Raw genomic sequence first — 1,153,433 nt, 5'->3', positions numbered from 1 at the left:
CACTTGGACTAGAAGTGTGAGGTTTACACTGGGGCTGGAGGTTGAAGGGTTTACACTGGGACTAGAGGTTTGGGATTCACACTGGGACCAACTGTTTGAGGGTTTACACTTGGACTTGAGGTTTGGGGGTTCACATTGGGACTAGAAGTTCGGGGTTTACTCTGTGGCTAGAGTTTTGGGGTTCACACTGGGACCAAATGTTTGAGGGTTTACACTGGGGCTAGAGGTTTGGGGGTTCACACTGGGACTAGAATTTGGCGGATCACTCTGGGTCTAGAGGTTTGAGGGTTCACACTGAAACTAGAGGTTTGGGTTCACTCTGGGACTAGATGTTTGGGGGCTCACACTGGGACTAGAGGTTTGGGGTTCACTCTGGAACTAAAGGTTTGGGGTTCACACTGGGACTAGAGGTTTGGGGCTCACACTGGGACTAGAGGTTTGGGGTTCACACTGGGACTAGAGGTTTGTGGGTTCACACTAGGACTATAGATTTGGGGATCACCCTGGAAATAGTGGTTTGGGAGGTTCACATTGGGACTAGAGGTTTGAGGGTTCATACTGGGACTAGAGGTTTGAGGGTTCAGACTGGTACTAGAGGTTTGGTGTTTACATTGGGACTAGAAGTTTGGGGTTTACACTGGGAGTAGAAGTTTGGGATTCACACTGTGAATAGAGTTTTGGGGGTTCACATTGGGACTAGATGTTTGGAGTTCACACTGGGACTAGAGAGTGGGGGTTCAGACTGGGACTAGAGGTTTGGGGGTTCACGCTGGGGCTAGAGGTTTGTGGGTTCAAACTGGGACTAGAGGTGTGAGGTTTACACTGGGGCTGGAGGTTGAAGGGTTTACACTGGGACTAGAGGTTTGGGATTCACACTGGGACTAGAAGTTTGGGGTTCACTCTGGGGCTAGAGGTGTGTGGGTTCACACTGGGACCAAAAGTTTGAGGTTTCACACTGGGACTAGATGTTTGGGGTTCACGCTGGGACTAGAGGTTTGGGGTTTACACTGGAAATAGAGGTTTGGGGGTTCACATTGGGACTATAGGTTTGAGGGTTCACATTGGGACTAGAGGCTTTGGGGTTTACATTGGGACTAGAGGTTTGGGGTTTACACTGGGACTAGAGGTTTGCGGGTTCACACTGGGACTAGAGGTGTGGGGTTTACACTGGGACTAGAGGTTTGGGGTTTGCACTGTGACTGGAAGTATGAGGTTTACACTGGGACTAGAGGTTTGGGGTTTACATTGGTACTAGAGGTTTGGGGTTTACATTGGGACTAGAGATTTGGGGTTCACACTGGGACTAGAGGTTTGGGGTTTACATTGGAACTAGAGGTTTGGGGTTTACACTGGGACTAGAGGTTTGGGGTTTACATTGGGACTAGAGGTTTGGGGTTTACACTGGGACTAGAGGTTTGGGGTTTACTTTGGGACTCGAGGTTTGGGGTTTACACTGGGACTTTTGGTGTGGTGTTCACACTGGGACTAGAGGTTTGGGGTTTACACTTGGACTAGAGGTTTAGGGGTTCACACTGGAGCTACAGGTTTGCGGGTTCACACTCGAACTAGAGGTGTGGGGTTTACATTGGGACTAGCGATTTGGGGTTTACACTGGGACCAAATATTTGAGGGTTTGCACTGGGACTAGATGTTTGGGGGTATACACTGGGGCTAGATGTTTGGGGTTCACTCTTGGGCTAGAGGTTTGGGGGTTCACACTGGGGCCAAATGTTTGGGGTTTACACTGAAGCTAGAGGTTTTGGGGTTCACACTGGGACGATAAGTTTGGGGGTTCACTCAGGGGCTAGAGATTTGGATAGTACACTGTGACTAGAGGTTTGGGGATTCACACTGGCGCGAGAGGTTTGCGGGTTCACACTGGGAATAAAGGTTTGGGGTTCACACTGGGAATAGAAGTTTGGGGTTCACATTGGGACTGGAGGTTTGGGGTTCACATTGGGGCTCGAGGTTTGGGGTTCACACTGGGACTAGAGGTTTGGCGGTTTACACTGGGACTAGAGGTTTGGGGTTTACACTGGGACTAGAGCTTTGGGGTTTACACTGAGACTAGAGGTTTGGGGGTTCACGCTGGGGCTAGAGATTTGTGGGTTCACACTGGGACTAGAGGTGTGGGGTTTACACTGGGGCTAGAGGTTTGGGGTTTACACTGGGACTAGAGATTTGTGGGTTAACACTGGGACTAGAGGTTTGAGGGTTCACATTGGGACTAGAGGTTTTGGGGTTTACATTGGGACTAGAGATTTGGGGTTTACACTGGGACTAGAGATTTGCGGGTTCACACTGGGACTAGAGGTGTGGGGTTTACACTGGGACTAGATGTTTAGGGTTTGCACTGCGACTAGAGATGTGAGGTTTACACTGGGACTAGAGGTTTGGGGTTTACATTGGTAATAGAGGTTTGGGGTTTACATTGGGACTAGAGATTTGGGGTTCACACTGGGACTAGAGATTTGGGGTTGACACTGGAACTAGAGGTTTGGGGTTTACACTGGGACTAGAGGTTTGCGGGTTCACACTGGAACTAGAGATGTGGGGTTTACACTGGGACTAGAAGGTTGGGGTTCACTCTGGGGCTGGCGATTTGGGGTTCACACCGGGACCAAAGGTTTGAGGGTTTACACTGGGACTAGCGGTTTGGGTGTATACACTGGGGCTAGATGTTTGGGGCTCACTCTTGGGCTAGAGGTTTGGGGGTTCACACTGGGACCAAATGTTTGGGGGTTTACACTGGAACTAGAGGTTTGGGGGTTCCCACTGGAACTAGAAGTTTGGGGGTTCACTCTGGGGCTAGAGATTTGAGTGTTAAACTGGGACTAGAGGTTTGGGGGTTCACACTGGGGCTAGATGTTTGCGGGCTCACACTGGGAATATAGGTTTGGGGTTCACACTGGGAATAGAGGTTTGGGGTTCACTCTGGGGCTAGAGGTGTGGGGGTTCACACTGGGACCAAGAGTCTGAGGGTTTACACTGGGACTAGAGGTTTGGGGGTTCACATTGGGACTAGAAGTTCGGGGTTTACTCTGGGGCTAGAGTTTTGGGGTTCACACTGGGACCAAATGTTTGAGGGTTTACACTGCGACTAGAGGTTTGGGGTTCACGCTGGGACTAGAGGTTTGGGGTTTACACTGGAAATAGAAGTTTTGGGGTTCACATTGGGACTATAGGTTTCAGGTTTCACATTGGGACTCGGGGTTTTGGGGTTTACATTGGGACTAGAGGTTTGGGGTTTACACTGGGACTAGAGGTTTGCGGGTTCAAACTGGGACTAGAGGTGTGGGGTTTACACTAGGACTAAAGGTTTGGGGTTTGCACTGTGACTAGAGGTGTGAGGTTTACACTGGGACTAGAGGTTTGGGGTTTACATTGGTACTAGAGGTTTGGGGTTTACATTGGGACTATAGATTTGGGGTTCACACTGGGACTAGAGGTTTGGGGTTTACATTGGTACTAGAGGTTTGGGGTTTATAGTGGGACTAGAGGTTTGGGGTTTACATTGGGACTGGAGGTTTGGGGTTTACACTGGGACTAGAGGTTTGGGGTTTACTTTGGGACTCGAGGTTTGGGATTACACTGGGACTATATGTGTGGTGTTCACACTGGGACTAGAGGTTTGGGGTTTACACTTGGACTAGTGGTTTAGGGGTTCACACTAGGGCTAGAGGTTTGCGGGTTCACACTGGAACTAGAGGTGTGGGGTTTACACTGGGGCTAGAAGGTTGGGGTTCACTCTGGGGCAAGCGATTTGGGGTTCACACTGGGACCAAAGGTTTGTGGGTTTACATTGGGACTAGAGGTTTGGGGGTATACACTGGGGCTAGATGTTTGGGATTCATTCTTGGGCTAGAGGTTTGGTGGTTCACACTGGGGCTAGAGGTTTGGGGGTTCAAACTGAGAATAAAAGTTTGGGGGTTCTCACTGGGAATAGAAGTTTGGGGTTCACATTGGGACTGGAGGTTTGGGGTTCACATTGGGGCTCGAGGTTTGGGTTTCACACTGGGACTAGAGGTTTGGGGGTTTACACTAGGACTAGAGGTTTGGGGTTTACACTGGGACTAGAGCTTTGGGGTGTACACTGAGACTAGAGGTTTGGGGGTTCACGCTGGGGCTAGAGGTTTGTGGGTTCACACTTGGACTAGAAGTGTGAGGTTTACACTGGGGCTGGAGGTTGAAGGGTTTACACTGGGACTAGAGGTTTGGGATTCACACTGGGACCAACAGTTTGAGGGTTTACACTTGGACTTGAGGTTTGGGGGTTCACATTGGGACTAGAAGTTCGGGGTTTACTCTGTGGCTAGAGTTTTGGGGTTCACACTGGGACCAAATGTTTGAGGGTTTACACTGGGGCTAGAGGTTTGGGGGTTCACACTGGGACTAGAATTTGGCGGATCACTCTGGGTCTAGAGGTTTGAGGGTTCACACTGAAACTAGAGGTTTGGGTTCACTCTGGGACTAGATGTTTGGGGGCTCACACTAGGACTAGAGGTTTGGGGTTCACTCTGGAACTAAAGGTTTGGGGTTCACACTGGGACTAGAGGTTTGTGGCTCACACTGGGACTAGAGGTTTGGGGTTCACACTGGGACTAGAGGTTTGGGGTTCATGCTGGGACTACAGGTTTGCGGGTTCACACTGGGACTAGAGGTTTGTGGGTTCACACTAGGACTATAGATTTGGGGATCACCCTGGAAATAGTGGTTTGGGAGGTTCACATTGGGACTAGAGGTTTGAGGGTTCATACTGGGACTAGAGGTTTGAGGGTTCAGACTGGTACTAGAGGTTTGGTGTTTACATTGGGACTAGAAGTTTGGGGTTTACACTGGGAGTAGAAGTTTGGGATTCACACTGCGAATAGAGTTTTGGGGGTTCACATTGGGACTAGATGTTTGGAGTTCACACTGGGACTAGAGAGTGGGGGTTCAGACTGGGACTAGAGGTTTGGGGATTCACACTGGGGCTAGAGGTTTGCGGGTTCACACTGGGACCAAAGGTGTGGGGTTCACACTGGGAATAGAGGTTTGGGAGTTCACACTGGCACTAGAGGTTTGGAGTTTACACTGGAAATAGAGGGTTGGGGTTCACATTGGGACTAGAGGTGTGGGGTTCACACTAGGACTAGAGGTTTGTGGTTCACACTGGAAATAGAGGTTTGGGGCTTACACTGGAAATAGAGGTTTGGGGGTTCACACTGGAACCAAATGTTTGGGGGTTTACACTGGAACTAGAGGTTTGGGGGTTCCCACTGGAACTAGAAGTTTGGGGGTTCACTCTGGGGCTAGAGATTTGAGTGTTAAACTGGGACTAGAGGTTTGGGGGTTCACACTGGGGCTAGATGTTTGCGGGCTCACACTGGGAATATGGGTTTGGGGTTCACACTGGGAATAGAGGTTTGGGGTTCACTCTGGGGCTAGAGGTGTGGGGGTTCACACTGGGACCAAAAGTCTGAGGGTTTACACTGGGACTAGAGGTTTGGGGGTTCACATTGGGACTAGAAGTTCGGGGTTTACTCTGGGGCTAGAGTTTTGGGGTTCACACTGGGACCAAATGTTTGAGGGTTTACACTGCGACTAGAGGTTTGGGGTTCACGCTGGGACTAGAGGTTTGGGGTTTACACTGGAAATAGAAGTTTGGGGGTTCACATTGGGACTATAGGTTTCAGGTTTCACATTGGGACTCGGGGTTTTGGGGTTTACATTGGGACTAGAGGTTTGGGGTTTACACTGGGACTAGAGGTTTGCGGGTTCACACTGGGACTAGAGGTGTGGGGTTTACACTAGGACTAAAGGTTTGGGGTTTGCACTGTGACTAGAGGTGTGAGGTTTACACTGGGACTAGAGGTTTGGGGTTTACATTGGTACTAGAGGTTTGGGGTTTACATTGGGACTATAGATTTGGGGTTCACACTGGGACTAGAGGTTTGGGGTTTACATTGGTACTAGAGGTTTTGGGTTTATAGTGGGACTAGAGGTTTGGGGTTTACATTGGGACTGGAGGTTTGGGGTTTACACTGGGACTAGAGGTTTGGGGTTTACTTTGGGACTCGAGGTTTGGGATTACACTGGGACTATATGTGTGGTGTTCACACTGGGACTAGAGGTTTGGGGTTTACACTTGGACTAGTGGTTTAGGGGTTCACACTGGGGCTAGAGGTTTGCGGGTTCACACTGGAACTAGAGGTGTGGGGTTTACACTGGGGCTAGAAGGTTGGGGTTCACTCTGGGGCAAGCGATTTGGGGTTCACACTGGGACCAAAGGTTTGTGGGTTTACATTGGGACTAGAGGTTTGGGGGTATACACTGGGGCTAGATGTTTGGGATTCATTCTTGGGCTAGAGGTTTGGTGGTTCACACTGGGGCTAGAGGTTTGCGGGTTCACACTGAGAATAAAAGTTTGGGGGTTCTCACTGGGAATAGAAGTTTGGGGTTCACATTGGGACTGGAGGTTTGTGTTCGCATTGGGGCTCGAGGTTTGGGGTTCACACTGGGACTAGAGGTTTGGGGGTTTACACTAGGACTAGAGGTTTGGGGTTTACACTGGGACTAGAGCTTTGGGGTGTACACTGAGACGAGAGGTTTGGGGGTTCACGCTGGGGCTAGAGGTTTGTGGGTTCACACTTGGACTAGAAGTGTGAGGTTTACACTGGGGCTGGAGGTTGAAGGGTTTACACTGGGACTAGAGGTTTGGGATTCACACTGGGACCAACAGTTTGAGGGTTTACACTTGGACTTGAGGTTTGGGGGTTCACATTGGGACTAGAAGTTCGGGGTTTACTCTGTGGCTAGAGTTTTGGGGTTCACACTGGGACCAAATGTTTGAGGGTTTACACTGGGGCTAGAGGTTTGGGGGTTCACACTGGGACTAGAATTTGGCGGATCACTCTGGGTCTAGAGGTTTGAGGGTTCACACTGAAACTAGAGGTTTGGGTTCACTCTGGGACTAGATGTTTGGGGGCTCACACTGGGACTAGAGGTTTGGGGTTCACTCTGGAACTAAAGGTTTGGGGTTCACACTGGGACTAGAGGTTTGGGGTTCATGCTGGGACTACAGGTTTGCGGGTTCACACTGGGACTAGAGGTTTGTGGGTTCACACTAGGACTATAGATTTGGGGATCACCCTGGAAATAGTGGTTTGGGAGGTTCACATTGGGACTAGAGGTTTGAGGGTTCATACTGGGACTAGAGGTTTGAGGGTTCAGACTGGTACTAGAGGTTTGGTGTTTACATTGGGACTAGAAGTTTGGGGTTTACACTGGGAGTAGAAGTTTGGGATTCACACTGTGAATAGAGTTTTGGGGGTTCACATTGGGACTAGATGTTTGGAGTTCACACTGGGACTAGAGAGTGGGGGTTCAGACTGGGACTAGGGGTTTGGGGATTCACACTGGGGCTAGAGGTTTGCGGGTTCACACTGGGACCAAAGGTGTGGGGTTCACACTGGGAATACAGGTTTGGGAGTTCACACTGGCACTAGAGGTTTGGAGTTTACACTGGAAATAGAGGGTTGGGGTTCACATTGGGACTAGAGGTGTGGGGTTCACACTAGGACTAGAGGTTTGTGGTTCACACTGGAAATAGAGGTTTGGGGCTTACACTGGAAATAGAGGTTTGGGGGTTCACACTGGAACCAAATGTTTGGGGGTTTACACTGGAACTAGAGGTTTGGGGGTTCCCATTGGAACTAGAAGTTTGGGGGTTCACTCTGGGGCTAGAGATTTGAGTGTTAAACTGGGACTAGAGGTTTGGGGGTTCACACTGGGGCTAGATGTTTGCGGGCTCACACTGGGAATATGGGTTTGGGGTTCACACTGGGAATAGAGGTTTGGGGTTCACTCTGGGGCTAGAGGTGTGGGGGTTCACACTGGGACCAAAAGTCTGAGGGTTTACACTGGGACTAGAGGTTTGGGGGTTCACATTGGGACTAGAAGTTCGGGGTTTACTCTGGGGCTAGAGTTTTGGGGTTCACACTGGGACCAAATGTTTGAGGGTTTACACTGCGACTAGAGGTTTGGGGTTCACGCTGGGACTAGAGGTTTGGGGTTTACACTGGAAATAGAAGTTTGGGGGTTCACATTGGGACTATAGGTTTCAGGTTTCACATTGGGACTCGGGGTTTTGGGGTTTACATTGGGACTAGAGGTTTGGGGTTTACACTGGGACTAGAGGTTTGCGGGTTCACACTGGGACTAGAGGTGTGGGGTTTACACTAGGACTAAAGGTTTGGGGTTTGCACTGTGACTAGAGGTGTGAGGTTTACACTGGGACTAGAGGTTTGGGGTTTACATTGGTACTAGAGGTTTGGGGTTTACATTGGGACTATAGATTTGGGGTTCACACTGGGACTAGAGGTTTGGGGTTTACATTGGTACTAGAGGTTTGGGGTTTATAGTGGGACTAGAGGTTTGGGGTTTACATTGGGACTGGAGGTTTGGGGTTTACACTGGGACTAGAGGTTTGGGGTTTACTTTGGGACTCGAGGTTTGGGATTACACTGGGACTATATGTGTGGTGTTCACACTGGGACTAGAGGTTTGGGGTTTACACTTGGACTAGTGGTTTAGGGGTTCACACTGGGGCTAGAGGTTTGCGGGTTCACACTGGAACTAGAGGTGTGGGGTTTACACTGGGGCTAGAAGGTTGGGGTTCACTCTGGGGCAAGCGATTTGGGGTTCACACTGGGACCAAAGGTTTGTGGGTTTACATTGGGACTAGAGGTTTGGGGGTATACACTGGGGCTAGATGTTTGGGATTCATTCTTGGGCTAGAGGTTTGGTGGTTCACACTGGGGCTAGAGGTTTGCGGGTTCACACTGAGAATAAAAGTTTGGGGGTTCTCACTGGGAATAGAAGTTTGGGGTTCACATTGGGACTGGAGGTTTGGGGTTCACATTGGGGCTCGAGGTTTGGGGTTCACACTGGGACTAGAGGTTTGGGGGTTTACACTAGGACTAGAGGTTTGGGGTTTACACTGGGACTAGAGCTTTGGGGTGTACACTGAGACTAGAGGTTTGGGGGTTCACGCTGGGGCTAGAGGTTTGTGGGTTCACACTTGGACTAGAAGTGTGAGGTTTACACTGGGGCTGGAGGTTGAAGGGTTTACACTGGGACTAGAGGTTTGGGATTCACACTGGGACCAACAGTTTGAGGGTTTACACTTGGACTTGAGGTTTGGGGGTTCACATTGGGACTAGAAGTTCGGGGTTTACTCTGTGGCTAGAGTTTTGGGGTTCTCACTGGGACCAAATGTTTGAGGGTTTACACTGGGGCTAGAGGTTTGGGGGTTCACACTGGGACTAGAATTTGGCGGATCACTCTGGGTCTAGAGGTTTGAGGGTTCACACTGAAACTAGAGGTTTGGGTTCACTCTGGGACTAGATGTTTGGGGGCTCACACTGGGACTAGAGGTTTGGGGTTCACTCTGGAACTAAAGGTTTGGGGTTCACACTGGGACTAGAGGTTTGGGGCTCACACTGGGACTAGAGGTTTGGGGTTCACACTGGGACTAGAGGTTTGGGGTTCATGCTGGGACTACAGGTTTGCGGGTTCACACTGGGACTAGAGGTTTGTGGGTTCACACTAGGACTATAGATTTGGGGATCACCCTGGAAATAGTGGTTTGGGAGGTTCACATTGGGACTAGAGGTTTGAGGGTTCATACTGGGACTAGAGGTTTGAGGGTTCAGACTGGTACTAGAGGTTTGGTGTTTACATTGGGACTAGAAGTTTGGGGTTTACACTGGGAGTAGAAGTTTGGGATTCACACTGTGAATAGAGTTTTGGGGGTTCACATTGGGACTAGATGTTTGTAGTTCACACTGGGACTAGAGAGTGGGGGTTCAGACTGGGACTAGGGGTTTGGGGATTCACACTGGGGCTAGAGGTTTGCGGGTTCACACTGGGACCAAAGGTGTGGGGTTCACACTGGGAATAGAGGTTTGGGAGTTCACACTGGGACTAGAGGTGTGGGGTTCACACTAGGACTAGAGGTTTGGGGTTCACACTGGAAATAGAGGTTTGGGGCTTACACTGGAAATAGAGGTTTGGGGGTTCGCATTGGGACTAGAGTTTTGGGGTTCACATTGGGACTAGAGGTTTGGGGTTCACACTGGGAATAGAAGTTTGGGAGCTCACACTGGGACCAGAGGTGTGGGGTTCACACTGGGACTAGAGGTTTGGGGTTCACACTGGGGCTAGAGGTTTGGAGGTTCACACGGGGATTAGAAGTTTGGGGTTTACACTGGAAATATAGGTTTTGGGGTTCACACTGGGACTAGAGGGTTGGGGTTCACATTGGGACTAGAGAATTGGGGTTCACGCTGGGACTAGAGGTTTGGGGTTTACACTGGAAATAGAGGTTTGGGGGTTCACATTGGGACTATAGGTTTGAGGGTTCACATTGGGACTAGATGTTTTGGGGTTTACATTGGGACTAGAGGTTTGGGGTTTGCACTGGGACTAGAGGTTTGCGGGTTCACACTGGGACTAGAGGTGTGGGGTTTACACTGGGACTAGAGGTTTGGGGTTTACATTGGTACTAGAGGTTTGGTGTTTACATTGGGACTAGAGATTTGGGGTTCACACTGGGACTAGAGGTTTGGGGTTTACATTGGAACTAGAGATTTGGGGTTTACACTGGGACTAGAGGTTTGAGGTTTACATTGGGACTAGAGGTTTGGGGTTTACACTGGGACTAGAGGTTTGGGGTTTACTTTGGGACTAGAGGTTTGGGGTTTACACTGGGACTATAGGTATGATTTTCACACTGGGACTAGAGGTTTGTGGTTTACACTTGGACTAGAGGTTTGCGGGTTCACACTGGAACTAGAGATGTGGGGTTTACACTGGGACTAGAAGGTTGGGGTTCACTCTGGGGCTAGCGATTTGGGGTTCACACTGGGACCAAAGGTTTGATGGTTTACACTGGGACTAGCGGTTTGGGTGTATACACTGGGGCTAGATGTTTGGGGTTCACTCTTGGGCTAGAGGTTTGGGGGTTCACAATGGGACAAAATGTTTGGGGGTTTACACTGGAAATGGAGGTTTGGGGGTTCCGAATGAGATTGAAAATTTGGGGGTTCACTCTGGGGCTAGAGATTTGGGTGTTAAACTGGGACAAGAGTTTTGGGGGTTCACACTGGGAATATAGGTTTGGGGGGTCACACTGGGAATAGAGGTTTGGGGTTCACATTGGGACTGGATGTTTGTGGGTTCACGCTGGGACTAGAGGTTTGGGGGTTCACGCTTGGGCTAGAGGTTTGTGGGTTCACACTGGGACTAGAGGTGTGGGGTTTACACTGGGACTACAGGTTTAAGGGTTTACACTGGGACTAGAGGTTTGGGATTCACACTGGGACTAGAAGTTTGGGGTTCGCTCTGGGGCTAGAGGTTTGGGGGTTCACACTGAGACCAAAAGTTTGAGGGTTTACACTGGGACTAGAGATTTGGGGTTCACACTGGGACTAGAGGTTTGAGATTTACATTGGAACTAGAGGTTTTGGGTTTACACTGGGAGCAGAGGTTTGGGGTTTACATTGGTACTGGAGGTTTGGGGTTTACACTGGGACTAGAGGTTTGGGGTTTACTTTGGGACTCGAGGTTTGGGATTACACTGGGACTATAGGTGTGGTGTTCACACTGGGACTAGAGGTTTGGGGTTTACACTTGGACTAGAGGTTTAGGGTTTCACACTGGGGCTCGAGCTTTGCGGGTTCACAATGGAACTAGAGGTGTGGGGTTTACACAGGGACTAGAATGTTGGGGTTCACTCTGGGGCTAGCGATTTGGGGTTCACACTGGGACCAAAGGTTTGTGGGTTTACACTGGGACTAGAGGTTTGGGGGTATACACTGAGGCAAGATGTTTGGGGTTCATTCTTGGGCTCGAGGCTTGGGGGTTCACACTGAGAATAAATGTTTGGGGTTCACATTGGGAATATAAGTTTGGGGTTCACATTGGGGTTCACATTGGGGCTCGAGGTTTGGGGTTCACATTGGGACTAGAGGTGTGGGGTTTACACTGGGACTAGAGGTTTGGGGTTTACATTGGTACTAGAGGTTTGGGGTTTACATTGGGACTATAGATTTGGGGTTCACACTGGGACTAGAGGTTTGTGGGTTCACACTAGGACTATAGATTTGGGGATCACCCTGGAAATAGTGGTTTGGGAGGTTCACATTGGGACTAGAGGTTTGAGGGTTCATACTGGGACTAGAGGTTTGAGGGTTCAGACTGGTACTAGAGGTTTGGTGTTTACATTGGGACTAGAAGTTTGGGGTTTACACTGGGAGTAGAAGTTTGGGATTCACACTGTGAATAGAGTTTTGGGGGTTCACATTGGGACTAGATGTTTGTAGTTCACACTGGGACTAGAGAGTGGGGGTTCAGACTGGGACTAGGGGTTTGGGGATTCACACTGGGGCTAGAGGTTTGCGGGTTCACACTGGGACCAAAGGTGTGGGGTTCACACTGGGAATAGAGGTTTGGGAGTTCACACTGGGACTAGAGGTGTGGGGTTCACACTAGGACTAGAGGTTTGGGGTTCACACTGGAAATAGAGGTTTGGGGCTTACACTGGAAATAGAGGTTTGGGGGTTCGCATTGGGACTAGAGTTTTGGGGTTCACATTGGGACTAGAGGTTTGGGGTTCACACTGGGAATAGAAGTTTGGGAGCTCACACTGGGACCAGAGGTGTGGGGTTCACACTGGGACTAGAGGTTTGGGGTTCACACTGGGGCTAGAGGTTTGGAGGTTCACACGGGGATTAGAAGTTTGGGGTTTACACTGGAAATATAGGTTTTGGGGTTCACACTGGGACTAGAGGGTTGGGGTTCACATTGGGACTAGAGAATTGGGGTTCACGCTGGGACTAGAGGTTTGGGGTTTACACTGGAAATAGAGGTTTGGGGGTTCACATTGGGACTATAGGTTTGAGGGTTCACATTGGGACTAGATGTTTTGGGGTTTACATTGGGACTAGAGGTTTGGGGTTTGCACTGGGACTAGAGGTTTGCGGGTTCACACTGGGACTAGAGGTGTGGGGTTTACACTGGGACTAGAGGTTTGGGGTTTACATTGGTACTAGAGGTTTGGTGTTTACATTGGGACTAGAGATTTGGGGTTCACACTGGGACTAGAGGTTTGGGGTTTACATTGGAACTAGAGATTTGGGGTTTACACTGGGACTAGAGGTTTGAGGTTTACATTGGGACTAGAGGTTTGGGGTTTACACTGGGACTAGAGGTTTGGGGTTTACTTTGGGACTAGAGGTTTGGGGTTTACACTGGGACTATAGGTATGATTTTCACACTGGGACTAGAGGTTTGTGGTTTACACTTGGACTAGAGGTTTGCGGGTTCACACTGGAACTAGAGATGTGGGGTTTACACTGGGACTAGAAGGTTGGGGTTCACTCTGGGGCTAGCGATTTGGGGTTCACACTGGGACCAAAGGTTTGATGGTTTACACTGGGACTAGCGGTTTGGGTGTATACACTGGGGCTAGATGTTTGGGGTTCACTCTTGGGCTAGAGGTTTGGGGGTTCACAATGGGACAAAATGTTTGGGGGTTTACACTGGAAATGGAGGTTTGGGGGTTCCGAATGAGATTGAAAATTTGGGGGTTCACTCTGGGGCTAGAGATTTGGGTGTTAAACTGGGACAAGAGTTTTGGGGGTTCACACTGGGAATATAGGTTTGGGGGGTCACACTGGGAATAGAGGTTTGGGGTTCACATTGGGACTGGATGTTTGTGGGTTCACGCTGGGACTAGAGGTTTGGGGGTTCACGCTTGGGCTAGAGGTTTGTGGGTTCACACTGGGACTAGAGGTGTGGGGTTTACACTGGGACTACAGGTTTAAGGGTTTACACTGGGACTAGAGGTTTGGGATTCACACTGGGACTAGAAGTTTGGGGTTCGCTCTGGGGCTAGAGGTTTGGGGGTTCACACTGAGACCAAAAGTTTGAGGGTTTACACTGGGACTAGAGATTTGGGGTTCACACTGGGACTAGAGGTTTGAGATTTACATTGGAACTAGAGGTTTTGGGTTTACACTGGGAGCAGAGGTTTGGGGTTTACATTGGTACTGGAGGTTTGGGGTTTACACTGGGACTAGAGGTTTGGGGTTTACTTTGGGACTCGAGGTTTGGGATTACACTGGGACTATAGGTGTGGTGTTCACACTGGGACTAGAGGTTTGGGGTTTACACTTGGACTAGAGGTTTAGGGTTTCACACTGGGGCTCGAGCTTTGCGGGTTCACAATGGAACTAGAGGTGTGGGGTTTACACAGGGACTAGAATGTTGGGGTTCACTCTGGGGCTAGCGATTTGGGGTTCACACTGGGACCAAAGGTTTGTGGGTTTACACTGGGACTAGAGGTTTGGGGGTATACACTGAGGCAAGATGTTTGGGGTTCATTCTTGGGCTCGAGGCTTGGGGGTTCACACTGAGAATAAATGTTTGGGGTTCACATTGGGAATATAAGTTTGGGGTTCACATTGGGGTTCACATTGGGGCTCGAGGTTTGGGGTTCACATTGGGACTAGAGGTGTGGGGTTTACACTGGGACTAGAGGTTTGGGGTTTACATTGGTACTAGAGGTTTGGGGTTTACATTGGGACTATAGATTTGGGGTTCACACTGGGACTAGAGGTTTGGGGTTTACATTGGAACTGGAGGTTTGGGGTTTACACTGGGACTGGAGGTTTGGGGTTTACATTGGGACTGGAGGTTTGGGGTTTACACTGGGACTAGAGGTTTGGGGGTTACACTTGGACTAGAGGTTTAGGGGTTCACACTGGGGCTACAGGTTTGCGGGTTCACACTGGAACTAGAGGTGTGGGGTTTACACTGGGACTAGAAGGTTGGGGTTCACTCTGGCGCTAGCGATTTGGGGTTCACACTGGGACCAAAGGTTTGAGGGTTTACACTGGGACTAGAGGTTTGGTGGTATACACTGGGGCTAGATGTTTGGGGTTCACTCTTGGGCTAGAGGTTTGAGGGTTCACACTGGGACCAAATGTTTGGGATTTACACTGAAACTAGAGGTTTGGGGGATCACACTGGGACTATAAGTTTGGGGGTTCACTCAGGCGCAAGAGGTTTGGGTGTTACACTGGAACTAGAGGTTTTGGGGTTCACACTGGGGATAGAGGTTTGCGGGTTCACACTGGGAATAGAGGTTTGGGGTTCACACTGGGAATGGAAGTTTGGGGTTCACATCGGGACTGGAGGTTTGGGGTTCACGTTGGGGCTTGAGGTTTGGGGTTCACGCTGGAACTAGAGGTTTGGGGTTTACACTGGGACGAGAGCTTTAGGGTTTACACTGAGACTAGATGTTTGGGGGTTCACGCTGGGGCTAGAGGTTTGTGGGTTCAAACTGGGACTAGAGGTGTGAGGTTTACACTGGGGCTGGAGGTTGAAGGGTTTACACTGGGACTAGAGGTTTGGGATTCACACTGGGACTAGAAGTTTGGGGTTCACTCTGGGGCTAGAGGTGTGTGGGTTCACACTGGGACCAAAAGTTTGAGGGTTCACACTGGGACTAGATGTTTGGGGTTCACGCTGGGACTAGAGGTTTGTGGTTTACACTGGAAATAGAGGTTTGGGGGTTCACATTGGGACTGTAGGTTTGAGGGTTCACATTGGGACTAGAGGCTTTGGGGTTTACATTGGGACTAGAGGTTTGGGGTTTACACTGGGACTAGAGGTTTGCGGGTTCACACTGGGACTAGAGGTGTGGGGTTTACACTGGGACTAGAGGTTTGGGGTTTGCACTGTGACTGGAGGTATGAGGTTTACACTGGGACTAGAGGTTTGGGGTTTACATTGGTACTAGAGGTTCGGGGTTTACATTGGGACTAGAGATTTGGGGTTCACACTGGGACTAGAGGTTTGGGGTTTACATTGGAACTAGAGGTTTGGGGTTTACACTGGGACTAGAGGTTTGGGGTTTACATTGGGACTAGAGGTTTGGGGTTTGCACTGGGACTAGAGGTTTGGGATTTACTTTGGGACTCGAGGTTTGGGGTTTACATTGGGACTTTTGGTGTGGTGTTCACATTGGGACTAGAGGTTTGTGGTTTACACTTGGACTAGAGGTTTAGGGGTTCACACTGGGGCTACAGGTTTGCGGGTTCACACTGGAACTAGAGGTGTGGGGTTTACACTGGGACTATAAGGTTGGGGTTCACTCTGGGGCTAGCGATTTGGGGTTTACACTGGGACCAAATATTTGAGGGTTTGCACTGGGACCAAATGTTTGGGATTTACACTGAAACTAGAGGTTTGGGGGATCACACTGGGACTATAAGTTTGGGGGTTCACTCAGGCGCAAGAGGTTTGGGTGTTACACTGGAACTAGAGGTTTTGGGGTTCACACTGGGGATAGAGGTTTGCGGGTTCACACTGGGAATAGAGGTTTGGGGTTCACACTGGGAATGGAAGTTTGGGGTTCACATCGGGACTGGAGGTTTGGGGTTCACGTTGGGGCTTGAGGTTTGGGGTTCACGCTGGAACTAGAGGTTTGGGGTTTACACTGGGACGAGAGCTTTAGGGTTTACACTGAGACTAGATGTTTGGGGGTTCACGCTGGGGCTAGAGGTTTGTGGGTTCAAACTGGGACTAGAGGTGTGAGGTTTACACTGGGGCTGGAGGTTGAAGGGTTTACACTGGGACTAGAGGTTTGGGATTCACACTGGGACTAGAAGTTTGGGGTTCACTCTGGGGCTAGAGGTGTGTGGGTTCACACTGGGACCAAAAGTTTGAGGGTTCACACTGGGACTAGATGTTTGGGGTTCACGCTGGGACTAGAGGTTTGTGGTTTACACTGGAAATAGAGGTTTGGGGGTTCACATTGGGACTGTAGGTTTGAGGGTTCACATTGGGACTAGAGGCTTTGGGGTTTACATTGGGACTAGAGGTTTGGGGTTTACACTGGGACTAGAGGTTTGCGGGTTCACACTGGGACTAGAGGTGTGGGGTTTACACTGGGACTAGAGGTTTGGGGTTTGCACTGTGACTGGAGGTATGAGGTTTACACTGGGACTAGAGGTTTGGGGTTTACATTGGTACTAGAGGTTCGGGGTTTACATTGGGACTAGAGATTTGGGGTTCACACTGGGACTAGAGGTTTGGGGTTTACATTGGAACTAGAGGTTTGGGGTTTACACTGGGACTAGAGGTTTGGGGTTTACATTGGGACTAGAGGTTTGGGGTTTGCACTGGGACTAGAGGTTTGGGATTTACTTTGGGACTCGAGGTTTGGGGTTTACATTGGGACTTTTGGTGTGGTGTTCACATTGGGACTAGAGGTTTGTGGTTTACACTTGGACTAGAGGTTTAGGGGTTCACACTGGGGCTACAGGTTTGCGGGTTCACACTGGAACTAGAGGTGTGGGGTTTACACTGGGACTATAAGGTTGGGGTTCACTCTGGGGCTAGCGATTTGGGGTTTACACTGGGACCAAATATTTGAGGGTTTGCACTGGGACTAGATGTTTGGGGGTGTATACTGGGGCTAGATGTTCGGGGTTCACTCTTGGGCTAGAGGTTTGGGGGTTCACACTGGGGCCAAATGTTTGGGGTTTACACTGAAGCTAGAGGTTTTGGGGTTCACACTGGGACGATAAGTTTGGGGGTTCACTCAGGGGCTAGAGATTTGGATGGTACACTGTGACTAGAGGTTTGGGGATTCAAACTGGCGCGAGAGGTTTGCGGGTTCACTCTGGGAATAAAGGTTTGGGGTTCACACTGGGAATAGAAGTTTGGGGTTCACATTGGGACTGGAGGTTTGGGGTTCACATTGGGGCTCGAGGTTTGGGGTTCACACTGGGACTAGAGGTTTGGCGGTTTACACTGGGACTAGAGGTTTGGGCTTTACACTGGGACTAGAGCTTTGGGGTTTACATTGGTACTAGAGGTTTAGGGTTTACATTGGGACTAGAGATTTGGAGTTGACACTGGAACTAGAGGTTTGGGGTTTACACTGGGACTAGAGGTTTGCGGGTTCACACTGGAACTAGAGATGTGGGGTTTACACTGGGACTAGAAGGTTGGGGTTCCCACTGGGGCTGGCGATTTGGGGTTCACACTGGGACCAAAGGTTTGAGGGTTCACACTGGGACTAGCGGTTTGGGTGTATACACTGGGGCTAGATGTTTGGGGTTCACTCTTGGGCTAGAGGTTTGGGGGTTCACATTGGGACCAAATATTTGGGGGTTTACACTGGAACTAGAGGTTTGGGGGTTCCCACTGGAACTAGAAGTTTGGGGGTTCACTCTGGGGCTAGAGATTTGAGTGTTAAACTGGGACTAGAGGTTTGGGGGTTCACACTGGGGCTAGAGGTTTGCGGGCTCACACTGGGAATATAGGTTTGGGGTTCCCACTGGGAATAGAGGTTTGGGGTTCACTCTGGGGCTAGAGGTTTAGGGGTTCACACTGGGACCAAAAGTTTGAGGGTTTACACTGGGACTAGAGGTTTGGGGGTTCACATTGGGACTAGAAGTTCGGGGTTTACTCTGGGGCTAGAGCTTTGGGTGTTCACACTGGGACCAAATGTTTGAGGATTTACACTGCGACTAGAGGTTTGGGGGTTCACATTGGGACTAGAAGTTCGGGGTTTACTCTGGGGCTAGAGTTTTGGGGGTTCACACTGGGACCAAGTGTTTGAGGGTTTACACTGCGACTACAGGTTTGGGGTTCACGCTGGGACTAGAGGTTTGGGGTTTACACTGGAAATAGAAGTTTGGGGGTTCACATTGGGACTATAGGTTTCAGGTTTCACATTGGGACTCGGGGTTTTGGGGTTTACATTGGGACTAGAGGTTTGGGGTTTACACTGGGACTAGAGGTTTGCGGGTTCACACTGGGACTAGAGGTGTGGGGTTTACACTAGGACTAAAGGTTTGGGGTTTGCACTGTGACTAGAGGTGTGAGGTTTACACTGGGACTAGAGGTTTGGGGTTTACATTGGTACTAGAGGTTTGGGGTTTACATTGGGACTATAGATTTGGGGTTCACACTGGGACTAGAGGTTTGGGGTTTACATTGGTACTAGAGGTTTGGGGTTTACATTGGGACTATAGATTTGGGGTTCACACTGGGACTAGAGGTTTGGGGTTTACATTGGTACTAGAGGTTTGGGGTTTATAGTGGGACTAGAGGTTTGGGGTTTACATTGGGACTGGAGGTTTGGGGTTTACACTGGGACTAGAGGTTTGGGGTTTACTTTGGGACTCGAGGTTTGGGATTACACTGGGACTATATGTGTGGTGTTCACACTGGGACTAGAGGTTTGGGGTTTACACTTGGACTAGTGGTTTAGGGGTTCACACTGGGGCTAGAGGTTTGCGGGTTCACACTGGAACTAGAGGTGTGGGGTTTACACTGGGGCTAGAAGGTTGGGGTTCACTCTGGGGCAAGCGATTTGGGGTTGACACTGGGACCAAAGGTTTGTGGGTTTACATTGGGACTAGAGGTTTGGGGGTATACACTGGGGCTAGATGTTTGGGGTTCATTCTTGGGCTAGAGGTTTGGGGGTTCACACTGGGGCTAGAGGTTTGCGGGTTCACACTGGGAATAAAAGTGTGGGGGTTCTCGCTGGGAATAGAAGTTTGGGGTTCACATTGGGACTGGAGGTTTGGGGTTCACATTGGGGCTCGAGGTTTGGGGTTCACACTGGGACTAGAGGTTTGGGGGTTTACACTGGGACTAGAGCTTTGGGGTGTACACTGAGACTAGGGGTTTGGGGGTTCACGCTGGGGCTAGAGGATTGTGGGTTCACACTGGGCCTGGAAGTGTGAGGTTTACACTGGGGCTGGAGGTTGAAGGGTTTACACTGGGACTAGAGGTTTGGGATTCACACTGGGACCAAAAGTTTGAGGGTTTACACTTGGACTTGAGGTTTGGGGGTTCACATTGGGACTAGAAGTTCGGGGTTTACTCTGGGGCTAGAGTTTTGGGGTTCACACTGGGACCAAATGTTTGAGGGTTTACACTGGGACTAGAGGTTTGGGGGTTCACACTGGGACTAGAATTTGGCGGATCACTCTGGGTCTAGAGGTTTGAGGGTTCACACTGAAACTAGTGGTTTGGGTTCACTCTGGGACTAGATGTTTGGGGGCTCACACTGGGACTAGAGGTTTGGGGTTCACTCTGGAACTAGAGGTTTGGGGTTCACACTGGGACTAGAGGTTTGGGGCTCACACTGGGACTAGAGATGTGGGGTTTACACTGGGACTAGAAGGTTGGGGTTCCCTCTGGGGCTGGCGATTTGGGGTTCACACTGGGACCAAAGGTTTGAGGGTTTACACTGGGACTAGCGGTTTGGGTGTATACACTGGGGCTAGATGTTTGGGGTTCACTCTTGGGCTAGAGGCTTGGGGGTTCACACTGGGACCAAATGTTTTGGGGGTTTACACTGGAACTAGAGGTTTGGGGGTTCCCACTGGAACTAGAAGTTTGGGGGTTCACTCTGGGGCTAGAGATTTGAGTGTTAAACTGGGACTAGAGGTTTGGGGGTTCACACTGGGTCTAGAGGTTTGCGGGCTCACACTGGGAATATAGGTTTGGGGTTCACACTGGGAATAGAGGTTTGGGGTTCACTCTGGGGCTAGAGGTGTGGGGGTTCACACTGGGACCAAAGGTTTGAGGGTTTACACTGGGACTAGAGGTTTGGGGGTTCACATTGGGACTAGAAGTTCGGGGTTTACTCTGGGGCTAGAGCTTTGGGGGTTCACACTGGGACCAAATGTTTGAGGGTTTACACTGCGACTAGAGGTTTGGGGTTCACGCTGGGACTAGAGGTTTGGGGTTTACACTGGAAATAGAAGTTTGGGGGTTCACATTGGGACTATAGGTTTCAGGTTTCACATTGGGACTCGGGGTTTTGGGGTTTACATTGGGACTAGAGGTTTGGGGTTTACACTGGGACTAGAGGTTTGCGGGTTCACACTGGGACTAGAGGTGTGGGGTTTACACTAGGACTAAAGGTTTGGGGTTTGCACTGTGACTAGAGGTGTGAGGTTTACACTGGGACTAGAGGTTTGGGGTTTACATTGGTACTAGAGGTTTGGGGTTTACATTGGGACTATAGATTTGGGGTTCACACTGGGACTAGAGGTTTGGGGTTTACATTGGTACTAGAGGTTTGGGGTTTATAGTGGGACTAGAGGTTTGGGGTTTACATTGGGACTGGAGGTTTGGGGTTTACACTGGGACTAGAGGTTTGGGGTTTACTTTGGGACTCGAGGTTTGGGATTACACTGGGACTATAGGTGTGGTGTTCACACTGGGACTAGAGGTTTGGGGTTTACACTTGGACTAGTGGTTTAGGGGTTCACACTGGGGCTAGAGGTTTGCGGGTTAACACTGGAACTAGAGGTGTGGGGTTTACACTGGGACTAGAAGGTTGGGGTTCACTCTGGGGCAAGCGATTTGGGGTTCACACTGGGACCAAAGGTTTGTGGGTTTACATTGGGACTAGAGGTTTGGGGGTATACACTGGGGCTAGATGTTTGGGGTTCATTCTTGGGCTAGAGATTTGGGGGTTCACACTGGGGCTAGAGGTTTGCGGGTTCACACTGGGAATAAAAGTGTGGGGGTTCTCGCTGGGAATAGAAGTTTGGGGTTCACATTGGGACTGGAGGTTTGGGGTTCACATTGGGGCTCGAGGTTTGGGGTTCACACTGGGACTAGAGGTTTGGGGGTTTACACTAGGACTAGAGGTTTGGGGTTTACACTGGGACTAGAGCTTTGGGGTGTACACTGAGACTAGAGGTTTGGGGGTTCACGCTGGGGCTAGAGGTTTGTGGGTTCACACTTGGACTAGAAGTGTGAGGTTTACACTGGGGCTGGAGGTTGAAGGGTTTACACTGGGACTAGAGGTTTGGGATTCACACTGGGACCAAAGGTTTGAGGGTTTACACTTGGACTTGAGGTTTGGGGGTTCACATTGGGACTAGAAGTTCGGGGTTTACTCTGGGGCTAGAGTTTCGGGGTTCACACTGGGACCAAATGTTTGAGGGTTTACACTGGGACTAGAGGTTTGGGGGTTCACACTGGGACTAGAATTTGGCGGATCACTCTGGGTCTAGAGGTTTGAGGGTTCACACTGAAACTAGTGGTTTGGGTTCACTCTGGGACTAGATGTTTGGGGACTCACACTGGGACTAGAGGTTTGGGGTTCACTCTGGAACTAGAGGTTTGGGGTTCACACTGGGACTAGAGGTTTGGCGCTCACACTGTGACTAGAGGTTTGGGGTTCACACTGGAAATAGTGGTTTGGGGGGTTCACATTGGGACTAGAGGTTTGAGGGTTCATACTGGGACTAGAGGTTTGAGGGTTCAGACTGGGACTAGAGGTTTGGTGTTTACATTGCGACTAGAAGTTTGGGGTTTACACTGGGAGTAGAAGTTTGGGATTCACACTGTGAATAGAGTTTTGGGGGTTCACATTGGGACTAGAGGTTTGGAGTTCACACTGGGACTAGAGAGTGGGGGTTCAGACTGGGACTAGAGGTTTGGGGATTCACACTGGGGCTAGAGGTTTGCGGGTTCACACTGGGACCAAAGGTGTGGGGTTCACACTGGGAATAGAGGTTTGGGAGTTCACACTGGGACTAGAGGTTTGGAGTTTACACTGGAAATAGAGGGTTGGGGTTCACATTGGGACTAGAGGTATGGGGTTCACACTAGGACTAGAGGTTTGGGGTTCACACTGGAAATAGAGGTTTGGGGCTTACACCGGAAATAGAGGTTTGGGGGTTCGCATTGGGACTAGAGTTTTGGGGGTTCACATTGGGGCTAGAGGTTTGGGGTTCACACTGGGAATAGAAGTTTGGGAGCTCACACTGGGACCAGAGGTGTGGGGTTCATACTGGGACTAGAGGTTTGGGGTTCACACTGGGGCTAGAGGTTTGGAGGTTCACACGGGGATTAGAAGTTTGGGGTTTACACTGGAAATATACGTTTTGGGGTTCACACTGGGACTAGAGGGTTGGGGTTCACATTGGGACTAGAGGATTGGGGTTCACGCTGGGACTAGAGGTTTGGGGCTTACACTGGAAATAGAGGTTTGGGGGTTCACATTGGGACTATAGGTTTGAGGGTTCACATTGGGACTAGAGGTTTTGGGGTTTACATTGGGACTAGAGGTTTGCGGGTTCACACAGGGACTAGAGGTGTGGGGTTTACACTGGGACTAGAGGTTTGGGGTTTGCACTGTGACTAGAGGTGTGAGGTTTACACTGGGACTAGAGGTTTGGGGTTTACATTGGTATTAGAGGTTTGGGGTTTACATTGGGACTAGAGATTTGGGGTTCACACTGGGACTAGAGGTTTGGGGTTTACATTGGAACTAGAGGTTTGGGGTTTACACTGGGACTAGAGGTTTGAGGTTTAGATTGGGACTAGAGGTTTGGGGTTTACACTGGGACTAGAGGTTTGGGGTTTACTTTGGGACTAGAGATTTGGGGTTTACACTGGGACTATAGGTATGGTTTTCACACTGGGACTAGAGGTTTGTGGTTTACACTTGGACTAGAGGTTTGCGGGTTCACACTGGAACTACAGATGTGGGGTTTACACTGGGACTTGAAGGTTGGGGTTCACTCTGGGGCTAGCGATTTGGGGTTCACACTGGGACCAAAGGTTTGATGGTTTACACTGGGACTAGCGGTTTGGGTGTATACACTGGGGCTAGATGTTTGGGGTTCACTCTTGGGCTAGAGGTTTGGGGGTTCACACTGGGACAAAATGTTTGGGGGTTTACACTGGAACTAGAGGTTTGGGGGTTCCCAATGGGATTGAAAATTTGGGGGTTCACTCTGGGGCTAGAGATTTGGATGTTAAACTGGGACAAGAGTTTTGGGGGTTCACACTGGGAATATAGGTTTGGGGGGTCACACTGGGAATAGAGGTTTGGGGTTCACATTGGGACTGGAGGTTTGTGGGTTCACACTGGGACTAAAGTTTTGGGTGTTCACGCTGGGGCTAGAGGTTTGTGGGTTCACACTGGGACTAGAGGTGTGGGGTTTACACTGGAAATAGAGGTTTGGGGCTTACACTGAAAATAGAGGTTTGGGGGTTCGCATTGGGACTAGAGTTTTGGGGGTTCACATTGGGACTAGAGGTTTGGGGTTCACACTGGGAATAGAAGTTTGGGAGCTCGCACTGGGACCAGAGGTGTGGGGTTCACACTGGGACTAGAGGTTTGGGGTTCACACTGGGGCTAGAGGTTTGGATGTTCACACGGGGATTAGAAGTTTGGGGTTTACACTGGAAATATAGGTTTTGGGGTTCACACTGGGACTAGAGGGTTGGGGTTCACATTGGGACTAGAGGATTGGGGTTCACGCTGGGACTAGAGGTTTGGGGTTTACACTGGAAATAGAGGTTTGGGGGTTCACATTGGGACGATAGGTTTGAGGGTTCACATTGGGACTAGAGGTTTTGGGGTTTACATTGGGACTAGAGGTTTGCGGGTTCACACAGGGACTAGAGGTGTGGGGTTTACACTGGGACTAGAGGTTTGGGGTTTGCACTGTGACTAGAGGTGTGAGGTTTACACTGGGACTAGAGGTTTGGGGTTTACATTGGTACTAGAGGTTTGGGGTTTACATTGGGACTAGAGATTTGGGGTTCACACTGGGACTAGAGGTTTGGGGTTTACATTGGAACTAGAGGTGTGGGGTTTACACTGGGACTAGAGGTTTGAGGTTTAGATTGGGACTAGAGGTTTGGGGTTTACACTGGGACTAGAGGTTTGGGGTTTACTTTGGGACTAGAGGTTTGGGGTTTACACTGGGACTATAGGTATGGTTTTCACACTGGGACTAGAGGTTTGTGGTTTACACTTGGACTAGAGGTTTGCGGGTTCACACTCGAACTAGAGATGTGGGGTTTACACTGGGACTTGAAGGTTGGGGTTCACTCTGGGGCTAGCGATTTGGGGTTCACACTGGGACCAAAGGTTTGATGGTTTACACTGGGACTAGCGGTTTGGGTGTATACACTGGGGCTAGATGTTTGGGGTTCACTCTTGGGCTAGAGGTTTGGGGGTTCACACTGGGACAAAATGTTTGGGGGTTTACACTGGAACTAGAGGTTTGGGGGTTCCCAATGGGATTGAAAATTTGGGGGTTCACTCTGGGGCTAGAGATTTGGATGTTAAACTGGGACAATAGTTTTGGGGGTTCACACTGGGAATATAGGTTTGGGGGGTCACACTTGGAATAGAGGTTTGGGGTTCACATTGGGACTGGAGGTTTGTGGGTTCACACTGGGACTAGAGGTTTGGGGGTTCACGCTGGGGCTAGAGGTTTGTGGGTTCACACTGGGACTAGAGGTGTGGGGTTTACACTGGGACTACAGGTTTAAGGGTTTACACTGGGACTAGAGATTTGGGGTTCACACTGGAACTCGAGGTTTGAGGTTTACATTGGAACTAGAGGTTTTGGGTTTACACTGGGAGTAGAGGTTTGGGGTTTACATTGGTACTGGAGGTTTGGAGTTTACACTGGGACTAGAGGTTTGGGGTTTACTTTGGGACTCGAGGTTTGGGATTACACTGGGACTATAGGTGTGGTGTTCACACTGGGACTAGAGGTTTGGGGTTTACACTTGGACTAGAGGTTTAGGGGTTCACACTGGGGCTAGAGGTTTGCGGGTTCACAATGGAACTAGAGGTGTGGGGTTTACACAGGGACTAGAATGTTGGGGTTCACTCTGGGGCTAGCGATTTGGGGTTCACACTGGGACCAAAATTTTGTGGGTTTACACTAGGACTCGAGGTTTGGGGGTATACACTGGGGCAAGATGTTTGGGGTTCATTCTTGGGCTCGAGGTTTGGGGGTTCACACTGAGAATAGATGTTTGGGGTTCACACTGGGAATATAAGTTTGGGGTTCACATTGGGGCTCGAGGTTTGGGGTTCACACTGGGACTAGAGGTTTAGGGGTTTACACTGGGACTAGAGGTTTGGTATTTACACTGGGACTAGAGCTTTGGGGTGTACACTGAGACTAGAGGTTTGGGGGTTCACGCTGGGGCTAGAGGTTTGTGGGTTCACACTGGGACTAGAGGTGTGAGGTTTACACTGGGGCTGGAGGTTTAAGGTTTTACACTGGGACTAGAGGTTTGGGATTCCCACTGGGACTAGACGTTTGGGGTTCGCTCTGGGGCTAGAGGTGTGGGGGTTCACACTGGGACCAAAAGTTTGAGGGCTTACACTTGGACTTGAGGTTTGGGGGTTCACATTGGGACTAGAAGTTCGGGGTTTACTCTGGGGCTAGAGTTTTGGGGTTCACATGGGACCAAATGTTTGAGGGTTTACACTGGGACTATAGGTTTGGAGGTTCACACTGGGACTAGAAGTTTGGCGGATCACTCTGGGTCTAGAGCTTTGGGGGTTCACACTGAGACTAGAGGTTTGCGTTCACTCTGGGACTAGATGTTTGTGGGCTCACACTGGGGCTAGAGGTTTGGGGTTCACTCTGGAACTAGAGGTTTGGGGTTCACACTGGGACTAGAGGTTTGGGGATCACACTGGGACTAGAGGTTTGGGGTTCACACTGGGTCTAGAGGTTTGGGGCTCATGCTGGAACTACAGGTTTGCGGGTTCACACTGGGACAAGAGGTTTGTGGGTTCACACTAGGACTAGAGGTTTGGGGTTCACACTGGGACTAGAGATTTGGGGTTCACCCTGGAAATAGAGGTTTGGGGGTTCACATTGGGACTGGAGGTTTGAGGGTTCAGACTGGGACTAGAGGTTTGAGGGTTCAGACTGGGACTAGAGGTTTGGTGTTTACATTGGGACTAGAAGTTTGGGGTTTACACTGGGAGTAGAAGTTTGGGATTCACACTGTGAATAGAGGTTTGGGGGTTCACATTGGGACTAGAGGTTTGGAGTTCACACTGGGACTAGAGGGTGGGGGTTCAGACTGGGACTAGACGTTTGGGGATTCACACTGGTGCTAGAGGTTTGGGAGTTCACACTGGGACCAGAGGTTTGGAGTTTACACTGGAAATAGACGTTTGGGGTTCACATTGGGACTAGAGGTGTGGGTTTCACACTAGGACTAGAGGTTTGGGGTTCACACTGGAAATAGAGGTTTGGGGCTTACACTGGAAATAGAGGTTTGGGGTTTCACATTGGGACTAGAGTTTTGGGGGTTCACATTGGGACGATAGGTTTGAGGGTTCACATTGGGACTAGAGGTTTTGGGGTTTACATTGGGACTAGAGGTTTGCGGGTTCACACTGGGACTAGAGGTTTGGGGGTTCACGCTGGGGCTAGAGGTTTGTGGGTTCACACTGGGACTAGAGGTGTGGGGTTTACACTGGGACTACAGGTTTAAGGGTTTACACTGGGACTAGAGATTTGGGGTTCACACTGGAACTCGAGGTTTGAGGTTTACATTGGAACTAGAGGTTTTGGGTTTACACTGGGAGTAGAGGTTTGGGGTTTACATTGGTACTGGAGGTTTGGAGTTTACACTGGGACTAGAGGTTTGGGGTTTACTTTGGGACTCGAGGTTTGGGATTACACTGGGACTATAGGTGTGGTGTTCACACTGGGACTAGAGGTTTGGGGTTTACACTTGGACTAGAGGTTTAGGGGTTCACACTGGGGCTAGAGGTTTGCGGGTTCACAATGGAACTAGAGGTGTGGGGTTTACACAGGGACTAGAATGTTGGGGTTCACTCTGGGGCTAGCGATTTGGGGTTCACACTGGGACCAAAATTTTGTGGGTTTACACTAGGACTCGAGGTTTGGGGGTATACACTGGGGCAAGATGTTTGGGGTTCATTCTTGGGCTCGAGGTTTGGGGGTTCACACTGAGAATATATGTTTGGGGTTCACACTGGGAATATAAGTTTGGGGTTCACATTGGGGCTCGAGGTTTGGGGTTCACACTGGGACTAGAGGTTTAGGGGTTTACACTGGGACTAGAGGTTTGGTATTTACACTGGGACTAGAGCTTTGGGGTGTACACTGAGACTAGAGGTTTGGGGGTTCACGCTGGGGCTAGAGGTTTGTGGGTTCACACTGGGACTAGAGGTGTGAGGTTTACACTGGGGCTGGAGGTTTAAGGTTTTACACTGGGACTAGAGGTTTGGGATTCACACTGGGACTAGACGTTTGGGGTTCGCTCTGGGGCTAGAGGTGTGGGGGTTCACACTGGGACCAAAAGTTTGAGGGCTTACACTTGGACTTGAGGTTTGGGGGTTCACATTGGGACTAGAAGTTCGGGGTTTACTCTGGGGCTAGAGTTTTGGGGTTCACATGGGACCAAATGTTTGAGGGTTTACACTGGGACTATAGGTTTGGAGGTTCACACTGGGACTAGAAGTTTGGCGGATCACTCTGGGTCTAGAGCTTTGGGGGTTCACACTGAGACTAGAGGTTTGCGTTCACTCTGGGACTAGATGTTTGTGGGCTCACACTGGGGCTAGAGGTTTGGGGTTCACTCTGGAACTAGAGGTTTGGGGTTCACACTGGGACTAGAGGTTTGGGGATCACACTGGGACTAGAGGTTTGGGGTTCACACTGGGTCTAGAGGTTTGGGGCTCATGCTGGAACTACAGGTTTGCGGGTTCACACTGGGACAAGAGGTTTGTGGGTTCACACTAGGACTAGAGGTTTGGGGTTCACACTGGGACTAGAGATTTGGGGTTCACCCTGGAAATAGAGGTTTGGGGGTTCACATTGGGACTGGAGGTTTGAGGGTTCAGACTGGGACTAGAGGTTTGAGGGTTCAGACTGGGACTAGAGGTTTGGTGTTTACATTGGGACTAGAAGTTTGGGGTTTACACTGGGAGTAGAAGTTTGGGATTCACACTGTGAATAGAGGTTTGGGGGTTCACATTGGGACTAGAGGTTTGGAGTTCACACTGGGACTAGAGGGTGGGGGTTCAGACTGGGACTAGACGTTTGGGGATTCACACTGGTGCTAGAGGTTTGGGAGTTCACACTGGGACCAGAGGTTTGGAGTTTACACTGGAAATAGACGTTTGGGGTTCACATTGGGACTAGAGGTGTGGGTTTCACACTAGGACTAGAGGTTTGGGGTTCACACTGGAAATAGAGGTTTGGGGCTTACACTGGAAATAGAGGTTTGGGGTTTCACATTGGGACTAGAGTTTTGGGGGTTCACATTGGGACTAGAGGTTTGGGGTTCACACTGGGAATAGAGGTTTGGGAGCTCACACTGGGACTAGAGGTGTGGGGTTCACACTGGGACTAGAGGTTTGGGGTTCACACTGGGGCTAGAGGTTTGGAGGTTCACACGGGGATTAGAAGTTTGGGGTTTACACTGGGAATAGAGGTTTTGGGGTTCACACTGGGACTAGAGGTTTGGGGTTCACATTGGGACTAGAGGTTTGGGGTTCACGCTGGGACTAGAGGTTTGGGGTTTACACTGGAAATAGAGGTTTGGGGGTTCACATTGGGACTAGAGGTTTTGGGGTTTACATTGGGACTAGAGGTTTGGGGTTTACACTGGGACTAGAGGTTTGCGGGTTCACACTGGGAATAGAGGTTTGTGGGTTCACACTTGGAATAGAGGTTTGGGGTTCACATTGGGACTGGAGGTTTGGGGGTTTACACTGGGACTAGAGGTTTGGGGGTTCACGCTGGGGCTAGAGGTCTGTGGGTTCACACTGGGACTAGAGGTGTGAGGTTTACACTGGAGCTGGAGGTTTAAGGTTTTACACTGGGACTAGAGGTTTGGGATTCACACTGGGACTAGAAGTTTGGGGTTCACTCTGGGGCTAGCGATTTGGGGTTCACACTGGGACCAAAATTTTGTGGGTTTACACTGGGACTCGAGGTTTGGGGGTATACACTGGGGCAAGATGTTTGGGGTTCATTCTTGGGCTCGAGGTTTGGGGGTTCACACTGAGAATAAATGTTTGGGGTTCACACTGGGAATATAAGTTTGGGGTTCACATTGGGGTTCACATTGGGGCTCGAGGTTTGGGGTTCACTCTGGGGCTAGAGGTGTGGGGGTTCACACTGGGACCAAAAGTTTGAGGGCTTACACTTGGACTTGAGGTTTGGGGGTTCACATTGGGACTAGAAGTTCGGGGTTTACTCTGGGGCTAGAGTTTTGGGGTTCACATGGGACCAAATGTTTGAGGGTTTACACTGGGACAAGAGGTTTGGGGGTTCACACTGGGACTAGAAGTTTGGCGGATCACTCTGGGTCTAGAGGTTTGGGGGTTCACACTGAGACTAGAGGTTTGGGTTCACTCTGGGACTAGATGTTTGTGGGCTCACACTGGGACTAGATGTTTGGGGTTCACTCTGGAACTAGAGGTTTGGGGTTCACACTAGGACTAGAGGTTTGGGGATCACACTGGGACTAGAGGTTTGGGGTTCACACTGGGTCTAGAGGTTTGGGGCTCATGCTGGAACTACAGGTTTGCGGGTTCACACTGGGACTAGAGGTTTGTGGGTTCACACTAGGACTAGAGGTTTGGGGTTCACACTGGGACTAGAGATTTGGGGTTTGCACTGTGACTAGAGGTGTGAGGTTTACACTGGGACTAGAGGTTTGGGGTTTACATTGGTACTAGAGGTTTGGGGTTTACATTGGGACTAGAGATTTGGGGTTCACACTGGGACTAGAGGTTTGGGGTTTACATTGGAACTAGAGGTTTGGGGTTTACACTGGGACTAGAGGTTTGAGGTTTAGATTGGGACTAGAGGTTTGGTGTTTACACTGGGACTAGAGCTTTGGGGTGTGCACTGAGACTAGAGGTTTGGGGGTTCACGCTGGGGCTAGAGGTTTGTGGGTTCACACTGGGACTAGAGGTGTGAGGTTTACACTGGGGCTGGAGGTTTAAGGTTTTACACTGGGACTAGAGGTTTGGGATTCACACTGGGACTAGACGTTTGGGGTTCGCTCTGGGGCTAGAGTTGTGGGGGTTCACACTGGGACCAAAAGTTTGAGGGCTTACACTTGGACTTGAGGTTTGGGGGTTCACATTGGGACTAGAAGTTCGGGGTTTACTCTGGGGCTAGAGTTTTGGGGTTCACATGGGACCAAATGTTTGAGGGTTTACACTGGGACTATAGGTTTGGGGGTTCACACTGGGACTAGAAGTTTGGCGGATCACTCTGGGTCTAGAGGTTTGGGGGTTCACACTGAGACTAGAGGTTTGGGTTCACTCTGGGACTAGATGTTTGTGGGCTCACACTGGGACTAGAGGTTTGGGGTTCACTCTGGAACTAGAGGTTTGGGGTTCACACTGGAACTAGAGGTTTGGGGATCACACTGGGACTAGAGGTTTGGGGTTCACACTGGGTCTAGAGGTTTGGGGCTCATGCTGGAACTACAGGTTTGCGGGTTCACACTGGGACTAGAGGTTTGTGGGTTCACACTAGGACTAGAGGTTTGGGGTTCACACTGGGACTAGAGATTTGGGGTTCACCCTGGAAATAGAGGTTTGGGGGTTCACATTGGGACTGGAGGTTTGAGGGTTCAGACTGGGACTAGAGGTTTGAGGGTTCAGACTGGGACTAGAGGTTTGGTGTTTACATTGGGACTAGAAGTTTGGGGTTTACACTGGGAGTAGAAGTTTGGGATTCACACTGTGAATAGAGGTTTGGGGGTTCACATTGGGACTAGAGGTTTGGAGTTCACACTGGGACTAGAGGGTGGGGGTTCAGACTGGGACTAGACGTTTGGGGATTCACACTGGTTGTAGAGGTTTACGGGTTCACACTGGGACCAGAGGTGTGGGGTTCACACTGGGAATAGACGTTTGGGGTTCACATTGGGACTAGAGGTGTGGGTTTCACACTAGGACTAGAGGTTTGGGGTTCACACTGGAAATAGAGGTTTGGGGCTTACACTGGAAATAGAGGTTTGGGGTTTCACATTGGGACTAGAGTTTTGGGGGTTCACATTGGGACTAGAGGTTTGGGGTTCACACTGGGAATAGAGGTTTGGGAGCTCACACTGGGACTAGAGGTGTGGGGTTCACACTGGGACTAGAGGTTTGGGGTTCACACTGGGGCTAGAGGTTTGGAGGTTCACACGGGGATTAGAAGTTTGGGGTTTACACTGGGAATAGAGGTTTTGGGGTTCACACTGGGACTAGAGGTTTGGGGTTCACATTGGGACTAGAGGTTTGGGGTTCACGCTGGGACTAGAGGTTTGGGGTTTACACTGGAAATAGAGGTTTGGGGGTTCACATTGGGACTATAGGTTTGAGGGTTCACATTGGGACTAGAGGTTTTGGGGTTTACATTGGGACTAGAGGTTTGGGTTTTACACTGGGACTAGAGGTTTGCGGGTTCACACTGGGAATAGAGGTTTGTGGGTTCACACTTGGAATAGAGGTTTGGGGTTCACATTGGGACTGGAGGTTTGGGGGTTTACACTGGGACTAGAGGTTTGGGGGTTCACGCTGGGGCTATAGGTCTGTGGGTTCACACTGGGACTAGAGGTGTGAGGTTTACACTGGAGCTGGAGGTTTAAGGTTTTACACTGGGACTAGAGGTTTGGGATTCACACTGGGACTAGAAGTTTGGGGTTCACTCTGGGGCTAGCGATTTGGGGTTCACACTGGGACCAAAATTTTGTGGGTTTACACTGGGACTCGAGGTTTGGGGGTATACACTGGGGCAAGATGTTTGGGGTTCATTCTTGGGCTCGAGGTTTGGGGGTTCACACTGAGAATAAATGTTTGGGGTTCACACTGGGAATATAAGTTTGGGGTTCACATTGGGGTTCACATTGGGGCTCGAGGTTTGGGGTTCACACTGGGACTAGAGGTTTAGGGGTTTACACTGGGACTAGAGGTTTGGTGTTTACACTGAGACTAGAGGTTTGGGGGTTCACGCTGGGGCTAGAGGTTTGTGGGTTCACACTGGGACTAGAGGTGTGAGGTTTACACTGGGGCTGGAGGTTTAAGGTTTTACACTGGGACTAGAGGTTTGGGATTCACACTGGGACTAGATGTTTGGGGTTCACTCTGGGGCTAGAGGTGTGGGGGTTCACACTGGGACCAAAAGTTTGAGGGCTTACACTTGGACTTGAGGTTTGGGGGTTCACATTGGGACTAGAAGTTCGGGGTTTACTCTGGGGCTAGAGTTTTGGGGTTCACATGGGACCAAATGTTTGAGGGTTTACACTGGGACTATAGGTTTGGGGGTTCACACTGGGACTAGAAGTTTGGCGGATCACTCTGGGTCTAGAGGTTTGGGGGTTCACACTGAGACTAGAGGTTTGGGTTCACTCTGGGACTAGATGTTTGTGGGCTCACACTGGGACTAGAGGTTTGGGGTTCACTCTGGAACTAGAGGTTTGGGGTTCACACTGGGACTAGAGGTTTGGGGATCACACTGGGACTAGAGGTTTGGGGTTCACACTGGGTCTAGAGGTTTGGGGCTTATGCTGGAACTACAGGTTTGCGGGTTCACACTGGGACTAGAGGTTTGTGGGTTCACACTAGGACTAGAGGTTTGGGGTTCACCCTGGGACTAGAGATTTGGGGTTTGCACTGTGACTAGAGGTGTGAGGTTTACACTGGGACTAGAGGTTTGGGGTTTACATTGGTACTAGAGGTTTGGGGTTTACATTGGGACTAGAGATTTGGGGTTCACACTGGGACTAGAGGTTTGGGGTTTACATTGGAACTAGAGGTTTGGGGTTTACACTGGGACTAGAGGTTTGAGGTTTAGATTGGGACTAGAGGTTTGGTGTTTACACTGGGACTAGAGCTTTGGGGTGTACACTGAGACTAGAGGTTTGGGGGTTCACGCTGGGGCTAGAGGTTTGTGGGTTCACACTGGGACTAGAGGTGTGAGGTTTACACTGGCGCTGGAGGTTTAAGGTTTTACACTGGGACTAGAGGTTTGGGATTCACACTGGGACTAGACGTTTGGGGTTCGCTCTGGGGCTAGAGGTGTGGGGGTTCACACTGGGACCAAAAGTTTGAGGGCTTACACTTGGACTTGAGGTTTGGGGGTTCACATTGGGAATGGAAGTTCGGGGTTTACTCTGGGGCTAGAGTTTTGGGGTTCACATGGGACCAAATGTTTGAGGGTTTACACTGGGACTATAGGTTTGGGGGTTCACACTGGGACTAGAAGTTTGGCGGATCACTCTGGGTCTAGAGGTTTGGGGGTTCACACTGAGACTAGAGGTTTGGGTTCACTCTGGGACTAGATGTTTGTGGGCTCACACTGGGACTAGAGGTTTGGGGTTCACTCTGGAACTAGAGGTTTGGGGTTCACACTGGGACTAGAGGTTTGGGGATCACACTGGGACTAGAGGTTTGGGGTTCACACTGGGTCTAGAGGTTTGGGGCTTATGCTGGAACTACAGGTTTGCAGGTTCACACTGGGACTAGAGGTTTGTGGGTTCACACTAGGACTAGAGGTTTGGGGTTCACCCTGGGACTAGAGATTTGGGGTTTGCACTGTGACTAGAGGTGTGAGGTTTACACTGGGACTAGAGGTTTGGGGTTTACATTGGTACTAGAGGTTTGGGGTTTACATTGGGACTAGAGATTTGGGGTTCACACTGGGACTAGAGGTTTGGGGTTTACATTGGAACTAGAGGTTTGGGGTTTACACTGGGACTAGAGGTTTGAGGTTTAGATTGGGACTAGAGGTTTGGTGTTTACACTGGGACTAGAGCTTTGGGGTGTACACTGAGACTAGAGGTTTGGGGGTTCACGCTGGGGCTAGAGGTTTGTGGGTTCACACTGGGACTAGAGGTGTGAGGTTTACACTGGCGCTGGAGGTTTAAGGTTTTACACTGGGACTAGAGGTTTGGGATTCACACTGGGACTAGACGTTTGGGGTTCGCTCTGGGGCTAGAGGTGTGGGGGTTCACACTGGGACCAAAAGTTTGAGGGCTTACACTTGGACTTGAGGTTTGGGGGTTCACATTGGGACTAGAAGTTCGGGGTTTACTCTGGGGCTAGAGTTTTGGGGTTCACATGGGACCAAATGTTTGAGGGTTTACACTGGGACTATAGGTTTGGGGGTTCACACTGGGACTAGAAGTTTGGCGGATCACTCTGGGTCTAGAGGTTTGGGGGTTCACACTGAGACTAGAGGTTTGGGTTCACTCTGGGACTAGATGTTTGTGGGCTCACACTGGGACTAGAGGTTTGGGGTTCACTCTGGAACTAGAGGTTTGGGGTTCACACTGGGACTAGAGGTTTGGGGATCACACTGGGACTAGAGGTTTGGGGTTCACACTGGGTCTAGAGGTTTGGGGCTCATGCTGGAACTACAGGTTTGCGGGTTCACACTGGGACTAGAGGTTTGTGGGTTCACACTAGGACTAGAGGTTTGGGGTTCACACAGGAAATAGAGGTTTGGGGGTTCACATTGGGACTGGAGGTTTGAGGGTTCAGACTGGGACTAGAGGTTTGAGGGTTCAGACTGGGACTAGAGGTTTGGTGTTTACATTGGGACTAGAAGTTTGGGGTTTACACTGGGAGTAGAAGTTTGGGATTCACACTGTGAATAGAGGTTTGGGGGTTCACATTGGGACTAGAGGTTTGGAGTTCACACTGGGACTAGAGGGTGGGGGTTCAGACTGGGACTAGACGTTTGGGGATTCACACTGGTGCTAGAGGTTTACGGGTTCACACTGGGACCAGAGGTGTGGGGTTCACACTGGGAATAGAGGTTTGGGAGTTCACACTGGGACCAGAGGTTTGGAGTTTACACTGGAAATAGACGTTTGGGGTTCACATTGGGACTAGAGGTGTGGGTTTCACACTAGGACTAGAGGTTTGGGGTTCACACTGGAAATAGAGGTTTGGGGCTTACACTGGAAATAGAGGTTTGGGGTTTCACATTGGGACTAGAGTTTTGGGGGTTCACATTGGGACTAGAGGTTTGGGGTTCACACTGGGAATAGAGGTTTGGGAGCTCACACTGGGACTAGAGGTGTGGGGTTCACACTGGGACTAGAGGTTTGTGGTTCACACTGGGGCTAGAGGTTTGGAGGTTCACACGGGGATTAGAAGTTTGGGGTTTACACTGGGAATAGAGGTTTTGGGGTTCACACTGGGACTAGAGGTTTGGGGTTCACATTGGGACTAGAGGTTTGGGGTTCACGCTGGGACTAGAGGTTTGGTGTTTACACTGGAAATAGAGGTTTGGGGGTTCACATTGGGACTATAGGTTTGAGGGTTCACATTGGGACTAGAGGTTTTGGGGTTTACATTGGGACTAGAGGTTTGGGGTTTACACTGGGACTAGAGGTTTGCGGGTTCACACTGGGAATAGAGGTTTGTGGGTTCACACTTGGAATAGAGGTTTGGGGTTCACATTGGGACTGGAGGTTTGGGGGTTTACACTGGGACTAGAGGTTTGGGGGTTCACGCTGGGGCTAGAGGTCTGTGGGTTCACACTGGGACTAGAGGTGTGAGGTTTACACTGGAGCTGGAGGTTTAAGGTTTTACACTGGGACTAGAGGTTTGGGATTCACACTGGGACTAGAAGTTTGGGGTTCACTCTGGGGCTAGCGATTTGGGGTTCACACTGGGACCAAAATTTTGTGGGTTTACACTGGGACTCGAGGTTTGGGGGTATACACTGGGGCAAGATGTTTGGGGTTCATTCTTGGGCTCGAGGTTTGGGGGTTCACACTGAGAATAAATGTTTGGGGTTCACACTGGGAATATAAGTTTGGGGTTCACATTGGGGTTCACATTGGGGCTCGAGGTTTGGGGTTCACACTAGGACTAGAGGTTTGGGGTTCACCCTGGGACTAGAGATTTGGGGTTTGCACTGTGACTAGAGGTGTGAGGTTTACACTGGGACTAGAGGTTTGGGGTTTACATTGGTACTAGAGGTTTGGGGTTTACATTGGGACTAGAGATTTGGGGTTCACACTGGGACTAGAGGTTTGGGGTTTACATTGGAACTAGAGGTTTGGGGTTTACACTGGGACTAGAGGTTTGAGGTTTAGATTGGGACTAGAGGTTTGGTGTTTACACTGGGACTAGAGCTTTGGGGTGTACACTGAGACTAGAGGTTTGGGGGTTCACGCTGGGGCTAGAGGTTTGTGGGTTCACACTGGGACTAGAGGTGTGAGGTTTACACTGGCGCTGGAGGTTTAAGGTTTTACACTGGGACTAGAGGTTTGGGATTCACACTGGGACTAGACGTTTGGGGTTCGCTCTGGGGCTAGAGGTGTGGGGGTTCACACTGGGACCAAAAGTATGAGGGCTTACACTTGGACTTGAGGTTTGGGGGTTCACATTGGGACTAAAAGTTCGGGGTTTACTCTGGGGCTAGAGTTTTGGGGTTCACATGGGACCAAATGTTTGAGGGTTTACACTGGGACTATAGGTTTGGGGGTTCACACTGGGACTAGAAGTTTGGCGGATCACTCTGGGTCTAGAGGTTTGGGGGTTCACACTGAGACTAGAGGTTTGGGTTCACTCTGGGACTAGATGTTTGTGGGCTCACACTGGGACTAGAGGTTTGGGGTTCACTCTGGAACTAGAGGTTTGGGGTTCACACTGGGACTAGAGGTTTGGGGATCACACTGGGACTAGAGGTTTGGGGTTCACACTGGGTCTAGAGGTTTGGGGCTCATGCTGGAACTACAGGTTTGCGGGTTCACACTGGGACTAGAGGTTTGTGGGTTCACACTGGGACTAGAGGTTTGGGGTTCACACTGGGACTAGAGATTTGGGGTTCACCCTGGAAATAGAGGTTTGGGGGTTCACATTGGGACTGGAGGTTTGAGGGTTCAGACTGGGACTAGAGGTTTGAGGGTTCAGACTGGGACTAGAGGTTTGGTGTTTACATTGGGACTAGAAGTTTGGGGTTTACACTGGGAGTAGAAGTTTGGGATTCACACTGTGAATAGAGGTTTGGGGGTTCACATTGGGACTAGAGGTTTGGAGTTCACACTGGGACTAGAGGGTGGGGGTTCAGACTGGGACTAGACGTTTGGGGATTCACACTGGTGCTAGAGGTTTCCGGGTTCACACTGGGACCAGAGGTGTGGGGTTCACACTGGGAATAGAGGTTTGGGAGTTCACACTGGGACCAGAGGTTTGGAGTTTACACTGGAAATAGACGTTTGGGGTTCACATTGGGACTAGAGGTGTGGGTTTCACACTAGGACTAGAGGTTTGGGGTTCACACTGGAAATGGAGGTTTGAGGCTTACACTGGAAATAGAGGTTTGGGGTTTCACATTGGGACTAGAGTTTTGGGGGTTCACATTGGGACTAGAGGCTTGGGGTTCACACTGGGAATAGAGGTTTGGGAGCTCACACTGGGACTAGAGGTGTGGGGTTCACACTGCGACTAGAGGATTGGGGTTCACACTGGGGCTAGAGGTTTGGAGGTTCACACGGGGATTAGAAGTTTGGGGTTTACACTGGGAATAGAGGTTTTGGGGTTCACACTGGGACTAGAGGTTTGGGGTTCACATTGGGACTAGAGGTTTGGGGTTCACGCTGGGACTAGAGGTTTGGGGTTTACACTGGAAATAGATGTTTGGGGGTTCACATTGGGACTATAGGTTTGAGGGTTCACATTGGGACTAGAGGTTTTGGGGTTTACATTGGGACTAGAGGTTTGGGGTTTACACTGGGACTAGAGGTTTGCGGGTTCACACTGGGAATAGAGGTTTGTGGGTTCACACTTGGAATAGAGGTTTGGGGTTCACATTGGGACTGGAGGTTTGGGGGTTTACACTGGGACTAGAGGTTTGGGGGTTCACGCTGGGGCTAGAGGTCTGTGGGTTCACACTGGGACTAGAGGTGTGAGGTTTACACTGGGGCTGGAGGTTTAAGGTTTTACACTGGGACTAGAGGTTTGGGATTCACACTGGGACTAGACGTTTGGGGTTCGCTCTGGGGCTAGAGGTGTGGGGGTTCACACTGGGACCAAAAGTTTGAGGGCTTACACTTGGACTTGAGGTTTGGGGGTTCACATTGGGACTAGAAGTTCGGGGTTTACTCTGGGGCTAGAGTTTTGGGGTTCACATGGGACCAAATGTTTGAGGGTTTACACTGGGACTATAGGTTTGGGGGTTCACACTGGGACTAGAAGTTTGGCGGATCACTCTGGGTCTAGAGGTTTGGGGGTTCACACTGAGACTAGAGGTTTGGGTTCACTCTGGGACTAGATGTTTGTGGGCTCACACTGGGACTAGAGGTTTGGGGTTCACTCTGGAACTAGAGGTTTGGGGTTCACACTGGGACTAGAGGTTTGGGGATCACACTGGGACTAGAGGTTTGGGGTTCACACTGGGTCTAGAGGTTTGGGGCTCATGCTGGAACTACAGGTTTGCGGGTTCACACTGGGACTAGAGGTTTGTGGGTTCACACTAGGACTAGAGGTTTGGGGTTCACACTGGAAATAGAGGTTTGGGGGTTCACATTGGGACTGGAGGTTTGAGGGTTCAGACTGGGACTAGAGGTTTGAGGGTTCAGACTGGGACTAGAGGTTTGGTGTTTACATTGGGACTAGAAGTTTGGGGTTTACACTGGGAGTAGAAGTTTGGGATTCACACTGTGAATAGAGGTTTGGGGGTTCACATTGGGACTAGAGGTTTGGAGTTCACACTGGGACTAGAGGGTGGGGGTTCAGACTGGGACTAGACGTTTGGGGATTCACACTGGTGCTAGAGGTTTACGGGTTCACACTGGGACCAGAGGTGTGGGGTTCACACTGGGAATGGAGGTTTGGGAGTTCACACTAGGACCAGAGGTTTGGAGTTTACACTGGAAATAGACGTTTGGGGTTCACATTGGGACTAGAGGTGTGGGTTTCACACTAGGACTAGAGGTTTGGGGTTCACACTGGAAATAGAGGTTTGGGGCTTACACTGGAAATAGAGGTTTGGGGTTTCACATTGGGACTAGAGTTTTGGGGGTTCACATTGGGACTAGAGGTTTGGGGTTCACACTGGGAATAGAGGTTTGGGAGCTCACACTGGGACTAGAGGTGCGGGGTTCACACTGGGACTAGAGGTTTGGGGTTCACACTGGGGCTAGAGGTTTGGAGGTTCACACGGGGATTAGAAGTTTGGGGTTTACACTGGGAATAGAGGTTTTGGGGTTCACACTGGGACTAGAGGTTTGGGGTTCACATTGGGACTAGAGGTTTGGGGTTCACGCTGGGACTAGAGGTTTGGGGTTTACACTGGAAATAGAGGTTTGGGGGTTCACATTGGGACTATAGGTTTGAGGGTTCACATTGGGGCTAGAGGTTTTGGGGTTTACATTGGGACTAGAGGTTTGGGTTTTACACTGGGACTAGAGGTTTGCGGGTTCACACTGGGAATAGAGGTTTGTGGGTTCACACTTGGAATAGAGGTTTGGGGTTCACATTGGGACTGGAGGTTTGGGGGTTTACACTGGGACTAGAGGTTTGGGGGTTCACGCTGGGGCTATAGGTCTGTGGGTTCACACTGGGACTAGAGGTGTGAGGTTTACACTGGAGCTGGAGGTTTAAGGTTTTACACTGGGACTAGAGGTTTGGGATTCACACTGGGACTAGAAGTTTGGGGTTCACTCTGGGGCTAGCGATTTGGGGTTCACACTGGGACCAAAATTTTGTGGGTTTACACTGGGACTCGAGGTTTGGGGGTATACACTGGGGCAAGATGTTTGGGGTTCATTCTTGGGCTCGAGGTTTGGGGGTTCACACTGAGAATAAATGTTTGGGGTTCACACTGGGAATATAAGTTTGGGGTTCACATTGGGGTTCACATTGGGGCTCGAGGTTTGGGGTTCACACTGGGACTAGAGGTTTAGGGGTTTACACTGGGACTAGAGGTTTGGTGTTTACACTGAGACTAGAGGTTTGGGGGTTCACGCTGGGGCTAGAGGTTTGTGGGTTCACACTGGGACTAGAGGTGTGAGGTTTACACTGGGGCTGGAGGTTTAAGGTTTTACACTGGGACTAGAGGTTTGGGATTCACACTGGGACTAGATGTTTGGGGTTCACTCTGGGGCTAGAGGTGTGGGGGTTCACACTGGGACCAAAAGTTTGAGGGCTTACACTTGGACTTGAGGTTTGGGGGTTCACATTGGGACTAGAAGTTCGGGGTTTACTCTGGGGCTAGAGTTTTGGGGTTCACATGGGACCAAATGTTTGAGGGTTTACACTGGGACTATAGGTTTGGGGGTTCACACTGGGACTAGAAGTTTGGCGGATCACTCTGGGTCTAGAGGTTTGGGGGTTCACACTGAGACTAGAGGTTTGGGTTCACTCTGGGACTAGATGTTTGTGGGCTCACACTGGGACTAGAGGTTTGGGGTTCACTCTGGAACTAGAGGTTTGGGGTTCACACTGGGACTAGAGGTTTGGGGATCACACTGGGACTAGAGGTTTGGGGTTCACACTGGGTCTAGAGGTTTGGGGCTTATGCTGGAACTACAGGTTTGCGGGTTCACACTGGGACTAGAGGTTTGTGGGTTCACACTAGGACTAGAGGTTTGGGGTTCACCCTGGGACTAGAGATTTGGGGTTTGCACTGTGACTAGAGGTGTGAGGTTTACACTGGGACTAGAGGTTTGGGGTTTACATTGGTACTAGAGGTTTGGGGTTTACATTGGGACTAGAGATTTGGGGTTCACACTGGGACTAGAGGTTTGGGGTTTACATTGGAACTAGAGGTTTGGGGTTTACACTGGGACTAGAGGTTTGAGGTTTAGATTGGGACTAGAGGTTTGGTGTTTACACTGGGACTAGAGCTTTGGGGTGTACACTGAGACTAGAGGTTTGGGGGTTCACGCTGGGGCTAGAGGTTTGTGGGTTCACACTGGGACTAGAGGTGTGAGGTTTACACTGGCGCTGGAGGTTTAAGGTTTTACACTGGGACTAGAGGTTTGGGATTCACACTGGGACTAGACGTTTGGGGTTCGCTCTGGGGCTAGAGGTGTGGGGGTTCACACTGGGACCAAAAGTTTGAGGGCTTACACTTGGACTTGAGGTTTGGGGGTTCACATTGGGACTAGAAGTTCGGGGTTTACTCTGGGGCTAGAGTTTTGGGGTTCACATGGGACCAAATGTTTGAGGGTTTACACTGGGACTATAGGTTTGGGGGTTCACACTGGGACTAGAAGTTTGGCGGATCACTCTGGGTCTAGAGGTTTGGGGGTTCACACTGAGACTAGAGGTTTGGGTTCACTCTGGGACTAGATGTTTGTGGGCTCACACTGGGACTAGAGGTTTGGGGTTCACTCTGGAACTAGAGGTTTGGGGTTCACACTGGGACTAGAGGTTTGGGGATCACACTGGGACTAGAGGTTTGGGGTTCACACTGGGTCTAGAGGTTTGGGGCTTATGCTGGAACTACAGGTTTGCAGGTTCACACTGGGACTAGAGGTTTGTGGGTTCACACTAGGACTAGAGGTTTGGGGTTCACCCTGGGACTAGAGATTTGGGGTTTGCACTGTGACTAGAGGTGTGAGGTTTACACTGGGACTAGAGGTTTGGGGTTTACATTGGTACTAGAGGTTTGGGGTTTACATTGGGACTAGAGATTTGGGGTTCACACTGGGACTAGAGGTTTGGGGTTTACATTGGAACTAGAGGTTTGGGGTTTACACTGGGACTAGAGGTTTGAGGTTTAGATTGGGACTAGAGGTTTGGTGTTTACACTGGGACTAGAGCTTTGGGGTGTACACTGAGACTAGAGGTTTGGGGGTTCACGCTGGGGCTAGAGGTTTGTGGGTTCACACTGGGACTAGAGGTGTGAGGTTTACACTGGCGCTGGAGGTTTAAGGTTTTACACTGGGACTAGAGGTTTGGGATTCACACTGGGACTAGACGTTTGGGGTTCGCTCTGGGGCTAGAGGTGTGGGGGTTCACACTGGGACCAAAAGTTTGAGGGCTTACACTTGGACTTGAGGTTTGGGGGTTCACATTGGGACTAGAAGTTTGGCGGATCACTCTGGGTCTAGAGCTTTGGGGGTTCACACTGAGACTAGAGGTTTGGGTTCACTCTGGGACTAGATGTTTGTGGGCTCACACTGGGACTAGAGGTTTGGGGTTCACTCTGGAACTAGAGGTTTGGGGTTCACACTGGGACTAGAGGTTTGGGGATCACACTGGGACTAGAGGTTTGGGGTTCACACTGGGTCTAGAGGTTTGGGGCTCATGCTGGAACTACAGGTTTGCGGGTTCACACTGGGACTAGAGGTTTGTGGGTTCACACTAGGACTAGAGGTTTGGGGTTCACACTGGGACTAGAGATTTGGGGTTCACCCTGGAAATAGAGGTTTGGGGGTTCACATTGGGACTGGAGGTTTGAGGGTTCAGACTGGGACTAGAGGTTTGAGGGTTCAGACTGGGACTAGAGGTTTGGTGTTTACATTGCGACTAGAAGTTTGGGGTTTACACTGGGAGTAGAAGTTTGGGATTCACACTGTGAATAGAGGTTTGGGGGTTCACATTGGGACTAGAGGTTTGGAGTTCACACTGGGACTAGAGGGTGGGGGTTCAGACTGGGACTAGACGTTTGTGGATTCACACTGGTTGTAGAGGTTTACGGGTTCACACTGGGACCAGAGGTGTGGGGTTCACACTGGGAATAGACGTTTGGGGTTCACATTGGGACTAGAGGTGTGGGTTTCACACTAGGACTAGAGGTTTGGGGTTCACACTGGAAATAGAGGTTTGGGGCTTACACTGGAAATAGAGGTTTGGGGTTTCACATTGGGACTAGAGTTTTGGGGGTTCACATTGGGACTAGAGGTTTGGGGTTCACACTGGGAATAGAGGTTTGGGAGCTCACACTGGGACTAGAGGTGTGGGGTTCACACTGGGACTAGAGGTTTGGGGTTCACACTGGGGCTAGAGGTTTGGAGGTTCACACGGGGATTAGAAGTTTGGGGTTTACACTGGGAATAGAGGTTTTGGGGTTCACACTGGGACTAGAGGTTTGGGGTTCACATTGGGACTAGAGGTTTGGGGTTCACGCTGGGACTAGAGGTTTGGGGTTTACACTGGAAATAGAGGTTTGGGGGTTCACATTGGGACTATAGGTTTGAGGGTTCACATTGGGACTAGAGGTTTTGGGGTTTACATTGGGACTAGAGGTTTGGGTTTTACACTGGGACTAGAGGTTTGCGGGTTCACACTGGGAATAGAGGTTTGTGGGTTCACACTTGGAATAGAGGTTTGGGGTTCACATTGGGACTGGAGGTTTGGGGGTTTACACTGGGACTAGAGGTTTGGGGGTTCACGCTGGGGCTATAGGTCTGTGGGTTCACACTGGGACTAGAGGTGTGAGGTTTACACTGGAGCTGGAGGTTTAAGGTTTTACACTGGGACTAGAGGTTTGGGATTCACACTGGGACTAGAAGTTTGGGGTTCACTCTGGGGCTAGCGATTTGGGGTTCACACTGGGACCAAAATTTTGTGGGTTTACACTGGGACTCGAGGTTTGGGGGTATACACTGGGGCAAGATGTTTGGGGTTCATTCTTGGGCTCGAGGTTTGGGGGTTCACACTGAGAATAAATGTTTGGGGTTCACACTGGGAATATAAGTTTGGGGTTCACATTGGGGTTCACATTGGGGCTCGAGGTTTGGGGTTCACACTGGGACTAGAGGTTTAGGGGTTTACACTGGGACTAGAGGTTTGGTGTTTACACTGAGACTAGAGGTTTGGGGGTTCACGCTGGGGCTAGAGGTTTGTGGGTTCACACTGGGACTAGAGGTGTGAGGTTTACACTGGGGCTGGAGGTTTAAGGTTTTACACTGGGACTAGAGGTTTGGGATTCACACTGGGACTAGATGTTTGGGGTTCACTCTGGGGCTAGAGGTGTGGGGGTTCACACTGGGACCAAAAGTTTGAGGGCTTACACTTGGACTTGAGGTTTGGGGGTTCACATTGGGACTAGAAGTTCGGGGTTTACTCTGGGGCTAGAGTTTTGGGGTTCACATGGGACCAAATGTTTGAGGGTTTACACTGGGACTATAGGTTTGGGGGTTCACACTGGGACTAGAAGTTTGGCGGATCACTCTGGGTCTAGAGGTTTGGGGGTTCACACTGAGACTAGAGGTTTGGGTTCACTCTGGGACTAGATGTTTGTGGGCTCACACTGGGACTAGAGGTTTGGGGTTCACTCTGGAACTAGAGGTTTGGGGTTCACACTGGGACTAGAGGTTTGGGGATCACACTGGGACTAGAGGTTTGGGGTTCACACTGGGTCTAGAGGTTTGGGGCTTATGCTGGAACTACAGGTTTGCGGGTTCACACTGGGACTAGAGGTTTGTGGGTTCACACTAGGACTAGAGGTTTGGGGTTCACCCTGGGACTAGAGATTTGGGGTTTGCACTGTGACTAGAGGTGTGAGGTTTACACTGGGACTAGAGGTTTGGGGTTTACATTGGTACTAGAGGTTTGGGGTTTACATTGGGACTAGAGATTTGGGGTTCACACTGGGACTAGAGGTTTGGGGTTTACATTGGAACTAGAGGTTTGGGGTTTACACTGGGACTAGAGGTTTGAGGTTTAGATTGGGACTAGAGGTTTGGTGTTTACACTGGGACTAGAGCTTTGGGGTGTACACTGAGACTAGAGGTTTGGGGGTTCACGCTGGGGCTAGAGGTTTGTGGGTTCACACTGGGACTAGAGGTGTGAGGTTTACACTGGCGCTGGAGGTTTAAGGTTTTACACTGGGACTAGAGGTTTGGGATTCACACTGGGACTAGACGTTTGGGGTTCGCTCTGGGGCTAGAGGTGTGGGGGTTCACACTGGGACCAAAAGTTTGAGGGCTTACACTTGGACTTGAGGTTTGGGGGTTCACATTGGGACTAGAAGTTCGGGGTTTACTCTGGGGCTAGAGTTTTGGGGTTCACATGGGACCAAATGTTTGAGGGTTTACACTGGGACTATAGGTTTGGGGGTTCACACTGGGACTAGAAGTTTGGCGGATCACTCTGGGTCTAGAGGTTTGGGGGTTCACACTGAGACTAGAGGTTTGGGTTCACTCTGGGACTAGATGTTTGTGGGCTCACACTGGGACTAGAGGTTTGGGGTTCACTCTGGAACTAGAGGTTTGGGGTTCACACTGGGACTAGAGGTTTGGGGATCACACTGGGACTAGAGGTTTGGGGTTCACACTGGGTCTAGAGGTTTGGGGCTTATGCTGGAACTACAGGTTTGCAGGTTCACACTGGGACTAGAGGTTTGTGGGTTCACACTAGGACTAGAGGTTTGGGGTTCACCCTGGGACTAGAGATTTGGGGTTTGCACTGTGACTAGAGGTGTGAGGTTTACACTGGGACTAGAGGTTTGGGGTTTACATTGGTACTAGAGGTTTGGGGTTTACATTGGGACTAGAGATTTGGGGTTCACACTGGGACTAGAGGTTTGGGGTTTACATTGGAACTAGAGGTTTGGGGTTTACACTGGGACTAGAGGTTTGAGGTTTAGATTGGGACTAGAGGTTTGGTGTTTACACTGGGACTAGAGCTTTGGGGTGTACACTGAGACTAGAGGTTTGGGGGTTCACGCTGGGGCTAGAGGTTTGTGGGTTCACACTGGGACTAGAGGTGTGAGGTTTACACTGGCGCTGGAGGTTTAAGGTTTTACACTGGGACTAGAGGTTTGGGATTCACACTGGGACTAGACGTTTGGGGTTCGCTCTGGGGCTAGAGGTGTGGGGGTTCACACTGGGACCAAAAGTTTGAGGGCTTACACTTGGACTTGAGGTTTGGGGGTTCACATTGGGACTAGAAGTTCGGGGTTTACTCTGGGGCTAGAGTTTTGGGGTTCACATGGGACCAAATGTTTGAGGGTTTACACTGGGACTATAGGTTTGGGGGTTCACACTGGGACTAGAAGTTTGGCGGATCACTCTGGGTCTAGAGGTTTGGGGGTTCACACTGAGACTAGAGGTTTGGGTTCACTCTGGGACTAGATGTTTGTGGGCTCACACTGGGACTAGAGGTTTGGGGTTCACTCTGGAACTAGAGGTTTGGGGTTCACACTGGGACTAGAGGTTTGGGGATCACACTGGGACTAGAGGTTTGGGGTTCACACTGGGTCTAGAGGTTTGGGGCTCATGCTGGAACTACAGGTTTGCGGGTTCACACTGGGACTAGAGGTTTGTGGGTTCACACTAGGACTAGAGGTTTGGGGTTCACACAGGAAATAGAGGTTTGGGGGTTCACATTGGGACTGGAGGTTTGAGGGTTCAGACTGGGACTAGAGGTTTGAGGGTTCAGACTGGGACTAGAGGTTTGGTGTTTACATTGGGACTAGAAGTTTGGGGTTTACACTGGGAGTAGAAGTTTGGGATTCACACTGTGAATAGAGGTTTGGGGGTTCACATTGGGACTAGAGGTTTGGAGTTCACACTGGGACTAGAGGGTGGGGGTTCAGACTGGGACTAGACGTTTGGGGATTCACACTGGTGCTAGAGGTTTACGGGTTCACACTGGGACCAGAGGTGTGGGGTTCACACTGGGAATAGAGGTTTGGGAGTTCACACTGGGACCAGAGGTTTGGAGTTTACACTGGAAATAGACGTTTGGGGTTCACATTGGGACTAGAGGTGTGGGTTTCACACTAGGACTAGAGGTTTGGGGTTCACACTGGAAATAGAGGTTTGGGGCTTACACTGGAAATAGAGGTTTGGGGTTTCACATTGGGACTAGAGTTTTGGGGGTTCACATTGGGACTAGAGGTTTGGGGTTCACACTGGGAATAGAGGTTTGGGAGCTCACACTGGGACTAGAGGTGTGGGGTTCACACTGGGACTAGAGGTTTGTGGTTCACACTGGGGCTAGAGGTTTGGAGGTTCACACGGGGATTAGAAGTTTGGGGTTTACACTGGGAATAGAGGTTTTGGGGTTCACACTGGGACTAGAGGTTTGGGGTTCACATTGGGACTAGAGGTTTGGGGTTCACGCTGGGACTAGAGGTTTGGTGTTTACACTGGAAATAGAGGTTTGGGGGTTCACATTGGGACTATAGGTTTGAGGGTTCACATTGGGACTAGAGGTTTTGGGGTTTACATTGGGACTAGAGGTTTGGGGTTTACACTGGGACTAGAGGTTTGCGGGTTCACACTGGGAATAGAGGTTTGTGGGTTCACACTTGGAATAGAGGTTTGGGGTTCACATTGGGACTGGAGGTTTGGGGGTTTACACTGGGACTAGAGGTTTGGGGGTTCACGCTGGGGCTATAGGTCTGTGGGTTCACACTGGGACTAGAGGTGTGAGGTTTACACTGGAGCTGGAGGTTTAAGGTTTTACACTGGGACTAGAGGTTTGGGATTCACACTGGGACTAGAAGTTTGGGGTTCACTCTGGGGCTAGCGATTTGGGGTTCACACTGGGACCAAAATTTTGTGGGTTTACACTGGGACTCGAGGTTTGGGGGTATACACTGGGGCAAGATGTTTGGGGTTCATTCTTGGGCTCGAGGTTTGGGGGTTCACACTGAGAATAAATGTTTGGGGTTCACACTGGGAATATAAGTTTGGGGTTCACATTGGGGTTCACATTGGGGCTCGAGGTTTGGGGTTCACACTAGGACTAGAGGTTTGGGGTTCACCCTGGGACTAGAGATTTGGGGTTTGCACTGTGACTAGAGGTGTGAGGTTTACACTGGGACTAGAGGTTTGGGGTTTACATTGGTACTAGAGGTTTGGGGTTTACATTGGGACTAGAGATTTGGGGTTCACACTGGGACTAGAGGTTTGGGGTTTACATTGGAACTAGAGGTTTGGGGTTTACACTGGGACTAGAGGTTTGAGGTTTAGATTGGGACTAGAGGTTTGGTGTTTACACTGGGACTAGAGCTTTGGGGTGTACACTGAGACTAGAGGTTTGGGGGTTCACGCTGGGGCTAGAGGTTTGTGGGTTCACACTGGGACTAGAGGTGTGAGGTTTACACTGGCGCTGGAGGTTTAAGGTTTTACACTGGGACTAGAGGTTTGGGATTCACACTGGGACTAGACGTTTGGGGTTCGCTCTGGGGCTAGAGGTGTGGGGGTTCACACTGGGACCAAAAGTATGAGGGCTTACACTTGGACTTGAGGTTTGGGGGTTCACATTGGGACTAGAAGTTCGGGGTTTACTCTGGGGCTAGAGTTTTGGGGTTCACATGGGACCAAATGTTTGAGGGTTTACACTGGGACTATAGGTTTGGGGGTTCACACTGGGACTAGAAGTTTGGCGGATCACTCTGGGTCTAGAGGTTTGGGGGTTCACACTGAGACGAGAGGTTTGGGTTCACTCTGGGACTAGATGTTTGTGGGCTCACACTGGGACTAGAGGTTTGGGGTTCACTCTGGAACTAGAGGTTTGGGGTTCACACTGGGACTAGAGGTTTGGGGATCACACTGGGACTAGAGGTTTGGGGTTCACACTGGGTCTAGAGGTTTGGGGCTCATGCTGGAACTACAGGTTTGCGGGTTCACACTGGGACTAGAGGTTTGTGGGTTCACACTGGGACTAGAGGTTTGGGGTTCACACTGGGACTAGAGATTTGGGGTTCACCCTGGAAATAGAGGTTTGGGGGTTCACATTGGGACTGGAGGTTTGAGGGTTCAGACTGGGACTAGAGGTTTGAGGGTTCAGACTGGGACTAGAGGTTTGGTGTTTACATTGGGACTAGAAGTTTGGGGTTTACACTGGGAGTAGAAGTTTGGGATTCACACTGTGAATAGAGGTTTGGGGGTTCACATTGGGACTAGAGGTTTGGAGTTCACACTGGGACTAGAGGGTGGGGGTTCAGACTGGGACTAGACGTTTGGGGATTCACACTGGTGCTAGAGGTTTACGGGTTCACACTGGGACCAGAGGTGTGGGGTTCACACTGGGAATAGAGGTTTGGGAGTTCACACTGGGACCAGAGGTTTGGAGTTTACACTGGAAATAGACGTTTGGGGTTCACATTGGGACTAGAGGTGTGGGTTTCACACTAGGACTAGAGGTTTGGGGTTCACACTGGAAATGGAGGTTTGAGGCTTACACTGGAAATAGAGGTTTGGGGTTTCACATTGGGACTAGAGTTTTGGGGGTTCACATTGGGACTAGAGGTTTGGGGTTCACACTGGGAATAGAGGTTTGGGAGCTCACACTGGGACTAGAGGTGTGGGGTTCACACTGCGACTAGAGGATTGGGGTTCACACTGGGGCTAGAGGTTTGGAGGTTCACACGGGGATTAGAAGTTTGGGGTTTACACTGGGAATAGAGGTTTTGGGGTTCACACTGGAACTAGAGGTTTGGGGTTCACATTGGGACTAGAGGTTTGGGGTTCACGCTGGGACTAGAGGTTTGGGGTTTACACTGGAAATAGATGTTTGGGGGTTCACATTGGGACTATAGGTTTGAGGGTTCACATTGGGACTAGAGGTTTTGGGGTTTACATTGGGACTAGAGGTTTGGGGTTTACACTGGGACTAGAGGTTTGCGGGTTCACACTGGGAATAGAGGTTTGTGGGTTCACACTTGGAATAGAGGTTTGGGGTTCACATTGGGACTGGAGGTTTGGGGGTTTACACTGGGACTAGAGGTTTGGGGGTTCACGCTGGGGCTAGAGGTCTGTGGGTTCACACTGGGACTAGAGGTGTGAGGTTTACACTGGGGCTGGAGGTTTAAGGTTTTACACTGGGACTAGAGGTTTGGGATTCACACTGGGACTAGACGTTTGGGGTTCGCTCTGGGGCTAGAGGTGTGGGGGTTCACACTGGGACCAAAAGTTTGAGGGCTTACACTTGGACTTGAGGTTTGGGGGTTCACATTGGGACTAGAAGTTCGGGGTTTACTCTGGGGCTAGAGTTTTGGGGTTCACATGGGACCAAATGTTTGAGGGTTTACACTGGGACTATAGGTTTGGGGGTTCACACTGGGACTAGAAGTTTGGCGGATCACTCTGGGTCTAGAGGTTTGGGGGTTCACACTGAGACTAGAGGTTTGGGTTCACTCTGGGACTAGATGTTTGTGGGCTCACACTGGGACTAGAGGTTTGGGGTTCACTCTGGAACTAGAGGTTTGGGGTTCACACTGGGACTAGAGGTTTGGGGATCACACTGGGACTAGAGGTTTGGGGTTCACACTGGGTCTAGAGGTTTGGGGCTCATGCTGGAACTACAGGTTTGCGGGTTCACACTGGGACTAGAGGTTTGTGGGTTCACACTAGGACTAGAGGTTTGGGGTTCACACTGGAAATAGAGGTTTGGGGGTTCACATTGGGACTGGAGGTTTGAGGGTTCAGACTGGGACTAGAGGTTTGAGGGTTCAGACTGGGACTAGAGGTTTGGTGTTTACATTGGGACTAGAAGTTTGGGGTTTACACTGGGAGTAGAAGTTTGGGATTCACACTGTGAATAGAGGTTTGGGGGTTCACATTGGGACTAGAGGTTTGGAGTTCACACTGGGACTAGAGGGTGGGGGTTCAGACTGGGACTAGACGTTTGGGGATTCACACTGGTGCTAGAGGTTTACGGGTTCACACTGGGACCAGAGGTGTGGGGTTCACACTGGGAATGGAGGTTTGGGAGTTCACACTAGGACCAGAGGTTTGGAGTTTACACTGGAAATAGACGTTTGGGGTTCACATTGGGACTAGAGGTGTGGGTTTCACACTAGGACTAGAGGTTTGGGGTTCACACTGGAAATAGAGGTTTGGGGCTTACACTGGAAATAGAGGTTTGGGGTTTCACATTGGGACTAGAGTTTTGGGGGTTCACATTGGGACTAGAGGTTTGGGGTTCACACTGGGAATAGAGGTTTGGGAGCTCACACTGGGACTAGAGGTGCGGGGTTCACACTGGGACTAGAGGTTTGGGGTTCACACTGGGGCTAGAGGTTTGGAGGTTCACACGGGGATTAGAAGTTTGGGGTTTACACTGGGAATAGAGGTTTTGGGGTTCACACTGGGACTAGAGGTTTGGGGTTCACATTGGGACTAGAGGTTTGGGGTTCACGCTGGGACTAGAGGTCTGGGGTTTACACTGGAAATAGAGGTTTGGGGGTTCACATTGGGACTATAGGTTTGAGGGTTCACATTGGGGCTAGAGGTTTTGGGGTTTACATTGGGACTAGAGGTTTGGGGTTTACACTGGGACTAGAGGTTTGCGGGTTCACACTGGGAATAGAGGTTTGTGGGTTCACACTTTGAATAGAGGTTTGGGGTTCACATTGGGACTGGAAGTTTGGGGGTTTACACTGGGACTAGAGGTTTGGGGGTTCACGCTGGGGCTAGAGGTCTGTGGGTTCACACTGGGACTAGAGGTGTGAGGTTTACACTGGAGCTGGAGGTTTAAGGTTTTACACTGGGACTAGAGGTTTGGGATTCACACTGGGACTAGAAGTTTGGGGTTCACTCTGGGGCTAGCGATTTGGGGTTCACACTGGGACCAAAATTTTGTGGGTTTACACTGGGACTCGAGGTTTGGGGGTATACACTGGGGCAAGATGTTTGGGGTTCATTCCTGGGCTCGAGTTTTGGGGGTTCACACTGAGAATAAATGTTTGGGGTTCACACTGGGAATATAAGTTTGGGGTTCACATTGGGGTTCACATTGGGGCTCGAGGTTTGGGGTTCACACTGGGACTAGAGGTTTAGGGGTTTACACTGGGACTAGAGGTTTGGTGTTTACACTGGGACTAGAGCTTTGGGGTGTACACTGAGACTAGAGGTTTGGGGGTTCACGCTGGGGCTAGAGGTTTGTGGGTTCACACTGGGACTAGAGGTGTGAGGTTTACACTGGGGCTGGAGGTTTAAGGTTTTACACTGGGACTAGAGGTTTGGGATTCACACTGGGACTAGACGTTTGGGGTTCGCTCTGGGGCTAGAGGTGTGGGGGTTCACACTGGGACCAAAAGTTTGAGGGCTTACACTTGGACTTGAGGTTTGGGGGTTCACATTGGGACTAGAAGTTCGGGGTTTACTCTGGGGCTAGAGTTTTGGGGTTCACATGGGACCAAATGTTTGAGGGTTTACACTGGGACTATAGGTTTGGGGGTTCACACTGGGACTAGAAGTTTGGCGGATCACTCTGGGTCTAGAGGTTTGGGGGTTCACACTGAGACTAGAGGTTTGGGTTCACTCTGGGACTAGATGTTTGTGGGCTCACACTGGGACTAGAGGTTTGGGGTTCACTCTGGAACTAGAGGTTTGGGGTTCACACTGGGACTAGAGGTTTGGGGATCACACTGGGACTAGAGGTTTGGGGTTCACACTGGGTCTAGAGGTTTGGGGCTCATGCTGGAACTACAGGTTTGCGGGTTCACACTGGGACTAGAGGTTTGTGGGTTCACACTAGGACTAGAGGTTTGGGGTTCACACTGGGACTAGAGATTTGGGGTTTGCACTGTGACTAGAGGTGTGAGGTTTACACTGTGACTAGAGGTTTGGGGTTTACATTGGTACTAGAGGTTTGGGGTTTACATTGGGACTAGAGATTTGGGGTTCACACTGGGACTAGAGGTTTCGGGTTTACATTGGAACTAGAGGTTTGGGGTTTACACTGGGACTAGAGGTTTGAGGTTTAGATTGGGACTAGAGGTTTGGTGTTTACACTGGGACTGGAGGTTTGGTGTTTACACTGGGACTAGAGCTTTGGGGTGTACACTGAGACTAGAGGTTTGGGGGTTCACGCTGGGGCTAGAGGTTTGTGGGTTCACACTGGGACTAGAGGTGTGAGGTTTACACTGGGGCTGGAGGTTTAAGGTTTTACACTGGGACTAGAGGTTTGGGATTCACACTGGGACTAGACGTTTGGGGTTCGCTCTGGGGCTAGAGGTGTGGGGGTTCACACTGGGACCAAAAGTTTGAGGGCTTACACTTGGACTTGAGGTTTGGGGGTTCACATTGGGACTAGAAGTTCGGGGTTTACTCTGGGGCTAGAATTTTGGGGTTCACATGGGACCAAATGTTTGAGGGTTTACACTGGGACTATAGGTTTGGGGGTTCACACTGGGACTAGAAGTTTGGCGGATCACTCTGGGTCTAGAGGTTTGGGGGTTCACACTGAGACTAGAGGTTTGGGTTCACTCTGGGACTAGATGTTTGTGGGCTCACATTGGGACTAGAGGTTTGGGGTTCACTCTGGAACTAGAGGTTTGGGGTTCACACTGGGACTAGAGGTTTGGGGATCACACTGGGACTAGAGGTTTGGGGTTCACACTGGGTCTAGAGATTTGGGGCTCATGCTGGAACTACAGGTTTGCGGGTTCACACTGGGACTAGAGGTTTGTGGGTTCACACTAGGACTAGAGGTTTGGGGTTCACACTGGGACTAGAGATTTGGGGTTCACCCTGGAAATAGAGGTTTGGGGGTTCACATTGGGACTGGAGGTTTGAGGGTTCAGACTGGGACTAGAGGTTTGAGGGTTCAGACTGGGACTAGAGGTTTGGTGTTTACATTGGGACTAGAAGTTTGGGGTTTACACTGGGAGTAGAAGTTTGGGATTCACACTGTGAATAGAGGTTTGGGGGTTCACATTGGGACTAGAGGTTTGGAGTTCACACTGGGACTAGAGGGTGGGGGTTCAGACTGGGACTAGACGTTTGGGGATTCACACTGGTGCTAGAGGTTTACGGGTTCACACTGGGACCAGAGGTGTGGGGTTCACACTGGGAATAGAGGTTTGGGAGTTCACACTGGGACCAGAGGTTTGGAGTTTACACTGGAAATAGACGTTTGGGTTTCACATTGGGACTAGAGTTTTGGGGGTTCACATTGGCACTAGAGGTTTGGGGTTCACACTGGGAATAGAGGTTTGGAAGCTCACACTGGGACTAGAGGTGTGGGGTTCACACTGGGACTAGAGGTTTGGGGTTCACACTGGGGCTAGAGGTTTGGAGGTTCACACGGGGATTAGAAGTTTGGGGTTTACACTGGGAATAGAGTTTTTGGGGTTCACACTGGGACTAGAGGTTTGGGGTTCACATTGGGACTAGAGGTTTGGGATTCACGCTGGGACTAGAGGTTTGGGGTTTACACTGGAAATAGAGGTTTGGGGGTTCACATTGGGACTATAGGTTTGAGGGTTCACATTGGGACTAGAGGTTTTGGGGTTTACATTGGGACTAGAGGTTTGGGGTTTACACTGGGACTAGAGGTTTGCGGGTTCACACTAGGAATAGAGGTTTGTGGGTTCACACTTGGAATAGAGGTTTGGGGTTCACATTGGGACTGGAGGTTTGGGGGTTTACACTGGGACTAGAGGTTTGGGGGTTCACGCTGGGGCTAGAGGTCTGTGGGTTCACACTGGGACTAGAGGTGTGAGGTTTAAACTGGAGCTGGAGGTTTAAGGTTTTACACTGGGACTAGAGGTTTGGGATTCACACTGGGACTAGAAGTTTGGGGTTCACTCTGGGGCTAGCGATTTGGGGTTCACACTGGGACCAAAATTTTGTGGGTTTACACTGGGACTCGAGGTTTGGGGGTATACACTGGGGCAAGATGTTTGGGGTTCATTCTTGGGCTCGAGGTTTGGGGGTTCACACTGAGAATAAATGTTTGGGTTCACACTGGGAATATAAGTTTGGGGTTCACATTGGGGTTCACATTGGGGCTCGAGGTTTGGGGTTCACACTGGGACTAGAGGTTTAGGGGTTTACACTGGGACTAGAGGTTTGGTGTTTACACTGGGACTAGAGCTTTGGGGTGTACACTGAGACTAGAGGTTTGGGGGTTCACGCTGGGGCTAGAGGTTTGTGGGTTCACACTGGGACTAGAGGTGTGAGGTTTACACTGGGGCTGGAGGTTTAAGGTTTTACACTGGGACTAGAGGTTTGGGATTCACACTGGGACTAGACGTTTGGGGTTCGCTCTGGGGCTAGAGGTGTGGGGGTTCACACTGGGACCAAAAGTTTGAGGGCTTACACTTGGACTTGAGGTTTGGGGGTTCACATTGGGACTAGAAGTTCGGGGTTTACTCTGGGACTATAGGTTTGGTGGTTCACACTGGGACTAGAAGTTTGGCGGATCACTCTGGGTCTAGAGGTTTGGGGGTTCACACTGAGACTAGAGGTTTGGGTTCACTCTGGGACTAGATGTTTGTGGGCTCACACTGGGACTAGAGGTTTGGGGTTCACTCTGGAACTAGAGGTTTGGGGTTCACACTGGGACTAGAGGTTTGGGGATCACACTGGGACTAGAGGTTTGGGGTTCACACTGGGTCTAGAGGTTTGGGGCTCATGCTGGAACTACAGGTTTGCGGGTTCACACTGGGACTAGAGGTTTGTGGGTTCACACTAGGACTAGAGGTTTGGGGTTCACACTGGGACTAGAGATTTGGGGTTCACCCTGGAAATAGAGGTTTGGGGGTTCACATTGGGACTGGAGGTTTGAGGGTTCAGACTGGGACTAGAGGTTTGAGGGTTCAGACTGGGACTAGAGATTTGGTGTTTACATTGGGACTAGAAGTTTGGGGTTTACACTGGGAGTAGAAGTTTGGGATTCACACTGTGAATAGAGGTTTGGGGGTTCACATTGGGACTAGAGGTTTGGAGTTCACACTGGGACTAGAGGGTGGGGGTTCAGACTGGGACTAGACGTTTGGGGATTCACACTGGTGCTAGAGGTTTACGGGTTCACACTGGGACCAGAGGTGTGGGGTTCACACTGGGAATAGAGGTTTGGGAGTTCACACTGGGACCAGAGGTTTGGAGTTTACACTGGAAATAGAGGTTTGGGGCTTACACTGGAAATAGAGGTTTGGGGTTTCACATTGGGACTAGAGTTTTGGGGGTTCACATTGGGACTAGAGGTTTGCGGTTCACACTGGGAATAGAGGTTTGGGAGCTCACACTGGGACTAGAGGTGTGGGGTTCACACTGGGACTAGAGGTTTGGGGTTCACACTGGGGCTAGAGGTTTGGAGGTTCACACGGGGATTAGAAGTTTGGGGTTTACACTGGGAATAGAGGTTTTGGGGTTCACACTGGGACTAGAGGTTTGGGGTTCACATTGGGACTAGAGGGTTGGGGTTCACGCTGGGACTAGAGGTTTGGGGTTTACACTGGAAATAGAGGTTTGGGGGTTCACATTGGGACTATAGATTTGAGGGTTCACATTGGGACTAGAGGTTTTGGGGTTTACATTGGGACTAGAGGTTTGGGGTTTACACTGGGACTAGAGGTTTGCGGGTTCACACTGGGAATAGAGGTTTGTGGGTTCACACTTGGAATAGAGGTTTGGGGTTCACATTGGGACTGGAGGTTTGGGGTTCACCCTGGAAATAGAGGTTTGGGGGTTCACATTGGGACTGGAGGTTTGAGGGTTCAGACTGGGACTAGAGGTTTGAGGGTTCAGACTGGGACTAGAGGTTTGGTGTTTACATTGGGACTAGAAGTTTGGGGTTTACACTGGGAGTAGAAGTTTGGGATTCACACTGTGAATAGAGGTTTGGAGGTTCACATTGGGACTAGAGGTTTGGAGTTCACACTGGGACTAGAGGGTGGGGGTTCAGACTGGGACTAGACGTTTGGGGATTCACACTGGTGCTAGAGGTTTACGGGTTCACACTGGGACCAGAGGTGTGGGGTTCACACTGGGAATAGAGGTTTGGGAGTTCACACTGGGACCAGAGGTTTGGAGTTTACACTGGAAATAGACGTTTGGGGTTCACATTGGGACTAGAGGTTTGGGTTTCACATTGGGACTAGAGTTTTGGGGGTTCACATTGGGGCTCGAGGTTTGGGGTTCACACTGGGACTAGAGGTTTAGGGGTTTACACTGGGACTAGAGGTTTGGTGTTTACACTGGGACTAGAGCTTTGGGGTGTACACTGAGACTAGAGGTTTGGGGGTTCACGCTGGGGCTAGAGGTTTGTGGGTTCACACTGGGACTAGAGGTGTGAGGTTTAAACTGTGGCTGGAGGTTTAAGGTTTTACACTGGGACTAGAGGTTTGGGATTCACACTGGGACTAGACGTTTGGGGTTCACTCTGGGGCTAGAGGTGTGGGGGTTCACACTGGGACCAAAAGATTGAGGGCTTACACTTGGACTTGAGGTTTGGGGGTTCACATTGGGACTAGAAGTTCGGGGTTTACTCTGGGGCTAGAGTTTTGGGGTTCACATGGGACCAAATGTTTGAGGGTTTACACTGGGACTATAGGTTTGGGGGTTCACACTGGGACTAGAAGTTTGGCGGATCACTCTGGGTCTAGAGGTTTGGGGGTTCACACTGAGACTAGAGGTTTGGGATTCACACTGGGACTAGACGTTTGGGGTTCGCTCTGGGGCTAGAGGTGTGGGGGTTCACACTGGGACCAAAAGTTTGAGGGCTTACACTTGGACTTGAGGTTTGGGGGTTCACATTGGGACTAGAAGTTCGGGGTTTACTCTGGGGCTAGAGTTTTGGGGGTTCACATGGGACCAAATGTTTGAGGGTTTACACTGGGACTATAGGTTTGGGGGTTCACACTGGGACTAGAAGTTTGGCGGATCACTCTGTGTCTAGAGGTTTGGGGGTTCACACTGAGACTAGAGGTTTGGGTTCACTCTGGGACTAGATGTTTGTGGGCTCACACTGGGACTAGAGGTTTGGGGTTCACTCTGGAACTAGAGGTTTGGGGTTCACACTGGGACTAGAGGTTTGGGGATCACACTGGGACTAGAGGTTTGGGGTTCACACTGGGTCTAGAGGTTTGGGGCTCATGCTGGAACTACAGGTTTGCGGGTTCACACTGGGACTAGAGGTTTGTGGGTTCACACTAGGACTAGAGGTTTGGGGTTCACACTGGGACTAGAGATTTGGGGTTCACCCTGGAAATAGAGGTTTGGGGGTTCACATTGGGACTGGAGGTTTGAGGGTTCAGACTGGGACTAGAGGTTTGAGGGTTCAGACTGGGACTAGAGGTTTGGTGTTTACATTGGGACTAGAAGTTTGGGGTTTACACTGGGAGTAGAAGTTTGGGATTCACACTGTGAATAGAGGTTTGGGGGTTCACATTGGGACTAGAGGTTTGGAGTTCACACTGGGACTAGAGGGTGGGGGTTCAGACTGGGACTAGACGTTTGGGGATTCACACTGGTGCTAGACGTTTACGGGTTCACACTGGGACCAGAGGTGTGGGGTTCACACTGGGAATAGAGGTTTGGGAGTTCACACTGGGACCAGAGGTTTGGAGTTTACACTGGAAATAGACGTTTGGGGTTCACATTGGGACTAGAGGTTTGGGTTTCACATTGGGACTAGAGTTTTGGGGGTTCACATTGGGACTAGAGGTTTGGGGTTCACACTGGGAATAGAGGTTTGGGAGCTCACACTGGGACTAGAGGTGTGGGGTTCACACTGGGACTAGAGGTTTGGGGTTCACACTGGGGCTAGAGGTTTGGAGGTTCACACGGGGATTAGAAGTTTGGGGTTTACATTGGGAATAGAGGTTTTGGGGTTCACACTGGGACTAGAGGTTTGGGGTTCACATTGGGACTAGAGGTTTGGGGTTCACGCTGGGACTAGAGGTTTGGGGTTTACACTGGAAATAGAGGTTTGGGGGTTCACATTGGGACTATAGGTTTGAGGGTTCACATTGGGACTAGAGGTTTTGGGGTTTACATTGGGACTAGAGGTTTGGGGTTTACACTGGGACTAGAGGTTTGCGGGTTCACACTGGGAATAGAGGTTTGTGGGTTCACACTTGGAATAGAGGTTTGGGGTTCACATTGGGACTGGAGGTTTGGGGGTTTACACTGGGACTAGAGGTTTGGGGGTTCACGCTGGGGCTAGAGGTCTGTGGGTTCACACTGGGACTAGAGGTGTGAGGTTTAAACTGGAGCTGGAGGTTTAAGGTTTTACACTGGGACTAGAGGTTTGGGATTCACACTGGGACTAGAAGTTTGGGGTTCACTCTGGGGCTAGCGATTTGGGGTTCACACTGGGACCAAAATTTTGTGGGTTTACACTGGGACTCGAGGTTTGGGGGTATACACTGGGGCAAGATGTTTGGGGTTCATTCTTGGGCTCGAGGTTTGGGGGTTCACACTGAGAATAAATGTTTGGGGTTCACACTGGGAATATAAGTTTGGGGTTCACATTGGGGTTCACATTGGGGCTCGAGGTTTGGGGTTCACACTGGGACTAGAGGTTTAGGGGTTTACACTGGGACTAGAGGTTTGGTGTTTACACTGGGACTAGAGCTTTGGGGTGTACACTGAGACTAGAGGTTTGGGGGTTCACGCTGGGGCTAGAGGTTTGTGGGTTCACACTGGGACTAGAGGTGTGAGGTTTACACTGGGGCTGGAGGTTTAAGGTTTTACACTGGGACTAGAGGTTTGGGATTCACACTGGGACTAGACGTTTGGGGGTCGCTCTGGGGCTAGAGGTGTGGGGGTTCACACTGGGACCAAAAGTTTGAGGGCTTACACTTGGACTTGAGGTTTGGGGGTTCACATTGGGACTAGAAGTTCGGGGTTTACTCTGGGACTATAGGTTTGGGGGTTCACACTGGGACTAGAAGTTTGGCGGATCACTCTGGGTCTAGAGGTTTGGGGGTTCACACTGAGACTAGAGGTTTGGGTTCACTCTGGGACTAGATGTTTGTGGGCTCACACTGGGACTAGAGGTTTGGGGTTCACTCTGGAACTAGAGGTTTGGGGTTCACACTGGGACTAGAGGTTTGGGGATCACACTGGGACTAGAGGTTTGGGGTTCACACTGGGTCTAGAGGTTTGGGGCTCATGCTGGAACTACAGGTTTGCGGGTTCACACTGGGACTAGAGGTTTGTGGGTTCACACTAGGACTAGAGGTTTGGGGTTCACAATGGGACTAGAGATTTGGGGTTCACCCTGGAAATAGTGGTTTGGGGGTTCACATTGGGACTGGAGGTTTGAGGGTTCAGACTGGGACTAGAGGTTTGGGGGTTCACACTGAGACTAGAGGTTTGGGTTCACTCTGGGACTAGATGTTTGTGGGCTCACACTGGGACTAGAGGTTTGGGGTTCACTCTGGAACTAGAGGTTTGGGGTTCACACTGGGACTAGAGGTTTGGGGATCACACTGGGACTAGAGGTTTGGGGTTCACACTGGGTCTAGAGGTTTGGGGCTCATGCTGGAACTACAGGTTTGCGGGTTCACACTGGGACTAGAGGTTTGTGGGTTCACACTAGGACTAGAGGTTTGGGGTTCACACTGGGACTAGAGATTTGGGGTTCACCCCGGAAATAGAGGTTTGGGGGTTCACATTGGGACTGGAGGTTTGAGGGTTCAGACTGGGACTAGAGGTTTGAGGGTTCAGACTGGGACTAGAGGTTTGGTGTTTACATTGGGACTAGAAGTTTGGGGTTTACACTGGGAGTAGAAGTTTGGGATTCACACTGTGAATAGAGGTTTGGGGGTTCACATTGGGACTAGAGGTTTGGAGTTCACACTGGGACTAGAGGGTGGGGGTTCAGACTGGGACTAGACGTTTGGGGATTCACACTGGTGCTAGAGGTTTACGGGTTCACACTGGGACCAGAGGTGTGGGGTTCACACTGGGAATAGAGGTTTGGGAGTTCACACTGGGACCAGAGGTTTGGAGTTTACACTGGAAATAGAGGTTTGGGGCTTACACTGGAAATAGAGGTTTGTGGTTTCACATTGGGACTAGAGTTTTGGGGGTTCACATTGGGACTAGAGGTTTGGGGTTCACACTGGGAATAGAGGTTTGGGAGCTCACACTGGGACTAGAGGTGTGGGGTTCACACTGGGACTAGAGGTTTGGGGTTCACACTGGGGCTAGAGGTTTGGAGGTTCACACGGGGATTAGAAGTTTGGGGTTTACACTGGGAATAGAGGTTTTGGGGTTCACACTGGGACTAGAGGTTTGGGGTTCACATTGGGACTAGAGGTTTGGGGTTCACGCTGGGACTAGAGGTTTGGGGTTTACACTGGAAATAGAGGTTTGGGGGTTCACATTGGGACTATAGGTTTGAGGGTTCACATTGGGACTAGAGGTTTTGGGGTTTACATTGGGACTAGAGGTTTGGGGTTTACACTGGGACTAGAGGTTTGCGGGTTCACACTGGGAATAGAGGTTTGTGGGTTCACACTTTGAATAGAGGTTTGGGGTTCACATTGGGACTGGAGGTTTGGGTGTTTACACTGGGACTAGAGGTTTGGGGGTTCACGCTGGGGCTAGAGGTCTGTGGGTTCACACTGGGACTAGAGGTGTGAGGTTTACACTGGAGCTGGAGGTTTAAGGTTTTACACTGGGACTAGAGGTTTGGGATTCACACTGGGACTAGAAGTTTGGGGTTCACTCTGGGGCTAGCGATTTGGGGTTCACACTGGGACCAAAATTTTGTGGGTTTACACTGGGACTCGAGGTTTGGGGGTATACACTGGGGCAAGATGTTTGGGGTTCATTCTCGGGCTCGAGGTTTGGGGGTTCACACTGAGAATAAATGTTTGGGGTTCACACTGGGAATATAAGTTTGGGGTTCACATTGGGGTTCACATTGGGGCTCGAGGTTTGGGGTTCACACTGGGACTAGAGGTTTAGGGGTTTACACTGGGACTAGAGGTTTGGTGTTTACACTGGGACTAGAGCTTTGGGGTGTACACTGAGACTAGAGGTTTGGGGGTTCACGCTGGGGCTAGAGGTTTGTGGGTTCACACTGGGACTAGAGGTGTGAGGTTTACACTGGGGCTGGAGGTTTAAGGTTTTACACTGGGACTAGAGGTTTGGGATTCACACTGGGACTAGACGTTTGGGGTTCACTCTGGGGCTAGAGGTGTGGGGGTTCACACTGGGACCAAAAGATTGAGGGCTTACACTTGGACTTGAGGTTTGGGGGTTCACATTGGGACTAGAAGTTCGGGGTTTACTCTGGGGCTAGAGTTTTGGGGTTCACATGGGACCAAATGTTTGAGGGTTTACACTGGGACTATAGGTTTGGGGGTTCACACTGGGACTAGAAGTTTGGCGGATCACTCTGGGTCTAGAGGTTTGGGGGTTCACACTGAGTCTAGAGGTTTGGGATTCACACTGGGACTAGACGTTTGGGGTTCGCTCTGGGGCTAGAGGTGTGGGGGTTCACACTGGGACCAAAAGTTTGAGGGCTTACACTTGGACTTGAGGTTTGGGGGTTCACTTTGGGACTAGAAGTTCGGGGTTTACTCTGGGGTTAGAGTTTTGGGGTTCACATGGGACCAAATGTTTGAGGGTTTACACTGGGACTATAGGTTTGGGGGTTCACACTGGGACTAGAAGTTTGGCGGATCACTCTGGGTCTAGAGGTTTGGGGGTTCACACTGAGACTAGAGGTTTGGGTTCACTCTGGGACTAGATGTTTGTGGGCTCACACTGGGACTAGAGGTTTGGGGTTCACTCTGGAACTAGAGGTTTGGGGTTCACACTGGGACTAGAGGTTTGGGGTTCACACTGGGTCTAGAGGTTTGGGGCTCATGCTGGAACTACAGGTTTGCGGGTTCACACTGGGACTAGAGGTTTGTGGGTTCACACTAGGACTAGAGGTTTGGGGTTCACACTGGGACTAGAGATTCGGGGTTCATCCTGGAAATAGAGGTTTGGGGGTTCACATTTGGACTGGAGGTTTGAGGGTTCAGACTGGGACTAGAGGTTTGAGGGTTCAGACTGGGACTAGAGGTTTGGTGTTTACATTGGGACTAGAAGTTTGGGGTTTACACTGGGAGTAGAAGTTTGGGATTCACACTGTGAATAGAGGTTTGGGGGTTCACATTGGGACTAGAGGTTTGGAGTTCACACTGGGACTAGAGGGTGGGGGTTCAGACTGGGACTAGACGTTTGGGGATTCACACTGGTGCTAGAGGTCTACGGGTTCACACTGGGACCAGAGGTGTGGGGTTCACACTGGGAATAGAGGTTTGGGAGTTCACACTGGGACCAGAGGTTTGGAGTTTACACTGGAAATAGACGTTTGGGGTTCACATTGGGACTAGAGGTTTGGGTTTCACATTGGGACTAGAGTTTTGGGGGTTCACATTGGGGCTAGAGGTTTGGGGTTCACACTGGGAATAGAGGTTTGGAAGCTCACACTGGGACTAGAGGTGTGGGGTTCACACTGGGACTAGAGGTTTGGGGTTCACACTGGGGCTAGAGGTTTGGAGGTTCACACGGGGATTAGAAGTTTGGGGTTTACACTGGGAATAGAGGTTTTGGGGTTCTCACTGGGACTAGAGGTTTGGGGTTCACATTGGGACTAGAGGTTTGGGGTTCACGCTGGGACTAGAGGTTTGGGGTTTACACTGGAAATAGAGGTTTGGGGGTTCACATTGGGACTATAGGTTTGAGGGTTCACATTGGGACTAGAGGTTTTGGGGTTTACATTGGGACTAGAGGTTTGGGGTTTACACTGGGACTAGAGGTTTGCGGGTTCACACTGGGAATAGAGGTTTGTGGGTTCACACTTGGAATAGAGGTTTGGGGTTCACATTGGGACTGGAGGTTTGGGGTTCACCCTGGAAATAGAGGTTTGGGGGTTCACATTGGGACTGGAGGTTTGAGGGTTCAGACTGGGACTAGAGGTTTGAGGGTTCAGACTGGGACTAGAGGTTTGGTGTTTACATTGGGACTAGAAGTTTGGGGTTTACACTGGGAGTAGAAGTTTGGGATTCACACTGTGAATAGAGGTTTGGGGGTTCACATTGGGACTAGAGGTTTGGAGTTCACACTGGGACTAGAGGGTGGGGGTTCAGACTGGGACTAGACGTTTGGGGATTCACACTGGTGCTAGAGGTTTACGGGTTCACACTGGGACCAGAGGTGTGGGGTTCACACTGGGAATAGAGGTTTGGGAGTTCACACTGGGACCAGAGGTTTGGAGTTTACACTGGAAATAGACGTTTGGGGTTCACATTGGGACTAGAGGTTTGGGTTTCACATTGGGACTAGAGTTTTGGGGGTTCACATTGGGACTAGAGGTTTGGGGTTCACACTGGGAATAGAGGTTTGGAAGCTCACACTGGGACTAGAGGTGTGGGGTTCACACTGGGACTAGAGGTTTGGGGTTCACACTGGGGCTAGAGGTTTGGAGGTTCACACGGGGATTAGAAGTTTGGGGTTTACATTGGGAATAGAGGTTTTGGGGTTCACACTGGGACTAGAGGTTTGGGGTTCACATTGGGACTAGAGGTTTGGGGTTCACGCTGGGACTAGAGGTTTGGGGTTTACACTGGAAATAGAGGTTTGGGGGTTCACATTGGGACTATAGGTTTGAGGGTTCACATTGGGACTAGAGGTTTTGGGGTTTACATTGGGACTAGAGGTTTGGGGTTTACACTGGGACTAGAGGTTTGCGGGTTCACACTGGGAATAGAGGTTTGTGGGTTCACACTTGGAATAGAGGTTTGGGGTTCACATTGGGACTGGAGGTTTGGGGGTTTACACTGGGACTAGAGGTTTGGGGGTTCACGCTGGGGCTAGAGGTCTGTGGGTTCACACTGGGACTAGAGGTGTGAGGTTTAAACTGGAGCTGGAGGTTTAAGGTTTTACACTGGGACTAGAGGTTTGGGATTCACACTGGGACTAGAAGTTTGGGGTTCACTCTGGGGCTAGCGATTTGGGGTTCACACTGGGACCAAAATTTTGTGGGTTTACACTGGGACTCGAGGTTTGGGGGTATACACTGGGGCAAGATGTTTGGGGTTCATTCTTGGGCTCGAGGTTTGGGGGTTCACACTGAGAATAAATGTTTGGGGTTCACACTGGGAATATAAGTTTGGGGTTCACATTGGGGTTCACATTGGGGCTCGAGGTTTGGGGTTCACACTGGGACTAGAGGTTTAGGGGTTTACACTGGGACTAGAGGTTTGGTGTTTACACTGGGACTAGAGCTTTGGGGTGTACACTGAGACTAGAGGTTTGGGGGTTCACGCTGGGGCTAGAGGTTTGTGGGTTCACACTGGGACTAGAGGTGTGAGGTTTACACTGGGGCTGGAGGTTTAAGGTTTTACACTGGGACTAGAGGTTTGGGATTCACACTGGGACTAGACGTTTGGGGGTCGCTCTGGGGCTAGAGGTGTGGGGGTTCACACTGGGACCAAAAGTTTGAGGGCTTACACTTGGACTTGAGGTTTGGGGGTTCACATTGGGACTAGAAGTTCGGGGTTTACTCTGGGACTATAGGTTTGGGGGTTCACACTGGGACTAGAAGTTTGGCGGATCACTCTGGGTCTAGAGGTTTGGGGGTTCACACTGAGACTAGAGGTTTGGGTTCACTCTGGGACTAGATGTTTGTGGGCTCACACTGGGACTAGAGGTTTGGGGTTCACTCTGGAACTAGAGGTTTGGGGTTCACACTGGGACTAGAGGTTTGGGGATCACACTGGGACTAGAGGTATGGGGTTCACACTGGGTCTAGAGGTTTGGGGCTCATGCTGGAACTACAGGTTTGCGGGTTCACACTGGGACTAGAGGTTTGTGGGTTCACACTAGGACTAGAGGTTTGGGGTTCACAATGGGACTAGAGATTTGGGGTTCACCCTGGAAATAGAGGTTTGGGGGTTCACATTGGGACTGGAGGTTTGAGGGTTCAGACTGGGACTAGAGGTTTGGGGGTTCACACTGAGACTAGAGGTTTGGGTTCACTCTGGGACTAGATGTTTGTGGGCTCACACTGGGACTAGAGGTTTGGGGTTCACTCTGGAACTAGAGGTTTGGGGTTCACACTGGGACTAGAGGTTTGGGGATCACACTGGGACTAGAGGTTTGGGGTTCACACTGGGTCTAGAGGTTTGGGGCTCATGCTGGAACTACAGGTTTGCGGGTTCACACTGGGACTAGAGGTTTGTGGGTTCACACTAGGACTAGAGGTTTGGGGTTCACACTGGGACTAGAGATTTGGGGTTCACCCCGGAAATAGAGGTTTGGGGGTTCACATTGGGACTGGAGGTTTGAGGGTTCAGACTGGGACTAGAGGTTTGAGGGTTCAGACTGGGACTAGAGGTTTGGTGTTTACATTGGGACTAGAAGTTTGGGGTTTACACTGGGAGTAGAAGTTTGGGATTCACACTGTGAATAGAGGTTTGGGGGTTCACATTGGGACTAGAGGTTTGGAGTTCACACTGGGACTAGAGGGTGGGGGTTCAGACTGGGACTAGACGTTTGGGGATTCACACTGGTGCTAGAGGTTTACGGGTTCACACTGGGACCAGAGGTGTGGGGTTCACACTGGGAATAGAGGTTTGGGAGTTCACACTGGGACCAGAGGTTTGGAGTTTACACTGGAAATAGAGGTTTGGGGCTTACACTGGAAATAGAGGTTTGTGGTTTCACATTGGGACTAGAGTTTTGGGGGTTCACATTGGGACTAGAGGTTTGGGGTTCACACTGGGAATAGAGGTTTGGGAGCTCACACTGGGACTAGAGGTGTGGGGTTCACACTGGGACTAGAGGTTTGGGGTTCACACTGGGGCTAGAGGTTTGGAGGTTCACACGGGGATTAGAAGTTTGGGGTTTACACTGGGAATAGAGGTTTTGGGGTTCACACTGGGACTAGAGGTTTGGGGTTCACATTGGGACTAGAGGTTTGGGGTTCACGCTGGGACTAGAGGTTTGGGGTTTACACTGGAAATAGAGGTTTGGGGGTTCACATTGGGACTATAGGTTTGAGGGTTCACATTGGGACTAGAGGTTTTGGGGTTTACATTGGGACTAGAGGTTTGGGGTTTACACTGGGACTAGAGGTTTGCGGGTTCACACTGGGAATAGAGGTTTGTGGGTTCACACTTTGAATAGAGGTTTGGGGTTCACATTGGGACTGGAGGTTTGGGTGTTTACACTGGGACTAGAGGTTTGGGGGTTCACGCTGGGGCTAGAGGTCTGTGGGTTCACACTGGGACTAGAGGTGTGAGGTTTACACTGGAGCTGGAGGTTTAAGGTTTTACACTGGGACTAGAGGTTTGGGATTCACACTGGGACTAGAAGTTTGGGGTTCACTCTGGGGCTAGCGATTTGGGGTTCACACTGGGACCAAAATTTTGTGGGTTTACACTGGGACTCGAGGTTTGGGGGTATACACTGGGGCAAGATGTTTGGGGTTCATTCTCGGGCTCGAGGTTTGGGGGTTCACACTGAGAATAAATGTTTGGGGTTCACACTGGGAATATAAGTTTGGGGTTCACATTGGGGTTCACATTGGGGCTCGAGGTTTGGGGTTCACACTGGGACTAGAGGTTTAGGGGTTTACACTGGGACTAGAGGTTTGGTGTTTACACTGGGACTAGAGCTTTGGGGTGTACACTGAGACTAGAGGTTTGGGGGTTCACGCTGGGGCTAGAGGTTTGTGGGTTCACACTGGGACTAGAGGTGTGAGGTTTACACTGGGGCTGGAGGTTTAAGGTTTTACACTGGGACTAGAGGTTTGGGATTCACACTGGGACTAGACGTTTGGGGTTCACTCTGGGGCTAGAGGTGTGGGGGTTCACACTGGGACCAAAAGATTGAGGGCTTACACTTGGACTTGAGGTTTGGGGGTTCACATTGGGACTAGAAGTTCGGGGTTTACTCTGGGGCTAGAGCTTTGGGGTTCACATGGGACCAAATGTTTGAGGGTTTACACTGGGACTATAGGTTTGGGGGTTCACACTGGGACTAGAAGTTTGGCGGATCACTCTGGGTCTAGAGGTTTGGGGGTTCACACTGAGACTAGAGGTTTGGGATTCACACTGGGACTAGACGTTTGGGGTTCGCTCTGGGGCTAGAGGTGTGGGGGTTCACACTGGGACCAAAAGTTTGAGGGCTTACACTTGGACTTGAGGTTTGGGGGTTCACTTTGGGACTAGAAGTTCGGGGTTTACTCTGGGGCTAGAGTTTTGGGGTTCACATGGGACCAAATGTTTGAGGGTTTACACTGGGACTATAGGTTTGGGGGTTCACACTGGGACTAGAAGTTTGGCGGATCACTCTGGGTCTAGAGGTTTGGGGGTTCACACTGAGACTAGAGGTTTGGGTTCACTCTGGGACTAGATGTTTGTGGGCTCACACTGGGACTAGAGGTTTGGGGTTCACTCTGGAACTAGAGGTTTGGGGTTCACACTGGGACTAGAGGTTTGGGGTTCACACTGGGTCTAGAGGTTTGGGGCTCATGCTGGAACTACAGGTTTGCGGGTTCACACTGGGACTAGAGGTTTGTGGGTTCACACTAGGACTAGAGGTTTGGGGTTCACACTGGGACTAGATATTCGGGGTTCATCCTGGAAATAGAGGTTTGGGGGTTCACATTTGGACTGGAGGTTTGAGGGTTCAGACTGGGACTAGAGGTTTGAGGGTTCAGACTGGGACTAGAGGTTTGGTGTTTACATTGGGACTCGAAGTTTGGGGTTTACACTGGGAGTAGAAGTTTGGGATTCACACTGTGAATAGAGGTTTGGGGGTTCACATTGGGACTAGAGGTTTGGAGTTCACACTGGGACTAGAGGGTGGGGGTTCAGACTGGGACTAGACGTTTGGGGATTCACACTGGTGCTAGAGGTTTACGGGTTCACACTGGGACCAGAGGTGTGGGGTTCACACTGGGAATAGAGGTTTGGGAGTTCACACTGGGACCAGAGGTTTGGAGTTTACACTGGAAATAGACGTTTGGGGTTCACATTGGGACTAGAGGTTTGGGTTTCACATTGGGACTAGAGTTTTGGGGGTTCACATTGGGGCTAGAGGTTTGGGGTTCACACTGGGAATAGAGGTTTGGAAGCTCACACTGGGACTAGAGGTGTGGGGTTCACACTGGGACTAGAGGTTTGGGGTTCACACTGGGGCTAGAGGTTTGGAGGTTCACACGGGGATTAGAAGTTTGGGGTTTACACTGGGAATAGAGGTTTTGGGGTTCTCACTGGGACTTGAGGTTTGGGGTTCACATTGGGACTAGAGGTTTGGGGTTCACGCTGGGACTAGAGGTTTGGGGTTTACACTGGAAATAGAGGTTTGGGGGTTCACATTGGGACTATAGGTTTGAGGGTTCACATTGGGACTAGAGGTTTTGGGGTTTACATTGGGACTAGAGGTTTGGGGTTTACACTGGGACTAGAGGTTTGCGGGTTCACACTGGGAATAGAGGTTTGTGGGTTCACACTTGGAATAGAGGTTTGGGGTTCACATTGGGACTGGAGGTTTGGGGGTTTACACTGGGACTAGAGGTTTGGGGGTTCACGCTGGGGCTAGAGGTCTGTGGGTTCACACTGGGACTAGAGGTGTGAGGTTTACACTGGAGCTGGAGGTTTAAGGTTTTACACTGGGACTAGAGGTTTGGGATTCACACTGGGACTAGAGGTTTGGGGTTCACTCTGGGGCTAGCGATTTGGGGTTCACACTGGGACAAAAAATTTGTGGGTTTACACTGGGACTCGAGGTTTGGGGGTATACACTGGGGCAAGATGTTTGGGGTTCATTCTTGGGCTCGAGGTTTGGGGGTTCACACTGAGAATAAATGTTTGGGGTTCACACTGGGAATATAAGTTTGGGGTTCACATTGGGGTTCACATTGGGGCTCGAGGTTTGGGGTTCACACTGGGACTAGAGGTTTAGGGGTTTACACTGGGACTAGAGGTTTGGTGTTTACACTGGGACTAGAGCTTTGTGGTGTACACTGAGACTAGAGGTTTGGGGGTTCACGCTGGGGCTAGAGGTTTGGAGTTTACACTGGAAATAGACGTTTGGGGTTCACATCGGGACTAGAGGTTTGGGTTTCACATTGGGACTAGAGTTTTGGGGGTTCACATTGGGACTAGAGGTTTGGGGTTCACACTGGGAATAGAGGTTTGGAAGCTCACACTGGGACTGGAGGTGTGGGGTTCACACTGGGACTAGAGGTTTGGGGTTCACACTGGGGCTAGAGGTTTGGAGGTTCACACGGGGATTAGAAGTTTGGGGTTTACACTGGGAATAGAGGTTTTGGGGTTCACACTGGGACTAGAGGTTTGGGGTTCACATTGGGACTAGAGGTTTGGGGTTCACGCTGGGACTAGAGGTTTGGGGTTTACACTGGAAATGGAGGTTTGGGGGTTCACATTGGGACTATAGTTTTGAGGGTTCACATTGGGACTAGAGGTTTTGGGGTTTACGTTGGGACTAGAGGTTTGGGGTTTACACTGGGACTAGAGGTTTGCGGGTTCACACTGGGAATAGAGGTTTGTGGGTTCACACTTGGAATAGAGGTTTGGGGTTCACATTGGGACTGGAGGTTTGGGGGTTTACACTGGGACTAGAGGTTTGGGGGTTCATGCTGGGGCTAGAGGTCTGTTGTTTCACACTGGGGCTAGAGGTGTGAGGTTTACACTGGAGCTGGAGGTTTAAGGTTTTACACTGGGACTAGAGGTTTGGGATTCACACTGGGACTAGAAGTTTGGGGTTCACTCTGGGGCTAGCGATTTGGGGTTCACACTGGAACCAAAATTTTGTGGGTTTACACTGGGACTCGAGGTTTGGGGGTATACACTGGGGCAAGATGTTTGGGGTTCATTCTTGGGCTCGAGGTTTGGGGGTTCACACTGAGAATAAATGTTTGGGGTTCACACTGGGAATATAAGTTTGGGGTTCACATTGGGGTTCACATTGGGGCTCGAGGTTTGGGGTTCACACTGGGACTAGAGGTTTAGGGGTTTACACTGGGACTAGAGGTTTGGTGTTTACACTGGGACTAGAGCTTTGGGGTGTACACTGAGACTAGAGGTTTGGGGGTTCACGCTGGGGCTAGAGGTTTGTGGGTTCACACTGGGACTAGAGGTGTGAGGTTTACACTGGGGCTGGAGGTTTAAGGTTTTACACTGGGACTAGAGGTTTGGGATTCACACTGGGACTAGACGTTTGGGGTTCACTCTGGGGCTAGAGGTGTGGGGGTTCACACTGGGACCAAAAGTTTGAGGGCTTACACTTGGACTTGAGGTTTGGGGGTTCACATTGGGACTAGAAGTTCGGGGTTTACTCTGGGGCTAGAGTTTTGGGGTTCACATGGGACCAAATGTTTGAGGGTTTACACTGGGACTATAGGTTTGGGGGTTCACACTGGGACTAGAAGTTTGGCGGATCACTCTGGGTCTAGAGGTTTGGGGGTTCACACTGAGACTAGAGGTTTGGGTTCACTCTGGGACTAGATGTTTGTGGGCTCACACTGGGACTAGAGGTTTGGGGTTCACTCTGGAACTAGAGGTTTGGGGTTCACACTGGGACTAGAGGTTTGGGGATCACACTGGGACTAGAGGTTTGGGGTTCACACTGGGGCTAGAGGTTTGGAGGTTCACACGGGGATTAGAAGTTTGGGGTTTACACTGGGAATAGAGGTTTTGGGGTTCACACTGGGACTAGAGGTTTGGGGTTCACATTGGGACTAGAGGTTTGGGGTTCACGCTGGGACTAGAGGTTTGGGGTTTACACTGGAAATAGAGGTTTGGGGGTTCACATTGGGACTATAGGTTTGAGGGTTCACATTGGGACTAGAGGTTTTGGGGTTTACATTGGGACTAGAGGTTTGGGGTTTACACTGGGACTAGAGGTTTACGGGTTCACACTGGGAATAGAGGTTTGTGGGTTCACACTTGGAATAGAGGTTTGGGGTTCACATTGGGACTGGAGGTTTGGGGGTTTACACTGGGACTAGAGGTTTGGGGGTTCACGCTGGGGCTAGAGGTCTGTGGGTTCACACTGGGACTAGAGGTGTGAGGTTTACACTGGAGCTGGAGGTTTAAGGTTTTACACTGGGACTAGAGGTTTGGGATTCACACTGGGACTAGAAGTTTGGGGTTCACTCTGGGGCTGGCGATTTGGGGTTCACACTGGGACCAAAATTTTGTGGGTTTACACTGGGACTCGAGGTTTGGGGGTATACACTGGGACAAGATGTTTGGGGCTCATTCTTGGGCTCGAGGTTTGGGGGTTCACACTGAGAATAAATGTTTGGGGTTCACACTGGGAATATAAGTTTGGGGTTCACATTGGGGTTCACATTGGGGCTCGAGGTTTGGGGTTCACACTGGGACTAGAGGTTTAGGGGTTTACACTGGGACTAGAGGTTTGGTGTTTACACTGGGACTAGAGCTTTGGGGTGTACACTGAGACTAGAGGTTTGGGGGTTCACGCTGGGGCTAGAGGTTTGTGGGTTCACACTGGGACTAGAGGTGTGAGGTTTACACTGGGGCTGGAGGTTTAAGGTTTTACACTGGGACTAGAGGTTTGGGATTCACACTGGGACTAGACGTTTGGGGTTCACTCTGGGGCTAGAGGTGTGGGGGTTCACACTGGGACCAAAAGTTTGAGGGCTTACACTTGGACTTGAGGTTTGGGGGTTCACATTGGGACTAGAAGTTCGGGGTTTACTCTGGGGCTAGAGTTTTGGGGTTCACATGGGACCAAATGTTTGAGGGTTTACACTGGGACTATAGGTTTGGGGGTTCACACTGGGACTAGAAGTTTGGCGGATCACTCTGGGTCTAGAGGTTTGGGGGTTCACACTGAGACTAGAGGTTTGGGTTCACTCTGGGACTAGATGTTTGTGGGCTCACACTGGGACTAGAGGTTTGGGGTTCACTCTGGAACTAGAGGTTTGGGGTTCACACTGGGACTAGAGGTTTGGGGATCACACTGGGACTAGAGGTTTGGGGTTCACACTGGGTCTAGAGGTTTGGGGCTCATGCTGGAACTACAGGTTTGCGGGTTCACACTGGGACTAGAGGTTTGTGGGTTCACACTAGGACTAGAGGTTTGGGGTTCACACTGGGACTAGAGATTCGGGGTTCACCCTGGAAATAGAGGTTTGGGGGTTCACATTTGGACTGGAGGTTTGAGGGTTCAGACTGGGACTAGAGGTTTGAGGGTTCAGACTGGGACTAGAGGTTTGGTGTTTACATTGGGACTAGAAGTTTGGGGTTTACACTGGGAGTAGAAGTTTGGGATTCACACTGTGAATAGAGGTTTGGGGGTTCACATTGGGACTAGAGGTTTGGAGTTCACACTGGGACTAGAGGGTGGGGGTTCAGACTGGGACTAGACGTTTGGGGATTCACACTGGTGCTAGAGGTTTACGGGTTCACACTGGGACCAGAGGTGTGGGGTTCACACTGGGAATAGAGGTTTGGGAGTTCACACTGGGACCAGAGGTTTGGAGTTTACACTGGAAATAGACGTTTGGGGTTCACATTGGGACTAGAGGTTTGGGTTTCACATTGGGACTAGAGTTTTGGGGGTTCACATTGGGACTAGAGGTTTGGGGTTCACACTGGGAATAGAGGTTTGGAAGCTCACACTGGGACTAGAGGTGTGGGGTTCACACTGGGACTAGAGGTTTGGGGTTCACACTGGGGCTAGAGGTTTGGAGGTTCACACGGGGATTAGAAGTTTGGGGTTTACACTGGGAATAGAGGTTTTGGGGTTCACACTGGGACTAGAGGTTTGGGGTTCACATTGGGACTAGAGGTTTGGGGTTCACGCTGGGACTAGAGGTTTGGGGTTTACACTGGAAATAGAGGTTTGGGGGTTCACATTGGGACTATAGGTTTGAGGGTTCACATTGGGACTAGAGGTTTTGGGGTTTACATTGGGACTAGATGTTTGGGGTTTACACTGGGACTAGAGGTTTGCGGGTTCACACTGGGAATAGAGGTTTGTGGGTTCACACTTGGAATAGAGGTTTGGGGTTCACATTGGGACTGGAGGTTTGGGGGTTTACACTGGGACTAGAGGTCTGTGGGTTCACACTGGGACTAGAGTTGTGAGGTTTACACTGGAGCTGGAGGTTTAAGGTTTTACACTGGGACTAGAGGTTTGGGATTCACACTGGGACTAGAGGTTTGGGGTTCACTCTGGGGCTAGCGATTTGGGGTTCACACTGGGACCAAAATTTTGTGGGTTTACACTGGGACTCGAGGTTTGGGGGTATACACTGGGGCAAGATGTTTGGGGTTCATTCTTGGGCTCGAGGTTTGGGGGTTCGCACTGAGAATAAATGTTTGGGGTTCACACTGGGAATATAAGTTTGGGGTTCACATTGGGGTTCACATTGGGGCTCGAGGTTTGGGGTTCACACTGGGACTAGAGGTTTAGGGGTTTACACTGGGACTAGAGGTTTGGTGTTTACACTGGGACTAGAGCTTTGGGGTGTACACTGAGACTAGAGGTTTGGGGGTTCACGCTGGGGCTAGAGGTTTGTAGTTTACACTGGAAATAGACGTTTGGGGTTCACATTGGGACTAGAGGTTTGGGTTTCACATTGGGTCTAGAGTTTTGGGGGTTCACATTGGGACTAGAGGTTTGGGGTTCACACTGGGAATAGAGGTTTGGAAGCTCACACTGGGACTAGAGGTGTGGGGTTCACACTGGGACTAGAGGTTTGGGGTTCACACTGGGGCTAGAGGTTTGGAGGTTCACACGGGGATTAGAAGTTTGGGGTTTACACTGGGAATAGAGGTTTTGGGGTTCACACTGGGACTAGAGGTTTGGGGTTCACATTGGGACTAGAGGTTTGGGGTTCACGCTGGGACTAGAGGTTTGGGGTTTACACTGGAAATAGAGGTTTGGGGGTTCACATTGGGACTATAGGTTTGAGGGTTCACATTGGGACTAGAGGTTTTGGGGTTTACATTGGGACTAGAGGTTTGGGGTTTACACTGGGACTAGAGGTTTGCGGGTTTACACTGGGAATAGAGGTTTGTGGGTTCACACTTGGAATAGAGGTTTGGGGTTCACATTGGGACTGGAGGTTTGGGGGTTTACACTGGGACTAGAGGTTTGGGGGTTCACGCTGGGGCTAGAGGTCTGTGGGTTCACACTGGGACTAGAGGTGTGAGGTTTACACTGGAGCTGGAGGTTTAAGGTTTTACACTGGGACTAGAGGTTTGGGATTCACACTGGGACTAGAAGTTTGGGGTTCACTCTGGGGCTAGCGATTTGGGGTTCACACTGGAACCAAAATTTTGTGGGTTTACACTGGGACTCGAGGTTTGGGGGTATACACTGGGGCAAGATGTTTGGGGTTCATTCTTGGGCTCGAGGTTTGGGGGTTCACATTGAGAATAAATGTTTGGGGTTCACACTGGGAATATAAGTTTGGGGTTCACATTGGGGTTCACATTGGGGCTCGAGGTTTGGGGTTCACACTGGGACTAGATGTTTAGGGGTTTACACTGGGACTAGAGGTTTGGTGTTTACACTGGGACTAGAGCTTTGGGGTATACACTGAGACTAGAGGTTTGGGGGTTCACGCTGGGGCTAGAGGTTTGTGGGTTCACACTGGGACTAGAGGTGTGAGGTTTACACTGGGGCTGGAGGTGTGGGGGTTCACACTGGGACCAAAAGTTTGAGGGCTTACACTTGGACTTGCGGTTTGGGGGTTCACATTGGGACTAGAAGTTCGGGGTTTACTCTGGGGCTAGAGTTTTGGGGTTCACATGGGACCAAATGTTTGAGGGTTTACACTGGGACTATAGGTTTGGGGGTTCACACTGGGACTAGAAGTTTGGCGGATCACTCTGGGTCTAGAGGTTTGGGGGTTCACACTGAGACTAGAGGTTTGGGTTCACTCTGGGACTAGATGTTTGTGGGCTCACACTGGGACTAGAGGTTTGGGGTTCACTCTGGAACTAGAGGTTTGGGGTTCACACTGGGACTAGAGGTTTGGGGTTCACACTGGGTCTAGAGGTTTGGGGCTCATGCTGGAACTACAGGTTTGCAGGTTCACACTGGGACTAGAGGTTTGTGGGTTCACACTAGGACTAGAGGTTTGGGGTTCACACTGGGACTAGAGATTTGGGGTTTGCACTGTGACTAGAGGTGTGAGGTTTACACTGGGACTAGAGGTTTGGGGTTTACATTGGTACTAGCGGTTTGGGGTTTACATTGGGACTAGAGATTTGGGGTTCACGCTGGGACTAGAGGTTTGGGGTTTACATTGGAACTAGAGGTTTGGGGTTTACACTGGGACTAGAGGTTTGAGGTTTAGATTGGGACTAGAGGTTTGGTGTTTACACTGGGACTAGAGCTTTGGGGTGTACACTGAGACTAGAGGTTTGGGGGTTCACGCTGGGGCTAGAGGTTTGTGGGTTCACACTGGGACTAGAGGTGTGAGGTTTACACTGGGGCTGGAGGTTTAAGGTTTTACACTGGGACTAGAGGTTTGGGATTCACACTGGGACTAGACGTTTGGGGTTCGCTCTGGGGCTAGAGGTGTGGGGGTTCACACTGGGACCAAAAGTTTGAGGGCTTACACTTGGACTTGAGGTTTGGGGGTTCACATTGGGACTAGAAGTTCGGGGTTTACTCTGGGGCTAGAGTTTTGGGGTTCACATGGGACCAAATGTTTGAGGGTTTACACTGGGACTATAGGTTTGGGGGTTCACACTGGGACTAGAAGTTTGGTGGATCACTCTGGGTCTAGAGGTTTGGGGGTTCACGCTGAGACTAGAGGTTTGGGTTCACTCTGGGACTAGATGTTTGTGGGCTCACACTGGGACTAGAGGTTTGGGGTTCACTCTGGAACTAGAGGTTTGGGGTTCACACTGGGACTAGAGGTTTGGGGATCACACTGGGACTAGAGGTTTGGGGTTCACACTGGGTCTAGAGGTTTGGGGCTCATGCTGGAACTGCAGGTTTGCGGGTTCACACTGGGACTAGAGGTTTGTGGGTTCACACTAGGACTAGAGGTTTGGGGTTCACACTGGGACTAGAGATTTGGGGCTCACCCTGGAAATAGAGGTTTGGGGGTTCACATTGGGACTGGAGGTTTGAGGGTTCAGACTGGGACTAGAGGTTTGAGGGTTCAGACTGGGACTAGAGGTTTGGTGTTTACATTGGGACTAGAAGTTTGGGGTTTACACTGGGAGTAGAAGTTTGGGATTCACACTGTGAATAGAGGTTTGGGGGTTCACATTGGGACTAGAGGTTTGGAGTTCACACTGGGACTAGAGGGTGGGGGTTCAGACTGGGACTAGACGTTTGGGGATTCACACTGGTGCTAGAGGTTTACGGGTTCACACTGGGACCAGAGGTGTGGGGTTCACACTGGGAATAGAGGTTTGGGAGTTCACACTGGGACCAGAGGTTTGGAGTTTACACTGGAAATAGAGGTTTGGGGCTTACACTGGAAATAGAGGTTTGGGGTTTCACATTGGGACTAGAGTTTTGGGGGTTCACATTGGGACTAGAGGTTTGGGGTTCACACTGGGAATAGAGGTTTGGGAGCTCACACTGGGACTAGAGGTGTGGGGTTCACACTGGGACTAGAGGTTTGGGGTTCACACTGGGGCTAGAGGTTTGGAGGTTCACACGGGGATTAGAAGTTTGGGGTTTACACTGGGAATAGAGGTTTTGGGGTTCACACTGGGACTAGAGGTTTGGGGTTCACATTGGGACTAGAGGTTTGGGGTTCACGCTGGGACTAGAGGTTTGGGGTTTACACTGGAAATACAGGTTTGGGGGTTCACATTGGGACTATAGGTTTGAGGGTTCACATTGGGACTAGAGGTTTTGGGGTTTACATTGGGACTAGAGGTTTGGGGTTTACACTGGGACTAGAGGTTTGCGGGTTCACACTGGGAATAGAGGTTTGTGGGTTCACACTTGGAATAGAGGTTTGGGGTTCACATTGGGACTGGAGGTTTGGGGGTTTACACTGGGACTAGAGGTTTGGGGGTTCATGCTGGGGCTAGAGGTCTGTGGGTTCACACTGGGACTAGAGGTGTGAGGTTTACACTGGAGCTGGAGGTTTAAGGTTTTACACTGGGACTAGAGGTTTGGGATTCACACTGGGACTAGAAGTTTGGGGTTCACTCTGGGGCTAGCGATTTGGGGTTCACACTGGGACCAAAATTTTGTGGGTTTGCACTGGGACTCGAGGTTTGGGGGTATACACTGGGGCAAGATGTTTGGGGTTCATTCTTGGGCTCGAGGTTTGGGGGTTCACACTGAGAATAAATGTTTGGGGTTCACACTGGGAATATAAGTTTGGGGTTCACATTGGGGTTCACATTGGGGCTCGAGGTTTGGGGTTCACACTGGGACTAGAGGTTTAGGGGTTTACACTGGGACTAGAGGTTTGGTGTTTACACTGGGACTAGAGCTTTGGGGTGTACACTGAGACTAGAGGTTTGGGGGTTCACGCTGGGGCTAGAGGTTTGTGGGTTCACACTGGGACTAGAGGTGTGAGGTTTACACTGGGGCTGGAGGTTTAAGGTTTTACACTGGGACTAGAGGTTTGGGATTCACACTGGGACTAGACGTTTGGGGTTCACTCTGGGGCTAGAGGTGTGGGGGTTCACACTGGGACCAAAAGTTTGAGGGCTTACACTTGGACTTGAGGTTTGGGGGTTCACATTGGGACTAGAAGTTCGGGGTTTACTCTGGGGCTAGAGTTTTGGGGTTCACATGGGACCAAATGTTTGAGGGTTTACACTGGGACTATAGGTTTGGGGGTTCACACTGGGACTAGAAGTTTGGCGGATCACTCTGGGTCTAGAGGTTTGGGGGTTCACACTGAGACTAGAGGTTTGGGTTCACTCTGGGACTAGATGTTTGTGGGCTCACACTGGGACTAGAGGTTTGGGAGTTCACACTGGGACCAGAGGTTTGGAGTTTACACTGGAAATAGAGGTTTGGGGCTTGCACTGGAAATAGAGGTTTGGGGTTTCACATTGGGACTAGAGTTTTGGGGGTTCACATTGGCACTAGAGGTTTGGGGTTCACACTGGGAATGGAGGTTTGGGAGCTCAGACTGGGACTAGAGGTGTGGGGTTCACACTGGGACTAGAGGTTTGGGGTTCACACTGGGGCTAGAGGTTTGGAGGTTCACACGGGGATTAGATGTTTGGGGTTTACACTGGGAATAGAGGTTTTGGGGTTCACACTGGGACTAGAGGTTTGGGGTTCGCATTGGGACTAGAGGTTTGGGGTTCACGCTGGGACTAGAGGTTTGGGGTTTACACTGGAAATAGAGGTTTGGGGGTTCACATTGGGACTATAGGTTTGAGGGTTCACATTGGGACTAGAGGTTTTGGGGTTTACATTGGGACTAGAGGTTTGGGTTTTACACTGGGACTAGAGGTTTGCGGGTTCACACTGGGAATAGAGGTTTGTGGGTTCACACTTGGAATAGAGGTTTGGGGTTCACATTGGGACTGGAGGTTTGGGGGTTTACACTGGGACTAGAGGTTTGGGGGTTCACGCTGGGGCTAGAGGTCTGTGGGTTCACACTGGGACTAGAGGTGTGAGGTTTACACTGGAGCTGGAGGTTTAAGGTTTTACACTGGGACTAGAGGTTTGGGATTCACACTGGGACTAGAAGTTTGGGGTTCACTCTGGGGCTAGCGATTTGGGGTTCACACTGGGACCAAAATTTTGTGGGTTTACACTGGGACTCGAGGTTTGGGGGTATACACTGGGGCAAGATGTTTGGGGTTCATTCTCGGGCTCGAGGTTTGGGGGTTCACACTGAGAATAAATATCTGGGGTTCACACTGGGAATATAAGTTTGGGGTTCACATTGGGGTTCACATTGGGGCTCGAGGTTTGGGGTTCACACTGGGACTAGAGGTTTAGGGGTTTACACTGGGACTAGAGGTTTGGTGTTTACACTGGGACTAGAGCTTTGGGGTGTACACTGAGACTAGAGGTTTGGGGGTTCACGCTGGGGCTAGAGGTCTGTGGGTTCACACTGGGACTAGAGGTGTGAGGTTTACACTGGGGCTGGAGGTTTAAGGTTTTACACTGGGACTAGAGGTTTGGGATTCACACTGGGACTAGACGTTTGGGGTTCACTCTGGGGCTAGAGGTGTGGGGGTTCACACTGGGACCAAAAGTTTGAGGGCTTACACTTGGACTTGAGGTTTGGGGGTTCACATTGGGACTAGAAGTTCTGGGTTTACTCTGGGGCTAGAGTTTTGGGGTTCACATGGGACCAAATGTTTGAGGGTTTACACTGGGACTATAGGTTTGGGGGTTCACACTGGGACTAGAAGTTTGGCGGATCACTCTGGGTCTAGAGGTTTGGGGGTTCACACTGAGACTAGAGGTTTGGGTTCACTCTGGGACTAGATGTTTGTGGGCTCACACTGGGACTAGAGGTTTGGGGTTCACTCTGGAACTAGAGGTTTGGGGTTCACACTGGGACTAGAGGTTTGGGGATCACACTGGGACTAGAGGTTTGGGGTTCACACTGGGGCTAGAGGTTTGGGGCTCATGCTGGAACTGCAGGTTTGCGGGTTCACACTGGGACTAGAGGTTTGTGGGTTCACACTAGGACTAGAGGTTTGGGGTTCACACTGGGACTAGAGATTTGGGGTTCACCCTGGAAATAGAGGTTTGGGGGTTCACATTGGGACTGGAAGTTTGAGGGTTCAGACTGGGACTAGAGGTTTGAGGGTTCAGACTGGGACTAGAGGTTTGGTGTTTACATTGGGACTAGAAGTTTGGGGTTTACACTGGGAGTAGAAGTTTGGGATTCACACTGTGAATAGAGGTTTGGGGGTTCACATTGGGACTAGAGGTTTGGAGTTCACACTGGGACTAGAGGGTGGGGGTTCAGACTGGGACTAGACGTTTGGGGATTCACACTGGTGCTAGAGGTTTACGGGTTCACACTGGGACCAGAGGTGTGGGGTTCACACTGGGAATAGAGGTTTGGGAGTTCACACTGGGACCAGAGGTTTGGAGTTTACACTGGAAATAGAGGTTTGGGGTTCACATTGGGACTAGAGGTGTGGGGTTCACTCTGGGGCTAGAGGTGTGGGGGTTCACACTGGGACCAAAAGTTTGAGGACTTGCACTTGGACTTGAGGTTTGGGGGTTCACATTGGGACTAGAAGTTCGGGGTTTACTCTGGGGCTAGAGTTTTGGGGTTCACATGGGACCAAATGTTTGAGGGTTTACACTGGGACAAGAGGTTTGGGGGTTCACACTGGGACTAGAAGTTTGGCGGATCACTCTAGGTCTAGAGGTTTGGGGTTCACACTGAGACTAGAGGTTTGGGTTCACTCTGAGACTAGAGGTTTGGGTTCACTCTGGGACTAGATGTTTGGGGGCTCACACTGGGACTAGATGTTTGGGGTTCACTCTGGAACTAGAGGTTTGGGGTTCACACTGGGACTAGAGGTTTGGGGCTCACACTGGGACTAGAGGTTTGGGGTTCACACTGGGACTAGAGGTTTGGGGTTCATGCTGGGACTACAGGTTTGCGGGTTCACACTGGGACTAGAGGTTTGTGGGTTCACACTAGGACTAGAGGTTTGGGGTTCACACTGGGACTAGATATTTGGGGTTCGCCCTGGAAATATAGATTTGGGGGTTCACATTGGGACTGGAGGTTTGAGGGTTCAGACTGGGACTAGAGGTTTGAGGGTTCAGACTGGGACTAGAGGTTTGGTGTTTACATTGGGACTAGAAGTTTGGGGTTTACACTGGGAGTAGAAGTTTGGGATTCACACTGTGAATAGAGGTTTGGGGGTTCACATTGGGACTAGAGGTTTGGAGTTCACACTGGGACTAGAGGGTGGGGGTTCAGACTGGGACTAGAGGTGTGAGGTTTACACTGGGGCTGGAGGTTTAAGGTTTTACACTGGGACTAGAGGTTTGGGATTCACACTGGGACTAGACGTTTGGGGTTCACTCTGGGGCTAGAGGTGTGGGGGTTCACACTGGGACCAAAAGTTTGAGGGCTTACACTTGGACTTGAGGTTTGGGGGTTCACATTGGGACTAGAAGTTCGGGGTTTACTCTGGGGCTAGAGTTTTGGGGTTCACATGGGACCAAATGTTTGAGGGTTTACACTGGGACTATAGGTTTGGGGGTTCACACTGGGACTATAGGTTTGGGGGTTCACACTGGGACTAGAAGTTTGGCGGATCACTCTGGGTCTAGAGGTTTGGGTTCACTCTGGGACTAGATGTTTGTGGGCTCACACTGGGACTAGAAGTTTGGGGTTCACTCTGGAACTAGAGGTTTGGGGTTCACACTGGGACTAGAGGTTTGGGGATCACACTGGGACTAGAGGTTTGGGGTTCACACTGGGTCTAGAGGTTTGGGGCTCATGCTGGAACTGCAGGTTTGCGGGTTCACACTGGGACTAGAGGTTTGTGGGTTCACACTAGGACTAGAGGTTTGGGGTTCACACTGGGACTAGAGATTTGGGGTTCACCCTGGAAATAGAGGTTTGGGGGTTCACATTGGGACTGGAGGTTTGAGGGTTCAGACTGGGACTAGAGGTTTGAGGGTTCAGACTGGGACTAGAGGTTTGGTGTTTACATTGGGACTAGAAGTTTGGGGTTTACACTGGGAGTAGAAGTTTGGGATTCACACTGTGAATAGAGGTTTGGGGGTTCACATTGGGACTAGAGGTTTGGAGTTCACACTGGGACTAGAGGGTGGGGGTTCAGACTGGGACTAGACGTTTGGGGATTCACACTGGTGCTAGAGGTTTACGGGTTCACACTGGGACCAGAGGTGTGAGGTTCACACTGGAAATAGAGGTTTGGGGTTCACATTGGGACTAGAGGTGTGGGGTTCACTCTGGGGCTAGAGGTGTGGGGGTTCACACTGGGACCAAAAGTTTGAGGACTTGCACTTGGACTTGAGGTTTGGGGGTTCACATTGGGACTAGAAGTTCGGGGTTTACTCTGGGGCTAGAGTTTTGGGGTTCACATGGGACCAAATGTTTGAGGGTTTACACTGGGACAAGAGGTTTGGGGGTTCACACTGGGACTAGAAGTTTGGCGGATCACTCTGGGTCTAGAGGTTTGGGGTTCACACTGAGACTAGAGGTTTGGGTTCACTCTGAGACTAGAGGTTTGGGTTCACTCTGGGACTAGATGTTTGGGGGCTCACACTGGGACTAGATGTTTGGGGTTCACTCTGGAACTAGAGGTTTGGGGTTCACACTGGGACTAGAGGTTTGGGGCTCACACTGGGACTAGAGGTTTGGGGTTCACACTGGGACTAGAGGTTTGGGGTTCATGCTGGGACTACAGGTTTGCGGGTTCACACTGGGACTAGAGGTTTGTGGGTTCACACTAGGACTAGAGGTTTGGGGTTCACACTGGGACTAGATATTTGGGGTTCGCCCTGGAAATATAGATTTGGGGGTTCACATTGGGACTGGAGGTTTGAGGGTTCAGACTGGGACTAGAGGTTTGAGGGTTCAGACTGGGACTAGAGGTTTGGTGTTTACATTGGGACTAGAAGTTTGGGGTTTACACTGGGAGTAGAAGTTTGGGATTCACACTGTGAATAGAGGTTTGGGGGTTCACATTGGGACTAGAGGTTTGGAGTTCACACTGGGACTAGAGGGTGGGGGTTCAGACTGGGACTAGAGGTTTGGGGATTCACACTGGGGCTAGAGGTTTGCGGGTTCACACTGGGACCAGAGGTGTGGGGTTCATACTGGGAATAGAGGTTTGGGAGTTCACACTGGGACGAGAGGTTTGGAGTTTACACTGGAAATAGAGGTTTGGGGTTCACATTGGGACTAGAGGTGTGGGGTTCACACTGGAAATAGAGGTTTGGGGCTTACACTGGAAATAGAGGTTTGGGGTTTCACATTGTGACTCGACTTTTGGGGGTTCACATTGGGACTAGAGGTTTGGGGTTCACACTGGGAATAGAGGTTTGGGAGCTCACACTGGGACTAGAGGTGTGGGGTTCACACTGGGACTAGAGGTTTGGGGTTCACACTGGGGCTAGAGGTTTGGAGGTTCACACGGGGATTAGAAGTTTGGGGTTTACACTGGAAATAGAGGTTTTGGGGTTCACACTGGGACTAGAGGTTTGGGGTTCACATTGGGACTAGAGGTTTGGGGTTCACGCTGGGACTAGAGGTTTGGGGTTCACACTGGAAATACAGGTTTGGGGGTTCACATTGGGACTATAGGTTTGAGGGTTCACATTGGGACTAGAGGTTTTGGGGTTTACATTGGGACTAGAGGTTTGGGGTTTACACTGGGACTAGAGGTTTGAGGGTTCACACTGGAACTAGAGGTTTGGGGGTTCACACTGGGACTAGATGTTTGGTGGATCACTTTGGGTCTAGAGGTTTTGGGGTTCACATTGAGACTAGAGGTTTGGGATCCACTCTGGGACTAGATGTTTGGAGGTTCACACTTGGACTCGAGGTTTGGGGTTCACTCTGGGACTAGATGTTTGGAGGTTCACACTTGGACTAGAGGTTTGGGGTTCACACTGGGACTATAGGTTTGGGGTTCGCACTGGAACTAGAGGTTTGGGGTTTACGCTGGAAATAGAGGTTCGGGGGTGCATATTGGGACTAGAGTTTTTGGGGGTTCACACTGGGACTAGAGGTTTGGGGGTTCACACTGGGAATAGAGGTTTGGGAGTTCACACAGGGACTAGAAGTTCGGGGTTTACACTGGAAATATAGGTTTGGGGGTTCACATTGGGACTATAGGTTTGAGGGTTCACATTGGGACTAGAGGTTTTGCGGTTTACATTGGGACTAGGGGTTTGGGGTTTACACTGGGACTAGAGGTTTGCGGGTTCACACTGGGACTAGAGGTTTGGGGTTTACATTGGGACTAGAGGTTTGGAGTTTACACTGAGACTAGAGGTTTGGGGTTTACTTTGGGACTCGAGGTTTGGGGTTTACACTGGGACTATAGGTGTGGTGTTCACACTGGGACTAGAGGTTTGGGGTTTACACTTGGAATGGAGGTTTAGGGGTTAAACTGGGGCTAGAGGTTTGCGGGTTCACACTGGAACTAGATGTGTGGGGTTTACACTGGGACTAGAAGGTTGGGGTTCACTCTGGGGCTAGCGATTTGGGGTTCACACTGGGACCAAAGGTTTGAGGGTTTACACTGGGACTAGAGGTTTGGGGGTATACACTGGGGCTAGATGTTTGGGGTTCACTCTTGGGCTAGAGGTTTGGGGGTTCACACTGGGACCAAATGTTTGGGGTTTACACTGAAACTAAACGTTCGAGGGTTCACACTGGGGCTATAAGTTTGGGGGTTCACTCAGGGACTAGAGGTTTGGGTGTTACACTGGAACTAGAGGTTTTGGGGTTCACACTGGGGCTAGAGGTTTGCGGATTCACACTGGGAATATAGGTTTGGGGTTCACATTGGGAATGGAAGTTTGGGGTTCACATTGGGACTGGAGGTTTGGGGTTCACGTTGGGGCTTGAAGTGTGGGGTTCACGCTGGGACTAGAGGTTTGGGGGTTTACACTGGGACTAGAGGTTTGGGTTTACACTGGGACTAGAGCTTTAGGGTTTACACTGAGACTAGAGGTTTGGGGGTTCACGCTGGGGCTAGAGGTTTGTGGGTTCAAACTGGGACGAGAGGTGTGAGGTTTACACTGGGGCTGGAGGTTGAAGGGTTTACACTGGGACTAGAAGGTTGGGGTTCACTCTGGGGCTAGCGATTTGGGGTTCACACTGGGACCAAAGGTTTGAGGGTTTACACTGGGACTAGAGGTTTGGGGGTATACACTGGGGCTAGATGTTTGGGGTTCACTCTTGGGCTAGAGGTTTGGGGGTTCACACTGGGACCAAATGTTTGGGGTTTACACTGAAACTAAACGTTCGAGGGTTCACACTGGGGCTATAAGTTTGGGGGTTCACTCAGGGACTAGAGGTTTGGGTGTTACACTGGAACTAGAGGTTTTGGGGTTCACACTGGGGCTAGAGGTTTGCGGATTCACACTGGGAATATAGGTTTGGGGTTCACACTGGGAATGGAAGTTTGGGGTTCACATTGGGACTGGAGGTTTGGGGTTCACGTTGGGGCTTGAGGTGTGGGGTTCACGCTGGGACTAGAGGTTTGGGGGTTTACACTGGGACTAGAGGTTTGGGTTTACACTGGGACTAGAGCTTTAGGGTTTACACTGAGACTAGAGGTTTGGGGGTTCACGCTGGGGCTAGAGGTTTGTGGGTTCAAACTGGGACGAGAGGTGTGAGGTTTACACTGGGGCTGGAGGTTGAAGGGTTTACACTGGGACTAGAGGTTTGGGATTCACACTGGGACTAGAAGTTTGGGGTTCACTCTGGGGCTAGAGGTGTGGGGGTTCACACTGGGACCAAAAGTTTGAGGGTTCACACTGGGACTAGATGTTTGTTCACGCTGGGACTAGAGGTTTGGGGTTTACACTGGAAATAGAGGTTTGGGGGTTCATATTGGGACTATAGGTTTGGGGGTTCGCACTGGGACTAGAGGTTTGGGGTTCACACTGGGACTAGAGGTTTGGGGTTTACACTGGAAATAGAGGTTTTGGGGTTCACATTGGGACTATAGGTTTGAGGGTTCACATTGGGACTAGAGGTTTTGCGGTTTACATTGGGACTAGAGGTTTGGGGTTTACACTGGGACTAGAGGTTTGCGGGTTCACACTGGGACTAGAGGTGTGGGGTTTAAACTGGGACTAGATGTTTGGGGGTTCACACTGGGACTAGAGGTTTGGGGTTTACACTGGGACAAGAGGATTGTGGTTCACACTGGGACTAGAGGTTTGGGGTTTACACTGGGACAAGAGGATTGTGGTTCACACTGGGACTAGAGGTTTGGGGTTTACACTGGAACTAGAGGTTTGGGGTTTACACTGGGACTAGAGGTTTTGGGTTCGCACTGGGACTAGAGTTTTGCGGTTCACACTGGGACTAGAGGTTTTGGGACCACCCCACCCCCCCCCCCCCCCCCCCACCCCCCGACACCACCCAGCCGCCCTCATACCCGTTGTGGTGCTGCGACACAGACCAGGAAGGTTGCGGCTTGGATTGCTGGGCTGTTGTTGGATGGCTGAACTTAACTGCATCAGCATTAGGTGCACTACAATTGGCCTCAGAGCCTTCCTTGTGGAGCAGCTGTAGCTCCCAGGCCTGGTGAGGATCCAGGGAGTTGTGCTGGTGATTGTATCCCATGTGTGATGCCCTCCATAGGCTGCTGGCGATGGCTATCCAGGCTCACACATGAACAGCTCCACTGGAGTGAGTGTGGCTATTGAAGATAGCCCAGCACCCGTTGCTCTGTACCCCATTTCAAATCAGCGCCTCAGGAAAGGAAGGCCTACATTTAAAGGAGCAGGGGGACAAGACAATGAAAGGGAAAATAAAAGTAATCCTGAATGATAAACGCTGAGGCCTTTGTGGGTGGAAACAGGTTTGGGAGATCTATCATTTGTTAATAGTCATTACTTGCTTCAGTGAACATGCAGTGTTTGGGAACTAAACTGTATATGGAACTGCTTTAATGAGTTCTGTCAGAAATTTAAATGATAATCTGAGTACATACCACTAGATGGCAATCTTTGAATAGACATTGACTCACTGCATGGGCAACTTCCTGAATAACGTTAGTAACAGGATGGGGAGCGATACCCCACTCTTTAGTGTATAACTGGCATATGTGTATAAACAACAAAGCTAATGTCAGCTTTAATAAAACTGTTGAATAAGTTGCATTTATATAGCACCTTTCAAAACCTCAGGACATCCCAAAGCGCCTCACAGCCAATTAAGTACTTTCGAGGTGTAGTCACTGTTGTAATATAGGAAATGCAGCAGTCAATTCGTGCACAGCAAGCTCCCACAAACAATAATGAGATGTAAAGTGTAATGACCAGATAATCTGTTTTAGTGAAGTTGAGGAAAACTTCCCCTGCTCTTCTTTGAATAGTGCTGACATGGCAGACGTGACATCACATCCAAAGAGCAGCATCTACGACAGTGCAGCGCTCCCACAGTACTGCATTGGAGTGTCAGACATTCGTTTGCCCATGTTTCTGGTGAGGCTTGAACTCACACCCTTCTGACTGAGCGTGCTGGCACACAGCCCCAGCTGACAAATGATTTCAATGAGTTTGCTTCATTCAGGCAGGACTTCAGCTCAATATCATACAGGAAGGATTGTGGGGGTGATGGGAAAGAGAGTCAGGAGGATGTAAACCAAGTTGCCAATTGGCTATCGCACAAGACCAAATCTACCAATCGTCAGTCGAAGCTACAGCAAGAGATCAGGAGCGCTCCCCACGGAGATTCTAGCCCACCGTGAGCAAGCCAATGTGTACCCAGTTCCTACTCAACAGCAGTTAATATGCAAGAGTTAGACAGTCAGACTCTGGTGTCCTCTCTCCCTGACTGAATGAAGAGCCTCTTGCTGAGCTGCAAATCCACAGATTCTGATATAATGTGAGCTCGATCAGTGATTGGCAAGCGGCATCAACACCAACAATTTGCATTTATATAGCACCTGTTACAGGGTAAAACATCCCAAGGTATTTCACAGGAGCATTGCCGGACATATTTTCATATCAAGCCACATAAGGAGATATTGGGCAGATGACTAAAAGTTTGTTCAAAGAGGTAGGTTTTAAGGAGTGATTTAAAGGAGGAAGAAGAGGTAGAGAGGCGGAGAGGTTTAGGGAGGGAGTTCAAGAGCTTCATCATTATAGGCAGTCCCTCGGAATCGCGGAAAACTTGCTTCCACTCTAAAAATGAGTCCTTAGGTGGCTGAACAGTCCAATACGAGAACTGCAGTCCCTGTTGAGGGAAAGGGTGGGTGGGAATGGTTTGCCGCACACTCTTTCCGCTGCCTGCGCTTGATTTCTGCATGCTATAGGCAATGAGACTCGAGGTGCTCAGCGCCCTCCCGGATGCACTTCCTCCACTTAAGGTGGTCTTTGGCCAGGGACTCCCAGGTGTCAGTGGGGATGTTGCACTTTATCAGGGAGGCTTTGAGGGTGTCCTTGTAATGTTTCCTCTGCCCATCTTTGGCTTGTTTGCCGTGAAGGAGTTCCGAGTAGAGCACTTGCTTTGGGAGTCTCCTGTCGGGCATGCGAACAATGTGGCCTGCCCAACGGAGCTGATCAAGTGTGGTCAGTATTTTAATGCTGGGGATGTTGGTCTGTATTTAGGGATGGCCTGGTCGAGGACGCTAATGTTGATGCGTCTGTCCTCCCAGGGGATTTGCAGGATCTTGCGGAGACATCATTGGTGGTATTTCTCCAGCGACTTGAGGTGTCTACTGTACATGATCCATGTCTCTGAGCCATACAGGAGGGCGGGTCCTGTAGACCATGAGCTTGGTGGCAGATTTGAGGGCCTGGTCTTCACTCTTTTCCTCAGGCGGCCGATGGCTGCACTGGCGCACTGGAGGCGGTGTTGAATCTCGTCGTCAATGTCTGCTCTTGTTGATAAGAGGCTCCCGAGGTATGGTAAATGGTCCACGTTGTCCAGGGTCATGCCATGGATCTTGATGACTGGGTGGGGGGGGCAGTGCTGTGTGGCGGGGACAGGCTGGTGGAGGACCTTTGTCTTACGGATGTTTAGTGTAAGGCCCATGCTTTCATACTCCTTAGTGAATACATTGACTATGACTTGGAGTTCAGCCTCTGATGGAACTGATTGGCAGTGGTCCATCCAGCAGTCACCAGCTCCTGTCATGGCGCGGGTGATGCGCACATCCTTGTGACCCCTGGCTCGAATGATGACATAGTCGAGCAGGTGCCAGTGTTTGGAGCGAGGGTGTTGCCACGATGCCTTGTACTTGTCCCACTGGCGGAACAAGGTGCTGGTGATGACAAGGTCGTGTTGTAGATATTTTGTCAGGAGTAGGGTACCGCTGGAGTTGGTTTTCCCTACCCCCTCTCTGCCGATCACGCCTCCCCAGAGGGCTGTGTCCTTGCCGACCTGGCAACCAGAGCTTAGGGCCTCGGCAGCTAGAGGCATGGCCACAAATGGTGGAACAATTAAAATCGGGGAGGCACAACATGCCAGAATTGGAGGAATGCAGAGATCTTGGAGAGTTCTAGGGGTGGAGGAGGTTACAAAAATAGGGAGCTAGTAGTGCAGTAGAGCTAGGTGTCATCAGTGTATATGTGGAATCTGATGTGTTTTCAGATGATGCCGCCGAGGGGAAGCACCCGTGTGAGAAATAGGAGGGGGCCAAGGATAGATCCTTGGTGGACTCCAGAGGTAACAATGCGGGAGAGGGAAGAGAAGCTGTTGCAGGAGATTTTCTGGCTATGGCTGGATAGATAAGAATGGAATCGGCGAGGGTAGATCACCCAGCTGGACGATGGAGGAGAGTTGTTGGAAGAGGATGGAGTGGTCAACCATGTCAAAGGCTGCAGACAGGTCGAGAAAGATGAAGAGGAATAGCTTACCACGGTCACAGTCACATAAGTATTTTATAACTTTGATAAGGGCCGTTTCAGTGTTGTGGCAGGGTGGAAACCTGATTGGAGAGGTTCAAACATGGAGTTGCAGGAAAGTTGGGCTCAGATTTTGGAGGTGACAACACGTTCAAGGACTTTGGAAAGGGAAGGGGAGGTTGGAGATGGGGCGGTGGTTTGGGGTCAAATGTGTGTTTTTTTGAGGAGGGGGATGATGACGGCTGATTTGAAGGGGAGGGAGACATTATGAGGAAAAGAAATCAGCTAACATGGGAGCCAGGAAGGAAAGTTGGGTGATCAGCAGTTTGGTGGGAATAGGGTCAAGGGAGCAGGAGGTGGGTCTCACTGGCAAGATGAGCTCGGAGAGGCAATGGGAGATAGGAGAGAAAATAGAGAAAGGTGGGAGTTCAGGGCTAGGGCAGGGGGTCCTTAGGGGAAGTTTGGCCCGGTGGGCTAGGAGAAGGGAGGGAAGAGGCAGAGGCAGCTGAACAGATGGTCTCAATCTTCGTGACAAAGTCGTTCATGAGCTCCTTGCAATTGTTGTTGGAGGTGGGGATGGAGGAAGCAGGGGAAAGGGGTTTCAGAAGATGGTTGGCAGTGCATCCCCATTGTAAATATACCCCAATGCATCACCGAAAGGCCCAATCCAGGTCTCACCCAACTTTCAGTCAGCCTGGTGTACGATCAGGGGTCACTGCACCAAGATCAAGAGCTGAACCACTAGCCGATTATTTCCTCCTCCCTGGCCTGGATATCTCCCAATGGACCACAATGGGCTTTTCCAGTCCTGATCATTCCTAAGCTCCGATATCCAGTGAAGCTGAAGCTAATTATCATAGAACCATCGGCCGGAGTTTTCCCGCTGCCGGGAGTGTGGATTTGGAGGCGGGTCCGCGGTAAACGTTGCAGAAAACGCGAGCGTGTCGGGAACCTGCCGTCATCCCGCCTTCCCACGCCCTTAACTCGGGCATGTTTGCCGGCACACCAATCAGCAGAGGCGGGCGACCTAATTAAATCCTTAATCATTGGCGTGAGAGCTTTAACACGGTTTATAACCAGACCGTTTGATTTTCACTGGATGACCACAAGAAATCCCGCAGCTAAGGAACACATCGGTCAACCTGAGGCCAAAGCTCGGTGGCCCTTGAGCGAGGTTATTAATGGAGAGCGTGGAAATCCCAATACTCCCACATGACTCCTCATTACTTGCCTAAGGGAAAGGCTCTTGCTGATTCCATTTTAAGCACAGATTTAGGTGTCTGCCGTTTACAAGTCTTTTCTGCAAACTCGTAAACCACTCTCACCACATTGCCAGTAACTGTCACACATTGACAGCTTACTCCTCTGATCTCTACTTGACCTGCCATCTATGACATCAGCATGGGTGCTGCTTATACTGTCTCAGTCGGACCAAGATGAGTCCCAACACCAGCAGCACCAGGCACACCAGCAGCAGCAACACTACCAACCTTCTTCTCAACCGCCTGCTGCTGCACAGGACAGAGGGCATCAGCACAGGGCAGCATTGTGCCGGAGGCAATACCACAAAACATGGTATACAGGCAGCGGATGAGCTTCCTCAACATGACTGAGTAGCAGTGCCAAAGGAGGCTCAGGCTATCAGACCAGGTCATCGCAGACACTTGCAGATTGCTAGAGCAAGACCAGCAGCCCAGAGGAGCGGGTGGACACTCATTACCAGTGGCTATCAAAGTCACCAGCACCTTCAACCTCTTCGCCTCAGGCTCCTTCCAGGTATCTGCAGCAGATATTTGCGGCATCTCGCAGTCGGCCACCCACAGACGCATCACACAAGTCACCGATGCCATGTTTAACAAGTCAGACAATTATGTGAACTTTGCCACTGATGAAGTCAGTGAGCGGGCGCTTGGCTTTGTCACTCTGGCTGGCTTCCCACAGGGGCAGGGTGTCATCGACTGCTCACGTGGCTATCAGGGCACCCCATCATTACCCGGGGTCTTTCTCAACCACAAGCGCTTGCACTCAATGTGCAGCTGGTCTGCAACCATAAGAAGATCATCATGCACCTGTGTGTCAAATACACTGGCAGCTGCCATGACTCTTTCGTCCTTCGTCAGTCCACCCTCCCTCAGCACTTCATTCCTCCAAACAGACTTACCGGCTGGCTGCTTGGAGACAGGGGCCATGACACCCTTGAGAAGACCAAGTCCTGAGGCCCAGGAGAGATACAATGAAAGCCACATTTCCACCAGATGTGTCCTAGAGCAGACAATAGGCTCGCTGAAGATGTGCTTCAGATGCCTTGAGAGATCTGGAGGAGCCCTTCAGTACGCACTAGCCAGAGTCTCCAGAATCGTCGTGTGCTGCTGCGCCCTGCACAACATAGCGCAGCAGTGAGGATTAGCACTGCATGAGGAGCAAGGCACAGAGCCAACAGCCTCTTCAGAGGAGGAGGAGGAGCAGGCGGACGAGAAGGAGGAGGAGGAACATCAGCTGGAAGACGAGAAGGAGCAGGAGCTGGAGGAACCTGCAGTCCAGATGGCGGCAGCAGCAGAAAACGTTGCAGCCCAGGAGCCCAGGGTTGGCCTCATCCTGGCCAGATTTACTTAACTTTCTCCATTTGGCTGCCACATGATGTGCTGTGCCCCCACCCCTCCCCCGCCACAACAACACCATAAAGCATCCCTACAATGAACAAGCCATTCCTTTCACACTGACTGCCCTTGCTGGAGATAACGTTATGTTTCACCATCCAGTCCAGCAAACAAAGCCACTTCTAAAGTAGCAGACAAAAATGGGCATGTCGTGAAAATAAATGTGCGATAACAGTAACGGAACTTTAACACCCACATGCTTACCCTTGTGAATCTACTTGTGTGTCATTTTCCTTTTACACGCCTTCTACAAGGTGCTACCCCTGTGGCTTCAGCAGAGCTAGAGGCAGTCTGCTCACTTCCTACTGAGAGTTGCTCGACACTACTGGCAGACGTCCTCTGGGTTTTGGAGCCTGTGATGGCCCCACCAAAGTCTGCTCCTCCTGTGGCTGTGCAGGGGCAGGCTCAGCCATCGCTGTCTGAGGAGCCATCTGGGGCTCTGACTGAGGGGGAGGGGCAATGGGGGAGAACTGGAAGTGCTTTGAGAAGAGCCCAGACTTCCCTTTCCCCTCTCACCGTCATCCCCCTCATGGGCCACCCGCACTTCCCTGCGAGCAAGGAACTGGTGAGCACCTTGCTGCACATCAGTGAGGCCATGAGGATCCACATCTACGCTGACATCCCTCCTGGACAGGAGGTCTATGAGCCTCTGCTATCTATTCCCCATACAGTTTTGGTCTCCTAACTTGAGGAAGGACATTCTTGCTATTGAGGGTGTGCAGCGAAGGTTCACCAGACTGATTCCCAGGATGGCGGGACTGACATATCAAGAAAGATTGGATCAACTGGGCTTGTATTCACTGGCGTTCAGAAGAATGAGAGGGGATCTCATAGAAACGTTTAAAATTCTGATGGGTTTAGACAGGTTAGATGCAGGAAGAACGTTCCCAATGTTGGGGAAGTCCAGAACCAGGGGTCACAGTCTAACGATAAGGGGTAAGCCATTTAGGACCGAGATGAGGAGAAACTTCTTCACCCAGAGAGTGGTGAACTTGTGGAATTCTCTACCACAGAAAGTTGTTGAGGCCAATTCACTAAATATATTCAAAAAGGAGTAGTCCTTACTACTAGGGGGATCAAGGGGTATGGTGAGAAAGCAGGAATGGGGTACTGAAGTTGCATGTTCAGCCATGAACTCATTGAATGGCAGTGCAGGCTCGAAGGGCCGAATAGCCTACTCCTGCACCTATTTTCTATGTTTTCTATGTTTCTATCTATTCTCCATAGAGACCATGTGCTCCTGTGCGTGGCACATTAGCTGCTCCATCCAGGTGGCCATCCTTCCCATGGAACAGCACAATGTTGCAATTGCCTGCAACACTGTGGTTTAATTCTTTGCAAATTTGCAGACATCGCGATCGCAAAACCTGTCAGCCTCCTGCACATCTTGTTGTACCTCCAGGATCGCCCTCTTTCTGGCTGGCCCCCGAGGCTCAGCGTCTGCATGCAGCCGAGCAGAGCTGGGAGTGTCCTGCGCCCTCCGACACGAAGTCTCCACTGCTGTCCCCATCTCCACCATCTGCTCTTGCTCACCTGTGATTTGTGACCCACCAGGTGGCAACTCTACTCGACGTCGCGTGGGACCCCCCCCGAGGTGTGCGTCTCTGCGCTGGTGTTGGGTCCGCTCATGTCTGGTGTCGCTGCGATCTCAGAGGCTGGAGGCTCCCCTTGGAATTGTCTTCCTCTTCCTCCTGGACTGTGGGAGGGGGGAGGGGGGGGGGGCTTTTGATGGACCTGTGGAAGAGATCATTTGGAAATGTTATATTAAGAATGGGATACCATTATGCACATGATGAACGTTCACGGGCTACTGACATCGGTCACCATATGAGTAACTGCTGTGTGCCATGTGGCTGTATGAGATGTAATTCTGTCACCAGGTTGCTGAGAGGTCCCCCTCTCTCTGTCTCCCACCGCCAGACGCTCCACAACTGATACCTCCAGGGCCACCTCCTCCGCTGCAGTGAAGGACTGAAGGATGGAGGGCCACTTCCACCTCTCTCCCTCTCCCTGTTGTTATGTGCTCTCTTCTCCGTCCAAAGAGGGAAAGAAGGGAAGTTTGAGTGAGAGTGATGGAATGAATGTAAGGAATGTGTGGGTTACATCTGTAAAGGGTGACTGTGAGTGCGTGGGATGCAAATGCCAAATGGCCTCTTTCTGTGATGTTACTTGCTATGATTGCATTCGGATGAGGGTGAGAGTGAGGGGTGGTTAGTCAGATGGGGATGTGAGTTTGTACATAGAGAGAGAGGGATGGGTGGACGTGCGAGGTACGTTGGAATAGTAATGATGCACAGGAGCAGGCTTGGGAAGGCAGAGTGATGGTGACAGATACATCAGGATGAAGGTGAGTGTGGCTTTGCACTCACCTTTCCTGATCTCATCAGATCATTGAATCTCTTCCTATACTGCACCCAGGTCCCCCTGAAGCTATCCCTGCTGTTGACCTCTTCAGAAATTTGGAGCCCGGCTCTTTTGGTCTTTTGGGGAGGTGTCTTGCGCCCATCAGTAGGGAAGAGGACCTCCTTGCATGTTCTGATTCCCTCCATAAGAACATGCAGCGATTCGTCGGAAAAGCGGGGTGCAGCGCTCTGTCTTTGTGAAGTCATTTTCTACTTCTCCGCAACAACACTTTCCTCTCCAACCCTCCCTCCGCACTCCTACATGACTGCGATGTGGCCAAGCCTGCTTCAAATATCCCTGCTCGAAAAAGTCATCGATGACATCATCAGACCTGCACCATTTAATTGGGTGGGGAAATGTTCATGTCTGCCTTAATAAGGGCCATTACGCTCAAGTCGCTCTGAAGAGCGGGCTGATCAATACATCGCGATACCGACCCGCACGCACCCCACCCGACTAAACTCAGTATGGAAAATTCCAAGCCTAGAATAAGACAGCACAGACGGAGGTCATTCGGCCCATCTTTGGAAGAGCGATCCAATTAGTCACACTCCCCCATTCTTTCCCCATCACCCTGCAAATTTTCCCCCTTCAAGTATTTATCTAATTCTCTTTTGAAAGTTACTATTCGATCTGCTTCCACCAACCTTCCAGGCAATGCATTCCAGATCACAGCAACTTGCTGTGTACACATTTTTATTTTCATGTTCCCTCGGGTTCTTTTGCCAATCACCTTAAAATTGTGTCCTGTGGTTACCGACCCTTCTACCACTGGCTACAGCCATGGCCCTCCATCCTTCAGTTTCTCCCGATCTACTCCATCAAAACCTCACAGAATTTTAAACATCTCTATTAAATCTCCCCTTAACCTTCTCTGCTCTAAGGAGAACAATCCCAACATCTCCAGTCTCTCCACATAATTGAAGTTCCTCATCTCTGGCACCCTTCTAGTAAATCTCTTTTGCACCCTCTCCTTCACATCCTTACTAAAGTGCGGTGCCCAGAATTGGACACAATACTCCAGCTAAGGTTGAACTAGTGTTTTATACAGGTTCAGCATAACTTACTGCCTTTGTACTCCATTCCTCTATTTATAAAGCCCACAATCCCATATAATGCTTTGTAAAGCTTTATCAACTTGTCCAGCCACCTTCAACGATTCGTGTAAGTGAACCCCCAGGTCTCTCTGTTCCTGCACCCCTTTTAAAATTGTACCATTCAGTTTATATTGCCTCTCCTCATCCTTTCTTCCACATCTCAGTGAGAGGCAATGTATTCTGGAATGAGCTTGTTTGGCATTTCTCCCAATATTCCAATCTTATGCAACAGCTACCTCAGCATAGACTGAGAACTTTCCAGGTGTGTACAGCTCAGTACCTCTGCTGTGCATTTACCAAGTAAGTCATTAGGGTATCTGATAATCAGACAATTAATTGAGGTAGACTAGAGAATTAGCATTGAATCTGCATAAAACTGTGAAACAAGTAACTATTTCATTGTCTGGACTCACTCTGAAAGCCTCACACTGCGTTATTCACATAATTATTTCTTTCATAAGTAAAACACTAAAAATATTTCAAACATGTATTATGCAAATGAAGAATACTTTTAAAGACATTCATTTCCATGTAACTGAATAATTAATGGCTGAATTGAAGTTTCAAAATTCAACATAAATTCTTAATTTAAATTAGGGGAAATGCAAAACAAATTCATTCCAGATAAATCTCCGGGGGATTGCTCCCTGTGGGGCAGATATGACCCTGCCTTCAGTTTCCTGACATACTGCATTGCTGGGCTGGGATTTGAGGGCTGCCTTGTGGTAGTCTCTTAGATTGTATTACTTTAGAAATATAACTTCAGAAAATATTATTTGATTTTTATTGTTAATTTTTATTGTGATTTCGCACAACAAAAATGGCCCATTTTCCCCCGTCAACGTCCTCTCAGAATGCATTGCCTCTCACTAGAGCCCCCAGGCCTGGGAGCAAGTGGGATTCGCAGAGGCCTTCCTTTAAGAGCCAAAGCCTTGCAAACGTCCAGCAGCACTCCCTGCACTCCCTGCACACTTTAACAACGTGTCAAATATCTTACACCAGGCCAATACTCCAATAAACTGTAAAGAAACCAGTACAAAAGCAAAAATCTAAACTTACCTGAAAGTTGTGTGTGTCCTTTTAAGTAGCATTGGTAGGGGGTCCGTCATATTGCTGCACACACGTTCTGCGGTGCATGCTTTGGAGAGGGCATTAAAAGGAGTAGCAACAGCCAAAATACTATATCATGCATCAATGACCAAAACATTATGTACCAACCTGGGGAAGCTGCAACTCAGGACTACATGCCTGCTAGGCAGCAGAAGCAGCATGCTATTAACAGGGCTAAGCGATCCCACAATCAACGGATCAGATCAAAGCTCTGCAGACCTGCCACATCCAGTCGTGAATGGTAGTGGGCCATTAAACAACTAACGAGAGGAGGAAGCTCCATGAATATCCCCATCCTCAATAATGACAGAGCCCAGCTCGTGAGTATAAAAGACAAGGCTGAAGCATCTCCAAACATCTTCATGGATGATCCACCTCAGCCTCCTCCTGAGGTTCACACCATCTTCAATCTTCAGCCAATTCGATTCACTCCACATGATATCAAGAAACAGGTGTCGGGGTCGCTGTATGTTGTGTTGCAGGCAGCACGGTAAATTTGTGCTGCTTTACATGACGGCTGTGTGTAGCCAGCGCTACCCGTGCTGTTTATTGGCTGCACACGTCAGTTAGGGGCCCAATATCACAAGTGACTAGTGCTACTTAAAGGCAGTCTGCACCTCTTAAAGGGGAGGTGCATTGTGGGGGCAAGAAGTGGTGGGAGTCATTTGAAAACTGAATCTTTGTTCTGATACTTTGAGCAATGGCTGAACATGCGAGAGAGCGTCCATCAAGATTTTCAGACACTGCACTGGAGGCCTTGGTGAAAAGGAGGAAGACATCCTGCATCTGCAGAGCAGCAGGAGGCTCTCCAGACACGTGCTAAGGCAGTGGGAAGAAGTAGCAGCAGAGGGCAATACCAGGAGTGTTGCTCCAAGAACATGTATCTAGTGCAAGAAAAAGTTTAACAATCTCGTCTGACTTGTCGATCAATGAGATCGTCTTCAAATGGCATAACCTACCAACCACACCACCAGCCTCATCCACTGCTCGATTCACTACACCCTATCACTCACCTTCCAACAATTTCTGTCAATCAGGACTCAACCTTCATATGTTTTACCTCACCTTCACACACTTAGCACGGTTGCAAGACTCACACCCACATCTCTCAGCTCGCGCACACTGGCAGTTATTCAACCATGACAGCCACATCTCCCAAACATATTGCACAACATTAACTGACACACCTCCCTCTTTTTTACAGGAGAATATGGTGCATAACAGCAGGCGGCAGCAAAGAACTGGAGGAGGACATATCCCTCGATCTCTTCTGATTTAGAAGCTGCAGATGGTGTAAGCACGCACTTCATACTTTTACCTCTCCCCTCACCACAACCCAACCTTTGCCCCATTTATATTTCAGATGACCAAGAATTGCAACCTGCCCGGTTAGTGTAAAAAGAAGAAGACAGTGAAGTACAGAGGGAGTGCTGCACTGCCTTTCGGATCACACCCTAAACCTACCGGGTGTTCGTAAAAGATCCTTGTGAGTGGCCTCTGCAGAGGGCTCTTAAACGGCGTGCTTCTATGCGCAGTGTTAAAGTTGGGAATTTGGAGAGAGTGGAAGTCTCTGGTAAGTACTAGTAACTGCTAGCTGTAAAAAATGAAATTTAGTTTAACATTTTGAATTTAACTTAGAACTTTACAAACAGGAGTTAACACAAACTGCCCCCCCGTTCGGACTGAATTCCTCATCAGGCCAGGCCCTGAAACCTCCCTCAAGAGCCGGCGTCTCACAACTTGAGCCATCTCCGAGAAATTCATTCCGTGGCTTTCCACTCTGCACGGAGGGGATTCCTGTACAGGATACTCTTGCACATCCTCCACTTTGTCATCCTGTCTGCCGTCCGGACACGCCTTGGTGCACCATCTTGCCGTCCGGAGGAGTTGGGGGTCCACAATGGAGTGCCCCCTTTATGTATTGGGGACTTGGCCTGGAGGGTGTTGCACGGGCCAGATTTTAAGTCGGTTCACAGATTCCCAGGCTGCCTGAATTTTCTGTGCTCCTTGTTTACGCAGAGTGTGGGAGCGTGCAGCCCCTGTTCCTTTACTTGAAGGGGCTGCAGTCCTGTATTGCAGCTTCCCCAGGTTGGCACCTCATTTTTAGCTACGCCTGGCATGCTCTTCTGCACTCCTCATTGAACCAGGGTTGGTCCCCTGGCTTGATGGTAATGGTAGAGTGAGGGATATGCCGGGCCATGAGGTTACAGATTGTGGTGGAATACAATTCTGCTGCTGCTGATGGCCAACAGCGCCTCATGAGCTGCTAGATCTGTTCTGGATCTATCCCATTTAGCACAGTGGTAGTGCCACACAACATGATGGAGGGTGTCCTCAGTGTGAAGACAGGACTTTGTCTCCACAAGGTCTGCGCGGTGGTCACTGCCACCAATTTTGTCATGCGACAGGTAGATTGGTGAGGACGAGGTGAAGTAGGTTTTTCCCTCGTGTTGGTTCTCTCACCACCTGTCACAGGCCCAGTCTGGTAACTATGTCCTTCAGGACTCGGCCAGCTCAGTCAGTAGTAGTGCTACCGAGCCACTCTTGGCGATGGACATTGAAGTCCCCCACCCAGAGTACATTCTGTGCCCCTGCTACCCTCAGTGCTTCTTCCAAGTGGTGTTCAACATGGAGGAGTACTGATTCATCAGCTGAGGGATGGCGATAGGTGGTAATCAGCAGGAGGTTTCCTTGCCCATGCTGGACCTGAAGCCATGTGACGTCATGGGGTCCGGAGTCAATGTTGACAACTCCGAGGGCCACTCCCTCCTAACTGTAAACCGCTGTGCTGCCACCTCGGGTGGGTCTGTCCTGCCGATGGGACAGGACATACCCGGGGATGGTGATGGGCTGAAAGGTGTGTTTCTGTGAGTATGACTATGTTGCTTGACTAGTCTATGGGACAGCTCTCCCAATTGTGGCACAAGTCCCCAGATGTTGTTGAGGAGGACTTTGCCGGGTCGGCTGGGCTGGGTGTGTCGTTGTCGTGTCCGAAGCCGGTGCCGAGGTCGATGCCGGGTGGTCCGACCGGTTTTATTATTATTATTGTTTTTCGTAGCAGTTTGTTGAAACTGAGTGTCGCGCTGGGCCATTTCAGAGGGCATTTAAGATTCAACCACATTGTTGTGGGTCTGAGTCACATGTAGGCCAGACCGGGTAAGGACGGCAGATTTCCTTCCCTAAAGGACATTAGTGAACCAGATGGGTTTTTGTGATAATCCGGTAGTTTCACGGTCACCATTACTGATAATGATTTTTTATTCCAGATTTATTTAATTAACTGAATGAGACATGGTTGCAGGGCGACCAAGGTTGGGAACTATATGTTCCAGGGTACTTGATATTTCAAAAAGACAGGCAGAATGGAAAAGGGTAGGTAGTCCTGATAATAAAGAATGATATAAGGACAGTATCGAGAAAGGATGTCGGCTCGGGAGATCAGGAAGTCGAATCAGTTTGGGTGGAGATAAGAAATAACATGGGCAGAAAACATTGGTGGGAGCAGTATATTGGCCCCCTAACAGTAGCTATATCATTGGACAGAGTATTCATCAACAACTAATAGGAACATGTAATAAAGGTAATGGCAATAATTGTGGGGGCCTTTAACCTTCATATAGACTAGGCAAATCAAATCGGCAAAGGTAGTCTGGAGTACAAGTTCATGGAATCCACTTGAGACAGTTTCCTAGAACCATGCATCATGGAACCTACAGGCTATTTTAGATCTTGTATTGCTTAATGAGACAGGGTTAATTAGTAATCTCATAGTAAAGGATCCTCTCGGGAAGAATGATCATAATGTGATAGAATTACTTAAGTCCAAAACAAATTCTTAAACTTAAATAAAGCCAATTACATAGATATGAGGGATGAGTTGGCTAGGTTGTTTAGGAAATTAGATTACAAGGACGCTAATGTTGGTGCGTCTATCCTCCCAGGGGATTTGTAGGATCTTGCTGAGACATCGTTGGTGGTATTTCTCCAGCGACTTGAGGTGTCTACTGTATATGGTCCATGTCTCTGGGCCATACAGGAGGGCGGGTATTACTACAGCCCTGTAGACCATGAGCTTGGTGGCAGATTTGAGGGCCTAGTCTTCAAACACTCTTTTCCTCAGGCGGCCGAAGGCTGCACTGGCGCACTGGAGGCGGTGTTGAACCTCGTCGTCAATGTCTGCTCTCGTTGATCAGAAGCTCCCGAGGTATGAGAAATGGTCCACGCCATGGATCTTGATGACTGGGGACAGTGCTGTGCGGTGAGGACAGGCTGGTGGAGGACCTTTGTCTTATGGATGTTTAGCGTAAGGCCCATGCTTTCGTACACCTCAGTAAATACGTCGACTATGTCTTGGAGTTCAGTCTCTGTATGTGCACAGACGCAGGCATCGTCCGTGTACTGTAGCTTGACGACAGAGGTCGGGGTGGTCTTGGACCTGGCCTGGAGACAGCGAAGGTTGAACAGGTTCCCACTGGTTCTGCAGCAGACCACGACAATTATGGAGACCCGTTGAGGAGAGTACTGCAAGGTGCCACCAGAGCGGTCCAGGCACCGGAACTTCTGCTTAAGGATGTCTATGCACTGCTCGATGATACACCTGGTGGCACAATGAGCGTCATTGTATGCATTGTCTGGCACTGTCCTGGGTTTCCGCAGTGAAGTGAGCAGCCAAGTGGACAGAGGATATCCCTTGTCCCCAATCAGCCAACCGCAATCCTGATTTGGGTCAGTGAAGACGGTGGGCACACTAGTCTGGTGCAGAATGAACAAATCATGGCTGCTACATCCTTTGCCTGCTGCTTGTCTGCACGGTGCTGACGGCGATGCCTTCTGTGTGCCGTCCTGTGTCTGACCAGGTGTACCAGGTGTTGCCCTCCCAACACTCCTCCCATCCTCTGGGTGAACCCTGCCAAGCAGGTCTCTGCAGACCACAGAACTCCACTAAAGACTCAGACCTGAAAGTTGTACAAAAGTACAGGGGTATGTGCAAACCTCTGAGCAGCACTCAGCAGGTTTAATGGAGCCAAAACAATTAATAAAATTATATGAAAAGATAAATACAGTGGATGATGTAATCTGAAATAAAAACACTAAAATTAATAAAATGATTTCCCTACCAAAGGGCCCCGATCGCGGCAACACACCAGCGGTGTCCCATTCGAGCACCAACTCGAATACCTCGCGGGGGCATCGCTGGGAAAAGGCTTGCCTTCCCAGCGGCCCGCACACTGCAGAGCTCTCCGCTGGAATGTCTCCTTTACAGCGGCTTCACCGCGCCGTTTCCGGCGGAAGTGCACACCGCTCAAATCCTCCCCGAGCTGAATATGGCTCGGGGAGGGAAAACCATCTGACCGCGGCAGCTCATCGATTTTATCGGTTGCCCGCCCAAACTCTGCTTCGGGCCCCTGGTTACAGACAGGAAACAGAGAGTAGGAATAAACGGGTCATTTTCAGGTTGCGAGGTGCCGCAAGGATTATGCTTGGCTTGACTTAGATGAAGGGACCGAGTGCAATGTATCCAAGTTTGCTGATGATACAAAGCTAGGTGGGAAAGTAAGCTGTGAGGAGGACACACAGCCTGCAAAGGGAGATAGGCAGGTTCAGTGAGTGAGGAATAAGTTGGCGTATAATGTGGGGAAATGTGAGGTTATTCACTTTGGTAGGAAGAATAGAAAAATAGAATATTTTTAAAATGATGATAAACTATTAAATGTTGATGTTCAGAGAGACTTAGGTGTCCTCGTACAGGAAACACAGAAAGCGAGCATGCAGGTACAGCAGGCAATAAGGAAGGCACATGTTATGTTGGCCTTTATTGCAAGAGGGTTGGAGTACAAGAATAAGGAAGTCTTACTACAATTGTACAGGGCCTTGGTGAGACCACACCTGGAGTACTGTGCACAGTTTTGGTCTCCTTATCTAAGGAAGGCAGTGCAACGAAGGTTCGCCAGATTGATTCCTGGGATGAGAGGGTTGTCCTATGAGGAGAGATTGAGTAGGATGGGCCGATACTCTCTGGAGTTGAGAATAATGAGAGATGATCTCATTGAAACATACGAGATACTGAGGGGGATTGACACGGTAGATGCTGAGAGGATGTTTCCTTTGGCTCGAGAGTCTAAAACTAGGGGGCACAGTCTCAGAATAAGAGGTAGGTCATTTAGGACTGAGATGAGGAGAAATGTCTTCACTCAGAGGGTGGTGAATCTTTACCCCAAAGTGCGACAAATGTTGAATCGTTGAGTATATTAAAGGCTGATAGATAGATTTTTGGACTCTCGGGGAATCAAGGGCTAGAATCGTACAATCATAGAAATTTACAGCATGGGGGGAGGCCATTTCAGCCCAACGTGTCCGCGCCGGTCGACCAAGAGCTATCCAGCCTAATCCCACTTTCCAGCGCTCGGTCCGTAGCCCTGTAGGTTACGGCACTTCAGATGCACAATGAACACTTTTTTAAATGTGGTGAGTGTTTCTGCCTTTACCCCCTTTCAGGCACTGAGTTCCAGACCCCCACAACCCTCTGCATGAAGAAATTTCCCCTCAAATCCCCTCTAAACCTCCCCCCAATTACTTTAAATTTAGAGCCCCTGGTTGTTGAAATAGTTCTGTCCTTTCCGATCTATCCAGGCCCCTCATAATTTTATACACCTCAATCAGGTCTCCCCTCAGCCTCCTCTGTTCCGAAGAAAACAGACCCAGCATCTCCAATCTTTCCTCATAGCCAAAATTCTCCAGTCCAGGCAACATTCTTGTAAATCTCCTCTGTACCCTTTCCAGTGCAATCACATCCTTCCTGTAATGTGGTGACCAGAACTGCACACAGTACTCCAGCTGTGGGTAAGTCACGGATTGTTTCATGGTTAGATTCACCGGTTGAGTCATGCATTGCTTCCTGAATCGTAAATAGATTAATTGACAAATTCATGGATAAATTCATCAATAGATTCATAAATAATATTTTAGAGCCCTTTACAAGTTAGAAAGGTAGAAAAAGTAGAGAATGGGATTAGAGCAGGTGTCCGGGAATGGGAGTGGAGCAGGTGTCCGGGAATGGGATTACAGCAGGTGTCCAGGAATGGGATTAGAGCAGGTGTTCAGGAATGGGATTACAGCAGGTGTCCGGGAATGGGATTAGAGCAGGTGTCCGGGAATGGGATTACAACAGGTGTCTAGGAATGGGATTAGAGCAGGTGTCCAGGAATTGGATTGGAGCAGCTGTCCGGGAATGGGATTAGAGCAGGTGTCCGGGAATGGGATTAGAGCAGGTGTTCAGGAATGGGAGTGGAGCAGGTGTCCGGGAATGGGATTAGAGCAGGTGTCCGGGAATGGGAATAAACCAGGTGTCCGGGAATGGGATTAGAGCAGGTGTCCGGGAATAGGATTGGAGCAGGGGGACTAAATTCGATAAGGCCAGAAACCAAGCATGGGGATCACAATGCATGACCTGCCCGCGCCCAGTGAAAGCAATGCAGGCAACACATGAAATTCGGACTGCCTGCTAATGAACATGATGGCAGCGCTGAGCCCTGCTGGTTCAGGGGGCCCAATTTCATGGGAAGTGTGATCTCCAATTAAAGGTCAGCACTTATTAAAGGAGAGGTGCTTTCTGAAGAAGCACCTCATTGTTAATGTAGCTAAGGAAAGGGGAAGGTAGCTATGGCCAACAGGACAGAGAAAGGGCACCTTGATTCTACGACCCAGCTCTGGAGGCCGTAGTGCAGGGGGTCGGAAGGGGGAGTCAGATCCTCTACCCACAGGGGGTCAGGAGGCCCTCCAGACATACAGTGAGAAGGCAGTGGGAGAAGATAGCTGAAGCGGTCACTCCCACTAGTCTTTTCCTCAGGACCAGGATCCAGTGCTGAAAGAAGTTTAATGAGTGGTCAAGGTCAGTGAATGCTTCAAACGCCATCTCCTACCAACTGCACCACAAGCCTCACACACTGCTCAATGCCCCCATCACTCACCTACAACTATCTCTAGCAACCACTCATACCTTACAATCAAAGCTTCACCCCACCCTCACACACTTACCACTGTTGCAAGCCTCACACTCGCATCTCACACCTTGCACACTATTCAACTATGACAGGCACACCACCCAAACACACTGCCCCACACTCACTGACACACACCACCCAAACACACTGCCCCACACTCACTGACACACATCACCCACACACACTGCCCCACACTCACTGACACACATCACCCACACACACTGCCCCACACTCACTGACACACATCACCCAATCCAGCTCCCCAGATGGCGAGTTCACACATGGATTCTACTGCACAGGACTCAGATAAACACTTTGATGGGGCTACCTTTAGAAGAATGATGATGGGTATACACACAGAAACGCTTGGTACAATGGTCAGCCTGCCAGAGAACCAGTTGTCACTGTCAAGGAACATGGAGTCCAGAGTAAGATTGGAGCAGCTGTCCGGGAATGGGATTGGAGCAGGTATGACTAATAAAGGCAAATATTCCATATGCCTTCTTAACCACCTTATCTACCTGGCCTGCTACCTTCAGGGATCTGTGGACCTGCACTCCAAGGTCCCTTTGTTCCTCTACACTTTTCAGTGTCGTACCATTTAATGTGTATTCCCTTGCCTTGTTAGCCCTCCCCAAAAGCATTACCTCACACTTATCCAGATTGAATTCCAATTGCCACTGTTCTGCCCACCCTGACCAGTACATTGATATCGTCCTGCAGTCTGCAGCTTTCTTCTTCATTATCAACCACATAGTGTCTTCTGCAAACTTCTTAATCATACCCCACACATTTAAAAATAAGTCGAGCTATGGAATACAAGAGCAAGGAGATTATGCTTGAACAGTATAAAACACTGGTTAGACCGCAGCTGGAGTACTGTGTGCAGTTCTGCTCACCACATTACAGGAAAGATGTGATTGCACTGGAAAGGGTACAGAGGAGATTTACAAGAATGTTGCCTGGACTGGAGAATTTTGGCTATGAGGAAAGATTGGAGATGCTGGGTCTGTTTTCTTTGGAACAGAGGAGGCTGAAAGGAGACCCGATTGAGGTGTATAAAATTATGAGGGACCTGGATAGAGTGAATAGGAAGGACCTGTTTCCCTTGGCAGAGGGGTCAACAACCAGGGGGCATATATTTAAAGTAATTGGGGGGAGGTTTAGAGGAAATAGGAGGGGAAATTTCTTCATCCAGAGGGTGGTGGGGGTCAAAGGGTGGTAGAGGCATTTAAAAGACACTTGGATGTACACTTAAACCGTGACCTACAGGGCTACGGACCAATAGCTGGACAGTGGTTTTAGGCTGGATAGCTCTTGGTCGGCCGGCGCGGACACGATGGGCCGAAATGGCTCCTTCTGTGCTGTACATCTACATATCTGAGAATTGGATTGGAGCAGGTAACCAAAGCTGGGAATAATGCAGGTGTCCATGAATGATCAAAAAACTAACTACTTACCTGCAGGAATTGAACCATTCCAGCTATTTTAAATCAAGTCTTTCTTCAATAATTTCACCATTGTTTTCAGTCCAAATTAATAACCTTACATTTTACCCTCCTACATGTGCATTTCTGAATATTCCAGCAGTGTTGCAAGCCCTGGACTCTGTGGAATAGCAGCCAATCCTTTGGTTCCACAAATAAAGATGATTGAAAAGGTATGAAGGCAGAGTTTGCTGCAGTGGACAGCGAGAATAAATGAAAGTGTAAGACGGTTGATAAGCAGTGACAGGCATTTAAGGAGCTATTTCATAACTCTCAACAAAAATATATTCCAGTGAGAAGGAACGACTTTAAGAGAAGGGAGAACCATCCGTGGCTAATTAAGGAAGTAAAGGATGGTATCAAATTGAAAACAGTGGCATACAAAAGGCCAAGATTAGTGGGAGGCCAGAGGATTGCGAAACGTTTTAAAACCAGCAAAGGACAACTAAAAAAATAATAGAGAGAGAGAAGATGGATTATGAGAGAAAACTAGCAAGAGATATAAAAATGGATAATAAGAGCTTGTACAGGTATATAAAAAGGAAGAGAGTAGCTAAAGTAAATGTTGGTCCCTTAGAGGATGAGACAGAGGAATTAATAACGGGGAACTGGAAAATGGCAGAGACTTTGAACAAATACTTTGTATTGGTCTACATGGTAGAAGACACTAAAAACATCCCAATAATAGATAATCAAGGGGCTATAGGGAGGGGGAACTTAACATGATCACTGTCACTAAAGAAAATGTATTTGGTAAAATAAAGGTGGACAAGTCCCCTGGACCTGATGGCCTGCATCCTAGGGTCTTAAAAAAAGTGGCTAGAAAGATAGTGGATGCATTGGTTGTAATCTACCAAAATTCCCTGGATTCTGGAGAGGTCCCAGCAGATTGGATAACTATAAATGTAATGACCCTATTTAAAAAAGGAGGCAGACAGAAAGCAGGAAACCATAGATCAGTTAGCCTAACATCTGTGGTTAAGTAAATGCTGGAGTCCATTATTAAGGAAACAGTAGCAGGACATTTGGAAAATCATAATGCAGTCAAGTAGAGTTAGCATGGTTTTATGAAAGGGAAGTCATGTTTGACAAATTTGCTGGAGTTCTTTGAGGATGTAACAAGCAGGGTGGATAAGGGGGAACCAGTAGATGTGGTGTATTTGGATTTCCAGAAGGCATTCAATAAGGTGTCACGTAAACAGTTACTGCACAAGATAAAAGCTCACAGGGTTGGAAGTAATATATTAGCATGGATAGAGGATTGACTAACTAACAGAAAACAGAGATTCGGGATATATGGGTCATTTTCCGGTTGGCAAACTATAACTAGTGGGGTGCCGCAGGGATTGGTGCTGGGGCCTCAACTATTTACTGTTATATATGTAAACTTGTATTTACTCTGTACAGCCATCAGAGGGCTCAACCCCTGGAGTCCCAAGGGACCCCACAATCCCTTAGGAGCACAGGTATTTAAGGAGGCTTCACAGGTTGGAGAGGCACTCTGGAGACCTGCAATAAAAGACTAAGGTCACACTTTACTTTGAGCTCACAGTGTTCAGTCTGACTCTTTCTCCATACACTACAACTGGCGATGAGACACAGATAGCGAACCCAAAGATGCAGAAAACAGTGGGCATCCGGGAGAAATTCTCGGAAGGAGATGATTGGGAAACTTTTGTGGAGCGACTCGACCAATACTTCGTGGCCAACGAGCTAGATGGGGAAGAGAGCGCTGCCAAACAAAGGGCGATCCTCCTCACCATCTGTGGGGCAACAACGTATGGCCTCATGAAAAATCTGCTCACTCCAGCGAAATCCACTGAGAAATCATATGACGATTTGTGCACACTGGTCCAAGAGCATTTGAACCCGAAGGAAAGTGTTCTGATGGCGAGGTATCGGTTCTACACCTACAAAAGGTCTGAAGGCCAGGAAGTGGCAAGTTATGTCGCCGAGCTAAGACGCCTTGCAGGACATTGCAAATTTGAAGGACATTTGGAGCACATGCTCAGAAACTTTTTCGTACTTGACATTGGCCATGAAACCATAGTTCGCAAACTTTTGACTGTAAAGACCCCAACCTTGAGTAAGGCCATAGCGATAGCCCAGGCGTTCATTGCCACCACGAAGCAAATCTCTCAGCACACAAGTGCTACTACAAGTACTGTGAACAAAGTGATGTTGTTTTCAAATTGTAACGTACAGGGCAGGTCACACATACCTGCAGCTACACGTCCGCAGATGTCTCAGAGTCCACCATCAAAGGTGATGAATGCAAGGCCATTAACACCTTGTTGGCACTGCGGGGGTGATCATCGTTTCCATTCATACCGATTCAAAGAGTACATTTGCAAGGGCTGTGGAACAATGGGACACCTCCAACGAGTGTGCAGGCGAGCTGCAAAGCCTGTTAAACCTGAAAACCACCATGTTGCAGAGGAGGACAGATCCACGGAGGATTACGACGAACCAGACCCTCAGATCGAGGAGACAGAGGTACATGGGGTGCACACATTCACCACGAATTGGCCCCCGATAATGCTGAATGTTGAACTAAATGGACTCCCGGTGTCAATGGAGCTGGACATGGGCGTGAGCCAGTCCATCATGGGCAAAAAGATTTTCGAAAGGTTGTGGTGCAACAAGGCCTCAAGGCCAGTCTTAATTCCAGTTTGCACGAAACTAAGAACTTACACAAAAGAACTGATTCCTGTTATCTGCAGTGCTACCGTGGAGCGTCAAGCTACCACTCTGGTTGACTTATAAGAACATAAGAACATAAGAAATAGGAGCAGAAGTAGGCCATACGGCCCCTCGAGCCTGCTCCGCCATTCAATAAGATCATGGCTGATCTGATCATGGACTCAACTCCACTTCCCCGCCCGCTCCCCATAACCCCTTATTCCCTTATCATTTAAGAAACTGTCTATTTCTGTCTTAAATTTATTCAATATCCCAGCTTCCACAGTTCTCTGAGGCAGCGAATTCCACAGATTTACAACCCTCTGAGAGAAGAAATTTATGGACAGATTTTTGAACGAAAAGAGAATAAAGGGTTATGGGGAGTGGGCAGGGAAGTTGAGCTGAGTCCATGGTCAGATCAGCCATAATTTTATTGAATGGCGGAGCAGGCTCGAGGGGCCAAATGGCCTACTCCTGGTCCTATTTCTTATGTTTTGATGTTAGAACGGGATTTGCACCTTCAGTAAACTTCAACTCATCCAATACTCTGAAGCTTGTATCCTAACTTGCACCAATCCCGTTTACCCTTTCCCCCTGGGCTCGCTGACCTACTTTGGCTCACGGTTCGGCAACATCTTGATTTTTAAAATTCTCATCCTGGTTTTCAAATCCCTCCATGGCCTCACCTACTCCCTATCTCTGTAATCTCCTCCAGCCCTACAACACTCCAAGTTATCTGCGCTCCTTCAATTCTAGCCTCTTGCACATCTCTGATTATAATCGCTCCACCATTGGTGGCTGTGCCTTCAGCTGCCTGGGCCCCAAGCTCTGGAACTCCCTCCCTAAACCTCTCCGCCTCTCTCCCTGCCTTTCCTTCTTTAAGACGCACCTTAAAACCTACCTCTTTGATCAAGCTTTTGTCACTCCTTACATGGCCTGGTGTTTGGTACGCTTCTGTGAAGCATCTTGAGATGTTTTACTGTCGTAAAGGCGCTATATTAATGCACATTGTTGCTGTTTGGTCCCAATCCTTGAGTCAGCCCTCTACACTTTGACAGTAGATCTCAAAATCTGGACATCTCTAATTGTGCAGAGTAGCCACATTAATGAAGATCCATCTAGAATATTGGGACACGTAGACTCTTTAACAGTAAAATACTCATTGCCAAGTACTGCGAGTATATTGTAATTGAAAATATTGCACGTTGCTGTTGGTGCATTGACCGACAATCTGTTCAGATTGTTCCACTGCATTGACATTCAGTGTAGTCTATAAAAACATTTAGCAGAAGGCACATTAAGAAACATTTCCAAAACAAGGACGATTTAGGCAGACATAATTCTTCAATTATCTCTTCTTTTCCTCAATATCTCGAAGTTCAAAAACAGATGGTGTTTAACTTTTAAGTAATTCTCCAAAAATGAAGCATTTACCTGACGCGCCTGTAACTTGTGAATATTCAAAGCCTGTCTTAATTACAGCTTCCCTGGGATCTGGGGCTCAGTGAGCGGCTGCACCGTGTTGCAGCTTGAATATTGCTATTAACTCATTGGCTCCCCCTCACTGACAGCCCCTCTTTCCCCCTCACTGCCCGCTCCACCTCACTAACCCCCCTCTCCCCCTCACTAACCCCTCTCTCCCCCTCACAAACCCCCCTCTCCCCCTCGCTGCCCCTCTCTCCCCCTCACTGTCACTCATTCCCACACCCCGGAACGCTGTAGCAACTGACCCTACACCTCTTAGAATCCAAACATCTTCTTCAACCAGTAAAAGGCCAGTCAGTTTACAAACTCAATTTGCTAAAACACTGTGTCAGCGACCTCTGCTCTGAGCTGGCAATGTTCCGGGAAGCATTTACCTCGCTAACAGTTATTGGTTTCTCACCGATACAGCGGCAAATCATTTTTTTCATGTGGGGTCAGCTGTGAAGGAAACAGCTTACTCCCCATATTGAAAACAGCCGTTTGTTAGTCAGTGCATGAGTAACTTAATGTAGGTATACATTATTAATACAATATCAGGGAAATATTTCTGGGTGACGGAAAGCTGAGTACATGGCCTCCTTTTTAGTCTTTCCTTGTAGTGTTATTGATTTTCTGCCTCAGTAATGTACACATCTCAATCTGCTGCGTACGGGATACATAGAGGAGGCACCCCAAGAGACGGATCGTGAATCGCACTGTTGCAGACATCCAGAAGCCCACATTAACACTGAGAGTTGTTGTATCAGGGATTTTGAGGTTCACAGCACTTTCTAACGGGCTCCTTGCAATCATTAACCATTTGGAAACCGATTAAAGCTTTGTGTTCCTGGTCACCATCATCATCATAGGCAGTCGAAGCGAGGATGACTTGCTTCCACGCCAAAAAGGGATGAGTTCACAAGTGTTTCAATGAAGGACCTAATATTCCATGTCGCGAAGGGTGGAAGATGCCTGTGCGTGGATTTTTTTAATGTGTGGTGGCCGTTGCACACCAGTCACCACACGGGCTTGACAGAGCTCGGTCTTGGTCCAGTGACATTACCCAAGGTGACTGGAGACCAGCTCTGCTGCACGGACCTAGTGCGCACACATATCGCAGTGTGGGCTGGCCCGTGCTGCCCCAGGGCTCTCACCTCTCCTGGGCCCAAACACACGCCTCTCCTGGGCCCCGGTCACTTCCCTCTACAAACTCTTGCCGCTCCTTCGCCCCTCCTGCTGTGCCTGCCCGCACTGCAATCAGCGACCTGGCTTCGCAGCCGTCGCCCTCCTGCAGCAGCACGCGCTGCTCCCTGCAGTGGCCCCGACCTGCTGATGGTCTTGTTGGTGGTTCCTGGTCAATATTATGGCTGAGCACTGCGTTTGAGGCACTTCATTGCAGGCAGTCAAAGAACAACTTGAATTTATATAGCGCCTTTAACAAAGAAGAACGTCACAAGGTGCTTCACAGGAGCGTTATAAGATTGAATTGACAATGAGCCAAAGGAGGTATTAGGAGGGATTATCAAACGTTTGGTCGAAAAGGTAGCTGGGTTTTCAAGGAGGAGAGATAGGAGAAGATGTTTCGGGAGGCAATTGCAAAGCGTAGGGCCTAAACAGTTGAAGGCAAGGCCACCAATGGTGGTGCAAAGGGAATGAGGGAGGTGCAAGAAGTGAGAATTGGAAAAACACAGAGATGGCGGAGGGTTATAGCACTGATGAGTAGGGATGGCTGAGGCCATGGAGGGATTTGAACACAAGAATGAGAATTTTAAATTGGAGACAATGGCCCAGAAATCCCGGTTGGCTGCTTCCCTCCCCGCCCCTGCCCCCCAAACACACAAAACAATTAATAAAAAATAGGAAAAATACACTACATATTTACATTAATGAAATTAAAGTTATTTATGTATTATTAAAAATATATATTTTTCTGATTTTTTTTAACGTATTTTTAATTATGCTTTAAAATAAATTTAACATAGTAGGCAGGGTTTTTAAAAATTAAGTTTGTTTTTTTAATTTTATTTTTTATGTTTTAAGTGTGTTTTAAAACTCTTACGCCTGTATAAGTAGACTAAGCACCTGCTTTTATCAGGCGCAAGAGTTTTGAGGACATTTGCTGGGCAAGATAATATGGGTAAATACCACAATCTTGCCTCGTGCAAATATCCTCGCTCCCGAGATTCAGAGGATCCATCGAGCTCCAGCATGACAGATCGAAAAAGCCGGTCTTCAGCACATGCGCATTGTGCACTGAAAACCGGCTTTTGCGATGCCTTCCTGGGTCTGTACACACTCCATACGGACCCGGGAGGCTGGGATTTCTGCCCCAATGTAGGTCAGAGAGCACAGGATGAGCGTACAGACCTGTTCTGTCAACTGTGAGTGTGTAATCTCGCACTGTAAACCGTGAGTGATGGGAACCTGAGAATAGGTTCAGTAGGGAGAGAAGCAAAGCTGGAATTGGAAAACAGAAAAGTAGAAAGTTGGAAGACAGAGGAAACAGAGGCTAGGAAATATACAACAAGGGAGTTTGGCTAAATGTTATATACTTCAATGCAAGGAGTCTGGGGACTAAGACAGATGAGCTGAGAGCACAGATAGACACGTGGGAGTACGATATTATAGCCATTACTGAGACGGCTGAATGATGGGCAGGTATGGCAGCTCTGGTTACAGGGTTTTCAGACGGGATAGAGAGGGGGGGTAAAAAAGGAGGGGGAGGTCGCAGTATTGATTAAAGAAACAATTACAGCGGTGAGGAGGGATAATATATTAGAAGGATCATCGAATGAGGCCGTATGGGTTGAATTGAAAAACAAAAAAAGGCCGATCACACTGCTGGGCGTGTACTATAGACCCCTAAACAGTCAGAGGGAGATAGAAGAGCAAATATGTAGCTAAATTTCTGAGCAGTGCAAAAACTATGGGCAGTAGTAGTAGGGGATTTCAACTACCTTAATATTAGCTGAGATAAAATTAGTGTGAAGGGTATAGAGAGTGTGGAATTCCTAAAATTCATTTAGGACAACTTTTTTAGTCCAGAGAAGTGTGAGGTAATGCATTTGGGGAGGGCTAACAAGGCATAGGAATACACATTAAATGATAGGACACTGAGAAGTGTAGAGGAACAAAGGGACCTTGGAGTGCATGTCCACAGATCGCTGAAGGTGGCAGGCCAGGTAGGTAAGATGGTTAAGGCGGCATGCCTTTATTAGTTGAGGCATAGAATACAAGAGCAGGGACGTTATGCTTGAACTGGTTAGGCCAGAGCTGGAGTACGGCGTGCAGTTCTGGTCACTATAGTACAGGAAAGATGTGATTGCACTAGATGGGACAGAGAATACAGAGGAGATTTACATGGATGTTGCCTGGACTGGAGAATTTTAGCTATGAGGAAAGATTGGATTGACTGGGATTGTTTTCTTTGGAACAGAGGAGGCTGAGGGGAGACCTCATTAAGGTGTATAAAATTATGCGAGGCTAAGATAGAGTGGATAGGAAGGACCTGTTTCCCTTAGCAGAGGGGTCAACAACCAGAGGGCATAGATTTAAAGTAAGGTAGGAGATTTAGAGGGGATTTGAGGGGAAATTTATTTACCCAGAGGGTGGTGGGGGTCTGGAACTCACTGCCTGAAAGGGTGGTAGAGGCAGAAACTCGCATCACATTTAAACAGTACTTGGATGTACACTTAAAGTGCCATAACCTGCAGGGCTACGGACCAAGAGCTGGAAAGTGGGATTAGGCTGGATAGCTCTTGGTCGACCGGCGCGGACACGATGGGCCGAAATGGCCTCCTTCCATGCTGTAAATTTGTATGATTCTGTGAGTGTGTAATCTCGCTTTGTGAACAGCGTATTCACAGCTGCTTTCTTACTTGCTATTGGCAAAGGGTTTGTTCACAGAGGTTGCTTTACACATGTTGGGGTTTCATCTGCACCTTGGAGGTTTGTTCTACACTTTGGCGCTCTGATCTATCAGATCAGGATGGGCAGCAACAGAGAGGGGAGCAGAGGGAGCAGAGGCAGAGAGAGCAGAGGCAGAGCGGGCAGCTCACAGGAAGCCATACCCAGCACACAGGGTGTACAGGCAGAGGAAAAGCTTCCTCAACATGTCTAAACAGCAGTGTGTCAGGAGACTCAGGGTGTTGGGTCAGGCGTCACACATTTTCAGCCTGCTGGAACAAGAGTTGCTGCCAGCTGGACCTGGTGGTCAGGCTTCACCAATGGCTGTCAGTCACTACCACCCTCAACGTGTTAGCTTCCAGCTCCTTTCACGGGTCTGCCCGGGACATTTACTGGATCTCCCTTCATAAAACAGGGGACTGATGGCTCGTTAGCCAGGGCTGCCAACTTTGCCTGTGATGTTGCCAGGCAGAATGAGCGGGCGCTCGGGTTTACATTTCTCCGGCTGGCTTCCCACAGGTTCTGGGCATCAACGAATGCACGCACGTGGCAATCAGGGCACCCCCAGATCCCCAGGAGTATTCATCACTGTGCAGATGGTGTGCAACCACAAAAGAAAATGTATGCAGATGTGTGCATGATTCCCAGGCAGCTGCCATGATGCCTTTGTCCCAGAGCAGTCCAACCTCCCTAACATCTTTGCACCTGCAAGCAGAGTTGCTGGCTGGCTGCTCAGAGACAAGGGGTACCCACTTAAAACATGGCTGCTGACACCTCTCAGGTGCCTGAGGAATGAGGCTCTCAATCAATGATAGAATGAATGTCATAGCATGCTGAAGATGCGCTTCAGGTGCCTGGGCAGACCTGTGTCCTTCGGTACGCACCAACCAGGGAATCCAGAATGGCTGTGGTGTGCTGCACTCTGCCCAACATTGCCCAGCAATGAGGTCTGGACCTAAGGGAGGACCAAGGAACAGGGCACAAAGCATCTTCGGAGGAGTCCGAGGAGGAGGAGGAAAGAAATAGCAGGAGTCGGCTATTTGGCCCCTCGTGCCTGCTCCATCATTCAATAAGATCATGGCTGCTCTGATCATGGACTCAGCTCCACTTCCCCATGTCATGTATTCAACTTTCATTGAAACCCATGTATAAGCTGACCTAAGTTGTACACCTTGAGAACATTGAACACATGGGGGTAAACTTGTGGGAGATACTCCTAACCTGGAGTTTCAGGTATAAAAGGGGAAACTCCACCCACCTTCATCACTTGAGGTCTTGGTAATAAAGGTAACTGGTCACAGAGTGACCTTCTCTCAAGTATGGGCCTCGTGTGCATGTATACTGTATAGTAAGGACATATCATTGGCGACGAGAAACTGGGATTTAAACCACGCGAGCATGGCCACTAACAGCACAGAAGAGGAGAGGTACTGTGTTGGTGATGATTGGGACGACTTTATTGAGAGACTACAGCAAAGTTTTGTCACTAACAATGGTTGGGTCAGGATTCGGCCGACAAAGGCAGGGTTCATTTCCTGAAGGTTTGTGGATCCAGAACGTACTCCCCGATGAAGGACCTTCTAGCGCCAGAGAAGCCAGTGGACAAGACGTTCGAAGAGCTCAGTAAGTTGATCGGGGAACACCTTAAACCGGCGAGCAGCATGCACATGGCGAGACACCGGTTTTACATGCACCGGTGGCGAGAAGGGCAAAGCGTTCCAGACTTCGTGGCAGATCTCCGGCAACTGGCGACCTATGTAAGTTCCCAGATGCATGCCAGAGCGGAGATGCTGCAAGACTTTTTTTATTGAGGGCATCGGGCACGCTGGGGTTTTCAGGAAACTGATTGAGACCAAAGACTTGACCTTGGAAGCGGCGGCTCTGATAGCCAGACATTTATCTCAGGGAAGGAAGAGACCAGAATGATATATGACAAAAATCTTGGCTCAAATGTGGCAAACGACCAGGGAGTCAACACTGTTAACGCGGCACACAGTTCTCTAGGCTGATAAGAGCAATCGGACCTGCCCCAGCCTGTAGTCGAACCCAAAAGGGGGAATTCAACAGGGACAATGGCTAGGTGAATGGTGATTCATGCCATCGCAATGGACAATGCAGCCAGTAATGGGGCCATCAAGATCTGTTAATGGTGTGCTTAAGGACAGTTACACAGAAAGTCAGAGACGATCGACTGGTAATGGACCTTTTGTTTCCAACAACGGGGCCTCCAATTCATGCTGGAGGTGTGGAGGCAAACATCCAGCCAGAGCTTGCAGGTATCAGCAATATACCTGCAGAAACTGCAAATTCAGCGGTCACTTGGCGCGTATGTGCAGGAAGCCTGCAGCCAGGTTGATGTACGAGGAGGATGGGCCTGATGCAAGCCCTACGAGGCCAAATGAATGCTGGGGGAAATCGCTGGAAGCTGAAGTTCAGCGAATTCATGTGGAGCACATATACAGTTCATATACCAGGACGCCACCGATAATGATGAAAGTGCTCCTCAATGGAGCTAGACACAGGGGCCAGACAATCCCTGATGAGTATCAAACAGTTCGAAATGTTGTGGGTGTCCAAGGCCAGGAGGCCAAAATTATTGCCGATTGATGCACACCTACGGACATATACAAAGGAGATCATTCCGGTGCTAGGCTGTGCCACGGTAGTCATGACCCACAAAGATTCGGAGAACAGGTTGCCACTCTGGATTGTCCCGGGGGACGGTCCTACACTACTAGGGAGGAGTTGGTTTGCTGTCATGAACTGGAAATGGGACGATGTCAATGCAATTTCTTCTGTGGAGCGAGTATCATGCTCACAGGTCCTGGACAAATTTGGCTCATTATTTCAACCCGGCATCGGCACTTTCATGGGGGCCAAGGTAGTGATTCAAGTAAACCCGGATGCCAGGCCAGTACACCACAAGGCCAGAGCGGTGCCGTACGTGATGCAGGAAAAGATAGAGTGCGAATTGGCCCACCTGCTGAGGGAAGGCATCATCTTGCCAGTCAAATTCAGTGACTGGGCGAGCCCGATCATGCCGGTGCTCAAGGCGGATGGGTTGGTCAGGATATGTGGCAATCACTAGGCCACCATCAATCGGGTGTCACTCCAAGACCAGTACCCACTATCAAGAGTGGAGGACCTCTTTGCGATGCTATCCGGTGGGAAACGTTTTTCAAAATTGGACCTGACCTCAGCTTAGATGAGCCAGGAGCTGGCGAGTGAGTCGAAGAAGCTGACCACCATCACGACACACAAGGGGTTCTTTGAGTATAACAGATGTCCGTTCGGGATTCGTTCAGCCGCCACGATCTTTCAGCGAAATATGGAAAGCCTCCTCAAGTCGATTCCAAGGATGGTGGTTTTTCAAGACAACATCCTCATCACGGGTCGCGATACTGAAGAACACCTCCACAACCTGGAAGAGGTGCTACGGAGACTTGACCGGGTAGGGCTGCGACTGAAAAAGGCGAAGTGCGTCTTCTTAGCTCCAGAAGTTGAATTCCTGGGGAGGAGGGTAGCAGCAGATGGGATCAGACCTACTGAATCCAAACCGGAAGTGATCCAGAGAGCACCCAGACCCCGTAACACGATGGAGCTGCGTTCGTTCCTGGGGCTCCTGAACTATTTTGGTAACTTTCTTCCCAAATTGAGCACGCTGTTGGAGCCGCTACACGTGCTCCTAAGCAAAGGTCGCGATTGGGTCTGGGGGGACAGCCAGGAAAGGGCCTTTGATAGAGCACGCAATTTGTTATGCTCCAACAATGTTATATGACCCGTGTAAGAAACTTGTTTTAACATGCGATGTGTCGTCCTATGTGGGCGGGTGTGTGTTGCAGCATGTGAATGCCAATGGTCAGTTACAGCCGGTAGCTTATGCCTCCAGAAATCTGTCCCAGGCAGAAAGGGGCTACGGGATGGTAGAAAAGGAAGCACTAGCATGTGTATATGCAGTAAAAAAAAATGCACCAGTACCTGTTTGGCAGGAAATTTGAGCTGGAGACAGATCACAAACCCCTAACGTCCCTTTTGGCCGACAACAAGGCCATAAATGCGAATGCATCGGCCCGCATACAGAGGTGGGCACTCACGTTAGCCGCCTATGACTACACAATTCGGCACAGACCGGGCACTGAAAACTGCGCCGATGCACTCAGCAGGCTCCCACTAGCCACCACTGAGGGGACAACTGAGCATGATGCTGAGATGGTCATGGCTGTTGAAGCTTTCGAAAGCAAAGGCTCACCTGTGACAGCCCGTCAGATTAAAGTCTGGACAAATAAAGACCCGCTACTGTCTTTCGTTAAGAAATGTGTCCTGAATGGGGACTGGGCAGCCACATACGGGGCATGCCCTGAGGAATTTAAACCGTTTCATCGGCGCAAGGATGAACTCTCGATTCAGGCCGATTGCCTACTGTGGGGAAACCGAGTAGTCATGTCCCAGATGGGCAGAGAGATGTTTATCAGAGAACTTCAGAATGAACACCCGGGCATTGTCATGATGAAGGCAATTGCCAGGTCACACGTTTGGTGGCTAGCCAGGCGTAGATGTAGACTTGGAACTTTGTGTTCGCAGGTGCAACAAGTGTGCTCAGCTGGGCAACGCACCCAGGGAAGCCCCCCTTAGCCCCTGGTCCTGGCCCGCCAAGCCATGGTCATGCACCCATGTGGACTACACAGGTCCTTTCATGGGAAAAATGTTTTTGGTTGTAGTAGATGCCAACTCCAAATGGATTGAGTGTGCCATTTTAAATTCAAGCACATCCTCTGCCACGGTAGAAAGTCTACGGGCAATGTTCGCCGCCCATGGTCTACCGGATGTCTTGGTCAGCGACAATGGCTCGTGCTTCACAAGCACTGAATTCCAGGATTTCATGGCAGGCAATGGAATCAACCATGTCAGAACGGCACTGTTCAAGCCGGCCTCAAACGGCCAGGCGGAACGAGCAATGCAGATAATCAAACAGGGGATGCTCAGAATCCAAGAGGGTTCCCTACAAAGCCGCTTATCACGCCTCCTGTTGGCCAATAGATCCCGACCACACTCGCTCACAGGGGTTCCACCCGCAGAGCTGCTAATGAAAAGGACGCTCAAAACCAGGTTATCCCTTATGCAAGAAATTGTCGAGAGCAGGCGTCAGTCACAATGTGACTACCATGACAGGAATGCGAGGGCGCGATGTATTGATGTCAATGACCCTGTCTTTGTCCTTAATTATGCTGCAGGGCCCAAATGGCTTGCAGGCACTGTGATAGCCAAAGAGGGGAATAGGGATTTGGTAGTTAAACTTACCAATGGACAAATCTGCCACAAACACGTGGATCAAACTAAAAGGAGGTTCAGCAACCCCAAAGAAGCAGCAGAGGAAGAACACGACATAGAGTTAACTCCACCACAGGTGACCGAACACCGGAACCAAGTGGAGGAGAGCTCAGTCACTGTGGGCAGTCCGGACAGGCCTGAGGCACCGCAAACAGCAGACACTCAGGCCAACGCCCAACAACCGGAGCCCCAACTCAGGCGCTCTACAAGGGAGCGTAAACCACCAGAGAGACTTAACCTGTGATCCCAATAAGACTTTGAGGGGGAGGTGATGTCATGTATTCAACTATCATTGTAACCCATGTATAAGCTGACCTAAGTTGTACACCTTGAGAACATTGACCAAAAGGAGGTGAAATTGTGGGAGACACTCCTAACCTGGACTTTCATCACTTGAGGTCTTGGTAATAAAGGTAACTGGTCACAGAGTGACCTTCTCTCAAGTATGGGCCTCATGTGCATTTATACTATATAGCAAGGACATATCACCCCGCCCGCTCCCCATAATCCTTTATTCTCTTATCGCTTAAAAATCTGTCTATCTCCACCTTAAATATATTCAATGATCCAGCCTCCTCAGCTCTCTGGGGCAGAGAATTCCACAGATTTACAACCCTCTGAGAGAAGAAATTCCTCCTCATCAGTTTTAAGTGAGCGACCCGTTATTCTGAAACTATGCCCCCTAGTTCTAGATTCCCCCACGAGGGGAAACATCCTCTCTGCATCTACCTTGTCGAGCCCCCTCATTATCTTATATGTTTCAAGAAGATCATCTCTCATTCTTCTAAACTCCAATGAGTATAGGTCCAACCTACTCAACCTTTCTTCATAAGCCAAGCCCCTCATCTCCGGAATCAACCTCGTGAACCTTCTCTGAACAGCCTCCAATGCAAGTGTATCTTTCCTTAAATACGGAGACCAAAACTATACGCAGTACTCCAGGTTTGACCTCACCAATACCCTGTACAGTTGTAGCAGGACTTCTCTGTTTTTATACTCCATCCCCCTTGCAATAAAGGCCAACATTCCATTTGCCTTTCTGATTACTTGCTGTACCTGCATACTAACTTTTTGTGTTTCACTGCACCAGCAGTTGCTCACATTGCTGCCTGGGATGCCAGGGAAGTCCTGATTATTGTGCGTTTCACTTAGGTTCCACCAATGAACCCATCTCACAACCACATTAAACAGCCACTTTCCACCCTGCACCCCCCCCCTCACCCCACCCACCCAATGCCACTAACACAAAGCAGTCCGCCAAACCATTGGTTACCTTTAATTCACGACTTCCCATCCATCATCAAACAACTGAAAAGGCCAGCAGCCAAGAGTGGGCAGGAAGGGGAAGTGGTACAAAAAAATATTTCTGTACATCAAATAAAGAACAGAAACAATGCCTAATGCATGTACATACCCGTGTGCAAATATAAATCTTTAATCTTTTTCCAATTGCTTCTATGTGGCTTCAGCACAGGTAGAGGCAGGCTGCTCACACCCCTGCTCTGACAGCTGAGCTGCTCCTGGCTAATATCCTGAGTTCTGGAGCCCATGAGGGCCCCGCCAAAGACTGCTCCACCTACACCTGTGCAGGAACAGACTCGCGCACTGGGAGACAAGGCAGCGTGTGGGCTACAGACTGAGGGGGTGGGGGGCAACAGGTGAGAAGTGGAAGTGATTTGCGTGGAGTCCCCACTTCAATGTCCCTTTTCGCCATCACCCCTCTCATGGCCCAGCCACACTTCACTGCTACCACTGTGCTGGAGAGCACTTTGGTACAGATCAGAGCTATACTGTAAGGCCGCGACACTGTTAACTGTGAGGGACTATGGAGCGTCCTCCTTCGTTTCGGCTGCCCCCAAAAGTTTGTCACCATCCTCTGCCTGCTCCACAATGAAATGTAGGCCGTGATCCTGACCAACGGATCCACCACAGACCCAATCCACATCCGGACCGGGGTCAAGCAGGGCTGCATCATCATGCTAATCCTCTTCTCGATCTTCCTCGCTGCAATGCTCCACCTCACACTCAACAAGCTCCCCGCTGGAGTGAAACTAAACTACAGAACCAGTGGGAACCTGTTCAACCTTCGTTGCCTCAAGGCTAGATCCAAGACCGTCCCATCCTCTGTCGTCAAACTACAGTATATGGACAACGCTTGCATCTGCGCACAGAGGCTGAACTCCAAGCCATCTTCAACATCTTCACTGAGGCATACGAAAGCATGGTCCTTACACTAAACATCCGTAAGACAAAGGTCCTCCACCAACCTGACCCCACCACACAGTACTGCCCCTTAGTCATCAAAATCCACGGCGCGGCCCTGGACAATGTGCACCACTTTCCATACCTCAGGAGTCTATTATCAGCAAGAGCAGACATTGACGACGAGGTCCAACACCGCCTCCAGTGCTCCAGTGCAGCCTTTGGTCACCTGAGGAAGAGAGTGTTCGAAGATCAGGCCCTCAAATCTGGCACCAAGCTTATGGTCTACAGGTCTATAGCGATACCTGCCCTCCTGTATGGCTCAGAGGCATGGACCATGTATAATAGACACCTCAAATCACTGGAGAAATACCACCAACGATTCCTCCGCAAGATCCTGCAAATCCCCTGGGAGGATAGACTCACCAACATCAGTGTTCTTGATCACGCCAATATCCCCAGCATCGAAGCACTGACCACACTAGACCAGCTCCGTTGGGCAGGCCACATTCTTTGCATGCCTGACACAAGAAATGTTTCAAGAGCACCCTCAAAGCCTCCTTGATAAAATGCAACATCCCCACCGACACCTGGGAGTCCCTGGCCAAAGATCACCCTAAGTGGAGGAAGTGCATTCAGGAAGGCGCTGAGCACCTCGAGTCCCGTCGCCGAGAGTGTGCAGAAAGCAAGCGCAGGCAGCGGAAAGAGCGTGCGGCAAACCAGGCTCCCCACCAACCCCTTCCTTCAACCACTGTCTGTCCCACCTGTGACAGAGACTGTAATTCCCATATTACACTGTACAGTCACCTGAGAACTTATTTTTAGAGTGGAAGCAAGTCTTGCAAGATTTCGAGGGGCTGCCTATGATGACTAAGGCCAAGTATCTGTCATCCTATTTAAGGTGGCACCCGCAGTCTGCAAGCCCCTGCTGTTGTTCACTCATGTTTTTTCCGGGTTTGATGGTCCACTCTATCCATGGAAGAGGACATCATCGCACTGGCCAAGAAGGACCAAGGGTCACAGAACAGAGCCTTTTCGGAGAATTCTGAGGAGGAGGAAGAGGAAGAAGATGAGGACAGAAACCTACTGATGTTTGAGGCGGACCCCTCCAATCTCTCGGTACATCGCACAGTCTCCACCGCTGCTCAATGATTTGCCTCTTCATCAACAGCCCCCAGGGTTACAGCATCGGTGTCCAGCTGAGCAGAGCTTGCAGAGGGCTGAGTCCTCCGACACAGACTCTCCACTGTTGTCCCTGACTCCACCATCTGCTCTTGCTCACTTGTGAAGTGTGAGTCACCAGGTGAAAACCCAACTATCTGCCTTGCTGGTCTCACCGAAGTGCGAATATCTGAGCTGGTGCAAGATCCGCATGAGTCCTGTGATGGTGCTTCCTCAGAGTGAATCACTTCCTCTGAGCAATCAATGTCAGCGATCTCCACCGACTTCTGTTACATGTGTGTGGGCCATGGTGGAGCTAAAAGGCATGAATTAGTCCCAGCAAGGTAAGTATTCTGGAAGTTATCGTTCTGAACAGGATCATATTTCAATTGCTGTTGTTATCAAGTCAACACGACTGAGTGACGTATGACATGTGGCTATCTGAGATGTAATCATGTCCCCGGGTAGCTGGGAGGCCCCCATCTCCCCATCCCCGAGGGCCAGGCACGCTGAGACTCTGCTTCTCGCCAGCACCTTCTCCTCTGCATCTGTGAGTTGTGAGATCTGTGGAGGGCCACCTGCGGTTCTCTGCCTCTCCCTCGTAATCTGTGCTTTCTCCAGCAAGGGGGGAGAGAATAGACCTATGAGTGAGTGTAATGGCATGTGTTCAACCAATGGGTGGCGTGCATTTGGTGAGGGGGGTGCTGTCAGGGAGAGACATAAACTTGTATAAAGATGAGGGTGAATGTCAGGTGTCAGGTGGATGGGGATGTGAGGAAGTGCACAGACACAGAAGGATGGGTGCACTTGCAGGGTGTGTGGGTGTGAGGACTGATGTGATGGAGCAGCTCGAGAAGGCAGAGTGAGGGGGTGGGTTGATGTGCACAGCAGGATGTAGGTGAAAGTGCTGCTGTATTCACCTTTCCTGCTTAGGTCAGTAAGCTTCTTCCTGCACTGTATCCAGGAGTGTGGCATTACACTCCTGCTGCTCACCTCCTCTGCCACCTCCAACCACCTCTTCTTGGTCTCTGCCCAGGTTTCTGCCTCCCATTGCTGGGGAACAGTATCTCCCTGCGGCTCCTCATGGACCCCAGCAGCACATCCAGGGAGGCATCATTGAACCGGGTGCAGCCTTTGCACGCCTCGCTTCCAGTCCTCACCTTCCTCCATTCTGATCCGGAACTCCCAGCACCTCCAGGTTGCATCTCTGGATTGTCCCGTTAAATACTGGGGTTCAGATCGTGTTGTCCGGGTCCTCATCGCGCCCGCTGCCGCTGATTGGACGGGAAACCCGGAAGTAAAATGATAATGGAGTGGCTGCATTAAAAAGCCACTGACAGATACGCTTAACATACTTCCGGGTTTCCCGCGTGATATTGGACGCTCCGCTCCCAGCGCGTCTGCCAGATAGGATCGGAGCCACGGTCCTCCTGACTGCTGCCGACTGCCCAGAGTATGCACACCAACCACCAGACCCCAGATGCCCATACAATTAGAGCCCGCTTACTCAACCCATTTTGTAGTCATTCGCAGTGACAGAGGCAGGAATTCACACTTGCCAAACGGAGCACGTCTCTGGGCGCATATCAACTTCGCAAAGGTTCAGACCGGGTCATGTCTACAAAAGGAATCCGAATTGATGCAGTTCGCAGATTAGGCTGCACATTGATTTCGCCAATCAGCCAGGAGCTGTACGCTGGGTAATATTCCATTAGAAACAAGCTTTTGTTTCACACTGATTATTTATTTTGAGGGTAGGGATGTTTTCACTGTACCATTGTACTGTCTCTGAATACGTTGTCACAATAAGCAGACAGCACAGGCATTTGTAATTATAAGGAAGGTGAATGACATCAGAGGATGTAAATTACAGGTTTATTTAAATGCATGTTCTGATGTTAAACTGCAAAATCAATACACAGGAACATTGGAGTGTGATGTATTTATGACACCACAAACACACACATACAAGATGGCACTACAGGAACTTGTTATGTGACATAAAAGAGGATATATCAGAGGCCTTGACCATCATTTTCCAGTCCTCTTTGGATCTGGTCATGGTGCCGGAGGACTGGATGACTGCTAATCTAGTACTCTTGTTTAAAAAGAGAGAAAGGGATAGGCCAAGTAATTACAGGCCTGTCAGCCTAACCTCAGTGGTGGGAAAATTATTGGAAAAAATCCTGAAAGACAGGATAAATCTGCATTTGGAAAGGCAAGGATTAATTAGGGAAAGTCAGCACGGATTTGTTCAGGGAAGATCATATCTGACTAACCTGATTGAATTTTTTGAGGAGGTAACCAAGAGGGTCGATGAGGGCAGTGCATACGATGTAGTATATATGGACTTTAGCAAGGCTTTTAATAAGGTCCCACATGATAGACTGGTCATGAAGGTTAAAGCCCATGGGATCCAGGGCAAAGTGGCAAGTTGGATCCAAAATTTGCTTGGAGGTACGAAGCAAAGGGTAATGATTGCTGGATGTTTTTGTGACTGGAGGGATGTTTCCAGTGGGGTTCCACAGGGCTTGCTTTTTGTGGTATATATCAACGATTTAGATTTGAATATAGGGAGTATGATTAAGAAGTTTGCAGATGACATTAAAATAGGCTGTGTGGTTGATAATGAAGAGGAAAGTCAAGGGCTGCAGGAGGATATCAATCTACTGGTAAGATGGGTAGAGCAGTGACAAATGGAATTTAATTCAGAGAAGTGTGAGGTGGGAGGGCTATTAAAGAAAGGGTATACACATTAAATGGAAAGCCACTTAATAGTGTAGATGAACAAAGGGATCTTGGAGTGCTTGTCCACAGAACTCTTTTGGGGGAAACAAAAACATTAAATCGTGGTCCCCCAATCTGGGGGACGCACCAAACATTTACAAGGCCATTTTTTTTGTTTTTTTGTATTTTTTTTTGTTTGTTTGTTTTTTTTAAAGTTTTTTTTGGGGGCACTAAAATCATATCTATATTTTTTCTCCAAGTGCCCCCTACAAAAGGGGAGGGGGACACTAAAAACACCGGCAATTAAAACAAATTAAACTTTAAAACATAAAATCAAATTAAAATTTGGTTGCCGGGCGTGATGATGCACTCCAGTCCCTCCGGTGCCCACCTCTCGCGGAAGGCCGCGAGCGTACCATCTCCAAGGACACCCTGGCACAGATGTACGCGCAGAAGAGAGGCAGGCAGTCAGGTTGAACGACCGCCTGCTGCCTGGACCGGCTGATGGCACCCTTGGCCGTGCCCAGGAGCAGACCTACGAGGAGGCCCTCGGACCTACCCGCTCCCCTCCGCACAGGGTGCCCAAAGATCAGGAGTGTGGGACTGAAGTGCAGCCAGAATTTCAGGAGCAGCTCCTTTAAATAATAAAACAGGGGCTGCAACCTCGTGCATTCAATAAAAACATGGAACACGGACTCTTCCAGACCGCAGAAATTGCAGGCGGCCTGGGAGCCCGTGAACCGGCTTAAAAATTTATTGCACGGCACTGCTCCATGCACCACCCTCCAGGCCAAGTCCCCGATAAATAGTGGGAGGACTTCCGCGTAGAGTGCCCTCCATCGGGGACCCCCGCCTCCTCCGGACGGCAAGATGATACGCCATGGCGTGTCCGGACGGCAGGCGAGGATGGCAAAGTCGAGAGTGTGTAGGAGCAGCCCGTACAGGAAACCCCTCCGCGCGGAACTGAAAGGCACGGAGGGGATTTCCTCGAGGCAGCTCAAGTTGTGAGGCGCCGGTTACCGAGGGAGGTTCCGGGGTTTGGCGCCGATGAGGAATTCCGTCCGGACGGGGGTCAGTTCGGACGGGATTTCCCCACGTGCTTGAGCCTCCTCGATGCACCTAACGGAGTCGGGGCCCAGAGCTGTTTTTAGCAATTCGATGGCATCGGCCGCGCGGCGGACGTTGGCAGAATTTAGGCGCCGCGCCAGCGTGTCTGGCGCCATCCAGCCCGCTCCTCCGCCATCAAGCAGGTCCCTAACCCTAGTCACCTCACCAGCCACAGCCCTCTCGTCCGACTGCCACCTAAAACCTCGGTCGTGGAGGTACGGGTTCCCAAGCAGCGGCTCGTGCAGGACAGCCGCCACTCCAGCCGGTGGAGAGCTGCGCTTGATGGAGACTTTGTTCCAGACCCTGGTGAGTTCCTTGTAAAAGACAGGCATCTCCTGGAAGGCGGTCCTGACGCCCCCCATGCTCACAAACAGGAGCTGCGTGTCGTAGTTGAGGCCGTGCTGCTGGCGGAAGAAATACGTCGCCAGAGCACGCCACCTCGGAGGGGGCTCGACGTAAAGGTATCTCTGCAGGGTCTGAAGACGGAAAGTCGCGAGCTGGGTGCTGACGCACACCAACGACTGACCGCCCTCACCAAGCGGGAGCCTCAAGACCGCGGCAGAGACCCAGTGCTTCCTGTTGTTCCAGAAGAAGTCCACCAGCTTCTTCTGTATCTTGGTGACAAATGCAGGGGGAGGGGTCAAAGTGACCAGCCGGTACCACAGCATGGCGGCCACCAGCTGGTTTATGACTAGCGCTCGACCCCTGTAGGACAGCACTCGGAGCAATCCTGTCCAGCGCCCTAGGCGAGCGGCGACCTTGGCCTCCAGCTCTTGCCAGTTCGCCGGCCAGGCTTCCTCGTCGGGGCTAAGGTAGAGTCCCAGATAGAGGAGATGGGTCGTGCTCCAGGCAAAAGGCCTGAGCTCCTCCGGCAGGGAGTCCACCCGCCACTGACCCACCAGGAGTCCGGAACATTTCTCCCAGTTGATCCTGGCGGTGGATGCGGCCGAGTAAATCTCCTGGCACTCACGCATCCTCCGCAGGTCAGCGGGATCCTCTACCGCGAGGAGCACGTCATCGGCGTAAGCCGAGAGGACGACCTCCACGCCCGGCCCTTGCAGAGCCAGTCCCGTCAACCTCGTCCGCAGGAGGCGCAGGAAAGACTCCACGCAGATGGCATATAACTGGCCGGACATGGGGCATCCCTGGCGCACCCCTCTCCCAAAGTGAAGGGGCGCCGTCAAGGACCCGTTAACCTTAATCAGACACTCCGCCACGGCGTACAAAAGTCGGATCCGGGCGACGAAATGCATCCCAAACCCGAAAGCGCGCAGAGTCCCGAACAGGTAGTCGTGATCCACCCTGTCGAACGCCTTCTCTTGGTCGAGAGATAGGAAGGCGACCGACAGACCAGCCTCCTGGGAATGATGGATGAGGTCCCGGACCAGATGGATGTTATCGTGGATTGTCCGGCCCGGGACCGTGTAGGACTGGTCGGGGTGGATCATGTGGTCCAGCACGGCACCAAGGCGAGCAGACATCGCTCTGGCGAAGATTTTGTAGTCCGTGCTGAGGAGGGAGACCGGGCGCCAGTTTTTCAGGAGGCGGAGATCGCCCTTCTTCAGCAGCAGGACGATGACTGCCCTGCGCCAAGAGAGGGGCATCTCCCCGGTCGCCAGACTTTCCCCCAGGACCCGCGCATAGTCGCCCCCCAGGACGTCCCAGAACGCCCAGTGGAACTCCACGGTCAGCCCGTCCAGCCCTGGGGCTTTTCTCCTCGAGAGCCGGTTGAGGGCGCCGGTCAGCTCCGCCAGGCTTAGCGGAGCTTCCAGATTTTCGGCGCCCTCCGGGCTGACCTTCGGCAGGTCCCCCCACAAAACTCTACGCGCTTCCTCGCTGGACGGCTCCGGAGAGAAAATAGCCCCGTAATATTCACGGGCCCTGTTGTTGACGCCCTCTTGATCCGAGACTAGAGAGCCGTCGTCGGCCAGCAGCGTCAAGAGCTGCTTACGGACAATCTGTCTTTTTTTCCAGCGAGTAGAAGAAGGGGGAGCCGCGGTCCAGATCCCGCAGGAACCGGATCCGTGACCTCACGAACGCGCCTCAGGACCCGACGAGCTGCAGGTCCTTCAGCGCGGCCGCCTTCGCTTTATACACCATCCGCAGGGCCGGGTCCTCGACGACTTGACCGAGACGGGCTTCCAGGTCGAGCACCTCTTTTTCTAGGCGCCCGACCCTGGCCGCCCGCCTCTTGGTCGAGCCCCTCGCGTACTCTTGACAGAAGACGCGGACGTGAGCCTTGCCCACGTCCCACCATAGCCTCAAGGAGGGGAAGCCCCCCTGCTTCCTTCTCCAGTCGGCCCAGAAACGACGGAACGAATCCTGGAAACGCACGTCCTCCAGCAGCCGGTTGTTAAAATGCCAGTACGCGGACCCCGTCCTCGCGCGGAGCGAAGCGAGCTCCGCCCACACCAGGTGGTGGTCCGAACACGGCGCCGGTCGCATGGACGCTGCCGGGACGCAGGAAACGTACGCCCGAGACACGTAAAGGCGGTCGATTCTGGACCATCCAACTCCAGGCCTCACCCAAGTAAAGGCGCTGGAGTCGGGATGGAGATTTCGCCAGACGTCCACCAAGTCGAAGGACCCGACCAGGTCCCTCAACTTCTCCATCACCGTCATGCTCTGCGGGGCACCGGAGCGGTCCCTCGCCTCGAGGGTGCAGTTAAAATCCCCCCCGAGGACAATGCAGTCGCCGACGTCGACGGAGCCAAGAAGAGCGGACACTTCTTTGAAGAAGCGCGTCTGCTGTGGGCCAGGCTGAGGGGCATACACGCTCGCGAGATGGAGCGGCACGTCCCCCAGGTGAACTGTGACGTGCAGCAAGCGGCCTGGCACGGGCTCCTCGACCCACAAGATCTCCGGCTGAAAATGCGGGGCCAACAAGATAGCCACCCCACAAGAAGTGGTAGTGAGGTGGCTCATGCGGACCTCTCCTTGCCATTCCAGGAGCCACATGGCTTCGTCTCCCGGAACGGTGTGGGTTTCTTGCAGGAAGCACACCGCATATTTCCCCTCCCGCAGGAGCGAAAAATTGTTAAATCTACGGTGTGCCTCTCTGCCGCCGTTGATGTTGAGGCTGGCTATGGTTATCTTCATGACAAAAGCATAGTGCAACCTCTACCTTAACCTATTGTGGGGGGGGAGTGGAGTCGTTTGTTGACCTCCACTCCTTCAGCAGCCCAGCAAGGAACCTTTTGAGCCGGCGCAGCTCAAGGCCTTGCGCCTTTGATAAGGGCCCGCCCGCGGCCATGGTTTTAGCAGCGGCACGGACGGACGCGATGAGCAGCCCCGGCTCGGACCATTTTTCCAGGGCCAGATGGGCTTGGTTGTGGCGACCCTGGCTCTGGACCAAAAAGTCCCGGAGATCCTCTACGGGAATGAGGGGGGACTCAGCGGTGGGCACGAGGAGATCCACCGCCTCACTGGCGATGGACTCAAGATCTTCTCCCTCGCCCACCACCAAGTCCCTGTCCCCCTCCGGGAGGTCGCCGCCACCAGCCGGCCCGTCGACCGCACGAGGTACGGCAAACGGCCCGGCCGCTCCATCCGACCCTGGCTCTGCCCCGATCCCATCCCCAGGATCGTCGGCAGAGGAGTCCCCACTGGGCTCTTTTAAAAAAGGTGCTGGGTCAGGAAGCGACAGCGGAAGGGGTTCCTCCTCCACCCCAGGAGCCGGGGAACGCGGAGAGACCTGGTCAAAATAATGTTCCAGGTCTCCAAGTACCCCAGCTCCAAAGTAGGGGGCGAGGGTTGTTGTTCTTCCCCTTCCCCGCCGCCACCCCCCGGCCCAGCGTGTACAGAATTGTTAAAATTGTTCATATTTTCCGTTTCTTCCGGGCCGAGCGACTCCCGGGGGAAGTTGGTTAATAGCTGGGCGGGCTCAGGTTCGGCCTTTTCGGCCCCGCCCGCCTCAGTCCCAGGGACGCTCGACCCGGCGGCAACGCATTCCTCCGCTGGCCCCACGCCCCCCACGACAGGCAGATCTTCCACGCCATCCCCGGGAGGCAGAGGCTGGGCAGCCTCGACTGTCTCACCCTCCCCGGGGACAGATTCCTCCTGCCTACGGCGCAGTTTGGGGGCGCTGGTGGGTGATGCGGGACACGCGGCGGGCACCGACTCCTCCGCGGAGGGATGTTGTTCCCCCTCCGCCTCATTGGAGCGGCGCCTCCTTTTGTTCCTGGGGGGGCGCGGAGGCAGGGAGACCTCCATGTCTGCCGAGGCCTCCCGCTCCATTCCCCCCTTTTTCTTATCTTGCCCGCGCCCGAACCCCTCTGTGGTATTGGTCAAGGGCTCGGGCACGGGCTCAGGGCACCCCGCGCTCGCCGGTGACGGGGTTGGGTTGAGCGCGGTAAACAAATTGTCTGGCGCACTGAGGGGACCCGCCTCGAGATGTTTCGCCTTCTTCCGCGCCTTCCTTCTGATCTGACGCTCTCCCTCCCCCCGCCGGAGGCCGTGAAAACAAAGGCCTCCGACGATGCCCACGCACCTACGGCTCCCGGCACGCGGACGCTACTAGGGGGAGGGGTGGCGGCAGCGCCAGCCCTGGCCACCTTCGGTGGTTTGGCGGCCTTGGAGGCGGGGCAGTTCTTGCGAACGTGCCCCACCTCCCTACAGGCATGGCACCGCACGCCGTCCGATGTCCAGAAGACGCGGTAGGCAGTCCCCTCGTGCACCACATTAAAATTGCCCTCCGTCGTCTCCTCCCGCGCCAGCCGGACAAAAAGCTGGCGGCGGAAGGAGAACACATGGCGCAGGCTGTTCTCCCTGAGGCCGAGCGGTATGGGGTTGATCCCTGACCTTACCTCCCCCAGCTGGTGTAGGTGAGGGAGGAGGAGCTCAGCGGGAACAAAGTGCGGGACGTTTGAAAGAATGACCCTCTGCGCTGTGGCCTCGAGAGGGTCCACCGGCAGGAACGTCCCGCCCACCGTGAGCCCCTTTTCAAGGGCCAGGGACACCGCCCGCTCCAACCCCAGGAAGAATACAGCCTTCCCAGACATCTTGGAGGCTGCGACAATGGCCGAGTGGCCGACTACCCCAGCCATCGCCCGCACGCACTCCTCAATGCTCATTGTGGGGTGAGTGTAGCTCTTGACCCCGTGTTTCTTTGTTATTAGTCTGAACGGTGGCAGGGCAGCAGGAGGCGCAGGAGGCGCCGTGGATGTGGACGCCGCCTGCGCATATGTCTTTGCTGGCCCTGCCACCGGCGTGGATGGGGTCGCCATCACGGGGTCCCTTTAAGGGCCACACCCACCCCAAAGTCACAGGCCTTAATGGTCTTAAATGGCCTCGTTGGTGTTTGAATAGAGGGAGCTCTAAAAGAGGCACACCTCTCCCCTAGTTGACAATTGGGGAGGGGCCTTGCTCCCTCTGCTCAGTTGTCTTAATTGTTTTTTTCCAAATTAGGAGGAAAGAGCTCTCAGAGAGAGAGGGGAGAGACAGAGAGAGAGAGAAAGAGAGAGAGTGAGGGGTGGGAAAGAGGGAAGCTGCGAGGGCAGGTCTCCCCTCACAGCAATGGGTGGGTATTTCTTGGGGTGCACTCCCCAGATGGCAAAAAACACAGTCTTTGTAGATGGTCTTCGGGTGGGGGGAGAAGATGTCTTCACCTGGGGTAGCTGGAGCCACCCAGGCACACACTCCCAACGATGTAAAATAGGGTGATTAGTACTACTTCAGCCAGGTAGCTCCAGCTATCCCAGGCTAGGCAATGGGGGAGGGGTGCTTCAGTGGTGTGTGGGGCCTAGCTGTAAGCAAGACCCCCACACACACTTCCACACACACACACCCGCCGCGATGTTCCAGCCCTCGAAAGGTCTTCTTTCCTCCCCCCACCGATACAACAAAGTCTTTTGGGGAATGCACCAAAACACACCCACCTGTCGAAGATTGTAGAAATGACTCTCCCTCCTTCCACACTGGATGGTGTTTTCTCAGGATGTTCTTTTCCCCCTCTCTCCAACTCTCTGTAGTAGTAATAAAGTTGATAAATTTTTCTGCTCTCCTCCTCTCCCTCTGGATGAATTGGAACTGTAGTAAGCCCCCTCCTCCTCTTCCTGGGCTGGTCTCAGGGTTCACTCTCGGCCTTCCAGGCAGGAGCAAAAGCAGGGAGCTCCTTCTCTCACCACAGCACAGCTCCAACTGAATAGGCCACGCCTCCAAAGCTCCACCATTGGTCCACAGATCCCTGAAAGTAACAGGCCAGGTGGATGAGGTGGTTAAGAAGGAATGCTTGCCTTTATTGGCCGAGGCGAAGATTATAAGAGCAGCGAGGTTATACTTAAATTGTATAATACTTTGGTTAGGCCACAGCTGGAGTATTGCGTGCATTTCTGGTTGCTGTATTAGAGGAAGGATGTGATTGCACTAGAGAGGGTGCAGAGGAGATTTACTAAGATACTGCTTGGAATGGAGAATCTTAGGTATGAGGACAGATTGGATAGGCTGGGTTTGTTCTCATTGGAACAGAGGAGGTTGAGAGGAGACCTCATTGAGGTGTTCAAAATATTGAGGGGCCTAGACATAGTGGATAGTAATGGTCTATTTCCATTGGTGGAGGGGTCTATTACGAGTGGGCATAGTTTTAAGGTGGTTGGTGAAAGGTTTAGAGGGGATTTGAGGGGGGGGCTTCTTTACACAGAGGGTTGTGTGGATCTGGAACTCGCTGCTTGGAAGAGTGGTGGATGCAGAAATCCTCACCACTTTTAAGAGATGGTTGGATGAGCACTTTCAGTGCAATAACCTGCAGGATTACGGACCTAGAGCTGGTGATTGGGATTAGACTGGATGACCTTTTGTTGGACGGAGCAGGTATAATGGTGAGTACTGCAGGGAATAGAATACAGCCAGGGTGATCTTCTGGACTAGTTTCGATCGCCTGGAGAGGAATTTTCCCAGATTTTTTTCTCCCTAAATTGGCCTGGATTTTTATCTGGTTTTTGCCTCTCCCAGGAGATCACATGGCTCCGGTTGGGGTGGAGTGTACGATGTTTCAGTATAAGGGGTGTCGCAGTTGTGTGTAGAGGGCTGGTTGGGCTGGGTGCTCTTTGCCTTTCCGTCATTGTTCATAGGTTTATATGTAACCTTTAGGGCTGCTGACCAAGGGCCGTCTGGCTCTTTGTAGGACGGCGCGGACACGATGGGCCAGAATGGCCTCTTCTGCGCTGTAAATTTCTATGTTTCTATGTTTCTATGATCTTTTTATTGTATTTACAGCAGCAGTTGCATTACCACAGTACTAGGTGGAACAGTAGTCCACTAGGGCGAGCTCTCTATTACACTGCTCCCTCCTAAATGAAACAGTAATCATAACAAAATAATAATTATACATAACTTGCATGGTTATACACAACAAAAAATATGGACTTATTTTGCCATATTTATAAATCAAACTTAATTACTGATTTTCTGTTTCGAAGAAGATACCTTTGCTCCTGAACAGACTCATTCTAGGCTGAGCCTGAGGAGAGTTTTTCTCCAAGGGCAACCCTTGATCAACATTTGGACTCTCTACAACTTCAAACTGTTTGTCTGCCTAACTTGGACTCAAACTTAAATTCTGACTTTCTCTTGGACTTGTTTCTAGTACATCTGATGTAGGATTTGCTACTGGTACTCAACTTGTAACAAGACTATCTGACTCATCAGAAATAATCGAATCATTCCAACTTTCAACTCCTTCCACATCTATAGGTAAAATACAATCAATGTGAACACACCTAACCTGTCCATGATCAAACATCTTGACCAAATATGTGCGAGGACCACATATCTTCACTACTCTTCCTGGTAACCACTTTAACCATTTATGGTGATAGTTCTTCACTCTCAACTTCTGATTTAATTTCACACTTCTCTCTCTTACTCTATCTCTGTCATGATTCTCTTTCTGACTTAATTGTTTCTCTTCTACGGACTGTGCCAAGTTTGGCTTTAACAACGAGAACCTGGTTTGTGGCTGTCGTTTGAGAAACAACTCTGCTGGTGTTCTACCAGTAGTTGTATGAGGAGTATTACAATAAGTAATCAGAAAATTTTCTAATTTGTGGTCCAACAACAACTGCCATTTCCTTGGATTTGGAACCAACATTTGCTTGATGAGGGCACATTTTACAATTTGTACAGTGCGCTCTGCTGCACTATTTGAAGCAGGGTGGTATGGTGAAACTTTGGTATGTTTCACACCATTTCTGCTCATGAACTGGGCAAATTCTTCTGAACAAAATTGTGACCCATTATTGGACACAATTTCTTCTGGGAGGCCATATGAAGAAAACAATCTTTGCAAATTGTCAAGTGTTTTACTTGTTGTTATTTTCCGCATCAGAAACATCTCTACCTACGTCGAATGGCTATCAATCACAATAAACAATTGTTGTCCTTCTAGCTCAGCAAAATCTACATGTAACCTTTGCCACCCCCTGGGAGGCCATTTTCATGGCTGTAATGGTACTGATGGTGGTTTGTTGCTTATCGATTGACATATTGTACACTAACTAACGATGTACTCTATATCTTTATCTAAACCTGGCCACCATAAGTAACTGTGTACAAAACTCTTGCTCAAGCATATTCCCAGGTGCTGGTCATGAAGATCTCCTAATAATTTAGACCTGAATTTATTTGGTATAACCACTCTTGCACCCCACATGATACAATCTTTATCCACTGATAATTCATTCCTACGAATGAAGTACGGATGAATCTCTTCCTCTGATACCTGATTTGGCCAGCCATTTGTGTTGTAATCATACACCTTTGACATAACTGAGTCAGGTTTGGTTGCTCTACCAATCTCTTCAGCTGTGACTGGCAGCCGATCAATGTATGAAAAATAGAACACTTCTTCCCTATTGGGTGTAACTTGTGATGGGAATGTCATCAGCATTACCATCTGACTTAGGTACAACAACAATGGGTGTAGCCCAATTACTTAGATCTATGAGATAATGTTCTCAGTTACTAGTCTTTTGAGTTTTGCTCAACTTTTTCTTTGAGTGCGTATAGTACAGGACGTGGCTTGCAGTAAACTGGCCTTGCGTCCTTCTGCACTCTGACACTCACCTTAAAGTCTTGGATCGGACTGCCTGTTTCGCGGAACACCTTCGGATACGACTTGATTATGTCATCTTTCGATGTAAATTTCGATTCCACACGAAAAATCTCATTCCAATCCAGCTTCAGTGATCCCAACCAATTTCTACCTATCAATGATCCACCAACAAAAATTTCAGCTAGGGAATCCAAATCCTCATTCGCCAATGTGTTATATTCTTTATGACATCACAAACACACACATACACAAGGTGGCTCTACAGGAACATGTCATGTGACCTTGTTACATGATTCTTTTATTGTATTTACATCAGCAGTTGCATTACCACAGTAGTCCACTAGGGGGAGCTCTATATTGCAGGGGAGAATTTTAACCCCCAAGAAAGGGTGGGTTGGGCGATGGTGGGGTGAAATATGTGATTTTGAGACCGGGAACACAACCCAGCTCCAACACGCCCGGGTTTAACTGAGGTGCATTTCCATGCTGCTGAGAAATCTACACATCGATGATGGGGATTTGATCATTGGATGTGGGCGAGTACTTATTGGCACAACTAACGTCCTTAGGAGACGTTAATGAGGTATTTTTAAGTTGTTTTTTTAACTTGGCTCCAAATGTAACTTATGGCAGGAAACTGAGCGGGGAATGGCACGGGTTTGAGTGGGGAATGGGCGAGGGTTTGAGTGGGGAATGGGCGAGGGTTTGAGTGGGGAATGGCGCGGGTTTGAGTGGGGAATGGGCGAGGGGTTGAGCAGGGAATGGGCGATAGTTGAGCGGGGAATGGGCGAGAGTTTGAGCGGGGAATGGGTGAGATTTGAGTGGGGAACGGGAGGAGGGGCACAGGAGGAAGGGTCACGGGGGGCAGGGGGGAGGGGAACAGGGGGAGGGGCACGGGGGAGGGGCACAGAGGAGGAGCACGGGGGGAGAGGTACGGGGGCAGGGGGAGGGGCACGGGGGCAGGGGGGAGGGGCACAGGGGGAGCAGGGAGGGGCACGGGGGGCAGGGGGGAGTTGCACAGGGGGAGGGGCACGGGGGGGCACATGGGAGGGGCACTGCCGAGGATGCTGAGATTGCAGGAGGCACTACCCACATCACACGGGTTACAGGCGGAGGCTCAGCTTCCTTGACCTCTCAAAAGAGCAGTGTCTCCCTGGGCTGAGGGTGTCATATCAGGTGATGGCAGACGCCGGCAGCTCCTACATGAAGACCCTGAGGACTATGCATTTCCAATGGCTATGCAAGTGCCCACCACCCTCAACCTTCCTGTCTCCGGATCCAGTCTGGGTGCTATGGGATCCAGGATCTCCAGTCGGCTGCACATAAGGCAGGAGGCTTGTTTGCCAGGGCCGATAATCATGTAACCGTCCCCTGTGATGACAATAGCCCGAGTGAATGGGATTCGCCCCTCTGGCTGGTACAGGGTGCCACTGACTACACACACATGGCAATCCGAACTCCGCCACAGCAACCAGGGGGAAATTCTGCTGCGCCTCATTTGGAGGTGGTAACACTCACAAGGGGCGAATCTTTGTAGCACACGCGATAGTCTTGCCTCTCATGCAAGGAAGTGGCGCGCAAAATAACACTTTCCTTTGTTGGGCGGACGGGTCGGGAGCGGGGCACAGCATTGCGAACTGTGCTGCGTAGCGCTGCTGTGTGGGGAAGGGCCCAGCTGTAAACTCTGCAGTAATGAAAAGGGGCCTCTCTGGACCACCGGGAAGAGGGGTGCCGGGCTGATAGATTGTGGCACGGACCCCGCTTTCAAAGCACCAACGGCCGCTCGACAAAATCGGATGAATTTTCTGCAATGGCCCACACCTCCCCTTTAACTATCGCCCGGTATGTCGCTGTGATCGTCTGACGCAGCTTCGGCTGCCATACCCAATTTAGGGTCTGGGGCGCTAACGGTGATAATGTCATCATCGCCAGCGCAGCAGAACAGGTCGCTATGGGTTACCGCCACCACTAAACCCCCGCTAAATTTATTGGGAGTCGTTTGCGGCGCGGGTGAAAAGTAATTTGCACCCCGTTAGTGCCCACCAGGGGCGCTAACAGGAGGCACAAATGACCTGAATTTCAAGGCCTCAGAGTTTTTATAAACTACAAGGGATAGTCGCTCATCAGTGGCAGCTGGTGTGCAACCACAAGAAGAGGTTGATGCAGGTCTGCGCCAGGTGCCTGGGAGCTGTCATACTTTTTTTAAAAATTCGTAGCCAATCTTTCCAATTCTTTGTCAAATCACAAACGCCAGAGGTCACCCTGCACCAGTCAAGGATCACTCTGCGCCAATGCTCTTAGCCAAAAGGCCTAGAGCCACTGCACCGTTCCTGGAAGTACTGCAATACCAGGTTCATGCCATGGAGGTGGATGTCAGGCCCTCCCCACACACCTCCATGGAGGTGGATGGGTCAAGCCACCCCACCCACCTCCTATTTCCAAAAAGCTTAGGAGAACCACCTTCCTGATCCAGGGAGAACCACTTTGGGCTCATGGTTACTCCCCTGTCAGGTCAGTTACGCATGATCTTAGCCAAAAGGCCGAGAAGCTGGGAGCTGTCATACTGCCGAGGTCCAACGTGCCAGACATTTTAGTCCCAGGAAGCAGACCCACTTCAAACTTGGCTCATGACCCCTGTGAGGAACCCCACCAATCAGGCGCAGGAGCCCTACACTGAGAGTCACATGACGATCCGGAGTGTCATCAAGCAAATCATGGGAATGTTGAAGATGTGCTTCAGGTGCTGAGATAGGTGTGGAGGTGCCCTTCAGTACTCACCGCCAACGGTCCCTGCTGTGATATTGCACAACGTTGCCCAGCACAGAGGAGGACGAAGGGGCTCATGAGAATACAGAGGAGGAGGATGAAGATGGGGCACCCATCACCTGACCAGTCCCGTACATTGCTGCCCGGGATGCCGAGGATACCCGAATATCACGACGGTTCAGCTAGTGCGAAACATAAGAAATGAAATCATGCAGTTAGCTCCCACCCCCACGATCTCGCCCCCCCTCACCCCATCCCCCCCAGTACATCCCACTTTGCAGTAAACAGTCCTTCAACCCATGCACATCCATTGCACATCCGCCCAGTGGGTCCCGGCATGTAGTGGCATTCATCATTCAACAACTGAACGGATGAGTTAACCCTTGGGATGCAATAATGGACAAGACATGGAAGGGTGCAAACTAATAAATTTTACATTGTGTTATAAAAACGGGAAACTTAACCGCATAACAGTTTGTGACAGATACTGAGGGCTCAATCCTGCACAAACACTGGAGGAGTATGGGAAGTGCAGTATGGGAAGTGCAGAGGTACAGTTACAAAGGAAATTAGGAAAGCAAAGAGAGGGCATGAAAAAATACTGGCACGTAAAATTAAGGGAAACCCAAATGCCCGATGCACTGGGAAGCCCGACGGAGCTTGCAGACAATGTCAAGCAGCATGGAGGAGTCCATCTCCAACTTTGGTGCCCACTTTGGTAGGAAAAATAAAAAAGCAAATTATTATTTAAATGTGGACAGATTACAAAATGCTGCAGTACAGCGGGACCTGGGGGTCCTTGGTGCCGAGTGTACATGAAACTCAAAGAGTGAGTATGCAGGTACAGCAAGTCATCAGGAAGGCAAATGGAATGTTGGCCTTTATTGCAAGGGGGATAGAGTATAAAAGCAGAGAAGTTCTGCTACAACTGTACAGGGTATTGGTGAAGCCACACCTGGAGTACTGCGTACAGTTTTGGTCTCCGTATTTAAGGAAGGATATACTTGCATTGGAGGCTGTTCAGAGAAGGTTCACTCAGTTGATTCCGGAGATTAGGGGGTTGTCTTATGAAGATAGGCTGAGTAGGTTTGGCCTGTACTCAATGGAGTTCAGAAGAATAAGAGCTGATCTTATTGAAACGTTAAGATTATGAAGGGGCTTGACAAGGTCAGAGAGGATGTTTCTCCTCGTGGGGAGATCGAGAACGAGGGGACATCATTTCAGAATAAGGTATCGGCCATTTAAAACGGAGACGAGGAGGAATTTCTTCTCTCAGAGGGTTGTAAATCTGTGGAATTCTCTGCCCCGGAGAGCTGTGGAGGCTGGGTCATTGAATATATTTAAGGCAGAGATAGACTGATTTTTGAGCGATAGGGTTATGGGGATCGGGCAGGGAAGTGGAGCTGAGTCCATGATCAGATCAGCCATGACCTTATTGAAAGGTGGAGCAGGCTCGAGGGGCCAGGTGGCCTACTCCTGTTCCTATTTCTTATGTTCTTATGTAACTTGGCACAGGACTTTTCAATGTGGAATGGGTGGTCATTCTGATCGGTACAGCTGCGGAAACCCCTATGCTGGAGTGTCTGATGATCAATGATAGCTTCCATCACAGTATAGAGTGCTCCTCCTGCCTCTCCTCTACCTCTCCCTATTCATGCTCCTCTTCCTCACCTTGTCTACTGATGCTGACAATCCCTGTCCCTTCATTACGGGCAGGTTGTCCAGCATTCAGCATACCATCACAAGTCTGAATACCCGCTGTACTGCAGGGCTCCTCCTGAACATCCCAGTCAGCAGAGGCATTGTTTGAAGATGTCAATTGTCTGCCCAGTGATGTTCCTTATGGCAGCATGACTGTCATTGTACTCCTGCTGTGCACTGGTTCCTGCCCAGAGTCATGCACCATATCAGGAGGGGTTAACCCTTGTTGCCCAATAGCCAGCCTTTAACTTGGAGGCTGGTTGGAATATAGGAGGCACAGAGAACTAGCACAGAATGAAGAAATCATGAATACTCCCAAGATAGCGGGCACAAATCTGCCTGTGGTCGCCAGCCAGCTATGCATTGAGGGAGTGCAATCCTTTTTATTGATGAAGATTGCAGGGTTCTCCTGGGGAGAACGTAAGGCAATGTGCTTGCAGTCAATGGCATCTTGCTCCATGTGAACAAACCCCCGTGTTCTCTCCTCCTGCTTCTCTCTGACAATTGAGAAGGAGATGTACGAATTTCACTAGGTATAGAACGCTTCAGTGAGCTCTCTGATACAGCGGTACACTCCAAATTGGGAGATGCTGCTAGTATGTCCTGTTGTAGCTTGAAATGAGGGTATTGCATAGATTTTTAGAACAATGGTTATTTTGATAGTTATAGGTAGTGATGTTTTTGTTCTGTTTTGAGGCTTTAGTTGTGGCTGCAGCAGCTGACAGATCTCAGTGACTTGGTTAAGTGAAGACTCCTCATACATTGCTCTTCACTGAAGTTGAGGTGAAATTGTTCCCTGCAGCCCCTCTGTGGATTTGACCTGCTGCTGAGTGCCCTCTTTGTCCTCCTCCTCCTTTACCCTCTTCTAGCAGCTGGTCCTGCTCTGCTGTGTCATCCTTCATGTTTCCAGCCATGTTGTGTTCCGAGAGGCAGCTCGACTGGGCCACCCAGGTCTGGAGGCAAATAATTTGTACAGTAGATGACAGCCACAGCACTCAAGAGCAGCCAGACCTCTCTCTGTAAATTACTGAAACTTTCAATAGCCCTCGAACTGAGCAAAAAATGCCCCGAAGTCGGCAGCAGCCAGAAGTAATAATCCAGCAACGTGCCTGTGAGCCCTTTACACCCCGCTGAGGTGTCCTCGCCTCCAGTTACGGTCACGTTCTGCCGACCAAGGTCAAAACAAGGCAAAAGATTCACTTCCAAAATGGCACTGCGGCCTCAATTCGGTGTTGCACACTGACCCAGGACGTGCTCTTCCTGCGTCTGTCCAGTAGACACGCATGCTAAGCCCCGTACCAGATTGGTGTCCTGCCCACTTCCCAATGCCATTTTCTTGGACCTTAGGTGGCCTCATAGCATCTAAAAAACGGGCATTATGTGATTAAATTGAACCCCCATTGTTTCACAGAGCAGTACAGATGATACCTTTTTAGGGAATTAGGAAGTGGTCGGAATCGGGAACATAGGTGAATCTAAACCAGGAGCACTGTGTCCGAGGCTCCGCTTCACCAAGGAGAGGGTCACAGAACTGTGCCACCTCCTGGTCCCAGACCTGCCGCCTCAGAGCAGGGCGATGATGGCACTGCCAGCGGCCCTCAAGGTCACCATAGGCCTCAATTTTTTCGCCAGCAGATCCTTCCAGCCTGGTACAGGCGACATAGCAAACATCTCGCAGTTCGCCATCACAAAGGCTCTGTACTCCAGGAGAAGGGACTTTGTTGTCTTCTCCCTAAACAGAGAGAAGCAGGATCGTGCATGTGGCTTTGGCAGGATATCGGGCTTCCCCGTGGTGCAGAGCATCATCGACTGCACACACGTGGCTTTGCGGGCGCCGCATATCAATCTGAGATTACGTGACAGCAAACTGAGCCTGCAATCTGAGCTTCCACTGCAACATTCCAACATTGGGTGGTTTCCGCTTGTGCTGCAATGGAAGCTGTGACATCGGCCATCAGACCCTGCATCCTGGTTGGGTCTACAAGTGCACCATTGGAGATGCCCATCATTCCACCCTGAAAATTACCGGCTCTAAGCTCCGCGCAAAGCCCCGTGCAGCCATGCATTGTTGGAGCCGGACTCCTCCATGCTCCTTGACACTGACAATAGGCTCTCTGGCAGGCCTGCCGATGCACTGAGTGTTTCTGTGTGCATGGGCATCAGTAGGCCGCCCCATCAAAGTCATCCTCTGAGTCCTCTGCAGCAGAACTCAGGTGCGATCGCCCCGTCTGGGGAGCTGGCACCTGCGTTACCCTTTCCCTCTGCCCTGGCTGCAGCCCACTCGTGCCCACTCGTGCCCAGTGACTCACCATGTGCAGATCCCGCCTCTATACGACCCTCTAAAGTAGGCACCAACTCTTCTAAATGGCCTTTGACACCGTTAACCGCGAGGGACTATGGAGCGTCCTCCTCCGTTTCGGCTGCGCCAAAAGTTTGTCACCATCCTCCGCCTGCTCCACGATGACATGCAGGCCGTGATCCTGACCAACGGATCCATCACAGAACCAATCCACGTCCGGACTGGGGTCAAGCAGTGCTGCGTCATCTTGTCAACCCACTTCTCGATCTTCCTCACTGCAATGCTCCACCTCACACTCAACAAGCTCCTCACTGGAGTGGAACTAAACTACAGAACCAATGGGAACCTGTTCAACCTTCGTCGTCTCCAGGCCAGATCCAAGATCATCCCACCCTCTGTTGTCGAACTACAGGAAGCGGGCAATGCTTGTGTCTGTGCACATGCAGAGGCTGAACTCCAAGTCATCGTCAACATCTTCACCGAGGTGTACGAAAGCATGGTCCTTGCACTATATATCCGTTAGACAAAGGTCCTCCACCAACCTGGCCGACCCCGCCACACAGCACTGCCCCCCAGTCATCAAGATCCACGGCGCGGCCCTAGCCAACATGGACCACTTTCCATACCTCGGGAGCCTCTTATCAACAAGGGCAGACATCGATGACGAGGTTCAACACCGCCTCTAGTGCACCAGCGCAGCATTCGGTTGCCTGAGGAAGAGAGTGTTCGAAGATCAGGCCCTCAAATGGTCTACAGGACTGTAGTGATACCCGCCCTCCTGTATGGCTCAGAGACATGGACCATGTACAGTAGACATCTCAAATCACTGGAGAAATACCACCAAAGTTGTCTCCGCAAGATCCTGCAAATCCCCTGGGAGGACAGACGCACCAACATCAGAGTTCTTGATCAGGCCAACATCCCCAGCATCGAAGCACTGACCACACTCGACCAGCTCCGTTGGGCGGGCCACATTGTTCACATGCCCGACACGAGACTCCCAAAGCAAGCGCTCTACTCGGAACTCCTACACGGAAAGCAAGCCCCAAGTGGGCAGAGGAAACATTTCAAGGACACCCTCAAAGCCTCCTTGATAAAATGCAATATCCTCACCGACACCTGGGAGTCCCTGGCCAAAGACCGCCCTAAGTGGAGGAACAGCATCCGGGAGGACACTGAGCACCTCGAGTCTCGTCGGCAAGAGCATGCAGAAACCAAGCACAGGCAGCGGAAGGAGCGTGCGGCAAACCAGGCTCACCCACCCTTTCCTCCAACCACTGTCTGTCCCACCTGTGACAGAGACTGTAATTCCCATAGTGGACTGTTCAGTCACCTAGGAACTCACTTTTAGAGTGGAAGCAAGTCTTCCTCGATTTCGAGGGACTGCCTATGATGATGATGGTGCTTGGGAGTGTCAGATCGAGTGCCGGTGTGTCTTCATCACTCTCCTCTTCCTGCACTGGCTGACCAGGTTGGAGTTCCTGGGTATCTGAAAGGAGAAAGATCCAAGGGTCGGGTTAGAAACATAGAAACATAGAAACATAGAAAATAGGTGCAGGAATAGGCCATTCGGCCCTTTGAGCCTGCACCGCAATTCAATAAGATCATGGCTGATTATTCCCTCAGTGGTGAGGGAAGGGGGGAGGAGCAAGATATCCGTGCTTACACCATCAGCTGCTTGGAAATGAAGAGTGATTGTGGGATGAGGGGCTCGTGAGAAGGAGTAGGTATGAGAATACCATCATCATCAATGCCTTCAGCCTAGCCGCTTGACATGGCCTCACTGATGGCAGCTCCAATGACGTTGAGCAGTGATGTCTTCTTCAGCTGAGTGAGGATATGTAGGTGTGCCCGACCCCTGCCTGTTCGCTGCTGCTGCTTGTGGTTATGAGACACCTTGCACCGCAAGAGAAAGGGAAGTGTGTCAGTGAGTGTGGGGCAGTGTGTGTGGGTGATGTGTGTCAGTGAGTGTGGGGCAGTGTGTGTGGGTGATGTGTGTCAGTGAGTGTGGGGCAGTGTGTGTGGGTGATGTGTGTCAGTGAGTGTGGGGCAGTGTGTGTGGGTGATGTGTGTCAGTGAGTGTGGGGCAGTGTGTGTTGGTGATGTGTGTCAGTGAGTGTGGGGCAGTGTGTGTGGGTGATGTGTGTCAGTGAGTGTGGGGCAGTGTGTTTGGGTGATGTATGTCAGTGAGTGTGGGGCAGTGTGTTTGGGTGATGTGTGTCAGTGAGTGTGGGTGATGTGTGTCACTGAGTGTGGGGCAGTGTGTGTGGGTGATGTGTGTCAGTGAGTGTGGGGCAGTGTGTTTGGGTGGTGTGCCTGTCATAGTTAAATAGCGTGCAAGGTGTGAGATGTGAGTGCGAGGAGACGGCGTTTGAAGATGCATTCACTGACCTTGACCACTCATGTGAGGTCATTGAGCTTCTTTCAGCACTGGAACCTGGTACTGAGGGAAAGACTGGTGGCAGTGACCGCTTTCAGCTATCTGCTCACACTGCCTTCTCACTGTGTGTCTGGAGGGCCTCCTGACCCCCTGTGGGTAGAGGACCTGACTCCTCCTTTCTACCCCCTGCAGTAAAGCCTCTGCTGCTGTGTCCGAGAACCTTGATGCCCTTTCTCTACCCTGGTGACCCATTATTCACTCACAATTGTCTTCACAAGCTGCTGAATGCAGAATACACCTTCCCTTTAAGAAGTGCAGACTGCCTTTAAGAAGTGGAGGCTAGCTTTAGATAGAGCCAGCCCCGCATGAACATCAGCCCCCTGCTGAGCGCTCAGCCACTCAGCGGCGTGCTCAGTGCTGGACTGTCATGGTCATGAGCAGGCAGCAGGAAGATCGCGTGCAGCCTGCGTTACTTGGGATGGGTACGGGGTGATCACACATCATGATCACCGCGCCCCTTTCGTGCCTAATCGAATTTTCAGCCCCTGGTGTTTGTTAATTGGGTCAGTTGTACACTGGCTGTTACAGAAGCGCTAATAAATGAGAGCAGACCAAGCACTGTTGGAGATTTTAATTTCTCTAGTGTGGCAGGTACATTGGGTTGAATTTTCACCACCATTCTGCGCCGTTTTTTGGGCCTCTGCTGCTTTTTTTGAAGCAGACTAAAATCTGCAAGTTTCGCCAAAGTTTCTGCGCCGTTCCAAAATAGAGACATCCAATTTTTTTAGTTCCCAATTTTTGGACGTCACTGGGAGCGGAACCTGCCGGATACGCCATTTCTGGCCACTTAAATGAGTTTGGCCCAGTAGGATTTTTTCTAAAACAGCACATTGCACTGTTCTAAATAACATTCCTACACTGAAGAAAATCGGTGCAGAGAAGACGCCATTGTTCCAGCGGAGCTGAAGACATGGCACTGGGGGTGGGAGGGGGTGGCGGGGAGCCTTTCGGACTAGGATAGAGACAGCAGGTGCCGGGTGTGGGGGAGTGGGATGCATCACAGGTCATGGTTAAGTTAGTTTTAAATTAGGCTCTTGGAATACTTACACCCACTATCAAAATAGAAGTTGTTGGGGAGAGAAAAATCAGCAATGACATTACAGGATAAATTCAGCGTTCCTCGTTACCGTGGCAACCTCCGTTTTTCGGCCACAGAGCTTAAGGACAATCTGCGCCGCTCCAAAACGAAAGGTTATGCCGGCGAAACTTGGAACTTTTTTTTGGCGCAGTCAGGCCACTAAAAAAATCAGGCGTACCTCTACAACTGCGCCAAAAAAGTCCATGTGGAACTTTGGGCCCATACACCGCACTAACAGTGCATATCACTCACGGACATTAGAACCGGTTCTGGGAGAGGTGGGACCAGTACAAACCAGACGGTCTGCACCTGGGCAGGACCAGAACCGATGTCCTAGGGGAAGTGTTTGCTAGTGCTGTTGGGGAGGGTTTAAACTAATATGGTGGGGGGATGGGAATCTATGCAGGGAGACAGATGGAAGTAAAAAGGGGGCAGAGGCAAAAGGTAGAAAGGAGATAAGGAAAGGCGGAGGACAGAGAAATCAAAGGCAAAAATCAAAAAGGGCCACATTACAACATAATTCTAAAAGGAAAAAGAGTGATTCAAAAAAACAAGCCTGAAGGCTCTGAGTCTCAATGCGAGGAGCATTCGTAATAAGGTGGACAAATTAACTGCGCAGATAGCAGTTAACGGATATGATGTAATTGGGATTACGGAGACATGGCTCCAGGGTGACCAAGGCTGGGAACTCAATATCCAGGGATATTCAACATTCAGGAAGGATAGACAGAAAGGAAAAGGAGGTGGGGTAGCGTTGCTGTTTAAAGAGGAGATTAACGCAATAGTAAAGAAGGACATTAGCTTGGATGATGTGGAATCTGTATGGGTGGAGCTGCAGAACACCAAAGGGCAGAAAACGCGAGTGGGAGTTATGTACAGACCACCAAACAGTAGTAGTGAGGTTGGGGATGGCATCAAACAGTAAATTAGCGATGCGTGCAATAAAGGTACAGCAGTTATCATGGGTGACTTTAATCTACATAAAGATTGGGCGAACCAAACTGGTAGCAATACGGTGGAGGAGGATTTCCTGGAGTGTGTAAGGGATGGTTTTCTAGACCAATATGTCGAGGAACCAACTAGAGAGCAATAGTAAGGAAGGACATTAGTTTGGATGATGTGGAATCTGTATGGGTAGAGCTGTGGAATACCAAAGCGCAGAAAACGCTCGGCCATCCTAGACTGGGTCTGTTGTAATGAGAGAGGATTAATTAGCAATCTTGTTGTGGAAGGCCTCTTGGGGAAGAGTGACCATAATATGGTAGAATTCTTCATTAAGATGGAGAGTGACACAGTTAATTCAGAGACTAGGGTCCTGAACTTGAAGAAAGGTAACTTCGATGGTATGAGGCGTGAATTGGCTAGGATAGACTGGCGAATGATACTTAAAGGGTTGACGGCGGATAGGCAATGGAAGACATTTAAAGATCACATGCTTGAACTTCAACAATTGTACATCCCTGTCTGGCGTAAAAAAAACATGGGGAAGGTGGCTCAACTGTGGCTAACAAGGAAAATTAGGGATAGTGTTAAATCCAAGGAAGAGGCATACAAATTGGACAGAAAAAGCAGCAACCTGAGGACTGGGAAAAATTTAGAATTCAGCAGAGGAGGACTAAGGGTTTAATATGCACATAGATTGGGTTAACCAAACTGGAAGCAATACGGTAGAGGAGGATTTCCTGGAGTGCATAAGGGATGGTTTTTTTAGACCAATATGTCGAGGAACCAACTAGGGGGGAGGCCATCTTAGACTGGGTGTTGTGTAATGAGAGAGGATTAATTAGCAATCTCGTTGTGCGAGGCCCCTTGGGGAAGAGTGACCATAATATGGTGGAATTCTGCATTAGGATGGAGAATGAAACAGTTAATTCAGAGACCATGGTCCAGAACTTAAAGAAGGGTAACTTTGAAGGTATGAGGCGTGAATTGGCTAGGATAGATTGGCGAATGATACTGAAGGGGTTGACTGTGGATGGGCAATGGCAGACATTTAGAGACCGCATGGATGAACTACAACAATTGTACATTCCTGTCTGTCGTAAAAATAAAAAAGGGAAGGTGGCTCAACCGTGGCTATCAAGGGAAATCAGGGATAGCATTAAAGCCAAGGAAGTGGCATACAAATTGGCCAGAAATAGCAGAGAACCCGGGGACTGGGAGAAATTTAGAACTCAGCAGAGGAGGACAAAGGGTTTGATTAGGGCAGGGAAAATGGAGTACGAGAAGAAGCTTGCAGGGAACATTAAGACGGATTGCAAAAGTTTCTATAGATATGTAAAGAGAAAAAGGTTAGTAAAGACAAACGTAGGTCCCCTGCAGTCAGAATCAGGGGAAGTCATAACGGGGAACAAAGTAATGGCAGACCAATTGAACAAGTACTTTGGTTCAGTATTCACTAAGGAGGACACAAACAACCTTCCGGATATAAAAGGGGTCGGAGGGTCTAGTAAGAAGGAGGAACTGAGGGAAATCCTTATTAGTCGGGAAATTGTGTTGGGGAAATTGATGGGATTGAAGGCCGATAAATCCCCAGGGCCTGATGGACTGCATCCCAGAGTACTTAAGGAGGTGGCCTTGGAAATAGTGGATGCATTGACAGTCATTTTCCAACATTCCATTGACTCTGGATCAGTTCCTATGGAGTGGAGGGTAGCCAATGTAACCCCACTTTTTAAAAAAGGAGGGAGAGAGAAAACAGGGAATTATAGACCGGTCAGCCTGACATCGGCAGTGGGTAAAATGATGGAATCAATTATTAAGGATGTCATCGCAGTGCATTTGGAAAGAGGTAATATGATAGGTCCAAGTCAGCATGGATTTGTGAAAGGGAAATCATGCTTGACAAATCTTCTGGAATTTTTTGAGGATGTTTCCAGTAGAGTGGACAAGGGAGAACCAGTTGATGTGGTATATTTGGACTTTCAGAAGGCTTTCGACAAGGTCCCACACAAGAGATTAATGTGCAAAGTTAAAGCACATGGGATTGGGGGTAGTGTGCTGACATGGATTGAGAACTGGTTGTCAGACAGGAAGCAAAGAGTAGGAGTAAATGGGGACTTTTCAGAATGGCAGGCAGTGACTAGTGGGGTACCGCAAGGTTCTGTGCTGGGGCCCCAGCTGTTTACATTGTACATTAATGATTTAGATGAGGGGATTAAATGTAGTATCTCCAAATTTGCAGATGACACTAAGTTGGGTGGCAGTGTGAGCTGCAAGGAGGATTCTATGAGGCTGCAGAGCGACTTGGATAGGTTAGGTGAGTGGGCAAATGCATGGCAGATGAAGTATAATGTGGATAAATGTGAGGTTATCCACTTTGGTGGTAAAAACAGAGAGACAGACTATTATCTGAATGGTGACAGATTAGGAAAAGGGCAGGTGCAAAGAGACCTGGGTGTCATGGTACATCAGTCATTGAAGGTTGGCATGCAGGTACAGCAGGCGGTTAAGAAAGCAAATGGCATGTTGGCCTTCATAGCGAGGGGATTTGAGTACAAGGGCAGGGAGGTGTTGCTACAATTGTACAGGGCCTTGGTGAGGCCACACCTGGAGTATTGTGTACAGTTTTGGTCTCCTAACCTGAGGAAGGACATTCTTGCTATTGAGGGAGTGCAGCGAAGGTTCACCAGACTGATTCCCGGGATGGCGGGACTGACCTATCAAGAAAGACTGGATCAACTGGGCTTGTATTCACTGGAGTTCAGAAGAATGAGAGGGGACCTCATAGAAACGTTTAAAATTCTGACGGGGTTAGACAGGTTAGATGCAGGAAGAATGTTCCCAATGTTGGGGAAGTCCAGAACCAGGGGACACAGTCTAAGGATAAGGGGGAAGCCATTTAGGACCGAGATGAGGAGGAATTTCTTCACCCAGAGAGTGGTGAACCTGTGGAATTCTCTACCACAGAAAGTTGTTGAGGCCAATTCACTAAATATATTCAAAAAGGAGTTAGATGAAGTTCTTACTACTAGGGGAATCAAGGGGTATGGTGAGAAAGCAGGAATGGGGTACTGAAGTTGCATGTTCAGCCATGAACTCATTGAATGGCGGTGCAGGCTAGAAGGGCCGAATGGCCTACTCCTGCACCTATTTTCTATGTTTCTATGTTTCTAATTAGGAGGGGGAAAATAGATTATGAGAGTAAGCTTGCAGGGAACATAAAAACTGACTGCAAAAGCTTCTATAGATATGTGAAGAGAAAACGATTAAAGAAGAAAAATGTAGGTACCTTGCAGTCAGAATCAGGTGAATTTATAATGGGGAACAAAGAAATGGCAGACCAATTGAACAAATACTTTGGTTCTGTCTTCACTAAGGAAGACACAAATAACCTTCTGGAAATACTAGGGGACCGAGGGTCTAGCGAGAAGGAGGAACTGAATGAAATCCTTATTAGTCAGGAAATTGTGTTAGGGAAATTGATGGGATTGAAGGCCGATAAAATCCCAGGGCCTGATAGTCTGCATCCTAGAGTACTTAAGGAAGTGGCCCTGGAAATAGTGGACGCATTGGTGGTAATTTTCCAACATTCTATAGACTCTGGATCAGTTCCTATGGATTGGAGGGTAGCTAATGCAAACCCTCTTTTTAAACAGGGAATTATAGATCAGTTAGCCTGACATCTGTAGTGGAGAAAATGTTGGAATCAATTATTAAAGAGGTAATAGCAGCACATTTGGAAAGCAGTGACAGGATTGGTCCAAGTCAACATTAATTTATGAAAGGGAAATATTGCTTGATAAATCTTCTAGAATTTTTTGAGGATGTAACTAGTAGAGTGGACAAGGGAGAACCATGGATGTGATGTATTTTGACTTTCAAAAGGCTTTTGACAAGGTCCCACACAAGAGATTAGTGTGCAAAATTAAAGCACATTGTATGGGGGAAATGTATTGACGTGGGTAGAGAACTGGTTGGCAGACAGGAAGCAAAAAGTAGGAATAAACGGATCCTTTTCAGAGGACAAAAGAATTGAATGTAATATCTCCAAGTTTGCAGATGACACCAAGCTGGATGGCAGTGTGAGCTGTGAGGAGGATGCTAAGAGGCTGCAGGGTGATATGGACAAGTTAGGTGAGTGGGCAAATGCATGGCAGATGCAGTATAATGTAAATAAATGTGAGGTTATCCACTTTGGTGGCAAAAACAGGGAGGCAGAATATTATCTGAATGGTGACAGATGAGGAAAAGGGGAGGTGCAACGAGACCTGGGTGTCATGGTACATCAGTCATTGAAGGTTGGCATGCAGGTACAGCAGGCGGTGAAGAAGGCAAATGGTATGTTGGCCTTCATAGCGAGAGGATTTGAGTATAGGAGCAGGGAGGTCTTGCTGCAGTGGTGAGGCCACACCTTAAATATTGTGTACAGTTTTGGTCTCCTAATCTGAGGAAGGACATTCTTGCTATTGAGGGAGTGCAGCGAAGGTTCATCAGACTGATTCCCGGGATGACAGGATCGACTAGGCTTATATTCACTGGAGTTTAGAAGGATGAGAGGGGATCTCATAGAAACATATACAATTCTGACGGGACTGGACAGGTTAGATGCGGGAAGAATGTTCCCAATGCTGGGGAAGTCCAGAACCGGGGGTCACAATCTAAGGATAAGGTGTAAGCCATTAAGGACCGAGATGAGGAGAAACTTCTTCACTCAGAGAATTGTGAACCTGTGGAATTCTCTACCACAGAAAGTTGTTGAGGCCAGTTCGTTAGATATATTCAAAAGGGAGTTCGATGTGGCCCTTACGGCTAAAGGGATCAAAGGGTATGGAGAGAAAGCAGGAATGGGGTACTAAAGTTGCATGATCAGCCATGATAATATTGAATGGTGGTGCAGGCTCGAAGGGCCGAATGGCCTGCTCCTGCACCTATTATCTATGTTTCTATGTTTTGACATACAGTTCCCAAGTGACACACAGCAATAGCAGCATTTAGAAGGTTTGCACGGTTTGCTATATAATGTTGTAAAAGGATAGTTCACAATAATGGAAGTGTCTTCATATTCCTTCATTCCCACATTGATTCCTGGCTCATACTCTGCTGTCTAGTTAACACCTCATGTCTTGCTCATGTTCCACACTCCCGCTGACTAACTGCATTAACCCTCTCTTAAGCTTGGCAATCGATACATAAAACAACAACAATGATCAGTCACTCCTGCAGAGTAGCTGATGAGTTCTGACAATTTGCACAAACTAGGGAGCCCATATCCCGGTCAATATTTTGGCACTTTTTCCCTGAAATCTAATCTTCCTTCTCATGCACTGTGTAAAACAACAAATTGACAGTGTACGCTTTTCATTAAAGGATGGCTGGTCCCCAAATGGCTCAGCTGTTCGATGCCTGCTCTCGTGCTCTGAGCCTAAATTCAATCCTCAGTCAGCAATGGGTTTACTGATCACAGGCCCGGGGAAGGGCAATTCGCCTCCCAGGCTCTGGGCTAAGGAGAGAAAATGATCAACCAGGGTCCCCCTTCCGATTAACCGTCCAGCCACTCAATGCTGCACATTGGGAGAGATCAGGATGTGACTTGGCCCTCTGTGATTGAATAGCCTGCCAACGGGCACTGTCTACACTCAGACATGAAGAATGGCCATGTGGGTGCGTGATAGTGGAGGGGTGGCTGGAATCTGTAGAACTCTAATCCAGCCAGGAGTCAGCACCTTCAGGGGAGGAGAGGAAAAAAAACAGAAAAACAAAAATACACGTTTCTGCTGATCGAAAACAACTTGGTACAAAACCTACCGTGACCTCATTCTCTGGTCAGATATACCTGGAGAGCTGAGAATGACACGTAGACATTGTGGGACCAAGTCTGTAGTGCTGTGAACCATAGGCGTTGGGAGATTGTAGAATTGGGGAAACCAGATTATCCACCTCTTCCCTGCCGCACTACAATTCTGCGGCAATTGTTCCCATTTATACCTCATTAAATCCCCGGATTTCATGAAGAAATCTTTAAGTAAATATCTAGTACTGTTCTGTGCAGTTTACTGTTTTACAGCAGCAGCCAAGTCCAGGGCACCATAAGTGGCTGTTCTGCACAGGAGGGCAGGAAAAAGAGTGGGAGAGCTATAGTGATAGGGGATTCTATTGTAAGGGGGATAGATAGCCGTTTCAGTGGCCACAACCGAGACTCCGGGATGGTATGTTGCCTCCCTGGTGCAACGGTCAAGGATGTGTCGGAGTGGGTGCAGGACATTTTGAAAAGGGAGGGACAACAACCAGTTGTCGTGATGCATATAGCTACCAACGATATAGGTAAAAAATGGGATGAGGTCCTACAAGCTGAATTTAGGGAGCTAGGAGTTAATTTAAAAAGTAACACCTCAAAGGTAGTAATCTCAGGATTACTACCAGTGCCACGCGCTAGTCAGAGGAGGAATCGCAGGATAGCTCAGCTGAATAAGTGGCTTGAGGAGTGGTGCAGAAGGGAGGAATTCAAATTCCTGGGACATTGGAACCGGTTCTGGGGGAGGTGCGACCAGTACAAACTGGACGGTCTGTACCTGGGCAGGACCGGAACCAATTTCCTAGTGGGAGTGTTTGCTAGTGCTGTTGGGGAGGGGTTAAACTAATATAGCAGGGGGATGGGAACCTATGCAGGGAGACAGAGGGAAGTGAAATAGGGGCAGAAGCAAAAGATACAAATAACATAGAAACATAGAAAATAGGTGCAGGAGTAGGCCATCCGGCCCTTCTAGCCTGCACCGCCATTCAATGAGTTCATAGCTGAACATGCAACTTCGGTACCCCATTCCTGCTTTCTCGCCATACCCCTTGATCCCCCTAGTAGTAAGGACTACATCTAACTCCTTTTTGAATATATTTAGTGAATTGGTCTCAACAACTTTCTGTGGTAGATAATTCCACAGGTTCACCACTCTCTGGGTGAAGAAGTTTCTCCTCATCTCGGTCCTAAATGGCTTACCCCTTATCCTTAGACTATCACCCCTGGTTCTGGACTTCCCCAACATTGGGAACATTCTTCCTGCATCTAACCTGTCTATACCCGTCAGAATTTTAAACATTTCTATGAGATCCCCTCTCATTCTTCTGAACTCCAGTGAATACAAGCCCAGTTGATCCAGTCTTTCTTGATATGTCAGTCCCGCCATCCCAGGAATCAGTCTGGTGAACCTTCGCTGCACTCCTTCAATAGCAAGAATGTCCTTCCTCAAGTTAGGAGACCAAAACTGTACACAATACTCCAGGTGTGGCCTCACCAAGGCTCTGTACAACTGTAGTAACACCTCCCTGCCCCTGTACTCAAATCCCCTCGCTATGAAGGCCAACAAGCCATTTGCTTTCTTAACCGCCTGCTGTACCTGCATGCCAACCTTCAATGACTGATGTACCATGACATCCAGGTCTCGTTGCACCTCCCCTTTTCCGAATCTGTCAGCATTCAGATAATTGTCTGTCTCTCTGTTTTTACCACCAAAGTGGATAACCTCACATTTATCCACATTATACTTCATCTGCCATGCATTTTCCCACTCACCTAACCTATCCAAGTCACTCTGCAGCCTCATAGCATCCTCCTCGCAGCTCACACTGCCACCCAACTTAGTGTCATCCGCAAATTTGGAGATACTACATTTAATCCCCTCGTCTAAATCATTAATGTACAATGTAAACAGCTGGGGCCCCAGCACAGAACCTTGCGGTACCCCACTAGTCACTGCCTGCCATTCTGAAAAGTACCCATTTACTCCTACTCTTTGCTTCCTGTCTGCCAACCAGTTCTCAATCCATGTCAGCACACTACCCCCAATCCCATGTGCTTTAACTTTGCACATTAATCTCTTGTATGGGACCTTGTCGAAAGCCTTCTGAAAGTTTAAATACACCACATCAACTGGTTCTCCCTTGTCCACTCTACTGGAAACATCCTCAAAAAATTCCAGAAGATTTGTCAAGCATGACTTCCCTTTCACAAATCCATGCTGACTTGGACCTTTCATGTCACCTCTTTCCAAATGCACTGCTGTGACATCCTTAATAATTGATTCCATCATTTTACCCACTACCGATGTCAGGCTAACTGGTCTATAATTCCCTGTTTTCTCTCTCCCTCCTTTTTTAAAAAGTGGGGTTACATTGGCTACCCTCCACTCCATAGGAACTGATCCAGAGTCTATGGAATGTTGGAAAATGACTGTCAATGCATCCGCTATTTCCAAGGTCACCTCCTTAAGTACTCTGGGATGCAGACCATCAGGCCCTGGGGATTTATCGGCCTTCAATCCCATCAATTTCCCCAACACAATTTCCTGACTAATAAGGATTTCCCTCAGTTCCTCCTTCTTACTAGACCCTCGGACCCCTTTTATATCCGGAAGGTTGTTTGTGTTCTCCTTAATGAATACCGAACCAAAGTACTTGTTCAATTGGTCTGCCAAAGAAAAAAGTAAAAGTGGAGGGCAGAGAAACCCAAGGCAAAAATCAAAAAGGCCACAATGCAGCAAAATTCTAAAAGGGGAAAGTGTGTTAAAATGACAAGCCTGAAGGCTTTGTGCCTCAATGTGAGGAGTATTCATAATAAGGTGGACGAATTAACTGCACAGGCAGCAATTAATGAATATGATATCATTGGCATCACGGAGACATGGCTCCAGGGTGACCAAGGCTGGGAACTCAACATCCTGGGGTATTCAATATTCAGGAAGGATAGACAGAAAGGAAAAGGAGGTGGGGTAGCATTGCTGGATAAGAGGAAATTAACGCAATCGTAAGGAAGGACATTAGCTTGGATGATGTGGAATCTGTATGGGTGGAGCTACGGAATACCAAAGGAAAGAAAACATTAGTGCGAGTTGTGTACAGCCCACCAAACAGTAGTAGTGAGGTTGGGGACAGCATCAAACAAGAAATTAGGAATGCATGCAATAAAGGTACGGCAGTTATCATGGGCGACCTTAATCTACATAAAGATTGAGCTAACCAAACTGGTAGCAATAAGATGGAGGAGTATTTCCTTGAGTGTATTAGGGATGGTTTTCTGGACCAATATGTTGAAGAACCAACTTGAGGGCTGACCATCCTAGAGTGATGTGTAATGAGAAAGGACTAATTAGCAATCTTGTTGTGCGAGGCCCCTTGGGGAAGAGTGATCATAATATGGTAGAATTCCTTATTAAGATGGAGAATGACACAGTTAATTCAGAGACAAGGGTCCTGAACTTAAGGAAAGGTAACTTCGATGGTATGTGACGTGAATTGGCTAGAATAGACTGGCAAATGGTACTTAGACGGTTGACGGTGGAAAGGCAATGGCAAACATTTAAAGATCACATGGATGAACTTCAGCAATTGAACATCCCTGTCTGGAGTAAAAATAAAACGAGGAAGGTTGCTCAACTGTGGCTAACAAGGAAAATTAAGGATAGTGTTAAATCCAAGGAAGAGGCATATAAATTGGCCAGAAAAAGCAGCAAACCTGAGGACTGGGAGAAATTTAGAATTCAGCAGAGGAGGACAAAGGGTTTAATTAAGAGGGGGAAAATAGAGTATGAGAAGAAACTTGCCGGGAACATAAAAACTGAATGCAACAGCTTCTATAGATATGTGAAGAGAAAAAGATTAACGAAGACAAACGTAGGTCCCTCGCAGTCAGATTCAGATGAATTTATAATGGGGAACAAAGAAATGGCAGACCAATTGAACAAATACTTTGATTCTGTCTTCACGAAGGAAGACACAAATAACCTTCCGGAAGTACCAGGGGACCGAGGGTCTAGTGAGAAGGAGGAACTGAAGGATATCCTTATTAGGCAGGAAATTGTGTTAGGGAAATTGATGGGATTGAAGGCCGATAAATCCCCGGGGCCTGATAATCTGCATCCCAGAGTACTTAAGGAAGTGGCCCTAGAAATAGTGGATGCATTGGTGATCATTTTCCAACAGTCTATCGACTCTGGATCAGTTCCTATGGACTGGAGGGTAGCTAATGTAACACCACTTTTTTAAAAAAGGAGGGAGAGAGAAAACGGGTAATTTTGGACCGGTTAGCCTGACATCGGTAGTGGGGAAATTGTTGGAATCAATTATTAAAGATGAAATAACCGCATTTGGAAAGCAGTGACAGGATCAATCCAAGTCAACATGGATTTATGAAAGTGAAATCATGCTTGACAAATCTTCTGGAATTTTTTGAAGATGTAACTAGCAGAGTGGACAAGGGAGAGCCAGTGGATGTGGTGTATTTTGACTTTCAAAAGGCTTTTGACAAGGTCCCACAAAAGAAATTGGTGAGCAAAATTAAAGCACATGGTATTGGGGATAATGTACTGACGTGGAGAGAGAACTGGTTGGCAGACAGGAAGCAGAGAGTCGGGATAAATGGGTCCTTTTCAGAATGGCAGGCAGTGACTAGTGGGGTGCCACAGGGCTCAGTGCTGGGACCCCAGCTATTTACAATATACATTAATGATTTAGATGAAGGAATTGAGTGTACTATCTCCAAGTTTGCAGATGACACTAAAATGGGTGGTGGTGCGAACTGTGAGGAGGACGCAAAGAGGCTGCAGGGTGACTTGGACAGGTTAGGTGAGTGGGCAAATGCATGGCAAATGCAGTATAATGTGAATAAATGTAAGGTTATCCACTTTGGGGCAAAAACACGAAGGCAGAATATTATCTGAATGGTGACAGATTAAGAAAAGGGGAGGTGCAATGAGACCTGGGTATCATGGTACATCAGTCATTGAAAGTTAGCATGCAGGTACAGCAGGCGGTGTAGAAGGCAAATGGTATGTTGGCCTTCATAGCTAGGGGTTTTGAGTATAGGAGCAGGGAGGTCTTACTGCAGTTGTACAGGGCCTTGGTGGAATATCGTGTTCAGTTTTGGTCTCCTAATCTGAGGAAGGACGTTCTTGCTATTGAAGGCGTGCAGCGAAGGTTCACCAGACTGATTCCCGGGATGGCTGGTCTGACATATGAGGAGAGACTGGAGTTTAGAAGGATGAGAGGAGATCTCATAGAAACATATAAAATTCTGACGGGACTGGACAGGTTTAGATGCAGGAAGAATGTTCCCGATGTTGGGAAGTACAGAACCAGGGGATACAGTCTAAGGATAAGGGGTAAGCCATTTAGGACCGAGATGAGGAGAAACTTCTTCACTCAGAGAGTTGTTAACCTGTGGAATTCCCTGCCGCAGAGAGTTGTTGATGCCAGTTCATTGGATATATTCAAGAGGGAGTTAGATATGGTCCTTATGGCTAAAGGGATCAAGGGGTATGGAGAGAAAGCAGGAAAGCAGAAAACTGAGTTTAAAGATCAGCCATGATCTTATTGAATGGTGGTGCAGGCTCGAAGGGCCGAATGGCCTACTCCTGCACCTATTTTCTATGTTTCTATGTTTCCATGTGTCCCCATTCAGAATGGGAGCAAGATAAGCTCCCTGGCCCAGGGATGGTGACATGTTTATTGGGCATCTATAGGCTTTGCATTCCTTACTCGCTACATGTCTTTTAGGCCTTTTTGTTACCAAATTTCTGACATTTTTATTCATTTTTCTTAGAAGAGATTTTGGGCCCAATAATTCTTAGCACTTAAGATAAATTTGTTTTCAAAGAGCATCAAGTTACAGATTAAAGAAGGCATGCCAGGGTGATCAGTCGGCACCAGATCATATCTGAAGTCGCAGGGCAATCGGCAGGAAGTCAGTTGCAAAACTTCACAAACTCCAGCAAGTGCACCTGTAGCCAAGTTTTAACATAGGGATGGCATTGCTAGCAGTTGGCAAGGTCACCATTAGCCGCAGCTGTTATACCTCTAGGCTCATTCTAGGCTTACATTACACTATCAGCTAATGTGTTGCCCATACACATATCAAACGTGGTTGGTACATCGGTCAGCATAGCCCACACTTTCATCTCATTACCAACTCAGTAGTATTACCCGGCTGCCCGGCATCACCACACTGGTGCTTTTCCTCAATTACAGGGGGTCGCTGAACCAGAAGTCCACCCTGGGTGTCAGAAAGTGACCAAGTTTGTGATATAATGGTTTGAAGTGTGAAGCCCATGGAAGATGTGAATGGGACAAGACTTTCAATTGTAAGTTGCAGCTTGAATTTGAGGTAAAGATGCAGTGATAGAGTTGTCTGAGGGCTTGTCATGGGCAAATGCAAATCTGGATCAGTTTGAAAGGCAACATTTTCTGGCAGACAATTTTGGGCCATCTTCTTGGGTGGTATTACCTTGTTAGCTTCCTTAAAGTGTCTCATCTCCATTCACATCTGTTCCTGGGTCCTGAAGTTACTGATTAAGTGTTTCACCTGCTGCTATCTTGTGGGGAGGAGCATAGGAAAGTAAAAGGACCATAAAAGTTCCATTTCACCAACCCCAAAAACTAATACCTCTCAATTGCCCATACATATCTGAGGTTCAGATTAAGGCACATTGTTGCTCCAGTGAAGTAATTTCTTTGTCTACATCTAACAGAGGTCATTTTGACTTTGGGCAATATTGAATCAGGCGCCCATTATAAGTCACTCCTGGTTTTCATTCCCATTGACTTTAATGGAATTCCCTCAATGTGTGTTAAACCCAGGAATGCTTGATATGGACACTGGGTGCAAAATGTGGGAAACTCTTAGAACATAAGAGCATAAGAAATAGGAGCAGGAGTAGGCCATACGGCCCCTCGAGCCTGCTCCACCATTTATTATGATCATGACTGATCTGATCATGGACTCAGGTCCACTTCCCTGCCTGCTCCATAATCCCTTATTCCCTTATCGGTTAAGAAACTGTCTATCTCTGTCTTAAATTTATTCAATGACCCAGCCTCCACAGCTCTCTGAGGCAGCGAATTCCATAGATTTACAAGAAATTCCTTCTCATCTCAGTTTTAAATGGGCGGCCCCTTATTCTAAGATTATGCCCTCTAGTTCTAGTCTCCCCTATCAGTGGAAACATCCTCTCTGCATCCACCTTGTCAAGACCCCTCATAATCTTATACATTTCGATAAGATCACCTCTCATTCTTCTGAATTCCAATGAGTAGAGGCCCAACCTACTCAACCTTTCCTCATAAGTCAACCCCCTCATCCCCAGAATCAATCTAGAGAACCTTCTCTGAAATGCCTCCAAAGCCTCTTCTGCTTTCGAGTGCTGACAATGAGCAGAACAAAAATCTTCTCCAACATTTAATATATAAATGGAATCAACATCCATAATGTGTATAGAAAGTCTTTATTCCTCCCACCCTTTTAGAGAAAAGAGGGTAGCCGTCTGAAATATTTCATTCAAGTTTATGGAACTTTAAAGTGGAAACTATTTCCTAGTTTAGTACACGATTCCGTTTCATTATAACTGCAAGTTCCACATTGCTTTTCTCCACATTCATACAGTGGATCTTATTTACACAATACACTAAGGAATATAGGAACAGGAGTCGGCCATTCAGCTCCTCAAGCCTGTTCCATCATTCATGGTTGATCTGTACTTAACTCCATTTACCCACCGAGCTCCATATCACTTGATGCCCTTAATTAACAAAAAACCTGTTGATCTCAGTCTTGAAAATTGGCTCTAATATTTGCAAATCCACGCTGACTCTCTTTGATCAGCTGATACTTGTTCAAGTGCTCAGTCACTCTGTCTCTGATGATAGATTCCAGTAACCACTCCACAACTGATGTTAAACTGATTGGTCAGTAGATTTACATAACAACATAAGAAATAGGAGCAGGAGTCGGCCATTCGGCCCCTCGAGCCTGCTCCGCCATTCAATGAGATCATGGCTGATCGTCTACCTCAACTCCACTTTCCGGCACTATCCCCATATCACTTAATTCCCTTAGTTCGTAAATATTTATCGACCTCTGTCCTGAATATACTCAACGACTGAGCCTCCACAGCTCTCTGGCGTAGAGAATTCCAAAGATTCACCACCCTCTGAGTGAAGAAATTTCTCCTCATCTCAGTCCTAGATGGCCGATCCCTTATTCTGAGACTGTGACCCCTGGTTCTAGACTCCCCAGCCACGGGAAACATCCTCCCTAATCTGCCTTGTCAAACCCTGTAAGAATGTTATATGTTTCAATGAGATCACCTAAACTCTAGGGAATACAGGCCTAGTCTACTCAATCTCTCCTCATAGGGCAATCCCCTCATCCCAGGAATCAGCCTGATGAACCTTTGCTACAGTTATAATCACGGATGCTCAACAGGGCAGAATTAGAGGAGCACAGATATCTCGGGGGGTTGTGAGGCTGGAGGAGATTACAGAGATAGGGAGGGGCGAGGGCCATGGAGGGATTGGTAAACAAGGAGACAGAAACAAATTCAAGTGACAGGCAGCCCTGGGACCTGAACGCACAGTCATCCAACTCAATCTCAGTAAGTGTCAGAAATGAGGCTTGTGTTTTCCAGTTCTCCCCCTTTCGGAGCACCAGAAGTTCACTCTTTGGCCCCAATTTTAACTCTTGGCAGGTGGGTGACTAGTTGTAAACTCGCCCTCTGCTGCAGAAATCAAACTCAGACTATCGTCAATCCCCGGCCGTATTAACGGGCAGGAAGATGGTGGAACATCGCAGAGTCCAGAGACTCAGGCAGGAGGTGGGATCCGAATCCGGGGGCACTTCACGGGGATTTCGTATTCAGGAAGGGGAGCAGTCCGGGGCTGGGCACGCCTTAGCTTTTCTTGTGGGGCTTGAAGGAGAACTCTAGCTCCTTCTGGTCCAAAAAAGAAAGAAAAATAATTCCCTTTCTCGGCCACTTCTGCCATGCATTTGCCCACTCACCTAACCTATCCAAGTCACTCTGCAGCCTCATAGCATCCTCCTCACAGCTCACACTGCCACCCAACTTAGTGTCATCCGCACATTTGGAGATACTACATTTAATCCCCTCGTCTAAATCATTAATGTACAATTTAAACAGCTGGGGCCCCAGCACAGAACCTTGCAGTACCCCACTAGTCACTGCCTGCCATTCTGAAAAGTACCCATTTACTCCTACTCTTTGCTTCCTGTCTGCCAACCAGTTCTCAATCCACGTCAGCACACTACCCCCAATCTCGTGCTTTAACTTTGCACATTAATCTCTTGTATGGGACCTTGTCGAAAGCCTTCTGAAAGTCCAAATACACCACATCAGCTGGTTCTCCCTTGTCCACTCTACTGGAAACATCCTCAAAAAATTCCAGATTTGTCAAGCATGATTTCCCTTTCACAAATCCATGCTGACTTGGACCTATCATGTCACCTCTTTCCAAATGCACTGCTATGACATCCTTAATAATTGATTCCATCATTTTACCCACTACCGATGTCAGGCTGACCGGTCTATAATTCCCTGTTTTCTCTCTCCCTCCTTTTTTAAATATATATTAATAATTTAGACTTAAATGTAGGGGGCAGATAAAGAAATTTGCAGACGATACAAAAGTTGACAGTGAGGAGGAAAGCTCTAGACTGCAGGAAGATATCGATGAACATAAGAACATAAGAACATAAGAAATAGGAGCAGGAGTCGGCCAATTGACCCCTTGAACCTGCTCCGCCATTCAATAAGATCATGGCTGATCTGATCATGGGCTCAGCTCCACTTCCCTGCCCGCTCCCCATAACCCTTTATTCCCTTATCACTCGAAAATCTGTTTATCTCTGTCTTAAATATATTCAATGACCCAGCCTCCACAGCTCTCTGGGGCAGAGAATTCCACAGATTTGCAACCCTCTGAGAGAAGAAATTTCTCCTCATCTCAGTTTTAAATGGGCGGCCCCTTATTCTGAAACTATGCCCCCTAGATTTAGTTTATCCTCTGGCACCACTCCTGTAGCCAGGGAGCATTGAAAATGATGGTCAGAGCCTCCGCAATTTCCTCCCTTGCTTCTTTAAATAGCCCGGGATATATTTCATCCGGTCCTGATGATTTAAAGACACTAAACCTCTTAATACTTTCTCTTACTATGTTTATCCCATCCAACATTGTGTGTAGAATTTGTGGTGTTTGCAGGCACTTTAGTAATGACTCCACAAGGTAAGGTATTGCACTTGAACTTGTTGTGACCTCAGTCCATTTATTGCAGCTCCTGAATGAGGTTACAGTAAGGTGAGCTCCCGTTTATATTTGGTCACCTGCCGTGTACAGGTGACCTCTAGGTCTCCACCTATTGCACCCTCTGTCATTGGTCTTATGTAACTGTACATTGAGTGCACAGGGTATATAAATACACAACAGAAGTGTTTCCTAATTTAATTCCTGAAAGATCTGCCTCTAATTTTTAGACTATGCCCCCTAGTCCTCGACTCCCCAACCAGCGGGAATAGTTTCTCACTACCCACCCTATCTGTTCCCTTTAATATGTTGAAAACTGGATCAAATCACTCCTTAATCTTCTAAATTCCAGGGAATACAATCCTAGTTTATGTAATCTCTTCATAATTTAACCCTTGGAGTCCGGGTATCATTTTGGTAAATCTACGCTGTCCTCCCTCCAAGGCCAATATATCCTCCCTAAGGTATGATGCCCAGAACTGCTCACAGTGCTCCAGGTGTGGTCTAACCAGGGCTTTGTACAGCTGGGAGTGTTTGATGGGACAGTGTAGAGGGAGCTTTACTTTGTATCTAACCCCGTGCTGTACCTACCCTGGGAGTGTTAGATGGGACAGTGTAGAGGGAGCTTTACTCTGTATCTAACCCGTGCTGTACCTGCCCTGCGAGTGTTTGATGGGACAGTGTAGAGGGAGCTTAACTCTGTATCTAACCTCGTGCTGTACCGGTCCTGGGAGTGTTTGATGGGACAGTGTAGAGGGAGCTTTACTCTGTATCTAACCCCCTGTACCTGCCCTGGGAGGGTTTGAGACTGATTTTTGGTGCCTGAAATAGACACTGTTGCCTGTTTCAGCATTAACATCCGATAGACTGATAAAAACAAAAGTCACGGAAAAGTTAAGGCTAAAAACAAGTACCTTCCAGCTCCTTATGGGCGCGTGCAGTGGTCACGTGGGGTGAGAGGGCAAGGGGTGAGCGCAAGGCAGAAGGACGTGGGATAAGGGTGAGCGGTGGGCTCATGGGTTGAGGATGTGGGGTGTGTGTGGGGGTGGGTGGGGTGATGAATTGGGGTGAGGCCCTGGGTTGGGGCATGGGATGGGGGCATGGGGTTGGATCGGGGGGTGGGTCTGTGGGTGGTTTTGTGGGATGGATGCCGGGGGTGGAGGCATGGGGTGGGGGTTGGCTGTGTGGTGGGAGTTGGCAGTTTGGGGTAGGGTTTGGGGCGTGGGCTGGGAGTGAGGTGGGGTGGGGTTTGAGGGGTGGAGTGTGGGTCGGGGCGTGGAGTGGGTGCTGGGAGTGAGGTGGGGGTTGGGTTGGGCCCAGGACACAGCAGGTGGCTGGGTCACTGTTACAAATGACCCGTTGATCGTTATACCTCTTGCTTCCAGGATCGATCCATTTTTCCCTGTATCCCTCCTGCCGCTTTGACCAGGCCTGTTGTCACCATCCCCAGGGGTGCTCTGCTGCCGGGCACCACGTACCTGTTCACATTGACCCTCAGCAAGCCGGCTAAGGAGGCCGCCCACACCACTCAAACCGTAAGTCCCGTCTGTCCTCAGGGCCGTGGATGGACCAGGAGAGATTGCTCAGAGAGGTCTTGGAGATTCGGGGTGTGTGACAGACTTGCGCGGGGCCGATATACTGTCATGTGCCATGAGAATGAAGCTCAATACATTTCCACATTCATTTCATTCCCTGGATTCACTCACAACACATTCATTTCAACAGCATTGGGTCCCCAGGACAGCTTAGTGTGCAGACCAACCAGATATAGAATCAGTTTAGGTAGAGATAAGAAATAATAAGGGAAATAAGTCACTGGTGGGCATAGTTTATAGGCCCCTGAACAGTAGCTACGCTGTAGGACAGAGTATAAATCAAGAAATAATGGAGGCTTGTAAGAAAGGTACTGCGATAATCATGGGTGATTTTAATCTTCACATTGATTGGACAATTCAAATTGGCCAAGGTAGCCTTGAGAATGAGTTCATAGTGTGTATTCGGGATGGTTTCTTAGAACAATACCTTATGGAACAAACCAGGAAGCAGGCTATTTTAGATCTGGTAATGAGTAATGAGATAGGACTAATTAAATATATTAAATATATTTAAGATGGAGATAGACAAATTTTTGAACGATAAGGGAGTCAAGGGTTATGGGGAGTGGGCAGGGAAGTAGAGCTGAGCCCATGGTCAGATCAGCCATGATCTTACTGAATGGCGGAGCAGGCTCAAGGGACCAAATGGCCTATTCCTGCTCCTATTTCTTATGTTCTTATGTGGTCTAGGTTCAATTCTTGGTCTATACTGAGTCATCTGATGGACAGAATTGGAGGCACGGCACTCCACCGTAGCATCTGATTGCTGGAGAGGGGAAAATCAGCTCAGGGTCCTGCTCTGAGTGGCTGTCTAATGATTCCTGCCCCTGTGTTTGTCTCTGTGTCTGTGTGTGAGCATACGTGTGTGTGTCCCTGTGTGTGTGTATCTATGTGTGTGTGGGCCCAGAAGAGGTGAGGGCCCAGGGGCAGCACAGGCCAGCCCACATTGTGCTATGTGTGCGCACTAGGTCCGTGCAACAGAGCAGGTCTCCAGTCGTCCTGGTTAATCCTTGCCACTGGACCAAGACCTCGCTCTGTCAAGCCCGTGTGGTGGCTGATGTGCAACGGCCACCACACATTAAAAAAATTCACGCACAGACATCTTCCAACCCTGGAATTCAGGACTGGAATATTAGATCCTTCATTGAAACATATGTGAACTCATCCCCCCTTTTGGTGTGGAAGCAAGTCATCCTCGTTTGAGGGACCGCCTATGATGATGATGATGTTCAGCTGCAACATAACTTCTACCCCCTTGTATTCTAGTCCTCTAGATATAAAGGCCAGCATTCCATTAGCCTTTTGATTATTTCCTGTACCTGTCCATGACATTTTAATGATCTATGTACCTGGACCCCCAAGTCTATTTGGACCTCCACTGTTTCTCGCCTTTTACCATTTAGAAAGGACTCCGTTCTATCTTTTTTAGGTCCAAAGTGGATGACCTCACATTTGCCTACATTGAAATCTATTTTCCACAGTTTGCCCATTCACTTAATCTATTAATATCTCTCTGTAATTGTATGGTTTTATTTACACTGCTTACAGTGCCGCCTATCTTTGTGTCATCGGCAAGTTGGATATGTGGCTCTCTATCCCAACATCTGAGTCGTTAATAAATACAGTGAATAGTTGAGGCCCCAACACAGATTCCTGTGGACACCACTAGTCACATGCTAGAGAACCTGCCCATTATCCCTCCTCTCTGTCTCCTGCCACTCAGCCAATCTCCTAACCAGGTCAATAATTTCCCTTTTCTTATGAGGGATTTTATCAAATGACTTCTGGAAGTTCGTATAAGTAACATCCAAAGAAATTCCCCTGACCACAACTTCAGTCACCTCGTCAAAATTTCAATCAGGTTCATCAGGCATGCTTTTACAAATCCACGCTGGCTCTCTCTGATCAGCTGAAAATTTTCAAGCTGTTCGGTCACGCTATCCTTAATTATAGATTCTTTTCTATTTTATCCAGTGCTTGACAGAATTAGGCAGAATAAAGGTCCTAATAAGAGCTGTCCCATCGGGAAAAGCAAGGGGATAGGGAGAGGTTAGTCCAACTTCACTTCACCTGTCCCAACCAATCGGCTCACACTCATCAGCTAATCAACTTTATCTTGCAGGACAAACTGGCACATAATGCATGACCACGTCAGGCCACCAGAGGGGGCACTGTCACCTTTAAACGCCCCCCTCGAGGACAAGGCCATGGAGCTGGTGGGCACATATTGGGAAATGGTGAGATTGGCAGCATCAGGCCAGATTGGGACTGATCACCAGCACTGGCTCCCTGCTATTCCAGCAATGCACCACACAGACCCATCCTTCTACCCACTTGTCTGTCTCCTTAGTCCCGAGTGGCTGATGCTCACCCATTCTTAGCTTCTAACCTCCATTCCTGCACGTCGGCCATGGCAACAGAGCACAGGAGGAAGGTGAGAGGAGGAGCAGGGAGTTATTTTTCCCTCGTTGCCTATGCCGATGATGAGGAAGAGGAGTATCAGAACAAGGGACAGTTTCCCTGTGCGGCTGCGTGATCCTGGCCTGCCTTCCTGTGTCCCAACCCCCAACAGCTCAGCACCTGTGACACGTGTCAGTCACCCCCATCATCATCATCATCATCATCGGCAGTCCCTCGAAATCGAGGAAGACTTGCTTCCACTCTCAAAGTGAGTTCTCAGATGACTGAACAGACCAATAGGGGAATTACAGTCTCTGTCACAGGTGGGACAGATAGTGGTTGAAGGAAAGGGTGGGTGGGGAGTCTGGTTTGCTGCACACTCCTTTCGCTGCCTGCGCTTGGTTTCTGCACGTTCTCAGCGATGAGATTCAAGGAGCTCAGCGCCCTCCCGGATGCTCTTCCTCCACTTAGGGCCGTCTTTGGCCAGGGTCCCCCAGGTGTCGGTGGGGATGTTGCACTTTATCAAGGAGGCTTTGAGGGTGTCCTTGAAACGTTTCCTCTACCCATCTGGGGCTCGCCTGCCATGAAGGAGTTCAGAGTAGAGCGCTTGCTTTGGGAGTCTTGTGTCTGGCATGAGAACAATGTGGCCCACCCAACGGAGCCGGTCGAGGGAATCAGATCGTGAGGAATTGGGGCCGGGGAGCTCACGCAGCTCAACGGAGCCCGGGGGGAGGGGGGACGTGGCTGAGGATATGTCGCTGACATCGCAGGCCGAGGAGAACGCTGCCTGGATCTTTGACTAAACAGGAAGTTTGAGGAAGATCATACCTCTGAAGACAATCTTGTAGGATGTGCTGCAAATGAAAGATGTGACTCTCGAGTCTACAGCTTTCCTTTGCGACAACATCGTGGAAGCTTTCCCTTCCTTGCTGGCCCCTTCTATAGTATTCTATCTCGAAGAAGATCAGGTGGGGTATTAATATCCGGGCCAATATTTATCCCTCAACCAACATCACTAAAAAAAAACAGATTATCTGGTCATTTATCTCATTACTATTTATGGGAACCTTCTGTGCACAAATTGGCTGCTGTGTTTCTTACATTACAACAGTGACTGCACTTCAAAAATACAGTAAAACAAGTTGGGACGTCCTGAGATCTTTTCTTGCGCAGGTTGCTGGGTCGGCAAGAACCAGTCGGTGTCTCCTCCTCCGCACAGACACAGACTGGAGCCGGGGAGGCACGGGTCAGCACGGGTCAGCACGGGTCAGCACGAGTCAGCATGGGTCAGCACGGGTCAGCATGGGTCAGCACGGGTCAGCACGGGTCAGCATGGGTCAGCACGGGTCAGCACGGGTCAGCACGGAGCACAGCCAGAACCAAGAACCTCTGCCTGTAAAACTCAAACAGCTTCCAATACACTTCACAGCCTGCTGGCTCAACCGTGGCTAACAAGGGAAATTAAGGATAGTGTTAAATCCAAGGAAGAGGCATATAAATTGTCCAGAAAAAGCAGCAAACCTGAGGACTGGGAGAAATTTAGAATTCAGCAGAGGAGGACAAAGGGTTTAATTAGGAGGGGGAAATAGAGTACGAGAGGAAGCTTGCCGGGAACATAAAAACTGACTGCAAAAGCTTTTAGAGATATGTGAAGAGAAAAAAATTAGTAAAGACAAACGTAGGTCCCTTGCAGTCGGATTCAGGTGAATTTATAATGGGGAACAAAGAAATGGCAGACCAATTGAACAAATACTTTGGTTCTGTCTTCACGAAGGAAGACACAAATAATCTTCCGGAAGTACCAGGGGACCGAGGGTCTCGTGAGAAGGAGGAACTGAAGGATATCCTTATTAGGCAGGAAATTGTGTTAGGGAAATTGATGGGATTGAAGGCCGATAAATCCCCGAGGCCTGATAGTCTGCATCCCAGAGTACTTAAGGAAGTGTCCCTAGAAATAGTAGATGCATTGGTGATCATTTTCCAACAGTCTATCGACTCTGGATCAGTTCCTATGGACTGGAGGGTAGCGAATGTAACACCACTTTTTAAAAAGGGAGGGAGAGAGAAAACGGGTAATTATAGACCGGTTAGCCTGACATCAGTAGTGGGGAAATTGTTGGAATCAATTATTAAAGATGAAATAACCGCATTTGGAAAGCAGTGACAGGATCGGTCCAAGTCAACATGGATTTATGAAAGAGAAATCATGCTTGACAAATCTTCTGGAATTTTTTGAGGATGTAACTGGTAGAGTGGATAAGGGAGAGCCAGTGGATGTGGTGTATTTTGATTTTCAAAAGGCTTTTGATAAGGTCCCATACAAGAGATTGGTGTGCAAAATTAAAGCACATGGTATTGGGGGTAATGTACTGATGTGGCGAGAGAACTGGTTGGCAGACAGGAAGCAGAGAGTCGGGATAAATGGGTCCTTTTCAGAATGGCAGGCAGTGACTAGTGGGGTGCCGCAGGGCTCGATGCTGGGATCCCAGCTATTTACAATATACATTAATGATTTAGATGAAGGAATTGAGTGTAATATCTCCAAGTTTGCAGATGATACTAAAATGGGTGGCGGTGTGAGCTGTGAGGAGGACTCTAAGAGGCTGCAGGGTGACTTGGAGTGTTAGGTGAGTGGGCAAATGCATGGCAGATGCAGTATAATGTGGATAAATGTGAGGTTATCCACTTTGGGGGCAAAAGCACGAAGGCAGAATATTACCTGAATGGTGACAGATTAGGAAAAGGGGAGGTGCAATGAGACCTGGGTGTCATGGTACATCAGTCATTGAAAGTTGGCATGCAGGTACAGCAGGCGGTGTAGAATGCAAATGGTATGTTGGCCTTCATAGCTAGGGGTTTTGAGTATAGGAGCAGGGAGGTCTTACTGCAGTTGTACAGGGCCTTGGTGGAATATTGTGTTCAGTTTTGGTCTCCTAATCTGAGGAAGGACGTTCTTGCTATAGAAGGAGTGCAGCGAAGATTCACCAGACTGATTCCCGGGATGGCTGGTCTGACATATGAGGAGAGACTGGAGTTTAGAAGGATGATAGGAGATCTCATAGAAACATATAAAATTCTGACGGAACTGGACAGGTTAGATGCAGGAAGAATGTTCCCGATGTTGGGAAGTCCAGAACCAGGGGACACAATCTTAGGATAAGTGGTAGGCCATTTAGGACTGAGATGAGGAGAAACTTCTTCACTCAGAGAGTTGTTAACCTGTGGAATTCCCTGCTGCAGAGAGTTGTTGATGCCAGTTCATTGGATATATTCAAGAGGGAGTTAGATATGGCCCTTACGACTAAAAGGATCAAGGGGTATGAGAGAAAGCAGGAAAGGGATACTGAGGGAATGATCAGCCATGATCTTATTGAATGGCGGTGCAGGCTCGTAGGGCCAAATGGCCTACTCCTGCACCTATTTTCTATGTTTCTATGTTTCTATATTTCCAGCTGCATGAGTTCAGCAATTGCAGAGCATGGTCATGTTCCCACTGTTTCAGACAGCAGCTGTGGGGAGTGATTCTCTGTCCCCTCTGGAACCATCTTTTGTTTCTTTTCTTGTCCCATCACCACTCCCATTTGCCTTCCACCAACATCCGTTTTGTAATTTAATCTCTCCTGCCTGCCACCCTATCACAGACCGTCCCTTTTGTTCTTTCCTCCCCTCCCCTTTCCCGGCCCCTGCACTTACTGAAAACCTGTTACAACGCTAACATTTCCAGTTCTGACGAAAGGTCATTGGCCTGAAACATTAACTCTGTTTCTCTCTCCACAGATGTTGCCTGACCCACTGACTATTTCCAGCAGTTTTTGTTTTACTTCAGATTTCCAGCATCTGCAGTATTTTGCTTTTGTTCCGACGTTTATTGCAGGTTTGGGTTGGTCCGCTAACTGTGTGGGAGAGGGAGGAGATGCTATATATTTCCTCAGGCATTTTACTTCCTCCTTACTCAGTGTGTGGTTCGCGTCTCCAGATCGTCTCCTTCAAGTACCAACATGAGCTGTGATATTCTCCACAAATTCCGTAGAATAGAATGGAATAGCACAGCACAGAAGGAGGCCATTCGGCCCATCGAGTCTGTGCCGGCTCATTCCAGGAGCAATCCAGTTAGTCCCATTCCCCCTGCTCTTTCCCAAATCCCTACAATTTTATCCTCTTCAAGTAGTTATCCAATTCCCTTTTGAAGGCTACTATTGAATCTGTATCCGCCACCCTATCAGGCAGCGCATTCCAGATCCTAACCACTCGTTGCAGAAAAAGGGTTTTCGTTTCAGTTTAGAGGACGGGAAATCTGTCTTAATTGACTGCCACCAAATTCCTGCTCCATCCTCCGGCCAGGCCACCTGAGCCAGGTGGGACCCTCACACTGCACCGACCCTCCTGCCACTGGAAACAGTTGCTCCTTATTTACTCGATCAAAACCCTCCACGATTTTGAACATCTCTATTAAATTTCCTCTTAACCTTAGAAACAGAAATTTATAGCGCAGAAGGAGGCCATTTTGGCCCATCGTGTCCGCGCCGGCCAACCAAGAGCCGCACGGCCCTTGGTCAGCAGCCCTAAAGGTTACATATAAACAATGACGGAAAGGCAAAGAGCACCCAGCCCAACCAATCCACCTCACACAATTGCGAAACCCCTTATACTGAAACATTCTACATTCCTCCCCAACCAGAGCCATGTGATCTCCTGGGAGAGGCAATAACCCAGGCCAATTTCGGGAGAAAAAAAATCTGGGAAAATTCCTCTCCAACTCATCCAGGTGATCAAAACTAGTCCAGGAGATCACCCTGGCCGTATTCTATTCCTTGCAGTACTTACCATTATATCTGCGCTGACCAACAAAAGGTTATCCAGTCTAATCCCAATCACCAGCTCCAGGTCCGTAACCCTGCAGGTTGCTGCACTTTAAGTGTCCATCCAGCCATCTCTTAAAAGTGGTGAGGGTTTCTGCATCCACCACTCTTCCAGGCAGCGAGTTCCAGATCCCCACAACCCTCTGTGTAAAGAAGCCCCCCCTCCCTCAAATCCCCTCTAATCCTCCCACCAACCACCTTAAAACTATGCCCCCTCGTAATAGACCCCTCCACCAATGGAAATAGGCCCTTACTATCCACTATGTCCAGGCCCCTCAATATTTTGTACACCTCAATGAGGTCTCCTCTCAACCTCCTCTGTTCCAATGAGAACAAACCCAGCCTATCCAATCTGTTCTCATAACTAAAATTCTCCTTTCCAGGCAGCATCGTAGTAAATCTCCTCTGCACCCGCTCTAGTGCAATCACGTCCTTCCTATAATACGGCGACAAGAACTGCACACAGTACTCCAGCTGTGGCCTAACCAAAGTATTATACAATTTAAGCATAATCCCCCTGCTCTTGTATTCTATGCCTCGGCCAATAAAGGCAAGCATTCCGTATGCCTTCTTAACCACCTTATTCACCTTCTCTGCTCTAAGGAGAACAATCCCAACTTCTCCAGTCTTTCCACCTAACTGAAGTCCCTCACCCTCATACCGTTCGAGTAAATCTCTTCTGGACCCTCTGCAAGGCCTTGACATCCTTCCTAAAGTGTGGTGCCCACTTTATTTATTTATTTATTTTGCCCTGAGCTTCCTTTATTAGCGCTGGAGGGTTTGTATCCAGGAATTCTTTGAGACCAGAGGCCTCAATCCAGAGAATGCGGGCAGAATTTTCCAGGGGTCAGTGGGAGTGATCGGTGGTAGGTCGGGTGGAAAAATGTTTTTTTTTGACGGCGGGTCGGGACCCCACTGTCAACCCACCTCCACGCGCCTTTCCCAAACCTGACATGCAGCGGTGGGGGAGGGAAGAACTAGTTGCAGCTCGCCTTCAGAGTTTACCAGTTCGTCCATGGGGTCCACGCTGATTGGGGATCATGTCAGGTAAGCAGGGCGGGAATGAATGAAATGTGCTACAAAAGCTCCCATCTCACAGCTGTTCACTTTCCAGACTCAGAAGCTGCTGCTTGCTGCATTTGGAGACAGATTGATCTTTATGCAGGTTGCAAGTGTTTGGAGAAAACTCTCTCTCCAGTGTCACCTCATTGACAGATCGCTTCTGTCATCTCAACTTCAACTGCCGTCTATTACATCAGACTGTCTCACCTTGGTCCTCAGAAACCCATCACGATCAGCCCAACACCAGCAGCACCAACAACACCACCAACTTTCTCCGTAATCAACTGATGCTGCACAGGACAAAGAGCATCAGCACCCGCCCACATTGCTGCCTGGGTCGCCAGGGATGGCCTCACCATGGCCACATTTACGGCACTTGACGCTGTACACCCTGACTGTTCTTTCAGTTGTGAAACAATCAACTCGAGTTTAGATTTTTTTTTAAACTATTTTGACTGCAAAGGAATCGAGGGTCGATATGGGAATATCGTTATCCCCGGAAGTGAACAAATCCTGACCATTTGTGAGGTTGAGGTGTATGGGTCGAAGGTCAGCGGTCGGGCATTGTTAAAGTGAATGGTTTCCCGGACGTCGCCATTTTTACGGTTCATTATATTACAACTTTCCGTTGTCACAAAGTACAGGAAAGAAAAAGTGGCAGGTTCTGTGATGCTAGGCCTCAGTCCCCTTTACATTCCACAGGATTTCCTAAAGGGTTGAAGAGTGCCCAGAAGTAGACCTTGAACTTTGCACACGGGCGCTCTCCAACTGGAAGAATGGAAGGGCCCTGGTAACAAGTACCCAAGGTAAATCCTTTTCATTGTCCAGCATATCATTGGCATCTTAAAGCAGTACTGCACCTGCCTGGATAAGTTGGGTGGGGGGGGGACACATTCCTTCTCCAGTCATTCCCCTGTGTTGGCCATCCCTCTGCATGATTGCTGTGATTAGTATGTTATGTTGTTATGTAACGTTACATTACATTACATTACTATGCATTAGGTTACATTGCGTTACGTTGCATTTGTTCCTAGGACTAGAAAAGGTCTTCAGGCTCATACACACTCACCTTATTTTGGTCAGATCTCATCCTCCTGTATGAGGCCTCATCTCCTGGGAAAGGCAAAAACCACAGAGCTGTAACCAGTTCAGGAGTTCTGAGTTAAAAAATCTTCGCTGTCCCTACACAGAAGATCAGTCAATCCCCAGGGGCTTGCCCGTTTTTTAGCTGCTGTTTTTTAAACACTTTGAACTGCTGATATTTCTTTTTATTTTGTCACCACTTATCATTCACCCTATGAATAGAAACAATCTCTGTGGTGGAGGATCAACATTCCTCCCATGCCCTCAGGAAGATTGAGCATGGGGGTGACGAACAAGCAGAGAAACCTGCGTCCACAGACACCACCAGTCATATTCGGGCAAGTCTAAAGGGACGTACCTTCCCCACCTACACTTCACTGAGAAGTCTTTCTCCAGGGTGGCCATCCTGTACAAACAAGAAGGTGATTTTAAGATGCTGGAAGGTGAGGGAGCAAGGACAAGTGTACACTGGCCACAGATTAACTTGGGCGCAATACTGCGTGCAGTTTTGGCTTCCATATTTACGAAAGGATATACTTGCTTTGGAGGCAGTTCAGAGAAGGTTCACTCGGTTGATTCCAGGGATGATGCGGTTGACTTATGAGGAAAGGTTGAGTAGGTTGGGCCTCTACTCATTGGAATTCAGAAGAATGAGAGGGGATCTTATCGAAACGTATAAGATTATGAGGGGGCTTGACAAGGTGGATGCAGAGAGGATGATCCACTGATGGGGGAGTCCAGAACTAGGGGTCATGGTCTTAGAATAAGGGGCCGCCCATTTAAAACTGAGATGAGAAGGAATTTCTTCTCTCAGAGGATTGTAAATCTGTGGAATTCGCTGCCACAAAGAGCTGTAGAAGCTGGGTCATTAAATAAATTTAAGACAGAGATAGACAGTTTCTTAACCGATAAGGGAATAAGGGGTTATGGGGAGCGGGCAGGGAAGTGGACCTGAGTCCATGATCGGATCAGCCATGATCGTATTAAATAGCAGAGCAGCCTTGAGGGGCCATATGGTCTACTCCTGCTCCTATTTCTTATGTTCTTAGGTGCCAGTACGTCAACACACATCACATGGTCAGGCTATTTCGCAATCACTCCAGGTGTGATGCCCTCGGCAGCTGTGTGTGTGGCAAGGTTTCACTTGTAGTAAGTTGCATCTTGACTGTGTGCCCCTTACGGGGATGCATGAGATGCAACGACAGAACAGTAAGTTTCTGCGTGTGCATGGCAGGGTTCAGCAGTACATGTGGACCACGTTACTTGGCAACGTTCTATGGCATATGTTCTTGTGCCATCTACATAGGAATTAGGAGCAGGAGTAGGCCATTCGGCCCCTCGAGCCTGCTCTGCCATTCAATGAGATCATGGCTGATCTTCTACCTCAACACTTTCCTGCACTGTCCCCATATCCCTTGATTCCCTTAATATCCAAAAATCTAGTAATCTTAGTCCTGAATATACTCAACGATTGAGCCTCCACGGCCCTCTGGGGTAGAGAATTCAAAGATTCACAACTCAGAGTGAAGAAATGTCTCCTTATCTCAGTTCTAAATGGCCCCTTAGGACCCCTTATTCTGAGACTGTGACCCCCTGGTTCTAGACTCCCCAGCCAGAGGAAACATCCTCCCTGCATCTACCCTGTCAAGCCCTGTAAAGAATTTTGTATGTTTCAAATGAGATAACCCCTAATTTCTCTAAACTCTAGAGAATATAGGCCTCGTCTACTCAATCTCTCCTCACAGGACAATCCCCCCATCCCAAGAATCAGTCTGGTGAACCTTCGTTGCACTCTTTTAATGGCAAGTATATCCTTCCTCAGGTAAGGAGACCAAAACTGTACACAATACTCCAAGTGTGGTCTCACCAGGGCCTTATATAATTGCAGTAAGACATCTTTACTCTTATACTCACATCCTCTTGTAATAAAGGCCAACGTCCCATTTGCTTTCTTAACTGCTTGCTGTACCTGTATGTTAACTTTCAGTGATCCGTGTACAGGGACACCCAGGTCCCTCTGAATACCAACATTTCCCAATCTCTCACCATTTTAAAAATTCTCAGTTTTTTTATTGGATAGTGGATAGTGGATAGTGGATAAGGCAAAGAACAAAGAGGGCCACTGTACAGCAAAATTCTAAAAGGACAAAGGGTGTTAAAAAAACAAGCCTGAAGGCTTTGTGTCTTAATGCAAGGAGTATCCGCAATAAGGTGGATGAATTAACTGTGCAAATAGATGTTAACAAATATGATATGATTGGGATTACGGAGACGTGGCTCCAGGATGATCAGGGCTGGGAACTCAACATCCAGGGGTATTCAACATTCAGGAAGGATAGAATAAAAGGAAAAGGAGGTGGGGTAGCATTGCTGGTTAAAGAGGAGATTAATGCAATAGTTAGGAAAGACATTAGCTTGGATGATGTGGAATCTATATGGGTAGAGCTGCAGAACACCAAAGGGCAAGAAACGTTAGTGGGAGTTGTGTACAGACCTCCAAACAGTAGCAGTGATGTTGGGGAGGGCATCAAACAGGAAATTAGGGGTGCATGCAATAAAGGTGCAGCAGTTATAATGGGTGACTTTAATATGCACATAGATTGGGCTAGCCAAACTGGAAGCAATACGGTGGAGGAGGATTTCCTGGAGTGCATAAGGGATGGTTTTCTCGACCAATATGTCGAGGAACCAACGAGGGGGGAGGCCATCTTAGACTGGGTGTTGTGCAATGAGAGAGGACTAATGAGCAATCTCATTGTGCGAGGCCCCTTGGGGAAGAGTGACCATAACATGGTGGAATTCTGCATTAGGATGGAGAATGATACAGTTAATTAAGAGACCATGGTCCAGAACTTAAAGAAGGATAACTTTGAAGGTATGAGGCGTGAATTGGCTAGGATAGATTGGCGAATGATACTTAAGGGGTTGACTGTGGATGGGCAATGGCAGACATTTATAGACCGCATGGATGAATTACAACAATTGTACATTCCTGTCTGGCATAAAAATAAAAAAGGGAAGGTGGCTCAACTGTGGCTATCTAGGGAAATCAGGGATAGCATTAAAGCCAAGGAAGTGGCATACAAATTGGCCAGAAATAGCAGCGTACCTGGGGACTGGGAGAAATTTAGAACTCAGCAGAGGAGAACAAAGGGTTTGATTAGGTCAGGGAAAATGGAATACGAGAAGAAGCTTGTAGGGAACATTAAGGCGGATTGCAAAAGTTTCTATAGGTATGTAAAGAGAAAAAGGTTAGTAAAGACAAACGTAGGTCCCCTGCAGTCAGAATCAGGGGAAGTCATAACGGGGAACAAAGTAATGGCAGACCAATTGAACAAGTACTTTGGTTCAGTATTCACTAAGGAGGACACAAACAACCTTCCGGATATAAAAGGGGTCAGAGGGTCTAGTAAGGAGGAGGAACTGAGGGAAATCTTTATTAGTCGGGAAATTGTGTTGGGGAAATTGATGGGATTGAAGGCCGATAAATCCCCAGGGCCTGATGGACTGCATCCCAGAGTATTTAAGGAGGTGGCCTTGGAAATAGTGGATGCATTGACAGTCATTTTCCAACATTCCATTGACTCTGGATCAGTTCCTTTCGAGTGGAGGAATGTAACCCCACTTTTTAAAAAAGGAGGGAGAGAGAAAACAGGAAATTATAGACCGGTCAGCCTGACCTCAGTAGTGGGTAAAATGATGGAATCAATTATTAAGGATGTCATAGCAGCGCATTTGGAAAATGGTGACATGATAGGTCCAAATCAGCATGGATTTGTGAAGTGGAAATTATGCTTGACAAATCTTCTGGAATTTTTTGAGGATGTTTCCAGTAAAGTGGACAAAGGAGAACCAGTTGATGTGGTATATTTGGACTTTCAGAAGGCTTTCGACAAGGTCCCACACAAGAGATTAATGTGCAAAGTTAAAGCACATGGGATTGGGGGTAGTGTGCTGACGTGGATTGAGAACTGGTTGGCAGACAGGAAGCAAAGAGTAGGAGTAAATGGGGACTTTTCAGAATGGCAGGCAGTGACTAGTGGGGTACCGCAAGGTTCTGTGCTGGGGCCCCAGCTGTTTACATTGTACATTAATGATTTAGATGAGGGGATTAAATGTAGTATCTCCAAATTTGCGGATGACACTAAGTTGGGTGGCAGTGTGAGCTGCGAGGAGGATGCTATGAGGCTGCAGAGTGACTTGGATAGGTTAGGTGAGTGGGCAAATGCATGGCAGATGAAGTATAATGTGGATAAATGTGAGGTTATCCACTTTGGTGGTAAAAACAGAGAGACAGACTATTATCTGAATGGTGACAGATTAGGAAAAGGGAAGGTGCAACGAGACCTGGGTGTCATGGTACATCAGTCATTGAAGGTTGGCATGCAGGTACAGCAGGCGGTTAAGAAAGCAAATGGCATGTTGGCCTTCATAGCGAGGGGATTTGAGTACAGGGGCAGGGAGGTGTTGCTACAGTTGTACAGGGCCTTGGTGAGGCCACACCTGGAGTATTGTGTACAGTTTTGGTCTCCTAACTTGAGGAAGGACATTCTTGCTATTGAGGGAGTGCAGCGAAGATTCACCAGACTGATTCCCGGGATGGTGGGACTGACCTATCAAGAAAGACTGGATCAACTGGGCTTGTATTCACTGGAGTTCAGAAGAATGAGAGGGGACCTCATAGAAACGTTTAAAATTCTGACGGGTTTAGACAGGTTAGATGCAGGAAGAATGTTCCCAATGTTGGGGAAGTCCAGAACCAGGGGTCACAGTCTAAGGATAAGGGGTAAGCCATTTAGGACCGAGATGAGGAGAGACTTCTTCACCCAGAGAGTGGTGAACCTGTGGAATTCTCTGCCACAGAAAGTGGTTGGGGCCAATTCACTAAATATATTCAAAAGGGAGTTAGATGAAGTCCTTACTACTCGGGGGATCAAGGGGTATGGCAAGAAAGCAGGAAGGGGGTACTGAAGTTTCATGTTCAGCCATGAACTCATTGAATGGCGATGCAGGCTAGAAGGGCTGAATGGCCTGCTCCTGCACCTATTTTCTATGTTTCTATGTTTCACATTTCTCCACATTATATTCCATTTGCCATGTTCTTGCTCATTCACTTAATCTGTCTATATCCCTGTGAAGCCTCTTTGCATCCTCCTCACAACTTACATTCCCACCTAGCTTTGCATCATCAGCAAACTTGGATTTATTACATTTGGTCCCTTCATCCAAATCATTGATACAGATTGTGAATAGCTGGGGCCCAAGCACCGAGCCTTGCGGTACCCCACTGGTTACAGTCTGCCAACCCGAGAATGACCCGCTGATTCCGACTCTCTGTTTTCTGTCTGTTAACCAATCCTCAATCCATGCTAGAATATTACCCCCAATCCCATGAGCCCTCATTTTGTTTACAACAAAAACAACAACAACTTGTATTTATATAGCGCCTTTAATGTAGTGAACGTCCCAAGGTGCTTCACAGGAGTATTATGCAATAAAAATTTGACACCAAGCCACATAAGTAGAAATTAGGGCAGGTTGGTCAAAGAAGTATGTTTTAAGGAGCATCTTGAAGGAGGAAAGAGAGGTAGAGAGGCGGAGAGGTTTAGGGAGAGAGTTTCAGAGCTTGGGGCCCAGGCAACAGAAGGCACGGCCACCGATGGTTGAGCGATTATAATCAGGGATGCTCAAGAGGGTAGAATTAGAGGAGCACAGACATCTCGGGGCGTGGTTGCGGGGCTGGAGGAGATTACAGAGATAGGGAGTGGCGAGGCCATGAGGGATTTGAAAATAAGGATGAGAATTTTGAAATCGAGGCGTTGTTTAACCGGAAGCCAATGTAGGTCAGCGAGCACAAGGGGTGATGGGTGAGTGGGACTTGGTGCGAGTTAGGACATTTGCAGCCGAGTTTTGGATCACTTCTAGTTTATGTAGGGTAGAATGTGGGAGGCCAGCCAGGAGTGCATTGGAATAGTCAAGTTTAGAGGTAACAAAGGCATGGATGAGGGCTTCAGCAGCGGATGAGCTGAGACAAGGGCGGAGACGGGCGATGTTACGGAGGTGGAAATTAGTTATGCTACGTGCAGATATGTGGTTGAAAGCTCATTTCAGAGTCAAATATGACACCAAGGTTGTGAACAGTCTGGTTCAGCCTCAGACAGAAGTTGGGGAGAGGGATAGAGTCAGTGGTTAGGGAACGGAGTTTGTGGCGGGGACCGAAAACAATGGCTTCGGTCTTCCCAATATTCAATTGGAGAAAATTTCTGCTCATCCAGAACTGGATGTTGGACAAGCAATCTGACAATTTAGAGACCGTGGAGAGGTCAAGAGAAGTGATGATGAGGTAGAGCTGGGTGTCGCCAGCATACATGTGGAAATTGACGCTGTGTTTCCGGATGATGTCGCCAAGGGGCAACACGTAGATGAGAAATAGGAGGGGGCCAAAGATAGATCCTTGGGGGGCACCAGAGGTAATAATACGGGGGCGGGAGGAGAAGTCGTTGCAGGTGATTCTCTGGCTACGATTAGATAGATAAGAAGGGAACCAGGCGAATGCAGTCCCACCCAGCTGGACGATGGTGGAGAGGCGTTGGAGGAAGATGGAGTGGTCAACCGTGTCAAAGGCTGCAGACAAGTCAAGAAGGACGATGAGGGAGAGTTTGCCTTTGTCACAGTCACAAAGGATGTAATTTGAGACTTTGATGAGAGCCGCTTCGGTAATGAGGCAGGGGCAGAAACCCGATTGGAGGGATTCAAACATAGAATTGCGGGAAAGATGGGCACGAATTTAGGAGGCGACAACATGTTCAAGGACTTTGGAGAGGAAAGGGAGGTTGGAGATGGGGCGGTAGTTTGCAAGGACGGAGGGATCGTGGGTTGTTTTTTTGAGGAGAGGGGTGATGACGGCAGATTCGAAGGAGAGGGGGACAGTACCTGAGGACAGAGAACCATTAATAATGTCGGCTGACATGGGAGCCAGAAAATGAAGATGGGTGGTCAGCAGTTTGGTGGGAGGAGGGTCGAGGGAACAGGAAGTGGGTCTCATGGACAGGATGAGCTCGGAAAGGTCATGAGGGGAGATCGGAGAGAAATTGGAGAAAAATGTGAGGTCATGTCTAGGGCAGGGGGGCTTCCTTAAAGGACATTTGGCCCAGTGGGCTAGGGCAAGGAAGGGAAGAGGCAGAGGCCGCCGAACAGATGGTCTTAATCTTAGAGATCTTACCTGCTGCATGGTATGGCTGGGTCACCGTACCTTGCCAGGTTCCTTAAAGTGTGTCATCTCCTTCTGCGTCTGTTCCCAGGTGCTGCAGAACCACTGAGCCTGGGCACCAACTGGGGGGCAGGAGTGGCACCCTGCAGTGCTCAGGGCATGTTGCCCTGATGTACCAAACAGGAGAGCACAACTTGCAACCACCTCGTACATTTTGCCAGCCATCAATCAGGGCTGGGAACTCAACATCCAAGGGTATTCAACATTCAGGAAGGATAGAATAAAAGGAAAAGGAGGTGGGGTAGCATTGCTGGTTAAAGAGGAGATTAATGCAATAGTTAGGAAGGACATTAGCTTGGATGATGTGGAATCTATATGCTGCTGAACACCAAAGGGTAAAAAACATTAGTGGGAGTTGTGTACAGACCTCCAAACAGAAGTGGTGATGTTGGGGAGGGCATCAAACAGGAAATTAGGGGTGCATGCAATAAAGGTGCAGCAGTTATCATGGGTGACTTTAATATGCATATAGATTGGGCTAACCAAACTGGAAGCAATACGGTGGAGGAGGATTTCCTGGAGTGCATAAGGGATGGTTTTCTAGACCAATATGTCAAGGAACCAACTAGGGGGGAGGACATCTTAGACTGGGTGTTATGTAATGAGAGAGGATTAATTAGCAATCTCGTCGTGCGAGGCCCCTTGGGGAAGAGTGACCATAATGTGGTGGAATTCTACATTAAGATGGAGAATGAAACAATTAATTCAGAGACCATGGTCCAGAACTTAAAGAAGTTTAACTCTGAAGGTATGAGGCGTGAATTGGCTAGGATAGATTGGCGAATGATACTTAAGGGGTTGACAGTGGATGGGCAATGGCAGATATTTAGAGACGGCATGGATGAACTACAACAATTGTACATCCCTGTCTGGCGTAAAAATAAAAAAGGGAAGGTGGCTCAACCGTGACTATCAAGGGAAATCACGTATAGTATGAAAGCCAAGGAAGTAGCATACAAATTGGCCAGAAATAGCAGCGAACCCGGGGACTGGGAGAAATTTAGAACTCAGCAGAGGAGGACAAAGGGTTTGATTAGGGCAGGGAAAATAGAGTACGAGAGGAAGCTTGCAGGGAACATTAAGATGGACTGCAAAAGCTTCTATAGATATGTAAAGAGAAAAAGGTTAGTAAAGACAAATGTAGGTCCCTTGCAGTCAGAATCAGGGAAGTCATAAAAGGGAACAAAGAAATGGCAGACCAATTGAACAAGTATTTTGGTTCGGTATTCACTAAGGAGGATACAAACAACCTTCCGGATATAAAAGGGGTCAGAGGGTCAAATAAGAAGGAGGAACTGAGGGAAATCCTTATTAGTCGGGAAATTGTGTTGGGGAAATTGATGGGATTGAAGGCAGATAAATCCCCAGGGCCTGATGGACTGCATCCCAGAGTACTTAAGGAGGTGGCCTTGGAAATAGCGGATGCATTGACAGTCATTTTCCAACATTCCATAGACTCTGGATCAGTTCCTATGGAGTGGAGGGTAGCCAATGCAACCCCACTTTTTAAAAAAGGAGGGAGAGAGAAAACAGGGAATTATAGACCGGTCAGCCTGACATCGGTAGTGGGTAAAATGATGGAATCAATTATTAAGGATGTCATAGCAGCAAATTTGGAAAGAGGTGACATGATAGGTCCAAGTCAGCATGGATTTGTGAAAGGGAAATCATGCTTGACAAATCTTCTGGAATTTTTTGAGGATGTTTCCAGTAGAGTGGACAAGGGAGAACCAGTTGATGTGGAGTATTTGGACTTTCAGAAGGCTTTCGACAAGGTCCCACACAAGAGATTAATGTGCAAAGTTAAAGCACATGGGATTGGGGGTAGTGTGCTGACGTGGATTAAGAACTGGTTGGCAGACAGGAAGCAAAGAGTAGGAGTAAATGGGTACTTTTCAGAATGGCAGGCAGTGACTAGTGGGGCACCGCAAGGTTCTGTGCTGGGGCCCCAGCTGTTTACATTGTATATTAATGATTTAGAAGAGGGGATTAAATGTAATATCTCCAAATTTGCGGATGACACTAAGTTGGGTGGCAGTGTGAGCTGCGAGGAGGATGCTATGAGGCTGCAGAGTGACTTGGATAGGTTAGGTGAGTGGGCAAATGCATGGCAGATGAAATATAATGTGGATAAATGTGAGGTTATCCACTTTGGTGGTAAATACAGAGAGACAGACAATTATCTGAATGCTGACAGATTCGGAAAAGGAGAGGTGCAACGAGACCTGGGTGTCATGGTACATCAGTCATTGAAGGTTGGCATGCAGGTACAGCAGGCGGTTAAGAAAGCAAATGGCATGTTGGCCTTCATAGCGAGGGGATTTGAGTACAGGGGCAGGGAGATGTTACTACAGTTGTACAGGGCCTTGGTGAGGCCACACCTGGAGTATTGTGCACAGTTTTGGTCTCCTAACTTGAGGAAGGACATTCTTGCTATTGAGGGAGTGCAGCGAAGGTTCGCCAGACTGATTCCCGGGATGGCGGGACTGACATATCAAGAAAGATTGGATCAACTGGGCTTGTATTCACTGGAGTTCAGAAGAATGAGAGGGGATCTCATAGAAACTTTTAAAATTCTGATGGGTTTAGACAGGTTAGATGCAGGAAGAATGTTCCCAATGTTGGGGAAGTCCAGAACCAGGGGTCACAGTCTAAGGATAAGGGGTAAGCCATTTAGGACCGAGATGAGGAGAAACTTCTTCACCCAGAGAGTGATGAACCTGTGGAATTCTCTACCACAGAAAGTTGTTGAGGCCAATTCACTAAATATATTCAAAAAGGAGTTGGATGTAGTCCTTACTACCAGGGGGATCAAGGGGTATGGCGAGAAAGCAGGAATGGGGTACTGAAGTTGCATGTTCAGCCATGAACTCATGAACGCGAAGGGCCGAATGGCCTACTCCTGCACCTATTTCTTATGTTTTTATGTTTCCTATTTTCTAATCAACGGGTCAGCTCCTGGACAACTTCATCACTTACCCACAGAAGCCCATGTATGCCTTCCTTTCACCTGAATTTTGCTCAGCCTGTCTTCCTGGCCATGCTCCCCGCTCAGTCACCCAGTCACAAAGCTCTAGAAAGGCTATATAGCTAACTCGTGTGCAGTCAGCAAGATAGGGCCCAGGATGTTGGCTGCCCAGGTCCGGAGGTGTCCAGTCACGTGAGACCAGGTTTGGAGGATTTTTCTAAGGCATATGCATGTTGTTAAATAATGGGTGAATGTAGTAATCCAGAATGGAAAGGGTTAATTGGATCAGCAGCAGAGATCCCACTGCCTGTGATGCAATTTGTTAGTTAGTACGCTACACTGTGTTTAGTTAGTACGCTATACTTTGTTTAGTTAGTACGCTATGCTGTGTTTAGTTAGTACATTATGCTGTGTTTAATTAGTACACCATACGGTGTTTGGTTAGTATTCTATACTGTGTTTAGTTAGTACGCTATGCTGTGTTTAGTTAACACACTATACTGTGTTTAGTTAGTACGCTATGCTGTGTTTAGTTAGTATGCTCTGCTGTGTTTAGTTCGTACATTATGCTGTGTTTAATTAGTACACCATACTGTGTTTGGTTAGTATTCTATACTGTGTTTAGTTAGTACGCTATGCTGTGTTTGGTAAGTACACTTTACAGTGTTTAGTTAGTACGCTATGCTGTGTTTAGTTCGTATTCTATACTGTTTAGTTAGTACGCTATGCTGTGTTTAGTTAGTATTCTATACTGTGTTTAGTTAGTACGCTATGCTGTGTTTAGTTTGTATTCTATACTGTGTTTAGTTAGTACGATATGCTGTGTTTAGTTAGTATTCTATACTGTGTTTAGTTCGTACACTATACTGTTTAGTTAGTACGCTATGCTGTGTTTAGTTAGTATTCCTTACTGTGTTTAGTTAGTATTCTATACTGTGTTTAGTTAGTACACAATACTGTGTTTAGTTAGTATATTATGCTGTGTTTAGTTAGTACGCTATGCTGTGTTTAGTTCGTACATTATGCTGTGTTTGGTTAGTACACTATATTGTGTTTGGTTAGTGCGCTATGCTGTGTTTGGTTAGTAAGCTATACTGTGTTTAGTTAGTACATTATGCTGTGTTTGGTTAGTACGCTATATTGTGTTTTGTTAGCACGCTATGCTGTGTTTAGTACATAAGAACATAAGAAATAGGAACATGGTTAGGCCATACGGCCCCTCGAGCCTACTCCGCCATTCAATACGATCATGGCTGATCTGATCATGGACTCAGCTCCACTTCCCTGGCCGCTCCCCATAACCCCTTATCCCCTTAGCGTTTAAGAAATTGTCTATTTCTGTCTTAAATTTATTCAATGTCCCAGCTTCCACAGCTCTCTGAGGCAGCGAATTCCACAGATTTACAACCCTCTGAGAAAAGAAATATTCTAAGAACATGCCCTCTGGTTCTAGTCTCCCCCATCAGTGGAAACATCCTCTCTGCATCCACCTTGTCAAGCCCCCTCATAATCTTATATGTTTCGATAAGATCACCTCTCATTCTTTTGAATTCCAATGAGTAGAGGCCCAACCTACTCAACCTTTCCTCATAAGTCAACCCCCTCATCCCCGGAATCAACCTAGTGAACCTTCTCTGAACTGCCTCCAAAGCAAATATATCGTTTCGTAAATATGGAAACCAAAACTGCAAGCAGTATTCCAGGTGTGGCCTCACCAATACCCTGTATAGCTGTAGCAAGACTTCCCTGCTTTTATACTCCATCCCCTTTGCAATAAAGGCCAAGATTCCATTGGCCTTCCTGTTCACTTGCTGTACCTGCATACTAACCTTTTGTGTTTCATGCACAAGTACCCCTAGGTCCCGCTGTACTGCGGCACTTTGCAATCTTTCTCCATTTAAATAATAACTTGCTCTTTGATTTTTTTCTGCCAAAGTGCATGACCTCACACATTCCAACATTATACTCCATCTGCCAAATGTTTGCCCACTCACTTAGCCTGTCTATGTCCTTTTGCAGATTTTTTGTGTCCTCCTCACACATTGCTTTTCCTCCCATCTTTGTATCGTCAGCAAACTTGGCTACGTTACACTCAGTCCCATCTTCCAAGTTTTTAATATAGATTGTAAATAGTTGGGATCCCAGCACTGATCCCTGCAGCACCCCACTAGTTACTGGTTGCCAACCAGAGAATGAACCATTTATCCTGACTCTCTGTTCTCTGTTAGTTAGCCAATCCGCTATCCATGCTAATATATTACCCCCAACCCCGTGAACTTTTATCTTGTGCAGTAACCTTTTATGTGGTACCTGGTCCAATGCCTTCTGGAAATCCAAATACACCACATCCACTGGTTCCCCTTTATCCACCCTGTTTGTTACATCCTCAAAGAACTCCAGCAAATTTGTCAAACATGACTTCCCCTTCATAAATCCATGCTGACTCTGCCTGACCGAATTTTGCTTTTCCAAATGTCCTGCTACTGCTTCTTTAATAATGGACTCCACCATTTTCCCAACCACAGATGTTAGGCTAACTGGTCTATAGTTAACTGCTTTTTGTCTGCCTCCTTTTTTAAATAGGGGCGTTACATTTGCAGTTTTCCAATCTGCTGGGACCCCCCCCCCAGAATCAAGGGAATTTTGGTAAATTACAACCAATGCATCCACAATCCCTGCCACTACTTCTCTTAAGACTCTAGGATGCAAGCCATGAGGTCCAGGGGATTTATCTGCCTTTAGTCCCATTATCTTACTGAGTACCACTTCCTTAGTGATTGTGATTGTGTTAAGTTCCTTCCCCTCTATAGCCCCATGACTATCCACTGTTGGAATATTGTTAGTGTCCTCTACCGTAAAGACGGATACAAAATATTTCTCAGAGTTTCTGCCATCTCCATGTTCCCCATTACTAATTCCCCGGTCTTGTTCTCTAAGGGACCAACATTTACTTGAGCCACTCTTTTCCTTTTTATATACCTATAGAAACTCTTGCTATCTGTTTTTATATTTTGTGCTAGTTTATTTTCATAGTCTATCTTCCCTTTCTTAATCACGCTATGCTTTGTTTAATTAGTACTCTATATTGTGTTTAGTTAGTATGCTATACTTTTGTTATTTTTAGATAATAATGTTAGTGAGTGCGGGAAATGTCACCTTTCACCTGAGAAAGATAATAATATACTTCTAGGCCACAATATTTTGAAATAGCTAATCAATGTCTGAGCTATTCTGTATGATTTGATCACATGGTGCTGCATAGGAAGTGGATAAGGCAGTGCAATCTGTGGGATTAGACAGGAGACTGTACCAATGCCCTTATGCTGAAAGGTAAGATTAGAAGGGGCTGAAGACCTGGGAATTGACAGCACACTCCCAAGGCTGAATAGTTAGACACCAGAGAGTTAATTCAGCAAAAGGGCACCTCTGTTCAGACAAGTGTAATAAATGATGGAGGGTGTCCTCCCACTGATGACAAGACCTTGTCTTCACAACTTCTACCATTGCAGACCAACGGTAAGGGTACCAAGGGATATGGAGCAACGGCAGGGGGGAGATGGAAATGAGGTGCAGATCAGCCATGATCTAATTAAATGGCGGAACAGGCTTGATGGGCAAATGGCCTCCTCCTGATCCGAATGTTCATGTAAAGGTTGGAAAACAGAGGGAAACTGTGGCCAGCACTGTCACATAACAGTGATAAAAAAGGGTATAAAGGGAGACCGAAGCAGGGATCTATGGTGAAGGGGCCTTGGCTGACGGTGCTGTCATGTGCTGAAAGGGTTGCCCATAATGGTTGGCACTGCTATCATGTCTGGTTCAACAGGCCTACTTCCAAATGATGTTTCGAGGCACGATTGGCTAACAACAGTTGTCGACTGGATGTGGTAGAGTTAGGGAGCTTTGCCCTGATTCGTTGGCTGTGGGATGCTTCACTCGGTCTATCGCTTGCTGCTTTTAGTGTTTAGCATGCAGGTAACCCTGTGTAGTAGCTTCACTAGATTGGCACACCTTTCTATACTGCACATTGAACCAGGGCTAGTCACCTGGCTTGATGGGGATGGAGGAGTGCGGGTTATGGTGAGCCATGAGGTTACAGAATATGGAGGGTAAAGATTATGCTGTGATGATGATCTACATCACCACATGGATACCACGTTTTGAGTTGGGCCTTAATCTGCCAAGGTAGCATGGTGATGGTGCCACACTACATGATGGAGGGTGTCCTCCCACTGATGACAAGACCTTGTCTTCACAACTTCTACCATTGCAGACCAACGGTAAGGGTACCAAGGGATATGGAGCAACGGCAGGGGGGAGATGGAAATGAGGTGCAGATCAGCCATGATCTAATTAAATGGCGGAACAGGCTTGATGGGCAAATGGCCTCCTCCTGATCTGAATGTTCCTGTGACATGTTTGTGAGGATGAGATTAAACAGGTTACTTGTATTGGTTCCCTCAACATCTGATGCAAGCTAAGTCAGCCAGTTATGTCCTTCAGGACTCGACCAGCTCAGTTTGTGGTGGTTTTCATAGAATCATAGAAATTTACGGCACAGAAGGAGGCTATTTGCCCATCGTGTCTGTGCCGGCCGACAAAGCAATATCCAGCCTAATGAAATTTCCAGCTCTTAATCCGTAACCCTGTAGGTTATAGCTCTTCAAGTGCACATCCATGTACCTTTTAAATGTGGTGAAGGTTTCTGCCTTCAAGGATATTTTATTTTGCTGTGTTGCTGTCTAACATTACTCACTTAAGATTATTGCTTTCTGGAAGTGATTAGCAGTTAACAATGAAAATTAATTTTAATAAGTAACTGCTTTACACTTCAGAATTTAATTAGTTTGTTTTTTTAATTAAGTTATTTTTGTAAATTTTCCCACTTATCTTTTACTGCAGTGAGTTCCAGACCCCCACCACTCTCCTCAACTTCCCTCTTGTCCTTCTACCAATGACTTTAAATCTATGGCCCCTGGTTATTGACTAGAGCGGTTACAGGGATTAAACCTGGAAGTGTAGATGTTGGGGTGGAAATGACGCCCAGCGACACTGTTGTACAAATGCTAACACTTTCATCGTAAATTCCTCTGTTATTTTAATGGATGTGTTAATCCATTTAAAGTAAATGGTCTACTGCTGAAAGGAGAGGGGTGATTGGTGTGAGTGCGTTTAGTGTTTGTGCCATCAACATCACTCACAGTCACTTCTGCCACGTTAGCACATATGATGCAGCTTATTCTGTAACTCAGCATCATATTCAGTTGTGGCATTCTTGCCAGATCAGTACAGTCACTGCTTGTTTCATTACACCATATGATTACAGTCACTTATATAAAATATGCATGAGCAGGCTAATATCGTACTGGCAGCCAGCACTAGGAGTTGTTGTGTGGGCAAGACTCGCAGTTTTGTGATAGCAGATGGCAATTTATTTTGCTGTGTTGCTGTCTAACATTACTCACTTAAGATTATTGCTTTCTGGAAGTGATTAGCAGTTAACAATGAAAATTAATTTTAATAAGTAACTGCTTTACACTTCAGAATTTAATTAGTTTGTTTTTTTAATTAAGTTATTTTTGTAAATTTTCCCACTTATCTTTTACTGCTTTCTCCACAGCTCTCGACCTCACCTATCCTTCCACTCACAGGATAGCCGAGGGGCACTGGCGTGTTTACAGCAGGGAGCTAGTCCCAAAGGTTTCCTCTTCCCTCTGATGTAATGGCCCCAGCTGGGCGCTGAATTCACTCAACACACAATAGCTATTGCTCTTCACAATCCACCACCACACCAAACACTTTAACCATTCCCCAACTGGCCTGCCTTGCAATGTCAAACGCTTCCTTCACCTCTGTATTCCCGTGTCCTAACTCGCACAAAGTCCCGCTCATCCATCACTCCCTGTGCCCTGTGTCCTAACTCGCACCGAGTCCCACTCACCCATCACCCACTGTGCTCACTGCCCCGTGTCCTAACCCGCACCGACTCCCACTCACCCATCACCCCCTGTGCCCCGTGTCCTAACCCGTACTGCGTCCCGCTCACCCATCACCCCCTGTGCTCGCTGCCCCATGTCCTAACTCGCACCAAGTCCCACTTACTCATCACCCCCTGTGCCCCATCTCCTAACTCGCACAAAGTCCCGTTCACCCATCACCGCCTGTGCTCGCTGCCCCATGTCCTAACTCGCACCAAGTCCCATTCACCCATCACCCACTGTGCTCGCTGCCCTGTGTCCTAACTCGCACTGAGTCACACTCACCCATCACCCCCTGTGCCCCATGTCCTAACTCCCACCGAGTCCCACTCACCCATCACCCCCTGTGCTCGCTGCCCCATGTCCTAACTCGCACCAAGTCCCACTTACTCATCACCCCCTGTGCCCCATCTCTTAACTCGCACAAAGTCCCGTTCACCCATCACCCCCTGTGCTCGCTGCCCCATGTCCTAACTCGCACCAAGTCCCATTCACCCATCACCCACTGTGCTCGCTGCCCTGTGTCCTAACTCGCACTGAGTCACACTCACCCATCACCCCCTGTGCCCCATGTCCTAACTCCCACCGAGTCCCACTCACCCATCACCCCCTGTGCTCGCTGCCCCGTGTCCTAACTCGCACCGAGTCCCACTCACCCATCACCCACTGTGCTCACTGCCCCGTGTCCTAACCCGCACCGACTCCCACTCACCCATCACCCGCTGTGCCCCGTGTCCTAACTCACACCAAGTCCCACTCACCCATCACCCCCTGTGCCCCGTGTCCTAACCCGCACTGCGTCCCGCTCACCCATCACCCCCTGTGCTCGCTGCCCCATGTCCTAACTCGCACCAAGTCCCACTTACCCATCACCCGCTGTGCCCCATCTCCTAACTCACACCAAGTCCCACTCACCCATTACCCCCTGTTCCTAAGGCCGTAACTCGCACCAAGTCCCACTCACCCATCACCCCCTGTGCCCCGTGTCCTAACTCGCACCGACTCCCACTCACCCATCACCCCTTGTGCCCCGTGTCCTAACTCACACCAAGTCCCACTCACCCATCGCCCCCTGTGCCCCGTGTCCAAACCCGCACCGCGTCCCACTCACCCATCACCCCCTGTGCTCGCTGCCCCGTGTCCTAACTCACACCAAGTCCCACTCACCCATCACCCTCTGTGCCCCATGTCCTAACTCGCACCAAGTCCCACTCACCCATCACCCCCTGTGCCTCGTGTCCTAACCCGCACCGAGTCCCGCTCACCCATCAACCCCTGTGCTAGCTGCCCCGTGTCTTAACTCGCACCAAGTCCTGCTCACCCATCACCCCCTGTGCTCGCTGCCCCGTGTCCTAACTCACACCGAGTCCCAATCATCCATCACCCCCTGTGCCCCGTGGCCTAACTCGTACCAAGTCCCACTCACCCATCACCCCCTGTGCTCACTGCCGCGTGTCCTAACTCGCACCAAGTCCCACTCACCCATCACCCCCTATGCCCCATGTCCTAACTCGCACCGAGTCCCACTCACCGATCACCCCCTGTGCCCGTGTCCTAACTCACACCAAGTCCCACTCACCCATCACCCCCTGTGCCCCGTGTCCTAACCCGCACCGCGTCCCACTTACCCATCACCCCCTGTGCCCCATCTCCTAACTCGCACCAAGTCCCACTCACCCATCATCCCCTGTTCCTAAGGCCCTAACTCGCACCGAGTCCCACTCAGCCATCAGTTCCTGTGCCCCGTGTCTTAACTCACACCGTCCCGCTCACCCATCACCCCCTGTGCCCCGTGTCCTAACTCGCACCGAATCCCACTCACCCATCATCCCTTGTGCTCTGTGTCCTAACTCACACCAAGTCCCACTCACCCATCACCCCCTGTGCCCCGTGTCCTAACCCACACCGCGTCCGACTCACCCATCACCCCCTGTGCTCGCTGCCCCGTGTCCTAACTCGCACCAAGTCCCACTCACCCATCACCCCCTGTGCTCCGTGTCCTAACTCGCACCAAGTCCCACTCACCCATCACCCCCTGTGCCTCGTGTCCTAACTCGCACCGAGTCCCACCCACCCATTACCCCCTGTGGCCCGTATCCTAACTCGCACCAAGTCCCACTCACCCATCACCCCCTGTGCTCACTGCCGCGTGTCCTAACTCGCACCAAGTCCCACTCACCTATCACCCCCGTGCCCCGTGTCCTAACTCGTACCAAGTTCCACTCACCCATCACCCCCTGTGCTCACTGCCGTGTGTCCTAACTGGCACCAAGTCCCACTCATCCATCACCCCCTGTGCCCCGTGTCCTAACTCGTACCAAGTCCCATTCACCCATCACCCCCTGTGCTCACTGCCGCGTGTCCTAACTCGCACCGAGTCCCACTCACCCATCACCCCCTGTGCCCCGTGTCCTAACCCGCACCGCGTCCCACTTACCCATCACCCCCTGTGCCCCATCTCCTAACTCGCACCGAGTCCCGCTCACCCATCACCCCCTGTGCTAGCTGCCCCGTGTCTTAACTCGCACCAAGTCCTGCTCACCCATCACCCCCTGTGCTCGCTGCCCCGTGTCCTAACTCACACCGAGTCCCAATCATCCATCACCCCCTGTGCCCCGTGGCCTAACTCGTACCAAGTCCCACTCACCCATCACCCCCTGTGCTCACTGCCGCGTGTCCTAACTCGCACCAAGTCCCACTCACCCATTACCCCCTATGCCCCATGTCCTAACTCGCACCGAGTCCCACTCACCGATCACCCCCTGTGCCCGTGTCCTAACTCACACCAAGTCCCACTCACCCATCACCCCCTGTGCCCCGTGTCCTAACCCGCACCGCGTCCCACTTACCCATCACCCCCTGTGCCCCATCTCCTAACTCGCACCAAGTCCCACTCACCCATCATCCCCTGTTCCTAAGGCCCTAACTCGCACCGAGTCCCACTCAGCCATCAGTTCCTGTGCCCCGTGTCTTAACTCACACCGTCCCGCTCACCCATCACCCCCTGTGCCCCGTGTCCTAACTCGCACCGAATCCCACTCACCCATCATCCCTTGTGCTCTGTGTCCTAACTCACACCAAGTCCCACTCACCCATCACCCCCTGTGCCCCGTGTCCTAACCCACACCGCGTCCGACTCACCCATCACCCCCTGTGCTCGCTGCCCCGTGTCCTAACTCGCACCAAGTCCCACTCACCCATCACCCCCTGTGCTCCGTGTCCTAACTCGCACCAAGTCCCACTCACCCATCACCCCCTGTGCCTCGTGTCCTAACTCGCACCGAGTCCCACCCACCCATTACCCCCTGTGGCCCGTATCCTAACTCGCACCAAGTCCCACTCACCCATCACCCCCTGTGCTCACTGCCGCGTGTCCTAACTCGCACCAAGTCCCACTCACCTATCACCCCCGTGCCCCGTGTCCTAACTCGTACCAAGTTCCACTCACCCATCACCCCCTGTGCTCGCTGCCCCGTGTCCTAACTCACACCGAGTCCCAATCATCCATCACCCCCTGTGCCCCGTGGCCTAACTCGTACCAAGTCCCACTCACCCATCACCCCCTGTGCTCACTGCCGCGTGTCCTAACTCGCACCAAGTCCCACTCACCCATCACCCCCTATGCCCCATGTCCTAACTCGCACCGAGTCCCACTCACCGATCACCCCCTGTGCCCGTGTCCTAACTCACACCAAGTCCCACTCACCCATCACCCCCTGTGCCCCGTGTCCTAACCCGCACCGCGTCCCACTTACCCATCACCCCCTGTGCCCCATCTCCTAACTCGCACCAAGTCCCACTCACCCATCATCCCCTGTTCCTAAGGCCCTAACTCGCACCGAGTCCCACTCAGCCATCAGTTCCTGTGCCCCGTGTCTTAACTCACACCGTCCCGCTCACCCATCACCCCCTGTGCCCCGTGTCCTAACTCGCACCGAATCCCACTCACCCATCATCCCTTGTGCTCTGTGTCCTAACTCACACCAAGTCCCACTCACCCATCACCCCCTGTGCCCCGTGTCCTAACCCACACCGCGTCCGACTCACCCATCACCCCCTGTGCTCGCTGCCCCGTGTCCTAACTCGCACCAAGTCCCACTCACCCATCACCCCCTGTGCTCCGTGTCCTAACTCGCACCAAGTCCCACTCACCCATCACCCCCTGTGCCTCGTGTCCTAACTCGCACCGAGTCCCACCCACCCATTACCCCCTGTGGCCCGTATCCTAACTCGCACCAAGTCCCACTCACCCATCACCCCCTGTGCTCACTGCCGCGTGTCCTAACTCGCACCAAGTCCCACTCACCTATCACCCCCGTGCCCCGTGTCCTAACTCGTACCAAGTTCCACTCACCCATCACCCCCTGTGCTCACTGCCGTGTGTCCTAACTGGCACCAAGTCCCACTCATCCATCACCCCCTGTGCCCCGTGTCCTAACTCGTACCAAGTCCCATTCACCCATCACCCCCTGTGCTCACTGCCGCGTGTCCTAACTCGCACCGAGTCCCACTCACCCATCACCCCCTGTGCCCCGTGTCCTAACCCGCACCGCGTCCCACTTACCCATCACCCCCTGTGCCCCATCTCCTAACTCGCACCGAGTCCCGCTCACCCATCACCCCCTGTGCTAGCTGCCCCGTGTCTTAACTCGCACCAAGTCCTGCTCACCCATCACCCCCTGTGCTCGCTGCCCCGTGTCCTAACTCACACCGAGTCCCAATCATCCATCACCCCCTGTGCCCCGTGGCCTAACTCGTACCAAGTCCCACTCACCCATCACCCCCTGTGCTCACTGCCGCGTGTCCTAACTCGCACCAAGTCCCACTCACCCATTACCCCCTATGCCCCATGTCCTAACTCGCACCGAGTCCCACTCACCGATCACCCCCTGTGCCCGTGTCCTAACTCACACCAAGTCCCACTCACCCATCACCCCCTGTGCCCCGTGTCCTAACCCGCACCGCGTCCCACTTACCCATCACCCCCTGTGCCCCATCTCCTAACTCGCACCAAGTCCCACTCACCCATCATCCCCTGTTCCTAAGGCCCTAACTCGCACCGAGTCCCACTCAGCCATCAGTTCCTGTGCCCCGTGTCTTAACTCACACCGTCCCGCTCACCCATCACCCCCTGTGCCCCGTGTCCTAACTCGCACCGAATCCCACTCACCCATCATCCCTTGTGCTCTGTGTCCTAACTCACACCAAGTCCCACTCACCCATCACCCCCTGTGCCCCGTGTCCTAACCCACACCGCGTCCGACTCACCCATCACCCCCTGTGCTCGCTGCCCCGTGTCCTAACTCGCACCAAGTCCCACTCACCCATCACCCCCTGTGCTCCGTGTCCTAACTCGCACCAAGTCCCACTCACCCATCACCCCCTGTGCCTCGTGTCCTAACTCGCACCGAGTCCCACCCACCCATTACCCCCTGTGGCCCGTATCCTAACTCGCACCAAGTCCCACTCACCCATCACCCCCTGTGCTCACTGCCGCGTGTCCTAACTCGCACCAAGTCCCACTCACCTATCACCCCCGTGCCCCGTGTCCTAACTCGTACCAAGTTCCACTCACCCATCACCCCCTGTGCTCACTGCCGTGTGTCCTAACTGGCACCAAGTCCCACTCATCCATCACCCCCTGTGCCCCGTGTCCTAACTCGTACCAAGTCCCATTCACCCATCACCCCCTGTGCTCACTGCCGCGTGTCCTAACTCGCACCGAGTCCCACTCACCCATCACACCCTGTGCCCCGTGTCCTAACTCACACCAAGTCCCACTCACCCATCACCCCCTGTGCCCCATGTCCTAACCTGCACTGCGTCCCACTCACCCGTCACCCCCTGTGCTCGCTGCCCCGTGTCCTAACTCGCACCAAGTCCCACTCACCAATCACCCCCCTCTGCCCCGTGTCCTAACTCGCACCAAGTCCCATTCACCCATCACCCCCTGTGCCCCGTGCCCTAACACCAAGTCCTGCTCACCCATCACCCCTTATGCCCCGTGTCCTAACTCGCACCGAGTCCCACTCACCCATCACCCCCTGTGCCCTGTGTCCTAACTCGCACCGAGTCCTGCTCACCCTTCACTCCTACGCTCTCTGATTGGCTCAATTTTAAACTTCTCATCATTGTTTTCAAATCCCACATGGTCTCACCCCTCCCTACCTCAGTAATCTCCTCCAGACCCACAACCCCCCGAGATCTCTGCGCTCTTCGCATTCTGACTTCTTGCACACCCCCAATTTCAATCACTCCACCATTGGCGGCCGTGCCTTCAGCTGCCTTGGCCCCAAGCTCTGGAATTCCCTCCCTTAACCTCTCTACCTCTCTCTCCTCACTTAAGATGGTCCTTCAAACCTCTGCCCTAATATCTCTTTATGTGGCTCAGAGGCGAATTTTTGTCTGATAACACTGCTGTGAAGCACCTTGGGACGTTTTACTACGTTAAAGGCGCTATGTAAATGCAAGTTGTTGTTTCGCCATCGTGCACCAGTGGTGGTGGGAGTGGGTGTTTAAGGTGGGAGAGGGAGTGGGTGTGTAAGGTGGGAGAGGGAGTGGGTGTTTAAGGTGGGAAAGGGAGTGGGTGTTTAAGGTGGGAGAGGGAGTGGATGTTTAAGGTGGGAGAGGGAATGGATATTTAAGGTGGGAGAGGGAGTGGATGTTTAAGGTGGGAGAGGGATTGGATGTTTAAGGTGGGAGAGGGAGTGGATGTTTAAGGTGGGAGAGGGAGTGGATGTTTAAGGTGGGAGAGGGAGTGGATGTTTAAGGTGAGAGAGGGAGTGGATGTTTAAGGTGGGAGACGGAGTGGATGTGTAAGGTGGGAGAGGGAGTGGATGTTTAAGGTGGGAGAGGGAGTGGATGTTTAAGGTGGGAGAGGGAGTGGATGTTTAAGGTGGGAGAGGGAGTGGATGTTTAAGGTGGGAGAGGGAGTGGATGTGTAAGGTGGGAGAGGGAGTGGGTGTTTAAGGTGGGAGAGGGAGTGGATGTTTAAGGTGGGAGAGGAAGTGGATGTGTAAGATGGGAGAGGGAGTGGGTGTTTAAGGTGGGAGAGGGAATGGATGTTTAAGATGGGAGAGGGAGTGGATGTCCAGTCGGAACGGTAGCATAGTGGTTATGTTACCAGACTAATAACCCAGAGGCCCTGACTAATGATCCAGAGACATGAGTTCAAATCCCAATGGCAGTTGTAAAACTTAAATTCAGTTAAATAAATAAATCTGGAATAAAAAGCTGGTGACCATGAAACTACCAGATGGCTATAAAAACGCATCTGGTTCACTCACTTCCTTTCGGGAAGGAAATCTGCCTCCCTTACCCGGTCTGGCCTATATGTGACTCCAGACCCACAACAATGTGATTGACTCTTAACTGCCCTCTGAAATGGCCCAGCGAGACACTCCATTGTAACAAACTGGTTTGAAAAGCACTAAAAAGAAAACTGCACAGACCACCCGGCATCGACCTCGGCACTGGATTCAAACACAACAAAGGCACACCCAGCCCAGTTGGCCCGGCATAGTCCTCCTCACTAACATCAGGAGACTTGTGCCTAAAAGGCACACCCAGCCCAGCCGACCCGGCATAGTCCTCCTCACTAACATCAGGAGACTTGTGCTAAAAGGCACACCCAGCCCAGTCGACCCGGCATAGTCCTCCTCACTAACATCAGGAGACTTGTGCTAAAAGGCACACCCTGCATAGTCCTATTCACTAACATCAGGAGACTTGTGCTAAAATTGGGAGAGGCGTCCCACAGACTAGTCAAGCAACAGCCTGAAGTCTCATAACCACATGTCAAGCATGGGCAAGGAAAATTCTGTTGCTACTATTGTGTTCCTGACACAGATGAGGTTACACACATGGAGGTTAAAGTAACAGTGACCTCAGTCTTTAATAAGACACTCCAGGGTGAGGAACAGGCTTATATACAGTGCTCCCAAGGGATGCTGGGATCCCTTGGGACTTCAGGGGATGAGCTCCCTGGTGGTGGAACGTGGGAATGCATGCTTTATAGATACACAACATCACTACCCCCACAAAGTCAAAGTGAAAACTATTTACAAGGTGAGGCGGTCGGGAGCCTTTCTTTCCCTGGTAGATCGCCTCGATACAACTGTCTGTTCTGGTGTGTTGATTGTGCCCTCGCTGGGCTGGTGTGTTGTTGACCCTGCAGGGTTGCTGGGTGAGCCTGGCCTTGCTGGGCTGTTAGGTTCGATTTCCTGGTCCGGCGTGGTGTCGTTGATCCTTTGGGTGTGTGTTGTGGGCTCGAAAAAGATGGTGTCTGCTGTGGGTTGTTCAGGGCAGTCTGTGAACCGCAGCCTCGTTTGGTCCAGGTGCTTTCTGCACATTTGTCCATTGTCCAGTTTAACTACAAACACCCGATTCTCTTCTTTTGCTATCACCACTTGGGACCATGTCCATAGTTTAGCACATACACAGGGTCATTCAGATCAATTTCCCGTGACACAGTGGCGCGACCATCGTTTACATTTTGTTGCTGCCGCCTGCTCTCTACCTGATCATGCAGGTTGGGGTGAACCAGCGAGAGTCTGGTTTTTTAAGTGTCCTTTTCTTGAGTAGCTCAGCCGGAGGCAACCCTGTGAGCGAGTGGCATCTCGTGCAGTAGCTGAGCAGTACTCGGGACAGGCGGGTTTGGAGTGAGCCTTCTGTGACTCGTTTAAGGCTCTGTTTGATGGTTTGTACTGCCCGCTCTGCCTGCCCATTGGAGGCTGGTTTAAACGGGGCCGAAGTGACATGTTTGATCCCATTGCGGGTCATGAATTCTTTAAATTCGGCACTGGTGAAACATGGTCCGTTGTCACTGACCAGTATGTCAGGCAGGCCGTGGGTGGCAAACATGGCCCTCAGGCTTTCAATGGTGGTGGTGGCGGTGCTTCCCGACATTATTTCACATTCAATCCATTTTGAAAAAGCATCCACCACCACCAGGAACATTTTACCGAGAAATGGGCCCGCATAGTCGACATGGATACTCGACCATGGTCTGGAGGGCCAGGACCACAAACTTAGTGGTGCCTCTCTGGGCACGATGCTCAACTGAGCATCACACGCTGCATTGCCGTACACAGGACTCTAAGTCAGAGTCGATACCGGGCTACCACATGTGGGATCTGGCTATCGCTTTCATCATAACTATACCTGGGTGTGTGCTGTGGAGATCCGAGATGAACGTCTCCCTGCCCTTTTTTGGTAGCACTACGCGGTTACCCCACAACAGGCAGTCTGCCTGAATGGACAGCTCGTCCTTTCGCCGCTGGAATGGCTTGATTGGCTCTTGCATTTCAACGGGGATGCTGGCCCAGCTCCCATGCAGTACACAGTTTTTTTACTAGGGACAGCAGAGGATCTTGCCTGGTCCAAGTCCTAATCTGGCGGGCCATGACAGGTGATTTATCATTTTCAAATGCTTCCATGACCATCAACAAGTCTGCAGGCTGCGCCACCATCAACAAGTTTGCAGGCTGCGCCATTTCCACCCTCGTGGTGGGCAATGGTAGCCGACTGAGAGCATCCGCACAGTTCTCAGTACCTGGCCTGTGGCAAATGGTACAGTTATATGCTGATAGCGCGAGTGCCCACCTTTGTATGCGGGTTGAGGCATTAGTATTTATCCCCTTGTTTTCAGCGAACAGGGATGTGAGGGGCTTGTGATCAGTTTCCAGCTCAAATTTGAGGCCAAACAGGTACTGATGCATTTTCTTTACCCCGAACACACACGCTAATGCCTCTTTCTCAATCATGCTGTAGGCCCTCTTGGCCTTAGACAAGCTCCTGGAAGCATAGGCGACAGGTTGCAACTTCCCCGCAACGTTAGCTTGTTGTAATACACACCCGACTCCATACGACGATGGGTCACATGCTAGCACAAGTCTTTTACACGGGTTATACAATACAAGCAGCTTGTTGGAGCATAAAATGTTTCTGGCTTTCTCAAAAGCAATTACTTAGGTTTTTTTCCCCATATCCAGTTCTCACCTTTGCGCAATATCACATATAGGGGCTCTAAAAGGGTGCTTAACCCCGGTAGGAAATTACCAAAATAGTTGAGGAGTCCCAGGAACGACCGCAGCTCCGTGACGTTCTGTGGCCTGGGCGCGTTCCTAATAGCCTCTGTCTTGGCGTCTGTGGGCGCCGCGATCTTTCTCCCCAAAAACTCCACTTCTGTTGCCATGAAGACGTATTTCGACCTCTTCGCAGCCTTACGCGATCCAGTTGCTGGAGGACCTCCACCAGGTTTTGTAGGTGCTCAGCGGTGTCCCGACCCATGACCAATATGTCGTCCTGAAGACCACCATGTGTGGTGCCAACTTGAGTAGGCTCTCCATGTTTCTCTGGAAGATCGCTGCAGCCAATTCCAAACGGGCATCGGTTGTAAATGAACAGTCCCTTGTGCGTGTTGTTGCAAGTGAGGCCCTTCGGAGACTCCTCCAGCTCCTGCGTCATAATGGCCGAAGTCAGGTCGAGCTTGGTGAACGTCTTGCTTCCTGCCAGCGTCGCAAATAGGTCGTCTGCCTTAGGTAGCGGGTATTGGTCCTGTAGCGAGAAATGATTAACAGTTATTTTATAATCGCCGCAAATCCTGACCGTGCAATCACTTTTGAGTACTGGAACAATCGGGCTGGCCCACTCGCTGAATTCCACTGGGGAGATGATGCCCTCGCGTTGCAGCCTGTCCAGCTCGATTTTCACACTCTCCTTCATCATGTGAGGTACCGCTCGCGCCTTGTGGTGAATGGGTCGTGCCTCTGGGACCAAGTGGATTTGCAACTTCCCCCCGGAAAAGTTTCCAATGCCTGGCTCAAAAAGGGATGGAAATTTGTTAAGAACCTGGGTACATGAGGCCTCATCGACATGTGATAGCGCTCGGATGTCATCCAGTTCCAGCAGATTTTGCCCAGCCAGCTCCTTCCAAGCAGTGCGGGGCCATCACCCGGGACAATCCAGAATGGCAGTTCGTGTACCGTGCCCTCGTAGGTGGCCTTGACCATGGCGCTGGCCAGGACAGTGATGAGCTCTTTGGTGTACATTCTCAGTTTCGTGTGGATGGGGCTCAGGGCTGGTCTGAATGCTTTGTTGCACCACAGTCTCTCAAACATCTTTTTACTCATGATGGATTGGCTAGCACCAGTGTCCAGTTCCATGGTTACGGGTAAGCCATTCAATTTTACATTTAGCATTATAGGTGGACATTTCGTCGAATGTGTGCACTCCGTGTACTTCAGCATTTGCCTCCTCTCTCTGAGGCTCGAAATTGCGTTCATCCACCATCGACCGATCTTCCTCTGCCACGTGGTGGTTAGCAGGTTTTGCAGAGCTTGCAGCTCGTGTGCAAGCTCATTGGAGGTGCCCCATTGTTCCACAGCTCTTGCAAACATACCCTTTGAAGCGGCATGAATAGGCTGAATGGAAGCCTCCACAATGCCAACAAGGTGTGAATTGCCTTGCATTCATCCTTTGTTGGGGACTCTGAGTCATCTGGGTCACCTGAGGCCCGCTGGCAGTTGCAAACTCGTGGGTTCTGCCCTGTATATTTCTGCTCGCAAACACAGTTCCAGTTAATTTATGAACATTGCTAGCACTTGTGTGCTGAGAGATTTGTTTGGTGTTATCACTGGTGGACATAAACACCTGTGCTATCGCAATGGCCTTACTGAGGGTCGGTGTCTCTACAGTCAAAAGTTTTCGTAGGATGGTCTCGTGGCCAATGCCCAGTACAAAAAAATCTCTCAGCATTTGCTCCAGGTACCCATCAAACTCACATTGTCTTGCAAGTCGCCTTAGCTCGGCGACGTAGCTCGCCACTTCCTGAGCTTCAGATCGCTGGCACGTGTAGAACCACTACCTCGCCATCAGCACACTCTTCCTCGGGTTAAGATGCTCCCGAACCAGTGTACACAGCTCCTCATACGACTTATCTGTGAGTTTCACCGGAGCCAGAAGATTCTTCATGAGGCTGTAGGTCAGTGCCCCGCAGACCGTGAGGAGGACCGCTCTCCTTTTTGCAGCGCTTCCTTCTCCGTCCAGCTCGTTGGCTACAAAGTACTGGTCTAGCCGTTCGACATAGGCTTCCCAGTCCTCACCCTCCGAGAACTTCTCCAGGATGCCCACAGTTTGCTGCATCTTTGCGTTGGATTCGTATTCTCATCGCCAGTTATTGTGTTCCTAACACAGATGAGGCTGCACACAGGGAAGTTAAAGTAACAGTGACCTCAATCTTTAATAAGACACTCCAGAGTGAGGAACAGGCCTTAGGGGCCGGCTGATATACAGTGCTCCCAAGGGATGCTGGGATCCCTTGGGACTTCAGGGGATGAGCTCCCTGGTGCTGGAACATGGGAGTGCATGCTTTACAGATACACAACAGCTACAATACAGATTAGAGGCTAGGTATTCTGCAGTGAGTGACTCACCTCCTGACTCCCATCTACAAGGCACAAGGCAGGAGTGTGATGGAATACTCTCCACTTGCCTGGATGAGTGCAGCTCCAACAACACTCAAGAAGCTCAACACCATCCAGGACAAAGCAGCCCGCTTGATCGGCACCCCATCCACACCTTCAACATTCACTCCCTCCACCACCGGTGCACCGTGGCTGCAGTGTGTACCATCTACAAGATGCACTACAGCAACTCGCCAAGGCTTCTTCAGCATTACCTCCTAAACCCATGATCTCTACCACCTAGAAGGACAAGGGCAGCAGGCACATGGGAATACCACCTCCAAGATCCCTACCAAGTCACACACCGTTTTGACTTTGAAATATATCGCTGTTCCTTCATCATCACTGGGTCAAAATCCAGGAACTCCCTCCCTAACAGCACTGTGGGAGCACCTTCACCACACAGATTGCAGCGGTTCAAGAAGTGGCTCACCACCATCTTCTCAAGGACAATTAGGGAAGGACGATAAATGCCGGCCTTGCCAGCGATGCCCACATCCCATGAATGAATAATAAAAAGAAAAGAATGTCCTGTCCCACCGGCAGGGGTGGTGGCAAGTGATATACAGTCGGGAGGGAATGGCCCTGGGAGTCTTCAACATTGACTCCGGACCCCATGAAGTCTCATGGCTTCAGGTCCAGCATGGGCAAGGAAACCTCCTGCTGATTACCACCTACCGCCCTCCCTCAGCTGATGAATCAGTACTCCTCCATGTTGAACACCACTCGGAAGAAGCACTGAAGGTAGCAAGGGCACAGAATGTACTCTGGGTGGGGGACTTCAATGTCCATCACCAAGAGTGGCTCGGTAGCACCACTACTGACCGAGCTGGCCGAGTCCTGAAGGACATATCTGCCAGACTGGGCCTGTGGCAGGTGGTGAGAGAACCAACACGAGGGAAAAACCGACTAGACCTCGTCCTCACCAATCTACCTGTCGCAGAAGTATCTGCCCATGACAGCATTGGTAGCAGTGATCACTGCACAGTCCTTCTGGAGATGAAATCCTGTCTTCACATTGAGGACACCCTACATCGTGTTGTGTGGCACTACCACCGTGCTAAATGGGATAGATTCAGAACAGATCTAGCAGCTCAAAACTGGGCATCCATGAGGCACTGTAGGCCATCAGCAGCAGCAGAATTGTATTCCACCATAATCTGTAACCTCATGGCCCGGCATATCCCTCACTCTACCATTACCATTTGCTAGGGGACCAACCCTGATTCAATGAGTACAGAAGAGCATGCCAGGAGCAGCAGCAGGCGTATCTAAAAATGAGGTACCAACCTGGGGAAGATACAACACAGGAGTACATACATGCGATGGCAGCCTGCTATAGACAGGGCTAAGTGGTTACATAATCAACTGATCAGTTCAAAGCTTTGCAGCCCTGCCACATCCAGTTGTGAATGGTGGTGGATAATTAAATAAGGACACATTTATTTGTACTGCCAAAATGGCCGCATTGTCTCTGATTGGCTCTCCATTATCACATGGCCTTTTGCTGATTGGTCCCCTTGGAGGATAAGCCACACCCTGAAGTTTCTCTGGAATGTGTAACTGAAACCGCCCAGCCCAAGTTCCGACTGACTTTGCAAAGTGTAATTCGATCCATTTTGACTTCAGAAACCAGAGAGGATAGATCTCCACCAACCCAGCAAAAGCCTCCCAAGTTGCAGCCAAAGTCCCTTACCCCAGTGCGTGGTGCCTCCTCCAGCCAAAGTCCCTTACCATAGATGGGGTATTGTGTATGTGCCACGGATTGTTAACAGGTTTATTGTGTATGAAGTGAATCGTGACAATGTCATCACTTCTGGATTTCATCTACTCCAAGCTGTCCCTTGTTACACAAGCACGAGCTTTCAGAGAAATTAGATATGGGTGTAAAGGGGGCTGGAAGAAGATGATAGGTCTTCGCTGAGTTCCCTCTCTCCTGCTCCCCCTCTCTCTTGCTCTGCCCCTACCCCTGTATCTCTGTCTCTCCCCTCCCCCCATGTCTTTTCCCCCCTCCCCCGGGTCTCTCTCTCTCCCTTCCCCCATGTGCCTCACACCCCCGCGTGGCCCCTCCCCCCCCCCCGGCCACATCTCTCACTTCCCCACTGTGTGTTTCTCTTTCGCTGCCCATATATCTCTCCCCACTCCCGTGTTTTTCTCTCTCTCCCCCCGTAGTCTCTCTCTCTCTCTCTCCCCCTGCTCCCCGTGTCTCTCTCCCCCACCCCGTGGCTCTCTCTCCCTCCCCGTGTCTCTCTCTCACCCCCCCCTCCCATTTCTCTCTCTCCCCCTCCCCGTGTCTCTCTCACTCCCCCATGTCTCTCCCTCCCCGTGTGTCTCTCGCGCCCCCCCGTGTCTCTTTCTCTCTCTTTCCCCCCATATCTCTCTCTCTCTCCCCTCCTTCCCTTGTGCCTGTTTCCCCCCCCCGCCCCCGTGTCTCTCTCTCTCTCTCCCCCTCCCCCCGTGTCTCTCTCTCTCCCCCCACCGTGTCTCTCTCTCTCTCCCAGCCCCCATGTCTTTCTCTTTCCCTCCTGTGTTTCTCTCTCTCTCTCTCCTCCACGTGTCTCTCCCCGCCATGACTCTCTCTCTCCGCCCCCCCCCTGTGTCGCCCTCTCTCCCCGCCCCCCCGTGTCTCTCTCTCTCTCTCTCCGCCCTCGTGTCTCTCTCTCTCCCCCCACCGTGTCTCTCTCTCTCTCCCCCACCCCCCATGTCTCTCTCTCTCCCTCCCGTGTCTCTTTCTGTCCTCCACGTGTCTCTCCCCCCCCCCGTGTCTCTCTCTCTCCCCCCCGTGTCTCTCTCTCTCTCCACCCCCCGTGTCTCTCTCTCTCCGCCCTCCCCATGTCTCTCTCTCTCCCTCCTGTGTCTCTCTCTCCTCCTCCCGTATCTCTCTCTCGCCCTTCCATGTCTCTTTCTCTTCATCCATCCCCCCATGTCTCTCTCACTCTCTCCCACCCCCGTGTCTCTCTCTCTCCCCCCCCCCACCCCCGTGTCTGTCCCTTCCCTCCCCCCATGTCTCTCCGCCCCCCCCCGGAGGACCCCCTTCCAGTTTCAAGTCGGGGGCGGAGTTGAGAGAATGCAGGCACAGAAGGACAGACAGGGCAGTACAAATAGTCACCCTGATTAATAACTAACGGGAGGAGGAGGCTCCATGAATATCCCCATCCATAATGATAGTGAGTGAAAAAAAGGGCTGAAGCGTTTGCAACCATCTTCAGCCAGAAGTGCCAAGTGGATGACCCATATCGGCCTCCTCCTGTGGTCCCCACCATCACAGAAGCCAGTCTTCAGTCTATTATGTCTGTAATGTACTTATGAATGACTCCACAAGGCAATGTGTTGTACTCAAACTGTCGTGACCTTGGTCCTTTATTACAAACTCTAAAGTGAGGCACAAGCATGGTGTGCAGCCTGTTATATTGGGCCCTACCACTAGGACAGTATGCCCCGGACTCCACCAGTTGCACCCTCTAGTGGTGCCAGCATGTCTATACACAGTGTAAGCCTTATTGATAGTACATCAGGTAAACAAGTCTCGATCTTATGCAACCACACAGTGACTATACAGAGAGTACATCCATAGTCTGCATATACAGCACAGCCAATTCAATTCACCCCACAGGACATCAAGAACCGGTTGAGTGCACTGGATACAGCAAAGGCTACGGGCCCCGGCAACATCCCGGCTGTCGTGCTGAAGACTTGTGCTCCAAGACTAGCTGTGCCTCTAGCCAAGCTGTTCCTTTAGCCAGCTACAACATTGGCATCCACCCGACAATGTGGAAAACTGCCCAGGTATGTCCTGTCCATAAAATTCAGGACAAATCCAATCCAGCTAATTACCGCCCCATCAGTCTACTCTCAATCATCAGCAAAGTGATGGAAGGTGTCGTCGATGCAGGAATTGAAATGAAATCTGAAAATTCCTGGCAGCCATTTTGTTTGTGCTGTCACTTGCCTTTGAAGCTGCAGAATAGTAACATTTAATGCACAAATAAAATGTCTTCCTATAATGGGCCAGTTTGCAGTTTGACCAGAGTTTCTGTCAAATTTCTAAATCACTACTTCCAATGTCGCAGATTTAAGGTAACAACTAAGGCTGGTAGTTATCTTGTTTGAGGCAACAGCTGTCTGAAATTTTATTTCTGAATTTTTTGTCTCAATTTTGTGCACATTAAAGTGAGGGATGTTAACACTGACGATTAAAGACTTTCCACTTTGGGCACCTAGTGTTATCAAGCACTTCAGCTCCCCTTATTCACAGATAAAGGCCAGCACCTAACCCACTGCCTGACCTTTCATCATGGACCTGAAACATTAACTCTGCTTCTCTCTCCACAGATGCTGCCTGACCTGCTGAGTATTTCCAGCATTTTCTGTTTATATTTCAGATTTCCAGCATCCGCAATATTTTGCTTATGTATTTTATGCCAGTGGCCATTTTTGGACCTGTAGGATGACAACAATTTTAATTTAAAAAATTCAAACCATCAAAATGATGGTAGCACCTCCGACAATACAGTGCTGCCTCAGTCCTGCCTAGAGTGTCAGCCTAGATGGAGTGGGACTTGAACCCACAGTCCAGGGCGTTACCCATTGAGCCAAGACAAACCAACTGATAGAAATACATCAACAGATTATAAAACACTTTGGTTAGGCCACAGCTGGAGTACTGCTTGCAGTTCTGGTCACCGTATTATAGGAAGGATGTGATTGCACTAGAGAGGGTGCAGAGATTTACGAGGATGCTGCCTGGAATGGAGAATCTTAGCTATGAGGACAGATTGGATAGGCTGGGTCTGTTCTCATTGGATCAGAGGAGGTTGAGAGGAGACCTCATTGAGGTGTATACAATTTTGAGGGGCCTGGATATTGTGGATAGCAAGGGCCTATTTCCATTGGTAGAGGGGTCAATTACGAGGGGGCATAGTTTTAAGGTGGTTAGTGGAAGGTTCAGAGGGGATTTGAGGGGGAGGGGATTCTTTACGCAGAGGGTTGTGGGTGTCTGGAACTCGCTGCCTGGAAGGGTGGTGGATGCAGAAACCCTCACCATATTTAAAAGGTGCTTGGATGGTCACTTGAAATGCCGTAACCTGCAGAGTTACAGACCTAGAGCTGGTAAGTGGGATTAGACTGGATAACCTCTTGTTGGCTGGCGCAGATACGATGGTAAGTACTTCAGGGAATCAAAAACGGCCAGAGTGATCTCTTGGACTAGTTTTGATCGCCAGGATGGGTCGGAAAGGAATTTTCCCAGATTTTTTTCCCCAATTGGCCTGGGTTTTTGATCTGTTTTTTTTGCCTCTCCCAGGAGATCGCATGGCTCCGTTTGTGGTGGAGTGTAGAATGTTGCGCTATATGGGGTATAGCAGTTGTGTGGGGCAGACTGGTTGGGCTGGGTGCTCTTTACCTTTCTGCCATTGTTCATTGTTCATAGGTTTATATGTAACGTTCAGGGCTGTTGACCGAGGGCCGTGTGGCTCTTTGTCGGCCGGCACGGACACGATGGGCCGAAATGGCCTCTTTCTGCGCTATAAATTTCTATGTTTCTAGATGTGTTTTCCATCACTTGACCTATTACAACCTTGGAAGCTCACGTGACTTTTGGGGCGTGGCCTCCAGCGTTGCCATGCCAACTGAGGGCAAATTTAACTTTTAAAAGTCCCGGAATCCTGTGCAATAAGTTGCAGAGCGACGGATTGCACAGACTGTGGCACAGAAATTATTTTTTTATTTTTGTTATATTAAAGTTTGACAGGCAGTTCTGAAGCTGCTGACAATGCTGCTCCGAGTCGACAACAAACCTCTGCACCGACCCTGCAGACTCCCCCACGGATTCCCAGAGCACACTCACACAGTTACATGACCGCTGCTTTGTAAACACACCCAGTTAAATGAGGCCGCCAGTACTGCTTCCGTTGACTATGACGAATAGGCATTGGCTACAACTATTGTATTTACATGAAATAAATTAAAGTTAAAATTAAATATAAAGACTAAAACTAAGATTGGAATTACTCCTGGCATTTAAAAACACTGGTCAGAAGGCCAAAACTTTTTTTTAGCAAATGTTGTAAATTGAACCAGAGGAGTGAAGTTTTGGTTGTCTCTCAAACCCCAGTTTAATCTTTCATGTAACCTGGTGCGAGGTGGGAGAAATAAAGTAGCTTTTGTGACGAAGTTTCAAACAGAAATTTTGGAAAAGATTATTAAAAATCCTGGAAGAGAAATCTGGAGAGCAAAAAAACGAAATTCGTGGCTACATTTGTTTCCCCAAACTAAAATTAAAATATAATTAAAATTCTGGAACAAAAGAATTACATTTCTTATGACACTTGAAATAAAGCTAAAACTCAAGACTAAACATTAAATTACAATTCTTTCCCAGGCGAAAACAACACTGGATGAACTGTTCACAGAATCCTTTGTTGCTAAACAAAATATTGCTGAAAAATTCAACTCACAACAATGCATTTTTTCACCACGATTCTCCTTCATACAGTGCATTCCACGGTGACCTAATGCAGTCAGTTTGTATTCTGAGGCTGAGTCCAGAAAAATGCTTCCCGTGAACTCTTGTCATTAGAAAAACATATTTTGTGGGTCAACATTGTGTGCAGTGATCTCAGTTATAGAGTTTTATAGCAGTTACTGAGCAAAATCTGCTAGGATCTACAGTCCTTTTATTAAAAAAAGTATGTTAAAATAAACACAGGTTATGGTGTCCTACGAATGTGGAAGCAATAATAACAGATGGTGACTCATAACACTCCAAGACTTGGCGGAGGATTTTACTCTCGGGTGGTCATTTGCGAACCTTCTGATGGCTAGACCCAAAACGGCATTGGTGGAATATGCAAGGTGACCAGACCAGCCCTTTCAACTGAGCATGGTGAATGATTCAGGGTGAGTGAAGGTAAGAGGGAAAATAAATGTCTTCCAGAAAAGGGACTGTCACCATGAAAACAAAAGAGAAAGAACAAAGTTATATTATGTAGCACCATTCGTGTTCCCAGGACATCCCAAAGGCGTTGTACTCTTCAATACTTTTGAAGTGTGGTCACTGTCACTAGGCAACCGTGACAGGCACAGCAATGTCCCACAAAAGGTACAAGACCAGGTAATCTCTTTTTGGTGTGTTGGTTGAGAGATAAATGTTGGCCAGTATACTGGAAGAACCCCCGTCCTTCTTCAAAAAGTGCAATAGGATATTTTTTATTCATCTGCACTGGCATCATGTCAGTCAAAAGAAGGCACCTCCGACTGAAGCGTCAGCCGAGATCACATGCTCAAGTCCCTTGAGTGGGTCTTGAACCCACAACCTTCTGTATCAGAGGCGAGAGTGCTGCCCACTGAGCAACGGCTGACACTCTGAAGTAAATGATTTCTTCCCATTTATGTTTGTGTTAAGTGCAAAATATTTCATTAATGTCCCGTAGTCCATGACAGAAACTAGCATGAAATATGTGTTAATAGCCAATTCATAAAAGGTAACCAGCTGATGGCCTATCCTATTACAATTGCTTGGACTGTAATATTGAAGTTTTTCGCAATGAAATGTCAGCTATATCATAACATTTCATTTGGTGTTTAAATAGGACTGCACTCTGTTCCAGGCTGTTTAACTGGCGGCTTGATGCAGGGTGTCCCCATCGGCTAACCGGTCACATTATAAAGGCCACTTCTTTAAGATTTTTGTTAAACGAAACACCTTTTTTTCTCCTAAGCGACTTTTTGCTGTTGTTCCCTTCTCACTTAATTCCACTGCAGAAAATGCAGTCGGGGGTTTCGCCCTGTTCCCGTGCTGTAGTTAGGACACCCTGAACTGTGCAATTAAAGTGGCCGCAGTTCAGTGTCAGTAAAACCAAAGTATGTGGTGAGTGGACACTAGGGTGACCTGTGGGTCAGAGCGGTGGTGAGGTTGCAACCGCAGCTTTACTCCGCCGTGGCAGTATCGTCCTCTCGTCTGCACACCAGGACTGTGATCCAGTATTCGCATTCTGTAATGGAGTCAAGAGACTCGGAAAATAGAATGAAATATCTCAGATTACTACAGCATTGAAAAGTTATTGAACATCTTTTTAAAATGGAACTATAAGGGACCTTAATTTTATGCAGTGGCTTTAACAATGATGATGTTAAATTGAGAGTCTATCGTCCCTTGAAGTACTCACGTGTTTCCACAGATATACTCTGCACTCCGTGTCTAAACATTGCTCAACAATTGTCACCAAGTTGCAAGCAGAAGAGGCAGGTGATACTGAGTGATGGAGGTAGGGTGGGAGGTTTGGTGAAGTGCAGCTGTAAATGTCCTGGGTATATGCTGATCCTGTTATTTTCCCTGGGCTCCGCCTGTCCCTCACTGCTCGGGATGCAAATTCCAGGCGTGTTTAAAAGCACTTCTTATTGGATAAGAATGACACAAAGATGTGAAAGATGTAATATTGGGACCAATTCTTCTCCATGTAGGTGACAGCAACACAGCGGGTCAGCTAGAACACTATTTGCACGGTTCCAGCATGAATGCTAAAATAATAGTTCTTGTTCCAAAGCTAAAAAGATATATCATTGAAGAAATGATCGCGGGACGTTATACAGATGAATTAGATTATACCAAACAAATACGAACATTAAGAACTGCCTCTCCATTTGAGATCTGGCTCCAAATCCGTTGCCACCCATGGATCTGTGTACACAGTGCAGCGCAAGCCGAGTGAAAACGTGATAAAAATGTGTAGGAGAAAAGGCTTAACCCTTGAAAATGCCCAACTTCGAGAAAAGCATAAATATTTCCCCTGTACTTTTAGTTAATATTAGTATTTATTCCTAGAGGTTGAATAACATGTACACGAAAACTACAATTCCCACGGTGCTTGCTTGAAAAGTGTATTTATGTGGTGTATATGTGTGGAATTTTGCAGAAATCAGATGAACTCTGCAAGGGAGTTACAACAATTATTGTATCTGTTAATTGTATGTGCTGTTTCTGTTGGGCATTCCCCCTTGCTGTACAGCTGTACAAAATTATGTCGGTTGGTCACATAATTGGTATGAAACTGATGGATGTAACAACATTATTTACCATCTGAAAATACTGTCCGGAGCTTCTGGACCAGCACTCCGAGGAAGCTGAAGTTTTGCTTTCACAAAGTCAGTGCCAGTCCCAATGAGTTGGAATGAACAGACGGTTTATAATTGGAGGTGTGTTGGTGCAGTCGGAACGCTTTTTCTGCCATGAACGGGTTGCCACATATGGCACTGTAGGCTGTGCTTCGAACCCACAACCACATTGTATGGCAGCTGTAACACTGGATACTGTTACTATGCAGTCATTAAGGTTTTAACGTGAAGGTGAACCGCTTTATGTCAGCGAGCAATGCGGTACCATTTTGGAAACACTGTGAATGGGCAGTGTGCATTTATAGTGTCCTCTCACAGCATATGGGGAGGGGCAGCCAATCACAAGTCCAGAAAGAACCCAGGGTTGCAGTCCTGCACATATTGTCACCTTTATTGCATACTGCAGCAATATTGGTCTTAGACAACCTCGCGCTATTTCTGATGACAATTTCATATGAGCTGCTTTTGGTGTCGGTCGGTACCCAAAACACTACGGTATCGATGTCAGAAACAAGAACAGGAGGAGGCCATTCAGCCCCTCCGGCCTGCCCCCCATTCAATGAGACCATGGTTGACCTGTACTTCAGCTCCATTAACAATATTCCATATTCCTTGACACCCTTATCCAACAAAATCTATCAATCTCAGAGTAGAAGGTTACAATTGCCCCAACATCCACAGCCTTTTAGGGGAGGGAGTTTCATATATTCACTATCCTTCGTGTGAAAAAATTATTCCTGAATTTACTCTGAAATGGCCTAGCTGTGATTTTAAAATTGTGCTCTCTTGTTCTGGATTCCTCCACCAGGGGAAATAGTTTCTCTGTATCTACTACTTTCTATTACACTGTTAGTGTGAAGAAGTGTTTCCTGATGCACTCCTGAATGGCCTCGCTCTCATTTTAAAATGTTGTCTTTTATTCTTGATTTCCCCTACCAGAAGAAAAAGTTTCTCCATATCTAGCCTATCAAATCGTTTTCCCATTTAAACACCTCGATCATATCTTCTATACTCAAAGGAATAAAGCCAAGCTTATGCAACCTGTGCTGGGAATGTAACCCTGTAAGCTCCGACATGGAGTCGAATCAAGAATCTATACACTGAACTTTCTCCCCTTTCTCCAGCCCAAGTCTCTGGAGTGGGACTTGAACCCACACCCTTCTGATTCAGGGCCATGGTTGATGTTTAAATCACACAAAGCTCCTGATATCGATGAAATACCACCCGTTGGTAAAATGGAGGAGAAAATATAACGGTTCAGCCAAGAGTATAAAATCAGAGAGTGCCCGGGATGGAGATAGGCAATGTTTGTACTGATAACCAAGAAGAGAGATGGACAAGCATGGACAGACTGCAAAACCAGAACTCATCCGTACATGCCTGCACGCAGAGTCCTGAGCACATTTAGTAAAACACATTTCCAGCGACCAAGCGGCCTTTAGGGCAGGGTTAGGAACTTCCGGGCAGGCCAACAAGCCAAGACCCATCTTAGAGTAAAGATTGGAACCCCACGCGTTACAGCTCTGCCTCATCAAACACGCCATGATATCAGAGGCAATGGAAATGATGGAACTCTCCAAACACGCTGCATGATTCCTTGAGAGCAAATGGATTGCAATTCACCAGACTCTTGGAGAAATCGATATTGGAAAGCCTCCAACAAGGTTGCATTCATCCCGTTACCTGTTCAATGCTCGTGTTGCGATGATTGTGAAAATAACCCTTCAAGGCTTTCAATGAGACATACAAATTGGAAACAGAACATAGAATAACCCTAGGCGAGCAGTTGACATTGTAGTAATAGCGCAAACTAAAGAGAACCGCGATGTTCTTCACTCGTGGGCAGACTGGCCCCGTTAGCAGCTTTTATGGACTCCAAGAAAGTAAAAAACCATGGTACTTCTTAATTTATTTATTCATTCTCGGGATGTGGATGTGCAAGGCCGGCATTTATTGCCCATCCCTAATTACCCTTGAGAAGGTGGTGGTGAGCCGCCTTCTTGAACCGCTGCAGTCCGCCCGGTTCGGGAGGACGTTCCAGTATTTTGACTGACGATATATTTCCAAGTCAGGATGGTGTGGGATTTGGAGGGGAGCTTGTGAGTGGACATATACATAATTGGAAAGAAGATCAAAAGGGTCGGCACATCCTGATACTGAGTCAAAGAGCACAAGAGTGCAGTGTAGTGAACAGTGCGGAGAATATTGATAGATTTCACGAAGACATGGACAGGCTGGTGGAATGGGCGAACACGTGGCAGATGAAATTTAACACAGAAAAGTGCAAAGTGATACATTTTGACAGAAAGAATGAGAGAACATATAAACAAAAGGGTACAATCCTAAAGGGGGTGCACAAATCGTTGAAAGTGGCAGGGCAGGTTGACGAAGCAGTTAAATTGGCTTACGGGATCCTGGGCATCATAAATAGAGGTATAGAATACAAAAATGTGGAAATTATATGAACCTGTATAAAACAGTAGTTCAGCTCCAACTGGAATACCGTGTCCAATTCTGGGCACCGGACTTTAGGAAGGATGTGAAGGTGCAGAAAAGATTTACTAGAATGATTCCAGGGGTGAGGGACTTCAGTTACATTGATAGACTGGAGAAGCTGGGATTGTTCTCCTTGGAGCAGGGAAGGGATTTGATCGAGGCATTCAAAATCATGAGGGGTCTGGACAGAGTAGATAGAGAGAAACTGTTCCCATTGGCAGAAGGGTCGAGAGCCAGACAACACAGATTTAAGGTGATTGGCAAAAGGCGATGTAAGAAAAAACTTTTTTATGCAGTGAGTGGTTAGGATCTGGAATGTGCTGCCTGAAAGGATGCTGGAGGCAGACTCGATCTTATCTTTCAAAAGGGAGTTGGATAAGTATCTGAAGGAAAAACATTTGCAGGGCTACGGGGAAAGGGACTAGCTGAGTGTTGGCAAGCTGAAATGGGCCAATGGCCTTCTTCCATGCTATAACCATTCTATGATTCTAAGAGGTTTATAGAAGTGGTCTGAGTGAGAAAGGTAGCCAGAGATTGAAGATGACTTGGAAAGATAGAGGCATAGCTTGCAAATTGTTGGGTAATTATATGGTTAGCAGCTCTCCATGTGCGCAGCACGAACACTGAAAAAGAGAGACACAGAAACATTGCAAGCCTCCAGGAGAAACTAAAATATGCTGAGAGTCCCATGGACCACAACAAGCAGCGATGAGTGGGTGCTGGGAAGGCTAAGTATAATGAGGACAAGATGCCCCAAATCAAAGAAAGTGAAACTGCAACACTTTGGACATGTTGCGAGATGGGGAGCACACTACATAGACAAATGGTCATACTGGGGGAAATGAAAGGCCAAGAATGAAGAGAAAGGCCAAGGAAAAGTTGGGTAGATGATATAAGCAATTGGACAGGAATGCAACCGGACTGGCAATAGCAGCAACACCACAGGCAACAGAGGCACAGGGTCGTGCAGTTGATTGTCTATATGAGAACAATCCTTGAAGACTTTTTGTGGGCAGTTGGTTGATAGACAGACATATAAAATACAGAAGTCCAACATATTTCAGAATTTGGGGCTAAGATAAAGAAAGGGGAAATAGTATATAAGAGTAAACTAGCGAGATACATAAAAACAGACTGTAAAAGCTTCGATAGGTATGTAAAAAGGAAAAGATTAGCAAAAGTAAATGTGGGTCCCTTACAGGCTGAGACAGGAGACATTATAATGGGGAATAAGAAAATGGCAGAGAAATTAAACAAATACTTTGTGTCTGTCTTCATGGAAGAAGACGCAAAAGCCCTCCTCGGAAATAGTAGAGAACCAAGGGTCTAGTGAGAACGAGGAACTGAAAGAAATTACTATTAGTAAAAAAATAGTACTGGAGAAATGAATGGGACTGAAAGCGATAAATTCCCCGGACCTGATGGCTGACATCCTGGGGTTTTGAAAGAGGTGGCTATAGAGATATTGGTTGTCATCTTCCAAAATTTCATAGATTCTAGAATGGTTCCTGCAGATTGTAAGGTAGCAAATGTAACCCCCCCCTCCTATTTAAAAAAGGAGGGAGAGCGAAAATGGGGTACTACAGACCAGTTAGCCTGACATCAGTCATAGGGAAAATGCAAGAATCTATTATTAAGGATGTGGCAACAGGGCACTTAGAAAAGAATAATAGATTTGGGCAGAGTCAATACGGATTTATGAAAGGGAAATCATGTTTGACAAATGTTTTTTGAAGTTGTTTCCCCTTTGAAAACATATTTGGCAATTACCCCAATTAGTTGGTGGCAGTCGGAGAGATTCTGGGTTGTGAAGTTGAACTGCGATACGATGCGTTCAAAACAAGGAAAAGATCTCAAGCGGTTTGAGATCTATAATCCAGTCTCCCGTGAACATTACAAGGAGTATTTTTTTCGGATCGGCAATTATGTGCCTAATTTGAAAAATGACAAAAAATGTTGGTATGAAGTGCAAGGAAAGATTTATTTAGGGGTCTGGTTATTTGGGGGAGGGAGGGAGGGAGCCCCTCTCATGTTTTGCCCCTTTGCCCACTCCCCTTTTCGAGCTGATCCCTTAAATAAATCGCAGCTTTTGGGTGCAACATAAACACAGCACAGTGCAGATACTCTCCAAAATAAATAAAAAGCCAGAATATTTTATTTTGTATATTCAAGGGAAACTTTTTTTTGAAAAAAGCAGCAACGCTTGAAATAATTTTTTAAAAAGATGAAATTGCTGCGGGTTTAAGTGCGATCTTTAGCGCGCACGGTGCTGGCTGTGTGCATTTGCAATGTGTCGATTTGGCGCCGAGGCCGGGGCGGAGCGGAGCGGGGCTGGGGGGTCCGGATCCCGGATGAAAATCCAGGCCGGGTTTTGCGGCATGCCGCCTCCCCTCCCCCCGCGCTGAACTCCAATCCCGGCTCGCTCTCTATTGCCTCAATATGTCTCAAGATGGCCGCCAATGTGGGATCGATGTTTCAATATTGGAAGAAATTTGATTTACAGCTGCTTCAGGTCAGCGGCGCGCGGGGCGGGCCGGGTCGGGCGGTACGGTGCGGGGCCAGGCCGGGGGCAGGGGCCAGGCCGGGGAGTGGCGGGCCCAGGCCGCTCGGGGGGCCGGCGGACAGCGTTTTGTGATTGATCAGCAATTGATCCCTCGGCTGCTTTTGTGTTCAATCATCGATCAGCCGCCAGCAGCCAAGATGGCGCCCGCACTGTGAGGCGGGCCGGGCCGGGGCCTGGCGGGACAGGGACAAGTCGCGGCTCCCGCCACCCCTCACAACTTTTGCTCGGTCCCTCCCTCCCGAGGCCGCCGAGTCCGTGCCGCCGGCCCGAGCGATTAGGGAAAGTTTTGAGCGGCGCGCCCGGAGCGTGGCCTCTCCTCTCCCTTCATAAACTCATGGCGGAGCGGCTTCGATTTGGCGCCGCGCCTCCACCCAGCGCCTAGCGGCCGGCCGGCCGGCGCCGCTCGCAGCGTTAGGCCGCGCCGGGCCGAGGGGGTGAAGGGTGGGAGCGGAGGGCCGACCCCGGTAACCCAGGGTGCGGGCAAGAAAGTTGGCGGCGCCGAGTTGCCCCCGGGCCCGGCCCGGCCCGCGCTCTGAGTTGGGAACTTTGGCGTGTTGTTGGTGCCGGGACTGCGGTCGCTGGGCCCGCTCTCCGGCCCCCGGCCCGGGGCTCACTGACCCGCTCCCGCTCCGCCCGCACCTCCCTACTCGCGCTTTTGGGTTCATGGAAACTTTTTTTTAAACAGTACGTCAGAATAGTGAAGGAGTGTTAACATGGGAATGGGTGCGGTGATCGGGATCTGGTGGCGGTAATGGGGTAAAGCCATAGTAATCTACTGCGGTAATGGAGTACACTAATGGGGACCCAGTGTGGTAATGGGGTACAGTAATAGGAATCTTGTGCTGTAATGGGGTACAGTTGTGGGGATCTGGTGCAGTAATGGGGTACAGTAGCGGGGACCTGGTGCGGTAGTGGGGTACAGTAGTGAGGATCTGGTGCTGTAATGGGGTACAGTAGTGGGGATCTGGTGCGGTAATGGGGTACAGTAGTGGGGATCTGGTGCAGTGATGGGGTACAGTAGTGGGGATCTGGTGCAGTAATGGGGTACAGTAGCGGGAACCCGGTGCGGTAATGGGGTACGGTAGTGGGAATCTGGTGTGGTAATGGGGTACAGTGATAGGAATCTTGTGCAGTAATGGGGTACAGTAGTAGGGATCTGGTGTGGTAATGGGGTACACTAATGGGAATCTTGTGCAGTAATGGGGTACAGTAGTGGGGATCTGGTGTGGTAAAGGGGTACAGTAGTGGGTACCTGGTGTGATAATGGGGTACAATAGTGGGGTCCTGGTGCGATAATGGGGTACAATAGTGGGGATCTGGTGCGGTAGTGGGGTGCAGTATTGGGATCTGGTGCAGTAGTGGGGATCAGGTGCGGTAATGGGGTACAGTAGTGGGGATCTGGTGTGGTAATGGGGTACAGTAGTGGGGATCTGGTGTGGTAATGGGGTACAGTAGTGGAACCTGGTGCGGTAATGGGGTACAATAATGTGGATCTGGTGCGGTAATGGGGTACAGTCATAGGCGTCTAGTGAGGTGATGGGGTACACTAATGGGGTCCTAGTGTGTTAATGGGGTACACTAATGGGGACCTAATGCAGTAATGGGGTACAGAGATAGGAATTTAGTGTGGTAATGGGGTACAGCAATGTGGATCGAGTGCAGTTAAGGGGTACGAAATGGGGATCAAGTGCGGTTAAGGGGTACAGTAATGAGGATTGAGTGTGGTAATGGGGTACAGTAATAGGGATCTAGTACGGTAATGGGGCGCAGTAATGGGGATCTAGTACAATAATGGGGTATAGTAGCGGGGATCTAGTGCAGTAATTGGGTACGGTAAAGGGGATTGTGTGTGATAATGGGGTATAGTAATGGGGATGTAGTGCAGTAATGGGGTATGGTAAAGGGGATTGTGTGCGATAATGGGGTATAGTAATGGGGATATAGTGCAGTAATGGGGTACAGTAATGAGGACCTAGTACAATAATGGGATGCAGTAATGGGGATCTGGTGTATTAGTGTGGATCTGGTGTAATAGTGGGTGCATTAATGGGGATCTAGTGCAGTAATAGGATCCAGTAATAGGGATCTGGTGCAGTTGTGGGGTGCAGTTTTGGGGGTCTGGTGCAATAATTGGGATCTGTTACACTGGGGAGCAGTAGAGAGGATCGAGTGCAGTCATGAGGATCTGCCACACGAATGTGGAGCAGTATTGGGGATCTGGTGCAATAATGGGGATCTGGCATAGTAATGGGGTGCAATACTGGGGTACAGTATTCAGGTGCAGCAATGGCACAGTAATCAGGTGCAAATGGGGTGCGGCAATTGGGATCTGGTGCGGTAATGGGTATTGTAATGGATGTCTGACGTAATGGGGTGCACCAAATGTGATCTGGTGTGTTAGTGGGATGCAGTAATGGGATTTTGGGCTGTAATGGGGTGCAGTAATGCGAATCTGGTAATAGGACGCAGTAACAAGGCTGTGGCGTATAAATGAGGTGCAGTAACGGGGTTCTGGTGTGGCAATGGCATGCAGTAATATGGTGTAGTAAAAGAGCACTGGTAAATGGTTGCACCAGTGGGGATCTGGTGCACTCTTGTGCAATAACAGGGCTTCGGTAAATGGATACAGGTACACGGTTAAGAAATCGAGATCAACAATGGGGGTTGGATCAATTGGTATATTAGTGGGGCTCTGTCAAATGTGACTTTGATACAATAATGAGGTAAATGGGTACAATAATGGAGGTGGGATACAGTATGGGAACTTGGCTACAGCAATGGGGTTGGATCAATGGCTATAGTAATAGTGCTCTGATCAATAGATACAGTAACTGGGCTGTGGTATTGAGCGAGGAAAAAGCGCGTTTCAGAGTACGAGTGAAATTTGGAAGTGTTTCGGGTTGTTGATAATTCTGAGGTTTTGGTATTCTGGAGATAGGAAAGAACGGCTTGGGATATTTTCTTTTTAGTCTAGAAATATAGTTCACTTCTGCATGAATTATCTTTGAAAACACAGTTTGTTTGGTGTGCGGACAAACTTGAGCCACAGTGAGGCACTTTATAAAAAAAAAATTAATAAAGCAGCTCTAATTGTCCCCATCAGCATTATTTGGAATATTTAAGTGAACCAGACAAGTGAAATTGTGGAATATCTTAAATGTTACTGTGTATTTTTGAACTGTTGGTATTTGCAGTGTATATAATTATAAAATTTTTATAGTGCTTAGGCGGCAGGCTGAATCACTTCTTTTTCATTAATCCTCCTCTGTTTGTTTACTGAGGCATACTTTGAAGATGAATTCTGACTAAGCGTGTCTGGTATGATAATCATAGTGCGTGTCTATGTATTGTTCCATACATTTTTACAGCTTTAGTGGGGGTTGGGGGGACTCCCGTAACCCTTTCACCGTTCAGATTTGTTCACAGTTATGGAAGTACTGTACAAATACAGTTCAAGATATGTGAAAATATTTTGCTGGATACAGTTCTTTTGGGGTTTGAAGAAAAATCAGCAAAATAAAAGTGATCTGTGTATCTGGGATTGATGTTTGAAGATGTGCTTTTCAAAATATTAAATTGCATAAGCTAATTTAGTTTGGATTATGCCAACTGCATAGATTGAGTTTTAAAAAAAAATTCTTTAAAACCATGGGTATGTACACTATTTAAATACTGAATAATTACTAGATGCAGATAACTGGCAATACTGATTTAAAAAATATTATGATTTTATATTAGGTCGTTAAGGGGTAATTTCCTCCTAGCTACTCTAGAATAAAGCTATTGCTAGAGGGAACAGTGATTAGATTTGAGCTGTATTTGGTCAGTGTACATTTTATATATAAAATTACTGCAAGCTTATTAGAATAGATACTTGTACAGACTTGAAATTTCCAGGGTTGCTCTGGCTATTTGCCAAATGCTAATTCTGAGTTTGGGACATGGGAAGTGAAAGAGGTTTTTACGATAAAATGGTAAAAACATTGTTCGTTTGGGGGTTCCATTTTCTGAAAGGCTAATTTCATACGTATTACTGTAAAAAGAAATGTCCATTTATAGCCCTGATTCTCTAATGCAGTTCGTTTCATGCAAGCAAATTGTAGTCTTAACAGGGAGAGAGAAATGAACCTTTTAGTTATATTGAAAAGCATTGTGATGGTTCAAAGAGTGGTAAAACTCTAATTTCACACTGTAATTACAGAATTTTACATAATAAAAGCACATTACCACGTTAAAAGCTGAGAATATAATTGCCTGGTGATATAAATATGACCCAAACTATAACCTCTTACTTTATTATAAACCACCTATTGTATTAAACCTGTAAACATTTTAGCTATAGTACCAGTTTAAATATTGATTGGTGAACTGGTTAAGTATAGAATGGTCATGGGGACAATCCAGAATTTTTACACATTTTAGCGCTTGAATTTAAAGTAGGACAGTGCTTGCTCTATAAATACTATTGTTAATAAATAAAAATGTAATTTATACCACAAATACTTTTGACCTGAAATATATACAGTAAATAGATTTGAGTTGATTTTCTCGTTATTTTTCTGTGAGTTAAATTCTCTGCTGAAATAGCTTTTGATGCTCGATGTGTATAGACCCTTCCTAGACAAGGCAGAATAAGCTTCCTTTGTGTTTCAACATTCTTGAGATGGTGAGGCCCCCTGGGCTGTACTTGACACCTAGATGATTGTGAAGTGCTTGGCTGAGGATTGTGGCCATCTTTCTTTTCTCTTTGCTTAGCACAAAATGAATTCAGAATTTTCAGTGTTGAATCTGTATGTTGCTTGCAGGGTAGATTTTCTGTTAAGCTGTGGTTATTTTTAAAAAAGTAGTGAAAAATGGTTCACTAAACTTTCATGTTTTCACTCTGGAGGGCGAGAAATTTTCGGGTTGATTTAAAGCTGCATCAGACCTCAGAGCTTGGTACAGGGTGTTCATTTTAATGTCAGTGTTTAACTTAAGCTGCCAACTGGAAAGGTAACAATTTAAAATAAGAAAAATACCATTAGTAGGGAGCTGTCTCTTTATAGCTTTTCCTGATTCCCACCTTACAGTTTCAAGTCAAATTCAATTCCATCATCCCCATTCCAGATTAGAAGAGGGGCCTCCAGTAAATAGTTCAAATGATTAGGATAAAATAACCAGAAATTTAAATGAGATTTTATTTTTTCATTGATCTGTTAAGGTACTGTAGAATTTTTTTGAAGAGAAGAACTCGATGATGGTACGGGTACAAAAACAGAATGCAGTCATGCATTTTGTTTTCAGTGTTTTCTCCCAACCGCAATTTGAGTTTAAAAAATCTTCGTTCTGTGAGCCGGCAGCCAGTCTTCGAAATGGGTTCTCTGTGCTCTGCAGAAGAACTGTTCCAGCAGCTACTGAAATTGTTAACCCAGGAGAATTTCGTGTCGTATCAAACATGATTTTCTACGGTTCTAAATAGGTAATATATCTTTCCTTGCATTCTGTATATACGGTTGAAAGCTTTGACGGTCAAACTGATTAAAGGACTTCAGCTCCAGTGGCTTAGTGAGTAGCTAAAATTGGCCATTGGTGCTTGCATTTTCTTCCTATCTCCCCTCTTCATCTGAGTAATGACTAGCACCGGGGTTAAGTCAGGCAGCTCTCTGGTATCACACGTATATAGCTATAATTCATGCATGGACCTGAATGTTGTCAGTCTATTCAACAACAACTTGCACTTATGCCACACCTTTGAAACATCAAGGGATTTTTCAAGGGGGATGGGATTGGATTGGGGAGATTTGACTCCAAGCCGGACTTTGGGACAAGTGCTAGAGGATGTGATGACATCACAGAGGTAGGATTGAAGGAGGCCTCTGAAAGTGTAGAAAGGTAGCGGGGTTTAGTTAGGGAATTCTAGAGTGCAGGGGCATGATGACTGGAGGCTCTGCCATGGCCAATGGAGTAGATTTTTGGGGGGAGGGATTGAAGTGGCGATACCCAGTAGACCAGAGTCAGAAGAGCAGAGGGTGTGAGTTGCGATGTAATCCCGGGAGGTGCAGAAGTAGGGTGGCCAAAGAGAGAATTTATGAATGAGAATTTTCTCATCAATGCAGAAAGAGAATGAGGAGATGGTGGAGGTTAGAGAGAACTGGATGATGGGCAAATAGGGTTAACTCCATAGTAGGATTCATTTGGTGGAGTTTTGGATGATTTGGGGTGTGTATAGGGCTGAGTTTGGGTTGCTGGTGAGCAAGTGATGGAGAAATTGAACCTGACAGTATGGACAACAACAACAGCTTCCATTTTTATATAAAGTGCCTTTAATGTAATAAAATGTCCCAAGACGCTTCTCACGAGCATTATCAAACAATATTTGATACCGAGCCACATGAGATATATGGGGAGATGACCAAAAGCTTGATCAAAGAAGTAGTTTTTAAGGAGGAGAGAGAGGTAGAGAGGTAGAGAGGTAGAGAGGTAGAGAGGTAGAGAGGTAGAGAGGTAGAGAGGTAGAGAGGTAGAGAGGTAGAGAGGCGAAGAGGCATAGGGAAGGAAGTCTAGAGCTTGGGGCTTCGGCAGCTGAATGCCGAGGTGGAGCGATTTAAAATTGGGGATGTTCAAGAGGCCAGAACTGGCAGAGCACAGATCCTAGGGTGGGGTGGGAATGTAGGGCTGGAGGAGGTTACAGAGATAGGGAGTGGCAAGGCCATGGAGCGATTTGAAAAGAAGGATGAGAATTTTAAAATCGAGGCTTAACCGGGAGCCAATGTAGGTCACTGGCTGTGAGAGTGTCGAGGAGGCCATTTTGCAGAGGTGGAAATGAGAGGCTTTTGGTGGTGGTTTGGATGTGGAGTTTATAATCCTGTTCCGGATCAGATAGAATACTAAAGTTGCAATCACATGGAGTATCAAAATCTGATCCTGACACTTACTCACTTGCTTTTCCAATAGGGGTCATGGGATAAAACTGAGATCTTTAATGTTGGAACATTTTGACCCCCTCCCCCCCCGCCCCGAGGCCCAAATACTTTTCTGGTCCAGATGTGAAATTGAACCTGGGACCTTTTTGACCAGTATGCATGCCTTTACAAACCTACAAAGAAGACCAGCTGGCCCATTGAGCCTCACCTTTTCTGGCATTGGGTAACTTGTACACCATCTCCCTCATTCCTTCCCCTCGCAGTTACACAATCTGGGAGAGGCAAAAACAGAGAAAAAACTGTAGGGCAATTTAAGGAAAGTTTTGTTTCCCCCCTGACCCCTGAAAATGGTAAATGAAACAAACTCTGAGATCATGGTGACTAGCAGCGCTGTCCCAATGGCCCACCTACCTTCTATATGTAGATATGTTTGCCATGCGCAAGAACTCATCCAGCTCCCCTTTGAGTGTTTGTAGTGAATGCTGGCAACTTATTTCAGAGGTTGAAGATTCTGTGAAAGGAAGTAACTCCTGGCAACTTGTCCTACTGTTTTTGTAACTTCAGACTGATGATCCCTCCCTAACCTATCCAGCTCAAATAACCTATACATGCAGACAGAGGCTAATCCTTTGCACTGGAGGGGAGGAGAGGAGAGGAGAGGAGAGGAGAGGAGAGGAGAGGAGAGGAGAGGAGAGGAGAGGAGAGGAGAGGAGAGGAGCGTCTTGCATCTTACGACTGTAGTTAGAGCAAATAGTGCTTGTGACGTCACATTTTTGTTTCTGCTATCCAAACCACTCTAGCTGCAGAGGCTAGTTGGAAACGAGCTGCACAGGCTGCATGCTCTGGTGACGCAACTGTAAATGTTAGGTTAAGAGTTTTCCAGTTTTGCCAGATGTTAAGTCTTTATCTCTGACGGATCACCTGAAGATACTCCAGTTGCTCTTGTACACCTGATAGCTGGCTGAACAATGCTGTTAGGATAAGACCAACGAGGATGGGAGCAATCAGCTGGCCCTTTTTGTCAGGGAATGGTGTGTGACATGGGCAACCCAGAAAGTAGGAAGTAACTGGACAATTATTGTGTGTGCGCCTATGGTATCCCTTGGATGGGAGGACATAATCCTTACTGTAGGTCTCGGGGCTGCTGCTATTGGCACACCGTTCTGCACACTAGCAGCCATATGTAGGATGAGAGAGGTCATGTAACTCTTTACCTTTCCCTCCTTTGCTGTGTGTTTATTCGGTGAAGGATACGCATCCATAGTATTTTCTGCAGTATTTGTCTTTATGCTGCTCAGAGAACTGGCAGTCTGTTTCCAGATCTGTGTCCACTTTGGGGTGCATAATACAGACCTGGTGATCAGACCGGTGCTGACTTTTTAATTCTCTCCTGCCCCCAACCCCCACCCCACCCACCCCAAAAATCAGAGCAATGCTGTGCATTCCATTCAGTATCTACAGTGACTTCAGCACAAACAGTAAATGTTAGGGTTAAGAGTTTTCCAGTTTTACCAGATGTTAAGTCTTTATCTCTGATGGGCTTGACAAGGTGGATGCAGAGAAGATGTTTCCACTGATGGGGGAGACTGTTTTAAATGGGCGGCCCCTTATTCTAAGATTATGCCACTAGAGGGCATGATCTTAGACTAAGGGGCCACCCATTTAAAACAGAGATGAGAAGGAATTTCTTCTGAGGGTTGTAAATCTGTGGAATTTGCTGCCTTGGAGAGCTGTGGAAGCTGGGACATTGAATAAATTTGACAGAAATAGACAGTTTCTTGAGCGATAAGGGGTTATGGGGAGTGGCGGGGAAGTGGAGCTGAGACCATGATCAGATCAGCCATGATCTTATTGAATGGCGGAGTAGGCTCGAGGGGCCGTATGGCCTACTCTTACGTTCTTATGTAAAATCTAGGCTGTCACTCCAGTGCAGTACTGAGGGAGCGCTGCACTGTAGGAGGTGCTGTATTTCGGACACAGTGTTAAACTGAGGCTCTCGGGTGGACATGAACCACCTCTAAATTGATGACCAAACATTGTACAGAGATATTGTGCTAGCTCCTTCTCTACTGATAATTCAGATGTTTTATTGCACACAAAATTTCAAATTATCCACTGGTTCAGCAGAGAAACGGTGAAACATCCATCTATAGGTTGGCCAATTATAATAATTGTAGAGGCCGAGATTGGAATCTGTACCCTCTGGTTGTCTGGGGCTGTTTAGTATGACCATTTTTTTACATTTTAGAGCAGTTCTATACCACTCCCTATTAATACTATGATATATGCTTCTGATACCTTTTGGTAACATGATGATGGAGTGACGGAGTTGAAATCATTCTTTGTAACCCAACTTGGCTCGGTGGTAGCAGTAGGTCAAGGGTTCAAAATCTCCTTTGAGCCAGTAGGTCAAGGGTTCAAAATCCACTCCATGGACTGGAGCATGTGATCTAGGCTGACACTTCAGTGTAGTACTGGGGGAGTGCTGCACTGTCAGGTGACTTCTTGCAGATGTGACGTTAAACCCTGCCTATCTGTTCAGGTGGATGTAAAAGATCCTATGGCATTGGCCCTCAGCCAACATCAAATAACCTGATTAACTAGTCATTTAGCTCATTGCTGTTTTCAGGACCTTGCTCTGTGCAAATTGGCTTGCCGCATTTGCCTACACATCAGTTGGCTGTGATACACTTTGGGATGTTCTGAGGGTGTGAATGTGGTTAGAATAATGCAGCTTTATATTATTTTACCTCCTCCTTTGCTGAGACAGCTGTTTTTGGTCCACTCATGTTGCCTATTTTGCCAACTGCTAATTGCATTGTGTAGCATGGTTTCAAAATGCCCCAGCAGCTGCGTTCAATGGCATTGTAATGCGTCCATAACTAACAATGCTCATATGTTTGCTCCAGTGTGGTAGAATGCAGAGGTGGAGGTACAATGGCAAGAATAATGTAGAAGGTAATTGGCTTAATTGTGTGGTGATAATTGGGTTAGGTGGCACAATAAAGAACGTTAAAGGTGATTGTGAGATCAAGCAGTGACAAGAAGATCTAGAACTGTGTACCAAGGGTGAGAGCTTTTGTTCCGCAAATATCTCCAATACTAAGTTTAACGATTGGTTTGGAAGCACACCACTTGTACAATTTTAAACCTGGTCACAGCTGCTACAAGGAAACCTAGCAACAGGCCATAGCAACATTGTGTGTCAGACTGATAAATTGTCTGCCCCCATGTTAAAGTTTATAAAAATATATATGCATGTGTTGAGATTTTGTCACATCTTCATTGTATAAATAGTATCCCATTGGTACCATTGTGGTGTCCTGAAGCAACTCCTCCACTCTCTTAATGCTCTTGTGACTCATTACTGTCGGGCTTGAAGGTAACAGTGGCTCACTAGACTGAGGCCAGCCTTCCTCTAATAGACCACCCACATAGCAGACACTGGTTGAGTAAGTGCACGTGTACAGTGGTGCTTTGCTGCCAGTGCACACAACAGTTCTTCTTTTCAGGATAGATTTTTTGTGAAATGAAGGGCTTTAACTGAGAACCAGGAGGATGTATGTGCAGTTATTATTTATTTTTGAGTTAGCAAGAGATAGCAACGATGTTATTTTAAAGTATAAACTGTGTTGCTTCAGAGAAAGGTTGCTCTGTAGCTGGAGATCTGAGCCCGAGAGAGATGAACAAGTAATACGTTAAAATTTAAAAGGAAATAATTTAATAGTTTTGTTGCATGTGAATGTAAGTTTTAAAGAGCTGATGGGGTACTGTATACTGTAATGATTAAGCCCAACTATTCTGGAACAGTGCTACCAGGTTCAGAATGATTTTTATTTTTGCGCTTGCTAATTTTCTCCCCAACTTTCTGAGGGCATTGACTCCTTGCTGGGGAATTATTCCATGGGCATTGGTCACCTTGTCTAAGTCACTATTATTCATGTGTGAGCTTTGATGTTGAGTGTTGATAGCTTTTTGACTAGAGGGGAAATGACATTGAGCCCGATGCTATCTCATTCTTTAAGTCTACACGCATGCACTTCTAATGGATTATTGGATATCAGCTGGAATCCCAGCTGACTTTTAGTTTGCTCCTGCCCCAAGAGAGCTGAGGCCAGTTGTACCCCATGAATGCCTCAGCTGAGATAAGCTAACTGTGCATATTGCAGGGATTTCACCTGGGGTGATCTTGTTCAGCATCTGTCTTCTACTCACTGGATCAACTTATTGAACTGTTGGAAGACCACAGCAAGGTTTTTTAAATTGTAAATTGAGAGAAATATTCTCCCAATTAGAACAAGCAGTTTGCAAAGAAACTGCACTATTCTAATACAGAGGCGATATCTAAAAGGAGATTTTATCCATGCAGTAATTTGGCTGTACGATGCATTTGTTTTGGTTTTGGTCTGGTGGTTTTTTGCTGTAACTGGTGGATATTTGTCACTCAGTGTTCCAGCAGACTTAATTTCAAGCTCTCTCGCTCATGTGTTATGCAGTTAAGCCCAGTTGTTGCCAAAGTGGTCATATTAAAGCGTATTTTGTGTGTCCTGTGAATTATTGATCCAGTTAGCAGTGAAATTATCATTATCATAAATCTGTATCTGTAACATAGTATTGAGATGCCTTTCTTTATTGTAAAATATCATTCTTTACTTTCAAATTTGCAAGAAACTTGCAGTAAAAATAATTAGAAAATGACACGGATCCGTTTCAGAGTTTTATCTTGTGTACATTGACAGGGCAGAAGTGCCCTATGTCTGTTGGGGATGATGCATGATTAATTGCTCAAAATTCCCATTGACTAATCAGCCAGCCAACCCATCACAAGCCTCGATGGGTAGTGTAGTGTCAGCTGTGGCTCAGTGGATTCCACTCCAGGAACTTGAGCACATAAATCTAGGCTGACACTCCAGTGCAGTGCTGAGGGAGCGCTACACTGTTGGAGGTGCCGTCTTTCGGAGGAGACGTTAAACCGAGGCCCCATTGTGGGTGAACGTAAAAGATCCCATGGCACTATTTCGAAGAAGAATAGGGGAGTTATCCCCGTTGTCCTGGCCAATATTTATCCCTCAATCAATATAACAAAACAGATTATCTGGTCATTATCACTTTGTTGTTTGCTGTGCGCAAGTTGGCTCCGCGTTTACCACATTACAACAGTGACTCCACTCCAACAGTATCTTAATTGCCTGTAAAGCGCTTTGAGAAGTTCGGTGGATTTGAAAGGCGTTATATAATGCAAGTCTTCAGTGTTGGTGTTACTGGACGAGCCTTGGACTAACAATCCAGAGACCGTGAGTTCAAATCCCACCAAGACAGTTTAAGAAATTGAATTTAGTTTAAAAAAAAATCTAGAAATATAAAGTTGGAATTGGTAAAAGTGACCATAAAGCTGTTTGTTTGTTTTTAAAAACCTCAACTAATGTTCACTAATGTCCTGCTGTCCTTACCTGGTATGACCTATAAATGAATCCAGTCCCATGCCAATATGGTTGACTCTTAACTGCCCTCTGAAGTGGTTGAGCAAGCCACTTGACTGTATCAAACTGGCAACTATGGATGGGCAATAACCTTGCCAGCACCACCTACATTCCAAAAATGAATTACAAAAAAAATCGCATGCACTAAAAAACAAGCAATGTAAAACCAATCTTTCTCACAATTTTTTTCAGTCTCACTGTGTATTGTTCACTTAAAACAAAAACCCACAATGAACAACTAGCTAACACCACAAAGCAACAAAACTAATCCAGAAGTGTCTTCAGCAAAGTCCTTGGAGTGGCCATGTTGATACACCTCTATGCATCCCAGAACTCAACTTATTGTAACAACACAAATTTAACAAGACAGAAAAACATAAAATTATCCATCCACTTACTAGTTTCGTCTTCTAATAGCTCCCCCATAAATATCCTGACCTTGTGTCCTGCAGTGGCCTCAGACACATTCACCCTCACCATACATGTAGTAATAAGTATTCAGGAACTGTGCCATAAGCACTGTGGCAGGAGCTGCCTATCCTGTGCCACCTTGTAGGTTCAGGTCTCCAGCTTAATGCCCGTGTGCATTTCAAGAATAGGTCTCCTTGGCCTGAGTGCTTTGCTGTCGAGGCAATTGTTCAATGCTGGGCTCTACAGAAGCCTAGCACTGTGGGAAGGGCTGGAGAATTCAGTTTAAAAGAAGTAAATTGTCGGCATTGTGCATGTTGGAGATACGCTTATCAAAATGCTGCATGTTAGCAACCCTACAATTGGGCATTATGTCTTTCCTCTTCATAACCTGACTTATCTTTCTTCAACCCCATCAAAAAACCAGGAGTTCTCCCAGGCCCTAAACTGTGCTTCCTTGTGTAGTGCTACATCTCTAGCTCCCAAAATACTTCCATTTGAGCGCTGTCAAATCCAGTTCTCCTCGACCTTCCTACCTCAACAGGGTTACTCGCCAAGGCTCCCTTCCCACAAATTGTCCCAGCCCAGTACTCAAAGTGTGACTGTTTCTCTACCACCTGCAGTACTCCCAAGTTCAGGCACCTTCACCCCCCACCCTTCACCCTATCAAATCCCATACTCCACTTCCTTCCCTCGGGAACATCACACAAGTTGCCTATTCCTTCCCCAACCACAACCGTTACCTCCCAGTTACCAGTCCCTTTCACCAGCTCCCATCTTTGTTCCACCTAAGATGTTACATGCTGATGATGCCTGTAATATTGATTGGAGTGATCTCCTATAATTTCATTTAAATTTTTTCTGGTTAGGCATCTAAACTGTCAGCATCAGACAGGTAAGGCAGATGTCAGTTTGACAGTATACTCGGGTACACTACAGCTTCCAAGGGCTATTGTTTCACGAGAAAACCCAGGAGAATGTTTTTCAGCCCACACTACTAAAGCCATTACTTTTTATCTGGAAGATCAGCCAGTGCTTGAAAATAATCCTGGATAACCAGAAGATTATAGGTTTGAGCCCCATTACGGACTTGAGCACATAATCTAGGCTGCCATTGGTGCAGTACTGAGGGAGTGCTGCATATTCTTTTGGAAGACCCTGTCTGCTTGATCAGGTGGATATAAAGATTTCCATTGTACTATTGAAAGGAGGAGCATTGAGGTCTTCTGTTGACCCTGAACCAACAGCACCAAAACCAGATTACCTGGTCATTTATTTACTGTTTGTGGAACCTTACTGTGCACAAATTGGTAGCTGAGTTTGCCTATGTAACAGTGTCTGCACTTCAAGATGTAATTAATTCTAAAGTGCTTTGTGAGAGTGTTGTAAGATAGTATATAAACTTAAGTTCTTTTTTTATATAAAGTCTTCCTTTGAGGCATTATATAATGTGTTACATCTTAGTTGAGTTTCTGGGAACAATATTTTTTTTAATGATTCATTTTCGAGCAAATGTCAATTCAATGAAATCGCAAGGAGAATAATTACAGATATAATTGAAATTTTATGCAGTTAGGAAGGAAGCAGTTGCAGTGAAGTTTCAGGGTGACGTTGAGCCTTTGTTTGCAGGTTTTTAATTGTTTCCGGCCATGTGCAATTTCCAACAGATGTTAGTTAGTATAGCTGGTGTTTTGAAAGGTAGATATGATTTAAAAAAAATTGTGACCCAGCATAATTTTGGTATAACCTGCACTGTTTAAAAACAAATTGGGTTCCAGAGGTTGTCAAGGTCTCAGTTACAGTAAGATCAGATGGATGGAAATAGGGTTCCCCAGTGCATTATGTGGTGTGGTGCTGAATCGTACAGATCAGAAAGGTGCTAAGTTTGATTCACCGTCTCTGTGGTGTCGACTGATCTTAGCTCGGGCCGTGATGGGCAATTTGCTTAAGGCTGCTGCCCCCATGAATCATTAAAAAAAATATTGTTCCCAGAAACTCAACTAAGATGTAACACATTATATAATGCCTCAAAGGGAGGCTTTATATAAAAAAAGAACTTAAGTTTATATACTATCTTACAACACTCTCACAAAGCACTTTAGAATTAATTACATCTTGAAGTGCAGACACTGTTACATAGGCAAACTCAGCTACCAATTTGTGCACAGTAAGGTCCCACAAACAGTAAATGAATGACCAGGTAATCTGGTTTTGGTGCTGTTGGTTCAGGGTCAACAGAAGACCTCAATGCTCCTCCTTTCAATGCTGTCTCTCCCTGCTGGAAGCTGTGTATATGTGAATGGGATCTGGCTGTTGGGTCCATGGTACCGTATCATGGGATGAGGTCTACCTTCAGGAAAAGAAAGGGGGAAGCACAAGGTTTTACTGTGAACCAGTGATGGGTCTCTGTTGCCAGTGAAGGATAAGTAGGAAGCTGTGCCTTGTGTACCTAAAAGATAAGTACTGCAGATGCTGGCCATCTGAAATAAAAGCAGAAAATGCTGGAAACGCTCAGCAGGTCTGGCACTATCTATGGAGAAACAGAGTCGGAACTAATGAAAGGTCATTGATCTGAAATATGACCTTTATATTTCTCTCTCCACAGATGCTGAGTGTTTCCAACATTTAGTGGTGTTACCTCGTGTACCTAGTTCCTTTGGGAATGCAATTACCTTCTTTTCCCCCCCCCCCCCCCCCCCCAATCTCACCTCCTTTCTTTCTCTACCCTCAAGGCATTGCCACTTGCTAGGGTAGGGTATAACCTCATGAACACTGGCAGCCTTCAGGTACCTTTCCCAAATGGTCATTCTTGATATGAGAGTCTAGGCAGTCGATCTAGCTAGTTAGAGCATTACAGTCAAGTGGATCCTGTCCCTGTTGATGTATTACACTGCTCAGCAGGACTCGCTGTTTAGTGATATGCGTTCGGAACACTTAGCTGACTTTTTTTTTAACCCTCTGCGGCCCAGGGCACTGAGGCCAAAGGTAGTGCCACAATTGCTGGTGCGGCTAAGAGGAGCTGGTATGTTGGAAGTTGTTGGTCTGTGGCTTAATATCACATTATGTAGTGCATTTATCCAGTAAAATCAAGGCCTATCCTTGTAAAATGCTTAAAAATGCTGTTACTAGTTATGCCACATCTAAAGAAACTATTTGTAAAGGGAAGATAATCTCAACATTGGGTAATACAGCGCAAAAGAAAGCTGTCTTTTCTCTGCAAGCAGCTGCATTTGAGCATCTTTGTTGCACAGTTCTTTAATTTTCCCCATAGCTTTTCCACTGCATTTGCACAGATGTATAGGAGGTACTCAGCAGAAAGCGAGTGTCATTCAGATTGTCTTGGTTATAAAAGGCCGATTGGACTCCTTTACTTCAGGTGGTTTGTGGGGGGGTGGGACTTTTTAATATTGAAGAAACTTTGGCAGGACTAAAATAAACGCAGATCTGGTGGCGACTGAGAGAGGTAGCCAGTGCAGGTGAAAATGTCTGTTGACCCAGTGAACATGATTGGATGCGGAACTAAAGACTTAAAATGCAGAGGTTAGTCAACATTTGAAAGAAAAAAAGATTAATGTTTTGGGTATGACCATTCGTCGGGATAGTTGGGTGTCAGCTGTGAGCAAGAAAATCCAGCATTTGTTGCAGGCTGCCAATGGCAGAAATCTGTGTATGAAATGGAAATTCACATCTCGATTCTATAATGTTGGCTTAATAGTTTATATTGTGTTTGTGTGTGTATCACTGACATACATTGGAGAAAAGGTGCTGTAGTGACTTCAGTAGTTTGGCTACTGTTGATATCCTGCTGTATAGTGACATTAGCTTACTGGAGCAGCTAGGTTGACTGGCACCAGCCCAGCGTACTACTTCTGTAAAATTTCAAGTCCGGGAATATTATGCACAGCTTCCTGCCTCTGTTGAAAATCCACAGAGCGTAAATACTGCATGATACTTCTCACTTAACTGGCTGTATGAAGGACCCTTGGAAAAAGTTGTGCACATTTATTTTCTTGAGAAAAGTATCTGTTTAGTGTAGCATCCCCCTAATTCACAAATAATTAATGAACCAACTATTTTATGTGTCTTTCCTACCCTGGAGGGAAAGTGTAAGTGATGCAGCGACTGAAGTGCATGCCTCGGAGAATACAGTTACAGCAATGTGGCACACACTGACATCACGCGAGCTGCCATGCTGCTGTATTCAAAACTGGGAATCTTGTGGAATCAGGTTACAAATACAGTTGTTTGTGCAAAATGATGTTGCTGGATCTGAGTTGAAGTTTGCTTGTAACTTGCTGAAATGGAGGTATTATTTATAAAGAAGTTCAGAACTTCATTGAAGTTCAGTTGAAAAGATAAAATGAGAGTTCACATAGTTCCATTTTTTTTGTCACTTTGTGTTAAGTTGAGTGAAGAGCCGGGGCCACATCTATTTGTAGCAAACTGCAAGTGAATACTGTATCTGAATACTTTTGCATTTTGGTAAAGCTGACAACTGATGTAACAATAAATGGAGAGCCTAATCTGTAGAAATAGTAGTTTCACGAAAGGAAATTAAATGCCAGTCAGATTTAGATGTTGATGTAAATGCCGACGGAGAAAGCAAATCTGTCCTTTTGTTTTCTGCTCATTTACTGCATTCATATTTTTATCTTTGACAATTGGAAGTACGGTTGTTGCCTGTGTCATTGTACTTGACTATGGCTTATGTTGTGTGGTTTTGTAACCTACCGTGTTGGCAGTTCAAAAGGAAATCAGCCAGTACATAGGGGTTAGGATTAAGCGTCTAATTTCTTGAGTGGCTAATAAAAAAAAAAAAGTATCTATACATATATTGATTGAATTATCAGTTCAGAGCTGGCCTTAATATTGCGTCTGTCTCTTCAGTACAGTCCGGTCCAGCTTGGCTAGTACTTAAAGTTGCGATCAAGGTATCACACTTGGCTCAGATGGTTGTGTGTGTTCTTGCCCCACATAATCCAAGATGACATTTCAGTGCAGTACTAAGAGAGAGCTGCACTGTTGGAGATGCTGTCTTCTGCCCTATCAGGTGAACGTAAAAGATCCCATAGCACTGTTCAAAGAAGAGCAGGGGAGTTCTCCAGGTGCTAGAACCAATATGTCAACCAACACCAACAAAAACAGGTTCGCCGTGCTACATTCATCCATATGTAAACAGCATGGTGTATTTCATTATTGCTTATGGGAGCTTGCTGTGCACAAATTGGCTGCTGCGTTTCCTACATTACAGCAGTACTTCAAAAGTACTTCACTGGCTATGAATTGTTTTGGGACATCCGGAGGTTGTGAAAGGATACAAGTCCTTTATTACCTAAGAAAATGGAGCTGCACCTTATTGAAGAGTGCATGAAACTTGGTGGGTGGTCTCTATTTGGCACTTTGGTTGGTTGAAAGAAAGTTGAGCAAGTGTTAAGGTATTTAAAACCACTGACAGCTCTTATTTCAGAGTCGGTTAGTTACAGGAGCTGCTGCATTTTCTCCGTGCACTGTTGTTTGATGTCATAATAATTACACCTTTCCTGAAGCATGAATTATGTATGTATGCCAAAGTAGAATCTTTGCTTGGTGTCATGGTGGCACAGAACTATGGGCCCCAGTGCCCTGAGAAACAGTATGGTAGGATGTGGACATGTGTACATAGTCTTTCCACAGAGTTGCTGATCTCGGCCTATTCCACAGAGGTTGGAGGCTGGATTCCCTCACAACCCTAACCCCAAGAAAGGACAGTAGTTAGTAGCTGCACGTTCTAGCAGATGCCACATGTGGGGTTACAGATTAGGTCCCATATTCATTGAAAAGAAAGACTGACTTGCATTTACATAGCGCCTTTCATGATCACCGGATGCCCCAAGGTGCTTTACAGCTAATTAAGTACTTTGGAATGCAGTCACTGTTGTAATGCAGGAAACGTGGCAGCCAATTGTGTATAGCAAGCTACCACAAAAACAGCAATGTGATAATGACCAGATAATCTGTTTGTGATGTTGATTGCTGGATAAATATTGGCCAGATCACGTGGTTAACTCCCCTGCACGTCTTAGAAATAATGCCATAGGATCTTTTACATCTCATCCTAAAGACGGCACCTTCGATAGTGCAGCACCCCCTCAGTACTGCACTGGAGCGTCGGCCTAGATTTTTGTGCTCGAAATGTCTGGAGTGGGACTTGAACCCACAACCTTCTGACTTGGAGGGGAGAGTGCTACTCACTGAGCCACGGCTGACACTTCACCTGTGTCTAAGCATGTCTAGTGTTATTGCAACAGCTGTGATAAAGCAATGCTACATTCAGCCACATATAAATAGCAAGGTTTTATGAATTAAAGGGATTTGAATGGATTGAATTAGGGAGAAAAAATCATTTCATGTTGGTGTTGGCCTGTTGACAGGTGGGGTTAGTGTATCACAGTGCATGAAGTGGCAGGCTAGTGCCCATGATTTTCCATTGTCCTTTTTCTATATATTTATCCCATGTCTTTTTCTCCTGAGGGCATTAATTCCTTGCTGGGGTATTCTTAAAACGTATGCCAGTCTCTGGTATCTCACTGATGGTTAATATTCACGTATGTGCCTAGACTTGGATTATTCGCAGGCTGTTCAAGCATGGGGGAAACAACGGATCATTGTTCTCACCTGATCACAGACATACTAATAGGGACTATTGGATAGCACTGCAAACCGCAAGCTCGAGCTCTGTTTTTTTTTTAACCTTCTCCCTCCTTCCAACCTGGGGTCATGAGACAATTGGGGTCGCCCTACTGTCGCTCCAACTGGAATCAGCTAACTCCATAGATCAGGGATTGAGGCTAGGGTCCTAGTAAGTATGGATCAGTCACTCACTGCTTTAAGCAGCTGAGCCATCGGGAAAGCCTATGACGATTGTCTGTGTGCTGAGTTGCTGATCTTGGTGAGTCATTGGATATTGGTAACTCCTTCCTTCTCAGAGGGACCCCCATTCTGGTCTTGAACCCCAGCTAGCTGTGGTGAAGAGCAATATAGGCAAATTTTCTGAATAACATGCCAACATATGTTCTTGGACCCCTGAAGGATATGGGAGAGGAGAATCGAAATGGGTCAGAAATATTAGCTAGGTGCTTAATACATTGTTCATCCAAGATCTGTGTAGCTTGTATCGACACTATCCGATCCACTTAAATCTTCAGTGCATTTGACATGGGTGGTATTTTTAGTCTGTCTTTTTACGCTTGATTAGTGCCCGTTAATTTTCTATAAATCTATAGTGAATGCTGCAGTTTGAATTTTATTTGAATTGTGCTTTGCTGTGTTTGATATAAAAAGCTCTCTGTAGAATCACTACTAACTCAGATACAATGGCCCTGAAATCCTGGCCTCCCCGGTCCGTACGGAGTGTGCATGGACCCGGGAAGGCATTGCAAAAGCTGGCTTTTGTCGGGCAATGCGCATGCGCTGAAAACCGGTTTTCCCGATTTATCAAGTTTTAGCTTGACAGATTGCACGCATCTTGGCAGCCAGGACATTTGCATGGGCAAGATTGCGGTATTTGCCCATCTCTTGCCCTGCGAATGTCCTTAAAACTCTTGCGCCTGGTAAAAGCAGGCGCATTGCCTACTTTTACCAGTGTAAGAGTTTTAAATCATACTAATAAAATTAAAGAAAAACACATTTTAATGTTAAAAACCCTGCCCATTAAGGCAAGTTTATTTTCAACCATAATTAAAAAACTTATGAAAAAATCTGAGAAATATATATTTTTTCATAAGACATTTAATAACTTTAATTTAAATTAATGTTAAATATGTGATGTTTGTTTTCTATTTTTTATTGGTGTTGGGTGGGGGTTCTCGGTCATAATGAGAATTGCTACTTACGGCGTTCCCATTATTATGAATGAGGAAATACCTTACCTGGATTGGCTGCCATGTGACTCCAGCTCTATGTCTGTTCAATGTGCAGGGAGAGGAGGCCTCAGGACCGGGATCGCTGGTGAGTGCAGCAGCAAAAGGTAAATGCGCATCTTTTCTCTGGAATTGAGTTGAACGCCCACAAGAAGGAAGAACCGGGATTTCGGGGCCAATTACTTCGAAGGAGCAGACAGCATTGACCCTCGGTGCAGGAATGGAGTCATCGTGACAGTCTCTATACAGTTTGTTACGAGTGCATATTCTGAAACAATGAACTTTAACTCTGAAAGATTTTTGCCGAAATCCCGGTTCCTCCTCCTTGTGAGTGTTCAACTCAATTCCAGAGAAAAGATGCGCATTTACCGTATATACTCGCGTATCCTACGATCTCACGTATCATGCGACCCCTAAATTTTTGTCCCCAAAACATGATTTTATCATATATCTCATGTATCATGCGAGTCACTTTTTTTGAGATACCAGATGACACTAGGCTAGGCTTTCAAACAAGTTTAACAAGTACCCAACGCGTAACAAGTACCCTAACACATAACAACGATCGAATACAGACCTTAACAACCGAATCATGAAACGAAAAAGGATGGATGAACGATAATGGCTGCAAGATTTGGCTGAAGAGAGTTTGGGAATCAAGAGCAGGTGGTTTACGACGCCAAAAAAGTTTACTTGTGTGGGATATGTTTAGGTCACATCGAGTGGATTCTGTTGTGAAAGCTGTTCGCGAATCGAACACCGATATAGCAATCATTCCAGCTGGCTTGTCTAGCGTCATTCAGCCACTTGACGTATCCATTAATAAGCAATTTAAAGACAATATAAGAAAGAAATGGAATGACTGGATGATGGAAGGAGAGAAATCATTTACGAAGGGAGGGAATATGAAGGCTCCGGATTTGCCTCTACTGTGTTTGTGGGTAAAAGAAGCATGGGCTGAGATAGGTGGAGATTTGATTGTTAAAGCATTTTAAAAAAAAATATACCGGTAATAGTTTCATTAAGAATCGTTTCTGTTTTCCTTTGGTAGTTAGCCTCTCAGCTGATTTGGAAAGCGTAAACATTACGTGTGTATCAGCAAGTAAAACAGCAGTTTTATCAAAATCATCTTTATTTGATATACATATGTACTATTTGACTTACCGTAAATGGATACGGTCTGCTTAACAGCCTAACAGCCTAATCTTGGCCAGCACTTCACACCCGCGAATTTTGTATCTCGCGTATCATGCTACCCCCCAAATTTAGGTTACAATTTAGGTCTTCAAAAGTCGCATGATACGCGAATATATACGGTACCTTTTGCTGCTGCATCCACCAGCGACCCCGGTCCTGAGGCCTCCTCTCCCTGTGCATTGAACAGACATGGAGCTGGAGCTGGAGTCACATGGCAGCCAATCCAGGTAAAGTATTTCCTCATTCATAATAATGGGAACGCCGTAAGTAGCAGTTCATTATGATCGAGAACTCCCACCCAACACCAATAAAAAATAGAAAACAAACATCACATATTTAACATTAATTTAAATTAAAGTTATTAAATGTCTTTTGAAAAAATATATATTTTTCAGATTTTTTCATAAGTTTTTGAAATTTTTGGCGACTGGAAGTGGTTTCATTTTCAATAGTTAGGCTGAAAATAAGTAATTGTTTTTGCCAGTTAGTTGATTTGATCTACTAATAGATGCCAGCTAGTGTGTGTGAACATGAAGAACACAGATCAGATGCAGCATGCAAAAACACAACTGTTTTCAATGTGCTGTGAAGATCGAGTGTCTTAGCTTTTAAAGCTGTAGTATCTAATTGCATGTGAAGGTAACAGTGTGTCTTTCCCCCACTAACTCAAATGGTTAATGTAGCCACTGAATCATATCGACCAGGAAAGTCCAGGTTTAGTCCCTAGCCGGCGCTATATTTAGTGGATGTAAGCTGAAGCAAAGAAGTTGGTGCCAAAACCCTTGAACTAGGAAGGGGAAAAACTGAGCCAGGGCACCGGCAAGTGATTTCTCTTGGATTTTCTGACACTAACTGTAGTGAAGTGTGTAACCTCCACACCATATTCACTGCCGACAATGTAGCTGATCTTAGTACCTGAGGAAACGGGTTACAAACCCATATTCAGCCACACTGTTGGGCCAACATGTCTGCACCATTATCCTTATTAGACTTCCAGTGATTCTTGTACTGCATCCTGAGCAAAGTCTAAAACTCCAGCTGAAGTGATAAAGTCTCGGGGGTACATGGGACATTTCCCTGCTCTCTACTCCTTCAGTTTACTTCCCTCCCCTCCCTCTCGTTTCTTCCTTTTCTTAATATATTTCTTTTACTCTCTCTCTCTTCCTTTCCCCCAACCTCCCATGTCTCCCTATTTCCCCTCCTCTCAGTAACTGAATTTTTAAATTTCCGAAATAATGCTGTAAACAAAAGAGAAATCTTTCACTAGCTCTGCATTTATACAGAGTCCTTTAGATGGGAAATGTACAGGAATAGCTCCCCAAGTTTACGTTGATAAAATTGGCTCCCTTATCCTGACAGCAGCATGATGAATGACGTTATTGTAGGTCTCCAATGTTGTTGACTAGACTTGTATAATGTCGACGTGTTTGGCCATGCAGTTAGAACCTGAGCTAGAAAGTTGGCAAATGTATGTTCATTTTTACCTTGTTTGAGACGGGCAGTGAATTTTGACTGCAGCAAGCCACTCTCTCAAGTAGTGAAAATTGCGAGTCCACTTTCCCCCCTCTGTTATGCTGAGTGTGTGCAACTTTAAATAAAACTACAATATGCACTTGAGCGTGATGCTATATCACATACTTCCTTCAAATAGGAACAAATTGCGCTGTTTGATTATTTTGCTCAGGGATTTAGATGCCTGAAATCGCAAATGTTGCACTTGGTAAAACTCAGTTATCAGCAGGTCCATGGGACTTTAATCTTATTATTGATGTTAGGAAAGCATGATCTAATACTGCTGTGAAACAAAATTCTAGGGAAGGTGACTGCGTTTTCTGATTCTTTGTGGCAGCATAGTCAATCCTATTTCGGTCTAAAGTCACTGTTTATGGACTTTTATTTTGTTTCAATCCCCCTCCCTTGTGTTGAGTGGTCCCTGGTGTAGTTTTATTTAACGATGTGGCCATTATTTATGTGTGTGTAAGTGTAAAAGCCAGGGTTTTCACTCCTGCCCACTATCAAGCTGTGATTTCCCCTCCCCCCTTGGGAAGAGAGGAAATCACTTGTCAGACATGCTGGACAGTGCCCAGGATTGTTTTTACTCTTCTCCTCCCTTCCAGCCCAGAGGCACTGAGACCAGTTGTAGTACTTCACACTGAATTGGTTGATAACTAACTCGGCTTGTATGACTCTGGATAAACCCACTGAGCCAGAAGTGCTTTAGAATTACTCTGAATTCAACTGCAGAGCGCAGCAGCCCCAAGCCTGATCCTGCCCTTGCTCAGTATCCAAAGACGCACGTTTCTAGCAGTGGTTGCTGCATAGCACACTCCCTGTGGCTGAGGAGCTCCTCCCGGAGTCACAGTGCGGATTTCGCCCATTACAGGGTACAACGGACGTGATCTTTGTGACAACTGCAAGAAAAATGCAGGGAACAGCACCAACCCTTGTACATGGCCGCCTTTGACCATGCAAAGGCCTTTGACACTGTCAACCGCGAGGGATTATGGAGCGTCCTTCTCCATTTTGGCTGCCCCGAAAAGTTTGTCGCCATCCTCCGCCTGTTCCACGATGACATGCAAGCTGTGATCCTGACCAACGGATCCATCACAGACCCAATCCACGACCGGACCGGGGTCAAGCAAGGATGCATCATTGCGCCAACCCTCTTCTCGATCTTCCTCGCTGCAATGCTCCACCTCACACTCAACAAGCTGGAGTGGAACTAAACTACAGAACCAGTGGGAACCTGTTCAACCTTCTTCGTCTCCAGGCCAGATCCAAGACTGTCCCAACCTCTGTCGTCAAATTACAATATGCGGACTACGCTTGTGCACATTAAGAGACTGAACTCCAAGTCATAGTCAACATCTTCACTGAGGCATACGAAAACATGGGCCTTACACTAAACATCTGTATGGCAAAGGTCCTCCTCCAACTTGACCGACCCTGCCACACAGCACTGCCCCCCGTCATCAAGATCCACAGCCCTTGACAACGTGGACCACTCTCCATACCTCGGAAGCCTATTATCAGCAAGGGCAGACATCGGCGACGAGGTTCAACGCTGCCTCCAGTGTGCCAGCGCAGCCTTTGACCGCCTGAGGAAGAGAGTGTTCAAAGATCAGGCCATCAAATCTGGCACCAAGCTCTTGGTCTACAGGGCTGTAGTGATAGCCGCCCTCCTGTATGGCTCAGAGACGTGGACCATTTACAGTACACACCTCAAATTGCTGGAGAAATACCAACGAATTCTCCGCAAGATCCTGCAAATCCCATGAGAGGACAGACACATCAATGTTTGGCGTCCTCGATCAGGCCAACATCCCCAGCATCGAAGCACTGACCACACTCGACCAGCTCCGTTGGGTGGGCCGCCCTAAGTGGAGGAAGAGCATCCGGGAGGGCGTTAAGCACCTCGAGTCTCGTCGGCAAGAGCATGCAGAAACCAAGCGCAGGCAGCGGAAGGAACGTGCTGCAAACCAGACTCCCCACCCACCCTTTCCTCCAACCACTGTCTGTCCCACCTGTGACAGAGACTGTAATTCCCGTATTGGACTGTTCAGTCATCTGAGAACTCACTTTTAGAGTGGAAGCAAGTCTTCCTCGATTTCGAGGGACTGCCTATGATGATGATGATGATGATGATGCCATAGCACTCTGCAACAGGAACCCTGGGCGATCTGCTCCCGAACCCAGGGTGCTAAGGCTAATTGCTGTGTCGTTCTGCCTGATGTCAGCAGAGCCTGGGGACTGAACCTGAATGCTTCCTTGTCTGTATGGCTCAGATACTTCCTGAATAAACTCACTGACCCATGAGTGAAGCCACCACCATCAGTCTTATATCGTCCAAACTAAGCTGTAGGGACAGCCTGGTCATGGCTCGTCTTCTGTGGCATTGAGTGACTATAAAAGGGCATGAAACATTCCCTCCCCATTTTTTTTGAGGGGAAATAAATCTGGTTCCATATTAGGGGCAGGATAATTTCCCAGTATTCAGCAGATTAAGGTGTAGAAAGGCTGAATATATCTGTTCGAGTTCAGAAGGATGGCTGTTATATTGCTATTGTTCTGTTGAAAGACCTTTTCTGCTGCACAGGAATGTTGCTTGATAAAAGCAGAACAGACAAAAGCAATAGAAGAGCAGAATGTATGTGATATTGGCCAGTGCTGCATAGAAAAGCTCCTTACGTCCATGGAAATGGTTGACGTGCTTTAAGGCCTGGGTGCACATTAAATTGCAGTTCCTTTTGTAGTCTGCGATCCATGTCGAGTCTTGACATTTAAAGATTTTCAAGTTTGTGGAATAGAAATAGAAACCCCTATAATTTACATTAAAACTATTTACCCAGCATCTATTCAGTCTGAATGGATACTCACATGCTCGTGTGTGATGGTACATACGTGTTGGACAAGCTGGAGGATTGTGTTTAAGATAATTTTTGACTTCTGTTTCTTTCAGTGAAGAGACTAGAATGGGGCTTTTGAAAGATGTTACATTGCCATATCATGGTATTTACCTCCATGATAACAAATATGTGCAATATTAGTTAAATAAGAACTGTAGGCAGTTTGAATAGAGACTGTTCCTTGACACAAAATCTCGAACTGAATTCCAAGAATTTTTCTGAGATGAATTCAGAAATGATATTGATTTGGTGTGACTGTCTGTCTATACTGCTTTGGGACTGCAAATGGAAGGGTGGCTACCTTAATTACATTTATTTGATGTATAAATTGTATTTATTTGCTGCATAGTAAATGTTTTATCAAAGTGTGGGTAGGCTGTCCTGGAGTATGTGGTGGATAGGCTCTTTACATGATTTTTAAATAAGACATTTGGATTTGTTCTTTTAAATTGCTTTTGATATCTTTCATGCTGGTATATTATTACAGACTTATTTTGTTGGTACATATTGTGGTGGTGTTGAATTGCTCATAAAAGTTTGTCAGATATGTTGGGTGATTTTTGTTGAATGCAATGCCTGAACTGCAGACCATTCTGAAGCAATTCATACCGTGCAGCTTGGGAATAGTGTCGTAGATCAAGCCACCCAAAAAGGTTGCAGGCATTTCAATTGAAGTCATCCTGTAGTAAATTTGTAGTGAAGAGTTCAGATCATACTTCTGGATGATTCCAGAACTGGGTGATTTGCCCATGGGCAGACAGGAATTTGATAGGGCTATGAGATGTACTACCGAGGAAGCTCTATGGGGGAGGGGGCGGTGAGAGAAGAAAATGTAATTATTTCAGAAAGCATGTGTGATCTTCTGTTGTCCAAAATAGAATAGAGTCCACTTTTGAAGTGCACTCAGAACATAACATAAGAAATAGGAGCAAGAATAGGCCATACGGCCCCTCGAGCCTACTCCGCCATTTAATAATATCATGGCTGATCTGATCTTGGCCCCAACTCCACTTTCCTGCCTGTTCCCCAACATAACCCTTGACTCCCCTATAGTTCAAGAATCTGTCTCTCTCCACCTTGAATGACCCAGCCTCCACAGCTCTCTGGGGTAGAGAATTCCAAAGATTCACGACCCTCTGAGAGAAGAATCATAGAAATGTATAGTACGGAAGGAGGCCATTTCGGGCCATCGTGTTTGCGCCGGCCGATCAAGAGCTATCCAGCCTAATCCCACCTTCCAGCTCTTGGTCCGTTACCTTTTGAAGTGCACTTAGAACATAAGAAATAGGAGAAGGATTCCTCCTCATCCCCGTCTTAAATGGGTGACCCCTTATTCTGAAACTATGCCCCCTAGTTCTAGATGAAACATCCATGAGATGAAACATCCTCTCAACATCTACCCTGTTAAGCCCCCTCAGAATCTTATGTTTCAATAAGATCACCTCTCATTCTTCTAAACTCCAGTGGGTACAGGCTCAACCTTTCCTCATAAGAAAACCCTTTCATCCCAGGAATCAACCTAGTGAACCTCTCTGAACTGCCTCCAATGCAAGTATACCCCTCCTTAAATAAGGAGATCAAAACTGTACACAGTACTCCAGGTGTGAGCATAACTTTTGTAGTGTGGATTTGATGCAAAGCCAGGTGATATTGTGGATCGCTTGCAGGAGTTGCATGTTAAACCTGATCAGACTGATGTGCAATGGACTCTAGTGTAGATAGTTAGGCTGCAGCATGATGCTCCAGCCAGTGGGAATTTCATTAATTGATGCTGAATGTGATCTTTGCCACAGTCATGTAAACTCTGTTGTCAGAGGATGGTAATTTCCAATACAATTTGTTTAAATTGCTAAGACCTGATTTACCTTGTCAGCTGGGGATGCATTTACAATGCATCAGAGGAGAGGGTTTCACTCTGCTTTACTTCAGACAGAAGCAAGGTCTAACTCTAGATTTGCACTCCACCATATCCAGCGTCCTTGCAAAGTGGATTTGCTTTGCAGCAATGCTATGGTTGTGAGAAGTGTGCACTGCAGTATGAGAGGAAGTTTCCAAAGCCTCTGGACTGTCTGTTTGAATGATTGCATATTGCTCAAAGATTGGAGTCTTGCCATCAGAACCATTTTCAAATAGTTGTTACAGATAATTAACAGCAAAATCCTTTTTATTTTGTCTTTGTCGAGTTCCAGATATTTTTGTTGAACCAGCTGGTGAGCTCACGGAAGTACTAGTTTGGGCAATTTATTGAGGTCACCAGTGCTCGAGAAGTGTATTAGGTGGTTAATCTAATGCAATATTTATAGTAGAGAAAGTGGCTCTGCATATTGTCAGTTTGCCCTCCTGCTGGTAGTACAACCTCTAATAGTGGAGGGGAAAAGTGCTGGGCCAAACATCGCTGCTGTCGGCTTTCCTTCTGCCCGCCACACACCTTTCCCGGTTGAAGCGATTTTACACTTACTGGCACCGTGGCTTTTCACTGGTTAAATCTGGGAAATAAAAGCATTAATTTTTTTCATCAAATGTGCATGTAATTGCTGACCATGCAGTTATATGCACATCCACGGTACATGCTGGCATATGCACATTTCAAAACAAAAATGTGTTTTTAATTCCCCAGATTCTAATGGCTAGTAAAAGGAGTTGTAGCTACTTTTAAGTAGTCGTGCAATCATTTTATTTGCTACACTGAGGGGGGCTGGGGCAGTCAGGCCACTTTTCCTACTGCCCTGAACAACAATTTATATTGCTGAAAGTGTGAAAACAGAAATTATATTTGCCAATGATGTTTTGTTTGTTAGCTGTTTTAATATTTGTGCCTTTGTGGCAAATGGGAGTTGGATTCTGAGAACACAGTCTGGAGCAAGAAAAAGCCATTTGGCCTATCAAGCTCACTCCATCCAAAGTGCCTGCATGATTATTCTATCGTGGAACCCCCCCCCATCCCCACCCTCAGCCCCACCACTGGAACCACCACTTATTGATCCCTATTTTAAAGTGCACTCAGTTCCTTCCCCTAGCTCCCCCTCAAGAATCAAGTAAGTAGTGTTAATATTTGCCATAATTCTCAATCTTTATTTTCAACAGATATTAATTCCGGTTCTTTTAAATGTGTCAGTGACCATGCTTGAAATTTACGACTTTTAACTCGTGACCCAGTACTGTGCTTCATCCTGGTCACCATTCTCTCAATACTTTCTAACAGAGGCCGCTTGGCCTAATGGTTAAGGCGTCTGACTTCGATTTTTAACACAAAGTTATCAGAAGATTTCAGCTTCGAATCCTGCCTCGGTCAATTTGCTCGCTGCCAGAAACTTTGGCAAATGAAGTATAATGTGGATAAATGTGAGATCCACTTTGGTGGTAAAAACAGAGAGACAGACTATTATCTGAATGGTGACAGATTAGGAAAAGGGGAGGTGCAAAGAGACCTGGGTGTCATGGTACATCAGTCATTGAAGGTTGGCATGCAGGTGCAGCAGGCGGTTAAGAAAGCAAATGGCATGTTGGCCTTCATAGCAAGGGGATTTGAGTACAGGGGCAGGGAGGTGTTGCTACAGTTGTACAGGGCATTGGTGAGGCCACACCTGGAGTATTGTGTACAGTTTTGGTCTCCTAACCTGAGGAAGGACATTCTTGCTATTGAGGGAGTGCAGCGAAGGTTCACCAGACTGATTCCCGGGATGGCGGGACTGACCTATCAAGAAAGACTGGATCAACTGGGCTTGTATTCACTGGAGTTCAGAAGAATGAGAGGGGACCTCATAGAAACATTTAAAATTCTGACGGGGTTAGACAGGTTAGATGCAGGAAGAATGTTCCCAATGTTGGGGAAGTCTAGAACCAGAGGTCACAGTCTAAGGATAAGGGGTAAGCCATTTAGGACCGAGATGCGGAGGAACTTCTTCACCCAGAGAGTGGTGAACCTGTGGAATTCTCTACCACAGAAAGTAGTTGAGGCCAATTCACTAAATATATTCAAAAAGGAGTTAGATGAGGTCCTTACTACTAGGGGGATCAAGGGGTATGGCGAGAAAGCAGGAATGGGGTACTGAAGTTGAATGTTCAGCCATGAACTCATTGAATGGCGGTGCAGGCTAGAAGGGCCGAATGGCCTACTCCTGCACCTATTTTCTATGTTTCTATGTTTTCTATGTATCCTTTTTGACAACGGGTGGCCAAAACTGCAAAATTAGTTCAAAATTGATCTCACTATTCATCTATACAAAGTCAGCCGAACTGGTTCTGACTTCTCAAACAAAACTGCCCTGATGCTCCCCAGTATCCAATTTGCCTTATTGATAACTGTTTCACACTGCCCAGAAGATTTCAGTCTGTGATTATCATTCCCAAATCTTTTTCCTTTTTACTCTATCAGCCTGCATGATGTACGCCGTTACCTGTCTCTATAACCATTGCCATACACATATATACTCATTCAAATTAATCTGCTGTATCTCAGCACTTTTGCATATTGGTCCAGATCCCTCTGCAGATAATCAATCTTGTGTTAATTTGGCATGTTTGTCACTATAAATGGATGTAAAAGTGTGTTGGGATTAGTTGGGAGTGTTAATTGAGTTCTGTTTGTGTTTTTGATTGGCACTTATGGCAACATCAGATTAGATGGCAACAACCAGTACAGGTTGACCGTCTGAAATCCGGAGTTCCAAAATTTGGAATGTTCCGGAATCTGGACACGGCCAATCCGTGGCGGGGTAGTTCGGAAACCGGAAAATGTTCCGAAATCCGGACTCCCCCCGACCTTGCCGCGGCCCTCGACAGCCCGACTTCGTCCCAGCCCAACTTTGTTCTAGCTCAACCTCGGTGGCCCGACCTCTGGCCCGATTTCGCTGTAACTTCGCCTGCCCCGACCTCGCCCCGGCCCCCCTCTTCCCCTTACCTCGGCTGCCCGAACCCACCTATCTCGGCCCACGCAAAGACGTTCCAAAATCCAGAAATATCCGGAACGGCCTCGGTCCCGAGGTTTCCAGATTTCGGACGCTCAACCTATATTTCTGTCTGTTGGTAGGTGCAGTGATTGTTGGGTTGTGTAGATCTTCCCCAACCATTGGGAAAGGTTCTATTGCCAGTAAATTAATTGTGAACAATGACTTTTGTGTGCATGTGAGCTTTATAACAGGGAACTGATTGCAATAAAATATACTCGGTATAAGTGGGGCAGTTATTACATCACTGAGTGCATAGTTGATAATACAGTATAAATACCAAGCGAGTATCAGTCTGATACCAATCACTCCTCTGTGTTTAAACAAAAATATTTAACAAAGTAACAGAGCCGCACAAAAGAGTGTTGTTATCCATTCTAGTATTGGTTTGATTTTTAAAAGCAGTCCTGATTGCGAGACTTGCATTGTTTGTAAAGTTGTGTAATAGGATCGTGCTGTATTGCATATCTCTTGTTGCACAGTGAAGCATTGATTCTGAAGGGCTCCAAAAAGTCTAACTATGCTTGTTTTCCCCTTGTACCTGACTAGGAGCTAGTCTATTCCAGTGATGGATTTTTTTGTAGAATAGAAAGGAAACCATTGAGATTAATGGCTAACAGTGGAATGTAGACCGTTCGAACCAACAGTGAAATATTTTGGATTTTTAATATTTAACACTCCAACTTATAAATGGCAGAGACTTGCAGAAGCCGTTTTTTGTGAAAAGAAAATGAGGACACAGTTTGAGTAGGATGATGTCACCCTGTCAGGAGAGCAGGGGATTGATATTTTTTCGTCACCTGAATATGTGTAGCAGTTTGAACATAACTGTTGACCATATTCTTCCAGATTGTGAAAATAAGTTGTATTATTAATGGCGTAAACAAATCAGATGAATAATTTATGCCTTGATTGAGTAACAAAACACGATAAAACTTGCAGGAAAATGGAGGGGAACAAAATCAGAATTGAAAGTCACCTTGCTGAAAATGTTCAAAATCACTTACAATTATTATGGTCTGGAAGGGAAAGTTGATTGAATCTCTAAAATCTAACATTGCAGAAGTTGTACTAACCAGGAGTCTATTTATGCAAACTAACAGTGGGACCCACATCTAGCGCCATTACATAACCTACAGTACGCTATACTAATCTAGCAAAATGATAGAAAGAAATATGTACCAGAATGCTCTTGCAACCCTTGAAGCTATATTCCAATATAAATTGCTATCTTCCAGCCATAAATAATCTTATCATTTTTGTCATTTAGGAGGAATGGGGAAAACATGTACAAGGATGGAGCAAGTAGTGACTCAGTAGGTAAATGCACCATGTGATGTGGTGCTATACCATGCATAACAAGTTACCCAGGTCTGAATTATAAAAACATAGACATTTTAACACAAGAGGAGGCTATTTGGCTTTTCGTCTTTTAAAACTGACGTGTGTGTGTAACATAAGAAATAGGAGCAGGAGTCAGCCATTTGGCCCCTCAAGCCTGCTCTGCCTTTCAATAAGATCATGGCTGATCTATGACTTGCTATGTTTGAATTATAAACAGTCCCATTATTTATTTTTCCTAGTGGAATAGTATCTCTGCTCTCATTCTAATTTGAATTATTTTCTTTTTCAATGAGAAAATGTTTGAAGTTTAGAAACTTCACCAACAGATTCTTATTATTGTAACCTGCGTTTTGTTGTTAGTTTGAAAAGAGACAACTCCGAGAGACAAAGGTGCATGTCCAGGACCTAAGGATCGAAATGAAAGGCATGGGTGAAGGAATAGATAGAAAATAAAGGCCACTCATTCACAGAATAACGTTCAGCATTGTGGAATTCAATCCCCAAAACACTGGAAAAATCCCAGAATACCATGTAATAAAAATAGAACTTGATTTATTCAGTCACTGTGAACTAGTAGCTCTAATGTTATGTTCTGCATGGCATAACACTTTTATTGTTATAAAACCAGCATATCATCTGGAGCAAATTAAACACAGGATGAGAATTTTAAATGTGTGGCTCATATAGGTCAGCAACAATGTGGGGGGGGGGGGAAATTATAATATTGGCGAGTGGGACGAGGATATGAGCAGCAGAGTTTTGGACAAGCTGATGTTTATGGTGGGTGGAGTATGGGAGGGCAGCCAGAAGAGCATTGGATTAGTGGAGTTTGCAGGTGACATATGTATAGTTGAGGGTTGTATCAGAAAGTGGCTGAGGCAGGGTGGAGGTGGTTGATGTTATTGGAGATGGACATAAGTACAGAAGAATTCGGAGCAGGAGTAGGTCATTCAGCTCCTTGAGCCTGCTCCGTCTTTCAATAAAAGCATGGAAGATTCCACTGTAGAGCAGGGAGCATGCGCGAAGGCCATCTTACTGCAGGGAGGCCATCAGGTGCAGGATGGGGACCAGTGACATGAATACATAAGGTGCAGGTCGGTGATTGGAGCGTAGGCAGATACAGCAGGAACGGCGAGAGACTGTGGAGGGACGTGATCGGGGTCCAGGAGAGGCGTGAGTTCGGGGCCAGGGGCAGCATGGGCCAGCCCAAACTGTGATATGTGTGCGCACTGGGCCCGTGCAGCAGAGCAGGTCTCCAGTCGTCTTGGTTAATCGTTGCCACTGGACAAAGACCTAGCTCTGTCAAGCCCCTGTGGTGGCTGGTGTGCAACGGCCACCACACGTTAAAAAAATTTAATGCACAGGCATCTTCCACCCTTCAACGTCTAGTTCGGGATCTGGAATATTAGATCCTTCATTGAAACACCTGTGAACTGATCCTTTTTTGACGTCGAAACAAGTTATCCTCGTTTCGAGGGACTGCCTATGATGATGATGATGGGCTGATGATCTACCTCAACTCCACTTGCCTGCACTAGCCCCATATCTCTTGATTCCCTTAATATCCAAAAATCTACTGATTTCTGTCTTGAATATACTCAAAGACTGAACCTTCACAGCCCTGTGGTGCAGAGAATTCCAAAGATTCTGAGTGAAGAAGTTTCTCTTCTGGACACGTGATGAAGTGGATGTGTTGGAAGCTCAGAGTCAGGACACTGAGTTTGCAATATGTTTGGATCAGTTTGAGACCATGTTTGTGATGGCGAAGACATTGGGCTCGGAATTTGTGGTGGGTAATAACAGCGATCTAACAGCATTCGCTTTCATTATCCCGTTGAAATTGACTGCAACTTCAGGACGTAGCGCATGCGCATCTAAACACAGAGAATCTGAAGTTGCAGTCAGTCACTCACTGCTCCGACACAGACTGCACTGTGGCACCCCCCGTCCCCCCCCACATACAGCCGTCAGTCGGTGAAACTGACACAAACTTGGGCTTTTCCACGGTACTATCGCTGTTGAACATCCATTAAATGTTAGGCCTTGTTGGATTAGGTGTAACTGGGGTTTTAAAAGTGTATTGACTGCTAAATGCTATGGCCATGAAAAACTAATTTAATTTTAATATTGTGGAATGTCAAATTTCTCCATTACGATAATTACAATTTTTAAGAAACTAATATTTTTAAAAGTTTGTTCATGATATTTTAGGTTACCTGTGAGAGCCCCAATCTTTGTTTTCCTTTCTCACATTTTTAAAGAGTTGGGATAAAAGGAGGTTCTCATTTTTTGGTCCCCTGTTTGTGAGAATTCTGCAAGACAGCTTGTGATGTCACAATAGATCACACTAGGAAATCCCCGCTATACTGTGCTGAAATCACTTGCGCGTTGGAAAGGAAAGCTTCTCGTTCCAGAGATCGCAAGACCTCTGGGCAGCTTTCTTCGAGGCCAGTGGCAAATGCCTTTGCTTCGCTGCTGACCGCAAATTCCAGGCCAATGGATTTGGTCTTCCCAAAGTTTAGCTGAAGAAATGTGGTAAAAGCATGTCTCTGTTGTTAAAAAGAAACACCCAGATCTTTTAGTTGAATAAAGTTTTTGAAATTTGTTCTCTCTTCCTCAAATAATTTAAAAAACCTTTAGAACAGAATGTGGTCGAATATTCCATCAATACATGTGGCTGGTACTGATGCATCCTGGGAGGTTGGGTACACTGCACATGCTCAGACTGCTCAATCCAAATTCAGCAGTCACAGGTCTGGGCCAAAATACCCAGTTCAAGTCCAGGTTTCTTGGAGAGGCTGAGATCTTTAACTGGAAAAAAAAATAAAGGCATTAAAAGACGCAAGACAATTCAGTGGATAAATCTAATCATTTTATTGTGAAATATCACTTTTTTGAACTTTTAAAATGATACCCTTCCATATCATGTGTTTTATCACATGATTTCTTTAAGTTACATCCACCTTATCCCTCTTCTACATTGTCTTAAAACATTGTCAGGTTTGTCAATCCTGACCCTGCTGGAAACCTGGAATTACAACAGAAAATGCTGGGTAACATCTGATGAAGGGTCATATACCTGAAATGTTAACCCTACTTTCCTTTCCACAGATGCTATATGATCATAAATCAGTATTGGCTATCTGATCAATTCATGCCCTCTCAGCATTCTAGTTTACGATCTCTAGTAATTTGTCTACTAAGGTTAGCTGCTTGATCATTGCTTGGCTTATTGCCTTTCCCCTTTGTATGGGGTGCAACATTTGCCATACTCCAGTCCTTTTGCACAGCTCCTGCCTCGAATGAATTTTGAAAAGTCACCATTAGTCATTCTGTGTACCATCTGTTCCTGGGGACATGTATTTGAAGTGCTATCAGCATGTATGCTTTTTGCCTTTATTTTCAGTCGAATCTGATTGTTCCACAGAAATGGGGCCCTAGATGCAACCCCTTTTTTCTTCATTGCAATGTTGCTGGTATATTCTGAGTTAGCTGACCTCCGGCAGGGCAACAGTTGTAATACAGTTGGCCTCAACGCCATTGGACTAAGGGGGAGAGACATCAGCACAGTTGCTGCTGCTCATTTGCCATTCATTGACTCCTGTTGATATCCACATGTAGGTACATTCCAAGTGAGGATAGGAAAACACGCGACTGTGATGGCCTCCCATGTTAGAATTGCCTGATGCTAACTCTTGAAATTGGCCGAGGTGTTGGAGGCTACTGGCAGTCATGATCCATCCCTTGAATGAATTAGCACCTACGGGAAACGGGGATAAATTGGGAGAAAAGGCGAAATCAATGTCATGAAAAATCTTGCTGCATGTATGTGCTGAGTAGTGTTTGAATTCTGACATCAAAGGATGTTGGATCAAGTGGAGATGAGGTAGGTGCCTGCAGGAGGGAGATGAAATCAGCAGGGACATCATCTTTCACCACACTTTATCTCCTATCAATTAGGCATGGGATGCTATTGGCAGAGCTTTAGAGCTATCTGATAACCCATCACATGGCTTAGCTGCATGGCTGGGAGATAACAAAGGGAAGAAAGCAGTGAACAAAATGTTTTTTTAAAATAAATGGGCTATCAACCATTCGAGAACAAAAATAAGCTTAAATTGAATATCTAGCTCTCAAACCAGCATAACTTGGTATAAAGTATTTGCTTCTCGGGTGGAGGAGGAGTTAGGGAAAAAGAGGACAAAACCTACACAGCTACGTCACGAACTTTATATGCAGCATGATGTCATTAATCAGTGTTGGAGAAGCCAAAATTATTTTTCTCCTCCCTGAATGCATGTGCTTGTTTTGACAGAAGTGTGTTGCAAAACACTTTATACTACTGGGCGTTCACAAGTTTTAATCAAAAATTTACAGAAAGAAAATGAGTGTACTGTCTTCCTCCCTCGACCTCCACAGCTCTGGTACTTTGCACCAGAATACGGAAAGAAAATTGCAGTCGTCTCACCACCAGATGCTCTTTGTTGCTAGAGGACATGTTGAATTTAGTTGTATGGGCTAGACTTTTGGCACATAATCGCCCATTTAGCGCCCATATAAATGCCAAAATTCAGTTTTTCACCCATATTTGATGATAAATGGAAACTAGCGCCCATTTATTTCTGGCACAACTTTCGGCATACAGGAATGAGCTGAATTGCCCGGCCTATAAAAAAAATCTGACATCACTCGTGCAAGGCCCAGAATACTGTTTATAATGGAAACTAGCGCTCAAATATCAGCCAGATTATCGCCGAGCGCTACTTTCGGCATTTTGTCAAAATTGCGCCCAAATAATCGCTTGCCCAAAAAGATGCTCAAGAAAAGCACCACTCACCTGACCGTAACCCGGCAGTATGGAGGAAGTTTAATAAAAGGCTGCTTGAAGTGGATGGGAGCATTGAAGTAATTGAGAGTGATTATAAGGCCGTTTTAGAATCTTACCAATTATCTAATCACATTGTGGTTAATTTCGAGTTTATATTGTATTTGTTGAAGACAATATAAAGAATTTTGAAGACATATTAGGGCATTTATAGTGCTTTATAGTGATGGGGCCTGTAATTTCTCAACCAGTATTGATGACTACTCACATGCTGCAGAACAGAGATAGGAGAAGGTTTATTGAAGAGCATTCTGTGCCCAATCAAAGAGGTAGCAGACTGCTGAGGAGGAGGAGACGTTACACCCAACACATTTACAGGGATAAGCGATCATACCTGGACTTGTCCGATAACACGTGCGTTAGAAGGCTGCGCTTCTGAAAGGAGGTCATTAGTGGGCTATGTCAGCTAATTAAGGGAGATCTACAGCCTACCAGCACCATCAGGCCTGCACTGCCCGTTGAGGTTGTGGTTACTGTGGCACTTTCCTTCAATGCATCGGGCTCCTTTCAGGCCTCAGCTTGCGACATTTGCTGCATCTCTCAGCACGCCACGCATTGCTGCATTCGACAGGTGACTGAAGCCCTTTATGCACGCAGGATGAACTTTATAAACTTCCCTATGACCAGGCAGGCACAGAGTGAGAGGGCTTTGGGGTTCTCGAGAATAGCAAACTTCACCAAGGTGCACATCACCCTGCGAGCACCTTTACAGGATGCAGAGATGTTGCGGTACCGAAAGGCATTCTACTCCGAATGTGCAGCTCCTTGTTGACCACAAGCAAATAATCATGGCAGTAAATGCAAATTTTCCAGGGAGCATCCATGATGTGCACATCTTGCATGAGAGCACTGTCTCTGACCTGTTTAAGAGTTAGTCACAAGGTCACGGTTGGATGCTGGGGGGTTAAAGGAATATGGCCTTGCCTGCTGGCTCATGACCTCCCTGCGTAAGCCCCAGACCGAAGCTGAGAAGCGCTACACCGAAAGCCATATAGCCACACGTAATATCGTCGAAGACAATTGAAGTCCTGAAGTACCTGGACCACTCGGGAGGCGAATTACAATACCATCCTGAACAGATCGCTGAATTAATTGCGGTGTGCTGCATGATGCATACCCTAGCTATCGGGAGAGGACAAGAATTGTCAGATGGGAGTACCGGCTCACCTCAGGAGAGAGGGGAGGCAGAAGAGGAGGAAGAAGGACCTCTGGGAGGACAATCAGCCTGGCAATGAACCCATGCGCCCGCCCCGCCCCTCCCCCCCCCCATACCACTAGAAACGCCCCGTGGTAGTTACGCAGCTGCAAGATTGTTGCGTCAGCAGTTCATAAATGAACGCTTTGCGTGAAGTTACGTTGGTTACAGTTGCATTACATTTCATCCTTGCCTGGCTTGCCCATTGTTTGCAACCATTGTATTGATGTTTAACCGTATGTTATTAGAAGAAACTGCACAACAATTGTAAAGTTCAATAAAAAAAATTTAATAATGTAACAATTGATGTAAAAATTTTAATACAAACTATAACACCCACCTTCCCCCGCCCATCCCCAACAGTCAACAACATTTTTCACCCAACAATACATTATTTAAAATAACACTACAAAAACACCCTCTTACCACCCCCAGCATTCAACACATTCTTAATAACAATAACAGTCAACAATTTTAATGAAAATAGATTAGGCTCCCCCTCCTTTATATTAACCCACCTCATCATTACCCCCGCCCCCCCCCATTCCCACTTACACCCCTCGTAACAGGGCCAAGTTGTCTTGCAGTAGAACACCTCGAGGGCTGCTGCGGCTGGGAGGGGGGCAGATTGACTTCAGGAGGCTCAGAAGACATTTCCAAAGAAGCATCTTCCGAGTCTGAAGCAACTGTTTCCTCCTCCTCGGCTCTTTTGGGCTCCGTACCCTTATTTACCGTACCTCCACCATGATCTCTTGTTGCTCCTCTGCCACAAACATTTGCGGCAACCTCTGACACAATATGTACGAGGAGCAACACCACTGCAATAAATGTGAACGAGAGACGTTGCATATAATTAATGAGAGTACAGAAGCTGAATGCATAATATTACATCATTCATATATTATCAAATGGCATTAAATTACTTTAAATTACCACTGGTTTACACATTACTCACATGGCGCAACAACAGGATCTGCACCACCTTGGGTGGCAGAACGATTATGCGTGCCTACTAAGGCTGTGGCACGCTCCTCGATCGGTCAATGTATGAAGGTCAGCAGGCTCGCCTCTGCTTTGCCTGATTCTTGGATATCTTCCTCTGCAAACGTGACAAGAGCATTGCCTTGGTACTATTCCAGAAACACAACAGATACTGTAATCCACAGTTAGTCACCCCACATGCTATTCATCGTTAATGTTATATGCCAATACGGTTTGTATCCAATGGATGCATGCCTATAAACATCCACGTTCAGAGAGAATATTTAATAAGATCGTGTTTAGGAACTAATGCTTGACACCAACCAACTCTCTTGTGTACAATCCCCAGGAAAGGCCCCATCCACGGGCCGTGCCATTCGGCGTCTGCGGGGAGGGAGGTGGGTTATTGCAATTGATGAAGATCCCTTGGTGGGGGGGGGGGGGAGATCACGACTGCTAGTGAGCTCGGCAACGACAGGACCATGAGGGGAGGGGGCACAGTGTCCCTGGGCTGTGCTCTGAGACCTCCATGTGGCCGGAGCTAATGTCCCAAAGTGTCCCAGGGCAGACAGCGAGCGGCAGCTCTCCCCCAGTCCAGGCTGGGTCACTGTGTGACTGACAGCAGCCGGAGAGACTTGCACAGTCTGAGCACAGCAGTGCTCAGTCGTGCCCCCATCCACCAACCAAACCAAAAAGGAGACGGTGCCCAAATTAAAGAATTGCTCACAGCACACAAGCAGCAATATAATTTAATAATTCCCCTCTTAAACTAAAGTGGCAGAAATGCCGAGTGTTTGCGGTCTGTCTGTTTCCAGTCATTCCTTTGGCCCTAATTTTCGATCAAAGTGTTTAAATAATAATTAATACTGTCGATTAAGTTCAAGGCATCTCAGCAACATTAGAGTTAAAGGATGCAGGTTCCGACCCCAGTCCAAACTTTAATGGGGAAGCTACCCAAGATTACCCAGCTTTATTACAATCTGGCAGATTTACATTCCAATTAATGAGTCAGTACATCATTACAATTATAAATTTTAACAATTTAATACTTACCCTTGCGGATGAAACAAGACTTCCAGCGCTTGCGGCACTGGTCTGCCTCTCTCCTAACGTGGGCTACCGATGAGACTATCGTGGCGATATCTGCCCATATTCGCTCGTCGGGGTGGGTTTCCCAAGCCCGCGTTAAGTGGACCCACTGAGTCTCCACCTTGTGGACTAAGGTCTTGTTCGCCTCTTTGGAGAAGGCTTTCACTCTCCTCCCTGCAACCTCCCCAACACACTCTCCCGACTCTTGTGCTCCATGTTTTCTGATTATTCTTTGTATCAATTCCTTCAAATGCACAAGCCTCCACAAACCTTCCTTCAAAAATCCTTTCTCTCTCTCCCTCCCTTTGCCTTCTGAGCATGTGCAAATGACCCCTGACCTCCCGAATCGCGGGAAAAGTTATTTGCCTGGGGGGGGGGGTGGAAAAGCGCGCATGCTTAGAACAACCGTTACTATCGTTGCCAGCCTTGCACGACTGAATACATCGCTATCGCTAAGGCTATCGCCCACATTAAAAAGGCGAAACTAGCAGTTTTTAAAATGTCCGATATTCCAGCGATCCTGAAAAATAAAAAAAGCACTAACGCTGGAAATATCACCCATTTTTGGGCGATAGCTAGTGGAAAGTCTAGCCCTTAGTTTTAAAATTCCTCTTATTACCCCCACTCCACACTACCACCAATTTGCCTTTCCCCACACTAGTTTTCCATATATACTGCGATCCGAAGGCTATGCCGGGTGTTTTGTCCCAAAGATTTTTTCCATGTGCATTGCAGATGCTGGTCCTTGTTTGACCTACCGGAAGGACACCAGCTCGGCCTTGGAAAGATTATTTAGCTGTACTGCACCACTTACAGTGCTTATATGACTTTCAATGCTTTGGGCATGGTGGAAAATCTCCACCTCATGTTAAGTATTAAAGTACTTTGTCTTTGATTACAGTTTGCTCCCATGAACTGAAGGACCTCCGCTTTACAGTTCTTAAATATTGTGTTGGATTTTCATTTAGTAATGTGAATATTCTGATATACCTTATTGCAAGTATATTCCAGCCTTTCCAAAAGAGGTCAATTCTGCAAAAAAAAAGCAATTTGAATGTGCTTGCCCTATTTGTTAGGTGGTCTGATTTGTACAGTAATCCTGTCATTCTGCAGTTTGATTTGCAGAAATTTCTATGTCCTTTTTCCCTTGCTTTACTAAGACTAGCTTTAAACTGTCAAAATGTAAAGCCTCTGCATGTTCTTCACTCGTCACTACATTCTTCAGAGAGTTGAGCCCCATTTTGGGCTTCAATTGCACATTGGGATTTGTGAGAGGCTGTAGCCAAATGCTGAATTACAGTAAATGTAACAATAGAAACCGTACGCATTTATTTATAGTGATAGTAATCTCATTCCATTACTTGTCTCCCTTTCTTCCTTCTGCTTTCCTCCCTTCATTGCATACAGGATTGATTTTCCCCCAACTTGTCCGTTATTTCTTCCTGTCTTAAACATCGTTCTTGAGATCAAGAGGTTAGGCAAGCAGTCTATTTATGGACCTTTTGGCAATATCAGTTGCTGAAAGTGTACAAGAGAGATGCAGGTTAACTTGATTAAAACATATATATAATTTATTTATATGTAAATTATTTTTGGTAACCAATTACAAATTATTTTTTTGCAGTTGCTGACACTGAAGTGTGAACAGCCTGTGTCACTAGCTCCCTAGTGCACCAGTGGTTGCCATGTACACTGATCGATGTTGGCAGCACAAAAATAGACCCAGCACTGAATAAAATAATCCCATATAATTAATAAAGCACTTTACTAGCGGGTCTTCAGTGATGTTGCTCATAGTGAGTTTTGTGGTTCCACTGTTCTATATGTAGCGAGCTGGTCTCTAACAATATTTTTTCCCACCCTGCACGGTCACTACAGAGCTCCAAAATGTTATCCTTTTCCTTGCTTCTTATCGACATTATCTGTAGACAGGGGGTCAATTGCTATATCTGATATACTGATGCCACACCTCTTTCTATATCATCCTCAATTGCATGACTAGTTCTGCAACTGTAACCACCAACAAGGATAAGAGCGGCAGTGACGTACCAACGCAATTGCCCCCAACTTTCTGACTCGCACCATCCTGACTGGGACAAGTATTGCGAATTCTTTATTGCATGGTCAAAGTTAACCCACCCGACACCATTATGGGGCTACCAATACACACAGACTACAGCAGCTCAGGAAGGTGGCCCATCAATACCTTTTCAGCAATTAGTGATGGGCAATAAATGCTGGCCTTGTCAGCATCACCCACATCCCAAGAACCGATTTAAAAACAGTATTGCTCTTAGCCATTCTCATATTTTGTTTTTATCTCTCTCTACCTCAACTGACTTTGGGACCTTATTAAATGGGGAACTGTAGGAGTAAACAGCTGTGTCTGAAGGCATGTTCAATGGAAGCATAATACAGTACTCCCGATTCACTTGATGCCAAAATCTGGGTGCAGTACACAGACATGTTTGTGACCTTGCCATTTAATAGTTACTACAAAGTTGTGTTTATCACTTCATCAACTTTGCCCATGTTGGCCAGAAATATCAGATTGGCAGCAAGTGGCAGCCATTTATCTTTGCTGCTATAGTGCTTTGCCTCTGCAGGCTTGAAGTGAAAACCCACTGCCACTGTGTGCCTGTGGAGGTGTGTGGAGTGGTGTTATACTGCATACCTGCAGAGATATGTATGCCATGCCTATAGAATTGTCTCTGTCAGCACACTTGCTGTTGGAGGCAACCGTGTAAGGTAAATGGCGTTATTAATAATCAGGTCAGAATCAGCAACTTTACTGATTCCCTTTTGGAGTGTTAACCACAGTGCGACTGTTGTGACAGCTCATTCTTCAGAGGACCTTGATTGACCTTGGTGCAGTCCTGTACTGCAAACATAACTTCAATCCAAAAGTAAGGGTGACCTGATTTTCCTTTTTGCACATTGGCCACGAAAGTTGGTACTGTAACACTGTTGAGATGTTTGGGGGGGGGGGGCACAGGGGAAAAGGCAGTGCAATGTATGTGAATATTACCTTTTATTTCTTGTTTATCCTGGAGGCTTTCAGCACTTGGAAGCAGTACTTCTGTTGGTGAGGCATAGGGTTGTAGTGCAGGATGATTTCTTCAGCAATAGTGAACAAATGTTGAATAAACATCTGCTCTTCTCTATTGTTCCACTCTCCACTTCAGTCAGCGGGCTCCTCTGGGCGCTTCGGGGGTGGAGATTGGTTCATTTTATGTTTAAAACTATGCACAGTTTTATGATGCTTTCCCCACCAAATGTGTCTGATTTTCCCCCTTACCCTGAATGATAACTGCTGCTGGGGTAGTGTCCAATGCAGCTGTCTGGTACCATGCTCGTGTAGCCATGCTTCATAATGCATGTCACTGAGCTGTGCAGTTATACGTAGTGGTATTGGATTTGAGACTAATCCTCTCCTGATGATATTTATACTTGTGCATTTCCAGCAGGACTCGATAAATAGTGATCAGGAGTTAATTCTTTTCTCCCTTTTAATCTGGGATAATTGAGGCCAACCATCCGAGCTGAGATGAGCTAACTGCAAATTAGGAATTGGACTTGAAGGATTTTGCCAAACCAGTTTACTGAAGAGACCATCTGAGCTCATTTTCTTCTGGTGAAAAGAGCAGCCTCATTGAAGCTGGGTACCATTAAAACCAGGGAGAGTAAGAGATAGACAAGTTGGCAGTTGATGCTTGTTTGCTGCCATAAAGTCAGTGGTCGAACATTCCACTGTAGAGTGTCAGCCCTAACTCACTCTTGCTTCTGAGTCAGAAGTCATGGGTTCAAACCCCAATTGAGCAGATAATCTAAGCTGACACCTCTGTGCAGTACTGAGGGAGTGTAGTACTGAGAGAGTGTTGCACTGTTGGAGTTGCTGTATTTCAGATGATACACTAAACTACCACTACTATTTTAGTGTGATGCTAAACCAAGGCCCGTCTTCCCTCTCTGGTGAACATAAAAGATCCCGTGACACTACTCGAAGATGAGCAGGGGAGTTCCCCTCGTGTCTTGCCTGACTTCTATGCCTGAACCGATACCACTAAAACAGGTTATCCAGTAATTTATCTCATTGGTGTTTGTGGGACCTTGCGTGCAAATTGGCTGCCACATTTCCCTGCAACACTGACTACACTTCAGAAGTACTTCATTGGCTGAAACACTTGAGGTCATGAAAGGTGTTCAAAAAATGCAAGATCTTTCTTTCCAGCTTATTTGGTGGGAGCTTTGATTTCAAAGCTGAATAAAGGTTTTGTTCTGAATGCTGTTTAAAAAAAAAAAAATATTGATGCTGGCAAATAACAACTGAATTGGACTATTTTTCCTCTTTTTAATTTTGCTTCCATTTGCCGTTGTAACCAAAGTATTAATCTATGGCATTTGGGTTTGAATTGAATACTGACAGAATGAAGGAATGAACACAAACTGCTATCTGGCTTGGCACAGCTATGATCCATTATGGCTCACATAATTAACTTTAATGATCAGCTTGTCCCTCAGGCAATTAGTTTCCAAATTTGACTTGCCGAAGCCCAGAACTTTAAATGTATAAATTGTGGACCGTCAATTATGGGAATAGAAATCCTTCGTTCCACAGCTGCCACATCACCATTCAATGTAAAAACACTATTTTCCCCATAAGATTCCCAAATCTCCAGTAATGAATATACATTAGCCTAGTCCTTGGAAGTACTTGGAATAAAAATACTAGAGTCAAGGACAAGGAAAGGCCATTCAACCCATTGAAGCTCATCCATCGAGTACTGTAGCTCTCTTGATACAGTATCCAAGTACATTTTGCATGTCCCTATGTTTCTGTCTCTACTGCTCTACCTCGCAGACTATTCTGAACAGTTATCACAAAGATTTTTAATTACCTGTTTTAATTTACTTTTAACTTATATTTATGTTCTCAAGTGATACTTTGCTGGCTTACTTTGAAGTCATATTCTGAGTTTCCCATTTCTATGTCATTTAATATTTTAAATAAGTCAGTGAAGATTGCCCCTTTCCTTTAACTGCCTTTTTCTAGACTGTATATCATGGATCTCCCATGGCAAATCAGAGGTTACACTATTTTCCGCTGTGTGATGTATGATATATGATCAGGGCTCTGATTGAATAAATGGAATCATGTTCTGTCTGTCACACCTATACCTGAAGGCAGAATATTATCTGAATTGTGACAGATTAGGAAAAGGGGTGTCCTTTTATTAGGAAAACGAGACCTGGGTGTCAGTCATTGAAAGTTGGCATGCAGGTACAGCAGGTGGTGAAAAAGGCAAATGGCATGTTGGCCTTCATAGTGAGAGGATTTGAGTATAGGAGCAGGGCGGTCTTACTTCAGTTGTACAGGGCCTTGGTGAGGCCACACCTGGAATACTGTGTACAGTTTTGGTCTCCTAATCTGAGGAAGGACATTCTTGCTATTGAGGGAATGCAGCGAAGGTTCACCAGACTGATTCCCGGGATGGCGGGACTGACATGAAGAAAGACTGGATCGACTAGGCTTATAGTCACTGGAATTTAGAAGACTGAGAGGGGCTCTCATAGAAACATATAAAATTCTGATGGGATTGGACAGGTTAGATGCAGGAAGAATGTTCCCGACGTTGGGGAAGTCCAGAACCAGGGGTCACATTCTAAGGGTAAGGGGTAAGCCATTTAGGACCGAGATGAGGAGAAACTTCTTCACTCAGAGAATTGTGAACCTGTGGAATTCTCTACCACAGAAAGTTGTTTGAATATATCGTTATATTCAAAAGGGAGTTAGATGTGGCCCTTATGGCTAAAGGGATCAAGGGGTATGGAGAGAAAGCAGGAAAGGGGTACTAAAGTTGCATGATCAGCCATGATCCTATTGAATGATGGTGTAAGCTCGAAGGGCCGAATTGGTCTACTCCTGCACCTATTTTCTGTTTGTTTAAATCCCGTGTCCGCTACCTCACAGTGGCTCCAGAACATGGGATCTCCATCTAGTCCTGCCACAATACCAGTGCATCTCCAATTGCAGGCTTCCAGAACCTGGAATCCCATTTTCCAGATCCAGACCTTGACATCTCTCCTTCTACACCCCCAACTGCTGCAAGACCCCAAGATGCCCCATTGCAGCCAGCCCCTCTTCCTCCCACCAGTTACCACTTAGCAGATATCCTTTCCCAGATCCGTCATATTCAGGACCTCCACCCATAGTGCTCCAGATCATAGTGTTGTCCCCTCTCAGTACTGTCATATCATGGGACCTTTTATCCCACTGTTGACAATTCCCCACACCGTCTTTCTACTTCAAAGGTCCCAGACATCTGCAACCTCCTCCCCACAGTCCTGGCATATTCCCTGCCCCATTACTGCCAGACCCCAGCAATCCTCCAATGATGCAACCTCTCAGCCCCTGCACAATGCTCGTAAACCCCAGGCTATCACTTCTACTGTACTACCCCAGACCCATCCTCTGTGCCACTAATGCAGTTCAAAACTGCCTGTAACTGCTTTTAAATCTTACAGCCCCCATCTGCTGATAACTGCTGAATCTCACGTTTCTGTCTCTAGTCTGCTACATGCTGCCTACTAGCTTCCTGTGTATCCTGCGCTTTAAATATATTTAAAAATCAAATATATAAGTAAAGGAACACAACAAGAGTCAGGACCCCTCATTTAGTTTTCTTGGAAAAATGAATGGAATTGTGGAATTCAATGCAAAACAATCCCAGAATGCTCTTATAAAAATGGAACTTATTTAGTCAACATAAATCAGTGATTGTGCGTTTATTTCAGTGTCCTCTGCAAATTTGACATGGTTACCTTTGGTTTTGTTATTTAGTTCATTCACATAAATTAAAAAGAACAACTTGTATTTATATAGCACCTTTAACATTGTAAACATGCTAATACCGCATGCATTACATGGTGTAACACTTGATGAGCAATGTCATGGGAGTTTCACTCGTGTAAAGACTAGTGTGTGTCATACTTTGGTACAGATTCACAACAATTCTTTTTTAAAAGAAGAGGAAAGTAGCCGGTCACTGATGTGGAGCCGGAATTTTGCAACTACGCTATTGTTACATGTGATAAAGTCTAACATCCCCACCGGCACCTGGGAATCCCTGGCCCAAGACCACCCAAAGTGGAGGAAAAGCATCCTGGAGGGCGCTGAGCTCCTCGAGTCTCATCGCCGAGAGCATGCAGAAAGCAAGCGCAGGCAGCGGAAAGAGCGTGCAGCAACCAGACTTCTCACCCACCCCTTCCCTCAACCACTGTCTGTCCCACCTGTGACAGAGACTGTAATTCCCCTATTGGACCGTACAGTCATCTGAGAACTCACTTTTAGAGTGGAAGCAAGTCTTCCTCGATTTCAAGGAACTGCCTATGATGACATGTGTTTTGTTGTGTATGACAACCAGAATTGAACTCAATTGAATTGTACTTTATCTTTCTGGTTATGTATCCCAATATTGGATTTTGCAGCATTGCAAGCAAAGCAATGAGCTTACTGCTGCTTCCAGGCTCGTTTCTAAATCTCTGTGTGATACTTCAGTTACATTTTTGGTGTACTTGCAATTAATATTTTTTGATCAGTGTGCAATCTTTTACAGTTATCTGTCAAATTTCATTTTGACTGCCCAGTTGGATAAACAGTTCAGTTCTGTAAATATTTTGTTGCATCCTCTATCTCCACTGCTCTCCTTATTTCAGTGTCTTCTGCAAATTTGACATGGTTAAATTTGATTTTGATGTTTAGGTCATTCACGTAAATTAAAAAGAACAACTTGTATTTATATAGCACCTTAACATACTAAAAAGATTCAGTGTTTCACAGGAGACTCCGCAACCAAAATTTGATATTGAACCACATAAGGAGATCTTAGGACAGGCTTGGTCAAAGAGGTAGGTTTTAAGGAGCGCCTTAAAGGAGCAGCGAGGTAGAGAAGTTTAGGAGGGAATTCCAGAGCTTGAGCCCTTGACAGCTGAAAATTGAGGATGCACAAGAGGCCAGAATTGGAGGAGTGCAGAGATCTTGGAGGGTTGTAGCCAATGTTCCCGCTAATTATTTTTGGGTGCGTGGCCCATTCAAATTTCCGCGCACTGAGTTTTTTTCCATTGAAAAGCCGCTGCACGGGACTTCCAGAGCGCTGCGCAGATGTGCAGCGTAATGGGAATATTGGTTGTAGGACTAGAGGAGGTTACAGGGATGGGGAGGGGCGAGGCCATAGAGGGATTTGAAAACAAGGAAAAGAATTTTAAAATTGAGGTGTTGCCAGACCGTGAGCCAATATAGGTCAGCGAGCACAGGGATGATGGGTGAATGGGACTTTGTGTGAGTAAGGACATGGGCAACAGAGTTCAAACACTGACCCTTTAAGGTCACTTGACACCTTTCCCAATCTAACATTACATCTCTCATGAGAACTTGAATAAGGAGAGAGGGTTGGAGAAATGGAAAGGTTTACATCTCACACAAGTACTTGAATACAAAAGTGTTTGTTGCCGGGTTTAATTGAGAAAACAAAAAGCTGTTTTTTCTCGCAATGAGCTCAGCGCAACAGGTACAATAAAACAACCAGATTTTCAGCAATAACCGTGTTTGCTACGTTGTGTGGGCAATGCATGTACTGTCTGCTTATTCTCCTCACTGCTTGTCCCACAAAATTCAAAAGTTAAGGAAGCAGTTTAAACTGCAGCATTGCTTATCTTTCAGTGATTAAGGTAGCATTTGTCATTACTATTCATTGGATATTGAAAGCTCTGCTGCATCATACAGAATAGAAAGAAGTGTAATAAAAACTAGAATGTAGGGCACAGCAGATCAATCAGTATCTGAGAGAAAGATAGCTCAATCTTTGGGGCATAACCCTGCACCAGAAAGAAGTTCAACTGTAATGGGCCAGCTATATTGAAGTTACCTTTAATACCCTTAAAACTCTTTCAATAAAATATAACTTCCAATATTGTTAACATGCATGTTATAAATAGAGGGCATTCTAGAGTCAGTGAAATACAAGTTAATTTTTTAAAAACTCACTGGTTTCCATATTATCATCCTTCTTTTACAAAACACATCAACAGTTTGTAAAACTGCTGATGTTGCAAGCATCCATTCATGCGTTCTTGGTGAGGTATTTCAAACGGTGCTGACTGGACAGTGCAGAGAGAGTTATAGAGCTTCAGAGTGTTTTTCTTATCAAACAACAAGTGTGTTTTGAAAGTGTAGTCACTGTTGTAGGGAAACATGGCATCCAATTTTCGCACAGCAAGGTCTCACAAACCCAAATGAGACAATGATCAGATAATCTGTTGTTTGAGGGATAAATATTGGACAGGACACCAGGGAAAACTCTCCTGCTCTTCGAATAGTGCCATGAGATCTTGTACGTCCATCTGAGAGGGCAGACGGGACCTCAGTTTAACATTTCATCCAAAAAAGCACTGCCTCCAATAGTGTGCAATACTCCCTCGGTACTGCACTAAAGTGTCAGCCTGGATTATGTACTAAACTCCCCGAAGTGGGGCTTGAACCCTTGACCTTCTGACTCAGGCAACACAGTCACAGTGGACATTGAAGTGAGACCTTATGAGCTAGCATGTTCGGGGTAAGCAATGCACTTGCTTATCTCTGGATTTCCACTGCATGCTCATGTCACCTCAGCGGTGATTAAGATCAGTAACTTCAGAAACTTTGATCACAGACTAACAGATTTTTTTCACTGAACAGTCATTTCCAAAACTAACAGTAATGATCAGTTAGTTAGTTCCAATAACACATCAGCTTTGAACTAATTCAAGTGTTGAAACAGACAAGCCAGTCAATTGAGTTCCTTGGAATGTCTTTGCAGATCTTTCAAATAAGCCCATTCCTAAGGGTGGCACCTTGACGTGGTTAGAAGGCTTGTGTGCTCCACTGATCCCGAGAGCTATGTTGGCGGGTGTATAACTCCTGGGAGGGCCACCCAAGCCACAGGCTGAAAGGTAGGAGCCAGATTGAAGGCAGTGCACCACCCTCCTGGTAGGGGCTGTGAGTCAGGCTAATGATCTGTCCATGTAAAAATGGCTTTCATCACGGAAATAACCCTGAGATAATGTGTTACAGACTGGCAAATATAAACATCCACTATGGAGAATCACAATCTGCTGGATGTGAGTCAAGATCACACTATGATCGGAGCCAGATATCAGTGGAATAAATGGTCTACCTCGTGTCATTAGGTACAGGAGAAGTAACTAACTTAAAATAAGAAATAGTTGAACACTGTTCAGAAGGGTAATACCCATCCAATTTCAACTGAAATCGCATAGGTGTCTAACCCTGAGTCGCAAAAGTCATGGGGACAAGCCATGGCTAGCCAAAGTACAACAAAGCCAGAAACTGCTGGAAATGCACAGCACATCAATCAGCATTTTTACAGAGATCATAACTTTATGATTGGGTGTGGAGTTTTCTTCACTTGAAAGGTATGCTTACCAGTCCTCGCCACAAATGCAAACTGACCTGCAAAGTGTTTCTAGCGTTTATTGTTTTTGTTTCAAATTTCCAGCATCTGCAGTATCTTGCCTTTACTGTTATCCAAAGTCTGATTTATATTGAAAAACCCATTGAAATGCATTCTTGCCCGTAGAAGGCAAAGGCACTTCGTTCAGATAAAGACAGCTACACAAAGTCCCGCTGATGGTCACCTTTGATGTCGGGACAAATGCTGTCTTAACTATTGGTATCCTGATTTAATTATGTGATGCATGTTAATTGTTTCCAGCATTCGGGTGTGATTCGTGATTACTAACAGACTTATATATTTGGAAAAGCAAATTTGGAAAATCAGCTTGACTGCTTTCTTTGTGAGCTTTTGTTTTGGCCCTGTGAAGTATAAGCCAGTTTTCCAGCGAACATTTGTAGAAGCTATTTTGAGTGTCGTATTTTTTCCATTTTTAAGCTAAGAAATGCAGTGCAGAATGCAAACCCCATAAGCTATGGACTACAGTAATGTTAAAGATCATGAGCTTGCCAAAAGAGTTGCATCTAATTCTGAAAAGCAGAGAAGAATTTTGTAACCGATGATTCTCTTTAGGAAGGCTTGACTGCAGTGGTAGAAAGTTTGTGGTTCCAATAAACTACTGTTCAATTGTTCCTTTTTAAAATATGATATGCTAGGTTGTGTTTACATTTATTACTAAAGGTGGTTTGAATTGATTATTGATTGCCCTGTTCTTTTTATTTATGCATTTGTCTTTTGCAATATGGGAGTAAAGTTTAGAAATGATACAGGTGATTGGTTAATACAAGCAATAATTAGATCTCAAGGGGGTGCAGAAAAGATTTACGAGAATGATTCCAGGGATGAGGGACTTCAGTTACAGGGACAGACTGGAGCAGCTGGGATTATTCTCCTTGGAGCAGAGAATGTTGAGAGGAGATTTGATAGAGGTGTTCAAAATCATGAGAGGTCTGGACAAAGTAGAGAGAGAGAAACTGTTCCCATTGAAGGAAGGGTCGAGAACCAGAGGACACAGATTTAAGGTGATTGGCAAAAGAACCAGAGGCGACATAAAAAATTATTTACGTAGCGAGTGGTTAGGATCGGGAATGCACTGCCTGAGAGGGTGGTGGAGGCAGATTCAATCACGGCTTTCAAAAGTCCCTGAAGGAAAATAAATTGCAGGGCGACAGGGAAAGGGCAGGGGAGTGGGACTAGCTGAAGTGCTCCTGCAGAGAGCTGGCACGAGCTCGACGGGCCAAATGGCCGCTTTCAGTGCTGTAACCATTATTCTTCTTCAATGACCACAGGACTGGCACTGTAATAATACCAAGCTCTCCCTAACAGAATATAGGAAAATAGTGTGTGCATACAGTATATTACTTCACTTTCCCATCCAAAGAGGTTGGGCTTGTTAAGGTGAATTACTATTGATTTACCAGTTGTGTCAGCTGTGGCTCAGTTGATAGCATCCTCGCCTCTGAGTCAGACGGTTATGTCCCACTCCAGAGACTTGAGCACAACATCTAGGCTGACACGCCAGTGCAGCATTGAGGGAGTGCTGCACTGTCGGAGGTACCGTCTTTCGGATGAGACGTTAAACTGAGTGCCATGGGATCTTTTACGTTCACCTGAGAGAACTGACACTATCTCGAAGAACAGCAGGGGTATTATCCCCGGTGTCCTGGCCAATATTTATCCCTCATTAAAACAGATAATCTGGTCATTATCACATGCTGTGTGCAAATTGGCTGCAGCGTTTCCTACATTACAACAGTGGCTACACTTCAAAAAACAGTTAATTGGCTGTAAAGCGCTTTGAGACGTCCAGTGGCCGGGAAAGGTGCTATATAAATACAAGAATGTGGAACTCGCTACCACAGTGAGGGGTGGAGGCGAATAGCATCGATGCATTTAAGGGGAAGCTGGATAAACACACGAGGAAGAAAGGAATAGAAGGATATGGTGATAGGGTTAGAGGAAGTAGGGTGGAAGGAGGCTGGTGTGGAGTATAAATGCTGGCATGGACCTGTTGGGCTGAATGGCCTGTCTCTGTGTTGTAAATACTATGTGAAATTATTACATATATAAGTCTTTTGTTTTCTTTTAACATGATTACAATCTAATTGTAATGATTTTTAAAAAACAAGCAGGTGATATAATTTTGTGAATTTGACAGGTTGTTTTCTACTAGTACAGTTAAATCCTCTAAAGAGAAACACTGGTGATGAGAATCTTCCCTGGTTTACAGAATCAGGCTGTGAAACTCTTGAGAAGTTTCTGAATATTAATTATTGTAATTACTAACATTTTGGTTCGTTGTATCTATTGGAGCCGGTTTAATAATCCTCAAATCTCAGATCTACCGCTAAAAATTCCAAGATTTTAGTGTTGTGGAATTGATGTAATGGTAAGAATGAAGAATAATTGATCGCTAGTAACAGCACTGCCTGCACTGTTCTAGTGACTGACTCGACAAAGGGAGGCACAGTGCAGTAAGAAAAGGAAGCACAGTAGGAGTGTAGTAGGTAAGAGGAGCCAGAACTGGAGAGAGATTCCAGGGTAGCCAGCGTGGAGAGGCACTGGCAAAAAGCATGACTGAGATCAATATGACGGTATTTTTTAAAGTAGACTGGTGAATTATAGGATGAGGAGTCAGGAGGAGCTGGAATTTGAAAGGATGAGGTCTGCTGGGAAGTGTGATCCAGTGAAATACACTCTGCTTCTGAAGCAAAAATCACAAATTATTGGAGTAACTCGTTTAAGTTGTTGTCAGATTTTACTGACTCAGTTTTACATAGGGAGCTGTTGGGAATTAAACAAGAAGTTGTAATTATTAAAGGAGGCGGCAATGAGTGACGCAGGTTGTTGATGGCAGTGTGGAAGTGATAAAACATAGAAACATAGAAAATTGGTGCAGGAGTAGGCCATTAGGCCATTCGGCACTTTGAGCCTGCACCACCATTCAATAAGATCATGGCTGAACATTCCTTCAGTACCCCTTTCCTGCTTTCTCTCCATACCCCTTGACCCCTTAACCGTAAGGGCCATATCTAACTCCCTCTTGAATATATGCAATGAACTGGCATCAACAACTCTGTGCGGCAGGGAATTCCACAGGTTAACAACTCTCTGAGTGAAGAAGTTTCTCCTCATTTCAGTCCTAAATGGCTTGCCCCTTATCCTAAGACTGTGTCCCCTGGTTCTGGACTTCCCCAACATCAGGAACATTCTTCCCGCATCTATCCTGTCCAGTCCCGTCAGAATCTTATACGTTTCTATGAGATCCCCTCTCATCCTTCTAAACTCCAGTGAATAAAGGCCCAGTTGATCCAGTCTCTCCTCATATGTCAGTCCAACCATCCCTGGAATCAGTCTGGTGAACCTTCGCTGCACTCCCTCAATAGCAAGAACGTCCTTCCTCAGACTAGGAGACCAAAACTGAACACAATATTCCAGGTGAGGCCTCACTAAGCCACTGTACAGCTGCATTAAGACCTCCCTGCTTCTATATTCAAATCCCCTCGCTATGAAGGCCAACATACCATTTGCCTTCTTTACCGCCTGCTGTACCTGCGTGCCCACTTTCAGTGACTGATGAACCATGACACCCAGGTCTCATTGCACCTCCCCTTTTCCTAATCTGTCACCATTCAGATAATAGTCTGTCTCTCTGTTTTTACCACCAAAGTGGATAACCTCACATTTATCCACATTATACTGCATCTGCCATGTATTTGCCCACTCACCTAACCTGTCCAAGTCACCCTGCAGCCTCTTAGCGTCTTCCTCACAGCTCACACCGCCACCCAGTTTAGTGTCATCTGCAAACTTGAAGGTATTACACTCTATTCCTTCATCTAAATCGTTAATGTACATTGTAAAGAGCTGGGGTCCCAGCACTGAGCCCTATTGCACTCCACTAGTCACTGCCTGCCATTCTGAAAAGGACCGGTTTATCCCCACTCTCTGCTTCCTGTCTGCCAACCAGTTCCCTATCCACGTCCGTATATTACCACCAATACCATGTGCTTTGATTTTGCACACCAATCTCTTGTGCGGGACCTTGTCAAAAGCCTTTTGAAAGTCCAAATACACCACGTCCACTGGTTCTCCCTTGTCTACTCTGCTAGTTACATCCTCAAAAAATTCCAGAAGATTCGTCAAGCATGATTTCCCTTTCATAAATCCATACTGACTTGGTCCGATCCTGTCACTGCTTTCCGAATGCGCTGCTATTTCATCCTTAATGATTGATTCCAACATTTTCCCCACTACTGATGTCAGGCTAGCCGGTCTATAATTACCCGCTTTCTCTCTCCCTCCTTTTTTAAAAAGTGCCGTTACATTAGCTACCCTCCAGTCCATAGGAACTGACCCAGAGTCGATAGACTGTTGAAAAATGATCACCAAATGCATCCACTATTTCTCGGACCACTTCCTTGAGTACTCTGGGATGCAGACTATCAGGCCTCAGGGATTTATCGGACTTCAATCCCATCAATTTCCCTAACACAATTTCCCGTCTAATAAGGATATCCTTCAGTTCCTCCTTCTCACTCGACCCACTGTCCCCTAGTACCTTCGGAAGGTTATTTGTATCTTCCTTCGTGAAGACAGAACCGAAGTATTGGTTCAGTTGGTCTGCCATTTCTTTGTTCCCCACTATAAATTCACCTGAATCCGACTGCAAGGGACCTACGTTTGTCTTTACTAATCTTTTTCTCTTCACGTATATATAGAAGCTTTTGCAGTCAGTTTTTATATTCCCTGCAAGCTTCCTCTCATACTCTATTTTCCCCCTCCTAATTAAATCCTTCGTCCTCCTCTGTTGAATTCTAAATTTCTCCCAGTCCTCGGGTTTGTTGTTTTTTCTAGCCAATTTATATGCCTCTTCCTTGGCTTTAACATGGCTTAATTTCCTTTGTTAGCCATGGTTGAGCCACCTTCCCAGTTTTATTTTTACTCTAGACAGGGATGAACAATTGCTGAAGTTCATCCATGTGATCTTTAAATGTTTGCCACTGCTTATCCACCGTCAACCCTTTGAGTATCCTTTGCCAGTCTATTCTAGCCAATTCACACCTCATACCGTCGAAGTTACCTTTCCTTAAGTTCAGGACCCCAGTTTCCAAATTAACTTTGTCACTCTCCATCTTAATAAGGAATTCTATCATATTATGGTCACTTTTCCCCAAGGGGCCTTGCACAACAAGATTGCTAATTAGTCCCTTCTCATTACACATCACCCAGTCTCAGATGGCCAGCTCCCTGGTTGGTTCCTCGACATATTGGTCTAGAAAACCATCCCTAATACACTCCAAGAAATCCTCCTCCACCGCATTGCTACCAGTTAGGTTAGCCCAATCAATATGTAGATTAAAGTCGCCCATGATTACTGCTGTACCTTTATTGCACACATCCCTTATTCCTTGTTTGATGCTGTCCTCAACCTCACTACTGTTTGGTGGTCTGTACACAACTCCCACTAGCGTTTTCTGCCCTTTGGAATTCCGCAGCTCCACCCATACCGATTCCACATCATCCAGGTTAATGTCCTTCCTTACAATTGCATTGATTTCTTCTTTAACCAGCAACGCCACCCCGCCTCCTTTTCCTTTCTGTCTATCCTTCCTAAATGCTGAATACCCCTGGATGTTGAGTTCCCAGCCTTGGTCACCCTGGAGCCATGTCTCCGTGATGCAAATCACATCGTATCCATTAACTGCTATCTGCGCAGTTAATTCATCCACTTTATTCCGAATACTCCTCGCATTGAGGCACAGAGCCTTCAGGCTTGTTTTTTTAAAAATACTTTGCCCCTTTAGAATTTTGCTGCAATTTATCTCTTTTTGTTTATTGCCTTGGGTTTCTCTGCCCTCCACTTACACTATTCTCCTTTCTATATTTTGCTTCTGACTCCATTTTGTTTCCTTCTGTCTCCCTGCATAGGTTCCCATCCCCCTGAGAAATAGCAATGCTGATCCATATCTAGAACTTGCATGATTGAATTCCAAAATCCTGCGGCACAGTAGGCATCCAGGATTACAAACTCGAGTTGTGCAATTGTGCATTCTGCCAGGTGATTTCCACCTTCTGTACAGTACCAAGGCTCGATTTGGATTTCTGCTGATTTTACACCAAGCAGATCTGTGGTTGCAGAAATTCCTAGATCTTATTCCAGTTGCACCAGAGCCATTATTCTGTCAGCAATACATGGAGAATGAACATCATCCAAGGACACTTTAGCTGTTTGGATTTGGATTTGAAATTATTCCCATTGTGAGAAAGGATTATTTTTTTTTCCATTTTAAAAATTGCGTAAGAATAAACTCAATAGTCTTTGCTTGGATCCAAAACACATATTGCAGTTTAGTAAAATATAAATGTGATAAGTGTGGTTGGCCTGCAATCATAAATCTGCCCAGTTTAAGAACGTTTGTAGAAGTACTCCGTTAAAGGAATTATTCAGAATGCACAGAGGATAATTTGAGTGCATTATGTCATGGCATTTTATATGGGATCTGGGAGTATTTTGTGCTATCACCGGATAGATAATTTTTAGACCTCAGATTTAGCAGTTTACTAGAACAAGATGGGTGTGCTTTGTTATTGGACAGGAGACAAATGTATTGCAACACGCAGTATTTGACTGACACATATATATTATATGTGGTCTTTTACAACATGCTATTGAGCCCAGTCTCTCCACTGGACTATATAGAATCTGCACTGTCGTAGTCACTTTCCCAATTTGAAACTCTGGGAGAAATGACTGGTGTTCTGAAGTTTCTCTTGGACCTGCTTATCTAACTTTGCAGTCTACTTTAATTGTAATCTAAAAATGACACTCTTATAGTCCCAACTCCTGTTTTCCATAAGTTACTTGTTCATCTATATCGATACACATCCCAAGATTTATCAGTTATTTTCATAACCAGATACTCAACCGGCATCTGTTTGAGGAAATAAAAACAGTAAATGCTGAAGATACTCAGCGGGTCAGGCAGCATCTGTGGGACGAGAAACAGAGTTAACGTTTCAGGCTGATGACCTTTGGTCAGAACTGGAAAAAGTTAGAGATGTAACAGGTTTTTAAACAAGTGTAGGGGCAGGGAAAGGGGGGAGGGGAGGGGAGGAAAGAACAAAAGGGCAGGTCTATGGCGGTGAAGATCTGGTCGTGTTTTCCTGAATCTTCAACTTCTGTTCCTTTGGATCTTTAGGTTTTTGGATCAGCTCATTAATGCAACCAGTACCATGCCGCAGTTGTTAGTGTTTCCATCACTACGATTGTATAGAATTCAAAGTTGATTTTGTATTTTAACTGTTAGAATGGCTGAGTTGGCAAACTTGTCCAAGATAAGGTGCTTAATATACAAGTTATTTGAAACTGTTGCAGGAGTTGATAGAGAGGCTTAGCAGAGACTTATCAAAAAGCCAGAGCAAGAAATAAACCATTAAAATCAATATCAAACGAAATCTCATTTCCCGTGAGGAACTGTTGGCAATACAGTTTATATTTACTAAAGAGGGAATATCATTTATTGCAAAATCGTCTTAAGACCATGAACTACCTGGACCTCAGATAAAAGTTGTCACAATTATGATGATTTCGCCATTGATGGTCTTGCATGATGTACCAGTTAGTTCAGTAGCAGATAGAACTGACTTGGAATTCAGTTGGAAGTGGATTCAAAAAAATCTAGAGGATTGGAGAGCAAGTACATCTTAAATCTTTGAATACCTCAAAAGATGTTCAAACTAAGGAAGTTCTCATTGCTTCCAGGACAAACGAACTTCTGTAGATTTTGCCATTTATATGGTTGATACTTGTACAGGGCATCATTTTCTTTGTTTTTCACCAGAGTTGGTGAGGACTCCCTTCAGATCTTGCTTACCAATAATTCAGATTTGTAGCACAGAGTGACACCAACTAGAAAATTCCAGATCTGACCACCTTTTTAGCAGATTCAGTCCCACAGCAGGGTCAACAAATCACCAGCAACAAAGGAATGCTGACTTCAACAATTCCTGAGAAAGATCCAGGAACCTTGTTTGTTTTGGGAAGAAATTACTCTGTAGGGATACTGTTGAATTCATGCTAATCTCCTACCAGGTATAACATGTTAATTAAGCTTACCATTTGATGGTGATGTCTTATGCAATGTTTAGGAACTGAGAACCACAATCAGTGACACTATTCTCACTATATTTGAGAAATTCCAAGATGTAGCTGCATAATTCTTCTGATGGTCTTCCAAATGGGCAGTAGAATTGTCCCAGATCTCTGGGATGTCGAGAGTACAATCACAGGCATCACTTTTGATAAGAAACTGCTATTCAGGAAGAAAATGCAGAAAGCCTTGGTGCGGTACAGAGATTCAGGAAATCAGAAGAACATCACTGGGGCTTGTGTCGAAGGGATCCCAGTGGAGCAGTCGAGGTAGAACTTCTACAGTCTACACAAAGCTGTTTTGTACTTAGAAAGGCCACTGTTGTAAGCTTCACATGTCTTCATTTTATGTTCACATGGGAGGGTGCAAGAAACACAGCAATACCAGGTACGTAACTTTGAGAGACGGGGGAGGGGAGGGCTTCAGTAATAACTAGGATTGCAAGTGTTTTGCTTAGCAGCTTAGATTTCTCTACTGATATATTTATATTATCAGTTTTATTCTGTTGAAATTGTTTTTGTTCTCGTCTTCTTGATGTGCCACTGCTGCTGTTGAGCTAGCCACAGGGAGCTTTGCAAGAATGACATGATGTTACTTGCCCAATAATTATTTCCCTTCCTTGCTCTGTTTAGCCTCAGCTCCTTCCTAATAGTACAGTTGAGATTGGGACCTCACTCCAGGATCACAAGTGCAAAGTTTTGCCCTACAAATCTGGCCTACACACACATGCACCAGTACACTTTGCTGTCCAAGAATGAATAACTCTTTATATTATATAATAAAATGAAAGAACATATCTAACCACAAAAGCTTTCTTCGTCATGATAGTCTCCAAATAAAGTTAAATAAGTCTTTTTAAATTGGGATGCTGAAATCCTCCTGCAGTTCTCAGTGGGTAAATCTGTATTATTGTTGTAATGCAGTCTTTATGTCTGATGTTTAGAGTCTCTCTCTAATACTGACTAAACACAAAGCTGTACTGTACACAGCACTGCTCTTTAATCTCAGGATAGAACATTTAAACTATTAATAAAGAACAGACATTTTGGTTAGTTTTTAATTTATTTTTATTTTAGTGAACCCAGACTTGATTTTCAATTGCATATTTTTGTCCAGACTCTGTAATTTAGATCAATTAATGACCACAAAACTTGAAAAATATTTCAAGAATGCAAAAGTTGAGGACTTGATAATTATATACAGTACACAACAAACGACAGGCTCCGTGATTTTACTGCTTTTGCAAAAAATTGTCACTAGATTAAAGAAGAATAAATTATACTTGTTTTATGTTTTGTTGAATGAAGTAGAAGCTGAAGTATGTCTTTTTTGTATTGCAATGTTAATTTCTAAAAGATAAATTGTTTAAAAACATCTTCTAAGAGCTTCATAATAAGCAATTTTTGGCTCACTATTTGTTGGCCTCCTGTCTCCTTAATCTGGAATGGTGTGCATAGCTTCTTGCATAGCTGGCATATACTTTTAAAGTTACATAGAATTACATTGGATGACATAAAATTTACAGGACGGAAACAGGCCGCTCAGCCAACTGGCCTGTGCCGGTGTTTATGCTCCACACAGCCTCCTCCCACCCTGTCACCATATCATCTATTCCTTTATCTCTCGCGTACTCCATGCGTTTGACACATTCCCTGTAGGAATCCAGCTAAATGTAGCTGCCTGTGGTGCCAGCTTGACTTAGATGAGGAAAGACAGGAGGAGGCGCGAGTGGAGCATAAACTCCGGCATGGACTGGTTGGGCCGAATGGCCTGTTTCTGTGCCGTATATCCGATGTAATTGCTAGCACTCTCAACTCTACGTCAGAAGATCGTGGGTTCAAGCCTGGATCCAGGACTTGGGTCCAATAATCTATGCTGCCACTTCATTGTAGTACCTGTACTGAGGGAGTATTTTGGATTAAACTAGCTGTTCACTTGGAGAAAAGCAGGAGTTCTCCAGGTGACTCCCGTATCCTAGCTAGTAGTCTACCCAAAAACAGAATAGCTGCTCATTCATCTCATTTGCTGGTTGTCGGACCCTGCATTGCCCAAATGGTTTGCTATGTTTGCCTACATCATAATGACTATACTTAAAGTAATTTATTGTCTGTGGTACTTCCGGAGGATGTGACAAGACACTATATAAATGTAGGTACTTATCTTGAGGTCAACTGGGGGTTAGTGTAATTGTTGTAAATATCAGGCTGCAGATCAGAAGGACCCAAGATGAAATGCCTGGTTTTCTTTCTATGTTTACTTTAAAGATTATTTTGCATCTATAACACTCTACCCGACAAAGTGGAAAATTGCCCAGGTACGTCCTGTTCACAAAAAGCAGGACAAATCCAATCCAGTTACTTACCATCCCATCAGTCTACTCTCAATCATCAGTAAAGTGATGGCAGGTGTCGTGCAGTGCTATCAAACGCCACTTACTCACCAATAACCTGCTCACCAATGTTCAGTTTAGGTTCCACCAGCACCACTTGGCTCCAGACCTCATTACAGCTGTGGACAAAAGAGCTGATTTCCAGAGGTGAGATGAGAGTGACTGTCTGTGACATCAAGGGAGCATTTGACCGAGTAAGGCATCAACGAGCCCGAGTAAAATTAAAGTCAATGTGAATCAGGGGAAAACTGTCCACTGGTCGAGTCATTCTTAGCACAAAGGAAGATGGTTGTGGTGTTTGGAGGTCAATCCTCTCAACCCCAGGACATCGCTGCAGGAGTTCCTCAGGGCAGTGTCCTTGGTCCAACCATCTTCAGCTGCTTCATCAATGACCTTCCCTCCATCATAAGGTCAGAAGTGGGGATGTTCGCTGATGACTGCATAGTGTTTAGTGCCATTCGCAACTCCTCAGATAATGAAGCAGTCCATGCCAGTATGCAGCAAAATCTGGAAGTAACATTCGCACCTCACAAGTGCCTGGCAATGACTATCTCCAACAAGTGAGAGTCTAACCACTGCCCCATGACATTCAACAGCAGATTACCATCGCCAAATTACCATCGCCGAATCCCCTAGCATCAACATCCTAGGGCTTACCATTGACCAGAAACACAACTGGACCAGCTCATTAGTACTGTGGTTACAAGAGCAGGTCAGAGGCTGGGTACTCTGCGGCGAGTGTCTCACCTGACTCCCCAAAGCCTTTCCACCATCTACAAGGCACAAGTCAGGAGTGTGATGGAATACTCTCCACTTGCCTGGATGAGTGTAGTTCAAACAACGCCCAAGAAGCTCAACACCATCCAGGACAAAGCAGCCCGCTTGATTAGCACCCCATCTACCACCTTAAACATTCATTCCCTCCATCACCGATGCACCATGGCTGCAGTGTGTACCATTTACAAGATGCAAAATAGCAACTCGTCAAAGTTTCTTCAGCATCTCCCAAATCCGTGACCTCTACCACCTAGGAGGACAAGGGCAACAGGCGCATAGGAACACCATCATCTCCACGATCCCCTCTAATCACACACCATCCTGACTGAGAAATATAACGGCCGTTCCTTCATCGTCGTTGGGTCAGAATCCTGGAACTTCTCCCGAACAGCACTGTGGAAGCACCTTCACCGCATGGACTGCAGCGGTTCAAGAAGGTGGCTCACCACCACCTTCTCAAGAGCAATTAGGGATGGGCAATAAATGCTGGCCTTGTCAGTGATGCCCACATCCCATGAACGAATAAATGAGTGTGATGCCCTTTTGGTATTTAACACATCTCCATGGTGCTCTTTTTTTCTCGTGTAAAGTATAAGTGTGCCATTAAGGTTACAAACTCTAATTGCTGTTAAGTAAACATGGGTTTATATATAGGCCAAATAACAGGTTGCTGATGTTAAGTAAACACTTGGTGAGATGGCACACATGTCAATTAGGAGACTAGACATCCTGGCTCCAGTATTTTGTGTTCATGGAGGTTTGTTTTGTTACTTTGTTTTTGTTTGAAGTGTGAAACAGAAAGAATGACGAGACAGGAAATGTGAGCTGGCCTTACAGCAGATGTATATATTTATTTTAATAGCAGCACGTTTTGATTCAGATGTGATTTGATTTCTAGTTCTGATTCTTTTACTGCCACAAATTATTTTCTGATTTAAACAATTGCTTTCAGGATATGTTTTGTATAATTTTGCGTTGAAGATTGCAGTCCTTTCTGCTTTACAGGCATTGAATTGGCAGTGGAATAATATTTGCCATTTTTTAACAGCATTGCTGAACATTAGCAAAAATGAGTAATTTGGTGGTAGATGAGTTTGTGTTAAGTCAGATTGTGAAATTACTCATTGTTAACCAACTGCAAACTTAATGGTGAATGAAATGGTGTGTTTATTGTATATGGTTCTCTCAGGTAGACATTAGAAGAGCTTACATTTGTACAGAGCCAGAAATGTCACTACATACTTCACAGATGGTGAATATTTTTGAAGTGCAGTAGGTGTTGCGTGGACAAGTGCAAAGTAGGGTTCTTTACACTGTAACCAGTTAATTTGCCTTTGGTGGTGTTGAGGGAAAATGTTGGCCAGGGCACCAGAACACACTCAATATCACCAATGGGATCTTTAATGCCCCTTTCATTCACTGAAACTGTTGGGAGAGTCTAGAACCAGGGGTCACAGTCTCAGAATAAGGGGTCAGCCATTTAGAACTGAGATGAGGAGAATCTTTGGAATTCTCTACCCCAGAGGGCTGTGGATGCTCAGTCGTTGAGTATATTCAAGACTGAAGGGAATCAAGGGTGTTGATGTAGAAGTTCAGTCATGATCTTATTGAATGGCGGAGCAGGCTCAAGGGGCCGTATGGCCTGCTCCTATTTCATATATTCTTATGAGGCCTTGGTTAACTTTGTCTTTGAAAGACCGTGTTTCTGATGATGCAGTAGTCTCTTAATATTGAAATGTTTGTGTAAATTTTATGCTTAAGTCTAGGAATGGGGCTTGAACTCTCAACCTTCTGACTAAGGTGAATGTGCTATCATCCGAATCGGGCGTTAGCAACTGAACCACCAAATGTTAAATGGAAACTGTAGATCCAAGTGGTAGTCATTATTTCACCATAAAAGAAAATAATTTGTTTCTCCTTACTGATAGCCATTTATTACTTTTGAGAACTGAAACTTCTTTCACTATGAGGTCATATTTCTGTATTTTAGACAGGAGTTGAGATGCACATAAAGGTTGCACTCAAGCCCTGAATTCATGTCAGTAAGTAGAGGGTGGTATAATGTTCTTTATAGACCTCAATGTCCCCGGGCTAGGGAGGGTTAACATCAGCCAGATGCAGGTCCAGTGATCTCTCCTGCCTAGTGTGTGCATGCGTGTGCAGACATCTGAAGAGGACAGGATCAGATTGCAGCAGAATAGCTGCTGATGCTCACTGTCCAGGTTCCCACATGAAGACTATTCACAGTGGTACTCTTGGAACTGTGCTCTTTCATGAGTTTGTGTCTTTAGAAGAGGCATGGGAAAATTATTGTGCCATAAAGCATGAGAGATTTATGCTACAGTTGTACTGAGGACCGATACTACAAACTGTACTACAAACGGTAAAGAAGGCAAATGGTATGTTGGCCTTCATAGCGAGGGGATTTGAATATAGGGGCAGGGAGGTCTTACTGCAGCTGTACAGGGGCTTAGTGAGGCCTCACCTGGAATATTGTGTTCAGTTTTGGTCGCCTAGTCTGAGGAAGGACGTTCTTGCTATTGAGGGAGTGCAGCGAAGGTTCACCAGACTGATTCCAGGGATGGCTGGACTGACATATGAGGAGAGACTGGATCAACTGGGCCTTTATTCACTGGCTTTTAGAAGGATGAGAGGGGATCTCATAGAAACATACAAGATTCTGACGGGACTGGACAGGTTAGATGCGGGAAGAATGTTCTCGATGTTGGGCAAGTCCAGAACCAGGGGACATAGTCTTAGGATAAGGGGTAGGCCATTTAGGACTGAGATGAGGAGAAACCTCTTCACTCAGAGAGTTGTTGACCCGTGGAATTCCTTGCCGCAGAGAGTTGTTGATGCCAGTTCATTGGATATATTCAAGAGGGAATTAGATATGGCCCTTTACGGTTAAAGGGATCAAGGGGTATGGAGAGAAAGCAGGAAAGGGGTACTGAAGGAATGGTCAGCCATGACCTTATTGAATGGCGGTGCAGGCTCGAAGGGCTGAATAGCCTACTCCTGCACCTATTTTCTATGTTTCTAAATCGTAAATCTGAGTTTACACATTAATAGAGCTGCAATGGGACGGCTCCATGCTTAGTTTTTAAAAAATCCTTTGAGCAAACATGCATGAGGAAATTGTTATGTAACATGCTGCTACATTTTTGTCGTAATCCAAATATAAAAAATGCAGGATGCTTGGCAAGGTGCGTCAGTTGAGAGACGATGGAAATAGCAAAGAAAAGGGATTCAACGGGTGTGGGCGTTTGAGGTTGATCAGCATGGTTCCCTTTAACATGAGCACTGTTTTGGAGTCCAAATATTGTCCTGCATGTACTACTCCTTAGAGGTCGGATGTCACCTGAGTTTAGATCAGATTTGACCAGAGAAATGCAGCATAGCCTTGGCAACGAGATATTTGTACATTATTTTTAGACTTTCACATTGTGATTAATATTGGTTCTGACTGAGTTGCCGTGATAACTATTTCAAGTTTTACAACTTTGATTGAATTGGATGGATTGTTCGGATAGTTTTGGTGAGGAGACGAATGGTGACCAGGCTTTCAAAAATGATGGTTAATAAGATGTAATGAGTAATTTAAATCTAATTTCAGTGTGCCCTTTAAGATTCCCTAATAAAAATGATTGGGAAGGGGGAAAGAGATCTTTTGTACACTACAGTAATGAGATGGATCAGGCCTCTACTTTGCCAGTTTTGAAGTAGGATAACATTATCCACATTTCTGAATAAACATTCTGCACATAACCAATCGCTCTTTATAACAAAGTTTTTCTCCTTTCTCCCTCTTTTGAAGCTGTTGCCTTTTACTGCCTGTCTTCCAGCTTGCTGTTTTTTGTCTATGAATTTACGACACCGAGTGTCAACTTTCTCGGGAGACATCAGATGCGATCCTGTTCACACCCGACGCCCACATGCAAGCATTTCCAGTCGGGCAGAAACCCGGAGTGTGAGGTTAATTGTAGCTCCCTGACTGCCATTCCTGCTTGATTCAATAACTCAGTACAGACCAGGGATTAATTCAGGGACTGTCTAAATGACTATAGTTAAAGGAAATCCATAAATAGGTGATTGCAGTGAAGTGTAGACTATGTGCCCCCCCCCCTTCCGAACTTGTAGATAAGGAGGTAACCGTTCCATTATTATTGAGTGAATTATGGGCAACATTTGTTACTCTAACTTCAGGACTATTTTATGATCCATAACTAACATTCTTTGTATGCACTGTAATTACTTTTAATCTTCAAATGTTTTTGCAGCCAGGTGTAGTAGTGTTACCACTAATCTTCCTGGACGAAACTATCCCTGTTAGCTGCCACTCTGTTCCATTCCCAGTTGCAGTTCCCAGACTTTAGAAATCGCTGATGCAGTGAGTGCATCCAATTGTGTAAAAGTTAGTGCCGCACAAATGAGCTAATGAATGTGTTGTAACATCTGGCGTATAAGTTGGCTTGATGCAGAGATGTGCTGCTACTCCATGTATTCTGTGGAGATGTATCTGACACTAGTCGGCTGGCTGCAGGGCTGCCATGTTGTTCTGACTGTGCATGGGGGCAGAGATCTATTCCTGGCATACAGTGCTCTTCATATTGCTGATTTATACAGACATTATCCTCGTCTCTGGCCAGTAATGCAAAGTTGCAAACTATGTATGCAAGAGAATCATGTATGTTTAGCTGGCAGTTCACATGAATGGCTGCTTTAAGGTTGTAATTCCAACTGTTGAGAGTAGTACATGCTGTGGGCATGGTTCTTTTAGTGTTCTGACTTGCTTCACAATGTAAACAGGACAAGTTTAGAGCACCCTCTTGTCTCACCACATTGCGGAACCACTTCCAGAGGAAGCGGTTCTTTGGTACAAACGGGATATTCAACACCAATATCATTTACAGTGCTTTTAAACCTAAATGGGAATTGTAATATAGGAAAGTAGTTTAAGTCCTCATGTCATTGGATTGCACGGAACCTCTACTGTACACCACACTGCACAAGAAATTTAGCCAATAGATTAGTAGCTCTTTTGGTATTTTGGAGTGTAATGATAAGGTATTTAAAAGACAGATGAGCCTGTGTCTGAGTGTTTATGGAAATCAATATGTGCTGGATGAAGAGAAAACCCAGTGCAAACATTTAGTTATTGAACAAATTGAAATGAAATAAAACATGTTGAGAAATTTAACATGATAGCCGGACAAGTAGTACATCTGTTTCCAATGCTGAATATAACCAGAAATTCTAAACATTGATTCATTTTAAATGTAGAATTACTTGCCATTGTCATCTCATTTCAACTCCACAGTACTGAAGCAGTCCTGATCAAAGTCACAAATGAGATTTTCTCTGACTGTGACTTCGGTGCATTATTCCCCGCCTCTTCCTTCTTGACCTGTCTGCAACCGTTGGCACGGCTGACTGCCCCAATCCTCCTTGAACACCTCTCCTCCATTGTCCAGCTGGCTGGGACTGCCCACGCCTGGATCGAGAATCACCTACAATGGCTTCTCTACCTGCCCCCGCACCTTTACCTCTGGAGTCCCCCAAGGATCTATCCATGATCCCTTCCTATTTCTCATCTACATGCTGCTCCTCGATATCATTCGAAGACATGACATCAGGTTCCACATGTACACTGACCACCACCTCTTTCAACCCCTGCACTGCCTATGTGTTGTCAGACAGCCAGTCCTGCATGAGCTGCAATTTCCTCCAATTATACACTGGGAAGACCAAACTCATCATCTTTGCCCCCTGCTATAAATTCCATTTCCTCACCACCAATTGCATCTCCCTCCCTGTCCAATGACTTCGACTGAACCAGATTATTTGCAACCTTGGCACCCTGGGCGGTGCTTCTGACCCCATTTCCTTCCATCATTAAGACACCTACTTCCACCACCATAATATTGTCCGTCTCCGTCTCTACCTCAGCCCCCATCCACGCTTTTGTTACCTCCAGACAGTGCTCTCCTAGCTGGCCTCCCATCCTTCACCTACTGTAAACTTGAGATCATCCACAACTCTGCTGCCCATATCCTAATCTGCACCAGGTCCCACTCACCCAGCGCCCTGTGCTCGCTGACCTCCATTGGCTCCTGGTCCGGCATTGCCACAGTTTCAAAATTGTCATCCTTGTGTTCAAATCCCTCCGTGGTCTTGCCCCTCCCCATCTCTGTAACCTCCATGAAATTTGTGTTCTTGCAACTCTGGCCTTTTGTGTATCCCTCACTCCTTTTAGCCAGCATTGGCGATCAAGCCTTCAGCTATCTAGCCCTGAGCCTCTTTGCTTCTGCTCCTTTAAGACACTCCTTAAAACGTACCTCTTGATTAAGCTTTTAGTCACTCCTCCTAATATCTTCTTTGGCTTGGTGTCAATATTTATCTGATTGCACACCTGTGAAGTGCCTCACAACACACTCTGGTTTATCTTCAGATCGTATAAATCTTTCGCCTTGGGGTGGCTTGACCCATCCACCTCCACGGAGGTGTGTGGGGGGCCTGACCCATCCACCTCCATGGCACGAACCTGGTATTGCAGTACTTCCAGGAACGGTGCAGTGGCTCTAGGCCTTTTGGCTAAGAGCATTGGCGCAGAGTGATCCTTGATGTGTGCAAGGTGACCTCTGGCGTTTGTGATTTGACAAAGAATTGGAACGATTGACTACGAATTTCCAAAAAAATCTTACTATGTTAAAGGCACTATATAAATGCTGCTAATTGGACATGCTGTGTGTGAATTCACAAATGTTGCTGTAACATCACGAGGAAAAAGGTGGGGCTGGGTGGGTGAGTCAAATGCCAGTCCATAACAAAATGTTCTTATGTTCTTAAAATAAGATCAATAGCTGATCTGAATTTTTGGCCCAACTTCACAGTTGATTGGGACTAAGTGCCATGTGAGTGTTTGAATGCTGTGTATCCTGCCAGTGAAGGACGTACTGGTCATTTTGCAGGCAGTGCCATTTAGAAATTTAAGAAACCACTTTTTAAGCTGCTATTTAACCTTTCAAAGTAAATAGTGTCTGCATTCATAGATTTTGTTTCAGGTTGAATACTTGTGTTCAATTAAGAACTTACTTTTACGAGAATGAAAAGCCCTTGTTAGGTGAAGCAATTACTTTAATTGAGTGATGAAACCTCCAGATAACAAGCTCACTACTGATAACGTAGACACTCCAAACTACCCGAGGCTTGCCATTAATTCAGATGCATTCACACAACAGGTTTTGTTAAACTTGTGTAGTTTCATTGGGTGTCATCATCATAGGCGGTCCCTCGAATGAGGATGACTTGCTTCCACACCAAAAGGAATGAGTTTGCAGATGTTTCAATGAAGGACCCGATATTCCAGACTTGAACGCAGAAGGGTGGAAGATACCTGTGCGTGGATTTTTTTAACGTGTGGTGATCGTTGCACATCAACCACCACACGGGCTTGACCGAGCTCAGCCTTTATCCAGTGACAAGAGTTAACCAGGACGAGCGGAGACCTGCTTTGCTGCATGGACCTAGTGTGCACGCATATTGCAGTGTGGGCTGACCCGTGCTGCCCTTGGGCCCCGTACCCCATTTGCTGCACCTCCGCCACAATCTCTCGCCGCCCCGCCGCCACAAACATTCGCCGCGCCTCCGCTGCGATCACTCGCCGAATCTCAGCCACGATCCTCCACCCCGATCATCTGCCACATTTCTGCCTCGATCTCTTGCTGCTTCTCCGCCTCAGTCATTCGTCACGCCTCCGCCACGATCTCTTGTCACTCATCCGCCCCGATCTTCCCGCTCCGCTGCTGTACCTGGGCCCCACCGATGTTCCTGCCTTTATACCACTTCTGTAACTACCTGCACACAAGTGTTATTGCTCATTATGGCTCCAGAGAGAAAATAAATAAGAAAGGACTCCTTCCTCCAAGGAGTCTCACTACCATTTGCTTTTCCTGCAGGATTCAAGCCGCATTTGCACTACAACTGGTGTCTATGTGAAACCAGAATACTTGATATTGATGCCTCAATTGTAGGGTAACTGCATCCTTTGTATGCTGACTATTGCAATTCTATATTTGTTTGAGTCACTTCCTGTTCCTGTTTAGTCACTCAACTCTTAAATATCACTTCCTCATATTAATCTTCCACATTCCTGGCACATTCTGGAGGTGTGCTAGCTCAAAACTGTGGTGGACCTGACCATAGTTAAAAACACTGCAACATTTTGATTTGTTCTTTGCAAAAGAAGCTGAAAATAAATGCCAGGTGCATTTTATTTTATCAGAATGTGACCCCAGGGACGTGGTATCGATAACTACTTCGGACATAAGTTAAGAAAGCAGATTTACATTCTTGATTATTCACATTACCTTTGTAATCCATCTTTTACTGATTGTTTTGGCTTTCATTAAACACTTAAAATATGTTATAAATATTGTATTAAGGTAGAAAAACTGAGCAAAGCTTTTGACCATTTCAAAACCCTGGAGGGGAGTCAGTCCTCCACATGGCCATTTATCTGCTGCATATTGGCCATAATGTATTAGTAAAAAAAACTTGCATTTATATAGCATCTTACCACATTGAAACATCTCAAAAACACTTCACACAATGAATTACGTTTGAAATGTAATGACTGTTATGTAGTCAAAATAGTTTTAAACCTGTGTGTATCGATCAAACAGACATGGTTGGCACTTTCCAGCCTGGGTTATAAAGAACTACAGCTCATTCAGAGATTTTAAGGAAGCCTATACACATTTTCTTTCTTTCTCCAAGCAGTTAAATTTTCACCAGTGTGTCTAAAGCAGAACATTAAAATATTAGTTTGAGAACTGCAGAGGTAAGGGGCTCCCTGTCGTCATCATTTTTAGTGAAGTGCAAAGATCAATTAGGGTGGGTTCCAACCATACAATCCATTTTCCTTTCTTTAGCAATTTAGGGATAAGTTAAAAGTGGCTCCTGACTTTAAAAAAAAAGCCAATCAAGCTGTTTGTTTAAAATTGTGAGAAAGGAGTCTCACAACGTGATGCCTTTAGTTGTTAACATTTTTAGATGATATAAAATATTGAGTTCATGTTTGTTCCATTACTTTGCTGAAACATGTTATTCAGAAGAGCCTGAGCGATCAGTGCTGTTTGCATTGCAAAAACCATGCGTTAGTTTACATCTCGGGTAACGTTTTCACCCAGAGCTACCCAGTAAAGCAATTATTCAGTTGTTATTTTCAATGAAATAGAATCATCCCATACTACAAAATCAGAGTTTCAAAAACATTAAGGACTTCTCAGATGTGTGTAATATATGGCTATATCCCCCCTCCTCCCCCCACCAATAAAAAGAGCTTTCCAAGGTTGGCCCTCAACACGAAATTAATGTTGACGTTCTTGAACATTTATTATTTCTAGTTAGAGCACGGGATAACACTTTCCAAGAACGGTGCCTGTTATTTTAATTGGTGATCCATTGAATATGACAAGTCAGAGTTGAAAAGTTTTCCTGTGGTCAGTGACTTGAGCAACAGCCCATTTCCTGTGCTGTTGTGATAGTATCACATCTCTTTAGCAGTTTGGAAGTGAACTATTTATCACAATTTGTCAGTAAATTTGCTTAAGTCAAACTAAGTTAATGTGAGGATGCCTTGATTTTTGAGCTCATAGCATTGAGTTCTGATTAAAATGGATTATGTACACTGCCAAAAATTGTTGCATAGTATATGGATTTAATATAAATATCTGACATTGTCTTAATAGTACTGAGTGTTTTTATTTCAGGGTAACGTATACGGTATGTTGTTGAAAGTATCATGGGATTTGGCATTGAACCTCTGAAAATCACTGCCTGCAGTAGCTATGTAATATAATTGTTATAAAGTGTAGCCATTTCATGTATTGAAATAATCTTAAATACTTGGAACATAAACACAGGGAATAGACCTTGTTATCTTCCAATTGGTTTCATTAGATTAAAAATACCAGTGTCTCAGAATCATTCATGTAACACATCCACCTTCTGACTCCTGAATAAAACTGAAATGTAATTTGTTCTTGCAGTAGTGAATCTATAAGTCTCATTAAAGCTGTTTGTTTGTTCTGATTTTTAACATAAATTCTTGGATTCTTTTTAACGTTGGATCAGTTTTTTAAAAAAACCTCCTGATTTTAAGAAAACTGTGAATTTTCCCTGTTTGTATTCTGAAAATCAGGTCCTGGCACATCCAGCTTTGCCACAAATAAGAAACACAAGCAAAATGGCACCTGATTTTCAGAAATTTGAGACTTTGCACCTTGATGGTTTGGAATGAATAAGTGCGCTGAAGTCTCTAACACTTCTTCAGAGAAAAGTTTTGCTAATACCTCACGGCCTTACCCATCATCATTTAACCAAATTATCTGTATGCTCCCCAAACATAGCAATACTTCAGCCTCAACTACATCTGAAACTTGATCTTAATGCTCAGTCCAGAGGCATCGCCACCGTGAACAGCTAATTATAAAAAATGAAGGATGGTACTGAGCAGTAACCCTGTCCTTTCATCTCCAGGATAGAGAGGATAGAACATAGCTGCTTCACACAACGGGTCCAGAGACCCTAGATCATTGGGTTCACCTATAAAGCAATAGCTTTGGTTTCCGTTTTTGACATTCAAAATAGAACCTGGATAAACATGAAAACTTGGCAGTAAGAAATGTCCGACATATTTTGGGACCAAATTTAAATATTGGGTTTTTAAAGCAAAGTGGATTCAGAGAAGTTGGATGAAAGAAAAGCACGCAGTTAAAATTTGGCTAAAATCTTGATGAGCTAGGATATTGAAGTTAATTCTTCAAAATGTCTTCAACAATTCTTTAACCTGTTTGGGTTTGAGATATTCATCTATTACCAATTGTGCTGGGGAATCTTTAGTCGCAGTACGTGGCAGGCATTGGCCCTCCTCCCTGGCTGTGAACATGGAGGTTAAATAAGCACACGCTGACAGTCAGGCTTTTGCACAGACTCAGAAAGTTAGGATTCAGCAGGGTAGTTGGAAGTTTTTGTATATAAGTCATTCAAAAACAACTCACTGATGTGGGGAGCAGAGTATTCTTATATGAAGACAAGTTGTATATCTGATTGTAACTCTTTTTTTGTTCACCTGTCAGAGAAATCGAACAGCTTAATATTTTGTTCTGATCCTGTCACATTAAAATGTCAATAGTCCGCCTAGTGAAAGATTAAAGAAGCGTGTGAGGGCACATGCGAAAGAATGGATGTCTAGTTTACATGTTAAAGGGGACACATTATTACACCCCGTGTATAAATAGATATTGGATAGTGTGAGTCAGCGCCAGAACTTGAGGAATGTTGGATTCTCTTAAGGGAGTGACAGATGTCACTGAGCCCGAGAAAGTAAGTTGTAACGTTGAGTTAATAATCCTTATGTATATAGTATTACTCTCGCTGCCAGCATCTTATATTTTGGTCAAATTAAGGCTTATAGAAATAGTTATGCCAATCATCTTTCCCCTTGTTAAATTATTTTTTCCCTTCCACTAATTTATCATTCCCACAGAGCAGATACTTCTACGAGACGTTTGTCATTCTTGAGTTATCTACTATGAGAAGATGTGCAAAAGCAGCTTGGGTTGATGTTGTTTGATATATCTCCCTCTCCATCCCCCTATCTATTCCCTCGAACCCCCTCCCTTCCCCGCCCTTTGTGGAAGAATTCTTCTGCTACCTGATGGTCAGACTAAAATTATACATGTGCTAGTCTGAGCTGCAGATTGTCAATTTATGGTCAGCCAGGTTTCTACACCACTTCTTTCTGCTCCTACATCACTTTTGTGTCTCCTCCTCTGGTCAGTACCAACCTTTTCTTTGCCTTCATTAAAATTCCACACAATATTCACACCCTCTCCCTGATGCACTGTATCTGCAGTGTGCACGATCTTCGGGATACTCTGCAGCAACTCACCAACATTACCTTGATAGCACCTCTGGAGCCTGCAACATCGACAACCAAGAAGGAAAAGAGCAGCAATGAGGTACCAATACAATCATCTCCAAGTCATACACCATCCTGAAATTCATATATATTGCTGTTCCTTCATTGTGGTTGGCTCAAAATCTTGTAATTCTCTACCTAACATTGTGGTAGCATCATCACCACAAGGGCTGCAGTGGTTCAAGGGGGAGCTCCTCCACCATCTTCTCAGGGTTGTTGGGGATGGGCAGTAAATGCAGTTTTGCCAGCATCCTCCATATCCAATATATAAATAGAAAAAACTAAGATTTTGGTCACACTGACCCTTTATAATATTATAAATCTGGTTTATTTTGACAATCCATGCAGTGTGAAAGCCATCAGTTGATCTGAAAGGTTTAAAATGGAAATTAATTCCGTGAACAGTCATTTCATTCTAAATATTGGTCCTGGTATTACTAAGATCTCACTGATGGTAGGTGTATGACATTTTTGTGCTATCTCTACTTGAACTGTGAACAACAGTCATCAGTACAGTTACAGATTTTGTCCTTCCCAAATGTGTTGGGAGTTGGCTTTTTGAGCTGTGTAAGTATGGCTGTGGCTTTCACAGGGGCTCCCTCTCCTAATTCTGAAAGGTAGTGTCAGTTGCCCTAAAGGAAATCAGTGTTGTCCTCACTGTGTTTTAATTGGTATGCAGCAAAAAAATTGAATGTATAACAATACCAATTTACATTTATATCGTGCCTTTAATGTCCCACGGTGCGTCACAGCAGTGCAATCAAAATGAATGTGGAGCCAAAGAAAGAATGTGCTCAAAGCAGTTGGTTTTAAAGGGGATCTTAAAGAAACAGAGGGAAGGGGATGGAATTCCAGAGCATGGGGCTGAGGGCATGGAGTGAAGGGGAGGGGTAAATGCTGGTTGAGGAGTGGAGAGTTCAGGATTGGATTGTAGGGCTGGAGGGAGAGGTTGAAATCGCTGAAATTGCAGAGGCTGAGGGGAAAAAAGAAGAGAGGATATATCTGGAAGGAACTCTGTGGGGCTCGGTTTGGAATGATGGATGATAAAGATTTCAAAAGAGAGGCTCGTAAGTAAATCAATACAGACAAATTTAGAATACAAATTTCTTGAGACAGTGAGACGGGACAGAAAAGGGATGATCTCAAAAGCCGACTGAGGTCTGTGAATGTTAATTTGAAAGCCCATACACTCAGTGAAGCGCTGGAGTGGGAAGAGAAGCCATTGTTGGGAATGCTCTGGCAAGTCCCATGGAGTAAGACAGCAGAGGAAAGGTGTCAGAGGAGTTTGTGTCGTCGACTGCATTGAAGGCTTCGAAGAGATTGAGGAGGGCAAGGAGTAATAATGCCTCACAGTCACAGTTACAGAAGAAGGTTTTTGTGATGATGATTAGGGCTGTTTTTGTGCTGTGGGAGACTGCATTGAAGGGATTCAAACAGGCACTAGAGGGACAGATTGCTAGGGATCTGGGAGACTTTAGTATATTCACAGGAGAAAAATGAGCTGGAAAAGCGGTCTTGGTTAACAAGGACTGAGGGTTCGGCAATGTTTTTTTTTGAGGAGTGTGTGGGCTAAGGGGGACCAGGAAAGGAAGAGCTTTGTGGCAATGAGGTTGAGGGAGCAGCAGGTGCTCCCTTGAATGAGATGAACTTGCGAGGGTAGAGGAGTGGAGTAACTAGATAAAGAAGGGGGTTCAGGACTAAAGAAGGACGGGCCCAATGAGTGTTTTGGCCGAGTGGGCAAGGGAAAGAGGAAGCAGTGCAGGCAGCTGAATGGATAATCTCTTAGTGACCAAGAAATCTATGAGCTAACACTTCTTAGAGGTGAAGAGAGAGGAGGCAGTTAGTTGTAAACAAAAGGAGTCTTGGGTTACTTTTGTTCTCAAGAGAAGTGGGTAGTTTTGTCAGAGGAGAGTCAGGCTCGATAGCCCTTGATGTGGTTGAGCCAAATCGGGCAATGGATGATTCAACCAGTTGTGGACCATGTATGCTCTGGTTTGTGTCCATTGGATAAGACTCTGAAGATTTGGAATGTTCTGGGGTAATGATAGGGATGAGTGACATGAAGGTTTTGCTAGGACAAAGGCAACAATGTAAATGGCCTTGTTGGTGATAGCGATCACGGGAGTAGTGAGATCAAGAGGGGGCTGTGAATATGGGTAGGAGAATTTGTATGGATGGAGTAATTTTAGGGAGGACGGGTGGGCAATGAATTTGGAGGAGCTGAGGTAAAGATTGAAATTATGAAATGAATCAGAATTGGTCCTCAAAGTACCAAGAACATGTATGTTTCTTTCTACCTTCAGCTGTTAATATGGATTCTTTTCCCTCAATCTGGTTCAGTGAATTCACTGAGTCGAGCACCATAGCCGCTTATAACAAAGCAACTTTATTAAATGTTTCACTGGCCGGGACTTATCAGAGCGAAGGAACGCTCTCCTTTTAGAGTCACGTTACAATGTAGGGGCGCAACGGTTATACACTTTCAGTACATGATACAATTTGAGTGACATTCAGTTCACCCTATCCTCTTATGATCCCTCCTTCCCTTTGTCCACTCATGAGCCAACATCTGGCCTTCCTGGCCCAATCAGGTATGGGCAAGTAGTTATGTGTAGCAGCAATTGTTCAACTGTTTTTACACAAAGAGCCTTTCTCACCCTTGTTATTGTTTCAAGTTTACTGGTGTGAGTAGCAAGACCTTGACCCAGTCTGTTATTTGTGCCAATGTTGTAACATTTGCAGTCTGACATTCTTAATGCTATTCTTCCATGAATCCTTTGTTCAATTCACTGTCTCTATACATTTTCCCACATTCTCAACTTCACTGTCTCTATACATTTTCCCACATTCTCATTCCCCCCTTTTATCATTCCATGATAACCTTTAGGATTATTCCAGGAGTATTGCATTCAGCCGTTCGCACTCTCTTTCCTGATCCCCTTGTCGAGTAGATCTTTAGTTTGCTGGATCATAACCCGGAAGCCCATGGCCACAAGAGGGTTTGCTAACCTTGCCATCATGACTTTACAACAAAGGTTAAAGCAACCAACAATCAAGCAACAGGTAATTATTACTACGATGAGAATAATTGCCCCATGCATTAGATAGGATCCCCAGGATCCACCTAATAGCCAATCAAACTAGCTAGATTCTCCTGCTGGCGTGGATAACTTCTTTACCTCCCTTATTATGTGATCAGCGAGATTGGTTATGTTTTCTGAACTATCGGGGATGTAAGGATCTGAATGTTGCACTATCAGGGCACACGTTTCCCCTTTCTCAGCTAACAGATAATCGAGGGCCATTCGGTTTTGTAATGCTACGGTCTGCACTGCTACCATTTCGGCCGTGATGTCCTCCATAGCTTCAGCAGTATAGTTAGCTATCTGTTCCAACACCCTCTCTAGGTTCTGTACTTCATCCATGGTGCGTCCTATCCCAAATGGGAACATCATGACCTCAAAGAACCTTTCGGCGGGGGTGAGGGCTCACCTGTGTCGGCTGGAGGCATGTGCTTCCGCCAGGGTATGCGTTTGCCGCACAAATGGCACCACATATCCCAGATAGCAGGACCCCCCTGTCCATCGCCTAGGCAACCAGGGATATGCCCTATGCCCGCACACAAACTACGTGCCGTTATACGCTGCCGCCTTATATATTGTGTTGGGGTCCCAAGACTGGGCCCACAGACCTCCACCTGTTTTATTCGGAAGGTGAGAGAGAATAGTGACTCGTGCACCTGTTGTGATGTTGAGGTTGTGTGGGCAATCGCTGTACCCTATGATATGTCCCTTGCTACTGGTGTCATTTCGGGTTAAACATATGTTCCCGGTTGGCCTCCCGATCCTCGAGGTATTAGTCAGGACTAAGAATGTGGGTTCCTTTTTACGGTCGTAGGGTGGTTGGTACCATCCCTGGAACGTTTAACTAATTGGGTACCCAGCACTCTCCCACTTGGTGACGTCCCCGTGGTTGTCCACACGGTAACAGTATGATGCTCCTCGTGCCCTCCGTGATCCCTCTCTTGACCCGTCTTTCATCTTTCGTATTTGCATTGGCCCTCCTCCTCTCATGCTAGTCTGGCTCAGAAGCCACTTGACAGTCTCAGTTAGGGTCAGTGGAACGGGGCGCAAAGGAATTCCCCCTTTGGAATGTATAGGGATATGTGAGCACACCCAGCACCTAGAAAAGTTCCCATTTCGCGCATAAACATAAGACATGTACAAAAAGGTGTTTACATGGAGCTCTCGCTTCAGTCTCCCCTCCCATGCGCCGCACCTGACGTACACTAACGCTACTATACAGACTATGGCACACAGACACAGTTTCATCTTATCGCTCTAGGTTAACAATTACTCGGGAACAAAATGTTTCTTGTAGTGTCTCTATGGACAAGGATAAATAGTCCGAATATTTTGCTGATTCAAAGAGTTCGGTTTTCTCGCCTCTCTTCTCAGGTCACCGTCAGTGTAGCTGGTTGTCTATCACTACGGGCAGGGGTTCAAACTGTTGTCCTCGGGACCCACTCGGTTAGTCGGGACGCTCCTAGGAAGGACCTTATTCAGCTATGGAGAATAGGAAGTCTGGAACAGAAACAGGAGTTAGAATAACCAGTAAAATAGGTTCGTTAGAGGGTGGTGAGCTTGCAGTGGTGCAGGTGAACCCAGGCACTTTTCCCCTCAACCTTAGCTGCAGTGGGGGTAGTAAGTAACACCTGAAAAGGCCCCTCCCATCGTGGCTCTAATCCCTTCCGAATCCACTTCTTAATCAGGACATACTTCCCTGGTGCCACGAGGGACGATTCGGGTAAAACTGGGAGGTCGAGGTGAGCATCTCGAACCTGGTTGTGGCCTATTCGCAGAGCCTGAGTCAGAGAAAGAACATAGGTGGTCATTTCCTCAGTCATGTGGTGGAATTGGACAGTGGAGGGGACATTCTGATTCCATGGGGTGCTAAGGGGCCTACCATAAATAACCTCAGCGCGGGGGGGCCTTACTGGTGGGAGTAGTTCGGATCTGGAATAAGGCTATAGGATGGAGTTTGAGCCAATTTAGTCCGGTTGATGCTACCAGTTTTGCAAGCTTGGTTTTAAGAGTTTGATTAGCACGTTCAACTAGTCCCGCAGCTTGGGGTCGGTAGGCACAATGCAGCTGCTGGTTAATGCGCATCTGGGAACAGAATTCTTTGTTAACTTGGCCAATAAAGTGAGGGCCATTATCGGAACTCAGTCGAGCTGGGATACCATATCTAGGAACAATTTCCCTCATTAACACCTTAACAACAGTTTGAGCCTTATTGTCCAGGGTAGGGTAGGCTTTGATCCATTTGCTAAACACATCTACTATTACTAACACATATTTGTAACACTGAACTCTTTGCAACTCAATGTAGTCCAACTGCAAGGTCTCAAAGAGACCTCTGGTAGGGGCGTCTTACCCCAATCACAGGGGACTCCCCTGGATTATGCTGTTGGCAAACAAGGCAGCGACTACTGAGGTTCTGGGCCAGCGCCTGGAGTCTAGGGTGCCACCAAGTGGCCAAAAGCGTGTCACTTGTTGTCCTTGCTCCACAATGAGTAGCAAAGTACATACATTCAATAACCCATAGGGCCAACTCGTCAGACATACAAGTCTGTTCCGCGGGAGTGGTCCAGAGTTTAGAAACATTGTCATAAGTACATCCATAATCTTTCCACAACAATTTATCTTTTTCAGGAGCGTCCTCCTGTGCTTTAATGACATCTTGGATGGTTGGCATTGGTTTTTCCGAGGCTAACTTATCCTTTGTAGGATTTTTAGTCTGACTCATCTTTTATCCATGCATGTCGAGGTCACTCCGTGAAATCGGAGGTCAGGGTTAGGTTGGGTTTGTGGATTCCCCACTGTGGGGTACATTGGCTCTTTTGCCACAGGTGATGGTGCTATGGCTGTGCACTGTACTATCTGTATCTGTCTGGTCCCGTTTTTTAAATCTTTCAGCTTATTTATCTTAGCCTTTTAACTCTTCAATTTGTTTTGTTTGAGTATCTATTTCTTTATTGTATCAGGCAAGTATTATTACATAAGCTAGTTCTATTTTATTCTGACTATCGCACCATTTCCTTTGTTAGGTGAGTTTTATTTTCTATTAAGAAATCCAAATTAATAATGTTCAGTATAAAACGGCTGTCAATGGAAAGAGTTAACTCCTTTACAGGTTTGTAAGAAGACCTGATGTCATTACGTGACTTCACGTAATCATCTGAAAAAAAAAGTCTTTGTGCCTTCAAAACTTTCTTAGAAATTAGGAATCCATTAAACAGCAGAAATCATTAGTAAAGCCGTCATAATGAAAGTCTTCTCATCAGGAAAGGCAGCATTTAAATTAAACTCCAATTTTTTTAAACTTCTAATTCAAGTACTTGCCAAAGATTAAAAAAAAATTGATTTAAAACGAGACCACACATTTTTAAAAGCTATTTGTTTACTGAAATTCAATTTCGTCATCAGCCTTGGTCAATGCAAAGCCAACCATTTGACTACGTAGTCGGTCAATACCTTTCTCAGAGGTCCCAGTGGAACTCTTAGTACGTTTCTCGTGCGTGCACTCTTTCTTTACGACTTCTACGGTTTTAACATGTCCTCCTTCCATTAATGAGAGCCCTAATTTAGTGGCGTTCTCCTGCCAACTCGACAGAAGTGATGCATCTTTTCAAACTGCAGTGGAACTTTCTCATAATTTAAAATCTCAGAACTTTTTTTTTCCTTTCAGCACCTATTTAGTACATCACGTCTTTTTTTAAAGATCTCCTTTCTTCAAATTAGGTTTTGTATTTTACACCAAGGGCTCGGGTCTCGGTAAATTTGTTAATTTAAAATCTCAGACAATCGAAGACAATTTTTCTTTCAAATTCGTTCAATTTGTTTTCTTTCAAGGTTGCGTCTTTTTTTTCCCGTCTTTTCCATAACTAGAGGAATCTGGCACGTAGGCTGAGGGCTGCTTTTCGTTATCTCAATTGTTCCAGCCTCAAGGTCTCTTCTAAACTGCAGATTTAATATAATTTTTTTTTTGAATCCACCTCAGTATTTTGCTGTGCCTTCTCTGAATATTTCAAAATCCCAATTCAAACTTTGTAATTTCAATCTTTATTTAAAACTTTTTTTGAGCTTAGAAGCTTTTTTAAAAAAGGCATTCTTTATCTCATTCCGAGACTAAATTTATGTCTTTCAACCCAATGTAATCAATCATTGCATGTTTTCTTTCGACAAGTAAGTGAGCGTGTCAAATAAATTCTTCTTTTTTTCAACCACCGGGACCATGTATTTTTTATCTTTTACTCAACAAACCTATCCTTTGTGCATTTCCTAGCTCCGTAACTTATCATCCGAATATATCCACACCTGCGTTCCTAACTTAAAATGTAATTCAATAAGGTTTACACTCTTAAACTTCCCACATACAGGACAACACTACGAAGGGTTAAAAAAAACTTTCACTCTGTTTGAAAAAGTGGGTGGAGCTAAAACAAACCACAACTCCCCGGTTTCCCAAACAGGCTTTCATATCCACAGTCAAAATCACACAAGCACTTCTCATTTAAAACAGACGTTCACAAAAGTCTCTCTTCTTTCCTATTAATTGTTTTGGCCGGCTCTATTTTTTTGGATCCATGATCTTTCAGGGAATTCGTAGTTTTATCTAAATTACCCATCCTCGCGTCGCCCCGTGTAGGATCAGGGTCCTAATTAATCCCGATTTTCCCCGCGTCGCCCCGCGGTGGTTTTTACATAATTCCCTAACCTCCGCGTCGCCCCGTGGTTCGCGCGATTGTCTATCCCTCCGCGTCGCCCCGCGGTTTTCCTGTTCATGTCGCCGCGCGATAAGCCTTACTTAATTTGTTCTAGGTTCCAGATTTACCTATCCTTCTGCGTCGCCACGCGATTTCCCTATCCTTCCCTATTCTAAGTTTAGAAGGTATTCGTCAGATTGTCCTGGATCTCGTTCAGACGCTACCTGAGAACCAGCGAGTGGCCAAACTTTCCTCAGACTTTTGAAACCGAAGGAAACTGGAGTGGTATTTAAAGTATACTCACTCCAGTGGCCACTTTTCTCCCGTCTCGTCCAAGGCTAGTCTGGCTCTTAATTCGCAAGTTTTCAGCAGTCGTCTGTTGAGATCCCACTTCTGACACCAAATGTTAATACCGATTCTTTTCCCTCAATCTGGTTCAGCGAATTAACTGAGTCGAACACCGTAGCCGCTTATAACAAAGCAGACTTTATTAAATGTTTCATCGGCCGGGACTTATCAGAACGAAGGAACGCTCTCCTTTTAGAGTGCACTCACTTCCCACGGACAAGTCACGTTACAATGTAGGGGCGCAACGGTTATACACTTTCAGTACATGATACAACTTGAGTGACATTCAGTTCACCCTATCCTCTTATGATCCCTCCTTCCCTTTGTCCACTCATGAGCCGACATCTGGCCTTCCTGGCCCAATCAGGTATGGGCAAGTAGTTATGTGTAGCAGCAATTGTTCAACTGTTTTTACACAAAGAGCCTTTCTCACCCTTGTTATTGTTTCAAGTTTACTGATGTGAGTAGCAAGACCTTGACCCAGTCTGTTATTTGTGCCAATGTTGTAACATTTGCAGTCTGACATTCTTAATGCTATTCTTCCATGAATCCTTTGTTCAATTCACTGTCCCTATACATTTTCCCACATTCTCAACTTCACTGTCTCTATACATTTTCCCACATTCTCACAGCAGAAGAATAAATTCACATTTTAATCAAGAAGCCAATAGTGTAGGTTGTCACTGAGGATAAAAAGAGTAGGGAAGGGCAACATGAATCAAAAAGTTGTGATTTGATAATGCTAAGTTTAAATTTTGAAAACTTATGAATCATGGAGAAAAGGAAGACTGAGGGAGCTGTGGAACTATGGTTGCACAGTTTTGAGGTCATGGAAAAGAAGGAACTTTCAACGTTTATATAGAGCCTTTTATGCTCTGAGGACGTCTCAAAATGTTTCAGTCAATGAATTACTTTTGAAGTGCAGTCATTGTTGCTTTGTAGGCTGTGGAACCTTGTTATGTGCAACTGGACTGCTCTGTTTGTCTACAAAAACAGCGACTACATTTCAAAGTATTTCATTGGTTGTGAAGTGCTTTGAGATATTCTGAGGATGTGAAACGCACTATACAAATACAAGGTGTTTCTTCCAGGCAAAGTTGGCATTCAATTTTCACACCAAGGACCCACAAACGACAGCGATAAATGGCACGTATATGTTTTTTGGATGATGTTGGTTGAGAGAGCAATGTTGGCGAGGAGAACGCCCTGTTGCTCTTCAAATGTAGCTGTAGGATCTTCTGAAAAGCAGATGGGGCCTTGGTTTAATATCTCATCTAAAGGACGGCACCTCTGAAATTGAGCATTCATTCAGCACTGCACTGAACTGTCAGGCTAGTTTATGTGCTCCCAGTCCCAGACTGGAGCTTGAACCCACAAACCTTCCGAATGGAAAGTAGGATAGTTCTTGACTTTAGTAGAGTGGCTTCCAAGGGCTCGGTATTGAGAACAAACATAAAAGCGATAATGTTAGCAATATTGCATTTCTGCCAATAACTCTTTTGTCTTAAATTTCAATCCTCACCATTTTTGGAGCTAGGTGAGTGTCATCCGTGGTGTAATCTTTCCTGCCTACTTGCAGACTAATTTAAGTATTTTGTAGACAAAAAAAATAAAGTTAAAGGGCTACTCTGGAAATAAGAGATTTGTGGTCCTTGTGATTATGGTGGTAGTGTTTATAATATGTTTTGGATGGCATTTTTCAGCAGTTTTGGAGGTGTGTCGTGCTAGAATTAACTCTGACAAGAATTGTGACATTTTTAAATAATTAAGTGCTTTAGTATGTAAAGTACCGCTACTAGTGCCAAGCCTTGAATACGGGAAATGAATTCACGTTGTGCAAAATGCAAAGGAAATCTATGAAAGGGCCTTCCTGACAGCCTGCATTTATTGTCAGGATAAATCTGACTAGTTGTGGTTTAAGCTCTAGAAAATAGCATTGGCTAGTATCGAATCGGTTCGTTATTACGGACAAGTATAAAAATTTTGCTCAGAAGCTTTATATAAACTTAAAAGACAGTTCCTAAATGGAAAATAAGAGAATAGGGAAACCAAGTCTTGTGTCTCATTCCTCCCCTGTGGTGAGCTGCTGCATCACTGCATCGAGAGTTATGTACAGTTGTGTTCATGATGTTGCATACATTCTATTTAGTAATGAGAGATGTGATCTGGTCCATGTTGGATATTTTAGTTGTGTGTACTTTAACTAGGTTGGCAAGTTTATTCAATCGGGCTCTTTATGGAGCAATCCAGTTAGTCCCACTCCCCCGCTCTTTTCCACATATCCCTGCAATTTTTTCTGCTTCAAGTATTTATCCAACTCCCTTTTGAAGGCTAATATTGAATCTGCATCCATCACCCTATCGGTCAGTGTATTCCAAATCCTAACCACCCGTTGTGCAAAAAACTTTCCCCTCATGTCACCTCTAGTTCTTTTGCCAATCACTTTGAATCTGTGCCCTCTGGTTATCCACCCTTCAGCCACTGGAAACAGTTTCTCTTTATTTACTCGATTTAAACCTTTCATTATTTTTAAACAACTCTTATCAAATCTCCAGGGCATCTTGCACTATTTTCAGTCAGCATGTTAGCAGCATACCATGCTATCCTATCAGATTGTTTAAGTGTATGATCCATGTATTGATTTCTCGGCAATAACATAGTAACAAGCTAAAAACAGCGGAGGTACAAAGAGACTTGTGGGTCCAGGTACATAGGTCATAAAAATGTCATGAACAGATACAGAAAATAATCAAAAAGGCTAATGGAATGCTGGCTTTATATCTAGCGGACTAGAATACAAGGGGGTAGAAGTTATGCTGCAGCTGTACAAAGCCCTGGTTAGACCACACCTGGAGCACTGTGAGCAGTTCTGGGCACCACACCTTAGGGAGGATATATTGGTCTTGGAGGGAGTGCGTGGGTTTATCAGAATGATACCCGGACTTCAAGGATTAAGTTACGAGGAGAGATTATACAAATTAGGGTTGTATTTCCTCGAATTGAAAAGGTTAAAGAGTATTCTGATCGAAGTTTTCGAGACATTAAGAGGAACAGAGAGGGTAGATAGAGAGAAACTATTCCCGCTGGTTGGCGAGTCTGGGACTAGGGAGCATCGTCTAAAAATTAGAGCCAGACCTTTCAGGAGTGAGATTAGGAAACACTTCTACACACAAAGGGTGGTAAATCTTTGGAACTCTCTTCCGCAAACGGCGATCGATGCTAGATCAGTTCATTCTAAATCTGAGATTGATAGCTTTTTGTTAACCAAAGGTATTAAGGGATATGGGCCAAAGGCTATGGAGTTAGGTCGCAGAACAGCCATAATCTCATTGAATGGCGGAACAGGCTCGAGGGGCTCAATGACCTACTCCTGTTCCAAATTCCTATTATGGGTTGTGTATTGAAGCAGTCCTTTGCACTGAGAATGAGAAAATGTATCTGGTGAGAGCCTGAACCATAATAAGGACAAAGAAATATAAAACCTGGTACATTGACCAGTGGTACTCAAGTTTAAGTTAAAAAGGTTAAATTAAACCTGTTTAGTTCAGGACTTTATTGAGAACCTACCTCAAATTTTGAAGAATGGAATAAGTACAAAGTTTCTGGAAGCATGCTTTTATGCAGGAGAATGACTTTCATGCTGACTTTAATATGAGTTAATGCACTGTTGTGTATGGGATACACCTTTTGATTACTGGCTTGTTGCAAAGTACAGTTGGAAATTGTGTTCTCAGTATCTGATATGTGAATCACAGGCTGTTGGCATCAACACATAGGTGGAAGGATGCATTTTCAGAATGTTAACACCCTCTGATGTCCCAATAGGCAGAATCCTCTACAGTATTCCAGCGATAATATTTTTGTTTTGACTTTCCCAGATTGAAACATTTTAGAAATTATTTCAAATATATGAGGGTGAGATATTGCAACAGTTTAGTCTCTGGTTGTGCACAGACAGGGAATTGTTGGGGTACCAGTGAATATTTCAAAGAACCTAATTTAGTTTCAATTTATAAGAGGCTTCTTGCTTCTTCCTTTATTTTTAACTCGTATTATACTTGAAGGTTTTCATCATGAATTTAAAGATATGAAAAAAACTTTCTCTTTTCTAGCCTTCACCATCTTCTATATTCCTCCCCACCCAAAGTACTCTCATTTCATCCTTGCTCCCAATTTTAATGTATAAAAAACCTGCAAATTTTGTGTTCTTATTTTTTATGCTTCTTCAACCAGCTGCTTACACCATTTGAAAATCTAGCCTTTTAATTACTGCAATTAGCTGTAAATCCTGAGGCGTTACCTGCTGGGTGTATAAACCCATTACCGGAGATTGCAAGAAAAAAATGTCAAATTCATCAAGTGTACCAGCAGCGTGCACTTATCTACATGGATTATAGTCAGTGAGAAATGTGAAAATTGGCAGATTAGGGCTGTGGTAATGGTGAGAAAATGTCATTACAAGTTCTTCATACATTCTATTTCACTATATTCTTACATTTAATCAGTGCACCTCCTTCATCTCTAACAGTAGTTCTTGCAGAGTATGAAATGATTCTAATATATATGATACAGCGACATAAAAACTAGCCTAACTCATTACTTGCTGTGGCCACAGTAGAATTTGTTCCACTGATCACTCAAATAAATGCACCATTGGGGATTATCCATCTTCCTTCTCATCCAGCCTGTTTACTTTGTTCTTATTCCCTAAAGTTTCCCTGACTTCCTCCAATTATTCTTTTTGCAGTTGGGCTTTCTGGCTTGCTATCTCTGAGTTAATCTTACAAGATTCTCTTGCTCTTGTTTTTCAGTCTTTCTCTTTAAATTTCTTGGTTTTCCTTTCCATCACTGCATTATGTTCATACTTCCCTTCACTGGCCTTGATTTGGAACATGCTTTGAGGCTGTTATCTCACTGCTAACTCACTTTTTATATGCCCCAGCTTTCCCCTTGTACCAGATCGGGTTCCAGGATTATTAAGGGTCATCATCATCGGCAGTCCCTCGGACTGCTTGCTTCCACTCTTAGCATGAGTTCTTAGGTGACTGAACAGTCCAATACGAGAACCACAGTCCCTGTCACAGGTGGGACAGATAGTCGTTGAGGGAAAGGGAGCGTGGGACAGGTTTGCCGCACGCTCTTTCCGTTGCCTGCGCTTGGTTTCTGCAGGCTCTCGGCGATGAGACTCAAGGTGCTCAGCGCCCTCCCAGATGCACCTCCTCCACTTAGGGCGGTCTTTGACCAGGGACTCCCAGGTGTCAGTGGGGATGTTGCACTTTTCCAGGGAGGCTTTCAGGGTGTCCTCTGTCCAGCTTTGTCTCGTTTGCCGTGAAGGAGTTCCAATTAGAGCGCTTGCTTTGGGAGTCTCGTGTCTGGCATGCGAGCGATGTGGCCTGCCCAGCGGAGCTGATCAAGTGTGGTCAGTGCTTCAATGCTGGAGATGTTGACCTGGTCGACGATGCTAATGTTGGTGCGTCTGTCCTCACAGGGGATTTGTAGGATCTTGCGGAGGCATTGTTGGTGATATTTCTCCAGCGACTTGAGGTGTCTACTGTAATGGTCCATGTCTCTGAGTGTTAGATCTCTTAATTTCCAATGAAATACGAACTCCGATGGTAGTTTTAACTTTTTAATCTTGGCAGAGAGCAACAAACTGCTTGGCTTCAAGCCAGGTCTTTGTTCTACTGAGACACATGGTCAAAATGGCTGTATTTTATACCTGGATCAATTTACAGAAAAGAACTCGCCGCCTTTGACCTTATTGGCTCACTACCCAAGGTCCGAAAATGTCAAGTTGATTGATGAGTTAATGCAACATGCTGAACTGCATGTAGCAGCCTTGACTTGGGGGTCTGTGAATTTTCACAGTCTGTCTAAATGAGCCTGTTTGAATACTCTATCAATCCCCCCTTTGATTCTTTCACAAACTGAATCATAAAACTTCAGGTATCACTGGTTAAACATTCTACAAAATAATTTCATACATGTTAATAGAGTTTCCTTCTAAAATTTGTTGATGTGTTTCGCCACATGTCCGGACTAGTAGCTTCCACACAAATTTACACCAACCCGAGTTCCATCGTGGCCACAATGGAAGTCTGGTTTTAATAGGTTAATTAACCTTATTCCAATTTAATCCAAATCAATATCTTAATTCAACCAGTAAACAACCTTTCCTTAAGCATAACATACTCCTGTGCCACGTACAGACGGTCTGCTGGGACCTGCAAGGTGTCTCACCTGCGGGACAGCAGCTACATTTAATCAACATAAACAAACAACATAAAAGTAAAACAATTACAACAAATAGAATTAAACCTTCCACCAATGAAATTCCTATTGAACCCAGCCATTCAGTGGCTCCGCTCCACAAAGTGAATGATGGGGGTTGCTTAAGTTTTTCTACCTCCTTTTGGATATGCTCCGCTAAGTGGATAATTTCTTCGGAGCTATCTGGGATATATGTCCAACACAGTTCCGAGTAGGGCGCAAGTACCTCCCTTTTCAGCCATGATGTAATCAAGGGCCAGCCTATTCTGTAGGGCTACTGTGCGGATTGCTACCATTTCTGCATTGATTTTAACGAGGGCCTCTGAGGTATCATTGGCTACTCGTTCCACAATATGTTAATGGATTCCCTTGCCAGTTTAGCGGTCCCATACCCAGGGATCAGGATAGCAAAGAACCTCTCTGTTTCTGTGATAGCTCTCTTAGGACGGTGTAAATGTTCCGACAGTGACTTTATATGATACATATAAGGCACAATGTAGGCTAAATAGCAGGATCCCATCCAATTCTGGGGCAGCCAAGGCTAGGCCTTGTGGCCACACACCCAATAGGTGCCATGATATGCAATGAATGTTAGCTGTTACTTTGTCAGCAACACTCCGGGGCCTGTCCAGGCTTTTCCATCTGTTTTATTCAGAATCCCCGTTACGTTAAAAATTCCCACATCGGCCCAGTTTGGACGGTTCCGTGGCTTGATTATATTATAATTCCGGGAGCAGTTACTATAGAAACATAGAAAATAGGTGCAGGAGTAGGCCATTCAGCCCTTCTAGCCTGCACCGCCATTCAATGAGTTCATGGCTGAACATGCAACTTCAGTACCCCCTTCCTGCTTTCTCGCCATACCCCTTGATCACCCGAGTAGTAAGGACTTCATCTAACTCCCTTTTGAATATATTTAGTGAATTGGCCTCAACAACTTTCTGTGGTAGAGAATTCCACAGGTTCACCACTCTCTGGGTGAAGAAGTTTCTCCTCATCTCGGTCCTAAATGGCTTGCCCCTTATCCTTAGACTGTGACCCCTGGTTCTGGACTTCCCCAACATTGGGAACATTCTTCCTGCATCTAACCTGTCGAAACCCGTCAGAATTTTAAACGTTTCTATGAGGTCCCCTCTCATTCTTCTGAACTCCAGTGAATACAAGCCCAGTTGATCCAGTCTTTCTTGATAGATCAGTCCCACCATCCTGGGAATCAGTCTGGTGAATCTTTGCTGCACTCCCTCAATAGCAAGAATGTCCTTCCTCAAGTTAGGAGACCAAAACTGTATACAATACTCAAGGTGTGGCCTCACCAAGGCCCTGTACAACTGCAGCAACACCTCCCTGCCCCTGTACTCAAATCCCTTCGCTATGAAGGCCAACATGCCATTTGCTTTCTTAACCGCCTGCTGTACCTGCATGCCAACCTTCAATGACTGATGTACCATGACACCCAGGTCTCGTTGCACCTCCCCTTTTCCTAATCTGTCACCATTCAGATAATAGTCTGTCTCTCTGTTTTTACCACCAAAGTGGATAACCTCACATTTATCCACATTATACTTCATCTGCCATGCATTTGCCCACTCACCTAACCTATCCAAGTCACTCTGCAGCCTCATAGCATCCTCCTCGCAGCTCACACTGCACCCAACTTAGTGTCATCCGCAAATTTGGAGATACTTCATTTAATCCCCTCGTCTAAATCATTAATGTACAATGTAAACAGCTGGGGCCCCAGCACAGAACCTTGCGGTACCCCACTATTCACTGCCTGCCATTCTGAAAAGTACCCATTTACTCCTACTCTTTGCTTCCTGTCTGACAACCAGTTCTCAATCCACGTCAGCACACTACCCCCAATCCCATGTGCTTTAACTTTGCACATTAATCTCTTGTGTGGGACCTTGTCGAAAGCCTTCTAAAAGTCCAAATATACCACATCAACTGGTTCTCCTTTGTCCACTCTACTGGAAACATCCTCAAAAAATTCCAGAAGATTTGTCAAGCATGATTTCCCTTTCACAAATCCATGCTGACTTGGACCTATCATGTCACTATTTTCCAAATGCGCTGCTATGACATTCTTAATAATTGATTCCATCATTTTACCCACTACTGATGTCAGGCTGACCGGTCTATAATTCCCTGTTTTCTCTCTCCCTCCTTTTTTAAAAAGTGGGGTTACATTGGCTACCCTCCACTCGAAAGGAACTGATCCAGAGTCAATGGAATGTTGGAAAATGACTGTCAATGCATCCGCTATTTCCAAGGCCACCTCCTTAAGTACTCTGGGATGCAGTCCATCAGGCCCTGGGGATTTATCGGCCTTCAATCCCATCAATTTCCCCAACACAATTTCCCGACTAATAAGGATTTCCCTCAGTTCCTCCTCCTTACTAGACCCTCTGACCCCTTTTATATCTGGAAGGTTGTTGGTGTCCTCCTTAGTGAATACCGAACCAAAGTACTTGTTCAATTGGTCTGCCATTTCTTTGTTCCCCGTTATGACTTCCCCTGATTCTGACTGCAGGGGACCTACGTTTGTCTTTACTAACCGTTTTCTCTTTACATACCTATAGAAACTTTTGCAATCCGCCTTAATGTTCCCTGCAAGCTTCTTCTCGTACTCCATTTTCCCTGCCCTAATCAAACCCTTTGTCCTCCTCTGCTGAGTTCTAAATTTCTCCCAGTCCCCGGGTTTGCTGCTATTTCTGGCCAATTTGTATGCCACTTCCTTGGCTTTAATACTATCCCTGATTTCCCTTGATAGCCACGGTTGAGCCACCTTTCCTTTTTTATTTTTACGCCAGACAAGAATGTACAATTGTTGTAGTTCATCCATGCGGTCTCTAAATGTCTGCCATTGCCCATCCACAGTCAACCCCTTAAGTATCATTCGCCAATCTATCCTAGCCAATTCACGCCTCATACCTTCAAAGTTACCCTTCTTTAAGTTCTGGACCATGGTCTCTGTTTCATTCTCCATCCTAATGCAGAATTCCACCATATTATGGTCACTCTTCCCCAAGGGGCCTCGCACAATGAGATTGCTAATTAATCCTCTCTCATTACACAACACCCAGTCTAAGATGGCCCCTAGTTGGTTCCTCGACATATTGGTCTAGAAAACCATCCCTTATGCACTCCAGGAAATCCTCCTCCACCGTATTGCTTCCAGTTTGGCTCGCCCAATCTATGTGCATATTAAAGTCACCCATTATAACTGCTGCACCTTTATTGCATGCACCCCTAATTTCCTGTTTGATACCCTCCCCAACATCACTACTACTGTTTGGAGGTCTGTACACAACTCCCACTAACGTTTTTTGCCCTTTGGTGTTCTGCAGCTCTACCCATATAGATTCCACATCATCCAAGCTAATGTCCTTCCGAACTATTGCATTAATCTCCTCTTTAACCAGCAATGCTACCCCACCTCCTTTTCCTTTTATTCCATCCTTCCTGAATGTTGAATACCCCTGGATGTTGAGTTCCCAGCCCTGATCATCCTGGACCACGTCTCCGTAATCCCAATCACATCATATTTGTTAACATCTATTTGCACAGTTAATTCATCCACCTTATTGCGGATACTCCTTGCATTAAGACACAAAGCCTTCAAGGCTTGTTTTTTTTAACACCCTTTGCCCTTTTAGAATTTTGCTGTACAGTGGCCCTTTTTGTTCTTTGCCTTGGGTTTCTCTGCCCTCCACTTTTCCTCATCTCCTTTCTGTCTTTTGCTTTTGCCTCCTTTTTGTCTCACTCTGTCTCCTTGCATTGGTTCCCATCCCCCTGCCATTTTAGTTTAACTCCTCCCCAACAGCACTAGCAAACACTCCCCCTCGGACATTGGTTCCGGTCCTCCCCATTTTGGCCTCCTTTGATGTTTCTAATCAGACAGACCGATTTCACCGCTCTTCCTATTAATTATCCACTCAGCCATTTCCTAGATATTCAAGGGAACTGGCCTCAAGAGAATCCCTCCCTTTGAGTGAATAGGAATATGCGTACACACCCAACAACTAGAAATGTTACCTTGTTTGGCATAAATGTATGACATATATAAAAAGGTATTTACATGTAATTCCCTTGCTACCCTACTATTTCCCTTTGGTGCAGTAAGAAGTAGGCCAATGCCTATAATACCTACAATCAATAATACAGTAAATTTATACATTTTCGCAAAAAGTAATTGTCCTTATTAGATTTCAGCTTTAGTTACGGGTGCTCGTTTAACGTGTGAACCGTGGATTCAGGCTTTCTTTCCTTGGACTTTAACAGCTGTCTGGGTGGTCAATAACACTTGATAAGGTCCCTCCCACTTGGCACCCAAAGTTTTTTTTTATGCAACTTTTTCACATAGACCCAGACTCCCGGGATGATGTCGTGTCCTCCTTCGGGTGGATTACCCCAAGCTGCCGATACCTGTCGGGAAACAGAACTAATAGCATTGGTTAAGTTCTGACAGTATGATAACAAAGTGTGTCACTCATTAAGTGAACATCAGCTTTCTGTAAATCGATAGTTCCTGGCAGCGACATGGGTCTTCCTGTTATAATTTCAAATGGGCTTAGACCTGTAGTTCTGTTCGGGGTTGCCCTAATGCTACATAGCACTATTGGTAGTGCCTGGGGCCATGGTGTTCCTTCTTGGTGATATTTGGCAAGCCGTTGTTTCAGAGTTCGATTAATTCGCTCTACTTGTCCTGATGATTGTGGATGATAAGGACAGTGTAAATCCCATCTCCTCTCTGTTGTATTAGTGCGAGGAGGGTGGCCAGGATGGGCTCTAATCGTTTTTTGCTATCCCAAGTAACTCCTTCTGTTGTTGTATTGTCAGTCGCTTAAATGCTTCTATGAGGTCGTTATCTTGTGACAAACCTGGCTTGTTGGCTGAATTGTATCCCTGGCTGCGTCCTCTTCCCCAGCCACGACCTTTCTGTTTTGCCCTGCACGTCTTAGCCCAGTGACCTTCTTTCCCACAATAATGACATTTTCCGGGTAATGTTCCTAATGACTTTATCGGAATCCTGGGATTTCCATCCCATAGCCTGTACAGCTCGGACTTTAGCTCCCATATCCCGATCTAATTGGTTACATCGATCCACCAATGCTGCAAAGGTAGTTCCTCTACCTTCCCAGTCCGGTAACACTACCTTAAGCATTTTGGACAGTTCTGGCTTTAGACCTGCCACGAAAGCTGCTTTCAGGGGTCCAAACGCTTGTTCATCCATTTCCTCATCCGTATTATTCATACCCGAATGTTCTAGCCACGTACATCTAAACCGCTCGTCATACTCCAGGACCTCCTCTGTTCCTTTCTGTTGGCAGGCTGCAATTTTTCCCCAGTCTGTCTTAGCTGGACTGAAGGCTTGCAGCCAGTGTTTAATCGCCTCCCATCCTGTAATTCTTGCTCATTCTGCCCCAAAGCTTCATCTACCTTGTCGTGCAATTTTCTTCCCTGTGTTTTTGGCACCATTATGGTCAAAATTTGCACTCCGTCCCAGGGATGAAGTTGATATATATTTCTTAAGCGGTCCAATTGGTCCCACGTTTTTACTCCCCCTTTCTTTGGATTAGGCAATTCCTTGGACCATTCATCAATTTTCTCTGGGTCTGCCGGATCATGAAATAAGTATTCTTCGTACACCCTTCTCTTTGTTTTTTTGGTTCCGCCCTCATCCGCAGTCTCTTCTGATTTGACTACAACTCGTCTTTTTTTAAACGGGGCAAAGCGCACCCCTAATTCTTCATCATCCTCCGTCACTGTATTGTCGGGGGACTCAGAAACCGTATCAATTCCTCGGTCGTGTCTTCGAGTTTGCGCTTTTAATTTATCCAAACATGGGTACCCTGGGAATTGATCAATACATTTTCCTTTTCCTATTACTGTCTCTTGACCTAATGATTTTTTCCATTCTTTAATTTCACCTTTAAGATCTTTAACTTCCGCTTCCAGCTTTTCAAGTTCAAGCTTTTTCTGTCGCAGCTGTGCACAAACTGCTTGCAATTGATCCTTTGTACTGGTCAGTTCTCGATCATGTTGGGAACGCATTATAATTTCATTCCGGTTTCGAATCTGGCCCATAACCGCTAGGGACCATCTAATACGCTCTTTATTTTTCATACGGGTCGTTTTTCCCCAGACCCTTTTAATCTCGTCCAAGGACCATTGTCCTTTGGAGGTTCCGTACTTTTGTTTGATCTTAATACAGGTTTTAGATAAGTTGAATTGTTGCTCTATGTATTCTTTCAACTGTTCGAGAATTAAATCTAGCGAAACTTCAGGTGGTGCCTGCCCACCTTTAACAGTTGTCGGCAATTCTTTGTTCTTATCTCCTGCTGCCATAATACTGAGTTCTTTACTGGGGTCTCGAGTCGTAGGCTTTTAGCCGATCAATAGGTCGGTGATTAATTAACTAACACACCGCCGAAGTTTAGACGTCTATGGGACCTCGAGCCGACTACCAACCGGAGGGTTCGCAAACCGGAGGCTTTCGGAATTGCGTAGAAGGAGAGGCGAATTTAGACTTTTGACCGAGGACTATTTTAAAAAAGAGGAGTCCTTACCTCAATATGTAGGTCCGATGTCCAAAATTCAGTTTCTTTCCTCAGCGACCCTGCTCGCAGCGCCAAAATTGTTAGACCTCTTAATTTCCAATGAAATACGAACTCCGATGGTAGCTTTAACTTTTTAATCTTGGCAGAGAGCAACAAACTGCTGGCTTCAAGCCAGGTCTTTGTTCTACTGAGACACATGGTCAAAATGGCTGTATTTTATACCTGGATCAATTTACAGAAAAGAACTCGCCTTCTTTGACCTTATTGGCTCACTACCCAAGGTCCGAAAATGTCAAGTTGATTGATGAGTTAATGCAACATGCCGAACTGCATGTAGCAGCCTTGACTTGGGGGTCTCTGAATTTTCACAGTCTGTCTAAATGAGCTTGTTTGAATACTCTATCACTGAGCCATACAGGAGGGCGGGTATTACTGCAGCCCTGTAGACCATGAGCTTGGTGGCCACTAGGGGTAACCTCTGAAAGGCACCTATGATCCTTTGGAAACCAGACTCCCACAGTATCCGGGGTGCCCATTCCTTTCCGTGCCTCTGTGGCAGGCCCTTAAATTTAATGAGCTTTATTGCAAAGATTTTGTAGTTTCACTCTTGCAAAGATTAAGATCATGAATTGAAGAGGATATGGCGAAGTTTCAACTCATGACCTCATTAGTGTCAACAATCCAGTGAGAGCACAGGGAAACAGCACAGATTCACAGATTGAAGGTATGCACAGATCTTCAAACTGTGAATATATATTTAACAAGCAACCTGAAAGTTTACTTGGAGTTCATTTTGGAAATTTACTATGTTTTGCATTGATTTAAGAACAGGTTTCTCTGCAATAAATTTCCCATCTGTATCAATTTTTGGACATGGTTTAATCTTTCTTTCTGGTTTTGAAATCCAGTCAGTATTAACTGGTCATAAAGGTTTCACATACAGTTTCACATCCACGCTCGTTTCTCACCAGGATAATAAAATCTACAGAAGCAGACATTTCCTTTGTACTCTATCCTTGGGGTTGGCATTTTTAGATCAGTAGATTTCTTTTAGAGGGTGAGATCTGTTCCTTCAACCCTAACTACTGAGCAAATAATTGCTCGAACCAAACAAGATGACTCCTCTGCCCACAAAGCATTTTCATGAGGAAATAAACTAAAGGTATTGGCAGTGTAGATCGTACAGTTTTGCCTTCCTGCCTGCCCTCAGTATGACAGTCTTTGGATGGTGCTTTCAGTTCTGTGTTGGGAAAGACATTTGTAGCTATTGGCATGCATTATTCTTCAAATATTTTAAGCAAAATGCCGAGGGGTTACACTGGCTCCGTGTCATCGATGAAATAGAATAGTGATATGAAATGACATGGGTTGGCCTTTTTGATTCTGTCTTTCATTTTGAATTATCATCTCGTGGCACTTATGACTACACGTGCTACATGTGAATGTAAGGAAGGAAAATTTAGACTCATAGAAATTTACAGCACAGAAGGAGGCCATTCAGTGTGCCTTGTCCATGATAGCAGACACTGGGCTATCCCAGTTTCCAGCTTTTGGTCCATCGCCGTGCAGTTTACGGCACTTCAAGTGCATATCCAAGTACTTTTAAAATGCTGTGAGGGTTTTTGCCTCTACCACCCTTTTAGGCAGTGAGAGGACACAAAATATCCTCTGATGTTTCATATGTTTTGTGGGTTTGCTATATTTTGTGTGTGAGAGAAATCAAAAGATGATTTTTGAGATGTTATACATCTATTGCAGGTCTTAGATAAGGGGAGTACAAGAGTTGAAGGGAAGAAAAACCAGTCCGTTAGTGAGGAGATACATTATTCGAGGAGGCGTGTGCGATTATGGGGATTCAGTGTAGGATGACATAAGAAACAAGAATTGTTGAGATGGAGGGGAACATGATGGAAGTTGATCCAACTCGGATCAGCTATCCTTTAAAGTATGGTGTATCTGATAAAAGACAAACTTAAAAAGTTCTCCGCCACATGTTTCTTTCACTTTACACAGTTGGGTGTTTACATCGTTTTTTGTATCTGAACATGTAACAGGAGTCTGTATGAAAAACCCTCTCTTACCCAAAAATATCATCACAGCAAAATTAATTCCCCCTCCCCCATGCCACCAAAAAAGTATTTTAGTTTAAAGCTGAATCATTATTGCTTTAAACTTTCCCTTTCTTGGATTCTTACATACTGGATCCATGCTCATGGGGGAAGGTAGGTGGGAGAAAAGAAAGACATTTTTAAAATTTTGATATAGCGATGAGCAGTATAATGGACGAAGGGCTTTAACAAACACATGCTACCCAGCTTAGTACTGAGAAAGTGCTCACCTAAATTTCTGCAGAGGGGTGAGAATTCAAGAAAGCTGAAGCATTCCTATACATGTGTGTGGCCTCGACCTGTGTACTGTATTTCTGAAAGAGAACTCAAAAACATGAGTGCCAGTTTCCAGAAACTTTGTGCAATTTTTCAAGTTTGAAGGCAGATTCTAAATAAAGTCCTGAACTAAACATGTTTAATTTAACCTTTTTAACTTAAACTTTAGTACCACTGGTCAATGTGCCAGAGATATTTGGTAAAGAAATATGCCAATTTAATCGGTTCTTCAATTTTATATTTCTTTGTCCTTATTATGGTTTAGGCTCTCACCAGATACACCTCATTCTCAGAGCAAAGGACTGCTTCAATACACAACCCATTAATCGTAGGAATCAATACATGACCGTACACTTAAACAATCTGATAGTATAACATGGTACACTGTTAACATGCTGACTGAAAATAGTGCAAGGTGCCCTGTCATCTCCGACGGAGACAGATGACACTCTGATAGACTGTATATCTCGGGCTGTAAACTTCACATCTGGCTTGTTAATGAGTGAGATTAATCCAAATCAAGACAAAACAACTGATTTCAGTAAATAACAATAAGCGTGCTTGGTTTCTCACCAGTACTGTATATACTCGCGTATCATGCGACTTTTGAAGACCTAAATTGTAACCTAAATTTGGGGGGTAGCATGATACGCGAGATACAAAATTTGCGGGTGTGAAGTGCTGGCCAAGATTAGGCTGTTAGGCTGTTAAGCAGACCGTATCCATTTACGGTAAGTCAAATAGTACATATGTATATCAAATAAAGATGATTTTGATAAAACTGCTGTTTTACTTGCTGATACACACGTAATGTTTACGCTTTCCAAATCAGCTGAGAGGCTAACTACCAAAGGAAAACAGAAACGATTCTTAATGAAACTATTACCGGTATATTTTTTTTAAAAATGCTTTAACAATCAAATCTCCATCTATCTCAGCCCATGCTTCTTTTACCCACAAACACAGTAGAGGCAAATCCGGAGCCTTCATATTTCCTCCCTTCGTAAATGATTTCTCTCCTTCCATCATCCAGTCATTCCATTTCTTTCTTATATTGTCTTTAAATGGCTTATTAATGGATACGTCAAGTGGCTGAACGACGCTAGTCAAGCCAGCTGGAATGATTGCTATATCGGTGTTCGATTCGCGAACAGCTTTCACAACAGAATCCACTCGATGTGACCTAAACATATCCCACACAAGTAAACTTTTTTGGCGTCGTAAACCACCTGCTCTTGATTCCCAAACTCTCTTCAGCCAAATCTTGCAGCCATTATCATTCATCCATCCTTTTTCGTTTCATGATTCGGTTGTTAAGGTCTGTATTCGATCGTTGTTATGTGTTAGGGTACTTGTTACGCGTTGGGTACTTGTTAAACTTGTTTGAAAGCCTAGCCTAGTGTCATCTGGTATCTCAAAAAAGTGACTCGCATGATACATGAGATATATGATAAAATCATGTTTTGGGGACGAAAATTTAGGGGTCGCATGATACGTGAGATCGTAGGATACGCGAGTATATACGGTATATGCTAAACATTTATAAAACACTAGTTTGGCCCCAGCTGGAGTATTGTGTCCAATTGTGCACACCACAATTTAGGGAGGACGTGAACACTTTGCAGAGGATACAGAAGAGATTTACTAGAATGGGTCCAGGGATGAGGGATTACAGTTATGTGGATAGACTGGAGTAGCTGGGGTTGTTCTCCTTAGAGCAGAGAATGCTGAGAGGAGATTTGATTGAGGTGTTTATCGAGGGTTCAGATAGAGTAAATAAAGAGAAACTATTTCCAGTGGCTGAAGGGTCGATAACCAGAGGGCACAGTTTTAAGATGATTGGCAAAAGAACCAGAGGCAACATGAATACAAACTTTTTAATGCAACTAGTGGTTAGGATGTGGAATGTACTGCCTGATTGGGCGTTGGATACAGATTCAATAATAGCTTTCAAAAGGGAATTGGATAAATAGTTGAAAAAGAAAAAAATGCAGGGATATGGGGAAAGGGTGGTGGAGGGGCTAACTGGATTGCTCTGGGAAAGAGCCGTGTGGACTGATTCGCCGCCTCCTGTACTGTACTATTCTACCATTCTATAAGTCCATGCAACTGTGTAAATTTCAACTTGTGATGAGCAATGCTTGTGAAGATTAACTAGTATAGACTGTCTTCGTACAATGTGTTACGTTGGCTAAGTGGGGATCTCGTTACAATATGTTTGGTTCTGGTCTAAGTTTCTGCAGCATTCAGTCACAGCATTGGTCTGCACTATAATGTAAGACCTAAGAAGGTAGTGTATTCTTTACATCATCCCTAGTGTAATAATGAAAACACTTCAATTGTTAAGGGGTGAGACATTTCACTCCTCCACAGTTTGGCAATCTCCCTGTACTGTAGGATGGTTACTGAAATAGCTGAACACACTGGATAATATGGACAACCTGCTGGTAACCTGTCTATTGTGGAGCGGTTGCTGTAAGACTGGTTGGTTGTGCTAATGGTTAGCTATAAATAGTTATCGCTTTTGAAAATCATTTATCACTTAACTGGTAATAAATTCAGTAGATTCCCCCGAGAAGCTTGGGATGTTTTCTCTCATCAGTATTCATCAGTTGAAGGAATTTGATTTAAATGTAAGTTTATAATGCAGCAGTCAGAAAGCAAATCAAAATCTTGGTTAAATATCTGCGTTCCTAAGATGACAGTTTAAAAGTTTTGAGGGTAATGCAGAGTGGTTGTCGGTATGAATTTGAAGAAACCCATCGAGCAGGTATACTTCATCCCTCAGGTACTACCATTGCACACTATTAAAGTCGTGCATATGGATAACTGCTAGAGACACGGTGAGGATGAGCTCATGTGCATAGATGACGCGTTGTAAAATGATTGTCAGGTAAAGTAATTGTTAAATTGTGACATTCTAGTCACAAGTGCTTAATAAACTAGGAAGATGTTTAATAGAATATTTTCACCTACTAAAGCAGCAATGCAAAACAAACCAAAAATCTGTATTGCCATTAAGATTCCAGTAAACATTTCTTTAGGATAAACCAGAGTGACATTAATACTGTTTTCAAAGAAATTCTCTCTGTATTGATGTACTTATCATACATGGTGTTCGACGACTTTCTTGCAAAAGAGTCATTGTCCTTTGTTGGAAGAGCAATGATAATACTGCAGGAACCAATAAATCCTTTACTGGATACAACGAAGATTGGGACGACAGCACATAAGTACTAGAATATGGCAAGTAATACAAGTAGGATCAGTAATCCTTCCTAGATGATAGAATAAGATACTGGCTAAAGAGGGAATGACATGAAACGGAGGAGAGCAGGGAAAGCTAAAATAACCTAAACATGAGAGGATATATGTATCTGAAATTTCAGCACAAAACAGAACAGTGATTTGTGTAGATACAAGGTGCTTGTATCTTTTCATTGTGCCAATAGCACTATCAAAACAGCCAGTGGGAGCGGAGACTCGCTTTATCATTGGTCTCCTAATCTACTGTTGGAATGACTACTTCCTCATTAGCCTGCTAAACCTGCTGAGCCAGTCCAGTGAGTTGGTGTCCTGATGCAGAAGTGAACGCGCTGATTCACCCAAGCGATGTTGTGTCCAATTCCCTGGTCTGCATGCAAATACGGTCATGTTCCTCTGAATCAGCAACTGACGTCATGTTCCTCTCCAACAGTCCAGAATGGAGACTAGGATAAGGCAGTATAAATGTGGACTTGAGTCCAGAGTTGCAGGAGATTAGTGGGTTACGTTGCATTAATGCTGGAAAGAAAACAGATTTTGACAAAATTGGGGAGTCTCAGTGGTGCGATATCTTTTTAAAAGCAGAAGTTAAAAAGAATTATAAATTATATTTGTCCATTTTCGTTGAGTTTTCCATGATACAGGCAGCCATGATATAAAAACGGAATCTGCCGGAAACACACAGGTCAGTCAGTATCTGTGGAGCGACAAGTTAACATTTTGGGGACGAACTAGTCTTGTAAATCACAAGAGATGGACAGGCATATAAATACAATCAGTAAATGGGGGAGAGGTTAGATACATAGATATTAAAAAGCAGACCGGAATCATGTGTGGAATGATGCAGCAGATCGTCTGAGTCAAGTAAGGCAGAGAAGCATTTAGGCATTAAAGAGGCTAAAGAGTGTGTAAGTATAGAAATGCAAGTGGGAGGGCTGGGGGAAGCTGAGAAAGTGAGATGGAAATAGAAACACAAAATGTTGGAAATACTCAGCAGGTCTGTGGAGAGAGAAACAGCTAATGTTTCAGGTTGATGACCTTTCGCCAGACCTGAGGGGTTAACTCTTGTTTCTCTCTCCACAAATGCTGCCTGACCTGCTGAGTATTTCCAATATGTTCTGTTTTTAATTCAGATTTCCAACATCTGCAGTATCTTGCTTTTGAGAGAGATGGAAAACCTGGGAGTCAGATTAAAATTAAAAACAGAGCTGAAAATTAGAATATAGCTAAAGTCTGAAGTCCCTGAGGTCATTGTTCAGACCAGAGGTTTGCAGAGTGTTTAGGAGATAGATGAGATGGTGTTGCTGAAGCTCTCACGGAGCCAATGATGAGAGTTCAGAGCGGGAATGCGAGGGGAGTTTAACTGGAGAGCCACAAGTAGTTTGGGATCGCACTTGTGGTCAAAATGGAGTTGTTTGGCAAACTGATCACAGTATCTGTGTTTGGTTTCCCCAGTGTGGAGGAGAATGCTGTGTGCTGGAGGGGGAGTCACCTCATGGCAGGCATGTCCCTTTGCCAAAGCCTACTGTATGAGGACTTGGATTAAGCAGTTGGTGAAGAGTAAGCTTAGTAGATGTACAAAACCAAGGTGGCTGTATTATCACTAGCTCCCTCTATGTAGGACCTTAACTACAAGGGAGTCAGATGCCCGTTATATAAGCACTTGATAAATCTCTGAGATCTGGACAACAGCTACAAGAAGGTGTTACCTGGAGGCCAGATATGAAAACACATGCTGGTATGTCCAGGGTTCGGTGCTGACTATAATTATGCTGCGGAGAGGCGAGCAGATGCTTCTGACGCTGCACATCTGTCGGTGATCGTCCGTGTAGGGGTCGGGAGGATAGTGGCTATGCACTCAACACATTTTAAGTTGTGTTGCTCACCATACCACTCGAGGAGCTACTGATGCCTGCTCTCCAACTAGCCAGTTGTCTGACCAACTAGTGACTATCCTCCTTTCCACTCAGCTTCAGATAACTCTGCAAAACAGGATCCCAATAGGTAGGCTAATCCTGGTCAAGTAGTGAGAGTTTCGAGCTGATGAGATGTACAGTTTTAGCTGGTTAAAGTCCAGTAGCAATCCTGCTGCATGCTTGAAGGGGTCAACCTGTGTCTGAACTCTCTGGATCTGGGTAAATACGTGCATTCTGTACCTTGCACACAGAAATTCTACCCATGCGGATTTCTCAGTAGTTTGGTTTGATGAAAGGTTTCCACGCATGCCAGACATCCAGCTGAGCCAAAAACGTAAGTTTGGAAAGTGAGAATTCATCTCCTCTTCCAGTTCTTCCCTCAAGCTCCAATAATGTGCTGATCTCCAGGCTTCTGACAGTGTTTTAGTTCATCATGTGGAGGTACAGGAGTGCAGCCTGGGCCACATGCTGTCAAACGTCTTCCTCTGTATCTGTTGTGTGACTCTTTGGACAACAGTCTTTAGAATGTGAGCTCTATATGTGGGGAATGGTGTGCTGACCTGTGCCCTGCGTGTGATGTGTTGAACTGCTATCACTTTTTTTCGCTGAATAAAATGAGAGAACCACTGAAAATGCATAGACCCACAACTCATGCGTTTGAAATTCCCATTTTGGATGGTGGCCATCCTGTGATAATTCCTCATACAGTCTGAGACCAAGGGGCCCTGCACAAGTTGGAACATCAGTCATCTCAGTGATGATTTTTCAAAGCCTTTAATAACAAAAGGAAACCAGATTGTAACAAAGCCATTATCAAAGGCCTCCAATATTTTGTTTCAGTAAGTTTAAAATAACAGGGTTCGGTGGTGCAATTAACTGGTTCAGGAGATTGACTTTATTCCTTTGAAGCTACAAAGCCAAGGTGAAATTAGATGCGAGTGTGAAGCTGTGTTTACAGGAAAGTGTGTTTGTACAGTATTCCAAATGTGCCACAACACCACCCCTCCTGAAACAAATGCATCATTTCTTTGTAACAGACATTTTTATTCAAAAACATTGTTTTCAAGTCTGCATGACTGAAGCTGTTCTTTAAACATGATTTTCAGCTCTGTCTTTCAGGTTTAAACAAATGCAGCAGCTAACTATCTGAATATAAAATGCATGTGATGCTAACACAATGGCCTGATGACCTTGTTGTTATTGACCCAAAGATCTGGCACAAAATATGCCCCATGTGACTTTCCCGTGATTAAGATGTGACTTAAAGGGTTTTGTGTGATGATTGCCATCGTAACTTGATGCCTTGCCATTTTGACTCCGTGTTACAGAGCCTGGGAGGGCTCCTTGTGGGCTGATTATGTCACTGATGATGCTGGTTGTGGTTAGGATCGTGAAAAGTTCATCATAGGCAGTCCCTCGGAATCGAGGAAGACTTACTTCCGCGCCTGGTGAGTTCTTTTGGTGGCTGAACAGTCCAATACAAAAGCCACAGACTTTGTCACAGGTGGGACAAATAGTCGTTGAGGGAAGGGCTGGTGGGACAGGTTTGCCGCACGCTCCTTCCTCTGTCTGCGCTTGATTTCTGCATGCTGTCGGCGTTGAGACTTGAGGTGCTCAGCGCCCTCCCAGATGCACTTCCTCCACTGAGGGCGGTCTTTGGCCAGGGATCCCAGGTGTCGGTGGGGATGTCGCACTTTATCAGGGAGGCTTTGAGGGTGTTTTCCATTTCTTTATACTTTTACAAAAAAATATTTTTTAAATAGATTAATTAAATACAGTACCTGAATCATTAAATCTATGAAGATTCAGACCAGAAAGAGTTAACTTCAGTGTGTGTTATAGTGGCATTTTACTTGGGGATTTCTACAGGCATATTTCTAAAATAGTTCATTGCGGTTCGTTATGTAGAATGAGATGCTTACACCAAGTATCATCACTACTTGTGTTCTTACAGCCACTGCACTTCAACGTATTTCATTGTGCGAGGCACTTTAAGACATTTTGATGTGACAATATGCTGTATAAATGCAAGTATTATTATTGTAGTAGCAATATTGATGAATATGCTGTCCCAACAATATACCTCAGGATTTTCTGACTGGCTTAGTTTTGTCTGTTACTGTTAAGGGGCAAAATCAACATACCAAGGAAAGTAGTGCTGCACGTATACCTGTACTCGAATCTATATTAGTTTTCCTCACTCTAATAAAGTGACGAGCAGTTTCTAGAAATCAGTGTCAACAACTTCAGCTCCAAACCACAGCAGGTATCTCAGTGGCTTTGTGCACGTCAGCATTTATGGATAATGGCTTGTTAGCTAACCAAGGAACCAGCTACATTCTACTCTTCATTTAAGTCACTTAATTTTAATTATCTGATCATTTGAATTGTTCTTAAAAATGATAATCCCACTTTGCTATGTTTATTTGAATTATTAGTGGAAAAAAACAACTTTGGATTATCAGTAGACGACTCGTGTACTTGCCTCCTGAATGCTGCACACTGTTTGTTTAACGTGTTATCTGCATGTTTCACCCACAAAAGCAAAACCACACAATTTCAAACAACTGCCATGGGAGCTGCCTGCTGTCATTAATTTGGTGGCAGTGACGTCACCTTCTGTAGGTGGTCCCGTCAAGCTATATTTTTGCTACCAATGTGTAAATGCTGCCTTCAAAGTTATGGTGCCTGCACTTGTAGCAGTGTGTGTAATGAGTCTGAGTTTCTGAGAAGTTCAGAAGCAGGTAATTTTTCATTTTTGGGGACAGTAAGCGTCGGGATACATTACTCTGTATCTTGCTGAGCTGTACCTGACACTGGATGCCTGAAATGGAAAAACTTCTACTCGCCAGCACTAATGGTCCTCATCTTGATGCACACGTTAAAATGACCATGAGCCTTAGATTCTTGCTTTAATATAAGATGTACTGATTCAGAGAAATTGTGAAAAAATATTTACATTGTATAAGGCATTAGCTAGATGAAATTCTGACTTTTATCTTTTAAATGAGACTGACCCAGCAAATTGAGTAAATATTGAGTGAGTGAGATGGCCAAACAAGTGAGATATGATTATATCTTGCTGCCTTTGACTTGCACCGCACCCCACAACTGTGATGGTGCCTGCTGCAGCCCCACCTACTCTGCACACCTTTACATAACAACATAGAATGCCTTCGTGGTACTAGAGACTGCTGTGAAAACAACATCCAGTGGTGGTTTTAGCAGTGAATAATTTAACACATGAGCTACTTTATCTTCTTGTGGTTCCTAAGATGTTTTATACCATGGATTGTAATTTACAACCCACAAGTTGTGAACAGTTTTCACACAACTGTTTTCCACTCCTTAAAACATCCATAGCTATTTCTGTTTCACCTACATGTTGCAGAATATGTTGCACTAACACTGTTTTCTGAGCAATCACGGTGCTATCAATTGCTGCAGGCCTAAACTAAGTGCTTTAAACAGTCTCAGCAGTCACAGTGATAAAACTAGTGCTTGTATCATAGAAATTTACAGCACGGAAGGAGGCCATTTTTGCTCATCGTGTCCGTGTCAGAGCTATCCAGCCTAATCCCACTTTCCAGCTCTTGGTCCGTAGCCCTCTAGGTAACGGCACTTTAAGTTCACATCCAAGTACTTTTAATGGCCCCAAGTTTCCACACGATAAAAAACGGGCGCCCCTCCGAGCTGGGCGCCCGTTTTTCGCGCCGTAAACTGCGCCGGAAAAAAAATGCGCGATTCTGGAGCGCCCTGCAGCTCCATGTCTGCTTGGCGCGGCGCCCAGGGGGGCGGAGCCTACCACTCGCACCGATTTTGTAAGTGGGAGGGGGCGGGTACCATTTAAATTAGTTTTTTTCCTGCCGGCAACCGTGCGCGTTGGAGCGTTTGCGCACGCGCAGTGTGAAGGAAACATTGGCACTCAGCCATTTTTGTAGTTCTTTGTAGCTGTTTAATTTTTGAAAATTTTAAAATAAAAGCACATTGTCATCAGCACTGAGGCTTCTTGCAGCAGTGAGAAGGCTGCAGGAAGCCTCAGAAAGTTGAGGCAGTCGTTTCCCGACGGCCTCCCCCCCCCCACCCGCCGTCGGGAATGGCTGCTGAACTTGTGAGGCTTCCTGCAGCCTTCTCACTGTCTCCTCCCCCCCACCCGCCGTCTGGAATGGCTCTCCACACCCCCCCCCCCCCCCCCCCAGCCGTGGGAACGAACGGCTGCCTCCCCCCCCCCCGCAGGAACGGCTGTCTCAACTTGAGTCTTCCTGCAGCATTCTCCCTGGCTGAAGCACTTTCACACAGCTCGGAAGATGGTTTATTTAATCTTTTCTTTGCTTATAAATTTTTATTCAGGTTGGATTTATTTGTATAAATATAAATAAGGATTTATTATAGAATTTAATGACTTCCCTTCCCACCCCACCTCGTTCTGGACGTCTAATTTGTAACTTGCGCCTGATTTTTTAATGTGTAGACAAGGTTTTTTCAGTTCTACAAAAATCTTCACTTGCTCCAATCTAAGTTAGTTTGGAGTACGTTTTCACTGTGAAAACTTTGAAATCAGGCGTCAGTGGCCGGACACGCCCCCTTTTGAAGAAAAAATTCTGTTCAAAAGTGAAACTGTTCTAACTGACTAGAACTGCAGAAAAAAAAATGTAGAGAATTGCGATTTCTAAGATAGTCCGTTCTCCAACAGTTGCTCCTAAAAATCAGGCGCAAAAATCATGTGGAAACTTGGGCCCTAAATGTGGTGAGGGTTTCTACCTCTACCACCCTTTCAGGCAGTCTGTTCCAGACACCACCACCCTGTGGGTGGAAATTCTTTCCCCTCAAATCCCCATTAAACCTTCTACCAATTACTTTAAATCTATGCCCCCTGGTTGTTGACCCCTCTACTAAGGGAAATAGGTCCTTCCTAACCATTCTATCCAGACCCCTCATCATTTTATACAGCTCAATAAGGTCTCCCCTCAGCCTCCTCTGTTCCAAAGTAAACAAACCCAGCCGATCCAATCTTTCCTCATAACTAAAATTCTCCAGTCCAGGCAACATCCTCGTAAATCTCCTCTGCACCTTCCCCAGTGCAATCACATCTTTCCAGTAATGTGGTGACCAGAACTGCACACAATACTCCAGCTGTGCCCTAGCTAGTGTTTTGTACAGATCAAGCATAATCTCCCTGCTCTTGCCTCAGCTAATAAAGGCAAGTATTCCATATCCTTTCTTAATCACCTTCTCTACCTGGCCTGCTACCTTCAGGAATCTGTGGACATGCACTCCAAGGTCCCTTTGTTCCTCTACACTTCTCAGTGTCCTACCATTTAATGAGTATCCCTTGCCTTGTTCGCCCTCCCCAAAATCCAGATTGAATTCCATTTGCCACTGTTCTGCCCGCCTGACCAGTTGATTGATATCTTCCTGCAGTCTACAGCTTTCTTCTTCATTATCAACCACACAGCCTATTTTTGTATCATCTGCAAACTTCTGAATCATATCCCCAACATTCAAGTCTACACCGTTGATGTATACCACAAAAAGCAAGGGGGCCAATACTGAGCCCTGTGTTTGTTGGTTTGAGAAAATGTTAATACGGATTCTTTTTCCCTCAATCTGTTTCAGCGAATACAGTGACGCGAACACCTTGCCTTTTCTGTAAAGGACCTTTATTGAAGATTCTCCGGCCGGGACTTGTCAAGGCAAAGGGACACTCTCAATCAGAGCCTGTTTACCTTCCTCTGGACAAGCCCCTTTTCAGCGCGAAACAACAACAGTTATACATTTTCAAAACAGAACACATTTGATTAGCACTTGGTCTATCCAATCCCTTTCTGCCTCCCCCCCGAGTACGTCCAATGGCAGGCAAGAAAGTCTCCCAATTAGGGCTGGTGTCAGGGTCAGGTTAGTTATAGCTTTGCTACACTGTCTTCCCTTATCAGTAAAGAACCCAATTAGTTTCCCTTCCTCCTTATCAGTAAAAGCCATTACTTTTCTCCTCCTATCTAGGATTGCTTGCTATCTTTGTGCCGCCTTGCGTCTTTCTCATGACCCGTGTTTAACCTCAACCTCAACTCTTGGTAACCCCTTTTTTTTCTGTCGATTCTGCAGTTTTCTGCATCTTGACATTTCTTTAGCTATTTTCCCATGATTCCCTATTTCCATCCCTCTGCCACATTTTCTATCCATCTACCACATTCTCAAAAACATTCAGTCTTTTGCAACGTTAGTATGTGAACAGTTATCCAGACAGACCAGGAAGGTGCTGACTTTGATCGCGCAGTTAGTTGATGTGAGACAATATAATTGGTGTCCTTGTTGCTGGGTTACATAAGAACATAAGAAACAGGAGCAGGAGTCGGCCATTTGACCCCTTGAGCCTGCTCCGCCATTCAATAAGATCATGGCTGATCTAATCATGGACTCAGCTCCACTTCCATGCCCGCTCCCCATAACCCTAACATCATGTTAGTCTGTGATGGAGAGCACGTCACTTCTATTCCTATTTGCTTGTCTCTTAAACAACAATAAATATTTTTTCTCTTAATGGATAGACTCAACCATATAACACATGCATCATTTGTGAGTTCAAATGTCAGCTTCCGCCTCTGGATAACTATCATATTCAATAAGCCCATAACCTGTCCTCCGTTTCTCTCATGCTATGTCAATTTGTGCAAGTTATTTTCTATGAATCTGTAGCTCCAATGTTAGATATTGATTGTATGGCAGCCCTTGAGCATGCAGCAGTTCTTCATGGTGAACTCGTCCATACAGTTAACTTATCTCAGGGGAGACTGCATTTTGTAAGACTGCATGAAGGAAGGGAAGGGCCACATTCCAACATAATTCTAAAAGGACAAAGAGCGTTAAAAAAAACAAGCCTGAAGGCTCTGTGTCTCAATGCGAGGAGTATTCGCAATAAGGAGGATGAATTAACTGCGCAGATAGCTGTTAACGGATATGATGTAATTGGGATTACGGAGACATGGCTCCAGGGTGACCAAGGCTGGGAACTCAACATTCAGGGGTATTCAATATTCAGGAAGGATAGACAGAAAGGAAAAGGAGGTGTGGTAGGGTTGCTGATTAAAGAGGAGATTAACGCAATAGTAAGGAAGGACATTAGCTTGGATGATGTGGAATCTGTATGGCTTGAACTGCGAAACACCAAAGGGCAGAAAACGCTAGTGAGAGTTGTGTACAGACCACCAAACAGTTGTAGTGAGGTTGGGGATGGCATCAAACAGTAAATTAGGGATGTGTGCAATAAAGGTACAGCAGTTATCATGGGTGACTTTAATCTACATATAGATTGGGCTAACCAAACTGGTAGCAATACGGTGGAGGAGGATTTCCTGGAGTGTATAAGGGATGGCTTTCTAGACCAATATGTCGAGGAACCAACTAGAGAGCTGGCCATCCTAGACTGGGTGTTGTGTAATGAGAGAGGACTAATTAGCAATCTTGTTGTGCGAGGCCCCTTGGGGTAGAGTGACCATAATATGCTAGAATTCTTCATTAAGATGGAGAATGACACAGTTAATTCAGAGACAAGGGTCCTGAACTTAAAGAAAGGTAACTTTGATGGTATGAGACATGAATTGGCTAGGATAGAATAGCGAATGATACATAAAGGGTTGACGGTGGATAGGCAATGGCAGGCACTTGAAGTTCATCCATGTGATCTTTAACAATTGTACATCCCTGTCTGGCGTAAAAATAAAACGGGGAAGGTGGCTCAACCCGTGGCTAACGAGGGAAATTAGGGATAGTGTTAAATCCAAGGAAGAGGCATATAAATTGGCCAGAAAAAGCAGCAAATCTGAGGACTGGGAGAAATTTAGAATTCAGCAGAGGAGGATAAAGGGTTTAATTAGGAGGGGGAAAATAGAGTATGAGAGTAAGCTTGCAGGGAACATAAAAACTGACTGCAAAAGCTTTATAGATATGTGAAGAGAAAAAGATTAGTGAAGACAAATGTAAGTCCCTTGCAGTCAGAATCAGGTGAATTTATAATGGGGAACAAAGAAATGGCAGACCAATTGATGCAATACTTTGGTTCTGTCTTCACTAAGGAAGACACAAATAACCACCTGGAAATACTAGGGGACCTAGGGTCAAGCGAGAAGGAGGAACTGAAGGAAATCCTTATTAGTCAGGAAATTGTGTTAGGGAAATTGATGGAATTGAAGGTCGATAAATCCCCAGGGCATGATAATCTCAATCCCAGAGTACTTAAGGAAGTGGCCCTAGAAATAGTGGATGCATTGGTGGTCATTTTCCAACATTCTATAGACTCTGGATCAGTTCCTATGGATTGGAGGGTAGCTAATGTAACCCCACTTTTTAAAAGAGGGAGAGAGAAAACAGGGAATTATAGACCGGTTAGCCTGACATCAGTAGTGGGGAAAATGTTGGAATCAATTATTAAAGATGTAATAGCAGCGCATTTGGAAAGCAGTGACAGGATCGGTCCAAGTGAGCATGGATTTATGAAAGGGAAATCATGCTTGACAAATCTTATAGAATTTTTTGAGGATGTAACTAGCAGAGTGGACAAAGGAGAACCAGTGGATGTGGTGTATTTGGACTTTCGAAGGGCTTTTGAAAAGGTCCCACAAAAGAGATTAGTGTGCAAAATTAAACCACATGGTATTGGGGGTAATGTATTGATGTGGATAGAGAACTGGTTGGCAGACAGGAAGCAAAGAGTAGGAATAAACGGGTCCTTTTCAGAATGACAGGCAGTGACTAGGTTCAATGCTGGGACCCCAGCTCTTTACAATATACATTAATGATTTAGATGAAGGAATTGAATGTAATATCTCCCAAGTTTTCAGATGACACTAAGCTGGGTGACCGTGTGAGCTGTGAGGAAGTTGCTAAGAAGCAGGGCAGATGCAGTATAATGTAGATAAATGTGAGGTTATCCCCTTTGGTGGCAAAAACAGGAAGGCAGAATATTTCTGAATGGTGACCAACTGCCATGCCGGCTCATATTAGCTATTATAACATGGACCAATACAGACAGAGGCCTCTCAGGTGGATGTAAAAGATCCCATGACACAATTCGAAAAAGATCAGGGGAGTTCTCCCTGTGTCCTGGCCAATGTCAACTAACCCCTAAAACAGATTATCTGGTCATTTATATCATTGCTATTTATGTGATCTTGTGTACAAATTTGCTGCTACCTTTCTTTACATTACAGCAGTGACTGTACCTCAAAAGTAATCATCATCATATCGGCAGTCCCTGACTTGCTTCCACGCCAAAAAAGGACGAGTTCACAGCTGTTTCAATGAAGAACCCGAACTACATGCTGAAGGGTGGAAGATGCCTGTGCGTGGATTTTTTTAACGTGGGGTGGCCATTGCACAACAGCCACCACGCGGGCTTGACAGAGCTAGGTCTTGGTTCAGTGGGAAGGATTAACCAGGACTACGGGAGACCAGCTCTGCTGCGCGGACCTAACCCGCACACATATCGCAGTGTGAGCTGGCCCGTGCTGCCTCTGGGCCCCAGGCCCAGAACTCATGCCTCTCCTGGGCTCCGATCAGGTCCCTCTACTGTCTCTCGCTGCTCCTTCGCTTCGATCTCGCCGCTCCTGCTGTATCCGCCCACGCTCCAATCACCGACCTGGGCCTTGATGACGTTACTCTTCGCTGCCATCGCCCCCCTGCACCAGCTCGCATGCTCCCCGAAGCTATTCGCTGCTGCTTTTATGGCCCTGATCTGCCGCTGGTGTTCTCACACAGATCGGGGCCTCCACTCAAAAGTAATATATTAGCTGTAAAGCACTTTGGGACATCCTGAGGAAAGGAAATGCCCTATATAAATGCAAGTTCTTTTGCTCTTTGAAAGTAACAGTTAAAGCTGGTAAAAATTAAAACCAAAATACCACAGTCATTTAAAAAAATCGTATTGAGTTCAATTACCGGTAGTACTGAGCTTTCTGTATTTATATATACATAGAGTTTTTGATGCATCGGATCAGGATCACAGGGCTCTCCAGTAACAAGCAGCTTTCACATTTCACCTTAAGTGTGAATGCTAGAAGTCATGAACGTAGAGTTGGGCACATGGCTGGCTCCTTTATATGTTGCCCATGAGGCAACCGCTTGTGAAATTCAAAGACTTTCTTGGAATTAATTCAGAAGATGCTGACAATACACAACTCGTTCCTTGGCATTTGAAAAGAGCAGAGCCAGGTTAATGTTTGGTAGAGACCAGCCAAGAAACCTGCGCCTACCCAAAACATTAACCAAGCATCTTTTTTCAAAAAGCTAATAGATATGTTGTGTGTTTTCAGCCTTTTCTCTTTATCTTCCTGGAATGAGTGGCCGCCAGTTGGAGCATGTCATTTCAGCTCCATCGTTTCAGAATCAGGGCAAGCCAGGCTGTTGTCGTCAGTGAGGAAATGAACACACGATAAGCTATAGTTTCGTTCCGCCAGCAATTTGTTAACTGTTATCTGTAATCTGAATAAATTGAACTGCATACAGACCAATCTCTGATTAATGCTGTGGTCACATGTTGATATGGAGCTAAATAGTATAAGTGCCAGCTCTGAATATTTAATTGTTTCTATAATTAATAGAATACGAAATCACAGATATCATTTTGCCACAGCACTAATCCTAGACTGTTTGGGATCAAAGTCCTCCACTGAATTCTTTGTCGAAGGCCGGGGTGCGTGGTTTAGAGTGTGCGGTGTGCTGTGCTCCTCACGAGTTGGTTATTACCACAGCCATTTGCTGAAAGAGGCTATTGTGATTATAGTTTGAATTATAACCTTTGCGATCAACCTCCATTCCGTGTTCATCACTCCTTAAGGAAAGGAGGGAGTGCATCAACAGAAAACATTGTTTATTTTACATAAAGTAATCTTGCAAATTATCTACAATGAAATGTGTTCACTCAGACAATCTTTGCGACTGAAAGAGAAAACTGCAGATGCTGGAAATTTGAAACTAAAACTGAAAATGCTGGAAACACTCCGTATCTGCAACACCTGAAATGTTAGCTCCTCTGTTCTGTACACAGAGGCTGGTTGACCAACTGAGTGTTTCCAGCATTTTCTAGCGTTGCCACTGATTTCAGATTGTCAGGTGATCTCCTACAGTTTTAGAGCAGAAGCTTTGGAGGACTGAGGCACTTGTACATTATCAAGTGCCGTATAGCTAAGGATTGTGATTTTGATGGAAAAATGGATGGGATCACAGCGGGTGATCCCCAAAACACCAGTATAAACCACAGAATCCCATCGAATAAAAATTACATTTGACTTATTCATTTAACATGAACCACCAGCTCTGCCTATGGCTCAAAGGGAAAGAATCTGCTTCCGCATATTTAGTTATAAATCGAGACCCCAGACTAGCTTACAAGACCCACAAAATCTGGGTCTCCAGCTAGTAGGCCCTTAATATTAAGAGTTCTGGAACACAGCAGACGTTAAGAAAAATAATAGAAATTCAAAGAAGGACCTGGCAGAAAAAGACGAGAACTAACACTTGTCGTGTACAATAGAGAGAATACAGTCCACTCATCTCGGAGAAACAACACAACTGGAACCAAACAATCTCCGACAGTGGGGCTGACAGAGCGTGCCCACACAACAAATCCAGAAACGTAATGACTAGGGATCCTGCAGAGAGGGGCACTCACACTCCCTCCAGGGGCAGCCAAAGATATCCGCACCAACTTAGTGAAGGAAACAGTCCCATACCTGCAGGTATTTTGCTAAGTTGAGGTGGAAAGCTTACTTGATTCTCTCCATTTGGGCTATTTTCCATAATCGCTTTACTTGGTTGGAGTGTAGAGGCGTGCAGCAAAAAGAAATGGGCTGATCAACTATCCTACGTCGATTTCCATCAGTAGCCGCAGCACACAGTGACATGGACTCGCCCATGTTCCTATCCCATCCTATTATTCTGAAACCTGTGACATGACTATAAAATGGTATGTGAGGATACCTAACTCATCACATTCTTTCCACCACGTCAGGTGGCTGGAGAATTGCGATGAGATGGTGTAAGCGCGGTCCTGTGCACAATCTTTCACTGCTCTTCATGCAGGCAATTACAAATAGAAATTCTAGGAATTCCCTGGAATGTGTTCTCTGAACCCGAGTTTGAAATGTCTGTCAAAATCACCACCCCAAATCTCTTGAAAGCACAGTGAGCTCACTGAGTCACAAAAATGACACAGAATAGAGCTGTGAAATCAGCTTATCTTGGGAAACAGACCAGCTAGAAGTGTCTTATGGGATCTGCATTCACATAGTACCTTTCACATAGGACCTCTCACATAGGAACATACAGGAGGAGGCCGTTTAGCCCCATAAGCCTGTTCCGCCATTCAGTGAGATCACGGCTGACCTGTGACCTAACGCCCATATCCCCTAATACCTTCGGTTAACAAAAATCTATCAATCTCGGATTTAAAATTAACAATTGATCTAGCATCATTGCTGCTTGTGGAAGAGAATTCCAAACTTTTACCACCCTCTGTGTGTAGAAGTGTTTCCTAATCCCACTCCTCAAAGGTCTGGCTCTAATTTATAGACTATGCTTGCTAGTCCCAGACTCTCCAACCAGCGGGAATAGTTTCTCTCTATCTAGTCTTTCTGTTCCCTTCAATAACTCGAAAACTTCGATCAAATCATCCCTTAACCATCTAAATTAAATTATAGGTAATACAACCCTAGTTTGTGTAATCTCTCCTTGTAATTTAACCCTTGGAGTCCGAGTATCATTCTGGTAAACCTACACTGCACTCCCTCCAAGGCCAATATATCCTCCCTAAGGTGTGGTGCCCAGAACTGCTCACAGTGCTCCAGGTGTGGTCTAACCAGGATTTTGTACAGCTGCAGCATAACTTCTACCCCCTTCTATTCTAGTCCGCTAGATATAAAGGCCAGCATTCCATTAGCCTTTTTGATTATTTTCTGTATTTGTTTATGACATTTTAATGACCTATGTACCTGGACCCACACAACCTCAAGCTTTCCCAAAGCATTTTACAGCCAGTGAAGTAGGTTTTGAAGTGTAATCACTGTTGTAGGAAATGCCACAGCCAATTTGTACACAGCAATGTGATAATGAGAAAATAATCTGTTTTGATGAAGTTGGTTGAGAGGTAAATATTGGACAGGACACCAGGGATAACTCCCTCCAAAATAGTGCCGTGGGATCTTTTATGTCCACCTGAGAGGGCAGGCAGAGCCTCGGTTTAATGTCTCAACTGAAAGACGGCACCTCTGACACTGCGGCTCTTCCTCGATACAGCCCTGAAGTAACAGCCTAGATTTTGTGCTCAAGTTTCTCACAATCAACCACATCTTGTGCCTTGAGTAACTGATCCAGATCATTTACATCCTCCCTTTACCTATCTGGTGTTTTGCTTCAAATTATGACCGTTTGTTTTTGATTGACCTACCAATGGAAATAATCCATTTGTGTTTACCGTGTCTGTTTTTCTCACTTCAAAAACCTGTGTAATCCCTTCATGTTTTCCAATTTGAATGCTCCCCAGTTGCTCTCAGCCTTGCTCAGAATTCAGAACTCCTCATTCCTGGTATTATACTGCATTGGACTTTGTGCCGAGCTGTTCAGTCCCTTCCGTAGTGAGGAGCCCACAGACCAGATGTAGCTTACCATCCCATTCAATTTCAACCCCAAATCACATTTGTTGTCTTAAATGACTGTGTCCACTACTTTGTGATTTGAGTACCTGACATCTAGATCTCTTTGCTGCTGCACTGAATTGAAAAACTTACTTTTTATAGTATATTTTTATTCTTCACAAAATATTTGACTTCACATTTTCTGTTAAATTTCATTTGCTTTTTATCTTCTATGTCTGAAGAAAGAACTTGCATTTATATAGCACCATTCACAAAATCCCAAAATACTTTACAGCTAATGAAGTACTTTTGAAGTGTCGTCACTGTTGTAAAATAGGAAACGTGGCAGCCAACTTGCCCACAGCAAGCTCCCACAAACAGCAGTGTGATAATGGCCAGATAATCTGTTTTTTGAGTGATGTTGAAGGACTGGTTGGCCACCTTGTTCCTCTTTGAATAGTCCCTTAGGATCCTTTATGTCCACTAAGGGGCTTGGTTTCACGTCTCATCCAAAAGACGCCACCTCTGTCAGTACTGCACTGGAGTGTCAGCCTAGATTTTGTGCACAAGTGTCTGGAATGGGGCTTGAACCCACAACCTTCTGACTCAGAGGCGAGAGTGCTGCCCCCTGAGCCACGGCTGCACCCCAACTCTTTGTGCCCTCCTGCAGTCTCTGGCTTTCTTTCAGGCAATGCGTTACTGCTTTCAATTTGTTTTCATCAACAAAGTTTCTTAACCCCTCTATGTCTAAGTCCATATTGGTCTCAATAGTGTGGGCATCCCGCTAGCTGCTGCCTATCAGAAAAGATCCATATAATGCAGCCCTTTGTTGTCTGCCTTTCAGCCTTGTCTTTCTATACTACCTTTTCTCATCTATTTCTTGGACCATAATTCTCTCAACTAATTTATTTATGCAGTATTTTATCAAATGCTTTCTGAAGCTCCATGTAAACTACATCTGTGGCAATTGAGAATAGACTGATCAGGTGCTAATGTACTGGACTGGAAACCCAGAGGTTATGAGTTAAAATCCCAGCAAGGCAAGTTGTGAAAATGAACTCAGTAAATCTGAAATTGAATTACAAACTGCAAGAAGTAAGAGTTGGCCCGAAACCATAATCTCTGACTTGGTATATTTGATCTTCATCTTGACAGATGACCAAATTGCTGCATACGGTCCAGAACCCAGGGCTACAAAGAGTTGTAGGTGAACCTTTTCTCCACTCAGCATTTCCAGGTGACCTCCGGAGATATGGAGGGTGTTGGGAACTGTGCATGTAAGGAATACCAAACGCCTTATTCTCTTGGTGCTTGTTTTGATTTTTATCAGAGGCAGCACTCTGAAGAGGTTCTGGGTATAGGTCCCCATAAAAAGAGAGGCAGTGACCCTTCTGGTCAGACATGACAGAGAATTTCCTCTTCAGTTTGCTAAAATGAGAACCAGATCACCATAGCTTTCGGACGATCTATTGAATCAGATTTAGGTGATTAAGTACAAGGTGCTTAGTTGAGGGGCTGTCTCATGAAACAGTTTTGAAATGAGTACATCATGGAGCTATACCATGGGCTTGACAGGGTAGATGTTTCCTCTGGCTGGGGAGTCTAGAACCAGGGGGTCACAGTCTCAGGATAAGAGGTTGGCGATTTAGGACGGAGATGAGGAGAAACTTCTTCACTCAGAGGGTGGTGAATCTTTGGAATTCTCTACCCCAGAGGGCTTTGGAGGCTCAGCCTTTGAGTATATACAAGGCAGAGATCAATAGATTTTCGGATATTAAGGGAATCAAGGGATATGGGGATAGTGCAGCAAAATGGAGTTGAGGTAGAAGATCAGCCATGATCTTATTGAATGGCAGAGCAAGCTCGAGGGACCAAATGGCCGACTCCTGCTCCTATTTCTTATGTACTCTTTGCTCTCAAGGATCCTGAAAATTCAAATATTTCACCTAGACCTGTTCTTTAAATTATTAACATGTTTAGCATTTTTCCAATTGCTACAGAAGAGTGTTTTCTTCTGGAAGTAGGAACATTGTTCAGAGCCCTTCCCAAAGGTACTCTGGACCTCCCTTGTGGCAGAAATAAGATGCTCCATCCCAAAGTGCACCCATGTTTCAGAAGCTGAGTTTTGCCTGGCCTTCATTTCACTCGGTGTTACTCTAACAGCAGACTAGGAGGTGTGCCTCCCGACCAATGGGGGACCTTTTGTTAAGTATTTGAGCTTGCAACTCTCAAACAATCGTTGCACTAGATGTTAAAGCAGGTTGGCTAACTTGTTGTTGCCATGTACTTTAACCCAGAAAATCAAGTCAAATATTGTGATGCCAATAAACAAGTGTCAAATTGTGGAAATATAACTGTATAAATAATGTGCATGAATGGGCAGTAATGTCCTGGCTGGGCAGGAACACAGCTAGCAAGCAGCTACCTGAATCCCACCGTCACCAACAGCTCTTTTTATTTTCTTTCTTTGCCTTTGTACATGTGATCTGGTTTTTCCCTTCCTTCCTGTGTCCTTCCTTCCCTTTCTCATCAACCATTTTGTGTTCTCTTTCCTTTACTTTCTCGATCTACCGCCCTGATTTTTCTTTCCCGTACCCGATTTTGAATTGTATTTCCCCACTAGCTTTCTGTTCCTTACCTCCTCCCCTGTTATATTTCCTCTTGTTCAGTGATCTGCGCTGTGGGCAGGCGACTGGAGGCAAAGAATGATCAGCTCAGACGTTGTGGAATATCACAAGCTTCACTTCCGATTGTGGAAGACAGCAGACACTTTTTCACACACTGCCAGAGCCAGCAGAAAACGGTTTCTGCCAGAATACCTACACGACCCCAGCAAGCCAGACTTACAAAGTGCCAAACGTGTACACGAGGTCAGATGGTTGCTAATGGCTGCATTACTGTGTGACCAACAATGTTACCAGAAGTCCCTCCGATTTTGTATATTTATAACCAGCAACATTGGCAGGTAGTACTGACCTCAGAAAGCAGTGGAGGGAATATGGAACCATCTTTGGATGTGGGAGACTGTGTTGGAAGATGTGACTCGGGCTCTCTTTTTCCCCAATTTATTCTTTACCTATAAAACATGTTTCTGTGCATTACTTTCTCATGAAATGTATTGGTCCTTGTTGTGTTTGCTCAGTCTGCTGAGCTCCAAGCATACTGTGGCTGATGGACAGAAGACAGAGTGAGCGCAAAATGCAGTTCGAAGATTGGATAGAGTGAAAGGACTTCACTATTTCAGTACTTCGGGTTGTTTTTCTTGCCTTCTGTTAGAACAGCAGATCAGTTACAGAACTTCAAATATTTGTACTAAGGGAGTGATCTCCATTTATCATGCAGATTCCCTCAATGAAGATCCTGTTTAGTTGCATACACTGCCATCGATAGCAAGTAATTTAGTACAGGGGATCACCATACTGGTTTTCCAATGGTTTAAAATATTTTCTGATGCTTATTTGTGAAATGTTTTATGCATCGGGTTTAGGAAGAGACAAGCTGAGGGATGTGATATCTTTCCTTGTGCTTTAAACACATTTCTTAATTACTTTCCCACTTACCCCATCGTTCCTGAAGACGATCACTTGTGCTGGGCTACGATACCACAGGTATAGATAGCCCAAAGGTATCCTGTCCAGATGACCATTGCTGACGTCGGACCCGACTCCAAGCTGTGTGTGTGAGCTGATCCTGCCCTTATTGATCATACATGCAATCTTTCCGCAGTCGTCACGAGAACAGGAGTGGGAATGCTGTCTGACTTCCCCTTCCCAAGCCGAGGAAAACCGTTGCAAATTGCAATGCTTTTACTGCCACCCTGCTGAGATTAGATTCCTCTCTCTGAATCAGGAATCAGCCTTCTGGTCTGTGTAGCAGACTACTTACTTGCTTTTCTTACTTTTATAAGATATACTTAGTTGTTAGACCGACAAAGTCTCCGAAGCCAGTGCCAGTTTCTTTCCCTGCCTCATATTCTCTTTATTCTTCCCTTCTACAGAGAGAACTTGATGGCACTGCTACAATATTGGCCAATCGACAGGATGAGAGTGAACAGTCCCGAAAACGACTTATTGATGAAAGTCGAGAATTTAAGAAGAACACACCAGAGGTGGGTAAAGGAAAGCTGTGTGCTGTTTGGCCTATGAAACTGGGTGAATGAATGGATTGGTTACCAGATCGGGCTTAGAAAAGGCAGTGCTTTTTGACACATTGGTGATGCCATCAGGTTCTTGTTACCAGAAATGTAATACTTTATTAGTGCTTCTGCACATTTGCAGTCGCAAATCCCACGTGAAAATGTTCAGAGTACCAGCTCCTTTGAGGATAATCCCATGCCTACATTTCTGTGACTGCCCCGCTGTGCTTTGTATAGCTCCCCCTTCCATTCATCAGTTCCTTTTCTTCTGTCATCAGTTACATTAGTGAGAATGGAACATTCAGTTTTCTGCCTGTGGGCATGAGTGTCTGCAAGTTCTTTTGTTTAATATTACAACAAGCTGTAGGTGACTCTTTGTTTTCGGAAGAGGACTCCCCTTTTCTTCCCTCCTCTCCTGAAATCACTGGACCATGGTGAGGTGCAGTTCCATGGGCTGCTGGTACCTCGCTCAAGTATCTATTTGTAATGTGTGAACCCAGACAGAATGACGGGATGGGTGTTTGGGGAACGAGAAGGAACATTGCAGCTCAGTTCAGCTCATGTCGATAGTGTTCACACACAGCGCTTTCCATCAGCGGTCTCTGGATAGTCATAAAAACAGGAGCCCTGTTAATTTCCCCCACTCTTTCCCCAGAGGTGCTGATACTAATTGTAGCACAAACCAGGGATTGACCTTTGTGATTTGTATGGTTCAGTACTACACCATATTTACCAACTGAAATACCCTGGGCGATAGAGGGGAGAGCTGAGAAGAGCTCTTTTTAAGGTAGTTTCCCCTCCATATTGGAATCTCCTTTAGGGCATACACCATCCCTGACCAACAGGCAGGTGAATTAGAAAACTCTGCGTTCTTCCTCTTGCGTATCCCCAATTTCCATCTCTCCATCATCGGTGGCTGTGCCTTCAGCTGTCTAGGCCCTAAGCTCTGGAATTCCCCCCCTAAACCTCTCTGACTCTCCAACTCTCCCTCCTCCTTAAGACGCTCCTTAAACAACAACTTGTATTTATATAGCACCTTTAACGTAGTAAAACATCCCAAGACGCTTCACAGGAGTGTTATAAGACAAAAAAAATTGACACCGAGCCAGGTAAGAAGAAATTGCGGCAGATGGCCAAGCTTGGTCAAAGAGGTAGGTTTTAAGGAGGAAAGAGAGGCGGAGAGGTTTAGGGAGGGAGTTCCAGGGCTTAAGGCCTAGGCAGCTGAAGGCATGGCCACCGATGGTTGAGCAGTTATAATCAGGGATCTCAAGAGGCAGAATTTGAGGAGCACAGGGGGGTGGGGTGGGGTAGGGATTGTGAGACTGAAGGAAATTACAGAGATAGGGAGGGGCAAGGCCATGGAGGGATTTGTAAACAAGGATGAGAATTTTGAAATCGAGGTGTTGCTTAACTGGGAGTCAATGTAGCGAGCACAGGTGAACGGGACTTGGTGCGAGTTAGACCACAGGCTGCTGAGTTTTGCATGACCTCAAATTTACGTAGGGTAGAATGTTTACAAAGGACATTGGAGCAGTCAGGTCTAGAGGTAGCAAAGGCACGGATGAGAGTTTCAGCAGCAGATGAGCTGAAGCAGGGGCGGAGACGGGCAATGTTATGGAGGTGGAAATAGGTGGATATGTGCCTGGAAGCTCATTTCAGGGTCAAATATGACACCTAGGTTGCGAACAGTCTTGTTCACCCTCAGATTGATGCTAGGGAGAGGAATGGAGTCAGTGGTTAGGGAATGCAATTTGTGGCGGGGACCAAAGATAATAGCTTCGGTCTTCCCAATATTTAATTGGAGAAAATTTCTGTTCATCCAATACTAGATGTCGGACAAGCAATCTGACAATTTAGATACCATGGTGGGTGTCGTCAACGTACATGTGGAAACAAAAGCTGTGTTTTTCTGATGATGTCGCCAAGGGGCAGATGAGAAAAATAGGAGGGGACCAAGGATAGATCCTTGGGGGACACCAGAGGTAATGATGCAGAAGAGAAGCCATTGCAGGTGATTCTCTGGCTACAATTAGAGCGATAAGAATGGAACCAGGCGAGTGCAGTCCCACCCAGCTGGACGATGGTGGAGAGGCGTTGGGAGGAGGATGGAGTGGTCATCTGTGTCAAAGGCTGCAGAAAGGTCAAGAAAGACGAGGAGGGATAGTTTGCCTTTGTCACAGTCACAAAGGATGTCATTTGTGACTTTGATGAGAACCGTTTCGGTACAGTGGCAAGATCGGAAACCAGATTGAAGGGATTCAAACATGGCGTTCTGGGAAAGATGGGTACGGATTTGGGAGGCAACAGCACATTCACGTTTAAAACCTACCTTTGTGACCAAACTTTTGGTCACCACCCTAATATCTCCTCGTGATTTGGCATAAAATTTTGTCTGAACGTTCCTGTAATTCATCTTTGCGATGTTTTACTACATTATAGGTGCTATATAAATGCAAGGTGTTGTTGAATGACGTTTCCATGAAATTAGCCGCTGAGGAGAACTCAGCAGCCTCTATTTTCATGTTCCCCACGGTAGCACTGCTGAGATTGTGATCGTGGCTTTGCATCCTTCCAGCTGAGCCTCCAGGGCATATTGCCACTGTGCTAAGTAAATGTTACTGTATTTGTAAGCTGAAATAGAATCCTATGTGCCCAAATAGTGCTTCCTCACTGACTGCATCACAGCCAGAGATTCTGGGGCTGGTTCCAGGGAAGACTAGTGGGGAACGTTGGAGGAATAATGGGTAAACGTTAGGATGGCGGAAACAAAACTTCTATTGTGGTCAAGACTGTGAAATGCTGGTGTCTATTTGTTCAATTTGCATCCAGTGATGGGCAATAGCAATGGCTGATTTGGAGCAATCACATTGTATTAAATATGATCTGAAGTGAGTAAAACAAACCCCAAAAGAAGAAAGCTCGCTCCAGATTGAAGGCTTCTGAAGTGCCCAGCATTGGGAATGTGACTTTTGTAATGCAAGGGGAAGAAAGGGAGAACTGTAGCATCCATATATCTCAAAGATCTGTACGGACCATTCCACCAGCCCTTTGCATTGTGTGAACTTCTTTTTAAAATCACAAACTAAGCAAAATATAAGAATATGTTTTGGTTGTGGTTATGAGGAAAGAAAAAATAAAACAAAACATGGACTTAATAAATATACAGAACTCTGGTATATCAAACTACTCCCCATTTAATTCCATTATATAAAATTCCTGATCCTAGCACAAAATATTCCCCAGTTATCGAGATTTTAATGCTCAGCACACTAAATATAGTTAACTCACTGCCAGCTTGCACCTGGAGTCAGCAGGGTATTATAGAAATCTAATCATTTTCTTGTAAAATATGATTTTGTCAAGTTGCGTACTGTTTTACTTGGATTGAATTGCAGCCTGAATGCTTAACTAGGCTGCAGCATGAGGATCTGCAAATTCTCTGCAAACTGTTACAGAAGTCCTGATTCAGGCACAATATGTCTTAGTTTAGAAGATTATCAGCATCATCAGCATTTAACTGTACCAGCAGAAACAAAACTGAAAAATAAGAAAGTAACTGATTAAAGGTGGGATATTATATGGTATGGGGAAAGAGATTTTATATATGGATTGGGATGGCATGAAGGACAGTTAGAGGGTGAATGGGAAGGAGATGGTATTGATGGATGGGATGGATGAATGGGAAGAGGGAAAAAAAACTTGCATTTATATAGCACCTTTCTTGATCACCGGATGTCTCAAAACGCTTTGCAGCCAATGAAGTACTTTTGAAGTGTAGTCACTGTTGTAATGCAGGAAACGCAGCAGCTAATTTGCGCACAGCATCCTCCCAACGGTATGTGATAATGACCAGATAATTTGCTTTTGTGATGGTGATTGAGGGATAAATATTGGCAAGGACATCAGGAATAACTCCCCTGCTTCTTCGAAATAGTACCATGGGATCTTTTACGTCAACCTGTGGTTTAACGTCTCATCCGAAAGACGGCACCTCCGACAGTGCAGCGCTCCCTCAGCACTGCACTGGAGTGTCAGCCTAGCTTTTTGTGCTCCCACTGAGCCACAGCTAACTTTATTTTTTTTTAAAAACACTGTGTAACATTGCTTCTTATTGTAAGTGGAAGAGAATGCCACTGTGTGTCTTTTTAATTTATTTCAGTAAAAAGCCTTTGAAGATTTTGAATTGTTTTTGTAAGCTTTTAAATTGTGAAATGATTGGGTGCCCATGTAGCATACGGAGTCATAACATTTCCTGATTGGTAGTGGAAGAGCGGTTTTCATGATAAAAATAAGTTCAGTTTATGGCTTCATAAGGAATTTAGCTTTAGCTCTTAATATTAATTGAGTTGACAATATTGTTAGTCAACGACTCCCTTCTCACTTTGGTCAACTAAATAAGCATCAGTCAACATGTTGTTTTTCAATTTAAATCTTATTGCTATGATGACTGAATTCATCGTTGTTTGTTGAGATCATGGACGTGGAGAGTGGCAGCCGTTGTCATTCCCACTCGGCACCACTGCCTTCACACAAACAGGCAGTTAATGGAATAGAGCACTACCGAAAGCAGTAACCTTATATCATAAGCAATAAAGATCAGCAGTGTATGAGAAAGCAAGCAGTAATGTCAAGACCACTATAATCTAGGGGTTCACATCATTTTTAAAAAGATAGAACTTGTATTTATATACGTCTTGCAAGTCCTCAAAATGTCTGAAGCAGTTCACTGCCAATGAATTACTTTTGATTTGCAGTCACTATTATGTAAGCAAATGTAGCATTATACCTCCTCTTTTGGCTTGGCATCAATTTTGTTTTGTCTGATTTATACCTCGCGATGTTTATCTACATTAAAGGTGTTGTATAAATGCAAGTTGTTGATGGCACTTTACTTATTAAAATGAGAAGCGAGTGATGATGTATCATGTTCTGTTGAAAATAAAGTGCATGGCCTTGAGAGTGACGTAAATGTGCTGTGTGTGGGTTCCAGCAAGAACTAACTGCCTAGTGTTATCGCCTGATCGCTGGGGTGTGAGTTGTGCTGTTTATTTATCATTAATAGTTTAAATTCTCGTCTCGCACCAAAAGAAATGTTGTTGAGTTAGTTTTTATTTGTATCAATATATTGGAGAAGTTTTGAAAATTCCAGGGGCTCAGAAAGCTCTACTTTAAAAGGCTTGAGCTTTAAGAAATCTGTTTTCTGCCTGAGATGTAGCTGGAGTGATGATAGAAAACTGGAACAGTTGAAGTCTGCTTTTACTCAGCTTTGTCTGGCAAAACATAATAAATCTAATGATTTATATTTGTATTTTGTAATACATTGCCACATTAATATTAAAAGTGTTTAATTTGGGGAGGATGGTCTTGGAGGCCTTAGGAATCCAGCGGTTCCCAGAACATCCTTTTGATTATTAAAAAAATTGCACTTAAATCACCTGCTAAAGCTTACATCAGTTTATCAAACAATAATGAATAGCATGAATCACTAAGAAAAGACTAGAAGACTAATGCCCAGAGACTGAAAATTACCACGTTACAAATTGCATTAAATCCTCCGAGTTCTCCTGACAATAGTAATGTAAAATGCCTTAGCAGATTTCCATCTGAATAAAACCACTGTTCTTTGAACTGATGAATAGTATATTAATCTGTGATAATACAAAAGTGCCCTTTTACCCTGTATTTTAAACAAATGCCTTTGAAGTTACATCATAAGAACATAGGAACAAGCCATTCAGCCCCTGAAGCCTGTTCCCTCCATTCACATAGATTATGGCTTATCGGTGCCTCAGCTCTATTTACCTGCCTTTGTTCCATATCCCTTGATACCCTTACCTAACAAAAACCTGTCGATCCCGGTCTTGAAGATTTCAATTAACCTCCCAGCATCCACAGCCTTTTGGGGGAAGATAATTTTAATTAAAACCTATATTATGGCCACGATCTCACCCATCGTGGCGACCCCTCTCCTGGCTCCAGCCCTCACTGTGTGAAGAATCTTCCCTTGATGGCGATTGTTAAGCCCGCCCTGTGAGGTTCCCGGCCAATTGAAGGAAGTGGGTCAGATGATGTCATTTGATGACGTGTCATCAGCCGGTTTCCTTATAGGGACCATGTCCATATTCATTTTGACAGTTCTGTCAGTGTTCTGCAGCATTGAGGTGCTGCAAACACACGAGCACGGCACAAAGGTGCATGGCTGCACCCAAACTCCCAGATGCTTATGGAGGGAGTCACAGCACACAGGAAGGTTCTCTTCCCTTCCAATGGGCAGTAGAGACCTCACCAGGACACCAACGCAGCCTGGTTGCACATTTCACAGGAGGACACAAGGAAGGATGTTGTCAAAAGTGTCTTCCAAATCCTGAAGGCTTCAGCTTCTGAGATTGGAACGTGAACAGCTATGAAATGGTAGCTTTTATATCACTTCTGCAGCTGTCAATTAGTCAAAACAATGGAGAACCCGACATACTTACCTGACTGGAAGCTCCTGAAAAAGTTGGAAAAATGGTAAGTACCTCGTAAAATTCTTTTTAAATACCTTTAAAGTACCTCTTAATGATGTTAATTGGCTGGCCTGCCGCTTGGTGTCGGGTCACCCGGCACTTTGGAAACGGAGGAGGGTTCCAGCCCCGCTGTCAATCAGAGCGGAATCCCGCCCCGCTGTCAAATCGTGGCCATTTTGGGCCCGCCTCCAAACCCACGCTCGCAGGGCTGTTAAGATTCTGGCCTAGTGTTTCTTATCACCATGCTTCCCCTTGGTGCCAATGTGTGAAGTATGAAATATTAAGCTCAATCTTGTGTATGTATTTGGGTGCTACCTGAATGGTAGGAGTGAGAGAGGTGGTGGCCTGCTCCCTCTACTAGGGGATTCTTAGAACTGAGGTGGCCTTTGTCACACAGCAGCTGAGTCCTGTGAAGGACCTGTTGCAGATTGAATGGATGGTTAACCTGGGCATTGCCTCCATTCTGTCACATTTTAGGCATTTGGAAGGAGGTTCACGGACGGACCTGCATGAGATACAACATGTGTATCCAGTAAGAGCAAGAGGATAACTGAAGAAGGATTAGGGGCTATTAGGGACAAAGGTAACCTGAGTGTGGAGACCGAAGACGTGCGTATGGTTCTTAATGAATACTTTACGTCTGTTTTCACAAAAAAAAGGGACGATGCAGACATTGCAATCAAGGAGGAGGAGTGTGAAATATTAGTTGAAATAAACATAGTGAGAGAGGAAGTATTAAGGGGTTTAGCATCTTTAAAAGTGGATAAATTCCTAGGCCCAGAAGAAATGTATCCCAGGTATTAAGAGAAGCAAGAGAGGAAATAGCAGAGGCTCTGACCATCATTTTCCAATCCTCTCTGGCTACAGATGTGGTACTGGAGGACAGCTAACATTGCACTGTTGTTTAAAAATGGAGAAAGGGATAGACCGAGTAATTACAGGCCTGCCAGCCTAACTTCGGTGGTGGGAAAATTATTGGAAAAAATTCTGAGCGACAGGATAAATCTTCATTTAGAAAGACACCGATTTATTAAGGACAGTCAGCATGGATTTGTTAAGGGAAGATCGTGTCTGACTAACTTGATTGAATTTTTTGAGGAGGTAACAAGGAGGGTCGATGAGGGTAGTGCGTTTTATGTAGTGTAGACTGGTCACGAATGTAAAAGCCCATGGATCCAGGGCAAAGTGACAAGTTTGGTCCAAAATGGGCTCAGAGGCAGGAAGCAAAGGGTAATAGTCGATGGGTGTTTTTTTGACTGGCAGGCTGTTTCCAGTGGGGTTCCGCAGGGCTCAATGCTAGGTCCCTTGCTTTTTGTGCTATATATCAATGATTTGGACTTGAATGTAGGGGGTATGATTAAGAAGTTTGCAGATGATACAAAAATTGGCTGTGTCGTTGATAATGAAGAAGAAAGCTGTAGACTGCAGGAAGATATCAATGGACTGGTCAGGTGGGCAGAACAGTGATAAATGGAATTCAATCCAGAGAAGTGTGGGTAATTCATTTGGGGAAGGCTAACAAGGCAAGGGAATACACATTAAATGGTAGGACACTGAGAACTGTAGAGGAAAAGAGGGATCTTGGAGTGCAAGTCCACAGATCCCTGAAGGTAGCAGGACAGGTAGATAAGGTGGTTAAGAATGCAAACGGGATACTTTCCTGTATTAGCCAAGGCATAGAATATAAGAGCAGGAAGGTTATGCTTGAACTGTATAAACCATAAGCTAGAGCTAGGCCACAGCTAGAGTACTGCGTGCAGTTCTGGTTACCACATTACAGGACAGATGTGATTGCACTAGAGAGGAAATATAAGAGGATGTTGCCTGAACTGGAGAATTTGAGCTATGAGGAAAGATTAGATAGGCTGGGGTTGTTTTCTTTGGAACAGAAGAGGCTGAGGAGAGACTTAGTGAAAGTGTATAACATTATGAGGGGCCTAGATAGAGTGAATGGGAAGGACCTATTTCCCTTAGCAGAGGGGTCAATATCAGGGGATATAGATTTAAAGTCACTGGTAGAAAGATTAGAGAGCTGTTGAGGACAATCTTTTTCACCCAGAGGGCTGTGTGACTCTGGAACTCACTGCCTGAAAGGGTGGTAGAAGCAGAAACCCTCATCGCTTTAAAAAGTACTTGGCACTAGGGGGATCAAGGGGTATGGCGAGAAAGCAGGAATGGGGTTCTGAAGTTGCATGTTCAGCCATGAACTCATTGAATGGCGGTGCAGGCTAGAAGGGCCGAATGGCCTACTCCTGCACCTATTTTCTATGTTTCTATGAAGTGCCGTAACCTGCAAGGCTACGGACCAAGACTGGAAAGTGGAATTAGGCTGGATAGCTCTTTTTCAGCCGGCAAGGACATAGAATCATAGAAATTTACAGCGCAGAAGGAGGCCATTTCGGTCCATCGTGTCCGTGCCAGCCGACAAAGAGCCGCACGGCCCTTGGTCAGCAGCCCTGAAGGTTACATATAAACCGATGAACAATGGCGCCCAACCAGTCTGCCCCACACAACTGCAATACCCCCTGCACCGCAACATTCTACACTCCACCCCAACCGGAGCCATGCGATCTCCTGGGAAAGGCAAAAAAACAGATAAAAACCCAGGTCAATTGGGGAAAAAAAATCTGGGAAAATTCCCCTCTGACCCATCCAGGCGATCAAAACTAGTCCAGAAAATCACTCTGGCCATATTAAATTCCCTGCAGTAATTACCACCGGGTCGGCGCCAGCCAACAAGAGGTTATCCAGTCTAATCCCACTTACCAGCTCTAGATTCCCTGCAGGTTATGGCACTTCAAGCACCTTTTAAATGTGGTGAGGATTTCTGCCTCTACCACCCTTCCAGGCAGTGAATTCCAGACCTCCACAACCCTCTGCGTGAAGAAACCTCCCCTCAAATCCCCTCTGAACCTTCCACCTACCACTTTAAAATTATGCCCCCTCGTAATTGACCCCTCCACCAATGGAAATAGGCCCTTGCTATCCACTATATCCAGACCCCTCATAATTTTATACACCTCAATGAGGCCTTCTCTCAGTCTCCTCAGTTACAAGAACAACAAACTCAGCCTATCCAATCTGTCCTCATAGCTAAGACTCTCTATTCTAGGCAGCATCCTTGTAAATCTCCTCTGCACCCTCTCTGGTGCAATCACACCCTTCCTATAATATGGCGACCAGAACTGCACGCAGTATTCCAGCTGTGGCCTAACCAGTGTATACAATTTTAAGCATAACTTCCCTGCTCTTGTATTCTATGCCATGGCCAATAAAGGCAAGCTTTCCGTATGCCTTCTTAACCACCTTATCCACCTGGCCTCTACCTTCGGGGATCTGTGGACAAGCACTCCAAGGTCCCTTTGTTCATCTACACTTCTAAGTGGCTTACTGTTTAATGTGTATACCCTTTCCTTATTAGCCCTCCCTAAGTGCATTACCTCACACTTCTCCGAATTAAATACCACATCCTTCCAGTCACAAAAACACCCATCAATCATTACCCTTTGCTTCTTACCTCTAAGTTAATTTTGGATCCAACTTGCCACTTTACCCTGGATCCCATGGGCTTTTACCTTCGTGACCAGTCTGCCATGTGGGACCTTATGAAAAGCTTTGCTAGGAGTCCATATGGACTACATCATACGCACTACCCTCATCGACTCTCCTGGTTACCACCTCGAAAAATTAAATTCGGTTAGTCAAATACAATCTTCCCGTAACAAATCCGTGCTGACTGTCCCCTAATTAATCCTTGCCTTTCTAAATGTAGATTTATCCTGTCCCTCAGGATTTTTTCCAATAATTTTCCCACCACTGAGGCTAGGCTGACAGGACTGTAATTACTCGGCCTGTCCCTTCATTCTTATGCAAGGATACCACATTAGCAGTCCTCCAGTCCTCCAGCACCATGCCTGAATCCAAAGAAGACTGGAAAATGATGGTCAAGGTATTTCCTCTTTTGCTTCGCACAACCTGGGATGCATTTTACCCAGGCCTGGGGACTTATCCACTTTCAAAGCTGCTAAACCCCTTAATACCTCCTCTCTCACTATAGTTATTTCATCCAGAATATCATACTCCTCCTCTATAGCAGTATCTGCATTGCCCCTTTCCTTTGTGAAAACAGATGCAAAGTATCCATTAAGAACCATAACAACATCTTCTGCCTCCACACAAAGATTACCCTCTTGGTCTCTAATAGGCCCTACCCTTTCTTTAGTTATCCTCTTGCCAAGAATTTTTCATGCTCTCTCTTAGCATTCCTAATATCCTTTTGAATTTTACCTCTGAACTTTCTATATTTCTCCAGAGATTCTACAGTATTTAGCCCTCGGTATATGACATAAACTTCCCTTTTTTTCTTTATCTTCCCCTGTAAGTCCCTAGACATCCAGGGGGCTCTAGAATTATTTTTCTCAGCCGTTTTCTTTAAGGGCACATGTTTGGCCTGAGTCCTCCGGATCTCCTCCTTGAATGCCTCCCACTGTTCCGACACAGATTTACCCACAAGTAGCTGTTTTCAGTCCACTATGGCCAAATCACTTCTCAACTTAGCAAAGTTAGCTTTTCCCCAATTTGGGACTTTTATTCCGGATCTATACTTGACCTTATCCATAACTACCTTGAATCTGACTGAATTGTGGTCATTGGCACCCAAGTGCTCTCCCACCCTTTCCATCTGCCCAGCTTCATTCCCCAAAACTAAATCCAGAACCGCCCCCTCCCGTGTTGGGCTTGTTACATACTGACTAAAAAAGTTCTCTTGACATGATGGGCTGAATGGCCTCCTTATGCGCCATAAATTTCTCTGATTCTAAAATTATTTTATTTTTGTGCTTTTCTCAATACTAGTCGTAACTTGTAACCTATTATAAATATTTAATTATAAAGAAAGTCTGACTGAAAATATGGATGAATGGAAATCTTGTACTATTAGTTCAGCTTGCCTCTTGCATCATTATACCTATATATTTACTACTAAGGTTTTGTCATTGAAAATTCGAAGAACCCAAGACCTTTCCTCACAGTTTGAGATTTTGTATGTTGCCCATTCCATCCTGAATCTTGTACAGCAATGTTCAAGTCCGGAATAACTAATGTGGTGGGAGTCCATATACAGACTCTTCCTCTTGAGTTTGATAAACATATTTGTTTCTTTGATTAAAACTGAATATGAAATCATTCTTTTTTATAAATGGTTATGGTACATATCATGATGTTATCTTTGAAATATTGTTAGTATTGCATAGAGATATTTAATCTGAGAACAAATGGCACTGATATGGAAGTTCACAGTGATGTCACTGAAACTATTACATAATCCATCAATCTGTGTAATTTGCATTCAAGTTCTAACTTTTAAAATGTGAATTTTATTTCCTGTGTGCTTTGAACACGAGCTGTAACTCACTTAGGACTTGCAGTACTTCACATCCGCCAACTTGAGGTTACAAAATGAATCACAACGTCACATCGTGAATGCTGCACCTCCCATACATTTTTAAAAATTTGTTCCTGGGAAGGCCAGCATTTATTGACCGTCCCTAATTGCCCTCGAGCAGGTGAGCCTCCCTGAACCGCTGCAGTCCGTGTGGTGAAGATACTCCCAAAATGCTGTTAGGGCGGGAGTTCCAGGATTTTGACCTAGCGACGATGAGGGTCGAGCGATATATTTCCAGGTCAGGATGGTGTGTAACTTGGGAGATGCTGGTGTTCCCATGCGCCTGCTGCCCTTGTCCTTCTAGGTGGTAGAGGTCGCGAGTTTGGGAGGTGTTGTCAAAGAATTTACTTCTATTTATCAAACCGCATTTTTTCATTGGTTTTTGCAATACTAAATCGTACCAAAGGAACATGCATTTCAAACTGCAGTTACACTGTAAGGTTTGTGTCAGTCACAAGTTTGCACAATGATGGCTGCATAAGTCAGGAGAAAGGGCCCAGTCTAAAGCCAAGTGATGTGCAATCTACCAGACAGCCATCTCTCAGAACATGGGTGGAGTCTAAATGTAGTCTAAACATGTTTCATCAGCAAACGTCTGAAGACTGCATTTTAAAAATTGTTTACTGGAAATCTTTTAGAAATGTGAATGCTCAAAATAGGATGTGGATTTCCTCCTTCCCTGATGTCTGCTGCTGCTAGCCTCTCCATGGCCATAAGCAAAAAGTGAACCAGCAGTGGAGGGACCTGGTGGTGATATTAAATCAGATATTCATTGAGATTCCACACTTCTAATATCAGGCACGCACTGTTCTATGCAGTATGCCTATTGGAGATCTTGTCTATGTAATCAGCTCACCCTGGCATAATTTCTGATCAAAAATCAAAAGTTGGAACTCTTGTATATATTATGTAGATAATGAGTGGCAAGTGCCAGAATAGAGATGCTTTTGATTGTATGTGGAGACTGATCCCAAATTAACAGGGCTGCATGCACACTCCTGTACTGTATCCATGCCAACACACACACATTTATATAATAAAATATCAACTTAATGAAGAAAATTAAATCTGAAATATGCAGTTTGCTTCACATTGCCCCTCAAGTTTCTGGTCTGCCAAATTTAAAGCTTATATATATTCAAATGGACTTTCGGGTTTAAAAGTTGTGGATATGTTGCTACCATGCAGAAGAGTAGGTTGAGCAACTTGTACATGTATCAAAGCCAGATTCCAGCTGAGAGTTATTACAGTCTTCTGCTTCTCATTCTGACTAAATCATTCTTCCTTGCCTGAGTGAATACTGATGATGTACTTTTTTGAAGAGTCACTTGAAATAGGCAGTTCTGTTGTGAGAGAACCAAACAAAATATTGGCATTCAATTGGAAAGGTATGTGTAAAATCTGATCAATCAGAAATGGGTAGCCATTCGAACTTGGTTACTCACTCCCTTGCTTACTACAGGTCTGGCTGTGGGGTGAGATGGTTCGAAGTTCCATACGGCATTCTGTAAATATTGTTGGTGTGCGAGAGACTGTAACCATGGGCATCAAATAAAAGTACATTTCTGGACTTTGAAAAGCTCACTGGAGTGAAACAAACTTTATATAAGGGTACAAAAGCAAAATACTGCACATGCTGGAATCTGAAATAAAAACAGAGAATGCTGCAAATCTCAGCGGGTCAGGCAGCATCTGTGGAGAGAAACAGAGTTAACGTTTCGGGTCGATGACCCTTCGGGTAACTTAGGAGTAGGTGGAGAATGCCTATTCATAATCATGGTGAGAACTTCTATTTCAGCATTTCTCTGCCATCTGAATTCACTGATGCATATTCCATTCATTTGGCAAAACAACCTATGGAGGTTTTACATCTGCAGACAGCTTCCATATCTATGCTGACGACACCCAGGTTGACACCATCAGCTTTCTCGACTCCTCCACTGCCTCTGTGTTGTCAGACTACTTGTCCAATATCTCGTTGTGGATGAGCTGCAATTTCCTCCAAATAAACACGGGGAATATTGAAGACATTGTTTGTGCCCCCCGCCACAATCACCATACCCTCGGCACCACTCTCATTCCACTCCCATTGTTTCAGGCTAAACCGGATTGTTCGCGACCTCGGCATCCTTTCTGACCTCGAGCTGAGCCTCTGACCTCGTATGCTTCCCGTCACAGGAACTGCCAACTTCTACCTTAGTAACATGTGCCTCACCCCACTGAAACCCTTGGCCATGCTTTTGGTCCCTTTAGATTCGACTGTTCCAGTGCTGTTCTGGCCAGACTTCCTTCCTCTATAAACATCAGCTCATCTAAAACTCTGCTGCCAGTATCCTATTCGGCACCAGGTTTTGCTCACTCATCAACCTTATCCTTGCTGATCTACATTTGCTCCTAGCCCCCCAATGTTTCCAATTTAAAATTCTTATATTTTTGTTTAAATCCCTATCTCTGTAACCTCCTCCAGCCCTACAACGCCCTGAATTGTCTAAACCTTTGATTCTGGCATTGTAAGCGTCCTCCCTTCCCCTCCCTTTGCCGCACCATTGGCAACTGTGTCGTCACCACTTGGGGCCTCACTCTGTACTTCCCTACATTAACCTTTTCACCTCTCTGTTCTTGAAGACCTTCCTTAAAACCACCTCTTTGCCCAAACTTTGGTCACCTCTCCTAATATCTCCCTGTGAAACGCCGTGGGACGGTTTTCTACATAAGAGATTCCCAATCTCGAAAACTGCAAGGTCATTCAGTGCACCCCGATGAGCTCAGTGGGTTAAATGCATCACGTGGTTTGGGGTACTTGGCCATACAGACAAGTAAGGTCCTAGTTGCAGTATTTGGTCTGTGCTGTGTCAACTGATGTCAGTTCAGTGTACCTTGGAGCAAAACAGAAGCTTCTTGCTTCGGACTAGCTGACGATCAGTATCAAGGCTTCTAGTGTAAAGGACAGAAAGCTGGGGATATCCATGGGAGCATACCTCAATGAGTTACTGATATGAATTGTTCCCTTCAGTAGGATTATTTGGTTGTAGTGAATGAAGTGTTGTGCTATGGCACAATTCTCTTTACCTTGGGATAATTGATCAGAAAGTCTGCAGAAAAAAGCATACTGCGGCTATAAGGGGATCTTAATAGGAATTAGGGCACTCAATAAAGATGATACTAAGTAAGAAGTAAACTTACAATTGGTAAGTCCAATTAAGTCCCATTGTAATATTCTCTCAGTTTTTCTTGCGTAAACGTCCTAGTTAGGCTCCTCCAACTATAAATGGCTTGTTTATGTAATGCGACTTGACGCCAGTTAATGTACCAGTTATATAAGTGAACCCAGCCTCTTCAAATCCACATTTATATCAGACATATAACACTGCAGCTGGAAAAGTAAGTCAGCAAATGAGTGAAAGAGACATACCGGAGAGTACGAATATGACTGCTTTGAGGTGAGGAGGGAATCAGGGAATTGCCATTAGCATGAAGAACATGCTGCAAAATGAGTATAACTGACAGTGTGAATCTAGTAATTAGGGCTGATCTACTGGCACCATGCCTGAGCTGGCTGACTAGAATCTAACACAGTTAATTAGAACTGTGTTAACACACAGTGTGGACAGTTATCAGTGAGGCACTTATGTAGCCCAGCATGCAGACCTCACTAATGCATTTACCTACTGATATACGTGGAGTGCAAGTTGAAGGGAACCTTGTTACATGCCTATGGAAGCTTTTTTTGGTATTTATTTTCTGTGACTAAGGACTAATGGTGTGTGTATTTTTTTTTAGCCTTTGTGTAAGTCCATATTGCTTCTGTATAGGAAACACCATATGTGAAGAACATTAAAAACACAATTTTGGTTTTCAAGAGCAAAATTGTCCCCATCTGGTTACTCTTTAGGCCAGTGCAAGCAATCTTTATTATTGTACATGTAGTTTTGTGTCAGCAGCAAAAATATGTAGTAATGCTTATCTCACTGATGCAGTTGAGCAGTGAATGTAAGTAAGATTTGGGGCAGTATGAGACTCACATTCTGAAATTATTGCATGATTAGATGTGCACCTAATTCAGTCAAATGGCGGGGGCTCAACTGCGGTAACCATGGCTCGACAGCACAAAAGCCCACTATTTGTAAGATCAAACAAAATACTGAAGAAAAGGTTGTCTGAGGGACACCAATTCAACAATAAATCATTGTCAACAGAAAAACAAACAACTGTAGATGCTGGAAATCTGAAACAAAAACAGAACATGCCAGAAACACTCAGCAGGTCAGGCTGTGTTTGTGGAGAGAACAGACTGGTTAATGTTTCAGGTATATACTCTTCTTCAAAACTCGGGAAGGGTCCGCATTCCAAACATAACTGGTCTCTTCTCCACAGATATTTCCTGACCTGCTAAGGCTTTCCAGCATTTTCTTCTTTTGTTTCAATAAATCATTGTCTCTTGTTTGGCCCTGAATTATTCCCTTTCACATTATCACGTGTGGTGATCAGAAAGCAGCAGATGCCATGGTAGACTTCTCCAGAGTCATGTGCTTTCATTGCACATCCCGTCATGTGGCCCTCTTTCCCCATGTTCTATGCAGTACATCGGACTGTTTCCCTTCATTCTTTGCCCTGGCATTTTGCATCAAATAATAACCTAATGAATCTTCTCTGAACAACCTCCAATGCAAGTATATCCTTCCTTAAATACGGAGCCCAAAACTGTATGCAGTACTCCAGGTGTGGCCTCACCAATACCTTGTACAGTTGTAGAAGGACTAACTCTACTTTTATACTCTATCCCCCTTGCAATAAAGGCCAACATTCCATTTGCCTTCCTGATTACTTGCTGTACCTGCATAATAACTTTTTGTGTTTCATGCACAAGGACCCCCAGGGGTCTCTCTACTGCAGCACTGCAATTTTTCTCCATTTAAATTATAACATGTTTCTTTGCTTTTAGAGGATAGTTAATTATTTTATGCCATAACTTGTTTTGAAACCGAGCAAGCAACTGGGAGACTTTCCACTGTCAGGAATGGTTGTGATCAGTATGTCTGTTTTTTCCTACTGAATTTACATTGTGTTTGAGAAGAGATCCAAGAAATTCACAAGTTGGAGATGGTGATAAAGGCTGGGAATTTGTGATCATTGGTACACCAATGTTGTCTCAGTTATATCTTTCATCATCCCTGTTCTCAAAATGTGAAAAGAGAAAAGCACTGAAACCATCAGAGAGCTATTGGAACCAGGCCACTGGATCTGGAACTCCATGTTGAATTAGCCTAGAGATAGGGTGCAAGCATCAGATGAATAATGCATTTGATAAGAGACACATTAGGGATTTATCAACAAGTTGAGTGTACAAGTCATCATCATATCTCGGGTGTTACAGCATCAGGAAATGGTGCCCAATCGATCGCCTGGATGGGTTGGAGAGGAATTTTCCGAGATTTTTTCCCCTGAGTTTTTATCTCTTTTTGCCTCTCCCAGGAGATCGCATGGCTCCGGGAGTTGGGGTGGAGTGTAGAATTTTGCAGTGCAAGGGGTGTCGCAATTGTGTGAGGCGGACTGGTTAGGCTGAATGCATTTTACCTTTCCGCCATTGTTCATTGTTCATAGATTTATTTGTAACCTTCAGGGCTGCTGACCGAGGGCCATGCAGCGCTTTGTCAGCCGGCACGGACACGATGGGCCCAAATAGCCTCCTTCTGTGCTGTAGATTTCTATGTTGATCTCGGGGAATAATTGCATAATGTCGAAGTTTTCCTTCCAACCTCTGGAAACGTTGGTGCTAATTTTGGTGTTGACTGCAAGGCCTGTGCCAGTTAACTCCGAGCTCTTGTAGCTTCACTGGAGCCTCTAGGATCTCACTCAGCACGATGGCAAAATTCAAGATCATGTCACATGAAATATAACAAAGTCCTGCAGTATCACCTGAAACATGAGTAGATTTGTGGTCATTTAGGCTCATTTCAAACCACTCCTAAGACTCCGCTTCTCTGAACACGTGCCTGCTTGAAGATATGTATCATGTCTCAGGATTAAAGTTAAGATAAATTGACTGGTTTGTCTTTTGATGGGAAACTGTTCTTTGATAAGTAACTAGAAGGAACCTTTACCAGGTTTAGGAACCCCAACAGCGAATGGGGACTGTCCCAGAAATCACCCATGTCTATTCTTGCAAAAAGGACAATGCCACAGTTGCAAGAGTATAAATATTCACTTTTGTTGCCACAAAAGCACATTTTTGACATACTGCAAACACCCTAGTGCACAACAACTTTGGGCAGAATCTTCCAATCCAGGAAGCTGTTTGCCATACTGAACTTGACCATTCCATGGATCATAATGCCTAAAGTGAAGTATAAATACCAATGTACAAAGTGGTCTCTGCCACCTATATTCATAAGAATGTATACAACTTTACTCATTTTTTTGTTTCTCATTAGGATTTGGCAAGCAATCACAAAGGGAAGGAAGGGGAATTTGGAGGGAGAGGTGTCCCCAGTTCTCTCATGGATCTCCTAAAGATTTCCTCGAGTGGTATTGGGGCAGGCTGCTTGTGCACCATTTGGCTGCATGATCTGGAGGCAAAAACAGAATGATTTCATAACCGTACAAAAAAACAGAAATCGTCACATAAAATGTGTCTGACTGTCTCCTCCTCACGTGAGTGGAGCAGAGATGATCTAGCATTTCAAACAAAAGACTTGTTGGCTGATGGTGATTTTGTATATAGAGGTAGATTGTTTCAACTGTAAGGTTTATGTTATGAGCTTACACACATCACTATCACAAACAAACCAACAAGCACACTTTTCTTGGTCCTGGTAAAAAGTTTGTTTCCTGGAATTATTGCCAATCTTGCAAAACTACTCTCCAGAATGGAAATGAGAGAAAATGGCATGCTGCATTGGCCACTGAAATAGGATGGCACAGTGCACTCTAACTTCTGGAACCCACTCATCAGACCCCACGTCATCAGACATGGCACAAACTGGATAAAGAATACAATTTTTTACTCTTGTTACATTTTCCTTAACTGAAAGTGAAGAGGAGCTCTTTCTCTCTCTCTCCCCCTCTTGTACCGTTGTGGCCGTTATCTGCTATGAATTTCTTCACCCAGAGAGTGGTGAACCTGTGGAATTCTCTACCACAGAAAGTTGTTGAGGCCAATTCATTAAATATATTCAAAAAGGAGTTAGATGAAGTCCTTACTACTAGGGGAATCAAGGGGTATGGTGAGAAAGCAGGAATGGGGTACTGAAGTTGCATGTTCAGCCATGAACTCATTGAATGGCGGTGCAGGCTAGAAGGGCCGAATGGCCTACTCCTGCACCTATTTTCTATGTTTCTATGTTTCTATGATCTAAACCAGTTAAGAAGTGAGTGAGCCTTCCTGAACTTATCCACACGTGTGTGAGAGAAAAAAACACTCTGCTTTTGAACCAAGTGAAAAGGCATTGTGAATTGATACAATTGAAAGTGATTGGCTGAGCAAGTCTTTCTTAATGTAGAAATAGGAAAATCAGATTTAATACTGTTGATGAGTCCAGGGGTCCCTGCTTATAATGTCTTTTGGATGTGGGGAAAGCTCTGTATCTGATACAGTCCACTCATTAGATCCTGCACTTTGAATGTATTGTCACATGAACATAAACCCTATTTGCGGTAGTTTGAAAATAATAAAGTTCAAATGGGATGTGGATTTTCCCCCTTCTCTGCTGTTCGCTTTTGGTAGCCATCAGCAAAGCGTGCAAATGTCTGAACAGCAGTATATATCAGCAGTGGAGAGCATCGCGATTGACACTGAAATTAGAGAGCAGCTTGCATTCAAACTCGGGATTCTGCAACAAGATGCATTCTGACAATGGTTGAAATGGGAAGGTGAATAATGCACTGTCTCTAAATATAATTTTGGTTTGGGCCTGTTGAATCAGACATGACTATATATCAAAAAAAATCAATCTGTTCTTTATTTAAGACAGACTTCCAAGTATACCAGCATAGCAGCAGCATGACCCTATCAGTAGCCCATAACAATATGATTAGGCAGAGTCAACACGGTTTTATGAAAGGGAAACTGTGTTTGACAAATCTATTTTGAGGATGTAACTAGTAGGATAGATAAGGGGAACCAGTGCATGTAGTATATTTGGATTTTCAGAGACATTTGATAAGGTGCAACACAAGATTAGGGCTTATGGGATTGAGAGTAATATATTAGCATGGATTGAGGATTGGTTAATGGACAGAAAATAGAGAGTAGGAATAAACAGGTCATTTTCAGGCTGTCCTGGTGTAACTAGTGGGGTGCCGCAAGGATCAGTGCTGGGGCCATAGCTATTTACAATCTATATTAATGATATAGATGGAGGGACGGAGTGTACTGTATCCAAGTTTACTGACGATACAAAGCTAGGTGGGAAAGTAAGCTATGAGGAGGACACAAAAGTCTGCAAAGGAAGATAGATAGGTTAAGTGCTTGGGCAAGAATGGGGCAGATGGAGCAAATGTGGGCAATGTTCCCTGTAATTTTTTTTGGGTGCGTGGTCTCGTTAAAGGGCTGGACGCCCATTGAAAATTTCATCCAGGCACGAAACCTCCCATTTGAACAGCCAGTCCCAGGCTGTGCAGGACCTCCAGACAGCTAACTCAGTGGGAACGCTGAATGTGGGAAAGTGTGAAATTATCCACTTTGGCAGGAACAATGGAAAAGCAGAAGATGTTTTAAAAGATGAGACACGAGTAAATGGTGGTGTTCAGAGGGACCTGGATGTCCTTGTACACGAATCATTGAAAGTTAACATGCAGGTACAGCAAACAATTAGGAAAGCAAATGGTATGTTGGCCTTCATTGCACAGGGGTTGGAATGTAGCAGTAAAGAGGTCTCATTGCAATTATATGGGGCTTTGATGAGACCACACCCAGTGTTCTGAGTATAGTTTTGGTCTCCTTACCCAAGGAAGGATATACTTTCCTTGGAGGGGGTGCAATGAAGGTCCACTAGAATGATTTCTGGGATGAGAGGGTTGTCTTATGAGGAAGGATTGAGTAGATTGTGCCTATACTCTCTGATGCTTATACTCTTTAGAAGAATGAGAGGTGATCTCATTGAAACATATAAGATTCTGAAGGGGATTGACAGGGTAGATGCTGAGAGGTTGTTTCACCTAGCTGAAGAGTTTAGAACTAGGGGCACAGTCTCGAGATTAAGGGTCGGCCATTTAGGACTGAGATGAGGCGAAATTACTTCATTCAGAGGGTTGTGAATCTTTGGAATTTTCTGCCCCAGCGGGTTGTGGATGCTGAGTCTCTGAGTATATTCAGGACTAAGATTAGTAGATTTTTGGGCACTAAGGGAATCAAGGGATATAGAGAGAGGGCAGGAAAGTGGAGTTGATCGAGAAGTTGATGCATGATCCTACTGAATGGTGGGGCAGGCTCGAAGGGCCGATTGGCCTATCCCTGCTCCTATTTCTTACGTTCTTATGTAAGAGGATACTGCACTACATAGCTACTATTGGGCAACCTTCCCAACAGGGCACAGTGATTATCTGTGTCCTGGGAACTATGCCAAGGTTTTTTTCTGCTGTGGAAGATTCTCTGTTCCTTGCCTTGGTGTAGAATCTCTCCCTTTATACTCTTTCTTATCACTGCTATGTGACAGCTCCCCTTTGTTTCTCGACTTTCAGCAACTTTCTTACATGTGTCTGAGCAGATGACACCCCTTTGCTGCTGATGCCCATGCGATTAGCAATGGTAAACGTCAACTGCCCTTCACCCAGCATATTCTTTCCCATCCCGATGGCCATTCGACTTTAGGAGTCATTACTTGCCTGTTCACCGACCCTTTCACACATCCGAGCTCAGCATTTCTCACATGGGCATTTGCATCCGATTGTTAGCACACAGGCTTCATTCCAAACATCCTAGAAATTGATTAGCTACTTCAAAATATTATGGTTGAAAATTACATAAGCTACATAATTACGTTTCTGAAATAAAAAGTTAAACTTTCACACAGTTGCACAGTTACAATGATAAAAAACAAAGCCGAGCAGTACGATATAATAGGAATCTTAATCAAGCCTGCTGCATTAATCATTCCTGATTAACCCTTTCCATCCCGGTCTCTGACATTCATTCATTCATACACCAGAAGGTACCTGTTATCAATTCAATCCTTGATTAGATGTCTGTAAATCTGCTTTATGTCAATTATGGAAAAAAAAAATTTTTAAGTTGGAGGAAGGGTTTGGGTCAAAATTTGAGACTCGGGCGTATTAAGTGAGCAGTTTTCTCTGAAGGACTGTTGCATTTTGGAGACCTCTAGATATATTGTGCGTTCATGAGTCAGATTTTGTCTGCATACCGTTTGACGTTCATCTGAGAATTTCAATAATAGTTTTGCAGCAGGTGCAAAAACAAGATGCGATTAACATTTACTGTCATTCTTCAGTGCTGTACAATTAGAGATATGTTCCATGTCTTTTGTGCTTTGAGTTTATGTTCTCGTATGCATGTCTTCCAGAATGTAATTTTAACCCTTTGACAACTAACCACAGTAGGTTTACTACTTAAAAATAAAGTGTAACAAGGGAACCAATGCTGTAAGTTATTTGAAGAAAATTGTGAATTAAAAAAATATCTTGCTCCAATTCTGTGTTGTAGCATTTATTGCTCAAGTAAATCATTTTTGCAGAAGAGCACGTTTATCATTTAAAAACAAATCTAAAAAGCTGAACCCAACCCTCATGTAAAGTCAGTTTTAATATTGTTTGGTGATTTTGCTCAAATGCTGGCTTCCTCTCAGTCCAGAAACAAAGGTGGTTACAAATTGTGCAGGATCACAAACTGGTGTTCTTCATGGAATGTTTATCACTGTAATCTCAGATACTCACAGTAACTTTAATTAAAGTTTAAAACATTGGGAAGACCAGGAGAAAATGATTGTAATTTGAAATCAATTAACTGTAATACTCGGGTGCCCCTAGGTTTTGAGTAATGATCATCGGCAGCCCCGCGAACTCGAGGAAGACTTGCTTCTGCTCTAAAAGTCAGTTCTTAGGTAACTGAACAGTCCAATACGGGAATTACAGTCTCTGTCACAGGTGGGGCAGATAGTTATTGAGGGAAGGGGTGGGTGGGAAGACTGATTTGCTGCACTCTCCTTCCACTGCCTGCGCTTGGTTTCTGCATGCTCTCGACGACGAGACTCGAGGTGCTCAGCGCCCTCCCGGATGCTCTTCCTCCACTTAGGCCAGGGATTCCCAGGTGTCGGGGATGTTGCATTTTATCAAGGAGGCTTTGAAGGGTGTCCTTGAAACGTTTCCTCTGCCCACCTGGGTGGGGCTCGCTTGCTGTGTAGGAGTTCCGAGTAGAACGCTAGCTTTGGGAGTCTTGTGTCAGGCATGCGAACAATGTAGCCCGCCCAACCGATCTGGTCAAGTGTGGTCAGTGCTTCGATGCTGGGGATGTTGGCCTGATCGAGGACACTAACGTTGGTGCTTCTATCCTCTCGGGATTTGCAGGATCTTGCAGAGACATTGTTGGTATTTCTCCAGCGATTTGAGGTGTCTACTGTATATGGCCCACGTCTCTGAGCCATACAGGAGGGCGAGTATCACTACAACCCTGTAGACCATAAGCTTGGTGCCAAATTTGAGGGCCTGATTTTCGAACACTCTCTTCCTCAGGCGGCCGAAGGTTGTGCAGGCGCACTGGAGATGGTGTTGAACCTCATCGTCGATGTCTGCCCTAGCTGATAATAGGCTCCCGAGGTATGGAAAGTGGTCCACATTGTTCAGGGTCGCGCCGTGGATCTTGATGACTGGGTCACAGAGTAATGATGGGGTGCTGCTCTATATCCATTTGATTTTTGGACAGATGTTAAATTCCAACATGAAGAACTGTGTGAAGCACAGTGATTCTGGTATTTGCATGTCTGGAGTACACAGTTCGAATGGATAAGCTAGCTGTGTATCATTGTAGATCAGTATTCCATATTATCTGCCTGTCTGGGATGTGACCATATTGTGATATATCAATATATCATAACTAAACTCATCTGATTTCCTCTGCTCATCTTGATTGTTGTAAGTGAAAGAATTTGTACTGGATAACACAAAAAGGATTCCAAAGAAAATGTGTTTCACCAGGATAGTCACTGTCCTGTAAGTGTTGTGGTCTTTGACTTGGTCCTGTACGAGTACGTTCCTACCATTATTGAGAGTATTACAATACTGTAAAATGTATATCTTAGTACGTGAACTAGTTATCATCAGAAATAAAAAAAATATTGTGACATTCTTACTTTGAATGTGTATGTGCAGTTGTTAGGTTGGATGATCATAGTGATTAAGTTAATGACTTCCTTATTCACCGTATTCAACGTTCTATGTATGGAAAGTGAATATCTGTACAGTTATAAAGCTCTCTTCACAGTCACAGAACCTTCTTTTCCCAAATAAATTCTGGAAGTAAATGTAAAGTTTAAGCATCTGTATACCCTTCCTTCACTGATTTCAGAATAGATATGCTTTCTAACCAGACATCTCAAATAAAATCTTTCTGTGACTTAGTGTTGGATATGTGCAGAACCATACTTCAGTTTATAATTCCAAGGATTCTCTGAATAAGGTGTGTGTTAATAAATTAATTTGCCGTCATAATGTTGCTGTACTATATTTCTCCTTGAGTTAAGATGGTTTAATGACTGAAAAATCTCTCTGATGGTCGTGCCATCAGTGGAGTACAGAGTTATATTCAATACAAAGTAACCGTATACAACTAGGTAAGAAATACAGATGAGAAAAAAGAGAGATAAATATGGGCAACAAGGAAAGCAATTCAGGTGCGAAGGATAAGAACAAGAGCTTTCCTCCAGTATAAATGCACGTTTAGAATGGTCAATCCATAGCATTAAGGTTAGAGGGGAACAAAACTGGTTAGGAGAGCGAGATTAGAATTGCAGGGTATATAAAACAAAGTGGGATCCCTGAAGGATTCTGAAGAGGACACTATATCAAATGTTCAAGGAATGGAAAATATTCTAAATGTGTCTCTGTTCACATAGGAAACCTCAGACAGCCTTCATACCAGTGAGGGCAACCCTTAGAAAAATAGATGAAGCTGATAAAGAGGTGATGAGAATTGAAGGAAATCAAGTGCCTGAGTCCAGACAGATTGCACCCGAAGGTAGTTGAGGAAGGCGCTCATGAAATTGGATTTGTTCTAGTTGCCATTTTTAGGCAACCCATTAGAAACGGGGTTGGAGAAAATGGACACCAATCTATTAAAAGTCACAGAGAGATAACCCAGAGAGTGACAGGCCAGTCAATCTGACATTCACTACAGGGTAAGTACTGGAGGGTGTTGTGAAGGAACAATGATGAACTTGGAGAAATACAGAACTATAAGAGTGGCCAACATAGATTTAGAATCTATGGGCCCAAGTTTCCACATGATTTGCGCCTGATTTTTAGGAGCAACTGGTGGAGAACGGACTATCTTAGAAATTGCAATTCTCCACATTTTTTTTTCTGCAGTTCTAGTCAGGTAGAACAGTTCTACTTTGGAACAGAATTTTTTCTTCAGAAGGGGGCGTGTCCAGCCACTGACGCCTGATTTGAAAGTTTCCACAGTGAAAACGTACTCCAAACTAAAGTAGAATGGAGCAAGTGAAGATTTTTGTAGAACTGAAAAAACCTGTTCGACACATTAAAAGGTTACAAATTAGGCGTCCAGAACGAGGTGGGGGGGGAGGGAAGGGAAGTCATTAAATTCTATAATAAATCCTTATTTATACTTCTACAAATATTATACAAATAAATCCAACCTGAATAAACATTTATAAGCAAAGAAAAGATTAAATAAACCATCTTCCTACCTGTGTGAAAGTGCTTCAGGCAGGCCTTTCGGGACCGAAGGCTGAACGGGCTGGCCCGAGACTTTGGGCAGGGCCCGTCCCCAGCACCAGATTTACAGGTAGGTGGCATTGGGTCGGGTCTGGGGGAGAGAGGGGGGGGGGAGAGAGAGAGGCGGTGGGAGGGAGGGAGAGAGAGGGGGGAGGGAGGGAGGGAGAGAGAGAGAGTGAGGGGGGGGGGGAAAGGTCAGGTCGGATCCAGTCCGGGAGCGGGAGTCGGGTCGGGGTGGGAGCGCGGGTCAGGCCGGGTTGGGTCCAGGCGGGGAGCGGGAACAGGAGCGCGGGTCGGGTCCAGTCGGGAGGGGGGGGGAGCGTGAACAGGAGGTCGGGTCCAGGCGGGGAGCGGGAACAGGAGGTCGGGTCGGGCCCAGTCAGGGGGGTGGGGAGCGGGAACAGGAGTGCGGGTCGGGTCCAGTCGGGGGGGGGGGGCGGAGCGGGAACAGGAGCGCGGGTCGGCTCCAGTCGGGGGGGCGGGGAGCGGGAACAGGAGCGTGGGTCGGGTCCAGTCTGGGGGGGGGGAGAAGCGGGTGTCGGGTCTGGTCGGCGGGCGGGGGGGAGCAGGAGCTGGCCGTGGGAGGAGCCTTATTCACGCAGCCCCAGTGAGGCCATTCGGCCAGGGCTAGGGGCTGCGTGCTTCGGGCCCCTCCTACACAGTTCGGCGCCTGGAGCTACTGCACTTGCGTGCCCACTGTAGCGCGCATGTGCAGAGGTCCCGGCCCTGTTTTCAGCGCAGGGACCTGGCTCCGCCCCCCTACAGCTCGTGCTGCGCTGCGCCGAGGACCAGCAGCGAGGTGGAGAATACCGAGGATTTTTTTTAGGCGCACTTTGTGGCGCGAAAAACGGGTGTCCAGGTCGGGACTGCGCCGTTCTAGGCGCGTGTGGAAACTTGGGCCCATAGAATCATGGAAATTTACAGCATGGAAGGAGGCCATTTCGGCCCATCGTGTCCGCGCCGGCCGACCAAGAGCTATCCAGTCTAATCTCACTTTCCAGCTCTTGGTCCGTAGCCCTGTGCACATCCAAGTATTTTTTAAATGTGGTGAGGGTTTCTGCTTCTACCACCCTTTCAGGTAGAGAGTTCCAGACTTCCACCCTCTCTGGGTGAAGCAATTTCCCCTCATATCTCCTCTAAACTTCCCCCCCAATTACATAAAATCTATACCCCCTAGCTGTTGATCCCTCTGCCAAGGGAAACTGGTCCTTCCTATCCAATCTATCCAGGCCCCCTCATAATTTTATACACATCAATACGGTCTCCCCTCAGCCTCCTCTGTTCCAAAGAAAACAGACCCAGCATCTCCAATCTTTCCTCATAGCCAAAATTCTCCAGACCAGGCAACATTCTTGTAAATCACCTCTGCACCCTTTCCAGTGCAATCACATCTTTCCTTTAATGTGGTGACCAGAACTGCACACAGTACTCCAGCTGTGGCCTAACCAGTGTTTTATACAGTTCAAGCATAACTTCCTTGCTCTTGTATTCCATGCCTCAACTAATAAAGGCAAGTATTCCATATGCCTTCTTAACCACCTTATCTACCTGGCCTGCTACCTTCAGGGATCTGTGGATCTGCACTCCAAGGTCTCTTTGTTCCTCTACACTTTTCAGTGTTGTACCATTTAATGTGTATTCCCTTGCCTTGTTAGACCTCCCCAAATACATTACCTCACACTTCTCCGAATTGAATTCCATTTGCCACTGTTCTGACCAGTTGATTGATATCTTCCTGCAGTCTATAGCTTTCTTCTTCTTTATCAACCACACAGCCTATTTTAGTGTAATCTGCAAACTTTTTAATCATACCCCCAACATTCAATTCCAAGTCATTGATATATACCACAAAAAGCAAGGGACCTAGTACTGAGCCCTGCGGAACCCCATTGGATACAGCCTTCTAGTCACAAAAACATCCATCACCCATTACCCTTTGCTTCCTGCCTTGGAGCCAGTTTTGGCTCCAACTTGCCACTTTTCCCTGGATCACATGGGGGAGGTCAGTGGATGTTTTTTTCAGCTTTCAGCAAAGCTTTTGATCCAGTGCCACTCAGGAGGTTGATCCATAAGATTGGAAGGAACCACATAGTAGGTGGAGTTCTCCAAAAATAAATCTAAAGTTGGCTGAAGCAGAGGAAGCAAAGGGTGGTTGTCATGGAAGAGGCAACTAGTGGGGTGACCCGGGGATCAGTGCTGGGACAGGAGCTGGTTACTATTTATAGAAATGACTTGGGACAGAAACAAACTCTTCACATTTGCAGATGATACCAAATTGGGAAGGACTGCAAACAACAGGGAGGACCTGGATAAAGTGGGGAGTGGATTTAATGAGGGCCTTGTGATTCAGTGTGGTCAAATGCAAAGTCATGAGATTATATAAAGATATTGGGCCTGAAATCTTGATGCTGGGCTTCCCACAGGCGCTCGCCAGAAAATAGAAAAAAAGTTCGGCACCTACCTTTTTCTGCTGCGCCCTCTAGCGATCCTGGTCGGAGGCCTCCTCTCCCTGAGCATCGGAGCGCGTTCACATCGTGCAGATGCGTAGGGAGAGGCTGGAGTCACGTGGCTCTGGACAGCCAATCAAGGTACATTATTCTCATTCATAATAATGGGAACTCTAAGTAGGAGTTCTCATTATTATGAATGAGAAACAACCACCCAAACATCAAAACACAACTAAAAAATAGGAAAAGAGCATCACATAATTTAAATTAAAGTTAATAAATGTGTTCCAAAAAAAATATATTTCCAATTTAAAAAAAAAAGTTTTGTAATTAAGGTTTAAAATAAACTTGCCTTCGTGGGCAGGGTTTTTAACAGAAAAATGTGGTTTAAATTTTATTTTTGTATGTTTTAAAACTCTTATGCTGGTAAAAGTAGGCTCTTTGTTAGAGTACTTTTACAATTCTGATTTCTATATTATGGGAAAGACATTGAGGAATTGAAGAAGTTACAACAAGGGCAACTGAATTGATAGCGGGGATTAGATGCCTGAGTTATGGGGAGAGGCTGCAGAACAGAAGGCTCAGGTGATCTTATAGAGAATTCAAGATGCTAAAGGGATAAATTTCAATGGGCTAGGCTTTCCATTGGGTTTGCCCCGCTACCGCCCAGTTACAACCCATTTAACTGCTAAGATTTAGTCCAACGCCCATGTTTGATTAAAAATGGAAACTAACGTCCAATTATCGCCCATTTATCGGCGGTGTAAGTTTTGGCATATAGTTAACGCCAAGAATTAGCTAAACCGCCCGCCCATATTCTGAGTCATCACTCATTGCCCAGAAGACTATATTGGAAACTAATGCCTAAATACCGCCCAGAATATCACCGAGCATTACTTTTGACATCTCGCCCATATACCTCCCAAAGGATCGCTCCCCCAAAAAAACGCTCAAAAAAAAAAAGCTACACTCACCTGCCCATAACGCAGCGGTATGGACGCCATTTTGTAATTCAGAGGACTTTTCATAAAAGTCTGCTTCAAGTTCATGGGAGCTTTGAAATAATTCGTGAGTGCTTTTAAGGTGGTTTTAAAATCTCTTGAGAACCATGTAATCATATTGTGGTGAATTTGCATTTTTTATTGAGTTTTTAAGAGGACAATTCAATAATTCTGAATACATATAAATAGGGCATTATAATAGTAACGGGGCCTGTAATTTCTCAGCCAGTATTGATGACTACTCACATGCTGCAGACTAGAGATGGGAGAAGGTTTATTGAGGAGCATTATGTGCCCAATCAAAGAGGTAGCAGACTGCTGAGGAGGAGGAGACCTTACACCCGACGCACTTATAGAGATAAGCGGTCATACCTGGACTTGTCCGGTAACACATGCCTTAGGAGGCTGCGCTTCTGAAAGGTGGTCATCAGTGAGATATGCCAGCTCATTAAGGGAGATCTGCAGCCTAACAGCACCATAAGGACCGCACAGCCTGTTGAGGTCAAGGTTACTGTGGCACTTTCCTTCTATGCATCGGACTCCTTTCAGGCCTCAGCTGGCGACATTTGCGGTAACTCTCAACATGCCACACGTTGCTGCATTCGACAGGTGACTGAAGCCCTTTACGCCCGCAGGATGGACTTTATAAGTTTCCCTATGATCAGGGAGGCACAGACAGAGAGGGCTTTGGGTTTCTGTAGAATAGCAAACTTCCCCAAGGTGCAGGGAGCAATAGACTACGCACATCACCCTGCGAGCACCTTTACAGGATGCAGAGATGTTTCGGAACCGTAAGGGATTCCACTCCCCGAATGTGCAACTCGTTGTCGACCACAAGCAAATAATCATGGCAGTAAATGCACATTTTCAGGGGAGCATCCATGATGCACACGTCTTGCGTGAGAGCACTGTCTCTGACCTGTTTAAGAGTCAGCCACAAGGTCACGGTTGGATGCTGGGGGATAAAGCATATGGCCTTGCCTGCTGGCTGATGACCCTCTCTTCCCCCCCCCCCCCCCACCGGCGTAAGACCCAGACGGAAGCCGAGAAGTGCTACAATGAAAGCCACATCGCCACAAGCAATATGGTCGAAAAGACAATTGGAGTGCTTAAGCACTGCACTCAGGAGGCGAATTACAACTGAGCAGGCCACTCAGTTCATTGTGGTGTGCTGCATGTTGCATAACTGAGCTATCAGGAGGGGACAAGAATTGGCAGATGGGACTGCCGGTCCACATCAGGAGAGGGACGAGGAGGTGGGCGAGGACCTCGGGGAGGACAATCAGGCTGGCGTTGAAACTATGCCCCCACCCCACCCTAGACCACAGGAAAAGTCTTGTCATCGTTACTCAGCTGCAAGACTGTTGTGTCCGCAGCTCATAAATGAACGGTTTGTGTTACGTTGGTTACAATTACAGTTGTCTTACATTACGTTTCATCTTTGCCTTTCCTGGTCTGACCTCGCCAGTGTTTCTGCTATTTGAAAACACTGCACAACAATGTAAAGTTAAATAATTTTTTTTTACTGTTTATAAAAGTTTTCAACAATTTAAAAAAAAACACCATTATAACAGTTAACACCCATGTACCCCCTCACCCCCACCCCAACGGTGAAAATGTTATAAATAACAAATATTATTGACTGTTTACACCAATGTACTCCCCCACCCCAACAGTGAAAATGTTTTAAATGACAAATAAGATTTACAATAAAAACAACAACAGCATCATACTTTAAAAAACAATTATAAATATAACAACCACCCACCTAACAGTCAACAAATGTTTTAACAACAATAATCCACCCTCCCTACCTGTGGCTGCACTTCTCCTTTCCTTTACACCCCCTCCCCCGATCTGAACACCACCTCTTCCCCTTCCCCCTAACAACTCCAAGCCGCCTTGCAGCAGGACCCCTCGCGCGCTGCTGCTGTGTGGGGGCTGACGGCAGATTCATAGATGGGGCTGGAGGTGGAGAGGAAGTCAGAAGCAAGAGCTTCCTCCTGACCCACATGTGTCGGTGGCAATGGCGGAGGGCACCTTGGGGTACAGTGCCGTATTCCGGGACCACTGCCTGCCCTCTGGCATCCATGGACTCGGCAATCCTCTCTATCACCGCTACCATCTGCGACATCTCCTGCGAGACTATCGCGGTCAGAGTAGCAATGTGGCCAGTTAAACCAGCCCATTGCCTGGAGGAGCTCTCAACCAATGTCGACTCTCGTCCTGGACAGATTCACCATGTCCACACTTAAATCTGCTGGTCTTGGAGCCGTCCAACCTTGCCGAACCAACCTCCGCGGGGTCGGCGCAGGCATGGAACCACTCTGTGTGCCCTGCTGTAAGGAGCTTGGCCCCGCTCCTCCTCGGTGGAAGAGGACGTGGCCGGCCGCAGGAATGCATGATGAGACTGCTGCCGGCTCCTCCTCCACCTGCTCACTATCCTCGGTGGATAGGAGGACCTGCAGAAGAACAGGAGAGGCTCTTGCCTCCTCGCCTCCGGAGACAACAGATGGAACCGCCGGAACCTGGGGATGCTGCGAAGGCTGACGAGCATGGAGAACCTGGGGCGTCTTGGGAACCTGGAAAGCCTGTGAGGCTTGGTGACCTAGAAAACATAAATGAGGTTAGAAGAAGAGAAGGGGATGCCAGGATCACATGAGAATGGTTACGTTAAGCAGGCATATGTACGAGGAGCACCTAAGTGGAGGAAGTGCATCCGGGAGGGCGCTGAGCACCTCAAGTCTCATCGCCGAAAGCATGCAGAAATCAAGCGCAGGCAGTGGAAAGAGCGTGCGGCAAACCAGTCACCTTTTCCCTCAACGACTATCTGTCCCACCTGTGACAGGGACTGTGGTTCTCGTATTGGACTGTTCAGCCACCTAAGGACTCATTTTTAGAGCGGTAGCAAGTCTTCCTCGATTCCGAGGGACTGCCTATGTTGATGATGAGGAGCAACACTACTGCTATAAATATACTGAGACATCACATAATTAACATCATGATAGTACAGAATCTGCATTGCATTACAATTATATTTCATGATCCCATCATTAATTACATAACATTACATCAATAATATACTGAAATGGCATTAAATCACCAATAGTTTATACATTACTTACATGGTGCAAGAACAGGTTCAGCACCACCACAGGGGCCGACCGGTGGCGGACCATCACGGGCGGCCGACCGGTTGTGGACCCCCACTAAGACCAACGCCTGCTCCTCGAGGTCCGTCAGCGAGGTCACATCTGCTGGTCCTCCACCCGTACGTCGCTGCTCTGAACGATTTTTCCAAAGCTTCTTTTGCAAAGGTGACAAGAGCATGGCATAAGATCATTGCCTAGGTACTATTACAGATATGACAGATATCAGATTATTATTATTACTATTACACAACACACAGCAGAACACATAGATAATCCCCAATTAGTCATCCCATGCTATTCATCGTTAACGTTATATGCTAATGCGCTTCGAATGCATGGTTATATCTACCGTCTGAGAATAACTTTAATAAGATCGTAGTCAGGATTAAATGCATGACACCAAAATTACCAGCCTAACTGCAATCCAGCAGATCTATATTTAAATTAATCATTGCATCATTACAATTTATTAAATAAATGTAATACTCTGCCAGAACCAACGAGGTCATTCCAGCGCTTGCGGCATTGGTTAGACTCTCTGACTTCGTGGGTAGTTGAGGACACACTTCAGCGATCTTGCACCAGATCCTCAGGTACACCCTGGGGTTGGTTTCCCACAACCACCCCGGGTCAATTGGGCCCATCGATTCTCTACCTCGGAGACCAGGGCAGCATTGGCCTCCTCGGTGAAGCGCTTGGCACGCCTTCGTCTGCCCATCTCCTCTTCCACCTCACCCACTTCGGCCACCTCCTCCATAGAAACATAGAAAATAGGTGCAAGAGCAGCCCATTCGGCCCTTCGAGCCAGTACCACCATTCAATAAGATCATGGCTGATCATTCACCTCAGGACCCTTTTCTCTCCATATCCCTTGATCCCTTTAGCCGTAAGGGCCATATCTAACTCCCTCTTGAATATATCCAGTGAACTGGTATCAACAACTCTCTGTGGTAGAGAATACCACAGGTTAACAACTCTGAGTGAAGAAGTTTCTCTTCATCTCAGTCCTAAATGGCTTGCCCCATATCCTTAGACTGTGTCCCCTGGTTCTGGACTTCCCCAACATCGAATATTCTTCCTGCATCTAACCTGTCCAATCCCGTCAGAATTTTATATGTTTCTATGAGATCCCCTCTCATCCTTCTAAACTCCAGTGAATACAGGCCCAGTCGATCCAGTCTCTCCTCATATGTCAGTCCTGCCATCCCGGGAATCAGCCTGGTGAACCTTCGCTGCACTCCCTCAATAGCAAGAATGTCCTTCCTCAGATTAGGAGACCAAAACTGAACACAATATTCCAGATGAGGCCTCACCAAGGCCCTGTGCAAATGCAGTAAGACCTCCCTGCTCCTATACTCAAATTCCCTAGTTATGACAGCCAACATACAATTTGCCTTCTTCACCGCCTGCTGTACCTGTATGCCAACTTTCAATGACTGATGAACCATGACACCCAGGTCTCGTTGCACCTCCCCTTTTCCTAATCTGCCGCCATTCAGATAATATTCTGCCTTCGTGTTTTTGCCCCCAAAGTGGATAACCTCACATTTATCCACATTGTACTGCGCATCTGCCATGCATCACCTAACCTGTCCAAGTCACCCTGCAGCCTTTAGCGTCCTCCTCACAGCTCACACCGCCACCCAGTTTAGTGTCATCTGCAAACTTGGAGGTATTGCACTCAATTCCTTCATCTAAATCATTGATGTATATTGTAAATAGCTGGAGTCCCAGCACTGAGCCCTGCGGCACTCCACTAGTCACTGCCTGCCTTTCTGAAAAGGACCTGTTTCTCCTGACTCTGCTTCTTGCCTGCCAACCAGTTCTCTATCCACGTCAATATATTACCCCCAATACCATGTGCTTTGATTTTGCACACCAATCTTTTGTGTGGGACCTTGTCAAAAGCCTTTTGAAAGTCCAAATATACCACATCCACTGGTTCCCCCTTGTCCACTCTACTAGTCACATCCTCGACATCACTCATATTTACTTCTTCTACAATATCAATGCTCTCCATTATTTCAATACTTCAATAGTTCAATACTACTTGAACCCTACTCAACACCAGCTTCCACAATCACACTCTCTCTCGCTCTCTCTCTCTCTCTCACTTTCTTCTGCGCATGTGTAGATGACCCCTGACCTCCCAAATCACGGGAAAAGCCCGTTGCTATGGAAGCCGGCCTTGCATGATGGATTAAATCACGAACACCCATTTCACATCGCTATGACTAACGCCCAAATAAAAAAGTGGAAACTAGCGGGTTTTAAAATGGGCGATATTCTGCCGATTACAAAAAATGTGTTATCACTAACGCTGGAAATATCGCCCATTTTTGGGCAATCTGGACAGCAATGCAAAGTCTAGCCCAATATGTTTAACAGTCACAGAATTTCATAATAGGCCGCAGCCTCAAACTTAGATGAAGGGAGAGTGAAAAGACAGTTTAGACAGAGGGTGGGGAATGTAGGGCATGGGCTGCCCAATCAGGCAGTGGGGGCTAATTGTATCAACAAATTCTAGGGCAAGTTGTATCGGCACTAGGAAAATGAATTGATAGGATATTTGCACTTGCACTTGGGGGTATCCAAAACGAGGGGTCATAATAGTCACTATTAAAAACAGTAAAGAATTCAGGAGGAACTTCTTTACTCTGAGAGTGGTTAGAATGTGAAACTTGCTACCATAAGGAGTAGTTGAGACGAATAGCACAGATGCATTTAAATGGGTAGCTGGATCACAGAATTATAGGATCATAGAATAGTACAGCACAGAAGGAGGCCATTCGGCCCATCGATATTGCTCTTTCAAAGAGCAATCCAGTTAGTCCCACTCCCCCACTCTTTCCCGATAGCCCTGCAATTTTTCTTTTGTAGGCTATTATTGAATCTGTATCCACCATCCTATCAGGCAGTGCATTCCCAATCCTAACCACTCATTGCATAAAAAGGTTTTTCCTCGCGTCGCCTCTGGTTCTTTTGCCAATAAATCTGCGTCATCTCGTTATTGACCCTTCAGCCATTGGAAACAGTTTCTCTTTATTTACTCTATCTGAACCCTTCATGATTTTACAAACCTCTATCAAATTGAATGCTATCTTCCTCACTGTTTACTACACTGCCAGGTTTTGTGTCATCTGCAACTTTTGAAATTGTGCCCTGTACCCCCAATTCCAAGTCATTAGTGTATATCAAAAACAGCAGTGACCCCAGTACTGACCCTTGGGGTGCACCACTGTATACCTTCCTCCAGTCTGAAAAACAGCCATCCACCACAACTTTGTGATTTCTATCCCCTAGCCAATGCTGTGTCCATGCTGCTACTGCCACTTTTATCCATGGGCTTCAACTTTGCTAACACGCCGAGTATGTGGTACTTTACCAAACGCCTTTTGAAAGTCCATATACATAACATCAACTGTAACTGTACTGCCCTCATCCACCTCTCTGTTAGCTCATCAAAAATTTCAAATCAAGTTTGTCAAACACAATTTGGCCTTAACAAACCTGTGCTGGCTCTCCTTTATTAGTCCATGCTTGTCCAAGTGGATGTTAATTTTCTCCCGGATTATTGTTTCTAAAAGTTTCCCGACCACCGACGTTAAACTGACTGGCCTGTAATTGCCAGGTTTATCCTTCTCCCCTTTTTGAACAAGGGTATAACATTTGCAATCCTCCAATCCTTCGGCACAAACTCTGTATCTGAGGAGGATTGGAAGATTGTGGTCAGCACCTCTGCAATTTCGACCCTTACTTCCCTCAGCAACCTAGGACCGGGTGACTTATCCACTTTAATTACCACCAGCCTGTCTAGTACCACCTCTTTATCTATTTTTCTCTCATCCAGTATCCCAGCAACCTCCTCGTTCACCATAGCTTTGGCAAATTCCTCTTTCTTGGTAAACATTGATGCAAAGTACTCATTTAGTACCTCAGCCATGCCTTCTACTCCCAACAATAGTTCTCCATTTCGGTCCCTAATTGATCCCACCACTCCTGACAACTCTTTTACTGTTAATATGCTGATAGACCTTTGGATTCCCCATTATTTTTCTGCCAATCTATTCTTGTAGTGTCTCTTTCATAGAATCCTAGAAATTTATCCTAGAAGGCTATTTGGCCCATCGTGTCTGTGCTGGCTGAAAAAGAGCTGTCCAGTCCAATCCCACTTTCCAGCTCTCGGTCCGTAGCCCTGTAGGTTACGGCACGTCAGGTGCACATCCAAGTACTTTTTAAATGCAATGAGGCTTCTGCCTCGACCACCCTTTCAGTCAGTGAGTTCCAGACCCCCACCACCCTCTGGGTGAAAAAAGTTCTCCTGAACTCCCCTCAAATCCTCCAACCAATTACTTTAAATCTACATCCCCATGTTAAGGGAAATAGGTCCTTCCTATTCAATCGATCCAGGCCCCTCAATTTTATACACCTCAATTAAGTCTCCTCTCAGCCCCTCCTAGTCCAAAGAAAACAACCCCAGTCTATCCAATATTTCTTCATAGCTAAAATTCTCCAGTCCTGGCAACATCCTTGTAAATCTCCTCTGTTCCCTCTCTAGTGCAATCACATCTTTCCTGTCATGTGGTGACCAGAACTGTACTTAGTACTCTAGCTGTGGTCTATGTAGTTTATGTTGTGCTTTATGTAGTTCAAGCATAACCCCCTGCTCTTATATTCTATGCCTTGGCTAATAAAACAAAGTATCCCGCATGCTTTCTTAACCACCTTATCTACCTGTTCTGCTATCTTCAGGGATCTGTGGACCTGCACTCCAAGGTCCCTTTGTTCCTCTACACTTCAGTGTCCTACCATTTAATGTGTATTCCCTTGTCTTGTTAGCCCTCCCCAAATGCATTACCACACACTTCTCCGGATTGAATTTCATTTGCCACTTTTCTGCCCAACTGACCAGTCCATTGATATCTTCTTGCAGTCTACAGCTTTCTTCCTTACTATCTACCACACGGCCAATTTTTGTAACATCTGCAAACTTCATAATCATGTCCCCGGCATTGAAGTCTAAAGCATTGATATATACCACACAAAGCAAGGGACCTAGTACTGAGCCCTGAGCAAGGCTGCCCATTGCTCCATTTCATTTCTGCCAGACAGTCTTTTTCCTCTAAGTCCCTTTTTCACTTCTCTGTACTTTTTATATTTAGCCTGATTCTCCCTTGTATTATCAAGCTGACATCGATCATATGCTCCCTTTTTCTGCCTCACCCAACTCTTTAACTTCTTTTCATCCTAGGTGCTCTGGCTTTGGTTGCCCTATCTTTCCCTCTTGCAGGAATGTACCTAGTCGCCATATTATAAAAAGGTATTATATAGAGGTACTGGAGAGGGTGCAGAGGAGATTTACAAGGATGATATCAGAAATGCGAGGGTATACATATCAGAAAAGGATGAACAGGCTGGGTCTCTCGTTTGAAAAGAGGAGGCTGAAGGGTGACCTTTTAAAATTATGAAAAGTTTTGATAGAGTAGATATCTGCAGGGTTACGGACCCTGGTAATTGGGATTAGACTGGATGACCTTTTGTTGGTCGGCGCAGATATAATGGTAAGTACTGCAGGGAATAGAATACGGCCAGGGTGATCTGGACTAGTTTTGATCACCTGGATGGGTCGGAGAGGAATTTTCCCAGATTTTTTTCTCCCAAAATTGGCCTGGGTTTTTATCTGGTTTTTGCCTCTCCCAGGAGATCACATGGCTCCGGTTGGGGTGGAGTGTAGAATGTTTCAATATAAGGGGTTCCGCAGTTGTGTGAGGCGGACTGGTTGGGCTGGGTGCTCTTTGCCTTTCCGGACGGTCTGCACCGAGGCAGGACCGGAACCAATGTCTGAGGGGGAGTGTTTGCTAGTGCTGTTGGGGAGGAGTTAAACTAATATGGCAGGGGGATGGGAACCAATGCAGGGAGACAGAGGGAAACAAAAAGGAGACAAAAGCAAAAGACAGAAAGGAGATGAGTAAAAGTGGAGGGCAGAGAAACCCAAGGCAAAAAACAAAAAGGGCCACTGAATATAAAGGGGCTGCAGGAGGGGTCAAAACTAAAAATCATGGTTTAAAAACTCGTATTAAAACACTCTACCTAAACGCACGCAGCATTCGAAATAAAGTAAATGAGCTGACGGCACAAATCATTACAAATGGGTATGATTTGGTGGCCATTACAGAAACATGGTTGCAGGGTGGCCAAGACTGGGAATTAAACATACAGGGGTATCTTGACGATTCGGAAAGATAGACAAGAAGGGAAAGGAGGTGGGGTAATAAAGGATGATATCAGGGCAGTTGTGAGAGACGATATTGGCTCTAATGAACAAAATGTTGAATCATTGTGGGTGGAGATTAGAGATAGTAAGGGGAAAAAGTCACTAGTGGGTGTAGTTTATAGGCCCCCAAATAATAACTTCACGGTGGGGCGGGCAATAATCAAGGGAATAATGGAGGCATGTGAAAAAGGAACGGCAGTAATCATGGGGGATTTTAACCTACATATCGATTGGTCAAATCAAATCGCACGGGGTAGCCTGGAGGAGGAATTCATAGAATGCATACGGGATTGTTTCTTCGAACAGTATGTTACAGAACCTACAAGGGAGCAAGCTATCTTAGATCTGGTCCTGTGTAATGAGACAGGAAAAATAAACGATCTCCGAGTAAAAGATCCTCTCGGAATGAGTGATCACAGTATGGTTGAATTTGTAATATAGATTGAGGGTGAGGAAGTAGTGTCACAAATGAGCGTACTATGCTTAAACAAAGGGGACTACAGTGGGATGAGGGCAGAGTTGCCTAAAGTAGACGGGAAACACAGAATAAACGGTGGCACAATTGAGGAACAGTGGAGGACTTTTAAGGAGCTCTTTCATAGTGCTCAGCAAAAATATATTCCAGTGAAAGGGCGGTAAGAGAAGGGATAACCAGCCGTGGATAACCAAGGAAATAAAGGAGAGTATCAAATTAAAGACCAATGCGTATAAGGTGGCCAAGGTTAGTGGGAAACTAGAAGATTGGGAAAATTTTAAACAACAGCAAAGAATGACTAAGAAATCAATAAAGAAAGGAAAGATAGATTACGAAGGTAAACTTGCGCAAAACATAAAAACAGATAGTAAAAGCTTTTACCAATATATAAAACGGAAAAGAGTGACTAAAGTAAATGTTGGTCCCTTCGAAGATGAGAAGGGGGATTTAATAATGGGAAATGTGGAGATGGCTGAGACCTTAAACAATTATTTTGCTTTGGTCTTCACAGTGGAAGACAAAAAACCATGCCAAAAATTGCTGGTCACAGGAATGTGGGAAGGGAGGACCTTGAGATAATCACTATCACTAGCGGGGTAGTGCTGGACAGGCTAATGGGACTCAAGGTAGACAAGTCCCCTGGTCCTGATGAAATGCATCCTAGGGTATTAAATGGCGGAAGTTATAGCAGATGCATTTGTTATAATCTACCAAAATTCTCTGGACTCTGGGGAGGTACCAGCGGATTGGAAAGCAGCTAATGTTTAAAAAAGGGGGCAGACAAAAGGCAGGTAACTATAGGTCGGTTAGTTTAACATCTGTAGTGGGGAAAATGCTTGAAGCTATCATTAAGGAAGAAATAGCGGGACATCTAGATAGGAATAGTGCAATCAAGCAGACGCAGCATGGATTCATGAAGGGGAAATCATGTTTAATTAATTTACTGGAATTCTTTGAGGATATAACGAGCATGGTGGATAGAGGTGTACCGATGGATGTGGTGTATTTAGATTTCCAAAAGGCATTCGATAAGGTGCCACACAAAAGGTTACTGCAGAAGATAAAGGCACGCGGAGTCAGAGGAAATGTATTAGCATGGATAGAGAATTGGCTGGCGAACAGAAAGAAGAGAGTTGGGATAAATGGGTCCTTTTCGGGTTGGAAATCGGTGGTTAGTGGTGTGCCACAGGGATCGGTGCTGGGACCACAACTGTTTACAATATACATAGATGACCTAGAGGAGGGGACAGAGTGTAGTGTAACAAAATTTGCAGATGACACAAAGATTAGTGAGAAAGTGGGTTGTGTAGAGTACACAGGGAGGCTGCAAAGAGATTTGGATAGGTTAAGCGAATGGGCTAAGGTTTGGCAGATGGAATACAATGTCGGAACGTGTGAGGTCATCCACCTTGGGGAAAAAAAATCAGAAAAAGGGAATATTATTTGAATAGGAAGAAATTACAACATGCTGAGGTGCAGAGGGACCTGGGGGTCCTTGTGCATGAAACTCTTTTTGGATCCTTGTGCATGAATCCCAAAAGGTTAGTTTGCAGGTGCAGCAGGTAATCAGGAAGGCGAATGGAATGTTGGCCTTCATTGCGAGAGGGATGGAGTACAAAAGCAGGGAGGTCCTGCTGCAATTGTATAGGGTATTGGTGAGGCCGCACCTGGAGTACTGCGTGCAGTTTTGGTCACCTTACTTAAGGAAGGATATACTAGCTTTGGAGGGGGTACAGAGACGATTCACTTGGCTGATTCCGGAGATGATAGATTGAGTAGACTGGGTCTTTACTCGTTGGAGTTCAGAAGGATGAGGGGTGATCTTATAGAAACATTTAAAATAATGAAAGGGATAGACAAGATAGAGGCAGAGAGGTTGTTTCCACTGGTCGGGGAGACTAGAACTAGGGGGCATAGCCTCAAAATACGGGGGAGCCAATTTAAAACCGAGTTGAGAAGGAATTTCTTCTCCCAGAGGGTTGTGAATCTGTGGAATTCTCTTCCCAAGGAAGCAGTTGAGGCTAGCTCATTGGATGTATTCAAGTCACAGATAGATAGATTTTTAACCAATAAGGGAATTAAGGGTTATGAGGAGCGGACGGGTAAGTGGAGCTGAGTCCACGGCCAGATCAGCCATGATCTTGTTGAATGGCGGAGCAGGCTCGAGGGGCTAGATGGCCTACTCCTGTTCTAAATTCTTATGTTCTTATGTTCCTTCATTGTTCATAGGTTTATATGTAATCTTTAGGGCTGCTGACCAAGGGCCGTGCGGCTCTTTGTCTGCCGGCGCGGACATGATGGGCCAAAATGGCCTCCTTCTGCGCTATAAATTTCTATGTTTCTATACAGAGAGAGTGTTTCCACTTGTGGGGAAGAGCATAACTAGAGGCCATCAATGTAAGATAGTCACCAAGGAATCCAATAGGGAATTCAGAAAAAAATTCTTCACCCAAAGAGTGGTGAGAATGTGGAAGTCACTATCACAGGGAATAGTTGAGGCAAATAGCATAGATTTAGTTAAGGGGAGGCTCGATAAGCATATGAGGGAAAAGGGAATAGAAACAAAGAAAGTAGGTGCAGGAGCAGGCCATTCGGCCCTTCGAGCCCGCACCACCATTCAATATGATCATGGCTGATCATGCAACTTCAGTACCCCATTCCTGCCTTCTCTCCATACCCCTTGATCCCTTTAGCCATAAGGGCCACATCTAACTCCCTTTTGAATATATCTAACGAACTGGCCTCAACAACTTTCTGTCGTAGAGAATTCCACAGATTCACAATTCTCTGAGTGATGCAGTTTCTCCTCATCTCAATCCTAAATGGCTTGCTCCTTAGCCTTAGATTGCGACCCCTGGTTCTGGACCCCTGGTTCTGGAACATTCTTCCTGCATCTAACCTGTCCAATCCCGTCAGAATTTTATATGTTTCTATGAGATCCCCTCTCATTCTTCTAAATTCCAGTGAATATAAGCCTAGTCGATCCAGTCTTTCTTATATGTCAGTCCTGCCATCCTGGGAATCAATCTGGTGAACCTTCGCTGCACTCCCTCAATAGCAAGAATGTCCTTCCTCAGATTAGGAGACCAAAACTGTACACAATATTCAAGGTGTGGCCTCACCAAGGCCCTGTACTCTAGGACCTCTCTGCTCCTATACTCAAATCCTTTCGCTATGAAGGCCAACATACCATTTGCCTTCTTCACCGCCTGCTGTTCCTGCATGCCAACTTTCAATAACTGATGTACCATGACACCCAGGTCTCATTGCACCTCCCCTTTTCCTAATCTGTCACCATTCAGATAATATTCTGTCTTCCTGTTTTTGCCACCAGAGTGGATAACCTCACATTTATCTACATTATACTGCACCTGCTATGCTGATAGGCGGGAGGAGGCTCGAGTGGAGCATAAACTGGTTGGGCCGAATGGCCAGTTTCTGTACTGTATATCCGATGAAATCCTATGCAGTCTGTACCCGAACTATCTCCTCTTCAAAGGCCGCCCATTGCTCAATTACATTTCTGTCTGCCAGTCTTTGACTCCAATTTACCCGGGCCAGATCACTCCTCCATTCGCTGAAATTAGCCCTCCTCCAGTTAAGTATTTTTATTCCAGATTGTCCATCTCCATAACTAATCTAAACTATATGATACTATGATATTAGATAAGTTCTTGAAAGGAATAGAAGGATATGCTGGTTGGGTTAGATGAAGTAAGGTGGGAGGAGGCTCGTGGGAGGAGACCAGTCTGTGCTGTACATTCTATGTAATTCTATGATGTGAGATATGATATTTCCTAAACATTGGGTCTGGCCAGATGGATTGCAGTGATCTTTTTAAGTCCTGTGTGTTCATATGTGCCGCCTTGCTTCTTGGGATGAAGGAAGAGTTAAGCTGGCATGTTGTGTCCTGTCTCCCTTACCCTTCCATTCCTGTTCCCTTCCCTGTTATTTATGCCCATGGGTATCCTGAAATAGTATCTAGAACGATTGATGCACTGACATTTGCTATAGCAATAAGATTTCTCATGTCGCAGATTGTAAAGAGTTAATGAAGGACCAGAACTATTCTGGGTGCCTGAGCTGAAAAGCAATCTCTGTTTAAAATGGAGGCAGTGTCTAACTCCTGCACTCTGACAGTAGAACTCCTGCACTCTGACAGTAGACGGTTACAGCTAAGTGAGGCGGAGATTGGACACAAAGATGCGAAAGGGCAAATCTTCCTTTGATCTGAGAACTGAATGAATAAAGTTGAAAATTAAAAATGAGGGACAAAAAAGCAGCAAATTGTATGAACGTAGGAACCATGAACAAAATGTTGCTAAGAAATGGAGAAGGTAACAACCCCTCTCACCCACTGACTGATCTCTCAGCCATATCCCGCTTTCATATCATTTTCTTCATGTACCCCATTGTACCTCGTTGACATACCATCAGTTGGTTGTTCATCAAGTCAAGCTCAGTTCTTCAAGTCAAAGCTTTTCCTGTTCAGTGACTCGACTATTGTCTCGACCATTGTGTCTGTAGATTTCGAATCACATTAATTTTCAAGGATAGATAATTGAAATTCCTCCAAATAACTATTAGGAACCAGGAATATTACATCAATTGTGTTATTAGAGGATTTATTGAAGTTTTTGGATAGTTTCCAGGGTTTTACAGAAATAAAGTTGTTTAGCTCCTATAGTTAAAGGGGCTCATAAACACATCACATAACTATTATTTGGAGAAGTTTAATGGTAGGCACAGATTGCTCCACTTCAACTTTTTGGTAAGCTCTACTTTTAGTGCACACTGTTCACTTTGAATAAATTCTTGGAACAACCCGTTTCTATCTTCCAGTGCAATATTGTTGGTGCAAACATAAATGAATAAACTTAAAATTTATACAAGTTTATTCAATATAATGTTTGTATTTCATATATTCTCCTTACTCAGCACCGGTTGTTGAAGTGTTTCTGGAATCTTTGAGAATGTACTGTTAAATGTGGATGGCATTGTGTGACACTGTGGGCCAACCAGCATCAGCTATATTCTTCTTCTTGTTCTGTTCCATATGCCGAGCTCCCCAGACAGCTCAATGGGTGAATATACCATGTGATATACTGAGCCATGCACACCTTTAAACAACCTACCAGCACTTGCTGCTAGACTCACCATGAAGCATGGCCACTTGGGCGGGATTCAAGAGGGCTAGAAGTAGGCAGAGCTAGAGAGCTACAGTGGGACACACAAACAAAAGGGGGAGAGAAGGAATGAGAGGGAAACAAATCTTTGTATTTTTTTCTTTCCATGCCTGCTCAGGCTTGGCCATATGACATGCAGGCTTGGCATCTGCCTGACCCTGAGCAGAGCTTCACACCCCACACCCACATCAAGACTGCCTGCTTCGGCCTCCAGAACATCACTCGTCTGAACTCCCACCTCACATCCACTGTCACTGAAACCCAAAGCTGCATCTCTGTTACTTACAGACTTGACTTTCCAGTGCCTTCCTTGCTAGCCTCACATCCAGAACTCCACCTATCCTGCACAAAGTCCCACTCGCCTATTGATCCGATACATGCTAACCTCGATTCACTATCTGTCTCTCAGTGCATTGGGTTTAAAATCCCCTTGTTTATCCTTCCACAGCTTTGCCCTTTCCTACTTCTACAATCTTGTGCTGCCCTACCATTGGTGGCAGAGCTCTCCATCACTTTGTCCCCCGCTCTGGGGTTCCCTCCCTAAACCTACCTTTGTTTCACTACTTTTGAAAGCGTTCTTAAAACCTACCTGACAGTGCATTAGGTCACCTCTCACCTACTCCTGCTCCGCTCTCCCAACTTTCAGGGGCAATGGAATGTTTCATTTCATTCATTACATTCAAGATGCTATTTGTTGTAATCTGAACCCAACATCCACTCTTGCATTTTCAGCAACCAAGAAGGAGAATCCGAGTGCAATTTATTTTTGCTTGTCCCATTTTTACGTCATTTAAAGCATCCCTGCTATTGCCCTGGCTGAGGTCAGTCATCCAACACAGACACAGATCAAACTTGGGACCTTACTGCTTTGGTTGAACATACATAACGTTTTGTTTTTTTGGTGAGAGAGGACTGTATTCTCTTTCCACCCTCCCCCCCCCCCCCCCATCCCCCACTCCCCCAATCATAGTGTATGCTAAAAGTAAAGTTTTCTTTCTTTATTATGGCATTTCTACAGTTTCTGGCTATTTGTAAAAATGATCATTTACTTTAATTTATTTTAAACATTTCAATATATATATATATATATGTACTTAAATGTCCTAGGAACAATATCAAATGAAATGGCAATTGTTGGGTAGACGGATACACCATAAAGAACAGACACAGATGACAGAATAGTACCGTACAACAGAAAAATAAAACGGCTAAGTCTACCTTTAATCAGTAATGTACCCTAGAATTTTAACATAGCCATAAACTGATTTTTTTCCTTTTTGGTTCTGTTTTCACTTGAGAGTTTGGTATTTCTACATGCACACATACCGAATACATTTATTGTGTCTTAATTCAGTACTCCAGCTGAAATTTCTGTGTAGTGAATTAGATTGGGGGTTGAATGCTTTCCCTGTGGAATTCAATCATGTTGAGAGCGCTGAGTACAGGACATCAGTCATCAGTCACTGTCTAGCGTTGCTGTCTGCAGTCAATCAGTCATAGTGTCAGCTAGTCATGTCTGTGTTAATGTGTCTTTCGTAACATTCAATCAGTTGTGTGTTAACACTGTTATGTGGACGCTTGTGTTTTTTGGATGAAGAAAGAGCTGATGGTTTTAACAGGAAAGGGAAGTAGCCGTGTTTGCTTATCTGTGAAAAAAGTAATTTGTCAGAATCAGTAGAAACACATTCTATCAGCGGTGTGACGACTCTGTACTGCAATTGCAGTACAGTGAGTGATTTCATTCAGTACATTAGTGACCTACATTGAAAATCCTGCATGTTCAGGTTCCATGCAGACAAATAACAGGCACCGTTTCTTTTTCTTTTGTTTAATATGGCAAACCCTTTTCCAGACCTCGACTGCACTAGTTAGTTTCTTAATGCAGTTCCATCATTAATAAGACCAATTGCCCATTTAAAAAATATTTGGCTCCATTATATTTTTTAGATATGTAATTATATGAACACGTCAAAACAGTAATTGTAGTTTATAGTATTCAAGCATCCCGCAGCTCTCTGAATATCTGGTACAACATAGTAATTTATTCTCCAGAAGGGTTGTATTGCAGCGACATTTTAGGTTTGCTTCACTGATGTGCCTGCCTGAAAGTGGTTAGTAATAATCGTGGGAAATTGTTAATCAGAATCCAGCAGCTTTTAATCAGTTTTCAATTGTGTCCTGTTAATCAAATCCATCAAATTATTTTGAGACCCGTCAACTGCAGTGAAAATTGAAAAGGTACAGTTAAGTACTTTATGTTTGTAAGATTTATTTGCATTTCAGCACTTTGTGATTGTCCATTTCAAAAATGGCATTCCTCTGGAATGAGTAAATACCACGTTTCATGTAAACATACTGAGCTTTTCTATCCTATTGATGTTTGTGCTTACTTCTAGTTTCACCCATTTTGTTCTTACTGCAAATGTTGGCCAAAGGATCAAGGACAAATTGCAGCAGAAGCGCATTGCATTAGCTCTGTTTATCCTGGTCTATGATGCACCCCCAGGAGTTGCTGCAGGACTGACACGTTGAGGTGTGGATCTTGTGAACTCATGCTTTCTTATTTTGCTCGGTTGTGGTAATTACAGAATGATCATACCAGTCCACGAAGATCTAATAATGGTCCCCATATTGAATAGATTGAGGTTTGATAGTATCTATCCTATCAAGGTTTACACATAAACAGGGGAAGGCCATTCAGTCCCTCGAGCCTGTTCTATCATTCCATTAGATCATGGATGATCTGAACCTCAACTCCATATATCATTGATCTATATCCCTTGCAACCCTTATCTAACGGATATCTATCAGTCTTGAAAATTTCAATTGACCCAGCATTTACAGCCTTTGTGTGGAAAAAGTGCATGCTGATTTCACTCCTAACTGGCCACTTGGTTCTGGAATCCCCCACCAGAGAACAAAGTTTCTCTGTATGTATCCTATCAAACCTTTTATTATTTTAAACACCTCAATTAGATCATCCCTTAACCATCTAACCGCAAGGGATTAAAACACAAGTCTTTGCAACCTGTCCTTATAATTCAACCGTTTAAGCCCTGGTATGATTCTGGTGAATCAGCGCTGTACCCACTCCAAGGCCAATATATCCTTCCCGAGGTGTGGTGCCCAGAACTGAACGCAGTGCTCCAGGTGGGGTCTGACCGAGGCTTTATACAACTGAAGTGTCACTTCCTCACTGTTGTAGCAAGCCTCATTGAGATTAAGGTCAACATCCTATTAGCTTTTTTGATTACTTTTTGTACCTGTACAGCGGCTCTTAGTGATTTGTGTACCTGTACACCCAAATCCCTTTGTTCCTCCACATTAAAAAAATATTTTGATTTGTCTTTCTTGGATGGAAAGTGGATGACCTCCCTCAGTCTGTGTATGTTCCTTTGTAACTTCCTGCTTCCATCTACACAACTTACTTTGTTAACTTATTGTTATCTGCAAACTTGGATATGCAACCCAGTATTGCTTCGTCCAAGTCATTGATGTATATGGTGTAAAATTTCTGCTTTTCAGATGGGTGAATTTGACTTGGCCCATATCACCTGTGTATTTCCCCCTGCTCTCATTTTTGATCTCTGACTCCCGTTGGTGTATAATTTCACAGGAGCTGGCTGCCCTTCAATACTTCATTTCAAATGGTCATTCTTTGTATATGAGCTGAAGGGGCAGTCTGTTTGACTGTGCGGGCATCACAACTGTGCTAAATCCAATTCTCTTCTCAATGCTCATATTTCCACACTTCTGAGGAGCATGGCCGCCCCGCCTCCCCAGCATGGGGCGCTGAAGCTAATTGTGGTCGTCCTACTACCAGCAGTGTAACCCAGGGAGTGAATCTAGGGCCTACCTAGTCTATTCAATCAGTACCATGTTGGTTGGTGCATTTACCCATTGAACAATGGGAAGGTGAAGCTATGGTCATTATTTCCCAGTGCAGAATAAAAATCTTGAGCACCAATGTGTACAGTAAATGTAGGATCAGGTTTTCTGCAGCTAAGGCTGCATAAATTGACTTAGTTGATACCATCTTTAGACATCCAACAAATACACAAAATATTTACTGATGCAGCAAGTCAGGATTGCATGCCGACATAACCCTATGAATGCAAAATGGGCTTTTGATCCATAACAAAAATTCTCATGCTGCAGTGCCAGTTTTATTTGGAGCCGAGGTGCAGGGCAGTTGCACCAAGATAGTTTACACGGCTGATGTGAATCTCCTGTGGGTTTTAGCTTCGAATCAAAAGTCAACGCATGCACTGGATAGGTAATTTAATACCTTGTGGCGCATGAACCAACATTGGGTAGCTCTCTGTATTAGCCCCGGGGGAATTGCATTCAGTTCAGGTTATCCTGACCTGAGCTGAATGAGATCTCTGTGGGGCTAAAACCATAAACAGAATTTTAGAGAAAATGTTGATCTTGAGACTTTGAGTTAGAGGGCATCTCTCAGCATTCCATTCAATGGCTGGGGACTGGGGGCCCCTTTTTATTCTATCCCTGCCTGTCAGTGATTTAAGTATTTAGGTAGAAAATGGCTCAATCAGAAGGTGTTTTCTTTACCTCAAAGGGAAGGCCAGCCTGCTGCCAAGCGGAAATCTGAGTTGTTTGGGAATCGCGAATCACTTGTTTTAGGTACACTCTACCAACATGTGCAATTATTACCATTTGGATTGTCATCAATTCTGGATTGAAATGCTGCCTTGTCTTCTCTGACTGTGAGCATGTTCTCGTGCTAAAGTAAACCCAAATTCTCCATGTTCTCACTCATAACATTCAACATTTCCTTGTACTTTACAAGGCTCGCCCAATTTGTTGCAGTTTTGTAGCTGGGGGAATAACATTTTGATGTGAACCAGTCTTGCTCTCTCTTATTTAAAAGATCACAGTTCACTGAAAATCATTATGTTTCATGCTTTCACTACCGATGGCTTTTGCAGCTGTGCTCCATATTTCTTCTCGACCACAAGCAACAGCTCCTGATTTAGCACAATGACCGTATGTGTGCTGTTCTCTGCTCAGGCAGATTCCGTGCACACAACACGCTTTTATCTTGCTTGATCCTGCGGAGGTGGCAGGCTGCTGACAGTATAGTGCCTGGAATTGTCCTCAGCGTTTCTTGTAAAATCTTTCTCTAGTTTAGCAACTTTGAATTGGGCACACATTGGTCACTTTTTCAGAGATGAGATAATCAGGGTATATTGTTTTAAGAGGATTCCTTGGGACTCGAACCCTAATACTTCCAGTTTTTCTCTGTCTGAGTAGACACTAGTGTGCATGTATTTTATGTTCTTTGTAATCAATATATGAAAACCTAAATTTTGACATTAACAAAGTGCAAACTTTGAACTGCTATTTTAAAAAGAACCATGATGTTGGTTTTTAACAACTCTCACATCCTGCAAACTGGGAGAAAGAAAGGGGAAGATTTCAGTAACTTTACATCAATTTGTTTTCATCACAATAACTTGAATTCTTTCCATTGACTTGCAGGAAACTTGGTATGATTGTTTACCTTGTCATGACAATATACAGTAAATTCAAGTTGGCCGCCTCCATATTTGAAAATATGGTAATTATTACAGCTCTAGCACTAGGAAAATGTTTGAAGGTTATTGTGCAGTTCATAAAAACACCCATAGATTCGGAATGGCATAGGCTCATTCTGTGTCTCTGCTGTGTTAAGCAATAGAAACAGAAATTTACAGCGCAGAAGGAGGCCATTTTGGCCCATCGTGTCCGCGCCAGCCGACAAAGAGCCGCATAGCCCTTGGTCAGCAGCCCTAAAGATTACATATAAACCTATGAACACTGACGGAAAGGCAAGAGCACCCAGCCTAAACCAGTCCGCCTCACACAACTGCGACACCCCTTACACTGTCGAATGATGGTGAGAGCGTTACAATTGGCCGATGGAGGGAAAAATGGTCACAATTTATCTTTGTGATTCATGGCGAATGACTTATACTGGAAATATATTTGTCTGTTCGGTGAGAGTAATTCTTAATAGATCCTCAATTGAATACCCTGTCAACACATGGAAAATGACTACTTGAGCGTGGTATCTGAGACCTCTTGATGCCCATGAACCTAGACTTAAACTTGAGCCAGCACCACCAGATGAAGAGAGGCGATGCGGGGGAAAAGCTTGTCTAAATTAGTTATACACTTGTTCGAAAGTAATGTGAATTTAAGCAGAGAAATCTAATTCCAGAAAGAATGAAGTACATTTTTGGTTTTGATCAATGGGTTCGAAAAGTTGTAACGGGCCACATAAAAAAGGAAGAAAATAAAATCCGGAGGATCAATCCAGTATGATTTACTCTATGCTGTACTAAACCGGGGTACGGTACAATATTTGCCCCAGTCACCTGTTGATCCCCACCTAAAGCAAACAGTGCTGCTAATATCTCTATAACCCTCAAGCTTGCTTCTCAAACACATACAGGTTGAACCTCCCTTAGCCAGAACCCTCGGCACCTGGCCGTTCTGGATAAGGGATTTTTCCAGACAAGGAGTGGTCACGTTAAATTGGATGGTACGGATACTGAGCAAGAGGATATCGAGGCTGGCTGGCTTGGGGCTGGGAGTGCGGCAGAGAGATCATGGGGAGGCGGTGGATCGCGGGGTCAGGCCAGCGATTGCGGGAGTCGGCAGCGAGGAAGGACGTCAATTTGTTCATGTCTGAGTGCTGCGCATGCGCCACCTGGTGGCCGGGAATGGTTCTGGACGACGCATGGTTCCGGATAAGGGAGTTCTGGATAACGGAGGTTCAGCCTGTATTGATCCAGCTTCTGTTTAAAGGTGGCATTTCAGGCTGAATCACTACCTTTCCAGGGACCTGTTCTTCATATCCACTTTTCTTTTTTGGGGAGTGGGAGACTTTAATCTCTAAACTTGCTTAAGATGTGTGAGCTTTGTATTGTGTCCTCTTGTCCTATACATCTTGTCCAAGTTAAACAGCTTCTTACTCCAACTTGATTTGTAACTTTCATAATTTTAAAGACCGGGATTAAGGTTCCTCGCAGTCTACTTTTTCCACTCGAGTCTTTTCTTCCTTAATTTAGTCCTCTTATGACCTATAATCATCTTTCTTATGAACTCTTTAATGCATCTGTATTGTTTTTGAGGTAGGCTGACCAAAAGTGCACGCCATGATCCAGAATGGGTCTCTCGATTGATCTGTGCAATGTTATTGTGGCGAAAATGAAATATTTTGTAAGTTTTCTCTTATGTGGCTTAAAATGCCTCTTTTAAGAGGTATGCAAGCCTCAATGTGGCTGGAACACTTCATGCTTCTCAGGCCTTGCATGAAGCATATCAGAAAAAACAGTCAAGCTGTTTGTTACTAATAAACATAGCACCTGAGAAAATAATATACTCAGTACAAGGAACATGTAACATGATCACTGGGCAATTAATAAATGTCACATCTATTCAGGACAGCTGTCACGTTTCAGGGCTACAGAAAAAGAGTCACGTTTAATGTTAAAACAACATGTATTCCAACAAGCTTATAAATGATACCTAGATGAAAGGTGGTTAATATGCTAAATAGAAGTTGTTTTCCCCTAAACAATAACAATAGCTTGTCGAGGTAATTGAAGAACACCTATTGTTAGAAAGCTCTTTGATCCCTATCTATCTGTGAAGAAGGGGATAGAGAGACACTTTCAAACAGAAAGGTTGTGAAGGGAGTCAGCTTTTGTTAAAGGATAAGCTGTGGGGTGGCCTTTACTGACAGAGGTTGGAAATACTGGAAACACACCCTGTTTAAGCCAAGCAAGGTGACACACTGATGTGGGGAAGCATGGCAAATCCTTTATTTTGTGTTACTACGCAAAGATGAGTTGAATTGATTGAAATATGTGAATCTGATTACAACTGTTGCTCTGTTTATTTACTCACTGTGAAATGATGTAGCTCAACGATGCATATCAAGTCTTGCTACACCAACTGGTACAGTATTGGGCTGTACACTACAGGAAGGATAGGGAGGGTTTGCAGGGTGTATAACACTGATTCTTTAGCAAGCTGCCTGCTTTGAGGAAATACAAATTTGAGGAATTGGGTCTTTATTCGTTAGAACAATGCAGATTATGGATGTTCAAAATTGTAACTGGATAGATAGATAGAAATAGTTGAGGATGAAGAATGAGGGACCATAGATCCAAGATTAAAAACTTGCATACATTCCGAAAGGACAAGAGTGATTGATTAAACAACCTTGGTCGACAAGGGAAGTATAAAGCTAAAAGAAAGGGCAAAGAACAATAGGGCACCAGTGGATGGGAGAGAGATGAAGAACAGTAAAGGGTTACAAAAAAGTGGTGAGTGCGGCAAAAAGGTAATATGAGAAAAAGCTTGCGAGGAATATTAAGGACAGCATTCAAGGTTTTTACAAATATATTAAGAGAAAGAGGGTGGCTAACAGATACACTGCTTTGGGTACTATTGAGGGGGATGACTCACCAGGGGAGGGCAGCAGCAGCCAAGTTCATGGCACCGTGGCTGGCTCTGTTGCACAGGAGGGCAGGAAAAAGAGTGGGAGAGCGATAGTGATAGGGGATTCAATTGTAAGGGGAATAGATAGGCGTTTCTGCGGCCGCAACCGAGACTCCAGGATGGTATGTTGCCTCCCTGGTGCAAGGGTCAAGGATGTCTCGGAGCAGGTGCAGGACATTCTAAAAAGGGAGGGAGATCAGCCAGTTGTCGTGGTGCACATTGGTACCAACGACATAGGTAAAAAAAGGGATGAGGTCCTACAAAACGAATTTAAGGAGCTAGGAGCTAAATTAAAAAGTAGGACCTCAAAAGTAGTAATCTCAGGATTGCTACCAGTGCCACGTGATAGTCAGAGTAGGAATCGCAGGATAGCGCAGATGAATACGTGGCTTGAGCAGTGGTGCAGCAGGGAGGGATTCAAATTCCTGGGGCATTGGAACCGGTTCTGGGGGAGGTGGGACCAGTACAAACCGGACGGTCTGCACCTGGGCAGGACCGGAACCAATGTCCTAGGGGGAGTGTTTGCTAGTGCTGTTGGGGAGGAGTTAAACTAATATGGCAGGGGAATGGGAACCAATGCAGGGAGACAGAGGGAAACAAAAAGGAGGCAAAAGCAAAAGACAGAAAGGAGATGAGGAAAAGTGGAGTGCAGAGAAACCCAAGGCAAAGAACAAAAAGGGCCATTGTACAGCAAAATTCTAAAAGGACAAAGGGTGTTAAAAAAAACAAGCCTGAAGGCTTTGTGTCTTAATGCAAGGAGTATCCGCAATAAGGTGGATGAATTAACTGTGCAAATAGATGTTAACAAATATGATGTGATTGGGATTACGGAGACGTGGCTCCAGGATGATCAGGGCTGGGAACTCAACATCCAGGGGTATTCAACATTCAGGAAAGATAGAATAAAAGGAAAAGGAGGTGGGGTAGCATTGCTGGTTAAGGAGCAAATTAAGGCAATAGTTAGGAAGGACATTAGCTTGGATGATGTGGAATCTATATGGGTAGAGCTGCAGAACACCAAAGGGCAAAAAAAGTTAGTGGGAGTTGTGTACAGACCTCCAAACAGTAGTAGTGATGTTGGGGAGGGCATCAAACATGAAATTAGGGGTGCGTGCAATAAAGGTACAGCAGTTATAATGGGTGACTTTAATATGCACATAGATTGGGCTAACCAAACTGGAAGCAATACGGTGGAGGAGGATTTCCTCCTGGAGTGCATAAGGGATGGTTTTTTAGACCAATATGTCGAGGAACCAACGAGGGGGGAGGCCATCTTAGACTGGGTGTTGTGTAATGAGAGAGGATTAATTAGCAATCTCGTTGTGCAAGGCCCCTTGGGGAAGAGTGACCATAATATGGTGGAATTCTGCATTAGGATGGAGAATGAAACAGTTAATTCAGAGACCATGGTCCAGAACTTAAAGAAGGGTAACTTTGAAGGTATGAGGCGTGAATTGGCTAGGATAGATTGGCGAATGATACTGAAGGGGTTGACTGTGGATGGGCAATGGCAGACATTTAGAGACCGCATGGATGAACTACAACAATTGTACATTCCTGTCTGGCGTAAAAATAAAAAAGGGAAGGTGGCTCAACCATGGCTATCAAGGGAAATCAGGGATAGTATTAAAGCCAAGGAAGTGGCATACAAATTGGCCAGAAATAGCAGCGAACCCGGGGACTGGGAGAAATTTAGAACTCAGCAGAGGAGGACAAAGGGTTTGATTAGGGCAGGGAAAATGGAGTACGAGAAGAAGCTTGCAGGGAACATTAAGACGGATTGCAAAAGTTTCTGTAGATATGTAAAGAGAAAAAGGTTAGTAAAGACAAACGTAGGTCCCCTGCAGTCAGAATCAGGGGAAGTCATAACGGGGAACAAAGAAATGGCGGACCAATTGAACAAGTACTTTGGTTTGGTATTCACTAAGGAGGACACAAACAACCTTCCGGATATAAAAGGGGTCGGAGGGTCTAGTAAGGAGGAGGAACTGAGGGAAATCCTTATTAGTCGGGAAATTGTGTTGGGGAAATTGATGGGATTGAAGGCCGATAAATCCCCAGGGCCTGATGGACTGCATCCCAGAGTATTTAAGGAGGTGGCCTTGGAAATAGTGGATGCATTGACAGTCATTTTCCAACATTCCATTGACTCGGGATCAGTTCCTATGGAGTGGAGGGTAGCCAACTTTTTTAAAAAGGAAGGAGAGAGATAACAGGGAATTATAGACCGGTCAGTCTGACATTGGTAGTGGGTAAAATGATGGAATCAATTATTAAGGATGTCATAGCAGTGCATTTGGAAAGAGGTGATATGATAGGTCCAAGTCAGCATGGATTTGTGAAAGGGAAATCATGCTTGACAAATCTTCTGGAATTTTTTGAGGATGTTTCCAGTAGAGTGGACAAGGGAGAACCAGTTGATGTGGTATATTTGGACTTTCAGAAGAGATTAATGTGCAAAGTTAAAGCACATGGGATTGGGGGTAGTGTGCTGACATGGATTGAGAACTGGTTGTCAGACAGGAAGCAAAGAGTAGGAGTAAATGGGGACTTTTCAGAATGGCAGGCAGTGACTAGTGGGGTACCGCAAGGTTCTGTGATGGGGCCCCAGCTGTTTACACTGTACATTAATGATTTAGACGAGGGGATTAAATGTAGTATCTCCAAATTTGCGGATGACACTAAGTTGGGTGGCAGTGTGAGCTGCGAGGAGGATGCTATGAGGCTGCAGAGCGACTTGGATAGGTTAGGTGAGTGGGCAAATGCATGGCAGATGAAGTATAATGTGGATAAATGTGAGGTTATCCACTTTGGTGGTAAAAACAGAGAGACAGACTATTATCTGAATGGTGACAGATTAGGAAAAGGGGAGGTGCAAAGAGACCTGGGTGTCATGGTACATCAGTCATTGAAGGTTGGCATGCAGGTACAGCAAGTGGTTAAGAAAGCAAATGGCATGTTGGCCTTCATAGCGAAGGGATTTGAGTACAGGGGCAGGGAGGTGTTGCTACAGTTGTACAGGGCCTTGGTGAGGCCACACCTGGAGTATTGTGTACAGTTTTGGTCTCCTAACCTGAGGAAGGACATTCTTGCTATTGAGGGAGTGCAGCGAAGGTTCACCAGACTGATTCCCGGGATGGCGGGACTGACCTATCAAGAAAGACTGGATCAACTGGGCTTGTATTCACTGGAGTTCAGAAGAATGAGAGGGGACCTCATAGAAACGTTTAAAATTCTGACGGGGTTAGACAGGTTAGATGCAGGAAGAATGTTCCCAATGTTGGGGAAGTCCAGAACCAGGGGACACAGTCTAAGGATAAGGGGTAAGCCATTTAGGACCGAGATGAGGAGGAATTTCTTCACCGAGAGAGTGGTGAACCTGTGGAATTCTCTACCACAGAAAGTTGTTGAGGCCAATTCACTAAATATATTCAAAAAGGAGTTAGATGAAGTCCTTACTACTAGGGGGATCAAGGGGTATGGTGAGAAAGCAGGAATGCGGTACTGAAGTTGCATGTTCAGCCATGAACTCATTGAATGGTGGTGCAGGCTAGAAGGGCCGAATGGCCTACTCCTGCACCTATTTTCTATGTTTCTATGTACCCTTAATGACGGACACAAGTGAAAGAATTGGAAATCAGGAAATGGCAAACTTACTAAATAACTACTTTGTATTGGTCTTCACGGTAGAGGATGTGGATAAAGTACCAGAGGTACAAGGAAAACTAAAAATACTGACTAGATTCAATATAAGTAAAAATGCTGACTGAGAAACCAACGACCTGAAAGATAGACAAATTTCAAGACCCGAGCTTCTGGTTGCCTCTCACTTTAATTCCCCTCTCCACTCCCACTGTGACCTCTCCGTCCTCTGCCTCCTACACTGTTCTAATGAAACTCAACGCAAGCTCGAGGAACAGCACCTCATCTTTCGATTAGGCTTTTTGGACTCAACATCGAGTTCAACAATTTCAGACCATAACCTCTCGCCAGATTTTGTTCCCTTTCCTCCCTTTTTTTTATAACCGCCCCTCCCCCTTTTTATTTATTTAAAAAAAATCCCCTATTTCCCATGTCAGCTGGTAATTATTCCTCCATTCACACCCTGTCTAGACTCATCTTTTGTTTCCTAACTTGTGCCGTTACCATCTCAATTTGGCCCAACATCCGTTTTGTCTCTCAAATCTCTCCTGCCTTCCACCCTATCACAGACCTTTCCTTTTGTTCTTTCCTTCCCTCCCCCTCTCACTGCCCCTTGCACTTCCTTAAGAATCTGTTACATTTCAAACTTTTGCCAGTTCTGACGAAGGGTCACAGACCCGAAACGTTAACTCTGTTTCTCTCCTCAGATGCTGCCTGACCCGCTGAGATTTCCCGCATTTTCTGTTTAAATTTCAAGACCCGATGCTTTCCACCCCAGGGTATGAATAGAAGTAGCGAGGCAATTGTAGATGCATAAGTCATGATCTTCCAAAACACGCTGGATTCAGGATTTGACCCCTTGGATTGGAAAATGGGCGTGTCACTCTTATTTAAGAAGGATAGGAGAGATAAACTAGGAAATTATAGGGCTATTCATCCAGCGTCAATTGTGGGGAAGTTACTAGAATCTGATATTAGGGACAAAATGACTGTTCATTTGGATAAATATGAGCTGATCAGAAAGAGCCAGCATGGATTTGTAAAGGGCAAGTCATGTCTAACGAACCTAGTTGAAGTTTTTGAGGTGGTAACAAACGTAGCAGATAAGGGAGTGTCTCTGGATGTTATTTATATGGACTTCCAGAAGGCTTTCGATAAGGTTCCACATAAGAGACTGTTAACAAAACTGAGAGCACATGGAATTGGCAGCATCCTATTGATGTTGGTAGGGAATTGGTTAGAAGGTAGGAAACAGAGAGTAGGGATAATGGGAATGTGCTTCAATTGGCAGGATGTGACTAATGGTGTCCCTCAGGAATCTGTACTGATGCCTCAGCTTTTCACTACATATCCAAGTTTGCCGATGACACTAAGTTAGGTGGCCCAGTAAATAGTGTAGATGGGAGCAGAAAATTGCAAAGGGACATTGATTGATTAAATGAGTTGGCAAAACTGTGGCAAATGGAGTTCAGTGTGGAAAGTGTGCGGTTATCCACGTTGGACCCAAGAGAGATAGATCAGAGCATTTTCTAAATGGTGGAGAAGCGAGAAACTGGGTGAGCAGAGATTTAGGGGTCCAAGTTTTTCTTTTCTTCATTTGTGGGATGAGGGTGTCGCTGGCAAGGCCAGCATTTATTAGCCATCCCTAATTGCCCTTGAGAAGATGGTGGCGAGCCGCCGCCTTGAACCGCTGCAGTCTGTGTGATGAAGATACTGCACAGTGCTGTTAGGGAGACGTTCCAGGATTTTGACCCAGTGACTATGAAGGAACGGGTGATATATTTCCAAGTCAGGATGGTGTGTGACTTGGAGACAAACTTGCAGGTGGTGGTGGTCCCATGAGCCGGCTGCCCATGTCCTTCTGGGTGGTAACGGTTGCGGCTTTGGGAGTATAGGAATCATTAAAAGCTAGTGGGCAGGTACAAAAAATAGGCGAATGGGATGTTGCCCTTTATGTCCAGGGGGCTGGAATACAAAGGGCTGGAGGTTATGCCATAACTGTACAGAACTCTGGTTAGACCCCATCTGGAACACTGCGTTCCATTCCGGGCACCGCACCCCAGGTAGGATATATTGGCCTTGGAGAAGTTGAAGGGGGAATTAAGCAGAATGACACTGGCTGGGGCAGAAACTATGTTGACATTCGATATTGGATTGGATAGGTGGATGAAGCGGATAAATGTGATTAGGACTGTTTGCTGCTGAAGGCTGATAAAGACATTTACCATTAGGCTGAATGGTGTGTTTCCATATTGTAACTTCTATGTATAGTTATGCTCCAGCTTTGCTGAGATTTGAAGAAAACACGTGTGGAAGACATAAATATCTGGTCCAGCACACAAAGGTATAATTGTTACACTCCTGAGTTACACTATCGTATAGGTAAATATCGGGCAGTGTGAGTCAAGTCCCATAAAAAGTATAATGCTTAGGCTGCTTATGGGAGTGACTGACACCACTGAACCCAGAAAGGTATCAACGATCAACCCGATCAGCCCTGTTGACCCGTCAGGTGGTATATATGTTAATGTACTGTGCATCCAAGAGGCCGAGTGGTATAAGCTTTGGATATCTTATCCTAATTTATGATTTTGAATGATTCTTAATTGACAGAGGCAAGTGTGAACTCCATAGCTAGGAATGTCTACATAATCCCAAATATGACTACAACCAATAGGGATTAACATGCTATCAAGAATTCTATTAATTGAAAAGTCAGCAAAGAAAAAACAGTGAAAGGATTTCAACCAATTGGGATGTCTCTTTTAACTCTTTGATGAACTGGTTGAGAACAATTGTTATTTGAGCTGACTTTGAATACTGGCTCTATTTTACTGCAGTTGCAAAAGACTTGATCACTGAATAAATCTGATTTGGTAATGCTGTCTGGTATGACCGTTATTAATCATCTTCAGAAGTGATTGGGTCCTTGATGGAAATCCTGCACCTAAATCCAGAGACAACAAACGTTTACCCAGTGCAACTTTGTGCATTAAGTCTCGCTTTAGATGTGTGCTTGCCTACAGGAGTGGATGTTTGAGTAAGGAGTGAGAAAGGCATCTGGTAACAGCTTGAAACATAACTGTCAGCATACTTTACTCTGACTTGTAATCCAATGCTGTCCTAATGCATTTCAGATCCTCATTGCCTTATTTATGGCTAGTTTACACTAACCAGATGCAATCAGAGTCTGATCAATAATCACTCTCAAATCTTTTTTTTTCTTTTTAGCCTTTGCCAAAGGAAATCCTTCAATGTTATTCACAGGTTTAAAATCCATCTGCTATATATCAGCCTATCTACATCATTGATCCAAGTCTTTCTGAAAATAATCAATCTTCTTTGCTCTCATGGCCTGCCTACGTAGCTCTTGACAGTAAATTTCAGAATGTTATACTTCAGGCATCCTGTTGCATATCATTCACAAGTACTGTAAATAATAGGTACCCCAGAACATATCCCTGGCATGTTTTTGCCGAGCAGCACAATATCCCCAAGCGTTGTTGTTAATGAAGGATTGGGGGTGCAAGGATAGGTGCATTTATGTTACATGTAAGGTGGTGAATCGCTATGTTTTCACCTGAAAGTAACTTTCATCCTAACCAGTTGGGCAAGCGCACTTTTCTAGTCCTTCTCAAAATTGGGTCATTCCCATGAACCATAAGGTGGTTGTGTTCCATTTTGTTTTTGGTGTGCTCCATGAAATATTTGCAACTAATCCGCACATAGACTTGGCTAAACACTCTATACATTTTCTTCAAAAGAATATCAGTTGAAAATAATGCGATACTGGTTTTAGTAACCATTACTAGCACGAGAAATGATCATATTTGGATCATATTCAGTAAAGAAAAAGCTAGCTGTTGTTTCCTGACATCTAAGGTTATTGCTGTACCTTGGATATAAATTCCCTTTATAGAAACAAAAGGCAATCCCATTGTCTCCCTTCAACAGAACATAATGAAAAACATGTTTATGCAAAAAGTAGGTACCCACTAGATTTCTCCCCAAGAGCTCTGGGATTTGTTACACATTAACTGCTTTATATGTGCTCATATGTTCATATGGTAAGTCCTTTGACTTCCTTGGCAACGCTGACTTTATAATGTGTGCCTCATACTGTGCTGTTACAGAACAGTCTGCGTTTGGAGGCTGAAGTGGGAAAAATAAAGACAGGCTGTGAAAAATGAGGGCAGAAAATGAAAGCCCATCTGAAACAGGGCTTCACCTGGCTTTTAGATTAAATTTAGTGTTTTCTGGACGAGCTCTTAAATCATTTGTAAATTGAGAATGAACAGTAGGGAATTGGAATACTAAATTTATTTACAAGCAAAGACCTAATAATGTGTGAGTGATAACATTATATATTGCTGTTCCCTGTTGTTTTTTTTTATTAATACCAATTGTATCACGTAAAACTTAATTTTTTATACCTAAATTCTTTTTAAACATCTATTTTGAGGACTGTTGCAAACATTTATTTATTTTTTCTTTATGGGTGATTTGAGTGCTTCCCATTACAGCTGGATAGCTGCCACTTTGAAAATATTCCAAATGGGGATGAAGAATAAAGTTTACTGCTCTATCTAGATCCCAAGTACTGTGCCATTGAGACAGTCTAGGATGAGTTTTAACTTTGGCTCTATGTAAAGATGCTTTAAAAATAAAATATTTACAAAAAATGTGGTACTTTAACAAACATGTTGAGGGTTTCCTCGATGCTCAGTGAGTTTCTCCAGTGAGTAGCTCAGCTAGACAGATCAGATCCTTGACCTGAGCAGTTAGCGGATGTAACTGGAATATTGGTAGGGATACTATTATTGGCATATTATCCATACACTAGGAAGAGGCAAACTGAAAGGCTTCCTGATTGTCGTTCATTGACCTCTGCTGGAAATGCACATAGTTGGACATAGGTGAGGGCAGGATTGGACTTGGCTGCAATGTCTCCTGCTGTTGTGTTGAAATGCTTTTGCGGCCTTCTCTGACCCTGTCTCTCTAACCTCCTTCCCACATGCAGCTCTCCTTTTGTCTAGCTCTGGCTTCTTGCTGCAGCCCCGGTTTTTTGCCTCTCCCAGGAGATCACATGGTTCCAGGTAGAGTGGAGTGTATATGTTGTGATACACGGGGTATTGCAATTATGTGGGACAGGCTCGCTGGACCAGATGGTCTTTACCTGTCCGTCATTGTTCGTATCATTGGCGGCCATGCCTTTGGCTGCCTAGGCCCCATGTGCTGGAATTCTCTCCCAAAACCTTGCCAACTCTTTCTCCTCCTTTAATACTGTACTTAAAACCCACCTCTTTGGCTATGCATTTTCTCACCCATGCTAATATCTCCTCCTTTGATAATGTGATTATGCTTCTGAAGCAACTTGGAATATCTTTCTATGTTGAAGGCACTATATAAATGCAAGTTCTTGTTGAATACCTTGCCAGCACTCTGTCATGGCTTATAGTTGAATAATGTCCACTTGGGTGAGGTACAGGAGGGGCTACCTATACCTGTTGAACAGTGGCCAGCACTGAGTCAAGGCCTTAAGGAAAGGTATTGCGAAAATCTCAAACATTAGCATATGGAGCAGGTTGCAGAACCTTAAGGCATATTGGCTTAACTATGATTTTATATAGAAAAATCTAAATAACACTTGTGACCATTGACAAGCACAGTTGTCCATTATATGGCAACGTAAAGTGACATTATATTCAGTGATGTTTACCAGCTGTTAAGAATGAGGCAGAAAAAGGAGAAAATGTAGTTTTAAAGTGTACAAATGCATTATAAAACTGAGCAAACTAGGATCAGTGGGTAACCCTAGTTTGGAAGCTGAGTTTCTGTCGCTGAATGTGAATAGGTGCAAATTATTCATGTGTTCAGAAGGGCAAATGTCTGGATCGTACATTTTATAATTCTTAAAATAGGTATGCAAATGTATCAATGCTGTGAAGTGCCGTATTTTAATAGTTTTGCTACTTTAGCGGGATTTTTGAGAGACAAGCAAATATGGGGCTGTGTTTGACTATGCTGGTGGCAATAAATGTTGCTATAGGAGGTCCTCGTCCTAATTGGTATAGGCTATTAGCATAGTAACAGATTGCCCAGAGAGCCTGGCCTGCAGACCACTTGGTTGGGGAGCACAAAATACAGTGAAGCAACAGCATGCCATAAAAGGGGAGGTTGTGGCAGTGTCAGAAAAATAGACTAATTGATAAAAACAACACAGCAGAGAGGGCCCTCGCTTTTGATGCTGCAGAGCTGTAACAGATATAACAAAGGCAGGTAGTCTTGTTTGGGCATAAAGGCACTTTCCAGTCACAGCACAGAGCTCGCTGCATGGTTGGAGGTCGCTGACTGAGTCAATGCAGTCACTCAGGTTCCTTGTAATGAGCAAGAATTTTGCTGCTAGCTGAGTATGGCAAAGGTAAGTATGCTCCTCACTTTTGTACACAATTCTTGTGGGACACATCAAGCATGGCATGTGCCTATATTGGGCTGGTACCATTTTGAATATTGTACACCATCACGGGCCCTTTGCATGCACTCTTTCATTGAGCCAATGCTAGGTTGCACACACTTCTTGCTGGTGGAGGTGCCAGCTAAGGAATAACAAACAGAAGCTGAAGCATCCAGGTCACAGTGCTCCTCTGCTGTTGGGAATTTCTCAGTGTGTTCTACAGTCATGGATACAGAGATAGCCTCAGAGCCATCTTCATGAAATAATGTGGGCTCCTTGAAATGCCACAGAATAAAGGCATCATGGCTGGTACCTGGATTTGTATTATAATGTTTCTATGGTCAGGTACCACCTGAGTGTGCACCTTGAGTGCAGATCATTTCTGTTCATGAAGGCCAAGGGTTGAAAGAGCACTATTACCAAAATGGGCACAATTTACAACTCTTATGTACAGGCTTATAAATGGTGTGGCCAAAACACCTCCAGGATTGCCGCAGCTGCATTTGATGGCCCCTCGTGAATTTCTCTTCCTCATCTCAATTTTGCAGCATGTTGGGAACCCCGAAGGAATCCCGATCCTCCCCTGTTTGTATGGTGCGATACCAAAGACAGCAACAACCAAGATTAATAAAGAAAAGTATTTGGTGGTGGAACCCAAAAATATGAAACGGGAAGTGTACCTAGGATAACCAGATAACGCATGGAGCAAAATGCCAGGAGTACATAAAATCATTAGTAGAAATTCTCCCCAAAAACTCATTCTAGCTTCTCCTTTAAGAAGTCTGCTTCAGCACACCAGATCTGAGAGTCCTTTCTAATGTGTGAGGCTTGCACTATGGGTAGGTCCCTTGCCCAAAGACACACAATTCAAGGTAGGCCTTGTGATTTAAATGAAGCTTGCACTTTGTGCTAGCATGGCCTCCTTTATTGCCCTCTAGTGCTGTCATCAGACACTTCCGGGTCAGATGAAAGCTTACTTTGCCCTAATATTGTTTCTTACCCCAGCCTAAAATGTGCATCTTCTCTCACTGCATGGGTGTTATTGTCACTGCTTACTGTACTATCTATATTTGTGGACTTTGACTGAGGTTACTAATTTACTGCCAATTGGCACAAATGCATGATCAGTTTTGTGCAATGGACTTGCTTTTTCTAGGAACTGAATGGGACTTGCAAACTCACTGGAGCTGGCAGAGAGGAAGGGCTTTCATATCGTCAGTCTGGGTTCCATTCAAACCTATTCTGCACAGGGGATGGGATGGATGGAAATTTGAAAAAGGAGGACAGGCGAGTACTAGCTGATCAACTGAGTCTGTTGTGTCCTGGATTGGTGTAACTTATACACGCACTCATCCTGATCCCACCCCGCGTAGTCATGCAATCTCCTAGGGGAGGTAAAAAAAAACGTGGGCCAATTTAGAAAAAAAACTGAATTTTTTCTCTGGTCCCAGAAAGCAATAAACAAAATCTCCATGAGATCACGGTAACTGGTGACACTTGACCCCAGTGATGCACCTTCCTACCTTCTATCTGTAGAGATATTTGCCACTCACAGGAACTCGTCCAAATCCTTTTGAATGCGTGTTGCGAATCTGCACTCACTGGCGGTGCTGGCAACTTGGGTCGAGAACTCTGTGAAAAGAAGTAATTCCTGACATCTAACCAAGTTCTATGCTTCTGTAACTTATACTCGTGTCTCCTTAACCTATCTAGCTGAAATAGCTTCTCTATAAGGATGAAATCTAATCCTTTCATTATTTTAAAGATTTCAATCATATCTCCTCCAAGTCTATGCTTTTTCAAAGTAAAAAGACCTAGCTCTCATAGGTTCTCCTAATAACTGAGATCCTTCAACTTAATTGAGTGGCCCTCTTCTGAACCTTTCCATGGTTTCTCTATCTCACATCGTGTGAAGGGACCAAATGTTCCACCACATCCCTGGAAAATATGTACATCTCTTAGCAGCAAAGAGGAATATGAATTGGGAGGAGGAAATTTACAATCTTATTAACATTTCTAATAAGTTCTGTTTAAATGAATTGGAGAAATGAGCCTGAAGTGTTGCTTTCAGGGGGGAAATGAAGCATTACAAACGTATTTGAACAATCTCCACTGGAAAGTGCTTGACTCTTTAAGAACCAGATGATTTCAGTTTGAGAAATATTTCTCATCCCCTCAGATATTTTACTAAACTTAATGGGCAGCACTCTCGCCTCTGAGTCAGAAGGTTGTGAGTTCCAGCCCCATTCCAGACATTTGAACACAAAAATCTAGGCTGACACTCCTGTGCAGTGCTGAGGGACGTTATCTCGAGGCACTGTCTGCCCTCTGAGGTGGATGTAAAAAATCCCATGGCACTATTTTGAAGAAGAGCAGGGGAATTATCCCTGGTGTCCTGGCCAATATTTACCCCTCAATCAACATAACAGAAACAGATGATCTGATCATTATCACATTGCTGTATGCAGTGAGCAAATTGGCTGCCGTGTTTCCTGCATTAAAACAGTGGCTACACTTCAAAAGTACTTCATTGGCTGTAAAGCGCTTTGGGACGCCCAGTGGTCATGAAAGGCTCTATATGGATGCAAGTCTTTTTTTTTAGAATTAAAATGATTAAAGCTTCAGTTATTTGATACGAGGATTGTGTCTGAACAAGGTTGTGCTAAAACAGGGTTTCTCCTACTTCCAGCAGTTCTTTATTTAAAATGTTTTATTGATTTATTTTTCTAACATTGCAATTGTGCACTTAATGGAACATCTAAGTAACTTAGATATTATTTTTTTTTTAAATCGGGTCCTGCTGTTGTAAGATGCTAGTGGTATGATTTCAGCAATACCTTTAGCTTAAAGGCTTTTGTCCAACTTTAAAACAAATGCTTGCATTTAACAGTTATGAATCACAATGAGAATAGTAGGTGAAAACAGACCGTTGTTTTTGCAATGCTCGAATTAGGTGTTTATTTTTACTGGGCTGTATTAATGCATTTTTAATGCACTAGTTTTTTTTTAGTTGGTTATATTTTCTGCAGTATTCAGATGATCAATATTTTAGTCAAATTGCAAGGATTCTTATTCAGATGGGTAATAGCACTAGGATAGGCGGTCATTTATTTTTAATTCATTTCTAAGTAACTATTTTGTATAAATTTATGCCCCAGTAATGTGCCATTTTCAGAGCTCTACTCCAGGCAGAAACTACTTGTGCAATCTACACAAGAAAAACACTTGCATTTATAAAGTGCCCTATCCAGTCTCAGAAATTTTCCAAAATGCTTCACATGCAATGAATTAAGTTGTGCAGTTGCTGTTGTTATGTGGGTAAACAAGGCTCTAAAGAAAGTTTGGATGATGCAGGAAATTAGAAATCAGGAACCAGGCATTGAAGAGATTAGTCTCGTTCATTGGTGTCTCAATATGCACCCCCTCCACCACTATATATACATGATGCACTGCAGCAAAATCTCCCAACCCCACATCCACCGCCATCACACAGGACAACAGCAGTAACATCATTATAATGCCATTGCTTCCAAGTTGCACATCATTCTGATTTAGATGCATACTGATGTCCCTCCATCGTCGCTGGGTCAACATCCTGGAATTCCTTCCTTAACCCCATTGTGGGAGCACCATCACCTCAAGGACTGCAGTTGTTAAAGGCTACCACAGCCTTCTCAGGTCAACTAAGGATGGGCAATAATTGCAACCTGGTCAACATATACATCTCAAGGACAAATAAAAAAGGATTTTCAGACGGGATAGAGAGGGAGTGGGGGTTGCAATATTAATTAAAGAAACAATTACAGCTGTGAGAAGGGATGATATGTTAGAGGGGTCATCAAACGAGACCATATGGGTTGAATTGAAGATCAAAAACGGGCGATCACACTACTGGGAGTGTACTATAGACCCCCCAACAGTCAGAGGGAGATAGAAGAACAAATATGCGGCAAATTGCTGCGAAGTGCAAAAACTGTAATAGTGGGGGATTTCAATTACCCTAATATTAACTGGGAAAGAAGTAGTGTGAATGGTACAGAGGGTGCGGAATTACTAAAATGCATTCAGAAGAACTTCTTTAGCCAGTATGTAACAAGCCCGACAAGAGAAGGGGTGGCTCTGGACTTGATTTTAGGGAATGAAGAGGTGGAAGAGCATTTTGGTGCTAGTGATCATAATTTAGGGTAGTTATGGAAAAGGACAAAGGTGGACCAGAAAAAAATGTTCTCACTTGGGGTAAAGCCAATTTTGCTGAGCTGAGATGGGATTTGGCCAAAGTGGACTGGAAACGGAAACTTGATGATAAATAAATCAGTGTCGGAGGAGATCCTGAGAGGACAGAGCAAGTATGTTCACTTTAAAAAAGGGTGGGGCTAACAAATCTAGAGCCCTGGTACCACATTATGTCAAGGGACATACAGGATAAGATAAAGAAAAAAGGGAAGCTTATGACAGATACCGAGACTCAATACTGCAGAAACTCTAGAGGAGTATAAGAAGTGCAGGGGTACAATTTAAAAAAAGATATCAGGAAAGCAAAGAGAAAGCATGAAAGACAGGGATAGACTGAGTGATTACAGGCCATTCAGCCTAACCTCAGTGGTGGGAAAATTATTGGTAAAAATCCTGAGGAACAGGATAAATCTTAATTTGGAAAGACCTGTATTAATCAAGGACAGTCAGCATGGATTTGTTAAGAGAAGGTCGTGTCTGACTAACTTGATTGAATTTTTTGAGGAGGTAACCAGGAGGGTCGATGAGGGCAGTGCATATGATGCACTGGATATGGATTTTAGCAAAGCTTTTGATAAGGTCCCACATGGCAGACTGGTCACAAAGGTAAAAGCCCATGGGATCCAGGGCAAAGTGGTAAGTTGGATCCAAAATTGGCTCAGAGGCAGGAAGCAAAGGGTGATGGGTGTTTTTGTGACTGGAAGGCTTTGGAGTGTATGTCCGCAGGTCCCTGAAGGTAGTAGACCAGGTAGATAAGGTGGTTAAAGCGGCATATGGAATGTGCTGTATTCAGTGGGGTTCCGCAGGGCTCAGTGCTGGATCCCTTGCTTTTTGTGGTTTATATCAATGACTTGGACTTGAATGTTGAGGGTATGATTAAGAAGCTTGCAGATGACAATAAAATAGGCTGTGTGGTTGATAATGAAGAAGAAAGTTGCGGACTGCAGGAAGATATCAATGTACTGGTCAGGTGGGCAGAACAGCAGTAAATAGAATTCAATCCAGATAAGTGTGAGGTAGTGCATTTGGGGAAGGCCTTACAAGGCAAGGGAATACACATTAAATGTTATGACACTGAAAAGTGTAAAGGAACAAAGGGGCTTTGGAGTCTATGTCCGCAGGTCCCTGAAGGTAGTAGACCAGGTAGATAAGGTGGTTAAAGCGGCATATGGAATGTGCTTGCCTTTATTAGCCGAGGCATGGAATACAAGAGCAAGGAGATTATGCTTGAACTGTATAAAACACTGGTTAGGCCGCAGTTGGAGTACTGTGTACAGTTCTGGTCACCACATTACAGGAAGGATGTGATTGCACTGGAAAGGGTGCAGAGGAGATTGACAGGAATGTTGCCTGAATTGGAGAATTTTGGCTATGAGGAAAGATTGGAGATGCTGTGTCTGTTTTCTTTGGAACAGTGGAGGCTTAGGGGAGACCTGATTGAGGTGTATAAAATTATGAGGAGCCTTGATAGAGTGGATAGGAAGGACCTGTTTCCCTTGGCAGAGGGGCCTGTAACCAAGGGGCATAGATTTAAAGTAATTGCGGGGAGATATAGAGGAGATATGAAGGGACATTTCTTTACCCAGAGGGTGGTGGGGGTCTGGAACTCACTGTCTGAAAGGGTGGTACTGTCTGAAAGGGTGGTAGAGGCAAAAAGCCTCACCACATTTAAAAAAAATACTTGGATTGCACATCTCACTCGATTTTTAATTTAGTAAAAACAGTGACGGCTGATTACATTATTGGGGTGGAAGCCTGAAGGAGTTGCTGTGTGTGACAGTAATGGAGCTGAATCAACATGCTGAATCATCCCGTGAAAACTCAGCTCTCTTACACCGTCACACACACTGACTAATTCAGGCCTGTAGCCTGATTATGGCATCAGCAGCCACTGTTTAAACAACTGTCAGAAATGGATGGAACAAGCGAATGATAATCGTAATACCGTATAACCTTCTGATGTTGTAACGCCGCCTTTAAAGATGCTTTGCGCCATATAGCATTGTTCATCCGAGAGGCCAGCAGTAGCTGATCTCTCACATCCATTCTGAGCTGGTTGCTGCTCGATGTGTGACCAAATCCATCCCCCATTTCCCCTTTCCTTTCAGTTCATGATATTCTGTCAGCTTCTTTTAATATATATTTATATTGTGGACAAATTTAATAGCATCCTGAGTAGTAGTATTTCATCTTTCAGTTTTACTCCTCTGGTTCTCAGTGGCTAACAGTAATGAACGTAACAAAATACAGTGTTGGGGCATTTTGATAATTGCTAATTCATTTAATGTCCTCTTAATAAATTGTAAAAAGGGAATTGTCTCTACAGTCACCATTTTCCACTGAAGCTTGCTTCCCTTACCCTGCAATGCTAGCTTTGATTCACAACAGCTTTTTAAACGGGTTCATTTTCATTTGGTAGTGTAAATTTAAGCGCAATGTGGAAGTCAACCAATTTAAATGATTGCAAATTTATCCATTTGTGGAAGTCATAATCATTTGGAGTTGTGGGTGCTTTACTGCCAGATTCCCATTATGTTGAATTCTGCTTAAATATTACTAGTATGAAGAACAATTTTCCAGAGTTGTGTTTAACCCACTCGCAGTTACATTCTTTTTCTGTTGTATTGAGCACTGAATTTTTGGTCTAATTTTGTGAGATAAATTGGATATTTCATCAACAAACATGGGCAGTTTGTGATTTAGTTGAAATACTTCAGGCATCACCTGAATTTGGTCCAGCGTGTACAGTTTACACCTCAGGATTGTACTTTTGCAGTGTAGATAAAACACTTCTGTAAATTGATCTGCCAGTTCAATTTCACACAAGATAATAGTTAGACTGAACAAAGGAACACATCAGAACAAAGACAGGTAGTTTAAGTAACGGCGGCTCTTCTTCAATGATGGCGAGTGCCCTGTGATGCCAGAAGTTTCATAAACCAACTTTTATATCATATGCACAATTATCTAGAACTTTCAAAATGTGTGGACTTTATACCTGATTTGTTCCTTCAGGATATGCTAAGGGGTGCATTGTTTAACTTGTTTGGATGAATATCTTTCCGGGCAGCTTGATGTTCAGTTAAATTTCTCTTATGTTGGCTGTTGCACAATGCACCCAGGATTCCCTTGCCTGTTGATTGATAATTCTGACATGAAGCTGTTCCATATGGTTATGATAGGATCCATTCTGTTTTGGGGTTCCTTTACATTCAGAGAAAATGAGCAAAAACATACAAAAAGACTTTTGTGAAGTGATTAGATCTAGTTTTATGCTGCTGAATAGAAGAGTTATTTAACATGCAACCTGAACTTCACATTGATAGAAAGTTAGGAAATCAAAGAGTTATGGGCAATGGGTGTTGCTCAGATTGAAGAGTTGGAAATGGTGTATCCCATGGGTCAGTGCCAGATGCACTTTTATTCTCAGTACAGTATATAAGTGATTTAGACGGGTATAGTCAGCATATCAACAAAAAATGGGGAATTTGGCAAACATGAGGAAGACTTCAGGAGGACATAGGTTAGTGGAATGTTACTGGCAGAAAGATGGCAGATGGAATGTCATGTGGCGAAGTGTGAGGTAACACATTTTACAAGGGAAACAAGGAATGGGAGTGTACAATTAATGGAAATATGCTGAAGGACATGGATGCTTAGTGAGACCTAGGGTTTCAAATACATAATTCCCCAACAGTGTAAGTGAAGGTAGATAAAGCCAATATCTTTTGGGTTTTATAAAGAGTAAAGAGGTAATAAATTGGTATAAGGTTAAGTTTTTTGAGTACCGTGTGCAGTTTTGAGTAGCCCATTGTAGAAAAGATATTAAAGCCATAGAGAGCACACAGTGTACATTCACCAGGATGATGATACCAACAATGGCAACGATAGTTATGGAAGACTTTCACTGGAGCAATGGCTAAGAGCAAATTTAATGGAGGTTTTTAAAATTAGAAGGGTTTTGATAGGAAAGGTAGTAACATTATTTCCTCTGGCAGATGAGCCAGTGATGCGGGATCATTAACTTCTAAAAGTTACTCAGAGCAAGGAGAGATTAGGAGAAATGTCTTCATGTCAGCTTGTTGCAGCATGTAATGCTTTGATACAGGGAGTAATTGAAGTGGATATCTTTGCATATTTTAAGGGAAAAGCAGATAAATATTTGAAGCAGAGGAAGACAGTTATGAGGAGAGCACAGGGCAGTATGATTATAGAATCATAGAAATTTACAGAACAGAAGGAGTTTATTCGGCCCACCGTGCCTGTGCTGCTTCTTTCACCTGGAATATTGTGTTCAGTTTTGGTCTCCTAATCTGAGGAATTACATTCTTGCTATTGAGGGAGTGCAGCGAAGGTTCACCAGACTGATTCCCAGGATGGCAGGACTGACATATGAGGAGAGACTGGATCGATTGGGCCTGTATTCACTGGAGTTTAGAAGGATGAGAGGGAATCTCATAGAAACATATAAAATTCTGACGGGACTGGACAGGTTAGATGCAGGAAGAATGTTCCCGATGTTGGCGAAGTCCAGGACCAGGGGACATAATCTAAGGATAAGGGGTAACCCATATAAGACTGAGATGAGGAGAAACTTCTTCACTCAGAGAGTTGTTAACCTGTGGAATTCCCTACCGCAGAGAGTTGTTGATGCCAGTTCATTGGATATATTCAAGAGGGAGTTAGATATGGCTCTTATGGCTAAAGGGATCAAGGGGTATGGAGAGAAAACAGGAAAGGAGTACTGAGGGAATGATCAGCCATGATCTTATTGAATGGTGGTGCAGGCTCGAAGGGCCGAATGGCCTACTCCTGCACCTATTTTCTATGTTTCTATGAAAGAGCAGTGGTGTTTAGTCCCACATCCCCACTTTGTGTCCTGTAAGTTGCTCACCCTCAAGTACCTGTCCAGCTCCCTTTGAAAGTGATTTATGAAGTCTGCTTCCACCACCTTTTCAGGTACAGCATTCCAGATCCCGACAACTCTGAGTGAAAACATTCTCCTCACTGCCCCTCTGGACAAGGGGTCGGCCATTTAGGATTGAGATAGAAATTTCTTCCCTAAGAGGGTTGTGAATCGTTGGAATTTTCTACTGCAGAGGACTGTGGATGCTCAATCGTTTATATTCAAGTCTGAGACCGATAGATTTTTGGACTCAAAGGGAATCCAGGGATATGAGGATAGGGTGGAAAAGTGGAGTTGAGGTGGAAGATCATGATCTTATTGAATGGTGGAGCAGGCTCGAGGGGCCGTATGGCCGACTCCTGCTCCTATTTCTTATTCTTAGATCTTATGCTAATGATTTTAAATCAATAACCTCTGGTTATTGACCCACTTGACAAGGGGAATAGTTTTTCTCTCTCTACTTTATCAAAACCTCTCATCATCTTGAAAAATCTCTATTAGGTCACTCCTTAACCTCCTCTGTTCCTAGGAGAACAGTTCTAACTTTCCAGCCTCTCCACAACTGAAGTCCCTCATCCCTGGTAACATCCTGGTAAAACTCCTCTGTACCCTTTCTAAGGCTGTTACATCTTTTCTGAAATGTGGGGCCCAGAATTGTCCACAATACTCCAGCTGAGGGCCTAACCAGCGATTAATAAAGTTCTATTAGTTTAGATTAGTTTTGGTTTGGTCTTGCACAGGCCCAGACACAGTGGGTTGAATGACTTCTTCTTTGCTGTAAATTTCAATGGCTCTTAAAAATTCCGTTTACAATTTTATTTATAGTTTGTGGTGTATGGCTGGGTTTCTTCTGCTGCATACCACATGATGCATTTTAATTCCCGTGAAATGATGGGATTTATATACTGGTCAGTGAATTGTTACTGTACCATCTACATGTAAAACTGAAGACAGATATATTTTGGTGGAAGGTGAAGTTCAAGTATCCACGTTTTCCCCCTTTCCCCTTTCTTCCAACACTCCTCCCACCCACAAAACTAACGAGGCGATTTAGTGGTCCCACCAATGAATGAGGATTTGTTAAAAATAATTCATCGTCGTGTATCAGCTTGTCGGCACCTTCCAGAAGGACCTCCCCAGTTAGTTATTAAAGCTGTTATGCTCTCTTGAACCTGCAATGTCTTATAAATCAGAAACCTTTTGTATTGGATTTTGAGTTTTTCTGTTGTAGAAATTCTGATGATGGTTATAGGTGTGCCCAATTATATAAGCCCAAATGGATGCCTAGTTAATCTTATTTGAACAAATAAAAATAAAATTTCTAAAGGACCTTCAAATTTATGGAGCCACAGGATTTTGTTTTTATTGTAAATTGGATCCATTATTCGTTGACCTGTTGAAAGAGTGAGTGATTATACTTCAACAGCTAGTTTTGGATTAACTTTATATAGTGAGTGAAAGAAACAAATATTTTTGACACACTTTTAAGCCAGCCTAATGAAGAAAAACCACAAGACGATTCAGTGAATCTATAACCGAGTTGGTCAAGCAAAACTCCTTGTGCTGTCCCTGCAGAATATTCATGGTTCTGCCACATTTATAATGTTTGCACATGGATTGTTTTTTGTGAACTTTGATTGTCATTACCCAGGACCAACTAAACATGTTGTCTGGCTGCCATTTTAAGTACAGCAGTTGGCTTATTGTAGTTGGAGCATAGCAACTTTAAGTCTTAAGTTTAAATGTCCTTTTGTATCTGTTGTGAGCTTTTTGACAGTTACATTTTTTTTCTCCGCTGGGCCAATTATTTTCCTAGTTTTGAATTTTGACTAAATACCTTGTTGCTTTTGTACATAATTTAAGTATCTGAGCAAAGGATGGTTTACCCAAGCAAACTTTTTGAGACACGATGGCCACCTACTGAGTAACAAAATTCTACAGTTAACAAGAGTAGTGAGTTATTCTTAATTGAGTTTACGATTTTTCCTTTTCCTGGTGGTGATGAGGGGGGTTTGTGCGAAGAGTCTATTTCTGGGATAATTGCAAGGCTGGTTATGGGTAGAGGGCTTGCAGAGAACAGAGGAAGTACAGTTCTAAAATTTAAGACAATTGCAGATAAGGAAGTAGCTTCTTGAAGGACCTTGATCCTTCCAGCCTGCACCGAAGTTCTCTGGGATTGGGTATGCTGGAAGTGCACTTCATATCAGGCAAACAGAGAATGAGTACTCTTGTGAATTCTTCAGTAGTTTGGTTTGAAGTCTCTTAGGCATGGCGATGAGTTTCTACATACCGAACAATCGAAAAAAGCAATTTGATCGTAGCCATTAGACTGGGATGAAGATGTGAGAATGTGGATAATGGGTGAATGCTGCAGCTAGGCAGTCTGCAGTTTGTCTAAATAATTTATACCTTGATAGTATTGAAAACTTTTACACACACTGAGCTGATGCCATCACTCAGGTAAGGTTTCATGACTTGCAGTCTAACTACAGTCAAAATATTTTTACACTCTTAAAAGGAAGACCCCAAACACCTTATTGTTTAAAAACATCTTTCTTCTATTGTGTTAATTTCAATCCTGCATGGGAAAAGTGATGTGGTTACATTTTCAGCTAGATGCCCTTTTAATGCATTTGAAATTTAGATTGAGATTTAGTGCAGAGTGTGTACCCTGGGGCAGATTGATGGAAGAGGAGGTTAAGAACATAAGAAATAGGAGCAGGAGTAGGCCATATGGCCCCTCGAGCCTGCTCCGCCATTTAATACGATCATGACTGATCTGATCATGGACTCGGGTCCACTTCCCTGCCCGCTACCCATAACCTTTAATCTCTTATCATTAAGGTAATGGGTCAACCATATTGTGCCTTTGTGCAGTGACATGGAAGAGCAGAGGGATTTGGCGGTTCAGACTGTAAAAGCAGCAGTGGCTAAGGCTACAAAAAAATTAGAAGAATCTTGGGGTTTCTGGCAAGAGACATGGAATGTAAAAGTCGAGATGTAATGGTGAATCTATACAAAACATTAGTAAGATCACTGGGTTCCACAATATAGGAAGGATGTTGAAGCAATAAAGAGTGCAGATATACAAGGATGCTGCCTGGGATTCAAATTTAAAGACAAATGTAAAATTGTGGCTGTGAACAGAGGAGATTACAGGGCGATCAGAGGTGTTTAAAATGATGAAGGGATGTGACTGGATAGATAGAAAGAGATTGTTTCCAGTGGTCGACGGGTTAAGAACGGTAGGCAGAAACACCAGAGTCATCGCAAGAGACATCGGATGGAGAACAGGAGAAACATGTTTTTACACAGAGCGATGTGAGGTAGTGAGGAATTCACTACCAAAGTTAGAGATTGAAACAGAGACCAAGTCAAAATGTAAAAATAGGTTAGCCAGGTGGCTGAAGGAAAGGGGGAATAAAGGGATATGGGAAGAGAGTGGGCAGGTGGGATTAGGATCCTGCTCGAGTGGAGGATAAACACCAACATGGACTGGATGGGCTGTTTCCGTGTTGTCATTCTGTGTAATATGTAGCTGTACACGTTGAATCCTTCATATTATAAAATTGGGGCTGGTGTTTAATATAGTCGGGGATCATCCTGTTGGTTGAATCCCCATGCACATTCTCCTACTGCACTCACTGGAGCTCTGTTAGCAACTCTGATTAAATGGAAGAGATTTCTGATATTTGTTGCTAACACTACATCCTCCTGAAATGGGCAGCAGCTAAGCCTGTAAGGATGACAAATACTTGTTAACATTTTTACGTCTGGTTAAAAGTGAGGCTGGAGGAGGGAAATAAAGGGGATATACTGTAAATACAGAAGCTTGTCCCTCTATTTAGGAGAAGTTCTCTTTTTTGTCACTTAAGAAAAGCACTCATGGAGACCACCCTACATGAAGTGTTCGGGAGACCAGCCCTGCATGGATTCAGTGGGCTCATCCCTGCTGCCATTGGTTGAGCAGGAATGGGCCTCTCTCCTGGTGATGGATGCCAGTCTCAGTGTTCAAATGCTGCTGAAAAGTTCAGTGCTGACTCAGACATGCACAGCTGTGTGCTATACCCATGCTAGTTTGTTTTACAAGACTTCCAGTTCTGAAAAGTGAATATGTCTGCATGAGTTGTAGATGGTTGTCAAGGTAATGTTGCTGTATATTACTGGATTCTAGGCAAATAAAATGAATGTAATTGTAGAGGAAAAGCACCTATTTCTCATTCCACATTTACATAGTGTACTTGTTGTAGTACGAGCTTGAAATATGAATTGTCAGTTTAAATTGATAACCAACGTATTGAAAGTTGACTATAATTTGCCCTTTGAGAATAGTAATAGAGAGAGGCAGATGGGTTTTCAGAGTAACAAATTACAGTGTATATATAGTTGTGGCTTTTGAACACTTTCACCTTCACTGTAGAACAGTCACTGATATCTGTTATCCAGATTGTAACATCAACATTCATAACCACAGTAAGGAACATCCTCTCACAAACTGAAACAGCAGATGTATACGGATTCAGGATAGTGCCGATTGGATTGTTTGCATTTGGTCACATTGCAGTTTAAAGGTGGCATTTGAGAAATGCGTTGGCCTTTTGTGTAGGGTTCTATTCACTTACTGCCAAGCCAGCTTCTTTGAACTTTAAAGAGGTAACTAAAATTCAATTTTCTGTATTAAATTTATATTAAAATTGAAAAGAAAATAGTCTTTCCCCATGTTATTTAATTGCAAACCTACACATCCTATTACAGTTTAAAAATAGGACACCATAATTGGCTGCTGTAGGACCTAACTTCGTAGTCTTACACCCATTATAAAAGCAAATGCTTATACTGTGACAACAGCATCAGAGAGAGTGCATCTTCCAGGAGTAGGGCAGTGACATGGCTGTATGTTCTGCTTCTTCGGCAGTCCCTCAGAGTCGAGTCCTGCTTCTTGATTTTTGGCATGAGTGGGATTGGAGGTAAAGGTTCAATGTGAATCCAGAGATATAGGGCCCAAGTTGCCACACGATAAAAAATGGGCGCCCCTCCGAGCTGGGCGCCCGTTTTTCGCGCCGAAAACGGCGCCAGAAAAAAACGCGCGATTCTGGAGCGCCCTGCAGCTCCATGTCTGCTTGGCGCGGCGCCCAGGGGGGGGGCGGAGCCTACCACTCGCACCGATTTTGTAAGTGGGAGGGGGCGGGTACCATTTAAATTAGTTTTTTTTCCTGCCGGCAACCCTGCGTGTGCGCGTTGGAGAGTTCGCGCACGCGCAGTGTGAAGGAAACATTGGCACTCGGCCATTTTTGTAGTTCTTTGCAGCTGTTTAATTTTTGAACATTTTTTAATAAAAGCACATTGCCATCAGCACTGAGGCTTCCTGCAGCAGTGAGAAGGCTGCAGGAAGCCTCAAAAAGTTGAGGCAGTCGTTTCCCGACGCCCCCCCCCCCCCCCCTGCCGTCGGGGAATGGCTGCTGAACTTGTGAGGCTTCCTGTAGCCTTCTCACTGTCTCCTCCCCCCCACCCGCCGTCTGTAACGGCTCCCCCCCCCCCCGCTGCGTTCGGTCGGGCCCGCACTCTCGCCGTCGGGAACGAACGGCTTCCTCCTCTCCTCCCTCCCTCCCCCCCCCCCCCCCCCCCCCCCCCGCGGGAACGAACGGCTGCCTCCTCCACTCCCCGCGGGAACGAACGGCTGCCTCCTCTCTCTCTCTTCTTCCCCCCCCCCCCCCCCGGCGGGAACGAACGGCTGCCTCAACTTGTGAGGCTTCCTGCAGCATTCTCCCTGGCTGAAGCACTTTCACACAGGTAGGAAGATGGTTTATTTAATCTTTTCTTTGCTTATAAATTTTTATTCAGATTGAATTTATTTGTATTAGTATAAATAAGAATTTATTATAGAATTTAATGACTTCCCTCCCCCCCCACGCCCCACCTCGTTCTGGACGCCTAATTTGTAACCTGCGCCTGATTTTTTATTTTTTCAGTTCTGCAAAAATCTTCACTTGCTCCATTCTAAGTTAGTTTGGAGTACGTTTTCACTGTGGAAACTTTGAAATCAGGCGTCAGTGGCCGGACACGCCCCCTTTTGAAGAACAAATTCTGTTCTAACTGACTAGAACTGCAGAAAAAAAAATGTGGAGAATTGCGATTTCTAAGATAGTCCGTTCTCCACCAGTTGCTCCTAAAAAATCAGGCGCAAATCATGTGGAAACTTGGGCCCATAATCTCTACATTTTCTCATGTACATTGTTTTCATCTTGGCTATCTATCAGTCACGCATTGTGTCTTAATTCTGCGAGAGTAGCAGATCAGTTCATCCACAGTGTTAATGGGGATTGGATGCAAGAAGATTTAATTTACATTTTGATATACTACTTTATCATAAGCAACAACATGTGCTGGGCCATGTTCCTCATATTTTCCATCCTCACAGATGATGCACTGCCAGCTCAACACATTTCGTTTTGAAAAGGAAAAACAGATATACAGTAAACTAAAAGCTGAGGCAGCTTGTTGTTACCAGAAACTGGGCCATTATTTGTCACGGCCCAAGATGCCGCCCACAGCCAAACTGATGGGTGCAATGTTTTCATTCAGTTTGTTTCTCAGTTTCACATTTGGGCTGGAATTGTTTGCAACATCAGCAGTTATTATGATTTTAATTGATTTATTTTTGCAGAAATCATAGCCAACTTCTCAGTCTGTTAGCCCAGATTGGAACCTCCCAACAACTTGTTTTTTGCTATCTGTAAAATGCATCATACCAAAATAGTTTTGAATTTTCTAACACCCTTTTTAATTGTGTTAAAACAATGCCCCTGAAATAAAAAATCCATCTATTTAAAAAAAAAAGCTGATTTGTCAGTTTTTTTTTTAATCCATTAAAGGTGTAAATTAATGAAACTTTTTGCAATAATTAATGAGATGAATTATTACAGCAGTGTTTCAGAAGCACTGCTGCAATTATTTGTGTCTGTCATAGACCTCTCTTAACATTAGTACATGGGTTTTAAATTAAAGACACAAGCTTACTGCTTTGGCTTGAGCCATGTTCCCGACAATTGAATGAGACTTGCCAATATTTAAGGGTTTGTATTAAAGGAAGTATGGTATTTCCTTGACAGAAACCCTTTATTTGAAACATTGAGCAGCTGTACTTTATTAAGTGCCTAATCACTTCCTTCTAACAATGTCTGTAGCCGTCTGCAGGTTGTGCTTTTAACTGTTTCAGAACCAATGGCTTGTATATCATTTCATGTAAAGCTACAAATAATTTATACATTTAACTAACATTTTGATTACAGTAACATTAAAAGCTAATCTTAAAAAGTACAAAATTCGTGTCCTGTGAAATTGAAGAATTTTTTAATGTGATAGCTTCTGCATTCTTCAGTATAATAAGATCAATCTCTAAACGTTTATTGATAGTGTTATAAGAACTGGAATAAATTTGGGATTCACAACAATTCTTCAGTTCCCCATAAATCTCTAATCATCAAGGAATATTTATATATTTGCAGCCTTTCTGTTGGAAGTGCTCAATTTTCCACCTACCTCTTTGCTCCTATCTTGTCGCCTACCTGTTCACTTTCCCACTCCTTCTGCCTCAACTGAAGAATTGTTGTGAATCCCCAATTTGTGAAACTATCTGCTCAACCCCCAGCTCTTCTGTCATATCTCACTCTTAGCCTTCTATCCACCTCCTCCCCCAATTCCACTCACTCCATTAATAGCAGGTAGCGAGAAGCCTGAGGCTCCTCTTGCACAACCTTTTTCCATTCTCCCCTCCCCTCCAGGTTTTCTACCCTATCTGTTTCCCACACAGAGACTTCGTTGACTTTAAAATTCTAATTGTTTTTTTAAATAGAAATCAAATTAGAATGAGGACAGAAACTACAAGCCTCTCTCTCCACCACCCCCCCCCCCCCCCCCCCGTTTCATAGGTATTAGAAGTCTGTCCCACAGGTGTCATCGATTAGCTAGTTGTCAAACCACAGGTGAGACAATTAGTTGGCTTCAAAATTCAACTAGGGTGAAAATGGTTCTCTCTCTTCTCCCCTTTCCTCCTTTTCACTTTTCACTGTTTGTCTGTCTCTGTCAATGGAGGCGGGATCTGGCCCGGGTAAATTGGAGTCAAAGACTAACAGGCAAAAATGGGTGGCATTTGCACTAAGAACATTCCTACCGGGGGGAAAGGGAGGGTAACCGAAGCCAGGGCTCCCTGGATGATGAAAGAGTTAAAGAGTAGGCTGAAGCAGAAAACAGGAGCGTATGACAGATGTCAGCTTGATAATACAAGGAGATAAATAGTACATCTAAATATAAAAAGGAGGAGTGAAAATGAAATAAGAGGGACAAAGCGACAGCACTAGAATAGATTGGCAGCTAACATAAAGGAGAATCTAAAGGTCTATCGACATATTAACAGTAAAAGGGTTGTCACAGGAGCGGTGGCACCGATTAGGGACCAAAATGGAGAACTGTTGGTGCAGGCAGAAGGCATGGCTGAGGTACTAAATAAGTTCTTTGCATCGATGTTTACAAAGGAAGAGAAATTTGCCAAAGCTGTGGTAAACGAGGAGGTTGCTGGGATGCTGGCGGTAATTAAAGTGGATAAGTCACGCGGTCCGGATGGAATGCATCGTAGGTTGCTGAGGGAAGTAAGGGTAGAAATCGCAGAGGTGCTGACCAATGTCCTGTCTAATTATTTTGTTGTACTGGGTGGGCCACAAACTCCTTTGAGTTGCAACATTTTGTCCGTGGGCAAATTTTACAACTTTTACAACGAATTTTACGACAACAATGACAACAACAGCAACCACTTAAGCATATATACAGTAATGCCATATTGCCACTCCACTGGGTGATCCTTGCCACTCGGCCAAGACCTAGCTCTGTCAAGCTGGTGTGCAACGGCCACCACACGTTAAAAAAATTCACGCACAGGCATCTCCCACCCTTCAGGATGTAGTTCGGGATCTGGAATATTAGGTCCTTCATTGAAACACCTGTGAACTCCTTTTTTGGCGTGGAAGCAAGTTATCCTTGATACAAGGGCCTGCCTTTGATGATTGCCACCCCACCATCTCAAATCACGAGACAATCAGACAAACTCTTAAAATCATGAAATCAGTTGCTTTTTCTTGTTTCACAAACCTCATTTGGTGACTTTATTTAATCTCTTAACAGGTCATAGCTCTTACAGAAACTATATTACACTTGTCTCGTGTTAGAATTTGCTCTGTCAGGTGTCCCATCAAAGTTAATCATAACATCTGGGTGTCCTTGTCCCATTAAGAAGCTAATATTGGAGATTAGTCTGGACAGTGGTGGAGCATGAAACAGCAATGTCCCATGTGAGGTGTTAATAGCAGTTTGGCCAGAACAAATAGAGGCATCGAAGCTAGCATATTAGCAAGCTCACATTAACTATCTGAGATTGTCCAGTTCCTTTGTAAATTCAGGTAGGAAACATCAAGTTAAATTGATTAGCAATTAAACCGTCAAGATGCCCATTATGTCAAGGTCTAGAAGTTCGGAGAGGAGAAACGTCACTTCACTATACCTTTTGGGCAAAGTCTCACACATGCTACCTCAGACACGATTTTCCTTAGCAAATCTATGCGGGCTGCCCCTTGTTAATCCACCTGAACCACAGGAGCATATTTAACATCTCATCCCAAGAACAAATATACTGGTTATTGTTGGTGGAAGGAAAATATTTAATGAACCAAATGACTGGTTCTGTTTTCTTATTATTACACCAGACATTAGCAATAATTTTTGTTTGCAACATTTGTTGGGAGGCGGTGAGAAACTAAAGCTGGAGTTAACATGCACTCAGTCTGGTACGGGTTTATGTTTGCACTACCACCACAGCCTTTAGTACCCTCATTAATCTCCTGGGTTATACCAACACTTTTTCATTAAAAGTGCGTCCAAAACCACTTTCTATGGGAACAAATGTGCGTGTAGAACTACGACCTAATTGAAAATTAAAAACTGCTTCCCTCCCCCTCCCGCTTTGGTATTGTTCAGCTTTAATCAGACACTCATCAGTCACATCAACAGTTCCAGCTCAGGACCGCCTTCTTGGGTTACACACCTCTGTCTGAATTACACTGCATCAATTGAAACGTGAAACATTAAAAAAAAGTTTTGCCTGAAGAGGTTCACCAAGACATTCACTGTCTAGAAATCGGGATCATTTATTTAAAAAAAAGTTAACCTAAAAATAAATATATTCCAAATATAAGATAATCAAAATATAACTGTATTCACTTTCCTGCCTGCCGCGCACATTGAGGTCCTGAACCTTCTCCGATCGGCTCCCACAATGTAGTGTTCTGAAGTGCGGCTGGAGACAGCTTCCTGTGCGGAGCATGCACAGTGCAGTGCCAGGAACCTGTGGAGTGCAGGCCTCAGCAACGCTGTGTGGTCTCAGGCCCTGAATCAGAGCCACTGGGCGGATGTGCTTCGAGGGCCCCAGTACCATTAAATCACTGCTGCACCCCTCTAACCTACCTGCCGCTCACTGGTTTCTTCACCCGTTTCCACTGAGTCCAGCTCTGTTTCTCTCTTTCTTTTGAGAGTGCACGCGGCCCTGGGGAGCATGCACACACTCAGCAGGGAATCATCATCATAGGCAGTTCCTCGAAATCGAGGAAAACTTGCTTTCACTCTAAAAGTGAGTTCTCAGGTGACTGTACAGTCCAATATGGGAATTACAGTCTCTGTCACAGGTGGGACAGATAGTCGTTGAGGGAAGGGGTGGGCGGGACAAGTTTGCCGCACGCTCCTTCCGCTGTCTGTGCTTGATTTCCGCATGCTCTCGGCGATGAGACTTGAGGTGCTCAGCGCCCTCCTGGATGCACTCCCTCCACTTTGAGTGGTCTTGGGCCAGGGATTCCCAGGAACCCCAGGTGGGCAGAGGAAACGTTTCAGCAAGGAAATCAGTGGTTGCTGGGACGCAGAGAATTGTGGCTCCTGCGGCCGCCATTAGTCAACAGCTGACCGAGACAATGCTCACCGGGTTTCAGTCCTCCGTACCTTACCAAACCGTGACCTTGTGAGGTCCCAAACAACTTTCTCTGTGAGTATTCCCAGGCCATTGTGTCATCGCTGTGACTTTTTCCTGCTCGTTGGGTACTTAGGTGGATGAGGGCAGTGCAGTTGATATTGTGCATATGAACTTTTAAAAGCTGCTCGATAAACTGTCACATATTCAGCTTGTTAGCAAAATTGAAGTCCATGAGATAAAAGGGGCAATAGCAGCATGGATGCAAAATTGGCTATGAGATAGAAAATAAAAGTTGTGGTGAATGCCTGTTTTTCAAACTGGAGGAAGGTGGTGCACCTCAAGGGTCAGTACTGGGACCACTGCAGTTTTTGATGTACACTTGGGCATACAGGGCACAATTTCAAAATTTGCAGATGGCACGAAACTTGTAAATGTAAATGTGAGGAATAAAAACAGAGAATGCTGGAAATACTCAGCGAGTCAGGCAGCATTTGTGGAGGGAGAAACAGAGTTAACGTTTCAGGTCGATGGCCCTTCGTCAGAACTGGAAACAGTTCCAGATGTAACAGGTTTGAAGCAAGTGCAGGGGCAGAGTAAGAGGGGTGCAGAGAGCAGGAAAGAACAAAAAGGAAGGTCTATGATAGGGTGGAAGGCAGGAAAGATTAAAAGACAAAATGTATGATTGTACAAAGCAAAAGGAGATGGTAATGGGACCAGTAAAGAAACAAAAAATGGGTGAAGAGGTGTAAATGGGAACAGCTGAATCATCACCAGCTGCCATCTGAAAAAATAGGGGCAGAGGTTGTAGTCTGAAATTGTTGAACTCGAGTCCAGAAGGCTCAAAGGGGGAAGTTAGTAATAGACTTCAAGAAGACAGACTGACTGGTGGAATGGGCAGACACATGGCAGGTGAAATTTAACGCAGGGTAGTGTGAGATTGATGCATTTTGGTAAGAGGAATAAGGAGAGACCATTCACATTAAATGGTACAATTTTAAAGGGGGTGCAAGAACAGAGAGACCTGGGGGTGTTTGTACACAAATCTGTAATGGTGGCAGGACAGGTTATCAAAGCAGTTAGTAAAGCATTCGGGATCTTGGGCTTTATAAATAGGGGCAGAGAGTAAAAAAGCTAACAAGTTTGCTAAACCTATCTAAAGCACTAGTTCGGCTCCAGCCAGAGTGTTGCGTCCCATTCTGGGCCCCACACTTTAGGAAGGATGTGAAGTCTTTTTAGAGGGTACAGGAGAGACTTACTAGAATGGTTCCAGGGGTGAGGGAATACAGTGATGTAGATATTCTGGAGAAGCTGGGGTTGTTCTCCTTAGAGCAGAGAAGGCTAAGAGGAGATTTTATTGAGGTGTTTAAAATCATGGAGGGTTTAGATAGAGTAAATAAAGAGATACTATTTCCAATGACTGAAGGGTTGATAACCAGAGATTTAAGATGATTGGACGAACCAGAGGCGACAAGAGGATTCACTTTTTTACACAACGAGTGGTTAGGATTTAGAAGGCACTGCCTGATAGGGTGGTGGTTGCAAGTTTAATAGAAGCCTTCAAAAGGGAATTGGATAACTTGAAGGAGAAAAAGATTCAGGGATATGGGGAAAGAGCGGGGGAGCTGGGCTAACTGGGGTTGCTCTTCGAAAGAGCCGGCACAGACTTGATGGGCCTGAATGGCTTCCTCCTGTGCTGTACTATTCTATGATTCTATGATATCTGTATGAGTCTCCTGCTCCTGGGTACCTTATGTCATTGGTTGATGCTGGAGCAAGTTTTCTATCTGTTCTTTACAGGGATAGTTCAAGATTTAGGAAGACTAAATGGTGGGAAAATAACATAATTAACCTCGGGTTAGGGATCTGTAAAGGTGTTATCTTAGTGTTAATTTATATATCCTTTAAAATCATGTCCTAAGTGGTAAGTTGTGTGCTGTTTTTCAACAGGACTGCAACTGTCTGCACTGTGCTGTTTCCTGCATTTAGCAAGTGTCAATACAGGGCTGTTTTGAAAAATAGCATGCAGCTAAAGAAGAAAAGAAAGAATAATAATGAGCTATGCAATTGGATGGGGTCCAAATCCCGTGGGATCCTTATTGATTGCATGGTGGTCAATCTGGCCCTGATCTAAACATCTTTTTTTAATGAAATCTATCTTTAAGAAAGGTTTCCTTTTTGTCTTAGAAAACCATGCCAAGCAGTATAACATTAACTGGTAGCAATAGACTCAAACACCAAGTTCGTCAGTAAATGGAAATCTCTCACTTTGAAACTAACTTTCCCTGTGTAAAAGGAATGTTAAGAATGGGAATGGAGGAGAGAATTGTTGGCTGGTATTGGGGCAGAGCGAGGGGAAACATTTTGTGTTGAGTCTTTTGCTGATTCACAATGGCAGTTGCCTAAATTCTCCTTGTCCTAAGACCTAAACTGAGGTGCATCTGGTTGTCCTAGTGCTGATTTGAAGCTTTCTGCTTGTAATAGTAAACAGAGATTGAATATAAGGATGTGGCCACATGCGAGATATTAATGAACAATACATTTTCTTTTATAAGCACTCATATCACCAGTGTTACAACACCGTAAAAAGCTTTACTGGAAAATGAATTGCACGGTGCTGACTGCAGGAAAGCATATTTATGGTTGAGCTGAGCAAGAATGGTTTGGATAGTCCCTTTTGATATTTGCTTGTTTTCACTCATGACAGGTCTTGAAATAAGTCGTGTAACAGGCGAACTGTACATTCAGCAACGCCCGCTTACCACCCTGGAAGTTTCAGTTTTCACTGTGATTGTAAACTGTGGCACAGTTTTGAAATGAACCTCACGGGTACGCACGCTCCAAAACCTGCTACAAAGCAGTTTCACAATGTGTTGCCGTTTGTGCCTTGCATACTGGGAAATTAGGAAAAAAAATTAGATTTGATGCCTCACTTTTTTAGGTCTTTATTAGGATTAAATAATTTATAAAAAAGCTTTCCAGTCTTTCTTGATTTTCTTTTCATATCCACAGGTAAAAAAACAATTACAGATTGCTTTAATATATTGCAACTCACAATTTTGTAGTACACACTTGGCTCATTGCTATCAATAGATCATTTGAACTTTACATGACTGAGGTGTAGTCTTTCCAATCCCACGGAGCTTGGGGAGTGAAATGATAAACAACAATTTGTAGCGTCCCACAGTACCGGCTGAAAGCTGTTCGGCGTGCTCACATTTGTTCAGTTTGAGGCACTGCAATAGCTGGCTGAATGAATCCAGAGCGGCACCAGGTGTTGGTCTCTCATTATTCTGTTCAGAATAACAAGGAATGTGGGAATGCAAAAGGGTGAGATGGCAGTAGAGGCCTGTCATTGTGTGTGTGTGACAGACCACTTCATAAATAGAAAGTGACAGCTGGGCTAATGATGTCACCAAAGAAGGAACAACTGCACTGCATCTCATTATTGCCGCGGTATTGAATCTAGGAACACTTGCTAGCCAGAGTGCATCTGGATAATGAAAAGAACATATTGTTGGCAAAGTCGATCGGAAATGTAGTGGGTAGTTATGACTGATAAACATTTGCCCAATATTTTGGACTATGTACTGGGGAGAAAGCCATCTTGTAGGTCAAAGCCAATCAGATAAGAGACACAGATAGGTCAGCCTGTGAACCCTAGACAGTGCCGAGACTGAATGTTTTATAGACAGGGTGATTGAAGTATATTGGAAACACAGGCTGCGCCACACACACAAGTAGTCTGGGGCTGTGCTGACTTGGGAGATTATAGTTTGTTTCCTTGTAAGGCACACTGTGTAACATACCCATGTCACGTTTTCCATTTAAATTGAGAAGCACAAACCTTCAAATTGTGTGTCTCTTTCCCTGACTTGATGTTACGTGCTGTCAGCTGTCATTGGCAATCATTATACAGTTTTGTACAGTCTGTAAAAATAGAAAGAAGGCTTACAAAGGATTATTTTCATAGAAATGTAGGAACAGAGGTCGGCCATTCAACTGCTCGAGCCTGTTCCTTCTCTCGAGCCTGTTCCACCATTCAAATTAGATCATAGCTGATTGATCCATATCTCTTGATATCCTTACTTAATAAAAATCTGTCGATTTCAGTCTGAAAATTTCAGTTGATCCCCAGCATCCACAGCCTTTTGGGGGAGAGGTTCCCGATTTCCACTACCCTTTGTGTGGAAAAAGTCCATCGATTTCACTCCTGAATGGCCTAGCAATCTAATTAAGATTATGTCTCGGGTTGTGGATTCTGCCACCAGAGGAAATAGTTGCTCTGCATCTACCAGATTGAATCTCTTTATCATTTTAAACACCTTGATCAGCTAACTCCTCAATCCTCTAAACTCAAAGGAATGCACGGCAAGTTTATGAACCTGCTGTCATAATTTAACTCTCTAAGTCACCATATGATTCTGGTGAAGCAGCGCTGTACTCCCTCCAAGGGCAATATATCCTTCCTGGGGTTTGATGCCCAGAACTGGATGCAGTATTCTAGAGGGGGCATGATGAAGACTCTGTACAACTGAAGCATAACTTCCTCCCCTTTATATTCTAGACCCCTTGAGATAAAGGGGGAAAAAATTACAGGGCTATGGGGAAAGAGCAGGGGAGTGGGCTAATTGCATAGCTCTACAAAAGAGTCGGCACAGTCATGATGGACCAAATGGCGGCTTTCTGTGATGTATAATTCTATGATTCTATATTGTCCCGATTGAGTGTTACTGGTCAGCTCCCGCCAATCAAGTACATTTGCTTTGTCCTTACTCTCTGTCTTCTACCTCCAAACCAATTACTAACCCATGTCACATGTTTACTTACAATCTGTGTGCTCTTATTTTTATGAACAATCTCTTGTATGGAACCTTATCAAATGCCATATAGGCATTGCCCATCGACACTCCCCTATCCACCATGTTAATGATCCCCAAAAATTCAGTAAGTCCCATTATTTTTTCCATGTTTTTTTACTAATATTAAAACCAATAAGCTTGTCCCTTTTATGTTTAGGTTCCCGAGTACTGCTGATATTTTGAGTTCTACTACTGTCAATCCCAAATTGGATAATGACAGACAGTTTCTAAGGTTCAATTGCAGAAGAAGCAAGATAGCAACTGTCGAATAAGACCATTTATTCTGTGACATTAAGGACTCACAGAGCGGGATTAAACTGAGTGCACTTAAACTGAGTGATAATTTGGGAATTTGGAAAGAGTGGGAATTCGGAGAAGAGGGGGAAGGAGTTGCTGCTTTTTGCCTACACTACTTGCCGTGCTTTGTGTTACAGGTAAATATTTAATTTCATTGCACATAACTTAATCTAGATCAAGTAAGTAGTCAAGAAACTAAACTGTAAGCTATGTTACTTAAATACAAATTTAATTAAATAGAACAAAGTGATATAGGGCTGGCAGGGCAGGTGGTGTGCCGCAACTGCAGCATGTGGGAGTTTGTGGAGAGCATTGTGATCCCGGACAACCACGTTTGTAATAAGTGCCTACATCTTGAGGAACTTCAGCTCAGAGTTGTTGAGCTGGAATCTGAGGTGCAGGCATAGTGGGGCATCAGGAAGGGGGAGTGTTACCTGGACACTTTGATCCAGGAAGCAGTCACACTCCTTAGGTTAGGTAGTGGTACAGGTCTGGTTAGTGGCCAAGGACATGAGATTGCATGTGACTGCAACTCAGGCAGGTAAGGGGACCCCAAGTGCAATACTGGAGGAGCCTCGGCATTTGTCCTTATCCAACAGGCATGAGGTTCTTGCTGCTTGTGTGGTGAGGGAAAAGTCTGCAGGATGGATGAGCAGGCTGACCAGGGCACCATGGTGCAGGAGGCCATTCAAGTTGGAGGGGAGTGAAAGGGAATGTAGTTGTTGTAGGAGACAGTATAGTCAGAGGGATAGGTACTGTTCTCTGCAGCCTCCCCAACCGGAAGTTCCGAAGGTTGTGTTGCCTGCTCGGTGCCAGGATTAAAGACATCTCGTGGCTGGAGAGGAACTTGGAGTGGGAGGGGAGGATCCAATTGTGGTGGTCCATGTAGGAACCAATGACATAGGTGGAACTAGGAATGAGCGTCTGCTGAGAGAGTTTGAGAAGTTGGGATCCAAATTAAAAAGCAGAACCTCAAAGGTAATAATCTCTGGATTGTTACCTGAGCCATGCGCCAATTGGCACAGGAACAAGCAGATTAGCAGGTTAAATGTGTGGTTCAAAGAGTGGTGTGGGAGGCTGGGGTTTTGCTTCCTGGGGCACTGGCACCAGTACTGGAGAAAGAGGGAGCTGTTCTGTTTGGATGGGCTCCACTTGAACCGTTAAAACCAGTGTCCTGGCGAATCGAATAACTAGGGCATTAGACAGGGTTTAATGAAGGGGGGGTGGGAGGATTCAGGAAAGAGTAAATTTAAAAGCAGCAAGAGAAATGTCAAGGCTCTAGAGCAGAGCAGAGATTTGGGTAAAAATAAACAGTGTGGGTCAGGAAGGGACAGAGAGTAACAAAGGTCATAGGGCATCAGTGACTATGGTGACATCAGGGAAAAATAGAAAAAAGTCAAAGCTAAAGGCACGATGTCTGAATGCGCGAAGCATTCTCAACAAAATAGATGAATTAATAGCGCAAATAGGTTCGATCTAATAGCCATTACGGAGACGTGGTTGCAAAGTGACCAAGGTTGGGAACTAAATATTCCAGGGTACTTAACGTTTAGAAGTGATAGGCAAAATGGAAAAGGAGGAGGGCTAGCCCTGATAATAAAGGATGGGATAAAGACAGTCGAGAGAAAGGATCGTAGCTCGGAAAATCAAGAAGTAGAATCAGTTTGGGTGGAGCTAAGAAACAGCAAGGGGCAGAAAACATTGGTGGGAGTTGTTTATGTAGTGGTAATGTAGGGCACAGTATCAATCAGGACATTAGAGATGCATGTAACAAGAGTAATGCAGGTTGAGCGTCCTGAATCTGACAACCTCGAGACCGAGGCCGAGCCAGTTTACGTGTTTTTCCGGATTTTGGAACGTCTTTCTGACGTCACGAATCCGGAAACACCCGAACTCAGGTTTGGGTATTTCCGGATTTCGGAACGTCAGAAAGGAGGCGGGGGGGCGCGGGGTACCTGCCAAGGAGCTGTTCGGGTTGTCCAGGGCCCATCGAGGAGGTGTTTGCGTCAGGCGGGATCCCGCTGAGGAGGCTGTCGGGCAGGGCCCGAGCAGGCTGTTGGGTGGGCGGGGCCCCGCCGAGGAGGAGTTCATGCGGACAGGCCCCGCCGAGGAGGAGTTCATGCGGGCAGGCCTGCCAATGAGGTTGCCGGGCCAGTGGGCCCCCGCTGAGGTTGTTGTCATCGGGCGGGGCCCTGCCGAGGAGGAGTTCGCGCGGGCAGGCCACGCCGAGGAGGAGTTCCCGCGGGCAGGTCCCGCCGAGGAGGAGTTCGCGCCGGCAAGAAGGCCTCGAGGTAAGGGCGGTGAGGCCCCGAGGTCGGGCAGCGGCGAGGCCCCGAGGTCGGGTAGTTGTCGCCTGGTCCGGATTCCAGAACTCCCGATTTTGGACGCCGCACCTGTACAGTAATCATGGGGGACTTTAATCTACATATAGACTGGGCAAACCAAATATATAGTAATAGTGTGGAGGATGAATTCATGGAATGTATACAAGATGGTTTTCTAGATTAGTATGTTGAGGAACCAACTAGGGAACAGGCTATTTTAGATCTAGTATTGTGCAATGTGAAAGGGTTAATTAATAACCTTGTAATAAACGGGCCCTTCGGGATGAGTGACCATAATATGATCGAATATTCTAAAGTTTGAAAGTGATTTTGTTAAATCTGAAACTTGGGTCTCAAATGTAAACAAAGCAAACTAGGTAGGTATGAGGGGTGAGTTGGCTAAGGTAGATTGGGAAACTACATTAAAAGGTATGACGGTAGACAAGCAATGGCTAGCATTTAAAGAATTAATACATAATTTACAATAAACATATATTCCTTCAAGGCACAAAAAACCCCACAGGAAAAGTGGTCCAACTATGGCTAACAAGAGAAGTTAAAGACAGTATTAGATCAAAGGAAGAGGCTTATAATGTTGCCAAAAAGAGCAGTAAAGCCTGAGGATTGGGAGCATTTTAGATTCAGCAAAAGAGGACCAAAAATTGATGAAGAAAGGGAAAATAAAATGAGAGTAAACTAGCGAGAGACTTATAAACAGACTGCATAGGCTTTTATAAGAATGTAAAAAGGAAAAGATTAGTGAAAGCAAATGTGGGTCACTTATAGGCTGAGACCGGAGAAATTATAATGGGGAATAAGGAAATGGGTCTGTCTTCACAGAAAAAGATGCAGAAAACCTCCCGGAAATCATGGGAAATCAAGGGTCTAGCAAGAATGAGGAACTGAAAGAAAATTAGTATTAGTAAAAAAATAGTACTGGAGAAATTAATGGGACTGAAAGCGATAAATCCTTTGGATTCGATGGTTTACATTCTAGGGTTTTGAAAGAGGTTGTTATAGAGATAATGGATAAGCATTGGTTGTCATCTACCAAAATGCCATAGATTCTAGAAGGTAGCAAATGTTTCCCCACTATTTAAGAAAGGAGGGAGAGAGAAAACAGGGAACGACAGACAAGTTAGTCTGACATCAGTAGTAGGGAAAATCTATTATTAAGGACGTGGTAACAGGGTACTTGATTGGGCAGAGTCAATGTGGATCACACAGTGTCAGCTGTAGCTCAGAAGGTAGCACACTCGCCTCTGAGTCAGAAGGTTGTGGGTTCAATTCCCACTCCAGGGACTTGAGCACCTAAATCTCGGCTGACACTTCAGTGCAGTGCTGAGGGAGTGCTGCACGTCTTTCGGATGAGATGTTAAACCGAGACCCTGTCTGTTTCAGGTGGATGTATTTCAAAGAAAAGCAGGGGCGTTATCCCCAGTGTCCTGGGCCAATATTTATCCTTCAATCAACATAACAAAGACACATGATTTGGTCATTATTACATTGCTGTTTTTGAGAGCTTGCTGTGTGCAAATTGGTGCCACGTTTCCCACATTACAATAGTGACTGCACTCCAAAAGTACTTCAGTGGCTGTGAAGCGCCTTAAGACATCCAGTGGTCGTGAAAGGTGCTATATAAATGCAAGTCTTTATTTACAAAAGCGAAATCACGTTTGACGAATCTGTTAAGAGTTTTTGAGGTTGTAACAAGCAGAATGGATAAGGGGTAACCAATAGATGTAGAAGGCATTCGATAAGGTGCAAACAAGGTTATTAAACAAAATTAGGGCTCATGGGATTGGGGGTAATATACTAGCATGGATAGAGGATTGGTTAACAGACAGAAATCAGAGAGTAGGAATAAACGGGTCATTCTCGGGTTGGCAGGCTGTAACTAGTGGGGTACCACAAGGATCGGTGCTTGGGCCCCAGCTATTCACAATCTATATCAATGATTTTGATGAGGGGACCAAATGTAATATATCCAAGTTTGCTGATGATACAAGGCTAGGTGGGAATGTAAGTTGTGAGGAGGATGCAAAGAGGCTTCAAGGGGATATAGACAGGTTAAGTGAATGAGCAAGAACATGGCAAATGGAATATAATGTGGAGAAATGTGAAGTTAATAGAAAAGCAGAGTATTTTTTAAATGGTGAAAGATTGGGAAATGTTGGTGTTCAGAGGGACCTGGTACACCAATCACAGAAAGTTAACATGCAGGGACAGCAAATGGTATGTTGGCCTTTATTACAAGAGGATTTGAGTATGAGTAAAGATGTCTTACTGCAATTATATAGGGCCCTGGTGAGACCGCACCTGGAGTATTGTGCACAGTTTTGGTCTCTTTACCTAAGGAAGGATATACTTGCCATTGAGGGAACGCAACAAAGGTTCACCAGACTAATTCTTGGGATGGAGATTGTCCTATGAGGAGAGATTGAGTAGACTAGGCCTGGAGTTTCGAAGAATGATAGGTGATCTCATTGAAACATAGAAAATTCTTACAGTGCTAGACAGGGCAGATGCAGGGAGGATGTTTCCCTCTGGCTGGGGAGTCCAGAACCAGGGGTCACAGTCTCAGAATAAGGGGTCGGCCATTTAAGACTGAGATGAGGAGAAATGTATTTGCTCAGAAAGTGGTGAATCTTTGGAATTCTCTACCCCAGAGGACTGTGGAGGCTCAGACGTCGAGTATAGTCAAGACAGAGATCGATAGATTTTTGGATGTTAAGGGAATCAAGGGATATGGGGATAGTGCAGGAAAGTGGAGTTGAAGTCGAAGATCAGCCGCGACCTTATTGAATGGCGGAACAGGCTCGAAGGGCCGAATGGTCGACTCCTGTACCCATTTGTTATGTTGTTATGTAGCCCATACATTCATACTTTCCATTGGGGCAGAAGGCATATCTGACACACTCCCTCTATTTGAGTGTGAAATTCTTTGCATTACATGGTGTTAATCATAGAAATTTACAGCAGGGAAGGAGGCCATTTCGGCCCATCGTGTCCACACCGGCCGACCAAGAGCAACCAGCCTAATCCCACTTTCCAGCTTTTGGTCCGTAGCTCTGTAGGTTACAGCATTTTAAGTGCACATCCAAGTATTTTTTAAATGTGGTGAGGCTTTCTGCCTCTACCATCCTTTCAGGCAGTGAGTTCCAGACCCCCACCACCCTCTGGGTGAAGACATTTCCTCTCCTATCTCCTCTAAACCTCCCCCCAATTACTTACATCTATGTTGACCCCTCTGCCAAGTGAAACAGGCCCTTCCCATCCACTCTATCCAGGCCCCTCATAATTTTATGCATCTCAATCAGATCTCCCCTCCGCCTGCTCTGTTCCAAAGAAAACAGACCTAGCATCTCCAATCTTTCCTCATAGCCAAAATTCTCCAGACAAGGCAACATTCTTGTAAATCTCCTCTGCACCCTTTCCAGTGCAATCACATCCTTCCTGTAATGTGGTGACCAGAACTGCACACAGTACTCCAGCTGCAGCCTAACCAGGGTTTTATACAGTTCAAGCATAATCTCCTTGCTCTTGTATGCCATGCCTCGACTAATAAAGGCAAGTATTCCATATGCCTTCTCTAATCTACCTGGCCTGATTAATGTTTGGCCCTTGGGCACTAACCCCTATTAGCTCGACTCCGAGGGACTGCCTAAGAAGGAGATGGAAGGAGTTCATTGATATTTTCTTAATAAAACATTACTTTTGGCAAGCCCTGATTTTAAAATGTGGAATCTGCAAGAAAACATTTCCTTTAGCAGATGGTGAGGAATGAGAACTCCCCACAGATAGTGACTTTATTGTTGAATATGCAGCCGGATGAAGGCAAAGGTCAGTAAAGTTGAATGGCTTGCATTGACCTCTGGAGTGGATCGACTTGGAGCACATTCCATATCCCTGATTTATCCTCTACTCGCGTTCCCGTCCGCTTCCCACTAAATGTCCAATTGTATTCTCGTTTACTCCCATGCATTGCAGCGGACGGATGGATGCTGGTTTAAACCCACCAGTGACACAGAGGTGGACAACTTGCAAGTATAATGTGTGCAATATGAGTGGTTTATTTTGCATAAACTGCGAATCCTAAATTACTTGTTTATATGAACCATCTGTTTTTTTTTAATTCAAAAGTTTTTCAGGAGTTTAAATTGATTTCTATTTATTTTTTGCTAATTTCTGGCAGATTTACTAAAGTGAAATTAACAGAAACAGTGGAGTGAGACAACGGTTGACATTTTGTAGAACAGCCCATGGGTGGAACACAGCAAAAAAAAATACCAAGTGATCTCTTTTCAAAAAATATATGATAACAAGGCACGAATTAGGAATGAATTGGTTGCATTAAATTAATCTGCACCTAACTGATGGGATTGTACACTAAACTTCCTGCGATGCCTGCCTGGATTCATAAATGAAAATAAAATGTAAATACCCAGCATTGAAGTGAATAATTTACAGTTTGGAATGACAAATCGACACAAAAATGAGAGAAATGGGAAGTGTCAAAATGCTAAGTAACATTTTTAGACTCAACAGGTGGGGGTGTCCATCAGAGGACAAAGTGGGTATGTCTCCCCTTTCTGTTGTCTACCAAAGTAGCGTGTGTCCTGAGGTACAGTTAACATTCTATATAATGCTCTGTTACCAGGAAATGTCTGTTGGGAGAACTGTCGTAAAGCAACGTCACAGCTGGTTAATGCACCTTCTGTAAATTCCAGAAAGCGATGTTAGTTGCTAGCACATAGAGTGGCTCGGACCAGAAGAAAATTATTTTTCCAATCATGGGAAATGTTTTAATGTATTGATCTGAAGGTTCTATGCAAGATTTGCAATTATATGGCACCTTTAACATCCTATGGAACTGCAGAACGGGAGGGAGGAAAGTATACAATATTAAAATCTATTCTTTTCTGTGATTGTCTCCATTTGTGATTGTCTCCATTTTTAATCCAAACAGTGATTTTTTTTGTATCTCCTTCAATTTTCTCTTCTTGCAAAGGCACTAACTCAAGCTGGCATATGGCGCTAGACACACTCCAATACTTTGTGCAAGTGTCTATTCTTCAAGTATGAGTTCCAAGTGTGGACAGCTTGTTCCATCATGGAGGAGATCACAGTCAGGCCTGATCCTGCCCTGTAGAGACATGCTGACTTTCCAGCTGAGGCCACCAATCCCGAGCTGACTTAGCCACCGGTACGCCAGGGATACTGAGGCCCGTTGGAATTCACTCCTGTTACGATCGGCTAATTCAGCAGAATCAGACCTACAATCCCCTCTTTTTGCATGGCTGAGTCACACACTGCTTAAACTGGGGGAGCTCACTAACATGGTTTTAATTTAAAGTTTATGGGCTACAATACTGACAATGATCTTATTTCCCTCCAGAGTATGCACAGTAACATTATTTCAGACAGTAAATTGTTTTATAATTTGACAAGTGATGACGGAATACATGATGAGTAAGACCAATTATATAGTAGATTGGATCTTTTCATTAATGTTTTACTAATGAACTGTTTTTCTGTTATCTTTTCCCCCTCCTAACTAACTACAGGACCTGAGGAAAGTGGTGGCACCATTACTGAAGAGTTTCCAGGCAGAGGTGAGTCTCAGAGTTCATAAGGCCAAACAAGGTACAGCATTTTAGAGAGACAAAACTTTTTTGGGTGTTTGTAGGATATCATTTAAAAGTTATTTAAATGTTCTAAATATAACTATTAAATTGCACCATTTCTAACCCCAAAGGTTTTACCCAGAAGTTTGCCCAGAAATTGAGTTTGCAAGCTTTTATGTCTTGCTCTTTCATTTACTTTAAAACCTTGAACTCTCTGCAATATTGTTGTTATCGTCTGAAATGTGTTTAAAGGTGCGTATCCAAAAGCAATAATTATCTTTGAGGCTGCAAGGAAGATTCAAAACGTTTGCTCGTCTCCCAAGTTCACAACTTGCAATCAACATGATCGCACTGTTTAATTTGAGCTCCCCTTCCTCCAGTCATCAGTGAACAGAGTTTAGAATGAATAGTGATAATGGTGCGGTAATTGTAATCGTGGTGCGTGTGCCGAATTTTCATTTGTTTTTATTTTAATGTGGAGGTGAAGTCCCTCCAGGTAACATGGCAGAAGTGTCACAAAGCAGTGTTATAGCAAACACAGCACTATTTATGGGCTTTCCTACTGTTTTTGGTTTGCTTAGCCCAACTTTGTAAATTTCTTAACACCAGCATTCATTCTCTGTCAATTGTTTATATATAGAATTTATGTAAGTTAAAAGTACTATTATTAGCGTTTATTTCATCATTATTTCTGATGTTCAAACTTGTGTCACTGTTTATTAAAGACGTGCAGCTCAGTCATTGCTGCTGTGGTCATTCTTTGATAGAATATCACATTTTTTGTTTTTATTGCAACGAGCAGGATGTTCCAATTTTGTAAACACATGTTTAAGTTTCAAAAGGGCCAAGTTCTTTATGAAATATTTGCAAAGCCTTTTTTACATGTACTTTGTAATTCAGTGACGTAAATTGCATTGAATCATGACATTGTTCAGCGGACATCATGTGGGAGGCATCGTTGTGACAAAAATCATGCTTGGCTCTTCTCTATTCCCTGATGGTAACAATGGCTCTCTAATATTCTTTCAACAGTAGGATTTTCCTTCCTCCTTTCCAGTTTAAAAACATTAGTTCAATTAGTTTTATTGCTGGTTAGATTAGAGGGTTATTTTCTATGTTCAGGTTGCTTAAGGTATAAGATCATTGCAGAGGATAAATCCAAATGTGAAAACGCTGGATTTCTTTGCACTTGCATTTGTATTGAGTCAAATAAAAATATATCCACATGCTTAGACACTTGGTATGTCACATGTTTCTGAAATAAAATGCCTTTCTACAGAAGGGCCGGAGGAGGGGAATTCAGAGCATATGGTAGCTGTATGGACAAACTCTGTTAGGTTTAACCACCACAGTGTTTTACTGTCATTTCATCTCGTATATTTAAACCCCAGGGTGGTTCTTGCATACTTTAAATGTGAACATTCCCTTGAACTGCTTGAATATTTACATAAATCTCAGGTTTTTGAGGGACAGCTGGAATTTAAATGAAGCAGGTAATGATGCATTGTTTCTGTTAGCAGTCCATGCACTCAGCAGATCGAACTTTGTTTATTAATTAACTTTACTAATTACTAGGTTCAGATTTTCCTTTTTAACCAAAGCTCTTACATTTACTTCAGTTTGAAGCAACTATGTAAATACATTTTGAAAAATACCATATTTTAGTTGATGTTTCACTGATAGTATCGCATCTTGTTCTGGTTGAAAATACAACCAGGCTTTTTAATAAAGGAATTAATTGTTAATTAATATCCAGTTAACGTGGTGGGATATATTACATAGTAAGACATTAACTTCAAATTCTCTAAATTTATCTACAGCCAGTGAAGAATATGTGAGGTTTTCTATCTCTACTGGAAGTGGTTGCTAAATCGACCAAATGTGCAATTTTATTTGAAATATTTTTGCAATTACTGCTGCGTAAACAATTTGTCAGACTTGAACAACATCCTTCTGTCACTGATCGTGGGCCCGGTACCTGGAGCAGTTTAATATTCCATTTCCGTTTACAAACCCCCAGCTACAATGTGCTTTGATGGTTCTTGGTTGGGCCAGTAGTTGCGTGCCTCGCAGTGGTGGGATGTTTTATTTTGCAGGAGGGGATTGGCCAACTCTGTGGCAAATCATGGCTCTTATTAGCTGATTACAGAGCAGCATTTAATGGTCGCCATGGAGAAATCAATTTTGCAGACTGTTGATGCTGTAGTTAGACTGCAGGCAGCCAGTGGCTCCGTACTACCTGTTGTTTGGGCGCTACGGGTGCCGTTTTGCTTCTAAAATGGTGTCAGTGGAAGAGCGCACTTCTGGTGCAGAGGCCATGCCGCACACAATCTTAGTGCGGGTGCAGAGAGTGTGTGCCGGAAGTATGCAGAGCAGGCAGACCATGATGTCACACGCTGATTTGACGTCCACGCTGCCATTTTGGAGCTCCATGCTCCAGCTAACGCCCTCTCTCTAGCTCGCACAGCTGAACAGTGTTCAGCAGCTGGAAGAAACCCCCACCAGTACTATTTAAAGAGATCACCTACTTACACGTTAGTTGCTGGTTTGTCTCTACTGGCTGTTGCTGAGTTTGTAGGAATGTTTGGTGTTTGTACAGTTATTTAAAGTTGCTAAGGTTTACAGGGAGTGCTGAAGGACTTTGCTCTGAATTCAAGAACTCTGCACAACCACTTGCTCCCAGACATGGGTGCTCCAGTAGGCATTCCACTTGGCCGATAGCATGACCGGGAGACTGAGCAGAGGTGACACAGAGCAGGATAAGCTGCTGGAAGAGGGAGGAGGGGGAGAAGGGCTCTCAGCAAGAGACCATATCCACCCAGGACATTCAGGGAGCAACCTGAACCTCAGTGAGGAACAGTGTGTCAGATGTCTGGGCTTCACCAAGCACTTCCTCATTGCCACCTGCTGCAGCCACAACTGCAACCTTGGGGCAGGTCGAGGACCGCTTTGCCAGTGGCTGTGAAGGTCACGGTGGCCATGAACTGTGATGCATTGGGTTCATTCCAGGCTGGAGCAGGAGATATTTGCAGCATCTCCCAGTTTGCCGTGCCCTGTTGCATACAAGAAGTAACTGAGGCTCTGCATTTGAAGAGAGCTGACTACATTTCCTCTCTCCGGCCAGAGACCAGCAGGCAGAGTGAGCACGTGGCTTCGAAGGATAGCAGGTTTGTCCATGATGCAGGTGCCATTGACTGCACGCACACCGCTTTGCGGGCACTCTCATGTAAACTCTTGAGATGTACTGCAACCGAAAGATTCAACTCCCTCAATGTCCAGCTGATGTGCGGTCATACAACTCCATTTCCACGTTCACCAGCAGTCCAACACTTTCCCTTCACTCTGACCCTGACCATCACAGTGTACGCTTGGCTACAATGCAAAAACAAAAAACATTCTAAACCAAATAAATAAAATAAACATTCCAAACCAAATTTCTAAATTAAATCATTCATATTGCATATAAATGTCAACTAAGCACCCATGTGCATTCCCTCAGTGCCTGTTTTCCGTGAGCCTTTGCCGGTCCCAGTGCCCCTACGCAGTGCTACCCCAATGGCTGCAGCATGGCTGGTGGAAGGCTGCTGACTTTCATTGGGGGAGACTGCAGGTGGCCTTGGAGGGCGACCTCGAGCAGCTCTGGGCCTAGTAGGCCCGGCTTTGGACTGCACCATCTTGGCATGGGTGACAGCAGTCTGGGCCAGCTGGTTGATAAGCAACAGCAAGGGAACTGGCAATGTGGTAGAATGAATGCTGTCATCCTGAGAGAGGACAGCAGATTTGTAATCCACAGAGCCACTGCCACAGAGCGGCACCTCAGCAATCCTTGTAATCTGTTGGGAGGACCTATTGCTGGACTGCTGTGACACCCTGCAAGCTCCTTTGAACACTGCTAAGTGCAACCGCGGTGGCAGCAAGCTGAGCTTGTGTGACAGAAGTCTGAGCTTCCACTGCAGCACCCAGACATTGGGTGCCTTCTGCCTGTGCTGCAGTGGAAGCTCAGACATCGACTATCAGATGCTGCATCCTGGTTCGGTCTGCAAGTATGCCACTGGAGTTGCTGGAAAGGATGGGCTCCAAGTTCTGTTGAGAGAGGACAGCAAATTCGTGCTCCTTGGGGCCGCTGTCACTCCCCTCGGGCAGCACCTCAGCAATCCTTGTAATCTGTTGGAGGACAGATTGCTGGACTGCTGTGACACCCAGGTTGATGCCTCAGCCTCTCCACCTGGCTGGCTGTGGGTGGGAAATTCAGCAGGGTCTGTGGGAAACCCATTCTCCTGGGTTTTCCGACTGCTTCCAGTTTAACGTTTCTTCCAAAAGGCGGCACCTCCGACAGTGCAGAACTCCCTCAGTACTGCACTGAAGTGTCAGCCTAGATTATGTGCCGAAGTCTCTGGAGTGGGGCTTGAACCCACAACCTTCTGATTCAGAGGTGAGAGTGCTACCCACTCGCCGCGCTGACACATCTAGACTTGCACTTGAGCAATAGCCACGTGGGTGAGGTACAGGAGCACTATCGGCATTTGTGGGAACTGTGCTCTACCATAAGCCATTGCATTTAGAAATGGAGAAAAATGGGAGGTGAGGGGAACCAAGGGCGATGGCCCTTGATTTCCCCCCCGTTTGGGTGATAGTTTATTCCTTTCCATGTAGAAAGCGAACCACACTCGATGAAAACCATGCCAAAAGCAGATGATCTAATATGCAGTGTTCTTGCTTAAGTGTGTCTTTAGATTTCTGTTGGCTCAAGGGTTAACTCTTGCTTTGGGCTTTAAAATAGCATTTTTATAAATTTATAGAACTGTTGACTGCAGGCCCTCACCAGAAATGAAAATATTTTGTGCACTTCAACTTTTTATTTTATATTAAACGAAATGCTAGAGGTTCTAAACTATTTCTCAAGAAACTGATTTAAAAACTGATTATTACCAATGCATTAGCTGGATATAGTCAACAGAGTAATTCAAAGCATCCCCTTTCTCCTCTGTCCCACAGTTACAGATGGTTAGATTTTAATGCAGGACAGGATATCACCATGCTTACGATAGGAAATTAATGGTTGAAAAGGAAGCCAAATTCAATTTAAGCCAGATATCTTGGGGATAAAATCGTGAGCAGCATGGAAGCAGGGAGTTGACCAGTTTGCCCATGAGGAAGGAGGATGATTCAGTCTTGTATTATTCACTGCAAGTCTATCAATAGTTTCATTAATATAGCCACTCACAGCAAGATTAGGTAGCTGCTAAACAACCAGAATCTTTAACTCGGGGAAGGGTGTTTATAGTCCGTTCATCACTGATAAATGTTCTTTATTACTGAAACAATCACAACACGTTTAGAATTGGGACTTGGGGGCTGATGCTTGTGTGACATTTGAACACTTTAGAACCTTAATTGAAAATTTGACACTTTGCCAGTTTGTCTTTGTGAATATGGAAGCTTTTATCCCTTTTCATTTACAAAAAGAATATTGGATTTATTTGTAAATATGACCAATCTGACATTCATTTTGTAAACTGAAGTTAGTGAGTGCCTAGACCCAGAATTCACCCAAACAAGACCCGAGACATGGACGGATTCTGCAGAGAAGATGAATGTGTAATTCCAGTAATCAAATACTGCGTATCGACCCCTGTCCCTTCCAGCGTACTCTGCTTTGCCCCTCTGTGCACAGGCTCCCTGCTTCCATTAACTGTCAGTGTGTAGTATTCTCATTGCCCCACTCACTTGTTCTTTTCTAGATGGTCTTCCTGCTAGTTCTCACACAAGGCGGGGGAAACTGCTGATGGTGTCAGATAACACAGTGGTGGCGTTCCTCATTCCCCTCCCACTTCCTCAGACACCTTATGAGACTGGCACTCATGTTGGTTTAACAAGAGCTGGGATCATGGACATCAGTTTTAACTGCGTAAGAAAGTCCTGCTCCAACTACAGTCCATGTAGAGTCAAAGAGGCTGAGGGCATCCACAAATCTTTCAAGCTTACCTTTTTTTAATTGCAACATATTTCGTTCTTGCTTACTATCTTCCCTTCATGTCCATTCTTACCTGTTCAGCTCTTTCGCTCAACTGCTTTGATCTGTCCAATTCAAGTCTTTAGACCCTATCACATGCCACCACCAGGCATCGTCCATCTGCATTTAAATAAAGCACTATAGTTACTACTTGCATTAGAGTACATAGGATACATGGCACTGAAACAAGCCATTTGGCCCATCCAGACGATGTCGACATTTAGGGAGATGGAACAGCCAGTTGTCGTGGTGCACATTGGTACCAACGACATCGGTAAAAAAAGGGATGAGGTCCTACGAAACGAATTGAGTGAGCTAGGAGCTAAATTAAAAAGTAGGACCTCAAAAGTCGTAATCTCGGGATTGCTACCAGTGCCACGTGATAGTCAGAGTAGGAATCGCAGGATAGCGCAGATGAATACGTGGCTTGAGCAGTGGTGCAGCAGGGAGGGATTCAAATTCCTGGGGCATTGGAACCGGTTCTGGGGGAGATGGGACCAGTACAAACCGGACAGTCTGCACCTGGGCAGGACCGGAACCAATGTCCTAGGGGGAGTGTTTGCTAGTGCTGTTGGGGAGGATTTAAACTAATATGGCAGGGGGATGGGAACCAATGCAGGGAGACAGAGGGAAACAAAAAGGAGGCAAAAGCAAAAGACAGAAAGGAGATGAGGAAAAGTGGAGGGCAGAGAAACCCAAGGCAAAAAACAAAAAGAGCCACTGTACAGCAAAATTCTAAAAGGACAAAGGGTGTTAAAAAAACAAGCCTGAAGGCTTTGTGTCTTAATGCAAGGAGTATCCGCAATAAGGTGGATGAATTAACTGTGCAAATAGATGTTAACAAATATGATGTGATTGGGATTACGGAGACGTGGCTCCAGGATGATCAGGGCTGGGAACTCAACATCCAGGGGTATTCAACATTCAGGAAAGATAGAATAAAAGGAAAAGGAGGTGGGGTAGCATTGCTGGTTAAGGAGCAAATTAAGGCAATAGTTCGGAAGGACATTAGCTTGGATGATGTGGAATCTATATGGGTAGAGCTGCAGAATACCAAAGGGCAAAAAACGTTAGTGGGAGTTGTGTACAGACCTCCAAACAGTAGTAGTGATGTTGGGGAGGGCATCAAACATGAAATTAGGGGTGCGTGCAATAAAGGTGCAGCAGTTATAATGGGTGACTTTAATATGCACATAGATTGGGTTAACCAAACTGGAAGCAATACGGTGGAGGAGGATTTCCTGGAGTGCATAAGGGATGGTTTTTTAGACCAATATGTCGAGGAACCAACTAGGGGGGAAGCCATCTTAGACTGGGTGTTGTGTAATGAGAGAGGATTAATTAGCAATCTCATTGTGCGAGGCCCCTTGGGGAAGAGTGACCATAATATGGTGGAATTCTGCATTAGGATGGAGAATGAAACAGTTAATTCAGAGACCATGGTCCAGAACTTAAAGAAGGGTAACTTTGAAGGTATGAGGCGTGAATTGGCTAGGATAGATTGGCGAATGATACTGAAGGGGTTGACTGTGGGTGGGCAATGGCAGACATTTAGAGACCGCATGGATGAACTACAACAATTGTACATTCCTGTCTGGCGTAAAAATAAAAAAGAGAAGGTGGCTCAACCGTGGCTATCAAGGGAAATCAGGGATAGCATTAAAGCCAAGGAAGTGGCATACAAATTGGCCAGAAATAGCAGCAAACCTGGGGACTGGGAGAAATTTAGAACTCAGCAGAGGAGGACAAAGGGTTTGATTAGGGCAGGGAAAATGGAGTACGAGAAGAAGCTTGCAGGGAACATTAAGACGGGTTGCAAAAGTTTCTATAGATATGTAAAGAGAAAAAGGTTAGTAAAGACAAACGTAGGTCCCCTGCAGTCAGAATCAGGGGAAGTCATAACGGGGAACAAAGAAATAGTGGAACAATTGAACAAGTACTTTGGTTCGGTATTCACTGAGGAGGACACAAACAACCTTCCGGATATAAAAGGGTTCGGAGGGTCTAGTAAGGAGGAGGAACTGAGGGAAATCCTTATTAGTCGGGAAATTATGTTGGGGAAATTGATGGGATTGAAGGCCGATAAATCCCCAGGGCCTGATGGACTGCATCCCAGAGTACTTAAGGAGGTGGCCTTGGAAATAGTGGATGCATTGACAGTCATTTTCCAACATTCCATTGACTCTGGATCAGTTCCTATGGAGTGGAGGGTAGCCAATGTAACCCCACTTTTTAAAAAAGGAGGGAGAGAGAAAACAGGGAATTATAGACCGGTCAGCCTGACATCGGTAGTGGGTAAAATGATGGAATCACTTATTAAGGATGTCATAGCAGTGCATTTGGAAAGAGGTAATATGATAGGTCCAAGTCAGCATGGATTTGTGAAAGGGAAATTATGCTTGACAAATCTTCTGGAATTTTTTGAGGATGTTTCCAGTAGAGTGGACAAGGGAGAACCAGTTGATGTGGTATATTTGGACTTTCAGAAGACTTTCGACAAGGTCCCACACAAGAGATTAATGTGCAAAGTTAAAGCACATGGGATTGGGCTAGTGTGCTGACATGGATTGAGAACTGGTTGTCAGACAGGAAGCAAAGAGTAGGAGTAAATGGGGACTTTTCAGAATGGCAGGCAGTGACTAGTGGGGTACCGCAAGGTTCTGTGATGGGGCCCCAGCTGTTTACACTGTACATTAATGATTTAGACGAGGGGATTAAATGTAGTATCTCCAAATTTGCGGATGACACTAAGTTGGGTGGCAGTGTGAGCTGCGAGGAGGATGCTATGAGGCTGCAGAGCGACTTGGATAGGTTAGGTGAGTGGGCAAATGCATGGCAGATGAAGTATAATGTGGATAAATGTGAGGTTATCCACTTTGGTGGTAAAAACAGAGAGACAGACTATTATCTGAATGGTGACAGATTAGGAAAAGGGGAGGTGCAAAGAGACCTGGGTGTCATGGTACATCAGTCATTGAAGGTTGGCATGCAGGTACAGCAGGCGGTTAAGAAAGCAAATGGCATGTTGCGAGGGGATTTGAGTACAGGGGCAGGGAGGTGTTGCTACAATTGTACAGGGCCTTGGTGAGGCCACACCTGGAGTATTGTGTACAGTTTTGGTCTCCTAACCTGAGGAAGGACATTCTTGCTATTGAGGGAGTGCAGCGAAGGTTCACCAGACTGATTCCCGGGATGGCGGGACTGACCTATCAAAAAAGACTGGATCAACTGGGCTTGTATTCACTGGAGTTCAGAAGAATGAGAGGGGACCTCATAGAAACGTTTAAAATTCTGACGGGGTTAGACAGGTTAGATGCAGGAAGAATGTTCCCAATGTTGGGGAAGTCCAGAACCAGGGGACACAGTCTAAGGATAAGGGGGAAGCCATTTAGGACCGAGATGAGGAGGAATTTCTGTGGAACCTGTGGAATTCTCTACCACAGAAAGTTGTTGAGGCCAATTCACTAAATATATTCAAAAAGGAGTTAGATGAAGTCCTTACTACTAGGGGAATCAAGGGGTATGGTGAGAAAGCAGGAATGCGGTACTGAAGTTGCATGTTCAGCCATGAACTCATTGAATGGCGGTGCAGGCTAGAAGGGCCGAATGGCCTACTCCTGCACCTAGTTTCTATGTTTCTATGTTTATGCTCCACTCGCGCCTCTTCCTGTCTTTCCTTATCTAACTCTGTCAGCATAACCCTCTATTCCTTTCTCCCTCATATGCTTGTCTAGCCTCCCACCTTAAATGCATCGCTACTGTTCGCTTCAACCATTCCCTGTGGTAGTGAGTTCCACATTCTCACCACTCTTTGGGTAAAGAAGTTTCTGCTGAATTCCCTATTTGATTTCTTGGTGACTATCTTATATTGATGGCCTCTTGTTATGCTCTTCCTCACAAATAGAAACACTCTTTTTGTAGCTACTCTATCAAAACCTTTCAGAATTTTATAGACCTTAATTAGGTCAGCCTTTTTTTCAAGTGAAAAGGGACTCGGCCTGTTCATCCTTTCCTGTACCCTCGCATTTCTGGTATCATCCTTGTAAATCTTCTCTTCACCCTCTCCAGTGCCTCTTTATCCTTTTTATAATATGGCGTCCAAGTGTGGTCTAACCAAGGTTCAATACAAGTTCAGCATAACTTCTCTATTTTTCAATTCTATCCCTCTCGAAATAAACCTTAGTGCTTGGTTTGCTTTTTTATGACCTTGCTAACCTGTGTTGCTACTTTTAGTGATTTGTCTATTTGTACTCCGAGATCCCTTTGCTCCTCTACCCCACCCAGACTTGCACCCTCCCAGTAATAAGTGCCCTCCCTATTCTTCCTACCAAAATATAATGCCTCACATTTATCTGTGTTGAATTTCATTTGCCAATTATATGCCCATTTATAAGTTTATTAATGTCTTATAATTTGTTACAGTCATCCTCAGTATTAACTATACCCTCCCTCCCATAATCCCCCAGTAACATCGGTGAAATGTATAACCTACCCTGAAAGCCCGAATATTAATTATCCCTTCACCTGAAGATCTTTACGATGACACACATTTAGTCCATTTACAATATCCAGCTCCTGTTCTTGTGCAAAGCCTCCTCAAATCCTTGCTAACTGATGTGCAAAATTAAAGCACATGTTATTGGGGGTAATGTATTGACATGGATAGAGAACTGGTTGGCAGACAGGAAGCAAAGAGTAGGAATAAACGGGTCCTTTTCAGAATGGCAGGCAGTGACTCGAGGTTCAGTGCTGGGACCCCAGCTATTTACAATATACATTAATGATTTAGATGAAGGAATTGAGTGTAATATCTCCAAGTTTGCAGATGACACGAAGCTGGGTGGCTGTGTGAGCTGTGAGGAGGACGCTAAGAGGCTGCAGGGTGACTTGGACAGGTTAGAGGAGTGGGCAAATGCATGGCAGATGCAGTATAATGTGGATAAATGTGAGGTTATCCACTTTGGTGGCAAAAACACGAATTATCTGAATGGCGGCAGATTAGGAAAAGGGGAGGTGCAATGAGACCTGGGTGTCATGGTACATCAGTCATTGAAAGTTGGCATGCAACTATAGCAGGCGGTGAAGAAGGCAAATGGTATGTTGGTCTTCATAGCTAGGGGATTTGAGTATAGGAGCAGGGAGGGAGTGCTATTGAGGGAGTGCAGCGAAGGTTCACCAGACTGATTCCCGGGATGGCAGGACTGACATATGAGGAGAGATTGGATCGACTGGGCCTGTATTCACTGGCGTTTAGAAGGATGAGAGGGGATCTCATAGAATCATATAAAATTCTGACGAGACTGGACAGGTTAGATGCAGGAAGAATGTTCCCGATGTTGGGGAAGTCCAGAACCAGGGGACACAGTCTAAGGATAAGGGGTAAGCCATTTAGGACTGAGATGAGGAGAAACTTCTTTACTCAGAGAGTTGTTAACCTGTGGAATTCTCTACTGCAGAGAGTTGTTAATGCCAGTTCATTGGATATATTCAAGAGGGAGTTAGATATGGCCCTTACGGCTAAAGGGATCAAGGGGTATGGAGAGAAGGCAGGAAAGGGGTACTGAGGTGAATGATCAGCCATGATCTTATTGAATGGCGGTGCAGGCTCGAAGGGCTGAATGGCCTACTCCTGCACTTGTTTTCAATGTCTCTATGATGCTGTACGCCTTAATAACACTTGCTACAGAATTTGACCAAAGATGTTTCAGGCTCCATATTGGAATTGAAATGTGCCCAAGGTTCCACATTCATCTTTCCACGAATTCAATGTTTGAATCCCTTCAATCTGGTTTCCGTCCCTCCCACAGTACCGAAACTGCTCTCATCAAAGTCACAAATGACATCCTTTGTGACTGTGACAAAGGTAAACTATCCCTCCTTGTCCTCCTGGACCTGTCTGCAGGCTTTGACACAGTTGACCACTCCATCCTCCTCCAACGCCTCTCCACCATTGTCCAGCTGGGTGGGACTGCACTCGCCTGGTTTCATTCTTATCTATCTAATCGTAGCCAGAAAATCTCCAGCAATGGCTTCTCCTCCCGCCCCCACATCGTTACGTCTGGTGTCCCCCAAGGATCTGTCCGTGGTCCCCTCCTATTTCTCATCTTGGTGATATCATCCAAAAACACGGAGTCAGTTTCCACATGTACACAGACGACACCCAGCTTTACCTCTCCACCAATTCTGTCGACCCCTCCTCGGTCTCTAAATTGTCAGATTGCTTGTCCGACATCTCGTAGTGGAAGTGCAGAAATTTTCTCCAATTAAATATTGGGAAGACCGAAGCTATTATCTTTGGTCCCCGCCACAAACTGCGTTCCCTAACCACTGACTCCATCCCTCTCCCTAGCATCAATCTGAGGGTGAACAAGACTGTTCGCAACCTAGGTGTCATATTTGACCCTGAAATGAGTTTCCAGCCACATATCCACCTTTTTCCATCTCCGTAACATTGCCCGCCTCCGCCCCTGTCTCAGCTCTTCTGCTGCTGAAACCCTCATTCATGCCTTTGTTACCTCTAGACTTGCTCCTGGCTGGCCTTCCACATTCCACACTACGTAAACTTGAAGTCATCCAAAACTCAGCAGCCCGTGTACTAACCCGCACCAAGTCCCGATCATCCATCGCCCCTGTGCATTCTGACCTACATTGGCTCCCGGTTAAACAATGCCTCGATTTCAAAATTTCTCATCCTTGTTTACAAATCCCTCCATGGCCTCGCCCCTCCCTATTTCTAATCTTTTTCAGCCTCAAAATCCCAAATTCTGGGCTCTAGAACATCCCTCATTATAATTGCTCAACCATTGGTGGACATACCTTCAGCTGCCTGGGCCCTAAGCTCTGGAACTCGCTCCCTAAACCTCTCCGCCTCTCTACCTCTCTTTCCTCCTTTAAGACATGCATTAAAACCTACCTCTTTAAACAAGCTTTTAATCATTTGCCTTAATTTCTTCTGTGGCTTGGTGTCAAATTTATCTGTTTGTCTGTAACACGTTTTACTATGTTCAAGGCGCTATATAAATAAAAGTTATTATTAATTATTATTGTCAGATCTTTGAGTCAGGCACTCCATTTTAGGAAGGCTTTCAGTACGCAACAATGTCACTGACATTTTAATCTTTTCACAGAAAATGTCAGAAAAGTTCAACTTTAAAAAAAAATTGATCTTCGTAATACCATGAAGAAAGCTTTACAACAAAAAGCCTACTCGGTTACTGATCCTTTTTGGTTCTTACCATAGTAACCAAAATATTAATTTAGAATGGTGAAGCACAATAATCTAAAATGCAATAACAGCATAAATTTATATAGCGTATAATGTAGAAGAACGTTCCAAAGGCGTTTTCCAAGTAAGTAATCAGACATAAATGGATGCCGAGCCAACTCATGAGATATTAGGAGGGCTGACCAAACCTTGTTTAAAAAAGTTGGTTTTCAGGAGGGTCTTAAAGGAAGAGAGCGAGGTGAAGCAGATTAAGCAGGGAGTTCTGAAGTGTGGAGCCTAGGTGGCTGAAGGCATGAGGCATGGCCACTAATGGTGGGGTGAAAAGGATGGGGGAGATGCGCGAGTTGGAGAGTTTGGAGGGGTGGGGGGGTGGGGGCATTGTAGGACTGGAGGAGTTTACAGAAATAGTGAGGGGCGAGGGCATGAAGGGAATAAATTGGAGGCGATGGGGGACTGAGAGCCAATGTAGGTCAGCAAAGACAGGTGTGATGGATGGGGGCTTGGTTGGGGATACGTTATGGGCGAGTTTTGGATGAGCTGGAATTTATACTGCATGGGGAATGGGAAACTGGCTAGGAGAGCATCTGGAGGTGACAAAGGCATGGATGAGAATTTGAGCAGCAAATAGGCTGAAGCAGATGATGTGGTGGTGGAAATAGGTGTTTTTTATGATGGAGAGAGTATGGGGTTGGAAAGCTGAGCTCTGGTTCAAATAGAGAGTCGAGATTGTAAATATAACAACCTAAGAAACATAAGAATCAGGAGCAGGAGTCGACCATTCGGCCCCTCGAGCCTGCTCCACCATTCAGTAAGATCATGGCTGATCTTTGACCTCAACTCCACTTTCCTGCCTGATCCCCATATCCCTTGATTCCCCTAGAGTCTAAAAAATCTCTCAATCTCTGTCATCATAGGCCGTCTCTCAGAATCAAGGAAGATGTGCTTCCACTCCTGAATTGAGTTCTTTGGTGGCTGAACAGTCCAATGCGAGAGCCACAGACTCTGTCACAGGTGGGACAGATAGTCGTTGAGGGAAGGGGTGGGTGGGACTGGTTTGCCGCATGCTCTTTCCGCTGCCTGCGCTTGATTTCTGCATGCTATCGGCGATGAGACTCAAGGTGCTCAGCGCCCTCCCGGATGCACTTCCTCCACTTTGGCCGGTCTTGGGCCAGGTACTCCCAGGTGTCAGTGGGGATGTTGCATTTTATCAGGGAGGCTTTGAGGGTGTCCTTTTAGCATTTCCGCTGCCCACCTTTGGCTCGTTTGCCATGAAGGAGCTCCGCGTCGAGCACTTGCTTTGGGAGTCTCGTGTCTGGCATGCGGACAATGTGGTCTCCCCAGCAGAGCTGATCAAGCTGTCTTGAATATACTCAACTCTTGAGCATCCACAGCCTTCGTGGGTTGAGAATGCCAAAGATTCACCACCCTATAAGTGAAGAAATTTCTCTTCATCTTAGTCCTAAAAGGCCGACTCCTTATTCTCAGAGTGTAATCCCTAGTTCCAGACTCCCCAGCCAGACGAAAAATCCTCCCAGTATCTACCCTGTCAAGCCCTTTAAGAATTTGAAACAGTCTGGTTCAGTCGAAGACAGTGCCCAGGGAGGAGGATGGAATTGCAGGCAAGGGTCCAAAGATGATGGCTTGGGTTTTCCCAATGTTTAACCGGATGAAACTGTGACTCATCCAGGGCTTGATGTTAGAGAATAGGGTGATACAGATCAGAGCTATACGTTAATCAGCGTACATGTGGAAGCTAATCCTATGTCTGCGAATGATGTTGCCAAGGAGCAGCAAGTAGATGATGTCGAAATCTCGACCTCCGATAAATGACTCGGACACCTTCAGCTCCGGCAGAAGTTTCTTTAATTTACTTGCTAGCAAGGGAAAGGTCACACTCAGTCAATGGCTAAGTGACCACCTCCAAAAAGGTACAGTTTCACGAGATACTTATACAGTAAAACCCAAGTTATGGCCTCTCCCTGTGTATTGGCTCTGTCTCGCAGTTAGTGAATACAGATAAAGAGTTAATTACTACATCCTTGTCCTGACGTGGTTTCCAGATATTTCCTTTTGTCAGGGTTATTAGTTGGCCAGCCGGCCATTACTCGATGAGAGTGTGGTAATGAGCTATTACCTGCCTTGCATTGTGTCAGGATTGTCCAGTTTCCTGGTCAGTTATCTTTTTGCATCAAATGGATGAGGTCTCTACAAGAGATATTGGCTGGTGGTTTGAGTACTTCGAAAAGGGTGGGGTGGCGTGGAACTGGTGTTGTATAGACAATAGGAGAGCACCATGGGGGGTACTTGTCTCAGCAGGACTTGTCTCCTAGCTGTCTGGTGGCTATCAGCCATTTCAAGCCAGGTTTAGCTGTTTATGCAAGAGGACTGCTTTATGCAGAAATTTCTGGACGGACCAGGACTCCATTTTGTTATATATTAAAACGGGCACAAAAATACCGTGTGGTATCAGCTTGGATAAAAATACATTTCCACAATGAGGAAGAGGAGGGGGCCAAGGATAGAGTCTTGGAGGACTCCGGAGGTAATGGCGTGGGGGCAGAAAGACACAGAAAAATCTGCAAAAAGATATAGACAGGCTAAGTGAGTGGGAAACATTTGGCAGATGGAGTATAATGTTGGAAAGTGTGAGATCATGCACTTTGGCAGAAAAAAATCAAAGAGCAAGTTATTATTTAAATGGAGAAAGATTGCAAAGTGCAGCAGTACAGCAGGACCTGGGGGTACTTGTGCATGAAACACAAAAGGTTAGTGTAGGTGCAGTGTCCCGAATCCGGAACCCTCGGGACCGAAGCCGTTCCAGATTTTGCGTTTTGCCAGATTTTGGAACGCCTTTCTGATGTCACGAATCCGGAAACACCCCGGCCCAGATTCGGATATTTCCGGATTTCGGAACGTCAGAAAGGAGGGGAGCGGGTGCTCGTCGATGAGCTGTTCGGGTCGCCGGGTAGGGCCTTATTGCCGAGATTTTTGGGTAGGACCCCGTCGCGGAGGAGGTGTCGGGAGGCGACGAGATCTGAGGTCGGGCAGCGGCGAGGGGCGGTGTGGTGAGGTCCAAGGTCGGGCAGCGAGGTGAGGCCAGAGATCTGGCATCGGTGGCACCTTGAGGTCTGTAAGGTCCGGATTCTGGAACATTTTATGGATTCACGACGACCCTGCCACCAATCGGTCCGGATACCGGTACTCCGGATTTTGGACGCTGTACCTGTACAGCAAGTGATCAGGAAGGCCAATAGAATCTCGGCCTTTATTGCAAAGGGGATGGAGTATAAAAGCAGGGAAGTCTTGCTACAGTTATACAGGGTATTGGTGAGGTCACATCTGGACTACTTGCAGTTTTGGTTTCCATATTTACGAAAGGATATACTTGCTGTGGAGGCAGTTCAGAGAAGGTTCACTAGGTTGATTCTGGAGATGAGGGGGTTGACTTATGAGGAAAGGTTGAGTAGGTTGGGCCACTACTCATTGGAATTCAGAAGAATGAGAGGTGATCTTATCGAAACATATAAGATTATGAGGGGGCTTGACAGAGAGAACGTTTCACTGATGGGGGAGATTAGAACAAGGGGGCATAATCTTAGAATAAGGGGCCGCCCATTTAAAACTGAGATGAGGAGAAATTTCTTCTTTCAGAGGGTTATAAATCTGTGGACTTCGCTGCCTCACAGAGCTGTGGAAGCTGGGTCATTGAATAAATTTAAGACAGAGATAGATAGTTTCTTAACCAATAAGGGAATAAGGGGTTATGGGGAGCGGGCAGGGAAGTGGACCTGAGTCCATGATCAGATCAGCCATGATTGTATTAAATGGCTGAGCAGGCTTGAGGGGCCGCATGGCCTACTCCTGCTCCTATTTCTTATGCTCTTATGTTCTTATACTCTGCCTACGATCTAATAGTTAAGACTGGAACCAAGGGAGGGCAATTCCACTGAGCAGGACAGCAGAGGAGAGGCTTTGAAAGATGATACAATCAACCATGTCAAAGGCTGCAGAGAGGATCAGGTGGAAAAATGCACAATGGTCCAAGTCACAGACGATGTCATTTGTGGCTTTAGTTAAGGCTATTTCGGTGCTTGTGCGAGGGAGAAACTTGATTGGCAAGATTCAAACCTGAAGTTGTAGGAAAGTTGGGCACCAATGTTAGACCACAATATATTCCAGAACTCGGACACGGACATTAGCATACTTTGCAAGGGGAGAGGGGGCGAGGGTGTTTTTTTGAGAAGGGGGTGATGACGACAATTTTGAAAGGTAGGGGGACAGTAGAAGAGAAAATTACAAAGTCAGCTAGCATGGGGGCCAGGAAGGGCGGCTTGATGGCCAACAATTTAGTGGGAATGGGTCAAGGGAACCAAGGGGTCGGGGGGTCTAGTAAGGAGGAGGAACTGAGGGAAATCCTTATTAGCCGGGAAATTGTGTTGAGGAAATTGATGGGATTGAAGGCCGATAAATCCCCAGGGCCTGATGGACTGCATCCCAGAGTACTTAAGGAGGTGGCCTTGGAAATAGTGGATGCATTGACAGTCATTTTCCAACATTCCATTGACTCTGGATCAGTTCCTATGGAGTGGAGGGTAGCTAATGTAACCCCACTTTTTAAAAAAGGAGGGAGAGAGAAAACAGGGAATTATAGACCGGTCAGGCTGACATCGGTAGTGGGTAAAATGATGGAATCAATTATTAAGGATGTCATAGCAGTGCATTTGGAAAGAGGTGACATGATAGGTCCAAGTCAGCATGGATTTGTGAAAGGGAAATCATGCTTGACAAATCTTCTGGAATTTTTTGAGGATGTTTCCAGTAGAGTGGACAAGGGAGAACCAGTTGATGTGGTATATTTGGACTTTCAGAAGGCGTTCGACAAGGTCCCACACAAGAGATTGATGTACAAAGTTAGAGCACATGGGATTGGGGGTAGTGTGCTGACATGGATTGAGAACTGGTTGTCAGACAGGAAGCAAAGAGTAGGAGTAAATGGGTACTTTTCAGAATGGCAGGCAGTGACTAGTGGGGTACCGCAAGGTTCTGTGCTGGGGCTCCAGCTGTTTACACTGTACATTAATGATTTAGATGAGGGGATTAAATGTAGTATCTCCAAATTTGCGGATGACACTAAGTTTATTGGCAGTGTGAGCTGCGAGGAGGATGCTGTGAGGCTGCAGAGCGACTTGGATAGGTTAGGTGAGTGGGCAAATGCATGGCAGATGAAGTATAATGTGGATAAATGTGAGGTTATTTACTTTGGTGGTAAAAACAGAGAGACAGACTATTATCTGAATGGTGACAGATTAGGAAAAGGGGAGGTGCAAAGAGACCTGGGTGTCATGGTACATCAGTCATTGAAGGTTGGCATGCAGGTACAGCAGGTGGTTAAGAAAGCAAATGGCATGTTGGCCTTCATAGCAAGGGGATTTGAGTACAGGGGCAGGGAGGTGTTGCTACAGTTGTACAGGGCATTGGTGAGGCCACACCTGGAGTATTGTGTACAGTTTTGGTCTCCTAACCTGAGGAAGGACATTCTTGCTATTGAGGGAGTGCAGCGAAGGTTCACCAGACTGATTCCCGGGATGGCGGGACTGACCTATCAAGAAAGACTGGATCAACTGGGCTTGTATTCACTGGAGTTCAGATGAATGAGAGGGGACCTCATAGAAACATTTAAAATTCTGACGGGGTTAGACAGGTTAGATGCAGGAAGAATGTTCCCAATGTTGGGGAAGTCCAGAACCAGAGGTCACAGTCTAAGGATAAGGGGTAAGCCATTTAGGACCGAGATGCGGAGGAACTTCTTCACCCAGAGAGTGGTGAACCTGTGGAATTCTCTACCACAGAAAGTTGTTGAGGCCAATTCACTAAATATATTCAAAAAGGAGTTAGATGAGGTCCTTACTACTAGGGGGATCAAGGGGTATGGCGAGAAAGCAGGAATGGGGTACTGAAGTTGAATGTTCAGCCATGAACTCATTGAATGGCGGTGCAGGCTAGAAGGGCTGAATGGCCTACTCCTGCACCTATTTTCTATGTTTCTATGTTTCTAAGGGAGCAAAAGGTGTGTCTCATAGACAATATGAATGTGTGGAGGGCATATGGGGAGATCGGAGAGAAACGAGAGAAAGACATGGGTTCAGAACCAGGTCAGGAGAGAGGATGTTTGGTTTGATGGGCAATGGGGAGGGGTGGGTAAAGCTGTACAGGAAGCTGTATGGATTATCTCAATCTTAATGACCAAGAAATCCATTAGCTCCTCGAAGGTAAGGTTGAAAGGTAGAGGGGATAGTGGAGACAAGAAACCAGTGTTATCTTTGCTTTCCAGAATGATTCTGGAAGAGTGGGCGGTTTGGCAGAGGAGTGTAAGTAACGGATGTTTGCATTTGAAAGCTCGTGTTATTCTGTGCAGAGTTCCTATGACTCTTTCTGTCCAACAGATATAATCTTTCTGTACACTGCAATAGATGAACTCAGCAGATGCTATCTATGATATCTGTGCTGGTTATAACCCCTTGATTTTAAAGAATGTAGATACATTTCTTCGATAGCAAATGTAATCCAATTACTTTTATTTTAAAAAGAAATACAGATTTCGACCAGGCGTGCACTTTCAAGGTTCCAAAATGCAATGTGTGTAAAGACGTGTTCTTTCTGCAGGGAAACATGGGCTATAACCTTATAGTTCTCAGACACAGTCAATGATTTTGTTCTGTTTAACTGTTGCGCATAGTAGCAGTCTACAGTGAAACTCATTAAAGTGGCCTCTCTTGTAATATAGTCCTGGTGACTGCTGTGCAGTTCTCCAAATTAAATGCAGAGTTAGAACTGTTTTGTTTTATGGCTGGTGGTGGTGGAAGCCCTGTCATTTAATTAGGATAAGATCAGGTATATTTATTTAGTTGATAGTTTGATATTATTATCCTTGTCACATAAATGTTGCCCTCCAGTTATCTCCCCACTCCTCCTGAAGGTGTGACTCCCTTTTACACTGTTGGGGTTCAACAGGTGATAATTGTCCATGGAACCTTGCCCTTGACATCATTACTTTTTGCGTGCCAACAGCCAATTCCAATCCTTTACTTATCTGCTGCCCATCCAAATGGACTTCTATCATGGCTTACTGTGATAACGAGCTGTGAGCTGTAAACTTGGCTACTTTATTCATCCTCCAAACCAAGAGAACTCATAGAATCATACAAGTTTACAGCACGGAACGAGACCATTTCGGCCCATCGTGTCCACGCTGGCCAACAAGAGGCTATCCAGTCTAACCCATTTTCCAGCTCTAGGTCCGTAACCCTGCAGGTCACGGCACTCCCAAGTGCACATCCAAGTACTTTTTAAATGTGGTGAGGGTTTCTGCCTCTACCACCCTATCAGGCAGTGTGTTCCAGACCCCCACCACTCTCTGTGTGAAGAAATTTCCCCTCAAATCCCCTCTAAACCTTCTACCAATTACTTTAAATTTATGCCCCCTGGTCGTTGACCCCTCTGTTAAGGGAAATAGGCCCTTTCTATCCATTATATCCTAGACCCCTCATAATTTTATACACCTCAATGAGGTCTCCCCTCAGCCTCCTCTGTTCCAAAGAAAACAAACCCAGCCTATCCAATCTGTCCTCATAGCTAAGATTCTCCACTCCCGGCAACATCGTCGTAAATCTCCTCTGCACCCTCTCCAGTGCAATCACGTCCTTCCTGTAATGTGGTGACCAGAATTGTATGCACTGCTCCAACTGTGGCCTAACCAGTGTTTTATACAGTTCAAGCATAACCCTGCTGCTCTTATAATCTATGCCTCGGCTAATAAAGGCAAGCATTCCGTATGCCTTCTTAACCACCTTATCTACCTGGCCTGCTACCTTCAGGAATCTGTGGACATACACTCCAAGGTCCCTTTGTTCCTCACACTTCTCAATGTCCTACCATTTAATGTGTATTCCCTTTCCTTGTTAGCCCTCCCCAAATGCATTACCTCACACTTCTCTGGATTAAATTCCATTTTCCACTGTTCTGCGCACCTGACCAGTACATTGATATTTTCCTGCAGTCCACAGCTTTCTTTCTTCATTTTCAACTACACAGTCTATTTTTGTATCATCTGCAAACTTCTTAATCATATCCCCGATATTCAAGTCTAGATCATTGATGTATACCACAAAAAGTACTGAGCCCTGCGGAATCCCACTGGAAACATCCTTCCAGTTACGGAAACATCCTTCCAGTTACAAAAACATCCTTTGCTTCCTGCCTCTGAGCCAATTTTGGATCCAACTTGCCACTTTGCCATGGATCCTATGGGCTTTTACTTTCGTGACCAGTCTGCCATGTGGGACCTTATCGAAAGCTTTGCTAAAATCCATATAGACTACATCAAGTTAGTCAGATACCTTCCTTTAACAAATCCGTGCTGACTGTCCCTGATTCACCCGTGTCTTTCTAAATGTAGATTTATCCTGTCCTTCAGGATTTTTTCCAATTATTTTCCCACAACTGAGGTTAGGCTGATTGGCCTGTAATTACTCGGTCTGTCCCTTTCTCCTTTCTTAAACAAAGATACCACATTAGCAGTCCTCCAGTCCTCTGGCACCACACCTGAAGCCAGAGAGGATTGGAAAATGATGGTCAAAGCCTCTGCTATTTCCTCTTTTGCTTCGCTTAACAGCCTGGGATACATTTCATACGGGCCAGGGGTCACAGTCTAAGGATAAGGGGTAAGCCGTTTAGGAATGAGATGAGGAGAAACTTCTTCACCCAGAGAGTGGTGAACCTGTGGAATTCTCTACCACAGAAAGTTGTTGAGGCCAATTAACTAAATATATTCAAAAAGGAGTTAGATGTAGTCCTTGCTACTAGGGGGATCAAGAAGTATGGCAAGAAAACAGGAATGGGGTACTGAAGTTGCATGTTCAGCCATGAACTCATTGAATGGCGGTGCAGGCTCGAAGGGCCGAATGGCCTACTCCTGCATCTATTTTAAATGTTTCTATTACTCTCATGGACTCCAATAGGCCTACCCTTTCTTTAGTTATCCTCTTGCTCTTAATATATTTATAAAACATCTTTGTGTTTTCCTTGATTTTACTTGCCAAGAATGTTTCATGCTCCCTCTTTGCTTTCCTAATATCCACTTTCTATACTCTAGCGATTCTGCAGTAGTGAGCCCTCGGTATCTGTCATAAGCTTCCCTTTTTTTCTTTATCCTACCCTGTATATCCCTAGACATCCAGGGGGCTCTAGATGTATTAGTTCCACCGTTTTTCTTTAAGGGCACATATTTGGCCTGAACCCTCACTATCTCCTCCTTGAATACCTCCCACTGCTCTGACACTGATTTACCTTCAAGTAGCTGTTTCCAGTCCACTTTGGCTAAATCACATCTCAGCTTAGCAAAGTTGGCTTTTCTCCAATTTAGAACTTTTATTCCTGGTCGAACTGTGTCCTTTTCCATATTTACCTTAACTCTAACTGAATTATAGGGCCCTAGTTTCCCCAGGAGTTGCTCCTTTTTTTTTTGGAGCAACTTGATTTTTCTGGACTAATTGCAATTGCAATTCTGGCCATTTAATTTGCGCCAGTCTAAGTGAGTTAGTTAGGTTTTTTTTTAGTTCAGTTTTTTTTCCCAAAAGGGGGCGATCCCAGCCACTTACCCCTGTTTTAGGCATTTGGCCAGCAAATAGTTGCTCCAAACTAACTTAGGCCAGCGTATGATGCCACTTCTGTCCGCACAGAAAACCTTACCTAGAGTTAAGGAATCGGCGCAAGTAACTACATTTAAACCACAACCAAGCACCAAACAAAGCACAAAAAGTAATAAGCAATTAATTAACAAATAAAATAGAAGGATCCCTGCACCTAAAGCACCAAAATCAATCAGTAAATAACAAATAAAAAATAGAAGTCCTACCTTAGGGAACGCAGCGGGCCGCCGATGAGGGAGCCTATTCGGCCAGGGCTAGGGACGGCGTGCTTCGGCCCCTCCCACACAGCCTGCAACGCGTACTCTCAGATTCGGCCTGCCAGGAGCTACTGCACATGTGCGCAGACTCTAGCGCGCATGTGCAGAGAGAGGTCCCGGCATTGTTTTCAGTGCCAGGACCTGGCTCCGCCCCCAATCCATTGGGCCACGCTGCGCCACGGCCGAAGAGAGGCTGGGGAGCGGCCAGAATACCGACGTCTTTTTTCGGTGCGCTTGGAGGCGGACAAAAACGGCGCACCTCGGGTGAGGGCGCCAGAAAAACAGGTTAGGGAAACTCTAGCCCACGGTCACTCGCACCTAAATGCTCTCCTACTGATACCCCTTCCACCGACTGATACCCCTTCCACCTACCCAGCTTCATTCCCGAAAACAAAATCCAGAACCGCCCCCTCCCGTGTTGGGCTTGCTACATGTTGGCTAAAAATGTTCTCTTGAACTTTGGTTTCGAAATCTGCTGAGAATTAAATCTGGGACCTTCCTAGCTGATATGATTGAGACAGAGACTTTTGGGGAAAGATTATTTATCTATTATATGCAAGGTAATGGTATGCAAGGCACATGTTCCAACGAACACTCCTTTATTGCAGTTACCCGTGATGCCTTGAGGTAGCCCTGTGATAGGACTTCCAATGTTAAAAGTGTCACATAACATTCAGTATTTCAGTGAGTGCCACGCTCTGCAGTTCCTGTCAGCTGGCTCACCGGCTTTAAATAGGAAAACCCGTGTGTGTGTGGTATTTTGAATAGGCCGTGCAGTCTCTTAAAGGGGCCGCGCGCGGCAAAATAAAATTAGAGAACATTGCTTGTTTTCAGAAACAATTTTCATACGCCATTTTCTCTCAGCAGTTGAAATTTCTTTTGTTCAAGATGAGTTTAAATAACATCTAAAAAATATATATGTCACAATAACATCATTTAGTTTATCCACTGAATTGTCCTTTGAGTCTTTTGATACTTACATTAATTTTTTTTCTTGAAGTCTTCAACCTCTCCCAAAAGCCTGGGCTTGGATTGATGCTTTTGCCCAGATGGATGTTGTTAGCTGAATTCGAATTGCATTGTTTGCGCTTCCCCAGGAAGCAGTTTGAGTTTATCTGGTGGAATATTATTATTTACTTTCTAGCTTGCTCTGCAAATGAGGGAGAAAGGAGGAAAGAGAAAGAAAGAGAATGGCTTCTCTCGCTCACCTCCCTCACTCACTCTCTCTCTCTTTCTCTCATTAACTGCTGCAAGAAAACATTTGAGTTCCTATTAGCAAAACATAGGTGATAATTAGAGCTTTCAAAATTCAACACATTTCTTTTTTTTGTGAGAAAAGAACCCATGACAAAACACCAGATTCAATGTTTTTGGAGATCCTTTAGAAAATCACGAACGAGTGCTCCCAGCCATGTGAATCTCCCCACGCAGCACCGTCGGGTACATGCCCATCTCCTCTCCTCACTGCTGAGACACACCTGGTATCCACCAGTGAGCCAAACTTCACATTCCAACCCGAGTTCTGCCAAACTTCAGGGTCCCCCTCCAAGGTATTTGCCAAGTATTCAAACCCCAGGAAAATCCACCAGTGCTACCACACCACAGGACTACCCCAAAGTACAGCTAAACCCCATGCCCTCTCCCCAGTACTGCAACATACCAGATATCGACATCCAATTTGTGTACCTTTAAATACCATCAATGGTATGGGATAAAATTTAACTACATAGGTAATGGAATATATATTTAACAAAGGGCATTTATTTTCAATTTTCACTGAAAAATGGCCCAATCTACAAAGCACCCGTACAAATCCAAGAATACCATATAATAGGAATGAATTTGATTTATTCAGCCACTGTTCTATTATCCCCCGTGGGCTATAAACATTTGTATTGTTATAAAGTGCGAAATCTCTGATTCAGCATGAGCAATGCCATGGGGATCTACTAGTTATGAAGTACAACTGTTTTCTCTATGCTTTTCCTGGAGAAAATTCTTTTGAGTTTGAGACTAAACTATAAAAAGATTGTATTTGTATATTGTTGAAAATACTCTAATGAAATTGTTAAAGCTCAACATAAATCATTAATTAGAAAAAGGTCACTCTGTTGTCGCAAAACTTCTAAATTACAATTGTTGGCATTTAAACAGTTCATCGCTAGTAGATCACCTGGCATTGGCTCCAGCGCTGATCCCATCAGAGTTTGCAGGGTCAGTGGGAGAGCGCGCCATGTCATGGGGCATGTGGGCACAAGCACCACTATGAGTACATCCCTGGTGCCTACCTAACCATGCACGCTGTAAACACTGGTGCCCAGCTACCCATGGGGAAGGGTCTGGTCACCCAGGCCAGGCTATGGTTCTAGCAGCTCACCCTGTATAACGAAGCCACCACTATTTCAGGTCTCTTTCCAGGCTCAGGAGCAGAAATTCCAGGCTTAGGGAGACCCCTCCTTTGGCTCCGCTTCCTGGCTTTGCCTTGTAAGGGGCCTTGCACAATCTTTGTAAGGCAAAGAGGAAGCTCCCAGAAATTATGGAGACCCTGTGCAACCAGATATGCACTGTTTTCTGGGGAAGGGGTGTTCCGTTGGCAGGATCCTGGCATGACCCCTTTGGAATTTCGGCCCCAAAGTCTGCAGCAAAGACGCACCAAATCAAGCCAACTCTATCCAAACTAATGCAATAATTATTCTACCATGGACTCCCTTCCCATCCCATCCCTGGGCATCATCATCTGTTGATCTCTCTTTAAGGAACATTAAGTTCCTTTCCCTTCCTCCCTGAAAAAAATCAGCCAGTGCTGGTAATGAGCTCAAATTTCCCTTACCCGAGGTGCGCCGCTTTTGTCCGCCTCCAAGCGCGCCGAAAATCTTCCTCCCGATTCTGGCTGCTCCCCAGCCTCTCCTCGGTGATGGCTAGAGTCTGCGCACATATGCAATAACTCCTGGCAGACTGAATCTGTGAGTGCGTGCTGCAGGCTGTGTGGGAGGGGCCCGAAGCACGCCGTCCCTAGCCCTGGCCGAATGGGTTCCCTCATCGGCGGCCCGCTGTGTTCCCTAAGGTCGGACTTCCATTTTTTTATTTGTTATTTACTGATTGATTGCTTATTACTTTGGTCTTGGTTCTTTAGGTGTAGGGTTCCTTCTATTTTTTATTTGTTAATTAATTGCTTATTACTTTTAGTGCTTGGTGCAAATGTACTACTTTGTTTAGTGCTTGGTGCTTTAAATGTATTTATGCTGCTTTAATGTTGTTGTGAAGGTGATTAGTGCTTTGCAAGGTCCCCCCCCCCCCCCAATCTCTGGCTGCCTGCGCTTATTTCTTAATTCACCGCAAGGTTTTTCTGAACGTACAAGAGTGCCCACTTACGCTGGCCTAAGTTAGCTTGAAGTAACTTTTAGCTGGCTAAACTGGCTTAAATGGCCAAAACAGGTGTAAGTGGCTGGTAACGTCCCCTTTTGAAAAAAAAACTAAACTTTAAAAAAAAACTTAACTAACTCACTTAACTTGGTACAAATTAAATGGCCAGAATTGCAACTAAAAAGATACTCCAGAAAAATCAAGTTGCTCCCAAAAAAACATAGCAACTCCTGGGGAAATTTGGGCCCAATATCTCTAATCCACATTGTCCCTTCTAAACTGGTACTAATCTAACTTTCTATTTTACTATCAAATATTGCAAGGTTTCTGTCAGGAATATCTTGAAAATTCCCACCTCATTTTGCTCTGTTTAATTCTTAAAGCTAATATAAATATTGTAGTATTATGTGAAGCTAATTTTTGTGGATGCCTGAGATATTTTCTGTGCAATCTTGTGCGGGTTTGACAGATTCCTACTTCAGGGAAAATATCGAAGTGCATGTTGATTAATTTAGATGGTCGTCTATGACCAGCTCCACCTGGAAGACACATTTTACTGCATATCTCCGAGTACTGCACTGGCAGCTACTTGATTAGCAAGCAAAGCATCCCAATTAGTCAATCACCTGCAGTAAACAGAGCTCATTAATATTAATCTTGACATCTTAAGTACGCGTGCTAATAGTTAGGGAGGTTAGCTGCTAATGTCGTACCTGCAAGTAAACAAGACTGGATGATTTGCTTTTTTATGTATTGTGTATTATCTGGTCATTATCACATTGCTGTTAAGTGGGAGCTTGCGGTACGCAAATTGGCTGCCACGTTTCCCACATTACAACAGTGACTACATTTTAAAAAGTACTTCATTGGCTGTAAAGCGCTTTGAGAAGTCTGGTGGTCGTGAAAGGCGCTCTATAAATGCAAGTCTTTTATATCTATATCTTAATTTTCAATGATTATTAAAAGTCGTGCGCATAGTACACACTTTCTGTTGCTGTAACCCTCAACTTTGCCATCACACCTTTCTGACAGACTGTTCCTCCCCACATGTTAAACTTACCTGTTTGCTTTGCTCAACGCTGAACCTTCCAAGTTCTATTTCTATTGTGTACATACCTCTCAGACCTCCCAGCTCTGTCTGCAAGATAGGTAGTGCTAAATAGTCACAGTACATAAGCAGCTTAAAATCCAACTATCGTTCAGGTTCCTGCAACAAGTCTGTGTTGATACAACTTTTACCATTTACAGGCAGGAGTGAGGAATTGAAACTTGAACAGTGCTGTATGATTAGTTCAGTTTGTACATCATTCTCAGTCCCTTCTAAATATAACTGGTAGGATATTCAAAGTCCAGGAAATCCCAGTAAATCTTTTGTGGGATATAAAAGAAAACAGTATGGATTAATAAGGCTCCCACAATGGTAAGCATTTGAAGATGAAACACTATCATTTAAAAGTTACTTATCTGGGGCTAAATTTTCCCCAGTTATCTGCGCCTTTTTTTTGGCATCAATTAAAATATCCAAGTTTCCGCGCCAGCGTAACTCAGTTAGTCACGATTTTTTTAGGTTAGTATATTTTTGCGCCAAAGTGGGGTTCATAAGAAATAGGAGCAGGAGTAGGCCATTTGGCCCGGCGAGCCTGCTCTGCCATTTAATACGATCATGGCTGATCTGATCATGGACTCGGGTCCACTTCCCTGCCCGCTCTCCATAACCCCTTATCCCCTTAGCGTTTAAGAAACTGTCTATCTCTGTCTTAAATTTATTCAATGTCCCAGCTTCTACAGCTCTCTGAGGCAACGAATTCCACAGATCCACAACCCTCTGAGAGAAGAAATTTCTCCTCATCTCAGTTTTAAGTGGGTGGCCCCTTATTCTAAGATTATGCCCTTTAGTTCTAGTCTCCCCCATCAGTGGAAACATCCTCTCTGCATCCACCTTGTCAAGTCCCCTCATAATCTTATACGTTTCGATAAGATCACCTCTCATTCTTCTGAATTCTAATGAGTAGAGGCCCAGCCTACTCAACCTTTCCTCATAAGTCAACCCCCTCATCTCTGGAATCAACCTTGTGAACCTTCTCTGAACTACCTCCAAAGCAAGTATGTCCTTTCGTAAATATGGAAATGGAAACCAAAACTGCATGCAGTATTCCAGGTGTGGCCTCACCAATACCCTGTATAGCTGTAGCAAGACTCCCCTGCTTTTATACTCCATCCCCTTTGTAATAAAGGTCAAGATTCCATTGGCCTTCCGGATCACTTGCTGTACCTGCATACTATCCTTTTGTGTTTCATGCACAAGAGTCCCCAGGTCCCGCTATACTGCAGCACTTTGCAATCTTTCTCCAGTTAGATAATAACTTGCTCTTTGATTTTGCCTGCCAAAGTGCATGACCTCACACTTTCCAACATTATACTCCATCTGCCAAATTTTTGCCCACTCACTTAGCCTGTCTCTGTCCTTTTGCAGATTTTTTGTGTTCTCCTCACACATTGCTTTTCCTCCTGCTGTAACCTGATGTCTGTGCCAGTTTTTCACATTTAAGCAAGTTTGGCCAACTTACATTTTTCCTAGGACGGCATATGTGACCATTTCCAAAAAACCTTCAGCGCACATAAAAAAATCGGTGCAGAAAGACGCCATTGTTTTTATGCAAAGCTTTGGAGGGAGTCAAGAAGACAAAGAATATGCATCATGAAACTTAATTTTTTCAAAGTAAAAATGGAGAAAATGGAAGTCTAATGCAATTCTTTAATTTTTGATTTTTTTTCAAAGTACCATTCCACCATTGAATGTCTCCTCACCAGGCTCGAGGGTTGGAGCATTGGCCGGCAGAATTGCTCCCTCGCCTGGACACGGGCTCGGGGCTCGGCTTCAAAAGAAGTCTGGGGGGGGGGGCGGGTGGAATCCAAATTGAAGGGATAAGAACCTTACACATACAGCAGCTTCACAAGAAGCCCAGGGGTGGTGGGGGGTGGTACTTTGGAAAAAAATTAAAGAATTGCATTAGATTTGTTGCCCCAAATGTCTTCATTGAATGCTTCGCTTCCCGTTCTAAGCAAGCCTATTGCGCATGCGCAGACCAGAGTGTGGTCCATACTAGGGTGTCAATCTTCAGGAGGGAGAGAGAGGAAAGAAGGTTTAAATCTTTTGTCCTGCTGTTTTGAGCTTCTTGCAAAGCTACAATTTAATTATGGGGGCAGTATTGACAATGCCACACCTCGTGCAAGCCTTCTGCATGCTGCGGAGGAGACGATTGATTAGACATCATCGCATGAGGAACCTCAGAGTCCGTAGGCTGCTGGGCAGGAGTCCTTACCCACATCGAGACAGGGGTTTGTACCTGCACCTGAGTGATGCAGACTGTGTCAGAAGGCTGCGTTTCCACAAAGAAGTTGTAACTGAGATCTGTGAGTTAGTAAAAGCAGCGCTGCAACCTAGAAGCGTCAGGAGGGCTGCTTTGTCAGTTGAAGTGAAGGTTACACTTTCTTTCTATGTACCTGGATCGTTCCAGGTCACAACTGGGGATGTGTGCGCCATTTCTCAACATGCAACACATCTGCATTCGGCAGATGATTGTTGCACGATATGCTCGGAGGAATGACTACATAAAGTTCCCCATGACCGCCCAGGCAATGTGTGACAGGGCTGTGGGCTTCTCCAGGATTGCTGGCTTTCCCAAAGTTACAGGGCTGTATTGATTATACCCACATTGTCTTGCGAGCACCTTTGGAGGATTCCAAGATGTAGTGAAACGCAAAAGGCTTCCACTGCCTGAATGTGCAGCTCGTCTGTGACGACGTGCATCGCATCATGTCAGTTGATGCGAGATACCCTGGGAGCACCTATGATGCGTTCATCCGACGCAAAAACTGCCATGTTTCAGCAGCAGCTAGAAGGGCAGAGCTGGCTACTGGGAGACAAAGGGTACGGCCTCGCCACCTGGCTCATTACGCCCCTACGCGTAACATGGACGGAAGCTGACCGGAATACAACATGTCGCATATTGCGACACGCAGCATAATAGAGAGGACCATTGGCATCTTGAAACAGCGCTTCTGATACCTGGACCATTCCGGAGGCTACTTGCAATACTCCCCTGTGATTGTCGGTCAGTTCACTGTTGTGTGCTGCATGCTGCACAACTTAGCCATCATGAGGCAGCAGCAGCTGGTAGTAGAAGACCCACCTGAGGTGAGAGTGGCTGATGATGATGAAGATGCAGATGATGAGGAGGAGGAGGAAGCCATGCAAGTACCTGAACCCGGAGCATGATGCTGGAGGAGGGCAGGCCGTCATGCCCCTTTAACGATTGCTCGAGCCTTGCGCTAGCAGCTCATCCGTGAACGCTTTGCTGCCTGAAGGCTCAGCGGCAACTATTCCACATGGACCATGTTTACTGTTTGGACCTGTTCCGTAATGTTGTGTTGTGTTAATAATGGAACAAATAATGGAAATGATTCAGTTATAATTTAAAATATGTTTTATTCAAAAGTTTATACTTATTTGTACTTAACTTTAATAAAAATATTCTTGCATCAAACTTTAAAGTTTTTAGTTAAGATCACTTACAAACTTTTAAACTTGTAATTTTATATCGCTTACAAAAAACTTTAATGTGAGCACAGTTACAACAACAACAACATCAGCAGCTAAGAAAGGCTGCACCCATCTCTCCTCCACCTTATTTTAAGATCGTCCGCTGTGCTTGGTTTTGGTGACTCCACCCCTGCCCGCAGACGGTGGTGCGCCGTTTCTCGGGTTGGTATCAAGCTTTATTCTTTCGAGCATCTCGTGTAATGCACACGTCTTGATGGGGGGCGTGGGCAGGCGGTAATGTGGAAGGCCCGACTTGGGCCTCTTCAGAGGCTCGCATGGGGATTGGAGTGAGAGTGGCAGTTGATTCTGTCAATGGCCGTGGGGTCTGGGCGTGTTCCTTTTGCAGCAACTAACTCCAACATGCCCTCCCTCATGTTCACCGACAGTGTCTCAACTACCTGTGACATTCCCTCCCTCGTGTTCCCGGACAGCATTCCCATTTCTTGTGAGAGTGTTGTTACTTCTCCCGACAGTCCCAATACCTCATCACCCACCCCACTGATGGTGTCCAGGTGTGATCGCGTAAGGTCAATACTCTCTGCACTCATTGCCATCATCTGAACCACACCTGTTAGATCCTGCACCTCAACGCGCTATTGAGCTCTCCTTCCCCTCCACATCCCACTTGGACCCGCAGCCTGGGGCGGTAGGGCCCTGGGTGTGCCTCGCTGCATCCCATTGGGACCCGCAGCCTGGGACGGTAGGGCCCTGGGTGTGCCTCGCTGCATCCCATTGGGACCCGCAGCCTGGGACGGTAGGGCCCTGGGTGTGCCTCGCTACACCCCACTGGAACCCCCCAGCCTCGGACTGTGCGAAACCATGGAATGTCCCAACACTCGTACCACTCAGGAAAGGGGCTGGCACGTCAATGGGCGGCACCTGCACCTCCTCCAGAGTGAGTACAACATTGGGAGTTTCACCCTCCCCCTCACCCCCATGCTCTTGGTCTGGAAGGTGGGATTGGAAGATGTTCTCCTCTTCAGGCTCATCCGCATCTGAATCTTCTGCATCGGCTTCTGCCTCGTCAGGGTTGGCCTCAAGTTCTGCAAAATATAACAGACCAGACAAATGGTTAGCAGCAGAGGAGGGGGCAGGGTGGGTGGTATGAGTAGGCTCACACAGTGCAGGCAGCAGGCTCATTTGGAGGACCACGATGCATCAACCGAAGCGTAGCTGACGCAGGCATCCCCATGAACCGAAGCATGGCTAGCCCGCGCAGTACTTAACTTTTAGCAAAGCTAGAATGTGGAATTTTCAGGACTTATCCTCTCTCTCTCGAGTGTGGGCCCAGTTTATGCAGTGGTGGTTGTTTTTCTCCAGGCAGGACCCATCAAAGCAGCGACCCTCTCTTCCAAGGGTGTCAGTGGCTGCAGATTTGCCGGGTCTCCTCCTGTTCAAGTTCTTTCCCTTTTGTTGTGTGCCACCTTCCTCTGCAAAGATGAAAACATAATTTTTTAGAGAGGGTGTCTTCAGGGTGGGACATACAGACGGTCACATTTACAATTGCAATTCCATTGAATAAATGAAAATATTACTTACGCTAACTACTTGACCAATGTCCTGTGTAAGGGATATACAGTTGTAGCAGGCAAAGAGCAGACAGATCGGTGGTCAGAACACAACGCTGAAGGCAGTGAACTAATCAGTATTAGGAGGATCTGAGGAATCGGTGATGGTGGTATGGATTATAATTGCCTATTGTATGTAACACTTGCTTATGTAGGTATAGCATACTTATAATGAATTAAAACTGTATGGGTAATTGTTCTTAACCTTAGTAACAATAACAAAACAGCAGAAGTCAGCAGTTACAATTTTGATTAGAAGTCTCTGAGGAAGAGATAAGAAAGCCAGTATTTTGGAACAGTTACTTCAGGCATCATATAGACTGTGGCAAAGTGCAAATCACGGAACAACGTAATTAACATATGATGGGAGATGGACAATTGCATGTACCACTCAGAGCCAATCTGATAAGAGACGACAAATCAATGTAACTCTGCTGATAGCAATAGATGATTTTGTAGGAGGGCAGCTCCTCTCCAAAACCTATATAAATTATACTTGAAACCTCTTGTACTTCCACGATTGAACTTTCCCTTGCAATTGCTCGAAATAAAGCCGGTTGAACCTAAGGTTTTGTTTGTTTGATTCCGTGGTCGTTATACAGAGAGCGAAGGGCAAGGTGTTGATTACCTATATCAGGTAGTCCGCCCCGAGGGAGAGAAGTCTTTTACCCCAACCTAAAGGGCAGGTGTCGACTTCCTATATCAGATATTCCATCTCGAGGGAGAGAAGCCTTCCTTTTACCCCAATATCCTGCCGCCACTTTTTGCAGTGGCATCCAGACCGTGGGGGTGGTCACCATTGCACAGTAATCTTCTGCAAGTTGGTTCCAGCGTTTCTTCATTTCTTTTGGTGAAACTTTTATGTGACCTCTGCTGGTGTCCAGCTCGTGCCATCTGGCCTCAATTACAGTAACTAGTGCCCCCACTTCGTCCTGTGAGAAATTCTTGGTCCTTGAGCCGCGTTGCATATTGCAGCTCCGATTTTTCCACTGAGAATTAAAGTTCTCGCACACAACTGGCTCTTTTAAAATGGCCAAATGCAGACCGGGAGTTGTACTGGGCATGCGCGCTCATAGCGGTCACGTAAAAAAATAGTTTTTTTCCCGCGCATGCACGGGGAGGGGAGGGGGGGCGGTGGGCGGCATCGCTTTCTCGGCGCAGACATTACCTCCACCCCCCCGAAGCTGAAGGACTGGCGCCAATTAAAAAAATTAGAACAGGGAAACTTGCAAGTTATTTATTTTGAGTAGTTGCGGCCAAGAGAAATGGGCATAACTTTTGTATTATGCCAAAAAACAGCATTGGGGAAAATTGAGCCCAAAAAGTTGTCTTTTTCTTGAGGGTTGCAATCTTTTTATTAGTTTGTCTATTCAGGGAGTGAGGGGGAAGGATATTCACTGTAAATATGAAACTGTTATGTTTCTGTTATTTAGGAGCTTGTTCATCTTTTGAATAATAAAATTCCTGTACATTATTTTATTAAAAACGAGTTCTGATCCGATGCTCTGATGCTAGAGTGCTCAAGATAAGTCTGGTACATAACATCAGTTACTCAAACAGGATTTTCCCAGGAGAATTACCAAAAGCTTACTTCAATCTCAAGGCAAATGTATGCTTTTGAAGGTAAGGGGAGTTGTGATTCATCCATGAGAGTGATCTAAGAGACGACTGCACAAATAACCTAGTATAAGAAGGCTAGAAACAACTTAGAAAGAGACTAACAGCATTTTGTATAATTAATCTAACTGCTGTTTGACGGTCAACAACAGCACTGGGTACCCCTTGATTATTTCCAAGGGACCAAGAGGGGAACAGCACTGCCATTGGGGGAGGGGCCCATGCTGTCAGCAAAAGGTTTAGAGGCGAGCTGGACCACAGATTCCCTTGGTCCCCCTTCCCACCAGTTCACAGAAAGTCTTGCACCCTTCCCTCAACACCGACAGACCCCCAGCAGTCTTGATTCAGATTTAGTCTCTATGAGCTTCTTTTAACTCTGTCATGGTACATGAGGGATTAAAGCCAGCTCTACTCACAGAAAAGATTTTTAGTTCATTTGTTTTGTATTTTGTTGCAATAATTAGTCAATTGTCTGAAAGTGTGTGTCCAGGAAAGGTATCAAGACACTCACTTCAATTATGTGATTTAAGAAAGAAACACTATATCATAAAATGGCAGCTGAATTCTAAAACAAAGTCTAGTGTATTGTTACTCTGCTGTCTTCCAAAGGCAGGCACACTCTGATGAAGGATGGTACAGATCCAGCTGCTGGGATAATCGGAAAACTGGCTCTCTGTTTAAATCCCGGGAACAATACAAATTTTACCTCGATATCAGTGCAAGTAAAAACACTCAGACGTAGGGAGATGGTGATCTCACATATGTTACTAATCATTGTATCCTAGGTTTTAGATTAGTTATGAAGAAGGACAAGGAGACATCTGGAATAGAAATACTTAACTGGAGGAGGGCTAATTTCAGTGAATTGAGGAGGGATCTGGCCCGGGTAAATTGGAGTCAAAAACTGGCTGGCAGAAATATAATGGAGCAATGGACGGCCTTCAAAGAGGATATTGTTCAGGAACAATCCAGGTACATTCCTACAAGGGCGAAAGGGACCAAAATGGAGATCTATTAGTACAGGTAGAAGGCATGGCTGAGGTACTAAATGAGTACTTTGCATCAATGTTTACCAAGAAAGAGGAATTTGCCAAAGCTATGGTGAACGAGGAGGTTGCTGGGATACTGGATGAGACAAAAATAGATAAAGAGGTGGTACTAGACAGGCTGGTGGTAATTAAAGTGGATAAGTCACCCGGTCCGGATGGGATGCAGCCTAGGTTGCTGAGGGAAGTAAGAGTAGAAATCGCAGAGGTGCTGACCACAATCTTCCAATCCTCCTTAGATACAGAGTTTGTGCCGAAGGATTGGAGGATTGCAAATGTTACACCCTTGTTCAAAAAGAGGAGAAGGATAAACCTGGCAATTACAGGCCAGTCAGTTTAACGTCGGTGGTCGGGAAACTTTTAGAAACAATAATCCGGGAGAAAATTACCAGCAACTTGGGCAAGCATGGACTAAAACAGGAGAGCCAGCACAGGTTTGTTAAGGCCAAGTCGTGTTTGACGAACTTGATTTGAGTTTTTTGATGAGGTAACAGAGAGGGTGGATGAGGGCAGTACAGTTGATGTTATGTATATGGACTTTCAAAAGACGTACCACATACTCTGCTTGTTAGCAAAATTGAAGTCCATGGATAAAAGGGGCAGTAGCAGCATGGACACAGCATTGGCTAGGGGATAGAAATCAGAGAGTTGTGGTGAATGGTTGTTTTTCAGACTGGAGGAAGGTATCCAGTGACATTCCCTAAGGGTCAGTACTGGGACTACTGCTTTTTTTGATGTACACTAATGACTTGGACTTGGGCGTACAGGGCACAATTTCAAAATTTACAGATGGCACAAAACTTGGAAGTGTAGTAAACATGGAGGAAGATAATAATAGACTTCAAGAAGACATAGACAGGCTGATGGAATGGGCAGACACATGGCAGATTAAATTCAATGCAAAGAAGTTTGAGATGTTGTATTTCGGTAGGAAGAGACTATACACATTAAATGGTAGAATTTTAAAGGGGGTGCAAGAACAGAGAGACCTGGGGGTGTTTGTTCAAATTTTTTGAAGGTGGCAGGACAGGTTAATAAAGCATATGGGATTGTGGGCTTTATAAATAGAGGCAGAGAGTACAAAAGTCAGGAGGTTATACTAAACCTGTATAAAACACTAGTTTGGCCCCAGTTGGAGTATTGTGCCTAATTCTGGGCACCACACTTTAGGAAGGATGTGAAGGCTTTGGAGAGGGTGAAGAAGAGATTCACAAGAATGGTTTCAGGGATGAGGGATTACAATTATGTGGATAGACTAGAGAAGCTGGGGTGGTTATTCTTGGAGCAGAAAATTCATGAAGGATTTAGATAGAGTAAATAAAGAGAACCGGTTTCCAATGGCCGAAGGATTGAAAACAAGATGACGCAGATTTATTGGCAAAAGAACCAGAGGCGACACGAGGGAAAACCTTTTTACACAATGATTGGTTGGGATTTGGAATGCACTGCCTGAGGGTAATGGATGCAGATTCAATTGTAGCATTCAAAAGGGGAATTGAATAAATACTTGAAGGAGAAAAAATTGCCGGGATTTTGGAAATGAGTGGGGGAGTGGGACTGACTGGATTGTTCTTCAAAAGAGCCGGCGCAGAGTCAATGGGTCGAATGGCCTCCTTCTGTGCTGTACTAGTCTCTGATTCTCTGATTCTGTAATCTCAGAGCAATCTGAAACATGAAAGTCAAATGAGGAGAAGGTAGATTGCAGAGAAGAAAGGCAGAGGAATCGAAGAGACACCAACATGCTCTTGAACTGGCTGAGAAAGGTGTGCAGATAGTGAAGGTACAGTTCATTTAGCCCATTACTTGCTAGGGAATAATTTCATTAAATCCCGTTTCAAATTTTACGGATAATTTCACCAGAAGTTTGTTTTATTGCTACTTTTATTTCTGCTCATCAATTTGAGGGTAGTTTATGTTGGCAGATGGAACCCTTCCTGTTTCAAGCACCCGGTGTCGGCATCAAGCACTCCCAGGTTAGGTATAGCACAGTCAGATTCAGAGATACAGGCGGTGAAATTTGACTTGGGCAGGGTTGCAAATTGAGTGGTATTGCATCTGCTGTTTGTTGTACGTCCCGTCCGATATTCAGTTCCTTTCACTTCAGTAGAATTGAATATCGAGCAGGGCATGTAACAGGCGGCAGATGCGATTGGCTCGCTTTGGCCCAAGTTGAATTTCACTCCCACAGGCCGTACTGCACAACAAAGTGCCTGAAGCCCACCTCAGAAGACCATCCCCAGCCATGCCAGTGTGCCATGTTTTGCATTTCCCATCAGTGGCCTCACACTGAGGTTGCCAATTAATGCTGAAATAGGGACAGTTTGATATTGCAGAGTGATGCCAACCAGGAAGTGGATTGAAATGCACTAGGGTCATTTCATTTAGGACCCTTGCAGACAGAGGAGACCATCAGCCATTCAACCTGGGTTGCGTTTTGACCTAGTGGTTGAAAACCATCAACCATGAACGAATCAACATAAATGGAGCAAATAAGTTTGGGCAATACTGCCAGTACCAGCACTCACCGCATTTTCTAGCATTGATCAGATAGATAATAAGGAAATTGCATAATGTGCTAAACTTACTGCTTATGAAGCATTCTGGCCAGAATGTGAGAGGTTGTGGAAAACTCTGCAGGATACTTGCAGAGAATTAGTAATAGAGCTAGAAGATACTTGGAAATTGTGGTGGTAAGGGGAGAATTTAACTAATGCTAATAGTATGTGGGATCTAAAGGCAAGGGACCAATTTCCTGATGCTGTTCCACTTGATTTAAGGATATGATTGCTGAATCAGGAGTGTGTGACCCTGAGACAGTTAGGTGAACAAGGGACCACAGGTTCAAACTCGTAAAAGGTGCGTTTAGAACTGATATCAGGAAGCTATTTTTCATTCAAAGCGTGATAAACACAAGGATTGGATTCCCAGATAGAGCAGTCAAGGCAAAAACTACAATAATTCAATAAACAAATGAGATGCTGCAATGAAGGAAACATCAAGGTGAATGAACTAAAATGAGCCAAATGATCTTCCTCATCTATAGTTATCTTGTGATTTGGTTGATGTCCAACAAAAGTGAGCACAGTGCAAGCAAATAATGGCCCAGGACTTAACCAGGAAGACTGAACCCTGTACCATTGTCCAAGGCCTGACTAGAATATCACACATGGTTGGGGATGAAAGAATTCGAAGGAATTAAGCATTATACCATCTGAGATTCTACTGGCGAATGATGTGAATGAAGAGGACATTAGAGCTAATATGGTTAAGGAACAGAAAGCTTTGGGCGGAGTCGGGAGAACATTGTAGAGTTGAACCAGACCAAAACAAGAGGACTGGCTGCAGCGGTAAGCTCAGTCCAGACAGGACCTGAGGCAGTGGCCAGGTCTCTGGGTGAGGAACTGCTGTTGCCACATTGAGCATCCAAGGTCTCCCAGTACAAGATCTGACAAAGCACTCACTGAGGGAAACATGCCACGAATCAGTGGACTGTACCTACAGGTCCAAAGCAACGAGTCAAACAAGCTGAACCTGCTGGGATGATATGTTCATTTGAACTAACTTTTAGTCTGAAATTACAACTACAAAGCAGTGAGGGACAGGAAGTGTAATAAAAATGGTGGTACCATGGACACAACAAAAGATTTCCTCAAGGTATTCCATGATACCCCTCTTGTAGGATATCAGGGTAAAATGTAGAAAGGAAGTATTATTGCAAGACTTCCACTATCTGCTTTTCTCGCGACACAACTGCAGTCTGCAGGACATGTGACACACTCCAGATTTTCCATAACTTCTCCTTATGCCAGCCCCCACACAATGCTATTCTGCACCGACGCTCAACTGAGCAGCCAATGTGATAGTCACCTCCCCAGCCCCATATCACCACTTTTGAACTCTCTGCTTTGCCACTTATTTCACCTTTTCTGAAGTATTTCATCCACTCCTCTCCACTGCTTAGCTTCCTCCTCAATGCTCTTCTGAACTCCCATCCACTTCAAAACCTAGTTCTCTCCTCTTCCATTCCCAACCTCTTGTTCCGTTCTCCATTTCTCAGTTTCCCTGGTCACCCTGAAATGCACTCCTCTGCATTGTCGTCTTGACATTCGTCATAAAGCAGGGTGCCCAAAATTGGTCTCAATGGTTTACCTGTGGCTTAACCAAACCAGTGGCCTAACCAATGAGCTGTAGAGGTTTAGCAGTCCCTCAGTCACTTGTTTGTTTAGAAGTACATTTCAGCTGTGCAGCATGAGAAATGTTAATACCATTTTCATGAGGAAAGCATGAAATCTGAAGTAAGCTTTTAGCTGCATTATGGTGGAAAAACCATATAAAAAATGTTGATATGAACGTGTTGCAGATATTTTCGATTTCAGTGGCTCTTCCGAGCAGGGATGGAAGACAGTACAGGAGGAGGTGTCTATAGTCTTGTTGTTTGTCAGGGATGAGTGATTGGACTTTTATTCCAGAAGTTTTGTTTCATACAATATAGGAAGAGGACTTGGGCTTTCCTTCACATTGCATTTTGGAATTCTGAAATTAACATTCTATTTTTATGTGCTTAGATAGGTTCTGTCTTAAGTCAGAATTCTACAATTAATAATTGTCAAGTTAAATATTGTCTTTTATGACTTAATGATAACATTTTATTATTTGGAAAGAATATGCTTGGGATTACTCTCAGACCTTTACATTGTGTATGAGAGACGAGATATTTTCTTCTGAGAGCAGGGAGTTACTCAGTGCTGTGATTGCGTCAAACGGAGTCTTTTGTTCATTTATTCTGGCCCACGCAGAGCAGTTTAGAATATTTTGTTGACTCCATTAAAGGATTGAGTGGGCGCAATTTCAATTAGTGTCAGTTTTGCTGGCTGCTTTCAAACTTGCTCAGTGTAGGTTCTCAAAGTTTTCACGGTCTCAGGGCTGAAAGATTCTTGATGAAGCTTTTCCTATTAAGTTCTATAATTAAAATGTAAATCATCACTTTTTAGAGAAACTTCACAGATACTTGGGTTCTTTATGGAAAGTTATAAAGTTGATGAAACTTTTGTTACTGGGATTCACTGGCGCTGGAGGGCTTCTGTCATCCGCTTTTCTAATCAGTTTCAACATTTCGGATTACGTTGCTTCAGTTGCCAGTTGTGAAAAGGATTTCAACATTGCTGACTTCTTAATTGTGTCTAACCTGTGGCAATCTTTATGTCCCCATCGAAATGTTCACTTTCCTAAAGGTGGAGACTCCTATTGCGATATACTTTGATATGCACCAGTGACCCTCCAATCCCTTGCTGAATTAGTTGTTACTCGAGAGACTGGATAATGTGGGTGGGGTCGTCACAGCTGACCCCAATTTCCTGCTGACCTCCCACTATCGCGCAGACTCCTCCAACAGGGGCACTTGGATAGCAACCTGGACTGAAAACTCTGACTATATTTCTTTCTCCTGTCTATAGCCCTGTGATGCTGTTGCCATTTGTAACATCACCAATACACGTGATCGGCACAAAGCTTCCTGGTCTGTGTGGCTCAGTATGGCACCACATTTGCTCACAAAGAATGAAAGACTTGCATTTATATGGCGCCTTTCACGACCACCGGACGTCCCAAAGCGCTTTACAGCCAATGAAGTACTTTTTGAAGTGTAGTCACTGTTGTAATGTAGGAAGCCACCTGTGTGAGAACACCACCGCAGGTCGGGGCTATAAATAGAGCTGGAGCGCCTGCCCTGGAACATCATGGGCGAAGGTGCGACGAATGAGAGTACGGGGCCCAGAAGAGGCGAGGGCCCAGGGGCAGCACGGGCCAGCTCACACTGCGACATGTGTGCGCACAAGGTCCGTGCGGTAGAGCAGATCTCCAGTAGCCTTGGTTACCTCTTGCCACTGGACCAAGATCTAGCTCTGTCAAGCCCGTGTGGTAGCTGGTGTGCAACGGTCACCACAATGTTAAAAAAATCCACGCACAAGCATCTTCCACCCCCTCAATTGGAGTTCAGGCCTGGAACATCGGATCCATCATTGAAACATCTGTGAACTCTTGTGGAAGTAAGTCATCCTCCTAGGCAGGACCGGAACCAATGTCCTCGGGAGAGTGTTTGCTAGTGCTGTTGGGGAGGAGTTACACTAACATGGCAGGGGGATGAGAACCTATGCAGGGAGACAGAGGGAACTAAAATGGAGTCAGAAGCAAAAGATAGAAAGGAGAATAGTAAAAGTGGATTGCAGAGAAACCCAAGGCAAAAAACAAAATGGGCCACATTACAGCAAAATTCTAAAAGACAAGCCTGAAGGCTCTGTGTCTCAATGCGAGGAGTATTCTGAATAAGATGGACGAATTAACTGCGCAGACAGCAGTTAACGGGTATGATGTAATTGGCATCACGGAGACATGGTTCCAGGGTGACCAAGGCTGGGAACTCAACATCCAGGGGTATTCAACATTTAGGAAGGATAGGCAGAGAGGAAAAAGAGGCGGGCTGGCATTGCTGGTTAAAGAGGAAATTAATGCAATAGTAAGGAGGGACATTAGCCTGGACGATATGGAAATCGGTATGGGTGGAGCTGCGGAATACCAAAGGGCAGAAAATGCTAGTGGGAGTTGTGTACAGATCACCAAACAGCAGTAGTGAGGTTGGGGACAGCATCAAACAAGGAATAAGGGATGTGTGCAATAAAGGTACAGCAGTTATGGGCAACTTTAATCTACATATTGATTGGGCTAACCAAACTGGTAGCAAAGCGGTGGAGGAGGATTTCCTGGAGTGTATTAGGGATGGCTTTCTAGACCAATATGTCGAGGAACCAATTAGAGAGCTGGCCATCCTGGGTGATGTGTAATGAGAAGGGACTAATTAGCAATCTTGTTGTGCCAGGCCCCTTGGGGTAGAGTGACCATAATATGGTAGAATTCTTTATTAAGATGGAGCGTGACACAGTTAATTCGGAAACTAGGGTCCTGAACTTAAGGAAAGGTAACTTCGATGGTATGAGGCGTGAATTGGCTAGAATAGACTGGCAAAGGATACTTAAAGGGTTGATGGTGGATAAGCAATGGCAAACATTTAAAGATCACATGGATGAACTTCAGCAATTGTGCATCTCTGTCTGAAGTAAAAATAAAACGGGGAAGGTGGCTCAACCATGGCTAACAAGGGAAATTAAGGATAGTGTTAAAACCAAGGAAGAGGCATATAAATTGGCTCGAAAAAGCAACTGACCTGAGGACTGGGAGAAATTTAGAATTCAGCAGAGGAGGACAAAGGGTTTAATTAAGAGGGGGAAAATAGAGTAAGAGAGGAAGCTTGCAGGAAACATAAAAACTGACTGCAAAAGCTTCCATAAATACGTGAAGAGAAAAAGATTAGTGAAGACAAACGTAGGTCCCTTGCAGTCAGATTTAGGTGAATTTATAATGGGGAACAAAGAAATGGCAGACCAATTGAACAACTACTTCGGTTCTGTCTTCACAAAGGAAGACACAAATAACCTTCCGAATGTACTTGGAGACAGTGGGTCTAGTGAGAAGGAGGAACTGAAGGATATCCTTATTAGGCAGAAAATTGTGTCGGGAAAATTGATACGATTGAAGGCCGATAAATCCTGATAGTCTGCATCCCAGAGTACTTAAGGAAGTGGCCTAGAAATAGTGGATACATTGGTGATCATTTTCCAACAGTCTATCGCCTCTGGATCAGTTCCTATGGACTGGAGAGTAGCTATAATGTAACACCACTTTTTAAAAAGAGAGGGAGAGCGAAAACGGGTAATTATAGACCAGTTAGCCTGACATCAGTAGTGGGGAAAATGTTGGAATCAATCATTAAGGATAAAATAGCAGCGCATTTTGAAAGCAGTGACAGGATTGGTCCAAGTCAGGATGGATTTATGAAAGGGAAATCATGCTTGACGAATCTTCTGGAATTTTTTGAGGATGTAACTAGCAGAGTGGACAAGGGAGAACCAGTGGACGTGGTGTTTTTGGACTTTCAAAAGGCTTTTGACAAGGTCCCGCACAAGAGATCGGTGTGCAAAATCAAAGCGCATGGTATTGGGGGTAATGTACTGACGTGGATAGAGAACTGGTTGGCAGACAGGAAGCAGAGAGTCGGGATAAACGGGTCCTTTTCAGAATGGCAAGCAGTGACTAGTGGAGTGCCGCAGGGCTCAGTGCTGGGATCCCAACTCTTTACAATATACATTAACGATTTAGATGAAGGAATTGAGTGTAATATCTCCAAGTTTGCAGATGACATTAAACTGGGTGGCAGTGTGAGCTGTGAGGAGGATGCTAAGAGGCTGCAGGGTGACTTGGGCAGGTTAGGTGAGTGGGCAAATGCATGGCAGATGCAGTATAATGTGGATAAATGTGAGGTTATCCATTTTGGGGGCAAAAACACGAAGGCCGAATATTATCTGAATGGCGGCAGTTAGGAAAAGGGGAGGTGCAACGAGACCTGGGTGTCATGGTTCATCAGTCATTGAAAGTTGGCATGCAGATACAGCAGGCAGTGAAGAAGGCAAATGGTATGTTGGCCTTCATAGCTAGGGGATTTGAGTATAGGAGCAGGGAGATCTTACTGCAGTTGTACAGGGCCTTAGTGAGGCCTCACCTGGAATATTGTGTTCAGTTTTGGTCTCCTAATCTGAGGAAGGACGTTCTTGCTATTGAGGGAGTGCAGCAAAGGTTCACCAGACTGATTCCAGGGCTGGACTGTCATATGAGGAGAGACTGGATCAACTGGGCCTTTATTCACTGGAGTTTAGAAGAATGAGAGGGGATCTCATAGAAACGTATAAGATTCTGACGGGACTGGACAGGGTAGATGCGGGAAGAATGCTCCCGATGTTGGGGAAGTCCAGAACCGGGGGACATAGGATAAGAGGTAGGCCATTTAGGACTGAGATGAGGAGAAACTTCTTCACTCAGAGAGTTGTTAACCTGTGGAATTCCCTGCCGCAGAGAGTTGTTGATGCCAATTCATTGGATTTATTCAAGAGGGAGTTAGATATGGCCCTTACGGCTAAGGGGATCAAGGAGAGAAAGCAGGAAAGGGGTACTGAGGGAATGATCAGCCATGATCTTATTGAATGGCGGTGCAGGCTCGAGGAGCCGAATGGCCTACTCCTGCACCTATTTTCTATGTTTCTATCCTCATTCGAGGGACCACCTATGAAGATGATGATGATGCTGTAGGAAGCCATCAGGGAGATCCAGCCTGCAGTTTTAAAAACTATATTATCTCCATAGGCATTCATTTTCTTGCCACTAGACATACAGTTATATTTTTGTTACAGTCGTTGCTGATGTTGGGGTCAACAAACCACTGAAGTCAACTTTGTTAGAAAAAGGAGAACGGCAGTTAGATCGGATTAAAATGTAATTCCATAGTATGCTTGCTGCTGACTGTGAAGCTACCTGTGACCCATATTACAGGACAGGTATAATGAAAAATTCCTTAATCTCCGTACTGCTGAGCATATGGTAACACTGAATCATGGAAAAATGTGCAGCTAGCAATCTTAAGCGAAGCAGATTCTGAAGAAGTACCTTGAGAGGCAAAAAAGAGGGATCAATAAAAAAATAACTAAAAAGCTTTGGAGTGCTTGGTAAATTCTTTATGATTCCTGTTAGAAAGCAAGTAATGGGTGTCTGAGCTGTTGTGATATGAATATTGTAGAGTGGGAACTTCTCGGTGTTCCACTTACATCATGCTTCCTTTTGGTCAGGTTTGTGATGTAATCATTTCAAAACACCTGCATTTATAATTGGAAGAACAAATGAGCCAATAGTGAAAGGGCATTGATGGGCGAGGTGTTCGCTTTGGGGGGTGGGGGGGTGCTTTCGCTTTAACATAGAAACATAGAGCTAGATTTTTCACTTCACTTCGCCCATCTATCGCCCAAAATGGACCTCTATCGCCCATTTTGAGGAAAAAGTGGAAACTAGGCCAGAAAGATCGCCGGAAAAATAGGCCTCCAAGTTTCGACTCACTTCGCCGAGCTGATCACCTATACAAGGCCCATCCCAACTTTCGGCACATCGCCGGCACAAGGCCGGGCTGATGGAAGGCCGAAAACATCGCTGAGAAATAGTTGCTTTTCCCGGGCCTTACAGAAGGGAATGGTTACTATGGACGCCATTTTGAAGATCGGAGGAAGGGGGGGAGACAGCCCAAAAATCGTGCTTAGATGGTTGCGAGTGATTTATTGGTCCTGTATAGATAGCTCTACTCAGATTTTTAATTATATTTAATTTTACTAATAGTAGCCTCGTGGCTTCGGCATTTTCTCGTGAAAAGTTCATTTATACCTCGTGAAAATAATTATTTATATTGAAGGGGGCCTCGAGTTAAACTTGGTCTTGTATAGAGAGAGTAGTTTAATAGATTCACATTTTTTAGTGAAAAGTTCATTTTTAGCAATTGAAAATCATTATTGATCGTGCTTTTTGCGCCATTACTTGTAACTGCTCACAAGCTGGTTTCTGAAAGGATCAATCGAACAGGTGGCAGAGAAATGCGTAGACCGAGGCAGAGAAGGCAAGCGTACAGCCAACGAAGGTACAAAGAAACGCAATCTTACCTCAACTTGTCTGAAAATGCGTGTCTAAGGAAGCTGTGCTTCTGGAAGGAGGCCATCGATGAGATTTGCCAGCTCATCAAAGGGGATCTTCAGCCTTCCAGCACCATCAGGACCGCACTGCCCGTTGAGGTGAAGGTTACTGCAACCCTAGCCTTCTACACATTGGGATCTTGTCAGGCTTCTGCTGGCGACATCTGTGTCATATCTCAGCTCGCCACACACTGCTGCATTCGGTAGGTGATTGAAGCCCTTTACGCTCGCAGAATGGACTTTATAAGCTTCCCTATGACGAGGGAGGCACAGACCGGGAGGACTTTGGGTTTTTCGAGAATAGCAGATTTCCCCAAGGTGCAGGGAGCAATAGACTGCACGCACGTTGCCCTGAAAACCCTTAAAGAATGCGGAGGTGTTTCGTAACAAAAAGGGATTCCACTCCCTAAATATGCAGCTTGTTGTCGGCCACAAGCAAATAATCATGTCAGTAAAAGTTACATTTCCTGGCAGCATCCATGATGCGCACATCCTGCGTGAGAGCACTGTCTCTGACCTGTTTGTCAGTCAGCCGGAAGGTCACGGTTGGATGCTGGGGGATAAGGGATATGGCCTTACCAGTTGGCTGATCATCCCTCTGCGTAATCCCGTCACTGAAGCAGATTGCAATGAAAGCCACATAGCGACACGCAACATCGTCGAAAAGACAATTGGAGTCCTAAAGCAGCACTTCAGATGCCTGGACCATTCTGGTGGCAGCCTACAGTACTGTGACTACAGTGACCAGGTCGCTGAGTTTATTGTGGTGTTGCATGCTGCATAACCTGGCTATAAGGAGAGGACAAGTAATGTCAGATGGGGCTGCAGGTCCACCTCCAGAAGGAGGGGAGACGGAAGAGCCAGCCGGCAAGGATGAAGAGGCGGAAGAGGAGGCTGGTGAGGACCTAGGGCAGGCCAATCAGCCTGGCGATCTAGCCATGGTCGCACCCCCCCCACCCCTTCCCGACCCAGTGGCAGTTACGTGGCTGATAAGCTGTTCCGTCTGCAGCTCATTTCTGAACGCTTTTCCTGAACTTACATTGTGGATAGTCACATTTACATTTACAGTTAAGGTTCTCCAAAAGTTGCATTTGCGTTGAGTTACGTTTTTGTCTTGCCTGCACAGGCCTGGCATCTGCATTAATGCTTAACTTAATTAAACTTTTGTTATAATAATAGAATGCAAAACAAATGCCAAACAATTGTTAAATGTTGTGCTTGACGTAATTATAAGAGAATGCACAATAATTGTTAAACTCGATAAAAATGTTTATTTAACATAACAAATTTTTCTTTCAGCGCCCACCGCCCCCCCCCAAAACAGCAATGATCAATTGAACTTTAAAAAATTTAACATGGATGCAGAAAACAAGCCCCTCCCTACCAACGGTCACGTTTCTCTCCAAGTCCCCCTCCCTACCTGCGGTCACGTTTCTCTCCAAGCCCCCCTCCCTACCAGCGGCCACATTTCCCTCCAAGCCCCCCTCCATACCTGCGGCCACGTTTCCCTCCAAGCCCCCCTCCCTACCAGCGGTCACGTTTCTCTCCAAGCCCCCCTCCCTACCTGCGGTCACGTTTCCCTCCAAGCACCCCTCCCTACCAGCGGTCACGTTTCTCTCCAAGCCCCCCTCCCTACCTGCGGTCACGTTTCCCTCCAAGCCCCCCTCCCTACCAGCGGCCACGTTTCCCTCCAAGCCCCCCTCCATACCTGCGGCCACGTTTCCCTCCAAGCCCCCTTCCCTACCAGCGGCCACGTTTCCCTCCAAGCCCCCCTCCATACCTGCGGCCACGTTTCCCTCCAAGCCCCCCTCCCTACCAGCGGCCACGTTTCCCTCCAAGCCCCCCTCCATACCTGCGGCCACGTTTCCCTCCAAGCCCCCTTCCCTACCTGCGATCACGTTTCCCACCAGGTTCTTTCCCACCCCGTGTTTTAGCATCTCCCGCCCATTTTGGTCTCCGCAGACCGAGACGAAGCTGGCATGCAGCAGGCAACGACATGACTTCCTGCCATGGTGGAACTTGTCGGAGTGGAAGTCGAAGCATGATGATGTTCGTCTTCTGAATCAGGAGGAATTGTATCCTCCGTACTCGCTTGTGTGCTTGGAGGTTGCACTGGGACCCGACATGACACCTTGGGGTGCAGCACCGTGTCCAGCCAGCAACGCATGTCGAAGGGCATTGGTTGCAGCGGTCTGCTCTCTGATCCCCTCCAAGGTCTGTCATGCTAACTCAGTTTGCATGACAGAACAGTTGGAGAAGTTCGTGGAGAACTGGTGGAACTGCTGGATTAGCTCGCGACCTATCGTGACCGTCTCCCTGCACATGGAGATCAAGCACTCCGTCTGCCCTTCCGAGGTAGGCGATTGCTCACCTCGCTGACCCGGCCTCCGTGGGGTCGGCGTGTGCAATATATTGCGCCTTGGCGTCGCTAGCTGCATACCGCTTGGTCCCGGTGCCTCATCGCTCTCAATCGAGATGACCGCAGGTTCACCCCCCACCCACATCAACAAGCACCTCTTGCAGGAGCTCCAGCTCTTCCTCATCCTCCTGCTGTTTCTCCTCATCCTCTAGTTAATGAAATAGTTCCTCCAGTACCACAATTTCCTCAGGTTCCTCCTGCTCCACTGATGGAGTGTTGATGGTGCTGGTGCAGACTGTACCAGTGTATCAGGTTTACCTAAAAAACAGAAATGATGACATTTATTAGAATATAACGGTGTACATTACCAAGAGATGTTGCAAATCAATAGTTTTCACTACCCCAGAAAGTTGTAGCTACTGCAATTCCTGCTTCTTATGCCCTGCTTCTTATGCATGCATGAAATGACATTACATCATTAGTGCATCATAAGCATATTACAAGTATATTGCATTTTGCATTATAATTGCAGGACATTAGATCAGTTACATACTTAAGTTTTTAATACTGTTTTTAATATACAATTACAAATTACTCACGAGATGCATGGCTGGGTTCGGTAAGACCACAGGTGGTGGCTGAACGGCTGAACGGCCAACCAGTGCGGCAGCCCCCCCCCCCCCCGCCCGCTGTTGCTTGGCGTGATGGATTTAATTTAAGTTTGTCATTTGTAAATGTGTTATCAATTAAGTAGATTCATTGAAATATTAAGAATTTGCATGCATGAATCAGTAACATATATGTACAATTTGAAATAGAAAATGCAACTTACTATTAACATGGTTTAACTAATATATTCAAGAATTAGATTCAATGCAGGAGATTCATTGCACTAATAAAAATTTGCATGCATCAGTAAAATAGAATCAGTAAAATATAAAATGCAACTTACTCTTCCAGCATTTCCTGCACTGATCACCCCCCCTCGCCTCAAACGATGCAGAAGACACCACGGCTGCAATCTGCACCCAGATTTTACGGTAGACATGGGGTGGCGGTTTGCCATGAACACCCCATGTCAATTCGGCCCACTTTGCCTGCACCTCATTGACTAGTGCCTCGTTTGCCTCGTCACTAAAGGGTTTGCCCTTTTCCTCTCATTTTCAGTTTCCATACTCATTTTAAATTCGATTTAACTTTATGTTTTCACGAAGAATCACTCCAAATTATGTCCACTCAAACCTTCCAGCTTCTCTCCTCTCTTTTTCTGTCTCTCTCTCTCTCTCTCTCTCTCTCTCTCTCTCTAATCCCACCCTGTACCTTCTGAGCATGTGTGATGACCCCTGACTTCCCGAAATGCAGCCGGAAAAAAATCTCACACATGCGCACAAGGCCGTTGCTAGGGAAGCTTTTTAACTTCATCGCCGGCCTAAGGCCGAGTGGAAAATCGCAACCAAAAAATGGGCCTTGTACCAGCATCAGCAAGGCTGAGACGTCCCACATCGCTGGAACAAGGCCCATTTTTTGGGGCATTCGCCACCTAGTGGAAAGTCTAGCCCTTGCAATTTAGAGCGCAGAAGGAGGCCATTTCCGCCCATCGTGTCCACGCCGGCCGACAAAGAGCCGCACGGCCCTCGGTCAGCAGCCCTGAAGGTTACATATAAACCTATGAACAATGAACAATGGCGGAAAGGTAAAGAGCACCTGGCCCAACCAGTTCGCCTCACAGAATTGCGACACCCCATACACTGAAACATTCTACACTCCACCCCCAACCGGAGCCATGTGATCTCCTGGGAGAGACAAAATCCAGATAAAAACCCAAGCCAATTGGGGAGGAAAAAAAATCTGGGAAAATTCCTTTCTGACCCATCCAGGCGATCGAAACTAGTCCAGGAGATCACCCTAGCCGTATTTGATTCCCTGAAGTACTTACCATCGTATCTGCGCCAGCCAACAAGAGATTATCCAGTCTAATCCCACTTACCAGATCTAGGTCCATAACCCTGCAGGTTATGGCACTTTATGTGCCCATCCAAGCACCTTTTAAATGTGGTGAGGGTTTCTGCATCCATCCCCCTTCCAGGCAGCGAGTTCCAGATCCCCACAACCCTCTGCATGAAAAAGTCCCCTTCAAATCCTCTCTGAACCTTCCACCAACCACCTTAAAACTATGCCCCCTCGTAATTGACCCCTCCACCAATGGAAGTAGACCCTTACTATCCACTATATCCAGGCCCCTCAAAATTTTGTACACCTCGATGAGGTCTCCTCTCCGTCTCCTCTGTTCCAATGAGAACAAACCCAGCCTATCCAATCTGTCCTTATAGCTAAGATTCTCCATTCCAGGCAGCATACTAGTAAATCTCCTCTGCATCCTCTCTAGTGCAATCACTTCCTTCCTATAATACGGCGATCAGAACTGCACGCAGTACTCCAGCTGTGGCTTAACCAGAGTATTATACAATTTAAGCATAACTTCCCTGCTCTTGTATTCTATGCCTTGGCCAATAAAGGCAAGCATTCCGAATGCCTTCTTAATCATCTTATCCACCTGGCCTGCTACTTTCAGGGATCTGTGGACAAGCACTCTTTGTTCCTCTACATTATTAAGTGGCCTACCGCTTAATGTGTATACTCTTTCCTTATTAGCCCTCCCAAAGTGCATTACCTCACACTTCTCTGAATTAAATTCCATTTGCCACTGCTCTGCCCACCTGACCAGTAGATTGATATCCTCCTGCAGCCCATGACTTTCCTCTTCATTATCAACCACACAGCCAATTGTAGTGTTTGCCTTTCCAAATGTAGATTCATCCTGTCCTTCAGGATTTTTTCCAATAATTTTCCCACCACTGAGGTTAGGCTTCAGGGGGATGAGATGTTCTGAGAGGGTTCACTTTGGGGTGGGGAGGTGGGTGGGGGGGGCGGTGGGGATGAGGCATTCGCTTGGCTGGCGGGACGTTGACTTGACAGCCTGGGGTGGTGGTGTATTGTGCTAAAGTGAATCATATCAGTGTGTGGATTGAGGTCTATGAGCCTTAGATATTGTGGGTTAGATGATATTTGGTGAGGTTGGGAAGACAGTAAAGAATATATTTTAAAAGGCTAATGTCATTTTCTTAGGAAGTGATTATTGGAATGCGTGGTGGGCAGAGCTACAGCCCTGCGCCGAAAAGAGTGCCAGCAGCTGCGCGCGTGCGCAGTGGAGCCTGCGCGCATAAACGTGCAATAGCTCCTGGCCCTCCCAGCATGTCCTGGCATCGGGTGACCCTATCCCTGGCCGAAGGGACGACGCAATGTTCACTGCCCCTATCCTGGGCCGAGTGGCCTGCTGCACAGGCCAGCCACTGCCTTCCAGCGCTGAGGGCTACAAGAGACAGGTTGATGGGGGGGAAGAGTTTTGATCCGGGGGCGGGGGGGGGGGGAAAGGGCTAGAATTTAGATCCAGCGGGAGGGGAGAGGAGGAGTTTTGATCCGGCGGGGGAGTGGGGGACGAGTTTTGATCCAGTGGGAGGAGGGGTACTTTTGATCCGGGAGATTGGGGGGAGAAAAGAATCTTCAAAGATTTTCCAGTACTTTAATCTCTAGCTATCTTTAGTAAAAATATACTCAGTTTAATCAGGCTGATAGCACCTACGCCCTGCCCAGTCTCGCTGCTTGGGATTAAAAAAAAATTCGCATTCCTATCATAACACTCATTTTGGAGGCTACTTGCGCTGATTTCGTAACTCACCGCAGGGTTTTTCTGGCCTAACTTAGTTTGGAATAGGTTTTAGCTGGCTAAACTGGCTTAAATGGCCAAAACAGGCGTAAGTGGCTGGTAACACCCCCTTTTGAAAAACAAAGGAACTAAAAAAAAACCTAACTAACTCACTTACACTGGAGCAACTTAATGGGGAGAATTGCGATTTTTAAGTTACTCCAAAAAAATCTAGTTGCTCCAAAAAAAACCAGAGCAACTTGTGGGGAAATTTGGGCCCGATGTGATGAGTTGGGCACGGTTAATGATTGCAACTGTGTTTTGCTTTGCGACTGTGTAACTGTTTTTGGAAGATGACCAGATGATGGAAGCGCAAATGAGCGCCTATTGGTTGTTGTTGTTCCTTAATGTTACAGGAATTCACTTCTAGCCACTGTTATTTTCACGTATGCAACACAATTTTATTTTGTTTTTTCACCACGTGGTAATAAACTGGGGGAATTGTGAAAAGCTGCAGATGCTGGGGGCTAATTAAAGTTTTCCAGACTAAGTTCGATAGATTTTGTTGGGTAAGCGTATCGAGGGATATGGAGCAACAGCTGGTAAATGCAGTTGAGGTACAAAGTAGCCATGATCTAATTGAATGGTGGGACAGGCTTAATGAGCTGAATGGCCTCATCCTGTTCCTATCTTCCTATGGCAATAAACCTGTCCCAATCATAAATAAAACCAGAACATGCTGGAAACACTCAACAGCTCAGACAGCGTCTGTGGAGAGAGAAAAGAGTTAATGTTTCAGGTCGATGACCTTTCATCAGAATTTGGAGGATGCTGGTGATGAACAGCTTTTAAGCCAGTAAAGAGCGAGGGAAAAGTGGGGGAGGGAAAGGTATGTGACAGTGTAGAGGGCAAGAGTGATTCAATGACACACCATCTTATGGATCTGGAGAGCAGAATTCGGGTGCAAGTAGTTGTAAATGCTGAAAAGCAGCATTTGATTTGAATGCACACAGTTGGTATTTTGCTCTGAAGTTAAGTATAATAATTAATCTGTAAAAATTAGTCATTATCTATGGTTTTAAGGAAAGAAGTGATTTTTTTTTGTTTTAATGAAAATTTTTGTTGTTTATGTTTCAGATCGATGCCCTAAGTAAAAGAAGCAAAGAAGCAGAGGCAGCCTTTTTGAATGTTTACAAAAAATTAATTGATGTTCCAGGTATGTTTCCAGACGTAGTGGTTCGTGACCAGTGCATTTCTTGTCACCTCCCTAGTTTTAGAAATGGTTTGTTTATGTCCTCTTTTCTCCCTGGGATCTGATTACAAAATTAGCCCAGACATAATTTTTGGTAATCTGAAACCATATTCCAGTGGACACAATCAGTATAATAATAAATATGAATTCACTGTAAGTAACTCTGATGCAGTTTCAGAGAGGCCTTGGGATTGAAGATGTTGGGAATGTTAAAGTGACATTGTATGGGAAAAGGAAATGGGGCTTTCCATTGTATCCACTAAGTTCCACACTTGTACTGGAAGCCTTCACTGCTGCCATTGTGTACATAATGGAAGAGAGATTCTTCTTACCCTGATTTTAACTTTTAACAGGATTATAATTATTCTTAGAACACTTAAAAGATTTAGTGGTTCTGTAATTTGTTTTAAATTTAGAATAAAAACATAATTGTGTAAAATATATCTGGAAAAATATGTACTTGGAAATTATAAAAGGCATTCAGAGCTCCCAAGCGAACGTGTGTGGCATCTGTTAAAAACAAGTACGTCTCTTGATAGTTTCCTCACTTTTTTTCAAGAAGCAGCAGGTTTCTGTGTACATACATGTATATATTTTTCTTCAAGGTATCACGGGGTTATTAGTTACAACAGGGTCACTGCAATTTTCATTCCATCCAATTCTACATTATTTTACAAAGTTTGTGTGCTGTATAATCCTCACTGCCTTTCTTCCAAATCTAGGGTTTGATGTTCACCCGATATATTGTACACTGTGTTTGTATCCAGTCCGGATCCACCGAGACACATTTCTCTATTCCTTGTTTTCCTGAGTACCCTTTCCAGCCAGTCTCGTTGGGTCACCGGGGGAACCACTCAGTAAATCATCGCTGCTGTGGTTAGGGGTCCTCATCACGATAACTCACATTGCAAGCTTGTAACATGGCTTGAAATATGGGCAAAACTGTATTAGTGCCAAAGTGTATAATATAAAATATCGGATGCGTTGGGGGCAGCTCGTGTTGACTGTGATTGAACGTTATAGCTACAGCACAGCATTGTGACTCCCGAGAAACCCATTTCACACTTTCCTTTTAAATTTAACAGAAATGGCGAGTTATGGATGTATTTCTCTTGCTTCTGACCAAAATAACAATGTTGTGGTGGCCGTGGTAGTGGCCATCCCTTATCACAATGCTAATTGCTGTATGAAACTCTTTTGGAGTAATTGCTGTATGAATAACTGTGCTTAGAATTCCAGCTGATTCTCCTTAATGAGACAGCTGGGTTAATGATGTAATTGTTCAATTACATTAGCCCTGAAACCCCACCCCCAACAGACAGGGATGCATCTGAAAATCTGATGCCATCGGATGAGCTGCACACAGATATACACAACAAGCAGCTATTCATCTTCCTGATATGTACCTCTGACGCAGTTACCCACATTACAGTGTCTTCAAACAGCAGTAAAGATCTTCCAGATGTTTACATGTAGTCTGCAATTGTGATGGCTTTTGTGAAGAAGAGAATCTGCTGGCAGTTTCAACTTCTACAAAATATTCTTGGCAATTTGTTGAGCTTATTTTTTAGCTATATGAAAGTATAATTTACAAACATGCAACATAATGCATGTAAATATATGACCATATAAAATAAAATATTACCGTAACTCTGCATTCTGGTTAACTTGCTGTATATAGCAGACCTTTACTAGAACATGTTGTCTGGAAAGTAGCCAAATAGTGCATTATGCAAGGTAACAATTAAAAGTGTATTCTGTTCCACATGGCTAATGATCAAAAACTAACAGTACCCAGGAAACATTTAGGATGTCTGCCCCTTTAGGAGAACTTTGTGACTTCCCATGCCATATATAGTGTTGGATACCATTTCTCTTTATTTCCTTTTCTCTGTTCCCATTCTGATTCTCTTTCCCCCCTTTCTACGTTCTACTCTTCACCTTTTTTTGTTCCCCTCCCCTTTTCTCTGTTCCCCTCTTTCTCCTTTCCCCCTTCACTATTCCCCATTCCCCTTTTACACTGCTCCACCCTTGTCTCCTCTCTGTTTCTCTTTCCCTCTATTTTCTCTCTCTACCTCTATTTTCTTCTCTCTTCTCTTTACTCTGTTCCTCATTTCTTCTCTCCCTCTTCTCTCCTGCTTTCTCCCACTTTTTACTGTTTCCTCATTTCTCTCTCTCCCTCATTCTTTTACCACTTTCCCGCTGTTTCTTTGCTTATATTTCACACTGCTTGTTTATTGCTCTCTTCCATTTACACTGCCTCACCAGAGGTGCCAACATCTGTAAAGCAGTAAAATTGAGTCATTCCCATGCGTTCAGCTGTTACTGTTTAGATTTTGTTGGGCTAGAATTTGATCAAGATCTGCCATCGCAAGATTGCCACCCAAAAAACCACTAAGATTATTAAATTAACACCGGCGAAAAATTGATCCAAAAAATGGAAAAAATTCTGCCTGGCGGGAAAAATCGGTTTTCCACGCGGATTCTCGGCGGAAAACGTGATCCTGGTCAAATTGGGTGGTACGGACTTAAAATTTAGTCCGAGGCTGTGAGTTGGGCCTAGGGAGGGGGGAAAACACACAATATTTTTCCAAAAGTGGGAAAACGTTCACAGAACACTTCTGCACTGAATCACTGCAAAAGAATTAAAAAAAAACCCTTTCACTTCCATTTTTCGCAGGGTTTCTTACCTACCGTTGATCGAAGGGCAGCTCCGGCTGCTTTCTCATGGGCGGTATTTTTTCCCTCGGCTATGGAACACCGTTACCACCAAACTCGGGCGGGGCAGTTTTTTCAATCTTCCACGCCGGCGGTCTGCTCCCCAGCGGTATTTCGAAACCACCGGGGGAAGACTTTGACGAAACTTGCAATGGGAGGTTTTCAAAGAAAAACCAGGAATACCACCGAGAAACCAGGCGGAAATGGTGCCCAAATTCCAGCCCGTTGTAACTAGCATGTGTGATTTGACAGAGTTGCTTTGGTTCCTTCCCTTCAAGGTGTGCGTTACCATGTGATACTTACTCTCAGTTTGTGCTGGAGAGCAAATCGAGACTAGACCTGAAGTTATAGTCACACCATTCTTTAATTAAAATCTCTATTTTAATATTCCCACACTCCTGTGTTTCCTATTTATGCTGATTCTGTTTCAGGACTAGAACATTGAAATTAGACAACTTAAGTTAAAAAGAACAAATTAGAGGGAATTTTAACCTAAAAAAAAGGGTGGATTGTGGGCGTGGAGGTAGTTAAAGTGTTAAAAATCTGAATCCTGACCTGAAGTCATCTCCAACCCACCAACTTACGGTTTTAAAGGAGGTGGAATGGGGCCGGACAGCCAACCTGTTGCCTGGAGGTGGGACGTCTATTTAAATATTATAACGAGGCCGGAAGCATCCTCTTTAACCCCCATTTTGTGTTTAATTGTAGCTGGTTTGGTTTTGCACACCTTATTTATCCTGACAGTTACAACAAATCAACGACTGCTTCATCCAGGATCCAGGGTCCCAGCCTAACACACCCTCTGCGATCATAGACTCCCGGTCCCTGCATCTCTTCAGTGCCCTGCCCCCTCCCCCCCGATCTTCTCCCGACCCACACCCCCCCGATCTTCTCCGGGCCCCTGACCCCCCCACCCCCCCCCCCCCCCTCGATCTTCTCCCGACCCCTGACTCCCCGATCTCCTCCCGACCCCTGACTCCCCGATCTTCTCTCGGCCCCTGACTCCCCGATCTTCTCCCGACCCCTGACTCCCCGATCTTCTCTCGGCCCCTGACCCCTCCCCGATCTTCTCCCGACCCCTGACCACTCCCCGATCTTCTCCCGAACTCTGACTCCCTGATCTTCTCTCGGCCTCTGACCCCCCCGATCTTCTCCCGACTCTGACCCCACCCCCCCCCGATCTTCTCCCGACCCTGATCCCCTCAATCTTCTCCCGACCGTTGACGCCCTGATCTTCTCTCGGCCCCTGAAACCCCCCCCCCCCCCCCCCCCGCACCCCATCTTCTCCTGAACCCCCCCCCCCTCCGCGCTCTTCTCCCGACCCCTGACCCCCCCCGCCCGATCTTCTCCCGACCCCTGACTCCCCGATCTTCTCCCGGCCCCTGACCCCCCGATCTTCTCCCGACCCCTGACCCCTGACTCCCCCCCGATCTTCTCCCGACCCTGATCCCCTCGATCGTCTTTCGGCCCCTGACCCCCCTCCCCGATCTTCTCCCGGCCCCTGACTCCCCCGATCGTCTCTCGGCCCCTGACTCCTCGATCTTCTCCCGGCCCCTGACCCCCCCCCTCCCCGATCTTCTCCCGACCCCTGACCCCCCCGATCTTCTCCCGACCCCTGACCCCCCCCGATCTTCTTCCGACCCCTGACACCACCCCCCGATCTTCTCCTGGCCCCTGACCCCCTCGATCTTCTCCCGACCTTGCCCCCCCCCCGATCTTCTCCCAGGATGACCCCCATGCGATCCCTCCCTCCCTCTTCTCTGCGGCCTGGAACTGCAGGACTTAATGCCTGGAGCCAGCCAGCCTCTGAATTTGGCTGACTGTGGGTGGGAAACAGAGGCTTCCCATTCAAATCTGGCCCTGCCATTAAAGTTGGCAGAGCCTGCGGGAAAGCCGTCCTCCCATGTTTTCAGCCTGCCTTCTCCATTAAAATTCTGCTCATTTTATATATATATATATTTTTTTTTAAAGTTCTTGTATTTATTTTAGCAGATCTCTGATGTAATTGCTAAAAGTGATCAGAGGAGATGTCTTACAGGGGTATAATACTGTGTAGTGTAATATGTGTTATGCCACTGCAGCAATTCAATAAGTCAAACTGTATTTTTATGAAATGGTTTTCTGAGATTTTTACCAGTGTTATGGGCCAAATTCTGAATTCTGTCCATTATCCTTTAAAAGATGTCAATTATTAATTCATTATTACTATGTGTTGGGTTAGTTATCATCAGCATGGGCAGCCCCTCGGAATCGAGGAAGACTTGCTTCCACTCTAAAAATGAGTTCTCAGGTGACTGAACAGTCTAATACGAGAACCACAGACCCTCTCACAGGTGGGACAGACAGTGGTTGGAGGAAAGGGTGGGTGGGGAGTCTGGTTTGCCGCACGCTCCTTCCGCTGCCTGCGCTTGGTTTTCTGCATGCTCTCGGCGACGAGACTCGAGGTGCTCAGCGCCCTCCCGGATGCACTTCCTCCACTTAGGACGGTCTTTGGCCAGGGACTCCCAGGTGTCAGTGGGGATGTTGCACTTTATCAAGAAGGCTTTGAGGGTGGGTTAGTTATGTACTAACTATGTGTATCTCAAGCCAGAGATAAGGAGAAAAGTGGTTATAAAAGTTGTCCTGAGTTGGAGGCAATGTTCCCTGCAATATGTTTTCGGGCTGTGAAGCCCCTTCAGAATACCGCCATGTGCGTTTTTTTCTATTTAAAAGCAACAAGCCGGGACCCCATGGCACTGCACAGCTTGCAGGGAACATTGGTTGTAGGTACAAACCAGGCCGGTAGCAGCATTGGGGTGGGTGGAGATTGTGGGGAAGTTCTTTAAACAGTAAGTCAGGCTTGTTTCCTGTTCCTGGGTCATGGCCACTGTCCTCCCACTATTCCCACCTTGAAGTATCTCATTTCCACTTCTTCCATACTCCGCTCCTAAACTCCCAGCGCGCTACTCCCAGTACTCTAGGCCATTTCACAGGGGAGTCACAAAAAGGCTAGACTGGGTGAGGATGGCAGATTTCCTCTCCTAATGGACATTAGTGAACCAGATGAGTTCTTGTGACATTCCAATAGTTTATTACTATTACTGATACTAGCTTTTTTTAAATTCCAGACTAATTTAATTAACTGAATTTAAATTCCCCAGCTGCTGGTGGGATTTGAACTCGTGTCTCCAGATTATTAGTTTAGGCCGCGGATTACTAGTCTAGTAACATAATGGTGGCATAGTGGTTTGGTTACTGAACTAGCAAATAGACCTCTAGGTTAGCGATGGAAAATAGTTATACAGATGATCAAAAGAGCACAAATTAAATTATATTCCAAGAATGTCAGTCTCTATTTAAATTTCACCATTGATAAGTGCCATTGGTTGTTACCAGCCCACACCAGGTCCTGCCCAAAACATCAATCTCAGTGATGCTAAAGTAGCAGGTACAGTAACATCTCCTTATTTACAAACACCAAGACTGCCAGCGTGCATTGGTTGGCTCCCACAAACTCCATCCCAGTTTTCATACAGGTGATCATTAACGTTGGAACACAGTTCCAGGTCTCGGGACCCCTGCCAAGCTGGCCATTCTTCACGTGTGAGCCCAGTGTGAGTATTGATGAGCTATTTCATTAGAAAGGCATCACAGACAAACCCAATTTTGCGATCCCCCAAAGATCACGTGCGTACTTTCCTTCAGTTATCACTGATCACGAGTGCGGGACCCTAAGTGTTTTTCCACTCCACTTAACACATTGACGTCAAGGTCAGTTGTAGTACCCTTTTCATTGCCTGAGATCAGCATAGACTGTGGATTGAATTTGGGACCTAACTATTCTGTATAACTGTCTGTATGTGAGGAGCACTATTGTAATGTAAGTTGTTATAAAGAGAAGAATGCAAATCTTTATATTAAAAGCAATAATTGGCTGGGAAATACTGAAATTCTTTAATTGTGAAAGATATTCAGAATTCGCAGGGTTTTTAATGCTCATGAGAGAACTCACTTTTCATTCATTTTTCCATTGCTATATCCACTGTTTTTTCCATGACATTTCCCCCAGATCCTTAAACTTGAATAAAAGTTGAAATATGTAGCAGGGCACTTTAGTCAGATCCAGTTCCTGAAATTATAATGCAGGTGTCAAATACAGAGGAATAAATGTAAGAATGTATAATGCAGCTGACTTGGCATACAGCACTGTGATATGCAAATACCAGCTGTACTCGTGTTTCCCCAGGTCCTGCTTCCTTAATATTACCCACAATCGCACTTTGACAGTTTGTATACAACTCTGATGCATGCAAACCCAATTTGTATGCAAACAGTTTTCCTCATATTGAACACATTAGTGAGGCATATCTTCAGAGTTGCTTACACATTGTGGTTTTTAATATCCATCCATTTATCTTTATCAATGATCCACATCCCTTCGGGAATGTTGCACCTCTGATTACACACTCCTTTTATCAAGAATGCAGCTACGTGCAAACAGTAACTGCACAAACATCATTAAAAGTATCCATAAAAATGTGAAGAATAGAGGAAACATCCTTTTAATGTTGAGCTTCTTCAGGATGTGCTTCTGATCCTACAGAAACTAATCTTTTAATATTGCCATGGAGTTTCTGTAACTGCACCACACTTTTGAATGTTGAAAACAGTGAAGTTTTGCTATTTCCCCAAAGGTACGGAAAGGTCACAGGGAACAAAACTGATTTACTGGTCTGTATGGATTGGGTGGGGATTTTTGAACTGACCAGCCCACCACATCCAAATAACCTGACTGGGATGGCAAATGCTTATGTTATTATCCATCCCTTCTTTGGGTAATGTATACTCCTCCCACAACACCAGCAGCACCGCGTTATTTTAATCTTGGGCTGTGCTTGGCAAAGTAAATACAGATGAAGGAAGCCTTGAAGAATGAATTATTATTAATGCAGCGACTGATTATGCACAGCCATTGATCTAGAAATGTATCACCAGTGTGCACTGCCTTTTTCCCCAGCTATCTTCCAATTAGAATCTTAAAACAGAACATCCATCCTTGTCTGTTGCGTTTACAGATCATTATCAGGCCTCAGTTTTGCTCCTTACATAAAGTAGTGATCTGAAACTCTTACATGCAAGTCTTGTTAAAAGCAACTGTCTATCTGTCCTGTTATATATCAAAGTTATATTGTAATTCCTATCACTAAGAATTGCTTCAGGATCTTCACAAGTAATTTCTAATACACCTCGGCCTCCAGTTCCCACACAATCTCCCTCTCGGATTGGGCACAGCTCAATGTGGCTTTTAGGTTCAGTCACTGACCAGTGTGCAGATGATTTCCTCAGCCCTCCCTACTCCCCCACTGGAGCAGATGTTGGGAATGGCCAAAACAGTTGCCTTGATTGAGATCGAATTTGGATCCAAGTGAACTCCGTTCTGGGATTTAAAAAAAAATCATTTTTCCATAAAAAGAATTTGGAAGAAAAAAAAAAGGCCCTTTTCAGGGATGGAATGTCCCTTCCTGTCGAGCCTTCCCCCAGCAAGTGTTTGCTCAAGCCTCCTTCACAACAGTTGAAGAAGGTACACATGTGAACGATGTGAATATCTGGTTCCGTTTGCAATGGCATTAATACTACTATGCAAGTAGATCTAGGGCAGTTTGAGTCAACTCCATTAGAAATAAAGCACCCAGACCACTTACAGGTGTGCCTGGCTCGACAGAACCATAGCAGGTCTCAGTAGCAGACCTGAATTTGTAACAGGCACCAAGCCCCAACTTGAAGTGGCTCCATTGACCAATAAAGGTAAAGAAGAGGCATATGACAAATGTAGAGCTAATGGGCTCAAATTTGCCCAGGAGTTGCTCTGTTTTTTTTGGAGCAACTTGATTTTTCTGGAGTATCTTAAAAATCCCCATTCAACACATTCAATTTGCACCAGTGTAAGTGAGTTATTAGGATTTTTTTTTAGTTTAGTTTTTTTTTTCAAAAGGGGGTGTTACCGTTTTGGCAATTTTGGACAGCTAATAGTTGCTCCAAACTAACTTAGGCCAGTGTATGTGGCCACTTGTGGCTGCACAGAAAACCCTTGCGGAGAGTTAAGAAATCAGCGCAGGTAGGTACTTAATGACTTGGCTAAAGAATGTGAATAGGATCAAACAGCTATACAGGACATATGACAAATTGTACAACAGAAGCATTCATGGAAGCTTAAACTACAAAATAAAAGAAGTAAAGAGACAAAACATATTTACATAATTTTTTCAAAATATCCAAATAAAAACAGTTATCACCGCCCCCCCTCACCACCCCCCCCCCCCCCAAAATATCATCAAAACACTCCCACCCACCCCACTCCCCCTCCCAAACCCAGGATCAAAACTCTTTTCTCCCCACAATCAAAATTCTTTCCCCCCCCCACCCCAATCAAAACTCTCCTCACTAAACAAAGCACAACCATCAATAAATAAAAAATAAAACTGAAGTCCTCCCTCGGCCCAGGAAGTCAGTGGGCCGGCCGGCCGGTGCGGGAGGCCACTTGGCCTGGGATAGAGGCGGGACATTGGCTCCCACGCCTCAGAGGAGCTACTGCACATGCACGAAACCTCCAGTGCGCATGTGTTGAGCTGCCGGCACTCTTTTGAGCGCAGGGCCCTAGCTCTGCCCCCTAATTGAATTGCCACGCTGCGCCAAGCCATGGGAGAGGCCACAGAGCGGCCAGAAAGCAGGGACAACTTTTTGGCGCCGTTTTTATCCTAGGAAGTCGCCGCACCTCGGGTGAGTGCACCAAAAATCGTCGGGCCAAATTTGAGCCCAATAATACTAAAGAAAATAAAGCAGAATATATAAGGGAAACCAAAAAAAAAGGTTACAAGAGAGTGTGAAAAAGACTGGTACACAACCAAAACCTACAGTAAAGGTAAAAAACACAAAGAATAAAGAAACGGCAGGACCAATTAGAGATGAATAAATGTACCCAATGTGTACCTTGCCTCAATTTTCAAAGGAGAGTGTGACAGATAAAATTAAAGTGGACATTATTAAATTGTTGTTTAAAAGGAAGTTGGTTGACAAACAGAAACCCGAGTGTAGTGGTTAATGGATGTGTATTGGACTGGAGGGATGTTGAGTGAGGCCCCCTAGGTCTCAATATATGTAAACAATCCCCGCTTGATTATACGGGGTTCAATATCCAAATCTGCAGGGAACACATTAATAGACCGTGTGGCTAACTGAAGATAACTGTAAATCCCTCCTGGAGGACAGAGACAGGTTAGTAGATTAGGCAGATAGATGCCAGATAAAATTTAATGTAGAGAAATCTGATGTGATACATTTTGGGAGGATAATGAGAGGAAATATACAGCAAATGGTAGAACTTTAAAACCGAGGTGGGCAATTATTCAGGCTGGAGGGCCACTTAATAAGTTTTGTTGAGCTCTTAAGGTGTGCGATCTTGCACCAATCATGAGGTCCTATGCTGGCCACCAACCAGCTCCTGCCGCTGGAAGACATACCATGCATGTGTGGCCACGCAACAAATTTAGAGGGACTGTGCACAAAAAGATTAGAGGGAATATTGCTGCATGTAAAAAATGAATTGGTTAACAACAGCTACCATTAAAATTAAATATAGTGAATATACCCAGGTCCAGTTAGTTATGCCTCCACTATGCTAATTAAGTTGGATAATAAAACAAGTGAATAATTGTGCAACAATTAATAACTACATTAACAGTCGTTGGTGAGAGCAAAGTGTTAAATTGGTACATTTGAAACAGGCCAACTCAGTCTAGATCATCGCTCCCACTATTACCCTCCCAATAATTTATATACATAAATTTAGATACTATCTTAAGTACACAAAATGTTGTGTAAAATTGTAAAATCTTCCATTACGAAATGAATGAAATGATTGATTAGTCGATTATATGTTGTGCTGAAAGTCGACGTGGCTGTTTGGCAGAGCAGCTCGAGTCTGCAGGGCCTCCGACGTGAGCGATGTTCTTTGTTTAGTGTACTGAGTACGGGAGCACGAGGCTTCGCAGGGCCTGAACTACACTCGGGTGCCATTACCTGGAGTCCTTGTGCTCCGGGATCCACTCCCGTGTCTAAGACGGTGATGAGAACCCCCCTGCCTACCCCTGCTGTTGTGCACTGGGTACCGGGAGAGGAAAGACTTGGTAAAAAAGTGATTGAGCTCAGCAGCCTGACTCAACTTACACTAATGAGCAGCTCAAGCTCTGGCTCACGTTCTATTTCTGTCCCCTCCAGCTGTATTTTGCCCACCACTGCTGTAAAAGAAGTTGAGCAGAGAGACTTAGGGTGCAGATACACGTCTTCAAAAGTGGGAGGCAAGCTGTTTTTTAAAAAAAAACATATCATTTTCTAGCTTTAATAAATAAGGACATAGAGTACAAGAGCAAGAGGTAATGTTAAACCTGGACAAATCATTGGTCAAGCTGCAGTTAGAATATTGTCCAGTTTAGTGCTTTACTTTTGCAAGGATGTCACAATCATGGAGAGGGTGCAGAAGAGGTGATAAGAGTGATATCGAAATAATTGAAAAGGATCAATTTTTCATTTTGTTATCCTAATTTGAGGTAGGAAGTGTTTTGAAATTATATTGTTTAAATCTTGATTATGGAAGTCATCATAAAGATTCTGTAAAGATTCAGCAGACATATCATTCAACAGACACGGGGCAAAATTCATTCAGGGCGCTAAGTTTTATCTTTTTGAACAGTTAATGCCCGGCGAGATGGGCTGCAAAATTGGAAATTGGGCACTTTCGCCAAGGGAGCGCTTTCTGAGGCATTAATGGCCTCAGGGGGGCACTGCAGGGGGCGCTATTAGCAGACTGCACCCAGCTGACTTTCATTCAGCAATAATCAGCCTCCTGCTCATTCCAGTTCTTAAAGGGGATGTCGTTTCAGGCAGCACCTGGTGATTTTCATTGTTGCTGGAGTTGACCGAGAGCTGGAAGGAAGGTCTGTGATAGCTGCTCCAATACCTCTTAGAAGGGCCACTGGAGACATTGATGGGGGCAGTGGTGAGAAGGAGGGAGGTACTGTTCCCTCTATCTGGGAGAAGGCCAATGTCGCAGGTTTTTAGGGCCATGTGGGCAGAGGTGGCTGCGGAGGTGTCAACCAGCACCGTGATCGACAGAAGCCCAACACAGTGCCGGAAGAAATTCAGCGACATCAGTTGAGTGGTGAAGGTGAGTACGTGTTTGCACAACTCTTACACAGCAGCCTCTGAGCCTCTGTCTGTGCACACTCTGCAAACCAGCACTTAACCCAGCAGGCAGCCACCAACCATCTGTACCTACTCACAGTCACATCCTCATTTCACGCCTTGCCTACATTCACAGCTATTTAACCATGGCAGGCATATCTTCCACATACATAACAGGACCCTTATTCACACAAGTTCCTCCTTTTGCAGGCCAAGATGGCACACAACAGAAGGGAGGAGAAACAGGGTGGAGGGGGGAGCTGAACTGTGCCAATTGACTGACCTGGAGGAGCGAGTGCTGTGGCTCATTGGCCCGCAGGTGGTGGGCACGTGGCTGGTGGAGATGTCAAGCCCGCTGGGAGCACCGATGGCATGTTAATCCCCTCCTCTCATCCCACTTCCCCGTTAAACCAGAAGGCCATATCACTTTAATAGCTCCTCATACTGTCTGCCTTCCTTGCTCAATTTCTGCCCTCACTTTAACGTGACTCTTGTGCCATTTATGCTTTCAGATAACCATGCATCAGATGAGCAGCCTGTGCCTGAGACCCCCCCCCACCCCCGACTGAGACACAAAGGAAAAGAAGAGGGGGAGGAGGACGGGGACGAGCCAGCACTGCGTCACTGCTTCTCTCACCCACAGGCACCAGCTCAGAGACTGGCACTACGCGATCCTTAGAGGTTAAGCTAGTGGAGGGGTCTGCACTGGGTGATGTACTGGGGCCTAGTGGGCTGCAGCATGGTCAAGGGGCAGGGGAACCTTGGGAACCAGCTCCCCGGGCGAGTTCTGCTCCACAGGACTCAGATCAGGATCTCGACAGGGAGGCGTTCACACAAAGAGTGATGGCCATGCACTCCGACATGATAGGTGCAATAGCAAGGGTGCGGAGAGCCTGTCGGAAGTGGTAAGGAGTGTGGAGGAGTCCGCCTCCAGCATTGCACAGAGCTCCGTGCACACCCTGGAGCCTGTCATTGCCAGTGTGCAGGCGATGGTGGACTCCAAGAGAACCGTGCGGGCCCAGATCTCGTGACTCGTTTCATGGGCGATGTGGCAGCTTCCATTGCAGCATAGGTGGAAGCCACGCAACGTCTTGGTGCTGAAATGGAGTCAGTGGCTCACATGGATGCTCAGACTGCTCTCATGTCTTGGTGCTTGTCATACAGTCAGTGACTGCTGCCATCCAGTCTCCGACTGCTCTCACCCAGGCTCAGCATGATGCCACGCAACGTCTTGGTGCTGTCACACAGTCTCCGCTGGATGCCACGCAAGCTCTGACTGCTGCCGTCGCCGCTGGGTCCACCATAGTCGACCGGGGATCTCACGGTGTCGCAGCAGCCCAGCAATCTGTCCTGCAGCAGACTGGTGGAGATGCTGAGGTGCTGCCCCGGGGCAGTGGCAGTGGGTCAGTGCAGCAGGAACCTGCTGTCCTCTCTCAGGATAACAGCATTCCTGATCCCACCACTGCCACTCCAACATTGCCCTTGTTGCTGCCTGTCACCCAGCCAGCCCAGACTGCCGCCGCCCAGCCTGAGGTGGTGCAGCCTGCAGCCGGGCCTTCCAGGCCCAGAGCTGGTCGAGGGCATCCTGCAAGGTCATCTGTAGTCTCTGGCCCTGACACACTGCAGCCTTCCACCAGCCGTGCTGCAGCCACAGGGGACACGCTGCGGAGGAGTATTAGAATTGGGCAACGAAAGGGAGCAAATAAGGAAATGCACACGGGTGACGAATGAATACACATTTATACATTTTATTGTTTGATAAATGTTGATTGGAATGTTTAATATTTGCTGTTGACTCTCATTTCGATCTTGGGGCTTTGGTATGGAAGGGCATATTGATGTGGTGATGGGGGAACGTCCCAAAGAACCGGGAAATGGGATGGAAATCCGTGGGAACGAGCTCCGATGAGATGGTCGCAGACCTCCCTTGCAGGATCTCGATGGAGTCACTGCCTCCTCCGTCGTGGCTGTTGCTGCTCCTTCTCCTTCTCATCATCCTCCTCCTCCTGCTGATCCTGGTCCTCCTCCTGGTCCTGCTCCTCCTCCTGAGGTGGTGCGGCTATGCCTGGTGACAATGGCTGTGCCCTCATGCTGGTCAGGTTGTGCAGCATGCTCAGCCGAATACTGCAGGACTCCTCCCGAGTGGTCAAGGCAGCGGAACCATTGCTTCAGCACTCCGATGGTCTGCTCAATGATGTTCCTGGTGGTGACATGGCTCCCATTGTACGAGGCCTGGGCAGGAGTGGTGGGGTTGTGGAGGGGAGTCAGGAGCCAGGTGGAGAGTGGATAGCCCTTGTCTCCGAGCAGCCAGCCGCGAGCTTCATTTGGGGGCTGGCACACCGGTCTGGCACAGGATGAAGGCCATGTGGCTGCTGCCAGAATAGCGGGTATTGACGGTGATTATAGCGTGTGTGAAACATGGAAACTTAGAAAATAGGTGCAGGAGTAGCCCATTCAGCCCTTCGAGCCTGCACCACCATTCAATAAGATCATGGCTGATCATTCCCTCAATACCTCTTTCCTGCTTTCTCTCCATGCCCCTTGATCCCTTTAGCCGTAAGGGCCATATCTAACTCCCTGTTGAATATATCCAATGAATTGGCATCAACAACTCTCTGCGGTAGGGAATTCCACAGGTTAACAACTCTCTGAATGAAGAAGTTTCTCCTCATCTCAGTCCTAAATGGCCTACCGCTTATCCTAAGACTGTGTCCCCTTTTCTGGACTTCCCCATCATCGGGAACCTTCTTCCCGCATCTAACCTGTCCGGTCCCGTCAGAATCTAGTAAGTTTCTATGAGATCCCCTCTCATCCTTCTAAACTCCAGTGTATAACGGCCCAGCTGATCCAGTCTTTCCTCATATGTCAGTCCCGCCATCCCGTGAATCAGTCTGGTGAACCTTCGTTGCACTCCCTCAATAGCAAGAACATCCTTCCTCAGATTAGGAGACCAAAACTGAACACAATATTCCAGGTGAGGCCTCACCAAGGCCCTGTACAACTGCAGTAAGACCTCCCTGCTCCGATACTCAAATCCTCTCACTATGAAGGCTAACATATCATTTGTCTTCTTCACCGCCTGCTGTACCTGTATGCCAACTTTCAATCACTGATGAACCATGACACCCAGGTCTCGTTGCACCTCCCCCTTTCCTAATCTGTCGCCATTCAGATAATATTCTGCCTTCGTATTTTTGCCCCCAAAGTGGATAACCTCACATTTATTCACATTATACTGCATCTGCCATGCATTGGCCCACTGACCTAACCTGTCCAAGTCACCCTGCAGTCTCTTAGCGTCCTTCTCACAGCTCTCACCACCACCCAGTTTAGTGTCATCTGCATACTTGGAGATATTACACTCAATTGTTAATGCATATTGTAAAGAGCTGGGGTCCCAGCACTTAGCCCCATGGCACTCCACTAGTCACTGCCTGCCATTCTGAAAAAGACCCGTTTATCACGCCTCTCTGCTTCCAGTCTGCCAACTAGTTCTCTATCCACGTCAGTACATTACCCCCAATACCATGTGCTTTGATTTTGCACACCAATCTCTTGTGTGGGCCCTTGTCAAAAACCTTTTGAAAGTCCAAATACACCACATCCACTGGTTCTCCCTTGTCCACTCTGCTAGTTACATCCTCAAAAAATTCCAGAAGATTTGTAAAGCATTTTCCAAGTGCGCTGCTATTTCATCTTTAATAATTGATTCCAACATTTTCCCCACTATTGATGTCAGGCTAATCGGTCTATAATTACTCGTTTTCTCTCCCTCCTTTTTTAAACAGTGGTGTTACATTAGCTACCCTCCTTTTCTCCCTCCTTTTTTAAACAGTGGTGTTACATTAGCTACCCTCCAGTCCATGGGAACTGAAGCAGAGTCGATAGACTGTTGGAAAATGATCACCAATGCATCCACTATTTCTATGGCCACTTCCTTAAGTACCTTCGCGTGGTCGCACACCAACTGGACATTCAATGGGGTCACGTTTCGGCCTGAGTTGCTCCTATTTTTTTGGAGCAACTGGTTTAGAATGGAGTATCTTAGAAATTGCAATTCTCGCCGTTTAGTTTGCTCCAGTTCTAGTCAGTTAGAACGGTTTCATTTTGGAACAGATTTTTTTTCAAAAGGGGGCGTGTCCGGTCACTTTCACCTGTTTTGAAAGTTTAGGCAGTGAAAGCGTACTCCAAACTAACTTAAATGGAGTAAGTCTAGATTTTTGTACGCTCAGACAAACCTTGCCTGCACTTGACAAATCAGGCGTAGGGAACGAGGCGTGGGGGAAGTAATTACATTCTACAAGCATTCAACAGTCTTACTTATACAAATAAAGAGCCATCCTGAACAAAAAATTAGAAACAAAGCAAATACAAAATATTGAATATTCCTACCTGTGTGAAGCAGCAGCAGCCTTCGAGCTGCGGTGCTTCAGGCAGGCCTTCCTTCCCTGTAGGAAACAGGGGCGGCGGCAGTGGCTGATGGCAGCCGAAGACACAGCAAGCAGCCATCGAGCTGCGAGGAAGACTGAGGCCATTCGGCCACGGGATAAGGGCAGCGGCAGTGGCTGACAGTGGCCGAAGACACAGTAAGCAACCTTCGAACTGCGAGGGAGACTGAGGCCATTCGGCTAGGGACAGGGAGAGGCAGCCAGATAGCCAGTTTGAAACTTAAATTTGCAGAATGGGTGCTGCATTGTCAACATCAGGTGATTTATTCAAAAGTGCTGCTAAAAACACTCCTTCAGACACATCAAAAATCACCAAAAATTCAATCCCAAGCCTTTCCAGGGGTCCACGAGACAAATCAACACTTCTTTAAGTCCCTTTAAAAATGGCCGAGTGCCAATGTTTCTAGGCTACTGCGTGTGCGCGCTCCAACACGCCCGCGCAGGGCTGCCGGCACGACATTGCCTCATTTAACTTAGCCCCGCCCCCCATCCACTTGCAGAATCGGCGTGACTCTGTGGCTCCGCCCCCCACTGCTGTGTGCGCGCCGCGCCGAGCTCCCAGGGACCAGCAAGGAGCCGGATAATTAAGAGGTATTTTTCTGTCACACTTTTAGGCGCGAAAAACGGCGTCCAGGTCGGGGCTGCGCCGTTCTAGGCGTGGCCCGAAACTTGACCCCGATGAGTGGGAGTCTTTGCGGTTACGGAAGATCTCAGGATTGTGATGCACAGTGGGTGCAGTCAATGGCGCCCTGCACTGTGGGGAAGTCCGCTATCCTGGCAAAGCCACATGCTGCTCGTGCTGCTTCTCTCGCTCATGGGGAAGGAGATGTAGTCCCTCCTCCTTCTGTACAGAGAATCTGTGACCTCGGGGATAGAGCAATGCACGACAAACTGGGAGACGTTGGAGATGTCTCCTGTTGCTCCCTGGTAAGATCCATTGGTGTAGAAATTGAGCGTGATGGTGACCCTGACTGCCACTGAGAGAGCTGTCCTCGCCCTGGTCTGAGGCTCCAGGTCTGGGTGCAGCAGATGGCAGAGCTCTGTGACCACATCCTTGCTGAAATGCAGCCTTCACACACACTGCTCCTCAGTGACATTGATGGAGGAGAACTGCTGACGGAATGTTGAATCAGTTTGGGTGGAGATAAGGAATAATAAAGGGAAAAAGTCGCTGGTGGGCATAGTCTATAGGCCCCCTAACAGTAGCTACACTGTTGGACAGGGTATATAAATCAAGAAATAATGGAGGCTTGTAATAAAGGAACGGCAATAATCATGGGTGATTTTAACCTTCATATTGATTGGACCAGCAAATTGGCCAGTGCAGCCTTGATGAAGAGTTGATAGAGTGTACCTGGGATAGTTTCCTTGAACAGTACGTTGCGGAACCAACCGTGGAGCAGGCTATCTTAGATCTGGTACTGTGTAATGAGACAGGATTAATAAATGATCTCATAGTAAAAGATCCTCTAGGAATGAGTGACCATAATATGGTTGAATTTCAAATTTAGTTGGAGGGTGAGAAAGTTGGTTCTCAAACCAGGGCCCTAAGCTTAAATAAAGGAGACTACAAATGTATGAGGGCAGAGTTGGCTAAAATGGACTGGGAAAATATACTAAAGTATGGGATGGTTGATGAGCAGTGGCAGATATTTAAGGAGATATTTCATAATTCGCAACAAAAATATATTCTAGTGAGAAGGAAAGACTGTAAGAGAAGGGATAACCATCCGTGGCTAACTAAGGAAATAAGGGAGGGTATCAAATTGAAAACAAAGGCATACAATGTGGCCAAGACTAGTGGGAGGCCAGAGGATTGGGAAATTTTTAAAAGCCAGCAGAGAACAACTAAAAAAATGATTGAGAGGGAAGATAGATTATGAAAGTAAACTAGCATGAAATATAAAAACAGATAGTAAGAGTTTCTCCTTCTAAAAAGGAAAAGAGTGGCTAAAGTAAATGGTGGTCCCCTGGAGGATGAGACTGGGGAATTAATAATGGAGAACAGGGAAATGGCAGAGACGTTGAACAAATATTTTGTATCGGTCTTCACAGTAGAAGACACTAAGAACATCCCAATAGTGGATAATCAAGGGGCTGTAGGTAGGGAAGAACTTAATACAATCACTATCACTAATGAAGTAGTACTAGGTAAAATAATAGGAATAAAGGTGGACAAGTCCCCTGGACCTGATGGCCTGCATCCTAAGGTCGTAAAAGAAGTGGCTGCCAAAATAGTGGATGCATTGGTTGTAATCTACCAAAATTCCCTGGATTCTGGCGCAGTCCCAGCAGATTGGAAAACCGCAAATGAAATGCCCCTATTTAAAAAAGGAGGCAGACAAAAAGCAGGAAACTATAGACCAGTTAACCTAACGTCTGTCATTGGGAAAATGCTGGAGTCCATTATTAAGGAAGCAGTAGCAGGACATTTGGAAAAGCATGATTCAATCAAGCAGAGTCAGCATGGTTTTATGAAAGGGAAATCATGTTTGACAAATTTGCTAGAGATCTTTGAGGATGTAACAAGCAGGGTGCATAAGGGGGAACCAATGGATGTGGTGTATTTGGATTTCCAAAAGGCATTCGATAAGGTGCCACGTAAGAGGTTATTGCACAAGATAAAAGTTCACAGGGTTGGGGGTAATATATTAGCATGGATAGAGGATTGGTTAACTAACAGAAAACAGAGTCAGGATGAATGGGTCATTTTCAGGTTGACAAACAGTGACTAGTGGGGTGCCGCAGGGATTGGTGCTGGGGCCTCAACTATTTACAATCTATATTAATGACTGATGAAGGGACCGAGTGTAATGTAGCCAAGTTTGCTGATGATACAACGATGGGTGGGAAAGCAAATTGTGAGGAGGACACAAAAAATCTGCAAAGGGATATAGACAGGCTTAGTGAATGGGCAAAAATTTGGCAGATGGAGTATAATATGGGAAAATGTGAGGTTATCCACCTTGGCAGATAAAATAGAAAAGCAAATTATAATTTAAATGGAGAAAAATTGCAAAGTGCTGCAGTACAGAGGGACCTGGGGGTCCTTGTACATGAAACACAAAAAGTTAGTATGTAGGTATAGCAAGTAATCAGGAAGGCAAATGGAATGTTGGCCTTTATTGCAAAGGGGATAAGTATAAAAGCAGAGAACTCCTGCTACAACTGTACAGGGTATTGGTGAGGCCACACCTGGAGTATTGCGTACAGTTTTGGTCTCCATATTTAAGGAAGGATATACTTGCATTGGAGGCTGTTGAGAGAAGGTTCACTAGGTTGATTCCGGAGATGAGGGTGTTGACTTATGAGGATAGGTTGAGTAGGTTAGGCCTATACACATTGGAGTTCAGAAGAATGAGTGGTGATCTTATTGAAACTTATAAGATAATGAAGGGGCTCGACAAGGTGGATGCAGAGAGGATATTTCCACTCAAAGGGGAAACTAAAACTAGGGGACATAGTCTTAGAAGAAGGGGCCGCCCATTTAAAACTGAGATGAGGAGAAATTTCTTCTCTGAGGGTTGTAAATCTGTGGAATTCACTGCCCCAGAGAACTGTGGAGGCTGGGTCATTGAATTTATTTAAGGCGGAGATGGACAGATTTTTGAACGATAAGGGAGTAAAGGGTTATGGAGAGCGGGCAGGGAAGTGGAGCTGAGTCCGTGATCAGATCAGCCATGATCATATTGAATGATGGAGCAAGCTCGAGGGGCCAAATGGCCGACTCCTGCTCCTATTTCTTATGTTCTTTATACCTGGGGACAGTAAGGCCTCCTGTTGCTAGCCTTGTGATGCCTTTTTCCTGTGGTAACATGTTGCTGTGGTTCTCCATGTCCTGTTGCCTCTAGTTGTCCATGTTCTGCTGCCTATCTTTGTCTGTCCCTCTCCCTGTGCCCTGCTCCATGGGCCTCCCCCTGCCCCCTCTCCCCTGCGCCCTCTCCCCTGCGCCCTGCTCCCTGTCCCTCTCCCTGTGGTGCTCCCTCTCTTTGCCTTCCTCTCTCGATGCCTTTTTCTCTTAATTGGCGGTGCCTTTGTCTTTGTCTGAGCATCCTCCGTGGTGACCTGGAGCAGGAGGTCACGTGTCAGCACAGCCCCCATGAAGCGACAGAAATGTTTTAACTTCAAAACTGCCGTGAATTATACAGGGGGAAAGTTAAGATTCTTGAGGTAAAAATCACTGCTATCAGTCCGCCAACCACTCTGCCTATCTATTGGAAAGTAGAAAAATGTAATGGCCGACAGAAAATAGTTTTCAAGATGGTGCCCTTAAATAGCGCTGCTGCATCCAGTTCCTGACTGCAACTCGAGAGCTGAAGCTGTTGTCATCATCGGCAGGCGCTAAAGTCGGTTGCGCGGGGTAATTTAAAATCCGGGGAGGTAAGGGGGTGACGCGCATGGCAATGATGTCATCATTGCCACGCGCAGTCCAGCGGGGCGCTCCGGGCAGGAGTGAGATGTTACCTTGTAGTGCCCCCGCCCAATTCTGCAATGGGTGGGTGCCGGGAGGAGGGGAGGATCATTTTGCACTCCCGGAGGTGCTAACTGCCGTCGATTAAAAGGGGCAATTTCACCTCCACAACTTCTAATGGGGCTACTGATGGGATACAAGGATGGAGGACAGTGATTGGTTCTTCTAGGTTAATTGAACCACTGGACAGGGAATGAATCTTAATGGCAGCTAATAACTGATTTGATTTGCTTCAATTGCTGATTTTCTCATTTTAACTTAATTTATAATTATAGTATGTATTGTTTAATTATAATTAATCTTTATTATACTGATTTTACTGTTGTTTACTCCTTATTGTATTATTTACAATGTAATTTGAATTTTTAAAAACATTTTTCACCTGTGTCTAGCTGCGTGCGCATTTTGGCTGCCGCTTCGGACCCGAGCCTTTAACCTATTTTACACTTCCTGCTCACGCTTTTTCTCTCTTTCCCTCAATGGTCAATATCTAACGTGTTGTAAAATTGTTGTGAAGCGCCTTGGGACGTTTTACTATATTAAAGGCGCTATATAAATAAAAGTTATTTTTAAAAAGATATTCTAAAAAGTTTCGGATGTGCCTTTTAAAAGAAAGAAAACTGAGAGGTTAAGATAAAATTAGGTTTCTTCATCTTTTGCCTGTGAAAAATGTTGTAGATTGAAAATAGTGTAATTTGATTTTGTAAGAAAGTCTCAGTTTTTCTATAAACCTGTTATTGGTCAAAGTAAAGCCATGTTGAACTTTCGATAAGTTAATACACTAATTGTGATGTGGTCTGTATGGTTACTGACAGAATGTCACATTGCAAAAGGCCACTTCGTTGTACACTGAGGGCTCTCCATGAAGTATTCTTGGTTTTCTTACTGTTGAAGCTTGATTACTTCAGGATGTTTTGAAGTGAGAAATTTAAAAGTTGAGATTTTGATATTCTGATGTGCCAGGATTGGGTATGTCATGATGTCGTAACAGGAAGTGTATGATACAGTCTTCCAAGCTGCTTCTAACCAACAGTTCAGCAGGGTAGGGGTGACTGAAAGAATGCGGTAAATGCACAGATATTTATAATTTTGTGGTCCAGTTTCCCAGAGTAGGTATAACTGGCACTGTGTAGAACACAAAAGTAAAGTTGTCTTCATTGTAGTACTTTCTCACTGATAGCCAGAGCCAGCCCATCAGGGTTTCTTTTTCAAAAGATTGCAATTCAAACTCAAAGTAAACTCAGTGTTGTTGTTGTAATCCTTACAGGTTTGCCTGGTAAGGCATTACTAATCACAGTCTACTGTGTATGCTAGTCTTATAGTTGCAAAAACTAAGGTAACCAGGAAAACAATCCAACTGTCAACACTCCTTCAGCAACAATACAGCATTGCAAGGGGTCAGTTTTTATTTTCTTTCCGCCTCGGTAACTGTGATTTGAAAAATGTATCTATTGTATATTCTGATTACCTTTGTGCTTCTATTGAAGGGTTGATCCTACTTAAGTTATGAGCAAATGCTTCTTCTAGCACTGGGGAGAAGTTTACAGTGTTTAGGAATGTTGTGATGGTTAATGATGAAGTTCCACAAATTAATTAAAGTTGTGATAAGGCTATTTCGAATGAGATTCTACCACAGGAGGATTTGTTCTTGCCTAGAGGATTAACTGTACTAATTTACCTCTCCGTTAATGGTTTGCAGATCCTGTTCCAGCACTAGATCTGGGACAACAACTCCAGCTCAAAGTCCAACGTATGCATGATATTGAAACAGAGAATCAGAAACTGCGGGAAACTCTCGAGGAATACAATAAGGAGTTTGCAGAAGTCAAGAACCAGGGTAAGGATTTAAAAATTCCACTTGGTGTTAAATCTATAAATACTGACTGTTTCAAGGGTGTATGATGATATCATTGCTTCAATAATGTGATTTAAATTTGTGTTATAATGTGTAAAGCAGCAATATCTGTGGCTCCTAACCACACTTGGCTCTTCAGGATCTAGAATGTGTCTGTTCACACCACTGTTAATGGTCAGGCCCAGTTTATGCACTTACAGCTGCAGCATTTGTGCACTTCGCAGCAATGCTGTAGTGGTCCCTTGGTCTGTTCCTCTACTCCTCTGGCACTTTCTCCTCCTTTGAGCATCTCACCTTATTCCAGCCCTCTCATGTAAAATTCTCGTTCTCTGCCGCCCACCCAAGTACCATAAAAATGTAATCACCGATATATCCTCACTGCTATCCTCCCTCAGCCTCTGCACCGAGCGACTTCTCATCCTCGGTGATTTCAACCTCCATCTCATTTCATCATGCTCTCTCTCTCCTCTGAGTTCACTGCCCTTCTATCCTCCATTAATCTCTCCCTCCATATAAGCTCACCAACCCATATTCACGGACCCCTTGACTTTGCCATCTCACATAGCCTCGCTACTCACATTGTGCCAATCACAGATAAGGCCATCTCTAACCACTTCCTTGTATCGCTCCACCTACATCCCCCTTCCTCCTCCTAACCCTACTTCCTTCTGTATCCATCCCTGAAAAAAAACTCTCAATTCCCTTAAACCTACACTTTCAAAATCCTGACTGTCCAGCCTTTGGCCCCCACCACCCCCCCATTTACCCTGACATTTCTGCAGCTACCGATCTGCTCAATCACCCCCTCACCTTCACCGTTGTGCCCTCGTCCCCATTAGAACCATTACTCTCTCTCACCCTGGCCATTCCCCTGATACAGCCCTCATCTCCACTCCACTTCAAGGGATGCAGACTTCAGCAGATATGGCGGCCAACTGGTTTAGCCAATCACCGCCGGATCTGGCTGGACATCATAAAGCACTATTGGGTCCTGCTCTCATCTGCCAAAACTGTTCACTATTCCAGGATCATTCTGAAATGCAAAGGTAACCCTGGCTTCTTTTCTCTAACTTCCCTTTCCTCTTCAAAGAAAATTAATACCTGGCTCCATTTTTATCTATCTAATCATAGCAAGAGCTATGGCTGCAATGGCTTCTGTTCCCACTCTATTCTTGGCCCCCTCTTATTTTTCATCTACGTGTTGCTCCTCAGCGACAACATCCGGAAACACAGCGTCAGTTTCCACATGTACGCTGACGACACCCAGCCCTACCTTACTACCACCATTTCTCTCGACCCCTCCACTGCCTCTAAATTGTCAGACTGCTTTCAGTACTGGATGAACAGAAATTTCCTCCAACTAAATATTGGTAAGACCGAAGCCATTGTCTTCAGTACACGCCACAAACTCCGTTCCCTAGCCACCGACTCCATCGCTCTCCCTGGCATCTGTCTGAGGCTGAACTAGACTGTTCGCAATCTTGTTGTCCGATTTGGCCCCGAGATGAGCTTCCGACTACATATCCGTGCCATCACTAGGACCACACATTTTCACCTCCGGAACATCGCCGGATTTCACCCCTGCCTCAGCTCATCTGCTGCTGAAACCCTCATCCATGTCTTTAGACTAGACTATTCCAACACACTCCTGGCTAGCCTTCCACATTCTACCCTACGTAAACTTGAGGCCATCCCGTTTCCTAACTTGCACCAAGTCCCATTCATCCTGTGCTCGCTGACCTACATTGGATTCCGGTTAATTCTCATCCTTGTTTTCAGATCCTTTAATGGTCTTGCCTCTCCCTATCGCTGTAATCTCCTCCAGCTCCACAATCTTCCAATATCTCTGCGCTCCTCTAATTCTGGCATCCTGTGCATCCCTGTTTTTAATCGCTCCACCATTGGTGGCATGCCTTCATCTGCCTGGGCCCTAAGCTCTGGAATTCCCTCCCTAACCTCTCCACCTCTCCACCTCTCTTTTCTCCTTTAAGACGCTCATTAAAACCTACCTCTTTGACCAAGCCTTTGGTCATCTGCCCTACATTACAGCAGTGATTACACTACAAAAAGTACTTCATTGGCTGTAAAGTGCTTTGAGTGGTCGTGAAAGGCGCTATATAAATGCAAGTCTTTCTTTTGTGACTCGGTGTCAAATTTTGCTTTATAATGCTCCTGTGAAGCGCCTTGCGACGTTTTATTATGTTAAAGGTGCTATATAAATACAAGTTGTTGTTTTAGTAGTGTGAATGATCCTTCGCCAACAGAAGCTTTTCTATCTGAAAGTGAAACAAAAGGCTGAGCAGAGGTAAATATGGGGGAATGTTTCCCCTGGAAAGTAATTTGTGAGGAGGATGCAAAGGGTGTGCAAAATGATATGGACAGGTTAAGTGAGTGGGCAAAAAAGAAGCAGACTGAATATAATGTGGGGAAATATGAAATTATCCACTTTGGTAGGAAAAGTAGGAAAGCAGAAAGCGGTGAGACACTGGGACTTTGTATTCAGAGGAACCTGAGTGTCTTTGTGCATGAATCACAAAGTTAACATGCAGCTACAGCAAGCAATTAGGAAAGCAAATGGTCTGTTGGCCTTTATTACAAAGGGGTTGGAGTATAAGAGTAAAGAAGTCTTATTGTAATTAAAAGGGCCCTGGTGAGACCACACCTGGAGTACTATGTACAGTTTTGGTCTCCTTACCTAAGGAAGGATATACTTCCCATCATCATCATCATAGGCAGTCCCTCGAAATTGAGGAAGACTTGCTTCCACTCTAAAAGTGAGTTCTCAGGTGACTAAACAGTCCAATACGGGAATTACAGTCTCTCACAGACAGTGGTTGAGGGAAAGGTAGGTGGGGAACCTGGTTTGCCGCACGCTCCTTCCGCTGCCTGCGTTTGCTTTCTGCATGCTCTTGGCGACGAGACTCGAGGTGCTCAGCGCCCTCCCGGGATGCTCTTCCTCCACTTAGGATGGTCTTTGGCCAGGGACTCCCAGGTGTCGGAGGGAATGTTGCATTTTATCAAGGCTTTGAAGGTGTCCTTGAAACATTTCCTCTGCCCATCTTGGGCTCACTTGCCATGTAGGAGTTCTGAGTAGAGCACTTGCTTTGGGAGTTTTGTGTCAGGCATGCGAACACTGTGGCCTGTCCAACGGAGGTGGTCGAGTGTGGTCAATGCTGGGGGATGTTGGCCTGATTGAGGATGCTAATGTTGGTGCGTCCCATACAGTGCAATGAAGGTTCACCAGACTGATTCCTGGGATGAGGGGATTGTCTTATGAGAAGAGATTGAGCAGACAAAATCTATATGCCCTAGAATTTAGAAGGATGAGAGGCGATCTCATTGAAACACACAAAATTCTTAAGGGACTTGACCGGGTAGATGCTGGGAGAATGAGGAGTCTAGAACCAAGGGCCACCGTCTCAGGATAAGGGGTCAGCCATTTAGGACTGAGATGAGGAGAAATTCCTTCACTCAAAGGGTTGTGAATCTTTGGAATTCTCTACCCCAGAGGGCTGGGGAGGCTCAGTCGATGAGTTTATTTATGGTATGACCGAGATCGATAGATTTTTAGACTCAAAGGGAATCAAGTAATATGGGAATAGGGTGGGAAAGTGGAGTTGAGGTCGAAGTTCATCCATGATCTTATTGAATGGCCTACTCATGCTCCTGTTTTGTGTGTTGTGTAGGATTAAGTTCTTCTTCACATAAAGTATGGAATAGAGTCCAATGTGGGTTGGCTGGAATCATTTAGGAAACAAGCATATGCTGATGTGGGAGGTGGGGGGGAGGGAGAGAACTGTAGCCCCATTCCAGATTACTTAATTAAGATGGGCTGAATGTCTTTCTTCATCCGTAATTATCTGTTGAGCAAGATACTTTCTGACAAGTCTATGTTGGGTTTATTACACTTTGTAACAAAAGCCTAATTTTTTTCATGGCCCCGCTCAGTTTTCTAGCGACTCTTAACTGGATGAAGGTTGAGCATCAGTGACATCAAACATTACCTGGGGGAGAAGGAACTCCTTTAGTGCCAGATTAACAAAATTAGACAGCAGCAAGGAAATGAGCTGAGAAGTGTTCAGGCAGATTCTGTGAATGCAGCAGGAGATACGTGTGCATCACCAGTGTCTCTCGTCCAGTGGTCAGTAGCACAGCACAAGGTTGGGTGTCACTGCTTCATTAGATGCTCTACCTTACAAGGAAGTCAGAAAAACTTTTTGTATGTGTGAAATTAATTCCTACTTTAGACTTCTAAATAAAAACAATTATCAGTGGCAGTAAAATTAGGAGTAATTAATTCACACCAACTCAAATTAATTCAATCAATTTCACTCAGTAATAACTTTCCATGATTGATGTCTGAAAACAATAGTCTTACTTGAAAAAGAGTTTTGCCATTTGTTGTCGAGTTACAGAGCACAGTAATGCCAGTTCCACATGCACTGGTAACCTGTTGCACACTGGTATGTGCTTCAGAGCCCTGTGAGCTAGTCCAGACATTCCGTGCCAACATTCCGAAGATTGAAAAGTTTGCAGATGTTCCACTTCCTGCCTGGGAGCTTTTTCAACTACATGCTGCACCTCGGCAATATTGTCTGAAAACACAGAATCGGGTTCCACAGATACCTTGACAACACGCTGTTCTACCTCACCACCACCTCTCTCAACCCCTCCACTGTCTCTAAATTGTCAGACTGCTTGTCCGACATCCAGTACTGGATAAGCAGAAGTTTCCGCAAACTAAATATTGGGAAGTCCAAAGCCATTGTCTTAAGTCCCTGCCACAAAGTCACTGGGAATCAGGGGGAAAACTCTCCACTTGCCGGAGTCAAACCTAGCACAAAAGACGATATTTGTGGTTGTTGGAGGTCAATCAGCCCAGGACATCGCTGCATGAGTTCCTCAGGACAGAGTCCTAGACCCAACCATATTCGGCTGCTTCATCAATGACCGTCCCTCCATCATAAGGTCAGAAATGGGGATGTTCGCTGATGATTGCACAGTGTTCAGTTCCATTCATAACTCCTCAGAAACTGAAGCAGTCCATGCCCACATGCAGCTAGACCTGGGTGATATTCAGGCTTGGGCTGATAAATAGCAAGTAACATTCGCGTCACACAAGTGCCAGGCAATGACCATCTCCAACAACTGAGAGTCTAACCACATCCCCTTGACATTCAATGGCATTACCATCGCCGAATCCCCCGCCATCAACATCCTGGGGGGTCACCATTGACCAGAAACTTAACTGGACCAGCCACATAAATACTGTGGCAACAAGAGCAGGTCAGAGGCTGGGTATTCTGCAGCGAGTGTCTCACCTCATGACTCCCCAAAGCCTTTCCACCATCTACAAGTCACAAGTCAGAAGTGTGATGGAATAGTCAACAGTTGCCTGGATGAGTGCAGCTCCAACAACACTCAAGAAGCTCGACACCATCCAGGACAAAGCAACTCGCTTGACTGGCTCCCCATCCACCACCTTAAACATTCACTCCTGCCACCACTGCTGCACCATGGCTGCAGTGTACACCATCTACAAGGCTTCTTCGGCAGCACCTCCCGAACCCATGACTTCTACCATCTAGAAGGACAAGAGCAGCAGGCGCATGGGAACACCACCACCACCACCTCCACGTTCCCCTCCAAGTCACACACCATCCTGACTTGTAAATATATCGCCGTTCCTTCATCGTCGCTGGGTCAAAATCCTGGAACTCTTCCTAACAGCACTGTGGGAGCACCTTCACCACACGGACTGCAGCGGTTCAAGAAGGCGGCTCACCACCACCTTCTCGAGGGCAATTAGGGATGGGCAATAAATGCTGGCCTTTGGCCAAGCTTTTAATCATTTTCCCTCATATCTCCTTATGTATCAAATTTAGTGTGATAACACTCCTGTGAAGTGTTTTACTACGTGAATGGCGCTCTTTAAATGCAAGCTGTTAATTTTGTTGTTGCAGTGATGCTAATAGTAAGGCTGGAGTGAGCTATATTAATGAGACAGCCTACATCTGAACAGAGCTGGAACCAATATTCTGATCGGGGCGTGATCTAGAACTGTTCGGAGTGTTTAAACTAACGAGTGGGGCGGAGGAAAAGCCAGAGAGTAGTGTAATCAGTGTGGGAGGAATGTAATCGTTGTATATAGAGAATAAGGAGGTGGAACAGTTGAAAGAAATTGAACAGGCCAAGTTAGCAGAAGAAGAAGTTGGGATGGGAGAAGCAAAAACAAGGAGCAATTGCTTAACTAAAGCAATCCAAACCAATATGTCTATAGAATCAAACTTGGGGAACTCTAGTAATTGATGAAAATAGAAAATCAGGATATAATAGCAGTAATTGAACGATGGCTGCAGCTGGGTCAGGTTTGGAAATAAATATTCCTGGAAACTACCAGGAGGGATTGGGAAGAAAAAAGGGAGGAGGGGTTGCGATATTAAATCGAGGTGGTAGCATAGTGCTACAATGTAAGAACACAAGTGAGGATTTAAATTAAAGTGGTCTAAACAGAATCCCCTTTGGATTGTTCTGAGGAATAGCAAGGGCGTGGTCAGATTAGAGGGAATCTATTATAGACCACTGAACAGAAAAGAAAGAGAGGATAACATTTATAGACAAATTGTGGAGCCGTGCGTTAATATGAATTATAATTGCAGGATATTTTAATTTTCCAACAATAAGGTGGAGTTAAGGAAAATGAGAAAGGGGGAGGTTTTGCAGCGCATTCAAAACTATTTTCTTGCTAATCTTACAAGGAAGGAAGTGCCACTTGACCTGATTCTGGGTAATGAGGTAGAGCAAGTAAGTAGATAACCTAAGATGGAGGAACATTGGGAAACAGTGTAACAATAGAAAAGAAAAATAAATTTGACTGGAAAAGAGCAAATTACAGTAAGATGGTAGAAATGGCCCTGCCCAGATTAAATGTAGGGGAAAATGAGCAAATAGAACTCTAGGTTAGAGGTGGAAAATATTTATACAGGCTCAAAAGAGCACAAATCTGATATATTTCAGGAAAGGTAAAAAGGGACTGTATGAAGGCTGGGGTTTCATGGCTGGGAATGAATATGGAGATTAGATTAAATTCAACATTTAAAAAGAAGCATTTACTGCTAATGCTAACGAGGTAGATAATAAATGAAAACCAGGATAAATTATAAAAAAATATAAGAAAGCTACAAAAAAGGCTGAGGGAGTATGAGAGAAAATTAGCAAAAGAAAAACATAAAATACAAAAAAAGGCTATCTATAGGCACCTTAGTAGTGAGGGGACAGTCAGGATAGGGCCACGAAGAGAGGAAGGGGGCAAGTTTAATAGAGAATAAGGGAATGGCAGAGATAGCAGATGAATACTTTACCTCAGTTTCACAGAGAAGTGCCTATTGCGATTGTAGAACCACCAGAGAATGTACAGCGATTGGAGGAGGTTCAAAGAAAGCTGGAATGAAGGTTGCTCAAAGTTTTGGTAGACAAGATGTAGTGGTCGAAGATCGAGAGAGAAGCTATGGAAGCAATAGCAGAGGCTCTGAATGTAATTTCCCACAATTTGTGGACAAGAACATTGCCCCAGAGGATGGATTATCCCTGTCACGTGTAGGGCAAATCAGTTAGATGTGCCAGGTACCTTTCCCTGAAGAACATTAGTATATCAGTTGGGTTTTTAACGATAATACAGTACTACTTATGGTAATTTATTTTTCTGGTGCCAGTCAACAAATATCAGACTTGCTGAATTCAATTGCACAATTTCCTATGGTGAACCTGTGCCCTCTGGGTCGCAAGTCCAATACCATACCCATGAGCCTACCATACCCTCTGCTGGAGGATAGAAAGCAAAGAGTTGGGAGTGCAGGGAAATTTCTCCAATTGGAAAGACATGAGTGGTATTTCCCAGGTGCCTGTGTTGGTGCTGCTCTTATTTATATAAATGTACTGGACTTTGGCCCGAACTTGGTGGGCTTATTGTCCGTAGCCGCTGAGTTTTCTGGACGCTCTTCCCTCTGAGCGAGTTTGGTGGAAGCCTCCTGTCTTCGGGGTGGGAAGACCGCTGGGGACTGCCCGCGGGCGTTTGCTGGCGTGCAACGTGTATAAGTGTCCTCCCTCCCGCCTGCCGAGCTGCCAGTTTGGTCCGGCCGGTCCTCCGCTGCGGCAGGGGGAAGGACCGCCGCTTGGAGGCAGGTTTAACCTCAACGCTAAGTATGAAGACCTGCAAAAAAAGATTAGTAAACTTTTCTTTTATTTTTTTTCCCAGCGATTCACTGAAGGTTTTCCAGTGTTTTTTATTTTTTGGAAATTTTAAATTTTATCTGTTTCCCCCCTCCCTGGGCCCGACTCAATCCTCGGTACTTTACTGAGGATCGCATTTGCCGCCGAGATTGGGAGCTCCCACCCGCTGCCACCCAGATTCAGGGCGTATGTCGCTTTTTTGCCATTGGGTGGTCTTTCCAGGACTTTTTCACGAAACTTCCGCCCAAAGTGCCGTTAGGATCTCAGCAATCCTTTGGGCGGCACTTGGGCAGAACTTAGCTTCCACCAAGTTCAGGGCCTTTAGAATTAAGGGAACTATGTAAAAATTTGCCAATGGCACCAAATGTAGGAGTATGTTAAATTGTACTGAAGGTTGTGAAAGACTGAACAAAGTCATGGATGGGCAGATACAACTCGGTGCAGGGACACGTAAAGTCGGATATTTTGGAAGTAAGAATAGGGGATGGAGGTACTACTTAAAACCGTAGGATTATAAATGGAGTAGAGGAGCAGAGCGACCTTGATGTGCAGATACACAGATCACTAAAAGTGATAGTTCGAATAGCTAATGCAAATAGAATGATTGGTTTTATCTCCAGAGACTTGGAGTACAAAATCAAGGAGGCAATGATGAGTTTTTCAAGATCTTAATTCGGTATGTTTGATACCCCATTATGGGAAGGACATGAAAGCAATGGCAAAAGTGCAGTGTGGATTTAGTGAGATATTACCAAGGTGAGGGGTTATAGTTACAGAGGCAAGTGTGGGAAGTTGGGGCTTTTTTCATTGGAGCTGAGAACTACTTGATAGAGTTCTTCAAGGTTGTGCAGTGTTGTGATATGGTAATTGTTTCCACTAATGAGACAGTAACAAGATGGAAAAAATTTAAGATAATCACATTCAGTCAATTAAAGAGATTAGAAAATGTGGCTTTACACAGAGGGTGATTACAATGTAGAGTTCTCTGCCACAAACCATTGTTGAAGAAGAGTCATTAAGTACTTTTGAAAAAGAATTCGATAGTTGATTAACAAAGTGAACTATTCAGGAGAAGGGAGTGAGGATGAAAGTGGGATTAGTTTAAGTGGCTCTTGTGGAGAAAAACTGGCACAGATTTCATGTACCAAATGTTTACATAGAAACATAGAAAATAGGTGCAGGAGTTGGCCATTCAGCCCTTCAAGCCTGCACCACCATTCAATAAGATCATGGCTGATCATTCACCTCAGTACCCCTTTCCTGCCTTTTCCCCATACCCCTTGATCCCTTTAGCCGTAAGGGCCATATCTAACTCCCTCTTGAATATATCCAATGAACTGGCATCAACAACTCTCTGCGGAAGAGAATTCTACAGGTTAACAACTCTCTGATTGAAGAAGTTTCTCCTCATCTTGGTCCTAAATGGCTTACCCCTTATCCTTAGACTGTGACCCCTGGTTCTAGTCTCCCCCAACATCAGGAACATTCTTCCTGCATCTAACCTGTCCAGTCCCGTCCCGTCCCGTCAGAATTTTATATGTTTCTATGAGATCCCCTCTCATTCTTCTAAACTCCAGTGAATACAGGCCCAGTCTATCCAGTCTCTCCTCATATGTCAGTCCTGCCATCCCGGGCATCAGTCTGGTGACCCTTCGCTGCACTCCCTCAATAGCAAGAACGTCCTTCCTCAGATTAGGGGACCAAAACTGAACACAATATTCCAGGTGAGTCCTCACCAAGGCCCTGTACAGCTGCAACAAGACCTCCCTGCTCCTATACTCAAATCCCCTAGCTATGAAGGCCAACATGCCATTTGTCGTCTTCACCGCCTGCTGTACCTGCATGCCAACTTTCAATGACTGATGTACCATGACACCCAGGTCTCGTTGCACCTCCCCTTTTCCTAATCTGCCGCCATTCAGATAATATTCTGCCTTCATGTTTTTGCCACCAAAGTGGATAACCTCACATTTATCCATATTATACTGCATCTGCCATGCATTTGCCCACTCACCTAACCTGTCCAAGTCACCCTGCAGCCTCTTAGCATCCTCCTCACAGCTCACACCACCACCCAGTTTAGTGTCATCTGCAAACTTGGAGATATTACACTCAATTCCTTCATCTAAATCATTAATGTATATTGTAAAGAGATGGGGTCTCAGCACTGAGCCCTGCGGCACTTCACTAGTCACTGCCTGCCATTCTGAAAAGGACCCGTTTATCCTGACTCTCTGCTTCCTGTCTGCCAACCAGTTCTCTATCCACGTCAGTACATTACCCCCAATACCATGTGCTTTAATTTTGCACACCAATCTCTTGTGTGGGACCTTGTCAAAAGCCTTTTGAAAGTCCAAATACGCCACATCCACTGGTTCTCCCTTGTCTACTCTACTAGTTACATCCTCAAACAATTCCAGAAGATTTGTCAAGCATGATTTCCCTTTCATAAATCTATGCTGACTTAGAACGATCCTGTCACTGTTTTCCAAATGCGGTGCTATTTCATCTTTAATAATTGATTCCAACAGTTTTCCCACTACTGATGTCAGGCTAACCGGTCTATAATTTCCCATTTTCTCTCTCCCTCCTTTCTTAAAAAGTGGTGTTATATTAGCTACTCTCCAGTCCATAGGAACTGATCCAGAGTCGATAGACTGTTGGAAAATGATTACCAATGCATCCACTATTTCTAGGGCCACTTCTTTAAGTACTCTGCGATGCAGACTATCAGGCCCTCGGGATTTATCGGCCTTTAATCCCATCAATTTCCCTAACACAATTTCCTGTCTAATAAGGATTTCCTTCAGTTCCTCCTTCTTGCTAGACCCTCGGTCCCCTAGTATTTCCGGAACGTTATTTGTGTCTTCCTTAGTGAAGACAGAACCAAAGTATTTGTTCAATTGGTCTGCCATTTCTTTGTTCCCCATTCTAAATTCACCTGAATCTGACTGCAAGGGACCTACGTTTGTCTTCACTAATCTTTTCCTCTTCACATATCTGTAGAACTTTTGCAGTCAGTTTTTATGTTCCCAGCAAGCTTCCTTTCATACTCTATTTTCCCCCTCCTAATTAAACCTTTTTCCCTCCTCTGCTGAATTCTAAATTTCTCCCAGTCCTCAGGTTTGCTGCATTTTCTGGCCAATTTATATGCCTCTTCTTTGGATTTAACACTATCCCTAATTTCCCTTGTTAGCCACGGTTGAGCCACCTTCCCCGTTTTGTTTTTACGCCAGACAGGGATGTACACTTGTTGAAGTTCATCCACATGATCTTTAAATGTTTGCCATTGCCTATCCACTGTCAACACTTTAAGTATCTTTCGCCAGTCTATCCTAGCCAATTTACCTCTCATACCATCAAAGTTACCTTTATGTGCAGTAGCGTTCTAAGATTGTATTCTGCAAAAATAATTCACTCTCGTAAATACTAAAGATCATTGAGGGATATCTCTTCGTATAAAAAATATCTGCTGGTACAAACTTATCTTTCTGACTTTAATGTTTTTTAGATTGACTTGTCAATATCAGTTAGTTGGAGCTCATACATTGAGATAGCCCTGCGACAGTTACCTTATACAGCTAGTATGTGAAGTACCTGTGCAGAATTATAACGCTTTCAGTTAAGTGGGTGAATCGTGAAATCTTTACATATTGGTTCTTTGTAAAGGAAGATCTTCCTGGAACAAGAGACATGCAGAATTCTGCCACATTCTTGGAGTACCAGTCTTGATAATCGTCAATAACTGTATACTTGTAACTTGAACGTTTAATTGTGAAATGCCCTGTAATTCGCAATCCACAACTTCTCTTAAATATGTCTAATGAATCTGTACATTTTAATCCAAATCATTTTTCTTCCTGTTAATGTATTTCTCAATAATGAACTTCTCAAGAAACCTGCTGGGAGTATTTAGGTCAACTGTGCTTTAAATTTATTTGGTTTTCAGAAGTCTTCTGTAGCTCTTTACCAAACAAGAGCTGTTATTCTATAAAAGGCAAAAAACTGCAGATGTTGGAAATCTGAAATATAAGCGGAAAATACTGGAAATGATCAGCAGGCCAGGCAGCAACAGTGGAGCAGAAACAGAGTTAACATTTCGGGTCGATCACCTTTCGTCAAAGGAAAAAGTTAGAGATGTAACAGGTTTTAAGCAAACAAAGAGGCATGGGAGGGGGCAAGAATAAAAGGGAAGGTCTGTGATAGTGTGGAAGGTAGGCGCTATTAAATGAACAGAATCATCAGCATCATGCTGTCCAAAAAAATGGGAATGGTGGATATGATCTGAAATTGTTGAACTCGATGTTGAGTCCGGGAGGCTGTAAAATGCCTGATCGAAAGATGAGATGGTGTTCTTCGAACTTCCATTGACCTTTATTGGAACAATGTAGGGGGCCAAGGATAGAGCGGTCAGAGAGGAAATGAGGCTGAGAATTAAAAAGCAAGTGACCGGAAGCTAGGGGTCATGCTTGCAGACTGAACGGAGGAGTTCAAAATGATCATCCAATCTGCCTCTGGTCTCCCCAATGTAGAGGAGACCACATTGTGAGCGGCAAATACAGTATAATAAATTGAAAACCGTACAAGTAAATTGCTGTTTCACCCTAAGGAATGTTTGGGGCCCTGGACGGTGGGAAGGAAGGAGTTGAAGGAGCAGGTGTTGCATCTCCTGCATATGCATGGGAAGGTGCCTGGGAAATGGAGGGGGTGTTGTGGATAATGGAAGAGTGGGCCAGGATGTCACAGAGGGAACAGTCACTTGGGAATGCAGAAAGAAGTGTGGAGGGAAGGATGTGTTTGGTAGTGGTGGAGGATGATCCTTTCAATGTGGATGCTGGTGGCTTTAAAAGTGAGGACAAAGGGAGCCATATCGAGGTTCTGGTAGGGGGGGAAGGAGTGGGGGCAGAAGTGCGGGAAATGGGATGGACATGGTCGAGAGCCCCGTCAACCACGGCGGAGTGGCAACCTCGATTGAGGAAAAAGGAAAGGCATATCAGAAGCACTGGTATGGAAGGTGGCATCGTCAGAACAGATATGACAGAGACACTGGGAAAATGGAATGGAGTCCTTACAGGAAGCAGTCTGGGAGGAATCATAGAAATTTACAGCATGGAAGGAGGCCATTTCAGCCCATTGTGTCCGCTTCGGCTAACAAAGAGCTATCCAGCCTAATCCCACTTTCCAACTCTTGGTCCGTAGCCCTGTAGGTTACGGCACTTCGAGCGCACATCCAAGTACTTTTTAAGTGTGGTGAGGGTTTCTGCCTCTACCACCCCATAGGCAGTGAGTTCCAGACCCCCAAGACATTTCACCCTCAAATCCCCTCTAAACCTCATACCAATTACTTAAAATCTATGCCCCTGGTTGTTGACCCCTCTGCTAAGGGAAACAGGTCGTTCCTATCCAGTCTATCTAGACCCCTCATAATTTTATACACCTCAGTAAGGTCTCCCTCAGCTTCCTCTGTTCCAAAGAAAACAAACCCAGCCAATCCAATCTTTCCTCATAGCTAAACTTCTCCACTCCAGTGTAATCAAGGTAGCTGTCGGGTCAGTGAGCCTATAGTAGACATTGGTCGACAGCCTATTCTCTGAAATGGAGATAGAGAAGTCAAGTATGGGAAGGGAAGAGTTGGACATCGACCAAGTGAATTGGGAGGGTGGACTTTCGAAGCAAAGTTGATGAAATTTTCCAGTTCGGGGCGAGAGCAGGAAGCGGCACCGATACAGTCAGCAATGTACCGAAAGAAAAGGTTATTCTACCTTTATCAAATGAATTGAACCTGTCAGTGATAGTATTCTGATGGTTTGTCATTAGAAGGCTTTTACTAAAAATGGACTCCATAAGCCAGTGTTGCCTAAGTATTAATGTAGGATATCCTGTGATGCAGCAGGACATTATTTTATGATGCTAGAAAACTTTGATGCATTGAATGTTTTTTCATAGTTGCTGTTATTCAAAATACACATAGATTACATGTGCACAAATTTACATTCCTCTTTTATGCAACTTTCTTTCTTGGGAAAATTTGATGAAGGATGAAGGAAAGCTTACCTGATGGCTCAGTGAATGTATCCACAGTCAGTTATCCAGACAGACCAGGAAGGTGCTGACTTTGATCGCGCAGTTAGTTGATGTGAGACAATATAATTGGTGTCCTTGTTGCTGGGTTACATAAGAACATAAGAAACAGGAGCAGGAGTCGGCCATTTGGCCCCTCAGCCTGCTCCGCCATTCAGTAAGATCATGGCTGATCTGACTTGGCCTCAACTCCACTTTGCTGCCAGCTCCCTATAACTATTGACTGTCCGATCGTTCAAAAATCTGTCTATCTCCGCCTTAAATATATTCAATGACCCAGCCCCCACAGCTCTCTGGGGTAGAGAATTCCAAAGATTCACCACCCTCTGAGAAGAAATTCCTCCTCATCTCCTCATGCCCCCTAGTTCTAGATTCCCCCATAAGGGGATACATCCTCTCAGCATCTACCCTGTCAAGTTAGGGAGGGGGAAATACATCCAGATGCAGGTAATAAATGTGCATGGACATCGGGTGAAAGCATGATCAGGATGGGATGTGATGCCCCCTGATACCCTGCCAGCCCTCACAGGTGAATAAAAACTACTTGGACAAGGTAGCAATGTGCCTTGCATGTGAGCAAGTATCACAGCAGGGATTCAAGAGAAGAGATGGGGAGGTGAGAAAGTTTGTGTTTTGGAAAAAAGATGAATTGACCGTGTTAACTGGCTTCCTCAACCTAGAATTCCAAGTGACTTTTGTGGTCTTCGGTGAACAGAAGCTAATTTGAGTCTAGTCAATAAAGTGATATTATATTTTGACATTGATTTTTTGAGTCATTTCAGTGAGCCTAGAGTATCCTCTAAAGCAAAACCCATTGATCCTTCTCAACCTAAGCATTTGAAGTTCAATTTAACATTTAAGGAGTAATGGGTCTCCAAAGGGACTAGTATCAATTGATTATATGTCAGGATTGAGAAGTTACAGTTTAAATCACAGCTAGCGCTCAGAGTACAGGAAACCTCCTCGTGTAGAACTGCACAATAGCTATGTAAACACTTCTTCTTGTTCCTGCAGAGGTTACAATAAAGGCACTTAAAGAAAAAATCAAAGAGTATGAGCAGACCTTGAGCAACAGAGCAGAAATCCTCGCACTTGAGAAAGAACAGAAATTACAGAATGACTTCACAGAAAGAGAAAGGTGAGTTAATACATCTTTTCATGTTTCATTTTATGCTGTGTTTTTTTCTTCATTCTGTTGGAAGAAGCAAAATCCACAACAGCTTCCTGGTTGAAGGACTCATCAGATTACAAAGCTATTTCCTCCATTCTCGTATTGTTGCTACTGTTGACTAGCTGTAGGAGGGTCTGTTTCTACTCAGTGATGTGTACAGAACGTCCCTCTGCCACTGTAGTGTATCCCACTGAATGGTTTGGTTCAAAACCGATATCACACGGCAGCAGTGGATGCGACAGCTGCAACACGGTTCAGGGAAGTCTTTGCTGGGATTTAATTCTGGGGCTGCTCAGTTGTCAAATGAGCCCCTCAATCGAGAATGCTGTCCGACTACTACAGCTCTCACACTTCTAACACAACTTACTTCCAACATTCAACATTTTATATTCCTTTTTTGATGTCGTTTATCAAACAAGTTGTTGATTTTTTTGAAAGTGAAGAGAGAATGATTTATTTCCTGTAAAAGTACTGTATTAAAGCATGGTTCTGTGGCACTTTGTGAGAGTGTGAGGGCACCGGACTGGGAGGCCATGTTTCAATTCCTTGGTTGACTTTGGTGCCCGGGCACTTAACCATCACCAGTCTTGGTGAGAAGGTACAGCACTGAGAGCAGGTGAGATGCCCATCCAAACAGGGATTTCGGACTACTCCCCCAGAGCGACATTATTACACATTAATGAGATGTTCGTGGGTCCTTGCCGCTCCCACTCCCATCAGCTTGAATTCAGTCCATCTGGTTCTGGGCAGTTCACAATGCAACCTGTGGAGAATCGTAGATTTACTGAGAGCAGCTTCTGGATTTCTGTGTTTAACAGCATGCGTTGACTCCGGAAATTGCTGTCACTTTCCGAGGAGTAATGACGGTGAACGCTGACAGTTTCACCCTCATTACCACCGCAAGATCCGGGCCACTGTTGAATTTAATTTCTCCAGCAGTTTTTATCAATTGATTGTAAGCTATTTTGCTCACTGGCGTTGCAATTGGACAGTGCCATTAATTGTTCAGAGCGAGTCATGTTTAAGGCTGTTTGTGTGTCTAGTTCCCACAGTATTGAGGTTTACAGGGTTGATTTGCTTTAGAAACATAAACATAGAAAATAGGTGCAGGAGTAGGCCATTCGGCCCTTCTAGCCTGCACCGCCATTCAATGAGTTCATGGCTGAACATGCAACTTCACTACCCCATTCCTGCTTTCTCTCCATACCCCTTGATCCCCCTAGTAGTAAGGACTTCATCTAACTACCTGGCAAAAATGAATAAAATCAAGTCTATAGCTGCACAACAAGCCTCTACATTAAAAGTGGTACGTGTGTCGTGCCCTCCATTTTAGTAAACATCTCGTAGCGTTTTATTTCATGTCACCATCCCCTGTCACAACCATTCCCCAGTCACAACCATCCCCAGGCACAACCCATCATCATCATAGGCAGTCCCTCGGAATCGAGGAAGTAAGACTTGCTTCCACTCCTAAAGTGAGTCCTTTAGTTGTTGAACAATCCAATGCGAGAGCCACAGACCCTGTCACAGGTGGGACAGACATTCGTTGGGGGAAGGGGGGGGTGGGACTGGTTTGCTGCACGCTCCTTCCGCTGCCTGCGCCTGACCCCTTCACGCTCGCGGTGCTGAGATTCGAAGAGCTCAATGCCCTCCCGGATGCACTTTCTCCACCTAGGGCGGTCTTCGGCCAGGGACTCCCAGGTGTCAGTGGTGATGTCGCACTTTACCAGGGAGGCTTTGAGGGTGTCCTTGTAACGTTTCTGCTGCCCACCTTTGGCTCGTTTACCATGAAGGAGCTCCGCATAGAGCACTTGCTTAGGGAGCCTTGTGTCTGGCATGCGAACTATGTGGCCTGCCCAGCGAATCTAATCAAGTGTGGTCAGTGCTTCAATGCTGGAGATGTTGGCCTGGGCGAGGACACTGATGTTGGTGCGCCTATCCTCCCAGGGGATTTGCAGGATCTTGCGGAGACATCGTTGGTGATATATCTCCAGCGACTTGAGGTGTCTACTGTACATCGTCCATGCCTCTGATCCATACAGGAGGGCGGGTATTACTACAGCCCTGTAGACCAAGAGCTTGGTGGTAGATTTGAGGGCCTGGTCTTCGAACATCTTTTCCTCAGGCGGCCACTGGCGCACTGGGGGCAATGTTGAATCTCTGCATCAATGTCTGCTTTTGTTGACGAGGTATGGGAAGTGGTCCACGTTATCGAGGGCCGCGCCATGAATCTTGATGACTGGGGGGCAGTGCTGTGCGGCGAGGACAGACTGGTGGAGGACCTTTGTCTTACAGATGTTAAGCGTAAGGCCCATGCTTTCATATGCCTCAGTGAATACATCGACTCTTTCCTGGAGTTCAGCCTCAGAATGTGCGCAGACGCAGGCGTCGTCCGCGTATTGCAGCTCAACAGCTTGGACCTGGCCTGGAGGCGGCGAAGGTTGAACAGCTTCCCACTGATTCTGTAGTTTAGTTCCACTCCAGCGGGGAGCTTGTTGACTGAGGTGGAGCATGGCAGCGAGGAAGATTGAGAAGAGAGTTGGAGCAATGATGCAGCCCTGTTTGATCCTGGTCCGGACATTGATTGGGTCTGTAATGGAACTGTTGGTAGGGATCGCGACCCGCATGTCATCGTGGAGCATCTAAAATGGATGGAGGACGCTTCATAGACCCTCATGGTTGACCGTGTCAAAGGCCTTTGTAAGATCAAAAAAGGCCATGTATAAGGGCTGGTGCTGCTCCCTGCATTTTTCCTGCCGCTGTCGCGCTGCAAAGATCAATTCCAACAGCGGCAGGCTGAAACGCTGCACCGCCATAGTTGCCCGGGAACTTAAGACGTTTTGACATTGACATCGCCTCCCTAAGCAAGACCCGATGGGCAGGGGAAGGCCAGCTCAAGAAACACGGTGGAGGTTACACCTTCTTCTGGAAAGGAAAACCAGAGGAAGAACGCCGCCTTCATGGAGGCGGCTTTGCCGTCAAAAATGAACTGGTCGACCGCCACAAAAACTCCCCCTGCGGGATTAACGAACGCCTCATGACTCTTCGCCTTACCCTATCCCGGAACCAATGTGCCACAGCGTGCGCCCCAACACTCGATGCAACGGATGAGGCTAAAGAGGGTTTTTATTCCAACCTTGAGACATCCCTGTCCCGCGTCCCCACGAGCGACAAATTGATTCTCCTAGGTGACTTTAATGTCAGGGTCGGCAAAGACACAGCCCTCTGGGAAGGCGTGATTGGCAGAAAGGGGGTAGGGAAAGCCAACTCGAGTGGCACCCTACTCCTGACACAATGTCTAGAACATGAACTCCTCATCACCAACACCTTGTTCTGCCAGAGGGACAAATACAAGGCATCGTGGCAACACCCTCTAAACACTGGCACCTGCTCGTCTACGTCATCGTCCGATCCAGGGATCGCAAGGATGTGCGCATCACCCGTGTCATGACAGGAGCTGACGACTACTGGACGGACCATTGCCTAATCCGATCCATCATCAATATAAATATAGCCCCAAAGCAGAGGGGACAGCAGAAACAGTGCCGCAAAAAAGTTAATGCTGGGACACTTAAAGACCCAGCTAAGAGAGCCCTATACAGCCAGCGCCTCACAGCTAATCTGGCGTACCTTGCCACAACCATCCGCTGTCGACCCATTCCTCAGTCACAACTCTAGGTGTTATCTCAGTAGAAATTCCCATTAAGGGAGAAGCTATTGACAATCATGGCCCTGGTCAGACCAGTAGAACCAGCTCTACAGCTACATTTCAGAGCCTGCAGATTCCCACAGTGCAGTCAGCATTGCAGCTCCAGAGCGTCCATAGCCCAGATTAATAGGTTGTAGATTGAGTTGAGAATGAGTGGGTATGGTGCAGCCAGCACGCCATAAAAATTTTGAAAACACATTGCGGTACCTTGTTTTGGCCCTGCCTGCAATTGTATGTAGATGTCCTTGTTCAAATCTGCTGTAGTGTTTGATTTTTGCCTCTTTCATCTCTGCATTGCAGAAGAACACTTGCACTTCAGGTTCTTCAATCGAAAATACACAAGTTACACTGGCAGAAAACTGGAAGGATTTGCACGCACTGCAGTCTTCTACTGTAGCTTATGTATTTTGTTACAGCCAAAGTTTTATGCAGCAGGAATCACAGCTCACGACTCCTGTGAGCAGGAGGTAGTATTGCAGCACAGAACTTTGGCCTTTTGAGTGTTGACCATTGCTAGGCTTGGCAGAATACAAACGGATTTTTAACTTCAAAATAACTTAGCAAATATTGGAACACATAATGAATTAAAGCAGGGGAAGAATAATAATAATATCCTAAAAATAGTATCATTCTCTTTCTCTTTTCCAATAATAGTGAACCCGGTGTGTGTTCAGTATTTTCTGACCTGTGTAAGTTGTGTTCTTTGGCAGCTCTGTTGTGTTGGAGAGTCTTTTGCAAACCAGAAATAATTCCTTGTAAATGAATAAAATCAAAAATGGCAGTTAGGAGGTTACAAGATCCTTACAATATGGGAGTATTTTTTTTGAAGATTTTAAAGGGGCATTGTCTTCAGCAAGTTAGTAAAACTTTGACTGGGGAGAAACGAGAGTTGCAAGAGCAATGCTCGGGCCTGAATTTTGCGAGGCCGATGACGGCGTACACACAGCACAAGTCCTCAGAATGGAAATTCCGGGTTTCCATATGCACGAAAACCCAGAGCTTGCGATCTGTCACGTTTTGCATTGACAGATGCTTTGCATCCGCTGCAAAAACACTTTTCATAAGAACATAAGAAATAGGAACAGGAGTAGGCCATATGGCCCCTCGAGCCTGCTCCGCCATTCAATAAGATCATGGCTGATTTGATCATGGGCTCAGCTCCACTTCCCTGCCCGCTCCCCATAACCCCTTATCCCCTTATCATTTAAGAAACTGTCTATTTCTGTCTTAAATTTATTTAATGTCCCAGCTTCCACAGCTCTCTGAGGCAGCGAATTCCACAGATTCACAACCCCCAGAGAAGAAATTTCTCCTCATCTCAGTTTTAAATGGGCGGCCCCTTATTCTAAGATCATGCCCTCTAGTTCTAGTCTCCCCTATCAGTGGAAACATCCTCTCTGCATCCACCTTGTCAAGCCCCCTCATAATCTTACACGTTTCGATAAGATCACCTCTCATTCTTCTGAATTCCAATGAGTAGAGGCCCAACCTACTCAACCTTTCCTCATAAGTCAACCCCCTCATCTCTGGAATCAACCTAGTGAACCTTCTCTGAACTGCCTCCACAGCAAGTATATCCTTTTGTAAATATGGAAACCAAAACTTCACGCAGTATTCCAGGTGTGGCCTCACCAATACCCTGTACAGCTGTAACAAGACTTCCCTGCTTTTATACTCCATCCCCTTTGCAATAAAGGCCGAGATTCCATTGGCCTTCCTGATCACTTGCTGTACCTGCATACTATCCTTCTGTATTTCATGCACGTACCCCCAGGTCCCGCTGTACTGCAGCACTTTGCAATCTTTCTCCATTTAAATAATAACTTGCTCTTTGATTTTTTTCTGCCAAAGTGCATGACCTCACACTTTCCAACATTATACTCCACCTGCCAAATTTTTGCCCACTCACTTAGCCTGTCTATGTCCTTTTGCAGATATTTTTTATGTCTTCCTCACACATTGCTTTTCCTCCCATTTTGTATCATCAGTAAACTTGACTACGTTACACTCACTCCCTTTTCCAAGTCGTTAATATAGATTGTAAATAGTTGGGGGGTTCCAGCACTGATCCCTGCGGCACCCCACTCGTTACTGATTGCCAACCAGAGAATGAACCATGTATCCCGACTCTCTCTTTTCTGTTAGTTAGCCAATCCTCCATCCATGCTAATATATTACCCCCAACCCCGTGAACTTTTATCTTGCGCAATAGCCTTTTGTGTGGCACCTTGTCAAATGCCTTCTGGAAGTCCAAATGCACCACATCCACTGGTTCCCCTTTATCTACCCTGTTCGTTACATCCTCAAAGAAGTCCAGCAAATTTGTCAAACATGACTACACCTTCATAAATCCATGCTGACTCTGGCTACTGCCCAGCAAATGCCCACAAAACCCCCCCCCCTCTCTCTCTCTCTCTCTCTCTCTCTCTCTCTCTCTCTCTCTCTCTCTCTCTCTCTCTCTCTCTCTTTCTTTCTCTTGCGCGTTCTCGCTCCCTCCCTCGCTCTCGCTCCCTCTCCCTCACCCTCGCGCTCTCGCTCTCTCTCTCTATCTCTTCCCCCCCCTCTCTCTCTATCTCTCTTTCTCTATCTCTGTCTCTTCCCCCCCCCTCCTTCTCTCTCTCTCTCTCTCTCTCTCTCTCTCTCTCTCTCTCTCTCTCTCTCTCTCTCTGCAGTTGACACTAAAATTGGCTGTGTGGTTGATAATGAAGAGGAAAGTCATGGACTGCAGGAGGATATCAATCTACTGGTCATGTGGGCAGAACAGTGGCAAATGGAATTCCATTCAGAGAAGTGTGAGGTAATGCACTTGGGGAGGGCTAATAAGGAAATGGTATACACATTAAATGGTCACTTAGAAGTGTAGAAGAACAAAGGGACCTTGGAGTGCTTGTCCACAGATCTCTGAAGGTAGCAGGCCAGGTGGATAAGGTGGTTAAGAAGGCATACAGAATGCTTGCCTTTATTGGCCGAGGCATAGAATACAAGAGCAGGGCGGTTATGCTTAAAATTGTATAATACTTTGGTTAGGCCACAGCTGGAATACTGCATGCAGTTCTGGTCGCCGTATTATAGGAAGGACGTGATTGCACCAGAGAGGGTGCAGAGGAGATTTACGAGGATGCTGCCTGGAGTGGAGAATCTTCGCTATGAGGACAGATTGGATAGGCTGGGTTTGTTCTCATTGAAACAGAGGAGGCTGAGGGGAGACCTCATTGAGGTGTATAAAATTTTGAGGGGCCTGGACATAGTGGATAGTAAGGGTCTATTTCCCTTGGTGGAGGGGTCAATTACGAGGGGGCAGAATTTTAAAACATAGAAACAAGGTGCAGGAGCAGGCCATTCGGCTCTTCGAGCCTGCACCGCCATTCAATAAGATCATGGCTGATCATTCAATCTCAGTACCCCTTTCCTGCTTTCTCTCCATACCCCTTGATTCCTTTGGCCATAAGGGCCATATCTAACTCCCTTTTGAATATATCTAACAAACTGGCCTCAACAACTTTCTGTGGTAGAGAATTCCACAGGTTAACCACTCTCTGAGTGAAGAACTTTCTCCTCATCTCGGTCCTAAATGGCTTACTCCTTATTTTTAGACTATGACCCCTGGCTCTGGAACTCTCCAGCAACGGGAACATTCTTCCTGCATCTAACCCATCCAATCCCGTGGTTGGTGGAAGATTTAGAGGGGATTTGAGGGGAAGCTTCTTCACGCAGAGGGTTGTGGGGATCTGGAACTCACTGCCTGGAAGGCTGGTAGAGGCAGAAACCCTCACCACATTTAAAAGGTGCTTGGATGGGCACTTGAAGTACCGTAACCTGCAGGGTTACGGACCTAGAGCTGGTAAGTGGGATTAGACTAGATAACCTCTTGTTGGCTGGCGCAGATACGATGGTAAGTACTTCAGGGAATTGAATACGACCAGGGTGATGATCTGGACTAGTTTCGATCGCCTGGATGGGTGGGAGAACAATTTTCCCAGATTTTCTCCCCCAATTAGCCTGGGTTTTTATCTCTTTTTTTTTTGCCTCTCCCAGGAGATCACATGGCTCCGGGTGGGGTGGAGTGCAGAATGTTGCGATACATGGGGTATTGCAGTTGTGTGAGGCGGACTGGTTGGGCTGGATGCTCTTTACCTGTCCATCATTATTCATTGTTTATATGTAACCTTCAGGGCTGCTGACCGAGGGCCGTGTGGCTCTTTGTCGGCCGGCGTGGACACGATGGGCCGAAATGGCCTCTTTCTGCGCTACACATTTCTATGTTTCTATTCTTCTGGTATGCCTCCGACCGCAATTCAGGGCCATTATCTTTGTCATGGTGACCTGCTGGGGTGAAGTGCTGGCGTCTTTCACTGCTGGTTATGACTTTGTGTTGTGTGCTTGTAAACAAATGAAAATAAGTTTGTCCAACTATGTTTTTTGGAATTAAGTTATATAATAGCGAGATATGACAGGAACTTTAAAGAAACTGGTAATAATTCCATCTATAACAGATTTGAATTGCAGCCATTGTTAAAAGGGTTAAGAAGCAAAATGGCGCAATTGATCATATTGAAAAATCTGAGTATACGAAGCTATGAAGGACCAAAGGTAAAAAATCAAAGTAATGCAGGAAGGCCTGGATGAAGCCGTATTCTTCCTGGTGTAGAAGTTGGGTTTGCTGCTGAAATTGCATTGATTATGGACTCTGACATGACAGTTCTCTTAATATTTAATTTATCTTGCAGGAAGTTACAGGAGAGTCAAACATCTTTGGCCTCCAAATTTGAGGAGGCTGATCACAAGGTTCAGGTTTTACAGACAGGTAAGAGGATGACTATGAATCTGTGGCTTCAGGGCTAGTTATGGCTCTCAGAAATATGTACACTGATACCTCTCTCACTGAGTATATTAAAATGATTTCACATAAATACATCAAATATATGCAAAATGTGAAAGTTTAAGTGTAATAATTTAATTAAGTTTATTTTTCTAAAAATTCTAGTAGAAATGATTAATAATTGGCAAATGAAGGTAAATATAACTGGACAAGACAACCACTGTATCCCACTTGCCCCAAGCCATTTTGTTTTAAATCATTTCTGATACGACACCCCTTTGCTTGCACATTTTTCACTTGCTATGGATTAAGGATATTATTCTCCACCACGAAATATCTCCGAGAATGAGTGAGCACTGGTCTCTGGTGCTCCTGTTGCCACTGCGATACTCTGGGAAATTTTAACCCCCAAAAACGGGTGGATTGGGGTTGGATGGGAGGTTAACGTGTTTAAAAAACGGAATCCCGACCCCCAACCCACCTCCAACTGGGCCATTTCCGGCTCTATCAGTAGTAGGGCGGGGGATGGGGAGCAGTGAACCCGCTCTCGGGAGGCACCTCGCCCATTTATATATTATAATGAGGCTGGTATGCCCCATGGTGATCCACCATTTCAAATTTAACTCTGTGGTCTGTGGGCCTCAGGATCACAGCAGCCTAAAGTAAGGTGAGGACTTTAGTTCCTCATCATCATTATCATAGACAGTCCCTTGAAATCAAGGAATCCAAAAGTGAGTTCTCGGGTGACTGAGTTATCCATGAGGGTCCTGACGTTCAAGGTCCCGAATTTCATGTTAGAGGAGTGGAATATGCCTGTGTGTGAGTTCTTTTAATGTGAGGTGGCCACACCAGCTACCACATGGGCTTAGCTGAGCAAGGTCTTGGTCCAGTGGCAAGGGGGTCCAAGACAACTGGAGACCAGGCATTGCTGCGTGAGCCTAGTTGCCAACCGTGGGATGCGAGCCGTAAGCTCGGAAACAGTAACTTCAATATAACTCATCCCCAAGTCCTTTCCATTGTGGTCAAAAGTCCCAAAACAGAACAGTCCTTGTACCTAAAAACAGTGCACCCAACTTACTGTGGGCAGTGCCTCAATTTTGCCAAATACTATTTTGAAATCAAACGTGTGTCCATCACATTCCAGACATCACAATCCAGATATCAAATCGTCAGTTTGTTAGACTTGGCTCCTGAATGCAGCGAATCTGCCTCGATCCTGCCACGATCGGATAGCTCCCCTACCCCTCCACCCCCCTACGCTGTCCCCTTCCCCCAATGCTCCTATGGGATACAGAGCTTTGAAATGTTAATCAAGATGTTAAACATGTTCCCGGGTTTCCCGACCGCTTTCTAGCCCTGCTGCTCCCAACCTACCTCCAGATTAAAATTCCGGCCTTAGTTTCTGGATATTTAAACAGTTTAGGGTACACTTTTTATTTCCTGCTTTCATTTTGTTCCTCATAACATTGCAGGAAGATTAGAGTGAACAGCATTTTTCGATTTGAGAGTAAACCCCATGCACAAAACATTTTTAATCTGACATGGCTTTAATCCTGGTGCAGGTGTGTTATGGGGCAGTAATTTGTGGTATTATCAATTTTCCCTATTGGAAATGAGTCTGTACCAGGCTAGAATCTTTCGATACACAAATCTTTCGAGGAAGCAGGACATGTTGCTAAAGCTGTTTTGAAAAAAAACATTAGGGATCCTGAGATTTATTAATAGAGGCACAGAGTACAAAACCAAGGAAGTTCGGCTCAACCTTTTCTAAATCATTGCTTTAGCCTCAGCTGGAGTATTGTGTCCCATTCCGGGCACCACACTTTAGGAAGGATGTTACTGGCTGATCTTCAACCTCAACTCCACTTTCCTGCACTGTCCCCATATCCCGTGATTCCCTTAATATTCAAAAATTTATCAATCTCTGTCTTGAATATACTCAAAGACTGAGCCTCCACAGCCCTCTGGGGGAGAGAATTCCACAGATTCGCCACCCTTTGAGTGAAGAAATTTCTCCTCATCTCAGTCTTAAATGGCCGACCCCTTATTCTGAGACTGTAACCCCTGGTTCTAGATTCCCCAGCCAGAGGAAACATCCTCCCTGCATCTACCCCGTCAAGTACTGTAAGAATTGTATATGTTTCAATGAGATCACCCCTCATTCTTCTAAACTCTAGAGAATATAGGCCTAGTCTACTCAATCTCTCCTCATAGGACAATCCTCCCAGCCCAGGAATCAGTCTGGTGAACCTTCGTTGCACTCCCTCAATGGCAAGTATATCCTTCCTTAGGTAAGGAGACCAAAACAGTACACAATACTCCAGATGTGGTCTCACCAGGGCCCTATATAATTGCAGTAAGGCATCTTTACTCTTATACTCAAATCCTCTTGTAATAAAGGCCAACATACCATTTTCTTTCTTAATTGCTTGCTGTACCTGCATGCTAACTTTCAGTGATCCGTGTACAAGGACACCCAGGTCCCTCTGAACACCAACATTTCCCAATCTCTCACCATTTAAAAAATACTCTGCTTTTCTATTTTTCCCACCAAAGTGGATAACTTCACATTTCTCCACATTATATTCCATTTGCCATGTTCTTGCCCACTCACTCAGCCTGTCTATATCCCCTTGAAACCTCTTTGCATCCTCCTCACAACTTAAAATTCCCACCTAGCTTTGTACCATCAGCAAACTTGGATATATTACACTTGGTCTCTTCATCCAAATGATTGATACAGATTGTGAATAGCTGGGGCCCCAGCACTGATCCTTGTGGTACCCCACTGGTTACAGTCTGCCAACCCGAAAATGACCCGTTTATTCCTACCCTCTGTTTTCTGTCCGTTAACCAATCCTCAATCCATGCTGTAATATATTACCCACAATCCCATGAGCACTAATTTTGTTTAATAACCTCTTGTGTTCGTACCTTATCGAATGCGTTCTGAAAATCCAATTACACCACATCCACTGGTTCCTCCTTATCTATTCTGCTAGTTACAACCTCAAAAAACTAACAGATTTGCCAAACATGATTTCCCTTTCATAAATCCGTGTTGACTCTGCCCAATCCTATTATTATTTTCTAAGTGCCCTGTTACCGCATCCTTAATAATAGATTCTAGTATTTTCCCCACTACTGATGTCAGGCTAACTGGTCTGTAGTTCCCCATTTTCTCCCCCCCCCTCCTTTCTGAAATAGCGGGGTTATATTTGCTACCTTCCAATCTGCAGGAACCGTTCTCGAATCTATGGAATTTTGGAAGATGACAATCAATGCATCTCTATAGCCACCTCTTTCCAAACCTCAAGATGTCGGCCTTCAGGTCCGGGGGATTTATTAGCTTCCAGTCCCATTCATTTCTCCAGCACTATTTTTTTTTACTATTACAAATTTTTTTCAGTTCCTCATTCTCGCTAGACCCTTGGTTCTCCACTGTTTCCAGGAGATTTTCTGTGTCTTCCGTGAAGAGAGACACAAAGTATTTGTTTAATTTCTCTGCCATTTCCTTATTCCCCATTATAATTTCTCCTATCTCAGCCTCTACGGGACCACATTTACTTTTGCTAATCTTTTCCTTGTTACATACCTATAGAAGCTTTTACAGTATTCAGAATAATGAGGTGTTTCGATGCAGTAGATAGAGAGAAGTTGTTCCACTGGCAGGAGGTTCGGTCACCAGAGGACACAGATTTAAAATAATTGGCACAAAAGCCAGGGGGAAATGAGAATGTTATTGATGCAGCGAGTTGTAATGATCCCGAATGCACTGCCTAAATGGGCGCTGTAAGCAGATTCAGTAATAACTTTCAACGGGGAATTGAATATATACTTGAAACGGAGAAATTTGCAGGACTATGGGGAAAGAGCAGGAGAGTGGGACTAACTCTTTCCAAGAGCTGGCACAAGCATGATTCTCAAATAGCCGCCTATTGTGCTCAATGATTCCAAATACAAAGAAAGCAATGTAAATGCTGGAAATCTGAAATAAGCATGAGAAATGCTAGGGATTCAGAGCCAGTTAATGGTTCAGGCGAAAACTTTTTTGTCAGGGGACAGTGTTCAGACATTGACATTAAGTTATATTCCAGTTTAGAGGACCATATTAAAATACTGCTTCTTTGTGCTTTATATGGTAATGGGTCAATCACTAAGTGCAGATGACTGTTAGTTAATAGAATTTTCCTGTAAACTTGCATTGGAAAAATATGTTGATTTGATTTTAAAAGCTGTATCCATGTTCAAAAGGGTTCTAATTGTATTATGTTTGCTGTGATTTAATACTATGAATAGGGGTCTGGTTGATGCAGTTTACTTCTGGAACTGGATTCAGATCAAGCTCAGATGATGGTCTTCTCTGGGTACTGGCTATAAAGTTCCTACATTAAATGAGTTTGCTATTGGCAGTCAATTTCCTAGTAATTTTGGGCCTATGGTACAAAACTCAAACTGTGCATAGGATGACTGGTGCGGGAAATGAAACAAATATATCTTGGTGCAATAGGGGTATTGTCGACACAGATTGGAGGGAGCTTCGTTCTGTTTTTAACCATCTGGTACTTAACATCTGACGTTAACTTCCCAAAATAGAGAGTATTCTATTGTCCATCTCACATATCTCCCCACACCCCCCCAAACTTGTGAGAGAAAATCATTAGAATGGAAACTGCAGTCTAATGGAAAGATCTGTAAGACAGATTAATTGTTTAGCGAGCTAGTTATGAACCACAGAAAAGTCATTTGAAAATTGGGCCTGAAATGTTGTGAATAGTGCTGGTTTATTTTGCTGTTGGTTTGTTATCTTTCTTTTACGTTGGGCCCAAATGTTACTCTCTCAGCTTTCGGCTGCCTGCTCCCTAATTCCACTGGCTGCCTGTCCCTCGTAGCACCAGGAAAGGTGTAGATTTAATAAGGGTTTAACTGCAAGATCTGTTGGGAAATTTTCATGAAACTGTTGCATTCTTGGCTCTTCTTGAAAATATTTTTCTTTTGCAGCCCTGGAATCAACTCAGACAGAGCTATTCGATTTGAAAACAAAGTATGATGAAGAATCAACTGCCAAGTAAGTTTCCAAAATTATAATGAAAGGAATTGCCTGCTATTACTTTTAAAAATGGTTGACACCGTTGTTCCCCTCAATGTTTTTGGGTGCACGACCCATTCACATAGGAAAATGTAAGATTTGAAAAGCTGGTCCCAGGCTGCGGAAACCGGCACAGAGCTGCATGGTCGCAGAGCTTCGAGGGAACTTTGGTTCACACACACACACGGCACAAGCATTATGTAATGTCATGTATTATTCTGCCACTAAAATGAAGCTCTGTCCTTCTCGGGTTAATTGTTGTTCAGCAAACATTCGGTGAGTTTAGTCACAGTTTGATTGCTATGCCTTCTACAAATCAAAATCCTGGCTTTGTCTTTTATAACATTTGTTTGGAAAGGCCAATTAAGATAAGGTAGATATTTTGGCCCTGGTGTTTGTTGTTGCTGGAAAGTTTCTCTGTACATTCTGTGTTTTTGGACCTTTCTTTTCAATTGTGGCACACATTTTAGTGTGATGATGGGAAATGTGTGGTAAATGTATTTTATTGTGTTGTGTTATATCTGCACCAGCATTTCTGGCATGAGTTGGTGACTACACTGCTTTATAGTTACGCCAGGCTATGTATTATCAGGCCCACTGATTTGTAGTGATGAATTAAGCAAATTCTGCTTTAATTATATAGCATTATAGGATTTTTACCAGTGTTTTGGGCAAGAAATTCTAGGATTTGTTTTTCCGTGAAGACTACAAATAAATGGCATTGATTATTATTATATGTTCATTTAACTATATATTTAATTTTGTGTCTCATCTTTTATAAAGCTCTGCATGCATGTGGTAGATTGGAGGTAACTAAATGGGGCTTAGAAGATGGGCAGGAGATGTTTCTGGGCTGTGGCAGCAGCTGTGTGAGAAGGTACATTGCTTGCAGGTGATTGTGAGAGGAGGAGGCCGAGTGTGGGGAGGAGGCCGAGTGTGGGGAGGAGGCCTAGGGTCTAGGAAGTGGAAATTTTGAGTTGGTTTACTGGGTGGTTTTTGGCGTTTGGCAGTAGTGGAGGGGAGCAGTCGGGTTGGTGCTGAGGCCTGGAACATAGGGAGTGAGGTCTTGGGGTTTGCAAGTACCGATAAGGGATATTTGCGTCTGGGAGTGGTGATGCTTGGTGTGGAAAATTTCTAAAATTCATCTCCGAAGCCTTGTTTTATCTTATGTGCTTGATCCATTCGACTGATTCTTAACTACAATGAAATCAAAATGTAGAAGGGGAAACTTTTCACCGAGTAAAGTAAATCTTGTATTTGCCTTTTTAAGTACAAATAATGGAAAGGACTGCAGTTGTTTTCTACCCCTCTATCGTCTGACTTTCTCTGAAGTAAAACTTGTGCAGTTTAATCCAACAGTCACGGTAGTTAAAAAGTAAATATCACCTGATTGAAAGGTTGTCCTCCAGTGCATTTGGAATCAATTGCAAGTGGTAAAGTCAGCTATTATAATAAAAATAGAAAATTCTGGAAATCTCAGCGGGTCAGGCAGCATCTGTGGAGAGAAACAGAATTAATGTTTTGGATCTGAGACACTTCGTCAGAACTGGAAACGTTCAAAATAACAGATTCTTAAGGGGCACTGAAAGGGGGAGGGGAGGAAAGAGCAAAAGGGAGATCTGTGATAGGGTAGAATACAGGAGAGATTTGAGAGAGAAAAGGGATGATGGGCAACTTGAGATGATAATGACAGAAATTAGAAAAAGATAAATCTAGATAGGGTGTGAGTGGCAGAATAATTACCAGCTGCCATGACAAACGAGAGAGAGAAAAAATACATCAGATCGGGGGGGAGGTTAAAATAAAAAGGAGGAAAGGGAGCAAAATATGGGCAGAGGTTATGGTCTGATAGTGTCACAGGACAAACAGCAGTGAGACAATTCACTGACACGGTGCGAGATTGTGTGTACCATGCACACTTTCACTGACACGGTGCGAGATTGTGTGAATCGCGCACACTCAGGCTGCAGAATTCCCTGAAGCCAGCAGAGTGAGAGCTCGAGGTCAAAATATAAACTTCAATACCAGGCTTCTGAGAGAGGCCAAGGTCTTCAAGTAAAAACATTAAGGTTGCTCCTCAAGCACACAAAAGACAACTTTATAAGCAAGTCTGATCACGTTCTGAGAGTGATGTAACTTTTTTCATGCTCTTCTGAAGTTTAACATTTTATTTTGGACATTACAAATTTTAGTTACTAGGGAAGCGTGGCTTGTGAAAAGAATTGGATTTTTTTGAGTGAATTAATGGCCTTGCTTGGTTAGCCCTCTGTGCTCTTCTAATAAATTAATATATAAGTGAAACTCAGTGAATACATTTGCATGTGACAAAATCAGCCAAAGGAAATTTGCTTGAGGTGAAATAAATGTGTATATCGCTTGATCAACTACAAGACATTTGTAGCATAAATTTGTAAATTAATGGAGTTGATTAAGATTAAGTGTGACACAGCAGTGTGACAAGAAGTGTGATGGCACATGCTATTAATCTTTTCACTATGTTACTAATGGCTACCCCACGGCATTGCTCATGGAGAGTTAGGATGTACTGTATAGCATATCATGTATGATCTGATATATGAATAATACCAAATAGTTCATATTACATAATATTCTCGGAGTATTGGTATTTTAGGGTTCAGTTTCTGATCATGTCTACATGTTTGTGTAAATCAATGGCCATGATTATTATAATTGCTAACAGATTTGCTGTCGCCTTGCTCGCAGTGAATCGGTACTTACGCCGTTTAGGGGATAATACTAGGGCTGCCGATTTACAGTGACTAAGTGAATCAAATACCACTTTTATTGGACCCAAATTTAGCCCACCCGTTTTTTTGACGCACTCACGCGAGATGCGTCGACTTCCTAGGATCAAGCCAGCACCAAAATTTTGTTCCCAGATTCTGGTCCCTCTGTCGAGTCCATTGGGGGGTAGAGCTAGGGCCCTGTGCCTAAAAGAGTGCCGGCAGCTGTCCGCATGCGTGGTAGAGCGTTCGCGCATGCGCAGTAGCTCCCCCCCCCCCCCCCCCCCCCCCCCCCCCCCCCCCCCCGGATGATGATGCGTGCTGCAGCGTGGGATCTGATGCGTACCGCCCCTATCCCGGGCCGAGTGGCCTGCCGCCTTCCCGCGCTGAGGCTACAAGAAACAGATTGGTGCGGGGAGACTTTTGATTGTGTGGGGGTGGGGGGGAGAGTTTTGATTGGGGGGGAGGGGAGGAGAAGGAGGAGAGTTTTGATCCGGGGGGTGGGGGGAGGGGAGAGAGTTTTGATTGGGGAGGGGTTGGGGGGGGGGGCAGGGTGTATAGCCAGTAATTTTAATGAGCTTACTCGAGACTTTCCTTAACCCTGTTGATGAAAATACTTCCCTACGAGCAGGAGGTACTTCTATTTTTTATTTGGATATTTTGAAAAAATTATGTAAATATATTTTGACTCTTTACTTCCTTTATTTTTGTAGTTTAAGATTCCATGAATGCTTCTGTTTTATAGTAAATTAACTTTGCGAAGTTTGTCTGTCCTGTATAGCTGTTTGATCCTATTCAGGTTCTTTAGTCAAGTCATTAAGTACCTACCTGCGCTGATTTCTTAACTCTCCGCAAGGGTTTTTTATGCGGCCACATACGCTGGCCTAAGTCAGTTTGGAGCAACTATTAGCTATCCAAACTGGCTTAAATGGTCAAAACGGGCATAGGTAGCTGGTAACCCCCCCTTTTGAACAAAACAAAAGTATACTAAAAAAAATCCTAACTAACTCACTTACACTGCCGCAAATTGAATGTGCAGAATGGGGATTTTTAAGATACTCCAGAAAAATCAAGCTGTTCCAAAAAGAACGGAGCAACTCCTGGGCAATTTTGGGCCCATTGAGTGGTATTCTGCATTTTTCAGTGCTACTTTGGGATCACTTTCCATGACTAAATCCATTGTGTGAGTAGTCTTTACTTTCTTCATATTCTTTTACTATTTTTAATGCTGAGAATACACAGCAAGATGAATGCAAGATACATCAATTGAAGTTAGATATCTGATATTCAGCATTACTGGGGAGAGGGAGCAGGCTATAGCTGCACTGAGAGATAGACCTGGGCTTTGGTAGCCCTGGGGTATAGACCTGGGCTTCTGTAGCCCTGAGAGATAGACTTGGACTGTGGTAGCATTGGGAGTTAGTCCTGGACTATGGCAGCACTGGGAGATAAACCTGGACTGTGGTGGCATGGGGGAAAAGACCTGGCCTTTGGTAGCACTAGAGAGGGTACAGGGGAGATTTACGAGGATGTTGCCTGGACTGGAGAATATTAGCTATGAGGAACAATTGGATAGGCTGGGTTTGTTTTCTTTGGAACAGAGGAGGCTGAGGGGAGACCTTACTGAGGTGTATAAAATTATGAGGGGTCCAGATGGCGTGGATAGGAAGGACCTATTTCTCTTATTAGAGGGGTCAACAACCAGGGGGCATAGAGTTAAAGTAATTAGTAGGAGGTTTAGAGGGGATTTGAGAGGAAATGTTTTCACCCAGAGGGTGGTGAGGGTCTGGAACTCACTGCCTGAAAGGGTGGTAGAGGCAGGAACCCTCACTACATTTAAAAAATACTTGGATGTGTACTTGAAGTGCCGTAACCTACAGGGCTACAGACCGAGAGCTGGAAAGTGGGATTAGGCTGGATAGCTCTTTGTCGGCCGGCGCGGACACGATAGGCCGAAATGGCCTCCTTCCGTGCTGTAAATTTCTATGATTCTGTGAACTGCAGTCCTTTCCGTTATTTATATTTAAAAAGGCAAATAAGGGATTTACTTTTCTCGGTGGAAAGCCTTTCCCCTTCTTGTGTCCAGGAAACTGTATCACCATCTACAGACACAGCTCCTAGGGTAAGCAGAGGTCTGCTGAGCCCTCCACTGGTTTAAAAATTCCTCTTCATCTTCCATCTCTCTAAACAGGAATGGGGAATTTCCAGGCGCAGAGCGATGGTGTGACATGCCGAGATGTACGGAGCAAAGTAGACACATCCCCAAAATACATAAAATTACTGTCCCGATTGAGGCATGTGCCAAGTGAATTAATGGCCTTGTTTGGTGAGCCCTCTGCTCTTCTAATAAATGAATATATAAGTGAAACTCAATGAATACATTTGCCTGTGCAGTTACTCAAAAAACAATTTGCTTTAAATTTGCAAGCCACACCCAGTTTAAACATTCCGGCATTCGGTTCCCTAAGTACTGTAAGCCCAACCCTGTATAAGATCATGATTCCAGACTGCCTCACCCACTTGATATCCTCAAGCAGAAGAGTTTAACAACATGAGAACCCCAGTACCAAGATTCAAGTTTAACTGTGTGACATTTATTAACAATTACAGTGAAAGTGCTGTTTGTACTTCAAGCAAATCCTATTGGGAATTCCACCTACACATTCCCAGGTATGGCTAGGAATAGGTTTTTAGTTGTTTAAGTGCTTTCTGCACTTTTACTATCGGAACAAATAATTGTAAGCCTATGCACTGGCCAGCAGCTCGGCGTTACAGTCCGAGGAGCAGAGGCGAACGGCAATGTACAGCCCAGGAGGGGGAAGAGCAGGAGTATCATTGTGAAATATGCCTGATTGTATTAGGCCTGGATGGTTGGTGAGGGGAGAGCTGAGCCACATCCTTCAGAATAGGAGATACATACAAGATTGGAAAATAAGTTTAAGCATGGCAGGCAGAGATTACAAACATGCATGACAAAAATAAAAGTGTCATAGACAAGACTTTTAATGCATTGCTAGTAAATCTCCCATCATAGGTCTATAAGGACAGGAACATAATACTGTGTAAAACGCTGTAATTTTGCTAAAGTGTAGGTGTATTTTAAAGTAACACAGTAATATAAGGGTAACACTTTTGAAGTGTAATTGGCAGGAGATGCTCACCCGGTGTTCCAAAGCATTGAAGATTCATTGGTTAATTTGAACTCTCAATTCGAATGATTGGCTAATTAAAATTTGAAGTTCCACCCCACATTGACCAGTGAAATCTGCTACTTAATTTGAATTCACCCTGGTTCAAACAGGCCACAAGAACTAACTTTCTTGCGCTAACGGACTTTGCCTTGCTGGAAAAGGCGAATGAATTTGCTGAAGTATTTGGGGCTGACCCTTTTTCTGTATTGTGGATCAGCTGCATCAAAATCTGCCGTGCAATCAAGCCCAGGTCCACGTGAGGAGGCAAGTGACACTCCCACAGAAAGGATTGGCAACTGGACACGGAATAACATTCCTCAAGTTTTTCTTGCTTGAAGCTTGAAGACATCTTTCAGCTCAATGAAAGGCCTTTTTTTTTACACTTGCACACTAATGCTCATGAATGGAAAATACGTGGATGGGAAAAATGCTGAGCAGCAAATTGCCATCCTGGTTGGACTCGCATTACTGGGGGGGAAAAAAACTGCTGGTGATGGAGAATCCTGAGCCCCTGATGTTTTTGTGATGCTACTCTGACTGTAACCTACGGAGCAACCAGAAAAGATTTACTAGCTGGCCCTTTCTGAGGAGCACCCGCGTCACTTTGAGAAAGCAAGGCATCAAAAGATGGAAGTCTCCTTGATAGTTGGCAACAATGGGGCTCACGTAAAGTAGCAGTGTTGGAAGGCAGAATGCATTGCCAACTGTTCTTGCCACTGAATTCAACCCACCGCTAGCCCACAGTCGAGGATCCGACACAGACACCGATAGCCAGCTCTGAAGCTGTGAATCTCTGAGCCCCCGAGTTCAATGCTGTGACTGCCAGTCCACCATCAGTGTTGATGGGGAAGTCTGTATTGCTGATCATGGAAATCGTTGATATAAAAACAGAAAATGCTGGAAATACACAGCAGGTCACTTAGCATCTGTAAAGAGAAAAGACCGTTTCAATACGAAAGCAAAATACTCAATGGTTTGAGTGTAGTTTGTTCATCAGAAGTGAAGGCCGATAGATAAACAGGCACTTTTGCAAGGTGTTAAAAACTGACCAGAAAAGAAGGATTGGTGATCTGCTGATTCCCAATCACAGAGAGCACAAATGACCTGCTAACTGCTTACAAAAACTGTTAGATTGGAAAAGAGCGTCAGTGAGATGTTGCAGAGATAATAAAAAAAATGAGAGTGAAACGACACAGGAGAGGTCCATTGGAACAAAATGTGTGAAAATTAAAGTTCTAATGCTTTGTTTGTATGAACCTTTCCTGGATCATTTCACACCCCATTATTTGTATATTTTTCTATCTGCATCATCTCATTGATGATCCTGTACATTATCTAACAGTTTTCTGTTAAACACTTGCACAGGTTATTCAACTCAGAAAGCCAATCGCTGTGATTGGTGTATCTCTTGATTCCCTTCCCCCTCCTTTCCCACTGCCCCTTTAATCCACATTTTTCAGCCTCATCAAAATGTCTTTTTATCTTCAGTTCTGATGAAGGGTTGCACACCTGAAACACCATAGCATGTCTTTTCTTCTTACAGCTGCTGCCTTACCTGGGCATTTCCAGCATTTTCTGTTTTTATTTCAGATTTCCAACATTTGCAGTTTCCCCTTTTTATTTTGTGTAAATTCTTGGTGTTGTTCAGGGGGATCCTGTTGCGAGTGGGAGTGAGAGTGAGTACGATGCCCAGGTGGGTGGATGCAGCAAGCAGACAGAGCCTGTACCATGGTATCTACTTCCGTGTGATTGTTAAAGAAGGTGTGGCCATCAACTGGGCCAGATGTCCCGATAGAACATTTCTTTGCACAAAAATACTTTGTGAACGGATATGCTGTCGCAGGAATCGAACAATAATGAACGACTGAATATTTTTGATTTGATGTTTTATGGTTGATTTTAGTGTCCTATATCTTGCTACGCTGTTTGATTAAAATTTGTTTAATTTAAACCCCGTTGAATTATTTTTTTTTCAAGCAAATATGACATTACTTTACATAAAATGACATCGAACCTGCAGTACTGGAACAGGCCATTCAGTCAGTGGTCTGTGCCGGTGTTTATGCTCCAAATGGGCCTTTTGCCAGTCTAATTACCTCTTCCCACTCTGCCCCCATATCCCTCTACTCCCTTCTCCCTCATGTATGCATCAAACCTCCCCTTAAATGTGTCCGTGCTCTGTGTGACACCCACTCCCTGTGGCTGTGAGTCCCATATTCTCACCATTCTGTGTAAAAGAATTCCTCATAATTTTTTTAAATTTCAACTGTTAGTGGCTGTATTGATCTTTCCTTTAAATATTGCCCACTGTTCTACCTCTTCGTCAATATTTTTCTCAGGTTTATTCTCCTTAGCTGCATCCTAATAGACTCAGTTGGCTTTTCCCAATCTATTACTTTGGTCTTCGTGTGATCTATGTTTGCACAAGATGAGGACTCATGGGATTGGGGGTAATATATTAGCATGGATTGAGGATTGGTTAACGGACAGAATACAGAGAGTCGGAATAAACGGGTCATTTTTCAGTTGGCAGAATGCATTTAGTAGTGTGCTGCAAGGATCAGTGCTGGGGCCTCAGCTATTTACAATCCATATCAATGACTTCGATGAAGGAATCGAATGTAATATATCCAAATTTGCTGACGATACAAAGCTAGGTGGGAAAATAAGTTGTGAAGACACAAAGGGCTGGATTTTAATGGGGAAGTCGGGTTGGGGGCAGGCGGGAAACCTGAGAGAAGAGGTTTCACAAAGGCCCTGCAACAGTGGGGGCCGGAGTCGGCCTCCGGAGCATTGAGGGCGGGGGGAAGGAAGATCGGAGCCAGAGGATCGGGGGGCGGGGGAAGAGAAGATAGGGCCGGAGGATCAGGGGGCGGGGGAATGAAGATTGGGATCGGAGGATCGGGGGAGGGGGGGGGGCGGGGAAGGAAGATTGGGGCCGATGATCGGGGGGCGGGGGGAGAGAAGGTGGGGGGGGGGCACGGGGGAAGGAAGATTGGGATCGGAGGATCGGGGGGGGGGGCGGGGAAGGAAGATTGGGGCCGATGATCGGGGGGGGGCGGGGGAAGGAAGATCGGGGCCGATGATCGGGGGGCGGGGGGAGAGAAGATTGGGGCCGGTGGGGGGGGGGTGAATGAAGATTGGGGCCGGATGATCGGTGGGTGGGAGGAGGAAGATCGGGGGTGCGGGGGAAGGAAGATCGGGGTCAGCCTCAGGATCATTGGTTTGTTGGGGAGGGGGGGAAGGGGGAGATGGGTGGGATCCGGGAAAGGTGACGGGAGGCCTGATGTGGGGTCTCCGATCCAGGGGGTGGGCTCAGCTGGAACCCTGGTTCCAGGAGGTCGGTATAAAGACATTTTACCTTCTGGCTGCAATAGTACTCGCCTTGCTGTAACTGCTGGGTTTTACGAGGTGTGTAAAACCCAACCAGCTACAGTTAAACACACAATTGAGGTGAAAGGAAAGGCTTCCAGCCTTATTATAATATTTAAGTTGAGGTCCCGCCTCCTGGCAGTGAGTTTGCTGCCGGCCCTGTTCCGGCTCCTGTCCCACCTCCATTGAAACCAGATTCGGGTTGGGATTCCGATTTTTAACGATTGTACTACTTCTTAGGCGGTCCCTCGTATCGAGGATGACTTGCTTCCACGCCAAAAAGGGATGAGTTCATAGGTGTTTCAATGAAGGACCTAATATTCCAGGTCCCGAACTATAACGTGGGGTGGCCGTTGCACACCAGCCACCACACGGGCTTGACAGAGAACGGTCTTGGTCCAGTGGCAAGGATTAACCAGGACGACTGGAGACCAGCTTTGCTGCACGGGCCTAGTGCGCACATATCACAGTGTGGGCTGGCCCGTGCTGCCCCTGGGCCCCGAACTTTCACCTCTCCTGGGCCCCGATCACATCCCTCTATAATCTCTCGCCATTCACCCCAACCTTGCCGCTCCTGTTGTACCTACCCACGCTCCAATCACCAACCTGGGCTATGGTGATGTCCAAACCAGCCGCCTTCTTTACAGCCGTTGCCTTCCCAGACCGGCGTGCGCTGCACCTTGCAGTGGTATGCTCCTTTTATGGCCCCCGACCTGCCGCTGATGGTCTCTCGCTGGTCGGGGCCGCCTCATGCTGCTTCTGTTATGGCAAAGTACAATTGTACAGGGCTTTGGTGAAATCATACCTGGAGTATTGTGCACAGTTTTGGTCTCTGTACCTAAGGAAGGATATACTTGCCTTGACGGCGGTGCAACAAAAGTTCACTAGATTGATTCCTGGGATGAGAGGGCTGTCCCATGATGAGAGATTGAGTAGAATTGGCCAGGCTCGAAGGGCCGAATGGCCTATTCCTGCACTTATTTTCTATGTTTCTATAGCCTCAGAATAAGGGGTCAGCCATTTAGGATTGAGATGAGAAATTTCTTCACTCAGCGTGTTGTGAATCTTTGGAATTCTCTACTCCAAAAGGCCATGGAGTCGTTGAATATATTCAAGGCTGAGATCGATAGATTTTTGGTCTCTAAGGGAATCAAGGGATATGGGGATCGGGTGGGAAAGTGGAGTTGAGGTCGAAGATCTGCCATGATCTGAATGAATGGCGGAGCAGGCTCGAGGGGCCATATGGCCTACTCCTGCTCCTAATTCTTAGTTTCTTGTATATCTCTCAGTCATGACTTTAAACCTTATTATTTTGTGATCGGTGCTCCCTGGATGTTCTCCTACACTTTTTTTTACCTGCTCTGGGCAATTTCCCATTATCAAGGCTAGCAATACTTCCTCCCTTGTTGGAGTTCTTACAAATCGGGTCAGAAAGGCACCTTGTACACACTGTCAAACTGCACCCCTTCTCTCCTTTCACTCTCTCTCCCAGCCCTTTATTTGGGGGAGTTGTTGAAATCCCCCATGTTTATGATTCTGGTGTTTTTGCTCAGTTCGTATATCTCTCTACATATTTCTCCCTCCACTTCCTTGCCACTATTTGGTGGTCTGTAATATACCCCTAACATCTTCCATCTCAATCCATATGGATTCTGTTTCTATCGCTTTGTTAGTTATGTCCTTTCTTGTTACTGCCTTTGTGTTGTCTCTGATTAACATATCTACCCCTCCACTCTTCCTTTCCCATCTTTCTAAATACATTATAGTCTGCAGAATTTAACTGCCAATCCATCCGGTCTGCAGCCATATTTCATCTGTTTCCTCACTCCTAATTATTGCTTCCAATTCCCCATTATGTTATTGATGCTCTTGTACATTGCTATACCAACAATTTAATAGGCTCTTAGTTTTCATCATTCCTGCTTTATTTTTATCAGGTATTTCATTACTTCCTATAACCTTTTCTGTTCCTAGTATTTGTTGTTTTTATCTCTTTTTGTACTGTGACCTTTTTCTCATCCTTAATTTACCTCATCTTCAGGTTGATTTCATATCCATCCAACCCTCCCCACCATTAACTAGTTTAAAGTCCTTTCCATAGTCCTGTTTATCCTTGTATTAACCGGAGTCGATGATGTATTACATTGTGGGCCGCCCCAACCTGTGTGAGAACACCACCGCAGGTCGGGGCTATAAATAGAGCTGGAGCACCGGGCCTGGAACATCGTGGCGGAGGTGCGGCGAATGAGGGTACGGGGCCCAGGGGCAGCACGGGCCAGCCCACACTGCGATATGTGCGCGCACTAGGTCAGTGCAGCAGAGCTGGTCTCCAGTCGTCCTGGTTAACCCTTGCCACTGGATAAAGGTCTAGCTCTGTCAAGCCTGTGTGGTGGCTGGTGTGCAACGGTCACCACACGTTAAAAGAATCCACGCACAGGCATCTTCCACCCTCTCAACTGGAGTTCAGGACTGGAATATCGGGTCATTCATTGAAACATCTGTGAACTCTCGTGGAAGCAAGTCATCCTGGTTCGAGGGACTGCCTATGATGATGATGACATTAGAGGCAGGCCTCCACACCACCAATCTTAAGTCATTACAATTCAAATTGGCTTTATATTGTCAATACCAATAAATGATCATTTGAAAACATAATGCATTAATATTTTTTCCTACATTGTGCAGTACAATAGGTGCAATAGATACATTTTGCATTGCTTTATTTTAGTGCATTATTTAGAATGCACACTTTCTAAATGGATGCTAGAATGATGTTTATTTGGTCATTACATTTTTTGTTTTACGTTTATTTTACTCACTTTGTAAAGTCTGAGATACATTATATTTCTCTCTTTTTTTTTACCTTTGAGGTCCTTGTTCACATTTTCCTGGATATCTTTATTCCCATTTTCACTCATTTCTAGTTTTCAGTACCTTTCTTCGGCTTCTACGGACTTTTTTCCTGTTTTATTTGATCTGTCTCAGCGCCTTCATTAGTTACACGATACACAAATGCGCAATGAATGAAATGTCCTCAGGAAAAAAACGGCATCTCAAATGTTGGCTACCAGCCTGTTTCTTAAAATTAAATTATGATTACTTTTCAAATCAAATAAATGTTATAATCCCATAGGACGTTTTGCAAATTCTCATTCAGCCACTGGATGCAACGTAGTTTAAGGCAGGGTCTTTGAATTTGATAGTGTTGAGGCAGGCACAGCGGTAAACAATGAATTTGGTTGCACAGGGTGACACATAGACATACTGAACTTGGTCACGTTGGGGCTGTTACATCGGTAAACACTGAATTCATTTACTGTGAAGCAAAATTAGTCTAACTTTAGAGGTGGGAGATTTTATGCAATAAATGAAAGGTGTTTTTCTGTTTTCAGGCAGTTTTGCAATTCCTCGCTACATTCCCGGGTAGTAAAATGGCAACCTGTTGGTAGGGTTCAGCCAGTGCGACTCAGTGACTGGGCACTACATGTGTGAGACAGCAGTATGTGTTGACTTGCTATTTTTTTTCACTCCAATATATCCACAGCTGCTTTCAGTACTGAGATTAGGAATTCCCCAAGTGAGACAATGCTCACAATTAGTCCGAGGAGGTGTTAGGCCGAGTACTGTTACCAAGGACACTGACTCATCTGCATTGGGGGTACACCTGGAGAAACTAAGATGAAGGCCTAGAGTCTGGCAGTACTAGGATTGGGTCTGAGGATCTATCAGTACTTCGAGGTGAGAAGAAGAGGGGTATCTCAAAGGCCCAGGAACATAGGAACAGGAGTAGACCATTTAGCCCCTTGAGCGTGTTCCACCATTCAATGAGATTGTGGCTGATCTGTGACCTGACTCCATATACCTGCCATTGGCCCATATCCCTTAATACCTTTGGTTAACAAAAATCTATCAATCTCATTTAAAATGAACAATTGATCTAGCATCACTTGCCATTTGCAGAAGGCAGTTCAAAACTTCTACCACCCTCTGTTTCCTAACTTCATTTCTGAAAGGCCTGGCTCTCATTTTTAGACGATGCTCCCAGTCCTGGACTCCCCAACCAGCGGAAACAGTTTCCTCTCTATCCACCCTATGGGCCCAAGTTTCCACACGAAAAAAAACGGGCGCCTCTCCGAGCTGGGCGCCCGTTTTTCACGCCTAAAACGGCGCCTAAAAAAAACCTCGCGATTCTCGAGCGCTTTGCAGCTCCTTGTCTGCTTGGCGCGGCGCCCAGGGGGGGGCGGAGCCTACACTCGCGCCGATTTTGTAAGTGGGAGGGGGCGGGTACTATTTAAATTCGTTTTTTTCCTGCCGGCAACGCTGCGCATGCGCGTTGGAGCGTTCGCGCACGCGCAGTGTGAAAAAAACATTGGCACTCGCCCGTTTTTGTAGTTCTTTGTAGCTGTTTAGTTTTTGAACATTTTTTTATAAAAGTACATTGCCATCAGCACATCAGCACTGAGGCTTCTTGTAGCAGTGAGAAGGGTGCAGGAAGCCTCAGAAAGTTGAGCCAGCCGTTTCCCGACGACCTCCCCCTTTTGCCGTCGGGAAATGGCTCCTCATTTTTTGAGGCTTCCTGCAGCCTTCTCTCTTCTCCCCCCCCGCCCCCGTTTGGTCGGCTCCCTTCCCCCCACCCCCCGCGTTCGGTCGGCGCTCTCCCTCCCGCGTTCGGTCGGCTCTCTCCCCCCCCCCCCCCCTGCGTTCGGTCGGCTCCCTCCTCCTCTCCCTCCCGCCTGCATTCGGTAACGGCTGCCTCGTTTTGTGACACTTGCTGCAGCATTCTTCATGGCTGAAGCACTTTCACACAGGTAGGAAGATGGTTTATTTAATCTTTTCTTTGCTTATAAATGTTTATTCAGGTTGGATTTATTTGTATAATAATTGTATAAGTATAAATAAGGATTTATTGTAGAATTTAATGAGTTCCCCTCCCCCCCCACCTCGTTCTGGACGCCTGATTTGTAACCTGCGCCTGATTTTTTAATGTGTAGAACAGGTTTTTTCAGTTCTACAAAAATCTTCACTTGCTCCATTCTACTTTAGTTTGGAGTACATTTTCACTGTGGAAACCTTCAAATCAGGCGTCAGTGGCCGGACACGCCCCCTTTTGAAGAAAAAATTCTGTTCCAAACTAGAACTGTTCTACCTGACTAGAACTGCAGAAAAAAAAATGTGGAGAATTGCGATTTCTAAGATAGTCCCTTCTCCACCAGTTGCTCCTAAAAATCAGGCGCAAATCATGTGGAAACTTGGGCCCTATGTGTTTCCTTTAATACTGTGAAAGCTTTGATTAAATCACTCCTTAATCTTCTAAATTCCAGACAATACAACCAAGTTTGTGTAATCTCTCTTCGTAATTTAACCCTTGGACTCCGGGTATCATTCTGGTAAACTCACGCGGCACTCCCTCCAAGGCCAATATACCCTTCTTGAAATGTGGTGTCCAGAACTGCTCACTGCTCCAGGTGTGGTCTAACCAGGGCTTTGTACAGCTGCAGCACAACTTCTACCCCCTTGTGCTCTAGTCCTCTAGCGATAAAGGCCAGCATTCCATTAGCCTTTTTGATTTTTTCTGCACCTGCTCATGATATTTTAATGATGTATATACGTGGACCCCCAAGTCTTTTTGGGTCCACTGTTTCTAGCTTTTCACCATTTAGAAAGTACTATCCTGTTCAATCCATTTTAGAACCAAAGTGGATGATCTCACATTTGCCTACATTGAAATCGATTTGTCAGTTTTGTCCTTCACCTAATCTCTTTGTAATTTTATGGTTCCATCTACACTGCCTACAGTATCGCCTATCTTTGTGTCATCAGCAAACTCGAATAATTAGCTTTCTATCCCATCATCTTAAGTCGTTAATAAATCTGGTGAATAGCTGAGGCCCCAACTCAGATCCTTGTGGGACACCACTAGTCACATGCTGCCAATTAGAGAACCTGCCCATTATCCCCACTCTCTGTCTCCTGCCGCTCAGCCAATTCTCTACTGTAAATACTGATGCAAAATAATTAAAGAAAAAAAAGGAAGGCTTGAATTTATATAGCGCCTTTCACAACTTCAGGATGTCCCAAAGCGCATTACAACCAATGAAGCACTTTTGTTTTTGAAGTGCAGTCACTGTTAGACAATAAGAAAAGTGGCAGCCAATTTATGACAGCAAGCTCCCACAAATAGCAATGTGATAATGAGCAGACAATCTGTTTTAATGTTGTTGATTGAGGGATAAATATTGGCAAGGACACCAGGGATAACTCCCCTGCTCTTCTTCGAAGTAGTGCCATGGATTCTTTTATGTGTATCTGAGAGAGCAGATGGGGCCTCGGTTTAATGTCTCATCTGAAGAAATTATTCATCATGTCTGCCGTTTCCTTATTTTCATTTATAATATCACCGTCATCAGTTTTCAAGGGGCCCACATCGCTCCTGACCACCCTCGTCTTCCTAATATAATTTTAAAATGTTTTGTGTTGATTTTGATATCTCTTGCAAGTTTCTTTTCATGCTCCCATTTTGTTGCTCTTAATATCCATTTTGTCACCTTTTGTTCTTTGGAACGCTCCCAGTCGCCAAAATCTGTGCTAGTTCTTGCAGGAAGACGAGTAAGGGAGATCCCAGCAACACTGGGGTAGGTCTTGGTATCTGGGGTCACTAGAACAGGGGTCCTGGAATCTAGGAGCATTGGGAAGGGAGGTTTCCGGGTCTAGCTGCACTGGGAATAGTTCTAGGATCTGGGCGCTTTGGGCATGCAATCCAGGGGCTTGTGAGCACTGAGAGGATCAGCAATGTGGAGCAAGATCTTGGTATCCAGCAGGATTGGGAAGCATGTTGTGGAACATTGTGGGGCAAAATTCTGGCAGTATTCTGGTTGCTGGGATCCAGTAAAAAGTGGCCAGCAGAGCCTAGCGAGGAGGGGGCTCAGGAAAATAGCATCCATATACTGCCCTTTGTCCCGTTTAAACCATCAAGCCCTACTCCCCAGGATGTTCACACCCGTCAGCCTCCTACCCAATCCATCCTCAGCCCCTTTTCCATCCTCAACTACTCTGCTGATGTGCCCATTGCCAGCTGGTTGCTGTCTGCATGTTCCTGTTTTGAAGCGTTTAAGGTAAACTTTCTGCTTGAAGTTAATAGATGGAAAATCAGAACCTTGGGGTACACAACTTTCTCATTTGTACTCCTGGCCTGCATCAGGAACACATAAGAAGAAACTTTGCTCTTTGTGTAAATCACCAATTGTGCACACTTTTTAATGACTATAAATGTCTATCACCAATATGAATGGATGGGCCAGGGTAGATAGAAGCAGACTGTTTCTAATAGTTAATGAACTAGATCGAGCAGCCATATTTACAAGATTTAGACTAGAGAACAGGAGTAACTTCTTCACAGAGAGTTGTAAGGCTCTGAAATTCACTTCCGCAGTTGGTGGTTGAGGCAGAAACGATGTTGATGTTCAATATTAGATTGCATAGGTGGATGAAGGAGAAAGCGATGAATGGATGTGCAAGTATGGCGGGTAAATGTGATTAGGATGTTTGCTTAGGTGGTTGGACCAAATGGTTGTTTGCATATTGTATTTCTGTGTAATACAATACGAGTAGATGTCTTGAGGCATTGCTCATGGTGACGCAGAGCATTTGCTGTTTTATAACAATAGGGTTTTAATGCCAAGTCAGGGGCAACATCTGGACTAATGCTTTCTAGTAAATGAAAATCAAATTAATTTTTATTAAAATGTGTTGTGGCATTTTTGCTGGTGCTTGGGGATTGAGTTGCACAACTCTACTCTGTTCTATGAGAAACAAAAATTATATATTCCTTCATCTTGCTATTTAATATTTATCCCGTACTAACTTTAATCCTTACCAGAGCTACTAGACTGATAATCCAGAGAAAGTGAGTTCAAGAAAATTGGAAATAAAATTGGTCTCAGTAAAAGTGACCATGAAGCTTATCGGATTGTTGAAAAAACCCAACTGGTTCACTAATGTCCTTTAGGGAAGCAAACCTGCCACCTTTACTTTTATTTGTAACTTATATATGGCTTATATGTAGCTCCAGTACCACACCTACTCTTAACTGCACTCTGAAGTGGCCTAGGAAGCCACTCAGTTGTATCAAATTATTACAAAGAATAACAAACATTGCGGGAAGGCCCACCAACCTTTTAGTGCTGAGAATACAGAGTAAGATGGAATGCAAAATGCACCGATTGGCAGCAGTTATTTAGTATATAGCAGGACCGGGGACAAGAGGTGAAATTTAACTGTAACTGGGAGCAGTCCTACACTTTGGTACCAATTGCTGAAATCCTGCGGTTTGGTAGGTTTGGGCAGAACTGGGATATGGGAGTCATGCAATTTGATAGTATAGTAGGGCAGATGGAGTTTGGCAGCATGTACATACCTTTAGACGGCAAAGGGCTAGTTTTTCGAAGGGTTTGTGACTGGGTTTTCATCACGTTTTGACCCACCGTGGCGAAAACCCGGTTGAAAGCCCAGGCGGGATCCTCGGCTCCTTGTTTGTGGCGGTGATGGGAAGTACCGAAGGGAAGAGGTGCAGCGCAAATGACCCCAGACTAAAGTTGGCGAGGATCGCATTTTGTGCCATGTATGCTTGTGCAACGCCTCCCTTACCCCTGGTGCAGCCCCAAAGGCCAAAAGTTTGGCCTAAAATCAGCAATGCAGTGAAAACGTATGGTTACTGTTTTTGCACAAAATTTGCACCGAATATCCAGCCCAAGAGATCTATCTAATTGTGCAGTTGAGTTAGAGAGGCTCAACAAACAAGGTAAGTATCAAGCTAACAGGAAAATCTTATACAAATGCGAGGAAAAGCAGAAATCCTCCACTCTGGAAGAGCTATAAGTTTCCCCAGGAGTTGCTCCTTTTTTTCTGGACTATCTTTTTAGTTGCAATTTTGGCCATTTAATTTGCACCAGTGTAAGTGAGTTAGTTAGGTTTTTTTTTAGTTCCGTTTTTTTTTTCAAAAGGAGGCATTCCCAGCCATTTTACCCCTGTTTTAGGCATTTGGCCAGCAAATAGTTGCTCCAAACTAACTTAAGCCAGCGTATGTTGCCACTTCAGTCCGCACAGAAAAACCTTACCTAGAGTTAAGGAATCGGCGCAAGTAACTACATTTAAACCACAACCAAGCACAAAAAGTAATAAGCAATTAATTAACAAATAAAATACAAGGAACCCTGCACCTAAAGCACCAAAATCAATCAGTGAATAACAAATAAAAAATGAAAGTCCTACCTTAGGGAACGAAGCGGGCTAGGGACAGCGTGCTTCGGGCCCCTCCCACACAGCCTGCAATGCATACTCTCAGATTCAGCCTGCCAGGAGCTACTGCAATGCACGCAGACTCTAGCGCGCGTGTGCAGAGGTCCCGGCACTGTTTTCAGTGCCAGGACCTGGCTCCGCCCCCAATCTATTGGGCCACGCTGTGCCATCATCGAGGAGAGGCTGGGGAGCGGCCAGTATACCGACGTCTTTTTTCGGCGCGCTTGGAGGCGGACAAAAACGCTGCACCTCGGGTGTGGGCGCAAGAAAAACAGGTTAGGGAATCTCTAGCCCATTAAAAGTAACAAAGGTATACTAAAACAAGAAAGACTTGCATATATATAGCTCCTTTAAGGACCTCAGGACAGCCCAACGCACTTTACAGTCAACGAAGTACCTTTGCAGTGTAGTCACAGTTGACCTAAGAAAATAATGAAGTGCAAAAAGGAATACAAAAAAACTTGCAAGGGATTCCAAAGCGAACAGTAAAACTATAAATATATTAATAGAAAGAGAGTGGTAAGGAGGAACAGGGCCCATTAAAGTCCGATGCAGTTAAGACTATAATGAATAATAAAGAAATGGCAGACTTGTTAAATGAGTACTTTATATCTGTTTTCACAGCAGAGGAACAGCACAAAATACCACTGGTACAAGGGAACCTAAAAGTAAGTCAATGGGAGGAACTTAGTGGATTTAATAGAAGTTTTAAAATGTTCACAGAAAAATAATGGGACTTACCAACAGACAAATCTTCGGGACCTGATGATTTTCATCTCAGGGTAGTAAAAGAAACAGGTGGGGGAATTACAGATGCATTAGTCTTAATTTTCTATCGCTTCTAGATTCGGAAATTGTGCCTTTGGATTGGAAAATTGCAAATGTTACTCCATTATTTAAGAAGGCAGGGAGGGAGAAACCAGGAATCCTTTTTTTATTCATTCGGGCGATGTTTCTAGTCAATGGTGAACCCCATTGTTGATGGGGGCATCGGCCATGGGGTGGTGGTTAGACACTCTCTTGGTCACTGCCTGGCACTTCTGCAGCACGAATGTTACTTGCCACTTAACAGCCCAAGCCTGAATGTTGTCCAGGTCTTGCTGCATACGGGCATGGACTGCTTCATTATCTGAGGAGTTGTAAATGGAACTGAACACTGTGCAATCATCAGCGAACATCCCTACTTCTGACTTTATGATAAAGGGAAGGTCATTGATGAATCAGCTAAAGATGGTTGGGCCTAGGACATTGCCCTGAGGAACTCCTGCAGCGATGTCCTGGGGCTGAGGTGATTGACCTCCAATGACTACTACAATCTTCCTGTGTGCTAGGTATGACTCCAACTTGATTCCCATTGACTTCAATTTTAATGGGCTCCTTGATGTCAAGGACATTCACTCTCTCCTCACCTCACCTCACCTCTGGAATTCAGCTCTTTTGTCCATTTTGGACCAAGGCTGTAATAAAATCTGGAGCCATGTGGTCCTCACAGAATCCAAACTGAACTGCCAGATTAACATGATTGTGAGGAAGTTACTGGAATCTGTCATCAGGGACTAGGTGCCCGAGCACTTAAAGCTGATCAGAGAGAGTCAACATGGATTTATGAAGAGTAGGTCATGTCTGAATAATCTAGTTGAATATTTTGATGGGGTTACTAACTAAGGTGGTCAGGGGAGTGTCTATGGATGTTGTCTATATGGAATTCCAGAAGACATTTAATAAGATTCCTCACAAGAGATTATTAAGAAAATAAAAGTGCACAGAATTGGAGGTAACCTTGTGACATGGGTTTGTAATTGGCTGGGAGGTAGGAGCCAGAGAGTAAGGAGAAAGGGAACATTCTCTGATTGACAGCATGTGGCAAGTGGCGTACCCTGAGGATCTGTACTGGGGCCTCAGCTTTTCAGCATAGATATCAATGACTTGAGAGTAGAGAGTTGTGTATCTAAATTTTCAAATGACAGTAAGTTGTGTCGCTGAGAGCAGCAAGTGACAAAGGCACATACACAGCTAAAGTGAGTGGGAAAACTGTACCCGATGGAGTTCAATGTGGATAAGTGTGAGGGCATCCACTTTGGATCCTAGAAAGACAATCGGAATATTTTCTTAATGGGGTGAGACTAGGAGCTGTGGCGAAGCAACGGGATTTTATTGTCCATATACACAAATCACTAAAGGCTAGTAAGATAGAATGCAAAATGCACCAATTGGATGCAGTTAGCTAGTATTTAGCAATACTGGGTACAAAAAGTAATCCAAAAGACAATTGAAATGTTAGCCTTTATCTCCAGGAGACTGGAATACAAAGCGGAGGAAGTTACACTCCAGATGTACAGAGCATTGGTCACACCCTATATGGAATACTGCATTCAGTTTTAGGCACCTAACCTCAGGAAATATATATTTGCCTTGAAGGGGGTAGAGTACAATTCACCAAAATAATACCAGGCTTAACGGGTTAAATTATGAGGCAAGATTGCATAAGCTTGGATTGTATCGCCTTGAGTTTGGGAGGTTAAGGGTTGATCTTATTGAGGTGTTTAAATGATAAAGGATTCAGTAAGATAGATTGAGGAAAGCTATTTTCTCAGGTGGAGGAATCCAGAACAAGGGGCACAATTTAAAAATTGGCACTGAGCCATTTAGGAGTGAAATTAGAAAGTTTTTATTCATGCAAAGGGTAGTGGAAACTTGGAACTTCCTCCCCTAAAAGGCACTGAATTCTGGGGGTCAATTCCTTCTTTCAAGACTGAGGTAACAGTATCAAGAGATATGGATCAAAGGCGGTTAAATGGAGTTGAGGTGCAGGTCAGCCATGATCTAATTGAATGGCGGATCAGCTCGAGGGCTGAATGGCCTCCTTCTGTTCCTATATTTCAGTTGTAGATACGTAACTGAGATGATTCCATAAACTGTGGGAAACTAGATAATGTTAAATGAGGTTAAATTGAAATGAAAGCACTGGACTCGAGGACTGACATGAGTGCTTGTTTGAGTTTTCACCCTGTCTCCCACCTCTCCATAATGCAGCTACTGTTTCAGAATGTAGACTTTAGCAGCAGACTACAAAATCTGATGTCTTACATTGTGCTTGTTGCTTTCAGAACTGTGGTTGCAACATCTGTGATTTTTTTTATATGCCAGTGATTGCTGTTGCTTTATTGTTCCCAATGGGGGATGTGAATGGGCCTGTACTCAGTCACAGTGTTCAAAAATATCCCGCAGTGAAAGTGATGAAACCGTTTTGATCCCGTTGCATGGAGAAGCGTTTGTGTTTTGTGTGTGTGATTGGATTAGCACTTGACAAGGCTCCTATTACAACTGAATGACACTAATTAAAAACAAAGCTGTTTTCCCCATGCAGCACTAAATAACTCAGTTCTTGCCGTGCCATGCTCATAATACTATGTACTGTCAGCGTATGAACTCTGGATTCAAACCAGCATGAATACTGATCTCGCCAGCTGTGGGTCTCGTTCCAGTTCAGCTGCACAAACCACACAAGTTAGACAGCCAGCCCCGAATATCCTTCCTCACTGTGTTCTGTAGCTGTCTGGCAGTGCAGATGTTAACAAGGCAACATCAGCAGCAGTGCACATCAGCAATTTAATTACATTAACAATTTAGAGGAATGCACAGTAAGTATCATCTTGCATCCCATCCTACAGACTGTTCGGTAATTTCACAATAAGCATAAATAAAAGCAAAAACTCAGAATCGTAGACATGACTCAGAATTAACAATCGGTGGGTGGAATCTGGAAATCAATTAGAGCAATTTACTGTCCGTGTAGTGTCAGAAACAGAATGTCTTGGCAACGATAACCGGATGAGTAATCATGAACTTTTTAATGTCTTATTTAACATACTGGATTTAAAGTTACTTTTTTCAGTGTTAGGTGTCAGGTAGGGCTTTTGTTACCCCGAGTGCAACCGTAGACAAATAAACAGTATTGTGCTGTATTTTCGTTTAATGTGAGAAATTAGCCATTGACAACAGTGAGATATATTGACAACAATAAAAATAGAGCCAATTCAAAAATGTTTCACTTTATTTAGTGAACAAAATGCTTTCAGAAGCCTAGCTATTTTTAGGGGTGAGGGGGGAGAAGGAGTGCTGAATGGCAGGGGGCGAGTTATAATCCTACTCTCGATGAGTTCTCAGTCCCAACCGTGAGGTCATTTATTTAATTACCTTACTTATTATTCTTTTTCAATTGCCATGAATATTTCTTACCTGTTTGAACGTTCTTGAGTCAAAACACTGTCCTTGTGTCCCCTACAGTTCAGTATAGCGATCCACATTTAAATATCCATTTCCCAGTAACATTCTTGAATAATTTGCACATTGGCAAAGATTAGCAGGTATAGCAGCATGGTTCCACCTTCACCCCCACCCATGATTCTTAGCATAATCAGTCCCCACATGCTCCGATTACACTTCGAGTCTGACTTAAACATTGGGGTCCGCGTTGATAAAAATATCGCGTGATGTTACAGAGAGGCTGTACCGAATGCAATGTGTTGTATAAAGCCCAGGACCTGTGCCATTGAGCTAGTTTGTTTTTCTCACCTAAAAGGTTGCCTGCTTCTTGCATCCACCTGTCTCTGACTAATTGGCAAGAGCCTCCAGTTTCTCCTCAAGAGTAGGTTATGTTAACCAGTCCTTGTGCTGTTTTCCAAGCATTCCTTTTCTTAGGAATTGAGGTGTCAGCACTTAGCCACCAGCAGTTCTCCATAATATGCATCAACAAACAAGTATGTCTTTATTAGGAGAGGCACACAGATAAATCAAACAAAGCAGGATTGCTATTAGCCAGAGTACAGGCTCGGTGAAAAGCAATGCTCTGTTCAAGTTGTATGGCAACTTGACCATTCACCAGTTCTCTTGACCATTTGAAAGAGAGCCACAAATCGGGTAAAACAAACAGAGCACAAAGTAAAGGAACTAATGCAAATAGGAATTTGCACTGGGCGCAGAATATGCCACCACTGCGCTGTTACCACTCTGACACAGTCACTGACCCATTCAGTGCATTTAAATTGTTATCTGCTTAGTTGGGACAATGTGCTCGCAACAACCTGTGCCCCAGGCATTAATAACTGCAACCTGCAATAGCCCAGTCAAGATCACTGATGGGCGTGATTGAGTAGAAAGACGACCATGATGAAACTGATCAAGGCTACTAGACAAATGTTCCGGATTTAATTTCCAAAGGCAAAAATATCAGTACAACATACTGCTCATGGGCACCTAGGGATTTTACAAAGTGACTGTCCGTAATTATACAGACAAGGTATACAGTAGCAGGTCTCCAGTCATCCTGGTTAACCCTTGCCACTGGATAAAGGCCTAGCTCTGTCAAGCCCATGTGGTGGCTGATGTGCAATGGTCATCACACGTTAAAAAAATCCACGCAAGGCATCTTCCACCCCTTCATCTGGAGTTCAGGACTGGAACATCGGGTCCTTCATTGAAACATCTGTGAACTCTTGTGGAAGCAAGTCATCTTCGTTCGAGGGACCGCTTATGAATGAGTGACAGCATCTCAGCATAAGGCATTTTCATACTGTACCTGGACGACTTGCTCACCAGAACCAGGAGTTGGGTTTCAGAACCAAGTTTGAGAAGGCTCTGCTATGACCTACACCAAATCTAATGTTTTCAGGATATTATTCCAAGGTAACTTCTAGACTGATTCACAGTACTCAAGAATCACCAAGTGAGACGCTGCTCCATCATATAGCAGGGGTAGACATTGAAGTGGCAACTGCTCTCGCACCTCTTGACCTAAAGGTGGCTCATGAAATTTTCAGCATTTAGGTAATCCGTAGATGTACATATTTTTGACAAAATTAGGGTTCTATATATATAATATATATAATATAAATATATTTTAAAACTACAGGTAATTGTAATGAGATATCAGACAGGCTGTAAGAAAAGGCAGATATTATTTTGATCAAGAACTAATTAAGAAAATATCCTTTTTCTAGCTGTGAATGGAATTGTATATTAGAGAGATTATAGTGTTCACTAGCTGATCTTCTCTGGCATTGCTCATGGATACTTTTAGGCAAGTCCTTGGGAAGTTTACCTGCAACTTGGCCTATCCCTTTAAGGCCATTGCTCTAAGTAGACAAATGCAGCTTGTTGTTGGCTGCTGAGATAATTTACCGTGAAATTGATGTATATTTTAGGCACCAGGTCACTAACAGGTTTTCTCTTTTTGTAAAAGATGACCTTGTAACAAACAAAATGTAACCATTTAGGATTTTATAATTTATTATATATTAATATTGCCTGTATTAGTTTTGCTTCCGTAAATCCTACTAATTGTAAATAAATTTAGATGGTAGTTTAGCCTGTACAAAGTGCTTTAGTATTGTGAATATTTTCTGTCTTCTGCATTTTTGTGCACATCCTCTAGTAAGCAATTGCCTCTGATTATGGTTAATTGTTAATCCTGGCTTGTGTAATTCTGCGCAGGTTACGGGAATAAGGCCTAGCAGAAAATGACGTCTCATTCCACATCTCCGTCCTGAGCTTCGTTCAGTCAGCTTCTGATTTGTAGTGTCTGTAAAACTGTCACATAGTTTAATAGCCACTACTGTTTAGATTTGACAGCTGCTCATAATAGTGTCATTGGCCAGCTCTTTCTTCTTTCATCCTAAATCGTACTTCTTTGCTATGCTTTTCTGCTGTGCTCAGGATGGTTAATGAAATCCATACACTATGATCCCACCCATCGACTCTTTCAGGCCCAGCCCTGCAGGTGGTGTAGCCTCTTTGTCCTAAGGGGAAAATTGCTGATTTAATTTAGCTTCAGATCAAACAATCTGATGTGGTGGTACAGTCTGTGATTTGGCTATAGAAGACCATACGTAGCAACGTGAACACCATGTTGCCCATGGCAATGTTTTTTTATCAGTGATTTTGGGAAAATAACATGCCTGGCACACATGGTGTGTGGACGATGCAGATCAGCTAACTGGTAACACAGTGGCGAAACAGTCGGAAATATTTATGTGCGTGTTTGACACAGCACTGTCCAGTGAGCGGAAAAAGAGACTGCATGTAGGGTTATGGTTCTCTGGATGAATAGCTAGATTGGGCTCAAAATAAAGTCTATAAGGAAGCAAATATCGATGCCAGTGACACAGAGTCGTGAGAAATCTACAAATTGAAACAGAAAGGGGTCTGGAGAGGTAAGAGGGAGTATGAGAAAAAATGTGCAGCCAATATCAAAGGAAATGGCAACGGTTTTTATAGACACATTAGGAAAAAGAGAATCATTAAAAAGGAGTGGAGCCACTCAGAAATGAGCTTGGTGAGATTATTATGATGGCGAATGGAACGGCAGATTTGCTTAATGAATACTTTATTTCAGAATGAAGGATGCATTCAAAGGCTTGTGGGTGAGGACTTAGAAGGACATCCCATAAATACATTTATTAATAACGAGACAGTAATGAACAAAAATTGATGGTATGTAGGCCTGAATACTGGGAGAGGTTAGTGAGGACTAACCATGGCTATTTGAAAATTCATTGGCGAGGAGAGCAGTTCTGAAGGACTCGGGTGGAAAATGCTGTGGTTCAGAAAAGTATAAGTTAAACAGCTATTGACCAATTAGTCTTATATCAGTAGTTGGAAAATTACAAGCGGCCATAATTAGAGATAAAATAATTGATCAGGAATGGTCTACATGGATTTGTGAAGTGTAAGCCACATTTCACAAACTTGGTAGAATATTTAGGAGAATGATGTATAAGCTGGGGGATGTAGTAGATGTAGTTTATATGTACTTTCCGAAATTATTTGATAAAATATCTCGAAATTTGTTGCGAAAATTAGAGCTCATAACATAAACAGGAAGTTGGTGGTATCAATAGATGGTTGAATGGATAGACAGCAAAGGTTTAGATAAATAAATGTTGGTCTGATTGCCAGGCGGTGGCTAGTGCTTTGCCACAGGGATCGGTGTTGGGACCAGTTTTCTTCTCCATTTATAAACTGTAAATAAAGGCTGTGGGCGTACACATGAGGGAGTGCATATCAAAGTCTGTTGAAATGACCGGATTGTCGTAAAAACCCAACTGGTTCACGAATGTCCTTTAGGGAAGGAAATCTGCCGTCCTTACCCGGTCTGGCCGATATGTGACTCTATCACACAGCAATGTGGGTGACTCTTAACTGCCCTCTGAAATGGCCCAGCAAGCCACTCAGTTTTCGAAGGGCAATTAGGGATGGGCAATAAATGCTGGCCTTGCCAGCAATGCCCACATCCCAGGAACAAATGAAAGAACTGGAAAGAAAACTGCAGGAGAGAGTACAAGAGGATATAAGCAGGCTAGCCCAATGAGCAGAAAAGAGACAGGTGCAGTTTAATATAGAAAACTGTGAGCTGATACAAATTTGGAAACAGGAATAAAGAATGTATGCACATGGTATAATTCACAATGCACTGCAGGCCAAAGGGGTCGAAGTGTTTAGATATATAAATCTTTTAAAAGTGAGTGGACAGGTGAAAAAGAAAGCCGTTAAGAAATAAATGGGGTTTTGACTTTATAACCCAAGGGATTGAATAGAAAAGCAATATGATCATAATGATTTCAGGAAGATAGGGTACACCTGGAAAAGGAAGACCCTAATAACAGGGTGTACACCATTGTCAAAGTTAGCACCAGGCTTACAATACCTGTAACAGGAACGTGTGAATAAACTCCAGTCAAAGTAATCATTCTACACCAAGCAGGGAAAGTGCCCCAATCGGCACATCTGTATTACTAATCTAGTAGAAGGGCAGGTATGGAAATGCAGTCATGTTAGAGAGACGGGGGTCGAGCACCTCATTTTAGAATGAGCAATTCAAATGAATTGCCATTGACTTTCCTTCCCTCCCACAACCACCCTGCACAGTTTAGTCAGGTTGAAGTGGCATGGGGGTCTTTTTTAAAAAATTCATTCACAGGAGGCGGGTGTCACTGGCAAGGCCGGCATTTATTGCCCATTCCTAATTGCCCTTGAGAAGGTGGTGGTGAGCCTCCGCCTTGAACCGCTGTAGTCCGTGTGGTGAAGGTGCTCCCTCAGTGCTGTTAGGGAGGGAGTTCCAGGAAAATTCCTTAAGGAAAGTTTCCCACAATATCCTAATCGAGGGACCATTTGGTGGAAATATGTCCGGCTGGAGATAAAGTATCAATCAAAGAATTTCTTTGGAATGATTGTGGGAGGGAAGGCGTGTGGTCTGCCAACTATGTGTCCTTCTGTTGCATTAATCGATTAATGTTCACCATTTGGTGCTTTGTATATATGTACAATGATACTAGATGCTAAAGGCAAGCTTTAAAAGCACTATTTTGACATTTGGTTACCGTGAATTTACGTGAGGTGCAGTAACTAACTCTTAAGTCCATGGAACAGGAAGTAGTGATGCTGACGGTGTCAGTGAAAATATTGACCATTATTATTAAAACATGAGGTAGGACTGACAGAACTTTCCGGGATCGTTCTTGTATTCTTGCTATTTTGTGATAAGCCCAACCATTTCAATGAGGTTTTCATAGGTAATTGGTTTTCAGCTGGGCAGCAAAGAATCGTTTTACTTCTCATTTGCATTGCAAATAACACATTGAGTAACCTAGCTGTTGATAACTTCGCCTCTTACTTCTGTGTTCTTCAGTTTTATTCCCAACGCGGCCTGACACGTAGATCTGCTTATGATACTTGAAATGTGTTTCATCTGTATTTATTTGGGTTTTTCAGAAGTTGGTATTTACTGGCACAGTCTTAAAAATCCACAATAAAGAATGCAGTAGTACCTGTTCACTGAATCCTCCTTTTATATCGTGCTGCATGACCAGGTAGTACTTGTATAAGTTGTCAACACCATATTTTTATCTGGTGTATGGATAATTGAATTAACTTTTCTGTGCCAGAATAGAGAGTGTAACCCCGATTCTATGTTCCCAGTAAAATTTCTGAAAGAAATGCTGCCTGCTGTGACTCAGGCCTGTGCTTACCGTTTGCAAGGTGCTATATTGCCAGAAAACTTTAAGGAATTATGTCTATTGTGAATCTATTGTCGCAGTAACATCAACTTGTGTACTGATTGTCCAGCATTGAATGCATTATATTTAATGTTATGTATGCAATAAAAGTTCAAACTGAGTACTGTTTAACTAAGCAAGGTACAACCTTGCTTCTGCTTTATTTTAGCCCCAAGTGCCTGACACAAAATGGTTGGCCTTTTATACCAGAGCAGCGCCAGCCTTTATACATGGCCTTCTTCGACCTTACAAAGGCCTTTGATCTTACATAGGCCTTTGACACTGTCAACCACAAGGGTCTATGGAGCGTCCTCCTCCGTTTCGGATGCCCCCAAAAGTACGTCACCATCCTCCGCCTGCTCCATGACGACATGCAGGCCATGATCCTTACCAACGGATCCATCATAGACCCAATCCACGTCCGGACCGGGGTCAAATAGGGCTGCGTCATCGCTCCAACCCTCTTCTCAATCTTCTTCACTGCCATGCTCCACCTTACAGTTGACAAGCTCCCCGCTGGAGTGGAACTTTATTACAGAACCAGTGGGAAGCTCTTCAACCTTCGCCGTCTCCAGGCCCAGGTCTAAGACCACTCCAACCTCTGTTGTCGAACTACAATACGCGGATGACGCCTGTGTCTGGGCACACACACAGGTGGAACTCCAGGACACAGTCGATGTATTTACCGAGGCGTATAAAAGCATGGACCTTACTCTAAACATCAGTAAGACAAAGGTCCTCCACCAGCCTGTCTTCGCCACACAGTACTGCCCCCCCAGCCATCAAGATCCACGGCATGGCCCTGGACAACGTGGACCATTTCCCTTATCTCGGAAGCCTCCTATCAACAAGAGCGGGCCTTGACAACGAGATCCAACACCGCCTCCAGTGCAAGCCTTCGAAGACCAGGCCCTCAAAACTGTCACCAAGCTCATGGTCTACAGGGCCGTAGTAATACCCGTCCTCCTGTATGGCTCAGAGACGTGGACCATGTACAGTAGACAAGTCGCTGGAGAAATACGACCAACGATGTCTCCGCAAAATTCTACAAATTCCCTGGGAGGACAGATGCACCAACATTAGCGTCCTCGTCCAGGCCAACATCCCTAGCATTGAAGAACTGACCACACTTGATCAGCTCTGCTGGGCAGGCCATATAGTTCGCATGCCAGACACTAGACTCCCAAAGCAAGCGCTCTACTCGGAACTCGTCCACGGCAAACGAGCCAAAGGTGGGCAGCGGAAATGTTACAAGGACACCTTCAAAGCCTCCCTGATAAAGTGCGACATCCCCACCGACACCTGGGAGTCCCTGGCCAAAGACTAAGTGGAGGAAGTGCATCCAGGAGGGCGCTGAGCTCCTCGAGTATTGTTGCCGAGAGCATGCAGAAATCAAGCGCAGACAGCGGAAGGAGCGTGCGGCAAACCAGGCTCCCCACCCACCCTTCTCTTCAACCACTGTCTGTCCCACCTGTGACAGGGACTGTGGCTCTCGTATTGGACTGTTCAGCCACCCAAGCACTCATGCTAAGAGTGGAAGCAAGTCTTCCTCGATTCCGAGGGACTGCCTTTGATGATGATGATGAATAGCAAAAATCACAAATGGTTCCACCAAGTAGTTCAAATTAGATTCACTTGGGAGATTCAGCCAGATCAGCAGGTGAATGGTTAAAAATCTGACTCCCATGTTGTGCAAGATTGTTATTTGTGTTGCTGTCTTTTGGATTTGGATTCTCAGTAATTACAAGTCCTAAGTAAGGTATATAAAGAAGCTTTGAATATTTCTGCCAGATAGGTGATTTGTTCAATACAATTCCTTAGTTTTCTTCAAGTTTCAGATATTGCTTTGTGAAGGTGAAGGCGCAAAGCTGGCTTTCAAACAAAACTAGTGCAGCCCTAAGAGCTTACTGCATTTCATATATATTTATCATAAATATGTATCATTAGACGGAGCTGAAGCCTAATGTACGGGCTAGGCCAGACAGGCAGTAGACAGCGAGATTAGATCATGGGCTTGTCTTCAGAGCTGTGATACAATTTTGCCTATGAGTGCCTTGATCTGAGTGTCAGCATTGTAAGAAGTAGTGTGTACAACAAAGGTTGATTTAAACTAACTTTTTTAACTGATGAGAGAGCTTAACTTTCTAATTTTTCATCGCTTATTTGCCCTTTCATTCTCCGAGGTTGTATTTGTTTAGGAATGATTTCCAGAAAAGACTGTGGTTGTCTAATATTTTCCCAGTCGGTGCTGCAATCAGGCAGAGCAGAATACTGTGGAATGCCTGGGATATGAATTTTTAATGTACCGCTATATAACACAGTCCTTGCAGCACAGCTGCATTATTCTCCTGAGCTTACAGATTTTATGCTTTACTGAACAGAACATGTACTGGGGGCTTAGTACTTCAGTTTGTATTAACCCTTAGATTACTGACTGTGCAAAAGTTAATTTCCCTGTGGGCTCCAAGTATGTACTAGATGGAAGATCTTAAATAATGCAGTTCTGTTAAGGTTATCATTGGGGAATTACTAGAATAATATGTGACTACTTCTGTATTACTAGCTACTTTTCCCAGACTGTAATGTGAAAACCTTTATAAATCCTAGAGACCTTAAATAAAGAGTGCATTTATCATTTTTGACTTTTTAGATTTATTTTTGACAGCAAACTTACTTTTCTCTAAATCCTGCAGTTTAAATAATTAGATGTGTATGATGTATTTTCTGGTCAGATAATAAACTGATCCTTTGCCCCTTCTTAATAAGGCTTCCTTTGTTCTTAGAATATACTTAGTAAAAAATACTGTTTAGCATAACATCAGTATTATGTGGGAAAGAATATTTGAGTAGTTATATTTTGGCTGATGTGTATATATCTACTACTTTGCTTTAATTGGCATAATACATGAATTGACCCTAGAATTTCAGAGTGGACAGGCGGAATGGGCATTGTGACCTCTTTTAATATCACAACACAATGAATATTAATTATAATAAAAACATGCTATCTGCCTTATTAAAATTGGTTTAAAGTTGCAGTATTGAAGAAGCAGAAGAAAACACAAGGTCACATTGTGTAATATCGTCACATCTGACACAATGTCAGCAGCATTGCTTGTCTCCAATTGATGCCTAATTTTTCCAAGTACGTACGGATGTATTTTTAAATAGTTTTTAAGCTGGTGTGTTGGGATGGGTTTAAATGCACAGCTATTTGAGTGCAGAATGTATCCTGCTTCGGGCTAGCAGTTTGCAATGTTATTCACAAAATGGCAGAAAATAGATCTTTGAAGAAAGGTTGTGGTAAATAAACCAAACATAGGCTGGCATTATTGTAGCTTTTATTCATATCTGCTGATGGTAAGAGGCTGACCTACACATTGTAAACACTTCTATTAGTTTGAAAGCTGTAGTGCTTGAGGTTGGCTAATCTCTCATTCTGAAATTCCATTTATGCTTAATTTGCTTAAGTTTAATCAAAATAGGAACTAATTGGTTGGGGCAAGAAACCATGATATATATAAATAGTAAGACAGTTTAAAAGTACTGCTCATCGAGCTTAGCTCTATGGGGTGGCAGTGAAGGATTGTGAAACCATTGCTTATAATGGCAACATTTTATTGTACCAACTCTGCATTGATGAATATAAGTAACACTTTGTTTTAAAGTGGCAGAATCTTAAGAGATATTTATATATTTGCTATAAAATTAGACCATGAATAACAAGCTGTGTATAGAGATTTTAACCGTATCAGGAATTGGCTTGACTTCAGATGCAGTTGAGTGATTAAAACCCCAGTAGATTATCATTCATTAGATTATGTTCGATGTCTTGTTTTTATGTTAAAAAAAGGTACTACTGTATCTTTGTGATATCTGATAAATGGTGAAAAAAATGACAAGACAAAACAGCTGCAAAAAACATGCATGGTAAAACTAGAATTTGAATGGAGAATTCAAAATGAGGATTCTGAGTGAATGTACAACACATAGAAACACAGAAAATAGGTGCAGGAGTAGGCCATTCGGCCCTTCGAGCCTGCACCACCATTCAATAAGATCATGGCTGATCATTCCCTCAGTACCCTTTTCTTGCTTTCTCCCTATACCCCTTGATCCCCTTAGCTGTAAGGGCCATATCTAACTCCCTCTTGAATATATCCAATGAACAGGCATCAACAACTCTCTGCGGCAGGGAATTCCACAGGTTAACAACTCTGAGTGGAGAAATTTCTCCTCATCTCAGTCCTAAATGGCCTACCCCTTATCCTAAGACTATGTCCCCTGATTCTGGACTTCCCCCATCATCGGGAACATTCTTCCCGCATCTAACCTGTCCAGTCCCGTCAGAATCTTATACGTTTCTATGAGATCCCCTCTCATCCTTCTAAACTCCAGTGAATAAAGGCCCAGTTGATCCAGTCTCTCCTCATATGTCAGTCCAGCCATCCCTGGAATCAGTCTGGTGAACCTTCGCTGCACTCCCTCAATAGCAAGAACGTCCTTCCTCAGATTAGGAGACCAAAACTGAGCACAATATTCCAGATGAGGCCTCACTAAGGCCCTGTACAACTGCAATAAGACCTCCCTGCTCCTATACTCAAATCCACTAGCTATGAAGGCCAACATACCATTTGCTTTCTTCACCGCCTGCTGTGCCTGCATGCCAACTTTCAATGACTGATGAACCATGACACCCAGGTCTCGTTGCATCTCCCCTTTTCCTAATCTGCCACCATTCAGATAATATTCTGCCTTCGTGTTTTTGCCCCCAAAGTGGATAACCTCAATTTATCCACTGCAGTAAGCAGTCACCCTACTAGTGAACTGATCTGGTTTGTAAGAAACTCCCAACATTTTATAGCTGTAGATTTACTTTAACTATACAGTTGCATTGACAGGAGCTTCTACTTAAACCGAGGGGACTTCAAAAGCACATGGTCTTGAGCTTGTGCTCAACTATACCAACAGCCCCAATCCATCACTGCACACTCTAAATATCATTCGGCAACACTACTGTAACTTCACGAAATACATATATCATAGAATCAGAGACACTTACAGCACAGAAGGAGGCCATTCGGCCCATTGTGCCTGTGCTGACTCTGTGAAAGAGCAGTTGTATTTAGTCCCACATTCCCACTTTTTGTCCGTAACCCTGTAAGTGCCTCATCCTCAAGTCCCAGTCCCACTCCCTTTTACAATGATTCACGGTACCAGCTTCCACCACCTTTCAGGTAGAGCATTTCAGATCCCCACAACAATTCTCTTCTCCCCTCTAGATCTTTTCCCAATGAATTTTAAATCCATGACCTCTGATTATTTCTCTATCTACTCTATCAAAACCCCTCATCATCTTGAAACGTTCTATTAGCTCACCTCTTAACCTTCTCTGTTCCAAGGAGACAATCCTATCTTTTCCAAACTCTTCTCATAACTGATTCCCCTCATCCCTGGTAACATCCTGGTAAAGCTCCTCTGTACCCTTTCTAAGGCGGTTACATCTTTCCTGAAATGTGGGGCCCAGAATTGTCCACAAAACTCCAACTGAGGCCCAACCAGTGATTTATAAAGTTCCAACCGGATCTCTTTGCTTTATATTCTATTCCTCTATTTATAAACCCAAGTAACCCATATGCCATTTAACCAGCTTATCAATTTGCTCTGCTACCTCATCAAAGAATTCAATCAAGTTAGTCTGACATGATTTACCTTCAACAGATCAATGCTGGCTCTCCTTGATTAACCTATGCCTTTCCAAATGAAAGTTTATTTTATATATCTTTTCTTTGAATTAAAATAAAATATTCACAATGTTAAGGTATTGTGAGCTCTAAAAGACATGGGTATGAGCTCTTTTAACCCAGTTACCAGTGGAGATTAATTCACAGCACAGCCCTCATGAAGGGCTTGAATGAAGCAGTTTGCTCATGTATAGTGGCCGTAATATGAGTGTGTGTGAAATCGAGGTATCTAATGCAGTAATAGTAAGCTGATTTGATGGTTGGGAGTTAGGTCTGTTGTAAGGAACTTTGCCTTGTATTATTAGCCTCTGATAAGTCTAACCTCCTTGTCACTGGGCATGAAAATTGGGTTGAGTGGAGGGGACATGATCTACTTCCCCATCTCAGCTAACGAGTGAGTTGGTGTTAAATATCTTTGCCTTTTATTGTTCTTCCAACAGCAATATCTGAAATGGAACTTTAGCTTTTTGCAAAAAAAAGTCATTAAAATCAATTTACATTTTAATCCTGAGGTTGTTTGCACAAAACTGGCATTGGATGTAATAATGGTGAATTTATTTATCATCATTCTATTACATCAATTTATAACTATATCATAAGATCATAAGAAATAGGAGCAGGAGTCAGGCATACAGCACCTCGAGCCTGCTCCGCCATTCAATAAGATCATGGCTGATCTGATCCTGGACTCAGCTCCACTTCCCCGTCCACTCCTCATAACTCTCTATTCCCTTATCGTTCAAAAATCTGTCTATCTCCACCTTAAATATATTCAATGACCAGCCTCCACAGCTCCCTGAGGCAGAGAATTCCAAAGATTCACCACCCTCTGAGAGAAGAAATTCCTCCTCCTTTCTATTTTAAATGGGCGACCCCTTATTCTGAAACTATGGCCCCTAGTTCTAGATTCCCCCACGAGGGAAAACATCCTCTCTGCATCTATCCTGTCAAGCCACCTCAGAATCTTACATGTTTCAATAAAATCATCTCTCAGCCATCTAAACTCCAATGAGTATAGGCCCAACCTACTCAACCTTACTTTATATGACAACCCCTTCATTTCAGGAATCAACCTAGTGAACCTTCTCTGAACTGCCTCCAATACAAGTATATAAATGTATTTAGTATTTTTTTTCTTAACACAGAAGTAAGCATCTTTGTAAGCACAGAACCTGCCTAAGCCTAGAGTGATTTGCCGTCAGTCTTTGAAAGGTTAAATAACTGTGGAAACTGAAAGTGAAGTACATCAAATGTAATGTGAAAATAGAAATATAATAGGTTAAATCTGGAAAGTGACACATTAACCTGAGGAGACTCAGAAGGAGTAATGCAAGGTGTGAGTCTGCAGGATTATTCTAAATATATTCATGTGTACAGCAGTTATACAGCGCACAAATGACCTGCAGGTTAACCTCTAATTTCCGACAGCAATAAATGGAAAAGGTCAACCCTGCAATTCTGCTTGTACTGTCAACTCTCATATTGCTGGAGTATTATCAAACTGAGTCGGACAGGTAACTGAGGCAACATTTTAATGAAGCATAGCTTCATCTTTGTCAGTTGTTACTGCAGTCCCTTTTATTTCCATGTTGTAAAATACATTGTATTTTTTGAGCTTCGTTCAATGTATTTTTAAACATTTAGCCTGAGACAACTAGCAAAATAATTTTCAGCACATCAAATTTACAAAAAATTCTGCAGTACAGCATTGAATGTTGCAAAAGAAAGAATCAAAAATGGGCACTGTTCTTTAATTAAATGTAAATATTAGGGTTTTGTTCTGTTCATTATGGTGGAAAAAAATCGGCTGCAGCCCTGATTTGGACGGATTGTTGATAGTGGGCAATTTCTGCTAATCAACATCATCTACATTGACACACCTGCATGCTTGGGATGCATTACAAATGTGTGTGTACGATCACAAATGTGTGTGTACGATCACAAATGAGATTATGATTACATTGAGTTAGGGATCGATTAGTTTGTTACATGGATTAAATTCCTTCATCATATAACAAAATAACCCAATATTCTGTGAACTTCATGGAACTTTGCACCACAACCCATATTGTGTGAGGCTCCAGTTTTTTTATGTCATCACCATACAGTACAACCATTCCTGGTCTACCTGTCCTTGTTCTTTTCCTCCCCTAATTAATTTTCTTTCCTCTCCCTCTCCTTTCCTCTACTCTCCCCTCCTTCCTGACTTATCTCCTCTCCTCTTCCCTTCCTCTCCTCTCCCCCTTTACTCTCTCCTCCTCATCCTCATTCCTCCCATCTTCTCTTCTCTGCCACTCCCCAATTCCCCCAACATCTCATCCCTTCCTTTCATTTCCCTGCTTTTTCTCCTCTCCTCTGATCTTTCCCAATCAACCCATTCTAATATTCCCATTTTGATCTTGAATTCCTTCGACAGTTACAGTCTGCTGTCTCCAGGCCTGCATGAATAACTCAGAGGAGGAAGGAACATTGTTTCTATTTGAATGCTATTTTATTTGTTTATATTTAAATATGTTGTTTGTAAATGTGATACATTTTTGTGTGTCCAGGAGTTACATGAGAGTTCATTTCAAATCCCAGTCTCAGCTGCCCTTTGACATGGATTTTCCTTCTGCCAGGGTTCCATTAGGCTTGTGTTTTAGGGAAGAAAGGGAACCTTGATCGTGATGGTGGGGAGGGGTTTTGCTGCGTTATCAAGATTATCTCTTGGGCTGAATAAAGAGCTGTCAGTGGGACTTGGCTTTCCTCCTGAGCAAGAATATGAAGAGAGAGAAGAAAGAGAATTGCTTTGGAGTATAATATGGAGAACTATGCAAGTTTTTACAGATTGAAAATGCCTTTTTTTTAGCATCATTGACTGAGAATTCTTGGAAATTAATATTAATAACTAAATACACTGAACCCTTCAATTTTTTCCCTTCAAAACTTGCCTGTTGTATCCTGCTTTTGGTTTTTTGAAATCAGCATCAGGCAATCTTATTGCAGTGAACAGAAACATGAAATCGCCATGAAAAATAGCAACTTGGACTGCACTGTAATTAGTCTCTTTGTAATTGCAATACATCCACAAATAATGTTATAGGATGATATTGTCGATTGCATTCCTTGAAACCAGTTCCGGATATCATTTGATGTCAGTAATTTTTAGCCTTTTTAAAAAAAAAAGTGATTTTCCAGAAAATGTTTGGTTTTAAACTTTCTAAGCCTGACTCCACACCGTGTGTGGCATGCCACCTATCATTCTCAATAGCATTTTCATTTTCAGCTGTGTCTATATATTTGTGAATAAAAAAAAATGTAGAAATAAACCGTACTTTTTTGTGCAAACCTAAACAAACAAAAAATAAGTTGTTAGTGGATAGCCATTTATATTTACAGTCAGAGTATTTTGTGCTGTTTATAGGGCGTCGAACCCACAAAAATTTTTACCATGGGGTGGAGGTAGGGGGTGGCAGTGACTAGGGGAGGGGCAGCGTATTGCATGATTTAACATTTCCTAACAATATGACCACATCCAGCCCTTATCCACAAATATAAACAGTTCTATAGTATTTTTCCTTTGCATGTGCATTGAATGGCTGTAGAAGACATTGTGCAAGAATTGAATGAAATGTGTTACGGCTACAGTGATGAAAGCACTGCTAACATTGATACTAATGGTGACAGTAATCGTGATAAAATTCTACCTGGTACCCATTTTGTAGGGTTTTGCAATATATCAAGAGCAAGTGTTAGTTTATAAATCTACAGTGTTTTTTTGCAAACCACTTGATAACTTGTTATTTCAAAGCTCCTTGCAGCCAGTAATCTGCAATCTGCTGTTTGCCCTTTTGGCAACATGCCTGTACTTTCTCTCCATCTCTATGCTGTCATAGAAAGTTGTTGTCTCCTTTTGATGGAGCCGTGCCAGTGGTATTCTGACTTGTGTGCCTTTGACAGTTCTGTTTATGGCTTCCTGCAGTCACTTTATGAATAAATGCCTTTAACGTGATTAGCCGTCAAAAACTTTCCAGTATTTTAATGCAGTTGGTGGGTAAATGTCCTCTGGTACACAAAAAGCCACTATATTGGACAAAGCAAGAATTTTTTGCTCTGCATCTACTGAAAATTATGTAAATTTATTATCAGAAATTGAAATTGCTTCTCCTTGAAGAACTGATTATATTCTTCACCACAGGGCTCCTGACACTGCTGGTATCTTCTTAATAGATATTACTGGTAATTTTCTAAAGTAATAATGGGAAACGCTATATAGACACTTATAGCACCCATATTCATTGTGTAAAGATACTGACATACAGAATGTATATTCATGCTGCGAATTATCAAGTAAAAGTTCATCTTTTAAAAAAAAAAATCAGAGATAGTTATTCATAGCTAACCTTCTGCAGTATTCAGTTTGATAAATTAATTACTGCATTGTATCATTTGGCACTTAGATATTTTGGTTTATCACACACACAAGGGCCCAGTCTTCCATAAAGAACTCTCCTCTCTTCATTTCTCGGCATCCCCTGCCTCTCTGAGTCTATTCACATACCGACTGCTGTCCAGCTATTTCAAGCAAAGGTCTTCAGAAGTAAAAAGTCTCTTGCTTCTCAGAATTCTTCAATTGATGAACTAGTAACTAATTTTTAAATGTTTTGAACTGATGAAAAATTTTATATATATATATATATATATATTTTCATGTGTGTGAGAGTGATTGAATAGACCCTCCTCCCCCATGCATTGTTCTAATATGATTTTTATTTTCACTTATACTCATGATTAACCTGTCACTAATGAGTCGTCCCATTTATATGGAAAATCCTATGATGTACCCTTTCATGCATTAACATTGATAACAATCAGTTAGCAATCATACATTAACAGAATAAAGTTCTATCAATATCAGACCTCTAAACATAATGCTGCTGATATTTGTACAAGTGACAAGGCCTGTCGAGGGTAGGTGGCTCACCATCAAGCAGCGTTGATGTGGTATATTTTAAAATATATAATAAAAGATATTTGTGACTCGTGTCTATGCATTAATGTTTGTGAATCTATTTTTGCTCTCTCTAAATGAAGAGATTTAGTATCAAATAGCTGTAGGTTATTCCTTAGACATGTGGCTATATGCTGGAGCCCTTTCTCCAAATGCTCATACTCTTACAACCTGAAAGCATAACCTCCCTAAGACTAAACATGCAGCCACTTATCCTTGTGCTTTGCTTTGTCCCTGTGAGTGGGATTAAAGGAAGGCCTCTGTTTGTTCAGTGCACCATCTCAGAATCAACAATAAAACATTGAGAGAGACATCATTCCTTTTGTTGGTGTACAAGAGGGAAGACGCCTTTGCATATTACAGTATTGGTTTGGGATAAAGATAAAGGTATCTTTGTAAATTAAAGGCAATCAAACAAGATTATAACACAACTACTGGAATATGCCGTTTAAAGGTTCAGTTCCTATGCCCTTTTTGAATCAAAATTAACCTTAGCTCAGGAATTGGCTTTACTTTCATCCACTACAATGCTCTGGGTTAGTCTGTTTGAGATATTTGGATCATTTTGAATTGCCTTTATTTAGGTATATATTTTGTTCTTAATTGGCCTTACATGGGCCTAAAAGAATGATTGTGAACTGGTTTGATTTACATCTCTTGGTATTCAGACAACCTGCACATTACCGAGTAAGGAATTAAGGGCTGGATTCTCATCATTTTTTTCGATCATTTACCACCCATTTACCACCGAAAATACCACCGGTGGTAAATTCATTGCAGATTATCACTGAAATATCGTCATTTCACAGTTTAGCACCGAAATACCACCGGTGTTAAATTCATCAGTGATTTACCACCGGTGGTTAAAAAAAAAATACCAACGATCTTATTTTTTTGCCGTTTTTATGATGTAATTAAGTGTGCAACGCCAAAAATTACCACCAGAGGTAAATTAATCAATACCACCATTTTTATCACTGGCCTAAATTACCACCGAGAAAAGTGCAGTCTTATCTGATCTTATTTGATTGAATGCAGTGCTACAAACTGAGCTGCTGTCCATTTCACATGAGAGAAGGCTGAGTTTTACACAGACATCTTTATGTAAGTTCAGAGTTAGCTTTTAAGGTTATTTGAGGCTTTTAGTGGATTATTTGAGAAAATTGGAGGACATTTTAAGGATATTTAAGAAAATTGGAGGATATTTGAGGACACCAGCAGTTCATAAATCAATGCTTTGCTTGAACAGTGAGAGTTGGTGGTAAAGGTGAAATGTAACTCTATCGTTGAGTTTTACCCTTCATTTTCTAAAAGTTAGACACAGTACAATGGTTAGGTTTAACAAAATTTTATAAAATATTGTAAACTTTGAAAAATGTAAAAGTCAATAAATAAATAATTTTTTAACTTCAACGATTTAAAATTTTTTGCTATAACAACAATAACACAAGAACAGCTCCAAGAATTACAACATCAACAGCAAGGACAAACACAGCAATAAAACATCAGCCCCACCCAGCACTTCTTTCACCTGTGGCCGAGACTCCAACACCGAAATACCATCGAAAATTACCACCAGAGGTAAATTCATCAATACTACCATTTTTACCACCCACAAAAATACCACCCATTTTACTTTGAGTGTTGCACGATCAAAAATAAGAACGAAATACAGTTCGCCCTACCACCAGTCATATTTGATGAAAATAGCGGCCTTGAGTGAAAGTGGTATATCGGTGGTTAAAAAAATGGTGCGATTTTTAAATAGCACCGAAATACCACCGGAAAACCAGTGGTAGGGCTAAATGCTGAAAATCCAGCCCTTATAGGTGCAGCTTTAGTGCCTCGAATAGGCTTACGCTAATAATGTAGCAAGTTGGTGAACCAATCTTAATTTGGCTTTGTATTCACTTGACCTTGTTCATTGTAACTTCTTATCAATATCCCCTGCAGCTTCCGTTAGTCCTTAGGATAATTTACTGTGCCTTATATTTTAGTTTGGACACCATTCTCTCTAATTTTATATCTAAATCATTGATGTACACAGTGTGCTGAAGCAGTCCCAGAACCCTGTAGGACACTTCCTACTTTCCTCACCTTGAACCCGTTTTTAACCCAATTTTCTATTCTTCCCCTAATTCCATGCCCCTTAATCTTCTCCGATAGTCTCCTGTGTGATACCTTGTCAAAGGCTTTCTGAAAGCCCATGTACACCACATCCACTGCATTTCCCCTATCTGTCGCCGCCTCAAAGAACTCTTATCATCTTAACTTCCGGATGAAATATGTCAATTTCTTTCCTGAAGTTACAATGTTTCATTGGCTTTTTCTTGGGAGTAAGAAACAAGCTTTGAGTAAACCATCTGATGTGGTGATGACATAGTTCGGCCGATCAGAGATCTGTCTTGTTTTTAATCATAAAAGACTTAAAAAATATTGATTCATGTATGGAATTTTGGTAGGCAGACATCTGGTGATCCTCTTATTCTTTTAAATTGCTGTGCGGAGACAGACCAGCTTGGTGAATACATGGAACGTGCTTCTTCACATGTATTATTTTGCTTCACAGAGACGGGGTGAATCACTGGATAGGTGCCAATAGGTGTTAACGTTTACCTGTCCATGGAGTGAAAGGGAGCTAACCAATTGTGATTGTTTCCCCGAGTTTTGAAGATTGAAGGGGATCAAATTTAGACATTTAAAATGATGGGCCGAATGGCCTCCTTCTGTGTCATAATTTTCTATGATTCTATGAAACGGATTCTTGTGGTGAATGCAGAACAAGGGGGCACAATCTTAAAATTAAAGTGAAATCAGGGAACACTTTTCCACACAAAGGGCAGTGGAAATCTGAAATACACTCCCCTAAAGTCTGCGGATGCTAGGACAATTGAAAATTTCAAGACTGAAATTAATAGATTTTCTTTAGATAAGGATTATCGAGGAATATGGAGCAACGGTGTGTAAATGGAGTTGAGATACAGATTTCATTTAATGGCAGAACTGGCTCGAGGGGCTGAATGGACTACTCCTGTTCTTATGTACTCATGTTCCCATCCCGCCTCCGCCCCTGCCACAGCTCATCTGCTGAAACCTTCATCCATGCCTTTGTTACTTCTAGACTTGACTATTCTAGCGCACTCCTGGCTGGCCTCCCACATTCTACTCTACGTAAGCTAGAGGTCATCCAAAACTCATCAGTCCGTGTTCTAACTCGCACCAAACCCCGATCACCCATCACCCCTGTGCTCGCTAACCTACGTTGGCTCCCAGTTAAGCAACGCCTTGTTTACAAATCCCTCCATGGCCTTGCCCCTCCCTATCTCTGTAATCTCTTTCAGCATCACAACCCCACGAGATGTCTGTGCTCCTCAAATTCGGCCCTCTTGAGCATCCCTGATTATAATCGCTCAACCATCAGTGGCCGTGCCTTCAGCTGCCTTGACCCTAAGCTCTGGAACTCCCTCCCTAAACCTCTCCGCCTCTCTACCCTCTACCTCTCTTTCCTCCTTTAAGACGCTCCTTAAAACCTCCCTCTTTGACCAAGCTTTTGATCATCTGTAATTTCTTCTTATGTGGCTCGGTGTCAAATTTACCTGTTTTGTCTTATAACACTGCTGTGAAGCGCCTTGTTAAAGGTGCTATATGAATAAAAGTTGTTGCTGTTGAGATCCTGGAAGCAAGGCTCTTACAGCTTGGCCTTGTCCTGAATAAGAGTGGATGGCTGGAAGACAGTTCCAGGGAAACCAGCTTTGGAGCCCTACTGTGAGTGAGTGACAGCAGTATTCAAAGCTAAAGTCATTTTTTGATATTCCATTGTTTCAGTTCAGCTTCAAAGCAAAGGAAAATGGGTACAGTGGTTGTCCTCTGACCAGTCTGTCACTCAGTGAGCTTCTACTTGGATTGATGGAAATATTACACAAACCTTTGAGTTCACATATAAGCTTCATCTCATGATACTGTGTTCCATGTTATGCAATGTTAATTATGTTACAAATGGGTTAAAAGATTGATGAAAAGACAAGTTTTCATGACCTAGTGAAATTTGTTGTGTGGATGTATTCTTGCTTCAAATTACTTTTACTTGATCAAATTAATTTGTAATTATAGTAGGTGATGCACACATTGTCAGAGTTATTTGTGCGTCAAAGAGATTGGAGAGTATGAGATATCTTGTGCTGTCTTCAGTGAGCTTATCAGCAGAATAATGGGGTTTATTATTCCTCCCGGATGCCTTGCCCCTCAGACTGCTTCCACTATAAGGTCCAATATTAAATGTGGCATAGGGTGTGTAAGATTCCTGGGGAATGTAGAATTGTAACGGTCACTGTGCATCAATAGCCTATGTACTGCACATCAACACCTCTGGTCTGGCGCAGAGCATGATGTCAGAAAGGTATATCCCTATTCTACACTATCGTCTTCTGCCTCTGCCACAAACTTCGTATCCTTGGCACTGATTCCATCACCTTCCCCAACCACTGTCTCAGGCTGAACCACACCCGTTGCAATCTCAACATCCTACTCAACCTCGAGCTGTGCTACCGATCCCATATTGTCTCCACCTCCAGAACATGGCCTGTCGCCGCTCTGCATCAGCCCATTTCTCATCCACGCCTTTGTCAACCCCAGGCTCCCATTATTTCTTCTTGTTAGCCTCTCATCCCACTCCCTCCATAAACGTCAGCTCATCCTAAACTCTGCTGCCTGTATCCTGTCCATCACCAAGTCCCACTCGCTATCACCCCTGCCTTTGCTGACCTACATTGGCTTCCAGTCTTAAAACATCTTCAATTTAACATTTTTAGCTCAAATTTAAATTCTTTCATGGCATTACCCCATCCCATCTCTATAACCCCCTCCAGCTACAAGCATCCCTTGACTCTCTGTTCAACTGACTGTGGCTTTCAGCCCACCCTCCCTCCTCGCTCCTCCCTCCCCGCACATAGGCGACCATGTCTTCAGCTGCTAGGTCCCATGTTCTGGAATTCCCTCCCTTTCTGCCTCTCCATCTCTCCTCCTTTACCTTTGTTGGCTTGGCATCCAATTTTGCCTGCTTATGCTTTGTGAAATGCCTTGGGGTATTTTTGTTCATTAAAGGTGCTATAGAAATACAAGCTGTTGTTGTTGCAAACAAGTTATGGAATTCAAAAGGAACTTTGAAAAAGTGTGAACATGAGTTATCGACTAGTTTTTCTGTTAGGATTCATCTCTACCTTGCAAAATCAAACCTGATACAATGGCATCCTGTCCTTTACTGTCATTAGTCATTCGATAAAGATAACCAAATCTTGCCTCTCTTCCCTTTTCCCCTGGTTGGTACTTGTATTGGGTTATCATTTTAACACACTTGTTGCTCAACAGAAACTATATTTATTCACTGATTGACACAGGCTGTTGCTGAGCCCTTGTTCCAGCTCCCCTGCATTCTGACCTCTCACTAATGTTATGTTATCTCTACATCTGTCTGTATCGAGGGTGGTGGGATGCTTCAATACAGATACCAACTTTGACAACACATAATTTATAAATCGCGATGCTTTGCATGTTCTGTTTACTCTGCAAGACCTGTAATCATGTCTGTGATGTGTACAACAAACACATTTAGCATTGGGTGCGGTAGAGTCATGGTTATGTTACTGGACTAATAATCCAGAGAACCTGAGTTTCGAATTCACCATGACAGTTTGAGAATTTGAATTCAGCTTTTTAAAAAATGGAAATAAAAAAAGGGTATGTCAGATTGTCGCAAAAACCCAACTGGTTCACGAATGTCCCTTGGGGAAGGAAACCTGCTGTTTTTACCCAGTCTGGCCCACGTGACTTCAGTTTCACACCAAGGTGGTTGACTCTTAACTAACATCTGAAATTGCCTAGCAAGCCACTCAGTTGTATAAAACCACTGAAGAACTGCAGTGGTTTAATAAAAACCTGTTTCTACAATGCAGCTCACTGAGGTTCAGTGGTAGGTGATGGAGCATGGTCACCACCTATGTCAGGAAATTCAGTTGCTGATTTTTCTTGGCGTTCAGCCTCTGGCAAAGTGACTAAAAAGTCAAAATATTTGTAGGGACAGTAACACCCAGTGAAGATTTGAGCCTTTTGCACAAGTTTTTGACAGATTCATTTGAATTCCTGAATGTTATCAATTTAATATTTTCTATTTAACCTTGAAGAGTTGTGCTGTAGTTACGTTGTGCGCCAGTGTGCACGTTTTTCTTAAACACTTTCTCTGGGGTATCTACATGTACAATTTCCATAGTTATAAACCATTACTACTTGATTTGATATTTCAGGCTAACAAGTTCTTGGCAGAGTCTAGTTCCAAGTTGGCTGCAGTATTAACTCCTCAGAGTTTCCTCTTCATATTCTGTATTGCTTGGTATAATTCATTAATATGTGGAGGTTGAATGATTACCTGCCTTCGGTATTGTCTTCCATGTTCTTTGAATGTATTTTGCATGTCCTCCCCTTCACTTCTCTTCTCACATGGTGCATTCGAAGTTTCCAGTGTTGTGTATTGAATTTCCTGTTCTACCAATTTGGTTGCGTTGCTGCTCTCTTTTTAAAAAAATAATGAGGTGAACATTATGAATAAAGCTGTACCTGTACAATGCATAGTTCTGAATGTACAATAGATCATCATATCATCATAGGCAGTCCCTCGGAGTCGAGGAGGACTTGCTTTCACTTTTAAAATGGGTTCTTAGATGGCTGAACAGTCCAATACGAGAACCACAGACTCTGTCACAGGTTGGACAGATAGTTGTTGAGGGTAAGGGTGGGTGGGACAGGTTTGCCGTACGCTCTTTTCGCTGCCTGTACTTATTTTCTGCATGCTCTCGGCGACGAGACTCGAAGTGCTCAGCGTCCTCCCGGATGCACTTCCTCCACTTAGGGCGCTCTTTGGCCAAAGACTCCCAGATGTCAGTGGGGATGTTTCACTTTATCAGGGAGGCTTTGAGGGTGTCCTTGGAACGATTCCTCTGCCCACCTTTGGCTCATTTGGAATGAAGGAGTTCCGAGTAGAGCACTTGCTTTGGGAGTCTTGTGTCAGGCATGCGAACAATGTTGCCTGCCAGCGGAGCTGATCAAGTGTGGTCAGTGCGTCAATGCTGGGGCTATTGGCCTGGCCGAGGACGCTGATGTTGGTGCGTCTGTCCTCCCAGGGGATTTGTAGGATCTTGTGGAGACATCGTTGGTGGTATCTCTCCGACTTGAGGTGTCTGCTGTACATGGTCCATGTAATGTGGTAATGAAATGGAGTGATGACCACACAAATACTCAAGATTCACACACTTTCTGTCAATTGGTTGTGTTACGGGCGGAGAAACTCATCACCAACCTTAATCATCTCCAATCCAAAGTACTGGAAATCCATGTAAACAGACTTGGCAAGAATAAGGCTTGCAGACCCCCATAGGGTTGCCGTTAGAGTTTAATTGGCAAAAGTGATATGGTTTGCCATCATAGATTGTTACTTGTCCAGTTAGGGCCACCATACCCACTTGCAGGGTTTTCCTGAGCTTTTTTGATGGTGTTGGTTGTGGGACGAATGATCGAGAACTCCTTGCTCTTTGCATAGTTCCATGAAATCATTTGCATTCCTTGAAATGGCTGCTGGGGCCATTGTTTAATGTGTTATCTGAGGTGTTACCTCCGGCAATGCAGAGCTCTTTCAGCATTGCACTGAAGTAGCAGCCGAGACCATGTGCTCCAGCCTGCAGTGGATTTTGAACCTACAGTCTTCTGGCTCAGAGACGAGAGTTCTACCAATTGATCAATGTTGGCACCTGCACAAGTAAGTGAGGTTGGTTGGTGTTTTTTTCAGTGCATTGTAGGGTTTTACTTGGAGGTGGTCACAGCCTTTGTCCCTTCCAACATGGCGTGCTTTGCTAATTCCCCGGGAGCAGTAAGCAGAGACAGTGGTCTGGATCTCCCTGGAGCTGATGGTCGAATGTTTGTTGTAATGGGCCAAGCGGGAAGCTTCACCTGCGATGAGCTCAAATATTGTTCAGAAAGGAGTTCATGATGTTCATGGCCTTGGAAGAGATGATGTTGGTGTCGGGGTGAACCTGCTTCATCACTTTGTAGATGTAACTCTCCTTCCTCGACCTTCTCTGCTTCTTTGCCACCCTTTACCGTTACTTTACTCCTGGCTATCTCGAGCACCACTCGTCAGCGGTGGATGGCTCAGGTATCAGATCGACAGGTCTGCAGCAGAACATCAATTCTGTTTTAGGCTCAGTAAATTTCACCCCAAGCTACCCTCAAATGACCTCGCTTACCACCAATGTTCCCTCTAATTTTTTTTGGCACTGCGTGGCCCCTTTAAGGGCCATTCAAAATACCGTGCATGCACAGCTTTTTGCATTGACACGCTGGCTACATGCGATCCCTGGAGAACTATCCGGCCACGCCACTTAAAAGGACCGTCGCTTAACACATGCCCATGGGTTTTGCAGCAGACACTTAAAAGGACCGAGTCTGGTGTTATTTTCCCTGTTTGGCTAACAGTTTATTCATTTGTATCCAGAGGTTGTACTATATTTTAGGATTAAAGAAAGCTAATCTAAAATATATAATCAAACATTTTTCTCCTCCTCTCAGCCCTCCACAGCTTTTGGCTACAGGAGGCTTCCCAAGCTCAGCTGTTGTCGCTCTTTAAGCAGCCACTAGGACATGTCCAGCTATCAGAACATTAACTATGAAGTGAATCTTTGCTTTCTTTTAAATAAAACAGAATAAAGTCGTTTTTCAATTTTACTAAAAATAAATGTAATAGATTTAACTGTTGCAGGTTATAAAATGCTCATATGCCTTTAAATACTGAGATCTAATACCAAATTGCGAGCTTATAAAAAAGCTTAATCGTAGAATCATACAGCACAGAAGGAGGCCATTCAGCCATCATGCCTGTGCTGGCTCTCTGAAAGCTATCCAAATAGTCCCACTCTCTGATCTTTCCCATAGCCCTGCAAATTTTTCCTTTTTAGGTATGTATCCATTTATCCAATTCCCCATTGAAAGTTACTAATAAATCTGCTTCCTCCACCCTTTCAGGCAGTGCAATCCAGATCATAACAACTCGCTGAGTAAAAATATTTTTCATCATCTCCCCCTAGCTTTTTTGCCAAATATCCTTAATCTGTGTCCTCTGGTTACTCACCCTCCTGCCAGGGGAACAGTTTCTCCCGATCTGTTCCATCAAAACCTCTCATTATTTTCAACGCCTCTATCAAATCTACTCTTAACTTTCTCGACTCTAAAGGAGAACAATCCCACCTTCTCTCTTCACTCCATATAACTGAATTCCCTCATTCCCTGGTACCATTCTGATAAATCTCTTCTGCACCCTCTTCAAGGCCTTGACATCCTTCCTAGTGTGGTGCCTAGAACTGTACACAATATCTAGCTGAGGTCTAACCAGTGATTTAGAAAGGTTCACCATAATTTCCTCTATTTATAAAGCCAAGAATCCCTTATGCTTTTTTAACAGCTTCATCAGCTTGTTCAGCCACCTTCAAAGATCTGTGTATGTGTACCCCCAGGTCTCTGTTCCTGCGTTAAAATTTTTCCATTTAGTATTTTCACTGAACTTAGTTTATATGGATTTTTAAAGTAATTTGCATACTTTTTTTAAATTCGTTCCAGGATGTGGGAGTTGCTGGCAAGGCCAGCATATATTGTCCATCCCTAATTGCCCTTGAGAAGGTGGTGCTGAGCCGCCTCCTTGAACCGCTGCAGTCCGTGTGGTGAAGGTGCTCCCACAGTGCTGTTAGGGAGGGAGTTCCAGGATTGTGACCCAGCGACAATGAAGGAACGGCCGATATATTTCCAAGTCAGGGTGGTGTGTAACTTGGAGGGGAACGTGGAGGTGATGGTTTCCCATGTGCCTGCTGCCCTTGTCCTTCTAGGTGGTAGAGGTCGCGGGTTTGGGAGGTGCTGCTGAAGAAGCCTTGATGAGTTGCTGCAGTGCATCTTGTAGATGGTACACACTGCAGCCACGGTGCGCTGATGGTGGAGGGAGTGAATGTTGAAGGTGGTGGATGGGGTGCCAATCAAGCGGGCTGCTTTGTCCTGGATGGTGTCGAACTTCTTGAGTGTTGTTGGAGCTGCATTCATCCAGGCAAGTGGAAAATATTCCATTACACTTCTAACTTCTGCCTTGTAGATGGTGGAAAGGCTTTGGGGAGTCAGGAGGTAAGATACTCGCCACAGAATACCCAGCCTCTGACCCGCTCTTGTTGCCACAATGTTTATGTGGCTGGTCCAGTTGAGTTTCTGGTCCGTGGTGACCCCCAGGATGTTGATGGTGGGGGATTCGGTGACGGTAATGCCGTTGAATGTCAAGGGGCAGTGGTTAGACATTCTCTTGTTGGAGATGGTCATTGCCTGGCACTTGTGTGACGCGAATGTTATTTGGCACTTACCAGCCCAAGCCTGAATGTTGTCCAGGTCTTGCTGCAAGCGGGCATGGATTGTTTCATTATCTGAGGAGTTGCAAATGGAACTGGACACTGTGCAATCATCAGCGAACATCCCCACTTCTGACCTTATGATGGAGGGAAGGTCATTGATGAAGCAGCTGAAAATGGTTGGGCCTAGGACACTGCCCTGAGGAACTTCTGCAGCGATGTCCTGGGGCTGTGATGATTGACCTTCAACAACCATAACCATCTTCCTCTGTGCTAGACATAGCTCCAGCCAGTGTAGAGTTTTCTCCCTGATTCCCATTGACTTCAATTTTACTCAGTCAAATTCTGCCTTGATGTCAAGAGCAGTCACTCTCACCTGACCTTTGGAATTCAGCTCTTTTGTCCATGTTTGTGGTGGAATACAATTCTGCTGCTGCTGCTGGCCCACAGCGCCTCACTGGTGCCCAGTTTTGAGCTGCTAGATCTGTTGTGAATCTATCACATTTAGCATAGTGATAGTGCCACACAACACGATGGAGGGTGTCTTCAGTGTGAAGACAGGACTTCGTCTCCACAAGGACTGTGCGGTGGTCATGGACAGATACATCTGCGACAGGTAGATTGGTGAGGACGAGGTCAAGTAGGTTTTTCCCTCGTGTTGGTTCTCTCACCACCTACTGCAGGCCCAGTCTGCCAGCTATGTCCTTCAGGACTCGGCCAGCTCGGTCAGTAGTGGTGCTTCCTGTAATGTATGCACCTGTGAATATGCTGTGACAGGTTTGGGCACGGCCAAGGGGCCATCAGCCAGTCCAGGCAGCGGGCGGTCGAGGGGGTCGTTCAGCCCGACTGCCTGCCTCTTTTCCGCGGTTACATCCGAGCCAGGGTGTCCCTGGAGATGGAGTACGCTCGCGGCCTTCCATGAGAGGTGGGTACTGGAGGGACTGGAGTGCATCATCACCCCCGGCAACCAAATTTTAATTTGATTTTATATGTTTTAAGTTTAGTTGGTTTATTGTGCCGGGTTTTAGTGTCCCCCTCCCCTTTTAGTCAGAGGGCACTTGTATAATTTGTGTGCTTTTACTGCCCTAAAAAAAGGGGCATTTGAAATGTGTTTGGAGTGTCCTCCCCCTTTAATCAGGGGGCACTTGATTTAATTGTTTATTTTGTTTTGCAACGAAAAGAGTTGTAGAAACATTCTTTATTACAAAATAGTTGTAGAGCCTTAGCCAGTCATATGATGTGCACAAAACTCAATAAAACCCTGTCAAATGGGTCTAGGTCATCCACGATGAGGCATGCTGTTGCGAGCCCAGTGGATGAAATGGTAATGTGTAGTATGATTGCAAAATCTTTGTTACTAAGCCAACTCGTTCTTAATAGCAATATGTTGCTATGAGCTTAAGCAAGGAACCCATGAAGCAAATACATACACTTCCAAGGCACTCATGGTGATGGGCATTGAAATCTCGCAGAGTATATTCTGTGTCCTTGCTACCCTCAGTGTTCTTCCAAGTGGTGTTCAACGTGGCGGAGTACTGATTCATCAGCTGTGGTAGGTGGTAATCAGCAGGAGCTTTCCTTGCCCATGCTTGACCTGAAGCCATGAGACTTCATGGGATCCAAAGTCTGCCCGGTTTTAATTTGATTATTGTTTTCTGTAGCGGTTTGTTACAACAGAGTGTCTCGCTGGGCCATTTCCGAGGGTAGTTAAGAGTCAACCACATTGCTGTGGGTCTGGATTCGCATATAGGCCAGACCGGGTAAGGGCGGCAGATTTCCTTCCCTGAAGGACATTAATGAACCAGATGGGTTTTGCGACAATCCGGTAGTTTCATAGTCACCATTACTGACACGAGCTTTTTATTCCAGATTTTATTTTTTAAATTTAACTGAATTGAAATTGCACAGCTGCTGAGGTGGGGGTTGAACCCGTGTGCATATAGTACTCGAGTCAGCATGGGCTTAGTTAATAAATTCATTTGTTTAGTGAAGTGCAGCACCATTTGATCATTAGCCTCCAGCTTTTCCAAATATGATTAACGCACCCACAATGTGATCTCTGTTTAATATATTAAAAATCCTGTCTGCGGGTACTTTTTGTCAACTTTTCCATCATGAATTCCTTTGTACACCATTATAATGGAAACTGCACATGCTATAACTATGCCCTCTCGACAGTGGGGTCACTGCACTATCTCCACTGGTGAGAGTGTGTAACTGCACTGTGACTACACTTCAAAAGTACTTCATTGGCTGTGAAGCACTTTGTGTCGTTGTGAGGTTCTGAAAGGCGCTGTATAAGTTCTTTCTTTATAAATGTGGATTTAGAATTCATGATGGAATACAGAATGTAGAACTTTAAAGCGGGGACTGAGCTCCAGCTGCATGCCTGGTCCAATGATCCCATACCCTCTAACCCTGTTGTAGCCGAAGACTATACTTTGGGTTGGATTTTAACCCTACCCAACTGCGTAAATCAGGTGGGTGAGCAATTAAAAACAAATAGGGCTATGGAGAAAGAACAGGGGAGGATTAACTGGATTGCTCTACAAAAGAGCCGTTGAAGACTCAGTGGGCCGAATGGCCTCATCCTGTGCTGTACTATTCTATGATTCTATGATTTAAGTAGGTTACCTTACCTGCGGGGTTTTGCAGACAGCTGAGGCTGCTGAAAATTAGGCCAGCGAGTGCGTTACACACTAGCCCTCCCTCCCCCGCGCCCGCCTGAAACTTGCTCTGGGTTTCAATCAGACTCCTGTTCTTTACCCCCTATATGTAAGACAATTTGAACCTAAAACATTAATACAGCACCTCCATTAATGTAATTTATGGATTTAACAATGATGTATTCTTAAGCTAAAACCATCTGTTGTCACACAAATTATCAGCAACCAGGTCCCAATTGATGGAATTCCTTTCTGATACCAGAGTTTTCGATCTTAAACAATTCATGGACCATGTTTTGAACATTTAGCCGTTCCATGCTATCTGGTGCAGTTATTCATTGTCAGATTTATGACCTCTATTGTCAAGTTTCTCAAATTAACCTGGCAAAATTAACAGACTAATGGTCTCTGCATATATTTTGAAGATTCACATTCACATAGCAAGTCCAAAGCAGTTTCCGTGGAATGGAGGTAATACAGTCTGACTGTTCACCAGTGTATGGTGCTGGGGTGAGTGGGAAGAGACGCACTATGGTCCATGCAGGATCCCAAGCCCAGTGTCACTGGTGGTGTCTGAAAACAACCTCGCCATGAAGGATGCCACTCGTGTATGGTGAGCGTAGCTCATGCATTGGGTGTAAGTGCTTGTGCTTTACATGAACCAGTAGGTTCCTGACTTGAGTTAGTGATAGTTATCAAGTACAGGGGCAGAGCAGTGTCCAAGCATTCCCTATTGTTAATGAAGCCGAACAATAGATGTAAGCTTATCTTTTCCCAAACATGTTACACAGGGTGATCCGAAGATCAGCTGGGTTAACCTATATGCAGTACATTAGTTCATACAAATTTGGATATATTTTGAATTTGTATTGCATCTATAAGTCATTGCAACGTAATTTTTGAGCTTGAAAGTACCAGAGTACGCGCAGCACTCGGGCTGCTGCATGGATGCAGTCTGATTTGAGTGTGGTGGAGGGGGGGTATTTCACTCATGTATTGAATTTAAAGTTGATGTGAAGTCAGAGCACTGACAGCTGTCATGTGATTCCAGTAATGGTGCATGTTAAGGGATGTATCTGGTAGTGAAATGTAATATGATGTAAACACCAGCAAGGTGCAGCTCCCCCCCGCCCCCCCCCCCCCCCACCCCCCGGTCACTTGTGAGTGGATGGCTTTGCTTTGTTCTTGTGCAAACTTCTGGGAGTCTTCTGACTCAATATAATCTGCAGTAATTGCACCAGGCACATCCTGTGGAAATGTCTAAACTAGAGATGAGACTGAGTTGTCACATGGTACCAGGGTTCTGCTGGGGATAACATGCAGAAAGTGCTTCAACTGAAAGAGGTGCAGGTAACAGGTTTTTAATAAGCTTGTGTTTGTGAATTGTGAACCGTGACAGCAAGTCAAATGGTGCCAGACTTCATCAGAACGGGTTTAAAAATAAGGAATGAAGTCTGAATTTAACTCTTCTCAGCAGAGAAAATCAAACTAATGGAAGCCAGGTGTTCAATCACAATTAGCACATTTTCTCATTTCCAGTTTGTAAAAGAACAGATGAAACTGCCAGAAAAAGTAACTTATTAAAGAAAACTTCTGTACCATGATTCAGAGATTGTGTGAGCATTTGAAACTGAATAAAGATGAGAACGAGGGAGAGAAGGAGGGCAAGGCAACCAGAAGTAAAATCAAATGTAATTCTTTGATCCAAGTATAAAGAGGAATAAAAGAGGTCAAGTGTGAAAGACGTGTCAGTAATTAACACTCTCCACCAATTCGAATTTATATCCATAAATAAAGCCACTGCGAATCACCAGCTTCCAGTAGAAGCCTGCTCTGGGTTGCAATTAGCCCCTTGTTCTTTACTCCCTATATATAAAGCAATTTGAATCTAAAAAATGAATGCAGCAGATTCACACAAGGGTTAGGAGAGCTGAAATTTGTGTCACTGAGGATGCTAGATTTTTGTGGGCAGCTTTCTTCAAAGTCCCAGCAAGTGTCATCACTTCACCCACTGCTCTTGGTTTACCATTTCAGTTTTCAGACCTAACTGAAGAGATCCAACCCTGTGAAATAATTGGCATCTAATAATAAACGGACCACTCCAGTGCAGAATCAAAATACATTCCTAGCGTTTTCAGTGATTTGGTGCTGTATGTGAAGAATATGACCAAATGTAACACCAGTGTCCTAATCTACAGTGAGCCCAATGACCTATTTAATTTTCCTGCAATTACAAAACATTGGCAGTATGGGATTCATAGATAAAGAAAAGGTTATATTGTAATAGAATCACCTGGATTGGGTTCCTGCCTCAAGATCTTTTTCCCTACCTGAACCTGGCACACCTAAACCTGGCAAACCTGAACCTGGCACACCTAAACCTGGCACACCACCTCACACGCTGCTTTGAAAGTTTGTCTTTCCTCTGGCTCCCACTGTCTGAGTCCCACCTGCCTCTGGCCTTACTGCCTCACTTTTTCTTCTTCCTGTGCTCTTGCACAGTTCTGTTTCCCCCCCCCTGTGCTGCATTTCCCACATTGACCTTTCCCACTGGCTCCGCTCCCCCATCCAAAGCCCTACATTTTTCTGCTTTCGTATGGTCTTTGAAAGGGTAACAGCAGCTGCTCACACTGCCTCCTGAGTGTACGGCATGCAGCTCTGCATGCTGGGATCTGTTATTGGTGAGGAACGTGCAGATTGTACCATGCTGCCGGTGCCCAAGGGGAAAGCAATATCCAGTGTGTCTGTCAGCTGCCAATGCCTGCGAACCCACTCAAACTGTGTGCCCTTCATGTTTTGTCGCTGAGCACTTGAGCACCATCTCCCTTCCATTGCTATTATAAATAACAGCATTTTTGGAGGCACCTGCAGTAAAACCAACTGCACACAATTAACAGGGCCCTATCACTACTTTGATTTAGATTAGCTCCCATGGCGCTCGACCAGAGGACAAGAGCACAGCACATTGCTAAATTGTGTAGTCACATTCAGAAACGGCATTAAGACTATGCTGCCGATCACTCCCACATTTGTGGCTTTGCCTTACCACATGTGCTGTGGTTGATTGCTATTTAGGTCGTTCTTATAAAATTGATTTGACTTTCCTTTTGTAATATTACCCTTGTTACATGGTATCTGTTGCAAGTACTACTGACTTACTGATTTCTGATTGCTGTAAAAGCATAATAGAACTCAAAATATTAAATTGTTCCTAGGAAATAGCTTAATTGAACCCAGTGTGTTATCTCCTGATCGGATTTCAGAATGTACAACTACAGGGTTGGCAGATAGCAAAGTGATAACATCAGATACTAACGGGTTTTGGCTTGAGGTTATGTGTGAGCTAGATGCTTGAAACATCACAGTGATACAGTTTCAGTTTCCATATTTAACTGAAATGTAATTTAATTTGTTAGCTTGAAGAAATTCTTGCTTATTTTTAAGCATTTTGAGAAGGAACATCAAGTTTTATTGATGTGTTCTTGGGGTGTGGGTGTCAATGCCAAGGCTGCATTTATTGCCTATCCCTAGATGCCTTCTCCTTGAACCATTGCGATCTGTCAATGGTGCTTCCACATTATGGGCCCAAGTTTCGGCCTCAGTTGCTCCTGATTTTTTGGAGCAACTGGTGTAGAACGGAGTATCTTAGAAATTCAAATTCTAGGCATTTAGTTTGCTCCAGTTCTAGTCAGTTAGAACAGTTTCACTTTGGAACAGAATTTTTTTTTCAAAAGGGGGCGTGTCCGGCCACTTACGGCTGTTTTCAAAGTTTCGGTAGTGAAAACTTACTCCAAACTAACTTAGAATGGAGTAAGTGAAGATTTTTGTACGCTCGAAAAAACCTTATCTACTACTTAGAAAATCAGGCGTAGGTTACAAATCACGCGTAGGGAATGGGGAGTTTAAAGGAAGTTTACAAACATTAGACACTTCAGTTTTACGAATAAAGAGCCATCATCAATAATAAATGATAAAAACATCAATAAATCAACCAATAAATCAATCAAAAAAAATTAATAAGAACTAATTTTTTTTTAAAAATCAATAAATAAAACATTTTCTACTTACCGACTGCAGCACCGGGAGCCCTCCAACAGCGTGCTGGGATGCCCCCCCCCCCCAGTGTGTCTCTGTCTGTGTGTGTCTCTCACTCTGTCTGTCAGTGTCTGTGTTTCTGACAGCGAGGGGAGGGGGAGGGAAAGGGGGGGAGGAGAAGGGGGAGAGGAGGAGAAGGGGGGGAGGGGGAGGAGGAGGAGAAAGAGGGAGGGGGGGAGGGGGAGGAGGAGGAGAAGGGGGGAGGGGGAGGAGGAGGAGAAGGGGTGGAGGGGGAGGAGGAGGAGAAGGGGTGGAGGGGGAGGAGGAGGAGAAGGGGGGGAGGAGGAGGAGAAAGGGGGGAGGGGGGGAGGAGGAGGAGAAAGGGGGGAGAAGGAGAAGGGGAAAGGGGGGGAGAGGAGAAGGGGGGAAAGGAGAAGGGGGAGGGAGGCTGAACGGGCCGGGCCCGGCCGGGCCCTAGACGTCGGGCAAGGAACGTCCCCAGCACCAGATTTACAGGTAGGCGGCGTTGGGTCGGGTCCGGGGTTGGGAGTGCGGGTCGGGTCGGGGGAGCGTGGGTCGGGGGGTGGGGGGGGAGCGGAGAGGGAGGTCGGGTCGGTTCGTGTCGGTGGAGGGAGGTCAGGTTGGGTCCGGTCCGGTTGGGGGCGGGGGGGAGAGAGAGAGCGCGGGTCGGGTTGGGGGTGTGGTGGGAGGGAGTTCGGTTCGGTTCGGTTTGGGTCGAGGGGGAGAGAGGGAGGTCAGGTCGGGTGTTGGGGTGGGGGGGTGGGGCGCTGGTCCGGGGGGCGGGGCGGGGGGGGGGTGGGGAAGCGGGAGTCGGGTCGGGGGGGTGCGGGGTGGAAGTGGGAGTTGGGTCGGGAGGAAGCAGGAGCTGGGCTTGGGAGGCAGCCTTATGCACGCAGCCCCAGTGAGGCCATTCGGCCAGGGCTAGGGGCTGCGTGCTTCAGGCCCCTCCCACACAGTTTTGGGCGCCTAGAGCTACTGCACATGCGCGCCCACTGTAGCGTGCATGTGCAGAGGTCCCGGTACTGTTTTCAGCGCAGGGGCCTAGCTCCACCTCCCCCAGGACGTGCTGCGCCGCGCCCGGCTCCAGAGGACCAGCAGGGAGCCGGAGAATCTGGAAGTTTTTTTTAGGCACACTTTGTGGCGCGAAAAACGGGCGTCCAGGTCGCGGTTGCGCCGTTGTAGGCGCGGCCCGAACTTGGGCCCTATAAGTAGGGAGTTCCAGGATAGTAATGCAGTGATGATGAAGGACATCGATTTTTCTCCTCACAGTAAAGAGGATTTTTACTTAAATTGTTTGTTTTATTTTTTGATTTAAAAAAAAATGTATAAACTCCAAAATCAATGCTGCAATGTGTTTTTGATGTAACAATACTTACATGAGAATTGTTCCGTGTGTTTGCAGCACAGGAGGCGACACAGGCCAGCGTCTCTGGTTGATTTAGTATAGTACAAACACTTAAGATCAAGGGCTCCATTTTCCACATTGCAAAGTTTTGGCGTAGTTGAAGACTTACGGCCGATTTCTTTGCGCCCAACTAACCAAAAAAAAGTTGCAAGTTTCCCGGTTTGAACTTGTGAATGTGGCCCGGCACAGATTGTCCTAAAGCTCTGTGTGTGGAGCCTAAGATCTGCACCAAAAAGATGGGGTTGCCAGGGTAATGAGGGACACACTACGGGCTGAGGCTGGAAAGTGAAACATACAAGACATTCTGGCCGCTCGCAGCAACCTGCACAAGCACCTCGCACGTTGCAGCTATTTAAGGCAGCAGCTTACCAACATGAAAATATTAAAGAGTCTTTGTGCCAAAAGTCTACCCTGTAAACTGTAAGAATTGGAAAGCCCTCCCCCTGCCGTGCCCAGTGCCGCTCCTAGCCCAGGCCGAAAGGCCTCCCTCCCCCGGAGCCGCTGCCGCTCCTAGCCCAGGCCGAAAGGCCTCCCTCCCCCGGAGCCGCTGCCGCTCCTAGCCCAGGCCGAATGCCCCCCGCCCCCCCAATCCGGCCGCTGCTGTCCCGGCCGTGGAACTGGATCTTCTCCGCCGATTCGCTTACCTGCGCTGATTTTGTTAACTGCCCAGAAGGTTTTTCAGAGCGGTCACATACACAGTCTTTAAAAAAAAATCGGAGTTGGCCAACCTTGCTTAAATGGCCAGAATTGCCGCGGGTGGCATGTTACACCCCCACTGAGGTAAAAAAAATCATAGCCTAAATAAATCCTACTTAAGTGAATTACGCTGGCGCAGAAACTTTGTGGAAACTTGGAGATTTTAATTTACTCCCAAAAAAACGGTGCACGCCAAACAAGCGGCACAAATAATTGGGGAAAATTGAATCCCCAAGAATTTTTATTTTGTTGAATAGAAATTATTTAAAAAATAATTTTTATGTAGGGTCAGTGTTTTAGTTGCAAGATTATTTGTAATGCATTGATACAGCCATTATATTATTGGCCGTTAATAGAAAGGCTTAATTTTTTAAAATCAATTTAGGAGACGTGGTTTCCAGTTGATCAATTGTCTGCCAGATATGTGCGCGCTGGATGGTTCCGCTGGATGTGTTTCAATGCAGTTTGTGTGGTGAGGAGAGAGCAGTTCTTGGTGAGTTGAATGAAGTGAAAATGGAGAATGAGAATGGAATATGTTGCTGAATATCTTGTTTGTTAAAATAACATCATTGTAAATGAATATTGACTTATATTGTTGAAGATTACCTGCTATAGCTGTGACCGAGGGAGCTTCAGTCCTCCATTACAGCAAGTGTAACAGTCAACAACGGGAAAAGTTTGCTTTAACTCTAAAAGACGCTTCCAGGTCTAAAGGGATTATGTTTAGAAATGTGAAAGGTCAATATTAGCATGTTTCCTTTATAAAAAAACTCAAAAACCAGCCATACCTTTGGGGTTCCTTCATGTTGTGAGTTGGGATGATGGTGAAATATATTGGTGAATTTGAATGTCATTTGTAAAAGTATATAGAGGATAGCTGACATATTTCTTCTGTGTATTGCTTTAAAATAATCCTTGTACAGTGTATATACATTCCAGCAGTGCTGGTAGGAGAGATTACATTGGCAATTTTACACATAACTGTTATGTGGAGAATTACAGACTGGCTTGGTTGTCCAGTGCCAACTTATCCTTCCTGTTCCTCTTTGAGGTAACTGGGATGGTTATTTCCGTTCACCTCGCTGACCCATCTCGAATAAGGTAACATCGCTGAGAACTGTTGGGGGCATTTGTTACTAAAATCATACAACACCAACACATTTCAAGCTGCATGCTTCAGTTTTCATGCCGCAAAAACAATATTTTTATGTATTGAGTGATAATGCTTGGCGTCTCTGGAAATGTGGGCTATGAAAGGAGCAGTGGCTGTGGACTACAGCAGGAAAGCATGGTTGTCACCGTTACTAAATGAGAAAAACATCTGATTACAATGAGAGCCTTTGAAAAGAGAAGGCGGCAAGTGCAGGATACTGTAAGGTATATTTTGTTGTGTAGTGACAGCGGAAGAACACAACACAGCTGCCAACTACAAACAGATTTTAAGAGTTTTCAACTGCACCAAGTGCACAAGGATTTACTTTGCCAGTAAAGCCAGGGCAGTATAGAAACAAAAAACAGCCAATGCCTCATCGTGGCACTGACCAGATTTGGGATTATTCACAAAACTTTTAACAAAGATGCAATTTAACTTGGGGGGAATCTAATTACCGGTGTGAATGTAGGGTTGTATCATTTTGCGTTAACACTAATACTGCCTCATTATTTGTGATATTAGGGAAGGACTGGCCGATATGTTCTGTTGCTGGGCCATATGCATTGGGTGTGTCGAAATGTTGAATCAAAGGAATATGTGACGATGCCTTATCTGTCAAACTGGATGAAATGTGCACTTGTTTGACCTGTTCAGTTATGTCCGAAAGTTCAGAATTATGGTAGATAATAAACATCAATCTTAATCGAACACCTGATATTTACATTTTATGCCATCAAATATCTACATGAAGTATGATTTGACTAGTGCCATGGAAATGAGAAGTTATAATTTGAATTCTTGTGTCTGCTTTCTGCAAATAGCGACAGCGTGTATACCTTTTCATTGCCGTCTCAACTTGTCCCAACTGAAGTTATGTTTTTATGACTGCTTATCAAATGAACGTGGTAGTCTTGCATCTCAAAACTTGGGCATTTAGTTGTTAGAGCGCTGAGATTAATTGCCAACCTATTTGAATGGTAATCAGTCACATGATAACCCCATATGTAAATAGTCACCTGGCCCGTTAAAGCAGCTATTGGCTGATATTTTCAGTTTGACCAGGCTCAGGTTAAGGTGTGCAGAGCTAAGCCCGATTCTTGGTTTGACCATGCTTTCTGAACTAGCTACTACTGTTGGATTTGAAGAGTCAGAACCAGAAGAAGTTGTATATAAGCAGTGTTTTTCCGGCACTGATGTCTCCTGGGTGATGCACTTTTGTGTTAACCCCCTGGTGTAATGCTGTTTAGTTCCTGGTGCTCCCCTGTGTAATATACTTTACACTCTCTAAAGTTAACTTCGAGCTCGCAGTACACAATCCATATTGGCTGCTGCTGGAACTGCACTGTCGCTGACCTCAAAAGATTTTCTTTATCAATATAATGGAGAAGAGAACCTGTGAGAGAAACTGTCACGAATTGGAGATGGTCTGAAACCAACTCGGCAATTGCATCTGTAATTTGGGCATCTAAGTACAGCCGAATGAAAGGGAAAAAGATGTGAAAGCGTGTTTCTATCTGGTATATAACAACAAAACATCTGGATTAAATGTTTCCTCGAGCGAAATATATTGAGGACATTTCTTTATCAAAGAAACCTATTGGAGCGAGGATTTTATATTGCACGGACATATCAGAACTGAGTTTTGGATTTTAATTCCCATGCTTTCTTCTTGAATCTGTTACAGAGCAGATGAAATTGAAATGATCATGACAGATCTGGAACGAGCCAATCAGGTAACAGATTTTCTGAAGGTTATAATTCAGTGTTTTGGCTAATGATTTTGTTCTTGCACTCACCCGTCCCTCCCCACTCGCCCCTCTCCACTCGCCCGCTCACCCTAGATCCTGCCCGCTCCCCTCGATCCCGCCACCTCCCCTCGATCCCGCCCGCTCACCCTCGATCCCGTCCAATCCCGCCCGCTCACCCTCAATCCCACCCCATCCCCTCCCACCTGCTTCCATCCTGCCCCCTCCCCTCAAAGACGCTCCCCCCTCTCCTCGAGCCCCCTCCCCTCCCCCAGTCTCCCCGTCCCCTCCCCTTGAGCCCCCTCCCCTCCCCTCCCCTCTCCACCCCGCATCTCCCCTCCCCTCCCCGCATCTTCCCTCCCCTCTCCGCATCTCCCCTCCCCTCCCCGCGTCTCCCCTCCACACAACTCCCCTCCCCGAGTCTCCCCACCCCGCGTCTCCCCTCCAAATCCCCGTGTCTCCTCTTCCCTCCCCGAGTCTCCCCTCCCCTCCCCACATCTTCTTCCTTTCTCCCCCCCCCCCCCAATACCAAAAGAAAATCCCCTTTGGTCTCATCTGTGAAAAAGAAATTGAATAAAAGTATCTCGTTCCACTTGTTTTTGTTCTGTCTGAAAAACTCACTGAGCTGTAACATTAATATCAGCAGGGATTCCTTGCTCCTGGCGTTAAATTACTGTCATAATCACTCAATTATTTCCTCCTTGTACTGTTTAAAATGAATATCCATCACTTTCAGTATTTTCTTTTTACATTTATTAGGTTGACTGTTAAGGAAAATCTGTTATAGTCAGTGACGCAGAAATTGATTAATGGGCCTGTATAATTTGTCAGCTGTTGAATGAATACGTTTTGTTTTTCTTCCCGGGTCCTCAGAGGGCAGAGGTGGTTCAGAGAGAGGCAGAGGCCTTACGAGAGCAGCTTTCCTCGGCTAACAAATCCTTGCAGCTGGCCACTCAGATTCAGAAAGCTCCTGATGTGGTAAGGCATTAAAGACTGAATCACAGGAAGGGTTGACTGATGAACACATTTTTCACTTCAGAGCTGTCTTATCCACTTTCCAACTGTCTACCTATTAATTTCAGGTCAATTTGAAGCATACCTTGAAGATTAACCAACCAATGTTGGTTGTGTACTTGAACTGATTTTGAAAAGGTGGTAACTAGATTAAGATGTAACTTAAAACAGTGAGGCTGAAATAAGGACACAAACTTCCACATGGGATAATGTGCCTTTATGTTTCGTTAACATTGATCTGTTCAAGGCCCGTGTTAAAGGAAATGAATCGTGGAAGTAATTGCTGTGCCATTGCAATCCTTGATCCCGATGCCTGGTTTTCCAATTTTAGAATATATACTGACTGCACTCCCCATAGTTCTCAGGCACAGGCTGCTTAGTCTGAGTTCATTCACTGAAACCTTTTTTCTAAACCATATAGTATCCGTCCTGCAGCAAATGTAAAATTGTACATGCTCCTTCCAAACGCTCCATTGCCAAAAACATTTTTTTTACTTCAAAAATGACGGATATTTAGTCTAAAAAGAAAATGATCAGAAATGCAACATTTGAGCTGCTCCGTAATATGCAACTCAACCAAATACCATTGCCCCAATAACTACCTCCACAGAGACACCTCCCTTCGCTTACTACCTCCACAGAGACACTGCCCCTCGTATTCCCCCCCCCCAAGCTCACCAAGACACACTGCCACACCACCTCCCCCCCCCCCCCCCCAGCACCATGACACTCTGCCCCTCCCAGCTCACACAGACACTCTGCACCCTCCCAGCTCACACAGACACTTTGCCCCCTTCCAGCTCACACAGACACTCTGCACCCTCCCAGCTCACACAGACACTTTGCCCCCTTCCAGCTCACACAGACACTCTGCACCCTCCCAGCTCACACAGACACTCTGCGCCCCCCCCAGCTCACACAGACACTCTGCTCCCTCCCAGCTCACACAGACACTCTGCCCCCTCCCAGCTCACACAGACACTCTGCCCCCTCCCAGCTCACACAGACACTCTACCCTCTCCCAGCTCACACAGGCACTCTGCCCCCTCCCAGCTTACACAGACACTCTGCCCCCTCCCAGCTCACACAGACACTCTGCCCCCTCCCAGCTCACACAGACACTCTGCCCCCAACCCATCCCCCCCAAGCACCAAGATACTCTGCCCCCCACCCCCCCCCAGCATCGAGACACTCTGCACCCTCCCAGCTCACACATACACTCTGCCCCTCCCAACAGGTCATAGAGACATTCCCTCCCTCTGTTCTGGGGCAGGAGAGACCTGAACAAGATGGATGAGTTGCCCCTTAACAGGGCTGGCACCAATGTCCTCGCGGGCAGTTAACTAGAACTGTGGGGGATGGTTTAAACTAATTTGACAACGCGCGGGTTGCCAGGATGAAATATTAGAGAATAGATACAAGGTACTCAGAGGACTCGGAGAGGCAAATAGCATTAGAGTAAAGAATAGTTCAGATATAGGAGGGATCAGACAGCAGGACAATGCAAGGCAGTCTGAGGTGGGTTTCAAGCACATGTACACGTAAATGTACGGAGCGTGCTAAATTAGGTTAGTGAGCTACCGGTATAAGTCACCACATGAGACTATGATATTGTGGCAATAACAGAGACCTAGCTCAAGCAAGGGGAGGAATGGACACTTAATATTCCTGACTACAGTGTATTCAGGAAAGATAAGAACATAAGGGAAAAAAAGGAGATGGAGCGGCAGTATTGATCAAAGATTACAGCACTAGAAACAGGTGATATACTTGAGGGTTCCATGATGTATCTATTTGAATAGAATCAAGGAACAATAGAAGGTGGAGCTGTTGTACTGCTGGGTGTATACTATAGGCCAACAAATAGTGGGAGGGAGATAGAGCAGCAAATCTGCAGGCAAATTTCAGAAAGATGCAAGAACTGGAGTAGTGATAATGAGGGACTTGAATTATCCGAATATAGAAACATAGAAAATAGGTGCAGGAGTAGGCCATTTGGCCGTTCGAGCCTGCACCAACATTCAATAAGATCATGGCTGATCATTCACCTCAGTACCCCTTTCCTGCTTTCTCGCCATACCCCTTGATCCCTTTAGCCGTAAGGGCCATATCTAACTCCCTCTTGAATATATCCAATGAACTGGCATCAACAACTCTCTGCGGTAGAGAATTCCACAGGTTAACAACTCTCTGAGTGAAGAAGTTTCTCCTCATCTCAGTCCTAAATGGCTTACCCTTTATCCTTAGACTGTGTCCCCTGGTTCTGGACTTCCCCAACATCGGGAACATTCTTCCTGCATCTAACCTGTCCAGTCCCGTCAGAATCTTATATGTTTCTATGAGATCCCCTCTCATCCTTCTGAACTCCAGTGAATACAGGCCCAGTTGATCCACTCTCTCCTCATATGTCAGTCCTGCCATCCCAGGAATCAGTCTGGTGAACCTTCACCGCACTCCCTCAGTAGCAAGAACATCCTTCCTCAGATTAGGGGACCAAAACTGAACACAATATTCCAGATGAGGCCTCACCAAGGCCCTGTACAACTGCAGTAAGACCTCCCTGCTCCTATACTTAAAAACCCCTAGCTATGAAGGCCAACATACCATTTGCCTTCTTCACCGCCTGCTGTACCTGCATGCCAACTTTCAATGACTGATGTACCATGACACCCAGGTCTCGTTGCCGCCATTCAGATAATAATCTGCCTTCGTGTTTTTGCCACCAAAGTGGATAACCTCACATTTATCCACATTATACTGCATCTGTCATGCATTTGCCCACTCACCTAACCTGTCCAAGTCACCCTGCGGCCTCTTAGCCTCCTCCTCACAGCTCACACCGCCACCCAGCTTAGTGTCATCTGCAAACATGGAGATATTACACTCAATTCCTTCATCTAAATCATTAATGTATATTGTAAATAGTTGGGGTCCCAGCACTGAGCCCTGCGGCACCCCACTAGTCACTGCTCGCCATTCTGAAAAGGACCCGTTTATCCCGACTCTCTGCTTCCTGTTTGCCAACCAGTTCTCTATCCACGTCAGTACATTACCCTAATACCATGTGCTTTAATTTTGCACACCAATCTCTTGTGTGGGATCTTGTCAAAAGCCTTTTGAAAGTCCAAATACACCATATCCACTGGCTCTCCCTTGTCCACGCTACTAGTTATATCCTTAAAAAACTCCAAAAGATTTGTCAAGCACGATTTCCCTTTTATAAATCCATCCTGTCCGATTCTGTCACTGCTTTCCAAATGCGCTGCTATTTCATCTTTAATAATTGATTCCAACATTTTCCCCACTACTGATGTCAGGCTAACCAGTCTACAATTACCCGTTTTCTCTCTCCCTCCTTTTTTAAAAAGTGGTGTTACATTAGCTACAATCCAGTCCATAGGAACTGATACAAAGAGTCGATAGACTTTTGGAAAATGATCACCAATGCATCCACTACTTCTAGGGCCACTTCCTTAAGTACTCTGGGATGCAGACTATCTGGCCCCGGGAATTTATTGGCCTTCAATCTCATCAATTTCCCTAACACAATTTCCTGCCTAATAAGGATTTCCTTCAGTTCTTCCTTCTCACTGGACCCTCGGTCTCATAGTATTTCAGGAAGGTTATTTGTGTCTTCCCTCGTGAAGACAGAGCCAAAGTATTTGTTCAATTAGTCTGCCATTTCTTTATTCCCCATTATAAATTCACCTGATTCTGACTGCAAGGGACCTACATTTGTCTTCACTAACCTTTTTCTCTTCACATATCTATAGAAGCTTTTGCAGTCAGTTTTTATGTTCCATGCAAGCTTCCTCTCATACTCTATTTTCCCCCTCCTAATTAAACTCTTTGTCGTCTGCTGAATTCTAAAATTCTCCCAGTCCTCAGGTTTGCTGCTTTTTCTGGCCAATTTATATGCCTCTTCCTTGGATTTAACACTATCCTTGATTTCCCTTGTTAGCCACGGTTGAGCCACCTTCCCCATTTTATTTTTACTCCAGACAGGGATGTACAATTGTTGAAGTTCATCCATGTGATCTTTAAATGTTTGCCATAGACTGGGAGAGTAAAAGTGTTCAGGGCAAAGAGGGGCAAATTACTGAAATGTGTACAAGAGAACACTTGATCAGTGTGTCTGCAGCCCAACGAGGAAAGGAGCATTGCTGGATCTAGTTCTGGGGAATGAAGTGGGGCAAGAGAAGCATGTTTCAATGGGGGAGCATTTGGGGAACAACGATCATATCATCAGCTTTAGAATAGTTATGGAAAAGGACGAAGTGCAATCAAGCATGAAAATACTTAACTGGAGGAGGACAAACTTCAGTGAGTTGAAAAGGTAGCTGGTCCACGTGGATTGGAATCAAACATTGGGAGGCAAAACAGTAACTGAACAATGGGAGGCCTTCAAAGAGGAATACAGAATAGACATATTCCAAAAATGGGGAAAAAAAGGGCATCATCCAAAGCTAGAGCATCCTGGATAACTAAGGATAAAAGAGATTAAAATGAAACTGAAAAAGGAGACTTATGATAAATGTTAAGTTCATAATTCAGTAGACAACCAAGCTGAATACAAAAAGTACAGGAGAAAAATGTAAAAGGAAATAAGAGGGACAAAGAGAGTGTATGAGAATAGATGAGCAGTTAAGATACAGAAGAACCCAAAAGTCTTGTATAAATATTTAGTAGTAAAAGGTTGGGTCAAAGGAAAGGATAGGGCCGATTAGTGCCCAAAAAGCAGATCATCTTGTTGAGGCAGAGGGCATGGCTGAGGCACTACCTGAGCACCTTGCATCTGTATTCACTAGAGAAGCGGAGGTATTTAAAAGGTTGGCATCGCTCCTGGCACACAAGGTACCCGGTCCAGATGGGTAGCACCCTAGGTTGCTGAGGGAAGCAGGTGTGGAAATTGCAGAGGCTTTGGCCACAATCCTCCTTAGATATGGGAGTGTTGCAGATGACTCTGCACCTCCCCCATATCACAGACACTATGTCCCCTGTCCCGTTCACCCTGATCACAGATACTTTGTCGTCTCCTTTCTTCTCCTGCCCCCCCTCCCCCCCCCAATCACAGGCACTCTGTTCCCCCCCCACCCCCGATCACATACACTCTGTCTCCCACCCCCCCCCCCCCCGATCACACACACTCTGTCTCCTCCCTCCCGCGCCCCCCCCCCCCGATCACAGACATTCTGTCTCTCTTTCCTCCACCACCACCCCCCCCCCCCAATCACACACACTCTGTCCCCATCCCGTCCTGTCCCCAATCACAGACGCTCTGTCCTTCCCACATTGATGAAATTCTCTTGCCCAGATGACCGAAACACACTTTTTCCTACTCCCCAAATCACTGAAGTGCTCTTATTTCCTTTATGAACTTAGTGTTGGTTCTGGATGTAGCTCCAATCTGAAGTTGTTGCCTCGTTCCTTTGCTTTGCAGCAGAACTTGCTCATTTACGGTGAGGTCAGAAATACTTGCAGCAAGGAGGTCAGATCTGGAATAAAGCTGCAGTTATGATACAATACAGAAACACCTGCTGCATGGTGCTGATCCCATCCTCACATTCTACATTCTAAAAATAAACCCCAGGAAACCCATAGGACCACGATAGAAATACGTGTGAAACCCACAAGGTGTTGGAAACAATCCCCTCATCCCTGAAACCTGTCAGAGAACCTACAGTTCCCACTGGCATAATCAAAAGACTGGTTTATCACGTCTGATTGTGCTGAACCAGCAGCAGTAAAACAAATAATAAATTCAGATGGTTCTTGAATTATTTTCCTCATGAATTCACAGCCGAACTGCTACAGTGTCTCTGTCACAGTTTATGGGATTTTACACCAGATATTCTCTGTGGCTCAGCATCACTGACCACTCCTGTAAGCAGACCGCGTGTCCTCTACACTATGGAGCGCTGCAATCATGTTCATTAGCAGGCAGTATGAATTTCATGTGCTACCTGCATTGCTTTCAATGGGTGTGGGCAGATGCATTGCCATCTCCGCGCCTATTTTCGGGTCATATCGAATTTAGGCTCCTAAAAGTTTTTAGGCAAGTACCAAGCCATGGAAAAGATGGATGGGGGTGTGTTTGGGGAGGAAAGAACAAAAAAGGTGGTTTGCAATATGATAGAGGACAGATAATGTACAAATAGCTTTCGAGACTTAAACTGCAGAAACATTATCCTAAAGAGTAAATGTGTTATAAATTGCCACTCCTGAAGAATGAAGATATTTTTGCAAATTCATGGTCACTTCTATAAACTGAAGGGCTGTAGTAATGGATGAATTTGTTAATATTTCTTCTGTCTGAAGTGGTTCTGTTTAATATCGATGAATCAAGCATAAAGACTTGACCTCCTCCAAAGATGCAGCATTTAGTATGATTTAAAAGTCACTTTAGAAAAGGAACATACAAAATGTGAGTTCTGGATCCTGTTTATTAGGAACAAGCTATAGAAGTGCTAACACGATCAAGTCTGGAGGTGGAATTGGCAGCGAAAGACCGTGAGATCATGCAGTTAGTTGAGGACGTGCAGAGGTTGCAGGCAAATCTGACCAAACTCCGTGAGACCTCAGCAAGTCAGGTCTCACAGCTCGAGCAGCAGCTCACTGCAAAGAACAGCACACTCAAGGTAAGAGAACACTTCTCAATTTCCAGATTATAGGCATTATAAAATTTATGTACTCGTGGCAGATTTCAGACCATGCTGTTAACCTGTAATTTCTGATGCATGTATGATTTCTTGCCTTATTTGCAAATTCACAGATTCCTTTTGCATCTGTCTAGCTATGCCAGGGTTACATTTCTGGTTGAAATTAGACAGACACTTAAACATTAGAGGGATTGGGGTCAGCAACTACATAGCATTGTGGTGTGGAGTGTAGCTGATACAGAGGTTCATTGCTGGACAGGCCAAATAATTTACATGGATTAAAGAATTTGCAGCTCAGGTAGGGAGCTGTGTAAGCCAGAGTTCCCGACCTTGATTTATTGCGTGCCCTCTTCCAGATCTACCAGCTGCCTGTGTACCCCGACCAGGTTTCATATTTTAACCCCTTTTCCTGCCCAAGCATTGCACAAAATGTACTAATTATAATAGACATATAGGGCCCAAGTTTCCACACGATAAAAAACGGGCGCCCCTCCGAGCTGGGCACCCGTTTTTCGCTCCTAAAACGGCACCTAAAAAAAAATCGTGATTCTGGAGCGTTCTGCAGCTCCTTGTCTGCCTGGCGCGGCGCCCAGGGGGGCTACTAAGTGGGAGGGGGCGGGTACTATTTAAATTAGTTTTTTTCCTGCCGGCAACGCTGCGCGTTGGAGCGTTCGCGCATGCTCAGTGTGAAAAAAACATTGGCACTCGGCCATTTTTGTAGTTCTTTGTAGCTGTTTAATTTTTGAAATTTTTTTTTAATAAAAGCACATTGCCATCAGCACATCTCACTGCATCCTTCTCACTGTCTCCTCCCCCCCCGCGGGCAGAACGGGCGCCCCCCCCCCCCCCCCCCCCCAGCGGGAAGAACAGGCGCCTCAGACTGACTGTAGAATTCTCCGTGCCTGAAGCACTTTCACACAGGTAGGAAGATGGTTTATTTAATCTTTTCTTTGCTTATAAATGTTTATTCAGGTTGGATTTATTTGTATAATATTTGTAGAAGTATAAATAAGGATTTATTGTAGAATTTAATGAGTTCCCTTCCCCCTCCCCTCCCCCCCCACCTCGTTCTGGACGCCTAATTTGTAACCTGCGCTTGATTTTTTAATGTGTAGAACAGGTTTTTTTCAGTTCTACAAAAATCTTCACTTGCTCCATTCTACTTTAGTTTGGAGTACGTTTTCACTGTGGAAACTTTGAAATCAGGCGTCAGTGGCCGGACACGCCCCCTTTTGAAGAAAAAATTCTGTTCCAAAGTAGAACTGTTCTACCTGACTAGAACTGCAGAGAAAAAAAATGTGGAGAATTGCGATTTCTAAGATAGTCCATTCTCCACCAGTTGCTCCTAAAAATCAGGCGCAAATCATGTGGAAACTTGGGCGTGTACAGTGATTGGAGGTGAGGGCTGTGTACGTCATTGTCTGTGTATCTGGTCTCATTGGTACAGCTTGAATTAAATTAACTACTTTATATAACACACTCCCAGAGTTTTAAAGCTTCATCTGAATAGCCTATTATAAAAATGCAATAAATAAAATAATTAATAAATGAAATCCACCATTAGACAACCGCGTACCCGCCAGAGATGTCTCCCATACCCCGAGGGTTACTCGTATCACAGCTTGGGAACCCGTGCTCTAAGTTACGCATCATTTCAACTGCGCACATGAGAAATTATTCCTACCTCATTGAAAGGTAGGGTTTTTTTAGGAAATAGGGGATGATGACTGTATGATTGCAATAGGAATATTTTGCATAGCGTTTTTGAGGTTAATCAGGAAGTTATCTGATTGACCTGATGGTGAGTTTTGCAGGATGTTCCTTTTTGTGCTGTTGGGCTGAACACTAAATGATTGCACTGTTTTAGTGGACTGTGTTTTGTTTATTACATTTTATAAATCATTCTGTCTCTTTTGAAGCAAATAGAGGCAAAGCTAAAAGGACAGTCTGACTATGAAGAGGTTAAAAAAGAGCTGAGGTGAGTGTTGATTCAAGATGGAGTTTCTGTTTTTTGGTGCATGTTAAAAGCGATGTTCTTGGCATGAAACTTCAGTTGTCATTCACTTATATTTGTAGAAAACTACTTGGCTTATTTCCCTCTCCTAAGGTTATGGAATCAGACCTTCCTGGTGAGGAGAACTGTATAGTCCAAACCAATAGTTCTGTTCCTCAAAGATCTTCCAAGAGTGCACTTGAGAAGTGTGGGATGGAAGTCTACCTCCATAGATTCCCCTGGGACCTTCCACAGATGACTTGGCCAAGACTTGTCCTTCAGGGTAACCTTGAAGGTGAATGTCATTGGAGGGTGAGGTTAGATTTGGGATGTTGTCAGGAGGAGAGATCTGCACTTTTGTAGCTACCTCCTGAAAAATGTATTTCATAATTTTCATATCAATAGAACGTTGTTTCTGTGAGCCTTACTCATTCCTTTCTTTGATCGATAGTTCTGTTAAATGTGCACATTTTCCAGCGGCTCTGATGAGCCACAATTTGGATGAGGCAGTATCCAAAATGGTGGCAGTGTGGCTCTCATCAGCAAATCATACCTTAGTCTGTCCCCCGACTCCTCCGGCACTTTCTCCTCCTTTAAGCATCTCACCCTATCCCACTTCCCTCTCCTCGCATTTAAAATTCTCGCTCTCTATTGCCCACCCAAGTATCACAAAACTGTTATTACCGATATTTCCTCACTACTTTCCTCCCTCTGCCGCTGCACTGAATGACTTCTCATCCTCAGTAATTTCAACCTCCATCTCAATTCAACATGCTCTCACTCTCCTCTGAGTTCACTAACCTCCTGTCCTCCCTTAATCTCTCCTTTCATGCAAACTCCCCAACCCATATTCACGGCCAGCCCTCGATCTTGCCCATCTCTCGAGGCCTCACTACTTTTGATATGTCAATTGCAGATAAGGCTATCTCTGACCACTTCCTCGTATCACTCTCCACCCACATCCCCCTTCCCTCCCCTCCCCCCCCAACCCTGCCTCCTTCTGTGTCAGCCCTGGAAAAAGCTCTCTCCTGACTCTCTGACAACTGCACTTATCAACTCCCAACCATCCAGCCTTTAGCCCTCCATTCACTGTGACACCTCTGCAGCTACCGATCGGCTGAACCGCACCCTCACCTCCACCGTTGATGCCCTAGTCCCTGTTAAAACAATTACTCTCTCTCACCCTGGCCATTCCCCCCCAGTACAGCCCTCATCTTCGCTCCCTTAAGTCCAAAGAACACAAACTTGAACGGATGTGGCGGACAACTGGTTTAACCATTCATCGCCAGATCTGGCTGGGCCACATGAAGCATTATCGGGTCCTGCTCTCGGCTCCCAAAACTGCTCACTATTACACGATCATTCTAGAATGCAAAGATAAACCCCGGCTTCTATTCTCCATTGCTACCCGTCTTTTTGAACCCCTCTCCCCAACCTCCACCCTCACCTCTGACAATGTGTGATAAGCTCATGGACTTTTGTCTCTAAGATCGAGACCATCCATTCGGCCGCCTCTCCCCTTCCTTCTCCTAGTCCACCGGGCCAAACTTCCTCTGAGAAAGCCCCCTGCCCCAGCCCTGACCTCACATCTTTCTCCAGTTTCTCTCCGATTTTCCCTCATGACCTTTCCAAGCTCATCCTGTCCATGAGACCCACTTCCTGCTCCCTTGACCCTATTTCCCACCAAACTGCTGACCACCCAACATCTTTTTTCGGCCCCCATGTTAGCTGACATTGTTAACGGTTCTCTCTCCTCAGGTACTGTCGCCCTTTCCCTCAAATCTGCCGTCATCACCCCCTCCTCAAAAAAACCAACCCTCGACCGCCCCCCCCCCCCCCCCCCGTCCTTACAAACTACCGACCCATCTCCAAAATCCTTGAACGTGTTGTCGCCTCCTAAATCGGTGCCCGTCTTTCCCGCAATTCCATGTTTGAATCCCTCCAATCCGGTTTTCACCCCTGCCACAGTACCCCGAAACGGCTCTCATCAAAGTCTCAAATGACATCCTTTGTGACTGTGACAAAGGCAAACTATCCCTCCTCGTCCTTCTCGACCTGTCTGCAGCCTTTGACACAGTTGACCACTCCATCCTCCTCCAACGCCTCTCCACCATCGTCCAGCTGGGTGGGACTGCACTCGCCTGGTTCCATTCTTATCTATCTAATCGTAGCCCAAGAATCACCTGCAACAGCTTCTCCTCCCAACCCCGCATCATTACCTCTGATGCCCCCCCAAGGATCTATCCCTGGTCCCCTCCTATTTCTCATCTACATGTTGTCCCTTGGCGACATCATCCGGAAACATAGTGTCAGTTTCCACATGTACACTGACGACACCCAGCTCTACCTCACTACCACTTCTCTCGACCGCTCCTCGGTCTCTAAATTGTCAGACTGCTTGTCCCACATCCAGTTCTGGATGAGCAGAAATTTTCTCCAATTGACTGTTGGGAAGACTGAAGCCATAAACTCTCGTTCCCTAGAAACTGACTCAATTCCTCTCCCCAACTCCTGCCTGAGGCTGAACCAGACTGTTCGCAACCTTGGTGTCATATTTACATCATAGCAAATAGGAGCAGGAGTCGGCCGTTTGGCCCCTCGACATGCTCCACCATTCAATAAGATCATGGCTGATCTGATCTTGGCCTCAACTTCTCTTTCTTGCCCGCTCCCCATAACCCTTGACTCCCTTATCGTTCAAAAATCTGTTTATCTCCACCTTAAATGTATTCAATGACCCAGCCTCCACAGCTCTCTGGAGCAGAGAATTCCAAAGATTCACGACCCTCTGAGAGAAGATGTTCCTCCTTTCGACCACATATCCGCAGCATAACTAAGACCATCTATTTCCACCTCCGTAACATTGCCCGTCTCCGCCCTTGTCTCAGCTCATCCACTGCTGAAGCCCTCATCCATGCCTTTGTTACCTCTAGACTTGACTATTCCAATGCACTCCTGGCTAGCCTCCCACATTCTACCCTATGTAAACTAGATGTGATCCAAAACTCGGCTGCCTGTGTCCTAACTCGCACCAAGTCCCGCTCACCCGTCACTGCTGTGCTCACTGACCTACATTGGCTTACGGTTAAGCAACGCCTCGATTTCAAAATTCCCATCCATATTTTCAAACGCCACCATGGCCTCACCCCCCCCCCCCCCCATCTGACATATGAAGAAAGACTGGATCGACTAGGCTTATACTCACTGGAATTTAGAAGAATGAGAGGGGATCGCATAGAAACGTATAAAATTCTGACGGGACTGGACAGGTTAGATGCAGGAAGAATGTTCCCGATGTTGGGGAAGAACCAGGGGACACAGTCTAAGGATAAGGACTAAGCCATACAGGACAGAGATGAGGAGAAACTTTTTCACCCAGAGAGTTGTGAACCTGTGGAATTCTCTGCCACAGAATGTTGTTGAGTCCAGTTCATTGGACATATTCAAAAGGGAGTTGAGATGTGGCCCTTACGGCTAAAGGGATCAGGGGGTATGGAGAGAAGGCAGGAGTGGGGTACTGAGGTTGAATGATCAGCCATGATCTTATTGAATGGTGGTGCAGGCTCGAAGGGCCGAATGGCCTACTCCTGCACCTATTTTCTATGTTTCTATGTTTATGTTTATCTTTGTAATCTCCTTCAGCCCCACAATCCCCCGAGATGTCTGCATTCCTCTAATTCTGCTCTCCTGAGCATCCCTGATTATAATCGTTGAACCATTGGTGGCCTTGCCTTCTATTGCCTGGATCCTAAGCTCTGGAACAACCTGCTTAAATCTCTCCGCCTCTCTACCTCTCTTTCCTCCTTCAAGATACTCCTTAAAACATACCTCTTTGACCTTTTAGGAGCTTTTAGTCTCCTGCGCTAATTTCTACTTAATGTGGCTCGGTGTCAAATGTTTATCGCATAATACTCCTGTGAAGCGCCTTGGGACATTTCACTACATTAAAGGCTCTATATAAATACAGGTTATTGTTGTAAAGCTCTATTACCATATGATTATTTATACTGCAGTCACTGTAGAATTACAGAATCACAGAAGGAGGCCATTTGGGCCATCATGACTGTGCCAGCTCTTTACAGGAGCGATCAATTTAGTCCCACTCCCCTCTTCTTTACCCGTAGCCCTTAATTTTTATCCTTTTCACGTATATATCCGTTTCCCTTTTGAATTTGCTTTCACCAACCTTAAGGCAGTGTATTCTATCTAACAGAAAAAATATAACTGGCCCTTCCACCAGAATAGACCATACTTTTTCTTCTAAAGATTGTTTACAGTACTTATCATCTTCTTCAAAAAATGTTTTTCTACTCTGTAATTTACTTATGTTTCTCACTGAAATGTTCTAGAACATGAGAGAGTTCTATGTTTGTTTAAGAAAGTGAATCTAAACCTAAAAGGTCACTGTTACTTCTGATCCCCAGTGTACACTGTGACATTGTGATTGACAGACTGGTCAGTGCAGAAGTAAAATGTAATCACTTTAAATTCAGTATAATGAACTTTGCCTTTTAATTTATCACAAATGAAATGAATTGACATGTGACATTTCATGGATTATTTTGGTTAGTACTGAGGATTTCAACAAAACGTTGTATCCTGCAGCTTTGGAGCAGTGTTTTGACAAGCGCAGCAATTTACTTTAACTAACAGTGCTCAGCAGTTTACATTTTTCACGCACAAAAGTCTTGAGATGGAATATGGAAAATGTTCAGAGATTTCAGACTCAAGCCCACAGTAGCTCAAGGCTTGTTCTTCGGGGAGTTCAGTCTTTCTCCACCGTGTTACTTTTCATTTTGTACTTTAGTCTGGTTGCTGAAGTCACTGAGAAAGGTCTGCTCCCACTATAATTATACAGCTCCACCTGTCCTACAGCTCAACAAAGCTACTCTTTCTTCTTTTATTAACAGTTCACTTTCCAGAAGCAAGTTAAAATATTTTCAGATGTGCTGGCCTATGAAACTGTCATGGTGATACTACTAATTTAAACCAGTTAGGAGAAACTCTAAATGCTTCAGTGTTTTATCAGGTAAAAAGTAAGCCTCTTTTAAAAAACAAAAAGGCCCACTGTTCCTACATTGAAATCTACTTTCCCCCTTGACATTGTGGTGAAAGGTTTGGGCCGGTTCCTGGTGCCTTGGTAACAAAGCAGCTCCCTCTCTGTTGCAACTATCCAGAAATTGGTCCTTTCTCGTTGCTGGCCTAGTGCTCTGCACCAGGAACAGCATTTTACTTGCAAACAGGGTGCTGTTATAAAGTAGTGAGATAAGCTGTTATTAGTATCTGCTAATAGAGATAAATGTCTGTAATGATTCTTGCATTCATAAACATTAATTACTGTAAGACAATTTAAATTAAATTGGAGCAATTTAACTACTTAATGGGATCCATATTTTCTGCTTATTCGTATGGCTGAAATCACACAGCCCTGCTCATGTATAGTATTTCAGCGGAGTAGTAACTTCAGGTGAATCGTGTGGGTTATTGGTGGAGAATAATAACTCAAAAGTTTACTGGCAAATGAAAAAAACTTGAAAAAAGCAGCATATCCAAATTAGACCAGGTGATGGTTTGTTCCGACATGTATGTAGTGAGGTTTTTTTAATGTTCAGGTAACAATACTCTATTTATGATACTCGGTGATAAGTATAAATAATATACAGAAAATTAACTTCTATTTGTTCTAATTTTGTACGCAGTTCCAAAAAGAACTGAAATTCTCCACTTCTTATTGAAGGAGCTTGCATTTATTGTAATTTCTTTCTCAGTAGAAGGTGCAAATATATGAAGCTCTTCATTCTGAGATGGCACCCGTTCAGCTTGAGATGTAAAGCAGTGCCAGGAAATACTTCAGTTCATTTCATCATTTGCCTTTTGAGCAGTTGTGGAATGTTGTGCTTATGCAGATTTAATATTGAGTGAAGTATTTGTGTGGTGTAGTTGTAGTTTAACAAAGGTGTAATGGGCAGTGAGCCAGCCTATTGGAGGTATGTTTTGAATCTTGGAACCATATCTTTCAAGTATTTCCAGATTGTTACCTGCTTTGAAAATGTGTTATATCTATGTTCTTTGGATGGAGACATGGTTTTTGAGTTTTGGGAGAGAAAGAGTCCTCCTGCTATTTGGTTAGCCAGATGAGAAGGGGGTGGATGGACGTGTGTAAACATTATAAAATGCCTAACCCAAGATTTTTATACTTGCATGTGTTTAAACTGTTTCTGGGAACTAAAAATAAAACTAAACTTGGCTAAAATTAAGTTCTGAAGGTTGACTTTTGCATTGTTGCTATTGAAGCCAAGAAGTAGTACATGAGATGACGTTATTTTTAAGAATAAATTGGCATTAGCAACAACAACTTGCATTTATATAGCACCTTTAACGTAGTAAAATGTCACAAGGCGCTTCACAGGAGTGTTATCAAACAGAATTTGATACTAATCCATATAAGGAGGTATTAGAGCAGTGAGGCAGGTTTTAAGGAGCATCTTGAAGGAGAAGTTTAAAGAAGCTAAATTGTATGCACACTGTATTTCCTGCAAGGAAGGTGTGCCAACACAAGAAGTTAGTGAGTCTCGAACACACGTATTGAGAGCTGCAGTACAAGTCTGTTACATTGGGACACCTTTGTGTTAATCCAGTTATTTTTATTAACCGAACTGTGCAGGAGGTACGAGAATTGAATGGGTGACTGAGCAGATGTTCCCTTTAATGAATGTCCTCATTAATGGGATATCTGCCGTAATTGCAAGATGGTCAAAACTGTGTTTGTGGAAAAGCTGTCAAGGTGTCAGAGTAAACAGTTAAAAATGTGTACTTTTTCACTATCACAATCTTTCCCCTTTTTATTTTTACCCTGTATCTAAGACAGAGCAAACCTTCAGTTCATGCTGATTGTGCTATAAATTGTTATGGTTAGCAACAACATGCATTTATATAGCGCCTTTAACGTTGTAAAACATCCCAAGGTGCTTCACAGGAGCAAAGATAATGTTTTGCTTTTAAATGGAGACATTTCTAGAGACCAAAACATGCCAGGTTTGAAGCATTTACTCTGGTCCCAAGTTTGGCACATTAAGACATTTGTTTCAGATGTTCTGAAATTATGGCAGAGTGAAAATTGGCTCCTTCATTCTCTACTGAGACACGCAGTATTTTGTCATAGTAATGTTCTGATTAGAATACACGGTAATGGCACTTTTTTATTTTAACAAATAATTCATTGTAGATTGAGACAGTTCACAGTAGTAACTGATCTGACATGAATAACCCCTAAAGCGTTGCAAGCTTCACAATCAGCACGGGGGGTTTGAAAGCTTTTGACAGCTTAAAATGTTACATTCTTATTAACCTTTATATTTGCCCTCTAAAAACCCTTATGGAATTGCATATGCAGCAAACTGCTTGACTTTTTAACATTACTTTGCAGCTCTGCTAGTTATGTTGAAATATTTGTTGGTAAAATGAAAAGCTTTAGTTATAACATTGTACAGTGATGGCATTTTCAGCTTAAGTATTTCTTCTGTGTATTGACACCTGGAAGTACACTGTTATTGTGCTTGGTACCCTGGATAAGTTGGAATGTTTGGAGATGAATGGGGAATCTATCTTGATGTAATTGCTTGTGCCAATGCAAGGACATTATTAAACAATAAACCGCCCCTTCTTCCCCTATTTCCAGTATCTTGAAGTCCATGGAATTTGTACCATCGGAAGGATCCGGAACACAGGTACGTTCTGTTCAAATTTAATAATTTTCTGTACTTGATGTATAAATTCCAATTTATCATGAGGAATATTGTAAGTTACAAAGCAGATAGTATATAAGTGCTACCCATCAATATAATGAATTATGGTAGAGATTCAGAAATTCCTGGGAGAAGATTTGGGCTAGGGTGAGAAAATTTGCACATAGAAACCAACATTTGTTTTCAGTAGATTTAAAACTTTAAGGATCAGAGTTTTGGACAAGTATCACACTCTGCAGTTTTCATAGCACACTTGGATTTTTTTGTCTGCTTAACAATAGCTTTATGTCTACATCAGTGTTCCTTGGGTGTCTCAGTCGATCCTCCATTATTGTTAGACAGTCAATCAATGGCTCTGCAGAGACATACACCACTACATATAACCGATCACATTAAGGAGCACATGTGTACCATATCAAAAGTTGTTGAAATATTTTATTTAAGTAATCATTCATGTAACTTATAGCTGAATTCTAATTGTGCCTATAACTTTCTAATACTCTAGTAATGTGTTTGTAAAAAAAATTGCTTAAATATTACAGGAAGGGCTGCAGTTGGAATAATTTGCAATCATGTATAATGCTGTAATTCTGCTGTGATGGGAACGCTTGGGAAACTGGAGGCAAATGGTTTTTGCAAATAGTTGTGCATTTTGAAAGCTACACAGAAACCAAATCATTTTTACATTAAATGTAATGACTTGGCATAGGGTTGCAGAGCATGTGTGTGTGTGGTACATTGAAAAAGGGACTCATTCTCTTCCTGTTACAGTCATTTGAAAGCATAACCAAGTGGTGACTTTAGTGTTGCCTTCAGATATGTGGTGCCAGTGTATGCAGTACCTTTACCATTACTGATACATGCTTTGTACCTATTTATAGTAACTCATTGAAGTGTAATATGAAAATGCTCATCTTGTACTTTGCGTATTCTTTAACTTAAACAATAAATCAAAATGACAGGAGGGAATTATAAATCCCACACAAGTTGAATATTATCCTTTTAGATGTTAATAGTAATCTGTATTGAAAGTGTAACTATCTTTTCTTTACAAGTTATACTTTTTCGGATTGATCTCGTGCACCTGAGCAGATGAAAGTCTTTGTTTTACCTCTCACATGCCTAGAACTTAACATGTCATCAGCTGCAGCCTTAATCAGAGAACATAATGTGCCTTTACATCGCTTTGAACAGAATTTCAAGGAACTATAAAAGCTACGTTGGGGACAGGAGTCTATGGGAGGAGCTGGCATCTGAATAGGGGTTCAATGAGACAGGAGTGTCTTTGTTATTTTACAGTTCATGAGCTGCAAATTTTGAGTTAGGATAATGAAGGGTGTGGGTGAATAGAGAATTAGATCATTGGATTCTAGTTCTTATTTACTGTTCTTACTGGGACCATTGAAATTATCGCCACAGTTTTGTTTAAATTTCTTGGGGTTTTGTAGATTTTTTTTAGGAATTTATGTTGAGTAAGAAACTACTTTAGTTATTATGAATGAGGTGTGATAATCTACTCTCATTTACAGTAATTATCTAAAAAGTAGAAAGCACTGATAAACTTCTGCATTGATGCATAACTTATAGTGCAATAGAAATGGTTCATGGCATTTTGCCACTACACTAACATTGCATAGGGTAATCCATTTTGTAATGTAAAAGCCCACAATTTATGATCTTGTGCATAAGTTTCATCAAACTTAGTGTAAAATTGGTGTTAAATCTAAAAATAATATTAAGTCACAATTGAAATCTTTGATGCAAATAATAAAGTATTCGTTCTTTTCCAAATCTGAAATTGCCAATTTGTGACAGTGTTAAAGTTGACTGTAAACCTTCAGAGACTAGTAGTATTTCTGTATCAAGTCTATAAAAATAGGTTCATTCTTTGATGGCTGGATAAAATTACAAAGCCCCTTACCCACCCACACAAAAGCATCTAAACCCCCTCTTTCCTTGCTCGATCTGTCGGTAACAGCAGAAACAGCAAATCCCAGCTAGGAATAAGACAGGGTTGGATTTTGGGGATAGAGACCAAAATCAGTTTTTCTTGGGTGTGAGCGTAATCTATTATGGGACAATATAAGGCGTACTTGGGAAGTGGAGGAAAGGATTAAAGGCTTCTCCTCTTGGGCTGTAAGATAACACAGCACACCATGTTCTCACTGTGGTTTGTAACACTGAACATCATGCATATTTTTAGAATATCAATTTTTTTGTGGGAGTGGGGAAGAGAGCAGAAATCTTGTTTCTTTGCCAGAAAGCTTAAACAGGCATGTAAGATTGTTTTGTAAACTATTTTTATGTCTGCCAAAGGAGGAGAGTGTGCATACTTTCAGCATAATGAGAGAATGCACATTTAAACATGATTTACATCATTTCATCCTGTGTGCTTGTCAGTAAACAAAGAGGTTTGCCAGGCACTTTATAAAGATGATATGTCTTTAAAGGACTTCTGTGCTGAAAGAGGTTGCCTTGGGCTACATGTCTGCTGTTAATTTTGATTCTTAATGAATCCTTGATTAAGCAAGATGAGTACTGAAATATCACACGTTTAACATTAAGTAAATCTGACTACATTACTGTTGCTTTATCAGGACACATCCAAAACCCTAGAGGTACTTCTACTGGAGAAGAATCGCTCATTGCAATCTGAAAATGCAACTCTGCGTATCACCAACAGTGACCTTAGCGGTAGGTCTTTGCATTTGCAGCTTATATAGCTGTGCTTGGGGAATGTGAGAACCAGATCCTGAGAGCAAACCTGCACTAGTGCATGGCAGCAAGATTAATCTGTATTACACCATTCGAAAGCACTAAATTGTGCTTGTGTATTTGTACAGACTGGGTAATAGGAAGAAGCTTTCAGACCTTGAAGACAGTGGTTTAAAAAAAAGACCAGATTTTTGCCTGAATTTTATCTTGATGCATTTGGGTATATAAGCTGTGTTTTTTCTCATTGGTTTATGTCTTGAATATATATTCAATAGCGATTACAGTATTTAATTAAATGTAATTAATGTCATTTTGTATTTGCTGCAGTTATTTCTCTGGGTAGGGTTTTATATCTGTTAAGCTAACACATTGCCTGACTGTGGCACTTATACAAAGTAAATGTTTGGTATGGGCTGCTTAAATGCTCGTCAGGGATTCTCCAGGCTGCCACTTACAAGAAAGGTACAAACAACAAATGCATGACATCTGTCTTTGGGGGCTAGTCTGGCATATTCAAATTTGACCAGTCGCGTCAGCAGAAACGCCCTTTTGAAACCTGCAATTTTGGGCTAAAGTTTGCTAATTTTCATGGTTTTACTTTTCACTCCCCCATAATGCATTGTGTTTGACCTTTCTTGTAGGGTCAGCTGGGAGAAATGGGAAAGACCGACCTGAGAGTCTGCGCCCTTCGACCTCACCATCCTCCCCTCCCTCTAAGTTGCTGCGCAACGCGAATGAGCAGGCTTCCAGTGCTAACGGTACGCACCAATTCTCACCGACGGTTTTAGGTCAAGATTTTTTCAACTCATCATTGACAAGCTCCCCGTTCCCCCTGGCCTCTGCAGGGAAATTTGCACTAAACTCGCTTCTTCAGCGGCAGCTAATGCAGTCCTTCTACTCCAAGGCAATGCAGGATGCGGGAAGCACAACCATGCTTTTTCCAACAGGTCCCTACAGCACAAACTCCATATCGTCCCCAAGTCCCATCCAGCAGAGCTCTGACCTGAACGGAATGATCCCTTCACCCAGCCAGTCAGAGAGTGCTGGAAGCATATCTGAGGGTGAGGAGCTGGACACGGCGGAAATTGCACGGCAAGTTAAAGAGCAGCTGATCAAGCACAATATTGGCCAACGGATATTTGGACATTACGTACTGGGGTTGTCTCAAGGCTCTGTAAGTGAGATATTGGCCAGGCCCAAACCATGGAATAAGCTGACTGTTCGAGGGAAGGAGCCTTTTCACAAGATGAAGCAGTTCCTGTCCGATGAACAGAACATTCTGGCCCTGCGGAGCATCCAGGGCAGGCAAAGAGGTGGGTGATGGATTTTACTTCCTTCATTCTAAATATCTTAAAGAGACAGTATTCCTACAGATGTCCTATCTTGCCTAGACAAAATATGACTTAAAAATGATTTTGAATTGTCTGGAAGCCTGGCATTGGTTGTACCAAACAAGGGAGGTAGCAGGGATGTGGGGAGGGCAAAATGGAGGATGAAATTGCGTGGGAGGAAAATGGCAAACCTGAAGCAAGGAAACTATTTTTTTTAAACTTTATTTATTCTTAATTTCTTACAAATTTTGACACCAATTTCTCACTACAATCCAGCACGCCACGTCTTCATGTACTGTGTTGTTTATGGAACTATGGCTAAGAGAGAAATAATATTAAAGCCTCTTTATGGCTGCTCCCCTGATAGGTCAGTGAATAACTGCAGTGCCAAGTATGGTACTGAAGCATCTGCAGAAGGATGGCCCCTGGTCTGTCCGGAGTCAGCTGCTCTCAGTGTGAGTGGGCCAGTTAGCCTCACTGGCCCTTGGCTGGGAAGATGGAAGATAACAACCAGGATTGCTGCTTATGACTGCTGCCCAGCAATGTTGAGTGGGGACAGGATTGAGCCACCATTGTCTGGGCTCACACACGGGATCTGCTGGTGCTTGTGGAGCCATACCCAACCATGTGTCAGCACCCACTGTGGGTGAGGGAGGAGTACCATTGGAAAATACTCTTCACCACGTCGGATTGGTGCACTATATATAGGAAGGGACCACTGCACACTTACACATCAAAACTGGTTAGAATGGACAACATGGCTGCTTATTATTTCCACAAAGAATTGCCATCTGATACTGAAGTGGAATTTTTCTAAGGGCTCAGAATAGCTAATTGATACTGTGACAGTTACAGAAAGTAGATTTGACTTTGAACATGGCAACTCACAATGTTAATAGGCCTACTAAAAGGAATACTGTGTCTTTAAGCTAGCATACTGATACTGCAATGTGATTGTAGTTTGCAAAGTGTTGAGATGTAACACAGCTCTTATTTCCATCCCTCAGCACAGTCATTTTAATACATTTCCAGAATTGATGTATTTTGGGAGGGCAGGGTTGACTTTTGGCAATGGTATTTCTTTTCAATATTGGAAGCTTCTGAGAACCTGGCCATTTATATCACCTATAACTTCCTAGCACGATTAAATTAACTGTAATGCGGACTTTTCAAAGCCTTCACAGACACCCTGATATATTTTCTTGTGGTGACTGGTGCACCTTTACCTTGCAATAGATTTATAACATTAAATGAAAAACTCTTACTCTGGCACAATGCACAGTGATGACTTTACTGTAATAGACTGTGGCTGAAGCCTGAGGATGTGATGTTTATTTAGGGACTAACTAATACAGGATCTGCTGATCTCACGATCACTAACTCTACCCATATTCGCAGTATGTTCTGATGTAGTTTCAGATCTTGCAGTTTACCTGCAAATAAAATCATTGTTTCAACGTGTAGTAACAAGAATAAAATACTGCAGCACTACAGTGTAAACTTTTCATTTGAAAACAATTAAATTAAACAGGGCAAGTAGGCTTCCTATAGCTCAGCTTGCTTATGCAGTGAGTCGTTGAACCACAGAAGTCGCAGGTTCAATCCCTGATGTGCTGAATTAACTGGTTTCAGTAGGACAGCGATGAGTACTGCAGTTAGCCTCAGTATCCCTGGGTTAAGAACAGGAACTGGTCAGCTTCCTGCCCCTGACTGTTATCCAGCAAACCCCTGCTGGGATTGTGGATGTTGGTGGAAGCTCAGCGATCATTTCTCCCCCCTCACCACCCTCTGAAACACTTGCTGTCAAAGCTCGCACATGAGTATTGGTCAGTAAGTGAGGTACCGCAGGGCGACAGGTGCCAGCGAGGGATTAACGCCTTCAGGAGAAGGCTCGGGATGGGTGAGAGGAACCTGGAAAGGCAAACAGGACAAGGAAGGATCATTTGCTGAAAGTCTCCAGGAATAATGAGTGCTGAGCTAACGCTGAGATGTTACTTGTTCTCTGTCAGTGCTATATGCTATGCTTTTGCTGTGTTACATTAGGTAGGAGAGCTGAGGTACCATTCTGTTGACTACCTGCTACTGCTGAGCATCAGTCAGATTAGGTTGTAAACCAGCCATATACTTCAGTATATTAAATATATTGTTAGCAGTGGTGCGGTATAGGGATTAGTACAGATGATAAGGTAAGCTTCTCCATAACCGAGTGCTTATAAAGAATTCAGCAGAAGAACACAACTTGCTGACTCGTACACGATTCCAGCCATTCTGATACACCCACTGCCATTTTGGTTGTTGCCGATAGTCTGCTCCTCCTGCAGCATGCTTTGTTATCTCAGACTTTCTCATTCATACTTGGATTAAAGCGCCTGATAGGGAGGGAAAGATATGAAGGAAGCATTGACATCAGCCTCCAGTCAGTGAGGTGTGAATGCTGCTGCTGCTGCTTTTATAATAATATTCATCTGGAATTAAATTCTCATCTTGCATTGATTAGAATGAATTAGGAAATAGAGATCTGTCCAATCAACTCTCTGGAACCTGATCTCAGCACCAATCCTGGTTTAGCAATACATTTTCAATATGTCGAAAGCCTGCTCTGCCCCATGTCTTCTGTTTCACTCCCAAATTGCGCAGTACAATCCTGTACTTTGGGAAGGTGCCTTCATGATTCATTAGCTCATTCGGAAGATCCACCTTCTCTTGACATCACTGGCTCCACAACCCTACTTCCACAGCCCCATCGGGTGATTTCCTGCCTCTCTCCACTTGCTCTTCTCTTCATTATCAGTTACTTGGACTGCTAGAAACAGCTGTGTGACCTTTGGTGAAGTGAAATAATAAAACATAGACAGATAAAAAGAAAGACACCTCAAATTCTGAAAATATGGAATGGAAACAGTGCAATTCACAGGTCCGTGGGCGTGTGAAAAGCAGAGGCTGCAATGCTTCAGGTAGAAATGCTTCAGCAGATGAGGCAGCTGAAAATAAGATGAGATATCGTAAAACGTTCTTTTTAAAGGGAGGTAAACTCTAAAAAAAAATCTAAGAAAACACATAAGGAGCTGATAGCGAAAGAAATTAATTCTAAACAGCAGACAGGACAAGATGAGGTTTGACCAGGGTAGCTTGGTGCAGCGAGCCAGTGAGGGAAGCAGTCCCGATCCCAAGTATTCCACATTGTCACAACTAAATCATCTTCATCAATTGAGGGCACTACCTTTTCTATTTTCTCCTGACTGAAAGAGATAAATAATTGATTGAGTTTATAAATATGCGGCCTCTGGTATGTTTCTTCCTCATCTCATACACAAACACACAGCTGTGTGCACTTGACAGTCTGTAAGTTGGTGTGTAGAGAAGCATGATATTTAATTGTCAAAGACATCAGATGAGCATTGACTCACAGGAAGCTGCTGTGTGACTTCTGCTGGATGTACTTTTCTGAGTTTAACGTTAATTTTGTGGAAAGTCAGTACAAGTATTGATAGTGATTATAGCAACAGGAGGTTTGTGAATAGAACAAATGCAGAATTAAAAAAAACAGAGCTCCTCATTTAGCACAGACACAGTTAACTCTGAGTGTTCTGGCTATACTCGCTAATGATTTTCTGATCCAGTGTTGAAATGAGCTGTTTGATCTGAGAAAGCACTCTTTGGCTAAGAGAAAGTGAACATTGAGTCAGGAACATCTGTGAGAAACTCTACCGAGCCAATTTATCCGCACAACTGTGTTTGTTTCATCATCTGTGGCAATGCAGCTCAATTAAAATGTCATTTTTGTAACCAAGACTCTTAACACGTTTCTCCAGAAACGTTGCCTTCTGCTCCCTCCTTTTGCAGATACCATTTTTACCAGTTTACTCTTGGGTACATTTGTGCTTGTATTTTCTTATCAATTCCTATCAAACATTGAAGTCTTTTATTTTCCATAAATGAAGAACTTGTGCCGTGTGGAAGGTGAATGATGGAGGGAAACTGCCAGAGGTATATAATAACATAAAGCATTTTAGCAGAAAATTAAAGTGGATGCACTTGAATAGTTAACTAATACAGAAATGTTACTTTCAATTACAAACACTGGTTGTTGCAGAGTGAGGCAGTGTTGAGGAAGATGCTGCACAAGATACTTGATGAGAAACCTGCACTGGAGAGAGGACACAATATTATGGCTTGTACCAAGGCGTATCTCCGATTATCATCGCAATACTAGGCCATTGCAGTTGATCTAATTGATTGGAAAATTCATTTACAAAAATGTAACATGTTTTAAAAAATTGAACAACCTTTATACAGCTTGGGAAAAGTAATGAAAATGAAATAATTGTTTCGAGAATAAGGAGGCTACTGACATTCAACATTGTGAGTGCTGAAGTCACACAATTTTAAAATGATTTTTGTGCCACCAAAAATCATAGAACAACACCTGTGTCATGTAGTTCTTTCCCACTGCCCCACCCACCAAAACAACTCCATTAAAACAATCAGTGACAGTATATATTGCACGTGCTCCAGTATATAGCATGCTAGGTCACTGTAAAGAGACAAAAAACACTCCCCCTTGTTTTTTATTCTTATCGAAACTTGTTTTTTAACAGAGGTTCCAGGCCAGAACATACAAAGAATGTTGCAGGAAGTAAAGAAACGAAGATATGGTTCAGAAGGTAGGTCCTGGGATGTTCTGTTAATTACAGCCAATAGGAGTCATTTAAACATAGTAAATATACAAAGCACAAGTTATGTGGTCTGACACTGGCCTGGAATCTGCTGGAAAACAGATAATGTAAGTATAAAAATCAAGGCGTTAACATCTTAAAGCTGCAATGAGTGCCGATCTGAGTAATTTACATTTATTTTTGAGCACATTTATTCTCCCCAGACTGTATTTTAAGTAATTTCTCATTGCTAGTTCTTTATCGTAAACACTTTATCTGAACATCCTTTGCCACTAATTGTAAATTTAAAGAAAAGGGATGGGTTTGGTGCTGTGTCTGATGTAGCTGGTTAAGTGAGTCAGAGCGTATGGCTGCTGGAGGTTTGACTGATTGGGTGTCTGTGGCTGCAATTTTCTGGGGTCTGTGCAGACGTGATCGGAGGCGGGTCGGGTTGGAAATTTGAAATAAGTTGCAGTGGGTCTGGACGGTGTAGTTCCAGAGGAGTGGCGGATAGCTAACATAATACCTATATTTAAGAAGGGGATAGAACATGTTCAGGGAATTATAGACCAGTCAGCTTAACATCGGTGGTTGGAAAAATAATGAATCCCTGCTAAAGGAGAAAATAGTAGAACCAATAGTAGAAACCAAAAATATAATAATGAATAGTCAGCATATAGTCATCAAAAGGGAAAGTCTTGTTTGACCACCTTCGATGAATTTTTTGAAGAGGTAACAGAGAGAGTAGACAATGGTAATGCAGTACATGTAATTTATCTAGATTTTCAAAAGGCCTTCGTTACGGTACCACATAATAGACTAATGAATAAGGTCAGAGAATGCGGAGTCCGGAGACAAGTAGCAGAATGTAAAGCTAGCTGGCTTCAAGACAGAAAGCAGAGAGTAGGGGTAAAGGGCAGCTATTCACAGTGGCAGAAGGTGGGTAGTGGTGTTCCACAAGGATCAGTGCTGGGACCACTGTTGTTCACAATTTATATTAACGATTTGGACTTTGGAATCAAAAACACAATTTCTAAATTTGTGGATGACACCAAATTGGGAAGATAGCCAATACTGAGGACGACTGCAACGAATTACAGGAGGACATTAATAAACTTGCAGAATGGGCATATCATTGTTGAACTTCATTTGCCACAGATAAATGTGAGGTATTATATTTTGGTAGGAAGAATAGGGAGGTCACTTATTACTGGGAGGGTGTGAGTCTGGGTGGGGTATGGGAACAAAGGGATCTCGGATACAAATACACACATCACTAAAAGTAGCGACACGGGTTAGCAAGGCCATAAAAAGCAAACCAAGCACTGGGGTTTATTTCTAGAGGGATAGAATTGAAAAGTAGGGAAGTTATGCTAAACCTGTATTGAACCTTGGTTAGACCACACTTGGAGCACTGCGTGCAGTTCTGGTCACCATATTATAAAAAGGATATAGAGGCACTGGAGAGGGTGCAGAGAAGATTTACAAGGATGATAACAGAAATGTGAGGGTATACATATCAGGAAAGGATGAACAGGCTGGGTCTCTTGCTGCGTGAAAAAAGAAGGCAGAGGGGTGACCTAATACAGGTCTTTAAAATTATGAAAGGTTGTGAGAGTGGATACAGAGACAATGTTTCCACTTGTGGGGTTGAGCATAACTAGAGGCCATCAATATAAGATAGTCACCAAGAAATCCAATAGGGAATTCAGGAGAATCTTCTTTACCCAGAGAGTAAACTCGCTACCACGGAGTGGTTGAAGCGAATTTAAGGGGAGGCTAGATAGCATATGAGGGAGAAGGGAATAGAGGGTTATGCTGATAGATTTAGATTAGGAAAGACAGGAGGAGGCTTGAGTGGAGCATTAATGTCAGCATGGACTGGTTGGGCCGAATGGCCTGTTTCTCTGCCGTGTGTCTTATGTAATCCTATGTAAAACCACCTGCTGCTGCACAGGACAGAGGGCATCAGCACAGGGCAGCACCGTGCCGGAGGCGATATCCCAACACAGGGTCTACAGGCAGAGGATGAGCTTCCTGAACATGACTAAGCAGGTTCAGGCTATCACACCAGGGCGTTGCAGACATTTGCACATTACTCAAGCAACATCTGCAGCCCAGAGGAGCGGGTGGACACGCCTTGCCAGTGGCTTTCAAAGTCACCAGCACCTTCAACCTCTTCGCCTCAGGCTCCTTCCAGGTATCTGCAGCAGATATTTGCGGCATCTCGCAGTCGGCCATCCACAGACGCATCACACAAGTCACCGATGCCATGTTTAACAAGTCAGACAATTATGCGAACTTTGCCACTGATGAAGTCAGTGTTACTGAGCGGGCGCTTGGCTTTGTCGCTCTGGCTGGCTTCCCACGGGGGCAGGGTGTCATCGACTGCTCACGTGGCCATCAGGGAACCCCATCATCACCCGGGGTCTTTGTCAACCACAAGCGCTTGCACTCAATGTGCAGCTGGTCTGCAACCATAAGAAGATCATCATGCACCTGTGTGTCAAATACACTGGCAGCTGCCATGACTCTTTCGTCCTTCGTCAGTCCACCCTCCCTCAGCACTTCATTCCTCCAAACAGACTTACCGGCTGGCTGCTTGGAGACAGGGGCCATGACACCCTTGAGAAGACCAAGTCCTGAGGCCCAGGAGAAATACAATGAAAGCCACATTTCCACCAGATGTGTCCTAGAGCAGACAATAGGCTCGCTGAAGATGTGCTTCAGATGCCTTGAGAGATCTGGAGGAGCCCTTCAGTACGCACCAGCCAGAGTCTCCAGAATCGTCGTGTGCTGCTGTGCCCTGCACAACATAGCGCAGCAGTGAGGATTAGCACTGCATGAGGAGCAAGGCACAGAGCCAACAGCCTCTTCAGAGGAGGAGGAGGAGCAGGTGGACGAGGAGGAGGAGGAGGAACATCAGCTGGAAGACGAGGAGGAGCAGGAGCTGGAGGAAACTGTAGGCCAGATCCCACCAGCACCCGAGCACATTGCTGTCCGAGAGTCTAGGGATGGCCTCATCATGGACAGAATTGCTTAACTTTATGCAGTACACCCATATGGCTGCCACATGCTGCACCAGGTTGGCACCACCTCACAGCAACACCATAAAGGCTCCCTACTATGACCAAGCCATTCCTTTCACCATTGCTGGTGATACTGCTATCGCCATTCACTGCAACTCACTAAGCCACTTCCAAAGGTGCACACAAATGCGTCCAAGATGGGAAACTGGTGAAAATGAAAATTTTAATGGTTGACAATCCAATACCAAAAACTTGCCATTAACATTGACTAAAACACCCAACCTTGTGAATCTACTTGTGTGTCATCTTTCTCGTCCGCGTGCTTCTACGAGGTGCTACCCCTGTGGCTTCAGCAGAGCTAGAGGCAGCCTGCTCACTTCCCTACTGAGAGTTGCTCGACACTATTGGCGGACGTCCTCTGGGTTTTGGAGCCTGTGATGGCCCCACAAAAGTCTGCTCCTCCTGTGGCTGTGCAGGGGCAGGCTCAGCATCGCTGTCTGAGGAGCCATCTGGGGCTCTGACTGAGGGGGAGGGGCAATGGGGAGAAGTGGGAGCGTTTTGAGAGGAGCCCAGACTTCCCTTTCCCCTCTCACCGTCATCCCCCTCATGGGCCACCCGCACTTCCCTGCGAGCAAGGAACTGGTGAGCACCTTGCTGCACATCAGTGAGGCCATGAGGATCCACATCTACGCTGACATCCCTCCTGGACAGGAGGTCTATGAGCCTCTGCTATCTATTTCCTATAGATCGCCATCTGCTCCTGTGTGTGGCACATTAGCTAGTCCATCCAGGTGGCCATCCTTCCCATGGAACAGCACAATGTTGCAATTGCCTGCGACACAGTGGTTCAATTCTTTGCACATTTGCAGACATTGCGGTCACAAAACCTGTCAGCCTCCTGCACATCTTGTTGTACCTCCAGGATCGCCCTCTTTCTGGCTGGCCCCCGAGGCTCAGCGTCTGCATGCAGCCGAGCAGAGCTGGGAGTGTCCTGCGCCCTCCGACACAAAGTCTCTACTGCTGTCCCCATCTCCACCATCTGCTCTTGCTCACCTGTGATTTGTGACACACCAGGTGGCAACTCTACTCGACGTCGCATGGGAACCCCCCGAGGTGTGCGTCTCTGCGCTGGTGTTGGGTGCACTAATGTCTGGTGTTGCTGCGATCTCAGAGGCTGGAGGCTCCCCTTGGAATCGTCTTCCTCTTCCTCCTGGACTGGGGGGCGGGGGGGGGGGGCGCTCTTGATGGACCTGTGTGAAAGTAAAGAGATGAGTTCGATATACCATATGAAGAGTGGGTACATATACCATTATCCACATGATGAGCATTCAGTGGCTGAAGACATCAGTTCCCATACGAGTGCCTGCTGTATGCCATGTAGTTGCATGAAATGTAATTCTGCACCAGGTTGCTGAGATGTCCTCTTCTCTCCGTCCCCACCTCCAGCTGCTCAGCCACTCCCGATAGTTCCAGCGCAGCCTCCTCTGCTGTTGTGAGGGTGACAAATGATGGAGGCCCACCTCCAGTTCGTTCCCTCTCCCCTTTATTGTGCGCTTTCTTTTCCTGCAAGAAGAGAATCATAGAAATTTACAGCATGGAAGGAGGCCATTTCAGGCCATCGTGTCCGCGCCGGCCGACCAAGAGCTATCCAGCCTAATCCCACTTTCCAGCTTTTGGTCCGTAGCCCTGTAGGTTGCGGCACTTTAAGTATTTTTTTAAATGTGGTGAGGCTTTCTGCCTCTACCACCCTTTCAGGCAGTGAGTTCCAGACCCTCACTACCCTCTGGGTAAAGAAATTTCCCCTCAGCTTTCATCTTCATTATCAACCACACAGCCTATTTAGTGTCATCTACAAACTTCTTAATCATACCCCAAACATTCAGGTCCAAGTCATTGATATATCCCACAAAAAACAAGGGACCGATTACTGAGCCCTGCGGAACCCCATTGGGTACAGCCTTCCAGAAAGAAGAGAAGGTTGAGTGAGAGTAGTGGAAGGAGTATAATGAATAGATGGGTTACATCTTTCGAGGGGGACTATAATGGTTTGGGGTGGCAATGCCAAGTGGCCTTGTGTGTTGTTAGTTGGTCTGATTGCATTAGGGTGAGGGTGAGGGGTGCCTAGTAAGATGGAGATGTGATACTGTAGATGGAGTGAGTGAGAGGGAGGGGTAAGGTATGTTGTGAGTAAGGATGTACAGGAGTAGGGTTGGGAAGGCAAGAGCGATGGGGATGTGATGAGAGGCACAGCAGGTGAAGTTGAGCGTGGCTTTGCCCTCACTTTTCCTAATCTAATGAGATCATTGAAACGTTTCTGGCATTGCACCAGATCCTCCTGAACACATCCCTGCTGGTGACTCCTCTGCAATTTGGAACTAGGATCTTTTTGTCTGTTGGGGAGGTTTCTTCCGCCCATTGGAAGGGAAGAGGACCTCCCTACATGCTCTCACGCTCCACAAACATATGGGGGGAGACATTGGAAAACCTGGGTGCAGTCCTCTGCCTCTGTGCAGCCATCTCTGCATCTGATTGGAGCAATTGGAGCAATTTACAGTGTCAGCGTGGCTCAGTTGGCAGCACTCTCGCGTTTGAGTTAGAAGGTTGTGGGTCAAGTCCCACTTCAGGGACATGAGTACATAAATCTAGGCTGACACTCAGCAGTGCTGAGGGAGTGCTCACTGTCAGGGGTGCTGTCTTTCGGATGCGATGTAAAACCGAGGCCCCGTCTGCTGTCAGGTGGACAGAAAATATCCCATGGCACTATTCGAAAAAGAGCAGGGGAGTTATCCCCAGTGTCCTGGCCAATCCCTTATTTAAAGTAACAAAAACAGATTACCTGGTCATTATCACATTGCTGTTTATGGGAGCTTGCTGTGTGCAAATTGGTTGCCGCGTTTCCCACATTACAACAGTGACTACACTTCAAAAGATACTTCATTGTCTGTAAAGTGCTCCTAGATGAACCTTCAAATGCAATGCTTTAAATATCCCGGCTGAAAACGCGTCATTGATGTCATCAGACCTGTGGGTCAGCGAACAAAGATCACATGGATGAATTTCAACAATTGTACATCCCTGTCTGGCGTAAATATAAAACGGGGAAGGTGGCTCAACCGTGGCTAACAAGGGAAATTAGGTGTAGTGTTAAGTCCAAGGAAGAAGCATATAAATTGGCCAGAAAAAGCAGCAAACCTGAGGACTGGGAGAAATTTAGAATTCAGCAGAGGAGGACAAAGGGTTTAATTAGGAGAGGGAAAATATAGTATGAGAGGAACATAAAAACTGACTGCAAAAGCTTCTATAGATATGTGAAGAGAAAACGATTAGTGAAGACAAATGTAGGTCCCTTGCAGTCAGAATCAGGTGAATTTATAATGGGGAACAAAAAAATGGCAGACCAATTGAACAAATAGTTTGGTTCTGTCTTCACTAAGGAAGACACAAAAAACTGTCCGGAAATACAAGGGGACCGAGGGTCTAGCGAGAAGGAAGAACTGAAGGCAATCCTTATTAGTCAGGAAATGGTGTTTGGGAAATTGATGGGATTGAAGGCCGATAAATCCCCAGGGCCTGAAAGTCTGCATCCCAGAAAGTGGCCCTAGAAATAGTGGATGCATTGGTGGTCATTTTCCAACATTCTATAGACTCTGGGATCAGTTCCTATGGATTGGAGGGTAGCTAATGTAACCCCACTTTTTAAAAAAGGAGGGAGAGAGAAAACAGGGAATTATAGACCGGTTAGCCTGACATCGGTGGTGGGGAAAATGTTGGACTCATTTATTAAAGATGTAATAGCAGCGCATTTGGAAAGCAGTGACAGGATCGGTCCAAGTCAGCATGGATTTATGAAAAGGAAATCATGCTTGACAAATCTAGAATTTTTTGAGGATGTAACTAATAGAGTGGACAAGGGAGAACCAGTGGATGTGGTGTATGTGGAGTTTCAAAAGGCTTTTGACAAGATCCCACACAAGACATTAATGTGCAGAATGAAAGCACATGATATTGGGGGTAATGTATTGACGTGGATAGAGAACTGGTTGGCAGACAGGAAGCAAAGAGTAGGAATAAACGGGTCCTTTTCAGAATGGCAGGCAGTACTAGTGGGGTACTGCAAGGTTCAGTGCTGGGACCCCCAGCTATTTACAATACACATTAATGATTTAGACGAAGGAATTTAATGTAATATCTCCCAAGTTTGCAGATGACATTAAGCTGGGTGGCAGTGTGAGCTGTGAGGAGGATGCTAAGAGGCTGCAGGATGACTTGGACAGGTTAGGTGAGTGGGCAAATGCATGGCAAATGCAGTATGATGTAGATAAATCTGAGGTGGCAAAAACAGGAAGGCAGAATATTATCTGAATGGTGACAGATTAGGAAAAGGGGAGGTGCAATGAGACCTGGGTGTCATGTTACATCAGTCATTGAAAGTTGGCATGCAGGTACAGCAGGCGGTGAAGAAGGCAAATGGCATGTTGGCCTTCATAGCGAGAGGATTTGAGTATAGGAGCAGAGAAGTCTTACTGTAGTTGTACAGGGCCTTGGTGAGGCCACACCTTGAATATTATGTCCAGTTTTGGTCTCCTAATCTGAGGAAGGACATTCTTGCTATTGAGGAAGTGCAGCGAAGGTTCACCAGACTGATTCCCGGGATGGCAGGACTGACATATGAAGAAAGACTGGATCGACTAGGCTTATAATCACTGGAATTTAGAAGAATGAGAGGGGATCTCATAGAAACATATAAAATCCTGACGGGATTGGACAGGTTAGATGCAGGAAGAATGTTCCCAATGTTGGGGAAGTCCAGAACCAGGGGTCACAGTCTAAGGATAAGGGGTAAGCCATTAAGGACCGAGATGAGGAGAAACTTCTTCACTCAGAGAATTATGAACCTGTTGAATTCTCTACCACAGAAAGTTGTTGAGGCCAGTTCCTTAGATATATTCAAAAGGGAGTTCGATGTGACCTTTATAGCTAAAGGGATATGGAGAGTAAACAGGAATGGAGTACTAAAGTTGCATGATCAGCCATGATCATATTGAATGGCGATGCAGGCTCAAAGGGCCGAATGGCCTACTCCACCTATTTTCTACGTTTCTATGCACCATTCTATAGGGCCGGGTAAGGTGCAGGGCGGGATTAATAGGCCATATTGGGGTGGAAGCAACAACAGGCTCACGACCTGCCACGCGATCGCCCGCACCCGACCCACCCACATACAGACAATTCCAGCCTGTGTCTCTTTTGGCAAATAGTAAAACTGAGCACAGTGCAAACTACAGGTTTTACCTTTCAAAATCTCAAGTTGTTCAGGGAGACAGAGGAGTGTATTCAAATAAATTTGATTTAAAAGGCATTGCAGCTTTAAGTGATGGCTGACATACTTTAACAGTTGTGACTTAATGAAGCGCATGGTGTGAATTATTTCTGTTACCAGGAATATTCACAAGACTGCAATGTTCTTTGTTTGTTAACCCACGGGACAATGTTGACCAATTGAAGTGTTTACAAGTGTTGATCACCATGGAGGAAATGACTACGAAGTAGTCTATGAATACTTTCAGCAGCGTTTGGTCAGAGTGAAATATTGGTTGCACAGCTTGGGTAATTGAGACCATTTTGTCCGATCTGGTCAGCTCCCTGAGCACGGCATTCGAGTGAGGAGAGAGATTGAAATGGAGAATTCAATCCTCTGAAGGCCAAGTGATATCTTTGGAAAACTTAAACTCAAATATATTAGAATTGTTTTAAACCTCAGCAGTAGTTCTGACCATGTCACTGGACATGTTTTTATTTGCAGTAAAGTCCCTATATTTTGTTTTTTAAGTTAAGAAATTGTTATTAACCTTTACTAAAATATGAGCAGGATAGAACCAACTGTGTCGTTTGTCTAAGTCGCATTAGTTATGCATTTATATCAAATATTTGATAACACTGTTTTCCTAATGCAGAAGCAGGGAACTCCAGTGTTCTCCCACAAATCACTGGTTACCACATTTTCTGGTAAAATAACTGACTATCCCTCAACAGTATTTCATTGTCTGTGTAACGCTTTGCGATGTCCCTAGAAACATAGAAAATAGGTGCAGGAGTAGGCCATTTGGCCCTTCGAGCCTGCACCGCCATTCAATAAGATCATGGCTGATCATTCCCTCAGTACCCCTTTCCTGCTTTCTCTCCATACCCCTTGATCCCCTTAGCCGTAAGGGCCATACCTAACTCCCCCTTGAATATATCACAAGATTGCTAATTAGTACCTTCTCATTACACATCACCCAGTCTTGGATAGCCAGCTCTCTAGTTGGTTCCTCGACATATTGGTCTAGAAAACCATCCCTAATACACTCCAGGAAATCTTCCTCCACCGCATTGCTACCAGTTTGGTAGCCCAATCAATATGTGGATTAAAGTCACCCATGATAACTGCTGTACCTTTATTGCACACATCCCTTATTTCTTGTTTGATGCTGTCCCCAACCTCACTATCCTTCGAGGTCAAGGTCACCGCGGCACTGTCGTTCTACGCGTCCGGTTCCTTTCGGGCCAACACAGTCGACATTTCCTCTCTATCTCACCATGCCACACATCGCTGCATTAGACAAGTCACAGAGGCCGTGTACGTACATAGGATGGACTTTATCAGCTTCCCCATGACCACGGAGGTTCAGACTGACAGGACTGGAGCATTCTACCGCATTGCTAAGTTCCCCAAGGTGCAGGGAGCAATAGACTGTACTCAATTCGCCATGCGGGCAACTTCTCAGGACCCAGAACTTTTTCGCAACAGAAAAGGATTTCACTCCCTGAAGGTCCAACTAGTTGTCGACCACAACCAGATAATAATGGCAGTGAATGCCAAATGTTCAGGCAGCTTCGATGAGGCTCACATCCTGCGTGAGAACTGTCATGTTTGTATCTACAATGTAACACCACTGTGTTACTGTATACATTCAACTCGGATGCACACCTTGACCACAGGAGGTGAACTTGTGGGAGACACTCCTTACCTGACCACACAGGTATATAAAGGGAGGTCCCACGCAGGGTTATCATTTCTGGAGTCCTGTAATAAAGAGTTAAGGTCACAGAGTGGCCTTGTCCTTGGAATGTGCCTCATGTGGTTTCATGCTGTAGAGTAAGGGCTTTACATTGGCGAAGAGAAATGGAAATTCACGACCCACGAGAATGGCCACCGGCAACACAGAGGAATGGTACTATGTTGGGGAAGACTGGGACGATTTTGTCGAGAGGCTTGAGTAAAGCTTTGTTATGAAAGACTGGCTGGTGGATGCAGTGGCTGACAAGCGACGGGCTCATCTCCTGACCAGCTGCAGATCAAAGACTTATGCGCTCATGAAGGACTTACTGGCACCCGAAAAGCCGTCAGACAAAACCTTTGAAGAGCTTAGCAAATTAATCGGGGAGCACCTCAAACCGGCGAGCAGCATACACATGGCTCCACACAGATTCTACACCCACCGACATCGTGAAGGACAGAGCATACCGGACTTCGTAGCAGACCTCCGGCATTTGGCCAGTCTCTGTAAGTTCACAGACGCCTGCAGGGGGGAGATGCTAAGGGACTTCTTTATCGAGGGTATAGGTCATGCGGGAATTTTTCGCAAGTTAATTAAGACCAAGAACTTGACCTTGGAAGTGGCAGCGTTGTTACCTCAAACTTTCATGGCGGGGGAGGAAGGGACGAAAATTATTTACTCATGTGGACAGCCCTATATAAGCCCTATCTTTTTACTAGGTCTTTAATTTGACTGATGTTTAACTCTGATTTCAGGGAAGTGCACAGTTTGTGTACCTTCATTGTGGTTTTCCTGGTGGCTGTGCTGTTTTTTTTAATCAAATCTGCTGAGACCTCACAGTTCATGACAAACTGGAATGGGAATTGGAATGGATCACAGTGTGGACAGGGCAGTGTACTCAGGGTGGAGTAGATCTGTAAGCTGTCAGTGAGCTGGTAAAATTCACAAGTGACAAGAAAATCTAAATTGGCACAGTATAAATGTTTTAAATTTTCACTCGTATTTTATGCTGTTTTGGACTGTAGGGTAATAGGGTTATAAGGTTCCATGCATCTTGCAGCCATTACATGGTAGACATTTGCATACATCCTGTAAAATTGTACCGTTTGCTGGTTAAACCCATTATAATCATCATAAAGTTGTAATGAAAGCCCTGGATGCTTGCACCATGAGCAGCTCTAGCAGCAGAACAGAAAACTGCCAAACTGCTGACCTAGAATCTCCAGCTGCTTCTACTGGGTGAGCGTGAGTCACCTGTTGTTTGGAGCCTTAGATGGCAGGCTTGTAGGAGTTGTGGTGTCTGTTATTGAGCGGGGTGAGGCAGGAGAGAGGGTGAATGGAAAATTACCTTAAAAAGTACACCTCCTTCTAGATAATAAATGGCATGATTCATCGATCAGATGTCATGTGTTATGTACCCCAGGCTATCCTGTGCATTTCTACCTCTCATGAGGGCTCCAGGGAGGCTATCAGTGGTGATTCTTTTTTGGCAAAGCAGACTCTTATAGCTGAAAACATTCTTCCACATATATGAGATACATTTTAGATTTTTGTTTCTCTTTCAATAAAATAACCAAGTTTTAACAACAAGTGGAGGCAGAGAGTATGGCCGAGGCACTAAATGAGCACTTTGCATCTGTCTTTACCAAGGAAGAAGATGCTGCCAAAGTCGTAGTGGAGATACTGCATGAGATAAAAATTGATAGAGGAGGTGCTAGAAAGGCTGGCTGTACTTAATGTTGATAAATCACCAGGACCATATGGGACGCATCCTAGGATAGAGGGAAGTAAAGGTGGAAATTGCGCAGGTACTGGCCATAATCTTCCAATCCTCCTTCGATATGAGGGTGGTGCCAGAGTACTGGAGAATTGCAAATGTTACATCCTTGTTCAAAATGGGTGTAAGGATAAACCCAGCAACTACAGGCCGCTCAGTTTAACCTCGGTGGTGTGGAAGCTTTTAGAAATGATAATCCGGGACAAAATTAACAGTCAATTGGATAAGTGTGGATTAATTAAAGAAAGCCAGCACGGATTTGTTAAAGGCAAATCGTGTTTAACTAACTTGATTGGTTTTGATGAGGTAACAGAGAGGGTTGATGAGGGCAATGCGGTTGACACGATGTACATGAACTTCCAAAAGGTGTTTGATAAAGTGCTACATGATAGGCTTACAGCCCATGGAATAAAAGGGACAGTGGCAGCATGGCTACGCGATTGGCTCAGTGACAGGAAACGGAGAGCAGTGGGGAACGGTTGTATTTTGGATTGAAGGTGGTGTTCCCCAGGGGTCGGTACTAGGACCACTGCTTAGATTAATGACACATTAATGACTTGGATTTGGGTGTGCAGGACATAATTTCAAAATTTGAAGATGATACAAAACTTGGAGGTAAAGTGAACAGTGAGGGGTATAGTGTTAAAGTTCAAGAGGACAGACAGGCTGGTGGAATGGGCGGACACGGGGCAGATGCAATTTAACGCAGAAAAGTGCAAAGTGATACATTTTGGTAGGAAGGAGAGACAATATAAACTAACAGGGATGCATGAACAGAGAGATCTGGGTGTATGTGTGCAGAAATCGTTGAAGGTGGCAGGGGCAGATTGAGAAAGCGGTTAAAAATGCATAAGGGATCCTGGCTTTATAAATATAGGCATGGAGTACAAAAGCAAGGAAGTTATGATGAACCTTTATAAAACACTGGTTTGGTCTCAACTGGAGTATTGTGTCCAATTCTGGGCACTGCACCTTAGGAAGGATGTGAAGGCTGGTTGCAGGGATGATGGACTTCAGTTACGCAGAGAGACTGGAGAAGCTGGGGTTGTGAGGAGATTAAATGGAGGTGTTCAAAATTATGAGGAGTCTGGACAAAGTAGATAGAGAGAAACTGTTCCCATTGGTGGAAGGGTCGAGAACCAGAGGACACAGATTTAAGGCGATTGGCAAAAGAACCAAAGGCGACATGAGGGAAAACTTATTTTCGCAGTGAGTGGTTAGGATCTGGAATGCGCTGTCTGAGAGGGTGATGGAGGCAGACTCAATCATGGCTTTCAAAAAGGAGTTGGCTAAGTACCTGAAGTAAAAAAAAATGCAGGGCTGTGGTGAAAGAGTGGTGGGGTGAGACTAGCTGAAGTGCTCTTGTAGCGAGCCGGCACGGGCTCAACGGGCCGAATGGCCTCCTCCTGTGCTGTAACCGTTCTATGATTCTAAGTTAGCTAAAATCATTGGAAACCCTGTGAATGTGGCCATGTGTTGTGCTGGTGTATCCACATTGTGCAGTGTATGTAATATCATTGTTCACTTGACATGTACATTGCAGGCTCTATTTGAAGCAGGACCAGCAGCTCCTGATTATTATTAGTAATGTTCACATGTTTGTGAAGCTTCCCACATACAGAGAAACTCTAGAGGGCTTCATAGAATCTTTAGGAGGCTTTTGAAGGCCGGACAGGAGGTGACAATACAGAGATACTGAGTTCTATTAGGTGGGGGACATAGTGATAGATAGGTGGAGTGCAGGGAGCAGGGAAAGAGAACTAGGCCTATTTCAGAGGAACAGAGGGTACAAGCAGGGCCATATGACTGGAGGAGACCGGGTGTTGGAATGCATGAGGCCAGGACAGTGAGGGTAAAATATTTAGACACTTCTCTGGGCAACAGGGGACCCTGGGCTTGGCTTGGATGGGCTGCAGGTGAGAGCACCAACGAGTTGTGCTTTATGGAGAGTAAAAGTCGGAAGACTGTGTAAGGACTGTGAAGAAGTCCAGTCTTGAAGACAATTAAAGTTCAGTAAGCCTAGGAAAAATAGTCCCTCCCTTTAGAATTGCTAATGCTGCTGATAATTTTGATATTTCAAACAGTTTGGATTTGTTTTAGGAAACCTTTCTATCATCTGTCTGAACAACAACTATAATCTCATGCTATACACTCTTTAAAAACTGACAATGTTAAAAAACACCCTGTCACAGTGTAAAATGGCAATCCACAGTACTGAAAGCCAATAACACGGAGATGATGATAATGTGACATCTGAGATACACAACATTCTAACCCGCTCATCTCTCAAGTGACACCAGCCCGCTACGTTCATCTCATATTGATTTCCTGCTACTTCTTTTTTATTTGACATAATTTGATGTGACTCATTGCATTCAATTTTCATTTCTGACACGTTTAATTTAGATATACTGTTGTTAACAGCACTGTAATTCTGTTTAATGGGACGCAGTTATGATCCTTTCTCAATGTAAATCTGTCCTCCTACATATTTTTTGTTTTCTAACATCTGATGCTAAATCTCTTTGCTACCGAGGTCTATTAAATTAGCTCAGCTCGGTTTGCACCTTAAACACATCAGTACGTTCGACCAATACTCCTGTTTGGGTGATGATATGCACGTGATTGCATCTTTGGTACACGTGATTTTTTTTCACCATGTTATCAATATGCTTAAACTGATGTTCCCCCTTTTGTCTTTCATTTAACTCAGAGAGGCTCTTGGGGCTGATGTAATGCCTAAAAGTGCTCTGTAGGCTCCAGAAAATGTTGCAACCTGGTACAAACATCATTCTTTCGATGATCTGTAACCGCTTCATTAATGAGGAGAACAGTGGGTTCATCAGTGGCAAATTCCTGCGATACTCCCAGTGTGATTCCCCGATCTCCTGGTGCGATTCCTCGATCTCCTGGTGCGATTCCCCAATCTCCCAGTGTGATTCCCGGGCCTCCCAGTGCGATTCCCGGGCCTCCCAGTGCGATTCTTGGTCTCCCACTGCGATTCCACGATCTCCCGGTGTAATTCCCCGGTCTCCCAATGCGATTCCACGATCTCCCAGTGCGATTTCCGGGAATTCCCGGGCCTCCCAGTGCGATTCCTGGGCCTCCCAGTGCGATTCCGGGTCTTTCAGTGTGATTCCCCGGTCTCCTGGTGCGATTCCCGGACCTCCCGGTGCGATTCCCGGGCTTCCCGCTTTCTATTCCCCGGTCTCCCGGTGCGATTCCCCGATCTCCCGGTGCGATTCCTGGGTCTTCCGGTGCGATTCCACGGTCTCGCAGTGCGATTCCCAGGTCTCCCGGTGCGATTCCCCGATCTCCCAGTGCGATTCCCGGGCCTCCCAGTGCGATTCCCAGTGCGATTCCCCGATCTCCCATTGCGATTCCTGGGTCTCCCAGTGCGATTCCTGGGTCTCCCAGTGCGATTCTCCTGGTCTCCTAGTGCGATTCCTGGTCTCCTAGTACGATTCCCCGATCTCCCAGTGCGATTCCCCGATCTCCCCGTGCGATCCCCGGGTTTTCCAGTGCAATTCCCCGATCTCCCCGTGAGATTCCTGGATTTTGCAGTGTGGTCCCTGGTCTGTGCTGAGATAGCTTCTCTCAGATAGCTGAAACAGTTACTTGCAGTGTCTCTGAGTTAGGGAGGTGTTTCTGTACCCCATCACTATCGACTGACCTTTCTGGAGAATGCACTTGTGTGGACATTGCTAGAGGCAATATTGGGCTCTGTGTGAATGGCCTGTCAATGCTCAGTGTGTGACATATGGTTGAGGTATTGACAAAAGAAGGCAGCCTAATAATTCCTGGAGTGATCAACGTTGGATCTGGGCAACTAAAATTTTGAATGGCCAAATCTGATTAGCTTGATAGTGCAGCATGTCGTTGCATGCCGCAGTGAGACCCGTATTCACCTGCGTTTTCCCGCACTTTAAAAAAAGAGGGAGAGAGAAAGCGGGTAATTATAGACCGGTTAGTCTGACATCAGTAGTGGGGAAAATGTTGGAATCAATCATTAAGGATGAAATAGCAGCGTATTTGGAAAGCACTAACAGGATCAGACCAAGTCAGCATGGATTTATGAAAGAGAAATCATGCTTGACAAATCTTCTGAAATTTTTTGAGGATGTAACTAGTAGAGTGGACAAGGGAGAACCAGTGGATGTGGTGTATTTGGACTTTCAAAAGACTTTTGACAAGGTCCCGCACAAGAGATTGGTGTGCAAAATCAAAGCATATGGTATTGGGGGTAATGTACTGACGTGGATAGAGAACTGGTTGGCAGACAGGAAGTAGAGAGTCGGGATAAACGGGTCCTTTTCAGAATGGTAGGCAGTGACTAGTGGAGTGCCGCAGGGCTCAGTGCTGGGACCCCAGCTCTTTACAACATACACTCAATTCCTTCATCTAAATCGTTAATGTAATATCTCCAAGTTTGCAGATGACACTAAACTGGGTGGCGGTGTGAGCTGTGAGGAGGAAGCTAAGAGGCTGCAGGGTGACTTGGACAGGTTAGATGAGTGGGCAAATGCATGGCAGATGCAGTATAATGTGGATAAATGTGAGGTTACCAATTTTGGGGGCAAAAACACGAAGGCAGAATATTATCTGAATGGCGGCAAATTAGGAAAAGGGGAGGTGCAACGAGACCTGGGTGTCATGGTTCATCAGTCACTGAAAGTGGGCATGCAGGTACAGCAGGCAGTGAAGAAGGCAAATGGTATGTTGGCCTTCATAGCTAGGGATTTGAGTATAGGAGCAGGGAGATCTTACTGCAGTTGTGCAGGGCCTTAGTGAGGCCTCACCTGGAATATTGTGTTCAGTTTTGGTCTCCTAATCTGAGGAAGGACGTTCTTGCTATTGAGGGAATGCAGCGAAGGTTCACCAGACTGATTCCAGAGATGGCAGGACCGACATATGAGGAGAGACTGGATCAACTGGGCCTTTATTCACTGGAATTTAGAAGGATGAGAGGGGATCTCATAGAAACATATAAGATTCTGATGGGACTGGACAGGTTAGATGCCGGAAGAATGTTCCCGATGTTGGGGAAGTCCAGAACCAGGGGACATAGTCTTAGGATAAGGGGTAGGCCATTTAGGACTGAGTTGAGGAGAAACTTCTTCACTCAGAGTTGTTAACCTATGGAATTCCCTACCGCAGAGAGTTGTTGATGCCAGTTCATTGGATATATTCAAGAGGGAGTTAGATATGGCCTTATGGCTAAGGGGATCAAGGGGTATGGAGAGAAATCAGGAAAGGGGTACTGAGGGAATGATCAGCCATGATCTTATTGAATGGTGGTGCAGGCTTGAAGGGCTGAATGGCCTACTCCTGCACCTATTGTCTATGTTTCTATGTCAAGCACTCAATCTGAAGGAATTAGCTGCTTACCATGTACAGGAACAGAAAATCAGAGTACTCCCTTAATGTCATGTGTGGCACTCCAGGCGTGAGCACCTATCTTAGTGGTTGGCACACTACCATTGCACGGGTAAGCACTGACAGAGACCCAGCAATGTTGGATGGTACAGGGAGATTTGAAGGAAGGCAGCAAATATAGCAAACTGTAAGAGAAGGAAGTTTCATTCATAAATGAAAACTTCAGGTCCCGAGCACGACTATATTTAGTGGATTTGTTGGGATATATGGGGAGGTGCTGCTCCTGTGACCAGCAGCTGGCTCGGGGACTTATCGCCAGGATGGGAGCCATTGGAATTCAGGTCACTCATTGTTTGTGGGTTTGGATGGAGCTTATTACTGGTAGCTGTAGATCAGGCTTGCCAACCAGATGTTGGTAGATTTGAGTCCCAGGGCTGCCTGTCAGTATAAATCAGGCTGCCTCAGTTGCAATGGGTTTTGTCTGCTTTCAGTGGGTCTGCATGATGGAGCTCTTTGTGACAATAGAATGGTCCTCATCAGGAAAGGGGGGCTTTCTCGTGGGCTCACTGCAGAGCTGCCCTGGGGAGTTGGACGTAAAGAAATACATGGGTGCTTGTTCAAATGAATGGGAAACAAAGCCTTGAACATTACAAAGAACTGTTCATCTAATTCCCTGTCATTCCCAAGGCATATTTCAGAGGCATTTTCAGGCATGTGAAAATTGTCGCCTTTGTTAATATCAAAACCATGTTTGTGAAGTGTCCTGTTGATATTGTGTTTACTGAAGTACATCAGTGCTGTCGGATAGTAAATAGCTGCAGTGCAGTATCATCATTTTAGTTGTTTCAGTAAAGAATTATCTGCTACGTGCCCGATAAGTAACATGTATGTAAGATAAGAACATAAGAAATAGGAGCAGGAGTAGGCCATTTGGCCCCACCATCCAATAAGATCATGGCTGATCTGGTCATGGACTCAGCTCCACTTCCCTGCCCACTCCCCATAACCCTTTACTCCCTTATCGCTCAAAAATCTGTCTATCTCCACCTTAAATATATTCAGTGTCCCGGCTTCCACAGTTCTCTCAGGCAGAGAATTCCACAGATTTACAACCCTCAGAAGAAATTTCTCTTCATCTCAGTTTTAAATGGGCGGCCCTTATTCTAAGACTATGTCCCCTAGTTTTAGTTTCCCCTATGAGTAGAAATATCCTCTCTGCATCCACCTTGTCGAGCCCCCTCATTCTTCTGAACTCCAATGTGTATAGGCCCAACCTACTCAACCTATCTTCATAAGTCAACCTCCTCATCTCCGGAATGAACCTAGTGAACCTTCTCTGAACAGCCTCCAATACAAGTAACAAAATGAATACTGCATTGTTTATTAGAATCGCACTGAATTCTTTGAGGATATAACGAGCATGGTGGATAGAGGTGTACCGATGGATGTGGTGGGTTTAGATTTTCAAAAGGCATTCGATAAGGTGCCACACAAAAGGTTACTGCAGAAGATAAAGGTACGCGGAGTCAGTGGAAATGTATTAGCAGAGAATTGATTGGCTAACAGAAAGCAGAGAGTCGGGATAAATGGGTCCTTTTCGGGTTGGAAATCGGTGGTTAGTGGTGTGCCACAGGGATCGGTGCTGGGACCACAACTGTTTACAATATACATAGATGACCTGGAAGAGGGGACAGAGTGTAGTGTAACAAAATTTGCAGATGACACAAAGATTAGTGGGAAAGCGGGTTGTGTAAAGGACACAGAGAGGCTGCAAAGAGATTTAGATACGTTAAGCGAATGGGCTAAGGTTTGGCTGATGGAATACAATGTCGGAAAGTGTGAGGTCATCCACCTTGGGGGAAAAAAACAGTAAAAGGGAATATTATTTGAATGGGGAGAAATTACAACATGCTGCGGTGCAGAGGGACCTGGGGGTCCTTGTGCTCCCAAAAAGTTAGTTTGCAGGTGCAGCAGGTAATCAGGAAGGCGAATGGAATGTGGCCTTCATTGCAAGAGGGATGGAGTACAAAAGCAGGGAGGTCCTGCTGCAACTGTATAGGGTATTGGTGAGGTCGCACCTGGAGTACTGCGTGCAGTTTTGGTCACCTTACTTAAGGAAGGATATACTAGCTTTGGAGGGGGTATAGAGACGATTCACTAGGCTGATTCCGGAGATGAGGGGGTTACCTTATGATGATAGATTGAGTAGACTGGGTCTTTACTCGTTGGAGTTCAGAAGGATGAGGGGTGATCTTATAGAAACATTTAAAATAATGAAAGGGATAGACAAGGTAGAGGCAGAGAGGTTGTTTCCACTGGTCGGGGAGACTAGAACTAGGGGGCACAGCCTCAAAATACGGGGGAGCCAATTTAAAACCAAGTTGAGAAGGAATTTCTTCTCCCAGAGGGTTGTGAATCTGTGGAATTCTCTGCCAAGGAAGCAGTTGAGGCTAGCTCATTGAATGTATTCAAATCACAGATATATAGATTTTTAACCAATAAGGGAATTAAGGGTTATGGGGAGCGGGCGGGTAAGTGGAGCTGAGTCCACGGCCAGATCAGCCATGATCTTGTTGAATGGCGGAGCAGGCTCGAGGGGCTAGATGGCCTACTCCTGTTCCTAATTCTTATGTTCTTATGTTCTAGCTCGTATTGGTGTCTCAGCATTACAGCCTCGTCAGTTTTAGTTCATCCTTGTGCTGTTGTTCATAGACAGGAGTGGGGCGGGGGGAAAGTTTCTTCGGTCTCTCTTCCTGTAGGTCTCTCTTCTGCTCTCTGATTCTTTCTCCTTCTGCTTTGCCCTTCCTTTGATGAAATTAATGTAAAATCCAGCGAACAACCCTACATTCCAATGCTGAGACACACTGATGGGGAGACTGAAACAATCTCCGATCTGCAGCCTCTGATCTGCTTCCATTGTTTTTTTTCAAGATGTGATCTACAACAATTGTTTTGCCGTTTTGTTTCCCATTTACATGGTTTACTTGAGTCCTGTTAAACCCTTGGATCCATGGCGGTCTGGGGCAGCAGGTCTCTGTTTCTCGGAGTTGAGCTCAGGGTCTGGCCCAGGGAGTGGAGTGGAGTGGAGTGGAGTGGAGGTAGGCCCATGGTTGTGCCCGATTGGCCTCGGCTAGGAGTAAGCCCATGATACTGTGGAGAGCTGTGGGAGGGACGGAAGGAGCAGGAGAACACATCGCTTGTACATACCTTTGGTCTGCTGTACATGTATCTCTGGATGCTGGAGCCTAGAGTACAGGCAGGGCAGGGAACGGAGGGCTTATATAAGAAATAGGAGCAGGAGTAGGCTTGCTGCTGCCGTGGGAGTATCCATTCAGGATTGAGGTTATTGATTTTGTTGGGGAGGTGCATGATTGGGTGATTAGAAAGTGGAATTGGAAGATTTAAGCTAAGTTTGTGGTTTGTTTGTGAATGAATAATTGACGTTTTGTCTGTTAATTCTGTGATTAAATTAATTTTTAGGACTATATAGTGAGGTGGGACAGGATGGCTGTATGCCAGAGACATTTTTTTGAATAGTGCTTTTTGTGTCTATACCAATGAGATGATACCGCAGAGATGACCCTGGGGTCTGACTCGTTAACATTCTGAGAAGTGGTTGGTTGAAGAGGGAGCAGTAGTCTTTGGGATTTGATTGGTTGAAGTCGTTTGGTGTGTCAGATTGGCTCAGCTGATCACGTACTCACCTGTGGATCAGAAGATTATGGATTCAGGACTTCACCTAGCAACACAATGGTAAGCCAATTGTGCTGGAATTCTGCAAGGACGAGAGATTCTTCTGAACTGTCTTGTGAACTTCTGAGATGTGATCAGTTGCAGGGACAGTGTTTTTTTTCTTGCCTGATTAGTGGTAGGGAGGGGAATAACGACACAACCTTCACCCAGATACAAAAGGAAAATGACGTATAATGGAGAGCCACAAGTAACTGGCAGTGAGGTACATGCAGTAATTCCTGAGGAGTCCGAGGTTGACCTACAATTGTGTAACTCAGTGGTCGTTGTCTGTTACTCGGTATTTGCTTTAATTACTGTAAAATCCTGTTTAGTTTGCAGCTGTATATAAGTCACATGTGAAGTGTTGCACCTGTGTGTGGTAATTAGCCATTGAGTTGAACCAGTGCACAATTCAAACCCTTATGTAGGCAGCCATTAAATAACCTGCAATGAGCTGTGAGTTGCAAATCAGATTTATTGTGTGTGATTGTTTGGGGATGAGTATATAACACTGCAGTACTTTGCACAGTAAACAGGCCCACAGATGTTCAGGTATGTAGTGAAAGGTGTTTTAAACAAATATTAATGATATAAATAGTGCAGATATTAATCTGAAACAGGCTTTCAAGTCCTGGTTTGAATGCGGCAGCATTTGTTGCAGTCGGGCATAGGATTCAGAGAGTATTTTGGGTCTTGCATTATTCTGTTCTGTATAATCTCTTGCACAATTTCTGCTCAAAGTACTTCGTCAATTCCTGAATTTAAAATAGAAAGGAATACATAAAATATCCGATGGAAGATATTAAACCTGTTGCCTGCTGAAGAGCCATCACTTCATCTCTCCATTACCCCTCCGCCTGAAATATGGTTCAGGGTGGGTTGCAATACTTGCTTCACTTCAATGGCAGTCAATGCTTGAGGCTGGTCTGGAGCCACCTGACCCAGGAAAGCCTTGCAGCAGCTGAGTATGTGCTTTCCTGGAGTTGGAGAGCTCTGGATCAGCACCCAGACTGGGCTCAGTGACTTGTCCAGGAGAGAATGGAGATGCTGTGGGAGGAATGCAGCCTCTTCCTGTAATCACATCACAGAGAGGCAGAGGAAGGAAAGAGACCTGAAATGGAGACTCTCCATGAGGAACAAATTCAACAATATGTTCTATATATATTACTTAGTATGAGATGGGGAGCGGAAAGAGTGCGGTGAGTAGAAGATATGCAACTCCTTTCCCCGACACCAATGTTCATTTAATGGGAAAACTCGTTGACTTATGTTCACCCTTATGTTTGCAACATTAAGAAGAACATTCAAATATTTCACAATCAGATGATTAAACAGACTATAAAACTGCCTTTTGCTTCTTCGAGTACCTTCATTAATATTTTTACCTGAAGGTCTCCTGCTCTCTCAAAATCCTGAACTTGATGTTTTTGCACAGAGCTGTTGCCCTGTAAACTGAAAGCAGATCCCAGAGACTGGACATAATGCAGTGTGCACAGTTTCCCAGACTGCATTCGTGGAATTTTGTTAGTCCAACGGGAAACAGAAGCAGGCAGGGTCCCACTGATTACTGAATACTGATTACACAGAAGTGTAGTTTTTATTTGCCGTTCGATTACAAACAAGTAGAGGAAAAGAGAAATGGTGCTTTTGTTTGTGTGTTTTTGAAAATGAAATGAATGCAAATTGGACAATCAGTTTGAGTAGGTTTTTAACTAAACTTCTATATAAAAGTTATTATTGGCCTGGAATTTGCATTAATGATGAAGCGACAGCGACCGCAGCTGAACTCGAAGAAAGCTGCCAACAAAGATCTTGTGATCTTTCCGCTCTCCCGGCATTAGTTTGAATCTGGGGCCAAATCAAGCGAGTTATTAGTGTCCAACAACAGTGATATCATCAAGCTGGCTAAGCAGTCAATCACATTAAAGAATTCTTACAGACAGCAAACCAGGAAGTAAAAGGCACAGATTATAATTTACTTTTAATATATTTAACAGAGCGTGAAATAAAGATTGGGACATACACATAGGATAAAGGTAGAAGCTGAAATAGCAAGCAAACTTTAAACATTTTATAATTCTCAGTCATATTAATGAAAAAATTTGATATTCTACAAATATAAAATCAGTTATTCAGGACCAGAACGGTTCAGCAGTCAGTACATCATTAAAAACCCAGTTACACCTCTTGCAACAAAGCTTAACATTTATGGGGGATTTTGACAGCGATATTCCATCATAAGTAGGTGGCTACAGAGATAGTGAATGCATTGGTTTTGATCTTCCAGAATTCCCTAGATTCTAGAATGGTCCCAGTGGATTGGAAGGTAGAAAATGTAACCCAGCTATTCAAGAAAGGAGGGAGAGAGAAAACAGGAACTGCAGACCAGTTCGCCTGACATAATAGCAGAAATGCTAGAATCTGTTATTAGGGACTTGGCAACAGGGCACTTCGAAAATCATGATATGAATGGGCAGGGTCACCACAGGTTTATGAAAGGGAAATCGTGTTTGACAAATCTGTTAGTTTTGAGGTTGTAAAAGGGGTAGCCAGTGGATGTAGGGTATTTGGATTTTCAAAAAGCATTCGATAAAGTGCCACTCAAGAGGTTATTGTAGAAAATGAGGGCTCATGGGATTAGTGGTAATATATTAGCATGGATTGAGGATTAGTTAACGGACAGAAAACAGAGAGTAGGAATCAACGGGTCATTTTTGTGTTGGCAGGGTGTAACTAGTGGGGTACGGCAAGGATCAGTGCTGGGGCCTTAGCTATTTAAAATCTGTATTAATGTCTTAGATGAGGGAACCAAATGTAATTTATCCAAGTTTGTTAATGATAATTTATCCAAGTTTGTTGTGAGGGGGATACAAAGAGGCTTCAAGGGGATATAGACAGGCTAAATGAGTGGGCAAGAACATTGCAGATGGAATGTGAAGTTATCACGGTGGGAAAAACAGAAAAGCAGAGTACTTTTTAAATGGTGAGAGATTGGGAAACGTTGGTATTCAGCGGGACCTGGGTGTACTTGTACACGAATCACTGAAAGTACAGTAAGCAATTAGGAAAGCAAATGGTATGTTAACCTTAATTACAAAAGAGTTGGAGTATAAGAGTAATTTTATGGAGCCTTGGTGAGTGTACAGGTTTGCTATCCTTACCTAAGGAATTATATATTTGCCTTTGAAGGACTGAGATGAGAAATGTCTTCACTCAGAGGGTGGTGAATCTTTGGAATTCTCTACCCCAGAGGGCTCTGGAGGCTCAGTCTTTGAGTATATTCAAGGCAGAGATCGATAGATTTTTGGATGTTAAGGGAATCAAGGGACATGTTCCTGATGTTGGGGAAGTCCAGAACCAGGGGTCACAGTCTAAGGATAAGGGGTAAGCCATTTAGGACCAAGATGAGGAGAAATTTCTTCACTCAGAGAATTGTGAACCTGTGGAATTCTCTACCACAGAAAGTTGTTGAGTCCAATACGTTAAATATATTCAAAAGGGAGTTAGATGTGGCCCTTATGGCTAAAGGGATTGGGGGTATGGAGAGAAGGCAGGTGTGAGGTACTGAAGTTGAATTATCAGCCATGATCATATTGAATGGTGGTGCAGGCTCGAAGGGCCAAATGGCCTGCTCCTGCACCTATTTTCTATATTTCTATGTCTATGTTTCTATATGGGGATAGTGCAGGAAGGTTGAGTTGAGGTAGAATATCTTCCATGATCTTATTGAATGAAAGGGCCAGATGGCCTCTGCTTTGGTTTCTTATATATCTTGGATCCAAAATTGGCTCAGAGGCAACAAGCAAAGGGTAATGGTTGATGGGTGTTTTTGTGACTGAAAGGCTGTATCCAGTGGGGTTCCGCAGGGTTCAGTACTGGGCCCCTTGCTTTTTGACACCTCAGCTTTGCATCTCCTGTTCCTCGGCCTGTATTGCAGAGAAACCCCAATGCTCCAACTAACTCCACTCTTCTGCTTCTCAAATTGCTATTTGACTATAATATAAAATAATTTGTTTTAAATTAAATATTCGTCTGCTGCCTGTTCTAATAACTCTCTGCCCTCTAACCTGACGACTCACACAGGAGATCGACCAGTATTTTAGTAAAAATCTTATAGCTCATACCACTTGTACATATGAAACTTAGTTCCTCTGTCACAAATGCATAATGGAAAAACCTGTATGACAACACGCCACAATGGCAAAGCCCTCTATAAACATGCCAACATTTCACCATCACGGTTTGTTCTGAATCCGTTAAGTACTTTATGAAAACTATTTCGACTGTCATTTTTCTCCACAACTGAATATTGTGTACAAAATAACATTTTAAACCATTTTTTTTTAAATTGGAAAATTACTGAATGATTTGATGACAATTATCAATTGATATTTTGTTTTTACTACCTTAAATAAATGTACTTGGAAGCTGAGCCAAGGCATAGGCTTGCCCATTTTGTGTGACTGAGCCGGTCAGGTCCTTCTGTCTGAGCATGTGCAGTGGGCAATTTCCCAGGATGCACCAGCAGCAGTGACCCTAAATCATGATAACCTGTTTCCCTCTGTCTTTCAACAAAATCTATTTTTGTTCTTCAAAATGCTTTTAAAGCTGGAGGACAAATTTCAGAAGCTTTATTTATCTAACAGTTACATTGAATATTAAAAAAATACATTTATATGTATGAGGGAGAGAAACAGGAAAATATTAACTGAGTGTGCTCACTAAACAGCTATTGTAGCCTTTGTTGGTGTTCAAATTATTTACACAATAGAGTCACAGAAATGTACAGCATGAAAGGAAGCCATTTCAGCCTTCCTACCACTCTTATCTAGCCCCCTCATAATTTCATACACCTCAGTAAGGTCTCCCCTCCACCTCCTCTGTTCCAAAGAAAACCAACCCAGCCTATCCAATCTTTCCTCATAGCTAAAGTTCTCCAGTCCAGGCAACATGCTCATAAATCTCCTATGTACCCTCGCCAGTGCAATCACATCTTTCCTGTAATGTGGTGACCAGAACTGCACGCAATACTCCAGCTGTGGCCTAACCAGTGTTTTATGCAGTTCAAGCATAACCTCCTTGCTCTTGTATTCCATGCCTCAACTAATAAAGGCAAGTATTCCATATGCCTGAATAAATAAATAAACAATAAATGTCAGAAAACCTATTGGGCTGAGAGAGATACACATAGAGGAGGCGGAGGGGAGACCTTATTGAGGTGTATAAAATCTAACGATTGTCTTTCCTCACCCATATTAGTTTAAAACATTCAAATGAAAGCCTCTAATTATCACCAATTTATTGCCTGTGGGGTGTTGATAGATAGAAAATGGAAACTCTAATTACTGACATCTGTGATTCAGAGAGAAACAGGAGGGAATAGTGACAACACTACAGAAAGAAGGACACAGACAGAGTGGGACAGATGGACAGAGAGAACACTTCAAAAAGCCAATCACAAAACACCATATTGAATGTTTAGGGAGACCTATTAGATAGTTACAAACTTGTGCTGCCAGACCTGGGATACTCTTCCCTCTCCCCTCCCCTCTCCCGTCTCCCTCAGTGCTGCTAGACCCGGGAAACCTCTCCCCTCTCTTCCCCACCCCCACCCCCAACCCCCAGTGCTGCCAGACCTGGGACCCCCCCCCCCAGTGCTGCTTGAGCTGTGATGCCACCTGACCGTGTTCTCAGACTGCTGGCCCCCTGGTCATCATCCAAAATTCCCTAGATTCTAGAACAGTTCCTGCGGATTGGAAGGTAGCTAATGTAACCCTGCTATTTAAGAAAGGAGGAAGAGAGAAAACGGGGAACTACAGATAGCCTGACTTCAGTCATAGGGAAAATGCTAGAATCTTTTGTTAAAGACGTGGTAACAGAACACTTAGAAAATAATGAGAGGAATAGGCAGAGTCAACACGAATTTATGAAAGGGAAATCATGTTTGAGCAATCTATTAAGAGCTTTTTTTACATAGAAACATAGAAAATAGGTGCAGGAGTAGGCCATTCGGCCCTTCGAGCCTGCACCACCATTCAATAAGATCATGGCTGATCATTCACCTCCGTACCACTTTCCATACCCCTTGATCCTTTTAGCCGTAACTAGTACAATAGATAAGGGGGAACCAGTGGATGTGGTGTATTTGGATTTTCAGAAGGCATTCGATAAGCTGCCACACAAGAGGTTATTAAACAAAATTAGGGCTCATGGGATTGGGGGTAATATACTAGCATGGATTGAGGATTGGTTAACAGACAGAAATCAGAGAGTAGGAATAAAAGAGTCATTTTCGGGTTGGCAGGCTGTAACTAGTGGGGTTCCGCAAGGATCAGTGCTTGGGCCCCAGCTATTCACAATCTATATCAATGATTTGGATGAAGGGACTAAATGTAATATATCCAAGTTTGCTGATGATATAAAGCTAGGTGGGAATGTAAGTTGTGAGGAGGATGCAAAGAGGCTTCACAGGGATATAGACAGGCTAAGTGAATGAGCAAGAACATGGCAAATGGAATATAATGTGGAGAAATGTGAAATTATTCACTTTGGTGGGGAAAAAATAGAAAAGCAGAGTATTTTTTAAATGGTGAGAGATTGGGAAATGTTGGTGTTCAGAGTGACCTGGGTGTCCTTGTACACGGATCACTGAAAGTTAACATGCAGGTACAGCAAGCAGTTAAGAAAGCAAATGGTATGTTGGCCTTTTATCACAAGAGGATGTGAGTATAAGAGTAAAGATGTCTTACTGCAATTATATAAGGCCCTGGTGAGACCGTACCTGGAGTATTGTGCACAGTTTTGGTCTCCTTACCTAAGGAAGGATATACTTACCATTGAGAGAGTGCAATGAAGGTTCATCCCAGACTGATTCCTGGAATGGGATGTTTGTCCTATGAGGAGAGATTGAACAGACTAGGCCTATATTCTCTAGAGTTTAGAAGAATGATAGGTGATCTCATTGAACCATAGAACATTTTTACAGGGCTTGACAGGGTAGATGCAGGGAGGATGTTTCCCCCGGGCTGGAGAGTCTAGAACCAGGGGTCACAGTCTCAGAATAAGGGGTCGGCCATTTAGGACTGAGATGAGGAGAAACTTTTTCACTCAGAGGGTGGTGAATCTTTGGAATTCTCTGCCCCAGAGGGCTGTGGAGGCTCAGTCGTTGAGTATATTCAAAGCAGAGATCGGTAGATTTTTGACTATTAATGGAATATGGCGACAGTGCAGGAATGTGGAGTTGAGATAGATCAGCCATGAATGGTAGAGCATGCTCAAGTGGGCTGAATGGCCTCCTCCTGTTCCTAATTCCTACATTCACTTGCATGTAATGAGCTAAAATCCCACATTCCACCCCTAGTTCGCCCTCCACAGGATGTCCAACCACAGTAATGCCAGCCTGAGGACTTGCCCTCTCCCTGCCAGGCTGCCACACTTTTAACAGTCCCACTATAGTGCGGCAAACTCCAGGACTATTTCAAAGTGCTATTAAAATCTGGAACAGCCTCCAGTACAAACTCCACTCTCCCAACAAGGTACTGTTAAACTTGAGATATTTGCCTCCAACTGGAGCATGTTGCTGTGCATTCTCATCTTTAAAATTGGCAAGGGATTAAAAAAATGAAGAATGTAGGTAAAGGAGTATATATACAATATTAAATCTGCTTATTTACAGTTTCCAGAGAGTAATAATCATGGCACCAGTTCAATTACCAGAATATAATTTAATAAAAATGGAATTTGATATGTTTAGTTGATTAGAATCAGCAGCCCTGATGTTATCCTCTACAGGGCATAAACACCCCATTGTTATAAAGCAGTGAATCCTGTCTCACTGTGAGCAACGCCACAGGAGATCTGCCAGAAGATTTTCCTGTGTAGCTGCTGTGGGTGTCACTAATTGTTTCACATTGGGCAGGGAATCCCAGAAACTATCTGCTATTGTTATTTCATACATTATCCCAGGGAATGAGACTCTACGTGGCCCTCACTGCTGCATCTTCTCAAATGATGCTAGGGTTTACTGTCCCACTTCTCGATCTGGGAGTTCACTGCATTTTTTGATTGCTCTTTGTGTGAAGATGATCTTCCTGATTTTCCATTACAAATTTGAACCGATGTCCCCTGATCCTACTCTTAGTTCAAAATAATATTCCAAATGCACGTTTCCATTCCCCTCACTAACATAAATTCGATCACCGCCTCAGATGCTGCCATTCGAGGCTGAGTAGTCTAGATTTTTCCAGTCATTCCCCACTATTCTCCAATTCACACTCAGTTCTGCAGTTGTCCCCCTTGAATTTACAGTGATCTTGAGTGACCTTGGCCCCGTAACACCAACTGGAGGTCAGAGAGAAGTCTGATGTCTTGTGCCTTCTGTACAAGGCCAAGCGTGTGATCGAAGGGGACACAACATAGAGGAGTTCTACACACTGCATGTGGAGGCATAGTTAGCAACAGAATAACACTACAAGTGGGATCTACACACTGAGATATTTGAAGGATCATTGCACAATCGGGAATTTCTTTTGAAAATAACGGGCCCACTCCTGATCTAAAGTGCCTCAGAGAGATTGGGGGAGAAATTTGAGTGGTTTGCGCCACATGAGAGCTTTAACGCCACCTGATGCCGGTTCCAGCGCCACACACTATATCACTGTTGCCGGTAGTGCTGCCGCTGAATGCAATCGCTGGGGACCTCGCCATCACGGAGATCGTGATGCCAGTGAGTGTGCAGCGCTCATTTGACACCCGATTTGCCAACTTCGTTACAGCCATCGAACTTACCGGCTGGAGAAAGCAACGACAAGTTGTGGCGCGCAGCATCACGAAGCCAACTCCAGTGATGCTATTTAAAGGGACCTGACAGGTTTTTGAAGTTCGAGTGTCCATGTACTACTTCCTGCTACTGGAAGAGTTTTCTTTATTCATTTCAAGGTTCTTTGGTATTAGGGAGTGGTGTGGCATGTACAAAACGCCATACTTATTTCTGAAAAGCTCCAACCTACAGCACTTGCTTAAAGTCATGGGGGCTGTACTGGCACTGGACTTCGCTCTCCAGGATCTAAAGCGGAGGCAACGAGACAATCTGCCTTCTGGACGAGCTGTTCGTGACCAGATCATCAGACTCCGATTCGCATGAAACCCCAGGTGCCCATCATCCCCATCATCATCATCATCACAGGCAGTCCCTCGATATCGAGGAAGACTTGCTTCCACTCTTAACATGAGTTCTTAGGTGGCTGTACAGTCCAATATGAGAACCACAGTCTCTGTCACAGGTGGGACAGACAGTGATTGGAGGAAAGGGTGGGTGGGACTGGTTTGCCGCACACTCCTTCCGCTGCCTGCACTTGCTTTCTGCATGCTCTCGGCGATGAGACTCGAGGTGCTCAGCGCCCTCCCAGATGCTCTTCCTCCACTTAGGGCAGTTTTTTGCCAGGGTCACCCAGGTGTCAGTGAGGAAGTTGCACTTTATCAGGGAGGCTTTGAGAGTGTCCTTGACATCATACAATCCCTGTCTCATGCTATATCACAGTGTCCTCCTCGGCGCAACGATGAACATAAGAAATAGAACCAGAAACATATAGGATTGCGTAGGATATACGGCACAGAAACAGGCCATTCAGCCCAACCATTCCATGCCGCCGTTTATGCTCCACTCGAGCCTCCTCCCGTCTTTTCTCCTCTAAATCTATCAGCGTAACCCTCTATTCCCTTCTCCCTCATATGCTTGTCTAGCCTCCCCTTAAATGCATTGATACTATTCACTTCAAAACACTCGATCAAAACCTTTCAAAGACCTCTATTAGGTCACCCCTGAGCCTTTTTTCAAGAGAAAAGTGACACAACCTGTTCATCGTTTCCTGATATGTATACCCTCGCATTTCTGGTATCATTCTTGTAAATCTTCTCTGCACCCTCTCTAGTTCCTCTATATCCTTTTTATAATATGCCAGTCAAAACTGTCGCCAAGGTTCGATACAGGTTTAGCATAACTTCCCTACTTTTCAATTCTATACCTCTAGAAATAAACCCTAGTGTTTGGTTTGCTTTTTTTAAACAGCCTTGCTAACCTGTGTCGCGACTTTTAGTGTTTTTTTGTATTTGTCCTCCGAGATCTCTTTGTTCCTCTGTAGACTGCATCTGTTAGTGTGATTGATCCTTTATTATCTTTTATCTCTATCCATATGGATTCTATTTTTATCTTGCTGATAGCTGTGTCACTTTTTTCTATTGCCATTATGTTATCCCTAATAAGTACAGCTACTCCACCTCCCCTTTTTCCCCCTCTATATTTTCTAAATATGTTATACCCTGCAGTGTTTAATTCCCAGTCCTGATTTTTCTGTAGCCATGTACATAAGAACATACGAATTAGGAGCAGGACTAGGCCATTCGGCCCCTCGAGCCTGCTCCGCCATTCAGTAAGATCATGGCTGATCTTCGACCTCAACTCCACTTTCCTGCACTATCCCCATATCCCTTGACTCCTTAATATTCAAAAACCTATCGATCACTGTCTTGAATATACTCAAAGACTGAGCCTCCACAGCCCTCTGGGATAGAGAATTCCAAAGATTCACCACCCTTTGAGTAAAGAAATTTCTCCTCATCTCAGTCCTAAATGGCTGACCCCTTATTCTGAGACTGTGACCCCTGGTTCTAGACTCCCCAGCCATGGGAAACATCCTCCCTGCATCTACCCTGTCAAGCCCTGTAAGAATTTTCTATGTTTCAATGAGATCACCTATCATTCTTCTAAACTCAAGGGAATATCGGCCTAGTCTACTCAATCTCCTCTCCTAGGACAATCCCCCCATCCCTTCATTGCACTCCCTCAATGGCAAGTATGTCCTTCCTTAGGTTAGGAGACCAAAACTGTGCACAATACTCCAGGTGCAGTCTCACCAGGACCCTATATAATTGCAGTAAGACATCTTTACTCATACTCAAATCCTCTTGTAATAAAGGCTAACATACCATTTGCTTTCTTAATTGCTTGCTGTACCTGCATGTTAACTTTCAATGATCCGTGTACAAGGACACCCAGGTCCCTCTGAACACCAACATTTCCCAATCTCTCACCATTTAAAAAATACTCTGCTTTTCTATTTTTCCCACCAAAGTGGATAACGTCACATTTCTCCACATTATATTCCATTTGCCATGTTCTTGCCCACTCACTCAGCCTGTCTATATCCCCTTGAAGCCTCTTTGCATCCTCCTCACAACTTACATTCCCACCTAGCTTTGTATCATCAGCAAACTTGGATATATTACATTTGGTCCCCTCATCCAAATCATTGATATAGATTGTGAATAGCTGGGGCCCAAGCACCGATCCTTGCGGTACCCCACTAGTTACAGCCTGCCAACCCGAGAATGACCCGTTTATTCCTACTCTCTGTTTTCTGTCTGTTAACCAATCCTCAGTCCATGCTAGTATATTACCCCCAATCCCATTAGCTCTAATTTTGTTTAATAACTTTTTGAGTGGCACCTTATCGAATGCCTTTTGAAAATCCAAATACACCACATCCACTGGTTCCCTTTTTATCTATTCTGCTAGTTACAACCTCAAAAAAACTCCAATAGCTTCGTTAAACATGATTTTCCTTTCATAAATCTGTGTTGGCTCTGCCCAATCCTATTATTATTTTTTTAAGTGCCCTGTTATCACGTCCTTAATAATAGATTTGAGCATTTTCCCTACAACTGATGTCAGGCTAACTAATTCCAATCTGAAATGAGATAAATATTCCAAAAACAATTACTAAATGTATCTATAAACATATCACGCATATTACATGAATTCTAATAACTAATGACCCTTGTCCCTGCCATAGTTGAATAGCTGTCATTGTGTGCAAGGTGTGAGATGTGGGTGTGAGTGTTCCGAGGTAGAGATTGTTGGTGGGTGAGTGCTGGGGGTGTGGTACATTGAGCAGTGTGTGAAGCTTGTGATACAGATGGTGGTACGTCACATTTGTTGAAGCCTTCATTCACCCTGACCAACCGTGTGAGGTCGTTAAACGTCTTCCTGCACTGTGCATGGGTCCTGGGGACCACAATGCTGTCTGTGATGTGGTGTGCCACCTCCCTCGACATTGCGGGACACTTGCGGCGAGTGCCTTCTGCCATTGGTGGGTACAGGACCGCCCGCCTTCTCTCCATCGCTAAAACCAATGCCTCCAAAGCTTCATCGGGAAACGTCTGGGCTCTCTCCGTGGGGCGGCAATGTGCCATCAGGATTTGTAAATAAGTGCTCCTTCTCCTTGTCCTCCTCAGGGTTGTTGTGCTCACCCAACAATGCTGAGAATGAGTTGCTGCAGCATCAATGGATCTCCCCTTTAAGCAGTGAACAAAGCCGGTGGCAATCATTATTTGTGCTTCGAATGTCCCTGATATTGGTCAGTGTAACGCCAGTGAGCTTAGGTTTTTAGATGAGAATCATGACTGCAATCATTCTAATGAGGAGTGAGGATGAATTTTGCGTGCAGCCTCGACGATTTTCAACTGCTTGTACTGTACTATTTTTAGTCTAAACACTGCCCATTTTTGGTTAGAACGAATTTCTGGCCTGTAGAGTCCATAGGTTTAAAAGTATTATTCTGGTATTAAGAGGAACCTAGATAAGTAAATGAGGGAGAAAAGAATAAAAGGATATGTTAGTAGAGTGATGAAGTAAGGTGGGCGGAGACTCACGTGGAGCATAAACACAACCACAGACCAGTCAGGCCAAACGCACTGTTTCTGTGTGGTAAATTTTATGCAAGTCTCCCACTCTCTTAACTACTAGTCCCCCCCCCCCCCCACACACACACACACACACCCCTACCCTCTGCGGGGTATTAACTTTCCCCGCACTGTGTATTGTATTCATCATCATCCTCATAGGCGGTCCCTTGTATTGAGGATGACTTAGTTCCACACCAAAAAGAGATGAGCTCACAGGTGTTTCAATGAAGGACCTAATATTCCGGATCCCGAACTACATGTTGAAGGATGGAAGATGCCTGTGCTTGGATTTTTTTAACATGTGGTGGCCGTTGCACACCAGTCACCAAATGGGCTTGACAGAGCTAGGTCTTGGTCCAGTGGCAAGGATTACCCAAGATGACTAGAGACCAGCTCTGCTGCACGGACCTTATGTGCGCACAGTCGCAGTGTGGGCTGGCCTGTGCTTCCCCTGGACCCTTGCCTCTTCTGGGTCCCGAACTCTCACTTCTCCTGGGCCCCGATCATGTTTTTTTTTTATTTTTTTTATTTTTTTATTTATTCGTTGCCAATCTTTCCAATTCTTTGTCAGATCATCTTGTCAGATTACAAACGCCAGAGGTCACTTGCACACATCAAGGATCACTCTGCGCCAATGCTCTTAGCCAAAAGGCCAAGAGCCACTGCACCGTTCCTGGAAGTACTGCAATACCAGGTTCGTGCCATGGAGGTGGGTGTGTGCCCCCCACACACCTCCGTGGAGGTGGATGGGTCAAACCACCCCACCCACCTATTTCCAAAAAGCATAGGAGAACCACCTTCCTGATTCAGGGAGAACCACTTTCTGGTCATGGTTACTCCCCTGTCAGGTCAGTTACGCATGATCTTAGCCAAAAGGCCGAGCCCTGGGCCCCAATCATGTTTTTTTTTAATTCGTTGCCAATCTTTCCAATTCTTTGTCAAATCACAAATGCCAGAGGTCACCTTGCACACATCAAGGATCACTCTGCGCCTATGCTCTTAGCCAAAAGGCCTAGAGCCACTGCACCGTTCCTGGAAGTACTGCAATACCAGGTTCGTGCCATGGAGGTGGATGGGTCAGGCCCCCCACACACCTCCGTGGAGGTGGATGGGTCAAACCACCCCACTCACCTCCTATTTCCAAAAAGCATAGGAGAATCACCTTCCTGATCCAGGGAGAACCACGTTGGGGTCATGGTTACTCCCCTGTCAGGTCAGTTACGCATGATCTTAGCCAAAAGGCCGAGCCCCGATCATGTTGCTCCATGATCACTTGCCGCTCCTGCACTCTGACCTTGCCGCTTCTGCTGTACCTCCTGGAGCAGCATGGCGGTATACCACTGCAAGGTACAGCGTGAGCTGGTGCAGGAGGACAACGTCTTCAAGGTCCAGGTCGGTGATTGGAGCGTGAGCAGGTATTGTATTCACCTCATGTTTGACGCACTCCAGGTGCCAGACTGTCTCGTAAAAATTTTTGTCTTGAATTTTTTTTTTTAAAAGGCCATTAAAATGAGTTAGTCTAATCTCTAACTGAACTGAGTAGGGCACAGAAAACCTACTACTGACATCAGGGTAACATTTAGCAAAAGTGTTAACAAAAAATGATGTCTAATTGACCCAAGGTGTGTTAAGGAATCAACATTTCACTGACCATGACCATGGATGGTAGCAGTGACTGCATAACTGAAGAAAAAGTAGGTTAATACAAATTTTTAAAGTACTTTTTATATGGTTAGAAAGAATAATGTACTGGGTCAAAGTCTATTCTTAAAAACACGAGTTAGTTGCTCGTATATGAAAGCGCCGAAAGAGTATAAATACCTTTTTACCCCAGTGTATTGTAAATAAATTTCTGCTGACTATAAAGTTCTCCTCGGTCTTAATTTGCAATTTTTATGTCTCTAGGCAACATCACTACGCGGATCAGAACCCCTGAGACTGGCTCTGATGAAGCCATCAAATCCATTCTAGAACAGGCCAAGAGAGAACTGCAGGTGCAAAAAACCGGTGAGTGCCTGAAATCACCGGTACACAGATGGGACTGCATTGTTCCCCACCATATTGGGCACTGAGCGGTTTTGTACAAAGCATAGCATTCTACACACACAACCAAAACAGGATATAACATTCACTTCAACTTTCAACTTCCATAATTGTAACATCAACCAATGAACATCGGTGTGCCAGCCTCGTGCCTAACATAAACCTACACAGTTTTGTACCTTGAGCAGAAATTATATATTGGAAAGCACTTCTGTAACTGAGAGAATTTGTTTTTTTTTAGTATTATGAAATAGAAATGTATTATCTCCATTACAGAAGTGCTTTCCAATATATAAATTCTGCTCAAGGTACAAAACACTTAACACTGTTGTTGGTTTGTGTACATTAGAGGTCGACATACTGAGGTGCATTGGTTGATGTTAACAATATGGAAGATGCCTTTCTGAAACGTTGAAGCTAGTTGTCTTCATGCATGTTTAGGAATTGTGGTGATATTTGAAAGAAGATTTAGATGACCTAGATCTTGGGTGCAATTTCCAAATTCCTTTCCCCTGGCAGGTTTGCCGTATTAGTCTAATTTCTCTTAAGACTTCATGCCATGAACTCTGACATAGTGGCAATAATCTGAGTACGGATCCACTATAAACTTGTCAGTTTTTGATTGTCTATGTTGTATGTTACAGTTGATTCAACTCAGCCTCCCTGTACGTCTAGCAGTGGCGGTTCAGATGAAGCAATTTGGTCCATACTGGAACAGGCCCGGCGCGAGATGGAAGCTCAGAAGGCAGGCCTTGAGCCGACACCGAAGCCAACACCACTTGCTCAAGCTGACTTGGCCCTCCATTCGTCCAAAGTAGCATCATCTTCCTCATCATCATTCTCTTCCTCACTTATAGCCATGAAAAAGCCTTCCACAATGGATTCCAGTAACAGTATGACACAGACTTCTCATGGGTTTAAAAAAGAAGCGTTACATGACTCGTGCTCCTCAGAGCATCATGGGATAGCAGACACACCGCACAATATGCTTAAGCAAGTTAAAAATGAGCTGGGACGAGGTAGTATATGGAGGGACCAGTGGTGGAGCACAGTTTGCCCTGACAGAAGAAATTCAGTCTTTTCAGAAGATGGAAGAGCGGAGGAAGCTAACAGCGGGAGAGAAAGGTTTAGTAATCCAAGCAGACTACAAGGGCCTGTCTCCTCTGACCACTGGAAGGACTGGCAAAACGCAGAGTCGCCATACTCTCAAGCATCTGATTTAGGCACAGTGGTCGCGAGCAGCAGTGTGACCCCACAGAGCAGCCCCCTGCCTTCATCACCTCTTATCCCCATCTCAAAACCACATAAACCCTCTGTACCGCCACTAACACCAGAGCAGTACGAGATCTACATGTACCAGGAGGTGGACACAGCTGAGCTGACCCGACAGGTGAAGGAAAAGTTGGCCAAGAATGGGATCTGCCAGAGGATCTTCGGGGAAAAGGTAAATGATTCTAAAAAGCATCTTATTTTTAAAATAGTTTATTCAGGCAGCTTATTAAAATTTCATGTGTACTGTTAGGATTTGAGCTTCCTCCCGACATTTATACCTTGGATTCAGAGCACAAGTGGCGTTTCTATCAGCAGAAACGCTAGTACAAAATGAGATATAATGTGTATGTTCAGCATTAGGCAGGTTCACATTTACACCACAAATCCTATAATGAGTATGTTCAGCATTAGGCAGGTTCACATTTACACCACAAATCCTGAACCTAATTTTTTGACTTACTCCTTATTGATCTGTGTTCCTCCAACTCTGGCCTTGTGCACCCGTCGCTTCCTTGGGTCCACCAATGGTGGCCGTGCCTTCAGCTGTCTGGGCTCTAAGCTCTGGAATTTACTCGGTATCCCTCTTCAGCTCGCCATTTGTGTCTCCTCCTTTAACATGCCCCATAAAGCCTACATCTTTGACCAGGTGACGTGTCGTAATGTCATCGTCTTTGGCTCAGAGTCAATTTGTTGTCATACTGCACTTCTATGAAATGCCTTGGGACATTTTACTGCATTGAGGGCGCTCTATGAATGCTAATTATCTCAGACCTTTTTTTTTAACTTTAGATATTACTGAAGGATTGTTGAAGTTTGTTTCTAATGAGCATTTTAACCTGGTCCCCATTTCCCACTCTCTAAGATCTACATACCTTGGCCTCTCTGCGTATGTAATTCTGATGCAAAACTTTCTTTCAGTTCTTATCAGATAATCTACTTACTGAAAAATTAATCTTCGGATAGCTTGCAAAGAATGATGCTGTGAACAGTTTAGTTCCAGCAGCCTAAGTATTTGTTACGCCTCTCCATCATGACACTGTCCTACACTTGGTGAACGGCAGTCCCAGCCTTGCTTCACAATGTATACACTGCTGCCCAAACATGCCAATGTGAGAAGCACATCTAAACTTTGTACAAATGTAGCACAGTTTGCAGATTGCAGTCAAGATTGACTGTGTTGTGCACCCACATGCCCCACACTTGCTGTAATAATTCCTCAAAGGCAGTATAGCTAAAACATTGAGGACAAAAGATTTCTTTTTTGCAGCAACACAAATGCCCATTTAGCCAAGACACTGGCACTAGTTACAGTTTGAGTTGCCAATTAAACATTGGGAAACAGCAATATTATTGTCTCAGTTTAACTGAAATGTAATGGTGGTTTGCCATCTATATTCGTCTGACTTGTTTCTAAGATTTCTGCAGGTTAAATAGAGAATGGGTTATAGCCAGTGCCAATATTTAATATCTGTATCTGCAAATAAATTGTGCTCAGCATCAAAGTGGAAAGTGTTTTGGTATATTTCACTGCAGATTATAACTTAGAATTGAGTTTGTTTTTTATATGTCTACATAAGTGTGGAACTATGAAAAACAAGCTCCCACGTTCCCACATCAGAAGGTGTGCTTTCCATTATACAATGGTTCTGGCTTCTCAAACAATGTCATAGCACCAGTGTGATAACACTTAGAAGGGAACTATTTATCATTCTAATTGTCATCACTCAGGTGTTACGTCTGACTACACAACCATTCAGCTCCGCACCGGCCACATCACATGACTACAGTGGAGCATTCTGCACTGGAGCGACACCGGTAAGTCCCTCATTCATTCTTAACAAAGTCCATCTTCTTGTTAAAAGAAACGTTGCAGCCCAGAACCATTGTATAAACATTTTTATAATGGTGAAATCAGACCTGGATATCACACTCTTACCTGTTTTGCTTTATGTGGTCAGAGTCTGCCATTGTAAAGTGTTACGTCACACCAAGTTTGTACAGTAAATTGAGAGGCTGGGAAAAATTCAGGCTGAATGCAGTCCGGGATCTTCTGTTTTTAGAATCTAAATAAGTAGAACTGTTTTTTAGCGCATCAGCGAGCTAGTTTCTATTAAAAAATCATGGCATCATAGAAGGCCATTTGGCTCATGGTGCCAGTGCTGGCCCTTTGATAGAGCAGTCTTGCTGAGTCCCACATCCACACTTTTTTGTCCTGTAAGTTCTTCATCCTCAACTACCTGCCCAACTCCCTTATACAATAATTTATGGCATCAGCTTCCACCAACGTTCCAGATCCCGATAGCACTCTGATACTTTTTACATTATTATATAGAATGTTGTACAATAGAACTCATTTTCTGCCCAAAAGTAAAGCACTAGAGCATTATCTGGGTTTTGTTTTAGTGTGAATGAAACACAGTGTACACAAGAAAGGAAGGAAAGGGGAGTTTAAAAAAGACGAGGAAGAAGCACAAATGAGGCAGAACAAAATAAAATAATTGAAAGCTAGAAAACGGTGTGGAAAACAAGAGTGAAGGGAGTAGAAGATAAATAACACTAGTGGCCCAAATTACTGCTCGAAAACTGATGCTTTCATTACAGCTGTCTGCATCAGGAACTTGGAAATCTGGATCAGTAACCTATCGAAATAACTTGTGATCCCTGAAATGACTTTCAACACTTGAGTGCTTTTTGTATGTTTATAAATGTAAAGCTATGTAGCATTTATTTTCTATCAGCAAAGTCAAAAGAAAATTAAGAAAAAACACAATTACTTACAAAGTTCTTGTTTTTCTTTGCCATGCCCTGCTGTTTTTTTTTAGGTTTTGGGTCTGTCACAAGGGAGTGTTAGTGACATGCTGTCCAGGCCCAAGCCCTGGAGTAAACTGACTCAGAAAGGCCGAGAACCCTTCATTCGTATGCAGCTGTGGCTGAATGGAGAGCTGGGACAGAGCGTTCTTCCATCCCAGGTCCAGCAACCGGGGCAAGGTAGGTCAGAGAGATCGTGTGTATTACAATATTAAAACATAACGGGTTTCTATAACTGTGTGAACAGAATTATTGACCACCATCACCAGAGTGATGGGGAATATAATCACCCTTTAGTTTTTAAAAAAGGAGGGAGAGAGAAAACCGGGAATTATAGACCAGTCAGCCTGACATCAGTAGTGGGTAAAATGATGGAATCAATTATTAAGGATGTCATAGCAGCGAATTTGGAAAGAGGTGACATGATAGGTCCAAGACAGCATGGATTTGTGAAAGGGAAATCATGCTTGACAAATCTTCTGGAATTTTTTGAGGATGTTTCCAGTAGAGTGGACAAGGGAGAACCAGTTGATGTGGTATATTTGGACTTTCAGAAGGCTTTCGACAAGGTCCCACACCAGAGATTAATGTGCAAAGTTAAAGTACATGGGATTGGGGGTAGTGTGCTGACATGGATTGAGAACTGGTTGTCAGACAGGAAGCAAAGAGTAGGAGTAAATGGGTACTTTTCAGAATGGCAGGCGGTGACTAGTGGGGTACCACAAGGTTCTGTGCTGGGGCCCCAGCTGTTTACATTGTACATTAATGATTTGGACGAGGGGATCAAATGTAGTATCTCCAAATTTTGCGGATGACACAAAGTTGGGTGGCAGTGTGAGCTGTGAGGAGGATGCTATGAGGCTGCAGAGCGACTTGGTTAGGTTAGGTGAGTGGGCAAATGCATGGCAGATGAAGTATAATGTGGATAAATGTGAGGTTGTTCACTTTGGTGGTAAAAACAGAGAGACAGACTATTATCTGAATGGTGACAGATTAGGAAAAGGGGAGGTGCAACGAGACCTGGGTGTCATGGTACATCAGTCATTGAAGGTTGGCATGCAGGTACAGCAGGCAGTTAAGAAAGCAAATGGCATGTTGGCCTTCATAGCGAGGGGGTTTGAGTACAGGGGCAGGGAGGTGTTGCTACAGTTGTACAGGGCCTTGGTGAGGCCACACCTGGAGTATTGTGTACAGTTTTGGTCTCCTAACCTGAGGAAGGACATTCTTACTATTGAGGGAGTGCAGCAAAGGTTCACCAGACTGATTCCCGGGATGGCAGGCCTGACATATGAAGAAAGACTGGATCGGCTAGGCTTATACTCACTGGAATTTAGAGGAATGAGAGGGGATCTCATAGAAACATATAAAATTATGACGGGATTGGACAGGTTAGATGCAGGAAGACTGTTCCCGATGTTGAGGAAGTGCAGAACCAGGGGTCACAGTCTAAGGATAAGGGATGAGGAGAAACTTTTTCACCCAGAGAGTGGTGAACCTGTGGAATGCTCCATCACAGAAAGTTGTTGAGTCCAGTTCGTTGGATATATTCAAAAGGGAATTAGATGTGGCCCTTATGGCTAAGAATCAGGGGATATGGAGAGAAAGCAGGAGTGGGGTACTAAGTTGCATGATCAGCCATGATCATATTAAATGGTGATGCAGGTTCGAAGGGCCGAATAGCCAACTCCTGCACCTATTTTCTACGTTTCTACTGCATGCTGATTTTTCTGCCCCAATCTCTAGGCCAATATTTTGGCTACCCCAATGAGAAAAGTGGTGCATAGATTCACTATGATGTTACTGGGGATGAGGGGTTACAGTTAGGAAGAGAAACTTGATAAATTAGGGAATAAATCAAAACACCGCAGATGCTGGTAAACTGAGAAATGTTGGAAACACTCATCAGGTCATGCTGCATCTGTGAAATAAGGTCAAATGTTAACGTTTCAAGTTTATAATCCTCTGTCAGTACTGAGGAAGGGTTATATACCTGAAACAATGACCGTTTCCCTTTTCCCACAGATGCTGCCTGACCTGCTATGTGTTTCCAGCATCTTTTCTGTTCTTGTTTGCACAATTCGGCCTTTCTTCACTTGAGCTGAGGAGGTTAGCAGATGATCCTGATCGAGTTATATGATCAGTAGTGTAGATTGCTGCCACTGGTCAATGTCATGATAACAAAAGGGCACACATTTAACAAAATCACAACAAGAATTAAAGAGGAGGTTAGAAATAAATGCTTTACACAAAAGGTGTGTAGCATATGGAATGCTCTGTCACAACCATTGTGGTAGCAGAGTCCATACGTATTTTTAAAAGGGAGTGAGAGAGTTGTTTGAAAAAGAGGAATATTAAAGAGTATGAGAAGCAAGCAGGGGAAGCGACTTGGGTTCTTTTACTACACTGAAGGCGCTATATAAATACAAGTTGTTGTTGGGATTAGACCAAGTGATTTGTGCAGACTGGTGCATCCTGTTGGACCAAATGGTCTGTTTCTGTTCTGCAGCATTTTCTGTTTCTGTTGCAAATGGCTTCAGTGCTCTTGAGTTAAGGAGGGGAAAATTCTCAGTAAAACACTATGCCTCACCTGCTGAATGTTTGAGTTAGGAAGTTGACATAACAAGATGTGCAGGCATACAAAGCACTTGCCACTGGACCAAGACCTAGCTCTGTCAAGCCCGTGTGGTGGCTGGTGTGCAACGGCCACCACACGTTAAAGAAATTCACACACAGGCATCTTCCACCCTTCAACTGGAGTTCAGGACTGGAACATCGGGTCCTTTATTGAAACATCTGTGAACTCTTGTGGAAGCAAGTCATCCTCGTTCGAGGGACCGCCTAAGAGTGATGAGGTGATTGGTCCAAACAGACTCTATTACATCTTGTTAATCTAGCACCTTTAACACCTGCATTGAAGCCATTTTGGATATTTGGTCTAACCCTAAAAAGGTTACATACTATTTTTTTAAATGTATCCTGGTTTTAAGATGAGCATCTTGTCTCATACAGTAAGCATTACAATAATATTGGACTGGTTTCTGATGGTGTCAGTTCATTCTTTAAACACTGTCATGATCGGTTGAATAGTGGGTAGTTTTTCACTTGGCGAGAAGACTAAGATTGTAGAAGCTGACATATAATCAATAAAGAGGGTGTAGGTTATACACAATCGTGATGAACTGTTATAGTTTGCACTCTTTAAAACGTTGTTGCCAGAATGATTTGACTCCTTCAGATAGTTTATAGTAATGGCCAACATTTTCTGACCTGCCAAAGCAACAAGAGGTTGAGTAACATACTCATAAAGAAGCCCTGTCCCTCAAAACGTAATCGGCCATCACAAATTGCAACTTGTCCAAAATTCCACCTGCTGCATCCTTACCCACACTGCTGTTCACTAATATCTCTGCACTCACTGCCCTTCAATGGGTCTGTGTCCCCATTCATTTCATAATCTTTGTTGTCACCCACAGATTACTCCCTTGGCCTCAGCCCACCCTATGTTTCTCTTCACACCCTCCATTCTTCCAATTCTGGTTTCACTTGCACCCCCTCTTCCCTTAACTCCACTTTCAGTGTAGAACCTTCAACTGTTTCATCCCCGCACTCTGAAACACTCGACCTGAGCGCCCCACTGCATTGCTACCAAACAATAGTGGCTGCACTTCAAAAGCTCTTCATGGACTCTAAAGCAATTTGGGTCTTCCTGAGGTTGTGAAAGGCACTATATAAATAGCAAGTTCTTTCTTTTTTCCATTCCTTCAAAAGTCTCCTTAAAATCTAGCTCTTTGATCATACTTTCAGTCACCTAGCTTCCCTCTTCACGTCTTGGTATCGAAGATTATTGTTGCCTCTTGTAAAGCACTTTGGACTGTTCTTTAAACTCCTCCATAGCCTTGACCTGTCCTGTCTTTGTTAACATTTCCAACCTGACAACCCCTTTCTGAACTCTCTCTTCCCCTTACCTTGTGCAGTTCCTGCTCTTTGCCCCATTATTGGCAGCGTGCCTTCACCTGCATTAGCCCCATGGTGTGCAGTTCCCTCCTTAAAGCCCACCTCTTTAAACAAGCTTTTGTCCGCCCCACCTAATACCGCCTCCTTTAACCTGGTGTTCCGGTTTGGTTACACATCTGTAAACCCATATATGAGACATTGTTCTGTTAAAGATGCTATGTAAGTACAATGTTATTAAAGTGCAAGTTGTTGTTGAGTAACACAATGCCCATGAAGCAGCCCTGTTCCTCAATAGGTATTTATATTGTCTTTGCATTCAAATTGTTTTTCTGATTTATCTTTATATGTGGGAGAGGGGTCTGTCGTGACAAATGAACCTGTTCTACGTTTTATGTTACACATTTGTTCTAAGGAATCTTGCTGCAGGCCTTGTCATGCCCTTTTCAAAACCATTGTGAGAAAGTTGTTAAAAATAGAGGCCATTTTCAGGGAACGCTCCTGAAACTTTAATGGAAAACACTGAATATACTGTATGCGTCATTATGTTGGATTAGGGATAGTTGCTTTATGCTTCAATGAATTTAGCAATCCTCAAATGGAACATAGAACACGAACAGATTTGCATTCTTTTTATTTGTTCTTCCCAGAGTATCTCAGCAGTGGAAATTTAATTATTTCTCTATTTCCCCCCTCCCCTCACCAATTTTAATTTTGTTTAATAGGAAGTTGATTTAATTCCTCGATTTGGTCTCCAGGATGGCTGCTGTCCTCAGTCTCTCCCGGTGCTGCACTGTGGCCAGTGGCAGTGAGTGTACGAGAGTGTCTTGAAGTGCTTGGTCCATGTGGGGACGTTCCAGGATGCTGCCTGCCACGTTACCTTCGCCGCCTACACTGTGCCATCGAGCATGCTTTCAGAAACAGCATCTTTAACGTGGCAGGGCTACCTCCCCCGAGGGTTAGGTCGTCTTATTGGAAAGTGAAATAGCAACATTTGCCAAAAAAACTTGGAAATTTAAATATTTTGAAAAATGTTTTCCAAAATAATTACATTTTAATATTACCAGCAGACTGGAGTAGTAAGGCTATGGAATGAGAATTTGTTCTGCTAGTCTTGTGCAAAAGTGATTTTAAATGCTTATGCAGATCAGTCGCACAGATGACTGTTGTATAACATCTGTATTACATCTTTTCTTACATTTGTTTTAGTATACTTATTGTTGGAGATGATTTATGTGGAAATGTTTAATCTGTGATGAGATATAAAAACGTGACAATGGAAAAGGCTGCTATTAACAATATCTAGCACACAATAGCAAGAAGTATTTTCTCAGTCGCTAAGATGCAGCCGTGCGGGAAGGTATCTGTGTTATTTAGGCTGTTCACTGAACTAGATCCTGACCTGCTGAACTCAATTTTAAGATGCAGCTGCAGTGACCCACAGGGAGCCTGAATTTTATGTTTGTTTAGTTTGTCCCATGATATCATTCGTCATTCCTCCATGCGCTAGTACTGCATTGCCCGGTAATGGGAATACCCAGAGGAGCAGTATAAAGCATTAACGCAGCAGAAAGTGCCTAATTAGAATTGGTATTGTTAAAGGCATTGGTATTACTCTGAATAATGTGTCTTGCTTTAGGGATTCATAAAACTTAATCCCTTTTTAATAAAAGTATAAGAACCTCAAATTTTTGCTATTTCATATCAGGCAGGACAAAGTATGAGAGAAAATCCCTTTTTTTAAAAAAGCACTCCGGTACTAGTACGTAAATGCAAATTATATGAAGGCAATTAAAAAAAATCCCCATAAAACAATTGCTTTGTATTAATATTAATAGTGCCTGAAGAATGTGATAGTACTTTAAATAGTCTATGCATGGAACATAAACACTTATTGTAAAGGATTAATTGCATCACTGGCTGTCAAAAGCAAATTCTTTTCCACCTGGACATTTTAAAAACAAATCATAATAAAGTATATGGCATTGGGTTGATGAAAACAAGTTACATATTTATAAAAAAGAGAGTGAAAACTAAATATTTGCTTGCAGTGGCCATGGTTCAGTGAAGTATTTATGTTTGTGTTTTTCCTCCATTTGAACTCCCCCGGTGTCACATAACATTCCCAGTTGCGAAGGTGGGCACCTGCTCAGTAACCATCTGCTGTCTCGTGCACAGAACAGCTCTGTTTGACACGTGGTCCAATTCCCCCCTCCCCCTCCCCCCCAACCCCCGGATTTGTATTACCTTCCTCCGCTCCCCTAAGACCAGAAAGTCAGATTGTGGAGCACGTTGGGCACACATCCATGTTCTCGCAGTCCTTGGCTTCCACATTACGTTATGTTTGGCTGCCTTAACAAGTGTTGTTCTTTTTACTTTAAGACTGTAAACTGGTACAAAGTGATACCTCGCGCAGTTGAAATTATGCAAGTGCAACATTTTCCACTGGTAAATAATTGATGACTAATTTCTCATGTTGCTATTTATAGTGTTACAATTGCACTGTTGGAAAAAAAAGTACCAGCTTTCAATACACATAGTATATATATTCCTTAGTGTTGGCCCAGATATTTGTATCTTAGTTGTGTAGTGAGATTTTAAGTCTGCTGTGCAGTTACTAGCTCACTGTAAAGGTCGGCAATCCGGTTTTTTTTGTAACTCATCCTTGTTTGCGTGCTTGAATGAGGAATACAGACTTGCACTGCTCTGCCGAGAGGTGGGCGAGTTTGAGGACTCCCCAGGGGCAGAGAAAGATGTTGTAATCAATTACCACATCATAACACTGATGCATGATAATTACTGAATGTTCCTCCAGAGATAGCACAGCATTTGGCTGGCATGCAGTCCTTTATGGTCGAATGCCTGATTAATATGCAAATAATCGTCCGATTGTATGATGAATGCAGGAGAAGAGTGTACTGATAATGTGATCAGCAGAGCGAAGAGATGATAAATTGCTTTTACTCACTGCTGTTCTTGGTCTGCATAAAGTATCTTCATTTTATAAATGTTTTATCAAAATTAACTGCAGAAGTGTTTTATAATGGCCTATGAGGACAACATTGCCTTGAATTTTATGTAAATTATGTGTGTTCAGAAATGTAATATGTCGCGTAATAGATTTAAGAAGGCATCTGGTATTATACTTAATCGAGACAGGTTGCCTAATGATTTTTTAAATCCATTGTGCCCAGCACGTTTTTCCTGCAATTTTATAGCCTCCCTTCCTCTCTTGAAGGCAATAACTCCCTCACTGTGATACCATTTCGTTGATGCCAGATGCTCTATAGTATCTTGCCCGACAGCCTATCGTTCTTGTATGAATCTCAGCAGGCGATGACAGGAGAGGACATTGCAGCCAAATCCTGTCCTGTCCCCACACATGCGCTTCTGGCAGAGGTTCCTGTGTAGCTCTCTGGTGTGGGGGCCCTGACCAGTCCTTCCTTCCCTAACACAAAACCACTGCAGTTTTTCCGACTTTTCCGTCAGCCCTCGCCTCGACCGGGCTGCCATCATGCAGCCCCACACTTCTCTTTGCGTACCAGGCCGCTGGCCTGGTCGAGATTGTCCCTGGTGGCCCAGTGGTGGCCACCAAAGGACCATGCAGATTCCGCAGCAGCCCTCCCCTTTAAATGAAGAGGAGGGCTGTTGTGGCGGGTCAGCGCTATGCGGAGCAGCCGTGTAGCACTAACCTGTTCACTGCAGCGTTGACGTCCATCCTGGGCGTTAACTGACCTGGGCGCAGAAAGTTACCGCCCCCGGATGGGCTGTGGGGCAATTTTGGCCCCAATATGTTTCTCATTTCATGCTGTTCCAAGTAAAATTATACAAGAATATCGGAATACCAAAGTCAGTTCACCTCGTCTACACACCTTTGTGTTCACCTTTGTCAAATAAGATAGTCTATGCCTATTATGTGCTATTACAGTAGGAGCCATCATTTTATTCTAATTCGTTCCTGGGATGTGGGCGTCGCTGGCAAGGCCGGCATTTATTGCCCATCCCTATTTGGCTTGAGAAGGTGGTGGTGAGCCGCCGCTTTAAACCGCTGCAGTCCATGTGGTGAAGGAGCTCCCACAGTGCTGTTAGGGAGGGAGTTCCAGGATTTTGACCCAGTGACGATGAAAGAATGGCAATATATTACCAAGTGAGGATGATGTGTAAATTGGAAGGGAACTTGCAGGTGGTGGTGTTCCCATGCGCCTGCTGCCCTTGTCGTTCTATGTGGTAGAGGTCGCGGGTTTGGGAGGTGCTGCCGAAGAAGCCTTGGTGAGTTGCTGCAGTGCATCTTGTAGACGGTACACACTGCAGCCACGGTGCGCCGGTGGTGGAGGGAGTGAATGTTGTAGGTGGTGGATGGGGAGCCAATCAAGCGGGCTGCTTTGTCGTGGGTGGTGTCGAGCTTCTTTGAGCAGGACCTCAAAAGTAGTAATCTTGGGATTGCTACCAGTGCCACGTGCTAGTCAGAAAAGGAATAGCAGGATAGCTCAGATGAATACGTGGCTTGAGCAATGGTGCAGCAGGGAGGGATTCAAATTCCTGGGGCATTGGAACCGGTTCTGGGGGAGGTGGGACCAGTACAATCCGGACGGTCTGCACCTGGGCAGAATCGGAACCAATGTCCTCGGGGGAGTGTTTGCTAGTGCTGTTGGGGAGGAGTTAAACTAATATGGCAGGGGGATGGGAACCAATGCAGGGAGATAGAGGGAAACAAAAAGGAGGCAAAAGCAAAAGACAGATAGGAGATGAGGAAAAGTGGAGGGCAGAGAAACCCAAGGCAAAGAACAAAAAGGGCCATTGTACAGCAAAATTCTAAAAGGACAGAGGGTGTTAAAAAAACAAGCCTAAAGGCTTTGTGTCTTAATGCAAGGAGTATCCGTAATAAGGTGGATGAATTGACTGTGCAAATAGATGTTAACAAATATGATGTGATTGGGATTACGGAGACGTGGCTCCAGGATGATCAGGGCTGGGAACTCAACATCCAGGGGTATTCAACATTCAGGAAGGATAGAATAAAAGGAAAAGGAGATGGGGTAGCATTGCTGGTTAAGGAGGAAATTAAGGCAATAGTTAGGAAGGATATTAGCTTGGATGATGTGGAATCTATATGGGTAGAGCTGCAGAACACCAAAGGGCAAAGAACGTTAGTGGGAGTTGTGTACAGACCTCCAAACAGTAGTAGTGATGTTGGGGAGGGCATCAAACATGAAATTAGGGGTGCGTGCAATAAAGGTGCAGCAGTTATAATGGGTGACTTTAATATGCACATAGATTGGGCTAACCAAACTGGAAGTAATACGGTGGAGGAGGATTTCCTGGAGTGCATAAGGGATGGTTTTTTAGACCAATATGTCAAGGAACCAACTAGGGGGGAGGCCATCTTAGACTGGGTGTTACGTAATGAGAGAGGATTAATTAGCAATCTCGTTGTGCGAGGCCCCTTGGGGAAGAGTGACCATAATATGGTGGAATTCTGCATTGGGATGGAGAATGAAGCAGTTAATTCAGAGACCATGGTCCAGAACTTAAAGAAGGCTAACTTTGAAGGTATGAGGCGTGAATTGGCTGGGATGGATTGGCGAATGATACTGAAGGGGTTGACTGTGGATGGGCAATGGCAGACATTTAGAGACCGCATGGATGAACTACAACAATTGTACATTCCTGTCTGGCATAAAAATAAAAAAGGGAAGGTGGCTCAACCATGGCTATCAAGGGAAATCAGGGATAGTATTAAAGCCAAGGAAGTGCATACAAATTGGCCAGAAATAGCAGCGAACCTGGGGACTGGGAGAAATTTAGAACTCAGCAGAGGAGGACAAAGGGTTTGATTAGGGCAGGGAAAATGGAGTATGAGAAGAAGCTTGCAGGGAACATTAAGACGGATTGCAAAAGTTTCTATAGATATGTAAAGAGAAAAAGGTTAGTAAAGACAAACGTAGGTCCCCTGCAGTCAGAATCAGGGGAAGTCATAACGGGGAACAAAGAAATGGCGGACCAATTGAACAAGTACTTTGGTTCGGTATTCACGAAGGAGGACACGAACAACCTTCCGGTTATAAAAGGGGTCGGGGGGTCTAGTAAGGAGGAGGAACTGAGGGAAATCCTTATTAGTCGGGAAATTGTGTTGGGGAAATTGATGGGATTGAAGGCCGATAAATCCCCAGGGCCTGATGGACTGCATCCCAGAGTACTTAAGGAGGTGGCCTTGGAAATAGTGGATGCGTTGACAGTCATTTTCCAACATTCCATTGACTCTGGATCAGTTCCTATAGAGTGGAGGGTAGCCAATGTAACCCCACTTTTTAAAAAAGGAGGGAGAGAGAAAACAGGGAATTATAGACCGGTCAGCCTGACATCGGTAGTGGGTAAAATGATGGAATCAATTATTAAGGATGTCATAGCAGTGCATTTGGAAAGAGGTGACATGATAGGTCCAAGTCAGCATGGATTTGTGAAAGGGAAATCATGCTTGACAAATCTTCTGGAATTTTTTGAGGATGTTTCCAGTAGAGTGGACAAGGGAGAACCAGTTGATTTGGTATATTTGGACTTTCAGAAGGCGTTCGACAAGGTCCCACACAAGAGATTGATGTGCAAAGTTAGAGCATATGGGATTGGGGGTAGTGTACTGACATGGATTGAGAACTGGTTGTCAGACAGGAAGCAAAGAGTAGGAGTAAATGGGTACTTTTCAGAATGGCAGGCAGTGACTAGTGGGGTACCGCAAGGTTCTGTGCTGGGGCCCCAGCTGTTTACACTGTACATTAATGATTTAGATGAGGGGATTAAATGTAGTATCTCCAAATTTGCGGATGACACTAAGTTGGGTGGCAGTGTGAGCTGCGAGGAGGATGCTGTGAGGCTGCAGAGCAACTTGGATAGGTTAGGTGAGTGGGCAAATGCATGGCAGATGAAGTATAATGTGGATATATGTGAGGTTATCCACTTTGGTGGTAAAAACAGAGAGACAGACTATTATCTGAATGGTGACAGATTAGGAAAAGGGGAGGTGCAAAGAGACCTGGGTGTCATGGTACATTGAAGGTTGGCATGCAGGTGCAGCAGGCAGTTAAGAAAGCAAATGGCATGTTGGCCTTCATAGCAAGGGGATTTGAGTATAGGGGCAGGGAGGTGTTGCTACAGTTGTACAGGGCATTGGTGAGGCCACACCTGGAGTATTGTGTACAGTTTTGGTCTCCTAACCTGAGGAAGGACATTCTTGCTCTTGAGGGAGTGCAGCGAAGGTTCACCAGACTGATTCCCGGGATGGCGGGACTGACCTATCAAGAAAGACTGGATCAACTGGGCTTGTATTCACTGGAGTTCAGAAGAATGAGAGGGGATCTCATAGAAACATTTAAAATTCTGACGGGGTTAGACAGGTTAGATGCAGGAAGAATGTTCCCAATGTTGGGGAAGTCCAGAACCAGAGGTCACAGTCTAAGGATAAGGGGTAAGCCATTTAGGACCGAGATGCGGAGGAACTTCTTCACCCAGAGAGTGGTGAACCTGTGGAATTCTCTACCACAGAAAGTTGTTGAGGCCAATTCACTAAATATATTCAAAAAGGAGTTAGATGAGGTCCTTACTACTAGGGGGATAAAGGGGTATGGCGAGAAAGCAGGAATGGGGTACTGAAGTTGAATGTTCAGCCATGAACTCATTGAATGGCGGTGCAGGCTAGAAGGGCAGAATGGCCTACTCCTGCACCTATTTTATATGTTTCTATGTTGTTCGGCGATGGTAATGCCATTGAATGTCAAGGAGCAGTGGTTAAACTCTTGCTTGTTGGAGATGGTCATTGCTTGGCACTTGTGTGGCACGAATGTTACTTGCCACTTACCAGCCCAAGCCTGAATGTCTTCCAGGTCTTGCTGCATGTGGGCATAGACTGCTCCATTATCTGAGGAGTTGTGAATGGAACTGAACACTGCAATCATCAGCGAACATCCCCACTTCTAACCTTATGATGAAGGGAAGGTCATTTATGAAGCAGCTGAAGATGGTTGGGCCGAGGACACTGCCCTGATGACTTGGGGCTGAGATGATTGACCGCCAACAACCACAACCATCTTCCTTTGTGCTAGGTATGACTCCAGCCAGTGTAGAGTTTTCACCTGATTCCCATTGACTTCAGTTTTACTCGGGCTCCTTGATGCCACACTCAGTCAAATGCTGCCTTGATGTCGAGGGCAGTCACTCTCACCTCACCTCTGGAATTCAGCTTTTTTGTCCATGTTTGGACCAAGGCTGTAATGAGGTCTGGAGCCGAGTGGTCCTGGCGGAACCCAAACTGAGCATCAGTGAGCAGGTTATTGGTGAGTAAATGCACTGTCGATGACACCTTCCATCACTTTGCTGATGATTGAGAGTAGACTGATGGGACGGTAATTGGCCGGATTTGATTTGTCCTGCATTTTGTGGACAGGACAAACCTGGGCAGTTTTCCACATTGTCGGTTAATGCCAGTGTTGTAGCTGTATTGGAACAGCTTGGCTGGAGGCATGGCTAGTTCTGGAGCACAACAGCCGGGATGTTGTTGGGACCCATAGCCTTTGCTGTATCTACTGCGCTCAGCCGTTTCTTGATATCAAGCGGAGTGAATTGAATTGGCTGAAGACTGGCTTTATGATAGTGGGGACCTCGGGAGGAGGCCGATATGGATCATCCACTCGGCACTTCTGGCTGAAGATGGTTGCAAACACTTCAGCCTTGTCTTTTGCACTCACGTGCTGGGCTCCGCCATCATTGAGGATGGGGATATTCATGGAGCCTCCTCCTCCTGATAGTTGATTGTGGGATAGCTTAGCTCTGTCTATAGCATGCTGCCTCTGCTGCTTAGCATGCATATAGTCCTGTGTTGCAGCTTCCCCAGGTTAGTACTTCATTTTTAGGTACACCTGGTGCTGCTTCTAGTAGGCTCTCTGCACTCCTCGTTGAACAGGGTTGGTCCCCTGGCTTAATAGTAATGGTACTGAGGGATATGCCGGGCTATGAGGTTACAGATTGTGGTGGAATACAATTCTGCTGCTGCTGATGGCCCACAGCACCTCATGGATGCCCAGTTTTGAGCTGCTAGATCTGTTCTGAATCTATCCCATTTAGCACAGTGGTAGTGCTATATAACACGATGTAGGGTGTCCTCAATGTGAAGACAGGATTTCATCTCCAGAAGGACTGTGTGGTGGTCACTGCTACCAATGCTATCATGGACAGATGCATCTGCGACAGGTAGATTGGTGAGGACAAGGTCAAGTAGGTTTTTCCCTCGTGTTGGTTCTCTCACCATCTACCGCAGGCCCAGTCTGGCAGCTATGTCCTTCAGGACTCGGCCAGCTCGGTCAGTAGTGGTGCTACCGAGCCACTCTTGGTGATGGACGTTGAATTTCCCCACCCAGAGTACATTCTGTGCCCTTGCTACCCTCAGTGCTTCTTCCAAGTGGTGTTCAACATGGAGGAGTACTGATTCATCAGCTGAGAACATAAGAACATAAGAAATAGGAGCAGGAATAGGCCACCTGGCCTCTTGAGCCTGCTTCGCCATTTAATCAGATCATGGCTGATCTGATCATGGACTCAGCTCCACTTCCCTGCCCGCTCCCCATAACCCTTTATTCCCTTATCGCTCAAAAATCTGTCTATCTCCGTCTTAAATATATTCAATGACCCAGTCTCCACAGCTCTCTGGGGCAGAGAATTCCATAGATTTACAATCCTCAGAGAAGAAATTCCTCCTCATCCCAGTTTTAAATGGGCGGCCCCTTATTCTGAGACTATGGCCCCTAGTTTTAATTTCCCCTATGGGTATAAATATCCTCTCTGCATCCACCATGTTGAGCCCCTTCATTATCTTTTATGTTTCGATAAGATCACCTCTGATTCTTCCGAACTCCAATGTGTATAGGCCGAACCTACTCAACCTATCTTCATAAGTCAGCCCCCTTCTCCGGAATCAACCTAGTGAACCTTCTCTGAACAGCCTCCAATGCAAGTATATCCTTCCTTAAATATTGAGTGAAGGTGCTAGGTGGTGATCAGCAGGAGGTTTCCTTGCCCATGCTTGACCTGAAGCCATGAGGCTTCATGAGGGCTCAATGTTGAGGACTCCCAGGGCCACTCCCTCCTGACTGTATACCACTGTGCCACCACTCCTGGTGGGTCTGTCCAGCCAGTGGGATGGTGATGGGGGAGTCTGGGACATTGGCTGAAAGGCATGAGTCTGTGAGTATGACTATGTCAGGCTGTTGCTAGACTAGTCTGTGGGACAGCTCTCCCAATTTTGGCACAAGTCCCCAGATGTTGTTGAGGAGGACTTTGCCGGGTCGGCTGGGCTGGGTGTGCTGCTGTTGTGTCCGAAGCCGGTGCCGAGGTCGATGCCGGTTGGTCCGTCTAGTTTTATTATTATAGCTTTTCGTAGCAGTTTGTTGCAACTGAGTGTCTCGCTGGGCCATTTCAGAGGGCAGTTAAGAGTCAACCACATTGCTGTGGGTTTGAAGCCACATATCGGCCAGACCGGGTAAGGGCAGCAGATTTCTTTCCCTAAGGGACATTAGTGAATATGTTCATATTGTGATGATGGACCTGGACTGGCAACCCAGAGGTTGCGAGTTCAAATTCCACTCAGGCAGGTTGTGAAATTAAAGTCAAGAAACCTTTTAATTTTTGAGCTGACACCAGAAATAATAGCCACACAAGCTTCTGGATTGCTGTAAAAAGCCAACCAGCTTACTGTTATCCAAGCCGGCCTAACATACACACCAGCTCAATCCCACCTATGTGATCAGCTTTTATTGCTCTCAGAAGTGACCAAGCAGGCATGCAGTTGTAAATAATTACTGTCCCACTGACAAGACATAGCCGCCAGAAGAGGCATCACAGTGGTATACAGCTAGGTAGGAATAGCATTGGAAGTCCATATTGACTCCAAACCTCATTAAGTCACGAAGTCTCTCAGTTTTAGATCAAACAGAGTCAAAGAAAGCTCCTGCTGATCAGCCCGTGCTGCCCCCTCAACACGTGGAATAGTACTCCTCCTTGTTGAACATTATTTGGAGGAATTCCTAAGGGGAAGAGAATGTATTGTGGCCGAGGGCCTTCAGTATCTAGCATAAGAACATAAGAACATAAGAATTAGGAACAGGAGTAGGCCATCTAGCCCCTCGAGCCTGCTCCGCCATTCAACAAGATCATGGCTGATCTGGCCGTGGACTCCGCTCCACTTACCCGCCCGCTCCCCGTAACCCTTAATTCCCTTATTGGTTAAAAATCTATCTATCTGCGATTTGAATACATTCAATGAGCTAGCCTCAACTGCTTCCTTGGGCAGAGAATTCCACAGATTCACAACCCTCTGGGAGAAGAAATTCCTTCTCAACTCAGTTTTAAATTGGCTCCCCCGTATTTTGAGGCTGTGCCCCCTAGTTCTAGTCTCCCCGACCAGTGGAAACAACTTCTCTGCCTATATCTTGTCTATCCCTTTCATTATTTTAAATGTTTCTATAAGATCACCCCTCATCCTTCTGAACTCCCAACGAGTAAAGACCCAGTCTACTCAATCTATCATCATAAGGTAACCCCCTCATCTACGGAATCGGCCTAGTGAATTGTCTCTGGACCCCCTCCAAAGCTAGTATATCCTTCCTTAAGTAAGGTGACCAAAACTGCACGCAGTACTCCAGGTGCGGCCTCACCAATATCCTATACAGTCGCAGCAGGACCTCCCTGCTTTTGTACTCCATCCCTCTCGCAATGAAGGCCAACATTCCATTCGCCTTCCTGATTACCTGCTGCACTTGCAAACTAGCTTTTTGGGATTCATGCACAAGGACCCCCAGGTCCCTCTGCACCACCGTATGTTGTAATTTCTCCCCATTCAAATAATATTCCCTTTTACTGTTTTTTTTCCAAGGTGGATGACCTCACATTTTCCGACATTGTATTCCATCTGCCAAACCTTCGCCCATTCGCTTAACCTATCTAAATCTCTTTGCAGCCTCTCTGTGTCCTCTACACAACCCGCTTTCCCACCAATCTTTGTGTCATCTGCAAATTTTGTTACACTACACTCTGACCCCTCTTCCAGGTCATCTATGTATATTGTAAACAGTTGTGGTCCCAGCACCGATCCCTGTGGCACACCACTAACCACCGATTTCCAACCCGAAAAGGACCCGTTTATCCCGACTCTCTGCTTTCTGTTAGCTAGCCAATTCTCTATCCATGCTAATACATTTCCACTGACTCCACGTACTTTATCTTCTGCAGTAACCTTTTGTGTGGCACCTTATCGAATGCCTTTTGGAAATCTAAATACACCACATCCATCGATACACCTCTATCCACCATGCTCGTTATATCCTCAAAGAATTCCAGTAAATTAGTTAAACATGATTTCCCCTTCATGAATCCATGTTGCATCTGCTTGATTGCACTATTCCTATCTAGATGTCCCGCTATTTCTTCCTTAATGATAGCTTCAAGCATTTTCCCCACTACAGATGTTAAACTAACCGGCCTATAGTTACCTGCCTTTTGTCTGCCCCCTTTTTTAAACAGAGGCGTTACATTAGCTGCTTTCCAATCCGCTGGTACCTCCCCAGAGTCCAGAGAATTTTGGTAGATTATAACGAATGCGTCTGCTATAACTTCTGCCATCTCTTTTAATACCCTAGGATGCATTTCATCAGGACCAGGGGACTTGTCTACCTTGAGTCCCATTAGCCTGTCCAGCACTACCTCCCTAGTGATAGTGATTATCTCAAGGTCCTCCCTTCCCACATTCCTGTGACCAGCAATTTTTGGCATGGTTTTTGTGTCTTCCACTGTGAAGACCGAAGCAAAATAATTGTTTAAGGTCTCAGCCATTTCCACATTTCCCATTATTAAATCCCCCTTCTCATCTTTTAAGGGACCAACATTTACTTTAGTCACTCTTTTCCGTTTTATATATCGGTAAAAGCTTTTACTATCTGTTTTTATGTTTTGCGCAAGTTTACTTTCGTAATCTATCTTTCCTTTCTTTATTGCTTTCTTAGTCATTCTTTGCTGTCATTTAAAATTTTCCCAATCTTCTAGTTTCCCACTAACCTTGGCCACCTTATACGCATTGGTTTTTAATTTGATACTCTCCTTTATTTCCTTGGTTATCCACGGCTGGTTATCCCTTCTCTTATCGCCCTTCTTTTTCACTGGAATATATTTTTGTTGAGCACTATGAAAGAGCTCCTTAAAAGTCCTCCACTGTTCCTCAATTGTGCCACCGTTTAGTCTGTGTTTCCAGTCTATTTTAGCCAACTCTGCCCTCATCCCACTGCAGTCCCCTTTGTTTAAGCATAGTACGCTCGTTTGAGACACTACTTCCTCACCCTCAATCTGTATTACAAATTCAACCATACTGTGATCACTCATTCCGAGAGGATCTTTTACTCAGAGATCGTTTATTTTTCCTGTCTCATTACACAGGACCAGATCTAAGATAGCTTGTTCCCTTGTAGGTTCTGTAACATACTGGTCTAAGAAACAATCCCGTATGCATTCTATGAATTCCTCCGTGCGATTTGATTTGACCAATCGATATATAGGTTAAAATCCCCCATGATTACTGCCGTTCCTTTTTCACATGCCTCCATTATTCCCTTGATTATTGCCCAGCCCACCGTGAAGTTATTATTTGGGGGCCTATAAACTATGCCCACCAATGACTTTTTTACCCTTACTATCTCTAATCTCCACCCACAATGATTCAACATTTTGTTCATTAGAGCCAATATCGTCTCTCACAACTGCCCTGATATCATCCTTTATTAACAGAGCTACCCCACCTCCTTTCTCTTCTTGTCTATCTTTCCGAATTGTCAGACACCCCTGTATGTTTAATTCCAGACTTGGCCACCCTGCAACCACGTTTCTGTAATGGCCACCAAATCATACCTATTTGTAATGATTTGTGCCGTCAACTCATTTACTTTATTTCGAATGCTGCGTGCGTTTAGGTAGAGTGTTTTAATACTAGTTTTTAAACCATGATTTTTAGTTTTGACCCCTTGGTGACTGAGGTGGCTGCGTTCTCAAGGACACAGCTCGTACACCAGGCCTGGAGCAGGTGATGAGGGAACCAACACTGTTTGATCTCACCCTCAGCAACCTACGTTTCAGAGACCTTATAGTCTCCATATTGAGGACGCATTCCATTGTGTGGTGTGGCACTACTACTGTGCTAAGTGGGACAGAGAACGGAACGCTTGAGAGTCCAAAACTGGGCACGCATGAATCCCTGTGAGCCATTAACAAAAGCAGAATGGTACATTTATTACCATCAAGTGGCGAGACCCATCCTGGTTTAATGCTGAGTGTAACAGGGTGTAGCACTCGGCATACCTTAGAATGAGTTACCAGCCCAGTACTAGACAGGGTTAGCTACAAGCTAACTACCAAAAGCAGCAAGCTGTAGACACAGCTAAGCAGTCTCTCAGCCCCTGGTTCAGATCAAAGCTCTTTCATCCTCAACCAGCCAGTACAGTGCTGGGCAACCAGGCAACTAACATGGGGAAGAGGCTCCGTGGACATTCTCATCCTCAACCTAGGTGGAGCACAGCGCGTGAGTGCAAGGGGCAAGGCTGAAGTGTTTGCAAGGGTCTTCAGACAGAATTGCACTGCAGCAACTCACCAAGACTACGAGGACATCACTTCTCTACGATCTCTACCACTGATGAAAGCAAGTTCCTTTCCAAGTCACAGCCATCTTGACTTAGGAACATACATCAGGCAAGAAGCGCCCAGCCACACTTCCACTGGAATTTGCAGTTTTAAAAAAAAAAAAGGCGAAGACTCCATAGGATCTGGTCCCGTCCCTGTCCCGACTGCACTGCCACTCCGGCCCACCCCCCAGCCTGCCCGCCCCATCAGCACTGCCACTCCGGCCCCCCAGTCTCCCTGCCCCGACAGCACTGCCACTCCGGCCCACCCCCCTGTCTGCCCCGATAGCACTGCCACTCCACCCCACCCCCCCCCCCCCGCCACCCCCAGTCTCCCTGCCATTGCAGCCCACTCCCCATCCTGCCTGTCCGGATACCACTGCCACTCCACCCCACCCCACCCGTCACGGGAATATTGCTCCCCATATATTTTAATAGACTTCCTTTTTTTGTCCAAAACAAAAATATTATTGCACGGCATAGTCTCGTGAAGGTATGAAGCTTAAAAGAAAATTAACTGGGTATTATCACGTGAGAATTTTTTTCACATGTTGGTTTAGTGTTGGCCTTGGTGCAATGGTAGCAGTCTCACCTCTGTGTCAGAAGGCCATGGGTCTTCGCTCCACTCCAGGGACTTGAGCTTATAAACCAGACTGGCACTGAGGGAGTGCTGCACTGTCGGAGGTGCTGTCTTTTTTGGATGAGATATTAAGCCATGATGCTGTCCTCCTAACCGGCACCACTAAATAACTTGCTGTTTGTGGGACTTTGCTGTGTAAATTGGCTGCTGGAGTTTCCTGCATTATAAAAGTAACATCAAAATACTTCATTGGCATTGGGATGCTCTGAGAATGTGAAGGGCGCTATATAAACGCAAGTTCTTTCTTTACAGAGTAGTATAGACAATGAAGCTTTGTAGGAGAACAGAGCTTGCTTTAACTGAAGCATTAGCATCTAACTTACATGAAAGAAAACTAGAATTAAATGAAATTATTAACACATTTTACTATAATAACCTCTCCAGCTCGGTGCTAAATAAAACGACCTGTTAAAATTCTCTGACAGTTGCTCGACTGATTTCTTCCTGAAGACGGTCGTTCTGGCATGTACAGCCTCTGCACGTGTCTGATGACGTCTGCTGTGTGCCAAGAGTTCTGGCTCTGTGATTGGCAGGAACCTGGAGTGAAAGGTGACTAATGTGGCGACTGCACAAATCAGGCATTACAGGAAATAATGTGCTATAAATCTTAATTGCTTTCATAACTGGGAAGTGAACAAACAGCCTTAACTGTTAATAATGTTATTATTGAAAGGTTGTCAAAAACAGAATAATGTTCTATCTTTGAGCTTGATTGACATAGTCCATTTTGAGAATTTATCAGCAGATGAAAGCTGACTTTTGCAATTGAAATTCTCTGGTAAACTGGCAGAGCTGGTTTCCCACTAGTTCCCTTGCTAAAGGCACCGACTGTTTCAATGATTACTTACCTGGAGACCCCTGGCACAGGCAGTAATGATTTCTCTTGTCGATCCGCCAAGGATAATGCAGGCTCCATGCAGATTTACCCCAGTGCAAGGTACAGGTGGTTGCTTTGTTGGACGCAGTTTCTTAGCGAATCCCTTTGCCAGTGGCTGCGTCTCTGCATTCTCCCCTTGGTGTAGGAGCAGGAGTTGCCTGGTCTTGATACCTCTGTGGGTCCATTTACCTCTGCAAGTAAAGTACAAGTGGAACTTCCTCTATGTAAGTGTGCGATCAGCTCCCACTCAGTCTGTGCAGACAGTGGTGGGCTTGTTTCCCTGCAGACAGCACTAGCAACTATGGCTGTCTACAGAGAGCTTCTGCTCTTTACTAGCTGTGAAGTGAAGGAGGTTCATGGAGTTTATCCAGTTCACACTACATCATAGAAAATATCAGTGTTGTTCTGTCCCTTGCAGAAAACTTTTTTTAAGGAAAAAATTCAAAATTCTTTCCATAAATGTAAAAAAAAGTTATCGGCTTTTGTGATTAAAATCAAATGCTGGATTTGAATCTGTGTAATATGATCTTTATCACAAAAAAGGACCTTATTCACTCATGAAACAGTATGTCTTTAATGCCATTACTTCCCTATATCCTGAGGTTTTGATTTTGGTACAGAAATGCTACCAGAGGTGCCAAAGACTGGGAGATGCTCTGTAGCTTTGATTCCTAATAGTATTGACAAACAGACTAATACAAGACAAACAATTGGGCTAAGTTCGGCAACCATGATAGATGACAATGGAGTTCACAAAAAGCTCTGTGTTTGCACGTTTCTTCTCTGCCATTTTAGTAACCAGAACAGTGATTATGTCTGGCAGCATATTGCTGAATGCTCTTCTGTTTCCTTATAATAATTCCTTTTTTCCCCAAATGCACATTGTGCCTTGTGGCATGCCAGCAGTAAAAATGTCAGTTGCAATAATTATTTCTCGGTGAAAAATGCTTGCAGACATCATCTTCTAGCTGCCCGCACAGTCGTGTAATAATAAGAAATGGCTTTATCCTGACTGTTCAAATAGGCAGAAAATGAAGACAGTCAAGTTTATTATAACGCACTCGTCTGCTGGTTTTTGAGTTTTTTTTTAAAGCAGACAAAAGATTAAAACCAACTGCTTTAAAACAGTATCCTGTAAGGCCACTGGTGAGGCATCAGAATCTCTTGTTTATGTAACGGTTATAAATTCACTTCAGATGTGAATCTTTAGCCAAGTCCCTCGTGCAGATGCTGCGGTCGATGAGGAACAAAAACCTTTTGCTCCACGCCATGGATTTGTGGCAACGGGGCAGCAGTTTGATTCATTCTCTGCCTGGGTAGGCATTGCTACCACTCAGAGATTGAAACTGATGTTCCATTTTAATCATATTAGGGTTGAGTTGGCCAGTGATAACCTATTTGAAACTGCAGTCAAACGTCTGTGCAGCAACCACGTTCAGGTAACTGTTAGAGATGTGTAACCCAGCATGGCTATTTGAGTGATATAAAGAGGTATACTAGACAGTGCTGAGAGAAGACTGACTCCGGCTTACTGTGCAACCCCCTTCCTCCCTTCATGCCACCAACTATACCTTCATCCACCTAGGCCCCATGCTTTGGAAATTCCTCTCTCAATCCCAGTTCCTCCAACTTCCTCTCTAAGACTGTTCTTAAACACACCTCTTTGACCAACCCTTTTGTCACTTATCCCAATATCTCTTTAGCTCGGCGGCCATTTCTTCCTTACACGTCTGTGAACCACCATGAGACGATTTACTACGTTAAAGGTGCTATACAAATGTAAGTTGTTATGAAATAACTGGATAATTTACCCAAAATATATCCGACTGAAATCTTTACCTGGAGAGAAATGAGGAAAGATTAGCAGAGCTAGTCCCTAATAACATAAGAATTAGGAACAGGAGTAGGGCATCTAGCCCCTCGAGTCTGCTCCGCCATTCAATAAGATCATGGCTGATCTGAAAGTCAGTTATTTGAATCTTTTTTTCTTTTTGCCACTCCCCTCCCCTCTCCTTCCTTACTAGGTTAATAGAATGTTCCCCGCCCTATGTAACTTGGTTAGTATAGCTGTCAATGCAGCAGCATTGCACCCTGGTCTCTGATACCAGGCTTTAAAGCGGCGTGTCTCGGTACGCTCACACTCCACCTCTCCTGGAGCATGGATAAATCACCGAGCAGCAAGGGAGCCTTAAGCTTGTGTCCTGGCAGGACGTTGCTGGTATCCATGGCGATGTCTAGCCAAGGACGACAGCATAAATACAAGAAACGGACTTATAAAGAGGGGCAGAGAATAGATGGAAAGTTAGACTTCCCCAAAATAAAATAGAAGGAAGGAAGTATATCTGTATTTTGTTTGATAAATTCCATGAACATCCTGTTTCAGATTTGGCAGAAATCAGCACAGGAATATCTTATCCCGGAATTATTTTACCCCAGCTTTGTTTTGGAGCAAGTTACAAAAATCTATTTGTTTAAATGTGTCTAATAAAAATGAGAAGCTAATAAAAGGGATCTTAGAAAACAATATTAGTGAGCTGTATTAATAGTGTACATCAACAGAAGGAAAACAGGAACTAGACAAGTCAGAAATAAAGCCTCGCCAAATGTCATTAGCCTAGCAGTGGTATGTTTGACCTTGGTATAGGTTAAAGGACACGGACCTCAGTAGAAATATCTTTATCATGCAGGAGTTTCTGCCATCTTTGACACCATACAGTGAGGAAGATGGATGATCTGCCAAACTGCTCCCTCGCATGGGTGAATTAGGAGCAAATTTGGCACATAATTCTCTCGTTGCTATGATTAAAAAAAAAATAGTTTTGACCAGAATGGTGACTTGGATTTGCATTGGAACTTTTAAGGATAAAGGATATATGTCGAGAGTTTGTATTTGTTTTATTAAGTTGCAAAGCATTAGTTTTGTTATGACCAATTATATTCCAGTAAGAGGCACATCAGATTTATATTAAAAAATACACAGTTTCCCCATCCCCTCCAGTTCAAGTTGCTAATTCATTGTCTTCAGATTTGGAAACGGCAATATTTATTCAAACAGCTGTAGTCATTGTTATTGATTGTTTTCTGGTTTATCGATGTAATAAATGCTGTTTTGGCGGGGGTGGCCAGGCTGAGTCAGTCCTATGTCAGTCTGTATCTTCCACTGAAGCAGAGCTATTTGCTGCCCACCAAAAACTGCCCACCCCGGTTTCTATACATCAATTATTTCTTCTTGGTTCAGTCTGAATCCTCCATTATAACATTCTGCACCGCGTATTTATGAATGACGCAAAAAATGCATTTCTGTTCTATGGGACTCTGCGCAAATGTTCTATTTTATTGTCAACGCTAACAGAGTTTCAATTTGTGCAATTTAAAAAGTTGCATTTTACCACAGCATTCCTAACGGGTACTTTGAACAACCCCAGCTATAGCCCATATGCAACCGAAGAATGAGACCGTAAATACCCAAACTGCCTTAAGTACAAGTATCAGTTAATCAGAGTTATTCTGTTAAACATTTTGTTGTGCTCTTTGAAGGTCATGATTGTTTTAGATGGAATCCATTCATTTGGAATTTGTATACTGCAAGCTGTTAGAGTAGTAAAAGTTGAAAAGCTGTCTCCCTCAATCTTTTGGCTGTCACAAATGTTTTCAGAGATGTGATATTTCAGCTGCTCTCTTTGTCCCTATTAAAGCCTCATTCATTCTGTAACTCAATTCCCAATTTCCTGGGGTGATCCAGTCATAGATTGATCGAATGATACAGCATAGAAGGAGGCCAGCAAAGCCCATTGTGCTTATGCCGGAGCCATTTTGCTCCAGGACATCAATACATTTTTAAAGTTTCAATGTAAAAATAATTTGGAAGAGTGTGCAATAGCTGGAGTTTGAAAATTGCAATTAGGAAACCTAAGTTCTAATCCCTCCTCAACAAACATTTACTTACATTCCTTCTCCAGGGATGGGGCCTGTCTGAGCAGGCCGGGGAGAGGGAGAAATTGTATTTACAAAGTACACAGTATGAAATTGTAATTACAAAATACAGCTCAACACAAAAGCTTGCACTTATACAACAACAACTTGCATTTATATAGCGCCTTTAATGTCGTAAACACATCCCAAGGCGCTTCACAGGAGAGATATCAAATGTTGACACCGAGACATAAAGATAGGTGACCAAAAGCTTGGTCAAAGAGGTAGATTTTAAGGAGTGAGTTAAGAGAAGAGTGAGGTGGAGAGGTTTTAGGGAGGGAATTCCAGAGCATAGGCCTAAGTAACTGAAGGCACGGTCGCCAATGGTCGAGCGATGGAAATCGGGGATACCCAAGAGGCCAGATTTGGAGGAGCACAGAGAACTTTGAGGGTTGTAAGCAGTATTCCCTCTAAACTGCGGCAGCTGTCTGCCAGTCCTGCGAATATGTGAAACTTTGAATGGGTCGTGTAGCCTGTTAAAGGGACAAATTTAACATTAGGGGCAACATTGTTTGTAAGGCTAGAGGAGATCACGGAGATAGGGGAGGCGAAGCCATGGAGGATTTGAACACAAGGATGAGAATTTTAAATTTGAGATGTTGGTGGAACAGGAGCCAGTGTAGGTCAACGAGCACAGGGATGATGGGTGAACAGGACATAGTGCAAGTTAGGATACGCACAGCAGTTTTGGATGCAGTTACGCAACAAAAGTGTGGACGAGGATTTCAGCAGCAGATGAACTGAGGTAGGGTCAGAAACGGGTGATATTCCTGAGGTGGAAGTAAGCGGTCTTGGTGATGGAGAGGATATGGGATCGGCAGCTCAGCACACGGTCAAATAGGATGCTGAGATTGTGAACAGTCTGGTTCAGCCTCAGACAGTGGCCAATGGAATCGACGGCTAGAGAATGGAGTTTGTGGCAGGGACCGAAGACAAAGGCTTTGGCCTTTCCATTATTTAATTGGACAAAATTTCTGCTCATCAAAACTGGATGTCGGACAAACAGCGTGACAGTGGAGGGGTTGCGAGATAAGGGTGAGGTAGAACTGGGTGTCATCAGCGTACATGTGGATTGTAACATTGAGCTTTTGGATGATGTTGCCAAGAGCCACCATGTAGATGAGAAATGGGAGGGGCCAAGGACTGATCCTTGCGGGGGGCTCTGGCACCATTACTGTAATAAAGCATCTTGGTGTTTGGCAGAGGCAAACATAATGGAGCTAGTGGTGGGAGAAGTCTTGTGGCGGCGTCTGAAGGCAAGGCTAGGCTTGGGAGGAGCCCTTTGAAAGGGGGGAATTAGAGAACAATTACAGAGTGTGCCTGAAGGCAGAGCAGTGAGAAGGGCTGGATTGAGGGGATGCTCGAGCTGGAGGAGAGGAGCTCCTGTGCAGTAACATAGGGCACAAGGAAGGGGACAACATGTTTGAAATTGATCCATTGGGAGTGGGTGAAGGTCGGCAAGGGCAGGGCCACACACTGGCCGGGGTTTTGGATAGGTTGCAATTTGTGAAGTGTGGAACTGACATTGAGGAATTGAGTGTGACGGTGTCAGAGCCTTGGAGAAGGGTTTCAGCAGCAGTGGGGGTGGGCGGGGCCGAGATGGGTGAAGTTGCAGAAGTTAAACAAGGGATCTTAGTGGTAGCTATCAAACTGTGTTTAAACATCGAGATGGTAAAAGATCACTGCACAAGCCTCATCTCAGGTCCCTTCCACAATTGGGATTTCAATGGCTCTCTGAATCATGCTTGTATTGCTAATTCTTGAGTACCTCAGTGTGCAACAAGGTAAGTGTTAAATCAGTCACTTCAACTTTGGCAGCACAGTGGCCAATCTGTGCTGCTGCTGTACAGGTTGCGGCTCCCTTATCCGGAACCCGCGGGACCCGGCCTGTTCTGGATATGGGATTTTTCCGGACAAGGGGTGGTTAAATTGGATGGTACACATACTGAGCAAGGGGATATCAGGGCTGGCTGGCTTGGGGCTGGGAGTGCGGCAGAGATATCATGGGGGGTGCGTTGGATCGCGGGGTCAGTTCAGCGATTGCGGGAGTCGGCAGCGAGGAAGGACGTCAATTTGTTCATGTCGGAGTTCTGCGCATGCTCCACCTGGTGGCCGGGAATGGTTCTGGACGACGCATGGTTCCGGATAAGGAGGTTCTGGATAAGGGAGGTTCAACCTATACTACATTTTTAGATGAGTGGAACTATTGAAATTAGTCTCTGAGATGTAATGTGTGAATCCAGGTTGTAATTTTTTTTTAATGATTATTGCTTGTAACATGATTGAGTAACTTGATACAAAATTGGCAGTGTAAATCTGCAGAAATATGTGCTAATTTCAAGCAAGTCAGTCCTGCTTGGTAGTTTTATTTTAAAATATGACCATTTGAAGTAGGTTAATTAGAGTGCTATGCATTTTATGAAATGCTGTCTGTCTGCATCTAAAAGTGTGAGTTCAGGAGTTCCTCACCAGAACGAGTTTGATTGTAAGGGGTGAAATTCCAAAGCCAGCAGTAACCAGTACTAGTCACTGGCTGAAACAGCTACACACAGCCACTGGTTCTTGGAACTCGTGCCCAGATTTCCCTCTGCCTCTTCCTACTGCACTGTATCTTCAATGCACAAGACATCTTTACTTCCATTTGTATTATTTTTCCTACTTTTGTCTGCAGATTTCCTCCCTTTCACATCTCTGCTGATTTGTCAGCCTGCTGGGTTTCTTGGGCACTGACTGCACTCCACTGCTTTGGCTGTTCTTTATTTGTGAGCCTAGACAAAGTGTTGCAGACTATTCGGCTAGAGGGGGCATCGCCACCACCTCTGCTCCTGGACGCATGCAGTGTTCACACACAGGCGTCTCCAGTGTGGGTCGCTGGATAGCCAGCAGAGCAGGAACCCAGCCTTGCTTTCCTGCCTCTAACCCAGAGCTGCTGACCCCAATCACACAGCTTCTACCAGCATTCCGCATAGTTTTCCTTCCTGATCCATGTGTCTAATCTACTCACTGACTTAATAGTCCGAACTAACGGGGGGCTGTTTCCTAAACCCTTGATTACATCTCTGATTTTACAACTGTGATCGATCAAATGAAATCCGACATTGTTTGAGAGATTTAGTTTTGACTGAAAGCTGAGGACTTCCCACAGTAACATTTAGGTTAAAATGCTTTGTAGCAAAGAAGGACAGAACTTTCATAATGAACTTGTTTATTCACTTATTTTAGAGATTACCCCAAAGACCTCGGCTAGTTGTAGCCCAGCCCCTGAATCTCCGGTCAGCTCTGCTGAATCAGTGAAGAGTGTGGCTGAACTCTCGTCACAGCAATTGACAGCCACCGAGAGCAGTAAGGACGACAAGCCACCAGAACCATGTGAGCAGCCCTCCAACGATCCTCAGGTTCTATCATCACTGCCAATTTCTGGCCAGTCAGCGTTGAGCATACAGGAGTTGGTAGCCATGTCTCCTGAACTCGATACATACGCCATCACAAAGAAAGTCAAAGAGGTGCTGACAGACAACAACTTAGGTAGGTAACAGCACACCTTGCAATGGGCACAAGCCATTCCATTCTCATAACAGACAGCTTGTATAAAAAGAAAACAGGATTCTTTTCTCATTTATATTTCCCCCAAAATGTTATTGTATGTGAGGTTTAAATTGTTTACCAAACTATTTTTATTATCCCTATTTTTATATTAACAGTACAACTAATTTTAGAATATGCCCTCACTGCTGGAGTATGTTGTAAACAGACATTTCACTGTTTTCTTATACAAGATACTGACAAAATCATGAGATGATTGTACAGATTTTCAACAGTGAGTTGGATCTGGGTTGGGTTCCCCTTAGTTACCAGTACTTTGTTTATCCCCTCGCTATCGACCTATTGACTTCTGAAAATCAGACACTTCTATCCCACGCCTAGATTTATATTCATTTCTAAAATAGTTATGACACTATCGAGATTATGCGCGTCAGGTGACCCAAGAAGGATGGGGAGGAGAAGCCAGGTAGAGAGCTTATAGCAGCAACAGTAGCCTGCAGTGATCATTTGCACTTGGCTATTCCCCATGAATGGGTGAGTCAGATCCTGTTAGTGCGACATAGCCCTGGTGTGGGGAATGTTACCAGAATAGTGATCATGCTGTAATCGTTAGTATTTGCTATGTATTATTTAAAAATATTATTTTGATGCAACAAGTAACAGCGCAGGAATTTAAAAAATGATCCATTTCAGTAAGTATTTTTTGTTTGAAAGGGAGGGATAGTTTGGAACTGAGAATAGTGAAGGAAGAACTTGTATTTATGATGTGCTTTTTACAATGTCCGGACATGCCAAAGTGCCCACAGCCAATGAAGTCCTGTCACTGCAGAGAAACAGCAAGGTCCCACACACAGCAATGAGGTAAATCACCAGATAATCCGTTTTAGTCGTGATGTTGGTTGGGGATAAATCTTGGCTAGGAAACCAGGAGAACTCCCCTGTTCTTCTTCACAAAGTGCCATGGGATCATTTATGTCCACCTGAGAGAGTTTAACGTCTCATCTGAAAGACGGTACCTCTGACAGTGCAGCACTCCCTCAGTAATCTATTGAAGTGTCAGCCTGGATCATGGGCTGAGGTCCCAGAGTCGGGCTTGAACCCACAACCCCTTGACTTGGAGGCGAGAGTGAGATCAATGAGCTAGTAATATATCAAACCTGTAAAAGTATGGTTAGTGTTTTTGTGCTGTAAATGTTCCGATGTTTAATCAATGTGCTTGGAGATGATTATTACTGAAGGCTGTACTCAAAAAGAAATAACTGATGTGCTGAGACTCCCATTATAGGCATTCCTCGAGTGCTGTAGTGCCAGTGGGCCCTGTTTATTTAAGCTGGTATAACAATAATGAAGAGACAAATTGACCAATGTTACCCTCTCACTATATCCAAGTGATGCCCGTCAGTCTTACTGTGGCTTTTAATGTGACCTACTCTAGCTCTAGTACTTGTGATTATGTTGTTGTAAGGCTTGAGCTGATACTAAATTTAAACAGCCATTGGTGTTCCCATGATATCTGGAGCTCAGAGGATACAGTTTATACATTGTGATTGGGTGCAGTTTAATCTGCAGTGTTTTATCCAAGTATATCCCAGAATAACCCTGGAAACGCGAGCAAGATGTTTGTTGTGATTGGCCTGCGATTGCATCATGCAGCATAATAAGTGCTAACCTCCATTTATCAGTTTGTCAGGTGTCTGCAGGGCAACGATTGGCCTCTGTGCTGTTAAATGCTGAGGCTGCAGAATGAGCTCTTTCATCAAAGCACAGGAGCTCTTTGTTGCCAAGGACATTCCTGACAAATGGAGGTCATACAGAGTGTAATATATACTGTATGTGTTATTCCCAGTAATTTACTACAGGATCTGTCACGTGCTGCTGTCACTCCTCAGGTCAAACATCGTCAACAGCTCTTGTACCCCCACACTAACACTTTTTGATACTAATACTGAAATTATAACATCAAAAAGAGTCATTATAATTCTAGCGCAATGAAAATGCTGTTACAAATAAGCTTCTAAGAGTCATCAAGTGACTGCCATTGATGCTTATGGAGAAAAGTCTCCCTCAGCAGTCGAATGCAGCACTAATGTAGACCTCCAATATCATCAGCACTGTCTCCACTCCTGGGTGAGAGAGATTTCTTCAATGCCCGATTAACACGTAGTGTACAAGACTGACTAACACAGATAGGCTATATTGTAGCGAACAAATAATACCTGGAGCATCTTCAAAGAGGCTTTTTCTTGTAAGTTTCAGAAGATGTTGATTAAGCAATTGAGGTTTACGTTTGCTGTTAGTGGCTTTGTCTCAATGGAATTACTGCCTTGTAACTCACTCCCAGTTATCTATTATTCTGTATATTGTAATCATTGGTGTGAAGACCCATTGTGTTCTCAACGAGTACAAGATTAATTCAAATCACATGCTCAGTGGACAAGTAGACAACACAGTGATAGTTCCAGAGATCAGTTATAATCGTGTGTTGCTCTCAGCCTACTGGTGAGTTGAGAGAATGTTTAAAAAGGTCTACAAAAGATTATTCCATAAAATGAGACCAATATCTATAATGATTTAAAGCAGAGTTATTTTTCATTCAGTGGCTGTTTCGGCCAGCACTAGTTGGTTGTGTATGTGTGTGTGTGTGTGTGTGTGTGTGTGTGTGTGTGTGTGTGTGAGTGAGAGAGAGAGAGAGAGAGTGTGTGGGGCGATCTGATAATTACATGATGTAGACTGTGTTACTGTCGGGACCAGCAGCTTCAGCTCTTTCTAGCTAATAATGGACGTAGTGTCTTACTGTTGGGGGTTGTATTCAATACTGTGTTTTGGTAATTGTCTAGTGCTCAAACAGGATGGAGACACTTATTAGCAGAATTGTTTGTATTTTCTTTCATTTGCCTTAATTTCGTCCCTTACGGTTTTGTGTTTTGAGTGATTTTATGTTGATCCAGGTGAAAGATGTCACTGGAGGCAAATAGAGCAATTTCTCACTTTCTGCACCATGTCCAAATCAAGTGCTCCCACGTCCATTAGAGCATGAATTAGATGCAGCGTAAAATTCCCTCTGCATTGCCTCACCAGACATTCACAGGTCAGGCATAGCACGGGTACGTGCAGTATTGCTCCAACCCCAACACCAGACCAATGCCTTATAGTGCAGCACATATTTCCAATTGTATTATTTCTGCATTTATTTTATTTTTCCTTTATAGTATGAATAAAAAACACTTTTCGGGTCAACGTTTCTAATGCACATTAGGCAAACGTTAGTAATGGGAAAAGCTATGAAAGGTACGTTAACACTTTGCATAATAGGAAAAGCAAAGGGTGCCTGTCATGCTGCAGTTGCAGGTTACCATCAGTGGTGGTGATGTAGCGCGAGCCCTCCAGGTCTGTCTGCCATTTTGTTCCTTTAAAGAACAATGTCTCCATTTAGCTTTTTTAACTGTTTCCTGTGGGTGGAAAAAACACTTTAAAATGTTTATAGTTGCCTCGCTATCTTTTCCTTTTGGCTTCCTATCCTCTGGTGAGGGAATCCCGAACAAGAGGGAATAATCAGGAAGCACGTTTTCACTGGTAATTTGGAAAACTCTCCCCCAAAAGGCTGTACATGCGGGGGCAATTGAAAATTTCAAGACTCCTATCATTAGATTTTTGTTAGATATAGAGCAAAGGCAGGTAAATGGAGTTATGATACAGATCAGCCATGAACTTGACTGGCGGAACAGATTCGAGGGCCTGAATGGCCTCCTCCTGTCCCTATGTTACCATGTCTCCCCCACCCGCCCCCTCACATACCTGGCCACAGCCCCACTCACCTTATCCATTGTCGGGTCCACCCCAATCATCTCTAACTGTTATATTCATCAATTCCTTCTTCCAAAATACCTTTCTCAAAAGCAAAAAGGCATCGGGAGGGATTGGGCTGAGACATGAGGGGACACCAGAGATGTGCAGAAGTGAAATGCATACGCTGGAAGACCAACCAGCAGCACACAGGTCGGGAGAGAGAGTTGTGGCATTGCAGGAGGGCCGTCCGGCAGAGGGCACGGACAGTTGCAGCACAGCAGCTCTGCCAAAGATCACAGACAAAGCCTGAAAGCAGAATAATGAACAAGATATCTTCCTACGTCCCGTTAACAGCTCCAGGGGATAGACAAGTATATCCAAAATTCATCTCTCCCAGTCGATCGCATGTGACGCTGCACATGGGGAGTCGGGAACAAGTACAGTCTTCCAGTGAAGCAGGGTTAAGGGCGGAGGGTAATTAGACCAGGACATGCAGGTGTAAATTGCTCCCCATTTTAAAGTCAAACATTCGCTCCTTATTTTTATGTGGTACTTCAATTAGATATTATTTATAGTTGAATAGAAAAACTTAAGGCAGTTTGGAAAGCAGAGAAATACGAGTTGGTTGGAGCATAGGAGTTTCTCAGCAGTTCACTTTGAGGAGCTGAGACATGCAAAATTGAGGTGGCCCCACTGTCAGGAGGGTGTAATTATAGTGTGATGTGTTACATACACTCTTTCTATTAGAATTGTGGACATTAGAAAATGTTTTACCACATCTTTAAAGTAATTGGAACTCCCAAAGTGCTTTAAAAATGCAAAAAAAAAATTGGATATTGAGCAGTGATAGCAAAAGAGTTCATGTAATGATCAAAGGAAAGACGATAGAGGTAGCTTTTAAGCAAGCTTTTGAAGGAGGGCAGAGCGATAGCAAAGTGAAGGGATTTAGGGAGAGAATTGCAGAGTGTCTGCTGAGTTGCTCAAAGGTTCTGCTGCTAAACATGGAGCACAGGGAGGGACCAAAGTCAGAAGAATGAAGGTTGCGTGCTGGAATAGAAGGTTGAATGTTTAGCAGGCCCGTGGAGAGATTTGTAGAGGAGGGCAAGGATTTTGAAGTAATTGGATTGGAGGATATAGAGCCCATACAGCATCATCATAGGCAGTCCCTCGGAATCGAGGAAGACTTGCTTCCACTCTAAAAGTAAGTTCTCAGGTGGCTGTACAGTCCAATACGGGAATTACAGTCTCTGTCACAGGTGGGACAGATAGTCATTGGAGGAAAGGGTGGGTGGGGAGTCTGGTTTGCCGCACGTTCCTTCCGCTGCCTGCACTTGCTTTCTGTATGCTCTCGGCGATGAGACTTGAGGTGTTCAGCGCCCTTCCAGATGCTCTTCCTCCACTTAGGGCGGTCTTTGGCCAGGGACTCCCAGGTGTTGGTGGGGATGTTGCACTTTATCAAGGAGGCTTTGAGGGTGTCCTTGTAATGTTTCTTCTGCCAACCTGGGGATCGCTTGCCGTGTAGGAGTGCCGATTAGAGCGCTTGCTTTGAGAGTTTCGTGTCGGGCATGCGGATGTTTTGGAGAGCCCATGCAGGTTAGTGAGGACAGGTGATGGGGTGTGGGATAGGTTATGGATGCAAGTCTTTTGGATGAATTGCAATTTGTGCATGGAAGAAATCTGGAGGCCAGCAAGGACGTTGTTGGAGGAGTCAAGTCTGGACGTGGCAAAAGGACGAATAAGAATTTCAGCAGCAGTGGGATGAGATAGGACAGAGACCGGTAATGTTGCAGAGGTGGAACTAAGTATTCTTGGTGATGACTCGGATTTGGTGTTTGAATCAAGACTCAGAGTCATTAAGACAGGAGGTTAAGCACGGTTGGGGTGTTATGGAGAGAGATCGTTACTGGGCTGAGGTACAGAGTATTGGAGGGAGATAAACAAGATGGCTTTGGTCTCTCGATTGTCAGCTGAAGAAAGTTCTGGCTTATTCAGAGCTGGATGCCAGCTAAGCAGTTGGATTAAGAGAAGTGATTGAGGAATTGAGGGTGGTGATGGAGGAGTAGGTCTGGGTGTTGTCAACATAATATTCCTCCTAGGGGTGCGGCCAATCAGGAAATAGCCCACAGGCCGCTGGATAAGATGCCGCGCATACACAGCCTCGCAGCAAATTCAAGGGACCGCACACCAAAAACAAATTCAAGAGAACATTGCCTGTGACAGCAAATGATGCTATCAAGGGGTAACATGTGGACATGGAAAATAAGGGGGTATGGAGGGCGCTTTGAGGCACTGTGAAGGTGAACAGTGGGGGATATGAGACACAAAAGGGTTAGTATGCAGGTACAGCAAGTGATGAGGAAGGCCAATGGTATCTTGGCCTTTATTGCAACGAGGATGGAGTATAAAAGCAGGGAAGTCTTGCTACAGTTGTACAGGGTATTGGTGAGGCCACACCTGGAATACTGCGTGCAGTTTTGGTTTCCATATTTACAAAAGGATATACTTGCTTTGGAGACAGATCAGAGAAGGTTCACTAGGTTGTTTTTGGGGATGAGGGGGTTGACTTATGACGAAAGGTTGAGTAGGTTGGGCCTCTACTCATTGAAATTCAGAAGAATGAGAGGTGATCTTATCAAAACGTGTAAGATTATGAGGGGGCTTGACAAGGTGGTTGCAGAGAGGATGTTTCCACTGATAGGGGAGACTAGAACTAGAGGGCATGTTCTTAGAATAAGGGGTCACCCATTTAAAACAGAGATGAAGAGAAATTTCTTCTTTGAGGGTTGTAAATCTGTGGAATTCGCTGCCTCAGAGAGCTGTGGAAGCTGGGACATTGAATAAATTTAAGACAGAAATAGACAGTTTCTTGAACGATAAGGGGTTATGGGGAGCGGGCGGTGAAGTGGAGCTGAATCCATGATCAGATCAGCCATGATCTTATTAAATGGCGGAGCAGGCTCGAGGGGCCGTATGGCCTACTCCTGTTCCTATTTCTTATGTTATTATTACAATAAATGTTAGAGCAATGCCATAGAGGAGTGACGGTGGAAGAGGATGGAGTGGTCAGTTGTCATGTGTCTAATGTGCCTTTTGTCTGTCACACATCCACTGTCACATCTGCAAATTTCTGCGACATAGTTGCAACAAATTGGCTGAAATTTCATAGTCACATAATTGCAACAAATCACAATTGAACAGAGGGTCAGTAATTAATTTATCTATATATAGATCGGAGCCACTTGTGTATTTAAAATGTATCCAGCAATGTTTTCTGTTGGAGGCTTGTTAGAAACCGAGGGCTTGGGTTTGTGGGACTTCCTGAAGCTATCACTCAGCTTTCAACAAAGTAGCAGACTGCATGCCAAGAATGTATTTATGCCTAAAGCTCCCAAATGCATTTTGCTTGAGAGGAAGACTTGCCTCTCGAGTGCAGCAGTAGTTTGTAAGCCCGAACCCCCCTCTGTTGACAGAGTAGCAGTGATAGCTTTCTGAAAAACTTTTTAGAAGCAGTGAAAGTAACTGAAAACATTTTTTTCGTGTAAAATTCTCAAAACAAGGACAAGTATGAACTTAACAACTTTTTCGCGGGTAACTTTGCTTAAAAACAGTGCTATATTTAAAAGTTTCTTTATTTTCATTCATCATAGTACATGTGTGACAAGATTTTGCAGTTGTTTAATATTTTGATTTCACAATTAGAGGAGCTATTTTCCTTTTATTTATGGGAATCTGAGAGAGAACTTGGAAACAACCAGCAAATGGTTAACTGACAACAGAGGGACTGCACTGTTACATTTGAAGGGAGGTTCTGAATTTAAACAAGTTTAATTAAATAGAATGCTTTGCACCAGTATTTGTGTTACTCAACATTTTTAATAAAGATAGATACAACGTAGTCTAATATTTTATGAAGTTTTATGTTTTTCTACCAGCAGTGGGGAAGGAAACACCCATCATTTACCAGGAACTAATTATTTCACCGTGTCTTACTGTATCTTTCACAAACCTATTTCCAGATCCTTTCAGTGATGTAAAGTCACATGGAAAGGATTTGGAACTAAGTTTGTGAGAGATGTGCTGAGGTGATAGGCTGGATCCCACACACCAACAACCTCCCCCCCCCCCCCCCCCCCTCAACGGTGCAGAACCCTGACTCACCAGGAGCAACAACAGGGGGGATCTGCTAATGCTGTTGCTTTCCTTGTATCCTTTCCACACTTTTATTTCCCCAGTTTTCTCTTCTTTGTCTTGTTGTATTCTGCTTTTTCTGCATTCCTGTTTTTTCTTGTGACATTCACTTTAATTTTTCCCAATAAAAATTTTCACCAGCAAACCTGCCAGTATTAGCATTCTGAGAGTGCAGCCACAATAATGGCAGGACCTCCCGATAGTTTTTCGCCCTTTGTGCTGCAACCCATCCTGCTGCAGGATCCGTTTCCCCTGTTCGAGCATAGTTATGAGTACTAGATGGTCAATACCTTTCTCTCTCTTTTGATCATTTTCTAACTCTCCGGAAGCCGTTGGTGACTTTGTTAAGAATGGTATTTTGGGGGCTATGTGCTCCCAGCCGTTAATCGTGTGAAGATTGAAAATGAGCATGAGCAAGCTATCCAACTGTGGGACCAGCACAGCCAAGTTCGATCCTGCCTACAGCTTTGGAAGGTATCGTCAACAGTGCTATCAAGTGGCACATTGCAACAGTGACTATACTTCAAAAGTACTTCATTGGCTTTAAAGCGCTTTGGGCTGTCTGATGGTCGTGAAAGGCGCTATATAAATGCAAGTTTTTCTTTCTTTCTTGCTCACCAACAACCTGCTCACCGTTGCTCAGTTTGGGTTCTGCTCTCATTACATAGCCTTGGTCCAAACATGGACAAAAGAGCTGAATTCCAGAGGTGAGGTGAGAGTGACTGCTCTTGACATCAAGGCAGCATTTGACCAAGTGTGGCATCAAAGGGCCCTAGTAAAACAGAAATCAGGGGGAAAACTCTCACTCATATCAAGCACAAAGGAAGATGGTTGTGGTGGTTGGAGGTCACTCATCTCAGCCAGAGGACATTGCTGCCAAATTGACAAATTTGCTGGAGTTCTTTGAAGATGTAACGAGCAGGGTGGATAAGGGGGAACCAGTAGATGTGGTGTATTTGGATTGACAGAAGGCATTCGAAAAGGTGCCACATAAGAGGTTACTGCTCAAGATAAAAGCTCACGGGGCTGGGGGGTAATGTATTCGCATGGATAGAGGATTGGCTAACTAACAGAAAACAGAGAATCAGGATAAATGAGTCATTTTCCGGTTGGCAAACAGTGACTAGTAGGGTGCCGCAGGATCAGTGCTGGGTCCTCAACTATTTTACAATCTATATTAATGACTTGGAGTGTAATGTAGCCAAGTTTGCTGATGATACAAAGATGGGTGGGAAAGCAAATTGTGAGGAGGATACAAAAAATCTGCAAAGGGATATAAGCAGGCTAAGTGAGTGGGAAAACATTTGGCAGATGCAGTATAATGTGGGAAAATGTGAGGTTATCCACTTTGGCAGAAATAATAGAAAAGCAAATTATAATTTAAATGGAGAAAAATTGCAAAGTGCTGCATTACAGAGAGACCGTGGGTAATTAGTTTGCAGTTACAGCAAGTAATCAGCAAGGCAAATGGAATGTTGGCCTTTATTGCAAGGGGGATAGAGTATAAAAGCAGAGAAGTCCTGCTACAACTGTACAGGGTATTGGTGAGGCCACACCTGGAGTACTGCGTGCAGTTTTAGTCTCCGTATTTAAGGAAGGATATACTTGCCTTGGCGGCTGTTGAGAGAAGGTTCACTAGGTTTATTCCGGAGATGAGGGGGTTGACTTATGAGGATAGGTTGAGTAGGTTGGGCTTATACACATTGGAGTTCAGAAGAATGAGAGGTGATCTTATTGAAACTTATAAGATAATGAGGAGGTTCGACAAGGTGGATGCAGAGAGGATATTTCCACTCATAGGGGAAACTAAAACGAGGGGACGTAGTCGCAGAATAACTGAGATGAGGAGAAAGTTCTTCTCTGAGGGTTGTAAATCTGTGGAGGGCAGCAGGCCTGTGGGAACACCATCACCTGCAAGTTCCCCTCGCAAGTTACACACCATCTTGACTTGGAAATATATCGCTGTTCCTTCATTGTCGCTGGGTCAGAATCCTGGAACTCCCTCCCTAACAGCACTGTGGGAGCACCTTCACCACACGGACTGCAGCGGTTCAAGAAAGCGGCTCACCACCACCTTCTCAAGGACTATTAGGGATGGACAATAAATGCCAGCCTTGCCAGCGATGCCCACATCCTGGAACGAATAAAAAAAATTCTAGCGTGTGCATTCTTGCACTCCCAGTAGAGGTCGCTGGAAAGCAATCAAAGGTGGGAACCCTGGCCAATATTCCCCACCCTAAACCAGAGATGCTGAGGCCAATGATCACTCCGCTGCCACTGCTCCAGCAGGGACCAGCGAACACCAGTAATCCAGCCTGTGACTCCTCTGCTTTGAATATTTGGGGAGGTAATGTTGGTGGGGCAGTAAACTTAGCGCCTGGGAACAGTTTGCGCCTCAGTCAGTAACATTGGGCAGCTGGGCCCTGAGTCAGGGGGTGCAGCACTAAGGGAGGCGTTGTACACCTCTCTCGGGCGCAAAGATAGAAAGTTCCCGAGCTAAAGAGCCGGGCCGGGAGCACTCCGAGAGACGCCTGATGGGGGGGAAATCTTAAAAAGAAAATGCCATAAAAACATTCCCCAAACATTGCCCACGCCACCACACCATAAATCGCAAAAAAAGTTAAAAGAAAAAACAATCATGCTTACCTTAGGAGTCCATTACTCACCTCTCCGCTGTCGGGTTGGTTGGACCGCCTGATTTTCCAGGCGATCAATGTGGGGCGCACTGCCGGGCGGACGGGTCTGGCAAGAGTCAAAACTCGCGCCGGTGTCGCAACCTGGGGCATTGTACACCAGACGCAGCTCTTCCGAGCGGTGCTGCTCCGCACCGTCGCTAAACCGGACCCGAGGATCGCTGTGGGGCGCCGGAGGCTGACCGCCCGCCCAGAACACCTCACCCCCGCCATTGCCGCTGCTCCGGAGCGGAGAGGAGCCGAAAATCCGCCCCTCTGTATCCGTATAAGGCAGCTACTCACTGAATCAACTTGCTGAGCCGTAGAGCAGCACTCGTGTTTTATATTATATATTCATTTTGTATCTGTGAGGACAATTGAGGAGTAAACAATTGAAGTTACATTTTTTTTAAAGTGAGAATACTGACAGGATTAGGAAGAAACTTCTCAAATATTAATATTAATTTCTGAATTATCCCAAAGTACTTGTTACTTCCTAATTACCAGTGCTCTTTGAAACCAACATCTTCCAGATAGAGCCTATTAAAAGCAGTAATTGGGGCTGTTGTCCAAGAGAATTGACTCAGGCTGTATAACTAAACACTATCAGCCAAGGTGTTTGACCTGCCTTATTCAGGCACACCTCGATTTCAAGGGACTGTCTATGATGATCAGGCATACCAAATGTTCATAACATTTTACCTTTCAATTTGCTGGCAGGTAATTTAGATCTGATATATATACATATATATATATATGTGTGTGTACATTGCATAAGCAAAGCTATATGTTGCTTTCTGCAGTTGAGTTGGCATATTCAAAACCAAATTCCATGAAAATAATGAACATATAAAAGGAAGTGTGGGAAATGCTTGAAGTATAATAGTTTTGAAACTTGTTCCATGCAAATCAGGGTTCATTTGAAGACACAATGTGGGGCATTTTCTGAAAATAAACAAGGAATGCTGTATTTGAATTTTTTTTTTCATTCTGAATATATTTGCTGCCCTTGGAAATGGGGCCATACACAGCCTTAGGCTATGATTAGCAGCAGCTCAAACCACTGGCTTACTGAAATGTGCTTCTGAGAACAATGGGCCCAGGGATTCCACAGCATATGAATGAAAGATGTGGCGAAGACATGAGCGGCACAAGGGTTTATTCCCCAGGAAATTACAAAGAGAAGGTACTGTGTGGATTGTTCCAACACTTTTTATCTTTGGGAACTTAAAAACAGTTTCTCTGGGACCCATCAACATTCAGAACAGATAATATCTAAAACGCAAACTCGGCAATGATTGCCGGTCAAAAGAAGTTCACACAGTCATTAACCAGCAACTAAAAATAGTGCCTTAGTCGTCTGATCATTTTTCACTTCACAATAATACAAAGCAAAAAAACTCAAACAGATGACGATGATGAAATGTAGTCCAGCTTTGTATCTAGTTGTTTAAGAACAATGCAAGAATAACAATAAGCTTTCTGTAATGTAGTCAAATCTCATTCCAAAATAGCGAGGGACAGCAAAGAATTGGAGGTTTTGTCATGAGAGTTTGATCGTCCGGAGCGCTGGGTTTCTTCATTGGCTGTAATGTTGCTTCCGGTGAGACCAGCAAAGTGCTGTCTGTACTGCGAGGTTTGTAATAGCTTTGTGCTAAAGCGGCCTTAGAATACAGCATTGTCAATACCCTGAATCATTTTATATTCCCCTTAGTTTGGTTTCTTTACTGTTTTCCTTCTTCCTCATTTTTTTTTGTTCAAGAATTTTTGTTTTCGTCACTTGGCAGTGGCCATTGCTGAAAACAGTCAAATTTAAATACAGATTAAGATCAAAAATCCCAGTTCATGAAAAGTTCACAGCTTTCTGGCTTGCTTCAAGAAATATGATCTGGTAAACATTCATCCTTATTTGGAACATAAGAATTTTTAGGAATACCAAAAGGACATTAACCCAGCAAATACATTTATTTTTCCAAATAAACTCTGCTTCTCAGTTTGCCCCATGATTCCCTTTCAATCTCTAGAAGAATCTCTCATTGCTCCCTGATCCCACATAATGCTTGCTTGAATCGATTTCCTTGGTAACGTCCCCCATTTCTATAGCCCGATGTGTGAAGAAATCCTGGCCGACTGTCTTTACTCCTAATGCCCGAACTTTTACCCTTTGTTTTGAACCCTTCACCATAGTGATCAGTTTTCCTGAATCTTGAAAACAGTAACTTGGTCACCTCAAAGTCACTGTCAAAAAGAAAATACAGCCTCCCGAATCGTTCCACATAACTTGAGTGATCCTGACATGCACACCAGCAATGCTACAAAATCTATCCTCACGCTATCTGTTAATGATTGATATCTCTTATCGACAATTACTGAGCCCTGCATTTAGATTGGTCTCTTGTTACCTTAAGACCTGGCCTGTCCAATGGTTGAGTTGAGTTGAGTTATGTATTTGGGTTGGTAATGACCCATTGACTGGTGCTGGATTGGATTATTTATTTTCCTTAAAACAATTTAAAAATGGCTGTGGCAAAAATGAAGTTGCTTCTGTTGTGAGATAGATTCTCAACTTGCTGCCTGAGTGTGAAACCGCCCCATTCTCATTCCCATTGGTTTCAGTGAAATGAAAATCGGGCAGCCAATCCACAACGCTAGTTGAAAATTTACCTCTGTCTAGTTTTATTTCTGCTCGAATGTTTGAGTAATATTTAATTAAGATTAAGTTCAAATGGCCAGACTTGATATTAAGGAAGTTTAAAAAAGTATTATTAATGGGACCCTGATTACAAATGAAATGGCCACAAAAAGTAAAATTTACCTCCTTTTGTTAATTTCACTCATCGGTCATATTTTGTTTAGAAAGTGAGCACTAGTCATATCAGTGGGGATCGTTCCGTGGAAGGGTTACTGATCTCAGCACTGCGAGAGTGCTCCGTTCACAGGCAATCCTTGCATTTATGACACAATTCTTTATTGATAATTCCGCAGCCTATTAGTCAGTCATGGCAACTCCTTCAAGACAAGTAATAGCATACAAACTCACTTAAATGAAAACAAAGAATGAAAATGTTTAAATATTATTTATAACTCTTTATAACAGTTCCATTTTAAAACAAATTCTCTGGTGAGACTCATCATTTGGAAATGAACATTGACGAAGATTGTTGCTGTTGTAAATTTGCCCAAACACGGGCAGAATTCGGAATTTTAAAATAAAATTGCAGATTCAGTTGAGTTTAAAACTATGTAATTAAAAACATTGGCCCCAGTTTTAACCTAACCCACTAAGTGAGAACAGGGCAGATGCCCATTGAAATTGGGGCTAAGATTTCTGGTATAAATTCAGTCATTTGTCAAATGTGACGTATTCAGCCTGTGCCAATTTGCTCCAACCTGACAACTGTTCTTAGTTATAGAACTCAGTGTTGTAGAAACACTGTCAGCTCATCTTATAAATCATGTCCCTTATGACTTTAAAGCAACTTATTATATAAAATTGGTGCCAGTGGTTTTATTTGGGGCGCCCGCCCTAAGTTTGCGAGTTTACCACGCCGTAGAGCCCAGACCTTCACAGTCTCAGTGGTGGCGGGGATCTCCGATAATTGCATTGACATTACCTGCAGAAACTGACCCGCCTGTGCTTACAATGTTACTTTGCTGATATAGCATTCAAGGGAAACGTAGTGTAGGGAAGGCTTTCAAACCAGTTTTATTTTATTTGGGGAGAATTAACACTCCCACATTCACTTATTTGTCTATATTGACGGTGTAAATGGGATACAACTGACTTAAAAATTACAGTTCCTACAACCTCCATAGTCCCAATTCTGACAAAAATCCTAGTTTGATTTAAGAATTTTCGATATAAAATTGCTAAATGTTTTTTGTATAATTGGTAAAATGTAGCTTTGTGCCTGAGTAGGCTGATTGTTTTCTGTGTCCCACGAACAGGCCAACGTCTGTTTGGAGAGACCATCCTTGGCCTGACACAAGGTTCCGTGTCTGATCTGCTGGCACGGCCCAAACCCTGGCACAAGCTGAGCCTGAAGGGAAGGGAGCCTTTTGTCCGCATGCAGCTCTGGCTCAATGACCCAAGCAATGTTGAGAAGCTGATGGACATGAAACGAATGGAAAAGAAAGGTAAATGAATCGACATCTTAAAATAAGTCTGAAGTTTAGTGGACCAGTCCTTTGTTACAATATTAAGTTGCAGACTGTTTAATATGCTTTTTGCATTCTCCATTGTTTTTGTCCATGAACTGGTAACCTTTCATATTTTTGTGAAAATATCCGTTAAATTTCATCTGCTTCCTTGGGTTTTTAGTTTCGTAAATGCAACAAAAAAAAATGTGCTGATGATGCGCAAAGTCAGAATAGTCTGAGCCCAAATTGGAATCTACACTATTCAAGGAGAGGACACCCTTGGTCACTACAGTTATGTACTCCTGCCCCACTCCCAAGCCTGTCACCAGAGACCCTGAATGTCACAGAACACTTCAGCTTCCCCAGGTGTAAGGGTGGTAAGGAATTGTTGGATTAGGGAGTGAGTAGTTCCCTATTTAAATATGTATCTTAATCAGGACTAACTGACTTTATGCTCAAATTTACTTTTTAATTTGTCGAGGTTTTCAATCACAAACTTTAAACTCCTCAATTTCATTATAAGAAGAATTTTCTTGTCAGGAGTGTCTGCAGCAATAAATAATTTGAATTTTAAGGCTTGTGGTCTCTTCAGTTAATCGGCATAGCAGCTACTTGGTGCTTTCAGTACTCTGAACAAACAGGAGCGATCGTGCCATTGTCCGTGTGAGCATTAACGGTCCTTTTCAGTGTGGCTTTGACATTAAGCTCATGGTTTGGCTCCCCTGGCATTGCCAAAGTTTTTCAGGTTTGGAATGCTGAGTATTGAAATAAGAGCAGTAATGTTTCAGTCAGAAATTTCTTCCATTTTCATGGTTGCATAGGTCCTATTATATTCAGCAAGGGGCTAAGAATTCAAAACTACATTTTAGACAATAAAGCTTTTGGGAGTGGAAGGGGGATTAAAGATCAGTGTGTTTTTTTAAGTCAGTGGATGGCTATAATTCTTCTTCGAAAGGTTTGAAAAAGGCAGTCACCCATTGAGGATGTATATTTGTTTTCAGGTATTTAATATACATTTTTGTCTGACTCTTCACTGAATGGCAGCCTTATTTTGTAAAACTAGCTGTGTTCAGAAGTGATGGAGCGCCACCCACTGGACTGGTTGGGATGGACACTTGCTCCAAGTTGTTCAGTTTGTATGTATCCGAGAGCTGGGACTAAGTTCCCCGGCTACTCCTGCCGATTGGTGCATTAAGGCAAGGTCTAATGGGGAGAATTGCTTTTTTTTTAAATAGAAAGGAGCAAAACTTTACCATAAATGAATTTATGGGAATAAAATGATACCTTTGTTTTCAATGAAAGATACTCAAAATGTATATTATTTGCTGTTATTATTTAGTTCATGGTGTGATAGCCTAATGGTTTTAGTCCTGGACTTTCAACCTAGTGGCTGGAAGTTCAAATCCCACCAGTGCAATTTGTGAAATTGAATTCGATAAATCTGGTCATTTGTGGGCTGGCCCTAGGAAAATAATCAGAAAAACGGCCAACATCATTAAAAACCTGACTGGTTCATTACACATTGCAGATTTATGTGTTAGCTGTGGCTCAGTGGGAACACACTCGCCTCTGAGTCAGAAGGTTGTGGGTTCAAGTCCCGTTCCAGGGACTTAAGCACAAAAATCTAGACTGACACTCCAGTGTAGTGCTGAGGGAGCGCTGCATTGTCGGAAGTGGCGTCTTTCAGATAAGATGTTAAACCGGGGCTCCGTCAGTCCTCTTAGGTGGATTAAAAGATCCCACGGCACTAGTTCAACGCTGCAGGGGAATTATCTCCGGTGTTCTGGCCAATATTTATCCCTCAATCAACATAACAAAAACAGATTATCTGGCCATTATCATGTTGCTGTTTGTGGGAGCTTGCTGTGCTCGTTTCCTACATTACAACAGTGACTATACTTCAGAAGTACTTCATTGGCTGTAAAGCACTTTGGTCATGAAAGGCGCTATATAAATGCAGGTCTTTCTTTTTATAGCACGTGTATCCGTTTATTATAATACGCATCTATAGGTTTATTATAACATGTGATACAAGTGTATTATGATTAAGAATTACATATGTGTATATATATATATTTGTAAGTTGCAACGAATATATATTCCCTTGAGGAATAAAAACCCACAGGATTAGTTGTTCAACCATTGCTAACAAGAGAAGTTAAACTTAGTATTCAATTAATGGAAGAGACTTATAATGTTGCCAAGAAGAGCAGTAAGCCTGAAGATTGGGAGGATTTTAGAATTAAGCAAAGGAGAACCAAGAAATTGATAAAGAAAGAGGATACGAGAGTAATCTTGCAAGAGACATAAAAACAGATTGTAAAAGCCCCTGGACCTGATGGCCTACACCCTAGGGTTTTAAAAAGGGTAACTACAGAGATAGTGGATGCATTGGTTTTAATTTTCCAGAATTCCCTCGATTCTAGAATGGTCCCCGTGGATTGGAAGGTAGCAAATGTAACCCCGCTAGTCAAGAAAGGAGGGAGAGAGAAAACGGAACTATAGACCATTTAGCCACACATCAGTCGTAGGTTAGCCTGACATCAGTCGTAGGGAAAATGTTAGATTCTATTCATCATCATCATCATCATCATAGGCAGTTCCTCGAGCCGAGGATGACTTGCTTCCACGCCAAAAAGTTCACGGGTGTTTCAATGAATGACCGAATATTCCAGGTCCTGAACTAAATCTTGACGGGTGGAAGATGCCTGTGCATGGATTTTTTTAACGTGTGCTGGCCGTAGCACACCAGCCACCACATGGGGCTTGACAGAGCTAGGTCTTGGTCCAGTGGCATGATTGGCGACCAGCTCTGCTGCACGGACCTAGTGAGCACACATATCGCAATGTGGGTTGATCCGTGCTGCCCCTGGGCCTTCGCCTCTTCTGGGCCCCAAACTCACGCCTCTCCAGGGCCCCGATCACGTCCCTCTACAATCTCTCGCCGCTCCTTCGCCCCGACCTCACCACTCCTGCTGTACCTGCCCACGCTCCAATCAGCGACTTGGATCTTGGTGACGTCTAATCCAGTCTCCCTCTTCGCTGCCGTTGCTCTCTTGCTCCAGCACGTGCTGCTCCCTGGAGTAGTATGCCACCACCCTGCTCCTTCCGCTCCCCGGCTTGCCTCTATTATCAGGGCCATGGTAACAGGGCACTGAGAAAATCATAATATGATTGGGCAGAGTCAACACAGGCTAACATAAAAGGGAAATCATGTTTGACAAATCTGTTTGAGGTTGTAACTAGCAGGGTAGATAAGGGGGAACCAGTGGATCTAGTGTATTTGGATTTTCAAAAAGCATTCGATAAAGTGCCACACAGGAGGTTATTAAACAAAATGAGAGCTCCTGGGATTGGGGGTAATATACTAGCATGGATAGAGGATTGGTTAACGGACAGACAACAGAGAGTAGGAATAAACGGGTCAATTTGTGTTGGCACGCTGTAACTAGCGGGGTACTGCAAGGATTGGTGCTGGGGCCTCAGTTATTTACAATCTATATTAATGATTTAGATGAGATGATCGAGTGTAATTTATCCAAATTTGCTCACGTTCCAAAGCTAGGTGGGAAAATGAGCTGTGAGGATGATGCAAAGACACTGCAAAAGGATATAGACAAACCTTAACCAAGTGAGCGGGCAAGAAGGTGGCAGATGGAGTATAATGTGGAGAAATGTGGTTATCCACTTTGGTAGGAAAAGTAGGAAAGGCAGAATACTTTTTAAATGGTGAGAAACTGGGAAATGAGGGATCTGGGTGTCCTTGTACACGAATCACAGAGTACGGCAAGCAATTACGAAAGCAAATGTTATGTTAGCCTTTATTACAAAGGGATTGGAGTATAGAGTAACGAGGTCTTGCTACAATTACATAGGGCCTTGGTGAGACCACACCTGGAGTAATGTGTTCAGTTTTGGGTCCTTACCTAATGAATTCTCTACTTGCCTTAGAGGGAGTGCAACAAAGGTTTACAAGATTGATTCCTGAGATGAGGGGATTGCCTATAAGGAGAGATTAAGTAGATTAGGTCTGTATTTACTAGAGTTTAGAAGAATGAGAGGTGATTTCATTAAAATTGAGGTGATTTCATAAAATTCTTATTTAATCATGACAGGGTAGATGCTGAGAGGATGTTTCCCCTGGCTGGGGAGTCTAAAACTAAGGTTCACTGTCTCAAAATAAGGGGTCGGCCATTTAGGACTGAGATGAGAAATGTCTTCACTGAGAGTGTGAATCTTTGGAATTCTCCACCCCAGAGGGCTGTGGAGGCTCAGTCGTTGAATATATTCCAGACAGAAATCGATTTTTGGACACGAAGGGAATCGAGGGATATGGGGACAGTGCGGGAAAGTGGAGTTGAAGTCGAGGACCAGCCATGATCTTATTGAATGACGGAGCAGGCTCGAGGGGCTGAGTGGCCTACTCCTGCTCCTATTTCTTATGTTCTTATAGCACATGCGTTGCAAATTGATTATAGTACGTGTGTTACGAGTTGACTATAGCACACATGTATTATAGCACGCATGTTACGAGTTGTTTCTAACACGTGTACTTTTGTACATGAGTTAGTGTTGATTATAGTGAGCGTGCTGATGTCACCAGCAGGCAATATTTTTCCTCTTGCCACAGCTGGAAACAGATCTCATGGTGAGAAAAAATAAATCATAGTGATGCTGAAGCTTATTTGCAATCTGTATACATGTATAGTTTGTATTTAAGATCAACCTTCCTGCAACAATCTGATTCCTATAGTTTTAATTCATTAGTTTGTGTGAATATATAAGAATACTTTTTAAAGAGCTGTGGAACATGTTTTACAGTCATGTGATGCAGACTACACACTCACTGCAAACTTTGTTCCTTGTGAGTCATTGGGTAAGTCCAATAGTTGGATATGAATTGTATCCCGTGTATACTGTACTTACAACTCTTGTGTCTGGAAATACAGGTACCAGGAGAATTCAAACATGAGATTAGAATAGTACGCATATTATAAACAAGCACATTTCTTCCTTCCGTTGATCACTGGTAAGTTATGTAGCACTGTCAACAGAAAGAAAATACCACTGCACTGAGGCAATGATCGCTGTGAGTTGCACTTCTTTTAGTGCATGCTTCCTTTACATTTCCGCACATTACAATGGAGAAGCCGATGAGTGGGCTTTTTAAAATCTATATTCATTCTGGGATGTGGGGGTCGCTGACAAGTCCAGCATTTATTGCCCCTTGAGAAGGTGGTGGTGAGCCACCCTCTTGAACCGCTGCAGTCTGTGTGGTGAAGGTGCTCCCACAGTGCTGTCAGGGAGGGAGTTCCAGAGTTTTGACCCAGCGACGATGAAGGAATGGCGATATATTTCCAAGCCAGGATGGTGTGTAATCGTAGAGGGGATCGTAGAGGTGATGGTGTTCCCATTCGCCTGCTGCCCTTGTCTTTCTAGGTAATAGAGGTTGCGGGTTTGGGAGCAGCTGCCGAAGAAGCCTTGGCAAGTTGCTGCAGTGCATCTTGTAGATGGTAACACTGCAGCCACGGTGCACCGGTGGTGGAGGGAGTGAATGTTTAAGGTGGTGGATGGGGAGCCAATCAAGCGGGCTGCTTTGTCTTCGATGATGTCGAGCTTCTTGAGTGTTGTTGGAGCTGCACTCATCCAGGCTACTGGAGAGTATTCCATCACACTCCTGACTTGTGCCTTGTAGATGGTGGAAAGGCTTTGAAGACTCAGGAGGTGAGACACTCACCGCAGAATACCCAGCCTCTGACCCGCTCTTGTAGCCACAGTATTTATGTGGCTGGTCCAGTTACATTTCTGGTCAATGGTGACCCCCAGAATGATGGTGCGGGATTTGGCGATGGTAATGCCGTTGAATATCAAGGGGCGGTGGTTAGACTCTTGCTTGTTGGAGATGGTCATCGCCTGGCACTTGTGTGACGTGAATGTTACTTGCCACTTATCAGCTCAAGCTTGAATATCTTCTAGGTTGGGCCAAGGACAGTGTCCTGAGGAACTCCTGCAGCGATGTCCTGGGGCTGTGATGATTTACCTCCTATAACCACAACCATCTTCCTCTGTGCTAGGTATGACTCCAGCCAGTGGAGAGTTTCCCCCCTGATTCCCATTGACTTCAGTTTTACTCGGGCTCCTTGATGCCACACTCTGTCAGATGCTGCCTTGATGTCAAGGATAGTCACTCTCACCTGACCGTTGGAATTTAGCTCTTTTGTCCATGTTTGGACCAAGAGTGCAATGAGGTCTGGAACCGAGTGGTCCTGGCAGACCCCAAACTGAGCATTGGTGAGAAGGTTGTTGGTGAGTAAGTGCACTATCGACAACACCTTCCATCACTTTGCTGATGATTGAGAGTAGACTGATGGGTTGATAATTGGCCGGATTGGATTTGTCCTGCTTTTTGTGGACAGGACATTCCTGGGCAGTTTTTCACATTGTCGGGTAGATGCCAGTGTTGTAGCTGTACTGGAACAGCTTGGCTAGAAGCGCAGCTAGTTCTGGAGCATTAGCCTTCAGCACAACAGCCATAGCTTTTGTTGCATTCAGTATGCTCAGCCGCTTCTTGATATCACATGGAGTGAATCAAGTAGGTTTTTCCCTCGTGTTGGTTCTTTCACCATCTGCCGCAGGCCCAGTCTGGCAGCTATGTCCTTCAGGACTCGACCAGCTCGGTCAGTAGTGGTGCTACCGAGCCACTCTTGGTGATGGACGTTGAATTTCCCCACTCAGAGTACATTCTGTGCCCTTGCTACCTTCAGTGCTTCTTCCAAGTGGTATTCAACATGGAGGAGTACTGATTCATCAGCTGAGGGAGGGCAGGAGGTGGTAATCAGCAGGAGGTTTCCTTGCCCATGCTGGACCTGAAGCCATGAGACTTCATGGGGTCTGGAGTCAATGTTGAAGACTCCCAGGGCCATTCCCTCCCGACTGTATATCACTTGCCACCACCCCTGCCGGTGGGACAGAACATACCCAGGGATGGTGATGGAGGAGTTTGTGACATTGGCTAAAAGGAATGATTATGTGAGTATGACTATGGTTATTATCCAAACACATGAACGTTGCTTGACTAGTCTCTGGGACAGCTCTCCCAATTGTGGCACAAGTCTCCAGATGTTAGTGAGGAGGACTTTGCCGGGTCGGCTGGGCTGGGTGTGCCGTTGTCCTGTCTGGAGCCGGTGCTGATGTCGATACTGGGTGGTCCGACCGGTTTTATTAGTATTGTTTTTCATAGAGGATTGTTAAAACTGAGTGTCTCGCTGGGCCATTGCAGAGGGTGTTTCAGAGTCAACCACATTGCTGTGGATCTGGAGTCACATATCGGCCAGACCGGGTAAGGACATTAGTGAACCAGATGGGTTTTTACAACAATCCGGTAGTTTCATGGTCACCATTACTGAACACTAGATTTTTTTAAACTTCCGATCTATTTGCTGCTGTGGTGGGATTTGAACTCGCGTTCATGGATTACTAGCCCAGTAACTTAACCACTGTTCTACCGTTCCATGCGCGGGACCTTTCTCGTCCGCACAACGTAGAGGGAGCATTGACGTTCCCTCCATCCTATGGTTAAAAGTGGGGCTATTCTCTGATGATTGCAGAGTGTTCACTCACCAAGACTTCTCCGACAGTGCCTCCAAACTCACAACCTTCACCACCGAGAAGGACAGTAGGTGCATGGGTACACCATCCTTCCAAGTCACACACCATCCTGACTTGGACATGCATCTCTGGTCCTTCTTCATCGCTGGGTCAAAATTCTAGAACTGCCTACCTAACAGCACTGTGGTAGTACATTCAACACTTGCTCAGGGGCAACTGGGGATTGGCAATAAAAGTTGCCTTTGCTAGCGACGCCCTCATCCCCAGAATACATGTTTCTAAACGTTCATATGTTTGTATAATAATCATTGCCATGACTAGTTTGCTGCTCAACATTGATGCATGATCTCGACCTGCGAGGAACTTCTGCAGCAGGTCGGGGCCTGAAAAAGAGCATACCACTCCAGGGAGCAGCGCGAGCTGGTGCAGGAGGGCAACGGCTTGGAGGAGGGCGACTGGATTGGACGTCACCATAATCCAGGTCGCTGATTGGTGCGTGCGCAGGTACAGCAGGAACGGCGAGAGATTGCAGAGCGACATGATCGTGGCCCAGGGGAGGCGTGAGTTCAGGGCCAGCCCACACTGCGATATGTGCGTGCACTTGGTCCGTGCAGCAGAGCTGGTCTCCAGTCGTCTTGGTTAATCCTTGCTACTGGACCAAGTCCTAGCTCTGTCAAGCCCGTGTGGTGACTGGTGTGCAACGGTCACCCCACGTTAAAAAAATCCATGCACAGGCATCTTCCACCCTTCAATATGTAGTTCGGGATCTGGAATATTAGGTCCTTCATTGAAATACCTGTGAACTCGTCCCTTTTTGGCGTGGAAGCAAGTCATCCTCAATACGAGGGACCGCCTAAGATGATGATAATATTAGCATTAATATGGCATCTTATCATGCTGAAACATCTAATGAATTCCATTTGATATGTGTTGACTGATATGATGATGGCTTTACTTGAAGGTTAATGATCACTACAGATTTAGTGAGTGATAGTTTAGAGTTGATTACTGGTTTATAATGCGCAGATATCTCTCGTAACTGTCTGAACACCTTTACTATCAGAGATACATGTAGACTGTGTATTTAACACACCTAGGTAGTCATTCTGGAATTATTTGGGGGATTGTACTCAGTAGGCACCCAATATACAGAGATTTCTTCCATCTCAATGAGCCTCCATTTCTTCACAGTCTCTAGGTATAAGCCGTTTTTTTCCTGCAGGACATTTCTAATGAACATTAGCTGTTGAGTGAATATGTGGCATGCCAGACTCCCCTCTACTCCTGCAATCTTCTCCGGGCCCGTGTCTCAGCTCACACTGCACCATACACTCTTCCTGCTTTGGTCTGCTGCACAGTATCCCCCTACCTTGCTCTCTCCTACACAACCTTCAGCCATCATGTCCCCATACTCTGGAACTCTCTCTGTTTAAACCCTTCTCTCGCTACCGCTTTTAGAAACCTCCTCAACTGTTCCTGCTGTGACTAAACCCCCAATATCTATCTGCTCAGTATTCACCATTCCTCCAAAAAGCACCTTGAACTGTTTCAGCACATCAAAAGTGACAAGTGTGAACTGCTGTCTTGTTGCTAGTATCTGCCTTCTCTTGTGCAGGTCTCTGGTCACTGTGTGCTAGCTCACCATCATCACAGGCAATCCCTTGGAGTCATCATCATCTTAGGCAGTCCCTCGGCGTTGAGGATGACTTGCTTCCAATCTTAGTGAGTTCTCAGGTGACTGAGGAGTCCAATGCGGGATCTACAGTCTCTGTCACAGGTGGGGCAGACAATGGTTGAAGGAAAGAGTGGGTGGGGAGCCTGGTTTGACGCATGATCCTTCCGCTGCCTGTGCTTGGTTTCTGCTTATTCTCGGCGATGGGACTTGAGGTGCTCAGTGCCCTCCCGGATGCTCTTCTTCCTTTTTGGTTGGTCGTGGGCCAGGGACTCCCAGGTGTCAGTGGGGATGTTGCACTTTATCAAGGAGGCTTTAATGGTGTCTTTGAAGCATTTCCTCTGCCCACCTGGGGCTCGCTTGCCGTGTCGAAGCTCCTCGTAGAGCGCTTGCTTTGGGAGTCTCGTGTCGGACATGCAGAGCTGATCGAGCGTGGTCAATGCTTCGATGCTGGGGATGTTAGCCTGAGCGAGAGCACTGACGTTGGTGCGTATATCCTGCCAATGGATTTGCAGGATCTTGTGGAGGCAGCGGTGGTGGTACTTTTCCAGCGTTTTGAGGTGTCTGCTGTATATAGTTCATGTCTCTGAGCCATACAGGAGGACAGGTATCACTACTGCCCTGTAGACCATGAGTTTGGTGCCAGATTTGAGGTCCTGGTCTTCAAACACTCTCTTCCTCAGGCGACCGAAGGCTGCGCTGGCACACTGGTGGTTGTGTTGGACCGCGTCATCGATGTCTGCCCTTGCTGACAGTAGGCTCCCGAGGTATGGAAAATGGTCCACGTTGTCCAAGGTCTCGTCATGGATTTTGATAATTGGGGGGCAGTGCTGTGCGGTGGGGTCAGGTTGATGGAGGACGTTTGTCTTATGGATGTTTAGTGTAAGGTCCATGCTCTCGTACGCCTCGGTGAAGGTGTTGACGATGGCTTGGAGTTCGGCCTCCGAGTGTGCGCAGACGCAAGCGTCGTCTGCGTACTGTAGTTCAATGACAGAGGATGGGACGACCTTGGATGTGGCCTGGAGGTGGCGGAGGTTGAACAGATTCCCATTTGTTCTATAATTTAGCTCCGCTCCAGCGGGAAGCTTGCTGAGGGTGAGATGGAGCATTGCAGCGAAGAAGATCGAGAAGAGGGTTGGTGTGATGACACAGCCTTGCTTGACCCTGGTCCGGGCGTGGATTGGGTCTGTGGTGGATCCATTGGTCAGGATCACGGCCTGCATGTCATCATGGAGCAGACGGAGGATGGTGACAAATTTTTGAGGGCAGCCGAAACGGAGGAGGATGCTCCATAATCCCTCACAGTTTACAGTGTCAAAAGTCTTTGTGAGGTCAAAGAAGGCCATGGGAAGGGTTGGTGCTGTTCCCTGCATTTCTCTTGCAATTGTCGTGCGGTGAAGATTATGTCCCTTGTGCCCCTTAGTGAGACTCAGTTCTCGCTCAGGCCAACATCCCCAGCATCGAACCGTTGACCACACTTGATCAGCTCTGTTGGGCATGCCCCATCATCCACATGCCCGACACGAGACTCCCAAAGCAAGCGTTCTACTTAGAGCTTCGACACGACAAGCGAGCAGAGCAGAGCAAGGTGGGCAGAGGAAACGCTTCAAGGACACCATCAAAGCCTCCTTGATAAAGTGCGACATCTCCACCGACTCTTGGAAATCCCTGGCCCACGTCCACCCAAAATGGAGGAAGCGCATTCGGGAGGGCGCTGAGCACTTCAAGGCCCATCATCGAGAACAAGCAGAAACCAAGCGCAGACAGCGGAAGGAGCGTGCGGCAAACCAGACTCTCCACCCACCCTTTCCTTCAACAACTGTCTGCCCCACCTGTGGCAGAGACTGTAGGTCCCGCATTGGACTCCTCAGTCACCTGAGAACTCACTAAGAGTGGAAGCAAGTCATCCTCGACTCCGAGGGACTACCTATGATGATGATGCTAGCTCACATTGCCATGTTTCAGCATGGTGAAACAATGGAAATATCTCCAACCTATCCCAAACAAACCACAGTCAGGCTTTAACATAACTTGCATCCAGTGATCATGTGATAAAACAATCAGTAAGTTTTAGCACAGGTAATGGTTAGTTAGTATTCTCAAGTGGGAAGTCGTTACTGCGACCTGTACGTCGTGTTGGTCCGTTTTAAACAGTCTCTCTGCATGACCCAGATAGCTCAGCACACGCTGTAGTCACTGCAAATTAAGGAGTAAAGACAGAATAAGCATTATGTAGTGTACGTTTACACAGAACACACCAGAAGGTGAATCTGTTATCGTAGTTTATTGTTGTGAATGTACAAATAAACCTTTTCTGTTTCTGAAATATTTTGTTGGATGGTAAATATGATTGCCCACCTAATCATATTTACTTCCTAATCAAATATTTTTGAATAAATCCCAGCAATTGTTCTTTGTATGTTTTAATTATCAGCATAATGCCAACTTTAATATAAAATAAAAATCGTGTAATAATATTGAATTATTTATCCATCTATTCTCCGACTGTAAGGGCCCAATTCCTCAGGGTTAGGGGAACGGACTGGAATGATGGTGACGTTACAGAGAGGCCACTCATACAGCTGGTGTGGGAGTGGAAACGCTCCCCTGATGTACAGCAAGGGCTGCTCTTCAGAGATTGGAGAAAAGCACATGCATGGGGCAGAATAGAGGGAGCTCTATTCAAGACCATTGGAATCATTTTGAACTGCACAGCCTGGCTGAGCAGACTGGCCACAGTAGATCGATGAACAATGGATGGTGACAAGAACCAAGGGGGAGATGAGGAACATTTTTTTTACTCAGCGTGTTATGATCTGGAATGCCTTGCCTGATAGCAGATTCAATAGTAACTCTCAAAAGGGAATTGGATAAATACTTGAAAAGGAAACATTTGTAGGGCTACGGAGAAAGAGCAGGGAAGTGGGACTAATTGGATAGCTCTTTCAAAGAGTTAACATAGACATGGTAGGCCGAATGGCCGCCTTCTGTGCTGTGCGAATCTATGATTCTCCACCAGGTTGGGGCCTGGTGGTGGAATTGAAGAGGTCCCTCTTGTCTTGTATCTGATATTGACTGAATAGCTTCTGTGCCAATTTAAAGATGAGTCTCCAGGCCTCTGAATCCACTTAATGTTGGGGACATTTGACGAGTGCTTAAATTAGATAAGTGTTCCCTTCATGTGTACTGATACCAGCTTGATAAAATTAAATCATTTGGTTTCTTTAAGTGAAGAGGTAAATATGGCTTTTCTTCAACTTTAAGCTGAACTGGAAGTTTAACTTTTTTGTTTCAGCCTACATGAAGCGTCGGCACAGCTCAGTGAGTGACGGTCACGGCAGCGACTCTTCAGTAGCTGGGCTCGACTACAGTCAGAGCGCCAGTCCCCAGCCACAGGTTCATCTGAAGAAGCCCAGAGTGGTGTTGGCCCCCGAGGAGAAGGAGGCCCTGAAGCGAGCTTACCAGCTAAAGCCATATCCATCCCCCAAAACTATTGAGGAGCTTGCTGCTCAGTTGAATCTGAAAACCAGTACCGTCATCAACTGGTTTCACAACTACAGGTGAGTGCCTCTCGGTCCTTTCTATTTTAGTTACGGGCGGCCCTCGGCAATGGTCGCAGCAAGTCAGTGGCTATACGGCATTCAACCGCATGTACACTGTACCAACGGGAGGTATTTATCTCATCTCTGGAAAAGTTGTGTGAGAGAGAGAGGGCGTACACTAAGAGATTTGTCATGAGCATTGTCATTTCCATCCTGCTCCGGCTGAACTACTGTTCCCAGATGCACTGTTACAACCAGCAAGAAATTTATATAGAGCCAATGTGGGGCACGAGTGGAACAAGAATAATCCAGTACAGAAAGAACTTCCTGTTTTATACCACCTTTTACATCCTCAGGATGTCCTAATGCACTTCACGACAAGTGAGCGATATTGAAGTCTGTGCACACAGCAATCCAACTGCACGCAGTAACTTCTAACAAACAGCAATGAGATAAATGACCAGTTAGTAAAAACAGAAAGTGTCGGAAATACTCAGCAGGTTAAGCTGCACCTGTGGAGAGAGAAACAACAGTGACGGCTGTAATTTTCTGGGGTCTGTGTGGACGTGATTGGAGGCGGATCGAGTGGGAAATTTGAAATAAGTTGCAGCGGGTCGGGAACCTGCCGTCACCCGCCCACCACACACACCTTTCCCTTGGGCGTGTTAGCTGGTGCGGCAGAGGCCCGACCGGCAGTGACCTGACTGGTAGCGACCTGACCGGCAGAAGCGAGCGACCTCATTCAAATCATTATCAGCTTGTTGTCAGACCCTTAGGAGCCTTTATTCCCCCTATCTTCCAAATTTCCCTGAATACCCACGGGATTCACACAGCTTGGGAACCACGTCTGTCAGCCTGAGGTGGGCGTTGAGTGGCCATTGATCCAGATGATTACTTGACAGCATGAAATGTACTATAAAAGCTCCCACGTTACAGCTGCTCACTTCCCTCAGGCAGAAGCTGTTGTGGACTGCATTCCCGGCACAGATTTAACTTTCTACAGGCTACTCGTGTTTCCAACAAAGTCTCCATCCAGTCTCATCTCATTGGAATAAGCTCCCTCACCATTGACAGATTGTTTTTATCAACTACTTGACCTGCCATCTATTCCATCAGCATGGGTGTCATTTATACTGTCTCACCTTGATCTTCAGAATCTAACCACGATAAGCCCCAACGTCATCCTTGTCTGCAAGCACCTGATATTGCACAGGACAGAGGGCATCAGCACCCAAGCACATTGCTGTCCGAGAGTCTCGGGATGGCCCCATCATGGCCAGATTTGCTTAACTTTACACAGTACACCCATATGGCTGCCACATGCTGCACCAGGTTGGCACCACCCCACAGCAACACCATAAACGATCCCTACAATGACCAAGCCATTTCTTTCACACTGACCACCATTGCTAGAGGTTCCGTTATGCCTCACCATTCACTCCCACCCAATAAGCCACTTCCAAAGGTGCACACAAATGTGTCCAGGACAGGACAGGACAGTGGTGAAAATAAACATTTTAATGGTTGACAATCCATTAACAGAAACTTGCCATTAACATTGACTAAAACACCCAAGTGGCTACCCTTGTGAATCTACTTGTGTGTTATCTTTCGGGTCCGCGTGCTTCTAAGAGGTGCTACCCCTGTGGCTTAGCAGAGCTAGAGGCAGCCTGCTCACTTCCCTACTGAGAGTTGCTCGACACTATTGGCGGACGTCCTCTGGGTTTTGGAGCCTGTGATGGCCCCACCAAAGTTTGCTCCTCCTGTGGCTGTGCAGGGGCAGGCTCAGCCATCGCTGTCCGAGGAGCCATCTGGGGCTCTGACTGAGGGGGCGGGGCAATGGGGGAGAAGTGGGAGCATTTTGAGAGGAGCCCAGACTTCCCTTTCCCCTCTCACCGTCATCCCCCTCATGGGCCACCCCCGCACTTCCCTGCGAGCAAGGAACTGGTGAGCACCTTGCTGCACATCAGTGAGGCCATGAGGATCCACATCTACGCTGACATCCCTCCTGGACAGGGGGTCTATGAGCCTCTTCCATCTATGCTCCATAGATAGCCATCTGCTCCTGTGTGTGGCACATTAGTTACTCCATCCAGGTGACCATCCTACCCACGGAAGAGCCTACAGTCGCCATCACCTGGTGCTCATGTTGGTGTTGGATTCCTCCATTCTGCATACTGGTAGTCATCACGCTCGCAAAACCTGTCGGCCTCCTGCACATTTTGCTGCACCTCCAGGATCGCCCTCTTTCTGGCTGGCCCCCGAGGCTCAGCGTCTGCATGCAGCCGAGCAGAGCTGGGAGTGTCCTGCGCCCTCCGACACGAAGTCTCCACTGCTGTCCCCATCTCCACCATCAGCTCTTGCTCACCTGTGATTTGTGACCCACCAGGTGGCAACTCTACTCGACGTCGCGTGGGACCCCCCCCCCGAGGTGTGCGTCTCTGTGCTGGTGTTGGATGCACTAATGTCTGGTGTTGCTGCGATCTCAGAGGCTGGAGGCTCCTCTCAGGAATCGTCTTCCTCTTCCTCCTGGACTGTGGGCGGGGGGGGCTCTTAATGGACCTGTGTGAAAGTAAAGAGATGAGTTAGATATACCATATGAAGAATGGGTACATGATGAGCATTCAGTGGCTGAATACATCAGTCCCTTATGAGTGACTGCTGTGTGCCATGTAGCTGTATGAGATGTAATTCTGCACCAGGTTGCTCCCACCTCCAGCTGCTCAGCCACTCCCGATACTTCCAACGCAGCCTCCTCTGCTGTTGTGAGGATGGCAAATGATGTCCCTCTCCCTCTTATTGTGCGCTTTCCTTTCCTGCAAGGAAGAAAGTTGAGTGAGAGTGGTGGAATGAGTGTAAGGAATGGATGGGTTACATCTTTAGAGGGAGACTAGGGTGCAATGCCAATTGGGCTTCTTGCATGTTGTTAGTTGGTGTGGTTGCATTCGGATGAGGCTGAGTGTGAGGGGTGGCTGGTAAGATGGGGATGTGATAATGTAGAAAAAGAGGGAGGGGTGGGCGTGCAAGGTAAGTTGTGAGTAAGGATGTACAGGAGTAGGGTTGGGAAGGCAGAATGATGGGGATGTGATGAGAGGCACAGCAGGATGAAGTTGAGCGTGGCTTTGCACTTACTTTTCCTGATCTAATGAGATCATTGAAATTCTTCTGGCATTGCACCAGGTCCTCCTGAACACATCCCTGCTGGTGACCTCCTCTGCAATTTGGAGCCAGGCTCTCTTGTCTCCTGGGGCGGTTTCTTCCGCCCATTGGAAGGGAAGAGGACCTCCCTGCATGCTCTCACTCTCCACAAACATATGGGGGGAGACATCGGAGAACCTGGGTGCAGCACTCTGCACCTGTTTGGAGCAGTGAACACCTCCAGTGTGCTGCTTGCGCACTTCTGGATGAACCTTCAAATGCAATGTGGCCATGACTCCTTTAAATATACCGTCTGAAAATGCATTGTCGATGACGTTATCAGACTCGCACCATTTAATTGGGCCTGCTAACACGCAGGGCAGGCTTAATAGGCCCCAATAGCGCAAAGTCGATTTCTGCCGTGTATTGGAGGCAACATTGGGGTTGTGGCTGACCGGCCGCCTGCCCAGGTACAGCAAATTCCAGCCAACATTTCAGGTCTCTGACCTTGTGTCAGAACTGCAACAGGTTTTAATCAAGTACAGTGGATGGGAAAGGGGGTGGGGATGAAAGAACAAAAGGGAAGGTTTGTGATAGGGTGGAAGGCAGGAGAGATTAAATGACAAAATTGATGATGGTGCAAGGCAAAAGAGATGGTACTGGGACAAGAAAAGAAATAAGCTGGGGCCAGAGGAGGTATAAATGTTAATAGTACAATCATTAGCAGCAGCTGCAGTCCTAACAAAAGGGAACAGCGCTTATGGTCTGAAATTGTTGAACTCAATATTAAGTCTGGAAAGCTCTAGCGTGCCTAATATAGAAAGATGAGGTGCTGTTCCTCGAGCTTGGGTTGAGCTGTATGAGCAGTTAACCTGTTTTGGTGGTATGTGGTATTGGTTGAGGGATCAGTGTAGATCAGGGCACGTATGAACATACAAAATTAACAGGCAGGAAAAGGCCAGCTGGTCCATCAAACCTGCCCCACACCATGATGGTCAGAGCCCCACCCCCTCCTCCCACCGCAGCCATGTGATCTCCTGGGAAAGAGAGAAAATCCAGGACCAATAAGGGAAAAAATACTCTGGAAAATTCCTCTCCGGCCCCTCAGGCCGAGGAAACCAGACCAGGAGATCACCTGGACCCAGTGTTCTCTATAAAGATTTCTGTATGATGCTATCTCTGCCCCAATCAGGAACCGCTCCAGCTCCCTCTCGCAGGCAGAGTCAGCACCCACCACACCAGCCGGCAAAGCATTCCAGAGGCTCACCACTCTCTGGGAAATTAAGAACTGCCCAATGTCCAGTCTATCCCTACTCTTATATAGTTTAAATTCATGTTCCCTTGTCCTCACCAATCCTTCCGCTGTCGACGCTTGCTCTCGGCGACGAGATTTGAGGTGTTCAGCGCTTTCCCGGATGCACTTCCTCCACTTAGGGCAGTCTGTGGCCAAGGATTCCCAGGTGCCGGTGGGGATGTTGCACTTTATCAAGGAGGCTTTGAGGGTGTCCTTGAAACGTTTCCTCTGCCCATCTGAGGCTCGCTTGCCGTGTCGGAGCTCCGAGTAGAGCGCTTGCTTTGGGAGTCTCGGGTCGGGCATGCGGACGATGTTGCCCGTCCTGCGGAGCTGATCGAGCGTGGTCAATGCTTCGATGCTGGGAATGTTGGCCTGAGCGAGAACACTGACGTTGGTGCGCCTATCCTGTCAGTGGATTTGCAGGATCTTGCGGAGGCAGCGCTGGTGGTACTTCTCCGGTGTTTTGAGGTGCTGCTGTACATAGTCCATGTCTCAGCCATATAGTGTGGTTTAGTGGCCTAGATTGTTCTTGGCAGTCTTCTGATTCCTGGCATAGCTGAAAAAGCTGTTGCTATCACTGCCACAATTACGCACCATCTTCCTTTGCAGAGATCTCTTGGCTACCCTTGTGGCTGTTTTTGACTCTCTCAATTGCATGTGGTACTTTTCCCTATTCTCCGAGTTATATTTGTTAAATGTGTGCAATCCCTTCTGCTCTAATCTGATTTCTAGGAGAACTCCCTGCTCTTAAGCAAGTGCTGTAAAGTGGTTGGTAAATAATACAAATATTATGTGTGAAGCCAGTATCTTTCAGTATCAGTAAGATATGATTTGTGTCAGTCATGTGATGTATTGCTTTAGGATATTTGCTGGTTAGTCTGCAGCAAGACTGCGGTAAACATAAGACAATGTGCGTCAGGTCCCAGGCTGCCTGTGAGTATTACATGGGAGATTTACCAGAATTTAAATAGCTTTGTTGCAGTGAAGTAATGACCTAGTTTCCTGCTCTGAAGATCAGTCTTAAAAACACAGTCACATTTGAATTCAACAGTAACAATTTTTTGATCAGATTTTAACACAATCTGTGTGTAAATTGATGGAAGCAGTGAAAAAGCAATTTAATATTTTGCTTTTGTTTCTCTGGAGCTTAAGGAGATAAGCTTATCAGTGAAAATTAAATCATTCAATTTACCATTTCAGCAATGCAAACTTATTCTAATGACTATTTCTCTGGCCCAGTTTGTATTCTGCATATTTACAATCCTTCACTTAATCCCATGTCGAGCAGGGATCTTTAACATTGTGGTATGGCACGCCCATCAGAGACATAAGGCAATGCCAATTAAATCCGGCTGTGTTGCCTTTATTTGTAACTTATTGCTTCACCATTGGTGGCCATGCCTTCAGCTATCTAGCCCTAAGCTCTGGAATTCCTTCCCTAAATCTCGCTACCTCTCTCTCCTTCTTTAAGACGCTCTTCAAAATCTTTCATTTGCTAACATCTCCTTATGTGGCTCGGTGTCAATTTTGACTGATAACACTCCTGTGACGCACCTTGGGACATTTTACTATGTTAAAGGTGCTATATAAATGCAGGTTGTTGTTGTTTCTGTAGTGAGGATAGCATCCTTGAGATTTGCCATGGATTGAACTGCAGCCATCCAATTTAGAATCACTGATTTCAGAATGAGGGGTATTCCAGACCCGAGACTGCCCTGAACAGCAGTGTTGAACAGCTCGTGTCTATCACACATCCAACACGCTCTCGACATCGCACCACACTTTGTTGCAGATGTGAGGCAATCGTAAGATCATAGGGAAGCTACCAGGGAACAACTAACACTTTTTTTAATTTGAGAAAAGTAGCCGTCTGATTCCTTGTAACTGGGAGCCCAGGATTTACAAACAGCTACCTCCACCAACATCCGTAGCTCACTACTGCTAACCTCAGGATGTGCCTGTTACACCAATTACATCATATCCTAAAAGGAAGAGGTCAAGTTAAACAGAGCTCTGCCTCAACAGCAGAATGTTACACTGTGTTACACAGTGCAGCACCTCTGTCACTTTAAAACAGCAAATCCTTCTACTTGCAATGAGTAACACCATGAGAAATCCACGACATTTCAGTAACAATCACATTCCTTTTAGAACTCCCATTTAATGCTTTTTGTCATTATCTTAAATTTGAGCCCATGTTACTGTCTCACTAACTAGTGGAAATAATCTATCACTATTTACCCTATTATAACCCTTCATAATCTTAAATACCTCTATAGTGTCACACCTTAACCTTGATTAACCATGTATATGTTTATATGTTCCATCTAATATCCATTGAGGTGTAGTGAAAATGTGATAAAAGATGGAAGGAAAATCCCAGGAATAAGTAAGCATGGTTTAATGATTGGTTTCCATGTTATTATTTTGCAGGTCTCGCATTCGAAGGGAGCTGTTCATTGAGGAAGTGCAGGCAGGGATTCAGGGTCAGACAGGATCCAGCAGCTCTCCGTCTGTCAGAGGAAGTAGAACAGGTCACAGTTCGGAAGGGGAAAGCTGTGATGGGGGAGACTTGGAAGCGGTGGCTGAAGAAAAGGAAAATGTCATGGGAATGGAAAATTACAGCACTGGACGAGTAACCCCTCCGGGAGGGCAGGTAGAGTCAGTGTGTGATGAGGATACAGAGTCTGTTGTGCAGGGTGACATTAAAGATGCCACATTGGTTGACACAAAGGAGTCATCCCATTTAGGAGGAGATGCCATGGTCACTCCAAATGCTGAGAGTGAAGATGAGGGCATTCTGAAGCATCGGGGCTGGAACAAACGATCTCACCGGGAAGCACATGTGTCAGGAACATCCCTGGAGGAGTTCCAGAAAAGCCAGGCTTCGGCCCAGTCAGCTGGAGAAGAGGACACCTCTACCTCATCCGCATCCACGTCAGCAACTGGAGCAGAGACTGCCCGAGATTTGAAAGAAGATACCTCTTTGGTGCAGCAGGCAAGCAGTGGGCAGAGCACAGGCTGTGGGGGCACGGCGTCCTCTTCCACTACAGGCTTTCAGAAAGGCCTGTTCAGCTTTTCTGACACAGCCTCACCTGCCCAAAAAACAAGCCTGCGCGAGAACAGCTTAAGGCGTAAGAAAGCAGCAAATTTGAACAACATTATCCATCGTTTGGAGAAGGCTGCAAGTCGGGAAGAGCCCATTGAATGGGAATTTTGAGATTAAATTATTAATTATGCACAACTCCCGAGAGTTAGGTATTAAGAGACCTTGGACATTCTGTACTCATTTTATCCTGTCACGCACTTAATGCCCTGCAGGCCACAGGGCAAAAATGCCATCGGCCAAGGTGCATAGAGAAAAGGAGAGCATTAAGTTCCGTTTATCATTGCATTTTCAAAGCGAGAGTTGAAACATGCAGTTAAGCTTTTGTACCCTGAAGTGTTTTTGTGTCATGACTGATTTTCAAACTGTCTGGGATTAACTGTTACAGCTTTGCCTTCTCCCTCTGCCAAGTGGGCTTCAAGCAGCGACACCCATCGGCTAAAGAGGGGTCTCCTTTGCCATAAAATGGCAGCAGAGCGATATTACACTATTAACTTCTTAACCAGAAAAAAATTGGAGAGTTTTCAAATGACTAGAATTTTGTAGCTGTTCAGTTGCCACTGAGAGATTGCACAGTCATCTGACTCTAAACACACTAGTTTGGTTTCTTAGATATTTTGAGAATTCTTGCTGTTTTAAACTTTGAAAGAGAAAAAAAACACATTTAGTCCACTTATTTTTTAAAAAAAAGGTCACGTAAAAAAAAGATTTGTCAAAAAGATGTGGTAGGTGAGTTAGTGTTTTCTTGTATGTGAATTTAGAATAATGATATGTAGTGCACATTGTTTCATAGCTTTAACTGACTCTGGTTTCTCTGCAGGCCAGGGTTTGTTTAATACACTCCATTTTAGGCCAAATCAGGACAAGATCTGAACCTAGGTATTTTATAACCTGCTTTTTAACCTCTAAACCACAAAGCACGCTGATCAGACCTCATATTGTCTATGTGTGTGTGAGAGAGTGCGTGTGAGAGCAAGTTGTATGCATGTGAGTTCTTAGGTCTGGCTGATTTCATACGTACCAGTGCACACTTAGAGTGCATTACTGCCACCCTTTTCTCAATAAGCTGTGTCATCAGTAAGGCTTGTATGAGTTAGCTTGTCACAAGTTACATATTTTTTTCTTGCCATATCTTTAATTAAAACTAACAGTAGATGATTTCAGTATACAAGAATATTTTTTGTGCTTATTTATAGGTGCTGTATTTTTTTTCTATCCATTATTAGGAAGGGATGAAAGGGAGCAAGTCTTGTTCTAGAGGGTCAGACTGCCGGCAGTATTTGGGATATTTTACAAGTTTCACTGGATAAATATTGGCTCCTTGACATCTTTCAAGCTCCAGATTATTGATTAGAAGTTGTTTCACGGTGTAAATTGCATCATGATTTTTGTGTTGGTCTTTTAGGTCAGAATCCATTGAAGTAACTGTGTAGCACAATCATAATCTGTCATTTTAATTATAATATATGAATTCTGTTTTCTATAATAATTATGGTTGAGGAGTTATATACCTGATATTGCACCACAGTGTGTTGTGTGTAGTTTTTGTAGCTGATTATGACTGTTTATAGGGAAAACTACATTACCTGCATGATATGTTAAATAATCATATATTTCATACATAAAACGTGCATTACATGAAGATTGAGCACTTAGCAGTTAAGCGTACTGGCGGTGCCGATTCAACTGCAGCTAGTCATAGGGAAGGGCTCTAGGAGGCTGCAAGGCAGTGAGTTAGAATGAAATCCTCCAGCATAAATGTCCACAAGAGAGCATTCCTCAATATCAAGCTGCATATGCCGAATTTTGTACGTTGAAAATAATGAGGCGAAACTGCCTTTCCTCAAAATAAATACTATTAGCACTAGGCATGAGGGCAAAAAACAAATTGCACCAATACAATTTCCCTCCCCAGCGTAGGAATGCAAGGTGGCGTCGCTTGTAAATGTTTAATTATTGAGGGCAAGCTCCATTTCCTTTTCTCTCTCGGTGTCCCGGGCCCATTCACCAACTGCATCCAAAAGGGTAAGAGAGAGACAAGTCATCCCAAGGCTCTGCTGAGGAACAGTCCAGGAACAATACTGCTAGTTCCCTTCCTCCCGGTGGGGAACCATTTAAGATCCGCTCCGTAATACGATTGGCCCTAAGATCAGGATCTCAGTGACTCGAGAATTGAAGCTGTGATACTTCCCTGCTCTGGCCGCAGTACTGCCCCACAGCACCACACTGAACCAGGGAACAAGAAGTAATGCTCTTCAATGGTCACCTGTCCTAGTGGTACTTCTATCACTAAATCATTGGACTTGGAGGTGTAGGGAGTAAAATGGTAATCAAACAATATTTCACAAGGATTGACACTTACCGTATTCTGTTTTCTATCTCCTACCCTCTCAAACACAAGCATTAAAATGACTGCTGTGGCAGCACTACTGCTCCTTACCATTCTGCATCAACTTTTGCATATCATTGAAATATAGCTTTGCACAATATCGGAAAGTTGAAAGTTACCTCTCAGTTGCAGATGGGGCAGATTATTGCCAGATTCCATGCCTGAGTGTGCACCATTGCCAAGAAAGGGTTGCGGGGAGGAGGGTGAAGGACCAGGCCCATGGTCTTGACAATGTTCTCATTTTGCTAACTTTGGCAAAAAAAACATTTTATAAGGAAAATTTCGTAACTATTTTTGAGAAATGGTAGTATGTCCATCTGTTGTCCAATCCTCCCCTCAAGCACTCAAGCCCCTTCCCAAAATAGTCCACTTTGCAATGTGTGCTTAAGGCTGGACAACTCAGGAAATGAAAGTTCAATTGGAAGACGATTTAATCGATGTAAATGTAACTTGAAGCTTCAGATTTTGATACTGTTTCTTAGAATGTAATAACTTTATCCCAGGAACGTTTACAGCAGTACACATTTCTGCAGGGCCCACGCTCGGCTTTGGGAATAGCTGTACAATTGTCCCATAGTCATTGTAACACAGTTAGTGATTATTACAAATACTCGGAATTATCCTGGAAGCTGACATTGTGCTGAGATAAATGGGGCAATCTGTGCGCAAATTATTTTGACGATGTTTGCTGTACAGCCTACATAGAGCAGTGAAAGGAATAATGCTGTGTCGGCAACAGTATTTTTAGCAGGCAGAGATATATGGTTTTATTCATTTTAATCTTCCATTTTGTCCTTTATGTATCCCATTATTAGCTATAGCCTTCGTCCCTTTGATGTCACTGGTGTTTAACTTCAGTATCAGCTGGTAAATCATAATGACTTACAGTGTAGGACACAAAAGGAAAGTTCCTGAAAGTAATGCTCCATAATAAATTGTACATAAAGCTGTTTAAAAACTACAAAGTGCAGATCACTGCCTTAGGAAATGTGCAAATCCTAAAAGCAAATACTTGTTTTTGATAATAACTGAGTTGTGTTGAAATTCATTAATTCTGATGCTATTAGAATGAAGTAGAGTTTTATTTGTAAATAATTCTGGAAGCTGACAGCCTGAGAACAATATAAGCATTTACTTTAGTTTTGTGTTGGGAACACTGGTAATTTATTCATTTGAGGTTTAGGTCTGACTGGCAAATCTCGACTTTTTCTGTTGAGAACTATCAAAGTGTGATGATTGTCCATTCATTCTCCCTGTAATTGAAACCCTGTCTCCCATTCACAATCACTTGGACATAGACTGCTTTAACTGCACAAACTCACCATTGCATTTCAGGTGATGTGTTTAGTTTTATTAAGTGAATAAGTGAATATTAATCTCTCATACATGTTCAGATGCTGCATTTCAATTTACATTTTGGGCACAGTTTCCAGGCATTTTATATATATTATATATATAAAGTTTTACATTATTTTTATTTAGATAGTTTACAGGGAGTGGTAAACTGCATTTCATTTCTAGCCGTGCACCCTTTTACTCTCATCAGATAGGCTGGTCAGAGTAAAGAGATTTGTAACCTGTGATTTTATAGTGTGTATTTATGGATTCTGTGTTTCATGTAATTTTCCTCCTAAGGAAACTAATAATAACTGTGGGCCCCTCTAATTTTACAAACTTGAAAAATATTTAAAATTGTTGATTTTGCTTGCAAGCAATTTGGGCAACAAAGTCTTTCAGTTGTCCAGTGAAGTAATAATGTTGGAAAATGTCCAAATACATTGGCAACCAGTAAGAATAGAGAAACCACACACTGAGATACTGCCCCCTGATATAGAAAGGTGTCCACTCTTAAATCTGCACAATCATTTTGTGTGTGTCTTCTACACTCATCCTCCCCAGAAGGTTGGTTGGACCTGGTGACATTTTCCACCACCATTAATTGGTGCCTGTTATATTTGTGCTTCTGCAGTGTTGTAAAATATTTCTAGTTTGAGTAAGTTTTGATTCCACAAAAACGCTAGATTCTGTACTAAGTTTTAAATGCTATGCCAAGAGCACTTTGTATGCACCATTTCCATTTACTTCCTGAAAACTAGGCTTGTTACTCATGAAGGCTGTCATCAAATGAAGGAAGGCTTTGTGCTGTCGAGTCCTATCCACTAGATACCAGGCTGAGACTGCCAACACACATTCCATTATTGACCCACAGCAGCTATCAGGAAATACAATCTTTGCAACTCTCCCTTGTTCACTCTTCCCTGATCTTTCCCTTGGGTGGGATTGCACCCAAGTCTTCTGAGATTACTGTCTGCACTACCTAGCCACCTTAAAAGACAATGATTTAAACAAATATTCCTGTGAACCCCTGCTCAATTTGTGCATGCCGGCATTTGATGCTAAAATTTCGAGCTAGTGCAAGTAACAGGAAACAAAAGAGCATAACTCTTGTGTGCCTTGACTAGGATAGTACGCTAAGAATGAAAGAGTCAGACTCACCCATAAATACCTGTGATTGCTCTCACTCAATTGGCTGGCATAAAAATGTGCAACAGCCAAAAGAAAAACGTAGAATACATTCCCCAAAGCACTTATAGCATATTTTACTAAGAATATATTTTTTAAATCTGTTGTGATACAGTCACGTAAGCACAAAATTTGTAAAATCTGAAGTAGTGGAAGGAGAATAAATTTTGTTCAGAGCCTTAGAAGTATTTTTCTATAAAGCCCTTCTAAATGGTGGCTTCACCAACATATTTTGATGGTGAATATTTTCTCTCAAAAGCACTATTATAAAGAGCAATACTGACATTCCGTGGATTTTTAATTGTAATTTTTGTAAAAATTTCTACTTTAAACTCTTTAAAAGATGCTTTGGAATCATTTGCTGTCCAACAGCAAAAAAGCACTCAGTTTTCCATGACTTAATGCAGTTAACGAGCACAGCCGCCCAGTCTCTGATAAACCGATTGGCTGTGCAGAAACTCCATATGTAAATAAATCTTTGACCATAAATTCTGGGAATTGGATGCTTTATATTGCCAAAACTTTTCTATTGAAGTAACACATAGCGTACACTGCATCATCATCATAACGCATTTATATTTCAAGAAATCCACAACCACTCATTTTCTTTGGGAGGGGCTGCTTAGGAAAGATTACTAGTATCACTTTTGTTAAATCTCTACATTTCTAGCTTGCATTCAAAGTCTCTTTTCAATTACTCCTTGGAGCTCTTTCCTTAACCTTATAGGTGAGACTAATTGTTTCGTTAAGTTTATCCTCCAATCTGTGGGCATGTTCTTCAGCAATCTGATCTGGTTAGTAACCTTTAAAAAGATTGGTAGAATTCCTGAGAATAAATTTTTCAGTTATTGCTTCTAACACATTCATTGTGCGAACCCCATTGTTTGGAGCACTGCTGGAATGCATCATCAAGCAAGATGTTTTCTACTGTTTGTTATAAAGATGGCACAAGCTTAGTATTCTGTATAATGTATCCCAAGAGCAGCATGCGTGATGTCATTAACGTGCACCCATTACCCACTAGCATCGCGTAAGTCTCCCTTATATTTGATTCATAATTTAATGCATTAACACAGAGAAACAGGATTGACTCTCACTGGTTAAATCAGATGAAGTAGAATGCATTTTTTCTAATTTGCCCATTAAGTGGGATAGTGGGAAAAATGGATCCTTTAAGTAAGGAATGGGATGAGATGCTTTAGTATTTGGTTGCTGTTAAGCAATTATCGTACACCTTGTTTGGGGCATTTGTTCCTTTGTTTTAAGTCAACATTTGAGTTTTTAGCTGTTGAAGGATTGCTCTGAAGAATATTCTGTTAGGATAATCTTCACTGACAGTAGTTTTGGTGTTTGCTTGTCCTTTCATCTTCACTGTGACATTGTAGACCCCTAAGGTTTCAATGGTTAGTGTTGATTAGTTTATCCCACACAGCCAGGCAGGAATAGTCAGGGCTTTGGCCATATTCACTTCAAAGGCAAGTGGAGTTAGGTTGATTGAGATAACTACAAGATGGCCAAATCTCTGTGTTTCTTCATCTGCCTGGCATGGAATATGCTGCTCTTGCTAAGACTTTCACCTAGCAGCCTAATGAGAATAGATGCAACTCCTAATGGAGTGATGCAGGTTTCAAGGTAGACACATACCTGTAACCTCCCCTCTGAGATTGAAGTACTACTGTAAAATTATTTATTTAATTGTTGAGTTTTTTTCCCCCTCATCCCCCCCCCCCATTCTGCGATTTATTCCTTTATTGCCCATTCTATTCCATAAGAGCCTGACTCTAGAACCCTTACCTAATGCAGCAGAAAAGCTAAAATGTCAATTCATCCATATCCTCTCAGTACAGCTCTTAGTATTAGTAACATTTATTTCAAAAGCTACCTAAAAGTAAGCCTGGCTATCTTAGAAGAGAGTAAGCTCCTCATGTATAAGCAGCCATGTTGTAATATTAACCTTTCCCCATTTGAGGACCTGGAACTATTTTGGTTTCAGGCAAGTGAGACCCCAGTTGCTTCATCAATGGACAACGTCTTGGCTTTTTGAAGTGGCTAACAATAACCCAAATTATCTGAGCACTAATGTGTTTCACTTTGAGGTTTTATTTTAAGGAGCTGTTTAATTCCTCCCATTTCCTATGGTCTTAAATGTAATAATTTTCCTCTGCATGAATGTATCAATACAACTTAATGAACTGACAAATTTATCACTACAGGTATTACAATTGTGTGTCACAGGTACAGCTTTCCAGCACCTGTCCCCATCTATAAGTGTACCACATACAGATTCTAGGTTAGATCAGTGATCATTTTGTTAAAATTAATAAGAATAACTGACCTGAGAGAACTATAACAGAATCAAATATTTTAAAAACAGAAACTGCTGGAAATACAGAGGAAGTCGGTCAATATGTGAAAGAGGACGCCTTCCTGTTGCTTCGACCCCTTGTACACCCGCTCTTTCGCCCCAACGGCAGATTTCACAATCCTCATCCTGCCACAGCCTTGCCTACTTGCCTCCATGGCTTTCTCTATCCTCCTGTTGAGTTGCCAGTTCTCTGTTGCTCCAATTCTTCCTCCTTCCCCCAACAGTAGCAAAGCTTTTTCTCTCCCAACTGCACCTGGCTTTCCCCGAATTAGATGCTTTCTCAAAACTTGCATGTGTGCCCATGCCTTTGGTCATCACTCCAAACTTCTCCACCCAAATGCTGTGTCTTTCCTTTCTCTGTTATGTGCCGTGGGATGTTATAAAGCCACTGTATAAAAGCAAGGATTGTGTTGTTCTATATTACTTTAGAAAGGGTTGGCTTCTGATGTTTTGTCAACAAATGTCTGGATTATTTGTTGTGTTCCTAAAAATTCACTGAGCTGCCATTTATTGTCCATCCCTTGTTACCCTGAGAAGGTGGAAGTGGGCTGCCGCCTTGAACCACTGCAGTTCTTTGTAGTGGTTTGATACAACTGAGTGGCTTGCTAGGCCACTTCAGAGGGCAGTTAAGAGTGAAATCACGCTGGTGCTAGACTGGAGCCACGATTAGGCCAGACCGGGTAAGGACGGCACCTTTCCTGCCCTACATTAGTGAATCAGTTGGTTTTAACGACAATCTGATAGCAGATTTTATTATTTCTAGCTTTATTAAACTGAATTCAAATTCTCCAACACCAAGGTGGGGTTTGTACTCGCGTGCATCTGGATTATTTGTCCAGTAACAACCACTACACTATCATACCCAACAGATCCTGACATAAGTTTGTAATTCTCTTCCAGTTTGTTGTATTCATTTGGATATATCAGGTTTTCATATTCTGCTCCTTCTGACACTCATAGACCCCCGCACCACTCTGCCGCAGCCTAACCTGCTGAAACAAAGTATTTGTCATTTGTTGAAAAGCTGACAATAGTTAATTAAGTTAAAGTCTGCCCCTTATATTGTTTTGATCATGATGAAGACCAGATGTTAGTTGGTTATTAATACTTTTAAACAGCCAATAATAACACAGCTGCTTTAGAAATGGTTGATAAATAATGGGGAGGTCAGTAATCCCTGGAACATACAGCTCCCTGTTTGTGGAGCACTCCACTGTCGAGCCCTGTTCTGTTATTATCTGCTGTTTTGCATGTAAGCCTCGATCAAACCCAGACTGATTGGAAGAGAGGATCTACAATTTTTATACATACATATTTATTCTCCAATGTCTGTTCAGTGAGATTTATAACTACTGCATATAATGTCAGTAGCAAAGGTATTACAGTCCATGGCTAGCATCTAAAAGGTGTTAGGCAAAATTCAAAAGTAGGCCTCAGGCAAATCTTAGTGTTTTTAGTTTTAACCAACATTCACCTCATTTCCTTCGCACATAAAAAGCTATTTTATGGTCAGAAAGGTTATATTGATGCAATGGAGACAGTTACACTGAACTGACAGTTGCAGGAATAGCGGTAATAATGGCAGCGATGCGATGTGCTACATGTCCTAGTCGGGACTCTTGCTTTGCAGATGAGTTACTTTCTTATATAATCCCAAGTTTTCACTTTTTAGAAAAATATTGTTAAATGTATGTTCAATTTTCACCTAACATTTACTGGGTTATGTTTTTCTAAATATGAAGTAATGCAAAGAATCAAAAGCTAAAATGCAAATGCTACTAACTGTCACACATTACACACATCCACCATAGCCATCATTAACTTTCTGCACTGTCTGGTTTTATACCGTTTTTCACTGTTGTGAAGGTTTATATCCTGCTTTTATTGCAAGCCCTAGATAAACACGTAAGAAAAGTCTGGTTTATTTTTCCAGAATCCTTTTTCTTGTGTTTCCTAGTTGTCTTGCCATCACGCACATCCCTTTTCAACTGGTCAAGAGGAGGCAAATAAGATGACTAATCCACAATATTCATCTAAAAAAGGGCGGTATCACATAATTCAATCACTGAGGCACCAGAAAATGCAGAAATCCCACCTAATAAAGATGCTAGTCATGAATCTCTTCACATTGACCGCCTGGTGGCAGCTGTACTTCCTCCAGGACGGGATTAAGAAAGTAATGTTTCAGAAGATGGGCTAATTGGCCATGTTAGGTGGCACACCCTTAGCAACAATCCAGCTGAGAACCAGCAAGCATTCCTCATAGCTGAAGAAAATGGGTTTGATCAAGGAGAGCTTGAGTCTGCAGTTTCTGTAGTGGAAAGGCCAACACATTGAATTATTGGCCAAGCTCAGTGCACTTGAAATACAGCCCAAATATTGATTGATGAGCTACTCTTGCATTCGCTAAGTTGTGAGGAGCTTGGCTTAGTCGCAGGGCTTGGAGAAGAAATGAAAATTGATTTTAAATATTAATGTATTTCATGAGCTGCAGGATGACAGTGTCCCAGAAAAAGTGTGGGTACAGCCTGTGCTTATTTATTATTGTTAATAGAATGTACCTGCTCCCACTGCTTAAATGCTCTGAAAATGTCACCTGAATCCTGCATTCAGATATAGCAAGGTGCAGGTACTGCAGCGTCTCCTTTGGATAGATCTGGGCCAAATGTTCATCATTGTTCCCGTGAGAAGTGGAGATCACCATGAAAACAGACATCGCTGAAGGATGTTAAATTTAACACATCATTTTAGAAAGAAGGCTGTCATGAACAGGTCAAAGTCCCGAATACAGAATGTTGGTTTGTATAAGGAGAATGTAACGCTTTCTCAGGGCTCATTTGTCCATTCTTGCGCTGTGCCCAGAGATGACAACCCCTGTGTGACACCCTTGGTCCAGTCTCATTCTCAGCTGTAAACGACCCAGGCCTGTTTGCTGGCTGCTTGTATTCATACGGTGAACTGCAGTGCTCACTACCAACAGTTTACCTCAATTATTTTGGTTGGTTGCAACAGAATAAAATAACATCCATTGTTAACCTCTCGGTCGTGAATCGTAAGCCCACAATCCATGTATCTCGAGAGAAGAAACAAGTTAACATTTCAGGTGTCACCATTCATCTAGCTTTGAATGAAAGGTTACACCTGAAATCTTAACTTGTCTGCTCTCTCCTCAGACGCTGACTGACCTGCTGAGTGTCTCTCGCATTTTGTATCTGATTTCCAGCATTTGCAGTTTTTATCTTTTAAGTTGTGCACATCGTACGTTCAGGTTTGAGTATAGCAAATTAAATTAATTTCTGTCTGCTGAGCTTGGCAGGTTGACTGTACCCGTTACATTGCACGGTAGTAATTCCTATCATCTACATCAGAATCATGGTTTATAAGTTGAAGTGAGACAGTGGTCATACCTTTTGTTCCAGCCTCCTAGAGCCTCCTACGAGTGAAATTGTTGAATAATGAGTAGAAAGAAAAGAAGGTTTTATTTACAAAGCATTTTTCTTTTTGTCGGGAGGCGGTGGTAGGAATTCATGGAACTGTACATGAATCATCTGTGCAATAATGACTTACCATTGGTAGTGTCTGAGCTGCTCCATGTACTACTGCAGCACATGCGTGTGACATACTGACCTGGACAATTTTAATAAGCTTATCGTCTTCGCCCTCCCCTCTAGCGTGTTGTGGTGTCTAGCAGTATTTCACTTTTACTTTGCTATCACGCACTAAATGTCTTAGACGTTTTTTAGGATTTGCTACTCGCAGGTAGTCACAAAGAAACTTCACAAATAATAAACCCAGTTGACCAAAAAAAAGGTGTCATTTTTGTACACACGGCTTTATGCTACCCATTCTTTTCACTGTGATTCACGTTTCGTAACTGCTTTTTCTTGGTATTTGTTAGAAACTGGTTGAAACTTTTCTGTGTGGCTGGCAGTAGTGGAAGCTGCTCCTGCTGTTGGCAGAAGTAGGTTTCTTTCTGTCTCTGGTGATTAGCCATACAGCATACTCTGTTCTCAGCACTGTAAACAGTCCCTATATGATATGGAGAAGCAATATCACTGTATGAAACTCACATGATGTATTATTCACTAGCACCCTAGGTGTGATAATTGAAGTAAATATCTTTTATACAAACACAGCACTGGCCTGCATTGTCTTTATTTAAGCATAAGCCCTTGAAGCAAACATTTACTTTGTGATGTTACAAAGAGGCTAAATGGCCATGTGTTATTTCTGCTATATAAAGTAAAATGATTTTTTAATCCTTTATTTGCCTCAATGAATATTCTTTTTTTCCTTTTTCAGGTAATAGCAGCATTCAGTTTGAAAGCGTGAACCCAACCTGTAACGCTTTTAGCTTAGCCCTCACGGCACTGGTGCCTGGGTCCAAGCTGACAGGCTAGGAATCAATTTGTTTCACCTTACTGATAGTATTTGTAACCATGGGCTAACCATGGGCAGATGCTCGGTTGTTGTCTCCCACAGAAATAGCAGCAGATTCACATTGGTTGTTTCACACCAGCCCGATGGAGCCCGGGCCTTACTTCCAGTTACAATCCGGGTAAGCAACCTGCGTAGACCTTTAATGTGAATTCTCGGTAGCTGAAAATATCCAGCTTTAGTTAACTTGTGGTTGAATTGGAATCAATTTTCTTCTTCAGTCTTAATCAGCTGTGTTAGTCCTAATCTTTGGAAGTCTCTAAATCCACCACCTTGCTACCTCTCGCCCCACCTTCAAAAGCTTTCTCAAACCCGTGTTGGGTTAAATATCTCTGCCTTATTCCAGTTTGGGTATAAATAAGACTGAATCTAAACCATCATTCCTGTATCTGCCATCAAATCCAGTGTACTGTCCTTTATTTTTCATTTAAAAATGTGTAGGTCAAAGCAAAATCTACTGCAAAATGTGGCTTATACACTGGATTTTATGGTATACTGTGCACATTTTGAATCCTATTTTTAAACACTTTGTGTTTTAAACATCATTAGTACATTGACACCTCTAATCCACCCGTAGAACTTACTATTTGTAGATTTGTGATTGGTTTTGTGCTGTCTGAGTTACACATCCTCCTCCTGTACTTCACCTGTGTGCACTATGAATCGTGTGGTTATTACTGTTCCAAATCCAGGTCTACCCTGAACCTGCAGCACTTCAATAAAAATCCATCTCCCAGGAAACTCCTGTAAGATGATCAAACCACCAGCTTCAAGCATTGTCATACAAAGCAAAATAATTGCAGTCCATGGGCTCTCTTTTCCCCAGTGATTTGCGCCGTTTTTTGCAGCAGGCTGCTTTTTTTGGCCTAAGTTGAAAATCCACAGTTTCCCCAATCAATTTGGCCCAGCGTAACTCAGTTAGTTACCATTTTTTTTTCAGCCACCCGGGCCAATTCTGGCCATTTAGGTAACTTTGGCCAGCTGAGAGCTACTCCAGTTCTGCTTAGGTCAGCGTATGTGGCCTCTCCAGAAAACCCTTGCGGAGAGTTAAAGAAATTGTCGCAGGTAAGTACATCGGAGGAGGCCATTCAGCCTGGGCTAGGGGCAGGGAGCGGAGCGGGAGTGCACTCGGGGCCAGGGTCGGGCAGGGGAGCGGATCGGTAAGTGGACCTTCATTATCAAGAAAGAATCAGATCTAAACTCGTTTTCATGGGAGAAAAGAATGAGGCGAGATATAATCCATGTTCATAAAATGCAGAGAAGACAAATTACACGGATGGCAGTGGGCCGGTCAGGGGGCCTTTCGGCCCGGGACAGAAGCGGGCTGGTGGGGGGGAGCCTTTCAGGGGGCCTTTCAGCCCGGGATTGTGGGGTGGGGGGGGGCCTTTCGGCCTGCGATAGGAGTAAGGATGGGGTGGGGGGGGGGGGGGTTCGGCCAGCCCGTGGTTGCAGCGGGCTGGTGGTGATGGCGGGGGGCCTTTCGGCCTGGGATTGCACCGGCACTGCAGAGGTGAAAAAAGTCTCACTTAGTGATCTATTTAAAAGGGGAAATGCTGTACCTCAGCCCTTCAGAGCGTTCCTCGTTACCGTGGCAACCTCAGTTTTTCAGCACAGAGCTTAAGGACAATCTGCACTGCTCCAAAATGAAAGTGTTATGCCGGCAAAACGTGGAACAGTTTTTTTTGGGCCACTAAAAAAATCCGACATACCTCTTCAACTGCGCTAAAAAAATCCATGTGGAATTTTGGGCCCAATGACTGTCACCAAATGAGATTTCAGATTATACTTTGTCTCAGTTTCACTTCTAATGTTTGCATTTAATTATAAGTGTGGCACTCAATCATTTCTGAGCTCTGTCTGAATATGTTCTTGAATATTGTTGGACTGTTTGATTCCGAGTTTCAAAACTCTCCTTTCCACAATGCAGTCCCCAAAAATTGAGGTTACAGCACTCTGTAGCATACATCCTTTATACACGTTAGTTTGTCTCTCACAATGTTGTTACCCCATATCCCCAGAGACCAAGAATGAATGTTAATGCTAGTTAATGTGAGGTTCCATATTTCAGCATACAACCTATTGTGTAGCCACTAACGGTCGGAGAGTTTCAATATTTGTACTTAATGCAATGTGCAACATCAGATTCTAAGCTCAACACAGTGTGGCAACCACTTATGACCAACTTTGCTGACTCTAGGAATGCAACCTTTTGCTGTGGATGGAAAATAGTATTAAACCAGCAAATCATGCAGTAATGTATCCCTTCTCATAACTTCTCATGTAATGGTCTTCATGGGCGGGCGGGCGGGTGGGGGGGGGGGTCCTTGTGAGCTTTACTGACATTATGTTTTTTTATCTGTTCCGGGATGTGGGCATCACTGGCAAGGCCATCATTTATTGCCAATCCTTAATTGCCCTTGAGAAAATGGTGGTGAGCCGCCTTCTTGAGCTGCTGCAGTCCGTGTGGTGAAGGTGCTCCCACAGTGCTGTTAGGGAGGGAGTTCCAGGATTTTGACCCAGCGATGATGAAGGAACGGTGATATATTTCCAAGTCAGGGTGGTGTGTAACTTGGAGGGGAACTTTCAGATGGTAGTGTTCCCATGCACCTGCTGCCCTTGTCCTTCTAGGTGGCAGAGGTCGTGGGTTTGGGAGGTGCTGCTGAAGAAGCCTTGGCGAGTAGCTGCAGTGCATCTTGGAGATGGTACACACTGCAGCCACGGTGCTGGAGTGAGTAAATGTTGAAGGTTGTGGATGGGGAGCCAATCAAGCGGACTGCTTTGTCCTGGATGGTGTTGAGCTTCTTGAGCGTTGTTGGAACTACACTCATCCAGGCAAGTGGAGAGTATTCCATCACTCCTGACTTGTGCCTTGTAGATGGTGGAAAGGCTTTGGGTACTCACTGCAGAATACACAGCCTCTGACCTGCTCTTGTTGCCACAGTATTTATGTGGCTGATCCAGTTAAGTTTCTACTCAATGATGACCTCCAGGATGTTGTTGGTGCAGGATTTGGCAATGGTGGTGCGGGATTCGGCGATGGTAATGCCGTTGAATATCAAGGGATGGTGGTTAGACTTTCGCTTGTTGGAGATGGTCATTGCCTGGCACTTACGTGGCGCAAATGTTACTTGCCACTTATCAGCCCAAGCCTGAATGTTGTCCAGGTTTTGCTGCATGTGGACACTGACTGCTTCATTATCTGAGAAGTTGTGAATGGCACTGAACACTTTGCGAACATCCCCACTTCTGACCTTATGATGGAGGGGATGTCATTGGTGAAGATGGTTGGGCCTAGGACAGTGCCCTGAGGAACCCCTGCAGCACTATCCTGGGGCTGAGATGATTGACCTCGGCCTTTTGGCTAAGATCATGCGTAACTGACCTGACCATGACCCCAACGTGGTTCTCCCTGGATCAGGAAGGTGATTCTCCTATGCTTTTTGGAAATAGGAGGTGGGTGGGGTGGCTTGACCCATCCACCTCCACGGAGGTGTGTGGGGGGCCTGACCCATCCACCTCCATGGCACGAACCTGGTATTGCAGTACTTCCAGGAACGGTGCTTGGGCTCTAGGCCTTTTGGCTAAGAGCATTGGCGCAGGGTGATCCTTGATGTGTGCAAGGTGACCTCTGGCGTTTGTGATCTGACAAAGAATTGGAAAGATTGGCAACGAATAAAAAAAAAAGATTGACCTCCAACCACCACAAACATCTTCCTTTGTGCTAGGTATGACTCCAGCCATTGGAGAGTTTTCCCTCTGATTCCCATTGACTTCAGTTTTACTGGGGCTCCTTGATGCCACACTCAGTCAAATGCTGCCTTGATGTCAAGAACAATCACTCTCACCTCAACTCTAGAATTCAGCTCTTTTGGACCAAGGCTGTAATGAGGTCTGGAGCCCAGTGGTCCTGGCGGAACTCAAACTAGGCATCGGTGAGCAGGTTATTGGTGAGTAAGTGTCGCTTGATAGCACTGTCGACGACACCTTCCATCACTTTGCTGATGATTGAGAGTAGACTGATGGGGCGGTAATTGACCGGATTGGATTTGTCCTGCTTTTTTGTGGACAGGATATATCTGGGCAGTTTTTCACATTGTCGGGTAGACGCCAGTGTTGTAGCTGTACTGGAGCAGCTTGGCTAGAGGCGCGGCTAGTTCTGGAGCACAAGTCTTCAGCTGGGATGTTGTTGGGGCCCATTGCTTAGCTCTGTCTGTAGCATGCTGCTTCTACTGCTTAGCATGCAGGTAGTCCTGTGTTGCAGCTTCCCCAGGTTGGTGCCTCATTTTTAGGTATGCCTGCTGCAGCGCCTAGTATGCTCTTCTGCACTTCTCATTGAACCAGAGTTGTTCCCCTGGCTTGATGGCAATGGTAGTTTTAATTAGCAACAATATACAAGAAGTTCCAATGGAAGTTAAACAGCTGCCTTCCTACTGGAGGTAGATTAGTGATGCAGGAGTACTCAAAATCCATTTGCTCACGGAAAATAAGGAGAAGTAGAAAGAACTTGCATTCATGTAGCACCTTTCACAACACCAGGACGTCCCACAGCATCTCACAGCCAAGTAACTGGAAGTGTAGTAATGCAGGGAGAATAAATAGTTATTATGTAGATTTGCCCATTATCTAGTGTTCGGATGCTGGAACTAAGATATTATGTATGGATTATCAGTGCACATATTGTGCAGTATCAGTGTGCTACTGGAGGCCATACTATAGAGTTCCTTTTTGTTGTGAATTGTTTCTGTCCGTCAGACACGTTAGATGCCTTGATGCCAGATGCCTTGCTCATAGATACCCATTTTATTGCTCTTCAGGTGTCATTGTTGAGGCACAAGGTGTTTCGTTCTAACTTGTCTCCCCAGATGTCTTACCTGAATGTTAAGAACTTAACATGTTCCATCTCTCGCCGGTCCCCCTTCCCCCTCCCGCCGGCCCCCCCTCCCTCCGTTCCATCTCTCGGCACTCTGTAATGTGTTACTACATTAACATGCTTTATTGCTGCATGTGTGCTTGTCAGAGGAAGGGCAATACTAGAGAATAGAAAATTTTTCAATTGCACATGCGAGTCATCAAGTGGTTCAGATTCATGTATGACACCAATCTAGTGCTTAGCTCCTCCCTGTTGGATTATTCTCACAAGGAGCGCCGATCCCAATCTTACCAGTCTGAGATTGGTTTTCTCCACAAGGCAAGGTGGCATCATATAGTCTTTGCTTAAATAGTGCTAAATTATTAGCATTTGTGTGTACTCTCACCCCACACAATCGCATTGCATCCAGAGTCTAAATACATTTTTAAAATGAAGTACTGCAAAAAGGACACGACAGATCTTTATAGCAGGTTAGCTGTGATTCAGTGGATACCACTTTCGCCTCTGAGTCAGAAGGTTATGGGTTCAGTCGCACTCCAGAGATTTGAGCACAGAATCTAGGCTGACCATCCAGTGCTGAGGGAGTGCTGCACTGTCGGAGGTGCCATCTTTTGGATGAGATATTAAATCGAGGCCCCCTCTGCCCTCTCAGTTGGATGCAAAAGATTCCACGGCACTATTTTGAAGAAGAACAGGGCAGTTCACCCCGGAGTCCTGGGGCCACTATTTATCCCTCAAACAACATCATTAAAAGAAAGACTTGGATTTATATAGCGCCCTTCCAGACCACCGGACATCTCAAAGCGCTTTACAGCCAGTGAAGTACTTTTGGAGTATAGTCACTGTTGTAATGTGGGAAATGCAGCAGCCAATTTGCGCACAGCAAGCTCCCACAAACAACACTGTTTTTGTTATGTTGATTGATGGATAAATATTGGCCCAGGACACTGGGGATAACTCCCCTGCTCTTCTTGAAATAGTGCCATGGGATCTTTTACCTCTACTTGGGCCTTCGGTTTAACGTCTCATCTGAAAGATGGCATCTCCGACAGTGCAGCACTCCCTCAGTAGTGCCGCTGTGACAGTGCAGTGCTCCCTCAATATTGCCCCTCCGACAGTGCAGCACTCCCTCAGTACTGCCCCTCTGACAGTGTGGCACTCCCTCAGTACTGCACTGGGAGTGTCAGCCTAGATTTTTTTGTGCTCGAGTCCCTGGAGTGGGACTTCTGACTCAGAGGCGAGAGTGCTACTCACTGAGCCACGCCTGACACATTATCAGAAGCACATTATCTGGTCATTATCACATTGCAGCATGTAGGAGCTTGCTGAATGCAAATTGCTACTGTGTTTTCTACATTACAACACTACAAAAGTACTGCATTGGCTGTAAAGTGCTTTGGGACGTCCTGAGGTAGTGAAAGGTGCTATATAAATGCAAGTCTTTCTTTCTTTTATTAGGCAGCACATCCTAGGACTGTAATCACTGACAGTTTCCTCGTTAGTGGTATCTTAATTGTTCAAGAGAGTATTTCTTTGCTGATGAGATTAAGGCATGGATATTAACGGGCGGGTTACGTAGGCAGAAGGCGGCGTTTCAGACAGGAAATCCTGAAGTCTGGATTTCCCTGCACTCTATGGGGGCTCTGGTCCACAACCCCAAGGGGCGGCGGGGGAACCATCCCCAACTCTGTGGGTCCCTGATCCCCAATCCCTGGCCCCGGGTGTCTTTGTATGGGTGGGTCTGATGGTGGTGAGCTTGAGGGGGGAGGGGGGGGGGGGGTGGATATCCGATCCCGGGCAGAGGTCTGATCCCCGACCACGGGGAGTGTTGGTGGGGGGGGGGGGGGGGCGGTGCCTGATCCCAGGGAGAGGTCTGATCCCTGGGGAGGGGGTCCGATCCCAGGGAGAGGTCTGATCCACGACCCCGGGGGGGTCTGATCCCCGACCGCGGGGAGGTGGATCCAGGACTCCGGGGGCCTTTGTATGGAGTGGGTCTGATGGTGGTGAGCCTGAGGGGCCAGGGGTTGGGGGGGAAAGTACCCGGTCCCTCCTCGTCCACGTGCCGTGCTGTGGAAGCATTTCCCTTCTGTCCGAAGTTGTCCTCGCCTCCCTTCAGCTGCTGGGTTTCCCGAAGCCTGGAAAACATGGCCAGCTACCGTTAAACCTGTAAATCAGATCAAATCAGAGGCTTTAAATTGCCACCCGGCCTCCTGGGAGTGGCTTGGCATGCACACCACTTGTCCTGCCTCCGTTGTGGGCGGCTTGGTGTCGGGTTTCAGAATTAAAACATTTTTACATCTGACCCGGTCCCAACCAACCTGTTTTTGGGTGTTAAAATTCACCCCTAAATATTTGTTAATTGCAGGTTTTTATTTGGTGAAATTATATTGATTCGCTTTGGGCAACTTTGTTCCATTATTCAGTCACTGGGCCTTCTACCAACCTTCAGCAGCCCAGTTACTGGTGAGATATGTTTGTACCTCTATTGCTGGTGGTTCAGAGAACAGGGTTGTCAAGGCTCTGTAGATTATTTAACCCATTGTCCCTTTAGTGGCACCCACAGAAATCTGTCTGGTCACACAGCAGTAAAGCCAAAGAAATTAGGCCAGAATTCAAGCTCCACCTCCTTTCTGGGCAGCTAATGGTTGAGAGGTAACTCCTGACAGTTTAATGTCCAGATGACGGAGGGGTAATTTGTGTAGATGTCATTCCAAAGTTTCCAGTGTTGGTGTCAGGTCTAGGGGAAAGATCATTCGTTTTGCAGTGATGACTGTTAAGATTACACATGAATTCATTGTAAGCACACAGAAACTAAACCAGAGGAAAACCATGTAACATGTGCTCTCAGTTTGGTCCATTTTCTATGTGAGGTACTTCAAACATTTCCCTGGCGGGACATTGTCAGAACAAGATAGGGAAGCCCTGGTCATCTGTAACCAGTAACAAGCCCCAGAGCCCAGGACATTACTCACATCTCTCTCTACTTGTTTTTCTCTGTCTTTTGTATGTAGGCGGAGTGTCTGATAATGAGTGATATCAGTTTGACGTTGCGGATCTGTTTTGGTACTGAGAGTGCAAGGAAAGTGCAGCAGGGACAGAAAAAGCCAGTCACTGTCACAAAGTTACTAACCTAAAGCAAATAAAATAAATTCCCTTGTTTGCGAGTGAAGTTTGTTGAGATGAGTCTGAGGGACTGCCGATTACTCAATGATAAACCAAGTGGAAATATTACACGCCGCAGAATAGTTGTGCATTAAATCTAACAACACCGATCAATTATTGCCGGTCCTGCTGAACGCTATTCGTTTCTCTACATTCTGATTTTGCCTCTTTTTTATGACCGTGCAGTTAGAACCATAGAATCTTACAGCACAGAAGGAGACCATTCGGCCCATCGTGCCTGTGCCGGCTCTTTGAAGAGCAATCCAATTAGTCCCACTGCCCCGCTCTTTCTTCATAGCCCTGCAAGTTTCTCCTGTTCAATTATTTATCCAATGCCCTTTTAAAAGTTACTATTGAATCTGCTTCAACCACCTTTTCAGGCAGTGCGTTCCCGATCACAACAACTCTGGTTACTGACCCTCCTGGCACTGGAAACACTCCCCGTCTATTCTATCAAATCCCCATATAATTCTGAACACCTCTGTTAAATCTGCTTAGCATTGCTCCCCTGTCTGATCCCTCCTCTTTCTGGACTACTCATTATTCTAATACTGTTTGTCTTTCCCAATCCTCGATGCACCTTGTTACTCCTCTCTGATAGTTCATACTAGTCCCCTTCCCTCTGCCAAATTAGTTTAAACCCTCCCCCACAGTGCTAGTTAACCTCCCCACAAGAACATTGGTCCCAGCATTGCTCAGATACAGCCCATCCACCTCGTGCAGGTCCCCCCTGCCTTAGAACTGGTCCCAGTTATTTTTCCGAATGAAATAAAGTCCTACTCAGCAAGGGATGATAATATAGGAGGATGACTCATAGTGAGCTTCAGGGCAATATTTCCGTTAAAACGTTCTGATGGCGCAATACTCCACGAGCAGTTTATCAACGTCGCCCAAGGTAGGAAGTGATTTACTGCCCTGCATTTACCCGCAAACTTTGCTGTTCTTTATAAATAAATTGTCTGTTTTGGGGGGAATAAATAGACTTGGGGAAACCAACCATGCATCATATATTGAACATCCACAGAGGGATGGAGAAACTCGGCGTGTCCCCTAGTATAACCCCCTGGTAAATCTCAACTCTAAATAGAATTAGTGTATAATGCACTATATCATTTATCATATCATAACCTTTCATTGACAGTATATCCATAAACATATTGCAATGACATCAATAACAATAACTTTATGAAGTGTTAAGGGCAACTAATGGTCTAACAAGGGAGTAGTGATCTCATTCAGAGGAACGCAACTGTTGTTTTGTCTCAAATAAAAGCCTCACCTTATTGTATTTGCCATTTAGCCCCAACACTCAGCTGAAATCTCCATGTAGCAGGCAGAGGATTGCTGATGCAGGAGATTATTAGATTAGTGTGTCCCTCTGCTCTGCCCGTGTTCTCCTCCTCCAGCTGCTTGCCCTTGTATCGGTTAATATTTGAAAACAATTTTTTGTATCTTGACCTGCCCAATGCACAGCTAACTGGCAGCTAGAAATACAGCATTTTGTCCCATTATTGCAGTGATGCCGGAACCATCAATTCCCTGCATGTATCTAATAAGAGCTGAATGTGGAATTTAGGTATTACTGTGTTTACACTGAAACCTCATGGCACTTGACATCCATCCATATAGGAAATTGCAGCCCTGTGCTAATGACCAGAAGCTTTGTGATGTCGATGTTCTTCAGTAAAGAGAATCAGTGATTTGTGCTACAGTAATGTTCATTAAATCATGGCTATTTCTAAAAGACTGAGAAATAGCAATGGCCGTAATGAACCAGGAGAATGTTGGATACATGTGTTGATGTTAAAGCACATTAGTCATTCAGTAGAGAGAAGTAAAAGAGAACAGTGATAGATTGACTGATATTTGGGCCAGGAGCACTTTGACTTCAGAATCTTCGATCTGACACTGTGCTGGAACCCTGTCGAGGTCACACTGCACCACGGAGAGGCTAGAGAAGCCATGACATGCTGGGCTTTATGTTTTGTATCTACATTTATATAGAGAGAAGCTGTAGGATATAATTTATATCTCGCGTGTAGGCTGAGTGGTAACTGATTTGCAATGAATTACAGGCGTGTTCTGATTAGTGCCACGGGTGGTACACAGACCCTGTCCCATAGCTCCTTCTCTATTCTCTTTATACCACAGTTCAGGTAACTAATAACATCATAAAAGTTACATTTGAATTTTAATGGCACTAATTCTCTGTGTGGAATGGTTGCATTGGGGCCACAGTGAAACTAGTTTTTCTCGTGTTGCTGATTGTTCTCATTCTGATGGCATCACGTGGCATAAAGCACATCTAGGGTTAGATGTTGACTCCTGATTCTGCAGATTTAAATGGGTCCTGTCATGTTTTCCCTTAATTAATCATCATTGTCCCACTTTTTGAAACAAATTCAGAGCAGTTCTAATTGGTGCCTGTCACCATGTGATAAGGTCCATAGCATCAGTAAGTCATCTCAAACAATATGTATAACCCTCGTATTAGAAAGTGTTGAACTCATATCGGATGCATTTAACTTTCGGGGAAGCTTAACCTTTAACGTTATCTCATGTTTTGCTCTGTGACTGTTTTTATTCTAAGATGTGAGTGGTGTTTTGTGACATTGTGGGGAACTGTAACCTCTGTATTTGATGTCTTACTCGGATTGTTTTATTCTGCAGTGAAAGCAAGACATGGAGCACCTTCTGAAGGTGGTTGGCGCTTCCGACAGTGTACCTCCTGCAGCCCACCGACACCACCCTCCCTCTGCTTTACCTCCAATTTCCAGGCTGCATTTACACTTTCATAATTATTTTCTTTAGTTCAAGTGACGTATAAAGACCTCCGCCGTCATATATTTATATTGTTAAAAGTCATTGATAAAAAGGATTGTGCTGCCAATCATGAAGTCAAGCTTTTAGTTCTCAAAGTAGACCAAAGCTCCTTAACCCTATGTAGAAAATGTACAGGCTCACTTGTTCTTCAGGATTGTGGTTTGAGGTGGTCAACTGCAGAAACGGCAAGTGAAAATATTAACGATAAAATCTCTTCTCATTGTTAAAGGGATATATATATATACAGTTTGCCATGAGCAAAATATGCCATGGAAGGGGATGCCAGCCAGGTCTGCTGTGAGCGTTCCTTTACCCAGTCTGTACACCATGTTTAAGCAGTCTCTGAATTATTGAATTTTATAACATGCTTAAGTGTATCGAAACTTATTGTTGATTCAGACACAAAGGTAACTGTTATATTAATCATGGAAGTGACTGTATCCCTTTTTGTTGACTGAGGTTAGATTGATTTTTCTTTTCATAGCCCAATTTAATTTAATAATTCCCCTTCTCTAGTTTCTTGAGTGATTTCAGTTTTTGGCACATTTTAATATGTCACAGGCAGTAAGTTTGAGTAATCATTTCATAATATTTTCCGCATTGAATCCATGAAGAGGACTGAGATATGGAAATGATGTTTTTGATCTAGCTAGTGAAAGGAAGGGTTGAACAAGGTGACTAAATCACAGAGTTTTGTGTTACATACATAGGATTGCGTGGGATATACAGCACAGAAACAGGTCACTCGACTCAACCAGTCCATGCCGGCATTTATGCTCCACTCGAGCCTCCTCCTGTCTTTCCTCATCTAAATCTATCAGCATAACCCTCTATTACCTTCTCCCCCATATGCTTGTCTAGCCTCCCCTTAAATGCATCGATACTATTCGCTTCAACCACTCCCTGTAGCAGCGAGTTCCACATTCTCACCACTCTCTGAGTAAAGAAATTTCTCCTGAATTTCCTATTGGATTTCTTGGTGACTATCTTATATTGATGGCCCCTAGTTATGCTCTTCCCCACAAATGGAAACATTCTCTCTCTCTCCACTCTATCAAAACCTTTCATAATTTTGAAGACCTCTATTAGGTCACCCCTTAGTCTTTTTTTTAAAAAGAGAAAAGCGACCCAGCCAGTTCATCCTTTTCCGATATGTATACTCTTGCCTTTCTGGTATCATTCTTGTAAATCTTCTCTGCACCCTCTTCAGTGTCTCTATATCCTTTTTATAATATGGCGAGCAGAACTGCACGCAGTGCTCCAAGTGTGGTCTAACTAAGGTTCAATACAAGTTTAGCATAACTTCCCTACTTTTCAATTCTATCCCTCTAGAAATAAACCCCAGTGCTTGGTTTGCTTTTTATGGCCTTGCTAACCTGTGTCACTACTTTTAGTGATGTGTGTATTTGTATCCGAGATCCCTTTGTTCCCATACCCCACCCAGACTCACACCCTCCCAGTAATAAGTGACCTCCCTATTCTTCCTACCAAAATATAATACCTCACATTTATCAGTGTTGTACTTCACTTGGCAATTTATATGCCCATTGTGCAAGTTTATTAATATCCCCCTGTAATTTATTGCTGTCCTCCTCAGTATTGACTATCCCCCCAATTTGGTGTCATCCGCAAATTTAGAAATTATGTTTTTGATTCCAAAGTCTAAATCATTAATAGAAATTGTGAACAACAGTGGTCCCAGCACTGATCCTTGTGGAACACCATTACCCACCTTCTGCCACTGTGAATAGCTGCCCTTTACCCCCACTCTCTGCTTTCTGTCTTGAAGCCAGCTAGCTTTACATTCTGCTACTTGTCTCCTGACTCCGCATTCTCTGACCTTATTCATTAGTCTATTATGTGATACCCGATCGAAGCCTTTTGAAAATCTAGATAAATTACATCATCTACATTACCCTTGTCTACCATTGGAACAGAGGAGGCTGAGGAAAGACCTTATTGAGGTGTATGCAATTATGAGGGGCCTAGATAGAGTGGATAGGAAGGACCTATTTCCCTTAGCAGAGAGGTCAACAACCTGGGGGCATAGATTTAAAGTAATTGGTAGGAGATTTGGAGGGGATTTGAGGAGAAATGTCTTCACCCAGAGGGTGGTGGGGGTCTGGAACTCACTGCCTGAAAGGGTAGTAGAGGCAGAAACCATCACCATTTTTAAAGGGTACTTGGATGTGCACTTAAAGTGCTGTAACCTACGGACCAAGTGGGATTAGGCTGGATAGCTCTTTGTCGGCCGGCATGGACTCGATGGGCCGAAATGGCCTCCTTCCGTGCTATGAATATCTATGATTTTACTCTCTCTGTTACCTCTTCAAAAAATTCAATGAGGTTGGTCAAGCAAGACTTTCCCTTTTGAAATCCATGCTGACTATTCATTATTATATTAGAGATATATGGATGTAAAATCATATTATTTGAACTTTCAAATATTAGCATCAAGAAAAGCAAGCATCACATTGCAGCAAAGCAGATCTGGAAAATTCTGTTATGAATAATTCATTATCCACTAATAGAGAGAAGTGCCCCTTTCTGGTTGGTCTGCCCAGACTTTAATACATAATTAATAACTCCAGACAAAATTAAAGAACACAGCAATTACTGAACAGCACAACTGAAGACATAAACTCTAAAATTGACTCGGCCTTTTTTAACACTTTGAGTACTTAATGGCCTTTAAGAAACTTCAGGTAAGGAAGCTGAGTTGTGTTGGCGGTCACAGGGTAGAACGTGGACACTTGCTCTCACACTGTAACAGTTGATTGGTGTATAAATGGTGTTCGAGTTGGTCACTGTTTGCACCTTATTAACCAACAGAAATACAGCAGTGTTTTTAATCTTTTCATTGTTGCCTCCTTACTCAAATAAAAGGGATACCATTTCCAGTGCATTACTAATCTAACAGAAGAGATGACATATTCCGGTTATAAAGAAAATACTCAAAAGTGCAGCAGATCAGTCAGCATCTACAGGCAAAGGAAGGTCAGCATAGAAATCTCAAGGCTGGAAGAGACTCCAGTTTCCTGCTGTCCTGATGATGTGTTTCTCCTCAAGAAAGTTTTACCTGAAAATGATTTAAGCTACTTGCCACTACAATTTGTTCCAGTGGCCATCCAGCCTGTCAATAAAGTAATGTTTTGTTGATTCCTACCTGAGTCTCCATCTTCTCACCTTAAAGTCACACTCTCAATCTGCCATCTTTTGTCAATACAGACAGCCTTGACTGATCTACATCCCTGAGCCTCATTACCGCTCTTCTTTCTAATACATAGTCCCAAATCTTTGAGTCTGTCATCATCTGTTTTATTCTCCAGTCCTCTTACCATCTTAGTGGCTCTTCCGTGTCCTTTTTTCAGCTCCATTCCATCCTTTCTGCAGCGTGAGTTCCAAAGCTATGCATACTACCCCAGATGGGCCTGACCAACTGTATCACTATCACATCTGCTGTCCATTCCTCTTAAGTAACCCAACATCCCGTTAGTTTTGTTGACTGCCATCAGACTCGAGATCCGTTTTCTGATCTGTCTATTAGGAATTTTTCATTAATCATGTCATCTCTTTTCTTGACTGTACCTTGCATATTAAACTGCATTTGCCAATCGCCTGCCCACGTCACCAAACAGTCTCGATGCTCTTGTTGCTCTTCTCCATCCTTCACCAGATTAACCATTCCTGCTATCTGCAAAGTTGGAGATGATAGTGTTGATGAGTATCAGTGCCAACTCCATGCCTTGCGGGACGGCACTCATACCTCCCAGTCCAGAACACTTGCCATTGACACAGACCCTGGCTCCTATCCCACCATTTTCAGTCCACCTCAGTGCATTGCTGCTAATTTAATGCCTTCGATTTGAATATAGCTTTTGCTGAGGTACAAATCTAAGTACATTACATCATTTTCTTACCCTTATATGCATCTTGCGTCATTTTATCAAAACACTCTCTTCTCTGGCATGATCTCCCAGTTGTAATTCCATGCTTGCTCTTTGCAATTAGTTTAAATCTCCCTAAGTGCTCCAATTCCTCATCCTTGTTAATTGATTCTGAGCTTGTACCTGGTACTGAGTCAGACTAACTGGTCTGTAGTTATCTGGGCCCCCCGCCCACCGCATTTCCCTTTTTTAATTAGGGCACTGCATCCAATCCTCTGGTATTACCCCCTTTTCTATCTCTGCCATTGGTGCTCCGAGCACATCCACGAGTTCTTTATGAATCTCCTTTTACCCGGGTGCTTTATTTACTTGGCTCTTATTGAAGTATCCCAGTTGCTGGTTAAGTTATTCCATCCCTCAATCCACCTCTCTTGGATTATCCATTTTGCGTCTGCCCCATCCTGCCCTTTTCACTACACACATTGAACTAAAGAACTCCTTTAACTTTCCGGCTATGTCCTCTGTCCAATCTCGATCCCTGTTTCTGTAGCCAATGGCCCTTTACACTTGCATGATTTTATTTTTCTTCCTAATGTTTATTTCCTCATCAGTTGTAATTTTTCTGCTCTTTCAATGTTTTTTCCCCACTCTCGAGCCTTTCCTTGCACCAAGCATTGCATCGCATGCATCTTCCTTACTTTACCCGTTCAGACGCTGACTGACCTGCTGATCCAAAAGAGAATGTTTTAATTTTATTTTAGATTTGCAGTGGGATTTGTACTAATGATTTTTGTTGCTGGTGTGTTACTACAGCTCGCTGTGCTGAGCTGCAGATACAGTTCACCGAGGCTGTGAAAACCACAGCGGGGCAGAAGGAGCTGATCATTAAGCTGGAGCAGGACCTCAGCACCATCCAATCAATGTCCTCCCTGCAACGCCCTGACGCTGAGGTACAAACCCTTTTCCATTTGTGCAGACACTTCACACATGTCGGCATCCAGGTGTACTGATGACATCATGGCCCAGAATTTCCTCTATCCGAGTTACACCGATATTACACAAAACTTTGTCAAACTTCCGCTGAAATTTCCTGCATATCTCATGTGCATACGCCAGAATGTAAAACAGGCATAAAATGAGCTCAAATCCAGTGTTACGTTTAGGGGCCTGCAGATACACACGGAGCATACACCACCTTCAATCCTTACGCCTCTTTATCTTGATGTCATGAAAATTAGTTTAAAACCATCAAACCATCTTTTATGCATAGTAAACACAGCATAAAGGCGCTTGACAGAGTACCACATGATAGACTTTAGAACCCGTGGGATTAAAGAGACGGGGAGAATGGATACAAAATTGGCCACGGGACAGAAAGCAGAGAGTAGTGGTGAATAGTTGCTTGTTAAGACTAGAGGGAAGTGTACAATGGTGTTCCCCAGGGGCCACAGCTGTTTTTGATATAAATGAACTGGACTTGGGTGCACAGGGCATAATTTCAACGTTTGCAGATGACACAAAATTCAGAGATGTAGTAAACAATGAGGGGGATAGTGATAGACTTCAGGAGGACAGACAGGCTGGTGAAATGGGCAGGCACACGGCAAATGAAATTTAACACAGAAAAGTGCGAAATGATACATTTTGGTAGAAAGATTGAGGAGAGGTAATATAAACGAAAGGGTATAATTCTAAAGGGGGTCCAGGAAACATAGAAACATAGAAAATAGGTGCAGGAGTAGGCCATTCGGCCCTTCGAGCCTGCACCGCCATTCAATGAGTTCATGGCTGAACATGCAACCTCAGTACCCCATTCCTGCTTTCTCGCCATACCCCTTGATCCCCCTAGTAGTAAGGACTACATCTAACTCCTTTTTGAATATATTTAGTGAATTGGCCTCAACTACTTTCTGTGGTAGAGAATTCCACAGGTTCACTACTCTCTGGGTGAAGAAGTTTCTCCTCATCTCGGTCCTAAATGGCTTACCCCTTATCCTTAGACTGTGACCCCTGGTTCTGGACTTCCCCAACATTGGGAACATTCTTCCTGCATCTAACCTGTCTAAACCCGTCAGAATTTTAAACGTTTCTATGAGGTCCCCTCTCATTCTTCTGAACTCCAGTGAATACAAGCCCAGTTGATCCAGTCTTTCTTGATATGTCAGTCCCGCCATCCCGGGAATCAGTCTGGTGAACCTTTGCTGCACTCCCTCAATAGCAAGAATGTTCTTCCTCAAGTTAGGAGACCAAAACTGTACACAATACCCCAGGTGTGGCCTCACCAAGGCCCTGTACAACTGTAGCAACACCTCCCTGCCCCTGTACTCAAATCCCCTCGCTTTGAAGGCCAACATGCTATTTGCTTTCTTAACCGCCTGCTGTACCTGCATGCCAACCTTCAATGACTGATGTACCATCACACCCAGGTCTCATTGCACCTCCCCTTTTCCTAATCTGTCACTATTCAGATAATAGTCTGTCTCTCTGTTTTTACCACCAAAGTTGATAACCTCACATTTATCCACATTATACTTCATCTGCCATGCATTTGCCCACTCACCTAACCTATCCAAGTCACTCTGCAACCTCATAGTATCCTCCTCGAAGCTCACACTGCCACCCAACTTAGTGTCATCCGCAAATTTGGAGATATTACACAGAGAGACCTGGGGGTATATGTACACAAATCATTGAAGGTGGCAGGGCAGGTTGAGAAGGCCGTTAAAAAAAAACGCATGGGGTCCTTAACTTTATTAATAGAGGCATAGAGTACAAAAGCAAGGACGTTATGTAAACCTTTATAAAAATACTGGTTAGGCCTCAGCTGATGCAGTGTATTCAATTCTGGGCACCACACTTTAGGAAGGATGGCAAGGCCTGGGAGAGGGTGCAGAAGAGATTTATTCGAATGGTACCAGGGATGAGGGACTTCAGTTATGTGGATAGACTGGAGAAGCTGGGGTTGTTCTCCTTGGAGCAGAGAAGGTTAAGAGGAGATTTGATCGAGGTGCTCAAAATCCTGAAGAAGAAACACTTTCCAGTGGCAGAAGGGTCGGTAACCAGAGGGCACGGATTTAAGTTAATTGGCAAAAGAACCAGAGGGTACATGAGGAAATGTTTTTTTACACGGCGAGTTATCATGATGTGGGAATGCGCTGCCTGAAAGGGTGTTGGAAGCAGATTCAGTGGCAACTTTCAAAAGAAAATTGGATAATTACTTGAAGGGAAAAAAATTGCAGGGCTATGGGGAAAGAATGGGCAAGTGGGACTGATTGGATAGCTCTACCAAAGAGCCAGCACAGGCATGATGGGCCGAATGGCCTCCTACGCTGTATTTCGTTCTGTGATTCTTTGTTTAAGAAAATGTAATTGTGGAAGCCTTTATTCTGATGCATTCAAAGAAAAATAAAATACACTACGGTTCCAGCGTGAATCATTCCGCTCCAGAGGTGCTTTCCCAACTCCCGCCATTTTAGCTTGTCTGAATTCGGCCGTATAATCCTCGCACGAGTTTTCACTCTCGCCAGCCAGCAGTGAAGTCATTCCACTGACTTTAGATGGGAATCAATGTCAGAACATGTTAAAATCTCCTGGGCCTCACACAGCGGCAAATGGTTCAAGGTCCATTTCGGCCCCCAATTCCCGCCCCAAGGGCTGTTGTCTCTGCCTCGATAACCCCCTGGGGTAAAGTGTTCCCTGTGCTAATAACCAGTGCGTGAAAACGTTTCTTACTTCCCCCGTTCATTCTTCTAATGATAATCCTCAATCTGTGTCCCCTTGTTGCTGATTCACCAACCAGTGGAAACAATCTTCCACTAGTTACTCTTAAAAACAAAAATCATATTTGGAAATCCTCTATTCTCCCCCCGCCCTCTCCCTCCCAACCTGCTCTGTTCCAGTGGGAAAAACCCAGCATTTTAGCATGTTGTCACAACTAGGACCTCTCAGTCCTGGTACTTTTCGATTGAATCGTCCCATGCCCCCATACCCTTCCTATAATAGAGTGCCCAGGGGTATATAACTGTGACCTAACCAGTCTCTTACTCCTAAACTTACCATGAATTCCAATTTTTCATTGACATTAGGGAGCAGATCTGAGCAACATGGAGAAGATTCCAGAACCCATCAAAGAAGCTACAGCCCTCTTTGGTAAGAGCACAACCAATTCAATATTTGTGTCTGAAACCAGGGTTTACAGAAACCGATATATTTGTGCCAGGATCTGACTGTAAACCAAGATGCGTGCACGGTGAATGAAAAAGTTGTGATCCGGTAATGCAAAGATTGAGACTAATAAATTGTTGCTTGTTGTTAAAAAGCCTCAACTATTGTAATTTTTCAAATTGTATTAGTTATAGTACCAACACCAGTTTGTATTTATGTAGCATCTTTAATCCCTGGGTGCTTCACCGAGAACAAAACTGACAACAAGCATTAGTGCGAGAGAGTTTGGACAAAGTGATGTGAGTAGATAGGTTAATCAAAGTTCCAGAGAATAGGTCCAATATAGCTGAATTCTGTCAATAATGGGATGAGGGGGAGGAGGAGTTGTGTTGGGGGCCAGATACAGGATGAAGGAGAATGGCAAGGATCCAGGGCTGGGTGAGGTTGCAGAAGTGCGATGCGGCAAGCTCAGATGGAGATTTGTAGATGAGCACGAGGATTTGAACTTGATGAATTGTGGAGCAGGGAGCCAATGGGAGTTGCTGAGTAGGTCATGATGTGAGCAGTGGTGTTTTGGGCAAGTTAGAGTTTGTGGAGGCTGGTGAGAAAAGCATTGGGTAAATCTATCTAGAGGTAATAAAAATGTGGATAACAGTTTCAACAGCATTGAGAGTGAAGTATGGATGGGGACAGACAATCTACTGGAGGTGGAAGTAAGCAGTCTTGAGGGGCATGGGGCTTGAAGGTCAGTTCTCGGTCAGTCAAGGCCTCATGGTTATGTACAGCCTAATTCAACTTGACTGAGCAGCTGGGAGGCGGAGAAGGGGATGATGATGGAGGCAAAAGTAAATGGTTTTTAGCAGGAGCCAAGTAAGATGCCTTTAGTCGTCCCAATATTCAGCTGAGGAATTGTAGCTCATCCATGACAACACAAAGGTGGGTGTGGAGCCAAGGGAAGTGATGGCGGGGTAGAGGTGGATGTCGTCACACACATTGTGAAACGCCCCGTGCCTATGGATGATGTCACCAAGGGGCAGCATATAAATGAGAAACGCAGAAAGCCTCCTTGGGATAGACCAGAGATGACTGTACAGAGGTGGGAGGGGAAGCCATTGATGGAGGTACAACCTGAATACTGGTGATGTGCAAAGTCGCCTCTCTCCCCGCGACACCCCCCGTCCCCAGTTAACCAAGATATAGCCAGGATAGTCGCAGTAGTCTGAGCCACTTGGATTAGATTGTGTTTCTGTTCTCTGTACCTGTGGGAGGGTTGCCAACCCTCCAGGGCTTTCCTGGAGTCTCCAGGAGTAGCACGCAACCCAGGAGAAAACAATCATAAAGGGTATTAAAACAAAATATTGGTTGTACTTTTTCATTTTCTTTGAACAGTTTTGTTCTTTATAAAAATATTGGAGATGAGCAAAAGGCTGGTTGACCAACAGTGGATGGGATGGTTGGAGGCAGGGGGTCATGAAATGCAACCTGCCAGAATACACCCAAGTACCATTGGCAACTATATCCCATTGTGAAGGATTTGGTGTTGCAAGTATTTGATATATTTCAAGGCATTCCTTTTAGTGAGCATACAGATATGCTCACTGAATACATTTCTGTGTTGCAGCTCCCAGCTCTTCTCCAACCTCTGAACTTCCTCAGGGGCAGATGGACTCCCTGCTCTCCATCATTTCAAGTCAGAGAGAAAGATTTCGAGCCAGAAATCAGGAGCTGGAATCTGTACGTATACTAACTACAACACTGCATGCTCATAACTGTGTAGAACTTCTGAAAATCAATCCATGTTTTTGGATTAATAGGCTAAGCCTATGAAGAATATTTTATCACATGTATTAAAATCATAGAAGTATAGAGCATCAAAGGAGCCCATTTTGCCCATGTGTCTGTGACCGATAGAGCAAACCAAAACTAGTCCCACTGCTCCACGCCCTCCAATAGCAAATATTTATTGTAAAAGATACAAAGGTCTCTGTCCCCACTTCTCCCTGTGGCAAACATTCCCAACTGCAACAACCCTCCATAAAAAACATTTTTCTTAAACTCTGTCCTCACTCTTAGTGACAATCATAAATTGATGACCCCTCGATACTGACGCTCCAACCAGAGGAAATGTCATTCACTCTATCAAAAATCCTTCATAATTTTAAAAACCTTAAGTAAGTCTCTCCTTGGCCTTCTCTGCTCTGGTGGAAGTAGTCCCAGGGAGGTATTTTGGCCGAAGGGTGAGAACGGGCACTAACAGGGTGCAGAGTTAATACAACACGCCTGTTTGAAAGTCCTGATTGCTGATTAGCATCATTTGAACGTGCCTGGAGGTAAACCAGACACCGGCAGGTTTCGCCCTCGAGGGCTGATCAGACGGAGTTTCCGTGGAGCAGTCCATGTGGGCTCCTCGCACCCACCTGCACTGAAAGTGTGGAGTGCTCTGGTTGGCCCACAGCGGCACGTTGCAGGATGGTTCAGGGCCTGAGGGAGAGGGCACACTGGTTCTCTCACACGGCACTGGGGGTCCTGGTGGGGGAGGTCCCGAGGAGGAAGTCCTGGTGGAGGGGGGCCAGAGGGGGAGGTCCAGGTAGGGGAGGTCCTGGTGGAGGGGGGCCAGAGGAGGAGGTCCAGGTAGGGGAGGTCCAGAGGAGGAGGTCCAGGTGGAAGGGGGCCAGAGGAGGAGGTCCTGGTGGAGGGGGTCCAGGTAGGGGAGGTCCAGGTAGGGGAGGTCCAGAGGAGGAGGTCCTGGTGGAGGGGGGCCAGAGGAGGAGGTCCTGGTGGAGGGGGGCCAGAGGAGGAGGTCCTGGTGGAAGGGGGCCAGAGGAGGAGGTCCTGGAGGAGGGGGTCCAGAGGAGGAGGGATGTTCTGTACCCACGGGGGGGGGAAGGACACTACCCCACGCTCCTGTCTCTCTCTCCTGCAGCAGCTGGTGCTGCTCTGATTGGCCTCGTGTCCTCCTCCCATTCCTCGTCCACACACAAGATGCCCGTGACCAAGCACTCCCTCTCTCCTGGTGACTCCTATAGGGTGTCCAAAAGGTGGGGTAGAACAGCACTCACTCTCTCTAGGTGAATTCCTCAGGGAATTTCTGGAATAAACATTACGCGAGTATTAGTGACAAGTATCCCAGAAAGTCTCCCGATGTGTTTCCGAGGTCCTCTTCACAGCCCCAGTGAACATGAAATGGTGAGCATCCCTTTAAGAAGCGCTTGAAATCAACATCAACGCCGTGTTTACTCCCAGACAGCTGGTCGCTGTTAGGAGAGGGCGTGAGTTGAAGCACTCACCACCAAAATGCTGTACAGCCTTTTTAATGAGCGCAAGCAGGCATATTAAATGGCAATCAGGAGTTTAACGATCTTCCTGCCGGCCGTTCCTAGCGCTGGCTTCAACTCCTTTACCAAGATGGCGTCTTGCGCTAAATGCAGGCTAAACCAGCGTTTCAGCTTAAGACCCCATCTTGGCCAACTCGGAGGCTCTTTAGCGCCTAAAGTATTCCGTGGAATCGCCTCCCCCCACCCCCCCTTTGTCTTGTTGCCCCGATAACTCTAGTTTGCCATCCTGGTATAATGCTGGTGAATCTACACTGTGTGCTCTCTATAAAAACTGCACACACTACTCAAACTCAGACCCAACAATTACCGTGTATAAATTCATCATTACTTCTTTACCCTTTGCTAATTTAGACCCCTATTTATAAAACCCAAAATGTTATTAGCCTATTTTCTTGCTTTATCTTCCTGCACTTGCAGTTTTAGAGAATGATGTATTTGAACCCTAGGTTTCTCTGTTCATCCACACCCTTCAAACCTTCCCATTGATTGTGTACTTCCAGACCTTGTTTATTCTCCCAAATGTATTACCTCACATTTCTCCGCATTAAATTGCATCTTCAACCTGCCTTCCCATTCCGCTAACCTTTCTATCTTTTCCTGAAGTCTATAGTCTTTCTCATTGTTTGCCATGCCTGCTACTTTGTTTTCAGCCACAAATTTTGACATCTTGCTCCCTAACCTTAAAGTGAATCCAGACCTGACCCCTGGGTTACACCATTTCCAATCCTTCTCTAATCCGAGCTGCATCCATTTATGCTAACCCTTTATTTCCTGTCTGCAACCAACTATCCATCCACACTGCTACATTTCCTCCTATCATATGCCTGAATTTCTGTAACAAGCCTCCTGTGTGACACCTTCTCAAACACCTTGTTACTAATCATCAAGTATCTTAGCTTAACACGCAGTGTGAGTTATGAGTGTATCAGGATTCAGCTGTTGTGCAGTCACAGCAAACAGTGGTGGTTGGGTTAGTGTTCTAGCGACTAGAGGCTGCAACCCATCCAAAGAGATATTCAGAGAATAATAATAAGTATTCATCAGTGTTCCACTCAAGGGAGCAGTTTGTCTCTGTGTGCTGTAGCTAGCAGAGCTTAAGCCAGAAAATCCCACGGGGAAAGTCTGTAAGAATGTATTTTGTTACTCACCATTTGAGTCTTCCTCCATAAACCCATAAAGACATCACATGCCTTAAACTTGTTCTTCCATTCTTGTTCTCATGTACTGCTCCATGTGGAAAATGATCATTTAAACAAAAACTCTGTTAAAAATATTGGCCGCGATTTTGCTGACCTTGGCAGGTCCGTGGCGGGCGACGTCCAGCGCGTTTGCTGGCCAATTAAAGGAAGTGGGTCCAGTGACACCATTTGATGACGCATCATCAGCCAGCTTCTTTAAAGGGACTATAGCAACTTTATTTTGACGTTTATACTGTCAGTGTTCTACAGCCTTGAGCTGTTGCAAACACTGACAAGCACTGTATGACTCCTCTCTCATGACGCTCCCGTGACTCCCTCCATTTGCTTATCCCTTATTCTAAATCCCCCACTTAACCTTTAAGTTTCCTTCGTGGCTGATTTCATGGCACTCATTAACCAGCGGAGAGTGGGGCATGTAGCTCGCTCCCAGCTCTTTGTCTGATATACAATTGAACACTTGGATGTAACGAGCAGTCCGAGCAGGTTTTGCTCTCTCGATCCTTATCCTGCTTATGGAGGAAAATTCCTGATTAACTTCAGAGACCCAGCCCGTGTAAGAGACTTGAAACCAAGCTACTGAAAAATCCGTATAGGTAGAATTTCTGTTTACTCCATATAGAATGCATGTATTCCAACCATAGTTGGCCAATCCTGAGGCCAATATTTCTCCCTCAACCAACATCACTAAGACAGATTATCCGATTGTTATCACATTGCTGTTTGTGAGAGCTTGCTGTGCACAAATTGGCTGCCACGTTTCCTACATTACAAAAGTGCTTTGGGACGTCCTGAGGTTGTGAATGGCGCTATATAAATTCCAGCCTTTCTCTCATTGGGACACATCGCAGTTACCTAGATTTAGATTTGGCTTAGGAATCTCTAAAAGTGCACAGGGATATTGCTGGAGTCTTAAGTTCGTGGCCTACCAGCACAAAGCATTGCTAAGCTTCCTGCCACTTGGTCAGCCAGGACCACCTTACCATTAGGACATTGGCTTCCAGAGTTCTCTGGAACCAAGGGGAAAGAATCTCAAGCCTTCATTAAAGGTCTACCCTCCAGGTGCCTTTAGTGAGCCAAACTTGCTACGATCAGAGTGCCCTGCAGACCTGCTTCGCTCAGGTTTACCAAGTCTGCCACAGCGAGATGCATTGGTTCTGAAGCTTCATTGGCAGCCCCATCACCTTGGAGCCAGCTCAAACCCACAAAGACCTTGCTTATCTTGCTTACCGCTTTTTGCCCTTGCTTGGTGAACTGCAGGTACTATGAGCTTAACACGAGCGGCATGGCAAGAAGATAACTCACTAAACTGAGTGTCCCCATTCTCCTCGTCCAACCAAGCCCACAGCCTTGTCCCATCGAGCCTTGTCCCACCGAGCCCACAGCCACGTCCAGCTTCCCAGGCTTTTTGGTTCAGTCTTTCTTCATCTATTTGCTCCTGCATGACTTGGAATACACAGTGAATTCCAGATGGACAATAGTGCTTCAGGCTTGGTTACATTATAGTTCCTCTGGTAGTCCCACTTCAAGTTTAACTGATCCTCGGGAGGGGATCCCACACACAGTCTTCCTGGCGTCACACATTCATACCGTGTCGATGCCAAAGACTCAGGCCACCTTTTGGCTAACCTTTCATCTTCTAGAATCTTGAACAGTACAGCATAGAAGGAGGCCATTCAATCTGTCTGTACCGGCTCTTTCAAAGAGAAATCCTGTTATTCTCACTCCCCTCCTCTTACCCCATATCCCAGCAATTCTTTCTCTTTCAAGTATTTATCCAATTCCCTTCTGAAGTCTCCTATTGAATCTGTATCATGGCAAGAGTGTCTGTGATTCCGAATACTTATCTGGGTGCTTTCCTTCATTTTATGCACAATGCCTAACCGCGACCCTAACCGTAATCTAGCCACTTTTGGTACCTCAGGCAGATATTTACTGGGATGAAATCTCAGTCAAACCCTTCTTTAAAAATGATCCAACTCCTATAGGTAAGGAGTTCTTTGCATTGTCAGAACCAAGGTATTCACCATCCTATGTGACCCAAACAGCTTTACCAAGTTGACACCTCCATTCTGGAGATTCGATTAGGAAGTCTCTGTCTATGTGCATTCTACAGAGGAAAATTTATTGGGCTTAGTGCCATAATCTCAATGGGTTCAAGTGATACATGGGACCGGCAAGCTATAGGGCAAATCAGTATCAGATTGAGGCCCTTCATATCATTAGATTGTGCAGAATGTTAAGGAAAACCTTTTTTGAAGGAAGAAAGCCTCTTTGAGGGAAAGAGATAGGAAAGTCGGGTAGAAGGAGGAGGGTATGATGGGAAACTCGTTGAGGGTGAGGGGGCCTCTAGCTTTTCAACACGCACAAGAATAGAACGCCTTGATTTTTAAATTCTCATTCTTGTTTTCAAATCCGTGACCTCGCCCCTCCCTATCTCTGTAACCTCCCCATGCCCTACAACCCTCCGAGATCTCTGGCCTCTTGTGCATCCCTGATTTTCATCGCTCCACCATCGATGGCTGTGCCTTCAGCTGCCTGGGCCCCGAGCTCTGGAATTCCCTCCCTAAACCTCTCCGCCTCTCTACCTCCTTTAAGATGCTCCTTAAAACCTACCTCTTTGAACAATCTGCCCTAATATCTCCTTATGTAGCCCCGTGTCAAATGTTGTTTGATAACGCACCTGTGAAGCGTTTTCGGGCATTTTATTACGATAAAGACGCTATATAAATATAAGTTGTTGTTGTTATATGACTTCAAAATTAGGACAGAATAATGTCTGCGCCTGGTTAAATTACCTCTGCTTTTAAACCCTTCTCCACCTGAAGGTTACACTTGACCTTGGCTTCCTGTAGTATATTAAAAAATTGCACCCTTTAATTGCACCCTGTCAACTTTATCATTATAAATTCCTATCTGCTCACTTACAATGGGAATGGCCTCTGTAAAGTTGTCACACTGTGTTTACACCCTCCCACCATGTTACTGACACTGTAGTTCCTCAGCCTGTACTGCAGAGAACGTCCTCTGCTCCAACAAACTCGACTTCTTCTCACATTGCCATAAGTTTTCTTATTTAGCTATAAATAATATCAAATAAAATATATAAAAAATAAAGGGGGCGAAATTTCCCATTAGTGCCTCCTGTTTTCGCCCTGGGGAGAGAGCGCCACCGGCTCCTGCGAAATTCGGGAGTTAGCGGAGGCGCTCCGCCAGTAGCGCCCCAAGCCGGCGCACAACTGGCAATGGCGTCATCGCCGTGCGTGGTGACTCCTTACCGCCCCGTGACGGTAATTGGTCAGCACCCCGCGAACCAGGCCGACATCCGCTCACGGGGCAGAATTTAAAGGGGAGGGGGGCTGCGTCATGCCTTTTGGCTGACTAACCGGTCGGTCCGTCTTGCTGCGCCGTGGCGTGGCCCGGGCCGCCATCGTGCAGTCCGGCACGCCGTGTTGGTGGCAGGCTGCGGCCTCAGCACCACGCCGCCCTGGTGGCCCGGCAGAGGGAGGGCGTTAAACCATGTCAGCCTTACACGGAGAAGCTGCGTAGCGCTGCTGATCCCACCCGAGTAGCGCCCCGGATATCACCCCAACAAGAAGTGGAGCACGCGACATTACGCCCCACTTCCTGTGACAGGCACTAACCCCAATTTTGTGGCCAGGGCGGGATTTCCGTACCGGGCGCAAGACATCCTTCCCCGACTGGGTTACTGGGGACTTTCACCCCCCCAGGACTTTAAAAAGCCACTGAATTATATCTGCTCTCCTCCGTCTAATTATCCTTCTAACCCTGCTTCACCTGAAGACGAAACGAGTTCAGATTCCCTGGGCTATTCCTCTTTGAAAGTTGTTTAATTCATATTATTTAATCACACAAATGTTGTCAGCACTAACATTTCCACGTTGCAGTGTTATTTTTAATCAGATTCCTAACTATTAAGAAGTCTTAGTTGATTCTGTGCTGAAGCCTTTCCTCCTTAAATCCAACAAGATGAGTCCTTCACTTTACTATTAATCTGGCCAAATCTGTCTCTTTGCCCAGACACTTAATCCAGCTAGACCTACTAAAAAATACTGAGGACTAAAAGGGGATAGCCCATGTTGGGTGGTTAGGAATTCAAAGAGTGAATGGTAAAAGTAGCAGCTGCATTTAGCTTGGGAATCTCAGTATAAATTAACTCATTTATAGCCTGTTACTGGAGCTTATACAATGGAAGTAGTTCATATGTTTAAGATCATCAATAGGCAGCCATCTTGAGAATCCAAAAACATTTAACAGTGTTTCAGACCATATGTTTGGTTCAGAGAGTTCCTGCTTATCCACTTGCCAAAAGACTAATCCCACAGGAAACACTGTTACCCACAAAAGATTTGTTTTCAGTCAATGTTTTACTTCAATTACCAAGTGAGATGCACAGCTTTTGCATGTCTCATGCAGTCTGCAATCTCCTGAGTGGCTATCGTATTTCCCTATCTACCAGTGGTCTGATCCTTGAACAGGAGCATGGTCATTTCAGCCCAGGCGACCAGATGGCGCCTTCCCCCCCCAATGGTGGAATGGTTCGTCCAGGGGGTTGGGTAATGTTGCCTGCTCTGGTTGAAGGTATTCCTGGAGGTTTGACCATGTGACGCCTGATTATTTGACATCCGATCACGTGGCATCTGATCACATCTTCTACCATTGTTATTGCATTTACCATATAAAGGTTGAGTCTGCTGTAGTTGAGTATTTTTGGTCATGGTTTTGTGTCAGCAGCTGTTGTGTTACTAGTTACAAGAACCAGGAGGCCTCCTGTGAGCAGGGGAGAGAGGAGAGCAAGGGGGTGGGGAAGTCGTGGGGAAACCGAGGGATGGAAGAGGGCAAACTGAGGGTGGGGAATCCGAAGGTGGGGGAGCGATTCGCAGAGGGGAAGCCAGGGGCGGGGGAACTTTGATTCCGCCAGACTGGTAACTCAACTGAAATTGCATCGATAACTAGTAGTAGTAACACTCAGATTCCCTGCATAACAATAACTCACTGATCTGTAACTGGTAGTAATAGGTGTAACGCCCCGATATCCTACCTGTAACTAGTAGTAATCCTATAACCCACTGATACTCACCCTGTAACTGTAACCAGAATCCCCTGCACTGCACCAGGTGTACTCAGGCTCCAGTCAATGCCACTTGTAACCGGCCCAGTCTCTCCATCTCCTTGGGCTCTGGTTCCATGTGAAGGTGACGACTCTGAGCTGGGAGCCTCGGTCAGAGTACCTGGACTTCACATGTCAAAACCGGCCGGTACAGACTGAGCTGAACCAACCCCAGAGATCGCATAAAGGGCAGAGGGCACTTCTCACAGGGCACATTGTCCTAAACACAGCTCAGCACCAACATTTCTTAACCACTCCCTGGGCTCAACTCAATAAAGGAGTACTTTCATTGACCGATAGAAATGACAGCCCAGGAGGAGGGCATTCGGCTCCTGGACTGGTGTTGTCTCCTGTAATCCCATCCCCACCAATCTTTTTATATTCCTCGAATAAATATTTATCCCAATCCTTTTTAAATGAATAGCTGCATGTGGTGAAGGATCTCACAGTCCAGTAGCCTTCAGTTAATGAAGTAACGCTAGACCCTCATGATATTGGGCCCCCTGCTGCTGAGTGCAGTCAGTGGTCAACGCGGAGCGCGCTGGCTGCAAGAGCAGCCGTGTAAAAGGGCAGGCAGCACATCTTTCACATGCTGTCTGCAACACTATGAATCACACACGGCGATCCCTGCCACCCTTTTTAGGTCTTATCCAAGTTCTCCCTCTTAGTCTCTACCTCAATAGCCACATGTGGTGAAGGATCCCAGTCTGATGGCCCTCAGTTCCAGAACCTTCCTCCTCCCTTCCCCCTTGTTTCCTCCAATGAGAATCCTTGTTTTCCATCCACTAGTTCACCATTGATCTACCAGTGGAAATAATCATTCATTATTTGCCCACAGTAAGGCCTGTGGGATTCACTCGCCCCTTTACTGCCTGCTCCTCCCTCAGTCCCACTCCCACTCACTATCTTGCTGCTGCTGCCCTGTAGACGTTCTTTTTGAACACATGTAATTCTCTGCACTGGCCTTACTTGGTCACAAGTGGAGGAGCCGATCATTACAAATCCAGAGCTGTCCCTGGTTTAACCAGATAAAACTGTGCAGATAACCAGCACAGGGAACTTGTAAACCTCCAGCTGCTTGTCCAACCAGGTTTCTCGTTCGAACATGACCTTCCAGAGTTATCTACTTGGGACAAACTCACTTCGATTGGCCCACTGCAGGTTCCATTAGTGAACCAGGATGGTCGGTCCACCTCCTTCCAACCACTATTGGTTAGCGCGCTTTCAAATGTTTCGGTCCCACTCTGCAATTCCCGATTTAAACCATTTTGACTTACCTCCTTTAAGGACCGTTCGTGAAACACAGCTCTTTGACCAAGCCTTTTGTCATCCTTCTGATACCGCCTCCTTTGACTCGTTGTCTGATAGCGCCCCTGTGCACTGCCTAAGGAGGTTTTTCTCTGCTAAAGGTGCTATGTTAGCGCAAGTTGTTGCAAACCTACCTGCCTCAGATACTGAATTGCAAATCTATCACAGAGATGACTTGGGTCTTTTCTTCCATTGGAGCCCCCACAATCCCCGAGGGACCTTGCTCACTCCGCCCCTCCCCCCCCCCCCCCCCCCCCCCCCCCCCGAAGGACCTTGCTCACTCAACTACCCCCCAGGGAATAGTGACACGTTGGTATACAAAAGATGTGCTTGTTTAAACCTCTCTGGATTGACACCGGGTGTCAGGATCTCCCCACAAGTTGCTCCTGGTGCCTAGTGCGGGCCAGAAACCACACTTGTCAGTTGACCAACAGTGACTGTCTGCCTCGGGAGGGGATTAACGGAGTTAGAGTAGCTTCAGGGTGATGGATCTGGCAATGGAGGTTTGGAACCAAATCAACCCTCTGTGGTACACTAATCCGACTTGTGAATCTGGCAGTGGTGCAGCTACCACAAGCAATGCAGTTGAACAGCAAAGCATCATCATCATCATCATCATCATCATAGGCAGTCCCTCGAAATCGAGGAAGACTGGCTTCCACTCTAAAAGTGAGTTCTCAGGTGACTCCAATATGGGAATTACAGTCTCTGTCACAGGCAAACAAATTACAACTGCATCATGAATTGCTGTGCCACCCTGAACCCCCCCCCAATACCCTCTCAGAGAGGAAGCAGAGAGGACTCGCACTGCCAGAGTGATTTGCAGCACCCTTGAAACTCCAGGCCTGGCATATTCCAGTCACCCTTGAGGAACAATGGGCAGGCAGGAGACGGCTCTATAAGGCCATTCAGAGATGTATCTGCAGTCTTTGGAGATCAACACCATGTAGATTCTGAGCAATGTACTCAGATCTCGGAAGGCAAGACTTAGACCCCTTAAATAGTCCCTACAGATGATATTAGCTGAGCAAACATCAACAACTTGCTTTTATGTAACACCTTTAATGTCGTAAAATGTCCTCAGCTGTGGCTCAGTTGGTTGCACTCCAATCTCTGAGTCAGGGACTTGAGCACAAAAATCTGGACTGACCCTCCAGTGCAGTGCTGAGGGAGTGCTGCACTGTCGGAGGTGTGCCGTCTTTCAGATGAGATGTTAAACCGAGGTGGATGTAAAAGATATCTGCCAAGATATCTGCCCCCTCAGATGGACGTAAAAGATCCCATGGCACTATTTTGAAGAAGAGCAGGGGAGTTATCCCCGGTGTCCTGGCCAATATTTATCCTTCAGCCAATGTCATTAAAGCAGATTATCTGGTCATTATCACACTGCTGTTTGTGGGAGCTTGCTGTACACAAATGTGGCTGGTGGGTTTCCTACATTGCAACAGTGACTATACTTCAAAAGTACTTCATTAGCTGTATGATGCTTTGTGATGTCCTGAAGTCATGAAAGGCGCTATATAAATGCAAGTTTTTATTAATTTTCAAAGAACTCAAATCAAGTTAGTCAAACACGATTTGCCTTTAAGAAAGCCGTGCTGGCTTTCATTTATTAACCCATATTTTACCAAGTGCCAATTAATTTTGCCCCGGATTAATGTCTAAACTTTCCCCAGCACCGACATTAGACTGACTGGCCTGTAGTTGCCGGGTATATCCCGCTCCCCTTTTTAAACAGGATGTAACATTTACAACCCTCCAGTCCTCTGGCAACACTACGTGTTTAAGGAGGATTGGAAGATTGTGGCCAGAGCCTCCGCAATTTCCACCCTTGCTTCCCTCGGCAAGTCTTTTCTTTCTAGTAAGCATTGCATTTGTTTCAGTGCAAATGTTCCCTGAACCTCAGGAGACAACTGCAGAATGGAGTTTATAGAGCATGCAGTGGCTACCATGATGCAGGACCTGAGTCAGACTCAAACCTTTGTGGCCTCTTTGATGAGGAAATTGCACTCAAAGACTCGGAAAAGTATTTTTTCTCAGTGAATAATGGGAGAATGGCTGTTTTTCTCCGTAATGAAAAACCGGATAAGAAAATCACTTTCTCAGAAATCACGTTTGAAAGGCACAGGCTTGCGTGATGTGAATGAGTCACTCATCATGAAGATAAACAGGCATTTTCAAATTATTTTCTTTGTCAAGAGGTATTTCAGCTCCCTGGGTGTGCCATGAAATCTAGGTTTGAAAGGGTTACTGAAATCTGTCCTAAACCATTGTGAGTTTTGATTCGAGCTGTGAGTTGGCCGATTGTGTGGACAGCAATCCCACATAGTGGTGAATATTGAACTTGTAAGGTATTGCAGGCTCCTGTATATCTTTACCCTATGCGGCCTGTTTACTGGTGTGCAGCTGGGAGCGGAGCTTTAACCAGCTGGGGTATACTCACTGAGCCTGTCACTTTCTGTTGCAGGATAACCGTATGATGCAGCAAACATTGCACGCACTACAGAGTGAGCTGGACAATCTGCGTGCCGACAATATCAAACTTTACGAGAAAATCAAATTCCTGCAGAGCTACCCTGGCAGAGTGAGTGCAACCTTTGAACCGTGTGGCAGTGTGTAATAGGTTAACCTGTCAGTGCACCAACTAACACACTGACTGTAGGAGTAAGGCTCATCCAGATAGACATTATACTGTCACTGGGGGAATATCTTATTGCTCTGTTACCTGTCCCCAGAAACCACACCATTTAAATGTCAGTGCTAATTTAATTTATATACATGTTCACATTAAGTCAGGGTACCTGTTTTATAGCAGTATGGGTGTTTATGACACATAGGGGCCACTTAATTACAGTGACTGGAAAAAGTCTGATTCCTATTTTAATAAGTGGTGCTCTGGGATTTTTCTGATTTCCAGAACTCTATGTCCATTGAGCACCTTAGATCATTGACCTTTATTTCCTGAAGCCAGCCCAGAAATTACCAGATTTATTGAATTTAATTTCACACTTTACCAAGGTTAGATTATCATCGTGCCTATATTCATTTACCTACAATACATTACAACAGTGACTACATTTCTAAAGTACTTCATTGGCTGTAACACACTTTGGGACGCTCTGAGATCATGAAAGGTGCTGTATAAATGCAAGTCTTTCTCTTTCATTATGTATTTAATTTAATCTCCAACCAGTTTTAAAACAATTTCAATGTTAAATGTTGATATAAAGGCATTACCAAAAATAGTGACAACAGAGGTTCGTGGGCAGAAAGTGCATGCATGTGCAGGATTTTAAATAAACTAGTAAGTTCATAAATATAAGTTTTTATATACAAGGCGGTGGCAGCAGAGTTGGGAGAGAGACTTCAGAAACTCACTCAACAGTGTCACCTAGGAGCCATAGCCTGCAACTACATTGTGGCAGATGACAGAATTAAATGGAAGAAGTTTACATAGCAATTTACAATATTAAATGCTGCCCGAAAAGTGTGACCAAAAATCATGAAATGAAGGAAGGTGTTGGGATAGGAAATGTGTGTCCTGTGCAAGATCTTCAATAATCGGGGCGCAGTCTTGCATGATATTGCACTCAGTAAATCTGAGATTATGGTCTCTATCTTACCTTTCTCTGTTGTCTTCATGTTTGCTGTCTCTCTCTCTCTGTCTTTCCTCCATAGTTATGAGGAGAGACTTGAGACACTGGGACAATTTACACTAGACCAGCGCAGGTTGAGGAGATTTACTGGAGAATTTTAAAATGAAGAAGAGTTTCAGCAATTGAGCTGATTAACTGGTACTGACACAAAGCACTGGGATTCCTTTCCAGAAGAATAGAATTCAAAAGCAGAGAGGTTGGGTTAAACTCCTATGGAACTCAGTTAGACCACACATGGAGTATTGCGCTCAGTTCTGGTCTCCATATTACAGAAAGGATAATGAGACACTGGAGAAAGTGGGGAAACGATTTACAACTATCATAGGAAACAGTTTTTCCTGATAATTGTACCCTCTCAGTTCTGGATCTCTTTTCTCTGGACGTAGATAAGATGTTTCCACTTGTGGGGGTGTCCAAAACTAGAGACTGAATATAAAGTAGTAACTATTAAACCCAATGAGTAGTTCAGGGGAAATGTCTTTACTCGAGTGGTTATAATGTGGAACTCCCCACAAGGAGTGACTGAGGCAGATAGCATTTAAGGGGAAGGGCTAACAAGGCCAGGGAATACACATTAAATGGTAGGACACACAGAGGTGTAGAGGAACAAAGGGACCTTGGAGTGCATGTCCACAGATCCCTGAAGGTAGCAGGCCAGGTAGATAACGTGGTTAAGAAGGCATATGGAATGCTTGCCTTTATTAGCCGAGTCATAGAATACAAGAGCAGGGGGGGTTATGCTTGAACTGTATAAAACATTGGTTAGGCCACAGCTAGAGTACTGCGTGCAGTTCTGGTCACCGCTTTACAGGAAGAACATGATTGCACTGGAGAGGGTACAGAGGAGATTTACAAGGATGTTGCCGGGAGTGGAGAATCTTAGCTATGAGGACAGATTGGATAGGCTGGGTTTGTTTTCTTTGGAACACAGGAGGCTGAGGAGTGACCTCATTGAGGGGCCTAGATATAGTGGATAGAAAGGGACTATTTCCCTTGGCAGAGGGGTCAACAACTAGGGGGCATACATTTAAAGTAATTGGTATAAGGTTCAGAGGGGATTTGAGGGGAAATTTCTTTACCCAGAGGGCAGTGAGGGCCTGGAACTCACTGCCTGAAAGGGTGGTAGAGGCAGAAACCCTCACCACATTTAAAAAGTACTTGGATGTGCACTTGAAGTGTTGTAATCTGCAGGGCTACGGACCTAGAGCTGGAAATTGTTACTAAGCTGGATAGCCTCTTGTTGGCCGGCGCGGACATGACGGGCCGAAATGGCCTCCTTCCTTGCTGTAAATTTCTATGAAGCTAGATAAACACATGGGGAGAAAGGATTAGAGGGATATGTTAATAGGGTTAGCTGAAGTAAGGTGGGAGGAGCACGGAGCATAAACACCAGCACAGACCTGTGGTCGAGTGGCCTGTTTCTGTGCTGTAAATCCTATGTAATTCTACTTAATCTTGAGAGATTGGGTATACTGCACAATCTGCATTCAGGTAACAGTGACAGCTCTGAGAGATTGCAAAGAAAAGGGAAAATTGCTGATGTAAGAGTGAGCATGGTGTGGGTGGAAGTTGTGCCTGCCCCCAGATCCATCCACAGAATGCCTCCCTTGGAGTATCTGAGCAGAAAGGGTAGGAAATGGTTTCTGAGTTCTTGGGCATTCGCACCGTTGAGAGGCGCTAAGAACAGCCCGTTTCAAACCTCTCGGCTGATGAAAGTCACACAGGACGAACCAGCAAGTGCAAAATATAATCCGCGAGAGCATTGAGCGGCCTTGGGCATGTTGGGCCAGCATGTCCGGGATTGGAGGCCAGACCTGGTGCACAGACTGTGCTGTGGACACTCTGCCACGGAGGGAAGAACCTGCTTTTCAATCAAAGCAATTTTATCATGGAGTTTAGAAAGGTTTAATCTCATTAGCTCTATCATTAAGCTTCAGTTGTAGCTCCTGATAAATCATCAGCAAACTGAACTGAGTCGTTCAGTTCGATGGGAAATACTCGTCCCTCTGTGATGACCTCAATCAATGGTAGTTGCTGATTGGAGGGCGTAGTTTATTGACTGTTTCACTCAGTAACCCACCCTCCTGAGGTGAAATCCTCGCGTTCACTAACACTCTGCGATGCAGTGTTGTAGAAGACACAGGGGATTCTGCTACATGGAAAATCTGACCCACCAGACATGTTCAGGCATGCTCTGGAACATTCTGTCTGCCTCTCTGCCCCACATACATGAGGGAATGAAAGGTGTTTTACTTGGAGTGACCTGGTTCTTTTATTTTAACGTGTTTTGGGAGTTAGGGGAGAGGTTTTGCTCATCAAGGTGTCCGTGTTGAGTAATGGAACATTTTCACACTTTTGACGCAGTGTTGTCAGCTCTGACATGGTTTAGCTAGAGTAAAGCTCCCAATATTTTGCTCCAATTATGTCTTTTAGCCACCTATAGTCTAGCAAATATGTATTTTCCTATCAGTGGTCATTATGGCCTTTCAGAATGGCATTGACAATTCAGTGCCAATTTGCCGATAAGAACGAAGTTTAGACTGTCCAAATGAATTTCACTCAGGCTCCGCGGCACTGTCTGAAATCTTTTAGCCAAAGGGCAAAGGGCAGTAACCTAAGCCACCATGCCATTCTGTCCACCCACCTTGTTACTGGGCTATGTAAATGTGGGCTGCTGTTACTATATTCACTGATCAAGCTTTCTCTCTTCCTCCAAGGTCACAGTGATCCCTTGATTGGGATTTCTTTCCTCCTCTCTCCTTCCTCCTCCATTCCTTAGCCTTGCCCTGAGCAGCCTATCCTCAGTAGTTTCAGTCTTCATCTGAATTCCATTTGTCTCATTCCTCCAACTTCTTTGCCTGTCCTCACTCACTGTCCCCCTATATATCAACTCCCCACCCTCACCCATGGACAGCTCCTTGACCTTGCCATTATAAGTCCTCACCGCTTCAAAGGCTTTTGGTCATCAACAAAGCCATGCAATCACTTCCTCAACATCCACGCCTTCCTGCCCTCCGCCAGCCCCTTTGCCCCTGGAATAAACTTGCCTTTACTCTCTACCCCAAGTTTCTTTGCCAACTCGCTCTAATTCCCAACTCCCCTTTCCCTACCCTACACAGACTGCTTTATCTGCTGAACCGTTCCCTTAGCTCTACTTTTGTTGCCCTCATCCTCAACAAGTCCCTCGTGGTGTCTCGCCCACCATTCCCACGTTCGCGCTCTCACGCCTGTGGGTCTGGTGGAACATCGCCAGATCTGTCTTGATCACCTCGAGAAGCACCCTATCTCTCCTCTATGGCTAAGCACTCCTACTGCTTCAAGATTATTCTTGCAGGTATGGATATCCCCAGATTGTTCAACAACCAAAAACTGCTCCAAGCTCTGTCTCTTTCTCCCTCACTTTCATCCTCTACAATTGTGACTATTTAGCACAGCTGCCTCTAGTGTCGCTAACAGCTCCTCCCTTATCCCCAAACCCCCGCAGCCCCTCCCTCACTCATCACCCAGCCCCTTGTCAGTCTGTAGCCTATCCCCCTGCTCTCCCCAGGCTCATGCTATCTATGGGACCCATCTTTCTTCCCGCAATCGCCTTCCCATCCAACTTCTAATCACTCAACGGCCTTAACTATTCCACGTGCATCATTCTCCTCCCTTTCAAAACTGCTGTCATCACAACAACAACAACAACTTGTATTGATATACTTACTGCTCAAAGAGCCCACCCTTGACCCCGGCCTCCTCACAACTACTGCCTCATCTCTAACCTCCCCTTCCTTTCTAAGTTCCTTGAAAGTGCCATTGCCAAGCAGCTCCAAGCTAAATGTTGGTCAGGACACTGGGAGAACTTCCTGTAGTCCCATCTTTTGCATTCATCTGAGAGAGCAGATGGGGCCTTCGTTTAATGCGTCACCTGAAATGTCAGCCTAGATGTTAGGGTTAGGGTTAGGATTGTTTGTGGAGCGAGACGGTTTGTGGAGCGGGAGGGGGAGGGGTTTGTGGTGCAGGAGGATTTCCTACCCTAAAGGACATTTGTAGCTAATTGAGCATTTACGACAATCCGGCAGCTTCACTTTTACTGATAGCAACTTTTTATTTCCTGATTTTCAAATTCTCAAAATGTTGTGGTGGGATTTGAACTTACATTCTCTGGATTATCAGGCCAGGTCTCTGATTGCTAGTATTTGTGTTGATAAATAACAGTTTAACACAATTTCAGCAAGAGAAGCTCTGTGATTTTACACAAGTCCCACAGAGGGTGTCCACCAATATTGAATAAAACAGGGATCTGTTCACAATCTCCAGACATGTTTCCGGAGATTGATTGCACGTAATAGTGAAGAAGTGTTGGAGCCGGTACCTTGGGGGTTAAAGTGTTGGAGCGGGTACCTTGGGGGTTAAAGTATTGGAGCCGGTACCTTGGGGTTAAAGTGTTGGAGCCGGTACCTTGGGGGTTAAAGTGTTGGAGCGGGTACCTTGAGGTTAAAGTGTTGGAGCGGGTACCTTGAGGTTAAAGTGTTGGAGCGGGTACCTTGGGGTTAAAGTGTTGGAGCGGGTACCTTGGGGTTAAAGTGTTGGAGCCAGCAGGACGTGACATCATAGACTCTCCCTGAGATCCTCTCTGGCCCAATCTGCTCGCAGTGAAAGTTGCCAATCCCATTAACTGCTGTCTATAACAGTCCACGCTGACCAATCCTGCAATTGCGCCCCACTCAAAGCTCTCTGTCCATTAACCGGAGTATTGTGATTATGTGTACGGTGGCCTAGTGTTTACAGTCCTGGGACAGCAACCCAGAGCTCGTGAGTTCTTGTGGAATGGCATCAGAAATTGCCAGATTGTTGTTCAAAACCCATCTTTTTCACTAATATCCTTTCGGGACGGGAACCTACCACCCTTACCCAGTCTGGCTCCACTTGACTCCAGTCCCACATATTAATGGCCTCGAGGCAACTCGGAATGGGCAATAAATGCTGCCTTGTCCACATCCCAAGAACAAATTTAAAAACGTTTATTTACTAGTAATTTAGAGCTAAGCAGCCATTTGTAAAAGTATAAAGCCAGACATCTGCCTTCAAGTCCCATTGCCCATGTCGTGACACATCGATCACACTCATCACACCCACCATATAACCACACAGGAAATGAGAAGCATAATTATTCTTCACATCGTATATTTCAAGGAGTATTAAAGCACCGATGGAGAATTTCTGGCAGTCATTCAATCTAGACAACAGTCCAGCGCTTGGCTGCATTCCAGCTGTTGGCTCACGGCCAGCTCCCATCTCTCTGATGTCATTAATGAGGTATTTACCAGAGCTGCACTGAACCTTGACTCTGCTTTGTAAACTGATACTGAGTTCAGAAATCAAACCCATTGCTTTCCGTTCTCATCTTATTTTTCCTTGGTGCACATTACTGTCGGGTGACTCCATGTTGCTGGGTGTTGCCTGTCGACTGAGCGAGCTGGGTCACACAGCAGTTGTAGTCTTTGCCCCATCCGCCCTGAACACACGTCTTTCTGCATTTTCTCTCCTAGCTCCCTTCGTGGTCCATGGAAACTACTTCCTGCTCTTGTGGCCACCCAACTTCCCTTCCTGCCCCCCTTTCAAAACTAACATCACACCCCTCTCAAAAAACCCACCCTCGGCCCCTCTGTCTTTGCAAATTGCCGCCCCATCTCCTACCTCCCTTTTCTCTCAAGTTCTTGAACATGCTGTCCCCTCCCAAACCCATGCCCATCTTTCCTGCAACTCCATATTTGAACCTCTACAATCAGGTTTCCGTCCCTGCCACAGCACTGAACTGGCCCATATCAAAGTCACAAGTGATATCCTGTGTGACTGACCCATGGTAAACTATCCCTCCTTGTCCTTTTCCATCTGTCTGCAACCTTTGCCATGACTGACCTCCGTCACGCCTCTCCACCTCTCCTTGTTCTCCTCCTCATTTACATGCTGCCCCTTGGTGACATCATCTAAAGAAACCAGGTCAGATTGCACATGTACAGCTGGAACTCAATGCTACCTCAGTTGGTCCCTCCAGTCTCTGTGTTGTCACACTGCTTGTCCAGGACATCCAGTCCAGGATAAGTCACAATTTCCTCCCGTTAATCTTTGGGGAAAATAAAGACAATGAGTGTCGGCCCTCTGCACAAACTGCGTCCCTCTCCCTGTCTGAGGCCGAACCCGACCGTTTGCAATCTCAGCGTCCTATTGACCCTGAGCTGAGCTTCTGACCCCATGTCCTTCCATCACTAAGACAACTTCTTCCACCTCCACAACATCGCCCGACTCCTCCCCTGCCTCAGCCCATCTACTGCTGAAACCCTCATCCGTAGCTTTTATTACCTTTAGACTATTCCAATGCTCTCCTGGTCGGCCTCCGATCTTCCACCCTGCATAAACGTGAGCCCATCCAGAACCCTGTTACCCGTATCCTATCCTGCACTAAGTTCGAGCCACCCATCACTCCTGTGGCCACCTTTGGCTCGCTATCCATTTTTGTCAAATTCCGTCTCTGCGAAACAGCTTGGGATGTTTTTCTACACTAAAGGCACTATATAAATGCAAGTTATTGTTGAAATTCAGTGGCACGCATCTCATTGTGAATTTCAAGTGAACTGCTCAGTTATGGAAATTACTGTTTTTGTTCAATGAAAAGATTTAAATGCAAATTGTATGTCACAGAAATTGCTGGCTTGGCAGGAGTTGGATTACAGGAGGCTGAACTTTCTGACTGCAAGCCTGAATCCGGGCAGCAGAGGGCATCTTGCACAGTGTCTGCACAGACCATTGTGGGGCACACAGCATCAGGCCACTTAAAGCTGAGCTTCTGCATCAGAGTCTGAGAGTAGAGACTGCACTCATTGCAACCCTCCCCTCCATGGTAACTGGGCGAGTGGGTCTGGGAAATCGGGGGGTTCCCAGCACCCTGCAGTGTCACAGCGCACACTGCTCTCACACTGTTTCCTACTGCTGCTATTCGATACAAGAGCTTCATTCTCTACTGAGCAGGTATACAAGTGAAAAATGGTAATGAGGAAACTAACGAAGATAGACAAATCGCCAGGACCCGATGGTTTCCACCTCATTGTATCAAAAGAAGTAGGTGAGGACATTGTAGATGTTCTTGTTATGATCTTCCAAAACACTTGATTCAGAAATTGTCCCCTTGGAATGGAAAATTGCCAATACGTAGCTGATCAGAGAGAGCCAGCATGAGCAAGTCACGTCTAACGAACCTAGTTACATTTTTTGAGAAGGTAACAAACGTGGCAGATAAGGGAGTATCGATGGATGTTATTTTATATGGACTTCCAGAAGCCATTTTATAAGGTTCCACACAAAAGACTGTTAACAAAAATGAGAGTGCGTGGAATTGGCAGCAACCTATTGACATGGGTAGGGAATTGGTTCAGAGGTAGGACTCAGAGAGTAGGGATAATGGGCATGTACTGAAATGACCAGTGGTGTGCCCCAGGGATCTGTACTGGTGCCTCAGCTTTTCACTATATTTATAAATGACTTGCATGGAGGAATAGAGAGCCATATATCCAAGATTGCTGACTATACCAGGTTAGGTGGCACAGTAAATAGTGTAGATGGGAGCAGAAAATTGCAAAGGAACATTGATTGATTAAGTGAGTGGGCAAAACTGTGGCAGATGGAGTTCAGTGTGGGGAAGGTCATCCACTGTGGACCCAAGAGAGATAGATCAGAGTATTTTCTAAATGGTGAGAAGCTAGGAACTGTGGTGGAGTAGAGATTTAGGGGTCCACGTACAGAAATCACTGAAATCTAGTGGGCAGGTACAAAAAATAAAGGAATGTTGCCCTTTATGTCCAGGGGCCTGGAATACAAAGGGCTGGAAGTTATGTTCCAGCTGTACAGAGCTCTGGTTAGACCCCATCTGGAGCACTGTGTTCCGTTCTGGGCCCCGCACCCCAGGAAGGATATATCGGCCTTGGAGGGGAGCAGCGCAGATTCACCAGAATGGTACTGGGGCTAAAAGGGTTAACTTATGAGGACAGGTTGTGTAGGCTAGTCTTGTATTCCCTTAGAACATAAGGACATAAGAAATAGGAGCAGGAATAGGGTATTTGACTATCGAGCTTGCTCCACCATTCAATAAGATCATGGCTGATCTGCTACCTCAACTCCACTTTCCTGCACTATCCACATATCCGTTGATTCCCTTAGTATCCAAAAATCTATTGATCTCTATCTTGAATGTACTCAACGATTGAGCTTCCACAGCCCTCTGGGGTAGAGAATTCCAAAGAGAGTGAAGAAATTTCTCCTCATCTCAGTCCTAAATGGCTGACCCCTTATTCTGGAAGATCACAACCACTGTATCCACTATCTCTGTAGCCACCTCTTTTAAAACCTTCGAATGTAGGTCATCGGTTCCAGGGGATTGGTTACCTTTTAGTCCCTTGAGTATAGAAGATGAAGGGTTGGTATAATTGAGGTGTTTAAGATGATTAAAGGATTTGATAGGGTAGTTCAAGAAAAACTATTTCCTCTGGTGGAAAAGTCCAGAACAAGGGGGTAGAACTTTATATTAGAGCGAGGCTGTTCAGGGGTGATGTGGTGAAGCACTCGTTCACACAAAGGGGAGCGGGAATCTGGAACTCTTTTTCCCCCCCCCCCCCCCCCCCCCCAAAAAAAGCGGCTGGGGTTCAATTGAAAATTTCAAAGCTGTGATTGATGTATTTTTATTGGGTAGGTCAGGGTTACAGACCAAGGCGGTACGTGGAGTTAAGATACAGATCAGCCATGATCTAACTAAATGGTGGAACAGACTCTAGGGGCAGAATAGTCCACTCCTGTTCCTACGTTCCTTCCTGCTGGAGTGCAGCTTCCATTCATCACATTTCATGCAAAGTTCCTGCCCAGTGTTAAATCTTCCTAATTTCAGATTAGTCCATCCGTGGACAGTACACCAGGAGATGTCCATCCGTGGACAGTACACCAGGAGATGTCCATCCGTGGACAGTACACCAGGAGATGTCCATCCGTGGACAGTACACCAGGAGATGTCCATCCGTGGACAGTACACCAGGAGATGTCCATCCGTGGACAGTACACCAGGAGATGTCCATCCGTGGACAGTACACCAGGAGATGTCCATCCGTGGACAGTACACCAGGAGATGTCCATCCGTGGACAGTACACCAGGAGATGTCCATCCGTGGACAGTACACCAGGAGATGTCCATCCGTGGACAGTACACCAGGTGATGTCCATCCGTGGACAGTACACCAGGAGATGTCCATCCGTGGACAGTACACCAGGAGATGTCCATCCGTGGACAGTACACCAGGAGATGTCCATCCGTGGACAGTACACCAGGGGATGTCCATCCGTGGACAGTACACCAGGGGATGTCCATCCGTGGACAGTACACCAGGGGATGTCCATCCGTGGACAGTACACCAGGGGATGTCCATCCGTGGACAGTACACCAGGGGATGTCCATCCGTGGACAGTACACCAGGGGATGTCCATCCGTGGACAGTACACCAGGGGATGTCCATCCGTGGACAGTACACCAGGGGATGTCCATCCGTGGACAGGACACCAGGGGATGTCCATCCGTGGACAGGACACCTGGGGATGTCCAGATGTGCATAATACATCGGGACAGTTTGGGTGTATTGGCTTCTGCTGCTTTGAATCGTGAACACAGGTAGCAATGAGAAATGACTGCATATGTGCAACTGTTCCTGGGTCCTGATAGTTTCCAAGTTCCTGACTGTGCTCCTTTCTCCATATCAGAGGGTCTGGTCCATATTGGGCATCAGGCTATCAGAAATAAAACAAAATGACACTGATGTTTCTGTATCATGCGCTTAACCTGCTGGTTTTGATTGGATAGATTGATGCTAATTATACTGCCAAAGCTGGAAGTTTACATCTGGTGCAAGCAGTTTTACTCTTGATACAGGGAGCAAGACCGCCCTACATTGTCGTTAAAATCAGTGACAGAGTTAGAACAACTTAAAACACTTAACAACAGTCGAGTTTGTCCATTTTGATATCGCCAGGTTGTATTGGGCAGGAAGTGTCTTTATCTCAGTGGAGTCCAGTTATTGTCACGGACTCTGTAACTGCTCGATGGCAGTCAGCGAGGCCACGGTGATTGACCATCACAAAGGGGAAAATGATTGACAATCGATAGATGTAAGCAAGAAACAACTTGCATTTCTATAGCTCCTTTCATGACCTCGGGAGATTGCAAAGCTCCTTAACTCCTGTACATATCTGGATCATTCACAATACCACTGGTAAAATACCGATCGGAACAGGCCGTGTGTCAGCAGCTTTGCTGATGTTGATGTTTGAATCCGCAGGGCACGAGCAGTGATGACACTGAGCTGCGTTATTCCTCTCAGTATGAAGAGCGGCTGGATCCCTTTGCCTCTTTCAGCAGGAAGGTAGGTCTCTCTGTCGGCACAGCCGTACTCTGCTTCGCTTTTCATTTTTCAATGAGAAGGTACAAGAGCAAAGTTGTCAGTTCTATTAGTTTTTAAGATTATAGTGGAAAACAAATGTAGCAGTTTAACCAATTACTGCCAAAGACAAAAGTGATTCTCCAGTCAGCCCATTGCATCACTGAGGAACACACACCTTGGGCCCGATTTTAACTGTTCCCATGCTCGGCGAGAGCGAAGCGGTTGGGTTAAAATGGAGGCAGCCTGCTCAATATTTTGACTCCCAGGTTTCGGGAGGTATCCGGAGCGCTCACTCCAGGCAGGTGAGGGCCTCGAAGAAATGCACACTTCAGATTATGATGATATAATCCAGGCCCTCTCACCATTTTAACCCAGTCGTGCGTTTGCTGGCCTTGCCAGGAACACTGGGCCGAGGAGGAACAGGCCCTTGAGGGCCCAGAAGGTAAGTAATTTCAATTTTCTCAGAGTTTCCTGGTGGGTCAGGTGGTGCAGGAGTGCTCCTCCAGGCTCTACAAGGAAACTGTGGCCATCTTTTGCCCTCATGTTGCCTCTGGTTCTTTTGCCAATCCCCTTAAATCTGTGTTCTCTGATAACAGACCCTCTGCCACTTGAAACAGTTCCTTCTTATTTACTCTTATCAAAACTGTTCAAGATTTTGAATGCCTCTATGAAATCTCTTCTTAACCTTCTCGACTCTAATGAAAAGAACCCCAGCTTCTCCAGTCTCTCCCCATAACTGAAGTCCCACATCCCTGGTTCCATTCCAGTAAATCTCATCTGCACCTTCTCCAAGTCCTTGACATTCTTCCTAAAGGCTGGTGCCCAGAAATGGACCAATCCGGCTGATAAAGTGACTACTGTTCTGGTGGAGCAAGCAGTGACCCTGAACTGACCGAAAGCTGCTGGTGTCTGCACACGCTGTAGCACAGAGGGCTTGGATACCGTGTACATATATTCCCCAAACAATGCCACAGGTGCCAGTGCCGTTAATAAAATATTATCCTGTTGACTTTTTTAAAAAAAAACAGGAGCGTGTAACCCTTCAAAGTTCTCAGTATCCGTCGTCACCTCCCTTCCCCACAAATTAAATAAAAATTGCAAATTAGTCACATGTCACTTGTTTCCTGATGATGATTTAACCTTGACTGAAAATGGCTTCTTAATATAAAAGAAGACATAAAACATTTGGTGTCCAGTGTCTCAGTGTTTGTTGTGGTGTGTCTAGGAACGTCAGCGCAGATATCTGAGTCTCAGCCCCTGGGATAAAGCTACCCTGAGCATGGTGAGTACAACCCACTTTTGCTGCTAAAATGATTGGACCCGTTGATTTTGAACGATCTATCAGCCTCCTTTCTCTTTTTAAGGGCCGTGTCATCCTGTCAAGCAAATTGGCTCGGACCGTTGCCTTTTTCTACACGGTGCTGCTGCACTGCATGGTCTTTCTCGTAAGGCGTTTTTATCTTCACTGAATTCTGATACAATGAACATTTCAAATATAACAGCGTGGCGGAGCGGAGCACGGTGGGGCATGGGGGGTGGTGGGGGTGTGAGGGGCGAAGGGCGGGGGGGAGTGGGGCAGGGCGTGGTGGGGGGGGCGGCAGAGCGCAGTGGGGGGGGTGCGGAGCACAGTGGGGGGGGTGCGGAGCGCAGTGGGTGGGGCGGAGCGCGGTGGGGCAAGAGTGCAGGACAATAGAGAAGAATGTCCTGCTCCAATCTAACCATTTTTAGAAGTTTTTTCTCGGTTCCAATGATCTGCAACGTTTTCCTTTAACTAGCGATTGCACGTTCAGGTAGGGCCATAATGCACTGTCCCACTCTTTCTTTAAATCTCCCATCTTTCGCTGGATCACGCAGTGGTTATTCCCTCCAGTCCCACTGAATTCATGACTGAGACCAAATATCCGCATAAACCTAGTGTATTCTACATATCCCATTTAATGTTTGTTTCATATTTCACACACGTAACATCAATAACATAGTCATACTCACAGACTCATACCTTTCAGGCAGTGTCCCAGACTCCTCCATCACCATCCCTGGGTAAGTCCTGTCCCACCGGCACAGTGGTATACAGTCGGGCGGGAGTGGCCCTGGGAGTCTTCAACATTGACTCCGGATCCCATGAAGCCTCATGGCTTCAGATTAAGCATGGGTAAGGAAACCTCCTGCTGATTACCACCTCCCGCCCTCCCTCAGCTGATGAATCAATACTCCTCCATGTTGAACATCACTTGGAAGAAGCACTGAGGGTAGCAGGGGCACAGAATGTACTCTGGGTGGGGAACTTCAATGTCCATCACCAAGACTGGCTTGGTAGCACCACTACTGACTGAGCTGGCCGAGTCCTGAAGGACATAGCTGCCAGACTGGGCCTGCGGCAGGTGGTGAGAGAACCAACACGAGGGAAAAACCTACTTGCCTTCAGCCTCACCAACCTACCTGTCCATGACAGCATTGGTAGCAGTGACCACCGCGCAGACCTTGTGGAGACAAAGTCCCGTCTTCACACTGAGAACACCCTCCATCATGTTGTGTGGCACTACCACTGTGCTAAATGGGATAGATTCAGAACAGATCTAGCAGCTCAAAACTGGGCATCCATGAGGTGCTGTGGGCCATCAGCAGCAGCAGAATTGTATTCCACCACAATCTGTAACCTCATGGCTCGGCATATCCCTCACTGTACCATTACCATCAAGCCAGGGGACCAACCCTGGTTCATTGAGGAATGCAGAGAGCGTACTAGAAGCAGCACCAGGTGTACCTAAAAATGAGGTACCAACTTGGGGAAGCTACAACACAGGACTACCTGCATGCTGAGCAGTGGAAGCAGCATGTTATAGACAGGGCTAAGCGATCCCACAATTAACGGATCAGATCAAAGCTCGGCAGTTCTGAATGGTGGTGGACCATTAAACAACTAACGAGAGGAGGAGGCTCCATGAATATCCCCATCCTCAATGATGGTGGAGCCCGGCACATGAGTGCAAAAGACAAGGCTGAAGTGTTTGCAACCATCTTCAGCCAGAAGTGCCGAGTGGATAATCCATATCGGCCTCCTCCTGTGGTCCCCACTATCACAGAACCCGGTCTTCAGCCAATTCGATTCACTCAGTTTATTACTTGCCCTCCCTCTTTCCTTGATTAGATAAAGTAGCAAAAGCAGCTCTGAACCTCAGCCAGATCGATGCCCTGCAGCCAAGGCAGGCTGTTAGTGGAGAATCACAGACACATGTCGCAGTTAGTCAGCCAAAGGTCACAGGTAAAAGGTAAGGGTGGAGCAAATCTCTGCTGAGTTGTATTCCAACATTTAACACTCGCACTGCCCCAGTGGTCAGCTATGGTTTATACAGATGAGTTCCAGAATGTTCTGGACTCCGGACCGATTGGTGGAAGGGTCGTCCAGAATCCATAAAATGTTCTGGAATCCGGACCCTGCCGACCTCAAGGTGCCGCCGTTGCCCGACCACGGGGCCTCCTAGCAGGCCCGCCCGAACATCTCCTCCGCGACGGGGCCCCGCCCGAACACCACCTCCTCGACGGGGCCCCGCCCGAACACCACCTCTGCGACGAGGCCCCGCCCGAACACCACCTCCGCGACGGGGCCCCACCCGAACACCACCTCCGCGGCGGGGCCCCGCCCGAACACCACCTCCGCGACGGGGCCCCGCCCGAACACCTCCTCCACGACGAGGCCCCGTCCGACCAGCTCCACAGCGACGGGGCCCCGCCCGAACACCTCCTCCACGACGAGGCCCCGTCCGACCAGCTCCACAGCGACGGGGCCCCGCCCGACGAACTCATTGCTTGGTGAACACCCCCGCCCCCCTTCTGACATCCCGAAATCCGGAAATACCCAAACCTGGGCTTGGGTGTTTCCGGATTCGTCACATCAGAAAGACGTTCCAAAGTCTGGAAAAATGCAAAATCCAGAATGGCCTCGGTCCCGAGGGTTCCAGATTCGGGGCGCTGCACCTGTATCTTAAAGCAAAACCTCAACATTTGTGATTTAGTCAGAAACTCACTTGGATAAATCATATGCCACAGCTCCTCGCGTATCCTCTTGTGTACATAGAAACATAGAAAATAGGTGCAGGAGTAGGCCATTCGGCCCTTCGAGCCTGCACCACCATTCAATGAGTTCATGGCTGAACATGCAACTTCAGTACCCCATTCCTGCTTTCTCGCCATACCCCTTGATCCCCCGAGTAGTAAGGACTACATCTAACTCCTTTTTGAATATATTTAGTGAATTGGCCTCAACAACTTTCTGTGGTAGATAATTCCACAGATTCACCACTCTCTGGGTGAAGAAGTTTCTCCTCATCTCGGTCCTAAATGGCCTACCCCTTATCTTTAGACTGTGACCCCTGGTTCTGGACTTCCCCCTGATTGAATCCTGATTGAAGTTCGTGCTCATTAATCAGGCTTCAGAACCTATTAAAGACACCTAACCTCACCTCAAATGCAAAAGTAATTTGTTAACCTTTTATTGCGCTGTCCAGGGCCCAGCTGGTTGAGGAGGAGGAGTCACATTAGGTAACATTAAGTCCCTGGTGTAGCAATGGTAGTCTGGGCGGAAGTGTTCAGAGCAAATTTGCCGTCTCATTGGCCCAGAAATTGCTTCCGATCGCGAAAGTACCTGGTGGTCCCGGAGGTTCGACGGCCTGCGGTCCTGGGAGTCTACGCGAAGACCAGCGTAGGTGCCCATGTATCCCAGGATCGTACGGGTTTCATAGACATCTCTGGGATCACTTGGGCCGGCCCGACCTATCAGAGTAGGGGATCCCCATTCATACTTATAGTAATTCCGTATGTACGGAGCGGCCATAAATATGAATGGGAATACACCCAAAAACTGAAAATACATTTTAAAAACACATTATATATTTAAAATTAATTAAAAAGCAATTTAATATTTTATACAAAAAAGTATTTTTTTGGAAAAAAAATTGACATGTTTTAACAGGGCTAAAAATAAACTTACTTTAATGGACAGGATGTTTAATATATATAAGTGAGTGATAACATTTTTTTTAAACTCTTACACTGGTAAAAGCTGGTCATATGCCTGTTTTTACCAGTGTAAGAATTTGAAGGACATTTGCTGGGCAGGAGTTGGGGCAAATAGCCCAAATCTCCGTCCACAGCAGCCCTTTCTTGAGAGGTCGCAAGTGGCGGGTTTAGGCGCATGCACTTGGCATGCCTAAAGCCGGAAGTTGCGGGGACCCCACGGGAGCGAGCACACCTTGGACCCGCCCGTGGGGAGCGCGATTTCAGGCCCATTGTCCTGGGGATGGATCAAGTTCCTTGATTGTGAGTGTAATGGGGTGAAACGGTTGGGGTTTTGGCATTAAAGGACACATTTCACTGAATGCTTGTATTTCTCAGGTGCTGTACAAGGTGGCTTGGAGTGAGAGTGTGGGCAGAGACTGCGCTGCCTATTGTGCGAAGAAGTGAGTATGAAAATACTTTGTGCTGGAGATGGCTGGGTGATTCTTATCAATATGACACGCAGCGTTACACTCAGAACATTCACTGTATGAACTTACTTCATATTATTCCTCCATTCTTCATCGCTGGGTATTTCAGATCACCTTCAGACTTTTCCTAGAGATTGCATTTTTTCTTGAATTCCCCCTGCTCTGTTTTGTGCCCATAGGAGACTGTATGGAAATAGTTTTCATAAACAGCAATATTCATTTTAAAAATAAGTCACTTGGAGAAGCCGAAAGCTGAAAATTGAATGGAAGAACATAAACCACAGTGTCGATGTAATCTGGGTGCTAACAGTACACCCCAAGACATTATTGAGAGAACATAAGCCATTTGAAGAGCAGGAAATGTCACTGGGCTCAGAAACAGTCTGTCCCTTTATCAGAGATCAACACCGCTTACTCACCTCCTCACCCTATCCCCACCCTCAGGCCCACTCATATATCCCAAAGCTTTCCACCACTGGGGTTTGTAGACGGATTGATCGAGATTGTGTGCAATGATTAGTCAATAGCTTCAGTATCGTTGTAATGTGCACCTACCAAATGGACCTTGGTCTTTTTACCTCCAGCAGCACCGATGTTACTGTGCACTCTCAGCTCTGGACTTCCCTGCTGCCTCATGCCTCTCAACGGCCCAAATCCCCGCATGTCACCACATAGACCATTAAACCTTCTCCTATACCAGCACCTTTAGGGTCAGACTGAAGTTTTTTTTCTCAACTTCCTATTGCCAAACCCTGATTTGTTTTCCACCACAATCGCTCTTTGTTCCCACGTCTTTCCCTTCTGATACAGGCTGTCCCCGCAATCCCCCTCCCCCCCCCCCCCGCAATCCCCCTCCCAATTCCCCCCCCCCGCAATCCCCCCCCGCAATCCCCCTCCCCCCCGCAATCCCCCTCCCCCCCTGCAATCCCCCCTCTTCCCCCCCCCCGCAATCCCCCTCCTGCAATCCCCCCCCCCGCAATCCCCCTCCCCCCGCAATCCCCCTCCCCTCGCAATCCCCCTCCCCCCCGCAATCCCCTCTCCCCCCCCCCCGCAATCCCCCCTCTCCCCCCCCGCAATCCCCCTCTACCCCCCCCGCAATCCCCCTCTACCCCCCCCGCAATCCCCCTCTCCCCCCCCCGCAATCCCCCTCCCCCCCCCGCAATCCCCCTCTCCCCCCCCCGCAATCCCCCTCTCCCCCCCCCCCCCCCCCGCAATCCCCCTCTCCCCCCCCTGCAATCCCTCTCTCCCCCCCCGCAATCCCCCTCTACCCCCCCCCCCCCGCAATCCCCCCTCTCCCCCCCCCGCAATCCCCCTCTCCCCCCCCCCCCGCAATCCCCCCTCTCCCCCCCCCGCAATCCCCCCTCTCCCCTCCCCCCCCCCGCAATTCCCCTCCCCCCCGCAATACCTCTCCCCCCCCGCAATCTCCCTCCCTCCCTCCGAAAACCCCCTCCCCTCCCCCCGCAATACCCCTCCCCCCCCGCAATCCCCCCTCTCCGCAATCCCCCTTCTCCCCTCCCCCTCCAAATTCCCCTCCCCCACCGCAATCCCCCCTCTCCCCTCCCAATCCCCCTCCCCCCCCGCAATCACCCCCTTTCCCCTCCCCCCCCGCAATCCCCCTCCCCCCCCGCATTCCCCCTCCCCCCCCGCAATCCTCCCTCTCCCCTCAATCCCCCCTCTCCCCTCCCCCCCGCAACCCCCCTCCCCTCCCCCAACCAATTCCCCTCCCCCCCGCATTCCCCCTCCCCCCCCCGCAATCCCCCCTCTCCCCTCCCCCTCCCAATTCCCCCCCCCGCAATCCCCCCTCTCCCTCCCAATTCCCCCCCCCGCAATCCCCCCTCTCCCCTCCCCACCGCAATCCCCCTCCCCCCCCCGCAATCCCCCCTCTCCCCTCCCCCTCCCAATTCCCCCCCCCGCAATCCCCCCTCTCCCCTCAATCACCCCCTCTCCCCTCAATCACCCCCTCTCCCCTCAATCACCCCCTCTCCCCTCCCCCCCCGCAATCCCCCTCCCCCCCCGCAATCCCCCTCCCCCCCCGCAATCCCCCTCCCCCCCGCAATCCCCCTCCCCCCCCGCAATCCCCCTCCCCCCCCGCAATCCCCCTCCCCCCCGCAATCCCCCCTCTCCCCTCAATCCCCCCTCTCCCCCCCCCCGCAATCCCCCCTCTCCCCTCCCCCAACCAATTCCCCTCCCCCCCGCAATCCCCCTCCCCCCCGCAATCCCCCCTCTCCCCTCCCCCTCCCAATTCCCCCCCCCGCAATACCCCTCCCCCCCGCAATTCCCCCTCTCCCCTCCCCCCCCGCAATCCCCCTCCCCCCCCGCAATCTCCCTCCCCCGCTCCGAAAACTCCCTCCCCTCCCACAATCCCCCCCTCCCCTCCCACAATCCCCTCCTCCCCTCCCACAATCCCCCTCTCCCTCCCTCCTCCACAATCCACTCCCCCACAATCCCCCGCTGATTCGCCCCTTTCTCTGGCCTCATTGCTCTCTGACCCTGCACTTTGTCACACACACCATGAACATCCCTCGCACCTTCACATCTTTCCATTTTTTTAACTACAGTGGAAATATTGATTTAAAACAAAACTCAAAGAACAGGAACGAAAGTTTTTAGCTAAGGGGTGAGTGTATAATTTAAAAACCTGCGCACAGGCTGATAGATACACAGTAGAAGGACCCTGCCCTAGCACAGGCCTTTTTACACTTGTCTTTTTCAAATATTGATCCACTTCCCATTTAAGAGTGATTGTGTATTCTGCTTCCCCCGCTATTCCTGGCCGGGTAGTCCGGATCCTCACAGCCCTCTGCCTAAACAACATGCTCCTGTCCACTTCCTCATTCATTTGCTGATGTGAAGTGTATACCCTGTGGTTATCTCCTCACTGACCAGTGTTGGGGTCAGTGTCTGCGGGCGATGCTGGTGAGTTGCCCTGTTTGCACTTGCAACCTCAGTCAGTGTTGCACATTCTGCGTAGTGTTGTTAATAGTTCTGTGCCAGTGACCTGATCTGTTCCCTTTCTCTAGGTATTCTGACCATCTGCACAAGTTCCATGAGGATGGAGACGCAAGGGACATGTGGCAGTGACGCAGAGGATTGTGGGTCCCACTGTCCTAAGGCCACTGCTGATTGGCTGGAGCCCAGCAGTGCTTTCTGTCTCTCCCTGGGTGAAGTCTACAGCAGGTGCCTGACCTGGGGCAACGCTAGTGTAGCTCAGCTTTTTATTTCAGAAAGTGGGGGAAGCATTCCTTTCATGCATTTGCTCCATTAGTGGAGAAACTGCACGCCTACAAAACATAACTTGCTTTGCTCCATAGCCGCTTTATTGCAGATAGCCTATACTGATCGCTGATTGTTCAGACCGGTGTTGCTGAGTGCAAACACGTCAGAGTACTAGAGTTATCGAAGTACGTGGGAGATACTGAGCTTCTCAGACCTCTGCTACAATCCTGTCAAATTCCAATCTCCAGATTTTGAACATCTTGTTATTGAAAAAAAATTCTTGTTAGGTGCCCTGATCTTGGGGTTAGAACAATTATGATGTGGGTTAAAGTAAAGTTGTAAAACAATGAAAATTTTGATTTGATTATTAATAATTTTAGCATGTCAACTAAAGGATTGTGTGTGTAATAACCCACACTGGGAGTGAATTACTGGGCAATGGGGAAGGTGGCATCGAGCTTACAGACTTTGTTTCCATGACATCCGAACCTGAGACTGAACTTTAGCAGCTTTCTCATCGCCAGCATTTACCTCACATCATTTATGTTAACTCCTTCATTTATGATTATTTTCTTTATAGTTATACGTAGATATCGTTCTATTGCTGCTGACTGCACCAGGGCCTGAAGTTAAATACCCTCGTGCGATTGTGCAGTGCAGCATTGCTGGCTTCTCTACCGTCTGGTACAAGCTACATAGACTAGACACACTGTCAGCAGAGTGCGTGTAGCCAGCCGATTGTGTGTTTCCGTTAGGATCCACGTCCAGTGAGGAAACAGCAGCAGAATATTGTAAGATGTTGCGTTGTGTTTCTGTAACTCCAACCATTAACCTCTGTCGATATCTGCGTACGTGTGCTTATACTTTCTAATACCAAATATCTATGTTCTGGGTGATGGAGTGAACACTTTAGCTTGAATAAATCATTTGGCATCACTCATTAAATGTTGCTTGTTTATTTTCAGCTCTGGTTTGAGTCTGACTTCATGCTGATTTCTGAATTAACTTTTTAATGCTATGAGGCAGACGGAGCGTTCTCAATACTTTATTAATAGCACGATGGGATGCAATGCTCTCATCCATTCCTTCTCTTCTCCATCCCAAAACTTACATATCTTTGAAACATTACAATTACTGAGAATGAATGTACAGCGACAGTTCTTTGCTATAAATGGTGTCAGCGTGGCTCAGTGGGCAGCACTCTCGCATCTGAGTCAGCGGGTTGTGGGTTCAAGTCCCACTCTAGAGACTTGAGCACAAAAATCTAACCACTCCCAATGCAGTACCGAGGGAGTGCTGCACTGTCTGAAGGACAGTACTGAGGGAGTGCCGCATTGTCAGAGGGGCGCTCCTGAATGAGTGTGCACTGTCTGAGAGGCAGGACTGAAGGAGTGCCGCACTGTCGGAGGGACAGTACAGAGGGAGTACTGCACTGTCTCAGGGGCAGTACTGAGGGAGTGCTGCACTGTCCGAGGGGTGGTACTGAGGGAGTGCTGCACTGTCGGAGGGGCAGTACTGAGGGAGTGCCGCACTGTCGGAGGGGCAGTACTGAGGAAGTGCTGCACTGTCGAAGGGGCAGTACTGAAGGAGAGCTGCACTGTCGGAGGGGCAGTACTGAGGGAGTGCTGCACTGCTGGAGGGACAGTACTGAGGGAGTGCTGCACTATCGGAGGGGCAGTACTGAGGGAGGGCTGCACTGTCGAAGGGGCAGTACTGAAGGAGAACTGCACTGTCGGAAGGGTGGTACTGAGGGAGTGCCGCACTGTCGGAGGGGCAGTACTGAGGGAGCGCTGCATTGTCGGAGGGGCAGTACTGAAGGAGAGCTGCACTGTCGGAAGGGCGGTACTGAGGGAGCGCTGCACTGTCGGAGGGGCAGTACTGAGGGAGCGCTGCATTGTCGGAGGGGCTATTTGGATGAGATGTTAAACCCGCCTGCTCCCTCAGTTGGACGTAAACGATCCCAGGGCACTATTTTGAAGAAGAGCAGGGGAGTTCTTCCCGGTGTCCTGGGCCAATATTTATTCCTCAACCAACGTCACACAAATAGATTATCTGGTCACTATCACACTGCTGTTTGTGGGACCTTGCTGTGTGCAAATTGGTTGCTGCGTTTCCTACATTACAACAGTAACTACACTTCAAAAGTACTTCATTGGTTGCAAATCGCTTTGAAACGCGCTCTCTCCCCATAGCCCTGTATCAATCCCCAAACTAATCCCACTGCCCTGCTCTCTCCCCATGGCCCTGTATCAATCCCCAAACTAATCCCACTGCCCTGCTCTCTCCCCATGGCCCTGTATCAATCCCAAACTAATCCCACTGCCCTGTGCTCTGCTCGTAGTTCTGTTTCAATCCAATACTAACTGAATCCCAGTGCACTAAATCCCGCTTTACAGGATATACATGCTGGAGGATGAGGATGAGGAGGAGTAGGCGGCTGTAAAGGAAGCAAGATTAACCAGGCAGAACCAGCAGAACCCTTCTAGCTCTATCGACGTTGGGTCACTTTCCAAGTGCTTACCCAACCGCTCTGCCTCAGGGGCTCTGTCTCAGGGGCTCTGCCTCAGGGGCTCTGCCTCAGGGGCTCTGTCTCAGGGGCTCTGCCTCAGGGGCTCTGTCTCAGGCGGCTACACTTCAGTCCTGAAGGTTTGGAGGAGCTCTGCTCTTGCTGCAGTCAGATCGGTGACCAAGATCCACCGCACAGACCCCTCACACTGGGACACAGACCCCTCACACTGGGACACAGACCCCTCACACTGGGACACAGACCCCTCACACTGGGACACAGACCCCTCACACTGGGACACAGGCACCTCACACTGGGACACAGGCACCTCACACTGGGGCACAGACCCCTCACACTGGGGCACAGGCACCTCACACTGGGGCACAGGCACCTCACACTGGGGCACAGGCACCTCACACTGGGGCACAGGCACCTCACACTGGGACACAGGCACCTCACAGTGGGACACAGGCACCTCACACTGGGACACAGGCCCCTCACACTGGGACACAGGCCCCTCACACTGGGACACAGATCCCTCACACTGGGACACAGATCCCTCACACTGGGGCACAGGCACCTCACACTGGGACACAGGCACCTCACACTGGGGCACAGACCCCTCACACTGGGGCACAGACCCCTCACACTGGGGCACAGACCCCTCACACTGGGACACAGGCACCTCACAATGGGACACAGACCCTTTACACTGGGGCACAGACCCCTCACACTGGGGCACAGACCTCACACTGGGACACAGACCCCTCACACTGGGGCACAGACCCCTCACACTGGGACACAGGCACCTCACACTGGGACACAGACCCCTCACACTGGGGCACACACCTCACTGGGGTACAGAAAGTGACCATAGCTCTAACATTGTTATGCCACAGGCTCATTCCAGGGAATCATGGGACGCTTGCCAGGTCAGCCAAATCGCTGTTCATTCCTGTATCAGACAAGTCACCAATGTCCTCTTTGCCTCTGGCCTCAGTTTATACAACTTGGACACCGAGCAGATACTCTGCATTGCCCAGAGTTGTGGGCAGGCGGCAATTGATTGTGACCATGTGACATTGCAGGCCCAAAATTGTAACCCCATATTAATATGAATGGTAAAGACTTTCATTCCATAAATGTGTAGCTCATTTGTGATGTGAATTCGTGATATGCTGGGAGTTGCCACAATGCCTTTATACTTTGTCAGTCCAGTGTCTGATCTGTTTTAGTAGCAAGTGGGAGAATGGCCGCTGGGTGACGTGCGGTGCCTGCTACTCCCATTGCTCGCGATGCCTCCGTAAGACCACCAGTGCCGCAGAGGTGCTACAATGAAGCAGACTTCGAGATGAGGATAAGGATCGCGTAAACTGTTGGGGTGCTCAGTGGATGGTTCCAGTAGCTGGATATTTCCTCTGGTGGGGGGAGTCCAGAACACAATCTTAAAATTAGAGCTGGACCATTCCGGACTGAAATCAGGAAGCAGTTCTTCACGCACGGGTCAGTGGAAATCTGGAACTCGCTCCTAAAAGGCTGCAGATGCTGGGGGTCAATTAGTATTTCAAGTCTGGAATCAGTACATTTTTGTTGGGTAAGAGTATCAAGGGATTTGGGGCAATGGAGTTGAGGTACAGGTCAACCATGATCTAATTGAATTGAGGAACAGGCTCGAGGGCTGAATGGTCTCCTGTTCCAGGTTCCTACATCAGACAAATTGTGGAAACGTGTTGTGTACTTCATAACTTTGCCATGAGGAAAGGATCGATGGTCGGAGTCCCAGTGGATGCTGAAGCCCAGGCCGGTGAAGATCAGGCCGGTGAACTTGTGAAAATCAGATCTGTGAAGATCAGGCCAGTGAAGACTACTGCAAGATAGCTCAGAGACGGACTCATTCAGGATCCTTAACATGACCAGAGTTCGATTTGTTGTAACTTTCTGCCAATTAACCAGCAACTTCTCTCAACAACGCCCCCAAACCCAACTGCTCTTCCACAGCACCAAGTCTACAATCTTTCAGAGTGTAATTACTGCTGTTACTTTTTAACCAAAATATACTCTCTCACACTTGCGCTCCTCTGATTTTCAGATAGCTGCCCTGTTATTTGGTTAGAAGAATGGAATTGGATTTCTGTAACTCTTGTTACATCCCCAGGGTGTCCCACAGCACCTCACCGCCAATGAAGCATAGTCACTTGTAATGTTGGCACAGAGTAAAGTCCTGCAAACAGGAAGGAGATAACTAATCCAAGCATCTGTTTTTAGGGAGGATGATTGAGGGAAAATATTGACGAGGACAACTCCCTGCTCCTCTTCAAATAGTGCCATGGGATCTTTTACATCCACCTGGACAGGGCCTCGGTTTAATGTCTCATCTGAATTTGCACAACCAAGAGGATAAGCAGACCGGCGACCTTCGAGCCAGCTGTGAGGAATCCGACAAACTGATCTTTGCTCACCTTGGGTTGTGGTGCCCCAATTGTGGTCAGAGCCTCAGTGTGATGTCCAGGCTGAGATCAGCAGTGGGAGAGGGCAGTTGAGCTGACAACCCAATGCTCTGAGACATGATGAGTTGGTTGTCCATCATTTCTCAATTCGATTGTTCCAGTGGGGGAGCCACAGGTGTGATGGACTTAACTGTCCCCTCCAGGCCAGCATTGCTCTGGTTTTATGATAAATTGTTACAGCCCTTTCTAAATGTTTGATTAATATTTACTGAACATACCATAGCCCAAAGGGTCTTTCCAATATTGTAGCACACCAAGGAACTACCTAGAATTGTGTGCGTTCGGCATAAACTTATGTTCAGAGAAATCAGTCCCATTGTCCAAATTCACCAGTTACGGTTAACGCAGGTTCTCTCTCACCAGAATAAAGCCTTTTATTACATATCATCCACCTATTCCTCAGTGCAGTACTGTCAGGGGTGCCATCTATCGAATTAGCCGTTAATTAGATGTCTGCCCTCTCAGGTGGATGTAAAAGATTCCATGGCACTATTGGGGGAATAAGGGAACGGTAGTTCTCCCAGTATCCTGGACAATATTTACTCCTAAACCAGCATCACTAAAACAGATTATCTGGTTATTTATCTTATTGCTGTTTGTGTGATTTTGCTGTGAACAAATTGGTTGCCATGTTTCCCTACATTACAACACTGATTACACTTCAAAAAGACTTCATTGGCTGTGAAACACTTTGGGATGGCCTAAGTTGTGAAAGGCGCTATATAAATACATGATACTTTCCTCTCCAAAGTCCTTGAACGTGTTGTCACTTCCCAGATCCATGCTCATCTTTCCCACAACTCCATATTTGAACCTCTCCAATCAGGTTGCTTCCTCTCCCATAACACAAATAGCCCTTATCAGAAATGGCATCTTCTGTGGCCGTGATGGTGGTGCATATCCCTCCTCGTCCTTCCTGACCTGTCTGCAGCCTTTGATGTGGTTGACTGCACTATCTTCCCCCAACACCTCTCCAGTGTCCAGCTGGGTGTGACTACCCTTGCCTAGTTCCATTCGCAACTAACCAATCATTACCTCGAGAGTCACCCAACGATCTGTGACACCAGATTCCACATGTACCCAGCTCTATCTCACCATCAGCTCTCTCAACCCCTCCACTGTGTCTGATTTGTCAAACTGCTAGTCCGACATCCAATCCTGGATGAGTTGCCTTAAACATTATGAAAACCGAAAGCACTGTCTTCAATCCCCACCACAAACTCCGTACCCTAGCCACCAATTCCATTCCTCTCCCTTGCCACTGTCTTGGGCTGAACCAGACTATCCTGACCGATATCCTCTCCATCACAAAGACCAGCTACTTGCACCTCCGTAACATCACCCGTCCATCGCCCCCCCCCCCCCGCCTCAGCCCATCTGATGGTGAAACCCTCATCCATTCGTTACTCTGAAACTCGATTATTTCAATGCTCTGCTGGCCGGTCTCTCCTCTTCCACCCTGCATCAACATGAGAACCAAAACTCTGCTGCCAGTATTCAGACCTACACCAAATCTCATTCACCTACAACCCCAATGCTTGCTGACCCACACTGGCTCCTGGTCCACCAATGCCTCCATTTAAAAATGTCCTTCTTGTTTTGAAATCTCTCCATAGCCATGCTGTAATCTCCGCCAGTCACACAACCCTCCGAGAGCTCTGCATTCATCCAACTCTGGCCTCTGCTGTGTTACCTGCCTTAATATCTCCTCCTTTGGCTCAGTGTCGATATATGTCTGAATACGCTCCTGCGAAGCGCCTTGGGTTGTTTTACTATGTTAAAGGTGCTATATAAATGCAAGTTTTTTTTTTACAAGGAGCAGTGAAACATGTTTGAAGCAGGTTCATTACTGACAGTAGATAGCCAGTAGGGTTTTGCACAGTGGCAATGTAATGCCAAATGTAATTAAATTATCAGGCTATGCCTGAACAGGCCTATCACTGGACCCAGTGTGGTACATCACAGACACTCATATCTCCACCAAGAAATTAGGTCACACTTTCAACTAATTGGAAATGTGTTTTTAATTGTTGAGACAGAAGACCATTTTTATTCATTTGAATAGTTTTTTTGGCATTAAACTAATTTAATTTCTAAAATAACATTATTGAGCTGACTGCGGAGGTAACCTGCACAAACTAATTATCCAGCTCATTCACCAACCCATTTTATGCTTGGAAAGCTGAAGAAATCATTGCTGTAAAATTAATATAGTTTGCATTTTCATCTCATTAATTGTGAATCACATTTATTGAACACAGTTGAATGATTCACATTATTTTAAGTAGGCCAGCCTTAAACTGAAAAGTCTTGTCTTTTTATATATAAAAATCATTATTTGAGCACAACACTGAAAAAAAACTCGAGCAAAGTAAATTCAGTCGGGTGAATGGCAGGTACCATTGTTCAGACCACATTGTTGTGAGATTATCACATCACACTGACTTAAGTGTGTCCTTTAGTTTAGACTGTTACAGTATCCAATTAATGCTGTGTAGTTATGGTTATTTCTCTCGGTAAGTAATTTAAAAGCTGTAATACTTAATTTTAAAGAACACGATAAGAACAAAGACTAGATAAAACACAGATGATTTTATTTACTGTATGCTAGGACAGGTTGGGCATTTGAACTGGGCGATTTTAAGATGTGCTGCTTAGTTACTACAGTTCTCAATATATGGTTGTGTGGTGGTTATGTTACTGGACTAGTAATCCAGGGATTATTAACTCACCAATAACCTGCTCACTGATGCTCAGTTTGGGTTCTGCCAGGACCACTCGGCTCCAGACCTCATTACAGCCTTGGTCCAAACATGGACAAAAGAGCTGAATTCCAGAGGTGAGGTGAGAGTGACTGCCCTCGACATCAAGGCTACATTTGACTGAGTGTGGCATCAAGGAGCTCCAGTAAAACTGAAGTCAATGGGAATCGGGGGAAAATTCTCCACTGGCTGGAGTCATACCTAGCACAAAGGAAGATGATTGTGGTTGTTGAAAGTCAATCATCACAGTCCTAGGACATCGCTGCAGGAGTTCCTCAGGGCAGTGTCCTAGGCCCAACCATCTTCAGCTGCTTCATCAATGACCTTCCCTTCATCATAAGGTCAGAAGTGGGGATGTTCGCTGATGGCTGCACAGTGTTCAATTCCATTCGCAACAACTCAGATAATGAAGCAGTCCATGCCCGCATTCAGCAAGACCTGGATGACATTCAGGCTTGGGCTGATAAGTGGCAAGTAAAATTCATTAATCGCCTGACCCAATCAGTCGCCAATTGGAAAGCGAACAAATTCCTTGTTGCCCAAATGGATGATTCTTGACTGTCAGTCGACTACTGTTTGGTGGTCTGTACACAACTCCCACTAGCGTTTTCTGCCCTTTGGTATTCCGCAGCTCTACCCATACAGATTCCACATCATCCAAGCTAATGTCCTTCCTTACTATTGCGTTAATTTTGTCTTTAACCAGCAACGCTACCCCACCTCCTTTTCCTTTCTGTCTATCCTTCCTGAATGTTGAATACCCTGGATGTTGAGTTCCCAGCCTTGGTCACCCTGCAACCATGTCTCCGTGATGCTAATTACATCATATCCGTTAACAGCTATCTGCGCAATTAATTCGTCCACCTTATTATGAATACTCCTCGCATTGAGGCACAGAGCTTTCAGGCTTGTCTTTTTAACACACTTTGCCCCTTTTTGATTTTTGCCTTGGGTTTCCCTGCCCTCCACTTTTACTTTTCTTCTTTCTATCTTTTGCTTCTGCCCCCATTCTACTTCCCTCTGTCTCCCTGCCGAGGTTCCCATCCCCCTGCCATATTAGTTTAACCCCTCCCCAACAGCACTAGCAAACACTCCCCCTAGGACATTGGTTCCGGTTTATGATGTGCCTGTAGGGTGTTGCCAACCTGGCAAAGCTTGTGGCAGCCATATGGGTGTACAGCATAACATTAAGTAAATCTGGCCATGATGAAGCCATCACTGGCCTCCCAGGTAGTAATGTGCTCACATGCTGGTGGGATCTGGACCGCAGGTTCCTCCAACTCGTGCTCCTCCTCATTTACCAGCTGATGTTCCTCCTCCTCCTGCTCTGAAGAGACTCTGTGCTCAGTGCCTTGCACCTTATGTAGCGTTAATCCTCGCTGCAGTGCTATGAGTTTGGGGACAGCATCAAACAAGAAATTAGGGATGCGTGCAATAAAGGTACAGCAGTTATCCTGGGCGACTTTAATCTACCTATTGATTGGGCTAACCAAACTGGTAGCAATATGATGGAGGAGGATTTCCTGGAATGTATTAGGGATGGTTTTCTAGACCAATATGTCGAGGAGCCAACTAGAGAGCTGGCCATCCTAGACTGGGTGATGTGTAACGAGAAAGGTTAATTAGCAATCTAGTTGTGCGAGGCCCCTTGGGAAGAGTGACCATAATATGGTAGAATTCTTTATTAAGATGGAGAGTGACACAGTTAATTCAGAGACTAGGGTCCTGAGCTTAAAGAAAGGTAACTTCGATGGTATGATTCGTGAATTGGCTAGGATAGTCTGGCGAGTGATACTTAAAGGGTTGTTGGTGGATTGGCAATGGCAAACATTTAACGATCACATGGATGAACTTCAACAATTGTACCCTGTCTGGAGTAAAAATAAAATGGGGAAGGTGGCTCAACCGTGGCTAACAAGGAAAATTAAGGATAGTGTTAAATCCAAGGAAGAGGCGTATAAATTGGCCAGAAAAAGCAGCAAACCTGAGTATTGGGGGAACTTTATAATTCAGCAGAGGAGGTCAAAGGGTTTAATTAGGAGGGGAAAAATAGAGTATGAGAGGAACCTTGCTGGGAACATAAAAACTGACTGCAAAAGCTTCCAGAGATATGTGAAGAGAAAAAGATTAGTGAAGACAAACATAGGTCCCTTGCAGTCAGATTCAGGTGAATCTATAATGGGAAACAAAGAAATGGCAGACAAGTTAAACAAATACTTTGGTTTTGTCTTCACGAAGGAAGACACAAATAACCTTCCAGAAATACTAGGGGACCGAGGGTCTAGTGAGAAGGAGGAACTGAAGGAAATCCTTATTAGGCTGGAAATTGATGGGATTGAAGGCTGATAAATCCCTGGGGCCTGATAGTCTGCATCCCAGAGTACTTAAGGAAATGGTCCTAGAAATAGTGGATGCATTGGTGATCATTTTTCAACAGTCTATCGACTCTAGATCAGTTCCTATGGACTGAAGGGTAGCTAATGTAAAACCACTTTTTAAGAACGGAGGGCGAGAAAACGGGTAATTATAGACCGATTAGCCTGACATCAGTAGTGGGGAAAATGTTGGAATCAATTATTAAGGATGAAATAGCAGCGCATTTGGAAAGCAGTGACAGGATTGGTCTAAGTCAGCATGGAATTATGAAGGGGAAATCATGCTTGACAAATCTTTTAGAATTTTTTGAGGATGTAACTGGTAGAGTCGACAAGGGAGAACCAGTGGATGTGGTGTATTTGGACTTTCAAAAGGCTTTTGACAAGGTCCCACACAAGAGATTGGTGTGCAAAATTAAAGCACATGGTATTGGGGGTAATGTACTGACGTGGATAGAGAACTGGTTGGCAGACAGGAAGCAGAGAATCGGGATAAACGGGTCCTTTTCAGAATGGCAGGCAGTGACTAATGGGGTGCCGCAGGGCTCAGTGCTGGGACCCCAGCTATTTACAATATACATTAATGATTTAGATGAAGGAATTGAGTGTGCAGATCAAGTTTGCAGATGACACTAAGCTGGCTGGCGGTGTGAGCTGTGAGGAGAATGCTAAAAGGCTGCAGGGTGACTTGGACAGGTTAGGAGAGTGGGCAAATGCATGGCAGATGCAGTATAATGTGGATAAATGTGAAGTTATCCACTTTGGTGGCAAAAACACAAAGGCAGAATATTATCTGAATGGCGGCAGATTAGGAAATGGGGAGGTGCAACGAGACGTGGGTGTCATGGTTCACCAGTTATTGAAAGTTGGCATGCAGGTACGGCAGCGGTGAAGAAGGCATTCATAGCGAGAGGATTTGAGTATAGGAGCAGGGAGGGGGCTTACTGCAGTTGTACAGGGCCTTGGTGAGGCCTCAACTGGAATATTGTGTTCAGTTTTGGTCTCCTAATCTGAGGAAGGACGTCCTTGCTATTGAGGGAGTGCAGCGAAGGTTCACCAGACTAATTCCAGGGATGGGCTGGACTGACATATGAGGAGAGACTGGATCGACTGGGTCTTTATTCACGAGTTTAGAAGGATGAGAGGGGATCTCATGGAAACATAAAATTCTGACAGGATTGGACAGGTTAGATGCAGGAAGAATGTTCCCAATGTTGGGGAAGTCCAGAACCAGGGGACACAGTCTAAGGATAAGGGGTAAGGTATTTAGGACTGAGATGAGGAGAAACTTCTTCACAGTGTTGTTAACATCTGGAATTCCCTATCGCAGATAGTTGTTGATGCCAGTTCATTGGATATATTCAAGAAAGAGTTAGATGTGGCCCTTACGGCTAAAGGATCAAGGGGTATGAAGAGAAAGCAGGAAAGGGGTACTGAGGTGAATGATCAGCCATGATCTTATTGAATGGTGGTGCAGGTTCGAAGGGCTGAATGGCCTACTCCTGCACCTATTTTCTATGTCAGTCAAAAAACCTTTTTTCTCATCCCCAATATTTTTATAACTAAATAAACAAGGGGCCTGATGCTTATTTAAGGCGGCCACACTGGTTGCCTGAAAATTGTCCATGGCCAATATGGTGTCAGACATATTTCCAATGTCCTTGAGACGCAGGGGATAGCCCTGCAAAATTGGTCATTTTGGCCCCCGTTGTCTACCTGGAAAATGGGCATGAGGACCAGTTTCTTGCCGGGAATGTTTCACACGGTACCACCTGAGCGAAGGCGTGGCAAGGTGACCAGCAGCCAGCAAAGCCTGATTGGGCCACATCTGCCAAGATGCCACCAACCATATCTCTGGGGGTGATCTCACCCAGCTGGCAATGACTTGGGGAAGGAATGTCACAGGATCTGGGGCAGAAGAACAGCAGATACAGATCTGGGCTACTGATTGTAAGTGTATTGCTGCTGACATACACCATGGGGCGGGCACTGCCAAGGGCACTGAGACAGTACACCCAGCTGTGGCCTCAAGCCTGCACATCAGCTTCCTTACGTTACAATTAATGCTCGGCTCTCCCAGCCTTGGGAATGGTCAGAAATGACTCTGCAGCCTTTCTAAGTGCTTTCAGAGTTTTTGAATCCCCATTATGACTCCTTTAATTGTCCCATCAATTTACATTTCACTTACGCACTCATTTCGTCTCCCTCTGCTAGGGATAATTTTGACTTTGAGTGAGACAGGCTATATTGATTTACATCAATGGAAATCGGAGTTGTACAACAGGTGTCAGAATTGATATCGCCCATTCTACACTATCGCCCAAAGTCAAAATGAACCCCCTCGTGTACCCTGCACACTTGCCCCAGTCCGACCCGGATCTGTAAATCAAGATACAACTCAGCTGACCCAGGAAATTTGAGCAATATTCATATTTTTTTATTATTCATTCCTGGGATGTGGGCGTCACTGACAAGGCTGGCATTTATTGCCCATCCCTAATTGTCCCTTGAGAAGGTGGTGGTGAGCCGCCGCCTTGAACCGCTGCAGTCCGTGTGGTGAAGGTGCTCCCACAGTGCTGTTAGGGAGGGAGTTCCAGGATTCTGACCCAGCGACGATGAAGGAACGGTGATATATTTACAAGTCAGGATGGTGTGTGACTCGGAGGGGAATGTGGAGGTGATGGTGTTCCCATGCGCCTGCTGCCCTTGTCCTTCTAGGGGGTAGGGGTCGCGGGTTTGGGGGAGCTGTTGAAGAAGCCTTGGCGCGTTGCTGCAGTGCATCTTGTAGATGGTACACACTGCAGCCACGGTGCGCTGGTGGTGGAGGGAGTGAATGTTGAAGGTGGTGGATGGGGAGCCGATCAAGCGGGCTGCTTTGTTCTGGATGGTGTCGAGCTTCTCGAGTGTTAGCACTCAGGGCGGGATTAGCACCAGCTCTTAACTTGCATGTGAAAAGGAAAATTGGCTCAATGGTTTCTATCAGCTGCTGTACAACCTCCGAGAAGTTTCATTCTAGTTCTCCCTTGTGCTTATACAGTCCATTAACCTCACACAGCTGCAGGCCCAAAGAGAGGTCATGAATTGTTCAAATGCACATCTACCAGGGAACTGAACAATGTGTCCTGTTTAAAGACGGAAAAAGTCTGGGCGTCAGCATTTGCTGCAGTATTCCTTCATCCGAGTAACATTACTAACACGGTGCGTATTGACACCACTGTCAGCCAATGAGTGGAGACAGGGTGGGACTTACAGCAGTCTATTAAACAGCAGAGTCACTTAAACAGAGTCTTTATGAACTCATGAGCGAAACTGCAGCAGTGTGCTGATAAACGCTGGGTGATTTCTGGAGCAGGATAGCCACACACAAGTGGTGTGTGTAAAACCAGTCCATCTTCATTCTGGCCCGGAATAATGGTGTCATCTCTGCAGCTCATTAACAAATAAAGTACAAATCTCCCACTGCCTCATTCAGCCCCTGCACAGACTGAGGGTTTGGGGCCCACCCCTCCCCAGACTGGGGGTTTGGGGCCCACCCCTCCCCAGACTGGGGGTTTGGGGCCCACCCCTCCCCAGACTGGGGGTTTGTCCCACCTCTCCCCAGTCTGGGGGTTTGTCCCACCTCTCCCCAGACTGGGGGTTTGGGGCCCACCTCTCCCCAGACTGGGGGTTTGTCCCACCTCTCCCCAGTCTGGGGGTTTGTCCCACCTCTCCCCAGACTGGGGGTTTGGGGCCCACCTCTCCCCAGACTGGGGGTTTGTCCCACCTCTCCCCAGACTGGGGGTTTGGGGCCCACCTCTCCCCAGACTGAGGGTTTGGGGCCCACCTCTCCCTAGTCTGGGGGTTTGGGCCCACCTCTCCTCAGACTGGGGTTTGGGGCCCAACTCTCCCCACAGCCCTCTCCCATGACTGACTTTAATTGTGCGAGCGTCAGTGTCCAGCTCAGTGGGAGATTCCACGGGTCGGTTGCTCGCTGGCTCTCCACACCATTCAGCCACAGTCTGAGCAACAGACACTCAGTCACTTGGCCTGGCCTGCCGGCAGGTTAAAACAGTGAGCAGCTAAACCATTCAGATCAGAACATAATGCCCATGGCTTAGTCCACATGAAGAACCTTTTTATTCGAGTGTTTGTTTAAACTAATCTAGTTCAGTTAACCACGCAGAACCCTACACTTCATTCAATCTGTCTGATTTAGCGATTTTAGTGCTGAATGAGAAATCAGTCAGCAGATGAAAAGTGCCATCTAGGCTGTCCGTGCAAGATTCTGAACCCTAACCTTTGTGTTAACAGTTGGTCCAAGAAGACTGAGAGATTTTTTTTTTAAATAACTTTTTTCTTGAACTCTCTTCCCACTCTCCCAGCGGCACAGCTCTTTTGGGAGTTACAGATTCCACAGGAGAAGACTGCAGTCTATCTGCAGGTTCCCCAATCACCCCCTCCCTCGTACCTGTCTATCACCAGGGCTAAAAGGGTTAATTAGGACTGGTTGCATGGACTAGGATTGTATTCCCTTGAATATAGAAGGTTAAGAGGTGATCTAATTGAGGTGTTTAAGATGATCAATGCACCTATAGGGTAGATAGCGAGGAATGATTCCCTCTGGTGGGGGGAGTCCAGAACAAGGCCAGCCCGTTCAGGCATGATGTCACACAAAGCGCAGTAGGAATCTGGAACTCTTCTCATGAAGCTGGGGTTTGTTACAGAACCAAGGCAGGTGGATGGAGTTAAGGCACAGATCAGCCACGATCTAATTGAATGGCGGAACAAGCTCAAGGGGCTGAATGGCCTCCTCCTGTTCCTATGTACCTATCAAATTCTCCCGTAAATGTTTTCACATATCTCCCCCCACTGCATAGTCCATTCCAGTCCCCCTCTGTGTAAAGTACTTCAGTGCCAAGTTTTGTATCGTCTGCAAATTGTACTCCCTATACACAAGTCCAGGGCATTACGAAGAAAAGCAACCATCCTAATACTGACCACTGGAGGACCCCACTGCATACTTCCATCCAGTCAGGAAAACATCTATTCATCACTACACTCTGCCTCCGATCCCTTAGCCAATTACATACCATGTGCTTTTATTTTCTGAATAAGTCTCTTATGTGGTACTTTACCAAATGTCTTTTGAAAGTCCATAATACAACACCTATTACAGTACCTTCATCAACCCTCTGTTACTTCATCAAAGAACTTAATCTTAGTCTTAAACTTAAGTTAAACACGATTTGCCTTAAAGAAATCTGTCCCTTATTGTGGTCATTTTCCGACATTCCATGGACTCTGGATCAGTTTCTATGGATTGGAGGGTAGCTAATGGAACCCCACTTTTTTAAAAAAAGGAGGGAGAGAGAAAACACGGAATTATAGACTGGTTAGCTTGACATCGGTAATGGGGAAAATGCTGGAATCAATTATAAAAGATGTAATAGCAGCACATTTGGAAAGCAGTGACAGGATCGGTCCAAGTCAGCATGGATTTATGAAAGGGAAATCATGCTGGACAAATCTTCAAAAATTTTTTGAGGATGTAACTAGTAAAGTGGATAAGGGAGAACCAGTGGATGTGGTGTATTTGGACTTTCAAAAGGCTTTTGACAAGGTCCCACACAAGAGCTTAGTGTGCAAAATTAAGGCACATGGGATTGGGGGTAATGTATTGACGTGGATAGAGAACTGGTTGGCAGACAGGAAGCAAAGAGTGCGAATAAACGGGTCCTTTTCAGAATGGCAGGCAGAGACTTGTGGGGTAGGGCAAGGTTCAGTGCTGGGACACCAGCTCCTTATACTATATATTAATGATTTAGATGAAGGAATTGAATGTAATATCTCCAAGTTTGCAGATGACACTAAGCTGGGTGGCAGTGTGAGCTGTGAAGAGGATGCTAAGAGGCTGCAGGGTGACTTGGACAGGTTAGGTGAGTGGGCAAATGCATGTCAGATGCAGTATAATGTGGATAAATGTGAGGTTATCCAGTTTGGTGGCAAAAACACGAAGGCAGATTATTATCTGAATGGTGACAGATTAGGAAAAGGGGAGATGCAACGAGACCTGGGTGCCATGATACATCAGTCATTAAAAGTTGGCATGCAGGTACTGCAGGCAGTTAAGAAAGCAAATGGCATGTTGGCCTTCATAGCGAGAGGATTTGAGTATAGGAGCAGGGAGGTCTTGCTGCAGTTGTACAGACCTTGGTGAGACCACACCTTGAGTATTGTGTGCAGTTTTGGTCGTCTAACTTGAGGAAGGACATTCTTGCTATTGAGGGAGTGCAGCGAAGGTTCACCAGACTGATTCCCGGGATGGCAGGACTGACATATGAAGAAAGACTGGATCGACTAGGCTTATATTCACTGGAATTTAGACGAATGAGAGGGGATCTCATAGAAGCATTAAAAATTCTGACAGGATTGGACTGGTTTGATGCAGGAAGAATGTTCCCGATGTTGGGGAAGTCTAGAACCAGGGGTCACAGTCTATGGATAAGGTGTAAGCCATATAGGACTGAGATGAAGAGAAACCTTTTCACCCAGAGAATTTTTAACCTGTGGAATTCTCTACCACAGAAAGTTGTTGAATCCAGTTCGTAGGATATATTCCCTTATGGCTAAAGGGATCAAGAGTATGGAGAGAAAGCAGGAATTGGGTACTGAAATGCATGATCAGTCATGATCATATTGAATGGTGGTGCAGGCTCGAAGGGCCGAATGGCCTACTCCTGCACCTATTTTCTATTACCTCTATTCTATCTATAATCAATACTTCTCCAAGTGAGAATGAATGTTATCCTTGTTAATGGTCTCCAGTTTCCCCACCACTGATGTTGGACTGACTGTAGTTACCACCTTTATTCCTCTCCACCTTTTTGAACAGGAGTGAGGCATTTGCAATCCTCGAGTCCTCTGGCACCACTTCTATATCCAAAGAGATTTGAAAGATTATGGTCAGAGCTTCTGCTACCTCCACCCTAGCTTCCCGCAGCAATCTCGCATGCATCCCATCTGGACCGGGTGACTTGTGACCTTTGAGCGATGCTAACCTATTTAGCACCTCCTCTTTCCATATGTCGCAGTTCTTCCAAGCATTTCGCCGTCGGTCATGAAGGCTGAGGGGAGATCGCTGAAGGGCTTCAGCGGTGTTCTAAAATGGCCACCTAGATTTGAGACTGGTTGGTGGTAGGTTGTTCAAGTTGGCCTGGATCGGCATGTCTTTGCTGGTATAGTGGTTGTATTCTCTGGAGACCGTGGCGTAGGTGTGCTGATGCAATGTTTGCAAGCACGGGGAGTCAAGGTGTTTGTGTCAATAAAAGCGTACCGCTGATAATTCTCAGAGTAGAATTCAGCTGGAACATACGGAATGGATTCCTTACAGAGGACCCCACAGTGCAACCTGAAGTATCAAACCTTCCTTACAAAGAGTGGACAACCATCAACTGCCTCAGAACCGATCATGGTCAATGCTGCCACCTTCTTCATAGGTGGAAGACTAAAGCCTCCCCATCATGCGATTATGGAGCTCCTAATCCGGCTCATTGAACACTGTCCTCAGAGGAAATTCACAGGCAGCCTACAAGATATCCACGCTGTTACACCAGAAGCTTTGGCCTGGATATCTGACTTGGATATTGACGTTTGATTTACAAAAGAAGAAGAGCTCTTTATCTATTTTTATCCCATCCAATATCTCTACTCTCTCTTCCTCTACTGCAACATTAACTTCATCCTTGTCTTTTGTGAAGACAGATGCAATGTCCTCATTCGGTTCCTCAGTCATGAGATGAGGAAAACCCCCAGTGATGGAGAACTTTGGGAGCCACAGTCCCCTGTTCGTCCCGAGCTCACTACTCTCACCACACGTCATATCTCAAATTACTCATATACTGCATCCTAAAATATTTTCTGAAAGAAATATCTCTCATTTACATTTGAATAAATCAATAGTAACTGCTCCCACCATCTCCCTCGGGAGCCAGTTCCATCGATTAACAATCGATTAACCATCGATTAATCACTGAAACATTTCCGCAGATTACTTTTGAATTTACTTTCCTTCAAGCACAGGCCGTGTCCTCTGGTTCTATTGTTCTGGGCACGGTGTAATACCGTGTCAGGGTCGACATTATCCCGTCCCTTCAGAGTTCTACAAACAGCAATCTGAACCTTGTCCAATGAGAACATGCCCATAATCGCTCCTCAGAATCCAATCCAGCATATTATTGAATTCAACTTATTGACACCCTCCAGGATCCCAAAGCCTTGAATAATCTCTCCCCTGAGTCTTCCCATCCCTGCAATAAACGATCTCAGGCTCTACAGTAGCACTAGGCTTGTTGGTGTATGGAGGCCTAGACTGACACTTGTCTTCACTCAGTGTCCACAAACACAACGTTTTCCAGCAGGATTCCTGGATCGACAGTGGGAATGTTAGTCATTTTCTTTGCTCCAGTCCAGGAATGTTGTGGGATTTTGAGGCAGCACCCGTCCCATTCGCCCAGCTGGGATCTGCTAATGCAGCACAGACCAGGATTAACTTCACTCAGTCTGTGTCGCCAGGCTCAGCTGCATGCCAGTTGGAACATTTAAATGACAATGCTAGGATTTCTAAAAATGCTTAGCTAATTAGGTATTCAGAATGTTTTGCCATGGTGTTATAAGGTTTCCTTTATTTTAGTGGCCAACAGATCTGTGTGACCAGTGTTTCCAACTCACGTCTCCGCTCCCCCATTCCATCCTAGCTTTCATACTGCTACATTCAACTTTCCTTTCTCGTCAAGTATGTACTCTCCATTCTATCCTTTTCCTTCTATTTAAAAAAAAAGGATTGTCTGTAGAGTGCCTGCAGGGTGAGTTTGAAAACCTGAATCCTGTTTGTCTAATTAAAATGCTGTTGGTGTTGTGGTGACACGCCCCTCACCACTAGAACAAGTCAACAGGTAACAGGATCCGTGAAAACACCAAGAAACATACCTGCGATTGATGGCTGTGTTTCTAAATCACTCCTGGTAAAATGCCACTGCTGATCTGTTGTGGCAGAGCTGTGATAATGAGGCCCTTGTCTCAGCTAATGGTGCCTATACGTATGGAGTGTACGACAACCCAAGCACCCCGCCCACCGGTCCCTCCAACCACCAGCTGCCCTACCTGTGACAGAGACTGTAGATCCCGCATTGGTCTCATCAGTCACCTTAGAACTCATTTTAGCATGGAAGCAAGTTATCCTCGACTCCGGGGGGCTGCCTAAGAAGATATATGTATGTTGAGAATTCACCTTGCCCACATGCTAACACTGCACTTGTCCAAATTAAACATCATTTGCCAGGCTTGAGCCCAATATCCCAACACATTATGATCCACCTGAAGCAGTCGTGCATCGTCTACAGTCCAACACTCGCACAGATAGTCATATCATCTTCAAATTTACAGATTGTGCCCCCAACACCTACATTAATAAAAATAACAAATAACAACGGTCCCAACACTGATCCCTGAGGGACACACCACCGGTCTCCAAACAGATCCAAATCTATTTATAGCTACTTTTGCCTACGCCCTGCCATGCAGTTCCCAATCCAGCTCAATATATTACCACTAATGACAGGACTACCGCCCTCCTTTTCCGTTCAGCCTGTCTTTTCTAAAGTCAAGTATCTTGGAATATTTAGTTCCCAACTTTGGTCACCCTGGATCCATGTCTCAGTAGCGGCTAATGGATTAAACCTATTTCTCTCTATTTGTGCCATGAATTCCTCTACCTTTTACGAATGCTTTGCACATTCAGATACAGGACCTTTAATTTAAATTTTTTACTATTTTTCCCTGACATGGCCTTAGTCGCTAATGTCCTATTATCTTTATTAAACTCTTTAAAATTCGTCTCGGATGCTGGTGGTATGGGATCGGCTGCCCGTGATACCGCGGTGAGACTGAATATCCAACCCGATACCACCCGTTATACCGCAATGGGACAGAATATCTGACCCGATACCACCCGTTATACCGCAATGGGACAGAATATCTGACCCGATACCACCCGTTATACCGCAGTGGGACAGAATATCTGACCCGATATCGCCCGTTATACCGCAGTGGGACTGAATATCCGACCCGATACCACCCGTTATACTGCAGTGGGACAGAATATCTGACCCAATACCACCCGTTATACCGCAGTGGGATTGAATATCTGACCCGATACCGCCCGTTATACCGCAGTGGGACTGAATATCTGACCTGATACCGCCCGTTATACCGCAGTGGGACTGAATATCTGACCTGATACCGCCCGTTATACCGCAGTGGGACAGAATATCTGACCTGATACCGCCAGTTATACCGCAGTGGGATTGAATATCTGACCTGATACCGCCAGTTATACCGCAGTGGGATTGAATATCTGACCCGATACCGCCCGTTATACCGCAGTGGGACAGAATATCTGACCTGATACCGCCAGTTATACCGCAGTGGGATTGAATATCTGACCTGATACCGCCAGTTATACCGCAGTGGGATTGAATATCTGACCCGATACCGCCCGTTATACCGCAGTGGGACTGAATATCTGACCTGATACCGCCCGTTATACCGCAGTGGGACAGAATATCTGACCTGATACCGCCAGTTATACCGCAGTGGGATTGAATATCTGACCTGATACCGCCAGTTATACCGCAGTGGGACAGAATATCTGACCCGATACCGCCCGTTATACCGCAGTGGGACTGAATATCTGACCCGATACCGCCCGTTATACCGCAGTGGGACTGAATATCTGACCTGGTACCGCCCGTTATACCGCAGTGGGATTAAATATCCAACCCGATACCGCCCGTTATACCGCAGTGGGACCTAGCCGACCCGATACTGCCCGTTATACCGCAGTGGGACTGAATATCCAATCTGATACTGCCCGTTATACCGCAGTGGGACTGAATATCCAATCTGATACCGCCCGTTATACCGCAGTGGGACTGAATATCCGATCTGATACAGCCCGTTATACCGCAGTGGGACTGAATATCCGACCCGATACAGCCCGTTATACCGCAGTGGGACAGAATATCTGACCTGATACCGCCCGTTATACTGCAGTGGGACTGAATATCCGATCTGATACCGCCCGTTATACTGCAGTGGGACTGAATATCCGATCTGATACCGCCCGTTATACTGCAGTGGGACTGAATATCCGATCTGATACAGCCCGTTATACCGCAGTGGGACTGAATATCCGATCTGATACCGCCCGTTATACCGCAGTGGGACTGAATATCCAATCTGATACCACCCGTTATACCGCAGTGGGACTGAATATCCGATCTGATACCGCCCGTTATACCGCAGTGGGACAGAATATCCGATCTGATACAGCCCGTTCTACTGCAGTGGGACCTATCCGACCCGATACCGCCCGTTATACCGCAGTGGGACAGAATATCTGACCCGATACCTTCCGTTATACCGCAGTGGGACCTATCCGACCCGATACCTCCCGTTATACTGCAGTGGGACAGAATATCCGATCTGATACCGCCCGTTATACTGCAGTGGGACTGAATATCCGACCCGATACCGCCCGTTATACCGCAGTGAGACTGAATATCCGACCCGATACCACCCGTTATACCGCAGTGGGACTGAATATCCGATCTGATACCGCCCGTTTAGCAACATCGCCCAAGGTGAATTTCTAGTCCTCTGTCCCTTCCTGACACAGTCTGTGTGATTTTTCCCAAACTGCTACTCTGCTCTACAGTCTTGTCTTTTCTCTTGACTTAAAGATTTACTCTTACCTGCATCCAGTGTAGGGACTGTTGATTGTGAAAGGATGAATTTACATTACAAGTTCCAATTCACCTGCAGGAAAACAGTTCTCATGAATGGAATTGCAAAAGGTCAAATTTACTATAGAATCAGACAGCACACGATTCAGCCTAAACCGCTGAAAGAGCTTGTCATTGAGAAAATGGGCCCTGAAAGCAGCGAGTGGTGCTGGAAAATTCCCAGTGCACAAATGGAGTGGAGTAAGCAGTGAAAAGCGGACTTGATGATGAGGCCCTTGAGATTGGTGTCAAGGGATTGATGGAGCAAAAAGGCATCACTGGTCGCCTGCAAGGCACTCCCCCAGGAAGTCGGGCAAGCAGAGAAAGAACGTTCCAGGAGGGGCAATGTAATGTTGCACACACCAAACATAGGAGGAGATTGTAAAACATTTAAATGATGTAAGCATGCCATATATGGACACGGAAGCAAGTTGCAGCTAATGAAGGTCAACACTTAACTTTCTGGGAGCAAAATGAGAACTGAGAACACCATTTTAGTCTCAACACCTTAGAAGTTCGGTTAACAAAATAACGCAGATTATGATCAAAATATGATACTTACGTTGATAAACTCTGTGCTCTCGGTCAATGCATGCTATGGGTGTTGACCACAGGGGTGGTTGTGTTAACCACATTTCAAACATTATACCCCTCAAGGAGATGTCGGCAAGCAGCCTCCGTGACCACGGCTGAGTTTCATGGCTCAGATTTTCTGGGGCCTATGCCGCTTTACGCGGTGTGTACGCTGCCATAGGTGTCCTGCAAGATCCAGGTTTCCGCATGTGATCTGCCAAATTTCAGCTTAACAGATCCTCCGAATCCCCGGGAAATGAACATCACTGGCGGTGAATTGGCTATTTGTCCAACTACTTGTCTCCCCTTGTTCTACACCCACTGTTTAGTTTAATTTAGTTATTTTACGGATTTACCTTTTCCATTCCCGTAACTAATCCCCAGTCTCTCTAAGATTACTGCTCAGACGCCTCCTTTACAGGTTTCTCTGCTCTTTCCCCCCACCTCAGACCTCTGAACCTGGGGATCAATCTGGGGCTCTTCTCTGCATGGCCTCCAGCGCATGAATGTCTCCCTGGTGTCTCAGCAACCAGAACTGGGCACAGTGCTCAAGGTGGGTCTGACCAGAACTGGACACAGTGCTCAAGGTGGGTCTGACCAGAACTGGGCACAGTGCTCAAGGTGGGTCTGACCAGAACTGGACACAGTGCTCAAGGTGGGTCTGACCAGAACTGGGCAGAGTGCTCAAGGTGGGTCTGACCAGAACTGGGCACAGTGCTCAAGGTGGGTCTGACCAGAACTGGGCACAGTGCTCAAGGTGGGTCTGACCAGAACTGGGCACAGTGCTCAAGGTGGGTCTGACCAGAACTGGGCAGAGTGCTCAAGGTGGGTCTGACCAGAACTGGACACAGTGCTCAAGGTGGGTCTGACCAGAACTGGGCACAGTGCTCAAGGTGGGTCTGACCAGAACTGGGCAGAGTGCTCAAGGTGGGTCTGACCAGAACTGGACACAGTGCTCAAGGTGGGTCTGACCAGAACTGGGCACAGTGCTCAAGGTGGGTCTGACTAGAACTGGACAGTGTGCTCAAGGTGGGTCTGACCAGAACTGGACACAGTGCTCAAGGTGGGTCTGACTAGAACTGGACAGTGTGCTCAAGGTGGGTCTGACCAGAACTGGACACAGTGCTCAAGGTGGGTCTGACCAGAACTGGACACAGTGCTCAAGGTGGGTCTGACCAGAACTGGGCAGAGTGCTCAAGGTGGGTCTGACCAGAACTGGGCAGAGTGCTCAAGGTGGGTCTGACCAGAACTGGACACAGTGCTCAAGGTGGGTCTGACTAGAACTGGACTCAGAGCTCAAGGTGGGTCTGACCAGAACTGGACACAGTGCTCAAGATGGGTCTGACCAGAACTGGACACAGTGCTCAAGGTGGGTCTGACCAGAACTGGACACAGTGCTCAAGGTGGATCTGACCAGAACTGGACACAGTGCTCAAGGTGGGTCTGACCAGAACTGGACTCAGAGCTCAAGGTGGGTCTGACCAGAACTGGAAACAGTGCTCAAGATGGGTCTGACCAGAACTGGACACAGTGCTCAAGGTGGGAAAGGCTGAAGGAAAAACAATACGGGGAAAGGGCAATGCGTGGGACTAGCTGAGCCGCTCTTGCAGAGAGCTAGCATAGGCTCAACAGGCCAAATGGCCGCCTTCTGTGCTGTAGCCATTCTATGACACTATGAATACCAGCCCATATTACAACCCATAATACCAGCCCATAATACCGGATAAAGTAAATACTCACCTGGAGAGACTTGGGATGACTGATTTGTGAAAATAAGTCACGTTTGACAAATAGAATTTTGTGGGAAAGTGGATGTTGTGTATGTGGAATTTAAAAGGCTTTTGATAAGGGTTCTTATAGGAGACACATTGATAAAAATGAACGCACGCAGTATTAAAGAACATCTGGCATTATCCATAGGAAGTCAGCTAAAGAACAGGAAACAGAGAGTGGTTAATGGACGTGTTTTGGACTGAAGGAATGTAAATAGGGCGCTCTCCCAGGGCCAGTATCAGAACCACTGATCTCCATAGATATAACTGTCTGAATTTGGGCATGGGGACAAAACATTGCAGAGGACCGAAATAGGGAGTGTGATTAACTGCTCAAAGTACTAATCATGACTTCAGGAGGGCATGGACAGTTTAGTAAACTGGACAGAGAGATGACATTTAATGAAGAGAAATGTGAGGTGATTGGTAACTCAATCAGATCGCAACATGATTACAACTGTAAAATTGGGAGAGGTATAAGGAGAGGAAATGTACAGTAAATTGTAAAGCTTTCAAAGGAGCAGGGAGAGTTCGGCGATCAGATACACAAATTTGCCGAAGTAGGAGAAGAGCTTGATAAAGCTGTTGAATAACATATGGGATCCTAGGTTTTATAGATAGAGGCATAGAGAATAAGAGCAAAGAGTTAATGCTAAACCTGGACAAATCATTGGTCAGGCTGCAGTGAAGATATCCTGGCCAGTTGGAAAATAAAGACTTGCATTTGTGAAGCGCCTTGCATGACCCCAAGATGTTCAAAAGTGTTTTACAGCCAATGAAGCACCTTTTGAAGTGCAGTTGTTGTTCTAATGTAGGAAATGGGGCAGCCAATTGCCCCCAGCAACCTTTCTTTATGTTGGCCGAGGAGGCAAGACCCTGATGAAGAGGAAGGGTTAAAGGTGGTGAACCGGGATCCTCCTGGATCAGTCAGAGGGGGTTGGACATACCCTGGAGCTCAGGCTCACAATTCACCATCACTCTGCTTCACAACTGCAGCATCATTGGCTGAATGGAACCTCTGGTGATACTCTGCAGTTATTGAACCGCAGGCAGTTTGGGAACTCAATCAACTCTCAGCATTATTACAACTTTAAAATTGCAAAATCAAATGCATTGCCCAGAAACCGACTGCAGTAGTAATAACAGTGAGAAATATTGGAAAATAATGTATTATTAAAAAGTAAGATATAAATGAAAAGCAGTAACACGATTACATTTCAGGATCTCAGTGAGCAGCATCCTCATAGTTAAAGACATTGGTACTCTGAGATCCAGACTGCATCTCACCACGCCAGCTGTCTAATGAAAAACACAGCAGCCACCTAATATGTTTTGAGAGTTTAAGTTTCAGTATTCAGGCTGTTCCAAAGAATTATGATCAATATCCTTTTATCTGGATCGATTCTGCCAATAATTTGAAGTTATTTAATGAGTTATTGATTTGGTTTCAGTTCTAACTCGGTGACATTTTCGCACCGTGTTATTCCAGGGCTGTTTAGAGATTTATCAACACAATGCTGACACCATGCCCAGATAGACAGTCCCACTCAGCCAGCGGAAGCTTTGAGTCACCCGGTGAGATGTTACTAACTCGGTAAGGTATTGTAAAGGCAAAGTCTGCAATGAAATCCAGCCCAGCGACTCACAGTATGTATTTGTCACTTGACAAAAGTGGAATTTATATCATATACAAAGCTGTTATTCTCCTATTTTAGGAGACTGCAGCATCTTGTTATGTTCTTATTACTGAAACTGTTTAACACTTGTTTTAATTGAACAGAATATTGTAAGTGAGTGGAGGGAAGATTTGCATGTGCCAAGGGTGTCACCGGCAACTTGAGCTAACGGCCGTTGAAAAATTGTCCCTGGAGGTTAGCGAATGTGGAGCGCAGCGCGAACTTCCCATGCAACATAGAAACATAGAAAATAGGTGCAGGAGTAGGCCATTCGGCCCTTCAAGCCTGCACCACCATTCAATAAGATCATGGCTGATCATTCCCTCAATGCCTCTTTCCTGCTTTCTCTCCATACCCCTTGATCCCTTTAGCCGTAAGGGCCATATCTAACTCCCTCTTGAATATATCCAATGAACTGGCATCAACAACTCTCTGCGGCAGGGAATTCCACAGGTTAACAACTCTCTGACTGAAGAAGTTTCTCCTCATTTCAGTCCTAAATGGCCTACCCCTTATCCCAATACTGTGAACCCTGGTTCTGGACTTCCTCAACATCGGGAACATTCTTCCCGCATCTAACCTGTCCAGTCCTGTCAGAATCTTATACGTTTCTATGAGATCCCCTCTCACCCTTCTAAACTCCAGTGTATAAAGGCCCAGTTGATCCAGTCTCTCCTCATATGTCAGTCCAGCCATCCCTGGAATCAGTCTGGTGAACCTTCGCTGCACTCCCTCAATAGCAAGAACGTCCTTCCTCAGATTAGGAGACCAAAACTGAACACAATATTCCAGGTGAGGCCTCACCAAGGCTCTGTATAACTGCAGTAAGACTTCCCTGCTCCTATATTCAAATCCCCTAGCTATGAAGGCCAACATGCCATTTGCCTTCCTCACCGCCTGCTGTACCTGCATACCAACTTTCAATGACTGATGAACCATGACACCCAGGTCTCGTTGCATCTCCCCTTTTCCTAATCTGCCGCCATTCAGATAATAACCCTCTGGAAGCCTCTGACCCGAAGTTCCCATCCATAGTCGGTGTTGCTGCTTCTTACTGTCTGTGGGAGTGAGGCATTATGGGCAATTAAAGGGGCAATGAATTAAAGGGGCAATGCATTAAAAATTAATAAAATTTACAATACAGTGAAAAGGTGCATGTTCAGCCCTTGCTGCCTTTCAAAATAAAGATCAACATTAAAAATAATTCCAAAATGACAGTCTTCAGCTATTAAAGCGGAATTGTCTTCCACACCTAAAAAATGCTAAAAATGCCTCAGCACTAACACAAATGGCCCAGCGAGCCAGGGAAGGGGCACCCAGGGTCTCGCACACAGCACTCCAGCTTTGTGCAGGGGGCCAACACTGCGACACAGGGAAACTTCACCAACTCGGACCAGTGGTCAAGGTCAGTGAATGCATCTTCTAAAGCCATCTCCTCATCATCATAGGCAGTCCCTTAGAATCGAGGAAGACTTGCTTCCACTCTTAGAATGAGTTCTTAGGTGGCTGTACAGTCCAATACGAGAACCAAAGTCACAGGTGGGACAGACAGTGGTTGAGGGAAAGGGTGGGTGGGACTGATTTGCCGCATGCTCCTTCCGCTGCCTGCGGTTGATTTCTGCATGCTCTTGGCGATGAGACTCGAGATGCTCAGTGCCCTCCCGGATGCACTTCCTCCATTTAAGGCGGTATTTGGACAGGGACTCCCAGATGTCAGTGGGGATGTCGCACTTTATCAGGGAGGCTTTGAGGGTGTCCTTGTAACGTTTCCTCTGCCCACCTTTGGTTTGTTTGCCATGGACGAGTTCCGAGTAGAGCGCTTGCTTTGGGAGTCTCGTGTCTGGCATGTGAACTACGTGGCCTGCCCAGCAGAGCTGATCAAGTGTGGTCAGTGCTTCAATGTTGGCCTGGTCGAGGACGCTAATGTTGGTGTGTCTGTCCTCCCAGGGGATTTGGAGGATCTTACGGAGACATCGTTGGTGGTACTTCTCCAGCGACTTGAGGTGTCTACTGTACATGGTCCATGTCCCTGAGCCATACAGGAGGGCGGGTATTACTATGGCCCTGTAGACCATGAGGTTGGTGACAGTTTTGAGGGCCTGGTCTTCAAACACTCTTTTCCTCGGTGACTGAAGGCTGCGCTGGTGCACTGGAGGCGGTGTTGGATCTCGTCGTCAATGCCTGCTCTTGTTGATAGGAGGCTCCCGAGATATTACTGGAATTCTTTGAGGATATAACGAGCATGGTGGATAGAGGTGTACCGATGGATGTGGTGTATTTAGATTTCCAAAAGGCATTCGATAAGGTGCCACACAAAAGGTTACTGCAGAAGATAAAGGTACACGGAGTCAGAGGAAATGTATTAGCATGGATAGAGAATTGGCTGGCGAACAGAAAGCAGAGAGTCGGGATAAATGGGTCCTTTTCCGGTTGGAAATCAGTGGTTAGTGGTGTGCCACAGGGATCAGTGCTGGGACCACAACTGTTTACAATATACATAGATGACCTAGAGGAGGGGCAGAGTGTAGTGCAACAAAATTTGCAGATGATACTAAGATTAGTGGGAAAGCGGGTTGTATAGAGGCCTCAGAGAGGCTACAAGGAGATTTGGATAGGTTAAGCGAATGGGCTAAGGTTTGGCAGATGGAATACAATGTCGGAAAGTGTGAGGTCATCCACCTTGGGGAAAAAAACAATAAAAGGGAATATTATTTGAATGGGGAGAAATTACAACATGCTGTGGTGCAGAGGGACCTGGGGGTCCTTGTGCATGAAACTCTTTTAGGAGTAAACAAAAAACATTAAACCGTGCCCCCCGATCTGGGGGAAACACCAACATTTACAAGGCCCTTTTTTTATTTTTTGGGGTTTTATTTGGGCACAGAATCAAATTTTTTTCCAAGTGCCCCCTATAAAAGGGAAGGGGACACTAAACGCACCGGCAATTAAAACAAATTAACTTAAAAACATAAAATCAAATTAAAATTTGGTTGCCGGGCTTGATGATGCACTCCAGTCCCTCCAGTGCCCACCTCTCGTGGAAGGCCGCGAGCGTACCGGTGGACACCGCGTGCTCCATCTCCAAGGACACCCTGGACCGGATGTATGCGCGGAAGAGAGGCAGGCAGTCTGGCTGAACGACCCCCTCGACCGCCCGCTGCCTGGACCGGCTGATGGCCCCCTTGGCCGTGCCCAGGAGCAGTCCTACGAGGAGGCCCTCGGACCTACCCGCTCCCCTCCGCACAGGGTGCCCGAAGATCAGGAGTGTGGGACTGAAGTGCAGCCAGAATTTCAGGAGCAGCCCCTTTAAATAACAGAACAGGGGCAAATGAAGGAAACGCAAAATCACCAGATATTGCCGAAACCCGGGATTGAACCAAGGACCTTTAGATTTTCAGTCTAACGCTCTCCCAACTGAGCTATTTCGGCCCCAAAATAATGTTTCCGCCTGGGCTTGAACCAGGGACCTTTCACGTGTGAGGCGAATGTGATAACCGCTACACTACAGAAACGTTGTTCCTTGTGCATGAAACTCTTTTTGGAGTTCACCTGCAAAACATAAAACATTAAAATGATTCCCAAAAGGTTAGTTTGCAGGTGCAGCAGGTAATCAGGAAGGCAAATGGAATGTTGGCCTTCATTGCGAAAGGGATGGAGTACAAAAGCAGGGAGGTGTTGCTGCAACTGTATAAGGTATTGGTAAGGCCGCACCTGGAGTACTGCGTGCAGTTTTGGTCACCTTACTTAAGGAAGGATATACTAGCTTTGGAAGGGGTACAGAGACGATTCACTCGGCTGATTCGAGAAATGAGGGGTTTAACTTATGATGATAGATTGAGTAGACTGGGTCTTTACTCGTTGGAGTTCAAAAGGATGAGAGGTGATCTTATAGAAACATTTAAAATCATGAAAGGGATAGACAAGATAGAGGCAGAGAGGTTGTTTCCACTGGTCGGGGAGACTAGAACTAGGAGGCACAGCCTCAAAATACGGAGGAGCCAATTTAAAACCGAGTTGAGAAAGAATTTCTTCTCCCAGGGGGTTGTGAATCTGTGGAATTCTCTGCCCAAGGAAGCAGTTGAGGCTAGCTCATTGAATGTTTTCAAGTCAAAGATAGATAGATTTTTAAGCAATAAGGGAATTAAGGGTTACGGGGAGAGGGCGGGTAAGTGGAGCTGAGTCCACGACCAGATCAGCCATGATCTTATTGAATGGTGGAGCAGGCTCGAGGGGACTATCTTATATTGATGGTCTCTAGTTATGCTCTTCCCCACAAGTAGAAACATTCTCTGTATCCACTCGATCAAAACCTTTCATAATTTTAAAGACCTCTAATAGGTCACCGCTCAGCCTTCTCCTTTCAAGAGAAAAGAGATCCAGACTGTTCATCCTTTCCTGATAGATATACCCTCGCATTACTGGTATCATCCTTGTAAATCTTCTCTGCACCCTCTCCAGTGCCTCTATAGAAACATATAAAATTCTGATGGGACTGGACAGGTTAGATGCAGGAAGAATGTTCCCGATGTTGGGGAAGTCCAGAACCAGGGGTCACAATCTGAGGATAAGGGGTAAGCCATTTAAGATCAAGATGAGGAGAAACTTCTTCACTCAGAGAGTGGTGAATCTGTGGAATTCTCTACCACAGAAAGTTGTTGAGGCCAGTTCGTTAGATATATTCAAAAGGGAGTTAGATGTCGTCCTTACGGCTAAAGGGATCAAGGGGTATGGAGAGAAAGCAAGAATGGGGTACTGAGGTGAATGATCAGCCATGATCTTATTGAATAGCGGTGCAGGCTCGAAGGGCCAAATGGCCTGCTGCTGCACCTATTTTCTATTTTTCTATGTTTCAATGTTTCATACCCTTTTTATAATATGGTGACCAGAACTGCACGCAGTACTCCAAGTGTGGTCTAACCAAGGTTTGATACAGGTTTAGTATAACTTCACTACTGTTTAATTCTATCTCTCTAGAAATAAACCCCAGTGCTTGGTTTGCTTTTTATGGCCTTGCTAACCCGTGTCGCTACTTTTAGTGATGTGTGTATTTGTATCCGAGATCCCTTTGTTCCCATACCCCACCCAGACTCACACCCTCCCAGTAATAAGTGACCTCCCTATTCTTCCTACCAAAATATAATACCTCACATTTATCTGTGTTGAAATTCATTTGCCAATTATATTCCTATTCTGCAAGTTTATTAATGTCCTAGAAACATAGAAACATTAAAAAAAAGGTGCAGGAGTAGGCCATTCGGCCCTTCGAGCCTGCACAACCATTCAATAAGATCATGGTTGATCCTTCACCTCAGTACCCCTTTCCCGCTTTCTCTCCATACCCCTTGATCCCTTTAGCCGTAAGGGCCATATCTAACTCCCTCTTGAATATATCCAATGAACTGGCATCAACAACTCTCTGCGGTAGGGAATTCCACAGGTTAGCAACTCTCTGAGTGAAGAAGTTTCTCCTCATCTCGGTCCTAAATGGCTTACCCCTTATCCTTAGACTGTGTCCTCTGGTTCTGGACTTCCCCAACATCGGGAACATTCTTCCTGCATCTAACCTGTCCAGTCCCGTCAGAATTTTATATGTTTCTATGAGATCCCCTCTCATCCTTCTAAACTCCAGTGAATACAGGCCCGGTCGATCCAGTCTCTCCTCATATGTCAGTCCTGCCATCCCAGGAATCAGTCTGGTGAACCTTCGCTGCACTCCCTCAATAGCAAGAACGTCCTTCCTCAGATTAGGAGACCAAAACTGAACACAATATTCCAGGTGAGGCCTCACCAAGGCCCTGTACAACTGCAGTAAGACCTCCCTGCTTTTATACTCAAATCCCCTCGTTATGAAGGTCAACATACCATTTGCCTTCTTCACCGCTTGTTGTATCTGCATGCCAACTTTCAGTGACTGATGTACCATGACACCCAAATCTCGTTGCACCTCCTTTTCCTAATCTGCCGCCATTCAGATAATATTCTGCCTTCGTATTTTTGCCCCCAAAGTAGACAACCTCACATTTATCCACATTATACTGCATCTGCCATGCATTTGCCCACTCACCTAACCTGTCCAAGTCACCCTGCAGCCTCTTAGCGTCCTCCTCACAGCTCACACTGCCACCCAGCTTAGTGTCATCTGCAAACTTGGAGATATTACACTCAATTCCTTCATCTAAAATCATTAATGTATACAGTAAAGAGCTGGGGACCCAGCACTGAGCCCTGCGGCATCCCACTAGTCACTGCCTGCCATTCTGAAAAGGACCTGTTTATCCCGACTCTCTGCTTCCTGTCTGCCAACCAGTTCTCTATCCACATCAATACATTACCCCCCAATACCATGTGCTTTGATTTTGCACACCAATCTCTTGTGTGGGGACCTTGTCAAAAGCCTTTTGAAAGTCCAAATACACCACATCCACTGGTTCTCCCTTGTCCACTCTGCTAGTTACATCCTCAAAAAATTCCAGAAGATTTGTCCTCCTGTAATTTGTTGCAGTCCCCCTCAGTATTGACTATTCCCCCCAATTTAGTGTCATTTGCTAATTTAGAAATTGTGTTTCTGGTTCTAAAGTCTAAATCGTTAATAGAAATTGCAAACAACAGTGGTCCCAGCACTGATCCTTGTGGAACACCACTACCCACCTTCTGCCACTGTGAATAACTACACTTTACCCATACTCTCTACTTTCTGTCTTGAAGCCAGCTAGCGACCCATTCTGCTACTTGTCCCCTGACTCCATATGCACTGACCTTATTCCTTATGTTTTTGTTCATTAGTCTATTTCGAAGGCCTTTTGAAAATCTAGATAAATTACATCTACTACATTACTCTTGTCTACGGTCTGTTACATCTTCAAAAATTCCAATGAGGTTGGTCAAGCAAGACTTTCCCTTTTGAAATCCATGCTGACTTTTAAAAAATTAATTCCTGGGATGTGGGCGTCACTGGCAAGGCCGGCATTTATTGCCTTACCCTAATTGCCCTTGAGAAGGTGGTGGTGAGCTGCTTTCTTCAACCGCTGCAGTCCATGTGGTGAAGGAACTCCCACAGTGCTGTTAGAGACGGGGTTCCAGGATTTTGACCCAGAGACGATATATTTCCAAGTCAGGATGGTGTGTGACTTGGAGGGGAACGTGGAGATGGTGGTGTTCCCATGCGCCTGCTGCTCTTGTCCTTCTAGGTGGTAGAGGTCGTGGGTTTGGGAGGTGCTGCCGAAGAAGCCTTGGTGAGTTGCTGCAGTGCATCTTGTAGATGGTACACACTGCAGCCACGGTGCACCGGTGGTGGAGGGAGTGAATGTTGAAGGTGGTGGATGGGGAGCCAATCAAGCGGCTGCTTTGTCCTGAATTGTGTCAAACTTCTTGAGTGTGGTTGGAGCTGCACTCACCCAGGCAAGTGGAGAGTATTCCATCACACTCCTGACTTGTGCCTTGTAGATGGTGGAAAGGCTTTGGGGAGTCAGGAGGTGAGACACTCACTGCAGAATACCCAGACTCTGACCTGCTCTTGTTGCCACAGTATTTATGTGGCTGGTCCAGTTAAGTTTCTGGTCAATGGTGACCCCTAGGATGTTGATGTTGGGGGATTCGGCAATGGTAATGCCGTTAAATGTCAAGGTGCAGTGGTTAGATTCTCGCTTGTTGGAGATAGTCATTGTCTGGCACTTGTGTGGTGCAAATGTCACTTGCCACTTATCAGCCCAAGCCTAAATGTTGTCCAGGCCTTGCTGCATGCGGGCATGGACTGTTTCATTATCTGAGGAGTTGCGAATGGAACTGAACACTGTGCAATCATCAGCGAACATCCCCACTTCTGACCTTATGATGGAGGGAAGGTCATTGTTGAAGCAGCTGAAGATGGTTGGGCCTAGGACACTGCCCTGTGGAACTCCTACAGCTATGTCCTGGGCTGTGATGATTGACCTCCGACAACACAACCATCTTCCTCTGTGCTAGACATGACTCCAGCCAGTGTAGAGTTTTCCCCCTGATTCACGTTGACGTCAATTTTACTGGGGCTCCTTGATGCCACACTCAGTCAAATGCTGCCTTGATGTTAAGGGCAGTCACTCTCACCTCACCTCTGGAATTCAGCTCTTTTGTCCATGTTTGGACAAGGCTGTAATGAGGTCTGGAGCCAAGTGGTCCTGGCAGAACCCAAACTGAGCATCAGTGAGCAGGTTATTGGTGAGTAAATGCACTGTCGATGACACCTTCCATCACTTTGCTGATGATTGAGAGTAGACTGATGGGACGGTAATTGGCCGGATTGGATTTGTCCTGCATTTTGTGGGCAGGACATACCTGGGCAGTTTTCCACATTGTCCGGAGATGCCAGTGTTGTAGCTGTATTGGAACTAGGCGCGTAGTTCTGGAGCACAAGTCTTCAGCACAACAGCCGGGATGTTGTCGGGGCTTATTATATTTTTGGTTTCTGTTATGTAATGATGTGTGTATCGTCCCAGTACCTTAAATGTAATGTAAGTACTATGCCACACCACAGAGGGCGCTGCGGTGGGAAACCTGGTAGTACCTGTAACAACGGCTATATAAGGCTGACCACCACACCTGGGAGGCACTCTGGAGCTGAACAATAAAGGACGAAGGTCACAGCAGTTAGACTTACACCAGACCGTGCGGAGTCAGTGATTTGTGTGCTACATACACCACATTGGCAACGAGGAAGCGGACGAACTCCACGCAACCATGGCTACTCTGGGCTCGCTAAAGGATTTTACCGTGGGCAATGATTGGGAGGCCTTTACGGAAAGGCTCGCGTACTACTTCACAGCAAATGACCTGATGGAGGACACATACGCAATGAGAGAGAAGCGTAAGGTGATATTGCTCTCCAGTTGTGGAGATGAGGTTTACTGTCTCATCAGGGATTTGCTGGCACCTGGGAGCGCCAGGGACAAGTCATACGAGGAGCTGACTGAACTCATTCATGACCAGTTGAAACCGAAGGCGAGCATCCTCACGGCCAGATACAAATTTTACCATCACTGCAGATCTGAGGGCCAGGATGTCACCAAATATGCTGCAGACCTCAGGAGACTCGCGGCGCCGTGTGATTTTGAGGCACACCTTGACGAGGCTTTGCGGGACGTTTTCGTCATGGGGATTGGCCACGAGGGCCTCCTTCACAAGCTGCTGGCCACGGAACCCACAGTCACTCTGATAAAGGCCATCGCCATCAGCCGGGCATATATGACCTCGACTTGCAGCACCAAGCAAATGATCCACACAGTCTCGAACCCGGCAGGCACTGTCCACAGGATAGCGCCCACCACGGACAAAACTGCAGAACGTGGCTCTGCCTGGGGCAGAGAGCACGGACCTCGGGGTCCTGGAGCTCAGAGTCCGCCGAGGGGGGCCAATCAAGCAGCACCATGCTGGCTCTGTGGAGGAAGCCATGGAGCTCACCAGTGCTGGTTTGCGGAGTATACGTGCAATACCTGCCACGTTAAAGGCCACCTTCAGCGTATGTGTAAAAGAAATCGGACTCACCATGTGGCTGAGGAGATGGGGGATGATCCACTGTTCAGCGAGGAGCAGGTAGAAGAAGATGAGGTGCTTGGACTGTATACGTGCACCGACGATTCGCCCCCAGTGATAAGTGAAGTAAAAATCAACGGAGTCCCAGTGAGTATGGAAATGGACACGGGCTCGGGTCCGTCGTTGATGAGTCGGAGAACTTTTGATAAACTGTGGATTAACCCAGCTGCACGACCCAAGCTGGTCCCGGTCACGGCGAAGCTGCGTACCTACACCAGGGAACTAATACCTGTTCTCGGCAGAGCGATGGTGCAGGTATCCCACGCGGACGAGACGCACGCTTTACCTTTGTGGGTCATTGCAGGCCATGGGCAGACGCTCCTCGGCCGGAGGTGGATGGGGACGGTCCGTGGGAGCTGGGAAGACTTCATTCCTCCACAGGCTGCTGCTTCCCGGGGTGCTGCCATGCCCCGGGTCCCCAGAGAGCAGTGCCGACCGAGCTGGAGCTGCAGCCTTAATCCCCACAGGCAAGCCCCAGACCCGGATCTCACACAGAGACCCTGCAGCCTCAGCCCCCACAGGCAAGCAGCCCTGCACAGAGGGGCCTAGTGGGGTGGGGGAGTGAGCCGGCGGGGCATTGCGGGTGGGGTGCTGAGGGATCCAGGGGCCGGCGGTTCGGAAGAGCCCCACAGATGAAGAGGCCGTTGGGCGGGCGGCCATGGCAGCCGCGGGGGAGGCAGCAAGTGCGGCCGCTGGAGAGGCCACGACGGCCGCAGGAGAGGCGGCAAGTCAGGTGGCAGCGGAGGGGAGCGGAGGCTGTGACGGCGGAGGGCATCCGGAGCGGCGGAGAAGAAGATGGCGGCGGCCTCGTGTCGGAGCTGCAGAGCATCAAAGATGGCGGCGCCCAAGCAGAAGCCTTGTGGAATCCTCCTGCATCAAAGATGGCGCCTTAAAGAGGAAATGCACCTGGGAGTCTTAAAAGGGCCTTACAAAGAGGTGGTCCCCACAAAGGACTTCTGTTTGGCAGAGCGAGTCTAAAATGAGCTATGTTAATGTGAGATAGTGAATTTATAATAAGAATTACCTTTTTTATGCTGATTGGCCACTGTATTTGTGTAAAATAATGGATGAAGTACAATTAATGATAACGGCTAACAAGGAAATCAAGGTTCCGCGACCAGTCAATAACCAGTTAATGTACCAGATAATATGTACCATACTAACGCACTGTCTATGCCCACCTGCCTTCCGTTGGACAAGTGTGATGTTATGTAATAATGTGTGTATCGTTGTCCTGCGTCCAGGTGGGGGGGGGAAGGTGATGTTATGTAATGATGTGTGTATCGTCCCAGTACCGTAAATGCAATGTAAGTACTATGCCACACCACAGAGGGCGCTGCGGTGGGAAGCCCTGGTAGCACCTGTAACAAGGACTATATAAGGCTGACCACCACACCTGGGAGGCACTCTGGAGCTGAACAATAAAGGACGAGGGTCACAGCAGTTAGACTTACACCAGACCGTGTGGAGTCAGTGATTTGTGTGCTACATACACCACAGTTTCTATGTGTCCTTTGGTAGGGATTCCATTACTTTTCCTTTCACCAATGTTAAGCTGACTACACCCCGCAGGATGACTGGGGAGGAGACCTCGTGGACGTTATGCCATTGCAAGAGCCTTGCGTCAGCATGCTCTGGTTTGCATGGAAGGCTGAAGGGCCGTTTGATCGTTGTATCCCGCCATGCTCACTACTTCCCCCTGTTATTCTGCGAATGAGACTCTACATAAGTTTGGTTTAGTTGAAAAAATAATTTGCAGTTTATTAAACATTTGTACACGTAGTTCACTTTAATAAAACATTTTATATTAAACTTTAAACTTTTAAATTAACATCACTTCAATAAGAATAAAAGAACAAACGAACAACAAAACAACAACAGCAAACAAACTTTAGCTGCAGCCACCTCTTCCCCCCACCCCTTTATTTAAACACTGCTGCGCCGCCTGCCATTGCCCTTGCCCGCTGCCGCAAGCTTAGCCCTGCTCCCGGTGAGCCCAAGCTCCTTATTAGTGTCTCGGGTAGGGCGCTCTGCTTGTTGGGGGACAGTTCTGGAAGGCCCGGGTTTGGCCACTTCGGCCTGTGGATCAACCTGTGGGACTGGAGTGGGAGTGGCATGACTTGTTATCGTCAGTTACCGCTGGGCAATGACAGCCAGGGTGTGTTCCCGCACTACAGCGACTATCTCCGGCACATGAGCAGGTAGTGTTGCTAGTCCTCCCTCGATCCCACCCACGGCCTTCAGGAGCGATTCTGTAAACTGAATGCTCTCCCCACTCATTCCCATGAGCTCTACCACCTCCCGAGGATCCTGCATTTCAGGAGAGCGCTGTTCAGGTCTCCTCCTCCTCAGTATAGATGGGGCTGCTGCTGCCCTGGGTGTGCTTTCCTGCCACCCAATGGGACCCACCACCTCATCGGGTGGACAACCCAGAAATGTCCCCTCACGCGTAGAACTGTTGAAAACGCTTGGTACATCCGTAGCCTGCACCTCTTCCAATAGCAATATCACCATCTGATCATCCTTCCCCCTCCGCCCCCCGCCCTGAAAAATATTGTCGGTCTCCTGCTGCTCCTCATTCTCCTCCTCCTCCTGATTGCTCTGTGGAACTTGTTCAGTATGACCGAGGTCGTCGGGCTCATCCATTTCCACTTGTGGCAAGGTGGCGGGGTCTTCTTCATTATTGGATGTCTGTGCAACATCTGCAAAATATAACAGAACAGATGAATGGTTAGCAGCAGGGTAGGGGGCAGTGTGACATGAGTAGGCTCACATAGCGCATGCTCGTTTGAAGGACCATGACGAATGATTGTACATCACATAAACCGAAGCATAGTCGACGGAGAGTACATCGCATAAAACAAAGCGTAGCCCACTTGTGCCGACCCAGACTGGATTTTGCAGGACTTACCCTCTCTCTGCAACCTGGGCCCAGTATCTGCATGGGTGGTCGATCTTCAGGGCCCACCGATACCTGCGATTCTATTTTCCAAGGCTGTTAGTGGGCACAGCCTTGGTGGACCTCCATCAGTTTTCGTCCGCTCTCGATGGTTGTCAGACACCTCCGTCTGCAAAGATGGCAATAGAAATTTTTAAGCGAGGGGCCTTCTGCTGTCATGGCACATTTACAATTCAAGTGATTAGAATGCATTACTTTAACTGCTTGGCAAAGGTCCTGCCACTTCTTCCTGCACTGCTAGCCAGTCCTCCTGATGGACCTGACTGAGGACACCTGCTCTGCAACGCATTGCCAAGCTTGAGGTATTGCTGCTGGTTTAAGTTTACCAGGACCCTTGCCAATCTGGCACCATCCTCTCTCCACATTGCCTATCGGGGCCTCATTGGTGTCTTGGTTAAACTTCCTGGCCCTTTTCCTTTCCGAATCAGACTCCATTTTTTGTTTTGCAGCTCCTGTGTGGAAGTACTCAGAAACCTCCTGAAAGTTACAATGGTCTTTAAAAATGGCTGATCCAGACCAGGACATGTATTGTGTACGCGCGGGCACACCCATCACATGGAAAACGGGTGATTCTTTTTTCCCCACATGCGCAGAACAGGCGTTATTTTTAACGCAAAAAAATTTAGCTCCATCCTTAAAAACGGTGATATTTTAACACTATGCCAAAAATGAAAAAAATGTTGCCAAAAGTTAGGCCTTATTTTTTTTGCGCTATTTCAGCATTAAAAATCGACCGTTATTCGCAAACAGTGCCAAAAAAACGGTACTATTCTTAAATGTGAAATTTCTAGCAATGTTAGCTATCCGCTAGTCCTCTGACACTACACCTTGTTCCAGTGAATTATTAAATGTGTCATAAAGCCTCTGCTATCTCTGCCCTAGATGCTTTTAAAATGCACAGATGTAATCGATCTGGACCTTGGGGTTTTTATCCTCTTTGAGTTGATTTGTTTATTTAATATTTCTCGCTTTTTATTTTAAATGCAGTTGTCTCTTTTCTAATCGCATCATCTGATGGCATGTCTACCTGTTCTATCTCCATGGTAAATACTGAAGCAAAATAATGATTCTGCCATCTCTCTATCGTTATCTGTGGTATTATTCTGTCCATCCCTTAATGGCCCTATTCCCATCCCAACCTTACTATTTTTATTCATGTGCCTGTAAAATATTTTACTGTTTAGCTTCATGTTCATAGATTATTTAATTTCATAGTTCCTCTTTGTCTTCCTAATTGTCTTTTTTAAAAACTTTTCTCCTAATCTCTTTGTAATCTCTCTTGTCATGCACTCCCTTGCTGTCCATCTAATTAGTGGGCAAGGGTACGCTGCGATGGTCATTAACCGAGGGAAGGGAATGTGTGGGACGAACATTGAAAAGGGAACTGGGATTGTGGTCACTGGGACTGCAGGCGGATGATTCAATCTCACATATCATGGCCACAAAGCGGCTGTCTGTGATGCATTCTTCCGTCTGCTTCCTCCTCTTCAGTTTCCTCCTCTTCTATTTCTTCCTCTTTGTCTTCCTCTTCCATCTGCAGCGGATGCTGTAAATACGAAATGCCAGCTTAAAATGCTGGGAATACTCAACAGATCAGGCAGCATCTCGACCTGAGACGTGAACTCTGTTTCTCTCTGAACGGATGTTGTCTGACCTGCTGAGAATTTGCAGCACTTTCTGTCTTCTCAGAGGCCTTCCTTTGCTACCCGAGCCCTTGCAATTGTCCAGCAGCAATCCTTACACACTTAAAAAAACTTTTAACATCTGTTGCAGCTAGCCACTACTTCAAAAACATTTAAAAAACAGTCCAAAAGCTTAAATCCAAACTTACCTGAATAATGTGCGTGTTCCTTTACATCGCCACAGTCAGCCTGCTTGGATGCCAGGTTAACCTGGCATGGTTAGGAATCCAGCACTAGGGTCGAAGTTGGGATTGGTGATGTTATGTCAGTGTTGCAGGGCCTTTTCTCCAGGGTGCAGCGCAAAAGGAGGAGCGGAAATGGGCGCTGTTGTGGGAACCGCCACCAGCTGGCAAATGAGCAGCAGCCGATGTTTAGCGCCATCTCATGGTGGTAACATGCGGCGCTGTGGAGACGAATTTCTAGCCCTAAATATTTAAATCCACAAACACTGGTCTAATGTTATTTTACCTTACGACAGTGGTGCTGACAGCAGTGCTTATTTCTAATGCTATAGTGTAAGAACAAAAACTTACATTTATATAGTGTCTTTAATGTAGAAAAGCATCCCAAGGAACTTCACAGAGGCATAATCAGAAATCAAGCCCAAGATGTCCCCTACCTTGGTGGGTCTGGTGGGGTCGGTGCCAGGTCCTGACCTCACTGCTGGCTCCAGCCCGCTCTGTGGAATGTCTTTATGGTGATTGGGATTGTTAAGCCCCGCCCAGCGCATTTCCCGGTCAATTGAAGGAAGCGGGTCTGATGACGTCACCTGATGACGCGTCATTAACTGGTTTCCTTAAAGGGACCATGCGCAAATTAATTTTAACAGCTGTGCTGTCATTGTTGAGATGCTGCAAACACAGACAGCATAGAGGGGCATGACTGTACCCAGGCTCTCCCATGGGGATGTTCCCGATCCACTGTCAAAACATGTTTATCCCCACCTGACCCTCCACCAAACCCACCTGCTGAACCCCCGACAAACTCCCCCCCCCCCCCCCCCATGTCTCAGCATTGTCATGCAGCTTGTCCGACCAACATCCACTCCTGGGTGGGCTGCAATTTCTTCCAGTTAAACATTGGGAGTACAAAGCCATTGTCGTCAGTCCCCGCCACAAACTGTTGCCTTGCCACTGATTGCATTTCCCTCCTTGGCCACTGCCCGATGCTGAATCAGACAGTCCACAGCCTTGGCAACCTATGTGACCCTGAGCTGAGCTTCTGACCACATATCCTCTCCATCACACGGCCACCTCCGTAACATCACCTGACTCCACTCCTTCTCCAGCCCATCCACTGTTGAAACCCTCATCCATGCTTTTTTTAACCTCTAGACTCAAATAGTCAAGTCTGAAGTCAAAGTCAAAATGACCTCCATTGTGCCTTCAATTCACAGATTGTTTTCATTGGGCTGTAAATTGCGGCCTCTCCAGGTGCGTATGATGTGCGCAGGTATGCGTCAAAAACCCGGAACTTGCTATCTGTCAATTTTGACATGCGCGCATCCCTGGGAGAAGGGCTATTTGCCCAACTCTTGCCCTTCAAACTCACACGCCTGGTACAGACTGCTTTTACCAGCATAAGAGTTTTGAAAGATAGAAAAAATAAATGTTATTGCTTTTTTTATATTAAAAACCCTGCCCATGAAGTTTATGTTCAACATTATTAAAAAAAAATTTCTAAATTAAAAAAATATATATATTTTTGCAAAACATTGAATTTCTATTAATTTTTAAAAAGTAGAGTGCTCTTTTTATTTATGTGTGCGTTTTATTTTTTTCGGGGTTTTCTCAGGGATAGTAATTGGAGCTCGGAGCTCAGAGCGCCCATTACTATGAATGAGAATGCTACATTGTGATTGGTGGTCCAGGCCTACGTGATCCCAGGAAGCGTGTACACTCCCGGGATGTGGGGCCTCTGCACTGGGCTCCGTATCGCGGCCTGGGACCTGACGTTGGATTGGGACCAACAGCTACTTTGGGATTTTTTTTGTTGCTGGAGGCATCTGCCCGCAGGAAGCTTCCGACCGCAATTTTTGGTCCATTATTTGACGAGTGGCCAGAGTGTGTGAGGCTCGCTGTTTGTAAGCCCCACACTGTCCATGCCTGGAACTCCCTGCCCAAACCCCTCTGCCTCGCTCCCTCTCTTTCCTCCTTCAAGACGCTCCTTAAAACGTACTCTTTGACCAAGCTTTTAGTTACCTGCGCTAATTTCTACTTTTGTAGTTTGGTGTCAACATTTTTTTATCTCATAATGCTCCTGTGAAGCGCCTTGGAACGTTTCACTACGTTAAAGGCGCTATACAAACACAAGTTGTTGTTATTGTTGAGTGGGACTGTCAAGCTGAACCTCTATGGAACCTAGTATCAGAAGCCATTAAGATTATTGATTTTTTTATATAAAATCATCAGAACATTGTGAAACACTAGCTGTCTGAAATATCTTTCACCGGAACTCAACGTAAGTCAATTGTGTTATACACAAGCAGCACTTTACAGATACAAGACAAGATATATGACAAGTGAAACTTTGAAATGTTGTCACTGTCTATTTTTGATGTGTTATATCGTTTCCTCGGAGAATTTCATTGTATTTGTTTCTGAGAGGAAACACAAAAAGATAAAAAAAGAGACTGGCAACTTCTGGAAGGACCATTCCATTATTGAGGTTTGGAGGTAGGTTCTGAATAAAATCGCTGGGCTGCCCTTGATGAATCTACCGCCAAATAAAAGTTGTTTTTTAGCCACCGCTGTCTGATTCCTGTGTGTGAGGGAGATGCGCTTGCAACATTAGAACCTCCACACACCTTGAGCAATGCCACAGGATATCAGCTAACATATATATAAGGTCTTCTCATCTTCAAACTTCAAACGTTCTTGTTTTAACAAAGACAAAGCCAGTCATCGACCTGGAATCTGAGAGCTGCAACAGTTAACAATTGTCCTCTGACTGACCATAGCAGTTTACAACCAATCACCAATTTCGATCATTTCCCCACAGAGTGTAGTTAATCAGTGGAATTAATGGGAGTGGCCAGTTTCGCAATTTAACGTCACAGCCTGGAGTTCCCGCTCAATTGCGCTGGCTTTTCGCGTCGCAATTTGGCCAGAATTGGCGTAATCGGCGTCAATTAATCGCAAATTGTGTTGAGCGCAACTCAAGTTCCCGCGATCTCTCGTGTTAGTTTTAAAAGCATTGTGCTGGAATCCGACCCGCCCACAAATCAGGCCACGCCCCCAGATCGAATTATTCCCCGTTGGGAGTTTCCGCTAATTGTGCCCATTTGCATGCCTTCAGCATCTTCTAAGAACATAAAAATATAAGAAATAGGAACAGGAGTAGGCCATTTGGCCCCTCGAGCCTGCTCCGCCATTCAATAAGATCATGGCTGATCTGATCATGTACTCAGCTCCACTTCCCTGCCCGCTCCCCATAACCTTTATTCCTTTATCGCTCAAAAATCTGTCTATCTCCGCTTTAAATATATTCAATGACCCAGCCTCCACAGCTCTCTGGGGCAGAGAATTCCACAGATTTACAACCCTCTGAGAGAAGAAATTCCTCCTCATCTCAGTTTTAAATGGGCGGCCCCTTATTCTGAGACTATGTCCCCTAGTTTTAGTTTCCCCTATAAGTAGAAATATCCTCTCTGCATCCACCTTGTCGAGCCCCCTCATTATCTTTTATGTTTCGATAAGATCACCTTTCATTCTTCTGAACTCCAATGAGTATAGGACCAGCCTACTCAACCTACCTTCATATGTCAATCCTCTCTCTCTCTCTCATTCATTTTCTCTCTCTCTCTCTCTCTCTCTCTCCGGAATCAATTTAGTGAACCTTCTCTGAACAGCCTCCAATGCAAGTGTATCCTTCCTTAAATACGGAGACCAAAACTGTACACAGTACTATAGGTGTGGTCTCACCAATATTCTGTACAGTTGTAGCAGGACTTCTCTGTTTTTATACTCCATCCCCCTTGCAATAAAGGCCAACATTCCATTTGCCTTCCTGATTACTTGCTGTACCTGTATACTAACTTTTTGTGTTTCTATTTTTTCTGCCAAAGTGGATAACCTCACACTTTCCAACATTATACTCCATCTGCCAAATTTTTGCCCATTCACTGAGCCTGTCTATATCCCTTTGCAGATTTTTTGTGTCCTCCTCACAATTTGCTTTCCCACCCATCTTTGTATCATCAGCAAACTTGGCTACATTACACTCGGTCCCTTCATCCAAGTCATTAATTCAAATTATAAATAGTTGGGGTCCCAGCACCGATCCCTGCGGCACCCCACTAGTTATTGTTTGCCACCGGAAAATGACCCATTTGTCCCGGCTCTTTGTTTTCTGTTAGTTAGCCAATCCTCTATCCATGCTAATATATTATCCCCAACCCTGTGTACTTTTATCTTGTGCAGTAACCTTTTATGTGGCATCTTATCGAATGTATTTTGGAAATCCAAATACACGGTGTGGTGCCCAAAAGGTAAAATCGGCCCTTCTGGTGTGCTCCCCACACTTGCCCCAGTCTGTGCCAGGATCTCTGAATAAAGATGAGACTGAGCAGAGGCAGGAAATCGCAGTGATATTAATCCATCACCATTCGGGCAGGATTGACACCAGCTCTCGCCCTGTGAGACACAACCTGCACCAGATGGGAAAATCTGCCTCTCTCAGTCTCTGTGATTGTGGTTATTGAGAAGATCTGCTTGCACTGAGCTGATAGTCCTTCCACACCGCTCACTGTCACATAACACAATCCTCGCAATATCTTAACTTGTAAAACTTGCTGGCGACAGCATTAGCTGCTCTGTGTGCTGTTCCTGTTTAATCAGCAATCTCTTCATGCAAGTTTATTGGAAAAACATATTATGATTATAGAATTTTCCCCATTGGGAATTAGGTAATAGCATAAGAATATAGAGTTTCCTCGAAGCAAAAAAGGTTGTTACAGTTTAAAGTATGCTTTATTTTCATAAATTATATGGATTGCTCCATATTCAACTCGTGGGAGTCGGCAGTCTGTGTAAGAGCACGTGGATTGAATCAATGATTCAAAGAGAATTACAAGAACATAAGAAATAGGAGCAGGAGTAGGCCATTCGTCCCCTCGAGCCTGCTCCACCATCCAATCAGATCATGACTGATCATCTGCCTCAACTCCACTTTCTGACATTATCCCCATATATACTTCAATGCAAGGCCTTTATTGCGAGGGGGATGGAGTATAAAAGCAGGGAAGTCTTGCTACAGCTATATAAGGTATTGATGCGGCCACACCTGGAATACTGCATGCAGTTTTGGTTTCCATATTTACGAAAGGATATACTTGCTTTGGAGGCAGTTCAGAGAAGGTTCACTAGATTGATTCCAGGAATGAGGGGGTTGACTTATGAGGAAAGGTTGAGTAGGTTGGGCCTCTACTCATTGGAGTTCAGAAGAATGGGACCAAGTTTCAGCCTGAGTTGCTCCTGTTTTTTTGGAGCAACTGGTTTAGAATGGAGTATCTTAGAAATTTGAATTCTCGGCATTTAGTTTGCTCCAGTTCTAGTCAGTTAGAACAGTTTCACTTTGGAACAGAATTTTTTTTTCAAAAGGGGGCGTGTCCGGCCACTTACGCCTGTTTTCAAAGTTTAGGCAGTGAAAACTTACTCCAAACTAACTTAGAATGGAATAAGTGAAGATTTTTGTACGTTCAAAAAAACCTTGTCTACACTTTAGAAAATCAGGCATAGGTTACAAATCAGGCGTAGGAAATGGGGGGGGGGGGGGGGGGGTTAAAGGGAAGTTTACAAACATTAAACACTTCAGTTTTACAAATAAAGAGCCATCATCAATAATAAATGATAAATACATCAATAAAGCAACCAATAAATCAATCAAAAAAAATTAATAAAAAATAATTTAAAAAAAAATCAATAAATAAAACATTTTCTACTTACCGACTGCAGCACTGGGAGTCCTCCAACAGCGTGCTGGGAAGGGCCCCCCCCCCCAGTGTGTCTCTGTCAGTGTCTCTATCTTTCTGAAGGGGGGGGGAGGAGAGGGGGAGAAGGGTGGGGGTTGAGAGAGAAGGAGGGGAGAGGGGGAGAAGGAGAAGGGGGGGAGAGGGAGAGAAGGAGAAGGGGGGAGAGGGGGAGAAGGGGAAGGGGGGAGAGGTGGGGGAGAAAAGGGGGAAGGGGAGAGGTGGGGGAGAAGGGGGGAGAAGGAGAAGGGGGGAGAAGGAGAAGGGGGAGGGGGAGAGGGGGAGAAGGAGAAGGAGAAGGGGGGGAGGGGTGGGGGAGAAGGGGGGGAGGGGTGAAGGAGAAGGAGAAAGGGGGAGAAGGGGGGAGGGGTGAAGGAGAAGGGGGGAGGGGGTGAGGAGTAGGGGGGGAGAGGGGGAGAAGGAGGAGAGGGGGGGAGAGGGGGAGAAGGGGAGAAGGGAGAGAGGATGGATGGAGGGAGGGAGGGAGGGAGGGAAGGAGAGGGGGGAGGGAGGGAGGAGAGAGGAGGGAGGGAGGGAGGGAGGGAAGGAGAGGGGGGAGGGAGGGAGGAGAGAGGAGGGAGGGAGGGAAGGAGAGAGGAGGGAAGGAGAGAGGGAGGGGGGGCGAGAGAGGAAGGAGAGAGGGAGGGGGGGCGAGAGAGGGAGGAGTGGGGGAGAGAGAGAGGGAGGAGGGGGGGAGAGAGAGGGAGGAGGGGGGAGAGAGAGGAGGGGGGGAGAGAGAGAAGGAGGCTGAACGGCTGGGCCCAATTTACAGGTAGGTGGCGTCGGGTCTCGGGGGGGTGGGTGGGGAGCGGAGGTCGGGTCACCGGGGGGGGGCGCGGGGGGAAGCAGAGGTCGAGTCGCCGGGGGGGAGGGGCGGAGGTCGGGTCGGGGTCGCCGGGGCAGGGGGGTGGGGAGAGCGGGGATCGGGTCGGGTCCAGTCGAGTGGGAGGAGCCTTATCCATGCAGCCCCAGTGAGGCCATTCGGCCAGGGCTAGGGGCTGCGTGCTTCGGGCCCCTCCCACACTTTTGGGCACCTGGAGCTACTGCACATGCGCGCCCACTGTAGCGCGCATGTGCAGAGATCCCGGCACTGTTCAGCGCAGGGACCTGGCTCCACCCCCCACAGCTCATGCTGCACTGCGCCCAGCTCCAGAGGGCCTGCAGGGAGCCGGAGAATAGGTGAGTTTTTTTTAGGCGCACTTTGTGGCGCGATAAACGGGCGTCCAATGAGAGGTGATCTTATCGAAATGTATAAGATTATGAGGGGGCTTGACAAGGTGGATGCAGAGAGGATGTTTCCACTGATGGGGGAGACTAGAACTAGAGGGCATGATGTTAGAATAAGGAGCCACCCATTTAAAACTGAGATGTGGAGACATTTCTTCTCTCTGAGGGGTTTTAAATCTATGGAATTCGCTGCCTCATAGAGCTGTGGAAGCTGGGACATTGAATAAATTTAAGATAGAAATAGACAGTTTCTTAAATGATAAGGGGTTATGGGGAGCAGGCAGGGAAGTGGAGCTGAGTCCATGATCAGATCAGCCATGATCGTATTAAATGGCGGAGCAGGCTCGAGGGGCCGTATGGCCTCCTCCTGTTCCTATTTCTTATGTTCTTATGTCTATAGGGAATAAGGCAGATGAGCTGCGAGCACAGATAGACACTTGGGAGTATGATATTATAGCTATTACTGACACATGGCTGAAAGAAGGGCAGGTATAGCAGCTCAACATTCCTGGTTACAGGGTTTTCAGACGGGATAGAGAGGGGGGTAAAAAAAAGGAGGGGAGGTCACAGTATTAATTAAAGAAACATTTACAGCTGTGAGAAGGGATGATATGTTAGAGGGGTCATCAAACAAGACCATATGGGTTGAATTTAAGAACAAAAAAGGGACGATCACACTGCTGGGAGTGTACTATAGACCCCAACCAGTCAGAGGGAGATAGAAGAACAAATATGTGGGCAAATTGCCGTAAAGTGCAAAAGCTATAAAGCTGTAATAGTGGGGGATTTCAACTACCTTAATATTAACTGGGAAAAAGCAGTGTGAATGGTACAGAGGGTATGGACTTCCTAACATGCATTCAGGAGAACTTCTTTAGCCAGTATGTAACAAGCCCAACAAGGGAGAGGACGGTTCTGGGCTGGGTTTTGGGGAATGAAGAGGGGCAAGTGGAAGGGGTATCAGTGGGAGAGCATTTTGGTGCTAGTGATCATAATTCAGTAACATTTAGGGTTGTTATGGAAAAGGACAAAGGGGGACCAAGAATAAAAATTCTCAATTGGGGTAAAGCCAATTTTGCTAAACTGAGATGGGATTTGGCCAAAGTGGAAATGGCTACTTGATGGTAAATCAATGTCAGAACAGTGGAAGGCAATCAAGGAGGAGATCCTGCGGGTACAGAGCAAGTATGTTCCCTTAAAAAAAAGGGTGAGGCCAACAAACCTAGAGCCCCCTGGATGTCAAGGGACATACAGGGTAAGATAAAGAAAACAAGGGAAGCTTATGACAGATACCGAGACTCAATACTGCGGAAACTCGAGAGGAGTATAAGAAGTGCAGGGGTGCAATTAAAAAAGATATCAGGAAAGTAAAGAGAGAGCATGAAAGAATGTTGGCAAGTAAAATCAGGGAAAACCCAAAGATGTTTTATAAATACATTAAGAGCAAGAGTATAACTGGAGAAAGAGTGGGGCCTATAGAGACCATAAAGGAAATCTGTGTGTGGAGGCAGAAGACGTGGGTATGATTCTTAATGAATACTTTGCATCTGTTTTCACAAAAGAGAGGGCCAATGCAGACTTTGCAATGAGGGAAGCGGAATGTGAAATATTAAACGAGATAAACATAATGTGAGAGTAAGTATTAAGGGGCTGAGCAGTTTTGAAACTGGATAAATCCCTAGGCCCAGATGAAATGTAGCCCTGGCTGTTAAGAGAAGCAAAGAGGAAATAGCAGAGGCTCTGACCATCATTTTCCAGTCCTCTCTGGCTATAGGTGTGGTGCCAGAGGACTGGAGGACTGCTAATGTGGTACTTTGTTTAAAAAGGGGTAGATCGAGTAATTACAGGCTAGTCAGCCTAACCTTAGTGGTGGGAAAATTATTGGAAAAAATCCTGAGGGACAGGATAAATCTTCATTTGGAAAGAAATAGATTAATCAAGGACAGTCTGCATGGATTTGTTAAGGGAAGGGCGTGTCTGACTAACCTGATTGAATTTTTCGAGGAGGTAACCAGGAGGGTCGATGAGGGCAGTGCATATTATGTAGTGTATATGGATTTTAGCAAAGCTTTTGATAAGGTCCCACATGACAGACTAGTCTTGAAAGTGAAAGCCCATGGGATCCTGGGCAAAGTGGCAAGTTGGATCCAAAATTGGCTCGGAGGCAGGAAGCAAAGGGTAATGGGTGTTTTTGTGACTGGAAGGCTGTATCCAGTGGGGTTCCACAGGGCTCAGTGCTGGGTCCCTTACATTTTGTGGTATATATCAATGACTTGGACTGGAATGTTGGGGGTATGATTAAGAAGTTTGCAGATGACAATAAAATAGGCTGTGTGGTTGATAATGAAGAAGAAAGCTGCGGACTGCAGGAAGATATCAATGTACTGGTCAGGTGGGCAGAACAGTGACAAATGGAATTCAATCCGGAGATGTGTGAGATAATGCATTTAGGGAGGTCTAACAAGGCAAGCTGTCATGTATGTAACCTTCATGTAACAACACTGCAATACTGTATATACTTGAGAAATGCACACATTGACCACAGGGGGTGAACTTGTGGGAGACACTCCTCACCTGGTCATCCAGGTATATAAAGGGAGGTCCCACGCAGGGTCATCACTTCTTGGTCCTGTGAATAAAGGTTCAGGTCATGGAGTGATCTTGTCCATAGAATGTGCCTCGTGTGGATTTGTGGTATTGTGTAAGGACTTTACAGTGGCGACGAGAAACGGGAATCAATGACCCACGAGAATGGCCACCGGTAGCACAGAGGAATGGTACTGTGTTGGTGAGGACTGGGACGATTTCATTGAGAGGCTTCAGCAGAGCTTTGTCACGAAGGACTGGCTGGGAGATGCAGCAGCCGACAAGCGAAGGGCGCATCTACTGACCAGCTATGGATCTAAGACTTACGCGCTCATGAAAGACCTGCTAGCACCCGAGAAGCCGGCGAACAAAATCTTTAAAGAGCTCAGCAAACTAATCAGTGAGCACCTCAAACCGGTGAGCAGTATACACATGGTCCGACACAGATTTTATACCCACCGATGTCGGGAAGGACAGAGCATACCAGACCTTGTTGCGACCTCCGGCGCTTGGCCAGCCTCTGTAAGTTCACAGACGCCTGCAGGGGGGGCAGGTGCTAAGGGATTTCTTTATTGAGGGCATCGGTCATGCTGGGATTTTCAGAAAGTTAATCGAGACCAAGGACTTGACCTTGGAAGCGGCGGCGTTGCTGGCTCAGACTTTTATGGTGGGGGAGGAGGAAACCAAGATAATATACGCGCGCAACCCTGACTCCAACGTGGCGATGGATCAGAGGGTCAATATCATAAACGTGACTCAGAGCCCAGCAGGCAGGCAAGGGCAGTTCGACACACCCCAGGCAGCAATAGACCCCAGAACAGGTTTTCAACACAGACAGTGGCAGGCTGAGCAGACATTTACGCCAAGCCAGTGGACAATGCGTTCTGGGATGGGGCCATTGACACCCATTAACAGGGTGCTCAAGAGCAGCAAAAGGAACAATCAGTGAGGAATGCCTGGCAACAGCTCTTTTGTTCACAACAATGGGAATCTCAGTTCATGCTGGAGGTGTGGGGGTAGACATGCTGCCAGGACTTGCAGGTTTCAACAGTTCGCCTGCAGAAATTGTAACCTCACTGGCCATTTAGCCAGAATGTGCAGGAAGCCTGCGACCAGGCTAATTTATGAGGCGGATGGACCAGAAGAGGGATCTGCGAGGCAAGATGACGCGTGGGGCAAATCAATGGATGCTGAAGTTCAGCGGGTTCATGTGGCAAACATTCACAGCTCATATACCAAAACGGCACCTATGATGATGAAGGTCCTATTAAACAGCATCCCGGTACGCATGGAGCTGGACACGGGGGCCAGCCAGTCACTCATGAGCGTTCAACAATTCGAAAAGCTATGGCCACTCAAAGCCAGCAGACCCAAACTAGAACGCATTGAGACTCAATTACGAACATACACCAAATAAATCATTCCAGTGCTAGGCAGTGTAACGTTAGCTGTTACACACAATGGATCAGTGAACCGGCTGCCGCTCTGGATTGTCCTGGGCAATGGTCCCGCACTGTTGGGGAGGAGCTGGTTAGCTGAGATGAACTGGAAATGGGGGGATGTGCACGCAGTGTCATCTGTGGAGCGAAGTTCATGCTCACAGGTCCTACAGCAATTTGAGTCGCTATTCCAACCTGGCGTCGGGACATTCAAAGGTACCAAAGTAGTGATTCGCATCACCCCGGATGCCAGACCAGTGCACCACAAAGCCAGAGCTGTGCCGTATGTGATGCGGGAGAAAATTGAAAGCGAATTGGATCATTTGCTGAGAGAGTGCATCATCTTGCCCGTTGAATTCAGCGACTGGGCGAGCCCCATTGTTCCCGTCCTAAAAGCGGATGGCTCGGTCAGGATCTGTGGCGACTACAAGGCCACTATCAACCGGGTGTCCCTATAAGACCAATACTCGCTCCTGAGAGTGGAGGACCTTTTTGCCACACTGGCAGGCGGCAAACTGTTCAGCAAGTTGGACCTCACTTCAGCCTACATGACCCAAGAACTGGTCGACGAATCCAAACTACTGACCACAATCACCACGCACAAGGGACTGTTTGTTTACAACAGGTGCCCGTTTGGCATTCGATCAGCGGCCGCGATCTTTCGAAGAAACATGGAAAGCCTGCTCAAATCCATTCCTGGAATGATCATATTCCAGGACGATATCCTCATCACGGGTCGGGACACCGTGGAACACCTCCACAACCTGGAGGAGGTGCTACGCGGACTGGACCAGGTAGGCCTGTGACTCAAGAAACCTAAGTGTGTGTTTTTGGCTCCCGAAGTCGAGTTTCTGGACAGGAGGGTTGCTGCAGATGGGATTCGGCCGACCGAATCCAAAACGGAGGCGATTCGACGAGCACCCAGGTCCTGCAACACATTGGAGCTGCGTTAATTTCTGGGACTCTTGAACTATTTTGGGAACTTTCTGCCAAACTTAAGCACATTGTTGGAGCCGCTACACGTGCTCCTGCGTAAGGGTTGTGATTGGTTTTGGGGGGACTGTCAAGAACGGGCTTTCAATCGGGCGCAGAACCTACATTGTTCAAATAAGTTGTTGACCCTGTACAACCCCTGTAAGAAATTGGTTCTGACATGTGATGTATCGTCCTATGGGGTTGGGTGCGTGTTGCAGCAGTACAATGCTGAGGGGCAACTCCAACCTGTGGCTTATGCCTCCAGGTCGCGCTCTGAAGCAATGGGATGGTTGAGAAGGAAGCACTCGCATTTGTCTATGGGGTGAAAAAGATGCATCAGTACCTTTTTGGAAGGAGGTTCGAATTAGAAACGGATCACAAGCTGTTAACATCCCTGTTGTCAGACAGCAAGGCTGTCAATGCCAATGTGTCAGCTCGCATATAGCGATGGGCTGTCATGCTGGCTGCGTATGACTACACCATCCGGCACTGGCCCGGCACCGAAAACTGCGCTGACGTGCTCAGCAGGCTTCCACTGAGGGGGCAGCAGAGCAAAGCGCTGAGATGGTCATGGCCGTTGATGCCTTTGACAGCGCAGACTCCCCCATCACAGCCCGCCAGATCAAAATCTGGACCAACAGGGATCCCCTCCTATCTTTGATTAAGAAATGTGTCCTGACTGGGGATTGGGCGCCCGCACACGGAGCATGCCCTGAGGAGGTCAGACCATTTCACAGGTGGATGGATGAGCTCTCCATCCAAGCCGACTGCCTACTATGGGGCAGCCGGGTAGTCATGCCCCAGAGGGGCAGGGAAGCTTTCATCAGGGAACTCCACAGCGAGCACCCAGGCATCGTGCTGATGAAGGCCATTGCCCGGTCACATGTTTGGTGGCCGGGAATTGATTCAGACCTGGAACACTGTGTTTGCAGGTGCACGACGTGTGCTCAGCTGGGAAATGCCCCCAGGAAGGCCCTGCTCAGTCCGTGGCCCTGGCCCACCAGGCCATGGTCATGCACTCACGTAGACTATGCGGTCCATTCATGGGGAAAATGTTTCTCATTGTGGTTGATACGTACTCGAAATGGATCGAGTGCATCATTTTGAATTCGTGCATGACATCCACCACCGTGGAGAGTCCACGTGCGGTCTTTGCGTCCCACGGTTTGCGATAATGGCCCATATTTCACTAGCTACGAATTCCGGGAGTTCATGTCGGGTATTGGCATCAACCATATCAGGACAGCACCGTTCAAGCCGGCCTCCAATGGCCAGGCGGAACGTGCGGTCCAAATCATAAAACAGGGCATGCTCAGGATTCAAAGTCCCTCCCTTCAATGCTGTCTATCGCGCCTCCTGCTGGCCTATAGGTCCCGACCGCACTCGCTCACCGGGGTCCCGCCCGCGGAGCTATTCATGAAACGTACACTCAAAACTCGGCTGTCCCTCATTCATCCTGTCTTGTCCGACATCGTTGAAGGCAAGCGCCAGTCCTAAAATGAGTACCATGACTGTAATTCAAGGGGGAGATGTATAGAAATTGGTGACCCTGTATTTGTCCTCAATCACGCTTTGGGGCCCAAATGGCTTGAAGGTACTGTAACAGACAAAGAGGGGAATAGGGTCATCGTGGTTAAACTTAACAATGGGCAGATATGCCGCAAGCATCTGGACCAAGTAAAAAAAAGGTTCAGCATGGACACTGAGGAACCTGAGGAAGATCATGAGATGGTATTCACACCACCGCCAGTGAACGAGCAACAGGAACATTCAGCAGCATGCACAGTCCCTGCGGTCAGCCCGGACAGGCTGGAATCACCACAGGGGACAGACACGCAGGCCAAGGCTCAACAACCAGAGCTCCAACTGCGGCGCTCTACGAGGGAGCGCAGACCACCCGAGAGACTTAACCTATGATCCCAATAAGACGTTGGGGGGGAGGTGATGTCATGTATGTAACCTTCATGTAACAACACTGCACACATTGACCACAGGGGGTGAACTTGTGGGAGACACTCCTCACCTGGTCATCCAGGTATATAAAGGGAGGTCCCACGCAGGGTCATCACTTCTTGGTCCTGTGAATAAAGGTTCAGGTCATGGAGTGACCTTGTCCATAGAATGTGCCTCGTGTGGATTTGTGGTATTGTGTAAGGACTTTACACAAGTGAATATACATTAAATGGTATGACACTGAAAAGTGTAGAGGAACAAAGGGACCTTGGAGTGCAGGTCCGCAGATCCCTGAAGGTATTTTTCCGTAGGTTTCCCGCCTGACAGCCAGCCAGAATGATGGGCTGATTGACAGCTGATTGATGGATTGATTGACAACTGATTGATGGAGTGATTGAGGGATTGGTTGGGCTGATTGACGGGCTGATTAACAGATTGATTGAGGGATTGATTGATGAGCTGATTGATGGGTTGATTGACGGATTGATCAACGTGCTGATTGACCAGCTGATTGATGGGCTGATCAATGTTCTTATTGACTGGCTGATTGACGGATTGATTGACAGCTGATTGATGGAGTGATTGAGAGCTGATTGATGGGCTGATTGACGGGCTGATTGACAACTGATTGATGAGCTGATCGATGGGTTGATTGACGGATTGATCAACATGCTCATTGACCGGCTGATTGATGGGCTGATCAATGTTCTTATTGACTGGCTGATTGATGGATTGAGTGACAGCTGATTGATAACTGACAGACTGATTGATTGACGACTGATTGACGGGTTATAGAAACATAGAAAATAGATGCAGGAGTAGGCCATTCGGCCCTTCGAGCCTGCACCACCATTCAATAAGATCATGGCTGATCATTCACCTCAGTACCCCTTTCCTGCTTTCTCTCCATACCCCTTGATCCCTTTAGCCGTAAGGGCCATATCTAACTCCCTTCTGAATATATCTAACGAACAGGCATCAACAACTCTCTGCAGAAGAGAATTCCACAGGTTAACCACTCTCTGAGTGAAGAAGTTTCTTCTCATCTCAGTCCTAAATGGCTTACCCCTTATCCTTAGACTTTCCCCTGGTTCTGGACTTCCCCAACATCGGGAATATTCTTCCCGCATCTAACCTGTCCAATCCTGTCAGAATTTTATGTTTCTATGAGATCCTCTCTCATCCTTCTAAACTCCAGTGAATAAAGGCCCAGTCGATCCAGTCTCTCCTCATATGTCAGTCCTGCTATCCCGGGAATCAGTCTGGTGAACCTTCACTGCACTCCCTCAATAGCAAGGATGTCCTTCCTCAGCTCAGGAGACCAAAACTGAACACAATATTCCAGGTGAGGCCTCACCAAGGCCCTGTACAACTGCAGTAAGACCTCCCTGCTCCTATACTCAAATCCCCTAGCTATGGTTGATTCACAGCTGATTGACAACTGATTGATGGGCTAATTGACGGATTGATTGACGGGCTGATCGGTGGATTGATTGATGGGCTGATTGACACATTGTTTGACAGGTTGATTGACGACTGATTGACACATTGACAGGCTGATTGATGACTAATTGATGGGTTGATTGATGGGCTGATTGATTAACAACTGATTGATGACTGATTGATGGGATGATTGGCACATTGACAGGCTGATTGATGACCGATTGACAACTGATTGATGGGCTGATTGATGACTGATTGCTGGCTGATTAGCAGATTGATTGATGGGTTGATTGATGATTGATTGGTGGCAAATTGACGGCAAATTGATGGGCTGATATGGGATGATTGATGGGCTGATTCATAGTACCCCAATAATTGATAATCAAGGGGCTGTTCGGAGGGGGCACCTTAAAACAATCACTATCACTAGAGAAAAAGTACTCGGCAATCTATATAGAAACATAGAAACATAGAAATTTACAGCACAGAAGGAGGCCATTTTGGCCCATCGTGTCCGCGCCGGCCGACAAAGAACCACATGGCCCTCGGTCAGTAGCCCTGAAGGTTACATATAAACCGATGAGCAAGGAACAATGGCGGAAAGGTAAAGAGATTCCGGCCCAACCAGTCCACCCCACACAACTGTGACACCCCTTACACCGAAACATTCTACACTCCACCCCAATCAGAGCCATGCGATCTCCAGGGAGAGGCAAAAAAACAGATTAAAACTCAGGCCAATTGGGGGGAAAAATCTGATAAAATTCCTCTCCGTCCCATCCAGGCGATCGAAACTACTCCCTGCAGTACTTTATCATCATAGGCGGTCCCTCGAACGAGGATGACTTGCTTCCACAAGAATTCAAGGATGTTTCAATGAAGGACCCGATGTGTGTAGATTTTTTTAACGTGTGGTGACCGTTACACACCAGCCACCACACACACGGGCTTGACAGAGCAAGGCCTTGGTCCAGTGGCAAGGATTAACCAAGACTACTGGAGACCAGCTCTGCTGCACGGACCTAGTGTGCACACATATCGCAGTGTGGGCTGACCCATGCTGTCCCTGGGCCCTCGCCTCTTCTGGGCCCCGTACTCTCATTTGCCGCTCCTTCACCCACGATGTTCCAGGGCCCAGCGCTCCAGCTCTATTTATAGCCCCGACCTGCAGTGGTTTTCTCACTCAGGTCGGGGCGGCCCATGATGTACTGCAATACTTACCATCGTGTCTGCACCAGCCAGCAAGAGGTTATCCAGTCTAATCCCACTTACCAGCTCTAGGTCCGTAACCTTGCAGGTTATGGCACTTCAAGTGCCCATCCAAGCACCTTTTAAATGTGTTGAGGGTTTCTGCCTCTACCACCTTTCCAGGCAGTGAGTTCCAGACCCCCACAACCCTCTGTGTCAATGTGGAAGAACTTTAGTTCACGATATAGGAAGGGGTTAAATTTCTCTCTTCCTTTTAGTAAGTTTAATTCTGTGCTGAGACTGCAGAATCCTGCAAGGCCAGAAAATACTTGATGTCTCTTCTTTGTTAGAAAAGAACAGATAACATGAAAGCTGTACATCTGGTATTTGTATATGTTAAGATACCCCCATTGCCTGGACAAACTGATTTCTCTGATAAGAGGGGCTTTTAGTGATGATCTTGCTGACCCTCGAAAAGATTGAATAATGACGTGACAAGATACTGTTGGGCTGTGTAAACTGACCTTTGTGCCCTGTTTAGAATTGGTAATGTTCCTGAATAATGTAGGTGTCAATTGTAGAGATAAAATTCCTTTTTTTCTGTATAAAGATGGAACAAGTTTCTATAGAATTTCGGAGTATTGCCTTGGTAAGGACCAAGCAGCTCTCCGAGATATCTCGCCTGTACATATTAAAGAATCTCTTGAAGCAAGACTCTGAAATCTCCGCTTGAGTTACTTTAACTTAGAAATTTCCTCGACAGTTTCTGGCGTAGTCGGCAGGATCTCTGATAACGAGATCCCAAACGAACAAAATTAAAAGTAAAAAAAAGAAAAAGAGGAATTTTAAAAGGATTTTCCTAGCTTAAGGGGGAAAGTGCCTAGGCTGTCCTAGAAAAGGGGGCAAGCCGCCTAGATCCCGGAAGGGTGAGGCATAGGGTAGCTACCGTAAGAAGCTAAAATAACAAGAAAGCTAAAGGAGACCCGAGCCGAGCCGAAAAGAGACACCGGTGAGCGCTTTGTAAATACTGTGTGTGTATATATTTTTGTGGGCGTGTCTTAACCTCTCGTTTCAGGAAACACCGCGAGAAACTGCATCCGGAGAGAATGGGAAACAGCTCTAGTCGAGCAGGATGCTTGCGTCCAGTTCCTAGAAAAGGGAAGAAAACCGACCCTCCAACTAAAAGAATGAGTATGCAGCGTAAAACTGAAAAAAGGATTCGTAAGGTAGTAAAGCAACGAGAGAAGGTAGGAGATCCAATTGTGCCACCCGGCTCGCCGGCGGACACTGTAATTAAAGAAACAGGAGATGACCGATACGCGGTAACATTTAGTAGCGATTTATATGGTTGGTCTGATGGGGACTGGCCATATGGAGGAAGTTTTAAATTGTCTTTAATCGAAGAATGGAGGAAAATAACTAAGGAAGGGGGAGGAGACCCTACTTGGGACAAAGATTATATGGATAAATGTTTTATTAAATGGCTAGAGGTTGCAAAAAGACATCAGCCTCCGAAAGTAAAAATATCAGAGAATAAATCAGGAGAGAAAGAAAAGGGGGAGCCAATCTGAGAGCTGGTATGGTCCTAAGGTCACAAACAACCCCAGCTCAGGCAGAAGCCGACTCTACCCTCCTCCTCCAAAATCCCCGAGTAATGATAGGAACCACAGCGGTTTTAAAACCCTGGTCTCCGGGAGAGGCCAGAGATATGATCTCTGCAGCCCCAAACCCGGTAAAGAAACCTGTTGCATTTCATAACTGGCTTGAGCAGACCTGTACAATTTATAATCCGCTACCAGGGGATGTTAAACTATTATTACAAGCAGCGTACGGATCTTCCTGGCAGGGAGTAAAAGATATGTTCCATATCCCGCCCGGAGAAGAAGGGGATTGGAGAGCTAATAATGATTTGCTAAATGAAGGAAACGAATCTTTAACACACTGGCTACAGAATAGAGGACGGAATGCAATTCTACAAGGGGCTAGAAAACATGGGGATATAGGGGAGGTTACTCGCTGTTTGCAGAAAGCGGAAGAATCAATGATAGATTTCGCAGCCAGGTGGAAAAATAGCTGGGAGGAGTATGCAGGAATACCCTTAGATACGAATGAACCTTTAGCAGTACAAACACTGCTGAACTGCATGTTACCACAGCATGCAAAGACCTACAAAATTAAAGTTTTAGATTGGCAAGGAAAAACCTGGAAAGAGACAGTCACTGTCTTGGCAAACATGGACAGGGAGGGATTGTTCAATTACGTAAGTAAAACCAAAGCAACAGGTCAATATTACCAGCAGAGAGGCGGAGGGCAGGCGCAGAATCGAGGGGGATTTAGGGGTAGAGGAAGAGGAAGAGGACAGTGGTCACAGCGAGATCGCTCTCAAGATGAGTGTAGAAATTGTGGAAGAATAGGGCATTGGGCTCGCGACTGTAGATGCCCGCCCAAACAGAATAGAGGGTCGCAAGGGAACTTTTCCGAACCTCCACCTCCACCAGCCCCTCAATTTTCCTTTTCTAACCCCAATCCGTATCAATCAGCATAGGGATGCCCCAGAGGCATAACGGTACAGGCAGCGACTCTTCGCTTATCAACGGACATAGAAGAAAATCCCTTAGCAATACTAAAAGTAGGAAACACTTATGTAAAGTTCCTGGTGGATACCGGCGCCACTATGTCCTCTGTACCGCCCTCTGTGGGATTACCCGTAAGCAACACCACTGTTTTAAGCATGGGTGTGGCCGGCGTCCCCTTGAAAGATTTTTTATCCGAACCTACTAAATTGACAATTGAAGGACAACAAGTTAATGACGAAACCCTGATAGTCTCTAAGACAACGCCTCTCCCTCTATTAGGAAGACAGACTTTGTGCAAACTAGGAGCCACAATATATTGCACAAAGGAAGGGATGTTTATGGAGATCCCTCCAAATAACATTCATCAGTTCTTTAATGGGATAGAAAGAGAGAAAGAGGAAAAGAATGAAGAAAGTGCTGCCCTTTATAGTTGGCAACTGAGTGGCAACTTCTACTCCCCCCTGATAAAAGAGGCAGTGGAAAACTTAAAGATTAAAATTGACCCTAATATTAAAGTGTTATTGTATATCATCTTAACAAGCTTTGAGGCAGTTCAGCTTCACTGTACAGCCTGGTATACTCGACACAGGGCTGAAGACTATCAGCGCTTTGTGCAACCGTTCTTAAATAAAAACGAAGTAATAGAAGCTACTCCCCACATTTACTTCGGACCTGAAGGGTTGGGGGTGGCCGTGGAGCTAACACCGTTACAACAAAAACGATTTAAAGAAGAAAATACGACACCCCATCTGACATTGGCTGTAAAGCCCCCAGCAAAACCTAAAGACATGGGCGGGATGATCTTAGACATAGAAGAGAAAAGACAACGACCAGGTTATCAACCATGGGCGATGATAGAACTGCAGGATATACGGCTAGAATTTATCACCCGTGACAGAGGAATTCTCCACTGGGAGAGAAAAGGGCACGATGCTACGTTTGAAAAACAGCAACCCCCCGGACAAACTAGCCCTAACATACCAATGGCACTGAGTCAAGTGTCCCCCGAACTCTGGGCTAAACATAAAAACCATGTTGGACAAGTCTAATGTATGTGAATGAAAAAGAAGGATTCGCAACAGCAGTGTTAACCCAAGAACATGGTGGGGGGAAATAGACCAGTTGCTTATTATTCGGTAATGCTCCCCCCAGTAGTACGAGGAATGCCTGCTTGTCTGCGTGCTGTAGCCGCTACTGCGGTCATGGTGGAAAAATCAGTACCAATTGTATTGGACTATCCGTGCACTGTTATCACCGCGCATGCGGTGCTGTTATTGTTGAATTCCGCAGCAACTCAGCATTTCACAGCATCCCGAAGGACAGGCTACGAGGTGCTGCTGTTGTCACACCCTAACTACACTTTTCGCCGTGCGCCTGCAGTAAACCCTGCTGTTTTTGTTCCTACCAGCTCCACTAGAGAAATAGAGGACCCAGACCAGCACGACTGTCTGTCAACAGTGGAGATGGCTACCATGCCTAGACCAGATTTGCTTACGGAACCAATGGACAATCCCGATCTCATTCTTTATACAGATGGGTCGTCTCACAGACCATCAGACAATTTGCTCCTGGCAGGCTATGCTATTGCGAACCCATATGAAATTGTTGAGGCATTTGCCTTGCCCCCCGGAACCTCGGCACAGGCAGCTGAATTGTTCGCCCTAACTAGAGCATGTATATTAGCTAAAAATCAATCTGCTAATATATATACCGATTCAAGATATGCATTTGGTGTAGTCCATGATTTTGGACAACTATGGAAAAACAGAGGCTTCATCACCTCTGGCGGGAAGCATATTAAGCACTCACAATTAGTGCTTAACCTGATAGATGCCATTCAATTGCCAAAAAGGGTTGCTGTTATTAAATGCGCAGCCCACACAACTGGTGAAGATGAAGTATCAATAGGAAATAGGAGGGCCGACGAGGCGGCCCGACGAGCCGCTTTGGAACAGACGTGCTGCCTACAGGCAGCCTCAGTCTCCCCTCTGCCAACACTGAGCGCCCAACAACTTGAAATAGCACAGCAACAAGTTACAGTGCAGGAAAGAAAAACATGGGAGAAACAAGGATGTTTTTTTTAAAAAATAATATCTGGACCCATCCTGACGGACGAACTGTATGTCCCAGGTCTTTGTTTTTGCCCTTGTCTCGCCTAGCTCATGGTCAGGCTCACATGGGCAAAGGAGGGATGATACATGCTATCAATGCGCAATGGTATGCACCAGGAATAACAGTAATAATTGAGAAAATTGCTAAAACCTGCCAAATTTGCCAACAAAACAATAGAGGAAAGACGCCTGCAGAATATGACCATCTACCCCAACCAAGCATGCCCTTTGAAAATTTGCAAATTGATTTTGTCCACATGCCTCCAGTATTAGGCTTTAAGTATCTATTAGTAATAGTAGATATGTTTACAAGGTGGGTAGAGGCATATGCAACAAGGAAGGATGATGCCCGAACAGTAGTGAAGATCCTATTTAAAGAAATAGTGCCAAGATATGGGATACCTATGGGAATCAATAGTGACAGAGGAACACATTTTACAGGAAAAATAGTGCAGAATCTAGCCGAAGCGCTAGGTTTCCAGTGGAAATTGCACATACCGTATCAACCTCAGTCCTCAGGCATGGTGGAAAGAGTCAATGGAGTGATAAAGTCCACCCTTACTAAAGTATGTCAAGAAACAGGACTAAAATGGCCAGATGCCCTTCCATTGGTACTATATACCATAAGAAACCAAAAGAACCGAAATACTGGTTTGACACCCCATGAAGCCTTATTAGGAAGGCCAATGCCTACTGGTGTGAAACCGCCACTAGGAGCAGAAAAGGTAGCATTAATTTGGAATGACGAAAAGTCGCTAAAATATGCTCAGGCCATGTGTGAAATAGCGAGAAGCCTGCATGAGCGAATAAAACAGACCCAAGTACCTCCGTCAGAGGGAAACATGCACCCTTTCAGGCCGGGAGAGCAAGTATTAGTGAAAACTCTAAACAAGGAATCTTTTTCTCCTAGGTGGAAGGGACCATATCAGATAATCCTCACAACAAGAACCGCCCTGAAACTGGAAAAACATCCAAATTGGATACACGCCACCCGATGTAAATACTACCTTCCAGACGAAACACAGCAAGAAGAAGAAATACCGAGCTAGGGCGGACACACCCCGAAAAGAACTGTACTCATCCCCTTTTGTTTCTACCGAGCCAGGCTGGACTAAGAGCATAATACCCCGAAGTATCAAGCTAGATGTCAGAACTTGCCTGTATACCAATTTGGGTCTTTATCTTGTGGATCACTGTTACTATTGTACTAGTAAGCTATTATTTTAACGAATTGGTTCAGGAGCATTATAGAAGAAAACAAAGGGAGGAAGATGAGGAAGGACTCCTGGCAAAACTATCAGGGGACACTGGGTATGTTAATCCTTCTGGCAGTGGGAAGAGTTAAAACAGAAGAAAGGTTTATAAAAGAAGGTAAAATATGGAAAGGAGAAATGGCCTGGGGCACGATTGACAAAGCAGGACAGCAGGACACTTATGTATGTTCGGAAAAAGAGGATTGCAAAGTGGGGAACTTCACAGTAAGGTGTGAGGCCTGCGGAATAGGGGTGGACCCAAGATCAGGGGAAGTGAAAATAACCAGTGAGGAAGGATTTAACATAACCTTGAAATGGAAGGTACATATGACATGCCTGACCAGCAAGGAAATAGCTGAGAGCCAAGAAACTAATGGCACGTTTTGTGACCCCGAAGAAGATTGTCATTTTAAAATAGAAAACAGAGGATGGGTAAAGTGCATGAACCGTACAAAAATACTACATGGGGGAACCTATATTAAACAGTGGACACATAATAAAAATAGGCATTCCCCCAGAGATCCGGGCCATTTAAAACGGATATTGACCACCTGCATATCGGTAGTAAGATCCCCAGGTATAGTAAATTTAACCATACAAATCCAATATCCGCTAAGGGAGAGGGATGGTTGCAACACGACCAGTGTTGGAGTCACACTGGACCGATCCTTGAGAAAAAAGCGAGACGTGCTGGGAACTGTATTAGGTGGGGTAGGAGTAGGAATGGGAGCCTTGAACACAATAGATATAGAGACCCTGCAAAACAAAATCCAGGTTGTAGGAGGACTAATAGGAGAAAGTATAGAGTTGAGAAACGCGTGGGATGAAGGGCTACAGCAACTACAGGTATCTGGCTACATAACAGACAAAATGACAAAGAAATAGAAAAGGCATTGTCCAAGCGGGGCAGAGATATTCACCAATTTGAGATAGAAATGAGTTTTAAAAAGGGACAATTAGTACGAATAGCAAACACAGTTACCTCTATAACAGCGCATCACTGGTGGGATATATTCCTAGGCTGGTCCCCCAGGGCAACAGCGGTATTAAAACTGGCAATACACCCGATAGTAGTACTTGGTGTAATTTTGCTGATTCTGCTGCTAATTGTCTGTGGAATGGGGCTGAAAGTAAGATCCCTGTTAGGACAAGTAATGAACCTAGTAGAAAAAATAGAGCAGAAAAATGTGATCGTGAAAGGAAGGTTAAACAGAATAGAGGGACAGTTAGATGACTATAATGAAAAAGAATGTTTAGAGATGAGACCTTACCCCGAGGGGTATGAGCCTCCCTTTTCTTTCTAAGAAGGAAAGCATGTTGATCATTAAAGATAAAAGATCAACAAGGAGGGAGTTGTGGAAGAACTTTAGTTCACGATATAGGAAGGGGTTAAATTTCTCTATTCCTTTTAGTAAGTTTAATTCTGTGCTGAGACTGCAGAATCCTGCAAGGCCAGAAAATACTTGATGTCTCTTCTTTGTTAGAAAAGAACAGATAACATGAAAGCTGTACATCTGGTATTTGTATATGTTAAGATACCCCCATTGCCTGGACAAACTGATTTCTCTGATAAGAGGGGCTTTTAGTGATGATCTTGCTGACCCTCGAAAAGATTGAATAATGACGTGACAAGATACTGTTGGGCTGTGTAAACTGACCTTTGTGCCCTGTTTAGAATTGGTAATGTTCCTGAATAATGTAGGTGTCAATTGTAGAGATAAAATTCCTTTTTTTCTGTATAAAGATGGAACAAGTTTCTATAGAATTTCGGAGTATTGCCTTGGTAAGGACCAAGCAGCTCTCCGAGATATCTCGCCTGTACATATTAAAGAATCTCTTGAAGCAAGACTCTGAAATCTCCGCTTGAGTTACTTTAACTTAGAAATTTCCTCGACAGTCAAGAACCTTCCACCAACCACCTTAAAACTATGCCTCCTCATAATTGACCCCTCCACCAAGGGAAATAAGTCCTTGCTATCCACTATATCCAGGCCCCTCAAAATTTTATACAACTCAATGAGGTCTCCCCTCAGCCTCCTCTGTTCCAATATAAACAAACCCAGCCGATCCAATATGTCCTCATAGCTAAGATTCTCCAGCCAGGCAGCACCCTCATAAATCTCCTCTGCACCCTCTCCAGTGCAATCATATCCTTCCTATAATACGGCGACCAGACCTGCACGCAGTATTCCAGCTGTGGCCTAACCAATGTATTATACAATGTAAACATAACCTCCCTGCTCTTGTATTCTATGCCTTGGCCAATAAAGGCAAGCATTCCGTATGCCTTCTTAACCACCTTATCCACCTGGCCTGCTACTTTCAGGGATCTGTGGACACGCACTCCCTTTGTTCAACTACCGTTTAATGTGTATACTCTTTCCTTATTAGCCCTCCCCAAGTGCATCACCTCACACTTCTCTGGATTAAATTCCATTTGCCACTGCTCTGCCCACCTGACCAGTAGAGTGATATCCTCCTGCAGTCCATGACTTTCCTCTTCATTATCAACCACATAGCCAATTTTAGTGTCATCTGCAAACTTCTTAATCATACCCTCTATATTCAAAGCTAGATCGTTGATGGATATCACAAAAAACAAGGGACCCAGTACTGAGCCCTGTGGAACCCCACTGGGAACATCCTTCCAGTCACAAAAACACCCATCAACCATTACCCTTTGCTTCCTACCTCCAAGCCAATTTTGGATCCAACTTGCCACTTTGCCCTGGATCCCATGGGCTTTTACCTTTGTGACCAGTCTACCATGTGGGACCTTATCAAAAGCCTTGCTAAAGTCCATATACCCTAGTACACACTACCCTCATCGACCCTCTTGGTTACCTCCTCAAAAAATTCAATCAGGTTAGTCAAACACGATCTTCCCTTAACAAATCCATGCTGACTGTCCTTGATTAATCCTGTCTTTCAGGATTTTTTCCAATAATTTTTCCACCACTGAGTTTAGGCTGACAGGCCTGTAATTACTTGGTCTATCCCTTTCTCCCTTCTTAAACATTAGCAGCCTCCAGTCCTCCGGCACTATGTCTGAATCCAAAGAGGACTGGAAAATAATGGTCAAAACCTCTGTGATTTCCTCTCTTGCTTCGCACAACAGCCTGGGATCCATTTCATCCAGGCCTGGGGACTTATCCACTTTCAAAACTGCCAAACCCCCCCAATACTTCCTCTTTCACTATGTCTATTTTGTCCAGAATTTCACACTCTTCCTCGATAGCAGTATCTACATTGCCCTTTTATTTGTGAAAACAGACGCAAAGTATTCATTAAGAAGTATACCCACATCTTCCGCTTCCACATACTCATTACCCTCATGGTCTCTAATAGGCCCTACCCTTTCTTTAGTTATCCTCTTGCTCTTAATATATTTATAGAACATCTTTGGGTGTGCCTTGATGGGACTAAAGGTGGACAAGTTCCCTGGACCTGATGGTCTGCATCCTAGGGTCTTAAAAGAAGTGGCTGCAGAGATAATGGATGCATTGATTGTAATCTACCAAAATTCCCTGGATTCTGGAGAGATCCCAGCAGATTGGAAAACTGCAAATGTAACGCTTCTATTTAAGAAAGGAGGCAGATAGAAAGCAGGAAACTATAGACCAGTTAGCCTAACATCTGTCGTTGGGAAAATGCTGGATTCCATTATTAAGACAGGATAGGTATAATGTCCCAAAACCGGAAACCTCGGGACCGAGGCCATTCAGGTTTTTGGGTTTTTCCGGATTTCGGAACAATCTGATGGCCCGAATCCGGCAACCTCGAGGCCGGGCCATGCAGGGCCGCATATATTTTTTGATTCCTGCTTGGAAAAAGGTAGGTGGAGCTTAAAAGTCTGGTTTTCGGGAAATATTTCCGGATTCCGGACAACGACTTGCAATCTGCATAATGTCTGGTTTTCGGACAATTTCAGTTTTAGTACTCTGGATTTTGGACCTTCTACCTGTAGTAGCAGGACATTTAGAAAAGCATAATACAGTCAAGCAAAGTCAGCATGGTTTTATGAAAGGGGAATCATGTTTGACAAATTTGCTAGAGTTTTTTGAGGCTGTAACGAGCAGGGTGAGTAAAGGGGAACCAGTGAATGTGGTGTATTTGGATTTCCAGAAGGCATTCGATAAGGTACCACAAGATAAGAGCTCACAGAGTATGGGGTAATATATTAGCATGGATAGAGCATTGGATAAATAACAGAGAACAGAGAGTCGGGATAAATGGGTCATTTTCAGGTTGGCAAACTGTAACTAGCGAGGTGACACAAGGATCAGTGCTGGGGCCTCAACTATTTACAATCTATATTAAGGACTTGGATGAAGGGACCGGGTGTAATGTAGCCAAGTTTGCTGATGATACAAAGATGGGTGGGAAAGCAAATTGTGAGGAGGGTGCAAAGAATCTGCAAAGGGATATAGACAGACTCAGTGAGTGGGTAAACATTTGCAGATGGAGTATACAGTGGGAAAATGTGAGGTTATCCACTTTGGTAGAAAAAATAAAACTATTATTTAAATGGGGAGAGATTACAAAATGCTGAGGTACAGAGGGATCTAGGGGTCCTTGTACATGAAACACGCAAGTACAGCAAGTAATCAGGAAGGCAAATGGAATGTTGGCCTTTATTGCAAGGGGGATAGAGTATAAAAGTAAAGAAATCCTGCTACAAATGTTGGTGATACCACACCTGGAGTACTGTGTACAGTTTTGGTCTCCGCATTTAAGGAGGCAGTTCAGAGAAGGTTCATGAGGTTGATTCCTGAGATGAAGCGGTTGTCTTATGAAGAAAGGTTGAGCAGGTTGAACCTTTACTTATTGGAGTTTAGAAGAATGAAAAGTGATCTTATTGAAACATAAGAATCCATATCCCTTGATACCCTTCCCCAACACAATCTATATCACCCGATACCCTTCCCCAACACAATCCATATCCCCCAATACCCTTACCCAACACAAATCTAGCCATCTGTTTTGAAAGTTACAAGTGACCCCCAGCATCCACAGTTTTGGGGGGGGGGAGAGAGTTCCAGATTTCCACGACCCTTTATTTTTAGAATTGATTCCTGATTTCCCTCTGAAATGGCCTGGCTCTGATTTTAGGGTTGAGCCTGGTCTGCCTGGGCCCCACCAGCCCCGCCCACATTTTAGCATTTCAATTCCTTGATTAGATCACCTCTCAATCTGTGGTGCTCAAGAATACAAGCCAAGTTCATGCACCCTATCCACATAATTTAACCTTTCCTGGTCTCCTTGTGCTGCGATGGCTATGAATGAATGACGTGCCCCCTTCCTGCCTGTCCTGGAAAGGCAGGGTAAATGAAGTGTCAGCCGTGGCTCAGTGGGCAGCACTCTCTCACCTCTGAGTCAGAAGGTTGTGGGTTCAAGCCCCACTCCAGGAACTTGAGCACATAAATCTCGGTTGACACTCCAGTGTGGTGCTGAGGGAGTGCTGCACTGTCGGAGGGGCCGTCTTTTGGTTCAGATATTAAACCGAGGCCCCATCTGCTCTCTCAGATGGATGTAAAAGATCCCACGACACTATTTCGAAGAAGAGCAGGGGCGTTATCCCCGGTGTCCTGGCCAATATTTATCCCTCAAACAGATCACTGAAACAGATTATCTGGTCATTATCACATTGCTGTTTGTGGCAGCTTGCTGTGCGCAAATTGGCTGCCACGTTTCCTACATTACAACAGTGACTGCACTCCAAAAGTATTTAATTGGCTGTAAAGTGCTTTGAGCTGTCCAGTGGTTGTGAAAGGCGCTATATAAATGCAAGTCTTTCTTTCTTTATGTGAGGGTTTGGATTGCGAACAAAGTAACTTAAGGAGGGATCCTCCAATCTTCCCCAAATGTTACCCTGAGAGTTGGGGTTTAGACGGGGCTTTTGACAGCAAAGCACTGGTGGCTGTAAGACTGCAGATTTGTCTTTCCGACTGCTGATCTGAGCCATTCAATAAAGCCTTGCCTGAAGCATGACCTTACTAGAGCTTTGATGCCGATCGCAGCAGACATGCTGTTGCTTTATATAAATTTCATGTTGTGCACAGAAGTGAGCCAAGGCAGATCTTGCAGTGAGCACAAGACAGACCCACAGCTGCATTAGTACCGATAGTTCTCAAACACACATCGGTGCAAGCACACCAATTCAATGTTTCTTCAGGTAGCCCAAGTAATGCTTTACCCAGGGAACACTCATGGCCTCACTGTGTAACTACACTGCTTGGTCCTCAGAGCCCTCTTTATAATCAACTGCACCATTCATGGGAACACGTGTAATACACCCCTCCAATTACTGGGATCTCCCTGTGTAATACACCCTCCCATTACTGGGATCTCCCTGTGTAATACACCCCTCCCATTACTGGGATCTCCCTGTGTAATACACCCCTCCAGTTACTGGGATCCCCCTATGTAATACACCCCTCCATTGATTTTGATGGCACAGCCCATTAACCACGGAGGCCTGTGCATGAGCACCCACACTTCTCAGTCAGGGAGCAAGCTGACGGGGAAATTGATTACAAATGATGAAAGAGCAACTTGTAATGTGGTTTTTATTCCCCTGGTTAGCAGACCACAAGAGTGCTGTAAATGGAAGGTAGACATAAAGCAATCAGAAAGTAGAGTGGTGTTGGTCATGCCCTGAGTGAGTGACAGAGCAGCCCATGATGCGATTGAAGTAAGCAGCGGGCCATCAGAGAAACTAAACACCCACTGCTTCCTGCGTGGAATCAAAGACTGAGGTACAGGTGTTTTATAAACGTTGCCATCCATTGAGCTGCGATGTGGATGTGGCCACTGTTATATATGTAAACTTGTATATACTCTGTACAGCCAGCAGAGGGCTCATCCCCTGGAGTCCCAAGGGATCCCACAATCCCTTGGGAGCACAGGTATTTAAGGAGGCCTCACAGGTTGGAGAGGCACTCTGGAGACCTGCAATAAAAGACTAAGGTCACACTTTACTTTGAGCTCACAGTATTCAGTCTGACTCTTCATACATAACAACTGGTGACGAGATACAGATAGCGAACCCAACGATGCAGAGAACAGTGGGCATCCTGGAGAAATTCTCGGAGGGAGATGATTGGGAAATCTTTGTGGAGCGACTCGACCAATACTTCGTAGCCAATGAGCTGGAAGGAGAAGCGAACGCTGCCAAACGAAGGGCGATTCTCCTCATCGTTTGCGGGTCACCAACCTATGGCCTCATGAAAAATCTGTTTGCTCTAGCGAAACCCTCAGAGAAATTGTACGACGATTTGTGCACACTGGTCCGGGAGCATCTGAACCCGAAGGAAAGTGTTCTGATGGGGAAGTACCAGTTCTGCACCTACAAAAGGTCTGAAGGCCAGGAAGTGGCGAGTTATGTCCCTGAGCTAAGACGCCTTGCAGGATATTGCGAATTTGAAGGACGTTTGGAGCACATGCTCAGAGACTTTTTCGTACTTGGCATTGGCCACGAAAATACTTTGCAAACTTTTGACTGTAGAGACCCTGTTTTGGATTGATAATAATAGACTCAGGTTCGGGATCTGGATGAATGTTAAATAAGAGACAGGACAAATGAAGTAAAGATAAAACACCGTTCACTGAGAGAAAAGAAACATAATACAGTTTACGAAGAAAAGAGAAGTATGATAAGATGCAACAAGCTCACAGCCTTCGGCCCGTCGGGAACTCCACAACGACGGCTGGTCAGGAGCCTTGGGGGTCCCGGCACCGCTCGCGAATCACGGTCCAAGGTGAAGTGCGAAGAGCTACGGGACAGTTCCGTTCCTTTATACTATTGAACAAACATGGGTGCATGTGGCTTATGGCCAACTCCTAATCTGGAAGGCCCCAGCTGTTGTTCCACAAAGCATGAGACCTCGAGGCACCGACCGTCCCATAAACAAGATGGTGTGCGCATCAAGGTCTCTCTCTCTCTCTCTCTCTCTCTCTGCATCAACAACATTCCACGAGGCATGAAGCAGAAAACACATTGTAAATGTCGGAATAACCCTATGTGATTAACCCTATACAATACAGACCCCAACCTTGAGTAAGGCCATAGCGATAGTCACCAGTGACAATACTAAGCAAATCTCTCAGCACACAAGTGCTGCTACAAGTACTGTGAACAAAGTAATGTTGTTTTCAAATCGCAACATACAGGGCAGGCCCCACACGTCCACAGATGTCTCAGAGTCCACCATCAAGGGTGATGAATGCAAGGCCATTAAAACCTTGTTGGCACTGCGGGGGTGATCATCGTTTCCATTCATGCCGCTTCAAAGGGTATGTTTGCAAGCGCTGTGGAACAATGGGACACCTCCAACGTATGTGCAGGCGAGCTGCAAATCCTGTTAATCCTGCAAACCACCATGTTGCTGAGGAGGACAGATCCACAGCGGATCACGACGAACCAGAGTCTCAGACCGAGGAGGCAGAGGTATATGGGGTGCACACATTTACCACAAAGTTTCACCTGATAATGCTGAATGTTGAACTAAATGGACTCCCAGTATCAATGGAGCTGGACACGGGCGCAAGCCAGTCCATCATGAGCAAAAAAGACTTTCGAAAAATTGTAGTGCAGCAAGGCCTCAAGCACCTAACTCTAATTTGCATGAAACTAAGAACTTATACAAAGGAACTGATGCCTGAAATCGGCAGTGCTACTGTAAAGGTCTCCTACGAGGGAGTGGAGCACAAGCTACCACTCTAGGTGGTACCAGGCGATGGTCCCACGCTGCTCGGCAGGAGCTGGCTGGGACTGGGACGATGTCTGAGCGCTCTCGCCCGCTGACGACACTTCGTATGCCCAGGTCTTAAGCAAGTTCCCCTCGCTGGTCGAACCAGGCATCAGGAAATTCAAAGGAGCAAAAGTGCAGATCCACCTAATTCCGAGGGTGTGACCCATTCATCACAAGGCGAGAGCAGTACCATACATGATGAGAGAAAGGGTAGAGATCGAGCTAGACCGGCTGCAAACAGAGGGCATCATTTCACCGATCTAATTCAATGAGTGGGCCAGCCCTATCGTCCCAGTCCACAAGGGAGATGGCACCGTCAGAATCTGTGGCGATTACAAAGTAACTATCAATCATTTCTCCCTGCAGGACCAATACCCACTACCAAAGGCCTCTTTGCAACGCTGGCGGGAGGAAAGACGTTCACGAAGCTGGATCTGACGCAGGAGCTGGAGGAATCATCGAAGGGCCTCACCTGCATCAACACGCACAAAGGTCTTTTTGTTTATAACAGATGCCTGTTTGGAATTCGATCAGCCATGGTGATATTCCAGAGGAAAATGGAAAGCTTACTGAAGTCGGTCCTGCGCACAGCGGTCTTCCAGGATGACATCTTGGTTACAGGTCAGGACACTGTCGAGCATCTGCAGAACCTGGAGGAGGTTCTTAGTCGACTCAACCGCATGGGGCTCAGGTTAAAATGCTTGAAGTGCATTTCCTGGCGCCTGAAGTGGAGTTCTTGGGAAGGAGGATTGCGGCGGATGGCATCAGGCCCACCAACGCGAAGACGGAGGCAATGGAGAATGCACCGAGGCTACAGAATGTGACGGAGCTGCGGTTGTTTCTAGGACTCCTGAACTACTTTGGTAACTTCTTACCGGGTCTCAGCACTCTGTTAGAACCACTGCATGCCTTACTGCATAAAGGGGACGAATGGGTTTGTGTCAAAAGCCAGGAAAATGCCTTTGTAAAAGCTAGAAAATTGTTATGCTCAAACAAATTGCTTGTGTTGTATGATCCATGTAAGCGTTTGGTACTAGCATGTGATGTGTTGTCATATGGTGTCAGGTGTGTATTGCAACAAGCTAATGATTTTGGTAAAGTGCAACGGGTTGCTTATGCATCCAGGAGTTTGTCTAAGGCTGAGAAGGCCTACAGCATGATTGAAAAAGAAATGTTAGCGTGTGTCTATTGGGTAAAGAAAATGCATCAATATCTGTTTGGGCTTAAATTTGAAATGTAAACTGACCATAAGCCACTTATATCCCTTTTTTCCGAGAGTAAAGGGATAAATACAACGTATCGGCCCGCATCCATAGATGGGCGCTCATGTTGTCCGCATACAACTACGCCATCCGCCACAGACCAGGCACAGAAAACTGTGCCAATGCTCTCAGTAGGCTGCCATTGCCCACCACGGGGGTGGAAATGGCGCAGCCCACAGATTTAGTCATGGTTATGGAAGCATTTGAGAGTGAGCAATCACCTGTCACTGCCCGGCAGATCAAAACCTGGACAAGCCAGGACCCCTTATTGTCCTTAGTTAAAAACTGTGTGCTTCACAGGAGCTGGTCCAGTGTCCCAGTGGAAATGCAGGAAGAGATAAAGCCGTTCCAGCGGCACAAAGTTGAAATGTCTATACAGGCAGACTGCCTTCTGTGGGGCAATCGAGTAGTGGTTCCCAAGAAGGGCAGAGACACCTTCATCAGTGACCTCCACAGTACCCACCCAGGCATCGTAATGATGAAAGCGATAGCCAGATCCAATGTGTGGTGGCCCGGTATCGATGCGGACTTAGAGTCTTGCGTTCACAGATGTAATACATGCTTGCAGTTAAGCAATGTACCCAGGGAGGGGCCGCTAAGTTTATGGTCTTGGTCCTCCAAACCGTGGTCTAGGGTACACGTCGACTATGCAGGCCCGTTCTTGGGTAAAATGTTCCTTGTGGTTGTAGATGCGTACTGCAAGTGGATTGAATGTGAGATAATGTCGACTAGCACGTCCGCTACCATTACTGAAAGCCTGCGGGCCATGTTTGCCACACATGGCCTGCCTGATGTCCTTGTGAGTGACAACGGACCATGTTTTACCAGTGCTGACTTCAAAGAATTCATGACTCGTAACGGGATCAAACATGTTACATCTGCCCCATTTAAACCAGCGTCCAATGGTCAGGCAGAGAGAGCAGTGCAAATCATGAAGCAAGGCTTGAAGAGGGTAACTGAAGGCTCACTGCAGATTCGCCTGGCAAACATGGCCCGCCTGATGTCCTTGTGAGTGACAACGGACCATGTTTTACCAGTGCTGACTTCAAAGAATTCATGACTCGTAACGGGATCAAACATGTTACATCTGCCCCATTTAAACCAGCGTCCAATGGTCAGGCAGAGAGAGCAGTGCAAATCATGAAGCAAGGCTTGAAGAGGGTAACTGAAGGCTCACTGCAGATTCGCCTGTCCCGAGTCCTGCTTAGCTACCGCACGAGACCACACTCACTCACTGGGATCCCACCTGCTGAACTGCTCATGAAAAGAGCACTTAAGACAAGGCTCTCATTAGTTCACCCCGATCTACATGAACAGATAGAGAACAGGCAGTTTCAACAAAGTGCATACCATGATAGCGCAAATGTGTCACGCGAGATTGAAATCAATGATCCTGTATTTGTATTAAATTATGGACAAGGTCCCAAGTGGCTTCCCGGCACTGTCGTGGCCAGAAAGGGGAGCAGGGTGTTTCGGGTCAAACTTTCAAATGGACTCATTCACCGGAAACACTTGGACCAAATCAAACTCAGATTCATGGACTATCCTGAGCAATCCACCTTGGACCCTACCTTCTTTGACCCCCAATATACATACCAGTGGCAATCGACACCGCGATTGGCCACGAAGCAGAACTCATCACCCCCAGCAGTCCACCAGGACTCACCACACCAGGCAGCCCAGCGAGGGCCCAACAAACGATTCACCAATACCAGCATTCGCACCGAGACGATTAACCAGGGCAAGAAGAGCCCCAGATCGACTCACATTGTAAATAGTTGCACTATTGACTTGGGGGGCGGGGGCAGTGTTGCTGTATATGTATACTTGTATATACTCTGTACAGCCACCAGAGGGCTCATCCCCTGGAGTCCCAAGGGATCTCATAAACCCTTGGGAGCACAGGTATTTAAGGAGGCCTCACAGGTTGGCAAGGCACTCTGGAGACCTGCAATAAAAGACCAAGGTCACACTTTACTTTGAGCTCACAGTATTCAGTCTGACTCTTTCTTCATACATAACAGCCACGTCACAATAAGAAGCATCGTTCCTGTACACTCTCAATCCCCACACACCAGGGATATATGGATTTTCATTCAATTTCAAACCTATTGGGTGGAAAATTTGCTCGTGTTGCGCCTACTCTTGGGGCATAAAATGGGCGTGGCACTGACAGGTGGAGCAGTGGGCCGGCCTGTGCCCAATCTGTGGGGCATTTGTGCCGCTGCTAAATTAATTAGGCGTGCCGGGCGGCCACCTAAAACCGGGCATAGGCCCCTTGCATATGTTAATGAGAGGCCTTAGGCCTGTCTGTGGAGTCGGAGCATGTGGCAGGCAAACTGGCTCAGAACCAACAACAGCTAGCTCTTCTTAAAAAACACCTTCCAGTGACGCCAGGAGGGGCAGGACTCCTCTCCCCACTCCAGTTACTGGAAACCCTCCCCTTCCTATAGCCCGCTACTACTCTCTCATACTTTCGGAGCACTTGCCTCGTCATGTAACTTTGGCCCGAGGCCCAATATTGGGGCAGCCTTGTGCCGGCAGTTGGGACGCACATTTTGATCACAATGCTTGTGCGGGTGCCAAAACCAGAGCAGCATTGCATGTAACCCCATCAGTGTCACATTTCCATAGTTAGCAACATAGAAAATAGGAGCAGTAGTAGGCCATTCGGCCCTTTGAGTCTGCACCGCCATTCAATATGATCATGACTGATCCTCTATCTCAACACCATATTCCCGTTTTCTCCTCATACCCCTTGATGCCTTTTGTGTCTAGAAATTTATCTATCTCCTTCTTAAATATATTCAGTGACTTGGCCTCCACAGCCTTCTGTGGTAGAGAATTACACAGGTTCACCACCCTCTGAGTGAAGAAATTTCTCCTCATCTCAGTCCTAAATTTCCTACCCCGTATCCTGAGACTGTGACTCCTTGTTCTAGACTTCCCAGCCCAGGGAAACATCCTCCCTGCATCCAGTCTGTCCAACCCTGTCAGAATTTTATACGTTTCAATGAGATCCCCTCTCATTCTTCTAAACTCTGGTGAATACAGGCCTAGTCGACCCAATCTCTCCTCATACGACAGTCCTGCCATCCCAGGAATCAGTCTGGTGAACCTTCGCTGCACTCCCTCTGTGGCAAGTATATCCTTTCTTAGGTAAGGAGACCAAAACTGCATACAATACTCCAGGTGTGGTCTCACCAAGGCCTTGCATAACTGTAGTAAGACATCCTTGCTCCTGTACGCAAATCCTCTTGCAATGAAGGCCAAGATACCATTTGCCTTCCTAACTGCTTGCTGCACCTGCATGTTTGCTTTCAATAACTGGTGTACAAGGACACCCAGGTCCCTCTGTACATCGACACTTCCCAAGGCATCACCATTTAAATAATACTTTGTCCTTATGTTTTTCCTACCAAAGTGAGTAATTTCACATTTATCCACGTTATACTGCATCTGCCATGTGTTTGCTCACTCACTCAACCTATCTAAATCGCCTTGCAGCATCTTTGCATCCTCCTCACAACTCACAATCCCACCTAGTTTTGTGTTGTTAGCAAACTTGAAAATATTACATTTGGTTCCCTCATCCAAATCATTTATATATATATATATATATATATATATATTGAGACTAGCTGGGGCCCAAGCACTGATCCCTGTGGTACCCCACTAGTCACTGCCCGCCACCCCGAAAAGGACCTGTTTATTCCTACTCTCTGTTTCTTGTCAGTTAACCAATTTTTAATCCATGTCCCATTACTCCCAATTCTATGTGCTTTAATTTTGCATACTAATCTCTTTTGTGGAACTTTATTAAAGCCTTCTGAAAATTCAAATACATTACATCCATTGGTTCTCCCTTATCTATTCTATCAGTTACATCGTCAAAAAGCTCCAGTGGGTTTGTCAAACATGATTTTTCTTTCATAAATCCATGTTGACTTTGTCTAATCCCATTGATATTATCCAAGTGTCCCGTTATCACATCGTTTATAATCGACTCCAGCATTTTCCCTACAACTGATGTCAGGCTAACCGGTCTATAGTTCCCTGTTTTCTCTCTCCCTCCTTTTTAAAATTTATCACCCTCCAATCTGCAGGAACTGTTCCATAATCTATAGAATTTTGGAAGATGACAACCAACTATTTCCATGGCTACTTCTTTTAGTACTCTGGGATGCAGATCATCAGGCCCTGGGGATTTAGTCCCATTAGTTTCTCCAGCACTATTTTCTTGCTAATAATCATTTCATTTAATTCCTCCTGCTCACTAGACCCTTGGTTCCCTAGCATTTCTGGGACGTTATTTGTGTCCTCTTCCGTGATGACAGAACCAAAGTATTTATTTAATTGTTCTGCCATTTCCTTGTTCCCCATTTCAAATTCTCCAGTTTCTGACTGTAAAGAACCTACATTTGTCTTCACTTTTTTTTCACACTTCTTTTTACGTACTTGTAGAAACTTTTTGCAGTCGGTTTTTATGTTCCTTGCAAGTTTACTCTCATACTCTTTTTTTTTCCCTCTTCATCAATCTCTTGGTCCTTTTTTGTTAATTCGAAACTGCTCCCAATCCTAAGGCTTGCTACTTTTTCTGGCAACTTTGTATAACTCCTCTTTGGATCTAATACTATCCTTAATTTCTTTTGTTAGCCATGGTTGGGCCACTTTTCCTTTTGTGTTTTTGCACCAGAAAGGAATGTATAACTTTTGCAATTCATGCATTAGGCCATTGCCTAACCACCATCATGCCTTTTAATGAATCTTCCCAATCTATCATAGCCAATTCATTCCTCATACCTTTGTAGTTTCCTTTGTTTAGATTTAGGACCCTAGTTTCGGATTGGACTACTTCAATTTCCATCTTAATAAAGAATTTAATCATGTTATGGTCACTCTTCCCTAAAGGACCCTGCACAACAAGACTGTTAATTAACCCCTTTTCATTACACAATACCCAATCTAGGATAGCCTGTTCCCTAGTAGACTCCTCAACATACTGGTCTAAAAAAAACATCTTGTACACACTCCAGGAATTCATCCTCCACAGTATTATTACTAATTTAGTTTGGCCAGTCTATATGTACCTACGATGACCGACGTACCCTTGTTACATGCATCTCTAATTTCTTGTTTGATGCCGTCCCCTACTTTACCATTGCTGTTTGGAGGCCTGTAGACAACTCCCACCAATGTTTTCTGCCCTTTGGTGCTCCTTCAGCTCCACCACATCTTGATTTTCTGAGCCAATATCCTTTCTTACTATTGCTCTGATTTCATCCTTTACTAACAACGCCTCACCAGCCCCTCTTCCTTTTTCCCTGTCCTTCCTAAATATCGATTATTTGGCTGTGGTCGACAACAAGCTGCACATTCAGGGAGCGGAATCCCTTTCTGTTATGAAACACCTCCGGGTTCTGTAAAGGGGCTTTCAGGGCGATGTGCATGCAGGCTATTGCTCCCTGCACTTTGGGGAAGTTTGCTATTCTCGAGAAACCCAAAGCCCTCCTGGTCTGTGCCTCCCTGGTCATTGGGAAGCTTATAAAGGTCACCCTGCGAGCATAAAGGGCTTTAGTCACCTGTCGCATGCAGCAGTGTGTGGCGTGCTGAGAGATATGACAGATGTCGCCAGCTGAAGCCTGAAAGGATCCAGATGCATAAAGGATAGTGCCACGGTAACTTTTACCTCAATGGATTGTGTGGTTCTGATGGTGCTGGCAGGCTGCAGATCCCCCTTGATGAGCTGGCAAATCTCATCGATGACCTCCTTCTGGAAGCACAGCCTCCTAAGACACGCGTTTTCAGACAAGTTGAGGTAAGATTGCTTTTCGTTGTACCTTCGTTGGCTGTACGCTCGCCTCCTCTGTCTCTGTCTATGCATTACTCTGCCACCTCTTCAATTGATCCTTTCAGAGTAATGGTAAGAAGCCACAGGCCCCATCACTATCAATAATATTATTTTCACTTGCAATAAATGCACATTTTAGTAAAAAAAATGCCTAATCTACTAAGCTAATATTAATTAAATATAAGTATAAATGTGAGTGGATCTATCTGTAAAAGATCCTTAAATAACTCACAATTTATAAGCTCGAGTTTTTTAGCAGCCTCCTTCCTTCCTCTGAAATTCAAAATGGTGTCCGTAGTGCCCAGCTCTTTGAGGAAGGCACGGGAAAAGCAACTATTCTCCAGCGATGTTCTCGGCGAGCGATCAACCCGGCAATGTGCCGACAATGTGCCAGCAATCACCTCAGCGATCAGCTCGGTGATGTGATCCGAAAGTTGGGGGGATAATTTTCCGCCGATGTTCCAGCCTGATTTTCCACTTTTTGGTCAAAATGGGCAATAGCAGGCCGTTTTGGGCGATGTTCCAGCGATGTGAAGTGGAAAGTCTAGCCCTTGGATATTCAGTTTCCAACCCTGGTCACCCTGTAATTGCATCTATATCTACATCTATTTACATCTATTTGCACTGTTAATAAGTCAACCTTATTACAAATGCTTCGTGCATTCAGATACAGTGCTTTTAGATTTGTCTTTTTAACATTATTAGACATCTTAACATTATTTTGTACTGTAGCCCTATTTGTCTTACGCAATTTTTTGCTTACCTGGACCCTATTTGTTAGTGCACTCTTTTGTTTGTATGCTCTGTCCTTTCCTGATATAATCTGGTTATCCTTACCACAATCACTTTCCTGCATTGCTTCCTTTTCTTTTCTCTTTAGGATTCTAGATTGCTCTCTACTGCGACCATCCTTCCCTGCCACCACCTCCCCCCGACCCCCCAAACCCCCCTTATTTAGTTTCCTCCCTAGCTATTTGGTTCGCTAGAACTCTGGTCCCAGCACAATTCAGGTGTAGTCCATCCCCACGCAATAGCTCTCTCTTTCCCGAGTATTGGTGCCAGTGCCCATGGATTGAAACCCACTTCTCTCACACCAACCTCTGAGCCACGCATTCATCTCCCTGATTCTATTGACCCTATGCCAATTTGCTCGTGGCTCGGGTAATAATGCAGAGATTATTATCTCTGCCGTTCTGCTTTTCAATTTAGTCCCTAACTGCTCAGACTTTCTCAGCAGAACCTCTATCTTAGTCCTACCTATGTCATTGGTACCTACGTGTACCACAACAACTGCATCCTCCCCCTCCCACTCCAAGTTCTTCTCCAGCCTGGAGGAGATGCCTTTACCCTGGCACCGGGTAGGCAACACAGCCTTTGGAACGCATGCTTGCGGCTGCAGAGAACCCTATCTATCCCCCTAACTATACTGTCCACTATGCTGGGACCAGAGTTCTACAACCACCTGCCTCTTTACCGCCACCCCCCCCGCCCTCTGCCAAATGGCTTTCTGCACCACGGTGCCTTGCGCAGTCTGCACACTTGTCCACAAGGGTTGCAAGAACCTCAAATCTATTGGACAAGTGCAGGGACTGAGGCTCCTGCAATACTACCTCCTGGATCCTCTTACCTGCTTCACTCGCAGTCACACCCTCCCGTCCATGACCACGTGTCAATTCTAAAGTATTTAATCTAGAGGGTGTGGCTGCCTCCTGGAGCAAAAGGTCTAATGTAACTTTCTCCCTCCCTGATGTCTCACAATGTCTGTAGCTTGGACTCCAGCTCCTCAACTTGGAGCCACAGTTTGTCAAGCTGCAGACACTTACCGCAGATGTAGTCGCCCTGGACCAAAACGCCCAGAAGCTCCCACATATTGCAGCAGCAACACATCTCCTGTTTTCCCATTATTTTATTTAATTAATTAGTTTAGCATTAATCAAGTATTTACCCTATATAGTTTATTAAATTAGTTAAACAAATAAAGGTTAGTTTTTAGTATTTAGTTATATGCTATATGTTACTTTAAAAGAAAAACTTAGCCCACAATCACAACCAATCACATACCTGCCTTACCTGTGATGTCACACAGCAGAGTTCTCCTCACCCGGAACCGTGTGATCTCCTGGGAGAGGCAAAAAAACAGATAAAAACCCAGGCAATTGGGGAAAAAAATCTGGGAAAATTCCTCTCCGGCCCAACCAGGCAATCGAAATGAGTGAGGAGGGTGCTAAGAGGCTGCAGGGTGACTTGGACAGGTTAGGTGAGTGGGCAAATGCATGGCAGGTGCAGTATAATGTGGATAAGTGTGAGGTTATCCACTTTGGTGGCAAAAACAGGAAGGCAGATTATTATCTGAATGGTGACAGATTAATAAAAGGGGAGGTGCAACGAGACCTGGGTGTCATGGTACATCAATCATTGAAAGTAGGCATGCAGGTACAGCAGGCAGTTAAGAAAGCAAATGTCATGTTGGCCTTCATAGCTAGGGGTTTTGAGTATAGGAGCAGGGAGGTCTTACTGCAGTTGTACAGGGCCTTGGTGAGACCACACCTTGAGTATTGTGTGCAGTTTTGGTCTCCTAATCTTGCTATTGAGGGAGTGCAGTGAAGATTCACCAGACTGACTCCTGGGATGGCAGGACTGACATATGAAGAAAGATTGGATTGACTAGAAACATAGAAACATAAAAAATAGGTGCAGGAGTAGGCCATTTGGCCCTTCGAGCCTGCACCGCCATTCAACAAGATCATGGCTGATCATTCCTTCAGTACCCCTTTCCTGCTTTCTCTCCATACCCCTTGATCCCCTTAACCGTAAGAGCCATATCTAACTCCCTGTTGAATATATCCAGTGAACTGGCATCAACAACTCTCTGCGGCAGGGAATTCCACAGGTTAACAACTCTCTGAGTGAAGAAGTTTCTCCTCATCTCAATCCTAAATGGCCTACCGCTTATCCTAAGACTATGTCCCCTGGTTCTGGACTTCCCCAACATCGGGAACATTCTTCCCGCATCTAACCTGTCCAGTCCCATCAGAATCTTATATGTTTCTATGAGATCCCCTCTCATCCTTCTAAACTCCAGTGACTAAAGGCCCAGTTGATCCAGTCTCTCCTCATATGACAGCCCAGCCATCCCTGGAATCAGTATGGTGAACCTTCACTGCACTCCCTCACTGGCAAGAACATCCTTCCTCAGACTAGGAGACCAAAACTGAACACAATATTCCAGGTGAGGCCTCACTAAGGCCCTGTACAACTGCATTAAGACCTCCCTGCATCTATATTCAAATCCCCTAGCTATGAAGGCCAACATACCATTTGCCTTCTTTACCACCTGCTGTACCTGCGTGCCCACTTTCAGTGACTGATGAACCATGACACCCAGGTCTCGTTGAACCTCCTCTTTTCCTAGTCTGCCGCCATTCAGATAATATTCTGCCTTTGTGTTTTTGCCCTCAAGAGGGAGTTATGGTTAAGGGAATCAAGGGGTATAGAGAGAAAGCAGGAAAGGGGTAGTGAAGTAATAATCAGCCATGATCTTATTGAATGGCGGTACAGGCTCAAGGGGCCGAATGGCTTACTCCTGCACCTATTTTCTATGTTTCTAATATGTCCACATCCACAGTGTGGAGCTACAAACATTACAAGCTTACAGACATTATACTTTTCCCTCCTTAACGAAGAAGTTATTATAACAACATCATACATAACTTTCATGTTTATACATAACACAGGATATAAACTTATTTTTTTTCCATATTTACAAATTTAACTTTACCACTTGTTTTCTGTTTCAAAGAGGATACCTTCACCCTCGAACAGAACCTTCCAAAACATGGTGTCGAATCTAAACTATTCGAGGCTCATTCTGAGGAACGTTTTCCTCCACGGAATTTCCTTGATTTTCATTTGAACTCACTCTAACTTCAGGCTCTTTGTTTTCCTGACTCGGACTCAGACTTTCATTCTGATTCTCTCCTGGATTTGTTTCCAGTACATTGGATTTAGGATTTGCTACTGGTATATCAAAACTATCTGATGAGTCAGAAATAATGGTATCATTCCCACCTTCAACTCCTTCCATGTCTGTAGGTAAAATATGATCAATATGAACAAACCTAACCTCTCCATTATCAAACATCTTTACCAAATATGTGCGAGGACCACATATCTTCACCACTCTTCCTGGTAACCACTTTAACCATTTATGGTGATGGTTCTTCACTCTCACCTTCTGGTTTAATTTCACACTTCTCTCTTTTACTCTACCTCTATCATGATTCTCTTTCTGTCTTAATTATGTCTCTTCTACGGACTGTGCCAAATTTGGCTTTAAAAACGTGATTTTGGTTCGGTCTGTCATTTGAGAAACAACTCTGCTGGTGTTCTACCAGTAGTTGTATGAGGAGTATTTCGATATGTAATCAAAAAATTAGCCAATTTGTGATCCAATGACAACTGTAATTTCCTTGGATTTGGATCTAACATTTGTTTTATGAGGGCACGTTTTACAATTTGTACAGTGCGCTCTGCTGCACCATTCAAAGCAGGATGGTATGGTGGAACCTTGGTATGTTTCACACCATTTTTGCTCGTGAATTGTGCAAATTCTTCTGAATTAAATTGTGGTCCATTATCCAAAACAATTTCTTCAGGGAGGCCAAATGAAGAAAATAATTTTCGTAAAATGTCCAATGGTTTACTTGTTGTTATTTTCCACATTGGAAACACCTCAACCCACTTCGAATGGCTATCAATTACAATGAACAATTGTTGTCCTTCTAACTTAGCAAAATCAATATGTAGCCTTTGCCACACCCTGCGAGGCCATTTCCATGGCTGTAATGGTACTGGTGGTGGTTGCTTGCTTACTGATTCACATGTCGTACACTGACTCACAATGTCCTCTATATCTTTATCAAGACCTGGCCACCATAAATAACTGCGTGCAAAACTCTTGGTCAAGCACATTCCCAGGTGCTGGTCATGAAGGTCTCCTAATAATTTGGACCTGAATTTATTTGGTATAACTACTCTTGCACCCCACATGATACAATCTTTATTGACTGATAATTCATTCCTACGAATGAAAAATTGATGTGTATCTGTGTCTGTTACCTGGTTTGGCCATCCATTTGCAATATACTCCTACACCTTTGACATCACGGGGTCATGTTTGGTTGCTCTACCAATCTCTTCAGCTGTGACTGGCAGTTCATCAATGTATGAAAAATAAAACACTTCTTCCCTATCCGGTGTAACTTGTGATGGAGAAGGCAATCTAGACATTGCATTACTGTGATCAGCTGATCGTCTGTATTCAATATCATATGTATATGCTGACAAAATCAAAGCCCATCTCTGCATTCGGGCTGCAGCTAATGTTGGAACTGGGAACTTTGGATAGAGGATTGCTGTTCGGGGCTTATGGTCTGTAACGATGGTAAACTTACGACCATACAAGTATTTGTGAAACATCTTGACCCCAAAAATTAATGCCAAAGCTTCCCTTTCAATTTGCGCATAATTACTCTCACTGGCACTGAGAGTGCGTGAAGCAAAAGCAATTGGTCTCTCCTCCCCACTACTTAATATATGAGAGATTACTGCCCCAACTCCATACGGAGAGGCATCACATGCTAGCTTAATCTCCTTAGATATGTCATAGTGAACTAACATGGTGCTCTTTATCAATTTGCTTTTACACTCCGTGAATGCTGTATCACATTCTTTTGACCACTTCCAATGGACCTGTTTTTTCAAAAGTTCATTCAGTGGATGTAATACTGTAGCCAAATTTGGTAGGAACTTCCCATAATAGTTCAAAAGACCCAAGAATGAACGAAGTTCAGTGACATTCCTGGGAGTGGGTGCATTTCTAATTGCATCCAATTTTTCCATGGTTGGATGTAAACCATCTTTGTCTACTCTGTACCCTAAGTACTCCACTGAGTTTTTAAATAACTCACATTTATGAGCAGACACTCATACTGTGCGGGACTTCTTTGTTATCGGTATCAACCACGAGGTGATCCTGCACAAACTTCTGGCGGTGGAGGAGTTGGATTTAAAAAAGGGCCATCCAGATCGCTCAATCACGTATGACGACGGACAGGAGTCTAAAGCAAATAGCGGTGAAGAACCGAACCTCAGCAACTACTGTAAATGTGATTGATTCGGCGTTCGGCAGAGCGGCACACAGCAGGGCCTATCCGGCTGCATTCACGAAACCTATGGCTGCCCAAAGTCCGCCAGCGGGAATGTATCTGACTTCTCCGTGTTATATAGTTGCAAAGGCTGCCTGAGAGTGAGGTATCTCCAGCGCAAGTGTCCGCAGATGAGCAAGCGTGCTGCGACACACCACATGGAGGATGAGAGTCAGACTAGCGCGGATCTGGATACGCAATCCAAGATGCCAGAGGAGGAAGTGTATGGACTGTATGTTTCATAACCAAGAGTAAACCAATTTTGATTAATGTGAAGTTTAATGGGATACCGGTATCGATGGAACTGGACACGGGCGAGTCAATCGATCATGAACGAGAGGGCATTTAATAAGCTGTGGAATACTAAGACTGTGAGGCCCAGGCTGAGCCCTGTTAACACCAAGCTGCGCACATACACCGAAGAACTGATAAAGGTGATTGGCAGTGCACAAATTAACGTGTCGTATAACGGTGCGGTTCACGAGTTACTGCTGTGGATTGTTCCAGGCAATGGTCCAATGCTGCTCGGCAGGAGCTGGTTGGAGAAAATCAGATGCGACTGGAATGACATAAAGGCGTTGTCATCGGAGGAAGATACATGTGTCCAAGTATTGAGCAAGTTCCCCTCGCTGGTCGAACCGGGTATTGGCAAATTCACGGGAGCCAATGTGCAGATCCACGTGGACTCGGATACAAGACCCATCCATCACAAAGCCCGGGCAATGCCATATATGATGAGGGTGTAGGTTGAAATTGATCTGGACAGACTCCAGCATGAAGTGATCATATCACCGGTCGAATTTAATGAATGGACCAGTCCCATTGTTCCTGTGCTGAAAAGTGATGGCACAGTCAGAATCTGTGGAGACTACAAGGCTACGATCAGCAGGGTTTCGAAACAAGATCAGTACCCATTACCAAAGGCTGATGACTTGTTTGCGATGCTAGCCGGAGGGAAGTTGTTCACAAAACTGGACTTGACGTCGGCCTATATGACGCAGGCGTTGGTCGAGACGTCGAAGAGACTTACGTGCATTAACACGCACAAAGGACTGTTTATTTACCACAGGTGCCCGTTTGGAATTCGCTCGGCTGCAGCAATATTCCAGAGGAATATGGAAAGTCTATTGAACTCCGTTCCCAGAACCGTCGTGTTCCAAGATGACATCCTGATCACCGGTCATGACTCCAAGGAACATCTGAACAACCTGGAAGAGGTTCTACTACATTTGGATAGCGTGGGACTCAGACTTTAATGCTCGACGTGCGTCTTCGTAGCACCGGAGGTCGAATTCCTCGGGCGGAAAGTCGACGCTAATGGCATCAGACCTACTGACATGAAAACCAAGGCCATCAAGAATGCACCCAAGCCGCAGAACATGACAGAGCTGCATTCGTTCCTGGGTCTACTCAACTACTTTGGTAACTTCCTACCTAAATTGAGCACCTTATTTGAATCACTGCACATGCTATTGAGGAAAGGCAACAACTGGGTATGGGGCGCATTGCAAGACAGAGCCTTCGAGAAAGCCACCAATCTGCTTTGCTCGAACAAGCTGCTGGTACATTATGACTCATGTAAACATTTAGTTTTGGCCTGTGACGCATCGTCATATGGAATTGGTTACGTGTTACAACAAGCCAATGAGTCGGGGAAACTTCAACCTGTCGCGTATGCATCCAAAAGTTTCTCTAAAGCAGAAAGGGCCTACAGTATGGTAGAAAAAGAAGCTTTAGCGTGTGTGTATGGTGTTAAAAAGATGCATCAATACCTGTTCGGTCTGAGGTTTGAATCAGAGACCGATCACAAGCCGCTCATTTTGTTGTTTTCCAAGAGCAAATACCAACGCTTCATCCCGCATCCAAAGGTAGGTGCTGACATTATCTGCCTGATGTCATGTATCTAGACATGTTTACTGCTTGTACTATTACATATGATGTGCCACCAGAGTTTTATGGGAAACTTGTACACCAGCTGTATGGTCACTAAGGTGTGCCACCAGAGGGCACTGCAGTGGGAGACTTGTAGGTTACCTGTACAGGTGTGCCAAGCCTAGTATAAAAGGCAGGCTACCATGTGTGATCCTCACTCCGGAGCTACATTAAATGGACTAAGGTCACTACAGTTCAAGTGCAATACATTGCCTCATGGAATCATTAACAAAGCATCTAAAGACATAACAATTGGCGACGATATTACAGACTTTCACGCGAATATGGCTAACCTTGGTATGTTGCAGCAGTTCGTCGATGGTGATGGTTGGGACGCCTTTGCGGAGAGGCTCGACCATTTCTTCACAGCAAACGACCTGCCAGGCGATAATCCAGCCGTACTGCCTGATAAGCGCAGAGCTAACCTGCTAACCAGTTGTGGGCCCACCGTCTATGGCCTCGTCAGGGACTTGCTGGCACCAGCGAAGCCAACGACCAAGACGTACGAGGAGCTTGTAACGCTGATCCAAGAACAACTCAAGGCCAAGGAAAGCATCCTCACAGTCAGATACCGGTTTTATACTCACCGACGGCCCGAAGACCAGGAAATGGCAAAATATGCTGCAGACCTCAGAGAGCTGGTGGCACCGTGTTATTTCGGCGACCACCTCACCGAACCGCTGCGGGATATCTTTGTCATCGGAATCGACCACGAGGGCCTTCTTCACAGGCTACTTTCTTCAGATACCACAGTCACACTGCAGAAGGCCATCACCATGAGACAGGCATTCATGACTTCGACCTGCGGCTCTAGGCAGATGACTCATCCTCAGGACTCAAACCCGTCAAGTGCTGTGCACAGAATGGCACCTTTTAGAGGCTGGACTTAGAACGTGAATCTTCTCAGGGAAGTGAGAACAGGCCCCCGAGTCCCTTAACTCAGAGTTCGCCGAGGGGGGCTACTCGAGTAGCTCCATGCTGGTGTTGCGGAGGGAATCACAGGGCTCACCAGTGCCGTATGTGTGTAAAGGCTGCAGCACAAAGGGCCACCTCCAGCAAATGTGTAAAAGAAATATGACTCACTGTGTTGATGAAGAGTCTGCAGAGGGCCATGAATCCAGCGCGGATTATGAAGCGATAGTCAGAGAGGCAGCTCAGCCCCACGATGAGGTATATAGCATGTTTACCTGCACCACCGAGTGTTCCCCGTTGAGGATGGAAGTCGAGATAAATGGCGCTCCAGTCTTCATGGAAGTAGACACGGGGGTGAGCCAGTCAGTAATGAAACAAGAAACTTTTGAGAGGCTATGGGACAATCAAACTGAACGACCCAAATTAGTCCCGGTTCAGGCAAAGCTGCGCACCTACACCAATGAACTTATCCCAGTCATTGGTAGTGCAGATGTAAAGGTACTCCATGATGGCACGATGCACAAGTTATCCCTGTGGATTGTTGCAGGTGATGGACCAACGCTACTCAGAAGAAGGTGGATGGAGAAGATCCATTGGAGCTGGGAAGACTTCACCCCTCCAGCGATCGACGTCCCCTGCGCTCAGAGGCAGAGGAAGCCCTCACCTGAGGTTGGATCAGGCACCAGAGAGCAGACCAGCACAGCACCCGAGGCACAAACCGCTCAGCACGACTGCGTGGAGATGACCCAGCTGAGACGACCTGAACGCACCTTCCAGGCTCCAGTGGCAGGACTCCGGAGGAAGAAAATAGGATCCAAAGGCGACTTCCCAGCCTCAGTGGCAGAACCCGGGGAGAAGAGGGTCACAGCAGCCGACATCACAGCAATGGATGGAAGAAAGATGGCGCCCAAACCACGAGGTGAAGCGCTGAAGAAAAAGATGGCGGTGGTCAGACCACGAGGTGCAGCGCTGATGGAGCAACACGTGGCACCAAGCGAAGAAGATGGTTGGGATAAAGATAGAAAGGCTCTCTTAAAGGAGGCCAGCAACCCACCACAATTAAAGGGACAGGTCCACATTCTCAATCAATGTAATAGCAACTGTGAGTTAAATGTAAAGCTTGTAATTGATGATCAGAATTTTATACATGTAATAAGCAAAGAAAAGTCGTGCGATTGTGATCGGAGCTACAGTTTATCTACAATGAGTAATGAAAGGTTGTGCGATGTAGGATTTCAACTGTATTCAGATAATGTAGCGGGCAAGCACCCATCGGGAGCACACAGGTCCAGCTTGCTACCCAATGCTGTAACCAGCATCCCTGGGACCAGAGTGATGCACCATGGAGTGTGGCCATAAGCAGCAAATATAGACAAGCTGCAGAGCAAACGATCTCAGGAGGGCAACAGCACCGGTATCGATATCCTGTCCCCGATCAGCTCCACCTCTCAGGCACCTGATGGCACCAACCGCCATGAGCCTGAAAGAGCACATTGCGCTAAGGTGCAGCCCCCAGACCCTATCGCCACCAAGGCTACACCCGGGAACGAAGGGTCACCCGCAACGGTTCTCCCAAATGGGACCGGGACCAGCCAGGATCCCAAACCAAATAACGCCCAGGGAAACGAGTCAGCAGTTCCCTGTGCACTGCCAGACGGCTGCTCCTCAGGGAACAGCAGTGACCCGGGGCACAAGGAAAGGACAGGGAGGTCACAGGCATCTGTGAACCTGCCCAATGCTAGCAGCAACGGCAAAGGCCCCGACAGCAGGCAACTTGAGCCAACCGGGTTCCCACTGCCAGCACCGGGCACCGGGCCTCCACCAGACTACCTGGACACCATCCAGCAGTTCTGGAACTAGTTTGTCCTCACTCACTGGTGCTGACACCTGCACTGATTCCAAGTATGTATCAAGAATGTACCTCACCGGTCAAATGTACTTGCCTCACAACTGTACCACAAATATAACGATGTAAATGCAAATATTTTTTCTGGACTTGAATGTATATGAATGTAATGAGCCACCGGCATAATCTATATGTGGGGGGGGCGGGGAGAGAATGGAGTGGTCAGGGACTCACAAACAGAAACCACCAGCACCTCTACTGCCAACGAAACACCACCTACTCACCCAAGATGGAAACGACCTTCCAAGGGTCAACCAGATAGAGCTAAGCCCAGAGCACAGTCAATGTATGAAGGCGATTTGCACTAAGGACTTGGGGGTGAGTGATGTCATGTATCGAGACATGTTACTGCCTGTACTATTACATATGATGTGTCACCAGAGGGCACTGCAGTGGGAGATTTGTAGGTTATCTGTACCTGTGCTAGGCCTAGTTTAAAAGGCAGGCCACCATGTGTGATCCTCACTCTGGAGTTACATTAAATGGACTAAGGTCACTACAGTTCAAGTGCAATACATTGCCTCGTGGAGTCATTATCAGAACATCTGAAGACATAACACCTATGATTATGTCATTTGCCACAGACCTGGCACAGAGAATTGTGCCGATGTTTTGAGCCGGTTGCCCATACCGGAGGTGGAAATGCCACAACCGGCAGATTTAATGTTAATCATGGATGCTTTTGAGAGTGAAGGTACCCCTGTCACGGCTCAACAAGTTAAGACCTGGACCAGCCAGGACCCGATACTATCGGTGGTAAAGGGTTGCATCCTCAAAGGGGATTGGTCTGCCATACCTAAACAAATGTGCGAGGAGGCCAAACCATACATTCGTCGCAAGGACGAACTGTCTATTCAAGCAGATTGCATATTGTGAGGCAATTGAGTTGTAATGCCTAAGAAAGGGAGAGAGAAGTTTATGCGTGAGTTACACAGCACACATCCTGGTATAGTGATGATGAAGGCCATCACCAGCTCCCATGTATGGTGGCCAGGAATTGATTCTGAGCTGGAAACATACGTGCATCAGTGCAACACCTGCATACAGCTCAGCAAAGCATCAGCGGAATCGCCGCTGAGTCTGTGGTCATGGCCATCCAAACCTTGGTCCAGGATCCATGTAGATTTTGCAGGTCCCTTCCTGGGCAAGATGCTTTTAGTGGTGGTGGATGCTTATTCGAAGTGGATAGAATGCATAATCATGTCATCCTGTACGTCCACGGCAACCATAGAGAATCTCAATGTCATGTTTGCGACACATGGTCTGCCTGACATAGTGGTGAGCGACAATGGGCCGTGCTTCACCAGTCAGGAGTTTCAAGAGTTTCAGGAGTTTGTAAAACTTAAAGGAATAAAATATGTCAGGTCAAGCCTGCGTCCAACGGGCAAGCAGAACGTGTAGTACAAATTATCAAGCAAGGCATGAGGAGAGTAACCCAAGGGTCACTGCAGACCCGCTTGTCTTGCATACTGCTGAGTTACAGGACAAGACCCCACACACTCACAGGGGTCTCGCCTGCTGAACTCATGATGAAAAGAGGTCTTAAGACCAAGTTATCTCTTGTACACCCAGATTTAAGTAATCATGTTGAATACAGAAGACAGAGTCAACAAGGGTACCACGATCGCGCAACTGTGTCATGCGAGATTTCTGTTAATGATCCTGTTGAATTATGGTCAGGGTCCCAAATGGATCGCTGGTACGGTCATGGCCAAGGAGGCCTAGAATATTTGTTATTAAGCTTAAGAATGGGCAAACTTGCAGGATCAAACAAAGCTGAGGCACACAGACGAGCCAGAGCAGTCGGACGAAGAAACCGTCGACGACCAACCAACTTACCAGCAGCCTTCAGTGGCTTTTTTGCAGCACTGCTTCTGCTGTTGTCATCGCATTGGGGCTATGTTGATGTTGATGATGGAATGGATTAGACGGTGGTCCGTCCAGCAGTTGTCAGCTCCTTGCGATCCCTGGCTCAAACGATGATATAGTCGAGCAGGTGCCAGTGTTTAGAGCGAGGGTGTTGCCACGATGCCTTGTACTTGTCGCTCTGGCGGAACAAGGTGTTAGTGATGACAAGGCCATGCTCTAGGCATTTTGTCAGGAGCAGGGTACCGCTGGAGTTGGTTTTTCCTACTCCCTCTCTGCCGATCACGTCCCCCCAGATCACTGGATCTGGGCACATCCCACACACAGGTCAATGGATCACAAACGTTCACTGCTAGCAGCATGGTCAACCTTTGCGGAGCAGGCTGAGGGACCGAGTGGCCCTGCTCCAATTTCTTATGTTCTTCGAGCAGAGAAATCTAAGAGGAGATTTGATCGAGGTGTTTAAAACCATGGAGGGTTCAAATCGAGTAACTAAAGAGAAACGGCTGATAACGAGAACGCAAAGATTAAAGGTGATTGGAAGAACCAGAGGTGAGATGAGGAAAAACCTTTTTATGCAACGAGTGGTTAGGATTTGGAACGCACTGCCTGATAGGGCGGTGGATACAGATTCAATAGGAGCCTTCAAAAGGGAGTTGGATAAATACTTGAAGCAGAACTAATTGCAGAGATATGGGGAAAGAGCGGGGGAGCGGGACTGACTGGATTGCTCCTTGACAGAGCCGGCACAGATTCGATGGGCCGAATGGGATTCTTCTGTGCTGGGTGATGCTGGGACTGAGCCCGTGCTGGGTGATGTCAGTATCATGTGGGGATATGTGAGGTTACTCATTGCTAGGAAGAATGAAAAAACAGAATATTTGTAAATGGTGAGAAACTTTTAAATGTCGATGTTGAGAGAGATTTGGGGGTCCTTGTGCAAGAAACACAGAAAGCGAGCATGTAGGTACAGCAAGTAATAAGGAAGGCAAATGGCATGTTGTCCTTTATTGCAAGGGAGTTGGAGTATAAGAGTAAGGAAGTCTTGCTACAATTGTACAGGGCCTTGGTGAGACCACACCTGGAGTACTGTGCGCAGTTATGGTCTCCTTATCTAAGGAAGGATATACTTGCCTTGGAGACGGTGCAACGGAGGTTAATTAGATTGATTCCTGGGATGAGAGGGTTATCCTATGACCCAGCTAAGAGAGCCCTATACTGTCAGCGCCTCACAGCTAACCTGGTGTGCCTTGCTGACCCCGAGACGCAGAATGCCCACAGCACTTGGTCTGCCCTCCAGGCCTTCATAACCAATGTCTGCGAAGAGACGCTTGGTCATTCAACCAGGGAACACCACAGGAGATACGAGGATTCTTCATCGCAGTCAAAACCACCTACGGTCCAAACTCCCAAGGCCCCACCCCACTGCTGGCCAAGAACGGGGAGACACTCATCAAGGACACCGAGGCAGTCAGGACCTGCAGGAACACTTCGAAGATCTCGTTAACCGAAATTGCCTTCGACTCGAGTGTCCTCAACTCCATCCCGCAGCATGCTACCCGCCACCACCTCAGCAAAACCCCAGCCCTGCACGAGATAGAAAAGGCCATCCGCCAGCTCAAGAATAACAAGGCAACGGGAGTGGATGGAATCCCCGCTGAGGCACTAAAGTATGGCGGAGAAGCACTATTGGCTTGAATGTATGACCTCATCTCTCTCATCTGCAAGGAGGAGAGCATGCCGGGAGATCTCAGAGATGCAGTAATTGTGACTATCTTTAAAAAAGGGTACAAGTCCGACTGCAGCAACTATAGAGGAATCTCCTCGTTATCACCTACTGGGAAAGTCGTCGCTAGAATCCTCCTTAACTGTCTTCTCCCAGTGGCTAAGAAGCTCTTCCTGGAGCCACAGTGCGGATTTTATCCTCTACGGGGTACAACGGCGTGAAAACTGCAAGAAAAATGCAGGGAACAGCACCAACCCTTGTACATGGCTGCTTTTGACCTTACAAAGGCCTTTGACACTATCAATTGCGAGGGACTCTGGAGCGTTTTCCGCCGTTTCGGCTGCCTCCAAAAGTTTGTCACCATACTCCGCCCGTTCCACAACGACATGCAGGCCGTGATCCTGACCAACGGATCCACCACAGACCCAATCCACATCTGGACCGGGGTCAAGCAGGGCTGCATCATCGCGCCAACACTCTTCCCGATCTTCCTCGCTGCAATGCTCCACCTCACATTCAACAAGCTCCCCACTGGAGTGGAACTAAACGATAGAACCAGTGGGAACCTGTTCAACCTTCGTCGTCTCCAGGCCAGATCCAAGACTGTCCCAATCTCTGTCGTTGAGCTACAATACACGGACGACACATGCGTCTGTGCACATTCAGAAACTGAACTCCAAGTCATGGTCAACATCTTCACTGAGGCGTACGAAAGCATGGACCTTACACTAAACATCGGTAAGACAAAGGTCCTCTACTAACCTGACCCCACCACACAGCACTGCCCCCCCAGTCATCAAGATCCACGGCGCGGCCCTGGCCAACATGGACCATTTCTCATACCTCGGGAGCCTATTATCAGCAAGGGCAGACATCGACGATAAGGTTCAACACCGCCTCCAGTGCGCCAGCGCAGCCTTCGGCCACCTGAGGAAGAGAGTGTTCAAAGATCAGGCCCTCAAATCAGCCACCAAGCTCATGGTCTACAGGACTGTAGTGATACCCGCCCTCCTGTATGGCTCAGAGACATGGACCATATACAGTAGACACCTCAAATCGCTGGAGAAATACCACCAACGCTGCCTCCGCAAGAACCTGCAAATCCCCTGGGAGGACAGATGCACCAATGTTAGCGTCCTCCATCAGGCCAATATTCCCAGCATTGAAGCACTGACCACGCTCGACCAGCTCCGTTGGGCGGGCCACATTGTCCGCATGCCCGACACAAGACTCCCAAAGCAAGCGCTCTACTCGGAACTCCTACATGGCAAGTGAGCCCCAGGTGGGCAGAGGAAATGTTTCAAGGACACCCTGAAAGTCCCCCTGATAAAATGCAATATCCCCACTGACACCTGGGAGTCCCTGGCCAAAGACCGCCCTAAGTGGAGGAAGTGCATCCGGGAGAGTGCTGGCACCTCGAGTCTCATCGCTGAGAGCATGCAGAAACCAAGTGCAGGCAGCGGAAAGAGCGTGCAGCAAACCTGTCCCACCCACCCTTTCCCTCAACCACTGTCTGTCCCACCTGTGACAGGGACTGTAATTCCCATATTGGACTGTTCAGTTAGCTAAGGACTCACGTTTAGAATGGAAGCAAGTCTTCCTCGACTCCGAGAGACTGCCTATGATAATGATATGGGTGATGGGCCCAGCTTCTGCCGCGTCACTCTGCTCAGCTAAGGAGAAGAAGCTGTAACTGTAATCCCTCACCCCGGAACCATTCCAGTCAATCTCCTCTGTCCCCGCTCCAGAGCCTTCACGTCCTTCCTAAGGTGTGGGGCCCAGAATTGGATACGATACTCCAGCTGGGGCCTAACGCGATTTAGACAGGTTTAGCATCACTTTCTGGCTTGTGTAATCCATGCCTATATTTATACAACCCAGGATTGTGTATGCTGCATTAACTGCTTGGCTGACCTGTCTTGCCAGATTCAAAATGTCAAAGTGCACAAGCCCAAAGTATCCCATCTTGTATAATTTTTCCAGAAAACTGAAGTCCCTCACCCCTGGAACCATTCTCGTAAATCTCTTCTGTCCCGTCTCGAAGGCCTTGACATTTATGTACCGCCAAAGAAAGTTTTTAAAGGCAGCGGGGCCCATTCAAAACTTTGCCCCACGCACAACATTTAACAACGGAAAAGGCGGTCCCTGGCTGTTGCATGGCCACACCATGGCACAGACCGGTCAGTGGGCACAGACCGGTCAGTGGGCACACACCGGTCAGTGGGCATACATCGGTCAGTGGGCATACATCGGTCAGTGAGCACAGCACCGGTCAGTGGGCACACACTGGTCAGTGGGCACAGCACATGTCAGTGGGCACCCCGGTCAGTGGGCACAGACCGGTCAGTGGGCACAGCACCGGTCAGTGGGTACACACCGGTCAGTGGGCACAGACTGGTCAGTGGGCACAGCACCGGTCAGTGGGCACACGCCGGTCAGTGGGCACAACACCAGTCAGTGGGCATACATCGTTCAGTGGGCACAGACCGGTCAGTGGGCACACACCGGTCAGTGGGCACAGCATCGGTCAGTGGGCACACACCGGTCAGAGGGCACACACTGGTCAGTGAGCACAGCACTGGTCAGTGAGCACACACTGGTCAATGGGCACAGACCGGTCAGTGGGCACAGCACCGGTCAGTAGGCACACCCTGGTCAGTGGGCACACACTGGTCAGTGGGCACAGACCAGTCAGTGGGCACAGCACTGGTCAGTAGGCACACACTGGTCAGTGGGCACAGACCGGTCAGTAGGCACACACTGGTCAGTGGGCACAGCACCGGTCAGTGGGCACACACTGGTCAGTGGGCACAGCACCAGTCAGTGGGCATACACCGGCCAGTGGGCACAGCACCGGTCAATGGGCACACACCAGTCAGTGGGCACACACCGGTCAGTGGGCACAGCCCAGTCAGTGGGCACACACTGGTCAGTGGGCACAGTACCGGTCAGTGGGTACAGACTGGTCAGTGGGCACAGCACCGGTTAGTGGGCACAGCACTGTCAGTGGGACTCCAGGCACAGGGGTAGAGGGGCACACCAGCGATGCCTCCTCATTTCAGTGATACTCTGAACCCCCCCAAATTCCACCCACTGTGAGGAGAGCCCCAGATATGCTGGGCATTGTTAAAGGAACAGGGACCTTTGAACCTGGAGACTGGGAGTGGTGACCTTTGAACCTGAGGACTGGGAGTGGGGACCCTTGAACCTCTGGGACTGGGAGTGGGGACCTTTGAACCTGGGGGCTGGGCACTAAGAAGTTCAGTCACCTATGGGCGGGTTTATGCAGCCCCTGGAGTGTGAGCGTGGAGCGACACAGATAGAGACCCCTCCTCAGTGAATGACGAGGTGGGAGAATGACTCATGACAGAGGTACAGGAAACATTCAAAGGAAAGTATTTAAGTGCAGATCTCAATTGGTGCTTCATTGTGTGTTTTGGGAAAATAGGGAATATCATGCAACATTTATTTAAATTCATTCAAAGCAGGAAGCAATGCTTTGCAAAGACCATAATCTAAATCAACATTCCTTCCTTGCCAAGGTCAGGGTCACATGTGAAATACTTTCCATATTATCCAGAGCCCTGCAGGATATCCTCGATCTCACCACCTGCCTTGCTGGGTGATTACACGGTGTGTGGACTGCTTCAAACAATGCCATGGAAACACACAAACATGCTCCATCACTATAGTTCCTGTGGGAAACAGAGACAATCACAAAGTCTGTGTGTCAGGAGTAAAAAGAAGTCAACTGATATAAGTAAGCATCACTTGATGTGGTTTATCAGATTGCGTGTTAGTCACTGAGCAATCCAAGGTTCGAATAACGTACATAAGGGGTAACTTTCACTGTAACAGGCTATCTTACTATCTAATGGTTGTGAATGGTGATGGATAATTAAAAAACTAATGGGAGGAGGAGGCTCCACGAATATCCCCATCCTCAATGATGGTGGAGCCCAGCACGCAAGTCCAAACGACAAGGCTGAAGTGTTTGCAACCATCTTCAGCCTGAAGTGCCGAGTGGATGATCCATATTGGCCTCCTCCCGAAGTCCGGACTATCATAGAAGTCAGTCTTCAGCCAATTTGATTCACTCCGCGTGATATCAAGAAACGGCTGAGCGCAGTAGTTACAGCAAAGGTGATGGGCCCCGACAACATCCCGGCTGTTGTGCTGAAGTCTTGTGCTCCAGAACTAGCCGTGCCTCGAGCCAAGCTGTTCCAGTACAGCTACAACACTGGCATCTACCCGACAATGTGGAAAACTGCCCAGGTATGTCCTGCCCACAAAAAGCAGGACAAATCCAATCCGGCCAATTACCGACCCATCAGTCTACTCTCAATCATCAGCAAAGTGATGGAAGGTGTCATCGACAGTGCATTTACTCACCAATAACCTGCTCACTGATGCTCAGTTTGGGTTCTGCCAGGACTACTCGGCTCCAGACCTCATTACAGCCTTGTCCAAACATGGACAAAAGAGCTGAATTCCAGAGGTGAGGTGAGAGTGACTGCCCTCGACATCAAGGCAGCATTTGACCGAGTGTGGCATCAAGGAGCCCGAGTAAAACTGAAGTCAATGGGAATTGGGAGAAACTCTCCACTGGCTGGAGCCATATCTAGCACAAAGGAAGATGGTTGTGGTGGTTGGAGGTCAATCATCTCAGCCCCAGGACATCGCTGCAGGAGTTCTTCAGGGCAGTGTCCTAGGCCCAACCATCTTCAGCTGTTTCATCAATGACCTTCCCCCCATCATAAGGTTAGAAGTGGGGATGTTCGCTGATGATTGCAGTGTTCAGTTCCATTCACAACTCCTCAGATAATGGAGCAGTCCATGCCCACATGCAGCAAGACCTGGACAACATTCAGGCTTGGGCTGATAAGTGGCAAGTAACATTCGCACCACACAAGTGCCAGGCAATGACCATCTCCAACAAGCAAGAGTGTAACCACCTCCCCTTGACATTCAACGGCATTACCATTGCCAAATCCCCCACCATCAACATCCTGGGGGTCACCATTGACTAGAAACTTAACTGGATCAGCCACATAGAAACATAGACATTTACAGCATGGAAGGAGGCCATTTCAGGCCATTGTGTCCGCACCAGCCGACCAAGAGCTATCCAGCCTAATCCCACTTTCCAGCTCTTTAGCCCTGTAGGTTACGACACTTCAAGTGCACATCCAAGTATTTTTTAAATGTGGTGAAGGTTCCCGCCTCTACCACCCTTTCAGGCAGTGAGTTTCGGACCCACAAAACCCTCTGGGTGAAGACATTTCCCCTCATATCTCCTCAAACCCTCCCCCCAATTACATTAAATCTATGCCCCCTGGTTGTTGACCCATCTGTCAAGGGAAACAGGTCCTTCCTATCCACTCTAGCTGGGCCTCTCATAATTTTATACACCTCAATCAGGTCTCCCCTCAGTCTCCTCTGTTCCAAAGCTGCCATCGCCGTTGGGTCCACCATAGTCGACCGGGGATCTCACGGTGTCGCAGCAGCCCAGCAATCTGTCCTGCAGCAGACTGGTGGAGATGCTGAGGTACTGCCCCGGGGCAGTGGCAGTGGGTCAGTGCAGCAGGAACCTGCTGTCCTCTCTCAGGATAACAGCATTCCTGATCCCACCACTGCCACTCCACCATTGCCCTTGTTGCTGCCTGTCACCCAGCCAGCCCAGACTGCCGCCGCCCAGCCTGAGGTGGTGCAGCCTACAGCCGGGCCTTCCAGGCCCAGAGCTGGTCGAGGGCATCCTGCAAGGTCATCTGTAGTCTCTGGCCCCGACACACTGCAGCCTTCCACCAGCCGTGCTGCAGCCACAGGGGACACGCTGCGGAGGGGTATTAGAATTGGGCAACGAAAGGGAGCAAATAAGGAAATGCACACGGGTGACGAATAAATACACATTTATACATCTTATTGTTTGGTAAATATTGATTGGAATGTTTAATGTTTGCTGTTGATTCTCATTTCAGTCTTGGGGCTTTGGTATGGAAGGGCATATTGATGTGGTGATGGGGGAACGTCCCAAAGAACCGGGAAATGGGATGGAAATCCGTGGAAACGAGCTCCGATGAGATGGTCGCAGACCTCCCTTGCAGGATCTCGATGGACTCACTGCCTCCTCCGTCGAGGCTGCTGCTGCTCCTTCTCCTCCTCATCTCCTCCACCTCACCCTCCTCGTCGTCCTCCTGCTCCTCCTCCACCTCCTCTGCTCCTCCTCCTCGTCCTCCTCCTCATCCTCCTGCTCCTCCTCCTGCTGATCCTGGTCCTCCTCCTGGTCCTGCTCCTCCTCCTGAGGTGGTGTGGTCATGCCTGGTGACAATGGCTGTGCCCTCATGATGGTCAGGTTGTGCAGCATGCAGCAGACAACGAATAGGGACACCCGCTCAGCCGAGTACTGCAGGACTCCTCCCGAGTGGTCAAGGCAGCAGAACCGTTGCTTCAGCACTCCGATGGTCTGCTTGATGATGTTCCTGGTGGTGATATGGCTCCCATTGTACGAGGCCTGGGCAGAAGCGGTGGGGTTGTGGAGGGGTGTCAGGAGCCAGGTGGAGAGTGGATAGCCCTTGTCTCCGAGGAGCCAGCCACGAGCTTCATTTGGGGGCTGGCACACCGGTCTGGCGCAGGATGAAAGCCACGTGGCTGTTGCCAGGATAGCGGGTATTGACGGTGAGTATAGTGTGTGTGGTCGCACACCGACTGATCATTCAATAAGCGGGAGCCTTTGCGGTTACGGAAGATCTCAGGATTGTGATGCACCGTGGGTGCAGTCAATGGCGCCCTGCACCGTGGGGAAGTCCGCTATCCTGGTAAAGCCACATGCTGCTCGTGCTGCTTCTCTCGCTCATGGGGAAGGAGATGTAGTCCCTCCTCCTTCTGTACAGAGAATCTGTGACCTCGGGGATGGAGCAATGGATGGCAAACTGGGAGACGTTGGAGATGTCTCCTGTTGCTCCCTGGAAGGATCCATTGGTGTAGAAATTGAGCGCGATGGTGACCCTGACTGCCACTGAGAGAGCTGTCCTCGCTCTGGTCTGAGGCTCCAGGTCTGGGTGCAGCAGATGGCAGAGCTCTGTGACCACATCCTTGCTGAAATGCAGCCTTCGCACACACTGCTCCTCAGTGACATTGATGCAGGAGAACTGCTGATGGAATACCCGGGGAGGATAAGGGCTCCTGTTGCCAGCCTTGTTGGGCCTTCTCCATCTGGCCACATCTTGCTGTCCTGTACCTGTCTTCCTCCCTCGCCCTGTGTCTTTCTCCATGTATTGCTGCCTCTCTTTCTCTCTGCCTTTTGTCTCCGCCTTTGTCTCTGCCTCAGTACCATCCGACAGTGACGTTGCAGCAGGAGGTCGAGTGCCAACGCAGCCCCCATGAAACAAGATAAATGTTGGCAAGTCCTGAATTAAACAAAGTAATGCTTAAGAGCCAGAACAGTCCTTGAGGTGAAAACTGCTACAATCCTTGCAACAGACAATCTGCCGATCTGCCAGCAATCTGTAAATAATAATATCCGACAGAAAAGATTTTGACAAGATGGCGCCTTTAAATAGTGCTTCTCCAGCCGCCTCCCACCTGCAACTCCACAGCCGAGGGGGAGAGGCCGAATTTATGGGGAGAGGCAGTAATGAAACGGTGTGCACAGTGATGACATCATCATCGCTGGGTGCACCCGAGCGGGGCATTTCCGGCAGGAGAGGGGCGGTACCTGGTAACGCCTCCAAAAAACCTGAGGCCACTTTTGCTGGGAGCGATCGGCCAAACAAAAACTAATTTGCACCCCATTAGCACCCCCCACCACCCCCGCCCGCGCTCCACCGGAGGCACTAATGGGAGGTGCAAATTAGACCAATTTCAGCCCCAAAGGATCATAGCTCTGAAATTGAAGAAGTAGAATCAGTTTGGGTGGACCTAAGAGATACCAAGGGGCAGAAAACATTGGTGGGTGTTGTTTATGGGCCCCCAAACTGTAGTGGTATTGTAGGGCAGAGATTAGAGGCATATGTAACAAGGGTAATACAGTAATCAGGGGGGCTTTAATCTACATATAAACTGGGCAAACCAAACTTGTAGTAATAGTGTAGAAGGCAAATTCATGGTTTTCTAGATCAGTATGTTCGAGGGAACAGGAGATTTTATATCTAGTATTGTGTAATGAGAAAGGGTTAATTAATAACCTTGTAGTAAAGGGGCCTTTAGGGAAGAGTGATCATAATATGATGAAATTTTATATTGAGTTTGAAAGTGATGTAGTTAAATCTGAAACAAGGATCTTAAATCTAAACAAAGCAAACTAGGTAGGTATGAGGGGTGAGTTGGCTAAGGTAGATTGGGAAACTACATTAAAAGGTATGACGGTAGACAAGCAATGGCTAGCATTTAAAGAATTAATACATAATTTACAATAAACATACATTCCTTCAAGGCACAAAAATCCCACAGGAAAAGTGGTCCAACTGTGGCGAACAAGAAAAGTTAAAGACAGGATTAGATCAAAGGAAGAGGCTTATAATGTTGCCAAAAAGAGCAGTAAAGCCTGAGGATTGGGAGGATTTTAGAATTCAGGAGGACCAAGAAATTGAGAAAGAAAGGGAAAATAGAACATGAGAATAATCTAGCGAGAGACATAAAAACAGGACGTAAAAGGAATGTAAAAAAATAAGATTAACGAAAGTAAATGTGGGTCCCTTACAGGCTGAGATAGGAGAAATTATAATGGGGAATAAGGAAATGGCAGAGAAATTAAACAAATACTTTGTGTCTGTCTTCACGGAAGAAGGTGCAAAAAAACTTGCTGGAAATAGTAAAGAACCAAGGGTCTAACGAGAACGAGGAACTGAAAGAAATGAGTATTTGTAAAATAAATAGTACTGGAGAAATTAATGGGACTGGAAGCTGATAAATCCCCCGGACCTGAAGGCCGACATCCTGGGGTTTTGAAAGAGATGGCTATAGAGATAGTGGATGCATTGGTTATCATCTTCCAAAATTCCATAGATTCTAGAACGGTTCCCGCAGATTGGAAGGTAGCAAATGTAACCCCGCTTTTTAAGAAAGGAGGGAGAGAGAAAACTGGGAACTACAGACCTGTTAGCCTGACATCAGTCGTAGGGAAAGTATGAGAATCTATTATTAAGGATGTGGTAACAGGGCACTTAGAAAATAATAGGATTGGGCAGAGTCAACACGGATTTATGAAAGGGAAATCATGTTTGACAAATCTATTTTTTGAGATTGTAACTAGTACAATAGATAAGGGGGAACCAGTGGATGTGGTGTATTTGGATTTTCAGAGGCATTCGATAAGGTGCCACACAAGAGGTTATTAAACAAAATTAGGGCTCATGGGAAATGGAATATAATGTGGAGAAATGTGAAATTAACCACTTTGGTGGGAAAAATAGAAAAGCAGAGTATTTTTTAAATGGTGAGAGATTGGGAAATGTTGGTGTTCAGAGGGACCTGGGTGTACATCAATCACTGAAAGTTAACATGCAGGTATAGCAAGCAATTAAGAAAGCAAATGGTATGTTGGCCTTTATTACAAGAGGATTTGAGTATGAGAGTAAAGATGTCTTACTGCAATGGAGTATTGTGCACAGTTTTGGTCTCCTTACCTAAGGAAGGATATACTTGCCATTGATGGAGTGCAACAAAGGTTCACCAGACTGATTCCTGGTTTAAGTGGGGATTGTCCTATGAGGAGAGATTGAGTAGACTGGGCCTATATTCCCTAGAGTTTAGAAGAATGATAGGTGATCTCATTGAAACATACAACATTCTTACTGGGCATGACATGGTAGATGCAGGGAGGATGTTTCCTCTGGCTGGGGAGTCTAGAACCAGGGGCCACAGTCTCAGAATAAGAGGTCGACCATTTAGGACTGAGATGAGGAGAAATTTCTTCTCTCAGAGGGTGGTGAATCTTTGGAATTCTCTACGCCAGAGAGTTGTGGAGGCTCAGTCTTTGAGTAATCAGGAAGGCAAATGGAATGTTGGCCTTTATTGCAAGGGGGATAGAGTATAAAAGCAGAGAAGTCCTGCTACAATTGTACAGGTTAAGGCCACACCTGGAGTACTGCGTATAGTTTTGATCTCCATATTTAAGAAAGGATATACTTGCATTGGAGGCTGTTCAGAGAAGTTTCACTAGGTTAGAGATGAGGGAGTTGACTTATGAAGAAAGGTTGAATAGGTTGGGCCTATTCACATTGGAGTTGAGAAGAATGAGAGGTGATCTTATTGAAACATATAAGATAATGAGGGGGCTCAACAAGGTGGATTTTACACTTTTGTGCAGATCGCCCAAAAATGGGTGGTATTTCCGATGTGGGCGGTAAAAATAGGTTTTCAGATCGCCGGCTTGTCGCCCATTTTAAAAGCTCCTAGTCTCCATTTTAAAAATTGGCCGTTACCACCAGCGATCTGAACTGGACGTTAGCGTTAAATCTCTCTGAACTTCTGCCGTAAAGTGTCGCCGTCCTTACAGTGGCCTGACTAGAGGATGTGGGCCCCAATGCAAACATAGATTTAAAATAATCACAGAACGACAGGGAACAGTGCAGCCGGCCAGGGAAGACCCCGTGCAGCCGCCCCTCGAGTGAGGGGGTCCAGGGGGCCGGAGAGGGAGTTCAGGGTTTGGGGGAGCCGGTGTGAGGAGGGGCTGGGACCGGTGTGAGGGAGGGTTTACGGGATGGGGGGGTTATCGTGGGGTCCGGGAGCGGAGCTGAGCCGGGTGTGGACAGCGAGATGATGGCGATCCAGGCTCGGGCTCTGTACAACATGGGTGAGATCTCGGTGCGGGACGACGAGGTGCAGGAGAACGAGGTGCTAGCACGACACCGAGGGCTGGCTGGAGCTGGCCAACAGCCACGGCCAGAGGGGCCTCTTCCCGGCCTTGTCCGTGCAGATCCTGCGGGCCGGGAGCGAGGGTGATGCTGCGCCTAGTGTCGGTGCTGGTGCCGCTGAGCCTCCCGTCTCCCGCTATGCCAACGTGCCGACCGGCGGCTACGACAGCCCGGTGCCTCCTCAGCCTCAGCCCCCCAGCGGCTGCCCCGTGCCGGCCTGCCCCACCACCAGAATCTTCTGCCTCCTGCCTCTCGCCCAAACGGGCGGCGGCGTCCTCGAGGGGCTGGTCCTGGCGGGGCTGCAGTACCAGGTGTCGGGCAGCGGCGATTGGGACGATAACGCGACGGTGGCAGGCGAGCCGCTGTCCGGGAGCGGGGAGGCGGCGAAGGCGGGTTGTCGGATTTCGACGGGATGGGCGATTATCGAATGAGCACGGGGGCCGGGGGCCAGAATGTCGGGGGGTCGGTGTCGTCCCCCTTCTCGGCCGCTGCCTCCTCCTCCAAGAGCACGGCCACGATCACCAGGAACCTCAACCGCTTCTCCAGCTTCGTCATGTCGGGCGGCGAGACATTCATCCTGGGCGAGGTGGCCGGCTTGATCAAGGATGGTGACAGGATCTGCATGGCAGCCGGCCGGCCCACACGGCCCTGAATGGCAGGAGAACCCTTACCCGTCTGCCTGTTCCATCGACCAACCCACCGAGCAGATCGAGTTCAAGTGCACCAAGAGTGGCATCTCATCGACCTGGTGCCCAGACACACCCAGTGCCCAGTCACACCCAGTGCCCAATCAACCCGCGCAACAAGTACTTCGACAGGCTGTACGGCCAGCTGGTGGAGAGGTTCCCTGTCCTCTCGGTGCCCCACATCCCCGAGAAGCAAGCCACCGGCCGCTTCGAGGAGGACTTCATCTCCAAGTGGAAGAAAGGGCTGACCCTGTGGATGAACCACATGACGAGCCGCCTGGTGCTGGCCCGCTGCGGTGCCTTCCAGCACTTCCTCACCTGCAACGATGAGAGGGCTTGGGAGCTGGGCAACAGGAAAACCGAGAAGGACGACATGGTGGGGGACAACTTCTTCCTGACGCTCAGCACCCCACAGAGCCCCCTTGACCTGCAGGAGGTGAAGAGCAGGGGCGACGGGTTCAAAACTTTCACCAAGAGGATGGATGAGAGCGTTTTCCAGCTGAGCCACACCGCCAACAAGTTCGCAAGGAAGCAGGTGGTGGGCATCTCTTCAGGCGAGGGACCCAATGCCACTGCATTGGCGTAGTTATGCCACTGCGTCCTTAGCAACGGCATGGCGACGCTCGTTTCCTGCGATTCAGGGGTCATCATTACATGCACAAAAGAGGAGACAGAGACAGAGGGAGCAGAGAGGGACTGAAAGCATGTGTGGCTGTGGTGTGTGCTTGTTCGGCTGTTGTGGGAGGCACGGGGGAGATTCACCGGGAGCAAAATGTCTACTAAGCACCAAGAACATAGTTGGCACCGAGTTTTTGTCCAACAAGTAATATATAACATGGAAGGGATGGAGGAGGCCCTGGAGCTGGTAGCCAGGAACACTGGTGGCAGAGGCCTCCCAGTGGTCCCGGAGCATGGCACTGCACCCCAAGGTGCTGCACCCCTATTGCCAACCACACGAGAGCCAGCAGCAACATCTTGCTTCTGCTCGGAGCATGTTCCCACCTCAGGACCGTCCTCTCCCGTATCCATCCAAGCAGCGATTCGGCCAACATATCCCCACCCCCAGTGAAGCAGCGGCTGAGGAGCTCCTTGGCCAGGCGGCTTGGAGTCAGGAGGGGAAGGGGAAGGGGTAGAGCTGGAAGGAGAAGCAGGGGGGAGGGGAGGGTTGGTTTTTACAGATATACTTATGATTTCAGACAAATGGTCGGTTTAAATGGTTTTTATTTAACATAACCTTGTTGCGCATTGGCTCAGATAGCTGCACCGTTATATGCTGTTTATTCCTTAACATCAAAGGGTATAATGACACTTAACTTCAATCAACTTAAACTTTAATTGGCACCAAGGTGATGCCCACTATTGATGTATGCCCTGCACACCCAGCAGTGTTGCAGCTTTGAAAATAGCACCAACATTCTTTCAGGCAAAGCGATCATTTACAAGCTCCTGACATAAGGCTCTTGCAGCTATCATGCCACCACGGACTCTTTCCTGCGGTCTACAGGGAGGCGGGGACATGGCTTGTGTCAGCCTGATTGTTTGGGCCGATGTCAGTGTCTGCCTCCTCGTCCTCCTCTTCCTCTCTCTGGTGAGGTGGACTGTCAAACTCATCAGGCAATTCTTGGCCCCTCCTGATAGCCAAGTTGTGCAGCATGGAGCACACCACCACGAATTGAGCTACCTGCTCAGGGTGGTATTGGAGCTCACCTCCTGAGTGGTCCAGGCATTTAAAGCGCTGCTTAAGCACTCCAATGGTTTTGTCCACGATATTGCGAGTGGCTCTGTGGCTCTCATTGTATCGCCTCTTGGCTTTGGTGTGGGTGTCACGCAGGGGGGTCATCAGCCAGATGGCGAGGCCATATCCTTTGTCACCAAGCATCCAGCATTGACCTTGTGGCTGATTGTTAAACAAGTCAGATGCAGGGCTCTCACACAGGATGTGAGCATCATGGATGCTGCCCGGAAATTGAGCATTCACTGCCAGTATAATTGGCTGGTGGTCGACAATGAGTTTCACATTCAGGGAGGGGGATCCCTTGCAGTTCTTGAAAACCTCTGCATCCTGAAAAGGTGCCCGCATGGCGATGTGCGTACAGTCTATTGCTCCCTGCACCTTGGGGAAGTTTGCAATTCGGTAGAATCCTAGAGCCCTCTCACTCTGTGCCTCCCTGGTCATAGGGAAGCTGATCAAGTCCCTCCTGCGTGTGTACAGGGCTTCAGTGACCTGTCTAATGCAGCAATGTGTGGCATGCTGAGACAAATGTTGCTAGCTGAGGCCTGAAAAGAACCCGATGCGTAGAACAACAGTTCCGCGGTGACTTTGATCTCGACGGACAGTGCAGTACTGATGGTGCTGGCAGGCTGCAGATCTCCCCTGATGAGCTGGTATATCTCAGTGATAACCTCTTTCTGAAAGCGCAGTCTCCGAAGGCAGGTGGTGTCGGGCAAGTCGAGGTAAGACCGCTTCTCCCTGTACTTGCGGGAGGTGTAACGTCTGGTCCTCCTCATCAGTCTGTCACATCTTACATTGGGCACATAATGCTGTCGAGTCTGCAACATGTAATTGGTCATCAAGAGAGGGTGAGAAAGGACAGGCCCCATTCCAATAGCTATTTGTTTTCCACCGATTGGTCACAAAGAAGGAATGTCCCCACTAAGACACCTATGAATTCCAATCATCCACAGTATGATAAAGATGTTTGTTCAGATGTTCACATCACCTCCAAAGACCTCCAGAGTACATCTGAACTCCCCCGAGGTTGAAGCAGAGCAGCCTTTTAAATGATGCGACATGTGATTTAGAACATGGCGTCCATACCGCTGTTGGTAGTTCCGGTTAGTTCCACTTTTTCTCAGCGATTTTTTTCGGCGAGTGATATTGTAGGCGAGATGTGTGCGAGGTGGTGAAAGTCAGGATGGGCGATATACTGGACATTAGTTTCAGCAAATGTGATCTTTACGACAAAAAACAGTAGCCGGGCGGTATCACTAAATCTCAGCATTAATTATGCGCGGAAAGTAACGCTGGGCTGGGCGATATTATGAGCGTTGGGATTGTCCATTCTGATGATTCTGCCTCAAAAAAGTGGGCGGGTGGTATTATTTTGCTCGCGTTACGCACATGTGGAAAGTAACGTTCGACGATAAGTGACTGAGAAATTGGCGTCAGTTTCCATTGTGTGGCTAAATGAGCAATAGCTGGGCGTTACACGTCACTTCAGCGTTAAAATGGACGTTAAGTGGGTGTTATGCATGCAAAAATAAAGAAAAATCTAGCCCATAGTCTCAGAATAAGGGGCTGCCCATTTAAAACTGAGATGAGGAGAAATTTCTTCTCTCGGAGAGTTGTAAATCTTTGGAATTCTCTGCCCCAGAGAGCTGTGGAGGCTGAGTCATTGAATATACTTAAGGCGGAGATAGACAGATTTTTGAGCGATAAGGGAGTAAAGGGTTATGGGGAGCGGGCAGGGAAGTGGAGTTGAGTCCATGATCAGATCAACCATGATCTTACTGAATGGCAGAGTAGGCTCGAGGGACCGAATGGCCGACTCCTGCTCCTATTTCTTATGTTCTTATGTAGATAGGGGGTTGCCTCTTGTGGGTGAATCCAAAACCAGTGGCCATAAATATAAAATACAAGCAGCAAATCCTGGAAGTCAGGCAGTGTCTGTGGAGAGAGTAACAGAGTTAACGTTTCAGGTCGATGACTCTTCGTCAGAACTGGAAAAGTTGGCGATGTAACGGGTTTTTAAGCAAGTGTCGGGGCAGGGAAAGGGGGAGGGGAGGATAGAACAAAAGGGAAGGTCTGTGATAGGGTGAAGGCAGGAGTGGTTAAATGACAAAAGGGATGATGGTGCGAGACAAAAGGAGATGGTAATGAGACAAGTTAAGAAACAAAACATGCGTCTAGAGAGGGTGTAAATGGAGATGGCAGAATCATCATCAGCTGCCGTGGGGAAAAAATAGGGCCAGAGGTTATGGTCTGAAATTGTCGAACTCGATGTTAAGTCCAGAAGGCTGTAAAGTTTTTAATCGAAAGATGAGGTGCTGTTCCTCGAGCTTGCGTTGAGCTTCGTTGGAACAGTGTAGGAGGCCGAGGACGAAGAGGTCAGAGTGGGAGTGGAACGGGGAATTAAAGTGACAGGCGACCGGGGGCTCGGGGTCACGCTTACGGACTGAACCGAGGTATTCTGTAAAGCGGTCACTCAATCTACACGTGGTCTCCCCAATGTAGAGGAGACCACATCGTGAGCAGTGAATACAGTATACTACATTGCAAGAAGTACAAGTAAATCGCTGGAAGGAGTGTTTGGGGCCCTGGACAGTGGGAAGGGAGGGGGTGAAAGGACAGGTGTTACATCTCCTGCGCTTGCACGGGAAGGTGCCGTGGGAAGGGGAGGGGGTGCTGGGGGTGACTGCGGAATGGACCAGGGTGTCGCGAAGTGAGCGGTCCCTTCGGAATGCTGAAAGTGGAGGGGAAGATTTGATTAGTAGTAGGATCACGCTGGAGGTGGTGGAAATGGTTGAGGATGATCCGTTGAACGTGGAGGCTGGTCGGTTGAAAGGTGAGGACAAGGGGAACCCTGTTGTGGTTCTGAGAGGGAGGGGAAGGGGTGAGAGCAGAGGTGAGGGAAATAGAACGAACACGGTCGAGGGCCATGTTAACCACGGCGGAGGGGGAATCCTCGGTTGAGGAAAAAGGAAGACATGTCAGAGGCACCAGTGTGAAAGATGGCATCGTCAGAACAGATGCAATGGAGATGGAGAAACTGCGAGAATGGAATGAAGTCCTTACTGGATGTAGGGTGGGACAGATAGCTGTGGGAGTCAGTGGGCTCATAGTGAATGTTTGTCAATAGTCTATCCGCAGAAATGGAGACAGAGAAGTCAAGGAAGGGAAGGGAAGATTTGGAGATGGCCCATGTGAAGGTGAGGGAAGGGTGAAAATTGGATGCAAAGTGAATGACATTTTCTGGCTCAGGGCTGGAGCAGGAAACGGCACCGATACAGTCATCAATGTACCGGAAAAAGTGAGAGAGGGGACCCGAGTAGGACTGGAACAAAGAATGTTCCACATATCCCATGAAAGGGCAGGTATAGCTAGGACCCATGCAGGTTCCCATAGCAACACCTTTAATTTGGAGGAAGTGAGTGGAGTTAAAGGAGAAGTTGTTCAATGTGAGAACATGTTCAGCCGGGCGGAGGAGGGTGGTGGATAGGGACTGGTTGGGCCTCTGCTCGAGGAAGAATCGAGCGTCCTCAGGCCATCCTGGTGGGCGATGGAAGTGTAGAGGGATTGGATGTCCGTGGTGAAAAGGAGATGGTTGGGGGCCGGGAAACTGGAAACTGTTAAAGTAGCAGAGCGCGTCAGAGGAATCGTGGATGTAGGTGGGAAGAGAGTGGACAAAGGGAGAAAAAATAAAGTTAGGAAGATGTTATATGTATAAACTTGTATATACCTTGTACAGCCACCAGGGGGCTCATCTCCCACAATGGAGCGCTGCACAAGCTACCACTCTGGGTGGTAATGCCGCTGCTCGGCAGGCCCAGGTCATAAATAAGTTCCCTTCGCTGTTCGAACCAGGCATCGGGAAGTTCCAAGGAGCAAAAGTGCAGATCCACCTAATTCCGGGGGCACGACCCATCCATCACAAGGCGAGAGCAGTACCGTACATGATGAGAGAAAGGGCAGAGATCGAGCTGGACCGGCTGCAACGAGAGGGCATAATTTCGCCGATCGAATTCAATGAGTGGGCCAGTCCGATTGTTCCAGTCCTTCAGGGAGACGGCACCGTCAGAATCTGTGGTGATTACAAAATAACTATCAATCGTTTCTCCCTGCAGGATCAATACCCACTACCAAAGGCTGATGACATTTTTGCTATGCTGGCGGGAGGAAAGACATTCACGAAGCTCGACTTGACCTCGGCCTACATGACGCAGGAGCTGGAGGAATCATCGAAGGGCCTCACCTGCATCAAACATGCACAAAGGTCTCTTCTTTTATAACAGATGCCCGTTTGGAATTCGATCAGCCGCGGCGATATTCCAGAGAAACATGGAAAGCTTACTGAAGTCAGTCCCGCGCACGGTGGTCTTCCAGGACAACATCTTGGTTACAGGTCGGGACACAGTTGAGCATGTCAACCTGGAGGTGGTTCTTAGTCGACGCAACCGCGTGGGGCTTAGGTTGAAATGCTCGAAGTGCGTTTTCCTGGCGCCTGAAGTGGAGTTCCTGGGGAGAAGAATTGCAACGGCCGGCATCAGGCCCATCGATTCGAAGACGGAGGCAATCGAGAACGCACCGAGGCCACAGAACGTGACGGAGCTGCGGTCGTTCCTAGGACTCCTGAACTACTTTGGTAACTTCTTACCGGGTTTCAGCACACTGTTAGAACCACTGCATGTTTTACTGCGTAAAGGAGACAAATGGGTTTGGGGCAAAAGCCAAGAAAATGCCTTTGTAAAAGATAGAAAATTGTTATGCTCAAATAAATTGCTTGTGTTGTATGATCCATGTAAGCGTTTGGTATTAGCATGTGATGCCTCGTTGTACGGGGTCGGGTGTGTATTGCAACAAGCTAATGAATCTGGGAAATTGCAACCGGTTGCTTATGCATCCAGAGGTCTGTCTAAGGCTGAGAGAGCCTACAGCATGATTGAAAAAGAAGCGTTAGCGTGTGTCTATGGAGTAAAGAAAATGCATCAATATCTTTTCAGGTTAAAATTTAAATTGGAAAGGGACCATAATCCCCTAATATCCCTGTTTTCCAAGAGTAAGGGGATAAATACGAATGCATCGGCCCAGATCCAGAGATGGGCGCTCACGTTGTCCGCATACAACTATGCCATCCGCCACAGGCCAGGCACAGAAAACTGTGTTGATGCTCTCAGTAGGCTGTAAGATTCCAACATTCATGGAAACCCCTCAGTGTTTGGACTCACTGAAAAGGAAATTCGATTTGGGCCTATTAAACAGAAGGTTTGGGATCCTAAACTGCACATGGAAGAAATTTATGAGTTTTAACCAAGTTTGGGATTTTAAAAGGCATGTTTGGGCCTGTGGGGAAAGCTGCAGAGACAGAGGGGTGGGATCAACCTTTACCTTTAGAATTTGGGTATTGTAGCTAATCAGTTTGTCTGAGGGAGCTGTTTAACCATAGTCAGGCTCCCAGAAAACATTACCATTTAAACAATCGACCACGGAAGAAACATTATCCACCCCACCCACAGGACCCAAATATCACATACATATTCCAACACCTTTTTCAACATGCATAGAAATATCTGGCTCAGCCCAGACTTCCCAAGCCAAAGCAGTGCTATTACAATGGACAAGAGTTCATCAGCTCATAAATAAGGGGTATCGCAATCCCAACGACTATCAATGCTAGATTAAAACATTTAATCAAGTTTCAGTTAGCTAGCCTGCCAAAACTTATACAAAGAAGACCACTTAAAATCAATGGGCAGCAAAACTCAAACAAAAGAAACGTTAAATTTGGTGCAAAGATTAAGCAGCCTCTCAGAGTATAATTGAGGGCCTATCATACCAAGAGAACTACTCTATTCTGACCATCACAGGAAAACTTTTCTGACCAAGCACTTCGGAACGACAAGATCAAGATCGGGAGCACTCGGCGAGAAACCACAGGAAGAAACATCGTGACATCGGAGAAAAGAACGTCAAAAACCAATCAGTGGAACATCAATACCAACTGACTTGGTAGGCCTAGACTATCCAGCGGGTAAAAATTACCGAAAGAACTTAAAACCCTATTGCTAACAAAGGAAATTGGGTACTCACCAGAAATAAATCCAAATTGCGTCTAACCGCATCAGCGGACTCAACCCAACTGGCTTCAATACGAGCAGAGGTCTTCCACCACGTACGGGGGTATGGAACGGCAAACTGGCTATAACCAAAGAACCTCAAAACTGCGGAACAGCTCTAGCTGTCAAAGGAAGGATCTGGTGAGCATAAGTCCCTGGAGCCCTAGGGTTTGACCTAGTTAGAGAGTAAGTGGGAGGTAGGAGGTATTTCTGTTGTGTTTATTACCTGTAATAAAGTACACCCCATTGTTTAGAACCTTTTTGTAAGATTTTAGTTTTATTGTATTTGTGTTATTTGCTTTCTTGAATAAAATCCATACCTTCTTGTACAAAACAGTTCTCTGCTACACTTTATCACACCCTGATCCAAGCTCGAGAACCAGGGAGTGGGAGCGACTCGAAACCGTTCTGGTCAGGGAAGGCAAACTGACAGACCCACCACCCCCTACAAGGCTGCCATTGCCCACCACGGGGGTGGAAATGGCGCAGCCCGCAGATTTAGTCATGGTTATGGAAGCATTCGAGAGTGAGCAATCACCCGTCACAACCCGACAGATTAGAACCTGGACGAGCCAAGACCCCTTACTGTCCCTAGTAAAAAATTGTGTGCTTCAGGGGAGCTGGTCCAGTGTCCCAGTGGAAATGCAGGAAGAGATAAAGCCGTACAAGCGGCGCAAAGATGAAATGTCTATACAGGCAGACTGCCTTCTGTGGGGCAACCAGGTAGTGGTCCCCAAGAAGGGCAGAGACACTTTCATCAGTGACCTCCACAGTCCCCACCCAGGCATCGTAATGATGAAAGCAATAGCTAGATCCCATGTGTGGTGGCCTGGTATCGATGCGGACTTAGAGTCCTGTGTGCACAGATGTAACACATGCTCGCAGTTAAGCAATGCACCCAGGGAGGTGCCACTAAGTTTATGGTCGTGGCCCTCCAAACCGTGGTCCAGAGTCCATGCCGACTATGCAGGCCCGTTTTTGGGTAAAATGTTCCTTGCAGTTGTAGATGCATACTCCAAATGGATTTGAATGTGAGATAATGTCGGTAAGCACGTCCGCTTCCACCACTGAAAGCCTGCGGGCATGCTTGCCACGCACGGACTACCTGATGTCCTCGTCAGCGACAACGGGCCATGTTTTACCAGTGCCGAGTTCAAAGAGTTCATGACCTGTAACAGGATCAAACATGTTACATCTGCCCCGTTCAAACTAGCATCCAATGGTCAGGCAGAGAGAGCAGTGCAAACCATCAAGCAGGACTTGAAGAGGGTAACTGAAGGCTCACTGCAGACTCGCCTATCCTGAGTTCTGCTTAGCTACTGCACGAGATCCCACTCGCTCACTGGGATTCCACCTGTTGAACTGTTCATGAAAAGGGCACTTCAGACAAGGCTCTCATTAGTTCACCCTGATCTACATGAACAGGTAGAGAGCAGGCAGCTTCAAGAAAGTACATATCATGATAGCGCAAATGTGTCACGCGAAATTGAAATCAATGATCCTGTATTTGTATTGAATTATGGACAAGGTCCCAAGTGGCTTCCCGGCACTATTGTGGCCAAAGAGGGGATCAGGGTGTTTCGGGTCAAACTTTCAAATGGACTCATTCACTGGAAACACTTGGACCAAATCAAACTCAGATTCACATAGAAACATAGAAAATAGGTGCAGGAGTAGGCCATTCAGCCCTTCGAGCCTGCACCTCCATTCAATAAGATCATGGCTGATCATTCCCTCAGTACCCCTTGATCCCCTTAGCCGTAAGGGCCATATCTAACTCCCTCTTGAATATATCCAATGAACTGGCATCAACAACTCTCTGCGGCAGGGAATTCCATAGGTTAACAACTCTCCGAGTGAAGAAGTTTCTCCTCATCTCAGTCCTAAATGGCCTACCCCTTATCCTAAGACTATGACCCCTGGTTCTGGACTTCCCCAACATTGGGAACATTCTTCCCGCATCTAACCTGTCCAGTCCCATCAGAATCTTATAAGTTTCTATGAGATCCCCTCTCATCCTTCTAAACTCCAGTGAATAAAGGCCCAGTTGATCCAGTCTCTCCTCATATGACAGCCCAGCCATTCCTGGAATCAGTTTGGTGAAACTTTGCTGCACTCCCTCAATAGCAAGAATGTCCTTCCTCAGATTAGGAGACCAAAACTGTACACAATATTCCAGGTGAGGCCTCACTAAGGCCCTGTACAACTGCAGTAAGACCTCCCTGTTCCTATACTCAAATCCCCTAGCTATGAAGGCCAACATACCATTTGCCTTCTTCACTGCCTGCTGTACCTGCATGCCAACTTTCAGTGACTGATGAACCATGACACCCAGGTCTCGTTGCACCTCCCCTTTTCCTAATCTGCCGCCATCCAGATAATATTCTGCCTTTGTGTTTTTGCCCCCAAAATGGATAACCTCACATTTATCCACATTATACTGCATCTGCCATGCATTTGCCAACTCACCTAACCTGTCCAATTCACCCTTCAGCCTCTTAGCGTCCTCCTCACAGCTCACACTGCTACCCAGTTTAGTGTCATCTGCAAACTTGGAGATATTACACTCAATTCCTTCATCTAAATCATTAATGTATATTGTAAAGAGCTGGTGTCCCAACACTGAGCCCTGCGGTACTCCACTAGTCACTGCCTGCCATTCTGAAAAGGACCCGTTTATCCCGACTCTCTGCTTCCTGTCTGCCAACCAGTTCTCTATCCACATCAATACATTACCCTCAATACCATGTGCTTTAATTTTGCACACCAATCTCTTGTGCGGGACCTTGTCAAAAGCCTTTTGAAAGTCCAAATACACCACATCCACTGGTTCTCCCTTATCCACTCTACTAGTTACATCCTCAAAAAATTCCAGAAGATTTGTCAAGCATGATTTCCCTTTCATAAATCCATGCTGACTTGTTCCGATCCTGTCACTGCTTTCCAAATGCGCTGCTATTTCATCCTTAATGATTGATTCCAACATTTTCCCCACTACTGATATCAGGCTAACCTATCTATAATTACCCGTTTTCTCTCTCCCTCCCTTTTTAAAAAGTGGTGTTACATTAGCTAACCCTCCAGTCCATAGGAACTGATCCAGAGTTGATAGACTGTTGGAAAATGATCACCAGTGCATCCATTATTTCTAGGGCCACTTCCTTAAGTACTCTGGGATGCAGACTATCAGGCCCCAGGGATTTATCGGCCTTCAATCCCATCAATTTCCCAATCACAATTTCCCGGCTAATAAGGATATCCTTCAGTACCTTCTTCTCATTAGACCCTCGGTCTCCTAGGTTATTTGTGTCTTCCTTTGTGAAGACAGAACCGAAGTATTTGTTCAATTGGTCTGCCATTTCTTTGTTTCCCATTATAAATTCACCTGAATCCAACTGCAAGGGACCTACGTTTGTCTTCACTAATCTTTTTCTCTTCACATATTTATAGAAGCTTTTGCAGTTAGTTTTTATGTTCCCTGCAAGCTTCTTCTCTTACTCTATTTTCCCCCTCTTAATTAAACCCTTAATCTTCCTCTGTTGAATTCTAAATTTCTCCCATCCTCAGGTTTGTTGCTTTTTCTGGCCAAATTATATGCCTCTTCCTTGCCTTTAACACTATCCTTAATTTCCCTTGTTAGCCATGGTTGAGCCACCTTCCCCGTTTTATTTTTACTCCAGACAGCGATATACAATTGCTGAAGTTCATCCATGTGATCTTTAAATGTTTGCCATTGTTTATCCACAGCAGATTCACGGACTGAGCAACCCACCTTGGACCCTACCGTTTTTGATCCCCCAACACACACACCTGTGGCAACCGACATCGCGGTTGGCCATGAAGCAGAACCCATCACCCGCAGCAGCCCAGCAGGACTCAACACACCAGGCAGCCCAGCAAGGTCAGCTGCACAGCAGCCCAGCGAGGGCCCAACAAACAACCCACCAAAACCAGCATTTGCACCGAGACAATCAACCAGGGAAAGAAAGGCCCCAGATCGACTCACCTTATAAATAGTTACACTGTTGACTTGGAGGGGGCGGGGGTGTTATTATGTATGTAAACTTGTATATACCTTGTACAGCCACCAGAGGGCTCATTCTCTGGAGTCCCAAGGGATCCCACAATCCCTTGGGAGCACAGGTACGTAGGGAGACTTCACAGGCTGGAGAGGCACTCTGGAGACCTGCAATAAAAGATTAAGGTCACACTTTACTTTGAGCTCACAGTATCCAGTCAGACTCTTTATTCATATATAACAGAAGAGATCAGTTCTGTGGGACAAGAACAGGCTGAAGCGATGGATCTACCGGGACGTCCTGTTTGTGGATCTTGGGAAGGAGGTTAGAAGCGGAATGTGCGGGGTTGGGGAACTATGAGGTTGGTGGCGGTGGAGGGAAGATCTCCAGAGGAGATGAGGTCAGTGACGGACAGAGAAATTATGGTTTGATGTTCAGTAGTGGGGTCATGGTTCAGGGGGAGGTAGGAGGAGGTGTCAGAGAGTTGCCGATTAGCCTCTGCAAGGCAGAAGTCGGCAAACAACAACAGCGCCACCCTTGTCAGCAGGTTTAGTGACAAGGTTGGGGTTGGATCTAAGCGAGCGGAGTGCTGCAAGTTCAGAGGGGGTGTAGGTTGGAGTGAGTGAGGGGAGCAGAGAAATTGAGATGGTCGATGTCCCATCGGCAGTTCGTCATAAATATAAGATGGTAACTATTAAATCCAATGAGGAATTCAGGCAAAACTTCTTTACTGAGAGAGTGCTTAGAATGTGGAACTCGCTACATGAAGTGGTTGAGGCGAATAGTATAAATGTATTTAAGGGGAAGCTAGATAAACACATGAGGGAGAAAAGAATAGAAGGATATATTGTTCAAGTTCAATGAAGTAGGGTGCAATGAGGCTTATGTAGAACATAAACACCGGCACGGACAAGAATGGCTCTTTCCGTGCTATAAATACTGTGCAATGTTGCTGGAGGGTAGGTGGGCATGTTCCCATCCTGGGAGGACTTCAGAGTCTTTGCTTTCTGAAATTGATGAGCGAAAGAACGAAAGAAAGAAAGAAAAAATTGCATTTATATAGCGCCTTTCGTAACCTCAGCCCTTTACAGCCAATTGAAGTACTTTTGAAGAGTAGTCACTGTTGCAATGTAGGAAAATATTAGTTTATGTTCTAGAATGCTCAGATGGACAACACCTGTGATCAGCGACCCCTGTGATCGTGATTTCCATGTTGATGGTAAGAAAGATTGTAAAGTGATTGTTTATTGACACTTTATTTTTTAGTCAATCACCTCTTTTTGCTGTATATATTAATTTTGTTTATATATATTAATTTTGGCTGTATATATTAATTTTGTTTGTATATATTAATTTTGTTGTATATATTAACATTTACTGTCTCTCTCCTGAAGCATCTATGAGAATGAAGGATTTTATTTTATCTATACAGTTTGAAAACTGCATTAACAATTAACTTCTAAGTGTTTTATGAGATCATTTTTTGTTTGTTGAAATGTATATTTAGTAAGGCCTGCATAATTCAGTAGCCCCACTAATAGGGCATGTGACAGCAATGTCTGTACACTGCGGTTAATGGACAGAAGATCGTGGGCTGAGGGGCATCAGGAACACACCAGCCAATGTGTTTTGTTCCATTCCTGCTAAGAATCAGACAATTTGTCCTTAAATGTTTTAAGGCAGGAGCATAAAGATAGAAATATAAATAGAAATTGCTGGAAATATTCAACGGGTCACGCAGCATCTGTGGAGAGAGAAACAGAGTTAGCGTCTCAGGCCGATAACCCTTCGTCAGAAGATAAAGACAGAAACTGAATGAAGGGGAGAGTGCTGTACAGGGCAGCTGATGTTCCTGAGTGGCTGCACGAGGCTGCACGAGGAGGCCGGAACACAGTCAGGAAGTTGGAGCCTGGGGCGTTGAAAAGAGCCATCAGCAGTTTGGGTCCCATTCTCCGAGGCCCCACCCTCACAAGACTGCTCAGTCCCGCCCTCTCCAATACTACCCCATTCCAGCATCCCATTGCAGACACTGATCCTCCCACTGATATCAGCAAACTCCCTCACCAGTTCTGCTGGTCACCAGGACCTATCCCCGGACCCCAACTTCCAGATTCTGGACCCCTCGCAGTGCTCTCAAATCCTGAGACCACCCTCCCCATTGATCCCTGACCCCTGAGACCACCCTCCCCATTGACCCCTGACCCCAAGACCACCCTCCCCATTGACCACTGACCCCTGAGACCACCTTCCCCAATGACCCCTGACCCTTGAGACCACCCTCCCTAATGATCCCCTGACCCCTGAGACCTCCCTCCACAATGACCCCTGACCCCTGAGACCACCCTCCCCAATGACCCCTGACCCCTGAGACCACTCTCCCTAATGATCCCCATGAGGGGTGTTCTCATCACAAGCTCTGCCTATGTGTCCCTTAAATTGGCAAGCGGAGTCCAACGCTGACTGTGACCTGGATTTGAACAGGAAAGAGGCAGATGCTAGTTTAAGGCAGGTGCTTCCACTGACCAGTGACTGGTACATGTTGCAGCATTCCCATCGTCAGGGTAACAGTATGTGGCAAGGGGCAGGTGGTGGCGGGGGGGGAGCGGGGGGGAAGGCTATTTACCCCATCTTTCAATCCTTACTGCCCCGTTAACATCAATTTTCCCAAGTCGAAATCAGCCCCAACTTATTTCACTGTAAATCACGGGGAAGAACATAGCTTGTAATATTAGAATTTTATTGTAGAATTGCAAACCATTCCTCTTGTTGGCCCGTCCCACAAATCATGTGACACTATATGTGTTATTACAGGACTGCCCAAGTCCGTCAGCCCCCGAGCCCTGACAACGTGTCCTCTTGGCAACTCAGTCTTATCTGCACTTGGATTTCTGATTTCTTGCCCTGGTTGTGGGCCCGAGGTTTGAGAATGGGGCTGTCCTTGGCGCTGTTGCCTCACTGGTGGGTAAATCCTAAATCCAAACACCGAGACGTGTTAGTATGTGTAAATGAACGGGACCAGGGACCAGTGCCTGCACCCTGAGGCTCCATGGTACACACCCACACACTTCAGTCTGGACACCACAACTGAAAAAGTATAGAGAGCCGGGAGTCCGGGAAAGACTGTCATTCAACAAAGGGGTTCAAATAACATCCAACTATAATGTGCTGGAGTTTTGCCCTGACCGTTAATGATGTTGGTGGAACTCAGGTTGAATCACAGCTTTGTAATTCCTTGCCCAGATTCCCAGATTTCTATCAAACAGTAATTGACCGACAGAATCCCAGCACATGAAAGACTTCGGCGGCCCCCGGGCGGGAGGTCCGTTTTTGCCGCCCGCTGCATTCGGGAGCCGCTTTCGTTGCCGTTGTGTGAGCGGCAGCGGGAGGGGCAGCGGGTATCAGTCGGCGGGCGGGAGCGGGCGGGAGTGGGTGGGAGCGGGCCTCGGTGGCAAACGTCATGAGAGGGCGTCAGGTGGAGGCCTCTCCACTCGGATATTTTTGGGGGGCCTTCACTGCGCATGCGCGGGATTTAGGCGGGATTTTTTGTAATTTGGGGGATGGGATCTGTCGTGCTTTTGTGGCTGTTGCACGCTAATTGAGGAAGTGTTCAGGGCCATAAAAGGAGAGCGCTTAATTGCACCTGTGAGGGGAGAGGAGAGAGGAGAGAGAGAGGGGAGAGAGTTGGAGGTTAGAGAGCAGAGGTAGCATTGGAGAGGGACCAGTCTGGGTTGCAGAGCGGGCAGTGTGAGAAATTTATACCCAGACACTTGAGCAGCCATCCCTCTCATCATTGAGGATGAATGGGCATCAAGCTTCAGTGAAGACTGTCAGAACCAGGCCCAGAGCTCCGTGGTTCAATGAGCAGCAGTTGGAGGAGCTAGTGACAGAGGTGGAGCCTCTGCAGCGAGCTCACCCGGGATGGACACGGCAAGCCTCCACCAGCCCAATACTGAGGTCTTTGGATAGACAGCGGTCAGATGGTCTGTGCAATGGGCAACGTGGAGTGATATGGAGACCAATGTCGCAAACGGTGGAACGATTTGGTGGCGGCAGCTAAAGTGAGCACAAATTTATTCGCCCCCCTCCTGTCGAAGGCCAAAAAGGTTGTGTGCACGATGTGTGTGTGTGGGAGTGCGCGCGCGATGTTTGTGTGTGGGAGTGTGTGTGGGGGTGTGTGTGTGAGTGTGTATATGTGGGAGTTTGTGTGGGAGTGTGTGTGGGAGTGTGTGCGCAATGTTTGTGTGTGGGAGTGTGTGTGGGGGTGTGTGTTGGAGTGTGTGTGTGTGTGTGTGTATGTGGGAGTGTGTGTGGGGTTGTGTATGGATATGTGTGAGTGTGTGTGGGGGTGTGTGTGTGGGAATGCGTATGGGTGTGTGTGGTAGTGTATGTGGGTGTGTGTGTGGGGCTGTGTGTGGGGGGCATGAGCAAAGGGGGTAAAGGCTGCAACGTTTCTTTGTGCAGAGAAAACAAGTAGCCAAACAGGCAAGCCTGCGTACGATCATAGGGGGCCACAAGATGTGGTGGAATTGACCAGGCTGGAGGAACGTGTGTTGGCATTGGTGGGTCATCACCGCATTCCAACCACAAATGTTTCTGCTGATCCGGTCCTACCGCAGGGTAAGGCTATACTCATATCTGGTATCAGCAACGCTCATGGCATGAAAGTACTTGCAATGTTAAGGCACACTTTGTCGGCCATTAATATTGGTGAGGACATGTAGAGATGGAACTCCTTGCTGGCGTAATGTGAGATGGAACAGCTCACAAGACACTTTCACCGCCCCCCCCACCCCACAGATTGAAATGTTGTCCTCTACTTGCAGATGCTGAGTCGGACACCACGGATCTGGGGAGACCATCGACCTCTGGCCTTCACAGAAGCCGTCATACCCCAGCATCTCCCACCCCGACGTTCTCCACACCCGAGGACACCGGATCCTTCCAGCCCACATCACCCATGTCCACTGCTCCCACCTCCGTCACCCAGGGCCAGGGAGAAGAGGAGAGAGAGGAGGGCGATGGGCCCATATTTGTGCCCCTTCACCTGGAGGATCCTGGCGGAAGCGCCTGACATCAGCCCCTGCCAAGTGTCCGCAGAACCTCGGATCGGGCTCAGATTTCCTGGGGTTTCCAACAAACTCCACTCAAGCAAGCGGCGAGTCCGTGGCGCAAAGGGAAGCAAGGCCCCAGCGCCCAGCAGCAGTGAGCTACCACTGTGGATGCAGCATGGCTCGCTCTGTTGAGCCAGATGGTGCAGCTATCAACCAGCGGCATGGAGATAGATCGCGAGATGCTGCAGACCATGGCTGGGATAGCTACCAGCAATCCCACATTCACCCAGCCGCACGATGAAAGGATGGAGTGCCTCCTCACAGTGTTGGAGCGCACATCAGAAAGCATCGAGGCCATAAGGCAGGGGATGGCTTCTGTACACATGGTGCAAGCCCCCGACACCACACCCTCAAGCCAGACAGATGCGGAGGAGCAGGAGATCCCGGCGCCATTCGGTCCTGCACCCTACGTTCTCACCGCGACGCACACGTCTGCACACATCCCGCTGCTCTCCTGCACAACTTCCTCAACCAGACACAGTGAGGGGCAGGGGAGGGCCACTCCATCCTGTAGGCGTGGGGAGGAAGAAGAAATCAGGCATGGGGCAAGGTGTGGGGGGGGGGGGTGGAAGAGAGGTGGTGGTGCCGGATAGAGGGGTGGGTGTTGTTTCTTTGTCTAAATGTATGTATATGTCATAATATGTAACATTTGTCACTGTGCACTTGTAATACACTCACATTGTTGACCCTCTGTTTGTGCGTGTGTCATTTTAACGTCGTATGTGTGGTGTCTTGCACGAACCACACATCTGTCCCTCAGGTCATCTGCTTCATCAGGAATATCTTCCCATCCACATCTGACTGCAGTGTACAATGGGTCCTGGCATCAGGCCATCGCAAGACCACACTGAATGTAGGAACACTGCCATTCAATTAACTCTCGTTTACCAGGACATACCTTAAGGCTTGCATTTCAACCCTCTTTTTTCGAAACCAAATGTGGATGTCATGTATTCAACCAGCATTGTAACCCATGTATAATCTGACCTAAGTTGTACACTGTGAGAACAATGACCACTAGGTGGGAGACACTCCTAACCTGGGCCTTCAGGTACAAAAGGGGAAGCTCCACCCATCTTCATCACTTGAGTGCTAAGGAATAAAGGACAGGTCACAGACTGACCTTCTCTCAAGCATGGGCCTCGTGTGCATTTATACTGTATAGTAAGGACCTATCAATGGCGACGAGAAACTGGGATTTAAACCACGCGAGCATGGCCACGAGCAGAACAGACGAGAGGTACTGTGTTAAGGAATGGTTGGGACAGAGATTCAACATTGTTAAAGCAGCACACAGTTCTCCAGGTAGACAGGGGCAATCGGGCATGCCCCAACATGTAGTCGAACCCAGAAGGGGAGTTCGACAGAGACAATGGCAAGCTGAACAGTGATTCACGCCATTGCAAGGGACAATGCGGCCAGTAATGGGGCCATCAACACCTGTTAATGGCGCACTCAAGGACAATAACAGGGCAGTCAGGGACGATTGACTGGCAAGGGACCTTCTGTTTCAAACAACAGCTCATGTTGGAGGCGTGGAGGCACACATTCAGCCGGAGTTTGCAGAGATGAGCAAAATACCTGCAGAAATTGCAGAAATGAACGCTGGGGGAAATCGCTGGAAGCTGAAGTTCAGCGAGTTTATGTGGAGCACGTATACAGTTCATACACCAGGACGCCACCGATAATGATGAAAGTGCTCCTCAATGGCATCCCAGTATCAATGGAGCTAGACACGGGGGCCAGACAGTCCCTGATGGGTATCAAACAGTTTGAAATGTTGTGGGCGTCCAAGGCCAGGAGGCCAAAATTATCACCGATTGACGCACAGCTACGGACTTACACAAAGCAGATCATTCCGGTGCTAGGCAGTGCCACGGTAGTCGTGACCCACAAAGATTCGGAGAACAGGTTGCCAATCTGGATTGTCCCAGGGGACGGTCCCGCACTACTGGGGAGGAGTTAGCTTGCTGTCATAAACTGGAAATGGGGCGATGTCAATGCAATCTCCTCTGTGGAGCGAGTATCATGCTCACAGATCCTGGACAAATTTGACTCATTATTTTAACCCGGCATCGGCACTTTCATGGGGGCCAAGGCAGTGATTCACATAAACCCGGACGCCAGGCCAGTATACCACAAGGCCAGAGCGGTGCTGTACGTGATGCGGGAAAAGATAGAAGGCGAATTGGACCGCCTGCTGAGGGAAGGCATCATCTCGCCAGTCGAATTCAGTGACTGGGTGAGCCCGATTGTACCAGTGCTCAAGGCGGATGGGTCGGTTAGGATATGTGGTGATTACAAGGCCACCATCAATCGGGTGTCACTCCAAGACCAGTACCCGCTACCGAGAGTGGAGGACCTCTTTGCGACGTTATCCGGTGGCAAACTTTTTTCAAAATTGGACCTGACCTCAGCTTACATGACCCAGGAGCTGGCGAGTGAGTCGAAGAAGCTGATCACCATCATGACACACAAGGGGTTGTTTGAGTACAACAGATGTCCGTTCGGGATTCGCTCGGTCATCGTGATCTTCCAACGAAATATGGAAAGCCTCCTCAAGTCGATTCCAGGGACGGTGGTTTTTCAGGACGACATCCTGATCACGGGTTACGATACTGAAGAACACTTCCACAACCTGGAGGAGGTGCTACGCAGACTGAACCAGGTAGGGCTGCGACTGAAAAAGGCGAAGTGCGTCTTCCTAGCTCCAGAGGTAGAATTTCTGGGGATGAAGGTAGCAGCAGACGGGATCAGCCCTACTGCGTCCAAGACGGAAGCGATCCAGAGAGCACCCAGACCCTGTAACACGACGGAGCTGCGTTCGTTCCTGGGGCTCCTGAACTATTTTGGTAACTTTCTTCCCAAATTGAGCACGCTGCTAGAGCCGCTACACGTGCTCCTACGCAAAGGTCGCGAATGGGTCTGGGGGGACAGCCAGGAAAGGGCTTTTAATAGAGCACGCAATTTGTTATGTTCTAACACTCTGTTAACACTATATGACCCATGTAAGAAACTTGTGTTAATGTGCGATGCGTCATCCTATGGTGGCGGGTGTGTGTTGCAGCACGTCAATGTCAAGGGTCAGTTACAGCCGGTAGCTTATGCCTCCAGGAGTCTGTCCCAGGCAGAAAGGGGTTACGGGATGGTAGAAAAGGAGGCGCTCGCATGTGTATATGCGGTAAAGAAAATGCACCAGTACCTGTTTGGCAGGAAATTTGAGCTGGAGACAGATCACAAACCCCTAACGTCCCTTTTGGCCGACAACAAGGCCATAAATGCAAACACATCGGCCCGCATACAGAGGTGGGCACTCACGTTAGCCGCCTATGACTATACAATTTGGCACAGACTGGGCACCGAAAACTGCGCCGATGCACTCAGCAGGCTCCCACTAGCCACCACTGAAGGGGCTACCGAGCATACTGCTGAGATGGTCATGGCTGTTGAAGCTTTCGGAAGCGAAGACTCACCCATGACAGCCCGTCAGATTAAAGTCTGGACAAATAGAGACCCGCTATTGTCTCTAGTCAAGAAATTGGCATGAATGGGGTCTGGGCAGCCACGTACAGGGCATGCCCTGAGGAGTTTAAACCATTTCACAGGCGCAGGGATGAACTCTCGATTCAGGCCGATTGCCTACTGTGGGGAAACCGCGTAGTCATGCCCCAGATGGGCAGAGAGGTATTCATCAGAGAACTTCACAATGACCACCCGGGCATTGTCACGAAGAAGGCAATTGCCAGGTCACACGTTTGGTGGCCAGGGGTCGACACAGATCTGGAACTTTGTGTTCGCAGGTGCAACACGTGTGCCCAGCTGGGCAATGTGCCCAGGGAAGCCCCCCTTAGCCCCTGGCCATGGCCCGCCAAGCCTTGGTCACGCATCCATGTGGACTACGCAGGTCCTTTCATGAGAAAACATTTTTTGGTTGTAGTAGACGCCTACTCCAAATGGATCGAGTGTGACATTTTAAATTCAAGCACATCCTCTGCCACGGTAGAAAGTCTACGGGCAATGTTCGCCGCCCACGGTCTACCAGACGTCTTGGTCAGCGACAATGGCCCGTGCTTCACAAGCACTGAATTCCAGGACTTCATGGCAGGCAATGGAATTAACCATGTCAGAACGGCACCGTTCAAGCCGGCCTCAAACGGCCAGGCAGAACGAGCAGTGCAGATAATCAAACAGGGGATGCTCAGAATCCAAGGGGGTTCCCTACAAAGACGCTTATCACGCCTCCTGTTGGCCTATAGATCCCGACCACACTCGCTCACAGGGGTTCCACCCGCAGAGCTGCTAATGAAAAGCAGCTGAAAACCCGGTTATCCCTTATACACCCCACCATGAAAGAAATTGTCGAGAGCAGGCACCAGCCACAATATGACTACCATGACAGGAATGCGAGGGCGCGATGTACTGATGTAAATGATCCTGTTTTTGTCCTCAACTACGCTGCAGAGCCCAAATGGCTCGCAGGCACTGTGATTGCCAAAGAGGGAAATAGGATTCTGGTAGTTAAACTTACCAATGGACAAATCTGCCGCAAACACGTGGATCAAACAAAAAGGAAGTTCAGCAACCCCACAGAAGCAGAGGAAGAACACGACGTAGAGTTCGCTCCACCACAGGTGACCAAACACCGGAATCAAAGGGAGGAGAGCCCAATTACTGTGGGCAGTCTGGATAGGCCTGAGGCACCGTAAACAGCAGACACTCAGGTCAGCGCCCAACAACCGGAGCCCCAACTCAGGCGCTCTACAAGAGAGCGTAAACCATCAGAGAGACTCAACCTGTGATCCCAATAAGACTTTGCGGGGGAGGTGATGTCATGTATTCAACCAGCATTGTAACCCATGTATAATCTGACCTAAGTTGTACACTGTGAGAACAATGACCACTAGGTGGGAGACACTCCGAACCTGGGCCTTCAGGTACAAAAGGGGAAGTTCCACCCACCTTCATCATTTTGAGTGCTAAGGAATAAAGGACAGGTCACAGACTGACCTTCTCTCAAGCATGGGCCTCGTGTGCATTTATACTGTATCGTCAGGACCTATCAGTGGAGGAGGAGTGTCACCCCTGAGATGACATGGTCATCAGTTACATTGCAGTACATTGTGCGACACAATTAATGAATCAGCTTGGATGTACAACATGTGAGATGCTGAACACTTTTCAGTCATTCAGAATAATTTTCCCTTCGCCATTGGCCTTCTCAATGAAGGACTTTCAACAATGTCTAACAAAAAAGCCTCCATTAGCTTTCACACATTTCATTCGGTTTTATCACATCCAATTTAAACATCACCATCAGCAAGAAAGTAATGCAACATTGACCTAACTTCTTTCCAGCAGTCCCACTGATAAGGTGCAGAATCCAACTAGCTGCCCTGATGTGATGGCCACCAGCACTCCCAGCTCTGCCTCCCTCCCTCCCTCCTGGCCGATGAGCCAGAGCTGCCCCAGTGTGTCCAGTTCTGCCTCCCTCCCTCCCTCCCGGCCGATGTGCCAGAGCTGCCCCAGTGCCTTCACCTCTCCCTCCCTCCCCCTGATGTGCGAGTGCTGCATGCTCACATTGCTGCCTCCCTCCCGCCCGATGTGCGATTGCTGGCCCGCCTGCTGCCCAGCTCAGACCTGCTTTTCCCGAGCAGTCCTTCTGGCGGGTGGCAGGTCGACCGGAGGCCAGGAAAAGTGACCAAAATGGCCGTTTACAGACATCCGGCCTGGGCGGACGGGACATCGATGAAAGTCGGGCCCTTGGATTTCTATAGCACCTTTCACGACCACCGGACGTCTCAAAGCGCTTCACAGCCAATGAAGTACTTTTGAAATGTAGTCACTGTTGTAATGTGGGAAACGCGGTAGCCAATTTGCGCACAGCAAGCTCCCACAAAATGCAATGCGATAATGACCAGATAATCTTGTTTTTTTGTTACGTTGATTGAGGGATAAATATTGGCCAGGGCACCGGGGATAACTCCCCTGCTCTTCTTCGAAATAGTGCTATGAGATTTTTTTACGTCGACTTGAGAGAGCAGACAGTGCCTGGGTTTAATGTCTCACCTCCAAAGTGTTGTGCTCACTCAGCCAAGATTTTTTTGTGCTCATGTCTCTGGAGTGGGACTTGAACCTACAAACTTCTGACTCAGAGGCTTTAGACTTGGAATTAGTCTCGTGGCCCCTTCTGCACCTTTTCCAGAGCCTCAATATCACCCGTCCTGTGAGGAGACCAAAACTGGACATGGTATTCCAAGTGCGGCCTGACTAAGGTCTTGTACTCGGACAAAACAGCACGCCTTGTCTTATACTCAATTGTCCTATGGATACACCCCAACACCCTATTTGCTCCAGCTATCGCTGCACGGCATTGCTCGTGTACCTTTAAGGATGTATGCACTAGGAAGCCCAAATCTCTTTCTATCTCCACCATCTTTAATGTCTTTCCCTTGAGGGTGTATGAATGTTAAGCATTTGCCCTGCCCACATGCATAACACTGAACTTATCGAAGTTATACATCATTTTCCAGTCATGAGCCCATTCTCCCAACACATTGAGATCTGCCTGAATCAGGCGAGCCTCTTCCGCAGTTCTAACACTCGCACAGATCTTGGTATCATCGGCAAATTTGCAAATCGTGCTGCCAACCCCTGAATCCAGATCATTAATAAAAATAGTAAAAAGCAATGGTCCCAACACTGATCCCTGCGGGACACCATTGGTGACCGGTCTCCAAACAGATCCAAATCCATCTATAACTGCTCTTTGCCTGCATCCTGCCAGCCAGTTCTGTATCCAGCTCAATATATTTCCACTAATACCAGAGGCTCTGATCTTGTAGAGAAGCCACTTATGCGGTACCTTTTCAAAAGCTGTTTGGAAATCTAAGTAGACAATGTCTACTGGGCTTCCCTCATCCACCAACTTTGTAACTTTTTCAAAAAACACAATTAGATTTGTGAGGCATGACCTCTTTTAATGAAGTCATGTTCGGTGTTCCTAATATATCCCTCCCTAACCAAGTATTAATATATCGCAGTGACTATTTGTCCGAACTCACGCTTCTGTGCATGCGCAAAACGAATTAGGACGAATAGTTTCCGACTCCGCAATCCCCCAGTGCAATTCACATTAACCCTTTTCTGCGCATGCGCTGGAACCAGCCCCGAACACCACATTGCCTGCTGAGCCCCGAGCCCCCTGAGCCTCGAGCCCCCCACTGGGCCCGGGTCAGCCCTGAACTGGGGGGAGGGCGGCAGGCAGAGAGAGTCGACGAGCAACTGGGGGCGGGGGAGAGAGAGAGAGATAGAGCCTGGTTTGGGCAGAAGGGGTGGGAGGAGAGAGATGTGCATAGAAAGGAAACTCAGGGAAGACAAATCATGTTTTTCCAAACCCCTTTGCACCCACCTCCAACATCGTTGAAATCCAGCAGTCATGACACTGACACTTCATACCCTATAAATCCGTTAACAATCTGCATACAATGCCCCATCTATGGCGGGGGGCGGGGGGGGGGGGTGGGTGGCGGTGGGTAATGTCATGTACTTACGCTGGGGTAAGGGACTTTGGCGGGGGGAGGGATGCATTTGCTCTGGGGTAAGGGGGATGCACTTGCTCTGGGGTATGGAGGGACTTCAGCTGGAGGAGGGCTGTGTCCTTTCTGACTTTTGAAGTCCAAATAGATCATGTTAGGCTGGGCGGTTCCAGTTACACATTGCAGAGAAACTTCAGGGTGTGGCTTATCCTCTAAGGGGACCAATCAGCAATAGGTCATGTGTTAATGGCGAGCCAATCAGAGAAACAGCTGCAATTCAGTTAGTACTAATAAATGCATCCCTTATGATTCCTTCAAGCACCTTCCCTATTACTGATGTTAAACTGATGGGCCTACAGTTACCTAGGCCTGTCTTTTCACCTTTTTTTAAAAATGGGGACTACGTTAGCCTCCTTCCAATCAATAGGAACCATTCCAGACTGCAGTGAGCTATTAAACATACAGGCCAGGGGCTCACACAGCACATGTCCCATCTCCCGGAGGGACTCTCACAGCACATGTCGCATCTCCCGGAGGGGCTCACACAGCACATGTCCCATCTCCCGGAGGACCCTTGCACAGCACATGTTCCATCTCCTGGAGGGTCTCACACAGCACATGTCCCATCTCCCGGAGGACCCTCACACAGCACATGTCCCATCTCCCGGAGGGGCTCACACAGCACATGTCCCATCTCCCGGAGGACCCTCACACAGCACATGTCCCATCTCCCGGAGGACCCTCACACAGCACATGTCCCATCTCCCGGAGGGGCTCACACAGCACATGTCGCATCTCCCGGAGGGGCTCGCACAGCACATGTCCCATCTCCCGGAGGGGCTCACACAGCACATGTCCCATCTCACGGAGGACCCTCACACAGCACATGTCCCATCTCCCGGAGGGGCTCGCACAGCACATGTCCCATCTCCCGGAGGACCCTCGCACAGCACATGTCCCATCTCCCGGAGGACCCTCACACAGCACATGTCCCATCTCCCGGAGGGGCTCGCACAGCACATGTCCCATCTCCCGGAGGACCCTCACACAGCACATGTCCCATCTCCCGGAGGACCCTCACACAGCACATGTCCCATCTCCCGGAGGACTCTCACACAGCACATGTCCCATCTCCCGGAGGGGCTCGCACAGCACACGTCCCATCTCCCGGAGGACCCTCACACAGCACATGTCCCATCTCCCGGAGGGGCTCGCACAGCACACGTCCCATCTCCCGGAGGACCCTCACACAGCACATGTCCCATCTCCCGGAGGACCCTCACACAGCACATGTCCCATCTCCCGGAGGACCCTCACACAGCACATGTCCCATCTCCCGGAAGGGCTCTCACAGCACATGTCCCATCTCCCGGAGGACCCTCACACAGCACATGTCCCATCTCCCGGAGGAGCTCACACAGCACATGTCCCATCTCCCAGAGGACCCTCGCACAACACATGTCCCATCTCCCGGAGGGGCTCACACAGCACATGTCCCATCTCCCGGAGGGGCTTGCACAGCACATGTCCCATCTTCCGGAGGACCCTCGCACAGCACATGTCCCATTTCCCGGAGGACCCTCACACAGCACATGTCCCATCTCCCGGAGGGTCTCGCACAGCACATGTCCCATCTCCCAGAGGACCCTCACACAGCACACGCCCCATCTCCCAGAGGACACTCACACAGCACAAGTCCCATCTCCCGGAGGGGCTCTCACAGCACATGTCCCATCTCCCGGAGGACCCTCGCACAGCACATGTCCCATCTCCCGGAGGACCCTCACACAGCACATGTCCCATCTCCCGGAGGGGCTCGCACAGCACATGTCCCATCTCCCGGAGGACCCTCGCACAGCAGATGTCCCATCGCCCGGAGGAGCTCGTACAGCACATGTCCCATCTCCCGGAGGACCCTCGCACAGCACATGTCCCATCTCCCGGAGGGGCTCGCACAGCCCATGTCCCATCACCCGGAGGACCCTCGCACAGCACATGTCCCATCTCCAGGAGGGGCTCACACAGCACATGTCCCATCTCCCGGAGAGGCCCACACAGCACATGTCCCATCTCCTGGAGGACCCTTGGGTGGATATCATCCGGCCTTGCTGCTCTATCTATTTTCAAGTTCTTAATTCTTTCTAAAACAATATGTTTGTCTATGTTAATGTTACTAACAAAACTAGTATTATTAAATTCTAATATTCGAGCATCATCTTCAAGGGTGAAAACTGATGCAAAGTACTCACTAATATTTCCGCCATACTTAGTGAGTCCTGTGTAACCTGTCCTTGCACACCTTTCAGTGGCCCAATACAGTCTTTGATATTCTCTGACTCTTCAATAACTGAAAATGCTCTTGCCATGACTGTTACAGCTGTCTACAATCCTTTTTTACATTAGCCCCTTTGCTGATGGAATAGCAGCCTTCATTTTCTTTAGTTGTCCCTTGTATTCAACCCTATTTATTTGAGTATTAAATGTTTTTAATTTATAGAAACATTTCTGTTTACAGTTTATTTGTCTTTGTACAGAGCCAGTCAGCCACCTTGGCTTTTTCTTACCACATTTCCTTCTTTTGATTTTGGGTACATATTTATGTTTCACATTTTTAATCTTAAAAACTTTCTATTTATATTCAACATCGTTCTCATCACCACTGAGAAGGGTTAGCCAATTTACCCGTTCCAAATCATCTGCCATTTTGGAGAAGTTTACCCTGAAATGTGGTCCGAGTTACAGGCTCTCAGTCCCTTTAGTTCTCCTGGCCAATTGGGACAGTATAATATGATCACTGTTGCCCAGATGTTCCCCCACATGGAGGCCTGACACGAGGTTGGGCTCACTACTACTCAGAGTGGATAGGAAGGTCCTATTTCCCTTAGCAGAGAGATCAATAACCAGGGGCCATTGATTCAAAGTAATTGGGGGCAGATTTAGAGGGGAGTTCAGGAGAACTTTTTTCACCCAGAGGGTGGTGGGGGTCTGAAAGGGTGGTAGAGGCAGAAACCCTCACCACATTTAAAGAGTATTTGGATGTGCACCTGAAGTGCCGTAACCTTCAGGGCTACGGACCAAGAGCTGGAAAGTGGGATTAGGCCGGATAACTCTTTGTTTGCCGGCACAGACATGTTGGGCCATGTTTCTTTCTGTGCTGTAAGAACACACATAAGAACATAAGAAATAGGAGCAGGAGTAGACTATTTGGCCCCTCGAGCCTGCTCCGCCATTCAATAAGATCATGGCTGATCTGATCATGGACTCAACTCCACTTCCCCGCCCGCTCCCCATAACCCTTGACTCCCTTATCGCTCAAAAATCTGTCTCTCTCTGCCTTAAATATATTCAATGACCCAGCCTCCACAGCTCTCTCTGGGGCAGAGAATTCCAAAGATTCACGACCCTCTGAGAGAAATAATTCCTTCTCATCTCCGTTTTAAATGGGCGACCTCTTATTCTGAAACTATGCCCCTTAGTTCTAGATTCCCCCAGGAGGGGAAACATCCTCTCTGCATCTACCCTGTCAAGCCCCTTCAGAATCATATACATTTCAATAAGATCACTTCTTATTCTTCTAAACTCCAATAAGTATAGGCCCAACCTGCTCAACCTATCTTCATAAGTCAACCCTCTCATATCCGGAATCAACCTAGTGAACCTTCTCTGACCTGCCTCCAATGCAAGTGTATCCTTCCTTAAATAATAAATAAATTTCTATGATTGTATGATTACTAGCCCAGTAGCATAGCCATTACACTACAGTACCATAAGACAGAAGGAAATGGAAGGCATTGAAACCAACAATACCTCACTGAACAGGATAGAAAGAAAGTCTAGGATTTATATAGCGCCTTTCACGACCACCGGACGTCTTACAAGGAATGGAGTACTTTTGGAGTGCAGTCACTGTTGCAATGTGGGAAACGCGGCAGCCAATCTGCGCACAGCAAGCTCCCACAAACAACAATGTAATATTGACCAGATAATTTGCTTTTTTTGTTATGTTGATTGAGAAATAAATACTCCCCTGCTCTTCTTCGAAATAATAATGAGAGCAGTGAAGGAGCGCTGCCTATCCGAGTATCAGGGGTGTGTGCACAGAATGGCCTGCCCTTCACTCAGTGCTGACTGTTGACATTACCTAATGGGCTGTATCGATTTACCCAATGGTTGGTACCCAGGATGTTTTTGCACCGCAACCAATACATCAATCGGCGAGTCCCGGGAGATGGGAATGATTACAGAATGAGGCGCTCGCTGCACACAGCCTTGCTCTTTTGGCAAGTGATACAGAATGCAGTGAGGACCTGTCTATTCACTGGGGGTCCGCTCGCCGCCTCCGCAACATTTCTCACACTTTGGTTCAATGAAACTTTTTTTGTTGTTTGGCGATTGTCAATTGCCCCAAATTCCTTGGGTGTGATATCATTGAGGAGGCAGCTGTTCGGAGCTGTGTGTGTGTGAGAGAGGCAGCCGCCCACAGAGGGGCAGTGCGCAGGACCCGGGCTGCAACTGACAGCGACATGGACATGGCTAGGGCCGGGGACATGCCCAGGGCCGGGCTCTGCTGCCGATACTGACCAGCCCCGGCTCACAGTATCCCCCCGCACTCTACAACATGCACCGGGTGTGAGTAACTGCAGCGGCCGCAAACCCTGCTTTTATTGTCTTTCAATGCCGGGATGGCTGCGATGCTTTAGTAGCCATAGTTACAGTGGGGGAGCGCTACCTGCCTCCAGTTGCGGTGCAGTTGATGTATTGAGAGGGAGAGCCGGCCGGGCAGGGGCAAACGTGCGCTGCTTCCACAATCTGGGCGTGTTACCGCTCCCAATTGTGTGCGGACTGTGAGGTTCCAGCAGCTTGCGATTTATCTGCAAGCCCAGACCCACACCGGGTCAACCCGAGGCTTTCATTCTATCTGCCCGTTTTGTCCCTGGTGTAGATATTGAGAATACCGGGACAAACTGACACCGAGGTTATTGCTTTCCTGAAACGATTGGTTTTGGTGGGGAGGGTATTAGGGGCAGAACGTTGGAGTATTGGGAATTAGGATTGATTTTTCTGGGGAGGGTGTTATTAAATATTTTAAACATGCAGAAAGCATCCCAACGGATGTGTAAAATGAAAGGTGATTTTAGAATAGTAATTGTTGAAATGGATCAAACGCTAACTCTATCTATTTGCAGCTGATGACATGTTATTGTACCTAATGCTGAACTGTTCATTTTGTGGATAATGTCAGCCTTGCTCTCCTGAACTGCGAGCCACACAAGGTGGGGTGGCTGGGGATTGTAAAGGATCATCACATTCCTGGGAGGGGGAGGAGGGGAAAATATGTGTTCTGAGGGCCATTCCACCTGGGGGGATTCCTGATCTATTACACGAGGGAGCGAAATAAATCCTGATATATTTGTAATAATGGGGTGATCTCCCGTGGCATTGCTCAGTGAAAAAATTGTATAAATGTAATTTTTCTCTCCCTTTCTTTGCCTGTCTCTGTCTCACTGTCACCCTGTCTTTGCTCTCTCTGTCTCTTTGACTCTCTCTCTGTTTGCCTCTCTCACACTTCTTTATCTCTGTTTATCTACAACTCTCTACAACATGGATTAATCAAGGACAGTCAGCATGGATTTGTTAAGGGAAGGTCATGCCTAACTAACTTGATTGAATTTTTTGAGGAGGTAACCAGGAGAGTCGATGATATAGTGTGTATGATATAGTGTATATGGATTTTAGCAAAGCTTTTGATAAGGTCCCACATGGCAGACTGGTCACGAAAGTGATCCAGGGTAAAGTGGCAAGTTGGATCCAAAATTGGCTCAGAGGCAGGAAGCAAAGGGTAATGGTTGATGGGTGTTTTTGACTGGAAGGCTGCACTCTGGGGTTCCGCAGGGCTCAGTGCAGGGTCCCTTAATTTTTGTGGTATGTATCAATGACTTGGATTTGAATGTTGGGGGTTTGATTAAGAAGTTTGCAGATGAAACTAAAATCGGCTGTGTGGTTGATAATGTACTGGTCAGGTGGACAGAACAGTGGCAAATGGAATTAAATCTGGATAAGTGTGAGGCAATGCATTTGGGGAGGGCTAACAAGGAAAGGGAATACACATTAAATGGTAGGACACTGAAAAGTGTAGAGGAACAAAGGGACCTTGGGAGTGCATGTCCACAGGTCTCTGAAGGTAGCAGGCCAGGTAGATAAGGTGGTTAAGAAGGCATACGGAATGCTTGCCTTTATTAGTCGAGGCATGGCATACAAGAGCAAGGAGGTTATGCTTGAACTGTATAAACCACTGGTTAGACCGCAGCTGTGTAGTCCTTACTACTAGGGGGATCAAGGGGTATGGCGAGAAAGCAGGAAAGGGGGTACTGAAGTTTCATGTTCAGCCATGAACTCATTGAATGATGGTGCAGGCTCCAAGGGCCGAATGGCCTACTACGGCACCTATTTTCTATGTTTCTATGTATTCCCCTTGAGTTTAAAAGATTAAGGGTGATCTAATTGAGATGTTTAAGCCAATTAAAGGACTTGATAGATAGAGAGTTACTATTTACTGTGGTGAGAGAGTCACTAATCGGGAGATACAACCTAAAATTAGAGCCAGGCCATTCAGGGGAAAGTCAGGAAGCCTTTCTTCACAGAGTGGGAATCTGGAAGTCTCTCCCCCAAAAGAGGTTGAGCCTGGGGCGGGGGGGGGGGGGGGGTTGGGTCAATTGAAAATGTCAAAACTGAGCTTGGTAAATTGTTGTTAGGCAAGGGTATTGAGGGATAGAAGTTAAGATGCAAGTCAGTCATGAGGTAACTGAATGACGGAACAGGCACAAGGGATGAATGGACTGTTCCTATGTTTTTTTGCCCCTTCTGTGGTCTGATGTTCCCGTCTCTATGGTAACAATAGGCCATTCATGTTAATGAGTTACTGTCGGCATTAGAATTGGAAAATCTAGGCCTGTATGTTTTTCTTTTATTATGTCTGAGACTGTTTCTCGCGTTCCTCTTCGCTCTTTGTGTGAGTGTGTATCTCTTTCCTTCTATCTGCCTTGCTCTCTCCCCTATACCTCTCACTAGCCAGGGAGTCTGGGAGGCAGACAGGGCTGGTAAGCTCTGATACCTGCAAAACTAACCTGGTTTCTCCCTGTAGGGCAGGGGCTGGGACAATTGTTGACTGTGTGCGAGAGAATAGGGGTGTTGATGCATTCATGGGAATGAGTGTGATGGCTGGATTGGGAGGGCAAGGTGCTGGGCCGGGGGTCGGAAGGAAATAGAGATATGGGAGCTTGCTGCAGAATGAGGGTTGCAGTGGGAGGTGAGATTTGACCCTGGTAACCATGCGAGCAATTACACACTAGCAAATATCTGGTTGCCATGGACTAAATAGGTCTATAAGACATGATGGATATCTACGGACATTTTATCTATCATCTGGGCTGGCAGTCCAGCGTAGTACTGAGGAAATGATGTACTGTTGGCACTGTTGTCTTTTAGATGAGACATTAAACCGAGACTGTGTCTGCCCCCTTAGGTGGATGTAAAACATCACTTTGCACCATTCCAGAAGAGCAGGGGGGTCCTCCCAGTGTCTGGCCAATATTTATGCCTCAACCAAGATCACTATCATAAAGTCATAGAATCATACAACACACCAGGAGACCATTTATCCTAGTGTTCCTGTGCTGTTTCTTTGAAAGAACTATACAATGAGTCCCAACCTCCCGCTCTTTCCCCATACCCTTCAAGTATTTATCCAGTTCCCTTTTCAAAGTTACTATTGAATCTGCTTCCACCGCCCTTGCAGGCAGTGCATTCCCAATCACAACAACTCGCTGCGTAAAAAAACCCTCCTCATTTCCTCCCCCGGATTCTTTCCCAATGACTGAACTCTCTGTCCTATGGCTACTGACCCTCCTGCCAGTGCAAATAGTTTATTTTTATATACCAATTTTTCCACATAATTTGCTTTAACAGGCTGCGCAGCTCACTCAAAGTCCGCGATGCGTTGGTTTTTTTCAATTTAAAAGCCATGTCACCGGCTGCACGGGACCCCTGGAGCTTAAGGGAAAGATCCTATCTATACAATCAAAACTCCTCATCATTTTGAACACCTCTATTAAATCTCCCCTGAACGCACTGTGTTCTAAGGAGAACAACCCTAGGGGAAGAAATTGGGCTCCTTTCGCCTCCTGATAGCGCCTGCAGGGGGCAGTAACGGGGCTTACTGACTGGGCGTGACGAAATTACCGACACCCATGAACTTGCATGGTGGGTTAGTATTGGTGCTACACCTTACCACCTCGATCTCCTGTGCCCCGGAGATCATGACATCATCCGGTGTGCAACTTCCCGTTATCGCCCTGGATATGATATTCGGTCCCGCCCCCTGCAGTATCGCCGGGTGTCAACAGCGGCAGCTGCAGGAGGTATGGTGACCTCAGCCAGCTGCTTGGGGAGTGATATGTAATGGCATGGTGGTCAGCTAGGCTAAAAACTGCCTCACCTCTTCAATTGTTCCCGTCCTGTGATTGGGCAACCTGCGCTCTCTGACAGTGCTCGGGGCTAATCGCCACAGGTCTACGCAGATCTCCGCAGATCGCTGCAGGTTGCCGCAGATCGCAGGTGCAGTGCCCACCATTCCCAGACTTACTTTGAAATCACCTCACCTTTGGCCCTTCCCTTTCAGGGAGGGAAGGAGCCTGTGAATTCGGCTGCGCTGCACGGGACATTGTGCAGCACTCTGTCACTACCGCCCCTCTCGCTCCGTTTAACGCTCCCAGGGAAGTGGTAGCACTCCTCTCCACTTCTTTCCTGGAGCGCTAAAGCGGAAGATCGCGTCCCGCAAAAGTTACCGCCTCAAACAGGGCACTGAGCAATTTCTGACCCCTAGCTTCTCTAACTGAAGTCGCTCTTCCCTGGAACCATTGTGGTAAACCTCCTCTGCACCCTCTCCAAGGCCTTGCCATCCTTCCTAAAGTGTGGTGCCCAGAATGGGACACAATACTCCAGCAGAGGCCAAACCAGCGATATATAAATGTCTCCTTGCTTTTATACTCCATGCCTGTATTTATGAAGTCCAGGATTTCGTATGCTTTTTTAACAGCTTTCACGTGTTCTGCCACCTACAAAGATTTGTGCATGTGAATCCCCTCTCTCTGTTCCTGCACACCATTAACATTGTACCATTTAGTTTATATTGCCTCTCATCATTTTTTATTCCAAAATCTATCACTTCACCCTTCTCTGCATTAAATTTCATTTCCATGTGCGTGTCCTTTTCACCAGCCTGTCTGTGTCCTCCTGAAGCCTGTTACTATCCTGCTCATTGTTTGCTACATTTTCAAGCTATGTGTCATCTGCAAACTTAGACATTAGAATGAATGGCAAGGTAAGGCTGGGAATGGTGGGCGCCGGCACCTGCTGTGACCTGCTGTGACCTGCGGTGATCTGCGGCGATCAGCCCCAGGCACTGTCAGAGAGCGCAGGCTGCTCCACCGTGGGACGGGAACAATTGAAGAAACAGCACACGGGGGCGACAGTTTTTAGCCTAGCTGGTCACCACTGCCGTTAAATATCGCTCCCCGAGCGGCCGGCCGAGGTCACAGCGCCTCCTGCAGCTGCCACTGTTGAAGCCCGCCGATGCTGCAGGGGGCAGGAGCAAATATTGCATCCGGGGTGGTAACAGGGCGCTGCGCACCGGATGAGGTCACGATCCGGGGCGAAGGAGATCGAGGCGGTAAGGTGTAGCACCAGCGCTAACCTGCCATGCAAGTTCCCGGGTGTAAAGTCCTGTCCCTGCAGTACAGGCTCACACGAGGCACATGCTGAAGTCAAGGTCACTCAGGACCTGCACCTTTATTACACAGCTCTCGAATGCCACACTTGCCTGAGACCTGCCTTTATATACCTGTGTGGAACAGGTATGCAGTGTCTCCTGCAAGTGCACCCCTGGTGGTAAGGTATGCTTGTGGTTACGGGTCATGTCTAGTTACAGTCATGTATAGCATGGTAAGATACAGTTATGTACAGTAGTGTGAGATACATGACGTCACCCTCCCCCAAGGTCTTATTGTCTTTAAAGATTCAGTCTCTCAGATGGTCCACGCTCTCACGTGGAGCGTCTTAGTTGTGGTTCAGTTGTTTGCCTTGGTGCCTGTTTTTCTTTCGGTGTGATTGCTGGTATCTCGCCTGGGCTGTCTGTTTCATTCAGTATGATTGCTGGTATCTCGCCTGGGCTGTCTGTTTCCTTCAGTATGATTGCTGGTATCTCGCCTGGGCTGTCTGTTTCATTCAGTATGAATGTTGGTATCTCGCCTGGGCTGTCAGTTGAGATTGCCCTTTCCTCAGGTTGTTCCCTCTGTCTGTCCACCAGGTATGGTGTGAGTTCCACATTGTAGTCTGCAGTGTTGTTGGTGAATCTACTTTTGACTTGGTCTGCATGCCTCCGGCAGGTTTGGCCATTGTCCATTTGTACCACCAGTAGCCTGTTTCCTTCCTTGCCTGTTACTGTCCCTGCAAGCCATTTGGGACCCCTGCCATAGTTTAGCACAAACACTTTGTCCCCTATCTCATTCCACCTCCCCCTCGAATTTCGGTCATGGTACTCAGTTAGCTTACGGCGCTTTGCTTGAACGATTTCATGCATGTCTGGGAGGATTAATGAGAGCCTTGTCTTTAAGGTCCGTTTCATCAATAGTTGCGTGGGGGGAACCCCAGTCAATGAATGCGGACGAGATCTGTATGCCAGCAGCAGTCGCAACAGGTGGTCCTGCAGCGTGGGACCTTGGATTTTGAGCATGCCTTGTTTAATGATTTACACTGCTCGCTCCGCCTGGCCGTTGGACGCCGGCTTGAACGGTGCCGTCCTAACATGATTTATGCCATGGTCAATTATAAAATCTTGGAATTCTGCGCTGGTGAAGTATGGACCGTTATCACTGACCAATATGTCAGGAATTCCGTGCGTTGCAAACATAGTTCCAAGACTCTCCACAATGGTGGAGGTGGTGCTCGAGTTTAAAATGGTGCATTCGATCCACTTTGAAAATGCATCTACAACTACGAGGAACATTTTGCCCATGAATGGGCCTGCATAGTCTACGTGCACCCGTGACCACGGTTTGGTAGGCCAGGGCCAGGGGCCCAGGGTGGCCTCCCTGGGTGCATTACTAATTTGGGCACAAATGGTGCACCGTCGGACGCAGAGCTCCAAGTCCGGGTCAATGCCAGGCCACCAGACGTGGGATCTGGCTATGGCCTTCATGAGAACGATCCCCAGGTGCTCGCGGTGGAGCTCCCGGACAAATGCCTCTCTGCCTTGCAGAGGCATGACTACTCGGCTGCCCCACATCAGGCAGTCTGCTTGTAGTGATAGCTCATGCATGCGCCTGTGAAAGGGTTTTAATTCCTCGGGGCAGTCATCGCGAGCCTCTGCCCAGTCGCCAGTTAAGACACATCTTTTTACTAAGGATAACGTGGGGTCGCTGGCCGTCCAGGCTCTGATTTGGTGAGCCGTCATGGGTGAACCTGTGGACTCAAAGGCATTGATTGCCATGACTATCTCACAGTCCTGTTCGTCAGACCCTTCCATGATCGCCAGGGGTAGCCTGCTAAGCGCGTCGGCACAGTTGTCTGTGCCTGGTCTGCGCCTTATTGTGTAGTCAAAGGACGCCAGCATGAGTGCCCACCGTTGAATGCGTGCCGAGGTGTTGGCGTTTATTGCCTTGCTCTCGGATAGCAGGGACGTGAGGGGTTTGTGGTCGGTTTCTAATGCGAGTTTGGCCCCGAAAAGGTATTGGTGCATCTTTTTGACACTGTACATGCACGTGAGCGCCTCGTTCTCTACCATTCCGTACCCGCGCTCCGCCCGCGAAAGTGACCTGGAGGCATAGCTATAGGTTGTAATTTAGCCGCAACATTGACATGCTGTAAAACGCACCCGACCCCGTACGCTGCGCATCACATGTAAGAACTAGCTTTTTACCTGGATCAAAAAAAGCCAAAACACTGTTGGAACACAGAAGGTTGCGTGCCTTATTGAAGGCGCGTACCTGGGCATCCCCCCAAAACCAATCGCACCCCTTCCTGAGTAGCACGTGGAGAGGCTCCAGCAGCGTGCTTAAGTTCTGCATAAAGTTCCCAAAGTAATTGAGTAGCCCGAGAAAGGCGCGCAGTTCCGAGACATTCCGGGGCCTGGGTGCCAGACGAATTGCTTCAGTTTTGGATTCTGTTGGGCGGATTCCATCAGCGGCAATCCTTCTGCCCAAAAATTCAACCTCGGGCGCGAGAAACTGACACTTGGATTTCTTAACTCTTAGGCCTACCCGATCCAACCGCTTTAGTACTTCCTCCAAATTGCGGAGATGGGAGTCAGTGTCCCTGTCCGTGATAAGTATGTCGTTTTGAAATACAACCGTCCCCGGGATGGACTTGAGCAGACTCTCCATGTTGCGCTGGAATATAGCAGCTACTGACCTGATGCTGAATGGGCATCCATTGTACATGAAAATGCCTCGATGTGTGTTGATGGTGGTGAGTAGCTTAGACTCTTCGGTCAGTTCTTGCGTCATATACGCAGATGTGCGATCTAGTTTCGAGCAAAATTTTCCTTCAGCCAATGTGGCAAATAGGTCCTCCGCTCTGGGCAGCGGGTATTGGTCCTGTAGGGAGACTCTGTTTATGGTAGATTTCTAGTCCCCACAGATTCGTACCGATCCATCAGGCTTCATGACTTGGACAATGGGACTTGCCCAGTCGCTAAATTCCACGGGTGAGATAATGCCTTCCCGCAAAAGCTTGTCTGGTTCATGTTCAATCTTTTCCCTCATCACATAGGGCACAGCTCTAGCCTTGTGATGGACCGGTCTAGCATCCTGTGTGATGTAGATTTTAACTTTAGCCCCTTTGAAGGTGCCCACACCTGGCTGAAAGAGATGTTCAAATCGACTTGGAACTGTTGAGCAGGAGGTCCGTTCCTCTGACGACATGGTGTGAACATCATCCCATTTCCAATTTAGTTTTGCCAGCCAGCTTCTCCCCAGCAGTTCTGGGAGATCTCCGGGGACAATCCACAGGGGAAGTCAGTTCACCGTCCCTTTGTGTGTGACAGAGAGCATGGCGCTGCCAAGGACTGGGACGATTTCTTTGGTATAGGTCCTTAGTTTGGTGTCGACTCTTGTGAGTTTTGGTCTGTTGCTTTTGTGCGGCCACAGCTGTTCAAATTGTTGAGCGCTCATGAGAGATTGACTCGCTCCTGTATCCAGTTCCATGTTGACAGATATCCCGTTGAGTAGGACCCTCATCATTATTGGAGGCGTCTTGTTGTAAGAACAGTGTCCATTGATCGTGTTGACCCGCTGTACCTTGGTGTCCCGGGTACTGTCCCCACCGTCTTCTGGTCCGCTTTCCGACCCTTCTGATTCGTATACCAGCCGAGCTTCTGTTTTTCTACACATGCGGGCTAGATGCCCTGTATAGTTGCAGTTCCTGCAAACGGCATACTGAAATCGACACCCCCTTGATGAGTGCCTTCCCCCACAGCTCCAGCACAGAAGGATGAGTTGCGTCTGGCTGATCTCTCTTGAGCTTCTCTCAGTTTGTAGTTGATTGCTCGCATTGTGGGTTGATGAAGTGTGAACGGCCTTTCATGTGGCCCTTGATGGCTTCTGGCATCACTGCCCGCTGTTGAGGGCCTGCTCTCCTGCCTTTGTCTGTGTGTGGGGGTAGCGGCTTGTTTCACGCTGTGAACCCCTTGTTCCGATGTTTCGTTAGTTGTCGTACCCGCAGTGTAGATCAACCTCGTTTCTTCTTCTCCTGCCAAGAATGTCTGTGCAACCAGTGCTGCTGCCTCTAGGGTCAAGTTCTTGGTCTCTATGAGCTTTTGGAATATGCCTGCGTGGCCTATTCCTTCAACAAAAAAGTCTCTCAGTACTTCTCTCCTTAGTTCATCGGAGAACTCACATAAACTAGCCAACCTCTGAAGTTCCGCCACAAAGTTGGGTATGCTCTGGCCCACACAGCATCTGTAGTTGTAGAACCTGTGTCTGGCCATGTGTAGGCTGCTCGCTGGCTTCAGGTGGTCTCTTACCAGTGTGCTCAACTCTTCAAACGACTTGCTTGCTGGTTTCTCGGGTGCCAGCAGGTCCTTCATTAAGGTGTATGTTTTCGAGCCACAGCTGATCAAGAGATGGGCTCTTTTTTGTCTGCCTTATCGTCGCCTAACCAGTCTTAGAAACATAGAAACATAGAAAATAGGTGCAGGAGCTGGCCATTCAGCCCTTCTAGCCTGCACCGCTATTCAATGAGTTCATGGCTGAACATGAAACTTCAGTACCCCCTTCCTGCTTTCTTGCCATACCCCTTGATCCCCCGAGTAGTAAGGACTTCATCTAAATCCCTTTTGAATATATTTAGTGAATTGGCCTCAACTACTTTCTGTGGTAGAGAATTCCACAGGTTCACCACTCTCTGGGTGAAGAAGTTTCTCCTCATCTCGGTCCTAAATGGCTTACCCCTTATCCTTAGACTATGACCCCTGGTTCTGGACTTCCCCAACACTGGGAACATTCTTCCTGCATCTAACCTGTCTAAACCCGTCAGAATTTTAAACGTTTCTATGAGGTCCCCTCTCATTCTTCTGAACTCCAGTTGATCCAGTCTTTCTTGATAGGTCAGTCCCACCATCCCGGGAATCAGTCTGGTGAATCTTCGCTGCACTCCCTCAATAGCAAGAATGTCCTTCCTCAAGTTAGGAGACCAAAACTGTACACAATACTCCAGGTGTGGCCTCACCAAGGCCCTGTACAACTGTAGCAACACCTCCCTGCCCCTGTACTCAAATCCCCTCGCTATGAAGGCCAACATGCCATTTGCTTTCTTAACCGCCTGCTGTACCTGCATGCCAACCTTCAATGACTGATATACCATGACACCCAGGTCTCGTTGCACCTTCCCTTTTCCTAATCTGTCACCATTCAGATCATAGTCTGTTACTCTGTTTTTACCACCAAAGTGGATAACCTCACATTTATCCACATTATACTTCATCTGCCATTCATTTGCCCACTCACCTAACCTATCCAAGTCACTCTGCAGCCTCATAGCATCCTCCTCGCAGCTCACACTGCCATCCAACTTAGTGTCATCCGCAAATTTGGAGATACTGCATTTAATCCCCTCGTCTAAATCATTAATGTACAATGTAAACAGCTGGGGCCCCAGCACAGAACCTTGCGGTATCCCACTAGTCACTGCCTGCCATTCTGAAAAGTACCCATTTACTCCTACTCTTTGCTTCCTGTCTGACAACCAGTTCTCAATCCACGTCAGCACACTACTCCCAATCCCATGTGCATTAACTTTGCACATTAATCTCTTGTGTGGGACCTTGTCGAAAGCCTTCTGAAAGTCCAAATATACCACATCAACTGGTTCTCCCTTGTCCACTTTACTGGAAACATCCTCAAAGAATTCCAGAAGATTTGTCAAGCATGATTTCCCTTTCACAAATCCATGCTGACTTGGACCTATCATGTGATCGCTTTCCAAATGCGCTGCTATGACATCCTTAATAATTGATTCCATCATTTTACCCACTACTGAGGTCAGGCTGACCGGTCTATAATTCCCTGTTTTCTCTCTCCCTCCTTTTTTAAAAAGTGGGGTTACATTGGCTACCCTCCACTCCATAGGAACTGATCCAGAATCAATGGAATGTTGGAAAATGACTGTCAATGCATCCGCTATTTCCAAGGCCACCTCCTTAAGTACTCTGGGATGCAGTCCATCAGGCCCTGGGGATTTATCGGCCTTCAATCCCATCAATTTCCCCAACACAATTTCCCGACTAATAAAGATTTCCCTCAGTTCCTCCTCCTTACTAGACCCTCTGACCCCTTTTATATCTGGAAGGTTGTTTGTGTCCTCCTTAGTGAACACCAAACCAAAGTACTTGTTCAATTGGTCTGCCATTTCTTTGTTCCCCGTTATGACTTCCCCTGATTCCGACTGCAGGGGACCTACGTTTGTCTTTACAAACTTTTTCTCTTTACAAACTTTTTCTCTTTACATACCTATAGAAAATTTTGCAATCCGCCTTAATGTTCCCTGCAAGCTTCTTCTCGTACTCCATTTTCCCTGCCCTAATCAAACCCTTTGTCCTCCTCTGCTGAGTTCTAAATTTCTCCTAGTCCCTGGGTTCGCTGCTATTTCTGGCCAATTTGTATGCCACTTCCTTGGCTTTAATACTATCCCTGATTTTCCTAGATAGCCACGGTTGAGCCACCTTCCCTTTTTTATTTTTACGCCAGACAGGAATGTACAATTGTTGTAATTCATCCATGCGGCCTCTAAATGTCTGCCATTGCCCATCCACAGTCAACCCCTTAAGTATCATTCGCCAATCTATCCTAGCCAATTCACGCCTCATACCTTCAAAGTTACCCTTGTTGAAGTTCTGGACCATGGTCTCTGAATTAACTGTTTCATTCTCCATCCTAATGCAGAATTCCACCATGTTATGGTCACTCTTCCCCAAGGGGCCTCGCACAACGCGATTGGTAATTAATCCTTTCTCATTACACAACACCCAGTCTAAGATGGCCTCCCCCCTAGTTGGTTCCTCGACATATTGGTCGAGAAAACCATCCCTTATGCACTCCAGGAAATCCTCCTCCACCGTATTGCTTCCAGTTTGGCTCGCCCAATCTATGTGCATATTAAAGTCACCCATTATAACTGCTGCACCTTTATTGCATGCACCCCTAATTTCCTGTTTGATGCCCTCCCCAACATCACTACTACTGTTTGGAGGTCTGTACACAACTCCCACTAAAGTTTTTTGCCCTTTGGTGTTCTGCAGCTCTACCCATATAGATTCCACATCATCCAAGCTAATGTCTTTCCTAACTATTGCATTAATCTCCTCTTTAACCAGCAATGCTACCCCACCTACTTTTCCTTTTATTCTATCCTTCCTGAATGTTGAATACCCCTGGATGTTGAGTTCCCAGCCCTGATCATCCTGGAGCCACGTCTCCATAATCCCAATCACATCATATTTGTTAACATCTATTTGCACAGTTAATTCATCCACCTTATTGCGGATAGTCCTTGCATTAAGGCACAAAGCCTTCAGGCCTGTTTTTTTAACACCCTTTGTCCTTTTAGAATTTTGCTGTACAGTGGCCCTTTTTGTTCTTTGCCTTGGGTTTCTCTGCCCTCCACTTTTCCTCATCTCCTTTCTGTTTTTTGCTTTTGCCTCCTTTTTGTCTCCCTCTGTCTCCCTGCATTGGTTCCCATCCCCCTGCCATATTAGTTAAACTCCTCCCCAACAGCATTAGCAAACACTCCCCTAGGACATTGGTTCCGGTCCTGCCCAGGTGCAGACCGTCCGGTTTGTACTGGTCCCACCTCCCCCAGAACCGGTTCCAATGCCCCAGGAATTTGAATCCCTCCCTGCTGCACCACTGCTCAAGCCACGTATTCACCTGCGCTATCCTGTGATTCCTACTCTGACTAGCACGTGGCACTGGTAGCAATCCCGAGATTACTACTTTTGAGGTCCTACTTTTTAATTTAGCTCCTAGCTCCTTAAATTCGTTTCATAGGACCTCATCCTTTTTTTTACCTATATCGTTGGTACCAATGTGCACCACGACAACTGGCTGTTCTCCCTCCCTTTTCAGAATGTTCTGCACCCGCTCCGAGACATCCTTGACCCTTGCATCAGGGAGGCAACATACCATCCTGGAGTCTTGGTTGCGGCCGCAGAAACGCCTATCTATTCCCCTCACCATTGAATCCCCTATCACTATCGCGCTCCCACTCTTTTTCCTGCCCTCCTGTGCAGCAGAGCCAGCCACGGTGCCATGAACTTGGCTGCTGCTGCCCTCCTCTGATGAGTCATCCCCCCCAACAGTACTCAAAGCGGTGTATCTGTTTTGCAGGGGGATGACCACAGGGGACCCCTGCACTACCTTCCTTGCACTACTCTTCCTGCTGGTCTTCCATTCCCTATCTGGCTGAGGACCATTCTCCTGCGGTAAGACCAACTCACTACACGTGATACTCACGACATTCTCAGCATCGTGGATGTTCCAGAGTGAATCCACCCTCAGCTCCAATTCTGCAACGCGGACCGTCAGGAGCTCGAGGCGGATACACTTCCCGCACACATAGTCGTCAGGGGCACCGGAAGTGTCCCTGAGTTCCCACATGGTACAGGAGGAGCATAACACCCGACCGAGCTCTCCTGCCATGACTTAACCCTTAGATACACTTAAATTGGCAACAACAGTGCTAAAGTTACTGACTGATATAAAAAAGAAAAAGAAAAACTACTCACCAATCACCAGCCAATCACTTACCCCCTAGGCTGTGGCGTCACCTTTCTGTTTCTTTCTACTTCTTTTTTGCCTTCTCCTTGTAGCTGCACAAGTACGCCTCACCAACGAACTCCCGACGCCTCTCGCGGCCTTTTATAGGCCTCCGACCCCGGACTCACGCCTCACCAACGAACTCCCGACGCCTCTCGCGGCCTTTTATAGGCCTCCGACCCCGGACTCACGCCTCACCAACGAACTCCCGACGCTCTCGCGGTCTTAGGCTCTAGCAAAGCTTTGTAACCATTTTATAAAGTCCTCCCAATTATCTCCAGCATTGTATTTTTCATCTGAGCCGTTGGTCAGCATTCTGTGGATTCTCTGATCCTGTAATTCGTCGCCACTGTAAAATCCTGTCCCTGCAGTACAGACTCACACGAGGCACATGCTGAAGTCAAGGTCACTCAGGACCTGCACCATTATTACACAGCTCTCGAATGCCACACTTGCCTGAGACCTGTCTTTATATACCTGTGTGGAACACGTCTGCAGTGTTACCTGCAAGTGCACCCCTGGTGGTAAGGTACGCTTGTGGTTACAGGTCATATCTAGTTACAGTCATGTATAGCATGGTAAGATACAGTTATGTACAGTAGTGTGAGATACATGACACCGGGTGTCGGTAATTTCACCGCACCCGATCGGTGAGCCCCGTAATTGCTCCCTGCAGGTGCTAATGGGAAGCGCAGCTTCCCGTTCCCGCCCCCTGCAGCATTGGTGGGTGTCAACAGCGGCAGCTACAGGAGGCGCTGTGACCTCGGCCGGCCGCTCGGGGAGCGATATTTAACGGCAGTAGTGACCAGCTAGGTTAAAAAATGTCTCCCCCGTGCGCTGTTTCTTCAATTGTTCCCGTCCCACGGTGGAGCAGCCTGCGCTCTCTGACAGTGCCCGGGGCTTGTCACCGCAGGTCGCCACAGATCGCCGCAGGTCACCACAGGTCGCCACAGATCGCCGCAGGTCTCCGCAGGTCGCCACAGATCGCTGCACATCGCCCACCATTCCCAGCCTTACCCTGCCATTCATGTTAATGAGTTACTGTTGGCACTACAATTGGAAAATCTAGGCCTGTATGTTTTTCTTTTATTATGTCTGAGACTGTTTCTCGCGTTCCTCCTCGCTCTTTGTGTGAGTGTGTTTCTCTTTCTTTCTATCTGCCTTGCTCTCTCCCCTATACCTCTCACTAGCCAGGGAGACTGGGAGGCAGACAGGGCTGGTAAGCTCTGATACCTGCAGAACTAACCTGGTTTCTCCCTGTAGGGCAGGGGCTGGGACAATTGTTGACTGTGTGCGAGAGAATGGGGGTGTTGGTGCATTCCTGGGAATGAGTCAAGTCCAGGTCATTCATATTTATCAGTCCTCTGGCACCACCCCCCATATCCAACAGGGATTGGAAGATTGTGGCCAAAGCCTCCATTATGTCCACTCTTACTTCCCTCAGCAACCCAGGATACATCCCATGTGGACCTGGTCACTTTTATACCGTGAGCGCTACCAGCCCTTTAAGTACATCCTCTATCTTTTTTTATCCGGTCCAGTATCGCTACTGCCTCCTCCCTTACATTGGCAGCATCCTCTTCTCCAGTCAACACCGCTGCAAAGGACTCATTAAGCACTCCTATTTCCTCTCTCAGTTCTCCTTTGCACTTTCTATATTCTGCTTGAACTGATTATCTGGTCATGTATCACATTGCTGTTTGTGGGAGCTTGCTGTGCACAGATAGACGGCCGCGTTTCCTTCATCACAACTGTGACTACACTTCACTTCAAAAGTACTTCATTGTCTGGGAAGTGTTTGGGACGTCCGGAAGTAGTGAACGGTGCTATCTCAATGCAAGCTTTTCTTTCCGAAAACAATGACACTAATACTATACATTGTTATATAAAAATACACAAAAATTATATAGATCAATATAACCAAATTAATAGTTATGGTTTCAGTATTATAAATTCCCACGTGTTAGAACACAATCTTATTGGTAAAGACCAGAGCAAAGGCTGCACACAGGCCGAGTCCTTGGGTGTGAGTAGCCTCCAGAGTCAGGGAGTGGGGCCTGGGGAGTAGGGCTGGGGGAGTGGGGCAGTGCCAGGTCTGGGCCTGAGAAGTGGGTCAGTGCCGGGTCAGTGCCAAGTCTGGGCCTGGGGAGTGGGGCAGTGCCAGGTCTGGGCCTGGGGAATGGGCCTGGGGAGTGGGGCAGTGCCAGGTCTGGGCCTGGGGAGTGTGCCTGGGGAGTGGGGCAGTGCCAGGTCTGGGCCTGGGGAGTGTGCCTGGGGAGTGGGGCAGTGCCAGGTCTGGGCCCGGGAAGTGGAGGGATAATGAAAATGCAAAATAACCAATTAGTAAGCAGAAAAGCACACAGCTAACAAGGAACTGAACATCAGCACACGGTCACGACTCCGTGTGTGTGTGTATCGACAAAAAGGATGGGCAGGAAAAGACTAGCAGGTCCATCAAGCCTTCCCCTCACCATGGTGGCTGGAGCAGCGAGACTCGGCACTTCACGGGTCAAGCTCACGGTCTTGGCTAATTCATGAAGGATGGGCACTGGGTGAGATGCTGGAGACCAGGGGGTCACAGGGTGCTGTACCCCGGGGTACAGGGGCACTGGGAACTGTACCCCGGGGTACAGGGGCACTGGGAACTGTACCCCGGGGTACAGGGGCACTGGGAACTGTACCCCGGGGTACAGGGGCACTGGGAACTGTACCCCGGGGTACGGGAGCACTGGGAACTGTACTCCAGGGTATAGGGGGCCTGGGGGTTGTACCCTGGGGTGATTCAGCATTCTTGGAGGATTGGAGAAATAAATAAGTATTTTCTCATCAGTGATAATGATTTAAAATAAGCGAGAGTGTTTAATGTGTGACGTGTTTGTGTATAATCAGTGAGGGTTTTGTGTGGTCACAGGGCAGTAGAGGAGTTTGAGGCACCGTCAGTGCAGATTTGCAGAGATTGAATGCTGAGTTAATGGTCTTTTATATTAGAGTGAGATAGTGATACAATCACTAAGAAGCACTGCAAGTCATGTTCCGGAAAATGTGCAGTTTCCGAGCGGTTTTAATCACAACATTTAAACACAACGCAAGAAATATGTCCCTGGGATTGCGAGTCGCTCCGTCCCTTACTGCGCACGGAGCGACTCGCAATCCCAGGGACATATTTCTTGCGTTGTGTTCAAATGTTGTGATTAAAACCGCTCGGAAACTGTTACAGAATGATTTAAAGGAAAGAAAAAGATACAATGACTAAATTTGTGTGTCTACATCCAGTCTTCACATTAATTCTCGTAACTTTCTGACAATGTAAGTTCGTAAAGTTCTTCATAAACTGTTGTTAGCTTCAGTCCTGGCCCTTGCCCCTCAGGGAGGGTATATTGGTCTCGGAGCGGGGGCATCACAGATTCACCAGAGTGATACCGGGGCTAAAGGAGTTAAATGATGTGGGCAAGTCGCACAGACTGGGCTTGTATTTCCTTGAGTAGAGAAGGTTAAGGCGCAATCTAATTTAGGTGTTTATGACTATTAAAGGAGTTGCTAGAGAGAAACTAGTTGCTCTGATGGGGGAGTCCAGAACAGGGGGACATAACATTACAATTAGAGCCAGGCCGTTCCGGGGTGGTGTTAGGAACACGTTTTTACACAAAAGGCAGCACTTTTTCATGAGCCTAACTTGGTGTGGCCACCGTTGCCCAACCACATTTATTTAGCGTTTGCCGGAGAACATCCCAAGGTGGCTTGTGGCCTGGCACCAAAAAATGACCATGGAAGCTACCGGTGGTGGGGGGGAGAGGGAGGGGGAGTGTCGGGGGGAGGGGGGGTGGTGTCGGAGGTATCGGGGAGGGGGTCAGAGGGTGGTGGGGTGTCGGGGGGTCAGAGGGTGGGGGTGGTGGGGCAAGTGTCGGGGAGGGGGGATGTCAGAGGATGTGGGTGTCGGGGGGTCAGAGGGTGGCCGGTGGGTTGGGGGGGGTCAGAGGGTGAGGGTGTGGGGGTATCGGGGGGGTGTCGGGGAATGAAGATGGCATCAGGGAGTGAGGGTGGTGTCGGGGGCATCGGGAGTGAGGGGGCGGTGGGGGGTTGAGGGAGGGGGTTGTTAGGGGATGGGGGTGTCGGGATAGGGGATGGGGGTGTCAGAGGGGTTTTCGGGGGATCAGGGGAGGTGTCGGGGGTGGGGGGGTGTCGGGGGGTATCGGGGGGGGGGGGTGTAAGTTTTCATACAAGGATAACCAGGTTGGGGCAATTTTTAAAGTTCATTCTGGGGTTGGCAAGGCCGCATTTATTGCCCCCTGGTTGCCCTGAGATTTTGCGGAGGTTGTGCTGGGCCTTCTTTGACCACTTTTAGTGTTGATACAACCGACTGGTTTACCAGGCCGCTTCAGCGGGCAGTCACCGTCACAGTTACTGGGACCAGCTTTTTAGTTCCAGATTTTTCTTAAACTGATCTCCAATTCTCAAAGTGGGATTCGGGCTCAGGTTCTGTGGATTATTAGTCCAGGAACACAACCACTGCACTGCAGTACCCGGTTCACCTTGCGATCAAAAATTTGGAGCAAAATGTTTCAAAAATAAACAAAATCTCCCCAAATCACACTAAACAACTCAACTGTCACAAGTCCAAAGTTACAGTCCATTTAACATGTGCTTCAAATCAGATGGTCTCCCTTAGGGCCAGAAATTCCTGTGGTTTGCGCCACACGTTGGTGCCAGGAAATGGCGGTAAAACGGCGCTGACAGCTGATGCCCGTTCCAGCGCCACATGCCATAGCGCTGACGGTAACCTCGATCGCCGGGGACCCCGTCATCATGGAGTTCGTGACCTCAGTGAGTGTGCAACGCTCACAGGACGTCTGATCTCCAGCCACTTGCCTTAACGGCAGCGCAGAACAACGACAGGGCCAGCTGCCATGTACCAGCAGGAAGCAGGCTGCGGCAGTGGGATTTAACGGCACCGTCCCCAATCAGCTCCAACTAACATCAAAACGTATAAGATTATGAGGGGGCTTACAAGGTGGATGCAGAGAGGATGTTTCCACTGATGGGGGAGACTGGAACTAGAGGGCATAATCTTTGAATAAGGGGCCGCCCATTTAAAACTGAGATGAGGAGGAATTTCTTCTCTCAGAGGATTGTGGATCTGTGGAATTCGCTGCCTCAGAGAGCTGTGGAAGCTGGGTCATTGAATAAATTTGACAGAAATAGACAGTTTCTTAAACGATAAGGGGATAAGGGGTTATGGGGAGCGGGCAGCGAAGTGGAGCTGAGTCCATGATCGGATCAGCCATGATCTTATTGAATGGCGGAGCAGGCTCGAGGGGCCGTATGGCCTACACCTGCTCCTATTTCTTATGGTCTAATGGTCTTAACATGGCTCTGCAGGTTCAGTGCATGTTTGCTGCTTCCTGCAACTGAAACAGTTATCTTCAGTTATTTCAATGTTTTGCTGACAGAGAGCATTGATTCAAGTGCAGACGTCACTCATTCTTCGTTTAAGACTTCTGCCCGCAGCACTTCCTCACAGTCTTGGGGGCTGTGGGCTTGTGCCTTACCTCAGGAAGACAATGAGACAGAAATTGAGTCTTCCCTTAACGTTCTCTGCTCCAAGGAGAACAATCCCAGCTCACCCAATTCCTCAACATAAATAAAGTCCCTCATCCCTGCTACCATTCTGGTAAATCGCCTCTGCACCCTCTCCAAGGCCTGCCTCTGAATTTTCTGGCTTCTGATTGGTCACTACACTTCACTCGTCATGGCGACCAGAAATTCTTACCAACCTTCTCCTGAAGGTGGCGACTGGTATTGTTTGTGGCTGGTGTGGTGTTCGGGGCACTCCGAGCTCTTCAGTATCGTTTCTGAGAGGCTAAATAGTGATGTTGGGTTATAATTTTGGGGGTGAGTTTTGGCAGGGTGGGACCTCAGACTGTCCCTCCAACCCCGATCCATTTCCCTGGGGCAGGCCATACTGTCGATTCCTGGTGAGATTCCCATTCTACTAATAATAATAATAACTTTTATTTATATAGCGCCTTTAACGTAGTAAAACATCCCAAGGCTCTTCACAAAGGGCAGAAAGGGAGAAAAGTGGGAGAAGGAAGTCTAAAAGAGGTTAAAGGCTCGGGTCCGAAGCGACAGCCAAAATGTGCACGCAGATAGACACGGGGGGAAAAATAAATTCAAATTACATTGTAAATAATACAATAAGGAATATACAATAGTAAAATCAGTATAATAAAGATAAATTATAATAAAACAAAATTAAATAATATATATATTATAAATTAAGTTTAAAATTGGAAAATCAGCAATTGAAGCAAATTAGATAGGTTTTTGGCTTTCTTTAAAATTCATTCCCTGTCCATTGGTCCCTGAATATTAATTGAATCAATCACCGCCCTCCATCCTTGTTATGTCATAATGTCATTACTTTTTTTTCTCATTTTGTCGCCTTGAGAGATCCGCTGAGGCTCCAGGCTCGAGCTGCCTCCAGCTGCTCCAGGCTCGAGCTGCCTCTGTTGTCATACTAAGAGGGAGCCCGTCATTAGCCTCAAGGGAGATGCCGGCAGTACTGCAGTGGAAAATGGGGATGGAGTTAAAGAGCCAGAGCACCCTGAAGAGGATGGAAACTATAGCCTCGTAGGTCTCAGAGAGCGCAAAGCCACTGGGGATAGAATGGAGGGAGGAGAGGCTGAAAATTGCCCTCTCCCTCCAGGAGGCATACTGGTACTGATATTTCCTGGTGTCTACTGCCACTTTCACAACAACAACAACAATTTTTATTTATATAGCGCCTTTAACATAGTAAAACATCTCGAGGCACTTCAGAGCAGTGTTATAAGACAAAACAGATAAATTTGACATTGAGCCACATAAGAAGAAATTACGGCAGGTGACCAAAAGCTTGGTTAGAGAGATAGATTTTAAGGAGTGTCTTAGAGGAGCAAAGAGAGGTAGCGAGGCGGAGAGGTTTAGGCAGGGAGTTCCAGAGCTTGGGGCCCAGGCAGCTGAAGGCACGGCCCACTGATGGTTGAGCGATTATAATCAGGGATGTTCAAAAGGGCAGAATTAGAGGAGTGCAGACATCTCGTAGGATTCTGAGGCTGAAAGAGATTACAGAGATAGGGAGGGGCGAGACCATGGAGGGATTTGTAAACAAAGATGAGAATTTTGAAATCGAGGCATTGCTTAACCGGGAGCCAATGTGGTTCAGCGAGCCCAGGGGTGATGGGTGATCGGAACTTAGTAAGAGTTAGGATACGGGTTGTCGAGTTTTGAATGACCTCAGGTTTGCATAATGTAGAATGTGGGAGCCCAGCCAGGAGTGCGTTGGAGGAGTTAAATCTGGAGGTAACAAAGGCATGGATGAGGATTTCATAAGAACATAAGAAATAGAAGCAGGAGTAGGCCATTTGGCCCCTCGAGCCTGCTCCGCCATTCAATGGGATCATGGCTGATCTGATCATGGACTCAGCTCCACTTCCCTGCCCGCTCTCCATAACTTTTGGCTCCCTTACCCTTCAAAAATCTGTCTATCTCCACCTTAAATATATCCAATGAGCCAGCCTCCACAGCTCTCTGTGGTAGAGAATTCAAAAGATTCACCACCCTCTGAGAGAAGAAATTTCTCCTCATTTCCGTATTAAATGGGCGGCCCCTTATTCTGAGACTATGCCCCTAGTTCTAGATTCCCCCATAAGTGGAAACATCCTCTCTGCATCCACCTTGTCGAGCCCGCTCAGTATCTTACATGTTTTAATAAGATCACCTCTCATTCTTCTAAACTCCAAGATTATAGGCCCAACCTGCTCAACCTTTCTTTATATTACAATCCCTTCATCTCCGGAATTAACCTTGTGAACCTTCTCTGAACAGCCTCCAATGCAAGTATATCCTTCCTTAAATAAGGAGACCAAAACTGTACGCAGTATTGCAGGTGAGGTCTCACCAATACCCTGTACAGTTGTAGCAGGACTTCTCTGCTTTTATACTCTATCCCCCTTGCAATAAAGGCCAACATTCCATTTGCCTTCCTGATTACTTGCTATACCTGCATACTAACTTTTTGAGTTTCATGTACAAGGACCCCCAGGTCCCTCTGTACCACAGCATTTTGTAATCTCTCCCCATTTAAATAATAATTTGCTTTTTCATTTTTCCTACCAAAGTGGATAAGCTCACACTTTCCCACATTATACTCCATCTGCCAAATGTTTGCCCACTCACTTAGCCTGTCTATATTCCTTTGCAGATTCTTTGTGTCCTCACAACTTGCTTTCCCACCCATCTTTGTATCATCAGCAAACTTGGCTACATTACACTCAGTCTCTTATCCAAGTCATTAATATAGATTGTAATAGTTAAGGCCCCAGCACTGATCCCTGTGGCACCCCACTAGTTACAGTTTGCCAACCTGAAAATGCCCTATTTTTCCTGACTCTGTATTCTGTTAGTTAGCCAATCCTCTATCCATGCTAATATATTACCCCTAACCCTGTGAGCTCTTAGCAGAAGAGCTGAGGCAGGGGCGGAGGCGGGCAGTGTTACGGATGTAGAAATAGGCGGTTTTAGTTATGCCATGGATAAGTGGCCGGAAGCTCATTTCAGGGTCAAATATGACGCCTAGGTTGCGAACAGTCTGGTTCACCCTCAGACAGATGCTAGGGAGAGGGATGGAGTCAGTGGTTAGGGAACGCAGTTTGTGGCGGGGACCAAAGATAATGGCTTCAGTCTTCACAATATTTAATTGGAGAAAATGTTTGCTCATCCAGTACTGGATGTTTGACAAGCAATCTGACAATTTAGAGACAGTGGAGGGGTCGAGAGAAGTGGTGGTGAGGTAGAGCTGGGTGTTGTCAGCGTACATGTGGAAACTGACTCCATGTTTTCGGAAGATGTCGCCAAGGGGCAACATGTTGATGAGAAATAGGAGGGGCCAAGGACAGATCCTGGGGGGGACACCAGAGGTAACGATGCGGGGGTGGGAAGAGAAACTGTTGCAGGTGATTCTCTGGCTACGATGAGATAGATAAGAATGGAGCCAGTCGAGTGCAGTCCCACCCAGCTGACAATGGTGGAGAGACGTTGGAGGGGGATGGAGTGGTCAACCGTGACAAAGGCTGCAGACAGGTCAGGAAGGACGAGGAGGGATAGTTTACCTTTGTCACAGTCACAAAGGATGTCATTTGAGACTTTGATGAGAGCCGTTTCGGTACTGTGGCAGGGGCAGAAACCGGATTGGAGGGATTCAAACATGGAATTGTAGGAAAGATGGGCACCGATTTAGGAGGCGATAACACATTCAAGGACTTTGGAGAGGAAAGGGAGGTTGGAGATGGGGCCGTAGCTAGCAAGCACAATGGGGTTTGAGGCGAGGGGTGATGACGGCAGGTTTGAGGGAGAGGGGGACAGTACCCGAGGACAGAGAACCGTTAACAATGTTGGCTAATATGGGAACCAAAAAAGTAAGTTTGGTGGTCAGCAGTTTAGTGGGAATAGGGTCAAGGGAGCAGGAAGTGGGTCTCATGGATAAGATGAGCATGGAGAGATCAAGAGGGGAGATTAGAGAGAAACTAGAGAAAGATGTTAGGTCAGGGCTAGGGCAGGGGGGAACCTTAGAGAATGTTTGACCCGGTGGCTCGGGGAAGGAAGGGAACTGGCAGAGGCGGCTGATCGGAGGGTCTCAATCTTTGATACAAAGAAGTCCATGAGCTCCTTGCACTTGTTGTTGGAGGTGAGTGCGGTGGAGACAGGGGACAGGGGTATAAGGAGACAGTTAGCAGCAGAGAATAGTAGCCGGGCTTTATCTTTGCATTCCAAAATGATCCTGGAATAGTGAGCAGTTTTTGCAGACAAGAGTAAGACCCAATAATGCTCTATGTGGTCGAGCCAGATCTGACGGTGAATGGCTAAACCCGTTGTCTGCCGCATCCGTTCAAGTCTGTGCCCCGTGGACTTGAGGGGTAATGGCCAGGGTGAGAACGAGTAATGATTTTAATGGGAACTAGGGCATCAAAGGTGGCGGTGAGGGTATGATTGAGCAGATCGGTGGCTGCAGAAATGTCGGGGTGAGTGGAGGGCCAAAGGCTGGACAGTTTCCTGTTGATGAATGCAGTTGTCAGAGAGAAGGGAGAGAGTTTTTTCCAGAGGCGGATGCAGGAGGTGGGGTTGGGTGGGGGAAGAGGAATGTGGGTGGCGAGCGATACAAGGTAGTGGTCAGAGATGGCTTTACCTATAATTGGCACGGCAGGAATAACGAGGCCACGAGAGATGGCAAGGTCAAGGGGGTGGCCGTGAATATGGGTTGAGGAATTTACATGGAGGGAGAAATTAAGGGAGGACAGGAGGGTAGTGAACTCAAGAGAGAGAGAGAGAGCGCAAGATGAATTGAGATGGAGGTTGAAGTCACCGAGGATGAGAAGTCATTTGGTGCAGAGGCTGAGGGAGGAAAGCAGTGAAGATATATCCGTGATTAAATTTTTATCGTACTGAGCCAAGTTTCCATCAGGGCCATGATGTTGGTGTGATCACCCACGATAAGCTCATGGATGTGAAGGGCCTTGTTCGCAAGCGAACGGACATTCTGGAGGGAGATGTGGAGAGGGTCGGTGATGGCTGATCCACTGCCAGTGTCCACAGGGTCAGCGCTGTGAGGGATGAGTTGGACGGGGAGGAGATTGGTAAGGTTGGCACCCCCTCCCCGGGTAAGCTGGGCGGCAAGGTCAGTGAGAGAGGAGGATGGGACAGTTGGGGTTAATGCTCGCGGTGAGACAGCAACGAGTGTCACGGTGGGCACTTCAGAGGATGTCAAGAGAAGCACAGAGGGAGCTACAGGCTTATCTGGGGGGGGAGTCGAGCCTGGGACAGCGGCAGGAGTCTCGAGCGGTCGGAGAGTGATGAAGGATTGGGGTAGGGATTTGGGAGGACAGAGTATCCGAGAGAGGAGAGATGAAAGGTGGCATGATGACAGGAGAGAGCGGTCAGGGAGGGATAGAGAGAAAAGAGCGAGGCGGGAGAAGGAAGTGTAAATGGAAGTGAATGGCTCGGGTCCGAAGCGGCAGCCAAAGTGTGCACGCAAATAAACACTGGTTAAAACTATATTTACATCATGAAGACTACAATAGGGATTCTACAACAGTAGAATCAGTACAATCAGGATCAGTTATATTAAAACAAAATTGATTAATATATAAATTAATTAAACGTAAATTTAAAATCAGAGCTTGAGTAATTGAAAAGTAACATTTGGCCCATTGGCTGATACTGCTGCTTCCTGGGGCCTCCCTCCACTTTCACCATGGCTCTGGGGAGCAGAGGTAACACAGGCTGACAGAGGCAGACTGGGGAACCAGGCCCTGCGATGGAGGGGGTGGGGGGGGTCAGCCAGCAGTGTTTGGCAATCGAGGGAGGGGTGGGGGAGCGGGGCAGCCAGCAGCATTTGGCAGTCGAGGGAGAGGTAGCGGGGGGCTGCACAGGGAAAGGTGAGGTGGCGGCTGGGCTCACTGCCTGAATCTCCCATCATTCCCGCCAAGATCCTGCCCAAGCTTTAAGGGGAACCATGCCCGAGTATCAATTGACTGTTGACAATGTTCTATCCAAGCCCATCTATCCACACATGCAGCATTGGTTACTGACTACCTGTCACCAGTACCAACACCGACTGCTTTACCTCACGCCGCTCTGGTCCAGGACCATGACGGTAATTTTAGCACACCCTTCAGTACGTCAGCTGTGACCCGCTAACGTGGCACAGACTGCGGATCAAACTGAGGCCTCCCTTGTCTTTATCTTGCATCATCATTGTCATGTTTGTAACCTTCACATAACTGTAACCCTTATGTAACAACACTGTACACTGTATACACCTGAGAAATACACACCTTGACCACAGGGGGTGAACTTGTGGGAGACACTCCTCACCTGATCATCCAGGTATATAAAGGGAGGTCCCACACAGGGTCAGCTCTTCTTGGTCCTGGGAATAAAGGTTCCGATCACGTAGTGACCTTGTCTGCAGTACATGCCTTGTGTGATTCTATAGTAAGGTGTAAGGACACTACATTTGGCGACGAGAAATGGGAATCAACGACCCATGAGGATGGCCACCGGTAGCACAGAGGAATGGTACTGTGTTGGTGAGGACTAGGATGATTTCGTTGAGAGGCTCCAGCAGAGCTTTATCACGAAGGACTGGCTGGGAGATGCAGCAGCTGACAAGTGGAGGGCGCATCTACTGACTAGCTGTGGACCTAAGACGTATGCGCTGATGAAAGACCTGCTCGCACCCGAGAAGCCGGCGGACAAGCCCTTTGAAGAGCTCAGCACACTGATCGGTGAGCACCTCAAACCGGCGAGCAGTATACACATGGCCCGGCACCGGTTCTATACACACTGGCGTCGGGAGGGACAAAGAATATCGGACTTCGTTGTGGACCTTCGGCATTTGGCCAGCCTCTGTAAGTTCACAGACGCTTGCAGGGGGGAGATGTTAAGGGATTTCTTCATTGAGGGCATTGGTCATGCCGGGATTTTCAGGAAGCTTATTGCGACCAAGGACTTGACTTTGGAAAGGGCAGCGTTGATAGCTCAGACCTTCATGGCAGGGGAACAGGAGACCAAGATAATTTACGCGCGCTGCCCTGGTTCCAACCTGGCGATGGACCAGGGAGTTAACATTGTAAACGTGACTCAGAACCCCGCAGGCAGGCAAGGGCAATTCGACACCGCCCAGGCAGCAACAGACTCTAGAGTGGGCCAGCAACAGAGACAATGGCAGGGGGATCGCAATTCACAAGGGACAATGTGTCCCGGGATGGGACCATTGACACTCAGCAACAGAGTGCTCAGGAGTAATCAAAGAGACAATCAGAGAGGAATGCCTGGTAACAGTTCCTTTGTTCACAATAATCTCAGCTCATGCTGGAGGTGCGGTGGCAGACATGCTGCGAAAATCTGCAGGTTCCAACAATTTATCTGTAGAAACTGTAACGTTTGGCCAGAATGTGCAGAAAGCCCGTAGTGAGGCTAGTTTACGAGGCAGAGGAACCAGACGAGGGGTCTGCAAGGCAGGTTGATGCTTGGGGCAAAGCTATGGACGCTGAAATCCAGCGGGTTCATGTGGCAGACGTCCACAGCTCGTATACCAAAACGCCACCTATGATGATAAAATTTCTATTAAATAGCATTCCGGTACGCATGGAGCTGGACACAGGAGCCAGCCAGTCACTTATGAGTGCCCAACAATTTGAAAAACTATGGCCACTCTGAGCTAGCAGACCCAAACTAGAACGCATTGACACGCAGTTACGGACATACACCAGAGAGATCATCCCAGTACTAGGCAGTGCAAACTTGGTGGTCACACACAATGGATCGGAGAACCGGCTGCCAATCTGGATTGTCCCGGGGAATAGTCCCGCACTCTTGGGGAGGAGCTGGTTAGCCGAGATGAACTGGAAATGGGGGGATGTGCATGCCATTTCATCTGTGGAGGGAAGTTCATGCTCACAGGTCCTACAGAAATTGAGTCACTTTTTCAACCAGGTGTCGGGACTTTTAAGGGCACCAAAGTAGTGATACGCATCACCCCGGACGCCAGACCAGTGCACCACAAAGCCAGAGCCGTGCCGTATGTGATGTGTGAGAGAATTGAGAGTGAGTTGGACAGGCTGCGAAGAGAGGGCATAATTTCGCCTGTTGAATTCAGTGACTGGGCAAGCCCCATCGTTCCTGTCCTTAAAGCAGATGGCTCGGTCAGGATCTGTGACGACTACAAGGCCACCATCAACCGAGTGTCACGACAGGACCAATACCCGCTTCCGAGAGCGGAGGATCTTTTTGCCACGCTGGCAGGTGGCAAGCTGTTCACCAAGTTGGACCTCACTTCAGCCTACATGACTCAGGAACTGGCTGAAGAATCCAAGCTTCTGACCATCACTATGCACAAGGGGCTATTCGTTTACAACAGGTGTCCGTTTGGCATTCGTTCAGCGGCCGCTATCTTCCAGAGGAACATGGAAAGCTTGCTTAAATCCATTCCTGGAACAATCGTATTCCAAGATGACATCCTAATCACGGGTCGAGACACCGAGGAACACCTCCACAACCTGGAGGAGGTGCTACACTGACTGGACCGGGTAGGCTTGTGACTAAAGAAGTCCAAGTGTGTGTTTTTGGCCCCAGAGGTCGAGTTTTTGGGCAGGAGGGTTGCCGCAGACGGGATCCGGCCGACCGAATCCAAAACGGAGGCGATCCGTCGTGCGCCCAGGCCCGGCAACACATCGGAGTTGCGGTCATTTCTGAGACTATTGAACTACTTCGGGAACTTTCTGCCGAACTTAAGCATATTGTTGGAGCCGCTACACGTGCTCCTGCGTAAGGGTTGTGAATGGTTTTGGGGGGACTGTCAAGAACGGACTTTCAATCAGGCGCGGAACCTGCTTTGTTCTAATAAGCTGTTGACCCTGTACAACCCCTGTAACAAACTGGTTTTAACGTGTGATGCATCATCCTATGGGGTTGGGTGCATGTTGCAGCAGAGTAATGATGAGGCCAACTCCAACCTGTGGCTTATGCCCCCAGGTCGCTCTCCCAGGCAGAACGGGGATATGGGATGGTTGAAAAGAAAGCACTCGCATGTGCCTACGGGGTGAAAAAGATGCACCAGTACCTTTTCAGCAGAAGGTTCGAGTTAGAAACGGACCACAAGCCGTAAACATCCTGTTTTCTGACAGCAAGGCTGTCAATGCCAATGTGTCAGCTCGCATACAGCGGTGGGCCCTCACGCGGGCTGCGTATGACTACACCATACGGCACCGGCCAGGCACCAAAAATTGCGCTAACGCGCTCAGCAGGCTCCCACTGGCGACCACTGAGGGGGCGTCGGAGCAAAGCGCGGAGATGGTCATGGCCGTTGAGGCTTTCGACACCGCAGGCTCCCCCATCACAGCCCGCCAGATCAAAATCTGAACCAACAGAGATCCCCTCCTATCCCTGATTAAGAAATGTGTCCTGACTAGGGATTGGGTACCCGCACACGGAGCGTGCACCGAGGAGGTCAGACCGTTTCACAGACGGATGGACAAGCTCTCCATCCAAGCCGACTGCCTACTATGTGGCAGCTGGGTAGTCATGTCCCAGAAAGGAATGGAAGCATTCATCAGGGAACTCCACAGCGAGCACCCAGGCATCGTGCTAATGAAGACCATTGCCTGGTCACATGTATGGTGGCCGGGAATTGACTCAGACCTGGAACACTGGGTTCGCAGTTGCACGACGTGTGTGGGCCCGCTCATGGGAAAAATGTTCCTGATTGTGGTCGATGCGTACTTGAAATGGATCGAGTGCATCATATTGAATTCGTGCACGACATCCACCACTGTGGAGAGTCTGCGTACGGTCCTTGCGACCCACGGCTTGCCGGACATCCTAGTTAGCGACAATGGCCCGTGTTTCACTAACTATGAATTCCAGGAGTTTATGTCTGGTAATGGTATCAAACACATCAGGACAGCACCGTTCAAGCCGGCTTCCAATGGCCAGGCGGAACGTGCGATTCAAATCATAAAACAGGGCAGGCTCCGGATTCAAGGACCCTCCCTTCAGTACCGCCTATCGCGCCTCCTGCTGGCCGCATTCGCTCACGGGAGTCCCGCCCGTGGAACTACTCATGAAACGCACGCTTAAAACGCGGCTGTCCCTCATTCATCCAGCCCTGTCAGACATTGTTGAGGGCAAGCGCCAGTCCCAAATCGAGTGCCATGATCGCAACTCAGTGAGGAGATGCATAGAAATCGATGACCCTGTATTCGTTCTCAATCATGCTTTGGGACCCAAGTGGCTTGAGGGTACTGTATTTGGCAAAGAGGGGAATAGGGTCATAGTGGTCAGACTTAACAATGGGCAGATATGCCGCAAACATCTGGACCAAGTAAAGAAAAGGTTCAGCATGGACACTGAGGAACACCACACCACTGCCAGTGAACGAGCAACAAGGACATTCAACAGCATGCACAGTCCCTGCGGCCAGCCCGGACAGGCCGGAACCACCTCAGGCGACAGAGATGCATGCCAAGACCCAACCACCAGAGCCCCAACTGCCGCGCTCCACGAGAGAGCGTCGACCGCCTGAAAGGCTCAATCTTTGACCCAAAGATGTTGGGGGGAAGTGATGTCATGTTTGTAACCTTCACATTACTGTAACCTTTATGTAACAACACTGTACACTGTATACACCTTGACCACAGGGGGTGAACTTGTGGGAGACACTCTTCACCTGGTCATCCAGGTATATAAAGGGAGGTCCCACGCAGGGTCATCACTTCTTGGTCCTGGGAATAAAGGTTCAGGTCATAGAGTGACCTTGTCTGTAGTACATGCCTCGTGTGATTCTATAGTAAGGTGTAAGGACACTACAATCATCATAGACAGTTCCTCGAAATCGAGGAAGACTTGCTTCCACTCTAACAGAGACTCAGGTGACTGTACAGTCTAATACAGGAATTACAGTCTCTGTTACAGGTGGGACAGAAGGAAAGGGTGGGTGGGACTGGTTTGCCGCATGCTCCTTTTGCTGCCTGCGCTTGGTTTCTGCATGCTCTCGGCGACGAGACTCGAGGTGCTCAGTGCCCTCCCGGATGCTTTTCCTCCACTTAGGGCGATCTTGGGCCAGGGACTCCCAGGTGTCAGTGGGGATGTTGCACTTTATCAAGGAGGCTTTGAGGGTGTCCTTGAAACGTTTCTTCTACCCACCTGGGGCTCGCTTGCCCTGTAGGAGTTCAGAGTAGAGCGCTTGCTTTGGGAGTCTCGTGTTGAGCATGCAGACAATGTGGCCTGCCCAGCAGAGCTGGTCAAATGTGGTCAGTGCTTCAATGCTGGGGATGTTGGCCTGAGCGAGAACACTGCGTCTGTCCTCCCAGGGGATTTGCAGGATATTGCGGAGACATCGTTGGTGGTATTTCTCCAGTGATTTGAGGTGCCTACTGTATATGGTCCCACAGAGCAATCGGTGGAAGGCTCAATGATTTCATATTCGGAGCGATCCAACTGGTGATGTAAAAGTGGAGGCCAGAATCTTCTCGATTCCAGGAATCGTTCAACACCCAGTGCAAACAGTGTGTTGTGCCAAAGATAAAGTGGGTCAAGCCCCTGAGATTAGTGGCCTGATATTCTCAGCTTGTTTGCCCATTTTTTAAATTAGTTTTAAGATTTCTCTTGTTTGAGTGAGTGAGCTGTTGATAATTCAAATCTGCAAACCAAAATGTAACACATTAATTGTTCAGCCAGCCAGAGTGAATATACTGCATTAAAGTCTTTACAAAGTTTGAAACTGTCTGGTCTTCCAAATAAATCACAGCACTTACTTCCACACAATCTACATGGCGAGCTGCTAAATACTTAATATAAATAATATAGGACAGGTTGAGTTATGGATCATAGAATTCTAGAATGTTACAGCATTCGACACATCCATTTTGAAAAAGGTTTTTCTCCACATAAATACCCAGTCTAATCCCACTCTCCCCCTCACTCCCCATACCCTTTAATATCCCACCCAGTCTAATCCCACTCTCCCCCTCACTCCCCATACCCTTTAATATCCCACCCAGTCTAATCCCACTCTCCCCCTCACTCCCCATACCCTTTAATATCCCACCCAGTCTAATCCCACTCTCCCCCTCACTCCCCATACCCTTTAATATCCCACCCAGTCTAATCCCACTCACCCCTCACTCCCCATACCCTTTAATATCCCACCCAGTCTAATCCCACTCTCCCCCTCACTCCCCATACTCTTTAATATCCCACCCAGTCTAATCCCATTTACCCCTCACTCCCCATACCCTTTAATATCCCACCCAGTCTAATCCCACTCTTCCCCCTCACTCCCCATACCCTTTAATATCCCACCCAGTCTAATCCCACTCTCCCCTCACTCCCCACAACCTTTAATATCCCACCCAGTCTAATCCCACTCACCCCTCACTCCCTATACCCTTTAATATCCCACCCAGTCTAATCCCACTCTCCCCCTCACTCCCCATACCCTTTAATATCCCACCCAGTCTAATCCCGCTCTCCCCCTCACTCCCTATACCCTTTAATATCCCACCCAGTCTAATCCCACTCTCCCCCTCACTCCCCATACCCTTTAATATCCCACCCAGTCGAATCCCATTCCCCATGACACTCCCCATACCCTTTAATATCCCACCCAATCTAATCCCACTCTCCCTCTCACTCCCCATACCCTTTAATATCCCACCCAGTCTAGTCCCACTCTCCCTCTCACTCCCTGCACCCTTTAATATCCCACCCAGTCTAATCCTACTCTCCTGTTCACTCCCCATACACTTTAATATCCCACCCAGTCTAATCCCACTCTCCCTCTCACTCTCCACGCCCTTTAATAATAAATTTTTTCATGCTACTCTCTAATTCCTTTTGAAGAATTGATGGATTCTGTGTTGAACGATAGAATTCCAGAGACTGACCACACTCTGTGTGGGATTGTTGTTTTAACCTCGCCTTTAATGCTCTTTGTGATTATTTTAAATTTGTGCCGTGCGATTACTGGCAGACCGAGCAGCGGAAACAATCTCTCACAATTCAAATCCTCCGGATTAGCTCAGTATGATACCAAGAATTCTGTACTTACTTCATTTTGTGAACATTAGCACAACTGAATTATGTTGGGTTATTTGGAAAGCAGGAAATCTCCTGGGGATGTTTGTATTCAGCAGTAAGGTGTGAAATGTACAGAGCTGCCACAACACACATTGACATAGTTGCCATCTCTCTGATTCGAGCTTTTGCTAACGGCAGGCAGGATTAGGATCTTGCCCTGTGAGGGCATTCGACGAACCGCCTATGATATGATGATGAGTGGTGCGAGCCTGCCTATTTCTAACAGTTTTAGCACCAGATTTTCATACAGAAAAAGGCTCTTAGAATTGGGCTTTGTCTTGACACGTCTCTTGGGCTCACGACTGGATTAGATTCCATAGCACGACTCTTGTGAACTGAAAGCCGAAGAATTAAGGGGGAGGTTAATGAAAGAAAGAAAAACTGCATTTTATAGCACTTTTCAAGACCTCAGGATGTCCCAAAGTGCTTTACAGCCAATGAAGTACTTTTGGAGTGTGGTCACTGTTGTAATGTAGGAAATGTGGCAGCCAATTTGTGCACAGCAAGCTCCCACAAACAGCAATAAAATAAGATATACTGTTTTAGTGATAGAAACATAGAAATAGAAAATAGATGTCGGAGTAGGCCATTCGGCCCTTCGAGCCTGCACCACCATTCAATAAGATCATGGCTGATCATTCCCTCAGTACTCCTTTCCTGCTTTCTCACCATACCTTTAGCCGTAAGGGCCATATCTAACTCCCTCTTGAATATATCCAATGAACTGGCATCAACAACTCTCTGCTGTAGAGAATTCCACAGGTTAGCAACTCTCTGAGTGAAGAAGTTTCTCCTCATCTCAGTTCTAAATGGCTTACCCCTTATCCTTAGACTGTGACCCCTAGCTTTGGACTTCCCCAATATCGGGAACATTCTTCCTGCATCTAACCTGTCCAGTCCCGTCAGAATTTTATATGTTTCTATGAGATCCCCTCTCATCCTTCTAAACTCCAGTGAATATAGGCCCAGTCAATCCAGTCTCTCCTCATATGTCAGTCATGCCATCCCGGGAATCAGTCTGGTGAACCTTCGCTGCACTTCCTCAATAGCAAGAACGTCCTTCCTCAGATTAGAAGACCAAAACTGAACACAATATTCCAGTTGAGGCCTCACCAAGGCCCTGTACAACTGCTGTAAGACCTCCCTGCTCTTATACTCTCATCCCCTAGCTATGAAGGGCAACATACCATTTGCCGCCTTCACCGCTTGCTGTACCTGCATGCCAACTTTCAATGACTGATGAACCATGACACCCAGGTCTCGTTGCACCTCCCCTTTTCCTAATCTGCCGCCATTCAAATAATATTCTGCCTTCGTGTTTTTGCCCACAAAGTGGATAACCTCACATTTATCCACATTATACTGCATCTGCCATGCAATTTGCCCACACACCTAACCTGTTCAAGTCACCCTGCAGCCTCTTAGCATCCTCCTCACAGCTCACACCACCACCCAGCATAATGTCATCTGCAAACTTGGAGATATTACACTCAATTCCTTCATCTAAATCATTAATGTATATTGTAAATAGCTGAGGTCCCAGCACTGAGCCCTGTGGCACTCCACTAGTCATTGCCTGCCATTCTGAAAAGGACCCGTTTATCCAGACTCTTTGCTTCCTGTCTGCCAACCAGTCCTCTATCCACGTCAGTACATTACCCCCAATACCATGTGCTTTAATTTTGCACACCAATCTCTTGTGTGGGACCTTGTCAAAAGCGTTTTGAAAGTCCAAATACACCACATCCACTGGTTCTCCCTTGTCCACTCTACTAGTTACATCCTCAAAAAATTCCAGAAGATTTGTCAAGCATGATTTTGTTTTCATAAATCCATGCTGACTTGGACCGATCCTGTTACTACTTTCCAAATGGGCTGCTATTTCATCTTTAATAATTGATTCCAACATTTTCCCCACTACTGATGTTAGGCTAACCAGTCTATAATTACCCGTTTTCTCTCTCCCTCCTTTTTTAAAAAGTGGTGTTACATTAGCCACTCTCCAGTCCATAGGAACTGATCCAGAGTTGATAGATTGTTGGAAAATGATCACCAATGCATCCACTATTTCTATGGCCACTTTCTTTATTACTCTGGGATGCAGACTATCAGGCCCCGGGAATTTATCAGCTTTCAATCCTATCAATTTCCCTAACACAATTTCCCGACTAATAAGGATTTCCTTCAGTTCCTCCTTCTCACTAGACCCTCAGTCCCCTAGTATTTCCGGAAGGTTATTTGTGTCTTCCTTCGTGAAGACAGAACCAAAGTATTTGTTCAACTGTTCTGCCATTTCTTTGTTCCCCATTACAAATTCCCCTGAATCTGACTGCAAGGGACCTACGTTTGTCTTCACTAATCTTTTTCTCTTCACATATCTATAGAAGCTTTTGCAGTCAGTTTTTATGTTCCCGGCAAGCTTCCTCTCATACTCTATTTCCCCCCTCCTAATTAAACCCTTTGTCTTCCTCTGCTAAATTCTAAATTTCTCCCAGTCCTCAGGTTTGCTGCTTTTTCTGGCCAATTTATATGCCTCTTCCTTGGATTTAACACTATCCTTAATTTCCCTTGTTAGCTACGGTTCCCCGATGTTAGTTAAATAATTCATATAGGCCAGGACAACTCCCCTGCTCTGCTTCAAATAGTGCCGTGGGATCTTTTATGCCTAACTGAGAGGACAGACGGGGCAGTTCAACATCTCATCCAAAGGACACCTCTGACAGTGCAGTGCTCCCTTGTACTGTAATGAAGTGTCAGCCTAGATTTTGTGCTCAAGTCTTAAGTGGGACTTGAACTGCCAACCTTCTGTATCAGTGGCGAGAGTGATATCCACTGAGCCATGTTGTATTCATACAGTAGTGTTAAGGTATTGCTCATAGTAATACAGTAAAGATATTCAGCAGGCATTTCACTAAGGTAATACTCATGCAGTGCTGCAGTAATTATACTCCTGCAGTGGTACAGTAATTATACTCATGCAGTGATGTGGCAGTAATACTGCAATGGTAGTGGTATAATACTTTAACAGTGGTATTACGGCAATGCAGTAACTGTCTCTATAATCACTCTAAACCATAACATCCAAGCGCTAGAAATAACTTGCAGTGACTATCATAACCTCTGGGTGGAGTTCCTGGAGGAGGCCAAGGCAGGAGAACCCAGCAACTCCTTCCATTACAACACTATGCTCAGCTAGAATTACCCTCACACCTCCTTAAAGTACCTTCACGCTTTACCACGAATGCCCATTAGGCAGCAGGGTACACTTGCCCCTTGCCCCAGCCTTCACCTGGAAGTGTTCCTTCACTTGCACGCACTCAGCCCGACAGAGCCGTCCCGTTGAAGGTCGCTGCATGACGCACGGCCGTGAATTCACTTCCAGCGTGGGTTGTACACCGATACCTGGGTATCGCTGCATCTTATTTCAGGAATTGGAGCTCCTCATTTTTTTGTATTTTGATTGCAGGAGGAGACATCCCATAATAACAGTCACTGAACACTGACAGCCCTCACGATTCCACATCTTACCCCTCGCGAGGAGGGCCACAGGGATTCTGGGAAGGATGGGCACTATGGGTGTGGGCGATGGGGAACCGGGACTGCTGCCTCTCAGGGTTCGTGTCGTCACTCACTGACAGTACAGTGTGTACTGAAGCTAGAGATCTATAGGGGTATACAGCGTGGAAGGAGGCCACTCGGCTCATGGTGTCAGTGCTGGCACTTTGCTCGAACAATCCAGTAATAATCCTATTCACAGAATCATAGAAATTTACAGCACGGAAGGAGGCCATTTTGGCCCATTGTGTCCGTGCCGGCCGATAGAGCTATCCAGTCTAATCCCACTTTCCAGCTCTAGGTCCGTAGCCCTGCAGGTTACGGCACTTCAGGTGCACATCCACGTGTTTTTTAAATGTGGTGAGGGTTTCTGCCTCTTCCACACTTTCAGGCAGTGAGTTCCAGACCCCCACCACTCTCTGGGTAAAGAAATTTCCCCTCATATCCCCGCTAAACCTCCCCGCAATTACTTTAAATATATACCCCCTGGTTGTTGACCCCTCTGCCAAGGGAAACAGGTCCTTCCTATCTACTCTATCCAGGCCCCTCATAATTTTATACACCTCAATCAGGTCTCCCCTCAGCCTCCTCGGTTCCAAAGAAAACAGACCCAGCATCTCCAATCTTTCCTCATAGCCAAAATTCTCCAGTCCAGGCAACATTCCTGTAAATCCCCCCTGTACCCTTTCCTGCACACAGTACTCCAGCTGCGGCCTAACCAGGGTTTTATACATGTATATGTTTTATACGGTTGCTCTGCATTCTTCTCATCACCCTCTATCTTACTTTGGTTCAAATGTGCATCTACCCTAACCCTAACCCTAACCTTGTGGCAAAGCATTCTATACTCCAATATCCCTCTTACCCTCTCTCCTCACTCTCTGGCCATTTTCAAATGGTGACCCCTTGATTCTGATTCCCAACCAGACAAAATAGCCTTTCCTTATTCATCCAATCAAAACTGCTCAGCATGTATAAAACAATCTGTATGAAAACTCCTCTTGGCCTCTCTCACTTCTGTGGCAATATTCTCAGTATCTTGAGCCTCTCCACATGACGATAATTTCCCATCGTTGGTGAATGTATGCTGTGTGCTCTCCATGGCTTTAACATCTCCCCCAAAAGGCAGTGGATGCTGGGGTCAGCTGAAATTCTCAAGACTGAGTTTGGTAGATTCTTGTTGGGTAAGGGTATGGCAGCAACATGGAACCAAGGCGGATAAATGAAGTTAAGCTACAGATTAGCCGTGAACTAATAGAATGTGGAACAGGCTCGAGGGGCTGAATTGCCCATTCCTGCTTCTATATTCCTACAATGGGGAATGACCTTAATGTTACTGCTGAATGTGTATTATGGTAATCCAGTGGCTATTGTTGTAATATCTTATTTAAAACTGCACACAGTACTTTAAGTGCAGTTAAATAATACACTATAATCAGCATTAAGAAACTGGAGAAATTTCAACATTATTTATGAGGAATTGAAAGATGCCAGCTACATCGAGCAGAGTCTGGAGTTGGAGGATGTCTCCTGTGTCTGAGGCAATCCACTTTCTTTGGACATCAAGGGGTAGAAATTGCCCTCCGACGGATATGGGCCGCACCTACCGTTCGGACCTTATTGACTCGAGCCTGCCGAGCTGTGAACTCCTGCTGGGTCTCCCCAGTATGCTCACTGGTGAAGAGGATCTCAACTCAGGGCCACTGTGTCACCGGCAGTGACCTTCATATAGGTCCTTGGGATTGGGGTAGCTATCGGGGGCGGGGTGAGGGGTAGGTGGGGTGGGGGGGGAGGCGGGGATCATGAAGGGGGAGGAAGCTATCGGGGTGGGGTTGGAGGGGAGGAGAGGAAGCTATCGGGGGTGGGGTTGGGGGGGGGGAGAGGAAGCTATCGGGCAGGGTTGGTGGGGGGCGAGGGGAAGCTATCGGGGCGGGGTTGGGGGGGAGAGGAAGCTATCGGGGCAGGGTTGAGGGGGGAGAGGAAGCTATTGTGGGCGGGGTTGGGGGGAGAGAGGAAGCTATCGAGGGCAGGGGGTGGGCGGGGTGATCAGAAGAGGGGGAGGAAGCTATCGGGGGCGGGGCGGGGGGGAAGCTATTGGGGGCGGGGTGGGAGGAGGGCGGGGAGACCAGGAGAGAGGGAGGAAGCTATCGGGGGCGGGTTGGTGGTGGGGGGGGAGGGAGGAAGCTATCGGGGGGCAGTGGGTGGGGGGGAGCAGGAAAGGCGGAGGAATCTATTGGGAGGTAGAGGCCCATGGAAGAGGGTTGTGATTGGAAGGCAGTGGGTGACCACGAGAGGGTAAAGTGGTTGGGAAGAGGGGTGACCAGGAGGAGAGGGTGCCAATGTTCTTCAGCACTGTGGTGAGCCAGATGGAGCACTCCTGCACCTCCCCTCTCCACATTCAAAGACCTATTTTAAAAAGTTACCATTTGGTGGCTGTCTGCAGAGGTCCCTTTATGGCCCTGTGGGGAAGCTGCATGTGGACCACATGTCTGACCGTAAGCAGCCCAGCACATGCCACATTCTAAATTGGGGGAAGCGATTTAGCAAAAGTGGACTGGAGACAGTTACTTGAAGGTAAATCAGTGCCAGGGCAGTGAGAGGTATTCAAGTGGGAGGTACATAGAGTTCAGGGTAAACATATTCCCACAAAGAAAAAGGGTAGATCTGCCAAATCTGGAGCTCCCTGGATGACCAGGTGTAAGCAGGGTAAAAAGGGAAGCCTAGATCAGATATCGAGGGCTCAATGGTGCAGAAAGCCTGGAAGAATATAGAAAGTGCGGGGGTGAAATTAGGAAGGAAATTAGGAAAGCAAGAAAAGGGCTGAAAAAATACAGGCAAGTAGAATCAAAGAAAACCCAAAGATGTTTTACAATTACATAAAGAGCAAGAGAATAACTCAGGAAAGAGTAGGGCCTATTAGAGCCCAAATGGTGATCTATGTGTGGTGGCGGAGGATGTGGGTAAGGTACTAAATGAATACTTTGCGGCTGTCTTCACAAAAGAGGGGGACGATGCCGACATTGAAGTTCAGGAGGAAGAGAGTGAAATATTGGACGGGATAAACATAGTAAGAGAGGAAGTATTAAGGGGTTTAGCATCCTTGAACATAGATAAATTGCCAGGTCCGGATGAAATATATCTGAGGCTACTAAAAGAAGTAGGGGAAGAAATTGCAGGGGCTCTGACCATCATTTTCCAATGCTCCCTGGCTACAGGAGTGGTGCCAGAGGATTGGAGAACTGCTAACGTGGTACCATTGTTTAAAAAGGGAGGAAGGGATAGACCGAGTAATTACAGGCTAGTTAGTTTAACTTCGGTGGTGGAAAAATGACTGGAATCAGTTCTGAGGGTCAGTATAAACCTTCATTTTGAAAGACCCAGATTAATCAAGGACAGTCAGCATGGATTTTTTAAGGGAAGGTCGTGTCTGACTAACTTAATTGAGTTCTTTGAGGAGGTAACAAGGAGGGTCGATAGGGCAGTGCATACGATGTAGTTTAGCAAGGCAGCTGATCAAAAAAGTAAAAGCCCCTGAGATCCAGGGGCAAAGTGGCAAATTGGATCCAAAATGTGCTTAGAGGCAGGAAGCAAAGGGTAATGGTCGATGGGTGTTTTTGTGACTGGAAGGATGTTTCCAGTGGGGGTCCGCAGCGCTCAGTACTCGGTCCCTTACTTTTTGTAGTATGTATTAATGATTTAGACTTAAATGAAGGGGGCATGATAAAGAAATTTACAGATGATACAGAAATTGGTCGTGTGGTTGACAGTGAAGAGGAAAGCTGTGGACTGCAGGAAGATATCGATGAGCTAGTCAGTCAGGCAGAAAAGTAGCAAATGGAATTCAATCCAGAAAAGTGTGAGGTAATGTATTTGGGGAGGGGCAACAAGGCAAGGGAACACAATAAATAGGAGGATGCTGAGAGGTGTAGAGGGATAGAGGAACCTTAGAGTGCATGTCCACAGATCCCTGAAGGTAGCAGGCCAGGTAGATAAGGTGGTTAAGAAGGCATATGGAATACTTGCCTTTATTAGCTGAGGCATAGAATACAAGAGCAGGGGGGTTATGCTTGAACTGTATAAAACAATGGTTAGGCCACAGCTAGAGTACTGCGGCAGTTCTGGTCACCACATTACAGGAAGGACGTGATTGCACTAGAAAGGGTACAGAGGGGATTTATGAGTATGTTGCCTGGACTGGAGAACTTTAGCTATGAGGAAAGATTGGATGGGCTGGGGTTGTTTTCCTTGGAACAGAGGAGGCAGAGGGGAGATTTAATTGAGGTGCAGTTTCCGTGTAGCTGTCGCGGTGCAAAAATCATGTCCGTTGTGCCCCATAAGGGACGAAATCCGCACTGTGACTCCGGGAGGAGCCCCTCAGCCACGGGAAGAAGATGGTTGAGGAGGTCTCTAGCGACAACTTTCCCAGCGGCTGATAACAGGGAGATTCCTCTGTAGTTACTGCAGTCGGACTTGTCCCCTTTTTTAAAGATGGTCACGATTACTGCATCTCTGAGATCTCCTGGCATGCTCTCCTCCCTCCAGATGAGAGAGATGGGGTCGTGTATTCGCGCCAGAAGTGCCTTTCTGCCATACTTCAGTGCCTCAGCAGGGATTCCTTCCGCGCCCGTGGCCTTGTTGTTTTTAAGCTGTCTTATGGCTTTTTCTACCTCGTGCAGTGTTGGGGTTTTACTGAGGTGGTGGCGGGTAGCATGCTGCGGGATGGAGTCGAGAACACTTGAGTCAAAGGCAGAGTCTCGGTTGAGGAGATCTTCGAAGTGCTCCTTCCAGCGGCGCTGACAGCCTCGGTGTCCTTGATGAGTGTTTCCCCATTCTTGGCCAGCAGTGGGGTGTGACCTTGTGTGTTTGGCCTTGACTGCGATGAAGGATCCTCGCACATTATGGCTGTCGGCCAGCTGCTGTATCTCCTGTGCTTTCTCCATCCACCATCTGTTCTTTAGGTCCCGGGTTTTTTGTTGGACCTCAGCCTTGAGCCATCTGTAATGCTGCTTTGCTGCTCCCGAATTGGGTTGTTGTTTAAGGCTCAGAAATGCCTTGCGCTTGCAATCTATTAGCTCTTGAATCTCCTGATCATTCTCATCAAACCAGTCCTGGTGTTTCATGGTCGAGTGATCGAGTGTCTCTTTGCAGGCACTGGTTATGGAGGCCTGGAGGGCAGACCAAACGCTGTGGGCATTCTGCGTCTCGGGGTCGTTAAGCCACTCCAGACTAGCTGTGAGGCGCTGACTGTATAGGGCTCTTTTAGCTGGGTCTTTGAGTGCCCCGGCATTGATTTTTTTTGCGGCACTGCTTCTGCTGCCCTCGCCGCTGTGGGGCTATGTTGATGTCGATGACGCATCGGATTTGGCGGTGGTCCGTCCAGCAGTCACCAGCTCCTGTGATGCGCACATCCTTGCAATCCCTGGCTCGGACAATGACATAGTCGATCAGGTGCCAGTGTTTGGAGCGAGGGTGTTGCCATGATGCCTTGTATTTTTACAGCACGACATCTACAGGCAAAATGCAGAGAACAGCACCAGCCCTTACACATGGCCTTCTTCGACCTTACAAAGGCCTTTCACACTGTCAACCACGAAGGTCTATGGAGCGTCCTCCTCCATTTCGGATGCCCCCAAAAGTTCGTCACCATCCTCCGCCTGCTCCACAATGACATGCAGACCGTGATCCTTACCAACGGATCCATTATAGACCCAATCCAGGTCTGGACTGGGGTCAAACAGGGCTGCGTCATCGCCCCAACCCTCTTCTCAATCTTCCTTGCTGTCATGCTCCACCTCACAGTCAACAAGCTCCCCGCAGGAGTGGAACTAAACTACAGAACCAGTGGGAACCTGTTCCACCTTCGCCATCTCCAGGCCAGGTCCAAGACCACCCCAACCTCTGTCGTTGAGCTACAGTACGCGGATGATGCCTGCATCTGTACACATACAGAGGCTGAACTCCAGGACATAATCAACGTATTTACTGAGGTGTATGAAAGCATGGGCCTTACGCTAAACATCCGCAAGACAAAGGTCCTCCACCAGCCTGTCCTCACCGCATAGCACTGCCCCACTGTCATCAAGATCCACAGCGCGGCCTTGGACACCATGGACCACTTCCCATATCTCGGGAGCCTTCTATCAACATGAGCAGGCATTGACGATGAGATCCAACACCGCCTCCAGTGCGCCACTGCAGCCTTCGGCCGCCTGAGGAAAAGAGTGTTTGAAGACCAGGCCCTCAAATCTGCCACCAAGCTCATGGACTACAGGGCTGTAGTAATACCCGCCCTCCTGTATGGCTCAGAGACATGGGCCATGTACAGTACACACCTCAAGTTGCTGGAGAAATATCACCAATTATGTCTCCGTAAGATTCTACAAATCCCCTGGGAAGACAGATGCACCAACATCAGCTTCATCATTCAGGCCAACATCCCCAGCATTGAAGCACTGACCACACTCGATCTGCTCCGCTGGGCAGGCCACATTGTCCGCATGCTAGACACAAGACTCCCAAAGTAAGTGCTCTACTCGGTGCTCCTTCACAGCAAATGAGCCAAAGGTGGGCAGTGGAAACACTACAAAGACATCCTCAAAGCCTTCCTGATAAAGTGCGACATCCCCACTGACACCTGGGAGTCCCTGGCCAAAGGCTGCCCTAAGTGGAGGAAGTGCTTCCGAGAGGGCGCTGAGCACCTTGAGTCTCAACGCCGAGAGCATGCAGAAATCAAGCGCGGCAGCGGAAAGAGCGTGCGGCAAACCAGTCCCACCAACCCCTTCCCTCAACCACTGTCTGTCCCACCTCTGACAGAGTCTATGGTGGCTGAACAGTCCAATACGAGAGCCAAAGAACTCAGGAGTGGAAGCAAGTTTTCCTCGATTCCGATGGACTGCCTATGATGATAGAAAATAGGTGCAGGAGTAGGCCATTTGGCCATTCGAGCCTGCACCACCATTCAATAAGATCATGACTGATCATTCCCTCAGTACCTCCTTTCCTGCTTTCTCGCCATACCCCTTGATCCCTTTAGCCGTAAGGGCCATATCTAACTCCCTCTTGAATATATCCAATGAACTGGCATCAACAATTCTCTGCGGTAGGGAATTCCACAGGTTAACAACTCTGAGTGAAGAAGTTTCTCCTCATCTCAGTCCTAAATGGCTTACCCCTTATCCTAATACTGTCCCCCCTGGTTCTGGACTTCCCCATCATCATGAACATTCTTCCCGCATCTAACCTGTCCAGTCCTGTCAGAATCTTATAAGTTTCTAATGAGATTCCCTCTTATCCTTCTAAACTCCAGTGTATAACGGCCCAGTTGATCCAGTTTCTCCTCATATGTCAGTCCCGCCATCCCGGGAATCAGTCTGGTGAACCTTCGCTGCACTCCTTCAATAGCAAGAACGTCCTTCCTCAGATTAGGGGACCAAACCTGAACACAATATTCCAGATGAGGCCTCACCAAGGTCTTGTACAACTGCAGTAAGACCTCCCTGCTCCTATACTCAAATCCCCTAGCTATGAAGGCCAACATACCATTTGCCTTCTTTACCGCCTGCTGTACCTGCATGCTAACTTTCAATGACTGATGTATCATGACACCCAGGTCTCGTTGCACCTCCCTCTTTCCTAATCTGCCACCATTCAGATAATATGCTGCCTTCGTGTTTTTGTCCCCAAAGTGGATAACCTCACATTTATCCACATGATAAAATTATGTGAGGCCTCGATCGAGTGGATAGGAAGGACCTATTTCCCTTAGCAGCGGGGTCAACAACCAGGGGGCATAGATTTAAAGTAGTTGGTTGAAGGATTAAAGAGATGAGGAAATATTTCTTCACCCAGAGGGTGGTGGAGGTCTGGAACTCACGGCCTGAAAGGATAGTAGAGGCAGAAAGCCTCACCACATTTAAAAGGTACTTGGTTGTGCACCTGAAGTGTTATAACCTACAGGGCTATGGACCAAGAGCTGGAAGGTGGGATTAGACTGGCACAGACATGATGGGCCGAATGGCCTCCTGTGTCGTCACTTTCTATGCTATGATTCGGGGCCGCCTAATGTTACATATGGGTCCTTGAACAGGCACAAGGCCCCCTATTTGCATATGCAAAGGGCTTAACATTTGACTCAGTCCGGGGCCCAGGATGTCTCTTTTGCTGCCTTTACCAATATGGCGGGTGGCGCACTTCTGGCATGTAGAGCGTGTGCCCTGCCTGCCATTTTGGATACTTGCACCTGTTTTGTGCCTTAACGGGCGTGGCGGCATTGAATCTCGGCCATGAACTCCAATACAGGCCCTATAGACTGTGAGAAGCAATGAAGGGCGACCTGTAGTGTCTGAGTACAGAGTACTGGGAATGATCCCTCCTCGGCCTTCTCGACCTGTCTGCAGTCTTTGACACAGTTGACCACTCCATCCTCCTCCAACGCCTCTCCACCATCGTCCAGCTGGGTGGGACTGCACTCGCCTGGTTCCATTCTTATCTCTCTAATCGTAGCCAGAGAATCACCTGCAACAGCTTCTCTTCCCACTCCCCAAGGATCTATCCTTGGCCCCCTCCTATTTCTCATCTACATGTTGCCCCTTGGTGACATCATCCGCAAACACAGCGTCGGTTTCCACATGTACACTGGCGACACCCAGCTCTACCTCACCATCACTTCTCTCGACCGCTCCTCGGTCTCTAAATTGTCAGACGGCTTGTCCGACATCCAGTACTAGATGAGCAGAAATGTTGTCTAATTGAATATTGGGAAGACCGAAGCCATTGTTTTCGGTCCCCGCCACAAACTCCATTCCCTAGTCACCGACTCCATCCCTCTCCCCAACTTTTGTCTGAGGCTGAACCAGACTGTTCACAACCTTGGTGTCATATTTGACCTTGAAATGAGCTATCGACCACATATCAGCAGCATAACTAAGACCGCCTATTTCCACCTCCGTAACATCATCCATCTCCGCCTCTGCCTCAGCTCAGCCACTGCTGAAGCCCTCATCCATGGCTTTGTTACCTCTAGACTTAACTATTCCAATGCACTCCTGGCTGGCCTCCCACATTCTACCCTACATAAACTAGAGGTGATCCAAAACTCGGCTGCCCGTGTCCCAACTTGCACCAAATCCCGCTCACCCATTACCCTCTGTGCTCGCTGACTTACATTGGCTTCCGGTTAAGCAATGTCTCAATTTCAAATTTCTCACTTATTTTCAAATCCCTCCATGGCCTTGCCCCTCCCTATCTCTGTAATCTCCTCCAGCCCCACAATCCTCCGAGAAGTCTGCGTTCCTCTAATTCTGCCCTCCTGAGCATCCCTGATTATAATCACTCCACCATCGGTGGCCATGCCTTCTGTTGCCTGGGCCCTAAGCTCTGGAACTCCCTGCCTAAACCTCTCTTTCCTCCTTCAAGACGCTGCTTAAAACACACCTCTTTGACCAAGCTTTTGGTCACCTGCGCTAATTTCTACTTATACGGCTCGGTGTCAAATTTTTATCGCATAATACTATTGTGAAGCGCCTTGGGACATTTCATTACATTGAAGGTGCTATATAAACACAAGTTGTTGTTGTTGAGTAAGAACACAGACCGTTTAATGTTGTTGTTAGAGTTAGAGAGTTCAAGGTTTTATAATTCATATTTAAAGTGGATATCTGAGGATCCATTAGTGGCGTATTCCAATCTGTCATATTCCTGATGCTCACTCCAATATGCTGCAAGGCCACGATGGCTGTGCTCTACCCTGGCAGGTATGGGAAGCATTTTGAAATGCCTTTGTTTTAATGTGACCAGAGTGTCACTCTCCCCCTCTCCTGGCAGCCAGCAGAGATCCCGTGTCGGCAATAAGACGGTGCATTCAAACCCACAGGGCTTCTCGAGTCACACTCCTCACGCAACAACCTCTCGCAGCTCGAGCTTAAAGGTGAAAATGGGAAGTCTGTGTCCAACCACCAGCAAGCAATGCCGAAATTAGTATTTATAGCGACAGAACTCTCCAGAGCTGAAACAGGCAAAGGGTTTAGTGATGGTGCCAAAAATCACAGACGTGATTGATAATATCTGAAACTGGAGGATAAGGTCATTATTGCACAGTCTGGGCTTCCAGCCTCTTACACCAGAGCTGGCCACAGAATATCCAACTATTCCAACATTGCTTCAACTTCATTCAATTGTGTTTAACCTGCAATACCCCATTGTTCAACAAATATTGAAACATCTTGCATTGATTTAAATGAAAATGAATGAGGAAATGAATGTTAGTTCTCAAATGGGCACCGAGATTTTACAGTGTTTGGGGGTGCAGATTGAAAAATCAATATGAATTAGTCAATCTCTCAGCGTTGCTGACGGGGTGGGTGGGGAGAGGGGATTTTGACTTTTGGACGAGCGATGGACACTGTTCGGCCGCCTATTCCTGCAGTGAAGAAGCACCCTGCCATTTTGAGGGCCTTGCCTCGGTTAGATTTGGGAGGCGAGCCACGAGGTGACATAGCGGCCCCACGGTGCAGCGCCCCGGACTGAGGCCTCACCATCGGGCCCGAGTGGTGGCCAGAGTTCGGCATACCCTGTCAGGTACATCAGTTGACCTCCTGTTTCCAGCTGCCCCGCCCCTCCCCCACATGCCCAGGTTGCTGGTCAGTATTTGAGGCACCATGGGTTCAGCAATCTCACTCCCCCATTATACAGCACACGTCACGTCGATGTAACATCACGTCACACAAGCTCTTGGTGCGTGCTTGGCTTTGGCAGGGCATTGAGGGACTGCAAATGTTTCCAGGATGGGAAAGGTTTGCAGGGCTATGGGGAAAGAGCGGAGGGAGTGGGACTAACTGGATACATCTTTCGAAGAGCCAGCACAGGTACCCGGGGCAGAATGACCTTCAGTGCTGCTCGATTCTATGATGGTGGAAGAGCTGATAGCTTCTGCTCGTTGCGGTGAATGAAAATTCCTTGTCTAGTTTGCGAGATGTGCACTGCCATTTTACCCCACAGTACTCTGGCTTAAAAACACTTGAACAGTGATGGTTACAGCAAGTTATCTCCCCCATCAGCACGGGCTCTGGCAGGAGTTAACAGCAGCAACAGGAGGAAGTGTGGTGGGAGCTGAATTGAGGAACTTGGAACAGAGCGAGTTGAAATTGCGGTAATCACAGTTGGAACATTTAAAAGGCTTCATATACCAGGGGCATTCATCTAATCAATTGCTGAAATTAGTACAATTTAACCAACTTGTACTGTAAATGTGTGGCAAAATAATAGTTAAAGGAGTAAGAGCAAGATTATCAGGCCCAGAAATTGGCCTCCTGAGTACCTCCCATTATCACCTCCAGGGGGCGATAACGGGGCAATAACCACTGACCGAGCGGGCGTGGCAAGATCAATGACTCCCGCTAACTTGGGCGAGAGTTTTGCATCAGCGGTAACACACTGCGCCGCGATCTCCTGCGCTCAGAGATTGTGATATCATCGCCATGCGCATCGCCCTGGGAACGCCCTGGACCCCAGCCTGGACCCCGCCCCCTGCAGCATCGCCGGGCGACAACACCGACAGAGTCAGGAGGCGTATATCGGGTGTCCGGGCGGCTCCTGGGGGGGGGGGGGGGGGGGGCAGGTTAAAGGGCAAGGGGCTGCGGTAAGTGTAAACATTGTTCAAAACTATTCTTGTCAATTTTTTCGATTCCTCTTTAGCCGCGATCGATCAGCCCGGCACTGTGCCACATTGCGTGGGGCTGATGGGGCCGGATCATGGCCGGATCGTGGGAGTGCTTGGGGCCGGATCGGTGCAGTGCGTGGGGCCAGATCAGGCCAGGTTGAGGCTGCAGTTGGGGACCAGCTCACTGGGCCCAATGCAGAGCCTGCAGCGAAGGCCCTGCCTTATCAGGGGAAGGAGGGGCCTGGGATGGCGGGTGGGCTGCACGGGACATTGTGCCGCACGGTATCCCTCCCCCGCCGGCATCCTGCAGCACTCCTGGCAGGAAGTGGAAACATTGATTTCCCGCTTCACTTCCTTCCTGGAGTACAAACACTGAATTTAGCAAAAGCTGGGAATCATACGCGCCTGGCGCTAATTTTCCCGGAACCTTCAACCCCAACACCGAGCCCGGAACCTTCCACCCCAACACCGAGCCCAGAACCTTCCATCTCAACATTTGTGTTGGTGTACGTGTAAATAACTGGGAAACTGAGCCATGGGAAAAGTAACTTAACGTAACTGTGCTTTTATACAACCCAAAATGGTGTCCCAAACCAGCATGAACCAGAATGAGTACAGCAACTGTGAATAGCTCCCGCAGGGTCCTAATGCCCATCTAGTGAGCTGTAACAAATAAATAGAGTATGAACGCAACATATTTCCCCCCTTTTTAAAACCACAGTCTATGTACAGACAAAGTCCTTGAGATAGCCAGGTGATGTTCTGATACACTGAGACCGGCGTGGAGCTTGCAGTGTTTGATCGAGGGTTTGGTTGGGAAACACAACGGTGCCTCTGTTCCATCCTGCTGGGGGTTTGAGAATGTCCAGTAGCCAGCGAAGATTCCGCCCAATCATGAGCTCAGCAGGTGTCTTCCCCGTTAGTGAGTGCTTTGTTGAACTGTATGTGCGGAGAATGGTCTGAAACGCTTCGTCGAATGTTTGGCCTGCTGCGAGGTTGGCTTTCAAACCCTCTTTGATGACGCGGTTAAATCACTCAACACCTCCGTTACTTTGAGGATTGTACGAGCAATAAGGCGATGCTCGATAGCATGACGAGTGAGGAAATCCGCGAACTGGTCGGTCACAAACTGTGGTCCATTGTCAGTGATTATAACCTCTGGGAGGCCCCACTTTGTGAACATTCGCTGCAGAATAGTGACGATCGTTGACGAGGTCACTGAACTTCTTGTAGCGATTTCTGGCCATTTGGAATGCAGGTCATGTACTACAACAAGGAAACACTGGTGCTGTGGAGCTGCTTCAACTGGACCGAAGATATCCAACTGAAGTAGTTACCATGGTCTTTGTGGCCATGGAGTGGGCTTCATTGGCGCTGGTCGGATGTTTATGGCCTTGTCGCTCAGACTGCAGGCTTCGCAGTGTGAGACAAACTCCTCGATGTGAGTGTCAATCCCAGGCCACCATACTGAATCGCGACATCTCTGCTTCATGGGGACAATGCCAGGGTGTCCATCATGTGCCAATGAGAGAACGAGCTGTTGAAGTGACTTGGGAATTACTTGCTTTATCACCACGAGCTAGGTAGCCAGCGTTCCAAATGGAAAATTCATCACAAAGTCTGTGGAATTTGCTTAGACCACTCAGTCTGGAGGAAGTGGCTCACGTGCTGGAGCGTAGCATCACTGTGACTCGGTTTTAAGTTCGTCGCAGGAGACAAGATTTCTGATGGACTGAGTGATGATTGACGTGACATGTGTCGTCATCTGTGAACAAGTCAGCACCAGAGTCCGAAGCCGATGTTGAGCGACTGAGCATGGCAGCTACATGGTTGCGACAGCCAGCGATGTACTGTACATCAAAGTTATACTGGTGAAGGCGATCTGACCATCGGCTGATTGGTAGTGGTCTGTGCCCAGATCCAGTTGTAGCGAGTAGTGTAGTTAGTGCTTGGTGATCTGTACGGAGGGTAAATTTCCTGCCATAGAGGTAGATGTGCCAGCGTTCACATGCGTAGATACAACTGAGTGCTTCGCGTTCCCCTGTAGAATATTTACGTTCTGCAGACGAGAGCGTGCGAGAGGCGAAGGTGACTGGGCGTTCCAGGCTGTCAATCCATTGCGAGAGCACAGCACCCATGGCGGTACGTAGTGGCATTCGGATCAAAGTGCGTGAGGATAGGACGTCCTTGTGTAGCAACTTGCAAAGTGGTTCGGCAACGTGCATGTAGCACGGGACGAACTTCAATAGAAGTTGCAAGTGCTGAGGAATGATGAAAGTTCTTTGACGTTGGTAGCCTCCCGAATTGGCCACTTCCCCTTTGACTATAGTAACCACGCTTGGCAATTAGTCCCCAGATTGAAGGGAGAAGTTGCCTGGAGTTCACATCCTGTTTCTGTGGCTTTGATATCACTCTGCACGAGATTAACATGAACTTCTGTTACTGAAACTTCAGCCCATTTGGCCTCCTCACTTTCTGATCGTGGCCCTTGGTCCAGCTCCTGCACAACTACCTCCTCCCACCTCGCCGTTTCCTCTGCACTAACCACAGTGACACAACCAGCAACAACCAGCAAACAACTTTAGAAAAAGTTGATGTCCCATCGCCTGTCCCAGGCTGACTACCTTACAGAGAGGAGAAGGGCGATGGGACCGACCATCCTGTGGTGACCTGGAAGTCGAGGGAAGCTCGTTATTGGCACTGAAATGTCGTGATTTTTATGGAATTTCTGGAGCGTTATTTTAACGTTGTGAAATTTTACCTGCAGTGGATTCTGGAGCGGGAGCTGTTCCTGCTGTGTGATGGCGGGGGTGTCAATCTCAATGTGCCTGAGGTCTCCCCACCCATTCTGTGGGCAGCGAGGGACTCAGACACACGGACTCAGAGACACAGAGAGACACAGAGAGACACAGGGGCACAGAGAGACACGGGCACAGAGAGACACAGGGGCACAGAGAGTCACAGGGACTCAGGGAGACACTGGGACACAGAGAGACACAGGGACATAGAGAGAGACAGGGACACAGAGACACAGAGAGAGACAGAGAGACACAGGGGCACAGAGAGACACGGGCACAGAGAGACACAGGGGCACAGAGAGTCACAGGGGCACAGAGAGTCACAGGGACTCAGGGAGACACTGGGACACAGAGAGACACAGGGACATAGAGAGAGACAGGGACACAGAGACACAGAGAGAGACACAGGGACCCAGGGAGACACAGGGGCACAGAGAGACACAGGGGCACAGAAAGTCACAGGGACTCAGGGAGACACAGGGACACAGAGAGACACAGGGACACAGAGAGACACAGGGACACAGAGAGAGACAGGGACACAGAGACACAGAGAGAGACACAGGGACTCAGAGACACAGGGACTCAGGGACCCAGAGAGAGACACAGGGACACAGGGGCACAGAGAGACACTGGGACACAGAGAGAGACAGGGATACAGAGAGACACAGGGACCCAGGGAGACACAGGGGCACAGAGAGACACAGGGGCACAGAGAGTCACAGGGACTCAGGGAGACACTGGGACACAGAGAGACACTGGGACACAAAGAGAGACAGGGATACAGAGACACAGAGAGACACAAGGACTCAGAGACACAGGGACACACAGGGACACACAGACGGAGACAGGAACACATGGACACAGAGACACAGAGAGACATGGACACAGAGAGACATGGACACAGAGACACGGGAACACAGAGACACACAGGGAGACACAGGCAAGGGCAGATTAAGGGTGCCTCGGGCCCTGGACAGTACCCCAGCCATGGGCCCCCTGCTCCCATTCACATCCTGCATAAATGACATTAGTGAGCTCAGTCACAGGACATTATACTGAGTATGCATCGGGTCAAGGTCAGGTCAGGTTATGTTCTCACTGATACTATGACGACACTCAGTTAATATTTTATTATGTTTCCAAACAATCAAACCAATACTTTGATGAAACCCTTTATAAACAGTAAATAAAGCTTTGATTTAAAAAATCCTTACATTTTGAAACTAAATTGACAATGACAACAATTTAGAACAAGGCAGCGCAATTTGTTTGGAAGGCCATCATTTCTCATTTACATTCCATTTTCTTCACAGAGGCAACTACAATTACATCGGTCTTTTCCTAGATTTGTGTCGGCTAAACTCGTTAATGATTCGCGAGGTCAAGTCCTCTCAGTATTCGCTCTCCATGCTCAGGATTGAAAGATTATTAAGTCGATCTTGTCCCATTTGGTTCCTGACCTCATCCTTGATGTGTTTTAGTTTGGAGAAGGACCGCTCACCAGTGCAATCTGATACCACCATCGACAGATATATCCAAAGGGCTATTTCACTGTTAGTCAAGGCTTGGGTGAGGGCGTGTGTATGGAGGAATTGGTACATTCTCAGCTCTGCTGACTTAGTTTGACACAAATTAAGATTTGAAGCTCAGCTGAGGATGCCACTAAGCTAGAAAACTGGATAAATTCACTTTCAATCATAGGTTCCAGAATTTTGGGTTAGGAGCGGGCAAGATTTGTTGCGGCTTGCTTGATCTCATGAGTCGAGAGAGCGACTAGCTTGGACAGGAATCCAAACTTACAATTGATTTCCTTGTATGCTTCAAGGCAGTGTTTTAAGGTACAGATTAGTTGAGTTGATCAATGATGATAAGGAACACTTCAAGTTTGAATTTCTCATTGAGCACAGTGTTTTCAGCATCTCCATGTCATGGCAATGGGTTGCATACCTGGACGCGCCTCTAAGCTGAATTGTACTCATTGTGGCCACAAAGTTTAATCTCTAGGTCTTCGAAGTCCTCAAACTCTGTCCACTGGGTCGTGACAAAATCGACAAGGGACTCGAGCAAGGACACCATGACATTCAGATTCAAGCCGGTCTCTTGAAGCGAGAGATTGGTCAGGTGAAAGTGCTTCAAGACTGTGTTCCAAATAACAACGAAAATAGCTGAATCCAGTTCGCACAGTTTGTCAAGGATCAACTGAGCTTCATTTCAGCATTCAATTCTTTGTTCCCCTGTCAGTTGCCAGGGATTCCAACCCTTCGGATATGGGAGTGTAACCTTTGAGCAGGGCTGACACTGCTTCATACATTGCTGACCATCGAGGAGCAGAAAGTTGTTTGACCACAGAGAGCCCTAAAGGCTTCAGTTTTTCATCGATACGTCGGTGCAGGGAGAAAAGTGTACAACTTTGGACAATGGCAAACAATCTGACAATCGCTGGGCTGCACTGGGCACTATGTTTCCCCACAAGGTTGAGTGAGTACGCTGTGCATGGTATAAACATCACATATGGGCATTGCTCTTTGATGATAGTTTGGACACCAATGTATTTCCCACTCATATGTGAAGCATTATCATAAGCTTGACCGCGACAATTTTGTATGTCAATCCCGTTCTCATCCAGAAAGGCCAGTATTATTTCTGCTATTTCTTGTCCAGTATGACCGATTATCAGCAAGAACTTTAAGAACCTTTTCTCGGGACCAGTCGGTAGAACATAGCAAATGACAAATGTCAGCTGATCTGAGTGTGTGACATCAACAGATACTGACTAGAAATTGGCTGATTTCAATTCCTGGATAATCGTCTCGAGTACTTTGCCACACATCAGACTAATCAGTTCTTCACAAGTGGTGGGAGATAGGTATGAAGTATGCCCCTTGCCTTTGTTGGTGAACCGCTGATGTTTTCAGCAAGAAATGCATCGTAGTTTGCGAGAACCTCTAACACACCCAGATAATGACCATTATTTGGAGACCCAACGATTTTGTCTCTGCCTCACAATGAAAGACCTCGTTCACAGAGAAACGTTATCACATACAGCCCGCTCTAGCACCTTGCGCCAGTACTGCCGTTCATTTTTAAACTGGAAGACAATATGACCATCCACACAACCAGTGCCTGCTTGTCTAGTGCACATTACTACCGTGGCTTCTCTATGCTGCTGGCTGTTTTCGTGAGATGAAATCATCTTAATATGTCTCTACTTATCTGTAGAATAACTCCACGAGGCCTAGTGCTGTGCTTGAACTGCTGTGACCTTAGTCACTTTATTGTAACCCAGAGTGAGGCAGCAATGTGGTGCCCAGCCTTTTATACAGCTCCTGTCTGGACCTCCCACAATTGCACCCTCTAGTGATACCAGCATAGTATATACACAGAGTATACATATATGACAACATTCACCCCCAAAGTCTTTGATGCGAGTTAGTTACAGGTTGAGGCGATCCGGAACTCTGCACTCCCTGGTTGATTGTCTGAATGTCACTTCTGGCATGGGTGATTGGTCGGGCCACTGCTGTCTTGCAGTGCTGTTGGTCTGACTGGACTATTGGAGATGGTGGGATCATTCTCGTGGTTGGCAGCTAGGTCTGTTGCTGATTGTGTGTGTGTAGGTGGATCGCTGAAGGTAAGGTCCTCTCCCGGTAGTTCCTGGTTACCTGTAAATCACAATTTGGTCTGGTCCAAAAGCTTTCTGCACGTTTGTCCATTAAGCAGTTTGACAACAAACACTCTATTGCCCTCCTTGGCTAAAACAGTGCCAGTGACACATTTGGGGCCATGACCATGATTCAGCACAAACACCGGGTTGTTTACAGTGATGTCGCATGATACAGCCGCGCGATCATGGTTCATGTTTTGCCGATAACGCCTGGTTTCCACCTGATCAATGTGGTCAGGGTGGACTAAGGAGAGACTGGTTTTGAGTGCATATTTCATTAGTAACTCCGCAGGTGGGACCCCAGTAAGCGAGTGGGGTCGTGTCCTGTAATTGATCAGCACCCGGGATAGGCGGGTTTGTAAAGAGCCTTCCGTGACACGTTTCAAGTTCTACTTTATGGTTTGGACTGCCCGCTCCGCTTGACTGTTGGATGCGGGCTTGAACGGGGCAGACCTGACATGCTTGATGCCATTGCGGGTCATGAATTCATTGAATTCCAAGCTGGTGAAACACGGACCATTGTCGCTGACCAGAATGTCGGGCAAGCCATGGGTGGCGAACATGGCCCTGAGGCTTTCAATGGTGGCAGTGGACGTGCTGGATGTCGTTATTATATATTCAATCCACTTAGAGTAGGTGTCCACTGCAATGAAGAATATTTTTCCTAGAAAGAGGCTCGCAAAATCTACGTGGATCCTGGACCATGGTTTTGAGGGCCAGGACCACAGACTGAGTGGAGCCTCCCTGGGGGCATTGCTCAATTGTGAACAAGTGTTACACTGGCGCACGCACGACTCCAAGTCCGAGTCAATGCCGGGCCACCAGACGGGGGAGCTGGCGATAGCCTTCATCATGACTATGCCTGGATGGGCACTGTGTAGGTCGCGTATGAAGGTTGCCCTGCCTTTCTTTGGCAGGACGACGCGGTTGCCCCATAAGAGGCAATCCGATTGGATGTACATTTCGTCTTTACCACGGTGAAACGGCTTTATCTCGTCTTGCATTTCTCTTGGGACCGCTGACCAGCCCCCATTGAGGACGCAACTTTTTACAAGAGATAACACGGGGTCCTGGTTGGTCCAGGTCCTGATCTGGCTGGCCGTTATGGGTGACCCTTCCCTTTCGAAGACGACCATGACCAGGCACAGGTCTGTGGGCTGCGCCATTTCCACCCCGGTGGTGGGCAATGGTAGCTGGCTGAGGGCATCGGCGTAGTTCTCAGTGCCTGGCCTGTGGCGAATCATATAATTGTAGGCCGATAGTGTTAGTGCCCATCTTTGGATTCGCGACGAAGCATTGGTGTTTATGCCTTTGTTTTCTGAAAACAGTGAGATTAGGGGCTTGTGGTCGGTTTCTAACTCGAACCTGAGTCCGAACAAATACTGGTGCATTTTTTTTACCCCATAGACACAGGCCAAAGCCTCCTTCTCGACCATATTGTAGGCTCTTTCGGCCTCAGATAGACTTCTAGACGCATATGTAACCAGTTGGAGTTTGCCCGCTACATTTGCTTGCTGTAAACCACACCCGACACCGTATGACGACGCATCACATGCTAAAACTAGACGTTTGCCTGGGTCATACAATACAAGCAACTTGTTCGAACACAGCAAGTTTCTGGCCTTTTTGAAGGCGGCCTCTTGATTTTGACCCCAAACCCAGTTGTCTCCCTTGCGTAGCAACTTGTGCAACGGTTCGAGCAAGGTGCTCAACTTCGGAAGAAAGTTACCGAAATAGTTGAGGAGTCCCAGGAACGAGCAGCTCTGTTACATTTCTTGGTCTGGGTGCATTCTTGATGGCCTCTGTCTTCGAGTCCGTGGCCTGATGCCATCTGCCGCAATCATCCTCCCCAGGAATTCTACCTCCGGCACCAGGAAAACACACTTGGATTGTTTCAGCCGGAATCTGACTCTGTTTAGTCGACTTAAAACCTCTTGCAGGTTGTGTAGGTGCTTGGTGGTGTCGCTACCGGTGATTAGGATGTCATCCTGAAATACAACGGTGCGTGGAACCGATTTCAACAGATTCTCCGTGTTCCTTTGGAAGATGGCTGCAGTCGAATGGATCCCGAAAGGGCACCTGTGATACAAAAACAGTCCCTAGTGTGTGTTAATGCATGTTAATTTTTTCGACGACTCAGCCAGCTACTGGGTCATGTAAGCGGAGGTTAGATCCAGCTTGGTGAATGCCTTTCCCCCTGCTAATGTCGCAAAGAGATCATCGGCTTTGGGTAGCGGGTACTGGTCCTGTAATGAAACTTGGTTGATCATTACCTTGTAGTCGTCGCTGATTCTGACCGTGCCATCGCTCTTTAGTACCGGAATAATCGGGCTGGCCCACTCGTTAAATTCGACTGGTGATATGATTCCCTCGCATTGAAGTCTGTCCAATTTGATCTCCACTTTCTCCCTCATCATGTAAGGGACCGCTCGAGCCTTGTGATGAACAGGCCATGCCTCAGGGACCAAGTGGATCTGCACTTTGGCGCCTGTGAAGTTGCCAATGCCTGGTTCAAATAGGGATGAGAACTTGCTCAGCATTGGAGCACAGGAAGCATCGTCCACTGAAGATAATGCTTTGATCTCTTCCCAGTTTCACCGAATCTTCCCCATCCAGCTTCTGCCAAGCAGCGTTTGCCCGTCGCCTGGTACAACCCACAGTGGCAATTCGTGTATCTCTCCATCATAGGATACCTTTACGTTTGCACTGCCGGTAACTGGGATCAGTTCCTTGGTGTAAGTGCGCAGCTTTGTCTGAATCGGGCTCAGCTTGGGTCTTTATTCTTTGTTGCCTTCTGGCTCATAAGTGACTGACTCGCCCCCGTGTTCAACTCCATGGAAACAGGAATGCCATTTATCTTGACTTTCATCATCATGGGGGGACTTTTGATAGTGAAGGTGTGCACCCTGTGCACTGCTTCCTCGGGCTGAGTGGCCTCTCTCGCTTGTACTTTATGATCCTTGCTGGATCGGAAACCTCCTGCCGATTCCTCTGCCACGTTTTGAGTCGCAGTTCTTCTGCACATTCGCTGTGGGTGGCCCTTTTGGCCGCAGCCTTTGCACACACAGTGCCTGAATCGACACAGACGGGCCCGATGGTAACCCCCGCAATGCCAGCATGTTAAACCATTCACATTTACACCCCTTGGTGGACTCTGAGTCGTACTAATTCTTTAATCAACAGTTATTTTCTGCACAGTACTTGCCAGTGAGTTTTGATTCTGGGAGAATCTCAACGTTGAGGTCGTGAACACCTGGCTTAAGGTGATGGTCCGCTTCATGTCCCGAGCCGTCGTGAAAACTTGCCATAACACGTTGTTGAGGAGTTCACCAAATTCGCACGGTTCTGCGAGCCTTTGTAGGTCTGCGATATATTCCGCTAAATCCTGGCCATCGGTGCGGCGGTGTGTGTAGAAGCGATACCTGGCCAGCGAAACCCAAGTAAAGGCTTCACCCTCTGTAAACTTTTCTAACCTACCAATGGCAGCCATCTCTGCTTGTAAGTCCATGATCTGTTCTCGTCGCCAGTTAATATGTCTCTACTTATCTGTAGAATAACTCCACGAGGCCTAGTGCTGTGCTTGAACTGCTGTGACCTTAGTCTCTTTATTGTAACTCAGAGTGAGGCAGCAATGTGGTGATCAGCCTTTTATACCGCTCCTGCCTGGGCCTCCCACAGTTGCACCCTCTAGTGGTACCAGCATAGTATGTACAGAGTATACATATATGGCACCTCTCATCTCCATGCTTCCAGTCATTAAACCCATGAGTAAAGTGGCTACTTGCTTGTGCTGTGACCTTGAAAGCAGAGCAGTATACTCTACCATTTGATGCATGTTCGCTCCACACATTCCCCTGTCAGCGGGTGCATACGTGTGAAGAAGGACTTCGAGCAGTATCGGCGACATCCTTCCTTGGCATGAATCATGCCAGAGTTTTGAAAGTCTTTATCACAGTTTCGACAATCCTCACTACCTTTTGCAATCCAATGGCTTTGCATGTCTTCTGAGATATTGTCTCCCCACAGAACAATGTCACTCATAAGTTGCATCTCTTTCAAGCTCAGTATGTGGCAGTTGGTTTTCATCTTCTTCAAAGTTTTGGACTTGGAGCTCCAACTTGGCCAACTCCGGGTCCGGTGCCACTGGTGGTTTCGTTGATGAAGTTGACGGCACAACATCGTCTTGGCCTTCATCTTCATGATCTGGAGTTTTTAGTTGGAAAAAATGATTGAGTTTAAGCAGTTTAGCTACTTCTCGTCGCTTATGCTCCTCAGGTAGCTGGTGCTCTTCCCTTTTTTCACCCCCAATTTGTGTGTAGCATCTCTAGAAACAGGGCATCTAGAGTCTGGATACATCAAGTGGAGAATAACATGTGCTGAGCTCTCGCGGCTTTGCTTCGCTCTTGCTACGTTACTTATGTCAAAATTGTTTACCCTTAATCCCACCCCACTCTCGGTTTGGGCCCCGGGTGACTGCCTCATCTGCCCCCACTTAATTTGTCCCAGGACACAGGGACACAGACACACACACAGACACACACACAGGGACACAGACACACACAGGGACACACACACAGGGACACAGACACACACAGGGACACAGAGACACACACAGACACAGGGACACACACAGACACAGGGACACACACAGGGACACACACAGGGACACACACAGAGACACAGACACACACAGGGACACACACAGAGACACAGACACACACATGGACACACACAGAGACACAGGGACACAGACACACACAGGGACACACAGACCCATACAGACACACACACAGACACACACAGGGACAGACACAGAGACACAGGGACACGGACACAGGGACACACACAGGGACACAGAGAGACAAGGACACACGACACAGGAATTGCGACAATAGCAAAAGAGGAAATAGCAGAAGCTCTGACCATCATTTTCCAATCCTCTCTGGCTACAGATGTGGTGCCGGAGGACTGGAGGACTGCTAATGTGGTACTTTGTTTAAAAAGGGAGAAAGGGATAGACCGAATAATTACAGGCCAGTCAGCCTAACCTTAGTGGTGGGAAAATTATTGGAGAAAATCCTGAGGAACAGGATAAATCTTCATTTGGAAAGACACGGATTAATCAAGGACAGTCTGCATGGATTTGTTAAGGGAAGGGCGTGTCTGACTAACTTGACTGAATTTTTCGAAGAGGTAACCAGGAGGGTCAATGAGGGCAGTGCATATGATGTAGTGTATATGGATTTTAGCAAAGCTTTTGATAAGGTCCCACATGGCAGACTGGTCACAAAAGTAATAGCCCATGGGATCTAGGGCAAAGTGGTAAGTTGGATCCAAAATTGGCTCAAAGGCAGGAAGTAAAGGGTAATGTTTCTCTGCAGCTGGGAGAGTGAGTTCCGAAGGCTGTGTTGCCGGCCCAGTGCCATGGTTAAGGATTTCTCCTCTGGGTTGTAGAGGAACCGAGAGTGAGAGGGGGAGGGTCCAGTTGTCGTGGTCCACGTGGGTACCAGTGGTATAGGTAGAACAAAGAAAGAGGTTCTGCTGAGGGATTATGAGCAGATAAGGGTTAAGTTGAAAAGCAGAACCGCAAAGGTAATAATTTCAGGATTACTACCTGTGTCACGAGCAAAGTTGAATAGGGTAAATCAGATCAGAGAGAGGAACACGTGGCTCAAAGACTAGTGTGGGAGAAATAGATTTCGATGGCACGAGTACTGGGGTAAGGGAGCTGTTCCGTTGGGACGGGCTCCACTTAGACCTTGTTGGGACTAGTTTCCTGGCAAATCAAATAACTAGGGCTGTAGAGAGGGCTTTAAACTAAATAGTGGGGGCGGTGGGGGGGGGGGGGGGGGGGGGTTCAGGTGAGCTGAAATTTAAAAAGTCAAAGAGCAAGGAGAAGGTGGTACAGCAGGGTAGCACTGTGGGAAAGGATAACCGGAGTGTGACAGGAAGGGATAGACTGTATAAAAGTGAATCAGAAAGTGGAGTCAAAGCAGGAAAAAATGTTAAAAATAAAAAATTAAAAGCTCTTTATCTGAATGCATGCAGCATTCGTAACAAGATAGATGAGTTGACAGCACAAATAGATACAAATAGTGATCTGATAGCCATTACAGAGACATGGTTGCAAGGTGACCAAGGCTGGGAACTGAATATTCAGGGGTATTTGATAATTCGGAAGGACAGACAGAAAGGAAAAGGAGGTGGGGTATCTCTGTTAATAACGAATGGGATCACTGCAGTAGTGAGAAATGATATTGGCTCAGAAGATTGTTGTGGAAAAATATTTCCGAGACTGTATAATATATAAAGAGAGGCTTATTAAATCGGAGACAAAGCTTTGGGAGAATTGTTAAAGACCCCTGTCTCTGAACCAGCTTCTCAATTTGGTATCTCCAGTGAGGTTCTTTTATCTTACAAATTACGTCACTTTACATCACATGCTTTAGCACTAGTCCTTAAGTCTAATGATCGCATTACAAGGTTTTTACTATCCAAGGCTGAGCTCTTGATATAAACCAGTCTGCATTGTGACAGAGCATTATAAACAAGCGCAGGCTTTTTGGCACCGGTATAGACAAACATACCACCACTTATCTCTCCAGTTGTTCATTATCTCACTTTCCTATCTCCATAACTCAAGGCCAGCATACCTTGAAGTCTAACTGGTTTTTTTATATAAAGCATAATGCATCAGTATTGTCCCTTACAAAATTCATTAAAGGGGAAAATAAAAACAAATGTTTGGTCCCGTATACTAGTCAAGTATATGTCCAAAAATCCGCTCCAACAATATCAAGATGAAGAATCAGTTTGGGTGGAAATAAGCAATAATAAGGGAAAGCAGGATGAACAAAGGGACCTTGGAGTGCTTGTCCACAAGTCCCTGAAAGTAGCAGGCCAGGTGGATAAGGTGGTTAAGAAGGCATACAGGATGCTTGCCTTTATTGGTTAAGGCATAGGATATAAAAACAGGGAGGTTATGCTTAAATTGTATAATACTTTGGTTAGGCCACAGCTGGAGTACTGCGTGCAGTGCTGGTCGCTGTATTATAGGAAGGAAGTGATTGCACTAGAGAGGGTGCAGAGGAAATTTACTAGGATGCTGCCTGGAATGGAGAATCTTAGTTATGAGGACAGATTGGATAGGCTGGGTTTGTTCTCATTGGAACAGAGGAGGTTGAGAGGAGACCTCATTGAGGTGTACAAAATATTGAGGGGCCTGGACATAGTGGATAGTAAGGGTCTATTTCCATTGGTGGAGGGGTCTATTACGAGGGGGCATCGTTTTAAGGTGGTTGGTGGAAGGTTTAGAGGGGATTTGAGGCGAGGCTTCTTTACGCAGAGGGTTTTGGGGATCTGGAACTCGCTGCCTGGAAGAGTGGTGGATGCAGAAACCCTCAACACTTTTAAGAGATGGTTGGATGGGCACTTAAAGTGCAGTAACCTGCAGGGTTACGGACCTAGAGCTGGTAATTGGGATTAGACTGGATGTCCTTTTGTTGGTCGGCGCAGATATAATGGTAAGTACTGCAGGGAATAGAATATGACCATGGTGATCTCCTGGACTAGTTTCGATCGCCTGGATGGGTCGGAGAGGAACTTTCCCAGATTTTTTTCTCTCTAAATTGGCCAGAGTTTTTATCTGGTTTTTGCCTCTCCCAGGAGATCACATGGCTCCGGTTGGAGTGGAGTATAGAATGTTTCAGTATAAGGGGTGTCGCAGTTGTGTGAGGCGGACTGGTTGGGTGCTCTTTGCCTTTCCGTCATTGTTCATATGTGTATATGTAACCTTTAGGGCTGCTGACCAAGGGCTGTGTGGCTCTTTGTCGGTCGGTGCAGACACGATGGGCCGGAATGGCCTCCTTCTGCGCTGTAAATTTCTATGGGGTAGAAATTCCGACGTCCCGGTCCCGTACTAAGTTTCTACGGACCCGGGAAGGCATCGGAAAAGCCGGTTTTCAGCGCACAATGCGCATGCGCTGAAAACAGGCTTTTCCGACCTGTCAAGCTGGAATTTGACAAATCCTAGACAGATCGGGAGCGAGGACATTTCTTCGGCAAGATTGCAGGATTTACGCATATATTGCCCAGCAAATAGAAACATAGAAGCATAGAAATTTAGAGCACAGAAGGCGGCCATTCCAGCCCATCGTGTCTGCGCCGGCCGACAAAGAGCTGCACAGCCCTCGGTCAGCAGCCCTGAAGGTTACATATAAACCCATGAACAATGACGGAAAGGTAAAGAGCACCCAGCCCAACCAGTCTGCCTCACACAACTGCGACACCCCTTATACTGAAACATTCTACACTCCACTCCAACCGGAGCCATGTGATCTCCTGGGAGAGGCAAAAACCAGATAAAAACTCTGGCCATTTTAGGGAGAAAAAAATCTGGGAAAATTCCTCTCCGACCCATCCAGGCGATCGAAACTAGTCCAGGAGATCACCATGGCCATATTCTATTCCCTGCAGTACTTACCATTATATCTGTGCTGTCCAACAAAAGGTCATCTAGTCTAATCCCAATTACCAGCTCTAGGTCCGTAACCCTGCAGGTTACTGCACTTTAAGTGCCCATCCAACCATCTCTTAAAAGTGGTGAGGGTTTCTGATGGGACTGGACAGGTTAGATGCAGGAAGAATGTTCCCGATGTTGGGGAAGTCCAGAACCAGGGGACACAGTCTTAGGATAAGCGGTAGGCCATTTAGGACTGAGATGAAAAGAAACTTCTTCACTGAGAGTTGTTAACCTGTGGAATTCCCTGCCGCAGAGAGTAGTTGATGCCAGTTCATTGGATATATTCAAGATATGACCCTTATGGTTAAAGGGATCAAGGGGTATGGAGAGAAAGCAGGAAAGGGGTACTGAAGGAATGATCAGCCATGATCTTATTGAATGGTGGTGCAGGCTCGAAGGGCCGAATGGCCTACTCCTGCACCTATTTTCTATGTTTCTATATCAGTGCTTCAATGCTTGGGATGTCAGCCTGAATGAGGACGCTGATGTTGGTGCGCCTATCCTCCCAGGAGATTTGTAGGATCTTGCGGAGACATCGTTGGTGATATTTCTCCAGCAACTTGAGGCATCTGCTGTACATGGTCCATGTCTCTGAGCTATACAGGAGGGCAGGTATTACTACAGCCCTGTAGATCATGAGCTTGGTGGCAGATTTGAGGGCCTGGTCTTCAAACACACTTTTCCTCAGGCGGTCGAAGGCTGCACTGGCGCAATGGAGGCGGTGTTGGATCTCGTCGTCGATGCCTGCTCTTGTTGATAAGAGGCTCCCGAGATATGGAAAGTGGTCTACGTTGTCCAGGGCCGCGCCATGGATCTTGAGGACTGGGGGGCAAGCTGTGCGGTGAGGACAGGCTGGTGGAGGACCTTTATCTTATGGATGTTTAGCGTAAGGCCCATGCTTTCGTACACCTCAGTAAATATGTCGACGATGTCCTGGAGTGCAGCCTCCGTATGTGCGCAGGCGCAGGCATCATCCGCGTTCTGTAGCTCGACGACAGAGGTTGGGATGGTCTTGGACCTAGCCTGGAGATGGTGAAGGTTGAACAGGTTCCCACTGGTTTTGTAGTTTAGTTCCACTTCAGCAGGGAGCTTGTTGACTGTAAGGTGGAGCATGGCGGCGAGGAAGATTGAGAAGAGGGTTGGGGTGATGACACAGCCCTGTTTGATCTCGGTCCGGACATGCATTGGGTCTGTGGTGGATCCGTTGTTAAGGATTATGGCCTGCATGTTGTCGTGGAGCAGGCGGAGGATGGTGACGAACTTTTGGGGGCATCCGAAACGGAGGAGGATGCTCTATAGACCCTCGCGGTTGACAGCGTCAAAGGCCTTTGTAAGGTTGAAGAAGGCCATGTATAAGGGCTGGTGCTGGTCCCTGCATTTTTCCTGCAGCTGTCGCGCTGCAAAAATCATGTCCATTTTGCCCCGTAGGGGACGAAATCCGCACTGTGACTCCGGGAGGAGCTCCTCGGTCACAGGGAGAAGATGGTTGAGGAGGACTCTCGCGACGACTTTCCCAGTGGCTGATAACAGGGAGATTCCTCTGTAGTTGCCGCAGTCGGACTTGTCCCCCTTTTTAAAGATGGTCACGATCACTGCATCTCTGAGATCTCCTGGCATGCTCTCCTCCCTCCAGGTGAGAGAGATGAGGTCGTGTATTGGCGCCAGCACTGCCTCTCCGCCATACTTCAGTGCCTCAGCAGAGATTCCGTCCGCATCTATAGCCTTGTTTTTAAGCTGTATTATGGCTTTTTCTACCTCGTGCATGTATTGGGGTTTTACTGAGGTGGTGGCGGGTAGCATGTCGCGGGATGGAGTCGAGAACACTCGAGTCAAACGCAGAGTCTCGATTGAGGAGATCTTCGAAGTGCTCCTTCCAGCGGGCCCTGACTGCCTCAGTATCCTTGATGAGTGTTTCCCCATTCTTGGTCAGCAGTGGTGTGTGGCTTTGTGTGTTTGGACCGTAGGTGGCCTTGACTGCGATGAAGAATCCTTGCACATCATGGCTGTCGGCCAGCTGCTGTATCTCTTGTGCTTTCTCCATCCACCACCTGTTCTTTAGGTCCCGGGTTTTTTGTTGGACCTCAGCCTTGAGCCATCTGTAATGCTGCTTTGCTGCTCCAGAATTGGGTTGTTGTTTAAGGCTCAGAAATGACCTGCGCTTGCGATCTATTAGCTCTTGGATCTCCTGGTCATTCTCATCAAACCAGTCCTGGTGTTTCCTGGTTGAGTAATCGAGAGTCCCTTTGCAGGCACTGGTTATGGAGGCCTGGAGGGCAGACCAAGCGCTGTGGGCATTCTGCGTCTTGCGGTCATCAAGGCACGGCAGGTTAGCTGTGAGGCGCTGACTGTATAGGGCTTTCTTAGCTGGGTCCTTAAGTGCTCCGGCATTGACTTTTTTGCGGCACTGCTTCTGCTGCCCTCTACGCTTTGGGGCTATGTTGATATCATTGATGGATCGGATTAGGCAGTGGTCCATCCAGCAGTCACCAGCTCCTGTCATGGCGCGGGTGATGCGCACATCCTTGCGATCCCTGGATCGGATGATGACGTAGTCGAGCAGGTGCCAGTGTTTGGAGCGAGGGTGTTGCCACGATGCCTTGTAGTTGTCCCTCTGGCGGAACAAGGTGTTGGTGATGACAAGTTCATGCTCTAGACATTTTGTCAGGAGTAGGGTACTGCTGGAGTTGGCTTTCCCCACCCCCTCTCTGCCAATCACGCCCCGCCCCGCAGAGAGCTGTGTCCTTGCCAACCCTGGCGTTGAAGTTACCGAGGAGGATCAGTTTGTCGTCCGCCAGGATGCGGGACAGGGATTTTTCGAGGTTGGAGTAGAAACCCTCTTTGGTCTCATCTGTTGCATCGAGTGTTGGGGCGTTCACACTGATGACTGTGGTGCATTGATTCCGGGATAGGGTGAGTCGAAGAGTCATGAGGCGTTCATTAACCCCGCAGGGGGAGTCTCTGAGATGGTCGACCAGCTCGTTTTTGATGGCAAAGCCGACTCTGTGGAAGTGGCGCTCTTCCTCTGGTTTCCCTTTCCAGAAGAAGGTGTAACCTCCACCTTGTTCCTTGAGCTGGCCTTCCCCTGCCTGCCAGGTCTCGCTTAGGGTGGCGATGTCGATATCAAAGCGTCTACGTTCCCGGGCAACTATAGCGGTGCGGTGTTCTGGCCTGCCGCTGTTGGCGTTGTCCATGAGGGCCCTGACGTTCCAGGTCCCGAACTTCATGTTAATGGAGTGGAAGATGCCTGTGTGTGAATTCTTTTAATGTGGGGTGGTCGTTGCACACCGGCTACCACACGGGCTTAACTGAGCAAGGTCTTGGTCCAGTGCAAGGGGGTCCAAGATGACTGGAGACCAGGCACTGCTGCGTGAGCCTAGTTGCCTACGGCGAGATGTTGGCCACAGGCTCGGCGGTGATCCGAGGCCTGGGTTGGGGGCAGGCATTGGGAGAATCAATGGCCCACTGGGGTTCAGGGTGGGAGGGCAGGGGGGGTCACAGCCATGGAACTCACCACATGTTGGAGGTGGAGAAGAGGCCAGGTCGCCGGTGGGGACGGAGAGCTCCAGTCGTCGCTGAAGGAGGAGGGGAGGCCAGCCACTGACGTGGGAGAAGGGGACCCGGTCGTCGTTGAGGAGGAGGTCGTCTGTCGCCATGGGAGGACCAGCTGTCGTCGAGGAGGCCCAGACTCTGTTGTGCAGGAGAGGTGAATCCGCCACCATTGGAGGCGTTCTGATCATCGGCAGTTCAGAGAAGGTTCACTCGGTTGGTTCCGGAGATGAAAAGGTTGACTTATGAAGAAAGGTTGAGCAGGTCGGGCCTCTACTCATTGGAGTTTAGAAGAATGAGAGGTGATCTTATTGAAACATATAAAATATTTAGGGGCCTCAACAAGGTAGATGCAGAGAGGATGTTTCCACTCATGAGGGAATCTAGAACTAGGGGACATAGTTTGAGAATAAGGGGCCACCCATTTAGAACTGAAATGAGGAGAAATTTCTTCTGTCAGAAGGTTCTAAATCTGTAAAAATTCTCTGCCCCAGAGAGCTGTGTAGACTGGATCATTGAATATATTTAAAGTGGAGATAGACAGATTTTTGAGTGATAAGGGAGTAAAGGGTTCTGGGGAGTGGGCAGGGAAGTGGAGCTGAGTCCATGATCAGATCAGCCATGATCTTATTAAATGGTGGAGCAGGCTCGAGGGGCCAAATGGCCTACTCCTGCTCTTAATTATTATGTTCTGATGATGGGTGTTTTTGTGACTGGAAGGCTGTATCCAGTGGGGTTCTGCAGGGCTCAGTGCTGGGTCCCTATAAAATAGGCTGTGTGGTTGACAATGAAGAAGAAAGCTACGGACTACAGGAAGATATCAATGTACTAGTCAGGTGGGCAGAACAGTGGCACATGGAATTCAATCTGGATAAGTGTGAGGCATCTGGGGAGATCTAACAAGGCAAGGGAATACACATTAAATGGTAGGACACTGAAAAGTGTGGAGAAACAAAGGGACCTTGGAGTGCAGGTCCACAGATCCCTGAAGGTAGCAGGCCAGGTAAATAAGGTGGTTAAGAAGGCATATGGAATGCTTGCCTTTATTAGTTAAGGCAATGAGGTTATGCTTGAACTGTATAAAACACTGGTTAGGCTGCAGCTGGAGTACAGTGTACAGTTCTGGTCACCACATTACAGGAAAGATGTGATTGCACTGGAAACATAGAAACATAGAAATTAGGTGCAGGAGCAGGCTATTCGGCCCTTCGAGCCTGTACCACCATTCAATAAGATCATGGCTGATCTTTCACCTCAGTACCCCTTTCCTGCTTTCTCTCCATACTCCTTGATCCCTTTGGCTGTAAGGGCCATATCTAACTCCCTTTTGAATATATCTAACAAACTGGCCTCAACAACTTTCTGCGGTAGAGAATTCCACAGGTTAACCACTCTCTGAGTGACGACGTTTCTCCCTATCTCGGTCCTAAATGGCTTACCCCTTATTCTTAGACTGTGACCCCTGGTTCTGGAACTCCCCAGCAACGGGAACATTCTTCCTGCCTCTAACCTGTCCAATCCCATCAGAATTTTATATGTTTCTGTGAGATCCTCTCTCATTCTTCTAAACTCCAGTGGATACAAGCCTAGTTGATCCAGTCCCTCCTCATATGTCAGTCCTGCCATGCCAGGAATCAATCTGGTGAACCTTCGCTGCATTCCCTGAATAGCAAGAACGTCCTTCCTCAGATTAGGCGACCAAAATTGAACACAAGATTCCAGGTGTGGCCTCACCAAGGCTCTGTACAACTGCAGTAAGATCTCCCTGCTCCTATACTCAAATCCTCTAGCTATGAAGGCCAACATGTCATTTGCCTTCTTAACCGCCTGCTGTACCTGCATGCCAACTTTCAATGACTGATGTACCATGACACCCAGGTCTCGTTGCACCTCCACTTTTCCTAATCTGTCACCATTCAGATGATAATCTGTTTTCCTGTTTTTGTCACCAAAGTGGATAACCTCACATTTATCTACATTATACTGCATCTGCAATGCATTTACCCACTCACCTAACCTGTCCAAGTCACCCTGCAGCCCCTTAGCGTCCTCCTCACAGCTCACACCACCACCCAGCTTAGTGTCATCTGCAAACTTGGAGATATTACACTCAATTCCTTCAAGGGTAGGGGTGGAGAGATGATTTACAAAAATGTTGCCTGGGCTGGAGAATTTTATCTATGAGGAAAGATTGGAGATGCTGGATCTGTTTTCTTTGGAACAGAGGAGGCTGAGGGGAGACCTGATTGAGGTGTATAAAATTATGAGGGGACTGGATAGAGTAGATAGGAAGGACCTGTTTCCCTTGGCAGAGGGATCAATAACCAGGGGGCATAGATTTAAAGTAATTGGGAGGAGGTTTAGGGGAGATATGAGGGGAAATTTCTTCACCCAGAGGGTGGTGGGGGTCTGGAACTCACTGCCTGAAAGGGTGGTAGAGGCAGAAACCCTCACCACATTTAAAAGATACTTGGATGTGCACCTGAAATATCGTAACCTACAGGGCTACGGCCCAAGAGCTGGAAAGTGGGATTAGGCTGGATAGCTCTTGGTCATCCAGCGCGGACACGATGGGCCGAAATGGCCTCCTTCCGTGCTGTAAATTTCTATGATTCTATGATTCTGTGATTATACCCACAGGAAGAGCTTCTGAGCATCAGATGTGGGGGCTCCAATGGGCATTCCCATCTTTGCAATTTTAATGAAGGATCAGGATGGAGAAGGGGATTGTTTAGGATATACGGCACAGACACAGGCCATTGGGCCCAACCAGTCCATGCTGGCGTTTATGCTCCACTCGAGCCTCCTCCCGTCTTTCCTCCACTAACTCTATCAGCATAACCCTCTATTCCCTTCTCCCTCATATGTTTACCTAACTGCCCCTTTAATACATCGATACTATTCGCTTCAATCACTCCCTGTGGTAGCAAGTTCCACATTCTCACCACTCTCTGGGTAAAGAAGTTTCTTCTGAATTCCCTATTGGATTTCTTGGTGATTATTTTATATTGATGGCCTCTAGTTATGGTCTTCCCCACAAGTGAAAACATACTCTCTGTATCCACTCTATCAAAACCTTTCATAATTTTAAAGATCTCAGCCTTTTTTCAAGAGAAGGGAGACCCAGCCTGTTCATCCTTTCCTGATACCAGAAATGCGAGGGTATATGTATCACCCTTGTAAATCTTCTCTGTACCCTCTCCAGTGCCTCTATATCCTTTTTATAATATGGTGACCAGAACTGTATACAGTACTCTAAGTGTGGTCTAACCAAGGTTTGATACAGGTTTAGTATAACTTTCCTACTTTTCAATTGTATGAGATTGAGGCAACATTAAAGGAGGATGTGTTCTACAAGATATTCCTACTGTCCCACAGGAACTTACAGGACCGGCAGCTCTCAGTGAGGAGCTGTGTGTGTGAGGGGGGTATGCGTCACAAAGAGGCAATAGGACAGCTGTGCCAGCTACTGCCATCTGTCCCATACGCCTACAACAATGCTGCTCCTTACCCACTGCCCCCTCCGCCCGCTGCTGCAATCTGCATCCATTCTTGGCACTGTAAAGGCTGTGGCTGCAATGCCCATCCTTTCAGCGCAATACGCCCGTGTTACACGCACTTGTGCTCAGCCAAGGCCGGCACATATGCAAACGTGCTGATTTGTGGCGGGCCAACGCTGCTGTCGATCGTCAGGCGGGAGTGTCATCTCTGGAGTGCATCGTTGGTCAGGCCCAGTGCGGGCAATGCTGGTTTCACTCCCCGCCCACTGAAGTTAACGGAGAGCAATGCTAAGTGGGCTGTGTGACCAGCATCCCTCCCAAGCCCATGGGCTTCCCGCCTGGTGAATTAGGTTCAAATAACCCTCAGTATGTCCATCGCTGCGGGGGATTTGGAGCAAGACTTGGAGATAAAGAAAGCAGCCGATTAAACAAATTAACGTCTACATCACAAAACAAATTTACCTCCTGCTTTAGAAAATTAAAGGGCTAGAAATTTGGTGCATTTACGTTACCGCCCCCAGGGGGTGCTAACGTGGCACAAATGAGTTTGCACTGTTAATGACTCCCGCCATATTGGGTGGACATTTAATGATGGCACTATGGCATGCGTCCCATTCTCTGCCAAACCCATTCCTTCCACCTTCAATTCTGTCAGTAACGTTTTCAGCCGCAGTATTTACTGGGCATGGAGGACGTTCCTGTGTGTACAGGGTGTACACTCAGAGAGTTGTTAACCTGTGGAATTCCCTGCTGCAGAGAGTTGTTGAGGCCAGTTCGTTGGATATATTCAAGAGGGAGTTAGCTATGGCCCTTACGGCTAAAGGGATCAAGGGGTATGGAGAGAAAGCAGGAAAGGGGTACTAAGGTGAATGATCAGCCATGATCTTATTGAATGGTGGTGCAGGCTCGAAGGGCCGAATGGCCTACTCCTTGCACCTATTTTTCTATGTTTCTAACACCACTTGCTTGCTCAGGGGCAACATTCTCACCTCCCTCTAAACTGGAAAATCTGAACACTCCATCTTCAGAGCACTGGGTAGCCAGTTACCAGGGATACATGGGTGTCCTTTGCATTCAACATTATTCGACATGAATATCGGAAATTCGCCGCACAATGTCTGTCCCTCAAGGTGTCCGCCGTGGCTCAGTGGGCAGCACTCTCACCCTCTCAGTCAGAAGGTTGTAGGTTCAAGTCCCACTCCAGAGACTTGAACCCATAATCTAGGCTGGTACTCTGGTGCAGTGCTGAGGGAGTGCTGCACTGTCGGAGGTGCCATCTTTCAGATGAGATGTTAAACCGAGGCCCCGTCTGCTCCTCCGGTGGACGTAAACGTTCCCGTAGAGCTGTTTTGAAGAAGAAGGGGGTCCTGGCTAATATTTATTCCTCAATCAACATCACTATTTAGGGTAATGAATCGACCTGGACAATGGTATGTGGCCATGGCACCACACTTCTGACTCGCATTCCTAGTCATTCTCACCAGGATGCAACAGTTTATCTCAAGGAGTTACAGGCCTTTGGCATCCTTTTATAAACATATGTATAGAGACAATAACAGTCTCTAACCCTTTCATTTAATAAATAGATCGAAAATATGGAAATCCTTCTCTGCTCTCTGGTTAGAATTTTATTTGTTGGTTGTGAACATTTTGAGATATGGACTAGGTTGGGAGTGGTGTCCATAATCTCCCTATAATGTCTCCAGGGGTTTAATTGTACTGTCATCAATCTTCACATACAATAACGACACAGCTCCATCTCTGCTTGTCATCATGTGAGCAGCCCATTTACACACATTGTAGTTGGGCTTCTCCTGCCCACGCACCACCTTATCCATAGACCAGAATGATTAAGATCATTTATTCATAGCATATAAAATGTAGATTTGGACAGTTAAAATGTGGAACAAGTTTTGGATTAGGCTAATGACTTTGCATACAGACAAATGGAGCAAATCCCATTAAAGGAATGAAGTGCTTTTTGTACTGCAATGTAACCTTAAAGGGGAAGTGTAGTGCTGGTTAAATACTTAATGCCAGATCATCGGAACTACACGTATTATCTGCCATTTGTTGTATCGACAGTGGCTATCTTTCGATACATTCCCCGCGCCGGGCTCCAGCTATGCAGGCAGTGGGATCCCACAGCTGGCCTCACACCATCCTATGAGGCAGATTCACCAACCTGCCAGCACACTCCCTGGACCGGGCACCATCGCTCAACCTGCCCACGGGTTTAACCCTTGGGTTGGTGTTCATTGCGGAGAAATGGTGGGCTCCCTGGGCCAGTGGGATTCAGCTCATCTACTTATGGAGAAGTCAGCAGTACTGTTGGTCTGGATTGTAACCCCTGGGCCAGCGGGAATGGTGAATGGGAGGGGTCAGTATTAGGCCGATTGACGTACCTCCCCTCAGGTTGCACTCTTCCCGTCGGTTTGACAGTTTCATCTTTGCCGATTTGCAACACAGTCGTGGCTCCCACTATAGGCAGGTGTGGCCTACTTTAAGTTCAGAGGTCACGGTCTGGTGACGTCATCAGTACTGCACCGGGATTTCATCATCGGGTTAGGGGGAGGCCCATACGGTGCAAAATCCGTCCCGGAACCACGGCGCGGGGCACTGACCGACTGGCCACACCATGAGAACTTCTTATGGGTGAGGAGGATCAGACGAGCTCCCCCTTTCCCTGACCCCCCTCCCCTTCCTTCCCCTTCCCCCCTTACCCTCCCACCCCCATCCTTCCCCGACTCCCCTTCCCTGCCTCCCCACCCCCCATCCCTCTCCCGGACCCCGCCTCCCACCCCATACCCCCATACCCTTCTATTCCTTTCTTCCTCATGTGTTTATCCAGCTTCCCCTTAACTACATCGATACAATTCACCTCAACCTCTCCCTGTGGCAGCGAGTTCCACATTCTCACCGCCCTCTGGGTATTGAAGTTTCTCCTGTATTTCCCATTTGATTTATTATATTTATGGCCTCAGTTCTGGTCTCCCTCCACCAGTGGAAATATCTTCTCTACGTTTACCCTATCGAAGCCCTTCATAATCTTAAATACCTCTATCAGGTCACCCCTTATGCTTTCTTTTTCTAGAGAAAAGCACACCAGCCTTTCCTGATGGGTATAACCTCTCGGTTCTGATATCATCCTTGTAAAGCTTTCTTGCACCTTCTCCAGCGCCTCTACATCCTTTTTATAATACGGAGACCAGAACTGTGCACAGTGCTCCCAAGTGTGGTTAACCAATGGTTCTGTTACAGTTGAACATAACTTGCCTGGTTTTGAATTCTATCCCACTAGTAATGAGCCCTGGTGCTAGGTTTGCTTTTTATGGTCTTATTAACCTGTGTCGCTACTTTAGGTAATTTGTGTATCTGTCCCCCCAGGTCCCTCTGCTCCTCCACCTCATTCACACTCTCATTATCCAAGCAATATCTGGCCTCTTTATTCTGCCTCATGCTTCTCCACCTTGAAATTCATTTGACAATTACACTCTTATTCTGCTAGTTACAAAAGACAGGAAAACATTAAGTAACATTTCGAACATATTAACTACAGCCCTTGATTTGGTGTCGTCTGCAGATTTTGAAATTGTATTTTTGATTCCCAAGTCCAAATCGTTTATGTAAATGGTGAACAGTGGTCCCAGCACAGATCCCTGTGGTCCCAGCACAGATCCCTGTGGTCCCAGCACCGATCCCAGTGGTCCCAGTACCGATCCTGTGGTCCCAGCACCGATCCTTGTGGTCCCAGCACCGATCCTTGTGGTCCCAGCACCGATTCTGTGGTCCCAGCACCGATAGATCCCTGTGGTCCCAACACCGATCCTGTGGTCCCAGCACCGATAGATCCCTGTGGTCCCAGCACCGATCCTGTGGTCCCAGCACCGATCCTGTGGTCCCAGCACCGATCCTGTGGTCCCAGCACTGATCCTGTGGTCCCAGCACCGATCCTGTGGTCCCAACACTGATCCTGTGGTTCCAGCACCGATAGATCCCTGTGGTCCCATCACCGATCCTGTGGTCCCAGCACCAATCCTGTGGTCCCAACACTGATCCTGTGGTCCCAGCACCGATAGATCCCTGTGGTCCCAGCACCGATAGATCCCTGTAGTCCCAGCAACGATCCTGTGGTCCCAGCACAGATAGATCCCTGTGGTCCCAGCACCGATAGATCCCTGTGGTCCTAGCCACTGATCCTGTGGTCCCAGCACCGATAGATCCCTGTGGTCTCAGCACCGATAGATCCCTGTGGTCCCAGCACCAATCCTGTGGTCCCAACACTGATCCTGTGGTCCCAGCACCGATAGATCCCTGCGGTCCCAGCACCGATAGATCCCTGTGGTCCCAGCACCGATCCTGTGGTCCTAGCACCGATCCTGTGGTCCCAGCGCTGATCCTGTGGTCCCAGCACCGATCCTGTGGTCCCAGCATTGATCCTGTGGAACACACCTTACCACCATTTATCCCGGCTCTCGGTTTTCTGTTTTGTAGCTAGTTTGCTATCTATTTTCTGACTTGTCCCGTGACTCCAGAAATTCTGACCTTAGTCTGAGTCGACCTTATCAAAGACTAAGGAAAGTTGTGTATGTACAGTCCAAAACTAGGGATTATAAATACATGCTATTAAGTGCAATAAAGAATTCAGGAGAAACTTCATGATATTAATACAAGTTGTTGTTGTGCATTACCAGAGAGTGGTGAGAATGTGGAACTCGCTGCCACAGGGAGTGGTTGAGGCGAATAGTATCGATGCATTTAAGGGGAAGCTGGATAAACACACAAGGGAGAAAGGAATAGAAGGTTATGCTGACAGGGTTAGATGTAGAAGTGGAAGAAGGCCCATGTGGAGTATAAACACCGGCACAGACCACTTGGGCCGAATGGCCTGATCTGTGTGTACATTCCATGCAGTACCTTACTTCCTGGCAATCAACCAGTTTCCCGGAGGAACAAACTTTAAAAACTCTGTAAATATGTTCTTCCTCCTGGATCCCTCTGCCCATCGTGGAGTTGTGAGCAAGTTTTGAAAACAAAATACAGTTTAGGGTTTGAGTTTGGGACAGGTATGTTGATGAGTGGCTGCAGCCAATCAGTGCCAGTGGTGTCTGAGCTTCAGGCTCGAGGCTTTGAATGCGATTGAGTGAACTCTGTGAATAAACATTCCTGATCAGAGAAGGAAGCAGAGTAGAAAAATACAAAGACAGGATGATAAAAGTGGCAGATTGTTTACAGAATATGTGTTATGATATCAAACAGCTTTTGACACTTGTAAATAAAAAGCAAGAAATGGCAAATGCTGGAAATCTGAAACAAAAAGAGGAAATACTGGAATCGCTCAGCGGGTCAGTGAGTATCGGCGGTAACTTTAACTGGACTCGAAGCTGGTTTCACATCCAGTCCGATATTACTCTCTTTCCATTTCTCTCCTTGTCTCCAATGGCATCTGGTCATTATTCCACCATTCACACCCGATCCTGACTAATGATTTTCTAACTCCTGGCCTACCATTTGAATTCGGCCCATCAACCCTTTTGTCTCTCGAATCTCTCCTGTCTTCCATCCTATCACAGACCTTCCCCATCCCCTCTCAGTGCTGGTTAAGAATCTGTTCTTTCTGAACACTCTCCAGTTCTGACGAAAGGTCACAGACCCAAAACGTTAACGCTGCTTCCTCTCCACAGATGCTGCCTGACCCGCTGAGATTTCCAGCATTTTCTGTTTTTATTCCAGATTCCAGCATCCGCAGCATTTTACTTTTGTATCCGATATTGCTCTAGGCTGACTCCGGTGCGCAATGGTTTAACCAGCATTGCACCCAGCAGCTCAGCTTCCTGAGGGGCAGGCTTGGCCACAGTGACCTTCTCAATGTCCCCACAGATACTGACTGACTGGCATGTGTTTGTTTCTGGCATTTTCCATTTTCTAAATTCTTGTAATCGGACTGTAGTTACACAGTTGCACTTCAAAATGGAGTCTTGCCTAATCGAAAGATCCACATTTTTGTTTCGTGAAAGACGTTATTCTTGTTGTTTTGTGAAATAAGGAATCTCATGAATTATTTGGTAATAATGTAAATTCTGATGGGTTTTAAAATTTAACAGTGTAAGATTACTTTGAGCAATATTATTTCTCTGCTTTATTAGCTAACTAATTTGTTGCAAACAAACATTACTATTTGTCAAATTCCCTGACACAGTTAGCAAATATCTCAGTGCTTTTGAACTGTTCCGTGATTGTAAAATCATCACTGTAGGAGTTCCTCAGGGCAGTGTCCTAGGCCCAACCATCTTCAGCTGCTTCATCAATGACCTTCCCTCCATCATAAGGTCAGTCGATGATTGCACAGTGTTCAGTTCCATTCGGAGCTCCTCAGATAATGGAGCAGTCCATGCCCGCAAGACCTGGAAGACATTCAGGCTTGGGCTGATAAGTGGCAAGTAACATTCGTGCCACACAAGTGCCAGGCAATGACCATCTCCAACAAGCGAGAGTCTAACCACTGCCCCTTGACATTCAACGGCATTACCATTGCCGAATCCCCCACCATCAACATCCTGGGGGTCACCAGTGACCAGAAACTTAACTGGACCAGCCACATAAATACTGTGGCAGTGAGCGGGTCAGAGGCTGGGTATTCTGCAGCGAGTGTCTCCCCTCCTGACTCCCCAAAGCCTTTCTACAAGGCACAAGTCAGGAATGTGAAGGAACACTCTCCACTTGCCCAGATGAGTGCAGCTCCAGCAACACTCAAGAAGCTCAACACTATCCAGCACAAAGCAGCCCGCTTCATTGGCAGTAATCTCAGAATTGCTACCGGTGCCATGTGCTAGTCAGAGTAGGAATCGCAGGATAGCTCAGATGAATATGTGGCTTGAGAAGTGGTGCAGAAGGGAGCGATTCAAATATGCTGGGTCATTGGAACCGGTTCTGGGGGAGGTGGGACCAGTACAAACCGTACGGTCTGCACCTGGGCAGGACCGGAACCAATGTCCGAGGGGGAGGTTTTGCTAGTGTTGTTGGGGAGGAGTTAAACTAATATGGTAGGGGGATGGGAACCTATGCAGGGAGACAGAGGGAAGTAGAATGGTGGTAAAAGCAAAAGATAGAAAGAAAAAAAGTAAAAGTGGAGGGCAGAGAAACCCAAGGCAAACTTCAAAAAGGGCCACATTGCAGCAAAATTCTAAAGGGGCAAAGTGTGTTAAAAAGACAAGCCTGAAGGCTCTGTGCCTCAATGCAAGGAGTATTCGTAATAAGGTGGATGAATTAACTGCACAGGCAGCAATTAATGAATATGATATAATTGGCATCACGGAGACATGGCTCCAGGGTGACCCAGGCTGGGAACTTAACATCCAGGGGTATTCGACATTCAGGAAGGATAGACAGAAAGGAAAAGGAGGTGGGGTAGCATTGCTGGTTAAAGAGGAAATTAACACAATAGTAAGGAAGGACATTAGCTTGGATGATGTGGTATCTGTATGCCCGGAATACCAAAGGGCAGAAAACGTTAGTAGGAGTTGTGTACAGATCACCAAACAGTCGTAGTGAGGTTGGGGACAGCATCAAACAAGAAATTAGGGATGCGTGCAATAAAGGTTATAGCAGTTATCATGGGCGACTTTATATATAGCTTGGGCTAACCAAACTGGTAGCAATACGGTGGAGGAGGATTTCCTGGAGTGTATTAAGGATGGTTTTCTAGACCAATATGTCGAGGAACCAACTAGAGGGCTGGCCATCCTAGTCTGGGTGATGTGTAATGAGAAAGGACTAATTAGCAATCTTGTTGTGCGAGGCCCCTTGGGGAAGAGTGACCATAATATGGTAGAATTCTTTATTAAGATAGAGAGTGACACAGTTAATTCAGAGACTAGGGTCCTGAACTTAAGGAAAGGTAACTTCAATGGTATGAGACGTGAATTAGCTAGAATAGACTGGCGAGTGATACTTAAAGGGTTGACGGTGGATAGGCAATGGCAAACATTTAAAGATCACATGGATGAACTTCAACAATTGTATATCCCTGTCTGGAATAAAAATAAAACGGGGAAGGTGGCTCAACTGTGGCTTACAAGGGAAATTAAGGATAGTGTTAAATCCAAGGAAGAGGCATATAAATTGGCCAGAAAAAATAGCAAACCTGAGGACTGGAAGAAATTTAAAATTCAGCAGAGAGGGACAAAGGGTTTAATTTAGGAGGGGGGAAATAGAGTATGAGAGCAAGCCTGCCGAGAACATAAAAACTGACTGCAAAAGCTTCTTTAGATATGTGAAGAGAAAAAGATTAATGAAGACAAACGTAGGTCCCTTGCAGTCAGACTCAGGTGAATTTATAATGGGGAAAAAGAAATGGCAGACCAGTTGAACAAATACTTTGGTTCTGTCTTCACGAAGGAAGACACAAATAACCTTCTGGAAATACCAAGGGACCGAGGGTCTAGTGAGAAGGAGGAACTGAAGGAAATTCTTATTAGGCGGGAAATTGTGTTCGGGAAATTGATGGGATTGAGGGCCGATAAATCCCCGGGGCCTGATAGTCTGCCTCCCAGAGTACTTAAGGAAGTGGCCCTAGAAATAGTGGATGCATAGGTGATCATTTTCAAACAGTCTATCGACTCTGGATCAGTTCCTATGGACTGGAGGGCAGCTAATGTAACCCCACTTTTTAAAAATGGAGGGAGAGAAAACGGGTAATTATAGACCGGTTAGCCTGACATCAGTCGTAGGGAAAATGTTGGAATCAATTATTAAAGATGAAATAGCAGCGAATTTGGAAAGCAGTGACAGGATCAGTTCAAGTCAGCATGGATTTATGAAAGGCAAATCATGCTTGACAAATCTTCCGGAATTTTTTGAGGATGTAACTAGTAGAGTGGACAAGGGAGAACCAGTGGATGTAGTGTATTTGGACTTTCAAAAGGCTTTTGACAAGGTCCCACACAAGAGATTGGTGTGCACAATTAAAGCACATGGTATTGGGGGTAATGTACTGATGTGGATAGAGAATTGATTGGCAGACAGGAAGCAGAGAGTCGGGATAAACGGGTCCTTTTCAGAATGGCAGGCAGTGACTAGTGGAGTGCCACAGGGCTCAGTGCTGGGACCCCAGCTCTTTATAATATACATTCATGATTTAGATGAAGGAATTGAGTGTAATATCTCCAAGTTTGCAGATGACACTAAGCTAGGTGGCAGTGTGAGCTGTGAGGAGGATGTTAAGAGGCTGCAGGGTGACTTGGACAGGTTAGGTGAGTGGGTAAATGCATGGCAGATGCAGTATAATGTGGATAAATGTGAGGTTATCCACTTTGGTGGCAAAAATACGAAAACAGAATATTATCTGAATGGTGACAGATTAGGAAAAGGGGAGGTGCAACGAGACCTGGGTGTCATGGTACATCAGTCATTGAAAGTTGGCATGCAGGTACAGCAGGCGGTGAAGAAGGCAAATGGTATGTTGGCCTTCACAGCTAGGGGATTTGAGTATAGGAGCAGGGAAGTCTTACTGCAGTTGTACATGGCCTTGGTGAGGCCTCATCTGGAATATTGTGTTCAGTTTTGGTCTCCTAATCTGAGGAAGGACGTTCTTGCTATTGAGGGAGTGCAGCAAAGGTTCACCAGACTGATTCCTGGGATGGTAGGACTGACATATGAGGAGAGACTGGATCGACTCGGCCTGTACTCACTGGAGTTCAGAAGGATGAGAGGGGATCTCATAGAAACATATAAAATTCTGACGGGACTGGACAGGTTAAATGCAGGAAGAACGTTCCTGATGTTGGGGAAGTCCAGAACCAGTGGACACAGTCTAAAGATAAGGGGTAAGCCATTTAGGACTGAGATGAGGAGAAACTTCTTCACTCAGAGGGTGAAGATCAGCCATGATCTTATTGAATGGTTGTGCAGGCTCGAAGGGCTGAATGGCCTACTCCTGCACCTATTTTCTATGTTTCTATGTTGGCACCCCATCCACCACCTTCAACATTCGCTCCCTCCACCATCGGTGCACCGTGGCTGCAGTGTGCACCATCTACAAGATGCATTGCAGCAACTCGCCAAGGCTTCTTTAGCAACACCTCCTAAACCCATGACCTCTACCCCCTAGAAGTCAGTGGTTTACACCACTATAGACCAGTTAGCCTAACATCTCTTCCTCACACATTGCTTTCCCACCCATCTTTGCATCATCAGCAAACTTGGCTACATTACAATCGGTCCCTTCATCCAAGTCATTAATATAGATTGTACATAGTTGAGGCCCCAGCACTGATCCCTGCGGCACCCCACTAGTTACTGGTTGCCAACCAGAGAATGAACCATTTATCCTGACTCTCTGTTTTCTGTTAGTTAGCCAATCCTCTATCCATGCTAATATATTGCCCCTAACCCCTTGAGCTTTTATCTTGTGCAGTAACCTTTTATGTGGCACCTTATCGAATGCCTTCTGGAAATCCAAATACACCACATCCACTGGTTCCCCCTTATCCCCCCTGCTCGTTACGTCCACAAAGAACTCCAGAAAATTTGTCAAACATGATTTCCCTTTCATAAAACCATGTTGACTCTGTACAGGGTATTGGTGAGGCCACACCTGGAGACTAATGTTTTGATCTCCGTATTTAAGGAAGGATATACCTGCATTGGAAGTTATTCAGAAAAGGTTCACTAGGTTGATTCCGGAGATGAGGGGTATTACCCTCATAATAAAGGATGAAACTGAGTACTGTAAGCAATGAGTAAGTGTGACTTTAGCTCCTTTAATTAAACTCCAGAGTGCAGGTACAGCATGGGAGGCCTGCTTATATACAGTGCTCCCAAGGGATGCTGGGATCCCTTGGGACTCCAACAGGTAGACCCTCTGGTGGTGGTGTGATACAGGTTGCCAAGGGTTGCATACATAACATCACTCCCTTGTAAAGTCAATACTATACTTATTTACAGGGTGAGACGATCTGGGGCTTTTCGCTCTCTTGTCGATCGTCTTGGTACAAATGCGGGTGTGTGTGAGTTGGTTGGTTCTTCCCTGGGCTGCTGGGCAGCTGGCCTTGCCGGGCTGCTGGGGTTGGTGAGTTCGGCTTCGTGGTCAACCATGATGTCGGTTGCCACTTGTGTGTGTGTTGGGGGTCGAAGTTGGTGGTATCCTCTTCAGGTTGCTCGTAGCTGTTAGTGAACCGCAATTTGATTTGGTCCAAATGTTTTCTGTGCGTTTGTCCGTTGGCCAATTTGACCTGAAACACCCTACTCCCCTCTTTGGCTATGACCGTGCTAGCGAGCCATTTGGGACCATGTCCATAATTGAGTACAAACACAGGATCATTGACCTCAATATCGCATGACAAATTTGCGAGATAATGGTACATACTTTGTTGATGCCACCTGCCCTCGACGTGATCATGGAGATCAGGATGGACAAGAAAGAGCCTTGTTTTAAGTGCCCTTTTCATGAGCAGCTCGGCTGGGGGAACCCCGGTGAGCGAGTGGGGTCTGGTGCGGTAGCTGAGTAGAACTCAGGACAATCGGGACTGCAGGGAACCTTCCGACATGCGTTTCATGCTTTGCTTGATGGTCTGTACTGCCCGTTCTGCCTGGCCGTTGGATGCGAGCTTGAACGAGGCAGATGTGACGTGCTTGATCCCATTGTGGGTCATGAATTCCTTGAATTCAGCACTGGTGAAACATGGCCCATTGTCGCTGACTATGACATGAGGCAGGTCGTGCGTGGCAAACATGGCTCGTAGGCTTTTGATGGTGGCGGTGGATGTGCTTACATACATTATTACACATTCAATCCATTTTGAATAAGCATCCACGACAACCAAGAACATTTTGCCTAGAAATGGGCCCGCATCGTCCACGGTTTGGAGCGCCATGACCACAAACTTAGCGGTGCCTCCCTGGGTGCATTACTCAGTTGAGAGCAAGTGTTGCATTGGCGCATGCATGACTCTAAATCTGAGTTGATGCTGGGCTACCACACATAGGATCTGGCTATGGCTTTCATCATTACAATGCCTGGGTGGGTACTGTGTAGGTCACGGATGAACATTTCTCTGCCTTTCTTGGACAAGACCACGCGATTACTCCACAAAAGACAATCCGCCTGCAAGGACATTTCGTCCTTGCGCCTATGGAACGGCTTAATCTCTTCTTGCATCTCCGCTGGGACGCTGGTCCGGCTCCCATGGAGGACACAGTTTTTTTACCAGGGACAGTAAAGAATCCTGGCTGGTCCAGGTTCTGATCTGGCAGGTCGTAACGGGTGACTTTTCGTTTTCGAATGCATTCATCACCATGGGCAAGTCAGCAGGCTGTGCCATTTCCACCCCAGTGATGGGCAATGTTAGCCAACTGAGAGCATCAGCGCAGCTCGCTGTGCCTGGTCTGTTGCGGATTACATAGTTATATGCTGATAGCGTGAGCGCCCACCTTTGGATGCGGGCAGGGGCATTGGTGTTAATCCCTTTGCTCTCTGAGAATAGCGATTTGAGCGGCTTATGGTCAGTTTTAAGCTCAAACTTGAGACCAAACAGATACTGGTGCATTTTTTTCACCCCGTAAACACACCAGTGCTTCTTTTTCAATCATGCTGTAGGCCCTTTCGGCCTTGGACAGACTCCTGGATGCATAGGCGATCGGTTGCAAAATCCCCGATTCGTTAGCCTGTTGTAACACACACCAGACCCCGTATGACGACGCATCGCAAGCTAGCACTAATCCTTTACAAGAGTTATACAGAACAAGCAGTTTGTTTGAACATAACAGACTTCTGGCTTTCTCAAAGGCAGCCTCTTGTGAATTCCCCCATAACCAGCCGTCTCCCTTGCGCAGTAGCACATGTAAGGGTTCTAGCAAGGTGCTTAACCCGGGTAGGAAATTACCAAAATAGTTGAGGAGTCCCAGGAACGACCGGAGCTCCGTCACGTTCTGTGGTCTCGGCGCGTTCTTGATGGCCTCTATCTTGGCATTGGTGGGTCCGATGCCGTCTGCCGCGATTTTTCTTCCCAAGAACTCGACCTCTGGCACCAGGAAAACACACTTCGAGCGTTTCAACCTGAGTCCAACACGATCTAGCCGACTTAGAACCTCTTCCAGATTCTTCATGTGTTCGATGGTGTCACGATCTGTGACAAGTATGTCATCCTGAAAACCACAATGCGAGGAACCGACTTTAGCAGGCTCTCTATGTTCTGTTGGAAAATTGCCGTGGTCGACTGCATCTGTTGTAGATAAACAGACCTTTGTGCGTGTTGATGCAGGTGAGGCCTTTTGAAGATTCCTCCAGCTTCTGCGTCATGTAGGCCGAGGTCAGGTCCAACTTGGTGAACGTCTTTCCTCCAGCCAGGGTCGCAAATAGGTCGTCTGCCTTGGGTAGTGGGTCCTGGTCCTGTAGCGAAAAACGATTAATCGTTACTTTATAGTCCCCACAAATTCTGACCCTGCTGTCACCTTGGAGTACTGGGACAATCGGACTGGCCCACTCGCTGAATTCCACCGGCGCGATGATGCCTTCTCGCTGCAGCCTGTCCAGCTCAATTTCCACTTTCACTCGCATCATATATGGTACCAATGGATGGGCCGTGTACCGGGAACCAAGTGGATCTGCACTTTCGCCCCTGAGAAACTTCCAATGCCTGGCTCGAACAACGATGGAAATCTGCTCAGAACCTGGACACATGAGGTGTTGTCGACGGACAAAAGTGCTCGGATGTCGTCCCAGTTCCAGCAGATTTTTCCCAGCCAGCTTCTGCCGAACAGTGTGGGGCCATCCCTTGGCACGATCCATAGTGGGAGTTCGTGCACTGCTCCATCATAGGAGACTTTGACCTCTGCCCTGCCAATTACAGGGATCAGTTTTTTGGTGTAAGTTCTTAGCTTGGTGTGAATGGGGCTGAGCTTGGGCCTGTGTGCCTTGTTGCATCACAGCCTGTCGAAGGCCTTTTTGCTCATTGTGGACTGACTCGCACCCGTGTCCAGTTCCATGGATACTGGAATTCCGTTCAGTTCAACTGCCAACATTATTGGTGGACTTTTCGTGGTGAAGGTGTTTACCCAGTACACTTCTGCCTCCTCGGTTCGAGTCTCTAGTTCAGCCTGATCCACAGTGGATCGATCTTCCTCTGCAACGTGGTGGTTTGCAGGGTTCGCTGGAGGTGTCCCATTGTTCTGCAGCTGTTGCACGCATAGTGTTTGAAGCGGCATTGATGGGGCCGATGATCACCTCCGCAGTGCCAACAAGGTGTTAACTGCCTCGCATTAACGACTGAATGGCGGACTCTGGGTCATCTGAGGTCATGCAGCAGCCGGCGTGTGTGTTCTGCCATGTATATTCCTGCTCGAAAACAACGTTATTTCTTGCACATTACTGGCCGAAACCTCTTTATGCTTCAAAATTTGTTTGGTGTTATTGCTGGTGGACATAAATGCCTGGGCTATCGTTATGGCTTTGCTCAGATTCAGTGTTTCAACAGTCAATAGTTTGCGAAGGATTACCTCATGGCCAATGCCAAGGACAAAAAAGTCTCTCAGCATTTGTTCAAGGAATCCATCAAATTCGCAATGTCCTGCAAGGCACTTAGTTCGGCGACGTAGCTCGCCACTTCCTGGCCTTCAGACCCTTGACACGTGTAGAACCGATACCTCGCCATCAAAATGCTTTCCTTAGAAACATAAAAAGATAGAAACATAGAAAATAGGTGCAGGAGTAGGCCATTCGGCCCTTCGAGCCTGCACCACCATTCAATAAGATCATGGCTGATCATTCACCTTAGGTTTTAGGTGCTCCCGGACCAGCGTACACAATTCTTCATAGGATTTGGTTGTTGGTTTTACCGGAGCTAGAAGATTCTTCATGAGGCCGTAGGTTGTTGCCCCACAGACGGTAAGGAGAATCGCCCTTCGTTTGGCAGCGTTCTCGTCCCCTTCAAGCTCGTTGGCCACGAAGTATTGGTCGAGTCGCTCCACGAAGGCCTCCCAATCATCCCCTTCTGAGAACTTCTCCAGGATACCAACTGTTCTTTGCATTTTCGCGCAGTTGTTCGTTATCTCGTCGCCAATTATTATGCTCATAATAAAGGTTGAAATTGAGTACTGTAAGCAATGAGTTAGTGTGACCTTAGCTCCTTTAATTAGACTCCAGAGTGCTGGTACCTCGAGGGTGGCCTGCTTATATACAGTGCTCCCAAGGGATGCTGGGATCCCTTGGGACTCCAACAGCAAGAGCCTCAGGTGGTGGTGTGAAACAGGTTGTCAAGGTTGACTTATGAGGATAGATTGAGTAGATTGGGTTTTTGCACATTGGAATTCAGAAGAATGAGAGGTGATCTTATTGAAACATGTAAGATAATAAGGGGGCTCGACAAGGTGTATGCAGAGAGGATATTTCCACTCATAGGGAAACTAAAACTAGGGGACATAGTCTTGGAATAAGGGGCTGCCATTTAAAACTGAGATGAGGAGAAATTTCTTCTTTCAGAGGGTTGTAAATCTGTGGAATTCTCTGCCCCAGAGAGCTGTGGAGGCTGGGTCATTGAATATATTTAAGGTGGAGATAGACAGATTTTTGAACGATAAGGGAATAAAGGATTATGGGAAGCGGGCAGGGAAGTGGAGCTGAGTCCATGACCAGATCAGCCGTGATCTTATTGAATGGTGGAGCAGGCTCGAGGGGCCAAATGGCCCACTCCTGCTCCTATTTCTTATGTTCTTAGAAGGACAAGGGCAGCAGGCGTATGGGAACACCACTACCTCCAAATTTCCCTTTAAGTCACACACCATCCTGACTTGGAAATATATTGGCCGTTCCTTCATCGTCGCTGGATCAGAATCCTGGAACTCCCTCCCTAACAGCACTGTGGGAGTACCTTCACCACACGGACAGCAACAGTTCAAGAAGGCGGCTCACCATCACCTTCTCAAGGGCCATTAGGGATGGGAAATAAATGCCGGCTAAGATCAAGTGTAGTATCTGTTCTTATCAGTTTAATATCCCCTATGGGGACATGATATTGAATTGATTTTTGAACAGGGAGCTGGATCAGGGGCATGCCCCGTCCACTCCATGCACCGACCTTGTATTGCAATATTTCCAGGAACGGTGCAACTTCGCCTCTCGGCCTTTTGGCCTAAGATCAAACACATTGGCGCAAAGTGATCTTTGGCGTTAGAGTTGATCTGGAACGAAATTGGATAAATAAAAAAAAAAATGCCGGCCTTGCCAGCGATGCCCACATCCCGTGAAAGAATTAAAAAAAGACATTTACAGCACAGAAGGAGGCCATTCGGCCCATCTGGGCTGGCTCTTTGAAAGCGCAGTTGTGCTCAGTCCCACACCCCGCTTTGTGTCCGTAACCCTGTAAGTTCCTCACTCACCAGTACGTGTCCTGTTTAAAATTATTTATGGAATCGGCTCTCACCACTTTTCCGGTTGAGCGTTTCAGGTCCCGATAACTCTGAGTGAAAAACTTCTCCCCATCTCCCCTCTAGATCTTTTGCAATGATTTTGAATCTATGACCGCTGGTTATTAGCCCATTCATGAGAGGGAATCAATTTTTCTCTATCTACTCATCCCTGGTAACATCCTGGTAAAGCTCCTCTGTACCCTTTCTAAGGCCGTTACATCTTTCCTGAAATGTGGGGCCCAGAATTGTCCACAAAACTCCAACTGAGGCCTCACCAGTAATTTATAAAGTTCCAGCCTGATCTCTTTGCTTTATATTCTATTCCTCTATTTATAAACCCAAGTAATCCATATGCTATTTAACCAGCTTATCAATTTGCCCTGTCACCTTTAAGGATGTGCTAATGGACACCAAGGCCTCTCTGCTCCTCTACACTTGTCAGAATCATGCCATTTATAGTTACTGTCATTCCATGTCAGTCCTCCCAAAGTGCATCACTTCACACTGCACCACATTGAACTCCATCCACCATGTTCCTGCCCATTTCACCATCTTGTCTGTGTCATCCTGAAGCCTATAACTATCCTCATCATGGTCTACTATTTTGCCAAGTTTCGTATCATCTGCAAACTTTATAATGCTGCTCCCTACACCCGAGTCTGGGTTGTTTATGGAAATTGCAAAGAGTAATGGACTTAAAACTGACCCTTGGGGAACATCACTGCAAACCACGTCCCAGTCTGAAAACATCTACCCACCCCCACCCTCTGCTTCCTCTCACTGAGACAATTCTCTATCCATACTCTCACTTTCCCCTTAGTTCCATGGTGCTGGTGTAATTTTGCAAAGGTTTCATAACAATAACCCTTTGGGATACAAATTGTGAGAATTTCAGTCCACACCCTGGGAGCTCCATCACCACACAGTCTGACATAAACATGTGCAATTCACAAAGTTACTCGATCTTATATAAAGCAACAATCTGTGCCACACATTCCTTGTGTAAAGTTGCTGTATGATTGGCCCCCCAATGTATTTGATGCTTGTGCTGATACCCTGAAGAACCACATTTGGTATGACTGGAATCTGCTGTGCCCCAGGACAATCCTGGTGCCTGGGCTCAGAGGAAAGCTCAAAGGAAAAGTGCTGTTTCCTGTCCTTGATGGGTAAGATTATAATCGTCGTCCTCCCAGACTACAGCAGCTCTCTCAACCTGCAACAGCTGTGTATAATTCAGCACCAATCCATCCATGCCTAACATCCTACCCTGAGCCAAATGGCACAATCCGTCTCCACCCAGCAGACTAGCTCCTTCAGGCCTTCTATGTGGGCAGTGCGTTGACCCATGTGTATACATCCCCGTACAGCTCATTGACTCCAGTGCTGGCTCAGGATGATGCTCTCTCCACTTCTTCCCTGGGCCTTCTGTCTTCTCTCGGCCACAGAAGCCCTTCCAATTATGTCTGATGACAGATTTTCGTCAGCGCTTTAGAACATTGGATAAATTTACCCCGCCTGGTGGGAATGACGATTTGGCAGGGTGTGAAGCGGGTGTCTGATCTGCTACCGCCAGTTCTTGTTGTTTAGTGGAGGAAGAACATCCGGGAGGGCGCTGAGCTCCTCGAGTCTCGTCGCCGAGAGCATGCAGGAATCAAGCGCAGGCAGCGGAAGGATTGTGCGGCAAACCAGACTCCCCACCCACCCTTTCCTCCAACCACTGTCTGTCCCACCTGTGACGGAGACTGTAATTCCCATATTGGACTGTACAGTCACCTGAGAACTCACTTTTAGAGTGGAAGCAAGTCTGCCTCGATTCCGAGGGACTGCCTATGATGATGAGTTGTGGGTGGTGCCACCGATCCCACTTCATTTCATTAATGAACCTCAAGGCCTCTCAACATTCTACTTCAGACTCTAACTTGCTGTAGATCTCAATTGATTTGAAGAGACAACAAACATCAGTTTAAAGGACCTCTTCTTTCCTTTTCAAGTATCTAAACAAACATCATAAGCATCAAAGGCCCAGAGATCAGATGGCGGTGTGCCTAATAATCTATAATAGCCAAAAGTGCAGCGCCCAGCACAGTGTGATAATCCCCCACCCCCCCAGAGTGTGATAATCCCTCCCCCCAGAGTATGATAATCCCCCCCCCCAACAGTGTGATAATCCCCCCCCCCAGTGTGATAATCCCCCCCCCCATCAGAGTGTGATAATCCCCCCCCCCCAGAGTGTGATAATCCCCCTCCCCACAGTGTGATAGTCCGCCCCCCCCTCACAGTGTGATAATCCCCCCCCCACCAGAGTGTGATAATCCCCCCCCCACAGTGTGATAATCCCCCCCCCAGAGTAAGATAATCCCCCCCAGAGTGTGATAATCCCCCCCAGAGTGTGATAATCCCCCCCCACAATGTGATAATCCCCCCCCCAGAGTGTGATAATCCCCCCCCCACAGTGTGATAATCACCCCCCCACAGTGTGATAATCAACCCCCCCAGAGTGTGATAATCCCCCCCCCCAAAGTGTGATAGTCTGCCCCCCCCCACAGTGTGATAGTCCGCCCCCCCCACACAGTATGATAATCCCCCCACCCCACTGTGTGACAGTCCGCCCCCCCCCCACTGTGTGATAGTCCATCCCCCGCAGCACAGTGTGATAGTCTCCCCCCAACCCCCTCCAGCAACTGTGATAGTCCCCCCTCCCCACCATAGTGTGGTAGTCGCTGCCTCCCCCCCACAGTGGTGATAGTTCCCCCCCCAGCACAGTGTGATAGTCTGTCCCCCCCCACAGTGTGATAGTCCCCCCCCCACAGTGTGATAGCCCCCCCCACAGTGTGATAGCCCCCCCCCACAGTGTGATAGTCCCCCCCCCCCACAGTGTGATAGTCCCCCCCCCCACAGTGTGATAGTCCCCCCCCACAGTGTGATAGTCCCCCCCACAGTGTGATAGTCCTCCCCCCCACAGTGTGATAGTCCCCCCCCCCACAGTGTGATAGTCCCCCCCCCCACAGTGTGATAGTCCCCCCCCACAGTGTGATAGTCCCCCCCCACAGTGTGATAGTCCCCCCCCCACAGTGTGATAGTCCCCCCCCCCCACAGTGTGATAGTCCCCCCCCCACAGTGTGATAGTCCCCCCCACAGTGTGATAGTCCCCCCCCCCACAGTGTGATAGTCCCCCCCCCACAGTGTGATAGCCCCCCCCACAGTATGATAGCCCCCCCCCCCACAGTGTGATAGTCCCCCCCCACAGTGTGATAGTCTCCCCCCCGCCCCTCACAGTATGATAGTTCCTCCCCCCACACAGTGTGATAGTCCCCCCTTCCCCCACAGTGGGACAATCTTCGCCCTGCCCCCCCTCCCCCACAGTGGGACAGTGTCCCGGGGCCCAGGCCTGAAACAGCTTTAGGTCCTTTGCAGATAAAAATACAGAATTGAAATGTGAGGAAGGTGGATGGAATGTTGAAAAAGCATTTAGCCTTACTCATGGTCCATTCGGCCCATTATGTCTGTGCTAACTGTTGGAATGATCCTAAACTTATCCTTACTGCCTCCTCGTTGCCCCGCACATTCCTCTGCTTCACATATAATGGGAAACAAAGAAATGGCAGACCAATTGAACAAATACTTTGGTTCTGTCTTCACGAAGGAAATAACATTCCGGAAATACTAGGGGACCGAGGGTCTAGTGAGAAGGAGGAACTGAAGGAAACCCTTATTAGGCAGGGAATTGTGTTCGGGAAATTGATTGGATTGAAGGCCGATAAATCCCCGGGGCCTGATAGTCTGCATCGCAGAGTACTTAAGGATGTGGCCCTAGAAATAGTGGATGCATCAGTGATCATTTTCCAAAAGTCTATTGACTCTGGATCAGTTCCTATGGACTGGAGGGTAGCTAGTGTAACCCCACTTTTTAAAAAAGGAGGGAGAGAAAACAGGGAATTATAGACCGGTTAGCCTGACATCGGTAGTGGGGAAAATGTTGGAATCAATTATTAAAGACGTAATGGCAGTGCATTTGGAAAGCAGTGACAAGATCGGTCCAAGTCAGCATGGATTTATGAAAGGGAAATCATGCTTGACAAATCTTCTAGCATTTTTTGACGATGTAACTAGTAGAGTGGACAAGGGAGAACCAGTGGATGTGGTGTATTTGGACTTTAAAAAGGCTTTTGACAAGGTCACATACAAGAGATTAGTGTGCAAAATTAAAGCACATGGTATTGGGGGTAATGTATTGACGTGGATAGAGAACTGATTGGTAGACAGGAAGCAAAGAGTCGGAATAAATGGGTCCTTTTCAGAATGGCAGGCAGTGACTAGTGGAGTGCTGCAGGGCTCAGTGCTGGTACCCCAGCTATTTACAATATACATTAATGATTTGGACAAAGGAATTGAATGTAATATCTCCAAGTTTGCGGATGACACTAAGCTGGGTGGCAGTGTGAGCTGTGAGGAGGATGCTAAGAGGCTGCAGGGTGACTTGGGCAGGTTAGGTGAGTGGGCAAATGCATGGCAGATGCAGTATAATGTAGATAAATGTGAGGTTATCCACTTTGGTGGCAAAAATAGGGAGGCAGAATATTATCTGAATGGTGACAGATCAGGAAAAGGGGAGGTGCAACGAGACCTGGGTGTCATGGTACATCATTGAAAGTATGCATGCAGGGACAGCAGACAGTGAAGAAGGCAAATGCCATGTTGGCCTTCATAGCGAGAGGATTTGAGGAAAGGAGCAGGGAGGTCTTACTACAGTTGTACAGGGCCCTGGTGAGGCAACACCTTGAATATTGTGTACAGTGTTGGTCTCCTAATCTGAGGAAGGACGTTCTTGTTATTGAGGGAGTGCAGCGAAGGTTCACCAGACTGATTTCTGGGATGGCAGGACTGACATATGAAGAAAGATTGGATCGATTAGGCTTATATTCACTGGAATTTAGAAGAATGAGAGGGGATCTCATAAAAACATATAAAATTCTGATGGGATTGGACAGGTTAGATGCAGGTAGAATGTTCCTGATGTTGGGGAAGTCCAGAACCAGGGGTCACAGTCTAAGGGTAAGGGGTAAGCCATTTAGGACAGAGATGAGGAGAAACTTCTTCACTCAGAGAATTGTGAACCTGTGGAATTCTCTACCGCAGAAAGTTATTGAGTCCAGTTCGTTAGATATATTCAAAAGGGAGTTAGATGTGGCCCTTATGGCTAAAGGGATCAAGGGGTATGGAGAGAAAGCAGGAGTTGGGTACTGAAGTTGCATGATCCGCCATGATCATATTCAATGGTGGTGCAGGCTCGAAGGGCCGAATGGCCTGCTCCTGCACCTATTTTCTATGTTTCTATGTTTCACATATTCCCCCAGATTTGGTTTGTTATGAAATGAGAAGGGGACTGTATTGTGGACCAGCGAACAGAGGCACGGAGATGGATATGTAGAGGCGATCAGAAAACACCGCGCAGCAGTAATGGGTGACTTTCATTATCCATCATTAGACTGGGGCAAGTGGCTGGCTGAGGGCGGTATTTGCCTCGGTTAAGGTCACCCCTCCATTGCCAAGTAGCCCAGTGACACTCAACACACGGGCACTGAGGGATAGCAGCGGGAGATATACCCGATGTTCGGTGGGCGAAGGGGATTAATCAATAAATCGGGTATAAAGTGACCATGCAGACCCATACTGTCAGTGTAAGAATCACAATGCCCAGCTTGCCATTCATATCCTGGCTTCCGAGATCGGTGACCAGCTCACTTAAAGACAGCGCTGAGAATGAGCGTGTGATAAAGGGAAACTGGGTCACCCTGGCCTGAATATAACATCTGCTGATACCAGGGATGGTCTTCCTGTACCAAACTGAAACCTCCTGCTCTGAGTCTGAATCAGCTGTCACCAGGGAAGTAACCATTTCCTGTGTCATTTATTTGAAAACCGTGTTGTGCAATGGCTGGCTGTTACATCCCCCGAAATATAAAATGTACAGGTAGCAACCCTTGTTCAGTGCATGTGGGACCGTGCTGCCTCGCCCACCCACAGACCTCTCCCCATGGCCAGCCTTTGCCCGTGACCCGGCTCCAATAATGTCTCACGACTCGGCGAGCACCGAACTGCTGGCCTGTTCCTCTTTGGCCCGGACAGAAAGAGGTAGTGGGAAAACTTCACAGCAGGGCGAAAGGACGAGCCGGGCTGTGTGGCTGTAATACTGTGGGCTGGAGCTAATCACACCGCCGCTCAGTTATCTGTCTGTCACTTGCCCCACTGTCAGGTGAGCTGAACTGTGCATTGTCGGCCTGTTCTCTGCTGCTGGGAGCTTCACTGGCTTCTGCTGCACACGATGACTATTGACACTGAGCAACCTGTGCTGACAAAGTGTGCTGACTGAGCCGAGCGAGCTCAGCGCTTGTCCGGCTCACTGACAGACTCACACAGCAAGGCCGTTCATACAGTCTCATTCGTTTTACAGCTCGTTTCTATTTTTGAAAAGGGAAGAGACCTTGTTCAACGTTGATCGCAGAAAACTTTGGCGCCCAGTGTTTCACTGACTTGGCAAACGATGGGGGGGGGGGGGGGGAAGAGGAGCAGAATGTTTCACGCGGCCAGTTATGATCCGAAAGGGAGTGGGAGCAGAGTCAATAGTGACCTGGATCGATAGCTGAGGAGGAAAGATGTTGAGGGCTGTGGGGAAGGAGAGGGGGACTAACTCTCTCCACAACACCATGGTCCCAATGGTTCGTGGACCATGCTGGGAGCTAGTTGTGAGTCGCGCGTGTGGTGTAACATTTCCAGATGAACAATGTGTGTGTTTGTGTGTCAGACTGCCAGCTGTAACACAGCCTTTCCTCCTCTTGTGCAGCTTAACTCGGGCTTCAGTGAAGTAGCCATGAATGGTGATTCCGAGGGTCAGGATACTTTACAACTGCCCGACTGGAAGGAGTTTTGTGAGGTGCAGGCGCGAGCTGCAGCCGCCCAATTCGCCCAGAAATTCCGGATATTTGTCAGTGAGAATCCGCACTACGAGTGGCCGGGGATAGAGAGCAATTTCTCGCAACACTTTGCTTCCCATTTTGTCGAGTGCTTTGCTGTGGAGGTGAACAGGCCCTACCTGTCAGATTGCCCCACTCCCATTGCCCCATTCTCCGACATCCACCACTGCCAGCTGCCTTATGGTGAAGGGCTGCTCCAGACAGAGGACAGGTCCCTGGAGAGTCTGCACCACACCTTGAACTGTACCCGGCAGCTCCGGCAGCTGCAGATCCGCAACATGTCCAATTTTGGCCATTCCCGGAGCTCGGAGGACGTTTCTGCCAGCGCCTCTGCCCGGCCAAAGTTTAAGAAAGGCTTCTCACTGCGGAACATGAGCGTGTGCATGGTGGATGGGGTGAGGGAGATCTTGCAGTGGAGGTCCTCGGCAGAACCTCTCCTGGACAGTGCGCAGAGCCGGAGGCTGGAGGGAGACGACCCCTCAGCGAGTAAACTGGAGGGCGAGATCCGTGACAAATGGAGCCACAAGCTGGAACGGTTACGTCTGGCCAGGTCATCGTCTGCCAAGGTGGAAGTGTTGGACATCCAGCGAGAAGGCACGCTGCGCTACATGGTGGCGGATGACACCAACTGTGTGAGCAGCGCACACTGGCACAAGTGCCGGCTCCTGCTGCGCAAAGCGGTCAGACTGCAAGGAGAACGCTTCCTCTTGGAGTTTTATGTACCGCCAAAGGTAAGACCATAAATTATTCCTGTCATGACCCCGGCAGTGCACGGACTCGGAGACTATTGCCCCATGTCAGGGTTCAGCACAGCCTCACCCGAATCACTGCAGGGGCTACAGGGTTACATTGTAAGGGCAGCTTGCAATCACTCAGACTCTATTCCCTTGAGTTTGGTTGGGGGGGTGCTGGGAGGTGGGTGGGTGTTCGACGGGTGCTTTGGGGGGGGGGTGCTGGGGTGTGGGGTTGGGGGGGTGCTGGGGGGTTCAGGGGGGGGTGCTGTTGGGGGGGGTTGTGTGCTGGGAGGTGGGGGAGTTGGGGGGATGCTGGGGTGGATGGGGTTGGGGGGTGGGGGTGTTTAAAATGACACAGGGCTTCAATGGGGCAGATTTCCTCTGGTAGGGAATTCAGAACAAGGAACACAATCTTAAAATGAGAACGTGGCTGTTCCAAAAATCTGGAACTGCCCCAAAAGGCTGTGGATGCTGAGGATCAATTAACATCTTCAAGACCCAGATGCATAGATTTGTGTGGGGTAAGGGTGAATGCAGAGAGGATATTTCCACTAAAACTAGGGCACAGTCTCAGAATAAGGGGCCACCCATTTAAAATTGAGATGAGGAGGAATTTCTTCTCTGAGGGTTGTAAATCTGTGGAATTCTCTGCCCCAGAGAGCTGTGGAGGCTGGGTCATTGAATATATTTAAGGCCGAGATAGACAGATTTTTGAGCGATAGGGGAGTAAAGGGTTATGGGGAGTGGGCAGGGAAGTGGAGCTGAGTCCATGATCAGATCAGCCATGATCTTATTGAATGGCGGAGCAGACTCGAGGGGCCGGATGGCCTACTCCTGCTCCTATTTCTTATATTATCAAGGGATATGGAGCAAAGATGGTAAATCGAGTTGTGGTGCAGATCAGCCATGATCTAGTTGAATGTTAGAGCAGGCCCGAGGGGCTGAATGGCCTCCTCCGGTTCGTATGTCTGAGTGGCTGCAATAGCTGTGTATTAATTGATTTATATCCATGTTTCCTTTGTCAAAGTTTCTTTTCGAAGTATGTAGATAAATATCAAGGGAGAAATCTGGTCATGAGGATAAAGAGTGAGGCATATGGAAACATTGACAAAGTATCAGTGATGCTGTCCTGAGATTGGGAAGTAGTGTATTGTTGGGGCGGAGCAGAGGGAGCTTTATTCTGAGCCAGCGATGATGCACATTCAGTTGTTTTCAGTGTCTGTTTTCCAATGTTTGATATTTTGGGCTCATGAGGTGAATGATGTCAGTGTTGGGAATGGAGACGGTTTCCACTTTTGACTGGGTTCTCCTCCCATTGGTGGGTGATAGGAGGGGCGGGACTAACACTCGCTCATGTGATCCGCTGGTAAGCTACGGCTCCTTCCTGCCCCTTGACTTTATTTACATGTAGCGGAGTGGGCTCCTCGTGGCTTTGAAAGGGGTTGCCTTTAAGAATCCATTTGATGCCATTTTGCGCCCAACACAGGTACAGCCACTGAGGAGGTTTGTGTCAGGATCGAGCTCCCAGCTCAGCTGTGGCAAGGAGCCTGTCCCCATGCATCTGTTGACATGTTCTCACTGATACGCATTTGGGGAGAACTGTCTGACGTTTAACCAGACTGTTCACAACTTCTGGGAACCTAGTTGATCCTGAGCTGAGCAGAGCTCTGGAATTCCCTCCCTAATCCTCTCCATCTCTCTCTCCTCCTTAAAACGCTCCTTAAAAACCTACCTTTTCCAGATTTTTTCTCCATAAATTGGCCTGGGTTTTTATCTGGTTTCTGCCTCTCCCAGGAGATCACATGGCTCCGGTTGGGGTGGAGTGTAGAATGTTTCAGTATAAGGGGTGTCGCAGTTGTGTTGGCGGACTGGTTGGGTTGGGTGCTCTCTGCCTTCCCGTCAGTGTTCATAGGTTTATATGTAACCTTTAGGGCTGCTGACCGAGGGCTGTGCGGCTCTTTGTCGGCCGGCGTGGACACGATGGGCCAGAATGGCCTCCTTCTGCGCTGTTGGTTTCTATGTTTCTATGTTTCACCTGTCCTAATATCTCCTTATGGGGCTTGGTGTCTGTGAAGCACCTTGGGATGTTTTATTACATTGAAGGCACTATATAAATGCAAGTTGTTGTTGTCTTCTCTCACCACCTTTAACTTTTCCCTCAATCTTTTTCTTGTGTTTCACTGTGCTTCCGATTTGATTCCTTAATCGTCCTTATCCAAGTGCCCAGCTGGTAATTTGAGATACCATTAAAAACCCTTCACACTGACACTCAATCCATTTGTTGAGTTTGCTGCAGTTGTCAAACTACCAACAACTGACCAACAGCTTCAAAGAAGCTGACAGTCATACAAAAGCGAACTGCTCAGAAATGTCCCAGGAAAAACTGCTCGGCATATAATCCTCATGACACACGAAGACAAGGGGTGCCAAATTGGGCAGAGTAGCGCCCGTTGTTTAGGCGCTATGGACGCTGTTCGGGAAACAAAATGGGAACTTCTGCGAATCGGCTGGACACCATCTTGGTGAGGGTGTTATGCAGAGCAGGCAGATCGTGATGTCACACGCTGATTTGACAACGCACAGCTGAACATGTGTTCAGCAGCAGGAAGCTTTTAAAAGCCAGCAAAGAATGACTAAAAAAATGATTAAGAAAGGGAAGATAGACTATGAAAGTAAACTAGCATGAAATATAAAAACAGATAGCAAGAGTTTCTGCAGGTATATAAAAAGAAAAAGAGTGGCTAAAGTAAATGTTGGTCCCTTAGAGAACGACACCAGTGAATTAGTAATGGGGAACATGGAGATGTCAGAAACTCTGATAAATATTTTGTATCAGTAGGGGACACTAAAAATATCCCAACAGTGGTATTGTATTCCTAACACAGATGAGGCTGCACACAGGGAGGTTAAAGTAACAGTGACCTCAGTCTTTAATAAGACACTCCAGAGTGAGGAACAGGCCTTAGGGGCCAGCTTATATACAGTGTTCCCAAGGGATGCTGGGATCCCTTGGGACTTCAGGGGATGTGCTCCCTGGTGGCGGAACATGGGAGTGCATGCTTTACAGATACACAACATCACTCCCCCCGCCCCACAAAGTCAAAGTGAAAACTATTTATAAAGGTGAGGGGGTCGGGAGCCTATCTTTCCCTGGTGGACTGCCTCGGTACAAATGTCTGTTCTGGTGTATTGGCTGTGCCCTCGCTGGGCTGGGATGTGTTTTTGGCCCTGCAGGGCTGCTGGGTGAGCCTGGCCTTGCTGGGCTGTTGGGCGTGATGGGTTCGATTTCCTGGTCCGGCGGGGTGTCGTTGATCCTTTGGGTGTGTGTTGCGGGCTCGAAAAATGTGGTTGTTCAGGGCAGTCTGTGAACCGCAGCCTCGTTTGGTCCAGGTGCTTTCTGTAAATTTGTCCATTGTCTAGTTTGACTACAAACACCCTATTCCCTTCTTTAGCTATCACCGGGCCCACGATCCACTTGGGACCATGTCCATAGTTTAGCACATACACAGGGTCATTCAGATCAATTTCCTGTGACACAGTGGCATGACCATAGTTTACATTTTGTTGCTGCCGCCTGCTCTCTACCTGATCATGCAGGTTGGGGTGAACCAGCGAGAGTCTGGTTTTAAGTGTCCTTTTCATGAGTAGCTCAGCTGGGGGCACCCCTGTGAGCGAGTGGGGTCTCGTGCGGTAGCTGAGCAGTACTCGGGACAGACGGGTTTGGAGTGAGCCTTCTGTGACATGTTTAAGGCTCTGTTTGATGGTTTGTACTGCGCGCTCTGCCTGCCCATTGGAGGCTGGTTTAAACGGGGCCGAGGTGACATGTTTGATCCCATTGCAGGTCATGAATTCTTTAAATTCGGCACTGGTGAAACATGGCCCGTTGTCACTGACCAGTATGACAGGCAGGCCGTGGGTGGCAAACATGGCCCTCAGGCTTTCAATGGTGACGGTGGCGGTGCTTCCCGAAATTATTTCACATTCAATCCATTTTGAAAATGCAGCCACCACCATCAGGAACATTTTACCGAGAAACGGGCCCGCATAGTCGACATGGATCCTCGACCATGGTCTGGAGGGCCAGGACCACAAACTTAGTGGTGCCTCTCTGGGCGCGTTGCTCAACTGAGCACATATGCTGCATTGCCGTACACAGGACTCTAAGTCAGAGTCGATACCGGGCCACCACATGTGGGATCTGGCTATCGCTTTCATCATTACTATACCCGGGTGTCTGCTGTGGAGATCCGAGATGAACGTCTCCCTGCCCCTTTTTGATAGCACTACGTGGTTAGCCCACAACAGGCAGTCTGCCTGAATGGACAGCTCGTCCTTTCGTCGCTGGAACGGCTTGATTGGCTCTTGCATTTCAACGGGGATGCTGGCCCAGCTCCCATGCAGTACACAGTTTTTTTACTAGGGACAGCAGAGGATCTTGGCTGGTCCAAGTCCTAATCTGGCGGGTCGTGGCAGGTGATTTATCATTTTCAAATGCTTCCATGACCATCAATAAGCCTGCAGGCAACGCTACCATCAACAATTTTGCAGGCTGCGCCATTTCCACCCCCGTGGTGGGCAATGGTAGCCGACAGAGCATCTGCACAGTTCTCAGTGTCTGGCCTGTGGCGGATGGTATAGTTATACGCTGATAGCGTGAGTGCCCACCTTTGTATGCGGGCTGAGACATTAGTATTTATCCCCTTGTTTTCAGCGAACAGGGATGTGAGGGGCTTGTGATCGGTTTCCAGCTCAAATTTGAGGCCAAACAGGTACTGATGCATTTTCTTTACCCCGAACACACACGCTAATATCTCTTTCTCAATCATGCTGTAGACCCTCTCAGCCTTAGACAAGCTCCTGGAAGCATAGGCGACAGGTTGCAACTTCCCAGCAACATGAGCTTGTTGTAATACACACCCAACTCCGTACGACGACGCGTCACATGCTAACACAAGTCTTTTACATGGGTTATACAATACAAGCAGCTTGTTGGAGCATAAAATGTTTCTGGTTTTCTCAAAAGCAATTACTTGTTTTTTCCCCATACCCAGTTCTCACCTTTGCGCAATAACACATGTCGGATTTCTAAAAGGGTGCTTAACCCCGATAGGAAGTTACCAAAATAGTTGAGGAGTCCCAGGAACGACTGCAGCTCCGTGATGTTCTGTGGCAGGGCACATTCCTGATAGCCTCTGTTTTGGTGTCTGTGGGCCGAATGCCATCCGCCACGATCTTTCTCCCCAAAAACTCCACTTCTGTTGCCATGAAGACGCATTTTGACCTCTTCAGCCGCAGCCCTACACGATCCAGTCGCTGGAGGACCTCCTCCAGGTTTTGTAGGTGCTCGGCGGTGTCCCGACCCGTGACCAATATGTCGTCCTGAAAGACCACTGTGTGGTAGCGACTCGAGTAGGCTCTCCATGTTTCTCTGGAAGATCACTGCAGCCGACCGAATTCCAAATGGGCATCTGTTGTAGATGAACAGTCCCTTGTGCGTGTTGATGCATGTGAGGCCCTTCGAAGACTCCTCCAGCTCCTGCGTCATGTAGACTGAAGTCAGGTCGAGCTTGGTGAATTTCTTGCCTCCTGCCAGCGTCGCAAATAGGTCGTCTGCCTTCGGTAGCGGGTATTGGTCCTGTAGTGAGAAATGATTAATAGTTACTTTATAATCGCCGCAAATCCTGACCGTGCCATCACTTTTGAGTACTGGAACAATCGGGCTGGCCCACTCGCTGAATTCCACTGGGGAGATGTTCCATCGCATTACAGCCTGTCCAGCTCGATTTCCACTCTCTCCCTCATCATGTGAGGTACCGCTTGCGCCTTGTGGTGAATGGGTCGTGCCTCTGGGACCAAGTGGATCCACACCTTCGCTCCGGAAAAGTTTCCAATGCCTGGCTCAAAAAGGGAAGGAAATTTGTTAAGAACCTGGGTACATGAGGCCTCATCGACATGTGATAGCGCTCAGATGTCATCCCAGTTCCAGCGGATTTTGCCAGCCAGCTCCTTCCAAGCAGTGTGGGGCCATCACCCGGGACAATCCAGAGTGGCAGTTTGTGCACCGTGCCCTCGTAGGTGACCTTGACCATGGCGCTGCCCAGGACAGTGATAAGCTCTTTGGTGTACGTTCTCAGTTTCGTATGGATGGGGCTCAGGGCTGGTCTGAATGCCTTGTTGCACCACAGTCTCTCAAACATCTTTTTACTCATGATGGATTGGCTAGCACCAGTGTCCAGTTCCATGGCTACGGGTAAGCCATTCAATTTTACGTTTAGCAGTGTAGGTGGACATTTCGTCGAAAATGTGTGCACCCAGTGTATTTCAGCATCTGCCTCCTCTCTGAGGCTTGAAATTGCTTTGATCCACCATGGACCGATCTTCCTCTGCCACGTGGTGGTTAGCAGGTTTTGCAGAGCTTGCAGCTTGTTTGCAAGCTCATTGGAGGTGCCCCATTGTTCCACAGCTCTTGCAAACATATCATTTGAAGCAGCATGAATAGGCTGAATGGAAGCCTCCACAACGCCAACAAGGTATGAATTGCCTTGCATTCATCCTTTGTTGGGGACTCGGAGTCATCTGGGTTACCTGAGGCCTGCTGGCAGTTGCAGACTCGTGGGTTCTGTCCTGTATATTTCTGCTCACAAACACAATTCCAGTTAATTTATGAACATTGCTAGCACTTGTGTGCTGAGAGATTTGTTTGGTATTAACACTGGTGGACATAAACGCCTGTGCTATCGCAAAAGCCTTACTGAGGGTCGGTGTCTCTACAATACAAAGTTTTTGTAGGATGGTCTCATGGCCAATGCCCAATACAAAAAGTCTCTGAGCATTTGCTCCAGGTAGCCATCAAACGCACATTGTCCTGCAAGTCGCCTTAGCTCGGCAACGTAGCTCGCCACTTCCTGACTTTCAGATCGCTTGCACATGTAGAACCGATACCTCGCCATCAGCACGCTCTCCCTTGGTTTAAGGTGCTCCCGAACCAGTATACACAGCTCCTCATACGATTTATCTGTGGGTTTCACCGGAGCCAGAAGATCATGAGGCTGTAGGTCGGTGACCCGCAGACCGTGAGGAGGACCGTTCTCCTTTTTGCAGCGCTTCCTTCTCCATCCAGCTCGTTGGCTACAAAGTACTGGTCTAGCCGTTCTATATAGGCTTTCCAGTCCTCACCCTCCGAGAACTTCTCCAGGATGCCCACAGTTTGCTGCACCTTTGCGTTGGATTCATATTCTCGTCGCCAGTTATTGTGTTCCTAACATAGTTGAGACTGCACACAGGGAAGTTAAAGTAACGCTGACCTCAGTCTTTAATAAGACACTCCAGAGTGAGGAACAGGCCTTAGGGGCAGGCTTATATACAGTGCTCCCAAGGGATGTTGGGACCCCTTGGGACTTCAGGGGATGAGCTCTCTGGTGGCGGAACATGGGAGTGCATGCTTTACAGATACACAACAAGTGGATAATCAAGAGGCTTTAGATAGGGAGGAACTTAACAACAATCGCAATCACCAAGAAGCAGTTACTCAGTAAGATAATGGGACTAAAGACGGATAAATCCCCTGGGCCTGATGGCTTGCATCCTAGGGTCTTAAGAGAAGTAGTGGCAGGGATTGTGGATGCATTGGTTGTAATTTACCAAAATTCCCTGGATTCTAGGGAGGTCCCAGCAGATTGGAAAACTGCAAATGTAACGCCCCTATTTAAAAAAGAAAACTATAGACCAGTTAGCCTAACATCTGTGGTCGGGAAAATGCTGGAATCCATTATTAAAGAAGCAGTAACAGGACATTTGGAAAAGCATAATTCAGTCAGGCAGAGTCAGCATGGATTTATGAAGGGGAAGTCATGTTTGACAAATTTGCTGGAATTCTTTGAGGATGTAACGAACAGGGTGGATAAAGGAGAACCAGTGGATGTGGTGTATTTGGATTGACAGAAGACATTTGACAAGGTGCCACATAAAAAGTTACTGCACAAGATAAAAGTTCACGGGGTTGGGGGTAATATATTAGCATGGATAGAGGATTGGCTAACTAACAGAGAACAGAGAGTTGGGATAAATGGGTCATTCCCGGGTTGGCAATCAGTAAATAGTGGGGTGCCGTAGGGATCGATGCTGGGACCCCAACTATTTACAATCTATATTAACGACTTGGAAGGAGGGACTGAGTGTAACGTATCCAAGTTTGCTGACAATACAAAGATGGGGGGAAAAGCAATGTGTGAGGAAGACACAAAAAAAACTGCAAAAGGACATAGACAGGCTAAGTGAGTGGGCAAACATTTGGCAGATGGAGTATAATGTTGGAAAGTGTGAGGTCATGCACTTTGGCAGAAAAAAAATCAAAGAGCAAGTCATTATTTAAATGGAGAAAAATTGCAAAGTGCTGCAGTATAGCAGAACCTGGGGGTACTTGTGCATAAAACATAAAAGGTTAGTATCCAGGTACAGCAAGTAATCAGGAAGGCCAATGGAATCTTGGCCTTTATTGCAAAGAGGATGGAGTATAAAAGCAGGGAAGTCTTGCTACAGTTATACAGGGTATTGGTAAGGCCGCACCTGGAATACAGCGTGCAGTTTTGGTTTCCATATTTAAGAAAAGATATATTTGCTTTGGAGGCAATTCAGAGAAGGTCCACTAGGTTGATTCTGGAGATGAGGGGGTTGACATGAGGAAAGGCTGAGTAGGTTGGACCTTTTTTTAAATAGGGGCGTTACATTTGCAGTTTTCCAATCAGCTGGGACCTCCCCAGAATCAAGGGAATTTTGGTAACTTACAACCAATGCATCCACTATCCCTGCTGCTACTTCTCTTAAGACCCTAGGATGCAAGCCATCAGGTCCAGGGGATTTATTCGCCTTTAGTCACATTATCTTACTGAGTACCACTCATTTCCTTAGTGATTGTGATTGTGTTTAAGTTCCTTCCCCCCCTATAGCCTCTTTAGTATCCACTGTTGGAATATTGTTAGTGTCTTCTACCATAAAGACTGATACAAAATATTTATCAGTGTTTCTGCCATCTCCATGTTTCCCATTACTAATTCCCCGGTGTCGTCCTCTAAGGGACCAACATTTACTCGAGCCACTCTTTTCCTTTTTATATACCTATAGAAACTCTTGCTATCTGTTTTTACATTTTGTGCTAGTTTACTTTCATAGTCTATCTTCCCTTTCTTAATCATTTTTTTAGTCATTCTTTTCTGGCTTTTAAAAGGAGGATTAGGTATGAGGATATTGTCAAATAAATGGTTTCAGCCCCTCCACTGACCATGGCCTCAGCAATGGCCACCCCAATAATGGCCACCACCGTCTCCTCCATGGGGGTTCGGAGATGCAGATGTGTCCCAGAAAGTCTTCCGATGTGTTTCCGAGGTCCTCTTCACAGCCCCAGCAGCAAGTGAACATGAAATGGTGAGTATCCCTTTAAGAAGCGCTTGAAATCAACATCAACGCCGTGTTTACTCCCAGACAGCTGGTCGCTGTTAGGAGAGGGCGTGAGTTGAAGCACTTGCCACCAAAATGCTGTGCAGCCTCTTTAATGAGCGCAAGCAGGCATATTAAATGGCAATCAGGTGTTTAACGATCTTCTGGCCGGCCGTTCCTAGCGCTGGCTTCATCTCCTTTACCAAGATGGCGTCTTGCGCTAAATGCAGGCTAAACCAGCGTTTCAGCTTAAGACCCCATCTTGACCACCTTGGAAAAAGCAGAAACAGACTGCTGGATATCTGAAACAAGAAATAAAGACACGCACACTCACGCACCTTGGTGTCCATATACACAGATCCCTAAAGGTGGCGGGGCAAGTTGATAAGGGGCTAGAAATTGCTCTTTGTGGGAGCAGAGGATGTGTGCTACATGTAACAGGCCCAAACACAGAGAGAGAGAGAGAGAGAGAGAGAGAGCTGAGCAATCGGTTGGGCAAAAGAAATCAGGACGCATCAGACTCAGGAGAGAAATAAATATTGCCCTAGCTGACCACCACTGCCGTTAAATATCGCTCCCCAAGCGGCCGACCGAGGTCACATGCCTCCTGTAGCTGCCGTTGTTGACGCCCGGTGATGCTGCAGTGGGCGGGAGCGAATATTGCATCCGGGGCAATAATGGGGCGCTGTGCACTGGATGACGTCACGATCAGTAGGCGCAAGGGATCAAGATGGTAAGGTGTAGCGCCAGCGCTAACCCACCAGGGAAGTTCACAGGTGTCGGTGAATTCACTGCGTCCGGTCGGTGCCCGCAGGTGCTAACAGGAGGTGCAGGCCAGGCCAATTTCTTCCTCAAGGTGTTTAAAAAAACACATGGGTTACTTGGGTTTATAAATAGAGGAATAGAATATAAAGCAAAGAGATCCGGCTGGAACTTTATAAATCACTGATTGGGCCTCAGTTGGAGTTTTGTGGACAATTCTGGGCCCTACATTTCAGGGAAGATGTAACGGCCTTAGAAAGGGTACAGAGGAGCTTTACCAGGATGTTACCAGGGATGCGGGGAATCAGTTATGAGAAGAGGTTGGAAAAGTTAGGATTGTTCTTCTTGGAACAGAGAAGGTTAAGAGGTGACCTAATAGATCGTTTCAAGATGATGAGGGGTTTTGATAGAGTAGATAGAGAAATAATCAGAGGTCATGGATTTAAAATTCATTGGGAAAAGATCTAGAGGGGAGAAGAGAATTGTTGTGGGGATCTGAAATGCTCTACCTGAAAGGTGGTGGAAGCTGGTACCGTGAATCATTGTAAAAGGGAGTGGGACTGGGACTTGAGGATGAGGCACTTACAGGGTTACGGATAAAAAGTAGAGATGTGGGACTAAACACAACTGCTCTTTCACAGAGCCAGCACAGGCACAATGGGCCGAATGGCCTCCTTCTCTGCTGTAAGTGTCTCTGATTCTATGATTGTTAATATAACAGATACATCAGACCATCCAAAATTAACACATAGAACCTCCACTCAAACCCCAAAGGAATGTCTTCTGCACTTCTGGGAACCCATGGCTCTCAGGTTGATCTGATTGGCTCCCTGCAGTCTGGGGTTGCAATCTATCGCACGCATTGATTATTAATGCCACTCCTCATGTTCTCTCTGGATGTTGATGGCTGTAATATGAGTTTGTGCACCGTGACCGCGGCTTAACTAATCCCCCACCACCCACAGCAAGCAAACAAACAGACAGTCAATCTTACAGCACAGGAGGAGCCATTCACCCATCGAGCCTTTTTGAAAGAACTATCCAATTAATCCCACTCGCTGCTCTTTCCACATAGCCCTGAACATTTTCCCCTTCATGTTTTTATCCAATTCCCTCTTGAAAGTTATTATTGAATCTACTTCCACCGCCCTTTCAGGCAGTGTGCTCCAGATCACAACTCGCTGCGTAAAATATCTCCCCATCTTCCTCTCTGCTTCATTACTACACAGCAAACTTCAACTTAGCTGCAGGAATCTCTGATTAACCCTTTCCATCCGGTTTGTTACATTCATCCGATGTTAACTGAGTTTGATCACCTGTAAGACAGGCACGCTGACTCAGCATTGCTGTCAGACCGGAATGATTGTAAGGAACTTCACTATAGATCCCAAACTCTTAAAGTGCACACCCATCACAGGAATCTCACACCCATCACATCACAGGAATCTCACACCCATCACAGGAATCTCACACCCATCCCATCACAGGAATCTCACACCCATCCCATCACAGGAATCTCACACCCATCCCATCACAGGAATCTCACACATATTGTAAATAGATGTTTTTAATGACCAACAAGTGAACCCATGTTCTTTGCCTCGCAAGTGTTTCTGCAGAGTATCAGATCGATATAGCGGTGACCTTACAATACACGTCAAAACAAGTCACTGAAGCTGAGGGTCCCACATAAAGATATAGAGCATCATTAAATCCATGTAAAGAACTACATTCAGGACCAAGGGACATGGAATCATAGACAGCCCCAATACACCATCAATTTCCAACATCTTACACAGGACGTTATTCTTAAATAATGTATACAGTGTGTGACCATATTCTATTACCATGGTTCCGTTCATTGTTTACTGATATTCAAACAATTTACTGTTACAAACAGCAGCTAGGATCCTAAAATCAAACTAAGCTCTGAGTCACTGAGTACCGTCCGATAGCAGGGGTCAGATATTCAGATTATTGTAGTTATTATAGGGTGGGGTTCCCCAGACCCTGCAGGATTATTATAGGGTGGGGTTCCCCAGACCCTGGGGATTATTATAGGGTGGGGTTCCCCAGACCCTGCAGGATTGTTATAGGGTAGGGTTCCCATAGACCCTGGGGTATTTTTCAGTGATTATTGGTGGGGGATTTCCCAGACTCCTGCACCACTGCACTTACTGGAATAATTTTCCCCGAAAGAAGATGGGTAGGGTTTGGAGCGAGGGGGCAGTTAAATTGTTAAAGATGTGAATCCCGACCTGATCCCGCCTCCAACCCGCCTACTTCAGTTTTGCCGGAGTTGGGACGGGGCCGGTGGCGGGGGGGGCGGGGGTTGGGGGTCGGGGCAGGGGATAGGCGACCAACCCGCTCCCAGGGGGCAATACCTCAATTTAAATATTGTAATGAGGCTGGAAGCCACTATTTCCACCTCCATTTTGAATTTAACTTCCTGTGGATGCGTTTCACACAATTCGTGAAACCTGGCAGTTAAACAGAGGCGGGACTGCCGCATCCAGGAGGTAAGTGGCTTTATATCCACTTCCTGGAACCACGGACCCTGCCTATTCCTCCCCCGTGATCGGAGACCCCTCCCCAAGTCTCTTCACCACCCACCCCCCCCAACAATGATGATGAGGTCGCCGATCATCTGCACACCGCCTCCACCCCATCCCTGGCCGATCCCTCCCTGCGACCCCTGACCCCTCCCCGTGATCACCGACCCCTCCCCGTGATCCCCGACCCCCGATCTCCCTGCGATCCCCGGCTCCCGACCTCCCTGCGATCCCCAGCTCCCGACCTCCCCGCGATCCCCGACCCTTCCCCGCGATCCCCGACTTAATTGTGCAACCCCCCACCTGCCCCCGCTGATCCACTCTTTTCCCCCCCCCCCCCATTGCTGGCTGCTGCTCCCACCAATTCCCGACCCCCCCCCTCCCATGATCCCTCTCCCGAAGCAACCCCTCGCAACTAAGGCCCAACACAGCCAGCCTAACATTCAAATTAGGCCCTGTCGGTAAAGTCGGCAAGGCCTGTGGGAAATCTGGCTTCCCAGGCTTCCCCCCCTCCTCAGATCCCCCACCGCCCTGCCCTGCCCTAACCCAACCCCCAACCCTCCCCCGCTGCCCCCCCGCCCCAACCCCCCAGGCCTCAACTCTCCCCCGCCCCCCACAACCCCCAACCCTCCCCTGTCCCCCAACCCCCCCTGCCCCAACCCCAAGGCTTCAACTCTCCCCCGCACCCCCCAACCCCCAACCCTCCCCTGTCCCCCAACCCTCTCCCACCCCCCCTGCCCCAACCCCCAGGCCTCAACCTTCCATCACCCCACCTGCCCCCCCGCCCCAACCCCCAACCCTCTCCCCGCCGCCCCAACCCCCAATCCCAACCTTCCCCCACCCCTATTACCTCTGGTGTCCCCCAAGGATTTATCTTTGGGCCTCTCCTATACTCATCTACGTGTTGCCCCCTGGTGACATCATCCGGAAACACAGCGTCAGTTTCCACATGTACTCTGATGACACCCAGCTCTACCTCACCATCACTTCTCTCGACCGCACCTTGGTCTCTAAATTGTCAGACTGCTTGTCCGACATCCAGTTCTGGATGAGTGGAAATTCACTCCAACTAAATATTGGGAAGACCGAGGCCATTGTTTTCGGTCTCCGCCACAAACTCCATTCCCTAGCCACTGACTCCATCCCTCTCCCCAACTCCTGCCTCAGGCTGAACCAGACTGTTCACAATCTTGGGGTCATATTTGACGCCGAAATGAGCTTCCGGCCACATATCCACAGCATCACAAGACTGCCTATTTCCACCTCCGTAACATGGCTCGACTCTGCCTGCCTCAGCTCTTCTGTTGCTGAAACCCTCATCCATTGCTACCTCCTTCCTGGCTGGCCACCCACCTTCCACATTCCATACACTGAAACTCATCCAAAACACTGCTGCCCCTTTCCTAACTCACATCCACCCATCACGCTCGGAGCTCACTGATCTACATTGGCTCCCAGCTCAGCAACACCTGGATTTTAAAATTCTCATCCTTGTTTTCAAATCCCTACTTGGCTTCACCCCTCCCTATCTCTGTTATCTCCTCCAGCCCCTCAACCCCCTGATCTCTGCACTTCTCTAATTCTGCCCTCCTGAGCATCCCTGATTTTAATCACTCCACCATCGGTGGCCGTGACTGCCATGGGTCCCAAGCTCTGGAACTCCCTCCCTAAACCACTCTGCCTCTCTTTCCTCCTTTAAAGATGCTCCTTAAAGCCTGGCTCTTTGACCAAACTTTGATCACCTGCCCTAATATCTCCTTATGTGGCTCGGTGCCATATTTTGGTTGATAATGCTCCTGTGAAGCGCCTTGGGACGTTTTACTACGTTAAAGGTGATATATAAATGTAAGTTGTTGTTGAAACTCCATTAACTGATCGCTTTGTCTGGTCTTTTACAAGCCATGGAAAATTAATTGTAGCCTTGGAGAAAATAAGCCTTCACATAACACAAGAACTAGGAATGCCCCATGGAGCTTCTTTTTCAGGTATTTTATTTCTTCCTTGTTGGCAAAAACTAAAGAAACATACCTTTAATCTCGACTCTCCGAATCCATCAACCTCTCTCAGAACACTTCCTGCCTCAAGTTTGTGTGCAACCAATACGAGGAGATGGCAACATTTATTTGATTGGTTCTGAAAGGCTTCAGCCTCATCATCTAACCAATCAAGCTCCAGTCCTGTCCTCCAAATGATCTGATTGGGTGGTGCTGACCACCTCCAATTCAAGTGCAGGAAAGCTGATTTTTCTCAGGAAGTGCCAATAAACCGACAAAAGGGTTGACAAGTCTTTCTAATCAAAAAGTCGGCATGTTGCCATAGAAATAGTCAGCATCAGCAATCCTGTCAGCTGTGGGTTTGAGATGGCTCAGTGGAAAACAGGCCCAATGTGTGTTTATTGGAGCACAGCCTCTCTGTATCCATGCTTGGCTTTCAGTGTCCCCGTCGATCGCAGCAGGCACTGGATCTTCTGGCTCTGCCAACTCAGGCCTCACACATTGTTACGTGCACTGGCACACAGCAATTTGGCATTCTTCTCAACAAAATTGAATGTTCAAAGCAGCTCCATTGATCGCAGAATTCACAGATTCTTCAGTGAATGCTAAGATTGGGTTTTGCTAAAAGTCAGGCTGAATACACACTGTGTCCTTTGTGCAGTTAGATTAGCAGGATTGAAAAGTCCATACAAGCCTCTCTGCTCCCAATCCAGCGTTGTTGATACAAGCTGCCATTTTGTTTGCTGGCACAGTTATAAATGAACAATTGGAGTTTGCATATTGTTTTACACAGAAATGCTTTCATTTTTCCCAGGACATTGAGGGGCTGAAATTCAGGGTCTCAGAAAGACCCGTTACCGCCCGTTTGCGGCAGCCATGCGTGGGAATCCTGTATCCGCCATTTTGGGGTCAACTGGCCGCCCCGACCCAAATTCAGGTCGGGGGTTTTTCGGCCTGGACCCGATTCTGACCGGATACTGCCAACCGCCGCAAGCGTGTCACCAGAACGCGCACCGCCACTCTCCCTCACCTGAAAAATCTTCCGACCAATGTTCAGCTGCAGAAATCGATCCCTCGCCATGCGGTGCCCCCGACAGCTTTCTTGATCGGTGCTCCGTTTCCTCGCTGTGTGCGGCCCGGCATCACAGTGACCCGTCAAGGGGAGGGCCCACTGCCATGTTGTTATTTTTGCCGGCCAACTTCCCGATCAGCCGGCAAGGTAGTGCCCATGGGTTCTGCCGGGCTGCCAATGGGCAGCCTGGCTCCCCCTCTTGGGTACCAGGCTGCTGGCCCGGCCCAAACCCTCCCTGGTGGCCCGGTGGCCGAAGATACAAAAATGCCCGATTCTCTGCCTGTTAACGGAGGGGAGCGAGTGTGGTGACGCACGTGTGCTGTGATGTCACCACCGCTCCGCCGCTGATTGACAGAGGCAGAGTCCCGGTCCGACCCAAATTCAGACCCTCAGCCTGTCTTTCACTCTATGGTGGTCTGCCCTCATTATGACAATTCCTCTGGGACTTTGAAAACATTTCATAATCCTGAAAATGGCTCTCCCGACCGCATCAAGGATCCGCGGTAAGTACAGAGAAAAAATCATTTCTTGTGCTGCTGAATTTCGGCCCCGGAGAAAATTACAAATTGCCACAACTCACAAATGATCTTTTTGGTTAAATGTCGATAGTGATGTGCAGGGAGCCTCTCTGTGAGTTAGTGACAATGAGCATTACAGTACAAAAGAAGCCACTCCTAATCTTCCGAGCCCACTCATTAGTCCACACTTACTTTAAATGAGAGGCATTTCACACAAGCACATTCATATATCCATTATCTCAGCTGTTGTTTCAAGCCCAGAACTTTCAAGAGCAAGATCTGGTCATTAAGTCCTGGGCGGCCAGAGACATCTTTGTGTCACATGTGTAGGGCCGAGCTCTGAGAGTAAATATCAATCGGTGCGGTCACAGAGCTATACACTTTCTTTCCTGTTTCACTTATTGTTCATTTTTACTGATCATCCAGCCAAGTAACCCGGTCCACAGCCTGTCTGACTTTGGCTCAGGACATCTATGTTTGAGGAAGTTGGTCACAGGCAGTGCTAGGGTGCAAAGTGAGACCAGTGTCGGGGCTGATTCTCCTGGGGGTCGTGACCCGAGAGCCTGAGATGAGCTGTACCGCCCATGCCTAGATTTGGTGCTTCGACGGATTGACTCACCATGTATTGCCCCCTCCCCCCCCCGCCCCCAGCAGGGTTTACCGTGGAATCAGGAGCAGCCTGTGAGGCCTTTAGTTCACTGTCTAACTGGCTGCTGCTGGGGAACCTCACTCAGAAGCCACCCCACCCCCAAAAATCCACAAGATCTCCTCTAAAAATAGTTGGCAACTTCGAGTGGCTCCGAACCCCCACAGACCACTGGAGGGAGGGAGAGAGGAAGGAAGGAAAAAAATCCTGATTTATCTTAATAAAACCTCTCATAATTTTGAACACTTACATCAAATCTTCTTGAATCATAGAATTACAGCTCAGAGGGAGGCCATGCTGCCATCATGCCTGTGCCAGCTCATTCAAAGAGCGATCCAATTAGCCCCGCTCTTTTCCCACAGCCCTGAACATTTTTACCTTTAAATATTTATCCAGTTCCCGTTTGAACGTTACTGTTGAATTTGCTTCCACCGCCCTTTCAGGCACCGCGTTCCCGATACAACAACTCGCTGCATAAAACACAATTCTCTGTATCTCGCCTCTGGTTCTTTTAACAATCACCTTAAATCTGTGTCCTCTGGTTAATGACCCTCCTGTCGCTGGAAACTGTAGTGTATGGAGAAAGAGTCAGACTGAACACTGAGCTCAAAGTGAAGTGTGACCTTAGTCTTTTATTGCAGGTCTCCGGAGTGCCTCTCCAACCTGTGAGGCCTCCTTAAATACCTGTGCTCCCAAGGGATTATGGGATCCCTTGGGACTCCGGGGAATGAGCCCTCTGGTGGCTGTACAGAGTAAATACAAGTTCACATATATAACAACATTCCCCCCTAAAGTCAATAGTGTAACTATTTACAAAGTGAGTCGATCTGGGGCCCTTCTTGCCCTGGTTGATCGTCTCGGTGTGAAAGCTGGTGTTGTTGAATCATTTGTTGGGCCCTCGCTGGGCTGCTGTGCAGCTGGCCTTGCTGGGCTGCCTGGTGTGTTGGGCCCTGCAGGGCTGTGTGGACCATGGGTTCTGCTTCGTGGTCAACCGTGGTGTCGGTTGCCACTGGTGTGTATGTTGGGGGATCAAAAAAGGTAGGGTCCAAGATGGGTTGCTCAGGGTAGTCCGTGAATCTGAGTTTGATTTGGTCCAAGTGTTTCCGGTGAATGAGTCCATTTGAAAGTTTGATCCGAAACACCCTGCTCCCCTCTTTGGCCACGACAGTGCCAAGAAGCCACTTGGGACCTTGCCCATAATTTAATACAAATACAGGATCATTGACTTCAATCTCGGGTGACACATTTGCACTATCATGGTATGCACTTTGTTGAAGCCGCCTGTTCTCTACCTGTTCATGTAGATCAGGGTGAACTAACGAGAGCCTTGTCTTAAGTGCTCTTTTCATGAGCAGTTCAGCAGGTGGGATCCCAGTGAGTGAGTGGGGTCTCGTGCGGTAGCTAAGCAGGACTCGGGATAGACGAGTCTGCAGTGAGCCTTCAGTTACCCTCTTCAAGCCTTGTTTGATGGTTTGCACTGCACTCTCTGCCTGACCATTGGACGCAGGTTTAAATGGGGCAGATGTGACATGTTTGATCTGTTACGGGTCATAAATTCTTTGAATTCAGCACTGGTAAAACATGGCCCGTTGTCGCTCACCAGGGCATCAAGTAAGCCATGTGTGGCAAACATGGTCCGCAGGCTTTCAGTGGTGGCAGCGAACATGCTAGCCGACATTATCTCACATTCAATCCACTTGGAGTACGCGTCTACAAACACAAGGAAAATTTTACCCAAGAATGGGCCTGCATAGTCGACGTGTACCCTAGACCACGGTTTCGAGGACCAAGACCATAAACTTAGCGGCCCCTCCCTGGGTACATTGCTTAACTGCGAGCATGTATTACATCTGTGAATGCAGGACTCTAAGTCTGCATCAATACCGGGCCACCACACATGGGATCTGGCTATCGTTTTCATCATTACGATGCCTGGGTGGGTACTGTGGAGGTCATTGATGAAGGTGTCTCTGCCCTTCTTGGGGACCATTACTCTATTGCCCCACAGAGGGCAGTCTGCCTGTCTAGATATTTCATCTTTGCGTCGCTGGAACGGCTTTATCTCTTCCTGCATTTCCACTGGGACACTGGACCAGCTCCCGTGAAGCACACAGCTTTTGACTAGGGATAATAAGGGGTCCTGGCTTGTCCAGGTTTTGATCTGCCAGGCAGTGACGGGTGATTGCTCACTCTCAAATGCTTCCATAACCATGGCTAAATCTGCGGGCTGCACCATTTCCACCCCCGTGGTGGGCAATGGCAGCCTACTGAGAGCATGGGCGCAGTTTTATGTGCCTGGCCTGTGGCGGATGCCATAGTTGTATGCGGACAACGTGAGCGCCCATCTCTGGATGCGGGCCGATGCATTGGTATTTATCCCTTTGCTTTCGGAAAACAGGGATATAAGTGGCTTATGGTCAGTTTCCAATTCGAATTTTAGCCCAAACAGGTATTGATGCATTTTCTTTACCCCATAGACACACGCTAACGCTTCTTTTTCAATCATGCTGTAGGCTCTGTCAGCCTCAGACAGACTCCTAGATGCATAAGCAACCAGTTGCAGTTTCCCGAAATCATTAGCTTGTTGCAATACACACCCAATGCCATATGACGACCCATCACATGCTAGTACCAAACGCTTACATGGATCATACAACACAAGCAATTTGTTTGAGCATAACAATTTTCTCACTTTTACAAAGGCATTTTCTTGGCTTTTGTCCTAAACCCATTCATCCCCTTTTCGTAGTAAGACATGTAGTGGCTCTGGCAGTGTGCTGAGACCCGGTAAGAAGTTACCAAAGTAGTTCAAGAGCCCCAGGGACGACTGCAGCTCTGTCACATTCTGTGACCTTGGTGCGTTCTCGATTTCCTCCGTCTTCGCGTTGGTGGGCCTGATGCCCTCCGCCAATCCTCCTTCCCAAGAACTCCACTTCAGGCACCAGGAAAATGCACTTCGAGCGTTTTAACCTGAGCCCCACACAGTTGAGCCGACTTAGAACCTCCTCCAGGTTCTGCAGATGCTCGACTGTGTTCCGACCTGTGACCAAGATGTCATCTTGGAAGACCATGGTGTGCAGTAAACCTTCCATGTTTCTCTGGAATATCGCCGCAGCTGATCGGATTCCAAACGGGCATCTGTTATAAACAAAAAGACCTTTGTGTGTGTTGATGCAGGTGAGGGCCTTCGATGATTCCTCCAGTTCCTGCATCATGTAGGCTGAGGTCAGGTCTAGCTTCGTGAACGTCTTTCCTCCCGCCAGCGTTGCAAAGAGGTCGTCGGCTTTTGGAAGTGGGTATTGGTCCTGCAGGGAGAAACGATTGATAGTTACTTTGTAATCGCCACAGATTCTAATGGTGCCGTCTCCCTTGAGGACTGTGACAATAGGACTGGCCCACTAGCTGAACTCGATAGGTGAGATGATGCCCTCACTTTGTAGCCGGTCTAGCTTGATTTCTACCCTTTCATCATGTACGGTACTGCTCTCGCCTTGTGATGAATGGGTCGTGCCCCCGGAATTAGGTGGATATGCAGTTTTGCTCCTTGGAATTTCCCGATGCCTGGTTCGAACAGAGAACGAAACTTGTTTAAGACCTGTGCACATGAACTGTCGTCAGCGGGCGATAGCGCTCGGATGTCGTCCCAGTTCCAGCTTATCTTTCCCAGCCAGCTCCTGCCGAGCAGCGTGGGACCATCGCCCGGTAGCACCCAGGGTGGCAGCTTGTGCACCGCTCCTCTTTACAGTAGCACTGCCGATTACAGGAATCAGTTCTTTCGTGTAAGTTCTTAGTTTCGTACGAATTGGAGTTAAGACTAGCCTTGAGGCCTTGTCGCACCACAACCGTTCGAAAGTCTTTTTGCCCATGATGGACTGGCTCGCGCCCGTGTCCAGCTCCATTGACACTGGGAGTCCATTTAGTTCAACCTTCAGCATTATCGGGGGACAATTCGTGGTGAATGTGTGCACCCCATGTACCTTTGCCTCCTCTATCAGAGGTTCTGTTTCATCGTGATCCTCGTGGATTTGTCCTCCTCTGCAACGTGGTGGTTTGCAGGTTTAGCAGGCCTAGCAGCTTGCCTGTACACTCGTTGGTGGTGTCCCATTGTTCCACAGCCCTTGCAAATGTATCCTTTGAATTGGCATGAATGGAAACGATGATCACCCCCGCAGCGCCAACAAGGTGTTAATGGCCTTGCATTTGTCACCCATGATGGTGGACTCTGAGACATCTGCGGACATGTAGATGCAGGCATGTGTGACCCGCCCTGTACGTTACGATTCGAAAACAACATCACTTTGTTCACAGTACTTGTAGCAGCACTTGTGTGCTGAGAGATTTTCTTAGTATTGTCACTGGTGGCAATGAACGCCTGGGCTAGCGCTATGGCCTTACTCAAGGTTGGGGTCTCTACTGTCAAACGTTTGCGAAGTATGGTTTCGTGGCCAATGCCAAGTACGAAAAAGTCTCTGAGCATGTGCTCCAAATGTCCTTCAAATTCGCAATGTCCTGCTCGGCGTCTTAGCTCGGCGACATAACTCGCTACTTTCTGGCCTTCAGACCTTTTGTAGGTGTAGAAGCGGTACCTTGCCATCAGAACGCTTTTCTTCGGGTTCAAATGCTCTCGGACCATCGTATGATTTCTCCATGGGTTTCACTGGAGTGAGCAGATTCTTCATGAGGCCATACGTTGGTGCCCCACAGACGGTGAGGAGGACCGCTCTATGTTTGGCAGTGCTCTCTTCCCCATCTAGCTCGTTGGCCACGAAGTATTGGTCGAGTTGCTCCACAAAAGTTTCCCAATCATCTCCCTCCGATAATTTCTTCAGGATGCCCACTGTTCTCTGCATCTTTGGGTTCGCTATCTGTATCACTTCGCCAGTTGTAGTGTATGAAGAAAGAGTCAGACAGAACACTATGAGCTCAAAGTAAAGTGTGACCGTAGTCTTTTGCTGCAGGTCTCCAGAGTGCCTCTCCAACCTATGAAGCACCCTTAAGTACCTGTGCTCCCAAGGGATTATGAGATCCCTTGGGACTCCGGGGAATGAGCCCTCTGGTGGCTGTACAGAGTATATACAAGTCCAGATACATAACAGAAACAGTTTTTCCTTATTTACTCTACCAAAACCCTTCATAATAGAAACAGAGAAAATAGGTGCAGGAGTAGGCCATTCAATAAGATTATGGCTGATCATTTCCTTTGTCATGTATTTTACATTATTATGTATAACTGTATCCTAACATGCTATACTTGACTGTAATAAGATATGACCTGTAACCACCAGCATACCTTACCACCAGGGGTGCACTTGAAGAGACAGGTATATAAGGACAGGGCATAAATTCATGCTGACTTGGACCGATCCTGTCACTGCTTTCCAAATGCGCTGCTATTTCATCCTTAATAATTGATTCCGACATTTTCCCCACTACTGATGTCAGGCTAACCGGTCAATAATTACCCGCTTTCTCTCTCCCTCCCTTTTTAAAAAGTGGTGTTACATTAGCTACCCTCCAGTCCATAGGAACGGATCCAGAGTCGATAGACTGTTGGAAAATGATCACCAATGCATCCACAATTTCTAGGGCCCTTCCTTAAGTACTCTGGGATGCAGACTATCAGGCCCTGGGGATTTATCGGCCTTCAATCCCATCTATTTCCCAATCACAATTTCCCGGCTAATAAGGATATCCTTCAGTTACTCCTTCTCACTAGACCCTCGGTCCCCTAGTACTTCCGGAAGGTTATTTGTGTCTTCCTTCGTGAAGACAGAACCAAAGTATTTGTTCAATTGGTCTGCCATTTCTTTGTTCCCCATTATAAATTCACCTGAATCCAACTGCAAGGGACCTACGTTTGTCTTCACTAATCTTTTTCTCTTCACATATCTATAAAAGCTTTTGCAGTCAGTTTTTATGTTCCTGGCAAGCTTCTTCTCGTACTCTATTTCCCCCCTCTTAATTCAACCCTTTGTCCTCCGCTGCTGAATTCTAAATTTCTCCCAGTCCTCAGGTTTGTTGCTTTTTCTGGCCAATTTATATGCCTCTTCCTTGGATTTAACACTATCCTTAATTTCCCTTGTTAGCCACGGTTGAGCCACCTTCCCCGTTTTACTTTTACTCCAGACAGGGATGTACAATTGTTGAAGTTCATCCATGTGATCTTTAAATGTTTGCCATTGCCTATCCACCGTCAACCCTTTAAGTATCATTTGCCAGTCTATTCGAGCCAATTGATGCCTCAAACTATCGAAGTTACCTTTCCTTAAGTTCAGGACCCTAGTTTCTGAATTAACTGTGTCACTCTCCATCTTAATAAAGAATTCTACCATGTTATGGTCACTCTTCCCCAAGGGGCCTCGCACAACAAGGTTGCTAATTAGTCCTTTCTCATTACACATCACCCAGTCTAGGATGGCGAGCTCCCTGGTTGGTTCCTCGGCATATTGGTCTAGAAAACCATTCCTAATGCACTCCAGGAAGACCTCCTCCACCGCATTGCTACCAGTTTGGTTAGCCCAATCAATATGTAGATTAAAGTCACCCATGATAACTGCTGTACCTTTATTGCATGCATGTCTAATTTCTTGTTTGATGCTGTCCCCAACCTCACTACTACTATTTGGTGGTCTGTACACAACTCCCACTAGCGTTTTCTGCCCCTTGGTATTCCGTATTATGTTGATCTCCCCATAACCTTCTATACTCTAAGGACAACAACCACATTTTGGCTAGTCTCTCAAGTAACTGAAGTCCCGCATCATTACTACAATTCTAGTAAATCTCCTCTACACCCTCTCTAAGGCTCAGACATCCTTCCTGCATTGTGGTGCCCAGAATTGAACACAATACTGAAGCTAGACCTCGTATGCTTTTTAATAGCCTCATCAACTTGTGGTGTCACCTTTGTGTTGACTGTCTGTGTACACAGCCAGGTTCCTCTGTTCCTGCACCTGCTTTAACATTTAGTTCATATTGTCTCTCCTCATTCTTCCCAACAAAATGCATCACCTCACACTTCTATATAATAATACATTTACTAAATAATAAATTCTGTGCGTTAAATTTCCTCTGCCATGTGTCTGCCCACCTCACCAGTCTGTCCATGTCCTCCTCAAGGCTGCTATTATCCTCCTCATTGCTTACTACATTTCTGAGTTTCGTATCATCGGCACATTTTGAAATTACTCCCTGTATACCCAAATCCAGGTCATTAATATAAATGAACAAGAGCAGTGGCCGTAATACCGACTGCGGGGGGACACCGCTCTATACTTCCCTTCAGTCTGTAAAACCGATCACCACCACTCTCTGTCCTCTGTCCCTCAGCCAATTCTGTATCCACACTGCCACTGGCCCTTTAATCCCATGGGCTTCGATTTTGCTAAAAAGTCTATATTATGGCACTTTGTCAACGCCTTTTGAAAGTCCGTATAGGCAACACCAAACACACGACCCTCACCCTCTGTTATTTTAGCAAAGAACTCAATCAAGTTAGTCAAACACAATTTTCCTTTAACAAATCCATGTTGGCTGTAATTTATTAACCCATATTTTTCCAAGTGACAATTAATTTTGTCTCATATTATCGTCTCCAGAAGTTTTGCTTTGTCCTGGATGGTGTCGAGCTTCTTGAGTGTTGTTGGAGCTGCACTCATCCAGGCAAGTGGAGAGTATTCCATCACACTCCTGACTTGTGCCGTGTAGATGGTGGAAAGACTTTGGGGAGTCAGGAGGTGAGACACTCGCCGCAGAATACCCAGCCTCTGACCTGCTCTTGTTGCCACAGTATTTATGTGGCTGGTCCAGTTGAGTTTCTGGTCACTGGTGACCCCCAGGATGTTGATGGTGGGGGATTCGGTGATGGTAATGCTGTTGAATATCAAGGGGATGTGGTTAGACTCTCGCTTGTTGGCGATGGTCATTGTCTGGCACTTGTGTGGCACGAATGTTACTTGCCATTTATCAGCCCAAGCCTGAATGTTGTCCAGGTCTTGCTGCATGCGGGCATGGACTGCTCCATTATCTGAGGAGTTGTGAGTGGAACTGAACACTGTGCAGTCATCAGCGAACATTCCCACTTCTCTTTATCTATTTTTATCCTATATATTGCTACTGCCTCCTCCTTTACTGCTGCATTGGCAGCATCCTCTTCTCTAGTGAGCCCCACGCCCTCTGCCTCCATAAGAAGATCTCCTTTTTGGCCCCACCCTTCCTTTCACTACCCTTTTGCTATTGATATATTTGTAAAAGTCTTTTGGATTCCCGTTATCTTACCCGCTGATCCCTCTTCTCACGCACTCTGTTTGCCCGTCTCATTCCCCTCTCCAGTTCTCCTCTTAACTGCCTTCTCTGCTGGAATGAAAAGAGCTGCTGTTTCTCTTTAAAACTAAAGCCTTTGGTCCCAAGTATCACCTCAGTGACTGCCCTCACCCTCGCCACAAGCTTGCCATCCTCCCTGAAGTAAAGTCTTTGAAACTATTCGTACTGCAGTCTAACCAGTGGTTTGGCCAGGTTTAATGTTATCCCCTTGCTTACATTCCACTCTAAGGCCTAGAAATGTGGGTAATTTGCACCTCTCGTTAGGCTAACAGGGTGGAAACAGCTTATCGCCGGGCACGACGCAGCGAACGACTCCCACTAAATTCCGCATGAGTTTAGCTTGCGGCGGTAACCCGTAGCGCCCCAGACCCTGAATTGGGCTACGCCTGGTGATGACAGCGACAGGTTCAGGGGCAGCTGGTCACTCACGGGGCAATAGTTAAAGGGGAGGTGTCGGCCAATACAAAACAATATCAGTTGATTTTGCCAAGCGCCCGTTCACTGGAGAAGAGGGTGCTGCCAATATAGCTTGAGTGCCAGGCTGTTGGCACGTTACCCCAGCTCCCCAGTGGTCCAGGGAGGACCCTTTCATTACTGAAGAGTTTGCAGCTTCGACCTTTCCCTTTAATTCAGGGCAGAGCCCCTCCTACACAGCAGTGTTCCTCAGCGCAGTCCGTCTGGGGTTTGGAAAGAGGTGGCTATAGAGATTGTGGATGCATTGATTGTCATCTTCCAAAGTTCCATGGATTCTAGAATGGTACCCCCGCTTCCCAGAGGTCCAGGGAGGACCCTTTCATTACTGCAGAGTTTGTAGCTTAGGCCTTTCCCTAGATGGGAAGGTAGCAAATGTAACCCTGCTTTTTAAGAAAGGAGGGAGAGAGAAAACGGGGAACCAGAGAGCAGTTAGCCTGACATCAGTAGTAGGGAAAGTGTTAGAATCTATTATCAAGGACGTGGTAACAGGGCATTTAGAAAATAATAATAGGATTGGGCAGAGTCAACATGGATTTATGAAAGGGAAATCATGTTTGAGTTAGAGTTTTTTGAGGTTGTAATAAGCAGAATAGATAAGGGGGAACCAGTGGATGTGATGTATTTGGATTTTCAGAAGACATTCGATAAGGTGCCACACAAGAGGTTATTGAACAAAATTAGGGCTCATGGCATTGGGGGTAATATGTTAGCATGGATTGACAATTGGTTAACGGACAGAAAACAGAGAGTAGGAATAAACAGGTCATTTTAGGGTTGGCAGACTGTAACCAATGGGGTACCACAAGGATCAGTGCTGGGGCCCCAGCTATTCACAATCTGTATCAATGATTTGGATGAGGGGACCAAGTGTAATATATCCAAGTTTGCTGATGATGCAAAGCTAGGTGGGAATGTAAATTGTGAGGAGGATGCAAGGAGGCTTCAGGGGGATATAGACAGGCTAAGTGAGTGGGCAAGAACATGGCAAATGGAATATAATGTGGAGAAATGTGAAGTTATCCACTTTGGTAGAAAAAATAGAAAAGCAGAGTATTTTTTAAATGGTGAGAGATTGGGAAATGTTGGTGTTCAGAGGGACCTGGGTGTCCTTGGACACGGATCACTGAAAGTTAACATGCAGGTACAGCAAACTATTAGGAAAGTAAATGGTATGTTGGCCTTTATTACAAGAGGATTTGAGTATAAGAGTAAAGATGTCTTACTGCAATTATATAGGGCCCTGGTGAGACCACACCTGGAGTATTGTATAGTTTGGGTCTCCTTACCTAAGAAAAAATATAGATGCCATTGAGGGAGTGCAACGAAGGTTCACCAGACTGATTCCTGGGCTGGGGGGGATTGTTCTGTGAGGAGAGATTGAGTAGACTAGGCCTATATTCTCTATAGTTTAGAAGAATGAGAGGTGATCTCATTGAAACATACAAAATTCTTACAGGGCTTGACAGGGTAGATGCAGGGAGGATGCTTCCCCTGGCTGGGGAGTCTAGAACCAGGGGTCACAGCTTCAGAATAAGGGGTCGGCCATTTAGGACTGAGATGAGGAGAAACATCTTCACTCAGAGGGTGGTGAATCTTTGGAATTCTCTGCCCCAGAGGGCTGTGGAGGCTCAGTCTTTGAGTATATTCAAGACAGAGATCGATAGATTTTTGAATATTAAGGGAATCAAGGGATATGGGGACAGTGCAGGAAAGTGGAGTTGAGGTGGAAGATCAGCCATGATCTTATTGAATGGCGGAGCAGGCTCGAGGGGCCGAATGGCCTAGTCCTGCTTTATAATTGTCATGTGTTTATGTGCCCCACTCCCGACCTGTCCCCCAGAAAGGGAGTGGAGCGTGTTATTTTGCACTCCAGTTCCATTGGGGGGCGCTAGTGAGCGGGGTGGGTCTTCTGCCTGGCCCAGAATGTCCCGCCTCCTGGATCTTACTGCCACAAAATGGGGCACAACAGAATTTTTCTCGCTATAGCTCTATCTATAAAATTACTGTCAATTTTGATTTTTTTTTAGTTTTATCAACTTTTGCTCCCATTTTTAACGATGAACCCCTCAGTCTCCCTGCTTCTCAACTCCTTTTATTAATGTAGCTTTCGTTTCCTTATTCTTAGTCCCAAAATGTGTCACCTTGCCCTTCTCTACATTAAATGTTATCTGCCGTTAAATGCCCGATCTACTAACCTATCCCTGTCCACCTTCCCTTCCTCTTCATTTAAACATGTCCCTATTTTTATATTTACAATTTAGATATACCCCTATTCCCAAGTTCAGATCATTTATATTTATCTATATTGACAAGAGCAATGGCCCCAGCACGGATCCCTGTTTACATCCCTCCAGTTTGAACGTCATCACCCATTGACACTGCTCTGGGTACTGTGCTTTACCCAGCTTCCACTCCACCCTGCCAGATTCCCTTTAATACTGTGTCATTATTTTATCTGATTGTAATAATGAGTCTGTACAGGGAAATCCCAACCCTAAAAATCCAGCAGCTGTCAGCCCAACACAGTGATTTTTGGCATCAAAAAAAATCAAAGACTTGGCCAGGGTCCAATATTTATCTTGATTATGAGAGCGAGGTTTTGCGAGAGGCCAGTCCTCGAAGATGCAGAAAGAATAGTTGAGGATACTGTGAGAATAGTGAAGGGTGGACCCGCTGTGTATTGGCCATCTCAATGCCTGCCGTTCCTGCACACCGTGTGCTAACATTTCCTCATGGGCGGCTGGGCAGAACCAACAGCCAATCGGATCCCTGTTTTACACCCCGCAACATTCGCTTTCCCATTGACGGGGGAAGGAATCAGCAGACACTGCTCTCTGACTGGGCACATGGTGACACAGGGGGAGGGTGCGGAGATTTCAGGGGTAACCTGCACGGTCCTTTCAGGCGTAACTCTGGCCATGCCAACAGGGAAGTGAGGAAAGGGACAAGAAAGGGTGAGAAACACATCAGAATTGTCATGTATCTCACACTACTGTATATAACTGTCTCTTACCATGCTATACATGACTGTAACTAGATGTGACCTGTAACCACAAGCATACTTTACCACCAGGGGTGCACTTGCAGGTGACACTGCATACCTGTTCCACACAGGTATATAAAGGCAAGTCTCAGGCAAGTGTGGCACTTGAGAGCTGTGTAATAAAGGTGCAGGTCCAGTGTGACTTGACTTCAGAATGTGCCTCGTGTAAGTCTGTACTGCAGGGTCAGGACTTTACAGTGGCGACGAGTTACGGGATCACAGAATCCACAGAATGGCTACCAACAGCTCCAGCTACAATGCTGGAGACAATTGGGAGGACTTTATAGAAAGGCTCCAGCAAAGCTTTGTAACCAAAGACTGGTTGGGCGACGATACGGCAGACAAGAGAAGAGCCCATCTCTTGGCCAGCTGTGGCTCGAAAACATACGCCTTAATGAAGGACCTGCTGGCACCCGAGAAACCAGCAAGCAAGTCGTTTGAGGAGTTCAGCACACTGGTGAGAGACCACCTGAAGCCAGCGAGAAGCCTACACATGGCCAGACACAGGTTGTACAACTACAGACGCTGTGTGGGCCAGAGCATACCTGACTTTGTGGCGGAACTTCGGAGGCTGGCTAGTTTATGTGAGTTCTCCGATGAACTAAGGAGAGAAGTACTGAGAGACTTTTCTACTGAAGGAATAGGCCATGCAGGCATATTCCGAAAGCTTATAGAGACCAAGAACTTGACCCTAGAGGCAGCAGCACTGGTCGCACAGACATTCTTGGCAGGAAAAGAAGAAACGAGGTTGATCTATACTGCGGGTACGACAACTAACGAAACATCAGAACAAGGGGTTCACAGCGTGAAACGAGCCGCTACTCCTACACACAGACAAAGGCAGGAGCGCAGGCCTTCAACAGCAGGCAGTGGTGTCAGAAGCCATCAAGGACCACAGGAACGGCCGTTCACACCTCATCAACCCACAATGCGAGCAATCAACCACAGACTGAGAGAAGCTCAAGAGAGATCAGCCAGACGCAGCTCATCCTTCGGAAACAATGGAAGCGGTTTGTGCTGGAGATGTGGGGGAAGGCACTCAACAAGGGGGTGTCGATTTCAGCATGCTGTTTGCAGAAACTGCAACTATACAGGGCATCTGGCCCGCATGTACAGAAAAACAGCAGCTCGGCTGGTATATGAATTGGAAGATTCAGAAAGCGGACCAGAAAACGGTGGGAACAGTGCCCGGGACGCTGGGATACAGCGGGTCAACACGATCAATGTCCACTGTTCTTACAACAAGACGCCTCCAATAATAATGAGGGTCCTACTCAACGGGATACCTGTCAACATGGAACTGGACACGGGAGCTAGTCAATCTCTCATGAGCGTCCAACAATTTGAACAGCTGTGGCCGCACAAAAGCAACAGACCAAAACTCACAAAGATCGACACCAAACTAAGGACCTATACCAAAGAAATCATCCCAGTCCTTGGCAGCGCCATGCTCTCTGTCACACACAAAGGGACGGTGAACCAACTTCCCCTGTGGATTGTCCCTGGAGATCTCCCAGCACTGTTGGGGAGAAGCTGGCTGGCAAAACTAAATTGGAAATGGGATGATGTTCACACCATGTCGTCAGAGGAACGGACCTCCTGCTCAACAGTTCTAAGTCGTTTTGAACATCTTTTTCAGCCAGGTGTGGGCACCTTCAAAGGGACTAAAGTTAAAATCTACATCACACAGGATGCCAGACCGGTCCATCACAAGGCCAGAGCTGTGCCTTATGTTATGAGGGAAAAGATTGAATACGAACTGGACCGGCTTCTGCGGGAAGGCATTATCCCACCCGTGGAATTTAGCGACTGGGCAAGTCCCATTGTCCCCGTCATGAAGCCTGATGGATCCGTACGAATCTGTGGGGATTACAAGTCTACCATAAACAGAGTCTCCCGACAGGACCAATACCCGCTGCCCAGAGCGGAGGACCTATTTGCCACATTGGCTCGAGGAAAACTTTTCTCGAAACTAGATCTCACATCTGCGTATATGACGCAAGAACTGACCGAAGAGTCTAAGCTACTCACCACCATCAACACACATCGAGGCCTTTTATGTAAAATCGATGCCCATTCGGCATCAGGTCAGTAGCTGCTATATTCCAGCGCAACATGGAGAGTCTGCTCAAGTCCATCCCGGGGACGGTTGTGTTTCAAGATGACATACTCATCACGGGCAGGGACACCGTCTCCCATCTCCGCAATTTGGAGGAAGTACTAAGTCGATTGGATCGGGTAGGCCTAAGAGTTAAGAAATCCAAGTGTCTGTTTCTCGCGCCCGAGGTTGAATTTTTGGGCAGAAGGATTGCCGCTGATGGAATCCGCCCGACAGAATCCAAAACCGTCTGGCACCCAGGCCCCGGAATGTCTCGGAACTGCGCGCCTTTCTCGGGCTACTCAATTACTTTGGGAACTTTATGCAGAACTTGAGCACGCTGCTGGAGCCTCTCCATGTGCTACTCAGAAAGGGGTGCGATTCGTTTTGGGGGGACGCCCAAGAATGCGCCTTCAATAAGGCACGCAACCTTCTATGTTCCAACAGTGTTTTAGCCTAGTTCTTACATGTGATGCATCAGCATACAGGGTCGGGTGCATTTTACAGCATGTCAATGATGCGGGTAAATTACAACCCATTGTTTATGCCTCCAGGTCACTTTCGCGGGTGGAGCGCGGGTACGGTATGGTTGAGAAGGAGATGCTCGCGTGCGTGTATGGTGTCAAAAAGATGCACCGATATCTTTTCGGGGCCAAGTTCGCGTTAGAAACCGACCACAAACCCCTCACGTCTCTGCTATCCGAGTGCAAGGCAATAAATGCCAACGCCTCGGCGCGCATTCAACGGTGGGCACTCCTGCTGGCGTCTTACGACTACACAATAAGGCACAGACCAGGCACAGACAACTGTGCCGACGGGCTTAGCAGGCTACCCCTGGCAACCACGGAAGGGTCTGACGAACAGGAATGTGAGATAGTCATGGCAATCAATAGCTTTGAATCCACAGGATCGCCCATGACGGCTCGCCAAATCAGAACCTGGACGACCAGCGACCCCACATTATCCTTAGTGAAAAGATGTATTTTAACTGGTGACTGGGCAGAGGCTCGCGATGCCTGCCCCGAGGAGATCAAACCTTTCCATAGGCGCAAGCATAAACTCTCACTACAGGTAGGCGCATGCATAAACTCTCACTACAGGTAGACTGCCTGATGTGGGGCAGCCGAGTAGTTATGCCCTTGCGAGGCAGAGAGGCGTTTGTTCGGGAGCTCCACCGCGAGCACCCGGGGATCGTTCTCATGAATGCCATAGCCAGATCCCACGTCTGGTGGCCTGGCATTGACGCGGACTTGGAGCTCTGCGTCCGGCGGTGCACCATTTGTGCCCAAATCAGCAATGCCCCCAGGGAGGCCCCCACTAAGCCCCTGGCCCTGGCCCACCAAACCGTGGTCGCGGGTGCATGTAGACTATGCGGGCCCATTCATGGGCAAAATGTTCCTCGTAGTTGTCGATGCATTTTCAAAGTGGATCGAGTGCACCTTTTTAAACTCGAGCACCACCTCCACCACTGTGGAGAGCCTTTGAACCATGTTTGCAACGCACGGAATTCCTGACATATTGGTCAGTGATAATGGTCCGTGCTTCACCAGTGCAGAATTTCAAGATTTTATAGCTGTCCACGGCATAAATCATGTTAAGACGGCACCGTTCAAGCCGGCCTCCAACGGCCAGACGGAGCGAGCAGTGCAAATCGTTAAACAAGGCATGCTTAAAATCCAAGGTCCCACGCCTGTCGCGACTGCTGCTGGCATACAGATCTCGTCCGCATTCGTTGACTGGGGCTCCCCCCCATGCAACTATTGATGAAACGGACCTTAAAGGCTAGGCTCTCGTTAATCCTCCCAGAAATGCATGAAATTGTTGAGGCAAAGTGCCGGAAGCTAACTGAGTACTATGATCGAAATTCGAGGGGGAGGTGGAATGAGATAGGGGACAAAGTGTTTGTGCTAAACTATGGCAGGGTTCCCAAATGGCTTGCAGGGACAGTAACAGGCAAGGAAGGAAACAGGCTACTGGCTGTACAAATGGTCAATGGCCAAACCTGCCGGAGGCATGTAGACCAAGTAAAAAGTAGATTCACCAACAACACTGCAGAACCAGAGGCAGACTACAATGTGGAACTCACACCACACCTGGTGGACAGACAGAGGGAATGACCTGAGGAAAGGGCAGTCTCAACAGACAGCCCAGGCGAGATACCAGCAATCATACTGAATGAAACAGACAGCCCAGGCGAGATACCAACAATCACACCGAAAGAAAAACAGGCACCAAGGCAAACAACTGAACCACAACTAAGATGCTCCACGCGAGAGCGTAGACCACCTGAGAGATTGAATCTATAAAGACAATAAGACCTTGGGGGAGGGTGATGTCATGTATCTCACATTACTGTATATAACTATCTTACCATGCTATACATGACTGTAACTAGATACGACCTGTAACCACAAGCATACTTTACCACCAGGGGTGCACTTGCAGGAGACACTGCATACCTGTTCCACACAGGTATATAAAGGCAGGTCTCAGGCAAGTGTGGCACTTGAGAGCTGTGAAATAAAGGTGCAGGTCCAGAGTGACCTTGACTTCAACATGTGCCTCGTGTAAGTCTGTACTGCAGGGTCAGGACTTTACAGTTAATGAATTTGAATGAGAAGACAGCTGTTTAAAATGTGAATCTTGTGACCAGTGAGGCTGTATGTGGTGTAACTGAGAGCATAGAGTCAGAGTGGGATTTACCCTCAGTTAAGGTGGTCTGGGCTGAGCTCCACAGTAACACCACGAGAAACCATTGCTTGGCCAGCGTCTGATCTCTGCCACATGCTTTGCTGTAATCAGTCACCCTCAATAATCTGTTCCTTTCCTTGACAGTCTACAAAGCCCAGAGTCAGCATCCCGCTCTCTGCCATCGTGGAAGTCAGGACTACGATGCCTCTGGAAATGCCGGACAAAGACAACACCTTCGTGCTGAAGGTAAGCGTGGCACTTGGGGTGAAGGCTGATGGTGGGACTGAGCAGAGGCTTCTGGGCCCCTCTGGGTGGAACATCCTCTTCCACCCAGAGGACAGGAAGCCCTCGCACCGCGGTGATGAGCAATCACACCACGTAATGCCGTACAGCTTTAATTACTGCTCATTGCATAATTAGTGATTCCCCCTTGGCATTGCTCCTCAACTTTTTCTTCAATGTGAATTTACAACGTTGCGTGTTTTGGCATGTATATATTTATGTATTTCCTGCTTGTAAGACATTTAGTTCTATTATAATTTTATAGTTGATTGGCCTAGAAGTTCAATCATGGCTGGAATCCCCATGGGGTCGGTGGGAGCGGCGGGGGTGGGGGGGCAGATATCGGGCATTTATGACGCCATTTAAAGACAGCCAGCACCTCTTAAAGTGAAGGTGCATTCTGGCTGCACACACCAGGGAAACCGTTCTGAGTGAAGATATGGCTGAAGCAACTCATGAGAGGGCAGCCAGGTTCTCTAACGCTGCCTTAGAGGACCTTGTGCTGGCAGTGGAGAAAAGGAGGAATACCCTCTTCCACCCAAAGGACAGGAAGCCCTCCAGGTATCAACACAGGAGACAATGGGAAGAAATTGCAGAGCATATGAATGCCAGAAGCGTTGCTCCCAGGACATGGCTGTAATGCTGGAAGAAATGCAATAATCTAACTAGGTTTGTTAAGGTAAGAATACTGCTCTTTGCTCACAGTTGCACCACTTACAGCCTCACACAAGACCCATACCACTCAAAGGACTCCACTCCCCCTCTACCCTTCACTCTCCTGCAGTCACTGTACTACACATGGTGTCCCCTTCTCCTCACACTCACACACTCACCCCGCTTACTATAAGCCAATCCTTTCCCTTTCCTTTCATTTAAGCTGCTGAGAATGTGGGAGTGGAGGATGAGGACTTCAGGAAGTTGCATCATCACTCAATCTGACCCTCGCAAGCACCAGCTCAGAAACTGACACCACACAGACTTTAGAGGCCAGGTTTGAGGAGGGATTTACTGATTGTGACTCACCAGGCACGTGCTGAGGAGTTGGGGCAGGGTGACAGGTGCCAGCTCACCAGGAGGTGAGACCACAGACTAGTTCTGCTGCGGGAGACTCGGATGCTGAGTTTTAGCAGTGACCGAGAAGGCTGATACATCGGGAACTGCCGGGTGCTCTGGGCCGCCTACTGATGAGCTTGTGCACAATATCGCGGAGCATCAAGGAGTCCGGCTCCAACTGATCTCGAGGCTTGTGCAGAGCATGGACACGATTCTGTCCAATGTGTGCCAAGCTCCATTAACATGGGACTGACCCCCACCATCACGGACCTGTGCCGACACACTGACAACTTCCACGCAGCGCATGTAATGCTCACAATGTTTCTATTTTTTTAATTAAAACTCTGTGTCTGTGAGTGTATGTGTGAGGAAATGAGAAAATAGGAAACATTAGGAAAATAGGACAGTGAACCTATTATGTTCAGAATAAATCTGCTGGACTATATCTCTGTATTCAGACCCCAGAGTGGGGAAGCAGCATGGTGAATCACCTTTTATACCTGCTTGCCCCAGGGTGCACAGGTGACCTTTAGGTCTCCCACAGGTGTCCCCGCTAGAAGCAAATCTTACATTGTGGTAAGGTTTACATGCATGCATAACATCACTCCCCCCCAAAGTCTTATGTGCAAGTTATTTGTAATCTGGTGCCCTGTGTCACCGGGTCGATCGCCTGGGTTGAAGTCCTGACGTGATGGGTTCATCCTCGTGGGTTGATGGCGAAGTTGATCGTGTTAGTGGGTCGCTGGGGGCTAGGTCCTTTCACAGTGGTTCCTGGTTATCTGTTGTTCGCAGATTGGTCTTGTCCAAATGCTTTACTCATTTGCCCAGTACATGGTTTCACAAACGCTCCGTACCCCCCGTTGGCTAACGCGGTGCTAGCGGCCCAACTGGGGACCTGAACATGGTCTACATCACTTATTCTGATGTCACGTGGAGGGGCTGTGTGATCATGGTGCATTCTCTGCTGATGGCATACGGAAGGCTCGGTTCTGAGTGATTCTGTCTGGTGACTGCGTAGCACCCAGGATAGCCGGGTCTGTAGGGAGTCTACCATGACACGCGTGGTGCTAGGTTTAGTGATTTGGAAGCTGACCCTGAGGTCTGGCAAGCCCAGGGTGGCTGCAATGGCCTTGAGACTTTTGGTAGTGGCGGGAGGCCTAGTGATCCCCGTGGACTCTGGACCGTAGTATGGGGGCTCCTGACCACCGACTGTGTGTAGCTGCCCTGCCTTACTTTGCAACGTAGGATGGGTCTTTTGTCTCTGCGACAGATAGGTTGCCACATGCCGTCTAGCAGTTCACCTTTGGCAGGCGTTAATGTGGGATCCTGGCTGGCCCAGGTCCTAAGCTGGGGAGTTGTTATGGTTAACACCTCGCTTTCAAGCACTTCCACGACCGTGAGTGGGTCTGCAGGCTGTGCCATTTCCACCCCGGTGCTGGGCAACGGTAGCCAACTGAGGGCATTACTGCCGTTCTCAGTGCCTAGCTCATGGTGGAACATGTTACAGTGCATAGACAGTGTTAGGCCTTCTCGAAACAATGCATCGATAATGATGCCTCTGCTCTCCTAAGCTTGTGGGATGAGCAGCTTATCTGACTCGAGCACACATTGGGACACTCTTTGGTACGTCTCTTTGGTCCCCTGAACACAGGCTGCTGTTTTGTTTAACTTATTTGATAAATGTTCAATCGTTTGGGGCTCGCCCGCTACTTTTGCTTGCTGCACAACACTCCCGACCCTGTGCGGTAACATCTCACTTGCTACGAATACTTTGTTAAATACATATACAACCGTTTGGGGTTTGCCCGCTACTTTGGCTTGCTGTACAACACACCGACCCGGTGTGATAACACATCACTTGTTACAAATACTTTGTCAGGATCACATACAACCGGTTGGTGTTCGCCTGCTACTTTGGCTTGTTGTACGGTACCCCCAACTCCATACAATGGTACATCATTGGCCGCGAAAGACCACTCACATGGGTTACATAGTGCATACAATTTATTGGAGTGTTGTGGGTTCCTGGCCCTCACAGCGGCCACCACTTTACCTTTGCCCCAAACCCAATCATCTTCCTTGCTGGGCGACGTATTCCTCCATTCCATTGCGGCGACCTCCCGGGGTCTGGAAGCTCTCTCGTCCCATGGATTGGGTGCCCTCTCATCCGTATCCGTGATGCCGACTGCCGCGATCTTCCTCCCTAAGGATTTGACCTCTGGCGTCGGGAAGACGCCTTTGGATCATTTTGGCCGGAGTCCCACACCGCATGGTCGACCTGGAGTCTGTTCCATCGTCACGAAGAGGTCGTCGGCTTCGGGTGGTGGGTACCGCCCCTGTACCGCTGCTTGGTTGAACTTCACCTCCTCCTGGTTGTGATGAGCGGCCTGTGCCTCGGGGATCTGCAAATGGATCTGCACTTCGATGCCTGGTTCAGTTGAAGGTGGGGGTTTGCTCCCGCCTTTGAAAAGGGGAGACCTCGTTTGCTGGAGAAGGTACGCAGAGGTCTTCCCAATTCCATCGAATCTCTCCCATCCACCTCCTGCCAAGCACCGTTGGCCCATCATCTGAAACAATCCACAGTTGTAAATCGTGCTCCGCTCCCTCATGGAATACTCTTATGTCCGCACTACCAATAACTGGTATCAGTTCCTTGGTGTAGGTGCGCAGCTTTGCCTGAATTGGGACCAGCTTCAATCGCTGTGCTTCATTGCCCCACAGCCTCTCAAATGCCTTCTGGCTCATAACTGATTGACTCGCCCCCGTGTCCAGTTCCATGGAGACTGGAGTGCCGTTAAATTCAACTTTTAACATTATCGGAGGGCTTTTGGCGGTGAAGGTGTCTATCTCATATACTTCCTCTTCATCCTCAGGTTCAGTTGCCTCTCCTGCTCGTTCAGCGTGATCCTTGCTGGATCGGTCATCCTCTCCTGACTCTGCCACGTGATGAGTCAGAGATCGTTTGCACATTCGCTGGAGGTGCCCCATTGTTCCACAGCCCTTGCACACAGGACTGAATCGACATTGATGAGCTCCATGGCTGCCCCTGCAGCGCCAACATGGTGCTAATGGATATGCATTCACGCCCCATGGCGGGCTCTGAGTCACTCTAGGCCTAGGTCTGGCCTCTGCAATCAGTTGGGCCCTGCCCTGTGCCGTTCTGCTTGCTGCAAACATTGTTTTGTGCACGGTGTTTGTTGGTGAGCTTCGATTCTGTGAAGATATCTGTTCGTGTTATCGCTCGTGGATATGAAGCCTTGGGCTATCGGGATGACCTTGCTCAGATCTAGGGATTCGGCAGATAGCAGTTTGCGAAGGATGACCTCGTGGCCAATTCCAAGCACGAAAAAGTCCCGCAACATTTCCCCCAAGGATCCTGCAAATTCGCACTGCCCCGCAAGGCGTCTTAGGTCGGTGACAAAACTCGCCACGTTCTGGCCCTCGGAGTGACGGTGCGTATAAAATCGGTACCTGGCCATCAGGATGCTCTCCTTTGGCTTGAGGTGTTCCTTAGCCAGTGTACACAGCTCTGCGTAAGATTTGTTCGTTAGTTTGACCGGTGCCAGCAAATTTTTAAGGAGGCCATATACCGATGACCCACAACGTCCTGCGCCCTGAGGAGAATCGCCCTGCGCTTGATCTGTTTCAGCCATGTCCAATTCGTTGGCCACAAAGTACTGGTCGAGGCGCTCAACGAAGGCTTCCCAATCATCACCCTCGACAAATCTCTCAAGAATATCAACGGCAGCCATTGCCGCGTGAAAGTTCATGATCCGTTACTCGTCGCCAATTTGTTATGTTGAGAATAAATCCACAGGACTATATCGCAAGCTCAAACTGTTGGGACCTTAGTCTCTTTATTCAGACTCCAGAGTGAGGAAGCAGCATGGTGAATCACCTTTTATACCTGCTTGCCGCAGGGTGCACAGGTGACCCTTAGGTCTCCCACAGGTGTGCCCCCTAGTGGCAAGTCTTACATTTTGGTAAGGTTTACATGCATACATAACAGAACCAAAGGAGGTAATAGCAGAGATGATCAAAAACTTGGTTAAAGAGAAGTTTTTAAGGAATGTCTTAAAGGAGGAGAGGAGGTGGAGAGTTTTAGGATGGTAGGATGTAAATTCTTGGGACTTAGGCAACTGATAAAGAACAGAGAGAACTGAGTGTGTTGTAGAGCTGGAGGAGGTTACATAGATAGGTAGGGCCATGGATGGATTTGATCACAAGGATGAGAAGTTTAAATTTGCGGTATTGGGGGGACAGGAAATCGATGTAGGTTTAAGAGGACATTGTCTTTGCAGGCTAGGACATGGGTAGCAGAAGTTTGTGTGATCTGAGTTTATGGTGGGTGTAGGCTGGTCAGATGGCCCGGGAAAGGTAGGGAGATAATAGAGAACGATTAGGCAAAAGCACGAGTCATTAGGGAAAGGTTGGGAAGGGAACCACTTAGGGTCACATTTTCCCTCTAAACACAGCCTGCATCCATTAATGGCTTCTTTCTCCCCCTCACCACATCATGCAGAGAGTCAGGATAAATGGGTCCTTTTCCGGTTGGAAATCAGTGGTTAGTGGTGTGCCACAGGGATCGGTGCTGGGACCACAACTGTTTACAATATACATAGATGACCTAGAAGAGGGGACAGAGTGTAGTGCAACAAAATTTGCAGATGACACTAAGATTAGTGGGAAAGCGGGTTGTGTAGAGGACTCAGAGAGGCTGCAAGGAGATTTGGATAGGTTAAGCAAATGGGCTAAAGTTTGGCAGATGGAATACAATGTCGGAAAGTGTGAGGTCATCCACCTTGGGAAAAAAAACAGAAAAACAGAATGAGGAGAAATTACAACATGCTGTGGTGCAGAGGGACCTGGGGGTCCTTGTGCATGAATCCCAAAAGGTTAGTTTGCAGGTGCAGCAGGTAATCAGGAAGGTGAATGGAATGTTGGCCTTCATTGCGAGAGGGATGGAGTACAAAAGCAGGGAGGTCCTGCTGCAACTGTATAAGGTATTGGTAAGGCCGCACCTGGAGTACTGCGTGCAGTTTTGGTCACCTTACTTAAGGAAGGATATACTAGCTTTGGAAGGGGTACAGAGATGATTCACTAGGCTGATTCCAGAAATGAGGGGGTTACCTTATGATGATAGATTGAGTAGACTGGGTCTTTACTCGGAGTTCAGAAGGATGAGGGGTGATCTTATAGAAACATTTAAAATCATGAAAGGGATAGACAAGATAGAGGCAGAGAGGTTGTTTCATTGGTAGGGGAGACTAGAACTAGGGGGCACAGCCTCAAAATACGGAGGAGCCAATTTAAAACCGAGTTGAGAAAGAATTTCTTCTCCCAGAGGGTTGTGAATCTGTGGAATTCTCTGCCCAAGGAAGCAGTTGAGGCTAGCTCATTGAATGTTTTCAAGTCAAAGATAGATAGATTTTTAAGCAATAAGGGAATTAAGGGTTACGAGGAGAGGGCGGGTAAGTGGAGCTGAGTCCACGACCAGATCAGCCATGATCTTATTGAATGGCGGAGCAGGCTCGAGGGGCTAGATGGCCTACTCCTGTTCCTAATTCTTATGTTCTTATGTTCTTATGTTCTTATGCCACCCACTACTCTGAGCCAAATGGCTATAAGAAAAGAAAAAGAGAGAAATGTGAAGGAGAGAGAAACAGCCGGGAAGAGGACAAAAGAGACAGAAGCAAAAGAAGAGGGACAGAGAGAATTAGCAATGTGGAGACAGTAAGAGAGCGCGGCGGGGGTTAACTTCAGTCCCCCCCCTCAGAGTTATTAATGGTGTGGTCAGAGAAGCCCCAGACAGTGGGCACCATGGAGTGGGGCAGCAGGTGGGGGTGGGACCCTCCAGTATGGGCCATGTGTGAGCTTGGGTACAGGTAAGTCCAGAGGCTGTTGATGGAGGGGTCGGTGTCTGCAGAAGGGGCCTCGGAGGAATGATCACGCAGTTGGGAGGGAGGGTGGTCAGAGGTTTGGGGTCTTGGGATTGGGAGTGACTACGATTGGGATGGAGATGGTAAGTACATGCTTTTGTTTATTTATGGGATGTTTAGGTTTGGTTTCCCTGAGTGTGATCGGGGCAAACCAAAGTTGCAGTGGGGAGCTGCAGCAGGCGTTAGGATCTTTATTTGAATATGTAAAGGGATTAATGCCTGATCCAGGTGTGGGTAAAGGACACCTCTTGTTTGCCCTTACCCAATATGGCAGCCGGCGCAATCGGAGGTGTGCACGCGCTTCCTGCCCGCCATTACAGGACCTAAGGAGGCTGCGAAGTGCCTGAAAATGGGCGATAATCAAATTAAAACCCTCTGTGTGTAATGCCAAGGGAACAATAATGTACTATAAATCTTGTGTTTGCAATCACTTCTTGGCTGCAAAACTTTACTCTGTTATCATGTTTTATCAAGCTTTTGTGTCCCTTGTTCCCATTCTAAAACCTGTGGCTGTAATTACAGCCTCCCACCAGTGGTGCTGCTGCAGTGCCTCAGTCTAGCATCTCACCACACTGCAGAGAAACTCCCGTGCTCCAAGCAACTCTACTCTGCTACACATGTTACTATTATACAATAAATGATATAAAATTAAAGTACTGTATATAAAAAACACAATGTATGACTTTAAAATGAGGAGATGTGCAGGTCCAATCGCCCCACTTTACTCCTCCTGAGTAACACCACGGAGATTGACTGGTAATAAATTGATATTTGATGCAGCTTCCTCGGGGCATCCTAGAGCAGGGTAACTGCCCTCAGCTCTCTTTGTGATTTATAATGGGATCGCTTTTCCATGACCTTAAAAGTCTCCTTCAGGAGTTGGGGGTAATATATTAGCATCGATTGAGGATTTGTTAACAGGCAGGAAACAGAAAGTAGGAATAAATGTGTAATTTTCAGGTTGGCAGGCTGTGACTAGAGGATCAGTGCTGGGGACTCAGCTATTTACAGTCTGTATAATGACTTTGATGAAGGGACCGAGTGCAGTGTATCCAAGTTTGCTGCTGATACAAAGCTAGGTGGGAAAGCAAGCTGTGAGGAGGACACACAGCCTGCAAAGGGATTTGGACAGGTTCAGTGAGTGGGCAATAAGGTGGTGGGTGGAGTATAATGTGGGGAAATGTGAGGTTATTCACTTTGATAGGAAGAATAGAAAAACAGAATATTTTTAAAATACTATTAAATGTTGATGTTCGGAGAGATTTAGGTGTCCTCATATAGGAAACACAGAAAGCTAGCATGCAGGTACAGCAAGCAATTAGGAAGGCAAATGGTATGTTGGCCTTTATTGCACGGGGGTTGGAGTACAAGAGTAAGGAAGTCTTACTACAATTGTACAGGGCCTTGGTGAGACCACACCTCGAGTACTGTGCGCAGTTTTGGTCCCCTTATCTTAGAGACAGTTCAACAAAGGTTCACTGGATTGATTCCTGGGATGAGGGGGCTGTCCTATGAGGAGAGATTGAGTAGATTAGGCCGATACTTTCTGGAGTTTAGAAGAATGAGAGGTGATCTCATTGAAACATACAAGATTCTGAAGGGGATTGACAGGGTAGATGCTGAGAGATTGTTTCCCCCGGGCTGGAGAGTCTAGAACTAGGGGTCACAGTCTCAGGATAAGGGGTCGGCCATTTAGGACTGAGATGAGGAGAAACGTCTTCACGCAGAGGGTGGTAAATCTTTGGAATTCTCTGCCCCAGAGGGCTGTGGATGCTCAGCTGTTGAGTATATTGAAGGCTGAGATCGATAGATTTTTGGAGTCAAGGGGGATCGAGGGATATGGAGATCAGGCAGGAAAGTGGAGTTGAGGTCAAAGATCAGCCATGATCTTATTGAATGGCGGAGCAGGCTCGAAGAGTCATATGTCTGACTCCTGCTCCTACTTCTTATGTTCTTATGTTCAGTGTGTGGACAGATACCTGACACATGCACTCAATCAGAGGGCTCTCCTTAGGTTGCAGTTTCTGAGAATCGTGCATCTGGCATCAGCCCAATTCCTTTTTATTTCTACTTTTATTTGAGCCCACTTGGACAGTTTAGGCAGAGACACGACGCAATGCTGAGAGTGAGTTCCTTCAAATTCATCCATGCAGCATGGATGCCACATTGCCACTTCTGGACCATGTCAATACAATGCTGGCTTTTTCCGTTAAATAATCATCCTTGCTCAGTACTGGCAGAACCAGTGGCGGCATCATGACCTCCTGTAAACATTTTGCGATCTGCTAACTCGGCTTTGAGTGACTACTCCATTTTGCTCCCAGGATCCACCTGCCTTTGGCCTCCAGGTTGAGCCCAGTGTGGCTCCCCCCTCGACCCCACACTGTGTACCCCGGCGTTCTCCCCTCCCCCCTCGCCCCCACACTGTGTACTCCAGCATTCCCCGTTCCCCTCTCTGCCCCCACACTGTGTACCCTGACTTTCTCCCCTCCCCTATCGCCCCCACACTGTGTATCCTGACGTTCTCCCCTCCCCCCTCAGCCCCACACTGTGTACCCTGACGTTCTCCCCTCCCCCCTCAGTCCCACACAGTGTACCCCGGCGTTCTCCCCTCCCCCCTCAGTCCCACACTGTGTACCCCGGCGTTCCCCGTTCCCCCTCACCCCCACACTGTGTACCCCGGCGTTCCACCCTCCCCCCTCGCCCCCATACTGTGTACCCCGGCGTTCTCCCCTCCCCCCTCAGCCCCACACTGTGTACCCCGGCGTTCTCCCCTCCCCCCTCAGCCCCACACTGTGTACCCCGGCATTCTCCCCTTCCCCCTCACCCCCACACTGTGTACCCCGGCGTTCTCCCCTCCCCCCTCAGCCCCACACTGTGTACCCCGGCGTTCCCCATTCCCCCTCAGCCCCACACTGTGTACCCCGGCGTTTCCCCTCCCCCCTCAGCCCCACACTGTGTACCCCGGCGTTCTCCCCTCCCCCCTCAGTCCCACACTGTGTACCCCGGCGTTCTCCCCTCCCCCCTCACCCCCACATTGTGTACCCCGGCGTTCTCCCCTCCCCCCTCAGCCCCACACTGTGTACCCCGGCGTTCTCCCCTCCCCCCTCAGCCCCACACTGTGTACCCCGGCGTTCCCCGTTCCCCCTCAGCCCCCACACTGTGTACCCCGGCGTTCTCCCCTCCCCCCTCAGTCCCACACTGTGTACCCCGGCGTTCTCCGTTCCCCCTCAGCCCCCACACTGTGTACCCCGGCGTTCCCCGTTTCCCCCTCAGTCCCACACTGTGTACCCCGGCGTTCTCCCCTCCCCCTCGCCCCCACACTATGTACCCCGGCGTTCCCCGTTCCCCCTCACCCCCACACAGTGTACCCCGGCGTTCCCCGTTTCCCCCTCAGCCCCCACACTGTGTACCCCGGCGTTCTCCCCTCCCCCCTCGCCCCCACACTGTGTACCCCGGCGTTCTCCCCTCCCCCCTCGCCCCCACACTATGTACCCCGGCGTTCCCCGTTCCCCCTCACCCCCACACAGTGTACCCCGGCGTTCCCCGTTCCCCCTCAGCCCCCACACTGTGTACCCCGGCGTTCCCCGTTTCCCCCTCAGCCCCCACACTGTGTACCCCGGCGTTCTCCCCTCCCCCCTCGCCCCCACACTGTGTACCCCGGCGTTCCCCCCTCCTCCCTCACCCCCACACAGTGTACCCCGGCGTTCCCCCCTCCTCCCTCACCCCCACACAGTGTACCCCGGTGTTCCCCGTTCCCCCTCAGCCCCCACACTGTGTACCCCGGCGTTCCCCCCTCCCCCCTCGCCCCCACACTGTGTACCCCGGCGTTCTCCCCTCCCCCCTCGCCCCCACACTATGTACCCCGGCGTTCCCCGTTCCCCCTCACCCCCACACAGTGTACCCCGGCGTTCCCTGTTCCCCCTCAGCCCCCACACTGTGTACCCCGGCGTTCCCCCTCCCCCCTCACCCCCACACTGTGTACCTCGGCGTTCCCCGTTCCCCCTCAGCCCCCACACTGTGTACCCCGGTGTTCCCCGTTCCCCCCCTCAGTTCCACACTGTGTACCCCGGCGTTCTCCCCTCCCCTATCGCCCCCACACTGTGTATCCTGACGTTCTCCCCTCCCCCCTCAGCCCCACACTGTGTACCCTGACGTTCTCCCCTCCCCCCTCAGTCCCACACAGTGTACCCCGGCGTTCTCCCCTCCCCCCTCAGTCCCACACTGTGTACCCCGGCGTTCCCTGTTCCCCCTCACCCCCACACTGTGTACCCCGGCGTTCCACCCTCCCCCCTCGCCCCCATACTGTGTACCCCGGCGTTCTCCCCTCCCCCCTCAGCCCCACACTGTGTACCCCGGCGTTCTCCCCTCCCCCCTCAGCCCCACACTGTGTACCCCGGCATTCTCCCCTCCCCCCTCACCCCCACACTGTGTACCCCGGCGTTCTCCCCTCCCCCCTCAGCCCCACACTGTGTACCCCGGCGTTCCCCATTCCCCCTCAGCCCCACACTGTGTACCCCGGCGTTTCCCCTCCCCCCTCAGCCCCACACTGTGTACCCCGGCGTTCTCCCCTCCCCCCTCAGTCCCACACTGTGTACCCCGGCGTTCTCCCCTCCCCCCTCAGCCCCACACTGTGTACCCCGGCGTTCCCCGTTCCCCCTCAGCCCCCACACTGTGTACCCCGGCGTTCTCCCCTCCCCCCTCAGTCCCACACTGTGTACCCCGGCGTTCTCCGTTCCCCCTCAGCCCCCACACTGTGTACCCCGGCGTTCCCCGTTTCCCCCTCAGTCCCACACTGTGTACCCCGGCGTTCTCCCCTCCCCCTCGCCCCCACACTATGTAACCCGGCGTTCCCCGTTCCCCCTCACCCCCACACAGTGTACCCCGGCGTTCCCCGTTTCCCCCTCAGCCCCCACACTGTGTACCCCGGCGTTCTCCCCTCCCCCCTCGCCCCCACACTGTGTACCCCGGCGTTCCCCCCTCCTCCCTCACCCCCACACAGTGTACCCCGGCGTTCCCCCCTCCTCCCTCACCCCCACACAGTGTACCCCGGTGTTCCCCGTTCCCCCTCAGCCCCCACACTGTGTACCCCGGCGTTCCCCCCTCCCCCCTCACCCCCACACAGTGTACCCTGGTGTTCCCCGTTCCCCCTCAGCCCCCACACTGTGTACCCCGGCGTTCTCCCCTCCCCCCTCGCCCCCACACAGTGTACCCCGGTGTTCCCCGTTCCCCCTCAGCCCCCACACTGTGTACCCCGGCGTTCTCCCCTCCCCCCTCGCCCCCACACTATGTACCCCGGCGTTCCCCGTTCCCCCTCACCCCCACACAGTGTACCCTGGCGTTCCCCGTTCCCCCTCAGCCCCCACACTGTGTACCCCGGCGTTCCCCGTTTCCCCCTCAGCCCCCACACTGTGTACCCCGGCGTTCTCCCCTCCCCCCTCGCCCCCACACTGTGTACCCCGGCGTTCCCCCCTCCTCCCTCACCCCCACACAGTGTACCCCGGCGTTCCCCCTCCTCCCTCACCCCCACACAGTGTACCCCGGTGTTCCCCGTTCCCCCTCAGCCCCCACACTGTGTACCCCAGCGTTCCCCCCTCCCCCCTCGCCCCCACACTGTGTACCCCGGCGTTCTCCCCTCCCCCCTCGCCCCCACACTATGTACCCCGGCGTTCCCCGTTCCCCCTCACCCCCACACAGTGTACCCCGGCGTTCCCCGTTCCCCCTCAGCCCCCACACTGTGTACCCCGGCGTTCCCCCTCCCCCCTCACCCCCACACTGTGTACCTCGGCGTTCCCCGTTCCCCCTCAGCCCCCACACTGTGTACCCCGGTGTTCCCCGTTCCCCCCCTCAGTTCCACACTGTGTACCCCGGCGTTCTCCCCTCCCCCCTCAGTCCCACACTGTGTACCCTGGCGTTCTCCCCTCCCCCCTCAGTCCCACACTGTGTACCCCGGTGTTCTCCCCTCCCCCCTCAGTCCCACACTGTGTACCCCGGCGTTCCCCGTTCCCCCCTCAGCCCCCACACAGTGTACCCCGGCGTTCCCCGTTCCCCCTCAGCCCCCACACTGTGTACCCCGGCGTTCCCCGTTCCCCCTCAGCCCCCACACAGTGTACCCCGGCGTTCTCCCCTCCCCCCTCGCCCCCACACAGTGTACCCTGGCGTTCCCCGTTACCCCTCAGCCCCCACACAGTGTACCCCGGCGTTCTCCCCTCCCCCCTCGCCCCCACACAGTGTACCCCGGCGTTCCCCGTTCCCCCTCAGCCCCCACACAGTGTACCCCGGCGTTCTCCCCTCCCCCCTCGCCCCCACACAGTGTACCCCGGCGTTCCCCGTTCCCCCTCAGGCGTCTTACTGCCAACTCAGCTGAATCTTCAGTTCATTCCCCCCCAGTCGGCCAGACCCAGCTCCGCCACTGTTGGTAAGGGTTAATGGTCATGAAAAGTGCCTGTGATCCGAGATTTAGGACAGTGCTGGTTAAGTAGAGTATCTAAAGCACAGCCAGCCTCAGCTGTGCCTCCCCTTTGGTGCAAGTCCAATCTGGGCGAATCACATTGCTGCTTCAAGTTTTTAAGCCCCTTTGTTTTTGCTGATGTTCCCTCGCGATGATCCGATTCCAGGGGGTACTGGCCGATTCCTAACCCGGGGTACTGAGGCCAACTACAATCCTCTGCCAGAGATCAGCTAACTCCAGGGATTAAATCTGAGATTGTTTCAGACTACATGATTCAGCTACTCACTGTCTGAACCATCAGCGTAACCAGTGGTGCCTTCTGTTAAAGTGTTGCTTGTGTGTGTGTGTACAGTCAGCACTGACCCACCAGGAGCACCACAGTTAGCTTCAGGCAAGGATTTATTGACTTTGGGTGTTTTATAATTAAGGGTCTACTAGATTTCCTGGGAAGCATCAATTAATGGTGTATTTAGTGGTCCCTGATGTAAAGAATTTGTTTTTGCAACCTCAACCTTTTACCCACAATCAGTTGAAAGAAGCCATTGAAATGATTTCAAAAAGCACAACAGACCTTGAACCGAGTACCCGGGGCGAACACTTTTGCAACATGCATCCAGCTACTTTTTTACACTCCAATTTATGCAACTTTCAGGCCATCCACATTATTTATTTCTTCCATTTTTCTGTCATGGGTTTAACATATAATGGGAATATTTACTTGAAATGTTCAGTGAAAATTTTAGGTGTGTAGAATTGGTAGAATCCTCTCATAGTGGGGCACATTATACTGGATCCTCACACAGTGGGGCACATTACACTGGATCCTCACACAGTGGGGCACATTACACTGGATCCTCACACAGTGGGGCACATTATACTGGATCCTCTCACAGTGGGGCACATTATAGTGGATCCTCTCACAGTGGGGCACATTACACTGGATCCTCACACAGTGGGGCACATTATACTGGATCCTCACACAGTGGGGCACATTATACTGGATCCTCACACAGTGGGGCACATTACACTGGATCCTCACACAGTGGGGCACATTATACTGGATCCACTCACACAGTGGGGCACATTGTACTAGTGGGATTATAGCTTTTGGGAATCTATACTTTTAAGTATCCATGAAGCTGAAAGCTGACTTTCAATTTCAAAACCAACTCCGAATGTATCTAGCCCCACCCTGGGGGTATCTAACATATTCCTTTTACACCTACAGAGATCAGGTGTCATATTAATAATGGGGGTAATTTTCCAGGGGTCAGTGGGAGTGATCGGTGGTGGGTCAGGTGGATAAGTGTCCTTTTGGCAGTGCCTTTCCCAAATGCCAAGTCTGTCTGTGCTGAACTGACGTGACACACAGCAGTGGGGGAGGCCATTCAGCTCGCCTTCAGAGTTTACCAGGTCGCCCACAGGGTTCACGCTGCTCAGGGGTCATATCAGGTAAGCAGGGCAGGAGTAGAATGGCCATGGAATCTTCTCATTACTTGACAGCTGGAAATGTGCTACAAAAGCTCCCATTTCTCAGCTGTTCACTTTCCAGGCTCAGAAGCTGTTGCTTACTGCATTTGGAGACAGATTGAGCTTTATGCAAGTTGCAAGTGTTTGGAGAAAACTCTCTCTCCAGTGTCACTTCATTGGAACAACCTCTCTCACCACTGACAGATTGCTTCTGTCATCTCAGCTTCACCTGCCATCTATTACATCAGCATTGGTGCCCTTGAAACTATCTCACCTTGATCCTCAGAATCCTACCATGATCAGTCCCAACACCAGCAGCACCAGACACACCAGCAGCACCAACGACAACACCAACCTTCTCCGCAATCACCTGGCGCTGCACAGGACATAGGGCATCAGCAGCCGACCACATTACCACTTGGGTCGCCAGGGAAGGCCTCACCATGGCCAGATTTACATCACTTGATGCTGTACACCCTGGTTGCCACATGATGCACCAGGTTGGCATCACCCCACACCAACACCATAAACATCCTTACAATGCCCAAGCCATTCCTTTCACACTCACCATTGCGGGGTGGGGGGTGCGGGGGGATACTGTTATGTGTCACCATTCACTGCAACTCACTAGATAGAGAGGGATGGGTGGAGGTGCAAGGTAAGTTGGTGTGAGTAAGGATGTGCAGGGGTAGGGTAGGGAAGGCAGAGTGATGAGGATGTGATGAATGGCACAGCAGGATGAGGTTGAGTGTGGCTTTACTGAGATCATTGAAAGGTTTGCGCCACTGCAGCCTGGTCCTCCTGACCACATCCCTGCATGTACTCTCATGTGCAACGTGCAACCAGACTGTGTTGGTCTCCTGGGGAGGTCTCTCCACCCATTGGAAGGGAAGAGAACCTCCCTGCATGCTGCGACTCCCTCCATAGGTATCTGGAGGGAGTGATGGGACAGCCTGGGTACAGCTGTGCCCCCCTGTGCTGTCAGTGTTTGCAGCGCCGGAGAGACTGGAGTGCATCATCAATCCGGCAACCAAATTTTAATTTGATTTTATATGTTTTAAAGTTTAATTTGTTTTATTGCCAGGTTTTAGTGTCCCCCTCCCCTTTTATAGGGGGCAGTTGTATATATTTGTGTTTTAGTGCCCCCAAAAAAACATTAAAAAAACACAAAAAAACCCACAAAAAAAAGGGCCTTGAAAAATGTTTGGAGTGTCCCCCAGATCAGGGGGCACTTGATTTAACTGTTAATTTTGTTTCACAACTAAAAGAGTTGTCAGTGTTTGCAGCAGCTCAATGCTTTAGAACACTGACAGCACAACTGTCAAACTAAATTTGTGTGTGGTCCCTTTAAGGAAACTGGCTGATGACGCATCATCAAATGACGTCATCAGACCCGCTTCCTTCATTTGACCGGCAAACGTGGGGCAGGGCTTAACAGAGAAAATCATTACACAGCGAGATCCGCCAACAAAATTGCTTGCCACGGACCAACCGAGGTTGGCAAAATCCAGCCCATAGGATTTTGCCCATAAAATCCTGCCAACTCCACCTCTACCTCCAACAACATGCGAGGAGTTCATGCAGTTATTTGTCACTAAGATTGAGACCATCTGTTCAGCTACCTCTGCCATTTCCCTCCCTCCCCCTAGCCCATCGGGCCAAACTTCCCCTTAGGCTCCCCCCTGCAGTAGCCCTGAACTCGCATCTTTCTCCAGTTTCTTTCCTATCTCCCCTCATGCCCTCTCTGAGCTCATCCTGTCCATGAAATCCAACTCGTTCTCCCTCGACCCTATTTCCACCAAACTGCTGACCACCCAACTTCCCTTCCTGGCCCACATGTTAGCTGATATAATTAACTGTCCCCTCTCCTTCAAATCTGCTGCCTTCACCTTCTCCTCATAAAAAAAACCCTTGATCCCTCTGTCTTTGCAAACTATAACCCCATCTCCAACCTCCCTTTCCTCTTCAAAATCCTTATTGTTGCCTCCCAAATCCGTGCTATCAAAGTCACAGATCACATCCTTTATGACTATGACAAAGGCAAACTCCTCGTCCTTCTCGACCTGTCTGCAGCCTTTGACACGGTTGACCACTCGCTCCTCCGCTGTCCAGCTGGATGGGACTGCATTCACCTGGTCCTATCTTTCCCACTCCTGCACTGTTACCTTAGGAGTCTCCCAATGAAAACAGTTAGACCATTCAGCCCCTCGAGCTTGAGGTCAAGTAATTCTCTCCCTTGCTCCCGCCACCCTCACCTCCAACAAATGCGAGGAGACCATCCGTTCAGCTGCCTCTGCCACTTCCCTCCCTTCCCCTAGTCCACTGGGCCAAACTTCCCCTGAGGACCCCCTTGCCCTAGTCCTGAACCTTTCCTTGGCCCCCTCCTATTTCTCATCTACATCCTGGCAACACCATCTGAAAACAGGTTCCATTTGTACGCTGATGACACCCAACTTTACCTCACCACCACCTATCTCGCCTCCTCCACTGTTTCTGATTTATCAGACTACTTGTCCGACATCCAGTACTGGAAGAACAGAAATTTCCTCCAATTGAATATTGGGAAGACCGAAGCCATTGTCTTTGGTCCCCGCCACAAACTGGGTTCCCTAGCCACTGACTCCATCCCTCTCCCCAGCAACTGTCAGAGGCTGACCCACATTGTTCATAACCTTTGACCTGGAGGCGGCCTATTTCCACCCCCGTACATCGTCCCAATCCGCCCCTGCCTCAGCTCATCTGCTGCTGAAACCGTCCCCCGTGCCTTTGTTACCTTTAGATTTGACGATTCCGATGCTGTCCTGTCCAGCTTCCCACCTTCCACCCTCGATAAACATGAACTCATCCAAAACTCTGCTTCTCCCATCCTAACTCACACCACTTCCCGTTCACTTATAACCCCTGTGCTCACTGACCCACATTGGCTCCCGATCCAGCAATGCCTTGATTTTAAAATTCTCATCCTTGTTTTCAAATCCCTCCATGGAATCGCCCCTCCCTACCTCTGTAACCTCCATGGACTCGTCCCTCCCTACCTCTGTAACCTCCATGGACTCGTCCCTCCCTACCTCTGTAACCTCCATGGCCTCGCCCCCCCCCCTACCTCTGTAACCTCCATGGACTCGTTCCTCCCTATCTCTGTAATCTTCATGGACTCGCCCCTCCCTACCTCTGTAACCTCCATGGACTCGCCCCTCCCTACCTCTGTAATCTTCATGGACTCGCCCCTCCCTACCTCTGTAACCTCCATGGACTCGCCCCTCCCTACCTCTGTAACCTCCATGGACTCGTCCCTCCCTATCTCTGTAATCTTCATGGACTCGCCCCTCCCTACCTCTGTAACCTCCATGGCCTCGCCCCCCCCCTACCTCTGTAATCTCCATGGACTCGTTCCTCCCTACCTCTGTAACCTCCATGGAATCGCCCCTCCCTACCTCTGTAACCTCCATAGACTCGTCCCTCCCTATCTCTGTAACCTCCATGGCCTCGCCCCTCCCTACCTCTGTAACCTCCATGGAATCGCCCCTCCCTACCTCTGTAACCTCCATAGACTCGTTCCTCCCTACCTCTGTAACCTCCATGGCCTCGCCCCTCCCTACCTCTGTAACCTCCATAGACTTGTCCCTCCCTACCTCTGTAACCTCCATGGCCTCGCCCCCCCCTACCTTTGTAACCTCCATGGCCTCGCTCCTCCATACCTCTGTAACCTCCATGGACTTGCCCCTCCCTACCTCTGTAACCTCCATAGACTCGCCCCTCCCTACCTCTGTAACCTCCATGGCCTCGCCCCTCCCTACCTCTGTAATCTCCATGGACTTGTGCCTCCCTACCTCTGTAACCTCCATAGACTCGTTCCTCCCTACCTCTGTAACCTCCATGGCCTCGCCCCTCCCTACCTCTGTAACCTCCATGGACTCGCCCCTCCCTACCTCTGTAACCTCCATGGACTCGCCCCTCCCTACCTCTGTAACCTCCATGGACTCGCCCCTCCCTACCTCTGTAACCTCCATGGACTCGCCCCTCCCTACCTCTGTAACCTCCATGGACTCGTTCCTCCCTACCTCTGTAACCTCCATGGCCTCGCCCCCCCCTACCTCTGTAACCTCCATAGACTCGTTCCTCCCTACCTCTGTAACCTCCATGGCCTCGCCCCTCCCTACCTCTGTAACCTCCATGGACTCGTCCCTCCCTGCCTCTGTAACCTCCATGGAATCGCCCCTCCCTACCTCTGTAACCTCCATAGACTCGTCCCTCCCTACCTCTGTAACCTCCATGGAATCGCCCCTCCCTACCTCTGTAACCTCCATAGACTCGTCCCTCCCTATCTCTGAAAACTCCTCCAGTCTCACAACCTTCTGAGATCTGCGCTCCGCCAATTCTGGCCTCTTGTACATTCCCAGTGTTCTTTGCTCTACCATTGGTGGCCGTGCTTTCAGCTACTTGGGCCCCAAGCTCCGAGAATTCTCTCCGTAAACCTCTCCGCCTCACTACCTCTCTCTCCTTCTTGAAGACGCTTTTGGTCGACTGTCTTAATTTCTCCTTAATGTGTCTTGGTGTCAAATTCTGTTTGATAACGCTCCTGTGAAGTACCTTGGGACGTTTTACTACATTAAAGGCGCTATATAAATGAGGTACAGATCAGCCATAATCTAATTGAATGGCGGAGCAGGTTGAGAGGCTGAATGGTCTCCTGTTCCTGTGAGCCCTGGGAATTGGTTGACTAACAACAACTTGATTGTAGAAATGTTTCTCATTGCCACTGTTCGGATTTGATCCCACAGTGGATGGGTGAGGTCAATTGATCCAATAGTAGGCAATCTCCTCTTACAGGGGGAAGGAAATATAAGTTCTTACCTCTGGAAGCATCATTTCCATCAACATCTATGGTGCCATTTGGAAATTATGACCTTGCGGCCAGTTGTGCAAGTACAAGTGCAAAGTCTAGACAATAGATTGTACCTTAAAGTCTCAGTGTGAGCTTTGCAATAACGCTGGAAGGTACAAGACTGATAAAGGCCATTGCAGTCCACCTGGGTAGTCTCAGTGGCCAAGAAATATCATATTGTCGAGTTACACAATAAAAAAACAAGTGATATTTTTGCTGCAATTTACTCAGGTTCAACCATTTGACAATGATTCCTTTCACCATTACACTCACTCTGACAGCTTCCAGCTGTAGCTCCGTGCATTGATTGGTCCCATGCTATAGATAGCTGATACAGGTCTTGTATTGCCTGAGCCTTGACCTGTGTCGAATATGAACCTCCATTAAATATTCTGCGGGTCTGCTGACTAATTAACACAGAGTGGAAAGAAAGAGTTGCCGAACCACAGACTGTCTTGTCCTCCAAGACAGTCTCTAATGTACTGAAAATATTGTAACCATAAGTGTGTGATTCTATGTTGGTGTAAAATCCTAGACTGCTGGAAAGACTCTGCACTGTGTTATATGACAGGTGGAGAATGGTGCGGAGTATATCCTGGAGACGATCGACTCCTTACAGAAACACTCGTGGGTGGCTGACATTCAGGACTGCGTGGATCCGGGGTAAGAGAGACTTCACTGCCAGCTACAGCACTAAGGCCTTTGTCTGCTTAGATACTTGTGCATACAGCAGGCTTCGGTGGGACTAGTTTACATAGAATGAAAGCTGACATGAGGTGGAAGGATTGTGGACGCTAGTATTTGTTGGTTATTACAGGTGCTACAGATAGGTTTAGACAGAAACTTGTATTACACTCTGCCCGGGCTGCCTGTGCAGACAGCATGAAGGATTTTATCGTAGGTGCAGCCAAAGTGATGCGAGAGCCTACAAGCCATACCCCTGCCAAGCAAGGTCGTGGGAGCTAACTGAGAAAAGCAGTGGAACTATCGGGATAAAGAACAGAGCTTTCAACATGGTACTTGGCTTGTAGAGTAATCAAGGGCTTCTTCAAAGATCGATAAGGGCCATTGGGTCGATGAAGTGGGCTCAGTGGCTTATATTTATCTGCAAGGGTTGCACAAGAGTGAGCCTGTATCAGTTTCCCACTGGTGAAAGTCTGCCAGCAGTCACGATCAGCAGGTTCCCCTGGGTTACTGCCAATAACTGAAGGGGCCAATACTCTCCAACCAACCCATGAAGCTTTCCTTGGGGTCCGAAGAGAATATTATTCTGAGTTGGTGTCTAGCCAGGCAGGTTGTAGTAAGGATCCTGTATGTTTCTGTGTCTTTTCTGCCCTTCCAGTCCGAGATACTTTAGCATCTGTATTTCAGCCTAATCTCATGGATGGGTTTTCCGATTCTCACAGCCCCAGGACTATATTCGGTGGCCCTGATGTCTAGGTAACTTTTGATTCTGTGCCCAAGACTGAAAACCTTTGTGCAATGTTTGTTGTGATTACTGTCCTGTGCTGTGTGCAGTCTTTGACCTGCCTCTGATAAGCTGCAGTGCTCAGAACATCGCAGCTTTAACTATCACATTGATTCAACAATAAACAAACAAGTGAATAAATAAGTTAGACGACACACAGAGTCAGTATACTATCTCCTGAAATGGAAATTAATGAATATTTCTAATCTCTGTGCTATAATTTATCCTTAATATATGCAGTTATTCTGACTTTAATGGCCCGATCTATGTTCCAAACCAACTCAATGATTTAAACAGTCTCCACATTTAAATACTCAGCCACCCGTTCAGGGCTTGACTAATTGTCAGCCAGTCAGACACACAAATCAGCCACTCACACAGCACGGTTTATGTAGCCATGGAGACAGCTGAACGAATCTTCACAACATCTGTACTTACTTTGGCTGAGGACATGATCTCGAGTGTGTCTGGCTTTGGTATTTTGACTGAATTGAAGAACCACACCAAACTAAAACTAAACTAAACATAAAAATTGCAAAGTACCGCAGATGGTGCAAATCTGAAACAAAACAGAAAATGCTGGAAACACTCAGCGGGTCAGGCAGCATCTGTGGAAAGAGAAAGAGAGTTAACGTTTCGGGTCGATGACCCTCCGCAGAGCTGGAGAAAGTCGGAGATGTAGCCGGTTTTTAAGCAAGTGCGGGGGCAGGGAAAGGGGGGAGGGGAGTAGAGAACCGAAGGGAAGGTCTGTGGTAGGGCGGGAGGCAGGACTGCTGCAAATGGGAATGGCAGAATCATCAACAGGTGGCGTCTGAAAAAATAGGGGCAGAGGTTATGGTCTGAAATTGTTAAACTCGATGTTGAGTCCAGAAGGCTGTAAAGTGCCCAATCGAAAGATGAGGTGCTGTTCCTCGAGCTTGCGTTGAGCTTCATTGGAACAGTGTAGGAGGCCGAGGATGGAGAGGTCAGAGTGGGAGTGGAGCGGGGAATTAAAGTGACAGGCGACCGGAATCTCGGGGTCACGCTTACGGACTGAACGGAGGTGTTCCACAAAGAGGTCACCCAATCTACGCTTGGTCTGAATTAGTCAGTACTTCTGCATCAGCTAAAACCTTACATTCTAGCATTGCCGTTTATTTGTGAGAGACCATAAAAACAAGATCAGCAGAAAAAGCCCTAACTTGAAAGAGGGAAATCCTGGAAGGACTGTACCATAATTTGGGTAAGGATTTGAGGTCTGGATAAAAAGTCCTGAATTTACTCAGGACTTATAAGCTCCAAGTCTTTGGTAACTGGTAAGCTAGATGCTCTGAAACCTCATAGTTCCCCAACCCCGCACAGCCCGCTTCTACCTCCTTCCCAAGATCCACAAACAGGACTGCCCCGGTAGATCCATCATTTCAGCCTGTTCTTGCCCCACAGAACTGATTTCTTCCTATCGCGACTTTATTTTTTCTCCCTTTGTCCACTCTCTTCTCACCTACATCCGCTACTCTTCTGACATCCTCCGTCACTTTAACAGTTTCCAGTTTCCCGGCCCCCATCGTCCCCTTTTCACCACGGACATCCAATCTCTCTACACTTCCCCAGGATGGCCTGAGGACGCTCCAATTCTTCCTCGAGCAGAAACCCAACCAGTCCCCATCCACCACCCTCCTCCGCCCGGCTGAACATGTTCTCACATTGAACAACTTCTCCTTTAACTCTACTCACTTCCTCCAAATTAAAGGTGTTGCTATGGGAACCTGCATGGGTCCTAGCTATACCTGCCCTTTCGTGGGATATGTGGAACATTCTTTGTTCCAGTCCTACTCGGGTCCCCTCCCTCACCTCTTTTTCCGGCACATTGATGACTGTATCGGTGCCGTTTCCTGCTCCAGCCCTGAACCAGAAATGACCAGAACTGAAAATTCAGCCTTAAGTTCCCCACCATTTTAGATTTGCTTTTTGCATCTTGAACTGTGAAGACAGATACTAAATATTTGTTTAACATTTCTGCCATTTCCTTATTCCCATAATAATTCCTCCTGTCGCAGCCTCTAAGGGACCAAAGTTTACTTTTGCTGCTCTCTTCCTTTTTACATATGTGTAGCAGCTCCTACAATCTGTTCTTATATTTCTTGCTCGTTTTCTCTCATATTTTATTTTTTCCCTTTTTATCAATTTTTTGGTCACCCTTTGCTGGTTTCTGAAACTCCCAACCCTCAGGCTTACTAGTATTCTTTGCAACATTATAAGCTTCTGCTTATGCTATCCTTAATTTCCTTAGTTAGCCACGGATAGTTCACTTTTCCCGTGGAGTTTTTGTTTCTCAGTGGAATGTATTTTAGTTGAGAATTTTGAAATATTTCTTTAAATGCTAGCCACTTCTTATCTATTGCCGTACCTTTTCATCTATTTTTCCAATCCACCTTAGCCAACTCAGCCTTCATAGAAACATAGAAACATAGAAAATAGGTGCAGGAGTAGGCCATTCGGCCCTTCAAGCCTGCACCACCATTCAATATGATCATGGCTGATCATTCCCTCAGCACCCCTTTCCTGCTTTTTCTCCATACCCCTTGATCCCCTTAGCTGCAAGGGCCATATCTAACTCCCTCTTGAATATAGCCAATGAACTGGCATCAACAACTCTCTGCGGCAGGGAATTCCACAGGTTAACAACTCTCTGAGTGAAGAAGTTTCTCCTCATCTCAGTCCTAAATGGCCTACCCCTTATCCTAAGGCTATGTCCCCTGGTTTTGGACTTCCCCAACATTGGGAACATTCTTCCCGCATCTAACCTGCCCAGTCCCGTCAGAATCTTATATGTTTCTATGAGATCCCCTCTCATCCTTCTAAACTCCAGTGAATAAAGGCCCAGTTGATCCAGTCTCTCCTGATATGACAGTCCAGCCATCCCTGGAATCAGTTTGATGAACCTTCGCTGCACTCCCTCAACAGCAAGATTAGGAGACCAAAACTGAACACAATATTCCAGGTGAGGCCTCACTTTGTAATTGGCTTTATTTAAGTTTAAGACTCTAGTTTTGAACTTGGGCCATTCACCTTCAAACTTAACGTGAAATTCGATCATATTATGATCACTCTGCCCCAGAGGATCCTTTACTATGAGATTAATAATTAACCCCATCTCATTACACAATACAAGATCTAAAATAGCCTGCTCCCTGGTTGGTTCCATGACGTATTGTTCCAGGAAACTGCCCCGAATGCATTCCATGAACTTGTCCTCCAGACTACCTTTGGCCAATTTGATTTGTCCAGTCTATATGCAGATTAAAGTCCCCCAGGATTATTTCCTTATCTTTGATACAAGCCCCTACTATTTCTAGTTTAATATTCTGTCCAATGGTATAGCTACTGTTATTAGGCCTATATACTGCTCCCACCAGTGTGTTTTGCCCCTTGTTATTCCGTATCTGCCCATTCTGATTCTACTTCCTGATCCTCTGAGCCGAGATCCTTTCTGTCTACCGGCCTTATGTCATCCTTTATTATCAGGGCTACTCCCTCTCCTTTACCATTCTGCCTGTTAATGACTTTATCAGATACACGTACCCAACACCATCTTACATTATATAGTGTATGTTAGACATTCTTTATGCACTTACAACCATTACCATGAATGCCCATGAGGCAGTGGGGTGCTCTTTGCAACCTCAACCTTGACCTGGAAGCAGTCTTTTTAAAAATTTGTTCCGGGATGTGAGCGTCGCTGGCAAGGCCGGCATTCATTGCCGATCCCTAATTGCCCTTGAGAAGATGGTGGTGAGCCGCCTTCTTGAACCACTGCAGTCCGTTTGGTGAAGGTGCTCCCACAGTGCTGTTAGGGAGGGAGTTCCAGGATTGTGACCCAGATATGATGAAGGAACGGCCAATATATTTCCAAGTCAGGGTGGTGTGTGACTTGGAGGGGAACGTGGAGGAGGTGGTGTTCCCATGCGCCTGCTGCCCTCGTCCTTCTAAGTGTTGGAGGTCGTGGGTTTTGGAGGTGCTGCTGAAGAAGCCTTGGTGAGTTGCTGCAGTGCATCTTGTAGATGGTACACACTGCAGCCACGGTGCACCGGTGGTGGAGGGAGTGAATGTTTAAGGTTGTGGATGGGGAGCCAATCAAGCGGCTGCTTTGTCCTGGATGGTGTCGAGCTTCTTGAGTGTTGGAGCTGCACTCACCCAGGCAAGTGGAGAGTATTCCATCACGCTCCTGACTTGTGCCTTGTAGATGGTGGAAAGGCTTTGGGGAGTCAGGAGGTGAGACACTTGCTGTAGAATACTAGCCTCTGACCTGTTCTTGTTGCCACAGTGTTCATGTGGCTGGTCCAGTTAAGTTTCTGGTTAATGGTGACCCCCAGGATGTTGATGGTGGGGGATTCGGCGATGGTAATCCCGTTGACTGTCAAGGGGTAGTGGTTAGACTCTCGCTTGTTGGAGATAGTCATTGCCTGGCACTTGTGTGGTGTGAATGTTACTTGCCACTTATCAGCCCAAGCCTGAATGTTGTCCAGATCTTGCTGCATGCGGGCATGGACTACTCCATTATCTGAAGAGTTGCGAATGGAACTGAACACTGTGCAATCATCAGCGAACATCCCCACTTCTTACCTTATGATGGAGGGAAGGTCATTGATGAAGCAGCTGAAGATGGTTGGGCCTAGGACACTGCCCTGAGGAGCTCCTGCAGCGATGATTGACCTCCCGTCTTCCCCTCCCTCCTAAACCTCATCCACCTCCTGCTCCTATTCCTCCTCCTCTTGCTCTTCAACTCTTTGCTGTATACGTGGTGGTAAGGGCCTCATGATGGCGAGGCTGTGGAGCTTGCAGCAGAGCATGACTAATCTCGACACGCACTCTGGCAGCGGAAGCGATGTTTAAGGATGCCTATGTTCTGCTCTATCAGATTCCGTATGGCAGCATGGCTTTCGTTATATGCAGTCTGGCCATGTGTGCTTGGGTCGTGCACTGGCCAGTGGATAGCCTTGTTGCCCAGTAGCCACCCTCTAGTTTGCCGTGGTGGCTCAAATGCGGATGGTACAGTGGACTGCCGCAGAACGAAGACGTCATGACTGCTGCCAGGATACCAGGCATTGCCCTGCATGATGCATTGCGTGTGGTCACACACCAGCTGGATATTGAGAGGGTGGAACCCTTTCTGGCTGGGTTATATCTCCGAATTGAGGTGCGGCGTCTGCAAAATGATGTCTGTGCAGCCAATGGCACGCTGGGGGATCCCGGGGGATCTGGCGAAGCTGCGTGCTGACTCCGTGCACTTCTCTCTGCATATAGAGCCTCCGGGATCTCTCTGATACAGCAGTGCACGCTGCACTGGGAGATGTTGGAAATATCACCTGCTCCAGCCTGGAAGGAGCCCGATGCATAAAGATTCACAGCCACTGGCCATGCCGTCTTGCCCTGGACTGAGGCTGCAGGGCTGCCTGCAGCGTGTGGCAGCTTTCAGTGAGCAACTTATTAATGAAGCCGAGACCGTTCCTCGCTGAGGTTGAAGTCGGAGAATTTTTCCCTGAAGACCCTGAGTGGATATGGCGTCCTGCGAAGAGGCCATCCTCCCTCCTCCTCCTGCCTCTTCCAGCAGCTTGTCCTGCTCTGTGTCACCTGTGCTCACTCTCCCCGTCATGCTGCAAGCCAAGGGCGATACAAACTACTGCACCTGTGTCTCGGAGAAACTGGTCTGAGCAGAAGCCTTGCAGAAACCTGCCACACATCTCCCTGGACACCTCAGCAACTAACCACCAAACACTTCTACAGACTCGCCAAGAGCCGTAGAAATCAGTCAGCTACTAACCGGAGAGCATTTTATGGCCCTTTAAATGTTGCTGGTGGGGGTCCTTCGTACTGGAGCATCAAATCAGCATAACTCGCTCATTGACGTCATGATCTGCGAACCCTGCATACTTTGAGCACACACTCGCACCTCGCGCGCTAACCATCTACCTAAAATGGCGGACGGCATGGCCCGCACCAGAAGGATGGGTGCGTGCGCCATGTGGACGCCATTTTAGACCCAAAACAGCACCCGTAGCGCCGAAAAAACAGATGCTACGGAGCCGAATTTAGTGGTCGATGTTTCCACTCGTGGCGTATACTAAAACTAGGGGCCATAAATATAAAATAGTAATAAATGCAAGAGGGAATTCAGGAGAATGTGGAACTCGCTACCACATCGCGTAGTTGAGGAGAATAGTTTTGATGCATTTAAGAGGAAACATAGAAATTAGGTGCAGGAGTAGGTTCAGTAGATAGCAGCTTGTGAAGGAGGCCCTCGTGGCCAATCCCCATAACAAAGCCGTCTCGCAACGCCTCGTTAAGGTGTGTGCCAAAATCGCACGGCTACCGCAAGTCTCCTGATGTCCGCAGCATATTTGGTGACATCCTGGCCCTCAGGTCTGCAGTGGTGGTAGAATTGGTGCCTGGCCGTGAGGATGCTCTCCTTCGGTTTCAGTTGGTTACGAATGAGTTCAATCAGCTGCTCATATGATTTGTCCTTGGCGCTCACGGGTGCCAGCAAATCCCTGACGAAACAGTAAACCTCATCGCCACAACTGGACAGCAATATCGGCGTACGTTTCTCTATCAGTGCGTTCGTGTCCCCTGTCAGGTCGTTTGCTATAAAATAGTACTCGAGCCTTTCCGTAAAGGCATCCCTGTCATTACCCTCTGTGAAATCCTTTAGCGTGCCCAAAATAGCCATGGTTACGTGAAGAGCTCGTCCGTGTCCTCGTCGCCAATTTGTGGTGTATGTAGCACTCAAATCACTGACTCCACACAGTCTGGTGTTGTAGTAACTGTTGTGACCTTGGTCCTTTATTGTGTAACTCCAGAGTGCCCCTCAGGTGTGATGGGCAGTCTTTTATACTCTGTCTTGCAGATACTTTTGGATCTCCCACCACAGTGCCCCTTGTGGTGCACCATTGTAACTGTACATTTAATGTACATGGACAATACATAACAACCTCGAGCAGCTCTGGGCCCAGTGGGTCCGGCTTTGGACTGCACCCAGACTGGGCAGCGGCAGTCTGGGCCGGCCGGCTGTCAGGCAACAGCAAGGGAACTGGGGGGAGTGGCTGGGGTGGGAGCACGAATATCGTCAGCCTGAGAGAGGATAGCGGGTTCGTGTTCCATGGAGCCCGCAAATGACCAGATTTACTGAATTCAATTTCACAATTGCCACAGCCTGTAGGCGACTGCAGCCACTCTCAACACTGAGCCACAAGAGAGATGTTGGAGACAGTTCTGGGATGGGCCCCCTGCCTGTTATAACCCCTGCTCCATCCTCCTTTCTGCCCAGAGCTATCGGCTACATACCCCCATCGAGGTGAGATTCACTCCCCCGGTGTCGGGGGTTGAGGTATGAGAATAGACTGTAGAAACTTGGACTATTCTCCTTGAAAGAAGGTGAATATAAGATGGCCTAAGAGTGATGTGTTAATGTTATGGAAAAGTAGCTCCAGAGAACACATCCCATGGGGGTGGGTGTCAGCCGATCTCTGCCTGGTCCGGTTGGCCTCGGTACTTTGGTTAGACTTCACTCGGAGACCTGATAGAGGTGTTTAAAATGACAAAGGGGCTCGGTATGGTAGACGTAGCAAAGATGTTTCCACTTGCAAACGAGACCAGAACTAGGGGCCATAAATATAGGTTGGTCACCAATAAACCCAATCGGGATTTCAGGAGAAAATGGTGAGAGTGGTGAGAATGTGGAACTTGCCACCACAGGGAGGGGTTGAGGCGACTAGTACAGACAAATTTAAGGGGAAGCTGGATAAACACATGAGGGAGAAAGGAAGTGAAGGATATGGTGATGGGGTGAGATGAAGAGGGGAGGGAGGAGGCTCATCTGGAGCAGAAACCCCGGCACGGAGCGGTGGGGCCCAATGGCCTGTTTCTGGGCTGTAAATACTGTATAAAGTTACTTCAAACTGAATTCTGAGGGTAGGACAAGGCGGGACAGATTTAGGACTGAGGTCTTTTCTCAGAGCAAGTGATCAACCAAAGGAATAGATTGTAGGGCAGTGAGTACTCGGGTAATTAGGGCAGAAACCCTGGGGTTTTGAAGAAACAATCAGATCGGAGAAACCCTACTTTCTGGATCGTGTGACACCTGACTGAGTTGTGAAGCCTCTGTGGTTGAATTACCTGCTGGGGGGTGAGTTACCAGAAGGAGCTCAGGGAGCAGTAGACCCAGCAAGATTCAGCACTCTTAGTACGGGAGGCAAAAGAAAGGCAGCAAGCTGAAGAGGAATGTTATAGTTTGATGGTTCTGATGATGTGTGTTGGTTTGGGGCCTAGCAGTGATGGTCTCCTTCCCCCTGTGACAGCACGAGGCTACAGACTGTGACAAGCTTGCTCAGTCAAGTGCAATGAAACATTTCCATTGTGGATATATTTGCTTGTTTACTTGTTGCTCCAAACACATCTGAGTTCCTTAGGCGTGTACAATGATCTACTTTATTCATACATTTTAATGCGTAATTACATTTCACGGTGTTGGCTTAAGATTTTACGATATTTCCAAATACACTGGGCTGACGTTTCCTCATCTGGTCCGTACAGGGTGGGCGAGGCTTCCGTCCGCCACTCTGATCCTGCCATGACCCCAGCTCATTTTCCTGGGTCAGGGGTCATGGCGGGCACTCAGCAGGAAGTGGAAGGCTGCCGGTGGGGCCCCCAGGAAATTCCAGGAGGTGCTGTACCACGATCACTGCTGGAGGCACCAAAGGAGCGAGGGGCACTTAAAGAGGCAGATAAACCCAGGAGAAGCAATGAGCCCAAGTGTCTGTAGGCCTTGGCCAAAGAGCTCAATGGTAAATGTTTGGGGCCCTGCAGGAGATCACCCTGAGTTTGAGGCCCTCTCCCTGAGTTTGAGGTCTTTGCACCACAATCTCGGGCACTCCAGCCAGGCTTCCCCTCAAGGGTCCTGGAGACTGGCAGCAAATGGGAGGGGAGTGGGCCGGAAAGCCTGGCCTCCCATCCCCACTGTCCCTTGCACACAGTGGGCACGGCCAAGGCTACCAGTGCCAGTTGTTGTGGGGGAGGAAAGTCAAGGTGGGGCAGGGAGTGAGTGCTGGCCAATCTTCCCTGCTGTTTCTTCTGCTAGCTCCCAGATCCAAGCCTGTGTCTTGCAGCTTATTGCTGCTCACCATTGTTTATTAACGAATTCATGTTGAGCCTTAAACCAGGCCGCCACTCCTGCGTGCAAAGGCCGAGTTTACACCAATCCGATCTTCTCTTCCTGCCTGACATTTGTTTCCATTCCTTTGCAGAGATAGTGACGAGGACCTGGAGCTGGTTTCCTGCCCACATGGTGTGAGCATGCCCAGTTGGGAACTACCCTCAGTGCCTCCTTGCAGCTGTGACTCCCTCTCGGATGGTGAGTATGTGTAGCCCCGCATTATGGCCTCCAGCGGAACTGTCACTGCGTCCTGCTCACAGCCTGAACCGATCCAGGGAGCTCCGTGGATGGGCATTGGTTGGAATGTGAGGATTGGGAATGTAAAACATGTGGAGGTGGATTTACAATGGGTGTAAAGCTGGCCTGGCGAAGTGTTGCCCGTTATAGAAACCACCCGGTTTTCATGCCCATTGCTCGCTGTCCTCAACCCCAGCTTTACATCCCATCAGCAAGTTGAAAGTTAGCCCCAGGAGCCCAGAATCTGGGGAGATCACCATGATGGACAGTTTGTGTTTGGCTCAGTCCCACAGCCTGGTTTAGTTGGAAGCCTTAGGGACGGTTTAAGGTCTCTGTGCCGGACACGACCAAGAGTAAGGTGTTGGAGAGATCGAAGGAGAGAAAGCTGGGAGTGTGCACTGAGTCAGTTACATGCTCGTATGTCCATTGACGCATGTACATGTACAATGTCATTCAGTTTGACGACACAAAGTTTATATTCCCCCCGTTGGTTCCTGGAGGCCTTCAGTACGATTACCGAGTCTATATTTTACTCTTGTGGCAGGCGATGTGGATCCAGTTCCCTCCATTGCCTGGTGGTGGATGTGCCTCCGATGTGATAGTGGGAGGGATGTTGCACAGTGATAAGTACGTGCCTATATCCCTGAGAATAAGTATGTAGGGCCGATTTACCTTTATACCGCTCCCAAATAACACCAAAAAATGGGCGCAATGCCGAGGAAGAGTAGGCACTGATCCTTTGCTCCCCTTGTCCTCCTGGACAGTACTGCACCCAAACTTCATCCGCGGCGTTTGCGGAGTCTGCATCTGACTGTGCTGTGACTGACTGTCACAGTGTAAATTACACACTGTAAGGGGTGGTTTGCAGGGGGTCAGCTTTCCCTTCTGACCTTATATGAGCGGTTCCGAATCGCTCCCACACCCTTGGTTCTAGACACTGGAATTATGAAGGGACTGTGACAGACTTGGACAGATAATCGGTTTCAAGGTAGGAAGCAGGTATGGCTTTATTGTGTTTAAAAAGAAGTAAAAGGCACACCTTTAATAACACACACAGAATATTAATACCAATACACACTGAGGGGTACAACACATTGAATAAAATGTCAAATTACAGTCTGTGGGAAAAAGAATACAGCTTAAACTCTAAATGGGGTAAAGAGGAGAATGCAGATACATTTACACAAGTTATCCCAGGTTCCCCCCTCCCAATTCCCCTGACTAACTAAGTTATAGCTCTGGGAGTTCAGGGGCTATGCTCACCAATCCCCTTTTGACAGTTCCAACTCCGGGGTTCGCTTTAGTTGTCCACGTTCTGTAGTCTGTACCCCTTGGTAGCATAGGACCAGCTTGTAGAGTGGAAAAATCTTCGCTTTTTCTTCGGTTTTGTCGGGTTGGTTCCGGTTGACTGTTTGATTGGTCGCGATGGCCCGAAACTTTCCGATAGTTGTTTTGAAAGCCTGTTTGCTGTTGTGGTGCTGTCCTTCTGGGTTTTAGAGATTCCTTTCGCCGATGTTTCGGGGTCCCACTTTTCGAGGCTGGTGTAGAACTTATGCAACGAGACTGCTAACTTAATAGTGTCTCTAGAAGTACACTTAACTGCCAGAACAGGCTACAATTATACTAAAACAGGCTTCCTTATCTTTGCACCAAATCAGTTCTTAGGCTTTGTTTAAACTGTTCTGTCCATTGATTTTCAAATGTCTCCTTTGTCAGTGTTTTTGGTGGGCTAGTCAGCAGTAACTCGATTAGGGTGTGATAATGTGCTATCACTGGTTTTGCATTGTTTTAGGATTGTCCAGTTTCCTGGCCATCTAGTTGGGCCCATGATTTCCATTGTGCTTGATTGGGTAATTTGATTATCTCTTTGGGGGTGAATTGGTGTTGCATAGTTCTCCCCAGACAGCCTGGGATCCTTAATACACGAATTTGCTTCACAGAGGTTAGCCCCACCTCCTGTATTCGGTAACACTTTTTCGCAGCCAAAATGTTGTAGAATCTTAAAATTGATATGCTCCTTCCCATAGATGTTTAGGGGATCTCAGGCTTCTGTAATTTAGGTCCATTTTGAATTCTCTTTTCAAAAAGTCCAAACACTGGGGAGGGGTCTCCATTAATGCATCCCCTTTTATCCCGTGCAGGCGTCGTCTGCCCCTTTAAAACTCATTTGTGTCCCGAAGTTTTTTCTTCCATTTTAAAAGTCCAGAAAGGGATTCTTCTCCTCTGCAGGGGAAAGGTACCAGGAATCTTTGCGAAATATTGGTAAATTCTACACACTATCAAAGACCTCCGCAGTCCAACTTTCTGCAACACAACAGCTGCAGTCAGAAGCCTCGGTTATACGGCACAGAAACAGGCCATTCGGCCCAACCAGCCCGTGCCGGGGATTATGCTCCACTCGAAGCTTCTCCCGTCTTTCCTCATCTCAGTCTGTCAGTGCAACCTTCCCATCTCCCTCGTGTGTTTATCCAGCCTCCCCTTAAATACATCGATACTATTCACTTCAACCATTCCCAATTTGATGTCTTATACTGATGGCCTCTAGTTTTTCTCTTCCCCACAATTGGAAACATTCTCTCTGTAAAATGAGATTACATTATTTTTAAAAGAAAAACTAAAATACTTTATTAAGTCTAAAAAGTCTACTCTATCAAAACTTTTCATAATTTTAAAGAGCTCTATTAGGCCACCCCTCACCCTTCCAGCCTGTTCATCCTTTCCTGATAGTATAGCCTCGCCGTTCTGATATCATCCTTGTAAATCGTTTTGCTCTCTCTCCAGTGCCTCGATATCCTTTTTACAATATGGTGACCAGTACTCCATGGGGCCCGAACTTGGTCAAAGCTTAGGCCCGCCCACTTCTCGGCGGTTCCCGGGCGGAACGTACCCGTTTGCCGCCCCCTGCCGCTGGGGCCAGTCGGGAGCGAGTTTCGCTGCGGTTGTGTCGGCTGCAGCGGCAGGCAGTGGGAGTCAGCAGGCGAGAGCGGGTGTGAGCGGGCGGGAGTGGGTGTGAGCGGGCGGGAGTGGGTGTGAGTGGGTGTGTGCGGGCGGGAGTGGGTGTGAGCAGGCGGGAGTGGGTGTGAGCGGGCGGGAGTGGGTGTGAGTAGGTGTGAGCGGGCGGGAGTGGGTGTGTGCGGGCGGGAGTGGGTGTGAGCGGGTGGGAGTGGGTGTGAGCGGGCGGGAGTGGGTGTGAGTGGGTGTGTGCGGGCGGGAGTGGGTGTGAGCGGGCAGGAGTGGGTGTGAGCGGCGGGATTGGGTGTGAGCGGGCAGGATTGGGTGTGAGCGGGCGGGATTGGGTGTGAGCGGGCGGGAGTGGGTGTGAGCGGGCGGGAGTGGGTGTGAGTGGGTGTGTGCGGGCGGGAGTGGGTGTGAGCGGGCAGGAGTGGGTGTGAGCGGGCGGGAGTGGGTGTGAGCGGGCAGGAGTGGGTGTGAGCGGGCGGGAGTGGGTGTGAGCGGGCAGGAGTGGGTGTGAGCGGGCGGGAGCGGGCGAGAGCAGCAGTGGGCGCTAGGTGTAGGGCCTAGTGTCGGAGGCCGTGCACCGCGCATGCGCGAGACTTGTTTTTTTGTAGTTTCCTCTGGGCGATGACATCACTTTTGCCGCGATTGGGGCCGATGGCACAGCTGCGCATGCTCAGTAAAGTCATGCACTTATTTGCACCCGCCAGGTGGAGAGGGGTCCGTTTTGGAGCGAGCGATACAAATTCTTCATCAGCCATCCATCAAGGAAAATAATAATGAATGCAAAAAAAGCTTCCAAGAAGTCTGATAGAGCCAAGCCCAGAGCTCCCTGGTTTAATGATGACGAGCTGGAGGAGCTTGTATGTGAGGTAGAGCGCCGGTATAAAGACCTCACCCGGGATGGTCGTGGCAAGCCTGCACCTCCCCTATATAGACGCATTTGGAGGGAAATCGGTGGGCAACATTGTGCAGGATGGAAATGATGGAACGATGTAAACATTTATTGGACCACTTCCGTACTACTCCAAAAGGTTCTGTGTCTGTAAGGATGTGTATGTGCGAGTGTGGGTCTGTGTGCATGTGTGTGAGAGTGTGTGTGTGTGAGAGTGTGTGTGAGTGAGAGTGTGTGTGAGTGAGAGTGTGAGTGAGAGTGTGAGTGTGAGTGAGTGTGTGAGTGGCATGAGCAAAATGGGCAAAGGCTGCAACGTTTCCTTCTGCAGAAGAAAGGAACATTCCAGGCAGCAGGCCTGTGTGCCACGGAGGGGGCCCAGCAGATGTCGAGTTGAGCAGCCTTGTGGAGCGTGCCTTGGCATTGGTAGGTGACCACCCCCGTGCCACCACAAATGGTGATGCAGATCCCGTGCTAGAGCGTGGTAAGCTAATACCTATCTCCGGTCTGCGTCACGCTCATGTCATGCAAGGTCAAGACAAATGCCTTTTAACGCAGTGTGTTGGCCATTAATGGTGTGCTCATGTAGCGATGGAAGTCCTTGAAGTCCGAATGTTAATTATTAAATGTCAGCTTGACCAACCCCACCACCCAGCTACACACTGAAATGTTGTCCTCTACTTGCAGGTGTTGATTCGGACAGCACCGAGCAATGCACCCATCCACCTCTGACACACAAAGGCCGAGTGTGACACCAACGTCTCCCACCCTGACGTTGTCACCAGCCCAACACACCAGCTCTTTCCTGCACCCGCCCCCCCAGATCAGCCACATCCATCTCCGCCACCCAGAGTCACGAAGACGAGGAGGGAGAATGAGGTCGAGGAGGTGGAAGAGGAGGACTCCAGCCTCCTGACATGTGTGCCACCTGTCCGGCCAACACCGGTGATGGTCCGATTTGTGAGGATTGGAGTCGGACGAAGCGGGAACAAGTGCTGGAAGGCACAGAGGCTGTGCTGGAAAACCCACCAAGCCGCATGCACCCAGAATGATGCAACAATCCCATGAGGATGCAGGATGGCTCGCAGCTATTCAGGAAATTAGACCATAAGAACATAAGGAATAGGAGCAGGAGTAGGCCATACGGCCCCTCGAGCCTGCTCCGCCATTTATTAGGATCATGGCTGATCTGACCATGGACTCAGCTTTACTTCCCCGCCCTCTCCCCATAACCCCTTATGCCCTTATCGAGGACGAACATGGACCTAGCTCGAGATGTACTGCAGACCATGGCTGGGATAGCTGGCAGCATCGCCATCTTTCCTCAGCAGCATACTGCCAGTATGTCGCAGCTCATTAGTGCGGTGGAACGCAACACCGACTCTGTCGAGGCGATGAAGCAAGCAATGGCTTCTGACTTCATGCAACCCCCCCGAGCCCACACCATCAAGGCCGACAGATCCCGAGGAGCCGGAGATGCCGGTGCCTTCAATCACACCCCCTACCTTCTCTCCTAGACGAACATGGCGGCAGCACTTTGGCTGCCCTCCTGCCTCCTGCACAACTTGATGGAGCAGAGGCAGTGAGGGGCAGGGGTGTGGCTCACCGTGGTGAAGGCAGATCCATGAAGAGGCTGATGGGCCTTACGTCGGGGGGTGGGAGAGGTAATGGAGGGTGTTGGTGGTGGATATGTTCTTTGCTCCTCATTAAGTTGTGGCTGTTGTTTCACATGGGTCGTTGTCAATGTCACTTGGCTGGTCTTGGAATGTTGGATTCAATCGTTTGCATGTTCTACCACTTTGGCATGCTGCACTATCCAACATTGTTCACCCTCTCTTGGTCAGTGTCTCATTTTTATATTATCTGGGGTACCTGTTGAGTAAAACACAGCTCTCCCACAGGTGTACTGTTGTATGAGGAATATCTTGCCCTCCACATATGATGCGACTGTTTAATATGACCTGTCATCAGACGATTGTGAGACGACAAGTAAGGGTCACCAATGCAGGAAGGCTGCCTTCAATGAGAGACAGTTGCACCACTTGCAGGACACACGTTAAGGCTTACACTTCAGTCCACTTTTCCTTCGGTGCACCATCGCGGATATGTCACGTTCCTCAGTGACCCTGCAGTCCATCTTCTATACTTGAGGTGATGCTGTTCTCACTGTCACATGCTGCAACCTGCCAGAGCATCACATGGTCGCATTTTCGTTTATTTCCTCTGACAGAAGCTCCGACCATCTGTGCTCTCACATTCTGTCAATAACTCTGTTCTGCTGCAATGGTCTAAAAACTCTTGTAGGGCATCTCCACTGAGCCTTTACCATCTCTCGGAACGCACTGCCGTTTCCTCACCTTCCCTTCAATGGAGAACTTCTCATTTCCATGTCTAAACTCATTCTGTGTAGGTTAAGGTCTATCAGAGAACTCACTCTGAGCCTCTGATACTGCTGCAGCACCAGGACGCTACCCGGGATGTGTAGCACTGCAGCACTCTGAGCATTCTCCCTGCCGCCCGACTCACAGCCAGCTCAGAACACCTTTTTGCTAGCGGTCCTTCTGGCGGGCGGAAGCACGATCTTAGAGGAAAACACGGTTTTTGAGCCTCCGGCATGGGCGGCAGAATGTTGCACTGGCGTACTTCACCAAGGAGTCTCCCACCGGGCGGAATTTGTGGGAAAAAATGTTTCCGGGTGGAACCTCGGTGGCTGTGGGTGGAACTCTGACCAAGTTCGAGCCCCAAGTGTGGTGTAACCAAGGTCCGATACAGGTTTAGCATAACTTCTCTACCTTCTCTACTTTTCATTTCTATCCCTCTAGAAATAAACCCTCGTGCTTGGTTTGCTTTTTTATGGCCTTGTTAACCTGTGTTGCAACGTTTAGTGATTTGTGTATTTGTACTCCGAGATCCCTTTGTTCCTCTACCCTATTTACATTCTTATTTTCCAAGTAATATGTGACCTCCTTATTTTTCTTACCAAAATGTAATACCTGACATTTATCTGTGTTGAACTTCATTTGCTAATGATATGCCCATTCTGCAAGTTTATTAATGTCCCCCTGTAATTTGTTGCAGTCCTGCTCAGTATTGGCTATCCCCCCAATTTTAGAAATTTAATCTGCATGTTTTTGATCTTAATCGTGAATATAAATTGTGAACAGCAGTGGTTACCCTTTGCCCCGACTCTCTGCTTTCTGTCCTGAAGCCAGCTAGCGATCCATTCAGCTACTTGTCCTGACTCCGCATTCTCTGACCTTAAGGTACCTTATCGAAGGCCTTTTGGAAATCTAGATATATTAAACCTACTGCATTACCCTTGTCTACTCTCTGTCACTTTCAAAGAATTCAATGAGGTTGGTCAAATGAGACTTTCCCTTTTGAAATCCATGCGGACTGTTCATTATTATATTTTTGGTTTGTAGTTTTTTTTAATTTTCTCCTTTTGCAGGGATTCCTTTATTTTTCCCACCATCAATGTTAAGCTAACTGTCTATAGTTCCCTGGACATGTTTTATGAAAAAGGATATAGACAGGCTCCGTGAGTGGGCTTGAACATGGCAGGTGGAATATAATGTGGAGAAATGTAAAGTTATTCACTTTGGGAGGAAAAATAGAAAAGCAGAATATTTTTGCAGATATTGATGCTGAGAGGTTGTTTCCCCAGGGCCGGGGAGTCGAGAACCAAGGGTCACAGTCTCAGGATAAGGGGTCGGCCATTTAGGACTGAGATGAGGAGAAATTTCTTCACTCGGAGGGTGGTGAATTTTTGGAATTCTCTGCCCCAGAGGTCATTGAGTATATTCAAGACAGAGACCGATAGATTTTTGAATATTAAGGGAATCAAGGGATAGGGGGACAGTGCAGGAAAGTGGAGTTGAGGTCGAAGATCAGCCATGATCTTATTGAATGGTCGAGCAGGCTCGAGGGGCCGAATGGCCTATTCCTGCTCCTAATTCTTATGTTCTTGTCTCCCTTCTTAAAAATAGGTATAATGTTCGCTATCTACCGGGCCTCTAGCACTTTTTCTAATTAATTATTAAATATGTGTAATAGTGCCTCTGCTATCTCTTCACTGCAAACTTCTCCCAGAAAGACCTGATGCTACTTATTCCAGAGTTGCTGCTTCAGCACAGTGGAGGAAACATTTGTCGGTGCCCATTTATCTGTACGGATCGAGCGGCAGGCTGGGGTCACATGCCACAAGAAGCAGGCCTGAAAACAGCTTGAAATTGCTCCTCGGGCCTTGCTATGTCCACACTGGTGACCTGTGAGCACCAATCGGACCAGTGGATGGGGGGCGTATGTGATTGAGGGGGGGAGGGATCGAGGAGAGGGAGGGGAGCGAGAGGGGGATTGGATCGTGAGGGAGAGGGGAGCGAGAGGGGGAGGGGATTGTGAGGGGGGGAATCGAGAGGGGGAGGGGATTGAGGGGGGGATTGTGAGGGGGAGGGGATTGTGAGGGGGGGATTGTGAGGGGGAAGGGATCAAGAGGGGGTTCGAGAGATGGATCGAGAGGGGGAGGGGATTGCGAGGGGGAGAGGGGGAGGGGATTGTGAGGCGGGAGATTGAGGGGGGGGGGGATCGAGGACGTTTTTTTTTGCCGCCTCTTTAAGGGCCGCAGGTTCGGACACTCTAAAGCCTGAAAATCCAGTCAGAGCTTGCACAGAGCGGGCTGCGATTGGTCCTAACGAATTGAGCAAACATGTCGTGGAACGGGTGCAGGACTTCCATTGAATATCGAAAGAAAGACATTTCAGGCAGTGTCATGGCCTGTCGGGACAGGCTGCTTTGGGTAAGGCAAAGCTTGTCGCAGAATACACCTAGTGATGGAGGCCACATACCCTTTTGTGAATGATGATGTGGACAAGGAGCAGGGGAACCACCACAAGGCCTTTGCTGAGTCATTGCAGCCTCTCCTGGGTCACAAAGACCTCACAAAGTGGGAATCCCTCCTCCTCTCCCTCTCTCCAGGTCACTTGGAGAAGCCCCACTGTGAGCCCGAGTCCTTCCTCGATTGTTGCACCCTCAGTCTTCATACCCACACCGTTACAGTTTGTAACTCTCCTCCACAAACAGCACTGATGCTGGGTCAATTGTTCATTTTAAATCGGGGATTGATATATTTTAGTTAACCAAAGGCATTAAGGGACATGGGGAAAAATCTGGGGTATGGTGTTAGGTCACAGATCAGCCATGATCTCATTCAATGGCAGAAAGGTTCAAGGGCCTCCTCCTGTCCCTATGTCCCTTGATCCTTGTTTCCTCACCTGCTGCTGGCACACACAGTGCTCCCTCCAAAGCAGGCTGCAGGTGCACCCAGAGGTGCCTGAGGTGCTGCTCCCATGGCAGAATAGCCCACTCACTCACCGGTGTGGGAGCCTTGAAGTAAGTGTAAGGATCACCAACAGACAAACTGCAGCCTCTGGCACACATACATTTGTCTCAGCCGTGGCTCAGTGGGCAGCACTCTCGCCTTAGAGTCAGGTGGTTGTGAGCCCCACCCCACAAATCTGAGCACAAATACCAGGCCAATACTCCCAGTGCAGTACTGAGGGAGTGTCGCACTTTCGGAGGGGCAGTACTGAGGGAGTGTCGCACTGTCGGAGGGGCAGTACTGAGGGAGCGCCACACTGTTGGAGGGGCAGTACTGAGAGAGCCCCGCACTGTCGGAGGGGCAGTACTGAGGGAGTGCTGCCCTGTCGGAGGGGCAGTGCTGAGGGAGCGCTGCACTGTCGGAGGGGCAGTGCTGAGGGAGTGCTGCACTGTCAAAGGGGCAGTGCTGAGCGAGTGCTGCACTGTCGGAGAGGCAGTGCTGAGGGAGTGCTGCACTGTCGGAGGGGCAGTACTGAGGGAGTGCTGCACTGTCCCATAGGGCTTTAGCTATGCTTGTCTCTTTAACGGTGCTGATAACTTGCCTTCGTGACCACAGCCAAACATGCTCCCGCACCAAGGGCTCCCAGGTGTGTCTGATTTCTTCAATGAGGCCCAGGGCACCATCTGTTGTTCGGCTTGTATCCCAGGCAGCACAGAGATGGTCAGCCCCTGGAACTGCAGTGCTTGCTGGGATACAGCCAGGCTCTGCTGGCTCGGAGCATGTGCAACTGATCTCTGGTGGTCTCTCAAGGCCTTGGCTACTGGGTTGGTCCCTGGAGCTGTGGTTATCTGCAGTTTCCAGCTCACAGCTGAACATTCAGAGACTAGGGTCCTGAACTTGGGGAAAAGTAACTTCGATAGTATAAGACGTGAATCAGCTAGAATAGACTGGGGAGTGATACTTAAAGGGTTGATGGTGGATAAGCAATGGCAAACATTTAAAGATCACATGCATGAACTTCAACAATTGTACATCCCAGTCTGGAGTAAAAATAAAACAGGAAAGGTGGCTCAACCATGGCTAACAAGGGAAATTAAGGATAGTGTTAAATCCAAGGAAGAGGCATATAAATTGGCCAGAAAAAGCAGCAAACCTGAGGACTGGGAGAATTTTGTAATACAGCAGAGGAGGACAAAGGTTTAATTAGGAGGGGGAAAATAGAGTATGAGAGGAAGCTTGCTGGGAACATAAAAACTAACTGCAAAAGTTTCTATAGATATGTGAAGAGAAAAAGATTAGTGAAAACAAATGTAGGTCCCTTGCAGTCAGATTCAGGTGAATTTATAATGGGGAACAAAGAAATGGCGGGCCAGTTAAACAAATACTTTTGGCTCTGTTTTCACGAAGGAAGACACAAATAACCTTCCGGAAATACTAGGGGACCGAGGGTCTAGTGAGAAGGAGGAACTGAAGGCAATCCTTATTAGGCAGGAAATTGTGTTAGGGAAATTGATGGGATTGAGGGCCGATAAATCCCCGGGGCCTGATAGTCTGCATCCTAGATAACTTAAGGAAGTGGCCCTAGAAATAGTGGATGCATAGGTGATCATTTTCCAATAGTCTATCGACTCTGGATCAGCTCCTATGGACTGGAGGGTAGCTAATGTAACACCACTTTTTAAAAAACGGGTAATTATAGACCGGTTAGCCTGACATCAATAGTGGAGAAAATGTTGGAATCAATTATTAAAGATGAAATAGCAGCGCATTTGAAAAGCAGTGACAGGATCAGTCCAAGTCAGCATGGATTTATGAAAGGGAAATCATGCTTGACAAATCTTCTGGAATTTTTTGAGGACGTAACTAGTAGAGTTACAAGGGAGAACCAGTGGATGTGGTGTATTTGGACTTTTAAAGGGCTTTTGACAAGGTCCCACACAAGAGATTGGTGTGTGAAATTAAAGCACATGGTATTGGGGGTAATGTACTGACGTGGATAGAGAACTGGTTGGCAGACAGGAAGCAGAGAGTCGGGATAAATGGGTCCTTTTCAGAATGGCAGACAGTGACTAGTGGAGTGCCACAGGGCTCAGTGCTGGGACCCCAGCTATTTACAATATACATTAATGATTTAGATGAAGGAATTGAGTGTAATATCTCCAAGTTTGCAGATGACACTGGGTGGTGGTGTGAGCTGTGAGGAGGACGCTAAAAGGCTGCAGTGTGACTTGGACAGGTTAGGTGAGTGGGCAAAAGCATGACAGATGCAGTATAATGTGGATAAATGTGAGGTTCTCCATTTTGGGGGCAAAAACACGAAGGCAGAATATTATCTGAATGGCGGCAGATTAGGAAAGGGGATTAGTGCAATGAGACCTGGGTGTCATGGTTCATCAGTCATTGAAAGTTGGCATGCAGGTACAGCAGGCGGTGAAGGCGGCAAATGGTATGTTGGCCTTCATAGCAAGGGGATTTGAGTATAGGAGCAAGGAGGTCTTACTGCAGTTATACAGGGCCTTACTGAGGCTTCACCTGGAATACTGTGTTCAGTTTTGGTCTCCTAATCTGAGGAAGGACGTTCTTGCTATTGAGGGAGTGCAGCGAAAGTTCACCAGACTGATTCCCGGGATGGCGGGACTGACATATGAGGCGAGACTGGATCAACTGGGCCTTTATACACTGGAGTTTAGAAGGATGAGAGGGGATCTCATAGAAACATATAAAATTCTGACGGGATTGGACAAGTTAGATGCAGGAAGAATGTTCCCGATGATGGGGACACAGTCTTAGGATAAGGGGTAAGCCATTTAGGACTGAGATGAGGAGAAACTTCTTCACTCAGAGAGTTGTTAACCTGTGGAATTCCCTACTGCAGAGAGTTGTTGATGCCAGTTCATTGGATATATTGAAGAGGGCGTTAGATATGGCCCTTACGGCTAAAGGGATCAGGGGGTATGGAGAGAAAGCAGGAAAGGGGTACAGAGGGAATGATCAGCCATGATCTTATTGAATGGTGGTGCAGGCCGAATGGTGAAGGGCTGAATGGCCTACTCCTGCACCTATTTTCTATGTTTCTATGCTTCTATTCCCTCCTGCACCAGAAACCGCAATTTCCATCCCAATAGGAATCGGAGCCGGTGGTCGTTGTAGAGAAGTCCTGGCTGAGGTTGCTGCTCAGTCTGTCACACAGTCCCACGATTCAGTCTGACATAAACCTTTGCGTGCACATTACAGACCGGCTACAGTCAGACTATAACCCGTCGAGTATATTTTTATATCAATAGTTAAAAATATCAGTGTAGTTCATGGTGGAATTTTCTCTCAAACTCTATTGTCCTCCTGAACTTATGCCAGGGAGACAGGTGCACATGACCAGGAGCTGATACAATTGTAAATCACATTCTCCATGACTGTGTTGGTAAAGGCAGTGTGGATCTGAGCTATACTGACCTGAAGGTCAATGGTTTGCTTCCCGATCTTTTCTGAGATCAGGGTGGCAGTCGGGAAACTACACGTGTCCTCAGCACCTGTAGAGAAGAGAACGTTATCCTGGGCTGCCATCCTGATCACACATAGTGCTTCCCTCTGGGCTTTGTGTGTCAGTGTCCCCGCATGGGGTGAGGACAGAATCCAGGCGAATGGTGATGCCCCCCATGGTCAGAGAGCTGCCAACACTCATTGGATTGGCCTACACATGACGAATGGGAACAAAGGCAATGCAACTCCAGACCAACAGCCAATACTTCAGAAGAGTGGGGCATATTGAAAAAATAGTTGAGTAAACCTCCACTTAGTCCCAGAGACTTACCTTCAAATATTCCCTTCAAATCTGGCCACCATCTGGAAATCAGTGTTGGGTTGAGATGCTGCAATGTTAGCCTTCAGGTCTGGGTCTATGGGATGTGGGTTTGTAAACTTTTAGCCCAAATTCAGTGGATGTCTCCATCACCAGGCTGAAATCCTTTATCAGTTTCCTACAAACATTCTTGAAGTGTAGTTATACAACAAAGAGCTTTCGATCGGTGAATCCCCAGACTGATGGACTGGCGGGCTGCAGTGGCTCTCTTTGAATTCACACAGTTTCAGTGGACAGTGCATTAATCAGGCACAGAATGGGAAGCAGCGATTGTTGGAGTACAGTAAAGGGAGCTTTATTCTACATCGAACTGTGCTGCACCGGAAATAAAACCAGGGAATGCTGGAAATACTCAGCGGGTCAGGCAACATCTGTGGGGAGAGAAACAGAGTTAACGTTTCAGGTCGATGGTCAGAGCTGGAAAAAGTTAGAGATGGTAACAGGTTTTAAACAGGGACTGGATTAAATGCTGCTTCAAAGTAGTTCATCGGTAACATCTTCCAGTTCTGATGAAAGGTCATCGACCTGAAACGTTAACCGTGTTTCTCTCTCCACAGATGCTACCCGACATGCTGAGTATTTCCATTTTCTGTGTTTATTTCAGAATTCCAGCTTTGTGCTGTCCCTGACCTGGGTGAGCGTTATGCTCACACAGAATGTGTGCCGTGCCACGTCAATACCATCCCTCGACTTCAGGACGGCAGTGTTCAGGAACAGTAACCAAAACTAATTCTGATGGTCCGATCAGGTATTTGTAGGAAGATAGGGATATTTGGGACAGGAGAAGACTAATCAGCCCCTCGAGTCTGCTCCACCATTCAACCACTCTACCCAACTCCATTTACTTGTCTTTGCTCCATATCTCTCGATACCCAATAAATATCTACCTGTCTCAGTCTGGAAAGCTCGAATTGACCGCCAGCTTCACAGCTTTTGGGTGAGAGAGTTCCAGATTTCTGCTACCCTTTGTGTGAAAAAGTGCCTCCTGATAAACAGCCTGGCTCTAATTTTAAGATTGTGCCCTTGGTTCTGGATTCCCACCAGAGGAAATAGTTCCTGTGTACTGACACAATCAAATGTAGAGTCCAAGCTGAGGGTGAACAATGAATCCTAGGGATCAGTTGAAAATGCATGAGCAGCAGGATTTAAGGTTGACTATGTACTGGGCACATCTAACGCACTAACTTCTTGTTATCTTCACTGCCCAGATGTTGCCCAAGTCCCAGAGCAGATGCGTGCTACTCCAGATCCTGCTCTCACTGTCTCGCACGTCAGACCGAAGGAACTCCCGGTGCTGCAACCTCCCGCACATGTTCCTCTGGAAAACTTCCTGCAGACTTTGCATTCGGAAACCCCAAGCACCACATCCTCTGCAGGTAATACCTGAGACATACAGCTTCACTGTGGCCGGCAAACCATTCAACCATTGCTGACGCTTATTGCACGTAGAATGGTTGAGCTCATTTGGGGGATTCTGGAACTCACTGAAAGTGGCGGCAAGCTCAAATCTCGACGATTCGTTAAACTGGTTTCAGCATCTGCGTTTGCTGTTTGCCTGTTGAGACTGGATTTTATGGGCGTTAGGTGACTGGGCCCCTCAGGTAACTGTACAGACTGCCGGGGCAGTGTCTGTCACTACTCTCTTGTTCCCTTAACTGGTACTGCCTTCTGTAAATTTTCAGGGGTTACTTTGGCCAAAGGGTGAGAACGGGCAGTAACGGGGTGCAGTATTAATAAGACACGCCTGTTTGAAAGTCCTGATTGCTGATTATCATCTTTTGAACATGCCTGGAGGTAAACCAGACACCGGCAGGTTTTGCCCTCGAGGGCTGATCAGACGCAGTTTCCGTGGAGCAGTCCATGTGGGCTCCTCGCCTCCACCTGCACTGAAAGTGTGAAGTGCTCTGGTTGGCCCGCAGCGGCACGTTGCAGGATGGTTCAGGGCCTGAAGGAGAGGGCACACTGGTTCTCTCACATGGCACTGGGGGTCCTGGTGGGGGAGGTCCAGAGGTGGAGGTCCTGGAGGAGGGGGGCCGGAGAAGGAGGTCAGAGGGAGGCCAGAGGAGGAGGTCCTGGTGCGGGAGGTCCAGAGGAGGAGGTCTTGGTGGGGCAGGTCCAGAGGAGGAGGTCTTGGTGGGGCAGGTCCAGAAGAGGAAGTCCTGGTGGGGGAGGTCCAGAGGAGGGGGCCAGAGAAGGTGGTCCTGGTGGGGGAGGTCCAGAGAAGGAGGTCAGAGGGAGGCCAGAGGAGGAGGTCTTGGTGAGGGGGGGCCAGAGAAGCTGGTCCTGGTGGGGGAGGTCCAGAGAAGGAGGTCCTGGTGGAGGGAGGTCAGAGGGAGGCCAGAGGAGGAGGTCCTGGTGGAGGGGCGCCAGAGGAGGAGGTCCTGGTGGAGGGGGGGGGCCAGAGAAGGTGGTCCTGCTGGGGGAGGTCCTGGTGGGGAAGGTCCAGAGGAGGAGGTCCTGGTAGGGGAGGTCCAGAGGAGGAGGTCCTGGTGGAGGGGGGCCAGAGAAGGAGGTCAGAGGGAGGCCAGAGGAGGAGGTCCTGGTGGAGGGGGGGGGTGCAGAAAAGGTGGTCCTGGTGGGGGAAGTCCTGGTGGGGGAGTTCCAGAGGAGGAGGTCTTGGTGGAAGGGTCCAGAGGAGGAAGTCCTGGTGGAGGGTGGCCAGAGGAGGAGGTCCTGATGGAGGATGTCCAGAGGAGGAGGGATGTTCTGTATCCGCGAGGGGGATGGACACTACCCCACACTCCTGCCTCTCTCTCCTGCAGCAGCTGGTGCTGCTCTGCCTGGCCTTGTGTCCTCCTCCCATTCCTCGACCACACCGAGGGTGACCCCGTGCAAGATGCCCGTGACCCAAGCACTCCCTCTCTCCAGGTGACTCCTATAGGGTGTCCAATAAGGTGGGGTAGCACAGCACTCCCTCTCTCCAGGTGAATTCCCCAGAGAATTTCCAGAATAAATGCTGCTTGCGTGTTAGTGAAGATTGACAAAGTGTCCTAGAAAGTCCCCGGATGAGTATCAAACGTCCTTTTCAAACACAGCGCAGTCGGTTGCTCTCCAGCAGCGAGTGAACAGTGAAAGCTCAACACGGCTTGAATTAGCGCTCGCAATCCTCAGCAAGGGCTTGTTCACCCTGGGTCAGCGGGTCGCTGTTGGAGAGGTCGTTAATTATAGCGTCAGTCTGCAGGATGGCGGGCAGCCTCTTTAATGAGCATCAGGAGCCACTTTAATTGGTCATCATGGCCTTAATCATCCTCGGAGCAGCCATTCCCAGTGTTCTAACTCCTTTACCATATTGGTAAACCTTTACCGGTAGTCTGGAGGACGGACTCATGGAATGCATTCGGGACAGTTTCCTGGAACAATACGTCATGGAACCAACCAGGGAAACATAGAAACATAGAAAATAGGTGCAGGAGTAGGCCATTCGGCCCTTCTAGCCTGCACCGCCATTCAATGAGTTCATGGCTGAACATTCAACTTCAGTACCCCATTCCTGCTTTCTCGCCATACCCCTTGATCCCCCTAGTAGTAAGGACCTCATCTAACTCCTTTTTGAATATATTTAGTGAATTGGCCTCAACAACTTTCTGTGGTAGAGAATTCCACAGGTTCACCACTCTCTGGGTGAAGAAGTTCCTCCGCATCTCGGTCCTAAATGGCTTACCCCTTATCCTTAGACTGTGACCTCTGGTTCTGGACTTCCCCAACATTGGGAACATTCTTCCTGCATCTAACCTGTCTAACCCCGTCAGAATTTTAAATGTTTCTATGAGGTCCCCTCTCATTCTTCTGAACTCCAGTGCCTTTGCACCCCACGGGCGTAGCACTGACATCGACTCCCACCATATTCGCTGGGAATTTAGCAGCGGTGCTACAGCGTTGCCCCTAATCTTCTGTGCCCAGAGATTATGATATGATCGCCGTTCACATCGCTCAGTAGCTCCCCGGACCCGAAATTGACTTGCGCCCCGTGCAGCAGTACCGGGCAAAAGTACTGACAGTTGCAAGAGGCGTGCATCGGCTGGCCGGCTGCTTCGGGGGCGAGGATTAAAGGCGCGGTGGCCAAGGTAAGTAAAAAAACCCGTTCCTTCCTCGTTGCCGTTTATTTTGCGGGTTCCTGTCTGCGATCGTTCAGCACTCTGTCCGAATGCCGGGCTGATCTCGTGGGATTGCCGCTGCCTTGGTGGTCCAGGTAGGTGCCTTTTATATTGCGGAGCCTGCAGCGATGGCCTTTCCCTTTAAGGGAGGGAAGGAGCCATTGTACACGGCAACGCTGCACGGCCCAGTGTGTGCAATGCTGCTGAAGTCTCTGCCCTGCTTCCTGCCACTTGCGCTCGCTCCACTTCCCACTTGGAGCTCAAACGGCAACTTCTTAAAAAATTTGAAATCGTTAATGCCCAGTGTCCCAAATGGGGCAATTTCCCCCCAACGCAAATGAGGAGGAATTTCTTCCCTCAGAGAGTTGTGAATCTGTGGAATTCTCTGTCCCAGAGAGCTGTGGAGGCTGGGTCATTGAATATATTTAAGGCGGAGATAGACAGATTTTTGAGCAATAAGGGAGTGAAGGGTTATGGGGAGCGGGCAGGGAAAGGGAGCTGAGTCCATGATCAGATCAGCCATGATCTTATTAAATGGTGGAGCAGGCTCAGGGGGCCGATTGGCCTACACCTGTTCCTATTTCTTATGTTCTTATGTATTGGTCTTCACAGTAAAAAACACAAAAACCATACCAAGAATAGTGGGGAACCAAGGGGTTAATAACAGTGATGAACTTAAAGTAATTAATCTCAGTAGAGAAAAAATACTTGGGAAATTAATGGGACTAAAAGCCGACAAATCCACCGGACCTGAAGGCCTAAATCCTCGGGTTCTAAAAGAGGTGGCTGCAGAGATACTGGATGCATTGATTGTGATCTTCCAATAATCCCCAGATCCTAGATGGTTCCAGCAGATTGGAAGGTAGCAAATGTAACCCCAGTCTGTCCCCCCACCCCCCGAGCCCCCATTCCTCAGCCTGCCTCTCACCCAAGTCCTCGTTCCCCAGGCACTCTCACCCCTCCCCCAGCCCCCATTCCAAAGTCTCTCTCCCCGCTCCCCCAGCCCCCATTCCCCAGTCACTCTCTCCCCCCTCCCCCAGCCCCCATTCCCCAGTCTCTCCCCCCCCAGCCCCCATTCCCCAGTCATTCTCTCTCTCTCTCTCTCCCCCAAGCTCAATTCCCCAGTCTCTCCCCCACTCCACCAGCCCCATTCTCCAGTCTCTCTCTCTCTCTCTCTCTCTCTCCCCCACAGCCCCCATTCCCCAGTCTCTCTCTCTCTCTCTCTCTCTCTCTCTCTCTCTCGCCCACAGCACCCATTCCCCAGCCTCTCTCCCCCCCAGCCCCCATTCCCCAGTCTCTCTCTCTCTCTCTCTCTCTCTCCCCCCCAGCCCCCATTCCCCAGTCTCTCTCTCTCTCTCTCTCTCTCTCCCCCCCCAGCCCACATTCCCCAGTCTCTGTCCCACCTGCCCCAGCCCCCATTCCGCAGTCTCTCTTCCCCCTCCCCCCAGCCCACATACCCCAGGCTCTCTCCCCCTCCCCCCAGCCCCCATTCCCCAGTCTCTCTCCCCCCCATCCCCCATTCCCCAGTCTCTCCCCCCCTCCCCAGGCCCCCATTCCCCTGTCTCACTCTCCCCCCCTCCCCCAGCCCCCATTCTCCAGTCTCTCCCCACCCCAGCCCCCATTCCCCAGTCTCTCCCGCCCCCAGCCCCCGTTCCCCAGTCTCTCTCTCTCCCCCCCACCCCAGCCCCCATTCCCCAGTCTCTCCCCCCCAGACCCCATTCCCCAGTCTCTCTCTCCCCCGCAGCCCCCATTCCCCAGTCTCTCTTCCCCCCCAGCCCCCATTCCCCAGTCTCTCTCTCCGCCAGCCCCCATTCCCCAGTCTCTCTCTCGCTCTCTTCCCCCCCCCCGAAGTCCCCATTCCCCAGTCTCTCTCTCCCCCCCGCTCAGCCCCCGTTCCCCAGTCTCTCTCTCTTCCCCCACACCCCAGCCCCCATTCCCGTCTCTCTCTCCCCCGCCTCAGCCCCCATTCCCCAGTCTGTATCCCCGCCCCCAGCCTCAATTCCCCAGTCTCTCTCCCCCCTTCCCCCAGCCCCCATTCCCCAGTCTCTCTCTCCCCCCAGCCCCCATTCCCCAGTCTCTCTCCCCCCCAGCCCCCATTCCCCAGTCTCTCTCTCGCCCAGCCCCCATTCCCCAGTCTCTCTCTCCCCCAGCCCCCATTCCCCAGTCTCTCTCTCGCTCTCTTCCCCCCCCCGAAGTCCCCATTCCCCAGTCTCTCTCTCCCCCCCCCCCCCCGCTCAGCCCCCGTTCCCCGGTCTCTCTCTCTTCCCCCACACCCCAGCCCCCATTCCCGTCTCTCTCTTCCCCCCCTCAGCCCCCATTCCCCAGTCTCTCTCTTCCCCCCCCCAGCCCCCATTCCCCAGTCTCTCCCCCCCAGCCCCCATTCCCCAGACTCTCTTCCCCCCCCCAGCCCCCATTCCCCAGTCTCTCTCTCCCCCCAGCCCCTCCCCAGCCCCCATTCCCCAGTCTCTCTCTCTCCCCCAGCCCCCATTCCCCAGTCTCTGCTCCCTCCCCCAGCCCCCATTCCCCAGTCTCTCTCTCTCCCCCAACCTCATTCCCCAGTCTCTCTCTCTCCCCCAGCCCCCATTCCCCAGTCTCTCTCTCCCCCCAGCCCCCATTCCCCAGTCTCTCCCCCCTCCCCCAGCCCCCATTCCCCAGTCTCTCTCTCTCCCCCAGCCCCATTCCCCAGTCTCTCTCTCTCCCCCAGCCCCCATTCCCCAGTCTCTCTCTCTCCCCCAGCCCCCATTCCCCAGTCTCTCTCTCTCCCCCAGCCCCATTCCCCAGTCTCTCTCCCCCCCCCTCCCCCATTCCCCAGTCTCTCTCTCTCCCCCAGCCCCCATTCCCCAGTCTCTCCCCCCTCCCCCAGCCCCCATTCCCCAGTCTCTCTCCCCCCCTCCCCCATTCCCCAGTCTCTCTCTCCCCACCAGCCCCCATTCCCCAGTCTCTCCCCCCTCCCCCAGCCCCCATTCCCCAGTCTCTCTTTCTGTCCCCAGCCTCATTCCCCAGTCTCTCTCTCTCCCCCAGCCCCCATGCCCCAGTCTCTCTCTCCCCCCCAGCCCCCATTCCCCAGTCTCTCCCCCCTCCCCCAGCCCCCATTCCCCAGTCTCTCTCTCTCCCCCAGCCCCATTCCCCAGTCTCTCTCTCTCGCCCAGCCCCCATTCCCCAGTCTCTCTCTCTCCCCCAGCCCCATTCTCCAGTCTCTCTCTCCCCCAGCCCCATTCCCCAGTCTCTCTCCCCCCTCCCCCATTCCCCAGTCTCTCTCTCTCCCCCAGCCCCCATTCCCCAGTCTCTCCCCCCTCCCCCAGCCCCCATTCCCCAATCTCTCTCCCCCCCTCCCCAGCCCCCATTCCCCAGTCTCTCTCTCTCTCTCTCTCCCCTATTCCCCAGTCTCTCTTCCCCCTCCCTCCAGCCCCCATTCCCCAATCTCTCTCCCCCCCTCCCCAGCCCCCATTCCCCAGTCTCTCTCTCTCTCTCTCTCCCCCCATTCCCCAGTCTCTCTCTCTCTCTCTCCCCACCCAGCCCACATTCCACAGTCTCTCCCCCCCAGCCCCCATTCCCCAGACTCTCTTCCCCCCCCCCAGCCCCCATTCCCCAGTCTCTCTCTCCCCCCCAGCCCCCATAGAAACATAGAAACATAGAAAATAGGTGCAGGAGCAGGCCATTCAGCCCTTCTAGCCTGCACCGCCATTCAATGAGTTCATGGCTGAACATGAAACTTCAGTACCCCCTTCCTGCTTTCTCGCCATAACCCTTGATCCCCCGAGTAGTAAGGACTTCATCTAACTCCCTTTTGAATATATTTAGTGAATTGGCCTCAACTACTTTCTGTGGTAGAGAATTCCACAGGTTCACCACTCTCTGGGTGAAGAAGTTTCTCCTCATCTCGGTCCTAAATGGCTTACCCCTTATCCTCAGACTGTGACCCCTGGTTCTGGACTTCCCCAACATTGGGAACATTCTTTCTGCATCTAACCTGTCTAAACCCGTCAGAATTTTAAACGTTTCTATGAGGTCCCCTCTCATTCTTCTGAACTCCAGTGAATACAAGCCCAATTGATCCAATCTTTCTTGATAGGTCAGTCCCGCCATCCCGGGAATCAGTCTGGTGAACCTTCGCTGCACTCCCTCAATAGCAAGAATGTCCTTCCTCAAGTTAGGAGACCAAAACTGTACACAATACTCCAGGTGTGGCCTCACCAAGGCCCTGTACAACTGTAGCAACACCTCCCTGCCCCTGTATTCAAATCCCCTCGCTATGAAGGCCAACATGCCATTTGCTTTCTTAACCGCCTGCTGTACCTGCATGCCAACCTTCAATGACTGATGTACCATGACACCCAGGTCTCGTTGCACCTTCCCTTTTCCTAATCTGTCACCATTCAGATAATAGTCTGTCTCTCTGTTTTTACCACCAAAGTGGATAACCTCACATTTATCCACATTATACTTCATCTGCCATGCATTTGCCCACTCACCTAACCTATCCAAGTCACTCTGCAGCCTAATAGCATCCTCCTCGCAGCTCACACTGCCACCCAACTTAGTATCATCCGCAAATTTGGAGATACTGCATTTAATCCCCTCGTCTAAATCATTAATGTACAATGTAAACAGCTGGGGCCCCAGCACAGAACCTTGCGGCACTCCACTAGTCACTGCCTGCCATTCTGAAAAGTACCCGTTTACTCCTACTCTTTGCTTCCTGTCTGACAACCAGTTCTCAATCCACGTCAGCACACTACCCCCAATCCCATGTGCTTTAACTTTGCACATTAATCTCTTGTGTGGGACCTTGTCGAAAGCCTTCTGAAAGTCCAAATATACCACATCAACTGGTTCTCCTTTGTCCACTTTACTGGAAACATCCTCAAAAAATTCCAGAAGATTTGTCAAGCATGATTTCCCTTTCACAAATCCATGCTGACTTGGACCTATCATGTCACCATTTTCCAGATGCACTGCTATGACATCCTTAATAATTGATTCCATCATTTTACCCACTACTGAGGTCAGGCTGACCGGTCTATAATTCCCTGTTTTCTCTCTCCCTCCTTTTTTAAAAAGTGGGGTTACATTGGCTACCCTCCACTCCATAGGAACTGATCCAGAGTCAATGGAATGTTGGAAAATGACTGTCAATGCATCCGCTATTTCCAAGGCCACCTCCTTAAGTACTCTAGGATGCAGGCCATCAGGCCCTGGGGATTTATCTGCCTTCAATCCCATCAATTTCCCCAACACAATTTCCTGACTAATAAAGATTTCCCTCAGTTCCTCTTCCTTACTAGACCCTCTGACCCCTTTTATATCCGGAAGGTTGTTTGTATCCTCCTTAGTGAACACCGAACCAAAGTACTTGTTCAATTGATCCGCCATTTCTTTGTTCCCCGTTATGACTTCCCCTGATTCTGACTGCAGGGGACCTACGTTTGTCTTCACCAACCTTTTTCTCTTTACATACCTATAGAAACTTTTGCAATCCGCCTTAATGTTCCCTGCAAGCTTCTTCTCGTACTCCATTTTCCCTGTCCTAATCAAACCCTTTGTCCTCCTCTGCTGAGTTCTAAATTTCTCCCAGTCCCCAGGTTCGCTGCTATTTCTGGCCAATTTGTATGCCACTTCCTTGGCTTTAATACTATCCCTGATTTCCCTAGATAGCCACGGTTGAGCCACCTTCCCCTTTTTATTTTTACGCCAGACAGGAATGTACAATTGTTGTACTTCATCCATGCGGTCTCTAAATGTCTGCCATTGCCCATCCACAGTCAACCCCCTAAGTATCATTCGCCAATCTATCCTAGCCAATTCTCGCCTCATACCTTCAAAGTTACCCTTCTTTAAGTTCTGGACCATGGTCTCTGAATTTACTGTTTCATTCTCCATCCTAATGCAGAATTCCACCATATTATGGTCACTCTTCCCCAAGGGGCCTCGCACAATGAGATTGCTAATTAATCCTCTCTCATTACACAACACCCAGTCTAAGATGGCCTCCCCCCTAGTTGGTTCCTCAACATATTGGTCTAGAAAACCATCCCTTATGCACTCCAGGAAATCCTCCTCCACCGTATTGCTTCCAGTTTGGCTAGCCCAATCTATGTGCATATTAAAGTCACCCATTATAACTGCTACACCTTTATTGCATGCACCCCTAATTTCCTGTTTGATGCCCTCCCCAACATCCCTATTACTGTTTGGAGGTCTGTACACAACTCCTACTAAAGTTTTTTGCCCTTTGGTGTTCTGCAGCTCTACCCATATAGATTCCACATCATCCAAGCTAATGTCTTTCCTAACTATTGCATTAATCTCCTCTTTAACCAGCAATGCTACCCCACCTCCTTTTCCTTTTATTCTATCCTTCCTGAATGTTGAATACCCCTGAATGTTGAGTTCCCAGCCCTGATCATCCTGGAGCCACGTCTCCGTAATCCCAATCACATCATATTTGTTAACATCTATTTGCACAATTAATTCATCCACCATTCCCCAGTCTCTCCCCCCTCCCCCAGCCCCCATTCCCCAGTCTCTCTCTCTCACCCAGCCTCATTCCCCAGTCTCTCTCTCTCCCCCAGCCCCCATTCCCCAGTCTCTCTCTCCCCCCCAGCCCCCATTCCCCAGTCTCTCCCTCTCTCTCTCTCTCTCCCCACCCAGCCCACATTCCCCAGTCTCTCCCCCCCAGCCCCCATTCCCCAAACTCTCTTTCCCCCCCCCCCAGCCCCCATTCCCCAGTCTCTCTCTCTCACCCAGCCTCATTCCCCAGTCTCTCTCTCTCCCCCAGCCCCCATTCCCCAGTCTCACTCTCCCCCCCAGCCCCAATTCCCCAGTCTCTCCCCCCTCCCCCAGCCCCCATTCTCCAGTCTCTCTCTCTCCCCCAGCCCCATTCCCCAGTCTCTCTCTCTCCCCCAGCCCCCATTCCCCAGTCTCTCTCTCTCCCCCAGCCCCATTCCCCAGTCTCTCTCTCTCCCCCAGCCCCATTTCCCAGTCTCTCTCCCCCCCTCCCCCATTCCCCAGTCTCTCTCTCTCCCCCAGCCCCCATTCCCCAGTCTCTCACCCCTCCCCCAGCCCCCATTCCCCAGTCTCTCTCCCCCCTCCCCCATTCCCCAGTCTCTCTCTCCCCACCAGCCCCCATTCCCCAGTCTCTCCCCCCTCCCCCAGCCCCCATTCCCCAGTCTCTCTCTTCGCCCCAGCTCCCATTCCCCAATCTCTCTCCCCCCCTCCCCAGCCCCCATTCCCCAGTCTCTCTCTCTCTCTCTCTCCCCCCATTCCCCAGTCTCTCTTCCCCTTCCCTCCAGCCCCCATTCCCCAATCTCTCTCCACCCTACCCAGCCCCCATTCCCCAGTCTCTCTCTCTCTCTCTCTCCCCCCATTCCCCAGTCTCTCTCTCTCTCGCTCTCTCTCTCCCCACCCAGCCCACATTCCCCAGTCTCTCTCCCCCCATCCCCCATTCCCCAGTCTCTCTCTCCTCCTCCAGCCCCATTCCCCAATCTCTCCCTCCCCCAGCCCCCATTCCCCAGTCTCTCTCCCTCCCCCCCCAGCCCTCATTCCCCAGTCTCTCTCCATCCCCCCAACCAGCCCCATTCCCCAATCTCTCTCTCCCCCCCCAGCCCCCATTCCCCAGTCTCTCCCCCTCTCCCCATCCCCCATTCCCCAGTCTCTCCCTCCTCCCCTCCCCCAGCCCCCATTCCCCCAGTCTCTCTCCCTCCCCAGCCCCCATTCCCCAGTCTCTCTCCCTCCCCCAGCCCCCATTCCCCAGTCTCTCTCCCTCCCCCCCAACCAGCACCATTCCCCAATCTCTCTCTCCCTCCCCCAGCCCCCATTCCCCAGTCTCCCCCCCTCTCCCCCATCCCCCGTTCCCCAGTCTCTCCCTCCTCCCCTCCCCCAGCCCCCATTTCCCCAGTCTCTCTCCCTCCCCCAGCCCCCATTCCCCAGTCTCTTCCCCTCCTCCCCAGCCCCCATTCCCCTCTCCCTCCCCCTCCCCCTCCCCAGCCCAATTCCCCAGTCTCTCCCCATCCCCAGCCACCATTCCCCAGTCTCTCTCTTCCCCCCCCACCCCAGCCCCATTCCCCAGTCTCTCTCCCCCCACCAGCCCCCATTCCCCAGTCTCTCTCCCCCCCCCCAGCCCCCATTCCCCAATTTCCCTGCCCCCTCCCCCAGCCCCATTCCCCAGTCTCTCTCCCCTCTCCCCCAGCCCCCATTCCCCAATCTCTTCCCCCCCCACCCCCAGCTCCCATTCCCGTCGCTCTCTCCCCCACCCCAGCCCCTATTTCCCCAGTCTCTCTCCCTCCCCCAGCCCCCATTCCCCAGTCTCTTCCCCCCCTCCCCAGCCCCCATTCCCCTCTCCCTCCCCCTCCCCCTCCCCAGCCCAATTCCCCAGTCTCTCCCCATCCCCAGCCACCATTCCCCAGTCTCTCTCTTCCCCCCCCACCCCAGCCCCATTCCCCAGTCTCTCTCCCCCCACCAGCCCCCATTCCCCAGTCTCTCTCCCCCCCCAGCCCCCATTCCCCAATCTCCCTGCCCCCTCCCCCAGCCCCATTCCCCAGTCTCTCTCCCCTCTCCCCCAGCCCCCATTCCCCAATCTCTTCCCCCCCCACCCCCAGCTCCCATTCCCCAGTCGCTCTCTCCCCCACCCCAGCCCCCATTCCCTGTCTCTTCCCCTCCCCCCCAGCCCCCATTCCCCAGTCTCTTCCCCCCCCACCGCCCCCCTCCCAGCCCACATTCCCCAGGAGCGTTACCCTGGTGGCACGGTGCAGACCCTCAGTGATCCATTCCAGGAGACTCTTGGCCAATCCTTGAGACTTTGGGAACTCTTGTGTGTGAATGCAGGAATCATAGAATCACAGAAATTTACAGCATGGAAGGAGGCCATTTCAGCCTATCGTGTCCATGCCGGCCGACCAACAGCTACCCAGCATAATCCCATTTTACAGCTCTAGGTCCGTAGCCCTGTAGGTTACGGCACTTCAGGTGCACATCCAATTACTCTTTAGATGTGGTGAGGGTTTCTGCCTCTACCACAGGCGGTGAGTTCCAGACCCCTACCATCCTCAAATTTCTCCTCAAATCCCCTCTAAACCTTCTACCAATTACTTTAAATGTATGTCCCCTGGTTGTTGATCCCTCTGTTAAGGAAAATAGGTCCATCCTATCCACTCTATCTAGGCCCCTCATAATTTTATACACCTCAATTAAATCTCCCCTCAGCCTCCTCTGTTCTAAGGAAAACAGACCAAGCATCTCCAATCTTTCCTCATAACCAAAATTCTCCAGTCCAGGCAACATCCTGGTAAATCTTCTCTGCACCCTTTCCAGTGCAATCACATCTTTCCTGTAATGTGGTGACCAGAACTGCACGCAGTACTCCAGCTGCAGCCTGACCAGTGTTTTATACAGTTCAAGCAACTCCCTGCTCTTGTATTCTATGCCTTGGCTAATAAAGGCAAGTATTCTGTATGCCGCCTTAACCACCTTATGTACCTGGCCTGCTACCTTCAGGGATCTGTGAACATACACTCCAAGGTCCCTTTGTTCCTCTACACTTCTCAGTGTCCTACCATTTAATGTGTATTCCCTTGCCTTGTTAGTCCTCTGGATTGAACTGCATTTGCCACTTTTCCGCCCAACTGACCAGCCATTTGACATTCCCCCCCAGCCCAGAGCGACATTAAGGTGAAACTAGTAAAAGGCGAAGGTCCCCTTCACACACAGAGTGTGGCCACATGGAATGGTATTCTGGGTGGGGTTTGGAGGAATCACCCCAGAGACATTTGAGAAACTATTGGCTGCCTTGATGGGGGACGTGAGCTCACCCTGCCCAAATGGAGCCAAATCTCCTGCAAAGCTCCGTAGGCAAGGCACAGATTGACTTCAAGCATTGGCTGCTGGTGGCTGGGCAGTGGTACAGAGGGGTGTTGCCTTTGGACATGACGCTTGTACACAGTCAGCTTTTTTAGAGACTGGGTGATGTTTTTCAAACTGCAGATGAGGAGGATGAGCGGGAATCTGAGCTGCTGTCCCATTACCCCTGGTTCCATGGGACACTGTCCCGGATAAAGGCAGCTCAGCTGGTGCTGGCCGGAGGAGCACGGAGCCACGGTCTGTTCGTCATTCGCCAGAGTGAGACACGGCCTGGGGAGTACGTGCTGACCTTCAACTTCCAGGGCAAAGCAAAGGTAAGGGACTGGAGCAGGAGCAAGCCAGAGAGCGCAGAACCCAACATGGCCGCCATGCTGAAGCCGATGTTGGACATGGCTGGTTTCAGATCTGGCACAGATATAAGGCAAATAAACGTGACCTTTGGTCAGCCTATGGTGCTGTGGCCCATCGTGGGATCGCACTGTGCACTACTTTTGCCCATCTGGCACTAAAAGGAAGTTCCAAGTGCAATGGAACACTTATGGGAGCTTGAGTAGTTTAAGGCATGTTTGAACATTTTTACTTTACAGCATATGTTTACTTCTAATTTCTGTTCGGGGGCATTTTTATGGATTTTTTTTTTACTGTGTCTCATTGGAGAACTTTTATCCGAATGTTTATATGGATCCTAAGATAACTGGTTATTTATTTGTGCCAATTCTTCAGAAAGCTGGCAACAATTGAAACATTTACAGGACCTCAGCAGAACATGCAGGCCTGAGAAAAAGGGGATGTGAAAAGGGTTCTTAGAATATTAATGTTGATGGGAGCTTGGGGGTGGAACCTCTTGTCCCCCAGCAAGCACTCCAGGTCACTGATGCATGGCAGGGGATCAGCAGCCAGCTTGGCCCCACCCACCCACAGCAGGGCCCGATACTCCGACCAGTCACCAAGTGAAACTAGCTCCTCGGGCTTCACATCAGCATCAGTGTGAACAGGAGATTCATCATCATCATAGGCACTCCCTCAGAATCGAGGAAGACTTGCTTCCACTCTAAAAATTAATTCTTAGTTGACTGAACAGTCCAATATGGGAATTACAGTCTCTGTCACAGGTGGGGCAGATAGTGGTTGGAGGAAAGGGTGGGTGGGGAGTCTGATTTACCGCACGCTCCTTCCGCTGCCTGCGCTTGGTTTCTGCATGCTCTCAGCGATGAGACTCGAGGTGCTCAGCGCCCTCCAGGATGCTCTTCCTCCACTTAGGGCGGTCTTTGGCCAGGGACTCCCAGGTGTACAGGGCGATCAGAGGTGTTTAAAATGATGAAGGGATGTGACTGGATAGATAGAAAGAGATTGTTTCCAGTGGTCGACGGGTTAAGAACGGGGGAGACAGAACCACCAGAGTCATCGCAAGAGACATTGGATGGAGAACAGGAGAAACATGTTTTTACACAGAGCGATGTGAGGCTGTGGAATTCACTACCAGAGTTAGAGATTGAAGCAGAGACCAAGTCAAAATGTAAAAATAGGTTCGCCAGGTGACTGAAGGAAAGGGGGATAAAGGGATATGGGAAGAGAGTGGGAAGGTGGGATTAGGATCCTGCTCGAGTGGAGGATAAACACCAACATGGACTGGATGGGCTATTTCCGTGTTGTCATTCTGTGTAACTGTAACAGATTCCTTTCTAATTTATCCAGCATCTGCGCCTCTCTCTGAATGAAACTGGCCAGTGTCATGTTCAGCACCTCTGGTTCCAGACCATCCTGGATATGCTCAGACACTTCCACACTCATCCCATCCCCCTGGAGTCCGGCGGTTCTGCCGACATCACCCTCCGCAGCTACGTGCTGGTCCCACGGCCCCGCACAGGTAGGACACTCACAAAGTAGCCCTGCGGGTCGGGAACTACTCTGGGGTTTTCTTTTCTTTCAGAGGAAAATGCGAGTTTATTTTCAATCAAAATATCTCTGTGATTGATTGCGAGGCCCAGCCCAGCATCACCCTGCCACCTCCATGACCTGTTAGCACAGCGTCAGCAATTGCATCATGTTAGCTGCCTATACAGTCCGCCCGATTTTAATCGCTCCACCATTGGTGGCCATGCCTTCAGCTGCCTGGAATTCCCTTCTTAAACCTCCCTACCTCTCTAACTCCTTTTAATATGCTCCTTAAAACCTACCTCCTTGACCAAGCCCTTCTAATATCTCCTTCTTTGGCTCAACGACAATTTTAGTCTGATTACGCGCCTGTGAAGCGTCTTGAGACATTTCACTAAATTAAAGGTGCTATATAAATATAAGTTGTTGATGTTGTCCCAGAAATGTCTGTTTAAACAATCATCCCCTTCCTTTAAGGCTCGCTGGTGTTCCCTGTGAGAGAGGTACATGCTGATGCCACTTCAGTAAGTGAATGAAACTTATAGTACCCTGGTTGTAATTCGCTTGCAGTGATTTCCATTATCGCTTATGAAGAGGAGGGCAAGACACTGAGGGAGGGCTGTGACTGGAATTTAACACTCTGTTAGATTACAGAAACTCCACCATCTGTGTTGGTACCTGTTGTGCCAAATCTGGCCCTTCAGCATCTCGTGGTGGCGGTGAACCGACTGCACGATCGCCAGTGTGGAGTTGAGGGGTGATTCCCACACACAGTTGTGCATGGCTGTCCACTGCTGAATAATGCTACAGAAACTTAAATCCTTCTCTGCCCACTCACCGAATCACACATTCCGTCAACTATTTACTCATTTTCACAAGTTGATCTTTAGCCTGCTCCTTTATCTTCAGAAGGAACTTGTCTTCAGTCAGGGACACACAGACATTCAATCCCCTTCTCATATCCCTGGGCTCAAGTCAAGAACTGAGTGGGGTGAGTCGGAGGTGGATTGGAACATCCGCTCTCCTGCCCCTGTTAGTCTCTGATGATGCGTGTTAGTGTCTCAGCAAGCAGTACCACTGTGGCTTATAGCTGCTTTTGTTGATGGAGAAAGGGTTAATAACCCTATTCTCGTTTGTTATTTAAGATCTGCTAACAAGTGGCAAGTGTGCAATATATCTAAATTGGGGGTTTCAAGCAATACTATTTTGTTAGTGATGCGCCTTTAAGAATATCCCTTAAACACTTGTCAATCAGTGGATGAGCTGCTTAAAGCAGAGCCAGTGAGATACAGTTGGTCACTCCGACTGTCGAGCCCTGTCCCAATGGTGGAGCTGCAAGGTCCTGAGGTCTGTTGTACTGACGGGCTTCCCACTGCCCGGGTGTACTGACACGGAGCACTTTCCGTCAACAAGCGGCAGGGAAAGATGCATAAAGAGACATAACAGAGCATCGGCACAAGACTCTGGCAGCAGCTGATCTGAGGTTCCCAAACATTGCACAACTTGACACACAGCGCAAAGGTAAGGCAAAGATATTATGGGAAGGTACAGGACATCGCAGGACATGGAGGAACATTGTAGTTCTTAAGGAGGCAAAACGCACTGTTCACGTAAATCGATGTCAACACGGATGTAGTAACGAAGGTAATACAAGTAGAAATATGCAAATTATATACCACATGCCACAATGGCAAAGAAAATGTGCTGTAGGGTAGGATTTCCCGGCCTTAATCCACACTTTTCTTATGTTTAAAGGCAAGATTTGCACAATGTAGGACACAGAGTGCAGCACAGTTGGAGCCTCTCCCAGAACATGAAGAGATCTTTGTTGATTTGTTTGGGAGGGAGCCTCTGAAAGGCCTTGGGCTGCAGAGCTTGGAGGGGTACGTATCACGTTACTCATATACTTCATGGTATCTTACATCAACATGTCCATATGCACTGTGCACACGTGCACACGTGCACAATACTGCATGAGCTGGCACCAAAGTACCCACATGCATAGCTGTGCTTCTGTACCCACAATGCACCGTCTGCTCTCTGCACAGAGCAAGGGGAGCAAGGTGGACTCACGCTACCAATCATCACCATCCACACTTTCATTACACACCTGCACAGATACAGATACTTTATGACAATGGGGCAGTGATGTTTCTCTTCTCGTCTCCGAGTCAGAAGGTCATGGGTTCAAGCCCCACTCCAGAGACTTGAGCACATAATCTACTTAGGAAGTGCCACAATGTAGGAGGTGCTGTCTTTTGGATGGATTTGTCTAACAAAATTAGTTGAATTTTTTGAGGAGGTAACAAACGTAGTAGATAAGGAAGATTCTATGGATGTTATTTTTATGGACTTCCAGAAGGCTTTGGTCAAGGTTTCACAGAAGAGACTTAAGAAAAATGAAAATGCATGGGATTGGAGACAACCTGTTGACATGAGTAGAGAATTTGTTAGGAAACCGAGAATAGGGATAATGTGTATGTACACTAATAGGCAGGATGTGACCAGTGATATCCCCCAGTGATCTGTGCTGGGGCCTCAGCTTTTCACTGTATTTATGAATGACTTGGATGAAGGTACAGCGAGCCATATATCTAAGATTGCTGACTGTACCAGGTTAGGTGGCACAGTAAATAGCGCAGATGGGAGCAGAAAGTTGCAAAGGAACATTGATTGATTAAGTGAGTGGGCAAAACTGTGGCAGATGGAGTTCAGTGTGGGGAAGGTCATCCACTGTGGACCCAAGAGAGATAGATCAAAGTATTTTCTAAATGGTGAGAAGCTAGGAACTGTGGTGGAGCAGAGATTTAGGGGACCACGTACAGAAATCACTGAAATCTAGTGGGCAGGTACAAAAAATAATTTAAAAGGCAGATGGAATGTTGGCTTTTATCTCAAAAGGCTGGAATAAAGGGGTGGAAATGATGTTATAGTTATATAAAGCTCTGGTTAGACCACTGTGTTCAGTTCTGGGCACCGCACCTTAGGAAGGATATATTGGCACAGATTCACCGGAATGATACTGGGGCTAAAGGGGTTAAATGATGAGGACAGGTTGCATAGACTGGGCTTGCTGTCCCCTGAGTATTGAAGAGTAAGGGGGGATCTAATTTAAGCTGTTTAAGATGATTAGAGTTGACAGGGTAGAGAGAAACTATTCCCACTGGTGGGGGGAGTCCAGAACAAGGGGGTGTAACCTTAAAATTAGATCCCGGCCCAGGGGTGATGTCAGGAAGCACTTCTTCACACAAAGCGCAGTGGGAATCTGGCACTCTCCCCAAAAAGCTGTGGAGGCCGGGGGTCAATTAAAACTTATTAAAACCGAGATGAATTTCTGTTAGGCATGCGTATTAAGGGATTAGGAACGAAGGCTGGTAGATGGAGTTAAGATACAGATCATCCATGATCTAACCGAATGGCTCAAGACATGTCCTACTCCTGGTCCTATATTCGCACGAGACATTAAACAGGGGCCTCATCTGCCCTCTCGGGTGGATGTAAAAGATCCCAAGGCACTATTTGAAGAAGAGAAGGGGAATTCTCCATGTCCTGCCAATATTTATACTTCAACCAACATCACTAAAACAGATAATTTGCTCATTCATCTCATTGCTGTTTATGGGACCTTGCTCTGCACAAATTCTGCTGCATTTCCCTACATTGCAATGGTAACCATACTTCATGTGCACTTTGTTGGCTGTAAAGCACTTTGGGATGTCCTGAGGTCATTAAAGGTGTTATTTAAATGCAAATTATTTAATTCTTTCCTTGCTATGGCTGAGGAAGTGGAGGACGCTGTGATAAAGGGTGCCGGTGATGACAGTGATGATGTTTGACCGGTTGACTGTCCTCGCCTCTTGCGTTGGCTGGACAACAGATCTTAATGCCATTTAACAAAGGATGTTCGAGCAGACACGCTGTGTGGAGCAGTCATTTGCTTCCATAAACATGGTTGTAGATGTTATGATTTTATTGGGCTACAATCTACCTTTTAATCAGGAAACAAAACCAATGGTAACATCAATACTGCAGGTGGCAGAGTGGTGGGGACATCACGCAGCGAGATTGTGGGGAACAGGCAGCCCAGGGACACAGATAGTGTGGAACATTTAGGGGGAAATTGGATAGAGGGAGTGGGTGATTGAGGAGGTACAAGTTTTTGGGACCAGCAAGGTGGATTCTTTGCTGCCCAAACTCCAAGAAGCAGCCATGACCATAAGAACATAAGAAATAGGAGCAGGAGTCGGCCATACGCCCCTCGAGCCTGCTCCGCCATTCAATAAGATCATGGCTGACCTTCGACCTCAACTCCACTTTCCTGACCTATTACTCACATCCCTTGAATCTATCAATCTATCAATCTCAAACTCGAATGTACTCAACAATTGAGCATACACAGGCCTCTGGGGAAGAGAATTCCAAAGACTCACCACCCATTCTGATTGGTACAGATATAGGCTCATTCTACTCCATCTCTCCTCATAGAACATCTCTCCCACCCTAGGAATCAATCTAGTCAACATTCATTGCAAGTATGTCTTTTCTTAGGTAAGGAGACCAAAACTGTGCACAGTACTCCAGGTGTGGTCTCACCAAGGCCCTGTACAATTGCAGTACGACTTCCTTATTCTTGTACTCCAACCCCCCCGTGCAATAAAGGACAACATGCCATTTACCTTCCTAATTGCTTGCTGTACCTGCATGTTAAATGACCTTACTGGAAGGATGGTTACAGATAACCATGAGGAAGGCATTGAAGCAGCTTAAACATGCTGAAGGAGATCAGTGGGCATGGTGAGACAATGTCCTCCAACCACGTCCCACGTGGAGATGCCCGAGATCAGCTGCTTGACATTCACTCAGCAATCTTTTGCCAATACACCGCTCCGCACCAGTGAGTGAGAAAGCAATGAGCCCAGAGCGTCTCCAGCAAAGACCGCTCCTGAAACCGATGCAGGCACGTGAGGAATTGTCGCAGATCCAGGTGGAAAGCCTTCTGTATCACAGGCTCAATGGCCTCACCACTTCTCATCGAGGAGAGTATTTAGGAGTAGACCATACAATTCACTGGAGGGAGAGTCGATACATACACAACATCAACTCCCTGAATAAAACACATTCTATTTTAATATCTCTCAATGTACAGGTCCAGGAATGAAATTGTCATGGGCCCAAAAGTAAAATAGAATATAAGAAGTTCTTAGTAAAACAAAACAGTTGAAACAAGTATAGTTCTGTGACTATAAACACAACTGATAGAGAAAGGAAAAGTGGCAAATTGAGGAGCTCAATGAGGGAAACCCTCACAGAAATCCCCAGATCTCCACTGGCTCCACCTACATCCATCCCAGTGACCTCCTTCACTGAGCTGTGTTACACTCAATCGCCTCAACACAAAGCAGCTCACAGACCCCACCCTTCAGAATGTGTGCAGTGACTGACATTGTATGCTCTGGGGATAAATACCAGAGTTATTGTAGACAGATCTACTTGTGACTCGGGGAAAGATCACGTTGTCTCGCCTTAGCTTGAGGTTAAATCTGTACACGATCAATATGCAAGGATCTGAGGATCATACAGATCTCCTGCTCTCCCAGCAGCCTGTGTGTGTGTGTGGGGGGGGGGGGGGCAGTGTGTGTGTGTGTGGGGGGGGCAGTGTGTGTGTGTGGGGGGTGGGCAGTGTGTGTGTCAGGTGAGGTGTGTCGGGGTGGGGGGGGTGTCGGGGGATGTGTGTGTGTGTGTTGGGGGTGTGTCAGGGGGCGTGTGTGTGTGTGTTGGGGGTGTGTCGGGGTGTGTGTGTGTGTGTGTGTTGGGGGGGTGTCGGGGGGTGTGTGTGTGTGTGTGGGGGGGCAGAGTGTGTGTGTGGGGGGGGGTGGGCAGTGTGTGTGTCGAGGGGCAGTGTGTGTGTTGGGGGGGGTGTCGGGGGGGGGGTGTGTGTCGGGGGGTGTGTGTTTATGTTGGGGTGTGTCGGGGGGTGTGTGTGTGTCGGGGGGGGTGTGTCGGGGGGGTGTGTGTGTGTGTGTTGGGGGTGTGTCGGGGGGTGTGTGTGTGTGTGTGTATGTTGGGGGGTGTCGGGGGGTGTGTGTGTGTCGGGGGGAGTGTGTGTGTCGGGGGGCAGTGTGTGTGTTGGGGGGCAGTGTGTGTGTTGGGGGGGGTGTGTCGGGGGGGATGTGTGTGTGTCGGGGGGCAGTGTGTGTGTCGGGGGGGGTGTGTGTGTGTCGGGGGCGGTGTGTGTGTGTCGGGGGGGGGTGTGTGTGTGTCGGGGGGCTGTGTGTGTGTCAGGGGGGAGGTGTGTGTGTGTCGGGGGGCTGTGTGTGTGTCGGGGGGGGGGAGTGTGTGTGTCGGGGGGAGAGTGTGTGTGTCGGGGGGGTGTGTGTGTCGGGGGGCAGTGTGTATGTCGGGGGGGGGGGGGTGTGTGTCGGGGGGCAGTGTGTGTCGGGGGCGGTGTGTGTGTGTCGGGGGGCAGTGTGTGTGTGTCGGGGGCGGTGTGTGTGTGTCGGGGGCGGTGTGTGTGTGTCGGGGGGGGGTGTGTGTGTGTCGGGGGGCAGTGTGTGTGTGTCGGGGGCGGTGTGTGTGTGTCGGGGGGCAGTGTGTGTGTGTCGGGGGCGGTGTGTGTGTGTCGGGGGGGGGTGTGTGTGTGTCGGGGGGCTGTGTGTGTGTCAGGGGGGAGGTGTGTGTGTGTCGGGGGGCTGTGTGTGTGTCGGGGGGGGGGGAGTGTGTGTGTCGGGGGGAGAGTGTGTGTGTCGGGGGGGTGTGTGTGTCGGGGGGCAGTGTGTATGTCGGGGGGGGGGGGGTGTGTGTCGGGGGGCAGTGTGTGTCGGGGGCGGTGTGTGTGTGTCGGGGGGCAGTGTGTGTGTGTCGGGGGCGGTGTGTGTGTGTCGGGGGGGGTGTGTGTGTGTCGGGGGGGGGTGTGTGTGTGTCGGGGGCAGTGTGTGTGTGTCGGGGGCGGTGTGTGTGTGTCGGGGGGCAGTGTGTGTGTGTCGGGGGCGGTGTGTGTGTGTCGGGGGGGTGTGTGTGTGTGTCGGGGGGGGGTGTGTGTGTGTCGGGGGGGGGAGTGTGTGTGTCGGGGGGCAGTGTGTGTGTCGGGGGGGGAGTGTGTGTCGGGGTAGGGGGGAGTGTGTGTGTCGGGAGGGTGTGTGTGTCGGGGAGGGGGTGTGTGTTGGGTGGGGGGAGTGTGTGTGTATTGCGGCGGGGTGTTTGGGAAGGAGTGTGTTGGGGGTGTGTGTGTGTCGGGGGGGGAGTGTGTGTGTCGGGGGGGGGACTGGGTGTGTCGGGGGGGGAGTGGGTGTGTCGGGGGGGGCAGTGTGTGTGTCGGGGGGCAGTGTGTGTGTCGGGGAGGGGGTGTGTGTTGGGGGTATGTGTATGTGTTGGGGAAGGGGTGTGTTGGGGGTGTGTGTGTGTGTCGGGGGGGAGTGTGTGTGTCGGGGAGGGGGTGTGTGTTGGTGTGTGTGTGTGTTGAGGCGGGGGAGTGTGTTGGGGGTGTGTGTATGTGTTGGGGAAGGAGTGTGTTGGGGAAGGGGTGTGTTGGGGGTGTGTGTGTGTGTTGGGGGGGAGTGTGTGTATTTGGGGGGGGTATTGGGGGACATTATGTATGTGTTGGAGAGTGTGGGTGTTGCAGGGAGAGTGTGTTGGAGATCAGGCGACTCGATTGTGTCTCCTCCTTCCTGCTGGGGTCACAGGAAAGTGGAATCAGCTCTGCTGTTGCCAACATACTTTTAAGCAACAAGCAAGTGTTGTGCTGAGGGCCTGAGCTAGCTGTCCATTTGCCAAGCTGTTCCAGTGCAGCAATGCGACAGTGTGGACGATTGCCCAGGCAATGTCTGCAAAAAGGATAACTCTAACCCGGTCAATGACAGGCCCATCAGCCTCTTCCCATCATCTGTAAAGTGATCATAGGAGCCAACAATATTACTTTCAGTAACTTGTTCATTGATGCTCAGTTCAGGCTCCGCACAGTCTTTGACCCAGGTATGGACATGCTTTGCCAGGGGAGGGTTGAGAATGGCTGCCCTCGATAAGACTGAATTTATTGGGGGTGAAAAGGAAAAAGATCAACAGCTGGCTTCATAGCTGCCTCACAGTTCATTGTTGTCACAGTACCGGGACGTTGTGCAGAGCTCCCAGGGGCAGTATCCAGGGCCCAACCACCTTCCACTGCTCCATCAGTGACCTTCGACCATCATGCCATCAGGATTGGGGCTGTTTGCTGATGACTGCATTGTGTTTGGCTCCATTTATAACTCCTCTGATAATGGATCACGCCAGCCTACAACAGGACCTGGATAACATCCCGGCTGCGACTGACAAATGGCAAATAACTCTCATACCACACAAGTGAAAGGTAATGACCATCTCCAACAAGATAAAGTCCATTAGCCTCTCCTCGACCTTCAATGGCACCGCCATCACTCATCATCATCATAGGCAGTCCCTCGTATCGAGGATGACTTGCTTCCACGCCAAAAAGGATGAGTTCACCGGTGTTTCAATGAAGGACCTAATATTCCAGATCCCGAACAACATATTGAAGGGTGGAAGATGCTGGGTGCGTGGATTTTTTTTAACGTGGGGTGGCCATTGCACACCAGCCACCACACGGGCTTGACAGAGCTAGGTCTTGGTCCAGTGGCAAGGATTAACCAAGACGACCGGAGACCAGCTCTGCTGCACGGACCTAGTGCGCACATCGTCGCAGTGTGGGCTGGCCCGAGCTGCCCCTGGGCCCTTAGCTCTTCTGGGCCCCGAACTCATGCCTCTCCTGGGCCCCGGTCACTTCCTTCTATAATCTCTCGCCGCTCCTTCGCCCCGACCTCACCCCACCTGCTGTGCCTGCCCGCTCTGCAATCAGCGACCTGGCTTCGCAGCCATCGCCCTCCTGCAGCAGCACGCGCTGCTCCCTGCAGTGGTGTACCGCCACAAGCTGCTCCCTCTGATGGCCCCGGCCTGCTGATGGTCTTGTGGGTCAGGACCGTGCCGGGCCTCCGCATGCTGCTCCCTCTGGAGTTTGGCCCTTGTCCTTCGGTGGTGGGCAGGTCTGTCCCGGCATTGCTTCCGGGCGTGTCGGGCATGGTCGGGGCCAGCCTTTCCAGCACGGCTGTCATCGGGTTGCCACCATCACTAAGGTCTCGCCAGCAACGTTTTGAAGGCCATCATTGATCAGAAGCTTAACTGGCCCAGCTCCGTCCACAAGGTGGTTACTGGAGCCACTGCGGGGAGCGGCTGAACTGCTCATCCCTCAAACCGCCTACCATCTGCAATGATCAAGTCAGGAATGCAACTGAATATTCTCCACTCACTGGATGGATCCAGCCAGAAGAAGCTCAATTCATTGTTTAATGAGTGCCCCCCGGCACCAGACTCTATATCCCCCCACACTGTGACTGAAGTGTGTGCAATCTACAGGATGCATTGCAGCAACTCGCCAAGGTTACCTTGACACTGCCTCTCCCCCCTTGCAACCTTTATCACTGAGACGGACAGGAGCAGCAATGTCATGGGAACACTATCACCTCCAAGTTGACTTCAGTATCACTGTTCCTTTATCATTGTTGGGTCAGAATCCTGCAATTTCCAACCTGTGCAAGTTACAGATGCTGTGTGACTTGGCGAAGAGTTTGGAGCTGTTGGCTTTGAAGGGTCAGGAAATGTCCCTTGCACAATACCCAGTGGCCAAAGTATTGATAAAACTGATCTAATTCAGGTTGGTCATTACTTGGCCCATATATGGCTAACACCATCGTAGGAGCAGCATCACCATAAAGACAAAAGCGGGTCAAGGAAAAAGCCCACCAATGTCCCGGGACTGTAATGGCTGCCCTTTGACAATAATGGGGCAATAGATGCAGCCTTGCCTCACTCACTCACCTCCCGTGAATAGTTTATTTACAAATCGTATGTCAGTCAGACTGTGGAGCTTGTGTCAGTGTTGTGCTAGAGGATGAATCAGTGAGACGGGACGATGAATGTATCGGAGCTCCTTCAGTGCATCACCACAGTATTGCTGTGTTCCCTGGCACCTTCGGTCACCTGACGCCATGAGGAAAAGCCAAGGCCCTGTCTGCATTGTTAAGACCAAACCACCATCACTCTCATGACTCAGATCATAGCATACGGAGTCAGGATAGCAGAATGGATAGCAGGCTGGATACAAAACAGAAAACAGAGAGTCAGGGTTAAAGACAGTTACTCGGACAGGTAAAGGTAGGAAGTGGTGTTCCACAAAGACCGGTGCTGGGACCATTCTTCACCATTTTACACAACTTCAACTCTGGAATCGGAAGTACAATTTCAAAATTTGCGATTGACACCAAATTGGGGATGGAGTGAATACTGAAGCGGACAGCGACAGAATACAGGAAGACATGAATAAATTTGAAGAATGGGCGTGTCTGTGGCCAGTGATAAGTGTGAGGGAGGACGAATAAGGAGGCAGCATTCTGCTTGGAAAGTAAGGCCAAGATTTTCTGGGGCGTCAGCGGGCACGATCGATGGCGGGTCGGGTGGGAAAGTGGGTCGGGATCTCGCTGTGAACCCACTGCCACACGCCTTTACCAAATGTCGGGTCTGTGAGCGCTGAGCAGCCCCAACAGACAGCGGCGGGGAGCCAATTTAAATGATTAGTGGCTTATTTGCAGCCACTTAATGATGGTTTTAAACTGACCCTTTGAATTTGACAGCTCGGTCACTGGTTTCACGCAGTGCCTAGACCATGTCTGTGAGGCTGAGGCGGGACGTCAGTGGCCATTGAATCAGCTGATGAGTTGACAGCTTCAAATATCGTGTCAAAATTCCCACCTTACAGAGATTCCTTCCCTCAGTCACAAGCTCTTCCTCACTACATTTCCACAACAGATTCACCAAGCTGCAAGTCTTTGCACAAGTCTCCATCCAGTCTGATCTCATTACCTCTCTCACCATTGACAGATCGCTTCTGTCATCTCTGCTTCACTTGCCATCAATTCCATCATCATAGGTGCCATTTATACCCTCTCAACTTAGTCCTCAGAAACCCACCATGATCAGCCCCAACACCAGCAGTACCAACAACACCACCAACCTTCTCCGCAATCACCTGATGCTGCACAGGACACAAGGCTTCAGCACCCAACCACATTGCTGCCCGAGATGCCAGGGATGGCCTCAGCATGGCCACATTTACTTCACTTGACATTGTACACACTGGCTGCCACATGATGTGTCAGGTTGGCACCACCCCACACCAGCTCCATAAAGCATCCCTGCAATGCCTAAGCCATTCCTTTCACACTCATCACCATTGCAGGGATACCATTATGTCACACCAATCACTGCAACTCACTGAGACAATTGCAAAGGTGCACACAAATCTGTCCAAGAACACAAAGTGTTAAAAATAAAGGTTTCAATATTTGACAGCACATTAACGGAAACTTCACATGAACATTGCATAAAACACCTAAGTGCCTACCTACCCTCATGTGGTGTTATAAGAACATTAGAATATAAGAAATAGGAGCAGGAGTAGGCCATACGGCCCCTCGAGCCTGCTCCACTATTTAATACGATCATGGCTGATCCGATCATGGACTCGAGTCCACCTCTCTGCTCACTACCCATAACCCCTTATTCCCTTATTGTTTAAGAAACTGTCTGTTTCTGTCTTAAATTTATTCAATGTCCCAGCTTCCACAGCTCTCTGAGGCAGCAAATTACACAGATTTACAACCCTCTTAGAAAATAAATTTCTCCTCATAGAAACATAGAAATTTGCAGTGCAGAAGGAGGCCATTTCGGCCCATCGTGTCCATTTCAGCCGACAAAGAGCCGCACGGCCCTTGGTCAGCAGCCCTGAAGGTTACCTATAAACCTATGAACAATGGCAGAAAGGCAAAGAGCACCCAGCCCAACCAGTTCGCCTCACACAACTGCGATATTCTACATTCCACCCCAACCAGAGCCATGTGATCTCCTGGGAGAGGCAATAACCAGATAAAAACCCAGGCCAATTTAGGGAGAAAGAAATCTGCGAAAATTCCCTCCGACCCATCCAGGCGATTGAAACTAGTCCAGAAGATCACCCTGGCCGTATTCTATTCCCTGCAGTACTTACCATTATATCTGCGCCGACCAACAAAAGGTCAACCAGTCTAATCCCAATTACCAGCTCTAGGTCAGCAGCGGGGTCGGGACCTGGTACCCACTTCGTTCACCCCGGACACGCAAACGTTGGTCCATTTGGGGCCTAAGAGTCTAAGTGGGGCAGAACAACAAAAGGTGGCAAAACAGATAGTAGAAGCTGGAGTATGAAAAGATACTTGCAAGGTATATCAAAATCAGCACAAAAATGGTTATTAGGAAAAAGTGGTTGGTCAGGAGCAAGGTATGTCCCGTGATAACTGATAATGGTGATATTGTCAATAATAATTAGGAAATGGCAGACATACTGAATAATTACTTGGTGTCAATATTTACAGTAGAGGAAGAGGATAGCATGACTGAAATCCCAAGGAAACTAACATTGAATCAGGGACAGGGACTCAATAAAATTAATGTCAGTAAAATAATACGAATGAAGAAAATGATGGCACCGAAGAGTGACAGATCCCGAAGACCTGATGGTTTCCATCCCAGGGTTTTAAAGGTAGTAGGTAAGCACATTGCAGATGCCCCAACTATAATCTTCCAAAGTTCTCTCCATTCAGGAACCGTTCCTTTCGATTGGAAAATCACATGTCACTCCGCTATTCAGCACTGGTGAGAGGGAAACCAGGGAATTATAGACCAGTTAGCCCAACATCGGTTGTGGGGAAATTTCTAGAGTCTATAATTAAGGATAGAGTGACTGAACTCTATCCTTAATTATAGAGGATTGTTGACTGAGCTCAACAATTTTCAGCTGATCAGCTGACTTATAATCCCTTATAAGAGACTATAGCTAAAGTTGAAGCTCATGGAAATGAGGGCGAATTATTGACCTGGTTAAGAAATTGGCTGAGCGGCAGGAGACAGAGAGTGGGGATACTGGGCAGGTTCTCTCATTGGCTGGATGTGACTAATGATGTCCCACAGGGATCTGTGTTGGGGCCTCAACTATTTACAGTATTTACTAATGACTTAAATGATGGGATAGAAAGCCACATACTTAAGTTTGCCCATGACACAAATATAGGCGTCATTGTAGGTAGTGTAGATGGAAGCATAAAATTACAAAGAGATATTAATGGATTAAGTGACTGGGCAAAACAGTGGCAAATTGAATTTAATGTAGGCAAATGTGAGGTCATCCACTTTGGATCTAAAAAGAATTGAACAGGATAGTACTTTCTAAATGGTGAAAAGCTAGAAACAGTGCAGGTCCAAATAGACTTGTGGGTCCAGGTACATAGATCATTAAAATGTCATGAACAGGTACAGAAAATAATCAAAAGGCTAATGCTGGCCTTTATATCTAGAGGACTAGAATGCAAGGGGGTAGAAGTTATGCTGCTGCTGTACAAAGCCCTGGTTAGACCACACCTGGAGCACTGTGAGCAGTTCTGGGCATCACACCTTCGGGAGGATATATTGGCCTTGGAGGGAGTGCAGCGTCGGGTTACCAGAATGATACCTGGACTTTAAGAGTTAAGTTACGAGGCGAGATTACATGAACATGGGTTGGAAGAAGTGACCGAGTGTAACGTAGCCAAGTTTGCTGACGATACAAAGATGGGAGGAAAAGCAAAAGCAAAAAATCTGCAAAAGGACACAGACAGGCTAAGTGAGTGGGCAAAAATTTGGCAGATGGAGTATAATGTTGGAAAGTCTGAGGTCATGCACTTTGGCAGAAAAAATCAAAGAGCAAGTTATTATTTAAATGGAGAAAGATTGCAAAGTGCCGCAGTACAGCGGGACCTGGGGGTACTTGTGCATGAAAGGCAAAAGGATAGTATGCAGGTACAGCAAGTGATCAGGAAGGCCAATGGTATCTTGGCTTTTATTGCAAAGGGGATGGAGTATAAAAGCAGGGAAGTCTTGCTACAGCTATACAGGGTATTGGTGAGGCCACACCTGGAATATTGCATGAAGTTGTGGTTTCCATATTTACGAAAGGATATATTTGCTTTGGAGGCAGTTCAGAGAAGGTTCACTATGTTGTTTCTGGGGATGAGGGGGTTGACTTATGAGGAAAGATTGAGTAGGTTGGGCCTCTACTCATTTGAATTCAGAAGAATGAGAGGTGATCTTATCGAAACGTATAAGATTATGAGGGGGCTTGACAAGGTGGATGCAGACAGGATGTTTCCACTGATGGGGGAGACTAGAACTAGAGGGCATGTTCTTAGAATAAGGGGCCGCCCATTTAAAACAGAGATGAGGAGAATTTTTTTCTCTGCGGGTTGTAAATCTGTGGAATTCACTGCCTCAGAGAGCTGTGGAAGCTGGGACATTGAATAAATTTAAGACAGAACTAGACAGTTTCTTAAACGATAAGGGAATAAAGGGTTATGGGGAGCGGGCGGGGAAGTGGAGCTGAGTCCATGATCAGATCAGCCATGATCTTATTGAATGGCGCAGCAGGCTCAAGGGGCCGTATGGCCTACTCCTGTTCCTATTTCTTATGTTCTTATGTTCTTATGTATTCCCTGAAATTTAGAAGGTACTGATAGGGTGGATAGAGAGAAATTATTTCTGCTGGTTGGGGAGTCTAGCTCTAGGGGGCACAGTCTAAAAGTTAGAGCCAGATCTTTCAGGAGAGAAGCTGGGAAACACGTCTACACACAAAGGGTGATAGAAGTTTGTAATTCACTTCCACAAATGGCAATTGATGCGAGATCAATTGTTAATTTTAAATCTGAGATTGATAGATTTTAGTTATGCAAAGGTATTAAGGGATGTGGGCCAAAGGGTATATGTAGTTAGGTCACAGAATAGCTATGATCTCATTGAATGGCAGAACAGGCTCGAGGGGCTAAATGGCCTACTTCGGATCCTTATGTTCTTTTAAAGTACTATACCATAAACCTGTCAGCAAAACTGAAGCACATGAGATTTAAAGGATAGTGGCGACATGGATTAGAAATTGTGAATCATAGAACAGTACAGCACAGAAGGAGGCCATTCAGCCCATTAAGTCTGCACCGGTTCTTTCGAAGAGCATTCCCGTTAGCCCCACTCCCCCGCTCTTTCCCCATATCCCTGCAATTTTTTCTCCATCAAGTATTTCCCCTTTGCCATCAGGCAGTGCATTCCACGTCCTAAACGTTTTTACTCATCGCACCTCTGATTCTTTTGCCAATCACCTTCAATCTGTACCCTTCAGCCATTGCAAACAGTTTCTCTTTATTTACTCGACGCCCTTCATGATTTAAACACCTCTATCAAATCTCCTCTGAGCCTTCTCTGCAGAGCCCAGCACACGACTGCAAAAGACAAGGCTGAAGCATTTACAACCATCTTCAGCCTGAAATGCCGAGTAGATGATTCATGTCGGCCTCCTCCTGGGGTCACCACCATCTCAGAAGCCAGTCTTCAGCCAATTCGATTCACTCCACGTGATATCAAGAACCGGTTGAGCGCACTGGATACAGCAAAGGCTATAGGCCCCGACAACATCGTTGTGCTGAAGACTTGTGCTCCAGAACCTGCTGTGCCTCTAGCCAAGCTGCTCCAGTACAGCTACAACACTGGCATCTATCCGACAATGTGGAAAACTGTCCAGGTATGTCCTGTCTACAAAATGCAGGGCAAATCCAATCTGGCCAATTACCGCCCCATCAGTCTACTCTCAATCATCAGCAAAGTGAATGAAGGTGTCGTCGACAGTGCTATCAAGCGGCACTTACTCACCAATAACCTGCTCACTGATGCTCAGTTTGGGTTCTGCCAGGACCACTCGGCTCCAGACCTCATTACAGCCTTGGTCCAAACATGGACAAAAGAGCTGAATTCCAGAGGTGAGGTGAGAATGACTGCCCTCGACATCAAGGCAGCATTTGACCGAGTGTGGCATCAAGGAGCCCGAGTAAAATTGAAGTCAATGGGAATCAGGTGAAAACTCTCCACTGGCTGGAGTCATACCGATCACAGAGGAAGATGTTTGTGGTGGTTGGAGGTCAATCTTCTCAGCCCCAGGACATCGCTGCAGGAGTTCCTCAGGGCAGTGTCCTAGGCCCAACCATCTTCAGCTGCTTCATCAATGACTTTCCCTCCATCATGAGGTCAGAAGTGGGGATGTTTGCTGATGACTGCACAGTATTCAGTTCCATTCACAACTCCTCAGATAATGGAGCAGTCCATGCCCACATGCAGCAAGACCTGGACAACATGGGAACATTACTACCTCAAAGTTGCTCTGCAAGTCGCACACCATCCTGACTTGGAAACATATTGCTGTTCCTTCATCCTTGCTGGGTCATGTAATGTATTTGCTTCATGGGTTCTTACATAGCAACATAGAAAATAGGTGCAGGAGTAGGCCATTCGGCCATTTGAGCCTGCACCACCATTCAGTAAGATCATTGATGATCATTCCCTCAGTACCCCTTTCCTGCTTTCTCTCCATACCCCTTGATCCACTTAGTCATAAGGGCCATATCTAACTCCCGCTTGAATATATCCAATGAACTGGCATCAACAACTCTCTGCGGCAGGGAATTCCACAGGTTAACAACTCTCTGAGTGAAGAAGTTTCTCCTCATCTCAGTCCTAAATGGCCTACCTCTTATCCTAAGACTATGTCCCCTGGTTCTGGACTTCCCCAACATCGGGAACATTCTTCCCGCATCTACCCTGTCCAGTCCCGTCAGAATCTTATACGTTTCTATGAGATCCCCTCTCATCCTTCTAAACTCCAGTGAATAAAGACCCAGTTGATCTAGACTCTCCTCATATGACAGTCCAGCCATCCCTGGAATCAGTCTGGTGAACCTTCGCTGCACTCCCTCAATAGCAAGAATGTCCTTCCTCAGATTAGGAGACCAAAACTGAACACAATATTCAAGGTGAGGCCTCAATTAGGCCCTGTACAACTGCAGTAAGACCTCCCTTCTCCGATACTTAAATCCCCTAGCTATGAAGGCCAACATACCATTTGCCTTCTTCACCACCTGCTGTACCTACATGCCAACTTTCAATGACTGATGAACCATGACACCCAGGTCTCGTTGCACCTCCCCTTTTCCTAATCTGCCACCATTCAGATAATATTCTGCCTTCGTGCTTTTGCCCCCAAAATGGAGAACCTCACATTTATCCACATTATACTGTATCTGCCATGCATTTGCCCACTCACCTAACCTGTCCAAGTCACCCTGCAGCCTCTTAGCATCCTCCTCACAGCTCACACTGCCACCCAGTTTAGTGTCATCTGCAAACTTGGAGATATTACACTCAATTCCTTCATCTAAATCGTTAATGTATATTGTAAAGAGCTGGGGTCCCAACACTGAGCCCTGCGGCACTTCACTAGTCACTGTCTGCCATTCTGAACAGGACCCGTTTATCCAGACTCTCTGCTTCCTATCTGCCAACCAGTTCTCTATCTATATCAGTACATTACCCCCAATACCATGTACTTTGATTTTGCACACCAATCTCTTGTGTGGGACCTTGTCAAAAGCCTTTTGAAATGCCAAATACACCACATCCACTTGTCCACTCTGCTAGTTACATCCTCAAAAAATTCCAGAAGATTTGTCAAGCATGATTTCACTTTCATAAATCCATGCTGACTTCGACCAATCCTGTCACTGCTTTCCAAATGCGCTGCTATTTCATCCTTAATGATTGATTCCAACATTTTCCCCACTACTGATGTCAGGCTAACCTATCTATAATTACTCGCTTTCTCTCTCCCTCCCTTTTTAAAAAGTTGTGTTACATTAGCTACCCTCCAGTCCATAGGAACTGACCCAGAGTCGATAGACTGTTGGAAAATGATCATCCACTATTTCTAGGGCCACTTCCTTAAGTACTCAGGGATGCAGACTGTCAGGCTCCGGGGATTTATCGGCCTTCAATCCCATCAATTTCCCGAACACAATTTCCTGCCTAATAAGGATATCCTTCAGTTCCTCCTTCTCACTAGATCCACTGTCCCCGAGTACATTCGGGAGGTTATTTGTGTCTTCCTTCGTGAAGACAGAACCGAAGTATTTGTTCAATTGGTCTGCCATTTCTTTGTTCTCCATTATAATTTCACCTGAATCTGACTGCAAGGGACCTACGTTTGTCTTCACTAATCTTTTTCTCTTCACATATTTATAGAAGCTTTTGCAGTCAGTTTTTATGTTCCATGCAAGCTTCCTCTCGTACTCTATTTTCCCCTTCTTAATTAAAGCCTTAGTCCTCCTCTGTTGAATTCTAAATTTTCCCCGTCCTCAGGTTTGTTGCTTTTTCGAGCCAATTTATATGCCTCTTCCTTGGTTTTAACACGATCCTTAATTTCCCTTGTTAGCCACGGTTGAGCCACCTTCCCCGTTTTATTTTTACTCCAGACAGGGATGTACAATTGCTGAAGTTCATCCTTGTGATCTTTAAATGTTAGCCTTTGCTTATCCACCGTGAATCCTTTAAGTATCCTTTGCCAGTCTATTCTAGCCAATTCATGCCTCATACCTTCGAAGTTACCTTTCCTTAAGTTCAGGACCCTAGCTTGTTTAAGAATTCATAGCAACACATTGCTATTAAGAACTGGTTGGTTTATTAATAAAGGTTTTACAATCACACTACACATTACCAGTTCATCTACTAGGCTCAAAACTGCATACCTCATCGTGGATGACCTAGACCCAACTGGCTGGGGTTTTATTGAGTCTTGTGGACATCACGTGACTGGCTAAGCCACTCACAATGCAACAGCTCTACAACTCTTTAAACTTATAACTTTGAGCCAAATTCCCCCACAAAGACTAGAGTCTGCAAACCAAGAAATAAACGTTAAAGGGAACCATAACTAATCAAATTAAAATTCTGTTCCCTGTTGTAATGATGCACTCCAGTCTCACCGGTGTCCACCAGTTGCGGAAGGCGGCGAGCGTAGACACCGCCTGCTCCAGGGACACCCGGCGCGAACATAGCCACGGAAGAGAGGCAGGCAGTCGGGCAGAATGATCCCTCGACCGGCCGTAGCCTGGACCTGTTAATGGCCACCTTGGCTCGGCCCAGGAGCAGTCCCATGAGTGGCCCTCCCACCTGCCTGCTCCCCTCCACACAGGGTACCCAAAGACCAGGAGTGCAGCCAGAAATCAAGGAGCAGCCCCTTCAAATAATGGCAGAGGGGCTGAAACCTCACACACTGCACATATACATGGAATACGGACTCCTCCAGACCGCAGAAAATGCAGCCAGCCTGAGAGTCCATGACCCGACTTAAAAACTTGTTGCTGGGACTTCCCTGTACAACACCCTCCAGACCACGACAAAGGGAGGACTCCCTTGTAGAGAGCACTCCATTGGAGACCACCGCCTCCTCCCGACAGCATGGTGCGCCATGGCGTGTCCGGATGGCAAATTGGAGGGTGTGCAAGAGCAGCCCGCAGAGCTCTACAAACCTGTGAGCTTTCTCACCGGTGCATACATTGCAGGTCAAAATCCTGGAACTCCCTCCCTAACAGCACTGTGGGAGTACCTTCACCACACGGACTGCAGCGGTTCAAGAAGGCGGCTCACCACCACCTTCTCAAGGTGCAATTAGAGATGGGCAATAAATGCTGGCCTTGCCAGCGATGCCCACATCCCGTGAATGAATTAAAAAAACAACATTGGTTAGACCCCAGCTGGAGTATTGTGTTCAATTCTGGGCACCACGCTTTAGGAAGGATGTCAAGGACCTAGAAAGGGTGCAGAGGATAGTTATTAGAATGGCACCAGAGATGAAATATTTAATTACATGAGAGACTCGAGAAACTGGGATTGTTCTCCTTAGAGCAATGAAGGTTAAGGGGAGATTTGGTAGAGGTTTTCAAAATCATGAAAGGATTTGATAGAGTAGATAGAGAGAAAGTGTTTCCAGTGGCAGAAGGGTTGGTAACCAGAGGGCACAGATTGAAGGATACGGCAAAAAGTAAAGAGGCGTTGTGATCTGGAACGCACTGCCTGAAAGGGTGGTGGAAGGAGATTCAATAATAACTTTCAGAAGGGAATTAGATGAATATTTGAAGGGGAATAATTCACAGGGCTCTGGGGAAAGAGCGGGGAGTGGGACTAATTAGACTAATTCAGGGGGCCAGCACAGACACGATGGGCCAAATGACGACCTTCTGCGCTGTATGATTCTATGAAATTCGCTGTAATTGCTCCTGTATTTTGATACTCTGTGCCTGTGCTAATACTACTTTACACAACTCCATCAAACGTTAACAGCTGCATTGTTGCATCACCATAGTTACAAAGCGAAGGGTCTCAGGCCTGAAACGCTAACTCTGTTTCTCTTACCACGAATGCTGCCTGACCTGTTGAGTGTTTCCAACATTTTCAGTTTTTGTCTCACATTACTGCAGCTGGTCTGACGAAATAACAGCCCTTTATTTGCCCACACGCTCCAATATTTAACGCTCCCTCCCTTCAGTGTTTTCTCACTCGCTCTTTGTCTCGGGCACTCCATTCGGATGTTTAGAACAGATTGCCACCACCACAGGCTGTTGACCATGCCAGCCTTCTGTCCCACCCTGTGGGGGTTACTGTCCCTTGGGCAAACACAGCCTTTGGTTCAGCTGATTCCCTATTACATCACAAAATGTGGCTCTTCATATTTCTTAATAAGCATTGCAATAAAACTAAATTGACCAAGCAAAATGGGGAATTGCAAATCCTATTGTGAGTGTGGAAACAATTTGAGGTGTTTATGAGTGTTTAAATCTCAAGTGTGAGGGCAATATTTGGATGTCAGTTGGTCCAATAATTTAACAATGAAAAGTCGACCGAGCATTAATATTTAGTTAATTAACACCAATCGTAAAGCTGAACTGTCCCTTTACTTTTTTAAATATTATATAATTCTAATGTTTCCCCATATTGATTAACTTAAAAACATCAGCTTCCAATTCCCTTTTGTTGAGGTAACGCTTTGCACAGGTTATAATTATTTTAACACAGCCATTAAATGGGATTTGATGTCATCAATGACGTTTACATCAGTGGTTAGGTTCAGGTGGGGAATCACGTGACACTCACCTGCACATACATCCTACATACCTTGCATCTACACACCATTCATTCATTTGGAAGAAGGTATGTTTAGGCTGCAATGTTTAGGCTATATATGTTTGAGCTGTATATGTTTAGGCTATATATGTTTAGGCTGTAAATGTTTAAGCTGTATATGTTTAGGCTATATATATTTAGGCTATATATGTTTAAGCTATATATGTTTTGGCTGTATTGCATCTAAACAGAGGCAAGATCACAATTTGTTGGGTAATTGCTGAGTATTGAGTCTGTAATTTGGAGTGAGGGGCTGTTCATTTTCTGTTACTCCTCAACCTCCAGGGGAGGATGGGGGCAGGAGCAAATGAGACGTCTGCAATCTGTGTGTGTGTGACTGTTTCTCTGAAGCAGTCTTTAACCTGGATAGAGCAATCTAAGTGCTTCAAAAGGTTGTGATCTGGAACACATTGCCTGAAAGGATGGTGGAAGGAGATTCAATAATAACTTTCAGAAGGGAATTAGATGAATATTTGAAGGGGAATAATTCACAGGGCTCTGGGGAAAGAGTAGAGAGTGGGACTAATTAGACTAATTCAAAGGGCTAGCACAGACACGATGGGCCAAATAACCTTCTTCTGTTCAACAAGAAACACATTGTTAGATTTGAGTCATTATAGATACTGGAGAATGAATGTTCAATACAGTGTTATTTAGGAAATATAGAAACTAATTAAATAAGACATTGGGGATTTGATTAAACAGTGCTCCTCCGTAATGCATCTGCTTTCTTCTGGTTTGCGAACTCACTGCTGACCATTTGAGGTTTTGTTTTGTGAAGAAAATCTAGAAAGGTCTTGACAACGAGTTGAGTAGAGAGGGAACTCAGCCCATTCTTGCTCATGACTGCTGGTGTTCATCAAGTGAAGCAGAGAAATGAATGTGAAGTAACAACTGAAAGTCACAGCACATTACAAGTGTATTGACACTCCAGGCTCAGAGTCGGTGTGAAGATGACCTCACTCAATGCTAACTTTCAATTGTGGAAATCTGGAGAGCGGGCTCGAAGCTGACTGTGAGTTGAAGCAGAGTTACCCTGCCTCCTTCAGGAGTGTGCACCTCCAGCCCCCACTCCGGGTTTGCTGCATTCACGCTACAGGCCCAATATGGACAGCTGCAGTTAGCTCTGCGACTGACGTGTGGGTTGTTCAGTGTTTCAATGGGCATTCCGGAATTCTTTTCCTTGAAAAACTTGTCTTTATTACCCTTGGCTGCTGCTGCCATTTAAATTATAAAGTGGTGGGACAGGAGATTCCCAATGCACTGTGCAAATGAAAGAAGGAAGAGAAGGTAACGAGAGACCAATAGACACACAAACATAAGAACATAAGAAATAGGAGCAGAGTAGGCCACCTGGCCCCTCGAGCCTGCTCCGCCATTTAATAAGATCATGGCTGATCTGATCATGGGCTCAGCTCCACTTCTCTGCCCGCTTCCCAGAACCCCTTATCCCCCAAAAATCTGTCTATTTTCGCATTAAATATATTCAATGACCCAGCCTCCACAGCTCTCTGGGGCAGAGAATTCTAAAGAAGAAATTTCTCTTCATCTCAGTTTTGAATGGGCGACTCCTTACTCTGAAACTATCTTCTTCTGAGGTGGTCCCTTGTATCGAGGATGACTTGCTTCCACGCCAAAAAGGGATGAGTTCACAGGTGTTTCAATGAAGGACCTAATATTCCAGGTCTCGAACTATATATTGAAGGGTGGAAGATGCCTGTGTGTGGATTTTTTTAACGTGTGGTGGCCATTGTACACCAGCCACCACATGGGCTTGACAGAGCTAGGTTTTGGTCCAGTGGCAAGGATTAACCAAGATGACTGGAGGACTAGCTCTGCTGCACGGACCTAGTGCGCACACATATCGTGGGCCGACCCATGCTGCCCCTGGGCCCTCCCCTCTTCTGGGCCCCGAACTCACGCCTCTCCTGGGCCCCGATCACATCGCTCTGCAATCTCTCACCACTCCTTCGCCCCGACCTCTTCGCTCCTGCTGTACCTGCCCACAGTCCAATCACCGACCTGGGTTATGGTGATGTCCAATCCAGTCACCCCCTTCACAGCCGTCGCCCTCCTGGACCTTGCAGCGGTATGCTCCATATATGGCCCCCGACCTGCCGCTGATGATCTCTCGCTGGTCGGGGCCATGAAACTATGCCCCCTAATTCAGTAGCAACACCTGAGGTGTTTTGGCCACACCAGTTATTATCCTTTCCATGCATTAATAAATCCTCTCCCCCTCGCACCTCCAAAAACACACACCCTTACCTGGACATTGGGGCTATGTCAGGGCCGATTATCCTCTTCCATCCCACAACCCCAGAATCAGGCACCCGCCGGGTGCAACAGCCTCTGAGGACATTCCTGAATTTCCTGACCGGCACCCCCGCCACGCTCAGGACAGGCCTTGAACTGGGAACCAGGGAGGGCAATGTCTCTAGGCCTTCCAACTGCTGGAGGCTTCAAGCCCCAAAGATCGTCCCGGAGAAGGAAGACTATAAACATGCCTGTGACCAGATGAGATCGTTGGGTTCATCGCTGGATACCCGCCGAGCCTTGTACCTGAACAGTCTTAGAGCAAGCCCGAATTACAGCTTTGTGGTACGCCCTTACATTGGGTAGCCCACCCCACTCCTCCCCTCCCTTCCCTCACCCCACCCAATCGCATCCCATACCCTCCGCATTACACCTCCTCCCCACCACATCCCACCCCATCCCCTCTCTACCCCTCCACACCCAACCCCACCCCTCCCCACCCCTTCCTTCCTCACCCCCTCCCCTCCCCACCCCACACCCTCACCCTCCCGTCCCTTCCCCCACCCCACCCCATTCCCTCCCCACCACTCCCCACCCCTCCTCACCCCTCCCTTCCCCTCCCCTCCTCACCCCACCACTCCCCACCCCACCCCCTCACTCTCCCCTCCCCTCCCTACCCGTCGCTTCCCCCACCCCACCCCACCCCATCCCCTCCCCACCCCTCCTCACCCCTCCCGTCCCCTCCCCTCCCCACCCCCACCCCTCCCCACCCCACCCCCTCACCCTCCCCTCCCCACCCATCCCTTCCCCCACCCCACCATACCAACCCCCCCACCAAACCCCATCCCACCCCACAACAACCCTCCCCAACCCACCCAACCCAAACCAAACCCAGCAAACCCCACCTGGGATCCCACTCCTCTGCCCAGTATTCTATCTCATTACACGCATTCCCTATTTCTTAATACACAACCAGATTACCATATTCCAATTCAGCTCAGCACCCTCCCACTACTGTACCTGCTAATTCTCCAATTTTCCATAGGTCACATAGAAACATAGAAATTTACAACGCACCAGGAGGCCATTCCGGCCCATCGAGTCCTCACCGGCTGACAAAGAGCCACATGGCCCTTCATCAGCAGCCCTAAAGGTTACATATAAACCTATGAACAATGAACAATGGCGAACAGGTAACGAGCACCCAGCCCATCCAGTCCGCCCCACACAACTTTGACACCCCTTAAACTGAAACATTCTATACTCCACCTCAACTGGAGTCATGTGATCTCCTGGGAGAGGCAAAAAATCTGGGAAAATTACTCTCCGACCCATCCAAGCGGTTGAAACTAGTCCAGGGGATCACCCTGGCCGTATTCTATTCCCTGCAGTACTTATCATTATATCTGCTCCGTCCAACAGAAGGTTATCCAGTCTAATACCAATTACCAGCTCTCGGTCCGTAACCCTGCAGGTTACTGCACTTTAAATGCCCATCCAACCATCTCTTAAAAGTGGTGAAGGTTTCTGCATCCACCACTCTTCCAGGCAATGAGTTCCAGATCCCCATAACCCTCTGTGTAAAGAAGCCCCCCCCTCAAATCCCCTCTAAACCTTCCACCAACCACCTTAAAACTATGCCCCCTTGTAATAGACCCCTCCACCAATGGAAATAGCCCCTTAATCTCCACTATGTCCAGGCCCCTCAATATCTCCTCTCAACCTCCTCTGTTCCAATGAGAACAAACCCAGCCTATCCAACCTGTCCTCATAACAAAGATTCTCCATTCCAGGCAGAATCCTAGTAAATCTCCTCTGCACCCTCTCTAGTGCCATCACGTCCTTCCTATAACACGGCGACCAGAACTGCACACAGTACTTCAGCTGTGGCCTAACCAAAGTATTGTACAATTTAAGCATAACCTCCCTGCTCTTATAGAAACATAGAAACATGGAAATTAGGTGCAGGAGTAGGCCATTCAGCCCTTCGAGCCTGCACCACCATTCAATATGATCATGGCTGATCATGCAACTTCAGTACCCCATTCCTGCTTTCTCTCCATACCCCTTGATTCCTTTAACCATAAGGGCCACATCAAACTCCCTTTTGAATATATCTAACGAACTGGCCTCAACAACTTTCTGTGGTAAAGAATTCTACAGATTCACAATTCTCTGAGTGAAGAAGTTTCTCCTCATCTCGGTCCTAAATGGCTTACCCCTTATCCTTAGACTGTGACCCCTGGTTCTGGACTTCCCCAACATCGGGAACATTCTTCCTGCATCTAACCTATCCAATCCAGTCAGAATTTTATATATTTCTATGAGTTCTCCTCTCATTCTTCTAAATTCCAGTGAATATAAGCCTAATCGATCCAGTCTTTCTTCATATGTCAGTCCTGCCATCCCGGGAACGAACCTTCGCTGCACTCTCTCAATAGCAAGAATGTCCTTCCTCAGATTAGGAGACCAAAACTCTACACAATATTCAAGGTGTGGCCTCACCAAGGCCCCGTACAACTGCAGTAAGACCTCCCTGCTCCTATACTCAAATCCCCTAGCTATGAAGGCCAACTTGCCGCTTGCCTTCTTCACCACCTGCTGTATCTGCATGCCAACTTTCAATGACTGATGTATCATGACACCCAGGTCTCTTTGCACCTCCCCTTTTCCTAATCTGTCACCATTTAGATAATATTCTACCTTCCTGTTTTTGCCACCAAAGTGGATAACCTCACATTTATCTACATTATACTGCATCTGCCATGCATTTGCCCACTCACCTAACCTGTCCAAGTCACCCTGCATCCTCTTAGCATCCTCCTCACAGCTCACACTGCCACCCAGCTTAGTGTCATCTGCAAACTTGGAGATATTACATTCAATTTCTTTGTCTAAATCATTAATGTATATTGTAAATGGCTGGGGTCCCAGCACTGAACCTTGCGGTACCCCACTAGTCACTGCCTGCCATTCTGAAAAGGGCCTGTTTATTCCTACTCTTTGCTTCCTGTCTGCCAACCAGTTCTCTATCCACGTCAATACATTACCCCCAATACCATGTGCTTTAATTTTGCACACTAATCTCTTGTGTGGGACCTTGTCAAAAGTCTTTTGAAAGTCCAAATACACCACATCCACTGGTTCTCCCTTGTCCACTGTACTAGTTGCATCCTCAAAAAATTCTAGAATCTTTAATAATTGATTCCATTTTCCCCACTACCGATATCAGGCAAACCGGTCTATAATTCCCTGTTTTCTCTTGCCCTCCTTTTTTAAAAAGTGGTGTTACATTAGCTACCCTCCAATCCATAGGAACTGATTCAGTCTATAGAATGTTGGAAAATGACCACCAATGCATCTAATATTTCTAGGGCCACTTCCTTAAGTACTCTGGGATGCAGACTATCAGGCCCTGGGGATTTATCGGCCTTCAATCCCATCAATTTCCCTAACACAATTTCCTGACTAATAAGGATTTCCTTCAATTCCTCCTTCTCGCTAGACCCTCGGTCCCCTAGTATTTCCGGAAGGTTATTTGTGTCTTCCTTAGTAAGACAGAAGCAAAGTATTTGTTCAATTGGTCTGCCATTTCTTTGTTCCCCATTATAAATTCACCTGATTCTGACTGCAAGGAACCTATATTTGTCTTCATTAATCTTTTTCTCTTCACATATCGATAGCTTTTGCAGTCAATTTTTATGCTCCCTGCAAGCTTACTCTCGTACTCTATTTTCCCCCTCCTAATGAAACCCTTTGTCCTCCTCTGCTGAATTCTAAATTTCTCCCAGTCCTCAGGTTTGCTGCATTTTCTGGCCAATTTATATGCCTCTTCCTTGGATTTAACACTATCCCTAATTTCCCTTGTTAGCCACAGTTGAGCCACCTTCCCCGTTTTGTTTTTATGCCAGACAGGGATGTACAATTGTTGAAGTTCATCCATGTGATCTTTAAATGTCTGTCTGTCATTGCTTATCCACCGTCAACCTTTAACTATCATTCCACAGTCTATCTTAGCCAATTCACATCTCATACCATCGAAGTTACCTTTCTTTAAGTTCAGGACCCTAGTCTCTGAATTAACTGTGTCACTCTCCATCTTCATGAAGAATTCTACCATATTATGATCACTCTTTTCCTATCCCTCGGCCAATAAATGCAATCATTCCATATGTCTTCTTTACCACCTTATCCACCTGGCCTGCTACTTTCAGGGATCTGTGGACAAGCACTCGAAGGTCCCTTTATTCATCTATACTATTAAGTGGCCTACCGCTTAATGTGTATAACCTTTCCTTATTAGCCCTCCCATAGTCACCTTATCAAAAGCTTCAACAAAATCAAAGTAAACCATATATACATTTTTGTCCTACCTGCATTTTCCATTATATTAATCAAAAATTTCTACTAAGTTGACCGGCCTTGACTTCCCTTTTGTAAGTCCACATTGGCTCTTACTAATGAGTTTATACCTCCCTAAACATTCTACCTAAAGTGTGTTGCGACTATTGCTATTTCAAGTAGAAGGCGTTGAGGAGAATTTTTTTTAAAGAGAGGGTGGTGGGGGTCTGGAACTCATTGCCTAAAAGGGTGGTAGAGGCAGAAACCCTCACCGCATTTAAAAAGTGCTTGGATGTGTATTTGAAGTGCCGTAACCTGCAGGGCTACGGACCTAGAGCTGGAAAGTGGAATTAGGCTGGGTAGCTCTTGGTTGGCCGGCGCGGACACGATGGGCCGAATGGCCTCCTTCCATGCTGTAAATTTCTATGGTTCTATGATTTTCTTTTCCTTTGCTTACTCTTCAATCAATGTTCTTCAGTTGGTCCCCATCTCAAGTCCTGCCAGAATGTTCTCGTTCTCAGTCAACATTTGGCCAAGTAGAGCGTCATTGTCAGGTTCTTCAATAACCTGTAGCAGCTCCTTATCTCAGCCAGAAATGACTGGCCTGCTTTACTTCTATCACTAACCTTTCTTTTCAGACTCCATCTCCAACACTTGCTCCTGGCCCAAGTCTCAACCTGCACCTGGAGTGACTGCGACAATGAGGTGCAAATAGCCACTCCCCTTTGTGTCAGCCATATCAGAAGATTTTGGCTGTCATCTCCGGTCATCTCTGGTCCCTGCAGCACATCTTTGAACAGTACAAACAGAATGCTGAGTTGCATTGCCAAATAGAAGCATGAAAGATTGTCATGCTAAAGCTGTGCAGTCCCCTGGTCAGGCCTGAGTTCAGTGCCAGTCACCAACGAAGGAAGGAAACAGCCAAAGTCTAGAACAAGTACAGAGAAGTGTTAGAAGACAGGGCTCTGAGGAAAGAATAGAAAGAATGAGACTCCCAGATTGAGAAACTGTGTGAGGGGCAGGCGAGGGTGTGAACTGGAGTAGAAAATGTTAATCTGGAGCACCATTTCAAATGATTGCAGATCAAGGGGACATAGGTACAAGGTGGGAAGTTAAGGATCAATATCAGGAAGGATATTTTCACAAAGAGTAATCAATACTTGTTATGGTCTTCTAGGGTAGGATAATAGGGGAAGGACCCTAGAAACATTCGAGAGGCAGTTAGGTACAATGCGCTAGATGTTGATGGAGATGAGCAGGATGAGATGGCCTTCCTCACCTGTATATTGTGACCTTTACAATGAGAGGGATGGAGGTAATTCAAATAGAATTTCACAACAGGTAACAGAAAAGTTGAAAGCCTTTGGAGGAGCTTGAAGAGTATCTGTTTTCCATTCTACAATCTATTAGTATCCGTGTTTTATAAGTCCTGGGGATTCTTTATGCAAGAAATATATCTTCCAACAAATATTATTATCCCTTACAGAGATGAATACTTCACACAATGCCACACCTCCAGCTGCCCCTACGCAACCCAACTGGAGAAGTGATAGCCACCAATCACAGCACTACTTTGCCAACTCTATAGGCGGCAGCGTTCAATCTGCTGGCCAAGTTGAAGGGACAACGCCTACTACCCATCCGGCACCCCACAGATCAGAGGCTGCCGTCGTTGCTGGGAACAGTAACTCGGAGCGTCTGCTGCAGCCTCCAGCCTCAGAGGATTACCATGACAGCGACGGAGCGAGCAATCGAGCTCGCGCTGTGGAAAATCAATATTCTTTCTACTAACACAAGGAAACACAATGAAACAAAGCTGCGAGAGGGTTGATATTTAAGTGTAGATACTTGGCAAGGTGCATCTGCTCAGCAAAAAGGGAGCAAAGGGGAAACAGTATCCCTGTCATTTGACTACTAGCGATGAAAGTGAAAAGTACTATACACAGTGTTTAATGTGAATTATAGTGTCTGCCTGTCACCGCTGCTTCAGGGCCAAGTGGCAAACACACACTTTCCTGATTAAATGTGTTCTTTCTATATATTTGTGTCTGCACTTTTCACTATTACTGTAAAGAACGAGTTTCCATGTACAGACAATGAGTACGGCTGAAATATTTGACTCAATACTTGTCAGTAATGTTGATGTGTTTAGTGAGCCTGTTGGTGATATGACCACATTCCTTCGTCCTGTTAACTTTAGTGGTGCTACTGACTGCTTTTAAGGTGAGCAGTAATTTATAGGCCTGTATGTGATCTAAGTTGTTGGACTGGGTCAGATGAGAGGAGTATTTAAATGTCAGTCTAAATCCATATACCACAGTGTCTCACAAGCTGCGGTATTTGGAGCCAGAGGATACGGAGGCCCACACAGCCCCTCGTTCAGCACCGCATTCGGTACATACACCTGGTTTGATCTGAGCAGGAGACCAATGCTGCATTGTCCAGCTCATCTCCCTCGTCTCGCTGCAAGAGGGAGTGACTTTGGCAGTGTTCACAAACTGCAGCATGCAGCAGGGAAATCTGGGCACCAAGTGGAGAGCTGAGTGACTGAGCAACTGGTAGGACAACACATTCACTTTGGAGACTGTTCACTGCAAGTATCGTAAATTAAGAAATATTTCAAAATTGTGTCCATTTGTACGGTATAATACTGATGTACAATTTTGAAAATGTTATGAAAAATAATGAATGAGTATTTTTATTGTCTCACAGGTTCCATTAGACATGTTTGTAAACCCGACCAATAAGCTGGTACAGTCGGTGTTGGGTAATCGGTAGTTAGAACAAAATAGTTTCTTTGTTATTTTGTCTTTCTCCCTGTTAACAAGCAATATTAATAACTGTAACCCCGGGAGCCTGTAAGTGACACAGACTCCAGTGAGGGGAGATCTGGGCCTGCAGTTGCACTGAAATTGGCCAAAAGATCGAGGAATTTCAAACGCAAATTACGTTCCGCAATCTGGTGCGCTGGTTTAAAACACACCACGTTCTTCACCGCGGCGACTTTCCGATAACTGCGCCTGTTTGCAGTCTCTCGAGGAGCCTCTTAAAATTAAACTTCTTTTATACACAGGAATAGGCACCTTTCAAAAGTTTTTAAATTAAAAAAATATTTAATTTACGAAGAAACTGACCACTGTACACCAATATAAATAATTGGTTCTGTATAGTTTTTATAATAATTTTCAGTCATTTAAACCCGCATTACTGCGGTGGTGGACTAGACACTGTGTACAAATGCTTCTTGTTTGTGATAAATATATCAAGGAATATTACCAATGCAATGTTTTTAAACGTTGTAAGTTATTGCCGGATTATGCTGGCTATGGACCATTACACACTCGGCGATATGCGAATGAGTTTGAGGGGAAACTTGAGCAAAAAATTCACTTTGGAAAAGTGGTGGCTGGATTGCTGATTCCCGCAAAACAGAAAGATTTGGCCCAGGGGTATCCTGGAAGGTGTGAGGTTCCCTTTCAAACCTCAACATTTACAACGCAGAGGGTATTCGGCCCACGGGGTCAGTGTTGGCTCTGTGCTGGAGCAAGCCGAAACAAATGTACCATTTCTGGCAGAGCTTATTGTGAACATGCTTATGTTTAACCTGTTCCGGTTCCAGCTAACACCAAGGCGACAGGTACAAGCCAGCAAGGGGGATACTGCCTTTCTGCGGTGCAGTGTGGTGGGAAAATGACTCAACCAGCAACAGCTCCGGTTCAAACCTTCAAACCTGCAGCGACCGACCGGCCTGTGTTAGGGAGCTTTTGAAGACTCTTTGTAAATATTTGCACCTCTCTACAGCCAGTGGCTCGGCCGTGGTCATTCTCAGCACTCCTTCCAGTGTGGATGCAGCTTGTTGGTTAACGAGACAGCCAACCTCAGGAAGATTTGATGAGCGCGAAGACTCAGCCCAAGGCAGAGGGCACATGGTCAGGTTCTTGGGGATTCACAAATCCTTCCTTTATTGTGTTTAATATATCCAAGCTGGCAATGAGAGTGTGTGTAGTTTGTTTGCACTGTTGTCAGCCGACTGATTGGGTCAGGGTTTCTCTCAGCATGTAGGGGGCTGAAATCCAGAGGATACACAATGCCCTGATTGCAATTGTCTTTGGGGGAAGACGAATCTCCCTCTTAGTGTGAACATTGTCCAAGCATCAAGTAAGAACACGCACAGGGGGCTCTGCTCCGACCCTACATTGTGCAGGATATCGGTGCAAATGGGAGAGGAATAAGATGCCAAGCCTGCCTCCATCTCTCTGCCTCAGCCTGGAATCCCTTGCCCCCGCCCCCCCCCAGATGGTCTCTGGCCGCCACTTTCTGACCCGCTGTACATAAATGTTGGTGTGGAGGTAGGCCCGACCTGCCCCACTGCTTACCCACCCATTCTGTTTCCCAGTGTGGCATGATGGAAGGTGGAGACCGGCCCGGGGTAGTCGGGACAATGGCTCCCACCTCTCCTGCTTGAATGAGAAGACCTGGCAGAGGTCTCCTCCACCTCCATTACCGGACAGGCGCAAGGGGCTGAATGGCCTACTTCTGCTCCTATGTTCCATTTCAGCCCCACATTTAACCTTTTTAGGCCACTACTGTATGCGTATGTGAGGATGCTCACAGGTTGGTAGAGCTGTTGAGTTTAAGTTGCTTAGCCAGTCACATGATGTTCACAAGACTTAGTAAAAACATAACATAAGAAATAGGAGCAGGAGTAGGCCACCTGACAACTTGAGCCTGCTCCGCCATTTAATAAGATCATGGCTGATCTGTTGGGTTCGGGGGATCCAGGTGGTTGTGAGCCTGGTGGATGAACTGGTAATGTGTAGTGTGATTGTTAAACCTTTGCTAATAAACCAACTCATTCTTAATACAACGTGTTGTTATGAATTCTTAAGCAAGGAACTCAAGAAGCAAATACATTACAGCATATTTTTGTCTCCTCTTCTGCACTTTTCTGCCTCTCTCTCGGACTCTCCTGCCTCTCCTCTGGTCCCCGGGATCCCAGGCAGTATGACAAATGACCCCGACCCAAGGGTTGGGATTGTGGCTGGGAAGAAGTCCGACCTCACCACCACCCCATCATGAAGGAGAAAATTGCACCCTGGGCAAGGAGAATCTGTGTCCCAAAAGAAAACGCAACATTTTGTGCACATTTATAGAACTGAAAATATAATATTGGTGCGGGGGGACGGGACAGCCCATGGTCAATGAACATGATTGTGGAGCACCACATGCTCCTGTTTACAGCCCAATATGAATCATAACTAAACTAACCTGTAAATATTCTGCATGCTAACATTCCAACAATGCCTCAATTTTCAAACTCTCATCCTTGTTTTCAAATCCCTCCATGTCCTCGCTCCTCCCTATCTCTGTAATCTCTGGAACTTCCTCCCTAAACCTCTCCGCCTCTCTTTCCTCCTTTAAGGCGCTCCTTAAAACCAAGCTATTGGTCATCTGTTGTGATGTCTCCTTCTGTGGTTCAGTGTCAATTTTTGTTATTGATATCGCTCTTATTAAATGCACTGGGACGTTTTGCTGCCTTAAAGGTGCTATATAAATGCAAGTTGTTGTAATATTAAATTCTTTGAGGGGGAAAGATGTGCAAGCTCACTTTGCAGTGAGAGGAAAGTCAAAGTGGTTTCAACTGGCCCATAAATATTTCGCTAATAAAGCCCATAACATTTTATACAGCTTTCTATCTTCAAATTGACCAGTTTTTAAACTTGCTACCCAGCCAACTTTTATTGAGATGGAAAAAATGGCACCCGGCTCCCTCATATCTGTTGTTGCCAAGCAGCAGCGACATACTTGCAACAGCGCAAGGAAACTGGGTCTGTGTGGCCCAGGGCCCCTGTGTGAAATTACTCAACAGGAGCGTTCCCGGGAGCTGGGGCTGTGTGGTCTGTGGGGCAGGGGGGCTTGGTGATCCAGTCCCTGTCTGGGGGTGGGGGGCTTGTGTGATCCAGTCCCTGTCTGGGGGTTGGGGGCTTGTGTGATCCAGTCCCTGTCTGGGGTGGGGGGGCTTGTGTGATCCAGTCCCTGTCTGGGGTGGGGGGGCTTGTGTGATCCAGTCCCTATCTGGGTGGGGGGCGGGGGGAAGGGGCTTGTGTGATCCAGTCCCTGTCTGGGGTGGCGGGGGAGGGGGCTTGTGTGATCCAGTCCCTGTCTGGGGGGAGGGGAGGGGCTTGTGTGATCCAGTCCCTGTCTGGGGGGAGGGGAGGGGCTTGTGTGATCCAATCACTATCTGGGGGGGAGGGGCTTGTGTGATCCAGTCCCTGTCTGGCGGAGGGGGGGGTGGTGCTTGTGTGATCCAGTCCCTGTCTGGGGGGAGGGGAGGGGCTTGTGTGATCCAGTCCCTGTCTGGGGGGAGGGGAGGGGCTTGTGTGATCCAATCCCTGTCTGGGGGGGAAGGGGCTTGTGTGAGCCAGTCCCTGTCTGGAGGGGGAGGGGCTTGTGTGATCCAGTCCCTGTCTGGGGGGAGGGGAGGGGCTTGTGTGAAGCAGTCCCTGTCTGGGGGGGGGGGAGGGGCTTGTGTGATCCAGTCCCTGTCTGGGGGGGGGAGGGGCTTGTGTTTTCCAGTCCCTGTCTGGGGGGAGGGGAGGGGCTTGTGTGATCCAGTCCCTGTCTGGCGGAAGGGGGGGGAGGTGGTGCTTGTGTGATCCAGTCCCTGCCTGGGGTGAGGGAGGTGCTTGTGTGATCCAGTCCCTGTCTGGGTGGGGGGCTTGTGTGATCCAGTCTCTGTCTGGGGGGGGGGGGAGCTGGGTGGTGGTTGGGCTTGCGTGATCCTGTCTGGGGGGGGGGAAGGTATTATTTACAGTTTAATAGGGGTTAGTTTATCACAAGCTGCAAACTGGACATTTGAAATGTGAACCCCTTAACAATTAGTTTCTCTCATAAATCTTCAATCTATAATCTCATGTTCGACTGGGATATTTTAACTCTCAAAATGTGGATTGTTTACTTCGGGTTTTGAAAATTTAGAGCGAGGATTTGATATTTTTGGGTGAGTGTGAACATCTGAGCGAGCGTGACAGATAATTGTGTAATGGTCCGTACGCGTGAGCACCCGAGGCAGAATGAGACGGCAGGATCACACCGACTACAACCTGCTCGATTTGCTCTCCACTTACAATAAGGGAGCAAATCGTGGGCTAGTATGTAATAGACGTGGGATTCCCCCTGCGCCAGGTTCTCCCCACGCACGCCACCTAGTCGATTATTTACGGCCAATCACAAGAGAGAAAAGTTGTGTGGGTAGAGTTTAACGAGGACCATTGCACCAATGTCATTGTTTTCAAACACACCTCAGGGTCAAATCTCTCTGTGCTCTAGTTAGTTTGAGTTATGTTAATCGTTCAATATTAACAACAATAAACTAGCATTGATATAGTACCTTTAATATAGAGGCGTAATCAAAAAATGGACAACATGCTTGTTGCACAAACGGCAATTTCGCTAGTCGTGTGGCTAGTAGTTGCCTGCGACGGTTCTTGAGTTAAATATTAAATCACACACTAGACAATGTAGGTCTTCTCAATCTCCTCAATCCCGGGGCGGAGCCAGGCAAAGGTATTGGATGGTTTCTAGTCCACATGGCTGCGTTCCTTTCTCTCTCTGGGAACCGTCGTCCTCGCTTCCTTCTCCTGGCCAGGGGGATGGCTCGAGGTGTGAGACTCATAGCTTTGAAATTCTGTGACAAGCCGTCTGTTGGACTTGGTGCCGTTTCATTGTGAGAGGCGCGGGCTTCGTCAGGTATCTCTGGGGCGGGTACTTGGTTATTTTCTGAATCATTACCTTCTTCTTTGGTGGCTTCCACTGAACTACTTGCGTCCTCTAACTTTTGGGTAGGTGGCAAGATGGGTATTATACCTTGGGCTGGGATCGGGTTAGCTGCTGGGTTGGGTGGGGTGAGCTCGGTCTCCCCTGAATCTAACATGACGTGGTACATGTGACTGTTTATTTTCCCAAAGGGTTTGAGCTGGTTAAGGTGGTGCCACTTATACTTCCCTTGGTCATCCATGACCTTGAACACTGAGGCACTAGCCTTTTCCATTATACTAAGTGATCCGGCATATTTAGGGGCAAGGAAAGCTCCTTCCTTCTGGATTTTTACCATTACTTGGTCCCCGATTTTTAGTTCCCATGGGTGTACCTTCCCATCAAAGTAAGCCTTACTTTTTTATGTTTGTTTCCCAATTTCACTGCGGCAGTTATTCTAGCCGCTTCCAAATATTTGATCAAATTTGACATGTATTTCTCTGAGGACAGAGAAGTTTTCTGGATCTCATTCAAATCTAACCCCACGAAGGCTTGGACACCTCTTATGTGTAATTTAATTGGCATCTGTTCTAAAGCCTGTTTGCCGTCCGGGCTCATTTTTATTACTGAGAATCCCATGCACTGCTGCCCGTTTATTATGGCGGAAGAGCCATCCACGTAAAAGTGAGTTTTAGATTCGGCTTTGTGACTGTTATGTCTTCCTCCCTCCCTTTCTGACTGAAAGGGACCATCTAAGGTACCAGAAGTCAGAATCTCACATTGATGTGGGTCGCCGGGGTACAACATGTTGTGAGCTGGATTAGTAGTCTTGGGCTGGTACTGGACTGTAGTGTCCCGTCCTTGGAGAAGGAGGGTCCATCGTGCTGGAAAAGAAGTTCAAACTCTTGAACATTGCTGGAGCTTTTCTCCTTTGTTCCAGCAAAAGTTCAAGTTCGGTAACATCTTGAAGTCACTTCCATGTTAAACAACCCCTCTTGGTAATCTTGCACCATCAGTACTCCTGCTTAGAAAAAACCCACAGAAACTCCATTGTGGCTTTTTCGTGCCAGCCCAATGAGTTAATTCATCAATCCTGGTCCTCTTTCTGATACTGAGGAAACATCCACTCTAATTCGAAACTTAAAATTTTACAATGCTCAAAATATTTACATTCAACTCTGCAAAAAGGTGTTGCTTGCTGAAGTCTGATGCAGAGAGTTATCTTCCTTTTTTCGCATTTTAAAAGTTTGACAAACACAACAATGTTACAACAATCTGTAAAGCAACACCACACATACCAATAGCATTCATTGCAATCCTTCTGTACTCCACACATAATAGCATTCACTCCCATTTTCTCCCCTGGTCACA

General features: G+C 46.5%; 2 protein-coding genes, 2 non-coding genes and 4 pseudogenes across 10 annotated transcripts; 5 read left to right on the top strand and 3 right to left on the bottom strand.

Annotated features, from left to right (window-relative positions):
* Positions 1 to 139,669: 139,669 nt before the first annotated feature.
* LOC139227298 (U2 spliceosomal RNA) lies at positions 139,670 to 139,907 on the bottom strand (annotated as a pseudogene).
* Positions 139,908 to 218,292: 78,385 nt separating this feature from the next.
* On the top strand, positions 218,293 to 796,344 carry LOC139226561 (protein CASP-like). 7 transcript variants are annotated; one of them, XM_070857405.1, is made up of 24 exons: positions 218,293 to 218,456; positions 339,184 to 339,294; positions 435,509 to 435,556; positions 488,777 to 488,855; positions 511,444 to 511,581; positions 526,924 to 527,047; positions 535,517 to 535,593; positions 540,610 to 540,676; positions 602,163 to 602,211; positions 603,097 to 603,201; positions 609,687 to 609,875; positions 611,816 to 611,874; positions 619,568 to 619,616; positions 622,232 to 622,328; positions 622,991 to 623,662; positions 628,279 to 628,344; positions 663,936 to 664,037; positions 664,718 to 665,517; positions 667,074 to 667,160; positions 668,168 to 668,333; positions 695,515 to 695,817; positions 710,430 to 710,618; positions 723,197 to 723,461; positions 730,309 to 732,431. In XM_070857405.1, exons 1-24 carry the CDS (start codon positions 218,394 to 218,396, stop codon positions 731,093 to 731,095), a joined length of 4,692 nt encoding a protein of 1,563 aa, XP_070713506.1. In that variant the 5' UTR covers positions 218,293 to 218,393; the 3' UTR covers positions 731,096 to 732,431. The 7 variants fall into 7 exon arrangements, with proteins under 7 accessions (XP_070713506.1, XP_070713504.1, XP_070713507.1 ...); XM_070857403.1 differs by having other exon boundaries at positions 218,325 to 218,456; positions 623,138 to 623,662; XM_070857406.1 differs by lacking the exons at positions 622,991 to 623,662; positions 628,279 to 628,344; positions 663,936 to 664,037; ... (5 more) ...; positions 723,197 to 723,461; positions 730,309 to 732,431 and adding exons at positions 758,251 to 758,387; positions 761,523 to 761,586; positions 763,223 to 763,335; ... (4 more) ...; positions 792,073 to 792,137; positions 795,185 to 796,344 and having other exon boundaries at positions 218,325 to 218,456.
* On the top strand, positions 746,035 to 746,263 carry LOC139227322 (U2 spliceosomal RNA; annotated as a pseudogene).
* A 28,382-nt stretch (positions 796,345 to 824,726) lies between the features above and the next one.
* trnaf-gaa (transfer RNA phenylalanine (anticodon GAA)) lies at positions 824,727 to 824,799 on the bottom strand. Its single transcript has one exon. It is a non-coding gene; the product is annotated as a tRNA-Phe (tRNA).
* A 10-nt stretch (positions 824,800 to 824,809) lies between these two features.
* trnav-cac (transfer RNA valine (anticodon CAC)) lies at positions 824,810 to 824,882 on the bottom strand. Its single transcript has one exon. It is a non-coding gene; the product is annotated as a tRNA-Val (tRNA).
* A 75,091-nt stretch (positions 824,883 to 899,973) lies between these two features.
* LOC139226179 (sorting nexin-18-like) lies at positions 899,974 to 900,833 on the top strand (annotated as a pseudogene).
* Positions 900,834 to 1,014,931: 114,098 nt separating this feature from the next.
* Positions 1,014,932 to 1,015,132, top strand: LOC139227226 (U2 spliceosomal RNA; annotated as a pseudogene).
* A 7,162-nt stretch (positions 1,015,133 to 1,022,294) lies between these two features.
* LOC139227066 (SH2B adapter protein 2) lies at positions 1,022,295 to 1,146,247 on the top strand. Its single transcript, XM_070858140.1, has 8 exons — positions 1,022,295 to 1,023,128; positions 1,056,880 to 1,056,981; positions 1,077,387 to 1,077,478; positions 1,087,562 to 1,087,668; positions 1,101,936 to 1,102,103; positions 1,114,800 to 1,114,990; positions 1,116,372 to 1,116,543; positions 1,145,794 to 1,146,247. Exons 1-8 carry the CDS (start codon positions 1,022,295 to 1,022,297, stop codon positions 1,146,096 to 1,146,098), a joined length of 1,971 nt encoding a protein of 656 aa, XP_070714241.1. The 3' UTR covers positions 1,146,099 to 1,146,247.
* The last annotated feature ends 7,186 nt before the right edge of the window (positions 1,146,248 to 1,153,433 follow it).

The sequence above is a fragment of the Pristiophorus japonicus genome, chromosome 16 (assembly GCF_044704955.1).
Source record: "Pristiophorus japonicus isolate sPriJap1 chromosome 16, sPriJap1.hap1, whole genome shotgun sequence".
Classification (NCBI taxonomy): domain Eukaryota; kingdom Metazoa; phylum Chordata; class Chondrichthyes; family Pristiophoridae; genus Pristiophorus; species Pristiophorus japonicus.
Note: the sequence above shows the minus strand (reverse complement) of the source record. Positions and strands in the feature narration are given on the sequence as shown.

Bases quoted from the DNA above. Each gene is read 5' to 3' on its own strand.
- LOC139226561 (XM_070857405.1), top strand. From the start codon at position 218,394: ATGGCCGCCAATGTGGGATCGATGTTTCAATATTGGAAGAAATTTGAT. The intron at 628,345-663,935 runs GTAGGTCCTGGG...TTATGTCTCTAG, and splicing joins ACGAAGATATGGTTCAGAAG to GCAACATCACTACGCGGATC. The intron at 667,161-668,167 runs GTAAGTCCCTCA...GTTTTTTTTTAG, and splicing joins TCTGCACTGGAGCGACACCG to GTTTTGGGTCTGTCACAAGG.
- LOC139227066 (XM_070858140.1), top strand. From the start codon at position 1,022,295: ATGAATGGTGATTCCGAGGGTCAGGATACTTTACAACTGCCCGACTGG. The intron at 1,056,982-1,077,386 runs GTAAGCGTGGCA...GTTATATGACAG, and splicing joins ACAACACCTTCGTGCTGAAG to GTGGAGAATGGTGCGGAGTA. The intron at 1,077,479-1,087,561 runs GTAAGAGAGACT...ATTCCTTTGCAG, and splicing joins CAGGACTGCGTGGATCCGGG to AGATAGTGACGAGGACCTGG.